Source organism: Phodopus roborovskii, unplaced genomic scaffold (genome assembly GCF_943737965.1).
Source record: "Phodopus roborovskii unplaced genomic scaffold, PHOROB, whole genome shotgun sequence".
Taxonomy (NCBI): domain Eukaryota; kingdom Metazoa; phylum Chordata; class Mammalia; order Rodentia; family Cricetidae; genus Phodopus; species Phodopus roborovskii.
Window position 1 is genome coordinate 31251202 of NW_026126409.1, and position 1153433 is coordinate 32404634.

General features: G+C 35.6%; 1 protein-coding gene across 1 annotated transcript; it reads right to left on the minus strand.

Moving 5' to 3' along the window:
- Positions 1–6910: 6910 nt before the first annotated feature.
- On the minus strand, positions 6911–901973 carry Sgcz (sarcoglycan zeta). The gene is made up of 8 exons (XM_051182286.1): positions 901781–901973; positions 307251–307445; positions 151590–151691; positions 98761–98848; positions 38228–38350; positions 23895–23967; positions 9789–9912; positions 6911–7262 (listed from the first exon to the last, which is right to left on the minus strand). Exons 1-8 carry the CDS (start codon positions 901817–901819, stop codon positions 7071–7073), a joined length of 936 nt encoding a protein of 311 aa, XP_051038243.1. The 5' UTR covers positions 901820–901973; the 3' UTR covers positions 6911–7070.
- Between the last annotated feature and the right edge of the window lie 251460 nt (positions 901974–1153433).

Here is a 1153433-nt window from a genome sequence, read left to right on the forward strand (position 1 = left end):
AGTGGAGACGTGTAGGGAAGCAGGACTCTACACTCTGGATCCCTTCAGAATTTCCCCTCAGTGACTCTTCATTGAGCTGTTGATTTGTAGCCTTAGAATATTCTTTGTGATAAATGACAGTTTAAGTGGGATGCTTTTCTGAACTACCCTAGCAAATTACTGAACCTTAGGAAGGGTCAAGGGAACTTCCGATTGGTAGCCCTTTCAGATAGAAGCTGTTGGAAATCTGAGTTCTGCAGGTTGGAGAAGGGAGGTGTTGTAGAACTGACCTCTTGTCCTATGTGGCCAAGGCTCATGACACTTAGTACCACAGCTGAATTGTAAGATAAACAAGCTGGTGCTAGATGATTGGCTGCTACAAAAGAAAAAGTAAAAAGATAATACATGCATTTGGTCTTATAAGCAGTACTGTGAATATAGAAAAAAATCCTGACTTTGCTCTGCCTTCCTCCCCCTCTCTTCCTTTATTTCTCCCTCCCTCCCATACATCTTTTTCAGCAAGGAAAGTGTGTATCAAACCAGACATTACTATACTTAATGGTTTGCTGGCAAATAGCCTAAGGATCTGAAAGAAAAAATATGCAAACAAACATTTAGAAGCATTCAAATCATTTTTGAAGGTTAAGTGTAGCCAAGTAGTATATATTATCAACCTGAAAGCATTCCTTTGTGTTCTACTTAGAAGTAACATTAGAAACATGTGGCTGGGTATAGATGTTCTATTTTTGTTTTAAATACCTTGAGCAGTTTATAACATGAGGAAGAAATAAGTTTATCACTGTTTTCCAAAAAGATACGTTCAGTGTCACCCTTAAAGGATTATAAAATGAATTGTCCACATAATTACATAGTAACAACGTTCTTGTCATTTCTTTCAAACTGGACCTGTTGTTTAATGAATATAACAGAAGAGAGAATAAATGACACCCAAAATAGGGAATCCTTATTAGCCTGTGTTTCTATTTACCATGGTATATTGGGCTGGAATAAGTAGACATATAGCATATAGGTGTTTGTTCATACAACCAACTTGTTTAATTTTACCCCAAGTATAAAGCAGCAGAGGGTCAGAACAGATAAACTATTTGCAAATTTCCTGGTAAGTAAATTAATCTTATTGCAAGGTCATTTTTTAGAATTTTAGTTTCACTTAATTTAAGAGGAAAAATATAGTGAAGAATTTTTATTAAGTGTATATATTAAACTTAATTTTGTCAAAGCATGAATACTCATGGAAGTGATATTTTATCAACATGTTATTAGAAAGGTTTCCATTCAAGGCTAATATTCCACAAACTGTTTTTTTTTTTTTTCTTTTCTTTTCAGGAAGATAAATGAAATGATAGCACCTGAGTTCCGGTCCTCTTTGTTTGACTATCACATTTAATCATGGTTACACAGTAGCACCGAAATCAGGACAAAATACAAGAATTACAAGAGAGATCTTAAATGATATGGGCTCATTGCATGCTTTGTAAGGACTCATTTTGAGAAAGGAATTCCAATTGCCAAAATTTTGCTGTCTTTTCACCCAAAAGAAATAGACCCCTCTCGATCTAAACAAAGGATACAATAGACTGAATTTTGAATAGATATGTTATCTACAGTTCATAGGAATGAATCCCTTTAAATAGAAAAATGTTGATTTTTTTTTTTTTACATAAAGCAAGATAGAGTACAAAAGCACAGCTTTTGTAATTTTGGTAATTTTGCAATTGTACAAACATATTGCATAGTATATGTAAGAAAATAGTTCCATTTTTTCATATATCTATATATACAAGAAAACATTTACATGAAAGTTACAAAACAAAATAAATGGATAGTGGACCTGATTTAAAGAATTGTACAAATAAAGAAAGAAACTCCAAAATGTGTATCTCTATTGTTAGTAAATGTCCTTGCACATCTTTAACCCTGTTTGGCTTTTATTTATAAATATTCAAGCAAAAGAAATATTAAGACTGGAGACCTGGAAATAATCACAGTTCATTACACCTCACATCCTGTAATATTTGTCATTACTATCCCAAAGACTCCCCCACATCAATTAACTCTTAAAAATAGCCCTCTAGTTCTAGAATACTTCAATTTAATTATGTTTTCCAGAGATACTTTTTGGCAAGCAATGACATTTTTTGAGCCCAACTAAGTTAATCCATCCTGAGGCTATTTTGGATGTAGTCTTTATGTCCTTGTTTTAAGAATACTGAGGCATTCATTACACATTTATAAAAATATGCAGAGCACACTACTGAAGTGTTCTTTCTAAAACTAAATCAGTAGTAACTAATGGCTGTAGCTCAGATTCCTGCCAGAAGCATGTGTACTTCCTTGTGTCATAGCTATAACCCCTATTTAGTTCAATAAATTAGTAGAAGCAATAGCAGTCTAGAGTTAAATACAATAGAAATTCTGGTCTTTGGTCTTTGACATTTCAATGACTGCTAGACTGCACTTTAAAGCAATATCTACAAAAGTGTCCAATGAGATTTTTTATTAATTTATAATTGGAGATAAGTGTGATATTATTTTACCTTTTTTATAATGACATTCTGCAGTGATCATTACCATAATATATGCTAATGTATCAACAAATAAACTTAATGAATGTCTAGGAAGGGTCATATGAGTAATTCTAATTAGACCAAAGCTTCAGAAGATAAGGTAACAATACCTCAAATGTACAAAACTCAAAAATGAGTTTGGTGATGACAGTTGTATATAGAAAATTAGGCCATTATATAACTTCAGTTATAATTTAATGTGATATTGATGTGATAATGTGATGATATAAACTATAATTATAACAGCATCAGATATTCTCCTGGCTATTACTACTTTGCAAAGATCTACTATGTTTGCGGTGATGAAATTCATTAGAGATATTAATGTACCAATGGTGTGTTTGGAAAATGAAGTTCTGTTGAATTGAGACATTAAAGTGGTAGATGATGAAAGAATTTTCATAAGTATTAAAAAAGAACAGGGGAGGACTAGAGGGTGCGGGAACTGGGATTGACATATAAAGCAAGCTTGATTCAAATTTAAATAAATTTTTTTTTAAAAAAATGGTGAAAAACTATAAAAAGTTTAATACTTGGCCATATTGCTAAAATAAACATTTTTTGAATACCCATGGGTTTTAGTTTGATGAAGGTCAATAATAATGGAACAATAAACATGATACTTATATTTGACTGGCATTATTTTAAAGTCCTAAAACAGTATTTAAAATAAGAGCTACAATCATCATCTTATTCTTAATATCATTCATATCACTGAATATATCAATCAAACATGATTTACCCCAAAGGAAATGATGTTCAAGTGATAAGAGCACAGCGAGGAATATGTACAAAAATAATAGGATGCTGGGAATATTTGCTTTTACATGGATGAACAGCTTTTGAAGGAATGGATCATCACAAATTCTTGACAGAGTCTGATGACCTCAGAGAAGGTCATCAAACATCTCTATGAAAGAATCAGAAGAATTAAGAGATGAACATGACCAAGGAGAATACATAGATTAGTGTACCTTTCTCACAGACTACTATACTGCAGCCAAAACGACTGAGTATTTCTAAAGAAAATTTAAATCACTTAAATTACATGTAACCAGAACCCAATTTAGAATTCCTACCCTCTATTTTCAAAGATTCAGAGCACTTTAGTCTAAGATTTCCAAATTGTAATGTAACTGAACATTGGTAGTATATAAACTTAGAGAAATTATTATCTTTCAAATTGCAAAAATTATGATTCACAATAAAAATCAAGACTAGGAAATACAGTGCAGAATGTTGGAGATGCCAACCAAATGGGGCATGAAATCCTGAAAGAGTACTTTTTGTTTATTTTATTTATATTGTTTTGTAATTTTTAAAAATTTCATCATTGAGATATTATGAAATCAAAGTAATAATGTATTTTTTATATTTCTTTGAGTCCCAGAAAAACTGAACTTAAAATGTATCTGAGTTTATCCATTTCTAGATCATAATTTGAATTCCATCAATTTTCCTACTTCAATTCCTCCTTTTTTTCTTGCCTGAAGGATCTAAACTAAATAGGATATTAAGATAGAAGAAGCATTATGGCTGAGTATCCAAGTGACACACCTAGAAATAATATTTTTTGCAGTGTGATTTAGAGAAGATAGAATTTGCATCATTTAAATAAGCTGCAGTGGTGTTTTTGCATGTCTGCTTGTGTGTTTATTCTGATCCGTAAAATTGCAATGAAAGCAATGGATAAATCTGTTCTTCAGCTCCTGAACCTTTTTATCATCAAAGAAACAATGGGTCTTTATTAGGAACTCAAAGACTTCTAAGCCTCTAATAAAAGCTTAAACATTGAAACTATTGTACCTGAAAGTCTACAACAGTCAAGTAATCAGTTCAAGCCATTCATTTAGTATTATAGAAGGAAGTCATCTACAGCATTCTTTTATATTTAACAGATATTTGAACAATATTTGCACATTCTAAATATCCCAAGTCTATGTGATACTGTACTTTTCAGAATATCTTTGAGTTGCAAATTTTACCAGCCTCTCTTCTTACTCTGTTGTGTTTTATTTTTGTTGTTTGTGTTTTCTATTTTATTTTTGAAACAGGGTCTCTCTATAATGCCTTGGCTGTCCTAGATCTCCCTACGCAGACCATGTTGGCCTTAAACTCAGACAGATCTTCCTGTTCTGCCTCCCAAGTGCTATAACTAAAGGAGTGAGCCATATTTACAGCCTGTAATTTGATTTTCACCTCCATTGTTCTTACATCCTTCACCCTTGGTATCTTGTACTGTATACATAAAATTCTTAGTGTTCCTCTTTACCTTGTGAAATAAATATATGTTCTTTAAAAATGTTAGTGCTAGGAGAAGCCTTTAGAGGACATTTTATTCAATATTTTTGTGGCTTGTGAGGTGTTCTACATAAACTGAATCCTAGAAATATTCTCAGATTACCCATCTCAGCTTAATTGATTAGTAAAATATATTAGAAACAGGAAGAATTATGAATCACAAGCATTAATATCATTTGATTTGGAAATTCCTTAACTGTTTTAATTTAGTGTGGCTAAAACCCTGATGTGTCCCAAATTAATGCAGACTGTCTTCTTCAACAAAGCACAGTAACCAGCACCCATGACTCTCAAATTTCTTTAGTCACTGTGTGACTCTTTTGCAAAGACTAATGTGCAAACTTTATATATTAATATTTTTAAAAATGAATTAAGCTCTCTCTTATAACTTTACAAGCAATTACATGTTTCAACTTTTATTTTGATATCAATTTACAGTTTTATATCATAACTCCAAAACATAACTCCAACACTACCTTAAAATTGATCAAAGTGAAACACCTTACAGAGACTTCTGCAGAGTGTGGTATATGCTCAGTGATACTGAGCTTTGCCTGTTACTAGAAATTTTGGGATTCTGAATGAGATAATTTTGGACAAATCACTTTGCTAGTTGCAATTTTCTAATTTTTGCTAACCAAAATAATTAAAAATGTCTTGATATTTTGCTTCATTCTCAGCAATAGAGAACAGAATTTCAAAGATTCTGCAGTCACAGAGCCCTGAAATGCAACGTCCACACACCTGTTAATGGTGTGCCCAGGTGCAAGGAGGGAATGTAGGGAAAATTAAGGACTTACCTTTCAGTCATCAAGTCACCTTCCCAAACTAGGAAATTTAAAATACAAGTTTACATACTTGCATTCTGTCGGTTTCAAAAAATTGAGTTTAAGAGTACTGTGATGAATAAATCTATACTCTTCTGGAGTTATTTATTAGGAACTTGTCAACAAAAATGAACATTGGAGATTGAAAAGAGCTATGGTTCATGATGTCATGGTAACTTAACAGTCTAATAAAAGTGAAGAAATGCTAACAGTCGTATAGAAGGGTGACTAGATTCCTCAACAGAGAAAGCACACATGTCCAACACTCATCTGAACGTTTGTCTTTTTATCATTTTTTCTGGAATTTATTATTTAATTTTTAACTTTCTTAAATATTAACCAGAAATTAAAAGAGGATACTTAATTTGGAAATGATGTCCCCATGGAAAGTGAAACCATTCTCAGCATTATGCATAACATTTGCATTTAATTAGAGGCTGGTTTAACTTTAGCAGTTAAAAATTGAGTTTAATGTAAGTGGAGTGAACAAAAGAGTACTATTAAATCCTAAGGGCAAACGACACTGAATTTTTAAAGAAAAATCTGATGGGTTCCCCACCATAAGTATATCCCTCCTATCTTATATTGCAATTGTTCAGATGTTTTCTTAAAAGCAAATGTGTCACATGCAATAGCCACATAAATATAAGGCCGTCCAGATTTAACAAATGACAGCATAATGTCATGTTTTGATAATTTTGTAAAGATTATATTGCTGAAAGCTTTCAAAATTATCTAATGTACAAAATTCCAGACTTAGTAGACAAAGAGTACCAACACACTGAATTTAAGGAAACAAAAACAACTCAGGGATTCTGTCTTGTCTTGTTTCATTTAGTTAAAAACCATGTATTGAATTTAATTTTTAGTAAAGCAAGCATTACATAATGCTTCAAAATTGTAAAATTCGGGGATAAAAGTTTACGTCCAAAAAAGATGAATGGAAAATTGTGCTTTCGGACTGCAGAATTAGTCTTCTGATAGGGTTAAGCGTTTCATGTCACCATTGGATTTGGGAATTTCATCTGGGTTAATGTGTTCGTGCACAGTTCGTAGCCACGTTCTGCAAAAATCTAAAACTGTGTGCTTCACTCCACGTAGCAAAGGCACCTAAGTTATTCTCCCTTTTGAGCAAATGTCATGATCCAGGTTTCCTGCTGAAGATGGTTTTCCCATGGCTGAGTCCGTCACACTGTTTGTGTTGGGTAAGGTGAATCGGGAGAAGGTGGACGCCAATCTCTGCTGATCCTGGACCAGTTTGCTCTGTGGTCCATCTGAAGAAGCTCTGCACTGATCACAGGGGAAACCGAGCAAAACCGTGAAGCAGACGGACGGGAACAAAAGGCTATTCTGGTGTGAGGAGAAATCATTTGCTTCAGCTCCACAAGCAAATGCTGCTACTGGACTGACAGGTGGAGCCTACCCCAGCTGGAGAAAGGTAGAGTTTGCCATTGGGGCAGACACACAGTTCATACACTGTCTGTCGAGTATTTGAAGAGCTGGGTGAAGAAGAGAAGGAACCGGTTGGTAGGTTTCCCAGTCGGATTGTATCTGCATTTAGAAAAATCTGGAAGAAAAGGAAAAAATAATCTCAATTAATTTCAGCATGGTATCTCTCTCAGCTATTCAACATGGCTTGGCAACAGAGATTACTACTCCTTCTGTGATTTTGAACAGCTTACAAGCCTTTGTATCTTCCAAAGCCTGTGCTGCTGTCTTCCACTTTGACATAGTTCTGAAAGCAAGCCTTCAGCAAGAAATGTAGTATTAAATACTCTGCTCATGGGGCCAACAGTTACTAAAAACAATAACAACACCACACATGGGCAGAGAGAGAGAGAGAGAGAGAGAGAGCGAGAGAGAGAGAGAGACAGAGACAGAGACAGAGACAGAGAGAGAGAGAGAGGAGAATGGCTATAGTAAAAGCTTTCCATTTAGCTTCTTAGTCATGTCTGAGAATTAGAGAAAGGAGACTTCCAGATGGGATGACATTATTGAAGGGGGGAGGGTTAATTAAAAACATACTCCATTACCAAGTAAAATCATTTCTTGAGCACTCTGAAAAGTCCCACAGTCTAAAGATCAGGTGACCTATAAAATCATGAGAACTAATATAAAATTCTACATATCATTATGCTTGAATTCTCTATCACATGTTACCTAGTTTCAGCAATTCATTGGATATTTTTTTCGATTTGGAGAGCTGCTTCACTTATTTAAAGATTTCTATTACACTGATTCTTTATTTTGTAAGTGTGTGGCCCTAAGTTATTCTTAATCATAGACTCCCAAAGTTGACATGAGGATGAGAAAGTGCTCAGTCTCCCCATTTCTTAACTTAGTTTTTTAATAGTATTTCTGTTGTAGGCTATTTTGCCATCCACATCAATTTTGTACTTTCCTTGTCTATTCATCATACTTTTAGGGTGGACTTTAAAGAAATACAAATTGAACCATGTTACTCTAGGGCTCAAAGTTCCTTTATAGTTCCCCTCTCATTTCAAATAAAAATGGCTTTTCCTCCCAGGACACAAATCTTGCATTATCTGCCCTATTCCCTTAACATCATCAGCTGCAACTGATCTTGATTTTGTATTTTCCATGATGTAACAAAGCATATGTCTCAGTGCTGTTTTATATAAGTTTTAATATATGAATATATATGCATATATAAAACTATATGCTTAGGGAATATCTTCACTCATGTGAAGGGAATATTTTTTATTAATAAATCAATTCACATTGGATGCTGCCATTCCTTTCATTGAGATGGAAACATAAGACATGAAGTTAGGAAAACTGAGATATTGATGATACCAACACAATTCTGAGTCTCTCCAGGTTGCAGCATGGATGGCTTGTCCACCTCTTTCTGTTTTGCCAAATCAGTTACTGTGATGTTGTTCATTTTCCAACACCTTAAATTGGTATGTCTGCTCTGTATTGCCCCATAAACTACACAGTCCATCTGCTCTGAAACTCAAGCCTGTGGAATCATACCACAGAGCTTTGAGCTCAGCGACCCCATCCTATCTCTAACAAGAACTCATTTATCTCATTCACACATGTTAAACACAGAGCTATTTGTTTCCTCAAAAACGGTATTCAAGTTTTGGAATAAAATGTCTCCCTCACCAATATTCAGGCATGTATGTGTTATTGCAATATGGATATAGGCAAATCACTATGACCCTTCATTTCCAGTTATTACTCTTATTTCTTTCAATGCCAAATTTGAAGTTCCTTGTAGCATTGACTCTAAACTGACATTGATTATCCACAGCACAACCCTGGGTTTTCAGTACAATTCATATTCCTTCATTTCAATTATTACGTAAAATTCTTAAATACAGTATCTGATTATATGAAGTAGTTTAGTCTCTGAGTGTGGAGATTTGTATTTTCAATAGTGATCAATTTCTCTTTTTGTGGTGTAGTTATTGCAGAATGCAAAAATGAAAAAAATAACACTAACACTGAAGTTCATTGACAAAAACATTTCCTTTTTTAATTAATTTTTAATCAGATATATAAAGGTATAAAATGTATGTTTATAGATTTTATACAGTTTTCCACATATGCATGCCCTGTGTAATATTTAAATCAGGTTAACCATATTTAGCCACTCAGAGAATTATTTTTTTATGATGAAAACTTTCTGATTTTTGTCTTCAAGCCTTCTGAAATATCTACATCATTATTGCTATTTATAGTGACCCATTTGGACAATAGTAACAAATACAAAAGTCTGTTCCTCTCTGATTATAACTTAGCACAAACTGATTAATCTATGGAAGAACCATTCTGAAGAGAAAAGGGAAAAGGAAAAAGGGAACATTTTTTATTTTAATGTTTAAAGCTAATGTTTAAAGCAACAAGAATTTGGAAGTCTATTTCAAACTGTCCTTGGAATGAATGCTTTTTAGGAGAAAGTAAAAAGACCTTGATTAAATACATTCTATAAGAGGAATCAAGATTTTCAAAGCTTGCAAATTCTCACGAAGTGGTTCCTAGTATCTCATGGAAGCTGATGTGTGAGACAGGTGAAGGAGCACCTTCAGCAGCCTAGGGTCAGGCCTGCTTGGATGCTCACCTCCCCTTCTGTAGACTGCAAGTGTAGTTCCTTCCTGCAGGCAGCCTTGAAGTCACCTGCTGCAGCGCTCACCTGGACCCCGCGTGGAGCTTCCATTACCAAGGATCTGGTTGGTGATTCAAGCCTAAATGAAGGAAAAATATCATTTACAGAAGAGAGAAACTTATAATGAACTGGGGGGGGGAAGCATTAGGATTTAACTAATCTTTACACAAAGTCAGCATGAATCCAAATCATCTCAATGTATTATAAGGATTACATGCCCAGTTAAGTTTTAGGATATTTTTCACTACTTTATCTACATTTTGACTCATTATAAAAATCTTCGTTTGTTCTTATCAATTATTTACTATCATGTATAAGAATTTAATAACATTTTCTTATGTGAGTTCTCTTTATAATACTGAAAAAGTGGGTCATCATGAGTTTAAATATTTAAATCTTTAATATATTATCAATATTAATGACGAAGTTTTAATAAATAAATTGGCATAATTCAGCACATGCATATTTTTCAACAAAGAGTTCCAACTTTGTGACTATGAAAACCTTATTGTAAGCTATTGATATTACAATCCTTCAAGTGTGCACTCTCAAAATTTTGTGAACTCAAAAAGTTTCAAAATGTGCATTTAAAAAATTAGAAATAGCGCCACCACAAAGGACTTTGGGAGCACATTCTTCATGGAGATACTCCTTTAATCTAGAGGCAGGAGGGAGGGAAGGCTTATTCCCTACTCCAAATGACTCCACAGATCTTGTTGATTCCTCTTGAAAGGCATCACCCTCCTTGTGGAGTAGAGGTGGGTGATATAGGAGGATGGTTGGGGGCATGGGAGAGGGAGAAAGGGAGGGATGGAGGAAGGGAGGGAGGAAGAGGGGACTGGGGTTGATATGTAAAATAAGAAAAAATTAAAAAAATATAAACAAAAAAATGGAAATAGAAAGGACCACCACTTTACAAGTCAAATGGCCTTCCTTGGTCTAAAGGACTCAGATTGTGTAAGAAAGTCAGGGGACAACAGAATGTGGTTATAACACACCAAGCAGGAAAAGGGGTAGGTATAGGTATCAGCTAGTCTTTTTGTGGCTTGCACTTCTCTTGCTCATGCAGCCACCACATTTCTTTCCATCACAGACTATCAGAAAGAGGCTTCCATCACTCTCATTGTCACCATGATCCAGATTCATTGGATTATGTGATCTAGTCACTAATCATTTTCCAAGGAAACCAGACCCAGAGCTGTTTCATAGAACTTGTGAAGCTGGTGTCTAAAACGTAAAAGTTCAGCGGAGACACCATGCTTACAGCTTTGCAGGTGGCATCCAAAAGGAGACTCATAATTTAGAAGTGATTTCAATGATTATAAATTTTGGCCTTATTACATGTTATTAATGAAAATGACTTCATAATGTTTAACTCTCTTGATCACTTGAACATCTTCATATTGTTCCTGGAGATGGAAGGCTATTTTTAAGCTATACCTATATATTGTTGTTTTCAAGGAAGATAGATCATAAATTTGAAAAAGAAAAATTAGTCTCATTTAGTAAAATCTACTCTTAACCTTTTCCATGCAGTATCAAAAATTTTAAATCTGAATTTTGAAATTGTATTTTATAGCCCTTATACAAAATGCAATACTGCCTTAAGTAGTGTATCTGTGGTCAAGACATCATCTTTGTGTTTTGTTAGATAACAAGAATATTATTTTTGATGTGATTGAATCATTCTAATACTAGTAAGATAAGAACATACTTAAAATAAAATAATATTTAAGACAATATATATATGTATATATGTATATATATATAATTCATCTATTTATTTTACATCCCAGCTACAACCTCCTTCTGTCCCAGTTCCTCCCCTCATCCACCCTCTGCTCTCACATCCTCTTCAATCTCTATCAAGGAAAGATCAGTTTTCCCATGAGTATCAACAAAACATGGCATATCAAGTTGTAGTAAGACTAAACACCTCCTTGTATTAAGGCTGCCAAGGTGACCTAGTATGAGGAGTAGAGTCCCAAAAGCCAGTATATAACTACAATCAATAAAATGTAACTTGGTTCATGTATGAGTGAAAGGAAAAACAAACTAATATTACCCAGTAATCAACATGATTCAACTTATTTCTGAAGATAATAATCCAGCTTATTTCTCATATATTTGACAGCCAATTGTTCATGTAAGCTTTGCAAAGATTTTATATATGCTGTTTGACATTTACTAACATTAACATTAAGCATATTAATTATTCTCAGTGTTTGAAATTTTCTACTTTGATCCTTACCAAATGATTAATCAAATGCCCTAGAGTACTATTGATTTCTGGCTCTATGTCCAAAGTGGGTAAAGATTGGGAGCTCAAGGATGTCAACCAAAGACAACATATCAGTTTTATCTTTTCTGAATTGACAATTAGCATTTACTGTGTGAACCGAACAAGTCACCCCTTGTTAAAGATTTTGTTAGTCTGATTGACTTAGTGGAACTTCCATGATGGTAGAAAGTAGGTATGTTATTGATCCAGAGTTAAATGACCATGGACTATCTTTAACTCCCTCAGTAGCTACTCATCACCAATTTCTGTGTATGACATAATATCATTGTGACTATCAGTTAAATAATTTTGGAACTGGCTAGTTTTTCAGCAACACCTAAACTAAGAATGCCATCAGATAGCATCTCAAATTAATGGCAGAAATGTCCCCTCTCTAATTCACCCATCAGATTGAGCCTTTCACTGGTACATTTTATTCATTAATAACATCACCATCCCACCACATTCAAATATGGACTTTGGAAGAAGTCTGAGTTCATATTTTCAGGACATTGTTACACATATTTTGCTCAGAAATGTTTTTCTTTCAAGTGAGAAATGAGTTTTGTTATTGCTAATAGGTTTCAGTAACATGACATGCTTCAGTGCAATGTATGATAGCACGTGGTAGGACAATACTTTGTGCTCTCTCTCCTCTCCTCTCTTTCTCTCTCCTCTCTCATCTACTTGTTGACCAGAATGTCACCACATGTGTCATAAACAGACAGAAATCATATGGATTTCCCAAGCTTAAAAACGTTTTGAAAACCTAGAGCCATTTTGCTGCAGTGAATATTTTGGACATAAAAACAAACAAACAAACAAACAACTGAAAGAAGGAAATGGACAATCATTGTTACTTCTACCTGTTAAAGAACTGTGTGTTTGATTCTTAGGACAGGTAGATAGAGTGGCAAACTATTAGAGTGTTAAAATATTCTGTGTTCTGCTACACTGGGATGCCTATTCTTTAGATGTCAGTGCTCTGGGTAAGAAGAGGTAGATGTCTCAGAATAATTGTGGGTACAAGCTTTAAAGTATAAAATGGCAGTAGTAATCTGTGGTGAATAACCTCTGAGAGAAGACTGGGAAGCTTTTAAGAGATGGCAGCTTGTATCTATGAGGCATCTATTGACCATATACCAAAATAAATACTTTTGTTTTGAGCAAGCTCTTTGGTACAGTAACTTGAGCCCATGCAAAATGAACCAGATTCACTGGGCTTAGTTTCTGATACTCAGAGCATGAAGTTAAAACTTGTAAATTATGTTTGATGAGAATATTTTCATTTTATCTGAAATAAGTTTTATTTCTGAAAAGATGCAAGTGCTAACTATTTGTATTTATGCATTACCTGGTATGTTTAAGCATTATCAAAATGGTAGAAATCTTAAAATACTGTGAAATTCCTTAAGTGCTGAAGCAATTAAGACTTTGAGTTAAATAAATTTCAACTGCATACTTTGCTAGTATTGATAATAATTAAATGTGATGATTGTGAAAAATAATGCAAATGTTATTAAAGTAGCAATTCTGTTTTGAATAATAAAAAGTTTTTAGACAAGCAACATGCACAAATAATTTAAAGAGAGAATTTAATTAAAGAGTATGTGTAATGAAATTTTCTAGATTAGTTGGAGGGTTTCTTACATTCTTAGTTTAATGGTGAACATAATAAGTGGCCATCATCAGGTATATCCTAAGCACATAAAAACTGAATCAATTTTAAGCATTTTAATAAGCTGTCCTGAATACTTAATGTACTTTTTTTTCATGGGAAAAAATCATGTAATAACATATTAACCTGATGTATGGATCCAGACATAAAACATCTCAAATTACCACTGGCATTATGAATTGGAAAGTGTCATTTTAAACATTTAGAGATGCATATTATCTGAGTTATCTACCTCAATGTTTGTGATTGGATGCATGACTAATAAGTGCACAGACTTGAACTGTGTGCAGTGGATTAACAATGTCGCTTGTTTCATGTGTTGACTAGGTAAGAGGCCACATCTTCATATTAACATTATATGCACAGGGTGCTGTCCCTTGAGTACACTACAAGACGATAAAATTTTTTCATATGTTGACAATAATAAGACAAAAATTACACATACTCAAAAGTTTTATCACACTTTCAAAAAGCATTTGAATGCTTACAAGGAGTCTGAAAAGTACATTATTGAACAAAAAGATTTAGACAAGGTTTCCAAAATTTGCAGTAAGAGGAATTATAACTAGCCATGACAGCTTATCAAAATGGGTTGGACACTGTGTAATTATTCATTTCATTCACATCAATATTTCTCAGGCACTTATTAGAAGCTGGTACATCTAGGAGCTATGATATAATTTTCAGGATAATAGAAAGGCATTACTTACATTGAACATGGTGCTGCAAATTCTATCACCATGCCAATTACTCCCAAAGAGCAACAAAGTAGGAAATTGAAGGATAAACTACAGAAACCAAATTACTATGTGCAAAAGCCATATCAATCTAATGAGCAAATTCAGCACAGGAATTGGAATAATAAACTGTGAATGCTCTTTACTTCACATGTCAGTTGCTGATAAACTTTTGGTTATAAGCCATTTACTCATAGTTTAAAGCATAAAAAAATAAAGAAAAAAACAAAAAAAAAATGTTGCCGTTCTTGCAATGTGTAGATTCTCCCTTCTCTAATAATGGGTAATTACAGTAATATAATATTTACTAATTTCTAATACTGGAACATTACTGTATAGTTAAACCATAATTATTACACTTCTACTAAAACTAGATGCTCTAATTATCCATATGTTACCTAAAACATATTTATATATTACAGGGATTGCTTCATTTCCTTTGGATTATGCTGCTAGTGCAAAAATCCCTAAGTATGCAAAGGAACCTTGACTAAGTACAGTGTTAGAGACCGGAACAGCTTCTTTGTTTTAATCCTCCATTTTATTATTATTTTTTCTTATGTTACATATCAATCCAAGTTCCCTCACCCTCCCGTTCTCCCATGCTGGCCAACCCTCCTCCTATCACATTCTCCACCCACTCCAGACAGAGGGTGAGGCCTTCCAGGAGGGATCATCAAAATCTGTCAAATTGGTTGGAGTAGGGCCTAGGCCCTCCCTTCTGTCTCTAGGCTAAGAGAGTATCCCTCCATGGGGAATGTGTTCCCAAAGTCCTTTTATGCACCAGGGATACATCCTTTGTCTACTGTCAGAGGTCCCGTAGACTGCAGAGGCCTTCTAATTGAGACCCATGTTCAGGGGGGCAAGATCAGTTCAATGCTGGTTTCCCCGCTATCATTCTGGGGTCATTGAGCTCCCACTTATTCAGGTCAGCTATCTCTGTGGATTTCTGTAGCCTGGTCTTGACTCGTTTGCTTATCACTTCTCCCTTTCTGCAACTGGATTGCAGGAGTTTGGCTCAGTGTTTAGCTGAGGGTATCTGCTTCTGATTCCATCAGCTAGTAGATGAAGGCTCCAGGATGGGATAAAAGTTAGTTGTCAATCACATTATCAGGGAAGGGATATTTAAGGTAGCCGCTCCACTATTGCTCAGATTATTAGTTGTGGTCATCCTTGTAGGTCTCTGGACATTTCTCTAGTGTCAGTTTTCTTTTCAAACCTATAATGGCTCTCTCTATTATGTTACCTCTTTTCTTGCTCTCATCTATTCATCCTCTGACTCAATCCTCCTGGTCCCCAATGTTTTCCTTCCCCCCTCTTCTCCCCTGCTCTTTCTCCTAACTCCCTCTCCACTCACAGCTCTCCTCTGCACCCAATATGCTCAGGAGATCTTGTCCCTTTGTTCTTCTGTGGGGGACCTTGTGGGACTCTCTTAAGGTCTTCCTTGTATTCTAGCTTCTCTGGTGGTGTGAATTATAGGCTGGAGATCCTTTGCTCTATGTTTAAAATCCATATATGATCCATATATGAGTGAGTACATACCATGTTACTCTTTTTTGTGACTGGGTTACCTCACTCAAGATGGTTTCTTCAAGTTCCATCCATTTGCATGCGAATTTCAAGATTCCATTGTTTTTGTTTGTTTGTTTGTTTTTCCCTGCTGAGTAGTATTCCATTGTGTAAATGTACCACATGTTTCTTATCCATTCCTCAGTTGAGGGGCAACTAGGTTTCTTCCGGTTTCTTACTATTACAAATAATGCTGCTATGACATTGTTGAACAGATAGATGGCTTTATTGCATGGATGTGGATCATTTGGGTATATGCCTAAGAGCACAATTGATGGGTCCTGGTTTAGGCTGATTCCCATTTTCCTGAGGAACTGCCATACTGATCTCCAAAATGGCAGTGCAAGTTTGCACTGCAACCATCAGTGGAGTAGTGTTCCCCTCTCTCCACATCCTCTCCAGCATAAACTGTCATTGGTGCTACTGATTTTAGCCATTCTGATATGAGTAAGATGGTATCTCAGAGTTGCCTTGATTTGCATTTTCCTGGTGGCTAAGGATGTTGAGTCTTTCTGAAGTGTCTTTCAGTCATATTGGATTCCTCTATTGAGAATTCTTTATTTAGTTCTGTACTCCACTTTTTAACTGGAGTATTTGATATTTTGGTGATTAGCTTCTTGAGTTCTTTGTATATTTTAGAGAATAGCTCTCTGTCAGATGTGGGGTTGGTGAAGATCTTTTCCAATTCTGTGGACTGCCATTTTGTCTTGTTTACTGTGTCTTTTGCCTTACAGAAGTTTCACAGTTTCAGGAGGTCTCTTTATTATTTATCTCAGTGTCTGTGCTACTGGTGTTATGTTCAGGAAGCAGTCTCCTGTTCCAAATCATTCAAGGGTACTTCCCACTTTCTTGTCATACAGGTTCAGTGTGGCTGGATTTATTTGAGGTCTTTGATTCATTTGGACATAAGTTTTGTGCATGGCTATAGATAGGATTCTATCTGCAGTCAGCATCCAGTTATGCCAGCATCATTTGCTGAAGGTGCTTTCTTTTTTTTTTTTTCTATTGTAAAATTTTAGTTGTTTTGTCAAATATCAGGTGTGCATAGAAATTTCAATTCAATTTCATTAATCTACCTATTTTTGTGCCAATACAAAGCTGTTTTTCATGAAAATAACTCTATAATAGAGCTTGAAATCAGGGATGGTAATGCATCCTGAAGTTCCTTTATTGTACAGGGAGGTTTGGCTATCCTGGGTCTTCGGTTTTTCCATATAATGTTGAGTATTATCCTTTCAAGGTCAGTGAAGAATTGTGCTGGGATTTTGATGGGGATTACATTGAATCTATAGATTGCTTTTGGCAAGATTACCATTTTGATCCTACCTATTTAAGAGCATGGGAGATCTTTCCATTTTCTGGTATCTTCTTTAATTTCTTTCTTCAAAGATGCAAAGTTTTTGCTATATAGTTCTTTCACTTGTTTGGTTAGCATTACTCCAAGATATTTTATGTTGTTTATGGACATTGTATGGGATTATGTTACTTTGCTTTCTTTCTCAGCACTTTTATTGCCTGTATATTGTAGGGCTACTAATTTTTTTGAGTTAATCTTGTATTTATCAGCTGTGGGAATTCCCTGGTAGAGTTTTTTTGGGTCTCTTGTGCAAACTATGGTTTCATCTGCAAATAGTTTGACTTGTTTCTTAGCAATTTGTATCCCATTGATTCCCTTTTGTTCTCTTATTGCTCTAACTAGAACTGCAAGTACAATATTGAAGAGTTATGGAGACAGAGTGGACAGCCTTGTCCTGTTCCCAGTTTTAGAAAAATAGCATTAAGTTTCTCTCTTTTAGTTTGATGTTGGTTGTTGGTTTACCGTATATTGCTTTTATTATGTTTGGAATGTTACAGTTATTTCTGATATCTCTAAGACCTTCTTAATGAAAGTTTATTGGATTTTGTCAAAGGCTTTTTCAGCATCTATTTAGATGATCATATAATTTTTCTTTCTCAGTTTGTTTATATGATGGATTGCTTTGACATCTTTTTATATGTTGAACCATCCCTGCATCCCTGTAATGAAGCCTACTTTGCCAATTTGTCATGGTGGATGATTTCTCTGATGTGATCTTTGATTAGATTTGCCAGTATTTTATTATTTTTGCATCAATATTCATGAGGGATATTAGTCTGTAGTTCTCTTCCTTAGTTATGTGTTAGTGTGTTTGTGTACTAAGGTAATTGTAGCCTTGTAAAAAGAGTTTGGCAATGACCCTTCTACTTCTATTGTGTGGAACAATTTGAGGAGTTTGGTATTAGCTGTTCTTTGAATTTCTGGTAGACTTCTACACTGAAGCCATCTGGCCCTGGGTTTTTGTTGGTTGGGAAGCTTTTGATGACAGCTTCTATTTCATTAGAGGTTATAGGTCTATTTAAGTTGCTTATCTGTTCTTGATTTAATTTTGGCAAATGATACCTGCAAAGAAATTTGCCCATTTCAGTTAAATTTTTCTAATTTTGTGGCATAAAGTTTTTCAGGTACGATCTCAAGAGTCTCTGCATTTCCTCAGTCAGTTGTTATGTCCCCCTTCTCATTTCTGATCTTCTGATTTTGCTGATGTGCATGTTCTCTCTGCTTTTTGGTTAGTTTAGATAAAGGTTTATCTGTCTTGTTGATTTTTCTCAAAGATCCAACTCTTTGTTACATTGATTCTTTGTATTACTTCCTAGTTTCTACTTTATTAATTATAGCCCTCAAATTGCTTATTTCCTGGTGTTTACTCCTCTGGGGTGCATTTGCTTCTTTTAAGTCTTTCAGTTGTGCTGTTAATTCTCTAATGTAACTATTCTCTGTTTTATTCATGTGAGCACTTAGTGCAATTAACTTTCTTCATAGCACTGCTTTCAAAGTGTCCCATGAGTTCGAATATGTTGTGTCTTCATTCTTTTGAATTCTAAGAAGTCTTTAATGTCTGTCTTTTCTTCATTGACTCGGGAATGGAGCAATTGTGCATTGATCAGTTTCCATGAGTTTGTAGGGTTTCTGCAATTTTGTTGTTGTTGAATTCCAACTTTAAAGCATGGTGGTCTGAGTATGTGGTCAATTTTAGAGAAGGTTCCATGTGAAGCTAAGAAGAGGGTATAAACTTTTATGTTTGGATACAATGTTCTATATATGTCTGTTAACTGGGACATAACCTCTGCTATTTCTTTTGTTCCTTTGTTAAGTTTCTGCCTGGTGGTCCTGTCTAGTGTTGAGAGTGGGGTCTTGAAGTCTCCCGCTATGAATGTGTGAGGTTTTATGTGAGTTTTGAGTTGTAGTAGTGCTTCTTTTATAAATGTGGGTGCCTTTGTAAAGTCTCAGAATTGAGACTTTTTTTCTGATGGTTTTTTCCTATGACGAACATGAAATGACCTTTTTTATCTTGTGTGATTGATTATGGTTTGATGTCTAACTTATTAGATATTAGAAAAGCTACACCTGCTTGCATCTTGGGTCCATTTGATTGGAAGATGTTTTCCTAACCCATTATCCTGAGGTAGTATCTGTCATTAAAGCTTAGATGTGTTTCTTGTTTGTTGCAGAAGGATGGATTCTGTCTTCATATCCATTTTGTTAGCCTGTATCTTTTTATAGGTGAGTTAAGACCATTAACGTTGAGGGAATGTAAGGACCAATGATTGTTGATTCCTGTTTATTTTAGTTTTGTGGTTGTTAGTGGTATTGTTAGTATATTTTCCCTTCTTTTTCTTTTGGATTCTGGTAAAGTGGGATTATCTATTATTGCCTATGTCTTTGTGAATGTAATTAACTTCTGTTGATTAGAGTTTTCCTTCCAGAACTTTCTGTAGGGCTGAATTTGTGGATATGTATTGTGAATATCTGTTTTTTTTCCCCCCCATGGAATATCTTGTTTTCTCCATCTGTAGTTATTGAGCATTTTGCTTCGTATAGTAGCCTGTGCTAGCATCCATGGATTCTTAGTGTTTGTAGAATATCTCTCCAGGAACTTCAGGCTTCCAGAGTTTCCATGGAGAAGTCAGGTGTAATTTTGATAGGTCTGTCTTTATATGTTACCTGGCCTTTTTTCTTCATTGCTCTTAATATTCTTTCTTTATTCTGGATGTTAGGTATATTGATTATTATGTGTCAAGGAGTCTATTTTCTTTGGTCCAGGCTATTAGGTGTTCAGTATGCTTCTTGTACTTCATAGGCATGCCATTCTTCAGATTGAGAAAGTTTTCTTCAATGATTTTGTTGAATATATTTTCTGCAACTTTGCACTGGGCTTCTTTGCCTTCTTCTATGCCTATTATGCTTAGATTTGGCTTTTTCACGGTGTCTCACATTTGCTGAGTATTTTGTGTTAAGGTTTTGTTGTATTTAAGATTTTTCTTTGGTTGATGAATCTATTTCCTCTAGTTTATTTTCAGTGCCTGATATTCTCTCTTTGATCTCTTGTATTTTGTTGGTTATGTTTGCATCTACAGTTCCTGATTATTTACCCATTTTTTTTTCTATTTCTAACATTCCCTCAGATTGTATTTTCTTTATTGTCTCTATTTCAGTTTTCAGGTCTTGAACTGGTTGAATTATTTCCTTCATCTCTTTAATTGTTTTGTTTGTTTGTTTATTTTTTTTATTTTGGCTTTCTTTATAGATTTGTTCATTTCTTTGTTTTTTCCTCTATTTCTGCCAATATTTGTTTTTTCTTCCATTTATTTAAGGGATTTTCTCATGTCTTAGAGGGCCTGTATCATTTTCATGAAGTTTATTTTTTTAAGTCATTAACTTCTGCTTCATCTGCTTTCGTGTGTTCAGAGACCTGAACAGTTTCTTACAAAGCTGCAGTAATCAAGATAGAATTAATACTACACAGTACTGATACAGTGAAATAAAATGTATTTTACAGATTGTTTTACTTGAACAACCATCTGATCTTGACAAGGGCAATGAAGCTATTCAGAGAAGAAAGCAATGTCTTTATGACAAGTAATACTGGAAAAACTGGTAATCTATACAATAAAATAAACTTTAGTCTCTAGTATACAGAATCATACAGTAGTAGAAATCATGAGGGTTTTTTTTTGATGAAAATATATTTTTGGTTGGAGAGAATAAAAGTGCCACAGACTTCAATGTATAGTAATTAGTGCATATGTAAAAATGTATTCAATATTGTCAAATTAAAATGTTCTGTCAAAATTACCACCAATGAAGTGAATATGTAATAAATTGGGTAATACATGATATATCACAAATTATTGGTACCAGAATAAGTGAAAAAAAAAATCCTCCAGTATTTACAGAATATGTGAACATGTCAGGTAAGATACCTGGCTATCAGATATGTGTGTGAAGCTGGTTCATATTGTTATCTCTTGGATAATAGCAAATAGAACAGAAATGCACCACCAGCGTGTTCCCTCTGCAATGACTTAAATCAGTAAGATTGCTAACACCAAATATTGGAGTACTGGAGAGCAACTGACACTATTTATTTTGGTGCAAAGACATTAAGCATTTCAGAACATTCTTATGCAGTTTTACATAAAACCTAACAAGCAGAAATACTATGTACAAATGTACGCTCATGTGTGTGTGAATGTGTGTGTATATATATCTATATATATACATATACATATATGTATATATCATTATAAAATTAAATAATAGAGTACATATGCATTATATAAAATATTGCACATATATAACATTTTATATATTATATATATCATATATATATATATATATCTTTACCAATACATTGCTTACTTAATAATAGTGTTTTTGCTATATAAGGCCCTAATGTACAGAAATATTATCTTAAAAATAAAGACACAAGTAAAGGCTCTAAGTGTACATTTATACGTTACTTGAAATCTAGTACACTGCTTAAAACATATTATACACTCATAAAAAAAACTGTTGAATAAACTGTACAAACTCACATTCACAAAATAGTTATTTATTCACTAGTGTGCCTAGAGAACAGTATCATGATTGTGTACTTTTTTAACTCAGCCAACCATTTCACTTGCCTGATGAGCACTGCATCAGCTGAAAGCACTTCCTGTTGAAAAATTTCAGCAATGTATGTCAAGATCTCAGACACTCTGTTCTAGATTTGAGTACATAGATGAATATTTAAATAGCCCAATTATCACTGTATTTTGTTTTTACTTCTGTTCTGAAATTTAAATTAGAAACACTCATCTTGCCAGTAGTCAGACTATTTTAGGGTTGGATGATAAGTCAAGCTTACTGAATGTTAAAGTAAGGGATGGGATGAATAGAAAAATATCAGAAACCTCATATACTAACTGTAATTTATTTCACACTTACACTTGCAAAGTTGAGACATCCATAGCACACATAAAGTCATATGAAGTACTATTCCTATAGTGACAGACTTTTCATAATTAGTTGAGACAACATACAAATAATTATTAAAATTATATAACCAAAATTATTATCTTAGAACTCAGAAAACAACAGGAATAAAATTAGTCTCTTTAATACATGAGGTTTACATTTATATATATTCTAATTTTGCATGTAAAGTTGAATGCCAAAATTAAATTAATTTTAATATTTAAATGGAAAGAAAAAACACATCTTTATAGAATAATGGGGATATTTTTGACTTGCATAAATTGTGCATTACTGAAATCAGACAGAATACAGACATCTCATAAAACCTTCACTGCTTCAATCTGAAAAACTATGAGTCATTTCTTCTACCTTCCACATTATCATGATCATTGGTCCATAATAAGGGACACCTGAGCATCTCAACTATAGCTTGGCATCCACTGACCAACATCTTCTCAATCTTACCTTCTCTCTCACAACCTTCTTCACATGCAGCTTTTGAAAGCATTTGGTTCCAAACTTGCAGAGGTCAGTTGTTTTTATATGTCTCATTAGTGAAGACATGAGCTTACTATATATCTAAGCTTCATTTGACAGTCACCTCTATTTTCTGTTTTGTTTGACCATTTTTCTTCTTTGTCAGTGACAAACTAAACAATGCCTTTTACACTATAAAGTGTGTGTGTGTGTGTGTTTTGTGTGTGTGTGTGTGTGTATGTGTGTGTTTGAATGAATGAGTATTTGGTTTTTGTGTTTGCAGTATATACTATTCATCTATGAGTGTGCTCAAATATACACATTTGTGCACACATGTGTGGAAGCCAGAGAAGAACACTGAGGGTTTTGTTTTATCATTTTCTCTTTTATTTCGCTAAGAGAGACCCTGTTTCTTAATCTATAACTAGGCTGGTGGCCAGAAAAGCATAGGATCTCCCTGTTTCCCCACCTCACCTCCTCTCCCACAACACTGGGGTTCCAGTCATATGCTAAGTCATGAGTAGCTTTTATACAAATGTTTTGTGGACACACATCACTTTGTGAATATGCCAAGGGTGTGTCCTACCTATTTCACATGGCCTGAACCTTTCATAGTCTCTCCTGGTTTTTCTTCCTCCATTTAGTTTATGCCAATTTATCTATATTCTGTATGTCATCAATGTCCGATTTCTGAGAGTGACTGATTTAACTGGTACTCCCCTATACTTCCTCTGTAACTGCTTTTGTTCATGTTTTAAACTCTTTCTCATTAGATATGTATTTTGTGTTCATGTCATGTGTGTTTTGGAAATTAGAGAAGTTAGGATACTCCATAAATTTACCTTAAAGTATCTGACTACTATGAAGTTACAGGATCTCTCTTTCTCATTTATTCTTTCTTTCTATACAAGTTCATAGCATGGACACCATTTTACTTGTTCATGTGTTAAGGTGGTAAATAGTGAGGGGAGCATGACATAGTATAAGAAGAAGGACTTACCTGAGGTCTTGGGATGGCTCTGCTCTGATGTGAGGTGTTTCCACAGAGTGCCCGAATACTGCCCCTTCAGTTCCTGGAGACAGCATAAACACAGCAGTCAGGGTAAGCAACTATGCACACACAGTAGCTTTTGTCTGATTCTATGCATCAATATTCTTCCCTCAACAGGAGCAGGTCAATTGAAAATTTAAAATTGGAAAAGGACTACAAGCCAGAGAGAGAGGCCAAGGATGTTGGATATGAATACCCTGTGCTAACCACTTTTGAGATTAAATTATTACTTCTTTAGATAGAAACAAGTCACCTTCTGCTCTAATCAAACAACAAAGACCCATCTCTTTTGTTGCTTTATTTCACAGCTAAGTGGATTTAAGAAATAGGATAGACTGAAATACTTAGGTCAGATTTCCCATATCTCAGAGGTCATGATGAAACTGCCAATGATGAGCTCAGGGCAGCACAGTGCTAGACATTTACAGACAGGTTTCAAACAGCACTTAGCCACTCTCTACCAGAGAGCTTTGTGGAGCACAAGGACTCTAGTCCACAGTACTTTGACTTCTGTGGAGTTTAGGCTCTATGTAGAACTGAGAGCCACTTTTATTCATTCCATTATAGTTGAGTTCACATTGGGTCATTGTTGTCTGAAGAGGTCAAGGACTCCAGTATCTTGTTCAGATAGTTGAGAGACACCTAATCTAAGCACATTTACTGACTCTGACTTTGCTACAATTTGAGTGAAAAAAGGAGAGTGTTTTTCTCTCTAAAAACAAAGTGAAATCTTTTCCTTTTAAAGTTATAAAGACAAAGTCACTTTGCAAAATAAATTCAAGCAAATGTTGTAAGCCTATTTTTTTTCAGATTACATATATTTTCTTTTGATTTAGTATTCCTCATATATTTTGATGGATGAACATCATGCTTGTTTCATAAATGTCATGAGGGCCATATTAATAATACAATGCAATTCAAAACTTTTCACTGAAACTGGAACCACTATGGCTGTACATAGTGTGGAAGGAAATATAAAGCATGCCAATTCTGTAAGCACGAACAGCATTGTTAAGAGTAAATTGGAGCTAAGGCTTAAAGTATCTTAAAATAACTGACGACATAGGGTCATGGATTAGATCTACCTAATAATCATTTAAAATAAATATTAAGGTACACCTGGATGTGGAGTCATGGAGGAAATCTATTTTCAAGTATTGAAATATTATTTTCTCTACATTATGGTTCAGAGGCAAAACTATTAGTTTTTGCCATTGTCAGCTTCAGGATTGCAGATTTTACTTCCTGAACTAAAGGTATTGGCATCTGCCGGACTCTGAGTCATAATAGCTATTTCTCTGTAACAAAAACTGTATAGGGCACACACTGCTTATTTGTTTGTTTGTTTGTTTATAATATTTAATAATTTACAACCCTCATTTCTTTAAATGATTCGTTCTTTTGATACTTTTATTATGCAAATGGAAAATGTCTTATGGATCTTGAAGGGTAAAATAATGGTTTCAGACAAAGAAACTAATAAGTCTATGATTTGACTGGGGGTGGCATTTGAAAGAATATCCCCAGATGCAGATTTACATATTTCAAGGAGAGTGGCTGACATTTTAATACAGACTGTAACATCCTGTTAGGATGGTTATCCTTGTGCAAAGTTCAAATGCTAATCTCTAGTACTGTGTGATTATGAAAATTTCCTAGACAAGGTGGCAGAAATATAACTTGAGAACAGTGTTAATATTAATTTTCAAACACTGGTTCATACCACTAGTATATACAGAATCTGGCTGAATGCAAAAGTAAAAAACAATTAAAACTTCAGTTTGTCAGTAAGGATTAAATCCAAATGAACACAATTAGAGATGGGGAGGAGGACACAAGAACAAACATGCCAGGTGGTGATGGAGCATGCCTTTAATTCCAGCTCTCTGGAGGGAGAGACAGGAGGTTCCAGGCCAACCTGGTGTACTGAGCGAGTTCCAGGACCATCTCCAAAGCTACAGAGAAACCTTGTCTCAAAACACCAAAAATAAATACAGAACAAACACCAAGGAATTTAGAGACTCACACAGTGACACACTTTAAAAAAATCTGTATGCTACCAAATTGAAATATCTAAAAGAAATACCTAATTTTCTCTATAACCTACCAAAGTTAAATCAAGATGGATGAAGAGTTTAAACAGACCTATAACCCCTAGTGAAGTAAAAGGGACAATTAAAAGTCTACCAACCAAAAAAATTAAATAAATGAACCCCAGTTATAAATAGCTTTAGTGCCAAATTCTTCCAGGCCTTCAGAGAAGGTTTAATACCAATGCTTCTCTGGGTATTTCACAAAATAAGAACATTAAGAAACATTCCTCAAATTGTTTTATGAGGATAGTTACACTGATACCCAAAGCACATAAAGACCCAACAAAGAAAATGAATTATAGACCAATTTCCCTCCTGAAAATAGGTGAAAAAATTCTCAATAAAATACTTGCAAACGGAATCCAAGAATACATGGAAAAAAAATCCCCCTGGTCAAGTAGGCTCCAGCCCATAAATACAGGGGTGGTTCAACATAGGAAAATCTATGAAGATAATCCACCATATAAACTGAAAGACAAAAACCACATGATTACAACATTAGATGCACAAAAAGGCATCTGCCAAAATCAAACACCTCTTCATGTTAAAATTCCTGGTAAGATCAGGGATACAACGGACACAGTGTGCAGCAATCCTATAGTCAACATCAACCTAAATGGAAAACAAAAAACAAAAACAAAAGGCAAGAAAACAAAACTTCAGGAAATTCCACAAAAATCAGAACCAAAACAAGGTTGTATTCTTTATCCATATCGATTAAATACAGTACTTGAAATCTTACCTAGAGCAATACTAAACTGAAGGAGATCAAGAGGATATAAACTGGAAAGGAAGAAGTTAAAATACATTAAGTTTTTCTACCAGGAAACCCTTATGACTGATAAACACTTTCTGTAAAGTAGCAGGATTCAAAATTAACTCAAAAAAGTCAAGCCTTTCTATATACAAAGGGACAAATGGAACAAGAAAGAGATCACGGGAAAATAACCTTTTACAATAGCCTCAAATAATTAAAATAAAATTAATTATTTTATCGCTAAAAAAGAGAAAGACTTGTATGATAAAAGCTTTAACACATAAAGAAATTGAAGACAATATGGGAAGATGGAAAGATTGTCCATTTTCATGAATTATTATTAAGATAGGAAAAATGGCTATTTTACCAAAAGCAATCTACAAATTCAATGTAATTCCCTTCAAAATTCCAACACAAATCATGAAGGGACAATTTTCAGCTTCACACAGACACATAAAAAAATCCAGTATAGCTGAAACAATCATGAATAATAATAAAAAAAATTGTTGGAGGTATCACCATTCCCAACCTCAAGTTTTACTAAGAGGTATAGAAAGAAAACAACAATATTGACACAAAAGCAGACATGATGATCAATGGAATTAGTAATAATTAATAATCAGTAAAATCACATTCATAGGTGTCAGATCAAAACTGTACAAACCAGGTGCTCAGTATAACCTTGGGAAATGAAATAATAAATATTAATTTTCATTAAGTTGGGAACTCTCTCAAGTGTTAGGCTGCTAATATTTCTCGATTTTGATAGGGAACTGAGTCAGTTCTGATTTTCAAATAAATTAGAAATCATTTTAGTGTGTGTTTTTTTTCTTTCAGGAACTGTATACTTAACCAATTTGAATGTTAAAATAAATTGTATTGCATTCAAATAAATTGAAAATTAAATGAGGCACTATAAATTTATCTAGAAAAGTTATTTATAATAATTGGTCATAAAGTAATTGCTCATTATTTATTGGAACATAGTAAAAGTTTCATTTGTCTACTTCAGAATATGTCATGAACTCACATGATAACCAATAGAAAGTATGTATTATGTTAATTCATATACACAAGAATATATAAGACATTAGTTAGAACATTATCTTTTATATATCTCTAAAAATCACATTTAATGAATAAGATAGAAATGATAGTAAAATTAAATGTATCTCTTTTTCTCTTCCCTCTCTTCCTTTTCATATTCCTACTTTTTTATTCTCCTTCTTTAGAGAAAGAGTCTCTATATTTAGCTCTGGCTGACATGGAAGTCCCTAAAGTATACTGGTTATGACAGAGCTCCAGCAGGTTCTTCTTCTTAAGACTTGGATTAGAAGTGAACCTATCACACCTGTTTCAATGTACCCTTTGAAAGGATAACCTGAATGTATTTTCCATAATCATTACTACTAGGTACCCACTATCTACTCATTGGATTATATGTTTTTATAGAAACCATTTACTAAGTACAAGCAAAAGAGTTCTATAATGAGGATAATAGTGACAGTGACAAGGAGACATGGCTAAGTAAAGGGAAAGGTTGGGACACCTCAGTTCTCACTTTGATATTTTGAAAAGAAAATGTCTCAATTATGTTTGTATTTTTTCTTATGTTTGTCAAGAGGAATCGCTACTTTTTAGTTTTTCCATTAAAATAACCATGAATAATTTTTGCTTCTTTTTAAAATGGAGGCAAAGAAGAAAGTGAATTTGGCATGCAATCAAAGTGTCCAGTAGATGCTTTTCCTTAAGGACTCGAGTCGGAAGACAAAGGAAGAACATGAGGTTTTAGACCTCTAACTTTCTTTCCATACCCATACTAATCAAAATAAACCAGTCATCTCTAGACATAAAACTATGTCAATTTCTCATTATAGCGAAAGGACCCTAATCATTTTCATGATCAATGTCAATGACAATTAGCATCATTCAGGTAAACAGGAATGGGAATATACTTCCTTTACTTAACAGAATCATTTACAGCAAACTGTCCAGTGTACTCTAACTTACTGGTGACAAACTAAAACATTTTACTTAAAGGAAGTGGTATTTCAACTAACCACATTGAATAAAATACACTATGATTGTCTTCTGGTTAGAGTAATCACTTCTGCTCAACTATTAACCACACTGTAGTTAGGAAAAAGAAAAATGAAAATATATCAAAAGCATACTGATTTGGACTCTACAACAAAAATCTAAAAAGAACCTACATTGATAATTTGAAATAAATGAAATGTTAAAAATAGAGTTTTAGAGTAACATCTATTTTTAACGTTTCAGTTAATATGCCACATTGAATAGTTCCACAAACACTTTAAATTGGTCACTTTCAAAACATACAATGCAAGACAAACATTGTGAACCACTGTTTTCATGCTCCTTGATATTATAAATTCACAAATGATCGTGTCATCCACACACCACACAGGCTATGTGCTCAGGAAAAAGTGACCAACGTGAACTCCAACTCTGTTTGTACTTGTTGGTTTGGTTTGGAATTTTTCTCTTATTTTTTTTGTTGTTTGTTTGATTTTTGTTTGTTGTGTTTTGTTGTTTCTTCACACACACAGAAACAAACACACAGAGAGAGATATGGAGGGATGGGAGAGAGAGACAGAAAGTGAGACCATGAGGTACAGTGGATATGTAGGTAGAAAGACTCTGGGAGGACTTGGTGGATGAAGAAGGGTATAATAAGTATATTGTATAATAAATTTAATAAACGTGTAAAGAAACCAAAGACACAAATGGCAGAAAATGTGGAAGGAGGACTCGAGAAGCAGGAAAGGGGAAGGTATGATTCTTTCAGAGAGCCACCACCATCCAGCCAACACTTGGTTTGAAGATAGTGAAAAATGCTTCAAGCCTCTAACTTCTAAAATTAGAAAAAAAAAAGGCAGTTATTTAAATAATAGAAATTGAAAACTTAGCAATAGGGAACTAAGACAACCAGTTACTAATTGAAAAATGTACAAGCAATTCATTCCAATTCCTGTTTTTCTTTTCTGCTTCTCTGCCTTCCGTCCAACTTTCACAGGAAATGAACCACTGCACTGGTTATCAGTGACAAAAATCATGATCCTAGAGAGGTTTTCCAACTTACATCAAGTGCATTCATGCAGATGTGTCCAGGTGAAGTTGGAATGAAAATGTATTTTCCTATGCAATAGTGAGTTCCATTCCAGGACAGTGGTCAGCATGATTATGGTGGCCCAGCTGATCCAAAGCTAAACTGAAGTCTTCCTTAACAATGAACAGACCTTTGAAACTGCAACCTAAATCCCTTCCTCCTGTCCTCATTCATCAGGCATTGCCAAGATTTAAATTTTCATAGCCACTTCAAGACACAGAGGTTCTGCCAAGGGCTACCTGTAATTTAGTTGAAGAGTTCAACACACAGTATATTCAGTTTTCTTCTCCTCTTACTTCACCAGACAAATCTGGTCAGTAAATTAATCAATTCTTAAAGGTCTCAAATCTGTCGCATAAATGTTTATTCAAGGTCAGGATGTGCACTATAAATAGAGGAATACTGACATAGATAAAATGAATTGGAAATGAGAATTGACGATAAGCCAGAAGGCACAGATCTAGTTCCCTCTGTCTGCCACTGAGCATAGTATTCATTTCCTGAAATTAGCTTAAACTGAGACATAGTATGACGATTGATGCTAATAAAACACCCTCAGTACTGTGGAATTAATTAGTTACTGCAGACACTTATTCTCATCAATGGCAAACATATTCATGTTATAAATCAGATCATATGACATTAATTTGAATAATTGTGATAAACTTCTAACTCTTAAATAATTTGTTGCACAAAATATTGTCAAATATTTTCCTTCTTGTCATGTTTTTCATTCCAATATCTTGAAATAACTAACAAACTACTTTTATTATGTTGAGTTTCATATAAAACATATAAAATGGTTAAATTATTTGTATATAGTTACATTCAGTTTAGAGAAAGAAAAGGGAAACTAAAATGATAAAGAAGTGTAAAATGTCTTCACAGGAAATGCCTTAAGAGCAAAATTCATTTCCCTGACGTCACATTATGATGCTTATTTATCCACTCTACTATCTATAATAACTTCCAGTGTTTGCCACTCAGGTGCCAGTTTTACATGAAACAGCTCACATCGTTTCAAAGTAATTACTTCATATTCAGGGTTTCCAGCAAGATGTTATCCTTTATTACTCTTACATCTTATGGATGAGGGGTGATGACTAGATACTAATTATCTTTATTGGTCAGAGTTACTGTACCAGAAAGCATCGAATCTCCAGCACCAAGGCCTCTGAGAAGCAAGCCATTGATAATTAAAGCCTTCATCACTGTCGAGCCTGATCTCCCCACAGCCCACCTCCTTCCTGTTTTACACCTCACAATAGACATGGTATCAGTACACTAACTTAACTATTAAATAACTCTGATAATCAGCACTTAATCAGCAAAAATTAACATTTCATTTAAGTATTTAACAATATTTCTTTTCCAATAATGTAAGAAAACTAATAGTTGTGGGTTTTCAGATTGCATGTAAACCATTTCACCACCAGTGAGTATCAACATTTAATTAGTGTGTTGGACTTAGATTTAGATTTTGTGGCTTTTTCTATGAAAAAGTTATTGTTAAACATCAGTGGCCAATACATTTGTTATTTCACAATTACCAGCTTTTATCATAGTGTCTGAATAGCAAAGTGATTAGCATTGGCTTCAAATAAATGAGTGCTTCATGGTACCTGCACATTAAATTCCTCTTTAATATAAATATCTGTAGAATTCTTAAGTGCTACAAAACCTTAATAACTTTGAAGGTAGTGCTTTGAACTGAAATTTTAACTGACACAAAAATATAAATCTATGCATATTATGTAATATTATTAATATTTTCATACAAGGAAACATTATTATCTAGTTTCTAAATAAATTGAAACATCACTACAAATATTTCTTTGTGGTAGCACATCCTTCCTTGATGTTTTATTTTCTTTAAATATGTAATATACGAAGGGTTTCTGACCACCTTATCAGACAAGGACAATACAAATGTTTTATTCTTATAGAGCTATAATGTGAGGGTTTTCTGTGGCTGTGTGTTAGTGTGTGATAGCTACGATATGACTTCAAGGTGAGTCCTCATTTAAGGACCATCCAGAGGCTAATGTCGTTTAAGGTGATATCTTAAAACAGCACATTTACTTTGTTTCTGTCTTAGGATTTTAATATCATTGTCACTTAAAATATTCTACATTTACTTATTTTTATAGGTATAGGTATGTGGCCTACATGTATGTCTGTTCTCCATGTGTAAGCAGTTGCCTGAGCAGGATAAAAAAGGCAAAAAGAGAGTTATATGCAATCTGAAACTGGAATATCATGCAGTTGAGGGTCACTATGTTGATGCTGGAAGTAGAAATCATGTTCTCTGGGAAAGTAGTATTTTTTTTTCTTTTACATTTTATAAAATTTGTATTACAATCTTGTTTCACATGTCAATCCCAGTTCCTCCCCTACACCCCCTACCCTCCACCAATGCCCTATCTCATCCCCCTTCTGCTCCCCAGGGAGAGTGAGGCCTTCCATGGGGGATCTTCGAAGTCTGTCACATCATTTGCAGCAGGTCCTAGTATTCTTAACCACCAAGCAATCTCTCCAGCCTTTACTAGGTCTCTCTTTCTTTTTAATGGTAGAAATGGTTTCTTATTCAATTCATTCTGCCTTTATTATTGTTTACAATATGCTTAAAATCTAGTAGAGTTTAGAAGCCATTTTTTATCTTATAATTACACACGAACACAGTTTTAAAGTAAGATAAATAGGATATGTCAAGGACAAAGTTATTTCTAGGTTGTAATCTTCTAAAAAATACTTTCCATACATCCTGTTTGTGCACATGTCACCCATCCTGTAGCACATGGTGTCTTAGTTAGATTTAGTAGTGCTGTGATGAAACACTGTGATCATTGTTACTGGAGGAAGTCAGGATAGGGCCTCAATCAGAGCAGGAACCTGGAGGCAGGAGCTGATATAGTGACCAAAGAGGGTTGCTGCTTAGCAGCTTATTTGCCATGGCATACTTAACTTGCTCCCTTATAGAACTTAGCATCAACAGCCCAGGGATGGCCCCACTCAATAATGGGCTTGACCCTCTCTCATTAATCACTAATTTAAAAAATGTCCTAAAGGATTGTCTACAACTTTGTCTTACAGAGGCATTTTCTTAATTGAGGTTCCCATCTCTCAGATGACTTTAGCTTGTGGAAAGTTGACATAAAATTGCCAGCATACATGATACATGATAGCATCAAGTCCAATCATCAAAACCTGGGATTAATGAGGTGTAATTCTGTTACTATTCAGTGGCCTGTAACATACTTGACTTTCAGGATCTAGTCACTATGTAAAATAAAAATAAAATACATATTGCCTAAGTAATATTTGGGTGATATAAATAATATTACTTTTTTAAAATGAATAATATTTTTGTTTATTCTTTTACAATTTAATACATGTATACGACATATCACTATCATATGCACCATACTTCTAATACCTGCTTCTCTCATTTTCCCCTGACCCAACCCCCAAGGAATTCACCTCCTCTCTTCATAACCTCTTTTATTTTTACTACTGAGTCCAATTTATGCTGTCCATGTGTGCATGGGTGTGGTCCAATCTATAGAAGCATGCTAAAAGGCCAGTGGCATAACCCTGAATAAAAATTATTCCTTCCATAGCAGCCAAAAACTGTCAACATTTTTCTACATTTTACTACCATTTTCATATTTTGACAATTGTATTTTATTTTTACAAGTACTTAACAAATTTAAAAACCCATAAGAATAGCAGTGACAATTTTTCCTTTTTTAAAAGTTTAAATTGGAAACAATCTTATTTTATATGTCAATCCCAGTTCCCTCTCCCTCCCTTTCTCCCATGCTCCCCACTGACTCCCATCCCATTCCTCTTCTGCTCCATAGAAAGCTTGGGGTCTTCCATGGGGGAATCATCAAAGTTGGTCACATCATTTGGGGAAGGGTATAGGCCCTCCCCAATGTGTCTAGGCTGAGACACATTCCCCTTCATGGGGAATGGGTTCCCAATGTCCATTCGTACACTAGGGATAAATGATGTTCCATTAATTTTAGTAGAAATAACATCTGCTAGATACAAATTTGACCAAGGAATTGCCTTTATTTTTATTGCCTTTTCAATATCCAAACTCTACAAGTTAAACATTAAAAAAAAAATCTACTACTTAAAAGAAGAAAACCAGGCCTAAAAGAATCAATAATTTCCTCAGTGTGTTAGGCAAAGTGACAGTGACTGTTACCCAACAGCCCAAGGAGTTCATGTCTTTGATTTTGTGAATATGGATAAGATGTATTATACATGTTATGTTTCATGAAAAATGAGATTTTGCATTTGGAATTCACTTTTTTTTTTTCATCATTGAAGTAAGAGTTTTTTTTTCCTGGAATGTCCAGGAGTTTGATAATATATAGTATGACAGATGACATTTGTGCTCCCTAATTTTATATTATGAAACAAGCTAGAGTCATTTTACAATAAGGAATCTCAGTTGGGAGAATATTCCCACAAGATTGGTATCTGGGTAAGCCTGTGATACGTGTTCTTGATAGAAATCAAACTGGTAAGATCTCGGCCACTGTGGATGGTGCTACTCCTAGATTTGTGGCCCTGGGTGCTATAGGGAAGTCATGAGCAAACCATTGAGAGCAAGCCAATAAGCAACCTTTCTCCATGACTTCTTCATCAGTTCTGCCTCCAGATTCCTGCCTTGAGTTTCTGCCCTGACTTCTCAGGATGATGGACTGCAAAATATAAGATGAAATAAACCTTCCCCCTCAAGTTGATTTTGGCCATGGTATTTCATAACAACAAGAGAAACTTAACTACAATGCCATCATATGAATCATCAACAGTGGACATTTTCCAGCTGATGAAGAAAATAAAATAAGAAAAGTATAACAGAAAAGAAGCTGGAGAAACCCACATTAAGAAAGAGGTTGACGACACTCTGCCTGCAGTCAGGATCGATTGGGAGGTAGAAGAAGATGAAGCGTCTTCTAGGAGCCAAAGCCATCATTCTCTTACCCACAGCAAGTATGGAAAGAATATAATGCAAATATGCCCACTAAATGTATCATGCATAAAGAATAGACATTATTTATGTGATAGCAAAATTAATTATAGCTCTAAGAATTTCCCAAGCTTTAGCACATATAAAAACTCTAAGCATCAAATGGAATCCATTGACCACACTGAATAAAGTTCCCTTTTTAAAAATATGTACTTGTAAAATTTAAAATTAAAATTCCTTTTACTACCCCCAACACATCCCATGAGCCCCTCTGCTCTTGGCTTTCTCTTAAATTCATGGCCTCTATTGTTTTAATTGTTGATTTGCATCAACATCATATATGCATATATAATAGTATAAAATAACATAGTACAACGTATGTGCACATATGTCTCTAAATATACAAATACAACCTCTAATCTTCATAAAATTTCTTATATGTACATGAATTCAGGGCTTATAATTAATTTGAGGAGATGGGTCTTTTCTGGAATAGATTGTTTATCACATTCCCAGCATTCCTTTAGTTGCCTGTAGTTCTATATCTGGAGTTAGTGCTTGGAAGCACATTGCCTTTCATTATGAATATCTTTATATTTCATATTAGGTGTTATATTTTTAATATCTGCTTTATCAGAATAAAAAATAGGGAACATTTTCTTGTGGCCTTGGATAAAAATAAGCCACGCAAATGTCTATTAGTGAGTAACTCTGACTTATTGTGACAATGGCTGTGACTTTTATATGTACTTCAAAACTGGAACCCATTTTTTCATTTATAAATTTATAGGGGACAATGTTGTCCCTTGTCTCTGAAATCCCCATTACCTGGAAGGTTAAGAAGCAACTAGAAAGCTGAGTTGAGTGATTTTGTCAAGTGTATAAACCTGGAAAGTATTATTAGAGGAAATTAAGAGATGATACATCATTTTTCTTAGCACATGATTTAGTCCTCTGCAGATTTTCAGACAAACTGCTCCTTCCTGGTACCTGAGTGCCTGAGTGTTACTACATTCTTGCATTTGGACAGCTCTGAGGAACAAAAGTCCTACCTAAAGAAAGGCTGATTGTAAAGCTGACTTCATCACAGTGAGCTAATGTATTAGACAAGGATGGGGAAAAAGAAGCTGGGAAATAAAAACAAACTAGGAATTTAATTTAATTTAATTTAAAAGACAGCTCCTCAGAAAATCCTTTTTTGGGGTTGTTAAACAAACGCTGGAACCTATCCTTTTGATCAGTCCATTAGAAACACACACGTGAGATGTTCTTGACGTCCCAACAAACAAGAGGGCAAAGGGTACATGCAGTTGGGCTTCGCTACTCTCTCAGACAGCCACTTTTAATTGCACCCATTTAGTGAAGAGAGATACTTTTTTCCTCATGCACTTGGCTGTTGTCTGCTTCCTGCCAATGCCAAACAGATGTCTGCTTCCAATTAATCGTTTTCCTTTACCTTTCACCTTGCAAAGTCACACTTATTGCTTACCTTCCCTTTGTTTGCTAGGTTACTATTGTACCTGGACTACAAATGAAAGTGGTGATTGCAATTGATGGATGCAGCCTGAAAGCACTGAATTTGAGTCTGCTGTGTAGAGAGGTTTATGTCCTCTATGTGCATACTGGGTCTCAGAAGATAATTTCATGAGGTGATATCTTGAGTTCATAGTAGGGAATACAAAATAAATAGAGTTTTAAAGGACTTATATTTGAAATAAAGTCTACAACTCCCTTTTATCAAGAACTCTTTAGGAATATTAAGAACAGATAAACATTGTAGTTACTTCAAGCAAATTCTACCAAGCAAAGGTAGTCCATTCAAGAGTAAGTAATTATAACTCTTGAGTAAAAGATTATTATGGCAACAGAGTAACAATGTTGCTTATTATGGCTTGAATATAAATTTTCACCCTGATAATGTATGTGTTAAACTTTGGGTGAAAGCTGGCATTTTCAAGGGCTCTATATTCCTTATGGATTATTTGATGGGAGAATTTGAAGGTAGGTACAATCTGACTAGCTACAGCTCCCAGTGAAAATGACTTTATGGATTACATTTTCATCCCCAGACTTTTTCTCTTCATGGGTTTCTCATCTGCACTGAATAGGACTTTTTATATCACATCCTCTCTGCCCTGAGGTTCAGCATAAGTGCTGGCTTGAAACTGTGGAGATAATCAAACACAAACATGAAATGCCAAGCCTCTGAAGCTATGAGCCAAGTTCTTTCCTTCTCTCAAATTGATATTAGTTAGTCAGTTTGTTTTATCATCATATATTTTGTTGCAGCAATGGAAAACTAAGGCAGTGATGTTCAAGTTACAATGGGAACTCTAATTTATACACCTGTTTTCTAAGTAGTCTAAATATGCTAAATTCAATAGCACCATGGTTTTGTCTCAGATATATAGTGATTTTGTCTCAGATATATAAACATAGCCTTTGTGTAAGTCATCCACTTCTTTCTGAAACAAGAGTCTGTCAAAAATTGTCATTATTCATTCATAATGGGAAAGAAAGTGAGAAAGGATTCATCTTAATTTGAATTCCTATAGATATTGCTTGGATAGGAAAACTTTCATGTCACTAATTTACAATTCATATGCATCTTTTGTCACATGGACTTTGAAGTCTTGTCAGAACAGATACCTAATTTATATGGAGCACCCCGGAGTCAGTGTCTCTTTGTAGTGTTATTTGTCAAAAGACTGGGGTACTGCTTTAAAGTTATGTGAGGGGACCAGCTAATCCCTTGCCTTCATATTGTCTTCTATACTCTGTCCAATTTCCTCTCCTATGCATGTGAAATTATAAACTATATTTGTCTTTGATATTTTCATTTTAGGAGTGTCACCAACAAAAATAAAGCTGTTCAGAAGTTCATACCTGGTATCTCAGTAAAGAAGGAAGGATTTTGCATGAGTTTTTATGTGCCTGTGTCTGTTTCTCTGTGTGTTGGGTATGGATATATGTATACAGGTTAGCTATACAAGAAGGACAATGGATATAACACTTTTAGAATTTTGATCTTTACTCATATTTTCTTATACCATCTAACCCATTTTCCTTAGTTTCGTTGGATGCCATAGCTTTACATTTAATATATTAATAGGGCCTTTTAAATTAATATTTAGACTCTGTTCTTTAACCTCAAACTAGTGACTTTATTTGAAGTTATTTGAAAAGTAAATATACTATAGTTTGGGAGACTTGATTTTCAGGAAGGAACCCAGAAATCATGTAAAGAATCTTTAATGCAATTGTGTGTGCTTTTATCAGGTAAACAACATTCCAAGACCTCCATTACAGTACCTGTAACCTTCAGCTTCTCAGCCCCAATAGTTATCTCATCTTCATCTGCAGAAAACAGCACCCTGCCATCTTCACTTGCTCTCACTTCAAATCTTTTACATTGTGCCTCCACAGCCTCAGCTCCTGTAGTCAGAGGGAAGGTTGCAAAATGAAGCTGGGATGCACAACACCATTTGAATGCACGGTTTTCACAAATAAATAAATAAATAAATAAATAAATAAATAAATGCACATATTGCTCATCTTGGCTGCATGTTATGCATCAGATTGAACATTTAAAGATGTTATCTTTTTCAAAATCCCCTGTATTCACTGAATATTTCCAGACTAGATAAAATGGTCATGCATACTCCTTCTAAATGCTTAAGGTTGTTCTAATATAGTGTGTGTATTTAGCCAGAAAAAAAACACCTGACATATCCACAGGGGAGGTGATGTCTGCTTTGATCTCTACTGATGGTGAAGATATGTCATTCATTTCACTTGGTATGTGGTAGATGCTCAATAAATGGGGCTAGTGTAACCCACATCTCTTTATAGTGAAGACCGCAGAACTCACATTGCTACCTCTTTGTGTATTCTAAGGTAACAATCATTTGTGAATTTTTAGTTACATTTCATAGATTTTAATGTAGATAACTTCTTGCCCTTTAATATCAATAAATTTAAAATAATTTTATATTCACTTTACAATTGATTTGTTTTTTATAATAGTTTTTTTAATTTTCCATGTATCTTGAAATGTAAGCAACTTAACTACTCTAAAGTAAGCATCTTAACTACTCAAAGTAGAAACAGGAATCCCTCCCATATGCCCCTCTCCACTGTCATTCAAATTCATGACCTCTTTTTTTGCTAATTTATTAATTGTTCTTGAATATATATATATATACATATATATACATATATGTATATATGTATGTATGCTGTGTATATATATATACACACATATATATATGCATACATACTCTTTTTAATTAATTTTTATTTTATTTAATTTAAAGGAATTTTATTATACATACCAATCCTAGTTCCTTCTCCCTCCCATCCTTCCATTCCCTGCCCATCTCCCCATCCTACACCTTATCCACTCCTTAGGGATGGTGAGTCCTCCTATGGGCAATCATCGAAGTCTGACACATTATTTGGAGCAGGGTCTAGGCCCTGCCCCATGTGTCAAGGCTGAGAGAGTATCACTACATAGGGAATGTGTTCCCAAAGCCCTTTCATGCAGTAGGATAAATACTGGTACCACTGCCTAGGACCCCACACACTGCCCAAGCACCCCCCCCACCTGGCACCCACATTCAGATTCAGTCTTATTCAGGTTTGCCAGTTTCCAGTCTGGAGTCTATGAGCTTCCCACTTGCTCAGATCAACTGTTTCTGTGAGTATTTCCAGCCTAGTCTTGACCCCTTTGCTTATCACTCCTCCATCTCTACAACTGGATTCCAGGACTACAGCTCAGTGCTTAGCTGTGAATCTGTACTTCTGCTTCAATCAGCTCCTGGATGAAGGCTCTATGATACAAACATTCTTAAATATAACATGCTCAGTCGGTATGATATTACTTTCATGTTGTTTTTAGGGCAGACCATTTGGCAATGAAAAAAAAACTGAGGTGCTATTCCCTGAGGTAAACCATCTCTCTCACTCTAAGATTTCCTCATATGTATAGAATTCTTTATATTGAGGCCTCATGGGCTTTTCTCACCAATGTTGGCATGCCCATTGGTATATTTCTTGTTCGGTTTATGTTTGGGTAGTCATATTGGTGAGACTTTATGAATGGAGTTTCTGATATTACAATAAGACACAATCTCACAGAATTTCCCTGATCCTCTGGCGCTTACAGTCTTGTTTCCACCTCTTTCAAAAAACAGCCTATTTCTCTTGCCTTTGGTTATCCCCAGAGATAGAAGTTAAGTCCCTGTTGGTGCAGACACTCATGTTATGTAACTCATGAATAGGCCCCAGAGACCCCTGAGTTGGAAGTGTTTTAAATCCCCTTTCTCTGAAAACTAGTTTTCATGGTACCAAAATGTACCAAGCTTCCAAAGGAGAAAGGCAGCCAATAGCCCTACCCAACCCTGATGCCTATGAATCACATCAACTAACAGCATAACTTAAGAGTTAAGTAGTGGCATACATACCTTACGGGAAACCAATAGATCTCTAGTTTGCAATAAGATACACTTAACAGAAGGGAAACAATTTTTGGTATTGGAAACTTAGCTAACTTCTCCCTGATAGTGAATTCATGGTAATTGGAGGAAAATCTAGAACCACTAATTTACCAATCCAGCATAATCACTAACAACAATCTATGAACATTTGTACTTATACTCATAGAAAATATAGTTTTCACCCCTCATCAAGAAAACTGTTCTTTGTAACAAATGGAAAGACACAATTAAAATCATTTATCTTTTTGAAATCAAAGATCTTTTCTTACAACATTTAAAGACTGAGGTAAACATTGAAGACTTTTTGTGTTTGGTCATCATGTTGATTTCAGAAGGTATTATTTATTTGAATGCTTTGTTATATAATTAGAGTCTAAACTAGTATGTTTGCATTTAGTCATTGCAGCATAGTAACTCAACTAAGAGATAGTCAAAATATTGAGGCCAATGTCCTGACAAATTATACCTCTACATTTGTAAACCTCTGGTTTTAAATTTGTCTTCAAGAAACTTGAGCACACTTTGAGCTTCAATGATCTGAAAAGATTTTATAGATATCTACACATAAAGTTTTAACATTCATGCTATACTACCATCTTCAAATACACTCAGTTGCTGAGCTAAATTGATTTACAAGTTATATTTGAGGGCATAGATGTGCACTAGATAATTACAAACATATGTAAACATATGCATTCACAGATTAGCAACAATTTTCTAGGTATAGTGATTAATGCCTTTATTCAGAATATGCTATATAAGTATTAAAGTATTATATGGCGTGTCACAAAAGCTATTACAAATAAATTCTTAAAAATAAGCTATTAGAAACTTCAGTAGTGTAGTTTCTGGCTCTGGCAAAGAGGGTTGAAATTTTAATTTGTTAACTTTAAATGAGCAAAGTCAAATAAGCAAATTGCACAATATTTATGCATGCAGAATAGATGAGATGCATCTAAGTCATAAATTAATGCATGAAAAATCATCCAATTGAAAAACAGATATGAAATTAATACTTCAGAGTACACTTTATTCATTATATTAACATAATTACAAATGGCAAAATTACAAGCTATTAGCAATGACTTGATAGTAAATAAATGTTTTATATAAGAATATAATTATCTTGCATTATATTTACATACATTGCTTTTCTTTTCTACAAATAGGAAAAAAGTAAAACTATAATTGGGGACATAATCAGTGATTGGGACTATCATGTTTAATGTTAATATATTATACATTGAGATACTGAACTTAGTATATTCCAACTTGTTTTGGGTTGTTTATCATTTGTTTGCTTCTAGTATCATTTTTGTTTTCAGGCAAAGTCCAGTTATCCAAATGCACAATTACATTAAATAGAAAAAAATAATGTACTACTATCTTGGCATTGTCTAAGTAGAAAAAAAATAATGAAGTGTCTTCAAATTGTCACAGCCACCATTGCAGACCAACAGCCATAGCTTTGCAGAACATCATGGCTACAGATGAAGATGAATGTCAGCAAGCCAACAAGGAGAGCATCACCTCCATGCCAAGGTCAGGTGCAATATGGTGAGAATGTGTTTTGCTTCAAGCCCTGTGAGTGGTGCACCAAGTAGCTGCTCAGGGTTTCCAAGTACAAGCTTGCCCTGACCATCACTATGGATATCCATGCCAAAAATAAGTGGGAGGAGCTGAGCAACAGCCAGTTGCCATGGGAAAAGGTGCCACTAAGGACAGATTGTACCATTTTAAGGTAGAGATAGCCAATAAAAAGCTAGTAACAGGCCAACAGCTTTATATCTAATGCAGCATCTCTGTTTGTTATTTGGGACTGGCGCTGCTGTGGGACCAGGCTGGTGGGAATAACAACTCATAATAAAATGGCACCTATAACCTGGCTACTAAGAATTTTCACTTAAAACTTGACAAAAGCACAAAAAGATTCTATAAAAGGGACTTTAAAACCAGGCTTCTTAATGATAGCATTTTCCTCGGCTGGACTCTGTTTCGCTAGAAACAAGCAGAGACTTGTGCAGTTCCTTTAAGGGAGATGTCCTGACTCATCATAAGTGGCAAAAAACCACATGGTTTTTAAGAAGTGCTGCTAACAATTCAATAGTGTGTATGAGCAGCTGGAGAGAGTAGCTTGGTGTGATGGCACAAACCTTTAATTCCAGCACTAGGGAGGCAGAGGTAAGCGGATCTCTGTAATTTCAAAGTAACCCTGGTGTATGGAATGAATTCCAGGACAGCCAAAGTTACACAGAAAAACCCTGTCTCAAAAATTGAAAAAATAAAAGTAAAAGAAATAAAATAATAAAAAAAAGTGACATAAAGATGGAAAATACAAAAAGAGTCTGGATACTGGATGGTATTGTATTGTCTTTGTATTGTTTGACTGTTGAGGAAACAGCAACAACTGTTAAAAAATGCTACTGAATTAATTCTATTTATATATTTTAAAAAATGTTTTGACTCAAAAATTTAAGTGTAAGGACAGGTTACTGGGGAAAAGAATTTCTACTTTTGTTTCCACAGAAAATAAAAAGCTGTGATTCCTTCCAGACTAACATGGTCTGATCAAACAGGGCCCAGGTGATCCAATATTCAAAAGAGCTCGGACAAGGCATCCTTGCAGACCATTACCACAGGATTTCTGTGTCTTCTTAGGATCCCCATGACAGTGACCCCTACCAGCAGGAAGCAGATTGAAAACAATGATGCCCAAATTCCACCCACCTGGTCCCAGAGCCTTGCTAGCCCCAAATAACATACAGAGATGCTGTATTATATAATGCTGTTGGCCTTTTACTAGTTTCTTATCAGCTATCTCTGTCTTAAATATTAACCCATTTATATTAATCTAAGTATTCCCACATGGTCTCATCTAACCCAGAGAGGGCCCGGCCCTCTGTTCTCTTGATCTTACATGTTGACTTCTCCCTACCACTCCCGCATCCTCCTTGTCTCCTAGTCCCTCCTATCTTGCTTTCCTATTGGCCAACAGTGCTTTATTCATTAACCAATAAGAGATACGTATTTACAGAATGACATCTCCCATCATCTCCTCTTTTCTGTCTAAAATAAAAAGAAGGGTTTTAACCTTAACATAGCAAAATTTATAACAGTTATCAAATAAGAACCACAGTTAACAATATTCAGTTCTTTAACATTTAACAAGATTTAAAGAAAATATTCCATCATCTATTCTATACACTTTCCTGAACATACAATGACAATAAATGTTCAAATACACATATTTATAAGTATATGTTAGACTTCTTTTTAGTTTTGTAATACAAGTGTCATTAAAGACTTACATGTGGAATATATCCTAGGCATGTCTCTCATGGGCGAAGATATGTTAGAGAATGAGGAGAATGAAGGAGAGCAACGTTAAGCTATGCTGGACGGTTCGTCTTTCCTAACTCTGAATTCTTTAGTATTTGCCATGAGAGTTATGTTTATCCCAGCCACTGACCAGTGGATTAAGGCCACAGCTCCCCTGAGACTAGATGGAACTGATATAGTGATGGGAACACTCAAATTCAAGGGTACCTTAGTCCTTATCTTTTTCTCCCTGATAAAACCCATCAAACTTTCTCTAAACAGTTTGTACACAGTTATTTCTCCCCAATAAAGGCTTATTTCTTAGTTATGATGAATGCTTTTATTTGTATCACTTCCTTATCCATAATTCTTACTGAAATGCCTGAAATGCCTCTTGCTCTCCATTTTTGTTTAGAAAAATCAACTAAGAAGTAGTCTTGAGAGTTGGATTGCTAAGGGCACTTGATGCCTTCATGGAGGACTGTTATTTGATTCCTAACAATTATCTGTAACTCTAGTTCTGGGGGATTCTGTGTCATTTTCTAGCCTCCATAGACACTGCAGGCATACAGTACATTTACATGGCAGCATAACATTCATACTCATAGACCCAAAGTTGATAAATATTAAGAAGTTAAGTAAAAAATATGAAAAATAAAGTCGACACAGCTGCTACTATCAACATTGCTGAAGTATTTTTGTCACTTACCTTTAAGCACACATTTCTCCTTCTTGTCCCTGAGAAAAGTTTATAGTCTGCAGAATAACTTATAGCCATTTTTCAATTGTATATTTTTTATGATTGATAACTCAGATGTAGATCACCTATTTTAGGTTAATTAATATTTTAAAATCTGTTCATTTAAACTTAATGAGTTAACAGTCTAACTTCTGGTGAAATTAGTCTTTTTCATTCTCATCTTTCAATTTGATTATATATGTGGTTTGTGCTTTTCAAATGCTTATGCAGTACATCAACATATTTAACATTTTTACTTCTTGTGTTAATTATACTTTTAATTTCTTGTATATATCTTTCTGTGTCTGTCTCCTTTGCCTCTATCTCTCTGTGCAGTGTGTATGTGTGTGTGTATGTGTGTGTGTGTGTGTGTGTGTGTGTGTAGTTTCTGTGTTTGTTGTGTATCTCTCTGTCTCATCTGTCTCGTTGTGTATGTGTGTGTGGGGGAGGGTACATATTTAATTCAGAATCTCAAACCTTCTGAGTCTGAACAACACAGGTAGAAAAAGGCACTGTCAGGAGACACAGGGTTGCTGGGTGAAAATCTCAGTACTAGGCATGTATTACTTCACAAGGCATATATGTAGTAAAAACTATTGCAAGGCTGGGTATGAGTTTCATATGTATAATCCCAGGATGGGATGTGAAAAGAGAAGGACCATATGGATATGGAAGCAGAAGTATCAGGAACTTAAGGCCCTTGTAAGAAATAAATTGTTCTGGGTCATTTTCAGAATAATTTTAGAAAAACTATTTTTAACTTCAAGGCATCAGAAATCAGTGGGAGACATTGGCTCCTCTCTTCCCTAGCAGGCAATTGGTACCTGCTTCTCTCAAAACCCCAGGGACTGAAAAGTTACAGGTAGTCTAATACATTACTGAGCACAAGATGAGAATGAGGTGCAGTCTCAAGCCCTGGGATGTGTAGGGAATTTGGGGTGAGGTCTATGCTTGGAAGAGCTTTATTTTGTACTGGCCAAGGAGTCAAAAAACAGGGATGTTCCAGGATGAGGGACCTTAAGACCATTCTCTCCGACCAGTTCTTAGACCACCTTTTTCTGACTTCTTTCTAAGCTGCCATTTCAGTTTTGTAGAATTGAACTATGAAAACAGTTTCACTTTTATTGTTCTTTGAATTTGCAATTACATTGAGAATCTTTTTCTCTCACAGTCATCACCAGCCACTTAGAGTGTTCAAGATGAGTCTAAGATTGGATACACATGACCCTGCCCTCAGACTAAGACAAAAAACAAAGGAAAGTAAGAGAGAGAAAAAGAAAGAAGAAAAGAGACAAAGGAAGGCAGGAGAGGAGAGAGGAGGTAGGAAGGAATGAAGGAAGGAGTGATGGAAAGAGAAAAGGAGAAAGGAGGGAGGAGTAATTACTGTCTTACTGCTGCTCCTATGCATGAATTCTCCATTATTAAAGACACAGCATACTTTATTTAGCTCTAGATCTGGAGAAATCAAACAGAAAGAGCTAGAGTATCTCCCTGTGGCTGGTACTTGTAAAGCCAGAAGGAACTAAACAGGGTTTCTGGGAAAACAAAACAAAACAAAACATAATAACAACAAAAACCAAAACAAACAAAAAACAGCACTGTCCATCCTTCTGGGTCACAGACTCTGCATACTCTGCTATCAACATAATCGGCATGGTGTGCCTGTTAATTCAGTTGTGACACAGTCATTACGATTACAACCATTTTGTGATTGGATTTAACAGTCACACCACAGGAAAGATCTCATGTATGTTACTGAAAGCCAGGGCAAAGGCCCCTAGACAGGAAGAACAGACTCACCAGTGAAGAAACAATTGTTACTGTTTTGTTAAATGGATATCACGTGCCTGTGAAATTACCTCCTACACATTAGCATTTACACTCACAGCCTATGATGGAGGGCAACTTTTCTTTTTCTGCTTCTTATTTTGAGTGGGCAACGGGTGCTGCTGTGACTAACAATTCAACAAAGTGCTAAGAATATGTGATTCTCCCCGTAGCACAGTGACTGCCTTCTCATCTGTACACAGAGGAGAATAATAAACCTTTTATATCTCTTCCAAGTCTCATAAAAAAAAAAGAAAGCAGAAAGAATGTAAAAGCTCAAGATGCCAGACCTAAACAAGTACGTATACATATGGGCAACATGGTGTGAACTGAGCAGTTTGTTTATTATAAACTTAAGTATGTGTGTGTATATCTGCAATAATCAATTAAAGACTAAGAGGCCCTAAGTTTGAGAAGGAGGTGGTGGGGAACATGGAAGGAATTGGAAAAAAAAAAAAAAGAGAATGAGGCAGAGAATGATATGAATACAGCATTCATATATGAAACCCTCAACAAATAAATAAATAATTTAAAATTTGTAAGTCAGAAGAACAGATAGAGAATTGTGCATTTATAGCCTCTGAAGCGAAAGATTCACACCTGGGGGAAAGGGCAAAGTTGCTTGGACTCAGGGACTTGGAAGCTCAGATACCTCAAGGAAAAGAAAGTTCCAAGATTCACCAGGCCTGACCCTGAGGTAATGTAGACAGCAAAAGATTGCTGGTCAATGAGACTGTAGTGGAGCTGCCTGCAGACTTGCCAGGGGTGCAAGGATTGAAATTTCATGATCTGCCACTCATACTGAGACACTATTTTTAGGTGACACTGTTGCCTTTGAGGTCTCCAGGCTCCTCTATATAACTACTCACCTAGCTTGGTAGGCTAGGCCTGTTGAAAGTGGTTTTTTTTTTTTTTTTTTTTTTTTTTTTTGTTGTTTTTTGTTTTTCTATCTATGAGTTATCTGGAAAGAACACACATTTACCAATAAAATTTTCAATTAATAGAACAAATAATTTATGAGGGTTTGGTCTTTATTCTTGGCATGAAAATTTTAAGTTGATAAAATAAATAATTATTTAAGGTTCTATCTTTCTTCTCAGAAGGTATACATCAATTAACACTTGTTTTCCCTTGTAACTTATTCATTTGAACTAATTTCTTAGTTTCTTATCATAAAATGTGAAACATCTTGCTGACTCAGCACAACTTGTGTATTTTAAATATGTGTGTGTTTTGGCTGACATATATTAGTTTATTTGGTTTGCTATAATAGAGTAAAACTGACTGCTGTCCCCAAAGGTAGAAACATCTAAGAATGTACTATCCAAATACAAGAATCAGTCACTTTCCTTTCCTCATTTTGACTATGTCTCTTCCGTTCTGAAGTTTATTTAGCCAGAGTCTTATACCTCTTTCTAGTTTTCTTTCAATTTTCATTCTGCTGTATCATTCCCTCTCTGGCTCTCTCAAGCTTTTCTATATTAAAGAAATATCTATAAGTCTTCAATACTCTTCTCCCGATACACAATTACTATCAATCTTGAATTCTAAGAAAGAAAAAAAAAACACACACAAAAAAACCAAAAACCAAAAAACACTTCCATAAGGTATTAAGAAATTATTCAAGAGGAGACATAAAAATAAGCAAATTCCTGTACGATGCAAACTGAATTTTTAATTAAGTGAGTCCAATCCTGCCCTTATTAGCTATTATATAATTATGTAATATCATATATAGTTTTCTCCTTACCAGTACAAGATCCCACAATTGTACTGAATAATACCCGTGACCACTGAGGAGGTTTTCTATAAACAATTTTTCTTCTTGATTTATAGTGAATGTTGAAACCTTCAGGTAAAACCTAGTGGTTCACATCACTTCTATTGATTACATTGTTTTTATTTCTGTAGCTCTGTAGTAGGGTCTGAAATCAGAGATGGTGAGACCTCTGGAATTGTGCAGGATTGTTTTAGCTGTCGTGGGTATTTTGTTATTTCATATGAATCTGAGTATTGTTCTTTCTGAAAGGAATTTCTTTTGGGTTTTAAAGGAGATTGCAGTGAATATGTAGATTGCTTTTGGTTAGGTGGCCATTTTTACTATGTTAATTCCACCTACCCAAGAGAATGGGAGATCTTTCTGCTTTCTGGTACCTTCTTCAGTATTTTCAAAGCCTAGAAGTTCTCAGAGACTGTTACCATGAAGAAGTGTTGTTTTGTGTCAAAGACTTTTACTTTTCAGCCGCTAAGGAGATCTCAAGGTTTTTTTTTTTTTTTTTTTTTTGCTTTCAGTTTGCTTATATATGATGGATTTTATTGGCAGATTTTCTTATGTTGAACCAATCATGAATCTCTGGAATGAAGCTTACTTTGTTAATGTGGATGATCTTTTTGATGTGTTTGTGGGTTTGGTTTGCCAGTATATTATAGAATATTTTTTACAACAATATTCATGGGTGAAATTTGTCTGTAGTTCTTTTTTGTTCTTGAATCTGCTTAGGATTGAGGTAACAGGGTTACTATGGCCTCATAGAAAGAATTTGGCAAGTCAGAGTTCCTTCTGATTTTATTTTGTGGAATAATTTAAAGAGTATTGATATTAACTCTTCTTTGCAAGTCTGGTAAAGTTCTGTTTTTATTTTTATTATTTTTTTATTATTTTGCATATTGATCCCAGTTTCCTCTCCCTCCCTCCCATGCCCCCACCACCACCCTCCCATCCCATTCCCCCCCCCCACTCCACAGGGAGGGTGATGCATTCCAGGAGGGATCAACAAAATCTGTCATTTGGAGTAGGGACTAGCCCTTAAATGCCCTTCCCTGATAATGAGATTAATGCCAAACTTATCTATCATCATAGAACCCTCATCTAGCAGCTGATTGAACCAGAAGCAGACACACACAGCTAAACACTGAGCCGAACTGGAATCCAGATGCAGAGAGGGAGGAGTAAAGTTCTGTTTTAAAACTGTCAGGCCCAGAACTTTTTTTTCGGGGGTAGAGGAGTCTTTTTTTTTTTTTTTTTTTTTTTTTTTTTTTTTTTAAATGGTTTCATCTTTTCCCTTAGTGATTACAGGACCATTTAAATTGTTTATATGCCCTTGATTTAACTTTGGTAAGTGGTATTGATCAAGAAATTTGTCTATTTCTTTTAGATTTTCCAGTTTTGTGGAGTACAGGGTTTTGAAGTCTGACCTGATGATTCTCTGTATGTCCTTTGAGTTTTTTGTTCTGTCCCTCTTTTCATTTCTTATTTGCTGATTTGGATATTCTCTCTCTGCCTTTTAGTTAGTTTGTGTAAGGGTTTATCTATTTTGTTGATTTCCTTGAAGAGCAAACTCTTTGTTTCATTGGTTCTTTGTATTGTTCTTTTTGCTTCTATTTTATTGATTTCAGCTTTACATTTGATTATTTCCTGCCCTTAGGTATGTCTGCTTCTTTTTGTTCTAAAGCTTTTAAAAGGATTGCTGAAACCTGCTAGTATGAGATTTCTCCAAATTCTTCATTGAGGCCCTCAGTGTTAATGAACCTTCCTCTTAGTACCACTTTCAGTGTGTCCTGTAAGTTTGCATATGTTGGGAATCCATTTTCATTTAATTCCAGGAAGGCTTTAATTTCCATCTTTATTTCTTTCCTGACCTAGTAGTAACTCAATAGAGAGTTGTTCATTTTCCTTGGGTTTATAGGCTTTCTGTTTCTATTGATGAAATACAGCTTTAATCCATACTGGTCTGATAAGAAAAAGGGGATTATATTGTTTTTTTCATATCTGTTGAAACTTGCCTGTGTTTTTGTGGGTATAGTTAACTTCCTGTGGTTGGAGTTTTCATTTTAGCACTTCTATCGTTCTGGGATTAGAATTATGGACAGATATTTAAATGTGACTTTGTCATGAAATATCTTGTTTTCTCCAGCCATGATTGTTGTAATTCAATAAAAGTGGCAGGAGAAAGATACCATGTGGCAGAGTTTAAGCAAAGGTTTTGTTGTTGTTGTTGTTTTTTTTTTTTTTTTTGAGGGGTAGGGGTAGGACCATAAAAAGGAGAAAGCAGGGGGGATGACTGGCAACCAGGGACAGGAGCAGCAGGAAAGAGAGGCGGGGGGGGGGGGCAGGAAGTGGGTAGGGAGAGATAGAGAGAGGAGTTGGGATCCTTTTAATGGGAACATAATGAATAGGCATAGATGGTTCTCTTATTGGCAGCAGCTGAAAGCTTATCTTGTCAGAACTCCAAAGGCAGGCCAGTACAAATGCTTTAATACTAACAATGGTGACTGACAGTTATGCTTGGTATAGAAGTCTGGGTGTCTGGGTTGGCATCTTTGGTCTCTTATAGTCCACATTCCATCAGTCCAGGCCATTCTGGATTTTAGGTTCTCTGTTGAAAAGTCAGGTGTGATTCTAACAGTTCTGACCTTATATGTTACTTTGCTTTTTTCTCTTGCTGCTTTTAATATTCTTTCTTTGTTCTGTAGTTTTTGTGTGTGCTTCTTGTACCTTTATAGGCATGCCCTTCTTAGGGTTGGGAAATTTTTCTTCTATGATTCTGTTAAATATATTCTCTGTGTTTTTGAGTTGGGTATCTTCTTCTGTTCCTATTATTCTTATATTTGGTCTTTTCATAGTCTCACATTGCCTGGATGTTTTGTGTTAGGAAATTTTTAGATTTAACCTTTTTTTAAAGTAATGATTTATTTCCTATATTATCTTCAATGCCTGAGATTCTCTTTTCCATTTCTTATATTCTGCTGGTGATGCTTGCATTTGTAGTTCCTGTTCACTTACCTAGATTTTCTATTTCCAGGATTCCAATTTATGTTTTCTTAATTGTTTCCATTTCCATTTTCAGATCTTGCCCAGTTTTCTTCATCTATTTGCTTTTTCTAGGCTTTCTTCCAGGTATTTATTGATTTCTTCCAATTTCTGTTTGTCTTTTCTTCAACTTCTTGAAGTTTCTTTTTTCATATCTTTAAGGACTTTTATTATCTTCAAAGGGCATTTTACAGCTGTTTCTTGTGTTTCTACTATGTTGGATTGTTCAGGTATTGCTGTTGTAGGTTAGCTGCACTCTGGTAAAGCCATTCATTGTGTTCTTACACTGGCATTTACACATCTGCATTTGGAATGATTATAGGTCTAGGTGTTGATTTTTGCTTTTGTCTTGGTTGGATGGGTATTTTGTTTCTTGTTTTCCCTTTCCTCTCTGGTCTCCTGGTGACTAGTGTGTCCTCAGGTCAAGTATGGTGTTCCCTCTGGTTTGTAGGGCTCAGAGTTCCAAAATCTGGCCTGGCCTCTGGTAAAGCCAAAGTCTTTTTCTGATGTTGTAGACTAGGATATGGAGCCCAAGGGAGGGGATGTTCCTTAGGTCTGATCTGGCCTCTGGAGTCCCTAGAACCAGTTTGGTCTCCAGTATTGCTGCCTGGGCTGAGGTATCCATATCCAGCCTATGCTCTGGTATGACTGAAGTCTGCTTCTGAAGTTGTAGGCCAGGGTTCCCTGGATATGGCCTGGGTTCTGGTAAATCAAAAATCTTCTGAAGTTGTAGACCAGGATACCTGTAGCCTGGGCACTGGAGGTGCTGTCTGGGGTTGTTGGGCCTGCTTAAAGTGGTTTTGTGGTCAGTGTGTTATCTGGGGTTCCTAGGACCAGCCTGGCCTCTGATAAAGCTGAAGTCTTATTCCAGAGTAGTTGGCCAGGATATGGAGTCCAGGAGTGGGGTAGAGTTTGGGGTTGTTGGACAGGCTTATAGGAGTTTAGCAGGCAGTGGGCAGTGTCTTTCCTGGGGTCTCTAGGATCACTCTGGCCTTCAATAAGGCTTTCAGGGCTGTGTATTCTACTGTGGTGCCCCAGGGGAGGAGTGGTCATATTGTTTATGAAAAGTAGATTAAAATAACTTTGAAGCAGCATTTCTAAGGGAATAAACTTATTAATGCATGCAAAGCATTCTCTTTCTTTGTAGATCACACAATCCAGGACTCTACCTTTTTTTTTTTTTTTTTTTTTTAATAATGCAAACAATTATCAGTTATACATCAACTGGAACTAGAGTCATGGATGACTCCAGCATTTGTAAATCCCCAACAACACAAAGTTTGTAGTCAAGGTATTACTCTGTAAATACTTTTCATCTTCTATTTTAGTACAAGTTGATTTATTGTCTTTAAGGAATGATCAGGAACAAGCTGTGGGAATGTCTTATGCAGGGAAACACGGCCAGTGTTAGGAAAGAAAAGAAGCACTGAACCCTTAACTAGTGAAAGAAGGTATCTTGCCAGTGAGTTTGTTCATGCTTCTGTAAGAGGGAAAAGAAGAAGAAGAAGAAGAAGAAGAAGAAGAAGAAGAAGAAGAAGAAGAAGAAGAAGAAGGAGAAGAAAAGATGGATACCCTCTTAATTTTTCTCTCTCTCTTGATTTTATCTTTTGTACTTACTGACAATGAGTAATATGTTTATATACAATTTGTGGAAATCAAGAAGGGAGGCTAAGTGTGGCAAACCATATCTCAATAATGTAGAAATAAAACAATTTTAACTCCAGGGGCAGAGACACTGAAAGAAACAATTAATAAATGGGACCTCTTCAAACTTAGAAGCTTCTGTAAGGCAAAGGACACAGTGGACAAGACCAAAAGGCAGCCCACAGACTGGGAAAAGATTTTCACCAATCCTATATCTGACAAAGGGCTGATCTCCAAAATATACGAAGAACTCAAGAAACTAGTCAACAAAACACCAAATAACACTATTAAAAATGGGGTACAGAACTGAAGAAAGAATTCTCAATGGAGGAAATCAAAAGGCTGAAAGACACTTAAGAAAATGCTCCACATCCTTAGCTATCAGGGAAATGCAAATCAAAACAACTTTGAGATACCATCTTACCCCTGCCAGAATGGCTAAAATTAGAAACACCAATTACAACTTATGCTGGAGAGGATGTGGAGAAAGTGGAACACTCCTCCACTGCTGGTGGGAGTGCAAACTCATACAGCCATTTTGGAGATCAGTATGGCGGTTGCTCAGGAAAATGGGAATTAGTTTACCACAGGACCCGGCAATCCCCCTCTTATGCATATACCCAAAGGATTTACATCCATGCAACAAAGACATCTGTTAAACTATGTTCATAGCAGCACTATTTGTAATAGCAAGAACCTGGAAGCAACCTAGATGCCCCTCAATTGAAGAATGGTTAATGAAGATGTGGCACATCTACACAATGGAATACTACTCTGCAGAAAAAAAAAATAATGGTATCTTGAAATTCGCAGGCAAGTGGATGGCACTTGAAGAAACCATCCTGAACGAGGTAACCCAGTCACAAAAAGAGGAACACAGTATGTACTCACTCATATATGGATTTTAGAACTAGATCAAATGATCACCAGCCTATAATTTACATCACCAGAGGAACTAGGATACAAGGTGTATTCTAAGAGATTCATATAAAGTCCCTCACAGAATTGGGAAGGGACAAGCCCCCCAGAGCTCAGGTGAAGTGGGGGGGGCAGCGAATGGAGAGAGAAGTAGGAGAAAATGAGGGGGAGGAAAGGAAAACATGTGCGACCAGGAAGATTGAGCCTGGTTAGGAATAGAAGATAGGAAAGAGAGAGACAGAGACAGAGAGAGAGAACATAAAAGAGAGAGCCAATATTGGTTTGAAGATAAAATTGAACCCAAAGAAAGGTCTAGAGAACTACAAGACTGCTCCCAACTAACAATTTGAGCTTCCGTGGAAAGGCTATCATAAATGCTCTTCCCGGAGAGTGAGATCAACAACTAACTTCTCCATGGAGCCCTCAACTAATGCCTGTTGAAAACAGGATCAGACATGCATACATAAACACTGAGTCGAACTAGAACCCAGAAGCAGATGGAGAGGACAAGACCATGCGGCAGAAACACATAGAGACAGCTTACCTGAACAAGGAGGAGCTAACGGCCACTAGACTGATAGCTGGGAAGCCAGCATGGGACTGACTCGGGCCCCCCTGAATATGGGTCTCAGCCAGAAGGACTGAGCAGTCTAAGAGACCTCAGACAGTGGAGCCAGGATGTATCCTTGGTGCACAAAAGGACTTTGCGTACATATCTCCCATGGAGGGATAACTGCCTTAATCTAGAGACAGGAGAGAAGCCCTAGTCCCTACTTCACATGACCTGTCAGATCTACATGACCGCAACTGGATGGCATTCCCCTACATATGGAATTGGGGTGTGGGGGATGGGAGGGGAGGGTGGTTAGAGTTCATGTAAGAGGGCAGAGAAGATAAAAGGGAGGGAAGGAGGGAGGGAGGGATGGAGGGAAGGAGAGAGAACTGGGATCGACATGTAAAATAATAAATTAAATTAAAAAAAATGCTTTGACTCCAAAATTTAAGTTGAAGGACAAGTTACTGGGGAAAAGGATTTTTAGTTGTGTTTCCACAGAAAATGAAAAGATGTGGATTTCTTCCATACTAATGTGGTTTGATCACGCCAGACCGCTTGAAACAGAGTACAAGGTGGTCCTACATTCAAAACAGCTGGACAAAGCAGCCCTGCAGACTACAGCCAGGATTTCTGAATCTTCTTCGAATCCCCCATGACAGTGCCCCTTACCAGCAGGAAGTAGTTTGGAAAGAACGATGCCCAAATTCCCAAATATTGTGTATAAATATTTGTTTTCATTTAATTGGACTTTGTTATATAAAATAAAATAATAAATTAAAAAAAATAAAACAATTTTAATCACAGTCAGTGACTTGACTTTCTGCTTTTATAAAAAAGAAAATTACTAATACATCAGACTTTTCTCTCTTCATCAATTTACTGCAGGACTTGGAGATACACACACACACACACACACATTTGGATGCATATGTATTCATATAGTGTTTTAATACTTTGTTTTTTACATGTATTTTCTTCCTGTTTTCCAAATAACAATTGTCGATATAAGAGGATATATGAATATTTTATCTTAAACATTCTTAAAAACTTAGGTGGTATACACATTTTCTTATTATATTTTAATGCATATGTCATGCAAATTATACACAATATAATTAAGTTAGCTGTGATAGTATACATTGCAGATATATTCAAGTAATTATGAAGTCTTGTGGCAGCAATAACTTATAAACCCAATACCAAATTATAAAATTATTCTTCTTAACTTCTGAAATTCATTTTGACAATCTATTTCATAAATACAATCATTTGCAAGGCATGAATTTTTCTTTGTCTAATAAAAAATACTTGCATAGAAACCATTCCTGTTAGAAAACTGTATTCTTGAAAAAGTATCCAAAGTGTTGCTCTCTTTTCTATATATTGACTCACAGTGTCTTTAAATTTCCATTCAAATGTCTTAATGGAGACTCTAAATATGCTTACTAATATTTTAGGGATTTTAGTGTATAACATCACAATTTATATTGCCATTTAATCTAAATCGTTATAAACTTTCCTGTCTTTCTCTGAAATTCATTTAGGCTGTAAACATGACGTTTAGTGTTGAAACAAGTGAGCTTTATATTAAACAAGAATAACCTTCAAGGTAAACAATTTAAGAAATCATAAGACATTGTTATTCTGTCAGCTAAGTGATAATAAACTGTCTTTACTGTCTTTCAGAGGCTACCATTCATTGTGATGTGTTACTGTGAATTCATTTACTGATAGTTCTATGAATTCTTAAATTTCTTGCCTTTGAAAAGTATTGTTTATGGTTCCCAAAGAGGCACTATGCCCTCTTTGCTCTCCAGATAAATGATGCGGTAGGAGATTTGGATTAAAACCTTTCCATTAAAAAGGATGAGTTAATTCATGATGAAATACAACCATCCAGCTGATTTTAAGTGCTTTGTAGGTGGTTTGATCACTGTGGCCAGTCAGAGGAACAGATGCTGAAAATGTCATCTGAAATCATTTTTAGCACTCCTAATTTGAAATAAAATATTGGCATATATTGATTGTGTGGAATAAAAAGTTTCTCTGTGTGATAATTCTGTATGAAATGTGCTTTGATTATATTTGATCACTCTGTTTTTGCTGGTTTTCTGGCTGTGAAGGCAGAATACCCTACAAAAGGGTTTGTTTAAGCTCACAGTTGACAGGAAATGTGCATTTTGGTGGGGGAAGTCATCCTTGTAGGAGTTTGATATACCTGGACACAACGTATCTAAAGCCAGAAAGAAAAGAGAGATAAATGCAGACTTTACTTTCTCCTTTGTATATAAAATTCCAAATCCATGGAAAATTGCTGGCTACAATTTGTCTCCTGACTAACTAATCCAATCTCCAGATTTCCTCATAGGCATGTCCACAGTTTTGTTTCATAGGTGCATGATCCATCCAGTTGACAATGAAGATAAAGCATTATACACTCATTCAATTCCTCTTTATTTTCCCTTCTGGCACATTTCCACTTGCATATCCCTGTGACCTTCCTTTAAGATTCTGTTTCTTTATTATTTTTTCCTAGCTAACAAATGTGATAGGAACTATGCTACAGGAAAGAAGTGTGTCCAATTAAGTATAAGTTATGTCAGAAATGATGGAGCTTTTATTTGGGACTGGTTGTACAGAGCATTAACATCTTCTCCATGGGAGCTTAAGTTAGGAAGATGCCAAACCCAAGTCCTCCCCCGGCTGCAGATCAAGCTCAATTAAATTTGGACAACCAAGTAAGAACATGACTGAAAACAAAAAAACCCAACAAACAAAAGGTCAAAAAATTAACAACAAATAAAAAAAGTACTGCTGGTGTAGGTTAGGTTAGTGGTGGGCATTTTTTTTTTTTTTTTTTGCCATGCATGGGGTTCTCTCTCCCGTATCATAAAAAGAAGGAGATCATGCAAGATGAGGCATAGCAGAAAGATGAGGGAAAATGAAATCATAGAATTTTATCTGACCACAGTGCGAAAAGAAATCTTTCAACAGCAGAATTTGACTATAGAAGGCATTATATTTAAAGGTGAAAATGCTCATGCTAAAACAGGCCTCAAGCAAGCTTAGAAATGATAAAGGCATATTGTGAAATATTTCACACTAAACAAATAGTTAAATGTGGTTACCCTCAAAGCTTAAGAAACTATACTAAATTAGTACTTTCAAATAATTACATTGAAAGTGAAGAAAAACTTGAAAAGCTAATAATGAAACATCTAAGTTGAGAAGTTAAAAAATAACTGAAACAAAAATAGGAACAAACAACAACTTCTAAAATGGGTATAATGGTTAAATAATGAGGATAAGGGTAGATAAACACAGTAGATTGCAAGTATTGTTAAACATTATCAACAATGCTAAAAGTAGATTATTATATCAACTAATAAAATTCAGCAATTTCTGACGAACTTGTTCACAAAAAGCTAATAAAAAGTAATAAATAATAAATATCAGTGGTCAACAAAAGATTATTGCTATAGATGCTGAAGGTGCTGACATAGTGTAAATATATTGTTGTAACTCTATAAAAGTAAAGTAGGAATTTAACTGACAGAAGTAGATTGATGATTGCCTATTGGTGGGCTTTAGGACTTAGATTATTAACCGGAAGGTTATTATACTTTTTGGTGGTGATAGGATTATTCTTGAATTGTATTGTATTGTTAGTACTATGACTCTAGTGATACATTTAGTTTCTTTTCCTATTGCTGCATATTTTCAGTGTTTTGCTTTTGAGTTTTGCATAAGTTTTAAGAAAGTTTAAGGTTTAAGTGTCCTGTGGATATTTGATTTTTCCAACACCATTTATTGAAGAGCCAGTACTCTTCTAAAACAATGCACTCTTGATACCTTCTCACCGACGTTTTTAGAAGGAAATAGTTTGTACTGCTTGAATATTAAAAGTGCAGTTTTAGTATAATTAAACAGAATTCAAAATTGTGTCCATTAATACATAATTACTTCCAATGCCTAGGAAAGAACCTGCTGAGAAAGGAATATTTAAGAATTTAATGAAGAAACTGTTTATAAATTTATACAGGGTGAAAGGTATTTTTAATTAAACATTTCACTAGGCCAACTTTTCTTTCAACAGTCCAACTGTTACAAAGCTCAGGGAAATGCTATACAAACTAATATGTTTATTTCTATTTATTAATGAAAAATGTTAGAATACAACTCTTCTCTATTAAAATGTAAAAATATCAATTATTTTTCTTAGAACCAATATATCAGCCTGCGGTTTTTCTCTTGGATGAAATGATTGCTTGTGTAAATTGTGTAAAACTTATAGGCTTGTAAATTAAAAGATTAAGCTTTACCTCTCCACTATAATAATAAGTATAATAATATTCTTATACTTTTCAGAATTAATAGCTTGAAATTATTTTTAATACTTCAGAATGTTCAGAAAATAATTTTAAAGAGTTCAAATTCTTCTCCTCCAGTCCTTAGACCAGGGGTAAGAGATATGTGTCATGAAGCTGTTTATGTAAATATCTAGGGACAATTGATGCTGTTGAGAACTGAGTTCCTATGGAAACAATTTAACTTTATATTAAAGCAACTTATAAAAATGCATTTACATGTTTTTAGTTTCCTGGTTATTAATTGTAGTTTATTTTATTTGTGTTGTAAGGATGGAAAAATTTAGTCTAATTCTCCCTAGACTCTGCCCCCTAGCAGTAACTAGGCAAAAGGTCATTCTTGACTGTTTACAACAGGGTGGGTTTACGGACAGCACCTGTGAGTGAATGAGAACAGGAAATGAGCCGTGCCTCACTACCCAGAATCCCTAGGGAAAGCAGACTTCCTGGGCAAAGCGCGGGCTTGGATAGTTCAAATTGATTGGCCCACACAGGATGCTATGGGATGATTTGTAATGCGCGGGCTTTGTTGTAACCCTATAAAAGCTGTCTGAACCCTGTACCAAGGGTTCCTAGTCTCCACACCCCAGGAGGAGTGTGGCTGCAGGCCCCAGTGCACTGGAATATAAAAGATCTCATGCTTTTGCATCAAGACCGCTTCTCGTGAGTGATTTTGGGGGGCCGCCTTTCCTGAGTTGGGGCATGAGGGTTCGAGCCCTCCGTGGGTCTTTCAGTATTACTTTCACTTCTCCTTTGTTCAAATATATCCATATATTTTTTACAGATTCATTAGAAAAGGACTTCTAATATAATTGAACGTTTTTTCTACATATTCATATTGTTTTATTATTTAATAATGTACTTTGAAAGTTTTAGAACCCATGACAATTTATGTGTTCTGTTCATCCATGTATGTGTGGAAATATAGTAGTGCAGCTTTAGTAGGAAACAAAAGTCTTCTCAGTTTCGAGCCCTCTACCTAGCTTTAAAGCCGAATTTGATGCTCAGTGGATGTAAATAACTGAAGATGATCAGAAAATTTGGAAAAAAAACTATTGATAAATTCTAAAATATATTTATTTCTACTCATTTATTTCAGATATGAAATAAAGCCATCTCAAAATTAAAAAATGAGTATCTGGATACTTCATCCACACAATTGCTGCATAATCAAAATTTCTGGAACTTCCCCCCTTGAATCTGGATTTTCTTGATGGCCTGTGGGTGAAATGCAGGCATGAGAAGGTCATATGTCTCCCATCTGGTTACTTTGTAGCTTTCAATTTGTAGCCTCTCTTCAGCAGGTACTGATCCCCTTATGGGTGTCTACCCACATGGGCAGTGAGTAGTGGAGTAGAAGGTTATTTTATTTTTTTAAATAAAGCATCTTTTATAGGTTTATTGGTTCATTACTTTAAGTAAACTGAGGTTAAGAAATTTTTAATTTACAAGCTAATTGTTTTTCAAGCAATACAAATTCTTTGTTTACTTCAAAATATAATACTAATTCCAAGGTAAACAACAAACAGAATTTCTTACACACAGATACACACACACACACACAAACAAAAAAAAAAAAAAACCAAAGTAGACAAGAACCTCCTGTTAGCATCAAAATTACAGCAATATATATATATTGCTGTAGTTTTGGTAGTTTCATGAGACAAAGACCTGGATCTGTAAGAAATCACTTTATCAACAAGCATTCTCTCAAGCACTTGTGCTCACAGCTTTTATTTTGGCTTAATGGCAGCATGGAGAGAGCAAGCACAGCAGGACACCATACCTCAAGAAGCCTAACCCTTTCTCTGAAAGCTTTAAACACACACACACACACACACACACACACACACACACACACACACTTTCTAAAAATAAAAATCACAGTCCAAAAATGTGTTTTAATCTCCCCTTCAACTGTTAAAATGTGAGTTAGAAAGGGATTTCTTTTGTACCCCTAGACTGCAAAGCAGCATGTGGGTTGGTGCAACAAAGCACAGCTGTGTCAGCTGGGCCTTCCTCCTGGTCCTGGAACAAACCAGCATCTTCACCAGTCAGCGCTGTTCACCCAGCTGGTGCTGAGGGTTGGGTGACTCTCTCCCTCAGAGTCTCTGCTCTCTCTTGTATTTCCTTTCATGCCTGAGTCAGAAATGCATGGAGAGGCAGCCTGCATTTGATAGACTCCCAAGACATACACTTTTTGTTTTTAACATATAATATTCGATCTAAGTAGAGGTGGTACGTGTCTTTAATCCCAGCACTCAGGAGGCAGAGATCTCTTGTGAGGTGGATCTCTGTGAGTTGGAGGCCAGCCTGGTCTACAGAAGGAGTTTCAGGACAGCCAAGGTTACACAGAGAAACCCTGTCTCGAAAAACTAAGCCAGCAAACAACGACAAAAATGACATTTAATATTCAACTTTATTTCTATTTTACACTTGGTGATTTCTATGTGGTGTGGTATGGTGTGATGTGGGGTGGTGTGTGGTGGGGTGGTGTGGGGCGTGGGGTGGGGTGGTATGATGTGAGGTGGGGTGGGATGTGGTGTGGGATGGTATGTGGTGGGGTGGAGTAGGGTGGTGTGGGGGGTGGGGTGTGAGGTGGGGTGGTGTGGGGTGGTGTGTGGTGGGGTGGTGTGGGGCATGGTGTGGGGTGGTGTGGTGTGGTTTGGGGTTGGGTGGTGTGGGGTGGTGTGGGGTGGTGTGGGGTGGTGTGCGGTGGGGGTGAGGTGGGTGGGGTGGTGTGGGGTGGTGGGGGTGGTGGGGGTGGTGTGGTGTGGTGTGGGATGGTATGTGGTGGGGTGGAGTAGGGTGGTGTGGCGGGGTGGGGTGTGAGGTGGGGTGGTGTGGGGGGTGGGGTGTGAGGTGGGGTGGTGTGGGGTGGTGTGTGTGGGGTGGTGTGGGGCATGGTGTGTGGTGGGGTGGGGTGGTTTGGGGTTGGGTGGTGTGGGGTGGTGTGGGGTGTGGGGTGGTGTGGTGTGGTGGGGTGAGGTGGGTGGTGTGGTGTGGGGTGGTAGGGGGTGGTGGGGTGTGGTGTGGTGGGGTGTGGGGTGGTATGGGGTGGGGTGAGGTGGTGTGGGGTGGTGTGGGGTGGTGTGGGGTGTGGTGGGACGTGGTGTGGGATGGGGTGGTGGGGTGTGGTAGGGTGTGATGTGGTGTGGTGTGTGGGGTGGTATGATGTGATGTATGTGCATGGTTGTGTCTGTGTAAGCACTCTGAGCTAGGGTATCTGTATATGGATCAGGCTCTACTTCAGCTCAGTCTTCCTGTCTAGCACCCTATCTCCCCCAAGTGTCTACATCATGTGTAATTACTTGGGACTCAGCCACAATCTCTTGCTTCCCCACCCCATCCTGTCGCTGGTAGCCATCACCCCATTTTCGTTTTCCAAGATGATTATTTTTATTATATATTACATTAAAATTTTAAGAAAGAATAAATCGTTTTTTTTTCCTGCACTTGGCTTAACAGAAAACACCTAAAATACTGTCCTCCAGATCAATTCATGCTATGTTAAATCATGTAATTTCTTTCTTTTTAAATATTGAATAGTATTCTATTGTATGCATACACATACACACATAGATATATATGATCATACAAGAACATCATTATATAGTGTGGATATATTACATATATATATATATATATATATATATATATTCATACTTCATCCACTGGCAGAAACTAAGATTTGTAGTATCCCTTGGATATTGTGAAAAATTGTTTTAATGAACAAAAATTTAGATATGTGATGTATAAGTAAACCTATATATATATCCTAGTGATAGATGCATAATATTGCTATTTCATTTTTAATAACTCATCTATAGCATTGCATACTAGTATTACTCTTTTATATTTCTACCTACATTATTCAAATTTGTTTTTCTGTATATTTTGAACTTTGAGCTTTTAGACATTAACTATTCTGACAGGGCTGAAATGTCATTGTTCTTATTTTTTTTTTACTTAATGACTAGAGATTATTTATATAACTTGTTTTAAACATGTGTATTTCAGGTTTTTAAAAATCTGTTCTTAAGCTTTTAATTCTCCTGCCTCATCCTCCTAAATTTGTGACCATAAGCATTCCCTATCAAGCCTGTTTTTTTCTAGGTTGTCTTATTGAACACCACATTTGGAGTAGTAATCATAGTATCAGTTTTTTTTTTTACCAGTCACTGTACACCAGGCTGTAAGATAAATGTGTAATTTTCAGCTGAGCAGTCCTGCACCATCTCAGACTTGTGACTATATCACTAAAACAATAGGGTGGGGATTGTAATATCCAGCTAACAAATAATGGTGTCTATCTTTAACATGACACAGGTGGTTTTAGTTTGGAAATTAAGTTTGATACCATGCTAAATTTCAAACTATTCAAAGTTCAAGTCTATACAGTTATTTTATGGTTATTTTGTAAAATTTGATTTCATTTATTTTAGCTTTCTCTATCCTCACATATCCCTGCTCTTTAACTGAAAATATTTTTGACCTTTCTATCTATAATGGAATTAGAGAAAAGGTAACAGAAAAGAGAGTTTCCTGACCCATATCCCATTTAATATAATAGATTGTGATGCAAAATTTCTGTCACTTTTGAAGAATATCATTAAGTAGCCACTCAAAAAGTGAAATTAAGTATGATAGTACATGTTAAAAGAATTTTGACAGAGTACAACATTATCTTGGAAAATTCTTAGAGGGTGATTCTTCACAGTATTATAATCTGTAGTATCATATGTGTTCAGTAAATTACTACACCCATTCTTAATAAAGTTTTGCATTTGAAAAACAGATAAAATAACTATAATGCAGCCCTTCTCTGTAAACAATGCTCTGCTTTATAATCACCTTCATGTACCCCATCCAACGATTTTCATGCTCTTACTCATGATTTCCTTAAAAATCTATCTCATTTTACAGGAATACATACCCATGTCTTAAATCTAATATTTTTATGTCTAATAAAGTATTCTTATGTCTTAGAATCTACTTTTTATCTATTTCAATGTAGGTTTACTTTACATCTGCATAAATTCATCCTGGTAAGTTGTAATTGTATGCAGTGTAATAAGGACAACCCTATCTTGATCAGCCTGTATTGTTACCTGTCACTTTTGATGAATACAGAGTTATCAATGATAATTATACTTTCACATAATGTTGGAAAATTAGAGATACATGAATACAACCAGAACACCAATGTTTTGGATGTTGTGTGTCATGTTTTCTTTAAATAAAGGCTGGGTCAAACAAATATTTCACTTGCAAGCAAATATGCTTTGAAAACAAATTTTCTAGATGAAGACATTTGACAATAATTGTAATGATTTTTTTGGTGGGCATGTAAGTCATATGAATTTAAGAAGAAAATGTCATTTCAGAAAGTATAAAGAGAAATGCTGACATAATGCTCCAAAACATGACCATATTGAAATAAATTATTTAAAATGTGTTTGTCTGAATGAGTCCATTTTATCATGGGGCAAATTGTTAAAGTGATCTTTTATAATAACTTTTTTAAAAATTATGAATTTTGAATCACTTCTGTTCATGAAGTGATAAAGACCTCAGTTAATATTTTAATACTTCCACTGGAAGTCCATATAGATTGAACTAATAAGATATTACAGAAAAAAATCAAGAGCAAAATTCTCATACATATTAGCTATTCATTACTAAAGTGTTCAAGACTATGTGAACATGGCTGAAAATAACAAGAAATTATAATCTGCTTTATAAAGAAATATTTTTCTTCTGGCCAAATGGATTCAGATTTACTCTCACTTAAAATAATATAAAAACATGAAATAGTTGAAACTTTGACTTATAAGACACTGAATTACTATAACAAAATAAACCAATACCTCCAAGCCCGAAACAAGCTATTAGGCTACACTATTAGGACAGATTTGTACCTTAGGGATGTATGAAACCTTCTGAGCATATGTGAAAAAAGGACAAAACTAAACCTCACAGTCCATGAGACTTTGATACCATATTTAGGATGATTTCTAGAAAAGCTTAGAATAGGAAATTATGGTTCAACAATTACCAATACCACTGTTTTGTCTAAGGTGCTTCAAGGGTGGGAGACAGAGAACTCAATCTATTTTCAATTAACTTCACTGTAAGCTCATGATTTAAAGATGGGAAATTATGTGGACATGGGAAGAGAAAGAAATCCAGACCCTTGAAGTCTGAAAATATAAAATTCTAGCACAAATTTTGTGAGGCTTACCTACATAAAGGTAATGTTTCTTACATACAGTGTTTTCGTTAGTGTTATGATTGCATCGATGAATCACCATGGCCAAAAACAACTAGGAGAAGAAATGGTTTATTGTTTCATACTTCCATATAACTTTCCATCATTGAAGGAAGTCAGGGCAGGAACTCAAACAGGACAGAGGCCTGGAGGAAGAAACTGATGCACAGGCCATGGAAAAATGCTACTTTTTGGCTGGATCTCCATGGCTTGTTCACCCTGCTTTTTTGTAGAATCTATGACTACCAGCCTAGTAATTGTTCTGTGAACAATGGGATGGGTCCTGCCACATCAGTCACTAAGAAAATGCCTGCAGGCTTCCCTACAGCCCTATTTTATGGGAGCATTATTTTCAATTAAGGTCACTCTCTCTCTCTGATGACTCTAGCTTATGGTAAATTGACATAAAACTAGCCAGCACTTATAGCAAAATTGTCAAATCATAATATTAAAACAGCAATTAATCATTTAAAACCTGAGCATATACAACCTTGAGTATCACCTTATTCATTTCTCTTAGTATTTTCCAGCAACCTCACAAACCGTTAACTGTTATTTACAATGAATTTCTTGTAATTCCATTCACCTGTGTTAAATGGCACTTTATAGAAAGAGAAAATAAAGGAGAAAGAAAAGAAATGGAAAAGAGAAAACAAATGGAAAATATCAATGAGGAAATTAATGTTTTATAAGTATGTAGCTAGATTGATATGAGAAAGAAAATTTGAAGACAAATTATGTCAGGTATTAAATAAATTAGCTTTGATAGTTATTTAACAATCAAAGAAAAATATAAACAACTTAAGATAACACAGATGAAATGAAAATTTTTCTTGGAAGACACAAAGTAACATGGCAGTTTCAAAGAGAAAAGGTACATCATTCTGTATTCATGAAAGAAGTGGATTTTTGTTTAGAGCCCTTTCCACAGAGTTTTAAGGACTCAATTAGAAGACAAACAACACAATTTAAGAAGGAGATCATCTCCAAATAGATTGTTTTTCACCATGTAAATTATATTTAATAAACCCACATGCAGATTCACCCATACTAATAGCTAAATGGAAATTCAATCCAAAAGCAAGGATTACTTACACACACTGTTCCCAAAGAACAGTGTTGAAAAATTCACAGAAGATTTAAAATACATTATTTCCAACTACTTTTAAAACTGTCAGTGACTTCAAATAAAAATATTTGGGTCTGGGAGATGGCTCAGAACACTGGCAGCCTGGATTTGATCTGCAGAACCCATTTAAAGGGAAAATTGACTCTACAATATGTCCTCATATTCTCATGCAGTCCTGGCTTGTGCCTCTACCCTACTAATAAAAATATAAAAACCTCTAAGAAAATTAACTACATAACTACACAGTCCCACACCTACTTATCTACCAAAGAGAAATCAAAGGTTAAGTGATAAATAAAAATTTGCCCAACGACAAGCCTAGCGGCATTGTAAACAAAATCTTTCACATGTTCTTTACCTGTTGAGTGAAGAATCATGTAGCACGATTAATAAAAATCCAGAGACAGATTTTGGGGTTCAAGATGAAGATCAGAAAAGCAAAGCAGGCAAGCCACTAGAGAGTCCTTACCTCTAGAGAGCCTCTACCAAGGCTCAGACCAAAGCAAGGTGGAAATTTTGTCCCAAGTGTGACTGCAGATTGACTGATTCTGGTCTCTGCACATTTTATATCCTTCTGTCTTGCTGATGTTAAGGGCATGCACCACCACCACCCTGCCTCTATGGCTCACTAGTGTGGGGCTGGGATTAAAGGTGTGTGCCACCACTGCCTGACCTCTATGGCTAACTAGTATGGCTAGCTTTGCACTCTGATCTTCAGGCAAGGTTTATTTGTTAGATCATAAACAAAATTATCACCACAGAATCATGTGACAAAGACATTCATCAATAGTATTTTAAAATAAAACTACTAAAATATTGAATCATGTTGTAGCAGTGATGCAGCTCAAAGATGTTCGATTGATTCAAAGAAGCCATGGGAAATGGAAATGGCTAATGGACAGGTACATGTGGTAATAAATGTTGCATGAGAGTGGATTGAGGTGTTCTAGTTCAACCATGAGTTCACTTAAAAATTATTAAAGTAAATATTTTAAAGAGTAAACTTTAGCATTTGGTAAATATATTACATGAAGCCACCAAAAATTTCCCTAAGGAAAATTCAAGATCCAAGTGACTTTCCGTATGTAGTAATCGATCTACCTAAAATTTTCTTTTATTGTGTATACCTTATCATTTGGGCTGACAACAACAACAAAATAAATGATTTCAGTGCTAACTAATCCTGAAAATGGAAGTGGGGAGATTATGTCACAACTTAGTATGCAGCAATTTGAAGCAAATATTCTTTTCTACAAAACCAGAAAGCTACCATATAAGGACATATCTCCACAAGTCATCATTTCATATTAAAACAACACCATAATTCCTGAAGTTATGAGGGGTTGAAAACTATTTAAGAAATCATAATCCATAAAAATCTTGCTCTATAACTTCAAGACTTGTTTTCTCTGTATTTAGAAATCAATCAATATACACTACAACAGAATAATAAGAAATAACATCCAATAATCTCAGTACTTAGAAGAACACTGTCAGAATTAATGTTCCATTAATTGTAGAAGCCTTGCTAAACTGGCAATGGAAAGTGACTTCCTCTACCTGAATGGCCAAGCTTACTCTAGGGAAAAGATTGATCTCAATGTAAGAACAAGGATCCATGGATTACTTAAGAGACTTCAAAGAGTTAGTTTAGAGGATGGGGATATGAAACAGATTCTGATAACCAACCATTGACAATTGCTGCTGTGACTATAATGGGACCTAACCAAGTAATTAGAGAAATCTCTCAAAAAGACAGGAAACATATTTGCTCCTATGATGCCCCAAAAGTTTCACTGCCCTGTCAACACTTTGACTTTAGACTAGTGACAACTACTGTGTCTCTTGCTTCCAAGGACTGAATAATAATTTTGCATTGATTTAAGACACTTGGTGTGTGGAAATATGCTGTATCAGCTGGGGATTGTTAATGTGTCAATCCTGTCTAATTATTTCCTGACTTTGCCCAAAGAAAAATGTGAACAAGGGTCATTTGCAGAGAATCTTTAATACCTCTCCTTGATGAAAGCTGTTCATTCTATAATAAAGCTTCACCGATGTGAGAATAAATGCAATGCTTGATTAAAGTTTTTCTATCTAATGTCTCCTTTGAAGGCGTTTTATGATTTATGGGCCCACCTGCATTTTGTTGTATTAATCTAGTGAAGAGGTTTATATTAAATTTTACTTCTAGATGTGCAAATTCATCTTTCTCATTCCTAGGAAAATCTATCTTGACACATTTTAAAATACTAGAAAAACACATTTATTTTAGTCTTAGTTTTTGCAGGTGATACATTTGTGCCTCTTTGACATTTTATTAAAGTTAAACCTATAAAGATATATTAAATACACATCATTTAACAAAATTTGGATGTGTGCTGTAATATCAGAAGGGAGCTAGAAATTTGTTTATTCGTTTCATGAATAAGTAATTTTATTGGGACAACTAATGGCATGATCACTTATTTTGGGTTAATATAAAATGTTTTCCATTTCTAATAGTAATAAATCTCTCTTTATTTTCAATAAATAATCTATAAGATTCATATTCTCAAACAAGGATATCTTTGGCTCATATGCACATTATATATGTATATATATATATATATATATATGACTTTAGAATCAATTGTAAGTAAGCTGCTCTATATGAATTCTTTACATATTTTCATAGATATTCTGAATGATAATATGCTAAAGTTGCTTTAATAATGGGATATTTTGATCAGATAGTCTATTGCTGCAATACAGAATGCCCAAATTTACTACATCTTTAATGGTCCGAATTTAACTACATTCCTTGATGGCATATTCAAGTTGCTATAAGAATGGTCATCTAAAGTTGAATACAGGCAAAGGACATTGGAATGAGTACTAGGAAGATGTACTCAGCTGAGACATGGATTTTACCATCAAAGGTCTTACAGATTAGAAAGAGTTGTGGATAAAGCACTAGGTAGTTACAACATAATCAGTATTTATAACAGGATGGACTAGAAAGTGCCCCGAACACAAGGAAATTAAGGAAGAGTTGCATTGAAGTGAAGATTGAAGCAGAGAATGGAAATGTAGTGTTTCCACACTGATCACTAACATTGCCATCTGGGGAACTGAAATTATTATTGTTCTGTATTAGGACATGTGAATACCATGGACAGGAGGGGGGTACATGGTAAGCTGTGAAATAATCCTTCTGTACAGTGTGACTGTATATTGCCTTCATTGGTTAATATAAAGCTGACAGTCCAGTAGTTGGGCAGGATGTAGAGGTTGGATAGCATAACACAGAGGACTCTAGCAGTAGGCAGGGTGGAGTAAGAGAGGCAACAGTCACCAAGGAAACAGGACTTATAGAAAACAAAGTAATAAGCCATTAGCCATGTGATCAAACATAGATAAGATATATGGGTTAATTTAAGAGTTACCTAGTAACGAGCTTGAGGTATTGGTCGAGCATTTGTAAGTAATATTAACCCTCTTTGTTGGGTTGTTGGGAACAGATAGTCAGGACCGGAAAACTCCACCTACATAGGCATCCCCATTCTTTCTGCTGTAGCTGGTACTTACAGTTGTATTATTTTGCTCTTTAGACTCATCAAATTTTTATAAAACTGGGTTATTTTATATTAGCTAACACCAATGCCTTTATTTTATATACAATCCACTATTAATTAGAGTATAGAGTATTAACTTTTTCCTTATTTTATTTGAAAGACATATTAATGAGAAGGCCATGCCTACAAGTGATACATTTTAATTCTTCCCATCTGTTTTTTTAACACTGATGCTGATCCTCCTTGCAAAAAGTATGGTGTAAATGTTGTTTTCCCTGCTGGTGCTATCTGGCCTTGTGAATAATTGTCACTTTGAATAGATAAAAGACACAATAGGGGTGATATTTTAATTGGGATAATTCTTGTGAAGGTGCTTCTAGAGAAGATTCTGGATGAATTAAGAAACATGTGTTAAAAATAAGAAAAAAAATACACACACACACACACACACACACACACACAAAAAAAAAAAAAAAAAAAAAAAAAAACATGTGACATTAATGTATGCTGGCATTTCCAATTCAGAAAGAACAAAGAGGTAGGGAAAGGAATGTTCTCCTCTATTCTCATATGTAGTGAGATATTCATTTTGTCTGCTTCTGTGGCACTGACCACACCCATTGGGGGTGGAGCCAGGAGTGGAAGTGACCTGGGAAACTAGGTGTCAGGAGGAGCAAGGGAGTGCTCTCTTGCTAGCAGGGAATGGAGAGGAGAGCATCTGGTGGAACCTGCTGGTGTTCATCTGTCTAGATTGCAAGTTATTTCTCCATGAATAAACATCTATTTGGCCTATTTGTTTATCCTTATTAAACCATGATATCTGGTGTCAGAAGTGGGATCAGGATTTTCACGGGACCTGAGTTTCACCCAGGCAGCAGACACCATTCCCTTCCCCCACCATCCCTGAACAGGCAGTTGCCTTGCCTATCTAGGAAGACACACCTCAGCTTGTGAGACGTTTGTATCTGCCCCACAACTCCTTTATATCCACCGTGGCCATGGGCACCATTATGTTATGAGTATACTTTACCCCCTGGCTGGTCTTGTCCCACCGTCTGCCACAAATAACACACAGAGACTCTGTATTTGATATAACACTGTTGGTCAGGTACTAACTTCTTATCGGCTAGCTCTGTCTTAATTATTAACCCATTTCTATTAATCTAAGTACTTCCACGTGGTCTTATCTTACTGGAGAGAGGGGCTGGCGTTCTTCTTTCTCCATCCTCCATCTTCAATCTCCTCCTTACTACTTCCAGAATCCTCCTTGTCTCCTAGTCCTGCCTATTTTGCTTTCCTATTAACCAACAACAGTGCTTTATTCATTACCAATAAGAGAAATATAGTTACATAATGGCCTCTCCCATCACTCATAGAGCTGTAACACCTTTCTCCTCAGTAGTTGAAGGTTCTTAACTTTGGATTATATGACCTACACCAGTGGAACCTTAAGTTTTCAAATATTTTGAGTGAGAGTCAAAGTTGTATTATTGGATATCCTGTTCTCAGTTTTTGGATGTGGACTTAGCCAAACTCAACTTGCTTCAACCTCTCAAGTCTGCATACACTTGGTTATGTGAGTTTATACTCCCGTCCCTTTACCTGGTAAGAAAATCTCTTAATAATCTTATTGTTTACCTATCTATCTGTCTATGTATCTATCATTTGTCATCTATTTATATATTTATCATTAATCACCTATCTATCTCTATATCTCTGCCATCCACCTGTCTGTCTATCTATATATCTCTACTTATCATCTATCACCACAATTTATTAATCATCTATCTTCTATCATCTTTCACTACATTTTAATCTATTTTCTGTCTGCCATCTACTTCCTATGTCTTATAATTTATGCATCTATTTTCTATAATTATCTTTTACCTATCTATTATTTACCTATCTATCATTTATCTCTATTCTTTGGCAAAAATTCTAAATTATTGTTATTCAAGTTCACTAAGCCAAGATTAGCCTATGGTTCAGTGTAAAGAAGAATATTTCTTCTTTAATGAGCTAGTATGCTTATTGTATCAAAGAGGATATTTTTGTTTGTTTGTGACCTATGTTTTTAATTAAGTCCCCATCCATCTTAAAAGCAAATTTAATTCTCAGTTTTAAATATGGTCTTATTGTGGAGGAATTGGGTGGTAAATTTAAATAATTTTTTTCTTAGTTGTATTATTTCTTTAAAAAAAATGCATGTTTGTCTCACCTGATTATATATAAGCATTTGAAATCTAGGATGGTATTTCTACTAAGAAAGTAAACCACCTAAATTTTCTCACAGTAAACTCTTATGATAGCTTCCTTTATTTTATATGGAAATAATTTGCCCTTCAGATAGGTCAAGAAAGCAGTTCAAAATTCTTTATCTAAGCATAGATGATATAAAACCCATTTTTTTTTTTTGTTTCCTAATTTAATGCTTCTTCCATTCTACGATTTTCTAATTAACTTTAAGGTAGGGTTAAAAGATATTTTGTGCTGGTTATCTTTTGTCTACTTGACACAAACTGGAGTTACCTCGGAAAAAGGACACTGAATTGAAACATTTCCTCCATTAGATTGGCAAGATCATGTGACTTTGTCTTCCCTTTCTTGAAAGGGAAGGCCAAGGTTACTGTAGGTGCTGCCATTCCTGGGCAGGTGGTTCTGGGTAATATAAGAAAGCAAGCTGAGCAAATCAGAGAAAGAAATCCAGTAAGCAGCTTTTCTCCATGGTTTGTTCTTTCATTCCTGCCTATAGGCTTCTGCCCTGAGTTCCTGTTTTGATTTTCTTCAGTGACTGTTACTTGGAAATGTAAGATGAAATCATTTTTCTTCCAAATTGCTTTTGGACATAGTATTTATCAAAGAAATAGAAAGCAAATTAAAGCACATTTCCTGGCTTTAGCAAATCTTACTGTTTATATTTTTGTATAGTACAATATAGAAATTAAAATTTGTATAATTTGGTTCTATGTATACAGTAAACTTTAATTTTGAGAAATATGTGCATATTTCACCATGAGCCAGTCATTTGATACTATCATAGCTTGCTAATTAAAATATGCATAAATATGTAAATATTAATAAATATAATTACACATGGAAAAACACATAAAATTATTCTTTAAAATATTTAAAAAAATCTTGGAGGGTCTCAAAATTTGTAGAAAAGAATGAAGTATTTTATTGTTACAGTCACATTTTGGTGGATTTGAAAAGATCTCATGGTGTGACTTTTATTGAAAGGCAGCTAAGTATGAAACTTTTGTTGAAACCATGTTTGTTTCCTGTGCATTTTCATGGATTCATTTCATGTGACCAGCTATCATTTCCAGATGGCGTCCTCAGGTATCCTGTAACTGATAGGAACATTAATCCACAACCACATGCTTCAGAATAGCGAAGGCATTTTATTTCTATAAACAAGCAATTTTCTCCATCCCTATTCCTTTTACTTAGATAAATCTTTTGTGTCTGTGTCTTCCCAACTTTGAATTCATAGTTTTGAAGATGGTGGTTGATATGGGAACAGGACTAGTTGCTTTTTTTTCCTAATGAGACAAACAAACTATTCAGCATGGCATGTATGCCATAGGCACATGAAGCTAAAATTTTACGTATAATTTTGTAACACACTTAAGATAGATTGTCTAAACTGAGTCACTAGTCACTTGTCTGACTAAATTAAAAAGTATTGTTTATAATATTAACATAAAAAACGATATCCACTAAGTCTAGGTGATGGTGGCTACTTTAAAAAGTTAGTATTTAACATTTTCTATTTTTCTTCTTGGCTTAAATTAGTTTGAGATGCAGTCTGGCTTTTCCACCAGAGTATGAAATTAACTGTCAATCAAGTTTCACTTAAATAGTTTCTCAATTTAAATGCAAGATTTGATAACCCTTGATGAAAATGTCTGTTCACTGATTGAGTTTCTTCATAATTAAGAGCTCTGCTCATCATTGTCTTTAAAACTATCCTCTCTACAATGCAACAGCAGCTAGGTCTCCCCCATCTTTTCTCTCTTGAAAACAAAAAAGCAGTATAAATAACATATGTCAGGAAAGAAATGTTATTGTACAATATTTAGCATTTAAACAAAGAAATGTTATTGCATAATATTTGGCATTAAAAATCTCAGGCTTAAGTTACACTTGTGTGAGAAGAGTCAACATTATGAAACACTTTTTATATTTTCTATTAATTTTTTATAGTAATTCTTATTTAATTAATACCCATTTATTTAAAATCCTCAGTCTCTACTATGATTTTCTATATATGGGATAATAGGCATTCCACTATTAAACAGAAGGTAGATAATTCAAGATAGGTTGGTTACAAATAACTCTGAGCTTATATACTTTGTTGAATTAATTCTGATCACCAAAGCCACCGTCCATAGACTGTAAACTTAGGTGGCTTTAATAAAGGATCTCCTTTCCCCCAATAGTTGAGCTTGTTTAAAAGCAAATGATGGAAAAGCATTTTGGGGTAGGATTTGTGCAGCTACATTGAGTTTGAACTGGCTGACGGTGATGATGAGCAAAATTCTTTTTCCCAACAAGATTTTCATGCAACAGAATAAAGTGAAATATGTTGAATTCCTTTTATACACAGTGGGATGCTATGTTAATGATTACTCCTCACAAAGAGAAAATGAAACTGAATTAAATCTAATCAAGTTCCATTTACTACAAAAGTCTAAATGCCCATATTCACTGTATTTCTCACTAACCATGTTTAGCTTAACATAACAAAATGCCTTTATTGCACTCCATTATTTTGGAAGTTCTCCAGACAACCAATCAGCACTATTGAAAGTTTCAGATACTAAATTTCCATGCCTATTTCAAAGGAGATCAGATAATTCAAAAGAAATATGCATAATTAACATGATTAACTAACATTGGAAATGTGTGTATCACATTTTTAACATTAATTGCATTGATTTCAAGTAGAAATCTGTTAGCATGGAACATTCAAAAGGTGGTAATTTAGAACTCTGTGTAGAAGTGAAATTACAATGAGAAAATGTAAGTAAGCACAGAGGTGAGAACAAACATAAAAAAGAGAAACAAATATGAAGAACTAAAAGCAAAAACATGTTCCTTAGCTACATTAGCAGCTTACAAAGGAAATAAACAATGAAAGCACATTGCTTTTCAAGTAGTCAAAGTGGCCATTTTGCTTTACTGTATCAAAATCATCCTCACATTAGAATGGGTTTGGATATTTCCACTCATATTTTATTAGCATGAAGATTTGTGTTACTTTTATTAAAGGCAAATTGGAACAGTTAATCACATACAGATTGCTATTTGTTTGTTCTTTAAAAGAATTATTAAAAATTGATTTAATAATTGACTGGAAGCTTATCCCATAGGAATGCTCCCTGTCTTTGTACCAAGTGTTTTTCCTCCAATGTTGCTGATGTTGGCGTTATGTATAACAATAGAATTTAGCCGGAGGTAGTGAACAGTGTTTCCTCACCATGTACAAAGTGGTTGATAATTAAATAACCAAGCAATATAGTGCTGTTTTAATGTTTACATCATGCTTTTTGAATATATAATAAAAGAGAAAATGTTTAGAATAAATAATGGGATAATATACATTTATATCTAATGAGAACTTCACTTTTATCAACATACATTTTATGTTTGTGTGATATATAAAATAGAAGTCTTTGTAATGGATATGTGTAGTCAGTGAGTAAATAATTAGGATGCCAGTTATGATATTTCCTGAATTTCACACATTCATACAAATAATATAAGATAATAATTTATAAGAAACAATGCATCTCATGAAAACTTACAAAAAAGTAGATGTTAACTTTTATTTGAGTAAATATATTCTCCCCTCTTTTCTTATGTAAAATGTAAATGTCTTATGTAAAATGTCTATGTCTTTTAGCTATACAAAAAAAATCACTCAAAGTGCTCCTGATACTTGATATAGCGTTCTTGCTTTGTGGGAGAAAGTTCTTACTATGTCTGTCTCCTGCAGTAGGAATGCCTTCTTTATACAGGAGCTTTACAACCCCTTTAGTTTCTCTACTTTTTAGGCTCTGTAGCAACAAGGAGCCAGCTATGTTTCCCATCACCCTTTCTCAGATGGTTCACAGCAAATGGATTTGAGTGAGATGTCTTGTTCCTGAGCACCTTTCTAGAAGACAGCATTTTGGCAGGACCAAGAAAATGAAGGCACCAAGAAAGTATGAGCAGAGTGATATATGATGACTTCTCTACCATCCAGTGAGACATTGTTATTTCTCCAAGAGTTCTAGAACTCGGTCCTGGAAAAAAAAAAAACAATCAGGGTCCTGCCTGTATCACCCTGAGTTAGTGATGAATAGTAATGCCAGATATTTCTGCATTATTTATTCCAGATCTCATTCTTATAGTAGTAGATGATGTGCACCAGATCTGACAGAGCAGATAAACACAGTCAAAACTTGGTATTTCTCCCTCCCCAAAGCATTAGGAAGCCACCGGAGATCTCCTTTTCCTACATGTAGATAAAAACCTTCAGCAAACTAGCAGGATACAAGATAAACTCAAAAAAATCAGTAGCCCTTCTTTTTTCAGACGACAAAGAGGCAGAGAAAGAAATCAGAGAAACATCACCCTTTACAATAGCCACAAGCAACATAAAGTATCTTGGTGTAACGCTTACCAAACAAGTAAAAGATCTATATAATAAGAACTTTGTGACTCTAAAGAAAGAAATTAAAGAAGATACCAGGAAATGGAAAGACCTCCCATGCTCTTGGTTAGGTAGGATAAACATAGTAAAAATGGCAATCTTACCAAAAGCAATCTACAGATTCAATGCAATCCCCATTAAAATCCCACCACAATTCTTCACCGACCTTGAAAGGATAATAATCAACTATATGGAAAAACAAAAGACCCAGGATAGCCAAGACAATCCTCTACAATAAAAGAACTTCAGGAGGCATCAACATTCCTGACATTAAGCTCTACTACAGAGCTATAGTTCTGAAAACAGCCTGGTATTGGCATAAAAATAGACAGGTAGACCAATGGAATCGAATTGAAAATCCTGATATTAATCCACGCACCTATGAACACCTGATTTTCGACAAAACAGCTAAAATTATACAATGGGGCAAAGACAGCATCTTCAACAAATGGTGCTGGCACAATTGGATGTGGGTGTGTAGAAGACTGCAGATAGACCCATGTCTGTTGCCATGCACAAAACTCAAGTCCAAATGGATCAAAGACCTCAACATCAATCCAGCCACATTGAACCTCTTAGAAGAGAAAGTAGGAGGTACCCTTGAACAAATTGGTATAGGAGACCGCTTCTTGAGCATAACTCCAGGGGCACAGACACTGAAAGAAACAATTAATAAATGGGACCTCTTCAAACTTAGAAGCTTCTGTAAGGCAAAGGACACAGTTGACAAGACCAAACGGCAGCCCACTGACTGGGAAAAGATTTTCACTAATCCTATATCCGACAAAGGGCTGATCTCCAAAATATACAAAGAACTCAAGAAACTAGTCAACAAAACACCAAATAACCCTATTAAAAAATGGGGTACAGAACTGAAGAAAGAATTCTCAATGGAGGAAATCAAAAGGCTGAAAGACACTTAAGAAAATGCTCCACATCCTTAGCTATCAGGGAAATGCAAATCAAAACAACTTTGAGATACCATCTTACCCCTGCCAGAATGGCTAACATTAGAAACACCAGTGATGACTTATGTTGGAGAGGATGTGGAGAAAGTGGAACACTCCTCCACTGCTGGTGGGAGTGCAAACTCATACAGCCATTTTGGAGATCAGTATGGCGGTTCCTCAGGAAAATGGGAATTAGTTTACCACAGGACCTGACAATCCCCCTCTTAGGCATATACCCAAAGGATTCACATCAATGCAACAAAGACATCTGTTAAACTATGTTCATAGCAGCACTATTTGTAATAGCAAGAACCTGGAAGCAACCTAGATGCCCTTCAATTGAAGAATGGTTAATGAAGATGTGGCACATCTACACAATGGAATACTACTCTGCAGAAAAAAATAATGGTATCTTGAAATTCGCAGGCAAGTGGATGGCACTTGAAGAAACCATCCTGAATGAGGTAACCCAGTCACAAAAAGAGAAACACAGTATGTACTCACTCATATATGGATTTTAGAACTAGATCAAATAATCACCAGCCTATAATTCACATCACCAGAGGAACTAGGATACAAGTTGTATTCTAAGAGATTCATATAAAGCCCCTCACCGAACTGGGAAGGGACGAGTCCCCCAGACCTCAGGTAAAGTGGGGGAGGACAGCTAATGGAGAGAGAAGTAGGAGAAAATGAGAGGGAGGAGAGGAAGGCATGTGAGACCAGGAGGATTGAGCCTGGTTAGGAATGGAAAATAGGAAGAGAGAGAGAGAGAGAGAGACAGAGACAGAGAGAGAGAACATAAAAGAGGGAGCCAATATTGGTTTGAAGATAAAGTTGAACACAAAGAAAGGTCGAGGGAACTACAAGACTGCTCCCAACTAACAATCTCAGCTTCCGTGGAAAGGCTATCATAAATGCCCTTCCCAGAGAGTGAGATCAACAACTAACTTCTCCATGGAGTCCTCAACTAATGCCTGTTGAAAACAGGAGCAAACACCCATACATAAACACTGAGTCGAACTAGAACCCAGAAGCAGATGGAGAGGGCAAGACCATGTGGTAGAAGTACATAGAGACAGCTTACCTGAACAAGGGAGGAGCTAAGGGCCACTAGACTGATAGCTGGGAAGCCAACAGGGGACTGACTCGGACCCCCCTGAATATGGGTCTCAGCCAGAAGGTCTGAGCAGTCTAAGAGACCTCATACAGTGGAGCCAGGATGTATCCCTGGTGCACAAAAGGACTTTGCAAACATATCCCCCATGGAGGGATAACGGCCTTATTCTAGAGATAGGAGAGAAGCCCTAGTCCCTACTTCACAGGACCTGTCAGGTCTACATGACCCCAACTGGATGGCATTCCCCTACATATGGTATTGTGGTGGGGGGTTGGGAGGGGAGGGTGTTTAGAGTGCATGGGAGAGGGTAGAGAGGGCAAAAACGGAGGGAAGGAGGGAGGGAGGGCTGGAAGGGAGGGAGGGAGGGAGGGAGACAGAACTGGGATCGACATGTAAAATAATAAATTAAAAAAAAAAAAAAAAAAACGCTTTGACTCCAAAATTTAAGTTGAAGAACAAGTTACTGGGGAAAAGTATTTCTATTTTTGTTTCCACAGAAAATGAAAAGATGTGGATTCCTTCCAGACTAATGTGGTTTGATCACACCAGACCGCCTGAAACAGAGTACAAGCTGATCCTACATTCCAAACAGCTGGACAAAACAGCCCTACAGACTACAGCTAGGATATCTGAATCTTCTTCGAATCCCCCAAGACAGCGCCCCTTACCAGCAGGAAGTAGTTTGGAAAGAACGATGCCCAAATTCCCAAATATTGTGTATAAATGTTTGTTTTCATTTAATTGGACTTTGTTATATAAAATTAAATAAATAAATAAGATAAATAAATAAATAAATAAATAAATAAAAGAAATGACTTGAAACTTTTTCTCAGAAGTAAAGGTAAATGGAAAGTTTTCAGCGGAAACCTCCACCCTACTGGCCAAGACTCATCAAATTATTCTACAGGAACTATAAATAACCTTTAGATATGACTGTTATTCTTTTCAGAGGTGACAAACTTTAATAGTCATCATGTATGAGCCTTATCAAAAACACGAAACAATCCAATACTAACAAATAGTCCAAGAGCTTTGAAAACCAAACTGCAATAAGGAATATATGACTTTAAGAGAAATTGGCTGTTTCCACACATTACTTCTAGTAAAATGTGTGCTCCCTGGATGCAGGTTATAAATAGAATCAATTGCATTTCTGTATTATTAAGTCAGGAATATACCCATTATACCAAGAACAGAGAAGATGGTAATGTGAATGAACAGATACAATTAATTTTGGCCAATGTTGGGATACATCAGATTCAAGGCATATCAGTTCTAATAACAGAATTTCTTCAATAGGCAATACAAATTCTCTGGAAAAGAGTTATTCAAATGATAATCAAGGTAAGTTAATAGAGATTATGGGGAAAATCAAAACTATCAGAACTGAACAAAGAAAATAGAAATAAAGTAAAATCTTGCTGTATTGTTGAATAAAGATGACAGAAGATAGAATCAGTGAATTTCAAAACATGCTCATAGGCTTCTCTGATCTCTCTCTTCACTGATCATGGCCCAATCCATCAGTCTCACACCTAGAGCTGCAACAGAAGACCAGATGCAAACTTCCATTCTTCTCTGTCCACATTGCCTGTGTGCTCCACAGACCATTTGTTCCTAACCTCTTTCTCACTACTCATCTTGGGATCCCAGCCTCCCTGTAAACATAGCAGCATCACAGAGCAATAGACAGGAAATAGCCATTACACTCTCCAAAACTAAAGGGAGATAAAAGAAACCAGGGAACAAAACACCATCCAATAAAGACAACCCCAATATTAGCCACTAGACCTATAATCAGCCACAAAATAGATGTCAAGATACCAGTATAAGAACACAATCAATAACAGGACAGATGTCTCCTGTAGAGCCTAGCTACCGTAACACTGCAGGTCCTAAATATTCCTGAACATAACCGACACACAAGAAAAAAGGTTGCAAAACCATTGAAGATAATAGTGATTCTTCACAGAAGAAATGAATACATCCCTTATAGAAATCCAGGAAAAACAAATAGTAGGAAGAAATGAACAAATGCCTTAAAGAAAATCAAGATAACACAAATGGTTGAAGGAAATAAATAAAACTGTTCAACTAGAAGTAATAAAGAAAACCTGAAGGAGATGCCTACAAAGGAACGAAAAGTGTAAAGAACACCAAACAAATTGAACCAGAAAAAAAAAGTTCATTCACCAAATAATAATCAAAAACCTAAGCATTCAGAATGAAGAACAGTATTAAAAGCTGCAAGAAAAAAAGACAAAGAAGCATGTAAAGGCAGACCTTTTGGAATTACACCTGACTTTTTAATGGAGACAGAAGAACTTGGACAGATGTGCTGTAGACTCCAGGAGACTACAAATGTCATCCCAAACTACTATTCCCAGAAAGACTTTCAATCAACATTGATGAATAAAATAAGATAGTCTATGAAAAAGATAAATCTAAATATCTATATACAATTCTAGTCCTACAAGAGGAGCTAAAAGGAAAATTCTAATCTAATGAATTTAACTACGTTCTTGAAAACATAGAAAATACATAATGTCACACCATCAAAACCAAACAAAAAGGAAACTCCCCCCCCCCACGCACACACACTCAAACACACAGACACCTTCCACCTCCACTACAACCATCTCCACCACCAAAAACAACATAATAAGAATCAATGGTCATTGGCAATTGATGTCTCTCAATATTAATTGTTTTACTTCCCCCAACAAAAGACACAGACTAGCAGAATGGATGCTAAAACAGAATCTGACCTCCTCTGGCATATTAAGAAAAACATGTCCGCACTAAAAATAGATGTTACCTCAGAGTAAAAAGGTTGAAAAGGGTATTTAAAATTACTGGACCTAAGAAAAAAACTCTAACAAAATAGATTTCAAACCGAAACTACTCAAAAGAGTACTACACACTGATGAAAAGAAAAATCTGCCAATATAATGTTGGAGGAGTTGAGGGAGGGGAAAATATAATCATTATATATTTTATGAGAAAATAACGTATTTTCAGTAAAAAATCAATGGGAATCTATGATGATAGAATTAATCAGAACAAGAGAAAAGATAATTTAAGTAATGAGCCCTGACTCTCAGGGATGTGCAGACAATGGAAATGACCTAGCATTATGTCAGTACTATAAAGAGATAAAGAGTTAGGAAAGAAAAGCTTTCAAAGCAATTATGGATGAAATCTCCCTAAATTTGGAGAAAATCAAATTTTTGAAGTGCCTAAGTGGATATTTTTATTGAAAATTATTTTTCCATGGCATATATTCTGATCATGCTTTTAATAATTTCTTCATTTGCTTGTAACAATTAGCAGAGATAATTCAAATCGTCTGGTTTCAATAGTACAAACCATTAGAGAATATTTCAAGGAATAAAACTACTGAAATATTTTGAAGTCCATTTTCTGAGGACTGAAATTACTGAAATATATAAGAAATGAGCTATTCAATGGGAGGGATTTATTAGTGTTCAGGCAACTGTATTGGCCTGGTCTTGAGGTTCTGACAAGATATACCCACAGCTGCTGCCACTAAGAGCACCACCTGGGCACATTCACTATGTTCTCCTTTCAAAGGGTCTGCCCACCGCCATCCTCCTCTCTCTTTCTCTTTCTCTATTCCTCCCTCTCACCCTCCCTCCCTCCTCTACTCCCTCCCTCTGTTTCTCTCCCTCCTTCTTGCCCTCTTTCTTCTCAGCCCTTTCCTTTCTCCTCTCTCCTGCTGCTCCTGTTTCTGGAGGCTGGTCTCCCCCCTTTCCTTTCCCTCCTTTTTTGATCCCTTTCCCTAATAAAATAACCCTCTTCTAGAACACTATCACATGGGGTCTTTCTTGTTCTACTTTTCTTAAATTACAGCAGACTCTATAAACCATGATTGAGAAACTGAAAATTACAAAGTGCACGTTTTTCCTTCAGTCCACATATAGAGCTCTACTTCTATTTCTAGTAATTTTCCAATAAGATATATAAGACTATAATAAAAGAGTTAAGAATAATTTTATACTTTCATAAAAACAACACCAGGAACATAACTGAAGGATCATTGAGGAAATAGGTACATGGGTTGTTACATATTTATGAAAATAATATTTGCAAAAGAAGTGAGGTATTATATTATTATATGCATAATCATTACAGCCAAAGAGATAAATGTAAATGAGTGAAATCCTTATATATGCTTAGAAAATCAGAAGTGGGTTTCCAGAGAAGAAACGGAGTGATCACCAATCTGACTTGGAGATTCAGCTTACTCATGTTTTATATCTTCTGCATATTGATTATGGAGCTGTTAGCTCTGTATCAGACCTTTAAGAAGCTTTTTCTATATGCAAATTTGTGACAGCGCAATAAACAGTTAAGGGAGGGGCCTACTGTCACATTTGCCATATAGGTCTGTGGGAAGTTAAGAAAGGAAGAATACTCAAACCTCATGATCCCTCATGGGATCATTTGGTGCAGCTGTTGTAACACTAGTGGTTGTGAGAACAGTACATTCGTAAGCTTTTGGCTCAGGAAACCTAAGTTCTTAAATAATCATAGTAGGAACTAGGTAGTTTTAATGTGAAATGCTTATGATCCTAGTATTGGAATGGTTGAGTTCAAGGCTAGCCTTGACTACACTGAACTCAGACAAGAGAAGTTACATAAGCTATAGAAGGTAGAAATATGGAAAAATAAAAGTCAAAAAATGAGAAAAATGGAGTCATTATAGACTCAAAGTATAGGACAAATCAATAATCAGGTCCTATGTGTATGTGTTATTTGTGCACATAAAATTGGGGAAGGAAGTGGAAAGTGTCAGGTTGAAGCAGGAGTGAGGGAAAAAGGAAGGGCAGGGGAAAAAATGAAGAAAAAAAGGAAAAAAATACGTATATTTGTATAATTCCAAATTCTGGTCTAGGAATTCATATGCTGTAAAACAATATATAAATGATTAATATATTTTTCTACCAATGAATGGCACTTAGCTATAAATGAATAATTGTTTGACTGTCATCTTTCATGCCTACTACAGGCCCTCATTGTTTAAATCCTGCTTGATATTTTCATTCTCAGCACAGTTTCGAATACAAGTTAATGCCAATTGTACATTTGGTAAGTACATAAATGCACTCAAAACTTGTAGTAAGTTATTCAATAGCAGTGACATGGACTAATGTATTTACTTAGGAAAAAAAATCCTCTTATGCATTGTTGATTTAATTGTCAAGACAATCATAAAGATCTTGAGAGGTCTTATGTCTTTCAGTGAGGTCCTTACTTAGAATATTAAGTGCTGGAGTGGCCCTTTAGAAGCTAGTTAGTGTGATACAACATGGACCCACCTTTGCTTATGGGACTTTAAAATTTCATGGTAATTTTAACTTTTGTGTATGTAACTCACTAAATTAGTCTCCATTCTCCTGACACAGCATACATTCGAGACCGTTTCCATTTAAGCCCAAACAAATCATTAATCTTCATTTCCAAAGTTTATAATTTTGTACTTAAAGCATTTATTCTACAGTTTAACTTCTGATACAGACTCAACATGTATACAATGTCTGTAAAGAATGAAATGTTGAGTCTAAGAATAATATTTGTATTAATTTAAAAGGACATTCCCTTAGTAATATAAAAGGGTATCTTTCCTTTTTTATTGATTTTTAAAAGGTTTTTAAAGGTTTATTGATTTTTCCAGGTTTTTATCCTCTTTTACTAGTCTCAATCTGTCCACACCTATATTAATCTTATATTGTACCAAGTACTGTATCTGTAAATTCAATATGCACATGTGAGATTTTCTTGTTTTTTTAAATTTAATTTGTCATCATTAGAGTTGCTTTATCAAGAGGAAAAACTAATAATTATATTAAGTAGAGATATGTATCACAGGAACCAAATTCCTTTTTAGATGTTCAATAAATATTCATGTAAGATAATTCAATTGATAGAGACATTAAATTCACTATTCATCTTTATGTTTATCTAAACTAGTCAATCCAGAATAATATATTTTTATCAGAATTAATGAACCACTGGCTTGTCAGAAAACTAAAAGGGAACACATATAAAACCTTAATGTCCTGTCAGTGACTTGTTATGGGGCCAGATGCTATGGGTAATTTAATTGTGCTTAGCACCCCACATCAATTTCCCACAAGTCATGACCCAGAGAAGCACCTGCTGAGGCTGATAAATCATGATAACCCTTAATAAACATAAGATGCTAAAATTAAACCTTGTGTGAGTTGATCATCCACAATATGCAGTGTAAGTTAACACAATAATGAATAATCAAAACTATCTTTTGCTGCTTTACCATTGAAACACAAGTATCATGTATGTGGTAAGCTAGCCCTTCTGTAGCACTTAGATATTCTAAAAACTTCTTCGTTGTATCAGTGCATCATCAAAATACCCTCAAAGTTAGAATGTTTTAAACCATATATAGTCAGAGAATTGAGACACAGAGGGTTATTAAACTTATCCAAATTCTTCAGTTTATGAATAGTAGCATGAGGTTTAGGCATATATAGTTAAACTACAGAATCCATTCTCCTGTTTTTTTGTTTTGTTTTGGTTTGCTTTGATTTTTTTGTTGTTTTTTGTTTTTTTTATTGTTGTTTTTTGTTTTTTTTGTTTTTGTTTTGTTTGTTTGTTTGTTTTGCCTTCTAGGCTGCTGTAAACAAATGTTCAAGTCCCTGAAATGTGTTTATGAGATATTCTGTGTAAGGTCAGCTGAAAGATAACTTTCAGGACAAGAAGATAAGAAAGCTACTTTGTTCTTCTCCCATAGCTTTGTCCTGTCTTGCTTATTTGCTTGCATGGGCACACTCAAAAGCACTCTCCTATACCCTTCATGTTCACAACCTTCCCATATAGCCTAAGGCTATGTAGGGTGCATGTACCTTACTGTGCTAGCCGCCCTCTGATTGCATCCATTCATTAGTCTCTAAGATACATCAAAGCATATTACTGAAGCGTTCTTGCCACTCAAGATTTAAAAGAATTTCTTTTTTTATTTTTAAAAACAATCTTTTTTATTGTACATACCAATTCAATTCCCCTCCCACCTCTCTTTTCCTACTCCCTCCACCTTCCCCCCAATCCACCCCCATCCACTCCTCAGAGAGAGTGAGGCCTCCCATGGGGAGTCAACAAAGTCTATCACATCATTGTTGAGGCAGGACCAAGACTCTCCTCACTGTATGTAGGCTGAGTAATGTATCCCTCCATAGAAGTCAGGTTGAAGATGGGGATGAATGATATGAGCAAAGGGGTAAAGGCCATGATGGGGAAACTCACAGAAACAGCTGACCTGAGCAAGTAAGAGCTCACTGATTGACAGCTGGGAAACATGTTTAAGAATGAACTAGGCTTTCTGAATGTGGGGGACGTTTATGTGCCTTGGGAAGTTTATGGGACCACTGGCTTTGGGACCAGGATATATCCCTAGCACATGAACTGGCTTTTTGCTCAACTTAAAAAAAATTTTCAAACCAAACATTGTCCAATTTTTTTGAACTTTCGCTGAAAATTATATGGTATGGAACAAGCAAACTCTTTACAATACAACTCAATTATTCTATTTATAAATGGCTTTTCTTGGAAAACAGTTGATTGCCATTAATATAGCCAGAAATGTATAAAGTAAGTAAAATGGAAATACCAAGGTAAGAATGACCAATTTTAATATTTTATGAAGTTCTAGTATTTTCCTTGTGAGCAGATCAGATTGCCACCTGAGACAAGTTAGGTGTGAGGTTTATGTTAGGAATACAAGCAGGGCCCCAAACTCTGGAGACTAGAGGGATGCAGGGATGGTGAATCAGAAAAGTATTTAAAGTTTCTGATTGTAGATTCCATAACTTTGCACTGGAAGACAGGATATCAAAATTTGAATTTTATATAAATACATGTATATAATAATTTAACATATAAACATATTAATATATACATATAATGCACATAATTTTACACACATGAAATTATACATATACATTATATACTGTATTTAATACAATATATAATTTATAATAATTTAATTCTAATTATATATAACATATGTAAATATATGTCATTCTTAAATAAAAATGGTTCCCAAGGATTTAGTTTGTGCTTTAAACTGGTAGGTAGCACCCAACCCCTGCTGGTCTGTGAGTTCACTTTCTGTGATTTTTGTTTACCTGTGGTCCAAAATCATGAAGTGAAAAAGTTCCAGTAGTGCAAAAGTTTTAAAATGCATGCCATTCTGTGTGTATGATCAAATCCTGGCCTCCACTGAGGATGTGAGCTATGCATTGAGCAGCACTGGTCCTCTGTAGTTATTACTTGTTCATTAAGTCACTCAAAGCCAAATCTGTTATCAAATCAGTTGTCAGGATGATGCTGTATTTCCTGTTCACTCCTATTTTACTTAATAATGGCTCCAGAATTCATGGCTAATGCTGATAGATGAATCATATTCCAAAGGAAGTAATTACTAAGGTATTTTTATTAATAGAAAGGGTGAGTTTTCTAACTTAATAATTATAGATCTTCAAGAGATTCTCAATAAAATCAGTCTTTCCATTAAATTAAGAAAAATAAAAGACAAAATCATGCTTGCCTTCCTATTATACTATTATCTCTGCAAAATCTTAGTACAGATAGTTAAAATAGTGTAGGCATTGATTTCATGGTTAATGTGTAGGGAAATAAACACTATGCTTAAAAATTCCACCTTCCATGATTTCCTGTAAGATGCACATTGAGGCTAAGGACTGGCAAGTTGGATTTTTTTTCTTGGTCTATACTTCTATCATTGCTAATTATGTGTAACTTCTACCTCAAAAGTTCTTTTATGCTATTTCTCTATAGACAGGCTACTTCTCCATACCATGTGATACCTACATGTGTTCCTTTCCCTCAATGTTGTGTGCTGGAGGATTGCTCATCAATGGGTAATGTTGAAGTAGTGAGGCCTTACAAAGCAGTGCCTACTATGAAGTACTTAGGTCATTAAGGATGTCCCCTCTGAAGACATTCATACATTTGTCTTGGATATCACCTAGTCTTCAATCACTTTTTGGCTTCTTGTCTTGCTATATGACTTGTCAATCAAGAAATACTTTTTCTGTGGTGTACCTATCATGATGCCTCCATAGTAGCAGACTGATGTTGTCACCTTGATCTTGAAACTCTAGAACCATGTCCTAAATTAATCTTTTTTTTTTTTTTTTTTTTTTTTTTTTTTTTAGGAATCTACACAGCATTAGATATTTTATTACAGATTTAGAGGATAGAGACATAGATTATATAAACCTCAGGTGCTGATCAACTATAGGACATTATTTCAAAGACACCACAAATAAAATAATATAAAATAAAAAAGACTACCCAACTACTTGGAACTAAAATAACTGACCAGAATGATCACTGTTTTGTTTCATTACAATGGCAACTCCTTATCATTAGCCTTGCAAAATTGCCATGACATATCTAACACAGCCACATAAGGAAAAGAGGAACGAATCCCATTTTAGAAGACCCACATATTCCATTCCAATAGAATTCTCCACTATGCCCCTAGTTTAAGACATGTATAATCTTCTTTTCTGTTAAAATTTCCTGTTAAGAAACTGCCCAAACCCTAGGTGCCTCAACTGTCTCCTTAGAAACCCTTGTGTCTCCTGAGGGGTTTAATCCCATTAAGCAACTTCTTCCCAAATTTTTTTTTTCCATATGAATAGCCTCAGGGGTCCTCTGCATTTCCTCCCTTATTTTTATTTAAATTTGAAATAAGGTTGTTCTACATGTCAATCCCAGTTCCCTCACCCTCCCATCCTTCCCTGCTACCAAACCCCAGCCTATCCCCCTTTCTGATCCCCAGGGAGGGTAAGGCCTTCCACAGGGAGTCTTCAAAGTCTGTCATATCATTTGGGGCAGGGCCTAGGCCCTGCCTCATGTTTCTAGGCTGAGAGACTATCCCTCTATGTGGAATAGGCTCCCAAAGTCCATTAATATATTAGGGATAAATACTGATCCATTACTAGAGGCCCCATAGAATGCATAGTCCTCCTAACTAAAACCCATATTCAGGGGGTCTGGGTCAGCCCTATGCTGGTTTCCCAGCTATCAGACTAGGGTGCATGACTTCCACCTTTTTCAGGTCAGCTGATTCTGTGGGTTTCTCCAGCCTTGTCTTGACCCCTTTGCTCATCACTCCTCCCTCTCTGTAACTGGATTCCAGGAGTTCGGCTAGTGTTTAGCTGTGGGTGTCTGTTTATTTTGTCTCCTCCATGAATTCTTTCTCTAATTCTGAAAAGGGCCTTGAAATTGATAGAGGTTTCAGTAGATCTTTTAATATAATCTCAGCTTCCACCAGCAACAATATTCAAAAGTGAGTGGCACCCATTTTCATTTCCTCCTGAGAAATGCTTTATAATGTAACCATGTTTGACATTGTGACTTTGGCCTATACTTCAATTACTTTAGAGGCTGAGGCAGCAGAATCTCAGTGAGCTCAAGCTAGCCTGGGATAAAGCATGATAGCCTGCCTCCTCAGAACAAACAAAATCCACATAGTATAAATTATCAAACAATTTTGGGTTTTCTGTTTGTGTGTTTCCTATCATTTGCCCTTGCTGCCAATTACGGAATACAAACTCTACTGTGTTAGTGAACTACACAGTGACTCTTCATTCATTTAAGGAGTATTTCTACATTTAATTGAGTCAGGATTTGGGCAGTTTTGCATAGACTTGACGTAAATACTTATTTAACCTTTGTTTCATGAACACAAATTTTGATTTAGCTTGTACAAAATTCTAGGAATAGACTTTCTGGGTCACGTATTTAAATGTATAGCAGGTAGGCAAATATTTTTCAGAGTGTCATTACAAAGGTTACTAAAGGTATATGTATAGTCTGTCGGATAGAATTATCAATAAATATTATTTTTGTGATTACTGGGAACCAAATAACTCATGAATGGATGGCCCTAAAATTTCCTTTCCTCATAAGGTTATTGAAGCATACAGAATCACAATTATATATTCTTGACTTTATTAAGACATCCATTAAAACATCTAGAGGTAATTTTGCAGAAAATTTGGCAATGCAATTAAGACTTATTGAGATATTTTAACTAAGCCATACTAATTCACTAGATGAGGTAATGCATGCCTGTGATTTCTGCCTACCTGTTTTTTATAGCTGAGGTGGAAGGATATCAAGTCTAAGGTCTATCTGAAGTATCTAAGAACATTAAGCACAGAACCAGGTAAAGAAGAAGGAGAAGAGAGGAGGAAAGAAGAGAAGGACGGAAGGAGAAAGGAAAAAGGAGGAGAAGGGGAGGGAAAAAAAGATGAAGGGGGAGAAGGAGGAGGAGGAGGTGGCTGGCAAGGAATGAGATTGTTTATTATAGATCAATGATGGAATGCTTGACTCCCATGTGCAGAATCCTGGCTTTGTATCCCAGAACTACAGACATCACACAAATAAGGACAAAACTGAAACCTTAGAGGATTTTGAAAAAAAGAAAACCTTGTATGCTGTTTCATTATTATAAAGAGGCAGAAAAAAAAAAAAAAAAAAGGAGATAGATGTTCTGTTTTCTGCTCTCTCTACAATCATTTTTCTCTTCCAAATGTCATTTATTCTTTTGCTACACAGAATATATGACTTGGAGATTCCCCCAAACTACTCATAAGAACAGGGGTAGAGGATCAAAAAGATAGTCAGTGGTTAAGACTGCTTATTGCTCTAGAAGAACCTAACTGGGTTCCTAACACCCACACCTAGGAGCACAAAACTGCTTGTACCTCTAGCTGGAGGAGCTTCTAAACTTTCTTCTGACTTCTTAGGCAGCTTCACAAGTGGCATACAAACAGAAAAATTAAAAACAAGCAAAACCAAGAGTAAAGAATTAGATACCAGATACACTAACATAAGTCGCACTCACTAACCAAGGTTTATCCTCTTTCCTATGATCGACAGCAGTGCTATCTAGTGATGTGGAAACTATATTAGAAATATCCTTCCAAACGCACACACGCACGCACGCATGCACACACGTCTTGAGTTTGTGAAGTTTGTTCTTTATTAACCGAATTTCCAAACAATTTTTCCATGAAGGAAAACACACAAAACTGTGTATTAAATTAGTGAATTATGTGTGAACACAAATGTTCCTGATAACCCAGGTCTTCCAAGGGAGTATTATTAAAAACAATTAGTGAATAAATTTCAGAATAATCAATTCCAGTCGTCATATAATCATCAGGCCTAGTGTCAAATCTAAAATATGAAGTAAAATAGTACACTTTTGCAATTTGTTTATCTTTTTCTATTTTCTTTCTGCCTTACAAAACTTTGTGATTCTTTCAACATGCATTTCAGTGCAAATAATCTCAAAATTTAAGATAGTAAGAATCATCCTTTAAATAAAACATATTCCATTGTAACAATTAAGAAAATAGTTGTCTAGCCAGTGATGTTTTCAAAATTGTAAATTTTGAAATAGTAAGATTATATTTGTTCAAATCATTTTAATTCATTTGTTTTGAACTACCGGGATCAAGCCTAGGACTGTCCCTTTTAGACATGTCTTTTAGCAATATAATTTGTTTCACTATATTTCCTTTAGCCTAGCTGTTTCCTTTTACACATATATAAGGGTACTGGCATCCATCAGAGCTGGTAATTTGGAGAAATGTGCCACTTATATGATGAGTTCTTAAGGAAGCATCACTTGTCACTTGATCTGTTTGCCCTTATTCCCAAATAGTCAATTTACTCCTTTGAGAATGACAGATTACTACAGACTACACATTAAAGGTTATGTTCTGTCTGAAGAGAGGGTCATTTCAGACTACTTTCTATCAGGGAAAGAATGACAATCTTCTGACATTTTCTCAGATTGTTCACCAATGACCATGAGTAGTAGAGGTCAGTGCCTTCCAGAACAATCTTTACCAAGTGACATGGAGCACTTCTAAGTACAAGATAGGCTATCAGACCTGCAAGTGACAGATTTTAGACAAGTGCCTGGTGTACCTGGAAAGACAGGAGGCACACCTTTAAAAATTCCCCACCGCTGTCACCAAATTGTGTGTGTCCTGCTGTGGCAGAAAAAAAATACGATGTGTCCTCATTTTGTGCTTTTATTATTATTTTTTAAATGACAATTTAATGAACACTTGGGGAAGCCATTTTTTTCTGTTTTAAGACAATAACAGTTGCAAAATACAGTTAAAATTTCACATTAAATGAATATTTGTGAATGTTCATGTAATTGTTCGGGATTATATTTTAAAACTTTTCACAACTTGAAGGTCAATGTATTTCCTTCAAGTCAGTTAAATTAAGCATTTTAATTTCTAAGCCTACCATCCTGCTCTTGAATGTGATAGGCATCTGTTTCCACTTAAAGTTTTTCCAGAATGATTAATTAATATTAAGCCAATTTATATCAGCTTAACTAGTATTAATGAGTTAATTAAATAATAATGATTAAAATCAACAACTCATTAATCACTTAAAATTAACAGATAACATTAAACCAGAATAGATTTCTTTTCAGTTTTGGTCTATCCTCTAAGAGTTCCATAGCTTATTTCACAGAAAATATTCATTTCTATTAAGTTGTCCAAGACCATTACAATATGTCTAAGTCATGCAAAATAAGCCAATGACAAAAACCATAAATTTATTATGTAAGAGTAATATGTAACCTTCTACTTTTTAATCTGTCCTATACCATCTGCAGTCAATTAAATGATTTCCAGGTGTTCATGGTAATTGCTTTAACACAAGATTACATGTCACTTTATTGGTCTTTAAATATTTATCATAAAACTCTCATCTATATTTTTCTCATTTATCTAACCAGAAAACATGCTGATGTTTAGTAGTGATACACAAAAAGTTAATTGGACTCATTGAATCATTCCATGGATTAAATTTCAATGAAAACCTTTCTTTAAGAGCCAAATTGAAGAACAATAGAATATCTAGAGTGCTGCCTTAGTTATCTTTTCTTTATGTCCTTAATTTTAAAATGTTGCATGCATATAAATCAAGAGCCAATAATGTATAGAAAAGACAATGTTTTTGTTCGACCATTCAATATTGAAGAATGTAAGCTATCAGAAGGTTCATCAGACAATTTTCCCCACTAAATGTATGAAGTGAGCTTTTACTTTTAAGGTCATAGAGAAGAGCCATAGAAACAATTTAGCAAAAATAGCATTGTTTTGCTCACCAGGAATGCCCAGAGGTTTGGCCAAGTGTTCAGAATTATTTATGTGTAGACCTATCGAAAATTTCAATCACTAGGAGATACATAACAATGCTACATCCCAGAGAACATTCTAAAATCCTCATGTGATCTTTGTATTTTATTATCGGCATCTGTTGTAGGAGGTTAGCACTTGTATTGGGCACAAGGATGCCAGTAGAGGTTCCTCCATTATCTAGAAGTCACATGGAGAGCATTAACTGATAAAAATTCAATTAATTGTTAACCTTTCAAACTAAAAATTACTCTATATATCATTTTGATATATAGTAGAAATCATATGAGTGTAATACTATTATTAGTGAAAATATGTATGGTTACACACATTTTAACAGTTTTGATTGAACTTGTATCTTGAAAATCTATACGTGGTCACCTCTTAAGTCTGCCTGCACAGACAAGGTAAAGTATCTTTATTCCTTTGAATTAGACAGAATCAGCTCTGCTGTAGGTGCTGACTGGTAAGACATACACACTGGTGGTGTTTAAAACTACAAGCATGAACTAGAAAACTAGAATTAAAAACAGATGGAAGGAAGGAAGGGTGGAAAGACAAAGGAACTGTACTAAATACAAAAAATCTTGATATCTTGCAAATCTACCTAGTTTTTTCTTCTTGTCTTAGAACCTGGACTATTGAGGGACATATTAACAGAATAATCAAAGATTATAGCTGACAATGAGGAGATGGGATGAAATTAGGGTTTTTAATGCAACATTTTATGCCACTTTTTAGTTGGAAATTAATAAAGCAGATCATGACTAAATTCTTGAGTATGACACTAGCAGTGGCCAGATGCTAATTCTTTTAGAATTCATTTTCTCAAATTGATTGAAAATTAAAGAGAAAAAATAATAAAAGGTAAGAAGCTATTGGAAACACAGGCTTGTGGTTCTAAGCACATTTTAAAAGTAAATATTCAGAATGACATTCTAGTTCTTACATGCCCAACTACCTTTATATTTACTCAGATAATGATACAGGCTCGGCATGCTGGAAAGTTATCTCTATTCCTAACAAATAGCCTTAGTAATACATATCTCACACATGCAGAGGGCCTATGTTGGTCCCATTCAGGCTCCCTGACTGTTGGTTCAGTGTCCATAAGTTCTTGGGAGGTCAGCTGTCTCTGTAGGTTCCCCCATCATGAATCCACCCTCCACCTGGCTGGTACAATCCCTCCTCCCTTTCTTCAGCTAGACTCTAGGAGCTCAACACAGTGCTTATCTGTGGATCTCTGCTTCTATCAGTTACTGGCTAGTTCAAGCATCCTCTCCACATTGTTAGGAGTCTTAGTTGGGGTCATGACATTCAATTTTTTCTTTTGTTTCTGAGATTATAGTATAATTACATAATTTCTCTTTTCCCTTTCCTTTCCATAAACTCTACTTTAAACTCCTCCTTGATCTCTTTTAAACTCATGGATTATTTTCTTTATTAATTATTTTTATATGCATATATGTACACATATGTCTTTAGTGAACTATCTGTCACAAATTTTATATCAAAACTACAAGACTACTTTATTTACATTTGCACAAATAAATTACTTTTATTCTATAGCTTATATCACAATGGTTCTCTAGGAATAGCAAATATGGTTCAATTATTTGAAAGAAAGCCATGGAAAATATCATCAGGCTCCTAAGACATATGATCATATAATACCTAACCCCACATTTTCTTCCTATACAAAAATAAGTGTTTTGCTAACAAACATAAGTATAGAACAAATAATAGGAAATGTTGACCTGTACAGTGATTCTGAGACTTGGTTGTACTTTCTTTGATCTTCTCAACAACAATGTCATTCCTTTCTTTCAGCTTTATTCTAAGAAGAGAAATTTGGAGGAAGAAACTTGAGTTCATGTGCATGTCTTCCAAAGTTAGAATTGTCGTGAAAAATCAGAATTGTAGATTTGATAAGCAAATTTTGATATTCAATAGCCTATTTTCAACATAAACTATAGATCTTTATATGTTCACAAAAATATTTGTCAAATTAGGCTAAAAATAATTTGATTGAGTAAACTTAAAGTATATATACATTTGAATACATATGTAAAGAGTATTTTCAATGCATTTATTGGAATAGGGATAATTTGGCTTCTATTTCAAAGGTAGAAAAATAGTATTAGAATTAACTTACCACACATGTCACATCTCTGGATTAAATCACAGGACTCTTTTACATGGAATGAGAAGAAAAGTGGACTTATAATTAAGAAGCAAGACAGTACCTAAGGTAAATAGGGATTTGGTTTGTTCATAGCTCTTACACAGCATTTTAGAGGGCATGATGAAACAAATGGACGTGGAGTCAAGGAAGAGAGAGGAAGTACTAAGGAGGAGATTTAAGATGGAAGTCAGAGAGAGCAGAACGCCAGCCCCACTCTCCGGTAAGATAAGACCACGTGGAAACACTTAGATTAATAGAAATGGGTTAATATTTAAGACAGAGCTAGCTGATAAGGAAGTTCTACTGGCAAACAGAATTATATCAGGAAAAAAAATGGCTACTAATGAAGTAGACTTCCTTTTCTTTTCAAATACATTATAGATATAAAAATCTCAAAAATAATTATTATTTGCTGGAATTTAGTGTACATCTTCACAGGAAATTGATATGCTGTTAGGTAATATTTTACTTGCAGAATACCTAAAATTATAGTCCATAATACATGCTGACTAGAGGTAATACACCTTAACTTAATAAACAGTGTCATACTAAAATCAATGGCATTCCCTGCCAAAAAAAAAAAAAACAAACAAACAAACAAAAAAAAACAAATGAATTTAAAAGAAAATGGATGAAAAGAGGATTTTACAAGTTCCCTGAATATATTGTGAGAATTTACTCATCTTTAAACTTACAGGAATCACAATTATCTTTTCAAGATTCATATTTTAATACATTGTGTATATGTCAGTGATGTTTACATTGACACATGGTAACAGTCATGATGTGCCTCATTTTACTACCATCAGTAAGAAAATATGAGAATAAGTAACCCTAGAATTGTTCACAGAAATGTAATACATTGTAACAAAAGTCATCATTATTATAGTTTACACTACCAAAATAATGACATATTTGACATATAACTATTGCTTCCCATTTTAAGACACCAAAACCACTTCCATCTTTCTTGGGTTATTCAAAGTAAGTGCCACACCTTTTAAAAAAAAAAAAAAAAAAAAAAAAAAAAAAAAAAAAACTGATCTCCAAGGTGGGACCAGGCGGCGGGACCAGACCAGGCGGCAGGAGGAAAAACCACAGTCGTTACATATGGTACCCATGTGACTAATAAGAACTTCCACTTAAAATTTAACAAAAGCTTAAAAAAGGGGTTTTAGAAACAAAAGAACACAGACAAGCAAGGTTTCTTGGTAGCAGCATTTTTCTCGGTTGGACTCTGCGAGAGACAAGCAGATATTAGCATGGCTCCTTTAAGGGAGGTTCCTAACTAAATAGTGTTAACTGTGATTCTTATTTGATAACTGTTATGTGATATATTTTGCTATGTTAAGGTTAAAATCCTTCTTTTTATTCAGACAGAAAAGAGGAGATGATGGGAGATGTCATTCTGTATGTTTCTCATACTGGTTAATGAATAAAGCAGTGTTGGCCAATAGGAAACGAAGATAGGAGGGATTAGGAGACAAGGAGGAAATAGGAAGTAGGAAGGAGGGGCCAAGATGGAGAGCTGGAGAGAACAGAACCGCCATTCCTCCGCTCTCGGTAAGACCACGTGGAAATACATAGAAATGGTTAATACTTAAGACAGAGCTAGCAGACAAGAAACAAGTAACTGGCCAACAGAATTATATCTAATACAGAGACTTGGTGTGTTATTTGGGGCTGGCGCTGCGGCGGTACAAGACCAAGCGGCGGGAGGAAAAACCTTACTCCTTACAGAAGTTCTTTTCTTAGAATCCACCAAAATATTAGATATCCATATGTAAGTTTGTATTTAAGACAAGTTCTCACTGTGTAGTCCTGGCTGACCTGGAATTTACTGTATCTACAGGGGTGATCTCAAGCTAACAGATATTTGTTAACCTTAACCACTCAGGTGATGGGATTAAAAAGTGTGCATAACTGGATATACAAGATTATTTAATGTGTTACAACCCACTCTATAGTGAATATGCTTTTGTTCTTTGTTTATTGACAGTTACAAGGGAAAGGAATATTTATGGGAGTCAACCACAAAAGTTGCCAGATTTTAGTTTAAGTTTGTTTTCTAACAACAGAAATAATTGGCTACATGATTATTCATTAAAATTAAACACCTTTTCTTTCCCTCTCTTTTTCTCTTTTCTCTCATTTGAGTGATATTAATATTACATTGAAAGAGTTTGCAAGAATGGATAAAATGCAAGCAAAATATATCTTTATATGTCATGCATAGAAGAATACAATTTAATGCAGATGGTTTTGTCTACACACCCTGTAATCAAACACCTGCTTCATGTGACAGGCAGGAATTATGTAACTATTATTTGACAATGGATTTTACAATATAGTCTGTGTGTTTTTATCTGTTGACAGCTCCACTAAGAATTAAAATTCTATTATATTAAGTTCTCTTATCTATGAATAAATTAGTACATTTTGACTTGAAAAACATCCTCAACTGAAGCCCAGTCCTTCAGATCATTCTATACTATTTTGAGACAATCACAAATTATTATTGAGATTAATATTAATGGTTTGATGATTCTGGAAAATGTATGCATGTATAGAAATATTTGATTCCTGCAGTTTTTTAATACATTTATTTTATAAGTAATATATTTTAATTTATTACAAAATGTGTAGTTATGAAAATAGGTATTACTGACAAAGTAATCCTTTTTGTTTCATCAAAACTTATGATTTATCAAACTCATATTTCTACAAATGAAGACACAGTTATCATTCTTATGTATAAATGTCTATTATAAGTGATTATTATATTTCTAAAACTCAACTAGAAATATTGAAAACATTAATTTCTCACTACAATAGAGTAATTCATTGTTCAACATTGAAAATTGACCCTCTAACACTGTATGTATATCACATATTATAGATAATGTAGCTAAATATAGAAATGCAGATAATAGTAATATAAACATGAGTCAAGCAATGACAGTATCATGTAAGTTTATTACATGCCATATATTATATCAAAACATTTTAGCATTGCATGTATATCAAATATGTATAATGTATATAGTCGCAACAGATTGATTTGTATTTTCTATATGAAAACTGAGTGAGATAATTACACATGCTATGTCAATGGCTAAGTTAAAATTTATTTGATAATACAAGTAAAATCATTTAGGACTGAGGATATCTTTTTAAAATTAATTTTTAAAATGTATTTTTCACACCAAGCACAGTTTCCCCTTCCTCCTTCCCTCCCAATTCCTCTCAATACCTTCTTTCTATGCTCTCATCCTCTCTTGAAAAAGTGTAAGGCCTCCCATGGTAGTCAGCAAAGCATGGCATAATAAATTGAGGCAGGACCAAGCTCTTCCCTACTGCATTAAGATTGAGAGAGGCATCCTAGCATAAGGAATAGGATATTTTTTTAGTTGGTAGAGTGTTTGCCTACTATGCAGAAAGCCTTTGGTTAAATCCCCAGCACTGCTACAGTGTAAACAGAGCTTCAGAGAGGTGGAGTTAAGAAGATCAAGAGTTCAGGGTCACACTCAGTTACATAGCCAGTTTAGGTCAGTCTAGTCTATGCAACACCCTATTTCAGAAAAGAAGTAAACAAAGTACTATTTGTCTTTCATATGTTAAATCTTTCATAAATAATCTTAAAAAAAGCTTTGTCAGAAACTGAAAGTACTAACATTTATTATAGTAAAAAATTATTTGTATATATATATATATATATATATATATATATATATAATTTCATCAGAAAATTACTGTCCTAAATCAAAGGATGCACATACATATTATGCCATGCCACCCTATGTGCTTTCTATATCTATTTTGATATAACATGAAAATATTTCAGGGAAAAAATACTACATTTTGAAACTTAGGAGTAATGAATTGGAGAAGGAACATAGCGTCATGTATTTCAATTTGACCACAGAGTCTAAAATGGAGTAAGACAGAATGAACAGACTTTACCTCTGAACACTCACCGACTGTCAGCTGTCCAGTAAGCTGTCCCATGTGGTTTCTCGCATTCACTGTTACATTCCTGTCAGACTGTAAGACCAGTGGACTGTCCTAGGAAATATGTATGAAACACAATAATCAAATAACAATATAAATGGAGTCAGAAAATATGCAATCATTGTGTGCATGTTCTCTCAAGTTTATTTATAAGCAGTAGGCAGATTTATTAACATTTGCTTGAACTGGGTAGAGAACGTGTCTCAAAATAGTTTTACAATAGAAAGGAGTATTTTTATGTTTATACCCAGGCATTAGCCATCTGAAGGCAGCATTTCAACTTTACTGGTGGCTCTTAACCAAGGCTATAAAATCCCCTACATCCACTTTCTTCATCGTATATAAGCTTTTTGACAGGGATAATCTATCCAATCCTGATGGGAGATGTCATTCTGTATATGTTTCTCATACTGGTTAATGAATAAAGCACTCTTGGCCAACAGGAAAGGAAGATAGGAGGGGCTAGGAGACAAGGAGGAAAGGGGAAGTAGTAAGGAGGAGTCAAGATGGAAGATGGAGAGAGTAGAACGCCAGCGGCCTCTCTGGTAAGATAAGACTGTGTGGAGATTAATAGAAATGGGTTAATACTTAAGACAGAGCTAGCCAATAAGAAACAAGTACCGGGCCAATAGCATTATATCAAAGACAGAGTTTCAGTGTGTTATTTGGGGCTGGCGCGGCGGCGTGACCAGACCAGTGGCAGGAGGACAAACTTTACTCCTTATACAATCCCAATAGGGAATTACTTCTAACTAACTTTCATGCTTTACTATTAAGTGAAATTTCCTCAAAAATTTCCTCCTCTTGTCATTGTGACTATTGCTTGATTCAACTCATAAATGTTCTTTCCACATTCTTTTGTTAACACATTTGTCAATGCAGTTTTCTTGTCCCATGTTGTATTTACATATTTATCTCCTTTAGATTACTCGATTGTGTCGAAAATGACAAAGACTATGACAGTCAGGTTTACACAACTGCATGTCTGCTATTTCTCCTAGTGCAAATAGGAAGTAGTTGCTATGTATTTATTAAGTAAAAACCCTATAAAATCAATCAATTAATTACTTAATTAATTGATAATTAATTGGTTGATTATTTAATAATTCATTTTTTACTATCTTATTCACCTTCCTCTGTGTGAATGCTCTGTGAATTGTACAATGGCTGTGACAAGGAACACAAGTTATTTTTCTGAAGATTGTTTTGTTTGTTTGTTTGCTTATTTGTGTCCTGTTACATGTTTACTTAGGAGGCAAAATGTTTTAAATATCTTTATTAGACAAGTAACATTATTTATGACCTAAACAAAGTTGAACATTGACAAATTATGCAACCATTTATGCAAAAATATTTATTATTTATTGTGCACAATATAATTTATGGAGGCTTGGGTCTTTAAATGATCAAAGTGCAATGGCTATCTTTAAGGAGCATAACTTGGAAAGCTTAAGTTTTTGAAAATTAAAAAAAAACTGAATTTTCTCTTCTACCCATTTAATATCCCCACTTGTACAATGAAGTCAATACATGTATATTTTATTTTTAAAATTGTATTTATCTTTAAAAATATAATATATTTTATCCTTTCTTTTTCAACTCTCAGCTCCTTCCAGATCTTCCTCACTTCCATACTCATACAACTTCATGTTCTTTCTCCTTCTTCAACAAAAGGAAAAGAAAGAAATGAAACCACTGAAAATCAGAGTTCAATTTGTGTTGTGTTGGCCAATTAGCCCTGGAGTATGACTGATATACCTAGTGTTACTCTATTGAAGAAAAATATTTTCCCTCCTAGAAGCTATTATTTGCTATAGCTTATTGTCTGAAAGTGGGATCTCCATCATGCTGAGATCCTGTCTCTCTTTAGCTTATGCTAGTTACAGTGTTTGTGATTTCCTATGTGCATTTGGCATGTTGGTCTGAAAAAAAAAAAAAAAACTGTTTCCTTAAAACTGTCCATCACCTCTGGCTTTTATAATTGTCATGTCACTTATTTATTTACATATAGATTCCTGAGCTTTAGGGGTGAGGGAGGAATATGCTAAAGAGATCCCATTTGGGGCTAAGCACTCCAAACAAAATTTCTCACTCTCCAGTTGTGGGACTCTGTGTTAATTATTACCATATACTGAATGAAGAAGCCTCTCTGGTGTGTATCACTTATGATATCACTTATGGTATACGGATCTATGTGTACAGTAATATTTCATTAGGAGTCATGTTATTGCTATGTTCCTTTAGCAGATAATAATAGTAGATGTTCATATAGTGCTCATGACCTATATAGTCTCCAGTTCTCAGCCTCACTAACAGCACCACATATGGATTCCATTTGCATGTAATGGACCTTAAGTTCAAAAGAAGAGTACTTTCACTTCCCAATCAATCTTGTAGCTATTGCACCAACAAAAATATCTTGCAGCCAGGTGATTGTTATAGCCAGTGGTGTTCATAGCTTTTTGAGATTGATGATTGAGTTTTCCTATGATAGTGTGAATAGTATATTCTAGCACTCTGAATGCTTCCTAGTAGGGGTGAAGCTGGATATCTCTACATTCTTTGCATAATTATGTGGTTTGTTCAGCAATTGGGTGTTACTGTGAACGTTTGAGAATAACCATAATATTGAAAATAGACTATAGAATTTTGGGGGTCTATGGGATTCCTTTGGCCAGTAACCAAAAATATGTAACCCATTCCTTATACTGGAGTACTGGAGTACTGGAGTTTGTATTGGACAACAAATGATGCCTAGCTGGGGTATTGTTTCCTTCTATTGTGTGGTAAGAACACACACACACACACACACACACACACACAAGTTTCTAGTGTAGTGGGTTTCAGAATGGAGTTTTCTCCATAGTCCATCTTCAACCCTATTCTTCTACACATTTTAATCTTACTGTTTAAATTTCCATTATATCCTTTCATAGCTCTATATTTCATATCTCCTTCATTGGATGATCCCCTCTACCATTGGTCTCTTACTAGAGACATCTAATTCTAGAAACGAACCAAATTTTAAAATTGTATGTAGAGCTAAATAAAAATTTTGCAAGAGATGAAACATACACACACACATACACGAAGGTACACACACACACACACGAAAGTACACACGCGTGCGCACACACACACACACACACCACCACCACCACCACCATCATCAACAACAATAACAAGTTTTAAAAAGGCCGAGAATTTGAAAGAGAATAAGAGATATGCTTGGCAGAGTATGGAGTGAGGAAAACAGAAGTAGAAATATAGTGATTATAACCTTAAAATATAAATATAAAGAATGCACATAATTAATAAAATTAATGACAGCAAATGCTGTTGAGTATATAGGGAAAGGAGATACTTAGTTATTACTGGCAGGAGTGCTAACTGGCACAACTACTACATCGTGGGAGTTCATCAGAAGCTGAAAAGAAATCTACCTCAAAATACGGCTAAATCACTTTTAAGAATAACCCAAAGAATGGAGCTGACTGAACAAAATGGTGTACTGTTTAACACACTATAGCTCCCAATGTCACTGGTACTAGTGGGCAAGTATTGAAGAGATGGGAAAGACAGATAAACAAGGCAGTTATTATGTTTATTTATCTTTTAATTAATGTTTTGGTAGGGATCATTTGGGGGGGGGGTGAACACTATGGGATTGACAGGCAAATATGGAGGGCTGGGAGATGGGAGGGATTGGTGTTTGTGCTGTTATATTTCCAAAGAATTGAAAAAGAATTATGTTATAAAAATGTAAATGTCACGGTAAAATATTTAAGGAAAAAACAAGCAAACAAATATACTTATATAATAAAGTTATTTTAATTCGTTTTAAAAAATAACCCGAAGAATTCTACATCGATTACAGAGATATGTGCTCATCAATGGTCATAAAGATAAGTTACATATAGGATTTTAGACTCAGAAAGATAAGACAGATGATAGAATATTTTCTTTAAATCTTGGTAAATGTTAATGAACTAAATATTGTTAACTGTGGTTCTTATTTGATAACTGTTTTGCTATGTATTTTACTATGTTAAGATTAAAACCCTTCTTTTTATTTTAGACAGAAAAGAGGAGATGATGGGGGATGTCATTCTGTGAATATGTTCCTCGTATTGCTTAATGAATAAAGCACTTTTGGCCAATAGGAAAGCAAGATAGGCAGGACTAGAAGACAAGGAGAAAAAGGGAAATAGAGAGATCCAAGATGGAAGACCTACAGGGTAGTACGCAGGCTCTCTCTCCAGTAAGACAAAACAACGTGGAAATACTTAGATTAATAGAAATTGGTTAATATTTAAGAAAGATCTAGCCAATAATAAATTAGTAACTGGCCAATAGAATTATATCTAAAAAATAATAATGATAATAACCAGGAAGTAGAAACACCCTTAGTAGTCCAAAACTGATGAATGAATAACGAATCTGTGGTATATTTACAGAATTAATGATTTTTCTGCTTTTCAGAAAAATTAGTTTATAAAAATTTCAGGCAAATGGATGGAACTAGAAACAACTATTCTGTGTGGGATGGGAACTGGGTGTGGTATCTAAAATGAGAAAATATTGTTTTAAAATAAAAGAATCATGCTAAAAAATGTTATAAAAAACAAAAACCAAAACAAAACAAAAACCCAACCATTCTATGTAACCCAGAGAATAAAAGACAAATATCACATGTTTTTTCATATAAGGGGTACTACCTTTAATGCTTTAGATTTATGTGTTTCATGTACATTCATTTTACATACCAGCCACATAAACACTGAATGTTAGGATTTGGTATTTTTTTATTTGACTATGGAAGAAGATGTGTTATAGATTCTCCTAAACTCTCGAGGTCTCCTCTAAGTATAAGCAATTATGGAAGGAGGTGATTCAAATTACACACATATATGTAACATTCAATCCACACAACACTCACAAATACGCCTTTATTAAGCAGGGTTTTTTAAATGCATTCAAACAGACATCATCTTATTTTTAACATAATTTCCCAAATCTGAAGAACATATTTATTCTGCTAAGGTTTTGTTGTACAAAATGGCTACCCCTAATTTCACTTTTGGTTTGTCTCTTAACCCACCTAACTCAGATAATTTAGCTAGAAATGAAATTTTAATTCTTCATTAAAAATATAGGTCAGAGGAAACGATGTTATCATATTATAACATTATAAATAAAATAAATATGCAAAAGTATATCTACCCATTTCTCTGTAAGTATATGGGTACTGAATTACTTTAAATCAATTACATCATTCCTACCCAAATGTCCAAATTCTTTCAACAACACAGATTGTCTACTAAGTACTGTTTCTAGACAAGTAACTGATAAGAATACTATGACAGCTGATAATTGCATAGTATATATTTTGTGTAGCCCATATGCATACACATACACAATAACTATATTACATATTTACAAAACACAATGTAGACATTTTTAAAGAGTTCTACATAAAAAGAGGCCATTAGTTTTAGGGAGAGCAAGGAGGTTTATATGTAAAGGTACTGAAGGGAGAGAGGGAAGGGAGAAATATACTTAAAATGCAATCTGAAAATTAAAATTAAGTATTAAATTATTAAGTAATAATTTGGATATAAGAAACAAACCTAAATGCTACTCATAAATCAAAAGTTGTGAATAATTGGTTAATCAGATTTGAATGTATTACTTTTAAGTATTTGATATATATATCTTTTAGATTCATAACATTTATGAGAGTATTTGCTTTCATTTGAATTACTAGACATACTCAAAACGACCACACATGAATATAAGTATAATGAAAAGCACAACATCCTAATATGTTTAACTAACAGACTGTGGAGGTGTTATAAGTATTGTAAGAATTATTGCTGTATGGAAGATCTTAAGACCAAAGGAAAGTAAATTTAAAAAGGCAACAGTTAACAGTCATTTTTTCTGATCTAATACAGAAATAGACGTGTTAGAACTGAGGGTTTAATCACTGTGTATTTTTGTTTACAAGATGTCAATTCACTTTTACCCTCACTGTAGGGATCCTATTGAATTTCTATCCCTGGCTCACTTCCTTTCTACTTATTCCACTAAATTTCCTCTCTGAATTAAAATTTTTATATCCAGATTAAAGTTTTAGAATGGTAGCAACAGCAATCTTTATGCTCACTAAAAACATAAACAGAGCTATCAGAAGTGATGAGCAATTTTCTACAATATACTCATGTGAATAAAATCATCTTATGCTATTCTGACTTAAATTCGGTTAAGCAAATGTAGTTCCTATGAGTGCAGCATGTTCACAGGCAAATTCCATGGTGATTTTAGTATGTAAATCAGCAAGTGATTACTTTGAGGCTAGGACCACTACTTATGCATTTTAGGACCAAATAATAACCTTGGACCTCTGGATTCTGAATCAATGTATTTGTGATAAAAATGATGACAACCCAGTAGAATTATCTAACAAGAATATAATCCAACAATGCTTTGCAATTGATAAGTCTGTTAGTAGGTATATTTCTCAATGTGAATCAACAGTAAACTTTGATTTTATTTGAAAAACATTTAGGAAATGTTACCCTAAACAAAGATGTTAACACACATTTTGTGCTCTCTTTTGATTGTTTCTCCAAAGCCCTATCTATGAGAAAAAAGTTGTCATTAATGTTTTGTTTGTATCTATTTTCTTAAATGATTTCTTTATATTTTCTTCTGTTTCTGTGTTCCAAAACTGAGAACACTAGTACCCAGTCTTAGATATTAAAAGAAGCAGAGCACTATCCTTTTATGTTTTATAATTTCAAAACATAATTTAAGGAGAAATATTATATGATATTACCTAAGGGATCAACAATAATTCTGTTAATGCTTTGAAAGTGTTTATGCAAGGTGCTATGCTACACACTTCACTAGTGTAGGAATCTGTTTTCATTAATACAAACCCCAGATAAGGCTGCACCACGGGCCCAGACAATTTGGGCTGGGTTGACATCCTGGATCAGGGTGGAAGGAATGGCTACTCAGGTGGGAATGGTTCTAGCATCAGCATGTCTCCTGCATACCACCAAGGCCTCATGTTGTGGCCCCAGTCCTGCGCCTCTGTGTGACCTTTGGTGGCAATGAAAGACCCAGAAGTCAGCACAGACACCAGCCATGGTAGGACCATGGACCCCTAGATGCTTCTCCTCAGCGGCTGGGTCTGGATGTCACCACTACCTTAGCAGCAGTATGGCTGCACGACTCTGCATTTTCATCAGTGGTGGATATTCGTACTGGGCTCTCATCTGTTTCACAGGGAAGTTTCCTTGATGAAGGGTGAATACTATTTTTATCTGTGAGTATAAGGGCAAATGTTTATAAATTGTTGTTAGGAATTATATTGGATTAGTAAATTAGTAGTTGTAGATTGTTCTGCTATAATCATGATTTTACTAACACTGGGTACTTAGCTAGATATTTAATAACAGGCATGGTACTCTTCTTGTAGAGTGGATCTTAAGTCCCATTAGTGCACTATTGGTTATGGCCAAGCTTTGTGAGCCACTACTGCACCAGTAGGGTTACTGTGCTAAGTCAGTCATCGATATGGTTCATAGGTATCCTCTATTCTTTTTTTTTCTTTCTTATTTTACATATCGATCCCAGTTCCATCCATCTTCCCTCCTTCCCTCTCCCCTTCATTCTCTCCTTCCTCCCTCTGTCCCTCCCTCCCATGTCCTCACCCCCCCCGAAACCCCCTCATCCCATCACTCCCCCCCCACTCCACAGGGAGGGTGATGCCTTCCTGGAAGAATCAACAATATCCGTCAATTCATTAGGAGAAAGGACCAGGTACTCTCTCCTGCCTCTAGGTTACAGGAAGCATCTAGGTTACAGGAGTATCCCTCCATGGAGAATGTGCTCCCAAAGTCCTTTCATGCACCAAGGGAATCCTCTATACTTTTCCATTAATCTGTTTGTCTCTTTTTGTATCAGTACCATGTTTTATTACTTTGGCTCTGTGCTTCAACATGAATCATACAATAATTTTTGAGGCTACTATGAATGGTATTGTGTTCTTTATTTCCCAGTATTTTTGTCATTGTTATACAGGAACACAACCGATTTGTGCAGGTGGGTTTTGTAACCTGCCACTTTGTTGAATGTGCTTATCATCTCCAGAAACTTTCTGGAGGAGTCTTTCAGATTTCTCATGTATAGAATGCCATAAATAAAATATAGATACTTCCTGACTTCTCTGTTTTTTCCTTGTATGCCTTTTACTCTCTAATAATTATAGCCAAGCCTTAAAGAACAATTCAAATAACAGTATGTAGAGTGGACATCGTCATCTTATTCCTGATTTTAATGACAATGTTTTGGGTTTTCTCATTTGCCATAATGTTTGCTATAGGCTACTTTACATAGAATTTATTGAATTTCACATAAAAAATAACGAACTGTATTTTGTTAAAGGACTTCTGTCTGTATTGAGATTACCATAGGTTTTAGTCACTTTCCTATTGCTATGAAGAAACACCATGATCAAGACAAATCTTATGAAAGAAAACATTTAATTGTGGGCTTGCTAACAGTTTTAGAGGCTTAGTTCATTATTATCATGAAGGAAAGCTTGGTGGGACACACAGTGAAGTAGCTAAAAGTTCTACATCCTGATCCTCAGGCAGCATGGAAAGATGCTGGGCATGGCATGGACTTTTGAAACCTCGAGAATTACCCCTTCTGACATACTTCCTCACTCTAGCCATTCAAATAGTGACTCTCTTTACTTGACTAAATAGTCAAATACATGCTTTTAAGGGAGCATTTTTATTCAAAGCACCACTCCTTATGATTTCTGTCCTTGAGACCATTTTATGATAAATTACTTTTATTGATTTACCTATGATGAACTATATGTAGCAAACCAACAGCCACCATCAAACTGAATGGAGAGAAGCTTAAGACGATTCCTCTAACATCACGAACAAGACAAGACTGCCCTTTCTCTCCATATCTCTTTAATATTGTACTTGAATTTCTAGCTAAAGGTATAAGACAACAAAAGGAGATCAAGGGGATCCACATTGGAAAGGACACACTAAAACTGTCTCTATGATATGATATGATATGATATGATAGTTTACATAAGCAACCCGATAAACTATACCAGGGAACTCTTACAGCTGATAAACCCCTTCAGCAAACTAGCAAGATAGAAGATGAACTGAAAAAAAAATCAGTAGCCCTACTTTATTCAGATGACAAGTAGGCTGAGAAAGAAATCAGATAAACATCACCCTTTATAATAGCCACAAACAACATTAAGTATTTTGGTGTAAGGCTTACCAAACAAGTGAAAGACCTATATAATAAGATCTTTGTGGCTCTAAAGAAAGAAATTAAAGAATATACCAGAAAATGGAAAGATCTCCCATGCTCATGGATAGGTAGGATAAATATAGTAAAAGTGGCAACATTGCCAAAAGCAATCTACAGATTCAATGCAATCCCCATTAAAATCCCAGCACAATTCTTCACTGACCTTGAAAGGATAATAATCAACTATATATGGAAAAACAAAAGAGCCAGGATAACCAAAACAACCCTATACAATAAAAGAACTTCTGGAGGCATCACCATCCCTGACTTTAAGCTCTACTACAGAGCTATTGTTCTGAAAACAGCCTGGTACTGGCACAAAAATAGACAGGTAGACCAATGGAATCAAATCAAAAATCCTGACATAATCCCACATACCTAGGAATACCTTATTTTCAACAAGACAGCTTAAAGACTACAATGGGGGGAGGAAAGGGTCTTCAACAAATGGTGCTGACCCAATTGAATGATGGTGTGTAGAAGACTGCAGATAGACCTATGTCTGTCGCTGTGCACAAAACTCATGTCCAAATGGATCAAAGACCTCAACATCAATCCAGCCACACTGAACCTCTTAGAAGAGAAAGTAGGAGGTAACCTTGAACAAATTGGTATAGAAGACCACTTCTGAAACATAACTCCAGGAGCACAGACACTGAGATCAACAATTAATAAATGGGACCTCCTCAAACTCAGAAGCTTCTATAAGGCAAAGGACACAGTGGACAAGACCAAACGGCAGCCCATAGACTGGGAAAAGATGTTCACCAATCCTCCATGTGACAAAGTGCTGATCTCCAAAATATACAAAGAACTCAAGAAACTAGTCAACAAAACACTAATTAACTCCATTAAAATGGGGTACAGAACTGAAGAAAGAATTCTCAATAGAGGAAATCAAAAAGACTGGAAGACACATAAGAAAGTGCTCAACATCCTTAGCTAGGGAAAGCAAATCAAAACAACGTTGAGATACCATCTTACTCCTGCCAAAATGGCTAAAATTAGAAACACCAATGACAACTTATGCTGGATAGGATGTGGAGAAAGGGGAACACTCTTCCACCGTGGGAGTGAAAACTCATACAGCCATTTTGGAGATCAGTATGGCGGTTCCTCAGGAAAATGGGAATTAGTTTACCACAGGACCTGACAATCCCACTCTTAGGCATATACCCAAATGATCCACATCCATACAACAAAGACATGTGCTCAACTATATTCATAGCAGCATTCTTTGTAATAGCAAGAACCTGGAAGCAACCTAGATTCCCCTAAACTGAAGAATGGATAAAGAAGATGTGGCACATCTACACAATGCAATAGTACTCTGCAGAAAAAAAAATAATGGAATCTCGAAATTCGCAGGCAAGTGGATGGCACTTGAAGAAACCATCCTGAATGAGGTTAATCCAGTCACAAAAAGAGGAACATGGTATGTACCCGCTCATATATGGATTTTAGACCTAGATCAAATGATTACCAGCCTATAATTCACACCACCAGAGGAACTAGGATACAAGGTGTATTCTAAGAGATTCATATAAAGTTCCTCACAGAAGGGGGAAGGGACAAGTACCCCCCAGAGCACATGGGAAGAGGGGACAGTGAATGGAGAGAGAAGTGGGAGAAAGAGAAGGGGAGGGAGGAAAGCACGTGGGACTAGGAAGATTGAGTCAGGGTAGGAATAGTAGACAGACATAGAGAGAGAGAGAGAGAGAGAGAGAGAGAGAGAGAGAGAGAGAGAGAGAGAGAGAGAGAGAGAGAGAGAGAATGAAAAGAGGAGCCATTATTGGTTTGAAGAGAAAACTGAACCAATGAAAGGTCTAGAGACCTACAAGACTGCTGCCAATTAACAATTTGAGCAAACGTGGAAAGGCTACCATAAATGCCCTTCCCAGATAGTGAGGTCAACAACTAACTTATCCACCATCATGGAGCCCTCATCTAGTACCTGTTGGAAACAGAAGCAAACACCTGTAACTAAACACTGAGTTGAACTAGAATCCAGATGCAGAAGGAGAGGACAAGACCAGGTTGCAGAAACACATAGAGATAGCTGACCTGAACAAGGAGGAGCTAATGGGCACCCAGACTAATAGCTGGGAATCCAGCATGGGACTGACTCAGGCCCCCCTGATTTTGGGTCTCAGCTAGAAGGACTGTGCAGTCTAAGAGACCTCAGACAGTGGTACCAGGATGTATCCCTGGTACACAAAAGGATCTTGCAGACACATTCCCCATGGAGGGATACTGCCTTAACCTAGAGATAGGAGAGAAGTTTAGTCCCTACTTCAAATGACTTGTCAGATTTACATGACCCCACCTGGATGGCATTGCCCAACATGTGGAATTGGGTTGGGGGGATGGTAGGGGAGTGTGTTCAGGGTGCATGTGAGGGGGCAGAGAGTGTAAGTGGGAGGGAATGAGGGAGGGAAGGAGGGAGGGAGGGAGGGAGGTAGTGAGAGGGAACTGGGATCGACATGTAAATTAAAGTAAAAAAATATCCTCATTTTCTTTGATGGAGGAAGATATTGCTTTGAAGCAACTTCATTGTTCTCTTTACCTGCTACAGCTAATAAAGCCCTTTCCCATCTTTTGATCTAAAAAAAAAGTTAAAGATATACATTTCTCTCTAATGATAGACTGTATTATTTAATGTTATGTTTTGTTTTTATTTTCATCTAATACTAGGAATTTTTGATATTTTCTCTGACTCATTTATCATTCAGTAGTTTCTTGCTTACTACACATGATTTTGTATATTTTCTGTAATTTCTTTGCTATAGATTTATTTTAATATTATGTGTGGTCAGATAGAATACAAAGGATTATTACAATTTTCCTCTAATTTTGTTAAATTTGCTTTGTATCCTAATATGTACCTATATTATATCAATGGAATAATCTATAAATACATATTTGGACCATTTGGCCTATGATTTTATTTAATTACGTTGTTTCTAATTTTTGATTGGTTCATCTGGCTTAAGTAGAGGTAAAGGTAATGAAGTTAAAATATTACTGTGTTGGTATTGATATGTGTCTTGATATTTAATAGAATTTTTTTTATAAAATTGGATGAGAGTCTAGTCCCTACACCAAATGACTGGACAGATTTTGTTGATCCCCTCCTAGAAGGCATCACCATCCCTGTGGAGTTGGGGGGGGGTGGGATGGGAGTGTGTTTGGGGGGCATGGGAGGTAGGGAGGGAGGAAGAGGGAACTGTGATAGACATGTAAATTAAGAAAAAATAAAATTGGGTGAGCCCAGATTTGGTGAATTATTTAGATTTAGTGGTTCTTCTTTCTAGATTGTTCTATTTAGTATGTATTTACCATCTTTGTCTTTTTTTTTGCTAGACATTATTTAAATTATTTTTGATAGGTATTACTACTGCATCACTTCTTTGGTGTTTGGTCATTAGGTTTTCTCATATAGACACAAACCAGAATTATCTGAAAAGATGCTAGCTTAATTGAGGTATTAGCTTCACCATATTCTTCTGTGCACATGTCTATGGTCATTTTTCTTGATTAATGATTGTTATTGGAGAGCTTAAGTCATAGTGGGAAGTAGCAATCCTAGGAAATATGGTTTTGTTAGTATAAGAAGGCAGTCTGGGAAAGCCACTTGGAGTAAGATAATAAACAGTATTCCTCCATGGTCTCCATTTCAGTAACTGCCTCTAGATTCCTGCTTTCTAGATTCCTGCTTTGGGTTCCTGTCTTGGCTTCCCTTCACAGTGCACTATAATCTGTAACTGAAACCAACCATTTCCTACTCAATTTTTTCACATCATTGGACAATCTATGGCAGGCCCATTTTATTGAATTGTTTGTTTTCTCATCATTTATTCTAATATAGTGTCTATTCTTGATAGCAAAGTATGTATAAATGGGATGTCACAAAAGAAAGGATCCTCTAATACAAATTGTCAGTTCCCTTTTTTATAGAGGATTACACTTCATTATTATTCAGAATTAAAATAGAAAAAATATTTATTGATTCCTGGCATTTTGTTGTTGCTGTAGGTTTTCGTGGTGTCTTGTTGGTTTTGTTGTTCTTATTTGCTGCCAACCATCTTGTTCTTGTTTATTTTTTACCAGCATTTGTACTGTACTCATTGCATATTCTCTGTAGGGCATTTTGTGTTTGAAAATACTTTAGCCTTCTTTTGAGACAGAAAAAAAGAATTATTTTTCAATTGAGATAGATAATCTTGCTAGGTGTATAACCATGGATTAGCAATTGTGATCTTCTAATTTTGTGGTTTAGTTTTCAAATGGCATGGTGACTTTCTTCTCTGGTTCATAATACTTAGTATTCTGTGAGTCACCTTTTGGTAAGTTGTGTTGAAGTCCTAGGCTTATTTTTGTGTTGCTGTGATAGAACATACCATGATCAAAAGTAACTTGTGGGGGAAAGTTCCGTTACAGCTTTGGCTCTGCATGAAGGGGACATTAAGGCAGGAACTCGAGGTAGGAACCTAGAGTCAGGAATGGAAGCAGAAACATAGCAGAGCAGAGTTTACTGGTTTTCTCTACTTGGCTTCTCTTATTTGCTTCCTTATGCAGCTCCAAAACACTTTTCTTGTTGGTAGCACCACCCACAATAGACTGATCCTTCCTTCCTGTTTCATTAATCAGGTAATCCCATCCAGAATTACAGACCAGTCTTATTGGAAGAAATTCCCAAAATGAGATTCTCTCTTTCCAGATATAGCTAAGTTTGTGTCAATTTGACAACAACAACAACAACAACAACAACAACAATAAAAGAAAACAATATACTGGGATTTTCACATACTCTGAAAGAATAACCTTGTTGCTTCATTTTCTTCAATGATAAATTTGTCATTTTTGATTATCTACAGTATAAAGATACATTTTCTTTTCTTCATTGATAGAAATTACAAATTGTTTTCATTATCCTACATTATTATCCAACCTCCCAGGCTTCATTGTGTATATCACTTTCTATATAAAAGATGCTTTCTTTATTATTATAATTATTAATATTGTTATTATTGATTTTAGTTCCATGTGTATGGATTTTGCCTATGTATAGCCTATGCATCCTTCAGGGACCAGAAGAGTGGGTATAGTTTTCTTAGAACTGGAGTTACAGATTTTGTGAGCAACTGTCTGGGTGCCAAGAATTGAACCAAGGTCATCTTATTAAATAGAATGTGATCTTAACCACTGAATCAGCTCTTCAGCCTTGCAAATTATATTTTTGAAAATACTGTTTTGTGGTTTTTTTCCCTCAGCACACTTTCTTTAGATATAAGAAACTAAGAAAAACAACTTTCTCTTCATGCTTATTTTTACATTGTGTTACTTTCCTAAACATTTTAATGTACACTTGTACATTATACATTGTATATTAGCACACTAGCATTAAAACAAAATACAATAAATATTTCTTTTTTATACATGTTTGTAATATACATTGTAGTTTATTTTGTGATTCACTTTAATTTTCTTAGCTTCATTTCACAACATGGAATTTACTCAAATTTCCCTTCTTTCTTTCCATTCATACCTTTGGTTCCTTTTAGCCTAAATTCATGTCTACTACTCTTTATCTGACTGGATGATAGTTGATTTGAAATACTCATTTTTCAAATCCCAGCACAAAGCTGCATTCCATGGGCATCCCTCTTACCATTCAAGTTAACATTCAAGTCCTTCCCTCCATTTCCTTGAGCCATGCTTGATATCTGTTACAGTATTCATTACAGACATTTTGTTTTGCCTAGTCATTCATGTGTCCAAGTCTTCCACTTGACTAGATTATCCTGAGAATGTGTTGATTCCTTTTCTTTATGCAGACTTTTCAAAATAGCTATTGTTATGTTTGACACATGTTTAAAGATGACAAACACACTCTGAATGATTGCAGAACACATCTGAAATGCAACACACTTAGGTAAGCTCTTTATGCTCATCTGGACTTTCATCTAGATAACAGACATCATAGGAGTCTTGCTGTCTCTTCTGCTTCTCTGTAGTCTTTTGTTTTTAAATTATCCTCTGTAGGATATTTCTGAAATGCTATTTAAATTAAACAAGCTGAACCACATGGTTTACATCTCTGTGCTGTAATCTGTAACTTAATTTTTTCTCTATTCCCTTTCTTATTTGAGCCACATAAGAACCTGCAAAACAGGTAACTAAAAATTCTTTGCTTAATAACAAACTTATTGGAAACTTAATTTATCTCAGCAAGCAAATGATCTAATTACCGAAATTGTTATTTTACATATAGTGGTATAGATTGTTAAGACAGTGTCTTCAGATTCTGGGTTAATAATTTTAATAGAGTGTGAAATAGCATAGAAAAGTATTTATTGAAAGTCAACATTGCATACGTTTCTAGTCCAATATTTTTACTGAGAATTTCCCACAGTGATGTTGACTTTTAAGAATATCTGTGCACATTGAAGTTGTTATATGCTCACGCCTACTTCTTTGGTGTTACACAGTGACCATGGTCATACACATATGCTTCTTTTTTGGCTTTCCTTACCCATATCTCACTGATAAATGTATAAATAGAGTGTTGTCATTTGGAGCAGTTTTACCCATTGCTCTCAATTACAGGAGAACCTTGAAATCAGCCTATCTCTCCACTTTTCAAATGTTTAAACTTTATATATGGGTAACCTTATAGTTGATTTTTTTCTAATGAGTAAGTATCCTGAATGAAAAAATACCATCCCTACTCCAAAAGATTAAAAGATTCAGATAAGTAAGATACTGCTATATTATATCAATTAGATGTACAACAGTACTAGTCATCCCTTTTTTGCTTGTGCATGGCTTGTAGCACTAGAGACATTTCTTCCTCTTTCACTTCCACTCAAAGCATTGTATTCATTTTCACTGCAGATGTCCCTTCAGTCTTTCTAAGATATTGCCTTAGCCCTAGCCCCAGATGTAACTCAATTCACTCTGCACATTAAGTTCTATAGAATGCACTATTCTAGGAAGCAGACAGGGTAGAATGTAATTCTATAAGGTCTGTCATAAGGAAACTTTAGAGCATTTGTTAAAAATTTCCTGTTACAATAGGATGGACAATCAAGAGACTGCATAAGTAGATATGACAGATTGATAGATATTTAAGCCAAAAGTACAGAGAATTTCTATTTTTAATCAATTAAATTAGTAAATTATTTTTAGAAAAGGGATGATAATAATAATGAGTGTGCATATGCATGCGGGGCAAAGTGATACAGAAACACAGAGAGAATATTAGGTATATTATTTGTATATGAAAAACTTCATATTTTAAGTATACAATGAATGGAGAATAATAAAATATCTTTATTAAGTTAGTTTACTTTTCTTTTCATGGAAATTGGCAATTTAGAAAAGTAAGTTTCCAGACTCTAAATTTTACTTTTTAAATGCAGCACAGTTAAATGAGAAAATCAAGTTTCTCAAAAAGATATATATTCTTTCAAGGGAAGCTTTAATTTCAAGTAGGTAAAGAGATAATGAATTTTAGATTATTTTCCCCCAGAAATATCTTCATTCATGTAGTTAAGTTTTCAGTACTTGAAAAATAAGCACAATGCTACAATGATGCTTTCCTTCTCTTAAGCTAAAGTAGGCTTATTAAATCTCCAAATATTTGAAAATGTTCAGTTTACTTTGTGTCTGTGTACTGCAAATTCGTTCCTAAGTGAAAAGACACAACTCAGAGGTATGTTTTTTGTGTTTGTTATTTTTCTGCGTTTGTTATTGTGAATAAACACGATGGCCAAAGAAATTACAGAAGATTTTATTTGGTTTACAATTGCAGAGGGTTAGGGTCCATAATGGTGGAGGGCAGCATAGTAGTAACCAGTAGGCATGACTTTAGAAATGAAAAAATGAAAAAATCACTAAGTACAACTTCTTGGTGCTTTTGGCACAAAGTTCTGTAAGATCAATACAAACCATTTTAGCTCTCTCTAGATACCTAATATGCTTCACTTACTATAGATTTTCTGGGGTGGGGTGTTTATTCACTGTTTCTATATGCTTCTACATGTTTTTTATACCAATTTCAACATTCCCCCTTGCCTTCTCTTTCTTTCTTGTCCCTCTGTTTGTCTCCTGCCCCATCTTGTTCTATTAAAGTTTTAAAAAACTTAAGGTATATTTGTTTTAAGACCCAATTTTTCATTTGAATATAATCTGGCTTCACTCTTATCTTAGCAAAACTTGTCATCTTCCAATATGTATTTTGACCTTTGTACAATGCCCAAATCACTGTAATCTGCATTTTCTGGTTCCCAAATATAAGTAACTGCCACAAAATTAACAAAAATTGTCATTTATCATATTCTATATGACAAGTTATGTTATCAAACTATTTGACACTGACTGCTATTAAGAATCTCAGCAAAGGAAAAAAATGTGTGTAGATAATTTGGACAGTAGATTATCAGCATTATACTTTTGTACACTTTTATACACTCTTGTATACTTATGTCATTTATAATATTGCATAGACATATGTAGAATATTACTTTATTGTCAGTATCTTTCAAAGTAACTATTCCATTCTATTAATTATAGATTTCATCTGTATGGTTATATAATATGAAGCAATATTAGGCAGGTTTCTGCTTTTGATTTAAAAGAATTTTCACAGAAAAGTTTGCTCTTATTTCATGTAATTATATATGATCAATTTTATTGGAACATTATTTGGGCAATGGTTATTTCTTTATTATGGATAATTTTCTAAAATTATATTTCACAAGCAAGTATAGTTCCTCTCCCTTTCACAATATCACAGTGATATTGAAATAAAAGGATAAACATTTTTTAAGTTGGCCCTATTTTATATTGTTATTCTTAAATGCCTTTCTTGGTATTCTCAATAATGTTATGCTAAAACTAGCAATGGTGGGGGAATTTGCTTGTGTTGAACAGAACCTTGCATGGCAGTGTGTTTAGAACAATGCTGAAAAATGAAGAGCCCAGATGAAGAAAATGACTGATAACAAATGATAGCTGATGGGAAAAGAAGCAGACACCCACAGCTAAACACTGAGATGAACTCCTGGAATCCAGTTGTAGAGAGGGAGGAGTAATGAGCATAGGACGCACGGCCATGCTGGTGAAACCCTCAGAAACAGGTGACCTGACCAAGGGGGGGCTCAAGGAAATCAGTCTGACAGCAGGGGAACCAACACAGGACCAACTCAGACACCCTGAACATGGGTGTCAGTTGGGAGACCAAGGCAGTCTACAGGACCTCTGACAGCGAAACCCGTATTTATCACTAGTGTACAGATTTTTGGGAGCCCATTTTCAATGGAGGGATTCTCTCTCAGGTTAGATACATGAGGTAGTATCTAGGTCCTGCCCTACATGAACTGACAGCCTTTGATATTCCCCTATGGAAGGCCTCACCCTCCCTGGGGAGTGGATGGGAGGTGGGATGAGAGGATGGTAGGAGCCATGGGAGGACAGGAGGGAGAGGGAACTGGAAGAGGTATGTAAAATAAGATTGTTTTTTATTTAAATTTAAAAATGGTAACATGGATGTGACAAAAGGGGAAAGAAGATTCAGTGTTGATGAGACTTTTACCTGGCACTTCAGTCTTGAAGTCAGTGTGGAGAATTCTCAAAGAACTAAAAGCTGGCTATACAATTTCTTGGCATATACCTAAAGGCCTTGGCATCCTATTCCACACCTAATTGCTCAGCTATGTTTGTTGCCCCTCCATTTACAATAGCTAGAATATAGAAGCAACCTAAATATTCTTCAGTTGATGAGTGAATAGGAAAATGTGGGAATGAATACATAATGTAATTTCATGTAGCTGTAAAGAAGTGAGATAATAACTTGATAGAACTAAAAGCTATACTGGCTGAGGTGGTCTACAACAGGAAAGGTAAATGACATATAACCTCTCTTATTTGTGGGTCATAGCTCTGGATCTTTAGATGTGACAGTATAGATGAAGTAACAACAGAAACCAGGACCATGAGATGCTAGGGGAAAGCTCTAGAGTGAGTAATACAAGGCACATGTGCTATTAGGAGGGAAATGGGAAAACTGGTGGCATTGCCTGAGGGTATGTAACACAGAGAAAGTAAGAGAGGGGGCAGGCAAGTGGGTAGGCAGATGGACTGGCAGACAGTCAGACAGACACACACATACAAACAACAACAACAACAACACAGAGAGAGAGAGAGAGAGAGAGAGAACTCTGAGGATGTTTGAAAAAGTAATAAAATAGTACATTGTTCTATGTTTACTGAAAAAGTGGAACTAAGTATCATTATGTCAATGAGATAACCTAATTATATAAATAGAGTCATAACACATCCCAGGTGCCGCAGTATGTAACACAAATCCCCAGTGTTTTTCATGGGATACTTCATGTTAAGGTATTTGTTCAAAAGCAGTGAAAGACTATTCCTAAAGAATGGAAGCTGCTTGGCTGCCTCTCCCCCTCCACGACCAAATTTTAATGGTAAGATCCTATCCCTGAATATACTACTTACTTTGAGCAGGAGAACTGAAGGTGCTATGCAAGCTGCCAAGGAAAAAAAAAAAACCAGGCATTCAGCTGTAGTTTAAATTTCCTAAAATTCTATAGGCAATTGTTGTCACCTTAACCTGTGAGGATTACTTGTATAATGGTGGGAACAAAAAAAAAAAAAAAAAAAAAAAAAAAAGGAAGGCTCACTTTATAGCAATTACTAAAGAATATTCTTCATGTGGCCAAACTAGCATCTAAAAATAGACTTTTAAATTATACAAGACGAATGCAAAAACGGGAAATGTTTCAAACTTCACAAAATGCATAGTAAAGAGCTTAAACATCATCTTCTCACATTTTTGGCTCTGTCTTCCTGTTTGCTATCAAAGTATGCTAGAAGTTACATTGTATATTTTGGCAATTTACTTTGAAAACTATATTTTATAATAAAATAAAATTACATGAAGTCTTTCAAACTTAGCACAGATAAAACAAATCTGGACAGTTAGGCAAGTATATGAATACGTGCAGACTTAAAGAAATGGAAAATCAGATTTTTTTTATTAACTAGTAGCTAGTTTTACAATGTAAAATTGTATGTAATGTTAAGTTTTTATATAACTCAACCAAGAAGGGCTGTATTATTCTTGTTGGATCTCTCACAGAGACTACAGGCTGATACAAACAAATAGTAAAATTATTCTATCAAAAAAACCTGAACAAAAAGGCAAGCAATCTCAGTTTACATTAACATATGGAAACTTACAATATTGATTTAATAAAAGAAGGAAAGATAATAATGTCATAAAACTACAAAATGTGGGACTAAAAGACCAAAGGAAGTTCAAATTAGATGGATAGGAAGAATATGGTATTGTATTTCACATAAGTAATTCATAATAGATCACTTCATATTTTATAAAAACAATAGAACCAAGTCATTCAAAGATAAGTGAAATTTCTAATAACCCTGACTCAATTATTATTTATTGTACATATAGGCAAACCATTACAGTGCATATAATTATATGCACAATTATTATGTGGTAATTTTAAATGTTGTTTGCAATAATAAAGTAAGATGGCTTATTTTTTTGTTTCTGGTTTTATGTTTTTATAGCATAAATCTCTTATTCTCACTCTCTCTGTGTATGTATGTTCTTTTGTGATTTTTCTTTATCTTAGACTCTATTATTTTTCCTGTTCTTTTGTGTCTTGTCCTGGCCTGCTTGTTTTATAAAGGGAGAGAGTGGGAGAGGGAGAGAGAGAAAGACAGAGAGAGAGAGAGAGAGAGAACAGTTTTGTCACCTTTGAGTGGTAGGAAAGTGAGGAGGATCTGGAAGGATCTGGAGTAGGGGTGATAGGAAATGCCATTATGTATATATGTTTCTCATACTGGTTAATGTATAACCAGTTGGCCAATAGTAAAGGAAGATAGGAGAGACTAGGAGACAAGGAGGAAAGAGGAAGTAGTAAGCAGGAGTCAAGATGGAGAGTCTGGAGAGAATAGAACCGCCAGCCGCCTCTGGTAAGACCACGTGGAAATACAAAGAAATGGGTTAATACTTAAGACAGAGCTAGTGTATAAGAAACAAGGAACTGGCCAACAAAATTATATCTAATACAGAGTCTTGGTGTTTTAATTGGTGCTGGCGCAGCGGTGGGACAAGACCAGGCGGCGGGCAGAAAAACCATACTTCTTACATAGGGGAGTCACAATCAGAACATATTCTATGAATAAAGTCATTTTAAATAGAAATTCATTTTCAATAAAAATAAATAAATCATTTTAAATAATTAAAACAATTTAATTATTTCTATGAAAGCATGGTGAACAGTAAGATTCTGGTGTTGTTAGGGTATAGTTTTATGGGAGATGTCATTCTATAAATATATTTCTCTTATTGGTTAATGAATAAAGCACTGTTGGCCAATAGGTAAGCAAGATAGGAGACAAGGAGGATTCGAGGAAGGAGTAGAGAGGAGTCAGCATGGAGAGACTGGGGAGACCAGATGCCTGCCCCATTCCCTGGTAAGATGAGACCATGCGGAAATACTTAGATTAACAGAAATGGATTAATACTTAAGACAGAGCTAGCCGATAAGAAACTAGTAACTGGCCAACAGCATTATATCTAATACCAAGTCTCTGTGTATTAATTGGTGCTGGAGCGGGGCGGGACAAGACCAACAGCGGGTGGAAAAACATACTGGCTATATAGTTTTTCAGTAACGAATTTCTTCTGCCATGGGTGGTCACAGGTATAAACTAAGCACAATCAAGCACAATGAAAAATAGACAACAGAAGCACATAATAAGAAATGAATATCTGGAAAATTGAAGATTTATTAAAACATAGTATTTTACTTGTCTGTACTTCTCTTACATTTTCTAATGATCTCTATCCAAGAGAACCTTCAATATAAGGTGAATGGCTTACTTCATCTATAGTACCAATGAGGTACAGAGAGTTATTGAAGAAACTGACCCACAAGTTTATTTTACATTTATTTGATTATAATTGTTTAAAACTTAATATCCACTGGTAGTTAGTAGCTTGGTGTTGAAAATTATAGTACTGATAATATAGAACCATCCATTATAATGAATAAATTAAAGTGTCTGTCCTTTATATTTTATAGTTAACTCTAGAAAACATTTAATTTTTTTCATATTACTCAATATATTTTTATAGTCTTTGCCTTTTCTCTTATAATCCAATTTAAACCTCAAGAAACTTTGAATGAAAAATGTAAATATCATTTATCATCATAAAATAGACAGCATGATAAATGGGAATGAAGCCTAGAATTGTTTTATATGAATGCTGCAGAGATCATTTATAGTATTTATTCAAAAAATGAAGGATACAGAACTCAGATGAAACAATTTTCAATGGATATAATTTATACAATTAAACATTAACTAGGTTACAATAAGTTAAAAAAGAAAACTCAGGCATCCTTATTGTTGACATTTGTATTAACCCTCAACTGCATTGAATAATTAGATGCATTTTATTCATTCTTTGTCTTTTTCATTTTCTCAGGAAAGTCTATTCAAAACTCATCAATTCTCTAAGACAGACTCTCATATATTGTGAATTCATTTCATAAAGGCTAACCTGTATCAGAGATCAGTACAAAATTTCAACATAGCTTTACATTCTGAGCAGATTCCTATTTAAGAGTATTTGAGAATATCCAGTACAATTTGGCCCAGTGTATTGACTTTGTGAATAGTTGTACCACTGTTAGTTGTTAAGGGATTCCTCCATTTGCTCTGAGAATTCAAAGATAAATATTTTGAACTGTTATTAATATGCAAATCTCTAAAGCCTTAGTACTCATATCCAGATCATGGTGGTTTACTTGTCTCAGTGCTATATCTTGTTTTTTTTCTAAACTAGGCTTTGTGCCAGAAATATATGTTACCCCTACAGTTTATTTTCATTGCTAATAAGGTGTTTCCAGATAGTGCTTTTTAGGAGGGCTGCATATTCCTTTTCATCTATACATGTTCACTAAGTGCTAGACTGGCTCATTGACCTCTGAGGCAGGTATCACTCAGTACAGTAAGAAATAAAGTATAATTAAAAATTAATAAACACAGTATTAGCACGTGACATTAATATAAGCTTTGCCATCCCTACCACGTAGATGATATAGTGTTATTATCACAGTATATTATCATCATATTGATGAATAGAAGACATCTGACTGTATATTTCATTGGTGCCAGATGGTGTTTGATGCCCCAATGTCTTGGAGTGTGGTATTTTTGGGGATAGCTATGGATTCAGGTGGACTTTACATAATTTTAACAACAATGTATACCTTCATACACAGGTCTTCTTTAAATAGTTGCATTTAATGTTTTCAATGTGCAAGATAAAGTAATATGAAAATTGGCTCTATCTGGAATAAATGATCTTTTTGTGGTGATACCACAAAGTATAACTTTCTTATCAAAACACATCTGGGCTATTTGGATATTTTATGCATTTTTTCAATGTAATTTTCAAGAAATTGATAGTCCTGAAAAATAGTCCAGTAAAAAGTATCTGATGGAAGCAGAAGCAGACACTCACAGTTAAACACTGAGCAGAACTCGTGGAATACAGTTGCAGAGAGGGAGGAGTGATGAGCAAAGGGGTCAAGACCAAGCTGAAGAAAGCCATAGAAACTACTGACCTTGACAAGGGGGAGCTCATGGACTGCAATCTGATAGCTGGGAAACCACATAGAACTGATCCAGATTCCTTGAATGTGGTGTTAGTTGGGAGGACTGGACAGTCTATGGGGCCTCTGGTAGTGAGTGGATACGAATAGACTTTGGAAACCCACTCCACATAGAGGGATACTCCCTCAGCCTAGACACATGGGGGAGGGCCCGGGCCCTGCTGCAAATGATATGACAGGCTTTGAAGACTCCCCATGGAAGCACCCAACCCCGGGGATCAGAAAGGGGATGGGATGGGGGAACAGGGGAGGACTGGAAGGTGCGGGAAATGAAATGAGATTGACATGTAAAACAAGCTTGTTTCAAATTTAAATTAAAAAGTTATTTTAAAATAAGTTAAAATTAGTCTACATAAAATATCTTTCCAGGTCCCCATTTATAAATGAAGAAAACCATGACACAAAATAAAGGTAAATATGTACAAGGTATTCTGACCGATCATTTAAAGATATTTTGTATAGGGTACAAAATGTCCTGGTTTAAATCTTAAAGCTGGAAAATGTAGAAGAAGGTAAAAGAAAAAAAAAAAAAAAAAAAAAAACGTTGCTCTAGCACAGCATTTAAAATTCTTTCCGCTTATTGAGTTGGGGTTTTCAATAACTGGTCATTCCACATGTATATTTGTATGAAATTTGTACATCTCTTTTGCAAAGAGGCATAAAAGACTGTTGTTGACTCAAACATATGGTCGCAAAATAATTTCCACTTTTGCTTTTAACAGTAATGTTTGAATGTGAGTATCAAATTAAGAACAAATGAACTTAACACCAAACAAGAGAGCTACATTATTTCAGATTCCCCCCTCCCCCAGGAATGTTTTGGCCACCTACGTTTTACCATGGAAAGCTGTTTTAGTGTTATTAATTCATGAAGGTTTTTAAGTTGGAAAATATCCATAAATAAATTAGTAAACATTAAAATTGTAATACAGTGGTTCTCATCCTTCCTACGCTGCAACCCTTTAATACAGTTCCTCATGTTATGGTAATCCCAAAACATAACATTTGTTGTTGCTACTTCATAATTGTAAATTTGCTACAATTACAAATCACAATTTAAATATCTGATATTTAGGATGTCTAAGGGTCCTTTGACCATAACAGATTATGACCCAGATTGAGAAACACTGGAATATAGTTCTTTATTTTGTTTACTTACTCTTAGTCTTAATGATGCCATTTGAATTATAATAAATATATAATTTTTTGAAAATAACTTATATTTTTTTCCTATTAGTCTGCAAAATGTCTGTGGGTTTGAAATTGGGGAAAACATTTATCTCCCCTTCAAATTCCAAACATTTCTCCTACACAAGATTTCTAAAATGGACAGTCAATTCATGTTTTTACCATTTCCCTGAAACTTCAGTAAAGTATTGTTCATCCATTCTCCTGTGACATTACCTTATGCAAGTCACATTTTTTTCTTTTTTTCTTTTCTTTTTTTTTTTTTTTTTTTTTTTTTAGTATGAAACTCTTTATTATGGAGAAGTCTTTGAATATCACAGTTGCCAACTCCATAAAAGATAACGTTCTGGAGAGAAAACCCATCATAATCAATGTGGCAAAGCTTTTGCAAGACATGATGTGCTTAAAAGATATATAAGAACAAATACTAGAGAGAAATCGCATGAATGTAATCAATGTGGTAAAGCCTTTTCAGGATGCAGTCATCTCCAAACACAAATAAGAACACATACAACCTCTGTAGGTAGTCAATGTGGTAAAGCATTTTCACATGTCAATATTTCCCAAACTCATCATAGAACACACACTGGAGAGAAACACAATGAATGTAATCAATGTGGTAAAGTGTTTTCACAACACTGCCATCTAGTTGGTCATAAAAGAACACATACTGGAGAGAGACCCTATAAACATAATGAATGTGGTAAAGCTTTTTTCAAGTAATGTTAATATTTGGAATTTATAAAACATGATAAAGGCAACATGTTTATGTTTAATGGCTGAGATTTTTTGCAATTATTCTTGAATCTTCAAATAGGAAAATGCAAAGTCATAACCTCAAAAAATAATAAAAAAATTGATTCCCTACTTTTTCAGTAGTGATGCTTAACAAAGGAGTGTATGTGGGCAATGCTAAACAGAACACAAATATTAAACATGAGAACTGATGAGAATGATAATAACATGTTGAGGTATGTGTAATAAATGTTTTATTTGGTATTTTATTTCATGTCAATGCATAAGTGGCATCTTTTTAAAACTGAAGGTAATATATTTTTTTCTTGTTTTGCATGAGAGAATGGAATTACTTTAGCAGACATTCTTGCACATTTCTATAAATGGCTAAGCTTCTCTTATAATGCTATTCATTAGAAATATCCTTCAGGCAAAAATTCTTTAGGGTGTCTTTCTTCTATAGAATCTGTGCCTCATTATATTCTGTTATTTATTGTTGTGAGCTTCTTTGTGTAGTTTAAAATTGACCTGTGATCACACAATATCTGGTGCTATACTTTCAAATTCTAGCAGAGTGAACCATATTACAAATACTTGTCATGACGAAGAGGGGGTTGGAACCAAACACAGAAAGTATTTTCTGATCTCAGTAGAGAAACCGCCTAGAAATTTCTAACACCTGGCTTCTTTTGGTATTCTTTAGATTGATTATTAGTCTGGAACAATTGAAGGAGACAGTTTACATAAATATTTCATCTCATGAAATATTAAGATAGGTATCACCGCTTAGTTTTAAACTCTGATGACATTTAAGTAGAAATATTTGACAAGCCTGTGAAGGGCTTGAATTCAGAACAGAGGCAGAGGCTATGAAAAATGGAAATGTCTGCAAACTAGTGGCTGTTATTTATTTTCTTTACTGTCGTGATTATTTGATACAGACTTGTCTTAGTTTCTTCCCTTGCTAGTGTATTGACAAAAAAAAATCTCCAAATTTCTTTCAAACGTAGTTTAATTTTCAAGTTATGCTTCCTAGGTGGCCATTCAACATTCATTTTAGCATCTTAAAATATTTCTTCAGTTTTTAGAATTGCACTCAGGAATTCTAGTAGAGCACATTGTTACTTAAAGTTAATGCAACTCTAGAAAAGATAGTCATAATAATCTAAGCATTATTGTCACCTTGAACTTATTTTCTCTCTGGGGTTTTGGCAAACAACACTCTGCCTCAGGTTTTTACCATTTACCACGTTACTGTCTGGTAATATATTTTAAACCAACAGAATGCACCAGGGTATGTAATTCACTAAGTTTAGGATTCAACATTAATCCCCAGTATAAGCTACAAGTTTCTTGACTTCATGGTACAACACAGAGAACATGGAGGGGCAAAACTATGTGCCTAAGGTTAACAAGAGGAGCTCAATACTAGGACCCCTATCATGTTTCAGCCAGTAATTCAAATATTTCCACAGCAAGCTCAGAAATCCACCTGCTTATAATCTTTTAAAATATTAACTGATTCCGCTATTGCATAGTTTAAAACTCTTAGTGTAATAACATCTCCCATATCTCTTTAGCTAAAACCTAATCATAACTTAGTGAGTTGTCTGTATATTCTTAGGAAATGGAAAATATTCTTGTGTTGTTTACTTCAATCAAATGTGTCATTAAAAAGCTACACACTCATGTCTTCCTATCTCTGCGGAGCCTGCTGACATAGTTTCTTTTGCATGTAAACGGAGCTTGATTGCTTTTCTCCCTTTGGCTACACAGTACTTTCCTCCCTTCTCCTTTTTCAGTGTTGTAACTTAAAAAGCATTTGAGTAAACATGAAGGGGACACTCTAATGTCACTAATAGTATGTTGAGCATCTCTTCCAGCTGCTGTTGTGTTACCCCTACTGAGACATCCACCTAGATGAAAAAGACAGTAAGAGAACACTTCACATTTTGGTATGTTAAACTTGAGGAGTAAAAATGTTTCTTCCCTTAGATGACTCATGCAGGAAAACTCTCACCTACTAAAGTCTGAGGTGTTAGGGGAAATCATTACATCCTTAACTTAAAATGAGTGCTCTTACTTCTTTGATAGAAGTGGACATGATTCTCCTTTAGAGGGAAACAGAATACACATATGTGAAAATATTTCTCTAAAACTTGTCTCTAAACAGTCCCTATATTTGTAGGAATAGAATTAAGAATAGTGCTAATTAGCTAACAACTCTTTTTGAATCATTCATCATAGTTTCATATATCACCTTTCAATGTGACATGTATTTACCTGACCTTCAATTGGAACCATTGATTAACACAATTCTCCTCAAAAGTTTTTCATAGTATCTTAGGGGTCATTTAGCTTTGATGCTAATCCTCAGCAGTAACTGATGTTAATGTATTATGATGTGATTGCCAATTTAAATTCAGTATAATTTATTAGGAGTTTATTTTTATTTTATGAATTCAACATGAATATTTCAGGAAATAGTAATAACATGCACAATGTATATTGCTGTACATCACCATCTCCAATGTGTCTTATTGCCACTGACTTAATTCACCTCAAATGACATTTTATAATCCTTCTCAGTAACTGTCAATTCATTTATATTTATGTATCTGCTTCTTAGTATTGAGTAGAGTCTATTAATGAATGAGGGAATGGGTGTATAATGAATTAATAAATTACTTTATTGGTATAGTATGCAAAAAAAAAAGAATTTGGGACATAACTGTAGTAGACCATCAATGGGGAGATTACAAATAGTAGGCTATGCAAATTATATAGCATGGGTTATGGGATTTTTGTATATTGTTGTAGCATACAATAGCACAGAATTCCCATGTATAGTTCCTTCCAATTCAACGTCCTGTCCTTTATAGTAAAATTGTAGTCATCCAAAAGCCACAAATATGCACATTCTGAGATTTTAAATATATAATATTTGACTGACCAACTAACCTACTCATAGTTATTGTGCAAGTTGAATAAAGTTTAAAGAGTCTAAAAAGAAAGTAGGAAATACAGGGACAGACTCAGAGTTTACTATATTGTCTAGGTTGCTCTTTTCCAAGCATTATGCCTTTTACCAATGTGATAGACACATACTTGCTTCTAAATACTGTCATATATTGAAGTCACTGAATATGACAGTATCTCATTAACAAATCATAAAATGAGGCTGGTGTTCTGCCATGAGATAACTACACAAAGGAATATGTGTTTGTGACACACTTAATATATGAACAGAACTCCTGGGAGATATTGGTAATAACACTCAAGGTGTTCTTAAATGGTCCCTTGAACAAAAGCTTAGTAATTGCTCTTATGAAGGACTATAATATCAGCCTCTCATTCCTGATAATTGAATGTGTCAAACGAATGGCTTTTGTTGTAAGACTTCAGCATCTAATGGGGAATTAGCTCTGTCAAATGTAATCATAGGAAGATATTACTCCACTTTCCTTCTTAATGTACAATTTAACTTTAACTACCATTTTAGGTTGAAGAACCTACAAATCAGGATCCAGAATAAAAATGACAAGGTAGTACTTCATTAAGAATACAATGTACCTTCAAGGAACAGCAAATAGGGGTGTAAAAGAATAGAGTTCACCTTAGGCTTAATTTGGGAACCGAAATAAAGGGTGTTTCAAAATATAACACATAAAAATTTCACAAGATACTAAGGAATGTTTAAGATTTGAAAGTCAGGCTTTAAAAGGCCCATGCATTCTGAACTCTAGGTTAATTCAAAAGTATTCAAATGGCTTCACATCTTAGAGTAAGACACCTTCTTTCTATAACTGGATAAAACTTTCTTTTGACTGATACTGTGGTAAGGAGATTAATATTAATATAGTAGGTGTCTGGATTAGAAAATTCTATGTAACTCACTGGCCTGTAGACAATAGAAATAAATGTAGAAATTACTTATTAAAAGCAATGTAAGAGTAAATACACAAGAATAATTCATCAGTATAGACTGTAATCACAGTGTAGTGTTAGACATAGCTACCATCCATGAATAAATATATGCATGTTAAAACCTCATGTATTCCATCAAATAGATTATAGACAAGCACCAAATGTAGTATCTCAAAAGTTGTCAGTAGTTTCACTGACAATCACTGTTATAATTACTGATTCAGAAATTTCAGTAAATATTTGTTCGCTCTTATCCTCCTCATTTTCATATTTAATTTTTTTCCATTTGGTTCTTTGAGAAAATAAAAATCTAATGACCACCTGTGTAAACTTATTCTTTAATGTGAACTATTATATACTATCTCAGTTTTGGTCATTTGATTTAGATCAGTCTAAAATGAAAATATAATGAACTGTGAGCCTTGCCAAAAATGGGTTTTATTTAGACAATATATTTTCAGATTGCAGAAACCTAGCATATTTCCAACAATATGAGTTGGGTTGTGTTCAAATAGGATTGAACCTTAAGTGATTTAATAATACAATCTGTTTTTACAGGTGTAAGCTAGGACGATACACTGAATTTTGATTCATTGTTAATTAGAACAAAATAATTGTAGATGGTAAACTGAAATTGATTAGTTATAAAATCACAATATAATATATGGATGTTAGTAAAAATAAAATGAGGAATGTTACATGAAAATCTTCATGTTGAAAATTAGGTACAAAACCTAAAATTTGGTTAATGTTGTATATATTACAATGTAGTAGGATTAAATGATTCACTGTTTCTGTAACCTCAGAGTAGCATTTTTTTTTCTTTCATCTAAGTCTTCTAAGTCCTCCTCTTTAAAATGAAGGAATATTGCTATAAGCAAATTTTCTAAGGATGATATTTTATCATTGATAATATATACATATAACATACAGTTCTAAGAAGATTATTCCCTTGACATCTTTTAGTATCATTGTTCCTATGCCCTTAAATCTTAAATCTCTAATGGCATCTTAATGGCACTTGGATTTTATATATTGTTTTTTAAACATCAGGAGACAATACTAATGATGATAGCTGACTGCTGTTGGTTTCCTCTCCATGAGAAATACAATTGTTGTGAAATTGACTTTGAACATCTTTCCAACAAGGAAACTATGTCCTTGTAATTTTCTTATCTGTTCCTTCCTTTTAGTTCCCTTAATCCTTGTTTTGAATTTTTTTACATAGCTTACATAGAAGGTCATGTCCTTTTTCCTTTTGTACATCTGGAAATAGAATTGGCAATAAAAGAGAAAAAGATGAAGATAAAATTTAGGACATCAAACACTTGAAGAATATGTGGTCCCAGTCATTTCAGATATCCTTTTATCAATGAATTTCATTATATTTAAGTTTAGATGAGCATTTACATGATATTGGTAAAATATATTTTAGCCTCACATTCTTGAGACGTTATCATTTGAACTTTTACCTTATTACAGAGATACTTGGTCAATGAAATATTTTTTGCTTTCAGTAGAACTTATATTATACATCAAGTTCAGTATTGTGAAATGAAATAATATTTTATAATTATGATAAAAATTTGGGCCAGGTGTGACAGTGCCCACATTAAATTCCAAAATTCTGAAAGTAGAGCAGATATATCTCTGTGAGTTCAAGACCAGCCTAATATAATTTGGCATAGTGAGTTCCAAGGCAGCTGAAGATACATATATGATACTGGTTTTTTTTTTGGTTTGTTTTTTCCATACATGATTTCCCTGTTTTCCCCTGTGAACTCAATTTGTAGAGAAGGCTGGCCTCAAACTCACTGAGATCTGCTTATTTCCCAAGTATTAGGATTAAAGGAGTGTGCCACCACCACCATGATAACATTGTTTTCTTTTTAAATAATATATTGTGTGAATATTCAATTATTTTGCAACATGGCAAATTATGTACTAAATACTTGAAACCAGCTTTAATGAAAATTATCATTATTAGCATTACTCTCCAATATCTTGAGATTTCTGCAACTTATTATTCTTAATGATTTCATGCTAAAAATTTTTTGAGAAACATTGAAAAATTACTGAACTTTCTAAAATGAAACAAGTATGTAAATTTATATACATCTTTTAAAGGCTGGGAATACAAATTTCTAGGCTATTTTGTGAGCTGTGAAATGTTAACTATGAATTCATACACTGTGTTAGTGGATATAAGATGGCTATGGCTAACTCTCTTGGTGAATATACACATTAAAACTTCATTATTCTTTATTTAAAGTGTGTATTATGAAAGATCAAAAAAGATGAAGCTCTTATTCCAAAACATACACATGGAGTTAGATTATGACAACAGCTGTGATACAGACATAAAAACACATAAATGTGGAATTTCTGAAACAAACTAAATGGTTTCTGAGCTACATAATTGATTTTGCATTTTAAAACCAATGCACTCAATGTATCTTCCAAACCACAATTTTCTTCATTTCGTGTGCATTTAAGTGAATATCGCTGACCTACTTTACAAATATTGTTTGAACTAAATGCGCTTAGTTTTATTCAGAGATGGGAGAACTTGAGACAGAAAAGTGAAAGTTACAGAAGGAACCTATGGACAAGTACATGGAAGGGATCATCATGAGGAATGAGCTCATGAGCCTTTACTAGTGAGGTTGAAAATATCCATATCCTTAATTAGGCATACTCTCATTCCAATTATGGGTAGAGTCACACTAAAGACAATTTACACTAACATGTTTCCAGTACTTATTTTTCAAAGCATGCAATCCAGTAAGCATCATAAAGCAAAAGCAGCTGTCTACTATAAACGTCATTAGGAATTTCTGCTGCCATATGTTCTAAATGAAGTTTGAATGGCTCCGAAGGATTGGCTCTTTCTGCATCCTTTTCTAAAAGTCACTGGTTCTTAGGTGCTTCTTTAGGTCACAGTCAGCTGGCACACTTCATGGTATTTTTCCAATTTATGTCTAGACTAACAGAATCTCCATCTCCTCAAAACATCTGCTCAATTAAGAATATTATTTTCTAACTCCAACCCCCTGAACATGGTTCTCTGGTGCATAAAAAGAATTTGGAAGCACCTTCTCCATGGAGGGATATTTCCTTAACTTAGAGGCAGGATGGAGGGCCTACTCCCTACTCCAAATGACTTGACAGATTTAGATGATCCCTCCTGGTAGGCATCACCCTACATGTGGGGGGGGGAGGCAAGGGTGGTCGGGGGCAAGGGAGGGTGGGAGGGAGGAAGACAGGGTGGAGGGAGAGGGAACTGGGATCAATATGTAAAATAAGTAAAATAAATAAATAAATAAATTTAAAGAAAAGATAATACCCCTTCACTGGAACCCAAAGGAATATATATATATTTAACACTCTTGTGTCCTTGTTGTACACATAATTCACAATTTGCAGTAGAATATATATATATATATATATATATATATATATATATACACACAAAGTCATAAAATAATGACTCATGTACTCATTCCCTTCCAAATACTTGTTCAAATGTTCCTATCACAAAACTTGGATTTTTCTGTATTGGTTCTCTAACATCTTAACCAAACTTAACTTCTCATCTAATAACCCTATGGCCATTTCCCTTCTTTTAAGATTTCTTTAGTTCATCCTAACTCAATACTTCTGAAGTAATGTCTTCTCCCTTTGCTGAGAGACCATGAAAACCTAATGGCTATTTATTTTATACATATCATGCCTTTTTAGAAATGATCTCAAAATGAATGTAATTCATCTCACAAACAAGGAGATTGGTAGGCAAAAATTTTATAATCAGGATTAAGTTTCTGTACTTTCTAGTAAGCCACTGTGCCTTTTGAAAATGCTTTCAATGTGTTCAATTATTACTAATATATTTTCTTTCTGAAACTATTTATTCTCCCACAACATCCAAGCATCTTAATAAAGTCAACTTTTAGAAAAGTCAAAGCTTATGAATATCTTTCTCTTGCTCAGCTAATAAAACTTCTTTTCTTGAAAAATTTCATTATCCATATGCACACCAGATTTTTGACCACCCTTTAATCCTCTCAACAAACCTTTCTGAAAGTCTTTGAGAGTCCCTTAATTATACAATGTTCTTTTCTGCTAAATATTTCCATGCAAATTAAAAAAGGAAAGATAAAAAGGAAGGAAGGGCAGGTGGAGGGAAGGAGCAAGGGAGGAAGTATAGAATAAAGAAAAGAAAGAGTTAGGGAGGGAAGAAAGAAGCCCAGTATTTTCATATACAACCAGGGTGTTATCTTCACATTTAGAATTTGAAGTGTTCTGTAATATATTTATCTATCAAAAGTAATTAAATATCTTTTGAAGAGTGCCAGACAATAAATATTTTAGAATTCATGAGTCATATATCAGAAGCACTTAACTCTACCCTGACACACAAAAGCTGCCACACATGAGCTACTAAGTGTTGATGATTTATGACAAAAACAAGTAGCAGACCCAAAATTAAACCCCTTCCTATTTCAAAATTGTTACTTTCCCAATAAGACACACAGGCAATCTGTTAGCCATCTGGGGTAGTGCTCACTCATAATGCCAGCACTCAAGAGATTGAGGCAGGGTTATTGCAAGCCCAAGGGCAGCCTGGGCTACACAGCAAGAATCTGTCTCAAGAAGAAAAAAGAAATCAACAAACAAAAACTATTTTGACATAGTTCTCCTTTCCAAACTTTGTATTAGTTTTTGAAGTTGTATTGAATATACATACATAGGGTTTGCATATTAGTCTTGAATGGACCAGTTATCATTAAGATTCTACCTCTGCTCTTCATGTCACCATGCTTTGTCTGATTTTATTAAAGTAATGGTGACCTACTTCCAGAAGATTGACATGCTATATTTTTTCACTATGTTGCTTTGAAATTATCCACTTGTTTAACTTCAAGCATTTTATTTGTAAATCAGTAAATCAGGTATTGTTTCTCATTCTGAGTACTGTTTTCCAATCAAGCTTTTATACAGTTTATTAATTTTAGCATTCTTATTACTATAGGTAAGATACCCTCCTTTTGATTTTCACCTTGTCATTCTCTGGATCTATTTGATGATTATATCAATCAATGATTTTCCTAATTTTGAAAATTATTTTTTTTTCATTTTAGAAGGCTTCTCTAATGACGATTTTCTCTTGGAATTTCTGTGTATCATCTCTATTTAAATCCATTAACATCTATTGTGATATCAAAAGGCTTGCATTTTTGTTCACACCAATGCTGTTTGTTGAATCAAACAGTTCCATGAACTGTAAAAGAACCATTATAATATATGATCCTATGGAGGCCATTGTCATTCAAGCCACCACAGTTGTTATTTGAAATGTGGTTGCTGGGGTCAAAATCTGACTTATCTGTAAGAGCAGTGATTGCTTTTGACCACAAATCTCTTCCCAACACCATTAATTTACATTTCTGTTCTTTCAAAATATTATTGGCTATCTTAACATGCTCAAAAGCTATGAAAATTCAAATTAAAACTATATTGAGATTTCATCTACCCCAGTCAAGAATATATGGTGACCAAGATAAAAACAAACAAACAAACAAACAAACAAACAAAAAGCTAATGTCAATAAACCCTGGTTGTGATAAGAGGAAAACATAACCCCAAAGTTGTTGATGGGATGGAAAACTTGTGCAGGCAGTTTGGACATCAGAGTCCGAGAAACTGAATGTTGATCTCTCCTATGATTCAGCCATACCATTCCTTGACCTTGAATGCTCAAAGACACCATACCCTATTGCAGAGATATTTGCTCAGGTTTTTGTTGTTGTTTTGTTTTATTTTTGTTGTTGTTTTTTTGCCACTTCATTCACAATAACTAGGAAATGGACACAATCTAAATCTTTTTCAAGTTATTAATAAACAATAAAATTGTTATACATATGCACAGTGGTATTTTAATAGACTATAAAGAAAACTGAAATCATGAAATTTGAAGACACAGGAAGACAAATGGCACATTATGTCTCTGATTTGTGGATTTTAGATCAGTATCTTTAAAGTTTGAGTTTATAAGTAACTGCAGATACCAGAATTATAGGAAGGAACCACAGAGGAGAAAATAGAGGAAATGAGGATATTGGGCTGGGACTTTAAAAAAATATAGAAGGGAAAAATAAGGAGAAGGGAGAAAGGAGAAATAAATAAAGCTAGAGATGTTTGAAAAAGTCAAAGCTAGTATTGCTTTTATATACTTAATTAAAAATACAGCATTTTTTGTGTGAGCATATGTGTGTAGTTTAAATGGAGGTATAAATGGTGTGATAATGCTTCTTCACAAGAAGCACAGATTATATATATATTAAAAAAACAAACAAAAAACCCCAAAAAACAAAACAAAACAAAAAAAAAAAAAAAAAGCCCCACCAAGCCAGGCATGGTAAACATTCCTTTGATTTTGCTTAGAGTAGTCCCAGAGACTCCCCAAACAGTGTAGGCTATTGCTGTTACCCATGGCTGTTTACCTGACAGAATTTGAATGGAAGTCCCTATTTCTGTAGAGACCATACAGGTAAGACACAGAACTAGGAAGAACTGAGCTGCAATTGACCCGGACCCGGAAACCTCTTCCCTGAGGACTTTATTCTTAGAGTATTGGAAGTGGTATGTAAGCTGCCAAGGGATAAAAGCAGGTATAGAAATCTGTGAACCACAATAATGACAAAGCAAAGGGCAAAGTGTCTACATTGATACAAGAGCGGCCCTTTTAGTGTGGGCAGGTAAGTAACAGCTGTTTGAGTCTTCCTGTGGCCTGCTCAGTGGGGTAGATTTTTACCTGACTGTAAACCTGGCCAAACATCCATAGGTAAAAAGTTGAAAGGCTCTAGAGAAGAACTTAATTCTGTGGTTTAGTAAACTATACAATTTATAATATGTATTCTAAATACTTATCCTATTCCAATAGATAAATGAAGCTTTCATCTTCTGTCAAAGAAGCCTCTTTTAGAAGCAGATAGAGACTCTGACAAAGATAAAAATCTGGCCAAAAGTCATAGAAAAGTGACTTTGGGATGCCCAGCCTCCAATGATATAGCTCTATAATTAATGGTCAAGAAAAATCTTGGAGAAAAAGACAAAAATATTGTGTGAATAAAATAGTATCTTCTAGATATATGCTACACAAGTGAAATCTTGACAATGCAACAAAACAATTGCCTAAAGTAGGCCTTCATAATGACCCCAATTAACATAGTAATATGGTCAGTAGAAATTCCATCAGATCCCATTTGTAGTTGATTAGCCCCAAGCAATCAGTGGCTTTTGTACATAAGAGCAACATTAATGGACCCAGTAAGTGTGTGTGTGTGTATGTGTGTTTGTGTGTGTGTAAGAGAGTGTGTCTTCATGTGTACATGTGTGACTATGTGTGCAAAAAGAGGTCATTCATTTTAGATTAGATTAAGTATGGAAGTGACATGGTTAGAAAGGGAACAGAGGTGAAGTAAACACAATACCAATGTTTTAAATTGTCAAAAAATAAAATTAAATAAATAATTGGAGCTAAAGAATTGTCTCCTCTTTCAGAGGATCCAGATTTGGTTGCCAGTGGCACATGATACATTATGGCTCTCTGTAATTGCTGATTCAGGGAATATGACACCTTCTACTGGTCTTCTTGGGCACCCAGTACACTTAACATACATGCAGGCAAAACACTCATACACAGAGATAGAATAAAAGTGTTTAAAATTTAAAATAAGTAAATAATTATAATTACAAACTAAATAGCAATGTGATATTCAATTTTGTTCTTATTCAAGGTAATCTTTTGCGTTTTGGGTTCTAAGCTATTTTCCCAATGGGTTCATATGTTTTATAATTTATTTACTTTCTAAATTTCATTTAATATTCCAACTACAGACCTTCCTCCCACTTACCTCTCCTCCTGCTGTCCTCAACACCTCCTCCAGTTCTCCCCCAGTCCACTCCTCCTCATAGGTAAGGGTTCCCATGAGGATTCAACAAAGTCTGGCACAATAGGTTGTAGCAGGATTAATCCCTTCTCCCATTCCTTAAGTCTGAGCATGGAATCCCACCATAGAGAAATGACTCAACAAGCTAGCTCATGTACCAGGATTATATCAAGGTTCTGCTGCCGTGGGCCCATCAGATAGTTCAAGCTTCACAACTGTCTCCCATATATGGAGGGCCTATATTGGTTCCCTGTGTATAGTTCATGAGCTTCCACAACTTGGTTCTGCTTTCTCTGTAGATTTCTCCATCATGATCTCGACCTCCATTACTCATATATTCCATCTTCCCTCTTATGAATATATTTTCAAAATCCTGAAGATAGAAAAAGTTCCTATCTTGGCAATTGGAATATTGATTTTTACTATTAACATTTATCTTAAAATATAAAATTCATTTTGTCTTTCTTTCAGTGTAATTATAAGATAGGTTTATTGATTTAGCTTTTTCATTCATTCATTATAAGATTCAAAATAAACAACTTCATAAGAAATACCAATTTCTTCATAAGAAATTCATAAGAAATTTCTTTAAGGAATCTGTTAGCATTATCAATGCCAGACTTCTCACTTAATTGCCAAAAGTTGAGTTTTATCTAGAGGTATGATTTTATACATTAAACTTATGACTACTTTAATAACATTCAGAAAAAATGATAATAATACTTTCTCAATCTTTTGCTCATTATTTTAAAAGTTGATATATTACTTTTCTGAGCAACTCCATCCTGATTAGCTTCATGCCAACTTGAAAGAAGAAGATATATGTGGTGATATATTATGGTGGTATATTATTTATGATATATTCTGAAGATCAGAATGCAAAGCTACCCACATCCATAAAATCTAGGCATTGGTGGCACACACCTTTAAACCCAGGACTCGGGAGACAGTGGTAGATGGATCTCTTTGAATTCAAGGCCACCCAAGGCTATATGAAAGCGAATCAGTCTATAAGAGAAACAGAGCTCTTGCCTTTAATCCCAGAACTGGAGAGTATATAAGGAGCTCAGTGCAGTCTCAGAAAGCAGTTTAGGATTCCAATGTTTGGTGGAGATCAGTGAAGACTGGAGATGCAATCTGAGGTTCAGTACATTGTCAATTTGTCTGAGGATTAATTAAGGTGAGAATTCTCCAATGGTTTTTCTTCTCTGATCTTCAGGTTGAAGCCCAATATCTGTTTCTGTGTTTTTATTATTTGTGTTATCGATATAGTAACACATGGGAAGATGAAAGCTCAGTTAATAAAATTCTCATACCATACTGAGTTGTGCACAAACCTGTTGGGCATTTTATTTTTATTAATACTTTATTTGGGAGGGTTCAGCTCACTGTGGTTGCTGCTACAATGGGGTAGGACTGAATTGTGTAATAAAACAGGCTGAGTAAACCATGGAAACAACTCAGTAGGCAACATTCTCCCCTGAGTTCTGCCTTTAATTCCTGACCCACCTAACATCCTTCAGTGATGGACAGTGATCTGAGAACTTTAAGATGAAATAAAATTTCTTTGAGTATGGTGTTTTATCACAGTAATGAAATTCCTAACTGATTAAACCTCAATATATAAAGATATTTTTAAACTCCAGTACTAAATTCTTTAGTAGTTATATTTAGTATTTTAGAGATAAAGTAGAGCTAAGTGATAGATGCAAAAAATAGAATTGACTTTGTCTTTAATTTTTCAACTTACAAAATAAAAATCTACAAAACATGGGTGCTCCTTATGAGCCACAAGTGGCAAATGATGGGGATTCCAGTAAAAACTGAGATAGCAGTAAGGGGGAGGGAAATAACACATGCAGAAAACCAAAGATCAAAGACAGAAATAAACTCCAGGTGCACACAAATTTAGCATGTCTTGAAGATAAGTTATAAAGCAGGTAATTAGGAAATATTCTGATATTGATGAAGTAAAAGGAAGCTTTGCATATGTTAGCTCCTAAAATAGTCCATGATTATGTTTATGCCATGGAAATGTGGGGTAATCTATTCTAGACAATACCATGGAAGACTTTTAACTCTGTATCAGTGTCAAATTCTGGTTCTATCATAGTTCATTGACATATGCTCACAGACCAGCTTTTTGGTTATTTGGAATTCTAGTTCCTCATCTACAAAATGTTATCATGAAATCATGTTCATAATAATAACAACAACAACAATAATAAATGACTTCTCTTCTTGAAGTCATTAAAACTATACTTAACATGTTCTATATAACAATTACCAAGTAAATATTAATTTTCACTAGAATGTTAGCATTGCTATTATTTTGTTATAGTCATGCTCAAAGGAAACATCAATAGAGAATATTAATACATAAGATCCTTATATCTTTCAAAAATTTTAAAGATTTCAAAATGCAGGGAATACACTGATCGCCTTCATATCCCCAGAGAAGTAATCATAATAATTTATCCAAGATAGATAGGTAGCAATTACATTTTAGAAATGATTCAGAAAATACATTTAAAGTTGTCATTTTAAAGTTAAATAAAGTTGTCAGAAAATATATTTAAGAAGGTAAAATTGAATATATATGACAAATTGTAATTTGCTTATTTCTAATGAAAATGAAGGGAAAGTCCTGAGAACAAATAATATGATAAAGAATGAATGCACTCAAATTTTACTCAAATCCCATGAATATTATATATTAAAACATATTTCATCATTTTATTTGTTTTAATGATTATGAATTTGATTCAAGAGAAGAAATAGTTAATATTTCCATAGATAAAAGTCTTAGGAAATATAAAATTCATAAAATAAAACCTTAATTCCTATTACCAAGTAGAGACATCAGTAATTTTGACACTCACATTCACAGTTATGTCTTCATCAGTGTTTTGGACATTTATGGAAAATTAAATGTATTAGTGTTGGCATAAAACTGCCAATAAAAAGAACTACTATATAATATAGTTGCCTTTTCTGTATATAAGTATATATATATATATATATATATACATATACATATATATATATGATACATATGTATCATTTGAATATATATGTATCGTTTCAGTTATTCTTTATTGTATTCATCTTCTACAAACTACCTCAGCCAAGGTCATCAAGGTCATATTCTCCATCTGGGTATAGCTATCATAATGGATTTCTTGAACACTTCCAGCAGTGGCCACAAAACATATAAAGTGACATTCTCTATGCTTGTTGTGACTCTTCTTCTTGAGGACTGACATTACTTAGTAGCAGATGTTTGGTAATTATCTATAAGGGAAAACAATAGCATTGTCAATAACCCTTAATGTTCACCAGATATCCTTGGGAACACCTTGGCCAATGACTCAAACAATGTAATCCACTCCTTATACTGGGATTTTTATTTGGTTGCATGTGACACCGTGCTGAGGCATTCTACCCCATTATATAGTAAATTCATTTAAATTATTTTTATAAATGTCTATATTTTAGGGAATTTCTAGAGTTGCTGGTTTCAATATGTATTTCAAAAAGGTCTTTTGTGTTAATTATCACTCCTCATATTCTCCCCTCTACCTTATTCTCCAAATTTGTTCTCCATTTAATTCTTCTGTCCTAGAATGTTTCCCCTTTGTCTTTCTATGAAACTTTTATATTTCCCCATTTTTGGAAGACTCTGGTTCCCCACAAGCTACATAACCTGTAAGTACATTATGAATTACACACACACACACACACACACACACACTTAGTGTTTAATATCCATGTGTAAGAGAATATAGGTAATATATTTGTTGGTTTGGGCATCCAAGATGTTGGTTGCACTAGTCAGGATGATTGTTTTTAGCTTCATCTATTTTTGTGCAAATTTCATTTCTCTTAATAGCTAAATAATATTCCATTTATCACATTTCCATATTTTTTTTGCATCGGCTGATGGGCATATATACTATTTCTAATCTGGCTATTATGAGTAGAGCAGCAATGAACATGGATGAGCAAACATCAATGTATGGTGGTATAGTAATATTTCAAAGAGTGGTATAGTTGGATATTGTGGTACATTTCTTTTCAGATTTTTTGAGAAAACTCTATAAGTTTACTTCCAAATTTGCTGTACTAGTTTGGTATTCCCATGAGCAATGAATAAGTATTCTTAATCTCCTGCATCTATGCCAATAATAGTAATAATGATGATGATGATGGTACCTAGTATATAAAGAGCTGACTATAATGTACAGTATGTAGACTTCTTATGTATGTTTGAGATTGTGCAAAATAGATACAGACAATTGGTATTAGATGATATGGGTATCAGGACTTAGATGATTGCTTTTTAAAATTTCACTTCCTATATATAGTAATTCCAGTCATGAATATTTACAGTAGCAAAAAAGAAAATGTCCAATTACTCGAAAGCTGTGTGTCTTTATTTGTTATATCAAATTTTTTTCTATTTTTTATAGTCCCCACTTTAATCAATAATACCCTCTAAAAGTAATTTACATTAAAATGTTATCAATTATTTTAAAACATTATTGGTAGTGATTCTTTAGATTTCTCCTAAAATATATCCAGCAATTAATTATTTTGTTTAAGCAAGAAAATGAAATTTTTTTGGTTTTCAATGTGAAGAGGTCACCTGTCCCTCTGTATTCTCAAGACTTCCTTAGTTCTCCCAGCATAGTCCTTCCCTTCATTGCCTAAGTGATAGGTTTCATAGTCTAAGGAAAATACATTAGAGTCACATGAAAGAATTCTATTGTGCCAGAATTACATCTTAATTACATACTTTGTTGACTCTGCATTTATTTATGCTATTTCTTTCAAATGCTTCTATAATTTCAGACACAGTCCACAGCAAAGCAGGTCATAAAATAGAAACACAAGAAGACTGTCCAGTGAGCAAATTGAATAGCTCAGTTCCATGCATGTGAGTTGGTCCCATATATTTGTCCTTGCATATGTGCATATCTGTGTATGAATGAATGTGCATGTATGTGTTCATGTGTACATGGATGCGAGTCCGTGTGTGTGTATGAATTTTTTTATCTCTGAATTTATCCCTGAAATTAAATATGACAAATTTTTAAAAATTCTTTCTTCAGTCACTTATTTAAATGTAGTCAGGAATGCAGTGGAATGCTACACAGTAACTAAATTAGGGCCTATAATATTGACGGTTATAGGAAGATTTATTAATTGCAAGAGGTACTTATGTAATATGGTTCCACTATTACTTGAGGAATGGTGTTGTAGCTGCCATATGTAAAAGTAATGGTATGTGAGTATCAGTGGAGCATAATATACAATTAAGAATCTGTCCATATTACTCTTTTTTTCACATAATCTTCCAATTGCTTTATTGGAATTTAAAGAAATATATATTTGATAGAAACATCCTGCTTGGTTCTGACCCTATAGTTCTCTGGAGTGGTTTACAAAGTAGAGACTTTTTTTTTGTGTCAGAGGTTTAGTCCATTTTCTTCTTCTTCTTTTTAATTTATTTTATTTTACATAATGATCCCAGTTCCCTCTCCCACCCTCCCTCTCTCCCTCTCTCCCACCACCTCATGCCCCCTGACCACCCTCCCCACCTATCCAACCCCCCCCCCACTCCACATGTAGGGTAATGCCTTCCTGGAGGGGTCATATAAATCTGTCAAGTCATTTGGAGAAGGGACTAGGTCTTCTCTCCTGCTTCTAGGTTAAGGGAGTATCTCTCCATGGGGGATGTGACCCCCAAAGTACTTTTGTGCACCAGGCATACATCCTGGTTCCACTGACAGATGTCCCTTAGACTGCCCAGGCTTTCTAACTGAGAGGAAGACATGTATGTAATAGTATATAACATTTGAAAACAAATCAAGTCCTTACATCACATTTGTACTAATAAAATGTTAACTCAGGGTATATGAGGGTACATTTATATTGCATATTTTTGATTCCTAGAAAAAACAAAGTATGACTAACATTGTGACAGGAAATCAATTAACTCACTATAAAATATAAATAAAAGTGGTATAGAATGAAAGAATTAAAAATGTGTGTAATGAGATAAATCTATCAAAAGATCATATTGACAGATGAAAGACAAATTATTGTTTGCACTATCAGAGAAAAGCCAGAATAAATTACAAAATTAAAAATACATTTTGAACTGAAAGATAAATTTGAAGTTAAATTTATTAAAAAGTTAAATAATCGAATTTAACCAGCTGTGACATAACATTACTTTAATCATAGTACTAGAGAGGGTGGGGCAGATGGATGTCAGTAAGCATGAGGCCAGCCTGTTTTACATAGTGACCAGACTCACAGATTTCCATGTCAACCAGTAATTCATAGTAAGACTGTTTTAAAATAAAATCTCAGAAATTGTTGAACATTTAATATATATGTAGAAATGCAAACTTACGGTCATATTATTAGAGAAAGTTTTATAAAGAGTAAAAATGTTTTTATGTTAAGAAGATAATGAAGAGAAAACGTGGAATTACAGAAATAAGTTACTGAATAGAGGAATAATAAAACAAGAATCTAAGTTCTGAGAGAAGAAAATGGAAAAAATTAAGAACAAACTGTACTAATTATCAATACATTATAAAGATACTGCTTATAAAAATCACACCAAATGTAAGAAAACCCGAAAAACAAATAACAAAATAAAACAAAAGCAAGAAACAACCAAACACTAAGAATACAGAAGTAAGTGTGAATGCATATTAACACATTATTTAAAATATGTTTATAGAATTCATGTATAACATGTAATCCAGATTGACTAAACTGTTTATGTATCTAATAGACAAAACAGTTCCAAATTAAGCTCTTAATTTCCCTCTGTTTCACATTTGTTTCTTACAGTATGAAGTAAAGCAATTGTGCAGTTATATTAAAATCTCTCCTCCATCATGAATATAATTTTCACTTGACAATCTGTACTTTCAGACTTTTAACCAATTTTGCTGATGATAAATATCCACTGAATTCTCCAATATGTGCAACACATCCAGGATGTGTTTATCTTTCTATAAATCGAGGATGACAGTTATTGGAATGACTAAAATGTTAAATTTAAATTTTAAACTTTTATTTCACTTTACATGAAACATAATAGTGTAGTATTAAAGTATCATGGGTTGTTATGAACTTTAATTTGCATGATGAAATAGTGATTGTTACAAGGCACAAGGCTGAATCACAAAGTCTTGGTTTGATCACAGAAATTAGAATCCAGAGCTCTAATGGGTGCCATAGTTAGTTACCATAATAAAAATTTGTTCACTCAATAAGATACAAAATTATTTGGTCTACCGCATAAACAAAAGCTAAATAATAGCACTTGTACAATGAGAATATCAAAAGACATGTTATTGTGGAAGGGGAAATTATGGTGGAGTCACATCCTTACACAAAGCACTAAAGGCAACTATTGATTTTTGGGAGAAGGAGAATTAGCCTCTACCAGATTCTTGTTGGCTGTGCAATGGAGAGTAGTCAGTCCTGAAACTATATACACATAAACAGCAAAACCAGCATAAGCAATATATACATATACATACATATACATGCACATATATGTGTGTGTGTATTATATCATGTAAACATATACTACTATATTGTATATTACACATATTTACATGTATATTATATATTAAATAATATATAAATTTACGTGTGCCTGTGAGTAACAAATACAAGAGAAGATATCAACTTGAGAATGGGGTCAAAAAGGGAGTTTGAAGAAGAACATCTGGATAGTTCTGGAGGTAGGAAAGGAATAGGGATATGATATAATTCTATTTCAATTAAAATAATAGTTTTAAAAAGTCAAAAAATGAAAAGATGTGGATTCCTACCAGACTAATGTGGTTTGATCATGCCAGACCACCTGAAACAGAGTACAAGGTGATCCTACATTCAAAACAGCTGGACGAAGCAGCGTTACAGACTACAGCCAGGATTTCTGAATCTTCTTCGAATCCCCCATGACAGTGCCCCTTACCAGCAGGAAGTAGTTTGGAACGAACTAAGCCCAAATTCCCAAATATTGTGTATAAATGTTTGTTTTCATTTAATTGGACTTTGTTATATAAAATAAAACAAATTAATAAAAAAAGTAAAAAAATATTCAAGTTACAGTCACAAAACAAGAAACTATAGTATGTTCTATGCAAGCAAGAGCTGAAAGATAAAGGAGTGGGAACTCATTCACAAAACTAGTCAGAAACAGGTGATTATACCCATTCACACCACTAGTAGGAATCATTATGTGGTTACAAAGGGATTTGTAATGCTACAAAAAAGATGGTAAGAAGAGTTTCTGAGCAATGTACAGGGATTCTAGATATTACTGAAAGAAGCCATACTGCCAGCTGGGAAGACACCATAATATTTAAAGGTGGTATTTACATGAGATCAAGAGTACCTATCATTATCTTCCCAGCAGGAATTTTTATGAAATTTGATGATGATTGAATTCATTGCAAAGAAAATTAATGCATAATTGGAAAAATGTTTTCATTCCACTGATAGCAAACAACTCTCCTAGATGTAAGAACACCCATAAAACTAAAGTTGTGTCTTTATGAATTATCAATATCACAGAATAGAGAGAAAACAAATGAAGATTTTGGTAATGAAGCATAGAGGACTAATGATAGAAATGAACTTTTTAGATTATGAAATTCAGGAAAGTTCTAGATCTCTTTCTCCCTCACTAATTAACAAATTAAACCACTTAAAATTTTAATAATTTTGTTAGTTTGTATATCCACCAAAGGTTGAACACAATTTAATTTCTGCATGGAGAAAACAAGATAGCTAGCAAAATGTTCTGAGATAGTCCAACTACTGGGTCTCTCTATGTTGCACAGGCTGAATTCTGGAGAGGACAGTCAGTAGGACCCATTGAGCAACTTCATCCATGCCCTGGATGAAGAGATTTATGGACTCCTCATACCCACAGATGATGGAACATATCAGTTTGCCTTTGTTTTCCTGCTCAGTCACTGTAGTCCAATTTATAAACTATACAGTAGTTGTTTTCCTTCAAAATTTAACCCATTGAAATATTCAAATAATAAGTGCTAAATGATTTGTTTTAACATTTATAAGCAATACAAAATTTGTCTAAATTTCATGTAATTAACATTACCATAGAACATAGGGATTAAAATATACTACAATCAAAAAGATGATCTAGAAATACCTGGGATTAAAACATCACTGCACAAAAAAATATATGGATTATTGAGAGTGAGGGCAAAATTCACATGTAGAAAGTAATTTCACAGAGTAGAAGATCTAGATGACAACTACTTATGGTTTGTAGAAAACCACAAAGCATTTTGATAATCAGATAATCAGAGAAATGGAGATCTACAGGTGATTGCTTCTGCTGAACTAAGGAACTCAGCAGTACAGGTAGAAGCAAGTAGCTAAGCAGAGTCCAATTGAAGTTCATGCACTATCAGCTGTTGCAAGGAAGAGGCCAGAAAATTTCTGGGATGTATAATGATAGCTCCTCTCATACCAACCAATCACCGAACAGCAAACAAAACTAAAGCCATCAAGTCACTCAAGAGTGAAAATTCCCCTGAAATGGAAAAAGTGATTTCAGATACTTCTCAGATCTCCAAGGCAACATTAAGTCATCAACAGGAGAAAAATAACATGTTTTTAGACAGTTATTACCAATAGTCAATGGTAAGAATAACTATACAACATTTACAAATATGAAGAAGAGGAAAGTTTCATTACTAATAATCCCAGAAAACACCAAAAGCATCATTCATATAGACTAGATATTTCAATAATTAACAGGCAAGCAAGTTAATTAACAATGACTTAAAGCAAGATGTCATCAGAATGGTAAATGCCTACTGAACTGTTCACCATAATGAAAATGCTAGTAATATTGGCTAAGCTACCATCTATAGTCAGAATCAAGACCAGAGTGTTCAGGTAATAAAGAATCAAAGCGGAGTGTAAATGTTATTGATTATGACAGCATTAAGATGATATTGTTATAAAATAAGTAAAAGTAGGGAAGGAGAAGTACAGATTTGAGAGGAGGTAAGCATCCCAAATTACACTGCTAGGAGGTAACAAAAGCTGTGTGACATTAATCATGAGGTTAATGCACCCAGCTTCTTAATCATATTCAGAGTCATTAATTCTTAACCACACAGACAGGTTTAAAATGCTATTACACTAAGATATATTTTATATAACATTTTCCTGTTAAATGGCATGTTGATTTAAATTAGCATGTGCATGTTTCACTTTACATATATGTTTTCTCCATAATTTTATTTATTCAGAAATATTATATAACTAAGGTGAGGCTGATTAAATATTAGAGTGCTGCTCAATTCTGTTGTTTTACAATATAAAGACATTGGAATTAGAATGATACATATTATTTGAAATTTGGATTAAACAGGTAATACTACAAAAGTCACATAATTTTGTCAGATTAAACTTCCAGTTGCAAATAATGATAATGATTATCATAATGAATTAATTATGGAGTTCCTATGCTATTTATTTATATAAATTGATATGGATAGGGGGAAGGGCATATTAGTAGGGGAGATTTGTTATGATACATGAAAGAGGCAGAGAAGGAACTTACCATGCTACTACATAGGATTCAAAGACACTTGCTCTGATAGATTTGCCTATGTCTTCATGTATGAACTTGAGAAAGACCCCAACACACACAGCACTGAACTAATATTAACCAGACACTGAGAGAGAAGCACAGCACTGGACCCACGTGCTTGTACATCGGAAGAGCAGAGTTCTTCATACTTTGTTCACTTGGAAGCCTAAAGGCTGCCTTCCTGTCCATATACTGGAGTTAGAATTATCTGAGGGTGGCTGCTTGATAATATCTACTATCTTGTAATACACCATTCCTGTAAGACGAAGAAGCAATTTAAGTAAAAGATCATTGGCTGGGAAAAAAGTAAACAATATAATGTTATGATTTCCATAGCCAAAGATGGTTAAGGGCTCAATAAAATGACACAACACAAATTTTACTGTTTAGATTCAGTAAAAACACATATTATTTAGCCTCATTAGTATTATGCACACTAACTACATTAAAATGCAATTGTCTTAATTTCCGGATGTCCTAATGTGAGACCATGTGCCTTGAAGATATATGTGGAATATTATCAGTAATCATTTTCTTTAAGTAACCTAAATTATACAGTTTTTGTGTTTTTCCTATCTGGAAAAAACAAAACCCAAAAAGCCAAACAAAACTAGGCATCTAATTTCACAAACCACCAGCAAGTGTTTCAGTTCTGAAAGCATTGCTTAGTGTTTTTTGAATTTAAAAATTTGTAAAAGGCATTGAATCCTAAGTATGTTCAAGGTAGAATATACACTATATATGTTTAAAAACATTTACTGTGGGCCATTTAGAAAGGTTTGAGTAAAAATGAGTAATATAGAAAATGTTGTTGATAATAGAAGATTATCTGTAGTGGAGTGTGTTTGTGATTGTGTGTGTGTGTGTGTTAGCAGCTGGAGAGTGGTGAGCATGAGGAAAGTTTCCTGTGGAATTAAGTCAAGCCCATGTGTTATCAGCTAGGGTAATCCAATGTATGTTTGGAGATAGCTATACTTTCTGTCCAGAGGGATATTGCTTTCATGTGTTGGATTAAATTTAAAAATAACTATAAAACCCACACTAGTCCTGCAATCATCACGAAGCCTCAAACCTATCAGTTTGCTAAGTGCCAGGATAACAGGCTTGAGCCATTATGCTACCGGAAAAGGATTTTAAATACTATCATTTGGCTAGATACAAAGAGGCATCAGGCTATAATGAAGAGTGGAAATGTGCAAAATTCAAAATATTATGATGTTACATTATCCAGGGTATTGGGGATCTTTTAAGGTGATTTTTATTTTAATAGATTTCCTTACCTGGATACTATAGGAATTTGGCAATTTTCTATAAATCTGAATACATGAAAATGTATGAGAAGATTGCTCTGGCAAAAAGATTTAGAGGGTAAGAGACTTGCTCTTGCATTGTCAATTACTTGAGTTTAGCTGGTTGGCCCCACATGTACACACACATGTATGTGCGTGCGTGCACACACACACACACACACACACACACACACACACACTCCCCTACACAACACAACAGCCACAAATTACAAATAATTGTAACAGCAATTAAGAAAACATGGGAAGATGCCTACAAGCATATATCTCAAAAATTAATTAAAATTCCTTATTCCTTATCTAGTATTACTAGTGACTTGTGTGTAACTTCTGAATCTAAAAAACAAGCATTTGAATGTGTTCTACCTTCATTGACTTGAAAATTAAAGCTGAGAAAAATTGTGTGCCTGACTTCATCAAAGAGTGGAATAAATAAGCTTACAGTCAGGATAACAGCTATATGAACTCAATAGCAAGTGAACTGTAATGTGAATTTTGACTATAAAATAGTTATTTCCCTTTATATTTTGTAGGGTATGTATAGAGAAATCTTCCAAGGAGTTTCCTTTGTAATCTATTGTCAGTACAGATGTCCCTTCTTGTCACTAAGGTCACAACCTCCCATGCTTCACATTGCTTCTTAATTACCAGCAGGATAAAATTGGAGATGTAGAGATTATCAGTAGCAATTATTGTGAACAAGGGTGGCAGCTCTCCATCTATAAATGGAGACAATTGCAATAAATGTCTATAAATGCAAATATTTGCAAATGTTTGTGAAGCTGAGATCAGTTATTCTAACTGCTACTATGTCACACTTTAGGCTACAAAGTTGGTATTCTCTATGGAATCCAGAGATGGGGTCAATTCTCATCCAGGTGTTCAAAGAACAACATTTGTTATACTCTCAAAAGTGCCCACCTTAGAAGATAAATTTATAGCTGTCTGAAGGGCATAGGTCTTCCCATTTTTTAAGTTGTCTTCCTGGAGAGACAATACAAATAAGCCTGGGTAACTTTAGAGGTAATTTACCATTGCATTGCTGCTTCTGGACTTACTAGTAAGATGAATTTAAATGAAAGTGTGTGTGTGTATATATGTGTGTGTGTGTGTGTGTGTGTGTGTGTGATTCTTACCTTTTATCTAGGTTAAGAATTTTTTTTCTGATTTTTATATGTGAATTTTAATTTTACTAAATTAGTAGTGGCCAGCTCTGGAGGTATCTATGATATGTGTGAATGTGCATATAGTGGAATACACTGATTATATATATATATATGTATATATATATATATACATATATATATATATATGCATTTTGGACCAGTTTTCATGAGTAAAATTAATCTCAAATATTAAATATTCATTTTTAAAGTTTAATCTTTCACTGTTCGGTATGAACACATGTGCCTATTATTTTATGTCTTATTAAAATCTGTGAATAATATTAAACTAAATTTGTGCTATTGAAAGTATACTCAATAAAGTCTATTCAATATAGTTCATGTGTTTTAATAGTGGTTGACATAACTGTCCCAAAATTTAAAAATAAATTCCATTCAATGTACTTTTATATTGGTGGAAAAAATACTTAATGAAAATTACCCAAATTTTACCAGAGAAATCACTTAATATATTATCTAAGTAACACTGAAGCATTATTTTAATCTAAAAATTAGTTTTACGTGAGGTAAATCTGTGGGAATTCACAGAATTGACTCCATTTCATTTTAACTTAAAGTCAGAGAGTTTTTACCTGCCATTGCTCCTTCAAGGCCAAATTGCATGAATGCAACAGGATTCTTGGCATGGGATATAGTCCCTGCACGTCCTGCCTGAACAATAGGATATTAACTCAGGAGATAGTTGCTTGATCTTTTGAGTATTGAGAAGGTAATTAGGCTTGGTTGTTCTTTGTATCTTGGTAAGAAAGTCTTTTGCCTTCTGTCCCTCTTTTGATGGGGGTATAAAATGACTATGCACAATAAACAATGGTGGTTCCTTACTCTCTGGCTCTGGATATCCTCTTCTCTATCCTGTTATCCTGTCTCTCTCTCTCTCTCTCTCTCTCTCTCTTTCTCTTTTTTCTTTTTCTTTTTAGCATCTTTAACTGTCATTTCTTTTTTTCAGCATTTTTTTTTTTAATTTTAAAACAATCTTTTCTCATTTTACATACCAACATACCATTTCTTAATCCACAGTCCCCATCTCAGGTATGAACATGGGCTATGTACGACACAAATCTGTTTCCCTAACTTTTAAATAATAATCTTTTCATTCTGCCTTAATAAATTCACTTTCATGAATATGGATCAGAAAACATCCAGATAGATGGGAGATACACTGATGCTATAGACAAGTTGATTCATTCAAGGTAACACTCTTCAGTCAAAATTTCATTTTTCTTTTAGCATGCTGCTGTATTTGTAGCATAACATCCACTCATTTATGCAAAGTATAAATGCTCTGGTATTAGTTAAAATAAGAAATTTAATTTATTTTTTCTAACTTTGAGTTGTGTCTTGGAAATGCATTTGCATTTAAGGGGAAATGTATAATACACTGAATTGAAATAATCCACATGTGCTTCCTCGGAAAATCCTTTAAAACTCATGAAAGCCTCTTGTGCAAATGCTGCCCTTTCATTTAGCATCAAGTGACAGAAGAACACAAATCAAAGGCTAAAAGCAGCAAAGAACTTCACTTCAAATGCTCTCTGATTTGCCAATTCGACGCTAACTCTTTCTATTGTTCTTACATTGATTACTTTAGTTTCTTCAAATAAATCTTTAGCTTAAAGAAATTAAATGCAAAGGAAGGGGATAAAGAGATGGGATGCTCCTATGCCGAGGGAAAACATTAGCTCTAAATTATCTTAGAGTAAGCCAAAGCCGTATCACATACCTTTCGAGAATGAATTTCTTTCACATACAATGGAAGTAGAAACTCAGATATACCTTCAAGTCGGATTCCCTTCTTGGTGACTCTCAGATTTCCCATACCATCCTACAAGCAATGAAATATAGTTCACTTTTAGGTTAATTAGAGAATGCGTATCTGGCCAAAGTTTTCTTAGGGCTAAATTTAGAAAACAGTGAGCTCAAATCCAAGATGATTTAAGAAAAAAACGAGATTTGGATTTACTTAAGTAAAGATCACAGCATTTTGCATGCAATAGAGGGCACTGTTTTCATGAGAAGAGGATGATAAAGGACCTGGTAGGCCCCCCGTTATGATTTATCTATGAATAAATACTTCTTTCATACATTAGTTACAGTCTTTATTAGCTATGGTACTTGTTACCTGACTATTACTAAAAGTTTACAGATGTGTAATAATATTGTTAAGAGTATAAGGCTTATCTACAATTTCCAACAGTTCAATTGAAAACCTGGTGCATCAGAAGGAAAATCACGAGGAAAAAAAATGTCATGTCTATAGCAAACAATTGTCTCTGGAGAGATTAATACAGTAAAAAAAAAACAATGTCAATGAGACAGAATTAAAACAGTGTTATATTGGGAATTTTAAAGAGTATATCCCATGTATAGTAATAAAATGCCTGCATGAAAATTTTGAAAATGAATTTAAAGTGGAAATGACTATGGAAGAAGGGACAACATCCATTGTAGAGACATTTTGAAAAATGCTAGCCTTTGCTACTTTTCATGTATGTACTTTCTACTTGGGGATATTTGTAGAGAAAACATCTGGAGATTTATGTTATCAAGATCAAAGCAAGGGGCACCATAGTTGCTGTACTAAAGATACTGTTCCTACATGAAGCTATGAAAGAAGAAATGTAAGGGGTATTAAAACAGCTCACTGGCTAGAGGTGATGTTTCAAGACAGCATATCTGGCAGAATCGTGTACAGGGCTAAAAGTTGTTAATAACACAGGACTTCTGATAAGTATGAGATGTGTGATGAAAGAAAAATTTACAGGCTTGGTGACTAAATTCATCTGATGATAAGAAAAAGAATATTATTTTTCACTTATTTCAGGCTTCACAACTGTGAGTAAAGATTGTTATCTTATAAACAGGAAGAGTAAAATTGTAGGTTAATGTCAAGAGTAGTTTTGCAGCGTCAAGCTGTACATCTGCAGAAAAAAAGGTGGAAAGAGAAAGCTGATTAAGGCATATTTGAATCTATTGTGATAGGATTGCATAATTAGTAGGTTCCGTGTGCAAATATGCATTCAAAAGCACAGAGAAAGGTTGGATAACAAGTCGTTCTGTAGGTGTGGAAAGGTGTTTTATATATCCAGGAAAGTAATCATTTTACATCTGTGTGTGTGCATGCACTCACTTGTGTGTGCGATGTGTATGCGTATACATGTGTGTGTGTACATGTCTGTAGGCATTGTGTACATGTGTATGTATGAATGTGGATGCTGAGATTGACATTTGTCTTCCTCCATAACTCATTTTATTTATTGAGGTACGGTTTCTATTTCTGGAGAACCTGGAGGTCACAGAATTTTGTTAGACTAGAATTTGCCTCAGGCTCCCCCGTCTCTGCACTTAGAGTGCACACCTATATTTTACATAGATTCTGGGCATCTAAACACTTTGCACTTCACATATCCATGCCTTTGCACTTTTTAATAAGATGTTTCATCTTCCCATTCCTCAGAGAAGCTTTGATCATTATAAAAGAATGATCAAGAGAACATGGTAAGGTCAATTCTACCCTCTACTTGCAGAAAGGAGTTCAATGAGATAGTATAACATGACAATTTTAGTAATAAGTTGTAACTCATATGAAACATAGAAAGGAATAATGAATCAGATACCACTAAAGAAGGAATGGAAAGAAGAAAAGGTGTTGAGAGTGAGCGAGAGAAGGTTTTATGAGGTTGTAAATTCAGTATTCCCAGGGGAGGAGAAACAGTCTCCCAATGAATTAAACTAGGACTTACTAGGAAGGAATCTACTAAGGTAAGTGTAGAAGTGGCTCACGTGTCTATAGCATGTAAAACAACTAAAAATACATAACTTTAAATGACAATTCAATCAGCAATGAAAAATTATTATGATGATTAAAAAGTATGTTTGATTTATACTTATGCTTTAACTTAGACAAGAACATTTTATATTTTAAAAAGAAAGACATTTTCCTGAGGAACTACCATACTGAATTCCAAAATGGCTGTACAAGTTTGCACTTCCACCAGCAGTGGAGGAGTGTTCCCCTTTCTCTACATCCTCTCCAGCATGAGTTGCCATTAGGGTTTCTAATTTTAGCCATTCTGGCAGGAGTAAGATATCTCAGAATTGTTTTGATTTGCATTTCCCTGATAGTTAAGGATGTTGAGTACTTTCTTAAGTGTCTTTTAGTCTTTTTGATTTCCTCCATTGGGAATTCTCTCTTCAGTTCTGTACCCCATTTTTTAATAGGGTTATTTGGTGGTTTGGTGACTAGTTTCTTGAGTTCTTTGTATATTTTGGAGATCAGCAGTCTACCACAGCACCTGGCAATCCCACTCTTAGGCATGTACCCAAATGATCCACATCCATGCAACAAAGACATGTGCTCAACTATGTTCATAGCAGCATTCTTTGTAATAGCAAGAACCTGGAAACAACCTAGATGCCCCTCAACTACAGAATGGATAAAGTAGATGTGGCACATCTATACAATGGAATACTACTCTGCTGAAAAAATAATGGAATCTTGAAATTCACAGGCAAGTGGATGGTACTTGAAGAAACCATCCTGAGTGAGGTAACCCATCACAAAAAGAGGAACATGGTATGTACTCGCTCATATATAGATTTTAGATCTAGAGCAAAAGATCACCAGCCTATAATTCACACCTCCAGAGGAACTGGGATACAAGGTATATTCTAAGAGATTCATTCATATAAGGTCCCTCACAGAAGGGAGAAGGGACAAGTCCCCCAATGCACATGGGAAGTGTGGGGGGGTCAGTGAATGGAGAGGGAACTAGGAGAAAGATAAAGCAAGGAGAGGAAAGCACATGAGACTAGGAAGATTGAGTCAGGGTAGGAACAGAAGACAGAAAAGAGAGACAGAGAGAGAGAGAGAGAACATAAAAGAGGGAACCATTATTGGTTCGAAGAGAAAACTGAACCTAAAGAAATGTCTAGAGACCTACAAGACTGACTCCAACTAACAATTTGAGGAACATTGGAAAGGCTACCATAAATGCCCTTCCCTGATAATAAGATCAACAATTAACTTATCCACCATCATGCAGGCCTCATGCAGTACCTGTTGGAAACAGAAGCAAACACCCATAACTAAACACTGAGTCGAACTAGAATGCAGATGCAGAGAGTGAGGACAAGACCAGGTTGCAGAAATGCATAGAGACAACTGAATTGCATAAGGAGGCACTAACGGGCCCCCAGATTGATAGCTGGGAATCCAGCATTGGACTGACTCAGACCTTCTGAACAAGGGTCTCAGCTAGAAGGTCTGAGCAGTCTAAGGGACCTCAGACAGTTGAACCAGGATGTATTCCTGGTGCACAAAAGGACCTTGTGGACAGATCCCCATGGAGGGATACTGCCTTAACCTGGAGCCAGGAGAGAAGTCCTAGTCTCTACTTCAAATGACTTGTCAGATTTCCATGACCCCACCTGGATGGCATAGTCCTACATGTGGAGTGTGGTTGGTGGGTAAGAAGGGTGGTCAGGGTGGATGTGAGAGAGGAGAGAGGGTACTAGGGATGGAGGAAGAGAGGGAGGGAGTGAGGTTGGGAGGTAGGGTACTCTGTGGGGGAAAAAAATGGAATCTTGAAATTCGCAGGCAAATGGATGGAACTTGAAGAAACTATCCTGAATGAGGTAACCCAGTCACCCCCCCTAGCAAAAAAAAAAAAAAAGAAAGAAAGAAAAACATGGTATGTACTCACTCATAAATGGATTTTTAGACATAGAGCAAAGGATCACCAGCCTATAATTCACACCGCCAGAGAAACTAGGATACAAGGATGAATGTAAGAGATTTTCACAAGGTTCCTCACAGAAGGGGAAAGGAACAAGATCTTCTGAGCATATTGAGAGTGGGGACAGTGAGTGGAGATGGAGCTAGGAGAAAGAGAATGGGAGGAGAGGAATGCTTGTGGGACTAGGAAGATAGAGTCGGGGGAGGAATAGACGAGAAAGAGAGAGAAAATAGAGAGATACCATAAAAGAGGGATCCATTATAGGTTTCAAGAGAAAACTACTCTAGAGAAATGTCAAGAGACCTACAAAACTGACCCCATCTGACAATTTGAGCAACAGTTGAAAGGCTACCATAAATGTACTTCCCTAATAATGAGATTTATGACTAACTTATCCACCATCATAGAGCCCTCATCTAGTAGTTGATGGAAACAGAAGCAGACACCTAAAGCTAAACACTGAGGCAAACTGGAATCCAGATTCAGAGAGGGAGGAAAAGACCAGATTACAGAAACCCACAGCAGCTGACCTGAACAAGGGGGAGCTAATGGACCCCCCAGACTGAGAGCTGGGAAACCAGCATTGGACTGGCTTGACTTAGACCCCCTGAACATAAGGCCTGGGCAGTCTAATGGGCCTCTGACAATGGAAACAGGATGTATCCCTGGTGCAAAAAAAGGACTTTGGGAGCATATGAGGGAGTGCCTAATCCCTATTCTAAATAACAGATTTTGTTGATTCCTCCTGGAAGACATCACCCTCTCTGTACAGTGAGGGCAGGATGGGATAGGAGAGTGGTTGGGGGGCATGGGAGGGAGGGAGAGAGGGAGTGGAAACTGGGATCAATATGTAAAATGAAAAAAAAATAAATAAAAAGAAAGTCATAAGAATGTGGTATTTGTAAGTATTGAAAAATAGTGTTTCAGTGAGTCTACTTCCCCTTAATTTAGAAAAAAATGACATTATTTTTCCTCATTGAAAGGCAAAAACAAACATCATAGAATGGCTGCAAGGTGAGCAAAAGAGCAAACACAGCAAGTGGAAATTTTAAAATAGTCATATTCTGAAAGTGTTAAATCAGAATTGTAAAGAAAATTTATCATCAGTAATGCAACTTTGTCTGTTTTGAAGTTGAGGGGATTTTTTCTAGACATGATGATGATTCAGAAGGTGCTAATACTGTTTTGAAAGTTAAGAAGAAAAAAAGACTTATCTGCAATCCAGGGTGATAAGATAGCTAGAATAATTAACATGATATGTGGCATGGGAAAAATTCTCAAATCAGGGATTTTCTTGGCTAAATCACAGTCAGTATCTATATATATTCCCAAGTGCCTTCCAAAAATGAAAGGTTCTGAAGTGGCCTCCGTATCTGTGGAATATATGAAATGTCCTCATTATAACTTCTAAGGGAGGAAGAAACAAGTTCTATTGCTAATATAATCCCCATTAAATATTCGCCTCAAAATGATTTGATAATGATCATTATAACTTTAATAGGATGATGACAATGGGAATGGTGAACATATAATATTAAACATAATACAATTTATAATATATGTGCATCTAATTTTAGGAATTTTAAACTTAATTTTACATGTTTTCCTAGTTACCATAAAATTATGAGCCCAGACATTTATACAGTTGTACCATTAAAGTTACTCTGAATGGTCTTCTTGTGTGAATGTAGGTCAATTCTCACAGTATATTATGATTGTAGCTGATTCTATAATACCTTTATTTATTTCATTTTGTTATTTCTCCTGTCTGATAGTAAAGTGAAATGATTTTCAGATTTTTTTTTTGCATTATTTATATGGTGTTGTTAGGTCAAAAGCTTTTTATAATATATCCATGTTACTAAAAGACTGACTGGCACTCATTTTTCTATTAAGTCCAGTGATATTTATCAAATGGTGAAGACAATCTACTTGCCCTGACTATTATCTTTATGATTCAATATCATCTTGGTCCTTTTAAAAATCTGACAGGAAATAATGTACAGATTTTCTCTTAATGAAGGCTTTGCCAAATACCAGAGTAAAATAGCATATAACTTACTTCTTCTCTAAGCTTCTATGTTTGTTTTGTCTCTTTCATGTAAACTCAACCCATCTTTGTGTTTTAAATTTTCCTTCCTTTTTCATACATGTTTATTCTTTGCATTTTTAATTGGCATATATTCATTATATATTGTGATGGGTCTCATAAAGATATTTTGCTCACAAAAAATCAAGTATTACAGCTATTTAACCTACTGTTATTTTTCTTTTGTCTACCTGCTTCCTAGTGCTGCTAGCATGATTACTTTGCCTGGATATCTATTCTCATGGCATGTATGTATTCACATGTGAGAGAAAATATGATATATGCCTATCTTTATATGGCTTTTTTGAGTTAATATGAATGATTGGTACTCTGTTATTCAAAAGACTTCATTATGCTTTAGGATAAAATAAAATTCTATTTTGTGTGTATGTGTCATAGTTTTTATACAGCCCTCTACTAACAGATACTTAGAATAATGCAATAACTTGGCTAATATGAATAGTACTACAAAAATATGGTTGTGTAAGTAACTCTGTGTTAGCATGTTAGATTCCTTGTGCAATAGTCACAGAGGTAGTAGAACTAGGTCATATGGTAGATCTATTTTGAGAAACCTCTATACCGGTTTCTACATTATTTATAATAATTTGATAACTGCAAACATTCTATAATAGTTTCCTTTTCCTCCTACCTTTGCAATCATATATAAGTAGTATTGGTTAGAGTTTGTCTTTTTTCAGTTTAATTTTTATTTTTTTGAAATTATATAATTGCAAATTCTTCATTTTCTTACTCCAGACTATCACACATATTCATCTATTTAAAATTTATGTCCACTTTTTCTTCAATTGTTGTTTTATTCATAATATATATATATATATATATATATATATATATATATGTGTGTGTGTGTGTGTGTGTGTGCACATAGGTTTCTTGATTTTTGATGACTGCTCTTTTACTAGAGAATCCTTGAGTTATCAATATTCTTTTAATTTATACATTGCTAAGTGTATTGAAACATTTCTGGATAGTTATTACTCTCTGTACCTATTATTAAATATTTCAATTACAAAAAAAATTTTTATACAATATATTTGGATCATGGTTTCCTATTCTCTCACATCCTTCTGGATTCCCCCCTTCTCACGCCAGTCTAATTCTGCATTCTTTCTCTCTCTTTATAAAAGCAGCAGGCACTCAAACAAAACAAACAACAAGAAATACAGACTGGCAAATCAACGCAAAATGCTCAAAACATTGAAACCACAAAATTGGAAACTATAATATATAAGAACAAACAGTAAGGTAAAAATGGCCAAACAAAGCAAAAGCAACATGAGAAAACAAACAAAACAAAACAAAGAAAAAAACTCTACCAAAACAATATTGAGTTTGTTTATGTTGGCCCATCAACCATTGGGCAAGGGCCATGAGTATAATTATATACCCAGTGGGAATCTGGGAGAAACAAAATTTTCCCTTTGCAAGCAGTTGGCATTTGAAGATAGTTTTTGTATTAAGAATGGTGCTTGTGTCCTCTTCCCATCTCAGCATTGGGAACTCACTGGCTTATACCTCTGTAGGCTTTCTGCAGAATTCTGTGAGTTCATATGTATAGACAGTCTTGTTTCCTTCTTGTCTTCCATCACCACTGGTTCTTATAATCAATCTACCTTCTCTTTTTCATGGAGTCCTTAACCTTGATAAGGGGGACTTGTTCAAGACATCCTATTTAAAACTTAGTGTTCTAAAGTTTCTCAAGCTCTGTTCAATTTTGTTCCCTTCTCCAAGAGGAAGCTTCTTTGATGATGGCTGAGCAAGACTATAGCTCAATATCACTAGGATTAATGTTTCTGCCAATGTTCCCTTAGCAAAACAGTAGTATTTGGGTTTCTCCTATGATTTGTGTTTTCATTAACTACACATACATTTAATCTCTTTTGTAAAAGTTATTTTTTAGTTTTATTCATGCCCTTATACCTTGCCCACTCTTCTCAATAGTTAAATTTACAAAACAAAAGCTAAAAAGTTACTGGTATTTAAATGCTCAGTGAACTAAAATGCTTCTAGAAAACAACTAAAAATAATTATAGATGCTAATTTATAATTAAAATTCCAAAAATATATCATAGGTTTTGGCTCTTAAAGTAAGTAATTCCATTGTTTCAGATTTATTTATATTTTATGTGTATGGGTAGTTTGCCTAACTGTATTTGTATGCCTGGTACCCACAGTGCTCATTAGGTATTGGATCCTCTGAAACTTGAGTTATGGATGGTTGTGAGTCAATGTATAAGTTGAATCCAGATCACCCGGAAAAGTGTTCAGTGTTCTAGGCTCCTATAATCTTTAGCACAATGTTCATGAGTCTGACTTTTAAAGGTAGAATATTTCTTACACAGAGATACTATATGGGGAATTTACTATGCAATACTGGCTAAACAAGGTATCATACCTGCAAATATAAAAAAAAATTATGGATCATTATTTATACTTAACATTCACATCCAAAACTGCACAATGGTTTCATGATAATTTACCATATCCCAACATCTTTAATCTCTCTGGCTACTCTGGATTAAAGTTTACTTAAAAAACAGCTAAAATATGACAAATCACAAATCACTAACAGTGAAATGGTAACATAAGCAGGACAAGCTTGCTGATAGAATACTTCAAACAATAAAACATGCATCTATTCATCAAAAATACAAAAAAAAATTATTGTTAACCCTTTTAAAGACAGATGAAAGAAACAGACACAAGAAAATGAATTACAGATTTTACACAATATTGTCTGGAAAGTCAGACATTATTTTTCAATAAGTAATATTACACATTTCATAACAATTCAAGAAAGGAAGTAATTATATCTTATAGTTTTGATATGCTAATGGTATCAGTTATTTTAAACTTCAGTATATATAAAGAAATAAATACATTGTAGAGGATAAATACCATAAAATCAGAGCCTATTTGACATTTATTAGTAGAATATTACATTACAATATATTCAATAAACTAACAGAAAATTCATGGAAAACACAAATACTGATTTATTAAATGAAAATAAAAAATCAAATTTATCTTTTGATATACATTCATTAATGTACATTGTTCTTATAAAATACATCTAATTTCTGGCTCATAATTAAATGAAAAATGTCCTTTAAAAAGGCTAAGCATTTTCTTTTTCTTACCTATTTTGGCTGATGTTATTTATACTTTATAATGATCTGTTTTTCTAGAAACCCAGGCAGAAAAACAAACAAAAGTTGACAGCTGTTTCACAGTGGTGTTTTCACTGTGCTGTTTGCTATAAGTCTGTATTATTTAGTTTAATTGGCTTACTTTTCCTTACATATAATTAAGATGTAAACACTATTGTGCTAGCAATTGATACATATAGAAATTTGATCTCTAGTTCATTTGCACTCAAATGCTGTTAATGAATGCTGTTATTACAGTGACCTGTATTATTTTAAATGTTATTTTTCTTTCTTTTATAACAGTTGATTAAATTATGTGGTGTTAAGTTGTGAGAAGATTTCAAACGTATTGTGTATTAAATATGGCAATACACATTGTAGTTAGTTCATACTAGTTAATTATACTGATATCCCTTTGGCTACATGAATTATTTTCTTAACACACAAGCACATTAAAATATTAAAATATTAATTGGAACTACATTCTGTGTTAAGGATGTAGGTTTGAGTCCCCTTCCTCTCTCTTATCCCTGAGACTTATCACCCCAAGATCTGCACAGGCTCTGTGCATGCTGCCACGGTGTATCAGTTAATGTACACTTGCTGTGTTTAGATGACCTTGTTTCCTTAGTATTTTACATCCACTCTGGCTTTTCAAATCTTGTGGTGGTTTGACAGAAATGACCTCCATAGGGTCCTATGTTCAAATGTTTAGGCCATAGGGAGTGCTGCTATGAGGAGCTATGGTCTTGTTGGAATAGGTGTGGTCTTGTTGGGGGAAGTGTGTCACTGTAAGGGCGGGCTTTGAGGTAAGAAATGCTCAGTCTATGCCCACTCTGGGAGACAATTCACTACCTATTGTCTGTAGATCTTGATGTAGAACTGTCAGCTCCTTATCTAGCATCATGTCTGCTTGCATACTGCCATGCTTCATGCCTTGATGATAAAGGACTAAACTTCTGAATCTGTAAGCCAGGCATAATTAAATGTTTTCCTTTATGAAAGCTGGTGTGGTCATGGTGTCTTTTCACAGCAATAGAAACCTTAACTAAGACACTCCTCTTCTATAGGGTTCCCTGAGTCTTGAAGAAAGGGAATTAATGATTGCTCACAAATAAAAACTTAGTTTTCTCCAATGAAGTCTCACTGGCTATTTAGTGTTAAGTCTAGTCCATGTTCAGCAATAGATGGACAGGACAAAACACACTCAATTGAACTTTTAGAGGTTCTTTGTCTCATAATGCTTGGTTAGGGTTTCTCAACCCCTCCCATCTCCACCCCCCCTTACTAGTTCTTTGGGAATATGTAATGGTTTCCAGATTTTGTGTTTATTGGATTTCTGTGTGTTCAAATGCGAATTTATCGGCATCTGTAGGTGCTTCTTGTGCATTTTTTCTCAGTTCTTTTTCTTTGGTTCACTTGTTTTATACTTGTGATATACTGGTTTGTTACTAATTTATCTAGTTTTACTGTTATTTATTATTATTTTAGATGCCTATTTGTATCCTAAAGAGAAAATAAAAAATTGGCGTTGTTTTTGGTGAGTTTTTAAATAGGGAGTATCTTAGAAGGTGTTATGAGAGGAAAAATCATAATCAGAATATATATTAAATGTTATATTAAAATTTATTTTTTCAAAAACATGAAATACTTTTCCAAGTATTCTATGATGCATTTTCTTTCTCACTCTTCTGAGAAATAGTTCACTATTACCATGGAAAGCATATAATATCTCAATAGCAAAACAATTTCAAAATGAAAGATTGTAATGTGACAAGCCAGATAGGCTCACAATCACGTAACTTATAGTGTAAAAATGGGTATTCCCAACACATCCTATGAGATACAAATTAAGGACCAAAGTACTCAAAATGTAGCAATTACCTAGGAACATAATTAATTTAAATGATTATCATTGGAATATCAGATATAGGAAAGTCCATATTAAATAACTGTGAGCAAGGAATAGGTAGAATAATTAATATATCTGCATTTGTATTAAATAATAGGAAATCACTACAAGACTGTCAGAAAAATATTTTTGTGTTCCTCTCATATGTATTTTGTAATGTGATTTGAAATCCACATAGAAGTTATGCTTAGGATTAAGTTTGCATCCTGGAAAAAAATCAGTGTTTATGACAGATAAAGATCCCAGAGAAACAAATTAGATTAAAAGGGTTGGTATCAAAATAGTATCTTAGTGACAAATGGGACAGCTGAAAACAGTATCAGGAATGTGCCTTAATGTAAATAAATTATAATGCTATATTCCTTAAAAATTGTCATCACCAACTAAGTAGCTGAAAGATTTCCATGTTAATAATTCAATAAGTGAATATACCCGAGAGACTTGCTATTACATGAGTGTTTCTTACAACTGTTTTAAATAGAATGCCAGAATTATAACCAGTGATGAGGAAGACTGGCTTTCAAATTCATTTAAGAAACCATTGCGTGATATAGTTTCACTCAGAGACTCATAATATATATTAGCATATTAAACATGACTCAGAATAAAAACAGTGCAGTTCCTTTCGTTCACACAGTTCCCTGGGGGACTTGGTCCAACAGGGTTCCTATACGTCCTACAGGGAGGTCAAATAATGTCCCCTTTATTCCCTGTGGAAATCCTTGTGTAATCAATTCTATTTTACAAATGATGCAGGCAATCCATTAAAAGGTGGTTCTCTCTCCCAAGAACCCCAGGAAAGAAAGATTAAAGTCCCTAGTTCCTACATCTCCATGAATGCTTCCAAAGAGGTTAAACATAGCTTTCCACTCTGTTACACTTCAGCCATCCTCAAACACTGGAAGGATCTGAAAATTACACAGACTTTGCCTTGTTTCATGGATGTTACTTCTTATCAGTAAAGAGTTAGGGAGAGATGTGCTTCCCAAGTTGCTTCTGGGTCTGCAGTGTGTGTCTGTCTATCTTACTATGAGCATGCATATAATTGGAGCTACAGAATGTTACTGCTATTTTTTGCATCTTTATGCACAACACAAACACATAGTGAATGTAAGATCATTTGTGCATGTGCACAAACACACATACAAACACACACAGACTGAAAAAATTTTAAATATATTAATAATCATAAAGAACTACAATGTAGGGAGAATTAAAATTTAATAATGAAATCACAATGAGGTAACAACACAAACCGGACACAACCACTAAAACTACAAATGGGAATATAGAAAACTCATGTGCTGCACTACAAGCTCATGCAATATTAAGAGGAGTAGAATGTTGCAGGTAAGCACTTGTATTTGCATAGTCACACACCGAAAGGTATCCAGAATTTATAAAGAATTTCTCAAGAGAATTTAAGGTAGTCATCAATCTCATTGTAAGGGAAGGGTATTTAAGGTAGCCTCTCCACTATTGCTTAGATCTTTAGTTGGGGTCATCTTTGTAGATTCCTGAAGATTTCCCTAGTGGCAGGTTTCTCCTTAAGCCTGTAATGACTCCCTCTGTTATGGTATCTCTTTCCTAGTTTTCCTTCTCTGTTCTCCCAATTCGACCTTCTTGATCCATCATGTTCTTCTCCCACTCCCCTTCTCTCCTCCCCTTCTCCTCTACTCTTTCACCTACCTCCATCCCCTTTCCACAATGCTCACAATTTACTCAGGAGATCTTGTCTATTTCCCTTACTCAGGAATCCATGTGTGTCTCTCATATGCTCCTCCTTGTTTTAAGATTCTCTGGGTTTGTGGATTGTTGGCTGGTTATTCTTTGCCCTATGACATCATAGTGCCTTACCCAGTAGCTGATTGAAACAGAAGCATAGATTCACAGCTAAACACTGAACCAAACTCCTGGAATCCAGTTGTAAAGAGTGGGGACTGATGAGCAAAGGCATGACCATGCTAGGAAAACTCACAGAAACAGCTGACCTGAGAAAGTAGGAACTCATGGCCTCGAGTTTGACAGTCAGAGAATCAACATAGGACTGAACCAGGATCCCTGAACTTGGGTGTCAGTTTGGAGGCCTGGGCAGTCTATGGGGCCTCTGGCCGTGGGACCAGTATTTATCCCTAGTGCATAAATGGGCTTTGGGTGCCCATTCCCTGTGGAAGGATGTTCTCTCAGCATAGATACAAGGGTGAGGGTCCAGGTCCTTCCCCAAATGATGTGACAGACTTTGATGATCCCTCCGGGGAGGCCTAACCCTCCCTGAGGAGTAGATTGGGGGAATGAGGGGATAGTGGGGAGAATGGGAGGATGGGAGAGGGAGGGAACTGGGATTGTTGTATAAAATAAGATTGTTTTTAATTTAAATAAATATTAATTAAAAGAAATAACTCCTCAGAGGCAATGAAAACCAACATAGTAAGGAAAAATGTTTCAGACAGTAACCTAATGGAAAAGAAAATTTAAAAGGCCATACATATGTGAAATGTTACTTCTATCATTCTGAGCAACAAATCTGGGATTTACTACTTTTTATCTTATTCACCAGTATGAGAACACTTAAACAGAATGATAGTACCCAGTTTGGTGAGAATATGGTTCACCCAGATTATTCTTTATTAACAGCTGGTAAGAATACCTGCACAATAGCTAGGGCAGGGAATTGGGGACACAGTAGTTTACTGGTCTACATACACAATTATGTGAAGGCTAGTTTTTGCCAACAATACCACCTAGAGTCAACTTCAATTGAGAAAATGTTCATACACTACTGGTCTGTGAATGAACCTATGTGCAAGTCTTTTTAATGTAAGATTGTCCAGCTCAAGGAACTTGCATAGGACTGAAATGGGCCCTCTAAATGTCATTAACAGTTGTGTGACTTGGGAAGTCTGTGAGGCCACTGACAGTGGGACCAGTATTTATCCCTAGTGCTTGAATTGGCTTTTTGGAACCCATTCTCTGGAGGGAAACCGTGCTCAGCCTAGATATAGTGGGGAGAGCCTTGGTCCTGCCTCAAAGACATATGCCAGACTTTGGTGACTCCCCATTGGAAGCCTTACACTTTCTGAGGAGTGGATATGATGTGGCAGGGGAAGACAGGGGAACAGAAGGAGAAGAGGGTGTGGGAACTGGGATTAGTTTGTAAAATGAGAAAATATTTTTTTAAAATGTTAAATAAATATTAATAATAATAATAAAAGATTAACCAGCTGTCCTTGGCCAATATGCAGCCAGAGTTTGTAGTTGATGTCACAGACTCCTCTTGCCATCAACAACTATGTAGAATCCTGAGATATTGCTGCTACCTGAGGCCATGTAGGTGTTCAATGGCTGCACAACTGCTGGGCCCATCACTATCTGAACTGTACTGCCAATCAGGGCCACAGTGACATCATGACTCATGCCACTGACAGGCACCATGTCTGTGACCATGGTCCAACTGCAGTTGGGGTCTGTGTTGATATCCATGACCTATGTTGCCACCAAGATCCACATGGATGCCTGGGGCACCTAGTTTCAAGTTGGTGTCTGACGACTTTGCCTCTGCTGGGGCCACACAGATCTGAGTGCCCTGCACTGCTTCCAAGGGCCATGATGTCATCTGTGCCTGGGCTGCTGCCAAGGGCTATGTCTGAGCCTGTGGCCCTGATGCAATCTAGGTTGTGTTGATATCTGTGACTCCTGTTACTATAGAAGGGAGGGAAGGTAGTAAGTATAGGGCTGCACAGAGTTGTTCCTGCCCCTGCAGTAGCTGAATCACTAGCAAAACTGGCCCTGGCCACCTGTGGCACTCCAGAAAGCAGGCCCCTGTATCTTGCCTGAACAACACAGTAAAGTTGACCTGTTGACAGGCCAGAGAGCTGGAGACTTGATTCTGTCCCCCTGTTTCATGCAGAAACACGGGTAAGGGAAAGATGATTCCCCCACTTTTCAACTGTATCAGGTGGGAGACCTAGCTTCAAGAGCAGAAAGGAGAGCTTGACCTGCCCCTCACCACCAGCAGCACTCAGCATAACAGAATCTGCACATCACCTGGGCAAAACGGTAGAGCTGGCTCATTTGGTATACTTGTCAGTGTGCACCCCAAGGCAGGAGAACAGGAGAACTGGCCCTGTTCCTTGATGTTTGCTGCAGTATGTGGGCTAGCCAGAACAGTGCTGGAGGGCTTGCTCTGTTGGTATTGATTTAGGGAAACTGACTGACAGACTAATGCAGCTACCACTCAGGCTCAGAACCAGGGCTATGAGTTGGCCCACCACAACACCCACCTCATCTATGATCACAACACCCACCTCATCTATGATCTGCTGGAGCATGTGAAGGAGACAAACCTGCAGATGCAAAGCAGGATCTCCATGACACAAGGCAAAATGATATAGAAGAGGAAACCCAGTATTCATTGTGTAGCAGAAGCCAGATGCTTCAAACCAGACCAATGACTCATTGCAATAATCACTTAAAGGTAGTGATGCATCTATTAAAGGGTATACTGTGTGACTCACTGTGTTACACTACAGCCATGTCAAGACGTTTTTTGTGTATGCTTGCTAGTTTGGTTGGTGTTTTACTTTTGAATTCTGTTTTTGTTTTGGGGGGGAGGTTGCAAGGGTGGAGGCTGAATATAAAAGAGATGCTGAGATGAACGGGATCACAATGCATGATGGGAAACCCACAAGGAGTCAACAAGCAAAACAAAAACCAAAGATTTCCAAGCTCAGCATGGGTGATACTTTCCATGGGCAGTAGGTCTTGGTGCTATAAGAAAATAGGCTGAATGCCCAGAGGTACTTGTTATAGAGAAACATGAGTGAAACCTTTCCAGAGGGTTACCTGATGGCAAAATGCAAGCTTCCAAGGGAGGGATGCAATTGAACAGAAGGGTCCTACTTATCTATGAAACCTATGAACCAAAATAATGAGCACCATGACTTAATAACCCTAAGGGTGTAATAGTGACATACATACCTTGGTGGTAATCAACATCTCTCTAATTGAACTTAAGACCTGCTTGATGAGAAGAAAATCATGCTCAGGAGCAGAAACTGAGCAAAATATCCAGGGCAAGTGGAGTCATATATCTTCGAGAAGAACCTACAACCATATTATGAAACGAACATAATTCCTAACCTTATTCTAAATATCCTTATATCATAAGATCCACTCAACAAGGAACTTCTCTTTGCATCAGAAAAATCCCATTACAGAAAACCACAACCAATAAAAATGTTTGAGTTGTGGAGCCCAATCTATAGCTACAAAACAGCTCTTGTACCTGAGGCTCAGGAATCATTGTTGAAGAGGTGCTGAAATATTGTAAAAATTAGGGAATCAGGAAGTTTGACATGTGATTGAGTCTCCTAAGGATATCAAAGATGTTATATCCACCAAATCTCACCAATATGACTACCTAAACATATGTGATATATATATATATATACATACATATATACATATATGGATATATGTATATATATCCATAGCATATCACCAATGACTACATAAGAATGAGTCAATAAAGGACAACAATAGACACGATAAAGCAGAATGTGAGAGTCCACAAGGGTTCTAGGCCACCCAAAGAACTATAAGCTACTAAGGAACACTAGGAGTAAAAAGAACAAAATGAGTGGTTTTCCAAGAGCAAATATTAAGCCCTAGATACAACAGGTAAATAATATTCTACAAATTGATGAGGCTGTGTAGATGCATTTAGGAATACATATGAATATACATATATAAACATTATTTTCATATAATGACAGTACAAAAAGGGGACATGGATATAGGAGGAAAGTAGTAAGGGGTACATGGGAAGGTTTGGAGGTAAGAATGGTAGAAAGGAATTAAATAACTATGCTATAATCTCAAAATATCAAAAAGTATTAGAAATATATATTTATAAATACCAAAGCAAAACAAAAACAGGGTGAGCAGGCAAGTACTCAGCATCCCTTCATGGCCTGTGCATCTCCAGATTTCTGCCCCGACTTACTAGGATGATGAATTTTTACCTGAAATTATAAGAACTAAGTCCTTTTCTTTTCAAGTTGTCTATAGTCTTGGTATTTTATCACAATAAAAGAAACCTTAACTAAGCAAAATGCTTTAGCCATACAGTTTCAGAATTATTCCCATAGAAAAGAATGTTTGTACTATAGACAGTAAAATTATAAGCATATGTTATCCCGAAAATTATAATACAAATAAGCACAAAAGAGAACAATGATCCATCTTTCTCTAAATGCTTTACAAGCCTGGTGTTATCCAAAAGTGTTTTTTTTTTTTTTTTTTTTTTTTTTTTTTTTTTATATGTTCTCTGAAGTCTGAAGTTTGAATTCTCTTACTTGGTTCCTAATAACTTAACAGCTATTGAGGAAATGTTCTAAATCTGACATACACATACCTGATATCTCAATATTTAATATTATTTTGGAAAAGCAATCATTATCGATGCCTTGGCAAACCCAGATTCTATACAACACTGAGCTCCACTCCTAGAGTGTGACTAGACGGTATCTCTTTGAACTACAAGTTTTTCACTTACTAATCAGTTGATAAAAGCAAGCACTTCCCAGGTGCTTTTTATAACTTCCCATGAGTTCAGGATCTGCTTTTCTGAATGAGTACCCTTGTTCTTCAAATGATGAAAACATTTTTGAATAATACTTGTCAAAATTCACTTCTCAGAACCCACAACCAATGTACATACAAACCAGAGTTATTCATAGTATAAATTACAGGCTTTGTTGTGAATTGTATTTCAATATTGGCTTCTGAAATATTAAAAATTCAGAGAGTATTTAAATGTGAATATAGGAGAAAGGAATGCAAGTTAAGTCTCTACATAGCATACTAAATTTTCTGTAAACTTAAATACCACTCAGAGAATAAAACACAGACATAAATTATTCCGTTGTTCTATAGCAATTTTGTTGTGATTAGAAGTTTAAATTGTAGGGGAATTTATTTAATCCATTAATAGAAACTTAATCTTCTCCAGTGACAAAGACATGTCATTGAATCAATGTTTTAATTTCAAGTTTTATAACATCATGAGATCTAAAGATAAGTCAAAAAACAGGAACTTGTGAGTGAGGATTACAGCATCGGGGGCATTGGTTAAGTGAATACAGTCTTGCCTTTAGAAGGCTGTATTATATAATTCTTTTAGTGAGAGATATTTTACCTAGCTGAATGTCAAATATGCATAAGAAATAAAACTGTGACCGATATTAAAACAAAATATGTTGGTGGTGGCAAGAGAATCAGAGGAGGGGAGAGAAAAGAAACTGGTTCATATATAAAATAAATTTTAAAAATTTAATTTAAAAAGGTTAGACTGTAAAGCTGAAACAGAAATGTTTTAAATCTTGAGGCTAATTTGAGCCAATATATAAAAGGAGATACCAAATTCACTAAAAGATTGGAAATATTTTAGGGTTAATGGTTAAAATAGCAATAATCTATTTTGCATTGCAGATTATGTATCCACCCCTGTAAATTTGTGAATGTAAATTTTTGTGTTTAAATTACCTCCCTTTTGCCCTTCTATCTAATAACATACTGATTAAACATTATTGTTTACAACAATAGCTTTTGATTCCATCCTAGTAGGTAAGTTTTCCATTTTTTTTCTTCGTTTCTTTACTTTTCATAATAAAATGTTTATCCTAACACCTGCTCAAATAAACAAATCTCTTCCTAATCAGTCAAAGCGTACTTGTCCTAGTTATCTGCCCGAAGGTGTAGTTTGCTATCAAAATTCTGCTGAGAAAGGTTAAATTATTCTTGCTTTTAAAAAAAGCAGTCTAAGAGAAAAACTTTTTTTTTTAACCTACATTCTAGCATCTGATGAAACAGAGAGGCTCCACATTGAGATAATATGAGTACAGCCACAGGCAACATTCCTGCACAGAAGAGCGCTACAGTGCTGTCTAAAGTTTTATTGAGGATTCCTATAATAGCCAGCTGCACACGTTCTATCTAGTTTTAAATTTTTCATAAAACTTATATGGAAACTATTTGTTTGTTACACCATTCACAGTATTCCCTACATGAGAAATTTTCTTACCATTTAGTAATAAGATCCAAATACTGTTCTCCCTAGAAAACTAGTGCAATTTTTTTTTTTTTTTTTTGCTTATCAGACACAGACGTGTGTTTTCTTCCTCTTTTGGCTAATCATATTTAGTGTTTTGCTTAGTCAAAAAAATGACTATAGTTTTTATAATGAACATTTTCTTCCACACATTTCAATGTCTACTGTGGTGGTCCAACTGCAGGTATTGTTATAAACAAACAATTTCATATTATTTTATAGTACAAGAAAAATATACATATACATCCACCTCATAAGGGATGTATTCTGATGCAGGATCTTCCATACACTGCACTGCATCCTATAAGACAAAAAAAAAAAAAAAAAAAAAAAAAAAAAAAAGGAAAGAAAAGCTAGAAAGCTAGCAATAAAATGACTACTAATGCTATTCTGGTATGCTCATAAGTGCATGGCTAAATGCTTATGAAGAAGCTTCCTGCTGCAGCAAATGGGAACAAATACAGAGACCCATAGCCAGACACAGAGAATGAGAGACCTTGGAACATTTAGCCCTAAATAGGATATGTTCCTTTAACTGCCTCCCCTCAAATTCAGGAACCTTGCTGAAGAAGGGGAAGAAAGACAAGAGCCAGAGGGCATGGAGGACAGCAAGAAAACAATGTCTTCTAAATCAACATGGTAAAAGCTTATCTGAACTCACAGAGACTGAGGCAGTCATGCACAGGGCCTTCATGGGACAGCACCAGGTCTTGTGCATACATATTACAGACTTCAGTTGAATGTTTTTTAATGTGATTTCTAATGTGGGAAAGAGTGAATCTTTGATTCTGGTTCCTTCCCTTAGGCTCTTTTCTTCTGTTTATTTGTTTTATGTTGTGGAGTAATCATTCTGTACACTGTGAAGACGTGTTGCTTTAATAAACAGCTAGACAAGAAGGTTAGGCAGGGCTTGCAGACCAGGAAAAAAGTGCTGGGAGAAGGAGGGCACAGTCACCAGGAGAAGCAGGGAGAAGCAAGATGAACATGCCATGTTGAAAAAAGGTACTCAGCCAGGTGGTGGTGGTGCATTCCTTTAATCCCAGCACTCGGGAGGCAGAGGCAAGCAGATATGAGAGTTCGAGGCCAGCCTGGTCTACAGCGCAAGTTCCAGGACAGGCTCCAAAGTAATACAGAGAAGCCCTGTCTTGAAAAACAAAAACAAAAAACAAAAAACAAAAAAAAAAAGAAAAGAAAAGAAAAGAAAAGAATAAAAGGTACTGAACCATATGAAGAATGCAAGTAAGACCAGTCTGATGGCTGGGAAACCAGCATAGGATCAACCCAGACTACCTGAACATGGGAGTTTGTTAGGAGGACTGAGCAGTGGGAAACCAGCAGTTTGCTGACCTCGCCCCCTGACTATGGGCGGGACACGGCCATCTCATTGCTATGTCACTCATTATGGAGCTGCCTAAGGGACTCAGTTTTCCTTTTAAAGCAAGAGCATCCCCATCTTTCTCTCTGTTCCTCTCTCTTTTGCTTTCTCTCTTCCTCTCCTCTCCACCAATAAACTCCACGTGGGCGTGCTGAGACTCTTATTTGTGTTCATAGGTGATAGCCGGAGTAAAAGAACAACATATGGGGCCTCTGGTAGTGGATCAGTATTTACCCCTACTATACCAATGGACTTTGGGAGCCCATTCCACATAGAGGGATACTCTCTCAGCCTAGACACACGGGGGAGGGCCTAGTCCTGGCTCCAAAGAATATGACAGACTTTGAAGATTCCCCATGGAAGGCCTCACCCTCCCTGGGGAGGAGAAAGGGGATAGGACAGGGGTTGGTGGGGGGAAAGGGGACAGGGGAGGATGGGAGGGTGAGAGAACTAGGATTGACATGTAAAACAAGTTTGTTTCAAATTTAAATTAAAAAGTTTCCAAAAATAAAATGAGATACATGTTAATTTATAGTGTGGGATCTAATTAGCAACAAGGCTAAGCTATCAGCCAAGCATTTATAATTAATAATAAGTCTCTGTGTGGTTATTTAGGATCTAGATAGCAGGACATAAAATTATGCCTATAGTCTTGTCCAAATTCAATATGATAATTCTCCTTTTATCTTTTTTAACTTCATTATTATCCATTTGAAGCTTACTATTCGTTTTCTAATGAGAGACAGAAAGTGAATGGATTGATTGTGAGGTTAGGTAGGCATGAACTAAAAGGAGTAGAGGATGGGGAAATGTAATCAGAATATTATGTGAGAAACAAAATTTATTTTCAAGGTAAAAAGTTCTCAAAATGTTAATAAAATATTGTTTAAAAATCCCCCACAAATATATGTATCCTGTGTGGGGGTTTGAATGAGATCTTCTACCCCATACAGTCATGCACATTTTTCTGAAGTTAGTAGTGCAGCTTGGGGAGGCTTGGGAGGTATGACTCTGCCACAGAAAACTTTGACTGAAGGCAGGCTTTGAGAGTTTACACATGCCTGCCATTTTTAGTTTGCTTTGTCTGCTTCCTGTAAGAGGGTTGAGATAGGTGCTCACAGCTTTTCTTGCAGTCATGTCTGTCTGCTGCTATACTTCCCTGCTGTGGTGGTAATGAACTCTTGTCTGTCTGGAAACATTTGTCCAAATAAACTCTTCCTTCTATAAGCTGCTTTGGTCATAGCATTGGCCTGAAAGCTTCACCTATTGTCTAGCTTCCATAGTGTTGGAAGGTTCTATGCTGGCTACTAGGGGGGATAAGTAAACAACAATCTCATTCAACTGGAATTCTGTGAGTAACAGAGTAGCCTGGCAAGATAAGCTCAATGGTTCAATAATGGTGCGAATACAATGGAGTTAGTGTAATAATTCTTTACATACCATTCATATTGCATTATTTCAATAAGTAGTTGAAAGGTCTTCTATAGTAAGTTGTATACAAACACTCTCTGTTACACTTACAGGAATGAAGCCGATCATGGTTTATACATGGTCTCTGGTAAATATCTCCAGATTTAGAAGGAAAAAATGTATGTGAGGATAATGGGAGAGTATATCCACAGGGAAAGTCCCAATCCCAAATCCAAGCCATGGGCTGACACATGCAAGACTTCACATCACAGTCTGATGCTTTGCTGTAGGCTCTTAGATTTGCCTGTGTCTTGTCCTTTCTTCTCATGTCTCGCTAGGTTTCTTAGTTTCTCTTTGCACATTGACAGAAGCCTTCCAGGGAATCTCACTGTAAGCAATGATATCTGTTCCAAACTGCTATTTCATAGCCTCTCTCCAGTTGTCTGATGGAGGTTAAAGGGTCAAGAGCTTCACTCTAGTTCTCACATTTTATGCCTCCCTCTCTTTAGAATGTCCTTTCTTCACTCATGCCTTTGATGGTGTACTTCATGCTTTTCTAAGATATTCTTCCATCCTCTTCCTAGACTTTAGACATCAGATTGTTTTCTATTTTGTCATATTTCCCTGAATAATACTGAAGCCTTTTTTTACACTTCTTACTACTAAAACATTTTCAGTTGACAGTATATACATATACATATATATATATACATATATATATATACATACATACATATATATGTAGTTTCTTTACCATACCCAATCATTGAAGTTGAAGTAATATTAAGCTTTTATTAGATACCTTCTAAGATCTTTTCACAGTTTATGAGTATTAGAGGAAGGAAAAATGTGAAGATTTCTTGTCTAAAACCTACCATTTCTTTTTAGAAATTATTCCAAATGACAGTTTATATTCAAGAATATTTTGTTTGCTACAATTATATTTTGTTTGTTTGCTTGTCTTGAGACATACTCCCCCTATGTAGCTCAATGTGGCCTCACATAACCCTTCTGCATTTGTCTCTTAAGTGCTAGTATTACAGATGGGGATCACCATACTCATCACATATAATAATCTTAATTATTGATGTTTATGGTTCCTCCACTTTGATTTTAAACAGTTTGCTTTTAGACATTCAGACTACTCCTTTAAGAACAAAGTATTCTTCTCTCCCACTGTTCATCTGAGATTCATTCTCAGATGAATCTCTCTCCAGTTTTGCACTACCCAGAATATTGTATAGTCTCTGAATTTAAATAGGTACAAACAGGGAACTCTTTTCGTGGCCCTGTTTCCTGAAGGTTCACATTGCAATATTCCAGGCTCGAGGGTTTTCTGTAGAATAGCAATGCTCTCGTAGCAATTATGTAAAATCACCTCTTCTCTCTGAGCAGTTCTATTCCATTATTTTTTATTTATTTATTTTTTTACAAGCATGTGTTGACCTTGACTTTATTCTGCAGCAATCCTCCTGGCTTGGATGTTCCAACTCAGCTTCTGTTTCTCAGTACTCCCAGCCTACAGCAATAATTCAGTATGCAATTACATCATCAACAGTTACAGGTTTTAAGCTTTGTTCCATGAAATGATTTCCCAATGAAAACCATAAGCATCGGTATATCAGAGGATTTGTCTATGTTTAGCAAAGCTTGACATTATTGTTGCTCACAATGAGCTTTGTGGTGGGCCAGTCTCACAAGTGTTTGCCCTGACTCTTTACTCATTGACACTCACTTTCTTCCTCAGAGGCAGGCACACTGGTTACATTTCTATCATTGTCTAATTTTGTAACTTTCACTAATGCCTATTGCTCTAAAGTCCAGCAAAAGAATTTATCAAAATAGAAGTGTTATGTCAAAAACAAAACAAAACAAAAGCTGTATTAGGGAATATTCCTTCACACTGTGAACCCCGAGTTTTTGCATTAATTGATACAATTAACCTTGGATCGAGAGGCTGAGTTAGCAACTAGTTCACAGAATGTGATCATAAAGCATCAAAAAGCTTCCTGAGGAGTTGGAGAGACACACAGGAAGTAGCCTGTAGGGATTTTGAGTGGCTCAGCTATTCATGCTTTGGTGGAGTTCTTTGTAAGTTAAGTGCTACTCTCTCTCTCTCTCTCTCTCTCTCTCTCTCTCTCTATATATATATATATATATATATATATATATATATATATATTTATATATATTGTTGACCTGTTACTAGCATTTCTTATTGGCTAGTGCTGTCTTAAATATTAACTCATTTCTATCGATTGAAGTATTTTCACATCATCTTATCTTACCAGAGAAAGGGTCCAGACCTCTAACTCCTCATGGTCCTACTCTGCTGATCTGAGATGGCACACTCACACCACCCAGCCTTTGAATCTTGAGTTTTATAAATAAAACAATGAAGTTTTAGTTAAAGCTACCTTTAGCAGCAAAGACAGGCCTAGTGCCTACACAACTAGAATACCCCCCAATAGAATCCCCCCCAAGCTGAGGCCTGAGCAGCTGGCTCCATTAACTGTGGAGTAGTTGGGGGCTGAAATAGCAGTAGATTAAGGCACAGTTGAAGTTAAAACAATACAGCTGCATTTCTATTTTTATATACTGGAAGCAAGTCAAACTGTGTGTGTGTGTGTCCATGTGTCTGTGTTTATGTATGTAAAAAAATAAATATATATGATCTGAGCAATTGCTTAAGTTTATTTTTTAATACCTTACATTTCTTATTTATTTTTATTCAGAGTATTTTTTTTCCTACAATATATTCTGTTCATAGTTTTCTCTCCCCAATACTCTTGTAGTTATTTTTTGGGGAGGTATTCTCTTTGATTTATTTTACTTTATATTTTGGCCTAATAAGGCTGGTGTGCTCTATGAAAGCTATCATATATCTTATTTGAGTGATCTGTATGAATAGCTGACCCAAGCATACATAATCATTTCCTGATGACAGCCTTTAATAAGCTTCATCTTTTTTTTTAATTTAAACTTATCTATTTTCCACCATAGTGTCAATTTTAAATGATTATTTTACCTTGCTATATCATTTAGTCTTATGTTAAAGAACAATTTTGAGGAAAATGGCTGTTAAAGGCATATATGAATTCATGGGATATAAAGACTATATTCAGAACAATATATCACTTAAGTAACTTCAGGAAAACTACAAAAATGAAAAGATGATAACATAAAGGACTTTATCTTATTTTAATAGGATGGAATCTTGTGGGGATTATCCAACAATTTCCATATAATATTCACCAAAATCAATGACTAATTTTCTTCTATTCTCCACTGTAGAACAAATGGCTGTTTTTCTGCTTGTTTTGTTTATTATTTTGTGTTTAGAATATTCATGATGTAAATGAACTCAAACTTTTAGTAGAAGTGAGAGATGGATTTCCCACCCACTCAGTAGTTTATATAAACATGGGTAAGTTGTTCATTAGCTTTTATTCCCATAGATAAATGTGGCTAGTGCCCTCAATACAGCACTAGGAGGCAGAGGCAGGCAGATCTCTGTGAGTTCAAGTCCAGTCTTATCTACAAAGATATACAAAGAAAAACCTGTTTCAAAAAAAATACCAAAAAAAAAAAAAAAAAGAATTGACCTTAAAGTTTTAAGTAATATTGAATAAATATAGAATAAATAAATAATATTTCAACTTTAAAGTTAATCTTCATTTGGAAAGGCACCATATGCTGCATTTATAATAAAACATTAAAAATTAAAGCATGGGTATAATGTATATATGTGAAAAGAGAAAGAAATTGGGGAATTGGAACCTGATCGTATAATCTGTTTCTAGGACTAAACATTTTGTAAACATTTTGGAACATACCTGTGTAAACACACCATGACATGAAATGTCACATTTTCAAAATGAAATGTTAAGCCATGGCTAATGTTCATGCAACCCGTGTGTGTGTGTGTGGGTGTGTGTGTTAAAACCACAAAAGGAACTTTAACAAAATTATGCAATAAAAATTAAATGTAAATAATAATGTATATGTAAACATGAACATACAATACTATATGTTTTATGTGAGTTTTGAAAGCATAATTAAAGGTGACCCTTCAAATGCATTACAACTTTCTTTTAGTTAGCAACATTATGTGTAAGTGCAACTTCATCAAGGCAAAAATGATAAAATTTCCAATGAAATATGTATGCATGAGTACAGGGGAGGATTGATTGAAGATGCTGTAACAGATACATGTAGGAAGAAACAGTTCAAGGTTATTCTTTCCCAAATGAAAATAGATCTTACATACCAACTCTTTGGTGTTTCAAGAATAACTAATCAATATTGGATACTAGGCTTGAATGCCATCTGCCTATAGAGACAATCAACTGAGCTCATGCTCCCAAAAAAAGTGAATCAAGGTCCTAAATCTATGAATTCCCCATTGCCAATGGAGGCTAATTCTACAAATCTATGACATTCTTATTTGAGTAAATATTCTACCTTCAGTGTTCGCTTTCTTCCTCCAAACTGAATGTGCTGGTACCAATATCAGTTTAATCTAATATATGCCTTACTTCTGACATAACTGACCTCTACATTTAATTTGATATTGAGCCTGTACCACATCTTGAAATGCTTGGCTTTGGAGAGAAAGCACTCTTCTGAATGGGCTCTAACATTTCTGGACAACTCTGGAATATGTTTATTTTTCTCAACCCTCTAAATTGAACATGAAAAGGTTTTGAAGAATGTGGGTCAGGTGCTGACTTTGAGACATTGTTCCAACACAAATTAATTCTATTCCTGTGAGAAAGTTACTTCTGACTCAGAGTCTCCCTCCAAAAAGTAATGTTAAGAACTGAAGGATATTTCCTCTTGATGGAGGTGTTGTGTGAGTTAAATTTTAATATGTGGTCTTTCTATCCTTTTTGGCATGTCTAATATTATTGTTCTTGCATAGACCATAATGTACCAACCCACAAAGAACTAGAGGAAACTAAGGAATACTCAGAAATAGTCGATCTGAGAAAGGAACACACCATTTTGTTATGCTTTGTGATCAGCTCTAAATACATACATACATGTAACATTACAGACTGAGCAAATTATACTAGGAATATACATGTGTAAACATATACATATATTCATTTAGTAACAATTATTGAAAATAGACATGAATTAGAAAGAAAGCAAGGAGGGGGATATAAGAGGGAAGGGAAAGAAGGATGATGTAATTATATTATAATCTCAAAAATAAAACAAAATTTCTAAAAGTGGGAATTTTCATCTAAAATTACTAGCACTAGCCAAATATTTAACATGAACATGCAGCTGGAAATGAATTCTGTCAATGTTAGATAGTACCATTCTTATTTTATAATCAACATCAACAGGCATATCCCCTTGTGAGTCTATCTTGGCCATCTTCTCTCAATTTTATATTCACTTCAGTGACTTAAATTTGTTTTATTGCCTTAATAGTTGTTCACCTACTACATGGAATTCAAGAGGTATTTACTTTTATATTTATTTGTTTGTGTGTTCCTTGTTCCTTACATTTGAATATATATGCTGCATGAGTCTGATGACAATGGAGGCAAAAAAAAAAAAAAAAAAAAAAAAAAAAAACGCATTTGGATCCTTCTAGAACTGGAGTCTTGGCTAGTCATGAGGAGCTATCTTTTGGGTTCTAGGAACTGTACCTGTCTTCTGCAAGAATAGCAAGTACTCTAAATTTCCAAGTCTCTTTCTGGCACCAGAGCTAGGAGAGACCTCAGAACTATTTTGAAAACACAGTAATATTTCTATTTGTTCAATGCTTGAATCTATGCTGATTTGATATAGACATCAATAGCTTCTAGAACACTATCCTGCTAACAAAGCAATCATTAGCATTGTCATCAGAGAAGCTGTGACCACTTAAAAGAGCTCTTCAATATCTCCTAGTTGATGCTTTCTCATAGAAGGAGTGAATGTGGAAAGACATAACACATTCACCAGAAATCTCAATCACCCCTTATAATCTCATTTCTACCTCTCAGTAATTTGGTATCTTGTGAGATGACAGAGTACACAGAATGTGGAGGACTGATTCCACTAGACAGCTAAAGGGAAGGTACGAGACTTTCCGGTGAGTTCTAATGTAACCCTAGACCATTGACCATTGTTCTATACATAAGCCCAGTACATTCATTTATCCTCCATATTGGAGTTTCACAGATATTCTTATGTTCTGCCAGTAGCTGGTAAGCTGTGTGGATGTTTGTTAGTATCTCCCCAGGGAAAGTATGCAACAATTCAACATTTTTGCAGTAGGTCATGTCATTCTCATGCTAACTGGTATTAGTCATATTTTTAGTGAATAAACTCACCAGGAAAATAACTAACCAATTCACAATTTGGAGTTTTATATTTTACTCTTTTTCTCTTTATGTGCCTTTCCCTTGAACTTTTTCTCTTTGAAATATTGAGAAAAGGTTGCACTAAATTGCCCAGGCTGGTATTGATTTCACTCTATACAGCAGTCAATCACCGAGCTTGTGATCCCCCTGTCTTAGCCTCTCCAGAACCTAGGATCATTGACATATACTGGCAGGCAAGACTCAACATACTAACCTTTAGTAAAATCTTTGTAGAATACTGATATTACATATGATGGAAACATAATAATTGGAGTCAGCTATACAGAATAAACTGTAACTCACACAACACTTACACAGCTCAGTAAACACAGAGTTGAACTGTTACCTGCCTGAAGCCTTCACTTTTACTGACTAATCATAATTTCTTAATACTTGTCATAAAATATTTTGTCACTGAAATAACATAAAATTTATATTATTGCCCAATAACAAATATATTTTCAACATAAGACAGATGGAAATAATATGAACCTATATATATTTCTCAGCATTTTGTTCTTATTTATTGGGGGCAGGGAGCACACGGGCCATAACATATTTGTAGAGGAAAAGGGACAACTTTCTAGAATTGGTTCTATCCTTCTACCATGTGACTTTTGTGAATGGAATCTGATCATAAGACTTGATGGCAAGTACATTTTACCAGAACAGCCACTTCACTGTTACCTTTCTCTTTATTTGCTAGTAGTACAACACAGGTGATGAATATTTACTAAGTGTTTTAAAAATTATTGATGCATTTCAATTTCAGCTTAGAGGCTAGCATTTCTATTGGTACATATGAGTGAGACATTTGTCCTAGCTCTGTCCTTGAATCCAAATATGTTTTTTATTACATCTAAATTGTAATGTCAGTCTCTTCCATGTTTATTGAACATTTTATTCATCCCCACAGTGTGTGTTCACTTTGTTGGTTTATAAGACAGAAGCAGATGTTTTGCTATAACTTTGTCAGGAACACAAGATAATTTATGTCATCAATCAGCAGTGAAACAGAGACACAATTTTATTTGTACTTTAAATTCAGAGTATATTCTCCATTCTCTTGACTTCAGATGAATTTGAAATTTAATTTTAGGCAACACCAACCAAGTAACTAGGCTGACTTTTCTTCCTTATGAAGATGGAGTAAGTCTGTTGATCTGAGAGAACAGAGACTTTTATTCATCATCAAATATTAGATGATTTCTTTGGCTTTCATGATAATTTTTGACTTGGTGTGTCATACTAACTTCTCAGTAAAGTTACTTAATCAAAATTTAATTTGTTTCTTCATAAAACTGAATAATCATATATGCTATTTAAACAGAAAGATTTAAGAATGATAAACTGGGAAAAATTGATGACCTTTAAAAATTACTGAAGACTATAAAGCCTTAAGAAAAATGGTAAAGATTTTGGTTGTCTTTAGCAACTTTTTTAAATTAAAGGTTCTCTAAAAAGCACTAAGGTCTTTGGAGCTGCCAATGTCTTGAATACTGAATATATGTATTTGAGAAAAGCACAGGAAAGTCAAAATTTCAATTAGAAAGTAATTCCTATCTTAGCCTAAAGGATCTAATTTTTATTTTTGAGACATATGAATGATGAGAAAGGTGTCATAGTAAGTGGATGATAAGTTACCCAGTTGACTTTGTAAGTTCTGGTTACTAACAGAGTGATTCATTTAAAAGCTAGGGATAACTTACTACAGTTTCTAGAACCTAGAGTAATAAAACATATGCAAATGTTTTATACTGGAGAAAAAAGATATAACATAATTATTATATAAATTGAAGGGTTAACTGAAGTATCTTTAATAATGAAATAAGATGTGTTTTTCTGGCAACCAATGGCATTAGTAAGCTTGGTTTCCGATACCAGGCTTGATTTCTCTCATGTTCAACAGGCCTTAAGTCCACTTAGACAGCAAATGGTTACCATCAAGATGAATGCCACTGTTGTACCTGTAGGGTTATCATGTCATGCTGTTCTTTGTTGTAGTTCATAGGCATCATAGCTTAGTAGAACTAAGCTTTCCCTTTCAAGCTTTCATGGTGCCTTATGATACCGTGAAAGCTAGTCCTCAGGGAAGAGCTTTTAATGTTACATCTAGCTTGGCTCGTCTAGCTCCTATGTCCAAAATGCATGGTGTCTTCAGCAATAGAGACTTATCTTCAACATCTGAAGGTGCCCAGCCCCATCTAACCCTCTCCAATACAATTTGGATACCTAAGGCTCTGGGAATGCAACAGAGACTGGTGGAATGACTGTACTATAGAGCCAGAGAAATAGCATGAATGCTTCAAGACTGTGTTTCCTAGAAATGTCAGGGAAGTTATACCTATGACCTGCCTCCATAAGACCTGAACAGGAATGACACCAAGGAGCATGGTAACTTGGAAGGAAGAAATCTCACAGGCTCCAAATTCTAGACAAATAACAGCAGGTTTCTAAAGAATGTTGAAAGTGGGAGATAGCATCTTCCCCAGGTTGTATTTCCTATAAATGTTTATGTAGCAGTGAGCTCTGAAATCAGATACATATAAGTAACCATGTATGGACTGAATATGTTTTTCTATGTACTTCTAACAACAAAGTAAAAGAGGCCAGAAGCCATGAATTTTAGAGAAAGTAAGGGCACTGCTAGGAAATGCTGCTATGGGAGGGTTAGAAGGATCATGGGAAAGTAGGGAATGAGGTAATTATATTTCAATTTCAAGAAATTTTATAAAATAACAAGAAGCAAAAGCATTTGAAAAACTTATCTAGAATGTATAGCATAGACATATATATTAATTGATGATGAAAGTCTATTAAATACATTTTTTATGCCATGACAAATTAGAAATAATTTAGACAGAAGGAGAGTTTGTTCAATAAAGCAAAATAAATAAAGACATGGCAGAGTTGAAAATATTAAATATCTTTAATTGTAAAATTTTACACATTCTATTTTGAGAAGCAATTTTTAATAAAACATAATTATAAATATTGCCAAATATGTACACTATTGCTGTGAAATAAAAAACATTGCCTTCATAGACTAAACAATATATTTAATCTATAATGATATGTATAGATCAGTCAATAAACAAGGTTAATAAAAATTTTTAAATACTACAGGACAAAGTTTCCAAGATCACAGTGAGAAGAATACATTTTAATTAAACATTTATTTTAAGAGGCTGGCAAGATAAAATATAAAATTTCAGCTGAACAAACATTAAGAACCCGAGTGCCAATTTTCAGCTCACCCATGAAAGCCCAGAGCAAGGTTATGTACATGTATCGGCTCTGGATAAACAGAGTGATGCAAGTCAGTATAGTTCATGGGCTAGCACCTATCAAACAGATGAGCTCTTGATTCTGTGAGGGAGTCTGTCTCAAAAGTGAAGGTGAAGAGAATTAGAGGAGATCAACAAATGCTGGCTTTTCTGACTTCCACGTCCATATGCAAATGTGCTTACCTACCTGCACACACACACATACATTTGCACACCCACAATAACACATATATTGGAAAAGCTGAATTATCTGCATAAAATCAAAGCTTGGTCTTTTATTTCAAAGCATATCCAAATTTCTCAATCAATTATACTAGTAAATAAGATCTTGACATTTAAATTAAAGAAAAAAATAAAAGGAATTAATAAACAGTAGACTAAGAGTTCTCTGACATTGACACAAAACCACAGGCAATTAAACCTACAATAAAATAAACCGACAATTAATACTGACTGATTATTCACTCTTTAATTGGTTCATCAATGTCTATCACCACTAAACTGTGAGCTGCTCACACACAGGGTCCATCTGTGTGTGTTTGTGTCTTCTTTTTTCTGTAGCTGAACTGTCACTGATTTACAAACTGTGTCAAGTAATAGATCAATAAGTTATAGTTATATTACATATTTTATGCAATCGTTTTCAGATTGTTACTTTCATTCCAAATGGGTTAAACCAGATACAACACACAGCTGTGGAGTATCATCACTGAGAAATCAGTCAATAAGAACATCCAAAGGCCAAATTAGTCTATCATATCTACATTCTCCTTCATTCTTTCCTTCATGTGCAAGGTGGAGAATTGGAATATTGGATTTGTTGAACTTCATAGAATACATATAAATCACAGTAATAAATTAAAAAATGAACATGGGTATAATGCCCTGTTTTTGTATATTTGCCTTTTCACTGCAGATAATTTTGTAACACGTGGCCAAACTCTATTGGAAGGGATATAGCATAGGTACAAGAACAGGTAGCTTTACCATTAATAATAGAAGGTCACATATGTGTCCGGGTCTGAAGGTCAGTGGTAGATTGCTTTCTCACATGGGTGACAACCTAGATTCAAGACAGAGTACTACTGAAACTAACAAACAAAAACACATATACAGATAACAACATGAAAATACAGATATAACTAAACTAGAAAACAGCATGTAATGTATAATAATATTTAAGGAAAAAACTCAATATAATACTTTATATGGTCACAGATTTTTGACTTGTCTATTCTATTACAAGTTAACATGCTTTTTGAATAAAGGCAAACAAAATTAGATACATGTAACATGCAGACTGAGCAGGTTATACTTATGTATGTAAATATTTATGTGCATGAGATAATAATTAATTAAAGAAACCATCAATTTTAAAGATAGAAATGCGAGGTGTATTGTAAGTTTTGGAGTAATAAAATTTATTGAAGAAATGTATTTATAATCTCAAAGATAAAAAGAAAAAATAAAGAAAATATTGTTCTAAAATTGCAAGTCTTTTATACATTAGGATTTGTACCTGGAAATATTCATTGTTTTTAAAATACTGTTCATATTTATATTTTTAAAGATAGCTGAATACATTTTGTGTATAAGTAAATATTTTGATACTTTTCATCATTGAATCATGATTCATAAATAATGTTAAAGGCAATGACAAAATGATATGCATAGTAAAGTTTCAGTAATATTTTTTCATAAGAAAAATATAATATAAAATATTAATGTGCCTAAACTTTAATAAGAAATACCAGATCTTTCTCATACATACTATGACAATGTCACAATGAATAATTTATTCTTTATTGCTAAACAGTATCCATGTTAAGAATGCTGAGCAGTTAATTTATTATGTAGTCTGTCAAAAAGAAATCTATATTGTTTCCATATTGGCGTTGATATTAATAAATTTCAGTATTTGCAGTGTTTCTTTGTGTGTGACATCTTTTATTGCTCTATAATAAATGTCTTGATTACGGTTTTGTTCAGTATTTGTGTAAGAAACTGTCAGAATAATTTCCAGAAGAGGAACTGACTTCCCAATTGTCAGCAAACATGTGTGAGCATCTAGATGCTTCCCATTCTCACTGTCATTGGATGTTGCACTGAGGGTTTTTGTGTTTGTTTGGTTTGGTTTTGTCATTGTTTTCAGCCATCCATGCAGTACAGGAATATTTTATTGTGTTTTGCTTTACTGATTGTGAACATTTTTTTCATAAGCTTATTTATCATTTTTAGACCCTCTGGATTATCTTCTCATCTTTTACACATTATCTTTTGTCCATGTCTGAACGTAATGTACATTTACTTGTTGACTTTTGAGAGACCTCAAAATACTGCAATTTTATAACTTCTAAGTTACCCTTGTTTTTCCTTTGAGAGTTTCTTTCCAGCATCAAAACATAAATACACACATATTTGTCTTCCTACCTTCAGGGGTTTCTAGTTCTGAATTTTACATTCTGCCTCACAATTTATTTTTATCTACTGTTTATGTGGTGTGAGGCTTGGGTCAAGGTTTGTTCATTGCTGTTCGCAGTCACGGAAAAGCTTAGCCTTCCTCCACAGAATTATTTGTGCAACTTTGATGACAGGTGGATAATATATGTGACACTTTATTTAGACTTCTCTGTTCCCCCTTTTCCATTTTCTCATTTCTTTTTTACTGCTTTTCAATATAATGTTATGTACAAGCTGACTACTACAATTGATTACAGTATATACTACATAATCCTCTGCACAAAATGCATGTAGAGACATACAACTTTCTCTCTTGTACCATATAGTAATTGTGTGATATCTTCCATTAGATTATATTTTAAGAATTCTTTAGGTATTATATATCATGTTAGACAATAAAAAATTTAGAGAATGCTTGCCATTTCTCCAGTAAATCTCAGTCAGGTTATTCTTAAGAACTGTATTAAATTGACTCAAATCTTGTAGGAGTAATCAACCAATAATTGATTTGATTGAAATCCTACTCCACAAGACAAAACACCTGATATTGCTTGAGTGACGAATAACTAGAGACTAGATATCCCAGGGACATAGGGTAAGACAAACTACCAGCTTAAAAAATATAGTGATGAAAAGACTCTGAATGGTATTCTGCTATACTCATAGATCAATGCATAGCTTAGTCATCACCAGAGAAGCTTCTTCTTATGGCAGGTAGGAACAAATTCAGGAGTACACTGTTAGCCATTATGCAGAAAATGAGAAACTTTAGAACACTCAGTCCTAAATGGGATAACATCAAATTCCTTGCTTCACAGATCAGGGAACCAGACAGAAATGGAGGCAAAATGCATATAAGAGTCAAAGATAGCTCTTTTCCCCCCTCCCCCGCCTGAACTCCCTGGGTTGGCCCCTGATCCTGCTGCTCCTGTCTCCAGTCCCCATCGAGAGCACCCTTGGAGCTCTGATACACCCCCACCCATCCCCACTGCCAGCCTACCACTCCTACCCTGTGCCCTACCCCACCCACAGACCTGCCGCTCTGGTTGAGGACTGGGACAGAGGGTGAAGCCAACAGTCCACCCTACTTCGGAGACTTCTCGGAGCAACTCTGAACAAAGGAGACCTGACTATCCACATGGGACCACCTGTAATTTCCAACTGCTTGGTCTCTGACCCCGCCTCCAGTCCTCTGCTGGAGTCGCTGGCCCCTTCCAGAGATCCGCCTATCTCTGCCGGTCCACTCAGAGTTCCTGCAGGCAAGATCCTTGACCCCAAAATCCTGGTCTCTGCCAAAGAACTGGAGAGCACCAGTTTCCAGTGAGATCCCACTACCCCGCAAAACCTTCTCAAGTTCCAGCTCAGCCCTCGTCCTCTTCTGCCCGCTATTGGCCAGAGTTATTGGCCAGAGCTATTGGGCGGGGGGCCCCCGGGGGCCCCCCCCGGCCCCCTCCTCCCGCCCCCCCCCCCCCCCCCCCCCCCCGGCGCCCCCCCCGGGGGGGGGCCCCCCCGCGGGCCGGGCCCCCCCCGCCCCCCCCCCACACAAACCCCCCCCCCCCACCCCCCCCCCCCCGGCCCCCCCCCCCGGCGCCCCCCCCCCCCCCCCCCCCCCCCCAGCCCCCCCGGGCGACCCCCCCCCCCCCCCCCCCCCCCCCCCCCCCCCCCCCCCCCCCCCCCCCCCCCCCCCCCCCCCCCCCCCCCCCCCCCCAACACCACCCCCCCCCCCCCCCCGCCCCCCCCCCCCCCCCCCCCAAAAAAAAAAAAAAAAAAAAAAAAAACCCCCCCCCCCAAAAAAAAAAAAAAAAAAAAAAAGAAAGGGGGCCGGGCCCCCGGGCCCCCCCCGCCCCCCCCCCGCCCCCCCCCCCCCCCCCCCCCCCCCCCCCCCGCGGGGGGGCCCCCCCCCCGCCGGCCCCCCCCCCCCCCCCCCCCCGCCCCCCCCCCCCCCCCCCCCCCCCCCCCCCCCCCCCCCCGGGGGGGGGGGCCCCCCCCCCCCCCCCCCCCCCCGCCACCCGGGCGGCCCGCGGCCCCCGGCGCCCCGCCCCCACCCCCGCCCCCCCCGCCCCCCCCCCCCCCCCCCCCCCCCCCCCCCCCCCAAAGGACCCACACAAACAAGAGGAGCGCCCCGGGGGGCGAACCAAAAAAAAAAAAAAAAAAAAAAAAAAAAGGCCCAAAGCAAAAAAAAAAAAAGAAAAAAAAAAAAAAACAAAAAAAAGTGGAAGAAATGAACAAATTCCTTAAGGAAAGTACAGAAAGCCAAGAAAAAACAATTAATCAGGTGAAGGAAATGGTTCAAGACTTGAAAACGGAATTGAGAAAATAAAGGCAACACAAACAGAAGGAATGCTGGAAATTGAAAAGCTGGGCAAAAAATCGGCAACTACGGACACAAGCATAACCAATAGAATTCAAGAGATGGAAGAGAGAATCTCAGGCACAGAAGATAAACTAGAAGAAATAGATTCATTGACCAAAGAAAATCATAAATCCAACAAATCCTTAACACAAAACATCCAGGAAATGTGGGACACCATGAAAAGGCCAAACCTAAGAATAATAGGTATAGACAAAGGTGAGGAAGCCCAGCTCAAAGGTGCCGAAAACATATTCAACAAAATCATCAAGGAAAATTTTCCAAATCTGAAGAAGGACATGCCCATGAAAGTACAAGAAGCATACCGAACCCCAAATAGGCTAGACCCAAGAAAAAAGACTCCTCGACATATAATAATCAAAACACCTACCATACAGAATAAAGAAAGAATATTGAGAGCAGCGAAGGAAAAAGGACAGGTAACATATAAAGGCAGACCTATCAAAATTACACCTGACTTCTCCATGGAAACCCTCAAGGCCAGAAGGTCCTGGATAGATGTTCTAAAAGTATTAAGAGAACACTTAATAGTAGTAGTAGTAGGCTACTATATCCAGCAAAACTCTCAATCAATATATATGGAGAGAACAAGATATTTAATGACAAAACCAGATTTTCCCAATATGTATCTACAAATGCAGCCCTACAGAAAGTATTGGAAGGAAAACTCCAACCCAAGGAAGGTAACTACACCCACAAAAATGTAGCCAACAGATAATACAACTACACCAGAAACCAAGGGTGAAGCAGAACAAATATATTCACAATAACACTGCCAACAACAAATCTAAACCAAACAAGCATCAACAATCAATGGTCCTTACTCACCCTCAACATTAATGGTCTTAACTCACCTATAAAAAGACACAGGCTAACAGAATGGATACGAAGACAGAATCCATCTTTCTGCTGTATACAAGAAACACATCTTAGCTTCAAAGATAGACATTACCTCAGGGTAAAGGTTTGGGAAAAGATTTTCCAATCAAATGGAAATAAGAAGCAAGCAGGCATAGCTATCCTAATATCTAACAAGTTAGACTTCAAACCAAAATTAGTCAAAAGAGATGAAGACGGTCATTTCATATTCATCTCAGGAGAAATCCATCAACACAAAGTCTCAGTTCTGAACATCTATGCCCTAATACAAAGTCACCCACATTCGTAAAAGAAACACTACTAAAACTCAAAGCACATATAAAACCTCACATACTTATAGTGGGAGACTTCAATACACCACTCTCAACACTAGACAGGACCACAAATCAGAAACTCAACAAAGAAACAAAAGAACTAACAGAAGTTATGTCTCAACTGGGGTTAACAGACATCTATAGAACATTCCCTCCAAAGACAAAAGAATATACCTTCTCTGCTCCACATGGAACCTTCTCTAAAATCGACCACATACTAGGTGACATAACAAACCTCAACAGATACAAGAGAATAGGAATAGTCCCCTATATCCTATCGGACCACCATGCTTTAAAATTGGAATTCAACAACAACACAAATAGCAGAAAACCTGCAAACTCATGGAAACTGAACAATATGCAATTGCACCACTCCTGGATCAAAGAAGAAATAAAAAAGGAAATTAAAGACTTTCTAATATTCAACGAGAATGAGGATACAACATACCTGAACTTATGGGACACCTTGAAAGCAGTGCTACGAGGGAAATTCATTGCACTAAGTGCCCATATGAAGAAAACAGACGATAGTCACATAAGAGTCACATAACAGCCCAACTGAAAACCTTAGAACAGAGAGAAGCGAATTCACCCCGCAGGAGTAGACGCCAGGAAATAATCAACTTGAGGGCTGAAATCAACAAAATAGAAACCAGGAAAACAATACAAAAACTCAATGCAACAAAGAGTTGGTTATTTGAGAAAATCAACAAGATAGACAAGCCTTTATCCAAATTAAAGAAAAAGCAGAGACAGAACATGCAAATTAACAAAATCAAAAACGAAATGGGGAACATAAAAACAGACACAGAGGAAATCCAGACAATTTTCTGGTCATACTTTGAAAATCTGTATTCCACAAAAATTGAAAATTCAAAGGAAATGGACAAGTTTCTGGATAACTATCACTTACCAAAATTAAATCAAGAACAGACAAACAACTTAAATAGACCTATAACCCACAATGAAATAGAAGCAGTCATCGAAAGCCTTCCAACCAAAAAAAGTCCAGGGCCAGATGGATTCAGCGCAGAATTCTAACAGACATTCAAGGAAGAACTAATACCAATACTCCTCAAACTGTTCCACAAGATAGAAACAGAAGGTTTATTGCCAAACTCTTTTTATGAGGCCACAATAACTTTGGTTCCCAAACCTCACAAAGACACAACTAAGAAAGAAAACTACAGACCAATATCCCTGATGAACATGGATACAAAAATACTCAATAAAATACTGGCAAACCAAATTCAAGAATACATCAGAGAAATCATCCACCATGACCAAGTAGGCTTCATACCTGGAATGCAGGGATAGTTTAACATGCGAAAATCTATCAATGTGATCCACCATATAAACAAACAGAAAGAGAAAAACCATATGATTATCTCCCTAGATGCAGAAAAAGCCTTCAACAAAATTCAACACCCTTTCATGATGAAGGTATTGGAGAGGTCAGGGATAACAGGAACATACCTAAACATAATAAGAGCAATATACAGCAAACCAACTGACAACATCAAACTGAATGGAGAGAAACTTAAGCCAATTCCTCTAAAATCAGGAACAAGACAAGGCTGTCCTTTCTCTCCATATCTCTTCAATATCGTACTAGAAGTTCTAGCTAATGCTATAAGACAACAAAAGGAGATCAAGGGGATCCAAATTGGAGAGGAAGAAGTCAAACTGTCTCTATTAGGAGATGATATGATAGTTTACATAAGCGACCAAATAAACTCTACCAGGGAACTCCTACAGCTGATAAACACCTTCAGCAAACTAGCAGGATACAAGATAAACTCAAAAAAATCAGTAGCCCCACTTTTTTCAGATGACAAAGAGACAAAGAAAGAAATCAGAGAAACATCACCCTTTACAATTGCCACAAGCAACATAAAGTATTTTGGTGTAATGCTTTCCAAACAAGTAAAAGACCTATATAATAAGAACTTTGTGACTCTAAAGAAAGAAATTAAAGAATATACCAGAAAATGGAAAGATCTCCCATGATCTTGGTTAGGTAGGATTAACATAGTAAAAATGGCAAACTTACCAAAAGCAATCTACAGATTCATTGCAATCCCCATTAAAATCCCACCACAATTCTTCATCGATCTAGAATGGATAATAATCAACTTTATATGGAAAAACAAAAGACCCAGGATAGCCAAAACAACCCTATACAATAAAAGAACATCAGGAGGCATCACCTTTCCTGACTTTAAGCTCTACTACAGAGCTGTAGTTCTGAAAACAGCCTGGTATTGGCATAAAAATAGACAGGCAGACCAATGGAATCGAATTGAAAATCCTGATATTAATCCATGCACCTATGAACACCTGATTTTCGACAAAACAGCTAAAATTATACAATGGGGCAAGGACAGCATCTTCAACAAATGGTGCTGGCACAATTGGATGAGGGTGTGTAGAAGAATTCACATATACACATGTCTGTTGCCATGCACAAAACTCAAGTACAAAGACCTCAACATCAATCCAGCCACATTGAACCTCTTAGAAGAGAAAGTAGGAGATACCCTTGACCAAATTGGTATAGGAGACCGCTTCTTGAACATAACTCCAGGTGCACAAACACTGAAAGAAACACTTAATAAATGGGTCCTCTTCAAACTCAGAAGCTTCTGTAAGGCAAAGGACACAGTAGACAAGACCAAATGTCAGCCCACATACTGGGAAAAGATTTTCACCAATCCTATATCCGACAAAGGGCTGATCTCCAAAATACACAAAGAACTCCAGAAACTAGTCAACAAAACACCAAATAACCCTATTAAAAAATGGGGTACAGAACTGAAAAAAGAATTCTCAATAGAGGAAATCAAAAAGGCTGAAAGACACTTAAGAAAATGCTCCACATCCTTAGCTATCAGGGAAATGCAAATCAAAACAACTTTGAGATACAATCTTACCCCTGTTAGAATGGCTAAAATTAGAAACACCAGTGATGACTTATGTTGGAGAGGATGTGGAGAAAGTGGAACATTCTTCCACTGCTGGTGGGAGTGCAAACTCATACAGCCATTTTGAAGATCAGTATGGCAGTTCCTCAGGAAAATGGGAATTAGTTTACCACAGGACCCGGCAATCCCCCTCTTAGGCATATACCCAAAGGATTCACATCCATGCAACAAAGACATCTGTTCAACTATGTTCATAGCAGCACTATTTGTAATAGCAAGAACCTGGAAGCAACCTAGATGCCCCTCAATTGAAGAATGGTTCGTGATGATGTGGCACATCTACACAATGGAATACTACTCTGCAGAAAAAAATAATGGTATCTTGAAATTTGCAGGCTAGTGGATGGCACTTGAAGAAACCATCCTGAATGAGGTAACCCAGTCATAAAAAGAGGAACACAGTATGTACTCACTTATATATGGATTTTAGACCTAGAGGAAAGGATCATCAGCCTATAATTCACATCACCAGACAAACTAGGATACAATGTGTATTCTAAGAGATTCATATAAAGTCCCTCACAGAACTGGGAGGGGACAAGTCCCCCAGAGCTCAGGTGAAGTGGGGGGGGCAGCGAATGGAGAGAGAAGTAGGAGAAAATGAGGGGGAGGAAAGGAAAACATGTGCGACCAGGAAGATTGAGCCTGGTTAGGAATAGAAGATAGGAAAGAGAGAGAGAGAGACAGAGACAGAGAGAGAGAACATAAAAGAAGGAGCCAATATTGGTTTGAAGATAAAATTGAACACAAAGAAAGGTCTAGAGAACTACAAGACTGCTCCCAACTAACAATTTGAGCTTCCGTGGAAAGGCTATCATAAATGCCCTTCCTGGATAGTGAGATCAACAACTAACTTCTCCGTGGAGCCCTCAAATAATGCCTGTTGAAAACAGTATCAAACACCCATACATAAACACTGAGATGAACTAGAACCCAGATACAGATGGAGAAGACAAGACCATGCAGCAGAAACACATAGAGACAGCTTACCTGAACAAGGAGGAGCTAATGGCCAATAGACTGATAGCTGGGAAGCCAGCATGGGACTGACTCAGGCCCCCCTGAATATGGGTCTCAGCCAGAAGGACTGAGTAGTCTGAGGGACCTCAGACAGTGGAGCCAGGATGTATCCCTGGTGCACAAAAGGACTTTGCAAACATATCCCCCATGGAGGGATAACTGCCTTAATCTAAAGACAGGAGAGAAGCCCTAGTCCCTACTTCACAGGACCTGTCAGATCTACATGACCCCAACTGGATGGCATTCCCCTACATATGGAATTGGGTTGGGGGGATGGGAGGGGAGGGTGTTTAGAGTGCATATGAGAGGGCAGAGAGGGTAAAAGGGAGGGAAGGAGGGAGGAAGTGATGGGGGAGGGAGAGAGGGAGGGAGAGGTAACTGGGATCGACATGTAAAATAATAAATTAAATTAAAAAAAATGCTTTGACTCCAAAATTTATGTTGAAGGACAAGTTACTGGGGAAAAGGATTTCTAGTTGTGTTTCCACAGAAAATGAAAAGATGTGGATTCCTTCCAGACTAATGTGGTTTGATCATGCCAGACCACCTGAAACAGAGTACAAGGTGATCCTACATTCAAAACAGCTGGACAAACCAGCCCTACAGACTACAGCCAGGATATCTGAATCTTCTTCGAATCCCCAGACGGCGCCCCCCACCAACAGGGGGGGGGGGCAAAAGGGGCCCCCCACCCCCAAACAATGTGTATAAATATTTGTTTTTTTGTTTTTTTTTTTTGTTTTATAAAAAAAAAAAAAAAAAAAAAAAAAAAAAAAAGACAGCGCCCCTTCCCAACGGGAAGGGTTGGGCAAAGGGGGCCCCCAAAACCCAAAAAATTGTGTAAAAATTTTTTTTTTTTAAAATAATATTTTTTTTAAAAAAAAAAAAAAAAAAAAAAAAAAAAAAAAAAAAGATTATAAAAGACACCCAGAAATCAAAGCCCTTAAATCAACACGAGGAAAGTTTGTATGGACTCACAGAGACTCAAATAACATGCACAGGGCATTCTGCTATTTATTCAAAGTTCTTTACCAGGCCCTCTGTACTTAATACAGTTTGGTGTTTATATGGGATTTGTGAGTGTGCAAACAAGTGAGTCTCTAAATTCTCATTCCTTCTCTTAGTCTCTTTCCCTTCTGTTGATTGGTCCTGTCCAACTTCAGTGTTACAGTATGTTTTACTTTATTAGATTTTTTTTTGCTATATTAAAAATTGTAGATCTTTGGAGGAAAAAGAATTGTACTAGATATAAGTTGCTCACATGAGACTTATAAACAATGTTACAATCTAGTTTCTATAGTTTTGTGCAGTGAGGGAATCAACAACATCTACTCAGCTTTGTTTACAGATTTAGTAATATTCTTAGCTAGGACCTTGTGGCTCCATTCACAGAGATCTTAGGGGTGGTTAAGAAGTATACTCCTCATTCAGGATGGTTTCTTCAAGTTCCATCCATTTGCCTGTGAATTTCGAGATTCCATTATTCCATTGTGTGTGTGTGTTTTTTTTCCAGCAGAGTAGTATTCCATTGTGTAAATGTGCCACATATTCTTTACCCATTCTTCAGGTGAGGGACATCTAGGTCACTTCCAGATTCTTGCTATTACAAATAATGCTTCTACAAACATAGTTGACAATTTTCTTTGTTGCATGGGTGTGGATCATTTGGGTATATACCTAAGAGAGGGATTGCCAGGTCCTGTAGTAGACTGATTCCCATATTCTTGAGGAACCACCATATTGATCACCAAAATAGCTGTACAAGTTTGCACTCCCACCAGCAGTGTAGGAGTGTTCCCCTTTCTCCACATCTCCTCCAGCATAAGTTGTCATTGGTGTTTCTAATTTTAGCCATTCTGGCAGGAGTAAGATAATATCTCAGAGTTGTTTTGATTTGCATTTCCCTGATAGGTAAGGATGTTGAGCACTTTCTTAAGTGTCTTTCAGCCTTTTTGATTTCCTCTATTGAGAATTCTTTCTTCAGTTCTGTACACCATTTTTTTAAGGGGTTATCTGGTGTTTTGTTTACTAGTTTCCTGAGTTCTTTGTATATTTTGGAGATCAGCTCTCTGTCAGATGTACGATTGGTGAAGATCTTTTCCCAGTCTGTGGGCTGCCGTTTGGTCTTGTCAAGTGTGTTCTTTGGGGAGGAGAGGAAAGCACATGGGGCTAGGAAGATTGAGTCATGGTAGAAATGGAAGAGAGTAAAGAGAGAGGGATACCATAAATGGGTGAGCCATTATAGGTTTCAAGAGAAAATCGACTCTAGAGAAATGTTCAGAGGCCTACAAGACTGACCTCAACTGACAATTTTAGCAACAGTGGAAAGGCTACCATAAATGCCCTTCCCTACTAATGAGATTGTTGACTAACTTATTCACCATCATAGAGCCCTCATCTAGTAGCTGATGGAAACGAAAGCAGACATAAGCTAAACACTGAGCCGAACTGGAATCCAGATTCAGAGAGAAAGGACAAGACCAGGCTACAGAAACCCACAGAGACAGTTGACCTGAATAAGGAGTAGCTAATGAGCCCCTAACTGATAGCTGGGATTCTAGCACTGGACCAACTCAGACCCCCTGAACATGGGTCTCAGTTAGAAGGCAGCCTAAGGGATCTCTGACAGTGGAACCAGGTTGTATCCCTGGTGTACAAAAGGACATTGGGAGCACATTCCCCATGGAGGGATACTCCCTTAACCTAGAGGCAGGAGGGAGGGCCTAGTCCCTACTCCAGATGATTTGACAGATTTAAATAACCCCTCCTGGAAGGCATCACCCTACATGTGGAGTGGGAGGGAAATGGGATTGGGGGGTGACTGGTTGCATGGGAGTGTGGAAGAGATGGAGGGAAGAAGGGAGGGAGAGGGAACTGTGATTGATATGTAAAATAAGGAAAGTAAATAAGAAACATTTAAAAAAAATAAGAAATATCCTCCTCCTTCTTTGTGTATCTCCAAGGAAATTCCTGGGGATGTGCTACTTGTTAATGCTGAATCAATAACCAAACCAAGAAACTTCCCTCATAATCTTCGTATAAATATTACAACTAACAATGTCTGTCATGCACACAGTTTTCACATCATGAAATCCTTCTCTTCCTAAGGACTACTAATCATCCTTAAGTATACTTCTCTCTTTCTCTCTTTCTCTGTCTCTGTCTCTCTCTCTCATACACACACACACATACACACACACACACATCTGTGTCAAACACACACAAAACACTTCTACATCATTGAAATTTCTGGTATTTTACATTTTAATCAAATTTTGCTTCTTATTTATTGACCTTCAAAACATTTTAGAAAGACCAAATTACTTCAGTTATCTACTTATATATCTGTTTTTGAAATGTATGTTAATATGATATATGGTTTCTTTGACAGGCAAAATATGCTCACTGGGAATATAAAAATATGTTTATAGTATCCCCTCAAAATGAAGGTATCTCATTATACACAGCACAGTATGTTATGATAGGAATCACTAAAATGATTTTATAGGTACTATCCTTTTTATGTAACATGAAATGTGGGTGCTCATTTTTCAAATAAAATTCAATGCCACTTTCAAAATGGCAGTCTGCTGACAGGAGCAAAGAAAGAGATACACCATACTAATCTAATGCCAAATGTAGAAGTATTTTTTATTACTATTCTTCTTCCACAGCACTGAAGATAGCTGTAAAATAGTGCAGAGACTGATAGTTGATATATCACACCCATGATATAGACAGGTTCTACAATCACATCTGAAATATGAGACATTTCATATCATATGGTTTGCTCTCATTCTTTATTCACTGACATTTTTTTACAGACTGTAAGAGGAAAATACTGACTTTCAGGCTGAGACTAAATGACCACAGATGATTGTCTTTCTCACTAAGGACATGGCCCTCTTTAATTCTGCATTAGCTGCCTCGGTGTGATGACCTAGTGGTTTTTTTTTTTTTTGGTGTGTGTGTGTGTGTGTGTGTGTGTGTGTGTGTATCCCATCACCTATCAGAATAGCATACATGTCCATGTGGCATCTTCTTTGCATTTTTCCCAAACAGAAGTTTATTTTGAACAATAAGGAATTCTTTTATTTTCAACATATGCTCTATTTGCTAAATATCATTTTAAACTCCATAACATTTTAGCATTAAAATTTCTGAATTAATACAACTACACATGAACAGGAGACTTCATAATAGAAAGTCCTAAGAACATATTTTAAAACCTTTAATTTGTGCATTGTTTGATTTGTCAATTTCAGAATAACAACTGGCTAACAAAAAATAGAAGACATTTTAGCCTTTATTTACTCTCAGGCTTGGATTCACAGTTGTTGCCCACTTGTTGCTTTAGAGTTCTGCAGGTCCTCAGGCCACACAAGCCTGGTTTACAGATGTGATTCTACTTAGTCTTCTGCAACATTTCTATCGAGAAGCACTTGCAGGAGGATTCCAAGAGCATGCTTTCTAATATTGGTCTAAATTGAAATATTTCCTTTTTCAGTATTGTTTATTTAGAAGGTGGTTACTTAAATAGCTCACATAACACTGTATCTGCTTCTGTTATTTACCTCCTTTAAAAAAAAAATCTCATTGCAGAGTGAAACTGTTCATGTTTAGTTCATGGCATGATCATCCTCATCAATTTTCCTTTTTTAATTAATTAATTAATTATTCTTATTTACATATCAATCCCAGTTCCCTCTCTCTACCTCCCTCTCTTCCACCATTCCATGCCCTCCAACTACCCTCCGATCCAATCCCCCCAACACACACACTCCACATGTAGGGTGATGCCTTCCTAGAGGAGTTATCTAAATCTGTCAAGTCATTTGGGGTAGGAACTAGCCCCTCCCTCATGCCTATAGGCTAAGAGAGAATCCCTCCATGGGGAATGTGCTTTCAAAGTCCTTTTGTGCACCAGGGATACAACCTGGTTCCACTGTCAGAAGTCCCATAGACTGCCCAGGTCTTCTAACTAAGACCCATGTTCAGCGGGTCTGAGTTGGTCCAATACTGGATTCCCAGCTATCAGTCTGGGGGCCCATTAAGCTCCTCCTTGTTCAGGTCAGCCTGTCTCTGTGGGTTTCTGTAGCCTGGTCTTGTCCTCATTTTCTTATCACTCCTCCCTTCTGCATCTGGATTCCAGTTTGGTCCAGTGTTTAGTTATGGGTGTCTGCTTGTGTTTCCATCAGCTACTAAATGAGGACTCTATGATGGTACTTAAGTTAGTCATCAATCTCATTATCACTTTTTCATATGTACTTTGAATTCTTTTGTTTTCAACATATGCTCTATTTACTAAATATCACTTTAAACTCCATAACATTTTAGCATTAAAATTTCTGAATTAATACAACTACACATGAACAGGAGACTTCATAATAGAAAGTCCTAAGAACATAGTTTAAACCTTTTAATTTGTTCTTTGAATATAACAAATAAGATTTTTGTGTATCAGGCCAAGAATAATTTTATTTATTGATATGGATTGAGAAATATTGCTTGGAATGAATCATCCTTTAAACAACTTAAGTTTTCTTGAAGGTTAACTTTAACTTTAAATAATGGAGCATTATGTAAATGTGAAATTGTTATTTATATTTGCCTGTATTTGATAAATTATTAATATTCCCCAAATTGACATAGGTTTTCATATACTACATATATTAAGTGAAATACTCCTATGAAATAGCTCTGCTGCTCTAATACACTATGTGGTGAAGCAAAATAGGACTGAAACATATGAAACAGAAATAATGAGTATATTAAAGAAAAAGGAAAACCACGTTCCACTAAATCAGAAAAATCTAACAGAAATGGATTAGTTCTACATGTGTATGAGCAATGAAATTTAAATTAAGTTGAAATAAGTTATAAAAACATGAACAAAATGAAATATATATGAAATATTTTTCTTTGAATTAAAATAAACGGTAGATTTTTTGCTTCCAACTTTTTAAATTGTGTTCAGGACACAGACAATATGCATCACAAAGCTCTATTCTTGGACAGTTTGTTACAGACAAATAGGAAACAACAAGTCATTTTCTTTGTAGGATTAATGAAATCAATCATTTTTCATCCTTCATGGATAGCACAAAATGTAGGGGAAAGCACAAGACCATGTTGGCTGTTGTGTCTTCAGCCATTTTACAGGCCCTCATAGGGAAACATTAAAAAAACAGCCTAAAGTTAATAAATGAATGTGTAATATAACAGTGCATTTCCTTAGCTCAAACTTGACTTCTTATATAAATTTAAGATAACTGTAGGAAATAACTATTTACATAAATACAATGTATACTTAAAATGGGCTAAATTTTGTACCATATTGGTACAGCAATGCTGAGAAATTTGGTTACCTTTTTAAAATCCTCATGGAAAAACAAACCTGGGAAAAACCATCAGAAAACAATAATAACAGAACTACTGGTTGTAATGATGTGGTGATCCAATGAAGAAATCATTGATCTCTTCATTTCCATCACCACTATAAACACCAGAAAGAAGTGTAACTTCTCTGTTAAGAGACAACAGGCCCCATGGAGAAGTTAGTTGTTGATCTCACTATCCGGGAAGGGTATTTATGATAGCCTTTCCACGGAAGCTCAAATTGTTAGTTGGGAGCAGTCTTGTAATTCTCTAGACCTTTCTTTGTGTTCAATTTTATCTTCAAACCAATATTGGCTCCCTCTTTTATGTTCTCTCTCTTTATCTCTGTCTCTGTCTCTCTCTTCCCTATCTTCTATTCCTAACCAGGCTCAATCTTCCTGGTCACACATGTTTTCCTTTCCTCCCCCTCATTTTCTTCTACTTCTCTCTCCATTCGCTGCCCCCCCCCACTTCACCTGAGCTCTGGGGGACTTGTCCCCTCCCAGTTCTGTGAGGGACTTTATATGAATCTCTTAGAATACACATTGTATCCTAGTTTGTCTGGTGATGTGAATTATAGGCTGATGATCCTTTCCTCTAGGTCTAAAATCCATATATGAGTGAGTACATACTATGTTCCTCTTTTTGTGACTGGGTTACCTCATTCAGGATGGTTTCTTCAAGTGCCATCCACTTGCCTGCGAATTTCAAGATACCATTATTTTTTTCTGCAGAGTAGTATTCCATTGTGTAGATGTGCCACATCTTCATTAACCATTCTTCAATTGAGGGGCATCTAGGTTGCTTCCAGGTTCTTGCTATTACAAAGAGTGTTGCTATGAACATAGTTGAACAGATGTCTTTGTTGCATGGATGTGAATCCTTTGGGTATATGCCTAAGAGGGGGATTTCCGGGTCCTGTGGTAAACTAATTCCCATTTTCCTGAGGAACTGCCATACTGATCTCCAAAATGACTGTATGAACTAATGCCTGCTGTAAACAGGATCAGACACCCATACATTAAACAGTGAGTTGAACTAGAACCCAGATAAAGATGGAGAGGACAAGACCATGTGGCAGAAACACATACAGACAGCTTACCTGAACAAGGAGGAGCTAATGGCCACTAGACTAATAGCTGGGAAGCCAGCATGGGACTGTCTCAGGCCCCCCTGAATATGGGTTTCAGCCAGAAGGTCTGAGCAGTCTAAGAGACCTCAGACAGTGGAGCCAGGATGTATCCCTGGTGCACAAAAGGACTTTGCAAACATATCCTCCATGGAGGGATAACTGTCTTAATCTAAAGACAGGAGAGAAGCCCTAGTCCCTACTTCACAGGACCTGTCAGATCTACATGACCCCAACTGGATAGCATTCCCCTATATATGGAATTGGGTTGGGGGGATGGGAGGGGAGGGTGGTTAGTGTACTTGTGAGAGGGCAGAGAAGGTAAAAGGGAGGGAAGGAGGAAGAGAGGGATGGAGGGATGGAGGAAGGGAGGGAGAGGGAACTGGGATCGACATGTAAAATAATAAATTAAATTAAAAAAATGCTTTGACTCCAAAATTTAAGTTGAAGGACAAGTTACTGGGGAAAAGGATTTCTATTTTTGTTTCCACAGAAAATGAAAAGATGTGGATTCCTTCCAGATTAATGTGGTTTGATCATGCCAGACCACCTGAAACAGAGTACAAGGTGTTCCTACATTCAAAACAGCTGGACAAACCAGCCCTACAGACTACAGCCAGGATTTCTGAATCTTCTTCGAATCCCCCATGACAGCGCCCCTTACCAGCAGGAAGTAGTTTGGAAAGAACGACGCCCCAATTCCCAAATATTGTGTATAAATGTTTGTTTTCATTTAATTGGACTTTGTTATATAAAATAAAAAAAAGTATATAAAAAAAGAGAGAGACAATAGGCCATGGAGCAAACTATCCAGACTGCTAAATAGAGAAAGACAATTGTTCTTGACAATGAGAAACTAGTATAGAGTGTGTAAAGAAGAACAAATCTCAGTGTTAGGATATTTTTCTAGCCTACACAGGGAACTTAGTTTTATCACCAGGAAGGAACAGAGAGAGAGAGAGAGAGAGAGAGAGAGAGAGAGAGAGAGAGAGAGAGAGAGAGAAGAAAATTAGGTGTGAACTTCAGTTCAAGTCTTCCAAAAGGCTTGTTCAAAATCCTAATTTCCAAATACTTATGATATATCCAATTTTCCTGTAATTTATTTACTTCTTGACTTTTAGTGTTATTAATTTATAGACCATTCTCTTCATGCATTATTAACAGCATTTTTAAACAAGCTCATTCAAATATTGAAATGTTTGCATTGATTGTTATAGGTAATATGTACACCACAAATAACTGTATAATAGACATGTAAATATATAAATAACTACTTGTAGTATCATGTAGGGTATTTGTCATTATAGACTTAGTTTTCTATCAGTTTTTTAATAATTCTTGCATTTTTATTGCACTGCTTCCTATTTGTGTCTAAGTAGTTCCATGAATACTTTTTTTTAAAGATTTCAAGGCATTTATTTATTATATCAGGAAGAACTGGCTTTATATGGGGTATTATTTTTTCTATGCAAAGACAATTGCTTTTTTCCCATCAGCCCAAACCCAGCTTTGTGTCATTGAAGAAACTTTGAAAATATATCTCATATAAATTTCACCTGTTTTAAAATGTGACATTTGAGGTGCTAGATAGATAGATGGCTTAGTGGATAGAAGAACTGGCTGTTTCTACATTGGATCCAGGTTCAGTTACAAACATTCTCATCTTAGCTTAAATAATTCAGTGTAGGGGAAAGCAGTCCTTGGCAGGGGATCCTAGACTGTATAACATGGAGAGAGTAAGCTGAGTACTAGCAAGTATGTACTCTTTACCTAATTGTGGATGCAAGATGGCCAGAACCTTCAGGCTTCTATTATGCTAAAATGGGCCTTTTCCTCCTTTAGCTATTTTTTCTTTATTTTTTTCATTTTTAATATTTATTATTTTTTTCTTATTTTACATAGTGATCCTAGTTCCCTCTCCCTCCTTCCCTCCCATGTCCCCTGACGCCCCTCCAGTCTCACCCCCCACACCCACTCCACAGGGAGGTTGATGCTTTCCAGGAGCTATTTTTATTGAAGTGTTTTATCACATTAATAGGAAAAGGTAACTAAGGCACAAATACTGAACCACAATGTAGAAGCATTCACTGTTTCAAACTGAAATAAAATATCTTGACCAAACGTTATGATTACTTTGAGTTGTTATTCAAATAATAATAGCAGCAGTAACTACCTAAAATGAGACATAAAATCATCAGTCATAGATTTCATCCAATTGCATTACTTTCATTTGGAAAGGTATTGGGTCTAGTCAGATAGTTATGGCATTATTTCACGTTAGCAGGTATATTTTTAAATCATCTGCTACTGGTTCAAAATCAATTAGTCACATAATGTCATTTACATTATAGGCCATTTATGAACTAACATTTGTTTACATAAAATCAATATCTATTTCATATTCCCTACATCCTGGCTCAGGGCTCATCATAGAAGACAGTGAGAAAAGCTATGAAAGCACATGGTAATAATGGAATTGAGACACAATAGGACAGGTGCATATATAAACTCATAGCAAAGCAGTTTTGACAGCATGGACAGCATGAGTCTGACCACACTCAAGCCAGACAAAACTCCCAGTATGGTGAGAGTAGGTGAGGAGGTCTTAGCTATTCATAGATGTTGAGAAAATTTAAATCAGTTTTATAGAGGGTGAGAGCCCTGGTAGATTAAGTCACTATTTACTGAGTGGCACATAACCAAGTAGTATGGAAAGCAAAAAATGTTTTGTACTGTTTGTTTTTAAAGAAGATAGAAATTTGGGGGTGGGAAAGTAGGTGAGTCTAGAAGGAGTAAGTATAGACAGAACTTTGAATCTGATCAAACTGTGTTATGTGAAATTCTCAAAGAACCAATAAAATTAATTTTAAATTACTAATTTTAATTTTATTAAGCTCTGTAATCTAGCTCTTGCAAGGGTTCTGTTCAAGCTAAATTATGTAGCTCACAGAGTATTACATAGGACAAAATAACAATTGTGAAGAAGATTATAAGTGGCAACTTTCAAAGTCTGTTGCATTTTTTGAAAAAGTTGTGGCTCTTTAGGTAGACTAAATGAATTAATTGGGTGATACATATAATATGGCCTAAAGGCATCAAATACTCTATAATTAAAGCTCATAAGGAGAACATATATCAGCAATTATTGAGACTGTCCCATATGATGGCTTAATTAGTTACTATCTGATTTGTTCAGAATACATTATGAAATTTAAGGCATGAAGAAGAAGTCAAAATATAGAAAAATTTAGGAAGTAATTTTCTAGATTTAGGTCAGATTATAAGCCAGCATTTACTAAGAACACAACTTATTATGTGTTCAGGTTTAATTAACACTTGCCAGTAATTCAGAAATTTAATGCCTGTCATTGTGACCATAAATCTAATTGCAGAGCTCCACTGAGTAATTATAAAAAGCATTCATTCTGATGAGGTGACATGCTGAAGATAAGAGTTTAACTAAAGAGAAAAAAGGTATGTTTTCAATGGTTAAGAGTTACCAACACAGAACTAAGCTTCCTTAAGCTGAACTAACCTCAAAGATCCACAGACAAAGGCATTTTAAATTTTACTAGCTCATAAATAGGATATTTATTGATAGAGACACATTGTAGTATACTAGTCTAATTGGCTTACCTTTTCATAAACATTTAAAGCTAGCAAAAATTAGATGCTCTGCTAAGCATAGTTATTGGTTTGTTTAACTATTCCAAGATTCTGAATTAGAAGGTAGGAAAATATTTATAGAGAAGTCTAGGCTCTATCAGGGCTTGGAAGGAGATAAGAGAGGGCGTAGAGAGAGGGTAATCAGAATGCATTATGTACATACATAAAACTATCAAAATCAAATTTAATTACTAATAAAATGCAGTAACAAACCACAATTTAAGCAATAAAAATTAAAATCTCTGGTAATTGATGTAATTAAAGGGAAATAAAAAAGCTAGTTAAGTGTTACATGTTTGCTCACCTGCCAGAAAACAAGGTAGGCTGCCTGCAGACACTCTCTTTTTCTTTCCCCCAGTTTCATGCCCATCTCTGAAGCAAGACACCCTTGGCAGCCTTCACTGCCACCCTGCTCCCATCTCCTGTGGATCCCACAGTTCTCTTTCTAATCTTTCTCCCCTGACTCATTGCTTTGTCCCAGACCCCAACTCTAGCAGGCATGCCCTGCTAACCCAAGGGCTGCTCCTTCCAGTGGAAGAAGTAGGCTGAAGGTAGATCAATACATCTCCTATTGCTCTTGAGATCCAATCCCCAACACCACCCACTGTCTACCCTACTACCCTAGCTCTGTAGCTGGAAACTTGTTGTGGTCTCCCTTTCCTCTTAGTACCCATCCTCAAAGGATAACAAGGACCTTTTCCTCCAACCTTCCTTCCTCCAGCTCATCCCAATATCCCAGACTCTGACATCAGCAGGCATTTCCTGTGAAATTACCAGCTGAGCAGCCCAGGAAAAGACAACACTCTTTGAAAAATTCAGAGAGGAACCAACAGACACAACATCCAACCCATAAAGAGAAATCTTCACCTAGACCTATAATCACCCCAAATGCCAGTGTAAAAAAGAAATCAGTAACAGCCAGCACAATATGTCCACACTAGAGCCCAGCTATCTTGTGACAACAGGCCCTGAATACTCCAACAAACTGAAGCACACAAGAGTGATGTTAAATTAAACAATATGAAGGATATAGAAATCCTCAAAGAGGAAAAGAATAAATCTTTCATGAAATCCAGTGGAAAAATGAACAACAAAACTGGAGGAAATAAACAAATTCTTCAAAGAAAGCTAAGAAAACACAAATTGGTTTAGGAAACGAATATGACTGTTCAAGACACAAAACTGCAAAAAGAATCAAGAAAGAAAAACACAAAATGAGAAAATTTTGGAAATGAAACTTTAGGAATTTGAACAGAAACTGCAGAGGACAGCTTCAGCAACAGAATACCAGAGCAAGAAGTGATAAACTAAAACACTGAAAACATGATAGAATAAATCGATACGTCCATCAAAGAAAATTTTAAATCTGAAACAAGAAAAGCCAAAATAACACCCCCCAAAACAAAATAGAACTAAACCCAACAACAAAACAAAAAGCCACAACTCCTGACACAATACATCCTGAAAATCTGAGACATATTGAAAATAACAAAATGTTAGAAAATAGACAAGAGGAAGATTCCTAGCTCAAAGGCTCAGAAAATATTTTCAACAAAATCAAAAAATAAAAATGTCCTAACCTAAAGTCGGAGATATATATCAATGTACAAAAAGTATATAGAACAACAAATCAATTTGACCAGAAAATAAATTCCACCTCACCACACTATAATCAAAATATTAAACGTAAAGACAAAAGGAAGAATCTTAAAAGCTGCAAGGGAAAAAAAAAACAAAATAGCATATAAATATAAACCTATTAGAATTACATTCACTTTGAAAAGGAGACTCAAAAAGGCAGAAGGGCCTGTCTGGACAAATGCACTGTGGACTTAAAGAGTCCACAGCTGCCAGTCCAGACTAATATACCCTGCACAATTTTCCATCATCATAGATGGAGAAAATAAGATATTCCATGATAAAGTCAATTTTAAAAGAATATCTATATACAAATCTAGCCCTACAGTGGTAGAAGGAAAATTCCAATCTAAGAAAGTTAACTACACCCATAAAAGCAAAGGAAATAACCACACCATCAAAATCAAAAGAAGAGAAACACACACACACACACACACACACACACACACAAACACTGCTTTCACCACCATAACCACCATCATTACTACAACAAAACATAACAGGGAGCAACAATCACAGTATCAGTATCAGTGGTCTCAATTCTTCAAGAAAAAGATATAGACCAGCAGAATAGACCTGAAAATGGGATCCATTGTTTTGCTGCATACAAGAAACAGACAACACCTCAGGGTAAAAGTTGGAAAAAGATATTCCAAGCAAATGGATCTAGGAAGCAAGCCAGTATAACCATTTTAATTTCTAATAAAATAGACTTCAAAACAAAAGTGATTGGGGAGACACTACGTACTCATCAATGGAAAAAATTCACCACCAAGATAACATTTCAATTCTTTTTCTTTTTTTAACATTTCAATTCTTAACATCTATGCCCCAATGTGGTAGAATATTATTTTAAGGCATGTGACTTTTGTTTATGCTGCATTTGTTTATCTCTGTGAAGTTGTGCTTCTTTGCCTGTCTAAAACTTCTAATGGTCCTAATAAATAGCTGAATGGCTAATGGTGAGGCAGGAGCAAGGGTAGGCATGGCTGGCAGGTGGAGAGAATTAATAGAAGGAGAAATGAGGATGAAGGGAGCAGAGAACAAGGAGAGGAGGATATCAGGGGCCAATCACCCAGCCCTCCAGCTACCCCGTAGTCTATAGAATAAAAGTAAGATTTACAGAAATAAGAGAACAGGAAAAGCCCAGAGGCAAAACGTAGATAGTTAATTTAAGGATAAGATAGCTGGCTAGAAACAAGCCAAGCTAGGGCCAGGCATTCATAACTAAGAATAAGTCTCCATGTGTGATTTACTTGGGGGCTGGGAGGCAGGCCCCCCGAAAAGAGAAAAAATCTTACTACACCCCAAGGGCACAAAATTTGTAAAAGAAACAGCACAACTAAAATTGCATATTAACCCTCCCACACTGATTGAACGATGCTTCAATAATATACTGTGTTTGTTTGAAAGAAAATGCTTCCCAAAATGTAGCATTATTATGAGGTATGGCTTTGTGTGAGTAGATGTGGCCTTGTTAGAGGAAGTATGTCACTGTGGAGGCAGGCTGTGAGGTCTCATATATGATGAAACCAAACATAGCGTCTCGGTTCACTTCCTGTTGTCTGCATAAAAAGATGTAAAGCTCTCATCTCTTTCTCCAGCACCACATCTGCCTGCAAGCTGCCATGCCTCATCATGATGATAATGGACTGAACCCAAAACTGTAAGCCACCCATTAAATGTTTTCTATGTAAAAGCTTCCTATGTAAGAGTTTCTGTGATCAGGGCATCTCTTCATAGCAATAGAAACCCTCATTAAGACACTAGCTCTTTCCAATGGACAGGTCATCCAGACAAAACCTGAACAGAAAAATACTAGAGCTAATATACGTTAAAAGACAAATTGATCTAACAGAACATTTCATCCAAACACAAAGGAATACACCTTCTTCTCTAAACTCATGGAATATTCACCAAATAGACACATACTTAGGCAAAAAGCAAGTCTCAAGAGATACAAGAAAATTGAAATAAATATCTGTATCCAATCAGAACACCACAGATAAAAGCTAGATATCAACAACAGGAAGCTTACAAACTAATGGGAACATATGAATGCTGTACTGACTAAAAAATGGGTCAATACTGAAATAAAGTAGTTAAAGTTTTTTTTTTTTTTTTTTTTTTTTAGAATTCAATGAACACCCATATTTACTAGGCACAATGAAAGTGATGGTATGAGGAAAGTTCATAGTACTAAGTGACTACATAAAGAATATTGAGAGATCTCTTATTGGTAACTTAATAGTACACCGGAAAGCTCTAGAACAGAAAGAAATAGACAAATGCAAGAGAAGTAGAGGGCAGAAAATAATCAAACTCAGGTATGGAATCAATAAAATAGAAACAAAGTATCAATGAACAAAGAGTTGATTATTTAAGAAAATCAACAAAATAGATAAAAAACCTTCTAAACTAACTAAAATGCAGAGAGGGAGAATATCTAAATAAAGAAAATCAGAAATAAAAATAGGAAATCCAGAGAATCCTTAGGTTGTACTTCAAAAAGCTGTATTCTACCAAACTAGAAAATGTAAAAGAAATACATAATTTTTTCAGTAGGTACCACTTACTAAAGTTAAGCCATGATCAGATAAACAATTTAACTAGATCTGTAACTCTTAGTGAAATAGAAACAGTCATTAATACTCTCCAGAAAAGGGCCCTACAGTAATTTAATGGAAAATTCTACCAGACTTTCAAAAAGGGTTAACACCAACACACCTCAATTTCTATTGAAAAATAGAAACAGAAACAGCATTGCTCAATTCATTTTATGAGGTCACAGTTACCTTGATACCCACATCACATAAAGAGAGAGAATTATAGATCAAATTCTCATTAGAAATATAGATGCAAAAATTGCAAAAAAAAAATATAAAAACTGTCATGTACTATAATCAAGTAGGCTTCCTTGCAGAGATGCAGGGATGGTTCTAAATAACAAATATCAGTAAATGTAATCCACCATATAAATAAACTAAAAGAAAAAATATGATTATCTCATTATATGCAGAAAAGGCCATTGACAAAATCTTACACCACTTTATGATAAAATTCCTAGAGAAAATTAGGTGTACAAGAAAAATTCATCAACATGATAAAGGCAACTTACACCAGGCCTATAGCCAATATCAAATTAAATAAATAGAAATTCAAAGCAATTCTGAAAAAATTGTTTACAAGATAATGCCATCCACTCATTTCATATCTAAGCTTTAGCTAGAGAAATAAGACACGTTAAGGCTATCAATGGGGCATAAATTAGAAAGGAAGAAGTCCTTATTACTACACCAGGCAACTTCTACAACTGACACATTTTTATTAAAGTCACTAAATAAAAGGTTAATTAAATAAAACCAGTAGCCCTCTTATATACAAATGATAAATAGGCTGGAAAAGATATTAGGGAAATAATGACTTTCACAATAAAAATTTCTTGGGGTAATTCTAATCAAGCAAATGAAAACTTATATAATAAAATCTTCAAGTATTTGAGGAAAGAAATTGAAAATGTAAATACCTCCCATGCACATGGATCAGTAGGATTAATATAGTAAAAATGGCCATCTGGGTAAAAACAATACAATATCCATTAGAAGTCCAACATAACTCTGTATAGACAGTAAAAGGTTAATTCTCAAGAAACCACAGGATATTTAAAACAATCATAGACAATAAAACAAATGCTGGAGAGCTTACAGTTCCAGATTTCAAACTATTACAGACTTATAGCAATGAAAAATGCATGGTCTTGTCATAAATATATATAGACACAGTGATTAATGGACTAGAATAGAAGACACAGCAATAAATTCAGACACATTTAAACCCCTAATTTTTTTTTAAGCCACCAATATACACTGGGGAAAAGGACAGCATCTCGAAAGACGTGCTGGTCAAACAGGATATCTGTATGTAAGAGAATGCAAATAAATCCATCCTTATCACGCAGCACAAAATTAAGTCCAAGTGGATCAAAGACCTCAACAAAAACCTAGATGTACTGAACTTAACAGAAGAGAAAATGGGAAATAGCCTTGAACCACAGATACAACTTTCTAAAGAGAACAAAAATAGTGTAGGCACTTGCATCAACAAAAAATGGGACCTCATGAAACGGAAAAGCTTTTGAAGGCAAAGGGACACAGCCATTCACCCAAAGTGGCAGCCTACAGAATACGAAGAGTTTTGTTAACTTCACATCTGATAGAGAACTGAAATATATAAATAACTCAAGCATCTAGGTGAGCGGTAGGGCCCATTTTCCTGAGTGCTGCAGCTGAAAAGGGGATGTGGTGGTCAGCTTGCTTGTCTGCCACAGGAGTTAAAGGTGAGGAGTAAGGAGCACATCTCTCTCCCTCACCCACACTGACAGATAAGTAGTGGGGACAGCTCTCCCACCTGCACAGTAGAATTCAACCTGTTGCTAGAGGAATGGGTGAGACAGCCTGATAGTGTTAAGGCTGACCACTCTCCCCTTGTCTGCCATGTGGTAGAGAGGGTTAGGGAAAGTTGCCCTCCCCCACCACTTGACATGGCACCTGTGGTGGGCGAGGGAGCTGACCCTCCCTGTTAGCAGCTGCAGCACTCAGGAATGTGGACCCTGTACCTTGTTAGGCAGCATAGTAGACCTGACCCTATTGGCCTAAGGCATGGAGGTACCAGCCCTATGTTGTGAGTATGGGGGGACTGTTCCATTACTCATCTGTCATGTGGTAGCATAGGCCAAGGAGAGAAGCTTCCCTCTCCCATAATTATCAACACTCGTAACAGGTGGAAGAACTGGCCCTTCTATTATTTTCCACTTATCTGTAGATGAGCCTTATATGAACAAAAAGGAAGGCTAGCTTGTAATTCTTTTAGATCACAAGATAGACTGATGTGAGATTTATAATCTGGGAGAAAGTAATAGCTATGGAAAAAACATAAAAGAATTGAGACTTTAGAAATAGAACAAGGAAATAATGGAGACTTAAATGCATGGTTTTGGATATTGAATGCAGTGTTTATGGATTCCTCTTAGTAAATGGTTCCAAGGTAGGTCCAAAGGCTCTGTGGAAGCCAAGCATGCAAATAGGAGCTCTGTAGCCAAAAAATAATGATAATGACATTTTTACACACAGTGAATTTGCATATCTGTGAATATCCATATGAAATAAAAATAATTATGTCATTTAATCTTTGAACATCTCTTCTGCACCCAGTCATGTTTTATGTCCTTGCAATAGAGTGATTAACAAGAGAGGGGTTGGGGTGGGGGAGAAAGAACATTGTGATGAGATGGGATAGAAAACCTAAAAAATAAAGAAAACAAGCAAGTTATGTTGACTATTGGCAATTGGGATAATTATACACTCTGAGTACACAAAGCCCTTGTCATTTCCTAGACAATTGGGAATATGTTTGATCAGCTCTACTTTGTTAACTACACAAGCATCCTTATCTGTCATCTCTTGCTCTTTGTTCATCTGTACTATTAGTGTGCTAATTTAGAATCCTTCTGGACAGCTTCAGCCTGAGGGCTGACTTTCAGGGGCCTCAGCTGTGTGATTAGGGTCTTAGAATGTTCAGACCATTGCTGAACATCAAATGAAGAATAAGAGACAGCATGCTGAGTGGATTTAATAAATCATTTTTCCTAATAGAACTTGTATAAAAAATCAAAAATTTAGAAGTATTTTAAGTTCAAACCTCATGTAGTGCACAAAGGGTGGGGTGTCTTACCCATGCATTTCTTATACTTGTATGATTTTTCCATTGTATACGTCTATAAGATGTAATAGTAAATATATTCCTATCTTGAGTTACCCAAGTCATTGCAGAAACCTACTGAATCCACAAAGGCAATCCTGGGAACCTGTGACTTATATCTGGCCCATTAAAAATGCAGATCTCGTGAGGACTGTTATTAGAAAGAGCCATGGGTATAGGTCCTGGTACTGAGCCTTTTCATATAGATGACTCTGACTCCAGGTACAAACTGTCAGAATTTAATTGTATTTTAGCATATCTAGCTGATGTCTGAGAATTAGCTGATATAACAAAATATTCTCAGACATTTGATTAAGACATGCTATGAACACAATTAGGCCATATATATTAATAGACATAAGAAAACTATCCTAAGCTAAAAAGACTTTTTACAAGCACAATAGTATTTCTTTGGCTGTGGAGAAAATAGGCGCTAGGTTAGAATTTAATGTTGTTTTGCTAAATGATCAGGTCATCACATTACCATATATATATATGGAGCCCTGATGTTCTTAATACTGATCACATAAGCCTCTTTTTTATTTTCTTTTTGCAGTGAGAAGTGAAATAGAAAATCCTCCAAACTACTTTTTAGACACTCAATTCTAATTCTTAGAGATTGTCATTGCTGAGGTTTTCATATGGATTGCATGTGTTCTTCAGGTTAATGAATTGGAGACATGGAATGATACTTAGTTTGTGGAGGGGAGAGGTGATGAGGCCTTAAAGAGATGGAAGAAAATGTGATAGTGGAAGACATGTCCTCAGAAGGGCCTCATATGATTAGTGGGCACATTTGAACTCCAAAGATTGGTGTTATTGGAACCTGTACTAATCCCTAAATTTCTCTCTTGCTTTTACACATGCCCCCCATGACATTATACCCCATACTGACACACACCAGAATCACTGTCTTGTCAAGAGCTAGAAGCTATATAAATTACTTTATTTATAAAGTTACCTAGTCTCAGGTATTTCATTATACCAACCAAACCGGGCTAATGTACCCACTTTAAATATTTTGTTGTGTTTCTCTAATGATTTCTAATGAAAATATTTTTTAATTGCAAAGAGTTCTTCCTCGTATTTAGTGGGACCATGTTAGGGTAAGTTATTGCTGTCCTCTCTATTTACGAAAACAAATGAGTTTGGACATGCATCACTGGCTGATTTTTGTCTTACATAATCCCAGAACAAGCTGTTTCAAGTGCATTATACTTTGAATCTAATATTAGCCAGCCCCCACATACACTTTATAAAACATCACCTGAAAACGTTAAGGGTGTAGTAATTCTAGTTTGAAAGTTTCTCAGAAGGGTTTTTCAAGGATATACAAGTTGTGTTCACATAAAACCAAAGTAACACAGCATTCAAATACTTGAAGTCATCTGCTAAGGGCTAATGAAGAAGTCTAACTTTAGTACATAGGTGGTTTTGCCATGATCCATGACACAGCCTTTAAAAAGTTCAAATATTACAGGTAATTTATGGCAGAAAATTACAAAATGTAAGTCCTTAAATACATGAAAATTTCATGACTGAGCAGTTATAACTTTAAGTGTTGAGAATAATCTATAGATTTTTATAACAAGTGATTTGTCATTTATACTAAAGAGTAACCATAACTTTATTTCTTTGGCATTTGAAATCACCTAATATAAATAAATAAAACACACAAGATAGTTAAGGAAACTTGATATGAATTCATTATAGCTCAGATACTACATTTTCTCTCCAAGAATTAAGTGATGTACATGTGAACAGTGCAACATTTTTACTTTATTACTTTGTTTAGAAAGAGACTCACTACGAAGCCATGAATGCCTTCAATCTAATGATCAGTTTATCTGTTTCTGATCTACTGGGATCAAAGTATATATCAACAGGTTCAGATTTAAGGTCAAGTTTTTGTTGAAGGCTAAACAGCTAATCCATTCTGACTATTACATTACATTTGATTTTAAATGAATAACATAGATGAAAATAACACTTTATGAGGTTTTGAGATTCAGACACCTTTATTAGTGAAAAAAGATGAAAAATATTAGCAATGTAAAATAGGATATAAAATGTTCAAGATAAGGGGAAATTACTTTTTATTTTTAATTCCCCCCATTTATATTCTTCTCTCATACAATATTATCTGAATACAGTTTTCTCTTAATACCTCTATCCTCACAGTGCCTCTCCCACTTTCTCTCCCAGCTGAATCTACTCTCTTCCTGACTCTCAAAAAAAAAAAAAAAAAAAAAAAAAAAAGGCTAATATCCACTTCTGGGTGAGTACATACCATTTTTGTCTTTCTGTGTCTGGGTTATATCATTCAAGATTATTTTTTTCTTGTTCCACCTATTTGTATTCAAACTTACTCATGTCATTGTCTTTTAGTAGCTGAGTAATACTTCACTGGGTAAATGTACCACATTTTCTTTATTCATTGTTTAGTTGATGGGCATCTAGGTTGTTTTATGGGTTCTGGTTATTTTGAATAATGCTGCTTTGGATACAGTTGAGAAAGTGTCTTTGTGGCATGATAGAGCATCCTTTGGGTTTATGTCCAAGAATGGTATAACTGAGTCTTGAGGTAGTTTGATTCCCAGTTTTCTAAGAAATTCCCATGTTGATTTCCAAATGGCTGTACAAGTTTACACTCCCATGAGCAATGGTTGTGGTGTGCTTAAAATTACTGAAAAACACCCACAAAATCATGAAAAAGTTATCAAGTAAAATAGAAGATGTGGTTATAAAGAGCTAAAAGAGTCTGAACACAGGAGACCTACCTATCCACACAGTACCATCCATAATTTCCACCTGCCTTGTCTCTGACCCCCACCACAAGTCCTTTACTAGAGTCCCAGGCCCCTCCCAGAGATCTGCCTATCTCTGCAGGGCCACTCTGAGAACCTGACAGCAGGATCCTTGACCCCCATCCAGGGCCTCTGCTAAAGAAGCCTCAGCTGGAGAGTGCCAGGTCCCAGTGAGATCCCCCTATTGGTGCAGAAACATCCTGAGTTTGTCCTCTATCACCAGGCCTTGGCTAGAGGTGAGTCTGGGACCAATTCGGGTGGACTCTCCCCTACACCCTCCCCTGGGAACTTCCTGGGTTGGCCCTGGATCCCCTGATCCTGTATACTGTCCACATTGAGACCACTCTTGGAGCTCTGATACACCCACCCCACCCCCACCAACAGCCTGCCCTCCCCCTACCCTGTGCCCTACCCTGCCCACTATCCTACCACTCTGGTTGAGCACTGGGACAGAGGATGGAGCCAACAGTCCAGACACCTTCTGGGAACTTCCAGGATTGGCTCTGAACACAGGAGACCTGCCTATCTACGAGGGACCAGCCCTAATTTCCACATGCTTGGTCCCTGACCCTTACTGCTGGCCCTCTACTGGAGTCCTGGCCCCTCTCAGAGATCTGTCTATCTCTGTGGGTCCACCCTGAGTTGCCACAGGCAGGATCCTTGACCCCCATCACAGGGCCTCTGCTAAAGAGGCATCAGCTGGAGAGGTCCAGGCTAGATCTGCCTATAGGCAAAAGGAACATCCTGAGTCCCAGCGTTCAGGATCTTTGGCCCCCATTGCCAGTCTTCAGCTGAAGCCTGATCACTGACCCCCATTCCCAGGCCCCTGCCTGTGGAGTGACCTCCTAGAGAACTTAGCCCACCCAGAGCTGCAGACATGGAACCTCTGAACCACATAAGCCCACAGGGGAAGTACCATAAAGAGAGAATGAGACCCCAGAAATACCTACTGGAAGAAGCTATGGGAACTGCAATACAAGAAAACACTTAACAACAGAAAGATAAGCGTGACGCCAACTAGGGAATCTACACCAACTAGACCGGAACTCAACAATAAAGCAGATGAAGCAAAAGGGAACGATTAAAAGGGGCCCTCAAAGAAGATATTAGAAAATCCCTTAAAGAAATGGAAGAAAAAACAAAAAAGTGGAAGAAATGAACATAATTCTAAAGGAAAATAAAGAAAGCCAAGAAAAAACAATTAAGCAAGTGAAGGAAATGGTTCAAGACTTGAAAACTGAAATAGAGAAAATAAAGGCAACATAAACTGACGGAATGCTGAAATAGAAAAACTGGGCACAAGATCGGGAACTACAGACGCAAGCAGAACCAACAGAATTCAAGAGATGGAAGAGAGAATCTCAGGCGCAGAAGATAAACTAGAGTAAATAGATTCATTGACCAAAGAAAATCGTAAATCCAACAAATCCTTAACACAAAACATCCAGGAAATGTGGGACACCATGAAAACGCCAAACCTAAGAAAAATAGGCATAGAGGAAGGTGAGAAAGGCCAGCTCAAAGGTGCCAAAAACATATTCAACAAAATCATCGAGGAAAACTTTCCCAATCTGAAGAAGGACATGCCCATGAAAGTACAAGGAGCATACCGAACCCCAAATAGGCTGGTCCAAAGAAAAAAGACTCCTTGACATATAATAATCAAAACATCTAGACTACACAATAAAGAAAGAATATTAAGAGCAGCAAAGGAAAAAGGACAGTTAACATATAAAGGTAGAGCTATCAAAAATATACCTGAATTCTCCATGGAAACCCTTAAGGCCAGAAGGTACTGGATAGATGTTCTACAAGTACTAAGAGACTACGGATGCCAGCCCAGGCTACTATACCCATCAAAACTCTCAATCACTATAGATGGAGAAAACAAGATATTTAATGACAAACCCAGATTTTCCCAATATGTATCTACAAATCCAGCCCTACAGAAAGTATTGGAAGGGAAACTCCAACCCAAGGAAGTTAACTACACCCACAAAGATGTAGGCAACAGATAATGTAACTACACCAGAAACCAAGGGTAAAGCAGGACAAATAAATTCACAATACCACTGCCAACAACAAATCTAAAACAAACAAGCATCAACAATCAATGGTCCTTACTCACCCTCAACATTAATGGTCTTAACTCACCTATAAAAAGACACAGGTTAACAGAATGGATACAAAGACAGAATCCATCCTTCTGCTGCATACAAGAAACACATCCAAGTTTCAAAGATAGACATTACCTCAGGGTAAAGGGTTGGGAAAAGATCTTCCAATCAAATAGAACCAATAATCAAGCAGGTGTGGCTACCCTAATTTCTAACAAGTTAGACTTTAAACTAAAATTAATAAAAAGAGATGAAGACAATGGTCATTTTGTATTCATCTCAGGAGAAATCCATCAACACAAAGTCTCAGTTCTGAACATCTATGCCCCAAATACAAAGGCACCCACATTTGTAAAAGAAACACTACTAAATCTCAAAGCTCACATAAAACCTCACACACTTTTAGTGGGAGACTTCAACACATCACTCTCACCACTAGACAGGACCCCCAATAAGAATCTCAACAAAGAAACAAAAGAACTAACAGAAGTTATGTCTCAATATGGTTTAACAACATCTATAGAACATTCCATCCAAACACAAAAGAATATAACTTCTTCTCAGCTCCACATGGAACCTTCTCTAAAATCGAGCACATACTAGGTGGCATCACAATCCTCAACAGATACAAAAGAATTGGAATATTTCCCTGTATCTTATCTGACGAACATGCTTTAAAATTGGAATTCAACAACAACACAAATCGCAGAAAACTTACAAACTCATAGAAACTGAACAATGTGCAATTGCACCACTCCTGGGTGAAAGAAGAAATAAAGAAAGAAATTAAGGACTTTGTAAAATTCAGTGAGAATGAGGACACAATATACCAGAACTTATGGAACACCTTGAAAGCAGTGTTACCAGATCATTGCACTAAGTGCCTATATGAAGAAAACAGAGGATAGTCACATAAGAGAATTAACAGCGCAACTGAAAACCTTAGAACTGAGACAATCAAATAAGAGAATTAACAGCACAACTGAAAGCCTTAGAACAAAAAGAAGCAAACTCACCCTGGAGGAGTAGAAGCAAGAAAATAATCAACTTGAGGGATGAAATTAACAAAATAGAAACCAGGAAAACAATACAAAAGAATCAATGTAACAAAGAGTTGGTTTTTTGAGAAAATCAACAAGCAGACAAACCTTTATCCAAATTAATGAAAAGGCAGAGAGATAACATGCAAATTAACAAAATCAGAAACAAAAAGGGGAATATAACAAGGGACACAGAGGAAATGCAGACAATTTTCAGGTCATACTTTGAAAACCTGTATTCCACAAACATCGAAAATTCAAAGGAAATGGACAAGTTTCTGGATAAATATCACTCACCAATATTAAGTCAAGAACAGACAAATAACTTAAATAGGTATATAACCTTCTATGAAATAGAAGCAGTCATAGAAAGCCTTCCAACCAAAAACAGCCCAGGGCTAGATGGCTTCAGTGCAGAATTCTACCAGACATTCCAGGAAAAACTAATACCAATACTCCTCAAATTGTTCCACACAATAGAAACAGAAGTTTCATTGCCAAACTCTTTTTACAAGGCCACAATAACCTTGGTATCCAAGCCTCACAAAGACAAAACTAAGAAAGAAAACTACAGACCAATATCCCTGATGAACATCAATGCAAAAATACTCAATAAAATACTGGCCAACCAATCAAAAATACGTTAGAGAAATCATCCACCATGACCAAGTATGCTTCATCCCTGGATAGCAGGAACGGTTTAACATAAGAAAATCTCTCAATGTGATCCACCATATAAACAAACTGAACAAGAAAAACCATATGATCATCTCCCTAGATGCTGAAAAAGGCTTCGACAAAATTCAAATCCTTTTCATGATAAATGTCTTGGAGAGATCAGGGATAACAGGAACATACCTAAACATAATAATACAGCCAACAAACAGCCAACATCAAATTGAATGAGAGAAGCTTAAGGCAATTCCTCTAAAATCAGGAACAAGACAAGGCTCTCTATATATATCTCTTCAATATTGTACTTGAAGTTCTAGCTAAAGCTATAAGACAACAGAAGGAGATCAAGGGGATCGAAATTGGAAAGGAAGCATTCAAACTGTCTCTATTTGCAGATGATATGATAGTTTACATAAGTGACCCAATAAACTCTACCAGAGAACTCCTACGGCTGATAAACACCTTCAGAAAACCAGCAGGATACAAGATAAACTCAAAAAAAATCAGTAGCCTTACTTTACTCATATGACAAAGAGGCTGAGAAAGAATTCTGAGAAACATCACCCTTTACAATAGCCACAAACAACATAAAGTATCTTTGGATAACACTTACCAAACAAGTGAAAGGCCTATATAATAAGAACTCTATGGCTCTAAAGAAAGAAATTAAAGAAGATACTAGAAAATGGAAAGATCTCCCATGCTCTTGGATAGGTAGGATAAACCTACTAAAAATGGCAGACTTCCCACAAGCAACCTATAGATTCAATGCAATTACCATTAGAATACCAGCACAATTCTTAACTGACCTTGAAAGGATAATAATCAACTTCATAGGGAAAAACAAAAGACCCATGATAGCCAAAATAACCCTGTACAATAAAAGAACTTCAGGAGGCATCACCATCCCTGATTTTAAGCTCTACTACAGAGCTATAGTTCTGAAAACAGCCTGTTATTGGCATAAAAGTAGACAGGTAGACAAATCGAATCAAATTGAAAATCCTGATATTCATATACCTATGAATACCTGGTTTTCGAACAAAACAGCTAAAAGAATACAATGGGGCAAGGACACAATCTTGAAAAAATGGTGCTTGGCACAATTGAATGATGGTATGTACAAAACTGCAGATAGACCCATGTCTGTTACCATACACAAAACTTTGGAGATCAAAGTTGAAAACCTTTTATATTTTTAATGTAAGAGTTAAATTAAAATATTATAGCATTCTCCTTTTATCAGAATCCAATCTACAGTTACCAATTTTTAAAAGCATTTAAATGTATGATTCTCAGAATAAATTCAAACAGGTCAAAATAGAATAGTTTATAATTCTAAAAATATAGAAAATTTATCTAATTTTATTTTAGAGTGTTGAGACAAGTGTCCTGAATCATGGGCTAGTCTTCAATACACTATGAAGCCAGGAAATACTTTGAAATTTTGATCCTCCTGACTCTCTTTCCAGAGTGCTGGCGTTATAAGCACCCCATACTCCTTCCAGATTGTGAGATCTGGTACTTATTAAGCAAGTACTCTTTCTTTCTTTCTTTCTTTCTTTCTTTCTTTCTTTCTTTCTTTCTTTCTTCTTTCATTTATTTTTTTTATTTTACATGTACATCCCAGTTCCTTCTCTCTCTCTCTCTCCCTCCCTCTCTCCCTCCCTCCCTCTTACACTCTCTGCCCCCTCACATGCACCCTGACCACCCTCCCCTCCAATCCCCCACCTCAATTCCACATGTAGGGCAATGCCATCCAGGTGGGGTCATTTAAATCTTTCAATTCATTTGAAGTAGGAACTAGGACTTCTCTTCTATCTCTAGGTTAAGGCAGTATCCCTCCATGGGGGATGTGTCTGCAAGGTCCTTTTGTGCACCAGGAATACATCCTGGTTCCACTGTCTGAGGTCACTTAGACTGCTCTCTCCTTCTGGCTGAGACCCATATTCAGGGGGGCCTGAGACAGTCCCATGCTGGATTCCCAACTATCAGTCTGGGGGCCCTTTATTCCCTCCTTGTTCAGGTCATTTTTATTTTACGTATTGATCCCAGTTCCCTCTCCCTCCCTCTGCCTCCTTCCCTCTCTGCCTCCCTTACTCCCTACCTTACCTCCCTACCTCCCTCTTTCCCTCTTTCCATCCCTCCTTCTTTCCCTCTCTCCACATCTCACATGCACCCTGACCACCCTCTTATCAACTAAGTTACATCACTTTCCCACAGTTTATTTCTTTAGTTACAAAAGTAAACCCAACAATATTACAAATTCAATTGAATAGACAGACACCTTTTTAAATATAGCTAATGAAGGTGAGAATATGTACTGGATAATGCATATATAATCGTCACACTGGCTATTGAAAATTACATTTGGCATAGTCACACTAGTTATACTCAAAATGGAGATAAATATCAACAATATACACTAGCTAAATTATAACAGAGTCCTAAGTTGTGTTTGGGACTAAGTAGAGAGTATAGAAGAAAGAATTTCAAAAGTAGTATTGAAATTCTTCAGAATTAAAGGAAAATGTATGCATGATTAAAATTAACAAATTATGTTCTAAGTAGAAATAATGTGTCCAAACTCAAAATAAATATCAAGTTGAAATTACTGAATATGAAAGTCAGAGAAAATTATAAACTAAGATGACAGAAAAAATGAGTTAATGAAGGTTATAATAGTATCAAAGTTAATGATCTTTCCAGTGAATGAATTATAGTGACATGCAGACTTCAATTTATTTATTAAGCATAATTTTCAGCTGACTTATCCAAATTCATAAAACATATCCAGCAAATGGAGTAGAAAATGACAAAGGTATGAGGAGTCCTTGGAGGACTTTTCATAGTAGTGTCACAGAAAATTTGTTCTTTGTGTCATGTTGCAATATAAGGGAAATCATTCCTAGGAGGAAGAGCTGCCCAGGCAGAGGGAAGAGAATCCAAGTGTCTTGCCTACATCTACATGAAAGTAAGAAGTGAATGCCAGGGTAACAATAATGATAGACCAGGAAAAAACATTATCTGAATCTAAACCACAACAAATCAAAATGAGCCAAAACCAACATGGGGTCTGTTTTGTGTTTGCCTGCTACTCCTGAGCATGGGGCTTTCCCAGTAGATATAAATTAAATACCACAAATGGCTTTAATAGAAGCACTTTTTCATGCAAATATTCTTATATCCTCTATGCACTTTATTTTACTTATTTAATACTTTAGCTGTACCAACACAGCTAATATGTAAATACAAATTAAATTACAAACTATTTTTCATTTCCCATCAGTCAAATAGACTCAAATATATTCATCATATTCAATAATTACTGTAAGCTATCACACAAGTAAACTTATATATAGCTCCAATACCTTGAGTCATTCCTGTCTTTGTAAGGCTTGTCTAAGACAATCATTCATCTACTGATTGAACTAAGTCATATGGGTTTTCTCAGATCCTCACTGAGACAGTATCTCATCTGTAAGTAAATTCTCAACCTTCCAAACCATCATTGTGACACTGTAAAAAAAAAAAAAAAAAAAAAAAAAAAAAAGTGAAAACATTTAGTGCTGTAGAATAGGCGGCTACTAAATTTGAGGGAAGGTACAGAAATATCTGTTGGCATTAAAAAAAGTTTTCACAGGTGGTGGTGATGCACATTTAATCCCAGCACTTGGAAGGCAGAGGCATGTGGATCTCTGAACATTCAAGGCCAGCTTGGTGGACTAAAAAGATACATAGAGAAACCTTTTCTTGGAACAAAACAAAACAAGAAAACCAAAAAAAAATTTTAAGTGGAAAAAATGGCATAAAAGGAGTGTGGTGGCCAACCCATGGGAATGCAGTGCTAGCAACATAAGGGTGATCTGGCAATAGGTATCATGAACAAAATTGCCAGGCTTCTTGCATATATCTGTCTAGGTACTCAATTTCCATAGTAGAGACACAGAAAATTCTTTTTACCAAGTTTAGAATCTTGACTTTCTAGCTTTAAAGTTAGCAAAAACACAATTCTTAATGCAGACTCCATGAATTAAATCAAAATGATTAGAAATATAAGGGTCATGAGGTACAGGACAGCTTGGACTACATTCAATGTGACTCAGGAAAAAAAGAACACAAAAATATCAGGTAGGCTTTTGTTTGTCATTTTCTTTATGTTAGGAAGTGGCATGGAATTTCATGGTAATTGCTAGCTATAGTTGTTCATACATTTTTCTCCCACACTTTCTATAATTTTTCTGACTCATTTAATCTGCTTTATGAAAAGTCTCTGAATTAACTCACAGTACCTCCTAACGTTGAGATTCGGACATTCAACTTAGAAGTTGCTGTAATAGTAATTCCATAGAAAGAGAAGAGGATGGTTTGGGAAAAGAAGAAAATGGAAGGTCCATCATTAAGCAAGCAGGAGGCAATGGATGAATCACAAAGGTTAGGGCGATTGTCACTACTTACAGATGGGACTCCTGCCAAAGGAGATATTTAACAGAGAGTAAGATTCCATATGACAAGCAATATAAAATACACTATTGCTAAAAACAGCAGTACCGAATTTAAAAATAGAAGGTCAAGATTCCCAACCTGTCTGTGTCACTACTGGTTAAATGGAGTATGTGTACACACATACACACACACACACACACACACACACACACACACACACACACACACACACAAACCGAGAGAGAGAAAGAGAGAGAGAGATAGAGAGAGAGGGGAGAGATCAAAGAGATCAACAGAAAGACAAGCAGAATGAGACAAGAAACAGAAACAGAGAGAAAGAAATGAAAACAAACTAATGTAATAAAATATATTTTAGGAAATTAAAGGCTAAGATAATGGATGATAAGCCTTGTCTGACTTGAATCCAGCTTCTGAAGCTCTCTTAAGGTTTTCAAGTTATTTGAAAATTCTAGACTGTTTTCTCTTATTTAAAATGAGAACACTATGACCTATCTCTTAGTCTAGTTATCAATAGTATATAAAATTATTCTCATGATGGGCTCTGGTTACCCATAGTCCTTTGTCATTCTGGAGTTCTCTCTTTTTGTTTTAGACTCTATCTTAGTTTTAAATATTTCATGGGCTATCATATTTAATTTTCAAGAGTGTTTATTTTTGCCTGCATTTTCATAAAAAGCAAGCTACAATTTTGTAATCAATGGGCTCTAAATAAAAAAAGTAAAATGAGTACCCAGTATTTCCTTAAATGCTCTCATTAAACACTAAACAACTCTGCAAAGAGTTCCCTTTGCAGTGGTTAATTTGTTTCTTGATCTACAAAGAGTTCAGATAATTTTATGTAGCTGAGTTTGTGTAGTGGTTGTATATTTGTGTTGTGAAACTACACAAATTTCAGACAATAACAATATACCAAGCATTTGCATTTGCCTGATACCTGAACCCCAGGCACTCAGTAAAAGATGGCTTGGGAGGTAAAGTTTCATCCTAAGCTTAGTCAGTGCTAACCTGTGTACCAATTTTCTTCTGTTGAACATGATCCTCCTTTTAAGTCCAATAATACAAATATCTCAAGATAGGTCATAACATTTAGTTTAAATAAGGAAAAAAAAAACTGAATCTAGATTGCTCACGTTTTGGAAACAGTCAGAAAGCTACAGAAGTTGTATTCAATTGGTAGGCTATAGACCTAATTTACCACTAAAATGAGTTATTTTCCCATTTAAAATCTGACCATGTGACTATGTGGAATAAGGTATTTTTAATCTTTCTATGCAATGAGCATGGTACCAATAAAAATGCTGTTTGACATAGATACTAAAAAAACTTCTCAAAAAGGTGAGTTGATGGCCAATAGACTGATTGCTGGGAAGCCAGCATGGGACTGAATCAGGCCCCCCTGAATATGGGTCTCAGCCAGAAGGACTGAGCAGTCTAAGGGACCTCAGACAGTGGAGCCAGGATGTATCCCTGGTGCACAAATGGTCCTTGCTATCACATCCCCCATGGAGGGATAACTGCCTTAATCTAGATACAGGAGAGAAGCCCTAGTCCCTACTTCACAGGACCTGTCAGATCTACATGACCCCAACTGGATGGCATTCCCCTACATATGGAATTGGGGTGGGGGGATGGGAGTGGAGGGTGTTTAGAGTGCATGTGAGAGGGCAGAGAGGGTAAAAGGGAGGGAAGGAGGGAGGGAGGGATGGGGGAGGGAAAGAGGGAAGGAGAGAGAGGTAACTGGGATCGACATGTAAAATAATAAATTAAATTAAAAAAAATGCTTTGACTCCAAAATTTAAGTTAAAGGACAAGTTACTAGGGAAAAGGATTTCTATTTTTGTTTCCCCAGAAAATGAAAAGATGTGGATTCCTTCCAGACTAATGTGGTTTGATCACGCCAGACCGCCTGAAACAAAGTACAAGCTGATCCTACATTCAAAACAGCTGGACAAAGCAGACCTACAGACTACAGCCAGGATATCTGGATGTTCTTCGAATCCCCCATGACAGCGCCCCTTACCAGCAGGAAGTAGTTTGGAAATAATGACGCCCAAATTCCCAAATATTGTGTATAAATATTTGTTTTCATTTAATTGGACTTTGTTATATAAAATTAAATAAAATAATAAAAAAAAGGGAAAAAAAAGGTGAGTTGATTATTTTTCCTGTGATAGTTTAAAAAGGCTGGAAACACTATAAAGATTAAAACTGTCATATGTTAAGTGTTGCCTTGTCTTAATTAAGAGAATGGTATTATAATGGAAACAGAAATCAAAATATCAGAGGCACACAGAGAAAAGAAAACAAAGAAAGAAATGATGAATTAGTGTTCTTAGCCTGAAAAAAACATATACTTTTGTGTGTAACAATTCCTAGGTTAATTTAAAAAAATATGTCAGTGGTTATTACAGGAAAAAGTCTACCTTTCAGTATAAGCTGACATCATTTGCTGTGGAAAGTCATAATTTAGTTCTATAAGTTTCCATAAATGAAACTCTATTTCATTAATGAGTCTGTCTCCAATGTTTACTCTCCTGCATATGCAAAAGGTCAATTTCCCTCATACTTTCCCTCTATAGGGTGTAATTAAGGTATGGAAAATATATTTGAAATATTCATCTCCAATCCCATGTTTAAAATAACTGCAGCTAGAAGTCAAAACTGTCAAGCTTGTCAATACACATCTGTCTCCTCACTGCTTCAAAGACATTACTGGACCCAGCCAAGAAAGTCTAGTTTTCAATTAAAATACTGTGACAGGAATTTAGGAGAAGAAATATGGTAAATAAATCAGGTAAACATGTGTTGTACATAAAATACAGAGTGGAAAAACCAAAGCAGGCAGAGAAATGGATGAGTGAAACTAAAAAATGATATATCTGTATTTGAAAGAAGAGGCAATAGAAAATAAGAGTAGGTTGATGTTGGGGCAGAGAAGCATTTATTTTTGCTCAAATTTTAATCTTGCTCTCATAACAATTTTTTTTACACTAAGCTTTACACATTCCCATTTGTTGAGCCTTGTGGTGATATAATTATTTATGATTTATTAAAGCTTGCATGATGATTCAGAAAGCAAAGCACCCAAGCCACTAGCTCTTACCTCAGGCTGAAATGGCTGATCTTACCTCCAGGAGCTCTGAATGAGCCTCAGACTGCTGCCTCTATTCAGCATGGCTGGAGAATAATTCTCCACATGAGACCCTTTGTGGTTTATATTTCTTGTGCCGGGATCAAAGGCCTTAGCTGTGTTACTCTTCACTCTCAGGAAAACTTTGAACTGAGAACTATCTATCTGCCAGTCTCCTGAGTCCTGCGATTGAAGGTGTATTACACCACTGCCTGGCTAGCTAGTATGGCTGCTGGGTTCAAAAGTTTATATCACTATCCCTGCTTGACCTCTATAGCTGGTGGCTGACTTTCATCTGAATTCTCAGGCAAGCTTTAATAAATTACAAATAATATGTCACCACAGGATCTGTGTCAGCTCAACATGAAGACACTTGCCACCACGCATGATACCCTGAGTTTTATTCTCAGAATCCATATAGTGGAAGTCAAAACCAACTCCCACAAATTTTCTCTGATGTCTATACATGGGCCATGGCATGACATGCCAACACACACACACACACACACACACACACACACACACACACACACGTACAAACCCATAATACACAAAAAAAATAAATGTTAAATAATCCCATGGATCTATACTTATAGTGTAATTTTATGTTTTTATCATAGAAATTTCTTAAGTATTCAGTGTTTATACAAAGTCATGCTACAAACTGTTTGCTAAAAATTCATCTAATTGATAAAATTGGCCATTTCTAAAAATTTTAATTCTAATATAATAGCAAAACATTTTGTTAAAATAGACACTATTTTAAGGTCCTTTTCTACTTTTGAGTGAGGTGAAAGGAAAATATTAGAGTGAGATTCTTGCAACCTGAGAAGTATTTTACCTTCTCAGAAATAATGCTGAATGATGAAAATGACATTTAGATTTTTAAATTAGTCCAGGAAATTCACAGTTGAGGTTGTTGTTTCAGAGTAGGTTCTGTATAATCTTTTCTGTGCCAGGTGGGATCCTTCCCAAGTTTAACTATGGCAAATTCGTGAGAACCTTTGACTTTCATCATGGGAAGAAATATGGAATTTCTGCCTGTCTCATTCTCCATACTTCTGCTCCTGACATAAGATCTAGGTGTTTTCCTCTTCCCTCACACATCTCCATGCCTGTCTTTTACCCTGCTCAGTGTGTATATCAGTAATGCACACTCTGACAAGGGTATGCCTTAACTTCTGTATTTCTGTCCTTTGAGTTAGTCCTGCACAAATGGAGGCACCCATGTGGGTCTCAAAGGGACAGAACTACATCAGTGCCTTCGCTCCTCCTCCTGTGTTCTGTGTGGCTATTGTGGCTATGGCTTTATGTCCTTTCTGATTTACATCTGGCCAAACAGCTTCTCCTACATGTATAAGTGTGTGTGTCTGTGTGTGTGTGTGTGTGTGTGTGTGTGAGCGTATGCTTGTGTATGTGTGTGTGCGTATACTTGTGTGTGTGTGTGTGTGTGTGTGTCTCAACTCAATTAATAGGAAGGAGAAAGGAATCTCTCAAAGTGAATTTATAGCTCATTATAAACTTAATGAAATGAATTGAACACATGAAACTTCATTGATATTTTAAGTATATTATTTTGATAATTCTAAAATGTAATACCAACTTTTATTGCTCCCACAATATCAAAAGGAAAAGAAATGGCTGATTTTCAATGATTCAAATGGATCTTCAAGTATGAACACTCTATTTCAAAATGTGTAGAAAGAAAAAATATTTTTGGAACATTGGTAGGGATATTGTTTTATTCTAAATAATCCAAATATAAAAGAATTTTTAAGAGTTTCAGTTACATTTGTCTGGTCAAACTGAACATCACTCTCTCCAATGAAAGCATTAAACAGCTACATATAAGGAGTTGTTAATCTTACCAATAGTTCATGGTTTTCCTTCAGTGATTCTCTTCTGTCTGACAATTTAAATGTCACAAAAAAAAGTTGGAAGCTTCTGCATTCTCTAAAATAGTAATGATTCTAGGCAGAACAATTACTCCAGTGATTTTTAGCTTTCTGAAGTAATTGTTCTGCCTAGAAAACTGAATGTTCTATATTTAATAATATATCTATCCATATAGATGATACTCAAAATAATTATTTCATTATATACACATATGTATATGTATGTATATTTAATGCTAATCATTGATAAAACATTTCAAAAATGGATATTTCATAGTTTGAGGTCTTGTGTCACTAGAGGTCGATTAGTTGAAGGCCTTTCCATCAAGTAGTTGAGCTTTGGGAAATTGAAGACATTTTAAGAGGCAGGAGTTTGTAAGCGATACTTAACTTCGTGTCTTTCCTGTAGGGAAATCATGGATGCATGTCTTCTTCTACTCTTGTTTCCGGCTGAGAATGTCACCAGTCATTTCTTGCACAATTTTCTGTTACAATATTCCTGCACTGTCACAGTTCCAAAGCAGATATCTCAGTCACAGTCTGGACTGAATCCTCTGTAATGTGAGCCCAAATAGATATGCTATCCTAATCAAATGCCATCAAGTGTTATTTTATAGTAACTGACAGCTAATGCAATGTAGCACTCTCATACTGTGCTCTGTTTTCACTTCATACAATACCTAAAATTCTGAAGCACATGTGAGGCATGATGGCACAAGCCTTTAATCCCAGCTCTCATGAGACAGAGGCTGATGAATCTCTAAATTCAAGGCCAACCTGGCCTACACTGGGAGTCTTAGGACAGCCAGAGCTCTGAAATAGAGAGACACTGTCTCAAAATACCAAACCAAACAAACAAATACAAAACAAATTCCCAAGTACCTTGAAGGAGAGTAAAATCAGTAAGCATTTATTTCATTTGAAAGTCTGTTGGAAAGCAGATGAAGCTGGGATGATGGGTGGGAGATGCCCACAATAAGAGAATAAAAAGAAAGAGCACAGTGTCACAGTACACACTACTTAAACATAGGGATGGCATATTTGTTTCATGACTGTGTCCTTGACTTCCTTGACACCCTTGACTCCAAACCTATGTTAGGGTTAGAACTAACCTTCAGACACTGAGCATGCTTGTAATTCTACCATTGCAGTTAGGAAAAAGAGATCAGATTCAAGATCAGTTTGGCTGCATAGCACACTGAATCACAACCTCTTCCCACACATTACATAAAAGTGATATTCTAGGGGATAAAACAAAACAGTATGTGTTTAGTATTGCTGTGAAGGTCTAATAGAAAAAGAAGGCAGCAGTGCCAATAATGGGCCTTACCATCTAGCCTTAAATCTCCATTGTGTTGTAGGAATCCTTTGTAAAATTCAGTCTTTAAAAGCCTTAGGATATTTTTGTTGTTTTTGTTAGAAACAGAGAAGAAAGAATCAAACATAAATGATTAATGTTTTCATGTTTTGTTTCATTCACTTTCAAACCTTTCTTGCTTTTATGCCATTTTGTTCTTTTTGCAAAAGTAGTATTTCTTATTTTGTTTTAAGATTATTTTATTTATTTATTTATTTATTTATTTATTTATTTATTTATGTTTTTGTCCTAGAAAAACTTTTAGACCAGGCTGGCCTCGAACTCAGAACAGCCTACCTCTGCCTTCTGAGTGCTGGAACTAAAGGCGTGTGCCACCAACCTGTTTTAAGATTCTTATCCAAATAAATGTTTGTGATACATTCTATAATACTCCTGTTTGAGATAAACTATTTCAGGAATAAATATTTTTACCTTGTCTGTCTATCTCTGTCTCTCTCTCTCTCTCTCTCTCTCTCTCTCTCTATTACTTAGTACTTGGTAGGCATGTGCTCAGTGCAAGACTATATTCCCAGCCTCAAAAACATTTGTCCTATTAGTATTGAAAACATTGTTAATTTCACATAGAGGGATACTCTCTCAGCCTATACACATGGTGGAGGGCCTAGGCCCTGCTCCAAATGATGTGACAGACTTTGAAGATTCCCCCCATGGAAGGCCTCACCCTCTCTGGGGAGCAGAAGGCAATGGGATGGGGGTTGGGGGAAACAGAGGTGGAAGTGAGGGAGAGGGAACTGGGATTAACATGTAAAACAAGCTTGTTTCAAATTTAAATTTTGAAAAATTGAAAACATTGATTCCTTAGAATTTTCAAACTTTGAAGAATTTCAAACTTTGAACTATTATATGTTCTAACAATAATACCTTCTCTGATCACTCTGTTTTTGTGACCTGCATAACTTACTTCTATAGTTCTACAGCATGCTAACCAAGAGTCTAAACCACAAGTAAATGTGAGTAAATGTGTGGTAAATGTGTGAGTGTTTATGAGTGTATGTGTCTAAGAGTATTGCATGTGGGGGCTATGCATTTGTGGGCATGTTGACGTGTGTTGTGTGTGTTGTGTGTGTGTGTGTGTGTGTGTATGTGTGTATAGACAAATATATAAGAGTGTTTGTGCATGTGTGCATATCATGTGGGTTATGTGTGAGTATGTGTGTGAATGTGGTGAATGTGTGTTAGAAATCATTGATAGGATAACAGAATACTAGTACTGAGTACAAACTTATCAAGTCTTGAGGAGAGAGAGAGTAGCTAAGCAAAAATACTTATTCCTGAGATAGGTCTCTTTATTAATTATTTAACACACACACTAATATACACACCACTAATATAGACACATACACAAACACATACATACTAACACATGTATAACCCCCACACACTTTCACATGCAAAGATCTATATGGAGGGAGAGAATTTTAAAATACAAATTGATTTTTATAGCTTTAGTAAAGGATCAGTTTCTCTCTCCTATTTACATATTTCACACATTTGTGATTTCAAGGCCTCTATGTCTTAAAATTGGTGCATCTCAGAACAAATAGGATATCAACTCCCTGGAGAGTATTTTCTACTCATTTCCAGGGTTTCCATTTCTTGACCTTTTGATGAAAGCCCCAAGTAAGGCCTGATGGATTTTAGCTCACATTCAGTGATCTGCCTTGAAAGATACTGGTGAAGAACAGTGTGCTATCATCTAAAATATGATTTTTAAAATAATTTCAGTGAGTGTCAAAGAAACACACTTCATGAGCTCCTTGAATATTAATTCAAGGCATGTGTGAAACATATTTTGAAAGTATTAACAATTCACTCATTTTCAATCAGATAAATTACTCAGTTACACACTATTCTCTAAATCTCTGCATGAATATAAAATCCACTTTAATGTTAAATAGTAACCAATAAAGATGAGTTTAAGGACAACAGGGAAAATGTAAAATGGGCCACCTCAAATAAAATTATAAACACAAGTACAAAATTCCAACTAACTCATAACACAAGAGAATAGCAAGTGTGACCACTGAGGGATCAAATGCCACACACCTAAGGATAGGGAGTAAGTAAAGAAGTAGGGAAGCATCTTAGTTATTGAAACATTTGGTGACTACTATTCTCATCAACTACTCTGAAGCCCAGTTTGTAAATTTGCTGCTGGAAGGTTTAACATAATTGGCAACCTACTTTGAAATTATTGTTTCTGGAAAAGCTGATTAAAGTAGACACTTACAATTAGGAATGCACTTCAAGAAAATCGATGTTATTCATTTCTTAGTTCCTTTAATAATATTTTGGAAAATTGTGTTTAATGGGGTGCTTGAAGATTTTACAAAATTACCCTGCTACTTACTTTTTATTAATAGAAGGTTGTTTTATAATGCCCTGAAGCAGAAAATTTCTATAGTTTCAAAGAAATAACAATTGGTTCATTCATTCCTTTGATATTGATGTAAAGGAAGAATATTAAACAATGCTTCATAAGGATTCACAGTCTGCTTAAGTACAACTACACATTTCAATTACATAGATTACAATTTACATTATAATGGATATTTTTAAGTTAAACTTTCACCAAATAGACATGATTATGAACCACTCAAATACACATGTGTATTTGAGATAGACATGTGTATGTCACATATTAAATAGACATTCATTTTATTTCATATTAATAATTTCTAACACTCTTTCTCAGTGTATAAATTAAAGAGGAAAATGACTGAAAATATATCAGAGTAAACGATGTGCTTCTATCACAAAATGGAAGGTAATTTGAATAATTATTGAGTATTTGAGTAAAACAAATTGTCATAAGCTATAAAAGCTGCAAAGAACCACTAACAGGGGAATGTACATGAGAATATAGAAATCTTTATTTATGGAACAACATAATTTGTGTATATTAGCTGACTTTTTTCCATGAAGGTTTAGTTTCTCTATAACTTACCCATGCTTATCATATTTAAATAAAAAAGAAACTGAATTTTTAAATATATATTTCCTTATTTAACATATGTAGAAGCTATTTATAGCAATGTTTTATTATATATAACTTATAGTGTATTTTATTATGTTAGTATATATGCATACAATACATTAACACACACATATATATACACACACAGAGATAAATATATAAGCTTTTTGTTTGATGATGGCTGAGAAGTCTAAAAATTTTAAAGAGGCATCTACAAAACACGTCGAATACTTGAAGAAATATTTGTGGATCTTGGCTAAATAGATTCTCAACAGACTGAGTGATGGTGTTCTCACCAGTGTGGTCAGAGGTTTGCAGTTACCCTCATTGCCATAAACTAACTACCCTTCTCTTGGCTTCTCTACTGTAAACAATGTACATCATGACAATCTCTTCCTTTTAGTAGTGGAGTTATAGAATAGTTTACTTTTTCTATATAGCTTTCAGTGAACTTTCAATTTGCTACTTAATTTTATAAAAAGAACAGGCAATTTCTGTTAACATGGTAATAGTATTAGAAAAAAACTAAAAAATAAAAAAAACAGAATGTTAGCAAGTAAGCAGGGCACTGGCTATTGAATTGGATCTTATGGTCAACAACCATCCATGTTCACACAGGTAGATGTACCATAAACTTTTATACTAAAATGGGGAAAGACGAATATTTCCTGGGAAGTATAGCCCACTTAAAACTGAATTAGAGTTGTGTGTGATAGGAGTGGTCAATGGCTATTGATAACTGAGCAGAATTTTCTGTTTAGGATGTTATGTCAGTGCAGAATTTAATATATCTTTGTATGTGTGGCATACTTGCATATATGTCTCTGTGTGTACATATGTGTATACTTATATGTGGAGAACAAAAGTCAACTTCAGCTGTCTTCCACAGTGAGTCTGTATTCTAGTTTTTGAAATAATGTCTATTACTGAGTAAGAGTTTCATGATTTTATCTGACTCTGTTTCCCAACCTCAGAATTTAGGATCACAACCAAAAGTTATGAATTCACCAGTATCTTAATGCTTACCCCATACACATTTGACTCAAATGCTTAGTACTATCTCTGAGGTGTTATAGCAAGTATTTACCTGCATTTTTGTTTTAACTACAGAATACCCAAGGAACTTCGAATAGAACTACAACATGTCCTTAAAAGTTCAAAGAAAATTTAAGAACAATGTTTGATATTACCGAACTCATAATAACTTTATTTTATTTTTATTCCAGCTCTAATAAAATGTTCTTGAATCTAGAGTGTGCCTCTCAGAAAATGTCCATTATATATGATATTTGTATAGTTCTTTGATGTTGGGGGTAATGAATGCATCTTAAAATTAATAAAAATTACTGCATTATAAACTATATTAAGTCAAAAATATTTCACATCTTTAAAATTGTCTCTTTTCTTCAAAAGTTAATATTTTCCTTTAGGAAATTCTACCCATTTTGCCATCTCCAGTTTTTTGGACCTACCTTACTCTTTCATTATTATTTGTAGTTAATAGGTACATGTTAGTCAGATTGTAATAAAAGAAAGTTGAATATAGATGGAGAAAAGTAACTAACTGTGATGTGTAGGGGAATGCAATCAGCCATATTTATATGTGTTCATGAATATATAGTTTCTTATATAAAATACATATTGTCCATATAACATATACACATTAAATATGCTTGTATGGCACATCTATGTTATATAATATGTATTAGTATCAATTAGTATAACAAAAATCATATGTATTTATAGGTATATCATGCTTACACTTTTTGATCATTTTATATCTGCTACATATTTTTCAATTAATTATTAGTTTAGACACTTTCCAATTATATTTCCTTTTCATTAATAAAAATCTCAATTTGAAATATTTATATTGTTGAACATAATTCTTGGGGTATATTATTTTATATGTGTAATAAATTCAGTGTAATATGTGTCTTTCATAATCTAAAAGTCTTTAAGAAATTCTACATATCAAGAAAAAGTTTATTAATAACTCATAACATTAGAGATTTTATGTAGGATTTGTTTAAACCAATTTTCCAACGTTAACTCTGGATTTATTATGGTGACTAGAAGAAGCTGAAATCAAGTATTCAGATGTGAAATTCTGCAAATACAGATTTGAACATTTTGCTACATTCTTACAAATTCCCTTGGTTTTTCATAGACATATGTAAACTTAAGTAAGGCTGTGGTCCCACACTTAGAGGATATAGTAACAGGAATCAGGAAGTAAGTTGAAGGCTTTGCTTGTTGTTTATCATAACTTGGATATAAGTCCATGTTAAAACTCTAATATCCTACAACATGCATTTAATTTTTTTAAAGTCTGTTTTTAACTGTTTCTAAGTCTATAATATACCATCACAGTATCAGGAGGTCACTTGTGAATTAGAGAAAAATGTTTTGCTTCAGATTATTGAAAATACAGAGGCACAATTTTTTCCTTACCAGCAAATGTGCAATAAAAGACCCAGTCCCTGAGCTGCCAGCTATGAAGGGAGTGCCTTGTCAGTACATCTCAGTGAGAATCATGGGCCAGTATTTGTAACTTATGATCTGCTAGGCTGATGAACAGTAAACACAAACAGAATCAACATGTTGTAGACAGAAAAGAATAGAATGTTTTGGAGTACAAACTTTTTCTGGGAAGAACATTGGCAATACTGAAGCTGTAGGTATGACTTCAGCTTAGCTCCAAATGGGGAGGAAAGTGGTTTATTGAGTTGGTGCATCTTGAGCTAAGACTCAAACTGATAGGAGGGAATAAAAGTCAAGCCATGTGTGGTTGGTTCAGAGAAAGGTGACTGTCATGAACAATACCCAATGACTTCCAGATAGTTCAATTAACAAGAAAGAGAAGGCAGCTTGCAGCATAGCTGGGACATAATTAACACAATAGAGAATGGGAAAGGAGGAAGCATCAACGGGCAAGATAATAACGAACATTTAAAAATAGCCATCGGACAGAGCTGGAGTCTGGCCATCCACTCTGTGATTTCTCACAACTTATGGTTATGATACCCTATTTGTAAGCATGATCTTTGCAAAAGAGGGTAAGTTACAGGCCATGTATATGTACCATGTGTATGATTTCAATCAACTTACTTAACTTTGGTAAACATACTTATTGTTTTTATATACTAAAAATTTCACAACACAATTTGTAATATATAAAGATAATCAATTATAGTTCTTAATTATAGTGTGTAATAAACAATAAGTATTAATATTTCATTTTGAAATCCTGCCTGAGCTTAACCAACTGCCAAAAAAAAAAAATAAATGTTTACTGCTATCAGTTTTCTGGGCATTAAAAAAAAGTCACATTACAAAAAGTATTTTGTGTAGAACACAGGAGCACTTATTTGCAATACGACTATCTGGGCACAAAGGCACAAAGCCTCTGAATTCAATGTCAAGCTGTACTACACTTCACCTCTTTACCTCAAAAATCAAAACAAAAGCTGCAAAGCATTAATGCACTATTTGTTAAGACATGTAACATTCAGACATCCATCGTGTGTTGTGTAATAGCTTTGTGCTGCCATATTGGGAATATATGTTGAAGTCAGTCCTATATTTAAGGTACATTGGTGGCAAGAAGGCCACCATCATAAATCCTAATGTGTTTTCAGAACAGAAAACAAAAACAAAAACCAAAAAAAAACAATCCTATTTTGGGATAGAGATAAACACATAAACCACTCAGTTAGGGGGTAGTCAGGATTTGTGTTATGATCTTTCATGGTGTTTCTAGTTTCTTGATTGATAACTGATCTCAGTGAAATGGCTTGCAGCTGCCAGCACATCACTGGCTGTGCTCTCATAAAAATACCAGTCATCCTACAGGCTCTAATTCGGCCACACATCCAATAGCAGAATGGATTGCTCAAGGCTTTGCAAGTTCAAGCACTTGCATAAACAAATCAACAGTTGCTTTATGTTAGCTCTAATTGCCTACACATATTGATCAGTTCTTTACCAGCTTTTGCTCTATTTGTACACGTACCACCCCCATTTTTATCACATAAAACATTTCTGCTAAAGTACTTTGGCTGAATGGTAATTTTTCTAGAACAGCCTCCAAACTTGAATAGGAAGGCAACACAAGCATAGAATGGCCATGACTTCAATACTACTTATTATACATATGCAATTTAATTCCTCATGAAGCTGGATATTCACAAGAATGGTTGCCAACTCTAGACTATATGGCCAATATAGTCTGGTAAATATAGTTTGCAAATATAGCTTCTGGTAAAACCTACCCAGAAATAGCTATGAGATTGGCCAAATTTAGTTACCATATAAACATTTACAAACTAACCACAGATTTTAAAAAGAAAAGTTATCTCATTTATTTAGCTATCATAGCTGTGTTGAAGCTTGGATAATTATCAAAGCAACAACAGTATAACAATATTTTTTTTCTTAAACAGAGTAATGGCCAAGTTTGTGGGAAATGGCGTTCCTTAGTGATATGGTATTGTTCTCCAATTCCCACATGAGAGGAGGAGACCTAAAAAATACATACATTATTTCTTGTATATATTCTCTGGCTTCATCTTGTGTTTTTATTGGACAGTGGCTAGCAGCTACATTAAAGAGCCCACTGTAACTATCATCCTCCTGGGCACATGGCAGAGAGGGCCGTTCTGTAACAGGAAAGAATACGGCCCAGCACACGTTGAAATTAGTTACATTTAAAATGAGGTATTTCTTCCACTAGCTTTTCTTTGATTGCTAGTTACAAAATTAAAAGTAATACGTTAGTTTACTATTACTAATATAACCCACTTGGTTCTTAGCGATTCCTAGATGGTTAAGGCCATTTTAAGGGATCTAAAATGTAAATGTTCTTTCTACAATGATAGGGAGTTGTGTTTGTCCTTGAGTTGTGTTGGCATTTTCTGTGCTGCTGTAAATTCCCTGGAATATATTCCTCACAATAAGCAAAGTCCTTTTAATTTGTTCGCTTGTTTTGTCCATTTATGGCTTGTTTGTTTTTTTTTTTTTTTGTTGTTGTTGTTTTGTTTTGTTTACTGGATTTTAATTGCCTTTGTGTTCTCTAATGAGAGAGAAAGGATGTGGATTTGAGAAGGGAGAGAGGAGGGGAGTGTCTGATAGGATTTGGGGGGACTTGAAACAATGATTAGAATATATTGTGTGGGGGAAAAAAACTACTTAGAAAGTTAATATAAAAATTTCCTCAAAGACCTGTAGAGATATCAGAGGCCTCTCAAAATGCATGTATCCTCACAAAAGTGCTGGGCTTTTGACCTCATAATGACCTCATTGGGTTAACTAGTTAGAAGCCTACGTAAAGTTAGAATGGACACTATTGCTAAAGTATTATTTAGAATATTGTGTGAAGCATATTTCTTTTCATGATGAAAAAAGTGAACAGTGTAACAACCTTTATCAAATAACAGTTTCTACATTTTGCTGTAGCGTCAAATCAGAACACTTATTTCTAGAACTACATTTCTGTGTGAAGCCAGACTTTGTTCTTATGACTCAACCAATACAGCATATTAACAGGGCACTCAATATGTTATTTAAAAAGCCAATAGCACATCTTGAAATGGGGTAATAAAACTCAACAAAACAATTATATGAAAAATAGCTTTTTCATAAAATTATAATTTTCATGAAATATGTATTTATATTAACATGTGATGGTTCTTAAATATACTAATATAATTTTTTTAAATTTCCAGTATTATATTGTCATACAAATTATATAACAATGGTTCTTCAGAATCTTCAACACTTTTAAGAAAACATGAAAGGAAATTGAAGTCATGGTGTTTATGATGATCATATGTATGTAACATCTAATTAAAATTTTTATTAGTGTTTGTTTAAAAGTAGTACTATTGTAATTTCCTATTTTGTCTACTCCAAACATTTTTACATTTGATGCCATACAAAAGGAAAAAAAAAATAATATAAGGGTCTGTGGCCTTTGACAACAATGCATAATCTCAAGTGTTAAATTAAGTTTGTTCATTAAAGTAAACTAGATAATAATTGATGTGTGTTGCTAATAGCTTGGCATATAAAACATAGCATTTATTTAAATATATAGCTTACTCCAAAGTTTATGAGTATTATAGTTAAGGGGTCATTAAGCAATAAAATAGTTTCTTAAATGATCACACATTATAAACAAATCTTTCCTATTCAATAATTTAGAGCGCTTTAGTAACCTACATGGATCAATTTTTTCTAAAGACACTGAAGAATAATTACTAACCTAAAACTTTTATGTATTGTAAAGATATAATAGAGTTTATCATGTCTAATTGCTAAGTATCAATTACAGACAACTAAATTCAAAAAAAGTAACATTATTTTATAAGTTTATGAAAACAGTCAATAAGAACATACAAATGTATTATAACAAGCCACATTTATCACCTCATATTCTAAAACAAGTGCCTGTAAACTTGTTGGTCTAAGATTCCTAATTCATCATCATCTCATTTTCATAACCAGATTATATTAGCAGTCATTATTTTCTGTAGATAAAATAATTACTACTGCTTTACATAAATTATGCAGAGATTAAAGGATTCTGGTTTTCTAACAAAGTACATGTTAGATTAGATCTGTGTGTGTGGGTGTGTGTGTGTGTAACACACTCACATACATACATACATACACACATACATATATATACAAACAAACATATATATATATATATGTATATATATATATATATATATATATATATAATTTTTAGTTGCAATAAATGCAAGCAGGACCAGAGGATAAGATCATTAAATACAGACTACTTAGTCATGTGACTGGCTGTATTAGAAATTTAAAAGTTAAATATTAAAAGAAAAAACAGCAAAGCCACACACTGGAATTTGAATTCAAGCAGTGACAGACCAAAATGTCTGATTTTAAAAGATCTTCTAAAACCAAAGGTGCATGTTTCAGCATCATCATCATCATCATCATAATAATAAATATATTTGTTTCCTATGTTTCTCCTTTCTCCTTCTGTTCACTTTTATATCAGTTTGCTACTGACTTTCTCCTATATGAATTATGGTCTTGGCCCAAACTGGATCAGAGTAAGTCCATTCTTTCTTTATTTTTTTAGTTTCTTCATATTTTATTTTTCTCTTTTTTTATATGTATTTATTACTTTTTCTTATTTTACATATTGATCCCAGTTCCCTCTCTGTCCATGACCCTGACTCCCCTCCCATCCCACCCTACTCCTCCACTCCACAGAGAGGGTGATCCCTTCCAGGAGGGATCATCAAAATCTGTCAAGTCATTTGGAGTAGGGACTAGGCCCTCCCTCCTGCCTCTAGGCTAAGGGAGTGTGTTCCCAAAGTCCTTTTGTGCACCAGGGATACATCCTGGTTCCACTGCGAGAGGTCCCTTAGACTGCTCAGGCCTTCTAATTGAGACCCAAGTTCAGGGGGTCTGAGTCAGTCCAATGCTGATTTCCTAGATATCAGGCAGGGAGTCCATTAGCTCCCCCTTGTTCAGGTCAGCTGTCTCTGTAGGTTTCTGTAGCCTGGTCTTCACCTTATTTTCTTATCACACCTTCGTCTCTGCAACTGGATTCCAGGAGTTTGGCTCAGTGTTTAGCTGTGGGTGTCTGCTTCTGTTTCCATCAGCTACTGGATGAGGGCTCTATGATGGCAGATAAATTAGTCATCAATCTCATTATCAGGTAAAGGCATTTAAGGTATCCACTCCACTGTTATTTGAGCCTATTCTTATGGAAACTACTTCCTCTCCCAAAAATCCACACTTGAAAGCATAGTAGTGAAAGTCTTTTTTTGCAGTTACTGATATATGCTACAGACCTGACAGGTATTATACCACTTATGTAAGCAAGTGTGCTATTCCTCTTAATTGTAAATAAGAGGGAAAACAAAACTGATAATCAGAAAAAGGCCACCTACCTGCTGATATCTTTCGTTATTCCCCTAGTTTCAATGTTGTCAAAGTAATTATTTCTTCTTCCAGTTTTCAAAATTTATTTCAGGAAAAATTTAACTTGTACTAAAATATATTGCATAGAATGACAAAGGAGTGTAAATGAGAGAATTTGAAAAACAAAAACTAATCAGCATCTATTTTAAGAATGATCAAAGTGATGTCGGGACATGGGTTGACTAGATAGGTAGTGATTGAAATGGAAGTAGCAATAGAATCATTTAAAGCATGGTGGGCATGAGGGAGCAGGAAGATTGAGTCAGGGAAAGAATAGAGGAGAGCACAAAACGAGATATCATAAAAGAGGAAGCCATTATAGGTTTTAAGAGAAATCTGGCACTAAGGAAATGTTCTGTGATCTACAGAGATGACCCCAACTAACAATCTAATAGTGGAGAGGCTACCTCAAATGTCCTTCCACAATAATGAGATTGATGATTACCTTATATGCCATCCTAGAGCCTTCCTCTATGAAAGGAGATAGGAGAAGGAAGGGAACAGGGGAGTATAGGAGGGTGTGAAAACTGAGATTGACAAGCTTGTTTCAAATTTAAATGAAAATTTATCAAAAATAAATCAACCAACCAAACAACAACAACAAAACACAGGATGAACTGGCAGTGACATCTATGGAAGCAGAGGCAAACACCCATAGCTAAACACTGAACTGAACTCATGAATTCCATTTACAGAGAAGGAGGAGTGATGAGCAAAGGGGTCAAAACCAAGCTGGAGAAATTGACAGAGACAGCTGACCTAAACAAGGGGGAGCTCATGAATTCTTGTTTGATAGCTGAGAAACCAGCATAGGACTGACCCAGACCCCCTGAATGTGTGTGTTACTTAGGAGGCCTGGGCAGTCTATGGGGCTTCTGGTAATAGATCAATAGTATATGAATGGACATTTGGAGCCCATTCCACACAGAGGGATATTTTCTCAGCCTAGACACTTGGGGGGAGGGCTAGGCCCTGCCCCAAATGATGTGACAGACTTTGAAGACTCCCCATGGAAGGCCTCAAACTCTCCGGGAAGAAAGGAGATAGGAGAAGGAAGGGAACAGGGGAGTATGGGAGGGTGTGAAAACTGAGATTGACAAGCTTGTTTCAAATTTAAATGAAAATTTATTAAAAATAAATCAACCAACCAAACAACAACAACAACAAAACACAGGATGAACTGGCAGTGACATCAAAACCTAAGGGGGGGGGGGTTAAACATAAGAGCTGTTTTAATCAGCCATTAAAAGTTCCCAAGACAAAGTCGGCCACAAGGAGACAGCATTCACTTGAAAGCTGTTAATTTGAATCCAGTACCTGACAAAGACTCAAGTATCTGATTTCAATTAAGGAAATTAAGAAATGTGCACATGGGGATTGAAGAAGCTACTCTGTATTCTCAGATTGTTATCCAAGACAACGTCTTAAAAAAGCGACTGAATATAAAAGACTAATGGATATAAGGAAAGTGAAAGCCAAAAGAACAGATGAAACAAAGTTTTACAGTTTCATTTTCCTGGGTTTACTGGTACAGTTTAGACTTCAAGGGGGAGTGCTTCAAATCAGACTGTAAAAGAAAAAAAGAATGGCAACTGCTGCCAGGGTTAATAACATTAGGTACATGCTTGATTCAAAGAGCCATAACCAACTTTTAATACTGCAAACTGGCTACTCTGTTCCCACTGACCTTGCCATTTCAAAACTCTTCATTTCAAAATCCAAGAAACTGATTTAATATAAAATGAATTATTTTCAAATACCATTGCTATAAACACTATCTGACTCATTCTCTTTTACTTTCCAGATACTGCTAGTATTTCAGAGAAAGTATTTCAATATTCCTTGACATTTCAATCTGAACAATGCTTATTAAAAAAAGAAAAAGAATCCCTTGCCAATAGCAGTATGTTCTAGAAGATGGTCAGCCTTGCTTTTTCTTATTTCTTCTTCTAAGTTAAACAAACTTTGTTCGACATTACTTGAAAGGAATATAATAAGATTCAGAAAGGTGAAGATGAGGGCATGTAGATCAGTGAGCGGCTTCTTTAGTGTGATGACAGAAGAAGAATGATATGGCTTTTCTTTTAGCCTCATATATTCTATACATGGAGCTTAAGAACCTGACAACCTGAAAACATGAAATGATGTAGAAAAATACAGAAGAAAAAAGAAACCATTCTTGCTAAAGCTGAAGTCCATTACCCGATTACTCCAGGGTAAAATCATAAGGACCCACCTCATTGCTGTAGTAATAGCTGAGAACAAAGCCCAGATTCCACCTATTACAGACTAATGAGACCGTCATCATCGTCCCTACTGAGTAATGTCAGAGAAGGCTAAATATAGACATAGAGCTTACCCAGAGCAGAAAATCTCTCTGTTTCCTTTCTGTCTCTGTCTCTCTGTTTCTGTCTCTGTCTCTTTTCTCTGCTTCTTTGAATTCTAAAATGACAGGAATAATGAGGACTCTTGCTGTCCATCTCATGATTGAGTCATGTGAATCCTGAACCTCATCCCCTCACCCAGCTGTAGAAAAGTCATTTCTCAGTTGCAAATCAAGATTGTGTGGAGCAGAGAACATTCCTCTCCTGGCAGGAGAGGCCCAACGGAAGACAGACAGATACACAGTTTTATAAAATCATAATCCACGTGTCCAGGTCGATAGAAAGTAAGCTATCATGCAAAGAACCAGGAATAAAATTGCAAAAAGAAGACATCACTAAACCAAGAAGGATGGATTAAGTCTTCCCCTCTTAATTTGTTTTCTAAAACTAAATGGACATTCCTGAAATCATGTACATATAAGCAACTCTAAAAATCAGCAGGTTGTCTTTATATATCTATGAATACATATATTTAACAACAATAATAATTAAAGAAAAAGCTGGTATTAATTTGACAATGAGTAAGGGGGGATACTCTTGTAGAGAAACCAAGTTCAATTTCCAGCACCAATCTACAGAGTCCCACAGCTGCCTATAACTTCAGTTCTAGAGGATCCGAACTTTCTGACCTCATTGTCACCTGCATTCACATGTAGTTATCCACACACTGACCAACAGGCATACACAATGAGAAAAGAAATAAATCTGTAATATTGATAACTGGAAAAATTTCAAATGTTTTCATCACAAAGATACATTAAGTGAAATGTTTAAAGTACTTGCTATGGCAGCTTATTGAATTTAATTAGTTTATATTGAATTATAAATTCTAATGTTTATACTTCATATCTTATGTGATTATGAATTATCAATTTATGGCTTCAAAATTCACTTTATGTCTGCATATTTCTAACATATTAAAAATGGTTAATATGAAAAGGAATGAAGGACAAAGGCTAGAAGTACTCCCCATTACATATAGAAATTTAAAACATGATAAAAGGTGCATCTAATTGAGAACAAAGATGAATTTTCTAATAACTTGTTTTAGATCAACTGGCTAGATGTTTGGAAAATGAAAAGAGCTTCCTTAACTCTTCAGTTTATAAAAAGGAATTCACTCAATATGTATCAAACAAAACATTGCTAATGGAGACATGACAGCCCAGCCCTAACCTGTTATCACTTTGCTGTTGCTGGACCAGAAATGAACTGCTCTATCCCAGTTATTAGAATGTTCAGACCTGAGTAATAATTTACACCGTTCGTATGAGGTCTAAAGAAACTTAAAATGCAGCCAGGTGTTCCTTAAGGGCTGTTGACCTTTTTGCTCTGGGAGATCCTTGTGGCTTGCAGGTGAGATAAGAATAGGATAATGGGCTGTGAGGTGTTAACAGCTGTTCATTTGCTTCAGGAAAGCTTGCTTATTGCTATGGGTAGGGGATGAAATGATTGTTTTCATTACATTATTCCAAGGAAATGAGAAGCAGCCAAGGGAAGCAAAACAACTTTCCTACACAGTTGTGGATGCCATGGACAGATATAATGTCCACCTTTTTGATACCTGCTTTTGAAAGCCCACATTAACCACTTCCTCGCAGTATGCTGTTTGGCTCTAAGGTGGGCTGTCCTATTACTAGCAGTAAGAATAAATTGTTTTAATCTAAATTTAAATTGAATCCAAGTCTTTGGTCTTTCGATGTGTATTGGAATGTTACAACACTATGGTCAATATAACACAAAAGGAATGATAATAGGAAATCTAAAGATGGGAAAGCAGAAATTAAAACTTGTATGGTTGTCACATGGCAAGGTTGTCTACATATGAAAGTCTTAAAGAATACACTGAAACTCATAAATATTATGACATATTTAGTAGCCTTCTGTAAAATTATATTATAAAAAATAAACAATTATAAATCATGTATCTGAGTATTAGAAATGAATCTAAAAGGCTAAAATTTTGAGTGTGATATTTACAACCACTAAATAAAAATGTCAATACTTAGCTAGAAACCTATCAGTAATTGTACACTGAAAAGTGTAAGGAAATTTTCTATAAAGATTGATAGGGATGCAATTAACTTATTGGAGTGATTGCCTCACAGGAACAGAGCTATGAGTGAGTTCAATCACCAAAAGAATATAACCTAGGCATAATGTCACATTCCTGTGATCCAGGCTCTTGGTTAAACAGAGGCAGGCACATCACAAGTTCAAAGCGATCCTTTCCTACATAGTGTGTTCAAGACCAGCCTGAGGTATATGAGACTGAGATCCTGTCTCAAAAACTAAAAAGTGAAAAAAAATCTCCATAAATGGAACAATATATTCATGAATATGAAGATTAAACAGTAAAATTGAAAAATAATATACTATAATAATAATTTAATTTGATATCCCTCAAAATTCTAGAGGTATTGGGATATTGGCACTACTTTAAAACATGAACGATTATGAAAAGATTTTAGCACAGCTGAAACAATTTCACATGGAAGAATAAAGACCTTTTAGTAAGGTTCCTACTACTTGTGGAGCTGTAGTGGTTTAATAAGAATGGTCCCATATGTTCATGTGAGTATGGCTTTGCTGGAGGAATTTTGTCATTGGGGATGAACTTTGAAGTCTGAAAAGTCCATGACAGGAACAATCTCTCTCCTGCCAGGCACAGCAACCCAACCCCTTCTCTTCCTGAAGATCAGGATTTAGTTCTAGGTTCTCCGTCATTGCCATGTGCCCTGTCATGATGAAAGTGAACTAAGTCTCTGAAACAGTCAGCAAACCATCAATTAAATGCTTGATTTTGTCATAATTGACTTGGTCGTGGTATCTCTTTACAGTAATAGAACAGTGACTGAGACAGGAGGTATAGTGAAATAGAATTTGATAAGAAACACAACCAAAATAGACCTACCTGAATTATACCAATCTACCCAGGTGGTTTTAGTTTACAGTGAATTCCAATTAGAAGGAAAATAACATCATTTCAACTAATGGTCTTGGGGGAATTGGCTATCCATGTCCTAATTAAGTCAACAAATTTATTTCTAAAGAATTTGATTTGTTTCTCATCTTACACAAACACTAATGCAAAATGTGTTGCAAACTTACTTTAAATTTGTGGAAAACAGTTAATGAAAATTAATTTACAAGGACCAAAAATTAAAGATCTTTGCTCTGTTAAAGATTTTCTTACAAGCATGGAAGACAAGCCATAAACTAGTAGAAATACTTCAAAATATTTGTCTAAATGTGGTTAATGTAAAACATATACAAGGTAACAACAAGCTTAACCAACATAGAAATAAACCAGAAGATAAAATATGCGAATAATTTAACAGACACAAGTGAAAGGAAAAGAATGTTGGTAAAAGAAAAGACACAGTGAGATATTTGTATTCTAAGTCAAGATGCAAATTAACACCACAGGAGTTACTGAGAGTGGTGCTAAATGCCTGGAATTCCACCTTCTGAAAACTGAGGGAAGAAAATTCTGAAAAGACTTGAGTTTGCTCTGCCAGTCTGCCCTTTTTAGACATACTCCTTTCACAAACAAGCCAACAGTAAACCACAGTAATAATTTCATGCTTTTATAGAAAGGCAAAGTAAAAATAGTGATCATCAAATTCAGGCAAGGACAGGCAGGGAATAGAACACTGTCACATTAACCAATGTATGGGAAATGACAAGACTTATGTGAAATAGTTTGGGTATTCTTATAAAATAAAATAAGCACTTGTAAGACAACTCTGAGATTGTATCTCAATATTAACCTCAGAAAAAAATGAGAGCCTAACCTGTATATTGAAGTATGTCTTGCTTTATTAATGTATATAACAACTTCATACAATAGAGACAACAGGAAACAAGTTGTGATGCCATCTGTTGGTAGATGGCTTACAAAAACTGTGATACACTCACACATTTGGATACTACATACTCAGAAAAGAATGATTGCTACAAAAACATCAGTGAATTTTTCTCGAGCTATAAGAAGAGAAACAATCAATCCCAAATTTACCTATGATATTATTTCACTATATTGCAATCTTAAAATGATGAAAGTCCAAGAAATGATAGACACCTAAGCATTCATGAGAAGTGAATCATGCGTTTAGCTGCAGTTGCTATATAGGAATTATTACTATGTTGGAAATATCAAAAGGGACAGAATCCAATCCTTGCACCAAGCAACAAACTTTTCAGTTTTTAACTACTGAAATTCTATTCATGTACCATAACATACACCAATTTTAAGTGTACATAAAGGTAAGTTACACATGCGCATGCGCGCGCACACACACACACACACACACACACACACACACACATTTTAAGCAATAATAATTAAAAAAAATGAAGACATAAATTTGTGAGTGCACTGGGGCTACATCGAGTAGAGGTGGGAGTGTTTAAGGGAGAAAAAGATTAATGCGTCTTAAATAAAACTAAAAATAAAATATTTGAAAATCAAGTATAAAATAAAATATAATTTAATTGAACTGGAATACAATGTATATTCATATAGTTAGTATGTGGTCTTTAAATATTTCAATCCTGATCTGATAATAAATTATGCCAGATAGCTCTTTAATATTTTATCTCATAAATAGCTTTCTTTATCTTAATGTGTTAATTTCAGAGCCAAGGATGACAGGGGGATTAACATATTAATTTTAATCATGTGAGCATCCTCAGGTGTTATCAGTGATTATCTCTGATACAGTGTTCAGAGTACATTTCCAATGACAATGTTAACTGTATTAGAAATTTCAGATCCCTCTCTTATGAAAGGTAAACCCTGCTTTCCTGTCCACAATATCTATGGCTTTGTTTTTAATTCACGCACATTTAAGAAATACTTGCCATCATGGAAGATTTATTTTAGAGGTAATTGTATGAACAAAATGAAAGCTCTATTTTGATTTGCATTGTGCTGACTCAGGCTGCCCTTGAGTCAGCACACCTGCTGATGTAAATTAAATTCAGACAAATTCACTCACTGCACAAACCAATATAAATGTGAGCCATTATGCTAGTATTTTTCTAAAGCATAAAGGGAATACTTATAAAAGATAAGCAGTAGATTACAAAAAACTCAAATGTTTGTATTTATTACCTCGATTGAAATATGCTTTCCCATTAGTTTCAAAGTGGTTTGTTGGTAAAAGATTAATTTCCATTTGAAAGCTTTAGATCTTTGAAAGTAATGAAATTAAGGATAGCAATAGGAAAGACACTCAATTCACTGCTACTGTTTTCTAAGAAATACGTTCTCCAGGAGATGATGCTTTTATTTAAAAAAAAAAAAAAATGTATCTCTTTAAAGTACAAGAATGCTAATCTGTATTAAGTCAAGTAGGATGCAGGATAGTTCACCTGGGTTCAACCAGTCTTACTAAGCAAGCACATTAAACTATTTCAGTAATATATTCTAAATGATACTATCGAGAACCTACCAAAATGAAATTCCCATTTTTATTTATTAACATTTTTGAGAGCTTTTGATCTTCCCATGATGTTTAGCATATTATGACTATTTAGAAAATAATATGAATCTTGAACCATTTAAATATTTGTCCAGTATTAAATTTTAAATTTAATATTGCAAAACATATAAAAGAGAGATTCAGATATAACTTAGTGAAATACCAGGTAATATTGAAGAGTGTATTAGTGAATCATGACTGGCATTAGTGAAGTTTTTAATGAAAATTGAATTCACAGTTAAGGAGTCATCCACAGAGAGCCAAAAGTCAAGATGCCAGGCAATGTATTTATTTCCATAGCCACTTAGCCCCTTAATTCCACAACAAAAAATGTTGCCTTGAATTAATCACTTCTTGTTTTTCTAGCTCAACTTTTATCAGGAATATATCCATAATTTTGATCTTAAATGCCCCCCTATTACCTGTGTATTAAATGTTGGGTGACTATCCTATGCTTGACAGAGTTGACAATAGACCCAGATAGAATTTAATGGGTAAGTTAGGTCACTGGAGATAGGTTTAAGGTTCATTGGCACCTTGCTTTCCTTCTCTCTCTGCTATCTACTCCTGTATGTAAGGTAAGCTGAACCCTTCTATCATAAGCTTCCACCATGATGGGCATTGGGATCTATGGTCAAGAATAATAGCATTGAGGGGTCATAGACTTGTCCATCAACTGAAATAACATTTTCTCTGCATAGGAATATGTATTCCAGCTATTTTTTCACTGGAGCAGAAAGCTAATGCAGCTACTTTGCAAGAGACATACAAAACATTACTCCTATTCTTAAACACCTTCTTTATTTCAGAAAGTCAGAATAAGTATGCTCTTTGAGGCATATTTCTATAAGTTAGGATAGTCTATAAATGGTGTGAAAATTAAGAAAGAAAAATTAGAGGAGCAAATACTACCTGTATGACACCGGTAAGAGTTATAACAGTGTGCAGGGGTATAATACAGATACAAGAAAAATTAGGACTCCCGAACTAATACCTATAGTGTTTGGCTGGCAAGCACTTTGTAGACATGGATATTGGTACTGTCTAAAGTGTGGGCACACATTATCACCCTAGAAATGAGATACATAGGGGATATATTTTTCTAGTATTATAGAACAAACTAAGCACAATTATTTGTAAGTTCCAATTTCCTCTAAACTGTCTCACAGGCTACAAGAATTAGTTGAAAAATCCAAAGCATCCTTTACATTCTATGCAGAAACTGGACTAGAGTCTTTCATGTACAGAACTGAGAATGGTTAATAGTTTTGTCAAAATGCATTTTTCAGTGAGGATTGTGTCTAATGCCTAAATAGGCCAAAAGAAACTATTTGAGAAAAGCCCACTTGATGATTACTGCCAGAAAATAGGCTGGGGATATGAGTGAAATATCTGCTGCCTCCATGACAGTAGTAATTCATATGTTTGTACTTCACAGACATTAGAATGTATTTGCGGGCAGGGTATGGCATTTAGTATATGTGTTATCTTTCTCACAGTCTTTTTGGATGCTACATTGCTCAACAGTACCCTTAGTTCTGCTTCTTCTCCCAGCCCTGCAGCAGCCTGCTAATATTCCCTTTGCTTCAGGACCAGGTTTGTCTTTATCCTCATACTTATTTCCGTGTAGGGGCTTACCTCTGAGGGTTCTTTCTTCATATGCTGACAGTTTTTGAAGTCTGTCTCTTCCCATCACTACATCTATGCCCTTTAGGTGTAAACTTAATATGTTTCATGATGATACTTTGTTGCTCCTCTTATACTTACTTGGCTAGATCTAGAAGACTATTCTAGGGTCAAAAATTAAAGACAGTGACCACTCAAACTTTATCCTGGGTTATTTTTAATCATCCTACATACAAATAAACTTTACTACAGATAAATAGATGAGTGAGGGATTATGATACCTGACACCTTCACTTCTCCATAGACCAATCAGAACCAGTAAATGTCCTGTGAAGAAAGAGTCTTTACAGGAAGAATGTTGCAGGAAGAAGCTTAATAAATTTCTAATGTCAAGAGCAATCAAGGGTCAGATCGTTACCATTCAACATAATTCCATATTTTCAAATATCCTATTTCTTGTTCTGTTTCAAAAATAACAATGTGATTCACATGCATGTTTGCACATGGTTTCATATTTCAACACTTTCACTTATCCAACTTATTGGAAAGCATTGCAGGGTAATTATAGTATGCAAGACAATTTTTTACATGTACATCATCAGTGACAAAATGTTATATAGATTCGCTATCTTAGTTATTCTTCAATTGTTGTGACAGAAACTCTAAGACCAAGTCAATTTAGAGAATAAAGGTTTAATGGGAGTTTATATCTTCAGAGGGTGAATTCTTGACCATTATGGAGGTAAGTATGGCAGCAGGCAGGCAAGTATAGTACTAGAGCAGTAGCTGTGAACTCACTTATGACTCACAAAACAGGAAGCAGAGAAAGGGGGTGGGGATTAATAACTGGGAATGGCATAGGCTTTTGAAACCTCAGAACCCATCAGAGGTTATATCTCCTAGACATTCCCAAAGAATTTTACCAACTGGGGACGAGCCTATGGTGGGCATTGTCATTCAAACCACCACACTTGTCTTTGTTGAAATCATTTATCAACTCTTACTTCTATTCTCTTTCCATCATTATCTTAAGGCAGAGTCCTATTAACAATTTTTCCTCAACTCATTATTTCAATCTGAATATATTCAGACTTTACATTTAAATCAGTCCATTGTGCCTAAACACAGTCCCTTCTCCTATGTCTTCTTATGACAGGAATCATGCTTTTCAGAAATTCAACTCAAACTTGTGCTAATACATCTAGCTAGAATTTTTGTGCATGAAGCCACTTCTTACTCATGAAGGAAAATTGCTGTTTTTCTGTAATGTCTATAAATGGTTAGACATTCTCTATGACACATTCTCAATTTAATATGACATCACATTATTATTTTAGTTTGGATAAAATATACATGGTGCAATAAAACATGAAAGAAATGGATGACCTAAGTGTTCCATGATAGCTCCCAAACAACCAGAGCATTGCTGAGGCTATTGACTGCTTGCCAAAAACTGATGGTCAAACCCTATTGCTGAAGACAATACCCAAATGACTTATTCAACATAGAGAATTAGAGCTGGTGCCTGCTCAGATCCTTCAACCATACTGATTAACATTCATGGCACTGCAAGGTAATCTGTGTATTACAAAGGAGAAAGGTAAGCACCAATCCAGATACAAATACTATGATCTACAATGGTGAACTGCCTGGAAGAGGTGCTAGTGCATGTGGACAAAGCTGTGGGAGTAACCAACCAATATCTGCCTGGAATTAAGGCTACATAAAAAGATTAAACCTTTCTTCAACAATGCTCACACGATCAAGAACCTGACTGCTATTAGATAGGATAGGGGTCTAGAAAAATAACCAAGTACTACTGTCTATTAACTGTCTATTAAAGGTTTGTAACAATACATGACTGCTAAAATCAGTATACTATCTTTATGACTACTATATACATAGATCAGTTTTTCAGCCACTATCAAAGAAGACCCCTCTGGCAGTAGATAGGAATGAGTACAGAGAAGCAGGACTGGAAAATGTGCAGAGTGAAAAACACTGGTACACTCAGTTCTCCAAGATCTCACTGAAATCCTCAGTGAACCCTCTGGAAAAGGAGACAGCCAGAAGGATAGAGGGCACAAGGAGACAGGGATGTCTAAATGAAGCAGATACAATACACATATAAACCCACAGAGACTGTGGCAGCATGCACAGGATAGGTGTAAGCAAGACAGAGTTCCAGTGCCAAAAGGGAAAGTGGACACAAACCCATATCCCTAACTAAGTTGTTATCGACAATTGGTACCCACTGGCAACTGAAAAAAATATTCTTCTCCCATAGTGTCTCACTGTGTATACCATGCATAATTAAGGGCTGGTCCCATGCCAGCAATAGATAACCAAGACAAAACAAAGTCACGTTTTTGGAAGTCTTTTGCTTTGTTTCAAAATGCTTTATCAAGATTTTTTTTTTTTAAACCTGGCAGGTTCTTTGAGCAGATAGTATGTTTTCTATTTTTATGAAATAATTTCTAGGTATATAAACATGTATGTGTCTGCATCTATATGTATTTTCTTTGCCTCTTTTACTTCTGTTTGTCTTTTTCTTATTCTATTTACTTTGTCTCTTTCATTATTATTACATATTGTTGTTTTAATGCCTGTTTTTATCTTAATGAAGAAAAAAAGAGTATGGATTTGGGTAGATTGGTAGTAGAGAGGATCTGGAAGTAGATTGTAGGGGGGGGGAAACTATAGTCAGAATATATTGTGTGAAAAATAATTCATTTCTTTATTTTTCCCTTACTGAAAATAGACCCTTTCTCATATAATAATATCCTGCTTATGGTTTCTTCTCCCTCTACTTCTCCCCATTGTACACCACTTACTCTCCCACCATAGCCAATCCTTTTCTGTTTCTCATTAGAAAAGATCAGGCTTCTGAGAGGCTGCAATAAAATATAATGAAATGAAATACAGTAAGATAAAACAACTATTATATCAAGGTTGTACAAGACAAACCAATGGAAATAAAAGATCCCAAGAGAAAGACAAGACTCTAGGACCCACTTGTTCACACACTCTGGAACCCCATACAAATATCAAACTGGAAGCTATAATATACATGCAGAGGACCTGGTGCAGACTATGTAGGTCCTATGCAGGCTCCTTCAGTCTCTGAACTCATATGAGTTTTGATTGTGTTGATTTGGAGAACATTGTTTTCTTGGTGTCTTCCATCCACTCTGGTTCTTACACTCTTTCTGCTTCCATTCTAGAAGTTTCCTGAGCCCTGAGAGGAGAGAATTGTTGGAGATATCCCATTGAAGATTGAGTGTTCCAAGGTCTCTTACTCTCTACCAAGAGGATAGGTTGCTTTCTATAAACTGAGAGCAAGACCCCATTACTGAAGTCAACGCCTACACAACTCATGGAGAAGTCATGGTGGTGTCTACATAAAGCCTTCACTTCATATGTCCTATAGCCTTTGGTACAGGAAGGTACACTGCAGGCTGTCAGAAGAGAAACATAACCAGGCATAACCTTTTGATCTACAATGGTGCCCTACCTGCAAGATATTCTAAGACATCGTTGGCATAAAGTCTAAGGGAGTTACCAACCAATATGTAGTTTGATTTATGGCACATTCCAAGAGATGAAACTCATATCCAACACTATTTGGGTGACCAAGAATCATATATTAAATAACCCAGTGACTTAGGGTTAAACCACATATTACAGGTATTGAACAAACAAATGAAAAGATAGTAATAAAACGATTCCTATGATATCATTTTATATTTATAGATTAGTGTCTTGTTCATCTAGAAACATAAATGCTTCCTCTTGCAGCAGATAGGAACAAATACAGAAGAAAAAATAAAACTACTTTCGATAAAGAAGGAAATGGACCTAATATGAACAACATATGGATTGCCCGAGATATAGTCTCTCTCACTACAGTAAACAGTGTGATTGTGAACACATTATGCACATAGTTCAAAAAGGTACAAGCAGTAAAATGTGAAATCATACCATATATAGTGACTTTGGGGCAATCAGATCTTCAATACTTTGGCAAGGTATCAGAGAAAAATATCTTAAAGGAGAAAGGAATTACTATGTCTCATACTTTCAGAATCCATGCTTGATCTCCTCCATTGCACTGGCTTGTGTTCAGGCAGAATATCATGATAATAGCAGTGGGTGGTGAAAGTTTTTCATTTTGTGGGAAAGAGGATTCAGAGAGCAAATGAGAGAGGGATAGAGAGAAGGAGCAAGGAAAAAAGAAGAAGTGGAGGGGATGGGGAAAAGATTAGTGTGTGAGAGAGTGAGTGTGTGTGTGAGAGAGAGAAAGACAGAGAGAGAGACAGAGACAGGGAGACACAGAGAGGGCACTAGATGACCTTTCTTAGTGCTTGCTTCCTGACACCCCCTGCCTAATGCAGGTCAGTGGTCTCATGATCCAGTCATTCCAGAAGGGAATGGTGGTGGTGCACTCCTTTAATCCCAACACTTGGGAGGGAGGCATAGGCTGTGCGTTCGAGGCCAGCCTGGTCTACAGACAGAGTGGCAGGCTCTGAAATACACAGAAAACCCTGCTGGGAAAAAACCCCACTTTTGGGGAACATTTCATAGTCAAGATATAACAGGTTTATTCCATGACTCCTTTAGAGAGAAAGGAAATACATTGCAAGTGAAACTATATATTTATAATGCTATGGAAGTAAGTAGGTTATAAAAAACCTCTAGCTTTCACAGACAGAAGTAGCATGTCAATGTACAGCAAGGCCATCTGCATGTAATGAGATCAAGACACATGTTGTTCAAATTGTCAAGGAATTTCTTAGTGAAAAGCTGAGTGCAGTTTGGTTCACAACTACCCTCCATGACCCTGTTCCAAGAAGTCCTCTATAGCATGTCGACATGCAGATATCATCTTGTGTCTATTTGATGTCAATCTGCAACAGAGAATTTAAGAAATAAAATTGTAAAATAGGATTTATATTGGGGATAGCCCAACATAAAGGGTCAGGAAGGTTGTGAACAGACTGAAAAGTCTGGGAGAAAATGTCTATATGGAAACATTATCTGTCTAACAGAGAGTGCCCCAGTGCCTTTGGTAGCAATTTTAAAGCAGCTGTAATTTTAAATGAATCATGTGAAATCTCAACCTCCAGTGACCACTGCTATTTTATTGAATAAGACCAGTTCCTTTTATGTATGAGGAAGTTTAGCAGTCAGTAAAACCACACCACCGTGACCACTTAGATTTTAATTTAACCTATTTTAAGATTCCCAGAAAGTTTAAACCTCTCATCTCTGTCATTATGATGGATTTCTGTGCCATTGCTACAGGGCAAAATCGTTTGCAGACACTCTGAAGTGCACACTAAGGACAGAATTACCTGAGCCCTAGCTCTATTTTTCCTGGTGTGTGTATTCTTTTCAAGGATACTACAAAAGTGGTATTTCAAATCCCTCTAGCAACATCCACAGAATCAAATCCCTCTAGCAACATCCACAGAATCATCATGGGGCACTCGGAATATGGTTGTCTTATGAATATTCATTGCAGCACATGGCCCATTATGATTCAGTGTGCTGTGCAAAATACAGTTTCTTTCCTCTAAGCTCACCAGGAGAGCACAAGGTACTTGTTTTAAGTGGTCTCCAAGGTCAAAACTAGTTAGCTATTTCATAGTTAGAAAATTACCCATCTTGCTGTGCCTGCTTACGGTTCTCCTTTAATACACCCAGAGATCTACACAAGCAGCCTTCCCTTTTTTCCTCACAAACTGACCTATTAGAAGATTAACAAAACAAAAATAGATCCTGTAGAAAATTAGCCACCCTCAGTCTCAATGTCCTTCATGTAGTCTGTCCTGTGTTCATTTTTATAAATATTTACACTACACAATGAGAGGTTTGGAGATCTTGCACTAGAAAATAGACACTCAGCTAGCCACCTTTTATTTATAACAGAAAGCACAGAGATGACAGGGTTCAGTGTTACCAGGCAATAACAGCAATGAATTAATAAGCATAGGGCTTACCTTACACTTTACATTTTCCATGTTTGAAAAACTTACCTTCCCCTGTCAACGTTTAACATAGAACAAAAGAATATTAGCTCATCTCTGAAGATTATAAAACAATTTGGTTCAATAGAATAGGAATGCAAGATGAAGACTTGGAGAACAGCTGTGGAAGACATGGTCTATCAAGAAATACAAAGAAATCTAAAACTACAACAATATATGTGATAACATATCTGATTCAAAAATGGACAAAGTACTTAGACACAACTCTCATCATTAAAAAACTGAAAAGTAAAATGACAAGTTATCACTACACACTCGTGTGAAAAACTGATTGCTTTAACATGACAGGGATGCTGCTCCCATGACATCTCAACAATATGGTTTCATGCATAATACATACATAATGACTTCATCAGATGACATGTCCACATCACTAGGGGAATTTCACAAGGCCCCATATCTAGATAAAAAGCAATAGATCAATCGACAGCTTTTGAGGAAGAGAAAATTAGTTTTCTCTAAGATGGAAACCCTTAATAGGTTATACATTCTAAACAGCTGTAAATGCATATGAATATGAGTAACACTATCGGGACTCAATATGTACATATGTGTCATATATATGCGAATCTATGTGTGGATATGCTTGTCTGAAGGGTGGTGGTCAATAATGAATTAACTAAGTATATATATATATATATATATATATATATATATATATATAACTAAGTATATATAGATATACATATATATAATCAGTCTTTCTGTGTTTATGTAATAGTAATTATAGAAGATGTCATAAATTCAAGAGTGAGGTTCCATAGGAGAAAGAGCAGGAAAGAGAGCATAAGTGGGCAGAGTCTTTCTTTCTTTCTTCCTTCCTTCCTTCCTTCCTTCCTTCCTTCCTTCCTTCCTTCCTTCCTTCCTTCCTTTGTTTCTTTCTTTCTAAATAAAAATTTAATATTATGGTCCTACAATCCGAAAATTTCTTTTTTTTTTTAATTTATTTTTCTTATTTTACATATCGATCCCAGTTCCCTCTCCTTCTTTTAAAGGGTCCTTTGCACCTACGTGCAGACTATGGAACCATGGAACCCTACCAGGTAACAGGGGCAGGCCAGCATAATGCCTGAATCCTTACAGATAACATAAATTTGCGTGTGTGTGTGTGTGTGCACGCGTGTGTGTGCGCGCGCACACGCGCGCATGTATTTTATCTTAATAATTTGAACTTCAGGCTCAAATAAAATCCTGTATATGAATGTCTATAGCAGGTGCATTCATAACACTTCGTAACCTTTGGAAGTAACCAAGGTATTTGCTAGCCTGTTAAAGAATAAACTGGTATGCATAGAGACAGTAGGATATCATTTACAGTAATGGAAAATTAGCTTATCAAACAAAGAAAATCATTGAAATAATTTACATTGAGGGAAATAAATAAATCTGAAAATGTATGCAATTTTAATAAACGGTTTGAACCATGTGACATTCTGGAAGAGACAAATGTTGGAGACAGACGAAAGATTACCATGTTAGCAGTTACAGGGAGTTAAAAGTGGGTGGTGTGGGAGTTGGGCTGTTTGGGTGGGCAGTGGGGGGTGGGGGTGGAGGGTGAGGTGACTCAGCAGAGGGCAGAGGATCTTCTTGGTAGTGGCATTCTGTGTTCTATTGATAGTTGAAAGATGGTTTTGTACATTCCTTCAAACCTACAATGTGCTACCTAATTTTATGTGACACAATTTAGAGTTCCTTTTTGGCAACCCTATGGTCCATTGTCTTGATTGATGAGGAGAGATGTCCCAGTCAACTCTGGATAGTACCTCTGGGTGGGTGGCTTGATTGCAAAGAGAATTAGCCTCAGCATACTAAGGGGGCCAACCAGTATAAAGCATTCCTCCATAGTTACTGTTTCAGTTCTTGCCTTCAGGTTCCTGCCTTGCGTTCTTACCCTGCCTCTCTCTGTGATGGAGTATGACATCCTCAAATTGCTTTTGGCACAATTATCACAGCAATGGAAACCCTGACTAAGTTACTCCAATTGTGCTGAATGCATAATACAAAGGTGGACAAAGGCAAGCCATTAATTGGGAATAGATACATTGTCAACTTAGGGTAATGGTTCATAGTTAAAATGTAACTCCAGGTGGAGGCTGATAGAGGAGAAGGTTGTGTGACACTGAGAACAGAATGTGTGTAGGGTTCTACATAGCTGTGAAGCAAATAGTTTTCTATAAGACAAAGTCAGGAAGCCTGACAGAATGAAGAGTAATAATTCTCAGGTTTAATTTAGAGCCAAACATATTTTGTTAATATCAAAATTTTATATTAATCCTATGAGCAACTTGTGATAAATTTTTGCCTAAGGGTCATATAAAATAATTCTCAATTAAATCTTACTTTAGATCAACAATTTCTTCAAAATGTATTGATTTGTTTTAGTTGAGAGAAGTTGTTCCAAGTACTTCTTTCACCACTTTCAGGAATTAGAATGGTTTTGCTAAGGATTTAAACATCAGGGAGTAGGTGAACAGATGAATTTTTATTCATTTTCATTATATAAGTATGAATGTTCTGCCAATACATACCTGGTGCCAAAAGGGGTCACAAGAGGTTGCCAGATCTCCTGAGCCTGAAGTTACAGGTGATTATGAGCCACTATGTGAGTTCTGGGAACAGGACCTTGGTCCTTTGAAAGAGGAGCTAGTGCCCTTGATGACTAAATCATCACTTCATCCCAAGAATAACCCTTTTAGATTCCTTCCTTCAAGTATTTTTAGATAATATTTAATTTTATGGGATTGCCCAGAGGATATTTCCACAAATATTTTTCTCTTCTTTGATTGCCAACTTCCTTTTGTGTAATGCATCCTTTTAAACAACTTGCATACTACAGACTAGAGATTGTAAATGTTTTTCATACTGGTTAATGAATAAAGTACTGTTGGCCAATAGGAAAGCAAGATAGGCGGGACTAGGAGACAAGGAGGAAATAGGAAGTAGTAAGGAGGAGCCAAGATGGAAAGTCCAGAGAAAGCAGTATGCCGGCTGGCTCCCCGGTAAGAGAAATACATAGATCAACAGAAATGGGTTAATAATTAAGGCAGACCTAGCCGATAAGAAACAAGTAACTGGGCCAACAGCATTGTATCAAATACAGAGTCTCTGTGTATTATTTGGAGCTGGCATGGCGGTGGGAAAAGACCAGGCGTCAGGTGGAAAAACCATACTCCTTACAAGCCTGGAATCCAGTTGCAGAGAGGAGGAGTGATGAATAAAGGGGTAAAGACCAGGCTGCAGAAACCCACAGAGGCAGCTGAGCTGACCAGGGGGGAGCTCATGGTCCCCAGAGTGACAGCTGGGAAACCAGCATTGGACTGACCCAGATCCCCTGATTGTGGGTCACAGTTAGGTCTGGGCAGTCTATGGGACCTTTGACAGTAGAAAAAGGATGTATTCCTGGCACGTGAAAGGACTTTGTGAGCACATTGTCCATGGAGGGATACTCCCTTAAACTAGAGACAGAAGGGGGGGCCTAGGCCTTACCCCAAATGAGTTGACAGATTTTGATGATCCCTCCTAGAAGCCTCAACTTCCTTGGGGAGTGGATGGAGAATAAGACTCCAGGGTGGGGGGGGTTGAGAGGGACATAGGATGGGAGGAAATACCATGATGACCCTACGCCCCCCCCAAAAAAAAAACACTCCCAGCAATAGTGGATAGGTAGCCTGGTATGCCCACCTCTTGTAATCAAATTAGTAACTACTCCAATTGTCTTTGGGTAACTGATAGAAACAGATGAAGAAATCCATAGCCAGGAATTGGCAGAGCCCAAGAAATCCAGTATAGGAGAAGGAGGAAGGCTTGTACTATTTATTAGTCAGGGGAGTCAAGGTTCATCACAAGGGAATCCACAGAATAACTAACCAGGGATAGTAGTTGCTCTCAGACTATGAACTGACTGCTTAGTAGCCATCATGGGACTGACCTAGGCTCTCTGTATATGTGTGACAGTTGTGTGACTTGATCTACTTGCGGGACTCCTAGGAGTGGGATCAGGGCTTGTCTCTAACACTTTGCCTGGGTTTGAGAAAACTGTTCCTAATCCTGGGTTTCCTTGTCCAGCCTTGATACAAATAGAGGGGCTTAGTCCTACCTTAACATGATATGACATGTTCTGTTGACACCTATGAGAGACTTGTTCCTTTTTGAACAGAGGTGGAGGATGGATGGAATGGGGAGCAGGGAGCAGGGGAGGAGGTAGGGCATAAAGGAGGTAAGGGTAGGAGATGGAAGGAAGTGGGATGGAAAGCTGTGGTCGGGATGTAAAATAAATGAGAAAATTAAATTAATTAAAAGAGGCAGCTGGGCAGTGGTGGCACATGCCTTTAATCCCAGCACTCAGGAAGCAGAGGTAGGCAGATCTCTGTGTGTTTGAGGCCAGCCTGGTGGGTTTTTTTTTTTTTTTTTTTTTTTTTTTTTTTTTTACAAATTTTACAAAGTGAATTCCTGGACAGGCTTCAAAGCAACACAGGAAAAAACAAAAACAAACAAACAAACAAACAAAACATACAAACAAAATTCCCCAAAATCTAACCAAAACAAAACAAAAAGGCAGAGATTAAATATATAGATATTTCAATATGGAGCTGCCTTCTGACACCATTTTCTTTTTGGTTCAACATAATAAACCCACAAATATAATAAACATAATAAACCCACAAATATATTTAATCTTGCATTTAAGTCACTCTATATCAATGTCAGTGATAATAATAATGCATATTAACTAACTCCTATAGAAAGACAAAATTTAGGTGATCACAGCATTGGGAGGCTGGGAAGACTGTATAGAACTGTATGGAACAGTTTGATTATATCTAGTGAACATTTAGTTGTATGTATGCCTCATAAGTGCAACCAAGATATAGTTAAGGACTTCAAGTGGATAAGCAGGAAATGTTGATGCCACGATATCACCAAAAGAAGAATGCTACTGGGAACACTGGAAAATTTAAAAACAAAATAAACTTGGATATTGTAGTCTGAAGTTTCTGTTCCCCCTAGTCCTGCCACCTTTCAGCCCCACATAAACACACAGATGCTTATAAGTTGTTTGGCTGATGGCTCAGGGTTCTTATTGGCTAGCTCTCTTTAACTATAAATCCATAATTACTAATCTATGTATTTCTACATGGCCTTATCTAACTGGAGAATGTCCAGACCTCTTATTCCTTCTGCTGCTTAAAGTCATCCCTCTATCAGCTTCTCTCAGCCTCCTCTCCCCAGAATTCTCCTTGTTTGGTAGCCATGCCTTTACTTCCTGACTGGCTACTGGGCAATCAGTCTTTGATTCATCAACCTATAAGAGAAACATGTATACAAAAGGACATTCTCCCATCAGGATAGCAAGAGTCTAGAACCCTTCTCTACCACTCTGAAGCCAAGGTAAAATAGGCTCTCACTTAGTTCCATTGATGGAAGCTGCAGTTTTGATTAAACAATGTGTATATTTCAGAAAAAATCTGTATTCAACTATCACTTAATAGCATTTTATTAATTCCATCCCCTCGTTAACAATTGACTCATAGGAATGGACATTTATGAATCAGGACCAATTTTAATAAATTCCATAAATAAGCTAAATGCTTTCTCACTCTTAAAAAAGATTCATGCCATAAAGCAATTGCATTTTAAACAATACAAAATCCCAGAGGTATATCTCCAAACTTTGTATGTAGCTCCACGCATGACTTTTGGGATGAACTCCTCAGGGATGACTAACAGGCAATCCTGTTACTTCTCTGCAAGAATAGTTCAGTACTAGCTTTCATGTGTCCAGAATTCACACCACATGAACCACTACACTATTTTACTATGGTCAGCTGCCAGTTTGGAGGAAACCTTGGTTACCTCTGTGTGCTGATTCTGAGTAAATACTTCCAGTATGATTTCACTGTACTTTCTTCCTTCTTTTCTTCCTTCCTTCCTTTCTTTCTTCCTTTCTTTTTGCTAAAGAGTCAAAGCTAATATTTATTTAGAATGAGAAAAGAAACAACATGACATAACAAATATCCACCAGCAAAGTTACAAGTAACAACTTTAAAAGATACAAAATACTTTTTAATTAACTGTTTTCAAGCCATGATCATTTCCTCCAAAATTTTTGATCTGAACTTTTTAATGTAATAATATCTGGGCTATTATAGCCCATATATTGACTGTTATTGTAGTAATTTATCCCCCCCAACATAGAAGCAATTTCAATTAACTTTATTAGTCACTCTATTACTTTTATTTCTTATCCTGTTGCCTTTAACCACAAAATTATCTCTTAGTTCTTAAATTATTTATAGATCCACTGAAATCAGTAGTGTGGAACTTTTATTGAACTGCTCCATGACATCTTCCAAAATGTTGTTTAAAGTGACTATTCTTCTGTCTTGAAAAACCAAAAAAACAAAACAAAACAAAACAAAAAATGTGTACTCTTAATTGAGTTCTCCTCTCCTCTCAATGGTGTCACTTCCCACAGAATACCACCTGGAATGAGATAAATGAGCTAGTGGCTTTAAATGATGGTGATGAAAATGTCTCAACTTATCAAGGTTTATAAACACTCTCTTAGGACTTGCCCCAGGGTCTTCAAATGTTTGTTCAAAGAAAACACCCTGACATTTCAACTTCCACAGCTCCAAGGTCCATCTAATGTGTGTGGAGATCCAGACACAACAACTTCTGGGGATATTGTTATTAGGTCATGAAGACAAAGCAGCTTCTTTACTTGCAGTCATATGTGTCCCTAAATGTCAGACCTGAGACAGACAGCATGGAAGAAGTGGTTCATTTCACCTAGTTCATTTCACTAGGAAAGGATCCTAGTGATTTTATGTTTTAGCAGGAGGCAGTCTGGATGTGTAAAAGGAGGATGTCAAGTAGTGTGGCAGAAGGAGAAAAGCTTCGTCCATGTGGTTACAGAGATTAATGCTAAGGCTGTAGAACAACTAAGACCATCATCAAACTAAATTTTTACAACTCATCTCAAATGTCTAGCCTGAAGTTGGGAGACTCCTTATACCCCAAGGCCCATTAGACAATTGGGAGGAGGAGAGTCACTAATTGCCTGGAACCACAGTTGTAAATGAACTTGGAGGGGCCTGGGAACATGGGTGGGCAAAGCTACATGACTTTTTCTATTCTGTTTGAATCTAGTTGATCCAAGAATTTAAATACACATCATTTAAAGGGATGAAGAAGCTACAGTGTTACTGATTTTTCTTTGTTTCTTAAGGTGGCTTTTTCCCCCCTGTTATTGACAATATTTTATCAACTTATTACTTGGTCCCCAGGAAACTGGCATCAACAGTAAAGTCTAGGTTTTACTTCCACAGATTCTTAATCCAAAATGTCATTTATAGAGCTCTGATAGGCTTTACATCCCTCTAAGACTTCTTAGAGCAGGCCACAATCTTTTGCATTTCTCTCAGCATCTCCTGACTTCCTAGGATAGTTAATTAAATGCTGCTTTTCCTAAACCAAAGCTTTAAATTTCTCCACCTACCTCTCATAAATGTCAAAAGGTATAAAAACTTAAAAGGTTAAAAAGTCTCATGGTCAGGTCCATCAGCAGCAACATCTCTGGTCCCTAGTATCAATTTATGTTATGGTTTGTTCTCTGCTACTATGAAAAGCATTGACTGAAGGTAAACCAAAGAGGAAAGGATTTGTTTTAATTTACAGTTTCCAGGTCACACTCCATCAAAGTCAGGGCAGGAACTGCTGCACAAGCCATAGAGAAATGCTACTCACTGGCTTGATCTTCCTTAGCTGATTTCTTACATATTTTAGAACTACCTGTTCAAAGGTGGTATTACCCAGAGAGGGCTGGGCATTCCCACATTAATTATTAATCAGGCAAACATTCACACCAGGCAGTTGGCTAGAGAATGATCCTCATTGGTTCCCCTCTTTCCAGATGATGGGACAAAAACTAACCAGCATAATGTCCACATAGAGAAAATGTCAAACTCAGACATTTAGAATGTTAGTTTTGAAGCACTAGGGTATTCTTTCCTGCTTGTCATTTAGGCAACAATTACAAAATTAGCATTGATTGGCCAGAGTAAACAAGCACTCACATTACTTATCGAAACCATCTTAGAGTAAAGGACACTGGAGAGTATTTGCTAAGACCTAATTGAGATATATGTTTTCCTTACTCTCTGATCAGGAATTCCCTCCTTGCTGTTAGGAATTTATTCTAAAAGCATGTCAGATCAACAAGAGCATTCATATGTATGGCATAGTGTGTTGATTTTATACAATCATAAAACATTGAAGCTACCTGAATAATTAATTTCAGGAAAGTGGTTGAATTAATTATGGCACATTAGCACAAAGGGAATACTTAGGAAGGTAAGTTCCATTTAGAGACTAGCTTTAGCTGAGTGGTTGTGGCAGAGGCCTTTAATTTGAATTCCAGCACTCAGGAGTCAGTGGCAGGCAGATTTCTGTGAGTTCCAAGCCATATGATCTACAGAGTGAGTTCCAGGCTAGCCAAGACTACACAGAGAAAACCTGTCTCTAAAAACCAAAAAAAAAGAAAAAGAAAAAGAAAGATGCTAGTTTAACATGTAAGATAATTGACTGGAATAAGTGTAAAAGAATCACTGTAGTAGTTTTCCTTTCATATTAGAATGAAGTTTGACATGCTTTATGGCTGTATTTGTAATAAGCATCTTGAAGAGTAAAATGCATTCAGATAAATTAGACTGTGGTCACCTTTGAGAGAACTATATTGGTCATTATGGAACATAAAGTATCTATTTGATGATGAAAGTTACACGATGATAATTATTTCACAGTACTAACTGCTCCCAAATAGGTCAAATTGAACATTTCTTTATTATTATTATTAATATTGTATTATTATCATTTGAGAAATCACTATTTCTCATGGTGTTTTGCTTATATCTACGTATGTGTTCTATGTATGTGGATGCCTAATGCACATGGAAGCTACAAGTAGGCTTAGGGGCCTGGAACTGGAGTTAGAGCTAATTTTTAGTCCTTGTGAGTTCTGAGAACCAAACTCATGTCCTCTGTGACAGCACAAGTGCTCTTAATCTGAGAGCCATCTTTCAACCAATGAATTACACCCTTTTCTGAGTTGAAGTATTGCTGTATAAATTATATAGTAATAAAAATATTAAAATGTAATCAGAGAAGAGAGAAATAAAAGAACATACATGTGTTTATTTTTCAGGAAAAAGAAATTACTTATAGAGGAGTAGGGCCTGTGCCAGGGAATAGAGGAAAAACTTGTATAATTGAAATAGGAGAGAATGAGATTTATGATTCACTTTTGTCAATATGAATTCATAGTGTATTGATGTTCAGAACTTTAGCAATGGCTCTACTACAAAATGTCAAATGAAAATTTTAAATCAATCACAGTAGGTAGATAAACAAAGTTAATTTTAAGTGGAGATAGCCTATTAAGAAACATTTAAGCCTTTTTAGTTATAAATTAGGAACACAAAGCTTCAATTTAGATACATGTTTTGAAATAAAAATCACTACACTTTTGTTTCATTTAACACTTTAGTAAAATGGTAGCTAGCATTTCTAGTTAGATTTCTACAATTAAAATTCCAGCTTTTATGTTTTAATCAGGTCTTCATTCTAAACTATGTATATCTAATATGAAAACATTATTTTCTCAAGATCTAGATCTGGGAGTATCCCTATGCTCCACCACAGGCAGCAGATGTCAAGGGGGACTTGGTGTGTCAGTGGATCAGAATTTTATCTTTATATGAGAAAGTTCCCTTAGCTGGCATGGAATCCTTGGATTTCACTGTCAGACCCCATTAACACTATTTTCCATGCACTTCTTAACTGTTTCCCTCAGTGGTCACAATTAGCCTTAAAAAATAGGAAATTTTCAGAGCTGGTCCTATTAAAGATATCTTCTACAATTCTATTGGCTCCCATCTAGAGTAACTCTGATTTAATTTTCTGTTCTCTCCACTTGGCACACGAAAGCACCTGCCATCACTCCATCCTATTTCCCAAATGCAAATATTCAATTTCTTTCAAAACTAAGCAACACCACTCTAAATATGATTCGTAGTGTCCATCAAAAATGCAGACTCTCAGGTCTTACAACTTACATATTGAAACTTCATTTTTAACAAGAACCCAGGTGATTAGCTTGATCAGTAAAGTTTAAGATTCCCTGCAAAATGTACCAGAATGGGATATTTCAATACCATACATAAAAGCCAGCTTACAGAAAGTGATGTCTCAATGGCAGCTTGCAGTAAAATTCTTTTGAAAACTCTAGGCAAACTAAAAGTTAAAATTTCAAGCTGGAGGATAATGCTAAAAAATATTTTAAATGCTTCATTAGTAATTCTTCAAGGTCAATATAAAATAATTTTAAATTCACTACTTGGAACAAAATTGTGAAAGATTTCAGAACAAAATGTGCCCAATTCAGGCATATAATAAAAATTTAATAACTGGTAAGCATATAAGATATGACATATCCCTTCAACAATATTTTTAAAAATATGTATTTTCCATTTGTGGGAATGCTACAAGATTAAGTAGAATTTTGAAAAACAGTTCCCTTTCATCAATATGATACACTTCCATTTCACCAAAATTTTATTATCTCTTTCAAAATAATTCAATGTTTTATTTTATTAATTGTCTAGAATAATTTACTGCACACTCAAAAATATTTTAAGTCATTAAAAGAACATTAAATTACCACAGTAAAGACAGTGTACCAGGAACAAATCTGTTCTATGCAAGTGTTTACTGAGTGCCACAGGTGATTCTAATTTCTGTCAAATTGACAGATTTACCAATACCCCATCTTTTTCAGTTTTATATGTACTTTCTTCTTGCATAAATCAACCTAAGCAAATTCAACAATTATTGCCCATTCTCTTTTCTTCCCAATTCCTGTCCTAAAATTTTATTTGTTTATATCATTCTCACTACTTTAAATGTCCCATTATTTTTGAATGCATACAGTGCTCTCATTCATGAATGATTTATTTCATGCAGCATAATGTCACAAAGATTCTTCAAATTTTTACAAATATTTTTCTTCAAAAGCTAAATAATATTTCATCACATATATCAGCTATTTTTGCCTATTCATTGGTTGGTAGTTTTATTGCTTCTACATTTTAGCTATTATTCTCAAAACCATGTGTGTATAAATACAGCTTCTAAAGTCTGTATCCAAATGCTACATACATACTCAGACTAAAATTTTCATTAATTTTTAGTTTCATTTTATAATTTTACAATTCATCCATTACATCTTCCTTTGGAAGCACACAGAACTTCCAATTTTTCTGCCCTGTTCATAAACACATATATTCTTCCATTGTGTTTAACATCAGTCATCCTAGTAGCTTTCATTCTCATTCCCCTGATGAATAGTTTTGTGGGTCATTGATTATGAACCTTTTCTAATGTACCTATGGGTTTTTTACACTACTTGTCTCATATTTTGTGAGTTACCTATTCATGCTGTCATCATTTTCTTTTGATGACATTGACATTAAGTAAAAAAAATAAAATTCACAAGATCCAATCATTCATTTTTTTTTTCTTTTCTGGTTGCCTGTGTGTTTAGTGTTGTGCTCAACAAGTCAAAATGTAATATCAGAAAACATTTGCCCTATGTTTACTTCAGACATATCTATTCTTAAAGGTCTTACATTTAGCTCACTGATTTTAGGTTAGTGTTTGGTAAACTGTACGGTAAATTCAAAGCTTCAGTCCTTGTCAGGTAGACATAAAATGGTCACACCTTTTTCTTTCATCTTTGTCAAAAAAATAGTTATGTACAAAGAACCAGCTCTGTCCCTTGGTTCTCGATGCATAGGGTGAACTAGCCAGAACAGTCCAGGAGTGCTCACCCTGGAGGTGAGGATGAGTTAGAGCTGGTGGGCTGAGCAACCATGCAACTACCCCATCATCTACTCCTATTGGAGTATGGGTCAGGGCCAGATTACCATTATCCAAAGCTACAGGTTCTCAACAACATAAAGAACAATAGGATAGCCAAGGGGAATCCAGTCAGGGCCTAGTGTCAATAGTGTAGCAAAACCAATACCTCAATTGAGACCAATGACTCTACAATGAACACTTGCAAGTAAAAGATACATAGACAAAAGATATACTGGGTGACTTACTGTGTTATAATACAGCATCCAAGAGGAAATTTTCTTTTCTCTTAAATTTTACTTTATTTTATTGGGGTGAGGAAGGGAGGTTGCAAGGGCAGAGAGAAGATACAAAGGGACCATGAGATGAAGGGGAGCATGATATAAAAGCCAAAAAAATTAAATTAATTTAAATAAATAAGTGAAAATAACTTTATGAAAAATATTTTACATGAAATTATAATATTTTATTTGAGTACCTCCCCAATATTTGGTAACTAGTTTTAATTGCTAACTCCACACTTTCTACAATTATGTGGTCAGAAACTCAATGAGAGTTTATCTAAATTAGACTGTCTCATGGGCATATATGTGGAGGTATTTTTTTTCTTATTTATATATTTATTTTAAATATGTTTTCAATTTAAATAGAATTCCATTAATTTCCTCCCTCAGCTTACTCCAGGTACTCTTTTTCCAACTCTTCCCTTGTCCTTCCCCACTATCAATATTTTTCTTTGATTACTATTGTTATATACAGTTATATGGTATGTGGAGAAATATATATATATAGCTGTTATGAAAAGGTACTTCTGTTGGAGAACAAATACTTCTGGTAAATATGACATGTGATAAGATACTTTAAAATTCTTTAAATATATGAACCAATTTTATATTTAGTATTAAAATATTAAAGTTATTTTCTTAAATACATGAAATGAAAAAATCCTCTTATTTCCTACTAACAAGTAAACCACTTCCTGACAATATGAATATCTAAATTAGCAAATTATTTTAAAAACTGTATACGTTTTTTGTGTTTTGAGATAGGGTTTCTTGGTGTGATCTACCTGGGTGACCTGGAACTCTTTCTGTAGACCAGGCTGTCCCCAAACTCAGTGTCTCTGCCACCTGAGTGCTGAAATTGAAGGCATGCACCACCACTGCCCAGGGAAACTGTATACTTTCAATATGTATGACAAATACAATATTTATTTATTTATTGCTTAATGAATAGGTACACATACATGCACAAAATACAATCACACATTCACATAAAATGAGATACCAAATATTAGATTATAAACTTCACTGATCAATATCAGAGGTACATTTTGCTCTAATGGTCTGCATAATTCACCCTCAATGGCTGGTTATAACCTTAGAATTCTAGAGAATTTTGAATTATTCTCACAAATGAAAAATAAATCATATAAAGTATCTTTATATGAAAATTAAGATTTATCTGTCCATTTAAAAGGAAAAAAAAATATTCTGACTATTGCATTCTACTATAAAGAACTTGACACTATATTCAAAAGCTAAAATACTTAAATTTACAGTTAGATTTCGATTCACACTGAAAAGCAATTACTTATCTTGACAAAACCTTTTATTATATCCAAATGATTTTAGCCACTAAAATGAGATTGAAAAAAATTTAAAGCCACAGAAAGGTTTAATCTTGTAAGTGCATCATTACAAAATGTGTGAGATAAATTTGAAAAGGTCAAATCCACTGTAACTAAGGCTCTTCTTTGGTAGGTCAAAATAAAGCTAATATTTTAATATATTATTATACTGTGACGTCTATTTTTATGGCAACATCGTTTTAGAAACTATTAGAAAAGTATTGAAACAAAGTGAGTATTCCAAATCTTTAGGATATTGATAGTCATAGAATGAATCAATTGGAAATAATCCAAGTTTACAGAAGTGGTGAGAAGTCCCATAAATAGAATTACACAGAACAAAAGGTGAAATGCTGGATGTGTATATTTGTTTCCATGGTTAATTTTATACATCAATTTGATTTGGTTTGGGGATGTTCAGATATCAGGGAGAGAAGTATTTCTTAGTTTACTTGTAAGGACACTTGTAGAAAAACATAAGTACTTATATCTAAAATGAAAATAAGCAATTAAGAATCCACAGTAAATGTAAAATAAGAAAAAAGTATTAAAAATAATAATAATAATAGAAAGAAAATTCACTGTGAGGAATGCCAGGAACAAAATACAGCTTAAAAAAAAAAAAAAAGAATCCACAGTAAGTAAAAACCACCATCATCACATTGTCAATATGCAATCTTTTGAAGACTGTCAAGCATAAAGAAATGAATGGAGGGGTATGTCTAGACTGTAGACAGCATCTCATCAGATATCTCGGTGTCCATCATGATGAAATAAATTGCTATAACAAATCTCTCAGATAAACTTCTATTTAAGTGATTCTAGCCTGAAAATTATAAATAGTTACATAAGTACATGTGAAAGTGTGTAAATGGGTTAAGTTAAATTAACTGCAGGGGACTGGTGTAGTAAAATAACCAAGGAGAATTAGAACTTATGACTTAAGAAGACAGAACTTTTTCTGTGACTTACTCTTTTGAAGAATTGCTTTCTATGACTTTCTATCACTGCCAAAAATAGAAACCTACTGCATCTACACTAAATTTATTTCATTATGCTTTTTGAAACTTGTAAATGCAGCTGTGACCCTGTGGGGTACTCACAACTCACACTTTTTTTTTTTTTTTTGAGAAATTTCCATACAACTGATATTCCTAGCAAATGTTCTCCCTCTAATTTATGATTTATGTATATTCTGCTTATTCCAATACATATTTTCTTCATTTCTTTTTTTGTTATGTTTTAACTTCTGTGGCCATCTAGAGGGTATAAAGTATAACCTTATTAATATTGACTATATAATATGTAATTATTGTTTGGATTTTCAGTGGTTAGTGACTTTTTTATAAATAAAGAAAAACTCAAAGCACTTTGGGGGAAAAATTCTTTAAAGCAAACTTTGAAATAATAAGTACTTTGGTCTTAAATATATGATTTTATGAGCTCATTAATTAATATTAATATTCTTCATTGAAATTTATCATCTATATTTTTATGATTCTTACCACTATGAGTTGTCCTAATATTAGTAATTATTATTATTCTATTTATTTTTTCAGTTGAGTATGGGTAGAAGTGACACAATTATCTTCCTTTTATTAGATAACCCCTCCAATAGTTGTATAATGTTGTATAATATTTTACTTTACTTCTGTAGTTGATCATATCAAAGTTTCCTGAAGCAGTGTATATATCAGGCTAACAAATGCTTCTATTTAGCTTAATCTGCTACAATGACAATGTTTTCTAAATGTCTAAACATCATAATTCTTTTGAACTAACTTAAATTTCATGGCATTAGCATATAATACACCAAGTAATCTTATGTGAAATGAGAGGTTGAAAATACAAATGGAGATGCCAAATTCTTTTACAGCTGCTAGAATTTACTAATAGCTTTTTATGAATAATTATCTTGACTAATAATAATTTACTTTATGAATGAATACATGACTCCAAATGGCATTCTGCTATATTTATAGATAAATGCCTTCTTCATGCATAATCAGAGAAGCTTCCTCCCGTGCAAGTGGGAACAAATACAAAGACCCATGGCCCCACGTTGTGCAAAAAGTGAGAGAACTCAGTACAGTCAGCCCTACACGAGATATCTCCATCAACTCCATTCCCCCAGGGCTCAGGACATTCTAGAGAAGAGGAGGCAGAAAGTATGATGAGCCAGAGGGGATGAAAGACACTAAAGAAACAAGGCCTTCTAAACTTAGCAGAACCAAAACACGTGTGGCCTCACAGAGAGTGAAACAAACCCAGAGCTACAGAGGCTGTACCAGATGCAGTCCAAGAGTTGAAATTTCGAAGTGGACACATGCACCCATTCTTAACCCAGAAGCTATCTCCAATTGATAACCTCTTGCAAATGAAAAATTAATTTTCTTCAAGGGAATCTCACTGGGGAAATAAACTATTTACACTTTAGGATAGGATCATTCCCAATAGAAAATTAAGTCAACATCATTTTTGCAGATTGTTTCATGTATCATCAGAACTTTTTATTTTATTTAATTTTTATTTTACATTGCTTTAAGTAATTACTTTTCTTTACAAGTTTTATGTATATAGTCTGGTTTCCATTTTTTGTGTTTTTATGGGATTCCTGAATATGTGAATAAGTATGTCTCTGCATCTATATTTTTTTTGTGCATTTTCTTGGGTTCTTTCCCTTCTGTTTGTTTGTTTTGTCCTTTTCCTATTTGTTTGTGTTTGTTTTATCTCATTGTATTATAAATTTATTTTTATCCCTTAGATATATGTTTTCTAGCCAGAGTCAGAAAGGGAGTTTATTTGGATAGGAAGGGAGGTGGGGAGGAACTGGGAGGACTAGAGGGTGGGGAAAACTTAATCATAATAATATTGTGTAAAAAAATTCTATTTAATTCAGATGAACTGCCTTTGCTGCTAAGGTCAACTCCCTTCTGTGGCTATGACTTCCTTCCTGTTAAGAACTCATGACAATTGATTGGTCCATAAATATCATTACTTTTCTCCTACATTGGCAAAATTTCCTTTCTCCATTACATTTTATGCAGTTACTGTCAACAGTTCCTTTACAGCTTAGTTTATAAGCTAAGTGACCTGTTCACTAAATAAAAATCAAGTACTTGTCTAAAGTACCACACCAGAAGGGATGGACATCTGTGGATTAATTTCATGTGGTAGGAGTTGCTTTGAAGCTTCATTATTAAGGTGAAAATCACATAGAGCCAGAAGTAAGATCTCACTAAGCCCTATAGATTACTTCCTGTGGGAAATGATTAGCACATAAAAATCATGAAACAAAGTAGGCTTTCAGCTATGAGCAGTGTGTTGCAAAAGATACAGGTGTCACCTAAGTGTCATACACAGAAGAGGAATGTATGTAATTGAACTAGCTTTGAGTCCAGAGTCTGGTCACTGTGGAGCACTGCAAAATCTGGAGATCTCGTTAAAATCATCTTTTCAAGTGTAAATCCTTTCTAATTCATAACTGCAAAAAATTCCCTCAATTTCAATATGAATATGAAAGTATTTTACTCAAGTCTAACGAAAATGCCACGAAAGCCTGATGTTTGTTATATAGTACACAAAGAACATGCTCCCTAAAAAAAGCAAAGTGGATATGTGATATGCTTACATGACATTAACACTCTATCTTCCTGTGAATTTTTATTCCAACTCCAAGTACCCTGTTTGCTACACATTCTAAGGGTCTGAGAGTAAATAGTCATTATTTTAAAACATGTTCTTTTATGTAGAGGCAATTATTTTATAGGTGTTAATTTGTTGGGGACAGGGGTGGCATATAATCTATTTCTGTATCCTCAACTGGTATTTGTCATAATACTAGAGAGAATTAATTTTGCCCAGTCCATTTGAGATTAAAGGCCTTAGACTTAGATTCCAGGTATGTTTAACATTCACTTCTGATTTGCATGTCCTCCCTGTACAGTGGCTATGGTAATCTTGTCTTTATTGTTACAGGTTTAGTAAGTGTTCTGCAGACATCTTTTTCTTGCTTTCAATAAGGCAAGACTAACCATTTGGGCAAGATACTGTCTTTACTGTTTGACTTCATGTGGGACATGCAGGACTCACATAAAAGTGACTGCTAATACAAGATGGGCATTCCTGCTTCATGGAAATGTCTTCCAGACATTATGTAGGACACAGAGAAAAGTGCCTGACAAATTGCCAACACAGCTGGACAGTTTAAAGTTTCCTACTTTACTGAGGAATCTGCCAGGAACATTATATCCTATGGGCCAAAGATAGAACATTACAGAATAACTTCAGGTGACTGACCAGGCAAGTTGTCTGCCATTTGTAGTGTTTATATACTGTCCTTCTGCAGTCTTTGAGGGAGTTGACGACAGATAGTTATGGTTATAGTTTTCTTTAGATAGGATTAAAGATAAGTTACATATAAGGTTTTAGACTCACAAAGATAGGATAGATGATGGAATATTTTCTTTAAATTTTGCTAAATGTTAATAGACTAAATAGTGTTAACAATAGTTCTTATTTGATAACTGTTTTGTTATATTTTTGTATGTTAAAGTTAAAATGCTTCTTTTTATTTTAGACATAAAAGAGGAGATGATGAGAGATGTCATTCTGTAAATATGTTTCTTTTATTGGTTAATGAATGAAGCACTATTGGAAAATAGGAAGGCAAGATAGACAGGACTAGGAGACAACGAGGATTCTGGGAGATGTAGACGGAGATTTAAGATGTGAGGAAAGAGGTCTGGACCCTCTCTCTGGTATGATAAGTCCAAGTGAAAACACTTTGATTAATATTTAAGACAGTGCTAGCCAATAAAAAATGCTAGTAACAGGCCAACAGCTTTATATCTAATATAGCACCTCTGTGTGTTATTTGGAGCTGACACAGCTGTGGGAACAGGCTGGTAGGAAAACTGCTCATAACAAGGGTCTGGATACCTGAGCTCAGGCCAAGAATGACTTGAGTAGAAACTCAAGCAGAAAGCCCTATACCTACTGAAATGTCTCCCCAGCAGCCCTACTTGATTCCCAGTGTTGTTATCCTCTATCTCACTAGCTCTTGTGCTGCATAGAGAAACATTTCCTTCCATAATTAAAAGAAAAGGACTGAAGCATGGATGTTTACTCTGCATTTTTTGATGAATTAATTTTTAATAAAACGATTCTTTATCATGTCATCATTTTTAAGATAAAACTCTTTATGGTTTATTACCTATTACAAGATCATTGTAACTTGATCTACTTAGTCATGGGAAACCAAGCAATTAGTATTTAGTCCATCTGTCTGTCATCAAACTTGTGATTTTTCTGCCTCAGTCTCCTTCTTATAGAGTACTAATATAAAAATAAACTCAATTAGCCATGGGAATTTGACAAGAAAATTTAATACCTTTACTCCATAATACTACATTTGTTCGTATAAATTAATTTAGGTGTGTGTGTGTGTGTGTATGTGTGTTTGTGTGTGTGTGTGTGTGTGTGTGTGTGTGTGTGCTAAAAAGGCAGTGAAGAGTGACATGCAAAAAGTGGAACACCATCTAATTGATTTCTATTTTTATTGTGGGCAAGTATAAGTACTAAATAATGATGTGAAATGAAACCAACATATTACGCACTAGAGAAGAAAGACTGTAAGACTGAAACAAGTAGGAAACTTTAATGTGCAACAACAAATGATTTTCCAGGATGGCTCAACTCTATGGTGACCATCAACCAAACTCCAACATGAATTTACCTGTATTTTCAAAGTAGAATTACTTTTATAGGTATATGTCTTCTTTGTTATATAGAATTACTTATTACAGGGTAAAATTATAGCTTCTCTGGGTATTTTATGTGGGAAACTCCAGTGTTCTTTGAGCACAAAACTGATTTTTTCTCAGAACTGTTACATGTGCTTCAGGAAGGCACCATGTAGGAAATGACATCTAACTGCTATTACCCTTTTATCTTGTGTTCTATCTCTCATCTCTCTCACTGAGAAGTACAGGAAGTCAGTTTTCACATTAAATTTAAATTCTCTGAATTAAAGAATTTGATTTAATTATATAATTTGAGATCTACTATAAGGTAGGCTATGTTTGATGTATATCTTAGATAAACATGAATATTCATGCTGGTGTATTTAGCTGAATATACCCACACTATGCTCTTTTATTAATGTAACATTTTATTAATTATTTGAAAAGATTTTATAAATGCATATTGCTCATTTTGATCACACATACCCCAACTCTTTTCAAATCCTATCACAACACTTTTCCCACTTATATGTCCTATTTTCTTTCTTTTATTTCTTAAATAAATCAACATGCTATTTCCAATCTGTGTTGGCTGTTTACATATGAGTGTAGAGCTGTCCACTGGAGCATGGGTGACAAGGACAACTTCTTGTCCTTCATTAGCAAGCATTAAGTGTCTGTAGTCTCATAAACCCATCTCTTTCCATGCTTAATACTGGACAAGGTTCTTGTGAAGTTTTTTCCCAAGCAATCACATATACTGTGTGATGGGAGAAACAGAAAATAAAAAACCTTTTCCCCAGTAACTTGTCCTTAGACTTAAATTTTGAAGTCAAAGCAATTTTAAAATATATAAATTGAATTAATCCAGTAGCATTTTTTTTTAACACTAGGGAAGAGAGCCTTTGGTGTTCATAGGACACTGTTTCTCTATGGTCCTCCCTGGCCCTCAGTTCTTACAATCTCTCATCCTCCTATTCCTTGATAGTATAAAGCTCTAGGAAAAATGATGATATAGATGTCATATTTTTAACTGAGTACTCAAGAGACACTTATTCATTACATTTTGACCAGTAGTGAGGTTCTCTATTAACTACTAACCACTGCATAAAGAAAATGTCTCAAGTGAGGTCTGAGAGTTTCATTAATATTGGACATAGAGATAACATATTTATGGCAGATAATCTATGCCCAATTAGCAAAATAATAGCAAAAGTTTTAACTTTGGCTTTGTGAGATCCAAATCCTGAGTACCAAGCCTCTACTATATTTTGTTCCTATGGAATGGATGTTAAATCCAATCAGAAAACAGTTGGTTATGCCATAACATTCATGACACTATTATCTTGATGGTACTCCAATCTTTTATTAAATACCAGGTCTCTTAATAACAAAACTCTATATAAAAAATTAGAAAGCAGGGATCCATGTAGGGCCTTGCCCATCATGGCAAATCTCAAGTAATACGCTCCCAGTATTTGGTACTTTTTATTTGTTTCTAAGATTAATTTTGAATCAGGATCTCACTATATAGTTCAGGCTAACATAGAGCTTGCAAACTCCCTGCCTGCCTCTGACTCCCATGCATGTATGTCACTAGATGACTGGGATTGAAGGTATATGCCACGATGTATAGCTTTTTATTTCTTGTTAACCATGTATGGTTTTAAATTGCATTTTCCCTGTTTATTTTTTATTTTAAATAAGGACACAAACTATTAGATAATATGACATTTTAAAGAAAAAATATTTTAAGTTATTTCATTTTCTGTGATGATAAAATGATTCAATAGGACTTTTTTTCTGTCCCTCAAACAAGTAGATTACAGGTTTCAGATTCAAGTTATCAAGTTGGTGGAAAACAACTTTCCCAGATGAGCCATCTCACAAGCTTCTCACTCTTACTGTATATTTATATTTGACTGATTCTTTTTTGATAAATTTGGTCATGTTTTACGTACTACTAGATACATAGATACTACTATATGCCTACTATATATACTACATGAAGAGTTCCAGCCTATCTGAGCTACATCATGAGATGCAGTCTTAAATTATTGTATATATATATACATATATATATGTATATATATACACAAATAAATCAGGAGAAAATAATGGTTACATATTAAATATTGTCTAACTATATATTATATATAAATATATGTATACATAATACAACCAATGTGAATGTACACATCCATTTCTACACAATAATACGTATCCCCTAAACGCATAAAAATATATTCTTGGCTCAGAACATACTCAAGAGCAAAACCATTGTACAACAGGGATGAATACTTTAGAATCTCATGTGATTCATTAGCAATATTCAGTCAGGATTTGTACACAGACATTCAAAGGTTTCCTGATACTAAGCTCTCAAAAGAATGCCTGCTCTTTATAATATATTAAAATGCACTTGGGGTTAAAGGATTTGTGTATATTTCACTGAGCAAGGTGTTATAAGATCTTGAAAATGTAAGTGCATTATACCCTTTACTGGATAAAGCAAAGCTGCTGTCCATATGGATATATTATTATATATATGTTTAAATTCATCTTTAAGTACTTGAACTCTTTTTAAATTAAAGGAAGTAAGAAAAAGTTCATCTAGGAAATGTAAATAACCATTATATACTTAATTATATACTGACAAAATTCTGGCCATTCAAAAACTGTTGCAGTTGCATTACAGCTTATACATAGTCATGGGCATGTCTGGCTTAGCATCAGTGCAGAGAAAAATAGCAATGCTTCCCAAGTTTCATAATTCAACTTATTTTTCTAAAAAGACATAGCCAAATTGAATTTTTCATGAACTCAGGGAGTGGTCAGGTGTGTAAATATACTTTTATTAACACAAAAGATTTAGGATGTTCTATAATGCATGGATCACGTGTATATTCTATACATCCCAATTGCCCCTGTATCATTGAAGCATTTTAAACACTGCACTGATGTAAAACTGCCACTTGGTTGAAAGAATTTTGATATAATGTGAGGTAATAGTTGGGATTTGGTAAAAGCTGAAAAAAATTATTTTATGTATTAATACCAATAACACAGAAATCAGTTTACAAATTGAATATCAAGTAATCACCTACTCAATCTTAGCTAATTCATAGCTGCCATTTTAAGATATGTTCTTATCCGTGCCCAGATAATGTGTGGGTATCATTTCATGAAAGCCACAAACACAAAAGTTGAAAGCCACTTCCTAAAATCTACCATAAAATTTGAAAGTAACTATTTTGGCTATTGTTTGATAAACAGTGATGTTTGTGATCTGGCACCAGTGAGAATAGTTGGAGCCAGCTATTTAATCCTTTGAAAAACTGTTTAATATTTCTGTTAATTATCCCATTCCTTCCCCATGTGATGCTATCTATGCTCTTCAATGAAAAGAAGGGAACCCCCCCTTTTTTTGGAAACAAACAGATATAATCAATAGACACACAGAGGGAGGGATATACGGCACATACAGTTGCACACAGACAGCATTGGGCCAGAATGCTTTTAGCTGGCCAAAGATTCAAACTCACATAACAGAAATAGAGGATGGAAGACCAGGAGACATGGAGTAGAGAATTCAAACCTGGACTCGCTGTTGGTTAAAGGAATCCAAGGGGAGAAGTGCTTTACTTTCTCCAGTGTGATATCCACACACTATTAGTGACTTGGAATTAATCACAAATGTTTTATAACACACACACACACACACACACACACACACATACAAGCATAAATGAGCTAACTCCCATTAAATAATATTTCTTTCTTGGAGTCTTAGATTGTTAGAAGGCCAAAGCTATCACAGGAGAAGAGAAAACAGGAAATAAACAAAATGTTTACTGATATGTAAAAATGATACAGGCTTAAAAGACAAGCACATGTTCTTTTTTATTTTAATTGAGAAACTAAGCTCCATTAGAACATATTGGAATTTTGATTATTTTTCTCATAAGTGCATTAGCTTTGCAATTGATATTAATGTCAATAATATACCTTATATCTAATTTATGCAATGTAAACATCTATTGATTGATCCTAAGCCTGCTCACTCTTTTCTTTAGTATTGAATCTCCTTACACAAATGCATGGCATTTTCCCATCAATTTATTTTTATTTATCTGTGGAATTTTTGGCTCATGTCAACATGTTACTTGTGTATGGGAAAGTTAGAAAGTAACACAGGAAGAGTCAGTTCTCCCATTCCCTTATATGGGGAACGGAAATGTTGATAAGGCCTTTACATCTGGTGGCAAGGACCGTTACCCTTAAGCCACATCACTCTCAGTCATCATATTTTAATCACTACATAAATTATGCTTTGGGCCATATGTACCTTATATTTTCTTAATTTTGTTTTTCATTTACAGGTGTTTGTAGCTTTTATGAAAAGCCTATTACCGAAATTATTGTCATGCATTCTGAACATCTGTTATCCACAGGCTAATGTGAAATATTTTCATTCATCATAATTAATATATTGTGGCATACATAAATATTTAACAGGAAATTTGAAAATTATATCCCTACTCTGAGGTTCTAGCCAACAGCCCTTCTCTATGTTCTCTGTAGTTTGAAGCTCTACAAAACCTTTGAAAAGGGAGATTTTCTACTTTGGTTCAGTATAACCCATCCATTATTGTTAGTATAAAATCAACCAGAACACAAAAGGGGCTTGAGACTGTACTCTGGTGCTAAGTATCCCTTTCTCGATTTGTTTAAAAACAGCTGGTTGAGACAATACCTGAGAGCCCTGCTTCTTGCTTAATCTGCTAAGAAAAAAGCACCATTTCAGATAGGAAGGATGATGACCTTTGGGTGGACTACACTCTGTACATGTACTAAAGTCATTTGGAAGACTGCATTTTCAGCTCCCATTTCAGATCTTTCTCATTGGCATGCCTAACCCATTTCAGATCTTTCTCATTGGCATGCCTTGTGAAATGCAATGCTCTCCATGCAGTCAGTACCTGACAGTGCAAGGAATTCAGGAATCATTGTCAGTTAAAAATGGCTGTTGAGAAGTTTGGATAAAAACTCTTCTTCCCAGTTGATTGTAAACATTTCATTCTTGGGAAGTTCACAAGTGTCTAAGAAAAATAATGCAGGCTACTATAGAAGGAAATAATACATTTTCAAAAATCACCAGGATTCATAGATATCTTGTAGTACTTTCCATTTATTTACATTTTTTTAATTCTTTATTTTACTTTATTTATTTATTGGTTTTTTGGAGTCAGGGTTTCTCTGTAGCTTTGGAGCCTGTCCTGGAACTCGCTCTGTAAATCAGGCTGGCCTTGAACTCACAGAGATCTGTCTGCCTCTGCCTCCCTAGGCTGAAGGCCTGTACCATCAATGCCCAGCACATTTACATTTTTTATAGCATTAGAAAATATTCATTTTAGGGAAGGAGAGAGAGGGCACTTGGATTGATATGTAAAATAAGAAAAAATAATAAACATTAAAAAAGATTTATTTTCAAACCATATATACACTCATACACACAAATATAGATGGATAATTATCTATTATTATCTATCTAAATTTTTTAATGATATAATGTTAATTTTTTAGGACTAAAGTTGTTATTAATTAAACTATAGTAATAATTGTAGGTTTAAAAATGTTATACTGGTAATTTTGTTAATTATGTCCCACAAGCAAATGATGATTTTTCTTCATTTCTATGTATTCTTTATTTCATCTTCTTCAAACAAAATACTCAGAAAGCAAAACAGATTATTTAACAAACAGAAATTGTTGACTTCCATCATTTGTTTAATATAATTCAATCTTTTAACTATTAAACATTAAGAAAAACTTAGTGCCCGGTAATGCATATATTAATACTCTGTTTTCTTGTAGTCATAAGTCTAAAATGTAACTCTACAGAATAAAATCATGTATTGGAGAGACCATCTTCTTGCCTTGGCCCTTTCACAACCCCAGAATTTGTCTGGCCCATCTGGGATGTTTTTACAAGAAAGGACTTCTGATATTGAATGATTGTGGTGTCTGGTTTTGGTTATCTACTTATACATAGAATTTTTCCATAAAAGCTCATGATCCAAAAACAATGCAAAACTTCACTAAACAATAATTAGTAAGATAATTTATAAGATAAAATATTTTATAAAGATAATATTGGTGAATATACATTACTTTGTATAGCAGATACATTAATCTTATTACATGTGAAAAATGTTTACAACAAAAATCAATTTAATTAGTTTTGCTTGATGTACAGCACTTTAAAATTGTAATTAGGTATCCTGAAAAATTTACTCTTATCCAGAGATAATGATAAGTCTTTGACATGTCAAGTAGCTTCCATTCAAAGAAACTAAGGGAAAACCTATTAAACTAACTAGTTAACAAATTATTATAATTTGTTGAACTCATTAGCTCTTTGTTAAACATCGTCACATCCTAATGAATGTGCTGCCTTTTAGAAAATGGTACACCCTTCAGTCAAGTGAATCACTTCTGTCTTCTGTCCCTGAATGATATCATTTGAACAGCTATACTTTGAACCCCATATTTTATCAGATTATTTAAGAATTCTGCATCCTACTTCTATTTTATGTGTGGAAGTGCTTATTCTGCATTTATGTTTGTATACCACCTATATGTGTGGTACCAAAGAAGGCCAGAAGACTGTGTCAAATACTGTCATGTGGTTGCTCGGAATTGAACTCAGATCTTCTAAAAGAGTAGCTAGTATTTTTAACGGCTGAACCACCTCTCCAGACTCAGACTTCCCAGTTTTTATTACCAGAATCTTAGGTTTACAAGCTAAAGAAAATGTATGCCTACTTTTAACTTCTGAATTACTATGGTGATTTTCAGTTTATTATCTCTTCTATTTTATTATTATATTTTGTATAGCTAGGCACATCTCCTTTGTTTTGAATTTATTGCTTTTAAAGTTAAGCTGTCTGTGTCTGGCTTACTGAGATTATGAAACAGGATGTATCCCTGGTGCACAAAGGGACTTTGCAAACATATCCCCCATGGAGGGATAACTGCCTTATTCTAGAGATAGGAGAGAAGCCCTAGTCCCTACTTCACAGGACCTGTCAGATCTACATGACCCCAACTGGATGGCATTCCCCTACATATTGTATTGTGGTGGGGGGTTGGGAGGGGAGGGTGTTTAGAGTGCATGGGAGAGGGTAGAGAGGGCAAAAGGGAGGGAAGGAGGGAGGGAGGGCTTGGGGGGAGGGAGGGAGGGAGGGAGAGGGAACTGGGATCGACATGTAAAATAATAATAAAAAAAAAAAAAAAAAAAAAACGCTTTGACTCCAAAATTTAAGTTGAAGAACAAGTTACTGGGGAAAAGTATTTCTATTTTTGTTTCCACAGAAAATGAAAAGATGTGGATTCCTTCCAGACTAATGTGGTTTGATCACACCAGACCGCCTGAAACAGAGTACAAGCTGATCCTACATTCCAAACAGCTGGACAAAACAGCCCTACAGACTACAGCTAGGATATCTGAATCTTCTTCGAATCCCCCAAGACAGCGCCCCTTACCAGCAGGAAGTAGTTTGGAAAGAACGACGCCCAAATTCCCAAATATTGTGTATAAATGTTTGTTTTCATTTAATTGGACTTTGTTATATAAAATTAAATAAAAAATACTCTATATGCAAAAAAAAAAAAAAAAAAAAAAAAAAAAGATTTTATTAAAGCTTGGAAAACACAAAATAAATCAGATAAATGTATGTAGAAACAAACTATTGAATGTGTAATTTGAAAAAAATTTAAGTTCAAACTTACCTCTTATTTATTTATAAGATTCAGGACACTCATATTTTAAGAGGAGCAATGTGTATGTTTTCCTAATAGAGTTGTAATAGTAAAATTGTTTTCTGAATCATTAGATACGTTATACAGGATTTTACCACTATCCAAACAATTGTGAGTAATTTATTCTTTCTAATTTGGTTTCAGCTTCCCCCACCAAAAATAATTACCAGAAGAGTTAGCAATGTATGCCAAAGTATCTTGGAGAAAGAAAAAACTTTGCCAACTGTTAGAAAAATCAAATTTTATATCTGATTTGTCTGAATACATTTGGGTTTCATCAACACAAATATTCTCCTTCATAGCATAATATTTTGGTGAAATGTGAGATTATGTTAAACAACATTTAGTTCATTTTCTTTCACAGAATGCATTTATTCATCTACTTCACACCTTAAGAATGGGGGTTACTACTTTGATGACCTACGAAGTGGGTTTAACAATTTTCAGTGTATCTTTGTTCTGGAAAATATTCTAGAACATAACCTTCTGTTCTATACTAATTAATTTAAGGATATTAGTAGCTATGGCAATTTAATAGCAATCTATAAATAGTGAAAGGCCTTGGAAATTTGATTAGAGTTGCCTTTATCTACTTTTTTCCCTTTGAATATGCCATATATCAGCTTATGCCAGCAAAAATACTTTGCTACATCATGAATGAAATTTTTCTGGCCAATTAGAAATTAGAAATAAGAAAATGCAAATTGAATTTTCATTTGAGTAAAAAGGAAGAAAATGCTTCCTCTTGCTATTTGCTTAGAACATATTCATTTTTTAAAAATATGCAATTGAAAATTTTTTTATGTTCCTCCTAGATGTATGGAAATCTTTCTTAAAGGTAAGATACATTTTGCCAGCTTTACAAGTTAAAGACATGAAATTCACTTAATATTGGAAGGTAAACTACAAGAAGTTGTTTCCTTATATTTCTGGTTTCTGGGGAACTGTAGAAAGTCTAACCATTGCTAGTATTACTGCTATCTACATTGTAAATTCACCTTGTCCACAAAAGTAGGAGACAGGATTATCATTATCATTATTATTATTTATTATTATTATTATTATTATTATTATTATTATTATTATTATTATTATTATTTGATTGGGACAAAATCTAGCAAACACATGTGGATACCTGAATTACTTGGTGAATTTAAGATCGATTGGTTATAACAGATGGTTCTACCAAGTCGTTTTGGAGAAACGGTTATTATATTGATATAGGATTACATGGTACACAGATCTTCTGTCCAACAGAGTAGGCTCACTTACTGTCCTTTAACACATCCATTACAATGCTCCTCACAATGCCGTGTAATGCTTTCTTAGTAATAATACAAAGGTGGTGGATAGACATGCATGTAGGCAAAACATCCATTCATATTAAAAACACAACATCCAAAAAATACCTAAAAATAAATCTAAACAGGGTTTGAAATGTGAAAACTGTAAAACACCTAATACACTTAATAAAGAAATTGGAAGATACTAGAAGATGCAAAGCCTGTCATGCTCATGCTTAGTGAAAAAATATATGAATACAGCCAACTTACAAAATTAACTGTCATAGTCAATGTGATCCTCATCAAACTAACATAACCAGAAAAAAATAGTCTTAAAACTTATATGTCAGCATATATGGGTGTTTGCTCCTATTTTCAACAGGCATTAGTTGAGGGCTCCATGGAGAAGTTAGTTGTTGATCTCACTCTCCGAGAAGGGCATTTATGATAGCCTTTCAACGGAAGCTGAGATTGTTAGTTGGGAGCAGTCTTGTAGTTCTCTCGACCTTTCTTTGTGTTCAATTTTATCTTCAAACCAATATTGGCTCCCTCTTTTATGTTCTCTCTCTGTCTCTCTCTCTCTCTTTCCTATCTTCTATTCCTAACCAGGCTCAATCTTCCTGGTTGCACATGATTTCTTTCCTCCCCCGCATTATCTCCTACTTCTCTCTCCATTCGCTGCCCCCCCCCACTTCACCTGAGCTCTGGGGGACTTGTCCCTTCCCAGTTCTGTGAGGGACTTTATATGAATCTCTTAGAATACACCTTGTATCCTAGTTCGTCTGGTGATGTGAATTATAGGCTGGTGATCATTTGATCTAAGTCTAAAATCCATATGTGAGTGAGTACATACTGTGTTCCTCTTTTTGTGAATGGGTTACCTCATTCAGGATGGTTTCTTCAAGTGCCATCCACTTGCCTGCGAATTTCAAGATACCATTATTTTTTTCTGCAGAGTAGTATTCCATTGTGTAGATATGCCACATCTTCACTAACCATTCTTCAATTGAGGGGCATCTAGGTTGCTTCCAGGTTCTTGCTATTACAAATAGTGCTGCTATGAACATAGTTGAACAGATGTCTTTGTTGCATGGATGTGAATCCTTTGGGTATATGCCTAAGAGGGGGATTGCCGGGTCCTGTGATGAACTAATTCCCATTTTCCTGATGAATCGCCATAGTGATCTCCAAAATGGCTGTATGAGTTTGCACTCCCACAAGCAGTGGAGGAGTGTTCCACTTTCTCCACATCCTCTCCAACATAAGTCATCTGGTGTTTCTAATTTTAGCCATTCTGGCAGGGGTAAGATGGTATCTCAAAGTTGCTTTGATTTGCATTTCCCTGATAGCTAAGGATGTGGAGCATTTTCTTAAGTGTCTTTCAGCCTTTTTGATTTTCTCTATTGAGAATTCTTTCTTCAGTTCTGTACCCCATTTTTAATAGGTTTATTTGGTGTTTTGTTGACTAGTTTCTTGAGTTCTTTGTGTATTTTGGAGATCATCCCTTTGTTGGATATAGGATTGGTGAAAATCTTTTCCCAGTCTGTGGGCTGCTGTTTGGTCTTGTCGACTGTGTCCTTTGCTTTACAGAAGCTTCTAAGTTTGAAGAGGTCCCATTTATTAATTGTTTCTTTCAGTGTCTGTGCCGAGTTGAACTAGAACCCAGTAGCAGATGGAGAGGACAAGACCATGAGGCAGAAACACATAGACAGCTTACCTGAACAAGGAGGAGCTAAAGGCCACTAGACTGATAGCTGGGAAGCCAGCATGGGACTGACTCAAGCCCCCCTGAATATGGGTCTCAGCCAGAAGGACTGAGCAGTCTAAGAGACCTCAGACAGTGGAGCCAGGATATATCCCTGGTGCACAAAAGGACTTTGTGAACACATCCCCCATGGAGGGATAACTGCCTTAATCTAGAGGCAGGAGAGAAGCCCTAGTACCTACTTCACATGTCAGATCTACATGACCCCAACTGGATGGCATTCCCCTACATATGGAATTGGGGTGGGGGATGGGAGTGCAGGGTGGTTAGAGTGCATGTGAGAGGGCAGAGAGTGTAAAAGGGAAGGAAAGAGGGAGGGAAGGGTTGGGGGAGGGAGGGATGGAGAGAGGGAGAGTGAACTGGGATCGACATGTAAAATAATAAATTAAATTAAAAACAATGATTTGACTCCACAATTTAAGTTGAAGGACAAGTTACTGGGGAAAAGGATTTCTATTTTTGTTTCCACAGAAAATGAAATGATGTGGATTCCTTCCAGACTAATGTGGTTTGATCACGCCAGACCGCCTGAAACAGAGTACCAGGTGATCCTACATTCAAAACAGATGGACAAACAGCCCTACAGACTACAGCCAGGATATCTAAATCTTCTTCGAATCCCCCATGACAGCGCCCCTTACCAGCAGGAAGTAGTTTGGAAAGAACGATGCCCAAATTCCCAAATATTGTGTATAAATGTTTGTTTTCATATAATTGGACTTTGTTATATAAAATAAAAAAAAAAAAAAAAAAAAAAAAAAAAAAAGAATGAGAGGCCTGCAGTGATCACTCAGAGTGAAGCACAGGAATCATTGCATTAGAAATAAAAACCCAGCAGGATCCCACTGATGATGCTTGCTGGCTAGATTTTGAATGGCTCTGCATGCCCTTCTACAGAAGGAAAACTTTGGCATTGCCAAAATACTTTTGATTATGTAGTTACTTTGTTAGGACTGTCAAATTCTATCACAGAAACCTAAGGCTTGGCCTAATTAAAAGATTATTATGTTTATTTAAGTTACAGTTTTAGAGGCTAAAGTCTGCCTTTTTTTGGTCTCCAGTGCCAGGCCCTTTAACTGTATTATGACATGGTGGAGAAATGGAAAGGGAACTGGTCTTGTGCAGTAGGAGCTAAATGTGTAGGGTAGTGTTGTTCTATTATACTTTGCTTGAGGGAATGTAACTCTGTAAAAGACCAATGTTTATCCCTCCTTAGGGCTGGTCCTCCTGATTTAATTAGCTCACATATGTTCCCACCTATTATTAAAGGCCCTACCACCTTATACTGGCCACTTTGAGCAATAGCATGTAATCCATTTGAGGAGTGTGCACTCCATATCCAAACTCCAGCACAGACCAGTATCAGCCCTATCATCTGCCCTATAGAGCCATCAGAGAGACATTCTCTCACTCTCGCTTGTAGCAAAAGGATTCCTAAGATATAAGAACATTAAATTCATACTTTAATGCCCAAAAAAACTTATATGTCAGCATAAAAGACACCAAATGCCCAAAATAACCATATGAAAAAAAAAGTAATTCTTGAGGCATCACAATACCTAATCTCAAACTACAATGCAGAGCCATGATGACAATGACACATGTACCATGAGAGGACAAAGATATGTAGAATAATGGTGTAGAATAAATGACCCTGATGTACACTCATACATTTCAGCCATGTATTTGTTACAAAGATATTAAGAGCATAAATTGGAAAGAAGATAGCTGTATACACATATTTGACTTGTAAGTAGAAAAAAAAAGGGTATCTAAAGAAGGGAATGAGAAATGCTACGTTTTCATTTTAGTGCAGAGTCAAATTTAAAATACATACATGTAAACATAAAATCATCTGTAAAAATAGTAAGGGAGCTATTTGTTAGCAAGACAAGGAATAGAGGATGGGAAAGGCAGGGGGAGGTGAATAAAGTAAGGCACACGATAATTTCAGAAAGAAATCCATTACTTTTGTGCTAACTAAAAAGATAAATGAGAACACCTTCGTTTGCTTCCATTTGGGATTGAAAGGTGGAGATGAATGCACGAGTACTCCGTAAGTGATTAGCATGCCTGTGTGCAGAATAGAGCCAGAATTGGACCCAAATTGAAGGCAAAAGAGAAAGATAAAAATTGAAGGTAGAGCTATCAAGGTTGATCCTGCTTTTAGCGACACATCAGGAATCTGTAAGTGGAGAGCCATGCTTTTAGTATAAATACTCTCTATGTCCTTGCAATGTTCAGAATGAGAAGAAAAAAGTATGAAAGAACTTTAAGAGATGATAGCTTTACAGATACTATACTTAATCTGGTTCTTATATAAGATCTTGTAGTCAATGAAACAGAACACTCCATCAACTCCTCCAGAAGTAGATTAGGTTCATTTCTTTGGACTTAAGTTCAGGCTATCCTATGACTACATCTGGATCACATGAATATATACTATAGCGTCTATTTGACCACCATTTTACACTCTAGATATTTTATAATTTTGTATAGTTAAACAGAAACCATAGCTGAACAAGTAAGGAATAGTAAAAGAAACAATGAATTTGGGATACTTAAACAGAGGTTGATATGCCTGGCATTTGAAACTTTCCAGGTTACCACATATCATTTTCATATTAATCATTAAGGCCATGGTAACCCAGAGCCATATGAGTGGAGTTTTCAATGTAGGTATTTACTAGTATGTTTGTATGCTTGGCTACATGCTAATAATGTGACTACTATTTTCATAAAGTAAAAATAATGGGGGTAGGAGAGACAATATTGCAGCATATGGTAGCATAAACAGTAGAAGTTGAAGAATCAGATATGCAAATAAATAAGGCATTTGTAAAATGGGACTTTCTCATCAATTATATATAGTGATAATTCTAAATTAGTAAGTTCCTGTTTTGTACAAATATTAATATTGTACTTTTGATGTGTTTCCTGTTTATTCATTGTTCCATGTACAGTATGCAGAACATAACTGTAATATAACCATAAAATGCATGTACTTGATTTTCTTATTAATGTTCTTTACTCTAGAAATAATCTTGTCAACCCAATTTAGTTGATTTATAATTAATTATAATGAAAAATATACAAGATGAATTATTATATAAATATACTTCTCTTTGTAAATTTATGTTTGATTAATGAAATGGCTGCATTCTTATGATTCTGAAGTATTTGTAGATGTGGCTTACAGAAATTAAGCTAAGCTATTTGATTTATACTTCCAATAATGGCCTGGAAGTGAGGCAGCTTTTAGGCATGATTAGGAGTACAATTTATTATAAAACGTGTTGGTTATTTTCAATTTGATAAGTAATTTGTTTTGTTTTACATTGAAGATGAATGGTTCTGAGTGTATTTCAATTTGTTTCTATGTCATTTGTTACTTTTCAATTTGTTCCTGTGATCTAATAACCTACGAAGAGAGAGTTCCTCAATTTAAGAATGTCAAATTCTCCATATAATGTATTATTACGTAAAATTGTATGCACTAATTTAAGAAAAGCAGCTGGTTGTATACTTATGACAGAATTGGTTTTTCATACAAAATAATGTACATGTGCAAAGAGTGAAATAGGATGTCCATATGATAAAGAACATTTGTGCAAACAATCAATTGAATTACAGATACACTAAGGTAAATTCTTTTACCATATGGTCATTGAAATTGGATTCTTTAAAAGACATATTGGGAGCCTGGAGCAATGGCTTTGTGGTAAAGAGTACTTGCTGTTTTTGCAGAGTCCTAGCACCCACACAACTGCTAACAACAAAATGTAATATTTATTCTAGGGCATCCTAAACCATGTAATCGTGATAATAAGTACAATTTTGCAATAATACAGCAAAAGATATTGACCCATTCCACATGATAGAAATAGCTGGCTCATCATTCAGCAACATTACACATATATACATGTGTATGTTTAAAAACTTTCTTTACATATTTTTAATGTCCCTGAATTAATAAGAGTTATTGAACACTCAATTAAACACACACACACACATATATACATACATATATATATATATATATATACATATATATATATATATATATATGTATGTATGTATGTATATTGTTGCTTGCCAAGCTATAATTTTATGTTGATAATACTCCTCTACTAGATTTAAGGAATTTAAAATTCCTCCATGAGCTTGGCCTATAGGCAGGACTATGGGGTATTTTCTTGTTTAATGATTAATTCATTAATCATGACTAATAATTCATACTCACCATGGATAGTATCACCAATGGGAAGGGGATCCTGGGTCATATTAGGAAAACTGCTGACCAAACTATGGGAGAAAGTAGAAATCATTGTGCCTCCAAGAGCTTCTGTACATGACTACAGTTTCCTACCCTGCTGGATTCACTTTCTTGGCTCCCCACTATGATGGATTCTGGTTTGGGCACTTAAGCCAAGCAATCCTTTTTTGCCCCCAATTACTTACTGGTGGTCATAGTTTTGTTACAGAAAGTAAAAAACACACATTAAGAGATATATAGATTTAACACCCCTTCACCAGAAGACAAAGAATCATTAATTTTAACTATGCAAACCTAAAAATCCAGTCTCCCTCCTCTTCTTGTTTTTGAATGGCTTTCTTCTCTTCTGTGTATCTAAAGTACATGCACTAAATGTAGTAGTGTCTTGTTCTGGAAAGAAAGCAGTCTTATAGTCCCTAAGTAGTGACTAATTTCTAATTAGGAACTCAGAACAATTTTTGAATAAACCAATACATTATCTTTAATTTTCTAGCATATCTACTGTATAATTAATTGTGTGAAAAGTATTAAAAGCAATGTCACTCACATAATAAGGGTCATTTTCATGTCTTAGAACAAAACTTACCTAGATAGTTTAATTTTATTTTCACATGTTACCACAGACTTATGCTTCACTCTATGGAAATTGATTGTTACTATCATTCACCAACACACACACACACACACACACACACACACACACACACACACACACAAAGTAAATGTATCCCAAATTAAAATATTAAAACTGGAGCTATTGTTCAATGTTAAAGTAAAATGTAAGAGGACCAAACATAGTTGAGTTACTCCAAATCATATGATGTACACCAGATACCACCCATAAGATAGAATGATACCAGATATAAATGACTAAAGATACTGCAGGGATCCTGCCTTTGGCATCTCTCTCTCTCTCTCTCTCTCTCTCTCTCTCTCTCTCTCTCTCTCTCTCTCTCTCATCTATCCATCCATCCATCCATCCATCATTTATTTACCTATCTACCATCTATCTATCTATAACATTATTAGCATTATTTTAATTAAATAAAATTAAAAGGCAAAGTTATTTATTATGTCTGATGACTAATGTCCTTTAAAACATGTTATGCTAACAGGATACTGTCCTCAATCATTGAAAAACCACAAATCATGTTTAGTAGTATATAATCATAATATTTCAAATAAATACTCGCACATATTCAATGTAAGTATATTCATAGCTGACAAAGAAGTTTTATGAATGTACAGAGATTATTGTGAGATTCTGTCAAACTGAAGTGAAATTTTTACACAACATGTAAAGTTGGTCTATCTCAATATACCATGCCTAGAGTCCTTGGCACAGATGTCTCTAATTGGTAGCTATCATCACAAGCCTCAGAAATTTATGCAGTATTGACATATTTTTCTTCATCTTTATTTCTAGAAATGTCAATATGAGGTAAAAGCTCCAGTGTTGCAGTAAAAAACAAATATTGTTTTTATGTTGAGAAAAAGTGTCTGCAAATTGAAATGATAAAATTCCTGATATCCTAGTTTTGCATGAAGCATTCAGTTACATGGAAAATTAATAAATATTAATTTCAAGCATATCATTTTTAACAATTTTACATTAGAAATACATTTGCATAATTGCACTATTTACCACTTAGATATTTTCATGCTTCTTATCTATATATTAATATACATCAGATACCATTCTTATGTTCATTAATATGCAGCATATATATATCATTACCCTTAGGCACAGGGCACATGTTCAGGATGTATGTTTACTTCTTATTCAATGTTACTAAAATCTATATTTTTGAGTTGAATTATCCAAGCCTTATTTTCTCCTACTTCTCCTACTGGCAAAATCTGAAGGGTAAACAAGACACACCTGGGGGAAACCCATGCCTACTTCATTACAGCACACCTGCTTGGCACTCTCGATTTAAAAAACCTGTTTTCCTGCTGACTACAGTTTTACTAATCCTCTGACCTCATAAAGCCTTCCAGGAGCTGGCATGCATGAGCATTATGAAGTCAGATTGCCATATTGTTTAGCATCTGTTCTCAACTACCCGTGAAGTCCTCTTTGCAAATAACATAGGGCTGTCAGCTTCAATCATTTGGTAGTGAAATCCTGTAAGATGTGTTAGCCTTTTCCGGAATTACTGTTTATATAATCATACCTGTTAATGGAACGCATGGATCTATAACTGAGAAGTCTGCTTTTGATCTATCTACCTTTAAAAAAATATATCTAATTTTTTGCCCCAGTGTTATCATGATTTTTCATGAGATCTGAATGGTAAATATATCCCCCCTCACAAACAGTACATTGTTAGCAGACATTGTATGTGTATCATAGAAGGCTTAGATAAACTCTTTTGGCATTAACTCCTCAAGCATTTCCATAATCTTTTCCTCATTGCAAACAATAATTACATTTAAATATATTATATTCTCTTTGTAGAAACTCATTTCTAAATTGTGTAATGCAATTTGAAATTTATTCTATTTGGAATTCATATGAGGAATGCCAATTAAAGGAAAGTTATTTTGTGAATCATGAATTCACATCGACTGTGAAATAGGCAATGACTGATTTTAGGATTTCAACATATAAACAATTAGAATAGTTCAACATCTTAAATCTTCCAAATGCTTAATCTAAGAGATGTTAAAATAGACATTTCTTCATTTTCTAGTATATAAAGACATTTATATACTTGTTATAGTATTATAATAATTATTTGAACCTTCATAACAAATTACATGTTCTTAAAAGGCCTAGGGGCAAAATGAAAATGCAGATGAAATAAATTTCATTAATATATAAAGAAATATTTATTTTTATAATTCTTAATTATGACTAGATTGAGATGATTTATTAAGCAAATGTGGTAGTATTATTTGTAATTTCTGTCAAGAAGAGTGTTTGTTGATTTTGTCTCACTGTGTCGAGCACTAGTGTTAGCTGAATATTCTACTGGCATAGACGGGCCTTTTATATTAAATTCTTTTCTACAGAGTAATTGGTAGGATAAACTATTTAAAATATTTCAATATAGCAAACAGATAATTTATAAATAGTTATTCAGTTAATTATTTGCTGCAAAGAGGCTAATTATGACATTACTGTAGATCTTCAACTGCAAAATTTGAAGGTCATACAAATTCCTTAAATGATTTGAGTGTTTTTGTATTTTTTCACATAGTTTCTTCCTTCACAATGCACTTTCAGAAATTTTTAATATATGATTAGTTTAGATAACATAATTAAAATAAGTTTTCACTTTTAAAAAAGATTAAAAATTAACTTAGACACCAGTCACTAAAGTTTCAGAATAAGTTTTGTGTTAAGTATAATTACATGTCTGTGAGTGATCTGGCTGGCACAATAACTAACATCATTCACAAGCTGCATGTAAACTTAACTCTTATAACCCCAGGTCCAAGCAAATGTAACACAGACAACTAAAAATGAGAAAACTGGATGTTATAAGCCAGACTTGTCTTCTGAGAGACTGGCCATTGCAGAAAGCAGTGAATCTAAGCTACTCCCGAAGGGGCAGGGATTGGCCCAGACTGGTTAGGGAAGCACAAAAGTAACATGTAATTTCAGGGACAAAAGACACTGTTGGTTTGATGAGAACATTGAGATATCACCTGAAAACTGAAATGATGAAAGAGTAGTATCTAAAAGAGTGCAGACCAAACCTGCCGGCCTCAAGAAAAGAGAAGCAGAGAGAGAGAGAGAGAGAGAGAGAGAGAGAGAGAGAGAGAGAGAGAGAGAGAGAGAGAGAGAGAGAGAGAGAGAGAGAGAGAGAGACAGAGAGAGAGAGAGAGAGAGAGAGAGATAAAAATATGTAGGGAAGCCATATGCTGTCCAGTTCTTTCATATTTGGCTGCTCAGACTCTCCTGAAATCTTAATATTCAGATGAGCAACTTTTTTTTTCTCTGCCCTGCACAATTTCGAAGTAGAACCATACATTCATCTCTAGCTGTGTCATCTTACATTATATGCTTTCTAACCCTTCCTTTACCTTTCTTTTTTTCTTACCTATCAATGATTGATCTAGTCAACATACACAAGTCATGTACTGTATGAAGAGAATTTTGCAAGCATGGGATCATTTAAGCATAATAATAAAATAAGTAGTGGTCTTTTAATCTCTTTTCTTTTTTAAGGGTCTCAACATTTATATTCAGGAATTGTTAAATAAAGAGATAAATACTAGAACAAAAATGTGTAGTTTTCATCTACCAATAATTCTCTGTCTTAATGGGACAGGAGGGAGTATTAAATTGGGTTATAGTAGCAATCTTACTCTTGAAAAAGTTTGTTGAGCCAACTAATGCTATGTCTTTTTGGAAATTAGATACGTGAAGAAATTAGTTTCTAAGATCATTACTAGCATATTTAGTTACTTTAAAATGATCTGGCCTTATTTCTGATGTTGTGACAAACACAACAGAAGAAAATGTTCATTGAGCTTAAAGTTCCAGGTTACTGTCTTTATATATCAGAGAAGTCAAGGCAACATTTCAAGCACCAAGTCACATCGCATCTCCAGGTAAGAACAAAGAAAAAGTAAAACACAGGTATCTTTTCTTGCTGGTATGCTGCATATATTCATTCAGCTGTCTTTATCCCTACACAGTCCAGGGCCCTGCCTATGAAATGATGGTTCCCTCATTCATGGTGGGTCTTCCCATTTTAATTAACTCAATAATGCAGCCTCCAAGGATCAGCATTCTCTAATTCCTCAATGTTACTGTCTTTCTAGGTTATTCTAGCTTGTATCAGTTGACAAATTAAACAGTGCATACAACTAATAAAATACCAAAATGAGAATGGTGTAGCCTCTCTTCAAGTTGCTTCTTTCCTTTAGGTCTCCTTATGACCCAAGTAATATTGTCTACCCTGCTTCTGCATTTGTCTTCACACTAAATATATGTTTTAATAAATATGCTTACATAAATAGTAAAAAGCATTTTATTAGGTCAAATTACAGGATTAAATTATTATATGACTTGAGTAGATTAACGATGTATTTTTATTCTTAATTTAAAAACTTGATGAGTGACTTAAAAATATAATATTCTCCAATAAATAGGAAGGAAACAGAATTCTATTAATATACTTGCTTTTAAATAACCTTTATTTTATGAAAAATACGACATTTATTATATTTTAATGTAATTTAGAATTTTTTGTGCTCAGATATTCTTTGATCCTTCAAGATTTCTTTAAATTTCTTTAAGTAAGGACACACTGGCATTGAAATTTAAAGATACCCCTTGGAGCAATTAGGAAGATGTGCTAGATGGTGTGACCAAATTCATCAATTACGATTAAGATGCATAACACACACACATAAAGTCATCAAGGAATCTGGGTGAAATCATGAAGGTGTATGGAGAATCTGTGCCATTTTTTCAAGACCTACTGGTTTAAAAGCATTTTTTAATAAGAACTGTAAGTATTAAACAGAATGGCTAGAAACAAGAAACATTGGTAGATAGTAAAATGAAAATGAACAAATTTAATGAAATAGAGTCTACCATTAAAGAAATTAAAAAAAATTAAAATAGCCAACAATTATTTGAAGTAGGGAGTAGGACTTCTCTCCTGTCTCTAGGTTAAGGAAGTATCCCTCCATGGGGGATGTGTCCGCAAGGTCTTTTTGTGCACTAGGAATACATCCTGGTTCCACTCTCTGAGATCCCTTAGACTGCTCAGTCTTTCTGGATGAGACCCATATTCAGGGGGGCCTGAGTCAGTCCCATGCTGGCTTCCCAGCTATCAGTCTAGTGGACGTTAGCTCCTCCTTGTTCAGGTAAGCTATCTCTATGTGTTTCTGCAACCTGGTCTTATCCTCTCCCTCTGGATTCTAGTTCAACTTAGTGTTTAGTTATGGGTGCTTGCTTCTGTTTCTGACAGGTACTAGATGAGGGCTCCATGGTGGTGGATAAGTTAGTTGTTGATCTCACTATCTGGGAAGGACATTTATGGTAGCCTTTCCACTGTTGCTCACATAGTTAGTTGGCGGCAGTCTTGTAGGTCTCTAGACCTATATTTATGTTCAGTTTTTTCTTCAAACCAATAATGACTCCCACTTTTATGTTCTCAAATGACTTGACAGATTTACATGACCCCACCTGGATGGCATTGCCCTACATGTGGAATTAGGGTGGGAGTATGGGAAGGGAGGGTGGTCAGGGTACATGTGAGGGGGCAGAGAGGGTAAGAGGGAGAGAGAGAGAGAGAAAGGGAAGGAGAGAGACCTGGGACCGACATGTAAAATAAAAAATAAATAATTAAAATAAAAATAATAAAAATCCAAAATAATAATAAAAAATAAATAAAATAAAATTGCCTACAAAGTCTGTATATTTGTTCCACAATATTTTGCTAATTTAAAATTTGTGAATTATATAAAACTTACATTTCACCCTTCCCTTTTCTTCCTCCAAATCTTATCATATAACCCTTCTTGCTTTTTCAAAGTCATGGCCTCATTTTTCATTAACTGTTATTACATGATTATATGTATATCCATAAGTATATTTTTGAAATGTATATTTTGGAGTAGATCATATTTACCCCTATAATTATCCTTTAATGAAAATTTGTGTCAATAATTTTGTATCAAATACTTATGACTGTCATGATAGGTCCTTTAAAGTTTATTGCCTTATAAAAAATTATCTTGGATCTATTTAATGAAATACAAACAAAAAGGTAGCAGCATCATAACTCTGTGTTAAAATTCTAGTGGCATCTTTTGGTATTTGCACATCTTTGCAAATGTTAATTTAATATGTGTGTATAATAGTAGTAACTGAAATGAGGAGGACATGAATGTTTCATAGAGAAACCCTGTCTTGAAAAACAAAACCAAACAAAAAAAGTTACCTTAAGCATAGATAGCATAATGCTTTTATGGCCAATGTGCTTGACTCTGATTAATAGAGACATTCATATGAATAAACCCTTACCAGCATATGGATTTCTATCTAAGTGCATGGACAGAAATATATCATTCTCTTGATATTATGTTAGTCATACAGTAGTAAGCACTTTTGAATAAGTGGTAAGTAGTATTTTTATATGACAATTGCCACATATTGATTAACAGTACTATAAAATTGAAAACACATAAAATTAAGTTTAAAAACATCATCAAAGTGTTATTTGTTTTTTGAGGACAATTATTGTAAAAGAACTGAATATACACTTTAAATTGAGAATAATCCCAAGTCACCTCTTTTAAGAAATTTCCCAGGATTCAGAGATTGTTATGTTGAAATATTGAAAAGTGAATAAAGCTATGAATCCTATGAATAAAAATATGTTTCTTTGATGAACTGGATAATTCACAAAAAAGAAAAAAGAAAGAAAAAAACAAACAAGCAACAAAAAAGCAACAATGGTGTACAGTCCTTAGTACTAGACTCATGTCTTCTGTTCTTTTGATAGAAGAGGAAGCCTGCTCCCTGAAGTTCCTATCTGACTGCCATAGGTGTACGTGTAGATGCCACTCACACAATTTAAAAATACATCAATAAAGAAAGTTTAGAAGCAAATTAAAAAGGACCTTGGCTTCATTTCCCCAAGTCTTATATTTTCACGTTGAAATTGGCAAAATATAGGAAATACATTTATATCATTTTTGTCATGAAATGTCACTAATCATTTTCAAAAACTAATGCTTTTAAATTTGAAATGTAATGCAAATGAAGATCAATGAAATGATTCTTTTATTTGAATGAATTATCAGATTATATTTGTAAACCAAAATTTATTTATAAACACAATGATTTATATTGGGTTCATAAATTCTCAGAATATGGTGTTTCATATCAATATTGAAATTTTATATATATTTCCTCAGTTAAATTCAGATTCATTTCTGTCATTGTTTTTCAACATGTATTTCCATCACAGACTTATTAAATTGATGAATGAATCTCTACAAATGAAATAGACCAAAGTTTGTTTTTCAAAATAAAATTGCCTGAAGCCAGGAGTGAAATAAAATGATTTTGAAAATACAGACTATGAATTCAAAATAATAATGAATGCTTCCTAATCCAGTGTGCCTGGTTTACAGTGTGTTTTATATTCAAAACTTACTAGACCAAGTTTGAAAATAATTCAAATGCTATATATGCTAGTTATTTCTATGTGAGCCTTACTCTACATTGCCAAAGCAGAAGTAGACAAATGGAAACATTTAAAGCACATTGGATTTATAATACAGACATTTTAATCTATCCATTACTTCTTTTTACCCATGCATAGCCATATGCCATTTACTACCTCTGCTTTTATTAGAAATATTAAATAGGTACAACAGTTATTGCATGCTTTTCATTGCCTTGATTTGAGCTGCCCTCTGGAAAACTATAGACTTGAACTGGATGCCATTTTAAAGTACATTGAAGGCTTAATTTTATTCCTCATTTGTATAGTTGTGGTTGTGGTGGTGGTGGTGGTGGTGTTGGTGGTGGTGGTGTTGGTGGTGGTGTTGGTGGTGGTGGTGTTGTGTTTGTGTGTGTGTGTGTGTGTGTGTGTGTGTGTGTGTGTGCACCTGCCTGCACATGTGTGTTCGAGACAGTTTGCCAAGTCAGCTCTCTCCTTCTCTCATGTGTGTCCTGCAGATTTGATTCAGATCCTCAGACATGGTGGTGAGTCCCTTTAGTGCTAAGCTGAGGCATTGAGCTGGGCCCTAAATGACTTTTTAAGCCTTGTTTTTCTTTTGCATCATAACTTATATTCTAATGACCCTCATGTTTCACATACATGTTTCATATTGTTCATAGTTACTTTTTTGACAGATTTTTTTTTTAGGAAAAAAGAAGAAAAAACCTACCTACCCCTTAGTAGTTGCTTAAATTTGAGTAAAAATGACTAAAGTTTTCTTTATAAAGTCAGTGAAAGAATATGTACTGCTGGGCTAAAACTAAGCATGAAAAATTTCATCTGAGAGGGACAATTTGTCAGAAAATTATGAGGAGGTAGAAACAGAGGGCTATAATGGAAGCAGTCTTGCCACATTAACTAAATCATTCACTATCATAAACTCTGTAATAAATCCACTACCTGCTGGAGGACTCACTCTCCCACAGAAACACAGTCTCCCTCCAGAAGGTGGTGCTTCACTTCACTCCTTGGTGAGCACTGAGGAATGAATTGGGAAAATGGAAAAGACAGTGCAGGAAGTTTCACAGAACTCCATGGTCGGTCCTAAGTAACCTTCACAGTCAATTACTTAATGCTCAGGGACATACCATTCAAGTAGTACAAAGCTTACACAGCAATCAGGAGGCTCAAATGTGTTTTTGAAAAAAATCTCTATTTATTCTGTAAAGATGGTATCAATAAAAGAAGCTGTTTTATGCATAAGTTGAAACTTATGCTATACTAAAAGTGTCATAACTGAATAATAGTTGTAGAAGCCTGAGTTCCATGCAGGTTAAAAAGACACATACAGCCACCTGCATCTGGAATCCAGCACTCACTGGTAAGATAAGAGCAAGAGAGAGTATTGGTCAGAGGCTTGAGGGCCAGCTAGTTGAAGTTTGCTGGCAGCAAGAGAGACCTGTACCTCAATAAAATATGAAGTAAAAACCATCTCCTTAAAGATGCTTTCTGACTTCCACAGTTCAAAGCACTTCTTGCATGTGCAAACTCACACTTTGAAAGCACACAACAAGATTCTAGCCAGTATGAGTTGAGGGATCATATTTTCCTGCTCCAGCTGTTTTCATCTTCTAGCTGTATAGGATAGAGTTTTGTACATCATGCCATTCAATATTCTCTGGCCTGTGTTACATATATTCTTGAAAATTTACTATATGATTGTTTAATCTGAGTTCCTGGTATCCTAAAACTTACTCTTATATTTTAAAGTATTATAGCCTAAGGGCATTCTGAAACTAATTTATAGTACAATATCTCAACCCAGTTATAATGGTAGCTATTCTGTCTCATAGACAATGCATCCAACATGTGAACCGACTCTATTCTTGCTACTGAAGTTGATCTGAAAGAAATCTTAGACACCTGCAGATTTTCAATATGTAAGAAAATAATTGAGAAACTTCATCTCATTGGTAATGATAATATGAATAAATGTAATGGGCACACAGCTTGTGGGAAGCTTGACTCATCCATACTATGATCATTATAGAAACTTGTAACATTTACAATCAAGAACAGCCATCGCACTTTAAGTTCCAAAAGTAAATTAGCTATTGTGTATTTTAATGGAACTCAAAAATGGAAACAGGTTTGTGGCACAATGGCCCAAAGAGCTGCCTTTTGAACATGCTAGCTTGGAAAACAAGTAGTTTAATGTCATCAAAATAGTGCTGGCTCTTGACAGAATACCTGTTTCTCACAGGATATAAAATGTTTTAATGATCTGACCATTATATTAGAATTATATAAAAATATTTATTATCCTTTTCTGATATAAACAAGATGTTTCATTCATTAAAAAAACACACAAAACAACTTATTATTAACCACTCACAATTCATTGGCTTAGTACTTGGCATTCAACTCAGATGTTAAGTAATTCCTCACATACTATGAAAATTGACTTTAAACTTTAAACAGGGTCACTCATTTTGTATTCTCTGTAGTCTTATGCAGTTAGTAGTGTTAGCACTTTCTCAGAGATAGAGTCTGGAACCCAAGAGTAGCCCAAAATTTCCCTGCTAAGTAGCCAAACATGGCCTTAGGGGATAATGACTTTAACCCTTAAGGACACCATCAACATTAACTAGATAAACTCATTCATTGACTTACTCATTCACAAACCTTCATAGAAATTCTTTTATCTGTCCTGAATTATGGTATTCTCAGACACACTAGAAAAGGTGGATTTTTTCAAATAGTCTAGCTTGTATCTCTCAGGATGGGTCAAAAGAAAATGAATAAAAGCAGTAAGCACTTTTCTTTCTTGTGATTTATTCACCAACTTAGTGAAAGTTGCAAAAGTATTATATCCATTCTATAAAGTAGGAAGTTGAGCCATAACATAAATAAGTGTAACTTAGGTAATAAAGAAGCACTAAGATAATAAATACATAATTGTACCAGAATCTGAACCCCTCAAAAAAGTTTGGCTTTGGAATCCGTGATTCTACTATTATTCTACTGTTTTTGATACTTCTCAATTTTCTAGGCCAAAATTAGTGAAATATTTCTTTAGTGTATGTGTGCATGTCACATTACCATTTATATTTAATCAAAAACATAGAGAAAAATTCACACACAACTACATTGGGTCAACAAACCACCTAGAAAGTCTTATCAGCAATGATGGGATGACAGGATATAGAAAACCAAGGTCTTCATTCTGGTTTCTAGTGATTGAGGTATTTGATGAGGTTATGTTGACTGTGATGGGCAGGTAGAAGCCCTAGTAAGAGGAGTTTGGAGTCTAGAATCACAGTTATCTTTTCTGACATCTGGAGGCAGATTTCATATTTCTAGATGGTTTGTGAACAAATAGGATTACAGAGGATTCAGGCAGGAAGTTCTATAATTTACTAGTAACTGTTAGTATATGTATGGAGACAATTACTTCATCTTTTCCCAAGACAGAGCGTTTTATTGTTTTTTTTTTTTTAATCTGATCTCAAATAAAAGTAACAGGCAATGGGTAGCAATTTGAAGTAATTTTTCTAAAATAATTTTCTATATCTGTTTTACTGAGTAAAAATAAAGCATTAAACTGAGATCTCTCTGGAATATAAATTGGTTCATTATTAATTACAAATGTTCAGAAATATATTGAGTACAACACACTCAAAATGCTTGTCAGGTCCCAACATAAGGAACTTTGTCTGTATTCTGAGATTTAGTGCAATTTACAGATGACAGTGGTAGAAAAGATAAGCATATTTAAATGGACAGTCATAACTTATTCAATACAATATGTTAAATCTTATCAAAAGGATAAACTGTAAGAATAAAGACATGAATTAAAAAATAAAATAATAATTGTTCCAAAAGAGAAAAAAGTAGATATAATAAAAGATTCCAAAAGGCATCCAATCTGAGGTTTAAGTTTAAGGTTACCTTCCTTGTCTGAAAAGATTAGACTGGTAATGACAATCAAAGAAACCTCAACCACTTTGGGAATGAAACATGGCATTAAATGTCTAAGTTATTAGACTTGTAATTTAGCCACAGAATTTAGTGAATCTTGTATTTGTTTACCTACCATCAATAGTGGTCTATAGGGAAGTTTGTAGGATCATTGTAATTGGAAATTAAACAACCAAACAAAAAAAATGACAAAGTAAACCTATAATTAAGAGGGTAAATAAACAGAGGAGATTTTATTCTAAGAAACCTACAACAGTAAATGAATACATTGTACTTCATCCATTCAGAGAGTAAGAGCTTTTTGTTCCACCAATTTTGTATTTTGTCTAGATATAAGGAACACAACAATGAAAATAAACTAATTGTAATGAATATTGTAAGAAAAAGTAAGAAAGCAAATTAAACCTATGGTTATTCCTAATTTCAACTTCCAATATATCTGTCTTCATCTTTACATACTATATACGATTATCAAAGTTAAAAGAGATGGAAAACTTCACTTAAAAATGATTTGATTTAGAGAGTGTGGCGAGTAAGTAATAAAAAGACATATTAACTATCAAGATCATGTTGTAAGTGCACTTAGCATTATTGGATAGATTGATGAAAGCACTGAAAAGAGTCAGTAGGCTAATGATGAAGATAAAATATCACTGGTCTCATGTTTGACATGAGAAGAGATGGCACTTTAGTGATCATTGAAAAAATCCCACAAGATTGTATGCTCAGTGACATTTTCATGAATAAATATGGGTAATATTTATAATCTGAAATTCAGAAGAAAATCTCTTGAAGAAATCAAAACACAACAGATAAAACAGAAACCACTCTAAAGCCTACAATCATAAGGTGAAAAGACAATCCTGTAAAGATTGGTTATCCTGAGCTTATATAATGTGTAACACTGAAAATAAAGAAAAGTAGGTGATTAAATTAATTTTGTACAAAACATTACACCTATCTATTCTGATTTTTAGTCATTAAAGGAAAATGCTCTTAAGAACTTGTATAAACATGATATAACATATTAATGAAATAATACATTATTAATATAGCATTTAAAATAAAGAGATAAAACAATACAGTAATGATAAATTTGTGATTAAAATAATAGAACCAGTACTTAGATACTGGGAGACTACATAATAATATGGGGGTATTAAAAATTATATCATAGAGTAACTGGTGCACATATTTAATCTCAGCACTCAGGAGGCAGAGGTCGATGTATCTGAGTTTGAGGCCAGCCTGGTATACAAAGCTAAACAGAGAAACCATGTCTTGAAAAGTAAAAACAAACAAACAACAACAGCAAAAACAAGCAAAAACAGTTTATCATTATAAGAAAGATTGGAGCATATACTAAATGTCAAGATAGATGTGATGTTCGGGAAAATGACTCCAGCAATATATAGATGTTTGAATTATGGGTTTCATGAAATTCCTTTCATTCAAAATGACTAAAATACTCAAACCTCTTTCCAGGACTTTCTATCAGCAAACAATCATTCAACTAATAATATCATACTTCAGGAATGTATTTGAGAAATCTACCTTAGCTGGTTATTTTAATTATTTTCAACAGAGTGACTCATTAGTTTCTCTGTCAGTAGTTCATGATTTTATGATTTCCTTTCATTTAGTAGATGACATTTTTACACTTGTTATTTAAAAAGTAGTTGTTGTTTATTAATCATAATCTGATAGTTGTATACAACATATTATGAAGACGTTCATCTTCCATTTCCCTTCCAACTTACCGCATACCTTATTACTAGCTACTTGATATATCCTATAAAGTTATACTGCTGGAGATGTTTACAAATGACTATTGTTGTCATTATTATTAAAATAAATACTTCATGGCTACACAAATTTCAGTTTTCAAATACAAAGTTGATTTACCTAGAATGGGATCTGAAAGACTGTATAGATAGACTTACATTGAACCACAAATATATAGCAATTAATGGACTGACATCAACAAATCCTGCTGGGTTTCACTGATCATAGGAGAATGAGCTTCAAATCTCCCCCTTCAACTCAGTCCTATAATTATTATCTCTCATAGCCATGAAATTATTATTTTTATTTATCTTGTTCTTTTTACCCTGCAGTATTAACTCATTTCCTTCTACTTGGCTTTCTACTACTAGGCATCTCAATAAACAGAATGATTTTATTTGTTACAAAATAACTGGAATTAATAAGGTCATATCAATCATACAGGCTATGTGTAGCACTAGGCACAATGATGTAATTGAGTCAACATCATAAAACATGTCATTAGGTAGCCTTGCAGTGATGAAAACCCAATATTTTGAAAACAATAACAAGTCTACTTTGCTGGAATAAAGGATGTCAACAAATGCATATTCCCATGTTGTGGAAGGTAGCAGTTACAATGAAATTGAGATACATTTTGTACAGAACAACAAGACTCCCCAAATAATTTACTCATTATTTTCTGTCCCTAGTCAAAGTATAGCAACAAGATCTGGTATACTGTAAGAAAAGAAACTGATAACACTGCACTAGGAAAGCATGAAGTTCACTTGTACTGCTCTATGTAGGAGGATTGAAAATAATTTCAGAGTTTGTAACTGCATTTAATTTATAATGTTCTATATAAGATTGCAAAAGACATTCAATGACTTAAATCATGAATTTCTATGAAAAGTATGAAAACTATATTGGGATAGATTGATAATTAGAAATATTATCTTGACATAATTTTGTTTGGATGAGACCATATGCAAATAGCTCAGTAGTTAAAGAAAGGGCAATTCTATTTCAACATAGATAAATTCCAGATTTAAAAAGTAAGTGAGATAAAAAGCAACAAATGCAAATAAAACCACAAGAGGGGAAAACAAAAAACAAAACACTATCACTTTTTATTAACCCCAAGACTATGCTGCTGTATGCTGGCATTTAAATTTTGGCCAGCTGGGGCTCAAATTATGTAGCTTCATGTGTGACAGAAACCCCAAGGCTTACAAGAATCTTGAAGACACAGGTGATGCTTTCAATTACAAATCAAGAATGGCTTTGTAGTCCTTTGTGTCAGCATGGGGCAAAGTCCTAGGAGTTTGAGGCACACAGCCATGTAATTATGTGGTTAGTATACCTTCTAATTAATTTAAATATGTTGTAGAAGGTAACCTGGCTTGAAGCTAAACATTCCCACTTTGTAGTCCCCAGGTGGAAGCAAGTCTCTCTAATGTGACAGAGCTGACCTGCTCTTTCATAAACCAACAGATGACTTTTGATAGAGGAAATCAAACTATTGACATTGCAATAGTTAAAAAATATTTGTTTCATTAAAAGGTATTCAAGTTGTTATGTTTATTCTAATCACACAGTATGTGGGGAAATACTTTACCTATATAGTAATTATATTGTATATTTTTAAAATTAATAATAAAAGAACACATCTTGGTAGATGCAAATTTTATCACTGCACCTCACCTCATACAGAATTCCTTGGCCTGATCCAAAACTGTAGATTCCAAATCATTTCTACAGTATGTTTTGTTTTAGAAAAACCACACAAGCTTCCTGCCTGTCCAGGTTTTCTCCTTACAGTTTATGTCTATTTCCAGCACCTGCAATATCTCAGGACAAATGGAATTATTTCTGAGCTCATTTTTCCCCATGAATATATTTTCTTGAACTGTGATTTGAAAATTTGTTTCTTTTGGGTGGTAGGTTAGGCTACTTTCCAACCCAGGTTCATTCTGCACCCACCCTCCACTGTGACATGAGGCTTAGCGCATTTCCATTTTTATATTTTATTTCAGGGAAAATAATTTTGTTAGCAGAGTCAGAAAGGGATTTTTGTCGTCATTGTTAATTCAGTACCCAGTAGTATTAAAAAAGTAAAAAACCACCCCAATACACGAAACTCAATGGAATCACATCAGCCAACTTCAGATTTGCATTTGAGAATACAGAAAATAAATAAGAAGCATGCAAGTAGCAAGATATACCCCTGGAAGCAAATATATCTGAGCTGTGTGAGCAAAGACACAGCAGAATGGCTTAAAAGGAGGCCTGAAATGTTTAAGCCTTGAGTTTGAAAATGTAAACCAAGCTAAGCTTGAATTTTCTAAGTTGACAAGTTATTCTTATTTGAGTCACACACACATAGATTTATTATACACATTCAGTAATGTGAATCCAAACTCACCAATAAGTTCCAGAATAATTTTGCTACTAAGCTGTTACTAATCATTAAATAATTTCATTTCTGGTCTATTTCTGTTTTATCTTCTATATACCAAGCATATATTCTGAAGGAATGCTATAACCTTGGGAGGTCAGTAATAACTCATTCATCAGTGGAGAATGTCTAGCACATATAAGGAAAATAAAGATAAATATGGAATCGTGAACTATATTAAGAATAACCCAAAAACAGTTTTCTTTTAAAATATTAAAGTTTAAAAAGTCTTTTATCCTGTTCATGTAAAACAAACATTGATTAATGATTATTCTATAAATACATAAACTGTTTATGAATCAAGTTACTCTTTGATTATAATAATCTAAATTTTCCAGTTTTAAATGACAGATAGAATATCATATACACACCAAATCTAAATATATTCAGAGTTATGTTAAAGTAAAATTTATGATCACTTTGGAAACTTTAAAGTATATACCTGTGAAGAATAAAATGAATTATTTGCAATTGAAAATAATAATAGCCATCTTTGATCCCAAAGCAATAGATGTAAAATCATGGTAGTACTTACCACAGTGAAATTCATAACCTTCAATATCCATATTGTCATGGCTATGTTAACTATCATGGTAACCAACAGCAGAAGGACAAAGAAGTATAAGCACCTCTTTCGCCATCCATAAATCCCCACTGGATAAAGTTGTGCATTTTCAGTTCTCGGCAACTTGTTCTGTTGTGTTGCCAGTATGTATTGTTCTCGTGTCATCTGGAAAGAAAGACAGAAAGAAAAAAAGAGAATAGGAAGATAGGAAAATGATCAAGAAAGAGGAGCAAAGAAGGAAGTGATCATGGTGGGAAGGAAGAAAAGAAGGAGAAAGATAGGACGTGTTTGAGGAAGGGAAGTAGGAGGGCCAGTGAGCGTGAAGAGACATGTAGGTTTGGGGAGAAGACAATGGAAGGGCGATTTTAGTGAGGGTGGCATGTAGAAGAAAGGAAGATGCACATTATATAGAGTAGACAAGAAAGGGGAGAGAGCACAGAGAGAAAGAGGAAAAGGGAGGGAGAGAGAGAGATTAATAATAAAAATCAATCTTTAGTTTTTATTTTTAAATGGTATAAAACACCTCAAAATGATAAGACAAAACTCAAATATTTATTGCTGTGCAATTAAAATGAAACAACAACCCTCAAAATTATTGTCATTAGTATTGCCAGCACAACCTTTCAGTAGATTCTTTCATAAGACACATACTTTTTACAGGCAAAACCATTTAATTCCAACAAAGAGCTATTCTCTCTAGAGTCAATGAACACTCAGAATTGAGTACTGGTCCTTATATTTAGCATCCGTAAGCACTTCCAAGATTCTATACCTTTCTCGGAAAAGACAGCACATAAATTGTTAAGTACATATTCTTACATGAAAATATTAGTGTGTTGTCAAGAAACTATGAAAGGAAAATACAACTATATTCTAGAATACACAGGTATGGATATAGATATTTCTAAATTTCATATATTTAGTTAAAAAATTTTGTCCTTGTCACTCCCCCATTCCCTCTGCCACTTTCCCACTCCTTCTGACAACTATCTTCCAGCAAATCCCATTCCTAAAGTTTTCTTTGTGTGTATTTGAGACCCATTGAAATTAATTAGGCTTCTTGCTGAAGTGTTGATATGGTGTCCTCTATTGGTGCAAGGGCAATTTATCAATGGCCACATCACTGAAGAAAATGATACTTCCTTCCGTAACACCTGCTGTTTCCCAAAACTTTAATTCATAACGCTGTTGGTTATTTGTTTAAGACATATTGAAATGACTGAGAATATATGGACGACTAAAAGAACACCACATACCACACAATGAAATCAGTTTTGAAAAAGAAAAATTGTACTTCTTGATAGTAAATAAATTAAAGGTCTAAAATTATTTTCTAAGAACAATAACTTTTTTATTGTCCTGCAACTTGTAACCAAGGGTAAAAAAGTCAAAGTTTTCTTAGATAAAACTTTGAAAATATCATCAATATATAATAAGAAAATTTTCATCTTTTAAAATTTCTATAATTTTTGCATAGAAAAATAATACTTTATCTTACATTTCTGTTTTGTCAATATTTATTATTATTGATATTTCAGGTGAGAATTAATGTATGTTCAAAATGTAGTAGGTAATAAGTTATATGAAAGTTAATAAAATTATTTTGAAAAGTATGCTTACATGTTTATTTTTAAAAGTAAAAGTCTCACTACAAGTGCCTGCTGATAACAATTATAAAAATAATTGTAGGATCACAAAGAAGAATAAAAGTAGCATTGAATTAAGCTTGTCTGTTGTGGAATATCATTTTAACTGGGCAAAGATGTGTTATATTTGTTTACTCTAGGGAATATTACTTTCACTGTGTAAAGGTTTGGTACATTTGTTTAGGTTGCATTTGTTTAATTATGTAAAGAAGTGTTGTATTTGTTTTACATTTCCTACATAAAGCATTTGATTGGTCTAATAAAGAGCTGAATTTCCAACAGTTAGTCTAGAGAAAGGAGAGGTGGGGCTGGCAGGCATAGAGGATCAATATGAGGGGAAATCTAGACTCTGCAGAATGGGAAAAAAGAGAGAGAGAGAAGGAGGAAAGAACATAAGATATGCCAGGGTCAGGAAGCCAAGCAGCCACTAGCTAGACAGATAAAGAGACAGCAAGAAAGTAAGTAAATAAAGGAAGCAGCCCCAAGGCAAATGGTAGATAAAGAGAATTAAGTTAATTCAAGTTAAATGAGCTAGCCAGAAATTGTGAATGTCTTGTCAGAAAGGTTAATTTCTATACACTCTTACAGACCTGGAATGCATTAAGAACAAAAGTAAGACTTGTCTAGCAATGTTTGAGCAACAAGAAGAGCAAACAAATTAAATTAGATATAAGAATATGGAGTCAGTCAGTCTGTGGAGGATTAACTTAGGATCAGTTCAAGTTCATACCCAGAGCAAGAGATACAGAAAAGAAAATAAAAGAGAAAAAGAAGTACAGGATTAATCAATACTTGTGGTGATAAAGTTGAAATAAAAGAAGTAATCACTTGATAGCTGATAATCTGAAGATAATGACAATGGACCAGCCCATACTAAGGTCATGTGGAAAGATATGTTTATGATAACACAGTAAATATGACTTGAACCCAGTCACTAGGATTCTGATGTTGAGAAACACATACGATTATATGAAAATTGAATTCACTCTATTTAATTTCACTATTCAGGTTTCTAGCTCAGATGTCATAGGCATAAAACCAACTATGTCTTTATTATTCCTATAGGCTTTATTACAACCAAATTCCTTCATTTAGATGTCAGTGCCTTGGACATAGAATATTTGTAGGGGTTGGTACAGTATTCAGTTTTCTACCCTAATACTTCTTTCATTTTTTAATGAAGTTTGAGTATCATCTGTGAATGTAAATGAAGAAAGGCACACATGAATTTTATTGGCTTGGGTACCCTTCTATTTGGATAGGAAGAGCTAGACTTATTAGGTCATTATCATGTCCATGAGACTAAGAAGGTAACTGGTATAACTAAGACCATTATATTAAATCATTAAAATGAACACCAAAACCAAATGGATATATACATATACGAAACAATCTCAGTTCCAGAACCCTGTAGTCTACCCATGTTCCCCCACTAACCCCCAACCCATTCTCTTTCTGCTCCATATGAAGAGTGAGGCCTTCCATCGGAGAGTCTTCAAAGTCTGTCACATCATTTGGAGCAGGGCCCAGGCCCTCCCCAATATGTCTAGGCTGAGGGAGTATCCTTTTAAGTGTAATGGGCTCCCAAAGTCTATTCTTATACTAGGGATAAATACTGATTCACTTCCAGAGGCCCCATAGATTGTCTACTCTTTCTAACTAACACCACACACAGGGAATCTGGGTTGGCCCTATGCTGGTTTCCCAGCTATCAGACTGGAGTCCATGGGCTCCCCTTGTTCAGGTCAGCAGTTACTATGGGGTTTTCTAGCTTGGACTTAACCCCTTTGCTTATTACTGCTCCCTGTCTGCAACCTGATTGAAGAGTTTGGCTCTGTGTTTAGCTGTGTGTGTCTGCTTCTGCTTCCATCAGCTACTGGATGAAGGCTTTAGGATGGCATATAAGGTAGTCATCAATCTCAATTCAGGGAAGGGCATGTAAGGTAGCCTCTCCACTATTTCTTAGATTGTTAGTTGGGGTCAACCTTGTGGATCTCTGGATATTTCCATAGTGCAAGATTTCTCTTAAAAAGGTATTGTGTTTATATAGCTCATTTAGAAATTCAATGTATAATTTAGTACAGATTATAGAAAATTATCTATAATAGTCAAAACTTATAGTGTTAGGTTTTCTAGATATGTAGAGACATATTTCAATTAGATAGGCCTTCTTCAAACCTTTCAAAGATCTACAAAATATGTTCGTTGAGTGTTTTGGGGTTGGATTGAGGACTACAGTTGTCTGACTTCGATTCTGTCAAGGAGTGGAGCACAGCAGGTTCAGTAGACTTCTCTGTTGTGTGAATAGCAATCCTGGTGCACACATTCCATGGTTTGTCAACTAGTTGGTCTCTGTCTCATTTTGCCAAACTCTCAAATGAATATGACATTATCTTATGTACGGAAATCTAGTAATTAAAAAGTAGGATGTTTAAATACCCCTTTCCCTTTAAATAATTAAAAAATTTAAAAATTGCATCTTTTGCCTTATAGCTAATTTTCTCTTGTTTAACTACTGTATAAGTATTTTTACTGGATTTTACTGGAATTGGGTGTAAAAGACACTAGTAAAATACAGTTTTATGGGCAAAATGCTTGAAGTGTCCATCCTATATGATCTGAATTTTATACACTAAAAACACATCTTGTTTTCTGCTCCAAGAAAATGAGTCTTTAAATAGCTCCTAATGCTGAGAGAAACATAAAACAATACAATAAAGTCTACTTAGCATGGCAATTTAAACATATCTTTAGCCAAGGTAGTCAAAAATCTGCTGTTTAAGAAAATTGCCCATTTGAACTGGATTTTTTTCCAGGTGTTTTGTGGAAAATATTAGAGTTAACTTTTTATAACATTAGGCATCAAAGATATAGCAACTGAATTTTGGGAGTGATGAAAGACAGTTGATGTGCTGCCACTTTAGATAGGTTAGAGATGAATTTGGTCAACTCTGACATAAAAGAGAAGCCAGAATGGGTGCTAATGGGATGCTTAAATATTTCTAAATTGATTAGTATCAGTTTTTATGGAACAAACTAATTCAGGAATAAGGAACATCCTCAAAATCCAATGGCACATAAAGTGAATTGGAAGCCTGAAGTTTTGTCAGACTGTGTGAATAGTGCAAAGGCTCTTTCTTCAGGGCCTAATGACTATCCTACTCTGTTCTGGCCTAAGCTTTGGACACTTCTCTTATTGGCATTTCATAGGGATCATAAAAGGAGTACACAGACACAGAGGGATGAGTGGAACCATGGAGGAGAACATGGTCTATGAGATGGGTGATTGCTATATAACAACCTGAGACCTCAGTGATTATATTCTGTATAGTAGGTGAGGATTAGTTAGTGGAGAGTTTATCTCAGTGAGTGGAATTTGTAGGTGAGCAATATCCATGTGTTGTCATTCAGGAAGAGGAAGGCACACTTGTTAGTTTTTGTACATTCTGCCCATATCTACATAGCATCAAGAACAAGGCTTTGCAAATTCCCATGGGTTTGAGGCCTTGGTCCTTGTCAATAAGAGACATTAACTCAAGACATCATCCGATCCTTACACAGACACTCAGGAATGTATCAGTTTCCTCTACATACCAAAGGTAAAAAAGAAAAGAGAAACAGTGGTGTCATTTTATCATTTTTTGGGGTTTTTTCCTCCTGTTTTTTTATATTCAAACATAAGCACACATTCGGTATGAGTTTGAAAAGACCAAAATATAAAAATAAAACTGATAAAGGTTTCTGACTGCTAACAGCTAATTTAGAGATAATATTTAAATTTTGTCTTGCGAGGCTTATTACAAACTCATTTGATTACTATCCATTTATTATCACCTTAAACCCAAGCATAGTAGTAGACATAGTATGAAGGATATTTGAAATTTAAACCCACTTTTAGGAATATGCCATGACCTCTGCTGGACATTTACTTGGTGAAGCTGAGATGAATCTCATTCAATTGAAACAAAGAGTTGACTTTGGATATAATCATAGTACCACCTTGGACATTTGTATTGAATTTATGGACTTCACTGAGTAATTGAGTGAATATCTGACAGTTGGATGGATGAGTGAATATGTATGGAACAGACATGACCCAGAAAAATGGAAATCTATTTTAGAAAAGAGTAAAAGGATACTGAATTATATGTGACTCAACATAGCAATTTGCAATCACAAACATAGCTTTTAATTTTGCAAATTGGAGACACTATATGTGTCTCAAGTCATTTATTAAATATTAGGAAGGTGATCTTGAACCTTTTAGAGACTCTTGTCTTTAAAATAATATGTCTAATTCACATTTCATTTACCAATACAAATTCTGGCACTGAAGCACTATGAATTAAGAAGATTTTGGGCATATTAAATTTAAAATTTGTCTAATTCATCAGAAAGATGTTGCAGATTCATTGTGGCCAAGTGCTGAAAAGCACAGTAGCAAAACCAATACCTTCATTAATGTGTAGAGGTTATTAATAATTTTTGGGTGAATTTTACTTTAGAGACATGAACAAATGTATACTCACCCTAGAACATCACCATAAACAAAACACATGATTCCACCAATATCCAGAATGATGATGCCATGAGTTTACTGTCATCAATTATAGGAGCATGTCAGACAGGTGGTTTTTGGGAGAATGGGTGGCTGGAAGACATCTACAGAACTGTAAAATCTACCTCAACATGGGTGAGGATTCATGAAAGGTACCCCCTGGAATGTCCTTCCCAGCTTGCATTGTGTCTCCCTCTCAGAGATTGCTTGCTGCTTTTGGAATGCCAGTGAAGGGTCTTTTGAGTCTTTTAACTTTCTGAGCTTAATATCTCCTGGTTATGAGTTTCCCAAGCTTTCTAATTGTGTTAGTGCTTCATGTCTTCAAATCCCTACTTTCCAGAAGAGTTACAACTCTCATCTAAAGATCATGAGGATTCATAGTTAACTATGTATCTTAATTTTCATATATACATCTTACTGTGCCTAATAAGTCCATTTTGGTATTTATGTTAGGGTAATGTTAACAATTGAACTATTGTTACTAACAACTTCTGAAGAGGGAAAAATAAATTTTCTCTAATAGAATGACACTGTGTTTATCACCTACTCCAAGACAGGCCTCATGTCCAGAGTAGTTGACAAACATACTGGACTCTACAGTTTTCTATGTGCTCTTATTTGGTTCCAATTTGAACTTAAAGTTGTTTTAAATAATAAAATATTTTGTTATTGATGAAGAAACAAACGTTCTTTACAGATTTTGTCCTTAGCCTTCTTGCTTCTATTTATTCAGTTTTTTTTTTTTTTTTTTTTTTTTTTGCTAGCTTCAAGAACCACACACACATACATATATACACACACTCGGTGTGTATAATGTTCGGTGACATTTTGAAAGAATATGAGTTTAGCATTTTCTATAGTAATAACAATAAGCATAAATCTTTGTGGACTTATTGAACATAAATAGGAAAAAGACAAATAAATGTCAAAATATCAAATGAAATAGTCTCTGGCTACCCAAGGTTCATATAATATAGTCTTACTTCTTAGCCCTTGGCACTTCTGGGAAACATCAGACAATTGGAATACCTTTGGGTTGTTAGAGACATGGTCTCAATGGCTGCATTGAGATGACAGCTCATAGAGATCCTTACCTTTCACAAGCAACCACACAATGAAAGTTTTCGGTGTGTTCTTGCTTCAGTATGCTGCCTTGCCCCAGGCCAAACAATATCAGGGAGTTCACCATTCAAAGCCTTGAGCTTAACTGAAGCTTTCTCCCTCTATAAAAGTGGTAGCTCACTTATTTGTGGCATATGATAGGTGGCAACTAGAAGTTAAATATTCAAAAGGCCAATAATTAAAAGGCCTTTAAAAAGGACCATAAAATAATGCAGATTGTAGACAGAGTAGCATAATAAGGCCTTATTGAAAACGCAAGCTTCAATAAACCAGGAAAATCTGATGACATATACAAAGGATTTTCATATGCAGAGAGAACATACTTAACTGTCTCGTTTGGGATAGAGTGGAGAGATAGCTCAGGCAGAAGCAGAGAAATACAAAGTCAACTTAAATCAGAGAAATGAAGAGAAGCAGGTTCTCAAGGGCACATGGACTTGTGTGTCTCTAAAGAAACATTTTCTATCAATCAGAATTCATACTTCAGCTTACTAAAACTGTATTCAGTTATACCTGACTAAGATTTTTTTTTGACATGGTATCAGTTTCTACCTCTGAGTCAAATATCAATTTGTTTTATTTTGATCATTTCCATTAATACTTTTGGCTTATAAGGACAGGGAGTTTGGGTAGTTTGCACATTTTACTCCTTATAGAAGCACAGGTGGGTGCTTAATAACATCACTGAATAATTCCACAATGTAGTCCCTGTATGTCTGATACTATTATGCATTCAGCAAGTGCTCAATAATATTTCACTTAATTAATTTGATATTGTTCCTTCATTTCCAAGGTACATGCTCTTAAATAGGAATATTAAGCATAGTGGCCAAAGAATTGGGTTTATGGAATCTAAATGATTTTACTGTCCATTTTATCACATAATAGTCTATCATTCTAAATATTCATTTTTTATGAGTTATTGAGTTATTTCCTCACCTGAGAGTAAATTCAACAAAACATATAAATGTTAACTGTATTCCAACAATTTAAAAGTATTTCTATGACTTGTTTCTAAAGATTTAAATAATGAAATAATTTCTAAAAACTCCAGAAACAAAGATTTTGAAAATAAACTCATTATTTATTGATACAAAAGTACATCATTTGAACCTAGCAAACACCTTATAGATTATCTGTCCACCGTTGATTCTTCACTCCTGTGTATTAAACCACGAGTACACACATGTTAGGCAAGCACTACACCACAGAGTTGTATTTGAAGTTCTTATTTAATATGGGGTTTTGAAACAGGGTCTTTAGTTCCCCAGGCAAAATTTGTGAATTGCAAAACCCACTCTGTGAAATTGCTGTTTGTGTACAAGCAGACATCACTTCCAATTACTTAATAACTTTAAAAGAAGCATCTTTAAAAGAAATGGTAAGAACTAGTCAAAATGGTTCCTAGGTAAATATAGCTATGGAGATGTTAACTTAAATACCTTTTCATTGAGTAGCATATATACCTTCATATATATTAAAGAAAATTATTCAAAAGATCAATTACTGAACTAATTTTGCCACAAACAAGAAATTATAGCTTCTATGAACACATGTACTGAGAAATATGCTGATTGGATGTGCATAACTTACTGGGTGTACTCTCAGGTCAGCAGCTTTTTAATTTTTATGATTAGAATCACACAATTTCTGCAACAATGTGACTGGCGAATGAATTTCCTAATTCTTTCAGTATATAAGCTTTTTTTTTGTTCAAATTATATAAAATTGTATATTTCTAGAAATCTTTTCAAGATTATGAGAGGTATATATTTTAGGTTATATATGTGTTACTTAATGATTATAAAGCCTTAGCCATATTATGGATAGATGAAATTTTACAATTACATTTACCTGGAATAAAATAATTTTCTTCATCCAAAATTCAGTAAAATACTGGAAGTATGATTGCACACATACACACACAGACACACACACACACAAACACACATAAGCACATACACTCTATAAAATTCAAAACAAATATTATGAGAGCATTTGAAAATATGCACAGCCAACCTGTTGTTTGTTATCTGTACATTTGTTTAATAGTTCTTATTTAAGCTAGTTATTTTTGATAAAAGTATATTAAGTTACTTGAGACATTATGATAAAATTGTTTAATTAAAAGACTAATATAAAAGTAAGATGTGTAAAATTTTGAAACATTTTATTAATTTAATAAATAGTATAACATTCACTAGATTATATCTTTAAAATAGAATTAGTATAAAATCTAATGGCAGTATGTTCTATTATCATGTGCTTTGTATATCCTCAGAAGTAATGGCTCCTTCCCAGACACATTAACTCTGAGCTTGTTTCATAATAAATTACACTACTGACTATTTTTTCCACCAGAAAATGAAATAAATGGAGTAATTTATTATTTACTTGTGCCTACTCACATAAGGTTCACTAACATAATAGCCTAAAAATCCTTTTCAGTAGGATACATTTTAATACTGAATGATCACCTTCAAGGGAAAGGGACTTCACAAAAGATAACATTAACAGCAATTGTATGAATTTGCCATATGCCTGCTGTCAGTGTTCTTGAGTTATGACAGATGCTAATGCTCAGAATCATCTAATCCTTACCCAACCCATAAAATGTCTTATTATTGCCATGCTTCTTATTTCAAAGATGATATTCAGTGATATTCAGAGAAGTTAAAAAGTTTCTTCTATTGAGAATGAGAGAAGATACAAGAAGTGATTCACTTCTCAGTCAATGCTACAAAGTCACATGACCAAGGAACAGACCATAGCTCAGATTAGTACTTTTTCAGATTCCCTATGCCTCTACCTATATATGAGTGGCAGAGTCCCTTTGCATACTTAACAGGTAAAACTCCAAGAATGTGAACATACTCAAAGCCAAACACATAAATAAACATATAAAGGTTAGCTTAATTGATGTTTATAGATTGATATCATAGTTCTGATGCCATTTAAAATTTCTAAAATATACCTCATTATTGTTTCAATAGTCTCTCTGGGTTCCTACTATGTGCAAAACTTTATCAGTTATATATCTATGTACAAATAGATATATGTATATAATATTGATTATTTTCACTCATTTTCAGGAGTTATTAGCTTCTTCTATCCATGAGTAAAATATAGAGGTCTAAATTTGTGCTTTCTCCACTGAGACGCTATAATTTTTCAGTAGAACAATTATTTTGTGTAATTTTTCCTGTGTGTGAGTAAACCTAGCACAAAACACATGCTTGACTGGCAAAAAGTTATCCATTCTTTATTAAACATGTTTCTAAATTTTCTTGCTATTTCAGTTGAAAATCATTTTTTTCACTCTAGCAATCATATTACTAGAACCTTCCCCTCCCCCCTCCAAAAATGAAAAAAAAAATCAACACATTTATTGATGTGTCAAGTCAAAAAGTATATTTCTAGAGGGAATATTCCCAAGTCAAAAGTTAGTAAGAATAAAAGGACCTAAAGAGAAAGCAGTTAAATTGATCACAATGTTACAGGGAAGACAGACCCTGGGACAAAACGATTAGGATTAGAATGGCCCAAAGCCAGAATTTACAGGCTTGTTTGTTGTCTTTCTTGAGAAACATACAGGAGGGATTTTTGTGCTCTCACACATTCATGTTTCTTTTTTTGTCTTTTTCTTTATTCTTTCATACAATACATGTCAACTGTGGTTGCTTTCCCTCCATACCACCCAGTTCTCCCTGCCACCCCTATCACTCTCCCCATTTCCCTGCAGAAAAGAGCAGGCCTCCCAGGGATAGCAACAGAACATGGTGTTACGAGGTGCAGTAAGACCAGGCACAATCTTTTTTATCATGCTTGGTGGAGGCAATGCAGTAGGAGAAAAAGAGTTCCTATGGTAACAAATTAATTGTAAGTAAATATGGCTTCTAAGAAATCCATGCCTTTTTCTAGAACCCCCACCCAAAGACTGCTCCATGAACACAGAGTTGAACACTGTACTACTAAGAATCACAGCAACTACATCCTGGTAGATTTGACAGAAATTACACCATGAGGAAGCTGTAAGTGAAACAAACATGAGAACAGAGAGAGTGGTTTAATGAACAGCCAGCAAGGTTCCAGACTAGTGAGTTAGTAAGTGCAGACAGTGGAGGTCAGTGTCTAGCATAGTATGTCAGAGATGAGATGGAGGTGGAGTTCTTCAACCCTCCCTCCCTTGCCCTGCCTCTGGGAAGGCATGATTTCTGGTTTGAACAGCAGAACAGGCAGAATGTGGGGCTCTCTAACTGGCCTGCGGAGAAAATTATCTGTCTTTGACCAGTTATTATTCATACATACTATAAAAAAATTACCCTAGACAAAGAAGATCATTTGCATCTTCTTATCTTGGCATTCCTCTCACTCATGTGGTCTGTCACTTTTCTGAAATCTCACATGTTAAAGTGTCTTTCCATTTTGCCTATTGATATCCATGTCACTAATTTACATCAGCATGAAACAGCAAAGGAGAGCCACCTTTTCAGGCTGTCTTTTTGGCCAATTCAATTTTGGGGACCTCAGGTTTCCATGTTAAGTCTAATTGCATCATTACCCCATTCCCCTCTTCTTTATTTTATTTAAATTGCTTTTCTGCTTTTGTGTGGCATGTGAGACTAGTTTCAAATTTACTGCAATGGTCTGAAGTTTTCTTTAAAAGTACTTTCATTTGTGGCTTTGGATGCTAGCCCAGTCAATTAAGTGCTTGTGGGGCAAGCATTTGGGCCTAAATTCAATACTCCACAATCCACGCTTTTTTTAAAATGTGATGCACATTAGAGTCTAGAAATCCCAGTGATGGGTAAAAAGAGACAGATGGCTACCTGGAGTTCCCTGGATATCCAGTTAGCTTATTGAGAAAGTTCTAGTCACTAAAAGACCCTTTATTAAAAATTAATATGGATGTGAATTGATAAAAGACAGACAAAGATGTGCTATGGTCACCACAGCCATGTTCATATTTATTTTTGTACATATCCTTTTATATATACAATGGAACACATACACAAAAATACATGCATGTGTGTACTTTCATGTAAATAGATTCAGAGTGTTAAATATATTTAACAAATTGCAGAAATAATATACAAGTATTTGGGAAATATTAAGTAATAAATAAAAGAGATTTATGACTATGCTGTAAAAAGTAAAATGTACCAGTTGAGACGACAGACTTTACTAACAGAAGTCAAATGTTGGATGCTGGTAACACAATTTACACAAGGATACCTGCATGCATTGTAGGAAAAGGAGATACTGAGTTACTGGAATTTCAAGGAGTCAGTGGTCCAAGAACAGCAGATCAGACTTTTTGATGAGCTCTTTGTGAGTATCAGATAATCAAGGAACATGGCAAGGGAAAGGTGTCTCTTTGAATAACTTTGTAGAATTATTTCAGGCCTGCTTTTAGATATCCTTTGTTTGTAGCTATTTTCTCCTAAATGAAACATTCCAGAACTGAAGGTGGTGACACACAACTTTAACCCCAGCACTATGGAAGCAGAGGCAGGCAGATCTCTGTGTGTTCAAGACCAGCCTGGTCTACAGAGACCTATAAGATGCAGGAAGCAAATAAACTAATATGATACAGAGGTCACCATTCCCACGGTTAGATAATCAATGGATTTGAGATCATTTCTTTTGCATGAATTGCATGAATATTGTACAGGGAGTTCCAAGGATACATCTTTACTGGGTCATCATTTATGTTTATACAACAACCAACTTTCAGACTCCCTTGTTCTTGTAAGTAACCATCCATACTCTTACAGGTGTATTCTCTCACCAATTTCCCTCTAAGCAACTCCCATAAGTTCATAGGGCCACCCAACTAGACTTGGGTGGAATACTTCCTTTGGTCTGTCCCACAAGTGGTATTATAAACATATACTATAAATTTGGAGAAAATAATAAGTATGACAATAAATTATTGAAGGTCAGGGTTGGTGGGATAATCAGTGACTAAAGGAATTTGTTGCCAAGCCTGCTAAATAGTTTGATCTCTAGAATCCATATGGTGCAAGAAGATAACATACTCCTGACTTCCAAAATTATCCTCTTATATACGGAGGATAGATATGCACACACATGCACAGACAGACACACTTGTATGTGTGTGTGGATACACTCATGTATGTGCACACACTAAAAAAATGAGAATAAATTAAAGCATGAAAAATTGTGAAAATAAAATTTTTAAAACCAAAATAAGATTGACAATAAAAGCTTGTTTTTTTTTTTTTAAAATCAGAAAATACCAAGTTTCCTTAGACAAGTTTCTGGTCATGTCTATAAGAGCCTTGGTTGATATGAGAGAGCAAAGCCCACTCTGAGAGTTAGGTCTAGGATGGATTGGAAAACTAGCTGTGCCAGGCTTAGGATCAGGGTAGATAATGTCATTCTACGATTTCTTCATCAAGTTCCTGCATTAAATTACTGCCCTAGATTCCTTCAGCGATGAATTACAAGATGAAATGAGCCATTTCCTCCCCAGGCTGCCTTTGGTTATGGTATTTATCATAGAAATGTAAAGTAAACAAAAACAGACTCTTAACTTACTTCCACATTATTCAAAATGTAGTGATTGATTATGTACATATCAAACAGTGTTTATCCTTAGATACAGAATGTTATTGTTACTGTACTCATGAAAATCAGAGAAGGCATTGTATATGTCACTATATTAGCAGGTTATAATGATATATACTATTTTTCCAGTATTTTTAAATGTCCTGATTCTTTTGCTTACTCCATATTATAATACATATACATAAACCCATGTACAGTTATTATGATAAAATGAAGATAAGTGAGATCAGGTACAACTTATGTTCAGCATTTGTAATCAATAGCCTACTAATATTAGAAAGGGTTTTAGTGTTAGCGTTTTCTGTTGTTACTAATTCCATACAAGAATAAACTTCTTAGTTTTTGTAAATGCTGTCTTTTCAAATGTGCTTTATATGATTTATAGAACCTAGATTTTATTTTAGTCATTCAATTCCCACTTAACTGTCTCTTAGCAACCTGAAAATCTTAGTAATGAAATAAATGTAGAGTTTGCATTTCAATTTTATTTACAGACTCAGTATAATAACTCTAAATGATATGAATCTTCATTACTTAGTTTTCGGCAGTAAAATTCTGGTGAGGACTCTGTAAATGCCCTTCCTCATGGGTGGTCAAGCAAGCATGATTGTCCATTTTCTCCCTTTCACATCTTTTTGTGCTAAGGATTTGCCTGATCCCGTTTGTATGACTACCCTGAAAAGCTGGGAGGTGTGTTCATGTATTGTTCAGTCAACACACCCTCAGTGTGCCCATCTCCTCGTGTTTACAACACAATGCTTGTCTACTTATATCGGAATCTATACAAGGGAGTTGCAATGACTGTGTCCTCTTTCATTCTAATCTGCTAAATTGAAGAAACTGTAAAGAACAGGTGCGTAAAGGCATGCTCAAGGCATTAAGCAAGGGTCTCCAGGTGGCTGCTTCTAGGAGACTATATTCAGGGATCCTTGTATCAGGAAAAAGAGATGGGCTGTTAGAAGGGGTGGGTCCAAAATCACTTATGCCTGTCTACTCTTATGTATGGTTGAATTAAAATCAATTTATTCCACATTAACTTAGCCAACATACACTTACTGCTAGTACCAGGATAATCTATTTTCATCACAATGACCTTGATATGCTCTGCAATTAAGTGAACTATATGGTTCATTGGGGACCAATAAATTAGGAGACACATTCACCTTCCTCAACACATTATTTACACTTCACCTGGAAGAACATTGATACCTACTTAATCAAAATTAGGTCAGAATGTTAAGGGAGAGGGTGATAAACATTTTGGAGAGAGGCATGCAGAATTGTGTATAAGAGAAATGCATAAGAACTGATAATGAACAAAACTTAACTACCCTCTTGCTATTTGCTGATGTAACCAAATCCCATGAAGCCATTTTAACTGCTGGCACATATTACCCCTTCCATATATTTAGATCTTTCTGCCTGGCCCTTGACTAGGGACAGAATTTGCCTCATATCTATCAGGTACACACAAATAGATCAATGTTAGAGAAGTCTCTGGCCTGCTTCTTTCCTTTCCAGCTACCTGAATGGTTACCTGAGGACATTGTCTCTGCGCCATAGCAACACATTTCCTCTGGCTATGTCCCAAAACAACATTAGCATTTTCTTATAGAACTACAATGGAGGGCATATTAATATACTTCTGCCTTACTCTATAATAATTGGATGACTGAAAAAGTGAATATGACTTAGAGTTAAGCTTACTATTATGTGAGTGATTCCTAATGAGTTCTTGTATCTACAGAAGCCAAAGTTGGAAATGTCACCATGAATAATAAGATCAGTGAGTCACCTCCAAATAATCATTGCATAAAGATGAACAACATTTTTATTCATTAGCCCATGGAAAAAGAATCTGGCTCAGAAAGGCCCTGCACAGTTATTAGCACTCGACATCTTTGAATGCAAATGTATTATGAAATGATCTTTACCAAATAGTATCTGATTTGTGCACTTATCGCTATTTAATTAACTTCCATTGATATATTGTGGGACTTTTTGCATATGTAATTCTTCTTACTATCCTTTGGGGTCTAAGGATGTGTTCTCCATATTTTGTCAAAGCTATCTAGATTTAATAAACATATTTAAACAGGTCTTTCTTGTTTTGCTTCTAGCAATGTCATTATTTACACGGAACAAGCTCACCACAAAGGCTTACATAATTAATTTTTGTTTACTTTCTATTAGCAGAACAGAACAGAAAGAATAGTATTTAGAATATAGCTCAACTTACCTTCACTTTTTTCATTTATGTTCTGTTATCCAAATATCAATAAGCAATGATATCAGTCATCAGAAGTACTTAACATTTTACTTAATGATTTGCCCCATTAGGGTGCAAAGGAATAAATGAGGGGAAGTATATTTAAGTGATTAGTAAACAGAAGCTAAAAGGTCACATTTATTTAAAGTCACAGAAGTTATAAAGCACTTGTTTGTAGTCTCCCTTTCACTGAACATTGAGCCAATGATGGACCCTATGGGCATTTTGTCTCTATTAAGTACTGTGTTATATACATTCCTAAGGAATAAGATTTAATATTGACAGAAACCCCGTGGTGTAGGATTAGTCCTTTTGTTCTGTTTAGTACACTGGGCATCTGATGCATGAACTAAAAAGAAGCTGCCAAGGGTGGTTTTGAAGCACAACAAACATGTTTTGTTAAGGTGTAATCATGCATAGACTGCTTTACTGCAGTACTTCATGAAAGGAGCATGAAGAATGTTCTGTAAAGGGAAGAATCTAGTTTAAATGAAATAATCATACAGAGTGCTCATTTAACATATGGCAGAAAGCCCGGCATTGGTGGTGTACTCTTTCAGTCCCAGCACTCGGGAGGCAGAGGCAGGCAGATCTCTGTGAGTTTGAGGCCATCTTGTCTACCACAGCTAGTTCCAGGACAGCCTCCAAAGCCACAGAGAAAATCTGTCTCGAAAAACAAAACAAATAACATAAGGCAGAAAAAGCAAAGACAGTCAGATCGCCAATTGACAAACACCAGAAAGGTATATTCAGGGTAATTATTTTTGAAAACAGAAATTGTGTGTTATTCATGGAAATATCTTTTGCATTTTAATACATATTACAAACTATGACTTACATAGTACAAAGTATGCATTTGTACTGTAGGCTTTTCCCTACAAATCTATTCTGTATATTTTTAAAAAGTTGTAACACTTAGAGGAAAGGTGTAATGAAGAAACATTTTTAACACAGGAAGAAAAAACACAGAAATTGAAAATTATAGCACTTTTTGGTGTACTAAAATCATTTTATGATAATTATCCAAAGAAAAACTTTTAGAAAAATAGTGAAAATATAAAATATAATGCAAAATACGTTAAAATTCTCAAACGGAAACAGCAATAAAACTGAATTCACAATAAGGAAAGAATTCACAGCAAAGTGTGAGTTTGAGAAGTCAGCTTCATCTATCAATAAAGAAAATAAGATGTAGTAGTTTTAATTGTTGGGGAAATTTTTATAATTCAGTTATTGACAATGAAGATGCTGTTATGCAGCCAAAGCAAGTGTATGGCACAAGGCCAGCAAAAGGCTTCTAATGCACACGATTAATTTTCAGATGCTGTCTGGGGAGATGGATGGAGAGTGTTTCTCCCAGTTTCCAGGGTGTGGCATGCCATGATAGATTACAGGATAGAAGGCTGACTCACTCAAGCACAATCGCCTATATCTACCGTGCTTCCTTCATTTCAAAGGAGAAGTAAATGAAACATTAGCACTGTCATTTCAGTAGAAAATGTCTTTTTTGAGAATGATATCTGATGTGTCACACCAACCTATACACATGCCATCTGACATACCTTCCTCTAAAATAGAACAAGGCATACAAGGCATAGAATAGGCAATTCATACAATCCTCTCCTCTCTCTCTCTCTCTCTCTCTCTCTCTCTCTCTCTCTCTCTCTCTCTCTGGGTGTGTGTGTGTGTGTGTGTGTGTGTGTGTGTGTGTGTGTGTGTATTTTAAGTGCTCAGTGTGCTTTACGACTGTAGCATTAGAGACCAGGCCCATATGATCACTCCAAGCTTTCAGCAGAAGGCATTAGGCTCCTGGAAATGGTATAGGGTAAGACACTCTAGATAACTCAGAGACAGAATGACTCACTAATGAGATGCATGACATTAATTCCAAGTCCAGCTGCAACAAAAAAGAAATTATTGCCATGACCCTAGCTGTCCACCACAGCATATATTCCAGAAATTAGGATGTGTGGAGCTTGTGATAAACACTTATTTGTGATCACCTCAAATGAAGTTAATAGACAAAAAGTAAAACTTAAATTTCCTCCCTCCCCAAAACCTTTTAACTATTCTGCTTTTTATAGTATTGCAAGAAATAAAGTGGTGTGTTTATAGACACAGGTATTATCTATAGTTTGTAACATACGATTATAGCATGTGATATCCTACATTATACTACCACTTTCAACCAAGTCATATTCTATAAATATACAAAACAGATGAAAATGTTTTTATTTGACTTCAAGTCTTTCCATGTAATAAAAAGTATTTATTGTTAATCATTGAGCAAATACCCACCTGTATATGTACTCAGCTATGATCTCCAAATTATTTCACTATCTTTTTGAATAGCATATGGAAAAACAGGTACAAATTTTTAACATTTTAGTTTTTTTATTTTAAATCAAGTCCCTTTTAAAGCATCATTATGGCATCTTAAACTACACAATATTCTTTAAATTATTTCTTTAACTGTATGAAATTTTTTCTTCTGTCTCAATATGACTTTGTTAGTTCAGTGTCCTTTCTTGGTCTTAAGTAGTTAATGCTTTATGAATAATAACATTAGTTATGGATTTGGACTTGAAATGTCTATAACAGAGTTTGTAGATTTAAATTACAGAAGTATGGATGGTAATTACACATGAGGTATGAGGAAGAAAACTGGATATAAATAAATAAACATTGAAAATTTAATTTAGAGGGAAAGTAGGATTTCAACAGGTAAAATGCATGGCCAACATTGACACTCATGTTCTTTGCATTATGCATCTGACAACTGTGAGGTGAATGGTTGAGTTAACATAAGCTCATTTTATGGCACAGGTTTGAATTAGATGTTTTAGGTTAAAGTGCTCAAATTTAATATGAAAATAATTCACACGTGTTTAAAGGAGAATAGAGGAAATTTGGAACTAGTAGCCAGATAAATTATACTAATGTATTAGGTATATTAAAATAAGAATAGTATTTATGAGGACAGTGGGGAATTGGATGTAAGAAAGAAAAAGACAAATAAGAAAAATGAGTACTGGTGAGATGACTCAGTGGATAAGGCGCTTGGTGAGTATGAGGATAAGAGTTACATTGTTTGGAAGTCAGAGGAAAGCTGACTAGCTTAAGTAGCCAAGATTGGCAAACCCTAAATTTAACAAGAGACTCTGACTCAATGAATAAATAGAATAGTCATTGATAGAGACACCTTGTGCCAGCTTCAAGCCTACACAGAGATGCACTTGCACGTGGACGCACACACTTCCCTAGATACAGCACAGATATAAGTTCATGGATAAAGAGGGTTATATTACAAAGTAAATTTATTTTAAGCAAATGTTAAAATTGAAAATAAGTCTTGTGGATTATTTGGAGTTAGGCAAGAAAAATGTAAGTTTTTGTTCATTGTTTCTAAAAAGCAATTACTGTAATAGAATTTCCTAATTCATAGACAAATCAGATACATCAAGTGAAATAACTGTTCAAGAACTTTTGGGATAAGTTTTGAATTAGATAGTTTTGCACATAATATTATTTTTGTGATCAGAATAAATGACTAATAATGCTATACTCATTTATACATAAGGAAATTGGGTGAGGGGAAATTTACTTATAAGATTTTGGTAAACAATGTGTAAGAGTTTAACAACTAAGTTTTCAAAAATATTGAGACAGATTCATTTTCAACAGCATAGCCTCAGTTGAGAACAGTGGCTCTCAACCTGTGGATCTTGACCAACACAGAGACACATACCAGATATCCTACATAGCAGATATTTACATTAAGATTCTTAGAGTAGAAAGATTACACTTATGAAGTAGCAAGAAATAATTTTATGATTGGGTCCCCATACCATGAGGAACTGCGTTAAAGGGTGACAGCATTAGGAAGGTTGAATACCACTGATGTCAGGATATAGGATAATTCTAACGAACTTAAGTCACCTTGGAAGGAGAGGAATACTTAAAAGTCATAGAAAGTGAAAGTGCACAGGAAATTATGTGACTTAAGTAACTCATAGACTTAAACACTTTTATCAAAACTCACCAGCCTTTAGTGACACAGGCAAGCAGGAAACCAGTAAATCTTAACATTAGCATTTAATCAATGATTCTTTTAAAATCTTGTATTTATCCAGCTATTTCCCTTGTCAGATGTAAACCAACCAATCATATCATTTATGCATGCACCCTTCAGCTCAGTCCCTCAGTGGCATCTATGCTATTGACAGTACTTCAGACGATTAAACTTTGCAATAATTCTTTTTTCTAGTGTGATAATCCTTAAACTCCTTTAAAAGCCTTCTAAAATTATCACTTGTGACTCCTCTGCTCTGCTGTTTTTTTCCTGGTTTGTTTACAAAGATACTAGGGATAATTCAGCAGCACAATATGTCTCATATCAGACTTATATTTTCTCTAAACTTTTAATACCATTTTTAAAAAGATTAAATGCAGAATTAAGTCAAAATTCAATAATAATTCTATAATATATTTTATTATGTTTTTTATTGTCATTATGCAAAGGTTATCTTTACCAAAATATATTAATATATTAAACATGCATCAAATATATCTATATAAGTTATAAATATATTTATATGGAAATACCAATATGGATCCCCTTAATATACATACCTTTTGTGCTTTATGTACTAGTTAAAAAATTAATTGAAAAAAAGTAGCGCAATAACATAAAACTACTTATGAGTTTAGAATTTTGTCATTTAAATTTGCCCTATTGAAGTTAAAACTTTCATAACTTGATTCTATGCTCATTTTATCGAGCAAATAAATCAATTGGCTACTCATTCCCACTTAAAGAGGACCCGAATAAGGATGACACCATAAGACATTCTATTACAACATGGGAAATATCTCATGTGACTCTACCCCCCAGACAAAACTACAGACAACTAAAGACTGCTGAGAAAGGGAAGAATTAGTCATTTCAAGATATAAGCCATTTTATTGCTCATAAAATTTAATGTGCTCATCTCTGAAAGCATACATATTGTAATCATATAAGCAAATGAACTCTTTGGGCTGTACTTAATATTTATGCATTTATACAGATATCATAATATTTATACAGATATCATAATAATTAAAGAGAAAGGTTATATGTTTATCAAAAATAAATATGTATTAAAAATAATAATAAATTGGATACTAGTTTTTCTGTCGCTTCCAATGTTGTCTTATCATTTTCTTACTGTACTTATTACATGGATTAACTTATTATTTATATGTGCATGATAGAGTGTGGGTGCACACATGCCACACCAGGAATGTGTAGATGAGAAGGCAACATGGCGACTCAGACATCAGCTTCCACCATACTGGGCTCGAATGATTGAATTCTGTTTGAGATGTGGTGGCAAGCACTTTTACACAATGAATTGTCTCACCCAGCCCAAACTGCCTTACTTTCAAATCTGAAAAGCAAGAGCACGGAAACTAGAAGAAAACAAATTTGACTCACACACTATGTATAGCCATTATAACTCTTACATAAAAAAAATTAAAATTCTGTATGGTGCAGTTCCAGACCCTACTGGGATTGTATTTTAATAAAAGGTACAGGTATCATTAGTTTCTTATTTTTAGCTGTTTTATTTATTGGCTTACAAGTCACACAGTTATATTAAAAACTTTTGGGGTATAATTCTATAATTTTGACAAATGCATGTAAATATATGATTATTATCCCAAAGAAAGAGACCATACCTAAGCTAAAATCTTCTGAGCCTCTAAAAATCCAATCTATGGGGTCCACAAGCTTGATTTCTGCCCTGGTGCTTTTATTTGCTTACTTGAAGCTGTCTCCTTTATTTTCTTTCTTATTGCTTTTGTTTTAATTCTTATTTAATTTCTACACTGAACCCAAAGTTCACATTCTAAGCTCATGCTGTTGTATCAACTTTTAGCCAAGTCCTAGTGTCCTTATAATTTTAATTACAAAATGACATCCAAAACACAAAACAAAACACATATACTTCTGATCCCAGCTTCCTTTTTCTTAGTACACATGCTTTGAAATTCCATCCATGTCATTGCACAAAGCAGTTTCTTTACAATGCTAAATCAAATGAAACTAAAAGTTTACTCACTCATTCAGTAGCTGAAAGAAGTTTGGCTCGCCTCCAGCTTCTAATGACTATAAATAAAACTTATGAATATTCATATGAATTATTTTGTATGGATCTATGATTCCATTTCCCTTGGGCAAACAAATTCCCTGGTCTGCATTTTAATTGTATATTTATCTTGGTAATAAACAACCAAGCCACATCTGGTTTTTTGTTTGTTTGTTTGTTTATCAGCAGCCCTACTGCTGATAAAAAGAAATAAGAACATAGTGAGAATGTTGGGCACAGACTCATAGTGGTTTGAATACCCTCCTTATGCTCATGCATTTCAACAGTGGGCCACATGGAGGAATGTAGACTAATAGGAACAGGTTAATTTAAGTTATAAGTTATAAGGAACAAGCCTAAGCTAAAGGTCAAACTTTAATAATTAATAATAAGTCTCCATGTCATTACTGGGGAGCTGGTGAACCAAAAAGAAAGTCTGATGAGATAGATAACTACACTCCTCTGAAGGAGGAAGAGTAATGGCATTGAATTCCTTTTCGCTGATCCTGTGAACTAATTAAGAATAACACCTTGCTAACATGTTGACCTGGCCATTTCAGGTACCATGTTTCTGCTTACACACCTTCATACATGAAGAGTTCTGTCTCAAGTACATGAACAGCACTATTGGATGAGAACATTGTGCCACTCAAAATTAACTGAACATTTTCATGGCTCTAATATATTCAATAAGTACCTGTCTAGCAGGGTAAATAAGCTAGAAGAAATTGCCACAAAAAGCTGGAAGTTGGCTCAGTAGTTAAGAGCAACTGAGGAATACTGGGAGCAGAAGTGGTAGTCTTTTCCATGGAAGAGCGTGCCAATTGATTACACAATACCAATTGGTCAGTACTGAAACTATACATGCAAGTAACATTCTACAGACTATTTGAAAAAACGAGGTTTATGGATTTGAGAGAGAGTAAGGAAGGGGTACATGAGAGTGTTTGAAGTCAGGAAGGGACGGGAAATTTACATTATAATTTAAAAATTTACATTACACTCTTGAAAATAAAAGGTCAAAATAGTTACTATATATTGGACATAAAATCATTAATTATACATGTATACACATAGTTGTTTATGTTATACATTTTTGGATTTTTGTTCTCTTTAAAGAAATAATTGATAATATTCAGATAATGCATGTTTTTGTTCTATGCTCTTTATAAGAGTTCTAATTATTCATGTGTATACATAGATTTTTGTGTAATGTTTTGTTTTACTTTTTCATAAATACTGTACAAGCTATATTATTCCCAAGCAGATTCCGAGAGACATTAGCAAATCTATGGAATACTAAATGATAGGTGGAACTAAACACAAAGACTATTTTCCAATTCTCATGCTCCAATCTATAACTCTGCATCTTATTTTGAAATTTTGGATGTTTATCTGGCATTTCTAGGGATTGCAATCAGAGCCTATTTATGGACCAGAAAGTTTCATTTCCTTATATGTCCAACTTTAACTATTTTTTGTCACCTCTAATTGAACCATACACATGCTATTCACCTAATATTTTAAATTATTATTCTCCTTTGCAGAGTGGTTCTTTATTCTAGTTTACTGTCACTTGAGCTAAAAGTGCTTTTTTTTTTTTTTTTTTTTTTTTGAAAATTTGCAGGATAATGTTATTTAAATTGTCATTTAGAATACAGAAAGGATTCATTAACTTTAAATTGGAAATGTAAAAAACTGGAATCAGAATCTATGAAAGAGTCATTTCAATATTTATTTTTCATTCTTGAGTTCATATTTAGTGAATCTTATGATGGGTATTGATAAAGTCCAGCAGAGTTTTCTAACACATTTTTCAGGTCATAGGAATGAGACATAAAATTTAGAGTGTTTACCACAGCTGTAAGATTTCCCACATAATTTTAATACTTGAAAGTTGAATAATTTAGAGATGATAAAGCTTAACTAATAAAATATCAATTTGACATTCACACACAGGACTTATGTCAGCATGTCTCTGTTACTGCAGTTTCCTGGCTTTATACTGTCATTTGTAATTCTACTTTCCTGCTAAGTCGATACAATTAAATTACTACAGGGACTTCATTATGGCCACAGGGAAGACATTAGCTGAAGTGTACAACTTTCTTCCTATGATGCCAGCAATACTAAACCATTATGGGAACAATAGTCTACAGAAGTTCAATAAAAGCTGCTGTCTTTAAATATTGTTATGCCATTAAATCATTCGACAAAAGACATAAGTTATTAAAAATTAAAAAAAAAAGAGTAAGGAAATCTTTCTCACCTGTCTCATTTGGGAAAGTTACTACCAATGTGGTATTTCTAGCTTTTTTATTTAAATGTAATTCAGAGTTTGATTTATACTGGGTCTGTGATGAGATATAACATTTATGAATATTGGATATGCTACATACAAATTGGCAATAACAATAGCAATGGCATGTTTTCTTGATTATATACTTATATATATACTTACAATAGCATAAATTTCAGAATTAACATTTACATTCACATCTTATTTTCCAGTAGTGTGGCATTACAGAACTCCTTTTATACTCCACAGCTTGAAGTGTATGTTTAAGATTTATATTCATAATTCTACTTTACAGCCACATGTTAATGTTTTCCCTTTTTTTGGTCGGATTAGCTTTATTTCCTCTGAATTGTTTTCTACCATTAGTATCTGAGTAATATCTCTTGTATACAATTTTGAATACCTACTCTCTTTTACCACTTTCCTTTTACTAAAGGAACCAAATCAAAACAAAAAGAAAATAGCATTTTCTCCAAAGAAACCGAAGACTAATTGTAGTGAGATATTTACTTTGTCTCCTTCTGTGGAACCGACCACGCCCATGGGGGGTGGAGCCATGGGCGGAAGTGACCTGAGGAAGGAGGTCTGAGGAAGAGCTGGGATTCGTGTTCTTGCTGGCAGTTCTCGGCCAGGAGATCATCCAGTGGAACTTGCTGGTGTTCATCAGTCTATGCTGTAAATTATTTCTTCCTGAATAAACATCTGTTCGGCCTATTTGTTTATCCTGGTCCTTATTTAACCGCAATAACTAATATTTATAAAACCCCTTTACTCAAAATTCAGTGAAACCTCCATGGCAATTCTTTAGTTTGTGTTGCCTCGGTGTTCCACTAAATTTTACTGAGTGGTAATTAGTGACCACATGATAAGCTAATTTGGGGACTGAAACATAAGTGAAGGAAGTAATATTATCCCAGGAAGGTGTTGAGATCTCAGTTAAGATGGCAAGGACAAAGCACTTTAACAGTGTTCTTTGCTCCAAATATGGGACCCATATGGTTAGGTATTTCATTTATTCACTTAGAGTGCATACAGTGTATGAATGTACAGGAGGTTTTATTCATTTCTGTCTACCACTAGATTAAGGGTCTGAAGGCAGAGTAGTACCTAGAATGATGTAAGAAAAGACCAGTACCAAATATTTACAGTTAAACTTCAGAGCAGAATATTCAAAGGCATAGGAGTTTCACTTGTCTTTTGATATGAGTGCAGAGCTGCAGGCTCTTCAACCTCTTACCTTCAGTCTGGTAAAACAATTGTTTTGCGTTCTTTGAAAGCACTTAGATACAATCTATGTTGTAACGGCATTCAGAAATGAATATATCTCTTTTCAAAGAAAATGAAGTAATTTTCTGTGCCCATACCCTGTGTCAACTTTCAATTTGAAGAGGATGGCTGCAGTTCTGTGATTGCCCGCTTCAAAACCCTGAGATGTCCTGAAGATAAAAGTTAAACAACCTATGCAATATAAAGGAAAAGTAAAAGTTCCATTTTTGTTGAAAGATAACTGTCTATTGAATAATGTACTGAGTGATAATACAATGGATTAGATTTCATCCCTAGATTTCCCCTTGAAGGGAACAGGCTGAATTTGACAAAGGGGTTATTATTGGATAAGATAGCACTTTAGAGACTTGATACCTATGAGGATCACTTAGAAAGTTGTTTTTTGAACTGAAGATGGCTGAGTGCCATCATCAGAGTTTAGAGTAAGACTCAAAGAATTTGCATCTTTATAAGATTCTGGATGATGGTGACATGGTCCCTCCAGGGAATAACCTTGGAAAGCACAGATGTAGCAGCAGTAGCATGTTAGTGAGATGAGATCAGCTCATACAGTATTTCTGTCACTACCTAGACATGCCTTCTATTTTGTGGCATTCATGTCCTTTCCTTTTAAACAAGGTAGCATTGCAGACACATATTTATGTAGTGTAAATAAATAAAACGAGATGAACTATCATTTATTTACTTTAAAGAAAAATCTTAAGAACAAAAGTTTTGCTAGTTAGAATAAGGAATATTTGTTATTTTTTGTCCTCTGTATTTTATCAGTAACAAGCTAAATAGTAACATAATGAATCTGTTCTGTGTGAAATTTGTCATGAACAATCTCTTAAGTAAGAACAGTTTAAATCAAAACATTAAGTACATGGCTTCCAAATTAAAAACCACAGACTGTTTATCATCACCAGAAACTGTATAGCATCCATTGGCACCCATACACACAAGTTTTAGCAAACATTCAGTTTTGATGGTTTACTAGTTTGGTACTAGGAACTGAACTTAGGTCCTTGCATGTACAGGCAAGTACTTTCCCATGGCATTATATCCTTAGCCTCACATGTCACACTTCTTCATTTTTGAACAGTAGCCATGTATTATCATTGTACCTCTGCTGTCAGGAAGTTATTAAGTAGCATGGCATGGTGAATAGCTTCAACCTTGTATTAGTCATTGTTGCTGTGTTTTAAAAATGGCTTTATGACTCACACATTTTCACAAATTTTGAATTGTTTGATAATCAAAAAGAATGTCTAAATAGTAAATATTTCCTTGAAGTTGGAACTTGATAAGGTATCCAATCAAGCATGTCTGTGAGAGTGAGCATATCTACATAAATATGAGTACCTACAGGTATACCTAGACCCTATTGTACTCTTTCCCTTCCCACAGGCAGGCCAGATTCTTGGTAGCAAAATGAATTGATCCTTAGGACATACTATAGTTAGAAACTGCATCTAGAAGACTGATATGTGAGTTAAAAACTAGTGACTGTTATCAACCCAAAGTTCTCTACCAATCAGAAGGCTGTTGACTTTGAGTAGTTTTCTAGTCTGGCTCCCTGCTTCATTATAAAGAAAGATGTCAGTGACCATAAATGCTAATACCCTTCCACTTAAACTATTGTTCTCATTTTCTTAAATGAAGTTCTAGTCAATGGTGGTGAATGCCCTTAATTTCAACACTTGGGAGGTACAAGCAGTTTGAGGCTAATCTAATATACAGAGCCAGTTCTACCAGGGCTAGGGATACATAGAGAAACCATGTCTCAAAAAAAAAAAAAAAAAAAAAAAAAAACCTGAAGTTCTGCCTTGTTAACACAATTGTACAAAGCCATACATATATTTTACTGAAGGATGAAGAAAATTAGTTATCTATAGGAAAAACAATGGAGCCACTCATATAAATGGAGGGTGCATGTTCAGGAAGCCAAGACAGCCCTTGGCCCTACAGCTCATCAGTTTACAGAGTTAAATAATAGGAGATATAAAACCTGCCACCTTCAGATAGATGGACTTTGAATACTCTAGACAAGCTGAGGTTTTATCTCACTTAGTATCTGTCATAATGATAGGTGGGCATATGCCCAGCAGTATTTGTAAGTCTTTCATGTTAATGGATTGATAGCCCCAGATACAGCCCTTTAAGTCTGGCTCTGGCAAACAGTTTTATAGTCTCCCCAATTACAGGATGGAAAACAGGAAGCCTCATCAACTTCCTTCTGTATAGTGCCTAGAAAGGTATTACCATAGAGGATGTTATAGAGCATATAGGAAAGAAGTAATAAATACAGTTAGATATAGCACTTTGATGAGAAATACCTTATCATTCATTAAGAAATTCAATTCCACATTTAATGAGCGACAATATACCATGTTTTTGTAAGTAGGGGTTTCTGTATGCTTTAAAGGATTATATAAATTTATTTATAATAAAATATATGTGATTATTGATTTTATTCTTGTTAATTAAAACATGGTAGAGTTGGAGTTCATAACAACAATCACTTCAGAAACACAAATGATTGCTTTAGATGGAATATATGGTTCTCGTCGATAGGAATCAGTAAGCACTAGAAAACCCTTATCCCCTCCAAGTGAAAAGGTAAATACTATATTGTAGTCATGGATTACACAGAATTCCAAGCAAATCACACTTGTCACCCAGGTATCTTCCCATGCCACACGTTCAACCCTTAAGCTTCAAGTAGTCTTTAAACATTCAGACATGTTATTAGATTGCTTTGACTATTCTTTTAAATTTATGTTCATAGAAGGAACTTTTTAAGACTTTAGATTCCTACTCCCTTTGTTTTAGTCATATAGGGAGCTTTCAGACTCATACCTTCAGTCTTATCTGACCCCAGGCCTGGATTAAATTTTAGCCACAGGTTCACCTACTCTTTCTCTCACTGTTAGTCTATATTAACTCTCTCTCTCTATCTCTCTCATGTGTTTCCATAGACACAGATATAAGAATCTAGACCTGCACTGCCACAATGTTTATTCATTTATATATTCAGAGTATTAACCCTCAAATCACCAATATCTCCTTTTCATTATAATTCAGTTTGAAACACACTTTCATTTTGATACTCTTATTTTATTTAGATCTAAATTTTATGTAACACATTTTTCTTTCCAGAAACAGCCCACTGCTTCTAGAAACATCTCTGCTATGTCTGCATGTCCTGCTGCCCTGCATATATTCTAATACCAAGCAATGCCTGGTATTACAATCTGTGCCATAAGCACATTCTCATGGATTTTGTTCCTTCCACAAGTTCCCTTTTGCATTACCTTGCTCAAAGCAGTCTCAGCACAGAAATCCAATAATTATGCTTATCCAGCAAAGGAATCCTCCCAGGTAAGGGAGGGAAGATGGATGAGGATTTTGACTGATTGCACAATTATAAATTTCAGATTTGCCAGTGGTAGTAACACACGTCCTTTGGCCCTGCATTTGGGTTGCAAGAGCTGATTGGCCTACAAAGTAAGTTCCAGGACAGCCAGAGATCCATAAAGGGAAGAGCCCATTTTAAAAAGTAAACATAACAATAATACTTAATAGCAGTAAGAATATTACTGTTGCTCATTCTTCTTACAATTCTCTTGTAGATATATTCTGCCAAATGACTCGTTATGTCTGTTTCTTCTCTAGTCTACCTTTCTATTAGATTACTCTCATGGGAGACTACTGAATAATTTGCAGAATGGCTTCTCAACCTTCCTTCCTCTGAATCTCATGTTAGACTTTCATCTATATCCATAATCTCTGTTTTACTTCCTCTAGTAGATAAAATACATTTCATTCTCCTTTTTACTAATGGGACAACAGTCTCTTGTCCTGGATCAGCAGTTGTATCACCTACCTTGTGGATTGGGGGGTGGGGTGGAATGGGAGGGTGGTCGAGGGGGCGCATGGGAGGGTGGGAGAAGGAACTGGGAGATTGAAATGTAAAATAATAATAATAATAATAAAGAAAAGCAGTTGTCTCTCTACACAAAAGACATGATGCATTTTAGCGATATTCTGAAAGGAGGACACTTGGCTTCAATCAGAGGTAACACTGCTCTCCACCACTTTATGTCTTTGCATTTCACTTCACATGGAGAAAAAAAATTGCAATATACATTTAAAAGTTTATCTGAAAAATTTTCTAAGAGCTATTTTGTATTACACATTTTGTTTTAAACCTCATTATTCTTCAGATTTCGTCCTCAGACATGGAATAAAATATCCCTTCAAACATACAACTTTATTTTTGTTTGTGGAGCAATAAATATATTCTTCTTCTGTTGTGAAATACACAGTCATTCTGCCACCCTGTGTATCCCTGCTATGTTGTAGAGCACTAGAGGCAGTCCTACTTAACTCCTGCACCTTCTATAGACCTTCTTCCCATTTGCCATTCTTGAGTAAAGTAAACACTGTTCTAGCTCTACATTTATAAGAGCAACTTCATGGCTTCCATATGTGAATGAGAAATTGTAGACTTTGTTTCTTCCCTTGAATATTATATGCAGCTACAGTGAATTAGTAACTGCTAATTTTTATCTATTATGATATCACAATATAAATGAAAATATAAAAGAAAAAAAGTGGGATTATATACAAAAGAACTTGGGATTGATTCACTTTATAGTAATAATAATAAAAACAAATCTTCAAAGAAATGCCTACAATGTTGACATTTTGGAGCTGGTTTCCTTCTTTGAATACACCTTAAAATGCCAAGAATATTAAGAGGTGCAATTTTATTGCTTTACTGTGATTATAGGTGATACTATCTATGTATTGTTCTATCTATGTATCTTTCTATGTGTCTACCTATGCATCTATCACCTATGATTGTATGTATGTATGTATGTATCTTGTATGTATGTATGTATGTATGTATCTATCTATCTATCTATCTATCTATCAGTCTATCTATCTATCATCTATCTTGTGTTTGCCTTTTGCTCAATTTAGCCCATATGAGAAAAATCAATAGGGATTTATTGGTATTGGTGCATTAGAAAGAGTAATGGAGACATTATATTTTATTGAATTCTTTAATCCCTATGATGTTGTTCAATAGTAATCCTGAACTCTAAAGTCATATAGCCAACAGAATAAAGAAATATCTTATGTACAGACTGTCTCTGTCAAAGTGGAGTGAATTTAACTGGTTTGTATGAAACTCACACAAACTTGCTTACTTAGTCATACATGTAGCAAAATACAGTTAAAACAACTACACATGTTTTAATTATAATTGCCTATTTTCTTCAGGACCCTAATGATGTTTCAACACTTCTTTGCAACTAATCTGTATAAACAATTCTTTCCCTGATTCTTTTATAAAATAATTTACATGCTCTATATAATATTATCAATATCAGAATAATGCTATTACTCTTGTAAGGTGGTTCAGATAGTAAAAGAACTTGTGAAATCCTGAGATTGGGGTTGCCCTTCTGTATATATATTTCTCTTATTGGTTAATGAACACAGATTGGCTAATTGGCCACTCAGAAAGTATAGGCAGGGTTAGGAGATGAAGAAAATTCTCAGAAACAGAGGCAGATGGAGTTATCATGTGGAACCTGGGAAGAGAGGACCCATAAGGTGTTCATCAGTAAGCCAAGACTACATGAACATACATAGATTAATAGAAATATGTTAATAATTAAGACAGAGGTAGCCAATAAGAAGCTCAAGCCACCGACCAACAGTTTTATATTTAATGTAGCATCTGTGTGTTAATTTGGGGCTGAGAAGGGCAGTGGGACATGTCAGCCAAAAAACTTACATAAAAAATCCTGAAAACTGAGTGGATTCTCAGAACCCAAGTTAATTGGTAGGAGAGAACCATCAACACCATATCTCTGCCATGTACACAAACACACACACATATAATAGTTTAATATATATGTTTAATATATATTTTATGTTTAAAATATAATAGTTTAATAATTGTGATACAGTATCATTCCTTAGCATGTGTCTTGAAAATCAGTATTTTGAACAGTGTACTTGTCATTTGTCATGGTTACTATTTCTCAGCTAAAGGATAAGTTGGTCTCTCTTAAAAATATAGTATAAAGGGAAAAAGCCATTATTGAAGGGATGAGCTTGTAGATAAACCAGACATGGAGGTCAGTGGGTACAATGCAGGTTTGAAGAAAAGGAAGCCATAGGAATAGGAAAAATTGCATCATCCAGAACAATATTCAAAGGGACTTAAGGCAGGGTATTTGTAAGGGTCTCAAATTAAAGTCACCTAAACAGGGTTACTTTTAGGAAGTCATATGAGTATCTACACAGTACCTGCAAAATAGTCATTCCAAAACTTCTATTTGAAAACCACACATTTAGAGATAAACAAACATTGGGCTTTTGTAATTAAGAATAGTATTTGGATATTAGGCACCTAGCCAGAAATGAGAGCCATAATAATTTAATAATAATTTAAAGCAATCTATTATTTCATAGTAAAGACCTTTGGATCAGTGATAACTCAACAATGTATAGTTACAAATAATACCAATTTTGAAAATAAACAATTTAAACCTTCAAGGTTCTATAATCATCTTCCTGTTTTTATTTGTATTTCTTTCAAAACCAACTTTATTAAAGATACTGTGAGAAAAGTTAAGAGCTCAAGTGTCTAGAAGAAATACCTGGGGCTTCAAGCACTTAAAAAAATGAGATGGTATACAAGCCATCACTGTTTTGTTAGGATTTTTAAACCTAGTGCCTACTCCAAATGACTCAATAGATTTTGTTGATCCCTCCTGGAAGGCATCACCATTCCTGTGGATTGGGGGCGGGGTGGGATTGGAGAATGATAGGAGGGCATGGGAGGGAGAGAGAGAAGGAGGAAAGGAGGGAGGGAGAGGGAACTAGAATTGATATGTAAAATAAGAAAAAATAAATAATAATAAAAAAGAAAAAGAAAAAGTAAAATTGTAAACCTCCATTTGGGTTCCTATTGTAAGACAGAACAAATTCAATGTATATGATTATCTTATTCTTTTCCCCACAAATGTAGGTATTTTGTTAGTTACATGGCACGATGTATGCTCTCCATTTGTCACAGTCTCTCAGTGAATTTTCAGCATATTTCTGATAAATTCCATGCTTTGATATAGTTCCCTGATGTCAGGATCCAAGTTCTGGCTTTGGCTTTGTTTTCTCCTCTTCATAATTGATGAAATTTGTTGTTGGTGTTCAAAAATATACTGAAGTGATTTACAAATAAATGACCTACTGATCTTATTGTCACACTGAGACTTCGCAGCACATCCATCATATTATCCCTATAGTAAGAGCTAAAAATAATTCATTTTCCTTGCCTATTCAGCAGAACTAAAGCTGAGAAATTGCACTGTTTGTTTCCTAAAATTATTTATACCTGCTGTTTACTTAAAATAAATTATCCCTTTAACTCTTTAAAACCTAGTGAGATATATATCATAATTATTAATGTTACATAATGATTTCATTTTCAGTATCGAACATGGTACCAATAGACTCTTACAAAAGAGACATGATAAAACACTATCATTTTGACACAGAATTCAATAATTGACTGGAGGTTACCTGCAGTGTTCTCTTATGTTGAGAGGAATTGTGAGCTAGTCAGGAAATTGATACCTGCCTTGGGTTTACAGGAGACTTGGATCACATACAGAAGACATGATTTTTCTCACCTGTGCATCAGCAATTAAAATACAGAGTCATTCTAACTATTAAGAGATTGACATGTCATTGTGAGAACAGCATCATATCTGTTGTAATAAACTCTGAGAATGCTATTGACTTTGAGATTCCTTGTTTACTATGTGCTATCATGAGACAACAGAGTTCCTGGACTACACTCCTCTAGGAGACTATCTTTAATGCAGTGGAATGTCACAGGGGAAAGTATAGTATCTAGACATAATGAAAGAAAAATACAGCCCAGAGAGAATTATTAATAACTTCTATGCAACTGCATTTTAATATGGCCTTTGATGTTAAAGGAAAAAAAACATGTTTAATAAAATTAAAAGAAAAAATGAAAAGAAATTCAGAGCTACTGTTTGGTTTCTTTAATCTTCTGACTTTCATCTTAGTTCAGAAAAATGCCTTGAATCTAGACTGCTCAAAATCAAGGACTACAAGAATCAAATTAACTAATAATGAATGTCAAATGCTTTATTTGCACTATTCAGAATGTAATTTAACTCTGTTATTACTGTTAGTATGATTTTGTCTTCAAACCTGAACATAATTAACAGAGCCTATTCTGATTCTAACTTTGCCTAGGGTTGCACATGTTGACTATGTTATCAAATTAGTGGTCCCAAATGGTAAACAAAAGAAGGTTTTGGAACATCTAGAAATATGGATTCTAAACCTAACAAGATGTGCTGTAAATAAAACATGCCCCCCCCAATATTGTTCTTCACTCATTTTATTTAGTATGAAGGGAAAATACCTACTTCAAATTTCTAGTTCTGGTTCAGCCAGTATTTCTATTTGTATTTCATTTGTAAGCATGAAGATAAAGTAGGTCTAAGTACTTGAGGTAGAAAACAGGATAGAAAATTTCATAACCACAAAGAAGAAAATAGAAAATGTTCACATTTTTGCCGAATTATAAATAAGAATATGCTGCCAGAAGTAAATTTCATATTTTTACTTACCAATACATCATTAATGAGCCAAACATTTTAAAAATGGGATGCACACACTTATAAAACTGAATACCATTATGAAATATAATTCACCATTAACAACACATATAACTTTTCACTATCTTATCGTTATATCTTTAAAGTATACGAGTATTTCATCAATTGTATTTTAACCTACTGTATTGATACCTACTGGCATGATATAATGATTTCTTTAATACTGTTACAGTAGCCTTGATATTTATCACTCCTTTTATATATTGTTATCTACTAGTGTTATTTGCTTAGATATCAAGGTACTTTTTTTTTATTTCTTGATTTACATCACCCCATGACTGCTGTGTTTACACTGTTTATCATGTCCTAACTATTATACCACCTGTTTCCTTATGTGTTCTAGTTCTAACCACAAAGAATGTACAGTTCTACTATGTCCTAATGAGTTCTGTATCTTCAAGAGCTCAACTCATGCTACTGCCAAGCAAAGAGAAAGCCCTGTAGAACAAGTTAGTAGAGAGAGTATAGTATAGAGGAGCAGCCCCAAACACTACCTGCTTCTGTTTTGCTTCCAGATTCTAAAGACTCTTTCCTTCCTGCCTTTCTTCTCTTGATAATGGAATTATTCTCACAAAAGTATAAGATGAGATACCATTTCCTCTTCAAGTTGCTTGTGTTCAGGGTTTTATCATGGCAGAAGAAACTTAACCCAACAGTTACTATTAAAGACTGTAGCTACACATTGGATCAGGGTATTTATACAAGAATCACTGTTCCTATCATAAGACAAAAAAAAATCAATTTTCTTAATATTTCCTGTGAACAACAGGAAAAGTATATGGTTCAATTAATGAGAAATAAGATTGCAGCATCATTGTTTACTAGCTGTAAGAAAAGCACATCCTTGGACCTTTTCACTTGAGTATGTTGAACACGTAAAAAGATAATCACAGCAAAACATAGCCTAAAGGAATGGTTTTCGAAAGTATCATTTCCAATGTTGCAAATGGCAGAAAAAAATTGCTGAGGCTTATTGCACATTCTTTTCAACTTACAGGTTTTACATAAAGTCTTTTTAAAAGATGTGCTAACTGATAGTAACTTGGACATAAAATTGTCATTTGCATGTTTTAGCCTTTAAAACAATCACACAGAAGACCTGGCCTTTCTCAAGATCATCAAAAATACAGTAATAACGGAACTCTTTCAACAATATATTTGAAATTGTTTCAAGTAGATAAGTAAAAGGAAAGATATTCGAAGCAAATAGCTCCAATTTTAAATTCATTATCATAAGGATTGATTTTTGTTGTTATTTTTACAAGGCAGTGATCTTTTATGAAACTTTTGATGAATTATGTAAAATTTTATTTTTAGGCAATGTAATTAGAAGATCTTAATGGTTGCCTCAGTTAAATAGAGATTCCTTCTGAGATAGAAGTAATATGGAAATCAAATCCTTTTATGATTTCAATAAGCAGATTTTGCTTATGGCAATATTTTTTTCATTATTGTCAGTTATTATTGCAATAAGGTAAGTTAACGATTTGATCAAAAATTATCTGAGAACAGAAAAATTACTGCTAACCAGAGTTCTATGTCATAGTATCTGTTACCAGATATTTCTAATTTATATCAAATTCATTTAAAGGAGATGTTAGGCCCATGATAACATTTCTCCATTGATAAACTAATTGGGCTTGGAAAGATCAGAAGTGCTGAGTAAAATATTGAATTCAATTCAAACTTTTGAGCTATATTTTATTCATACATAAATACTACATGATTTTGACAGACGTTGGAAGAATGGGAACATGAGACCTAACCATTTAAAACAAAGTACAAAATGAGAGGATTTGAGGAGGAGAGAGGGGAAGGAGAGAAATGGTGTAATATTATAATGTCAAAACTAAAAAAAACTAAAAATAAAAAATAATACAAGCCAGTCAACAAAGCTTTACATTCTGATATAACAGCAGGTATCTGGTGATGCAGCAAGCAATGCCTTTCTGACTGAATAAGAGCCTGTTAAACATAAGATGGCTTCAGTGCAAAATTCCACCAAAACAGCTAATACCAACACTCCACAAATTGTTCCACACAATAGAAGCAGAAGGTACATTACCAAATTCATTTTATGTGGTACCCAAGCCACACAAAACAACTAAGAAAGAAATCGATAGGTCAATATCCCTGATGAACATTGATGCAAAAATACTCAATAAAATACTAGCAAATCGAATTCATGAACACATCAGAGAAATCATCCACTATGATCAAGTAGGCTTCACCCCTGGGTTATAAGGATGGTACAACATACGAAAATCTATCAATGTGATCCACCATATAAAAAAACTGAAAAGAAAAACAACATGATCATCTCCCTAGATCCCTAGACGCTGAAAAAGCCTTTGATAAAATTCAATACCCTTTCATGATAAAGGTCTTGGAGAGATCAGAAAACACAGGAACATACCTAAATATAATAAGAACAATATACAATAAACCAATACCCAACATCAAACTCGAATGGAGAGAAACTTAAGGCGATTTCTCTAAAATCAGGAACAAGACAAGGCTGCCCTATCTCACCATATCTCTTCAATATTTTACTTGAAGTTCTAGCTAAAGCAAAAAGACAACCAAAGGAGATCAAGGGGATACAAATTGGAAAGGAAGAAGTCAAACTGTCAGTATTTTCAGATAATTTGATAGTTTATGTATGTGACCCAAAAAAATCTACCAAGGAACTCCTACAGCTGATGAAAACCTTCAGCAAACTATCAGGATACACGATAAACTAAAAAAAAAAAAAAATCAGTAGCCCTGCTATATACAGATGACAAAGGGGCTGAGAAAGAAATCAGACAAACATTACACTTTACAATAGCGACAAACAATATAAAGTATCTTGGGGTAATTCTTACCAAGCAAGGAAAAGACCTATATAGGAAGAACTTTGTTTTGTTAAAGAAAGAAATTAAAGAATACCAGAAAATGGAAAGATCTCCCATGTTCTTGGATAGGAAAGATCAACATAATAATAATGGCAGTCTTGCAAAAGCAATCTACAGATTCAATGCAATCCCCATCAAAATCCCAGCACAATTCTTCACTGACTTAAAAGGATAATACCCAAATATATATATATATATATATATATATATATATATATATATATATATCCCAGGATAGCCAAAATAAAACTGTAAAATAAAGGAAAGTTAGGAGGCATCACCATCCCTGACTTCAAGATCTGCTCTAGAGCTATAGTCATGAAAACAGCTTGGACTGACACAAAAATAGACAGGTAGACGAATGGAATCGAATTGAAAATTTTGATATTAACCCACACACCTATGAACACCTGATTTTCGACAAAACAGCTAAAATTATACAACAGGGCAAGGACAGCATCTTCAACAAATGGTGCTGGCACAATTGGATAAGGGTTTGTAGAATAATGCACATAGACCCATGTCTGTCACCATGCACAAAACTCAACTCTAAATGGATCAAAGACCTGAACATAAATCCAGCCAAACTGAACCTATTAGAAGAGAAAGTAGGAGGTACCCTTGAACAAATTGGTATAGGAGATCACTTCCTGAATATAACTCCAGAGGCACAGACACTGAGAGCAACAATTTATAAATGAGACCTCTTCAAACTTAGAAGCTTCTGTAAGGCAAAGGACACAATGGACAAGACCAAACTGCAACCCACAGACTGGGAAAAGATTTTCACCAATCCTATATGCAACAAAGGGCTGATCTCCAAAATATACAAAGAACTCAAGAAACTAGTCAACAAAGCACCAAATAACCCTATTTAAAAATGGGGTACAGAACTGAAGAAACAATTCTCAATAGAGGAAATCAAAAAGGCTGAAATACACTTAAGAAAGTACTCAATATCCTTAGCTATCTGGGAAATGCAAATCAAAACAACTTTGAGATACCATCTTACTCTTGCCAGAATGGCTATAATTAGAAACACCAATGAAGACTCATGTTGGAGAGGATGTGGAGAAAGGGGAACACTCCTCCACTGCTGGAGGGAGTGCAAACTCATACAGCTATTTTGGAGATCAGTATGGCGGTTCCTCAGGAAAATGGGAATTAGTTTACCACAGGTCCTGGCAATCCCCCCTCATAGGCATATACCCAAATGATCCACATCCATGCAACAAAGACATCTCTTCAACTATGTTCATAGCAGTACTATTTGTAATAGCAAGAATCTGGAAGGAACCTAGATGTCCCTCAATTGAAGAATGGATAAATAAGATGTGGCACATCTACACAATGGAATACTACTCTGCAGAAAAAAATATAATAGTATCTTGAAATTTGCAAGCAAGTGGATGGCACTTGAAGAAACCATCCTGAATGAGGTAACCCAGTCACAAAGAGAGGAACACAGTATGTGCTCACTCATATATGGATTTTAGACCTAGATCAAATGATCACCAGCCTATAATTCACACCACCAGAGGAACTAGGATACAGGGTGTATTCTAAGAGATTCATATAAAGTCCCTCACAGATCTGGGAAGGGACAAGTCCCCCAGAGCACAGGGGAAGTAGGAGAAGCGAATGGAGAGAGAAGTAGGAGAAAACAAGGGGGAGGAAAGGAAAACATGTGCGACTAGGAAGACTGAGCCTGGTTAGGAATAGAAGACAGAAGAGAGAGAGAGAGAAAGAGAGAGAGAGAGAAAAAGAGAGAGAGAGAGAACATAAAAGAGGGAGCCAATATTGATTTGAAGGTAAAATTGAACATAAAGAGTTCTATAGAACTACAAGACTGCTCCCAACTAACAATTTGAGCATCTGTGGAAAGGGTACCATAAATGCCCTTCATGGATTGTGAGACCAACAACTAACTTATCCATGGAGCCCTCATCTAACTCCTGTTGGAAACAGGAGTAAAAACCCATACATAAAAACTGAGTTAAACTAGAACCCAGATGCAGATGGAGAGGACAATACCAGGCTGCAGAAACACAGAGAGACAGCTTACCTGAACAAGGAGGAGCTAACAGGCCCTCAGACTGATACCTGGGAAGCCAGCATGGGACTGACTCAGGCCCCCCTGAATATTGGTCTCAGCCTGAAGGACTGAGCAGTCTAAGGGACCTCAGACAGTAGAGCCCTGGTGCACAAAAGAACTTTGCGAACACATCCCCCACGGAGGGATAACTGCCTTAACCTAGAGACAGGAGAGAAGCCCTAGTCCCTGCTTCACATTACCTGTGATATCTACATGACCCCAACTGGATGGCATTCCCCTACATATGGAATTGCGGTAGGTTAGGGTGCTTGAGAGAGGGCAGAGAGGGTAAAAGTGAAGGAGGGAGGGAGAGAGTGAGGGAGAGGGAACTTGGATCGATATGTAAAATAATAAATAATAAATAAAAAATGCTTTGACTCCAAAATTTAAGTTCAAGGACAAATTCCTGTGGAAAAGGATTTCTACTTTTGTTTCCACCAAAAATGAAAAGCTATGGATTCCTTCCAGACTAATGTGGTTTAATCAAGCCAGACCACCTGAAACAGAGTACCATGTGATACTACATTCAAAACAAGTGGACAAAGCAGCCTTGCAGACTACAGCCAGGATTTCTGGATCTTCTCAGTATCCCCCATGAAAGCATCCCTTACCATCAGGAAGTAGTTTGGAAAGAACGACACCCAAATTCCCAAATATTGTCTATAAATGTTTGTTTTCATTTAAGTGTACTTGGTTATATAAAAAAGCGAAATAAAAAGTAAAATAAAATAAAAAAAAAGAAAATGTGTTTCATAAAAGAAATTATATCATTAATCTCCTAAATGGTACTATAATATTCAAATAGAGATATTGTTTCAAACAAAAGGGAATATGCAGTATGGAGGAATTAAGAGAACTGTGTAAACACTACTTCATATCTGGGAGTGGTGATTTTAAGTTGGAGAAGGCTCTCAACTTTTGGCAGACAACCCTTTATTTTCTGCAAGGCAGTAATTAATGTTGATCAATGTGCCGAGTATAAATAGTTAGCAGTGAATAGCTGCTTTTCTATGCAAGGCTCAGAGATCACCATGGAAGAAAGTATAGAAAGAAGTTAAAAGCCTACAAACAGGGAAGCAAGCTATTAAATGTTTTATTCTTGATACAACATGGCTCTTCTGTCAACTTTTAATAGCTAACTCTACCTGCACATGCCCCTCAAAAGCTCAGCATATTCAACATTCTGGTATGGATGCGAAACGGAACCCTACCTTTGGCAGAGAAGCTATTGACAATTTGTGGCTGTTATAGGAATGTCTCTCTCCTTTAGGAACATATCCAGTGCTAGGTTGTGTTTATTCCATTGGCTAATCAGTCTCATATCCATGTGCACATAGGTAAGAGTAAAACTGAAATCTGGTGCTAAGAACAAAATGTACAAGGTAAATACAGGTAATGAATTTGGAAGGAGATATGGTGGAGAGTACTAGGGAAGTTAGAAGGAAGTAGTGGTGGATATATATGACAAAGATATATTATATAAATGTATTAAAATTTGAAATAATATAAATCCTATTTAAATATCATATAATTCTTGTATTGCATTCCAAAGTTTTCCAGTATCCAACCATATTAGTTCTCCTTTTAAAAACTAAAATCTAGAATATTTTAGTAGTCTTGAAGAATATATATAATGCATTATTATTATATTTTTACTTTTTGAGATTTTAATATAATTACATCATTTCTTCCCTTTCCTTTCATCCCTCTAACAACTCTTATGTACCCTGTTATTCACTACCAAATTAGTGGTCTCTTTTTTAAAATGAATGATACAAATATATATATATATATATATATATATATATATATTCCTAAATATATAAATATAATCACATCTGCTCTTTCTTGGGAAAGGTTTATCTGTATAGCTCTACATTCTTTAGTTGCCTGTACTTCTTTGCCTATGGTTGAGGCCTCTTGAGCTTCTTCCCTTCCGTGTTAACATGTCTCTTGATGTCTTCCTTCTTCATGCTTTCTTAGTACAACCATGTTGATGAGCCTTCATGACTGTATCTTCTCTGAAATTTCAAGGCAACACAATCTCACAGCATACTTCCTCTTCCTTTGATTATTACAGGTCTTTCAATCCCTCCTCCACAGTGACACTTAGGAACTCAAGCTGTGTTATAGATCCACCAGTTGGAACTGGGCTCTATAATTTTGCCTTCTGATTGGTTTTGGCTTTGTGTAAAAGTCTCTATATTAGAGAAGATTCCTTGAAGAGGAATGAGAACTACTGTGGATTTGAAAAATGCATACTTAGAATCTAGCTAGGGATTTTGCTTACTAAGTTAAGTAGAGATTGCAAGTTCTCCTCCATGATTCACGATTTATGTAGCCTCAAGTTTTGGCTACCATTAAGAGTACTATGCATTGATTACCTCATGAGGAGTGGACTTAAGTAAATTTAGGAAGATATGGTTATACCCAAATTAGATATCTCTGGGTAACCCTGGTGAACCATTTAAAGTGGGCCTCTCATGCCTGCTGTTGGGCCTTTAGTTGGATAGTTGATGGAAATGGGGGTAAGGGTTATTGTCTGTCCAGAATGAAGCTTATAAATGCTACTTTATAAAAATAATTCTGGAATATTAGAGTTTTAGAGTTGCTTTATACTCCATTTTATTTATTTATTACTGAAAGTAACAAAAATGTAAATTAATATCTGTTATAAAGACAGATTAAAGTCTACCTGAATGAATGCAAAATAAATTTTAAGATCATATCTAAAAGATATATCTACTATGATCAAGTTGCCTTCATTCTAGAAATATAAGAAGTTTTCAATTTTCATAAAACAATAAATGTAATCCATTACACAAGTAGATCAAAGACAGAACCCAAATGTCCATATCATTAGATGCATAAAAGTCCTTTGAACAAAACATCCTTGCATGATAAAAATTATATAAAAAAAATATCTTTCAAAAGTACTTACCATATTTACCCACCAGGGAATTGTTTACCCACCTGGGAATTGAAAATTAAACTACTTTTTTCTTTGATAATTTTTTAATTTAAATTTGAAACAATCTTGTTTTACATGTCAATCCCAGTTCCCACACTCTCCCTTCCTCCACTGCCCCCCATGATAATAATCAAAACAACAAACATACAGAATAAAGATAGAATATTAAGAGCAGCAAAGGAAAACATTCAAGTAACATAGAAAGGCAAACCATGAAAAACTACTTTGAGATTCAGTTTTACACCAGCCAGAATAACTAAGATTTATAAACAATAGAAAACAAAATTTGGTTAGTATAGTTAGAATGGGAAACCCTGATGTACTATTGCTGGGAATGCATATTGGTACAACCACTATTGAAATCTGTGTGGAGACGCCTTAGAAAAATAAAAGCATAACTATATCAGCCTTGTACCATTCCTGTGCCTATACCCAAAGTTCTCCCTTTCATGAAATAAAGACACATGCTCATCTATGTTCATAACTGCAGTTCAGTTACAGAAACACCCTTGATGATCATCTCGTGGATGGGAAATGAAAATGTGGCATTTATATAAAATGAAACTTTATTCAGCTATAAAGAAAAATGACATTATTAACATTATTAACTTTACCTTTAAAAGTATGGAAATTGCTCACATACTGAGTGAGGCATCCAAGACCTAGAAAGACAAATGTCACATACTCTTACTTGAATTCCAGCATTTCTATATTTAGATTTGGGTATTTAATTTAGTGTACTTAATAGAACCGAGGACACTAGAAGAGCATTATTATATTATTGTGAAGGAGGATGAAAAATCTTGATGGAGGAGAAATGGTTGAACAAAAATGATAGGAAGGTGAAAATTTGAATAATAACAAAGAGATATAAGTGGGGAGAGGAACGAAAGGATGTTACACAGAAGGGGCTTGGGGGAAGGATAACTAAGAACAAGAATGTCTGAAACCCCCCCCCCCACACACACACACACTTCCTTTTTTCCAGATTTGGAGGCATTGACAAAAATGGTTATGAAGAAAGTAGATGTCTAATGTTTTTTTTTTTTTTTTGGGTTAGTTTGGGTTTGTCTTTGTGTTTGAGGTACAGGGCTAGGATAGAGAGCAAATTACAAAAGGATGTTGTTACCTCAGCAAATAAACATACAGCAAAATGCTACAATTAAGTTTCACAAGAGTTTATTATTTTTAATGTTTTCAGTTTAAAAATGACTAACACTAGGCTTTTTGGAGTTTTTAATGCACAATACTTTTGTTAGATGTTATGATATTTCAGTCTCTACTCCTATAGCAAGAAGGGTTTTAATTAATATGAGTTTAATTTCTGAACTGAGTCTTGGCAATAAATGTGTATATACACTTTGTGATCTCTGATATCATGTTGTACAATCTCAATGTGGCCTCTTTGCCATTTTTTTTTTTTTGAGACAGGATCTCACTGTGTAACTCTGGCTGTCATGGAACTGTCTATGTAGTCCAGATTAGCTTTGAACTCAGAAATCTGCCCACCTCTCTATCCAGAGTGCCGGAATTAAAGGCATTTGCCACCATGCCCAGTTGAATTATCACATTGTTAAGAGTATCATATTTCCAGAAAAGATGGACTACATGAATTTATCAATAATCTTTGAATAAAAATATATAAATGTTACATGATCATTTCTCTGAAGAGGCTAATATTTTAGAAAATCAGTCTAAGTATATCATGTTAGTTCAAACATATATCAGTGCTATAAATCATAGTTAGATGAAAAGATTTCCATTCCAGGCATATGGATAGAATGCTTTGAATTATAGATGGTTTTAGGCATCTGGATATTAATGAATGCAGCTTGTAAATTTTTGCCCTGATTTAATTATTAAAGATCGACTATTATTCTGCATGCCTAGTTTGTTGAACCATGTCCAGAATCAGTTAATCCTGAGAGTTGTTAGGAAAACCAAGTAATAATTTCTCAGCTTAATCTCAAAAAAATTAGCATTCATATACCTCAGGGGTATCAGTATGATTTTTTAAAACCATTAGTTAATATTACTCCTATAACTAAAACTTGCAGCTACTGGTACTTTCCTCATAGTAGCAACCTTGGTTAATGTTTTAGGGGCAATTATTATATCAGATTTTATTTAAAAATTTGGTTAAAACAGCTATCCATAAACAAAAAAATTTAAAATGAATGTACTTATCAAAGGATATTTATTTTACTCTTTCTTGAAAAACTATTTTCTCTATAAAATACTTCTACATGCTGACAGGGAAATAATTTTCTCTCTATAATTCTAGTCTCGCAATACAAGGAATGTGTGCCCCTATACCCAACTCTATTTTCACACTGTTAAGAGCAACAATGAGTGAAATTTATTTTATTTTTTAATATATTTTATAAAGTAGTATATTCATATATATGTAAAGTTCCAGAATTCCCAACAGTATATAAGATTGAAAATATATCAAATAGCTTGCAGGGAGCATGTTTAGTAAAATGTGATTTAAGTTAGGGATAAGGACTATTGGAAGAGCTCTTGCCTAATAGTCACAAAGAACTGAACTCAGTCCCCAGTACTGCAAAACAAAAACACAGCATGTTTACCATCTGTGTTAGGGGGTAACCACTAAACAAGAAGAAAGAAAACATGGTTTTGTTACAAAAGATTGTTTCTCATGAGCCAAAGTAATACACATTGGTATCTATGCAGTATGTACACTCTCAATAATATATGTAAACACACATAAATTACCTGGATTAAAATCTTTGGATATATTAAAATGAAGCTAATAGGAAGAGAAAGGTAAAATATGGGAATAGGATTTTATTTGAGAAGGGACAAAAATATCAAAATAGATAGAAAGCAAGGTAAGTGCAATAGAGAAGCCAAGAATGTTTGAAAAGCTCTAAGAAATCATGTTATTTTTGTAATTGCTAAAATTATATATAATATTATATTATATTTAATATTTGCATTGTTTTATTTTTTCCTTTATTATTTAAATTTGAAATAAGGTTGTTTCACATGTCAATTTATATATACTTTAAGAATGTTATGTTGCTTAGGGTGTAAATGTTACTCTAAAGTGTCTAGACTAACAAAAGGCATGAGAAACCTCCTTTTGAGTTTCTAGTCAGAGGAGTGACTCTAGGAAAATTTCAACATAATGCAGGCTGTTACTATTGCCCTTTTTGAATCACTGATAATTAAGGTAATTCCCTATTGCTGAAGACATAGAATTCACAAGCAGGACTGCAAAGCTTCAAGTTGGAATGGACTTAAAGAATAACCTCCTGAGCTCTAGCTATCATAGTATCAAAAAGCACTATTCAAGCTGCCAAAGGAGTGAAGAAATCAATACTTTCATCAAGCTGTGATGTCTATGAACCACAACAATGACCATTATGGCACAATAACCCTAAGGTTGCAGTGATTTCACTCTTATCTTCATGGTAAACAACAGCTGTCTAATTAGACTTGAGGTCCTCTCAACAGGAGAGTAATTATTCCTGGTAAAAGAAACCTAGCCAACTACCTGGGGCTAGTGAGGTCATGGATAGAGGAGAACCTCCTACCACCACTTAGTAGACCAGCATACTTCCAAACTGCATTTAAACACTTATATTTATACCCACATATTGTGTAGCTGTTACTCCTAACCAAAGACTTTTCTTTTCATCAGAATTAGGCCATTACAGAAAACCACAACTGTTCAAAATGCAGAGATCAATTGATTGTGGGATACCCAAGGAGGATACTAGGAAAACATAATGGAATTAACTAAGTTTCTATGGGCTCACAGAGACTATAGAAGCAAGAATGGGCCCTGAAAGGGTCTACACCGATCCCTCTGTTTATATGTTATAGAAACTAGTTTGTTGTTTTTGAGAGACTCCTAAGAGTGGCACTCTTTTCCTCCTTTTGCATTATTTTGACCACCCTTGAGATCAAATTTGCCTTGCTAATTTTATCTTCTTTCATCCTGTTTGGTTGATGTCTCTTGGAGGCTTGAGAGAGGGGAAAAGGTGGTCAGGATATATTATATGAAATAAGAATCTATTTTCAATTACAAACAAACATTCCTGAACCTAAAGCTCAGGGAATATTGAAGAAGAAGAAGAAAAAAAAAGAAAAAAAAAAGAAAAAAAAATGGAAAGACTAGAAAGGACAGAAGACATGGAAGACTTCTGTGAGATTGTGTCTCCTAGAATTGATAGGAAACTCCACCCACTGTTTCTAAACAATAAACAAGACCTGAACAATGTTCCCACAAATAAAATTGCTGCCTTTGAGGAGAGGAAGAACCTCGTGAGGCACAGTACTTATGCAAAGAATTACAAATAGTAAATGATTGCTAAGAGAGGAAGAAATAACCTTTCTGAGATGAGTCCCCTTTCCAATGACAAAGTGGTATCTCTGAAATCATAAGTATATAAACAACACTAAATGGACTCTGTGTATAAATACATGGTGTGTGCGTGTGTGTGTGTGTGTGTGTGTGTGTGTGTGTGTGTGTGTGTGTGTGTATAACAATAGTAAGAAAAGAAAAAGAAGCCAAGAAGCTATCAATTTGAGAAGGAGTGAATGGGGTAAACGTTTGAGGAACTGGGAAAATGGGACATGGGGTGGATTGGAGGGAAGAAAGGCAACGGGGATTATTATGTAATTATATTTGAATGTAAATGATACTTTAAAAGAAGAATAGAAAACATAGACATAGGTAATTCTTGATGTTTTATGGCAAACCATCTTTCATCCAGGGGGGTTGGGGAAGAGACATTAGTTTTCAAGACTTGGATTTCCAATTCAAATATTTAAAAGTGTTAGCTATGAAACTTGCTTTCTCAAATGTCAGACCAAGCAACCTTCTCTTTCTTTTTCTTGAAAGAAGAAAAGGGGGTTTAAGATTTATAGTATATACCCAAAACAAAGCCCCTAAATTTTGAGCAATCCTGAATTTTTAAAATAAACACAGGTTTCTATTTCTAAAGAATGAAGGGATTAAATAGCAATAGGGACAAACAAACACAAGTCTTTGTGGGACACAGTGTATTCCTATAGCTAGGAGGGCTCAAGCAAAGGTAGCACCCTGAATCATGCCAGAAAAACATATACTAAAATACTGCAATATAGCATGCACTTAGGTAAGGGGTCTCACTGACATCTCCCAAAGGACACATTGTGTTTTAACTAAATTCTAAATTTAGGTTCTCATTTATAATTGCCTTTAAAAGTTACAGGTTTTATGTCTTTCTTTCCAAAAGTTATACCTTAATCATTTGTTAATTCTGTCGTAATTGAACTGAATTAACTATTATCTGTCCATGTTTTCAACCATTCTTATATGAAAAATGAATAAAAATCATTCACTACAAATGTATAATACTGCATGTTTGAGTAATTAGTAAAGTATGCTCTTCATGGGCCGTGAAGTGTAGGTAATTCAGACTGAAAGCATTGAATAACAGTTTCATAATAATATACTTTTGCAAACAGTGTTCCATTTGTTATTCATTCGACAGCAACACTTTAATATGTTATTTCTGCCTACCCTTAATTATTGAAAACAAATCTTCTAAATCACAGTGTTTGCACAATTTGCAACTGTATAGTTCATTAGGTGATGTAAATTATATGTAAAACATACTCAGTAATTATACCCCAAGGCAAAGAAAAAGTTTGTGTAATTATTAAGAAAATGAAAAAGCTACAATAAACTTGAAAATATCCTTTAAAACCCCTGATTAAATTGTGAAACTAGATTCAGTGAAAAGGAAAACTGGACACTACCCATGAACACAAGGAGATAAAAGAACTGATATGATATCAGCTCTAGACTATGCCAGGAATCCAACAACCTCTGCAAGAACAAGCACGGAGGGGGCTGAAAGTGAAGTCATTGCATGTCTACATGGCTGAAGAGGAGATATGGCTTCAGACAGTGAAGTTAAAATCTCTGCCAAACTCTCCTGAATACTTCTGTAGCTTATAAATACTCAGAGCTGTACATTATAGAAAAGGTTCAAGGTAAAATGTGAAGGTGGGGTATAATCTAAGGAAACTGGTTATCCTTTCTGGAAAATACATATCTAGAATGAAATAATGAGTAATTTGCCTTACATGCATGGTGTCAAGGGATGGGACCCAAAACTTTGAGAAAGGAAAACTCAGAACTAAGAAATACTAGGCTTATCTAGGTTTGCCACTAATAAATTATATATGTTTCAATAAATGAAGATAACAAAAACATGGCTAGCATCTTAATATCAACCAGTTAGTTTGAACTAAAATTAGCTATAAAATGTCTCAGTCCTGGCTTCAGTGTGGACAGACTACCTAAACTCATTTGAAAGCGTACAGTGAATTATGTGGCAGATGCTAAATGCAAATCTTCAAGCCTAAATTAAATCACTTGGAACAACTTTCTTTACATTTTCAATGAGAGGAATCAATTTGTTAAGAAACTGGGGAGATAAACTTGTTTATCTCCAGCTGGAGATAAAGACTTAACATGAAGGTCAAGAATCAGACAGGCAATTAGTATAATCTGGACAGCAATATTTCAATAGTCCGGAATAATTATGCCTGTGTGTGCACATGTGTTTGTGTGTATTTGTGTCTTGGTATTTAAAAAGTCATGGCTGTTTTTTTTCTTCTTCTTCTTCTTCATTTTTTTGCTGGTTCTCCCATACATCACTTCTCCATTGATATCATCATTTTACTTTCACATTATACAAAGTAGTGTGAATGTTAAAGGAATTCTTTTGTATAACTTAACAAATTGTGTAATTCATAGAATTACTGCAGTGTTAGGCATATGGATAATTTAATTCAAACTACTTTATATAGTTCAGGAATATTATCTAAAACATCCCTAACTAGATGTCGGGCAACCTTTGTAAATAGCCTCAGCGAAGAACTCATTACTATAATAGGCAACCGATTGCCTTTGCAGGCACCTATAACTTAGTACAGATATAATAAGAGTCGTCTCACAGAACTTCAGTGATCACCAAGTGATACTGATAAAGCCACATAAAGTGACAGTAACATTTTACTGTCTGTCATGTATACAGCTGCATAATGTCTACCTTTGAATCCCAGCATGCCTTCAGGGTGCTTTCAAGAGATTTAATAATCCAGCTGGGTGGAAGTATACAGACTTTCTCCTGTCTCCAAGCAACTTCAAATAACATTTTATTTGGGTCTCTCTTCCACAGTCCTTTAGTATAACATATTGCACAACCATGGTCTGTAGTAGCAAGGATAATCCAGATATTTAGGCAAAGAAAACACTTCCACATGAACACACATTCTAAGCAAGAACTGGGAATGATTAATGGAAAATTGTGATCAAAGAAGCTATTAGTTTGAACTTCCCTTTTAGCATTTAATTTATTCAGTAAACTCCTTAAGAACACTAAGAAAATTAGTAGCTAGTTTTATGCTTGACATTCCTTTTAAAATAAAGAAGTGTTATGTTTATTTCTGTTATTTAAAACTATAAAGTACATTAGGATCCTTGAAAAATTTGGTGTGAGAATAAAAGGCCTTTTAAATTTGGAGATTTGTTTTACTGTTCCATGATCTTAATATCTTTTACCCAACTATTTCTATGTCACTTTTTTTTCTTTACTGTGAAAATAATCTTCTCTCATATAATACATCTCAACCACAGTTTCCCCTTTCTCCTTTCCTACCAGATCCATTACCTCTCTGTTTCCTCTTCAGAAAAATGTCAGGCCTCCAAGAGACAACCAAACAGAACAAAACTGTATACAATAAGAGGAGGAAGCTTTGCCTTCTTTTTAATTGAGACTGGACAAAGCAACTCAATAGGAGAAAGGCAGTCCCAAGAGAGTTAGAGATGCACCTGTTCCCATTGTAAGGATACCACAAACAAACAGCAAACTAACAGCTACAGCATATATGCAGAGGACCAGGTGTTTGCTCCCTCAGTCTGTGAGCCCATGGGTGCATGCTCTTGGTGAAAAAATAAGATTCTGTATACTTGAAAATGCTGAGCTTTATGATATAGCTTGCAGAAAAGTATTTGGACAAAAACCACAAAGAAACCCTGGAGAAGATTAGGGGACATCCCTGCTTAGATGTACACTCATCATGTTTGTTTATGAACAATGTAATATTCTTGTGAAATTATAGACAGGAAGATAACAACATCTGATTTAGAGAGTTTTGTCAACAAGATAAAGCATTTCAGGCAAGGGAAGATGTGTATACATTAAGGTTAAGAGCCACGAAAGGGCATGAGACATAGACACCTTATCCTGTCATAATTTTAAAATAAAGCACAAAACACTCCTCTTTGTAGTGAGACTACAGCAGAACAAAATAGTCAATGATGAAGTCAAGATTTGGCCAAGGCAAATAGAGAAACTCATTGAGAGTATATTAAACTGGAGACAAAATGGAATAGAATATGTCTTAGATACAAGTGTTGTGCTTTTATTCATGTCCAATTGGATATAAGAATCTGGATTTTAACAGAGAATTTTGGTTTGTAGATCAAAATTTTTTGAGATAGAACTGTGGGGGAAAGTTTGTTAGGAGAGATATCATGGGATAAGTTTTCAGAAATTATTCACTGAAGAAAAGAGACACCAATTTTCATCCCTAGAAATCGCCAAAGTGAAGGCACTCAGCAGGAGATGATCTAGCAAAGGTCTGAGATGAATTAATTGGCAGATTTGGAGGTGCAGGGTGTCATGACAGCCAAAAATGAAATGTGTCATGGAAAAGCAGAAATCAACCATCAAGCACAGCTGGTAGTCATTGATGTTGTCTATTGAGAGCAGACCACTGCATCTAAAACAATCAAGAACTATTGCATATAACTGGATTCCAGGAGTTCAGCTTGGTGCTTAGCTGTGAATCTCTGCTTTTTCTTGATCAGCTACTGGATGAAGGTTCTATGATGGCATTTAAGGTAGCCATCAATCTCACTCTAGGGGAAGGGCACTTAATGTACTGATTTATTGCCTTGTAATCTGTATTTTTTCTATGACTTAGTTTATACTCCAATTCTGGTTTTACCATAGTTTCTGGCATAGGAAATCTTTTTTGACTTATAGAATATCTGATACACACTTAGACTTTTGCCTTATATACATTGCCTTTCTCAGGTATGGTGCATGTACAGGTAAATTTGTTTCTGGTCAATAGCCACTTCTATTGAAATCCTTCAGAATTCCCTAGATAATGTTCACAAATTTTAATTACTTTTAAGGTTGTGATTTCTACAAAATTATATCTCCTGAGTCCTAATAAATTTTGAAATGAAGTTAACCACATAGGTACCGAATTACAACAAATCATAGTGCTTATTCATGGACCTATCAGTGGTTATCCCAGTGCAGATTCATGATAAATAAAAAAAAATTATCAGGAAACATACATATTATTCTTATAATTAAACTCCTCCTTATCATACAAAAAGGGAGCAGTCCAGAAGACACATGATGTTGAGTCGCCATCCTTAGATGTGCTCATCATGAAAGGAATCCCTTAGTCCTATGAGGCAGCATTTAAAATGCTTAAAAGTACGTGTGTCACCATTTGATAAACATTCCTGTTTGTTCCATGAATTAGTTGGCAGTAACACTGATAAGACAGCTGCTGTGACACATTCTTCAATGGCCCACTGTATTCAGTGTTCCATAATTTAAGGATAAGTTATTGTTCCTTCAAAAGAATTGAAATGGTTGCTAACAAGCTACAATACATCTTGATTAGATTGTCTACTTTGAAACTCCATAATTTATTATTGTTTTCTTTCTATGTATCATCCTATGACATTTTACAGGAGCAGCTTTGCCAAAACATAGGCACTTGGTGCAGCAGACTAGCTAATTTATTTTATGGGCTTATGTTTACATATTTACTTTTGTATTCTAGATCAAGCTCAGTGTGTATCCAGGGCAAGCACTCTGGCACTTTGCTACACTCCTGGCTCAGGCTCTTTTAGAAGGAAAATAGACATTGTCCACACCAATGCATCATAAGAAAGAAGTGGCAGAATGTGCATTTTAGGACAATAATTTTTTTTTAATCCTGTCGTTTGTTTACTTACAACTTTGTGAGCATAAACTGGGTGGAGTGAATGCTGGAAAAAATAATACTGAGGCTTCATAGCAAAAGGAATTTAAACTGTCAGTATCTCACCATTACTCGTAAGTAATTGGTCTTAGAATAATTCACAAAGTTTAAATTCTACACACCATAATGGTATCTTAGTATCCTCTACAATAATGGCATAGATGAATTACACTTTATTTTATAAAGCTTTACACGTTATTTTATAAAGTTTGAAGATGATATTCAAGTCAGCAGAATTACCATAACCTTAAAAGGTCAAACCAGAATTCATAGTAGTCTGGAATACTTAAAAATGAAATGAAAAAAATAAATTAATGTGAAATAAAATGAAATGAATTTAGACGGAACAAAAAGTGAAATTCCATTCATGAAGAATAGATGCTCACTATTGTTCCAGCAGATGTTTGAGGTATCATATCTCATAGCCTAAAATTTTAACAAAAAGCTGAAAGATTACACAAGTCAGGATAAAACCTCAATTTTGTTTTTATTATTTTAATTACGTGTATAGCACATGTATGTGTATGCATGGAGTCTACAAGGAGGGTGGGGGCATGAAGCATAGGAATCCAAGGACCTGGAGCTGGAGTGTTAAAGAAGCTTATGGGATACCTTGGATGGCAGTAGGAACTGAACTTACATCCTCTGGATGATCAACAAGTGCTCTTAAATACTGAGCCGCCCAACTCCCTACAGCAGTGCTTTTATGTTGCATGTTGGTATTACCACTTACTTTCCAATAGCACCAATTTATTTTGTTCTATTTATTGTTTTGTGAAGAGCCTTGTGTAGTTCAAGCTCACTGTGTAGCTGAGGATAGCCTTGAACTCCTGATCGTCCTTGTTCCATCTACTGAGTTCTGGGGATGAATATACTGACACTGAATTGATATTTGCTTGCTCTGCTCTGAGATGTAAACTTCTTCCTCACTGTCACCTCATTTTTGCTAAGACCCTGATATTCAAAACCACAGAATTTAAATTAGTTTGAAAATAGGCTTCCGGGTGATGTAAATTACTAATGTTAGGATGAGATTAAACTAAAGAAAAAAAAAGTTCAATATAACAGTTTTTCTTATAAAAGAGAGATATTTAGACATACTGAACAAGGCATGGTGTCTTTCAAAGACTGCAGTTTATGGCACAATGAACCAAAATATGAAGTGATGCAAATTTTCAGAGACTTGGAAGGGAATATTCCACATGTCCAATTGACTCTGAAATAAGTAGAAGCTGAGGACCTGGGTTTGGATTCCAAATTTCCAGGTCTTTGAACTGTATATTCTTCTAATCCAATTTACTGTCTTCATCTGAGGTTGATCTTAGATATGGCTCACCACACTCAAGTAAAAATATAGGGGATAGATGAAGATATGAGCTTTCATTTTGCTTTGGTGATTTGGGTCATAAGAGAATCAAATCATATATATATATATATATATATATATATATATATATATACCTTCATACTTAGGGTATTTTATTAGCAAAACAGCAGAATATTCTCTTTAATTCCTCTGGAATTCATAAGGGTTTGAATCTACCAGTGGCATTATACATAATAGGTAAGAACTCTTTTAGGAATTATATATATGCCGTTAGTTTTTTGACTTCACAAAGATTTAGGTTTCGAATGTGAGGCAGGCATGGCTTTGCTCATCAATATTTTTTATAGAAAATAATGAAACTCTGGTATACCTCAACTTCTCCAAAGAATTTTATGACATGAATGTATCCATTTTTCTATATTTGGTTATAAGCATCAGTTAATAGCGGGAAAGTAATATTTACTCTATCCATGTTTTATAAATATGTTGAATGAAGGGGATTTTTCTACATAGGGAGGTACAATAATTCAGAAATATCTTGGATAAAATAAGAGAGTCTGTGATCATAAATTTAGTTGGAGATATGCCACATTGCTGGGAGAGAAATTGTTTCTGTAAGAAAGAAGAAAGAAGGAAATCATCAAACACATAATGAAGTTGAGTTGTAATATATAGTTTAGTGATTTTGTAGAATGATTTGGTTAGTCTTTCCAAAATGTCATCTTATATCATTCTATGACATGTAGAAAGCTTAAGAAAGACATTGATAGTATAAGCCTTAAACATAAAAATTCATTCGATTATAAATATCATAACAAAATCATTTAAATAGGAAATAGCATAACAAGCCAGGCTAGAGGCAAAGGCTTGTGATCCTAGTTTGTTGGAGGTTGAGTGACTCCCCAATATCATATATACCTGTCACCAGAACACAAATTATTTTATGAGCAATTAAGAAATGACAGAATTTTAAGGACAAATCAGGCATGCATCTTAAAGCATAGAGTGAGAGTTTCAAATACCAAGATAGAATCAATAAGAGCCTTGGTTGATTTAGGATCAAAGCATGTAAACAGATTTCCCAAAAGAGTAAAGAAGAAATAAAGTCCTGGACAGTGTTACAGAGTGGATGTGAATGAAGAAAATGCTGAAGAATCTCTCTTGATGACAGAATTCATGCTTGAAGGAGTGTCTTTCAGCAGGTCTGTGGATGGAAGTTGTGATTTGGGTCATTTCGACTCAATTGAATTGAGAGGCACAATGGGGATTTCTACTTGATAAATGGTACAATTATCAGGAACTTGGGAAGAAATGTGCTTCGTGGAATACTAACTTGAACACCACTAGGATACTGAAAGTCTCTTAAATCTTGAGACTGGTGAGTGGTGGCTTACTTTAGATAGCAAGAGTAGTTAAAACGTAGATGGCCTAAATAAATTGATTTACCAAAGGAAAAAATACTTCATAACCTAAAACATCAATAAACAATAGTACTATTATGAGAAGGATTAAGAAAAAAATCCCACATGGATATGTGTTTTAACATGATAGCATTTAGCATTTTAGGACCTCCCATTTCTTTTTTTAAATTTAACACAGAAACAATCTTGTTTTATATATCAAAACCAGTTTCCTCTCCTTCCCCCACATGATACCCTATTTCATCCCTTTTCTGCTCCCAGGGAGGATTATGCCTTCCATGGGGTTTTTCAAAGTCTGTCATATCATTTGGGGCAGGGCATGGGCCCTTCTCTATTTGTCTAGGCTGAGAGAGTATCCCTCTGTGGAATGGGCTCCCAAAGTTCATTTGTACACTAGGGATAAATACTGATCCACTACCAGAGGCCCCTGTAGACTACCCAGTCCTCCTAAATAATACCAACAATCAGGCAGTCTAGATCAGACCTATGCATGTTTATCAGCTCTTAGTCTGGGGTGCATGAGCTCTTCCTTGTTCAGGTCAGCTATTTCTGTGGATTTCTCCACCCTGGTCTTGACTCCTTTGCTCATCACTCCTTCCTCTCTGCAACTGGATTCCATGAGTTCAGCTCAATGTTTAACTGTGGGTGTCTACTTCTGATTCATTCAGCTACTGTATGAAGGCTCTAGGATGGCACATAAGGTAGTCATCAATCTCATTATAGGAGAAGGGCATTCACGGTAGCCTCTTCACTATTACTTAGATTGTTAGTTGTGGTTATTCTTATAGATCTCTGGATATTTCCCTAGTGCCATGTTTCTTTTAAAATCTAAACTGGCTCCCTCTATTATGGTATCTCTTTTCTTACTCTCCTCTATTCTTCCCCTGACTCAGTATTCTTGCTCCCTCCTATTCTTCCCTTCTCTATATCTTAATTCCCTCACCCCTTTCCCCATGCTCCCAATTTGCTCAGGAGATCTTGTCCCTTTCCCATCCTCTGGGTAGCCATGTATGTTTCTCTTAGGGTCTTACTTGCTACCTAGCTTCTCTGGTGGTGTGGGTTGTAGGCTGGGAATAATACATAAATATATATATATGTATATATATACATATATACATATACATATATGTACATATATGTATATATGTATGCATGTATGTATGTATTATGTATATATATATGTGTGTGTGTGTGTGTGTGTGTGTGTGTGTGTGTGTGTGTGTGAGTGACTGCACTGCATACCATGTTTGTCCTTTTGTGACTGCATTACCTCACTAAATGGTTTCTTCTAGTTCCATCCATTTGCCTGTGAATTTTAAGATTGCATTTTTTTTACGCTGAGTAGTACTCCACTGTGTAAATGTACCACATTTTATTTATCCATTTTTCAGTTCAAGGGCATTCCAGGTTCTGACTATTACAAATAATGGTGCTATGGACATAGGTGAACAGATAGGACCTCCCATTTCTATGTTTCCCTAAATAATCTCTTTTTTCTCTTGGTATTTATGACAAACTGCCATTTCTCCAACAATATACTGCAGACTTGTTTTGGCCCTCACCATTTAAAATTTCATGATCCTTGTTATGTTTCATAGTGCTCTGATCTTAATTAGTCTTATATGTTGAGGAGTTCCAAATTTGCTTTACTATTCATATGCCCTTCAATAATTTCACCTGTCTAGTCAGGACCTCATGAAAGCATGACAAATCCCAGCATTCATGTCATTAATCCTTCTGGACATAATATTTTAAATCAATATTTCTATTATTATCTTCATTTTCCTAGTCAAGTTAATTAAGTCAGAATGTTAGAAAGGATGCCAGTTTTACCCTTTCATTCTCACATCTCCCCACCACTTTCACATGATTTTGATTTTAGTAAGTGAAGTTTCTTGAATTAGTTTTGGTAAGTCTGAATTTAATTTGCCAAACTACTTTCTTTGAGTAAACAGACATATCTCTAAAAAGTAGGTTTTATACCCTGAAACATAATTTTAGCTTTTTGAGTTTTAACAATACAGTTAAATGCTTCTTTCTAGAAAGTGACAACCCTTTCCTTAGGCCAGTGAGCATCTCCACAGAGGAATTCTGAGCTCTTATTTCCTCAGTAGGCATTCAATGCCTACAAAGCAGCAGTGATCTGAGTACTTACTCTATTGTATGACGCCAGTCCTTTCTGATGAGATTAATCAGTATCACTCACTTTTCTGAATTTAACAAACATCAGTGACTTTTTTTTTAAATGAACATCTTAATTTGACTGTGTATAAATAAGACCAAAATCATAGTAGATATTTAACAAGTTTTATAAAACAATTGATGTGTTTATTTATAGGGAAATTTCACAATTCATTTGTTTTCTAGTTTGTTCTTTGTTGTGAAGAAATACTCTTAAACAAAAGTAAGCTGAAGTAGTAGGCAGTTTAGTTTAGCTCACCCTTCTAGATATCAGTCCATCATAGAATGGTATCAAGGCAGAAGGCCAAGCAGCAACTGAAGCAGCAACTCTGAATGGATGCTGCACACTGATTTACCCTAGTTTCTGAACAGTTAGCTTTCTTTTTTCATTGTTGGTTTTGTTTTTACTTGTGTACTTGTGTCTTATCCCACAGAAGCCAGAAAAAGTATTGGATCCTCTGGAACTATAGCTACAAGTGGTAAGACTTTACTCAACACAGGATGCTAGAAAGAGTGCAAACTATTTTTAACCCCCGAGCCACCTCTCCAGCTCTCAGTTACATTTGTTAGACAACCCTGTTGGGCTAATACAGAGGACTGGGCCCTCCTACATCACTTTTGAATTGAGAAAATGCCCCATAGACATGCTCAGAAGTCTTCCTAATTTGGGCAATCCCTCAATTAAGAGTGTCTCTGATAACCTTCTGCTGTGGCAGGTTGATGGAGAATGTCCTTACTGTATATACGTTTCTCTAATTGGTTGATGAGTAAAACACATATTGGCCAATAGCCAAGCACGAAGCATAGGTGAGACTACCAGACTAGAAGAAGGCTGGGGAGAGGAAGGCAGAGAGAAGCAGCAGCCAGAGATGACATGCTGGACTACAGGTAAGTCACTGCGTTGTGGCAATACAGAGATGAATGGAAATGGGTTAATAATTAAGACAGAGCTGTCCAATAAGAAGCCCTACCCATCGTCCAACAGTTTTATAATTAATATAGCATCCGTGCATTTATTTGGGGCTAAATGGGCTAGGCAGGACTAGGCTGAAAAGAAACTCCAGCAACAGCAGGTTGACAGTTATACTTACGTAGGAACATTTGAATTAATAATAATATACCCCAAGTAAAGACAATGATAATTGACAACAGCATTTGTATGATTAGTAATAAGACACCAAAATAAGTAAGGTCCCTTCTAATAAGAGCTTTGAAAAGCTCTTTGAAAATCAGTGGATATTCTGTTAAAAGTCAAAGGAGGTAGCAATCCACTTATCTTACTACTAATACACACTTTCTAAGTGCTATCTATGAAGATCCATTAAGAATGGCCTTTTCTCAAGCTTCTACTATTTGTGATAAGCACATGAATCAAAGAGTAATAAAAATTTTAAGGGCTATATTGTTGAACAAAAGGAACATTTCACTGAATGGGAATATTAAAAATAATCAAAGGCATAAATCTCTTCAATCTTGCTGCTTTTTTTGTGGTTGTTGTTCTTCAGAAACAAACAAACAAACACAAAAAAGAAACAGAAAATGGAAATGAACATGTTTCACAATATAACTCAGTAGCCAAGTGGAATTAGCAGGTAGGATAACCTTGGGTAATTTTAAATGTTTACTACTCTTACACATATTCATCTTACATACAATATTCTTTTGCTTTGTCTTAAGATTATAATCTAAAATTGAACTCTAACAAAGGAAAAACAATCCTGAATATTACTCTTTATACATAAACCTGCAGAACATCATAAAAATAATACCTACAGCAATGTAGGAAACATTTTCATGACAATATTCAATTTTATTTTCAGGTGAAGGAAAATCTCAAAGATATACTAACCGTCCAGAATTGTAACAGGCCACTGTGAACACCAATGTACTTGGGGAGATTATACAAGATTCGAATACATTGCCAAAAGAGAGAAGTAAATGATTCAACTTAAAAGAGGAAGAAAAAATTCTTAATCCACAAACCTTCACTCACATGGAGAATATTTCTTTGTGCATTAATGCTAAGCCTAAAATGTGAGTGTCCATTTAAAGCTATCATTGCTATTTACTAATCAATTTTATTGTATGTAAATTTTTAAAAACAATATATGAAGAAAACAGGAACTTGAGAGAACATAGAGATAACAATATCAAGTGTCCTATTAACCAGAATGGTAAGTTTTGTGACAGAGGATGCTTGAAATGTTGGATTGTATAAATCCAACAAAAAAATGTTTTGTTAAGATTTCAGAGCACCTCCACAATTCCAAGTTGCTTCGCATACAGACTGCATTGCATTTTTCTTTACTAATTCTTTTATTTTTTTTTGAGAATACAATATATTTTCATTTACCAACCCGTTTACTTTAAATAATTCAATGTTATTGTTATTTAACAAAATTAATGTGATATATGAGTATAATATGTATTTTTAAATGGACAAGAATAATATCTTACAACACTATTCTAATATTATAGTAATCCCAGAGATTCCAAGTTCTCTATTCTTTGCTTCTCAGCATTGAAATAAAGGATACATTGTATTCACCATAATGCCCAACATCATTCGGGAATCATTATCTACAATATTCAAATACTTTTTTTTTATTTAAAAGTGCCTAATTTAATGTTCTCTTTTGAAGGTCCTGTGAGATATTTCTCTGACAATCTCCTGTATAAATAATGAACCCATTTTGATACCTTCAGGCTCACTAAAATGCTAGATTCATCTCCACATTTCTATAATTCTTACAACTACAGGAATAACAATTGCAAGTGAATCTATTCCAGTGAAATTCTACTCATTGCAAGCTTGCTAGTAAAAATGAACACAGTACAAAATATCAAAGGTGATAATAATGCTCAGATTAACTACAGAGCAAAAGCTACCTACTTCCTAGAGGTGAATGTTTGCAGATGAAGGACCTGTGAAATGACCTACAGAGTCTTTGTTTTACTGCTATATACTAAATAGACTTATTAATGGATTTCATTACTCTTGAAATGAAAGAATTGCCATAGTATGTCAGCACAATTCACTGGAGAGTGTTTTAATAATGGGAAATCACCAAGAACATTAGCTAATGATGAAACTCAAATGTGAGTGCTTCATTATGCTTTGTCAGCTTAGGAACAGATTGGAAAAATAATGGAATAAAATCACTTAAAGGTGTATCAGGGCTATGGAGTTGGCTTAGCAACTGAAAGTGCTATAAGCCTGACAACCTGAATTTAACTCATGCAAATCTCCAGATATTGTGGCAAGTATCAGCAATTCCAACAAGCCTAGGTTGAGGCGGGAGGCAGAGATAGCATGATTGGATGTTTGCTGGGAGATCATGAGTCAGCTAGCCTGGAATGAAAAGCTCAGGAGCAGAAAAGCAAACAAAGAAAACATTGAAAACCTGTTGCAATATGGTGGGAGGAAAGAATTAACACTAAATGTTTTCTATCTACTTACATATTGTGCTGGGGCACATGCATCTCTCTCTCATTTTTTCTCTGTCTCTCTTTGCCTCTCTCTCTTTCTTGCTACTTACTCTAGCTCACACAGAAGCACAAACACACACACATTGGCACACATTCACATATTCATATAAATAATTTCATAATATTGGTGGATTAAATATGTATAACAGCATCATTCATGTCTTCAACAACTATATTTGTAAATGTTTATTTTTTATTAAAATGTAAATTAACCACCACATAAAAAGACTAAAGGACAAAGAAAATTATCATCTCATTTGATACAGAAAAGTCCTTTGAGTAAATCCATCATTCTTTCATTATAAAAATCCTAGAGAGACTAGGGGTACAAGGAACATACCTCAACATCATAATGATGATATACAGCAAGCCCATAGTGAACGTCAACCTACATGTAGAGAAATTAAAAACATTTCCAGTAAAATCAACATAGTAATTGAAAAGCTAAGTACAATAATCAGACAACTGAATGGTTTATAAATAGGAAAGAAGTCAAAGTATCATTATTCACACATCATATTTTATACATAAAAGACCCTAAAGACTCCATCAGGAAATTTACACAGCTGATAAAATCTTTGAACAAAGTAGTAGGATATACAATTAACACATACATACATTCAGTAGTCTTCCTATATACATATGAATAAATCTGAGAAATTAATTAGAAAAATTTATTGATTTCAAAATTTTCCCCTAAACAAGACAATGAAAAGTTTGTATACTCAAAAAATTGAGACACTGCAGAAGATACTAGAAAACAGAAAGACCTACCATGATTATGAATATGCAGGATTAATACAGTGAAACTTGAACATCCGACCAAATAAATCTATAGATTACCATAATAATTTCAATACAATTCTTTACCGAAAATAAAAAAGAAAATTTTTTCAAATTCATATGAATGTTCATGTGCACACACACATGTTAACACCAAAGCTAAAGCACTCTTGGAATATGAAAGAACTGGTGGGGGCATGACCATCTCATGTTTCAAGTTGTATTTCATAACTATAGGTCTAAACAAAGCATGGTATTGGCACAGAAACATACATGTTGATCATAGAAATGATTGAAGATCAATACATAATTCTATATACCTACTGGCACCTGATCATTTTATGAAGAATCCAAAAGTACAAAGTGAAGAATAGGCAATATCCTTAACAAATAGTGCTGCTTACACAGTACAGCTGCATGTATAAGAATTAAAATAGGTCCATCTATCACAAACTGGACCAAGGACTTCGACATAAGATCAGATACTCTGAACATGTTAGAAAAGAAGGTTGGGAATAGGCAGAACTCATTTGCATAGGAAATCACTTTTGTAACAGGACACTTATTATAGGCATTCAGACCAACAATTAATAAATAGGACGTCATAAAGTAGGATACCTTTCATGAAGCAAAGAGTTCCATCATTTGAGCACAGTGGTGGCCAATAGAATGAGAAAAGAATCTTTATCTATTATATATCCATTTGAGGCATCCCTCAATCAAGAATATATAATTAAAAACAAAAACCACAAGCATCGGGAAAACAAATAACTGAATTAAATAGTGGGCATAGAACTAAGCAGGGAATTCACAAAAAATGAAATACAAATAGCAGAGAAACATTGTGAAAAAAGTTCTTAGCCATGAGGGACAAATTGAAATTACTTTGAGATTACATCTGATCCTCGACAAAATGGCCACAATAGTAAAACAAATGACAGCTCACACTGGCAAGGATTAAAGGAAAAGGAAACAGTTTTTCATTGCTTGTGAGAGTGAAACCTCTGTCATTATGGATATCAGTATGTTTTAGGTTCTTCTTAAAGCTGAAGATGCCCAATAAAACCCATTTACACCACTCTTGGGAAGATACTCAAAAGATTCTATGTCTTACTACAGAGATACTTGGATACCCATATTAACTAGACAGCATAGATGCTCATCAACCAAAAACGAATAATAAAAATGTGATACATTTACATAATGGAATATTATTCAGCACTTATGATAAATGAAATTATGAAAATTGTAGGTAAATGAATGGAGCTAAAAATAACCATTCTGCATTAGGAAACTTGGGACAAAAAAAATAAATATTGCATGTTTTCTCTAATTTTTGGATTTTAGCTTTTAATCTTTAGATATATATGTTTCAATATGAATATCGACAGAGGTTGTTTGTCTCAATCAACATGGAGAAGAGGGTATCCTTTCAAGGAAGGGAAACTAAAATACACTGCTATAGATCAATACAGGAGAAAACCAAAAGTTGTAAATAAATGAATGGAGATAGAAACAACCATTCTGAGCAAGGTAACATAGGACAAAAAGATAAATATTGCATGTTTTCTCTTAGTTGTGGATTTTAGCTTTTAAGCTTTTGACACATATGTTTCAATGTGAATATACATGGAGAAGTGAGTATACTTTGAAAGAAAGGAATCTAAAATACACTGCCATAGATCAATACAGGAGGAAACTAGAATTGTAAGTCCTAAAACTGCAGGAATTGGGGAGTGTAAGATATTTACATCATAGTTTAGGCTTCATTGGAGTCGTAATGTCAGTATTAAAACATGACAACTTTTATGCCATATAGTGGCAATTTTATTGCAGGCAAGTTGTATATTTATTACCAGCATAAATCCTTGGAAAAGCCATTTGAAAGAATAAATTATGTCTCAACTGGGATATATTAGATCCTGTAGAATATTGTCTGTCATCTTTCATATCTGAAGGAGTGATTGCTTTCCCCCAAGGAGACACTGTCACCCATAGCACACCAGGATAAGCATTCCAGCTGTAGCCAGAGCACTGTTGGAGGGGGATTAAATACTAGATCATATGTTTTCACAGTAAAAATGAACACTCAGGAAAATCAGGTGGAGTGTACTCATATCATTTCTGAAGGAAACAATGAGAATATTTAAAATGTATCTCTTAAATGTGTGGCTTATTGCAGATATCTCTGGGGTCTACTTCCCTATACTTCTTCACAGATGAATATAGAACTGTTTTCCTGAACATTTTAAAGATCAATGAAGCCTTCCATCATTTATCCCTCAGATTATCACACATATATCAATAATAATGCATGCTCCAAAACTAAGTAACTTTGTCCAGTGGAGTGGTTCGAATCCTCATACACTTGAATACCCTCTCCCTCAAGCTGGTTGGAAGTGTTAGAGAAGGAAGCATTGCCTAGATATTAAAGGAGGTTTGTAACAGGGGAGCAGGCTTTGCAATTGCAAAACCACTTCTGGCATTCCCAGTGTATTTTTCTCTACCCTACAGTTTTCTCACAAAGTAAGCTATCAGCTATACCTATGCCATGCCTGCCTACTTGTGGAAATGCTTTCTATTATGGTGGCCCTTTACCCTCTGAAACTCTCAGCTCCAAATCAAATGTTTTCTCTCATAAGCTGCTTTGATCACAGTGTTTTATTACAGCAATGGAAAAGTAACTAAGACTTCTAAGTATGATGATATCAGCTGGCATGAAAATGTGATAGTAATTAACATTGCACAATAATGTTCGTTGGTGATACTGATGACACAAAGCAAATAGTGGCAGATACCTGTTTACTTATTGGCTAGTGGTAGGAAAATTAATAAAAAATTTCTTAGAAGATAACTGTGCTATGTGTTAAAATCACATGGCCATTCAATCACTCTATGCCACACCCTTTCATAAAGATTATAAAAAATGTTACTCTGATGAACCCTCAGTAGTGAATTAATCCTTAATGAAATAAAGGCATTTATCTAGCCACAAATGTAAATGATTGGATTCCGTACAACAATTATTCAGGAGAGCAAAGACTTAATTTCTCATGGTTTTGACTCATCCTCACAGAGCAAGATTGTGGAACAACTCACAATTTGGTGGACAGGAAACGAAACATAGGAGTGACAAGTTGTCATGGTAACAAGTAGTCATGAAGAACATGCTCCTGCAGACATACTTCCTCTCAATAGTCTATTCAAATTGTTTAAACTACCAATGTCATAGACATTCACAAGTCAGAATCATCATGATGTAATCCCAGAAGAGGGATTCACTAATCTTTTACATCACCACTAGTAAGAACCACATACAACAGTCTCAGATGACATATAGTCCTTGTTCATTTTAGACTGCTTTCTTGGGAGGTATATGAACCATATGCTTTACTCCTTATAGTAAAAGAATTTCAGCTAATTATCTGCTTTCCCAAAACATTCTTGTTGCACAAACATGCCATTTTGGGAGTCCTACATTGTAAAGCAACATAGTCATTTTGGATTTTCATTGAACAATAGATCTGAGGCCTGAAAGAATGGGGTAGACTGCAGACAACTTTTGTGAACCACATTATTTCAATTACATGAATGAAACAATGAAAGAAATGATCCATGGAAGGCTGTTGGAATTCAGAGAAACAATCAGAAAAACACTTAAATAAATGCCAGTAACCACATATTAAATATTAACAGGGCAGCCCTTTTCCAAAGTAGACCAATTTAAATGCAATTGATTGGAACCTACAGTAGATTATATAGGAAAAGCATGAAAGCAAGGCAGAAGGCCATATTATGATTCAAGTTACACTGAGGACAGCACACAGCATTTTCTTTCATCAGATTGAGTTCTGCAGCTATGATCTGACATCCAACAAGAATAAATTGAATATATATGTTTAATACAAGAGGTATAAAATCACATCCAAGAAAAATCCAGGAAAAGAATGTTACTTAAGGTAAAAGACTCTTTCTCCTGGAACTTCTGTTAAGTTCCCCAAATCATGGTTTACTATAAAGCATCTTTTGAATGTGTAGTAAAAAAAATAAAATATTCAAATAGAACTCAATAAATAATCCTATGTAAATTATAAAATTGTATTTGCTAAATAAACTGACCCAATTTGCATATATAACAAATATAACAAACAAGGAAATACATTAGAATATAAGTTGATTGTCTAACTGTTGACATTGGATAATAAAAAAACTAAAGCTTTTCACTACTTAATTTTTTTTTTACAATCTAAAAATTCAATGCAATCCCCATCAAAATCCCAGCACAAATCTTAACAATCCTTGAAAAATAAAAGTACTGAAATTTATATGAAAATAAAAACACCCTGGATAGCTAAAAGAACCCTGTACAATAAAGGATCTTCCAGAGGCATAACCATCCCTAACTTAAGCACAATTATATAGCTACAGTCCTGAAAATAACTTGGTTTGGCACAAAAATAGACAGGTAGACCAATGTAATTGAATTGAAAGCCCTGATATTAACTCATACATCTATGAACACATGAAGCTAAAATTGTACAATGGAAAAAGGAAAGTATCTTCAACAAATGGTGCTGGCTTTCTTGTAGAAAACTGCAGATAGATCCATATCTATCACCATGTACAAAATTTAAGTCCAAATGTACCAAAGACTGCAAGATAAATCCAGCCACACTGAACCTGTTATAAGAAAAGTGGGAGGTGCTCTTGAATGAATTGGTATAGGAGACCACTACCAGAGAAAAACACCAGTAGCACAGACACTGAGATCAACAATTAATATATGGGACCTGCTGAAACTGAAAAGCTTCTATAAGGTAAAGGACACAGTCAACAAGACAAAACAGTAGCCCACAGAATGGGAAAAGATCTTCACTAGCCACACATCTGACATAGGGCTGATCTACAAAGTATACAAAGAACTCAAGAGGCTAAACCTGGAGATAATACAATTAAAAAGTTGGGGAAAGAACTAAATAGAGAATTCCCAATGGAGGAAACTAAAATGGCTGAAAGACACTTAAGAAATTGCTCAGTATCCTTAGCCATCAGGGAAATGCAAATCAAAACAACTCTGAGATACCATCTTACTCCTGTCAGAATGGCTAAAATCAAAAACATCAAAGACAGTTTATGCTGGAGAGGATGTAGAGGTAGGGAAATACTCTTCCACTGCCTGTGGGAATACAAACTCGTATAGCCACTTTGGAAGTCAGTATGGCAGTTCCTGAAGAAAATAGGAATTAGTCTACCACAAGATCCAGCAATTCCACTCTTAGGCATATAACCAAAATTCATTCAACATGGACATCTGTTCAATTATTTTCATAGCAGCATTATTTTTAATAGCAAGTACCTGTAAGCAACCAACCTAAATGCCCCTCAATTCAAGAATGGATGAAGAAAATGTGGTATATTTACACAATGGAGAACTACTCAGTTGGAAAAAAAAAGCAATGGAATCTTGAAATCCACAGGCAAAATGATGGAACTAGAAGAAACCTTCCTAAGTGAGGGTACCCAGTCACAAAAAGAAAACATGGTATGTACTCATTCATATATGGGTTTTAGACATAGATCAAAGGATTAGTAGGCTATAATCCACGCTACCAGAAAAGCTTGGAAACAAGGAGGATCCTAAGAAAGACATACATGGCCCCCTGGAGAAGGGAAAGTGGACAAGATCTCCTGAGCAAATTGGCAGCATAGAGGGAAGAGAGAGGGAGTTAGGAGAAAGAGAAGTGGAGAGGAGGAGAGAGATTGGCATAAGGGAACAGCAAGACTGAATCATAGAAAAAACAGAGAGCAAGAAAAGAGATACCATAATAGAGGGAGCCATTATAGGTTTTAAGAGAAATATGGCACTAGGAAAATATCCAGAGATCTACAAAGATGACCACAACTAACAGTCTATGCAATTCATGAAGAGTCTACCTTGAATGCCCTTCCTTGATAACAACATTGATGACTACCTTACATATCATTCTAGAGCCTTCATCCAGTAGCTGATGGAATCAGAAGCAGACACCCATAGTTTAACACTGAGCTGAACTCCTGGAATCCAGTTGCAGAGCAAGAGGAGATTTGCAGAAAGGGGTCAAGACTGGGCTCAAGAAACCCACAGAAACAGCTTACTTGAACAAGGGGGAGCTTATGGACTCCAGTCTGATAGCTGGGAGACTAGAATAGAACTAACCTAGAGTCCCTAAACATGTGTGTTATTTAGGAGGACTGGGCAGTCTATGGGGCCTCTAGTAATGGATCAGTATTTATCCCTAGTATACGAATGGACTGTGGGAGCCTATTACACATAGAGGGATACTCTCTCAGCCTAGACACATGGGGGGTGGGCCTAGGTCCTGCTCCAAATGATATGACATACGTTGTAGATCCCCTATGGAAGGCCTCACCCTACCTATGAAGCAGAAAGGGGATGGGATCGGGGTTGGGTGAGGGATGGAATTGGAATTGTCATGTAAAACAAGCTTGTTTCAAATTTAAATAAAAATATTATCAAAATATTGTCAAAAGATTTAGTACTTTTCTGAAGGGGACGTTTTGGTGGTTGCACTTCCGATGGTGTTGGCTGGAAGGATTAGGGTCAAAGTCAGAGTGGTGGCCATAGTCCTGAGGGTGGTAAAAAGGATGACAAGAACAAGAGAAAGAAATGTGAACCTCTCATCCCAACTAGAGTGGGGAAAAAGTAGAAAACAAAGCAACCAGATGCTGCCAGCAAAGTGCCACTAGTGACACCTCACATTTAGTGCTGCCTGAAGTTTTTAAAGTTAAAAACAATAAGACTGTGTTCTAATGGAGGAAGAATTCTTTAGAAATCAGAAGCAGATGAAACCATTGAAAGAAAAGCAAGAGGAGGAAAGGTTGAAAGTAGATGATCCCAGAGGCACCCCCATGTCTATAGGAACCTTGGAGGAGATTTTTTTTTGATGATAACCACACCAATGTATCCACATCTGTAGTCATGGAACACTATCCGATCATTTGTGGACAAGCATCTTCTGGATCCAGGCTGTTCAGTCCTTCTTAACCATAAGGTGTATGTCGTTATAGGGGTGCTACTGGGTGACACAGACCCTCTGATCACAGTGATTAAGGTGAGGTAGGCAAACCAGGAAACCTATGCAGATATTGGGGAACTGGACAACCAAATCCAGAAATTAATGTAGCTGTGGAGTTTCCTCTTACCCATCCTGAGTATTATGAAGAGATGGGAATAAAACCCTCTAAGGAGGCCATTCTATATGGTTCACCAGGAACATGTAAAACATGCTAGCCAAAGCAGTAGCAAACCATACTTCAGCCACTTTCTTGAGAGTGTTTGACTCAGAGCTTATTCAGAAGCATCTAGGTAATGGATCTGAGCTCGCTCAGGAGCTGTTCTGAGTTGCTGAAGAACATGCACCATCCATTGTGTTTATTGATGAAATTGATGCCATTGGGACCAAAAGATATGATATGATTCAAATTCTAGAGGAGAGAGAGAAATTCAGCTGACAATGTTAGAACTGTTGAATCAGATGGATAGATTTGAATTTAGGGAAGACGTAAAAGTTAACATGGCCACAAACCGAATAGAAACTTTGGATCCAGCACCTATCAGACCAGGCCTCATTGACAGAAAGATCAAGGTTCCCCTGCCTGATGAAAAGACCAAGAAGTGGATCTTCCAGATTTACACAAATAGGATGACCCTGGCTTATGATGTAACCTTGGATGACTTGATCATGGTAATGGATGACCTCTCTGGGGTTAAAATCAAGGCCATTTGTACATAAGCTAGCTTGATGGCCTTGTGGGAAAACAGAATGAATGTTAAAAATGAAGAGAATGTTCTTTTAAAAATTAAGTAGGTAGCCAGATGGCACACACCTTTAATAGAAGCACTTTAGGAGTAGAGGCAGGCAATCTCTGTGAGTTCAAGGCTAACCTGGTCTACAGAGGTAGTTACAGACAGGTTCCAAAGCAATACAGAGAAACCCTGTCTCAAAAAAAAAAAAAAAAAAAAAAAAAAAAAAAAAAAAAACTAAACTAAACTAAAAACAAAAAACAAATAAGGCAACCCTGAGAGGTTCTATCTCTAGTGACCCATGGTTGCCTTCAGAGAAGTTAATGAATTTTCTCCACCTTGAAGGATGGGAAGTGACCCAAAGAATCTATTTTCCAGTGAGTTTTGCTATTAAGAACCTATATTGGAAAAAATAGATTTATTCAACAGTTCATCATTAAACCATAGAGCTACAGTGAAATATTTAACCAGATTACTAGGTGGACCTGATCTTTAAATGTTTTGTGCCAGTAAGTACAATTAATATAAGCATACTATTGTCATGGCTACATTGTTCTTAGAAGATGGCATTTGGCAGCCCTTTCCATATCTTTTGACTCTGACACTCTTTTGAGCCTCTTACCTCAGCCTTAAGTCTGGTGGCATTTGGCATTATGTATTTTCTATGGCTAAATTGTCAACCATCTTTTATTCTCAGCATCTTATAGAGCCGAGTCTCCTCATTCTTCTGTGTTGACTGTAAACAGAGGATACAACTGCTTACAGCCTTTGCCTATTGATATAAAAATAGAAATTTAGAAGGGAGTTGGTGCTATTTAATTTTAGCTAAGCAGCAACAGTAGGCTCCAGTTAGAACCGAAAGATTGTTTGGTCCGTTTGCCTTTGGTCCTTTTGCCTTTTGCCTCAGTTTCAAGTATTAGGCATGGATTCTTTCTTGTGGAGCTGGGCTCAAAACTATATCAGAGGCTGGTTGGTTGCATAACATCCATGTAATGATTGCACCAATATGCACATTTTACACAGCAGATTAGTATTATAGTTTATAAAGTTCAAAGCTGGGTGAAAACATTGGTGTCTTTATTCTTGCAACATAATACGAAGCACCAGCTAACACTATGAAAGTCAGCCACTGGCAAAGACATTTCAAAGTTATTTCAAGCTTCATGTCTCTATATGTTGTGCTGAAACATTTGTGGTTTCTTCTGCAATAGGGCTCTTCTCTCTATTTTCAAAGATTTCTTTTTATTTTACATGTGTAAGTGCTTTGACTGTATGCATTCTTGTATACCATGTAAGTGTTTGGTGCCCAAACATGTCAGAATAGTGTGTAGGATACCTGGGAACTACAGTCAAAGGTGATTATAAGCTATCATTTGGATGGTTGGAACCAAACTCAGGTACTCTGCAAGAGCATTATATGTTTTTAACCATTGAACTATGGCTCCAGCCCCAGAAATGGAAGAACTCATTCTGGTGAATGGGTAAACAAGGGGAATGGCTAGAAGCATTACTATTTTGGGAGGCCTCTGATGCTGCCCTAATCAACAACTCCTTTGGTAGTATCCTACACTTATAGTTGAGGTTTTTGCTAATCATGCATTACTGCAGGACCAGCATTGTCTAACTTTGTAGGGTACCCAGGTTTGAACTTTTATATTTATTTATTTATTTATCTTTAAAGTTTTATTTTACATACCAACCTCAGTTCCCCCACCTTATTCTCCTCTTGTTTCCTCACTCACCCCCCCCCCAACTTCACCTCTGCCTCCATGTAGATGGGATAAGGCCTCCTCCTACGGGAATCAATAAAAGCGTGGCATATCAAGTTGAGGCAGGATCCAGCTCCTTTCACCTGCATCAAAACTGAAGGAGGCATCCCAACAAAGGGAATAGGTTCCAAACAGCCAGATCACACAGCTAGGGGCTCCACAAATGATCAAGCAATTCAGCTATTACTCTGATGTGGAGTGCCTATGTGGGTCCCATACAAAATGACTAACTTTTGGTCCAGAGTCTATACGCTCCCACATGTTCAGATCAGCTGTCTCTGTGGGTTACCCCATCATCTGTTATGATTTTAATTGGATTTATAAATAGTAGATTTTTGTATGGCTTTTCAAATGCACTCATAATTTTGTTTAACATCCTCTCCAAACACATTCCATGGAAAAAGATAAAGGAATGGCATCCTGCTGTGCTCTCACTGGTGAGCCCAATAGGCTAGATAATTCCAAACCCAGGAACATACAAATGGCCATAATTAGACAAAATAAATTCATGAAAACCAGGAATTGATTTATGGAGAAGAAGGCTTGCAGGCATGAAGGAAGGCATGAGAGGAGTAACCAGGACGTATTATATACACATTTGTGAAGGATAAAAACTATAAAGAAATTAAATTTTTTAACAAAGAATTAAAATAGACTTAAAGCAGTATAAAATTATAATACACATAAGTAACAAGACACTCAGGCTGGTCACTTCTAATGAGGCTAAATAACACTATGGCAAACCAAATGGAGTGCTGAATATGCAGTAACTATTATTTTGTTCAGTTTTCTTAAAAAAGAAAGTTATTGTTAATTTAATTATTGGAAATAAAAAATAAGGGAAGTTTGTATCTATTATAAAGGGTGATGTTTCTCTGATTTCTTTCTCATCCCCTTTGTCATCTGAACAAAGTAGGGCTACTGATATTTTTATCCTGCTAGTTTGCTTGAGGTTTTCATCAGTTGTAGGAGTTCCCTGGTAAAGTTTATTGGCTCACTTATGAAACTAGCGTATCATATGCAAATAGAGAAAGTTTGACTTCTTCCTTTCCAATTTGGATCCCCTTGATCTGCTTTTGATGTCTTATTGGTTTAGCTAGTTCAAGTACAATATTGAAGAGATATGGAGAGATAGGGCAGCCTTGTCTTGCTCCTGATTTTAGAGGAATCTCCTTAAGCTTCTCTCCATTCAGTGTGCTGTTGGCTGTTGGTTTGCTGTATATTTCTCTTATTATGTTTAGGTATGTTGCTGTTATCACTGATCTCTCCAAGACCTTTATCATGAAAGGGTGTTGAATTTTGTCGAAGGCTTTTTCTGCATCTAGGGATATAATCATATGGTTTTTCTTTTTCAGTATTTTTTATATGGTGGATTATGTTGATAGATTTTCGTATGTTAAACCATCCCTACAATCCAGGGATGAGGCCTACTTGGTCATGGTGGATGATTTCTCTGATGTATTCTTAGATTCAGTTTGCCAGTATTTTATTGAGTATATTTGTATCAATGTTGATGAGGGATATTGGTCTGTAATTTTCTTTCTTAGTTGTGTTTTTGTGTGGCTTGGGTATCAAAGTGATTGTGGCAACATAAAAGGAGTTTGGTAATGAACCTTCAGTTTCTATTGTGTGTAACAATTTTAAGCATATTGATATTATCTCTTCCTTGAATTTCTGGTATAATTCTGTAGCCATCAGGCCCTAGGCTTATTTTGGTTGGAAGGCTTTCGATGACTGCTTCTATTTCATTGCTTTTTATAGGTCTATTTAACTTATTTGTCTATTCTTGATTTAATTTGGTAAGTCATAGTTATCAAGAAATTTGTCCATTTCCTTTGAATTTTCAAATTTTGTGCACTACAGTTTTCAAAGTATGACCTGAAAACTGTCTGTATTTCCTCTGTGTCCATTGTTATCTCCCAGATTTCATGTCTGATTTTGTTAATTTTCATGTTCTCTCTCTGCTTTTTCATTAGTTTGAATAAAGGTTTTTCTATCTTGTTGATTTTCTCAAAAAAAAAAAAAAAAAAAAAACAACTCTTTGTTGCATTGATTTCTTGTAATGTTTTCCTGGTTTCTATTTTATTGATTTCATCCCTTAAATTGATTATTTTCTGGTGTCTACTCCTCTGGGGTGAGTTTGGTTCTTTTTGTTTTAAGGCTTTCATTTGTGTTGTTAATTTTTTAATGTGACTATACTCTGCTTTCTGCATATGTGCACTTAGTGCAATGAACCTCCCTCATAACACTGCTTTCAAGGTTTCCCATATGTTCAGGTTTGTTGTGCAACATAAAATGTCTTGAGGTAACACTTACCAAACAAGTGAAAGACCTATATAATGAGGACTTTGTGTCATTAAAGAAAGAAATGAAACATGATACCAGAAAATGGAAAGATCTACCATGCTCTTGAATAGGTAGGAAAAACACAGTAAAAATGTCATTCTTGCCAAAACCAAATAACCCTATTAAAAAAAAAGAGAGAGAGATTAGTATGGCGGTTCCTCAGGAAAATGGGAATCACTCTACCACAGGACCCAACAATCCTCCTCTTAGGCATATACCCAAATGATCCACATCCATGCAACCAAGATATCTGCTCAACTATGTTCATAGCAGCATTATTTGTTAAAGCACTAACCTGGAAGCAACCTAGATGTCCCTCCACTGAAGAATGGACAAAGAAACTATGGCTCATCTGCACAATGGAATACTGCTCTTGAAATTCTCAGGCAAGTGGATAGAACTTGAAGAAAAACCATCCTGAATGAGGTAACCCAAGTCAAAAAGAGGAACATGGTATGTGTTCACTCATATATGGATTTTAGACATAGAGCAAAGGATCACCACCCTATAATTCACACCACCAGAGGAACTAGGATACAAGGTGGATTCTAAGAGATTCATAGAAAGTCCCTCACAGAAGGGGGAAGGGACAAGTCCCCAGAGCACAGGGGAAGTGGTGGGGGGGAGGCAGTGAATGGAGAGAGAAGTAGGAGAAAGAGAGGGAGAGGAAAGCACGTGTGACAAGGAAGATTGAGTCAGGTAGAAATAGAAGACAGAAGAGAGAGAGAAAGAGAAAGAGAGAGAGAGAGAGAGAGAGAGAGAGAGAGAGAGAGAGAGAGAGAGAGAGAACATAAAAGAGTGAACCATTACAGGATTGAAGAGAAAACTGAAACTAAAGAAATGTCCAGAGACCTACAAGACTGACTCCAAATAACATTTGAGCAGGAGTGGAAAGGCTACCATAAATGCCCTTCCCTGATAATGAGATCAATGGCTAACTTATCTACCATCATGGAACCCTCATCTAGTACCTGTTGGAAACAGAAGCAACCACCCACAACTAAACACTGAGCCGAACTAGAATCTAGAAGCAGAGCGGGAGGATGACCATGCTGCAGAAACACATAGAGACAGCGTACCTGAACAAGGAGGAACTAATGGGTCCCCCAGACTGATAGCTGGGAATCCAGCATGGGAATGACTCAGGCCTCCTGAATATGGGTCTCAGCTAGAAGGTGTGAGCCGTCTAAGGAACCTCAGACAGTGGATCTAGGATGCACAAAAGGACCTTGTGGGCAAATCCCCAATGGAGGGATACTTCATTAAGCTAGAGATAGGAGAGACGTACTAGTCCCTACTTCAAACGATTTGACAGATTTAGATGACCCCTCCTTGATGGATCACCCTACATGTGGAGTGGGGGTGGCAATGGGAGGGGGAGGGTGGTCATGGTGGAGGAAAAGATGGAGGGAGTAATGGAGGGAGGGAGGGAGGAAAGGAGGGAAGAAGAAGGAACTGGAATCGATATGTAAAATAAAAAAACATAAAACAAATTTAAAAACATAAAAAATTTAAGGGATGTAGTTTTTCATCTTACTTCATTCTATAATATCGTTAAGTAATTTCAAGCACTTTTTTCTTCTTTTAAGGCAATGGGAAACAAAGAGTAAATCCATTTTTAAAGTGTTTTATTTCACTGAATATTTTCTGATATATATATATGTATATATATATATATATATATATATATATATACATATATATATTAGTTCTGTTCCATAACTTCCTTACTTTGCTTAAAGAATCACACAGAGAAAAGACTTGGGGGAAATACTAACAAGAAATAGAAATAGAAGAGAAGAATGTGCTCCCAGCTATAACAGCTATAACAGCATATATCATTTTGTATTCGAAGAACAAGACCACTTAAATGGTATCTTTTTATTCTCTACTACTGTAAAGAGAAAACAATAGCCATGTTTGAAGGATTGGCAATTGTGTATTTGGGGGAAATTTTAACTCTTAGGATAGTCTATGTCTCTACAGTAAAACATTCCAGAAGGCCAGAGAAATCTCACTCATGTACCAGACAGCTGCTGTCTTTTTCTAAAGAGCATTTTAAATGATAGTAGGCGAATGGTCATGAAATATGAAATTTTTCATGTATAACCCAAAGACAAACCTAACTAGATTAATATATTTTAAGTAGTGAGCCCTGAAATTGTAAACACGAAAGCAACACTAAATATACTCAGTAGATTGTATTTATACACACACAGACACAGACACACACACACACGCACACACACACACACACACACACACACACACACAAACACATGTGTTCTTATATCTAGCAATATAATTAAGGACAAACAAGGCCAAGAATTTGAGAGATTAAGTGGATAGGGGACTACATAGAGGGTTTTGCATGAGGAAAAAGGAAGGGGGAATGATAATATATAATTATATATTAAGTTGAAATATTAAATATGTGTGAAGATGTAGATAAAAGTTCAGTAAAATAATTTCACAAAATTCTATCATTGCAATATTATATAGAATAAGGGCTTTAAAGCCAAAATTAATATGGAGATCTTAAGTTCTCCATGCTTCAATGGAAAATAGATCTTAGACTGTTTCACTAATTCTGTATACAACAAGAAGAAATTAGCATAATTTTTCTTGAGGATAATCTTACTGATCCATTATGATTTTAAAACTGGTCCTTTTAATCATCTAAGTTTTATTTCTGTGCCCTCATGAGGACAAAAAAAGAAGCAAACAACTGGCCACATTATCCAAAATAATTATACACCTATTATTCCATTGAATACTTGGTGTTAATGCCCTAATGCCACATTATGATCCCTATTATCAATTATGTAATGTTTTAGAATAGGAAACTATGCTCCCCCCTAAGGCTTAATGTGGCAGTTGTCTTCAGAGCAGTGGGGGGCAGATTTGGTTTCCTTGGGAAGAAAAATATCTCTTAAATAGATGGACAGGATACCAGTGGGTTCCTTCTTGTGAAGAAAATTTGTATGATTTAGAGTCCTTCAAGTAGCAACATGAGAGTGACTTATTAGAGCCTAGGGTACAAGACTTTCTTGCTGGGAAACTACTTAGAAATACCATAGGGAGGTAAAAAATTCCCTAAGGTGTGTGCCTCACTGTTATGTGCACTTGGAACTAGATACCTGCAATGGGTAATCCATGAAGAATTATGTCATGTCAACCACTTAAAATATTATTGTATAGGATTTTTCTTTTGCTCTCATTTCTCACTAAATTATTGGGTTTCCACTGAATGCCAGACAGCCCAGATCATAAGTGAGACAGGGGTGGGGAGACAAACCAGAAGCAAGTGGCTTTGGCATATCCCATCCATAGAGTTAAACCTAGGTCTAGAGACTAGCTGCAGCCTAAGGTTATTAATTTTGACATGTGTTACACATAGTCTGTATAACTTAAAAATGGCTCTTTTTGTATTATCTCTAAATAAAACTAAGATTGTTCCATTAAAAAAGAAAACAAACGCTAAAGGATGAGACAACAAGTAAGAAAGAGCATGGAAGCAAAATTAGCATGGCTGTGGCTTGTACTCTAGCTCATTAGTCATTGCAGTTCTATTGACACTGAAATATATGATCATGCTGCAGAAAATAATAAAAAGAATCATGCTATTTCTTGTTATTGATGAAATCTTGTGATCTACAAGTGTGCTTAAGATGGCAGATATTGCCATTAGATTTTAGTACAAATGACTTAAAACAGGATCTCTCATACTTTCTCAAACTATATTCTATATATCCAAATCTAATTAATGAATGCAGATTCATTTACTGTTTGTAATTATTTTTAACCTTAGACAATTTTGTGAATCTGGATAATTAGCAGTTGTTTATCAGTTCTTCCTAGCCAATAATAATCACACATATGGCTAGGAATATTACCATAATTAATTTAATCCTGCTAAAGCTTACATTTAAATATAAACTGTGTGTGAAATGAGCAAAATATTAATTAGATGTAAATTGATTTTAAGAGTTTGATCCTATCTATGCAAGAACAAATTGAAATTACAAAATAATTTGATAACATTTTGTGGAAATATTTCAGTGTAATATTTATTGAAAATGTGGTAAAATATTTCATTATTGATAGAATTACTCTTAAATAGCACAAGAACAAAGTGAATTTTAACTTAGGTAGTTTTTAAAAGATATTTTGGCTAATACAACCTCAATTATTTAATCCCTGATATACTGCATGGGCATCTCTATTTGCTTTGTAAACTGAACTTCTAATATAATTGTTATTTATAATTTAAGTACACATACTTTTGGACGTAATGTATTCTTGTGTATCACATGTGTACCTCATGTCCTTGGAGGCCAGAAGAGGTTGTAAGTTGCCTGATCACTTTTTGCTATCTTAGATGATTTGAACACACAGAGACTGAAGGACTCACCGGGAACAGGAATGATTAAATGAGCCTATTCTTTATCAAACAGCATGTCTACAAAGTGATCCAAGAATCTCAGTAGAGTCTGTTATTAAAGAATGGTTTCTGGAAAGGGAAATGTTAATGTATATATTTGGTTCTTAGCCATTAACAGCTCTTTGGTTTCAAAAAATAATATAAACCAGGAAATACATTGTATCTGATACTGATAAAGATAGACCAAGCTATCTTGCAATGACAAAGAGAACAATATCTAGACAGTAGCCAAACAAAACATAATGAACATCTACTACACAAATAATCTCTCCGGTAGTAAACATCATATCTGGAGTGCACAGCCTCCATGTTTGTCAGTAGTAGAAAGGGAGTTCATTTGCAAAGCACAGTGAGTTGTAATAGCCTCAACAAGAACTAACACAAGTCCTTTCACATTTATTTGGCCACAACCATCTGCACTGTCCCAAAATAACCATAAAGGCACTTGAGAAATACATGAAGATTAGATAGTCAGTTACTGCTGACTAATATAGTCAACTGATGCAGTAGAGGTAAAGTATTGGTTTATGACTATTACGGTTTTATGTTACCAAACTGTATCATTATGCTTGTCAATAATCTTGTGTCCTATCATAATTTTAAATACTAAATAATGATTAATCATATCTAAAGGTATTTGATGCTTCCATGGAACTGATCCACAACCAGGCAATTGCTAAACATACCTAATCAAAGTATGTACTATTGTCAATGATGGGAAATTCAGGCCCCACATTTCCTGGTATATTCCATAGACCACTGAAATCGTACTAAGTTCATTCACTTCCATCCTGTGTACCTCATTCATAACTAAACAGGAAGCTAGAAATGTTCTCATTGCAAACAGTTTGCTTTTTCTGAAACTAACAAATATATAATAAATTTCAATAAATTATCATGTTTAACCAGAAAACTTCAGTAGTAAATAATCATTATAGCTAATTGACTCTAACAAAGGCAATGTTTCACAGAAGTTTAGACTATAATAGCTTAAAAACATCATTTCCTCTACAGAAAATATATTTTAGCAGAGGCTTCAATTGTCTATAAAATTAAATTATTCCTCTACCAAATTATACAACAAAGAATATCTACGAACACAAGTAACTTTCTCATAATTCCAATGTGCACATATATGAGTGAATAGTGAATAACCAGTATATAGTAGGTTGATAAATTTGTGTCAAAATTCCAGAAGATGTGCACATATATCATTTGAAAATAGGTTCCCTTATTTAAACTATATATTCATCAGGAATATGACTCACCAGACATGACTGTACTTATCCCTCTCATCTAAGATGTCAGCAGGATATCATTAGCTCCTCTACTATATTCACAGTAATGTAGAAAAAGACACAGGATTTTAATAATTTCTTCAGATTACAAGAGACACAGATATAGGCATATTTTAAGTTTGTGTTGAGGCTTTTTATGTATATGACTTAGGAACAATTTCAAATGGAAAATAAATACTCAAATTTTTATAGAAATGTTTTGAGGAACAATGGTTTGTACTATGATAAGTTAAAATGAAATTGGTCATGCCCTAGAGAAAGTGAGATCCAAATTAAAGACAAAAAATGACTTAGTTGTTGAAATTAGGCCTAGAACAATAAGAAATTAATTTTTTATATTGAATATACAGATTAATGTAGAATTTAGAAAATTATGGTGATTATTTATACTCTCAAACTTTGATCCACTTACATTATAGATCAAGAAAAAAGGTAGCTTCCTGTCAACACAGAAGGTACAGCTGAGTGTTTAAACACCTCCAAAAATAAAGACTGACAATTATGATGGTATATTTTGGTTTTCAGCTTGATTGAATTGAAAAGCCCCTGGTAGAATTTAAAGCACAACCTAGGAGATTTTCTGAGGATTAGTATCCCTGACTGCAGGCCCAGGAGTGATAAAAGATGAAAAGTAAGGGCAAGTAGAAAGGCTCACTGAGTAAAACACTTTCTATGTAATCATCGACTTAAATTTTAATCCTTTGACTCTTAAAGCCATGCACATAGGGCACATCTTTAATCTCAGTGTTTCTGTGGTAAAATGGGAGACAGAGATGGGGGAAATTCTACAAAGGCTTGACTGTCAAGTAGGCTTGCTTATGCAACAATGAGCATGTAGCTTCATTCAAGCTGAATTGTCAAGTATTACATCTCAGTGACTAGCATAGTAATGGTGAGAAAAACTTACAAAGAGCTATGCATTTCCTGTACTCACATTCCAAAATGGACAATAGACACTGTCTGAAACAGAGTGGGAAATAAAACTTGCATGTCCTCTGATTGCTTATATAACTTCACACACACACACACACACACACACACACACACACACACACACACACACAGAGAGAGAGAGAGAGAGAGAGAGAGAGAGAGAGAGAGAGAGAGAGAGAAAGACAGACAGCAGACAGAGACACAGAGAGAAATAGAGACAGGTAAACACAAAAAAGAAAATGAGAAAGTAAGTAAGCATTCCCTGTCTTATATCCCCATCTACCATGGTGTGGAATGCTGCATTAAACCACCCCCTTCCCACATGCTAGACCAAAAACCGATTCTTCTCCTACTTCCAACTTGACTTTTCAAGTAAGACATCTTAGTGACTAAGATTGTAAATAAAATTTTAACTATGATAACAACAACAAAATATCGGAGAGTAATGCAGTCCCCATCTTCACATGCCAAAGGGAGAAACTGGAATTGCTCTTCTAATCTGGTCAGAGGGCAACACAGACTCTTTCAAGTTATTCAAATGTAAACCTTGTAATCTCCCTTACTTCTCCTCTTCATTTCTCACAACATAAATAGGCTTATTCATTTACTTCTTCTTTTTGTTAGATATAAAGCCAGTTACTTGTTTCTTATCTGCTAGCTCTGTCTTAATTATTAACCCATTTCTATTAATCTACATATTTTCACGTGGTCTTATTGGAGAGAGGGGCTGGCATTCCTCTCTCTATTCTCCATCTTGGAGCTCCTCCCTCCTACTGCCTCTCTCCTCCTACTCTCCTAGTCCCACCTATCTTGCTTTGCTATTGGCCAAAAGTGCTTTATTCATTAACCAATAAGAGAAACATATTTACAGAATGACATCTCCCATCATCTCTTTTCTGTATAAAATAAAAAGAAGGGTTTTAACCTTACCATAGAAAAATGTATAACAAGACAGTTATCAAATAAAAACCACAGTTAACAATATTTAGCCCATTACCATTTAGCAAGATTTAAAGAAAATATTTCATCATCTATCTCTGTGAGTCTGAAATCCTATATGTAATGTATATTTAATCCTAACTAATGAAAACTATAACTATAACTATCTGTCTTCAACTCCTTCAAAGACCACAGAAGTATAATATATAAACTCTAGAAATGACAGAGACAACTCGCTGCCTGGTCAGTCATCTGAAGTTCTACTGTAATGTTCCATCTTCAGCCCATAGGCCATAGAGTATCTGACAGACTCCTCAGCAAAGCAGGAAACTTTAAACTGTCCATATGTATTGTCAGTTTGTCACTCACTTTTCTCTGTGTTCTGCAGACTGTCTGACAGACTCTTCTATGAAGCAGGAACCCTGAAGCAATGTCCATCTTGTATCAGCAGTCACTTTCCTGTGGGTCCTGCATGTCCAGTTTATACAGCATAAAGTCAAACAGTCCAGACAAGAGCAGTATCTTGCCCAAATGGCTAGTCTTGCCATATTGAAAGCAAATTCCATAACGTATTTCTTCAAGGTCCATCTTCCTTTCTGATGGAGGTAGTGTTGCCAGGAGCAGTTGTGCCTCACTGTTAAGAAAAACCCTAAACCATTTAAATGCCATATTATGCAGGTCTTTGAAAGGTTTGAAGAATGCTTATCCATCTCAAATATATCTCTGTGTATCTTGAAAACTTAACTAACTTAACTCTTAATTTTTCACTATCATAGGTAACTATATATAATCTGTATTAAATTATACATTACATTTTTAAATGAGCTATATAAACACAATACCTAAACAAGAGGAGAAATATACATATCACAAAATTGACCCTAAATTGTGTCAATAAATGAAAATCCATTTTAAAACAAAGTATTCATTTCTATACAATAATCCCCTTTTTACCTTTAAAAGAATTGGTTGTGTTAACCATTTATAACCAAGCCCATTTAAATAACAACAAACATTTATAAACAATATTTGGGAATTTGGGCCTCGTTCTTTCCAAACTGCTTCCTGCTGATAGGGGGCGCTGTCATGGGGGATTCGAAGGAGATGCAGAAACCCTGACTGTAATCTGTAAGGTTGCCTTGTCCCAACTGTTTTGAATGTTGGATCACCTGGGAACTCTGTTTCAGGGGGTCTTGCTTGATCAAAACATATTACTCTAGAAGGAATCCTCAGCTTTTCATTTTCTGTGGAAACAAAATTAGAAATCCTTTCCCCCAGTAACTTGTCCTTAGACTTAAATTTTGAATTCAAAGCATGTTTTTTCAAGCTCATAAATTTTATTTTCTCAGGGGAGGCTTATATAGAACCATTGGCAGGATGTGAGCAGGGTTTAAGACTAGCCAGGGAATGGGCACTAGCACATAGGCAGAGTGAGAAGGTCAGTAGAAGGAATGCCCTGAATTGTTTAGCTAACTTGTAATTGGCTATAAATTGCAGCAGGAGACATAGCTCTGAGCTGATTAGCTACTCTTTAGCTGGCTGTTAAACTGCAGCAGGAGAGAGAGCCCTGAGCTATTCTTTAACTGGCTGTGAGACCACAAGCCTGTACCTTGGAATGTTCTGCTAAACATTCTGTTCATTTCTTTAAGAAGTAGCAATTTTCTGCCTGAGAGACCTTAGGTTCTGAGGGTGGTGATGGTCCCCAACAGTACTAGGCATGGCATGACTCATTGTGACACTGGTGTCCACTTGCTGTGAATGAAACTATTCTTCCCAGGCTGCTCTATATGAGACACCTACTTCTAGACTAAAGACCTTTAGACTAATATTCAAATACTCTTTACCTGTAATTGCATTGATTTATATCTATGTCTATTCTACCTTACCCCTAAAATGGAGTTAAGACTATTGTACATTAGTAGATTAGCATGAAAAGGGAGCTTATTACTTTAAAGAGATTTTGGTATTTTAACCTGTGGATGCTGACACGTGGAATAACATATTTAATTAGTAAAGAAAAACAGTGTGCTTAAGGAAATGCAGGCATCTGGGAAATACATTTGGTATTTCAGTGCTTTACTGATTTGTAGTGAGCCTCAGTAAATCATTTATTTCTCTGGCTTAATTTGTTGACTTGTAAAATGAACAATTGTCTCATAAAATTCAAAATATGTCCTTGTATCCATCTGAACATTATCTAGTAAAACATAAATTCAAGAGAAAGCAAATCTATAGTGATTAAACCAGTCTGAACCTGACTGAACTGGTTTGTACAGGATAAAACTGGTCTGAACCAGATAGAACCAGATTAAACCGGTCTGAATCAGTCTCAAACTGATCAACCGGTCTGAACCTGATTGAACCGGTTTAAACCAGTCTGATCCAATATGAACCAGATCCAACTGTTCTCAACTGGATCAAACAGGTCTGTACCTGTCTGAACTGGATCGAACCAGTCTGAAACGGATCAAACTGACTGGATAGAACCAGACTGAACTGGACTGAACCGGTCCAAACAGGATCAACCCGGTATGACCGGATTGAACCAGCTTAAACAATATCAACCTGGTCTGAAATGGATCGAACTGGTCGAAACTGGTCTGAACCGGACAGAACCAGTCTGAACTGGATTTTTAAAATATATAAATTGAATTAATCCAGCAGTATTTCTTTTTAGCAGTTGTTGTTATTTCCTCAGCATTCAAACAATTTAAAGATAACAGAACAGCATATAGTATCCAAAGTTCCTCTCTGCTTTCCATCTTTACATGGTTTTTTAATTACTTTATTTTTTCTACTTTTATTTTTTAATTTTTTGAGACAGGGTTTCTCTGTGTAACTTTTGTCTGTCCTGGAATTAACTCTGTATACTAGGTTTACTTTGCAATCACAGAGATCTGCTTGCCTCTGTCTCTGGAGTACCGGAATTACAGGCGTGTGCCAACATACCTAGTTACTCTACTTCTTTTTTTTTCTTTTTCTTATTTTGGCCTTTATAAGCATGTTTTATCCATTGTTTAGAGTCAAACTTCTAATCCTTTCACTCTGCTGTCCTGTATCAAATATTTCTTTTCTTTTTAATTATTATTTTTTATTTTACATGTTGATCCCAGTTCCCTCTCCCTTCCTCCTCCCCTCCCTCCCATTATGTTGTACCTTAGGAGTATATGAATGGGACCAACTGTTGTCTTTATTAGATAATGGCTTGATCCTATGATTACAATGTTTTTCTAAAAGGTCTCATGCATTCGGACTTGTGCCTTTCTTGCAACATTTAAGAAGAATAGTGCAATTGTGTTTATTGAGATCATAGTGCTTCTCTCTTCCAAGTCCTGCAATTACTATCATTGGAGCTTCAGGTATCTATAATTCTTTTAATAGAACAAGGTTTTGTGTGAGATTTCACAGTAGTAAATCATTGATTTGCAATATTTTTTGTATGAAGTCTTACACTTTGGTACTCTTAGGATTATTCATCCCCCCCAAATCATTAATTTCTCACTTTATTTCTATATCCTAATGTCAACCTTATGTATCAACTCTTTCCACACATCTTTTCTGTGGAACCATAAAAGTAGTGGAATTGTATTAATTCGTATACTTTTAAAATTGTCCACTACAGTGCACAATTAAAAGAGCATGGGTTTATTTTCCCAGCACTTAGAATGCTTAGTACTATGGGGGAAAGATAGGAAGGTTGGAATGAAGGAAACACATATGAAACATCTTTAGAACTTTCTTGGTGTACTGATAGCAACTTACTCTAAGTAAACACACAATATAAAAACAAATGGTAGGTCATCATTCATTTTCATTGATATCCAACTGTGAACATTAAAGACACTGTATCACACAAGCTGGAAACTGGAAACTAGAACAACCTGTAGTTATTGTTTATTTTATTTGACATACCTATGTGGAGAAGTACTACACTGACACTGTGTTTTGGGCATGACATGGCTGTTACACTTGTAACAGAATTATAACTCCTCATACTCCTCATAAATGTAGTATTTTTCCTCTCAATAACAAAGAAAATCATGTAAGTCACTACTCCATTTATGGTAAGAAACAGAGTGTTTTACAAATCATCACAAAGCCTATTAGAATTTTTATTATTAATGTCATGCTATATTTATTTTCCAAGTATGTATAAATATGTAGTCTTCTCACATGAATCCAGTCTCTAATAGGAGTTATATTGGCTCTTATATAGTGCTGTCTTGGCCCCAATCCAGCAAAACTCTTATCTTTGGAGTGATGAAATATAATCATAGGGTAACTACTATATTCATTGGCAGAGATGAGACAGACAGTTACGAGTTCAGGGATATCTATGCTCCCAGAAGTTGGTGGGAGGCATGAAGCTATTCTTCCTCAGAGTTCCCATAAGTAACCTCATCTAGCAATATATTACAAAGTAAGTTTAGACACTATATTGTATATGAAAAAGGTACTTATGAATGGTAAAATGAAAAAAATGGCTGTTATAAAGTGGATTCAAAGAAGTTTCTCAGAAGGAAATACTATTTGAGTTTACCTGAGAAAGAGGAGATGACAATGAAATTGTATTCATGGCAGGTGAAATATTAAGTAGACTAGAAGATCTTACTAAATACTCAGTCTTGGGATTTTCAAATAAAAGAGTGGAGAAAGGAGAAATGTAGTTATTAAATATGAAAATAAACATGAATATGATGCTCTTGAGATAATAGCAATTTTTGTTTGTTACTTGTTTGCTTTTTTTCCATAAGTGGTAAGAAATGGAAAGAGTCATTCTTGATTTGCTTTCTGTATTCGTTAGGTTACTATTGCTATGATGAAAGACAGTGATGGAAAGCAAGTGGGAGAAGGAAGACTTCATTTGGCTTACTTTTCTACATTGGAGTACATCCTTTGTGGAATTTAGGGAAGGAACACAAACAGGGTAAGGACCTGGAGACAGCTTTCTGGCTTGCTTCCCATGGCTTGTACATCCAGATTTCTCACAGAACCTAGGACTACCAGCTCATAGATAGCACCTTTCACAGTATATTGGGCCCTCTCACATCAATCAGGGTGGGATAGAAGGAAAGAAGGAGAGAGGGATGAAGGGAGAGAAGAAGGGAAGGAGGGAGGGGGAACTGGGATTGATATGTAAAATAAAAATAAAAAAACAAAATATATAAAAAAGAAAATGCTCTATAGGCTTGCCTACATCAATTGACATTCTCATCTCTCATATGACTGTAGCCTGTGTCAAGCCCATGACATAAAACTAGCTAGCACAGTTATAGTGAGATATTTACTTTGCCTCCTTCTGTGGCACTGACCACGCCCATTGGAGGGTTGGAGCCATGGACGGAAGTGACCTGTGGAAGGAGGTCTGAGGAAGAGCTGGGGATTGCTCTCTGGCTAGCTGGACTTGGACAGGAGAGCATCCGGTGGAACTTGCTGGTGTTCATCTGTCAAGGTTGTAAGTTATTTCTCCCTGAATAAACATCTATTTGGCCTATTTGTTTATCCTGATCCTTATTTAACCACAATACACAGTTACCAAAACTTTTGTTAAGATCACATAGGAAGAATTTATGCACAGGAACTAGTATTCTCATGAAACACATAAGAAATATCTGATTAGTTCAGATGAAATGTGGGCTGTATGCTGTACCCTACTGCCTCGTGTATAAGGTTTCCAAACATTCCCAAAGAAAATATTGTACTCTAAAACTCATAATGTGTAACTTAAATTTTCTTCATGAGAAATATCATCACTTTCAAAGATCTGGAAACGTCATAGAAGAGTTAGACTATCAGACGACTCATATATACATGTGAAGATGCAGGCATATACACTGAACACTGATTTCTGGTCATAATATGGCTGTTTTACTCCTTCTCATAGTTTCCATACATGTTGGCACATCAAAAATCTCTCATGGAATCAGAGAGGCTCATAGATCCTCAGCTCACATGGAGGATTCAGACATAAATGGTTGATAGGAGAGGGAGAGGTATTTTCTTTAGTGATGTACTTATGTCTCAACTGGGTTTAACAGATATATATAGAACATTCCATCCAAACACAAAAGAATATACCTTCTTCTCTGCTCCACATGGAACCTTCTATAAAATCAACTACATACTAGGTGGCATAACAAACCTCAACAGATATAAGAGAATTGGAATAGTCCCCTGTACCTTATCAGACCACCATGCTTTAAAATTGACATTCAACAACAACACAAATAGCAGAAAACCTGCAAACTCATGTAAACTGAACAATGTGCAATTGCACCACACCTGGGTCAAAGAAGAAATAAAGAAAGAAATTAAGGACTTTCTAATATTCAATGAGAATGAGGACACAATATACCAAAACTTATGGGACACCTTGAAAGCAGTGCTACGAGGGAAGTTCATTGCACTAAGTGTCCATATGAAGAAAACAGAAGATAGTCACAAAAGAGAATTAACAGCACAACTGAAAGCCTTAGAACCAACATAAGCAAACTCACCCTAGAGGAGTAGATTCCAGGAAATAATCAACTTGAGGGCTGAAATCAACAAAATAGAAACCAGGAAAACAATACAAAAAAATCAATTCAACGAAGAGTTGGTTTTTTGAGAAAATCAACATGATAGACAAACCTTTATACAAACTAATGAAAAAGCAGAGAGAGAACATGCAAATTAACAAAATCAGAAATATAACAATGGGAACAGAGGAAATCCGACAAATTTCAGGTCATACATTGAAAACATGTATTCCACAAAAATTGAAAATTCGATGTTTATCTTACTTCTATAAACAATTGTAATAAAACTAATTAAAATGTGTATACACACAGAGAGAAAAATTTTAATGGACTAGTTGAGAAAAGCAAAGGAATTAATGAATTAAGAAGGGAATAAGAAGTGGAATGGGAAAAATATGATAAAATAAATTGGTTACATCTATTAAAATGTCATAAACCCATTATTACACATAGTTTACATGGCAAATAACATTAAAAATCAAAATGAAAATTTATTTAGGAAGAATACTAAATATTCATGAAGAATGTAGTTGTTATTATACCAGTTAAGTAGTTGTTGGTACTTGATGGGCTCCTGTGCAGGTATTAAGTGTCTGAACTTAGTATCTGATATTAACTAGAATAGGGAATGGAGAAGTGTTTTGGTGTTTAAGAACACTGCTGCTGTATGAAGGAATTAATTTGATTCTCAGCACCAACAGTGAATGGCCCACAATCACCTGTGAATCCAGCTGTAGGAGATCTGATGCTCTATTCTAATATCCATGGGCAGTAACAAACACATGTGTGCATGTGAGCATGTGTGTGTGCACACACACACAAGTAAGTTTTTTAGACAAATAGCTAGAAGACTTCAGAGTATTAAATCTTAAACATTTATTTCTGTCTATGTGACTTTTTCAACACTAGGAAAATAACTTCAAATTTTTTAAAGAAATGTGAAGTTTTATCATTGTTTTATCTCACAATATTGTAGTTTTTGACAGTGAATTATTGCTTTAGCATATGCCAATTCATAAATTGTGTTTGCAAATCCTAAAAACAGCAGGATGAAACTTAATAGAACATAGAAAGAGGTACATTAATTTTGCATGTCACAATAATTAAAATTCTTAACTCAGAAGTTAACAATGAAAATGTCATTTCCTGCTGTAAAGTGTGCACGCCCAAAATGAAAGAAGATGTAGTTATAGCATTTGTTCCTTTAACACCATAAAAATTGATATCCTGCTGATTTTAAATGTTGACTTTTAACTATGTAACTATGCAACACTGATTGATTTATTAGTTGGTTTTCTAGTGGAATTTCATTGTGCTGAAGTACTTGCATGAACACCAACTAAATGAACATCTAATTCAGAAACAAAATCTCATTTGCAATCAGAACTAGCTTAAGAAGGCTCAGCAGATAATCCACACTGCCGTTGCCCTACTCCTCTCCCTCTTATCACTACTTTTCTTTTCCTGTTTCCCCAAATTATTAGTTCATATACAACTAAGTCTCACCCTTTCTTTTCTGCAAATTTTTATTCATATGATCTCAAGAAGTTACATTAGTAGAATTGTTTCCAATTGGCAAATGAGTTGTAACTTGTTTCCATCTTATTGGTTCCATCAAACAAATTTAAAAACTAAGAAGAAAAAGAAAAAACACAATACAATTTTTTCTGGTACTAAGTAATGTGCCTTCTGACCTTTGTTACTCTTTTCAGAATTACCTTGTAAGCTATAAATAACTTAAATGGAAGAGCTTGGGCTATAGGTCTTTTCTGTCTACTTCTTAGATACATTAATTTTATTAGGCTCACTAGCCATGGGCCTTCAAATCTGCTTTTGCTAATGTTGAAAACCTGTGAATATATTACATTATATAGCATTAATTAATCAATTTATTAATATTTGCTGATGACATTCAGAATGTGAAGCCCTTGCCTCTGAGACTGAGTCATGATAAAGCACTGCCTGTGCTGTGCTTTATTATTCACAGAGACATAAATAGAGGAAAGTGAAGGAAACGATGAGTCTGAGAGATGCACTATAGGAATGGCTCAGTCTGCTTCTCCTGTCTTTCACTGTGGAGGTCAGAACCCTGAAGAAGGCAAGTAGGGTTCTAAGAAAGTGAGGGCTCTGAATTGAAATCTGCCAGGATACCACAACCTCTGTTCTGTAATTCCTCCCAAAGATCTCAGGAACCAAAATGACAAGAGAATAGACCTTCTCCCTGGAATTCACCAAGAAAAAGGAGCCCATGCTAAGAACTTCACTTTTCATAAAAATTTAAGACCTACAGAGCAGTATGTTAATATCTGTGTTATTTAAATTCATTGTTGTAAATTCTTGCAGCAGTAATAGAAGATGAGTACAATCCAATATTAAAAATGTTACATACTGACAATTATTATTAATTGAAAAAGGATTAAAGATCTTAGCACAAATAGTTCAATAATACATTATCTTTATTTTGTTATCACATTATTTCTGATTTTTCCTTCAAGTTCTATAAATTCACAGGGTATCAGTGGATAATACAAGATGACAAATGATGTTCTAGGCTAATTAGGAAAGGTAACATCTCTTCTGTTACCAATTGTCATTATACGGTAAGTGTCCCAGCTCACAGCTATAATCCTTTGGGTGACTTGTCTAGTCTCTCTGTGCATACAACTAATCTCAAATGGAAATAACTGCAGTAATAACTCTCCCATTTGATTGTCATGGTTCAATTAAATGTTGACTTCAGGACAGCACACAGCCTATTGCACGTGCTCATTAAAATAAGTTGATTTTTGTTTTTCACAAAGTTATATTTTATTTTTAAATCAAACAATGTATCCTTTTATCTCATAGTATTATATGGCAAATATTTTATTTCACGTGAAAGCGTCAAAATAGCTTTTCAACGGTTTTTATGCAATTTCACGTGCTGCACACTACTAAGCAAGGCTTGTGTATTTACACAGAGGCTCATACCCACCAAATATAGGGACCATGAATATTGTCTTCTTCAAGAGCATCAAAGGGTTTTTAACCTTTTTGGGCCATCTATATAGCTCCAGAAAAATCAATCCTCATTTTGTTATTAAAATTGTATTTGTAAACATATTTTATATTAAAGATGGAGGTTGGTCATAAATATCCCTTGATTATTTTGTTTCCTTCTGTAATCTAGTGACATTTTATTAGCACCAACATCATGTCTATCTCCAACTTATTAAAAAACAAAGAATCACCAAAAAACAAACAAACAAACAAAAAAAAAAAAAACAAAAAACAAAGCAACTTTCCTTTAAAGGTGTTTAGAGAATAGAAAAAAATTGTTTTTTTTTTCTGCCATATAAAACAGGAAAGTCTTGCTGGTATCAGAGTCCACTAAGGCAATATGAAAGCAGTTCAGAAAGCTCAATACTATACATTCGCACTTAAATATGCAATGTAGAAAAGGGGGCTATGATTACATATTCAAATTCTACCAGCCTTCTTTTCTTTTGAATTAGAAAGGCAATAGTGTATAAGTATGACTTGATCTCAGAAGCAGTTGTTTTCTTCTAATTGAGGATAGAGAAAGCATACTCAATAAAACTGGAAGACAAAGGCCGACCTGCCTCTAGGCCACTTACTACCACAGCTTGTAGGCTTAGGTAAATGACATTCTAATAGTGTTAGAGTTCCTGAAATAGTAGGTCATTCCTGATTAATCTTTTGCTGAGAAGAATGCCAAAAATGAAATAATTGTATGTATCTAATTGAATTTCATAGAAACAGAAGGCATTCAGTAAAATTCAAAATATTATATCAAAACTTAATGTGAATTAAAGCAGAAATTGGGAATCTGAATGAGCAAAAATGTGGAGCTTTTATCTAATCATCATGAATCTAGTGAGAATTAGCTCTCCAAACATCAGCTGAGATGATGCTAAAAGACACAAACTTGTTACCAACTAGTATACAAGTTGGTAAATAAATGACTGGAGAACAGTGCATTGTAACAGATCTTATTGGTTTATGTTTGGATCATTAAAACCTAAGAGTGAACATTTTAAATCTGAAATTGTATTGCTTGCATTAATAACCGGGGTTGCGTGAACATGGCCAGGGTGAGTGATCTGCTCATAGGAACATGTTCAAGGAACAGCAGTTGCCTTTCCCTGTTAAATGGGCAGCCCTCCACTGGTCCAAAGCTCCCTGCCATATGGACCATGAACAGGAAATCTGTGTCTGGAATACAATCAGATTGGCCCTCTGCCTGTCATGGGGTGTCTTGGCAATCTATCATTGAAATAATTTAGTTTTTAGGAAGGCAATAAATGACTTAAAATGACACAATTTCTGTGGCACAGGAAATAACATGTAGTAATTATCAATAAACATAAGTATTTACAATATTTTATGTAACAGTATATCCCTAGTACCTTTGCTGAAATCAGTTTTAATTATGACTTTGGTTGTTTTTGTTTTTGTTTTTCTTCCTCCCTGTAAGCTACTTTGGATTTTGAGAATTTCACAAATGGAGGAATTTTATAAATGAAGCAAAATAAAAATGAAGGTGCATGTGCATGCCCTTTTATCATTTGAATATCTACATGTGAATCTCTACTAGTAGCCACTTAAGAGAAAAAGACCCTTTAATGCAATTAAATGTTCTTCAGAAAGCACATATGTGGGTGACTAGTGTTATAAAGATCCCACTGCCTCCTACTAATTACTCAAGATTTTGCTTTTGGTATAAACAAAGTGAGAGGTCACAACCTCAGGGGACCCTGGTCTTCTGTCACCAAGAAGGATCATCTGTCCAATTCAAATAAGAAAACAAAAAAGTTATCACTATAATTTATATCAAATGTAAGCTGTATTTGCACAGCAACCCTAACCAAAGGGCTCCGAGAAGAGTATGGAGAACAGGGGCATCGTCAACATTAGAAGAACAAGGACATCTCCATCATTAAAAGAATAGGGGCATCTTCATCATAAAGGCCAGGAAGCAGCAGCGGCAAAGACATGACCCTGACCAGTAGGCAAACATCAGTTCTTTTCTGCTTTCAAGGTTTTCTGTAATGGATTTTCAGTATCTGATGCTTCTGCCAAATATCCATTTGATTTGAAAATGTCCTAACAAATACTTTGCCTGCATTCAAATCCCACAAAGAATTCCATTACAGAAATGTCTGCTGAACATTTAATAAAAGTAGGCAATATCTACATTATAAAGTACTCTGTTCCAGTACCTAATTTTCACATTGCTCCTTCTACAGGATAGTAAACTAACAATCTTGCACTCAAGATTTTTAAATTCTTTTGCAAATTTATATTTTTAATTTGACGATAAGTAGTAACCAACTAAAAAGAATAAAAATATTAGTGTCTTTTCAATCTACCTTATTTTGTCTGCTATAAAAAAGCAGGTGTTGAAGGCTGTAAAAAGTAAATCAGAAATAATATGTCAATTATATCTTATCAGCACACAGATAAGTGCACATGGATTTTGTCTGGCTTTGACAGCAGATAAACCAAAACATGTTTATCAGTATTTTGGAATTGAGAAGGAGAGTAGAAGTTATTTTCTCAATAACCTGATGGAGAGACAAGGACATATCTTTGCTTCTAGGATTTGAAAAAAAAAAAGAATTGAATTAAAGTATAAGTTTCTGAGAGAAGAAGATAACAAAACTAGGTACATTTAATCAATCCCATATCCTGCCTCAGAGAACGAAGAAGTCTGTATCACTGTTAGGATCTATAGATTTTGGGGTATTGGTAGCAGCTCATCTGTCTATATCCCTTAGAGAACTAAGTCTATCTAAGTACATATGAAAGTAATCTTTAATAGACTCTAAGAGCTCTCTCTCTTTGTGTGTGTGTGTGTGTGTATGTGCACATATGCATGCATGCTCCAAATTCAATTCTAAGTAAAAGAATTGAGTGTGATGCAAAACAACTTAAGTGGACACTACTTCTTAAGTCTCCCTAGACTTTTCTAAGATGTGTAACTTGGATACCAGAAATGCAGATGGAAAATAGCACCCATAGAGTCATGTTCATACAGCCTGTTCAGAGCTTCTCATGATGTCATGTTTGACTCACTAGGACTCTCCCACATACATAAAGAGTGAAATCACAACCCTTGATCTCCTGGTATCATAAATGTTCATCACAACACACCAATACAGTTCCAGAAATGTAATTAAAAAATAGATAAGGGTAAATATCTGTATTATATATCTCCACACACAAAACAGTATCAAAACTAACATATAACTTTAGGTTTCTTATAAAGTTTTTAATAATGAATAGTTATGAGTGGCTTATACCACAAATAAACACTAAATTCTGAAATGATTTCAATAATAATCACATTATGCTGAATTACCACCACCATTGAACATATCTCTTGTTTATATTGTGTGTAGGGAAGAATGTTATAATTTTAGAATGAATAATACATAGTATCTATAAACAAAACTTAGTCCTGGACACTCAGATATATAGATGAGAAGCTATGAAAGTAGATTAAAAGTAAATAATTATGATAACTTGCTAGAAGTTTTTGTATACATGAGTTGCTTGGCTCTCTTTAAGACATAAAGTTCATAAGGCAGCCATCACTCATTTTCAAATTAATTCAATCATACTAGTCAGTAAACTGAGTTATAATCATAGCTAAACCTTGAATATATAATAAGTAGTGTTTGATTGCACATGCAATTTTTATGTAAATCATTAATCTTTCAATAGATAGTTTTGCTACTTTTAAAACTGGAGTATAGTCAATAAAGCCACAAAGAACTTGGGGGTGTAGATGCCTCTTTTTAATGCATATATGAACCCTGAAGTAGGGCTGCTGGGTCCATAGAGACAGAACAATAGTCAATGTCTTATTCAGAGAATGAGAGCCCTTAGAGTACTCTGCACTCAGTGGGATGTCTCTATCAAATTCTTCCCCTCAAACTTAGGGAACCACATATAAGCAGAGGCAGAAAAGGTGGAAGAACCAGAGGGGATAAAGGATCTCAAAAAAGAAAGCCCTCTAAATCAACACAAGCAAAGCTCAAATTAACTCACAGAGACTAAAGCAATATGGACAGAACCTACTGCACAAGGCTCTCTGCATATGGACTATGGCTTCCAGTTTAATATTTCATGAGGTTCCTGAGTGGGCAAATGAGTGGGTATCTGGTTCTTTTCCCTTCTCTTGGGGTCTGTTGCTTCTCTATGGCTTGTCTTTTCAACTTCAATGTGAGTTTTTTGGTTTACTCTTAATTTTTTATTTAGTTATATTTCATCATTATTTTTAGAAGTCTAATATTTTCTAGTGAGAGATTGGAAGTAGAGTGGACCTGAATGGGAGGAGAGGGGGTAAAGAACTGTAAGGATTGAAGGGAGGGGAAACTAGAATCAGGATGATGTTATATGGGAAAAGAGTACATTTTCAATAAGAGTAAAAAGAAAAAGACTCAGCATGAAAGATAAAGGGCAAGGTGAGTATAAATGTTACATGTGTTTAAAATAAAATAGGAGTGCCTGCTTGGCCAGTGTAGTGTAGGGTAGCATTCATGATTATTGTGTATCCTCAAAGTCATCATCTTCAGTCACAAGCTTCTGGAATTTAAAGTACATATGAAATCATACACTAGTCTTGGACCAGGTTGTTTCAGGCACAAATGGATCATTCTATATACTCGGGGATTATTTAAGATTCTGTTAGGAGAAAAGAAATTCTACCATGCTGGAAGGAAGAAGAGAGTGGTGAGAAAATCAAGTATGAATGAAGACATATTGTTATCGGAGAGCATATTATTCATGTTTTACTGGCAAGAACATGTGCTTCACATGTCCAGGAAAGAGCCTCAAGGGAAAACCCAGTTACCTACTTTCTCATTGGCAGAATATTCCATTGAGGAATTTTGAGTGATAAAGTTAATCTGGGCACTCAAGGTTATAATGAGAAAAAGAAATAGTTCTTTAGTTTGGTTCCAAAGCTTGATAAAATGTCTCAGTTAAACAAAATGTAATGATAATTAGATATATTCTTGTTTTCACTTATTAAAGGAGGAAGTATCTCTATTTACATGTTTTGTTATTTATATTTTCTTTTAAATGCTATGACTAATAATTTAAGAAAAGAAATGAACCTGAGATGACTCAGATCTTGTTACAGATTCTTTCCTTAGTTAATGATAAAATAAAGATATATTTTGTAGTGAGTACATAGACTAGATACGTAAATGTAACTGTACATGAGTGAGGACAGGCAATGATGTAAAGATACATACCTACATGTTTATCCTTCAGCAAGAACTAGTGTATTATTTTTCCCATTCTGCAGGTTGCCTGGGTTTAAGCAAGTCATTCTTTCTCTGAACCTTTAGTGAGATTCATGAAACCAACTCACTAATCTCCCAGACTCGTTTCTTTTGTGAATTCTCAAAATGTTTGAAAATGTATAGATGAGAAACTTCAGTGCCCTTAGCGGTTGAAAGTGACAGCAGACATTTTTATGCCCACATGTACCCCTCTCTGCAGTGTTTCATAACATCTTCAATTTGGAAGCCCCAATTTAGTTAACAGGCATCCATTATTTGGTGTGAAAACAAAACTATTTTATTAACAAATGGTATGACATAATTTGATTTTAATTTTACCCAGGAAAGAAAATAAACTCTTACTTTGAAAGGCATTATATATATATATATTCCAAGATGCCTATTTTAACAAATTGCTATGCAGGTTTGTGAAAAGGATTAGAGGGCTGTGCAAACACAATTAAATTTCCTCAAGGAGGACTTATTTTATGACTTTTTATTACAAACTCCACAATATGATCCCTGCTGTGATAAAGCTGGGGTTAGAAAGACTATAATTAAGGAGGTAATCATGAGTCATTTACATTCTTAGTATATGATCCCTGTATATTCACTTCCTATTCACATTCACTATGATAAGGATAGTCATGTAATGGGTGGAAATATGCCCTGAATTATTTGAAAACAAAATCACAAGCAAAAGGAAAATAAAATCCCAGACCACATAATTATTTTTTTTCTATATTATTTGTAAATGTGTATTGGATGCTGTCTCCACTGCCCCCCCCATGTATTCTCTTTCAGGTATAAGTTTTCTCAGTCTGAGAATATTATCATATTTAACTTTTAAATGTCCTATCATCCTTTACTGTGTAAGTTCCTAGTCTATGTCTTGGTGCCTTTCTGCTTTGATGTGATAAAAGACCTCAACAAGAACAAACAAAGAAGAAAGTTTTGCTTGAGCTCATTGTTCAAGATCTGGTACATCATAGTGAAAAAAAATCAAGGCAATGGAATCTTTTAGCATCTTTTTTCATTATATTAGAAAAGAGCAGTTAGTGCAAACTGCTGCTCACTTTTCCTTCTGCGTTTATAATGATCCAAATTTTCAGTCAGGCAATGATGTCACACACAGTGGGAGTATCTTCCTGCTTCAAATCATAGAATAAAGGAAATGAGAGATGAGTATTGCATTTAAGCAACATGAGTATTACTAAAAGCTCTGGGAGTTCTTTAAATTTTATATCCCTATAACATCTATTGTCCCAACAGTAATATGTATTAAATGATTAGAACTAACATTACTTCTTTTTATTTGCTTATGAATGCCTAAGACTCAAAGGCATGTTTCTACTGACTTTTCTAAAATGTGGATTTCAGTCCAGAATATAAACTTCATGCTTAAATGCTATATTCTCTATCCAATGAAAGCTCCAAACCATGAAAATTTTGAATGAATAACTTTCTATTAATATGCCTTTTCCTAAGCCAATGGCCTATATCTAATATTCCAGTATTTTAAAAAAACTATTTATTTCATGTAAATGAGTATTTTGACTGCATGCCTGTATATGCACAACATGCAGGAAGTGCTATCAGAAACAAGAGAGGGTGTTTGATCCCTTATGTCTGGTGTTATAGAAGATTACAAATTGCCACGAGAGTGCTGAGAAACAAATTTGGTTCATTTGAATGATCGATAGCGATTTTAACAAGTGTGCTATCTCTCCAGCCCCCAGTATTTCATTCTTGATAAACCAGCTGTAAAATTTTGTTGGTTGATCAATTTTACTATTTTAAGAATATGCTTTGAAGAAATTTTAGGAATTTAACTATCAGATCAACTTGATCGACAGTTCTGTCCTTGTGTTTACACAACCTTACTAGTTGAAGTGCTATTATTATTATTACACTATTCAAAAATGGTTCAGAGGTGGACCATTGTATGCTTGCTCTAATAGTATACAATTCACCTTCAGGAGTTCTGTTAAAAATATCAATAAAAAAGGCTTTAGCAAGGAAGAACTAACTGAATAGAAAGACAGATGTAAGACAAATTTTAGGAATGAATAATACCAGTGAAGGGGGTGGTTTTATGTCAATCATCTGTCACAGAGATTTCTACATTGCTCACTTTAGGCATGTATGTTCCTGTCTGTTCCTTCTAGTTTAGCTTCCAAAACTCCTTTAATAATGTCTTTACATGATTCTCTCTCTCTCTCTGTCTCTCTGCCTCTCTCTGTCTCTCTCTCTTTGACTCTCCCTCTCTCTCAGTAAGATAAACAGCTCTCCATTTTCATGATTTAACTGAATGACTAAATGGCCTATATCTGGAATCACATCATTAAAGGACAAATAATAAACACTTTAGTCTCTCTGGGTGCCATAGTGTTTCAAGTGTTCCATTTAGGTTTTGTAGAGAGAAAAGAGACTAACAGAAATAAATTACTTTGCCTCTATTCTAGCCAAACATAATTTACGAAATGCAGACAATGGGAAGAAATTACCCTGAAGGCTTTCTTTCTCAAGACTCCTCTAAAGAGGCACTTTCAAAACTGTGGGTGCAAACTCTTATGGAATTCAGTAATGGATTATGAGCATCACAGAAAAATATGGAAACAGTAAGAGCATCATGAATTCTCAGGGATTAACAATATCAAGTTTGTATGAATCTAGGGTGTTTCTGGAAGGGCTGGCTGGTGCTGCATCATGCATATTGCAAGCTTGGCTCTAAACATACATGCACATTTGCAATGTGTGTGCCCTAACTCCACACAACACTATTGAACACATCTTTAAATGCTCTAAGATTCAGATTATTGTTTCTTATGAACTTCAGTGTTTTCACTGAACACACAAACTCATTCCTATGTTAGAGACAGAATATTCTAAATGAATAAAATAAAGAGGATGTTTTCCTTTAGTTAATCTTAGCATGTTGGAATATTTGGTATAAAAACTTCTGTTTCTCATTTTAATTTCATAAAAATGTTTAATAAACATTGGCTTGAAATTAGCAAAGGATTTCAACAGTTTCTAAAATAGTCCTAAACATAATTCTGTTGCTTTTTATTTCATATTTATGTGAGTAGTGTTTTTAGCATTGATGACTACAAGATCAAAATATTGATCAACTCTGAGATGCATTGAAGATGTGTGATCTTGTCTTATGGAATACTCAGCCAAGATTTAATGTATTATGCAAAACAAACAAGAATATGCATATCCTTCATATGCAAACTTGCTTTCATCTTCAATAAATTATACAGATCTAGTGAAGTCCTGAGTAAGTGAAGCTTGGAGTGAATGTGATTGTGTTACATGAGCAGGCCATGTCAAAGATCAAGGCCTGGGAACCATAAGATATTGGCCAAACATTTATCCTGGTGAGGCTCAGAGGAGTTACAAAGCCCTTCTTTGGTCCAAGTGAGAATGTTGACAATGTGTACAATTATGAGTATTTACTGACAAATTACCACTGTGTTCCAGAACTAGCAACTGCATTCTCCTCCTTCTGGATGTTTATAGCCTGAAACTGTTTGTTACAGAGATTGTCTACCTGGGCTTTTTAAGTCCTCCCTATGTGCTGTACATAAACAAATGTTGAGGTTCCATGGGAGGAATAGTAGGTTCCACTCCATCAAAGTCTGCACCACTCACCTGATGACAGCTTTCTGGATTTAAGTTTGTTTGTCTAACCTTTATTCATTCCCTCACTATATCTAATTAAATTTCAAGAACACATGCCTCATAGTACTCAGTTATAAATACTAAAGTTACATTATGTCAGAGAATTATTTAAAGTGTATTTCTCTATAATTTTTCAGTGATTGATGGAGATGTTGAAAAGAACGATAAAGATATAAAGAACTTATTTCTCTCAAATGAGTGAAAAATGTACAAAAAGCTTTGAACAAAATGACATATTTTGAATGTCTTCAGGTAGTACATCTTTATCCACCATTTATATTATATCTTACTATTCCCCTCAGAATTATTGTTATATGTCAGGTCATATACTATGTTGTAATGTATGCATTAAGTTCTGGCTTACTTATGACAAGAAGGGTATAAATGTCAAGGAATATGTATTTATATTCACATAATAAATGAACAAGTGAGAATACATAATCAACAAATCAAATGTTGTACAAAGTAGAACCAAGGCTATCTAATGTGAGTTTTAGTAACTAAAGAGAAAGAATTTGCTTAGCACATGCCCTCAGGATTCAACCAGTCATGGCATGAGGGTCTTAGCAGAAAGAACCTGAAGAAGTAGGTAACATATTTTCCACAATCAGAACAAAATGAATAAATGCCTTCATATTGCTCTGATGGTTTACTCCATCTTTATCTAGCCTCAAATCCCTTGCTCAGGTAATAGCAGTTTTCATATTGGTCATGTCTTGTCACCTCAGTAATGTAATCAAGATAATCCCTCACAGAAATGTTCAGATACCTATCTTCCAGGTGAGTCTAGGTTTTATCAATTTGACAATTGGTACTAAGCTTCCAGACTCCACTCTATCAACACACTTGAACATTTCATTTTAAGAAACAACCATCTATTCCTTGTCCTAAAGACTCAGGTTTGTTTCATTATGTGTATATATGATTTTCATATGTATATATAAAAAAATTCAGATTCCATAATATCAAACTATTACATAACTTTAAAGGCCCATAGTCTCTTAAATTTGAGTTCCTATAAAAATACAAACAAAGTTATAATCTTCTAGAATGGAGTTAAACAAAACAAGAATAATTGGTGCATATGAAACAATCACAGTAAAAAAATAAAAAGGTATCAGTGAGGACATCAAACCCTGGAGCTCTACATAAGGCATTTAGGCCTCAGAACATATAATGTTCTTGCCTCAAAAGTGATTGGAGGCCCTGCAACTCATTACATACAAAGTATCTCCTCTCCTGTGCTGGTTCCTTTCCATATGCCCAGTTTTTCTCGGCCCCTGTCCTTAAATGCTTGCATTTCCAAAAACTTGTGTCTCTACTGTAACTTGGGCTTCTCTTCACTGCTTCACATAATACCCATTTGTAACCTTTGTTGTTGTTGTTTTTGGACTTCTAACAATTTTGCCTACCTTTGTTCCTGAAAATGTTTTCATCTTGAATATTTGGTTCTTGTAAAACCAGTGCACCATGAATGACACTGCCATGTTCTGCTGCCTGCTTGACATGTAGGTTGGTTCCTTTTGAACAATGCCACATCACCTTCTGTAGTCTGACCTTGAAGAAACTCTCCTAGGCAGTTCGCTTCGTGAAGCCTAGTCCTTTCCAAAAGTGTAGATATACTTCCTTTAACTGAACCTGAATCATCACTGGATGGAACCTTTGCAGGTAGGGCTTTGCTCTCACAATACCCTCTCTATTGTCTCAGTGCAGAACTTGATGCTTCTTTTTAGTAGTACATGATGGCAGATGTCCTACCATATGCTGTCAATGTTTCTCTTATTTGCTGAAGATTAAAGCAGGGTGTAGCCAGGCAGGAAGCATAAGTAGGGTGACTAGACTAGGAGAATTGTGGGAAAAGGAACACAGAGAGTGGGTTAGCAGAGAGATGCCATGTAGCTGCTGAGGAAGAAAGAGGCCAGGGGATAACTGGTAAGCCAAGACCATGCAGAGATTCACTGAATAGAAATGGATTAGTAATTAAGAGAGAGCTAGCTAATCAGAAGCCTGAGCCATCTGCCAAACAGTTTATACTTAAGTCTCTGTTGGTTTATTTGGGACTAAAGACTACAGAAGCATGTGGGAGAGAAACTTCAGTACACAGGTGCTGGTCTCTAACAACCACGGGTTCTTTTGTAGCACTAGCTTGAATATTGTCCTGCCCTGATAAAAGCAGTTAATCACCTCTCAACTCAAAGTTACTCAGGTTCTCAAGGAAACAAGCAAAATTATACCTGACTTTTAGCCAAAATTGTGTAAATTGTTTCAAGTCCAGTTCCTGATAGAATCTTTGCTGTTTTCTGAAATCTCACAGTTGTCCCTCTCTAGTCAGACTTTCTCAGCATTCTTGACTTCTAAGTCCTTACTAGAAAAGCCATTAAGCTCTGATTTGAGCATTCAATTGCTTTTCTAGCTCAACTTTCCAGTCTATTGAAAAATCATTCCACAAAACACACCCAAAAGCCTAAAAGACACATAGTCAAGTCAACCACAGCAAGAACCACTTATTTTTATTGTGTTTATAAATTATGTTATGTACTGTCACTGTTGTTGTTTGTTTTATAATGATTATGGGTCTTTAACTCATAGATGCGATATTAAGACTTATTTTTCTTTCTCAGCATAAAGAGCAAAAAAGAAAATCAATAAATATATTTTCTAAATTTTTAAAAAAAATCCTGAAAATTGTCTTTTGTCTCTGAATACAAATATGAAATTTTGTTTATGTTGCTTAAAGGTATTTTTCCCTTTCAGTTTAAACTATGAGTAAAGTATTACAGAAAGTTAAAAATGTTTAAATAAAGCAATATAATTCACAATTAAGTATAAGTTTGCAGATAAATAATCAAACATTATTCAGAAATAGCTTCTTGCAGGTAGGTACTCGGTAATATCTTTCTTTATCTGAGTATCATTTTCAGTAATAGCTTTCATTATCTGTGTATCATTTGATCCCAAGTACTACAAATATGTACTATTCCTTAGAGGTATTTATAATAAACTCATGTTGACAAATCTCTGATTCCACAACTTCAATATTTGTTAAAGCTGAATGAAATTAGAAAAATATTTCTCTTTAGAGTATATATGTATTGTTTCCAATTTTTGTCTAAGAACTAAGTGATTCCCATATTAGTTATGAAGAAAATATAAAGAAAATGAATTTTAGAATCTAAGACTGTTTAATATCAATTTCTATAAATTCTATCACTGCATATATGCATTATTGTATGTATAGTATTACACATCATTTACTAAGGTCTCATGGTCTCCTAGTTAATGGCATCATTTATCAAAGCACCAGTTCTGTCACCAGATGGAATTAAAATATATTGATTTTAGTAGGCATATGAAATAGAAGGGACACAATATAGCACAGGAAGAGAGGTAAGAATGAAGAAGAAAACAGAATCAGAGCAGCTGGAGAAAGAGAAAGAAGAAAAGGGAGGATGAAGAAAATGAAAGACAGGAAAGAATGGAAGGAAAGATGGACTGAATGAAGGAGAAATGAAGGAAGATAAAATAAGGAAGGGAAGAAATGAAACATGTCAGAGAAGGAGATATTAGTACTTTGCCTTAAGTATAACACACACACACACACACACACACACACACACGCATGCATGCATACACACATATGTAAGAATGATAGTCAGGAATCAAAGAAGGAAACCTGATAAAGAGTTCTCTGGTTTTGAGGTACTTACCTGGAGGGAATTATGGGAGCTTTACAGAGCCAATAGGCTCTTGCTGACTTAAGAGACATGTTTGAAATACAGTAGGTCACCCTGACTGGATTTTGAATCAAAGCAGTTTCTAGATGTGGAGTGAACTGTACAAAGTTATCTCTGCTGATCTGTGCCAATGAGCACAGAGACAGAGGTGAAAATTAGTGTAATAATGTAAGAAGTGGTTGGAATTGTGCCTAGGGCACAAACCACATAAAAAACAGTCTTTCCACCTAAACTTCTTAACAAGCTAGTCAAACTGTATGGGGATTTTGTTATTTTTGTGGTTCTAGTACAAAATTCTTAGAGTTTCTACTCCACAGAAAATAATCTATCAATTCTTAAGCAATCCTAAGAATGTATTAGACAACAACATAAAGCAAAATATCTAATAAGGTTGAATAAAAAATGACAAGATGTGTAAATAAAGAAAAAAGGTGTAGAAAGGTTAAAAATAAAATAAAAATGAAATGGATATGTCATGTATTGCCAAGCAACTGGTGACAAGCAATCTCTAACTCTAGTTCCACAGGATTTCTCACACTCCTCTGCCCTTTTTTTGGGCATTGCACACACATGGTATATAAGCAAAACATCCATATTATAAAATAAAACTAAATGCAATGTCAAGAAAACCAACCAAACAAACAAACAAAATAACAACAGTTTAAATGGAATGCTATAAATCCAGGCTAAAATGTAATAGAGTAACCATAGGTATTGAAACTGACATGTAAAAAATAAGACAGGCTTTGTTCCCCTTATTGTCAGTATAAAATATTGCGGTTTAATAAGGATCAGAATAAACAATTAGGCCAAATAGATGTTTATTCAGGGAGAAATATCTTATAACCTAGACAGATGAACACCAGCAGTTTCCACCGGATGCTCTCCTTTCTGCAACCCACCAGCAACAGAGCATTCCCCTGGCTTCTCCTCAGACCTAGTTCCAGGAGTCACTTCTGCCCCTGGCTCCATCTCCCCAATGGGCATGGTCAGTGCCACAGAAGGAGACAAAGTGAATATCCCACTAGAATAAAAAATCCAAAAGAACTGACAAAAATCTGTTTGAGTCCATGACCAATCACAGTAAGTAGGCATAAGATTTATATACTAAGATAAACACTTGTGATCTCCATCAGCAGTAAACAAGTAAAATATGAGGCTAAATTCACAATGTTATTCATATTAGGACTCCATGAAATAAAAACCGTGGGCATAAATATAAAAATAGGTTCAAATCTAAATGAAGAAGATACAAAATTCTGATGAAAGCAACCAGTGAACTAAAGAGGTATGGGGAGTACATTTTCATTGTTGTGTAGCTTTATCATCTAAATTGGAGTGTTCCTTAATGGACAGAAGAAGGAAGCTTTTAACACTAAGAATGAAAAAGAGGATCGGGATACTAAAAAGTTGACAAGATTTCTTAAAGCCACTCCCCAAGGTTCTGAAAGCAGTTGACAGTTCCAAGAACCAGGGAACTCTCCCTTACAGGCTCCAGCAGTTGATCAGAAAATTCCAGGCTTCTTATCATAGAGCTTTCATAGGTTGCCAGCCATGTTAGGGTAAGCTTCACCATAAGACAGGTACTTGAAACATCCACTTATAAGTAATCCCTCACTCATGCTACTGATAATATGCCCAATAAACTCGTTGATTTTCTATGCTACACTTTGGAGGAATTGATTCTGTTTTGTGTCTGGTGCACTATCTGAAGTAAATGGGCAAGTGTTCATGTCTCCGAAAAGAAAAAAGAAGCCAGAAAACACCACGATTCAATATTGTCAAGATATCTGTTCCTGTCAATTTGATTTAAAGCTTCTGTGAACTTCATTCAAGTCTCAGTAGGTTATCTAGTGGATTTTAACAAACTTATTTTAACCTTTACAAGGGAAGACCAAGTATAGAGAGGAGGTAACACTATATAAAAGGAGAAGAAAGGTGGATTAATAACTGCCTGACCAAATATAAAGCCACAATAATCAAGTAACCAAGTGAGACCATGGTGAAAGAGGGGATAGAGGCCTAAAATAGACCCAGATGGTTATTTCTGTTTGATGAAACATAAAGAAGTAATTGTCATACTGAGCCGAGATTCCTCTAAAGAATAAGAATACATATGGAAAAGGACTTAGACAAAATATTTAACTACTACCAATTAATGATTAATAAAAGGACATCAGACTAACAATCATAACATACACACAGAGAACCCAGTGTAGACTCAGACAGGATCTGTGTCAGCAGTTTCAGATGTATGAGCCTGTATAAGCTCTGATTAACCAATTAGGTGGGTCATGTTCTCCTGTTTGATTGATTAGGTGGGCCAGGTTCTCCTGGTGTCCTCCACTCTCCCTGATTTTTCTAGTCTTTCCTCCACTTATTCTTCAGTTGTTCTGATCTCTGAAAGTGATGAGGCATATAGAGTATCCAAAATCATTCCCCTTCTCTCTGAATAATATGTGGCTGTGGCTCTCTCTACCATCTTCCATAAGCTACCAGGAAGAGCCTCTCTGATGACAAGTGAACAAGGCATCAGTTTATGAACATAGCAGAATATCATTAAGAATCATTTCATTCCTTTGTTCTTTTCGTTTCTTTTATTTTACCAGTAAAATTTGATTCAACCCTAGGTCTCTAGGCCAACCACTCTCAGGTTCTGGTTTTTTTTTTTTTTTTTTTTTTTTTGTCTGCTCTTGGGAATATTTTCCACTTATTGGTTTGGAATTCTCCTTGTCTTATTGTGTCTTGTTTTGTGCTATTTCGCTGTCCTCTCTTGGAGGCCTACATTTTTTGAAGAGGAAATGGGGGGGGGGATGGATCAAGGAAAGGTGATGTGGGGAGAGCTTGGAAGAGTAGAAGGAGAGGAAACTGTGGTAGGGATGTATTGTATGAAAGGATCTAATTTCAATTAAAAAAAAAACAAAGCAAGAAAACCTACTAAAACCTGGTCAATGTCCTTAACAGTATCTTGTCACAGAAAACATGAAGATGAGAAATAATGTATGTGAAAGAATTTCCATGTTGCACAATATTAGAACAATGAAAATGAACCACTCTACCATTAAGAACTTATTTAAATGGCCAACCATGTAGCTCTCATCTACTGCTACAGTACCTGTCTTCATACCACCATGATCCCTGCCATGATGACAATGAACTAAGTATATGAAACTGTAAGAAAGCTCTCAGCTATATGCTTTTTTTCCACAAGGGTTGCCTTGGTCATGTCTCCACAGCAAGAGAAAACTAACTAAGATCAGCAGGAAGATGGAGCAGCAGATATGGGTACTTTCTTTGAGAATCTTACAACCTGAGTTCTTTAACAATAAGCCACATAAGAAAGAAGAGCACTGGCCCCCCAACATGCCCCCAGATCTCTACATATACACCAAAGTATGCAAATGTTCCACCCATATCCTACATATCACGTGTGTGTGTGTGTGTGTGCATGCACACACTATTAAAAAATAGGATGAAGAAATAATGATAAATTAATATATACCTGTCAATGGAGGACAGTAACAATAAGAACGCTAAGCCTGTATGGAAGTAAGAATAAAATAAAAAGTAAAATAAACAATAAAAAGAAAGACTCAACAAAAACTCAGGAAACCCCAAGCCAAAGAAAACAGCAGAAGAGCTTATCAAAATACATCATAATCCCTGAAAATCAGTAATGCAGAGTTTTAAAATTCAATCTGAGGTAAGGGAAATATGTTTGTCCACAGGAATAAAATTAAGTATCACTTCAGTCAAAAAATAATGAACAACACAAAACATATCAAAAACAGTCCAACAGGTTTTTCACTGACTCTGCCTTCCATTGAGGCATGACTTTATAGGAGTTAGGGTTGCTCCCTCAGTGTTGTCTTCTTATGTTATAGTAAGCCCAACGATTTTACCTACCCAGGAAAGAACTGCAGGAACATTGAAGATTATATTTACACAATACAAAGGATTTCAAGAAATGTTTCAGGAGGAATTAATTTGAGCAACCAATAACATTATAGACAATTGATAACAGTGACTTTCAATACTAATAAAAACAGAGATGACATCTGAGGCAAAGAGAAAATAAGACTCCTGCCCAGACATCACAGTTGGAGCTCCAACCTCCAACTCCAGGCTGTCATACTCAGCACTTGGATAAATATAGAGTCACGGAGAAGTGCTTCCAGTAAATGACAAGAAAGGAAAGAATGTACTTAGTCAATATATTTGAATCAAATTTTGTAAAACAGGACAGTAACTATAACATGCATATAAAAAAGGCTGTTCTATATTATAGGAAACTTTTGCTTTTCAAGTGTGTGTTATTATTGTTGCTATTATTGTTGTTATTAAAACTTTATTTGTTTTTGTATGCAGATACATGAAGGTTCACTTCCTCTGTGCCTGGTGATGATTGTAGATTATATACTTTCCATTCAGAAAAGTATGGGAAACACATATTAAAATACATGCCTCTAATTCAAAATTAAGAAACATGCCACAGCATGCACCTTAAAGATACTTTCCACATACCTAATATTTTACTTTATACACAGTTTTTAGATGTAGATAGACTTTCCTCGATTTGAATTATTTGCTTTGAAAGTGAAAGCAGCTCGGTTTAGCATTACTGAGCAATGTATCTATAACAGCATGGGTAGTATGAAGGGGCAGAGAATGAAGGTCAAGCTTCTAAGTCTATGTCTAGAACTAACAATTACATGACACAGTAAAAGGAAGAGAACAAATAAGGACATTTCACTCAATATGACTAAGTGCCAAATAATTTTACATGGTGACAATAAATTTTGGAAACATATGCTGGGAATTACAGTACTTTGGGAATTCTAATGAAGCCAGATAAAAAATGTTGTTTGTGAAATGAGAAAACTGAATGATTCAGCAAGACATCAAAGTATTAAATATGCTCAAAGACCATAGAGAAATTGTCAGGGAACAGCTCAAACCACAATTATAATTAAGTTTATGATTAAAATCTAGTTAATATTTAGTGCTTACTGGGATTTTATATCAACAAACTAATGACAATTTGTTTAACATGGCCATAACAATTTAAATAGCACTTAGAAAAATTTCAGAGGAATATTGCAAAGAGAAATAATAAAGAAATTTAATAATTATAAAGATAAATTAATGAATAAACTTCAAAAAATAAATTACTGGATCTGCAATGAGTCTCTTTTAAAATGAAATTGCCACAAATCGAGGACTTGTTTTCAGTTCACCAGAGCCACTAAATCTGAGTGCAGTGAAATACAAACCATAATGGTGTGGATGGGGACAGTAGGATTCCTGAGCTCAATGGCCAGCCAGCCTTAGAGAACTGTTGAAATTCGGATTCTCAGTAAGAGGCTCAATTAAAAAGGAGAATGTAACAAGTTAACTATGGTCATCCATGGCTGACCCCTGAACACAGCATGCATGTACATACCATAACATGCAGTCACACACATATGTGCACCTAGATGAAACAAAAGTAAGTTATTTATATTGAAATGAGTGCTTGTCTTAGAAAATAAAAATAAAATTGAAATATGGTCATAAAATTGAAAATATGAAATATATCTTCTTCTGAAATTCACTGAATCATCTGAATCACTAACATAGAACTCCATCTTGATTTATATCACCTATACTGGGTGGAGCTCAGTGGTTAAAATCTTGTATAGAATGCCCTAGGTTCCATTAGCAGTATGTAAAGTAAAAGATTTCTACATAAAACTATAATGGAAGCTTCTAGTCCTTCTACCTTAGACAAATACTCTAAAAGAAAATAACACAATACTAGAGTAGAAATGTTATCTTTCCCTTCTACAAGCAGAGACACTCAATGGACATTAACACATACAAAATTATTTTCTCTTTTGAACATTGAACTGTTATGTAACTAGAATTCAGACCCTCTGAAAATTCAGTGTTAGCAACTATAAAAATTAATTTATTCTAAAAAATAAAACATTTCTCAGTTTTGACATTTTTAATGTGTCTTAACTTGCACATTTGTATGTTTAAGTTAAGGTATGTTGTAGTTTTAACTATTATGACTATTTGGTGACATATATTGAAACTATATGACAAAGTCTTAGGAGGTGATAAGTTACAGCATGCCACTTCTGCACAGGTAAATCACAGGTTTTTCTGACTAGATCATTCATTCAGTATTTTGTGATGCCATGCTCACTTATAACTAAATGAAAATCTAGATATACTCATTCCATTTATGAGATAATCTTGTTGGCTTCTTCAGTGATTATTTATTCCATTTGCCACAATAATTGTCTTTAAACAACAGATTGCCTTTTTCCCAAGCTGCTCAAATCACTGAGGTCTGTAAAAAGAGACAATTTAGTTTGTGCTATCACACTTCTTCTACCTACCAGGAATTTCATAAGTACTTCTCTATCCTCTTTCACTGTGAGTTTTATTGTTAGTGGCTAATGCACTTTCTGCTGCTGGATGTGGTGTGAACATGGCACTGTTTCTGTTGTAACAGGAAAGGTCTCCAAGGAGAACAAGATAACTTATTTGTTGCCGCATTTCTTACAGTTGCTTGGAAAAGGGCAGCCTGCCAACCCCTGGGTGATGGGTGTTGTATGCTTTGGAAGTCATTCACAACTTAAAAATTTCTTCATTTTTAAGATTTCATTTCAGACTATAATGAAACTTTGTGCTTGGTATTGTCAATACTGCGTTAAGAGCTATACCTACTAAGCAACAAAAATGTTTATTATTTTGAAAGTTAAGCTATTGATTATGGGGAGCACAACGTGTCTATCCAGCGTATCCTCTTTTAAAGGAAAAATCATGATATGTACCCTCTAAAATACTTCAATTAATGACTTATTTCATTTAAAATAAGTATATATTAATAAAATGCAAGGCCTTGAAGAAACCATTCAGTTTTATTGGACAGGATCCATTATATCTAAGCTTCTCTCCAATATTTGTTTGTATTCTTTTTTGAATAAATCCGCCATCACCTACTCCTAGGACAATTTTTATGTGTGTTTTTGCTCTCAGATAGTCTCAGAACTCCCTACTACATACTTATTTATAATATCATGTGAGGATGGCTTTCCTCATTGCCTCCATTTAAGGCAGCATCTCCCTTAACATTATTCTCTTAGATTAGGGAAGTTTTTTTCTATGATTTTATTGAAAATATTAGTGTTTCTTATTTCTAATTCTATGATTCCTAGCTTAAGTTGTTTTCATACTGTCCCAGAGTTCCTGCAATTTTTTGTTCATGGGTGTTTTAGGATTTGTTACTTTTTTGAATGAAGGATCTAATTTCTTCAACCTGTCTTCAATACCAGATGTTCTCTCTTCCATTTTATCCAATCAATTACTAAGGCTTTTCTCTGCAATTTTTTGTTTGATTTCCTAAATTTTTATTGCCATTTTTACTTCCATTTGTTCTTTTCTTCAGAGGTTCTAGCTCTAGATCAAGTTTTATTCCCATATCTTTGTTCCCATTATTTCATTTAACTGTCTGTGTTTTTGCAATCTTAGTTACAGTTTTTATGCATATCATCTTTGAGCTATTTGTTCATGTTTTTTATTGCCATTTTGAAATAATGTTATATATATCATCTGAATTGCTCTGCTCAGGGTATATTTTGTGGAGACTCGCTGTTTTGATTTTGATATTTAAGATGGTACCAAGGTATCTGGATTTAGGTGTTGAGTGTTTGCTCAAACTATTTTTTGTTTGCTATTCCAATTTATCAGGTTGTTAGTTAAGGCTCCATTGTTGGTCAATTCAATGTCAATATTTCAATGTGTCAGGTCACACAATGTGAAGTTTCTAGATCTCGGAGCAGAACTGATGTAGAGGTAGAATACTATCAGATTTAGAAGATAAACTGAAGTGTGGAGGAGGTGCTTATATTTGTGCTTCAGGAAAATGGCTGGTGGTAGCGTTAGTGACAAGTCTAATATTCCTATCTGAAGAAGAGAGGCAGGAATTGATTTCAGAAGGTAGGTTTAGGTCATTTTGTTATTGTGAAGGTCATGGGAGTAGATTCAGTGCTAGTGGCTTTGCCTAGAAAGGGGCAGCCCTTTGATATAGGCAGGGTGATATATTTACACAATGTAATGTCCTTCAACTATTAAGGAAAAATAAGTTATAACATTATTAGGTAAATTATTAGTGCTTATGATAGTCATTCTGAGTGAGTTACCCCAGACTCAGAAACACAAACATTGAATGTTTTCTTTCATCTATGATTGTTAGCTTTGAATCTTCAAATGGGTGTGATTCATTTGGAATATCCATAGAGGTCAGGGATTGCTATTTGGCATTGGGGAAGTCTTTCCAGAGAAGGGTGATACAACATACTGGTATCAGGATTAAAAATGAATAATGGAACAGAAAATGTTAAATTGAAGTAGGGAAGAAGGTAGCAGAGAGAATGCATGGAGAGATAATAAGACTAAAGACAATCGACAATCTAAAAAAACATATGGAATATTACCACCATGGAATCATGTATACATATATTCATAAAATTGACATATTCCTTAATAGGGCAACAATGTGCCTAGCAGACATCATAGAATAGCATAAAAATCCCAGTGCTATGAAAGGAGGTTTTTTTTTTTTTTTTTTTTTTCAGAGTTGTTGAAAGTGAATCCTCAGTTCTCAGAAACATTACATGGTATTAACCACTGCTCTTGATAACCATCAAGAGCTTGACAGTAAGACCCTATTTTCGAAGACACCATAAACCTAGATCATAGAACTTGGAGAAATCAAGCTGGTATGGAACTGGAAGTTTCATCCCCACTGTGGCTCTCATAGTGCTGCAAGTGCTTTGCTCACTATTAGAGAACAAAAGTCATCACTGGTTGTCCACAGTGGTTAACCCTGTGAGCTATAATAATGATGGGCCTAGCAGGACAAACCCATTAGGTGGAATAAGGGCATAACCACCCTTGATTGGAGTTACTGACCACTTTCTGGTTGGAATTAATTCACTCTGTAAAGATGAAACTCATACCCACCACCACCATCAGGACAAGAGCCATTAGATAAATGGACATTAGATGGGCAGGCCTTAGTGGGGAATATACTATTATTACTTTGCTAAACAGACATAGTATTAAGTGACTTCATAATGATTTATCATTGAGAGCCAGAGGTATTGAATGACTACAGATAAATAGTCTTTTCTAAATGCATCAGAGTCTCTCTGCATATGAATTTATAACAATTATAATAACATACACTAGAACTGTGCAAGGACAATACAGACCAAATCCAAGCTTGGAGAGGGGATCTTGGAGCTATTGACTTTTGTTCCTAATGGAGGAGGAGTCAGATTTCTCCTAGCATGTAGCTCTATTGAGACAACTATGCTCCAGTAGAAACCAACAGATTCTAGGGTATTTAGGCAGCACAAATTTCTCTTGATGGTTTTTTGTTTTGTTTTGTGTTTTTTTTTTTAAGGGCACAAATTTGAGGTGATATAAAGGGATCTGTCAATCTTAGTAAAGTGATTGTCTCAGTTGTGTCTACTTTATTACAGATATTTAAAGCTGATTTATTTTAACTAATATTTCTACTACCCAAGTGATAATTTAATTTGAGTATGTTTCTTACTATGAAATACTAGTGGATGAGAATTTCGGGGAACTTCTGGAAGCAGCTCCGAACAAAGGAGACCTGCCTATCCATACGGGACCACCCATAATTTTCAATTGCCTGGTCTCTGACCCCCATTGCTGGTCCTCTACTGAAGTTCTGGGCCCCTCCCATAGATCCGCCTATCTCTGCCTGACCACTCTAAGTTCCTGCCAGCAGAATCCTATACCCCCATCATAGGGACTCTGCTAAATAGGCCTCAGCTGGAGAAGGCCAGGCCCAGGCTAGATCTGCCTACTGGTGCAAGGAACATCCTGAGTCCCAGACTTAGGAATCTTTGACCCCATCGCCAGTCTTCTACTGGAACATGATCTCTGACACCCACCCCTGCCTGTGGAGAGACAGCCTAGTGAGCTTGGACCACCCAGAGTCATCTACCTCTGACCCCAAAGCCCACCAGGAAGTACCACAGAGAGAGGTAGAGACCCCACCAACACCCATGGAAGAAGCTATGGGAAGACAGTAATCCAAGAAAACACCTAACAACAGAAAGACAAGCATGACACCACCAGAATCTAGGGAATCTACACAAACTAGACTGGAACACAACAAAGCAGATGAAGCAGAAGGGAACGACTTAATAATTATTGTCCTAAAGAAGAGAGAGGCACTCAAACAAGATGTGAAAAAAAATCCCTTAAAGAAATGGAAGAAAAAACAAGCAAAAAGTGGAAGAAATGAACAAATTTCATAAAGAAAGTACAGAAAGCCAAGAAAAAATAATTAAGCAGGTAAAGGAAACAGTTCAAGATTTGAAAACTGAAATAGATAAAATAAAGACAACACAAACCGAAGGAATGTTGGAAATAGAAAATCTCGGCAAACAATCTGGAACTACTGACACAAGCATAACCAACAGAATTCAAGAGATGGAAAAGAGAATCTCAGGCACGGAAGATAAACTAGAGGAAATAGATTCATCGTCCAAAGAAAATCATAATCCAACAAATCCTTAACACAAAACACCCAGGAAATGTGGGACACCATGAAAAGGCAAAACCTAATAAAAATAGGCATACAGGAAGGTAAGGAAGTCCAGCTCAAAGGTACCGAAAACATATTCAACAAAATCATCGAAGAAAACTTTCCCGATCTGAAGAAGGACATGCCCATGAAGTACAAGAAGCATACCAAACACCAAATAGGCTGGTCCAAAGAAAAAATACCCTTCGACATATAATAATCAAAACACCTAGACTACACAATAAAAAAAGAAGTTCAAGAGCAGTGAAGGATAAAGGGCAGGTAACATATAAAGGTAGACCTATCAAAATTACATCTGACTTCTCCATGGAAACCCTCAAGGCCAGAAGGTTCTGGATAGATGTTCTACATTTACTAAGAGTCCATGGATTCCAGCCCAGACTACTATACCCAGCAAAATTCTCAATCACTATAGATGGAGAAAAGAAGATATTTAATGACAAAACCAGATTTTCCCAATACGTATCTCCAAATCCAGCCCTACAGAAAGTTTTGGAAGGAAAACTCCAACCCAAGGAAGTTAACTATGCCCATGAAGATGTTGGCAACAGATAATCTCACTACACCAGAAACCAAGGGTAAAGCAGGACAAATATATTCACAATACCTCTGCCAACAACAAATCTAAAACAAACAAGCATCAACAATCAATGTTCCTTACTCACCCTCAACATTAATGGTCTTAACTCACCTATAAAAAGACACAGGCTAACAGAATGGATACGAAGACAGAATCCATCCTTGTGCTGCATACAAGAAACACATCTAAGCTTTAAAGATAGATATTACCTCAGGGTAAAGGGTTGAGGAAAGATCTTCCAATCAAATAGAACCAAGAAGCAAGCAGGTGTAGCTATCCTAATATCTCTAACAAGTTAGACTTCAAATTAAAATCAAAGAGATGAAGATGGTCATTTCATATTCTTCGTAGGAGAAATCCAACAACACAAAGTCTCAATTCTGAACATCTATTCCCCATATACAAAAGCACACATATTCGTAAAAGAAATGCTTCTAAACCTCAAAGCTCATATAAAACCTCACACACTTATACATATTCAACACACCACTCTCACCACTAGACAGGACTACCAATCAGAAACTCAACAAAGAAACAAAAGAACTAACAGAAGTTATGTCTCAACATGTTTTAACTGACATCTATAGAACATTCCATCCAAACATAAAAGAATATACCTTCTTCTCTGCTCCACATGGAATAGTCCCCTGGAGCTTATCAGACCACCATGCTTTAAAATTGGAATTCAACAACACAAATTGCACAAAACTTACAAACTCATGGAAACTGAACAATGTTGCAATTGCAACACACCTGGGTCAAAGAAGAAATAAAGAAATTAAGAACTTTCTAAATTTCAATGAGAATGAGGACACAACATACCAGAACTTATGGAACACCTTGAAAGCAGTGTTACCAGGGAAGATCATTGCACTAAGTGACCATATGAAGAAAACAGATGACAATCAAATAAGAGAATTAACAGCACAATAGAAAGCCTTAGAAGAAAAAGAAACAAACTCACCCTGGAGGTATAGACACCAGGAAATAATCAATTTGAGGGCTAAAAATCAACAAAATAGAAACCAGGAAAACAATACAAAAAAATCAATGCAACAAAGAGCTGGTTTTTTGAGAAAATCAACAAGATAGACAAACCTTTATCCAAACAAAAGCAGAGAGAGAACATGCAAATTAACAAATCAGAAATGAAAGGGGGAACATAACAACAGACACAGAGGAAATCCAGACAATTTTCGGGTCATACTTAGAAAACCTGTATTTGACAAAAATTGAAAATTCAAAGGAAATGGACAAAATTCTGGATAACTATCACTTACCAAAATTAAATCAAGAACAGACAAACAACTTAAATAGGTCTATAACCCAAAATGAAATAGAACCAGTCATCGAAATCCTTCCAAGAAAAAAATCCCAGGGCCCTATGGTGTCAGTGCAGAATTCTACCAGAAATTCAAGGACAAACTAATACCAATACTTCTCAAATTGTTCCACAAAATAGAAACAGTAGGCTTTATCCCTGGAATGCAGGGATGTTTTACCATATGAAAATATATCAACGTGATCCACCATATAAACAAACTGAAAAAGAAAAGCCATATCATCATCTCTTTGGATGCTGAAAAGCCTTTGACAAAATTCAACACCCTTTCATGATAAAGGTCCTGGAGAGATCAGGAATAACAGGAAGATATCTAAACATAATAAGATCAATATACAGCAAACCAACAGCCAACATCAAACTGAATGGTGAGAAGATTAAAGCAATTCCTCTAAAGCCAGGAATAAGACAAGGTTGACCTCTCTCTCCATATATCCTTGATATTGTACTTGACATCCTAGCCAAAGCAAGAAGAAAACAAAAGGAGATAAAAGGGAAACAAATTGGAATGAGGAAGCCAAACTGTCACTATTTGCAGATGATATGATAGTTTACATAAGTAACCCGAAAAACTCTACCAGGGAACTCCTACAGCTACTAACTGCCTTCAGCAAACTAGCAGTATATAAGATGAAAAAATTATTTTCTCGTCAGGCCAAACCTTTAGGACATCTTTTGCCCTGTTTTTATATAAAACAGTTTAACAGAAGTCATCTCATGTGAAGTCATGCCAAAATCCCTTCTTATCAAATAAATAAATAAATAAATAAATAAATAAATACATAAATATGCAATAATTTTTATTTTTTCAATTGCTGATTTTATGCAATAATCATCACAGATTTTACTGATAACATTGTGTAGGAGAGTTAGTTTTAGTATGTGCTTATAGTCATTGTTAAATATGCAAAGGCATTTCCATCAAAATTTAAATTATAATCATGCATCCAGATTTTGCCTATGTATCAGCATGTGCACTTAGTTATAATTTATAATTGTTCAAAGGCATTAATTTAAATTCTCTAGTGAAATAATCAGTACCTTGAATGTACAATGAGATTCATTCTTTTATAAGGTATTTAAACTACCTTAATGGGCCATAAATGTAAGTGTTCTAACACTGATACTGTTAGAGAAGTTCAAGACTTCAAGCAATATTTTTGCTAGGCATTTTGTATTCTGTAATAAAGGAGCTATATGTGAAAGAGTAGATAAAGTAATAAAGAATGCTTACCAGAATAAATGTTTTGTTGTTTGTGTGGAAATTTGGGTAGGCATTACCCATTGGGTAGTAAGAATTATTATAAAGACCATTTATTGTTTACTAGTAAGACCTGTCTGAGATTAGTTTCATAAAATAAGCTATGATTAATGTATATCTAAATATTAAATGAAAACCATATTTAAAGATTAACAACTTTCAATCTGCTTATTGTAAAGTAGAACAGCAAGTATAAATCCTATTAGGTAAACATAGGAATTTATTAAATAATACTTTAGGCATGAAGTTAAGAAAAAATTCTACAGAAAAGTCTTGCCCAATTAATCAGTTACTTATTAATATATGTATGCAAGAACATATATATGCCTTTAGTTATTAAATGAGGTCTTTGATATTCTTGTATGCTAGCTCCAAACTAAAAATCTTTCAGCCTTAATCTTGTTAGATACAGAATAGCCAGAAAATATTTTTATGACCATTTCAAAGGTTGACACTGTTTGCATTACTATGATATTGCTACTATTAATGAATTAATATGATTTATTAAATATTTTGATTGGTGTTTTTCATAAATATGTCAGTATTTGTTACTATTACACAAAATCTAGATTATGCAAATTAAATTAATAATTTAGAGTATAGAGAGTTCCATTTAAATTTTACAAATTATAAGGTAGCTATTAAAGTGCCAAATATGCTTAACTACTTCAACACAATAACAATAGACAACTAACTTTGACAGGGGAGAGAACATGTGGTCCCCAAACGATACAAGTGACTATAGCCAATTAAGCAACTCTGAGAGCAGAATAAATAGTCTTCCCCAGGTAAGAGCACACCAATTGGTTCTCCAATAGCAAGCTATCAGCTATGAAAACATACATACAAGTAACAGTACATATACTGAGCATTTAGGAGTGTGTGTGTGTGTGTGTTTGTGTGTGTGTGTTGGTACAACTAATGAATGATGAAAAGAGGATATGAATTTGAAAAAGAACAAGGAAAGATGTATGAGAGGATTGGAATAAAGGGAAATGATACAAATATTAAGCCAATAGAAGAAATAAAATCTAAGCAGAATAATTGTTTGTTGTTTTTTGTATTTTATTTGATCAAAGTCTCTCTAGGTATCTCTAGCTAGTTTGGAACTCACTATATTATATAGATCATGCTGGAGTTAATGTTGCAAATGCCTCTGCCTCCCAAGTATGAGAATTAAAAGCATGTGACATAAAAAATGACCCCAAAAATTAAGAAGAAAAAAAACAAACAAATTATTGCATTATAGTGTTCCTGTAATACAGATCATGAGCTCTTCAGTATTTATTTTACTGTACTGTTATCAGTTTTCATAAACTTATAACACCAAATAAAAACCACATTCTGCAATGAAAATTGGATCTGTTTCACCTTATATAAATATAATCTCATACATAAACAGTTTTAAAACTTTACAATTACAATGCAAGATTAGAACTTATAATAGATCTTTTTTCTAAGAATGTATTTTTCTAAATTAAAAAGGACTCAATTTATGAATTATTACTGTGGAGTAATTTTTTGCAACTTTTCTGGAAATAAGTTTAAAATGATTACATAACACAATTATATATCTACTATATTTCTTATTTAATTAAAAACTCTGGAAATGTTTTTAAAATTAACATCAAAATACATGGGTCAAATCAATAAAGGCATTTGAGAAATTTAAATTTCTTAAAAAATAGAATTAGTTTATGATTATAGAGCATGAAAAAATATGCAGTGTGATTTGAATTTTATAATGCATGATTTTAATTTTTGAAAATATAACAATGGATTGATGGTGATAAGTACTTTTATCATGACCCTAAGCATCCTCTCAATGATTTTAGAACAATATTTCAATTATTAAAAACCCTCAAGCCATTACTTTATAAAGCTTCAAATAGCATTAAGTAGATACAAACACAAATATTTGCTAATATTTCAAGATATCCTAACGTAACTTAGAAAGTGAAATGAAAACAATAGAAACTTACACAAACTTACACATTGTATGTGATAGAAAAACACACAGGCAAAATATCTGAGAGGAGGTACATGAGAAAGAAGAGGAACGAGGAACAGGGAGGCAGGAAGGATATGGAGGCTGGTAGAGACAGGAAGTACTAAAAACAAACCATACTGACGAAATTACACATGAAAATGTAATTAAAACCATTAGTTTGCATGCCAACTGGAAAAAGGACAAGAAAAAAATAATTTGGAGCTTTAATTGAAGATAAATCTTCTGTTGTGATTTCTGTGTGCTAATAGGCCCTTCTGAATATATATATATATATATATATATATATATATATATATATATATACATATATATATATGCATATACATATATATATATGTATATATATATATTTAGCACATTGGGTTGGATTGAGAAGGGGACCTATCCAAAATAGTTCAGCAACCATTTAACACACATATCAAACTTAAAAAGGAAAGATGGAAAACCCCAAATGCCAAAAGGTAGCAAGAGATATAACAAGAAAACTAAAGCATATTTTCTAAAGTTTAGAACTATCAAAAAAAAAAAAAAAGTGAATCTGTGGAGGTCCTCAATAACCTGAAAATATTAAAATTTACAATTGTTTTTAACATGTAAGGAAACAAAAATACAGATTCATGCTAAAATTCAAGTATTTTAATTTCTCATTTGATTAACATTAATCAATATGGCCCAATATGGCCTAATTTATATTTTTGCTTCATAAGTGACTATTAACTAATATATATATATATATATATATATATATATATTAGATGACTTCAGCACACTAAAGATTTTTGTTATTTTTATCATAATTAAGTAATTACATTTTACAATATGATTCAATGACATGCTGAAGTACATGTCTTTACCAGTAGAAGTAGTTTTCCATAAAGAAGTCTTTAAATTAAATTGTAATGAGGGACTACTTATTGGTGCACTAGTTGCATCTGTAGTGACACCTTTGCTGTCACTGTCAGTTCTCTAGACCTAAGCTACAGAGCATACTGTGTCAGGAAGGGAAAGATTTTTAAAGTACGCAATCGGGTATAGAAGATAGCCAGAATAATTAGCAGAAACTTCTCATTTATGATGATGTCACTATCTTCCAAGTTCTCTAAACCCCGATTAAAATGAAATCAATCACAAAATAGAATGAATTGATTGTGGTGAAGTCTTGATAGAGGGGGTGTTTTTATTAAACTGTTCAATTTGAAACCACTATACATGATGATGACTTTAATAACTAAAGTAGTTTTAGATTTCTATTATTTGAATATAGAGAAATTTACTTAGATAATGCCACTAGGTATCTTTCCCTAATGGCTATCTTTGCATTCAAAGAAATATTTTTTCTGGTAGTAAAGCTTTCTTTTTTTAATATTATAGTGTTACCCTTTAAATATATTTTGTTAATTTGCTTGGCATTTCATACAATGTATTTGACCATATATGGCCCATCTGCTCTTCCTAACTCTTCCCAGATCCACTTTCATCTCTTGTCTCCCCACCTCTTGTTCTTTTTGTTTATTTTGTACAACCAGTTTACTCCCTTTTAAGCTTCCCATAAACTCTTAGGCATGGGACCTTCCACTAGATTTAGTTAACAATTATTGAGCCACAACGTTAGGGAAAATTGATTTCCCCTCCCCAGAAGCTATCAACTGTTCCAAAACTAGCTAGATGTATGGGCTCATGAACCCTCCATATGTTGTCTGACTTGATCTTGTACATGGCTTGTTCAGATAACCACAGCTGCTGTGAGTTTGTGAGTAGCATCTTCCTATCTTGTTCAACAGGGACTTTCACTCCAGTCCCCCCAACTTTTCACTCTTATAATCTTTCTGTACCCTCTTCTACAATGGTTCATGTACCTTACAGAGTTGTGTGATATAGATGTCACACTTGTGTCTGAGCAGTCCAATGACACTATAGTCACTTCACTTTGACAAGATCGGACTTTCTCCATTAGACACAGTCCATTGAACAAAGAATTTTATCTGATTAATTCTGAAAGTACTACTATGTATGGGTAGAAATGTGTAAAAAGAAAGTAGTTGAGAATGAAATTTGAGTCACCTATTATTTCTAGGAAATTGGTGAATTTTATTATCTTTTAAAGTCTCTGGGCTTCACAAAAGCTGAGATTGAGTGTGTCTATAGGATATATTAGCAAGTCTATTCAGATAAAGTACTACATTGTGCTACAAAAATTGTTGAAGTAATTTCTTTGCTCTGCTTGAGTGAATGGATTCACTTTTAGAGGATGATTATGTTTACAGAATACAGATTTATCCATTCATGAGAAAGTAGAATGTGATAATGGTGGTACATATAAAGTTGGATATGTCATCCACAGTATTTCATAATATGAAAATATTATGTGATAAACTTAGTAAAGAGGTGTGGAAGAAATATGTTAAAAAAGCAAGCCATCTTCCTGTTCCCTTATGTTAGGGAAGAATTGAGGAGTGCAAGAAAAAAGATACCTTAATAGATGGAGCCATAATAGGTTTAAGGAGACATCTGGCAATAGGGAATTGTCCAGAGATCTACAAGGGTGACCCCAACTAACAATCTAAGCAATACTGGAGAGGCTACCTTAATTGCCCTTTCCCTATAATGAGATTGATGACTACCTTATATGCCATCCTAGAGCCTTCATCCAGTAGCTGATAAAAGTAGAAGCAGACACCTACAGCTAAGCACTGAGTCAAACTCCTGGAATCCAGTTGCAGAAAGGGAGGAGTGATGAGCAAAGAGGTCAAGACCTGGCTGGGGAAACCCACAGAAACAGCTTATCTAAACAAGTGGGAGATCATGGACCTAAACTGATAGCTGGGAAATCAGACCTGGACCTACCCAGGCTCCATGAACATGGGTGTCAGTTAGAAAGCCTGGGAAATCTATGAGGCCACTGGTAGTGGACCAGTATTTGTCCCTAGTGTATGAATTGACTTTGGGAGCTCATACTATATAGAGGGATACTCTCTTAACCTAGAGACAGAATGTGACAGACTTTGATAATCTCCCATGAAAGGCCTCAAACTCCCTAGGGAGCAGCAAAGGGATGGAATGGGGTGTCTGTGGATCTGTGGAGGGGGGCAGAGAAGGATGGGCGGGAACTGGGATTGATATGTAAAATAAGATTGTTTCTAAATTAAATTTTTAAAAGAGAAAAAATGCAATCCACAAACATCAGCATTATAACAAGTATCTAGTATTCTTACATGTATCAATTTTTAAAACACAACAAATATCCTGATGTGAATCACTCTAGCAAATATATGCTTCTGTGTAACATAATGCCTCTACCTTAAATAATGTAAAAATTTTATATTGATAGAGAAATATTTTGGTACTTGTTCAACTAATATTAATATTAGGAGTGTATACAAAATTAATATAATGTGGCACAAACAACTAATCTAGTTTATAAAAATGACAAGGTATTTGAAAACATACTTCTGAAAAGAAGTACAAATGTCCAGCAGATATATGAAAAAAATGACAAAATCTTTAGCCATCAGGAAAATATAAATCAAGGAAATGATGTTTTACTATATTGAGAATTAGAATTACAAATCAAATATAGTGATAACATTTTGATCAAGTAGTAGAGATGAAGAAATTCTTATAAACTTTTGATGAGATAATAAAACTATAGTGGCTATGAAAGTAGACATGAGTATGGAAAGTATATAAAAAAATTAAAGCTGGCCACACACGACAGTGGAACACTTCAACCCCATCATTTAGGAGAATAACTTAGGAGAATGACATATTTCAGGTTAGCTTTATTTATATAAAAAGATGCTGTCTCAAAATAATCCTAAAATCAGAACAACTTTAACATGTAGCTCTTTTTATTTGTAGATAATTATCCAATTGAACGTCATCAAAGGAAAAATATTTCCTTGCCTATGTTTATATCAGAACTAGTCACAATAGTCAAGTGGGATATATCATTACCCCACTCACCCATTAGATTAATGGAGTGGATAAATGCAGTGTTAAAAACCCACAGCAGAGCATTACTAACCATAAAATGAAATAAATAAAGTGATTTCTAATAAAATGATTGGAACTGGAAGACATTGTGCTGGAGACAACACTTCTTGCCCACCACAGTGCTGTTTACAAGTCTGTGGAATGGGAACAATCATATTATCTACCAGCTGGTTAGTGAAGAATATGACAGAAACATTTTAGCAAAATATTCAGCCACAATAATTGTGGGATTGTATCAGTTTCAACAACAGGAGTAGAAGAGGAAAAAATGAATGCAATAATCTATAAAATAGCAAAGTATGAAAAGTTCTACATGATATACCAAGTTCCCGTGGTATCTGCAAAGATGGGTCTTATACCAGAAATACTGTAAGGAAGGATGAGGAAAGGCTAACCCACGGATTCATCTGTACTATTTCATATTCCTATGGCTGTTGTGAGAGGCTCTGTTCTGGTGTGGTACAATGGTTAGGGTTAGAGTTAGCATCAGCCTACAGATAACAAAATAAGGTACATTCAAAATAAGCTGTTATAATTGCTTCTATGCATTTTTGCTATAAAGAAAGATATTTGAGGAGATAGCTATGAAATCCCATTTAAACGTTATGTATTAACATGAATGTAATGAAGCATCTAATTACTCTTCCGACTTTATGTTTTATGTGACATTTAAAATTATTATCAATTTTTAAAAGCTGAGAAACAAGTAAAATTTATGTGTAAGTTCTAGAAATGCATTTATATCTATTTTGGGGGGGGGACTTAAATCTTACTCTTGAAGACTGATGTTAGTAAATCATGAAACATGTTTTATTTCTTTGGACAAAATAGTCATAGAAAGGAAGCTCAGGGCACTGGGCTTTGGTTTTCTTAAATTCCTTGCTGCAATATCATAGAAGTAGAAATAAATCACCATCCTGAGTCCTGATCCATAGGACATTAGTTTTGGTTGGTTTCCCTGTGGTGATCACTCAGAATATTCCTAGACTGACCCTAAATATTATAGGAAGAAGGAAGTTGCAGTTCTGTACAACAATTTCTGTGCTTATCAATTTCTGGAAAAATGAAATGTGGTATAAGCCAGTAGGCAGGAGTAGTGTGTAAACTGGTCATGACATGACTATTGCACATATCAACTCACAGTAGCAAAGGTTCATCATACAAAAGCAACAAGAGATCAACCCTGTATGATTTCCAGCATGAATAAAGGATGTTCTTCTGAGGATCTGCCTTTATTTGTGGAGCTCTGAATTTGATGAATGTGGGAGTATAGGGTATCATTGTTCCTGTGGAATGTGGCTTTAGATAGGTTATCTATTCCCCAGTTCCAGGTCCCCACATGAAATTGGGATGTAGGGATGTCATGTTACTGGCATTTGGAGGAGAACATTATGGAGATATAATGAAAATATATGGCATCCATGTTTGCAGTTTTCAAATAAGTTAAAGAAAAGTTTAAAATCATAATCAATTGAATTGAGTAAATTATTAGCTCAATGTTACACATGCAAGTAGATATCCTTCTGATGATAAAGTGTGCATTGAAGGTTATTGATATACTTTAAAATATATAATCTGAAAAATGACTACAATGAATTCTGTTCCTTAATAACTTTACTTATTAAAAGAGATTGACAGTGTGTAGGAATATTCAGCAAAATGTAGTGTAAACACATGTTTTTTAAATACAGATGCTGCTTAGGAAGCAGATATAAAAAGACATAACTTATGTTTAACACATGGAAGAAGAGATGGTGATGATTAGCAACTGATTAGCTGATAGGACAAACCTCATCCTATATAGTGGCCCCTACATTAAAACCCAGAAGAAGCAAAAACTGTACATATGCACACAGATGCACAGTTTCAGAGGTTTCTTGAAGATTCCCTCTCAATTCCTATTTTGATTCTCTACCTTAAGTCTCCCATGAATATTAAAACCCCTCTGTGGTAGTCTACTTCTCTGCAGCCCTGGTTATCACAGAGGACTTTAAAACAAATTCTCCTATCATAAAATTTTAACCCTGTTATCCTTTGTACATGCTAATTTATTAGTTAGTTTGTTTTTTTTAAAAGTTAGATTTATAAGTGAATTTGAAACAATTAATTAATTAGAAGTGATTTAAGCCAGCAGAAAGAGTATGCCATGAAACTGCTCAGCTGTGACATTATCAGGCATTGACAGTTGCAATATGGCTTCCCCTGATCTCTGGCAAACATACATACCATTGATTAAGAGTGACACAAGTTTTCCCAGGTATCTATATTTGGAAAAAATATGTCTTAAATTGATGAGGAATAAAAAAAGATGAGAGTGGGTATTACCCTTGATGAACACTAAGTACAGACAGAACAAGAAGAAAAACTGGAGTATTAGAAACCCTGACACCTCTAGCAGCATTAGCTCAATAGATTTATTTTAAAAGGAGACATTATAAAACAATACTTCTTACAAGAAGCCATGTGTAAAAGTACTTCTTGAGGGGCTGGAGAGATGGCTTGGTGGTTAAATGCATTTTTTTTTCTGGCAGGAGACCTGGGTTTGGTTCTTATCACCTGTGTGGTGGTTTACAATTGTTGTTAATTCCAGTTCCAGGAAATATGGTGTCTTCATCTGGACTTTGTGGACACAAGGCAGGCATTCAGTGCGTGCACATATATGCAGTTAAAACAATTGCATATATAAAATACATCTTTAGAAAATGTATCTCTTGAAATATTAAGTCTCACCTTTACCAAATCAGGCCTGAAGTATAATGTGTCATTATACTACAGTGGCAACTCTGAAGACAGATTTATTAACCTTAATTGACAGCAAAATAGGTATATATCTTAACTATAGAAAGACATACATGGGATAAAAATATGAAATCTGCATGACACAATATTATTTAAAATAATATGTATATATAGGATCCATAACTGCAAATGTTCAGTGATGCTTGTGAGTCTGAGGCACTATTAGAATCATTGGGTGTGCCATTAGGAATAATGGCACATTCATAACAAAAATTGCCAAATTAATATAGAAAATGTTTAATGAGCATGATTTCCTAAAATCTTATATATATAAAAAAATGTTAAAGTTGAAACCTTGGAGATTCAATATGTAGGACGTGTGAAGCAGAATTCCAGCCCCTCTCTCTGGTAGGATGGAAATACTTAGACTGGTAGAAATGGGTTTAGTTTTGGCATGGAGCTGGCCAATGGGAATGCTAGTAACAAGCCAACAGAATTATGTCTAGTGCAGCATCTCTGCGTATTATTTGGGGCTGGTGCGGCTGTGGGATCAGGCCGGCAGGAAAGACTGCTCATAACAAAATGACCCTGAAGGTTGACCTTCCAGTAAAACCTGACAAAGGCTTAAGAATGGCAAAGATGAGCATGGCTTCCTGGTAGCGGCATTATTCTGCATTGCTAGAGACAAGTGGAAATTTGCATAGCTCCTTTGAGGGATGTTTTCTGGATCAGCATGAGCAGCAAGGAACCACACAGATTTTGAGAGGCACTTTTAGCAATTGAATGGTACATATGAGCAACTGGAGAGAATAGCTAGATATGGTGGCACCCGCCTTTAATTCCAGCACTCAGGAGGCTGAGGCAAGTGGATCTCTGCAATTTCGAGGTAAACCTATGTACAGAGTGAATTCCAGGGCAGCCAAAGTTACACAGAGAGACCCTGTCTCAAAAAATTAAAACCTAAAATACTAGAAATAAAACCACATAAAGATGGAAACCATAAAAAGATTCTGGATAGTGGATGCTATTGTATTGTTTTGAATTATTTGATTGCTGAGGAAATAGCAACAACTGTTAAAAACAAATGCTGCTGGATTAATCCAATTTATATATATTTGGAAATGTTTTGACTTCAAAGTTTGGGTCCAAGGACAGGTTACTGTGGAACCTGTTTTTGTTTTGTTTCCACAGAGGATGAGAGGCTGTGGATTCCTTCCAGTCAACCATGGTTTGATCAAGCAAGATCCCCTGAAGCAGTGTCCTAGGTGATCCACTATTCAAAACAGCTGGGACCGGGCAGCCTTGCTGACCATGACCACTACAGCCAGGATTTATGTATCTTCTTGGGATCCACATGACAATGCCCCCTACCAGCAGGAAGCAGTTTGGAAAGTGGAATGCCCAAATTCCCAAATATTGTTTATAAATGTTTGTTTTTATTTAAATGAGCTTAGTTATAAATGGTTAATGACCATAACCAATCTTTTTAAAGGTAAAAGGAGGATTATGGTATAGAAATGAATCCTTTGCTTTGAATGGATTTTCATTTATTGATACAAATTTAGGGTCAGTTTTGTGATGTGTATAGTTCTCATCTTGTTTAGGTATTGTGTTTTTATAGCTAAATTAAAAATGTGATGTATAATTTAGTACAGATTATAGATAGTTACCTATAATAGTCAAACCGTATAGTTGGGTGAGTTAGGTTTTCTGGATATATGGAGATACATTTGAGATAGATAGGCATTCTTCAAACCTTTCAAACATACAAAATATGGCATTTAAAATGGTTTGGGGTTTTTCTTGACAGTGTGGCACAGCTGCTCAACACCACCTACATCAGAAAGGAGGATGGAGATCAAAGAAACTCCTTTTGGACTTTACTTCCAATATGGCAAGAACTAGCAATTTGAACAGGATACTGCTCTTGTCTGGAGTACTTGACTTTATGATGTATGGACTGAATATGCAGGACCCACAGGAAGGTGGCTTTTGGAACAGGATGGACATTGCTACAGGATTCTTGCTTCATGGAAGAGGGCTGGACAGTCTGCAGGACATAGGGAGGGTGGCTGGCAAACTGCCAATATAGGTGGACAGTTTGAGGTTTCCTGCTTTGCTGAGGAGTCTGCCGTACACACTGTGGCCTATGGACTGAGGATGAAACATTGCAGAGGAAATTCAGGTGATTGATCAGATGGTAGGGTGTCTCTGTCATTTCTAGAGTTTGTATGTTATTCTTCTGTGGTTGATGGAGTTGAAGATAGATGGTTGTGGTTGTGGATTTTCTTGGTTAGGATTGAAGATAAGTTACACATGGAATTTTGGATTTACAAAGAAAGGATAGATGGTGGAATATTTTTTTGAATCTTGCTGAATGTTGGTGAACTAAATATTGTTAGCTGTGATTCTTGTTTGATAACTGTTTTGCTATATATTTTGCTATATTAAAGTTAAAATTCTTTTTGTCTGGACAGAGGAGGGGAGATGATGGGGGATGCCATTTTGTGGATATGTCTCTCGTATTGTTTGTTGAATGGAGCATTGTTCGCCAGTAGGAGGGCAACATGGGTGGGACTAGGAGACAGGGAGGATTCTAGTAGGGAGGATTCAACATGTAGGACGACAAGAGAATGGAGGTCTGGGCTCTCCCTCCAGTGGGATGGGACCAGGTGGAAATACTTAGACTGGTGGAGATGGTTTGGTGTTTGAAAGAGAGCTAGCCAATGGTAATGCTGGTAAAAGGCTAAAAACATTATATTTAAAAATCAAAACAAAACAAAAAGTTGAAATCTTCCAAATTGTCTTCTATAACAGTACCATATGATATGAAGATTAAAGGACATAATGACTTTGCACGTCAGAATTCTCTAAAAAGCTCTCGTGACTCTTTGTTTTCAATTTTTTTTCTTTAAATTAGAAACAGTTTTAGTTTATATAACAATCCCAGTAACCTTTAGCTCCTGTGATCCCTCTCCCACCCCACATCCTCTCCCTATCCCATCCCAAATCCACTCCTCAGAGATGGTGAGGCTTCCCATGGAGGATCATCAAAGTCTATCACATGATTTTGGGGCAGGACCAAGACCAACCCACCCATACACACCCTCATATCTAGGCTAAGCAAAGAATCTCTCCATAGGGAATAAGCTCCAAAAAGCCAGTTCATGCAATAGGGATAAATACTGGTTCCATTGACAGCGGCCCTCACATTACTCTTAATGTGTGGCATACAGAAATGATTATTTTTAGTATTCGAAACTTTTTTCTATTAAAATTGTATCTTCCTAAATGCTTGCTTCCTTTGTGTTGACACTGTGTCATATATGTAAAAGTGAGTCAAACATTTAATATCACTTTAAACTAAAGCCTCTCTAAACTGGGTGATTTAATTAACAGGTAATTAAATACCAAATATGAGAACTTTGGGGACCAACACTTTGAAGCTCTATCAGGATGAAAGATGTTTACACGTTCCACAAAGATTTTTCTCTGACTGAATTAAACTGGGAATTGCAAGCAAAGCAAAGCAAGAGTCAGCTGATAACAAGCTGTTCATTAAAGTGTTAGCTTCCCTGAGCTTTGAAAAAAATCCCAAAACCTCTTGTCTCACACAGCCAAAACAAAAAAAAAAAAAAAAAAAAAAAATAATAATAATTACTGAGCAAAAAGAATGTAGCTCAAATTTGTTATAGGAGGCCAAAAGTTACTATAAATAAGATTCTAAATGGTTTGTAGAAAATGTATGTTTGCAACCATTTCTATTTCACAGCATTTTATTTTTAGGCTTTATCATAATTAATTGATCTATATTCAACCAGCCTTAGATTCCTTCATGCTTTTCTCCTCCATTATGAATAACCTTTTGGATATGCATGGTCTTGTACATAATATAACCTGCTTGTTAGCTTAAATGTTACTCATATATATGTTTTAGGGACTGACCATGTTGTATTTTGTGAAACTATAATAGGTATGGTCTTCTTGGAGGAAGACTGTTTCTCCAACTGTCCATGTTCTTTAGTTGCTTGTAGACCTTTGTGTAGGGTAATGCTTCACTGGCTTTTCCCCATCCATTGTGGAATATCTATTTGTGTCATCCTTGCTCAGTTCATGTATGAGACAATTCATTAAAACAACCAAGCAGCTCCAAATTTATTATATTATTTGTTTTACTAGATTATTTTTTTCGGAAAATATTGGATCTCAATCTCTAGGCTAAATGATTAATACACACATTTGTTCAATCTCAGCAGTTAAATATGTGTGTGCTGACTCTAATGACTATATGACTGTTTAGTGAATTCTATATTTACCTTCTACTTTTCTTTTCATCCCATCCCTTGTACAATGGTTACTTAAGACTATATCTAAAATGTGACTATAAATTTCTCTACTTCCTTATGGCCATTTTGCTCTTCCATATATAAAATGACTGCTGCAGTTTCTCACACTCCAAATATTACATTCTATTATATATCTCTGCCTCCAAAAGTTTAATTTTAAAAATCTCATTTTACATTCAACAATAGATATACTTTCCATCTTACTCCAATACTCCTCAACATCTATTCGTTTTGAAATTCATAGTCATTTTGTACCTTATTATTTTTAAACATTCTTTTTTTGCCATTATACACACACACACACACACACACACACAAATACACACATACACACACACACCTGCACATTTCTACCACTAGCTATTCATTGAATGTTCAATCCACTTCTGAGAACTGTTTTCGTTTTAAAAGGACATTTCAAATTTTTCCAAGTAACCTTTTAAAATAAATAGCTACAAAGTCTGAGAGAAGCCTTTTCTGTTTAATGACCCCTCCATATTCAAGTAATCATCTTCTGAAAGGTCATGGAAAACGTAGCTGTGGTCCTTTTCTTACTGAAAGTAAAATCATACTACTTGCATTTTAGGCCTAGGAACATGATACAATTTGCTCCCCAATGAAATTATGGCCAATGCCAGTACGTGAAGCATATTTCTGAATTCATTGTGTCCAATCAACTGGTCCCAGTACATAAAATGAGCCTCTAACTGGACAAAGATGTTTCTGTTTTTTCAACTTGTTAAACTTTAGACTAAGTTTTGGAATATCATGACTTAAAATGTCATGTTAAGAGTCAATGTGCGCCTAAAAGCCAGTAGCATTAAAATGAAGTTTACTTCATTACACCATAATTTAAAAACATAATTTATAGTTGCAACACATTCAATAATTAGTAAAATGGCACAAGGGAAAATATTTCTACAGAAATATTGCTAATTAGTAAACTAACTTGTTCTAATTTGCATATGTTCTGTATTCAATATGTGTGTGTATTCATGAGCACTTATGTAATAACTCATGTGTGACTACAGTTATGTGGGCACATGTATATATGTTTATGTGTATTATATCTAAGTATATGACATGGTCTTATATATACTAACCTTAGGAAGAAGACAATTATCTTAGATTAAATGAATGCAAGTGTAATATTCTCCTTGTAAAATCAACTGTCACCGAATCCTTGTATGAAGTAGTATAGTGTAAACATGCACATACATGAGTATATTGCACTAATAATTCAGAATTCAACTCAGGCAATATACTTCATGGCCTTCCATGACCTTGTCGATTTTGTCCCACTTGCCTCAGTTCATTTCTTTATCTGCAAACAGACCTAATAGCATTCTTAGCAGCTCATAGTAGTTTCATCAAAAAGGTTAAATTTATCTGCACAAATATTCATACACAAAATAAGTTTAATGTGATAAGTATAAAGTATTATTGTGTTTCATGTCATTTTAAAATTCACTCTTGTTTTGAAATCAAATAGTTGCTATTAACCTCTTAATTTAATGATGTGCTTATTAAGGAAAATGTACATCTGTAACCAGTCTCTTTTCAAATAGCTACAAAATACATAGTAATATGTGGGTGTTTGCTGCAGAGGGCAAAAAGGTGTTGTATACTCAGGTAAGCCCTAGACAAGCTAGGAAATTTAAACACAGCTCACCCCTACAATGGACAGAGGTACAATCAGCACTTCCTGGAATGCCAGGAATGATGTAGTTTTACATCTTGGTGGTCCTTTCCTGTCTGATGAGACAGGCTCTTCAGTATCTCCCAGAATTTATATTTTAACTTATCCAAGACCTCTTTCCATAAATCTTGAGCCTTGCTTTTAGACCATAAAACCTACTTGTTGAGTGATGTCACTTGCACTTTACCACATCCTGAGTGGCTACTATTTTATCTTAGGGCCAGGCCAATCCTGACACCCAAGCTTTATGTTTACCTCAGTCAAGCTCCCTGAACCCTAAATCTTGTGCACATTCTCTTTGTGAACAGTACCCATTCTCATGACAGAAGCCAGATGTACTTTGTAAGGAATCTCAATGTAAACTTGTCTTAAATTGTCATTCATTTGCAAATGAGCTAATTATTATCTAAATATCTTTTTCCAAAATTGTACTGTGCTTAAATATGACTTAAGTACAACAATCTGAGCCAGACTCTAAAAGTCTTAGTCACTGGTTACATTAAAATTGAATTGAGTTCCCGAGTTTCAACCTTGTCTCTTCATGGACTGTTTCCTCCTGTCTTCTGAAAAGCCTGCAGGGTAATCATCACAGTTTACACTTTAGTGAATGTAGTAATAGGCATAAAAACCACAAGTAAAATCAAAATGGCACTTGTTTTAATAAAAGGGTAATTGCAACCGCCAAGTGCTATGAAATAATGCTTTTTGTACACTGTGAAGATTTGTTACTTGGATTGTATTGTATTAATAAAAAGCTGTTTAGTTGGGAGTCAGGCAGGAAGTATAGGCGGGAAGCCAAACTAAGATGGGATAATTGAGGAAGGAGGGAGAGGAGTCACCAGGAAACACAGAGGGAGCAAGAAATGGTGGAGGACAGGTAAAGCCATGAGCCATGTAGCAATACATAGCTTGATAGAAATGGTTAATTTAAGTTGTAAGAGCTAGTTTTTATAAGCCTGAGCTATTGGATGAGCATTTATAATTAATATTAACCCTTTGTGTCAGTTACATGGGAAATAGTGGGCAGGACAGAAACTTTCACCTGCCGCCATGGCCAGTAGTGGGAAGGAACACTTATCATGAACTAAAAAATAGAATGCAATTGGGGAAAAAAAAACAATAATTATCAGGGAGAAGAATTGGTTGAGGACTAATAGGTAAGTGAAAGAGGGTGGTATAAAGTTATTCCAGGAATGAACAGCTAATTCCTTTACTTCGTCTATATTTTATACACTTAACCTCAAATTTAATTATTTTATTTTAAACTTTTAAATTTAATTGGCTAATAAAATTATAGAAAAAAACAGTAGGGACATAAAAGTCATAAAGGACAAGGCACAGACATAAGTTATTCAAGGCAAAGTTTCATATGGGATTTTTCCATCAAAGATAAAGGCAAATGAAAATTGAGTGAAGAGTAAATGTTATAACCTAGACAAATCACCAAAAGTAATTGCTATGTGAAATTGTGCAAATGTTGAAACATTCCAGAGGAGTTCAAGCTTTTAACTCTCTTTTTGTATTACTATGGACCTTTGGGAAAGGAATTACGTCCTAACTATAAGAATGAACAATTGAGGGTGTCATTGGCAGGAATGGTAAGAACATTCTGACCCCAAAAATCAAAACACTTTCTTCAACAATCATTCTTAAGTTCCCATGGAAAACAAAGTGGAATCCTTACTTCACTCAGTTGCTCTACTCAGTGTTTATCCCTGTATGGATGAGTGAAGATAGAAAGAAACAGTCTTGGAGGCATCCTTGCTTTAAACTTAGCTCCACAAATCTCATAAGGCAATGCTGCTTCTAGTAATCCTACTACACTTCTTTTTAGATTAAGTACACACTCTAGCTGAACTAATCCATACAGCCTGAACTTCCAAATTTTACTTCCTACTGAGTAAACTTTTTCTTTTTCTATTTTCACAAAAACAGAAACTAACAAACACACCACAATCACAACAGAGAGTATTTCAGTCAGTACTATGACACCCATTACATACTGTATGGAGTAGACTGTAGATCTTACTATTCACAGTTGGTCCCTAAACATGAGCCTCAGTGGGGCCAGCCCCACCCAACCTTATCTGTTCACTCCATCCTTAATAAACCTTACATGATCGCCTTTCTTTCTTATTACACTAAAAGTATATACAACAAACTATTATGTTGTTTCCCAAAAATCATAATAAATCAATCCACATTCTCTCCATTTGCCTTCTTGCTTTTCTTATGTCTGCCCTTTTCAATTTATGTTTAGGAGCAAATACACACTTTATATGGGGGAATGTGATGTTCAATCCTATACAGTGTATATCAATCTATACAGAATATTTGGCATTACCATTACCTCAAAAACATTTTTTTGGTGATGAGTACATTCAAACTCATTATTATAATTATTTTAATATAATACATATTAATACAATATATCATATAGAATGTAATATGCATATATTATTAAATGTATTATATATACTTTTATATTGAAGTCATATTAACCATAATCTACCTGCTGTACACTAGGATATCAGATATTTATTCCTCCAATTCATCTCTAAAATAAAATATCCTTTTCTTTTCCTCTATGTTAATTACTATATTCCATTCAGTTCTCTTCTATCCTCTTCTGTATTCTTGCCTGCATTAAAAGCGTCAACATTTTAGATTCCACAGATGAGTGAGGTTATGCTATAGTTGATTTCCCATGTCTGTGTTAAAACATTGCCCAATTTAGCATATGACAAATGAAGGTGTTGCATCATATTTCTTGGCAAAATAATGTGTCATTATGTATATATCAGAATTTAATCATTCCATTCATTGACAGACACAGGTTGATTCCATGTTTTGGTAATTATGTAGTGCTGCCTTTAACATGGTGATTTTCTCCATTCCATTCCTATAGTTCCTGGTCTCCAATCATATTTCCTGAATGAATAACTAAGGGGTAACTTAAACTGATATTCAGAATATTTCTTCAACTGCCAAATTCCAAATTTTTGTAGTTTTCTGAATCTCAACAAAGGACATTATTTTTTGTCTAGTTGCTCTATGAAACAAACAATACCACTCCATATGTCCATAAATTCTGTTTCCCTCACTATATGTGTCTGTATATGTGTGTCTTTATGTCTAATTTGTATCATTAGATCCACTGTCTCTACCATCTTGGAGAGGTCATCCATCATATTCCCCTGCGCTGACACAATAGCTTTATAACATGTCTCTGGAGGTATACTTTACAAATAATAAATATAAAATTTAAATTTATATTAGATCATATAGCTATATTAATATGAACATTCCATATGTTCCCATTACAAACAAATCTCTTGACTTCATCTCCCACTATCTAACATTGTTTCCACTATAGCAAGGCTCAAGGTTATTTATCCATTATCTTTGCTCACCTCTTCCTCTGGGTGCTTCACTGACTTGGCCTTTTACTTACGACACTTCTCATGCAATGTGCTCTCTATGCACTCTAAAATCATCTGCACTCTCCATCTCCAAATGTTGCTGCATTTCCCCCCAATAGCTAATGATAGCAGATGTATTCCATAGAATCTGAATGAGGGAGATATCTGTGTTCTAGACTGATACACAGAAATAATTATTGCATAATGAATAAGTAAATAAATGTCATGGTTCTCCTAGCAGATATAAATTCATGTGCATTTCTGAAAGCTTTGTGGACAGTAACTGGAAAAAGGTTATCCACTGAATCAGTTATATGAAATGCTTTAGTGGTTCTAGACACATAATAACCCCTAGTTTGAATGAAGAGCGATATCAAGCAATTTGCACTTTTAGTTATTAATCTGAAAACCAAGAATAAAGGAGAAGTTGATGAATCATACCAGTTATAGAAAATTGCTTATTTAATAAGCAACTCATTATGATTTGCTATGGTGGCTCAGAAGCTTAATGAGCAGAAATTCCCCCTGTAATTTTTCTGGAGCAGTGAGATACCAGTAAATTAATATGTCACCTTAGTAATGCTGATTTTTTTCTTACTTTTCTTCACAAATTATTGGTCCCACATATTGTCTCACTAATAGCATCCATTGTACCAGTGTTTTTAACATTAGTATAACATACTATGCATTATATTTTACAACTCCAAGGTTTTATTTCTGTAGTAACAATCTCATAGCAAGTCCACTAACCATATTTGTAACTTTTTAAATTTTTATAAGGTTTATTTTTCTTTCTTTTATGTATGTAGGCGTTTAGCTTACATATATGTTTGTGGATCCCATGCATGCAGTGCTTATGTAGGCCAGAAGATGGCATGGAATCTCTGGAACTGACATCACAGATGGTTATGTGTTGCCATGTGGACTCAGGGAACCAAGTCGAAGTCATCTGGAAGAGCTAGTACTCTTCATTGCTGAGCCATCTCTCCAGCCCTGTATTCATAGATCTTTAAAACGTGTTTGTGTAAGACAAAAATCTAAGATCAATCTTTCTTTACCACAATGCCAAATCCATTTTAAAATTTTACAGTCATAACCAACAACTTATATGTGTTCACTTAATAGCACTCCTTGGAAATCATTATTCATTAGACCTCAAAGGAAATATGAAATGTGGGGCATGTAGCTTTAAGATCTATCATTATAATCAAAGTGTCTTCTTTGTGATTCTACTTCTTATTTTCTTATGTTTTTGCATCTCTTCCCAAGTTTTAAAGATGTGTTTGTTGTTCCTTGAATGATTCCAGGGATGAGAAAAGTATTTCCTCGAAACCATACAGTTAAAATAGAGATAGAATTAAAGCAATACCTGGTCAGTTATTATATAGCTACAATCCTTGATGAATCTCTCCAAGACTCAATTTCTCAATATTCAAAATGAGCATGTCTGTTAAGAACTCTTTGACTATATACAATTGCATAAAGTGCACAAAACATATTTCCTTCCTACTCCACTATATTTGAAGTAGTAATAATAGTCTATTCTTTCAACCCTCAGAAAAAGTATTTATTTGTCAGAAAATAAACATAATTTTCAAAATAATGATAAACATAAACAAATCTCCTTAATCAAAGTCATATGAAAACTGAAACAATTTGTCAGTTCTCATTATGGATACTAGGATAAATTAAACTAAACTGAAAATCTCCCTAAACACCCAGTATCTCAATGTTTTAGTTACCTGTCACTGTGATGAATACCTGAGACAGACAACTTATGAAATAAAAGACTTGTTTTGTGTCACAGTTTTAGGGGTCCTGTCTATAATTGGTAACTATGTTGTTATGGATCACTGAATAGGCAGCACATCATAATAGGTAGTACTTGAGACAGAGGAAGATTTCTCAATTCATGCCAAAAATAAAAGGTAAAAACAAATGGGGATCAGAATGTAAGTATATTCTCCAGTGACCTGAAGACCTTCCTGTAAACTACACATCTTATAGTTTTATCATCTGCCATCAGTGTCAAGCTAGAGATCAATATTTTAACCTGGGCCTTTGACAACATTTTCATCTGAAACATATACTTGAGATTTGCACACAGAAGAAAACATTGCTAAAGATAAATTATCTCAAGTCACAGAACTTTAGGGTTGTTTTAATACCTAGTTAAAAGACGGCTCCACCATAATTGTTTAATATTAATATGGTGGGGTACTAATATGAGATAATTAAATATGATATATCAGATATTCTATTTTTATTTTTTCATAAAACAACTAGATAAAGTCAGTATGTCCAGTCTGTCATTGATCATCACAAAAACAATGTTTTGTAGTATGTTAAGTGGCCAGTGTTAATTAGATAGTGTATACATGCTTATATCACATGCCTATAAATATTAATCTGCATGCTTATATTAGATATGTAAAACTATTTACTATAATGGTCTTGGATTTGGATGATGCTTTTAGATGTAATTGTTTGAACACAATTATGATAATTTTGGCTGGATTGTGATATTTATGTTGTCAAATTACAATTGATTTACTAGGACTTAAAATTTTATTGTAAATTGAGAAGTCTGGATATTTAATTAAAAACAGATCTTTCTTTTATTGCAAAAATTTAAAACTTCTATTGTAAAATTTAAAAACTATGAATATTAAGATTATTATTGTATGACTGATGATTAAATGGATTAATCCAGGTTACTGCAGTTAGAAACCCTTTTAAAATATTTCTTTATTCCTCATAATTGTAGCAAACATATATTCTGTGAGTCAGTTGCTAGATGACAAATAAATTTGATAAGAACATTAGAATACATATCTTTAAGATCAATCATATTCATAAAACATTTTCTATGCTTGCAAATAGGATCATGAAGAACACATTTTTAGGGCTTTGAAAGTTGAGATTTCTGATTTTGGTTATGACAAGTGGATTATATGACTATTATAAAATTAATCTCTCTCAAGCATAGTTTATTCCTCTATTAATTATCCATTTTATTATGTCTGTCATACACTCATAACAGGGTACTGTTTTCTAAACCTTCACTTAAATTAGTATTTAAATTGAATTCTAACTATAGATTTTATTATCTTAATTTGTCACAAACTAGAGTCATTTCAGGAGAAGAAAGCTCAATGTGGAATCCCTTTATCATATTAGCATGGTGGGAATTCCTGTGGGACATTTTTTAAAACTTCTTATTGGTGTAGAAAGGCCCTGTCCACTGTAGGTGGTACCAGATCTAGGTTGCTGTGGCTGAACAATGTGAGGAAAGTAGCTTAACAATCAAGAGGAAGTGAGCCAGTAACTGGCTTCATCACGATTTTTGCTTCAATGTCTCAAAGTTGACAATGTGGCTTATTTAGTAACGAGATATGATAGAGGTGTAAAAGTTACTTTTGGTCATAGGATTTAATCACAGTAACAGACAACAAACAAGAATAGTTTTAAGGTAATGTATGTATGTATGTATGTATGTATGTATGCATGTATGTACATTTGGTTTCCAAGTGAACACTGGGGTTTAGATTTCTAATTGTTTAAATCACATCAGTGAGTCATAAATGTCTTAGGTTACATTATCAGATTTTGTGACACTTGAAGAAGTACAAAATCTATTAAAATTGTAAGTTAACAAGAACAACTTTGAAACAATATTTCTAAATAATCCATTTGGCCTGAAAACTTATTTTAGCAAGTATGTCTAAACACTGAATTAGTGTTACTGTGGGTTCAGGCTTTCTTGTACCCTAGAACATGAGAGTATTGCACACCTATGATTAGATTATGAATTGATAGATTATCTTTTTTTCTAGTTTGTTCTTAACAGCAAAGAGTCAAAATTGAAGATCTCCATTGGGGCCCTTATCTTGGGGCTTAAAGAACACTACAGAAAAGAGGGGAGAAGGAGTATGGAAGCCAGAGGGACTGAGGGCATCACTAGATCACCACACACAGAGTAAACTAAGCAGAGCTTATAGAGCCTCACACAGACTGAAGGAAAAAAAAAACACACAGCCTGTAGATGTGTGACCTATATCCTTTGCATATGTGTAATGGTTGTACAGCTTGGTGTTCATTTTGGACTCCTAACAGTGGAAGCAGGGTTGGGGGTGTCTCTGATTGTTTTGCCTGCTCTTGGGAGACATTTCTCATCCATCCCTGATCGGAGGGTTTATGCCTAGTCTTACTGTATCTTCTTATGCCATCTTCAGTTAATATCCCTGGGAGGCCTGCTCTTTTCTGAAGGTGCAGGTGGGGAATTGTGTGAATCCAGGAGAGAGGGAAGATGGTAGAAGGACTTGGAGTACTTGAGGGAAGGGAAACAGTGGTCAGGGTGTAATGTTTGAAAGAAGAAGAATACAATGAAATGAGCTTTTGACATGTCTATATATGTATTCAGTGAGTAGAAGTGATGGACAATTGATGGAAAATTCTTTCTTTATAAACAGTTACAGACAATGTAAGCAGCATTGCTTTCCCCATAATACAAGAAATAGAAGAGATAGATTCCAATTGTAGTTTTTACTCTATATCTCAAGTGTCTATAAGCATAGTACCTAGAGACTTGTCCCTGCTTCTATAAAAGACTATTTCCTAAATTCATGTTACTTGGATGTCCTTTAACCTTAAAGTAGTGTGAAGACAGAATTCTTTATAATCTGCCACAATTTCTGACTTTTCAAAAGCAATCAGTATCTCTAAAACCCTAATTATGACTTAGACCTTCATTGGCAAGCTAAAATTCATGATTATGAGAAAAAAAAGATGCTAAAGGAAAGAATTAGATTGTCTGGCCTGACTTGGAGTATGGAAAACACAGTGTTTTCCACCTATGACCTTTTCTTCCTTAAGCAATATAAATTACAACTATACTATGTTAAAACTGGATTTATATTTATCTCAATTGGGTTTATTTTATTAACTCCAATTCAATAGTTATTAAGAATATTAGCAGCTTGGGCACTGGAGAGATGGCTTAGTGGTTAAGAGAACTAGCTAATCTTTCAGAGGGTCTGAGTTCAATTTCCAGAGATCATATTGTGGCTCACAACCATCTGTAATGAGATCTGGTGCCCTCTTCTGGCTAGCAGAGATACATGCACACAGAACACTGCATACATAATAAATCTTTAAGAAAAAAAGTATATTGGGAGCCATTAAATGTATATGGCTAGAAAACAAATACACATATCAGTAAAATGAGTCCCACATTGCTGTACTCATAAATCAGTATATCACTCAACCCTCATTAGAGAAGCTTCTTCTGGCAGTAGATGGGAAATTATATTGAGACCCACAATGGGTACAGTGTGTAGAGAGTTAGAGACTTTGGAACATTCAGTAATAAATGGGTCTCTTCATCAAATCTCTCTATTCAAGGCTCAAGAATATATGAGTAAGAGGGGGTAGAAAGAGGTATATTAGATTGTGGTGGATGAGTCCTAGAAAAATAGAATATTCCAGACATAATAGACTGATACCCATGTGAATGTACAGAGACTGTGAATTTACATAATATCTGCACAGATTCACAACAGACAAAATCCTAGCACTGAGAATGAGATTTATAATGATATTGAAGACATGGTTTAATTGCATTATATAGCAGAAATCAAGCTCTATAGGCAAAATATCAATGTAATTCAAGTTATGCAATTATATAAAATTAGCATTAAAGTTTTGGTTTTCTCATAAAGTATTTCATTTTAATAAACTGACCTATAGGAGTAAATAAATATTGGCTTTATCCATGTATGTCCTTTACAAATGTTAAGAATTTTAACAATATAAACCAAGCCTAGGAGAATATATTCTAAAATTAAATAATAATTCCTATGTGCTTTTTATGCTTTGTATATTTGAGCATGTATGCTCTAGATTTTAATCACAAATACTGATAAAAATACTAAATACTTGCTAAATATAGTTTCTTGTTCTGTGTGTGGATTATCACATTTTTCACAACCTCTGGAGAAAGAGGGGTGGAGGGAGGGAAGGAAACTGGGATTGAAATGTAAAATAGGAAAAATTTCTTTTCAGCTATATAGGATTATTTTAAGGAATATTGCCAAATTCTTCCAATTTCAAATCTCATAAGTGCTTCAACAATATTTTTTTAAAAAAAATTATAAGAGTCAGGACATGCCAAACTTTAAGGACAGTGACCTCATCTATAAGTTCCTAAAACTGGGTTCAACTTTTTAATTTAGAGATCTACAAAAACAAATATTCAAAACAAATTGCTTTCCTGTAATAGACACACCTTATCACTATAGGATATCTGTGTAGAAGGCATACACATTAATTACCAGTAGCAACAGACTATCTTAAACTAATGAGAAATGATAGAGCTCTTACAAGATTTTAATTTATCCTATTTTATCTTTGTAAATTGTTGAATCTCTTGAGAAACAAATTACTAATCCTCTCACTAGCTCACCTTGTATACCATACTTCATTTTTTAACTATAAATAATCTAAGTTTTATTTCTATATAAAATCAAGACAAATATGTAATTTGCTTATTAACTGCAGCTAATTTGTTTTAAAGATATGAATAGAAATAAGTTTGGTGTAGAAAAAGACCACAAAAATATGTAATTATTTGAGGAGCTGTGACTCTTTTCAAATGTGTAGATTTCTAAGAGTAATTTTGACAATTTGCAATTTCATCTTATGACTACAGCTCCAAAATGTGGTTGTTTTTAAAATAAATGCACTATGACCCAGAAAGCACTTCAATAAATTAAAGCATGGGTTTATGAAAAATAAGAAAGATAAAACAAACACCTTCATTAATTTTCTCTCAAGTAAAGATGCTGATATCAAAACAACCAGTTCTTGTACACTGAGAAACAAGTATACTTCATGCATTCAAATACTACTAACATTCAATGATTTCTGAACTTTCCTAATGTAATTTAACCAACACTACTTTCCCAACATAGTTTTTCACTGCTTATTAATGAAGCAAGTGAAGTTCCATATGTTATTGCATATTCTATGTTTACTTAGTAGATTCTGTGTCACAAAGTTAATGGTGAAACAAAGACACAAACTGTATTCACTTTAGAATTTTGTTTTTCCCAAAATTTTCACAAGTCAGTTAGCATTATTTGAACCTGAGTAAACATATTAAATCTAAACAATCATGTACTGTCTTCAGACTAAAACATAGAATTCAGTGGGACATTTAAAATTTATATTTCAAGAAAAGTTTCATTCATTCTGATAGAATCAATTTCAACCCATGACCATTTATTTAGGAAGTATAGACTCCCCAAATCTTTCACTAATAATAATAAGGTAACTGCACATGGAAACCTCCATAAAAATATCATCTCATGACAATGGCAATGCTTATGATCACATAGATTACAAATAGCAGTGCTGGAAAAGCAGTGCAGAAAAAAAAAAAAAGAACTCATACATAGAAGCTAGTATAGCTGTGACAGAGAAGATATGATGATTCCTAAACAACAATTAACAAAGCAAAGCAAAAACCTAAAAATCATAGGTCTAGCAATGGAGCTAAAAGTACTATTTCTGAAGATACTAAGGATGTGTTTTGAAAAGACATCCACCCCCCATATTTATTGTAGTCCCATTGACAAAAGTCAATACAAAAAGGCAAGATTAGTGCCTACCCCTAGATGGGACAACCAAAAGAACAACAATAAAAAAAATAATGAGTTACAACTATGTAATGTTAGTTATGGTTAGTTAGTATATGGTCATATGAAAGCTATGAAATCCTATTACATGCAGCAACATTAATAAGACAAATGGACATCATGTAAAAAGAACAGGCCAGATAAAAAATGACAAATGCTTCATGACCTCACCCATATAGAATATAAAAATATTGATATTATGAAAATAGAGAATAGAACTGTGGCTACCAGGTATTTAGGAGGGAACCACAAGTGGGAACAAGGAGATAGTAAAAGATTAGAATTACAAATAGATGAAGGAAATAAAGTTTGTTTTCTTGCATAATAAGGGGTGACCTCAGGCAACCATGGTAACTCTTATTTCAAAACAGTATAGTAAAAGATTTTGAATGTTCTCATCACAAAGAAATGATAACTGTTATACAGAAAATACATGCATTGAAATATTATAATAACCTATTGATATGTATACAATTATTTTATGATAAGTGTCTGCGGACTGAAGCTCCAGGTTTCAGGGTCACTTTTGAAACAGACTACACAGTTTAAGGTAGGCTTTTTTTTTTTTTTCTAGGAAAATGAAAATTTATCTCAATCAAGGAGAAGCTGCCAATGAACTCTAACTAGAGTCAATAAGGTGTCTTTCACATTATTATTCCACTGTAAATGCACAGTTTCATTGTGTTGTTTCTAAGAGCATGTTGCAAATGCATTTCATTCTCATTCCTTAGTTACAACCTCTTCTGATTTCCTTTGCTGTCTAATTCCTGAAGAAACGGCTGGTTGGTCAAATAAAATCAGAATAGTTTTAATGTGCTGAAGTTAATCTATCAAAATATTTATACTCTTTCATTTAAATTTTATAGCAATCTGTGTTTGTTCATTTTGATTTTAACCAAGACAGCAGAAAAGCTATTTTGTTAATTCCCAAGCTGTTCATAAAGGTACAAGGCTGCAGGTCATGAGGCTACTACTTAATGCTAATAAATTCAGTGGGGATATTGTATACAAAATAAACTTGGACAAAATATTGAGAAGTATCACCATTTATTGGGAAAAATGCTCTGGGAATTTAACAATACTTTTTATTGTTATTAGTTTTTGCTAATTTCACACAATATGTTCTGATCATATTCATTATCTCCTCCTCTCTCTTCTCTTGAGTTTACAACTTACCTACTCACCCAATTTGTGTTCCCTGTTTTTTGTTTTTTTATGTGCTCATCATGTACAATTAGTGATGCCCATATATTTCTGGAAATGTAATCTTACACCGATGCAGATGGAACTACTACCCTAACACTGGCCCACTGAGTAAAACAGCATTTCTTGGAATCTGACCCTCAATTCATCCTCATACAAAGGTGATTTTGAGACACAGCATGTAAAGCTCAATGAAAGAAGGAGTCCACAAATTTTGTTTTCTAGTTATAGATTCATTGCCAAACTCTGATTTAACATCTGAATACTCTAAAAACTTGATGTAAATGTTCCCTTACTTTTGCTTTTAGATGTGAAGATACTTTTGTGCTTTTTATAATGCTTCTAATAAAACATATTCAAGAATAGAAATTTCAATTTGTGACCCTGTTATTTAAACATAAGCAAATTAGAAAACTGTCCAGTACTAACTAGATACAACACTTTCTCAAGTATAGAACATCTGGGTGACAAATTTATTAATTCTCTAAACCACTGTGTGGGCCTCTCAGTGCTCATTTTTACTAAAAAGTAATTAACTATATACAGTATAAGGCTCTCAGGTCTATTAGGAGAGTTTCTTGGGAATTTATATAAATTAGTTATGATTAGAACTAATGAAACCTCTGCTAATACTAGGATTAACTGCATCAGTTTCTGTGACAAGACACTCAGTATCTTCACAGGAAATCGGAAAGATTAAATAAGTGTCCAAATGTATCAAAGTCAGACATAATAGAAATTGCATGAACTACAGAATTGTATATTGATTTAAATATTCAGATTTTTTGGTCAACTGGTAATGATAAAATGCTACAGTTTTATACAATAATCACTACCATTAAAATTCAGCAGGCAAAAAAAATAGGAAGAAAACATGTATGAAATGAATAAAAGGAATTTGAGGTGATGACAAGCTGAAATTAGGATGCATAGGTTTAGAATTTACATACACAGTCTCTAATGTGCATATGATTTCTAAATGAAAATAAGAGTTGGATTAACCTGCCAGTATAACATATAAAGAATTTGAGTGTCCATTAATTTTGTACACTCATGACCATGAAGAAGAGAGTTGACATAGAAATAAAAAAGATCCCACAGGTACAGTTATTTCAACTGCACCAGTCTAAAGGATAAATTACATCATATGTAAGTAACAAATTACATCCATCAATGCCCAGTCCTCCATCAACATAAACAAAAATATTTGTGCTAATTCTGACTAAATGTGGAAAGTCTTCTGGTAAAATACTCTTTTATTTGGTACAATCTTTATTATGGACACCTAATAGAGGCAAAAAACAAAAAGAACAAACAAAACAAAAATCTCTTATTTTCAACCACAATTTAATAACTAATCAAATGCTCATAAAAATTATACAATGGAAAAAAAAGATCTGAGTTCAATTGAAGCACAAAATTGATTTAAAACTAATGATCTCATTGAGGCAAAGTATTAACAAACCTATATTAAACCAAAAAGCATTATGCATTCATTTTTATATGAATAACTTACATTTTAAAATTTAAATCATTTTGAGTCAATACCTTCCATTTGTAATAATGTAAACTACTTGTGGTACAGTTTTTTATTTTTATTTTATGATATGCTTTATTTCACAGATTGCTAGCAGTTATCTAATAAAAATACCTAAAATAAAATAATGATTAAAAATGTTGTTGTAACCATGAAAGAGAGTTCATATAAAAACACAAGGAGAGAACAGATGAATATAAACATGTCATCAGGATGGTTAGATGAGGAGTAATTGGCTTTCAGATGTGTTTGATCTGTCTAGCAGACAAAGTCAGGACATTTACAGTTCTCATTCTATTCTCAACCTTTAATCCTTCCCAGCTAAATTCCTTTCATTTTTCCCATTCCCTACTTCACAGGATCTACATGTTCTACTATCAGCTACACTAGGACCCTTTCATATACTGTGTCACTAGTCACCAGAATATACAGGGATTTTCTCCATGCCGATATTTAAAATTACATCAATGTGATTTTAAAGAGACACAAAAGCTGTGGTCATCCTTAGTATCCTTACTACAAACAATATACTGGCTTAATACTGCTGAACTTGGGAGCTTCCCTTTATTAAGTCAAGTATATAAATAAGGTCATTGCTATATGTTGTTATGGTTTTTTGTTTTGTATTGTTAACGTACATGCTTCAGGTAAACTTTTTAAAAGAATATTTTTCTACAATTTATAATCAAGAAAACCTGGAAAGGAAAAAGTTTGAGATCTTAAACTCTATCAAATAAAGTACTTTGAGCTTTGGAGAGAATATGAATATATAATAACATTAATTTGATCATCATATTTTTCTAAGAATATTTAAGGGAAATGCCAATCAGTAGTGTATGCTAGGAAAGAATAGGGGTTAGTTAAAACTGATGATACATGAAAAAGCCTATTAGAAACCCACTAATTTTCAAGAGAATTAAGATATAATATTTTCAAAAGGAGTTCAAACAATAACATCTTCCATGGGCAGACAATATGTCTTGCTAAAAACATCAGATACAAGCATGGACTGACTCCAAGGCACCAAAACCAATATAGGCTGTGGGCATTGCTTTTGGTTGTTTGTCATACTAAGTAGAAAGTCTTTATAGATGAAGACACTTTGGATAAAGTAAATAGAGAAATCCACCTGGATGTCTAGAAAAGCCCTTACAATCTAATTCATATATTACCTGAGATACCAAGCAAGCAACTGTGGGGAAAAAGACTTCAGTAGTTTTGCTCAAACAGGACAGTGTTTGCTACAATACAGAATTACTGGCAAGTTGTACCCATTTGTACAGTAAAGGCAAGACAGACATGAAGGTAAATAAATACTTCCTGATTACATATGAGGTCTCTTTCACAAAAAAATCTTTATACTTGGTGTTGTAAAACAAGTATCTTCTTAATCATAGCTTATGTTTTTGTTTGTTCAATGTCCATGCTATCAAACAACCTTCTAAATATGTATATTTACACTCATAGACTTTTGTTGTTATTAACTTTGTCTCTTTTATAAAGGATAGTTGCCAGTGCAGAAACTCATAACTTGTCAAAGTGATAAATATAACATAAGTGCCCATGTTGGATGAAATATCTATATCAACATCCCCTGTTGCCTGATTTAATTTCAAAAAATAATTTTTAATAATTTTACACAGTCCCTATCATTGTGACAAATAAGTATATCTTTGTACTTACAAATTCAAAATGTTTGATTTTAAAACTATGTGAGTTGCTGATATGATGCTAATAAAATATTGTTAAATGAATTTAGGCTAAGGATAGAAATGCTAACATTTTCTGAATTGATCCAGATATATTATTGCCATCTCTTTGTATAATATGTTGATATGATCTGTTTTCACAAAACTGCAATTTCCATGGACTCTGGTAACTGTTGGAGATGTTCTACATCTTATTCAGATGTTCAGCCACGATCCAATTCTTCATATGGCAGTAAGCATGAATGTTCATCATTCTAATATTCCAGTTCGCTTCCAGTTTTAAAAAATGGTAAAGTTATATGTGCCACAAAATTGTTTATCATCTACTTATGATTTTTAGTCAGTAATTGTTTGAATGGTATAAGTTTTAAATATAAAATGTAAAAGAATTTCAATAGTGAAATAAAGTCACTAGTGGAATAAGTATAAGAAACCTTGTCTTCTCTCATCCTTACCTTTCTCTCTGTTTCTCTCTCTATCACTCTCTGTTTCTCCCTCTCTCTCTCTCTCTTTCTCTCTCTCTCTCTCACACACAGAGACACACCAAAAATTAGATTCCAATAATAAGAGATTATGGGTAAAGGATGTCCACCAGCACAACAGGATATGGTAGAAGAAACTAACCAATAAGCAATAATGGGCAGGTAAGACAAAATAAAAATTTCTCCTGATAAGTCCTGAGAATGTGTCTACTACCTGAGAAATTTACAATCCATACCTGGAAAGTATAGGTGAATGCTTTTTGTATAGGAAGTGATTGTAGAAACAGACAAAAGTAAATTGTTTAGGGATTGTTCAACATGTTTTGTTTACAATAGTGTGTATTAGAGTTATGAAATTGAGCTAGATTTTCACATATGACATATAAAACTAAAAATATTAAATTTCATAACTTAGATTCTCTAATATTATTATTTGAAAAATCTTGAATCATAACATTTCCATTGATTTTACATAATCTCTCTGTATTAAATAAAATGAATATTGTACCTATTTTCTAACAAAATTTAAGGAACTTTAAATAGCAAGGTAAGTTGCACACAGGTGCTGCTCAGTTGTTTTATCAGAGCTTTTAAGTGTTAACTGTTTCATCATTTAACTAATCATTTTAAATTAAATAACTAAATTATTATCATGATAACAAACTAAATAGATATATCAGTACAGAAATGTTGATGACCCTAAAATATAAACATGCATGTTGCATTTGAAAGTTGAAACCCTGAGTTCAAGAGGCTGGAGAACATTCCACTATGTAAGAGCATATTTTGGATCTGTGGAGTCATTCCCTTTAAGTCTTTAAATTTTGGTGACAGCTGCTGATTACCATTACTCCTCAAAAACTGAATAATCAATGTCTTGTTGTTATAAATAAGTCCTAGATGCTGCTGTGTCTGGATGTTCCTTCAATTTTCAAGGTCATATAGACTGTGTTGGCTACACTCAGTGATTCACAAACAATGAAAACTGAATGTTGAGAAATAGGAGCTTAGGGAGGCTGGGGTTTGATTTGAGATGCAAGAGAAGGTGTAAGAGGTGAGTAATTGGAACTTATTATATACAAATATGAAACTATCGATGAACAAATTGAATTAATAAGAAAACTATAAATAAAAAGAGAGAATATCATATTGAACTCTAGTTGTCATTGTGAGATAGGCCATTTTGATAGCAAATGGGCTGGTTTGACACCTTCATAAAGCAAAGGCATTACTAGACTAGTGGAGTACTTTCAAAAGGGTGGACATCAGCCTGATTCCAGACCTTACACGGTCAACTGTTTTTCCTCTTGCTTCCATAACATGAAACAAAATGAAGGGCTCTGCCAGATGCAGAATCTCTCTCTCTCTCTGTGTCTCTTTTTCTCTCTCTCCCTCTCCCCCACCCCTGTCTGGTACTGCCCAGAACTAACACACAATAAATCACTATTCTGTATAAATCATCTGTGTCATGAATCTGGCATATTAGTAGAAATCCACTAAGATGGTTAAAAAGTCAAAACAACCTTAAAGTTAACTCTTAACCAAAAACAATTGCTGCATTCAAAAGTTCAGAATTTGATGAAGCCATATATATAGCCAAATGACTCAGTGATGTCTTGATCTTTTCAGGAAGCCATAATCAAATACTTATTAGTCTTTTACTATGAGAAATACTATCACTGACAATAATTGGATTAAAAAAAAAATAACCATGGTAGTCATGGAACTGAATTACAAGAAAATATCCTTTATTACTGATAAAACAGTCAATTTGAAGAGAGGTAAATGATACCAGTATTCTAGTTTAGATATACACTTTCAGAATCTTATTACTATTTAAATAAGTTCTTATTAGATTCTGAAGCACACTAAGTATTAGTGTCCTTTAGTCATCCACTATAGAAAAATGCAGGCAAACCATGGTTTACAAATGAAACCTGGCACTCTGCATTATAAAAAATAAAGCATGTTAATGAAGCCGCACTACTGCTTTGCTATTGTTCTGTCTCCTCCAGCAAAGATTTCAGGCAGTAGAGAAAGAACAAAACCATGTAACCCATAAATGCTGAAACATTCCCAATGTTGACAAAACTAATAGTAAGTTCTTTGTGTTATAGTAGAATTTCTTGAGAACATGCTATGGTTTTCATATTATGGATCCTTCAGAATCTCACAATTTGGAAACTTACACCCTAATAGAGTGGTATGTTCAGTAGAGAAGGCATTTTAGCATGGAATACAACACTCTTATGAATGGAAAAACACCACCGTAAAAAGGTACTTGCCAGTCACTGTGATGACTTTCCTGCAAGGTCAGCCTTTAAGAAGCAGAAGATCTGATGTTAAAGGTCATCCAATGTTACCTGGAAAGATCAAGGCCACCTTGTGCTATGTCACCTTTTCTCTAGTAATCTAAATGGAAGGGAAAGACAAAGGAGGAGGAGGAGGAGGAGGAAATTGTTTGGGAAGTGAGAGTTTTCTTTTCAGGTCTTTGGCAGTGTTAGGATATAGAATTCCCCCTCCCTTACATAATTGGTTTTTTTCATATAATATATTCTGATAATATTCCTTCCCACAACCCTTCCTATATCCTTCTCACCTCCCCATCCACCCAACTACACAACTTTTCTTTCTCTCAAAAATAAACAGGCAAACAAAAAATAATAAAACATAGTAAACACACACACACACACAAAGACAAAACAAAAGACGCACATGCACACACAAAAAAATCCATAGAAGCAAAATTGGAAACCATAATATAGATGCAAAAGACCAGTAAGACATACAATTGGAAAACAAAGCAATGAAAAAAAAAGTCTAGAAAAATACTCTTGGCTTCTTTTCTTTCTTTCTTTCCTTCTTCTTTTTTTTTTTTTTTTTTTTTTTGTTTGTTTGTTTGTCTGTTTGATTCTCTACATCTACCACATGAGTACAGTTTAGAGGCTAGTGACTTGAGACTTCACTTTTTAGCCTCCAGGTGAGAGATATTATTTCTGTTCTTAAGTGTCAAGACCAAGGTATCTTATTAGAATGCCAAAAAATGAATTCAAGCATGATCATATTTTCTATATAATCATTGATTGTTCTACCCACATCTATTAGGATTGTGCCAATGAAATTACTGAGTGTTCTTTTCATGATCTCTCATGCCTCTTAAACTGGTGAATTTAGATCTGCCATTGGTTCCTACCATTGTGAGTTTTCTTCAGTGTCAGGCATCAATGAGTTTCTTTCACAGAGACTCCTATTACTAGATTTGTATAATTCTGTTGCTTGCGAGTCTTCCTCCTCATTTGGTTGTCTCACCCTAATTTCAGTTTGCTCCTTAATCATAATTTTTATAATCTCAAATTTTAATCATGTGATCACTTGTGGTGATTGGCATGTATTTCTTTGACAATTTTGTCTTGTCCATGGCTTAGAATATTAGCTATAGCATAAAGATTAAAACTAATTTATGTCTTTATATGTCTTTATTAAAGCTCTTCCTCAGTATCAAAAAAAATTCATTTTTCTATCTTCTTAATGGACATTTTGACTTGGATGTTCCAATTAAATATTCAAATATAATTTATCTCAAAGAGAATTCCTGATTCTTGCTTTTATTGGAAAACCATTTATTCCACAACCTTAATATACCACAATGATAGCAAGTACATTTGTTTTTCTTCAATTTTATGTGAGCCTTCACTGCATTTCTCTTACCAACCTGATTTAATAACAATCTGAGCCTCTACTATTTACAAAGAACCTGTCTGCTTCTCACAGTTTGCCTCCAATTACCTGGTGTGTGCCAGCCAACTCATGACTAGATTGCTGCAGTATTACCCTAATTTCATCCACTCTTTCTGTCTGTGATTATTTCAGTCATTTGTTAATGGGGCAGTCATAGTAATGATGTTGGAACTGATATCTGATAATAGCACTGCTGCCCAAAATTCACCAATGTAACTAAGTGCTTCTCCCATCCCCAAAAGCCCTACAGAATCCTGTACTCATTAGACGATTAATGACATCTTCTATATCCAGGTGATTTCATGAATGATCTCTCCCTGTACTCATTATGTAATTACACTTCATACCATTTGATGGTCCTTGGAAAATTTAGACATAATTATATCTCAGAGACTCCAAGTGATCCTTCTACCGAATATGTTCTGTAGTAGATGTTTCCCAATTCCCTTTCTTGCTTGCTTTCTTTCATTATTTTACTTAAGACTGAAAAAAACCTGGATATATGTATAGATGCACAGTGATGATATGACATAAACAGACATTAGAAAGAGGATTAACTTAACCATTATTTAAAATACTCATCACACTCTGTGGTAAGAACCTTCAAATGTTACTCCTGTCTAGTTTTGAGTAGGCAACATATCCAGTGCATTGCTGGAGCTCACGTCACCATTTGTGACACACACAGATCCTGATACTAGTTCTTCAAGCTCACTGAAATTGCACATGTTTAACTTCTCCTGTTGTCCCTGCCATAACAGCCTTTATTTATCACCTTTACTCTCTGCTTCTCTGAGTTAAGTTGCTTTAAATTCCTCACAAGAAGAACGTCAAGTATTTGTGGATCTCTTTCACCTGGTCCCCAGGTTCATATGAGTTACTACAAATGATATAATTTTCATTTTCTTAATGCAGAAGCAGTATCTCTTGGGAATTTGTACCTTCCCTAATTTCAAATATTTCACTCTGTTTTCCTGTGGTACACAACATGGTGTAATGGTATGCACACATATATTAAAATATTAGTACGGTAATGAAAATTAACACTGGCATTACTTGTTTACTGCTTATTATAATTTTAGGTACTTTTAGATTTTACATAATACTGAGAGGATATAACAACTTTATGTTTCTGTCTGATTTGTTTATCATAAATAATCTATTTCAGACTGGTCTATGCTATATCAAGATTTTAGTTCTAAATAAATATAAAACATAAACATTGCATTTTTTATTTATTCATGCACAGTTAGCATCCATTCATATAATTTAGATTGATTCTTTAACTTGGTAATTGTAAATATGATACAAGGAATCTGAAAATACAAATATTTATCTCTTCAACATAAATGTTTTCAATTCTTTAGATAACACCTGGATCACAAGGTAATTATGTGTTAGTACAACATGTAAGAAGACAAATGAAGTGGTGTAAAACTGAACAAGGCTCTCAAATACATTTTGTATTTTTATAAAACAGTATAAATATGTCCTGCAAATGTGTAAAAAGGCTGAGCAACACTAATCATTTGAAAAATATGAATTAAAACAAGAATAAATTACTATATCACACCTGCCAAAATGGATTTGCCAAGATTTAAAAGATAATGTTTGTTAAAATATGAAAATAAAGACAGAATTTTGAACACTTTTGTAGGAATTCATATTAGTAGAACCACCTTGAAAGACTATGAAAATCCCATCCTATCTCTCTTTCTCTCTCTCTGTCACTTTCTCTCTGTCTCTCCTTTACTTCTCTCCTCCACCCCTCTCTCTTTTTTCTCTCATACTCATCAAATCATCCCACCATCCCATCTAACTTCTTTCCTTCTCTCCCTTTCTAGTCTCTACTTTTCTTGTTTCTCATCCCTTTTCTACTCTTTTGACCATTATTTATACTTAATACACATATACACTTCAATTATTTATTTTGTTACATAACACACAATATATTAACTCTCTAAGATCATATATGTGTTACTTCTGCTACTCATATTAATCCCAACATCTATAATCTTATTTGATACATTGACAAGTTAGTAAAATATAATAAATAATATTAAAATATTGGTTAATTTGGTGAAATTATATGAGTATGGAAACATATGAACTGATTTCAACAGTACACTCTAGTAATAGTTTTTCTAAGAAATAGATAAAAACCTAGTTGGGGAAATTTAATATATTAAAGGATACTATGAGCGTAACTAGATTCTGATGAAATATATTACTATGTGTCACACACTGGCAAGTTTATCATGGTGTTCCTTACTTTTAGTCTAAGGAGCACAAATTTCATGAGTATATTGAAATGAAAAAAGCATATAGTAAATGGGTAGACAGACAGACAGATGACTCACAGAGTCCTTATTGACTCTTTAAAAAGATTAAAGATATGATAGATGTTTATCTACATGGATGAGGAACCAAAATTTATTATATTTAAAGAATACTAATATCAGAAGCAGATATGATTTAATCTTTGAGTACACCAATGTGGATGCAGTAGAAAACAAATACATAATTCAAAATCAACTCAGTGACAATGTAAATGTCAAATTCACTAACATGTCTATGTTTATACTTTATCTTCTGGGTTCAAAAGAAATGTGTGACTATTGCTTCTAAAATAAGAACTGATCACCAGAATAAGACACAGTTTCTTTGCAAATATGTATTCACATAATGATTTTCTTGAAATTATTTCATCACAATCTAATTTAATGCACAAAATTGTTATCAGATATCTATGTTATGTTTTTATTCTTTCTGTGGGTATATAAAATGGAAAGGCAAAATAGCAAAGGAAATAGAAACAGATACTTTTTTCCCTTTCTCTTCTTTGTACATGACTGCATCATGTCACCATTTCAACAAACAACTTTAAAGAGAAAATCTCTCATGATGTAATAATGTCTGGCAAACTTGTTGGTAACACTGGGATATATGAGTGCAATATTTTGTGGGCACTGTGACCAGCCAATGAGGGTACTTGAATCAACTAATGCAGGCTTAAACAACACAACAAAACAAACACATGCACACACACACCAACCTGCCTAAACGTATCCCTTGTGTTCTTAAGTGTTTATTAAACCTGTGAAAACATAACACGGAAACCATTAATTAGCTTCTGAATGAACAATGATACTTTTAAAGACCTAATAGAACAAGACATGAAATCAGAAACTTCTACTTAGACACTCATTGCATTCAAATATATGAAATGTGATTTAGGAGAGAAAATATATTTAGAACAGATACAGTTTTCTTCTTATATGTGTTTTATTTTACATTCATCAGTTTATCTATGTGTTTAAATATATGTATGTGTGTGGATTGTGACATTTATGTGTGTTTCTCTATTAACATGCACATTAAATATACAATGTCGTATTAAGAACAAACTGAAATTCAGTATAATCTAGAAATGAGCTTTCTAAAACATAGTCAAGGATACTCATGCTGGCCCTTCTTCTGTCACTCCTAGCTCAGTATTTTGTGGCAACACAGAGGTCATTGAAAGTTTGGTAGAATGGTAACAAATCTTAACTCTATTAAAAAGTAAATGGCCTACTGTAATGAATATTTCATTCACACACATTATATTAAAGAACAATTGCTTAAAGTTAATGAAATCTTGAAAGAACAAAATTTCAGCTACATTTTATTGACTGATGGGAATCTGGAAAAATTGTGTCATCCTACATATTAATTCTAGATCAAAAGCATGGTGTACAAAGGAAGTTCAATGTTTGACCCTGAACATTTTTGCTCTACTGCTACTTAGAAACAAGAAACTAGAAACAGTAAAAGAAACAGAGGTGTAGAAAAATACATATGTATAGATAATCTAATACTTTTTACTTCCAAATATTTCAAATATAAAAATAAATTTGAGATTTGAATATGAAAAGTATTAATGATGGTCATATTACTATTATAAACTTATGAAATTTATTTAGAGTCTAAAGCATGATACAGAGCTAATCCTATTTTGCTTCCCCAAAAAATATATCCCCTGCTTTATGTTTGAGAGAGCACTAGTATCATGAAAGTAGCTAGTCTATTTTAGATCTCTCTTGCTGCATTATGAAAATTCAGACAGAGGAATCTTTCTATCTGTAGAGCACATCTAAAAAATACAACTGAATAATATAATTGAAAAAAGAAATACGAGTCTAAAGGAAATAGAAAAGAACAAAAATCACATAGTACATAAAATTTATCATAAATTTATGCATGTATACATACATACTTATATTGTCTTTAAAATGTTGACAGTATTCAAAGAAATCTAGCAGAAATAAAGAAGGTCAGTTAATGTGGACTTATATTAATGACGGAACATCCCTTGTCAAAACACATTCAGATCCTCAAATGACAGATACTCAAATATTATAGGAATAATTTACAAATTGAAAGTGAAAATATGTTTAGGAACTTGTCAGCTCTGAACAACTGCAGTCACATAAAAGCATGGGATAAGAGAGAGGGCTATGTAGACTCATGGGATCCCATTGAGGAGGAGGTAGAAAGATTGTAGAAGTCAGGAAGGCTGGAAGACACCAGGAGATCAAGACCCTCTGAATCAAATAAGTGAGGCACATATGAGCTCACAGAGACTGACACAGCAAGCACAGGGCCTACAGAGGTCTACATCAGGACCTCTGCATCATATAAGTAATTATATTGCTATTAACTTAGTATTTTTGTGGAACTCTTGACTGTGAGAAAACAGGGGTCTTTGACTCTTGTGACTGTTCTCGGAACTCCTCCGTCTCTTGGGTTGCTGGTTCCAACTTGCATATGATCATGTTTGCATCATCTTATTATATTTTATTTTGTAATATTTGGTTGTTGTCTACTGGGAGCCTGTACTTTCCTAATAAGAGACAGAAAAGGAGTGGATCTAGAGGGCAGAATAAGGAGAAACTGTGAGGAGTGAAGGGATATATTATATGAGAAAAGAATTCATTTTCAATAAAAGGAAAAATTATAAATTAAAAATGAAAAAGCTACTCACCAATGAAAAGGAGTCAACTTTATCTCTAAGCAACAATATGTATGACTTTTAAAAACATTATTCTGTGTAGGAAAACTTGCTAAAAGTACTCTGTGTTTCAATTATGATATTCTAAGGGATGCAGACATATAGAAGATTGCAGATAGATCCATATCTATTGCCATACACAAAACTTAAGTCCAAATGTATCAAAGACCTCAAAATAAATTTCATCACACTCAACCTCTTAAAGAGAAAATGGGAGGCATCCTGAATGAATTGGCACAGGAGACCACTTCCTGTAACATAACTCCAGTAGCACAAACTCTGAGATGGACAATTAAAAAAACGGGACTTCCTTAACCTGAGAAGCTTTTGTTAGGCAAAAGACACAGTCAACAAGACAAAACAGCAGAATGGGAAAAGATATTCACTAACTCCACATTTGACAGAAGGCTGACTTCCAAAATATACAAATTCAATAAACTAGTTACCAAAACACCAAATAATTAAATTAAAAATTGAGGTTACAGAACTAAACAGAGAACTTGCAACACAGGAATCTAAAATGACTGAAAAACGCTTAAGAAAATGCTCAACATTCTTAGCTAACCATTAGGGAAATACAAATCAAAATCACACTGAGATACCATTTTACACTCTTCAGAATGGTTAAAATATAAAACACCAAAGACAGTTTATGCTAGAGAATGTGAAAAGAGGGGAACCCTTCTCCACTGCTGGTGGGAGTGCAAACTTTAACAGCTACTTTGGGAATCAATATGGTGGTTCCTCAGGAAAATATGAACCGGTCTACCACAAACATTCAGCAATTCCATTCTTATACATATACCTAAAGGACATCTGTTCAGCTATTTTCATATCAGCATTATTTGTAATAGCTTAATTCTGGAAGCAACCTAGATGTCCCTCAACAGAAGAATAGATGCAGAAAACGTGGTAAATTTACACAATGTAGAAAGACAAATGTGGTATGTATTTACTCATACACAGATATTAGACATAGAGCAGTTCACACTTCCAGAGAAGCTAGGAATAAAGGAGGACCATAAGAAAACATACACGTTTCCCTGGTGAATGGGAAAGTGACAAGGGCCCCTGAATCAATTGGGACCATGGGTGAGGGGCAGGGAGGTAGGAAAAAGAGGGGAGAAGAGGAGGGGGCGCAGAACATGAGGGATTAGGAAGATTGAGTGAGGAGATGAATACAGGAGAGTAAGAAAAAAGACACATCCATAGATGAAGCTATTACTGAATTAAAGAGTAATCTAGCATTAGGGAAATGTAGAGAGATCCACAAGGATGATTCCAACAAGGACTCTAAGCAATAGTGGAGAGGCTACTTTAAATGCCCTTCACTTATAATGAGAATGACGAGTACCTTATATGCCGTCCTAGAGTTTTCACCTAGTACATGATGGAATCAGAAGCAGAGAGCCAAGTTCCTAGAATCCAGTTGCAGAGATGGAGGAGGAATGAACAAAGGGTTAAGACCACTCTGAGAAAACCCACAGAAACAGCTGACCTGAGCAAGTGGGAATTCATGGACCCCAATGTGACAGCTGGGAAATCAACATAGGACTAAACCAGGCCCCCTGAAAGTGTTTGTCAGCTAGGAGGACTGGGCAGTCTATAGGGCCTCAAGCAGTGGAACCAGAATATATCCCTAGCGCACGAAAGTATTGTGAGACCCCATTTCTTATGGAGGGATGATACTTCTTTAGCCTAGAGACACAGGGGAGGGCCTAGGCCCTACCCCAAATTACTTGACAGATTTTTGATGATTCCTCATGGAAGGCCTCATCCTCCCTCGGGAGTGGATGGAGGAGTGGGCCAGGGGTGGGGTCAATGGGGGGCATGGGAGAATGGGAGGGAGAGTTGCATTAATATGTAAAATAATATTGTATTTTGTATTCATATATATATATAAATCTCCATGAAAAGGAAGTAGTTTTCCTTGTCAGAATCTGAGTATGCAGGGTGCATGGAGGAAACTTTGTAAACTAACAAAATATCTCATTGTTGTCACTAAATCAGATTAGGATTAGAGATAAGAGCCACATAAATTAATTAAATTAAAATAATTTTTTGTATTAGACTTCCCAAAGGATAGTCATTCTATCATATTTATAATGTGAACCCACACATGAACACTAGCTGTTTTGCTATCACCAATGCCCAATTTATAGATTTCTTCTACTTTTAAGCTTTTATTACAATCACTTTTATTTATGATGTGTGGAGGGGCCTTATGAGGATTTTGAAAGACAACTTAGTTTTTGGTTCAGTTCTCTCCATTCATTGTTACAGGAGTTTAGGAACTTGAACTCGGGTCATCAGAATTCTGTAGTATGTATTTTTAGCTTCTTGTCCATCTTGGTGTTCTTAAATTTTATGTCTAATCCAATGTTCCCATAGAACAATGTAGCCATACCGAGTCACAACACTGCTTTATGACTGCTAGCAGAGCATTCAGTGGCAGATAATTGGCTCAGATAAACGTTACTCTATCCTTTCATTTTATCTTAATATTGTACACACTTATATTTTACACAGTAGGACTCAGTGTTCAGTGTGACAATTTTGGGGGTGGTACCTCTTGAAGAGGTGGTTAAAAGTAAATAAAATATGGGGTTGAAAGGGGAAAATAATGTATTACAATCTCAAAAATTTTAAAAAGATACTTTAAAAGATGGTAAAGAAATATTTGTTGAATTAAAGTCTTTTTTTTCCTATTTTTCTAGACAGGGGTTCTCTGGCTGCACTGGAACTTACTCAGTAGATCAGGCTAGCCTCAAACTCACAGATATCTGCCTGCCTCTGCCTCCAGAGTGCTGTTATTTAACTTGTGTCTGGCTGAATTAAAGTCAATAAAAGTATAAAAAAATACTAAATTAACAATCACATTCAATTTAAATAACAATATGGTGTATCAATCTACTTCTATTTTCTTTCATTTGGATCAATTTGTTACTAAATTTTATACACACACACAACGCACACACACACACACACACACACACACAGACATGCACACACACAAATATAATGAAATTTCTTTTTCTAAGTTGTTCAGCCAAACTAAATGTGGCTTTTCTCCACTCTGCCTTTTTCCAAATACTCTTTGATATCTCTTTTTAATAATCCTAAACTCAATCTTGCTCATTATCAAGCTAAGTACTTTACATATCACACATGACAAACCCGTGACTACTCCATTCTCTATACTTCTAATGTGAAAGATAGATGAGTCTCAAGTGGAACATGTGTGCTTAAGAAACCAAGAATTATAATGAACCTCAGAGATAACTGTGATTCAAGTAGAACTTGTGGAGCCTCTTCATTAGACACAGCAGTACTCCTTAGCTCAAGTTAAGTGTTTGCAGGGAAAGCTTCAATATCTTCAGGTTTCTTAATGGGTGACAGAATCCAGTTCCTTTGTGCACAGCACTTACAACCACTGTAACTCTCTAACTCACTTCTCAGCACAAACTTATTCACAGCCCTCAGTTTAATCAAAGAAGTCAAAGCCTTGGCAGCTTGGCTGAGGGTTAACACTGTCTGAAAATGTCTCTTTCTTCTCACACCTAAGATTCTCCTGCCATTCTTCACTCGGTATTCTACTTGCTTGTATCTCAGTACAAAAGCTAAGGAATATGAATAAATAAACAATCAAAGTAGACAATCATCCTGTCTAGAAAAGAATGAATAGTGGTGGGGGAAAAATGTTCCAAAGTATTTCATTTCCCTAAGCCTTTGGATGCAGGTAAAACCAAATTGTATGGTAACTTTTCCAGCTGTGAAAATATATGAACACTGAGCCCCTGCCAATATATCGCAGGCATAGTCAACAGAGTACAGGACAAAGAGAAGAGTAAGGAATAGCAAACATAGCTTCTACTGATATTTTCAAGAGAATGATTCAGGCAGGTTACTCCTCTCCTTGAACAAAATCTTTTCCAAATATTTAAACACACAGAAGCTTGTGTGCATAACATCAAAAGCAACAACAAAAGCTTTATTCAAAGAGCTTCACATAACTTATTTGGAGTATGAATGACTAAATACAATTAATGGACATAAGTGATGAAAGGGGTTATAAAATTAATTGTTTTTCTAGTTCCACTTCTGTTATGGTTATTTTTGGTGGGGTGATGAATTTCTTATATTTAATTGTCTTTTTTTTTAAATTTATAGTTCAAGCACAGTAACTAAGCACCATATTGTCTTTCATAGTGGTACTGTAAGGAGTTTTACAGTTATAATAGCTTAGATATTATATTTTAGGTTACATCTTAAATTTTAAAATTGAGAAATACACTATTTGTGTATATTGGATAGTTTGTCACTAGCACTGTGCAGACCATGGAATTCAGCCATCCTTAGGCATGTCATGTTTGTATATCTAGCAAACAAATATCATTTAAACATCACACTAACATTCAGTCCAGCCCAGATAAAAGTCCATAAATCTCAAGGTAGTCTGTCCTTCCTGCCACTATGAGTCTCACATTTGGGCTAATAGCCACCTGTCCTAATCGATCCATGAACAGATGACAGCCATTGAAGGACAGGATTTACAGTGGTGAGTGAGCCCACTGAAACCTTGCACACTATCTAATAATAGCCCTACATTCGGATAATACTTTGCATTGTGAATCCTGTCCATCAGAAGGCAAAGTACACATTCCTTCTTCATGCCCACCCCCTGCTCCATTCCCACTGTCTCCTGCCTTAATGGGTGCTTTCCCATTTGAATCATTGAGGTTTGCTATGATTTCTGTTGCTGGGAATCTATGAGCCTGGAATCTCTTTCTTGTTTCTTCATGTCCTACTCTATACCTTTAGGTTGAAAATTAGGATCTGACATGATTAATTTTCAGTGACTAATTATATTGAGCTGATATTTCATATAAAATCCTTTTTCTGGGGATTTCTTTTTAGAGGAAATATTTGTTGCAGTTTGCTTATAAAATTTTCTTAAATTTATCTCTAAAAGTGCTTTCTATGAATTAATGTTTATAAATACTTATCACAGGGAAGATGGAGAATTAAAAAAAAAAAAGAGCTTACCTTTCAAATATTGTGACAAGAAGCCACAAACCTCAAGGTAATTTTAAGAGAGTTGTAAAATCTTGGTACAAAACAGAATGAGTTAGCAACAATTTCAAGGCCTAGGAAACACATGTGTTAATTATATAGAGACCGGTGGCTATTTTATTTCTCTGATTTCAATGAGACACTCATCTGGATAGTGAATTAAAGGATAGAGTGGCACTGAAAAGAACTTTTATTTTCTGAACTCTTCAGTCCATACGTCAGTGAATGGAGAAGCTGAATCAGTTTTCTCAGCCATTGTTGATACCATTTATGTTCCTTGAAAAGCCTTTGACACATAACAGAAGCAGCAATCATAGAAACTGTTACAAATCAAGAAGTCAGAAAAGAGCATTGTAGGGCCCTGACATAAATTTATGGAATAAAACAGCAAATGTTGAAATGCATTGTGATTGTGGTCCTCAGCCCAAAATGGGGTATGACAAGGTTATACTCTGTTACAAACATTGAATTCCTACAATTGGGAGTTAAGGAAGGAAAAAAGTGTGAGCAGAAGACAAAGTATCTGTAAAATGAAAAAAAAAAAAAAAAATGAGTACCAACCATCATCCTAAGTAAGGAAAGTCCAACCATCAGATTTCAGGATATTGGAAACTTTAAATAAAGTGTACTTATATGAGAAATAATAGCCACATAGGCTCATGTTTTTGAATTCTTAATCACCAGGGAGTGGAACTCTCTTTGAAAGGATTAAGAGGTGTAGCATTGTTGGAGGCCTTATGTCAGTGAGGGTGGGCTTAGGGGTTCCAAAAGCCCAAGCCAAACCAAGTCCAGTCCTCTATCCACCCCCTCCTCCCCTCCACACACCCAGACTCTCTTACTAACTTACTAACTCACCCCCTCACTCATTTAAACCTGCCTGTAGATCAGGATATGTCTCTTATCTACTGATCCAGACCTTAAGTCATGGTGATAACACACTGAACCTCTGAAATTGTAAAGAAGTCCACAATTAAATGCTTTCTTTTTTAAGAGTTGCTTTGTTCATGTTGCCTCTTCACAACAATAGAACAGTGACAAAGACATTCAGTTAGATTTAAATGAGGCTAAAAGAGATGTGATAACAACATGCATGCATTTGCTTTGGAAATTTTGTATTCCTTTGTATCTTGTGTTTGTTATCAAAGAGTTACAGCAAGATCAGGTAATTAAAATACCTCAACTTGTTGACATAATCTCTAATTGTATTCAAAATTTGAAATTCAAAGATGTTATGCACATCAATATATTCTCTAAATATTTTCCATCTCTGAAATTACAGTAGATGAGTATGAAGAAAATGAACCTAACTATTCTTTTAACTGTAAAAAATTGTTTCACTCAAAATTTTCACCATTTCTTGTAAATTTAATAAATGTTTAAACAATCACCAAAAAGACTGTGAACATGACTCTTTCATTTGTCTTGATTTGGAAGTGGTAATTCTGGTTCATTAATTTATTGATTAGTCATCACCTAATATGCAAACAATACAATAGCATCCATTTCAAAATAGCCAGACAACAATGAGTAACTTGGATTAGTTACATAAACATAAGGAAAGGGGACACAAAGATGAAGAGCAGGACATGCATTCTCAGTGTTAAGAACTCAAATCTGTGGGGTAGATATTCATAAGAACAACTGATTTTGACTCTTTCTTTAAACATTGCTAATGACTACCTCTGCCGGATGCCATATAGACAAGTTACATTAGTTTGTAAATTCAGCAGTATATTAACATAAATCTGTTATATTTGTTTGAAAGATATTCTATCTATTACTTATATAGCTAATGCTGACCAGGAAGTCACTATGCATCCAAAGCTGACCTCTAACTTTGGAGTCCTCACTTTCGCCTCTTGAATCCTGGTATTACAGTTACCTACAATTGTGCCTGGATTAATACAAGAGTAATATCTATTTATTTATATTTCAATCCTGAGGCAAAACAGCCTCAATTTTACCTTCTCTGCCCTCTCACATGTACCCTAACCACCCTCCCCTCCCATCCCCCCACCCCAATTCCACATGTAGGGGAATGCCATCCAGTTGGGGTCATGTAGATCTGATAGGTCATGTGACGAAGGGACTAGGGCATCTCTCCTGTCTCTAGTTAAGGCAGTTATCTCTCCATGGGGGTTGTGTTCTCAAGGTTTTTTTGTGCACCAGGAATACATCTTGGCTCTACTGTTTGAGGTCCCTTAGACTGCTCAGTTCTTCTGGCTGAGACATATTCAGGGTGGCCTGAGTCAGTCCCATGCTGGCTTCCTAGCTATCAGTCTGGGGGCCCGTTAGTTCCTCCTTGTTCCTGTAAGCTGTCTCTATGTGTTTCTGTCTTGTCCTCTCCATCTGCATCTGGGTTCTAGTTCCACTCAGTGTTTATGTATGGGTGTTTGCTCCTGTTTCCAACAGGTATTAGATGAGGGCTCCATGGATAAAGTAGTTGTTGATCTCACTATCCAGGAAGGGCATTTTTAGTACCCTTTCCACGGATGTTCAAATTGTTATTTGACAGCAGTCTTGTAGTTCTCTAGACCTTTCTTTGTGTTCAATTTTATCTTCAAACCAATATTGGCTCCCTCTTAAAAAAAAGAAAGAAAGAAAGAAAGAAAGAAAGAAAGAAAGAAAGAAAGAAATTTCTCTGGGTGTAGAAGCTATTCTAGACCAAATGATTAAAAATTAGCAAGGCATGATGCAAGTGAAATACATCATGTATTTTGGAAATTTTCATAAGTGTATTTTAATATGGAGATTGCAAGCATGCTAAGACCTGAAGAACTAATGTTTCAAGTTTTGATTTCTACCATGTATTTAGTCTCATAGTATCTCTAGCTTGTGTATTACTTTTTTTTAAAACATTTTTTTGAATTTATGTTTCATTTTACATACAAATTCCAGTTCTTCCTCCCATTCCTTCTTGTACCCCCTTCAAAACCCCCATTCCCCATTCATTCCTCAGAGTATTTTGACTATTTAGGTTGTCAACAAAGTCTGGCATACCAAGTTGAGGCAAGCCCAATATCCTCTCCTCCTTTATCAAGGCTGAACAAGGTATCTCCCCATATGGAATGGGTTCTAAAAAGCCAGGTCATGCAATTGGTGGTGGCACATGGCTTAAATCACAGCTTGTAGATTATAACAGTAGGCTCCTTGGGATAACTGGTTATACATATTCTATTCTGCTTTGAATTAACTCATTCTAGATATAAGAAAATATATGCACAATTGCAGAATTCAACTAAACTATTGATTGCTCTGGTTTCAATATCTTAACAATGTCAGAGATTATATAGTGTCTGCTGATGTAGTTGAATTTCAATAATGAGTGGTGGATTCTGCTTAAATGAGAGCTTTTACAAATTTGTTAGACCTTAATCATTGCATTCTTTATTAAACTAAAGTTACTTCAAAAAAGAATAGGTCTTTAAAAACAACTAGTTTCTGAGTGAAAAATAATGTGTTTAATAGAGATTCAAGCAATTTAGTCTGGTAAAAAAATATTTTCAGAAGTTTTAATGAAATATTCAGGGTTTGGAATCCTAGATGTCCATAGGAAGGAAGTTAACATACCAGCTTTTGCTAGCTGTGGTTTTAAGTCATTACCAATCCTCACTGAGAACCCAAATTCTTAATTATGGTCAGTTTTCTGGGGACGGGGACATGCATTTCTGCTGATTGTCTAAAGTATTGTATGGGTTTTCTAGTGCCATTGTATCAAAGTGTTACAGACTACATGGAGAAAAACCCTGAATTATTTCTAATAATTCTGTAGGCTAAAGGTTCAAGACCTGGTTGTAAGTATACTCCAAAACGTCTTTCCTAGACTAGTAGTTGAGTGTCTCCCGCCCACCTTTTCTTTGTGCTTACACACACACACACACACACACACACACACACACACACACACATATATATATATTTACAGAGAGAGAGAGAGAGAGAGAGACAGACAGAGAGAGGGCCTCTTTCTAAATAAGTTATTGAAGAAATTATTTTCAAATACTCTCATGGTGTCTATAGTTTAGATGTCAACAAATAAATTGATGGGAACAAAATTTAGCTTATACTACCATGCTTTGGTCTGATTATTTTCATAAAAGTGATCATTAAGAACAGGTAAATGATAAATTGAAATCATTATGCCTTGTGTATATTAAATAACTCAACATTGAAATCTCCCATGAACAACAAATCAGGGCATGTAAATATCTGTATCTAGCATAAGATGAGTAATAGTGTCTAAGAATTTGGCAAAGCCCTTCTAGAACATTTGTGCATTATGGCAGCTTTTAAATATGCTAGATGACCAGCCATCATCTTTCAATTGTCCTTAAAAATTTTTAATAGCTACATGGTAATGGACTGGGTGTAATGGGGTTGTTGGTTGGTGGTATGGTGTACTCAGGAATATTTGCAAAATTCCTAAATGACACCCAAACATGAATAGTAAATGCATTTATAATCCATGATAACACACAAAATTATATATGAATATAAAATCTTCAGAAAAAAGTTTTGAGAACAAAAGAAGAATATAGCATAAGAATAATAGGTGTTTAGTATGATATATATATATATATATATATATATATATAGAGAGAGAGAGAGAGAGAGAGAGAGTTCAATGTTGGATAATACTAAGTCTAAGTTAGTTATCCAAAGACTTCATGTAATTGCAATGTACACTGAGATAAAATTCCTACACTTTCAAACAGACTTTAAAATCAATTGCCCAGATTTCTGTTTCAAATGTAGAAGTTAATATATATTTATCTTTTTAAATGAGCTCAATAACAAACCAATAGATAATTAACACATCAAGGATATCTATTTAATTCTAAACATTTTATAGTTTAAATCTAGTCAAAAATGTTTAGTTTTATTACAAATGCTCAATCTTCTAATAGAAAAGGACTCTATTTCAATATAAACATGCTTATATTAAAGAGAAAAATTCCTATGGATGGTATAGTATTAGTTATAATATTTACATTAAGCTCTTTACTAAGAGTCAGAACATGGAAAGAGTAGTACTAAACACTCTGGTGTGAATACTGTGCATATTCTAGAAGGAATAGTTATGTAGTCACTATAGTAATCATTAGGATCACCCATGCTATCTAATAAAATTCCCATTGCCTGTCCAAACTTAATTCTGTGACATCAAAGTCTTTCTGCACCACCCACAGTGATAACAGGCCATATTCTAATTACCATATCATAATAATTAGCAGCCACATGCACATGCAGTCTCCTTTGCTCCTGTGCAAGTTTACTTGTATTCTTGTCACAAGGCAGATATTTTAGAAGTACTGACAGCTTAGAAAAGAGGAAGATCATGTCACAGTAAGGATCACTGAGTGCAACTATCCAACATTATGAACATTCTGCATGGGTTGTTTTCAGCTTTCACAACTGTAATACTAAAGTCGTTCATTTGAAATGCCTCTGAAAATCATATATATTAAAGATGTTGTGATATTGAATACTTACCTTTTTAAACAAGGTAGATGGAAGGCTTCAAAGTGACAGCTCCAGAGTACAATCTGCACCAGAACTACTGGTGACTTAAGTCTGCTCTACACCATGGCCACCTTACTAGTAATCACAGATCTCTCCTCAAGTAGGCATGCATCTTTGTATTTTCCTTCTATTTTGCTTTATAAGCTTGTCCCTGAGGCTGAAGTTTTACTTCACAGAGTACCAACGGAGTTAAGAAATTGCTTTCTTTTTAGTGGGACCCTGTGGATGGCTCATAAACAGACATTTGGTAAGTTGGCAAAATATTGCACTATGAATGTCCACTAATGATGCCCCATTGTTTTTAAATCTCCTTCTCAGTGTGGAGCCGCACTAATTAAGCGCTGACATTGGCATAACTTGAGCTCCTGAGGTGATACACAGCTAATATTCATAAACTCTGTGCTTTCTTGGTCACTTTGGGATTGCTAGAGTGCTTACAACATATTTTGGGTGACATGGGGGAATAAAATTTTATTTCATTAAAGTATTTTATCCTGAGTTTATTTGAGTTCCTTCTCAAGAGATGTTCTTTAATCATCTTGCAAAAGTGATATACAGATATAAAGACATGTACCAAGACAAAAGGTTATCATGTTCTCAATTTAGTGACTCTTTTATCAGTAATATGTAGGTAACATGAATGAGTGACGCTAAAGCCTTATCCTACAATAAACACCATGTATTTACAAAATCTTAAGAAGGATAACAAAGGCACATCTAGTTGTTAACTCAAAAGAAAATCATTAAATGAAGTAGACATTAGGACTATTAAGAAACAAAGTACTAATTTTTTTTTTATAGGATGCTCTTACAAAGGAAGGCTCAAACCCCTTCTTCAGATTCTTCCATTCTATGCTTTGTCTCTTCCTAATATGTGGTGCATTAAAATTTTGTATTTTGAAATGGAAAGTGGTAACAATCCAAAATAAATTCAATGCATTTTGAACTTTTCACTACATACAATTTTGTGTCAATAATTAATAAGTGTTTCAATGCAAATATGAACATTCTGTTACTTCACAGAGTAGCTAAATGTATAATCTGAGAAATTCATATTATCTTATTGCTTTTTTAACATTACTAGAACAGGTTGGCATTAAACCATCTTAGCACCATGTGCAAAGATAAAGATATTTTCCTAAATTGCTTTTCCAGAATCACATTAGGAAGAAAAATTAAATGTGGTCTTTGAACACTACAAATCATTTAATAAAGTCAAAGTATCATTGAGATATGGACAGACTTAATTATTTTGGTAAATCTTAATTAAATCACCACAGAAATGGAATAACAACATCTATTTCTCCTTTACTAACTTTATTTAAACTTCTTTTTCTAAAGATTCCTCAATATCAATGTAAAACTGATACTTCAAAATTTAAACTAGCTAAATATTCTCATATGTTCAGTTACAAATGCAGAGTGTATAAAATATAAGTATTTATTGATCTCTGATAGCAAAGCTATTAAAATGGTAACTAGATCACTGCATTTAATGGAAATGACTAGATTTAACTCCATTAATATTCATATACTCTAGAGAGGAGACATGGGTCTAAAGTTTACACAGCATACTAATGATCTAAACATGCAATTCAAACAAACCATCTGTAACACCCTGATGATCCATCTGTGCAGATATTTAAACACTGACAACACAGGTGAGCAGTCACCATAAATCAAATTAAAATACATAAGCACATATGCAAAGCTCACATATATACACTTCAACTACTAACATTAGTTCTGCACTATTAGCAATCTTGAAATTCAGCATTGACACTCTAATTGTGAATGCTGCATTTCCTTAGTCTCTTCTCTATAAATAAAGAAGAAATTTTAAGTACCTGCATCATCCTTTAATAAAACAAACAACATGAGGAATACTGAAATTGTACCACCTGTTTACATTATAAAAAATATAAGCAGGATTGAGAGAGATAGGGCTGTATACTTTATGAAATTGCATATTCACTTTAACATTTTCCTATGATTATAAATAAATGCAATTGTTCTTCTAAGTACTCTAGTCTATCCTTAGCAAAATGTACAGTACATATGTTTTAATATGAATACAACAAGGACAAAATTGTCAACTGATACTCTGATAATGTGTTTAAGAACTGAATGTAGAGAGATGAATATAAAATCACATATATCCCTTATCAAAGGATGTAAGTTACATTAAAATTTAATTTTTATTTGTTATCACAATATTGAGTTTGTCCCTCAGAATAGAAATTAAAAACATACACCAGAAGGTTATTTTCTAAGAATAAATGACAAACCATTAAAAATTTTTGCACATTTATTGGAATCTACATATCTCCACAGAATTTGTATTTCTTAAATGCATTACTATCCACAACTACTCTGATCCACTAAACCACAATTTTGTTTTTTAGTTGGCTGTATGGAACTTCTTGAGGTAAAAAAATTATGTTGTAAAAGCATGTCATTTCATTAACCAGAATGGAAAATAATGATTACAAATATGAGAATCTTAATCAAAATCAAAATATAAATATTAAATTATCTATACATGATTCTTATTTTGGGAACAATCATTAACATAATTTGCTATTAGTTTATATATAATCTAATGTGAAAATACAACTATTTCCTAGCCCCATTTAATTATTCATATCCTTTAAAACTTATTACAGAAAGAATTTTGATTTAAAACATGATTTCAAGTTGGATTCTCTTATACACATAATAATTTAAATAGAAACAAATTTATTTCTTTTGTTTATGGTAATAATGTTTGTTGAACTTGATTGTGGGGTGTGTGTGTGTGTGTGTGTGTGTGTGTGTGTGTGTGTGTGTGTGTGTGTACTTGGGATTGTTTGTGGGGTGTGTGTATATGGATGAGGATTCCACAAGCTGATGGTCATTGTCAATTTACTTTACAGTAACTGAAACTATGAGAGCTCAGCCTTGCTTTGCATGGGGTTTCCTGTTATAAATAAGACTGACATATATAAATTCACATGTAATCTACTGGTGGAAAATGACAATGCAGTCATTGTGCATGTTTTAGTAAGGCCATCAGGTCCCTATTTCTTTGTGTGTTTCAGATCAGTCTGTCCATTGTTTTACAGTCTTTCCTCCACCAAATTTTGCCCCATGAACTCTGTTTCATATGTTCCAAATGCACAGAAAAGAGGTAGAACCAGGATTCCATGCTTTTAATGGCTACAAGATTACAGGCTGACAATGATTTTTATATAATTTCAGTTTTTTTTCAAAGATGGGAAATAGTAACAACAATTCTGAAAAACTATGATATGGAGAGTAAGTAAATGGCATAGAAGACAAAAAACAGGGTCACTGTTTCTTGAGCAAAACATGCATACCCACCTGCTTTACATTCTCTTCTACAGTGCTCACAGCTGCAAATGGCAAATATGCCCATCTTAGTCTAAACATTATTACTCTTCTGTTTAAGCCAATGGCCTGTAGACACAAATATGTATCTTTTCTAGCATTACTGAGTCCTTGCCTCTATTTGGGATAGTTTGTTTTGCCAAAATGGCTGGCTGTAGAACACATCTATGCTGAACTCTACACCTGTTCTCCTTCTGAAGAAGGAAATAATATACTGAGGAGTGAAACCAGTACTTGCTTGAGGATTTGCTGGAAAGAGAAAATAAGTAGAAATAAGGAAAGTAGAGAGAGGAAATTGATTCTGCAGAAAAGTGTGGTCTGTTTGTAACCTTTTAAAAAGATAGAATTTCATTTGGAGCTAACAGTTCAGAAAAAGTAAAGAAAAAAAGTAAGTTTTAATAAAAGTTGGATAAAGGGTAACTGATGTTTTCTTCCTTGGTAAACAATGTTTCTGAGAGACTGGTGCTGAAGAAACATGTCTGTCTGTCATTAATTTATTTACTCAATACACAATTTACATAGTGTTGCATCATGCAGGTGCAGGGGCTGTAAAATTGCAAGTACTAAAACATCCTTGGCTTCATCTGTCTTTATTTTTCCACTTGGCTTTGCTTATGTTATCATCTTGTTTCAGTACCTGAAGAAGCTGGGCTTTAACTACTACTCTCAAAGGGAGAGAAACTGCAGAACACATACAAACTCATAAAGATTAAACTACACACTACCGAATACTGAATCACTAAAACCATGAAAGAAATAACAATATCCTAAAATTGAATAAAATGAAACAAAACACATTAAAAGTTGTTAAAACTCATCATGTACAATGATGCCCTGCCTTAAGACATGCTGGCAGAAAGGTTGCAAACCTGCCTGACACTTTTGAGGAGCCCAAAACTTGACATTACATAGGTCATGAGCCTAGAGGACAATAGCAGTAAAAGTCTCCTAATAGCATTCTGCTGTCTAATAGCATTCTTCCATACCCATAAATCAGTGACTCACTGCTATCATCAGAGAAGCTTCCATCTAAGGTAGATGGGAACTAAAATAGATATCTACAACTGTAAATGTTCAGAGAGAGATTTGGAGAAATCAATCTTAAATGGGATGTCTTCATTAAACTTCTTCGCTCTGAACTCATGAAACTCTGTAGAAGAAGATACAGAAATACTGTAAAAACAAGAGGGGATGAATGCCACTATGGAAAAAGTATCTTCTATATTTATCAAGACTGGCATACATGGAAACTCACAAGACTGAGTTGAGGTACTATGCATCAGAGATTACACAAATATAAGCCAGATGGATTCCAAGCACTGAAATGGGAAAGTGGACAGGCTTTCCATCCCTAAACAAGAAGCTATCTTCAAATGGCAATATAATTCAAAGGAAAAAAATAGTTTTCTCCAGTGCAGATTCAGTAGGTACACAGCAGTTTATAGCCAGCAAATATGATCTCAGTGGTTTTAACACATATTCCTTTGTCTGGGCTCTCTCTCTCTCTCTGTATGTATTTGTTGTTTTCTCTTTTTTTCCTGTTTGTGTTCTTTACATTTTCCTGCTTTTATTTTAATAACAAAAGATAGAAAGAAGGCATGGAGTTAAATTATCAGGAAGGTGGGAAGGATCTGATAAGGAATAGGGGCTAGAAGAACCATGATTAAAATTTGTTGTATGAAAAATAATTTAATTCAAAAATAAATCAAACATATGGCTAAATTGTCATTAAGTACAATAGTTGTATTTACAGAAAACCCAGGTAGAGTTTCCAACATACACGTGGTGAAAAGTAACCGCCGTGACTGAAGCTGCAGATGATTCAGTGCTCGTTTATGGTCTCCACAGGTGCTACACACACATCATGCACAAACGTGTACTATTAAAATACATATACACATAAGGGACAATGCACAACTTAACAATAGACATAACAATGTGAAACAAATAACGTAATCATGCACTCTAGTGTCAGAACATGGTCCAGATGGAGTTGTGTGAAGAGAACTCTGTGTGAGGAGTGAGTGGCCCACAAGAAAAGAAGAGTCTCCATTTCTTCAAAGCAGGGAATCTTTCTTGGAATGGGTGCTCACACTCCTCCAGGGTGTAGCACACAGGAGTGAGTTCACTTCAGATCTCTCTTTATCGCCTCTCTTGTTATTCACTTAAATGTTTAAACTATCTATTATATGCCTCCATTGAAAGACATGTTTTTGTGGCTTGTCCCTGTGATTACATACATTTTCCTAGGTCTCTAGAGTGGATCCTGAGCCAATTATCCATGTCTCTCTAGTCTCTATTAAATCATTTATAAATAAAGAAAGCATCTCTACCTACCTTCTAAACAATCAGAGTATAGCACAAAATGCAGTATTATCAGGATTATATATACTTCCAGGCATATTATAATTGCTCAAAATAATTGATAGTATATTAAATTATATTCTGGAGGCAACATATGAATGGATAAAGAAAATGTCAAACAGTGGATTATGAATCAACTATTTTAAATGGAAATCATGAAAAATGGATTGAGTTAGAAAAATTCATGAGTGAGGAAACCCAGCTCACTCATCCAAAAAAGGGAAACTTTCCCAAATTAGTCTCAAACTTAGTCACACTCCCCAGTCACTGAGATTGCAGACATACAGCACCAAGTTCAATTGTCTTGTTAACTTACTTTTCTTATGGATGACTTATCTGAAATACTCGGGGTTTCATTCCTTTTATATTTTGCTAAAGATTTCACTACTGAGTTTTCAGAGAGAACTTTGGGCAACTCCACTATTTATAAGGCTGGGTTGGAAAAGTTGAATTATGTTTTGAAAGTTAGTTTTATGGGGATGTGTTTGTGAAGACCAGAAGAAGTGTATAATCCACTTGAATTGGATTTGCAGAAACTTTTGAGCTGATTTCTGATTTTTCCAAAAGATCCAATTTTAACCACGGAACTATTTCTCTATCTTCTCAAATTATGGGTACTATCACAATGCATAAATATCTTAGAGTCAGTGAGGTAGCTTGCTCAGTAAAGGGATTTCTAATGAGCTTGATGACCTTGGCTCTTAGACTCACTGGGATTACCAAGTATGATTGATATTTTAACAAGAAAAGAGATAGAAATACATATCATTGGCAGGAATTAGATATGAGACCAGAGAATGCACTTGTTTCTTAATATCCTTAGTTCTGTTTCTAGGTAAGATGACAAACATAAAGCCTTTCAAATTAAGGTGACAATAAAATCTTTCCAGTCTGAAAAATGAAACAGGCAATCAGCACAAGGAAGATTTAAACCGTGCTTTCCTCTTTCGTGTCCTTAAATTCAAGAACAAGGAAATACTGGTATTTCATTTTGTAAATGAACAACAACAGTAGTATTGTGATCTCACCTAAAATTGTTTTACACATTAAAAATCTGCAATGATGTTTACTTTAGTGGAGAAAGAACACAAGAAAATATCATTTAGAATGTATAAAATAGGTGAGTAATTTTATTTTGCAGAGTGTATCTTAACAGATAAAATCTAAAAGGATTTCAGCAAGGGCTAAACTGCCTGGTGCTCACTTTATCACCATGAATGCTCTTAAACATTCATCTTCTTACCATAGGAAAATAGTTGTAAGCAGGAGGCTTTCAAGTATCAAGTTTTTTAAAACAGGAACATACACATGAGAGCAAAAGGCAAGTTATACAATAATATAACATGAATAAAATCTTGTCAGACACAAGGTAGGATGTTTAAAGCACCCAGATAGATGATATTTTCAGGCACATATTTTAATCAAATGGGCAATATACACTTATCTGGAAATGTTGCTTCTGTACAAGATCAAAGAATTATTGTAAATGTATATTACTGTAAGTGCCAATTCAAGTTAATGGTTTGGTAATTGAATCCTCCCTCTTTCCTTCCCCCAGTTTGTATGTATTGAACAGACTGTTTAACTTTCAATAGCAGTCAGAGAGTAATCATAACAACATCATTAACAACTGGCATTTCTATTGAGTCATCCTTTTGACTAAGTTAAAATTGCCATTTCTTGGGAAATACATGAAATCTGCTCTTATCAGATGTATAATTCTTTTCAAATTGATGGTGAAAGTATTTCAAGTCAAGACACAGTCAGGATGCCTAAAATTTGAATAGAAAATAGAAAATCTTGTAACCAGGTAAACCTGGTTTTTAGAAGACCCCATGAATTTCTTGCTTCTTCCTTGACCTATTTCTCTACGGAATCATAGGTTGTGTTTCTCTCTGTACCCCCACTGTGGATTTGCATTTGTATCCCCTGGACAAGAATATAAGCTACTAAAGGTCAAAGACACACACACACACACACACACACACACACACACACACACACACACACACATTCTCTCTCTCTTTCTCTCTTTCTCTCTCTTTCTAAATGGCTATGAAAAATATTTAATCATTTAGTATTTGGGGATTTTGTGATGCTTTTCTTGTTAGTATTTTGGCATTTGTGCTGCCCTGTCTTTGGGGTTCTGAAAGAATATGCCCTCTGTTCCTGTCCTTGTCCACCTCCACCCTCCACTCTCTCTCACTTTCCTCCTCTCTCTCTCTTTCTCACTTTCTCTCTCTCCCTCCCTCTCTCTCTCTCTCTCTCTCTCTCTCTCTCTCTCTATGTGTGTGTGTGTGTGCATTGTATGTTCTTCTTTTGCTTTTTTAATGTTCACTTGTTTTTTTATGTTATATTCTGATGTAGTCTTTAATTTGCCTGTTTATTTTTGTTTTATAAAGGGACAGAAAGAAGACACATGGATTTGGATTTGTGGGTTGTATAGGGAGGTTCTGGGGTGAGATGAGTGAGAAGAAACTACAATCAAAATAAAAATCTATTTTCAATATAAAAGAAAAGACAAAACATATTGGCAAACCTATAGATCAAAAATAAAACTAAAAAATTAAAAGTATACATATTGCTCTTGCATTGGATAAGAGTTCAATTGTAAACTCAGGCTCATAGTTAGTATCTGTAACTCCAGCTCTGGTGGAATCTGATACTTATGGGATCCTTAGAACTTGCACTCAGGACTTGGAGTTCCTGCAGGCAAGATCCTTGACCCCCAAATCCGGGCCCCTGCAAAAGAACGAGGTCTCAGCTGGAGAGCGCCAGTTTCCAGTGAGATCCCACTACCCTGCAAAACCTTCTCAAGTTCCAGCCCAGCCCTCGTCCTCTTCTGCCGGCTATTGGCCAGAGGTGAGTCTGGGCCCAATCGGGGCTGCCTGTCCCCTTCAACCTCTTTACCCCCCTCCCCCCGCCTGAACTCCCTGGATTGGCCCCTGATCCTGCTGCTCCTGTCTCCGGTCCCCTTTGAGAGCACCCTTGGAGCTCTGATACACCCCCACCCATCCCAACCTCCAGCCTACCCCCCCCACCCTGTGCCCTACCCCACCTACGGTCCTGCCGCTCTGGTTGAGCACTGGGACAGAGGGTGGAGCCAACAGTCCACCCTACTTCGGAGACCTCTCGGAGCAACTCCGAACAAAGGAGACCTGACTATCCACGTGGGACCACCTGTAATTTCCACCGGCTTGGTCCCTGACCCCGCCTCCAGTCCTCTGCTGGAGTCCCAGGCCCCTCCCAGAGATCCGCCTATCTCTGCGGGTCCACTTGGAGTTCCTGCAGGCAAGATCCTTGACCCCCAAATCCGGGCCCTGCCAAAGAACGAGGTCTCAGCTGGAGAGCGCCAGTTTCCAGTGAGATCCCACTACCCTGCAAAACCTTCTCAAGTTCCAGTCCAGCCCTCGTCCTCTTCTCCCGGCTATTGGCCAGAGAGAAGCCTCCTAGAGAGCTTGGACCACACAGAGATACAGACATTGAATCTTTGATCCACATAAGCCCATCTGGGAAGGACCATAGAGAGAGGGAAGAGACACCACCAACACCTACAGGAAGAAACTATGGGAAGAAGGCAATACAAGAGAACACCTAACAACAGAAAGACAAACATGACACCACCAGAATCTAGGGAATCTACACCAACTAGAATGGAACACAACAACAAAGCAGAGGAAGCAGAAGGGTATGACTTAAAAATCACCATCATAAAAATGATAGAGGCCCTCAAAGAAGATATGAGAAAATCCCTTAAAGAAATAGAGGAAAAAACAAACAAAAAAGTGGAAGAAATGAACAAATTCCTTAAGGAAAGTACAGAAAGCCAAGAAAAAACAATTAACCAGGTGAAGGAAACGGTTCAAGATTTGAAAACCGAAATTGAGAAAATAAAGGCAACACAAATGGAAGGAAAGCTGGAAATTGAAAAGCTGGGAAAAAAATCGGAAACCACGGACACAAGCATAACCAATAGAATTCAAGAGATGGAAGAGAGAATCTCAGGCGCAGAAGATAAACTAGAAGAAATAGATTCATCGACCAAAGAAAACCATAAATCCAACAAATCCTTAACACACAATATCCAGGAAATGTGGGACACCATGAAAAGGCCAAACCTAAGAATAATAGGCATAGAGGAAGGTGAGGAAGCCCAGCTCAAAGGTGCTGAAAACATATTCAACAAAATCATCGAGGAAAACTTTCCAAATCTGAAGAAGGACATGCCCATGAAAGTACAAGAAGCATACCGAACCCCAAATAGGCTGGACCAAAGAAAAAAGACCCCTCGACATATAATAATCAAAACACCTAGCATACAGAATAAAGAAAAAATATTAAGAGCAGCGAAGGAAAAAGGACAGGTAACATATAAAGGCAGACCTATCAAAATTACACCTGACTTCTCCATGGAAACCCTCAAGGCCAGAAGGTCCTGGATAGATGTTCTAAAAGTATTAAGAGAACACGGATGCCAGCCTAGGCTACTATATCCAGCAAAACTCTCAGTCAATATAGATGGAGAGAACAAGATATTCAATGACAAAACCAGATTTTCCCAATATGTATCTACAAATCCAGCCCTACAGAAAGTATTGGAAGGAAAATTCCAACCCAAGGAAGGTAACTACGCCCACAAAAATGTAGGCAACAGATAATCCAACTACACCAGAAACCTAGGGTGAAGCAGAACAAATATATTCACAATACCACTGCCAACAACAAACCTAAATCAAACAACCATCAACAATCAATGGTCCTTACTCACCCTCAACATTAATGGTCTTAACTCACCTATAAAAAGACACAGATTAACAGAATGGATACGAAGACAGAATCCATCCTTCTGCTGCATACAAGAAACACATCTTAGCTCCAAAGATAGACATTACCTCAGGGTAAAGGGTTGGGAAAAGATTTTCCAATCAAATGGAAATAAGAAGCAAGCAGGCGTAGCTATCCTAATATCTAACAAGCTAGACTTCAAACCAAAACTAGTCAAAAGAGATGAAGATGGTCATTTCATATTCATCTCAGGAGAAATCCATCAACACAAAGTCTCAATTCTGAACATCTATGCCCCTAATACAAAGCCACCCACATTCGTAAAAGAAACACTACTAAAACTCAAAGCTCATATAAAACCTCACACACTTATAGTGGGAGACTTCAATACACCACTCTCAACACTAGACAGGACCACAAATCAGAAACTCAACAAAGAAACAAAAGAATTAACAGAAGTTATGTCTCAACTGGGGCTAACAGACATCTATAGAACATTCCATCCAAAGACAAAAGAATATACCTTCTTCTCTGCTCCACATGGAACCTTCTCTAAAATCGACCACATACTAGGAGACATAACAAACCTCAACAGATACAAGAGAATAGAAATAGTCCCCTGTATCTTATCGGACCACCATGCTTTAAAATTGGAATTCAACAACAATACAAATAGCAGAAAACCTGCAAACTCATGGAAACTGAACAATGTGCAATTGCACCACTCCTGGGTCAAAGAAGAAATAAAGAAAGAAATTAAAGACTTTCTAATATTCAACGAGAATGAGGATACAACATACCCGAACTTATGGGACACCTTGAAAGCAGTGCTACGAGGGAAGTTCATTGCACTAAGTGCCCATATGAAGAAAACAGAGGATAGTCACATAAATGAATTAACAGCGCAACTGAAAACCTTAGAACAGAGAGAAGCGAATTCACCCCGCAGGAGCAGACGCCAGGAAATAATCAACTTGAGGGCTGAAATCAACAAAATAGAAACCAGGAAAACAATACAAAAAATCAATGCAACAAAGAGTTGGTTTTTTGAGAAAATCAACAAGATTGATAAACCTTTATCCAAATTAACGAAAAAGCAGAGACAGAACATGCAAATTAACAAAATCAGAAATGAAATGGGGAACATAACAACAGACACAGAGGAAATCCAGACAATTTTCAGGTCATACTTCGAAAATCTGTATTCCACAAAAATTGAAAATTCAAAGGAAATGGACAAGTTTCTGGATAACTATCACTTACCAAAATTAAATCAAGAACAGACAAACAACTTAAATAGACCTATAACCCGAAATGAAATAGAAGCAGTCATCGAAAGCCTTCCAACGAAAAAAAGTCCAGGGCCAGATGGATTCAGTGCAGAATTCTACCAGACATTCAAGGAAGAACTAATACCACTACTCCTCAAACTGTTCCACAAGATAGAAACAGAAGGTTTATTGCCAATCTCTTTTTATGAGGCCACAATAACTTTGGTACCCAAACCTCACAAAGACACAACTAAGAAAGAAAACTACAGACCAATATCCCTGATGAACATCGATGCAAAAATACTCAATAAAATAATGGCAAACCGAATTCAAAAATACATCAGAGAAATCATCCACCATGATCAAGTAGGCTTCATACCTGGATTGCAGGGATGGTTTAACATACGAAAATCTATCAACGTGATCCACCATATAAACAAACTGAAAAAGAAAAACCATATGATTATCTCCCTAGATGCAGAAAAAGCCTTCGATAAAATTCAACACCCTTTCATGATAAAGGTATTAGAGAGGTCAGGGATAACAGGAACATACCTAAACATAATAAGAGCAATATACAGCAAACCAACTGCCAACATCAAACTGAATGGAGAGAAACTTAAGCCAATTCCTCTAAAATCAGGAACAAGACAAGGCTGTCCTCTCTCTCCATATCTCTTCAATATCGTACTAGAAGTTCTAGCTAATGCTATAAGACAACAAAAGGAGATCAAGGGCATCCAAATTGGAAAGGAAGAAGTCAAACTGTCTCTATTTGCAGATGATATGATAGTTTACATAAGCGACCCAATAAACTCTACCAGGGAACTCCTACAGCTGATAAACACCTTCAGCAAACTAGCAGGATACAAGATAAACTCAAAAAAATCAGTAGCCCTATTTTTTTCAGACGACAAAGAGGCAGAGAAAGAAATCAGAGAAACATCACCCTTTACAATAGCCACAAGCAACATAAAGTATCTTGGTGTAACGCTTACCAAACAAGTAAAAGATCTATATAATAAGAACTTTGTGACTCTAAAGAAAGAAATTAAAGAAGATACCAGAAAATGGAAAGACCTCCCATGCTCTTGGATAGGTAGGATAAACATAGTAAAAATGGCAATCTTACCAAAAGCAATCTACAGATTCAATGCAATCCCCATTAAAATCCCACCACAATTCTTCACCGACCTTGAAAGGATAATAATTAACTTTATATGGAAAAACAAAAGACCCAGGATAGCCAAAACAACCCTATACAATAAAAGAACATCAGGAGGCATCACCATTCCTGACTTTAAGCTCTACTACAGAGCTATAGTTCTGAAAACAGCCTGGTATTGGCATAAAAATAGACAGGTAGACCAATGGAATCGAACTGAAAATCCTGATATTAATCCATGCACCTATGAACACCTGATTTTCGACAAAACAGCTAAAATTATACAATGGGGCAAAGACAGCATCTTCAACAAATGGTGCTGGCACAATTGGATGAGGGTGTGTAGAAGACTGCAGATAGACCCATGTCTGTCGCCATGCACAAAACTCAAGTCCAAATGGATCAAAGACCTCAACATCAATCCAGCCACATTGAACCTCTTAGAAGAGAAAGTAGGAGGTACCCTTGAACAAATTGGTATAGGAGACCGCTTCTTGAACATAACTCCAGGGGCACAGACACTGAAAGAAACAATTAATAAATGGGACCTCTTCAAACTTAGAAGCTTCTGTAAGGCAAAGGACACAGTTGACAAGACCAAACGGCAGCCCACTGACTGGGAAAAGATTTTCACTAATCCTATATCCGACAAAGGGCTGATCTCCAAAATATACAAAGAACTCAAGAAACTAGTCAACAAAACACCAAATAACCCTATTAAAAAATGGGGTACAGAACTGAAGAAAGAATTCTCAATGGAGGAAATCAAAAAGGCTGAAAGACACTTAAGAAAATGCTCCACATCCTTAGCTATCAGGGAAATGCAAATCAAAACAACTTTGAGATACCATCTTACCCCTGCCAGAATGGCTAAAATTAGAAACACCAGTGATGACTTATGTTGGAGAGGATGTGGAGAAAGTGGAACACTCCTCCACTGCTGGTGGGAGTGCAAACTCATACAGCCACTTTGGAGATCAGTATGGCGGTTCCTCAGGAAAATGGGAATTAGTTTACCACAGGACCCGGCAATCCCCCTCTTAGGCATATACCCAAAGGATTCACATCAATGCAACAAAGACATCTGTTCAACTATGTTCATAGCAGCACTATTTGTAATAGCAAGAACCTGGAAGCAACCTAGATGCCCTTCAATTGAAGAATGGTTAATGAAGATGTGGCACATCTACACAATGGAATACTACTCTGCAGAAAAAAATAATGGTATCTTGAAATTCGCAGGCAAGTGGATGGCACTTGAAGAAACCATCCTGAATGAGGTAACCCAGTCACAAAAAGAGGAACACAGTATGTACTCACTCATATATGGATTTTAGACCTAGATCAAATGATCACCAGCCTATAATTCACATCACCAGAGGAAATAGGATACAAGTTGTATTCTAAGAGATTCATATAAAGTCCCTCACAGAACTGGGAAGGGACAAGTCCCCCAGACCTCAGGTATAGTGGGGGAGGACAGCTAATGGAGAGAGAAGTAGGAGAAAATGAGAGGGAGGAGAGGAAGGCATGTGTGACTAGGAGGATTGAGCCTGGTTAGGAATGGAAAATAGGAAAGAGAGAGAGAGACAGAGACAGAGAGAGAGAACATAAAAGAGGGAGCCAATATTGGTTTGAAGATAAAGTTGAACACAAAGAAAGGTCGAGGGAACTACAAGACTGCTCCCAACTAACAATCTCAGCTTCCGTGGAAAGGCTATCATAAATGCCCTTCCCGGAGAGTGAGATCAACAACTAACTTCTCCATGGAGTCCTCAACTAATGCCTGTTGAAAACAGGAGCAAACACCCATACATAAACACTGAGTCAAACTAGAACCCAGAAGCAGATGGAGAGGACAAGACCATGCGGTAGAAGTACATAGAGACAGCTTACCTGAACAAGGAGGAGCTAAGGGCCACTAGACTGATAGCTGGGAAGCCAACAGCGGTCTGACTCGGACCCCCCTGAATATGGGTCTCAGCCAGAAGGTCTGAGCAGTCTAAGAGACCTCAGACAGTGGAGCCAGGATGTATCCCTGGTGCACAAAAGGACTTTGCAAACATATCCCCCATGGAGGGATAACTGCCTTATTCTAGAGATAGGAGAGAAGCCCTAGTCCCTACTTCACAGGACCTGTCAGATCTACATGACCCCAACTGGATGGCATTCCCCTACATATTGTATTGTGGTGGGGGGTTGGGAGGGGAGGGTGTTTAGAGTGCATGGGAGAGGGTAGAGAGGGCAAAAGGGAGGGAAGGAGGGAGGGAGGGCTTGGGGGGAGGGAGGGAGGGAGGGAGAGGGAACTGGGATCGACATGTAAAATAATAATAAAAAAAAAAAAAAAAAAAAAAAAAACGCTTTGACTCCAAAATTTAAGTTGAAGAACAAGTTACTGGGGAAAAGTATTTCTATTTTTGTTTCCACAGAAAATGAAAAGATGTGGATTCCTTCCAGACTAATGTGGTTTGATCACACCAGACCGCCTGAAACAGAGTACAAGCTGATCCTACATTCCAAACAGCTGGACAAAACAGCCCTACAGACTACAGCTAGGATATCTGAATCTTCTTCGAATCCCCCAAGACAGCGCCCCTTACCAGCAGGAAGTAGTTTGGAAAGAACGACGCCCAAATTCCCAAATATTGTGTATAAATGTTTGTTTTCATTTAATTGGACTTTGTTATATAAAATTAAATAAAAAATACTCTATATGCAAAAAAAAAAAAAAAAAAAAAAAAAAAAAAAAAAAAAAAAAAAAAAAAAAAAAAGAACTTGCACTCAGATGCACATCCTTCTCTCTGTCACATATATAGACATATAATTGTTCGCTTGATCAGATAAAATTTCTTTTATTCTGTTCATTCATTTTTCATTGAAGTCAACTTTGGGAGATATTAAATTGGACCTTTGTATCTTCACAAAGCTTGTTCTACTTATCTCTCTTATTTCACAGATAGTTAGTGCTGATCCTTGGAAATTTTCTATGTTACCTCTGTGTTTCACTTTAATTTTATTCTCAAACTTTATCTCATAAAGCTTCATTTGAGTTGCAGTTTCTCACAAAAGTCAAACACAACACATTTGATATCTCAGGCTAGATTCAGAAATTTATTGCACAATATTTAATGATCTTTTGCTCAAAGCCCAGCACACACTCTTCCACATCATGTCTAATAAACAGCACCTAATGATTTCTTTCTAGGTAAGCTATTAACATTCATGGAGGGTCTATTACTAGAGTTGATTACCTTGTGTATCAAAGTGACAGATCTACAGACACGATGACAGTATTTCAGCCCACAAGCACCCATGGCCAATTAATCCCCTATGAATCTGACCAGAGTTATCCAGTTGTGACAGCTTTGAAAGTGTGTCAGCTCTCCTTGATAAAGGACATCGCAGTATTTAAATTCACATTAATATCTGTAGAGAGGCCCTAGCAGTATGACTCTAAAACTGTTTTTGTATAAAGGAATAAAGTTCACACCACCACAGTGAGGTATGGGTACCAGGACCAACAAAGCTCAAAACTTAGCTTCAAAGCAAATGCCATTTTTACTTAAAAACTTATCATAAATGTCTTTCAATGAAAATCTTTAACGATCAAAGAGTGTTTTTGTAGGTAGCAGCAGAGCCTATGTACACCACAAGTGCACAATGTGCCTAGAGTTCTCTGTTTCCATGGTAACTCTAATCATCTCAATTTGAACAGATTCTACAATTTTCTTTCAAGATTCCACACCTTTCACACAACTGAATGATTCTTCTGCCTGTAAATAATGGTATCAACTGTAGTTTTTGCTACTCTTGCAAAATAACCAACGCACAATAAGTTAATTTCTGTATAATTTGTTTATCACCCAATAAATAAGTGAAGGAAGACATCATTACACAAATCCATTTCCTAAATAATCCATTGATGTGGTCAGCTAACAACTCCATACAGATAGAAAAGTTTTGAATCTTGGAAGAGAACCTAAAACCACTGCTTTACTATAGCAGCGTAAATGCATTCTAAATTTTTATCATCCAGCCAACAGAAAAGTGTAGGTCTGGCCCTCATTGAATAGACTTGTCTTTGCAAGAATGGACACTATTATAGAAAACTAAAATCAATCAATTAGTTGTAGAGCCCAGTCCTAGCTGAGATAGTGACAACACAACACATGCATCTAAGGTTCAGGAATTATTGCAGAAGAGATGGAGGCAAGATTGGCAGAAGTAGAGCAACAAGAAGTTTACTGTGAGACTGAGTCTCCTAGAAATACCAGAAATTACATCTAGCCAAAATGGCTGCTTAAACATGACCTGAACAAAGAAGACAACAATAGCATGGAAGGGGCAAAGCTCAGGGATGCTTATCCCTAGCAAAAGACCAATGGACAAGGAAAGAATACTGAGAGTAGTGAAGTAATTTTCCCCAGGAAAACCACTCTAATTGGTTACTAAATACCAATGTTAATCCCTGACAGCATATACACTCATGTAATATTATTTGGACTGGGAAGAATTTTATTTATATAATTAGGTATACACATGGACCCACACACCAGCAACTGTAGAAAAAGAAGCCAGGAATTTGAAAGAGTGCCAATAAATGAGAATAAGTGGGTTTTGGTCGCAGGGAAGGTTTGGAAGGAGGACAGAGGATAGGGAAATGAAATTATATTGTAATTTCAAAATTATTTAAATAAAACAAATCCTGATAAATCTGTTGTTCACGAAGACTATCAGGAACTTAAATAATTGTTTTCAATCAAATTGATGAAAATATCTACTTCATTTTAAAGCTAATGGATAGAAAACATCTTCTGATTCATATATTTGCTATAATAATGGACACATTGAAATATAAATATTATTAGATAAAAATGGTTTGGGGAAGTTTTATTTTATAAAGTTTACATGTATGCGCTCACTCCATTCATGTTTACTGTTTTTAAATATACAATGAATAAGTTCACTTTGAGGTTTAAATTTAAACACAGTATTTTATTTCTGGAAGTAAACAAATTTCAATAATTTTTACTTTTGTTTTTATATTTTAGTAATAATAGATAGGTTTTTTTGGGTATATGTATTCTAAAATTTACTTCAAGAACAAAATTAATTCTTTGAAGGAATTTTCCTGAAGAAATCTTTTCTTATTAGGTGCCATTGAGTTTTGTGAACCTCTTATGCTAAAATGTCCAATGTTTGTACATCTGAAATTTATAATTTACAAGGGCTGCTGCATTTCTTATTCTCTAAATAAGCCAAACAACATTATGCCAATTAGTTAGGGAAAGTATCATACGGTTATTTTTTAGGAGATGACATGTGTTCAAAGTTGTATCAAATGTAGTTGAGAAAAGGTAGATGGTGGCAGAGATTCAACAAGATTCAATAACTAATAGGAAAATATGATTTTCATAAGATAATTTTCTAATAAAGAAAAACAAATTTATTCTCTAATAAACAAAAACAAAGTGTGCTAACAAAGTAAACTTTGGAAATCATATAAATAAAGACATTATTTTTTGTCTATTAAATCAATCCAGTTTTTCCATCAGCATTTAAAATATAATGCTAAAAACTCACTAAAGCCTCTTAAGCATTTAACCAATTCCAGAAGATTTTTTTATGAAAAACTATTACTTCAAAAAATAAAAACCTGTAGGAGAGTGTTAAGTCCTATTGAAATATTTCTAACTCTTCAGCCTAGAATGACCATCCATAGCTATCTTAGATTGCACTGCAGAGTAATCCTGAACCATTTTGCTAATTCATGAAGATAGTCCTGCCAACACAGTTCTCAGCAGACAGGAATCCGTAACAACAAGCTTTCCTCAGAAGGAACTTGATGAGGTAAGTAGAAGCCAACTAGATGTGAATGTTACCTGACATGGAACTTTATAACCACCCTTGATTTTCAGCTGAAAAAGTTCAATATGTAACAGTGATTTCATATGCATGTATTTGTACTGGATGCTTGCTTCTTTTGATGATTGAAAATAGCTGAGGAGAGAAAATCAGAGGAGTGAAATTTATTAACAGTGAGATATCAAATTACCAGTAATTCTATAAACCTGTGTTCTTCTCTACTGAAGAATGACTAATTATACTACACGTGTGATCTAATTGTGACATTATTTTTTTACATATGATATTCAACAATAACTGGTTGTTCTTTAGTATATTGGAAAGCCATGAAAAAAATAGTAACATAGAGAGGATAAATTAATAGAAGATTTATGAAATGCTCACCTTTCCCTTTATTTTGTGATCAAGACTGAAATAATTTGATGTAAAGTGCATAGTCAAAGATGCTGTACTGTGTACAGTACATAGTCAAACTACATAGTCAAACAAACAGTCCGGGAGATGAGATGGTATCACCTCCAGAACAAGACTTGTTCAATGTCTACTATAAAAGGGAAAATATAGTCAGCAGCAGAAAGATGGCTCATAGTCCTTCACAAAATATTAAATTTTCTTAGAAGTTCAGAGATAGCTCAGTTGGGATATTGCTTGCCTTATGTGCACAAGACCTAAATTTTATCACAGAACCCACATAAGTTAGGTATGCCAGTGAACACTGGTAGCCCTTGTCACAGGAGACAGGAACAGGCAAAGACTGAAATCACAGCCAGTCATACCACCTTATTTGGTGAAATCTTGTGAGTGAAAGATTCAGTCTTAAGGAAAAAGTAAACATGGAGGATAGCTGAGAATGGACACCCAACCTTGTGCCCAGTGCCTCTACACCCAAATCAATGTATGAACACGTTCACCTGCATACACACATGCACTCACACAACATATGACAAATACATAGCGCATTCAGCAATGTACACAATACAACTTGCATTAATAGCAATTCTAAAGATGTTGGATGAGGTAAACAAAATTTTATATATATATATATATATATACATATATATATATGTATATATATATATATATCTTCATTTCCATTGCAAGGATGTTTTCAGAGATATTAGTAGAATTCTCAAATGTGATGTACACAGATAGCTGCTACATAAAACTTCAGACTGTTTGCACTGTGAGGGAAGGGAATTATTTTCTTTGATTCCTTCCCTCCTCTAGAATTTAATTAAGGATGAAGCAGACTGTTAGGACTATTTATATGCATCATTATACTGATATAAGACAAAGTACCATTACCTATGCTGTATCTACTATGTCACTAAAAGACTTTCTTGCTATATTACTTCTATAGTTGGAAAAGTACAGAAGAAAAGTCTTCAAGCACTCTCTAAAAAGGTGTGCCTGAATAATTAAAAACTATAATTCTCAACTCTGGATTGAGCTTAATTCAACAAATTTATAACTCCTAAGAGTTTGTGAGACTAGTTTTTTGAGTTCTTTGTATATTTTGGATGTCAGCCCTCTGTCAGATGTAAGATTGGTGAAGATATTTTCCCAGATTGTGAGCAGCCATTTTTTTCTTCTTTACTGTATCCTTTCCATACAGAAGCTTCTAAATTTGAAGAGATCCCATTTATTAATTGTTGATCTCAGTGTCTGTGCTACTGGAGTTATATTCAGGAAGCCATTTCCTTGTTCAAGGGTACCTCCTACTTTCTCTTCTAAGAGGTTCAGCGTGGCTGCATTTATATTGAGATCTTTGATCAATCTGGACTTGAGCTTTGTGCATGGCAATAGACATGGGTCTATCTGCAGTCATATATACACCATCATCCTGTTGTGCCAGCACCATTGAGCAACAGTGGAAAGGCTACCATAAATGCCCTTCCGTGATAATGAGATTGACAACTAACTTATCTACCATCATAGAGCCCTCATCTAGTAGCTGATGGAAACAAAAGCAGACACCTATAACCAAACACTGAGCCAAACAAGAATCCAGATGCAGGAGAGGATAAGACCAGGCTACAGAAACACATAGAGATACTTGACCTGAACAAGGAGGAGCTAATGGGCCCCCAGACTGATAGCTGGGAATCCAGCATGAGACTGACTCAGACTCCCTGAACATGGGTCTCAACTAGAAGGCCTGAGAAGTCTAACAGGCCTCAGATAGTAGAACCAGGATGTATCCCTGGTGCACAAAAGGACTTTGGGAGCACATTGCACATGGAGGGATACTCCCTTTACCTAGAGACAGGAAAGAAGGCGTAGTCCCTACTCTAAATGACATGACAGATTTAGATGACCCCTCCTGGAAGACATCACTCTACACGTAGAGTGGGAGGGTGGTCAGGGGGTATTAGAGGATAGCAGAGAGGGAAAGAGGGATGGAGGGAGGGAGAGGGAACTGGGATCGATGTGTAAAACAAAAAGAAAAAAAGAAAAAAAAAAAGGTCTGTGACAAGAAAAGAGATGGTAAATAGCTTTTTGAGTAGGTACCAAGAAAACCTTAATTTAAAATGAAAAACATAATGGATTTGAGGTGTTTTTGAAGCCCTCTCCCATTCTACATAATACAACTTCAGGGTACTATGTAATATCACTGAAGCCTTGCTGCAGAACACACATCCACATCTGAACTGCAAGTGTCAGTGAGCCATGCAATGCGATTAAATACTACCCAAAGCACCTACACTTGAGACTATAGCATTTTACATTTTTTTAACTAAATGTAAAGTTTCATACGGTTACAACAACAACATGATTTAATAATGGGATTTGAGACTGCCAATATTTTCCCATTTCCATTCTTCATCATGTGTCAAATTAGTATAACTTAAAATAATATAAAAAAGTTTAGTGTATCTATGGAAGGTATTGTCCTAGAATGTTTTATTTTAACAATTATTTTTTGACTGGTTGAATTCCATAAAAAAATATTTAGTGACTTTGGTTTGAGATTAAGATTAGGACAGAATTTCTGAACCTCCCCCAATACCTACTTTTGACATTTTGTACTATTTATTTATTTATTTATTTATTTATTTATTTATTTATTTATTTTTATTTTACATATTGATCCCAGTTCTTTTTCCCTCCCTCCTCTCTTCCCTCCCTCTTCTCTTCTCTCCCACCCTCCCATGCCCCCCTGACCACCATCCCCTAACATTTCCCCCCAGACTCCACATGTAGGGTGATGCCTTCCAGGAGGGGTCATCTAAATCTGTCATGTCATTTGTAGTAAGGACTAGACCTTCCCTCCTGTCTCTAGATTAAGGGAGTATCCCTTCATGGGGAATGTGCTCCCAAAGTCCTTTTGTGTACCAGGAATACATCCTGGTTCTAATGTCCAAGGTCCCTTAGACGTCCCATGCCTTCTAACTGAGTCAGTCCCATGATGGATTCTCAGCTATCAGTCTGGTGGCCCATTAGCTCCTCCTTGTTCAGGTCAGTTGTCTCTATATGTTTCTGTAACCTGGTCTTGTCCTCGCTATCTGCGTCTGGATTCCAGTTTGGCTCAGTGTTTAGTTGTGGGTGTCTGCTTCTGTTTCCATCAGCTACTAGATGAGGGCTCTATGATGGTAGATAAGTTAGTTGTCAATCTCATTATCATGGAAGGGCATTTATGGTAGCCTTTCCTCTGTTGTTCAAATTATTAGTTAGGGTCAGTCTTATAGGTCTCTGGAAATTTATCTTGAGTCAGTTTTCTCTTCAAACCTATAATAACTCCCTCTTTTATGGGGTCTCTCTCTCTCTCCCTCTCACCTATTCCTCTGTTGCCTCAATCTTCCTAGTCCCATGTACTTTCTTCTTCTCCCCTTCTCTTTCTCTTAGCTCCCTCTCCACTCATTGCTCCCCCCATCCCCAATATGCTCAGGAGATCTTGTCCCTTTCCCCTTATGTGAGGGACCTTATATGAATCTCCTAGAATCCTTAATGTATCCTAGTATCTCTGGTAGTGTGAATTATAGGCTGGTGATCCTTTGCTCTAGGTCTAAAATCCATATATGAGTGAGTACATATCATGTTCCTTTTTTTGTGACTGGGTTACCTACTATGTATTTATTTCAAAATGTGTTTTCAACATTGATGATTGTGAATTCAAAGTACTGAACAATTTTGACAAGGCTTGAACATTTCATTTCCTCATACAGCCTCAAAGTTCAGCCAAGTTTTAAATATTTATGAAATATTAAAAAAACACATTTACCATCAACTTTAGTAAATTAATAATTTATAAATTATATACACATCAAGAAATTATTTAAAATAAACTTATAATTTAATTACCAGTAAAGATCAATTTTGTAGATTATAACCATTATTGATTAAAAAATTTTAAGAAGCCCATTTTGAAGGTCTATATAACTTCTAAGAAGTTAAATAGCTATACCAAAATTGCATTTGTAATTTATAAATGGATGAAGCTGAAGAGATGATTGAAATTTTTGGTTTTATTGTATGAGAAAAATAAAATAAGTAAACTACATGTAACATAGTAACAAGAATGTAGAAGCCTGTAGTGTTTGATTTGAATGTTGGTCACCTGTGTGATACACAAAATCTTCATATTACCCTTTGTGTTTACTCTGCCTTTAGAGGTATCTCCCTAGTGTTGTCCATTACAAAGCCTTGAAAAACATCCTGCATCAGGAGTCGTTCATATACAGACACTAGGTTCTTTTTTTAATTAATTTATTAATTTATTTTATTTTACATGTCGATCCCAGTTACCTCTCCATCCCTCCCTCCTATGTATCCAGTTATGGCAGAGAATGCCATTAGAAGGGGGGAAAAGGTGTTGGATCATGGATGCAAATATGAAAACAAACAAACCATCCACTTTTAAAAGCTCCCCCAAACCAAACTTAAAATAATAGAAAAGAATCACATTTTCAGAGAATAGAAACGACGGCAAATAGGAATGAATATATAATACTAGAGTCTCTAAAAATACCATCTTACACAAAGGCATAAGGAGTTGAGAAAGAGCTGACAGACAACCTCAAAACATAACCTAAGAAATCATGTCTTAATCACAGAAGCAACAGCAGGTTCCTTAAAAGGTATTCATGTAAGTCACCACATGTCCAAATAAATCATCACCCAGAACTGAATAGTGGAATAAACTTGAATAATGTCTCCTGATGTGATGAAAAATTAAGAGCTCACCATCAACCAGAGAGCTTTCTTGTCAAAACCAGTCTTGTAATGGTACTTTGTAAAGGAACTGGTTTAATTTCCTCAACTATGTCTTTGACCTGAGAAAGTATTGTAGGAGAGAGGTGGTGGGTCATGGCTGTCAATGAAGGGGGCCTCATGGCACAATAGTGAATGAAAAATTTGTTCCTTGAGTGGATTAGTAGTAAATAAAAAAACATATAAAATTAATTTTCTGAATAAAATCTAAATACCTTTGAGGTAAAAATAATCACATCATTGTTATGTAAGATAATTTAATAAAGTACTTGCTAAAAGTTTTATAGATAAGAAGTCAGGGTCTTTGATGCTTTGTATGATGTATTGTATTGTACAAAGTATATACAAAAATATATGTGAACAATCCTTTAACAATTATTAAAAGTGTTGTCCACTATCCTGTTCTTTTAAATTTACTATAATTTATTATCCTTGTATTTATTATGTATAAAATAACATGAATTGTCCCTATAAAATTATAGGCGTGGTCTAGCAACCAGGAATTCAGTCTAGTGTGAAACCCCGGGTCAACAGCTCTCTGATGCCCCAGATTCCATGCATTTATAGCTAACATCACCCCGTGTTACTTTAGAAATTTCTGTAGATTTTTATTTACTTTCCTGGTCAGCCAATCAGTCAAGAAACACCCCAGCCATATATCTGAATATATTTAATAACCTTTAAGAGATATAATACAGAATAAATGGAATAATTCTGTGTCAAATGGTTGTATCTTTGAATTTTCTGAAGCAATAGTTTCAGCTATATAAAATAGTCATGTAAAATATAACATTTTATTTTATAATATGCTCTAGATATCTTCATATCTAGGTAGATTCATAACTACAGCCTTTAAGTATATTTTGATCCTGTTGCTATGAGACTAAAACTTCCAATCATATCTCTTCTTTCATAAATGCACATTGTCTTCTGCCTTAAAATTCTCAAAAATGAAGAAGCAGATAAGTAGACAGCATGAATGCATTGCCCATTATATTTCCTGTGGAGCTGACAGGGGTATAGCTAGAAAAATCTAGTTAGACCTAAAGCAAAAGCCATAAAAATGCAATTATCAAAACAAAAACCTTTAATAAACAAGTATTAAAAATAAAAAATGGCATAAAAATCTAAGAGAATGACAAACAGAAAAAAATCATGGGGAAGATCTCAAACTCAGATAAAAATCTTACCTGTAACTTAATGTATACAAACAAATTAACAAAATAAAACTATATAAAATGCATTCCTACTTAGAAACAGTGTCAGATCAATCACATATCACTGACTATTTATTGAAAGGTATAATACTCATTTTTAAATCCACTAAATATGGGAAAATGAATTTTATATACATTGTGATAGTATTGTTTCACTGGAATGCATTTTCTTCTGAGAGAATATTTTATTTAAGAATGTTTGATTTTTTTAAAATGAAGAACTTTGTATATTTAAGATGGTGCATTTAAAGATACTAGGAAGGAATCTACCATAATCATGTTTAATACAGATGATAATATTTGCTGCCTGTTAAAAACTAGGATTTGCATTACTTTCAAATTGTTTTTATACCCAAAAGCCATTTATTACTATAGAGAAACCAAAGAAATTACTTCAAAAATACTTGTGTTTTTTTTTTTCAGATAAGAAATATGCCAAAAGCAACCTACAGATTCAATGCAAGTCCCATTAAAATCCCACCACAATTCTTTACTGACCTTGAAAGGATAATAATCAACTTTATATGGAAAAACAAAAGACTTGGGATAGCCAAAACAACCCTGTACAATAAAGGAACTTTAGAAGGCATCACCATTCCTGACTTTAAGCTCTACTACAGAGCTATAGTTCTAAAAACAGCCTGGAAGTAGGACATAAATAGATAGGTAGACCAATGGAATCAGATTGAAAATCCTGATATTAACCCACACACCTATGAACACCTGATTTTCAACAAAATAGCTAAAATTATACAATGGGGTGAGGACAACATCTTCAACAAATGGTGCTGGTACAATTGGATGATGGTGTGTAGAAGACTGCAGATAGACCCATGTCTGTCGCCATGCACAAAACTCAAGTCCAAATGGATCAAAGACATCAACATCAATGCAGCCACACTAAACCTCTTAGAAAAGTAGGAGGTACCCTTGAACAAATTGGTATAGGAGACCGCTTCCTGAACATAACTCCAGGGGCACAGACACTGAGAATAACAATTAATAAATGGGACATCTTCAAACTTAGAAGCTTCTGTAAGGCAAAGGACACAGTTGATAAGACCAGATTACAGCCCACAGACTGGGAATAGATTTTCACCAATCCTACATCCGACAAAGGGATGATCTCCAAAATATACAAGAACTCAAGAAACTAGTCAATAAAACACCAAATAACACTATTAAAAAATGGGGTACAGAATTGAAGAAAGAATTCTCAATAGAGAAAATCAAAAAGGCTGAAAGACACTTAAGAAAGTGCTCCACATCCTTAGCTATCAGGGAAATGCAAATCAAAACAACTTTGAGATACCATCTTATTCCTGCCAGAATGGCTAAAATTAGAAACATCAATTATAACTCATGCTGGAGAGGATGTGGAGAAATGGGAACACTCCTCCACTGCTGGTGGTAGTGCAAAGTCGTACAGCCATTTTGGAGATCAGTATGGCAGTTCCTCAGGAGAGTGGGAATTAGTTTACCACAGGACCCTGGCGATCCCCCTCTTAGGCATCCACATCCATGCAAAGACATCTGCTCAACTATATTCATAGCAGCATTATTTGTAATAGCAAGAACCTGGAAGCAACGTAGATGGCCCTTAACTAAAGAATGGATAAAGAAGATGTGGCACATCTACACAATGAAATACTATTCTGCAGAAAAAAAATAGTGGAATCTTGAAATTTGCAGGCAAGTGGATGGCACTTGAAAAACCATCCTAAATGAGGTAACCCAGTCACAAAAAGAGGAACATGGTATGTTCTTGCTCATATATGGATTTTAGACATAGAGCAAAGTATCACCAGCCTATAATTCATGCCACCAGAGAAACTAGGAATCAAGGTATATTCTGAGAGATTCATATAAAGTCCCTCACAGAAGAGGAAGCAACAAGTCCCCCAGAGCACATTGGAAGTGGAGGGGCAGTGAATGGAGAGAAAAGTAGGAGAATGAGAGGGGGAGGAGAGGAAAGCACTTAATGACTAGGAAGATTGAGTCAGGTCAGAATAGAAGACAGAAGAGAGAGAAAGAGAGAGAGAGAGAGAACATAAAAGAGGGAGCCATTATTGGTTTGAAGAGAAAACTGAACCTAAAGAAAGGTGTAGAGACCTACAAGTCTAACAATTTGAGTAATATCATAAATGACCTTCTCGGATAGTGAGATTAACAACTAATTTATCCATTGGGCCCTAATGTAGTAGATGATGGAAACAGAAGCAAACACCCATACTTAAACACTGAGTCGTACTAGAATTCAGATGCAGACAGAGAGGACAACACCAGGTTGCAGAAACAATAGGGACAGCCGACCTGAACAAGGAGGAGCTAACAGGCCCCCCCAGACTGAAAGCTGGGAAGCCAGCATGGGACTGATTCAGGCCCCCCTGAATATGGGTCTCAGCCAGAAGGACTGAGCAATCTAAGGGACCTCAGATAGTGGAAATAGGATATATTCCTGGTGCACAAAAGGACCTTGCAAATACATCCCCATGGAGGGATACTGCCTTAAACTAGAGACAGGAGAGAAGTCCTAGTCCCTACTTCAAATGACCTGACAGTCCTACATGACCCCCACCTCAATGGCATTGCCCTACATGTGGAATTGGGGTGGGGGATGGGAGGGGAGGGTGGTCAGGGTGCATGTGAGGGGGCAGAGTGGGTAAAAGGGGGGGAAGGAGGGAGAGGGAACTGGTATCGACATGTAAATTAAATTAAATTAAAATAAAAAAAGAAATACGAAAATTCCCCATTCTCAACAGCAGAACAATGTATATTATAAACTATGATATGGTAATTTATGTTTAAATACTTTCTTACTTTTCCTGCAGAGCACTTTGAGTTCTGCCTCTCAATATATGTAAAGTAGCAACTAATCAGCAGTCTGATCCAGTCTAAGATCTGCCTAATAGCATGTGGCTACACAAGTTTACATAAAGCCTTAGCCTTCATAGACCTATATGATCGGATCCTTTTTCTCCCCAGAATTGCCTTGCAACTATATAGGAAAGCCAGAATGAGATATCAAATTTTAACATGGGAATGAATTTTTAATTATATAGATTACTCTTATATCTAGAACATAGTGTGATTTTTGTTATAATAAAAAGACTATCATATTGAAGACTACCTTGACTGTTATCATAAAGACTTCATCCAGTAACTGATGGAAACAGATGTAGAGATCCACTGACAAGCACTGGGCTGAAATCCAATAGTCCAGTTGTAGAGATGGAGGAGTGATAATATGAGCAAAGGGGTCAAGATCATGTTTATGAACTCCATAGAAACAACTGACCTGAGTAAATGGGAGCTTACTGATTCTAGACTGACAGCTAGAACACCTGTGTAAGACCAGACTGGGCCACCTGAATGTGAATGACTGTTAGTGGGTTTGGGTAGTTAATGAGGGTTGCTGGCAGAGGAACCAGTATTTATCCCTAGTGCATGAACTGGCTTTTTGGAGCCCATTCCCTATGGAGGGATACCTTGCTCAGCCTAAATACAGGGAGAGTATACCTTGGTCCTGCCCCTGCCCCAAATGATGTAACAGACTTTGATGATTTCCCATGATAGTCCTCACCCTCTTTGAGGAGTCGTGGGGTGGGGTGGGGAGTTGGTATGGGGAGTAGGAGGACAGGAGAGAGAGAGAACTGGAATTGGTATGTAAAATAAGATTGTTAAAAATTAAAGTCTAGTGCTCATCACTTGAGATTATAAGTCAACTGATAATAAACAGGAAGTCATAACTAAGGATGTACATTATATATTTTCTATTTATAGTCAATTTTACTATAGCATTTTGGGGAGGAAATTTACAGTTTTAACCACTCAAACAAATGGTGTGCCTGAGAATACAAACTGTGCAGTCCCCAGCAGCAATATGGTGAATGTAGATTACAAATCTGCCTCTCTACACTTCAAAATGTTTGACACTGTACAATAGAGTAAAGAATGCCTTAAGGGCTCATTCACTTGTAGCTACTTCTCTGGTAGAGCATCCTTACATGACACTCACCCTGTGTTGTCACTTAATAAGCCAGTGGATTAAAAAGAATGCCACAGAGTAATAACCTACATAGGAAAGGCTGAACAGTGGAAATGTGCCTTGTAGGTCAAAACAAAGTATAGACTTTGGTTGTTGATTTTATAAATGAATTTATTTATTCTCCTTTACAATATACCAATTCAGATTCCCATCCTCCCTAGTCCCTATCCCTCAGGTCCACTCCTCCTGTTTCCCTACAGAAAAAAGCAGGCCTCCCAGAAATATCAACACAACATGACAAAACAAGATATAATGAGGCTAAGGACACACCTCATATCAAGGCAAGATGAGGCAACCCTGTAAGAGGAAAGGGGTCACAAAATTAGGCAATAGAGTCAGAGATAGCCCTTGCTCCCACCGTTAGGAGTCTGAGAGGAATTCAGCCATAATGTGTATGTAGTGGATCTAGGTCAGACCCATACAGGCTCCCTGATTGTTTCTCCAGTCTGTGTGAACCCCTATGCCAAGGTTAATTGATTTTGTGGGCTGTGTTATCCTGGTGTCCCTGTGTCCCACTTGCCTTCATCTCCCTCTTCCATGGGATTTACCAATGTTTTACTGCTGTGAACATAGTTGTCAAACAACTGTTCTTGTGGTAGGAGGGAGCATCCTTTAGGTATATGCCCAAGAGTGTGATAGCTGCGTCTTTAGGTAAACCCATTCCCTATTTTCTGAGAAACTGTCATATCCATATTGATTTTAGAAACACAAGGTGCACTGCACTCCACAAATGACAATCTTAATATATATATATATATATATATATATATATATATATATAATGTGTGTGTTCATATATTATAATTCATAACAGCTCTGTGACAGGTCTGATTATAAACCCATTCAAAAGTAAGGAAATCTCTGAGTGACAAAGCAGTTATGGGTGTATTAGTCCAGTACTAAAGCTCTGGGTCTTACTTGAGGGAATTGTACAAAACCAGTCCTTTTTCTCCCATACACTAACATCAAAGTGAGGTGTAAGAATACAATATTAAAATGTCTCATAAAATATGTCTCTAATTACCAAGTTTGGTTTTGATTAAATAAAGTGTTAAATAGGAAATATTTGAGCAAAAGATACCAATCTCTACTAACTAAATTGTGTCATTTTTTTCATCACATCCAACTCACAGCATCACTTTCCTGTCAAGCCCCATAGCCACATTGACAGAAACCATCATTTCCTACCCACCCACCACACATATATCTATGTTCCATAGGTTCCAGAATTTGATTCAATGTTTGCCCAAATTTACCATGGGGTGTCTCAAAAACACATGGCTCTTAACTTTTGATTACTCTCTCAGCAACTATATGCTGGGTGGGCTTTTCTTTGTAATATTGTGTTGTGCTGTGTTTTGATATTTTATGAGATAGGATCTTGTTTAACTGGATTCAAATTTTCTATGTAGTCTATGCAAGTTTGGAACTTCCAACAATCTCTCTTGAGTGCTATGAGTCAGAAATGTGCTGCCATGAGCATAAAGGTAGCTAGAATTTCTAGCATTATCAATCCGTTCACCACCACCACACTATAACAGGTGGGCAAAATGCAGCAAAAATATAATGAAATAGAACTAATTCCTCTTGAAAAATGAAGTGTATCAGGAAAAAAAGGAGTAAGCAGGTAGAAAAAGAAAAATGATGATAATGGTAATGAGAATAAAATAAGGAAAAACAATAAATGTTCCTTGTATGATATATTTCATGTCAAGAATACACATAAACAAAAGAATTGCAGGTAATAATTTCATTGTGAGGGACATCTGTGTGTAATGATGCTAAGGAAAAGCTTAAAGGACAGGACGTGAGAGGATAGGAAAAAAGAATATCTTATACACTTGACATAAATTTATACATTTAAACACAAATCCTACTTTTATTAAGTATTGACTACAAAAAGAAAGTCTGACATTCCAAAATATTTCAATAGTCTCAATTTATTGCTTTAAAAAATGTGTATTTCTTATGGAGAGGGCCTACGTTCAGCCACAAGTGATGTGACAGACTTTGATGATCCCTCATGGGAGGCCTCTCCCTTACTGAGGAGTGATGGGGGTTAGTGGTGGGACCGGGAGGATGAGAGGGAGAGGAAACTAGGATTGGTATGTAATATCAGTTTGCTTTTAATTTAAATACAAGTAATTTAAAATATGTATTTCTTTCAAGAATATAAGAATCACCTGGATTCTACTGGCAAAATAAGTTTGCTCTCATTGCTCTACATAGATTTCCTCAGTGTTTATTTTACAAGGGTTCTTGTCACCCTTGCTTTATAGTTCATCTAATAACCAGGCATTATGTAGTTCAAAGGCCAATACAAATTTCTACACAGGAAAATTCCTTTATTCCCAGTATTCAGAAAGTAGAGCCAGGCAGATCTCTGAGAGTTTGAGGCCAGACTTATCAGATAGTGAACTGCAGGTCAGAGATAACTAAAGTCGTTCCTTTAATTTTTTTCTCTGTAGTTTTGGAGCCTGTCCTGTAACTAGCTCTTTTAGACCAGGCTGGTCTTGAACTCACAGAGATCCCTGTACATTTGCCTCCAGTGTGCTTGGATTAAAGGTGTGTGCCACCACCCCCTAGTGTGCTTTAAATATTTTAAGAAACAAATATTTGAATAAAATACATTCTCTCATATTTAGTGAAGACATAATTCATTACAACTCTAAAATTTCCAAGAAAACAAGTAGGTTTTCCAAAAAGTTTTTAAATACTCATTTGGCCTTACATACTGTGATATCTGATTTTATAAATTTTCAAAGACAATATTTATTTGTATTTGTCTTTTGTATGCAGCCATGAAAACAACACAAACCTACCAAAATGAGAAAATATTTTTGTCTCTCTCAAGATCAATAATAGCACTATACATCCAAATGGAACATATTTTCTTTGTAATTTATCTCTGTTGCATTGTGTCAGCAATCCTAACCAAGAAGTACTTTCTTTCAGGGTCCAGCAGTGTCCACAGTGGGCTGGTATAAAGTAGTCAGTTTTCGCAATTCTTCCTGTCCTTCAGTTTCACTCTCAGAGCAGGGAGCCTGTTTGCAGGGGCTCCTCCTTCCAGTCCATCTCCATTCACACCTTGGTGTGGATCTCAGATTACTTACAACATGCTATTGTCATTTATAATTCAATTAATATTAGATATTCATCATATTTGTATCTCCTACTAGAGAATAAATTCAGAGAGCTTGAATTAAATAGGTCTACTCCTATGGACTCTCCCAATGGTTAGGTCATTATATAATCCCTTGTCTTTTAGGACCTTTCAGCTCCCCATGTGCTTCTCTGGCTTTGATATTGCTTGAAGTCTTACAAACTCACTAGCTTGAAACATCATTAATGAATAAATGATCCTCATTATCACAAAAGCAATGCATATAAGCCAACATGAACTACCACTTCCTTTTCAAAAGGTTCCCTAATCTCTCATTATTCTTGATGTTTTCCTTCCTAATTACTTCTTTAATCACATCATTACCTATTAAGGACTCGTTTAATTATGCAGAGATACTGGTTATAATAAGGGGCTTTGAAGGTTTTATTCTTATAGTCAAAGAAATTATCATTGTGGTGACTTTGATTCAACCACCACATGAAAGAAAATAATCAAATAAAATATGCTCAGGGGTGTAGAGAAATAGTTATTATTAGGGTAGACTAATTTTGGAAAACTGGACATTAGATTGTAGCTCTGTAATTTTCAACAAAGACCTATGATTCTCAAATATAATGATGCATACAGGTTATCTGTAAATTTATTTTAACTTTTTTTACAATTGGGTACCAAATCACACTTTGAATATCAATGGGTCTAGACTATAAAATCTATTCAGCACTTAACAGTCAATTAGGAAGTTGTAGGCTTTTAAAGTGTAATAGTAAATAATTGGAAAACACTTGCTTTATAAATTTTATTCACAGTAAAAATTTCTATTATGGTCCACACATAATTATTCACCTAGTCTATATTTATATGTTTTTTTTACATTTTAAGAGGAATCTTTGGATATGTATTTGTTTCTCTCTGTCTCTGTCTCTGTCTCTCTCTTTCTCTCCTTTCTCTCCCTCTTTCATGGACCTCATGAGGAAGGAATAATTGATGTGTTCTTGTGTTGCTATGATTCATAAATATTACAATATATAAACTTAGACATTAAATAATGCTTAATAATATAAGCACAAGTAATTGTGTACAATGTGGGGATTATCATTCATAGTTGTGAGAAATAGAGGACCACAGAATGTCTAGTAGGGCCACATTTTACCACCAATCATAACATGGAGCACTAGATGAACTGACATATGTATAAACATGAGAAGACAGATATCATAAGTGACTCTCTTCTATTCGAGCAACCACTATCTTGGAATGTTCACTTACATCCCCTCCTGACTGCCCCCTGCAACAATTCATCTAAACCAGGCTTACACATGGGATCTGGGCAAGAAATTCTCATCTAAGAATCAGCTCTTCCCTACCACCTGGCAACTCTGAATGTGAGAGTCTACAGATGCATGAGAGAACTGAGAGCAGGGGCTTCTTGTATTGTATCTAGCTATAACCATGATGTATAAGGCTCTTCAGGTGTAGATAATTGTAGGAGGAATGAAAACACTCTATAAATAACTCCTCTCCAGTGTTCTATAAGAAAACCCAAAAATCTCATTGGTTTCTCCCATGCTCTATAAGAAGACCCTAAGATCTCATTGGTTCCTCCATAGTGAATGTTGAGAGATGCATATTCATTGAACTTTGAGACCTTGGGAAAGGGGTAGACATTGCTTATGTTTATCTCCTGGGTAGGAATTTTAGCAACAACAGGTAAGTGTGAACAGAAAACATTTTACCTAGGAAACAAGAGGATCATATACAGTGTCAACACATAGAAAATATATATATAACTGGGTGGTGTGAAAAGGAGTATGTAAAGTCTTAAACTTGAACATCTTTCATCTCACTATGTACAGCATCAGATAAGAAAATATAAAATGTACTCATTATGGAATGGCTGTAGAAAAATGAAGGGGTTTCCAAGTCAATAAATTATAAGGGAAATGGAAAGCTACACCCTAAATTATTATTTTATAAAATTTAAAATGTGACAGTTTGTTCATATTTTATGACTTTTAATTGGAATTTGAAAGAAAATATCTAAAAACTGGATATATTTTACTTTTGCTAAAATACTGAAGTAAATTAATTGTGAAACTGGCAAAGAGGGAAAAGTAGAAGGCAAGACAAAAAATAATTTTTGTTTTTTCATATACCCTTTGGAGAAGACGTAGTAGAGTAAAATACATAACTTTATGTCACCCAAATGTGACATTTGAGAGCTTCAGGGATAGCCAGATGTAGTCTGGTTTGTACTGAATATGTAAGGAGGTAATCAAAGTTGCCCATATGGTGAATCTCTGCTGTGAATGCAATCAGTTATTTTACAGGGCTTAAGTTTAGCCAAAGCTGCAAGATGTTGAACTTGAAAATCAGAATAGATTTACCCTCAAATATTATAGAAATGTCATTAAAAAAAATAACATGTAGACTTGAACTAGAACAGTCAAACCTAAAATATGACTGTATTGACTCAGAAGTCATAAACTACAATAATGTTCTATTTAAAATATGACAAGCTGGTTGTTTTAAAAAAGAAACAATATGTCGGTATCCACTAAAAAGTACACAAAGAAAAGAGTTCTTGTTATAGACAACTAATACCAAAAATTACCACAGAAATAGTTAGGACCAACAAAATTCCTGTCCTTAATTTTGCTAAAATAAACACTTTTCTTTTTTAGCTTGAGAATCCAGTCAGGGTCTGCTTTTCCATTTGAGCCCATGCATATTATCTGATGTACTCTAACAGGATTCATTGCTCTTCTAACAAAAGTAATGCAGTAAAGGAAGGACAGCTGCAGCCATCATACCATGCGGGAAGTGATATATTCAAGGTATTTAAAAAGTATGATACTTTAAATGGTTGGAGCTATGGGCATGTACATGTACCTGGCATATGCATGAAAGGGGCAGTGACAGTATCACTGTTGTAGCCAAATGCTCACTGAATAGGAGTCCAGAATGTACAGATGTTCTCTGAACCTTTCTTACAGTTTATATGAATGAATGGTTGAAATTATTTCCTCTTCCCCCAAAGCAACAAGAACATTTCTTCACAGTTATAAGTGGTGTAAATTCTTAGTACTTTCTGAATCTTACAACTGCACCTTAAAATATGGCACTCTTGCATCTACATTCTAGATGTCAGAGGAGACATTCTATGTCAGACGAGATGGTGTTGATAACTCACAGGTATGAATGGATACAATTATATTCATGGGTTCCTCAAACAGTATGTAAAAAGGACATGTGAGGTTTTTCTTGGGAAAAATAGTCTGTAGTTTTATCAGAAATCCATGACCCCCTCCAAGACACTTTAATCATTTCTATGCTGATTGCTGTTTACTACATTTCCTTATTTTCACCAAGACACGTCTTAAGATGACTGAAATGATTAATAATAAGAAGAAAATTTAAACATGTGTAATTACAAAGCGCTAATATTGACAATCCACAGCCAGAAATAGTGGCTCATGCCTTTAATCCCAGCACTTGGGGGCAAAGACAGATGGATCTCTGTGAGTTTGAGGCCAGACTGGTCTACAGAGCTAGTTCCAGGACAGGCTCCAAAACAATACAGAGAAATCCTGTCTCAAAAAAAAACAAAAACAGAACACATACACAGAAACTCACACCTCTTCTCTCTCTCTCTCTCTCTCACACTCTCTCTCTCTCTCTCTCTCTCTCTCTCTCTCTCTCTCCCTCTCTCTCGCACACAAGCATGCATGCACACACACACACACACACACACACACAAGAATTCATTAAACATACTATAAGAAAATAGTAATCTAATAGAAAACTGGGCCAGATGCATTAAATGAAGAAAAAAATGGAGGCAGCACATAAGGCCAAGTGGTATCTCAAGAGGTATTTTACACTACAACTAATCAGAGAAATGAAGGTCAATAATGAAAAGAGATATTACATATATAGTTTTGATTCTTATGAATAATGGAGCCCAACAACATCAAGTATCAGAGTATATGGATTAACAGTATTCTATGAAATGCTGAGATACAAAGTTGTGTAACTGCACTTGAAAAGACAAAAACAATATTTTATGTTACTGATAATTACACACACATGATCAAGCTATTGTATCCCCATGAAAAACCAAGGATGAATTCTTACATGTATTTCTTAGGAAACTTATATTGAGTAGTGTTGACTCAAAATAAAAAATAAACTAACAAATGCAAACCAAGTGTAAATAAATATTTAATAGCCCTATAAGACTTTACCTTTATGATGACCTTTATGGTCCTTGATATTTCTTTCCCATGTCTTAGTATACCATAGCATATTACATATTAAACAGAATCTTCCCAAATAGATTGTGTTTAAAGAATATATGCATGACTTCTAAGGCCAAGCCCATTAATGATAATACAAATTAACCTTATCTTTATGTACACTGGTATAGGACAATCTTTTTATATGGGAAAGGATATGATGTGCATTAAGAGTTAAACTCCTAGAGGAATCTATTTGTTAATACTGATTTATAAATCACTCTCCTAGCATGTTTTGAAGATGACTTTCCAGCTCAATTCAAGTCTTTTACTACTAAAATCCAGATCATACTGTCCCTTAATCTCATGTAAGATGCTGAACCCAACTTTCTTGCAGAGATGTTATATATGAAAAGATTGCTAAAATACCAGAATGCATGAAGAAAGGACTACTGAAGTCCTTGACAAATGATGGCTGTTAGGTGAAGTAGAATAATGTTATTTTTTAGGGATATATTAACCTCCTTGAGGCTTCCCAGACTGCAATAGGTGATTCTCTATTTGTGCACATATATGCAGTACTACACAGACTCTCTGGATTCACTCTCAAACCCATTCTCTTTCACTTCAGAAGATGACCAAGTGAATAGACTCTGCCAAACCATTTACATGATACAAACCTGCACACACTGGTATCCAGTGACAGTCTCAAAATCCCAGATAATCTTTTACACATTTTACTTTGTAGTTTAGGTTCAACTACCAGTGACTTCTTTGAAACAAAACAATGACTTTCATTACATGGTACTCAACCAGCATTAAATTTAATGTCCTGTGATGGACTGTTTGACTCAAAAACTAGGACACAATAAAGTGTCTGTCTTCTTTTCACCAAAACAAAACAGAAGAGTTACTAAATCAATTCTAGCTACACTCTTCTAGTATATAGACCATTAGTGAGTCAAAGAGAAGTTAAATGACAGAATATGAGTAGTGATACATCACACTTAAAAATCACAAACTGTGTAGAGATGCTCAGTTATATGATAAAACCAGCTCCCAGCAAATGCAAGCCTTTACATAAAGCAGGATATAATGGTCAAATTCTTTGTAGTCATGGTCTTAAAATAGCAATCATAAATAAAAATAAACAACAGGCGAGATAGAGTGCTTTCAGGGTGGTATGGCATAGACCACTTCTTGAACATAACTCCAGTAGCACAGATACTGAGACTGATATTAATAAATGGAGCATCTTCAAACTGAGAAGTTTCAGTAAGGCAAAGGACACAGTTGACAAGACCAAAGGGCAGCCCACAGACTGGGAAAAGATCTTCACAATGCTCACATCTGACAGAGGGCTGATCTCCAAAATATACAGAGAACACAAGAAACTAGTCAACAAAACACCAAATAACCCTATTGAAAATGGGGTACAGAACTGAAGAGAGAATTATCAATAGAGGAAATCAAAAAGAATGAAAGACACTTAAGAAAGTTCTCAACATCCTTAGCTATCAGGGAAATGCAAATCAAAACAACTTTGAGATATGATCTTTCTCCTGCCAGAATGGTTAAATTAGAAACACCATTGACAACTTATGCTGAAGATGATGTGGAGAAAGGGGAACACTCCTACACTGCTGGTGGGAATACACACTTGTACAGCCATTTTGGAGATCAGTATGCGATTCCTCAGGAAAATGAGAATCAGTCTACCACAGCACCCGGCAATCCCCCTCCTACGCATATATCCAAATGATCCACATCCATGCAACAAAGACATGTGTTCAACTATGTTCATAGCAGCATTATATGTAATAGGAAGAAAGTGGAAGCAACCTAGATGTTCCTCAACTGAAGAAAGGATAAAGAAAATGTGACATATTTAGACAATGGAATACTATTCAGCAGCAAAAGAAAACAAAAACAAACAAACAAACAAACAAAAACCCCCAAAACAAAGGAATCTTGAAATTTGCAGGAAAATGGACGGAACTTGAAGAAACCATCCTGAATGAGGTAAACCAGTCAAAAAGAGGAAGATGGTATGTACTCACTCATAAATGGATTTTAGACCTAGAGCAAAGGAGCACCAGCCTATAATTCACACCGTGAGATAAACTGAGATACAAGGTAGATTCTAAGAGATTCATACAAGGTCCCTCACAAAAGGGAAAAGGAACAAGATCTCCTGAGCATATTGGGAGTGGAGGGCAGTGAGGGGAGAGCGGACTAGGAAAATGAGAAGGGAAGGAGAGGAAAGCACATGGAATTAGGAAGATGGCAGCAGGAGAGGAATAGATGAGAAAGACAGAGGGAGAGAGAGAAAGAGAGAGAGAGAAGAGAGAGCTATAGAGAGACTCCATAAAAGGGGGAACCATTATGGGTTTGAAGAGAAAACTGATTCGAGAAATGCCCAGAGACCTACAAGACTGACCCCAACTAATATATTGAGCAACAGTGGAAAGGCTACTATAAATTCCTTTCCCTGATAATAAGATTGATGACTAACTTATCCAACATCCTAGAGCCCACATCTAGTAACTGATGTAAACAGAAGCTGACACCCACAGCTAAATACTGAGCTGAAATTAAATCCTAATTCAGAGAGGGAGGACAAGACCAGGCTACAGAAACCCACAGAGACAGCTGATCTGAACAAGGAGGAGCTAATGGGCCCCCAGACTGATAACTGGGAATCTAGCATTGGACCAACTCAGACTCTCTGAACATGGGTCCGTTAGAATTCCTGGGCAATCTAAGGGACCTCAGACAGTGGAACCAGGATGAATCCCTGTTGCACAAAAGGACTTGGGAGCATGTTCCCCATAGAGGGATAATCCCTTAACCTAGAGGCTGGATGGAAGGCCTAGAGCCTACTCCAATAACTTGACAGATTTAGATGACCCTTCCAGGAAGGCATCTCTCTACATATGGAGTGTGGGTAAATGGGATTTGAGGGTGGTCGAGTGATATGGCAGGGTGGGAGAGAGGGATAGAGGGAGGAATGAAGAGGCAACTGGGATTGATATGTAACATAAGAAAAATAAATAAAGAAAGAAATAAAGAGAAACAAGTTAACAATAGGTACATTACTATCTAAACACTAATGAGACATTAAATTTCCTTTAACATATAGTATAAAAAATATGGTTAACTTGTTCTAAAATATGTGACTAGAAACCTTAAGCGACAGCTGACCTGAGCAAGGAGGAGCTAACGGCCCCCAGACTGATAACTGGGAATCCAGCATGGGACTGACTCAGACCCCCTGAATATAGGTCTCCAATAGAAGAACTGAGCAGTCTAAGGGACCTCAGACAGTGGAACCAGGATGTATTCCTGGTGCACAAAAAGTCCTTGAAAACACATCCCCCATGGAGGGATACTCCCTTAACCTAGAGACAGGAGAGAAGTCCTAGTCCCTACTTCAAATGACTTGACAGATTTACTTGACCCCACCTGGATGGCATTGCCCTACATGTGGAATTGGGGTGGGGGGATGGAGGGTGGTCTTGGTGCATGTTAAGGGGAAAAGATGGTAAGAGGGAGAGAGGAATTAGGATCACATGTAAAACAAAAATAATAATAATAATAATAAATTTTTTGTTATTCTTTTTGAGGCAAAGTCTAGTAATGTTGAGAACATCAACTTCAGAAAAAGGGTGTGATTACACCTCCTACATTCTCCAATGGGCCAATATGCACAGACAAATTCTTATTCATTATATTGAATTTAGACGCTGTATACACACACCAATTTATAAAAGATTTGCGGAATCTTCCACACATTGCTTTGAATGTTAATACAATGATTCTAGTTGTCTTTGAGGAAAACAGCTCTTGGTGTTGAGGACCTAATTAAACCTTACAATCATTAATTTTCTAGTAGGACAACTATCCTCTATCCTATTAATGTTTATGCTTTAAATCCTATCTTCATGTTGAAAAGATCCAGTATTAATTTATTTGCCCTCATTTTATATGAGTTCTTAGTATGTTTCAAGAAGAGATTGTTTCCTACCTCTTCCCTCTTTTTGCCCTTCTTTTCTTTCAAATTGTGCTATTGATGTTTGCTTGTTTTTTGTTGTTGTTGTTGTTGTTTGTTTTTTGTTTATTTCTGTTTTTGTTTTTTTTTTTTTTTTGGCTTTTCCATAGCTACTTTTTTATCTCCTTTTTTTGTGTCACTTCCATGCCCTTGTCTCTGCAAGCTGAGTGAGCAGCCCCACCCCAGCCCCATTGAACCATCTCTGTATGCTATCTGAAGAAACTCCCTCATTCAACATTTTAGTGGTATGTTAATGCTTTTCAAAATGTCTTTCTAATTCAGCTTTACCTTGGACACTTGACTTGATAACTCCATCATACTTGAATCTGAGTATAATATAATGTTAAATAACTTAAGCAGAATATTTTATGTACCATGTCATTTTCTCACTCTCCCACTGTTTTATCTTTTCAGGAAAACTAATCCATAGTTGACTACATTTCAAAAGTTTTAGAACACCTATTTTTCTCAATATTTATTGTTGGCATCTCAAACCATATCTGAATATATTCATTATATTTTCTATTCTTTCTGTTTGTCATTGTTTAGACTCACTCTCTTATGAAAATAAATTTTTAAAAAAAGGCACAGAGAATAAAAATAGTCTTAGAAGATACAGCATTGTGAATTGTTGGCACTCATGTATGTGGAGATTAATATGAGAATACTATAGTTGGAAATAGTTGACTACATCAACTTTTCAGTAATAACACAGCTTCTGTCTTCATAACAAGAACAGGGGAGGTATGGCAAACCCAAAGAAAAAAGTCTTCCTGCATATGAAGGAAAATGATTTTCAAATAAGAATACTTTATCTGATAAACTATAAAATAAATTAGGGAGCATAACAATACCTTTTTAAAGATGAGCATCTCTTTATTTAGACAACGCTTCAATCCTTATTAATATTTGGAGGAAGAGTTTGGTTTTGTGAAATGTCAGAGAAGAAGTTCCATGATAAAGGAAATAGGAAGTAAGAGTTGATACAAGAAGGATTTTGAAATCAAGATGGAGTAACTGAATGCTTCATCAAAATGTTGGGAGTAGGCTTGCTAAAGGAATATTTGAAAAGGTGCAAACTACCTGGTTTGATTATGTGAGTTAGACTCCTGGAACCCACATAGTAAAAGTGGAGAATAGACTTCGCATGCAGTTCAGTAACTTTCACAATCATGCCATGATTCCTAGACATCACATGCATAAACACACACACACACACACACACACACAAGCTAAAAGTAGTATATTGTTTTATGTTTTAACTAAAATAGAACATCCTTTGACAGTAATAAATTTGGATCTGGTGTCTGTCACTATGTGGCCATCCTGATTCTTTGGGTATAATGAAAGTTCTAAACTGGATAGGGATTCAGCAAATGAAGGAATGTATTAGATAATCAGTTAATGATTATACTTATTATCCTAAGTATTTGGAAATATGATTTATTAGAAAATAGAGAAAATTTGTGTTGTGTCACAAACAAATATGTTAGCAGAAGTCACTGCTATCTGCCTCAAAGTTTAACTGTATGGTAATGAAAATTTGTCATTTAGTTTTAGTCCATTTAAAGCATTAGATAATTGTTATTAGTGCTTTTAAGAGTACTCATATCATTAATGATGAGTTTACTTTTAGTAAAATCTTCCCTTTTGTATAAAAAATTAAAATTTATAACCTGGATGGGTTGCATCTCTGTGGTCATGTACTGGGAGAGCCCAAGTTTGATAGCTATAACTGCACAAAATAAATCAAATAATGGAACTCCACCTTTTATAAAAACAATAAAGACATTATGAAAACCCTGTGTCTAACGGTTTTCTTCAAGTATCAGAAGGCTTTTGACTCCCCTAGGTAACAACGTTTGCTGTTCTAGCATTCATCCTGAGGAATTTCCAAGTCCCAGTCTTTTGCAAACGGACAACTTATTTGTCCCAAAAGTTCATATGTTAGAAAATGATTCCTTTCCACAAGAGTACTGAGATTGAATACGGCTTACTGAGAGGTACTTAAGTCACTAAGATCACATTCCTGTAGGAATGAATGCCCATCTTTTGAAAGAAGGATAGAAATCCAAGAACTGATTGGTTGCCTGGAAGGTTGGTTGATCCAATTGGAGTTTGACTTTCAATTGTTGTCTATACTTTTTAGAACGAAACCCCTTTAATGCCTATTTGTTCACTGTATTCTTTTCTCCTTACTAAATTTACTACCACCAACATGCTTATGGAACTTTTGAAGCTGGGAAAACCTTTCATATATAGAACTCATCAATACATTGCTATTTACAAAGCAGCCAAACTTAGACAACTAATCTACCTACTTCATTGTTGCCCGCACTGTGACCTACAGAAGAAATAATTCACATAAGGAATACCTAAGTTACCTCTGAGATCAAATGAACAAGAATTCATAAATATTAAAGTTAAGAAATTTTGTAATGAGTTAACAGCTTTTGCTAGGTTATCTTAATAAAGTACACCCAAATCACAGAAGACATTATGCAATCCATATTATATTTAGAGAGCTCAAATTTTGCTACAGAAAAACAAGAGTATGGAGTACAGTGTACCCATGATCATACCATTCCTGTGTTTTTAAGGTTATAGATTTTGTCATGATAGACTTATGAAGCAATCTATCTGAAAATCATTTCTATTATAAAGTCATACATAAGGTAGATCAAATGATTACTTCATTATTGAAACGTCTACCAAAACTAAAATACTAAGATTGATTTTATTAAGCCTAGGTAAGTATTTGAGGTGTACAATATTTTCCTATTATATACAAGGCTCCATATTCAATCCTTGGGATTAAAAATAATTAATTAAAAGCTTTCTGTGTAATACAACAATGAGAATAAGACTTACTCTTGACATGCATTTCATATTTGCCAACATATTTAAGCCATATATTGAGCCATGGTAGTTTCTGAAAAATCAAAAGTTTCATTTAATCTCTTGAATTCTAAATTGCATCATACAAGTTTCCAAATTATCCATAAGGCAAACACTACCTTTTAAAATATATTTCACACACACACACACACACGCACGCACGCACACTGGTAAAAAACATTTGACAGTGTAAAATGGAAGTTTAGACATGACATTTTCTAGTAATATTTGGAGGTTTGCCAGACTTATTACTTAAAACCATATAAAAGCTTAAACAACAGCAACAACAAAAATCAAATGTCCCTATGTCTTCACAACTTTTTGAGGTTATACAACTCAAGATTCCTTAACAATGCTTATCTACCTTGTTATTACAGACATGAAGACACCCATTATATTTATTCCTTTTCTAGTTAATTTCAAATATTTGGAGATTTAGTAAGATGATTCTCACTGATATTTCTGAGGATTCTCTTTATTTATTTATTTATTTGTCTAATGGAACTCTCTTTAGCAGTCTTTAAATTGGCTTCATTAAAATGAACCCTCCAAATCAGGACTAACTTTCAGAAAAACATAAGGTAAGCTGAATTTTAAATTGCTCATTTTCCTTTCCCTCCTGCTCTATCTGTTGACTCCCTTTGATATACCTCAGGTAAGGGAGTTGTAGAACTCACCAGCTTGGAGATAGCAAACTAGCACTATGGTCACTGGGGACTATTGTTTCTTCCATCTTCTTAAACATTCCTAATCATTGGCTTCTACAAGTACAGCCAGTTGGAGAATGCCACAGTCATGTCTCTACAATACACAGTCAATTATCTAAATCTTAAAAGAAAAAGTGTTGTTTACATCACAAGTTATCATCTAAATTTTGATCTGAAAATGGAAGTGCATGTCTAAAGAACTGACTGAGAAGGTGACAGTTATGCATTCCCAGAGAAACCCTGTGTCAATGCTAGGCTGGGGTGTCACAAAGATGTCAAGAATAGTAATAGGGCAAATGTACAATCAGTTCTATTGTTTGACAAGTAAATCCAAAAGGAAAGTTTAAGGTAGTAAAAAGGAAGATATTAAATAGACATAATTACTCTGTTGAAATATATGTATGTTCACATACTGTGTTATTTTAATTAAGGAAAAATGTAACCATTTTTTATTAGCACCTAACATACATGTCAAAAGAAAACATATAAATTTAAGTACTTTTTTTTTTACATGTCTTCAAATCATTTGATGGGAACTAGGCATATAAAATTGTATTGTAGAAGAAGAAAAAATAATAATGAAAACAATTCAGAAAAACTTATCAGAAGTGACTTATTTGAATTAATTATCAGACCATTGTAGATAGCATAATGTAAGAATAAACACTCTCTGTTTCATACATCTAGCCTCTGTCAGAACAATCATAAATTATGATTTTTATGAAATTTGTTTAATGGTGTCTTAATAACAACTCAAAAATATATTGATATTTAAAAGAGCAAGGATCATTTATCAGTAGTACTGATACAAACATTTGAAGTAAGAAGAAAGCTGACATTTTGTTTTCATAGTAGATATATTCAGATTTTTTTTTCTTTTAGACAGGGTCTCACTATATAGCCTTGGGTGGCCTGGAGATCACTATGTAGTTGTCCTTAACTCATAGAGACCCACATGCTTCTGCCTCTGCATCAAAGGCCTACACCATCACATCTGGCCCCAAAGCCACATTCTTCAGTCATGTTTACTTTCTTCTACCTTTCAAAATAAACCCAGATATTCAATATGTTGGCAATACACCTATATTTCAGCAAATGCATTCATGAAGGGAATTGATGGTCAAGTTTAGATATAGCAGTGATACCTAATGAACTGTTTTTGCAACCTTTAACATCAAGCTCAGATTCTAGGTATTTAATAGTTTTAATTAGAGCATTAATCAATATAATTCCATCTCTGTGCTGGGGACACTAAAGTCAGCAAAGAAAAAAGACAGGCAGCCATCTTTTACACTTAATTGGCTTCCTATAAAAAAAAATGATGCCACAGAAGTTAGCAAACACTATGAATCAGGGATTGCTTTATGTGCTTGTTTATTTATTTGATGAGATTCTTATTGAGCTTCATCATAGAGTATAAGAAGTATAAAGTCTCTAGTAATGAAACTTGGAGAACCACTTTTAGAAGTCTACCATCAAACTCATTCACACCAGGAAATTGTAGAAGGAATGGGAGGGGTTTCCAGATGTAATTAGGGCTTAAAATTGATGAAAAGTTCTTAGAGGTGTTTAAAAATATGTTTCAAATTTTATTCTAATAGTCTGAAGTGAAAAGCTTGAAAATAATCCTCCACACTGGTAAAATTTCAGTAACAAAATCAGAATATAAAAATAAGTTAAAATGATGGCATTGAATGTGTTTCTGTCAAATATGCCATTATGATTCATACTTTGTGTTAATTCAAGTGAATTCAGTGCTTCATTCAATGTCTTATCTATAAGTAAATGTCATGGATTGAAATTTACAAGAGCAAGCTATTCCAATAAAATTCATATATATATATATACATTCATAGCATATATGTGTCTGTATCATCACATTATTTAGTATAAATAAAAAGTTAAAGTACTCAAGGAAGTTTGAAAAGCACCAGTCTAGTAATTTCCTTATATTAAATTTGCTTGTAGATTTAAAGTTCATATGTACATAAACCAGAGACCAGATAGGAACCAATTTTCTTGAACTAATATGTTTATGAAGTGACAATATATTTGAGTTTGTACTTTATGTCATGCTCTAACATCAAAATGTATTGTTCTTGTAAGGTGCAGATGGAGAAGAAAAACATTTTCTGTAGTTAATATGTACATTATATAATTACACTGAAGAGAGTCTGGGAAAGAACATAAAATTGTCATTGGCTCCTCCTCCCAAAGACACAGCCTCTGACTATTGGACGCACAGTCCATGATGAAAAGAAGTAATAACTGACATCAGAACTATATAAAAAGCTATTGGCTGAATTCATCTCAAAGCTACTTCTTTAATTATTTCTCAGGTGAATGTAACCTTGGAAATTAATATTTTATTATAAGAACTACAATGAAGGAGTTGTCTTTTCAGCTGTATATAAGCATTTTATGTTTAAAAAAGTTTACCTGTTTTCTTTTTCAACATTTCAAACAACAAGAACAGCACTAGTGCAGGCTTCAGAACGATTTCAAATGCTGCTGCTCATTTATTTTACTCTGCCTCATCCCATGATTTAACATGATTAAACTCCTCCTCTTCTCCTTACCCCTTTCTTGTCTCCCTGACCTCCCCCACTCTGCCCCCCCTTCTCTTTGTTCTTCATTTGTTCTTCTGAGTTAGTATTTTAGACCTGAACCGGAGTACTCATCTACAACACAAGAAATAGATTGTTTTCAAGATTCTTAGAGCATGGTCATAGAAAAAGGCTGTAAGTATAGCAAGAACACCCACAGAATAGGGGATTCATCAAACATTATTACAACAATTTTGGGGAATTCACTGATGTGACTGGAGAGTGTTACACCAAATAAAAGCAAACAAGAATAAAGAGTGGGTGAAATTTCTTGTCTGTACTGTGATATATATATATATATATATATATATATATATATATATATATATATATATATATCCTGCAGTTATTTCAGACATCTGGAATATAGATACTGTAACAGACATGTTTGTCAGGTAGGTAACAATGCTTCTTAGTTTGTGACTCAAGCGAATGGCTCTGGAGAGCATGTCATTGGGAAGATTAACTCTTCCTGGGTGTTAATTCAGTTGAATTCTTCAACTAATTTGAAATTTGAGGATCTTCGAATCACACCATAATGTAAATGCCTTCCCTATATCATATAATCTGTATGGTACTGAACTAATAAGGGGCTGAAGTACCTTCTCACCTGTGGGGATTACAGGTAAGAATGACACAAATGCCTCTGCTCGGTATTGAAATGATTTTACCCCTATAATCTTATATGTCCTCTGGAAAATTTAACTTGGAGTCACAATGTTGGCATAGCAAACTCTAAAAGTAAACCACTGCATTTGGAAAACCTTCAAAGGTGCTCAGAAACTGACATTGGAGACAAGATTATAAAGAAATGTCCCATGGCATAATCAGGTAGTACACCTGTAGTCAATATATATTATGTCACAAAAGGGAAAAGGCATGAAACTTTTCCAATAATTACATTTTTTTTAAAAAAAAGTCTACATTCCAAAAAATCCTAAAATCTATAGCATTAGCAGACTTGAAAGAACAGAAAGATCAAAACTTTATAGATCAAATGAGATATTTAAGTAAATGTTCAAATTAATTTAAGAGGTAGAAGAGTAAAGTAAGCTGCTGAAGGAAGTCAACTATGTTAAAGATTTTTTGTGGGGGGAGGGGTTTCCAATTACTATGTGGCTTTAGGAATGCTGGTTTTACTGTATTGGCCTCAGTTTCCTTGTTCTCTGAGTTCTTTTGAGAAGTATGTATCCATGATTATGGATTTAATAAATTATGGCTGAATTTGAAGATTATGAGTTGAAGCACAGAGGGTCAAAAGAACTTTAGAAATACAGAGATAACATGTTCATCATACTCTTTGTGGGTATTTGGCAGTAGGTGCTATTCTGTAGTGAATAGCATAGGGATAGAGTGATTATTACACTAGGCAAATAATCTCCTCACCTTGCCTAAATGTTAAGCAAATTGAAGCAAAGTGAAACATGTACTCTTTTAGAATATGGCTACTGCCATATTCCTCTGATCTTTTGATGATTTCCTTTTCTGGTACACTGTAAATCGTGGTACTTGATACCCAAGCACCTGATATATCTGGAATTAAATAAGTTTTACAGATTACTGGACACATTACTCCAGGTAACATATTTAACTTTACCAAGTCTTTTTTAAAATTCAAGGACATGTACACAAAGTACACACACACACACACGTAGACACATACACACACACACACACAGAGAGAGAGAGAGAGAGAGAGAGAGAGAGAGAGAGAGAGAGAGAGAGAGAGAGAGAGGTGGGTGAGAAAAGAGTGTATTTTCAATGAGTACTTAATTGCATTATGCTTTATTGAGGTATGTAAATAGACATTGGTGGTTATAATCTAACAGTGGAAACAAAGCAATAAGAGGAAAGTAGTTACAAGAAAAAGTGGTGATGGAATAACTATAACTATGTTGATATGTTGATGTTTTCTTACGATAGTACTGAGAACAGCTATTACAATGTTAAGGTGTTTGCAAAGATGGTAGCAACTCTCTTGTTTGGTAAGAGCAACCAATATTAATATGTATTTGTCAACAGAGTGGAGTTAATGTTAAAAGATCTATTGTGTGATTGACAAGAACAGGGAATGACTCTTTCATCAAATTATAACAAAATAACTGCAAAACATGACTATATTTTGGTAACTTTGGAAACATTGCTGATGAATTTCCTCAGGTTTATAACCCATGGTAAAAATATTGCCTAAAATATAGAACAACGATTTCCTGGACTTAATACTAACTTCTTAATATTTCACGAGACCAGGAAACAGGATAAACATAAGAATGACAAAAACAAGTGCCTTACATTTTGGTGCATACATTATGTATAGCATATATTTACAAACATGTGATGACTCCTATCTAAGAAGTCTCATGAATATAGTAGTAGCAAAAGTAAATATACTTGGTGAAATTAAAATGCTTTTGAAATTTTTAATGGAAAAAATCTTAGAGTTGTCACTAATGGGGCATGCAAATGACTGTTCTGGCAATTCTCAGCCTCAAAAGCAGGACAAAACTGTGTGGGTATATTGACTCTTGGAAAACTTTAATTGACCCCTTCAACTCCTCCTCTGAGTGAAACATTGAATTCCTACCTTGAGTAACCAGGCCTATTCCAATGAAGATGCTAAAGGCCACAATTACTTATGGTAGCTCAAATACTATTAACTTTAAAATATTGTATATTTTCCTTAGGTGAGCATTGTTATCAGTGAATTATCATTGTATTTCTAAATATAAATGCTTGGCCTAGACATTACCTTACTGATAATACCTATTAAATATATGTTTTTGTCCTGAGCACCAACTGAGCGCATCAAAGTAGAGAAAGCAATTGTTTACCTCTAATTATTTTCCATATCTGGTGAAATATTACAAAAACTAAAATTTATTTAACACAATAAGTATTTTTAGTAAGAATACAGTATTTGTAGTTAGAAAACACACTTTAATAATGGTGAAGTGATTTAATAACAAGCCATATATGTTTAGAAGGGGAAATAATTGCTTCTTATGTAGAAAGGAACCCATGTGGGATTAGCATGATAACATACTCAAGCACCTACAAGGAGTCAAATTGAATAAAGTAGTTATAGGAGGACTAGGGCCAAGCACTGGATATTGCAAGTGGAAAGGGAAACGCCCATACAATACCATTCAAAGACGCAGTTAATGGAATTCTAGAAAGGCCAAACAGCACAAGTAGGAAAATGCTCGGTAATTCTGTTCTGCCTATTCTGAGTCTTCTGGTAGATGATTTGGTTTGAAAGCCCCAGCTTCTAAATTGCTTCAGCTAAAGTGAATAAGCTTTGTGGAACAAAGGAGTTCACTGTACTCCAGGCAGCTGTACTTCAGTCTTAAGCAATAGATGATAGAACCTAAATGAGCTGATGAGTGTGACACATTGTACAAGAGAAGGTGGTTTCCTTCCTTCCTTCTTTATTTTCTATCTATCTATCTATCTATCTATCTATCTATCTATCTATCTATCTTTCTTTCTTTCTTTCTTTCTTTCTTTCTTCCTTTCTTTTTTGTTTAGTTTTTTGAGACAGGGTTTCTCTGTAGCTTTGGAGCAAGTCCTAGAACTTGCTCTGTAGACCACAATGGCCTCAAACTCACAGAGATCCACCTTCCTCTGTGTCCTGAGTGCTGGGCTTAAAAGACTGTGCCACCACCACCCAGCCAAGAGAAGGTGGTTACTAACAGACAGTGAAAGGGGAAACTGAAGAATATCAAATGGCCTTTTCACACCATTGGTTTGGATTTGCCTAATTTCATGGAGTCAGCCTTATCACATGGCCTAACATATCATAAAGGAAACAAACAGATCGTTCAATCACCTGGAATATCTGGAGATCATCTCTTTTGGACGAATTGTAAATTCACAGAATTTTCTGATCCAGTTACCCAGATTCTGGATTTTCTGTTCCCCACATACAGAACTTGGCAGGAATTATTTTGTCCTCTAGGTCCTCATTCTCATTGCCCACAAAAATAAGTTACCCCATCTCTCTTGGTGATTTTGTGAAACAACTCAGGAAGTACAATGAAATGTATGAAAAATATTCTTCCTTAACCTGCTACTCACTGTCATTATTGTGACATCTGTGGCAATTCTGTAGATGGCTCTGAAATGGCACTTGTCTCAACTTAATAGTGAATGTGTTTATAGTTACGTTACTTGTGTCTGGACAGTTTACTTCAATTTGCAATAAAAGAAATTGATTTTCCCAAGAAATTTTACTATATAGTTGGGTTTTTTATTGTACCTTAGTATTTTGTGTTTGACACATATGGATGCTATCTATCCCCTCCATGAATAATTGGCTACTGATATGTTAGAGCAGTTGGTGTCTTGGACCTATCATTTTCAACCAAACAAAATCTTTCTCATTAGAGATCAAAGTAAGTTTTGCAGTTCCCTTCTGACTTGTTGGTGAAATATTGTAAGGCATTAATCCAGAAGATAGCCACTGCACTTGTATTGATTTGCAGCTATATAAACCTATTTATAGTTCAAAAACATATATTCTCCCTCCACTCATTATAACTTAACTGTGTTTTTAAAAAACAAATGTATTTGTAGGCTCTTTCCTTTCCCCTGGTTTTACAGCACATCTCAATGTTTGACATGCTGCCTACCTGCTTTTCTAGATCATTAATGATCTAGTGTTAGCTAAAGCTAGGCCCAGGGACAATCCTTGAGCCACCCTGCTAGACACTTGCTCTAATTTGATTTCCCACTATCTATTATCATTTAGGTTTGGTGTGCTGCAGTCAGACTGATCTTGGCCTATAATAGCTGAATCCCAGCAAGTTCCAGGGAGGCTGGCTGTGTGACTGGATTTGCATTCCTCAGGCTAGAAGTCACTCTTGCTCCATTTGCAGGAGACTGCTGTATGTCAAGTGCTGGCAAATATTTTTAACTGAAATACTAATCACAAAGCATTAATGTATTTCTGTAATTAGAGCTGTGGAATTAATCCTGATAAATAATCAGCATCTCAAAAGTAATTGTTGAGATCAAAATTCCAGTGACATGTGACATGTTAGACTTTAGCTCAAGATATTTTAAGTCAACATAAATATTCTTGCATATGAAGCTCCTCTCCACATTGAGTCATTAATTGTTGCCCCTCTTATTACTTTTTAAACAGATCATATAACAACTTCCACCATTTCAATACTCTTGAACTGAACCCCTAAAGTTATAGAAACTGTCATGAACACTCCTGGAGCCTCTCTTTCCTCTCCCTATGCTAGTGCTTGAGGCAGCTAAAGCTAAGGCATCAGATAATCCCCATTTCATAAGTGAGTAACCGAATGGTGTCCCAGCAAGTGCAAAGAGGGAGCAGCTGTTCCCTTGTTCCACTGATGCATTGACATAGTCACTTCCAAGCAATCTGCCAAAGAACAGCAAAGGTTTCCAGAGCAAAGCCACTGTCTAGAATCCATGCCTTTTTCATATCTACAATCCATGGCACCAAATCCACAGTAATAAAACAAGCCTGAGCTCTACATTACCAGCATTTGGCAAAGATCTGAATTGTTGAGACACTTTATCTAAAAGAGGTGAGCCTTACAGGAGCAGATGTTCAATAAAAGATTGTTAATATGACTTGCATATGAATATCTGCCAGAAAGATATATATATATATATATATATATATATATATATATATATATATATCTCGATCAGAATTCAGAGATTACCCTTACCAACTATGATATATTAGGAGATAGTATTTAAATTCAAATCACAAAATGTTTTTGAATTTAATATTTAAACATAAATTAATTATATTTCAGTGGGAAGAATACATTTTTAAAAAGGAAATCATATCCATGTTGGGTGTTCAATCAGAACTATGATACTTATTAAACTGTATAGAATTATAAACTTTGATTTACCCATTAAAATTCTGGATTCAGATGATTGGAGCTAACGGAGAAGGTAATAAGAATCAGTACTAAGTCAACCCAATGTATAGTCCCTAAAATGAGCTTCTACTGAGCTCTAGGTATTATCTTTAGGTTACATAGATTGATCTGTAGGGATTATCTTCAGGTCATTCAGAATTAAAGCATCATTTAAATTGAGTAATGCTAATTGGTTTATCTTCTGGGAAACTAACTTCTATAAGTCACTTAATTTTCCCAGAAATATTTTATCTTTGAAAGGCTTCAAAAGGAGGGGTGCAACCAACAGTACTACTCAGCTATGATGCCCATGAACCCCATAACTACCATATAGAACAATAACCATAAGGGTAAAGTAGTGACAAATATAACCTTAGCAGTAATCAACAGCTTTCTAATATATCTTAAGACCGAATCAACAATAGGGAAAAGATGCCTTGCTATGAAATATTAGATAACTACTTAGTGCTAACTAAGTTGTATTAATTGTAGAAGAACCTATGACCACCAATTTATTAAACAAGCATAAACCCTAAATACATTATAAATATTTGTCCTTCTATCTGCAGGTAGCTGTAGTCTTTGCCACTTGTCATAGAATCTTCTCTGCTACAAACACAAACCATTACAGAAAATCAAAACCAATCAAATTGTTGTGGAAATTTGTACCTCAGTCCCAAAGATGGATGTACAAAACATTCCCACACTTAAGGGACCAGTGAAAAGGGGGGAGGAGGGGAAAACATATTGTATGAGCTTAGAAATCAGGGAGTTTGCTTTGAGATTGTGTATTCTAGTAATATCAGTAGCTGCATCCATAAATCTCAAAAACACGGCTGTTCAAATGTTAGCTATACGAGGTTGACACCAATGGATAGGCCAAAGTAGATAAGCAAATATGAGGCCTCAACTCAACACAAAGAACTACAGACAACTAACGAATACTGCTAATGGGAAATATATTCTTCATGGGGAAGAACACACTAGTTAGTTAGCCAGCACCAAACATGAAAACATACATATAAGGAAGATGATACAGACTGCATGTGTTATATTTAGGACTATATGTACATATGTACACATGTATGCATAAGCAATAATGAAAAAGAAAGTCACAAATTTGAAAGAGAGATGGGCATATGGGAGTGTTTGGAGGGAGGAAATAGAAAAGAGAGTTACCATGATTATATCATAATTTTAAAAATTTAAAAAGTTAATAAAGAAAAGAGGACATTTGGGTAGGAACACCTTAACATGTGGCTCAAAAACTAGCAGACTATTTTTGTAAGCTTTTGAGTCTTCATTGTATGATTTTGCTGCATATAGAATGCATGTGTGTGTGTATATTCACATGTAGGAGGGTGTATATAGGTGAGTGCATATGCACTCATGGAAGCAGGAGGAGGGCACAGAGAGAGTTTTCCTTACCAGTTTTTCCTTTACTATCATCATAAAGATGATCTCACTGAATTGGAAGCTTGCCATTCTGGAACACTGGCTGGCCACCACACTCCTAGCAGCTTCCTGTCTCCATTCACCAACACTAAGGTTTCAGGAATATGCCATCAAGTCATCCTTTTATGTGGATGCTTGGGACTCAAACTCAGGTTATCATTTTTGCATAGCAAACACTATTATCTACTAAGTCACCCTTAGTCATGAATCTTTGTTTCAGTAGAAAGATATCAATTGGCAAGCTTAGGGATCAGCTATTCATGTTATATTTTATTATTCATGCCATATTAGCTTTTCTGTTGTCTGTAAGCTCAGTCTTACACATCTTATAATGGAAGACATTTTTTTAAATACTTTTATCTGAAATCTCTTAGCAATAAGATGGAGACCTAAATTCATCTCAATGCTTTAAGGACAGGATTTGAGGAAAGCAAAATAAAAATAATGGGTTTCCATATTTTCTCTGTTTAAATACTTAAAGCTAAAGGTCCAAAGCAATGGCTATTAAAGACACTATGAATATACTGTGCTATATTTCAACCACAAATATGTAGTATAGCGTCATGTAGCTAATTACTTCTGTCCTGCCATATGGACAAGAATACACTAAGCTAACAAAAAAGAAAAGTTGGCAATTTAAAAAACTGTATTATTTAGAGTTTTGTTTATTGAATCAGATTCTAAATTGAGCTGGCTTTGTATTATTTAAAGAACTAAAGTTTTTCCATTTGAGAATAATGTTCTCTGTGTAAATGCATGTCTGGACTGTAGGAAGTTATAACCATCAGATCAGGGTGTTCAATAATTTGGGGAGAAATTTCAAAGTTTGTTTCCAGAAAACCAGGAACTGTGCTTAGGAGCTAGTGATTCCTAAAACTCAAAAGGAAAAAAAAATTCCAAATATCAAAATATGCACAGCTGTTGTAGGTAGGTGAGAAAACAGGAGAAAGGGGAAGAATAGAGGAAGGAAAGCCCCATGTAACAGAGGCCAGTAAAACACCGGACTAAGAAATATTTAGCTGAACTCCTGGAGTCCAGGAGGAGTGATGTTCAAAGGGATCAAGACCAGGCTGTAGAGAACCACATGCACTGCTGACCTGAACAGGGGGAAGCTCATGGACCCCAGACAGATAGCTGGGAAACCAGCATGGGACTGACCAGGACCCTGAACTTGGGTCTTAGTTAGAAGACCTGGGCAGTCTATGGGACCTCTGACAGTGGAACTTTGGGAGCACACTCCCCATGGAGGAATACTGCCTTAACCTAGAGACAGAAAGGAGGGCCTAAACCCTACTCCAAACGACTGGGCAGATTTTCTCTCCTGGGAGTCATAACCCTCCCTGTGGATTGGGTGGGGAAAAGGATAGGAGCAGAGTATCAGGGGGTATGAGAGGATGAGAGGGAACTGGGATCAATATTTAAAATAAGAAAAATAATAATAATAAAAAAAACCTTTTAGGCTTCAGAGGATACAACATCAAATTTTGGAAAGATAGGTAAACATGGCTGGTACAGCTGATGAATGAATATTTTCAAGGAAGTTTTGTTTAGCAATTCAGGTTAATAGTGAAGGTAGCTTTGCGAGAGGAGCTTTCAGAACAGACCTCTAATTTATCAGGAGCCACTCATTTTATTCTCACTGGCCAAACCATTCATTTCATCTTCAATTGTTAGAATTTTCTTTGTTGCCTTCATAGATACTTGGGAGAAAAAAAAAAAGCCTTTCAAGCTCAGAGTTTTAAAGTAAGACTCACGAGTAAATTCTCAAATGTGTTATTGATTTATGTTGCTTTACTGTGACTGTCTTAAAAAAGAAAAATCCAAATAGGCTGATAGGATCTGACATGTCAACAATATGAAAAATGACACAAGTATGTATGAATATGCATTGTAGAGCATTTATTTGGCAAAGTCTTGCTAAATTCCTTTAAGTAAATGAACATGAAACATTCTGGTTTTTCTCTGAAATGGCAAACAATATTTGATCCTGGTCATATTATATGAATTTAAAATATATATAGAAGACTTGCATTCACATTACTTGCATATTTTCTCTTCTATGTATTTGAATACATTGCAGAGTATATTCCGGGAACATACCTAAGTATACACTTTCTCTTTCCCCATAAAGATGGATGCCTCCATACACATAGAGATGACGTTTGTGGTACCATATTTGAAAGAGAATGCATGTGGCAGAGGTACATAGTGGGCACAGAATATGTATGAAAATTCAACCCCATGGTTCCTAATTTCAGATCTTTAGATGTGAGCATAACTTGGAGTAACTATAGAATCTAGGAGGGTAAAAGGATGCTGGAATTTGGGTTGTAACGAGGAGGTGGATGTCTAGAGAGGGAATGGTATTTTGAAGGTGCTATAAAGGGGAAAGGTAAGCAACACAGAGAGGGAAGATGATTGTATAAATAACAGTAAGTGTATTTGGAAAAGCCACAGGAAACCATGTTATTTTATGTTTTTCTGAAGTGTGTGTGTGTGTGTGTGTGTGTGTGAAATTTCATACCAAAACAAGAGATGAACTTTCAGATTAGGAAATATGAAGCAAGTATATAATACATACTATAATATCAAACTTTTGTATGCTATCTACAATTCTTGAAAGCAGACTGGGAACAATGAAAGTTTTCCTTTTACCCTTCCAAAACAATTTGTCCTAGTAGAGGCTGGTCCTCTTACTCTGTAATAAGGAGGCAAGAAACAGCAAATATTAGAATAAAACAACCAAAACAAAGGAAACAAAGCAAAAATTTCCAATAAAGCAAGAAAAAAAAAAAAAGAAAAGAAAAAGTAAAAGAAAAATTGTGCACTTGAGAATAGCTAGGTGGGGAAGTATATTTCTTCCCAATATTTATACTGTGGAACCCCATAATGTAAAATGCCTACAGTGGAAATGGGAATCTAGAAGGTAACCCTTGTAGAGGAGAAGAAAGACCATCCACCAGAGGGAGTCTCTCAGTTGTGGACTCCAATGGATTCCCTAAGCATATCCATCAGCAACTGGATTTAATGATGTTATGTAACCAACACCATTTCTCCTTTTATTTGGAAGGCTTATCCCAGGAGACAATTTACCCAACCTGGGTCTCCATATCTAGAAATCCAGCTGACAGCCTCAGCAGGCTACCCCAGGCTGATTGCTGCTAGGTGCTTAGTTTGATGAAATTACATTGTTTGCTCTCAATTGGACTCCAGGCTTCTCTGTTTTGTTTCATGGTTTGGCAATGCTTTGCTGTATCTCTGTATCTTTTTGCCTTTTATAACTTCTTTTGCTACATGTTTGTGATAGAACTCACATATCCAAAACTGCAAATACAGATTTTGTAGATTTTCTCAGAACACACAGTACAGCACATTATGTGCTAAATGATGGCTATTGTACATAGTTAAATAGTTTATATTTATTAGTGATATTATTATTACTATTATTATTGCTGTTGTCATAATATGTAATACAAGATTCTAAACTCAAAATCTGAAGCATGTTACCAAAGTACAAATAGCACATTATAATATTTAAAATATATCAAAGAACATGCTCGAGATTTCAGCTTTTAGAATGATGGAGTATTAGAAGCTTGAATCATCTTTCTCCCCTTGACATAGGATACAAGATTAACTAAAAAAAAAAATCAGTAGCCCTAATATATACAGATGGTAAATGGGATAAGAACTGAGAAAGAAATCAGAGGAACATCACCTTTTACATTAGCCACAAAAAAAACATAAAATATCTTGGGGTAGCACTAACCAAAGAAGTTAAAGACCTGTATATCAAGAACCTTGAGTCTTTCAAAAGTGAAATCAAAAAATGAAAAAAAAGATACCAGAAAATAGAAAGATCTCCCATGCCCATAGATAGGCAAGATCAACATAGTAAAAATGGCAACCTTGCCAAAAGCAATCTACAAATTCAATGCAATTCCCATCAAAATCCCAGCACAATTCTCCACAGAACTTGAAAGGACAATACTCAACTTTGTATGGAAAAACAAAAGACCCATTATAGCCAAAACAACCCTGTATAATAAATGAAGTTCTAGGAGTATCACCATTCCTGACTTCAAGCTCTATTGTAGAACTAAGGTCCTGAAAACAGCTTGGTATTCACACAAAAATAGACAGGTAAATAAATGGAATTGAATTGAAAACCCTGATATTAAGCCACACACTTATGAACACCTGATTTTTGACAAAGCATCTAAAATTATACAGTGGAAAAAATGAAGCATCTTCAAAAAATTGTGTTGACATAACTTGATGCTGGCATGTAGAAGACTACAGATAGATCCATATCTATTGCCATGCACAAAACGTAAGTCCAAATGTATGAAAGTACTCAACATTAATCCAACCACACTAAATCTCTTAGAAGAGAAAGTAGGAGGTAACCTTGAACTAACTGGTACAGGAGACAGATTCCTTAACATAATACCAGTAGCACAGAAACTGAGATCAACAACTAATAAATGGGACCTCCTGAAACTGAAAAGCTTCTGTAAAGCAAAGGACACAGTCAACAAGACAAAACAGCACCCTCACAGAATGGGAAAAAATCTTCACCAACACCACATCTGACAGAGCGCTTATCTCCAAAATATACAAAGAATTCAAGAAGCTAATCATCAAAACACCAAATAATCCAATTAAAATGTGGAATACAGAACTAAATAGATAATTCTCAATAGAGGAATCTAACATGGCTGAAAGACACTAAAGAAAGTACTCAACATCCTGAGCCATCAGGGAAATGTAAATCAAAACAACTCTGAGATACCATCTTACTCCTTAAAATCAAAACCAGCAAAGACAGTTGATGTTGGAGAGGACATGGAGAAAGGGGTATACTCTTCCACTGCTGGTAAGAGTGCAAACTGATATAGCCACTTTGGAAATCAATATGGTGGATCATCGGAAAAACGGGAATCAGTCTACCTCAACATCCAGTAATTCCACTCTTAGGCATATACCAAAAGTTGCACATTCATGCAAAAAAAGGCATCTGTTCATCTATGTTCATAGCATCATTATTTTTAATAGCCAAAACCTGGAAGTAACCTAGATATCCCTCAACTGAAGAATAGATAAAGATAATGTGGTAAATTTGCACAATAGACTACTACTCAGAAAAAACAAAACAAAACAAAACAAAAAAAAAAAGGAACCTTGAAAATCACAGGCAAATGGATATAACTGGAAGAAACCAACCTGAGTGAGGTAAGCCAGTCACAAAAAGAAGAACATGGTATTTACTCACTCATATATGGATTTTAGACATAGAGCAAGGGATCATCAGCCTATAGTCCACACCTGCAGAGAAGCTAGGACCCTAAGAGAGACATACATAGTTCCTAACAGAAGGGGAAAGGGACAAGATCTACTGAGAAAATTGGGAGGATGTGGGGATGTGGGGTGGTGAGCAAAGAAGTTAGTAGAAAGAGAAAGGGGGGAAGAGGAGGGGAGAGAAGAACATAAGGGAGCAAGGAAAATTGAGTCAATGGAAGAATAGAAAAGAACCAGAAAAGAGATACCATAATAGAGGGAACCATTATGAGTTTTTAAGAGAAATCTCACACTAGGGAAATATCCAGAGATCTACAAGGATGACCTAAACTAACAATCTAAGCAATAGTGGAGAGACTATCTTAAATGCCCTGTCCTTATAATTAGATTAATAACTACCATATATGCCATCCTTGAGTCCGAACTCCTGAAATCCAGTTACAGGGTGGTAGAAATGATGAGCAAAAGGGTCAAGACTAAGTTGGAGAAATACACAGAAACAGCTGGCCTGTACAAGGGGGAGCTAAGGGACCCCAGGGAAAACAGCATAAGACTGACCCCGATCTCCTGAATGTGGGTCTCAGTAAGGAGGCCTGGGAAGTGTATGGCACCTCTGACAAAGGAACCCAGATGAACCCCAAATGCAGGAATTGACTTCAGGAGCCCATTTCTCGTGGAGGAATACTTCCTTACCCTAGAGACACCGGGGAGGGCCTAGGCTCTACCTCAAATGATATGACAGATTTAGATGATCCTCATGGAATGCCTCACCTTCCCTAGTGAGTGGATGGGGGAATGAAATGGGGAGGTCTGTGTGGGGCATGGGAGGATGGGAGGGAGATGGAACTGGGATCGATATGTAAAATAAGAAAGATATTAAATTAAAAAATTACTCTGGACAAAAAAATAAGAAACAAATTTTGTACTTAATAAATGGCTCAGTGATTATAAGCACTGGCTATTCTTTTATAGGACTGGGACTCTATTCCAAATACCCATATGATTGCTACAAACTAGCTGTACATCCAGTTATAGGGGATCAAGACACCCTCTTCTGGAATTTATAGGCACAAAGCATATGCACAGTGCACAAAAATACGTGTAGGTAAAACTCCTTTATATAAGTAATTAACTAAACCTTTAATTAAATGTTTATTAAGACAAATGCAAATGAAAAAGTAAATTATTGGAAACAATGTATTTACTACACAAGATCTTAGGAGATAGAAGTTGGAGTACAGTATGGGAACAACCACTACAGTTTAGTCCCTGTGGTTGCTCCTTATTGTCACAATGTCAGTCAACTCAGAGAATATGTGGAAATGTTCAAGCACAGAGTTTCTAAGTTGAGGAGAGAATGAAAAAGGCAGTTAGAATTTAGAGGTCAGATAAGTGAAAGCTACTGTAGGGGAGATTAGCCTGGAAATCTGCATGTTATTCATTTACATTCACTTAACCAGGGTATAAAGGGAGGTCATAGACGAAGACTGAGTACAATGTTCACCAGGCACACCTGACTGAAAAACTGCCAAATCCTAACATACAAACTGAAAAAAACTTAAGACTCTATTATTCTAAAATATCCAGATGTGTCTTGTCTAGCCATAATCATGCTGAACAATTTTTAGATTCTAATTAGACAGCTTCTAAATAAGTTAACACCATGTAAATTTTAACAATATTCATTAAAACTCAGAAACAAAACCAATATTCAGGTAGAATCATGATTCCTGGAAACTAATTAAAAAACAAAAATAAAACAAAAATTCAGAAAAAAACATAACTTTTAATTAGAAAACAAAATCAATAGGACATGAACTAAAATTGTCCAGCAATGTTCAAACTAGAAGGAAGAAAACACATTAAAATGATTTTGACCTGTATCCCATATGTCCTCAAGTTTATGTAGAAGCAAGGAAAGTATTAAGAAATAAATGCAACCATTACCATTACCACAGTACAGCAATGTGGCTGTTTGTCTATCAAGTACAGTCTCTAAAATTGTAAATCAAAACAGAATTTTCTCTTTTTATCTTATCGAGCAAAATGAGATATTTGGTTATAAAATAAACTACAAAAATAAAATTTCAGACATTTCTAGTAATATTTCTGTAAATTTTGAAAAGTTACCCTTTTGGCTGCTATAATCAAAAGTTTTACTCATCTGTAAACCCTATAAACCCAATAATGGCTCACCTGGCAAATTAAAACCACTGGTGTGATAGTGGCATAGATATTATAGGAATAACCCAGCACTTTGGAATTGAAATTAAGGTCCACTACAGAAGACAAAACTCATGCTTAGCACTTATGTTAACTGGATCAAAAAACTATGATTAAATCATAGGCCATGGGGAAGAATCAATTTTTATTATTTCACAAGTGGACATAGTATTAAACTTTCTCATTATTGGATTAGTGCTTCTCTATGAGTTTTTCTAAATGTACTGATGATTATAGACATCTAAATCTATCAATGTGCAGCTAATAAGAGACTGTGGAATAGTCAACCTTAAATGGCATAGCTATCCCACACCCCTTCACCTAAGGTTCAGTGGCAGACAGGCAGAAAGATTGTAAGACACAGAGGTGGTCCATCACTGACTGTTTTGAAACAGCACTTTCTATACATAACAGAGAAACTGCATAAACTCATACAAGCTGGGACTATATACATAACAAATGAAATAAAAGCAAGATGAACAAAATCCTAATATGGATTGAGGAGAGGTTCTTGACATCTCGCTCCCATCTGAGTTATCTGAGGAGCTATTAACCACTGATGCCTCTGATGAGAGATACTAAGCTTTCTTCATCAATGTGGTCCCAGAGATGTTACCTATGCACATTTTGGCAGCACTAGTTAGGCTCTGTGGTTATGAAAAAAAGAAACAAAAAAGAGAGAAAATACCAATGAAGTTAAGAGAGAGACATGTTATGGCATAGAGGAGGGAACATAGGCGAATTTTATCAAAGCAGGTATATGTATGTATGAAATTCTCAGGCAATAAAAATATAATGAAAACATCATTGATAAAAATCTATACTTCTGCTTAGAAAAAGAAATAATCCACTGTGCCACAAAGCCAAGTTTTAAAGAGAAATCTGGCACTAGGGAGTTGTACAGAGATCTACAAGAATGTCTCTAACTAACAATGTAAGCAAGCAATAGCGGAGAGGCTACCTTAAATGCCCTTTCCTGATAATGTCATTGGATGAGTACCTAATATGCTATTCTAGAGCCCTCATCCAGTAGCTGATGCAAACAGAAACAAACACCCACAGATAACCACTGAGCCTAACTCCTGGAATCCACTTGTAGAGAGGGGGGAGTAACAAAAAAGGGGTCAAGACTGTGCTGAGAAAACCCACAGAAACAGCTGACCTGAGTTATAGACTCCAGTCTGAGAGCTGGGGAACCAACATAGGACCAAACTAGGCCCCCTGAATGTGGATGTCAGCTAGGAGGATTGGGCAGTGTATGGGGCCTCTGGCAGTGGAACCAAGATGTTTCCCTAGTACATGAACAGCCTTCAGGAGCCCATTTCCCATGGAGGGATACTCTCTTAGCGAAGATACATGGGGAAAGGGGAAACCTAGACCATGCCCCAAATGACTTGACAGATTTTGATGATCCCTCCTGGAAAGCCTATCCCTCCCTGGGACGTGGATAGGGGTTTGTATGGCGGGGTTGGTGGGGGCCATGGGAGGATTGGCGAGAGAGGGAACTGGGATTAATATGTAAAATTAGATTGTTTATAATTTAAAATTTATAAAAAATAAAAAGAAATAATCTAATTACTATAATATGATTATTTCCTTTTTATTAACAACTCCAAATGTCTATCTTATGTTGGAAAATTTCTGGATTGTATTTCTTTACTAAAACACACTGGCCCACTGGACAAAAAAAAGGAATAAATCAATTAAATAATTGGGCTTATAATAACATAATCTGTGAAAATTTCAGAGCACATAATTAATACCAATTTTGATGTTAAGAAGAAAAATAAGTAGATTAATGAGAGATCACTAGAAAATACCAAAATAAAATATACAGAGAAAAGATGCTAGCCAGATTAAATAATTTAGGAAGACAAAATTTATTTGTTATTGGGAACACATTTTAAATAAAAAGACAAAAAATGACAAAAGATGACATAAAAAAATAGCATGAATAACTAAATGTTGCCAAAGTAAGAAAAGATAGTTATATTAATGTCATAAGAGAAGACTAGAAAGAAAGACCACTATCATGTATAAAGAGGACATGCCAGGCTGGTTGTTGTGTCTCATACACTTGGGCAGCCTGATTAACATAAGTTCATGGCCAACTTGACATTGAGGCTCTTTTTAATAAAATGAATTTCCCCACAAAATAGTCATTACTTAAGGTCATAGGAGTAAGTTAATATGGAAATATTACAATTCTTAACAATCACGACAAATTTTAGAGCGTTAATATACATAAAGAAGTCTGGCAGTGGTGACACACACCTTTATTCCAAGCATCCAGGAGAAAGAGGCCAGAGGATATCTGTGAGTCTGAGTCCCCCCTGGTCTACAAAGTGTGTCTCAGGACAGGTTGTAAAACTACACAGAGATACTCTGTCTTTAAAAGCCATGTATGTATGTATGTATGTATATACATAAAGTATAAAATAAATATATCTTCTATAATTGTAATCAAAGTTTTTCAAACAGTACTCTAAGTGATTTATTGAACAGGGGGGAAAAAGTTTGTTCATTGTTATTAGCAGACTAAAACCAACTTTCGACTAATATACCTTATCAAATGCACTGATGTGTCCCTACTGAATATTTGTGCTGTAAAAATAAAGACTACAAACAACTAAAAAGCTCACTTTTACCTCAAGATACAAGGGAGAATAGTTAGGAAAATGTGAGAACTTATAAGAAGTGACTTCATGAGGATAAATATGGAAGTGCATCAAATAGGAAATAAAAAAGAAATCTATATACAGAAGAATAAAGAAATTCATAATTGGACCTGATTTTTGAGAGAAAAAAGAATAAAATATACATTATAAATGTTAGAAATAAGAAATATCACATTGTTACCATATGCATGAGTGCCTGTGTGTATGTGTGTGTACGTGTGTGTGTGTGTGTGTGTGTGTGTGTGTGTGTGTGTGTGTGTGTGTGTGTGTGTTCCCTTTGGGAACCTAGTCCTGATAATGGCTTGAATCCATATCCAGCCTTAATACAAGACAAGGTGATTGGTCTTACCCTAACTTGATATGACATGCTTTGTTAATACTCATGGGAGTCCTGCCCTTTCTGAACAGAAACAGAGAAGGAATATATTAGAAGAATAGGGAGGGAAAACTGAAGTTTGGATGTGAGAGAAAACCAGAGAAATGACTTCACTAAAAAACCTATTAAGCATTAATAAATATGAATTCTAGGCAAACTTCTTCAAAATTTAAGAGTGAACAAGTGTTTCTTATTTATTCAATATGGTCATTATTGTACTGAATCCAAAATATGATACAGGAATTACAATAAAAGAAGAATGCAGACAAACACCTTTCATAAACACTAGATATAGAAAGTGCTTTCTAGCCCTGGAGGCTCCCAGGGTAATTAAAAAAAATTTGCCATTATTCTTTGTTGCCCACCAGAACTAGTTGTTAAGACCCTAGTAATGAAGACACCACACCTGCATTACAAAATATAGTGAAATGATGCCAAAACTGTGCTAGCTTTCTCCCTAATGGCTCTTTTCATATTGCAGAGATGTATTATATAGGCTGCTGGGGTAGAAGAGGCAACAGTGGTCTTACAAACTACAAAGTTAACCTGCAAAGCAAAATATATACATTAGTGCCACAGTTGCCCATCTGCTGTGGGGGTAACCCTTGCTTACATTTGGCTCTGTGGTCTATTTTGGAGGAGGGAATTCATGACTAGCACTGGAACCCAGTAAAAAGCCCATGACCTAAAATAGGCATAACAATCTTAAAATCTAGAAATCAAATTTGAGGGCTACTACCTTCTCATTATATTCATAGCATAAGACACTCACAGTATTTACATGTATGAAACAGAATTGGGGATCAGTGGAACAAAACTGAAAACTTAGAAATGCATTCACACATTCAAGGACATCTCAAAGACCTGGAATATTCCATGGAGAAAATATAATCTGTCCAAATATGGGGTTGGGTATTCTTATAAAGGTGAAATTGTATCTTCCACTACATAAAACCTGGAGATTAATACACAAATTTAAATCCTGAAAGTATAAATTTTTTAAGAGAATGTATAGGGTAGACTTTGTCTAACTGTATTAGATGAATATTTCTTAGGTAAGGTTCCTAATACAAAAACTTATAAAATTTTGAACAAAAGAGACTCCACAACTTCTTTGGAAGTTACTGTAAAGAAAGTGCAAATCCAAACCACATCTCTAAATATACAAGACTATCAAAACTCAAAAATAAAGGAACTCAACGATTCATTTAAAACTTCTGCAAAATACTTAGTTAACTGAGGAATGCCCATGGCAGGCTATGCAGAAGGAAAGGCCAATATCATTCATTATTCATTAATAAAATCACAGTTAAATGCTACTATGTATGCATGTCATAATACTTAAATTTAGGTAGTGATTACGCTTTCTAGTGGAGAACATAACAGAAGGACCCCTTAGATATTACAGTGTTGATGTATAAGCTAGTAAATTCACTTTGCAAACAATGTATTGTGTTCTTAAGTTGTGAAACACACATTTACTACATGTCTATCCATGCAACTCTTACTCTAAAAAAAAGGACAGATATGGCAGTTAAAATTTTTCTTCACTATATTACATGAAAGCCCTTTAAAAATATTCACAGTTAGGATATTTATGAAGCAGGAAGAGTTAAATTGTAGTTGAAGTAGTAGAGGACAAAACAGAGGTAGAAATATGGGATAAATAATACTGAAGACTGTTTTCAAAATCATATGGAAACCTACTCTGTATATGTATGTGTGTAATATAATATATATATATATTATATTACACATATATGGTGTGTGTACTGTAATATTACTGTAATCGAGAAACAGTTATTCCACAAGACAACAGAAGAATCTGCCAGGAATGGAGAACTTCTTTGAGAGTTATTGGCAAGCAATATCTCATAGACAACAAACACTACAGACTATTGCCCACACTCTTTGACACCTTTCAGAAATTGATGGTAAGGCCATATTTCCAAAAACACCACATATTTGAGCAGAGATCATTCAGAAATTAAGTTAGTACTGGCCAAGAAACTTCATCACTCCTGATTGTCTTCATAGTGCTATTCCTGCACTATGCTACTGCATGAGAAAAGCAATTATTAAATCATAGATGAATCCTGCAAGCTATAATAATAACTGGTCTAACAAGACATGAGTATAGGCACAGAAGTAGAATGGACATATCAGGTGTAACCAATCACCTTATGATTGGATTCAATCCCATTCACAAGGTGCAACCTATGCCTTGTACCATTATCAGGCTAAGACACTGTGGCTAGGTGTGTCATTGGCTGGAGGCAAGAACATACTACTATTATTCTGCTATATGAACATATATTAAATCAATGCCTAAGAGCTTATCATTACACCCATTGTCCAATGAAATTTCTAACCTCATCTGTGAAACTCCTATTTTCAGTAGATTATGACTAACACAGAGATCCACAACTGAGGACAGGAGATTAAAGAATGCTAATCCCTAATTGGAACAGATAAACTCCACATCTTCCTCCCATGGCTCAGGAATTATTGAGGAAGAGAAGGTAGAAAGAGTCTAAGAACCAAGGGTGATGGATGGCTGCAAGGAAACAGTCTTCTGGAGAGAGTAGTGCATTCATTATTAAACACATGACTAAACCATGGTTGTGACAGTTTTCATAATACCTTCATAAGCCATTCCAGATCACAGCATGGAGAGGGCAAGAAACCCAATGCTATTGTAAAATTATTGGCAACTATTAGCTACTGGGAGAAGAAGTGAACAAATTTCCTATAAAAATGGATGCCCTAGTGAGTTAACCACTCAACAGTTAGAGTACTCAAAGTGGTCTTTGTGGCTTTATAAACAAATAAACAAAAAAGCAAAAACAAAAACATTATTTAAAGGACATTAACTTAGGTAGGGAAGGGGTTAGCCCTGCGAAGTGTTTTATGAGTAGAGAAAATATGGGTAGAACAAATGGAAAGCTATCAAATTACTGATAAAAAACAAAAAGAATATCTGTGTGCGATAATATATATCTTTAATCACAGCACTAAAAAAAGCAGAGACTGGAGGGTTTCTATATGTTTGAGCCAATCAGGTCTACCTAGAAAGTTCCTGTGAAGCCAAGGCAATAAATTGTAACCCTGTCTCAAAAACATTCTAAGAAATAATTAGTTAAGAAATACATAAAAATAACACAAAGTTTATGAATTTATCATTATAAACACACTGTTTTAAATTTCAGTATAACAAATGCATATATTTCAACTAATGGAATACTAAACACTAATAAACATCATAGATGATCAATACACACAACTTCATTAGCTAGTCTCAAAATAATTAGGGTAAGTGAAAAAATCAAACATATAGCTTCTAGTGTATTATTCCTGATATGCAAATATATTAAAACAATATGTAATCTAATCTGTCATAATAAAATACAAATCTCAGCCTGAAGCTAGAAATTGCTGGCCAGAAATACTTTCTTAGGACCTGGTAGAGAAAGTAAATTGTGTGTCTTCTACAAATCTTTTCCTCCTAGAGTAAAGCTGGTTTCTGTACAAGATAATGGGTTTTAGTAAAGAAAAGCCATGATGGCTGAGTTTTCTAAAATATACAAAAGATCAGGAAAGGTTACTAGATCTATTTTTAAGTTATTTTGTTTTTATCTTCCAATAATGTACTTCAGCAATCCATCATTTACAACCTTTATTTCAGATAAAATGTTTCTGGTCTCTAATCTCTAACCATATGTTAAAATGTTCCTTGCAACAATGTCTTGATTTTAAAGGCACAGTATCTCAATATCAGTAGTTTTCAAAGTTCTACAAAATAATTTCTCTAACTATTTGGAAGATATATAGGATAGCCTTACTTATCAAACTAGTCAATCATTTGGGAAGAAGGGGCATTGCATCAAACTTAAAAATAAATTTTCTAAACAGTTGATGAGGTATAGATAGCTGATATAAAACATGCAAATGTATTTTTCATTAATGTACACCTATAAGAGATATTTTTTCCTTAATATGGGAAAAATCTACAGCTGTAACATCAGGAGAGAAGTAGTTTGTTATGTGTGACTAAATAAAAATGTAATCAAAACAGAAACTATTTCAACAAAAATTGCTGTTAGGCTTAAGTCCTGTACAAATACCTTGCCAACAGTTGCCAGTAAACATTCCAGAATTAGTTATTTCCCATCTCAATTGAACATATTATTGACTTTTTTCTTCATACCAGATGCCTCTAGTCTTCCCTTCAAACCTCTTGTCTTTTCCATTTCTGTTCATATTTAGTTTTTGGCAACCACTGCTTGTGTAATTGTACTATGTTGGTACAGGTCCAAAATTAGGAAAAATTAGAAAATACAAAATTTTCATTTGGCTCACCTCCCAGCCCCAATACTTCAGAGAGTAATAGCATTTTTCTCCATCAAAGACTTTCCTAGAGTGCTTCAGTTTTATTCTCAGGTTTTGCTTAGCTCAAATTCCCCTAAACTGATCACTTCTGAGAATATTTGTTAAATTTTTCTGGGGCTTTCACTTTACCAATAATAAGGGCACGTCTGTTAAAACAGCAGATTTGTGAGGCAAAGAATGGCAACCACCATTTCTACCATATCCAAGCTCCACTTCTGATGGTGAAAGAGTGCCTTCTAGTATCACCTTTCTAGTCATGACTGAAATCAGTGCTCATGCTGGATGTAAACATTTTAATTAAATTTTTGTAATTTACAATTTGAAAATTTCCTGGGGATTTCTATCTTCCACAAATAATCACAATTTATTTTCTCTTCAAAGCATTCTATGTTAATTAAAGAACAAAGAAAAAAAATTTAACAGAGGCAGTCGTGTGATCAAACATTTGGTTCTTGTGAGAAAGGGAAGCTTCTAGACATAGCTTGAATATTATATTCATAATCTCACCTGAAGCATGCTGGCCATTCCAGTCCAACACACGCAGTTCCCTTTGGACCTATGCTGGATGGACCCACAAGGTCTCATGAGGTAAAAGGCTAGGACACTTGCTCTTTCTGACCAGGCAGTGCTGTGGCTCATTTCTATCCACCCAAAGCCACAATCACCTTCTGATCTGAGGAGCAGGTGACGGAGAGTTTCTGGAGGTTCTTGACAAAGCACGCAAGCATAGCAAACAACACAGATCACAAAAGAAAAACATCAGTCACGAAATGGTAGGCTGTGTCCTTTTAAGAGTTGAAGATAAATGGCTCAGCATCCATCAATGGTAGCAATGTCAAAATAAAGTTGAATAGTTACCACATAGGCTTTGTGTAACAGTGTAGATTATATCCCAATGAATAGTTTATGAAACACGAGAAAAAGCCAATTGCAGAACAAATTTTATTTTTTCTCATATTTCTTCAGCTGTAGCAAACCAATTTATTTATAATAATCAATGATTTCATGGTACTGTAGATGACCCAAACCCTTCCTTCCTCCTGGTTGCTACATAGAACACCAAAATCCAAGCATTTTTTTAAAGGCTTAAGATAACATATTCCTACGTAAGAACTAAACATGTGGTTCAGAAAAATTTGGGTGTGATATGCGACCTTTAAAATGTGAAAATGTAAAGAGTAAATTAAAGTAATATTTTTACAGTCAGAAATCAGTATGAATTGGTTGAAGAAGTGGACTTGAAACTGAGATGTTCCTCTAATTGTGTTTAGTACATCAGTTCCTTACTAAATATTAATTAAAAAAAAGATAGCTGTATACAAAAAATTTCAGTTTGTTAGCATAAATATTCCATTTGATTTCTTTGATTTTTATATACTTTAACTACATTTATAATAGTGATACTCATACAGTCACAAAAATGCAGTTGAGATAACATTACTGTCACCTTGTTCTTTGTGTTCTCACCACCATCACTATTCAAGTAATCACTGAAACCACAAGAATTTTTGCTTCTATATATTAGGCTAAATGTGTGATATTTATAAAATTATTTTTAAAATTAACAAATTTGCACATTAATTCATGTTACAGAAAGTAAATGTTACCTGTTACAGAAATTAATACAAAAAAGTTAGTAAGCATTTAATCTTACTTTCCTTAAGCCCTCTCTTTCTCACCAAGAATAGATTGTATCAAAAATATAAAAATGTACATAATTATTTTGACACTAAGTACAAAAAAATGAGTAAGTAACCATTTTAAAGTATTTCTAATATAGATACATTAAAGGCAGTACTTTGGATTTTTTGTTGTTAAAAGGATATTATTTTCCCTTATTCTTGTATATTATTTCTACATACAAATATGGTAAATGTAAAATATCTTAAATATATACAGATACCAATGCTAGCAAACAAAACAAACAAAAAAGTTATATGATTTTTAATATTTCCATTATTTCTGGCATAATGACAAGGGCTGTGTTTGTTTTACCATTTTTATTTATTTTATAATATTTATTGTAAAAGAATACATCACTTCTCCCCTCCCTTTTTTTTCCTATAGCCCCTTCTGTCAAATCGTCACTTGAGTCCCTCCTATACCCATTACTTTGTAGACAATACAGACAAATACATATGTGTCCAATATGTATGTATGTATGTATATAAATACATATAAATATATATACACTATATACACAGTACATTCTAATTCCATTTTTATTGGTGATGTGTATATAGTTTTAAAGAAGACCACATTGTGTTGGACAACTACTAAGTGGTCTAATCTCTAGCAGAGGCTTATTCTCCTCCTATTCCCAGCAGTCATTAATATACTTTTACTTTTATGGTTCAGGTATCTTGCTTGCATGTATGTCTATGCATCAACAGCATGCTGAGCTTTTAGAGGCCAGAAGCAGGGTCAGATTACCTGGCAATGGAGTTACAAATGGCTGTTAGCTGCCACATGGCTGCTGGGAATTGAAGCCAAGTCCTCTGTGAGTGCTGGAGTGCTGTTAATCATGGAACCATTTCTCCATCCTTGCTTTATCATTTCTATGTGAAGGTAGTGGTATCACTGATTGACTTTCATAAAAATAAAATTCATTGGCTGCATCTGTAAGACATCCAGGGTAGGTTTCCTTTCAGCCTTCTCTTTTGACAATAAAATGCCTTCACCAGGTGGACAGATATACAGCTAGCTATTGGAGTCTGACTATTTTCCTGAAGTGCTTCTCTTGGGAAATTTTTCCCTTACTTTATCTAGCTGTCTCTCTCTATAATCTGATTTACAGGTGTCTCTATCTTTGATGCATACACCTTCTGTATTCTCTGTTTTCATTAACACAGGCTCATCCTTGCTCAGACCTGATGAACCTCAAGTTAAAAACAGTACCCCACTCTGTATAATGTTTCCTGTTTGTATGTTTTTATGCTGATCATTTGGTACTGAAGAACCCTGATGTGTTCTTCTGTGTTTTCCTTCTCTTAGCAATTCCTGTTTCATCTATAGTCGTTTGTGTGGGCTTGAGACCTTATAGGCTTAGTCCCATTCATTTTGACATGTTCATGGTTTTTGAATTTAGAAATATTTATGTATATACATATATAGATATAACAACAAATAATAAAAAAGGAGATCATGGCTTTGAAAGAGAGCAAAGAGATGTACATGGGAGGGTTTTAGAGCAGCTGTTCTCAATCTATAGGTCTCAGCCCCTTTGACAAACCTCTATCTCCAAAACTATTTATAGAACAATTTATAACAGTATAATAGCAACAAAATTATAATTAATAAGCTGGAAAAATAATTTTATGTTTGGGGTCTTCATAACATGAAAAATTGTATTAAAGGGTCACTGCAGTAGGAAGTTGAGAACTACTAGTTAAAGGGAAGCAGTAAAATGTATTATGATTTAAAAAAATAAATAATTTTTAAAAATTCAATTGGAAAGAAGGGTTTAGGTAAGAACAGAAGTGGGATAAAATAAAATAATGAGGGATGATAATGACCCAAGGACTCTCTCTCTCTCTCTTTGTGTGTGTGTGGGTGTGTGTGTAAAATTGTGAAAGAATAAATATCATAGCAATAAACAAATATCTTTAAAAGTAACACATTTCATTCTCAGGTTGGAGAATAGATTATGGTCAATTAATTCAACTTATAATCAGCAATGACTAGGAGGCCAACTTTTGGCTTTTCATATCCAGACAATATACCAGCCATGAAGTGGCATTTCCAACACAGACAAACTAAAGCCAAAACCCAGAAGTTACCAGAAATACTGACAGGAACCATATGGTCAGACTGCAGCTGTATTATGGCAAAAGCCCACAGAGGAAAGAGTCTTAGGAATTTTTCCCAGAAATATAACCCCCTTGGTTTTTTTGATCTTGAAAGCAGTACAATCCCTAGAACATAATGGTAATGTCAAGTTCCACAGGCAGCCCTGTGATAGTTTTTTGCCAGCATGTAATTCACTTGATAGAATTCGAAGGCTTTCATTTCTGGTGACTTGCACTCTTGGTGAGTTGATATTAGGTTACAATAGGAACATGCCCAACATTTCACCAAGGGCCTCCCTGAATTTTTCAAGACAGTTTGCAAGTGATAACAAACAGCGCTCTGTTATAGTTACTGACAATTCAATTACTGTCTGAAGCACATAATTTCTCCAGAATTTCTACTTGAAGTGTTTATACCTCTGACCAGCTCTTTTAAAAAATGAACTGAAATGAAACATTGTAAAATATAGACAGAAGAGTAAGGATGAGGCTTTGAATGAAAATATAGCATCAATTCTGATATGCTGAGAATTGAACTAATATTTTTACTGAATGTTGTTCTTCAACCATAACTTATCAACATTTACTTTTACATGTTTTGATTTTGCATATACTATTTCTCTTATTTAAGTTAAAATGTCTCTAAGTTTGACACACAAATCTTTATTGAGACTATCCATATTGCCATTATTTTTTATTTTTTGTTTTATTTTTTTCAATGTTTCTCCTTTGGAACTGACATTTTGCTTTGTGATCAGTCTCTGTTCTATATTAATTCAAATGAAGATACAAGGTAAAGTTGTACTACATTTGCATTTTGCTGAAAAAATTTTGATGGGAGATGTCATTCTGTAAATATGTTTCTCTTATTGGTTAATGAATAAAGCACTGTTGGCCAATGAGAAAGCAAGATGGGTAGGACTAGGAGACAAGGAGGATTCGGGAAGGAGTAGGGCAGAGGTTCAAGATGGAGGACAGAGAGAGCAGAAGCCCGGGCCCTTTCTTCAGTAAGATAAAACCATGTGGAAATATTTATATTAATAGAAATGGGTTAATATTTAAGACAGAGCTAGCAAATAAGAAATCCTAGTAAGAAGCCAACAGAATTATATCTAAAAAAAAAAAAATAAATAAAAAATAAACCTGGGGTCTGGCTTGATCAAACCATTGTAGTCTGGAAGGAATCCATAGCTTTTTATTTTCTGTAGAAACAAAAATAGAAATCCTTTTCCCCAGTAACTTATCCATGAAAGTAAAATTTGAAGTCAAAGCATGTTAAAAATATATTAATTGAATTAATCCAGCAGCATTTCTTTTAACAAATTTTAGTGCCTATGTCTAAATAGACATTATGGGAATGGACATACTTTTTTGTACCAAGGTATGATAATAATCTCCATGAATCTCAGAAAAACATATAGGCCCTGTTGTAGTAAGTAGCAAAATAACAAGCAATGCCTGCTTTCCATGGCACCTCATCCTTCCTTTAGTCTACTATTGAAAATTAAGAGGACACAATATACAGGCATTGAATAAGAAGACTCTCTTCATCTACCCTTCTGAGAACTGTGAAACTACACCATAAGAACTAGTTTCAAGTATCTAATAGATACTGCTACTAAAATGCATGATCCCTAAGAAGATCCTGAGATATTTTCAATTCTTAACAATGGCCTGTTGTTGAATATATCAAGAATATATCAGCTAGCAAAGCCTCAGTCCAAGAAATACTCAAGCAGTCTGTGCAGAGAAAACAGTCCGGATGGGGTGTGGGAAGGCTGACAGCTGGAAGTCAGCAGAGAAATGAGGAAGGAAGCCAAGGAGGGTGGGGAGCATGCCCATACTCAGCAACCTGCAAGTAATCTGATTTGGCAGCCTGAGACTTTGCAAGAATATTCCATAATTTAGCAGGAGCAATTCTTGCTGAAAACCAGTCTCCCTTTTAATTACTTAGACCTACATTCTTTGCATTTGATGAGAATAGAGGGTGACCAAATCTGATCACAAAACACAAGCTTTAATTTGAAAACTTGCACTATATTGAAATGCAAGAATGTGATTAAAATTTGCCAATTGTTTGTCCATAGCCTGTGCATCTCCTTAAAAGTTTGGCTTCAGTGGACAAGAGCATTTTTGGTCCAGTAAGTTCTGTAATAATTCAACAACTATTATCTTTTCTGTGAATTGAGACAGAGTCACTACAGTCACTACAGTGGACATCTCAGTGGGTTTGTAACTATGTATTTAATACAGTTTGTGTTCATATGAATCCTAAATTCATCCTAGTACACTAGATATTTCATCATGAAGTTCCTAACAGTTTTATCTTTGAATGGTTATTTCTCTGTTAGTGCTTGTGAAGTCAATATCACAATCAAACTCATGGACATATGAGCTGTACATATTATACAAATATTCAAACAAATATATAAGGTAACCAGCAGCAGCAAGTCCATGTGACATCTAAATATAGAGTAAAAGTATATTTTCATTTAGAACTAGAATTTGTCTACAATGAAGAAAACTTGTTTGTAAGAATCATAAATGAGAAAGCAAATTAATTAATGCCCTATGACATATTTACTGTAAGTTAACAAGTCACACTGAAAAAGATGACCCAGACAGGAGGGTTATGACAACCCATCTTTCTCTTTTGTGACAGTCTGTTCTATTTTCAAGAGAAAGTGGAAAGAAGTAGTGTTAGTAGTAGAATATACATATATATATATATATATATATATATATATATATATATATATATAAAAACAGAAATTGGAGAACAATATTTGTGCAGCAATTTTACTGTTCTGATAGGTCTGGAATACATATACATAAATAAGTTATAACATTTTAATTATATATTTCAGTGATTCCTGCTTATTAGTCAAATGCTCATATAAATTCATTTGAGTTGATGCAGGGATAATATTTATAGAAAGATTTAAAATATTAACCTTTTCTTCACATAAAGTAACATTAAATTGCAAATAAATATTCCTTGACTAGTTCAAAGAGTGTGCTCAGAAAGAAGGGAAAAGTCTAATTGGTTAGGTGCCTAGAATTTGGAGAGGGGTGCTTTTGTTTTCATTTTCCAGTGGGCTTTACAAATTTTGTTGTTTGTACTTGTTGATTAAGCTGTTAAAATTCTCAGGTCAGGTGTGATGTCCTGTGAGAGGAAGATTATCAATATATCATTTAGATAAATCTTATGGTTTGGTTTGAACCTGATATATTGTTTGAGACTCTAACAGACTTTTAATGATGACTTCCCTCTGAGCTTGGCCCCTCCAATTTCCACCATTGAAGGATTTGTATTTTGCACACTGATGGCTTTTTCAGTGTTATATTCATATATCTCTATGTGGCCATGATCCTATTGGATAAATATAGAACACAGTGTCCTTGAATAATCATTTAATGAACAAATTATATGAGAATGATGGTCAAATAGACTCAGTCTTAAAATTAATTCAAGAAGGATAAATCACAATAAAAAAGGATAAGTCATAATCAATTTGTTTTCTGAGAACAAAAGTAAAATCTACTGTGACATCATTATATATTTATATAAAAATTATAAGTATCCACACTGAAAACCACTTCTCAAACATTCTTTCCAGTTTTCTCAGCATAAACTGACAATTACAGAACAGCTATGATATGAAGAACTAGCATGGCAATTCCATTAGGTTCTATTGGCCTTTCTTTTCTTTATGATCATCAGAGTATAAAGAAATCTGCTTTCCCAGTCAACATCTCTGTTGAAGAATGGAGGAGCCCATCATCAGAGACACCAGACTCAGGAAATGATGTTTTCACATTGCAAAGGGATAGACCCTTTGCTCCATCCATCTGCTCTAGCAGACTCACTACAAAGCTGATTCTGGCCTCCTATCACCTCAAGCCATAAGGACATAATGATTGAACTCAGAAAGATCATAATCTTTATTCGGATAGTTAAGGAGCTAAGATTGGGTTCATCACTGGGCTCTTCATCTCACACTTTGAAAATATCCGAAACATCGACTTGCCCCTGCTTGCCCTTCGAGGGTCTGATATGTAGGATTTCCACTGTGACCTTTCCTGTGTGCCTCTCATCTTCCCATAGGGCTATCCTTGCAGATTCCCTTTTTTCCCAGCAATGCTGAGATGATCATCATAGGTAATCTAACTAGTGAAGCTTCTATTGTTTTTAAACTAAACAGTGACTGTGTCACCCATGAACAAAGATAAAATTATCACTGATACTCCTACCAAACACTAAAAATTTCTTGCTCGTATGTGTCTGAGCAATCAATTATCCTGAGGAAATACTTTTCTCTACTGTGTGAAGTCTTTGGGCAGTTTGTAAAGTGTTGCTGATGGTACAAGCATAGGAGCCTGCTCAAGAATAGGGGTGACAATCTTCCTAGACAAGGCTAAGTAGATGAAATTAGCCACATGATTCACAGACTTGCTTGTATATGCAGAAAATATGCTAATGTACAAGGAGAAATTATCTTCCTCCTCCATTAGACCATTTTACTCTTCTTGAGTGAAAGTAACAGATAATGCTCTGTTCAGTACAAAGCATTTCCTATGATATATAAGAAGTTACAAGTAATTACTAGACAGCCTATGATAAGAACATGGGCTTCCCTTTGGCTTCACCTAATTCAATATCAATATATTCCTCAAAGTGAAAATGCTTTATTTATTTCAACAATTCTTCAACTAATGTATCATCTAGAAATCAAGACCAAAATTGCATTTGGATCCTTAGCATTGTTTATCATTTGTAGAATTGTAAATAGTTTCAAACACTTTCATTAATATCCCCAATGAACTACAACTTTGCTGTCATTTCTTATTTTAGCCCAGTTTCATCACACCAAAAATTTCTACCTCATAGTCTTAACCTATGTAGCTTAGTGAAAATTATGAAATTTCTAAATAGGTATGTGAACAAGGAAACTGCATCATGCCATTTATAAAATGCAGGAATATGATTTTGATAAGATAGCATGCTCAGCTACATATGATCAAACATTTACTAATATATTATAACATAACCTACCATTTCCATCTTGAAATTACCTAATTATAATTAAATAATATATATGTATTATATATATATAATTAAATATATAAATAAATATAATTAAATTCTGAAACTAGAGTCTAGGTGAACTATGTTAATCAATAAATGAATCAAAGATAAAAACTATTCTGCTTAGTAGTGCATTTTACTCTAAAGTCTTAAAAATAGCAAAGACAGGTGACATGAGAAATAAATGAAATTCTACCATGTTAAAAAGAAAATTTCTCCAACCCTATCCTATAATCACATGAACTGAATGAGCTTATTTTCTTTTGTAGTATAGTACTTATTTCCCAGTGTGTAGAGAAGCCTGAAAGATGTATTCAAGACAATAGGAAAAAAAGTATGGAAATTTCTTGTAGATTATGCATTGTTCTACATCATAATACATAACCAAAAATGTGGTTTTTGCATTTTCATTATAAAACCAGAAATTTTAATTTGTATTTACTATTCTGTTTACAATTATACCAATATAAAATATGGAGATGTATTAACAAACAAATGGTATACATCTTAAGGATAGATAGAGCATACTTAAATTTTCTCAATCAGGTCTCCTTTCCAGTGTATGGGTGGCCAGTCCATCAGTAACCAATCTGAAGATCTTTATGTCTCTTCAACAATTGCCATTATTCTATCCTTTCCTATGTATCAAACCTACTAATTTCCTTCCTTCCCAAAGCTGAAACTTATAGTTAACACTTTAATTTTCTCACCTGAGATTATTGTGAAACTTTCTACATGTTCTCTTTGTCTTAATTTCTTCCTGTACTATCCTATTTTAGTTAACAAATCAATATCAGCATAGTATTCAATGAAAGTGTTTAATGGTTCCTGTTGTCTTAGAGTTCATTTGCTTTCCTTTGCTTTTGTATTCATGATACTTGCTATCTCTTCTCCTCCTCCTCCTCCTTCTTCTTCATCATCTTCTTTTGAGACAGGGTTTCGCTGCATTGATTTGGAGCCTGTCCTGGACCTCGCTCTGTAGACCAGGCTGTCCTCTAATTCACGGAGATCCTCCCCAGTGCACCACTAATGCCTGGCTGAACTATTATTCTTTTCTCTTCCCTCTTTCATCCCACTCATCTTTCTTCTTCTCATTACTATTATTAATTATTATTATTTTATTCTCATATATTACATGACAATTGCCTGTAGATTCCCTTCCACTCCTGCCAGTAATCTCCCCCCCGCCCCAACTTCTGGGCTTTCCCAAACCCACCACTCCTCCATTTCCTTTCAGGAAAAAACAGTCCTCCCAAATATATCACCTAAAACAGGGCAAAACATGTTTCAAGGCACAAACTTTCATGTCAAGGCTGGACTAGGCAACCAAGTAGAAGAAGAGTCCCAGGATAGGACAAAAGAGTTATAGACAACCCTCACTCCCAATATTAGGAGTCAAACAAGAACACCAAACTACACAACCATGGCAAATATGCAAAAGACTTAGTTCAGACCATGCAGGATACATGGTTATTGCTTCAGTGTGAGCCTCTATGAACCCTGGTTAGAAGATTCTGTTAAATTATCTAAAAAATGACTATAGAGGTAATAGCTTAATTCCAAGCAGTTCATGAGGGACTACTCAGTGTGAAGAGCTTCTACAAGCATCTAACTCTAAAGAAATTGCTAAGTTTCCCATGAAAATGCCTTATGGATGATTTGAGATGTTAATTTTGAATGTTTTAGAGGAGAATGTTAATAAAGTTCTATTTGTTTTCCAATTTAAACCTTGAAGCATAAAGTTAGGAAAAGAATGTCCACAGGTAGCACACTAATATTAAATTTCTTCTGTTTCAGAAAAAATACAATAAAATTTTCCTATGATTAGCGAATAAGGATGTGTGTTGCTATTTCTGTCTCTTTAAATTTGGAGCAGCATTTTGGCACTTCCTCCTCAGCCTGAGTAATGATAATTTTTTTAAAAAAATCTACAGTTAACTGTATTATTAGTTGTAAAATATTCTTCATCTAGGTATAAATGACATTAATTTTTTATATAGATTTAAAAGTTAAAGCTGTAATTTCCCTTTGGTTATTTTACTATCAGCTCTTAGAATTCAATAAGAAACATTATTTGATTTTTATATTCTAAATGTAAGGAAGGAATAAGCATATGGAGTCTATTCTTACATATTGGTACTTATGTATATAAAAAAAATAATATTCCAGCTTCATAATTTCCATACATTAGACTTTTGGAGGTTACAAGATCCCTGGCATCCTGAAGCCTACTCTGTGTAAAGAATGGTGATGAGTACTAGTAATAGAACAGAAGAAACATCCTTATAGCTGCTGCCCACATGTTTGCTGGTACTCTTCCTTCCCTGGTAAACTATCTGGATCTTTTGCTTTCTCTGTTTTTCTTCTGTCCCATGCTATTCTGACAAGACTCATTAATCTTTCTTTAAATCATCAGCACAACTTTAATACATGTTAACTAAAAGCCTAACCAAAATAATTTACCAAGACCATTTACTGAGCCAACTTCCCTACCAAGCAGCAAACTTTCTTTATTTCACTTTTATATTGTTACTAAACTAAATGAGTATATTAAGAATTAATGAACAGAATGATGAGCAAATCAGATAGTTGACTGCCTTTTACAAAATTATTTAAATTCCATCTGAATACTGTTTTACAAAGACCAACTCATGTCTTTCACAAGGTGTTTATCAATATTAAATTGACAATGAGCTCAAGTACACAAAATATAAGATTATAGAAACTATGTTTGTAATCTATTATACAAATATAATTTTATAAGTAACTTCACAAAACTTTACTCTCTGAAATATAATAATTATGGCACTTCCTATCTATTATTTCCTCAAGATACTCACAAATATTGGTAGTACTGTCTAAAAATGTAAGTATTTTTGTTATAAAAATGTTTGCTATTATATCCAGAATGGCTGAAGGAATTCACTATTTAATTGGAATTACACAGTTGTAATAGAATCAGCCTATTTCATGAAATGAAAAGTTGGCCTTGGGGAAAGAAGTCTCTTCATTCCTGAATAACAGAGTACAATTTAGAGATGTGTAATCCATTCTTTATATCATACAATGTTAGCATAAAAGCTTATTAGACACCATTATAACCTGAAGGCACTGTAGGTCCTCACATATTCAACTGGATGTCCTTGCTTTTCTTGAAAATGCCTTGGAAAGATTAAGTAGGGAGAACTATAGATTATTTTATGCAGCTAATGATTTTATGCAGTCTTCTATGATTAGTCATTTTCAAAATCTATCTGATTGTTATCAATGTCATGACTACAATACAATATAAAAAATAAAGTAAATATGTTTCTTATAGTTTGGGTTTTGAGCCTTCCCTTTAATGGCTGATCCATCTCTACTGGCCAAAAAAAAAAAAAAAAATTCTTAAAACTACTGAAATTGACCAGGATGAAGTCACTGGTCTTAGGAATCAGATACCAGGAAAAAAAAAAAAGAAACCTCAGGAGAGCTATGTTCAAATATTTGACCAATTTGATGAATTATGAATGATTTCAGAGAGCTGGTAGATTTCTGCCATGTTACACATGTTACAGTCTGTCAAAGTTTGGTTAAAATTTTTAGCACTTGGTTTAATACTGCACCTAAATAAGTGGGGCAAGGATTTTACACAAGGTAAGATGCTTGCTGGTGGCAGATAAGGTCAGGTCAGATTCAGGAATGTGAACACTAACTAGCATTGCTGTGAGACTGAGATTAAAGACCTGGTATCCCATTATCCCATGAGTGCTGTTTCACCTTCTCAAATGTGTCTGTGCTTTAATTTACTAGCAGCCCAAGGGCTCAGGCCATAGCCTGGAGGTGGGGGGGTGGGGATCCTATTCCTCTAGACAATAGTGCTCTTGTTGCTTTTAAAGGTAGCTTTTACTAAATTTCTAATGTTCTAATAAAACTCCAGATTTAAAGGCTAGTCATGAGCTCATAGAGTAGCAACTGACTAACATTCTCTCTTTCCTGATGAAGCCTCTCTTTACTAAGAAGCTTTTCTCCGTCCATATATCCAAACAGGCCTTCTACTTTAGTCAGATTAATGACTATCTTAATTGTCATCATAAAACCTAAATGCAATAACTGATGGAAGCAGATGTAGTGACCCATAGTCAAGTACTGGGTTGATCTCCTGGAGTTCTACTGAAGAGAGAAAGGAGGGATCATATGAACAAGGATGGTCAAGAGCATAATGGGGGAAACTTGCAACGACAGTTGACCAGCTAGTAGGATCTTAAGAAATATGCACTGACAGCTATAAACCTAATTAGGCCCTCTGGATGTGGCTGTTCTATTTGGGAGTCGGGGCTGAAAGCGGAACCAGGATCTAACCTGGGAGCATGAACTGACTTTTTGGAGCAAATTCTCTGTGGTGATATAATTTACTCTACCTTGATACAGGGGTAGGGATTTGGTCCTGCTTCAACTTGGTATACCAGACTTTGTTGACTCCATAAGGAAGGCCTTATCCCTCTGAGGAGTGGATGGGAGGTGGGAAGAGAGGGAGGTGGGGGAGGGAGAAGGGGAGGGGAACTGGAGTTTGTTTATAAAATGAATAAAAGAATTTAAATAAAAAAAAATACATGCTGTTTTCCTCCCTGCCACCTCCAGTCAACTGGTTGCTAACTCTGCCTCTTTGAGCTCAGGTTAAGTTTACTTAATTAATGCAAATACAACACATCATTACATAGTTAAACAAATGCAGCACAAACAAATATAAGGCTTCTTTCTCTAGTTAAGCAAATATTCCACAACATTTAAGACTATTTCTTTTTATTTTTTTCAATTTACATCAGCTTTATTTAAACATGTCACATTTGTTGAAACATCCTTTTAGGAGCTAGCAGAATGATGTCACAGGAAAAGTCACATTGCAAAATGATGTCACAGGAAAAGTCAAATTGCACACAAACTAAAGATATTAAGAACTTGAGAACTCAAGGAACTTTTCAAGCACTCTAACAAACTCATCAGTCCATGTGTCTATCTACCCATCCACTCATCTTCTCTGTCCATCTACTCAGTTTTGGCTGGACAGGTAGAAATAGAAACATTTACAATTGATGCAGCCTTTGATATAGAAAAGTTGCTAGGGTCTGCATCTCTGGAGAAGGAGCAGTCATCAAATTTCTCCTTATAGACTGTCTTGCTATTATGGATTATGGATTATGACACCACCACACTGGCACAGGACTACCAGAGTAATCTGAGAAAGCATTGGCCAGTGTATCCAAATCGTTTCTATCTGGTGCTCAGAGCATGCAGTATTTCTGCTGCCTTTGGATTTTTGTCTGCAAGTAGCTGGGAGGAGATGCTGATGCACTCACTGTCAACAGTCAGGGCAAAGAAAAGTGTTGACTGTGACTGGCAGCTATAAGAGACAGCATATCTGCAAAACCTTCACTGTACATTTTCTTAAAATAGGAACCTGATACTCAAGCAAAGGCAATGTGACTATTTCAGTGGATTTCTCAGCTCAGGCCTATTTTACAAAAACAAAAACCTGTACTTTATTTAAGATAAGATAGTTTGCTCTGCTTAGGAATAGGAAGGTTAAAAAGTGTTTTCGTTATTGTGAAGTATTTTATTATGAATGGACATGAAGTAGGTTTGCTTACAATGGTCATCAACATTTATTGTCTTAATTCTGGAGGTCAGAATAGATAGAGGGAGGCAGAGATAGAGAGGGAGGGGAGGGAGGGGAGGCAACTTGAATCAATATGTAAAATAAATAAAAGAAAAAAGTAAGAACATGACCGAGGGAAGCATGCCTGATTCACTCTACTTCTAATAGCCTACAACTATCTCCCAGACAACTTACGTTCCACCCTGGATTTCTACTACAAATCCTGTCCATTCTTCCAATACTCCATAACTTCAGTGAATGAGCATTCTAGAGGTGCTTTAAGTAGATGTTCACACAGAGACACATGGACAGAAGGACTAAGAGAGAGGAAACAATCAAAGTCTATATCTATACCAACAAACATGAATTAGCATTTACTGCTTCCCACTCTAAATGTTATTTTACCATGAGTAAGTATTCAGGTTACAAAAGGTGTACAGAAATATGTTCCTTGACTCTGTAAGCCCTAATAGATAATTTCTGGTACCATGAACAGCTTAGCTTACAGGTGAAATTAAACTTGCAAGTCAGATTTCTTTATCAAGGAGATTCACCTCAATTATGCAAAGCAAATTCTGTGTGACTGAGTGTCTTAAATGAGAAAGAAGGAAGCAGAAAAGGGAAACAAAAGGGATGGAGAGAAATGGTGGTGTGGGGAGGATTTACCTTGATTTCGCTGGCTGGAAAGATGAAAGGCAAAACAAAACAAAACAAAAATGGAACCTTGAAATTTGCAGGCAAATGGAACTTGAAGAAACCATCCTTAATAAGGTCACAAAAAGCAGAACATGGTATATACTCACTCGTATATGGATTTTAGACGTAGAGCAAGCTTATAATTCACACCGCCAGAGAAACGAGGATACAAGGAGGATTCTAAGAGATTCATATAAGGTCCCTCACAGAAGAAGAAAGGGACAAGATCTCATGAGCATATTGGGAGAAGGGGGAGCAGTGAGTGGAGAGGGAGCTAGGAGAAAGAGAAGGTAGGGAGAGGAAAGCATGTGGGACTATGAAGATTGAGGCAGCAGAGGAATAGATGAGAGAAGACACACACACACACACACACACACACACACAGAGAGAGAGAGAGAGAGAGAGAGAGAGAGAGAGAGAGAGACCATAAAGAGGGTGCCAGTATTTGTTTGAAGAGAAAACTGACTCTAGACAAATGTCCAGAAACCTACGAGATTGACCCCAACTAATATTTTGAGCAACAGCAGAAATGCTACCATGAATGCCCTTCCCTGATAATAAGGTTAATGTCTAACTTATCCACTGTCATAGAGCCCTCATCTAGTAGGTGAGGAAAACAGAAGCAGACACCAATAGCTAAACACTCAGCTGAACTGGAATCAAGCAGAGAGGGAGAACAAGACCAGGCTACAGAAACCCACATAGACAGCTGACCTGAACAAGGAGCTAATGGGTCCCCAGACTGATAGCAAGGAATCCAGCATTGGACTGAGACCCCCTGAACATGGTTCTCAGTTAGAAGGCCTGGGCAGTCTAAGTGACCTCGGACAGTGGAACCAGGAGTATCCCTGGTGCAGGAAAGTCTTTGAAAGCACATTCCCCATGGAGGGATACTCCCTTAGCCTAGGCAGGAGGGAAGGCCTAGTCTCTACTCCAAATGATTTGACAGATTTAGATGACCCCTCCTGGAAGGCATCACCCTACGTATGCTGTGGGGGGATATTGGAGGGGAGGGTGGTCGGGGGGCATGGGAAGGTGAGAGAGAAAGAGAGGGAGGGAAGGTGGGAGAGGGAACTGGGATTGATATGTAAAATAAGAAAAATAAAATAATAATAATTGAAGAGAACAAAGACTAGGAAAAAAAAAGATCATGAGGAATGATTTTTTTTCAGGGATCTATTTAGATAAACCCATGGGTAAATTAAAGTAATCATTACAACAGAAATTCTACATTTAGTCTAGTCCTAGGCCAGGCCTGAGGAGACAAGGTGGGTTCTCATTGTTACTCTATGAGTAACCCCAGCTCCTTCAACTATTTTGTGTTGCCCTTCATTCATTCACATATTATTTAAAGGATACTGCCTTAGTATTAAAAACCCTTTGTTTGGTGCATACTTAATCAGGAAAAATAAACCATAATAGAATTCATATTTCAGAAGTGACATTTACAAGTCATGTTGCTGTCATTTTTCTTATATCAGGTCCTGAATCTAATAGGCATATATAACTCATAGTAAAGCAAAGACTGCATGATTGTCTTGTGATTGAAAATTAATAAAAAAGGTATAAAATTAGTGATTATGGCGAGAAAGGAAACTAGAGAGAACAAGAACTTCTGTCAGTAGATAACTCCCTAACTCAGAGTACAGAGCCCCCATGCTGTTCTCAGGAGATAATGAAAAATAAGAGGAACCCCCCCTCTAACTTTGCAGGTGTACTAATCAATCATGCCCAAACAAATAACAATTCCTATTCATTTTTATTTGATGACCTTGTAAAGAAACTTTGTACTCTATTGATGGGAGATGTCATTCTATAAATATGTTTCTCATACTTGTTAATGAAAAAAGCACTGTTGGCCAATAGGAAAGGAAGATAGGAGGGACTAGAAAACAAGGAGGAAAGAGGAAGTAGTAAGAAGGTGTCAAGATGGAGAGACTAGAGAGACCAGATGCCGGCCCCACTCCCTGGTAAGATATGACCACGTGGAAATACTTAAATTAATAGAAATGGGTTAATACCTAAGACAGAGCTAGCCGATAAGAAACAAGTAACAGGCCAACAGCATTATATGGAATACAGAGTCTCTCTGTGTATTATTTGGGGTTGGCGTGGTGGTGGGACAAGACCAGCAGTGGGAGGAAAACCTAACTGCTTACACTCTATGAAATCTTCATAACCTTGTAAACTTAAGAGCTAAGACTAAAGGTCTCAAACTTCCCTTTCCCTCTAAAAATGCTTTGCAATTGTAAGTGAGCCCCTTACTCTTCTGAAAGAGTGAAACCACAGCTGGTTTGGTTCTTAGCTATAAAAACATTTTGCTTTTGCATTTGGGAGTCACTTCCTCAGATGTTGAGGAAACCTGTAGGCACAACAGTCTATGGTGCTATCAAAGTCATAAAAGTTAACAACAAATAGGAGAAAAGTAATTACAAATGCCAAATGTGAGAAAGCACAGTGGGTGTCTAGATAAGTTCTCCATCTGAGAATTCAGTTAGACAAGTCAGCTGTAGGTGGAAGTCTAACTCCATTTTCTGGTGATAAAGGAAGTAATCTCCTGCAACATGACCTTTTGGTTTTCCTTATTAAGCGTTCATTTATTTCAACACCTTTATGCAGAAATTGGTCTTATTACAGTCAATCTGCCTGTCCTGCTACATTGTTTAATTAGACAAAATGACTTATTGTCAATTGTCCCAAGTTTCTGTGTTCCAAGGGACTTGGCATATCATTCTAACCTGGCCTCTTGCAGAAAACTTCTCAGTAGAGCTAATTGCAATGCTATAAAAGAAAAATGTACACAAATAAAATTGCTTGATTACCAAATAGGTGTTAAATCACCTTTTAACTTTAATTAAATGGATCACAGTGAGCAAAGGTAATATAGAGATACTTTATTTTGTTTCACTTAGATGTGTCTCTTGGTATGCAGAACCTATGTGTTCCTTACATTAAATCCAGGCTGAATTAGTAATCTGCCTCTCTTACATTCAGTGACAACAGTATAAAGCACTTGTATGTCTCTCATTTAACATTTCCAATGAATGTATACAGTCATTGTTCTTTGGAAGCAGAATTAGAAGTTTTAAGAGAAAGAATTTATACCTCCCACATAAGACAGAATTTCAAACTGGCCTAGCAGATACCTGCCTTATATATTTTATTTCTATTTTTCATCATCAGTCATCAGCAGCCTATTCATTGCTGTGAAGAAATTTTTTGGATGTAACTAAAGCCCCAAAGCAGTTGATTTGGGGAATATGATGCTACATGGGTTGACCCTGACCTACTTAAGTGACCAAGTTCTTCAAAAAAAATGTAGCATTCCTAAAATCTAAAGCATAAGAAAGTATCTCAGTACTTCTTTGCTTCTTATAAACTGAGACTGAATAATTTAAAAACAATGAAATCATTTATTTCAATTTATTTCTTAAAATCCTGGAGACTGAGGCATCTAAGTTCAAAATTTCAGGTTTATTGTCTCCTATGGGTTCCATCATCTATCCAAGACCTCACTTTACTATCATTGCAGTAGAGATGAAGTTTTAACATGGCTTTTAGAAAGGAAGCATAGTCAAGTCATTGCTTAGAATTGGAGATAGAAATTCTTTTGTAGTTGAAGGAATCAATAACGGATTTTAGTCTTAGGAAGCTGGTAACAGCCCACCACTGAGTGTAGGCAAGAGACTAGGCTTTACACCTAACATGTAAGTTCTGCTATACTTGAATAAATTCAGAAGAACACTACACAGTTGAAAATGAGAATGCATCCTGTCAACACTTTTGTTTTGATGACTTAAGAACCTAAAATGATAAGCCATTTAAATCTGGTTTTGTGGTCTATACATTGAGTTGGTAACTAGCTGTTAATTTAAGAAGTTGAATATGTGCTGCTTTTCTTTTTTAAATTTTTTATTTAAATTAGAAAAAGCTTGTTTTACATGTCAATCCTAGTTCCTGCACCCTCCTGCCCACCCCCTGCCACCAACACCCATCCCATCCCTTTTCTGCTTCCCAAGAAGGGTGAGGCCTTCCCTGGAGAGTCTTCAAAGTCTGTCATTATCATTTGGACCAAGGCCTTGCCCCATGTGTATAGGCTGACTGAATAACACTCTATGTGGAATGGGCTCGCACAGTCCATTCATATACTAGGGATAAGTACTGACCAGAGGCCCCATAGACTGTGCAGTCCTCCTAACTGACACCCACATTCAGGAGGTCTGGGTAAGCCCTATGCTGGCTTCCCAGCTATCAGACTGGAGTCCATGAGCTCCCCCTTTTTCAGTTCAGCAATTTCTGTGGGTTTCTCCAGCCTGGTCTTTACCCCTTTTCTCATCACTCCTCCCTGTCTGCAACTGGATTCTAGGGTTGGCTCAGTGTTGAGCTGTGCGTATCTGCTTCTGTTTCCATCAGCTACTAGACAAAAGCTCTAGGATGGAATATAAGGTACTCATCAATCTCATTATTGGGGAAGGGCATTTAAGGTAACCTTTTCTTATAACGCACCCGTACGGTAACCCAGTAAAGCACAGGGCAAAAAAAAGTCACAAAATGCAGCATGAAACCTACAGGTAGGTACATCCTCAGAGCTACATTGCAACAGAACATCACATGGCCATTCAGAGAGTAAAGGTACATAGCAACCATAGAGTATCACTTACTAGTATGACACAACTGTCCTTGATTCATTACATTCTCTGTGTGATTAGCCTTACAAACTGGAAGAATGACATCACATACAGTGTGTATAGTCACAGCTGAATAACCGAGACAGAAAAAGGGAATAACCCTACTCCAGGTGTATTCTGGATATTTTTGGAGTTCCATATCCTTTCTCTGAGTTAACTGATGAATAATCCTCATCTTAATTCAAGTTTACCCAGCAAGCAAACTTTCCTAAAGTGCAGTGATGTTCATATCCTGATAAGGTCTGTATGCAGCATTTATTGTCTGTCATAGCCTTGGAATAAATCCCTGTCTGCTCCTTGTTGATTCTTCTGTATGAACTGTTTCTTTGACAGTGACAATAACCTGGAAACACTAGACAGAAGTTTCAATTTGGTCACATTATGTGTTTTATCTCCTCAGCCTATCAGTATCAGCAATCGTAGAAAGCCAATACATGGATAATGTGGGTCAACAGACTACTGGTCTTTTAAATTTGTGACCCTATACTGAGATAAGAATAATGTATATAATGTTAACAAATGCATATTTATGATATAAAAGGTCTACTAGGATCATGCCAATTTCCTACATGATTGTAGCCAGGAGTCAAACAATAAAAACAAAACATATTATTGTAGCCAATAAAATCCTACGTCATGCTATACTTGCCTCATCTGGGAAATAAGAGGTTAGGGCCAGTCAGCTCCAGAATTTATTTCAGGTCAAGGACCTGAAATTTAAGTAGCTGGAAAATAAATGATATAGAAAAAAAGTGTATGGTTGGAAAAAGAAAATCCTTGGGTTAAGTTCTGGTTATATTATAAACAAGTAGCACAATCTTGGGAGAACTGCTTCATACTGGTACACTAATTTTGTTGTCTAGAAAGTGGAATAATATTATTCTAACCTAAAGCTCTTTGCAAAGATCAAAATAGTTCTTCTGGGAATCAGCATTCCGAAAGGCACAGTGATAAATTCTTCCATTCTCCCAAACAATAGCGATGTGGTACAACAATTGAACACAAACCACTTGAGAACCCTTGGAATTAACACAAGCCTTGAGTGAACAAGTGCTCTCATCCCTGGAATTCTTAGAACTCTTAAAGCAAGTAAACTTTTAGATTCTGTGATTTTAAGAGATAATAGAGAATTAGTAGCACATACTAAGTCATTAAACAAGAGAAACAGTGTAGTAGTGTGATAATCATGGAAGTAGGATTTTAAAATGCATGGGTTTCAGGTAACATTTGAGCAAGATCTAAGAAAAAAAGAAAGAAGAAGAAGAAGAAGAAGAAAAAAAAGCTCTTCAAGCAACTAGCCTAACCTTCCTGTTTAGAAACAATAAAAACGTTATTACTCCAAACTGATTAGAAGTAAATCAACCGATAATTGAAAAACCATAAAATCAAAGGTTAGATCTTCATTTACACACACCTTTTTTTGTGCATTAGCTATTAGCTATTGGCACTCTGATTATGAAATTAGTGAAAGTACACCTTAAATAATAAGGAATGTAAGCAGATACACAAAATAAGTTTATCGAAGAAAAATTAATACCCTGAAAATCCTGTCATTACTGGGATATATTGAAAAATGACACATGTAAATTAAAATACTTAAATATTAATGAAGTATGGTGTATATTGATGTAACAGATCTTCAATTTAGTTTCATAGTTAAGAAAATCACATGGTGGATTCTAAGAGTTTCATATAATGTCCCTCACAGAAGGGGGAAGAGACAAAATCTCCAGAGCATATGGGTAGTGAGGGGGCAGTGAATGGAGAGAGAAGTAGGAGAAAGAGAAGGGGAGGAGAGGAAAGCACGTGTGACTAGAAAGATTGAGTCTGGGTAGAAATAGAAGAAAGAAGAGAGAGAGAGAGAGAGAGAGAGAGAGAGAGAGAGAGAGAGAGAGAGAGAGAATATAAAAGAGGGAGCAATTATAGGATTGAAGAGAAAACTGAACCTAAAGAAATGTCCAGATACCTACAAGACTGCCACCAACTAACAATTTGAGCAACAGTGGAAAGGCTACTGTAAATGCCCTTCCCTGATAATGAATTAAACAACTAACTTATCCACCATCATGGAGCCCTCAACTAGTACCTGTTGGAAACAGAAGCAAACACCCATAACTAAACACTGAGTCAAACTGGAATCCAGATGCAGAGAGAGAGAGAGAGAGAGGACAAGACCATGCTGCAGAAACACATAGAGACAGCAGACCTTAACAAGGAGGAGATAAAGGGCCCCCAGATTGATAGCTGGGAATCCAGCATGGGACGGACTCAGACCCCCTGAACATGGGTCTCAGCTAGAAGGCCTGAGCAGTCTAAGGGACCTCTGAATGTGGAACCAGGATGTATTCCTGGTGCACAAAAGGACCTTAAAGGCACATACCCCACGGAGGAATACTCCCTTAACATAGAGAAAGGAGAGAAGTCCTAGTCTCTACTTCAAATGACTTGACAGATTTAGATGACCCCTCCTGAATGGAGTGGGGTGATGGGAGGGGAGGATGGTCAGGGTGCCTATAGGGGGAAGAGAGGGAAAGAGGGGGGGATCGAGGAAGAAAGGTAGGGAGAGAGAACTGGGATCAATATGTAAAAAAATATGTACATAAATAAAATAAAAAGTTTATTAAATAAGATAATCACTTTTAATATCCCATAATATCTCTGTAATGGTTCTGCCAGAAATTTATAAACATATAAATAGATAAATATTCTTTAAAATTCTCCCAACTCTCAGTTTTGAAACTAAATGTGAATTACATCATCCAAGACAATATAGGACTGGCATTAAGATGACACACAGGTCAATAGACCATAACTAGAAACCAAATTCTATTTCACCTCAGACAATTGGGAGGGGATATTTATTCATTGTTGTGGGGTATAGGATCATACAAACACTATGAAAATCAAGTGGAGGTTTCTAAGAAAGGTAAAGAATATGATTGAGCAATATCATTCCTGGGTAGAGTCCCAAGGACCTATGTATATTACTATAGATATATGTATATACCCATGTTCACTGCTGTTATATTTACAACATCTAGGGAGTAACTTCAATCTAGATGTCCACCAGCTGATGAAGATGTGGTATATATATATACAATAAAATTTCATTGAACTGTAAAAAAAAAAAGTGAAATGGTGAATATATATATATATATATATATATATGTAAGTGTATAGAACTTGAAAAATTATGCAGAATGAGTTAATTCAAGCACAAAACTACAACACAACATTCTATTGCATATGATACTATCATTGAATTTTTAGATTTGTATGTTCCAAAATGCTATTTAGAAGGAATGAGACTTATGAGTGGAACAAATATAGTAAAATATTCATAATTGAAAGTAGAGAAGGGGAGCTGTGGCTAGGTAGGTTTACCTAGAGACAAAGAGGAGTGGTTGGAAAATAGAAAGGAATGGGGAAAGGCTAAGCAAATCAAAAGATGTGTGAAATGTCGTTTGTTAACTCATTGTCTCCTAAGCAAATTAAAAAAAAAAAAAAGAAAGAAAGAAATAAGAAGAATTGGTGATACCCTCATGGCTGGAAAATACTGTCCCTAGGATTCATGGTTCATTAACAAAAGAATATAAAAATGTAAGTGTTATATGGGAGATACCTCCATATGAACTTATGAACTTTCTCATCAGGGACACCCCAGAAGGCACCAATATAACACCTTCTCTAGCCATCTAGTCATTGTCCTTGGTTTGCACACCAGAAGTAGATGACAAGATCCTATTATTGAAGTCAACACACACTTTGCTTGCATGATACATAACTATTCAATGTTGATAAAACAAATGACCTTGGCTCTTACCTATAAAACATTGTGCCACAAAGGTACATCATAGAACAGATAGACAGAAAAGAGCAGCTTGAAATGAGGAGTTCTGCAAAATGTGCATTTCTGCGAATGACATGTTGCCCCTGTGAATTTGCAGTAATGGTGCTTAACTGAGCAAGATCTACATAAGGCTGGGATCTTCAGCATTCTACCATGTGTACCTGAGGGGTGCCTAAGACTTCACCTCTACCCAGTGACTTATCTGAATGTTGCAGGTGAAGGCAGTCATATTATTCAGTGGTACAGTTCCTAGTACATTATCCTTGCTCAAGTTTATGTAACCCCCCATTCAGTCTCTGTAATGAGTTTAAAGTAGGAGTAGAACTTATGAAGAAGGCATTTGTTGCAGAGGGAAGGAGAAGAAAGAGAACAAAAGTAACTTTGATGAAAGAATATTATATATGAATTAAATTATAAAAGAATCAGTTAATTAAAATAATTAATCTGAAATCCTGGTTTACTACACACACACACACACACACACACACACACACACAGAGTGAGAGAGAGGGGGGGGATATCCTATTTATATGTAGATTTTTAAAACAGGAAAAATACAATAAACAAGAAGAAAATAAAACCAATAGTTCTACAAGACTTGGGCTAGACAATAATTTCCTAGATTGCTTTTGTTAGGGTTTCTATAACTGTGGTAAAATTTCATGTCAAAAGCAACTTAGGTAAAAAGTGTTTATTTTATCTGAAAACTCCAAGCAGCACTCCATCAAAAAGAAGTAAGGGTGACACTGTCCCCATTCATCATTAATTAAGAAAATGATGTACAGACTTGCTTACAGGCCAACTGGAAGAGGCATTTCCTCAATCAAGATTACCTCTTCACAGATAACCCTATGTATGTTGTCAATATAATGAAAACCAACCAGCAAATAGATTATATGCTTAACCACAAGTGAAATATTATGTAATTTAAATATTTATAAATAATATCTTGTTTTGTGTTGATCTGAATGAACTGTCACTAATGCTGATGGAATCAGAATATACCTTCTCTTTTAAGTACTCCACAAGAGAGTTTAAGATATGGTTCATTTCATTTCACCATTGAACCTCTCAAACAATTCATTTTTCAATAAATGAAACTGACCTGTTTCTTTTTTCTAAATAGAGGTATACATGTAGTGTGTTTAGTTGTTGCTGTCCTGTGAGGGCAGCGGTATCAGTTCCCCTAGAGTTGCAGGCATTTGTGAGCTACCCAACACAGGTACTGGGAAGACAGCCCAGGGCCTAAGCAAGAACAGTAAACTCCCTTAATCACTCAAAAATTTCTTCATCATTATAAAATGGTATGGTTTTTTTTGGAAGAAATAATAAGGTAAATCATAATTCTAGCCACTTACCAAGACTTTGGTGATTCCTGTTGGCATTAAACTTTCGGAGTTTTGTTCCTTATTTGACCATGGATTTGGGAGTATTTACTGATTCAAACCTGAGACTGAACGCTCTTTCCTCATCATCTCCAGGACAGTGGTTCTTTACCTTTTTATCACTGTGACCCTTTAATACAGCCCCTCATGTTGTGGTGACCCCAACCATGAACATTATTTCCTTGCTACTTCATAACTGTAATTTACTACTGCTGTGGATTGTAATGTAAACATCAGATATGCAGGATATCTGATATGTGACCCCACAAAATTGGTCATTTGACCCACAAAGGGGTTGCAACCCATACTTTGAGAACCATGGATGTAGGAGACTGAGACTACGAGCAGCCTATCTTCTGAGTGATTTTCTTCTGTGATCCATGTGCTAAGTAGACAAGCCATAACTCAAGGGAACATGACTATTCGCTGGAAGAACTTTAGAGCCCTCACAAAGCAGAGGCAGGTTTATACTTGAGAGGTGAAGCAGAACAGTTCTCTTCCTTTTTCCTTAGGGTTACCCTCAGAACACAAATTGACACTTATTATCATTAGTGTAATGTTTTCTAAAACATTTCCATTTTAGAGCCTATCATTTTTTAGACAAATACTCCTTATGACTTTCCTAGAGTTTATACATATATTTGTTAAGTTAAATCATAATGACCAATTGCAAGATATTTGGGATAAAAGAGAGGGTGTGCATGTCTTATTAACCAAATAGAGGACATGAGTAACACAGTGATACAGCTTGCATTTGCCCTTCATTTTCTGATCTACTGGGAATGAGGCCAGATGGCCTCTATGCAATATCAAAGTTGAATGTTAATGTTTTCCCTAATGTTATGGCAGTGTCCTGGATGCTGCTGACTGAAGAAATGTATACATATAGAATGAATTTCAGAAGAGCTCTGTCAAGATCAATAGGAGGAACAGAGAAAGTGAAATCATTAAATAGAATGATTTACATATGGCTCAGTATTGGAAAAACATATTGTAAATAAGGAATCCTAAAAGCTATGCCCCACAAATAACTCAGCTTACAGAAAACAGCAGTAATAAAAACGGAGGAGAGTAATTTCTGCTCCTTAAAAAGTGAGTTTCAAGAAGCAACTGAGGTGAGTGCAGTGCTAGGGAAGGTCAGACAATCTCAACCCTACAAACTCCACTTCTTCATATACAATGCATACTAGTCTTCGTGCTGCTCATTTTTTAAATTGGGAAGTTAAAATAGTTTGTGGATAAAAGAAATTTCATGTTTTAAAACTATTCAGAAAGATAGAAAACAATAGATATTGGAAATCACTTTCAAATATATATAACTAGACAAATGATTTAGTAATTTAAAGAGGCCAGAGGAAGATATTATATGCCCTCAAACTGGAGGAACACACCAGTTAAAGTTAAGTGGATGCTGGGAGATAACCCTCGTCTGGACTGCTGGACAGTAGAAAGTACTCTTAACACCTGTGCCACCTCCAGCTTTCTCTGTCAGATTTTCTGACATTCACCACGAGCTTTCAGCTGTCACTCATAAGGCATTAGTTTACACTTCACAATATTAGAATACAAACCAGACATTGGCTAAGAAACCTTGATGATGAGTCTGAACATTCACTCTTATATAGTGGTTAACTTTTAGATGCTCCTTCTTATTATGAAATAAAATGAAAATAATAATGTATCTGATTTTACTCATAAAAACACAAGAAATATTCATAAACACTGTGCACATATTGGTTGATACTAATTCTAACCATATAAGCTCTCACTTAAGGCTGTGTGAAGCAGCTTGTCACACCATTGCAGTGAAGAACTTGGAGAAAGGGCTATTGCCACTTGCAGTTTTAGAAAGTTCTAGCTCATAGTTTAGGTCTTCTTCTGAGACACTTCAGGGTAGTACCTGTAAATGGCAGATTGGCCATTTGAAAGTTGATTGAGGAAAAGGAAGTACCAGAGGCCTGTACTCTCTTTTATAAGCATAATCCCAATGACCTAAAGTACCTCCCATAAGGCTAAGCCTTCTAAAGGTCACACAGCATATAACAATAGCATGGATTTGAGGACCAAGTCCTTGAGGGCCATTGCACACTTAAACTACAACAGTATCTTTGCTTTATAACAATTATTGATAGCACAGTATCCCAGTCAATTTGGGCATTCAGCATCTTTCATTTAGAAGAAGATTAGCTAAATTTACCTTTTCCTCTGTCTACTCAATAATGCCAATTTGAATCCTAGTAGCAACACTGTTCTTTCTAATACTTGAGTCAGTCTACCCTGCATTGTATGTCCAGAATCAATCCCTTTCTGCTCACTTTAAACATGATAATATCAGCATCATTTGAAGTAGTCTGAAGTGTGAGTATATGAGTTATTATCTGGTCTCAGACAAATGAATTTACAGGTTCATATTTATGAATTATGTTGCACCAACCAGGGAAGGTAAAACAAGAATGTATGTGTGGACCAAATGAAAAAGTAGCCTTTTATATTTTATGGCACATATTTTATGTGTGTGTGTGTGTGTGTGTGTGTGTTTGTGTGTGTGTGTTTGTGTGTGTGTGTTTGTGTGTGTGTGGAGGTGGCACACACACACACACACACACACACACACACACACACATATATATATATATATATATATATATATATATATATATATATGTTAGAGGACAATTTGTAGAGGCTGTTCTTTCCTTCTATGTGAGTCACCGGGATCCAACTCAGGTCATTTAGCTCAATGTCAAGCACTGTATCCACAGAAACATCTTGCCAAACCTTAGTTATTGACTTTCAATTTTTTAAATATCTCTAATTATTTTTTTTTTGCTACAGCATTATAAATGTTTTATTGTAGTGATGGATGTTAGAAGTTCAAGATCAAAGTACTGGATGATTCAGATTCTTGTGAGAATCTCTATCTTGAAGGACAGTACCATTTTTTTTGCTTGTTTGTTTGTTTTTTAATTTTATTTAATTTTATATAACAGTCAAATTAAATGAAAACAAACATTTATACACAATATTTGGGAATTTGGGAGGGAGGGAGGGAGGGAGGGAGAGGGAACTGGGATCGACATGTAAAATAATATATTGAACTAAAAAAAACATGCTTTGACTCCAAAATTTAAGTCGAGGACAAGTTACTGGGGAAATGGATTTCTATTTTTGTTTCCACAGAAAATGAAAAGATGTGGATTCCTTCCAGACTAATGTGGCTTGATCATGCCAGACCGCCTGAAACAGAGTACAAGCTGATCCTACATTCAAAACAGCTGAACAAAACAGCCCTACAGACTACAACCAGGATATCTGAATCTTCTTCGAATCCCCCAAGACAGCGCCCCTTACCAGCGCCCAAATTTCCTAAATATCTCTAATTATTGATTTATAGTTCAGTTTACATGTATAATACGATATGTAATTTTAACAGAATATGAATTAAAATTTTACATAGCAATACTAATTACTTTTAGAAAGAACTTACCAAAAGGTGTATACTTAATTGGTCTCTGGTACTGGTTTATTGTTTCCCATTCCTGAGATAAACTCAACATCATTTTATATCTTTTGTTCAAAATATACTTTAGTAATACGGACATTAAGGAAGTTCCATCCCTAATGGATGACCTAACTCCACACAAAAAGATGAGGACCAGAACTTCTTTGATTCTCAGCAGTGTTGTTTTATAATTCCAGGGTAAGGACTGGGGATAAAACCTCATTGTAGTATTGTTGCCTAGTATCTATTCTGCCATTAGTTTAGTTCCCAAGATAACAAAAACAACAACCTTAAAAATAGCAACATGTTTGGGAACCATTACTAGGGTTTTGTGCATGGCTCAGCTGTTAGCACTTGTTTCTCTTCCAGAAGACCTAAGTTTAGACCCAGCATTCAGGTCTGGAGGCCCAGAACTGATATAATCCCAGTTACAGTTGATTAAACACCCTTTAGAGCTTTTGCAGGTACCCACACAGACAATGTGCCAGGCATACAGACATACACATAAATAAAATAAAATAATAAGTCTTAAATAACATTATCCAATATTATTAATCAGCTCTACACAAGTCACTAGGAAGCAAGAGGCTACAGAGAAAGCAGGACTCAGTAGTAACAGCTCTTAAAATTCAATCACATTCAATAAAGTTTAAAAGGTCTACAAGGTATCCATTGTTAAGCTGAGTTTCTGTTTTCTGTCAAGGTGTGTTCCTATCACATTAATCATACTCCCATTGGATGTGCTCCTACTTCAACTTAACAAAGTTGAAGCTCTTCCCTGGATTGAAAGTATGCAATGTGTGCATCATCAAAGAATAGGTTTCTGTTTTCTCAATAGCTGCCTTCAATTCTTTTTCTTAATTTTCTATCTTAAAATAACATGGACCTTGGGAAATGGAACTATGCTGAATAATGATGGCACTGACTTGTAACCCTACCATTTGGGGATGTGGAACAGGAGAACTATGAGTTGTCTGAGACAGCTAGAGAAACAATGTATCAAAAACTGACAGATAAAATTACAGGTTCTCTTTTAAGTTTATGGAAGGATGCAACTGAGTAATTTAGAGACATAATGATGGAAACATTGTCTTACCCACCATATATTTGAATATCAAGTAAATAATTATGAACTGAGTTGTAATGGAGTCAACCGTTTGTTTTATCACCTTTAAATTTCATATGGGACGTTCATAAAAACTAATTATTCTTGATCAGTAGACAGGCTGATTTCAAAGACTGTGGTAAGAGACAATTTGCAGCATCAGGTTGAATAAACAATCAGTGTGTTTTGCTAAGAATTTGATTAATTCTAAATATAAATGTCTTGTTTATAATGCACATGTTTAGGCTATGTACTTTTTTCTCAGTGCCACAATGCCTTTTTGGCTAGATATATTCTTCCAACATGGGCTGAGTGCATTGTAAAGATTACAAAGATATGAAGTTTAGAAGTAATGGTCATAACACAAACTTACAAACCATTAATTCAAAAGTTCTGTAAGACAAATTAATTAGTTCTTTCCACAATAAAGTGGAAATTAATATGATTTTTACTTTTGTGTGATTTTTTTTTCTTCATAGGTAAATGGTGAAACTAAAACAGTGGGTATCAACTTTATCTAAGCATTTTCCTTATATTATGTTTTAGTTTAGTTTAAAGGAAACCCGATTCACCAATTAGAAACAAAGCTGTATTCATAGTTCTTAAAAGTCAATTTTCAAAAAATGGTGAGTATCTCCAAGTATATGACAAATATGATAAAAACCTGGAATTCCCTTCAATAGTAAAATATGCTTAGATAGAATCACTAAAAACGTCATCCATTTTGTATCTACATTTTCATTTATTTCATGTTAAAAATAAGATTCACAATGTATCTAATAGCAAATGAGAAACAGCTAAGCTTGATTCTTCCCTAATCTGTCTTCTCAGTTGCCTTGCTCTGCAATATTTAACCCACAGCAAATCTATCTCCAGATGGGCTCTGTCTCAGCTGTGACTTCTAAATGACCTTTGCTATTCTACAAGGTCCACAGAATTCCCCATCCTCAGCTTTCACTTCTCTCATCTCCCAGATAATCTCTATTTGCATTGTTTATCTGCATTAAAATGTCACCTTCTGTGGAAATCCTTATGCATATAGAGCACTCAGACTTACATTTCAAATGGACAAAATGTTTCTAACATAGATTTTCATAGCTGCAGCTTTCTATAATGTTTCCCCTTTGTAACATACAACACTGTCTACCTAATATGTCCATGTATTTATTTGTTACAAATCCTTCAGTGACTTCCTTGTAGAAAGAAGATAAATTTGTTCCATATCAATGGCAGCAACATAGTGCTTGATTTACAGAATAAATGAATTAATGACCATCTGGTGGCAGTTCAAGTATTATATCATATACCTATCAGTTATGTATATGTGCTGACACTATGCTTATAATTTTAGGGTTCTTTGCCATGATTTTTGATAATGCTATGAATTTCATGGTATAAAACATATAATTGACCTTTCTTTGATTGAAAGAAATAAAGTGAAAACAAGAAGAATGATCTTCTCAATAAATGTACAACCAGCACAAAGAAAATGAAGGACGCTTGTCTTGAATCTGGGGCGTCCTTGATTTCTCACCTGAGGCAGAAGACTTTGCCATATAATTTCACAAAATTGCTTGTCATAACAAAGAAGCCTGTTAACTACATGACATAATTAATATACAATATACAATATAAAGAAATGGTTGCAGAATATTTCTATACTTTGTTTATTGGTGTGTTTTTAGAACAGTATAACTCATACTAATATCAGGAGACATGTGGAGGAGGAGTTAGATTTATTGAAGTCTATTTATGTCTCATTTCTTCTCTAGTGTGAATACAGCTGAAACAAACATAGCCACGTACTTATCTCTGTGGCAAGGCAGAGGGTCTTTGAGAAATATGCTCAGGAATGCTATAACTGCACTTTAGAGTAGTTCAATTTTTAATAATTTGTAAAACGTCTATACTTGTTTCCACAATGGCTATCGCAGCTTACTTACTCTGCAGCAGATAAGAAGTGTATCCTGTCCCCAACTCCTCTTTATGCTTTACTGATATTTATTTTCCACTCTGACTGGTGTGAGGTTGGATCATAAAATGGTTTAAATTTTTACTTGTCTGGTGGCCAAAGACATTGGATGTTAAAAGAAATAAAAACTATATTTATTGTCTAAGTGTGCTTCTTGATTCATTTCATTAGCCCACTTATTGAAAGACAGGATTTTTTGTTTTGGATGTGTGTGTGTGTGTGTGTGTGTGTGTGTGTGTGTGTGTGTGTTTGTAATTTTTTCTTATATGGAGATCCTAGTTCAAAAAAATAATTTATTTAGTATTGAAAAACCTAACACATATGTACAGAAGATTTCAGATTCTAGATTACAATGTTTATATGTGTATGTACAGCAATATGAGGAGAATAAGCTGTGACACTAACAAAGAGGGGAATGAGAGGAATTGTGGTGCAGACAAAGATAAAATGATACATGTGACAGAAAAAGAACTGGAAGAGTCCAATCAGGAAAAAGGCATAGAAAAGAAAGGGAAGAAGAAAATTAAAACAAATTTAATTTAAGAAAAGTAATAATAAAAAATAATAGATATATGATAAAATGATAATTTTTAAAAACATGTCAGAAATGTTAATTTTTTTATTCCCTGCTAACTATTAAAATTACTTTACCCATATTTTGATAACTTAATTTTATGTACACATAAATAAAGATATGAATACCAACAAAATGGACAAAAAATTTATTCACCCATAATTTTATAATCAATATGTGTTAGAACTTGGGCACATTGCTATTCAATTCATTTCCTTCATTCACAAGCTAACTTACATTGTTTATATTATTTAAAACTCAGTTTTGTAAATTAGTTCCAGTTACCTTACCTTCTCTGACAACATAACATTCTTTACTATGAAAACTTCACATTTTTAAAACTGACCCTTAGTAATAAACAATTTTAGATAGCTTTTTATAGTTCTTTTGCAACTATTAATTCTCTGTTAAGAAGTAAGTATTGGGACATTAAATGTTCTAAATATTCTTTATATAAATGCTGAGGTAAACAACAAAGAAAGCCAAAATGTCTGACCTCAGAGGACTTAAGTTTACTTTAAAAAGAAAAAGAAAAAGAGCCTGATATTGTAATGTGTGGTGCATAGAGAGGAATGCTACAAAGGCTGTGGGGGAAGGAAATGTCTAGGATAGTCAAGCATTAAGATTGAGATGCTCAGAGATGATCTCCCTAACAATAGTATCTAGGCAAAACCCACAAAGAAATAAGAATACAAAGAATACTGGAAAGAAATTACTGAAAAAGGGAAAGGACATTTTAAGAAAAAGCATAATCAAGAGTAGAGAATTCCGGTATTGATCAAGGAGCAGAAAGACAACACACACACACACACACACACACACACACACACACACACACACACACACAAATACACACAACAAACACACACTTAATTTGTAAAGACTTAGGAGACATGGTTAGCTCCCATGCCAATGAAATTAGATTTGGAGTCCTATGACTTCTACTGTACTCCAGAAGCTACATTTTATGAGCCAGATATAGAAGACAGGGAAGAAAAAGAGTAAATTCAGAGTTGTCCCAGGGTAGATGTGCAGGAGTTTCAGGCTACTAATTCCCTTTGGTCCCTACTATCAAGGATCTGAGAAATGTCTATTATCCAGAGAAACTAGGATACAAGAAGGAATCTAAGAGATCCATACACAGTCCCTCACAGAAGGGGAGAGGGACAACATCTCCTGAGCATATTGGGAGTGGGGGGAGGCAGTGAGTGGAGAAGGGGATAGGAGAAGGAGAGGAGAGGAACCCATGTGGGACTAGGATGATTGAGTCAGGTGAGGAATAGATGAGAGAGTGACAGAGAGAGAAAGAGAGAGAGAGAGAGGGGGAGAGAGAGGGAGAGAGAGAGAGAGAGAGAGAGAGAGAGAGAGAGAGAGAGAGAGAGAGAGAGAGAAAATAAAACAGGGAGCCATTACAGATTTAAAAAGAAAACTGACTCTAGAGAAATATCCAGAGACATACAAGACTGACACCGACTAACAATTAGAGCAACAGCTGAAATGCTACCATAAATGCCCTTCCATGATAATCAGATTAATGTCTAACTTATCCAGGGTCATAGAACCCTCATCTAGCAGTTGATGGAAACAGAAGCAGACACTCACAGATAAACACTGAGCCAAACTGGAATCCAGATGCATAGAGGGAGACAAGACCAGGCTACAGAAACCCACAGAGACAGCTAACCTGAACAAGGAGGAGAAAATGGGATCCCAGACTAATAGCTGGGAAAACCGACTGATACCCCCTGAACATGGTTCTCAATTACAAGGGCTGAGATGTCTAAGGGACCTCTAACAGTGGAACCAGAATGTATCCCTGGTTCACAAAAGGACTTTGGGAGGACATTCCCCATGGAGGGATATTCCTTTAACCTAGAGGCAGGAGGGAAGTCCTAGTCTCTACTCCAAATGACTTGAGAGATTTTGTTGACCCCTCCTGGAGTGTCAGTGGGGAATGGGATGGGAGGGTGGTCGGGGGTCATTGGAGGAAGGGAGAGGAACTAGAATAGAAGCAATAATTTTTTTTAAAAAAAGTAGTGTGTAGTATTAACTTAAGAGAGGACTGTGATGGAGAAGATCCACATAAAGACAGTAAAAGAATAACTAAACAGAGTGCTTCAGTGGTTCAAGACAGACACCATCAATTCTGAATCCATTATCATATCAATTATATATTACAAGTAGATAATGAGAGTTCTTGTGAGATGACTCAGCAGGTAAGTAATATTGGCTTTAAGTCTGGCAACATGAGTTCAATCCCACAGAAGCCACATGGAGAGAACCTACCCTCACCTATTGTATTCTGAGCTCATGTGTGTATTATGACATGCCATCCATATATAGATGAACAGAATGATGTCAAACTTTTGGATTTGAGCAGCTTGAAGACAGCATGCTGTATTTATGAGATGGTCAGATCTTGAAATAGAAAGGTTGCCCAAGACATTACCAGTCTTCCAATTCCTTCCATTTGATAACCGTGTCTTGATGTTAAATAGGTAGCAAAATGAACCTATGTGGAATTCAAAGGAGTTCTGAGTAGAGTTACAATTATGGGGTCTTCAGCATGTAGATTATATTTTAAATAAATGTATTTACTTAAAAACATCTTTACTTATATTCCCATCTTTTCATTTCAATAACTATTCATAAGGTATTGACTTTGGATTTTCTGACTCTTTAAAATATCTTTCCAAACACCATCCCTATTTAAATTTTCTGAATAGATGATCATCCTACATATTTGCATATGTTAATTTAAGTACAAATTACATACATATATGCATACATAAATACAGTTTTCACTTGTATTTTAAAATTCTTGCATAATTGCTGAACATATGTTTGTTTAGAATCCAAATGGAAATATGATTCCATCTAAAACAGTAAATTCTACTAAAAAATACAGATATAGCTAAAAGTTTGCACATATGCATAAATACACAAGGAGTCATGTTACAAACCTGTAAGACTTTGCTAAGTACATAAAAGGTATAGCAAGTACAATATTTTTTTGCCTAGATAAGGAATAGAGTTCTAAATATTTCAGTAATTATTACAAATATAATATACTGAAAAGCCATCAACTGTTTTATTGTACAAATGCAGCTTTATCGTAACCTTTCAAAAGCAACTCACAAATGTATTTTTCTATTTAGAAATTGATTTAGGAGCTGTTTAAAATAGGTTTCAATGAAGTTATGGAATAATGGAATGCTAACTCAGCCAAATATGTAATTATATTAAAGAAAAAGTACTATACTGGCCGTAAAATGTATAAAATTAGGTTCAGTTCCTATCCCTTATTTAAATTAATATGTAGCAAAGGAAATATCACCAACTGGACAAAATGCAATGGATTTATTTTATATTACTTAGATAATACAACATTAAACATCCTAATAAACACAGATATGTAATTAATTTACTATGTCAAAGTATAACCATATTATTTAAGTTGAAAAACCTTGAGTGTCAGTTCCTTTAGTTGAGTCAATACATTTCTAGAATTGTACAGTGCCAGGTACAGTTTTTAATTTGTCTTCCTCAAATATAAAAGTGCAGTTAGGAATAATTATTCATACATAAAATCCTACTAAGGAAGAAAAGGATGATGATTTGAGACCAGTCTGGGGTACATGGTTTGGCTGGGTTCAGAACTTGTGTGTGTGTGTGTGTGTGTGTGTGTGTGTGTAATGAAGTTAAGCAATGACCTTGATAAAAGTTGACATTCATAACAAGTAATCATTTAATATATTCAAAATATTATTTAGCACATTTACCTACTTTCAAGCTGTGCAGAAATTAGAATGCTTTTCTTTATTTTCCCAGTCTCAAATTTCCCAGTCTCTTAACTCCACCCCAATAACTTTCCTTAGAATGCTTATAATCAGTATAATACTTTTGAAATCTATTGTATATTCTTCTGCTTCGATTTAAACCCCTTAATTCATTGCCATCTCTGATTCAAAGAAAGAAATATCAACATTAAAATGGATCCTATATACATAGCTAGAAATTATTTTTGATTTACCCTCCCTCAGCTTCCTTTCTTCAAACTCAGCTGTATTTAGGAATCACTGACAATAAATAGTAGACAGATAAAAGTCCCAGAGAAAGGACACCATTTCAATTTATTGTTTTAAAGATTATATTCAAGAGTAATAGCCTCTTAATTTTAATGTTAAAGGGATACTTAGAAAATCCTGAGGGAGGACAGATGGTCCATGGCACTTGTTTTATATTAACTTTCTATGAGGATGATAATCATATGCAAAATTATCAACAATTAGAGAAATAGGAAGAATAACAGTTGGGGCTAGAGATTAACTTGTCTTGCAAATTATCATCTGAAAAGAATAAGGTCACCAATATACATAACAGAGAAAAATGTTTTCAAGATAAATGTTGATGAACAACACTAATATAATTCTTTGAAATAAATATATGTCCAGTCAGAATTTATTATATTTTTTATTTCTTCGTGTTTTGTGATGGCTAAACTATTTCTAGACACTCGAGAAAGGTATTGCTCTTCTTGTTCTGAGACTTTTCCATTAAGATGGTATATTTTCAAATAGGACTTTGGTGTCCAGGTAATGTGCTATGCTATCTGTAGACAGCTGGATTTAGGGATACTGTAGCATATGGAACCTTATTTCTCCATTCACGATTCTCTCATCTAATTGTATGAATAAATATGTAAATATGTATGTAAAAGAAGTTGAATCTTCCTGTACTGAAATTTATGTAGGAAAGTTAACTATTCTGTTAGTGTACTTCTATAAGCCATGATTTTAAAAGAGAAAGTGATATGGAGGGAGAGGGGAGAGAGACATGGCTCATTAAAAATAAACAGTATAGAAGTTTTAGATCTTGAAAAAAATCTACAGCATCATTCTGTTTGGCATAAAATAAATATTCTGTTTTCTACAAAACCAAATTTAATTTTTTTCTTTTTTTGGTTTGTCATTCATATCCTAATAAGGCTTGTGTTGCTTAATCTCACGTGTAAATTGAGGAATAGTGATTGTACTACATAAGAAACATTAAGTTAGTTCCACTAGACTTATAATATTAGAACTTAAGAAAACACTAAGATCAAAATGTTTAGTAATTTAATAACTGATTTGGAACAACATATTTACTATTAGGTCATTAACCCATGTGGATCCTTTATGTGTCCTATGAATCATATTGTCTTTTTCCTGGTGGAAATCTTGAAGGTGGCCAATTCCACCCCTACCCAATGGTGATTACAGATTCTCTGTCACAAGGAAAAGTCCTAGTCCACTTTGTACTTTTGTTCCTCTCAAACCACAAAGTAGTCAGTTTAATGACAGATGCTCCCAGGTGAACACTGTGAATACATTGCCTGCCTCCGTCAAAATTAACTACGAAAATTGGGTTAAGGAGCATCATGGTGTTATCCTACATGATCCAAGTCAGTCTGATATGTTTACATAAGCTCTTAAAACTGGATGGAGTGGAAGCCTTTAGTTTATGGATCGGAGGAAAAAAATAATGTGAGGGCTTAGCACAAAGAGATAGCTGTCTTCAAAGATGGAGCAAGTGTCTAATTATGAAGAGTTATGGAAAGTTTGATCCATCATTGGTTAAAAAATTTAAAGGTCAAGAAGGGAAGAGTTTACTTTGGCCTTTAGTACATATTGTCTAAACCATCATGGTAATGAAAAAAATCAGGGAAGCAAGAGCAGCAGTGGATCTGGTGGTATCAAGTTCAGAGCCAAGGTAGAGTATAATGCATGCTCCTGTCCCACTTACTTTATTCGATGCAGTTTAGGATCTCAGCCCATAGTATGGTACCACATTCACTCAAGGAAACTCTTCCTACTTTACTTAACATTGTCTAGAGGATCCCTCAGTCATGTCCAGATATCTATCTCCTAGATGATTCCAGAGCCCATCAGGCTGGCAATGATAACCACTCTGGTTTCTACCTACATCATGCAGAAAAGAAATAGTCTCCGTGTCAGTTGCATTTGACCTAGTAAGACCTCTGCCATGCTCCTGGGCAAGAAGAGTAAGGAAATGATCACACATGGTTTCTAATCACTAGACTTGGGGAAAAGATTTACCAACAGCAATAGAAACAGTGGAAGCTTTACAAAAGGATCTTTTTTTATTTTTAGAAGAACTTGCATTATGTTTTATCAGTGTTTATATTAATTGTGAATAATGAGCAATTTCCATCTGATCAGCATAACTTTGTTGCATATGTGTACAAATACTATTCTCACCTAAGAGGGATCTGATTCTGAGTAGCCCATAAATACTAAGAACCATGCTGTGACACACCCATGTTTAGATGATGATAATTATGATCTTGCAACTCCAAATATCACAAAGATATTAAAAACTCAGTAAGTAATGCACTGCCCCATATTTTGCTAGTGTAGAGAAATAAAACAAGACCTTAATAACAATTTATTCACAAGACTATGTTAATTTCGTGCAGTGCTAAAAAAAAAAAAAAACTTGAAAGACATAGTGTGAGTGACTCCCTCTTCATTCACTTTCATTCTTCTGTCACATGACATTTTTTAACTTTTGCTTTTAAGCATTTAGAAAGACCCTTCACTCTGAAGCACCATGACCCCTGTCTGCATCAAAAGGTCCTGGTGACTGGAAAGAGTTGTCCTTTAGAAAGGACACAAGTCACTCCATGGAAACTTTGGGAGCTCTTTAACTTAACATGCTTGGATTTATAAAGCTGCCATCCGTGCTATGCTTTGGAGTTTAAGATTATAAAAAAAAAAAAAAAAAAAAAAAAAAAACAAGCATAACACAAAAGATGTAAAATCATCCTCATCTTATGCAGCCTTTGTCTTTAAAATTATATCTTATTGTTCAAATAATGCAGTCAGAAATTCTCTTAAGACACTACATTTGAAGTATGGATGGTGTCCTAGATGTTGCCTTGGTTGTCTTTGAATAACAAACTCCTATAATACACCCACCGATTTATTAAAAAGTAAATATTGAGTCAGGATAGGAATAGAAGACAGGAGAGAGAGAGAGAGAGAGAGAGAGAGAGTGAGAGAGAGAGAAAGTGAATAAAAAAGAGGGAGCCATTATTGGTTTGAAGAGAAAACTGAACATAAAGAAAGGTCTATAGACCTACAAGACTGCCACCAACTAACAATTTGAGCATCCGTGGAAAGGCTACCATAAATGCCCTCCCCTGATAGTGAGATCAACAACTAACTTATCCACCATCATGGAGCCCTCATCTAGGACCTGTTGGAAACAGAAGAAAACACCGAGTCGAACTAGAATCAAGATGCAGAGAGAGGGGACATGACCAGTTTGCAGAAACATGTAAAGACAGCTGACCTGAACAAGGAGGAACTAATGCCCTCCCCCCCCCCAGAATGATAGCTGGGAATCCAGCATGGGACTGACTCAGACTCCCTGAATGTGGGTCTCAGTTAGAAGGACTGAGTAGTTTAAGGGACCTCAGACAGTAGAACCAGGATGTATTCCTGGTGCACAAAAGGACCTTGTGGACACATCCCCCGTGGAGGGACACTGCCCTAACCTAGAGACAGGAGAGAAGTCCTAGTCCCTACTTCAAATGACTTGACAGATTTACGTGGCTGCATCTGGATAGCATATCCCTACATTTGGAATTGGGGTAGGTGTATGGGAGGGGAGGGTGGTCCGGGTGCATGTGAGTGGGAGAGAGGGTAAGAGGAAGGGAGGGAGAGGGATCTGGGATCGACATGTAAAATAAAAAATAATAATAAAAATTTTTAAAAAAAGAGAAAGTAAATATTACAAGCTTAAGGGAAGAGATTGACTCCATTTTTACACTTCGTAAGAAAAATTAAAAGAATAATCAGTTCCCCTGAGTTTCAATCTTAGTCACAAATGTATAGGGAGCCCTCGGAGTGGTTCCCAATATGTCCTTGCTGGTTTCTATGGGCATAAATGAACCTTGGCTTGAGATGAGTCTGAACTTCCCCACTGGTAGCACATCCAGCTGAAACAGTCCTGGGGAAAATTATTAAATCACTAAGCAATCTTTTATAGCCCCAGATGTGCCTAAGTTTCATCTTTTGTGAAGTACTCCAGGGCAAATATTCATTATCCTTTTGTTTTAAAAGAATATGAAAGAGATGAATGTATAATATTCTCTACTCTTCTAAGCAAATATACAAAATTTTTTGCTATGGAAAATAAAAGAATTTATTTCTTGATTTTTATTTTGTCAACCCAAAGGCTGATTAGCGAAAGAAAACTCAACAGTAGGAGAGTGGAGAGAGGAGAAGAGGAGGAGGAAGGAGAACGTGAGAAATCAGGAAGGTCAAATTGGAGAACAGAGAGGGAGAACAATGAAATAGATAGTTTTATAGAGGGAGCCATTATGGGCTTAAGGAGAAATAGCACTAGTGAAATCCTAGGATTCCACAGGGATAACCCAATGAAAAATATAAGCAATAACAAAGAGGGTACCTTAATTGCCCTTCCCCTATACTGAGATTGATGGCCATCTTAAATGCCATCTTTGTGCCCTCATCCAGTAACTGATAGAAGCAGATGCAAAGTTCCACAGCTAAGCACTGGGCTGAACTTCTGGAGTCCAGATGTAGAGAGGAAGGAGCAATAATATGAGCAAAGGGGTCAAAACCATGTTGGGGAACCCAACAGAAACAGATGATCTGAGCAAGTAGGAGCTCACTGATACCGTACTGACAGCTGTAGAACCTGTATAAGATCATACTAGGTCCCCTGATGTGGGTGACCATTGGACAGTTTATGTGGCTGGTGACAATGGAACCAGTATTTATCCCTGGTTCATGAACTGGCTTTTGAGCTCATTTCCTATGGAGGGATACCTTGCTAGCCTAGATACACAGGAGAGGCCCTGGGTCCTACTCTGAATGATATGACAGTGTATGATGATTCTTCATGAGAGGCCTTACTCTCTCCAAGGAGTGGATGGGGGTATGGTGGGGAGATGGTGGGGAGATGGTGGGAGGAGTGGAAGGACTGGAGGGAGAGGGAACTTGGATTAGTATGTAAAAAAAGATTGTTTCAAAACTAAAAAAAAAAAATTAAAGAAAAAACTTTGGAAGCACTTGAATGCTAAATCCCAATAAAATTTGGTAGCTTTCTCATATAATATTTGAATTTGATTACTCATAGCAATGAAATAACATAGAAAATATTTAATTCATTAGTTTGTGTCAGAATTATTATATTGCAAATAGCATTTTTGTTCAAATTTCAGTAGAAACTGTTAAATAGAATTTAAAACAAATTTCAATTACTATAAAATTGATAATTATTAATCAATAAATTAATGTTATACTGCAGTAATTATTAATTTTATGATAAGAGTTTATTTCAAACTAGTTATTTTGTTTTGTGTGACAGTGACAGTCAAAGACAAAAACTCTAGTTATCGAACCTAGGGCTCAAGTAAAACACTACATAGGTATCTGGGATAGATTTCTTAATTCATGTCTTTCAGTTTATTCATCTAGATATATAGTTAAATATAGCATTTTGTAGTAGTAAATCTCAGAGTGTGTCCTAACATAATTAGCAATGTAGCAGATGCAAGAAAGTAGGTACCATATATGATACTCTAATTCTTCATAAAAACATCTCAGCTAGATATTTTACTAGTACAATAAAAATATCAAGGGTACAATAATTTTAATGTATTTTCTCAGAACAATAACAACCAAAATTTCCCTAAAGAATTCTGTTGTTTATGGAAGTATAAAGATGCAGGGAAAGAGAATCCAGTGCTACATCCTATTCTAAAGGAAATATCAAGGATAATGTTGACAGCCTAACACCACTAATAATAATTAACCTCTATGCACTTTTCAAACCTGTTATTGTAAGTCTCAAATGTAGTTTAAACTTGAAATAGCAGGTGACCTGTGTTCTCAAACAAGGTTTCCAAAGTAAGAAAGTATGACATTCAATGTTGAAGATAGAACTGACTTATCTATTGTGGAAATTAGATGTTTATGTTTATTAAACAATCTTTCTGGCATTTAAATGTGTATATGTGTATAAAGATCACTTTCCTTTTCGATGTGAATCTGCTTACTTTCTAAATGTGTATATGTAAGAGTTCCATAAGAGTCTCATTTGGGTAAGAGTCATGTGTGGATAAGGGTCACATGTGGGTAAGAGTCACATGTAGGTAAGAGACACCTGGGTAACATGCTTCCACAGATAACCCTACTTGTTGAAAAGATTATTGGGAAGGATGGTCAGCACTCTTAATTCAACATCTGTTTATGGCTTCATGCCAGATGGTTATATCAATGAATTAAAGTAGGGAGAAATAATTCTTTAAAATGGAAGTAAATGAATAAATTATTATGGTTTGGTATGATGGTTAATATAGATTGTCTACTGGAAGGGATTTGGATTCGTCTAGTACACAAGCTTCTGGCCTTGCCTGTGAAGAATCATCTATATTAAAATAACTAAGGTAGGAAGACTTATGAAAATATAATCAGGACTCTTCTATATGCTGGGAATCTATGTTTAATGCAAAGGAAGAGCCAAGCTGAGTGCTAAAAGAGCTTGTTCTTTTTCCTAACAGAAGACATAGTGTTCTCAGCTATGGCAAATACCTACATCCAAGATTTCCACCATGATGGACTGTACCACAGTGAATGAGCCAAAATAATTTCTCCTTTCCTTAAGTTGCTTTGGTCAAGTACTTTTTCCCAACAAAGGAACAAATACAGGTATGAGGACTCAATTTTGATTATTTGCTTATGTTTTGATCATTCTGCAAATTCTTTTTCACTCATTCAGGAATAAGTATTTTACAAAATAAAGCTGATTTTTCTTATTGGAACCAAGTTAAGGTGACTTGTGATTTTTAAGTTCCTACTTCCTATCACTATTCATGCAACAGTTGGTAGACAATATTAATAATATGGCTCTAATATTAGGGACAATGTTATGCCCATGCAAACACCAAATCTATATTTCATATAGACTAAACACGGTATACTTACTCAATCTGTCCATGCTTTTAACAACCCGAAAAAAAAGGGGATGATGAGGATAATATTAACTTTGCAGGGTTTTGGAAAAGAATTATGATAATCACTTCTTGTTTGATGTTCCACTGTGTATACCAGCTATCCTCAAACATCCTCCTGCCTCACAGTTGTGAAGGATAAATTAGAGTTTGGTGTCACCACAACCATGCCATGTAAATATTTCAAGGTAAAGTCTCTATCTCAGAAAATATAATTGTGGTTAATAATTATTAATGATAATGATAAAATTATATTTGATATTCTTCTGGATGTTCTTGTTTAAAATAGGCAAACATCAAAAAACAAAAAACAAAACCAAAAAAAGTACAGTGTAGGGAATGTCAATAGATTCATTAGCTTCATTATGCTATACTGAATCAGCGTACAGCCAATTTCCCTGATGTACACCTTAAAATTTTGGCAATTTCCTGTAGAACAACACACTACAAGTTGTGATTGTAGTGTTTTACAGAATTTACCTTTCTTCAGTGTGTGTACATTAAAAAAGTTCCCAAAGTGTCTCCATAGTTCATTCCATTGTATAGATCTAATTAGATTTCATTGCCATTTGTATTTCTATTCATTTACAAGTCACAATTCCTGGGAGATGATTAACTTCTGGGTTTTTATAGGATATAATGCTACACCTCTGAACATCGCACCTGTTGTACTGCTATATAACAAAGAAGTAAATACATTGGTTTCTGTGTCTATATCTCTTGTAAACTGTATTTAATTCACATTATGTCTTCTTAATCTCTTTCTACCCATTTCTGCTTATTCATACCACACTTAAAATATGGATATATTTGAATATGTCCTTCTGGACACTAAAGTGACCACAGTAGGATAGGATACTTTCAGAAGGTAAATATTCTCCTTCCTCCAGAGGCTTACACAGTTTTGATAAAGGAAGATATTTTAAGATAAATGCTATATAATTTAACTAGATTCATACTGAAGAATACGAACTGAGCATAAACATGGTTCATATGTGCAAACTGAATCCTCTGCTAAGGCACACAGAAAATTAAGGTTTGAGATGAGTTTAAATGAAGGAGTGGAAGAATCCAAAAAGCAATAAGAAGTATTTCTGTAGTGAGAACAGGCTAGGGCATAAGGAAGCAACATCAAGGAGGCAGGCTACATGGATTATCAAAGAAGAGTTGGCATGACACTAATAAACAATTGGCACTATTCTCAGCACCGAGAAACTAACAAACAATTGATATGATTGAGTTATGGCCTTAAAATATTGTCTCGGTTTCAGCATGAAGAATAAATTGAAAATGCAAAAATAATGTAAAATACTTCAGTTGGATTTGTGTGACAGAAATAGACAAGAAACAATTTCAGAATATGCGTGAGTTAGAATCAAAGGGATTGTTAAATGGATTGCACAGGAGATGTGAGGGAGAGTCAAGTCTAAGAATTATTCCCTGGTATCTGGTATAAAACCATGAGAAGTATCAGTCTCAGAATGGTGAGGACTAGTTTATGATAACTAAAATAATGATTAAGTGTTTGGAAATGTCAGTGAAGACAATGTAATACATGAAGACAATGATGCCAAGGTGACTAGGTATGTTTGGATGGGAGGAATTTTAACTACATTTCAGTTATTATTTTTTTTAAATAGGGAGGAGGCATTTTCATTATAAAGGAATTGTAATTGTGTTCCTGAAGTCATAAAACTGAGAAAAAAATCAAAACTAATGCTCACCTGAAATCCTCATCCACACTGCCTAGCTTTTATATACTGGAAGGTGCTGGGTAAGCTATTAGAAGATGTGAACCCTGAGAAACACAGTAATGATCAGTCTGTCAAGTCACGCCAGCTGGTGTAATAGTGGCATGAATGTTCTGGGAGTAACTGACTACTTGCTGGTTGGACTGAAGTCTTGATTTAAAAATTGAAATACACACCTGGCACTTTTGGTGTACAGGAAACTGTGATTACTCCTGGTTCCTAGAGGAAAATCTAATACTATCACTCTTCTAAAAGGATATATTAAACTAGCATCTAATGACTTCATCATATGCACAAATTATTATAACTTTCAGCCCCCAGCAGAGAAGCTTCTTATTGCAAAATATGGAAATGAACAGGAAACCCCAGAGTCTTCAGATAGCAAAAGGAGAGAGAGAGAGAGAGAGAGAGAGAGAGAGAGAGAGAGAGAGAGAGAGAGAGAGAGAGAAGAATATTGCATCCTAATTGGGACATCTTTATCACACCCCTTCCTCCCAATGAAAAGGGATCACTGAGGAAGCAGAGGGGTAAAAAATGTATGGAAGAGACAGTTGCAGTGGATGATTACAAGTCACCATTTTTTTTTCTGGAAAGAGCAGAGAAGTTTGCACCTAGTAGTTCATAGTAGTTGATATATCATGCACAAGGCCTTGCACAATCAAGCAAAATTTAATGTTAGCTTGTCAAGAGGAGGAAAGAAATGAAGGCCCAAACTTTTCTAAAGAAGTACTGATAATTGAAAGACTTGATGAGATAAATATTTCGTACTTTTTTTTTTTTTTTTTTTTTTTTTTGATTGATTGCTTGGCTTTTGCTTTTACGAGACAGGGTTTACTTGTGTAGCATCAGAGCCTTTCCTGGAACTCACTTTGTAGACCAGGTTGACCTTGAATTCACAGAGATTTGGCTGCCTCTGTCTCCCAAGTGCTGGATTAAAGGCATGAACCACCACTGCCCAGCACTACTTTTTTTTTTTTTTTTAAAGGAAGTATCCCTTGGAGAGTCTCCCACATACAAGTTAAAATCCACACATCCAAGAGCATATGGGCAGCACCAATTGTACTTGATGGGTTTAAAAGTAAGAGAGGCAAAGCATTGAAAGGGTTGTAAAGGGGAGTGTAGATAGGTTTAGTCAAAGGAATTGTTAATATGATTAAAACACTTTTCACAAAACACTCAGAAAATATATAAACTAATATAGAAAAGCTTCTTTTACAATACAGACCACTATAAAATAACATTATGTATTAGAAGGAGTGTTATAAAATGTTCTGTAATTCTTACAACCACTTACTAAAGTTATGGCTAAGCTCTACAAAAGTGCTGCTATTTGTCTATAAATAAAATAAATAACCCTTTCCCCCATTCTACAGCATTCCTTCCCCCCCAAAAAAAAGCTTCTGTGGTTTTGATATCCTTCACTTATATCTATGCTAGAGTGGATATCCAATCCAGAATACATATTTCATCAACTGGTAAAATCATGTTCATTTGGCTTAGAGGTGTATATTTGAGGAACGTGGATAGAATGATCACCATCATGTGTTTCAGGGAATATGGGATGGAAGAAAAGAGGGAGAAGAAAGAAAGGAATGAAAGGAAGGTACAAAAGACCAAGAGGAGAGAAGAAGAGGAGACAAGAAGTTTAAAATGTTCAGGTATATTCTCAAACTAGTTTATAGCCACGAATGGCAAACACAGGTTTTCTACTGTGAAAAGCTATGATATGACACATTGTCCCCATTTTCTGAATGGAGAACATTCAATGAACCATATTATTCTATGGTTACTAAATAGAAGACATATTTTCTAAAGTATGTTTCTGAAATCCAAAAGTGATATTTGTTTATCTCATCTAAGTACTGCAATTATCAAAACAATAACTTAGCACAAAGGATTCTGAGGCCTATCTTGATTGAATCTATCAAATCATTTGTATAACTCAACTTATTAATCAGTGCTGAAATAGCTGAAGGCTATTCATCTCAGACTTAATGTTAAATCCTTTTCTATTTAGAACAATGAAACTCATGTTGAAATTTGCTTCTACACAATTTACTTCTAGATAGGAATACTATATAAAAGATTTGTTATTCCTCAAGTCAGATAAAGGCAAAAATACAAGTTAAATTGACTTAATAGCTATTGCCAATTAATTGTGGATTCTCTCCATTGGTTCACATATTTGAATGTTTGGCCCCCATTTGTTAAAACTGTTTGGGAAGGATTAGGATGTCTGGTCTTATTGAAGGAGGTATGTTACTGGATATGACCTTTGAGGGTCTAAGAACAACCAACATTCCATGTAGTTCTTCCTACCTAGTACTTGCTGATCAGATGCAAACTCTCAGGGATTGCTCCATTGCCATGGTACCAGCTGGCCTGGAGATGTTCTCCCAGCTATGATAGTCATTGGCTCACTCTCTGGAACTCTAAGCCCTAATAAACTTTTCTATAAGTTCATTATGTTCCCTTGATCATGTGCTTTGCCACAGTAATAGAAAATCATGGATAGCATGGAATATTTTAAAAATTTTGAAAGGAAAGATAAAAAAATTGGGATCCTCTTTTTAAAAGACACTTCCCACAATGCTCTTTATAAGAATATTGAAGATGAACTTTTACTTTTAATATATGTAATTTTTATTCTGGATTGAAAACTTTGGCTGTAAGTGATTTTTGTTTGGATAATGTTAACCAGTTTCCAGGTTTGAAAATATAATTTGTCAATACATGATTGTCATTATAAGAAATTACTCAAATAAACTTTTAATTATTGACATTCAAAACCTTAGCACTTTTCCAGCATACACATAAATGCTGATATATGTTTGGATTATGAAATCTGGGATCAATTTAAAGTTATAGCTAGGAGACACCTCTAACATAACTAATGAACCTTAAATGTGGGGAACAAACTGAAAAAAAATAAGTGGTCTAAAAAAGTCCCCTAGTGATGATTCATTGATGATGACAATATTGTGATGAGCTGAAAGAGCAGAAATAATCTGACCATTACTCAAAGTTGACTTTTTCAAACAAGACGGATGAGTCACCACACTCAATGTCATTGATTATTTGGGACCTGAGTGAATTTTCTGTAATCATAAGAAGACAGAATACATGCAGAATACATTGCAGGAATATAAAAATCTCCTTTTGACAGTAGGACATTTAGAGTTGCCACTAACAGTGTACCTAGTTTCAAATTCAAATACCGTTAGTCAGAATTGGACATAAAGGATAATGTAAACACAGTGTAGGAAGGGATAAAGATTACAGATATCCTGTAGCTGTGCTAGCAATGAGCTAGACCCTGTACTACACAAACAGTGCTCAGCAAATTGTACAAATGATATGCTTTTTGTTTATTCCTATGAAAAAATGGTGCTAAAGAACCATACTCAAGAAGTCTTCTGCTTTAATAACTGAAAATAAGACCAAAGCAAGCATAAAATGCCAAATCCTCTTTTACATGTAATAGCAAGAATAAATACTACTCAAATTTTGGGAGGAAGCAAAAGCCACTCATTAATTGGTCTAACTTTAAATCAATAATAATATTTTCAAAGGTAACTTATTTCAAAATCATTTGCTCAGTAAATGACTAGGAATACATTTGAGTGACTGATTACCTACTTCATTTTGTATATCTGGTAGGACCTGACAAAAGATGGCTGCTTGTATCCAAGGCTATGGCAAACCTCCATCTCTGTCACTCTTTTCTAAGTGAACATTTCTTGTCATCATTTCAGCCACTTTGTTTGTGAGGCTCTCTTACATAAGCTAGACCCTCTTACAATTCTAAAAACGCACATCTAGAATTTGCTGGATGGAAATATCTCTCTTTAACATCATAGTGCTCAGCCTTCCTAATGTTGATACTCTTTAATTACACTTCCTCATGCCGTAGTATCACCCAACCACAAAATAGTTTTTGTTGCTAATTAGTAATTGTAACCGAGCTCATGAGCAGTATATTTTCCTATGGTTGCAACCTACAGATTGAGAACCACTGGCTTTTTTGTTTGTTTTATTCTGATTTTTTTGTTTATATAAATTTTTATTTAAATTAGAAACAACCTTTCCACTCCCATCCCCCCTACTGTCCCCCCTCCCTATCCCATCCACTCCCCAGGGAGGGGGAGGCCTTTCTGGGGCATCATCAAATTCTTTCACATCATTTGGGGCAGGTCTTAGGCCCTTCCATGTGTATCTAGGCTGAGGGAGCTTCCCTCCATGGTGAAAAGGCTTGCACAGTCCTTCCATTCATGCACTAGGGATAAATACTGGTTCCACATCCAGAGGCCCTATATTGCCTAGTCCTCCTAACAGACATCCACATTCGGGGGGCTGGTATAGTACTGTGCTGATTCCCCAGCTGTCACACTAGAGTCCACAAAGCTCCCCCTTGTTCAGGTCAGCTGTTTCTCTGGGCTTCTCCAGCCTGGTCTTGACTCCTTTGCTCATCCCTCCTCCCTCTCCACTACTGAATTCCAGGAGTTCATCTGAGAGCTTAAATGTAGTTCTCTGCTTCTGCTTTCATGAGCTACTGGATGAAGGCTCTAGTCTGGCATATAAGGTAGTCATCAATCTCATTATCAGGGAAAAGTTTCAACCAGTCCTAACAAAAAAAGGGCATTGTCCCAGAAAACAGAATTTGGAAGAATGTATATGCATGCCAAGCAGCTTGACATGACTATAGCAAATACCTAAGGAAAGTCAGAGTATGCTGAGTAAAAGCAGAAGACTTCATTCCTGTTTTGGTGTTCTTGGGTCTTCAGGCCCTGAGGCTTTTGGACATAGTGGCCTTTAGACCTGTTCCAAGGCAAATCATCTTCATGGAGATTACATGAAAGAACCAAACTGATCACTTCAGATCAGTACAAGCAAAAAGAGGAAATGGCCAAGGAGACATTACCCCTCTGATGACAATTTTTCAATGCTTTTAACCCACCCCCTGTCCCTGTGGTATAACAATCCCACCCTGGTCCTCCAACTGTGCCAAGCCAGGCTCTGAGACTTTAACATAGGGGCCTTAGGTTCACAGTCTAAGTCCATAGTATATCATAAGTTTAGTTACTAGTTACTGTGCAGTTGAGGGCAATGCATAAGTTAGTAGGTGAATAATCCTTACCAGAAAAGATAGAAATGATAGACAGTACACATGTGACAGGACAGGCAAAAGCCACAAATGTTAAATATAAGCAATACACAGAAGCACAAGAAAGATAAACCATACATGTTTCTCCTTTTCTGCTGATTAGCAAAATTTTAAAGAAGGTTTTTGTGAACTGTTCAATAGTTATGTAATACATCATGAAATGGCTTTTATCTACAGTAATAGTAACACCAAAAATCTCCAAAATAATGTTATTAAATTTTAAATAAAATGGTCAAAGATGTCTTAAATTTCTAATCCTACATTATTATCCCACCTTAGTAATTTTGTTAATATACTTATCTTAAGGTTAAGAAACATAAATAAACCCAGGCGGTGGTGGCATACACCTTTATCCCAGTAATTGGGATGCAGAGGCAGGTGATTCTCTGTGAGTTCAAGACCAGCCTGGTATACAAGAACTAATTCCAGAATAGGTTCCAAAGCCACAGAAAAACCCTGTCTTTAAAAAAAAGAAAGAAAGAAAAAGAAAAGAAACATAAATAGTTAAAACTATTGTCCTCATATTTTCCTGAAAACAATTTCCACTGATACTAGCAATTAGTTCATTTTCATATATAATGTATACTTGAACATGTGATGTGCGTATGTGAATGCTCGTGTATGTGCATGTACATTTATGTGTGTGTGTTGTGTGTGAATTGTGTGTGTGTGTGCGTGTGTTGTGTGTGCGTGTGTGTGTGTGTGTGTGAGTGGGTGTGACATATCCCATGCCTCAAAAGAAGTAGCAGGGATTGCTTCTCTCTTTCTATTATAATAGGTCCAAGGTATAGAAGTCCATTTGTCCTCAATGTTACCTGCTGAATCATTTCAAGAAAACAAGGAAAGGTTTTGTTTGTTGGTTTTGGGTTTTTTTTTTTTTTTTTGTTTCTCAATACCAGTTTTCTCTGTGTAACAGCCCTAGCTGTCTTGGAACTGGCCAATTAGACCTGGCTGACCTCAAACTCATAGAAATCCACCTGCCTCTGACTTGCAAATGCTGGAATTAACGGTGTGCTCCAACACTGCCTGGCAAAAGATTTACCTCTTTTTACTTTACATGCATGAGTATTTTGCCCACATGTCTGTCCTGGTTCCCATGGAAGTCAGAAGGAGCACTGGATTTCTGGAACTGGAGTTACAGTAGTTATGAGCTGCCATATGAACGCTGGGAACTGAACAAAGGTCCTCTGGAAGAGCAGCAAGTTCTCTTGACTGAAGAGCCATTTTTCCAGTTTCAAGAAAGTTTCTTAAAATCCTCATCCCAAATCACAAAATTAATAGGGAAAATTTAAAATTATACTTATTCCAAATTAAATTCTTTCTTGTTATCTATCACTAACTTGATAGCCAAATTTTAATAGAAATGAACTTGCCTACTGTAGTATATCAGGTGTTTATTTCTGTAAAATCATCAAAGTCTGGGCTTTACCCAAGGAGCTACCCTGACAACCCAAGAATGAAATTTAAATCTTAAACTCATTCATATAAATGAAATACACACCAAAATAGCATCTATTTATGCACATGGGCACAGCTACATATGCATATTTCCATTGGAAGCATATTCCTAAGTAAAATGCTGTGTTTGCATAAGAAGAAGGAGGGGTGATGTGAGGGACATGCTTCAAGAATAAACATATAAATTTTAAACATCAAAGAAATGGTTTTCAATGATGGCTGTTTCTGTATTCCATTCACTTAGCTTAATGAAACACTGTGTTGTTTGGTCCTAAATATAAAGAAAATAAAAGACTAATCATATAGTAAAGAGATTAATTCCAAATCCTTTTGTACAAGGCCTATAATTTCTAGCAGTAGGTTTTTAAATATCCCTTTTGACTTTTTAAAGAATTATTTGTGCAAATCAGAAAATCCTTATAAATACATAAAGTATCAGCATAGAAATGAGTATTTTGTAAATATTATAAATATTTTTTAAATAGACAACTTTTAAAAAATAATTACAAAACTTACAAAGGAAGAAAATTTCTGAAAAACAGATTTTTGTTTACCCATTGCCTAAAGCCATGCTATGTGGAATTACTGAAGTCAGTGAATATATACACAATCAAAGACCCAATTCATCTGCTTTGCTGTTTTCATATGAGGAAAATTCACATTGTTTTTACATTAACTTTAATATAAATAAATTTGTGGCTAATAAAATCTTTTGAATTTTATTCTGGTATATAACTAATTATTCAAATATTCTAACTAAAACTAAAATGTCTCTTCTGCCTTCAATACTAAGACTATGTAACTTGTGGCGATAATTAGAACACAGTGCCACACACAGATCAACAGGAGGTTTGCAAAGTTCTCCCTAGTCTTTGGTTAGTCTTGCTTAACTTGGGTAATCATGAGAGGACATCTCTTTCTATGTATTTATATGACAGGAGAAACGCCACAGCAATAAACTAGAGAATAACATACTGTAGACTCTGTCTCTCTTCAATAAATTCACTGCAGAAAAAAATTATATTTCTAACACTCAGAGAATTTATGGTAATTCAATAACATTAAATTAAGTCTCATAAACAACTCAAATGTTCTTCTACTTTTTCTTTTCCTTAAAAGTAGGATGTTAGCTTCATACATGGTGACACATTGAAATGTAAATTATCTGTCTATAAAATCACAATAATTTTGTTTACAGAGACACCTTCATAATATAATGCTCACTTTTTGCCAAGGTACTTCTTTGGTATATAAATTTAAATATTTATAAGTATTTGTTTCAATATGACTATGACCTTCATATCTCTACCAGCAAACACTCTTACATGTAGCTTTTGTCTTTAATAAGAATAAAAATTTCTTGAGGTCCATTAGGACAGTGCTTCTCTCTCTCTGTGCTGGGATCTAACTCAACCTTATGGTTGAACAATAGGAGAATATCATGGTAATGGATAATATCAGCTATTAAAAACAGGAAAGATCAGAAATGTCTCAACCACTCTTAACCTATGGGGACATTATCATATGAAACAGAATTTGGAAGGATGTATTCCTATGCTAGTCAGCTTGTTTTGAATATAACAAATTCATAAAGGAAGTCAGAAGTTATCTTTTCTAAAACAAGGTATTTAGGCCTAAAGATTCTAACCCCTATAACCACAAATATTACCAGTTACAAATAATGTTCACACTGCATATCTCAAAAGGCTAAACAAACACCACAAGATAATACAAATATTAACAGTTACAAATAGTGTTCACATTCCATTATTTCCAAGGGAAAAAACTAACATCAGACTGGTAAGAAAAGTTTGTTAATAATATATCACTAACCATTAACTTTTTTATTTGACAAAAAAAAAAATTGTATGTATGTTGAACCATATGAAAGTCTCTTTCCTGTAAAGAGTACGGGTTTTTCTGCCTGCCGCTGCTGGTCTTGTCCCGCAGCCGCACCAGCCACAAATGATGCACAGAGACTCTGTATTTGATATAATCCTGTTGGCCAGTTACTAGTTTCTTATCGGCTAGCTCTATATTAATTATTAACCCATTTCTATGTATTTCCATGTGGTCTTCTCTATATTAATTATTAACCCATTTCTATGTATTTCCATGTGGTCTTACCGAGAGTGGAGGAATGGCGATTCTGTTCTCTCCTGGCTCTCCATGCTTTCCTCCTTGTCTCCTAGTCCCTCCTATCTTGCTTTCCTATTGGCCAACAGTGCTTTATTCATTAACCAGTATGAGAAGCATATATACATAATGGCATCTCCCATCACTTTCCCAAACAGATAACTTAACACCAGAGAAAAGGAGAATTTGGGTTTGTTCTTTCTCATCTTTTGTGTTATGTGTCTGGTCAGGAAAAGTGACATTATTAATCAATAATTTATTTTCCTCTTTAATTTTTAAAGATTTTATAAGTATGGGTATTCTGTGTGCATACATGAGTGTTCATCCCATACTTGCCTGGTCCAGAATAAAAATCATTGTAAGCTACCATGTGGATGCAGGGAATTGAACCTACATTATCTGAAAGGTCATTCAGTGCTGTTCGTCATTGTACTACCTACCCTTCATTTCTCTTTCATTAGTTGAGGAGAATATATTTTATAATTACATATTTAAATAACCTGGCAAGTACATTTATTTTGTTTTTCCTGTAATTACGTCAACTGTCTTTTAAAATCATTCAAAAATTTTAAAAAGATAAGTATTTTCACCAATATGAAATAGGGAGGAAAAAATTTAATTTATGCAAGAAATATTTACACTGTGCTCATCATAAAAATTACTGTGGTTAATCTATAGCTTCCCTGAAACTGGAATCTATTAATGGATTTGAGACAAGAAAAGTCTGGAATGATCAAGTTATAGACTTGTGTCACAATTCAGAGAACAGGGTCTCTGGAGTTTAATCTGTAAATGTCCACTCATATTAGTATTTGCTCACTTTTTTCTTCAATACCAACTTCAGCCCCTTTTATAAACTAGATACATGTGTACAGGAACAAATCTAAATGATCTTACTAGGTTATACATACATACTTACATATGTACATACAATCATATATATATATATACATATATATATACATATATATATATATATGTATATATATATATCTTATTTAGGGAAGAGAACATGATTTTGTGAGTGGGAGACAGAATTGGAAAGGGGAGAAACAGGGGAAAGAGATCACAGGACTCATGTATGAAATTCATCAAAATCTATTACAAATTATAATGTTTCTTATTCTCTGAAATACCAAAATTTGTGCTGTATTTATGAGACACATGTGTTACTGATTTTACATGTGCCTTTTTTTCACTAAAGTTTTATTGTAGATACGATCATAACCATAATTCAATTCATAAAATTCTGAGAACAAGTGCCATAAAATTTTCATCAGTTTCTCTGGCAACAGAAAACATGATGCTTGATGTAAGGTGTGGACTTTACTCATGAGTCAATTTTCCCAAAACAAGAATTTTGAAAATCATTTATGTCATCTTGATTTCATATCACATCAGTTCATAAGATTAATTCATACAGTTAATTAATTTGCTTTGTCTCCCAGGCCACCCTTTTAGATCAATTAATATAGCTTTTAAGATCAATTATTTAACTTATAACCAAAATTGAAGAAGCCTTATTATAGGTACCCCCATGTTAACTCTGAAAACTATTGAAGAATTCATTGAATCCAATAACCTATTACCCAATGACTTCTTTTCAAATATCACCTTACTTTATTTTTAAATAATATTTTTATTTATGGACAATGTAATGCAATATATTTTGATAACAGTTATCACTCATCCCTGGTTAATAGTTGATACAGACACTCATCTCTAGTTAAAGCGATGCAGTAGTGGCTTGAATTCCAAGTTCAGAGTGGGATTTCTATAGTAATCTTACACAGCAAAAAGGAATAGGAAAGAATATAAGACTAAGACAAAGACACACACACACACACACACACACACACACACACATATTTATATATATATATATATATATATATATATATATATATATATTGAGAGAAGTGGGAAAGAGATATGAGGACATAAAGTTGTAAAAGATAAGAGTTGGGCATGGATAGAGAGTTGGTGGGAAGGATATGATCACAGTATGTCAAGTACATGCATGAAATTCTTAAAGAATGATATCATATATGTGAATCAATACTGAAACTACTTAGGATATTGTATTTTTATGATTTTTGTTTATTTGTTAGTGTAAAAAAATAGTGAAGTAGAGACTGCCATGGATTTTTGAGGGTAGAAGATATGCATGGGTAAGAGTAGGAATGGTCAGTAGAAAAGACGTAATTATATTTTAATTAAAAATAGCTGGCACCACATAGGAGAGAAAAGTATTTAAATTTTGTAAGAATTAAACCATTATCTTGTGAGTAGTAAATTGGTCTTGCTTTCATTATAATAATGCAAGTTAAATGGATTCTTCTACATGTATGATTTGTGTTTTGACTAAGTGATGGAATAGAAATATTTATCCTGTCTTCATTAGAGACTACATATCCTAACTCTCTGACACATATCAAATTCACTTTCATACTTTCTTAAGGATGACAGTTAGTTGCTGTTAAAGCTGCTATAACTAAAACTGTCAGGATTTGTCACCATGGATTGTATCTCTGCACTTGCTAGAGCCCAGTGATTATTTCTCACCTTCCTCCAGTCTACCCATTCTCCACAATATCAACGTCTGAAGACTGTCATACTGATCTCCATATTCCATTTAATGGAGTGAATAAACAAGCAAAACCCAGATCATTGTGATGTTTATTGAATAAAGAACCTCACAGGTAAACAAACATTTGGTTAGCTCTGTAATCCTGGCAGCTAGTATTGGACAGCTAATCATCTGTTATTTTATGTATCTTATAGACATTTTAATTTTATTTTACATGAATTAATTTATTTCATTTTTATTTCTTTATTTTCTCTGCACACATTTACAGGAATATACATGCAAGTGAGAACTGTGGCATTGATTCTTTCCTTTCATGTGGTCTCTGAGGTCATCAGTAACAACCAGAGTGTCCAGCTTGGCAACAAGTATATTTCCCTGATGAACTATCTTGACCCATTGAAGATTTTTTTTTCCTTAAGAACCAATTCTTTGTTCATTGATTCCTTGTAATGTTCTCATTGTTTCCATTTTATTGATTTCACTCATGTTTGATTATTTCCTGGCATCTAATCCTCCTGGGTGAGTTTGCTTTTTTTGCCCTAGAGCTTTCAGGTGTGTTGTTAAGTTGCTAGTATGAGATCTCTCTAAGTCCTTTATGAAGGCACTTAATGCTTTGAACTTTCCTTTTCACACTGCCTTCCTTGTGTGCCATAAGTGTAGGTATGTTGTACTTTCCTTTTCAATTTTAGAAAGTCTTTAAGTTCTTCCTTTGTCTCAGCCTTGACCCAGTGGTCATTCAGTATAGTCGTTCAGTTTCCAAGAGTTTAGGCTCCCATTTGTTTCTGTTGTGGAAATCCAGCACTAATTCATGGTGGTCTGATAAGACACAGGAACTATTTTAATTTTCTTCTATTTATAGAGACTTGGTTTATAACTGATACAGAGACTGGTCAGTTTTGGAGAAGGTTCGTGAGGTGCTGAGAAGTAGGTATATTCTTTTGTGTTTGGGTGAATTTTTCTGTAGATGTTTGTTAGGTCATTTTGAGTCATAATGCCTGTTATTTTTCTGTTTGCAATCTGACTGGAAAACCTGTCCATTGGTGAATATGGTGTGCTTAAGTTGTCCACTCTTTTTTTATTTAAATTAGAAAAAAATCTTTTATTATTTATCAACCCTAGTTCCCTCTCACTCCCATTATCCTATGCCACCCCCCCCGATACCCATCCTATCACTCCTGTGCTCCATCCAAAGGGTGAGGCCAAGCCATTGAAGATTGTTTTATACAAACAAAATTTAAAAGTAAGTGATGCTAACTGAATATTTAATCATTAGTAAAGTAACACCTGGTTATGGAAGTATTTCATTAAATAATGAAATCATTTGTTACAATTTCAAGATATTGTACATTGCAATAAAAACAGTCAGGATTGTGAATTATTTGTTAGGGTAAAATATTTCATACACATGTATGTGCTATTTTTAAAGTTATTTTTCAGTCTGTCTCTGCCATTTAGTTTCATTTATATTCTAAAGATCTATGACATGAAGCTATATCTATTGTATATTCTATGTGGAAACCTAAACTAAACAAAGCCCTGGCACTACATGTTAAGAATTAACACGAAATAATATTTTATTTCCATGTTATATTACTAAAGGATTCTACACATAAGAAAGAATTGTATGAGCATTTGCCCAATAAAATGGTGTTTAATCTATTCTCATTTCTCTATCCCAGGTGGAACAGCACATACATAGATAATAATAGGAGATCAAATTTATTTACTGTCCTATTTCCTGATATACAAATATCAAAGCAATAAAATTAATAAAGTAATGATTTAAATAATAAGTTTAAATATTAAGCAGGTTTGATGTAAACTTGAGATACATCAAGTAGTTTGTTCATCTGGAAGTCCTTCTTGAACTATACACAAATGGAGGCTATCCTGCTTTTGCACAGTATTCCATGACAATGAAAATTAAAAGGGAACTTCCAGTGTATACTTTTTTACTGAGTACAAATCCTACCAGATGCAACCTCATTCCAATATGAAAAGTCTCCCAAATAGAAATGGTCCATTAATGTCCATTTGGAAGAGAAAAATGCTGTATTCCTTTAGCATAAAAAAATGACTAGATGTTTAACTATACATATTTTAGAATATAGATTTTAATGTCTCATTTCATGTTTAGACAAACAACATTTAAAAATTGCACACTTCCAACAAAGACAACATGGTATGGAATATAATAATGATGTTTCCAAGTTGTCAGGTTAACTTGCTTGCCAAGTCATATTTCTAACTTATGTACCATGGCTATCAAGATAAAACAGCAGAGCAATACTCTGGAAGTCAGTACTCACCTGAAAAAGTCCAAATAAAAATGTCACAGACAATGACACATATATAGATCTTGGCAGAGAGTTGACATACCACTGTTTGCCAGAACCTAGACCTTCCCAAAATTGTTGAAACATGAACATTGGATTGAATGTAATATCAAGAGCAAATGAAATCCATCCTTCTACCTCCTAGAGGAACACCAGAATCTTTTCATCCTGCATTATATCTGCTTCTAAATCTCACCTGAGTGCCATAAAAATGGTGGGGGTTGGGGGGGGGAGGCTAACATCAACACTGGAGGAATAAATCTAATGGTTACTTCAGTGTTCCTGCCTTGGTTGTAGTGAACACTATTTGCTCTATTTTCATAATAAATTTAATAATAATAAATTTAAATAATGTCCATGCTTTTAAATAGATATGTAATACATAAGATAGAAAAACAGATGACTGAAAACATATATATTTGTCAGCAAATTCTTCAAGAACCCTATTTCATTTCATTACAAATAGAGAATATAACTTGTAATATTTCAGTGTATTTTTTAAAGGATTGCTAGGGATGGAGCATGAGAGAAGTTGGAGAAGGAAAGTGAATGGAAAGAAATTATATAATCCTATTTTTTTAAGTTTAAAGACATTTGAATGAATCTAAAACAAATTGTAATTATCTAACAAAAGCAGATACTGTTTAGGAATCAAGTGTACACTTCAGTCTTAAAATCCCAGTTATTCTAAGCAGTTTTTTCTAAACTTTTTTCAGGAAACTGCAAGGTCTTGCTTTTTAAGTGTTATAAATGTAGGGGAAACTGCATTCTCAAACTTTCATCTTTGTGTACTATTGACTGTGAGGTTAAACATAACAGTAACATTGAAATTCACATAGTCAAAGTAATTTTTCATGATAAGCATTCATCATACAGGCTTAAAAATATTTCATAGTAACATGCTACCCAATAATCTGATACTTGTCTGTAAAAGGTTGGGAATTTAGACAGTCTCTCCTGCTGCCACAGGCTGCACAATAGTTGATGCAATTTTTCTATGAACATTAAATAAAACTATTTTCTATATGCATAAGTTTAACAAACAGTAAAACTGTAAAATTCGGAAATTAATGACAAACCTCAAACAATTACAAATTAGAAGTATAGTTTAATGGCTCATAGCAGGAATATCAATAAGGATTTGTTTTTCTAACTGACTTGGAAATCAGTGCAGATTTTCAGTCAACACAGATGAAAAAAGCGAAGTGTTTTTGCTTCAGAGCCGTCCCTGGACTATCTGATTTACAGCTGTGTCAGAAGACAAGAACAATCAAGGCTGGGGAAGAACATAAGAAATATTTTCAGGATGAGAAGGCCCTTTTTAAATTATTTTTAAACCAAACTTTGTGTGTGTGTGTGTGTGTGTGTGTGTGTGTGTGTGTGTGTGAGCATACACTCGCATACACAGTTGATTTCAGATGGGCACATGCAAAAACCTGTGTGATGAAGTCAGACAACTGTTAGAAGTCTCTTTTCTCCCCATAAGGATCCTGAGCTCGAAAACATGTCATTAAGTTTGGTAGGAAGTAAGCCACCTGTTGATCCACCTCACTGGCTCAGTACCAAGTTTTAAATAAAAAATAATGTTAGCTGGCTGGAGGAATGGCGGTGTGACTCAGCAGTTTTTAAAGGCAGCAACTGCTATTCTGAGAAGCTAGGGCTAGGTTTGATGACCAGTACAAACATGGACTTTCCCAACACTCCCAGGTCATCTAATGCCCTCTTCTGGCCTCCATTGGAACTACATGCATGTGGTACACAGACATTCAAACAAAGCACCCATACACTCAAAATATTATAAAATTTAAAAAAAGAATAAAGGAAAGGTCACTGCTACTACCATTTTAAAATGAAGTGAGGATTAATCATAGTCTTATTACTTACTTGTTTGTTTTCATTAATGTTGTGTGTCAGAGAACTGAGGTCATGGACTAATATACTACATAGAAAGAACTCTACCATGGAAATAAGTCCTAATTCTGATTCATGAAATGTTAAATCTGCTCTATAAAATTAAATAAACTACAGCCATTTCCACACTGTATATTTGCATTCATATGCTTCATATGCTATGTATATACCTATGTTTGATGTTAATGTGAATTAACTGAATTTTATGGACAAAATCACATAATAAAATATATTTAATTCCTCTTCTAGGCCCTCTCTCCATCCTTCATAATGACAAATATATTTTCTTTCCATCAGCCTATCCTATGACTACATCTTGGTGCCATAAGCATGGTCTCATGTTGGGAGAAATTTGCCTATACACTAGGACAACATGGCAAAAAATGAAGATTATTTGTCAAACATTGCTGGAAACCAGGTAAAACACTGTGAAAATGCCTACAGTGATGCATATTCATTCTTTTCGTCACAGTATATACATTCTAAAAATATCACCTACCAGGACGATAATTTGAAATATAAAGGAGGAAATCTTAAATAATCAGGACATGTAGAATGATTATAAAATACTCATTGAAATACATCCCAAGAGTCTTATCAAATGAATGGGTAAAACTAGGGGAAGGTGGATTTCCCCAGAAACATTAGTTTCAGAAGACACATTTCTCTCCTTGTACACCAAGGAGCTCTTTTGACCACTTCAATGATACATGCACTTCAAAAACAGAAACAATTTAGAAGAATTTGCTTCATGGCTGGGCACCAGCCCAACAACCCCTCTAGGACTCTCCTAGGTTGTTCACACAGACCTTTTCAAACAGAAGGCTGGTGGGGAGGTAGCATCATTCAAACTAACCACAATACATATTTGCTACATCTCCTTGGTGTTTCTTGCTCCATTAACAGCAGTTATTTCTCAGGCTGGGAAAATTCTTTCCCATTTATCTTATTGCTTTTTCTACCTCCTTATCTTAAAAGCTTATAGACACAGCAGATATGATTATCTGCCACAGTTTTAAAAGGTTCGTGTGTCTATATATAAAACATAATACAAGTATATCTGCAAGTGTAATACCAGGCTTCCTCTGAAAATTATAATCTATTCGACCATGTACATCAGTTATTGAAGTAAATTGACATGAGAGACAGAGAGCTCTTAAAAAAAACTGTCAATCTAACAATCCTAATAAATCTAAGATGATTTTACTGTTTTGTAGCAGACTGCCAAAGATATTATATTTGAAAAATGCAACTATATTTTGCATGTAAATTACAAAGTAAAAGCAAGATAAGTTGGTATACCTACATAACTATACAGATCCAAAAGTATATTTGCATATCAGAGAGACAGCTTTCAGAAATTGGTAAAAACATGGAGACACTGGAATATAAATAATTGATCAAACATTTACTATATTTAGATTGCCTTAAAAACACTTTAGAACCATGAAATATGTATAATATAAAGGTGGAAAAACCTCTTAAGTACAATATACTGCTCCCCAAAAGGCAATAGTTATCATCACTCCATTTATAAAGATTTACTTATGTTGAATACTTGGTAGAATTTCTATTAGAATACAATTAATTTGAAAAATGGAGACAGATGTTTTAAGAACAATGTCTAATAATGTCTAAAATTTGGATAAGTTGTTCTATTATGTTTTTCATATATAATAGTGACTGTACCATGTGAGCAAATCACACCTACCATCAGAAACTTCCACTTTGGAAGACTATACTTTCCCATGTGAATTTATGGCTTAACATGCTATTCTTCAAAACAAAAAGAAATGAGTGTAGGGGCATATTATATGGGAAGGTATCACACACATCAAAAAAAATTAGCTGGGTGGTGGTAGTTCACACATTTAATCCAGGCTAGTCTGGTCTACAGAATGAGTTCCAAGACATCAAGGGCTACACAGAGAAAACCTGTCTTTTAAAACAAACAACAACAAATGGAATGCCCATGATTTTATTTTTGGAGACAGTGTTTCTCCATGTAGGTTTGGATCCTGTTCTGGAAATCACTCTGTTGAACAGGCTGACCTCAAACTCACAGAGATATGCCTGCCTCTACCTCCCAAATGCTTGGATTACAGGCAAGAGCCACCAGCCATGATTCTTATTATTGTACAGAGTAGAAAAATCCTGCACACACATGTAACATAGGTCTATTCTTATGAGTACATGTGTTTATGTGGTATATATTACATGAAGCATGAAAATTTTCTGAAGAACAATGTATGGGTCTTGGGGAGGAGGACTTTGGTTTCTCAGGAATACACAGCTAGATTTAAGTATAATAAAGAGCTTTACTCAATGTCAGAAAGAAGGAAAAAGAAAGAAAGGAAGGAAGGAAGGAAGAAAGAAAGAAAGAAAAAGAAAGAAAGAAATAGTCACACTCAAAATCTGACTATGAACTTAGCAATAAAATTTTGGAATAGTATTTGCTACTTAAAAAGATGGTTTGGCTGTATGATCCTCATTGGAGAAACTGCCCCCAGGTGTAGTCAAAAGGTATAGCTATTAGCTAAACATCATACACATTGCCAAGTAAATCCCTCCCTGCTTGACTTGCCAGTTGTCTTTATCAGTTACATGGTAGCAAGGGGGGCTCACTACTATGTGACAACTGTGATCAACTTTACATAATGCCCTAGTGACAATGATAATGAAAAGTGAAAGAAAATAAAACTATGACAACAAATAGAGATAGCCCATTCAAGCATGCAAGTTTTACGTTCTGCCATGTGGTTGTTTCCTTTACTCTTATTATAACTTTAACTAAATATAAGAAAAATCTACTGATGGGATCCTGAATGTCAAAGGTATACCTAAATCCAAGTTTGTTTGTTTGCTTTATAAAGTTTAATCAATAAAACACTAGGTCAGAGAAACTGTTCAAATAACCTTTATTTATATAAGAGGATAGTCAGGTTCTTTGAGTTATTAACTGGGTGAGACAACTTTTAGTGAGATATCTTCTCACCACTGATTCACAGAAAATGCCTTTTATTATAAATTGACCAGCCCAATGCAGATTGTGGCACTCCAAACAATATCTTAATAGATCACTTACATCACATCTTATTTCCATATATAAGAACTTCGCCGTGGAGCTAGACAGAAAGCAGTAAAAGGAAAGTCATGCATCTTTCTGTGTGCATTTGTCTGAAGTATACACATTCATTTATTTTCTTTCCACTTTGTACCATCTGTATGTTTATTACATATTAAATTAATTAGGAAGTGAATATAACATAATAAATAATAATACACTGACAGCATAGCATTTGTCTGAATTTTGACATTTCAGGTAACTTTAAGTTCTATTAGTCATATAACCCATCCTTAATTTTTTCAGGATAGTAGGTTAATTATCTTGAGACTTGTTATTATTTCATTTAGGCACAATAAATATGTCAATGTAAGGGAACTCAAATATTGTCCCCTTGGAAACCAAGCCAAAGTTATTATTAACATGAGTGCTTAATTTTGTATGTCATATTCAGAAAAATGCTATGACTTTTTAGAAGGCATTTGAGGTGAAGAGCCTGCATCCCTTCTTCACAGTTTCCTGTGTTGACTCCCTATAAGGGAGACTGTAGATGATTACACTGCCTGCATGAGAGGCTACAGCACCAGGAGTCAGGATCACCATGGTAACATACCTTGGCTTTGTTCCACCAGTTTAAAGAATAAGGCCCCAGTTCCAGGTTGTGTAAATTAAGCCCATCTTTCCATCCAGGTAAAAGGTATAGCTTACATGTATCTCTCTAAATACTGACCATCTCTCCCAGCATCATTTAAAAGATAATGCCATTTATTTTTCTCACAAATACTAAGAAGAGTCATTATGTTCATTACAAAAAGGGAATCTTCATTTGAAGTTTAGGGGTATTTTGTTATAGACAAAAGTAAATAATAGAGACCATGCAATGAAATGAAGCAAGTTAATGGATCATTTTGAAAAATTAACTCTGTATTTTACTGTTTCACCACACATATTTTTTTATTCTGAATTTCAACCAATAATTTTGGGGAATCCTTGGCATCAGAACTGAAATTCTAGTCTCATCTGGGGCTGTAGTTGTGGGTGGGGTCATTAAAAAGAAGCCATAACACTGAGAACAAAAGCAATGAGTGGTATATGGGAAGTTTTTGAGGCAGAAAATGGAAATAGGGAATGATGTGATTACATTATAATCTTAAAATATAAAAGTATAGGGAAAAGATTTTCATCAATCCTATATACGACAAAGGGCTGATCTCCAAAATATACAAAGAACTCAAGAAACTCGTCAACAAAACATCAAATAACCCTATTAATAAATGGGGTACAGAACTGAAGAAAGAATTCTCAATAGAGGAAATAAAAAAGCCTGAAATACACTTAAGAAAGTGCTCCACATCCTTAGCTATCCAGGAAATGCAGCTCAAAACAACCTTGAGATACCATCTTACTCCTGCCAGAATGGCTAAAATTTGAAACACCAATGATGACTCATGTTGGAGAGGATGTGGAGAAAGGGGAACACTGCTCCACTGCTGGTGGGAGTGCAAACTTGTACAGCCATTTTGGATATCAGTATGGCAGTTCCTCAAGAAAATGGGAATTAGTTTACAGGACCCTGCAATCCCCCTCTTAGGCATATACCCAAAAGATCCACATCCATGCAACAAAAACATCTGTTCAGCTATGTTCATAGCAGCACTATTTGTAATAGCAAGAACCTGGAAGCAACCTAGATGCCCCTCAATTGAAGAATGGTTAATGAAGAAGTGGCACATCTACACAATGGAATACTACTCTGCAGAAAAAAATAATGGTATCTTGAAATTTGCAGGCAAGTGGATGGCACTTGAAGAAACCATCCTGAATGAGGTAACCCAGTAACAAAAAGAGGAACACAGTATGTACTCACTCATATATGGATTTTAGACCTAGATCAAAGGATAACCAGCCTACAAGTCACACCACCAGAGGAACTAGGATACAAGGTGTATTTAAGAGATTCATATAAAGTCCTTCACAGAACTGGGACGGGACAAGCCCCCAGAGCTCAGGGGAAGTGGGGGGGGCAGCAAATGGAGAGAGAAGTAGAAGAAAACGAGGGGGAGGAAAGGAAAACATGTGTGACCAGGAAGATTGAGCCTGGTTAGGAATAGAAGACAGGAAAGAGAGAGAGAGAGACAGAGAGACAGAGACAGAGACACAGACAGAGAGAGAGAACATAAAAGAGGGAGCCAATATTGGTTTGAAGATAAAATTGAACACAAAGAAAGGTCTAGAGAACTACAAGACTGCTGCCAACTAACAATTTGAGCTTCCGTGGAAAGGCTACCATAAATGCCCTTGCAGGAGAGTGAGATCAACAAATAACTTATCCATGGAGCCCTCAACTAATATCTGTTCGAAACAGGAGCAACCACCCATACATAAACACTGTGCAGAAGTAGAACCCAGATGCAGATGGAGAAGACAAGACCAGGCAGCAGAAACACATATAGACAGCTTACCTGAATAAGTAGGAGCTAACGGGCCACCAGACTGATAGCTGGGAAGCCAGCATGGGACTGACTCAGGCCCCCCTGAATATGGGTCTCAGCCAGAATGACTGAGCAATCTAAGGGACCTCAGACATTGGAGCCAGGATGTATCCCTGGTGCACAAAAGGACTTTGCGAACACATCCCCCATGGAGGGATAACTGCCTTAATCTAGAGACAGGAGAGAAGCCCTAGTCCCTACTTCACATGACCTGTCGGATCTACATGACCCCAACTGGTTGGTATTCCCCTACATATGGAATTGGGGTGGGGGGATGAGAGGGGAGTGTGGTTAGAGTGAATGAGAGGGCAGAGAGGGTAAAAGGCAGGGAAGGATGGAGGGAAGGAGGGAGGATTTGGAGGGAGGGAAGGAGGGAGGGAGGGTGGGAGAGAGGGAGAGGGAACTGGGATCGACATGTAAAATAATAAAGTTAAAAAAATGCTTTGACTCCAAAATTTAAGTTCAAGGACAAGTTACTGGGGCAAAGGATTTCTATTTTTGTTTCCACAGAAAATGAAAAGCTATGGATTCCTTCCTGAGTAAGTGGTTTAATCAAGCCAGACCGCCTGAGACAGAGTACCGGTGATCCTACATTCAAAACAGCTGGACCAAGCAGCCTTACAGACTACAGCCAGGATTTCTGCATCTTCTTAGAATCCCCCATGGCAGCACCCCTTACCAGCAGAAAGTAATTTTGAAAGATCGACGCCCAAATTCCCAAATATTGTCTATAAATGTTTGTCTTCATTTAAATGGACTTGGCTTATAAAATTATATATGTATGTATAAAAAATTAGATAGAGCTGTCTCCCACAAATCACTTCAGGATTTCTCTATTTAAGGAGAGTGTGCAGTGTATGCTTGGTGCCAAGAGACAGCTAGACAAATTTTATGAAGACATTCTGACAACTGTGACTTCACCACAAATGTGATTAATCAGCCTGTAAGTAGCATATGGTTAGGTTAAAGCATAGACTCCCAAGGAAGACTGGGCACACCAAACCTTTCCTACTGTGCTATCTCTGATACCTCGGGTATTGTTTGATCTTTTTTATGTGGCACTGAGAATAATTGTGAATCATATCTATATTAAGTTATTGCTATGATTCAATTTTAAACTTTATAGAACAGAACATTTATCACTAGTAATACTCAGCTTTGCCAAATAAAATTATTACAGGTGACAATATGGGCCACAATGTGCTTTGTTTTCATCCTGGAGTAAACATAAATAAAAGTAGAACAATGACATGAACCTTTCTGCTTTTTGGTAGATTATTTACACTTTCAAAGGTGAATGAACTAAACAATGACTTTGATTGCGTTGTAGCCTATGAATGTGTGGAACATGTTTTCCTGTCTGTTGGATAGCTTCCCGATTACTAATAGTAGAGTCTCAGGACATCATCATAGCCCAAAGTGAAGTGGTACTATAAAAAGACACAGAAGTGTACCTGATGATTCATGGATCACATGCCAGCAAAGCAGTTATATCATATATCACTGTGGGTATTAAAAAGAAATCTGGGCAACCTTGCTCAAAGGGCTGCTATGATGGTAAGTTCTGAGCTGAATACAAATCTGAATTTCAAAGAAAGGTAATATTCAATAGAGGTGGTGGTGTGAACAACGTGGACGTCACATGAACTTTCTTCCAATTATTTAAACAATATCTCAAAGGAAAGCAATGCAAGAAAAACACACTAATCTAGAGGAAGGTAAAAAACAGACTTGAGAGGGCTCTTACACAAGAAATAGTATGGAGAAAGCCTTCAACACCTTTTAATAGAGACCCAATGAAGGAAGATAAGCAAAATGGCATCAACACAGAGGTAATGGTCTCTCCCCTAACACAAAGAACAAGTGGAAATGGATCAGAGTTATACAGTTTAACAAGTCCACTTTGAAAAGGCTTGATCATTAAAATATTTACTTTATACCTAATAGCACTCTTTTTTTCTTTTTCTTTTTCTTTTCTTTTTTTTTTTTTTGCAGTTTCAAAGAATTTCTCTTTAATTATTTTCCAAGAATCATTAGCATTTTAGTTTCTCTTTTTTCCCACTCCCTTGACGTCATTGACCTTTACCCCATATCATTATATAGCAAGCCATATGTTTATGTCTAGCTAGGTATATCTTATTCATACTGTGCCCTACTTCAGATGACTTGACAGATCTAAATGACCCCACTTGGATGGCATTGCCCTACATGTGGAATTGGGGTGAGGGGATGGGTTGGGAGGGTGGTCAGGGTTCATGTGAGGGGGCAGAAAGGGTAAGAGGAAGGAAGGGGGAAGAGAAGGAGGGAGGGAGGGAGGGAGAGGGAACTGGGATCAACATGTAAAATAAATAAAAATAATGAAGTAAAAAAAAAAAAAAGAATTAATCACTGAGGTCAAATTTCTTACTTTGTAACCACCTGACAGCTCTCTTTAACTCTACATACTTGAGAATTTATTTTCTAGGAGGAATTTAGTGATAGCTTTTAAAATTCCATGGTTGTGGTGTTGATGCAGCAATGAGGTGGGTAGACTATGGACAACTGCCTCTGGTGTCAAAATAGCCTACTTCCAATCACTTACAGCTGTCTGGAAAAAAAATCCTCACTGATTGCAGCTTAGAAGAGTGCCTAAGGGCCATGAAGGTTTTGAGCACCCAACTCAGCTTTTTGTTTTCCTCTAGGAAGGTTCCCCAATATCACGCCCAGACAAAGCTTGCAATCCCCACAAGATAGGGGGGTCTCTTGAAGACCCCAGATAATCTATGATGTGGAAGATGATTTCCTGAATAGTAAAATTGTCAGTTGAGATGAAAAATCAGATATCTAATTCAAGCATTATGTACTCATGATCCAGTGATCTTAGATAATTTCTCCATGGCAAAATGGAGACAGATGTGATGGCTATCTAAAGAGGAACTGTGAGGAGTTACTGATACAATGCTTATATATAAAAGACACCAGTTATTTTTTTTCTTTCAATCCCCAATGTGTTATAGAATGATTTCCCCAATGAGCATTTGACTCCCAGACCAATAACTTGAATCATCTAATCACAACATCAAAGTACAGACATAGCCTCCAGGATTTGTTCTCAAATAAATTACACATGACTCTGACATTATTTTATGTACAAAGAGTTAGAACTAGTAAACCAGGTATGGCATTCCAGTATCCTTTGGTAAATTAAAAGCAATCCTTTAAAATTAGGAGAAAGACTAATTAAATAAAACAATCAATTGATGTGTAAAATTGAACATAGTGGCCAGAGAGATGGCTCAGCGGTTAAGAGTACTTGCTTCTGATGATGCCTGGGGCATGGCGGCACATAATAGTCTTGTAACCCAAGTTCCAGGGAATCTAATTTCTTCTTCTGGCCTAGAAGACACAAAGCATGCAAATGGGGCACAGACAAACATACAGACAAAACACCCATACAAAAAATAAATAAAATGAAATTAAAATGACAAACTATCTGTATGTTTTTCCTATCCTATGTATTATCCATCCACGAAAGTATTTTTGATGTAAAGCTAAATAATTATGAAATTTCTGATGAATTAGAAATATTCAAATCACAATATCATCATTTCTTTATTGTTGAATCTATTTTCCTTAATGGATAAAACTTGGAGTCAAGCCAAGTGCTACTTAATCCCTGCTGTGACTGCAGTACTTCAAGTACTGCTTAGTCAGCCAGTAACCTTGGGGATCAGCTTGAGAAATGCCAGGAGTACAATGAGGCTGTGTACAACTGTTTGTGGTAAAATTGTAACTGGGATATGCCATTTGGTTCTTTTTCACAAGGGTTTAGACCATACAGTTCACATGGATAGATTAAATATAGTTTTACAGAAATCATAACCACTTATTTAAAACAGCACATGTCCCATTAAATGTGTTTTCTGAACAAAATCCATATGTACTGAATCAATATAATTTGAAGACACAGTAAATAAAGTGAATATAGGCTTTTAAAACATAATTAAACTCCAAGAGTCCCCAAACATGATAATTAGAACTTTTCTTACAGAATGTAAAAGTGTAAAAATATTAAGCGGTAGATTCATTAGAGGTATTTCACCTTGGGTGCATCATCATAATGCAATATATCATTCTTATTGTATAAATTATAAAATAATTATGTTGTCATGACAAAACAATTCAAAATCAACAAAAAGTACTAAATACAGAAAACAAGGAATGAGAAAGCATCCTGAAAAGAAATGAATTGAGGGCCCAGTTGCCAAAACTGAAAGAAGACAAGCATAGATTCTGGGAAGGTATGATTTCTCACTCTGGGTTATGAAGAATTTTAATTCAACCAAGAAGGATAAAATGAGCTATTTTCCTCACTTTCTAGCACAGTTTATATTAACTGTCATCATGAATTGAGCTTCTACACATGTTCTTTATCTTGGTTCCATGACAGGGTTTAGGTCTTTTTCCTAAACGTATGTTTGAAAAGACATATTCTGATCGGAGAAAGATCTATAAAAGTAAGCAAAATTGTTCAATCACTCCAGAATTCAGGTTTGGTTAACTTTTATTTTTCTCAAAACTGAAAAATTACATTAGTGCCTAATAAACTTTGTGACTGAACACCTTCTCATTCATCCTTGATTTGACAGAATCTTTGTTACCCACTATGCTATTTCTTGTACTGAGATATCCACCCTGCCAGCATCTGTTATACTGACCATGCCCATTGGAGCATGCATGGGCACAAGTATGGATGTGATTTGTGGGAGACTAAGTTTGAGGTCCTGCACCCCAGGTCTCGTTTTTCCAGTCAGGTCTGAGAGCAGCCTGGGTGTGGATCCTTGGAGCAGGAACTTGCGGGTCATTCGTTACTCATGTAAGTGCTTTCTCACCGAATAAAATATATAACCCATATTTTGTCATCGTCCTGTGTATCTTAATATGTGTATCATTAGTTTCTATTACAAATGAATTCTAGATTTAGTCCACTTTGCTAAAATGCACTTTAGCTCCTTTAATATCTACAGAAAAGAGAAAATTTGCCTTGATGCATTCCTCAGACCTCAGAGGCAAAAAGGCTAGCTTCAAGGTGAAGGGATGGAAATGTGGTGGCAATACTGTTTTAGCTTCACACATCACTCTTCTATCGTTTCAAAAAGGCACATTATGCACAGCAAATAAAAGTTATTTCTTTTATGATCCTGAACAAAAGTCTCTGTAGGCTTACATTAATTGTGTCCCTTTCTATTCAATTTATTAAAAATAACATATGTTGAGGGTCTCCTTTTCCTTGGGGGTCATTAGCCCCCCCAGTCCACCAGGGCAAAGGGAGCAGAATTAACCAGGGTTTGAATGGCCAGGAGTCTGCTTCAGAGAGACAGCTCATTTTATTGTTCCAGGGGTAAGGTATATAAGGGTTCTTAGGGTTGCCATGGGAATGCCTGATTGGTCATGACACATCACCTAATTATCATATGGGCAGCTGAAGTAAAGAGCAGGAGTTATGTGCTAATTCATTCGGCATTTACAAGGAGCTCTGTGCAGGGTCACCTTTCTTTTCAAATGTATTTATTTATTATTTTTACTCATTTTACATACTAACCACAGTTCCCTTTCTCTTCATTTCCCTGCCCTCATCCACTCATCAGAATGGGTAAAGCCTTCCATGAGGAGTCTACAAAGCCTGGCACACTAAGTTGAGGCAGGACCAAGCCCCTCCCTGCTACATCGAGGTTGAGCAAGGTATCCCACCATAGGGAATGGGCTCCTAAAAGCCACTTCATGCACCAGGGATAGATCCTGGTCCCATTACTGGGGGTCCTATAAACAAACCAAGCTACACAACTGTTGCTCACATGCAGAGGGCCTAGTTTTGTCCCAAGCAGGGCCCATAGTTTTTGGTCTGGGGTCAGTGAGCTCCCAAAAGCTCAGTTCACCTGTCTCCGTGGGTTTCCCTCAGGGTCATTCTCCAAATATTATCAGTTATCCTTGTTTAGAGATCCCCAAAGAGGAAGCCCGACTGAGAAAGGGAGTCCTCCATTTTGTACCCATCTCACATGGAAAGCTATCTGGACATGCATGTGGAGAAGTTCCAAAAGCAAGGAATAAATTGCAACATACGGTTTCTGGTAAATTACGTGACAGGTAAACGATTGCTTAGGAGTTAGGACTCTGACATGGTTACAGAGTATTACAGGTTTTATTTCAGCTTTGTAAGTTTTACTGTGCATTCATTTGGAAGGATTACCTTACAAAGAAGACAGCTGAAATCAATTCTTTTAATATAGAAACGTCAGAATCTGAGAAGAGTTTAATCTGAAGGAGTTTGAAATTCAAGGGACACAGGAGGAAGCATTCTCAGTTCTAAACCTGATTAAGATACCTATATCACTGATCCTTATTACAAACATTTTTAAAATGTATATTTTATTTAAAATATTTTTTCATGCAATATGTTCTTATTATGGTTTATTCTCCCCCAACTCCTCCATAATCCATCCCACCTCTCACAAACCCAAATCCACACCCTTCCTTGCTGTCTCATTAGAAAAAAAACAGGCATTTAAAAAAGAAAGAAAAGAAGAAAAACTACAATATGATAAAATTAAAATACAAAGTAAACATATCCAAACAAACAAACAAACAAACACAAATAAACAAATATACCCAAATAAACAACAAGAAAAGTAAAAGGAGCCAAAGAAAAAGCAAAAGAAACATATAAACACAAAGATACACATTTGCAGACACAGCAGTCCCATAAAGACAAAGATAAAATTTGTGAAACCATAATATATAATCAAAAGACCTGTAACATGAATTTAAATAATAACACACACATATATACACATATATATATTACATAAGTATGTTTATAAATATATGTATATATATACATATAGTCCAAAACACTCAGACAAATTACTTAAAAAACTAACTTAATAACAACTCTCCAAGAATACCATTGTCTATCTACTGATGATCAAGGGTCTGACCTTAAGTGTGTTTGTATACACAGTGATACTCTGTTGAAGAAAACTAATTTTTTCCTTTGTGAACAGTTACCAACTGGAGATATACTCATTTTTCTGAAAATCCATTTTCTTCTCTCTAAAGAAATCTATTTTCCTCCATGTGTGTTTATTTTAATCACATTCTCCAACTAACAGAGTGGTCAGCACCTGAACTTTTAAGAAGTTTGAGATTCAAGAGACACTGGAAGAACCATTTTCAGTACCAAGCCTGGGTAAGACTGCAGGGCCACAGATCTCTACATCACTGATCCACATTACAAACATATTTTAAATGTTCTCACTAAATAGGCAGACCTACAACCTAAAGAAATTTGGCCTGGATCCCTGCAGCTGCAGCTCTCTCTCCCTCTCAATCCCTCCCTACCTCCTTCACCTCCCTCTTTCCCTCCTTTCCCTCTCCCCCTTCTGCTTAATCTCTCTCTCTCTTTCTCTCTCTCTCTGTCTACCTCTCTCTCTGTCTTCTGGGACAAAGAGCTGAATCATCTTGCTATGGTTTTATAATGCCCAATTACAATGCTATTTATCTCCTGAATTCTGTAATACTCATCTTATATATAACTTCTCACTACCCCATAAAAAAATATAAAAGTCATGATGAAGAGTCCATTGAAAGCTCATTGCCCTAGTCTCCCCATCACCGATCAAGCTATCCGGGAAAGGCACTCTCTTATTTTAAGCTATCCACTTAATAAAATTCCTTGTCATATTTTAAAGAAAATTTTTACTGGACAAAACAGCCCTACAGACTACAGCTAGGATATCTGAATCTTCTTCGAATCCCCCAAGACAGCGCCCCTTACCAGCAGGAAGTAGTTTGGAAAGAACGACGCCCAAATTCCCAAATATTGTGTATAAATGTTTGTTTTCATTTAATTGGACTTTGTTATATAAAATTAAATAAAAAATACTCTATATGCAAAAAAAAAAAAAAAAAAAAAAAAAAAAAAAAAAAAAAGAAAATAATAGAGGCTTCCAGTCAATAAAGTGAGTAGTTTTTCTTGGATCCTCAACTCTCACCATGATATACTCTTACAAGGCCAACTGATTATGAACTGATAACTCTACAACTGTGATCCAAAATAAACCTTTTCTCTTAATAAGTTGATTCTCTTGGGTTTTTGTTGTGGAAACAGAAAGTTAACTAACACAACTCCTACCAACACTATAGACAGTGAGCTCCTGACCAGGTACAATTACATAGGGAGACCACGTCTCAAAAAAACACAAACACCATGAATGTTTTAATGAACATTAGAAGCTTGAATGAAAAGACATTACATATGATGCCATGTTTTATAAAATTCAAAATGAAACTGAAATTGTGCTAAAGGTATTTTGTTTTAAAGGAGGGGAATATAAAAAAAAAAAAAAAAAAAAAAAAAAAAAATTTTTAATATATTTTCCCTTTTTATTTATTTATTTAGATTTATTTGGTTGGTTTTATGTGTATGAGTGTTTTGACTCTCCCTCTCTCTCTCTCTCTCTCTCTCTCTCTCTCTCTCTGTGTGTGTGTGTGTGTGTGTGTGTGTGTGTAGTGTGTAGTGTGTATGTATTTGCACCACATGCATGTTCTATGCTTGTGGAAGTCAATGGAGATCAGATCTTGTGTTATGGATGGTTGTGAGCCACTGTGAGAGCCCCTGGGTCCTCTACAAGGCAAACAGGTTCTCTTAACCACTGAGCCATCTCCATAGTTTAGTAATTTCTCTTTTCAATGCTCTCCCACCTCAAGGACCCATTATGAATGCTGATGTCATGAGGCTTGTTCTCCTAATGAAGATGGGCCCTGAATGGTTGATTTCCTTGAAACAACCAACACACCTGTTACTCCTCTTTCTCTAAAAACAATAAGCCAACTATGTGTGCTCTATTACTGGTACTGTTAGCTCTTCTTTAATCATAGATTGCTCTTTTTTTCTAATGTATCTCTTGTCATCTGAGCATGTTGATTTCAGGGAAAGAACCTCAGACAATATAAGATCATCTTTCCTTGACACTAAGAATCAACACACCAGAGCAGTTCAGTATCATCTATAAAGATAATATAAATTAGCCCTGTTTCTTTTTTTTAAGCAAACACTATTTTATAAGTTTGCATTTTGCATTAATATTTAAGCAAGACAATTCAAATAATTAAGAGATGAAAGAATAGCTTCCCACTTACATGAAATATTTTTTTTTTAATCTTTACATGTGAAAACATTCAGTGTCTATAATGACCATGCTTCAGGTAGAAACATTTCTTCAAGGTTTATTTTTTGTATGATCAAATATCACCTAGGTGGCAATCAGTTAAATAAAATCTGCATGTCTTTTTCAATATAACAGATTAAATTTGAGTCTAAAATAATTCAATGTTGCAAAATTTTGACTTCTTCAACTTTTGTTATAATTACCTTATGATTCTTATGGGTATAATTATCATATTATATTATCTAGAAATATAAGGCAATTATTATACTCCAGGGGGTGAATTTACAGTTTATTTTTCTTCTGTAAGACATTTATAGACACACAGGGTTAGTCTGGTCTCTATCACTGCCAAAGACAAAATTATTTTTTGGAACTGAACTTTATTCTAAGTTACATAATATATCATATCATTTTAATTTCTTAAAACTTCTGATTTTATTGCACACACAGCATGGCAATTCTTGCTGAAGGAAAAGAACATGGCATGCTAAGAATTACATCCGTTGTTTTCATGTACCAAGAAGTCAAATAATTTAAAAACTGATGGGGCATGATGAATGTTTTATAAAAATGATTTTCACAGACCACAAAATATATACCTGGAAATAGATGAACAGGAATTGCTGAGTGACAACTTGACTGGAGTTATAAAGAGAGAGAGAAAGAAAGAAAGGAAGAAAGAAAGGAAGGACAGAAGAAAGCAAGCAGGGAAGGAGGGAAGGAGGGAAGGAGGGAGGGAGGGAGGAAGAAAAGAAGGGAGGGAGGGAGGCAGAGAGAAGAAAAAAATCCCTAAAACATAATCTTGGTATTCCAGATTCATGCAGCAAGACTGAAATGGCTGTAATGCGACACAATTCCCCTTTATCAAGGTTTAGTCTATCTTCAGCATTCCAAGCTAAACCAAATGTACAGAGAGGAAGGAGACACTTCCTCACTGTAGCTTTGATTTGGTTCAAGAAAAGAGAAAGAATGCAGAGAACAGTGTAAGAAGATCTTTCAGGGATTTGGGAGAAAGAAAGATGAAAAGAGACATGCTTATTCAAGACACACTGGACAGTGAAGTTGCAATAGAGCAAAGAGAAGCTTTAATATGATGGGGGAAAAGCAGACATATGATTCAGAAGCTGACAACACACAGTTGTCTAATCATCTAAAAAATATAATTGCATTCACCAAAGAGAGAGATAAGACATGACTAACATATAGTGTATCTGATAAGAGAAACATCTGGTTTCTTAAACTTAGGTTTTAATGAAAATATTTCATTATTTCAGTGCCATAGCCATTAGTAAAATTACTTTTAAAAATATTTGCATTACATTTAATTAAAATGCAATAATTTTTTACCAAATTCATGTAAAAATAAATGTACAGTGCCACTGATTAAATATTACAATTTGTCCAGCACTATTAGTTAAATTAAGCTATATGAATGAAACCATTAAAGATCAAAACAACAATAACAAACTCAGTTATATTTTTTACATTTTGTTTTTTTTTTTCTTTTTTGTCCCTCCCTCCCTCCTTCCCGCTCTCCCTCCCTCCCTCCTTCCCTCCCTCCTTCCCTCCCTGTTACCCTCTCTGCCCTCTCACATTCACTCTAACCACCCTCCCCTCCCATCCCCCACCCCAATTCCATATGTAGGGGAATACCATCCAGTTGGGGTCATGTAGATCTGATAGGTCATGTGAAGTAGAGACTAGGGCTTCTCTCTTGTCTCTAGATTAAGGCAGTTATCCCTCCATGGGGGATGTGTTCGCAAAGTCCTTTTTTGCACCAGGGATACATCCTGGCTCCACTGTCTGAGGTCCCTTAGATTGCTCAGTCCTTCTGGCTGAGACCCATATTCAGGGGGGCCTGAGTCAGTCCCATGCTGGCTTCCCAGCTATCAGTCTAGTGGACGTTAGCTCCTCCTTGTTCAGGTAAGCTGTCTGTATGTGTTTCTGCTGCCTGGTCTTGTCCTCTCCATCTGCATCTGGGTTCTACTTCTACAAAGTGTTTATGTATGGGTGGTTACTCCTGTTTCAAACAGACATTAGTTGAGGGACCCATTGATAAGTTAGTTGTTGATCTCACTCTCCGGGAAGGGCATTTATTCTGGCAGCGGTAAGATGGTATCTCAAAGTTGTTTTGATTTGCATTTCCCTGATAGCTAAGGATGTGCAGAATTTTCTTAAGTATCTTTCAGCCTTTTTGATTTCCTCTATTGAGAATTCTTTCTTCAGTTCTGTACCCCATTTTTTTAATAGGGTTATTTGGTGTTTTGTTGACTAGTTTCTTGAGTTCTTGTATATTTTGGAGATCAGCCCTTTGTTGGATATAGGATTGGTAAAAATCTTTTCCCAGTCTGTGGGTTGCCATTTCTTCTTGTCCACTGTGTCCTTTGCCTTCCAGAAGCTTCTAAGTTTGAAGAGGTCCCATTTGTTAATTGTTTCTCTCAGTGTCTGTGCCCCTGGAGTTATGTTCAGAAAGCAGTCTCCTATACCAATTTGTTCAAGGGTACCTCCTACTTTCTCTTCTAAGAAGTTCAATGTTGCTGGATTGATGTTGATGTCTTTGATCCATTTAGACTTGAGTTTTGTGCATGGCGACAGACATGGGTCTATCTGCAGTCTTCTACACACCCTCATCCAATTGTGCCAGTACCATTTGTTGAAGATGCTGTCCTCACCCCATTGTATGCTTTTAGCTGTTTTGTCGAAAATCAGGTGTTCATAGGTGTGTGGGTTAATATCAGGATTTTCAATTCAATTCCATTGGTCTACCTGTCTATTTTTATGCCAATACCAGGCTGTTTTCAGAACTATAGCTCTGTAGTAGAGCTTAAAGTCAGGAATGGTGATGCCTCCTGAGGTTCTTTTATTGTATAGGGTTGTTTTGGCTATCCTGGGTCTTTCGTTTTTCCATATAAAGTTGATTATTATCCTTTCAAGGTCGGTGAAGAATTGTGGTGGGATTTTAATGGTGATTGCATTGAATCTGTAGATTGCTTTTGGCTAGATTGCCATTTTTACTATGTTTATCCTACCTACCCAAGAGCATGGGAGATCTTTCCATTTTCTGGTGTATTCTTTAATTTCTTTCTTTAGAGCCACAAAGTTCTTATTATATAGGCCTTTTACGTGTTTGGTAAGAATTACACCAAGATACCTTATGTTGTTTGTGGCTATTGTAAAGGGTGATGTTTCTCTGATTTCTTTCTCTGTCTCTTTGTTGTCTAAAAAAAGTAGGGCTACTGATTTTTTTTTTTAGATGATCTTGTATCCTGCTAGTTTGCTGAAGGTGTTTATCAGCTGTAGGAGTTCCCACGTAGAGTTTATTGGGTCGCTTATGTAAACTATCATATCATCTACAAATAGAGACAGTTTTGATCCCCTTGGTCTTCTTTTGTTGTCTTATAGCTTTTGCTAGAACTTCCAGTATGATATTTAAGAGATATGGAGAGAGAGGGCAGCCTTGTCTTGTTCCTGATTTTAGAGGAATTGGCTTAAGCTTCTCTCCATCAGTTTGATGTTGGCAGTTGGTGTGCTGTATATTGCTCTTATTATGTTTAGTTCCTGTTATCCGTGACCTCTCCAATACCTTTATCATGAAAGGGTGTTGAATTTTGTCGAAGGCTTTTTCCGCATCTAGGGAGATAATCATATGGTTTTTCTTTTTCTGTTTGTTTATATGGTGGATCACTTTGATAGATTTTCATATGTTAAACCATTCCTGCATTCCAGGTATGAAGCCTACTTGGTCATGGTGGATGATTTCTCTGATGTATTCTTGAATTCGGTTTGCCAGTACTTTATTGAGTATTTTTGCATCGATGTTCATCAGGAATATTGGTCTGTAGTTTTCTTTCTTAGTTGGGTCTTTGTGAAGCTTGGGTACCAAAGTTATTTTTTACATTTTTAAGGTGGTGTGTTCGATTTGTAGGCAATATTGCTATGAAAATGTTTTGGACCATCACATGTATTGCAGAAGCATCTTTGAAATACTATATTTCTTTTAATAACTGATGAAGGAATGACAATGAGTTTCATTGCCCTAACAACTTTCTAGCAATCTGTTGTAAGTGCCAGATAAACCAAAATGGCATTCTGATATTGATAGAAAACAGAATATTAAAATTATATCTTAAATTTACAGTTCTACTGATTTTGATGGTATCCCAGAATCAATTGAGCTACTGATAAAATTTAACTTTCAACATATTCTATGTCAAAGAAATTTATTTATTTTTTTTTTACAAAGGCAGATCTTACATCGAGTTAAATAGTACACAGGGAAGAGACAGGATTTAAAAAGAATGTGAAACCAAGCATTATAAAGAAGCAATGCCCAGATTGGTAACAATATCCTGAAAGTTGTTATCACACAATAGTGGCATACATATCTTTGTTGTAACCACGAGCTCTCCAATGCTGGTAATGGAAACTTATCATCCTCTGCGGGATAGGAAGTCAGGGACCTGAGAGAACAACATATTACTGTCTGGGGGGGTACAGGGCTTCCACAGGAATCCATGGACTTTGATATCTGAGGGGGGGTGGTTAGGGGAAATGACACTTACAAATTCTTTTGTTGATTTCCTTCTTGTTCTCTTATTTCTTTATTCTCTCTCTCCTTATTTTCTCTCTATCCTCTCATATTTTTTCTCAGCTTTTATACCCCAACAGAATCTTCCAGGCATTTCAAGAGACAAGTGAATGATTATATGTAAAAACATGTTTTTCATCCCCTTCACAAGATTAGATATTGTATGTATTATAGGTGAGAAATAAATTATCCCAAGAACCCATATACATTCATACCCAAGCAACTTGTTAACAGATCAACTAAGGTGATCTTGTCAGGTTTTACTAGCAGGTTGTATTTTACAAATTTACAAAGGGCCAGGAGACAAATACAATGAAGATAGGGGCAGAAAGAGGAACAGGTCCAGGTTTTATCTGAGGGGACTGTTGAGATGATTTCATCATAATTGTTCCTTTAACTTGTAATATGATGATATATCAAAAAGGCACACATCTATTTGATTTAAGAAGAAAGCACACAGCATGATTTTTGTTTAATCCAAGGATTAAACTCTCTCTGACTCATTATTCTTTCTGTCAACAATCAGTGCAAATCCATAAATTGAGGCAGGATTTTCTGAGTGATAGTAGACTGGAACAGAAAGGTTGTAGGTATTTAATTATTGCCATATTGGATGACTTTTAAACATCCCCAAAATGCTGTTTTAAGTTACATATTGTTAGTAACAATCAACTCCTCCCATGGCCTTAACTGGCAGGTGGCATGTTTTATCCAGCACTGGTCCAAAGTCTTTGCCCAAGGCAGTTCCAGTGATTAGGCCCTCGTTCTGGCTTGCCACTGCCTTCCTTGCTGTGTAAAATATGAGTGAAAGCCATGTCTCACATGCACTTATTATCTGCCTGAGATTCTCTGAGGCATAATGAATTAATATCAGTGATATCACTGCAGATAGAAGACTGACTCCATGAAATGTATAGCCATGAATGTTGTGATGGTCACAAACCTTGGGATTTCCAATCCATTATCAATGAAGAAATGTTTCTTCTGTCTATACTAAAGAGAAATAAGTTATAACTGCTAGAGCTCTCTAGGCTCTAAGAATTTATAATATATTATATCCCAGAGAACTTGAGAAAACTGAATAATGATAAGGTGTCATCATTACAGGATATAAATATAAAACAAAATCAAAACTCTGAGCAGAATGGAGAAAATACACATGATCTTACATAAGAAATGTAGTGAACATTATAATTTTGCCTTCAAGTTAGTCTTCAGAATTTTAATAATGAGTGTATAATTGAGAAGTAATTGATTTATGCAGTTTTGTTCTATTACGTTTATCTTGTGGAGAGTTATAGCTTTTGAATTCTCAAAAACAGAAAAGAATTCCACAATAAGTAATTTTAATAATGAGAAAATTACTAATCAAATTAACATTTAAAATATAGAAATAATAAATTCTAAAGGCCTAAGAACTTTGAAGATATTTCTTCACCTGCAAAGTATGACCACTTAAGCATTTTACTTCCTAGAGATTTAATTTAGTATATAGAGATATGTGTTATTTTAATATGAAGTGGATGTCTAGCCTCTCTATTAAACTCTCTCACACATTGGTAATTTTTTCTAATCCCAAATGCCTATCTTTAAAAGGAAGTTGATTATATTCATGCATGCATTCTTTAAAATGTCCCTAGTGTAGAAAGTCTGTGCAGCTGATACAAAACAAGATGGGTCTGCTAAAGATAAGAGGAGAGTGAATGGCTATTAGGCTAACAAAGCCCAAGTGTCACATTTATAATCTCACCTACATGCATTGTTAGGGTTGCAATTATACAATATTAGGAAAACAAAATATACAATATTAGGAAAACAAATAAATATTCTATAAACTTCAGCAGATTCTGAAACATCAGTGGGTAAATCCATCTATCATATAGTGGTAGGTCTCTAAGGACACACAAATTCAAATGCAAGAATTTTTTTGACCTATCTTATTGTTTCCAAAGATGAAAGAATATGCAATAAACTCCATCATTGTTTTTCAAATCCAAACTTGGAGATTTTTTTGGTATGATGATTTGTATAAAAACAGTGGGAAAATTACTTTGACATTCCCAGTGGACTGAGGGTTTGAATTCAACTTCACAGTTAATTAACATCTTTAGTGACTATTAAAAGTCAATGCTTCACTATTATGGGCTTGTGGAATTTGGCACAAGCAATTGCTCATCATTATTTCAACAGAATGTCAAGTACAGGGTAGGACTTTAACTTGATGTCTGTCATAGCCTAAATAATTATGGCCAGGAACCTCAGTGATGATATTTTTAAACAATAGTTTTCCACTGTTTTGACAAAGGTTTTTAGTATTATTTCCTGGCATCAGAGCTAAATCTGGGAATCCCTGCAAACTGTGCACAGGTTAATTTAAACACTTAAAGGTGTTTGGATTCTTGGTGCTGTTCTTTATTAACTTTGGAATGATTCGTAAGCCAGGTGAGTCTGGAAATTAAATTTAATTGGCTTAGGTGAATCATTTGCTCAATTTTCTCAAGTATATTTTTCCTTCTCTTGGGCCTAAATCCTATTATAAGGTTTTTAGGTATACTCTTCAGAGGAGATATTGGCTGTGTGACTGCGTTCACTATCTAAAGTTAATTTTACCTCAAGTGTTAGCGGGATCTTGATCACACAATCCACAGTGTTCATTTCATAATAGTCACATAGCTGCAGAAAGTCATATTCTATTTACAAATTACTCCTCTGGAAATGTTATAAGTTCCAAGGCACTTTATGACTTTTTAGTAAACTTTGTTATTTCTGTTACTCCCAAGTTTTTATAATTTACATTTGAACAACACTTAATTATCACAACGCAGCATTTCTGAATGAGAATGATCTTGCTCCTTGGGTTTATTTTGTAGCATTCCTAACAAAGCACCCAGATATCCTTCTTGGTCCTTTCATAATATGATTAAACCAGGACCAGCAACTGAGTGGTTTGCAGCATTGGCTAACCATTCTGGAATCTGACATTTATTAATGAAAAATCTGATTGGGATTGAATATTTCAGTGTTAGCATTTGGATACTCAGATCACTTTCAAATATTCCATTTGAACACTAAATAAACTTAGGTGACTTAAGAGGATGGGAGTTTATAAAATCAATATAATAAGTTAACATTTTTGTTTTTTACATTGACATTGAGTCAGTCTTAAAAGTCATTAAAGTGGGTTTGTCTATGGCATGGATATTTTCTGGAAATTCTTTAGTAACTCGTTTGCAGAAATTCTAATGGAGATTTATGAATAAAATAGTGGTTTGGGCTTTCCTATTTACATTTGTCAAACTTTGAAACCACTGGCATTCAATATGAAAAAAATATCATGATTACTCACTAAAATGGTTTTGTGGTGCCTCTTTGCATGGAGATTTCTATTCTGAACTGTTTATAGAAAATTAGGAAACATGTAAAATATAAAATATGCAATTGACTCTTTGAATGTTTGCCATTAAACTTAAATCATCATTTTTAGCATAGTGCCATAAACCAAATCTGACTTAAATGTATCCTGTTTGTAGAAATTTGTAACTATGGAGAAAGAAAATAATATAGAATGTTTAGTTTGTGATATATGAAAATTCTGCTTGCCTCAATAAAATTACACTTAGGTTAATACACTGTGAAAATTTAAATGCTTAGCACCTGTAAAATTCAAAAGAAAAAAAGAAACTAAAACCTTAAAAACAATAGTTACAAAAATTCCCAAGTAGCCTCCAGGTTGCTTCTGGCAAGCTATAATAATAGCCTTTATTCATATCAAAGAATAAAGATTGTTTACCCCCAAATATAGCCAAATGAATAGCAAAATACCTCTTGCATAAAGTTGCAAGAGAGTTGACTCTTCATGTTCTATAAAGTAAATTTAGCTCATTCATTCTGCATAAAGAACTTAGCAATCCAAAATTTCAGTTATTTAATTGTAAGAAGTAGAGGACAATTACAGAACCAGTATTTCATGTTAGCATTTGAAAAAAGAGTTTGGGACTTCTCAATGTGATCATATGAAAACAAACAGACAGGGCAGAAGGAAATGAGGGAGAGGTTTCTATGGAGACAGTTCTGAGATAGAGACTACACCTCCCTGGAACCTATTAACACCAGAAGAGGGATAGGACCTAGCCAGGGTTCCAGACAAGAGGGGCCCAAAATTGTGCTGTCCTCACTCTTCCTCAAACTGTTCTCATCACAGATGAAGAGGTTATTTTGATCATTCTGTAAATTGATTTTTATTTAATTCTAAAGACTATAACTATGCACAAATATGTGTGATTTCCCATACTTCTCTGCATTCTCATGGGACTTTGACTGACTTTATTATTTTGGACAGGTCTTGTGCATGTAGATACATGTTAGCTGATATTTACAGAACTGTATGCTTCAACCATTCTAACAATTGTTTTGATATAATATATACATAAATCATTTTTCTAAATAATTACATGTTATTGTTTAATAATAACTAATATTTAGTAACTTGTATATATTTTTAACCATCTGGCTATCCAAAAAGAACAAAAAATGTCTCCCATGTTTTTGCTAATTTTCTGGGTATATTTTCCTTTTTTTTCTTATATAATATATCTTACTTATGGATTTTCCTTCCTCTATATCGTCCAGGTCCTCCCTACTTCCTCAACTATTCATTCCCATTCCATTCCTGTCGCTCATTAGAAAAAAAATCTGGGTTTTTAAGGGATAATAATAAAATATAATATGGTACAAAAAAAAGGTAACACCTCAAAGTTGTCCAAAAAAGTAAACAAAAGTAAACAAACAAACAGAGGGGGAAGAACAAAAGAGAAGGCACAAGAACTCGGGAATCCTATACAAACTCTAAACTGGATCCATAAAATATAAGACAAGGACCTGGTGCTGCCTCATTCCGGGCCTGTGCATGCAGCCTCGGTCTCTGTGAGTTCATATGAGCTTTACTGGGGTTGATTTAGGGGACCTTGTTTTCTTAGTATACTCCTCTGGTTCTTACACTCTTTTTACTTCCTCTTCCAGTAACGTTCCCTGAGTGCCACAAGAAGGAATTTGATAGAGACATCCCACTTAGGGTTGAGTGTTCTAAGATCTTTTACTGTCCGAATATGACTGGCTGTGGGTTTGTAATGTTAGTGTTACCCTTAAATAAGCTAACTGAAAATCTTAAGTTACATAGGAAATATCAAGTGATGAAAGATCAGAAAACTTTACGCACACACACACTCACACACATATATGTCATGAACATAAACATATGCAATATTGAGTTTCATTTAAATATAGTCCCACCAAGAAAAAACATAGGTCCAGATGGTTTTTCAGGTCAGTTAAGTTCTAGAAAACATTCAAGATACAAATAATTCCAACCTTGTACAAACTCATCCATAGGAAACATATTTTGAAACTAAAAATGCATCAACTTTTTAAAAATCACTGTGTTATATAAGCCAAAGGAATTGTGAGGCAAAAAAATGACCACACTAACCCATGAGATCATATATATATATATATATATATATATATGATTTTCTGTGAAAGGAATTTTATCAAGTCACTGCATTGCTAATTTTATTTTTAAAGCTTATATAATAAATCCACAGATAGACACATATTTTTAGGAGATCAAAATATATGCTTTATAATTAGAGGTGTAATAAATGCATAGAATCAGAAAAAAATGCCTGTGTATATTAACAAAATTTTAAAGACAGTGTTAAATTACTGAAAACAAATGTACTTAAGCATTAATCCTGAATGTTGTCAATTTTTAACTTTTTGTTAGTAATGAAAACAATAAATGTGTCTGTTTAAAGGCAGTGGCACAAAGCTGATTTTGACTGTACATTCTTACATTATCTCATTTAGGTTAGAGTATGAAAGATAACCTTAGCTACTTAGTGCGGGGCATAGTGGTATAGCATTTATAGGAGTGTCCAACCAATGTCTAGATTAATTTAAAGTCCATAACACTAGAGAGAGCCTATGCCCTACACCACCTGGATGGGTAGGCCTCAACCTGGTTAGCCCAAAGATCTAGGATAGGTGTCTTGTCCAGCCATCACCAGAGAGGCTCCTTCAGCAGTAGATGAGAACGGGTGCCCAGAACCACAGCCAAACATTGTGTAAAGAGGGACTCTAAGCTGGAGGGTCAGGGAAGGTTGGAGGAGTCAAAGGGGATGAAAGTCAGGAAGAGAACATGGTCAACTAAGCAGTTCACATGGGCTCATAGACATTCATGGGGTTCTGCAGGGGTCTGTACCAGGTCCTCTGTGTATGTGTTATGCTGGCTTGGTCTTTTGGTGAGACTTCTAGCAGTGGGGGGCACATATAACTCTGGCTCTTTTCTGCCTGCGCCTCAGACTGTTTCCTTCCTTATTCACCCTCAAAATGAGGTCCGTTGCTTTTGCTTGTTTTATCTTGCTTTGTCCTATTTTTCTGTCTTCTCTTGGAGGCCTGCTCTTTTCTGAATAGGAAACGGAGGGGAAGTGTATCTGGGAAGGAGGCAGGGAGCTAGGAAGAGTGAATGGAGTGGAAGGGAAACTGTACTTGGGATGTATTGTATAGAAAAAGAATCTGTTTTCAATCAACAAAAGACACTTTAAAATATCTTCTCTGATTTTGAAATGATTTAGAAAAGAGAATTGACTCTTTAAAAAAAGATTTCATTAAACATTAAAAACTTGAAACAAATTACAATTACAACAAATTACAATTGAACTAACTTCTTAAAAACTATTTCAAAGCTATTTGGTTCCTTTCAATTTATAAAATAATAATAATAATAATAATAATAATAATAATAATAATAATAATAATAATAAGAAGAAGAAGAAGAAGAAGATGATGAAGAAGAAGAACCTGTCAGTTGTGAACATTAAAATAAATCTCATGTTTACCATGTACAAAAATAATTCCTTTTGTTTTACCTCACATTTTAAGAAAAAGGAACTATAATAGGAATACTAAACATCTGCTTATTTCACTATGTGTGTCTCTATCCAGCTGTGCCCAGAGCAGACATTACTAATAGAGTATGATTTTCCCCTGCATGGAGCCCATACTGCTTTGGTGACCTCCAGTAGGCACCTCAACTCTAGCAAAATAGGACCTAATCAAACAGTCTCTACTCCACCAAGGTACTCAGCTAAAGCCAGCACCCCACACAGACATCTCATTAAAGAGCTCTGGGGTCTTACCAGGTCCTTCAATCCCTTCCAAGATTTATATAATGATTTATCATTGCTACATCAACCTTGGATGTTCTCATCCAATTTGGAAGAGATTCCAGCTAACACTGATAACTAACAGAGGCACCTGAGCTTAACTTAAGCCAAGCTTTGTCAAAATAACTACCAGTTGGAATTTCCAAGCTAAAATTTCTTGGATTGCAACTTATCTGGTAAAGCAATCTAAGCCTTCAGTGGAATGTAGGAAATAAATATTAAAAACTGCCTGCAGTCTATAATAACTGACAACTGTGTCCCCAGCAAACTTTTCAAAGTATGGCCAAGTTTTACATATTGTAAAATATGATGCTTTAGGAATCAATGATTTAAATTTTATATATCAAGGAATAACACACACACCCCATTAACAAATTTAATGATAAATTAAGGTAAACAAGCATTTTACACATAAATTTAAACAAAATGAAATGAAATTAATAAATTAAACAATTGTCTCAGGGTTAATAAATTATACTTTAAATTAAAAATCATCATCTTTGAAAACTGAACAACTGGCAGATTGATATCATATATATCCTACAGAAGTATTTATTTTTGCTAAAATCTGGCAAAAATATATCACTAATCCATAGATGTATTTCATATAAAGACACAAAAGTTTCCAGGTAATGCTAATGTATATTGCAATCCCTGAAGTGATGACTTCATATATGCCTATAGCTCCTTTCTAATTTGACACTCTTAAAGGACTTAAAACCACATTGACTATACCTAAAGGGCCATTACATCCGTCTTTTTGGAGTATAATAGGACAGTGCATGAATGATTTGGTCCTTAACTTGAAACAAGTATGGCAGTGCATGTGCATTTGCACAGTAGATAATTATCAGAAATGATTCATTTATGTAATTATCAACAAGTTTGTATGTAGTGTGAAAGTTCAATGCCTGCTCTAAGTCCATGGATTTGAGTAATTCACCTTAACTTAGTAGTGTTTGGAGAGGTTGTAAAACTTTGGGGTGGGGAACTTCACTAGAGTGAGTGTTCAATGGGGCTGGTCTTCATGTCTATAGCCCTACTTCACCTCATGTTCAGCCCTGCTTTCTGACCCCCATGATGTAAGCAAGCAGCTACATGCTTCTGCTACCTCATCCAAGAACTGTCCATGCTGCTATGCTTTCCTCATGATGAACAGATTACTGAACTGTGAGCCAAAATAAGCCTTTCCCCCTTGGGTTACTTCTTTCTATTAAGACTTTCCCATCACAGTGACAGGACAAGTAACTCATATAGTATGTGGGTGTTTACATAGCTTGTTACTAAGTTCAGCGTTCCTGGAATTTCATAAATAAGAAAGCATAACATCAAATCTCACAGCCAAGGGGAAGATGATATTCAGCCCCCCATAAAAGTTTTCTCATCTAAATAAATACATTGAAAATCTATAATAACCACCTATTGTTGTCAAATTTTAGATTCAATCACTTAAACTGACTTAATTATACTATATGTGTATTAATTGATTTGATGCTAAGGTTATGCTATAAGTACAATAAGTACAAGACCAACATGCAGCAAAGAATGCTTTTCTTTTCTCAGCCAGCAAAGCTGATTCATTTCCCTAAGTGTCAGTCATGCATTTTACCCATAATGCTTTATTTTTTAAAAGATGTATGTATGTATGCATGTATATACATATGCATTTGAATATTTTGTCTGCATGTAAATTTGCATATCAGAAAAGAGTATGGGATCCCATGGGACTACAGTTATAGACTTCTTTGAGCTGTTATATGGGTGCTGGGATTTGAACTCAGGACTCTTGGAAGAATAGACAGTACATTTAACCACTGAGCCATCTCAGTAGCTCCACAGGATGCCTTACTTTATTAATGGCTAAAACCTGGAAACCAAAGAAAATCTGATGAGCAAGCATAAAAAGTGAGTACAAATAAAAATATAAGTATGCAATAGATCCACCCCTGTTCAAACCATATGTTTACTAAATATTACAAACACACAGATGTGGGTATACAGGTTATGACTTTCATATTCAACATATTCACTTATACCAATGACTACCTATGGCAGTATTTATATATTAGATGCAGTAAGAGATTAATAACAAACATGATACAGAACGATTATGCTATAAGAAATGTTTGTACATACCATGTTCCTCTTTCTGTGACTGGGTTACCTCATTCAGGATGGTTTTTTCTAGTGCCATCCGGATTTTAGACCTAGAGCAAAGGATCACCAGCCTATAATTCAAACCACCAGAGGAACTAGGATACAAGGTATATTCTAAGAGATTCATATAAAGTCCCTCACAGAAGGGGGAATGGACAAGGCCCCCAGAGCACATGGGAAATGGGGGGGCAGTGAATGGAGAGAGAAGCAGAAGAAAGAGAAGTGGAAGAAAGGAAAGCATGTGCGACTAGAAAGATTGAGCAAGTGTAGGAATAGAAGACAGGAGAGAGAGAGAGAGAGAGAGAGAGAGAGAGAGAGAGAGAATGAACATAAAAGAGGGAGCCATTATTGGTTTGAAGAGAAAACTGAACCTAAAGAAAGGTCTAGAGATCTACAAGACTGAAGCCATCAAACAACTTGAGCAACCAAGGAAAGGCTACCATAAATGCCCTTCCCAGATAGTGAGATCAACAACTAACTTTTCTACCATCATGGGGCCCTCATCTAGTACCTGTTGGAAACAGAAGCAAACACCCATAACTAAACACTGAGTTGAACTAGAATCTAGATGCAGAGGGAGAGGACAAGACATGTTGCAGAAACACATAGAGACAGCTGACCTGAACAAGGAGGAGATTACAAGCCCCCAGACTGATAGCTGGGAATCCAGCATGGGACTGACTTGCACCTCCTGAATATGGGTCTCTGCTGGAAAGACTGAGCAGTCTATCTAAGGTACCTCAGACAGTGGAACCAGGATGTATTCCTGGTGCACAAAAGGACCTTGTGGACACATCCGCCATGGAGGGATACTCCCATAACCCAGAAAACAGAGAGAAGTCTTAGTCCCTACTTCAAATGACTTGACAGATTTACATTACCCAACCTGAATAGCATTGCCCTACATGTGGAATTGGGGTGGGAGGATGGGAGGGGAGGGTGGTCAGGGTACATGTGAAGGGGGCCAGAGAGTGTAAGAGGGAGGGAAGAAGGGAGGGAGGGAAGAAGGGAAGAAGGGAGAGAGAGGGAACTGGAACTGACATGTAAAATAAAAAAAAAAAACTTTGTAACTGTGATCTCTTTCCCTTTATCTTTCTAATTATTTCTATTTCTCTACCTATCTCTATCATTTCTATTGCTATCTAACTCTATCTTAAAATATCTCAAAACAGCTAGCTTTGTTTACACATTGTTGGTCAGGGTATCAAACTGGTTCTGTCCACATAATCTTTATTTTTATTACTAACATCCCCAAGATACAACTGTAGTACAATTGTAGTAATTTTTTAAATGTGTAGATGCCAAGGAGAAGCTAAAAAAATATTTTATTAGAAAAGGTTAAATTCTTAGGCTGGAAAGATGGCTCAGAGTTTAAGAATGCTGGCTGTTTTCCCAGAAGTCCTGAGTTCAATATCCAGCAACCACATGGTATCTCTTACCATCTGTAGGAGATCTGGTGCCCTCTTCTGACCTACAGGGATAAATGTAGGCAGAACACTGTAAATATAATAAATAAATAATAAAATAAAAGGTTAAATTCTCAAATTAAAGAAAGATGTTATGCTATTGTCACTAAGATCTACTGTGAGGGCAAATTGGTGAAACTTCAAGTAAGGGAAAAGAAATTCATGTTATGATTGCTCCCCAGTTTTGTAACGTGAACCCTTACCACCAGCCTGGTCCCACAGCCATGTCAGTCCCAAATAAACACACAAAGACTTATATTAATTATGAAACTGTAGGCCAATGGCTTGGGCTTCTTATTAGCTAGGTCCGTCTTAATTATTAACCCATAACTACTAATCTATGTATTTCTACATAGTCTTATCTTACTGGAGAATGCCTGACTCATGTCCTGTCTTCCCAAGATCACATGATGACTCTTCTCTGCCTACACCTCCCAGAATTCTCTTCTAATTGTATCCCTGCCTATCCTTCCTGCATGGCCACTAGACACACAGTGTTTTATTCATCAACCAATAAGAGAAACACCTATAAGAATAACATCTCCTTTCACAGTTAGTGATGAATAACATAAATATAGAAGGTAAAACTGTGCATAACATGTGAATAGAATATTAAAGACTTGGGAAACAAAATTTAAATAGAGGTCATAAAATGAGGGGAAGATTTTGCAACAGATACAGTTCAAAGAGAATCACATTATTAATAACTAGGCTTGTGACCCACTTAATAGGAAAGAAGTCATTCTTGGCACCGTGAATCCCACTGCAAGTGTCCTGTAAGGTCATGGATCATAAAGGAAAACCTACTACTGCCATTTACCTAGATCATTACTATTTCTATCTGCATTCTAAATATTTATCCTTATACTCACAGACAAGTATATTTCTCACCCCTCACTAAAGAATTTTGCTTTGACAACAAGTGGAGGTATTTATAGAAACCCACAACTGGTCAAATTGCAGAAATCAATTAACTGTGGGATGCCTTTCCTCAGCTGACACATTTGCAATATAATATATATAGTTAATACTCTGGGATAATCACAGAAGAGAGTCAGAAAGACTGTAAGGGACAGAGGATGTTTATATATATATATATATATATATATATATATATATATATATATATTATGAAAAGGTCAAAAAAGTAGGGGATATGGAGATGGCAAAGGTGAATCTGACTTGACTGGAGGAAATTCATGTGGTCAGGATACATTTATAATATTCTCAAACAACTAATACAATATTATATTATTATATAATCATGCTAATTTTATGAGTTAAGTAGAAGGAAATACCAGTAATAATATACAGTCAAGAAACAAGAACAAGGATAAAAATTTCCACATTCAAAAAAATCAATCTAAGCCACAGAGACAATATTTGGCCATCATGTAGACAAAGAGAGCAGGAAAGTAAACATTCAGTGGGATGGCATGAGGCTTCCATATATGCACTTGGAATAGATACAAAATATATTATAATGATATATAATAAAATAGGCATAGTACATACTAATAAATATTTCCTCTTTGGACCACAACTATCCCAATGTTATAAAAGTAGTAGCACAAATGAATCTACAATTAATACTATTATTTGAAACATTATTGACTGAAAAACAAAAGAGAAAGCAGGCAATAAAGAATTAAATGACAATTATTATATTCCAAGTTATATGTGCAATAGTTTCTGTATACAATATACTAAATTGAGTTTTACTCAGTTTGACTTCAGACAAATTGCTTAATATCTTATTATTGGGTCTATATCATTAGGAAATTCAGGCAACAGACACTGCTTGTGCTTAGGCAGTTTCCATAGAAACGTCTTATACTGCTGAGCACTGCCTGGTTCCTGAGTGTAGTTCCAGATCTTCTTCTTTTAAAATTATTTTTATTTATATTTGAAACAATTTTTTCCCATGTCAATCACATATCCCACACCCTGCTGTCATCCCCTTTCCCCCAACAACCCCCATTCCACCCCCTTTCTGCTCCCCAGGGACGGTAAGGCCTTCCCTGGGGAGTCTTCGAAGTCTGTCATATCATTTAGAGTAGGGCCCAGGCCCACCCCCATATGTCTAGGCTGAGGGTGTGGGGGGTACTCTTTTATGCAGAATGGGCTCCCATAGTCCATTTGTATACTAAGGATAAATGCTGATCCAATAGCAAAAGCCCCATAGACTGCCCAGTCCTCCTAACTAACACCCACATTCAGGGAATCTGGGTCAATCCTATGCTGGTTTCCCAGCTGTCAGACTAGAGTCCATGAGCTCCCTGTTGTTCAGAGCATCAGTTTCTGGGGGTTTCTCCAGCCTGGTTTTGACTCATCACTCCTCTCTGTCTGAAACTGAATTCCAAGAGTTCAGCTCAGTGTTTAGCAGTGGTTGTCTGCTTCTGCTTCCATCAGCTAAAACATGAAGGATCTAGGATGGCATATAAGGTAGTTATCAATATTCATTATTGTGGTAGGGCAATTAAGGTAGCCTCTCCATTATGACTTAGATTGTTAGTTAGGGTCATCCTTGTAGATCTCTGGACATTTCTCTAGTGCCAGATTTCCCTGAAAACCTCTAATAGCTCCCTCTATTATGGTATCTCTTTTCTCACTCTCCTCTATTCTTTGATTCAGGAAAAGAATCACAATTCCAGATCTTTAGTGTGTGAGAACACGACTAAGATGGTTCACAGGTGAGAACTCCATCTACAAGGTAGGTTCAGATTCAACAAAAAAGACATTAAAATCAGAATGCTAATGCATCAATTTAAATACAAATCTCAAGAGAATAAAATCTCAACGGTATTGTATTTATAGTGAGGGATAACAATGACTATCATTTTAATTGTTTGGAGAAATTAGATTTTTAACATGGTATTTGATTATTACTAGTTACCAGTTAGTTACTGTGATTTTAATAGACTTAGAACTTGGAAATCATAAGTTTTCTAAAAGATGGCAACAATGAGAAATAAAATCATAACTCAAATGATGACTGAATGCCCAGATAATTGTATATATATGCATGTATGTGTGTGTGTATGTGTGTGTGTGTGTGTGTGTGTGTGTGATATGAACTGCCATTGTCTGCATTGTCTATGTAAGAATGCCACCCATGGGCTCATATGTAAATACTCAGTCTACAGTTAATAGAACTGTTTGGGAAGGATTAGTTGGTGAAGCCTTGTTAAAGAACACATATCATTGGGTGTGAGCACTGAATTTTCAAAAGATATCATTTTTAGTTACCTCTTGCACATACTATTGTGAATCAAGATGTAGGCTCTCAGTCTTTTACTCCATGATTATGGACTCTAATGATATGAAATCGTAAGCCAAATGCTTTCTTTTATAAGGTCTCTTCTCATGTTGTATTATCACAGTAATAGAAAAGTAATTAAGACTTATTCCCATGTTAAGATCTACTATTTAAGGTAATTGATGTGATTTCGCAACCATACACTGATGATTCTGTGGTTATCTTACACTTTTAAGTAGAAGCTATCTTCTATAGCTCGTTTTAAAATTCCCGGAGCACTTTATTGTCCTTCCTACACACTGACAACAGACTATATTACAACTCTTCTGAGTATGTTGTTAAACATATGTACCCATATTTTTAGATTGATTGTTGAATCATGACTTTTTTTTCCAGACATATTCAATTCTTATGTCTTCTAACAGAGGAAAATAAAACATTATTTACAATAAATTTTCAAAATGTGGTAATATTTCAGTAGTTTTCACAGAATATAGCAAAAGTGATTCACAACATTACATTCAAGATACTTGTGCTGCTCCCCTGGCTCTCTAAATCTTGGCTATTTAAGTGTCAGCAAGGGATCCATTTTCAAAGATATAAAGAAGAACCTCTGAAAGAGTATGGAAATAGCATTTTAAAATGGGACTATTTACTTTGAAGAAATAAAAAATGGTAGTTTAATCTTCTGTATTAAACCTTTAGGGTGATGCCTGGTAAAGCACTTGCCTGGTAAAGCACTTCTGTTGCTTCAAGGCCATCAAATAGCCTCAAAACCATACTAAGCACTTAACATTCTGAGCACAAGTACTAAAATTTTGAACTCGAAAAAAGCTTGCTTAGTATCTGTATGGATGTGTATGTACTTCTGTGGTACTTGCTGAACTTCTTCATAGGCAGAGAATCCTCATCTCTCTTAGCGTACCTCTTCAATGAGAAAGGAAAAGAAAAGCTACTATTGCATGCGCTATCATTATGAGAATCAGAAGAATTTAGCCCTCCTCTGGCAGCTTTATTTGAATCGTATGGGGTCTGTAGTTGGAGGCTCATTGGCTTTGTCATCTCTTGGTAAATTTCAATCACCATGTAGCTTATTACTGCAGCTCTCTTCAACAGGTTTATAACCAGTTTTCAGTTCAGAGACAATAGAACAACTCCTATTTTCAACTAACATTACCCCTTACAGTAATGCTAATTCCTCAAGAAAAAGTGTATTATTGCACAGACAAATGGTGTCATGAGCCATGTACCCAGATGTTAAATTTTTTCACTCAAAATATTCTCCAATATTTCACATCTTTATGACCATTTGAACATATATATATATATATATATATATATTCAAATATACATACATACATACATATATATATATATATATATATATATATATGTTCTACCTTACCATAACTGGATCATATTTTACTGTAAGCATGTATGAAACCTCTGACTGAAGCACTACCCACTACCCACTTAATATCATATTTGTGACTACACTTGTCACATTGTAGTGTATATTCAAAGATAACACATCTTAAACTTTTAGGTTCATGAAATGCAAAGAGATAGGATATAAGATAAATGACTTTGAATATTCAAATCTGTGAATGAATGAAATCATAAATAGTATCATGATGTAAACAACAAAATGACAAAGAAAATTGCTGGCAGAAATGGTCTAAAGATAGATTGGGGGTGGGAGAAGAGCAGCTCAGTGACTATGAACACTAGTTGCTCTAACAGGACTCATGTGAAACCTCACAAATGCTTATAAATCCAGTTCCTGGGAATTTGACATCATATTTTTACCTTGGCTGCCACCAGACATGCACATGGTACAAAACCATTTATAACATAAAACACATAAATAAAAATGTCTGATTATTAACTACAAACTTTATTAATAATATAGTCTTAGAATTTGTCCAAATATTTCCTAGTCAATGGATTATTTTTACCACTTTTTGAAATAAAACTTATATATAGTTATACATACAAAAAGTTTGCCAAAAATTTTCACCAATGGAGTGAAGTTATAGACATTTTCTCAATAAAATAATACAGGCAATTTGCTCAGAGTGTGGTTTTCACTGTCGTGTTTATAAAAAAATGTTGCTATTAGTATACATGAAAATTTTAAGCTACATTATTGAAGGTAAAAGTAGTTATATGATATTAACTTAGACAGAATATATAAAAATATAAATGGTATTTCATGGAACTTAGTTTGCTGGTAATATTATAGGTTAATAAATTATATATGACATGAGGATAAATTATTGCTTAAATAATACAAGTGTCAAAATATTTTGTACATTTGTATATTTTTTTCTACATACTTCAGACACCAAAATCAAGGTATAAGTTCAGTAGTATTCATGGATTCTATGTAACAGCCATAGTACTAAGATACTATTAACCAAAAACACTAGGCTTTACCACAACTATCTAGAACTACAGAAGGCCAACAACTATCTTTTGAAAACATGTTATAGAAAGTCAAAAACTCCCAGCAAAAAATGGACATAGAAATCTATTGAGAATGGAAACTGTACAATAGAAGGCATTATCAAAAGATACTGAGAGTGGTAGTGTAGAGAAGTCAGAGTCCTAACTGCAACACGTGTACAAGCAAATTTTATGAAGTTAAGATTATGAAAAATATCAACTATGATGTTAAGGATATGATTACGTATTAGAGCCACACTTATGCTTTATGCTTCCTCCAAGAAGTCAGTCACAAAAATAACCATTCCTACTTCACTCTCCTGGATCCTTTATGAGATACTTAGCAGGCATCAATTTATATCCCCCAAAGTTGTGTGTTCTAAGGGCCCTGTGCTTGGTAGTTATGTAATTGATATAGCGAAGAGTAGTGAGATTTCAAAATTGATGAGAATGGCATTTCTAATTGGTTCTAGAATACTGTGTTGCTTTATATTAACCCTCATCCTGATCTGATTAACCAATATCTACAGAACAAAGAAATCAGTGCTTCTGGTTATCTGTGACTATTGTGTTCCCCAAATTTTACCTGTGGGATTAAGTCTGGGTGATTTCTCATCCATATGGATGTCACGACCCTATTTCTGGGGGATAGAAGACAAAGGGCAGGGAAAGTTTGCTAAGATACACAAACATACAAACACAAATACATGTGGTCTCATATCTATCTATCATCTCTATCTAACTATCTATCTATCTATCATCTCTCTATCTTCTATCATGTACCTTCCAACCTAATATCTTGATGAGAACATAGGAGGAAACTTGTTAGACAATTTAAGGACAAGACCCTGAAAGCAAGCAGTTCTGATTTCAGTGCTATTCCAGAAATACTAAAAGTGATTTAACCAAATCATTGTTTTTCTATGAGAAATACCAGAAGGGTTTAGGGGCACTCATTCTTATTCTGGGTTTTCATCATCTTTCCTCATTCATAATAGTCTATAACATACAGTGGATTGTGTGTCCCAAACTGAGACATACAAAAACTTTGTGATGGGGTGAGTTATAAAGCTGATGAACTTTCCCTTATACTTTAACAAATAAAGTCTGAATAAGTGCCAGAGAGGCACCTCAAGGACAAGTCTTTCTTGAGTATGTTTAACCCATACAGAGCTCTGCTTGCTTTTTCTGTGTTAAACTCTTTCTTACAAGAGAGCTCCTTTCTAAAGAAAACTATCCTGCTATCTATGAAATTAATCTTAGATTTCTCACATGGAAGAGTCTGGAAGCCACTTTCCTGGAATAATATTGGTAGTCACATGTTTTTTTGGACCCTAGACTACAAATTATTCTTCATCTGAGGCACCATTATCATGGGCCTTCTTCCTAACTTGTATTACTATTGATATATAGTCTGTCTTCTATCATCTAACTATCCCACTGTTATTAACTATTTCATTTATCTACCCATCTACTATTGGTCTGTCTCTCAAAGTAACTTTAAGGGAATTCCACTATATTCCTGTTAGCTTGTGGCAAAGTTAAGAGCATTCACAGTAAAGGATACAGGTATCAGTGTCACACATACTGCTAGCAGACACTTGAAGATTCCATTAAGTCCTCACAATGGTCAATACAGTTTAGTATAATTGAAATGTTTGTCCTATATTTAAGGGAAGTACTCACTAAGGCTCATTGTCTCATATGCCACTAGTCTAAAGGTACACCACAGCACTGCCTGCACTTGGTCATTCACAGCATGTCATTTTTGATGCAAATAATTTTTCCAGTATTTCCATCTGTGTTATTTGGATCAACATCTAAATTATAAACCTCCTGTCAGGAATTGAATCTTCTTTTACATCTTATTTCTGCTATATATCCATGTTGGTGAATGTTCTTATAGTAAACCAGCATTCACACATGTCACCACATAACAAGAACTGGACCCCTTTTTACTCAAACATGAATATTTAAGGAACTTATATTTCTTCTTTCTATAGTAAGTACTTAAGGATATAATACAAACTAAGAGAAAACAAAGCAAATTCATCCAATATTCCTATTTAGATCCCTCTCTATGGGGAAAAAGCCTCAGCCAAATTACTATTGTTTGATCCAACTTTGACTAGAGATAGTTCCATCGATCTCAGTAGTGACAGTGTGAGTGTTTGGGGAAGGACAAGTTGATCTTACCACAAGATGAAGAAATGGTGCCACCAGGGATAGAAGCAAATATCTTGGAAGTCATTCAGATTCTTTAATGGACCATTAGCAAACTCTGAGAGACACACATCCTGATTTGGTTGGATGGCACTGCATTTGTTCAGTGGCTAAATCCAGAGAGATCGATCATGGCATTTCCATTGCAGTAGAGCAAACAGATCACAATGTTTGTTTGTTTTTGATTTTCTTTTAAACTCTGTATTTGCTCCAATGTGGATAACCCTTAGATGACCTAAAGCTCTCAGAACTTATTTCTTTAACAATGCATCTCTACAGAAAAGATGCACAGCTTTAAAACTGTCCTGCATATAAAATTCTTTATACTGTTTCTCAAAGCACAGTGACTCTGCAATGCAAATAAGTTCCAGGAGACAGAGCAAGAGCAAATATCATTAAGTATTTTGTCCTCTGTGCTTAATTCATTATAAATGATACTAGGAAGGGACACACAGAATATGATGCTACCTCACAAGAATACTGTAATTTTAATCTATGCCACATTGACGCACCTGATTCCACATCAATTCTGCTATAAGCATGGCATTAATATTTTAATAAACCATTTAGTTTGCCTTGTGGGCAGCTACTGTAGAACAAGAATATCTTATAAAATTTATCATATTGAATTTTAAAACCTGATGATTTGAGTTGATCTAATTATCTTAGTTCTTCCTTTCTATCCTACAGCTATATCTAATAGTAGCTGAGGCTATTAAGGATGTGTTTTTGTACTGTTCAGAAAACTAAACTTCTGAGACTTCTCTTTCATAGAGGAGGTAAAAGAGCATTCTGCCACCCACCACAGGAAGTTTATAAGGGTAGTAATAAAAAGGCAATCTTGTTAGGGGTTATCTTGAGACTATCCATTATAAAAAGTAACTAATATAAATATATAGGAAAGTATCACTCCTATTTTTCTTCTTTGTTCTTATTCAATATTTACTAGTTAGAGATTGAAACCACACAAGAAACAAACTGTAACCATAACAAAATAATAAAAATGAATATCATTTCCTTTACCTTTTAGTCACTGTCAAAACAGTAACTATTACTTAAAAGACCATTTTAGTGCTCAACATCACACTCTTCAATACAAAACAATACAACTCTTTATAGTTTTAAATATTTTATGAATTCTCTCTCTCTCTCTCGTGTGTGTGTATGGGTGTGTGTGTGGTGTGTGCATGTTCATTGTATGTCATGTACGGAGTCAGAACTAAGCAACTGTTTCTTTAAAGGAAAAATCTTCAATATATGTATTGAAAATGGAGTTACTCTGTTAGAAGGAAAGGTTGATCTCAGTGCACATGAGTGATTTGTATAGAACATGGAGATTTATTATTATTAGAAGTTATTATTCCAGGAAATTGAAGATAAAATCAATACTTCAAAGATCATAAACCCTGACATGAATTGAACATAAAGGCAGGATATTTTATTGGGACATGGGGGCGTTTATATTTGAGAAACTCTAGAGGTCATTTTGTTGGCATTCTTTATTTTAATATTGGTTTAAACAGATTTTCCTTTACAGAATTTCTTAGTATTTAACAATATGTGTTACTCTGCATTTGGGTAAAAAGTTTGTTTCTGTTGTCGTTGCATTACCATGAAATAAAACCATTACAGTTAAGAAATGAGCTGATTAAGTGTACACTCTCTGGATATGGTGGTGCCTTCAATCCTAGCATTCATGAGGCAGAGACAAGCACATTTCTATGAGTTTCAGATCAGCCTGGGCTGCTTAACAAATTATAGGACATCCAGATCCTTTCTCAGGAAAATGATGTGCACTTACAGTTGATATAATAATTCTGCCTCAAAAGCAAAAATCATATTCCATCCAAAGACAGTTAAGTATGGTTATCAAAGAATTGTAAGTTAATATTCTTCATCCTTAAACCAATCAATTTTAAATAAAATGAATGTATGCTAGGTCTTTCTTATGAGGTACAGTTTAAGAGAACATATCAATGTTTTTGTTTGTTTGTTTGTTTGTTTTTGCATTTTGTCTTTTCCAAACACTGCATCTGTTTTCCTATTTAAAAATTTTAAAACATGTTCAATAAACCAGGATGCAAACACTGGAGCTTCCTCTGTTAATTCTGCAAGATTAATTCCATCTTCTGGGACATCCAGTAAATAGTCACATTATGGTTCAATGATTTTCAGATGAATAAATATGAGATAAGAATACTTAGGAAAAAGATAAAGGTACACACAAAATAACAAATCTCTATATTAACAAGAGTAATTGAAAGCTTGCTTTCCTTCTTCCTTCTTAGGGCCTAGGAGGTAGAAAGATCCCTGATAGGCTGACAGAGAGGAAGAGGGATTAGAGATAGATAATAAAGATGGCTAACTTCTGGCTTCTTCCTTGTGCTCCTTGTCAGTAGACTAGTCCAACAAGGTTAGGACAGATACATGTTTACCCCAACTAGGGCTTCCAGTCTTTGTTCAAACTGAGCAAGCCTAAACTAAATCCTCAATAACACTTTAAGACCACCAGCCCTCAAGGGGAAAGGCCAGATTTGGCTTATAGCACCCTCCCTCTATTTCTTTGTCTTTGTTCATCCCTAATAAATGCCTTTCTTTACCAGTTGATTATATCTGCTATATATGATGTTTTCCCTGCTGCTACCCATTGGTCTAGCTATTTTTCCCACTTTTCAATTATTTTTAACTTTATGCTTTTACCTTTCAAATTAAAATACAATTACACCATTTCCTTCCATGATATCTCCCATGTAATCAACTTTGCTCTCTTCAAATTTCAGGCCATTTTGTTTTGATTCTTCATATCTCTATATATGTACAATATGTTTGAATATATATTTCTATATATAAATACAAACTGCTTTATATGGATAAGGGTACTTTTTTAAATAAGATTTCGTGAATAATCACTTGATATTAGATAATCAATTTGGGGGTAGAAGAACTCTTCTATGGGGATGAATTTCTCGAGCTCTCAACATTCTTATTTAAACAATTGCAAAATTAGTTGTCTACAGTTCCTTGTCTAGTGTTGGAGACCAGCGAAATTCCCACCTTTGATAGTATGTCAATACATGTACATATATAATTGAAAGACAAATTTTCAATCTGTGCTGACAATTCTCCCAGGGACACAGATGATTCAACAAAAAATTCAGGCATGAAATGCCCCCTTTGAAGTTGATGGTCGGTAAATACAAGACAATCTATAAAACATGACAGACTGTTTATTGTGGCCTTTGATTGTCTCCCAGAAGTGTAAGGTCTGTTTCTATTGCTGAAGACAATATTTACTTTGGACATACAATCCAAAGGACTTCTTGTGGATCTGATCTGAAATTCTCCATGAGAGAACTAACTTTTCATGGTATCAGAAGGTATCATGCAAATTTCCAAGAGAAAGAAGCAGGAAACAGTTATCCCAGCTATGCCTATAAATTGCAACAAGGTCTAACATGTCACAATAAACCCAAAGGTATGGTAGTGCCACACATATCTTGTTCATAACCAATTGCTCTTTATTTTGACTTAAGGCTCACTCAACAAGAAGGAAAACATGAATGATGTTGGAGACCCAGCCAACTATCTGAGGCTACTGAGGATTATGGATCTTCAAGGAGAACCTAAAATCATTCCTTTACTAAAGCAAGATAATTCATAGCTAAATCTTAGATATTTATTCTTATTGCCACAGGTAGATATAGCTCTCACCATTCAAAAATGAAACTTCTCTTTGCTACAGACAATAACACTACAGAAAACCACACCAGACAAAAATGGAAAGAAGTGATCTTTTGATGCTCAGTCCCAAATAAAACATCTAAGTGCACCCTACAACCACTATACCTAAAGCTATGGGAATATTACAGAAGGGAGGACAGAATGGTTATCAGAGCCAGAGAAAGAGAAAACCTGCCATGAGATTGCATCTCCTAGAAATAAATGTTAGAGAAGTTTGGCACGTGAAAGCTCAGATTTTTATTTCTTTAATAGGCAAACATTGAAGTCTCCTAGTGAGTAACCCTTTCTCTCTCTCTTCTTTCCTTCATTCCATCCTTCCTTCCTTCATTCCTTCCTTCCTTCTACCTTCTCCTCTTCCTTCTTTTCTCCTTTCCTTTATTCTTCTTATTCTTATTCATTCTTTTTGTAATTTTCTCTCTAAAAGTGTGAAGGCTAATAGTTAAATGTCTTTAGTTTGTCATATGACAATACATCAACAGTTATCTTCAATGTCATAGGATATCTCTGAATATATATATATATATATATATATATATATATATATATATATATATTGCTTTCATCACATTCTCTATGTTTAACCAGAAACTGTTTTTTTTCAAGTTAGACTAGTAGCAATAAAAATTTCATTCAGAAAAATAGTGCTACAAATACAAACAGCTATGCAAATGTGATATTTGGATATGTGGCTAAAACATACAAAAAATTTATCCATGAATATATGAGGATATACAGTCTGAAGCATTAAACTTAGTCTGAATTATTAATGCTATCATCCATAATGAAATTTGGTTAGAAATCTAATTAAATTGTAAAAGAAAGGTTAAATACCTGATAATAGAAATTATTGAAAATAAATTTAAACACAGAGAACACAAAATGAATATTAGGCTAAAATTGAAAGATTCAAATGTGGATAGAAATTGTCCATTTAGACACAAGGAAGAACTGATACATACATTGGTTTTCCATTTGTAACATATGGAGAATATAATTCTCTCTAGCATGGTGAATATCAGAATTAAATAAATTAATACAAGAGTTTAGAACACTGTAGCATTTGATATGAAACACAGGGTATGTTTGTAATTGCTTCATTTTAATTTCAGAGTTCATCTCTATAATTATTTTCAACATGGAGCACATTCTTACAGCAATGCTCTTCCCTTTAAGGCATTTGCAAGAGATGTGGGATTAATAATAATTGTTTTGCTATTATTTTTTAATATTAATGGTAAGTTTATTACCAAGTTAATGAAATGCTTAATATAACTTATGGGACTTCATGATATATATAATAGTGTTGGACAAGTACAATTTAAGCTTTAATATACTCTTTAAATAATACTTGATTTGCCCTTTAAAAAAGGAATTATTACTCTGCAAGGTAGAAGAAAAATGAGTTGATACTTTTTTTTTATAAATATAAAAAATTCATTAGGGGCTTTGAGTGTAGCTCAGTGGAAGATCTCTTGACTATCACATTGGAGGCACTGAGATGAATCTCCACTATTGCAAAAAACAAAATAATACAACAAAAAACTCATTAATTTATTATATGAGTTTTCTTTGATATGCCATTATTTATCAAGCACAGTTCTAAATATGTGGGACAGAGGCTCTTAGTACAAGTATAAAATGAAATGAAAATTGATCATAAGTTTGTGAATCCATTCAATGAAGAAGACAGTACAGATAAACATGTAGAAGTCCCTCAAGTGTCTTCAAAGGCTATGACTCATATCTATCTTGGCCTGGTTTCCCACTGAGCAGGGTAGGACCTGTGACTTGTCATAACAATATAAGAAGATGGAGAAGTCATGCAATTTAGTTTTCCGAAATTATAGGTTCAAATTTTGTAGTTGACATATATCAAAGTACTTTCTGTGATGGGACTAGGCATCCACAACTAATGTAAATTCCAGGTGTAGTGGCCTATTCATATAATACCAGTGATAAGGAGGCATAGGCTGGAGTTTGGAGTGACAGTTCTAGCTGGAAAAGCCAATCTAGCCAATACAATGGTGAGTTCCAGTTTCAATTGAGATAATATCTCAAAAATATAAGCAACACAGGGGGACATGGGAAGTCTATTTCTGACCTCCAAAAGCACCTCGATAGGGGTGTGCACCCCCCCCAACATAGATACTTTTGTATACTTACAAAACATGCAAATCAAAAGCAAATGTCCTTGCAACTAGTTTCTAACATTCTGCCTATGACTCCACTCAGTACTTTTTATGAAATGCACTAGTATCTGCTGAAAGCATAATGAGGTATTGTCTATAACTCCAACAATTCTGAGAACACTTAATGCTAAAGTATAAACTTACAATCCTGCAGAAGGTTAATCTTGCCAAACCTCATGTTTGTTTGTGAAGGCCTTTCCAGCTCTTTCTCAGATAGAACTGATACCTTTATTATAGGATGGACCTTAAGCTAAAATGGATGAAGCTAAGTGCTCCAATTCTTGACTATAGAAATTGATAGAAAGAATGTGTAATGTATCACCACTGTTTTGGTAGTGAGCTATCACACTCGATTAGGAGACTAATTCATAGAAATGTAAGAGACTGTAAACAAGGGCTTTGCTTCACAGATGCTGTTCTGTGCTATTACTATGTAACTGAATAAAAAGAACATTTCCCTCTAATTCATTTTACTTTATGTGAAGTTGAGATTCTCAAAAGCTTAAAGGGCCTTTTGATATTCCTAAGTCATGACCCAACTCTTCTCACATTCATCACCAACACTGTAATGTAAAAGTGTTTTAATAAACTTTAAGAAACGTCATTTATCCTTTTGACCTCATTCTTTATCTCATCCCGTCTCATTCCTACTTTATGAAAAACAACCAAAGCAATATATCTAGTTATTTTGTGTTTGCCATGAGATCTTGGCCTTCAGTATGAGCCTATTCATTTGTACTCCATATACCTTTGTTATTAGTTACAGGTTGGAGCCTATTTACTGAGAGAATATGCTATGAGAATCATTGCAAATCTTTCTCCTAAGATGTTTGTAACTATGCAATTGCTAAGTGATGTGAACATCTATATTTTTTGGTAATCAGAATTTATTTTTCCAAATTGGCTTTATCAATATTGTATAAGCATTCATGCTTTCTATGTTTGCATTAACATTTGCATTGTTAGTATTATTCAGTCTTACTAATCTGTTATGGTTATAATTATGTAAACATGTGTTACATTTTTGTTTTCCTAATGACAACAGAGTTTAATTAACAAATGATTGACATGAACATTTTCACTTTTTTTCTAAGAGTTTTCTAATAGTTGTTAATCAAAAAGACTCCTTGCTTTGATTTAGAAAAACTTTCTCAATTTTTATATACAATTTAAATTTCAATTTTGAATTACGTATAAGACTAAAATCCTCTGGAATTATTAGCATTACCTATTCCTGTTCCACTTTGAAAGTTACATTTTGGGTGTTTTTAATTGATTGTTAAATGGTTGGTGACTGAATCTAAATTGTAGAGACAGTAAACAAATGCGGTACCACTGAGCTACATTCTACCATATGCTGACTAACAATTACAAATTTAATTTTATTTTGTGTGTTTATATATGTATGTGATATATTTTCATTGTGTACTTACCATGGCAGGTATTTGGAGGACACAAAACAAACTTGGGTGTCAGTCTTTAATATCTACCATGTTTAAGTTGGAGTATCCTATGGTTTGCTGTATTGTTCCATATGAGAGGCTCTGTCCCTTTGTTTATGCATCAAGAGCTTTACCCACTAATTCATCTCCCGAGGACCAATTTTTAAATTTTAATGCTGTTAAACATATCAGTTTTTTCCATTGAGATCACGGCTATTGTAAAACTCTTATGATTTTACTTTCATATTGAAGTCTGGAAATGACTTGGATTTTTTAGTGCTTCATATGAACTATGAATTTAATGAGATTTTGTCAGAATCTCAATAACTATGAATAAAATTTTTATTTCTTTTCCACAAATATGTAATCCTGTTTATACACTATAATTTAGGAACTATAGGATTTATTATGTGGATGTTCACAGTTTAATTGTTTTAGTGTTTGCCACACTAGGGTGCAAATAGAAAAAGAAATACAACATGGATTTTACATATCATTCACAGAATATATTATGTTGTGTGGAAACAAACTTTATTAACTAGGATAGTTCTTGCACAATTTCATACACACACACACACACACACACACACACACACACACACACACATATATATATATATATATATATAAAGCATCCTATTTATCTTTTACCTACACAGTCTTTTCTCTATTTTCCATCCCTGTTTTTCCCTTGCAGGCTCTTATTCATAGTGCCTCAGAGTGTTATGAAGGTTGCTGGGGAAGAAACGGCATCAATAGTTTTACTAAGATAAGTATACTAAGAATATGATAACAACCCACGAGGCAAGAAACTCACTACTTCATCACACAAAATCTTTTTTCATAACACTTATAATTTGACAAAAGAGTTACCAAAATTAAATCAAGAACAGACAAACAACTTAAATAGACCTATAACCCGCAATGAAATAGAAGCAGTCATCGAAAGTCTTCCAGACAAAAAAAGCCCAAGGCCAGATGGCTTCAATGCAGAATTCTACTAGAAATTCAAGGAAGAACTAATACCAATACTCAATACTCCTCAAATTGTTCCACACATTAGAAACAGAAGGTTCTTTGCCAAAGTCTTTCTACGAGAATACCCAAGCCTCACAAAGACACAACTAAGAAAGAAAACTACAGACCAATACCCCTGATGAAAATCGATGCAAAGATACTCAATAAAATACAGACGTCCTAGTCCCTACTTCAAATGACTTGACAGATTTATATGACCCCACCTGGATGGCATTTCCCTACATGTGGAATTGGGGTGGGTGTATGGGATGGGAAGGTTGTCAGGGTGCCTGTGAGGGGACAGAGAGGGTAAGTGGGAGGAAGAGGGAACTGGGATCAACATGTAAAATTTAAAAAATGCCAAATAACCCCATCCAAAAAAATAGTTAGATATGTAAAGGTAATCTTGTATTGCCAATCATCTTTTATTGTTTTTTTCCCATATTTCTATAGTAAAACAGTTCTAGAATATATCCTCAGGCAAAATATACAACATAAGATCTTCATGTAGCTAAGTTATTAATAAATTAATAGTATGGTTTTACAATTTGACTTTGTTGGAAGGATATTAATAGTTATTTTATTACTTATATTGAATTACATGTTTTTTAAAATTGAGAATGAATATTTTTCTTAGGCATACACACACATAAACAAACATACAACTTGGACATTTATGTATGTCTGCCTTAACATTAGGGAAAATGAACTACTCTTCATGCTCAAAATATAAGAGAAGAATATGATAATTTTAGAGCCTTTTATAATTAAAATAATTTTAAGGGTAGTAAAAAAATCACTTTTTAACTACCTAAAATCTATCTTTACATAAAATTTAGTTAAATGTAATTGTTATTATTAAATACTTTCTGTAAATATGTAATTTTTATGCTATATCTTTTTGTAACTAAGCATGAAATCATGCAACAGATGGTGAGCTCTTTTAGTTAAATTCATATACACTAACATAAGCTTACACTAACATAAGCATCTCATATGTTTAGTTAACACAAAAGTTTAGTGATGAATATATTTAAAAGAACTGCAATGTGTTTTTGGTAAATTTACACATATTGACATTAATTCGATATATTTTATAGGACATACTGAAACTGTTAATATTTTCATTTTTATTCATTTGTCTTCATTTTTAAAAATTTATTTTAACAAAATGTACACTTTGGATATCATATACAATTCTGAATTTTATACATTATTTATATAATATTCAATGAGATAAAGCTTTCTTACATGCCATGTTTCATTGAGACAAACTTTTCATGTTATTACACATATACAGGTAATCAATTAAGGGTGCATACTGCTTTTGAAGAAGTTCTTAGCATCTCTGACTCAAAAATGCTTGCAATTTCGGGAACTCTAAACCCATCTTCTGACTTCTGTGGGCACTTAACACATATGCATAAAACTCCCACACTGACACACATATGTACATAACTTGAAATGGAATATAAAGCAAAAAGTTAGCTATATTTATTATGTATTTATGAAGTCTTCTAGAGTACTGACTTTGAGTGATTACTGTGGATTCCAAAGCTAGTCAGTGTAGGCGGATATTTCTGTCCTGATATCCAGTTCTCAAATAACCAAACAGAGACTTTTTATTAATTACAACCCTCACTCAACAGCTTAGGTTTGTTTTGGGTAGCTCTTATGACTTAAACTAACCCATTTCTATTAATCTATGTGCTACGTTGAGACTCATTTACCTCATCTGCATACTTTCCACCCTGCCCTCTCTGTGTCTCATAGTGTCTCCTGGAGACTTTACCCTTCATCTCCCCAGCATTCTATCTGCATGGAAATTCTGCCTAGCCATCAGCTTGTTATTGACAATGAGAGTAACACATCTTTACAGTGTACAGAAGGATTGTACTGGAGCACAGTAGTCTCCCTAAATCTATACCATTATTAAGGTTCCCATTACTGCTAGAAGAGTCACATAATGCCAAAGACAAGAAGTGAAGCCTGAAATACACGTTAAACTAATAGGAGAAGGGTCTCCATCTGTGTTATCCATAGTTGTTTTTACCAGAACTTCTCCTATACCAATTCATTTTTCTTTAGCAAAAGTATAGTACAGACTCCACTTACTGTAATCCTTGCATCTGTTGCTTTTACAATTAATTCTATAATTACCTTGGCTTAATCAGTTGCTTTCTGACCACTAGTTGGGATAATTGGAGTATGGATAACTTCTACTCATGTACTTTGTTGGATCTCAAATCTTTGAAAGGACACTACTGAAACCAGAAGCTCTCACCTGAAACTCAGTGATTCATAGGAAATATTACTATTCATATTTTCACATTCTAGGAGTTCTACAAAGTATGAACTTTCTTTAAGTTCTACCCAAAGCAGTTGAAGAGCATGATCTTTACGCTTACTCTTGACTACCCTCCTCTACTGTTTATAATACTTAAAGTGGCTAGAGTACTGTGTTACATGGTTTGCAATGCCAGGACAGAAGGGAACTAATTTATCTCTGTAACAGAAAATTGAGACAGCATTTTTAAATACTACAGCTTCACTATATTATGTGATTTTCACAGCCACAAATACTGTACCACTTTGGCAAGACTAAAGAAATAGTAAAAGAAAATTCACTTAATAGAAAATCAACCAGTGGTTATTGCTACCTATTATGTTAATTATATAAATTAGTAATTATACTTAGTACACTGTGGAGCAAGTTTACTGCCAAGAGTAGAAAATGATGTGGCCCCTGAACACATTGTGTTCTATTTACAACAGAAAAAAAAAGATAGTTTTTCTATCATGAGAAAATGAAAGAAACAAATTGAACATACACATAATAAACACACATAGACACATCCATACACTAAAATACACACATACACACACACACACACACACACACACACACACACACACACACACACACACACACACACACATGAACGCACCAGACACACACATTGCAAAAAACATTTTTATCCTTGGAAAGATTGTTACCAAGATTGTAAAAGCATACCATTCATGAGTATCCTATTACAAGCTAACCATATTAGATATAAGCTGCTTGGCAGTCAGGTAGGAGTCTATGGTTCAATGATGCATGAGTTGTACTGACTCATGCCTTTTAATCAGTGTGTACATTTTGTCTTCTACTAAGCTTAAACAATTTGCTGAGCTTTCCAGGTCTGTCATTTTTCTTTTATTAACATTTTTATCAGTTAGTACATCTCTGCAAATGCTAAGTACTCTCCTAGATTCACATGCTCAGCCAGCTGACAAATGCTAATTGCAAGAACAGTGAACTTCTCTAGGACACTTAAGAAAATATATTGGTTTCTCAATGCAAAAGATGAAAGAGAATGAACAGCTGTAGAAGAACATAAAGTGAATTACAAATGCCATCACAGGACAGCCAAAACACTGATAGAGAGGTTCATTTGAGACCCTAGTTAGTACAAGTAGGTGGGCAATTTGAATAGCACAGAGGTAATCCTGGAAGTTCTATTCAATTGTACAGGAACCCAGCTGACTTCCTAGTTTTAGTCATAAGGAATAAAACCCATCTTATAGTTCACTCTGGCTTCTAAATTCTTTGTTACTCACATTTGGAAAGAATTTTTACATTAAACTTCAATTAATTTATACATTTTTTGCCACTTTTCAAAACCATATGTTAAACATCATAAATATGGGTTAAAAGGACAAAAGATAGGAGAGGTGGAAAAAAATTTATCTTTTACCATTAACATGACATTGAAATCTCACTTTGTTACACTCACCAGATTCTACCTTATTTTCCTTCTCCTCTATTTTCCTTAAGGAATGGAATATATAGATCACAGTTTGTATGTACAGATAAACTATTTAACATAATGCATCAGAGTTTATGAAAAGACATGATTCCTTTGTTAACGATCACTAACCTCCCTGAGTAGGATAAGTAATAAAGGCAAAGAACATATACTGGCTATCTCATTTATAAATGCTTGGGAAATTTATAATATATGCATACAAAATCAATTAATGTTCTATTTTTAATCTATGGATAAATTAAGTACTATAGAATTCTCACAAATGATACTATGAAAATACATGAAGTTATCTAATTTGAGCATTCATTTTTACATTCCTTATTGTATTTGTGAACTATACAAATATTTTCCACTAATAACATGCAGAAATTCACTTTGGTATATGACAGGGTAGTTGTATAAGAATAGAACACAGTCACTAATCACTTAAGTAAATGCTCGGTCAATTGGATTTTATGTGAAAGATTGACACAGGGATCATTGTTCAAACAGAAGGATTACAAATAAGAAGGGTCAATGCAACACGTGATGTTTGCACTTGGGTAAGGATTCCTCAAAAAGAAATCCAACAGAGACAAGATGGGCAGTAAAGGAGAGTTACTTCAGCCATGGATTATGAGAACAGTTTGTTCTTTTCCATTGCAGACGCACAGAAAAAGGAAAATTCACATAAAATGTTACTGACAATAGGGGATGAGCCCTGTTTTAGTGAAAAATAAGTCGCCTCAGGGCGTGCTTTAGGCAAAACTGTAGAATAAGAGGCAGAACAGGACAACAGAATAAAGTTTGGTTTTATTGAATTTTTGAAAAATGGTCACATAAATTTGAGCAAGACTTAATTTCTCTATATCTTAGTTTGACTGTTGTAAAGGTAAATATTTCTGAATCTCCAAAGATGTAATTACAAGAAACCTGAAATTATGAACTATCTTCAGATTCCAACACAACACCCACATGGCATTTTCCACTACATGTGAGTAACTAACTGTTTCTAAATCCTAGCTATCATCAGCTTGGTGTTCCATTACCTAATGGCTCCGGCATTCCTCTAACTTATAATTCCAGAAATGACCCATGACCTGGTACTACATTTATAGCTTTTCCTTGCATATTCCTTTACTACATTAAAAATCTACAGATTTGGTTAACTACATAATAGTTGATATTTCTGGTAGAAAATTAGCTCAGTTGGCCTAGAACACTATATTGTCTTGTACTCATGTAAATTAATAATACATACAAATGATGAAGTGAAAATGGTTTGGGAAATTTTATGTTGTCAGAAATGTGAGCTTACAGGGAGGTATAATGGTTTTCTCCTAATATTCAAAATGACACCATTCTGAATTTCAAGCTCAGGATAGGAATGATAACTCTTTAATGAAATAGTTTCACACAATTCTCCTCACAGCCTCACTCAAATTCTGCTTCCTACATCATGTTTTCTTCAGGAGGAAAGAGCACATTTTGTAGCCTTAGATTGTAAATGTTTCCTCTAAATATATTCACTTATTTCCACTTTCTTCAGAAGTTAAATGTTTTACCTACTATATTTCACCCCAGAAAAGAAAAAAAACAGTATTTTAACTTGTTTAGTATAGTTCCTAATATGACAGCACATAGGTTTGCCAAAGGTTACAAGAGTGCATGCTACCCTTCTTTAATTCCTATGTAAAGGTTACATGACTAAAAATAAATTGATCCTCATAACCCTCACACTGAAAAAAAAAAACAACAGAATAAGTACATCTTGCTGCACACTGACAGCTTTATCTCAACTCAAGTCCCCTCTATTTTCTTCATGTCAGTGATTCTGTCACTCTTAGAAGGGTTTGGTCATGTCATGAAAAGTTTCTGTCCCAATTTAACCATTGTTTTCAAGTTGAAGCATACTACATAAATCCATTATAATAAACATAGAGAAAAATCTTATTTTTGGATGATATCATGAAGCAAAAACATAATGTTGCTTTAATATACATCTTTGAGTTTTGTTCACTTCACAATTATGTCTGGGGTACCTCTGAAGTCTCCTGAAGGAAGTATGATTCCCTACCTAAGTCTTTATAGCTTCATATATATATATATATGTAGAAACTAAGTTGTTTTTATCTAAATTCTATGAAAAATAGATTGGAGATGAATTTGCATGTGAGAATTCCATTAAAGCAACACTCAGGATGACAAGGAGCTGGGGAGTATTGGGAGAAAATTGGGAAGACAGATACTTTGGATTTAACTCCCAATGTGGAGGAATATGGCCCTAAGATATTATCCTGAATTGAAAATAATAATGAAATGATCCTTCATGGGCCTAAATTTGGGAGATAGTAGATATTAACAGCTTCTGATCAAAGCAGAACCCTGAAGTCCAGAACTTACTCTAGAATTCTATGTGAGGGGTTGTTGGATTCTAGTAATTTCTAGCTCTGAGATATTTTCATTGATTCCTCAAGGAAGGTTTTGTGAGAAACCACAACTGCTATCGGTGTGAAAATGAGATAGAAGGTTATGCCATGCCTATAATAATACACATTATCCAGTTTCTCTCAAACTAAGTGCTAAATCTACTCATATCTCATATGGGAATACACATTGATGGGTCATGGACTTGTTACACATCTTATACACACAAGGGTAGACTCCTTTCGGTTCATTCTTATTGTGACAATAAATGTTTAAACCAAAATTTACCACATTTGGTTTTAGGAATATAGAATAACAGCCTGCTAGGATCATCTACATTTATTAGGTAGTCTATGGTCACAGTTGCCCAAATTCAAGAAGCCAGACACTAGATTTCTTTCTCAATGATTCATCTAAAATCTGGTTAACCCAAAATGGTGGGCAGGATATTTAATCTCTGAGTTACACCATCTATAATGTTGTTACTGGTTTGTTTTTTTAAACCACTAAAATAGAGAAAAGAAATGAATATAGATGAATATAGCATAGTACAAATTTATATGTGGGATCTACAATGGACTTTGGCATGGTTTGTTTCTCTTTTCTGTAAACACTGTAAGAGAGATGTGTTGTCTAACATAACAGCATTTGGATAGGAATTGAAGGAAAGAAAATTGCTAACAAAGAGATATGAATAGACAATGCATTTAAACTACAACTAAGGTCAACACTAGATGAAACTGTATGCAAGTGACATTTTGTCACTTGCTTCTTTTCTATTCTTTTTCTATTCTGATATTAGATGTATTTACTCACTGCACAAATCTTAAAGATTTAGTATGTATAAAGTCACTACTCTAGCCATAAGGAACATTCTTGATAATCATTGGTTGTTCCCCTGCCACAATCTGTGGTACCAAGTCAGTGAGACTTTTTCTCTTGTGATTCTCCACCAAACCCAGATATCATCACTTCCCACAAATTTTATTGTGTTCAGCATCATATTATCCCTTTATTTTCTTCCTAGTTGATTTGTCTGCAGTCCTATGTCTAGTTGTGATTTTAGTAAAGAAGGTATGGGAATTCCACCTCTATGTCTTCTATTCAGAGTTCTGCATGACATCATGCTTCATAATTCTCAAACTTTAACATGTGTAAGTCATTGCACTTTCCTATACAAAAGCCTCTGAAAAATATCAAACAGTTGGTAGATTTTATTTTCTGTGAATAAATCATCATTTTCCTAGTTGTATAAACCCCTCACTATCTCCAATCTGCCCCAGTATAGTATGGAAGTTTCGTTTCTAACCCACCCCTTTTTGCCCACTTCTTCCACTAGCCTGATTTAACATGATATCAATGACTTCCTCACAACTTATTATTGGCTTTTATTCAAGTTTCCCCATTTATTTTTCAGGTTTTAGGCCACACTGTTCAAATATCTGCCTTCCTCCTAAAACAAAATGACCCTTGATCTTACTGGTGGAGGTCTTTCTCATACATAACTTTCTATATTTCCAGCTTGGACACCAAGGCCTGTTTTTAATTCCAATACTCCCTGGCTCCCTCTAACATATCACCATCTGTTGCCTTGGCTACTATGCTCTTTCCCCTATTTTCCCTGCTTTGTTGTATTTGTTTATCCTGTCATGACTTTGTCAAACATTTTATCCCTTGCCTCAAATGTTCATGACAGGTCTAATTTTTATGCCACTTTCAGAATGAGGTCTTTCTATGATTTATTTCACTATTCAATTAATATCTGAGACACTATAAGCAAATTAACACTGTTCAATCTTAATAAACATGGATTACCCAGATTTCAAACAAATACACAAGATAAACTTGAAATGACTTATTTGTTTCTTAAATGAATATGAACTTACTCGTAACTTAAATTTGTATTTCTACAGCAAACAACTGAGCAACTTCAAGATGGTCCACTTATGTTTGGAGGGCTGGCCATACACTTCAATGGCTATCCACACACAGATCATATCCAGTTATGAAAGTATCCAGGGAGCTTTGTAATAAAATGAATATGCACTACAATGTGCCCTTCTTGTACAGGAATTAATTCAAGAAGAATTAAGTCCAATTCAGACAAGTTTATAAAATCAGCATAAGAATAAAATATATAAATCCACAAGTCTACACAGATTGGTTAAAATTATTGTGTACTTCTAAAAAATGGATTTCTCAAGATCTGCATTTTGTATGTCTTTTACTTGAATTTATCCAAGTGTTTTGTAGAATTTCATCTTGATCCTATCAAGCATATAGTACACAACATAGTTGTAATTTATACTATAATTTTTGTGATAGATTGATTAAAATCACCTGAATATATTTTCTGGAAACACTGAGAACCTCAGCATTTTAGGTCAGCTTCTAAATTAGATTCATAGGTAAACATCCTGACAAAATAAGGATTTGTCAGAATTTGATATAAACTATGGAAATACACCCAAACTGATGACTTCAGTTAATATGCCATTAAATATTTATTCTATAGGATCCTGGAGGGCATAATCCTACATGTGGAGTGTGAGAAGGGTATGAGGGGAGAGTGGTCAGGATACATGTAAGTATGGAAGAGAAGGAAAGAGGGAAGAAGGGAGGGTAGGAGGGAGAGGGAACTGGGCTTGATATGTTAAATAAAAATTATATATATATATATATACATATATATATAAACATAGACTACATGGGATGAGAATATCATATCATATTCACAAGGGATATTAAAAATATGAATGGAATTTTAAACCACTCATTAGGTATATAAAATGTAGTCTCAGTTTTATAGAAAATATCATCCTAGTAAAAATGACTCCTTCAAATGTTAGAGGAAAAATATTTGTTGATTGTTAATGAGACTGATTCATGAAACAGGAAACATAGTTTGTGACTTTAGTAGTAGTAGTAATAATGATTGCAAGCCAAACATTACATAGCCAATGAAAGTCTAAATATATTCTTTTAGCAACATGAACTGTGTCTTTTGATGTCTTTTTTCTCACAAATACTACATTCCTGTTCAAATTAAAGTAGTTTTTTTTTTTTTTGCAATGTAAAATGCTGTTAACCCATGTAGCCTACAACATCACACATGACAATGATACTATTTACAGTATTTTAGGAAATGTGATGATATAGAAGAATGCACAAAGCTATTGAGAAACTATGGACAAATTAACACAGAACTCTCATCCATGAGAAAATTAAATTGCTTATACAATGATTCAAATAAAAACCATGACTGAATTAGTTTTTCTAAAATCAAGGTTTAGTATACAATTCACAATGATTGTCCAACATTAAATAATGTTAATTTATCTTGAGTGGCTATAAGTTACTAAAATTCTAGGCCACTAAATAATTGTGTTATGGATGATTATGTATGTATGTGTGTATGTATATATGCATGTATCACTATTACCATTACCTAGAGCATGAATATCTATCTAATCACTGATAACCATCATCCTGTGAAAATTTCTCATGCTGACAAGACCCTAAGCTGCTGTCTCCAAAAGTTGATACCTACTTTAAAGCACCATGTAGGTGGAGTTATATAATGGCATTATGTGTTTTGTTTTACTTAACTATTTATATTTTGATTCATCATGATATAGCAAATATATGTTTTCATACATTTTATTCACTGAGTTCATTACAAGTTTATGTTAACTTTTTTCCCTTTAATCCATTCACTTATTTAATATATAAATTGGGTTCTCTTTTGCTACTACAAATAAAGCTGACAGAGATATTTGTGTGAATATTCAGCTAATATACATTGATATAATCAATTTTGTTTCTCAAAATGCCATCCAGCAGTTAGAAAATTCAAGCTACTATTTATTAGGTAATCAAAAAATGTTATGATGTATAAATCTAATAGAAGTTAGGAAAGTATACACATTTCCAAAGGAAATAAAAATTATCTTTATAATGAATATATGTGGTAAATCTCTACTGTTAGCATGCTCATCCTGTTCAATTGAATTATAGTTTCAAATCAAAGAAAACCATTTTTATCAACCTATACTTTTGCTGGAAAATTGTATGAGAAGCATATGTGTGCGTGTGTTTTTCAACATTAAATTACATAAATGTCTTACAAATAAATAGTTGTGCAATTTCATTTCCCATAAGAATGCCTATTCCTCCCACACCTGCTTTTAACACTTGACAGTCATTTTATTTTAATTACTGCATAATTCACATCTATTTTTAATTACATCAGGTTTTCTTTTTATCTTATATAATTCTGTAAATAAAAAAAGCAAAAATTCTACTGAATTTGTTCTATGGCCAATTATACTTGGAAAAAACAATAAGCTTTGCCTTCTTTCAGCATCTTTCTGATGGTGGATTTGCATTAGGACTGATGTTCCACGGTGAGTGTGTTTTGTGTGGATAATGGATGATTTGACTCATTTATTTGTATTAGTCTTTGAAAAGGATCACCTTCCTCATGGTCATCTTTGCCAGTGTGCTGAAAGTAAGGAATCCACATATTATGGATTCTCATATTTCAGAACTGTGTTATATTTTCTTAATGAACCTCTCTCTCTTTTGCTAATACTACACTGAATTAGTTATAACAATCTGTTGAGTTTAGAAACCTGATAAATTTTCTTTTTCATCTCATTGTAACTTTTTTTTAATATAGCTCTTATCCATTTCCATGTGAATTTATTTGCTAACAAAACTACATGAAGATATATTGACTGTCATTGTTTTAAAAACTATAGGTCAACTGAATGGAATGGCTATGCTAACAGTAGAGTTATATTATATACTTTCATAGAAATGTAATTTTTACTTATTTAGAGAAGGTTACATTTTTCATTCCTTCTATAAGATTTATTCATCATAATATTTTTGATTCTCTGAAAAGTAGTTGATTTCTCACTGCTGGATTCCATTTTGAGAAATAAAATTGATTTTGTATATCTATCATTCACCTAAATATTGCTAAAGTTAGTTCTGATATCACTTCTCTATATGATTTATAACATTAGCTTATTGTCCTCTATTCATAAAATGATTTATATAATCTAATCACCCATCATAAGTAATGTTCTTTCTATCTTATCACATTAAAGGATCTCATGTAGGCTTTACTGGTTCAACATGCTCCTGTTTGGCATGTTTCAGAGTTATTCTATTTATTTGAAGATTCCATGCATGTGCACTGTAATGAGAGAGTTTTTCTCAGATGAGAATATTTAATTATCTCAAATAATTTTGTTTGTTTATCAGACAACTTATAATGTGACTTTATTTTGCCAACACAAGTTATCATGATAAATTTAAAATGATAAAATAATCTTGTATTTCAAGGATACATCCACTCAGCCATTATTTATTTTTAATTGTGAAAAAAAATATTGTCGATTCTGTGTCTATGTTCATGACGCATATTGAACTATAATTTTCTTTCTAGCATCTGTGTTGTGGCTTTATAAAATAAATGACATTTACTCCCTTTAAATATTTGTGAACCTCTTATATAGCATTGTTATTATTTCTCCCTAAAATATAAGAAAATATCACTCAGTAAAATCAAATAATGCAAAAAATTTTATTCACATTTTATATTTGACATTCGTTATTGGGAATCAGTATAAAACAGTTCAAATATTTCATGATTTTTGTCTGTCACTTCTGTTGTAATATTTCCATTTCCAATCCTGATATATCTTATGATTTGTGACATTTATCTCCCATTTTCTTTTACTAATTAATCTAACTTGTTGTGTGACCAAAATATTTTCTTATTACATATTTTACTTTTAGCTCTTTGTGTGTTCATCCTTTAAAATTTTATTTTATTAAATTGTAATTATATAATTTCTTTTCCTCTTGTTTCTCCCTCCAAAATGATTTGCTTTAGGTGGCAGAGTTTAAATGTTGTTTAAGCAAGAATTGTAAGTCCCACCCATTCATCTGTGAATTGAAGACAACATGTGATTACCAATATGGGTAAGAATATATGTGTCATGTTGTTTCTTTTTGATTCACTTGTTCTTTGTTCTCCTTTATCCTTGTTCTACTCCACCTAAGGTTAACTTACAATTCTTTACATTCTGGTTTATTTTCTTCATGACCTGAATTCCTGCAAAACTCTATATACTGTTTGCAGCTGCATTGGGGATTTAGTAATCATTATTAACTTTTCAATTCTAATTTAAAGGTATATTATATCATTTTTCATGTAGTTTAAGAAACTAGAACATAATGTATCTACATATTCACCACTATCCATTGTATTACTGTCATACATTTTAGTATTCTATATACTATATCTCCACAAAACATTGCTAACAGTGACCTTTGAACAGTCAATATTTTTTTAGGAAAATTTACAATATGATAGAGTATTTTGTATATCCACTCATTTGGTCATTATTTCCACTCTCATTCATTACAGTAGAACATATGTCCTTCCACTTTATCCTTTATCCTTAATATGTTTATACACACACTAATTCATTCCAGACCTCAAATGTGAACATTAACTAATTTTGTGTCCCATATTTGAACACTCCTAAATGACATTTGTTTTATATTACAAATAATGAACTTAAAAATATGTGTTGATCCTTTTGAGCAATGATTTGCTTGATGAAAGTGAAGGAAGGCCCAAATACAGATTATTATTCCTAACATTCAGACCACAACTTTCTGTGTGCTTTACCTAAGGGGAAAAAATAATCTTAATTTTATTCCATTTGACAGAGGGAAAGAAGTAAAACTCTTTGTCCTGTATAAATGCTAGATGTTATTACTTGTCATTGACTGGGAATTCCTCTCCTCAAATTTACAATTATGTATATATCAAAATGCACATGCAGGGGTACCCCAGTATTTTCCTGTGGGTAGGCTTCTCTCTGAAACTGCATCCTAGAAATTCAAATAATTTTGTTTCACTTTATCTCAGGAATGCATTTCTCAAAAGCATGGTAGTACCATTTTTGAAGTTCAGTTTTCTTGTTAGACTTGCCCAGCTCTCATCAAGGGAGTTGAGCTAGCTGTTTGTCTCACTAGTAGAAGAAATGCACATAATGCTAGGGTTGATTTTATTTCTGCTCTGAATAAAGATAGTGAACAAACAGACATGGCCCTGTACACAGCAGCACTTTGCACCCCTTCCCTCTGAATTCTATAACCCCATTTCATCTGGAACTTATGCTCACTCTTGTTCTTCTCTCTTCGATTGTAACATATATATCCCATTTTTACTTATCTTTACATTTCTTTATCTGGCACCACATTAGTAAGGTTTTTTTCCCTCCAATCTAAGGAAATACAGATGTTAATCATTATGCATTGCCATCCAATACAATTTATTCTTCAGGAGGTAAACATCAAAAAATGAAAACTCTGTGGATAGCAAACATGACATTGTGGGACTGGCTCCCTCCTAGATTCCCTTACATGTACAGAAGAGCTAAAGATGCCATTTTAAGAGTTCTTAATGTAGTGGGGGATATTATGTAAGGTGACCTCTTTACCATTCTGCCTTTAGGTTCATTTTTTTACATTTGAAAATGTACTTTTATTAAATATCTATGCATTTCTCTTTATTTTTGACAGTTTCATATATACAATATATTTAAATTATATCCATTCCCTGTGACCGTCTGGTATGGAAACATTATTAGAGAAAGTGACATTTCTTTCCCAGCAACTACTAGTTATCAATAACCCCTCAAGAAGTGATGGAGCCACTATTCTTGCCAAGGTTTGTATTGATTATTCACACTCAGCAATTGAATCCATGGATTTTGTCTAAGTTTAATCCATATCAGTTTTATGTTCCTTCCATGAAATACTTCATTCTGTAAGTCCAATATGGAGTTTCACATTTTCAACAGGAAGTGAATTAAAAAATATTCCCCATGGGTAACATGGATGTGCAATTTCATTCCGCCTATAAAGCAGCTGCTGGCATCCTTTGCTGACTTGCAAATCATTAGCAAATACTTCAGCACATCTTTTCACTTGTTGACATTGTGCAAAGTCAGCTCTTGAACTGCTGTGACTGTTACAGTCATGATTCTCTCTTCCATATTTTCATTGTATAAAATGATTATTGAAGTATAAGCTATAGAAGTTTAAATAGACCATTACAAATTGGTGCCCTCTTAAAAAACAAACAAACAAATTTCCTTCATGGGGCCTGTGTAGCATGTTGAATATTCATTTAGTGGCTCAAATTAGCTCTTGGTGTCAAAGCACCACCTTATTCATCAAACTACAACTGGAAAGACAAAGAGCTAATATGATAGGCATCTTCCAGGAGCTAATGCTTTTATTTACAAATATTATAAATATTATAATTACCTATAAGACTTGTTCAGCTCCCAAAGTCAAGTACACCACAAGACCAATTACATACAAGTTGCTGTGGGATATACCCAACCTTAGTTCTTTCTGAAGTGCCATGCTATACTTAGATACTAAGAGGCACAATCAATAAGTAGGAACCACTATACTAAGTTCTGTGTTTACTATATGCATGCATAATTTCTTTCTCACCACCACACTGCAAAGTACAATTCTGCTATAAACTTTGGTCTATAATCATTACAATGAAGAAAAAACTTGGAAAGTAAGTATGTTTTTCAAACTAAGTTGAGTGAAAATATGATGAATGGATGCCCATTCCATGACATTGATGACTACCTTGTAATCTGCCATCCTATAGCCTTCATCCAGTAGCTGATGGAAGCAAAGCAGACACAGCCAAACGCTGAGCTGAACACTTGGAATCAAGTTGCAGACAAGAAGGAGTAATGATCAAAGGGGTCAAGACAGGTTGGAGAAACCCATAGAAACTGCTGACCTGAACAAGGGGTGGGGTGGTTCATGGACCCCAAAATGAAAGTTGGGAAACCAGCATAGGACCACCAAGATTCCCTGAATGTGGTATTATTTGGGAGGATTGGGCAGTCTATGGGGCCTTTGGTAGTGGATCAGTATTTGTCCCTAGTAAATGAAAGGGCCTAGGCCCTCCCCCATGTGTCTAGGCTGAAAGAGTATCCCTCTATGTGCAATGGGCTCCCAAAGTCCATTCGTGTACTAGGGATAAACATTGATCCACTATCAGAGGCCCCATAGACTGTCCAGTTCTCCTAACTAATACCCAAGTTCAAGGGGTCTGGGTTAATTCTATGCCAGTTTCCCAGATACCATTCTAGGGTCCATGAATTCCCCCTTGCTCAGGTAGCTGTTTCTGTCAGTTTCTCCAGCCTGGTCTTGACTCTTCTAAAGAAAAAAATGCTCATCAATCTTCTAAAGAAGAAATGTCTAGCCATCTCATCAAAGGATAATGAAAATTATCTTCCTTATTACAATCAAAATTAAAGAAAAAGCAATGAAGTAATGTCATATACAGTCTTAAAAATGCACAAAATATCTGCATATCTCCCTCTGAATAGAAGGGAAGCCTGGCCACTTCAACCCTGTGTTGACCATTCAGGTTCTCAATACATATCATGGATGTTCAGCTTGTGTTGAGAATTTCCAGAAGTGTCTTTAGCATCCCATTATATACTGTAAAAAATGTAATAAATATTATAGAATAAACAGAGAGAGAGAGAGAGAGAGCAGTATCTTCCATTTTATGTCTAAAACAGGATTGAGTATAGGTTTAAAGATAAAACACTTGTCCCCCCATACCCACATGGGTAAGAAAATGATGGAATTTCTAATTTAATATGATACATTTTTGCCTTAATGGTAATAGATTTCTTTCATCTACTGCTTCCTCTGTTATATTAGAACCATATTTTTACTTTTCAATGATTCATGTACAGACTTTTAAGTGCTAATCTTCCTACTTACTGAATGTTACTGTTTAACTAGCCTCAACTTCCTTAAGTCTCTGACATGTGACTTACTATATATATATATATATATATATATATATATATATATATACATATATATATATATATAAAACACTATGTTAGCCTGTTACAAATACTCCTAATATATTCATCTGTATATCCCTGTTCAAAAATCTGCCTCTAGGAATGAGGTCTAATGACAATATCAAAGTCAAAACATACTTTGTTCAAAGAAGTATCACTCTAGTGAGTAAGGTAACACTTGTACTCTTCTCTGAGTAGTAGAAAATAGATACATGGTGCTAAAATGTTGAATGCAAATCTCATACCACCTACTCCAAAGTTAATCTAGAGCTAAATTCTTGACTTATTTTAATTTTATGGATTATAGAAATTCACTGATTCTACTTGGAAAGTTAAAAATTAAAAGTATAGAAAGGCCAAATTTATCCCTTAACCTTCCATCTGTGGTGATTTAAATTTTCTTCTAAATGTGGGTGAGGTATATTATCACATTTAAAATTAGTGTGGCCTAAGATTACTTTCATTTATCACACTCTTCCTAGGAACTACATTTCAAATACATTAAGGCATTTGGAAAATTGTGAGTCAGCCAATACTAGCTATTTATGCTACTCTAGTAGCCATGTTTGTGAAAATTTACTATATAGATCATTTATATTAAATATATACTTGATATATATTATAAGTATATATTAAACACAGGGTTTTCTTACAATCTTGGAGGTAGAAATATAAGTGGGATGATTTTGCTTGACAATTTATTGACAGCAGCTATTGTGTCTTTTTCAACATTAAGCTTCCACTCTGCCTCTCTCTACATATATCTTTGAAAGCTGCAGTATGTATTTTGCTAGGCACTGTCTCCAGTGAAGTGTAAAGAACAGTGTGGTAGAAAGTTATCACTAAATGAATAACTTTAAGTCAGTGACTTGTTAGTTTGCACCAAGCATTGAATAGGTGTTTAATATTTACACTTATTTCATCCCTGGTATTATGCAATAATTTTTGTAGTTGAAACATTCTTCTTTTTCATCAATACCTTCTAAATATCTCTTGCATTGTTATAATGAGACTTTATTCTGTGCAGAGCACAATAGAAGGTGTTTTATTTTTTAAGCTTATTGATATAATCATTTACATACGAAACAGAGGAAAAGAAAAACAGGAACAAAAAAAAATGAAAACACAGAAAGCTTGCCTGAGGCTTTACGGTGTACACAGTGTACTATGGTAGAATGCATAGCTTTGACCCAAGGTCGACCTTGATGCTTAAACCTTCTCCCCTATCTTTTAAACGATAGTAAGTACACATAGACTAATTCACGTAATTCTGTATACCAGCTTCTACGAATGTTATCTATATTTGGATTTTCTGCCTGTACCCAGGAGCCAGGTGTTCTGAAAAATGTCTTCGGATCTTTGTTTCCTCAATTAAATATAATGAAAATCAGCCCTATATTTATTAAATTAAGGTTTACAGTCATCCTCTTTTCTGTAGCACTGAGGGATTACAATGAATCAATTATCTGTTTCCTGCCATGAAAGAATCTTATTTTCTCACAATATTGTAAGTTCAAAATAATGAAATGTATTAAAACTTTATCAGTAATAAAACGGCACTAGCAAGATTATATATGAGTGCAGTACTAGCTATCTTCAGAAACAGAATTATATAAGTGCTTCATTTAAAACAAACATATACTTTCAGCGAAGTAGCAGTATACACAGTCAACATGCAAGGACTAGAGGCTTACTTAAATACTTAAAACGCACACACTGAGAAAGAAATTTCATTCAAAACTGAAATTTAAAAGAAATATGTAGAAATAAAACTACAGAAATGAAAGATCTTTACAATGAAAAATGTGGAATAGTACAAGAATTGAAAAAAAAAAAAACTAGAGGAAGAAATGACTACCTTTGTTGATGGGTCCTCATAATCATTATGGGTAAAATGAATGCATTAAAAAGGAGATCCACATATTCAATATAATCACTATCAAATTCCTGTTTTCTTTTTACACAAGTAGAAAAAAAGAAAACCTCCGAAAATCCATATATAAGCACACAACACTTCAGATAGCCAAGAATAGGTAAAAAAAAATCAAGGCTGGGGTTTTACAGAAATACATCATACCATGGATTAATTATAATACAACATCTTGGAACTGACATAACACTGATGTAAAACTGAGATTTCAAGTCACCTGTTAAAAATTAGTGTCATTAACAAAACAAACAATCTGCCATGTGATGGTGTCACTTGCCTTTAATTCCAGCATCTTGGGAACAGAAACAAGTGGGACTCTGAGGTCAAGGTCAGCATTGTCTCCAGAGCAAGTTCCAGGACAGACATGACTACACTGAAAAGCAGTGTCTCAAAATAACATACATGATTAAAAACCAAATCAACCAAACAAAAACCCAACTTATTTTTTAGGATATAGGAAAGGGTAAAGTTGTACACTGCTAGTCAAAATGTAAAATGGTAAAAACCACAATTGAAATCATTATGTAGGAACTTTATTAAAAGAAAAAATAGACTTCTAGTAATACTTAGGCTACTTCTGTATACACACCCATGGGACACTGAGTCAACACTTGACAGAAATACTTGATCAAATATTCTTATTGTGGCACTATTCACAATAGCCAAGATACTGAGCCAGCCTTGGTGGATAAAGAAAAAAAAGTATGTTTATGGAGATATTCTCTGTGATAAATAAATCTGAACAAAATTATAGCATCTGTTAGACAAATAAATAAAATTGAATATCCTATCTTTGTTGGAACCTACCAAACTAAAAAAATAACAACAACAACAAAAAAAAAGGAAAGTAGACATGTAACCATGTACACTGAGCTTTTCTCTCTGCCATAAATAGCTGAACAAATTATAACATCTATTGAAAATAAATACAACTGGATGTGTTCAAATTAGCAGAACATACCAGAATCAGAAAGACAAATATTGTATGTCTGCTTCCATTTGTGACCCAAAATGCACCTAAATAATAAGGCCAGTCATATATTTATGACATGAAGGAAGGAGGTGATGGGGGATAGAAAGTAAGAAGGAGATTATTAGGAGGAAATTGTAGTGAATAGGAAAGAAGATGGGAAGGGTCAAAGATCATTGTATAATTGAAAAACATTGTTTTTATGAAATCCCCCACCATGAATGGTGAAAAGACACCTATGAAAATGGAAATAGGCAAGACCATAAAGCAAATAACCACAAATATATTTAATCTCAATAGATTTTTGGAATTTTTCAATTTTCTTTCAGATATGACTATATCAAATTATTTGCATCTATATTTCAAAACTCAGGACCTAGAAAACTTGTAGTCACTAAAAAACTAAATGTTCTACAAGAAAATTGGAAGTAATTCAGGATGCTTACATAATCCCTTTTGTAAACTTAATGGATATGTCCTTTCTGCTAGACTTGCTCAGTCTTGCCTTTCAATGTTAGTAGGTACCTCATTATCTTTTTTGAAAAAAATTCACTTAAGGGAGTGAATGAAACCGACCTTGGGCATAGTCTTCTTTGTTGAAGATGTTTCCTTAGTGTTCCTGACTCTTAGGCACTGTTGTTAATACCAGCACCTAAAATATAAAACCATCCAATTTATATTCTCCAGTGAAAAGCCCTCAATTTATGTATTTAAATAGTTTGTTCTGATATTTAGTTTGTGGATAAGTAGTAATAGTTTGAGGCAAGTGAAAAAATAATTACCCTTGAACCAAGAAATTGGGTAGTACATTTAAGGATTTGGGAAAAATGAATTTCATACATCTAGTCTCTATTATTTTGTTCCCTATATTTATTGTGTTAAATATATAGCATATTTCAACATTATTTTGAAATGTATAAATTCATTTCCTGCTACAGAATCATTTTAAATGTGTATAATGATGTAGAGAGGTTTAGTAGAATCTACACTAGAGTAAATGCAAGAAGGCTTGGATTTTCTCTCAGTTGGAAATGGGTACGTTGTTGCATGTTTGATGATACTGTAGGGCATAAGGAAAGAAATCAGCCTCACTTGTTTAAAAGGCAATTTCTTGTCTTGGTCATATAGTTTCCACCAGCCCAAGAATATGTTTAAGTAGATGAGGCATATAACATAGCCTAGAAGCTGATATATGAGAAGAAAGTCACTTCTTATTGACCAATATAACAAGGATACATCATTAAAAAGTGATCTACTACCTCTTTTGAGTTTAACTTGTATTATACCTATGAGGTATAATACATTTTAATTGCTTAAATCAATGTAGAAAAGCCCACTTATTTGCCATCTACCTAGCTACCTGTGTATGCATTATCGACCTTCTCACATTCTTAAGTTTTCTTCTCAACTACACCTCTAATACTCCTTACATCACATTAACAGCTAGGTAGCTTCAGTAGTATTACATTAATGCACAAATATTCCTAGACAGAATTCCCCATATCTAAGACTTAAATCTTACACAAGTAGGATTTGAATAATGCTGTCCACTGTACTTAGACATCTGCTGTTGAATTCCATTTGGTTCAGAGAAAATGGAGAGTATTATAATGTAATGAGAAAGCCCTCAGAACCTTTCCTATAACATCTCCTTAGTCATGCAGTTCATAAACCTTCTCTTCCAGCAAAGCATGCCCATCTTCCTCAGCCCCAAATTAAATTGGTTTCTTAAGAGTTTGTAAGTTGTGTTGTGATCTGAATGTAACTCACAACCCTGTTTTTAATCTCTCCACCTGAATTAAAATGATGCATAAATGAAAGGAATAAAATTCAAATTGCTTTTAGATGCACTCTTGTGACAGAGTAAAAAGGCCAGAGGAATCCAGGGCACATTTTTTTTCCTTAACAATCATAAGCATTGGATTATTTTAACTATTTAAAAGTAAATTAAAAGCTTAGAAAAATGTCTTTGTGTATTTCCTCATATGACAAAATCCAGTGACTTACACTTCATGTGATTCAAAACTTGATATAGCTCAATATTTCAATGGGTATTATGTATGGTTATGGACAGTTCATTGATACATAAACATAAAAGACATAAAGGTATGACAATAAATCATTCTTACAATCATTCTTACAAATTCTAATAAGATACACCAATTCTCTATAACCTAATATGTTTTCTGTTTGGAAATGAAAGAGTTGGAGAAGGTTTTTTTTTTCTCTGTTTGAGAAACAGCATTACATGATGGTATAGCTGTTCACTGGTAGAGCACATGCCTCACATTTACAAAAATGGTGGGTTGGAGATAAAGTGTTTACAGAAGGGTAGAAGGAGAAGAATGAGGAAGAAGATTATGGAACAGAGAACAGAAAATGGAAAGTGGTCTTGTGTGAAAATAAAAATAAGAATAAAAGGAGTATTTTTGGCTTGAAAATCCAGGGACTGTGTGCTAAAACAACCAATATTCAATATAAATCCAAGTGGAGGAATTTAATTATATATCAAGCATGTTCAAAACTTGCTTCATAATTTGGAGAATGTGTAATTTTAAGGAAGTGATTTAAATTCTTTGAAGCTTATACTCTTCTACTCCAATAGAGTTTGAAATACTAATGACTTTCTCAAAAGACTGTTAAAAAAAGTGTGGTGTGATAATATTTGTTGAAATTTTCAGTGATGCTCCAAAGGTTAATTGCTTTTTTCTCCTTCTTTCTTGGGGAGAATAGGATAATAAAATTCTCTAAACAGCCTGTGGAGTCATCTCTGCTTTTCTCTACATAGAGTTCCAGTCACCACACTTTGAGGACATTTGGAAATGACTCTCCATCTTCACACTTCACTGCCTTGACCTCTTGAAGATGCCCCATCATTTAAAACCTAGTGACTGTTAGGAACATAACTCAAGTTGAACTATGGGAACACTCTAGGGCATTGATTTTTACATTGTAAGGTCTCAAAATAGCAGGCCCTCCATTTATATAAAGAATTGAAACAAGTTGCTACTTTATCCTTATCACTTTATTAACTGTTTCCTGTGCCCTCTTTCTAGTCCTCAAGCAGCTGCTAAAGACCACAGATCCTGGTGATAAATAGATCAGGGATAAAATCCCAGCCCCTCAGACAAGCCACTTAATTCCCGTGCTCTTGTTTCTATAAAGCATGAGATTGAAAATATGCCACAGGGTTGTTATGAAAATGAAATAAATCAACCCATGCTAACAATTCTGAGAACAAATTGAGTATTATGTAAGTGACAGTGCTGATTTCCTGTATTGGGTGATGTCATGAATTATGAAATGCCCCAAATGGTCTTCAGAGACAAGTTTACGTATTGTAATTTTGGAGGCATGAAGCAGTGAATCTCAGTTGCATTTCTAAAATGAGACAAATAGCAAAGCACAGCTCTAAGTCTCATATCTCTGCAGTCTTTGTTTCCCTACATTTTAAAATTTCTATTAAACCTTGACCATATTTGTTTGTCACATTTTCCTTTCCCTGGCATTTTCACACAGTTAAACATACAAAACTAGGTTGTATCATAAAACATCATCTATTCAATGTTGTGTATTAATGCAGACTTATACTAAATGCTATGTTGTGTGTAAGTTTTCCTCATGAGCTCAAGTACTGGAAGTTTGGTTCCAAGCCTCCGCTGCTATTGTAAGGTCATAGCACTATATACAGTGTAGCGACTAAGAGGGAAGTAGGTATGAGCTTGAAAGGGATATTGATAACCCAGAGCATCTCTCTACCAGGAGGTAAGCAGCTTTTTTCACCCACAAAATGATGGGATGCACTGCACCACCTGACTGTTGCATAGAATCTCCAAAACCATGAGCCAAAGGTAAGCTTTTCTCCTGCAAAAATAACTTCTCTCAGGTATTTACATCATGAAGCTTAGCACACTACATCTCTGACTTACAATGGCACATGTGAGTGGAGATTTTAAATATTTGTTCTATTTGTAATGCCACTGTGATTGAATTAACTTCAAGAACATCTCTCTTTTTATTAAAATAATTGTACTAATAAAGATAAGTGTAGAGAAAGACAAATGTAAGATACCCACATAAACATCATCAAGCCAGTACTGTTTCATTTACTCTCCATTCCTCTCGAATTATTTTGAAACAGGTTCACTTGTAATTTCACCTGTAATGATTTTACCTGTAATAATTTCACTTGTAATGATTTCACCTCTAGTGTTTTCTGCATCATTGATGAAACATAGCTGCAATCCTCTTATGACTCATAAACAGTAAAAGACCATTGACAGAATATTGAAATAGAATACATCTACATTTCCAAGTATGTTTTGCTGTATGGTACATTTTTACAAACTTAAATTTTGTAGTTTTTTCATATCCCTTTTCTTTATTTACCAATTTTTATCTTTCCATTTATTTACTTAGAAAACAATTATGCATGGAGACTGGATAGTTGCCACAGTGGTTGCTAGTGCTTGCTCTGTAATGAGAAACTGAGTTTGACTTCTAGCACCCATCTAGCAAGCAAGACTTCCCAGGAATGCCTGAAACTCCAGCTGCAAGGCATTTGACACACCTCAATCCTTTTCTTGAACCACACACATATACAAGCATGTGCATACACACATACATGCACACCACACACACACACACACACACACACACACACATACACACACAACTATATAAAACACTGTTTGTTCTTCAGAGTACCATGAAACTGAGTTTTACATCTCTTGCAGATATAAAATGTCTACACTGTCATTTACATAGATAGTGAGAGGTGGGAAGCCTCTAGATTTAGCTATCTGATCTAGCAATTTGTTTATAATCAGGCTTAACTTTTGGTAATAAATACATTTCAATATAATTTGAATTATCCCTATTTAAATACCAACACAATAATATTGGTAATTTATCGCATGCTCTTAAAGAATAATTTTGCATTGAACAAAAATTAAATCTGTCTTATTAGGGCATGTATTTATTTTATATTTCTAGTTAGTACAGGATATGATTTTGTATTATGAATTTTTCACAGCACCATTTCTTTTTATAAGCTTACAGCAAGTTTGATGTTTGGATAGTTTGGTGGGAATTTCTGTGTAGGTCTTGTACAGAATTTAGCAAGGATAGTGTTGCCTTTTTTTTTCTTCCAAAATACCAGGGTTCTTTATTTTGGGAGGTGGTGTCCATTACATTATGCTTCTTTAGTTCCAAGCTTTCACTTATTTGAAAATAATTAAATATTCAATTGTTAAATATGAAAATAAGGCAATGTAAGAAGATGTGTGAATACATTTGGGAGGTTACATTTGTCTCTATCCAGTAGACAGGTAATATATTAAAATGGGAGTAAAGTTACATTGCTTTGCCTTTTTCTATAGTCTCCCTTGGAATAGAAGAATGAAGTATTCTTAGTTCTGCAGTTTCCCAAAGCTTGAGACAGCACTAGCCTGCTCGCAGACTCTGTTTCACATGTGAGAAGGCCCATCTTTATGCTTCCTTTCACCAAAGGAGAAAAGATAACATTGCACTCTTTCTAAAACCAAAATTGTACACATGGAGTCAACATATCTCAGACCACTTTCTGTCATGGGAGGAGCAAAGGGGACTAAAAATTTATGAGAAAACTAGGGTCTAAAATGTCCAGAGATTTAGAGTCTGACCTCAATGTCTTGAATTGTAATTCAAAGTAAACAGAAAGCTGTTCAGCATGCAGGATGTGTGCTTAATGTATTCCATTCAGTCCACTGCCAGAAGTGAATTGTTGCATTGTGTGCAAGTCAAAGAACCAGGAGGGATTCAAGGATGGAATGTGTGGAGGGCATCACAGTAGTCCATTTAGGGTATCAGTCACATAATACAGACTGTATTGCAAGCCAGGTAGCTGAGTCACAGCCTGAAACACCACTTAAATATAAACCCTCTCTGTGAGCTCTTAGGAGCATTTAAGAACAACAAAGCTTTTAGTCAAAAGATAAATAATTTTCTCAGTTAATAAATGCAGGAGAGGAAGAATGAAAAAATTGAAGGGGTTTGGACTTTGATTGCATAACCAATCACTGTGATATTCTGAAATAAACGGAAGAGTGGGGTTTGAAATAGAAACCAACTGCATTAAATATAACAGGGTGAAATTATTTTTATACTACGAACTACAATACACAAAAAGGTAATATTGCTCTGGTAAATAAGTACATCTCTTATTGATGCTTTTACAGTAAATTTCAGAAAATGTACTCTTACATACACAAAAATGTATCTCCCAGATCACAATGCTTTAGGGTTCATTGGAAAGATATGTATAAGTATTACTTACACTATTTCTTGGGTTATTGTACATTCCTTTGAAATGTTTGGTTATGCTGCTTAAACACCTAGAGGTAATTAAGCACCTCAAATTCTAATTGCATAATGATCTGATTCCAGTAAATTGTAATTCTCTTTTAAAAATATAGATTTTTAATAGAATTTCAGTGTGTTTTGTATGAATACCATGCTATTCAATGTTTTTACATTTTCATATTATTTATAGAGATGACTAGCCTAAAACTTTATTAGGAAATTATTGTAAGTGAAAGATGATCATTTTCAAGATTTAATTTATCATTTTATATGCATATAATGTAAATCTTTGCATTTGGGTTTTTCATGTTCTTCGTATAATTACAAGTGTCACAGACACCAGAGCTGTTGGATCAACTGGACTGGAGTTATGAGCAGCTGTGAGCCTCCTGAAGCAGATTCTGTGAACTGAACTCACATCTTGTAGTATAGTGGTTCTCAGTCTTCTCAATGCTGTGCCCCTTTAATACAGCTCCTCATGGTGTGGTAACCCCCACCAAAACATTATATCTGTTGCTACATCATAACTGTAATTTTGCTACAGTGATGTATCATAATGTAAACAATTATGGAAATAGATGTAATAGATGTTTGCCCAAGGACTCACCACCTACAAGTTGAGAACCACTGTTCTAGGAAAATAGTGTATGCCCTGAACAGTTGAGACATCTCTCTGCCCTCAGGTAGCAGTTCTTGATGTGATTCTTTCCCAGGTAATTGAGCTACAGAAGTAGAGGTCATGCTTTCATAATCTGTTAATTAAATGAAGAAATCTATTTAAACTGTGCATTAATGGTTACGTTGATTTTGTGTGCAGAATAGCTACACTGAGGTTTTACACAGAAGCATATGCTTAAAACAGAAGCATATGAAGGTCCATTTATGAATTTTAATTGATGAGTAATAATAATATAACTACTGCAATATGATATTTTAAAAATTTAATTATTGCATATCCTAATGTCTGAAGGTCAAATTTGAATCTTGTTTTACACTGGAACAGTATACTAATGAACAATTAGTGAAAATGACTGTATTTAAGAATGCATAATTCACAGTGTTTTTACAATTGGTAGAGTTTTCGTACATCCAAAGAATATTAAATTGAAAATATGTCTTATTCATAATAATGTGAACATATAAAGGTTATTCTGTAGTATTAGGCAAAAACACTGATGATTTCCAAGTAAAGTCTTGTGTGGAAGAGAACATTTTCAAAAGAGAAATAAAGTTATTTAAACATCAATATGCTGCTCATAAAGCATAGATCATCTCTTACATAATTCAGTTATTCAACAATCCATCTTTTACTTTTCCAAAGCTGAGAGCAAAGATCAAGGTCTTGATTTTCTTACCCTGGTGATATACCACCAAGCTGAATACCTGACCTCTATGATAAATCCTCATGTAATTACTTAGTTCTATTTACCTGCCAAAAATAGATGCTCGGGGGATAATTTGATATTACCACACCTAAGTATCACTCACATTATATTAAGCAAATATTGATGCTTTTAAAAGTTTCAATTCAGAATCTGCACAAGAATCCCACTGGTAATTAATTTTTGCTAAGATACTTCCATCTTCTACTTACATACACATACATTCTTCTCTAGAATATGATTAAAAAAAAAACTGTCCCCAAAATCCTGTAGGAATATATCCTTTGACCATGGCTGTCTTTATAGTAAGAAAATTACCTGCATTATTAATTATCACAATGCAATTAAACAAAACCATTTACACTTTTAATTTGAGGCTGTATTGCTTCATAATTAACCCAAATGGAGGATAAGGTAATTAATTTTCAGGAAACAATTTTACTGCATAAAGTTAAATATCAATTAATATGTGCAATAAATTGCCAGAAGTGTTTTGAAAAATTAATTTGTTCCTAAACTTTCAGAGCAGCAGAAATTTCATCATTGCAGTCTCAAAGTCTCGATGTCAAGTAATTCACATAAAACACAGAGTGCTTTTATTTACAATAATCCTTAAAAATATAATCATGTTTCTGTTTATCATTTTTTATGAGTATTCCATCTTAATTTTAAGGTATAAGTAGATAAACCCAAGACTATTTTCTATACTCAATTGTGTTTGAATATTTGAAATAATTTTAAATTTTTGCTTATTCTAAGTATTTGAAGACCTCCTCATGTCTATGTGCTATTGAGTCACAATATTCAAGGCAGAGAGGTTTCCATAGATGATAGATTTTCAAAAAGGTGTTTTTGTTATTTCATAGACATTAAATAGTGTACTGAACTCTTTCCTGGGAAGCAGACAGTCTACCTGCCTATCTTCATGGGTTCCATCCTACCTTCAAACTCCAATCCCCTAGTGTTCTTCCAGCTCTGAGGCAGACCACCCATTGTGTTCTTCTTCAAACTCCCTGCTCATCTTGTTATTCCAGTGCCCAACTCCAGCAGGTATTCCCAAGAATCCCATAGCTGATCATCCAGAGAAGCAAGTAGGCCAGCAAAGCAGGAAGGTTACCTTCAGACCTTCACTTTCCCTCCTCACTTCCACAATCAACCCTATTCTCACCCCAGCTCTGTAACAGATGACTTCTTGTGGCCTCTATTCACCCTCTGTCTCGAGTCCTGGTGAACTAAGCAGATCTTGGTTTTCTCCACCCAGTGGTGAGTGCTACCCTCCAAGCCTATGCCCATTCTTAAGTATCAGTTCTCAATATCCAGAAACACATTTTACCATAAGCTTGGTATGTCTGTAGTGATGATCTACCAGATCCTGTGTCTATTTAGTTCATAGTTCCCAAGGTATAATTTCACTGTGTTCAAGTTTGCTTCATTCATATTTAAATAAGTCCATACTTAACTTTACTTAAAGGGATAAACACTCCCTGGCCTCCTCGTGTCACATTCCATCATGGGCTAATATGAATCTTGTACTTCTTTAAATATTCCTAAGGCATGCAGTGATACTATATTTATTCATGTGGTACTTAATAATAAGGGAACTTAATAAGGGAACTGCGTGTGTTTGTGTGTGTGATGGGGTATATATCTGTGTAGTTCACTATTATATCCAGAACACTTAGAATAGTACATAACACATTGCTTTTAAACATTCAATATAAACTTCTTGAATAAATTTATTTGTGTTTTCCATAGAGACAGCTGACCTGAACAAGGAGGAGCTAACGTGCCCCAGACTGATAGCTGGGAATCCAGCATGGGCTGACTCTGGCCCCCCTGAATATGGGTCTCAGCCAGAATGACTGAGAAGTCTAAGGGACCTCAGAGAGTGGAATCAGGATGTATCCCTGGTGCACAAAATGATTTTGCAGACATATCCCCCATGGAGGGATAACTGCCTTAACCTAGAGACAGGAGAGAAGTCCTAGTCCGTACTTCAAATGGCCTGACAGATCTACATGACCCCACCTGGATGGCATTGCCCTACATGTGGAATTGGGGTGGGAGGACGGGAGGGGAGGGTGTTTAGAGTGCATGTGAGAGGGCAGAGAGGGTAAAAGGGGGGCAAGGAGGGAGGGAGGGAGAGAGGGAGGCAGGAAGGGAAAGGGAACTGGGATCGACATGTAAAATAATAAATTAAATTAAAAAAAAATGCTTTGACTCCAAAATTTAAGTTCAAGGACAAGTTACTGGGGGAAAATGATTTCTATTTTTGTTTCCACAGAAAATGAAAAGATGTGGATTCCTTCCAGACTAATGTGGTTTGATCAAGCCAGACCACCTGAAACAGAGTGACAGGTGATCCTACAGTCAAAACAGATGGACAAAGCACACTTACAGAGTACAGACAGGATTTCTGAATCTTCTTTGAATCCCTCATGACAACGCCCCTTACCAGCACGAAGTAGTTTGGAAAGACGATGCCCAAATTCCCAAATATTGTCTATAAATGTTTGTTTTCATTTAAATGGACTTGGTTATATGAAATAAAAAAATTATTTGTGTTCAGATGAGGCTCTTTACACAATAGAAAACTTCCAAGCTTCAGTTTTTCATGTAATATATATCTAATTCTTAAAATAATAACCTAGAATATCATTCTTCTTGAAATATCCCTCATTATTTTTTTGGAATTTTACAACATTTATTGTATTTATTGGATGTTTTCTCTATGATTTTTATCTGATGTCATGGCTTTCAGGTGTATTAAACAACAAAAATGGAATAAGCAGTTGTACTCAGGTTCATGAAATATTGAATATCACATCATACATTGTACAAATTGGTAGGGGGTGAGTGACAAAATCAATAAAGAGGTCCACATTCTTTCTCTTCTCAACACAATCATCTAGTATAAGCTCTTTAAATTTCTCCTTCTCTCACTCTCCTGATGGCCCCCATCTCCTACTCTCCCTCTCCATGCACACACACAGACACACATCACACACCATATCCCCCCCACACACACATTCACTACTATATTTAGTTTGTGTTGTTTGTGTGACTATTCCATGTGTACATGTGTAGACATGGACCTGTATATGCATAGGAGTGGACGTAAGAGGCAAAAGTATAGCCTCAAATGTTGATTATCAATATACAATTGTTTCTTAAAGCAGGATCTACAGTGGCCTAGAGCTCACCTAATACACAGGCAGCTAAAGAGTAAGCATTGAGATCTACCTGTTCTGTCTTATAAGAACTGATATTACAAACACACACTGGTACAATGATATTTTTAGGAGTTTTGTGTTTTAGCTCATGTGATCTTACATGCAAAGCAAACACTTTATTTTTAGGCTATCTCCCCATCACTCCATTTACTTATGTTTATCAGGAGAATAATGTTCACTTCTACATTTCTTTAAAATTATTATGATTTAATCATTGATGAAATATTATTCTTGTTTAGAATCTATGTAAATACATTTATGTATTACCACAGCAAATGACTAAAATTATTATTTGCCGTAAACTTTTATAATGAAGTATACATTATCCCATTTGAAGAAAAGTCCTATTAATGCAGTAAGAACGTCTTGATATACAAGTAGTACAGTTTTCTTAAATGGATGAAATACTAAGAAAGATTAAAGCAGAAGTATATGGCATGCAATTCCCTTTATCATTGTGAAATTTAAGCAAAGATCATATGAAACAGCTGCTATGCTACAAGTGAAAGTTAATTAGATATTATTAACATGTGATGATATTAATCAGAACGATGAGCTTGCCATTCTTTTATGCACCAGTAGCTGTGACTCATCATTATATATAAGATTTGTGCTCTTGGAAATAGTCTTCATCATGTGTCCACTTTCAACATGTGAGATAAAGAAATGAAACTTCCCAATAGTGTTCCTTTCTTTTGAAAAAAAATATACAAAGATTCAGCAAAGGAACTGAACAGCTATTAAATGACTGTAACTCTTTCAAACACAATAGGAAGATCATGCAGGCTGTGAAAAATCATCAATACTTAAAGACCAAGAAACAATACCCTAGAGAGGGAGGAATGAGTGAGTACCTTTGGGCAAACAGCTTTTCCAGACTTCTAAGCAAAAACAATAAAAAGCTATTGATGATACAACAGACTTGGATAACTTAGACAAAGTCATTTTTTCCCCTCAGGAACATATAAATGTTCCTTAGTGGAAAAGTACTTCTGGATAATAATCTCTCTAATGAGAAAATATGATTTGTTCCATATATCCACTCTCACGTAAGTGATTGTGAATGGAGATAGCATGGCACCACTAATTACTCTCATTTAGATTGAGGCTGTGCATTCCCATTTAATTCTTCAAGAAAGTAGCTTTATGACTCATTAAGGATCCATCTTCTTTACCAAGCAAGTTTAAAATTTAGCCAGATTTCTTTCAGAGACTTCAGAATGAGGAATTTTACTGGGGGATTATTACATGAAGGCAATTATTATTATTAATAATCTTCTTTTGCATAGATTTACAATTTTAATTTACAACAAGCATCTAGATGCAGAATATACTTTTACACTCAAACCCAAGTCTCTATTTAACCTGATTTTGCTTTTTTAGGCATTGTTTTGAAAAACCATGCAGGTTGGTCATAAACTTTTACAGTTATGATATTGTCACCCTATCTTTTATAATTGCTAATGCCATAGGCTAACACCAAAGCTATATAACACTCAGCTTTCATTTTCCTTTTAGATTATAAAAGATAGTGTAAAATACTTTAGATACTCTAAAGGTAGACATATTATCCTCATCATTAGTACTGGTCATTGAGCCTAAGGGTTCATTATAGAACCAATGATTTATTGAAATTGATATTTTAGTTTGTTACTATTGTTAGGATTTTAGCTAGGTGAGCTGGTTCATACATACAATTCTAATACCTAGAAGGGTGAAGCAAAAGTTCCTTTATGGATATGAGACAAACCTGGTCTACACAATGAGTTTCAGGCTATTCTAGGTTAAAAAGTGAGACTCTATCAAAAAAAATTAAAAACAGCAAGATTTTTTATTAACTCTATAATCTTGATTAAATGTTGGTATGTATGCTACAATAATTATCCATAATTTATTCAAATGCAACTGATCTTGTTTAAGGAATTGAAGGATGTGATTAAAGTGGATTCTAAACCAACCTGTTACTAGATATTAAAAATAAATTCACCCATACAAAAAAAGAACAATGAACACACCCAATAGATCATATGAAGAGTCAGCCAGAGATGTCTGTGCATATCCTGTGAGAGAGACCTCAGAAGATCCTATCAGGAAAACACCTTAACCTTGTGGCCTCAGATTGCGGGAAAATGGTAAATGATTCTTTGATTCTTTATGTAAAGCTAGATAGTGTTCTGTTACAGCAGCCACAGTAAGTTCGCAACATAACCAATGACACATTAAAAATAGATAGTTTCAAAGTTGTCACAGTAACACAGGTGAGAAACAGAAAGGAAAATGTATCTCAGACCAGAGCCCAATCTATACTGCAGCAGGTGGAAATCAGCAGCAGTACAACTGGTCCCTAAGAATGATTTCAGCAGTACTAGTAGAGAAAGGAAAGATGAGATTGCTCTAAGTTTCAAGACAAAATCAAAGTAGAAATAACCTGAGGAGAGTTTGAAAAAATAGACAATGGTTGCTAAAGTAGGGGCATGCTGTATCATTGAATCATTGTATAACTAAGATAATTTCAAGTGTTTTTAACAAATCAATAAAAACAATGTGGTTCACACGCACACACACACACACACACACACACACTGGAGTTGTATTCAGCAAAAAAGAAAAAATGGAATTACATTGTTTACACGAAAATGGAGATCATCACTTGAAATAAATTGAACCAGATTCAGAAAGACAAATACCATGTTTTCTCACATGTAGATCCCATTATGATTCTCTCTCTCTCTCCATATATATATGTATATATATACATATATATATATGTATGTATGTATATTATAACTACATTTCCTTTTGTAATAAAATACATGAAAAATGAAAGCAACTTAAAGAAAGATGACTTAATTTTTGTCTCAGAGCTTGATGGGACTGTCAATTATGTATGTCAGGGAATTTATGAATATAGGTATGGATACAGCTGGTTACACTGCATATGGAGTCAGGTACTAAAGAAAGGTGAATGTTAGGATTTGCCTAATGTTATTCCTTTTTAATGCAGCTGGAGAATATCTTTCCTCTTTAGTTAATTTTTTTTAGAAAAAGCCTCAAAGACAAACCCAGAGATGTATTTCTTATGGTGATACTAAATCCATCCAGGTCAACAATGAACATTAATCATCATATGTACATGAAAATAGAAGCAAGGTTATCTGGGAAAAATGAAATAGATGAGGTAAATATGGTCAAAGCACATGAAATACATGAATAAAATATCTTTATGAAACTTGTCAGTATGTCCAATAAATGTACCTGAATAAAAAATCAGTTTCAATGAATTTGAAAACATAAAATTAGAGCCTCTACCCTCACTTACTGGCTTCTGGTTAATGCAGGAGGTTTGGCCTTTTGGTGTTATGTTGATTATACTGTGATTTAAACAATTCAAGGTAGGCTACATAATTATTACTCATCAAGCACTTCTATCGTCATATAGCATTTTATTATTATTATTATTATTATTATTACTACTATTTGGAAAACAATTGAAATGGGGTCCCAGAAAAATAAACAGTCTGCCCCTGGTTGTCCACTTTCTAAGAAGTCAAAATGTTATAGAACTAGGTCTAACTTCCTTTATGTCCAACTAAAAGAAGTCAACAGAATAAGAGAGCCAGCAAATATTAGTGTCTAAGAGAAACACAGCAATGAGCAAGGAATACCCTAAATAAATTCCATACTTTTCAAAATTGATGTGTAGTTTCATGGAAATAGTACACAGATACAATAAGCAAAGACTACCAATGCACTCAGGACTGAGAATAACCACAAACACAGAGGATGCCCCTGTCTATCATGGTTTTGGAATACAGGTATAGTAAGTAAACCATTGCCAGCATTGAGTCAACACGATTCCCAGAGAAGAGAAGTGATTATATATATATAATATATATTATATATATTGTATATATATATATATATATATATAAAACTTATTAAGAAGTAAGTCCAACACAATGTAACTTTAGACATAGGTAAAGCATAGTAAGAACTTAACTAACATGCCTTTTATTTGTATGGTTAGGCTGCCTAAACAGGAAAGATGTCTGACTCAGTTCTGAGAATTTGTATAGCTGTGAAATTAGCCTGGAGATAAAAATACAACAGTTTTCCAGGTGGCAATAACAGGAAATCATAAGTATGCTTAAATACTATAAAACCTGGGATGAATAGCAAGCAATGGGAAAACTATCACAAGGACCCACATATTCCCTTCAGTGCCTTGTGCACCCATCTCAGGCCACTGCTTCCCTTTCCATTGTGCCTATTTTAAATGAATATAGGATAATCACTGGTACACGGAAAAGTAGTTCTTTCCTCCACCAATGGACTATCTTTACTATTTAAGAGTAATTATCTTACAGAAACAGATATATGTCAACCATTTCAGCCTTTTGTTCAAATGATTGATGACTAGGTTGGGAATTTACAAGAGCATATTAAGTTGTACTGATACAGAATTGATATTTTGTTGTTCTAATAAATTGTTTCCATGCAACACTGGAAAATTAATAATGAAAACTCCACAGTCAGATAGTAGAAAGCAAAATAATTTACCTATGATTAGAGTAAACTGTACAAACTAATGAGATTGAAGAACTCTGAAAAAATAACATCATTTGTTCAGTTATAATATTTGAATAAAAGGATGAAAGATGGTCAGAAGGGATGGTGATTCCTAAACACATATGGAGACCTGAGTTCAGGTCCCAAAGATGCAGCTAAAAGCTAATTGTGTGTTATCAATCTATAAATGCATAACCACAGATCTAGAAACTCAGTCATAAGTTCTCACTGGCCAGTCAATCCAGTTAAATGCTCAACTCCAGGTTTATTAGGAGACTCTGAACAAAATTAGTAATAGTTTTAGTAATAATAATAACAATAATAATAATAATGTAAGAAGAGACAATAAAAGAAGAAACTAGAAATGAACTTGAAGTCCCCACCTTCACCCACAAACACATCTAAGTATACCCCAACACTTGCACATATACATAAAAATCTCACACAATATATAATATCTAAAACTACCTCAAATATATAAATGATGATGACAAATATTGATTAATAAAGCCTCAGGAGAATCTATTATTATGAAAGACAGATAGATGGCTTATAATATATCTCATACAACTCAATAACTACAAGAGATTATTGGGTCAGTGAATTGAAGTGTTAAGGAGCTTGTCTGTTGTAAAACTAGATCTGGAAATGGAATGCTTACCTTACCAATAGTATCGAACAAGGAATCCCCATGTGGCTATGAAAATGAAATAAATATTTTAACAAATGTTCCATATAGTTCAAGATTATCAGCTCTATCCCACCCTCATTCCCTGCTCTGATTCAGCCTATGGGAAATGGTAGTTTAGAACATCTCTCTCCAAACACTCCCAGAATTTGCTCCTGGTGTTTTTGTGTATTCAAATTGAGAAGCTTTCCACACTGTGATCTTTTATGGCCTTTGATTGAGGGCTAGAGGTGATAGGATGTAAAACGAATGTGAGCCATCACTGCTTCCTAGTGTTACTTTTATTGATGTAATACATGCATTTTCCACAAAAGGTAGATGATTTGCTAGGCAGAGATCACTTCCAAATGATAAAATCATCATTGTAACGCTCTTTACACACTTAAGTAATGTGTAAAGTTTAGAAATGAGGGTGTAATATTACTGGTAGTTCCCAGACTCTCTAACTGCCTCTCTCTTAGAAATCAGGCTATTATATCCACTGTATACTGTCTCTTAGAACAAGACCTGACAGTCTACTGAGACTTAAGAATCGCAGGGAAAAGCAAATCACCCTCTCCCATTTGCAACTGCAAAATGGGTTTGTATTACTGTATTGCCAGCTTCCCTGGCAGGCAAGCTATGTCCCACTAAGCAATGTGATAATGGAGTTTTCTGCCACCATCTAGAATACCTAAGGGTCAGAAATCCCAGTGATCCTGTTTGCTCAAGGTATTTGAAGGCTTATTTCTTTTGAGTGCATTATGGTAGAAATGGCAGCCCTCCCTCTGTAGTCACTCTGCTCCATGTTATAAAAGGCACAAATGGACTTTGGGAGACCAAAACCTATGGAGGGATACTATTTCAGCCCAGATACAGGGAGGAGGGCCTAGGCCTTCCCCAAAATGATGTGACAGACTTTGATGATCCCCTATGGAAGACCTCACTATCCTTAGAATGTGGGTGGAGGGTGGATGAGGGTGGAAATTGGTAGGGAGTATAGGAGGATGGGAGTGAGAGGGAAAGGACTAGGGATTGATTGTGAAATGATTGTTTCTAAATTAAGAAAAGGGAAAGCTCTCTCTCTCTCTCTCTCTCTCTCTCTCTCTCTCTCTCTCTCTCTCTCTCATCAAGACCTCACCATGCTGGCTCTAGCATGATGCTGTATCTCTCCAACTGCTCTCCCATACTCATGGCCTTCCTGAGACTTTGACTCCTAATAAACTATATTTTAAAGGGTAATCTGTAAGCTTTTTTCCCAAACATGCATTTTAAAAAATGGTAATTATACCTGTGCACTCATACATTCAACATAATGAAGAGTGCCTGTTTAATTTTGCAGCTTCCTAATTCATTAAACCTACATCATCACATTGCATAGGCATAGGAACACCGGGCTGTTCCATTTATAAATTCCCAGGGAATCAACTTATGAGTTATAGCACAACCACTAAATTTTGATTAAAATGTATACTTCTTTCCTACTCTCTAAAATCAGGAATGCATGGTACAGAACTGCCAAAGTCAATGTATAACCCACAAACACTAGAAATGTTATCACATACTGATGGAACACTATAGAAAATACAGTATGTTCTGGAATATTCCAATATTTTGCTATATGGTAAGAGGATTCAGGCACAGCTTCATTGAACAACTGTACAGTCCTGGAGGTTAAAAAATAATAACCTGTACTTCAATGAAGAACAACACAATACACATTTCTAATTGTACCAGAAAATAAAGAAAGCATGCATATCACACACATGTCTAGGGTATGTCATAGAATATTGTATCATATTTTATGAATTCTAAATAAACAATAGAAATAGTTTCAACTCTACCCCCTCTTTCCACAATACCTAAGCTTAAATATAAAAAAGAACAATTAAATCTATGGTGCTAAGAATGGTAAAATCAATCTAGGCTTCCACACTTTCAGAGGAAGTAGTACTAATGAGAAAAATAAGTTCAAAAAAATAAAAAAGTTAAATTTCCATGATTCATTATCAAAAAGTTTAATTTTGAAGAAAGAAGTGACTATTCCATTGCATATTATAACATAGCATAGCAGTCATTTCCAGAAGCCTGAAATGTCATGTTATAATATGATACCCAAACCCCAGAACAATTTTATTTTAAAAACCTCATAGCAGCATAAACAAGAAAGTAAAATGCTAGTTAACTTTTTTGATAATATGTTTAAATATCAGCTACTGATCAACTTCATTTTAAAGAGTCTAAAATTAATAATACATAAAATGTGTTACAGCTGAATTCTTTTGAGATGATGTGGTGAAAAAAAATGTGTGTTCTAGGGAGAGAATGATGGGCTGTGAATCCTGATTTAAATGGAAACAAATATAGTACTGTGATAAAGTAACATATACATGATATATGACATAATTGCATGAGTGTTATAAGAACATTATCACTGCTACTATTAATTTTCCAATATTTGGCATTCTGACAATTCTTGGTGCTGAGGTAAAGCAAAAGATTGTGGAAATCCTGCTGCCTCATGGCAGAACTCAGACATAGACAACCATGAGCTCATGAGTGAAGCCAGAGTACATTGTCAATGAACTTTCAGAGCCAAATTTTGTTATGATTCAGATGTCTATTGCTACTGGGATACCCTGATTATGATCATTTGTCTGACCTACAAAGAAAATATGGTGGCTAAGAGCAATATCTATGTTGTCCAAAGCAACAAAAACAACAACAAAAAAAAAATGACAAGAATTAACAAATTTGAAGTAAAGACAGAAATATTTAGGGTTCTGTGGGCTTTGTATCCCTGGTATCAATATACTCTGAGATTCACTTATTGGTAAAAAGAAACTCAAAAGATCTGTGATGTGATTTTATTTTTAATCTATATTTTCATCTATAATTTAATCTATAATTTCATATGTAAGTCAGAAAATATCAATCCCTATTATTCCAGTCTGTTTTCTTAAAGATATAATATTAGATCTTGTCGCATTTAGGGAATTTTAAATGTGCTACTTTACATATCTTGTAATTCAAAAGGAGGCTGGTGAAGTGTTGATCTTTGTATACTGAAACATCAAGGGGCAAATTGGCTTGCCATTCATTTGAAGGAACAAATGTAAGTTACTTGTCAAAAAAAGGAAACAATAATTCTGAAGACTAAGAAGGAATTGTTTCATGTCAGGTTGCATATATAAATGTTTCAATGATATTGATAGAAAATATCATGGACTAAATAAAAACAGTGGCCTCTTGTGGAAAAACAAATAACATGTCTAAGGAGTAGGAAATGGAACTACCTAAAAACCCAATGCATAAAACAGAAAATTCTGTCTTATAATTAACCACACTAACAAAATGTTCTAAATGTATTTCCAACCTCAAATACCAAAACATATTTTTACAGGAAATTGATTTCCTATATTAGGATCATATTTTATTTGTATAATGTATATTCGTGTATGTTCTAGTGTGTAGAGGCTGTGTGCATAATGAATACAGACATGTATATGGATTGAAAAGGTCCATATTACCTTAAATTTCCTTGTCATGTTTTAAAATTACATTATAAAAATTATAAAATATGGTGATAAAACATTTCAGTTCAGTTATAGAAGTTTTGTGAGACTAAAGAATTTATTGTGGGTTTTGCTTTAAACTCAAAATAAGCAATTTAATTCTGAAAATTATGATTCTAATTTTCACAATCAGTGATAATACTGTGAAATAAATCAGAAACCAAAGTTAGAGCCATGATCTCTCTGCCATTAGCTAAATAAACTCTGATCTTGGTACACATCCACTGGGAAACTTAAATATATTTCCCTTTCTCAAATTTTTTAGCTACCAAATGTTTAAAATTGAATTGACTAAATTTTTGTTATTTTTTTCACCTTTAGTTATCATAGAATGCTTCAAATTTTAATAAGGGCATGGTATAATAGTAGTAGAGAAAAAAAAACTTCAAAGGCTACCTGACTGTACTTTCATGACCCAGTATCTTAACTGATAAATGTAAAACCCGATAATGAACATATAGTTTTTCAAAAGGAGTAGAAAAGGCGCAGAAGAGGAATTAAAGATGAAAATAGAAAATTTTCCATAATAATCAAAACTATTACTGGTTAATTTTTCTTTCATCTTTTGAGAATATAATATCATTTTATCATTTCTCCCTTCCATTTGATCCCTCTTGCCATTCCATATATACTCCTCACTCTCAACTCTATAATTTGGCATAAACCATCCACAAAGTAGATTTGAGTACCATATTAATATTCCAGCAGGCTAGCTGTTACTAGAGTCATATAGTTCTCTTTGTATTTCACACATCTTCTTACACACTACCTGTATCCTTCCTGAGGTAAATATTTATTTTTAAAGGGCCTTCATTAATATACATTTATTTAAGAGATTGTCAGTTTTAGAAGCTCATGTCCATCCACTGAATTCAATGTGTCACTGGAGGCCATACCACCATATAGTGAGTATGGCAAGAGATACCTGGAAGAAATAGATAGCAACTGAATGAAAACAACATAGATAATCAACCTAAGAGAAAGACTGATTCTGAAGGGACTTCTGAGACTCCTGCATTTTCATTCCTGGAATGCATTCAACATTCTATCAGAACTCTGCATAATTAACAAATTCACAGTTCGAGGAGCTGCTATTTCCTTTATGGATAAGCCATTGCATATTCTTCTTTTCATTCTTAAAATAATTGGACTAATGTGTCTTAAAATAATTCTATCTGTACAGATTAAATTATACATGCTAAAATGCACATTTTAAAAAGTCTTCACTTTTTCCTCTGTTCAGGAAAGCTTAAGTATAAGAATGTGTAATAATATAGCATAAAATGTCCATTCCATTTGAGAGAAAATATATATTAGCTTATTTTTCTACTTTATTTTGTAAAGATAGCTGATACTATATCAGAAAGGAATTGTTGGCTCCGAGCAACAAGAATAGTTTTAGCTTGTTTGTAACAGTAAGAAAAATTGGCCATTTAATTAAGATTTTACTTGAAAGGGGGAAATATTTTCTTTAATGAAAAACAGAAAGAAGAATGTTTTTAGAGCAATTGGCTCATAAATTTTTGTTTTATTTCTATATAATAATCCTTAATTCATAATTTTTGATTTGGTATTTATTCTATTAATAATTCAGAAATATTTAAACAGAATTATTAATAGGACCATAATACAATGAGCAAACAGAAACTTATGAAGAAAGTATTGAAAATATTTCACAATTACATTGCATAACTATTACCCAGGATCTTTATAGTTTTTTGTTTATTTGTTTTCTTTTAAGATGTCAAAACTTTGCTTATTGTAGTGCATTGTATCTTTGGGGATTTTTTTTTCTTAATTTAGTTAATGGCTACAAATGCTGATTATACCAAACCCCAGAAGGATCTGTATAATCCCCTGTATATCTGGTATTAAATATATGCTTTGTTTCACTCTAGTCGAGCACTAACCTTGTTATGGTAAAACTAATTTTGTTGCTTGAAGTTTACAAATAGATGCATTACTGTCATAGTGTACACAGCGTAATTCTGCATACAATTTTTAAAGCACTTTTTATTAAGTCCAGAGCTCTCACCTTTTCTTTCTGTTGTTATTGCTTTGAACCTTTCTAATTTACATGACTATAAAGACTGTAGAGTCCTAGTAGTCCTAGTAGTCCTAGTAGTAAGTCTGATAATCATGAGAGTCACTAACAGGAGAGTAATGCACAGCATGAATATTCTGGACAGACATGAGTCACTACACAGCTAATACGAATAGGAACACTGCCAGAATTCATCCCAATAGTCAGCAGAGTTGAAATTCTAAATTTTGAGTTTATTTATGTCTGGAAATTTCCTTTAATATTTCCTGATATTGACCTCAAGCTTTTAAACACACACACAAACAGAGAGAGAGAGAGAGAGAGAGAGAGAGAGAGAGAGAGAGAGAGAGAGAGAAAGAGAGAGAGATTGCAATCCACAACATACAAGCAACATACAATAAAAATATCCAAGCAAAGCAACGTATGACAAAAGTCCACAAAAATACTAGTGAGATTATTTTTGTGTTGGCCATTTACTGCTTGGCATGGTATGGTTAATATGCCCTGTGACAGTTCACTGGAGAGTGACTAACTTCTCTGAATGGGTTTAAGGCCCACTCTGTTAGATGGAACCCATACCTGACACAGCTCAGTGGCCAAGAACCTGAGAAGCAATAGTCCAAAAGCCTAGGGGAAAAATACTCGTACTCTGATTAAGGAGCATAGCAATGAAATGACTCCTGATGGCATTCTGCTATACCCAAAGATATGGTGTTTTTCTTTTGTTTTGAAAAAAATTTCCAAGTACTTAAGGAATTAAGAGTCACAGGAGTTTTACTTAAATATTTAAAGGAAGTATTTTACTTATTTTTCTGTACTAAAAGTAGTTAAAATCTGATCACCTGATATTGTGGCTATTTGCTAGTCTCATAGATTATCAGTGGACTGGCACGCCTCTAAATCACATTGCTTATCTTTTCAATTTTGAATAGAATTGAAATATTTCAGATTACTCTGAGAAATGTCTTCAAGTTTGTAATGTCTGATTTACCAAACAGTTCAATGAGCCTAGGAATACACCCCAGTGGCAAGATAGTTGTTTTAGATGTGCAAAGCCTGGGTTCAACACTCAACACTGGAACAAAACAAACAAAAATTAAATCATCAGTGCTCTTCTAATTACTCAAGATAAGATGAAAAGAATTAAGTTTGGGTTCCCAAAATTCTTAGCATATGTTAAGAAAAACCTAAAATTTCTCATATATTTAAAAATAATCATTCATAAGTGTCCATGAAGGAGGTCAATTGCATGGTAATATAAATGCTTATAAGTGATTATACATCTGAATTTCTAAAGTATATATTAAACTATATCAATTCTGAATGAATGTTTACTTCATTTAACTAACTTCTAAATTTTACTATTTTTGCCAAAGGCTATTATATAGTGGTCTATCACTATGTTCTTTACAAAAAATAAAATTTTGTCAATGTTGAAAATATCATTCAATCATACTACTACAAAGTATTTCATATAAAATTAAATTCAAAATACACTGGATAAGAAATGTAATAAAATAAATTATGTTGATGTTAATGAAGACACAACACATTTAAAAATACATGTTTATGATAAATTCTTTCTCTTCTCAAATATCTGTTGTGATTACTAACAGAATTCTAGTCTGAACACTACTGACCTACTAAAACTCTGATGTCTCTTCTTGGCTTATGCAATGGTTTTATTTTATGTATTTTTTTACATAAAATAAAATTAGTTTTAAAAGAATATAGTCCAACAAATTTTATGTAATCTGAAGTTTCTAGAAAAAGCCCCACTTCTGCTGAAGATTCTTTAAGGCTGGTTGATCAAAACTTTGTCATTGTGGAGTATTGCAAGCCAAGAGTCACATTATTGGCCTGTTTATGGTTCCCCTAATAATCATTCATGCCTCCCTCTGTGTATGGCCTAACATTCTTGTGACTATCAGATAAAACCTTTGGAATGTACTGTTAGTAGATCGTTGACTTTACCAGTCATCAGACAGCATCTGAAATCCATGGCAGAATCCACCTGTGTTTGGCTTTAAGTTGTTCATTAGCTTCTCTTACCAGCAAATTTGGTAAATGTCCTAGTTTATGACTTTGTTTGGCTCTGTTGTTAATAAAAGCTCTTGCAACCATTTCTATGGAGGAAACTGAATCCATTTTCCTGGGCTATGATCATGCAATGCTTTTAAAACCTATGACTCCCAAAGGGAATGGTATTCTTAAGAGGTGTGGCCTTGCTGGAATAGGTGTGATCTTGCTGGAGAAACTGTGTCATTGTAGACATGGGCTTTGGGGTCTCAAATATGCTCAAGATACCACCCAGTATGTCAGTTCATTTCCTGCTGCCTGTTTATCAAAATGTAGGACTTTAAACTCCAGAACCATGACTGCCTGCATGCATGCATACATTGTGTTGCACCATGTTGATAATAGACTAATACTCTTAAACTATAAACCAACCCAATAAACGTTTAATTTTTTTGTTATTTTTCTGTTGTTGTTTTGGTTTTTCCTTGATGAGAGTTGCTATGGTCATGGTGTCTCTTCACAGCAATAAAAACCGTAACTAAAATCCTGCATAATTTCTTATATCTGTTTTTGAACTTGAATGTAAAACTCTCTACATATTATCTTATTTCATTATCTTTACTTGAAGTAATGGATTATTTTTAAAGAGATTCTTTTCCAAATTATTGCTAGTATTTTATTTATGTGACATGTGAAGTTCTAAATTAACCCTGATTAACCCTGTGTAAGTACATTTGTATAGCCTGAAGATGACATTTGGTTTTGTTTTCTTGTAAATTGTCGTGCAACAATTAGACCTTTCAAAGCTATCATCCCCTTAGGTAAATATTTTTAAAAACTATTTTAAAGAAATTTTGGCTGGTGCCAACTTCCTAGTAATGAGATCTATTTTAGGGGCCTAAGTTATGGTTACATTTCAAAGATGAAGGCTCTTATGCTTTAAAGTAAAAAAGCACACATGACAAGGTAGATTTTTCCATGAAACAGGATCCAACTTATCTGTCATATTTAATTATTTTATGCACAGAGTTATAGCCCTTTCAGAAATGAAAATCTAGGTGGTGTGGATTATCTCAATACAATCTCTTCGGGTGTCCTGAAATAAAATTCACAGCTATGAACTCTTATGAACAGGAAAGTAGATTGAAAATAAAACAATCTGAATAATGCAATCATAAATTTGCTATGGGTGGAAAGAGTTCTTTGAAAATATATTTTATTCTCAAGTACTGAAGTGGATGCATTTAATCTTTCCTTTATCATCTATAATACAGAGAAATATGTAGCCTCAAAGACACTTGAAATTACTTAATACCAATTTCCTTTGCTTAATATACTCCTCCCTTCCTTCCCCCTTCTTGCCTCTCTCTCCATCCTCCCTCTCCTCTCATCTTTCAACTTTTCTGGTTTCTGACCCAGTGAGTCCCATATTTGCATACGCTAACATAATCAATGCTTGGGCAGAAGAAAAAAAAAAAAACTAACTTAAAACATTACCAGAATATAACCACAATCAGCACTGGTAGAAATTGTTTCAAATTTTCATCTGAGCACTTGCCAGCTCAATGCATTTCGAACAATACTTTAAACTGAATGACTTTTAGATTTCCTCATTGCAGGATTACTTGGAAGGATAAGATGTAATTTGTAAAGAGCATCTATGATGTTATAACCTGGAAAAAAATAGAAGTGACTGTTAAGGAGAATATACATATGTGTGTATGTATGCATGTATGTATGTATGCATGTGTGCATGTATAGCTTAAAATTACCTGACCAGAAATACTGGAACTAGCTAATGATGCATGTTTTTGGAATGCTTGTGAAGGAATTAGCCTCATTACACCAGAAAACTTATTCTATGCATATTAATGTTTTGCTGTCACTTTTGTTTGGTAGTTTGGTTTGGTATCAGAAAGGGTATGTGTTATCATCAGATCGTATCAAGCAATGTGTCTCTGCTATTCTTGAAATCTCAGGAAGCCTCCTAAGTACTACTACTATGTACTAGGACTGCAGATGAGAACCACCCTAATTTGCTGCTTTTTATTCATAATCATGATGGTTTCAGAAGGAGCAAAATATACCAATGGTACCTTCATTTGGAGTTGAAACCTCAAAAACGCAAAGCTCTGTTTCTCAAGGGTAGTTCAAATGACAAAAAAATTATTATCAGTTTACTCCAATATCTTACTTCTGTAATGATAAAAGTCAATGAACCTAAAAGAGATTGGTCTCAATAATGTCTTCTACAGTGTACAAAAACAGGCCAGGGGCTATACAGCATTTGTGTAGTCAGCTGAAGCTACCAGGGTTCACATAATTCCATGTAATATAGCTTAAAGTGAAGAAATGGTCCAACCTTCTGTTCACAAAGGGATCTGAGTCTATGAAGTCTAAAGCATGGAGATAAAGTTAGTCTCACAGGGTGCTGACTCTGGAAAATTATACTACCAGTATTTGTGTAGCCAATGTTACAAATCCAAATGGTATGTTTGCTTTAATCAGAAAAGGTGACTTCTGTATGTGTTCCCTTGCAGAGGAAAACTGATTACTATTTCTTTCTTCAGTAAGCAGATAACACATTTGTTTATACTTATGGTTACTGCTGAGTGTGTCAGTGCAGCTGTTTTAATTGGCTTCACTTTCCAGTGTACTTGAGATGCAGGTCTGAAGTGGCCTGACTCTAGAGTTAGGTGTCTAGAGCATTTGCCCACTCAGCACATGTGCTCTGTGTATGACTGTTCACATGAAAGGAGGTCCATAAGCTAGGCTCCCCAGGCACACACACTCCAATATTGTAGGCAGTTTCTTCCATACACTCCTCATTGATTTAGGAAAGGTTTCTTCCTGGTTCGGGATAAGCATTGAAATACTCTCACATTTCTCTTGGTACAATTAAACGTATGTATTGTGTACTTGTGATTTTTCCCAGTAATTGCTATAGGGTTATGACTTCCAGATAGAACAAACCAGTCCAATAATACTTCTTTGAGAATACCTTAAACCTGGTTCTAAATTACAGACCTTAAAACTCTGAAAGAACCCATGAGATAATCTGTTTTTTTAGTTTAGTTTAGTTTTGTTTTGTTTTTGCAGTTATGCAAGTAGAGAGTACTGTTCTTCCTAGAAACCATAGGTCATTATATACAAAGTCCAGTGTATGTTGTGTTGTAAAGTTCCCCAGGAGTTTCTAGTCAGGGAAGTAGCAAGGGTCCACAAACCAATGGCTATTCTCCACCAGAATTTATCAGTAAGAATCTATTGCTCAAGACACCATATCCTTTGGCACAATACACAGAAATGAAGCTGCAACTGCACTAAAAACCTTCCTCTCTTTTATTTTTCATAATGCTGAAAGAAGCTATGCAGGCTGATAGAAGGAATAAAAGCATTAATAGTCTCACCAAGCTACAGTGATGACTGATGTGGAAAGTAATATCCATTAGTGCAATAATGGTGTAAATATTATAGGACCAACCAAAATACTTTCTTATTCAACTTAAGTCCTGCTTCACAGAAGATGGCTAATGCCATTGCAATGACCAGTTTTACAGACCTACAAATTAATGCAGCTATCAGTTTTCATCAGAGAAATATATTCTCCAGTAAATGTTAGTTAACACAGACATTCTCCAAGTATTCCAATTAAAAGAATAAGTTAATAGGGATATCTCAACCCTAAACAGACTTGCTACATCTCATGTACACATTCTCCCACCCACCCCCCCACACACACACATACACATAGGGAGAGGGATGGAAGAGGAAGGGAGAGTACAACTAGTAGCTTGGTTTAAACAATCCCAGATACAGTAAGAATGTTCTAGGCTGGTACTGCTGGAATACTGGCACAACTATTCCAGGAATAACCAACAACTTTCTGACTGGATTTAAGATTTGGTTCATAATGGTGAAACCCATACCTGGCATAGTTATTGGATCCAAGAGCCAAACCAAGAACAAGCCATGGCCCTAGGACAGAATTTATTGTTATTGAACTAGTGGAACATAGAATTAAACTGATTCCTTAGGACTCATCACTATGCCCATATATTAGGCCTCTCTTACACCTCATCAGAAAGGTTTTTGTTAATGTTGTTTGGTTCATTTTGGTTTTTTTTCTCCCAGTAGAAAAAGGCTAACTGAGGGACCTACATATAGCTGATAAAGCTGCAGAGAACAAGACATGATAGAGAAATCAGCCATCAATGGCCATCTATATCAGTCTCATTCTTCACAAAGCTTGGGGATCATTGCCGAAAAGGGAGGTAGAATAACAGCTAGAGGCAGTGAATGATTGCAAGTAAACAGCAGTTTCCAGACACAATGGGGCAGTTTTGCATGTAAACTCAAAGTGGTTGTGACAGAACAGACAAGACCTGTGCGAGCTTAAGTCAGACAATATGTAAGCATGGAGAAGGGATGCTGGTAATAGAGTCCTATCCATAGCAAAAGAGCCTTTGGTAATCTATGGTTGCAGGGAGAACGAAAGTAGCTTTTCTTTAACCCATTTGTCCTGGTGGATCTATCATTCTCTAGTTAAAAGCTACACATCCAAGAGTATATAGATAGTACTAATTATGCTTGATTTGTTTAGAACAAAACAAAAGATAACAAACAAAAGATATCAATGAAGATAAAATTTGGGTCAGTATGGAATCCTGGGTGGTTCTGGTAAAAGACTGAAAAGGGTAGGAGGAGCAAAATAAACATGACTAGAATACAATACAAGAAATTCTAAATAATTAATCAAATATTTTAAATAAAACTGTTTTAATAAAATATGTAGTCTAAGTCAATTTTAAAAAGGCAAGATATAGATCACTTAGGAGTGTCATATTGAACACTAAAGATTATTCTAATGTGTTTTATTTTTCCTTAATTCATATACATTTTTATAGGATTAAATAAAAAAGTGTGGTTCAGATAGCTTCTAATCCATCCTTTCCATCAACTTGTTAAAATATATGTTAATTTGAAGATCATTGCTCTCTTTGGTTGGTCTTATCTTGATTTTTACTATTTCTATTAGTAAGTTTCACAGCTTTTATCTTCTTTTGCTTTCTCTGGTGATTAAAGACTAATACAATTTGAAAAATTTTCATTCTATCTGGCAAGTTGACAAAATTTAATTCCATGAACAGATTTTATATTTGATTAAAATTTTACAGTCTCCCATGTTATCCTACAAATGAACCATAGTCTATAAAATTAATATCCCTTTAATAGGCTAATCCAAATTTTATTTCCTTACGATATTCCCAAATATTTCTAGGATTCCTCAGTTATGACTCTTGATTGGCATGCTTCATTCATACCCATTTCATGCCATTCTTTGAACTCTTCCACTGAACTCTCAGTTTTCCCCCTGATTTTGGCACTCACACATATATACAATGGTAACTGCCATCTAATGGTTAAGGAAATATATGCTGACTTGCATATCCCAGCAAGATCCTTTCTTCATGATAGGTAGATATGTTGGTAGCAGAGTAGAGATAGATGTATCCCCTTCCTATCTCATTCTCTGAGTGCATTCACAATACCATGTCCTGTATGATATATAGAAGATAGAGAAAATAAAGCAAGCTCCTTCATGGGGTCAGATCATACATGCACCATTCTGAAGATGTCCATAATATGTGCGTAATTAATCTGGCTTTTGAACAGAAACAAGACCCCAAGTACCTCAATAATTGCTTCATATGATGTCCCCTAGTGCTCTTGAAAGTTATTTGGAAACTTATAGTTTGAGAAGTCCCTGTTTGCAAGCCTGGATTTGAATTTGTCTCTAAAACTTGACATCAGTTCCATTTATTTTCACCTTTGTGACTCTGTTGTTTCATCAGCATGGGGATAAAAAAAATGCCACTTCTTGGGCTTCTATTTAGATAAAGTGAAAAAAAAAAAAAAAAAAAAAAAAAAAAAAAAACAATGTTCCTACCTAAATCAAAGGACTTGGGTATAAGATTCTAGGAAGGACTGAAGTTCCAGGCGGCCCCTCACAGAGCTCCTGAGGGCATAGGAGGATCTATGTGGCCCTGAGAGGCCACAATGAGTCCCTGCAAGCTGGATCCTTGACCCCCATCAATGGGCCTCTGCTAAAAAGGCCTCAGCTAGAGAGTGCCAGGACCCAGCTAGATCTGCCTATCCATGCAGAAACAACCTGAGTCCCAGCCTAGACTTTGACCCTCATCGTCTTTACCCTCATCACCAGGCCTCTGCTAGAGGTGAGTCTGGGACCAATTGAGGTGTAACACCCTCCCCGCGACACACACACACACACACACACACACACACACACACACACCATTCCCTGGGAACTCTTCCCTAGGATTGGCCCCAGATCTCGCTCCCCTTGTCCTGTCCCCATCAAGGGCACTCCTAGTGGTCTGACACACCCCCACCCAGACCCACCAAGAGCCTGCCCTCCCCAAACCCTGTGCCCTACCCTGGCCATGTTCCCACTGCTGTGGTTGAGCACTGAGACAGAGGGTGGAGCCAATAATCCTGCCACCTTCAAGGAACATCCTGGAGCTGTCTTGAGCACACTAAACCTGTATATACATGCTGTGCCACCCAGAATCCCCACCTGGCTGGTCTCTGAACCCCATGCCAGTCCTCTAATGGAGTTCTGGGCCCCTCTCAGAGACCCTCCTATGCCCTCAGAGCCATTCTGAGCCCCTGCGGGCTGGATCCTTGACCCCCATCACTGGGCCTCAGCTAAAGAGGCCTCAGCTAGAGAGTTCAAGACCCAGGCTAGATCCACCTATCAGTGCACAGAACATCCTTTGTCCCAGCCTTCAGTATCTTTGATATCCATCATCGGCCTTCTGCTGGAGCCTGATCTTTGAACCCCCCCCCCATCACTGGGACCTTGCCCAGGGAGAGACGTCCAAGAGGGCTTGGACCACCCAGAGCTACAGATATTGAACTTCTGACCCACCTAAGCCCAACTGGGGAGTCCGAGAGAAAGAGAGAGAGAGAGAGAGAGAGAGAGAGAGAGAGAGAGAGAGAGAGAGAGAGGCCCTACCTACACCTACTGGAAGAGGCAATGGGAAGACGGCAATACAAGAAAACACATAACAATTAAAAGGCAAGCATAACACTCCCAAAATATAAGGACTCTATACCAACTAGACCAGAACACCCCAAACCGGATGAAGCAGAAGAGAATGACAGGGGATCTCAAAGACAATGTGAAGAAAATCCTTTAAAGAAATGGAAGAAAAAAGATACAAAAAAGTGGAAGAAATGAACAAATATCTTAAAGTACAGAAAGCCAAGAAAAAAACAATTAAACAGGTAAGGAAATATTTCAAGACTTGAAAACTGAAGCAGACACAACACAGAAAATGCAAAATGAAGGAATGCTGGAAATAGAAAAACTGGGCAAATGATCGGGAACTACAGATGCAAGCATAACTAACAGAATACAAGAGATGGAAGAGAGAATCTGAGGCAGTGAAGATAAACAAGATGAAACAGATTCATCTACGGAAGAAAATTGTAATCCCAACAAATCTTTAACACAAAACATCCAGGAAATGTAGGACACCGTGATAAGGCCAAACCTAAGAATAATAGCATAGAGCAAGGCAAAGAAGCCCAGCTCAGAGGTGCAGAAAACATATTCAACAAAATCATCAAGGAAAACTTTCCCAATCACAAGGACATGCCCATGAAAGTACAAGAAGCATACTGAACACCAAATAAGCTGGACCAAAGAAAAAAGACCCCCTCGACACATAATAATCAAAACACCTAACATACAGAATAAAGAAAGAATATTAAGAGCAGCGAAGGAAAAAGGACAGGTAACATATAAAGGCAGACATATCAAAATTACACCTGACTTTTCCATGGAAATTATCCAGGCCAGAAGGTCCTGGATAGATGTTCTACAAGTACTACGAGTCCACGGATGCCAGCCCAGGCTACTATAACCAGCAAGACTCTCAATCACTATAGATGGAGAAATCAAGATATTTAATGACAAAACCAGATTTTCATAATACATATCTTCCAATTCAGCCCTAAAGAAACTTCTGGAAGGAAAACTCCAACCCAAGGAAATTAACTATGCTCACATAGACATAGGCAATAGATAAAAGATAAACCATAATGCAAGGGTAAAGCAGAACAAAAATATTCACAATACTACTGCCAACAACAAATCCAAAACAAGCATAAACAATCAATGGTTCTCTCCCTCAACATTAATGGTCTTAACTTGCCTATAAAAAAACACAGGCTAACAGAGTGATATGAAGACAGAATCCATCCTTCTGCTGCATACAAGACACACATCTAAGCTTCAAAGATAGACATTACCTCAGGATAAAAGTCTGGGAAAATATCTTTCCATCAAATGAAAACAAGAAGCAAGCAGGTGTGGCTATCCTAATATCTAACAAGTTAGACTTCAAACCAAAATTAATCAAAAGAGATGAAGACGGTCATTTCATATTCATCACAGGAGAAATCCATCAACACAAAGTCTCAATTCTGAACATCTATGCCCCAAATACAAAGGCACCCACATTCAAAAAAGAAATGCTACAAAAACTCAAAGCTAACATAAAATCTCACACACATACAGTGGGAGATTTCAACACAACACACTCACCACTAGACAGGACCACCAGTCAGAAACTCAACAAAAAAAACAAAAGAACTAACAAGTTATGTCTCAACTGGGTTTAACAGACATCTATAGAATATTCCATCCAAACACAAACGAATGTACCTTCTTCTCTGCTCCACATGGAAGCTTCCCTAAAATCGACCACATACTAGGCGACATAACAAACCTCAACAGATACAAAAATATTGGAATAATCCCCTGTAATATAACAGACCAACATGCTTTAAAATTGGAATTCAACAACACAAATCACAGAAACCCTACAAACTCATGGAAACTGAACAATGAACAATTGCATCATACCTTGATCAAAGAAGAAATAAAGAGAGAAATTAAGGACTTCAAAAATTCAATGAGAATGAGGGCACAACATACCAGAACTTACAGGACACTTTAAAAGCAGTATTATGAGGGAAGCTGATTATACTAAGTGCCCATATGAAGGAAACGGAGCATAATCACATTAGAGAATTAACAGCACAACTGAAAGCCTTAGAACAAAAAGAAGCAAACTCACTCTGGAGGAGTAGAAATAATCAATTTGAGGGATGAAATTAATAAAATAGAAACCGGGAAAACAATACAAAAAAACAGTGCAACAAAGAGTTGGTTTATCGAGATAATCAACAAGATAGAAAAACGTTTATCCAAACTAACGAAAAAGCAGAGAGAGAAAATGTAAATTAACAAAATCAGAAACGAAAAGGGGAACATAACAACGGACACAGAGGTAATCCAGGCAATTTTCATGTCATATTTTGGAAACCTGTACTCCACAAAATTTGAAAGTTCAAAGGAAATTAATAAATGGGACCTCCTCAAACTTAGAAACTTTTGTTAGCCAAAGGAAACAGTTGACAAGACCAAACAGCAGCTCACAGACTGGGAAAAGATTTTCACCAATCCTACATCTGACAAAGAATTGATCTCCAAAATATACAAAGAACTCAAGAAACTAGTCACAAAACACCAAATAACCCTATTAAAAAATGGGGTACAGAACTGAAGAAAGAATTCTCAGTAGAAGAAATCAAAAAGGCTGAAAGACACTTAAGAAATTGCTCAACATCCTTAGATATCAGGGAAATGCAACTCAAAACAACTTTGAGATACAATCTTATTCCTGCCAGAATGGCTAAAATTAGCCATTATAACTTATGCTGGAGAGGAAGTGGAGAAAGGGGAACACTGTTCCACTGCTGGAGGGAGTGCAAACTTGTACAGCCATTTAGAGATCAGTATGGCGGTTCCTCAGGAAAATGGGAATTAGTTTACTACAGTACCTGGCAATCCCCCCTCTTAGTCATATATCCAAATGATCCACATCCATGCAACAAAGACATGTGCTCAACTATGTTCATAGCAGCATTCAGAGTGCGTGGACCCTCACTCCCCGGCTCAGGAAAGGTGCCCTCCCAATCACCTCCGAGAGGTGGTTTTGATGTAAAAGCATGAGATCCTTTATATTCCAAGTGTACTGTGGTCCACAGTCATGCATCATGCAGGGGTAGAGCCTGAGGACCATGAGGGCAGAAATTAAGGCTGTTTTTATAGGGTTACTACAAAGCACATACTTCATAAACCAATCATCTCATAGCATCCAGAGCCCGCTCAGTGCGGACCATAGTCACGTCCCATAGACCAATCAGTTTCCTATAGCCCGGAGGTCCACCCTTGTGCGGCTCCTGGGTTACAGGTCCTGTGGTAAACCACAAAGAATGTGACCTTTCACCAATTTATTGGCTGTGGGCAGGGTCTAGAATTTAAGGTTCAAACTTCTAGCTTCCTTTTGTCAGTGGGGAGTTAAGTTGTATTTTTCCATTCTTACATTCCCCGCTTCTTCTTGTGTTAATAGTTCTAATCTTAGAACTAGGAGGGCTCAAAGGGAAGCCTCCTTTTTGCCCGGGAGGCTCTTGTACTGTTGTCTAGGTACCATCTGGACTGAACTCATTTGCTCCATATCAAAATTAACAAATTTTTAACAGTGATCAACAAGATAGGAATAAAAATGAGCATTTATAAGAGGCTGTTTCTGGGTCCTATAACCTCAAGTGGCGTGGGGGTGGGTACAGGGAAAGGTGACATATTCTAGAATGTCCACAAAGTGGGCCTTTACACCAAGTCTAAAAGTTTCCTTTGTGGTGACATCTAACGTAGACTGAATTCCCAATTTGGAAGTGATGTGGAACTTCCATGTCTCCTTCCACTGAATAGGCCTCCTGGAGATGCTTCCATGCTCGCTGTCTCACCCACTCAAGCACCTTAAGCCTAACAAACAGAGTACTATGTACAGAGGCAATTTCCATCAGTGGAGGCCCCCCTCCCATAGAGCCATTTATAGGGGGTCAGCCCAAATGGTCCAGGGTTTTTCTAACTCTGAAAAGCACAAATGGTAGGAGACCTATCCAGTCTCTGCAGACAATTTAGTAAGGGTCTCTTTAATGGTTCTATTTATCCTTTCTACTTGCCCTGAGTTTTGGGGTCTGTATGCACAATGTAATTTCCAATCTATCCCCAACATCTTGGTCAGTTACTGACTTACTTGGGCAACAAAAACTGAACAATTGTCTGATCTTAGTACCTTAAGTATTCCAAATCTTGGGATGATTTTCTTCAATATTTTTAGCCACCATGGTTAAGGCAGGCCCTTTTGTTTATAGATAGCCCCCTGTCCATTTACAGTTGCAAAAGCATACCTGCTGCTCATGTAGATGTTTATAGATTTTTCTTTGGCCAGCTGCAAGGACTGTGTTAAGGCCAGAGCTCAGCTTTTTGTGCTGAGGTTCCTTCTGGCAGGCTGCTGGCCCAAACAGTGTGGGTTTTACCACTGCCCCAGCCCATTCTTTTATCTTTTACAAAGTAACTACTCCCATCCATGAACCAGGTCAGCACCTCCCAGGCCAGAGGGATGTCCATAAGATCTTTGCAAACTCCAGCCTCTTTACCCAAGAGTTGATGGCAGTTGTGAGTCACTGGTTCAATCCCCGCAGGCAGAAGAGTGGCAATGTTGAGGGTGGCTCCTCTCAGTGAGAAGCAGGTTTTGGTGGTCAGTCATGCGAGCGTTGGTCATCCATCGATCTGGGGGCTGCCAGGCAATGTTCTCCAGTGCATGGGGGGGCTATTGCAGTTACTTTCTGCCCCAAAGTCAACTTGTCAGTGTCTTTGACCAGTACAGCCATGGCTGCCATAGCTTTTAGACAGACAGACCATCCAGTGGCTACAGGATCAAGCTCCTTCCCTGTTTATCGGTTACTGATGGCTGTTTAGAGTCAAAATGAATCTGGGCTCGTGCTTTTCACAGAATGTCTCTTCCTAAGGGAGGATAAGGGCATTCTGGGATAACCAGAAATAAGTGGGATACCCGGCCAATGCCAAGGTCCACTGTTCATCAGGTAGTCCATGAATATTGAAGTTGCCCTGTGGCACATTGGCACATTGGTCCTTGTCAACTGGGGTCCTATTGCCCAGGTTTCCTGACTGTCTAGGGCCTGCTCTAATTTTAGTCATTTTTTTTTTCCTGTCTTCTGTCATGCCGTCCTCTCTCTCTCTTCTTTTTCCTTTTCTTTTCTCTGTTCCAATGGAATCTTGAAATTTGTAGGCAAGTGGACAGAATTTGAAGAAACCATCCTGAATGATGTAACCCAGTCACAAAAAGAGGAACATGGTATGTACTTGTTCTTATATGAATATTAGATAGAGAGACAAAGGTCAACAGCCTATAATTCACACTGCCAGAGGATCTAGGATACAAGGTAGATTCTAAGAGATTTTATATAGGGTCCCTCACAGAAGGGGGAAGGGACAATTTCTCCAGAGCACATGGGGGGTAGGGGGACAGGGAGTGTAGAGGAAACTAGGATAAATAGAAGGAGAGGAGAGGAAAGCACATAGAACTAGGGAGATTGTCAGGCTAGGAATAGAACACAGAAAGGGAGGGAGTGAGAGACGGGGAGAGAGAGAGAGAGAGAGAGAGAGAGAGAGAGAGAGAGAGAACATAAAAGAGGGAGCCATTATAGGATTGAAGAGAAAACTGAACCTAAAGTCCTGACACCTACAAGACTGACTTCAACTAACAGTTTGAGTAACAGTGGAAAGACTACCATAAAAGCCCTTCCCTGATAATGAGATCAATGAATAACTTATTCACCATCATGTAGCCTCATCTAGTACTTGTTGGAAACAGAAGCATCCCCCCCCCAACTAAACACTGTGCTGAACTAGAATCCAGATGCAGAGAGGGAGTACAAGACCATGTTGCGGAAACACATAGAGACAGCTGACCTGAACAAGGAGGAGCTAACGGGTCCCCAGTCTGGGAATCCAGCATGGGACTGACTCAGATCCCCTGAACATGGGTCTCAACCAGAAGGACTAAGCAGTCTATGGGACCTCAGATAGTGGAACCAGGATGTATTCCTGGTACACAAAAGGACTTTGGAGGCACATCACCTATGGAGAGATACTCTCTTAACCAAGAGACAGAAGAGAAGTCCTAAGTCCCTGCTTCAAATGACTTGACATATTTAGATGACCCCACCTGGATGGCATCACCCTACAAATGGAGTGAGGGAGGAATGGGAGGGGAGGGTGGTCTGGGTGACTGTGAGGGGGAGGAGAGAGGGAAAGAGGGAAGGAGGGAGAGAGGAAGGGAGGAAGGGAGGGAGAGAGAGGGTACTGGGATTGATATGTAAAATAAAAATGGAAAAAAATGGTATAAATAAATGAAAAATCCATTCCAAATCGAAGTATACATTTTTATGCCATAATCCCCTTTTTACCTTTAAAAAGAGATTGTTTGTGATCATTAACTATTTATAACCAACACCATTTAAATAAAAACATTTATAAACAATAAAAAAAAGATTCTTGCAAAGACCTTGAGTTTCCCCAACTAGTCATGAAGGAATAGCCACTTATCATCATCATGCACTCACTTGTTTGCAATATGCAGTTGTATCTGATAAATAGTGAGTAAACCTTAGCTCTGTGTATGTTTTTGAAGGTTGAATGTTCTAATCTTTATCTACTGAAATCCCAGACATAAAAAAGTCTAAATCCAAAGTGATGTGTATAAACTTTCAAGTCTTATTCACTCCATAGTTATGAGTCATCAATGTAGGCTAAACTGAAGCAACCAAAAGTAGAATTGAATTCTCTGAAGTGTTACTGCCAAATAAGTGAGATTATCTTACAAAAACGGTTGCATTTAAGGGACTGATGGTGAAATTATATCAGACAGAAGAAAGTAAATTTACAACTCATTCTCATGCACCGTCCACCTAAGGCTCCCTGACACATGGCTTACATCATGCCAACAGGCAGTCTACATCTCCTGAAAGAATTCTATTCCATATACAGAGATTTACTCATTCATCTCACTTTTCTCCCATGAATTTAGTAACTTCGGACCCTTAACTAAATTTCACGATGACATGGATACTTACTGACCAAATCTCAAAACTATCCTCAAGATACTAAACAAGGTAAGAACTTATTCTTAATGTAAAAAGAACAAGTAGAGATAAGTTGTGAAGAGACAAGTAAAAAAAGCATATGAAGTAGAAGATATCAGTAACTATGTATGGTGATGTTTCTCCCCACTATTCTTCATCTGTTCTTTACAGTTCCCTGGATTATATAGGTACTCTAAGTTAAAAAGACAAATACAGAGACTCAAAACTGATATAGCAGGCTGGAAATGCATGTGTCTGTTCCTTAAAAATGTAGAAATCAATGTACCCTATGAACCAGCTATTTTATACCCAGATGTAGAAAGTGACTATTTCAATTTGCATTAATAACAACTGTGTTTGTATTTTGTATTTTCCCCAGATCCCATATCCTCGCCAGCTTTTGTTTTATCGGTTTGAGCCATTCTTATTGTATATGGTACTTTGAATAAGAATGACCCACATAGGTGCATATATTTGAATGCTTAATCATCAGGGAGTGACACTGATTAGGATTAGGAGGTATAGCTTTGTGGAAGGATATGTGTGACTGAGAACATGCTTTGAAGTTTCAATAGCCCATGAGAGGCCAAGTTCCTTCTCTCTGCATCTACTGTCAACTCCATGTATGCATGCATAATGCCATAATCCCTGACATGATGGTAATGTAACTGCAAGAAAGCCCCAGTGAAATCTTTTCTTTGATGAGAGTTTTCTTGGCCATGGTGTTTTTTTTTTTTTTTTTTCATAGCAATATGTAAGTGACTAAGCTGGACTAGAAGGAGATAATCTCAACATAGTTTTAATTTGTATTCCCTCGATGGCTAAAGATGGTGAGCACTTTAAAAATATTCTGTAGCCATTTCCTTTTATTCTTCTAAAAAGAATGAGGTGGTAAAGGAAAATATGAAATAGAAGGCTTATGTAATACTGAATCTTCCAGTATATGTGAACCTACTGGAAAACTTTGGGGGGAACTTATCATATTTTTATTTCCAAAACATATTTTATTTTGTTTTCCCCTTTTATTAAAAAATAGATTAATTTCTTATACAATGTACTCTGATAACTGTTTCCCTTCTACTTCATTCCTGTCTGGATCCACCCCCTTTCTGTCTTTTATTATAAAAGAACAGTCTTCAAAGAGATAACAACCAAACACAACAAAATAAAATATAGTAAGATAAAATAAAAACCATCACACTGAACTCGGACAAGGCAAGCCAACAGAAGGAAGACAGGCACCAAGAGGAAACACAAAAATCAGAGATCCACTCCTTCCACACTTTCACAAGTCCCATGAAAATGCTAAATTGAAAGCTATACTATGTAGACAGTAGACTTGGTACAGACCTGCTCAGGTCCTGGGCTTGATGCTTATATGAGCTTTACTTAGTAAATTTTTGTTGTTGATGATGTTTTTGAGCAATTTTTATTTAATTTGAAACAAGCTTGTTTTACATGTCAATCCCAGTTCCTGCATCCTCCTGTTCCCCCTGTTCCCCCCACCAACCCATATCCCATCCCTTTTCTGCTCACCGGAGAGGGGAGTCTTCAAAATTTGCCATATCATTTGGATCAGGGCCTAGGCTCTTAGTAAGTTTTAAAAGAGATATGATAAAGAGCACACATGGAAGTCTGCACAAGATTTCTGACACTTCCTACTGCAGAGAAGAATTCAGTATATGGTTTGAAGATAAGAATGGTTGAGAAGGCCTGGCTTTGGTAGATCATGCTTTAATCTCAGTACTCGGGGTGCAGAGACAGACAGATCTCTGTGAGTTCAAGGCCAGCCTGGTGTATAAAGAGAGTTCTAGAACAGGCTCTTAAACTCCAGAAATACACTATCTGAAAAAACAAAATAAATAAATGGTTGAGAAGTAGAGGGCACTGTTAATTTTTTGTTGAAGTTCTATTGGAAGATTAAATAAACCCTTTAGCAAGATGAGTGTTACTAGACTGCAGACATGCTATCTCACAGATTCTCATTTCAAAGCTAAGGAACTACCAGGAGAGCAGAACCTTTCTATTTTAGCCTCACCTCTCCTGTATAAGGAAGAAGCCTGCCTCATCTTATTGTTACCATCAGAAGATGCTAAATGTTTGTAGAAAGTAGCCTCTAGTATGCCAGGCTTTAGAAAGGACACTTGCTCTGCTGCTCAGATATGTGTTTAAGTGACATACAGGTTGGGTTTGAGTCAGGTGATTCAGCTCAACCTGGGAGCAGATATATCAAAGAAATCTCAGTAACACACTATAAAAAAAAAGCCATGTCACTCCATCTAGATTTGGTTAGCAATAAACATTTGTAGTTTTCATGATTATCTGTGTCTAGCATCTTTCTTGCAACTGAATTAGACCTCATTACAACCTGTGAAAAGAATTCAGGAAGCAAGAATTCTGCCTGGAATATATTAGGCTTCATAGACAGCTGGGTATTTCAAGTAGGCATATAGGGACAATTCAGGGTGTAGATTAGAAGCAAACAGGATAATCATTGTTCATATATTAAAATGTGAATAATGTGTCATTATTGCATAAAACATACTTCATGGATATTTGGCATAAGCAAATGGATTATAGCAGCAATAGTTAATAGAACTGTCCCTCTTTCCCAAACAAGATTAGATTCTCCAAACTGGATCAGCGTCACCAGTCCAAAATCAAGATCTCTTTGAGTCATGTTACCCCAGCAGACCTTCTGGGGTACTTCATGAGAGAATGCCCACCAGCAATCCATTCCTGCTTGCTTAGGGAAACTGATCTGATACATACAAAATTCAATTAAAACCCACACACTTCACTTCTGACTCGTCTAAGGTGCTCATTGTCATAGTAATTGAAGACACCTGCCCTGCTGAACAATGCAGGAACAAGCTTGTACCACTGAAACCCCCACTGATTGAATTACTGACTCCTGTCAAACTGAGCTGAGGATGAAGGCTGGAGACAGAGTCAAATGTAGTTATAAGAGATGTTTAAGCATGCTCTCAATAGTCCTTGTTGCTATTATTTTTTGATTAAAATACATTCATTGTCAGCTCATAATCAGATTTTGTCATTATGCATGATTGCATAATATTAAATTAAATAGAAGGTGTGTTGGTTTCCCAACAGACTGGTTTCCAATTTATCTTAATTTATCTTATCATAAGATAATCCTTTATATCTCATGGCCAGTATCCTGCCTGTCAAATTATTAGGTAATATGTTGCAATGAAAGGTGGGAACTAATTAACACAAAAGTGCTTATTTAAAATATTCATACATGTCTATTTCTTAAATGTAAGCTTTTCTTCAATATTCTCATTATAAGAAAGATTAATTTATATAAAATTTTTAAAACTCAAAAGTATAGTTAAAATGATTTTAGTACTTAATATAAGAGAGGGTAATATTAATTATACCTAAAAAATATACAGAACTATTGCTATGTTCTTTTCGTGAAATTTTTAAAAGAACAGTTATATCTATCAACATATTATTATTTTGTCAAGGTAATATAAATGTATAACTTTTGACCTTATCTACTAAATGATTAACATGCTTTAGAATTATATTTTAGTAGATTATTAAAATAGTCCAAGATAAGAAAATATTTTATTTCTAAAATGATCCATATTAAAGCATAGTACATTTACACAGTGTAGTATTACTCAGTTGTTAAAAACAAGGACAGGAGGAAATTTGAAGACAAATAGACAGAACCAGAGAATAACTATCCTCAGTTAGGTAACCCAGACTGAGAAAGACCAACATGGCATGTACTAACTTATAAATGGATATTAGGTATAAAATAAAGGGAAAAAATTCTATAATGCACAGACCCAAAGAGACCAGATAATAAGGAGGGTTTGTGGGGTACATCCAGATCTCCCTGGGGAGGGGAAATAGAAAAGCTATTGTGAGTAGACTGAGGGTGAGGGCAAGAGGGGACAGAAACATCAGCAATCAGATATGGAGGTGGGTGATAACAATTGGGGGAGTTCTGAGAGAGACTGCTGAGGGGCATTTTGAGGTTGGATGGAAGCCAGGGGTCTACAAGAAGGACCTAGCTTAGACTCCTAGTGTATAAGTAGCCTGAAATGGCCATCTCTAGTATCATCAGAGAGGCATCATCCAGCAACATCTGGAAACAGATTTAAAAACCCACAGCCAAACATTAGGCAGAGACCTGGAATTGTTAGGAGCCAGAGGGCTCAAGGACACCACAAGAAAACTCACAGAATCAACTAATCTGAGTTCACAGTGGCTCACAGAGACTGAACTAACAAGGGAGCCTTCATGGAAATTACCTAGGCACTCTGAATCTATGTTACAGTTGTGTAGCTTTGTCCTCTTGTGTGAATTCTAATAGCAAAGCAAGAAGAGGATCTGTCGCCAGCTCTTTTACTGTCTTGGGATCCTTCTCCTCATACTAGGACTCCTTGCCCAGCTTTAATACATGGGGAGTTGCTTAGTTTTACTGTAGCTTGATATTCCATGTCTCATTGATACTCATGGGGGAGGGGCTTGGGAATGGAAGGAAGGCAGGTGTGGCTACAGCTGGGTATGTAAAGTAGATGAGCTTAAAAATTAAAATTAAAAAAAAAAAATGTCGCCAAATCTTGTTTTCACCACTAAAACTTCTTTTCTTCTTGCCAAATGATCTGCTTTTGTTGTTGCTCCTCCTGCAAATGTTATTGCTGTTCTGACCTGAGAAAGGCATTTCTATGTATCAAGAGATATTCCAACATATACTCTCAATGTCCCTTGTTTTAGTTATTATTTTTATTAAAATATATCCATTGTCTGTTACTAGAAAACATGAACTTTAATTTCTGAAGTTATCTCAAGTAAACTCTATTACTGTGCATGAATGGATGATAGTAAATAAGATGATTGGCATGATGGTTGGTTTCAAGCAAAAAGGGTCATAACTTATTTTAATTACAAAGTTCTACTTTTCCATTAAAGTCAGTATTCTGTCAAGTTCTTAGTTAGTATATCTTAATAAGCAATGTAGCTGAGACAGTCTACTTTAATCATGACAACAGTATATAATCATTGATTCAGATAGGAAAAGTACCACAAAATTCTCATGTGTTGATGCCCCCCCCACATACAATTTCTGGTGCTATTAAAAGTGATAGGACGTAAGGGCACTAACTTCATTTGCAGAATAATGTTCTCCAAGGTTATACTTAACAAGACATTATAAGATGATATTGGATATGGGCGAGCCGTGAGAGTGTGACTTTCAAGACAATAGCTTGGTTCTGGCTTCTAGTTTTTCATTGATCTTGTTTGTATCTACTAGTTGCCAGGAAGGAATCAGCTTCACTACACCACACCCTATCCACCATCATTTCTTGCCTCACTTTATACTCAAGAAACAGATGCAACTGACTATGCTCTACATAATCTGAAACCATTTCAGAAATAAATATTTCTCCTCCAAATTGTCCCTCCCTAATACTATCTGGATGACATATACCAGTAATTCTATGGGTTTGGATGACATATACCAGTAATTCTATGGGTTTACTGTTGAACCATCTTATCTCCTTCTGTCCTCTATAACTTTTCCAAGAAACACCATCATGACTCCAATTTACAAACGCATGAAAATTGAATGAAAATGAAAAATTGTACACAAATCAAATTTATATTTTAATCTTTGTAACAATATCATATCCTGACTCTAGTTTCACAATGAGATAGACTCAATACTTTAAAAGCAACTTGGTCAACACAACATTGGAAATTCCAAGTTTGACATTTAACATTTGCAAGATATACTGCATTCCACATAAGTGAATTTCTAACATTTTGAGTATCTTTGCATTTTGTTGAGGCAGAAATACATTGAACAATTAAATTACCTTCTGAATGCTTCAGTCAGTAAATTACTATTTTAAGAATAAATTGAAAAGAAATTGTCATTAAATGCCAGTTCTGAAATTTACTAAAAGGTTTCAAAAATAGAATAAATTTCAATTCATATTCACATAGGATCTGTATGTCAAACTGGAGGCTGAAGTATAGAAATAATAACAAAAACAACCTCCACTGACAGTTTCTTAAAATTACAAAACTTATTTTAATGTATGTTACTTGACATATAAAAACTTTGTGCATTTGGTTTTACTTCCCACATTTCATCCATGAGCAATATCAGGATTCACCTTTAAGCATCTTAAGTTTTACACCCCCATATTGTAAAGCCTGAGTTTGTGACAGAAGACTTACACTAGCCAAATTGGTAAGATTTATTGGCTATACTCTAAATGGCCCATGACTATTTTGAGAATTTTTTTCAACCTTTGGGATAATTAATTATTCTTCTATCACCTTTTCTTTCTTTTTTTCCATAACACAGTAACAGTCAATTCTTCCTCAACCATCATCTGTTTCTAGTCTATAAACTTCAAAGCAAATAATCAAGTTTGCTTAAATTTGGACATGAAATAGAACAAATAGCATCAAGTTACCCTGAATATCCTACAGATTTCTGTTTGTTTTTAAGCACTGCCGTTTTGTATGAAGGGAGAGGTTTAATTTTTCAATGATTAAGATATTTTGTTATAACTGTGTCGTGGTTATTTTCCAGAAAGGAAAAGAAACAAATCACAGATAAAGATGAAGAAGAAGAAGAAGAAGAAGAAGAAGAAGAAGAAGAAGAAGAAGAAGAAGAAGAAGAAGAAGAAGAAGAAGGAGAAGAAGAAGACGAAGAAGAAGAAGTCAGAATGTGCTATTGTTTATCATTGTAAATCAGGGACAAGTTCAAACAAAAGTCAATGATTTTCATTTCTGTATATTGTCAACTGCATCTTCCCAGCTGTACACAGACACCACTGGAGCATAGTGCACAGTGCACAGCTGTGACATAAATGGGAATGGATTGCTAATCAGAGCTTGGCTTGAGAAATTCATTGCCCTAACCATTCCCTAATAAAGCTTCCATATCAGTCTGCTTCCCTTATTGTCTCCTAGAATAAGCATAGATCATGCAGCTCAAAATATTATTGCATGTCTCCAATATATTTAGTTATATATTATTTTAAAATAATGAAGATAAAGAAAGCTCTATATTCCTTTCATCTTCTTTTGATGCACTAGGGGAATAGACACATGATATAGAGTACGGGAGAGCTATAGAATGAGTCCCTTGTGTTTTCTCAGCCAGTCATCAGAAGCTTTATTGGTGCTCACTTTCTTTTAGTTATTGGGCAAAGGAAATTGTTTTTAAGGGGTAGGGAGCCCCCAGTGACAGACTCCACAGATGAGGGAGATTGTCATGATTACTCTTTGAAGATGAACTGAAATCTCATTTCCCTAATGCACATGGTCCATAAGACATAAAAAGGGCTACTTTCAGGAGACGTTAGCTCTCTTTGAAACTCCCCATCTTCCAGCCAGAATAATTTCTAAATATTATTTTAATCCTTCACTTATAGCACTGCAGTATGCACCTGTATTTTGTAATTCCAATAAGTCCAGATAAAGGAGTCCATTCATCTCTCTTCTAAAATTATTACTTACACAGCTTTTCTGAATAAACTATGAAAAGATGTTCCATGTATCATTTTATACAAATTACATATCGTTTTAAGCATTTTTAGTTAAAATATATTCTTTGTTAAAATTAAAACTTATATGGAATTAAATAAAACAGAACGAGAATTCTACTGTCTACATGACAGAGGAAGTAGACTTCGACTCCTCAAGGCATGAATTGAGTTAAATTTAACACAATGTGACTAAAATCTTCATTCCCAAGAATATTCTGAATTATGCTTCTTTGATAACTATAACTCATCAGTTTCATAAACACTCACTCTATGCAGATAAATATGCCTATTACATAAGTCCCTTTGCTCACTTTGGTTTTAGTGCAGAAAACATGAACTCTGGAAATGATGTGACAAATAGCACATGTGGTGACCTCAAATGTGAATCCTATACAAATCATTCCTTTGCTAGATGCATTGTGAAGGTGGTTTTTCTTGGTGAGGATAGGATTTGAATATCAAACCTAAAGATTTCAATCTTCTTTCTCATAGTTTACTGACACCAAACCAGGTAGGCTTACATTGCCTATATATGTTTGCAAATCACCCAATCCTATTCATTCAAAACACATAGGAGAAGATCTAAAATCATACTGCAAATCAGTTCAGAATTTAAATTTACTAAATAAATCTAAATTTATAAACAGATAAAAGTATTTCTCTTCATTTTGATAAGTCAAAGGTCATGCTTCAAAACAAGACATAATTACCTGTTTATCAATGGCTGAACAAAGATGATTGCATGATACTGCAAATATAGCATGATAGCTATTTCTCTGGATCAAGCAGTGATACACAGATAATCTATAAATGATGCATAAGCTAACTAAACTTAAGAGCAAACATTATTCCATGAGTAGAAAATATTTAGTACCTTATTTTAATAATCTGTAAGTTCTTGGAAGCAATTTTCTTTTAAATAAAGTGTTGAAATATGATTGAATTGTATTTGAAATTAGAAATTTTCAGAAAAAAAATCATATGTGTATGTACATCCATTTGAAATAATTTTATACCTGGGTCAATTAATAAATACATATAAAGGGTGGTTGACTATGGAATTTTGCTTGGAAAGCATGTGTGTATGTGTTTGTGTGTGTGTATGCATGCATGTGTGTGTATGTGTATATAAGTGTATGTGTATTTGTACATGTGTTTGTGTATGTTTTTATGTGCACATGTATGTGTGTCAGTATCATGTATGAGTTTGTATGTAATATATGTGTGTGTTCATGTATGTTTATGTATGTGAGAGTGTGTATATGCATATATGTGTGTATGTGTGTGTATTTTCATATATGTATTTGTGTATGTTTGGGCATGCATTTTTTTTCATACCGGTATGTGAAAAGGCTTACAGGTAAATTGAGCTTTCCCAATCAAATCAAGGCACCTTCTGTTGTGTGACAATTGTAAGTTGAAAACAATCCTCAGTGACTTGTTACTTTTTCCCATTTAGTCCACGAGCAAAAATTGTTATTTGACCACTTAGAGAGCAATCTAGAAATCCATTGTCCACTGTTAGAATAATACAGAAACACTGAAGCTCATTTTTGTTTTGTTACAAGTTTATCAATTTTTGATTATGCTTTCACTGTTTAGAGCAGCAGCATTTCAAGCCAAAGCCTTTATAATCTATTTCAACACGCCAAAGCTATCATCATGCTCTCTGAAAATAATGGCTTCCGTGTGATGGTTATAATAGATCATCCTGAATTAGAAATCCTTTATGTAGTTGCTTTCAAAGCAGGCGAATGGTCTGAAATGGATTGCTGCCTCTTTGTTCCATTCACTGTCACACAGTTTCAGTTCAAAAATAGTTTCCTGAGTACTAATCGTGTGCCAGGCCCTGTTCTTAGTATGAGTGGCCAGAAATGATCAAAGCCATGGTCTTGGAACCCATTCTTCTGTGAAGGAAATGAACATGAAAATAATCACAGGATAGAGTGATATGTGTACATAAGGCATGGAAACAACACAGATGTTTCCATAGTCCCTACAAGGGGACCAAATTGGAGAAAATATGTATAACTGTTTTGGGTGGACTGTGAAGGTTAAATAAGAGTTTTCTTAATACCACGAGTATTGTTTTCCTCTATCTATAATTGGAGTTCCATCTTTAGTGAAAATGTTTCTACCTTATAGTGGTAAAATTATATATATATATATATATATATATATATATATATATATATATATATTCTAGATCAACAGAATGATTTTAAAATAATGCTTTGATAATTTTAAAATTGTCGTAAGACTGCAATTTTGTTTTGGTAATAGATAAAAACTTTTAGAGATAAATATTCATCTAAAGGAGTATATTTTACCTGTCCAAGGTGCCTAAGTGATTAAAATAAATGCTAAGGGATGTAAAGCCAGAGCAAAGTGGAAAATCTATATCATCAGATATGCTGACCTCCCTAGTCTCTACTACATTAAACATTCATTGAGTATCTGCCATAGCGGAGGAATCATTCTAAGCTCATAGAATCTCAAGGTAAAGAGGGGGCTTCCTTCATTTCATAGTTTACTGTGTGGTCAGGAAGAGAATTTCTTCAGGGGTGGGTATGTGGCAACACTGTCAGAAGAGAGTCTCTCAAAGCAATGAAGAGCCACTCCAAACTTCCCAGGAGAAGCCATTGAGATAAGGATAAAGGAAGAAATCAGACTGGAAAATTGGGGAAAGTGCTACCTGCTAATGCCAGTGTGCAATAGATTGGACAATAACAAACAGACATATTGCCTAGAGCATCATTTAGAAGAAAAATCCACTTTCCATTTTATATCATCCAAATATATCACCTCCAGTCCATGTTTAATTTGTGGATAATTATGTCATTTAGAATGTCCTGTTAGAAACAACATTCTTAAATTTGGGACGTAGCATTATTCTAGACAGCATGTCTAGCAAGGTTGTTTATTCTTAGTATATGAAGCTATTTATGAAATAATCCTTAAGGATGACAAAATGAGTTTGCTATTATTCACCAATAACAACATGGTCTTAGGTGTTGGCACTGAATTTTAAACTGAGGATCCTAATTTACTGTAGAAATATGGCCATATTTTATTCATATTGTCTTCCACTTTTCAGTGGATCGAGTGTTGAACCTAAACCTGGTCCTCTAAGAAGCTGTTTATTTTGTATTAAGCTAAGACCTAGGGAAACAAAATCCATAATGTCAATGACTAATGTTTATTGAACACTTACAACATATTCTCCACCACTGAAGAGCTTTACATATATTAAGTCACTCAATTGTCACTACATAGCCAACAAAGAAGCTACAGTTTCTCAGCTACTGAGGACCTCATTGTCATTTCACTTTAGGGAAACAGCTCTCATCAGCATTGAAGAGTCCCCATTGTCAATGATCCTCGCTACAAGTATTCATGGGATAATGTCACCTATATTAATTATGCTCTAAAACAGGAATGCATATTTAAATATTACAGGTGCACCCAGTCAACAAAAAAACGCAGGGATGTCATAATCTGTCCATTGCCCCTGTAACTTCGAGACACTCATACTTTTTTTTTCCATTGTTACATTATTGTCTCCACTATGATCCCTCTGTGTGCCATATTTCCCTTCTACATGCTCTGTGACCTGTGTTCTAAATACTCTACACTTTTTAACCAGTGTCATTTTGCTATACTATACATGTCTGAAGAATATGATTGGGAATTTTATGAATTCAAATTCCAAATTTTGTCTAAAAAATGCAACTTATTAAAACAATATTAATTTGATATTCTCTTCAAATCACAAGATGGAGGAATAGGCTATGTAGCACTCATACTTCATAGAAACATTAACTGAAATAATCATTCCTGAGCCAAAAGACCGTCATAAGAGTAAAGTAGGGTTCCATCTGAGTGGGGCGGAGAAATACACTCATGTGTTGCATAAGGACTATGTTTTGGTCCATGACAGGCCATGTGTATGAAAGTGACTCTATAACAAAACAACTTAACATTTATTGTATTTAATAACAATACACATATATGTATAATTATGACCATATCCACCCTCATTATTCTCTCTAATTTCTCATCTATCCCCACCACATCTTTCCCCTCCCATATTTATGTTACTTTCTGTTTCTGTCATATTTATGCTACTTTCTGTTTCTGTCATATTTATGCTACTTTCTGTTTCTGTATTTTAGTGTCATTGAATCCATTTGGTGTTAATTGCATGGTATGAATGTTTGACCATCTATTAGAGCATGGGAGGCTTCTAAGGACTGTATTCCTGACCCTTCCTCCCATAGTAGCCATTGGTTTTCAATAGTCTTCAGATAAGAGTGGGGCTTTGTGATCCTATTCTCCATTTCATACTGGGATTTTTGATTGGTTTCACCTTGTGTAAGGCCTCTACATACAGTCACAGCCCCTACTAGCTTATGTGTGCAACTCTATTTTGTCCAATAAATACTGTCTCACTGTTGTTATCTACTCTCTTTTGAAATTACAATCATTCTATCTTCTTTGGTGAGGATTTCTGATCCTTAGGAGACTACCATAATAAGGTTATCCCCCTAATGGCTAAGGATTCTACTTGTAAGTCAATTACTATCTAATGTGATGAGTGATGAGAGATGAGCTAATCTATGGTTATAATGTGAAGTTCTTAGGAGTCAGTTAATACTATGTCCCATAAGCAGAGTATTGGTAGTAAGTTCTTCTCTAGGGCCTATTATGTCTAGCCGCCAGTTTTAGGCACCAGTAACTGTGCCAAATAGAGGTTCTGTCTTGTGGGACAGATCATAAACCCAATCAGAATATATAACATTCATGCAAATATTGCACCAGTGGGCATATCTTGTCATATAATTTGTTATTATGGCTCCAAGGTTTCACAGCTGGGTAAAACCATAGATGACTTTTCTCCCCCTGTAGCATAAATAGAACCTTCCAGCACTAAGAATGCTATATAGTAGATATGAAGATTCTAGTTCAATACCAGTTTAATTTCTAAATGTCCTATGCTTCAGGGATGTGGTGTCTTAATAAAAAACATCTTACAATCAAGCTCTACAGGGTAACAAAGGACAATGGCAATAGCCTTTACTTATTTTATGTAGATCAATGAGACACTACTAACCAAGAGCTGAAAAAGAGTTACACCATACCTAGACCAAACAAAGCTCATTGTATCTGGGGAGGAAGGATCATACCCCTATTGTAGAGTAACTCTATTTAAATCCTATTAATATATGCTTTTTGTATATGCATATGTACATGTTTTTGGCTGCTTTGGTAGTCCTTAAAACTACCCCCCCCAATGATACCTTATTAGTTCACTACCTTCTAGTATTGAATCTGCCCATTCAAACACACATATATAAAGATTCAAGCTAGCATCCACATTTGAGAGAGAACATGTAGCATTTGTCTTTCTGAATCTGGGTTACTTCACTCAAATGATTATTTCCAGCACCATCCATTTATATTATGGCCTTCTTACCATCATAGCACAAAGGAAAAGTTATTCCTGACAACTATCTGTGGAAATGCTGATTTAAACAAGTCACTATATTCCAAGTCTATAATAGTATAACACATGTGATTGTGTAAATATTTAATACTTGATAATAATGATTCTTAATACAAATGTCTATTATCATCACACATAATTATATTTAGCTTTTACATTTTTACATCATAATTTTAGGGCATTGTTCTCTTATTTATACATAAAAATTTACTTGAAAGTGGTATGCATCCTTATGTTTGGAGTATCCCCATATACCTCATGTTTATCATTTCCTGATTAACAAGAGGCCACATAGAGTGTCTGACCTACTCCTTACTGATTTGAGTAAAGCATACACTCTGGAGCTCCTACAGTGATAAAATCACCTAGCCAGTATTTCTCAGAACATATTCCTGCTGTTAAGTAATATGTTATTATGTGAAAAGATGTATTTGAAGAAGGGCAGAAATAGAGATATACAACCCTTCCTCAAATACAAACCCATTCCCACCAGGGAAAGGAGTAGAATTAAACTGCAGTATTTAAGTTCAACTTCAGATGTGTGCCGCTGAAACCCCTCATTATGGAAGCAAAGTCCAGGCAGAGTCCTGCAGTAGTAAATCTCAAGCTTCCTCTCATGGATACAGTCTCTAGATAAGCATTTATTTATTCAGTCTCCAGAATAAATTCAGTGGATCATATCTCCAAATTTCATTCCATAGGTTCTAGATTAGCTTCTTCTTACCAACATCAATGTAAATCTGGCTATAGGTTCCCAGTAAGTCCCATGAGTAGGAGACCCAAGGGTCAGGATTACACTAGATCATAGTACTAAGCAAGGGTTCTCATACTTTGCTCCAAATTCACTCATGTAGACCCAATTTCCAGGAAGGATTCCACATATCCAGATTGTACCCATGCCTGACAACTTAGACACCACAGTACCTAGTTTATTCCTATATTTTCAGGCTTAAGGCTTACCAAGCACTGGATCAACCTATCAGAGAGAGTCTTTAATACATGTACTGAGAATATAGTTTTCATGCTCATCCCCACAGATCCACTCACATGCTAGAGGATTCATAGAGGAACCTATCTGTGAATCATGCTAAATGGCTGCTGTAGAATATCCAAATAGGAAAACAGATGAAGGGTTCTCCTAGACAAAGCCAGTTTGCATTTCTGAAATAAATTCTAATGTCTGCTAACATAATGAATAAGGAACATGAAAAAATCAAGATTACACAATGCCTTCAAAATAATGGAATAATCATTCAATAGCTAACTGGAGAACTGCATCTATATCCTCATGAAAAAATACAATAGTTGTATTAAGAAGAAGAGATTGGTAAAAGGCGAAATATTTATACGATCTGAAGAGCACAAGTTCCCAAATATTGTCTATAAATGTTTGTTTTCAGTTAAATGGACTTGGTTATATAAAATAAAGAAAGAAAGAAGAGATTGGGAGAGGAAGAAAGATGGAAAGAGAGAAAGAGACAGGAAGGGTAAGACAGGAAAACACTTAAGAAATGTCAAGACACTGCAAAGAAATAATTCAGAACAATAAGGAAAACTATAAATTCTACACAGACATGTAATTCTAGAGCTGAAAAGCATGATACATATTATGGTTTTGATGCACAGGAGCACAAGTTTGACCCTTGGCTGGTTGAGTCGATCATTTAGAAGTGGATAGACCATAACGATCCATCCATTAATGAACTCCTAATGCATTCTATTCTTGACAGATAGCAAGATATAGAGCCAGGTTTTAAAAAATAGGTTCCTGGGGTTTACATTGGTCCTGCCCCCTTCCTCTCACTACCCAGAAGCTTATATGCCCTTTTCTAGTTGTTTTTGGGTGGCAACGTCTACTACCAAGCATACCAGATAACATGATAATTGTCTACACCATAAAACCTAAAGGATAGACCAATCAATCTCTGAATTATTACTTCTGAGTCTATGCATCAAATTAAAACTTGCCTCTTAAGTTGTTCCTCTTGGGAACAACTTAAAACTGAAAACCAGACTCACCCAGAAAAGCTGATCTGGAAAATGAACAGAACACAAGATTGTAAACTTGAGAAACTGGGACAACCAGTTTTAAAAGTCTAGTGTGCTGTATGCAAATCATTTGATAGGAACTCAAAGAACCAGACACTGAAGGAATACTATTCAATTTTCTTTGCCATTCAAAGAGATCTATAGATTAAAGGCAAATTCTATCAAACTACACTGATATTTTTTCTAGAAATACAAAGAAACCAATATAAAAGTTTTATGGAACCAGGAGACTTAGCATACCAAGACAATAGAACAGAACAAAAAGCTGAGATATAAGTCTACACATTTATAGTCAGTTTAATTTTTATACAACTTCTGAGAGCATGCAGTGGGGAGAGGAACCATGGCTCAAAGTAATAAGTAGGTGGGTAATAAAGGAAAACTCTGCTTGACTCTGGCCTTTGTATATGCCTAAAGGAAGAAGCCACATGCACATAGGGTGCTAAAACATACACAGAATACATACAACACATAGGCCTGTGCACACATACAAACACACATGCATGCATGTGTACATACAAATACACAGATTAACAATGGCAAAGGCCTGGGAAAAACATTTTTCTAAAGAAAACATGAGTGCCATTCAAGAAATATTGAATACTTTCTTATTTTTAATACATTAGTGCATATTAATAAAATATAATAAATAAAATGTATGTTTTCTGACTTTCTTTCAATGTAATGAGAGTGTTTATTTTATATAAATGTTAAAACTCATGTATACTTATCATTTTATGATAAAGTATATGAAAGATATATTTATTATTGTCTAGAGTATTCATTTCTCTGAGAACTGGATATTTAAATATCAATTATATACATATATATATCTAATTTGTGAAAATCTGTACATTACATAGTAAATTTTGATTTTATACTTATTGTATTATGTTTGTTCATATCATAACATTTTAATGTATTCTAAAGTCTAAATTACACACTATTTAAAACCATAGACTATGTCTCTATTTTAATTTCAACTTCATATGTTGATGCATCTAATGGCTAAAAAGTAAATAACCAGCATGCAGTTGAACATCTTGAAAATGTAACTTAGTATCACACAAGTAATGTGACTCTGTCATTCAGCTCATATATGAGCTTTAATATAAGATCGCATAAACACAAATTTATTTAAAATATACACAGGTAGATCCAGTGGAGTTCATAGATACCACAGTAATAGTGGTTTGAAGAAAACAGTAGTTTAAAAGCATGTTATACTGGACTTATTTCCTTTCTCCCAAGTTATTAAGACACATAGCAGTAACACACCATGTGCAACTAGTAAACTCCTCTTAAATCTTCTCAGATCCCTACTCTCTGGAAGTGAATTTAGTTCCTCCATAAAAAGACAGTGTGATTTCTTTTAGGCAAACTTCTCCATTTCAAACATGTTATGATTGACATGTAAAGTTTTGTTAATGCAAACCAGTAAATTTTATAAAATCTTAAGGAAGACTACCTGTCACGATGAGTCACAGTAGACATTAGGGGTTTCTAATAATGATTTTTTATTTTAAGTTTACATGTTTAGTCTAAAGACATTGAAACAATGAAGACTGGTAAATATTATAAGAACTTTGGCTACAATCATAGATAATCCCAATTCAAGATAAACCCTCAAAAAAATAGACATACATATCAAAGTCTGTATCCTGAACTTGTTAAATTAATTAAATTGGATTAACCTATGATACAAAACTACCAACTAGCTAAATGCTATTTACTGTATGAGTATGAAGAGCTGTTTACCTTCTGACCATTGTTCAGATATGAGGTAGCTTATGTTACTTAATCCTTTAAAATACCCATATATATTTTTCTGAAAAGATTTAATAAGATATATTATTTTATATTAATGTCATTATTTGTACCATAGAAAATTTTATTTAAATTGTAAAAGTCAATCCATTCCTAACAATGTGAGCACACTTGGTTTCAAATTGAGAATTATAGTAGTCATAATATATAATGTACTTCAAAATATGTATATAAGTAGAATAATAATCCAGCTTTTAAATTATCATATAAGAAAAACTGTATCTTCTGGTAAGATTAAAAATAATTATATTGCAACCTCTACTTTTTGTTGTTTAAAAATCCATCTATTTTAATTGAGGTTGTCTATCCACTTGGGTATGTGGTCAGCCCTGGGGAGGTCTGAGAGTTCATAAAGTCTGTGAATGTGTGTGTGTGTGTGTGTGTGTGTGTGTGTGTGTGTGTGTGTGTGTGTATTATGAGAGTTCATAAGAAGAGGGTATAAGATCTCTGGAGCTGGATGCATGAGCAATTGTGTGCTGCTGAACCTGGGCAATAGGAACCAACTCAGGTCCTTTGCACGACAAGTAAGCAATCTTAAATGCGAAGCCAACACTCCAGCCCCAACCATAATGTTTTTACACATGTCTCTTTACATGGAATTTTCTTTACATGTTTTAGGTATACCTCCCATTAGACTTAATTTAAAACACATACATAATTTTGGGAATATCAATTATGTGATTATGTAAATATACTGAGTCAATCAGAAACTGGCATAAAACCTTTCCTCATCAGTTTTAAACAGTTGTCTTAGAAATGTAATACTTATTTTCAACATTTTAGTGTGTTTGCTTACTTGAAGGCAAGAATAAACCAGTTTTGTTTTAAGATCTAAATTATGTATGAACAAAAGGTTTCCCAGATGGAGGACCCCTTGAAGGAGGAGACTTTGATGGCTGCAATCCATCCAACATCAGTGAAATGTGGGCTCTGACCACTTAAATCAAAAACTAGAAAGCATATGAAAAGACTGGACAAAGAGACCAAGTCCAGTCATACCAGATCCCATTCTGGTTATTTTTAGCTGATACTTTGAAATGACCCTTAATATTCTCTCAGTTGTGAGACAGGCCAATGATGTACACACATTATAAGGAAACTGGCAAACAGAGAATAATCTTAAATTAGTGTGTATAAGCCTTGGGTTTATTTTTGTCTCAGTTTTCCCTGTTAGTTTATTTAGAGCATGTGGACAGATTGCTGATTCTGTGAAGAGAGTTGTTGGTGTTCAAAAAATGGTAAGGATTTTGCCCTCTGCCGGTCCTCATGGTTCTAGCTTGTAATCTGAGCACACACAGTGTACAGGTAGGTGTTAAAGTCATTAAGTTCTAAGACATCCTGTATTAATGATTTTAACTGAAGAGGGGAATGAGAAAGGGGGAGAGAATGATACGTAGATAGGAGAGAGACAGAGACAAAAAAGACACAGAGACAGACAGACAGACTGAGACATATAAAAAAAGGAGGAATTGGAAAAGGATGGGTGGAGGAGGAAGAGAAGGAAAGAATTCTGGCATTATGACAATTTTTTACATATCAATCCTCGAATCACTTATAAAAACCACCCACCACCTATATTTAAAGTACCCTTCATTTCTTTAGTTGTTCCCTGAAGGAAGGAAAGGAAAACAGAGCCCAACTCAGTACCAGTTCCCTTCCCAGGTGTCTCTCTGCCTGAGCTCACAGTCTACAGGTCTCTCCCTATCTTGGATTCATTCTTCTAGAGTGATCAGTGCTTTAAATCACCATCTCAATTAGGGTATTACCACATCTTCTGTAGCGCTCCAGATGGATCAACACCCTCCCCACCATGTCACAAAGCAATTCTTTGTGTTCATTATGGTCACTCTAAATTAGGAAGATTTGATGTTGCCAAAAATAACTGATAAATACATCTTTATATGTAACATATCAAATCCAAACCTTGATCATAATACAGGAGGATACATTGCTACTTTTAAATTCATCTCTACTGAAAAAAATTATGCATCACTGTCTTCTAGAACTAATAATTTGTGCCCAAACTATTTTTAGACACAAATTGATGCTTTATAAACTTTAGAGAAAAATCCTGCTTCAGATATGGTAAAATGATGTTTGATATTACACTGCTTTCTATTCCTACATGAGAAATCGTTTTTCTCAGTCATGCCAAGTCTCCCAATTGAGAAGCAAAGAGAAAATACAGTTTTGTTTCCTCTAATCACATAACATGTTTTAGCTTATTAGTTCTTTGAATGCAATGCCCTCTAGTAAGGACAGGTGTCAGTGGTTTCTCAGAGGCAGATCAGACTTCCCTTTTAAATACTTGGCTATTTCTGCTAATTTCCATCACCACTTGACACTTAACCCATGATGCACATTGCCATGGCAACACACTCCAACTGCTGATATTTTTCAATGACTTCCCAACCTCTAGTTTGCAGCCCTGAGATTTTTGTTTACTAAAGAGGATATGGAAATTTTCTAAAATCTCTTTTATAAAAACTGGAGTATTTTTTTTCTCTTTAAGCAGAAGAACCTGGAAGCTTTAAACAGACCCCAAGATTAGAGAAGTCATATGAATAGTTGTATTGACTCTTGGTGGGAGATGCCATTGAGTATATAAATTTCTCATACTGGTTAATGAAAAAAGCACTGTTGGCCAATAGGAAAGGAGATAGGAGGGACTAGGAGACAAGGAGAAAAAAGGAAGTAGGAAGGAGTCAGGATGGAGAGCCTGGAGAGAACATATCTGCCATTCCTCTGCTCTCGGTAAGACCACGTGGAAATACATAGAAATGGGTTAATAATTAAGACAGAGCTAGCCGATTAGAAACTAGCACCTGGCCAATAGCATTGTATCAAATACAGAGTCTCTGTGCATTATTTGAGGCTGGCTGCATGGCGGCAGGACAAGACCAGGCGGTGGGCAGAAAAACCGTACTCCTTACAGACTCTATTGATTTTTTTGATGGTTTAGATTCTACATAATTTTCAACTATTATTATTCTTAGGTAAGTCCACACTAATCCATTTCAGATGACTTATCACATAGATAATTCACACTAAACATGAGAGTGTAGAGCACTTTTGAATATATTTAAATAAATCATGTTTTTCTAACATAATTAGATGGAGGTAAATTAAATAACAAAAGAAAATGGATGCTTTGTTTAACAGGATGTCTGCTCAGCAGTTGGACTGAATGCATTTCTGGAGAAAAACAAATTGTACTCCAGAGAATGGAACCATGATGTTCAGTACTGAGGCAGAGTCCGGGTACAGCTCAGACAGGAAGATGGCAGCCTCTGTCTTGTACAGTTCCCATCACGTAAGTCAGTGATGCTGTATGTAGCAGAAATGATACCCAAGCTAAAAACAAGGACACAAAAAAACGGGAGGTGCTGACCCGAGTCTTCAGCAAGGAGAGGGGAGTAAAAAAGGGAAGGGAAAGAAGAAGAAATGACGTGGTGTGAACACGAAGCACACAGTCCTGTGAGAGATGGGTGTCTGTGTCTGAGGGAACAGCTTTTTGTTTGTGTCATTTAACTCAACTGTGAACAAAGTGTGTCTCCCATCTTCATCAACAAGAGTTAACAATGACATAAGTTTACATCAGAAGTTTGCAGCTAGCTTTTATACTGTAAAAAGGAAAGATTATGTGGAAGAAAGAAGAATATTTTAAACAGATAACGACTGTCCCATAAGTTACTTGAAATCCTGTTTCTGTTTGTCCTCTATGTATACATATATTTCAGGTAAATAAGTTTAATAAAATTTAAAATACACATTTTGTTCGCCTTTTAAGTTAATGAAATAAAAAATTTAAGCTGAAAAAAAAAAAGATAAGCTAACAGAGTGGATATAAAAACTAAATCCATCATTCTGCTGAAAAAAATTTAAAAACAAATTGCATTTTAAAATAGCCTCTGAAAACATATTTAAAATACAAATAAAATTAAAGTACACTTTCTAAAATATAATGATCTTCCTTAAATTTGAAAATAATTTATTGGAAAAATCTGAAGGCAATAGCTTTAAAAAGTGAGGAAACTCTCCTGTTCTTTAGAATGATAATGAGACTACATTTCACCCAATAAGCACGTTTGTCAGTAACTTGTGGTGCTCAGTTCTATGGTGTTGCAGGCAGAGGAGGCAAGACTCCATCTTCCTGAGATTAGTTCACAACATTTTTCCTTTCACTTTCCTCACTCCAAACCTTCCCATATACCCCTCTCCACTTTCCTTCATATTTATGGACTCTTATATCACTACCTGTTTGATCACCTATTTCTAAATGCAACCTGTTTGATAATATTGCTTATATGTATGTTGGAAGGGATGTCTCTTTGGCAATGGATAACCAAATGGCGTGCCCTTCTGAAAAAGGTCACCTCTCTACCTTCCCAGCTTTCCTTGGTTCTCTATAGTTCTTTGTGTACAGATGAGGCCTTGTTTTTTCTCTGTCCACTGTGGCTTTGTCCACTGTCCACTGGTGTCATCCTTGTTCAGTTCTTCATGTGAAAATCCCACACCCTGAGTAGTAAAATACTCCTCTGCCATATTTTCAAGGGAGAAAGTTGGCAACATGTACCAGGTGATGTGCCCTGAGGCCTTTGTCCATCAGCTTCTACAGAATTTTCCATGTGAAGTAGTGTGACAAAAACTGACAATCATCCCCAATCAATTCCAAGCATTCCAGATAACTCAATCCTTTCTTGGAAAAAAGAAATTTAATGGCTATTTCTCTGCTTTCACATCATTGCAATGCTGATTTATTAAATAAAGCTTTAACTAGAAATCATTTTAAACCTTTATCCATATCATTTATATATTATCAAAAGTATACAATTGGAAGCCAAACTCAGGCTAGTGTAAAAATAATTTTTGTTTTACACGTGTCTTTTTGGCTATAGTGTACTGTTTAGTCTGGTTCTCTGTCAATTCAACACTGAATATCTGCCAATTCTATTAATTATTTCAGATAAAATAATCACTTTGCATTTTTTTATTATATTATTAATTTTCCCACTGGGAAAGCATAAATTCTTTAGTAAGCATCTGCTATGTAATTTTCTATAAAGTCTTTGATAGATTTGTCTAATTCTTTTTATTCAGTGTAATTCATTTACAAGCAAATTAAAATAAGTGAATATTCATTTCTTGCACAAAGGTATATGGAATCAGAATTTATTGGGTAAAAAAAATGAAACTTTGAAAGAGTTCTGTAATTATTTCATTAATAAAAGTAAGTTTGTTAACTATTGAAATTCATGTTCAATTTGGAAAATGTTGGCTGAAAATCTGCTGTATGAAAATTACTCACCTACAAGGTGTGATGTTGAAAAACTTACAATGATAATTAGTTGTTAATGATGATTAGGGGTTAGTTATTCTCCACATGGTCTCAGAAATTTTGGTTAGGATAAAGAAATCAATCTCATGAAAAGCAGAGATACAATGGAGATAAAGTACAGAATGAATATATTTGTGAAGATAATCCTAGACACTTTAATTACATGACATAGTAGTCCACAATGCTATGAATATGGTATATTGTAATAACAATTTCTTTTCAAACTAGACTGCAGAAAGTGTATGACAATTAAATAAATAGTATGCAGTCATGGCTGTTAGGTTCACATAAGGTTTTGGGCATGCCTTTTAGATATTAGATATGTAAGTTGTAGGAAATATTTAGATGGTTTACATTTACTAATTGTTGCACATTGTGCTTGACGTTAATACATATAATGGAAACATCAGTAGAAGAAACAGGCCTAGATTGTAATTCAAGGTAAAGCATATAATAAATATATTTGACAGTGGCAAAGCATATTGCAAGTATGCTTCAACAAAGATGGATTTGGTGACAGGAATATTTTGCAGAATCATCAGATAATAAGCCTTATGTGAACATTTATTTATGATGTGTGAGTGAAATGTCTTTGTCATACAATATAATGTAATTCAATATATATATGTATATATATATATGTATATATATATGCATCTTGCTGAAAGGAAATTATAATAATTCTATATGTACAGGTGCAAGGGTAAATGAAGCAGGCTGTTTGTATGTTTATATTTTAGTCTCATGTTCAAACATGCTTGCATATATGCTTTTTTAATTCAATAGTACTCAATTATTCCCTTTATATGAGCTGCAGGACTTTGAGTACAAGCTTGAAATTAGAGCAGTAGCTAGTTGAATGATGGAGTCATTCCAAAATGTCACGTTTGTGCATATCACTTAATTTCAATTATTTATGTGTATTGGTGTTTATATCCCACCCTTGCAGACATGGAACAAAATTGGCTACATTGATCTGCATCGTGGTGGTCCACTGCCCTGACAAAACTGATTCTCCCACCAGAATTGAAGGCTCCTTCTATCAGCCAAATTGATTGCAACTGACATTTGACAAAGTGGCTAATCAGAGTAGTCGTCAGTTCCCTTCAAAGTTGAAGCTATACAATCAGACAGACTCCCATTGGCCAAAGAGACACCAAAATAGAAAAAAAAAAAAAAGGACCAGGAATACTGTACGGAACACTCCATAAGGAGATAAACTAACACCCCAATACAGGTCAATAGATCCCCCTTCCAATTAAATATTTCCTAACACAAAGGCTGACAGACTTCAGAGTCTTTAATATACAGCCTTACAGTAAGTACATATAAACTTCTTTCTGCAAAATTAATTCTTTAGTAAGCTTATTTATATTGGAAAAGGTGCTTAGTCCTAGTTTTAGTCTGATAGCCACTGTAAAGGTAAGATTATTTTAGTATTTTATACTGCTTCATTTATTTGTGTGTTTATTTGTTTGCTTATCTAGTTTTTTTTTTTTTTTTTTTACCTGAGACAAGGTCTCATGTATCCTCTGAGTTTCTGACTGCTCTGTCTCTAACTGGAGTGCTTGGATTACAGTCATATAACACCCTGCCTGATTGACTGCGACTAAGAAAGTTACCCAAAGTCTCCTACATGCTAAGTAAGCTCTCCATGGGCTGAGCTCCATTGCCATCCCTGAGTATACTAGTGAAAACTAAAAGGTGGGAAAGATGGGGTGGGAGTTATGGAGGAGAATCAGGGCTTGGTACAGAAAATGGAAAACAATTTTAAAGTAAAATAAAATAAATAAAAAACCAAAGTGAAATAAGTGTATACTATGTACTTAAATATGTTAATAGACTGCACAATTAGTACCTTCCATATATACCATACATTACCAAAGAATGCACAAATATTGAAAATATAAATATCAGCTTTATTAGGAATTTTTAGTAAGAATTAGTCAGAATATAATTTGCCATCAACTAATGATAATTGAAGATAACTCTAATAATTCAACTATCATTATTTCCTTCTTTATTTCCATTCATTTGTCCTTTGAATTCCTTACTTTTCAATAGGTGCCACTCATTATTAATCTTATAATTAATTAATTGCTTAAAATGTTCCAAATCGGTCTCTCTGAGCTTATTCTAGTTTATCTTGCTCTGCTCCTTTCAAATTTGAGTGTTACTATGCTCACAGTACAACAAGAGTTAATTCTTCTGCCCTCCTGAAAGAGTAGTGGCTTCTTTGATTGGAGAATGTCCTCAAAAACTGGGATCAGAATGATAGATCTGTTCATTGCTGTTGATGGGTGATTGCTCCAGGGCTCTCTCAGTAGTCAGAGCAAGGACACAGATAACAGACACAAGAATACAGAAACACATCAACATTGTTACAACCAACCTCAAGTATTAAGGTCTATGCTATCCTTTTCCATTTATTATTATTGATTGTATGTCTGCCTTTTATCATTGAGGAAATATGTGTCTTATTCTCAGACTGATTTCAAGAGAAAGAATATTAAAATATAGTAATTTATACTGATATCTGGAGTCACAAATCTTTTAAATTAGAGCTTAATATTTATATATTATTCATTTTATATAACACTTTTACAAACACAAATGTAAGTGGATAATATATTTTCTTTGTTCATAGATATAGCCAATGCCCCTATTTTCTTCAGTATTAATATATCTATTTCCTGTGAACCTTTATATATAGAACTATCCATTATTAAAATTAAGAAAAATTATACTATGTATATTATTATTCTAAGAGGTGATTATTTACCATTTTAAAAGGTACATTACAAATCATTGACAAAAGCATTCACTAATATACTCAACATCTCTGTTATCACTTTTAATATTTTCATTTTCCCATAAATTCTGCTTGTACCTTATCCAATGCTAACTCCATTCTCGGGAGAAAGATATGCAGAACTTCCTCTTCATAGACTTCTGTATACTCTTTGAAAATATATTTAATTCTTATTTACATGCAGTCTTGCATTCAAAGTGAATATTTGGACATTAAAGACTTTTGACATAATAAATTATATCCAAGAATATTTACAATTTGAAAGTGTGAAGGTTGTTTCTTAAATGTATGAGGAGGCTCCTGAAAATTCTATTTAGTATACAAGTCAATTTACACAATATGATTAATTTCATTAAAATCTTACAATATTTTTCTCACATCCCAAATTAATGAAGTTCAAATAATTTTACTGACGTTCCATATAGGAGCAATATTTTGAGTAGGTTAATCAGTTTATTTGAAGAGTTCTCATACAAATAAATATATTTTTCTATTTCAAGTTTCTGAAAAATCAATACATAATCAAGCCTTTTAAGAAAAACTACTTCATCTAATATAAAAAATACTAAAATACTTGAGTTTGACAAGGCTTTTCTTTTTTTAACTTATTTTATAATTTTTATTTCACATATCAATCCCAGTTCCCTCTCCTTCCCTCCCTCCCTCCCTCCCTTTTTCCCTCTCTTGCATTCTCTCATGCCCCCCTGACAACCCTCCCCTCCCATCCCCTCCACTCCACATGTATGGTGATGCCCTCCAGGAGAGGTCATCTAAATCTGTCAAGTCATTTAGGGTAGGGACTAGGACTTCTCTCCTGTCTCTAGGTTTAGGGAGTATCCCTCTGTGGGAGATGTGCCCCCAAAGTCCTTTTGTGCATCAGGAATACATCCAGGTTCCACTGTCAGAGGTCCCTTTGACTATTCAGTTCTTCTAGCTGTGACCCATGTTCTGTATATTGATCCTGAGGAAACACTTCCCAGATTTCACATCAATGATGCTGGTCCACTCTTAATCACAGCTGATTTTTCAGTCCCCCACTAATAAGCATGAATTGTCTCAGCAAAGCAAAGGTTACACTTTAGTAGTTCTAGTACATTGTTAATGAAAGCTGACTCTTCAGCCCCAGCTGCATTACATTGTCTTAATACACAATAGTGTATCAATGATATCAGTATAATCTTTGCTTCTCTCTGAAATTTCACAAGTTAGGGGTCTATTGTTTGCACTATTCTCAAAATTCTTATATTCCTAGATCCTATAATAAAATTTCATTATTACCCCCATTGAGCTCACAGGATGTATTGGCTTTTCTAGCACAAAATTTCAAAACTCCTACAAATCTCCACCAACCAAAATACCCAGGTCTGTCAGAGCAATAGTTTACTCCATGGTACCAATTTCTGTCTTAGTTAGAGTTCTTAACACTGATAAAATACCATGAGTCAAAGCAAATTGGAAGGAGAAAGATTTTTAGCTTACACTCCTACATCACTGAAGGAATTCAGAGCAAAAACTCAAGATAGGAACATGGAAGCCAGAAGCCATGGAGGAATGCCCCAAGGCTTCCCCAGACTACCTTCTTATACACTCAGTGACACCTGTAGACTGAGGGCAGACCCTGCAATTACATGTATTTTCCCTCATAAATCACTTACTAAGAAAATGACTCATAGGATTTCTTACATGCAAATCTGCTTGGGTCATTTTCTCTAATGAGGTTTCCTTTTCCTCAATTATTCTATCTCAATTATGTCAAATTGTCAAAAGAAGCACCAAGGCAATTATATATGAGTGATTTTTAAATGGTTTCAATAGGAATATCAATTACAAACTTTTGTGAAGGGAACCCAATAATGGAAGACAAACTATAGTAAAAATGATAGATAAATAGTGGGAAATGAAAAGAAGCATGAAAATCAACAATATATTGATTTTCAGTAGTAACAGTTATCAAGAGATAAAGAAAGGACAGTTGTTGTCTCATGTGATTGCTATGTAACAGATATTAGTATAGGTGTGCATGCTTAGGCAAAAATCTCCTGAGAAAATTTTCTCTTCATTTTCATACTTTCCTTATTGAATAGCAAATAGCTATTTCTTTTGTGAATTGAATATCACTTGTTATGTGTTATGAACTCAATAAACATAATGCATATATAGTCCTATAACTCACTGGCATTCATTCAATTAAGTATCTGTTATTGTGGTATTATAGGTTTAATAGCCACATATACAATGTATTCAAAGATCAAATTGCTGAAAACTACTTTCTTCTCCAACTCTTTCTGGTCAAACAAGCCTCCAAGAATGCATTTTCCTGAAAGGGATCAATTAATCTGATTCAAAGAGTCTGAAAGACAGAAAGAGCAAAACCTAGGGAGGCTACATGGGAAGGAGACTAAACAATAAATAATATAAAACGTTTACCAACCTGGCTTTAAGCTCAACATTTCATTTTTAGTTTTAGTGATTATGTTGTTTTTATCTGTAGTTTACTGTGTTTGAGTTCAAGGAGACATAACCATTGCATAGGAATTTGAGAATGAACTCACTCTCTGGGTTTCTCTTCTCTTATTCTTACTACAAGAGACAGAGCAGCTAGAATGTCAGAAAATTCATCTGCTAAGATACGTTTTGCTAGCACTGATGTAGGTGTTATATATTATCTGTTCACTGATATATGAACCTATCCTCAATTTGGATGTTTCTGAACTTGAATTGTGGAAAAAAAGGACTGCTTCCCATTTTAACATAGATTAATAAGAGTTGGGAGTGATCTGGCATGTCACAATGGTCTGTGACTATCAGCATTTTGACACCCAGAGCTAAGAGATCCTGTCTTAAATCATGAATGTCTTGTCTTTCATGACATAACTGAGAGCAAGAAGCAAAATTTGCATTAGAGTTTGAAATTAACATGACATATTTATTCTTTGCAAAAGAGATACTCAGAGATAAAAACATTACAGTTTCAAGACTGGGTACCTTGACAATAGCTAAGCAACAATGATACTGCCGAATTGCCATGGGTGAAAGAAAATGGTGTTCGTCATCAAAAACATCTTAGAGAAACATATTCTTTTTGTGTATTATCTAATATCAGGCATGAGAAAACTCCCATTGAGTTGTTGTTGGTCAAAGAAGTTCCAGAAGACTCAGAAAACAATATACCATTGCCCTTGATAATCTCCTAAATTGGAGGTAATATCCTGTTACCAAAGACGCCATACACTTCAAATATGGAACTTGAAAGAAGAGAGTTGGAAATAACTTGTAAGCCTCCTCCCTAAAGACTAGCTCTCATAGTATTTGAATGTGCTATGCAAGGTTTTATCAAGGGATGAAACATTATGTAGTTCTTTCCAGAAGTAAAGCCTACCAGCCACAATGAAAAGCCCTCAAAGATGCAAATAGTAAGATTTGGGGAAGCAATTATCTGTCACATATGGACCCAGGCCTGCTTACAGTAGAGACTTCCTGTTTGATACTGCATACCTAATTAATGACTCATGGATGAAAAGTTACAGATTCTAGGCAAGAACCTACTGTGGCCAGATTTCTAAATATTGTTGCTTCTAATTGAACCCTAAATATGTATCTTGCTTCTAATAGAAAAGTGTAGCTGTAGCTCCTCACCAAAGAAGTGTTTTGCAGCAGATAAGAATATTATAGAGAATCACAACTGGCAAAAGTACAGAAAATTATTGATCATAGATGCTCAGCCCAATATACATCTAAAAAACAACATTTTCCCCTAAACTCCAGTGAAATATCACCGAACAAGGGTTAGGAAGACTGTAAGAGCCAAAATATCAAGACATCGGCTACAAAATAGTGTCTTCTAGACATGACAAGGAAACACTTTCCATGACATCTGAAGAATGAGGTAGTCAGAACAAAGTTGAAAATGACAGCAGTTGACAATCCAGTATGGATGTGTGATATTTCAGAAGTTGCCAGCTCTAGATAAAGAGCTAAGGGTAACCACTGGCTTCAGGGAATTTGAGATTCAGTTTGCTATAGAGTTGAGCTCTTTAAATACATGTAAATATGGTTAACATTAAATGGGCTCTATTATATATATATATATATATATATATATATATATATATTATTCATAAAAACAGGAGGAGAGATTGAATGGGGAATAGAGATACAAATGATATAGAGTATCCCTGTATGAAATTATCAAAAAATAAATTTAATTATTTTATATTCCCTTCTTATTCCTTCGATATAAGTAAGAATTTGCCTACAGCTCAGAGTTTGTTCATATTGAAATTACAGGTAAGTAAAAATAATGTAATTTATTTTCAAAATCATCTCAACATTAATGACATTTTTATAGACACCCAAGTATTTGTTTCTCCAATTTGTCTTGTAATTTTAATCACTATAGGTTTGTTCTACACAGTCTAGCCGTGACATGTGTTCATCCCAGTTTTCAGTCAGAATACAGCTTGACATCCCTCATCACACATGTACCCACAGATGCTGATGATATCCAGAGAACTGCAATAAGAGACATCATCTCTGGCTTATTTAGGGAGAATTTTCTGGATGGAAAGAAGCAGTAAGTAATGGTGGTTTTATTATGTAGTCTTTCTAGTAATACTTGGATTTATTAGTTCTGATATTCTACAGGTGTGTCCACTTGAAAAAAAAATATTTACCAGGCCAGCAAGATGGAGCAGAGAAAAACCAAGAAAACAGAGAACTTGAGTTTTATCCCTGGGAACTGGGTGGAAGAAGAAGATAGACTCCTGCAAGGCACTCCCTGACTTCCACATGTGCAACTGTCACACATGAATGGGAGCATATATGCACTTGTATACATACATACATACACACACACACAGACACACACACACACACACACACACACACACAGGAGGGGAGGCAGAGGAAGGGAGAAAGGCAGTAAAATGTAATAATAATTGTTTGCCTTTTCTAGGACTTAATTTTGTAAAGTGAACTGACTATCTTAGTTTGTCTATAATCATGTCATTCCTTGCCTTATTGCTCCTAGGTAGGTTGTAATGACATACATATAGGATAATCCTTGTAGTAGAACACATAGTAATTATCTTCACAACATGACTCCTTTCTTCCAACCAGCAACCACGTTCCAGTTGTCCCAGTCATTAACAATCGTCTGCTATACAAACTTGTATAAAGTCCTGGCATTATCAGTTTCAACATCAATAAAACAGATATTTGGTTAATGTACACAGAAACCCTTAGTTTAAGATGGTTGCAAGATTTTAAAAATGATTACTTAAATATACTAGAAGATAAGATGCAATTAATTCATTTAATCTGAACATCATAACTTAACTCAGTAGAGGGTAGGGTACTGGCTGTTGATTTTTGAGATGATATGATTGCTAGGAAGAGAACATTGCTGCTGTGGCCAAGTAGCAAGAAGGAACATCATCAAGTTCTATCACTAGCCAAGGACTATAGAAAAATTTAAACTATATTTGCTAGAAAACGTGAATGCCCTATATAATATTTTAAGATCAGAGAATGTATAAATCAGTCTTGGTAAGTAAGGAACTGCTTCATGCACAATGTACCATCAGATTCATATAAATTATCAAATGTGAAATTATTATTATTATTGTTATTATTGTTATTATTATTATGTTTACTTTGATGATGTGTGGTGGACCCAAGCATGACTTTGGGTATATAAAACTGGAAATTCCTAAGTCCTGAAGTCAGGAATACATAATGACTATATTAATTTCAGAAGAAATGTGGAAATTGGGTGACATCATGAATAGACAACACTGCTTATCTACATGGGGTGCAAACCATAGCCAGGAAGTGGTACATTTCCTGTGGGACTGAAAGGGCCCAGCATGTAAATCTTAGTGACTGAGGCTGCGAGAGTCTTGTGGACTCCTCAATGTCAAGGTCTGCAGGCTGTGGTTACCATCCAACAAAGATCATCAAGGAAACCTTGAGAATCTGTGCTTGCTAAGCTCTTCTGGCTCTGTCACATGCTTCTGATGCTCAGTAAAACTTGGGAGCAAAACAGACATCTGTCCTTGAGTTACATTTTCATCCACAAGCCCAGGCTCATGCTTCGGGCATAGTTTCTCAAGCCTTTGCAACTCCATTTATCTGAACACTTTGTTCCCTTTGACTTGTCTTGTTCCACCAATCTCTGCCATCCTTTATTTTCTAATAACTACATATTTCATTTGAATGATATAAACTGATGTATAGCTTGATAATAATATGCAGTGGTGAGATGTCCTTCTGCTGTTCATTTTTAAACCTATTTTTAAAAATGCACATAAGCAGATCTTTGTCCCTGAGAAATTTAAATCCTCTCTGAAGGGATTAGCCTAGAATTTCTTCTCTGTAGAACAGCCCTCCCAGATCCTTACCCTGAGCTCAGATCAAGCCTTGTTATTCTTATAATACTAATCACAAGAAGTGTTTCCTCCCAGAGTCCTAGATCCTTTGAACTTTCAGCTGTGGACATGATTTCTTCCCATCATTCTCTCTCTTCACATAGACTCTTGTGAGCAGATCTGAGAAGAGGAACATTCTATTATTTTGTGTTCTAGTATGAATATTAATGAGGAAAAATGGTATATCTTCCTATATATATTGCATTATAATACTGTAGCTTGATGATATGAACTTGTATTTTGTCATCTTAACACAATGCCAAACCCATGGCATGATAAACAATAAAGTCAAGCAAGGCAAAATATAACACTCAAAAACCAAGAAAGATGCCACTTAATGAGTAAATGGATAGATACAGGAAGCAAATCTATTTTTGTCTTCTTTGTCTTAATAGGACAAAACTAAAATAAAAATGACAGTATCTAAAACAAGAAAAAATATACCCCATTGCTTATTTTATACTTCTATCTCTATTCGAACATTTTCCCCCTCTACCTGATAGATTATCGAGTCATATTCACAGCTGGCCAACAGAAATTTTGTGAAATTTGGTGTCTATGCAGGCTCACCGTGAGCTAAAATGTCAACATTCTATGGTTCTACTCCATTAAATCCACCTTCATTGTAACTTTTACTGTGTAAAATTTAATTTTAAGAGGCACCCAAATTGTGCAAAGTCAGCAAACAGCACCTGTTCATCATCACAGACTCAGCTCACCTCACAGAGCTATCACTCAGCATACTGACAGGCAAGGTTTCTGACAAATAAGCTGAAGGTGAAGGACAAATGTGTAAATAGTAGAATACAGCCATGCACGCCACCCCTCCTGCCAGATTGGGTATACAAGGTTCTAAGGATGCAAGGTCACACAGCCAACAGCCATGATGGGTTTGTGGGCTGCAGTGCCCTTAATTGGATGTACATGCTTAGCATCGCTGAGCCCTGATTAGCTCTGTGTGGGCTGATCAGCACTAGGCTAGAGCACAGCACTTTCAGGGTAAGAGCATATGGGAAGTGCAGATGTTTGAGAGGTGGCTTCACCCTGCAAGCAGCCAGTATGCCTCCTTAAAGAATTATCATAGCTTATCTTGAGCAAGAATATGCAGGAAGCATCTAAATGAATTCTTCTTGATGACAACGTCTAATACTTTCATTTGCATAGACAAATGACTTGCTTCTCCTATTGGGCATCATGACTCTAAAAACCATACTTTCCTTAAAGCCCATAAAACTTTTCTCTACAAGTAAATATAAAAACATCATCAGTAATATAAGAGAGATAAGCAAAGATTCTCCATGGCAGGCCAACTCAAAACAATGCAAATATCCCCATGTTTTATCATTTCTTATTAAATATTATATATTACTTATCTTTTTGTTAAACAAGATATGAAGTATCTATAGCAACTTCAAAATATTGAAGAGATAATGCATAGAGACAACTGAAGTTGTGAATTTCCTCATACAGGACATGACTTGCTAAGGTGAAATGTGAATTAGATGTCAGCTATGTACATAGTCCCAGCGCTTCCAATAATTAACTGTGCTGTCAGGCCTCCGTGTTCTCAAGCAGTGCTAATCCATGTTCACGTGACTACAAATGTATTTTTTAGGCCAAAACATGGATTTTGTTCATGTATACATTCATATATCTATTTCACTATCCCAGTGCTTAATCTGTGGCAAGTACATGTCTAGGTTGTGGAGATAACAATGACAGCTAGAAATGTAGACTCTGGTATAGAAACACAAGTTTTATCCTGTAAGTGTAGGGGGAAAACTATACATAAAAGACTTGGTGGGGCTACAGACACAGGAGAAGCAAAGAGATAAATTTTAGTCTTGTAACTAAACGATTTATCTAGGACATTCAAAGTAAATGTTACTGTTACATTTTAGTGGAAAAAGTGCACCATTAATTAACAAGATAGTTTTACAGAGTGATAATATCTTGATAAAAGCAAAGCAAAGTAATATTTGCTGTGCATGTTATTTTGGTTTTCTGTTTTAATTAAAGGGGAGTGAAAATACACATAATGTTGTGTACAGTTATGCTTCAAGTTGGTACTGTTTATCTTTTTCATACACTAGTATGATATGAAAATGATGGCCCAGTGCTGGAGAGATAGTTCAGTGGTTAAGGGCATTGGCTGTTCTTCCAGATGAGCCAGGTTCAATTCCCAGCACCCACATGACTGCTCACAACTATCTATAACTCCAGTTCCAGGGAACCTGTCACATTCACATAGATATATATATCTATATGAAAAATACCAATGTACATAAAACAAAAATAAATCTTAAAAAGAATAGAAGATGGCCTAATTGAGAGCATACTACCCATAAGGCAAAAACAGGGAACTGAAATGCACTCAGTTATATCCTTATTGTAATTAACAAAAAATTTGTTATCATTGTGGCAGTTACAAACAAAGATTGGTTCAGTTGATTTTTTTTATCCAGTTACAATTTCTGCACTGTGTGGTTGGCACTGGATGGGAAAGATGTAGCATGAACTTTTGCATACAATAATAAATTCTACCACATGCATTAAAACAATTATCTACCTAATTGACTTTTACTAACATTTTAAAAAATTTGCCAAACATATTGAAGCACTATCTGATCAAAATTATTAGATAATCTATTAACCCACTTCCTATGTCCTTGGAGCTCATCTACCCAAATACTTCCTTCTGCTTATTCTGCACAGATCTTTGATGGTTCTTGGACATCCTGTCAACATCTCTCTGTGGGATTTCATTTCTTAGATGCCACGTCTTCTTTTGACAGAATCTAATGCCTAATAATGTTCATCAAAAAACACATTGCAGCAATTTATTAAATTTTCTTTATACATCTGCAACTCAAAATTGGTTGAATTGTCCCCAGTGTAGCACTATTTATAGTGTTTTTGATCACCAGACTCAGAAAACATAAGAAACTACTTTTGCAATTTGAAAGTGAAAATATGCATCACATTTGCCAAAAAAACGTAAAAATATATATATATATATATATATATATATATATATATATATATTGTCACAAATTTTGAACTAATAGCTTTTTTAAAATGGCACTTTGCTTCATATATTTACATTTTATCTAATCATTTTATCAAAATACCATTCTGTTGCCATTCTAGAAGTATTACCAGTAAGATTAAAATGCCTAAACTTATAACTTTATATTTTCTATTTGTGTGGCCTTTTTTAAGGAATTAGAATGACTTTAAGTGAACAAAATGAGAGTTATATAAGTAAAAGCAAAATTTATATATTGAATATTACCTATGATGGAGAAGATGTTCTGAGTTGATATATAACAAAAGATTTGTTATACTTATTAAAATTTAATGTTCATTTATCAATGCTATTTTAACATTTTACTTGTATAGCTTAATTTTCAACATATATGACCACTAATAAAGATATATGATTAGCAAATAATTAGCTTGTAAACTAGTTAGTATATTATAAGTAGTTAAGATAAATGCCCCCCTTGATGGATCGTCGTTATCCTGCTCTGTGTGGTCAGCCTTCTCCAAGGGAATCTCACATTAAGGGTGTATCCTTCTACCAAACCACGTGAAGAAAAGAACAATAAATTCTGAGAGTAACAACAGCTCAGCTCTGAGGATTCCCAAAGAAGACTTCTTACTAGGTATATTAACAATCCAAATGTCTGTGCACTCTTTACCAGGATCATTATGGGAATGTGTTTTCAATATTCAATAAGCAATCTTCAGTAAAGGAATATTCTCTTCTTTGGAGACAAAGAACAGGTTTGTATCTTTTCCTTGTGGTATATATTTTGTGGAGGTTTCGCCTCTGAAGAGAGTTGTATTGCCTTTTCTGTTATTTTACAAATCACTTAAACTAAGTAAATTTTGACTAAGAAAAATGTATCCTAGGCCATAATAAGACCTAAAATCAGCACCTTCAGAGGAACATCAGCTACTCTGCTGCAGTATAACTGAGTAACTTCCTTTTCAATATCTATTTAGAAAGGGAAAAATTAAAGCATATTATACTATAATTTAACTGACTGTCCTGGTTCTGACTTTGCACAAAAGCATAATTTCTTCATCACAACAAACGCTCATATTTAAGAAGTATTAAGAGTCTACATTTAGTAAAATGCTTTATTTTTATTATTATAGTACCAGTGAAATATGTATGAGCAATCTTATCCAAGTAATGATACAAATAAGACAGAAGTTCATAAAGAAAATCTGAAGATACGGGTGATGATGGCATCATATGAGGCTTTGAAGGAAACCAAGTTAGTGCCTCTCATGCAGCATGAAGATCTGATTTCCAATCTGCAACACCCATGCAAAAGCCCGGCATAGTAGCTGTCATATGAAGCACGTGGATGATGGCCAGAGGTGGACATTTTCTGGGAGCTTTTTAGCAATCTACTAATCATATCAATTAAATATATATGCAGTGAGAAACCAGCCCAATGATAGGAATGGTATATTTCTCTAAAAGTAATTAGTCAGAGATCTCTTAGAGCAATGTATTGTATAGGCAAATGCCAATCCTATTGGCTGCCCTATAGAACTTGAGAGTAAGAACCTATTATTGAGGACACCATATACTTGAGTCATAGAACATGGTTAATAAAACTTGCTCTAACCAGAACCTTCATTGTTACTAGCCAATTTACATGTTGTTGAAAGGTATTATACATAATATGAGAGGATAAAAGCAGTCATTATTTATACCTAGCTATGAACTGTGTGCTCTAAACTAAATGACTGGACAGATAAATTATTCACACCACGCAATTGTATCATAAATATTGGGGAAATAGCCAATCATTGTTTAACTGTATTTATGTCCCATTCCACTAAATGAAATCTATCTCTACTACCATTATTTGGCCATGACCTTATGGATAGACAGTTCACAGATCCTAGAAAAGAACCCATGCCTATTATTTGTTAAATAGTCACTGTATTAAACTGAATCCTAATGACTTCTCCTTATACCCTTAGATCAGTGCATTTCTCAACCTTCATCTGAGAATTTCTATTTCCATTAAATGGTGATTAATATAGAGAATAGAACTAGAGAAGGTACAGAAAATAAAAGATAGCAGAATGATCAGCCCTAAGTGAAACACATATTACACATGACTTGTCAAAAAGATCAAGGATCATTTCAAAAAAGAGGTTGGAAACATTGTAAAAGTAGTGCATAACTACAATACATGGTACAGAAAAAAGTAGCAATCTTCACATATGTGCATTATTATGATGCATAGACAAGACCTGTGTTGACCCAAACTAGATTAAATGCTGAAGGTGGAAGTTGGGCATACAATCCTATAACTAGCCATGGAGCTATTGGCAATCGTTAGTTGATGAGAGAGGAAGAAATGGTTAAGAATATAGTCCCTGAGAATTTACCATGTTCAACTGAAAGCTTATACATCCAGAATAATGGGTTGAGCAAGAACAAAATAAAACAAACAAACAAAAAGTGTGAAGGTGTAGGTAGTGGGGTTGAATCTGTGAGTAGTTGTAAGAGAGGGATAAATATGAGAAAATCATATACACAGCTCTCACAGAACTAATAAAACTAGTGTGTAGAAATTAAGAATTCAGGAAGATACTAAGTGTTACTAAGTGCAAACCATTAGCTTCCATATACTTTTACATACACTCACACAACTATGTAACACACACACACACTCACACAACACACTTTTAAACTGAAATTTGGAGCTTATTACAAAAATCATAAAGTCAAGAAAATTATTAGATTCCTACATGTTTCTCTTAAAAGAGGACCATCATCCCATTTTGAACATAATTTTCGCATATTTTTTGTTCTGGTTAATTTTTGTGAATTTGACACAAAGCTTGACACACCTGTGAAAAAGTAATTTCAACCAAAGAAATGTATCCAACAGGTTGGCCAATGGATACATCTGTGGGTAAAGTTTCTTACAATTATGAGTGCTGTTGTTCTTGATCTGGTTGGCCTGGCTATGTAAGAAATGTAAATGAGTAAGTCTGGAGGGAAAAAAGTAAAAAGCTTTCTTCCATAATTTGTATTCATTTCAGTTCCTACCGTAGTTTCTGCCTTAGCTACCCTTGATAGTGGGTCCTTTCATTCTTCAAGTTGTTTTTGGTTATGGTGTTTATCACAGCAACATAAAAGATAAGTAGAACACTAGTGAATTTATAACATAAAATAATTCAAATAGTGACCAGCCAGGAAGCATGTAAGTAGATCTGTATTGCGCGCGCACACGTGTGTGTGTGTGTGTGTGTGTGTGTGTGTGTGTGTGTGTGTGTTTTACTTACTTGATGGTAAAAGAATCAGATTTATGAAACTGAAAAATATCTACACATTTTGAGAAGCCACAGTATATGAATCAGATAATATTTAATTATAACCAATTTAAATGTAGTAGTAACATTTTAGTAATAATATATTTTAATTTTTAGAAATTAAAGTATAATTACATAACTTTTCTCTTTTTCTCTCCTTCCTCCAAGCCTTCCAATGCACCGCTTTAATATCTCTAATATTCATGAATTCTATTTCTTTATTTATTGTTACACACACACACACACACACACACATATGTCACCTGCTCGCTTGCTTATATTGTTACTTGTGTGTATATAATTTCAGAATCAATATCTTGGGAACAGACAACTAGTATGGGGACTTGATCCCTGGAAAGAGTATTTTATTCCTATCCTTGTCAGCATTCTTTAGTAGTCTATAGTTCTTTGACTAGAGTTGAGGCCCCATGTGATTTCCTTCTTCTATTTTAGCATGTCCATTGATGGTGAGCTTGTTCAAGTCTTTTTTAGGCACCCTGGGTAGAGCTTCCCTCACACTTCTGGGACACATTATCTCACAGCAAACTTCCTGTTTCATTGGCTCCTATAATTTTTCTGCCACTCTTCCACTATGATCCCTGAGCTGTGTGGTACAGGAGTTGTGTTGTTGGGTACCAACCAGTTTTAAAATATTAAGACCTCAGGTTACAGGAAAAGAAAAAGAAGTAGACATGACTAACAAATATAAAAGATAATAATATTTTACTGTAGAACTATACATAGTAAAAGTTTAAGCAAGGTAATAATTTTACATAGACTAATTATTCCAATTATTATATAACTATGCATATGTATGTGTGATACATACACATGCTGGTATGTTTGAGTGACTGTTAACTCTATATAGTACTATGCAAGAATTCTAACCCCTGAAGTGGGTCTAAAATGAAATCCCAGAGTGGTTGCTTACTGCACATCCTTGTGTCAATGTTGCAACAGTGTCTGCATTTACTTGGAAGGTTGGCATTTTAAAGTTCACAGCTAGTTAAGATTTTTTGATAATTTTTCTTCCTAATAGTCTCTAGAGCACCTGTGAGCACCTTCTGAGCCTTACTAAGAAGGATAGTCAATAAGGAGGAAGTTTCTGGAACTGTTCCAACCTAATTCTACTATATAGTGTGATAAAGATCCTTGGTATCCTCAGCAATAGGATCTTATCCACTTGTTATGGTGAGAACAAATGAATGGCAAGAGCTTATATTATTTCTGGACTCTGGGGCTCCTTGTCCAACACCTCATAAAGAGGCAACACACACACACAACATGAGATTTCAGTATAATTAATCTTATAATACTTTGAAATTTAGGTCTGAAGAGAAACACATCAGGTAAAATTACTATTTTCAGAATAAATTGAAAACAGTAAAACTAAATGCTTAATTTTGAATTGTAGGGTTATTTTAAATGATTATCTCATATATATATATATATATATATATATATATATATATATATATATTACTCCTATAGTTAACAAACTTCTTTAGCTAGTTTAAGTTGGAAAGATAGAGAAGAGCAACTTGTGTTAGAGGACACCCAGTTTCTGCCTTTCCAAGGATACTTAATAAATAGACAAAAGTTCATTCAACACTACCTAGTGGGATTCATCAAAGAACAAGGTAACTAGAATCTTAATAGTTAAAAATATTAATTCCCACATATTTAAAGGTGGTTTAAAGAAACTGAGCCACTTTTCTCCATCACATACATGTCTTAAGTTTGCTTTGGAAATGCCTTGTAAAGAAGAAATAAAAAGTAAACTTTTTCTAGTCCAACAGCAAAAAAAAAAAAAAAAAAAAAAAAAAATACCATTGTCTAATGGATGGCTTCCTACAGACATATTGAATTTCATTTTCTTTTCTTGAGTCTTTTGGGATTAAAATAAGGGGCCAGAAAAATTATTATAATGCATTAACAAACAATCTAAATTGTGAAATCCAAATGAGAACAAGAACATGTAATATCCAATACATTTACAACTCAGAAATGTGATTGCTTTGTTGATTGCTTATATTGTCCCTCTTCTGGTAGGGAAATTTTGCAGAGCATTTAAAAAAAGTTTTGCATACATAATCATTCCATGCAAGAAAAAAATTTACATTAACAAGAAAAGAAAAATATTGTTTCAAAACAATTCCAAAAATCTTTACTGACAAATCACTTGCTAATAACTTAAGTTTAACTACAATGAATTTATTTATGGCCATCAACTGTGTCTTTTAAAAATCCATTTTAATACCCAGATACTTTTAATGCACTTCAACTTCTGCCACACTATAACATCTTCATTGATCTCAAATGACTTGGGACATTGTTTTTCCAAAGATTTAAATTGTTTTTACACACATGGTAATTTAAGAAGTCCAGTGAACCAGGATATGTAACTGGTTACAGAAGTTGTAATATCAAAGAACTTGAAACAATATTTATATGAAATCAACAGATATTTCTAGTTGAATCTAAGTTATTATAATGTTTTTAATTAGCTTACTGAAATTTCTAACATGGAAGGTTTTAAGATGCTTCACATTTTGAATTTCATCACAGTTGAGTTTTGCCTATATCTGATGACTTACAAAAACACGATTTATTGTTATTATATTGCCAGTGTTCTGATTTTTATTCTGGTCTTCAAAGTATAAAATAGACCTTCATGTAGGACTCAAATATGCTGTATTTCAAGACATAGCCACAAATTTGACCCATGCATCTTCTCTCCATCTGTTTTTAGAACACCACTACTGTCCTATGTTTTTCAACTCCACCAATTGTTCTTTTAAAATTTTTCTCCTTATGTGACTTCATATGTGGCCCAAACTATAATAGCATTCTTCTTTAAGGCTCAAAATTCAGGCATTTGAATGCTTATAAAATAACTAACATCAATTGAAAAGCAAAAATGCATAAATAAATAAAACATGATTCACCATTTATCACCTTAGGTCTCCAAGAGTGGCAGCATTAGTCTTCTGTTATCAGTTACCAAAACTACTCATTTTAATACTGTCCTTTACTCACCTGTGCACACATAAACTTATCCTACTCATTATTCCACAGACACTTTTATCACTATATTGATACAAATTAATAGTAGCAGTAAAAATCATCTTTATTTTTCCTATACTATCTATATAGTTGTTACCTTTCCATACCTCCAGCCTTGATTTCTTAGTTTTGTTTGTTTGTTTGTTTTGAGACAGAGTTTCTCTCTGTAACAGTACTGCATGTCCTTAAACTCACTTAGACCAGGCTTGTCTTGAACTAATTGAGATCTGCCTGTCTCTGCCTCCCCAGTGCTTGAATTAAAGCCACGTACCACCACTGCCCAATGGCTCTAGCCTTTATTTCCCCAGATAGTCTCTATACAACAGCAGTAAAAGAAAAATGCAGATGTTATGTCAATAGTTCAGGTGAAAACATGAATCATGTCTTAGTCATCTTTACACTAACATGCAGTTTTTATTGTTGTAATATGAGCCAAATTCTGCAGTAATGTGCATATTACAGACATTCCTATGCACCCAACCAGATAGAACTTTTCCCATTCTTTGCTTGTGAATGGTTTTGAGGTACACTCTACTATTTTGTTTTTCCAGCTCTTCTATTGCACTAATTAACTTTACCACTAACTTTGGGATTTCTTTTTAAGGCATATTTTAATTAACTATTCTGTACAAAGAGTTTCTTTCCCTGATATGTTAGTGTTAGTTATAATCCTATGCTTAGTTTCTAAATTCTGTACCATTACTTGTCATATGCTATTATAAACACTGAAATGGTAATCTAATTTCATGAATAAGCCTTAGAAACATAAATGTCTATTAATCTAATACTTTATAACACACAGCACATAGCAGGAACTATAAATGAAAGGCAGTGTTATAATTTTGAATGATAGAATATTTTTACATACATTTACAAGTGTTATCATAACTCAAATTAGTATTGGAGCATAACTCAAATTAGTATTGGAGCTTTATTCTAACACTTTATGGGTCTATCTTATTTTTTTTAACTCTCTTGTAACTTCTGAATTATTTTTAGACACCATGTCTCTTCTTTCATAATATGAGAATTGTTATAAGAAAAATAACATGAAAGTCTTATTTTTCTTTATTTAAATTATTTGATTAACAGTTTATGCATTTATATAGTGAGCTTTAACCATTTTACCCATACTCCTTCCTTATATCTCTCATTGGCACATAGCTCTCCAAAACATCCTACAACTTTCATGGCATCTTTTCATATTTGACTCTCCCTGTTTAGTTAAAAATTTCTGCTTGAAAAATGGGTTGTATTTATCAAGATAATATTGTCTTAAATAAACTTTGTATTTGGGTTTTTATTTTCAGGTTTATTTACATTTGGCTTAACCTTTGATGATTATTTTTTATTATTATTATTTTATTTTACATATCGATCCCAGTTCCCTCTCCATCCCTCCCACCCGCCCTCCATCCTTCCTTCTCTCTTTACCTCTCTCCCACCCTCACATGCCCCTGACCACCCTCCCCTCCTATCCCCCACCCCACCTCACATGTAGGGTGATGCCTTCCAGGAGGGGTCATCTAAATCTGTCAAATCATTTGGAGTAGGGACTAGGACTTCTCTCCTGTCTCTAGGTTAAGGGAATATCGCTCCATGGGGGATGTTCCCACAAAGGCCTTTTGTGCACCAGGAATATATCCTGGTTCCACTGTATGAGGTCCCTTAGACTTCTCAGACCTTCTAACTGAGACCCATATTCAGGAGGTATGAATCAGTCCCATGCAGGATTCACAGCTATCAGTCTGGGAGCCCATTAGCTCCTCCTTGTTAAGGTCAGCTGTCTCTATGTGTTTCTGTAACCTGGTCTTGTCCTCCCTCTCTGCATCTAGATTCCAGTTCATCTCAGTGTTTAGTTGTGGGTGTCTGCCTCTGTTTCCATCAACTACTAGAGGAGGGCTCTATGATGGTGGATAAGTTAGTTGTCGATCTCATTATCAGGTAAGGGCATTTATGATAGCCTTTCCACTGTTGCTCAAATTGTTACTTGGGATCAGTCTTGTAGGTCTCTAGACATTTCTTTAGGTTCAGTTTTCTCTTCAAACCTATAATGGCTCCCTCTTTTATGCTCCTTCTCTCTCTCTCTCTCTCTCTCTCTCTCTCTCTCTCCCTCTCTCTCTCTACTCCTCCCTTGACTCAATCTTCCTAGTCCCACATACTTTCCTCTCCTCCCCTTATCCTTTGCTGATTTTTGTAATCAATTTTGAGTCTTTGACATATTTTAAATTAAAATGTACTACAAGGATATTCAATTAATTCTACTTCCATTTAGAAGTAATCTTGATATACTGAGTGTTACTTTGCTATTTTTGTCTTTCGCTAAATACTGTGCATCCTCATGCTTTTAGAATATCTTATTTCTGTTATATAACTCCATATTCTGCAATCCGGGATCTCACTGAGACTTTTATCCATAAAAAATAATTCACACTAAGCTCAATATAGTACCACTAAAGATTACTATAATTCGGAGGTTTTTCTATAGGAAAATAACTTGCACAGACAAAGAAATATATCTCTGTCAAAAGTAGCATCTCTATACAGGTCTCAGTATGCTGAGGAACTTGATATATATATATATATATACATATATATATATATATATATATATCAGTATCTCAAGAAAAATAACATCTGTATAGTACTAAATTAAAAATAAACTATTTTCTCACATGGTATCAGTCATACATAACAACTAAGGTTAAATACGTATAGTGGGTTATGTATAACTGTCTATAATTTTAAAAATCAAAAATGTTTATGACTGCTTAAGGTAATTTTGCCAGGCATAATAGCTTTTCCTTACATACTCAGCCCTCAAAAGGATGAGTAATGAGAAATGCTGTAAGCTTGTGGCAGGCCTGGGCTACACAATGAGCCCTAGGCTGGTCCACACTACTAAATGAAATCTTTTCTCCAAGGGAAAGGGGTGACTGAAGAGTGGAGGGAGGGACAACTGCAGTTAGGATGTAATATAGAAGGAATAAATAAATAATCAGAAAAATATATAGATAAATTATTACTGATTCTATTTATTACTACCTGCACTTTGTTTACCTTATAGATATCTATGGTAAGAACCTCAATGCCAAAGAAACCACATACCTAAATTATAAAAATGGAGAAATCATACTGGCACAGGTCTTGAATATTCATCTCTATCATTTAGTTGTCATCATTTGTAAGGTTCTAGGTACTGTCATTGAAATGTAATCAACAGTATTACCCAGCTGTGCACCCATGTGCTACACAATCTACTGACCTTACAAGATATGTCCCACCACCTTAGAAGTGACATCTAATTGTAAGAGTAACCAACCACTTTCTCCTTAGATTTAAGATTTGATCCCTAAGAGGAAAACTCATGCCTTTCAATGTTAACTGTGCCAGATTTCTATAGCTGGCTATGCCACAGACCATAGGGGAGAATGTAATATCATAATTCAGTTAAATGGTCACAGTAGGAAACTGCCCTCCTAAGTTTTCATTTTTATACCTAAAGATTATGGCTTCTTGGAACTTTTATCTAAGAAGCATATTTCAAAAAAAGATAGTAGTTAGTACAGAGCACTGCAAAGAGTAACATGTAGAAAATATAAGACCATGGCGTGCTTAGCTATAAATGGAATGTCTATTTCATACTCCTATCCACAAAAGTAAGAGATCATAATGAAGAATGGGGAGAAAGAGTGTGAAAGCCAGTAGTCTTAGATGTCTATAGGGAAATAGCATTTGTAAGCCATGACAACAGGATTGCACATGAACTCACAGCTGTTGTAACTGCAAGCACAAAACCTACAGATCAATACAGACAAAATTCAACATAGATAGGGATGAGCTAATGAATCACACCCTTATCTGAGGAGTTATAGAAAATTGATGGCTGACTTAAGAAGAATCAGTTTTCCTCATGGATATAACAGAATCTAGTCATTCTCTTGTAGATTACCCTAGGTTTCTGAACACCATGCTAAGGAAATTTATAGGGCAACCAGTGTGGTTAACTTTTCCAATTCAGTGTCTTTCTTCAATGTTCTGCAGTAACAAAGAATTTCAGATTTAAAACTAATAGATGAAGCAATTTATTAAACACTTAATGATGTCACAGACTATGCTAAATGTTTTGAATTCATTATATTAGTTTAATTCCATAAAATCTAAGAAATAGTCCATTTAGGCTATTGTTATAGATGAGACCATTAATATTCACAAATTTTATATCATTTATTATAAATCACCCAGCTAGAAAGCTTGCTATGTTCTTTCAAAGAATATCCCTTCCTTTGTTTGAAATGTTTGCAAAGAATATCAGATATTTGGTATGCAAAACTTGAAAATAATGAACTACTTTTATAAGAAGAAAGTGTCTATTTATTAGAATATTAAGGACATTAACTTAATTTACTATATTTTCCTAACTTAGGGAAATTTGTACATAAATTTCTTTTTATTATTCACCATAAGCCCACTAAAACTAACAAAGCAGAACCTGAATATAAATAGTTGTGAATTTCTTTGGGTCCAATATCCCCTACAGTCTTAAAATTATGAATTTCTATTGCTAACATCAGCCTAATTTTCAGTTTTTGTATTTATTTTTACTAAATCAGAAAAACAAAACACAGCGGAAGCTCTTTCAGAAAACTTAAATGCTGTTTGATATGAAATAATGACTGAGGATGAAGTGTACTAACAAACAGAACGATGGTAGATCATTCCTTCTTCATACTTTAAGCAAAATCTGTATAATCCAAATATATAACGATACAGATTTCATATAATAAGTTATGGCACTACGATTTTGGAATGCATTTTGTTTGATGTCTCACATTAATGATTACTTATAGGGCTTAATCAATATTTGTCAATATTCAAGTGATATTATTTTTACCTGATTTGCAAACCTTCATCATATATATATATATATATATATATATATATATATATGTGTATGTATATATATATATATATATATATTCTTATTTTACATATCGATTCCAGTTCCCTCTCCCTTCCTCCCTCCCTCCTCCTTTCCTCACTCCCTCCCATGGCCCCCGACCACCCTCCCATCCCATTCCCCCAACACATACTGGGAGCGTGATGCAGTCCAGGAGGTATCTTTTTTTTTTTTTTTCCCTGACAGCCTTTCTGGTTAAGGCAACATAACAGTTAACTTGGTCTGAACTTTTTAGAACAGTAACCTTTAGCTGCTTTTTCAGTGTCCTCTGTTAATTGCATTGTGACTTCCTATTAGTAAAATTCCCCCTTTACCATTGAACATAGGAGGGTGGGAATTGAAAAGACACGGCTCACACACTGAGTTGGTGCTCTACCACAGAGCCTTGCCTAGCCCTTTAGATTTGTCCTTCAGACTCATTGTCAACTCTAACAGCTGCACATATTTGGGGCATCCGCGCATATTATTAACATGAGTCACTTAATAACAGCTGCAAAAGCAGCAGCTGTGCTTTGTCACTTTTCTCTGTCAATCTAATTTGGCATAGAATCGCCTTGGTAATTTAGATGCATCTCCCGGTGCTTCTGTGAGGGCTTTTCCAGGCATGAGTGAGCGAGTGAGGTAAGACCAATTTGCTAATGTGCATGACACCAGAAAAGCCAGCTGAGGACTGGCGTTACCTATACTCTTCTTATCCTAGCCCTCCATGACAGAAACTCCTCTGCTCCATAACATTTTCCCACAGTGATATGCTCCACCCTACAACATCATGAGCTCAATTACATCATTCCTTCTTTATCACTACTGGGTACATTATTATGACAAAGCAAGGGTAACCTACATTCATTCCAACCAAAAACTTACAACTTTCTTTGGTCCAATGTGGTTGAAACTTGTGCTTTTGCTCAGGATATATGTAGCTCAGTCGGTATAATGCCTGCCTATCATAAATTCCTGGGGTCAGCCACCAGTACTGCATAAAATCAGTTACAGTGTATGTCTCTATTCCCAATACTAGAAATGTAGAGGTAGAAATATAAGTAGTTCAAAAACATTTTTGACTACATAGAAAATATCAAGTAGTCTATCCACCTGGAATAATGATATTCTGCCTCAAAATATATACTGATTTGTTTCATATAAGCCATATAAGGACACATGAGTTCCCCATTATACTGTGCTTTCTTAGGCATGTGTTTATTGCTAAGGTGTGTATACATACATAAACAATCACATACACATGGATAAAAAGACAGAAAGATGAACCTATTCAATGCTTGTTACTACCTAGCAAAGCTATCAACACCCAGACATATTTTTCCCAGAACAAGATGTGAAGTGTTCCTTTATGTGCTATATGTCATTCTATGGTAAGTCTCCAAAGAAAGATACTTCGACTTTTGATGATCCAAGTAGTTTTTGCTCACAGCAAGCTTCAAAGATCTCCTCTGGTCAATGTAATTACAATCTTGGAATCACTGCAATACATAATAATTACATTTAAAATTATAAACACTGACTCCACTTTTATTTTATCCTGAAAGCTTAATTGTTAAGTTTCTCTTCCCTAAAAAACTTTTTTTTTTAACATAAGGGCAACTGTAGATGATATCCATATGCATAGTTTTTATTTCATTGTTTTATTCTGATAATATGCAGATGGTATTTTGAGTACATGAAATTTTTCTTGTAACAACAAGCCATTTATAAACATAAGAATGGAATTAAGATGTGATAATTGACTAGAATTTGAGTTTAAGGTAATAGACTTAGTTGCTCTAACAATGACTCTGTAAGCTCTCAGAGGAAAAAATGTAAGTGCTACAAATTGCATAGGGCCCATGGGCTTTCAAGAAGACTTTGAAATCCTTTAGCTTGCATATGAAAATTTATTGCAAATGGATTTTTTCTGGCATAGGGATGTTACTTAAAGAGCAGTTCAGAGCTGAGTGTGATATTTAGATTTAATATTTTACAAACTTTACAGTTAACTTATTTTAACTCCTTGAAATTCAAATGTAATGTCTTCTAGCTGAATGTAGTCATCTAGCTGAATGATTATATTAGTCATCTAACTATTGGTGGTTTTAAAGATCAACACAATAATAGGGTAGAGAAACAAGAGGGTTTTCTAGCCATTGAGATTCTCCAATAGACATACTTCTTGGCCCAAATTCCCCCAAGCAAGCTACTCAAATACTTATCAAGAAGGATAAGGAACAAAATGCATCTCTCTTAATACGGGTAGGATATGAATATAACATATAAGTGTCAGGTTCCCAACCTATGAACAAAACAGAAGAAACTTGATTTCCCATTAGTGACACCTGTTTCATAAGGGAAAGAAAACCAATTTGTTATTAAAAAAAACTTGATATTAATAAATGTATCTATATAATATATGTTCAAATAATGTAGTCTAGATTTTATAAATGTTTTAAGGAAATATTTTGTTAAAAATGAATTGTCACACAACTGGCCAAGTAACAGAAATTAAGAGACTTCAGAAAGTTCAATCTAAATGGAACATATCTACCTATGCCTGAGATTCAGATGCCAATGAAGGAGAGAGGAATAAAGTATGTAAGACTCAGTGACTATGGATAACTACAATAAAACATCTCCTAGACACAACAGCATCTGCACATACAAGCTTAGTTGTGTGGTAGCAAGTACAAACCAGGTAGCAAGCTCAAGCCAGACCAAATCCAGGCATGGAGAAAGGAGGTGGGGATACAATCCTACCCCAGACCATGGCAACTTGCTGCTGTTAGCTGTGAATAAAAGAAGAATCATTCTTCTCTAAGAATAACCACTGGTAAATTGATTGTGCTTGAGTGGAAGACTACACATCCAAGAACATTTAGGTAACATAATTGGTCTTGAATGATTTTGTAAAGAGGACAAAGATGTGGGATAGGAATTGGGGATGGATTTGAGAAAAGTGGGGGAATAAATATGATCAAATATGATCATTATGTGAAACTTTGAACTTCTAGAAAACTAATAAAAAACAAGAAATAGAAGTATTTATCTAATAAAATTCTTAGATTATTTTCATTCTATCTAAATAATGTATAATTCTATGTATTTGTTTAAAGACTAATAAAGCTTTTTGAGTAATCTTTAACATTGGATACCTACTGAGGACATTTTTTTTTCATACACACACATATACACACATACCATATAAAATCAACATTCTAGCATCCATCATAAAATACTTCAAAAATACAATGATATAAATTGTGTCTGGATCCCAATCTATAAGTTACAACATTTTCCAGCTTTGGTGGGCCCTTATGAGTAGCAAAATCATGTGGATATTCTATATGATGTGAGTGAGTTTTCATGTCATGGCCACTGTGGAAAATTTTGTAACAGGCAAGCATGAAAAAGGAGAATGAACAAATAGAAATGAGTATACCAAAGGCTGCTAAATCCTCTTGACCTTCCAAGAGGCACTCAGAAGGGAAATGTACTATACAGAGAGTAGTTAGTGTCTTTCAGGAAATTACTAAAAATAAAATCTTTTGGGAATAGATAGTACTCATATCCACAGATCAATCTTCTTCCGCAAGCTTTCTAAAGTCAGCTTTTCTCTTCATTGCTGATGTGAAATTTTCTTCATCATCTAATGTAGCTTGGAGAGGGATGCTGTTCATTTGTATGGATGGGATTTTCTGGCCAACTTCCTGATGATCATGCCTCATTCTGAGACATGGGTAGGAAATTCAGAATAAGTGTGGAGAGTAGATGTCCTGGGAATGTGTTTGGTACATGGATCTGATTCATAGAAAACTTGCATCTCATCAAAGTGTAACTAAATATTAATTAAATTAAGCATTTTTTCTCCTCCTTTGTTGCCAGATACTGCCACTGATATCAAACTGTAATTCTAGTGGCTATAAGATTTTTCTCAAACAAGGAAACTTTACTCAAGGACCATAGAAATCTTCCCATCTTTAATGTAACAGGCAAGCCTGTGTACTTTTCTAAGAGGAATCCATAACTGATATATCATACTGGCTCTTGCAGAAGAAGGCACTTAAATGAAATGATTGGAAGAAATCCAAAAGAAGCCAACTCTCAAAATTCCAGTGGGGTATCAGTGATACTGTGGCCAAGAAGAATAAGAAACCAGAAGGTAGAAAATCTCAGAGACAGGCATGATAGCAGAGCTGCCAAGAAGCAAAAAAGGCTGAGAGAGCATGTAGGAAGAATAAATTACTGCTGCCAAGGCTCTTACAAACACAAGTGACAAGCAAGACTGAGAAAACTACCCCTGAGTTGGTGGATAATGCTAAATTGGTTAATAAAGATTTTAATAAATATCCCTCTATGGAAAGAAAGGAAGAAAGAAACAAAGAAAAAAAAAAGAAAGAAAGAAAGAAAGAAAGAAAGAAAGAAAGGAAGGAAGAAAGAAAGAGAAAAAAGGAAGGAAACAAGAGAGGAAGTGAGGGAAGAAGGGAGGAAGAAAGGAACAAAGGAATGAAGAAAGGAGCAAAGAGAAAAATTGAGAGAGGTAAAAGGAAAATTTTGAAGCTAAGGCAAGAAGATTGCCAAGAATTCAAAATCAGCCTGGGCTATAAGGTTAAGGTCTTTCTTATTATTTTAAAGCTAAAGCTGTATTTGTAGCTTAAACCACTTAATGCATATATTTGTTATAATATTTTTAAAGTTTAAAAAGAGAGCAATACCATCACCAAAATTCTATTACAACTGACCCACGTCTTCCTTCTGTAGCATCTCCAAATTCTTTTCATATCACTATTTTCTCTACAAAGATGACTGTTAGAAATCATTCACACTGCCTTAAATATGCAACTCATCAATTCTTCATTGCCCACACCACAACTTGCTGCTACATATTAATTTTGTTGCTGTTTCACTCAACTACACATAAGTCTGATGTAGAGAGCTAAGTTTGTGAGAGAACCCATAGAATTGAAGGAAAATTGCACTAAGAGTAATAAAACCCAGAATATACAAGGGTCACAATTGAAACTTGAAAAAGAAAATACAAGCATTCAAAGCTTAGAATGAAAAGCCATTATAAAAAACACACATACTTAATAATTGTATTAGTTCATATTATGGAAATAAATCCAACTTTATGTACACAATGATCATATTTCAATCAAAAAACATATGTATTATACCATGAAAGGCAAATTCATTCTACACAGTGATATATAAATCTTGAAACGTTTTCTTCCCAGGGTCCAGAAAAGGCTTCATGCCTTCACTCTGAATGATCTTTCCCAAAGATGTGACTCTGATGTGGCTGAGGGTGATGTTCTGAACCATTGAAGCTAAAGTACCTTAGGTTCAGATCTGCCAGAAGGAGACACATCTTAAGGACAGTCTGTGTTCTGTTCCCCATGATGCTATCAAGGCTTGTTCTCACATGAGCTTCATATCAGGATCACAGACACTAGGCCAGTGTTACTGACTGGACAGAACAGCAGAGGTAGGAGACAGCAACTATGCAGGCCACTGGGACTTTTCTATGTATTATTGGCATTTTTAATTCAGAAAAGATTACTTTATAGTTGTTTTAATAATTAAATTATCCCACAACCGCCAATAAGAAACAAATAATACTAATTTCCTATACTTTCAGTTTCTAGTCGAATCCTAATAGTGATTGCTTTAAGTTTTAAGTATGTATTGAGTGAATGTAAAGTTACTTTTCTTATTGCTGTAATGAAATACCTGCTAAAGTCAACTTAAGAAATATCCTTCTGTAAAAGGGACAGGAGAAGAGACAATCATACTGCACACAAAGTCAAGAAGCAGAAAGAGATTAATACTAGTGTCCAGCTTACTTTCTGCTTTTTACACATCCCAGAAATCCACCAAATGAAGAGGATCTTCCAACTTAACCAACCTAATCTAGAAAATTCCCAAAATATATGTCCAGTTGGTTTTCTCCCAAATGATTCCAGGTGCTCTCAAGTTGAAATTAATGGTAACCATCACAGTGAAGGAGAAACTGAAAGTGAAGAGTAGAGAGGCAGAGAGAGACAGGTAGTAAATATTTGGCAGTGTTCATAATTGCTGAATAATAATTCAACATGAATGACTGTAGGATATTAACAAATCATGAATAGTTGAAATGGTCAATATCATATTCTGTCTTGGCTTTTTTGTGGTGGCTAGAAAAGTGCATTGATCTTCCTCCTGTGGATGGGGATTTTCCAACCTCTTGAGTTCTGAAGTAGACTGGAGTTAGCTGTATAAGAAAGATTTGTCCTCAAAAAGTATAATCCAGAAAACCTCAGAAGTTCTCCATGTATTCCTGAGTTGTAGACTTGATATCTTCTATAATTATATGAAGTAGCTCCTTAAAATACTGGTAGAGTGGGTTTTGAAGTCTCTTTTCAGAACTGATCTTTGCAAAATAATGCATTTTATTTGGTTGGGGTGACATATAGCTACAATGTTCACCATTTAAACAAAAAAAAATGTAGAGAATCATACTCACTTAGAGGTAGGTTTCTAGGCTAAGAAAACCATTCCCCAGATTTTGTATTAATCTAAATAATTTAGGAATAGCACAAATTTAAATTCCAAAATACCATTCATTTTTAAAATGTCTTGACATTTTATATGGTCATTTACTTTTAAAACATACTTAAACTTAAGAAGAAGATGAATTTGATGAGAGCCTCTATAAGTATCTTTTAAAAGTAACATGGTAAAATAACTAAGTGAGTTATTTATAGCCATACACAGAACCATAAACTGGACATCTGCAAATAAGAAAACTGAAGCCTGAGGATTTCAGAGATGTCACCAAATGTGCCATCCAGATAGTGAGAGTCTGCTTAGCTCTCTGCCCTGTAGAATTCCATCTATTTCCCTCTCTTGGCAGATATCTCTCACTTACTCAAGGGACTACCACAAGCTATTGACATCTACAGGAGTAATTACACAAATGTCTTCAGTGTCATATACAAAAGAGACAAGTGCTTCTACATTTTTAGATATATTTGTAACTAGAGATATTTCCTGCTATAAAGTCTAATTTATGACAATAATTTTATCTACTATAGAACATTTTAAAGCAATTCACATATTAATGAATCATTAAGAGTTATACAGAAATACGAACCATTTGGTATATTCCAAACAAAAGGAAAAATTCAACATATTATAAACTTCCCAAGTATTAATTTTCCTATAGAACATGCATTGTACATGGATGAAATGTAAAGATAAAATGGCTCTTGACACTATGCTTTAGCATCTAATACTAGAATTGAAAAGCTTTTTATCTCATATATAAAATACATATTCTTTTTTCTTTTCACACGTCAAGGAGAAACACATTAAATACTTGACCATTACACATCTGAGGCTTGTGTGTTTTTGCCATCTGTCGTAACTTTTCAGAACTTTGGACAAACTGAGTCATTATAACAAGGAAAGAAACAATGAAGAGGATAATCTATATGAAGCAGAGCTTTGGGTGAGAGTGGAGGCCAGAAGGCAGTGGGAAGAAAACAGAGGGTAGAGGAAGGAAGGGGATAGTAATGAGGGAATAAGAATGAAACGGGGAAGAGCAGTGTTGTAAGAAGTATGGTTTTTCCTCCTGCTGCCAGTCTTGTCCCGCCACCACACCAGCCCCAGTTAACACACAGAGACTCTGTAGTTAATATAATGCCGTTGGCCAGGTGCTAGTTTCTTATCGGCTAGCTCTGTCTTAATTATTAACCCATTTCTATGTATTTCCACGTGGTCTTAGCAGCGAGAGGCAACTGGTGGTTCTATTCTCTCCAGACTCTCCATCTTGACTCCTACTTCCTACTTCCTCACTCCTCCTTGTCTCTTAGTCCCTCCTATCTTCCTTTCCTATTGGCCAATAGTGCTTTATTCATTAACCAGTATGAGAAACATATATACATAATGGCATCTCCCATCACAGTGTATTTGCAGAGTGAAGATTAGTAGCAGTAGAAAGATGTCTAGAGGAAAATGGACAGTTGACACTTCTCACTCACTGCTCAATTTACCAATAACATAATTCTACTTCACAGTAAACCTATCATCGTTTCCTCTCCATGCATTAGAAAGGCTAATGTTCAGATTCAGTTTTCCACTCTAACCATTCTCTAAGTATCAGGTTACTACTTTGCTGCCTCTCATCATGCCTAACACCAACACCAACAGGAACAGAGACAATAGAATTGGATCCAAGGTAGTCTATTCCATGCAATTACCTGAGATCAGTAATTATATTCCCTTCTCTCTGCCTGCCTGCCTTTATCTATATAAAGTCCAGCCATGCTGCTGACCATTACTTTCACTGTTCTGCCCCAATGTACCTCTCACTGATATTTTCCTCTGTCTAATAGGCAACAAAATATGGAATAATTCCTTCCAGTGCTACCTCCCCAAAACGAACATCATTTGGCAAAGACACTCTTAGAAAATGCCTCATTTCAATCAATTGGGAATATAAAAGCTATGAGATTTGACAAGTTGTGCATTCCTACATAATTATAATGTGTCTCGTGCAGTGTTTTAAGCTAGGAAGCCAAAAGCAAAGTGATTTTAGCAACTTGAAATGTTAAATTACTTGTTTGGAATGTTCCTTATGGAGACTGTTCTGTAATGAAATGGATTTTTTTTTTTAACAATAGGAAAAGTCAGAAGTTCACTCAGTGGTTTGAGGATACATTTGACCCAATGGTACTGTATCATTAATAGGCATTAAATGACTTCTTAGTTAAATACACTTACAAAATCATTTAAGAATATGAATATGACAAGAAATATTAAGGCAATTGAACTATTAATGTTAAACAAACCCATGAATTTGAATTTAAGTGCATTCCATGTATTTGCAACAGTTATAGCAGCAATTTGGAGTGCTGTGATTGGCACAATTTCCACTCTAGAGTAATAAAGATAAGAGGTTACTGCAAGAATTGGATTATCATAAGCATCAGAAAACAGTTCACTTGTCTATTAAAATATTACGGTGCTGCCTAACAGATGGTGTCCAACAAAAGAAAGAGTGCACACAAGGCAAAGACAAATTTTTTTTCTTTCTCATTCACTGGTATCATTATGACATCATCTATTGTCCTTTATCATCATCACCATCATCATCATCAGCCTTCCTTTTAGGCTTAACTCCTTTAAATGCCTTGTTTCTTTTTGATTTTTAGTGAGTATCTAAGTGGGTATAAAATGTGTAAATTTTTATATAACTTCGCTTGATTGGAAAAGTTCCAAATCACTAGCTCTGTCCTGGATATATGCAGTGGGTTTTAGATTAGTATAGACACTATCCACCTAAAGGATCTAGTGTTAATGCCTCACAGCCCCATGCAGCACAAGAGAGCCAAAATACAGGTACCATCCCTACCTCTGAAATTTGACCCCTCTTTATTCTACCAGGATGAACCTAACAGTAACATTCCATGCCCGTCTAGACTATATCTAATTAATAACAAGTTCTTCTACTTCCATACACTCCTGAGCTTTTGATCTCTTGATCCACTATAGTTCATGTCAAGGTGCTGTCACTTCCCAGATAAACTATTGGCTTTCCTACCTAGCCTCCCATTCACATACTTCAGTTTTTCCATCCGACTTCCACAAAGTTATCAGAAGGATCTGGTGTCCCTCAAGTATAGTGTCTGCTTGGTTTTTCACTTTGATCCCAGAGCTGATCATTTTATGAAATAAGATATGAATTTCCATCTTCCATATATCTCCATTTCCTAATAGCTCACACATGCATCTTAGGTTACATATCCTATGAAAAAATCTTTATTAGTTAGAGCAGAATAGGGGAATATGTTCTCTCTCTGAGTATATATATATATATATATATATATATATATATATATATATTCATTACCTCTGGCAATTTTGTAATTTTATTTTTGTTCCTGTGGTTGTATTCATAACTACAATGTAATGTTTTACCTCAAATCAGAATTTGTATACATTTTACCATCAAATTTCTGGCTTCACTATTTTTTAATAGTTATAAAACCTAAGCAATATATATATATATATGTATATGTATATATATATATCCATCCTTATTTGTGTTGTTTAAAACTCTCTTTTCAACCTTAGTTTCTTAATTCACACCTCTACACTGCTTCCTAATTTTACTACATACTGCAAGATACAATGTGTCTTTGAAAATTATAGTTATATACCGGCATCTATACTCTTTCCTCCTATTCTTCTACCCTTCTAACAAAACAAGCTTTTGAAAGACATGTAATTTGTACATTGTCAGTGTTTTAATTTCACACATTGTTGTAACCATAATCCTCATAATTGAGTTATCCTTTTATCCTACATTTAATTAGATTCAATGTTCATTGCTAGACTTCTCTTTATTGACTACTCAAAATCTTCGCCTTGATTTCCTCAAAGACCATGGAAATCGTATTCACTAATTTATTATATCCTCAAAAATCTTTTGTCTATTCTTTGACATTGATAAACATTCAGCTTGCTTTGGTCAAATCCAGGGCTTAATGATCCTTTCACAGAGGTCATCTAAGCTCATCAGAAAACACAAATATTTACATTATGGTGTGTATCTCTGTGAGTTCAAGGTTAGCCTGATCTACAGAGTGGGTACTAGGAAAGGAAATCCAGTTCTGTAACTCAGAGAAATCCTGTCTCAAAAAAAAGAGGGAAATTATAAAGTGATAATACTGTTAATGCTAATCTCTTCCCTTCTAGGAATTTTAACCCTGTCAGGTACTATGACAGACTAAACCAAAAAAGGCAATTTATTTTGTGTATCTAATGCAGTTAATGTCCCAGGCAGGATCAGCAGTAAAACTAAGATGTAAAGGCAAGGATCCTCACAAAGTATTGGCTATCATGAAGATGAAACAGATAAAGAGGAGAAAAGGAGAGAGAGAGAGAGAGAGAGAGAGAGAGAGAGAGAGAAAACAAAAAGAAACACTATATTTACTGGATGAATTGAAGCAATACCTCACATACTTCTATAGATTTGTCACTTTTAGTGATCTTGACTATCAACTAGAATATACCTTACTTAAGTATAGGAACCATGTATCAAATACTTTATGTATTTTTCAGTAACAAATTAGTTTAGGCATCTTTTGAATATTTCTCCTAACACAGTGTTTAGGACCATTAGGTGTTCAATAATTATATCTTGACCCATTGACACCTGTTTGTACATAGACAAAGCAATTAAAAATCCAAACAGAAAGGTCCCATACAGAGGGACGAGGAGGCAAAAGAAGGTAATTTCGAAATCCTTGAATTATATAAATAAGTAAATCTATTAGGAGAGCAGACAGTGAAATGTCTATTGCTTTCATATTCTGGACACATATCACAGAGTATTTAAATGTTCAGTGCAGAGTCACAGCAGGGTGAGGTGGAAGTAGAAATCAGGTTTCAATACTTGTCTAAAATTTTCAACTATTATTCCTGAAGAGACCTTTGTTTCCCCGGGGTTTCTCATCTGTACCTTCTTATCAAGTCAATATGACCTGAAGAACCATTAAGAGGGCTCTAATTGAATAAAGCAACAATTCCTTCATTACTGCTCAGTTGACTCTCTGCCATTAATGAAAACGACTTACTTTGAAAGGCTGATTTTGAAGATCTTTATAGATGAGATTACTACTCAGACAGTACTTAATGTCCTGGTATATTTTTTTTCTACACAGGAGATTATGGCACTGGATTTCACAGTCTGTTTCAAATTTATTTATTCATCTGATTTACTCTTAACATAAAAATTTGTGTTTTAGAATGAGAACAATCTTATAAGTACAGTGTATGGACTAATTATTTTATTAGGTAAAATATCTGCCATTATAAGGAGCAGGACAAATCATAACACCAGAAAAAATAATATTAAATACACTCATACATGTAAATGAAAATTTGCAATTATAGGAAAGGAAACTGTATATTATAATCATTCGTATCAACTTTCCAATTGACTGGCTAATTATAAATTATTGATCTGTTTTGTTATCAATGCTAAGAAATTATATCATGCACTTTTTAGGCAATAATTAACAGATAACCAACCATTTTTATTTAGAAAAAAAGAGCATTACTAATGTCATGCATATACTTTAGCCAACCTAAACTTTCCTCATTAAAATAAAATGAGTAAGTTTATGATCCATAATTAGCTCTTTTTTTATCCTCTTCACCTAGCATGACCTTTATACAGATACTATGCTTGTGACTAAACAGACCTAATGATTCAACAGTATCATGACTTTTTCTCTTATGGTAATTCTATTCATCAAAGTTTAATTTCTTAATTTAAAGTCTATATGTTTCATGGTCCTTGACCTTGACAATTGCTTTGTCTCAGTTCTTGTAGTCAGTGATCAGTGATATAGTCACAAAACAATCTCATGTTCACAAGCACACAAATTTTTGTATGACATGTCTTTTCACTGTGATGTGATTTTCTGTCAAGAAGAATTCAGAATCTAGGTGGCATGTCAGTACTATTCTTCTTCCAAGATTTCCGTGGTTATCCACCTGTGATCTTCAGAAGTAACATGGACCTCTCCCTGTCATTTATTTTCTTGATATGTGTGTTCATGATGCTTTCCAAACAATTTAATAATTCAGACAATATGAAATCATTACCTGTGTAGGTCTTCTTTGAATTATGATATGACAATCCAAAGATATTTAATTAATACCATTGTCTATTCAAATAAGTGAATTAAATATATGACCCTACAAAATAAGCTGCTGAAAGCAAAGAAGGTGGTGATCTAGATGGCTTTCCTGAGAAACCATGATCAATGTCTGAGGTAACATATTTTTGGTTACTAATCTAAAATACCGTGTGATTTTTCACTTAGAAGATACACCAGTGTATGACATTTATAAGTTGAATATAGACTGTGCTGTAACTACATCAAATGCTTCTCTTTCTCTAGTTCTTTTGGCAATGTGAGTATAATTCAGGGACAGTAATTACAATCATGTGTTCAATCTTAAAGTCCCAAGAGACCAAGTAATCTCATAGATACACATCATCTAATTTTATCCTCAAAATAGTCCCTGAAGATCTATGCAATCAATTATCTCGGTTTTGATGAAGAAAATGAGATTTTCCGAGGTTAAATAACTTAGATGAACCAAATTATCATCCCTAATCCTTGTTTTCTGTTTCTGAAAAAAAGAGAGAAGTAAATTCCCATAAGGGTATTATCAATTTTAGGAACATAGGAGACTAAGGAATAAGATATGTGTCAATATCTGCTTACAATTTTTAAGTAATGCAATGCCTTTATCATGGAAATATAGTAAGTCCTGATACCCCAAAACTTTCAACTTTATTTGAAGAGAATATATGCTACTTGATATTTGAGCACCACTACAGCTAACAACATTGATACCCATATTTTTCACTCTTATCCATATAATACCCCAAGTTTAAATTAACTGTTCTTCTGACACAGGACTTTTTTCACATAAGTCAACATATTTTTTACATTATTATGTTATATGTAAGTGAGACCAGCCTTTATTTTTCTTGTCTATATATCTAACCAGAAATTCTTACTCTACTATTGATCACAAATGATTTTAAATGTGAGGTTTTAAATTTTAATTTAGTTGCTGATGTAAAATGAAAATATATCCTTATTTAATAAAAAATCCCTCACATACATTTTATTAAATCTGTTTATAGAGCCCAGTAATTTTAGGAAGTGTAAGCACTTTCCAATTATATTGAATAACAAAATTTAAATGTAATATGAATCTATAAGAAAAGAACATCAACAGATGAGGCAGATTGAAAATGGTTCATTATAACAAATAAAACAGGAACTTCTAGAAGTCCTTGAAAGATAAATTATCTTATAGAGTTTTACAGTGAATCTGTGCTCAGAAACCAAAAACCATTTTTCATACTCCTAAAAATACACCATAGCTGTGAAAGAAACATGAAAATTTAAATTTGCAAAAAATTGAGCATGCATCTTAGTCCACTAGTCTCCTCTCTGGTGGACTTTGGTGCATCTCTGCTTCTGAGCTGATTCCACTCCCACTGAAAAACACTTAATAGCCTGAATGTATATACTATGGCATTTAATCATATTATTCTTTGATTGTCTTCAAATAGAAATCCAAGAAAAATAAAGTTTCCTTCCCTAAACCTTTACAGTACATATGGCCTTTGACCATCTTTAAATCATATAGATACTCTCTACAACTATATAATGAACAATATTTTCTGTGTGGTTTTTCTTGTTGGAAAAACCCTGATCAATTTTTCCCTAGCTAGATGAAATCTTAAGTCAAAAGAGATCCCAAAACAACTGAATGTCTATATTACTGATCTTACATATTTCCTAGTAAGAATGAACATTTTGTGGTCTGACGGCAAGCACTGAAAAAAAAAAGGAATTATATTATTGTATTTAAATACAACATTACACAGATGGATGAGGGGTTGAACTCATGTTGGGACACATTGCATGCTATACTAGGCTTTTCCACACTAACTGGGATATTAAACTGAATTAGTCACTTTTATATTACCATAATGTAAACAAATGAGCTTGTGCAATTATGTAAAGTGAGGATATTTATTTGGCACACATTTCAGGACATTCAAGGGCATTAGTATCAGATAAGTCCTGGTGATGACAACAATGTAGATGAACACAGCAAAAATGACACAGGGAGCCAAAGAGGACAAGGACTAGGCAGGCTTATTCTGTTATCAGCCACCTCTTGAGAGTAAGCATTGAAATATATCAATTCCTCCCAAGGTCTGCAACCCTTAAGGTTTCATGGACCTCCTACGCAGCCCTAGTTCTTATAGGTTTTACTACCTCTTATAACCATGATACTCAGAACCATGTTTCTTTCTCTTTTGTTGTTTAAATAACATTTTTTAAAAAATTCATCTTGCATACCAACCAGTTTCCACTCCTTCCTCTTCTACCATCCCCTCCCCTTTCCCCCCTCCCTATCACTCTTCCTTCACCTCCATTCAGAAAGGCACAGGCATCCAATGGGCTTGCACAAAGCATGGCACATCATGTTATGGCTGGACAGAGCTCCTCTCCTCAAGTCAAGGCAGTGGTAGGCAATCTGGCCGGAGAAACGGCATACCAAAAGCCAGCTACGTGCCAAAGAGAGGGACTTCTTGCTCTCGCTGTTAGGAGCCTTACTAAGAGACCAAGTTACACAATTTCCACAAACATTCAGAGGGCCTAGGTCAGTCCCAAGCAGGCTGCTTGACTGAGGTCTAGTGTCCATGAGCTCCCAGGAGCTCAGGTCAGCTGTCTCAGTGAGTTCCCTCATCATGATCCCACCCCACCCCCTGCTGAGAAACCCCTCCTCCCTTTCCTCTGCAAGACACTTGAAACTCAGCTGAGTGCTTTTCTGTGGGTCTCTGCCTCTACTTCCCTCAGTAACTGGATAGAGTATTTCTGATGTCAATTACGGAAGTCACCTAGCAATAGTGGAGAGAGTGCCTGAAGTAGTCATCTAACCCATGATCCCTGAATAGACATGTTTTTTTATTTCTACTATCTCAGGAGTTTACAAGGAGTTTTAATAATTCATTTGATAAAGTAACCTTAGAAAATATATTTGTCCAAAATATCATACCTCAAAACTGTTAACTCATGATACTTCTGAACGTAGTAAATTTTGACCAAACTCTAGTCTGCCTATCAAAACATCAGTGGTGTTTGTCTGATACCAAAAAGCCATACCTCTGTTTCTCACCACACTTTTAGGTACATTGTTACTATTCCTAGTGAAAAGAAAGAATTGTGAGAGGTTCTCAAAACATCAAGGTTGCCTTTACTTCACACTTTTTTTTCAGCATACTAAATTCTAGCAGTGAACAACATTTTGGTAGTTTCAATGTATTTTTGGAAAAAGCTATGGTCAGTGCCTTACTTTTAGAATAAACTTCTTATCCAGGTTGCATGAAATGAGTAAATTGGGAGCATGGAGAGAGGATGTAGGAGAAAGAGGAAGTGAGAAGATGGGGGAGGTCAAGTGGGGGAAGAACAGAGGAGAACAAGGAAAGATATTCATTGAAAGAGGACCATTATGGGCCTGAGTACAAACTTGGCAATAGGGAAATCTTCAAGGATCCTAAGGATAACCCCAACTAAAAGTCTAAGCAATAGTGGAAAGGCTGCCTTAGATGCCCTTCCCCTGACTACCTGAATTGCCATCATAGAGCCTTAATTCAGTAGCTGATGGAAGCAGAAGCTGAGATTCATTGCCAAGCACTGAGCCAAAATCCTGGAATCGAGTTGTAGAGAGGAGGAGTGATGATCTAAGTGGTCAAGACCATGCTGGGGAACCCACAGAAACTGCTGACCTGAGGAAGTGGGAGCTCGCAGACTCCAGACTGATAGCTTGGGAACCTGCATAAGACTGAACTAGGTGCCCTGAACATGGGTGGGGGACCTGGGAAGTCTACGGGGCCTCTGACAGTGGAACCAGTATTTATCACTAGTGCATGAATAAACTTTGGGGAAATTTTCTCCACCTAGATACATGAGGGAGGGCCTAGGTCCTGCCCCAAATGATGTGACAGACTTTGATGATCCCACATGAGAGGCCTCACCTTCCCTGAGATGTGAATGGGGGTAGGATGGGGCAGGTTGGTGGGGGATGGGAGTATGAGAAGGAGTGGGAACTGGGATTGATATGGAAACTAAGATTTTTTTATTTAATAAAAATTAATTTAAAAAAGAAAAAACAACAATATCATTAGTTTAATGATACAAATTTTACTTTCAGTAGCACTGAAAGTCAATTTACTTGAATTGAAAATTCAACTAAACTCATAACATACTAAAACCCAAAAGCTTAGAAATAGCATTGAAGAGGAGAGTCCAGAAGTCAAATTAAAATGTCAGGTCATTTTCTTCAAATAAGATATTGGCATTCCTACGATGTGTATTTATGAACGTTTCTTATATAATATCATATAAATTAATATCAGACATCCTTTTGGACTTTTTCAACAACCCTAACTTGGATATTGTGTTAGTCACTTTTATATTCCCATAACAAAAATAAAAGCAAATGAGCTTAGGTATCATAATAAAATGTTTACTTAGCTCACATGTCCATAAAGTCAAGGGCACCAGTATCAATGGAACTCTGGTGATGACCTCAGTGTAGATGAACACAGGAAAGATCACCCAGGAAGCAAGAGGGGTTTCTAATTTCTAGTTACTATTTCTGCTACAGAGTTGATGAGAGTTTTCTTTCTCATCTCATGTTCATGAATCAGGGAAAAATATAAAAGAGATTCACTTATATCCACTATATTTACTGTGCTTCTTAATAATTTCTTAAACAACCCTCTCTCTGAATACAGAAATGATCTCACAGTAGAATGCCATCTTCTGAATATGCATATTTTGTTCATTGTATTTGACACTTTATTCATGTTGTGTTTTGATTATACGATTGATCAGTCATATTTTACAAAAGAAAATAAGATTAGAAATGTATTTTAATTTATACATTCAATAAGGGCTGAAATTGAGATGCAAGCTCTCCCAACTATGGCCTACGAGTATGTTTTACCTATGCAAAGATTGAAATTCAATTTCCATTTTATTTTTATTTTTATTTTTGTTTTGGGTTTTTGGTTTTTCGAGAAAGGGTTTCTCTGTGTATCTTTGAAGCCTGTCCTTGCACTCACTCAGTAGACCAGGCTGTCCTCAAACTCAGACAGATCTGCCTGCCTCTGCTGGTATAAAAGGTGTGGGTCAGCATTGTGCCTCTTTATTTTTTAAAAACAGTGACAAACTTAATTTTTATCAAATAGTGGTACACCTTAGATAAAGATTGAGAGGTAAAAAGAGTATAATTAAGAACTCTGGTTCTAAGTTTTTCACACACCTAATTCTGCCACTTTTGACATATTTGACCCTGAATGAATTGTGTGATCTCAGCGGGCCACATTATCACTCATGAGTACATTGCCAAGAACTAAGGGAATAGACAGAAAGTGCTTGCCTAGAGCAGTGCCCTGCACTTAGGAAATACTTAATATTATTATGCATTTTTTATCAATATATCTGTCAAAATTTGGTGCTGCGTTTTCAATTTGTGCACCAAGTTATTGCTGAGTGAGTTAATATTTTGTTCAAAGGTGGACTAAGGAGGAGAACAATTCAATTTTTAGACATTGATTGACAAAATATGGGGTACACATATTGCATTTGTTAATTTAGTTATCACCCCACCTAAATACAAAGTCTGTGGACTAAATTCAATAATGAACACTGTTTGAAAATCTCTATTTGGACGTATATATCATCAGGCAAAATTTTTTTATTGCTGACTTTTCATTATAGTCAGAGTACATTAAAAATGGAAATCTATTTTTCATTGAAATGTATTGGCTGAATTTTACAGTTTGCAGGCAAAGGTCATAATATCCTTAAGAAAGAAATGAAATTAATCACAATTTCCCACTTATTCAAATACTAAACCAAAGATTCCAAGATATTCAGTGATGACATATGGAAAATACATATTTTAGCCAAACCATACTGCCTACTCTTAAAATTAATTAAAATTAAAAAGTACATGAACTGACATTTTGGAGCCCATACCCTATGGAGGGATAGCTTGGTCAGCCTTGATACAGGGAGGAGGGGTTTGGTCCTGCCTCTACTTGATATGCCAGGCTTTGTTGACTCCCTATAGGAGTCCTTATCTTTAGTAAGTAGTGGATGGGGGTTGGGTGGGGAGAAGGGCAGAGCAGAAGGAGGGGAGGGAACTTTAATTAAATAAAAATAATTTAAAAATTATTACCCTCAAATGTAATTCTGTTAGTGTCTATGGAGTTATCCATATTTTGGCATCATAATGGTATTTGGCAATACATCAGAATAGTAAAACTGAGCTTTGTGGGAAGGAGGCAGGGATTAAAAGTATACCCTGAAAGCAAGAAAAGTGCTCTCATCTTAGTAATTAAGTGGAAGATTAAGAGCCAGAAAAACTGATTAATCAGGACTTCAGTCTGGAAGAGCTCCAACAGGGGCAAAGAGGAAAGAAAACCCAAGGGTTGCTCTAAAGCAAACAGATGGTTAATGATGTATAGGTCAGTAACAGACCTGGCTTGGGACTAATCTCACAAACATGATTTTCTTCCCATTTGCATCTTCATGCCAAACAGGTGCAAAAGAATCTGAACATCAAAAGGTTGCATAGTTAATTTAAGAGTCCAGAAAATTAATATAGTGAATTTCCAGGGGAAGTAATGTGTCCAAAGTAAATCTGAAGATCTTCATTGAAGATAATAGTTGACCTGAAATTTTCCTTGAATAATTAAGACTGATTACTTTGATTCTGCACCTTCATTTGTGATATCAACTTGATTGACAGTGACACAGTCAGAATAGAAAATAGTGTTATTCTAATAACTATTTTCATATCAAAGTGTTTGGCTTAATTACCATAGACATATTTGAATTGATAGAGTAGTCATTTTTTTCTTAAATAGACCCTTTTTTTTAACCCATTTCAACAAAGGTGGGTAGCAGACTAGTTATACATAGTCAATAAATTTCTGACTAAGATAATGAAAGAAACCATCCTAAATGAGGTAACCCAGTCACAAAAAGAGGAACACAGTATGTACTCACTCATATATGGATTTTAGACATAGAGCAAAGGATCACCAGCCTATAATTCACACCACCAAAGGAACTAGGATTCAAGGTGTATTCTAAGAGATTCATATAAAGTCCCTCACAGAACCGGGAAGGGAAGAGTCTCCCCAGAGCACAGGTGAAGTGGGGGGGGGCAGCAAATGGAGAGAGAACCAGGAGAAAATGATGGGGGAGGAAAGGAAAACACGTGTGACCAGGAAGATTGAGCCCGATTAGGAATAGAAGACAGGAGAGAGAGAGAGAGAGAGAGAGAGAGAGAGAGAGAGAGAGAGAGAGAGAGAGAGAGAGAAAGAGAGAACATAAAAGAGGGAGCCAATATTGGTTCAAAGATAAAATTGAACACAAAGAAAGGTCTAGAGAACTACAAGACTGCTGCCAACTAACAATTTGAACTTCCTTGGAAAGGCTACCATAAATGCCCTTCCCGGAGAGTGAGATCAACAACTAACGTATCCATGGAGCCCTCAACTAATGCCTGTTGGAAAAAGGAGCAAACACCCATACATAAACACTGAGTTGAAGTAGAAACCAGATGCAGATGGAGAGGACAAGACCAGGCAGCAGAAACACATACAGAAAGCTTACCTGAACAAAGAGGAGCTAACAGGCCACCAGACTGATAGATGGGAAGCCAGCATGGGACTGACTCAGGCCCCCCTGAATATGGGTCTCAGCCAGAATGACTGAGCAGTCTAAGAGACCTCAGACAGTGGAGCCAGGATGTATCCCTGGTGCACAAAATGACTTTGCGAACACATCCCCCATGGAGGGATAACTTCCTTAATCTAGAGACAGGAGAGAAGCCCTAGTCCCTACTTCACATGCCCTGTCAGATCTACATGACCCCAACTGGATGGCATTCCCCTACATAAGGAATTGGGGTGGGGGGATGGGAGGAGAGGGTGGTTAGAGTGCATGTGAGGAGGCAGAGATGGTAAAAGTGAGGGAAGGAGGGAGGGAGTGAGGGAGGGGGAAGAGGGAACTGGGATCAACATGTAAAATAATAAATTTAATTTTAAAAAAATGCTTTGACTCCAAAATTTAAGTTCAAGGACAAGTTACTGGGGAAAAGGATTTCTATTTTTGTTTCCACAGAAAATGAAAAGCTGTGGATTTCTTCCAGACTAATAAAAAAAAATAGTTACAATTTCCCAATCACTTTTAAAAATTATTTCTTTTGCTTTCTGTAATTATTATACAACTACACAATTGTCCCCTAGTCTTTCCTCCCTGCAAACCTTCCTATATACTTCCTAGTTCTTTTTCTAATTCATGGTGTCTTTTTTCATTGCCTATTGTTACACACACATGGACACACACACGCAAACAAAGCACACTCGTAAATACATAAGTACCACAAGCTCTTGGCTAGACATCATAAACTTCAGACTGGGCCGAGAAACCTCTGAACTGGAACTGATCCAATAATTTTTATTTTACTTTACTATACTTAAAACCACATCATTCCCAAAGATGTATCCATCCAAATACATACTGAGATATAACATTTCCAGTAGGTATGTTGTTTATTTGATACATGCTTCATACATATAAATTAATATTCTAAATATATATCATCAATCAAAATCAACAGATAATTTCATTATAATGAAATCTGAAGTCTACTATGGATTCTGCAACATTCCTTCCACACATGGAATTCAAAATTTTTACACAATGACTGGGGAAAGGGCTTGCTCAGTAACACACCAGCCACATTTGCATGTGGGCCTATATTTACATCCTTTGATCACATATAAAAGGCCTTACACAGTTGCACATGCCTATAACCCTTAAATGGGGGAGCATATATAACTGAGTCTCTGAATCTCATTGATTAGTTAGTATAGCAGAATCTGTGAGATTCAGATTCACTGAGTGATTCTGTCTCAACTATACATAAAATAATAAATATATAAATTTGGAAAGCAGTCATGAAAAGACACTTGACATCAGTTAACATCTGACTTCCACATCCACACACATATGTACCATATGTACACACACATAACTGCACTAGAAAATACACACACATCACACACACACATCACACACACATCACACACACATCACACACACTCACACACACTCACACACACACACACACACACGCACGCCTTTTGAAAAGGAATTGGTGAGAACCACCTCCATAAATATTTATTATTGTAGCAAACAATCATCCTCAGACCACTGTTTAACCCAAGATCCCAAGAATGTATATATAAAAGGTAGCATAATATGATCAATAAATTACCAGACTTACAGTCATGGGATATAAATACCATGGAGCTTAGTAGCTGTTGCCTTAAAAAGTCTTGGATTTTTCTAAACTTTGATGTGACCATTTGACTCAGTGAGAACCATGAGCTTCTCTCTTCAGTCCTAATTCTAGCATTGGAATTATATTGCCTGAGTTAGTATGTTCAGCCCTTAGACCATGGAAATCGATAGGTGATCCAATTGCTTTCCGGTTCTCAGTGGTGACATGTAAATGTATGTTTACTTCTACTGCTAGACCCTTAAAGGAAGCTCACTTAGTATTTGTCATAATTTGGATATGGGAAATAATTTAATGAAATATAACTAGCTTGTGAATTGAATTGAAAGAGGAGAGAGTCTCATTTACATATATTGAATGAATATTCATTGTTTTGCATGCACAGAAGAGAAATAAATTCTTCAAGATGTTTTGTACACTGACATCTGGATACTTGATATGTAAAAGACACCTACCAATTTAAATTCTTTTGGGCAATTTTCTTAATATGATTTTTAATATAAAAATTGTAAGAATTAGAAAACCTATATTTCTTCTTTGTTTTAAGCTATATCTTAATGTATGTTCATTGTAAATTAACCAAGCTTTAAAATCATTTCCCAAGGAGAGATTTGACACAGTCATCACAGGCGTTACTGTGTTTCAGGAAGGAAAATCTGTCCGAGATTTCAAGAAACCCCACTTTAGTTACTTGGCTGTGTTGAAAGTAGTATATAAAGACACTGAAAGAAAATTTAAACAAAGTAAGTTTAACTGCCTGCAGAATAGTTTTTCAAGAAAGACCACTGGCAGCCACACGTGTTACACACAGGCACTTTATATCATGTTGTCCAGGGAACTGTCACAACTTTTTATTTTTATTTTATTTTATTTTTCTGTAGGTGAGCAAGCCTTTATCAAAATAAACAAACAAACACCCACTTAAATCTCAAACATGTCTTGGAAGTTCATCCTCTTCGGCAATAAACACTTTCCTGTATCTTGAAAAGTATTAAGTTTTTGTAAACTCAGGTAACATGATATATATATATATATATATATATATATATATATATATATATATATATATATATGAGAGAGCCCTTGTTAGCTCTCACAGAAATTCACAAATGTACAAACCTAAGTGGTAGCTACTGTATGAGCACTGAGTCATCATATTTGCCCTTAGCAACTGAAGGTGACTCATTTGAAATCACAGAAGGGGATGCATAATATATCAATTAAAAAATTATTCTATATAGTACTGAGAGAGTGGTGTGGTGTATTACATGTTTAACATATACAGACCCAAAGCACATATTTCTGGTGCATATCCAATTCAGTTATTGCTTAAAATGGAAATCAGGACTTATTTTCTATTCATTTCACCAGGAATAATAGTCATATATTAGGGATAGCTAAGTATGTTTAACATTAATTGAGATACAAAATTTCATAATTTTGTATTTGGTTTAAATTAGAGGTTGAAAAGGAGGGGATAGTAGCTTATTAGCACATGCTATTATTCCTTAAAATGACAAGTTACATTTCATTATGTGTTTTAGTTTACCCTTAAGACCAATTGGTTTGTCATGTTTTGATGTGGTAAGCCAAGTGAAAATTCTAAAATTGAACCCAGAATTTTCAGCACTGTACAAAATAGTCTTTTCATTAAGCAATCTGTATATATGTTTTATAAATTAATTGGGATATTAACTTAAAAGAACATAAATGTCATTGACAATGAATAATATTCGAGTAGGTCCTGCCCATTAGAGTCTTTCTTCAGCCTTTGTGTCAGAGAAAAATCCAAAACACAGACTAGACACATGGGGGAGGGCCTAGGCCTTGCTCCAAATGATATGACAGACTTTGAAAACTTATTATGGAAGTCCTCACCCTCCCTGGGGAGCAGAGAGGGGAAGGGATGGGGGTGGTGGGGGAAACAGGGAGGACAATGGGGTGAGGGAACTGGGATTCACATGTAAAACAAGCTTGTTTCAAATGAAATAAAAAATATTAAAAATGCATAAAATATCCCCCAAGAAAGAAAGGTAGGAAGGAAACAAGGAAGGAAGCAAGAAGGAAGGAAGGAAGGAAGGAAGGAAAATGCAAACCACATCAGTAGGAGATGTGGTTTCAAGGGCCATACTCACTAATGCAAAACATCAGAGATGTACAATTACAATAAAGAAAGGAATATCAAGGCCAATCTTAATAGAGTTTTGTGACTGAAACCAAACAGGACAGTTGGATGAAAAATGACATAGTTCCAGGCATTCTTTGAAGAGATATCTGAGCTACAACCAAGAGACAGAAAAGAGTTTCCTTATGGGATCAATAGGAAAAAAAATCAGATGTAAAAATGTCCCAAATTAATGGAAGACTAGAACATTCCAAACACAAGGAAGGAGCTGAGGTAGTAATATGGTAGGTTGGAGTGGAACATGAGATAGCCAGGATCTCAGCCCTTACATCACTTACACCATCAGCTCTGCAGGGCAAATCTGTAAGATCACTGCTTTGTAAAGACATTTTAAGAAAAATATTTTCATGGCATGGTATATGGAATTTTCATCCAATATATATACTTTTTATTTATCTCTCCCTAGGTTTTATTTTTTCATTTTTGTTATGATAATAAAACATTGCTTAATACTTTAATGGATTTTAGTTATCAATTTTAATATAGGCAATAACAAAACCAAAACCCTCAAATGTATGAGGACTTCACTTGTTTTTGCAAAATAAGTATCTACTCTCTCCATATTCCCCCAACTTTTTCTGATATCAAGTACAGCTTACTACACCAAAAAGCCCTGTCAGCTCTCATGTCACTCAGGTGGCATCTGTATGGTTCTGACTGGAACAAGCAGAAGGCTATGCAGGGTAAGTTTAACCACAGTTTACATTTCAAAACCTTTCAGTTTTCAATGAATTGCAATTGAAGAGTTGACATACCAAACGTAATATATGTTTATTCTTCCAGACACAATAATTTGTGTTCCCAGGAAAATTCAATTGAAATGTTGACACCTATTTAAAATCCAGGCTAAATCTCAATAATGTCTAAACTTTGTCATAATGAAATTTATTTTATGAACTAATTTTAAGCTGATTATTTGATTTTGGACAGTGAACACCTTTGTACTATGAACTATTAATTCTTAATTGTATTTGAGAGATTTGACAAGAGACAGTGACTGACCATTACTGCCTATCAGCAGCATCAACTCAATATCAGCTTTATTCAATAGCTCAAAAACTGAACTCTGCCCATTCCACTCATAAGAGAAATGATTCATTTCAATCCAAGAGCATTTGTGAACAAAACAATCATATAATCAGTTTCCACAACAAACCTCTACTTTAAAAGGAGGCTCTACTAATAACTTTGGTAGGACCATAGGCATAAACCAGAACTATCCCAAATTGACACAAATGTGTGATCTTTCAAAATATGAAACATAAGTCCAGGAAAGCCATTGGTCTTAAATTGTATAGTGTGAAAGACTTTAAGCTAAATTAATTATAAACATCCTTATGGAGGAATGTATTCATTGGGTTACTATCTTCTCCTAATACAGAAATTATAAATCACCTAGAAGATAAGAAGAAAATCTATACGAAATTAGGATTAAAGATACTGTTTTAGAAATAATACCAACTACAAACTTAATCTGTAAAAGAAAATGAAGTGCTTTGGTTAAAATTGAAAATATATTTTCTACAACAGACATTGAGAAGGAGATATATGAAACAATATACAGGGTGGGAGAACGTATTTAAAAAAAAAACATACATTGAACTAAAACCTTCAAAGTGAATCTTCAATTTAAAGACCAACTACCAAAAGAAAACTCATTGAAAAGTGGGCCCAATATATGAAGAAATGTCACAAAGTCGAGTAAGCATATACAAATGACCCATATCATCAGTGTTTAGTGAATTGCTTCAAATTTGGATAACATGGCATGCTATTACATACTATTTGAATGACTAAAATTGAAACAACTTACAATCACAAATCTTACTGGGGTGAGATAAAGAGTAATCTTCATTCAACACTGACTGCTGATGTCCTGGAAATTGGTAAAAGGATATTTGAAGATAATTGGCAAATTTTTATAGATCTAAATTCAAAAGTGAGCTTCTAGTCTAACCCAGCAATTAATAAAACTATCAGTTACTTGCCAAAATGACCAGATAATAAAATCCACACAAACATCAACTCTCCAATGTTTACCCCTTTTTAAATAACTATCCAAACTTTGAAACATCAGCATACCATGTAAAATTATGTAGTTCTCTTCTATTTCTACTTGCTGCCAGCCACACTTAACCCAAATGTGTTCTTTGACATTGGGGATGTTTCAAGTGTTTGTGTCACATCAGCTTCAAGCTGTTTGCTGTCAAATTTCCAAAGGCAGCATAAAATTTTCATGCCCTGGACACTGGAGAAAATTGATTTAGATATATGCTTTCTCTTTTTCAGAGTGTTCCAGGATTCACATGCCACAGTGGTGGTGACTTTACACACCATAATAGTACTATGGCAAATCCATCTAAAGGGATAAATTGGAAGATGAGAACTTCATAATGAAGCATCCAGGTCCCCCCATCTTGTCCATGGGAAATGCTGAACCAAACACTGCGCTGACAAGACTGGTGGCAAATGTGAGATTTGTGGAAGTAGTCATGAGCATCATGAAAACCATGGATGCTTTGGGTCCAAAATGACAAGAACAGTAAGAGTATCACCACAATAGCTGTGAACAACTCTTACACCTTTTTCTTGCTTGTGCCCTCTGTACAGACTTTCTTCTGTAGCTCAAGACAGCCCCAACCCATACACTTCAAAGACCCATAATATTGTCTCTCACTGAAGTATTGGCGTCCATAGTTTCCTTACAACCCTCCTTGTCTACCTAAACCATAGAGTTAAGTCTACATTTATGAACAAATTCATAATGAGAAAAATATATACAAAGTGTGCCACATATGTAATTAAACATCACTCAGTATTAGGAAGAGAGCTTCTTGGACACAATACCTAAAGGACTCTCCTTCTTACTATAGAGAAACTTGCTTACTCATGTTTAATGTTGCTCTATTAATAAGAATCATAAATTGGGCTGGAGAGTTGGCTCAATGGTTAAGAATACTTGTTCTTGCAAATTGCCCAGGTTTAGGTCCCAGTACCACATGGGAGCTCACTACCTCCTTGGGCATCAGGTATTCATGTAGCACAAAACATTTATAAACACAAAATAATAACAATAAAATACATCTAAACAAATAATGAAAATAAAGTAAAAAGTTTTATAAAAATACCAATGAATTGAAGACAGCCTAGATATCCAGCTGGTGAATAGATACTGAAAGTTTGATACATTTATAACAATGGAAAACTGTTCAGTTATTGAGAAAAATGCAATTATGAAATATGTAGGTAAGTGGATAGAGCTAGAGGCCAGACTAATATTATATATTTTCTCTTATATTTTGATGTTAGCTTTTAAAATTTAAATATGTGTGTTTCAATCAGAATAACTACAGAGGTCATGTATTGAATAAGTGACCAGCAATAAGGAAGGGATCTTCTAGGAAAAGGAGAGTAGAATAAAGTGCTCTAGGAGAAGAAGAGGGAACCTAGATTCTGACTACTACACAAGAAAATGATGGGTTGTAAGGGCATAGAAAGAAATATCTGGAGGGCAAACTAATACTAAGGACACTTGAAATGCAAAATGTCAACAACCACAAATTCCTAAAATATATACATATATGAAACAATTTAAAAGGGGTCATCATGTAATGGGGAAAACAATGCCACAACTAAACAGCTCCTAAAACCAAATAAAACCTTCCAAGTTCCAAGAATGGTTTACATTTTGTTGAGTCTAAAACTCAAGTCTAAAACATCACTGGTTATTGCTAGGGCTATCAATTGTTTTCTACAGCCAAATACTAAGGGCTGCTTTTCTGAAGAGAGCATGTACTTTTATCATTGAACATGGAGAAGTTGAAATGGTGTCCAACTTGAAGTTTCAACCATACTGTCTTGCACTCATGGTGTGTGTATGTTCAGGGGTAATCATCACCATCACCCAACTACAAACACTGTGACCTACAACAGTGACCCTGTCTCCAAGATGCACTGGAGCAATAGTGGCATAAATGTTATGGGAGTAACAAACCACTTTTTAAATTGGATTTAAGGCTCACTCCATGAGAAGGAAACCATACCTGATACAGATTAAGTGGACAAGAACCTGAGACTAGAAAAATCCATGGTACAGGAAAACTAAATATTTCTTTTCAGCTAAAGAAACATAAAAAAAAAAAACTCCTAATGACATATTTTATACCCACATATTTCTGCCACACTAAATCCTCATCAGAGAATCTTCTTTTTACAATAGGTGGGAACTGACAAAAAGACTCATAGCCATATGACGTACAGAGAGTAAAAGATTCGGAGAACTCAACCTAAATGGAATGATATCTTAATCAAACATCCTTTTTCAATGCTCAGGCATCTGTATAGAAGAGGAGGCAGAAAAACTGTAAGAACTAGGGGAAATAGAAAACACTTTAGTCTAAGGAAATAAAGTTATGTATATACAACAGGGCTGGTGTATATATGAACTTACAGAAATCATGACAGCATTCATAAGATCTACACAACTTCAAACCAGCATGGAGAAGGGAAGTGAACACAAAGTAACATATGTTTGCAATTGACACATGTTAAGTAGTGAAAAATCAATTTTCTCCAATGTCGTCTAAAGAAAAAATTTAGGCTTGATACAAAAGTATATACAAAACAGTGAATAACAAGTGTGCTCTAAGAAAGGGAAAATCAAGAACATACAAACTTAAAACCTGCATATTTAGTTCTAGCGTGAAGGTGTAACAGGGTTAACAATGAGTTGTCCTAAGCTATTACCTAATATATCTAACTAGGAAGAGAGAACAATCGTTGTGATAGTTTAATCTTCGACCTCATCAAAGACCTGAAAAGGGAAATAACAACAATACTAAGGTAGGCAGGAAGTGTGGATGGGCAACTAGAACAGGACAATATGAAACAACTCCATTTGAGAGAGAGACAGAGAGACTTATTTTTGTCCTTTTTAACTGTTTTATTGTTTTATCATTATTTTTTTTTCAGAAAAAGAAAGAAGAGAAATGATTGAAAAGTGGGAGGATTTAAGAGTAATTCGAGGAGGAGAAAGTATAGTATTATCAAAATATATTTCAAACAATTTGTAATACAAAGGAAAAAATAAATAAGCTAAAATTCTAAAGAGCCATATAAAGTCACAAAGGAATTTTGAGTGCATATTTACTAGGTGAAAAAAAAAAAAAAAACTAACCTGAGATTACTACGGCATGATTCCAATTATATGATACTCTGTAACAGGTAGAATTATACAGCAAATGAAAGATTAGTGATTTCAGGAGGGCAACAGTGAGGTGAGACACCAATAGCCGAGAAAATTGATTTATTAAATCACTGTAATTATGCTGCATACTTTCATGGCAGATATAGAACACAACACATTTGTCAAACTTATATGTATGTAAACATTCATTTGTGCATGCGTGTGTGTGTGTGTGTGTGTGTGTGTGTGTGTGTACACACATTCTATGTATTCCTCCTGGCTAGCTAGCTCACAGGGTTCTTCTGTCTTCATTTCCCATCTCAGTATGGGAACAATAGTTTAGAGCCACCTGCTGCTTCAGGCTTTACACAGGTCCTGAGAATCTGAACATCCATCTCCATGTTTATATGACAAGTATTTTATTCATGGACCCACATCCTTAGTCCCTGGACCTTATTTTTTTTTTTTTAGTAAAAAGAAACTAATTAAGGAATCAGATGAAGAATATACAGGGGAATATTAATCTGGTTTAAGTACGAAGACAGGGGCACCCTAGGGTAAGAAATTAAGGAAAAATAATCCAAATGGTATCAAAGGTTAAAATTATGAAATCTAATAAAGAAATAAACTAAAAAGAGTTTGCTTATTAAACATCCTAAATACTCCTAGGGTGTTTAGAGATATAAAAGGAAAACAGCCTACACATTAAGAAAATATAATATCTAATTAGAGATTTAAAATGCATAAATATAAAGATAATAGCACATGTTGTAGCTATTATGTACTGAGTGCCAGAAACTCTACATAATATAGCAACACAGAGAGTGGAAATATTCATTTTACACTGTAGTTATCAGGGTAAGATAAGAGTGTCTTGGCATTTTCATGATTTATCTTAAACTCTGGGATATCTTATTTCTTGCCCAGAGTGACCTTTCTTGTGTTCTTCTAACAGAGATGAACTATCCCCACTTCTAAAATAGGAAATTGTTGGGAGTGTTATTATGGTTTTTGACTCAACTTGTCAAGTCTTTCTCATTTGAATGCTCTGTTTCTGAAGTCACCCTCCAAGCATTTCCTTGCGATTTTGACTTTCCATCTAGGCAACCCAGAGATTAATTATGTAACACAGACATTTTTGTAGTGTTCTATTACTACAGGGTGTATATGTTCTGGAGATTTTTAACTGAAGTGATGTGTGTGAACCAATAAGTGGAGGCTACAGAGGCACTTTTAAAATTATATATCAGCTACTGATTTATAAGAGGAAAAGAAGGACATGAAAACACATATTTCATGAATAGTATAGCCAATATTTTTAAAAGTATTTCAATCAAAGACAGTTACTCAGATATTTAGAAAGTTTTAAAAATTATGCAATATTATCTCATTCATTTTATCTAAACATTTGAAATAGCTAAGGAAACAGCGTCCCATGTACTCTTCCAAAAATGTTTCCATAACCTTTATAAAAAATTTATTAAGGAATTGATGTTGATATAGGATATCTAATAGCAATGCATTAACATCTCTCAATTTGAGCTTAGAAAGGGTAAGTTATGATCCAAACTGTCATTGAATTAGAACTTTTATCTTTTGTAGTCACAAATAACAGGTAAATACAAATGAATTCTTTGTAAACACCTACTTTTTTTTGAACAGAAAATAAGCAGTTTGTTGCTATTCTTGAGATATCAACAAACTATCATCAAATGCTTTGATACCAGCTTTCCTTTATGTTCCAACAATATGAAAAAGCTTATTTCATCAAATTATTATTAATTGTTGTCATTTTAAACTTTATTGCTTCCCTGGTATTGTGTATTTACCACCTTTACTATGAAACTAAATATTTTCTGTTATCAGCCATTCAGATTACTCATAAAAAATCTGTACATGTCTTTGAATTTTTTCCTATTAATTTGGATTTTGCTATTGGCTGCACGTTTTCTTTCTGTACAAAAAAAAAAAAATGAAGACTCTTGACACTAACATCCTTGAGTTTATTCATTATTTTTCTTCTGTAATTGTTCCTAACCACAGTCAAATTCACCAATCCTACAAACTTACAAATAGCTTCTGAACTTCAAAGTTAAAAACATATGATAAGTTTTCAGAATCAGTTTTAAATACAAATAAACCATCTTATTTTATTTTTAATTATTCACTTGTATTTTATGTGCATGGGTGCTATGCCTGTATGTTTATCTGTGTGACGGTGTCATAACTCCTGGAGTTACAAATAGATGTAAGCTGCCATGGGGATGTTTTCCACATGGCCATTTCTCCTGCCCAAATCATTTTACTTAAAATCCTTACTTTTCATTAACTATTTTGCTGTAGAATATAAGTAAATTTTTACCTTAACATTTTGCTAAAACTTGACCAATTTTTCCCCACAATTGCTGAGCATTCCATTTTAATCATTTATGTAACTTGAAATTTGTTACTTATTTGAACTGATTTCCAGATGGTCTTGAATGCTGTAATCTATGTATTTCTTTGAGTGGCAATTTCAAACTGTCCTAAATTATAATGGGATATTACTATGTTTTACTGACTATGATAATTTTCTATGTCAACATTTATTTCACATATTCCTTAGAAAACTAAGAATGCTTGTTTTTACATATTAACTTTTGAAGCTTCTCTCAAAATTTAATATTTTAAACATGTTTTAATTATTCATTAATTAGTTTAGAGGCAATTGTTCATTAATTAGTAAGAGGCAATTGTATTGATATTTTTAAGCATACATATAAATATATGGTTAAAATTACTTTCACATTGAAAAATCTCACTGATAAGTCCACATTTAAATTTGAAATTTCTCTCTTGTATGTTTCTCTATCATTTAGATTCATATAGAGTAAATATTTGCACATTATTTTGCATTATAAATGAAAAATTCCACCTGCTATATTTATTACATGTAAACTATTAACTTATAATTTTCCATCATTTAAAAGACATCAATTTCACTGAAATTTCTTACTTTATTACAACCTTATATATTTGTAACTGTAGACTTTCAATATATATTATACAAATGATCAAATAGTCTCTCCCAATCCACAGTTTCTAACACTTCACCTTTTTCTCCCAATTGTGATGCTGAAATTCTCTAGCTATTTTCCACTAATACCAGTAAAAATAGTCTTCAGTCTCATTTCCAACTCTACCTTGAAATTTCAGTTATAATTATTATGAGTTTTTGTGTCACAGGAAAATTATATCTTTATTTCTAGTATATTAATATACTAGAATTTTTGAAATTAAATATATTATTTTCTCCTTTAACTTTCCTTACTTCAGCCCCTGCCATGTTTATAATGTCCATACTCTCTCTTTCTCAATCACATGACCTCTAGTCTCTTGAGAGATGGCTGAGATGTAAACCTGTGTTTCTAGCATGTAAAATCAGATCTTACTACATAGTTGTTTGTTTCTTTTGTTTAATTGTTTCATTTGTTTGTTGTATTTTGTTTTGGGGGTTTTGTTTTGTTTTGTTTTGTTTTGTTTTGTTTTTTGAGACAGGGTTTCTCTATGTAGCACTGACTGTCTTGGAACTTACTCTGTAGACCAGATTGGCATTAAACTCAAAGATATGTCTGCTTCAGTCTCCCGAGTGCTCACACTACATGTTAATGTGTTACCAGAGTTCAATATGTAGGGTTATAATTTCATAGGTAGATATTAAGAAGTAAGCCTATATTACTTCATTTCATGTATTTTCCATAGATTGTTCTCTGTTAGAGTTCTAAAAGATGATTTTTGAACTTTTATGACATTTCTGTGGATGGGAACAATTTGAATTGCACATAGTTCTCTACACTACAACATTTTTAGATAATTTGCTTGAAAATATATTGGACGACTGTTTGAGAACTTTCCCTCTTTAAAAAGATTCCCCATTTCTTACACGGTCATGTATATCTTCTGAGATAAATGTTCCTATATTTATGTGCTCTTAGAAATTCCTATTTTATTCACTATTTGTACTCGAACAGAGATGAATAAGTTATAATTATAGAAGCCATTTACTTCCCTTGTAGCTATGAATATTATCTATTTCATTTTCAATTCATAGGCTTTTAAAACTCTCAGATATACAACTAGATTCATATTTCTTTTCCCCACAAATTTCCTCAACAAATAGCTTTTTATTTACCAACTCTACATTCTTTTATATTTTTCCTTTTATCTTCCTTAATTTATTACTTATGCTTCCTATAGGTGTATAACATTGCTGTACTGACAATTTTTAAATTTGAAGCTTTAGTTGATTCTATTAAATTGCCTATAACTGGCAATACACGTCTTGAATATGTACTTCTCAATTGTTTTTCAGGAACAAAACTCTCAAGAGAAGGTATTTTATGACACATAAGATTAAACAAAATGATGCTCACTGCTAAGGCCCCTGTTTTATGTTGAATCTTTGGAGGACTGAATGAAACAAATATGTGTAATCCCTTTTCTGCCCAGCAGTTGGAAATCTCTGCAAAAGACTCTTGAATGCTTGGTCACATATATCTATAACCAGAGAGCCACCAAAAGCAGATGTCCTGTGGGCTCAGGATACAAAGAGGGTGAGGAAAAGAATTCTCAAAAAAAAAAAAAAAAAAAAAAAACTGATGTAAGAAATCAAAATTGCTTGTTCTCACTGTGTTAAAATGGCAAGTTGGACTTCAAGTCTCAGAAATTCAGAAATACACTTATAACATCTGAGACCTGTATCTATGCCTTATTTTCTTCAATATGCATTGCAAATAAAAAATCATTTAAAATCCAAAAGATGAATAAAAACCATTATTATGAATACTATTTAAATTGTAAACTGTGTACATTCTATGGTCCCTGGCATAAGTTCAATGAATGAATACTGCATGGAATACTTTGCTCATTTTTATGGAATCAGAAAGTAGGCCTAGTGTCTACTGTAGGTAATATATAGCTACAGACACAGGCTGTCCTCAGGGCCTTGAAAGAATTAGAAATGATTAAACAAAAGAAAGCTACCATGAAAAATAAGATAAAAATAAATAAGAAGATGGTATTGGGCTTCAATTTCCTCCATTTTTGATGGCTGTTAATGAAGAACTTTGCTAAAGTTATACATGACTAGAAGAAATAAAATATAACAAAAAAAAATCACATAAGTAAAAGAAAAACAAAGTCTTTAACACCTAGCAAAGGAAATAACTTGGGCTTCTTGGCAATATGGGTAATCATGTGTCCTGAAAAGACAGGGGCAAACATGTGGTGTCTCCTCTGTCTTTCAGTTTACAAAGTCTCTGGGTTCATAATTTTTAGAAAATAATTTAATTCCTGATAATGAATTAAGATGCCATGTAAAATCAGCTTAAAAGTCAACATAATTCTGAAGCTCGTGGATCTAACTGGTGAAGAGTTTTCCATTTTGGGAAGGGGTGTTTGTCAGGGGTGTTTGTCAAGAGGAAGATGAGTGATTGAGTATTTCAAGCATTGCTGGGCGAGAAGAAAAATGTGCTACACCATAAATTAACCATGCAATCCTAAGACATTAGTGACATGGTTATTTGCTTATAATGATCTGATTGATTTTGAAGAGTAGCTACATTAAGAAATTTGGTGACACAATCAAATAAGGACTGGAGCACTTAGAACTTTTTGAGAGATGCAATATACTAGGGACACACAACCAAACCCCACTACTTACCACATTGTTAGTCTAAGTATTCAGCTATTGCAGACAAAAATCAATGAATATACATGAGATACATATACACCAGGAAGTTCTATTTGCAGGTTAGCTGTTGTTATTATTGCTATTTTGATAATTCTTAAAACCATTGGACATTTGGAGACTCGTATCATAATTCTTGTAACATCTAGAGAATTTCTTTCTGGAAGCAATTGGTCTGCTAGAACCCAAGCATTTTATTTATTCAAATGTGATATATTTGTGAGCTGTTGATAATTCACTAAAGCTGTGTATTAGCTACTAATACTTGCTAGCTTAGAAACATGCACCAGCTCTTGCTTTCATGAAAAGTACTGCTTATATGATTGATACACAGGTACAGTGGAATTGTTCAGCACTAGAGAATTCATACGTCCTAATATTCCAATAGCATGTTATGGTGTTATTCAAGAAATACAGGTTAGTTTAAAATCCAAACATTTCCATGGTACAAAAAGACTAGATTTCAAATCAACAAGGGAGTCTCCACACACAAGGAGTCACAATTACCACATGGATTAAAATATTAAAGACTTTAAGAATTTACATAGGTGTGAGAAATACCACTGTTTAAACTAAGCTGGAGATCATCCCAGCATCATTAGCTTCCTATGCAACAAGCAAAAGCCAGGAACTGAATAACTAGGGTGCTGAAAACATATGGAGTAGATTGAAAATGTTGAACTTGGCCTTTGTAGTCTGAAATAGTCCCAAGAAATACATGAATAAGTTAGAGTCTGAGCTTCAAAAAGGCCTTATTTAAGGAGACATCATGTGGCCAGACTAGGTCTACAGACCATTATTTGCCAACTTTTGTACCACAGGTATATAATAGTGCTTAGTTTCACTATACTAGATATTATGCATCTAGCGATTTAAATTTTGACTGCTGTGGCTCCACCCCTCATCATGGGTATGAGAGAACTGGCCCTGAGGACATGAGCATAGAAGAGATGGTACTGACCCTCACCCAGTGGTTTGGACTGACCAGATCAGCTGCCACCAGGCCCACATCCCTGGGCTTGTGCTGGCCCATCTATGACCTACTGGAGCTCAGGAAGGGACTGGTCTTGTGGAATGATATCCATAGGATCTCCATGACTTGCTGGACATCCAAGACAGGTTTCAGTGAGGGCCCAGTGATGATGGTGTACAAGAAACCAGAGAACCTTGAATAGGACCAGTGACTCACTGAAATGAACATTTGCAAGTAAGGCTGACTGGACTGAAAGGTATAATGTGACACACCATGGCTCCCAGTGCCACTAAGGCAACTGATGAGGTGTTGGAGAGGCAGGAAAGACAGAGGATCTAAGATAGTTATTTGTTTGTTTGTTTGGTTGGTTGGTTGATGTGTTGGTTTGGTTTGGTTTAAATTCTTTTCGAATTTTCTTTTGGGGGATGCTGCCAGCATGAGGAGCAGGTAAAGGGAGACTACCAAATGAGAGAAACTGAAGTACCTGATGTAAAATTCCCAAAAGAAATTATGTTAAAAAAAAATGTATTCTCTAATAAAAAAGAGAAAAATGTAATCTCATCAAACATATGGTATATACACTTTTTTCTCAACAATATTTTCCTTCTTATTGTAAGCATTCATATACTGACACATTTAAATAATGAAATTAGTATTTGCATCCAAAATTAAATTTTTCCATGTGTAACACAACTCAACAAGACACAGGTAAATGTTTAGCATAACAGATAAAAATGGCTTTGGGTCAACTTAAAAAATGCAGAACAGATTATATGAAAACACTTTTGGCTGAGTAACATACCCTACTCCATTAAAACTCATTACATGATTGCCTCTTAACAACTCTGATGTAAGAGCACGATGACAGGAAGAAAGAAAGATGCATTACTGGAAGTTATACACAATAACTTCAATGATAGAGAGAAAAATGAAATAAAGTACTAAGTGTTATATTCAGTGGAACCTGCTTGAATGCTCTATATTGAAACATTTTTTTTTTTTTGCTTAGTACTGTATCATTTTTCTCATTGCCAAAATATCAGCAACTTACTGAAAAGGGACTTGAAACCCAAAAGTGGCTTAGTCATGTATGTATATGGGTACCAATCAGAATCCGAATTTATTGTACAAAAATTTAAGGACCATTCGTGGTGCAGTATGAAGCCCTAGTACAGCAGAAGCTTCCTAAAATACATACATGCATACATTCAACCAAATAATGGGGAAGAAAGATCCCCAACTGTACACCTCTTACACCAGTGAAGCTTCTAATTCCAGAACTGGTTTACATCCAATTGAGTTTTGGCCAGTGAGGACTCGTGGGAATCCTTCAACAATCCAGGCTGTTGTCAAGACTATAGCTTACTTTTCACATACCAGCAAGGTACCATTGCTAAAGAGCCTTCTACATAACTCATTGAGAATAGAAATATTGAGCTGGTACCCACATAGATTATGCTGCCAAAAAAGAAATGTAACTCCAAGCCCAATAACAAAATCCTGGATTGACAATATTGTCCTGCCTGAAAGATATGCTAGGACAATCATGGGCAAAAGTTTGTGGGAGAAACCACTCAATACCTTCTTTGACTTAAGACCCATTCCATGAGATGGAACCCATATAGGACACTGCTTGGGTGACCAAGAACCTGACATTACATAGCCCAGAGATTTAGGGTTAAACCAAATACTATTAGTCTAAAGAAACACACACACACACACACACACACACACACACACACACACAAAAGCAATAAAATGACTCCCAAGGACATTTTGCAAACTCATAGTTCAGTACATAGCTAAGTCACCTTCATAGAAGCTTCCTCCCATAGCAAATGGGAACAAATACAGAGACCCACAACCAGACATTATGTAGAGAGTGATTGACCTTTAAATACTCAGGCCTAAATGAGGTATCTTCATCTAATCCCTCTAGCTAAGGGAACCCTGTGGAAGAGGAAGCAGAGATAATTTGAGTCAGAAGTGATGGTGGGTACCAAGAAAACAAGGTCCTCTAATCACCATGACACATATGAACTCAAAAGGACTGAGGTAGCATGCACAGGACCTGGTGTATGTTATGGCTTCCTGAATATACATTATGGGATTCCTAAGAGTGTAAAACAGTGGGTCTATGGTTCCTGTGCTTTCTCTTGTGATCTTTTTCTTCTGTTTGTTCAATTTCAATGTGTTAGTTTTTGGTTTATCTTATTAATTATATTACATTATATAAAATTTTATTGTTATCCCTTAGAAGCCTCTTTGGTTTTGAATGACAACAGAAAGGATGTGGTTATGGATGTGAGGAACTGGGGGAAGGGGAAGTAGAGAAAATAATAATCAGGATATATTATGTGAGAAAAATATATTGACAATAAAAGGAAAAATAAACTATTTAAAAAGAATAGAATAATTCAAATATAATCACAAACACATACTATTCATAAAAGTATACCTCTAAGGGTGCACGTTGAATTATTTCCTTCTAGATGAATGGTTATGAGATAAACATGCACATGAATTTTTATGTCATCATCACTCAATCTGCCTCCTACAAAAGCAGTTATAGTAATAATAAACTCCAATTTATTTGAAATTCTACTTTTTGACAATCTACTTCTGTTATTTCACCTAAAATATAATATATATTGTCTGTTCTTCATTTACTCAGCAATGATTGACTTTGCTTGCAATGCTTGAAAAACAAACCAGAGGTTTTGTACATACCAAGCTATCATTCTACACTCCAGACAGATTCTAGCCCTTTAGTGCTCCCTCATTCAATTTCTTTAATTTACAGATCCATGACAGGGATACAGAATATAATAAGAAGGTATAAATATAGTCTCTGGACTGAGATGTATAAGTTTTATGACACCATAGGGTGTAAAAATTTTCTGGTTATTTCAGCTACGAGATATAGGAAACAACCTTCACCTATCTTTTTCAGATGTTCATTGTGAGCATCTCACAGGATAATGGACTTTCAAATATCTGATATGCCACAGAATGATGCCCAAGAATGTGATATTATTAATTACTCAACCTATCATTTCTATTAAAAATTACAAAACTATGATTTATGAGCTCAACAAATAACCCTTGCCACTTTTATTAACAATGATATGCAAAATGTAGATTAAACTAAGATCAAAGAACCCCTGATAGGGATTCAGTCTCAAAATATACCCTAGGTAGTAAGGATTATATTCATCATGATAAATGAGCACATTCAATTGGAATTAATATTTGTTTATGCCTTATGTATATCTACCTAAGCTATAATGAGTAATTCTATGCTAAATTGTCACAGGAGATAGGAATTTCCAAAAACTATGATTTGTCTATTTACCTCAGTAGATTTTCATGCTGCTTTGATATTTAACAGAGAATTAAAGACTCCAAGACTCATTAAAATATTAGGCTTATATATTACACAATAGGTTTTATAATCAATGAAAGAACTATGTCAGAAATTATTTTAACATCTGAAATTCAATCAATATGTTTAGTATTTTTGAAGGTGTCTTGTATATTTGACTATGATAAGATGATGGAGAAAGGCCTTTAAGAACACACACATACACACATATTATATATAAAATCCTAATATATGACAGATATAGTTATATAGTATCTATCTCTGTGTGTGGTTGGGGGATAGCAATTGCAAGGCCCTTCTGTGAACAAATCACTGTATATTTTTTCTAATAATAAAATTAACTGGTCAATTGCAAACAGCATTGGGAATCTAGTGTCAGAAGTACATTAGTCTTTGGGTGATGTCTCACAACTCCAACTTCAGATACACCAGTACACATTTGAAAAAGGCATCCTAAGAATGAGCCTTCCTTTTATGACAGGTTATTATCCCACATGACAGCTGTGAAGATCAGCTTCAAATACTTGCTATGGCAGTAGTTTTCAAAGCAAGTATGGATATATACTAGATGAAATCATGCATGTTATAGAGAAAAAAGTCAGAGATATTATTCTTGAAATTGTCTTTCTAAATTATAAACTAGACTTATTCCCTCCACTTCACTGCTATATTTAAGACACTCTATTGAGCAATTGCTTATACAATAAATTATAATTTGATGTTTTTTTTCAGAGGTGCACTTTATTTTAAGCTTTTGTTTTATCCTCCTTTAAGGGTTCACTGAACCATCTATTATATTCAAAATATTCTAAATAAAACAAAGCTTATAGAATAGCAATAAATAATAAATATATTTTACTAGAGCTTAAAATAGCAAATGATTCCTCTGAACGCCACCTACATATTATGTTATAAAATAGCCATGCATGTTAAAATCAGGTCAGAATATTGTTAGGTTAGAAGACAACTTTTTTACCCATTTGGTGCCATGTATCTCCAACTTTACAGATACTGTTCATGCCTTTTGTCAGTGACCATATATCCTGCCCATTGAAGAAAGCACCCCTTTCTACACTTCCTTTAGGTTCCATCATCCCTTATCACTATCCAAAATTTTCTCCATCTCCTCATCATGTCTCTATTCTAACATCATTTTTCTAATAAAGGTTTTTTATCACAATGAAGAATAAACAGAAAATCACATTTTGTGGATTCTTTTTAAATCCTGTGGTTTTTGTATGAGAGTATCAATTTACAAAGGACTGTATGTGTGAGCACGTTTCAAGTTTCAAGAAAATTTCACACAATGATAGTTTACTTTCATGACTATTAAGATGACTGTTAGAAGATCCTATACATGTGGTATTTTTCCCCAATTTTATCACATATGTCTCTCTTTGAGGCTGTATTTGCCTCCAACTAGATTAACTGATTAACCTAAGTAGTTTACTGCTATTGTTATCAAAGAATTTTCTTTTTAAAGTGGAACTAAGTTTCAAATGCATAGAAAAGCTTATCTTTGCATTTCAATTTACCAGATATCTCCATCTGTACAGTGATAATGTTACCAATGTGGTGTTAAAGTTGGAAAATCCTGTCTTATGATGTAATAGATAAAGACTTCTACAAAGCCAAAGTTCTGCCCTCTGAGATAATGAATTGGCATGCTTGGCACATCATCCTGCTTTGAGTTTATCTCACAAAACTGTTATCTCTTTCATTTCTATACTACATAGTCAGAACAATTTCAAAGAAGAGATTTTCAGTTGCTTTCTCAAATTCTTTTAAACTTGGTAGCATTAAATCACTATCCTATTTGTATTTGAATACTTGGGAAGACAATTTCTTCTTAACTATACTTTGGTGGTAACTCTCAGCCCTGGGACCTAATCCAAATAATAGCCTCAGAATATGGTCTTCTTTGGTATTGAATCAAAAGCATCACTGCCCTGACAGCAACCCTGCTGGGAATCCTGTCATATTTCATTTATCTGAACACATTGGGTAAGTGAGTCAGCAGATAAGTGCTCTGAAATAACCATTTTTCCCATGTTATCACTGGATTGCCACAATGATTGTGTAATGGGAATATAAGCCAGTTAATAAGCATCCTAGCTGAATGTATAATACAATTTCATCTGAGACTCACTGGAAGCCATCTTCTTCTCAACTAAAAGCTATTTGATAGTTATGCACACATCAGTATTGCACAGGAAAAGTAACCCATTTCTTCACATCTTTTAAGTATTCTTAATCTCTTTTAATAAATGACAACAAATGTCATTTACTTATAGGATCAGAAAATACATTGACTCTAGGCACATAATTATCACATTCTGGAGACCTACCTTCATTGTAATTTTAATGGTTATAAAATGTGGCATGTAGTAAATTATCCTCCTTAATATCAAAACGAATTATTCAACACTCAAACTAATCACACTAGGAAAAATCGCTAACCATAAGATGATTTACTAACCTCTTTGTAGAGGTATGAAACCCAATGAACAATCTATGCATATACAATAAGGTGGAAATTTATGACATAAGAAATGCATGAGTGAAGCATTATATTGTGCCCTGAAGCAATTGATTAAATCATTCTCTAGCAAGGTTATTGGCCTATACCAGAAGTAGATCAGCAAAATGAATGAATAAAAATCATCTTAACCCAGAAGACATTGTAAAGTTCAATGGTGATAATTTTGAAAAGGGTATTACTATGAGATCTGGAGAAAGTCTACATTTTGGAAAAATAAAACAAAGTTTGTTTGGTAAAGGTTTGGTTTTGGAAAAATGCAAATGTCTGTGTAGCTATATAAGCACCTTTTAGAATATTCCAATCCAGATATTTATAAGGTAGAAGATATTTTGCAATACACTGATACCTCATAACTATAATCTGAAATTCAAAGAAACTTCATATGAAAATAAACAATGAATAATTTGCTATTAGATTTTGCATTGTTTCCTTGTCCACATTTAGAGATTAGGTAAAATAACTTCAAATATTCTCTGACTCTTAATATCATAGGGAAATAATTAAAAACCTTGTGATAATACACAGATTGTATTCAACGATGTAGAAAAAATAATAGTAATAAAAAAACTCAGTGTTCTGATTTTCGACAAAACAGCTAAAATTATACAATGGGGCAAAGACAGCATATTCAACAAATGGTGCTGGCACAATTGGATGAGGGTGTGTAGAAGAATGCAGATAGACCCATGTCTGTCGCCATGCACAAAACTCAAATCCAAATGGATCAAAGACCTCAACATCAATCCAGCCACATTGAACCTCTTAGAAGAGAAAGTAGGAGGTACCCTTGAACAAATTGGTATAGGAGACCGCTTCTTGAACATAACTTCAGGGGCACAGACACTGAAAGAAACAATTAATAAATGGGACCTCTTCAAACTTAGAAGCTTCTGTAAGGCAAAGGACACAGTTGACAAGACCAAACGGCAGCCCACTGACTGGGAAAAGATTTTCACTAATCTGACAAAGGGCTGATCTCCAAAATGTACAAAGAACTCAAGAAACTAGTCAACAAAACACCAAATAACCCTATTAAAAAATGGGGTACAGAACTGAAGAAAGAATTCTCAATAGAGGAAATCAAAAAGGCTGAAAGACACTTAAGAAAATGCTCCACATCCTTACTTATCAGGGAGATGCAAATCAAAACAACTTTGAGATACCATCTTACCCCTGCCAGAATGGCTAAAATTAGAAACACCAGTGATGACTTATGTTGGAGAGGATGTGGAGAAAGTGGAACACTCCTCCACTGCTGGTGGGAGTGCAAACTCATACAGCCATTTTGGAGATCAGTATGGCGGTTCCTCAGGAAAATGGGAATTAGTTTACCACAGGACCCGGCAATCCCCCTCTTAGGCATATACCTAAAGGATTCACATCAATGCAACAAAAACATCTGTTCAACTATGTTCATAGCAGCACTATTTGTAATAGCAAGAACCTGGAAGCAACCTAGATGCCCCTCAATTGAAGAATGGTTAATGAAGATGTGGCACATATACACAATGGAATACTACTCTGCAGAAAAAAATACTGGTATCTTGAAATTCGCAGGCAAGTGGATGGCACTTGAAGAAACCATCCTGAATGAGGAAACCCAGTCACAAAAAGAGAAACACAGTATGTACTCACTCATATATGGATTTTAGAACTAGATCAAATGATCACCAGCCTATAATTCACATCACCAGAGGAACTAGGATACAAGTTGTATTCTAAGAGATTCATATAAAGTCCCTCACAGATCTGGGAAGGGACAAGTCCCCCAGAGCTCAGGTAAAGTGGGGGAGGACAGCAAATGGAGAGAGAAGTAGGAGAAAATGAGGGGGAGGAGAGGAAGGCATGTGCGACCAGGAGGATTGAGCCTGGTTAGGAATGGAAAATAGGAGAGAGAGAGAGAGAGAGAGAGAGAGAGAGAGAGAGAGAGAGAGAGAGAGAGAGAGAGAGAGAGAGAGAGAGAGAGAGAGAACATAAACGAGGGAGCCAATATTGGTTTGAAGATAAAGTTGAACACAAAGAAAGGTCAAGGGAACTACAAAACTGCTCCCAACTAACAATCTCAGCTTCCGTGGAAAAGCTATTATAAATGCCCTTCCTGGACAGTGAGATCAACAACTAACTTCTCCATGGAGCCCTCAACTAATGCCTGTTGAAAATAGGAGCAAACACCCATACATAAACACTGAGTCGAACTAGAACCCAGAAGAAGATGGAGAGGACAAGACCATGCGGTAGAAGTACATAGAGACAGCTTACCTGAACAAGGAGGAGCTAAGGGCCACTAGACTGATAGCTGGTAAGCCAGCAGGGGACTGACTCGGACCCCCCTGAATATGGGTCTCATCCAGAAGGTCTGAGCAGTCTAAGAGACCTCAGACAGTGGAGCCAGGATGTATCCCTGGTGCACAAAAGGACTTTGCAAACATATCCCCCATGGAGGGATAACTGCCTTATTCTAGCGACAGGAGAGAAGCCCTAGTCCCTACTTCACAGGACCTGTCACATCTACATGACCCCAACTCGATGGCATTCCCCTACATATAGTATTGTGGTGGGGGGTTGGGAGGGGAGGGTGTTTAGAGTGCATGTGAGAGGGCAGAGAAGGTAAAAGGGAGGGAAGGAGGGAGGGAGGGCTAGAGGGGAGGGAGGGAGGGAGAGGGAATTGGGATCGACATGTAAAATAATAAATTAAAAAAAAAAAAAAAAAAACGCTTTGACTCCAAAATTTAAGTTGAAGAACAAGTAACTGTGGAAAAGGATTTCTATTTTTGTTTCCACAGAAAATGAAAAGATGTGGATTCCTTCCAGACTAATGTGGTTTGATCACTCCAGACTGCCTGAAACAGAGTACAAGCTGATCCTACATTCCAAACAGCTGGACAAAACAGCCCTAAAGACTACAGCTAGGATATCTGAATCTTCTTCGAATCCCAAAAGACAGCGCCCCTTACCAGCAGGAAGTAGTTTGGAAAGAACGACGCCCAAATTCCCAAATATTGTGTATAAATGTTTGTTTTCATTTAATTGGACTTTGTTATATAAAATTAAATAAAAAATTATATAAAAAAAAAAAAACTCAGTGTTTTTCCAAGAGGAAAACTCAATAAGAACACAGTGGAGATTCTGGTAAAGCATGAGAAAAGTTTAGTAAAGTTACATGGAGAACAAAGGCATCTGAGATAGAAATAGTAGGGTTGACGGCTAAGACTGCCTTTGAAATTCCCTTTATTACACAAAATCACCTTTAGTTATACATATTTAATAGAGTATACATAAGGAGACCTTATATCTTATATCATAAAAAATTGCTTTTTCTGATAAAATCTCTTTATAGAATAAAATTCTAGGATTAAAGAGGAAAATATAAATATTTGAGGTTGAAGAGCCTGGGGGAAGTGACAGTACTTAAGATACTAGGATATGCCTGAACATGTATTCAGTGCTTTATTGACTACTCATTGGAAGGTAAATTATACATGTTCACCTTAGATAGATAGATAGATAGATAGATAGATAGATAGATAGATAGATAATAGACAGATAAACTGATAAATAGATATCTTGACTACTTGTAGGACTAGAAATCAAACTCACAGAAATAAAGATAGTTATGAATATCAGTCAGCAAGGACACCTGGTAGTTTACGTTCACCTCTAAAGGTATCACAAGATTCTTCATCTCTGACCCACTGAAAACCAGACACACAGAGGAGGCACAGAGGAGGCAGGGCACTGTTATACTGGGAAAGTATTTTTGTTGTTATCTGGAAAGGCCAAGCTGCCATTGTGGGTATTTTAAAGTGTACAATGTAATCAAATTGACCCAAATACACCCCCTATCTTTCTGCAAATAGTAATTGCCCAGTAGCTATCTGCAATGATACAACTTTAAAGTTAAAATTTTTTGAGGTATCACTGCCCTTCTGCTGTCACATGAGAATCATAGGTATAAAACTATGTCAATCTTCATAATAATCTCACTTGGAAATACTTTCTAACTTTAAGTATCACTGTAAGTTTCTTCCAAGTCCACTTCTCAAAATAAAACCAGCAGATTCCACCACTCATTTGGCTTATTCTGCTTGGGAAACACAAGAATGCATGATTTAAAGATCGTTGCCATTTATTCTCATTACTCTAATAGGTAGGTCTTTTGTACAACTAGAATAATACCTTTTTGGATAATCTTTACTATCTCTTTTATGCAATAGTTTTCTGGGAATACATATATCATTTGGCAATCCATATTGTAAGTTCCACACCCAACTAAAAAAAATTTGTGGAGAATACTGAATCTTCGTTGAGCATATATATTTATTTCTATCTTTGTGGTACATGTATACAAGAATAGATGTGGAGACACATGTTTCTCTCTCTCTCTGTGTGTGTGTGTGTGTGTGTGTGTGTGTGTGTGTATGTGTGTGTGTGTGTGAGTGTATGTAAATGTGTATGGGTGTATGTATTTATCTATGTGCGTGTGTCTGTGAGTTTTCATGTGTTCTGAGAGTGTATAAGTATGTGTAAATGTGTATATTTATGATTGTGAAATGCAACTATGTGTGTATGAGTGCATGTGAATATGAAAGTGTGAATGTATACATCTATGTGTCTGTGTGTGCTTTTGTTTGTAAAAATTATGAGAGTGTCTATGTATGTGTATATGTATATATTTGTAAGAGGGTGTGAGAGTGTTCATTCACAAGTATGTGTCTGAGTGTATGTGTGAGTGTATGTGAGTGTGTATTAGTATGTGTGAGTATGTGAGAGTGTGTATGTATGTGTATTTGTGTGTATTTGTAAGTATGTGTGAGGGTGTGCATTCATATGTGTGTGTGTGTGAGTTTGAGTATGAGTGTGTATGAAAGTGTGTGTGTATGTGTTGTGAGTATGTGTGCATGTAGAGGCCAGGAATTAATGTTGTTGCTTTTTTCTTTTGAGCTTATTTGTATTTATAATTTTTTCCTTTTCTTAATAAAAATATTATACATATAATATATTAAATATATTATGACCACTCTTACCTACCCAACTTCATCTCTTTAAAAAAATAATCAGAAAACTTTCTATTCCTCACAGAGACGTTCACACACAATTTGAAATAAAAATATACAAGCAAAGAGCAAAAAGACAAAAATAAATGTCTCAACAAAGCAATATGAGACAAAAAATCTACAAAAATACCATTGAGTACATTTTGTGTTAGTAGCCACAGTAGTAGCAGCACCACAAAATTACTACTAGGCATGGGGCATGTTCTGAATTGTAATTAATATACCCAGCGATACTTCTTGGAGAAAACTCTTTTCTTTTGTAAGTGGACATGAATTACAATTATCTTGTTGGTTACACATGTCATCTTCCCTCTCCTAATGCTGGGGTTTAGTCTGGCTTGACCTTGTGGAACTGTGCATGCTGGTGGTCTTTCTTGATTTTCTTACAACTAATTTATTGAGAAAGAATCTATCATTTGAAGCTAAAATTTGCCAGGCCTCTAGTTCAGTTAATTAGCTTTTTCCAGGAATTCCCCATCTCTATCTCCTGGGTTCTAGGATTACAGACAGTTTGCCATAGTAGATATATGGGTATATGGGTGCTGGTCATGTCAACTCTGGTCCTTACACCTAGGTAAAAAATATTTTACCTAGTGATCAATATTCACAGCCCCTAAGCTGTTTTACTTTGTCATTATTCTTCAGGAATTCTAAAATGTAACAATTACTTACAATGACATGCATTTCATGTGTTATAAGTACTCTAGAAATCATTTGAAGTATATACAAAAGTATTGTGTTAATTATGTGTAATTGCTACACTATTTTATGAGAGATTTGAGGATTTGAAATATTTTTGCATTCACAGAAAGTTGTGGAACCAATACACTAACTATATTGAAGAATGACTATATTCAGCAGTATTATTGCTTTATAACAATAAGACAGTTAAAGAATTACAGACTATATGGAATGCAAACTTACTTAGTAACCTTAAAAAGATTAAAATGATCTTATTGTGTTCTCATCTCATTCAAGTAATAAATTTTATTTCTACCTTATAAGGCATATACTTCCATAAGGAAAATAGATAAAGACTCCTATTCTTGCATTATGTCATTAGAAATAGAAAATATCCTGGAAGTGTAAAATGGATAGGAATTATGGTAAGGCAGAATAGAAGAATGGTTAGGCATAGTATTATAGTGAATAGAATAACATAACATCACAACAAATCCAGGAGGGCAAAGGTGACAATGCGAAGCAAAATATATGTCATGTGCAAACAGAAGAATGCACCAAAGTTTATTGTCAAGGTTGGGAGAGAAGCCAGTTGTAGAAATAGAAAAGGAGTATTTGGAGAAGAAGGAATAAGAAACATCTCATTAGGTATATGGATAGATTATGAATGTCTTTTCAGCTTTATGGTAACCCATATGTTATACGTATTACCTGATTTTAATTAGACAGAAAACCATACTATGCTTGCATCTACAAAGATAATTCCAGCAGTGATATGATAAATAAATGAGACCAAGGATCCCTATGCCTTTAAAAGCAGAAGATTAGTGAAAATACATTATAGTAACCATACAGAAGAATAATTCAAAAAGAATATTTCTTTTATATGTGTATGTGGTGGGTTAATCTTTTTGTATATTGTAAAGATGGTCTCTGCCTAAGGTATATTCTTATTGGTTTAATAAAAAGCCGAATGGCCAATAGCTAGGCAGGAGAGGCTAGGTGGGACTTTCAGATAGAGAGAGGAACTAGGCATACAGATTTAGTCATCAAATTAGGAGCAAGTCAGTCGTGCTGTACTGAGGAATGTTAAAGAACTATATGGCAAAACACAGATTTAAAAATATGGGTTTAGCTATAAGAATTGGTTGGAAACAAACCTAAGCTAAAGGTCAAGCTTTCATAATTAACAATAAGTCTCCATGTTGTTATATGTGAGCAGGTAACCCAAAGAAAAGTTCAACTGTACATACATGCATCATAAAAAATAGACTGTGCTTATCTTTGGGAAACAAATAAATCTTGGCTAGGAAAAACTTAATATTATGGAAATTTAGATGATGACAACTTTAATTATTGATATACTGAAATGATCCAATATAATGCACAGTTATGCAGTTCAACATAGTTATGGTTTTGAGGATGAATAGTTCTGAAGAAGTAGATGTTGCATGAAATGCCAAGGCAACAGTCCTGACTATGAATAGCCATGGCTTAATTAAAAATAGAAAATAATTTGAAAATGAGCCTTCTTGAAACCCAAACTATGGGAAGAGTCTATTCATTTAAAGGTTTCCTCTTCATTTGCCAAGCAACATGCCAAAACATCAGCCAAGCTCCCCTTGCCTCAGCCAGTTCTAACTAGTTTTTGGTTGCACTGCTGAGCCTTTGCCAACACAATTCCTTAAAAATTATTGGGAGCTGAACACTGGCGATAAATGCTAAGGAGGAAAAATGAGATCAAACAATATGAATGAACATTAGTTCCGATGCATTTAATACCAAGAGAATGCAATTATATCTTTAAAAATGAGTAGCCATTTACATTAAAGAAATCTACAAATTTTGCTCCCAAAAGAAATATTTATAATTTTTTAATTATTGCTCTAAGGTTTTGGCAATGAACTTGAAAAAATCTAAGTCAAGTATAAAATAGAGAAAATAACTAATGGTAATGTAATTATTGGTTTAATAAAATGTATCAAATACTGTATTTTCTGAACACTGGTTATAATGCTACACTAAAATGAATCTGCAAGAATTCTAACATCTTTGTTTGGCAGGTACATTTTCATTAATATACATTACTTTTAAAATACTTTCATCAATAAATTGAAGGTAACTCAAATATCCAGTAAGGTATTGACAATATTTACATTAAGAGAGAAAAATACTGCTATTTTTTGTAACTGCTATTTTTGTAGTGACAGCACCGATGAGTGGTTCTTCCTTAACTTTCTATACTAATTTATGCTTCTGTGTCTGGGAGCACCCCAGTCCCTTCTGATCTAGGTGCTAGGGTTCTGAACAGTACCTGCTTCTTGGAAAAGTTTTACTCATCCTCCAAGGAATACATTTACAGTAACCTCCTTATGATACTTCTCTGATGCCCTCATGAAGAATTAATGATTTTTCTTTCTGACCCCATCATCAAGCATTCTTATTATTCTTTTGACTGCCAAGTTCAAAGCTAACGGCAAAGCACTATATCTTGGGTTGCTATGTTTTTCTCTCATCACATATAATCTGAAAAAAGTCAATATCAGTAATTACAAAGATGGCAGAATACATGAATATATTTAGATAAATATATATTCATCAGATTACACTTAAGAGCTCATAATAAATAATTGCTAATTCTCATGATAGATTGCCCATGATGCTTGTACTGAAATTTTGTTTCAAATGGTGTATGAATGATAGATAGTATAGTGAATAAGAGTAGTAATATAATAACGTGATTACCAATACCATTATACCATTCCATTTTCTGTAGCTAAGGAAAAATTCCTGAAGTTAAGTATCTTGGAGAAAACATTGTATATAAGAGTATGGTGTTAATAACCTACTATGATCTAGGAGGGATTTTATGGCAAATGGCATGTGATTGGGCACATGCCCAAAGGATAGATTTCATGGTAACATGGGAAGGGAAAAGGATTCAAAAACTATAGATGACTGATATACAACAAATTACCCTTTTAGGAAGTAACACAGGTCCCATGAATTCTCTACTGCTCATTTAAGAGGGCAATGTGTTCAGTGACCTAAATAAATCCTGCCACATTCCATGTCGTAAAGATTCTATACATCAAGTATGACACATGTGGGGACTATATTCCCCATACATTAACTTGGGAGGTCTCATTCAAAGCATAACAAAGATACAGATCTTAAAATTTAACTTGTATAATACCTAAGGGCAACAAGCCAAGGGGTGTTTTTATCTATATAGTTATGATTACCAATAAGAAAAAATCCTAAAAGCATTAATTTCAAAAGTCAGAGTCTCTTATTCCAGAGACGAAAACATTATTGAAATTCATTTCCACTAATTAATTAATAAGCACTTATTATGATAAGTTATCAATAGGTACTGTACAATGGGAAAAACTGGGCAGATAATATAAGATTGGACTATCCATCCTCAAGAATATTTTTCACAGTTTGATAGACAAGAAGGAAATATGTACAACTAATGCTGAGTGGCAATAAATATATGCCACACTGAAGGTACAAAAATGATCATAGAAAACTGACTAGGGAGCTTCAGACGTGCCAGGTGCCAATTCTCTTTAAGAAATGAGAAGGAAACAACATGAAGGTAGGCTCTTTAGGGAACCTCCCCTGACTAAATGTGACTGAAGCATGAGGTAATTATGGGAGGGAGTCAGAAGCTGATGATAGAGAAAGAGCATCTCTAGCCCCTTGGAAAGCTCATGCAACTGTAATATGAAGGTTAAAATGAGGACTGAGGAAAGTCCCAGGGTGGAGACTAGCTTTGATCAGGATCTAAGGGCGAAATCCTTAGATGGTGTTTGCAGCACATGCAGACATGTTGTGAGGGCTGATTGTACAGATGTGATTTTTGTTTAGTTTGCAACCTTTAAAGGGATAACTTTCCATTTAAAAAATTTAAACAAGACACATTTTTTTCAGTTGCCTGGCCTGTTCATTTTTTATGAGGTTTAATTTGTTTTTTTGAGATTATAATGCAATTGCAACACTTCACCCTTTCCTCCAAGCCTCTCATGCTTTCATAGCCTCTTCTTTTCACTAATCATTATTGCATGCATATATGTATCAATTAACACTCATCATTTGACACTATATCAAGATCTAAGGGTTTGTCAAATATATTCAAGAACAACCTCCATCCTCTAAGACTTTAGGCTGATAAGGGTAGTTTATGCTTAACATATAATACCACAGTAAGAATTTCAGCAATGTTATAAATAAATGACATAATATGAATGTTCAGGTGAGAAATCTTAAAAAAGAAATAAAAACACATGTCTTTTTACATACAATTGGAATTTGAATGTAATACTTCAGGAGTGACTAGTCCAAATATAGAGAGTGGTTCTGAGATTGTCAAAGTGTTTGATTTCATCCTTGTGGGCTTTAGTGTGAAGGGTCAGCAACATAATGTTCTCTACCTATACATAAAACTTTCACAAATATTCTTCTGAAATAATAATATAAAACTCGAGTTTTTTTTCCATCACATTGCATTTATATTTATATATTATGAGTACTTCATGGATATTTAAATAAATTTAAAATAACCCATAGAAAATAGCCACCTGCAATTCAATTACAAAGTCTGTGTTTCATTCAAGATTTGAACAAAATATAATTCAATGTTCATATTAATGCTATCAACACAAGAAAAATGGAAAAGAAATCCAGAATCCAACTTTCACATTCTCAATTTTGACATGTAATTTTTCAACACTTACAATCCTCTAAAACAGCTATTTATATTCTATTTTCTTCCTAAATTTAACTGTATTTTCCCATATGAGACTCAGAAAGCTGACCTACAAAACAAAAAGAAATTCCAGGGAAATAACAGAGGTCTAAGATGCACTAGGCTATTATTCAAATTGAAAATAAGTTGGTTTTCTTTAAGAATAGACCCTGTTTTTAAATATAATACACACCAGGTATGACTACTCTCTGGATTTGTGCATGCCCATCATCCCCCCCCCCCAGCCTACAAGAGCTTAACTACTTTTGAGTTGCAAAGCCTATGGTCATTCTCACACATGAGAAAGCAAAATAGTCTCTTCTCATGTTATTAATCTTACATTTGATTATTTAACTCCGCTACTCTGAAGTCTTGGGTAGTCTAAATTGAAATTCATTTTTTATACATACAGCTACAGAATTATCTTATTGTATTTTTAATGTTTAAAAAGTTTTATTTTAAAATAGCAATTCCAGTTCCCCCATCCTACCACTTCCCCTACTCCCCACTCCCCACTTCTCCCCACTCCATCTGCCATCCACTCCTCAGAGTAGGTGAGGCCTTCCATGGGGGAATCTACAGTCTGTCACATCACTTGAGGCAGGACCAAGATGACACCCCCCCCCCCCGTATCTATGGGGAATGGGCTCAAAAAAGTCAGATCATGCACCAAGATAGATGCTGGTCCCCCTGCCAGTGACCACACAGACTGCCCAAGGCACAGCATTGTCACCCACATTCAGAGGGTTTACTTCTGTCCCTTGTAGGTTCCCTAGCTGTCAGTCCAGAGTCCTTGATCTCCTACTAGCTCAGGTCAGCTGGCTCCATGGGATTTCCCATCATGATTTTGATGCCTTTGTTCATATAATCCCTCCTCCCTCTTTGGTTTGGAATCCAGGAGCTTGACCCACTGCTTAGCTGTGGATCTCTGCATCTGCTTCCATCAGTTACTTATGAAGGTTCTATTAGGGTGGTCACCAATCTGACTACATGGGAAGGCCAATTGAGGCCTCCTCTCCACTATTGCTAGGAAAGTCCAGTTATACTGAACCCAACAGAAGAGAAACACATTAGCACAGGAAACTACTTTCTGAATACAACACCGGTAGCACAGACACTGAGTGCAACAATCAATAAATGGAAACTTCTGAAACTGAAAAGCTTCTGTAAGGCAACAGATGCTGTCAATAGAATACAATGGCAGCCCTGAGAATGGGAAGTGATCTTCACCAACCCCTCACCTGACAGAGGGCTGATCTCCAAAACATATAGAGAACTCAAGAAACTAGGCATCAAAACAAGAAATGATCAAATTAAAAGATCTAAACAGAGAATTCTCAACAGAAGAAATTTAAATGGCTGAAAGACATTTAAGGAATTGCATACCATCCCTAGCCATCAGGGAGATGCAAATCAAAACAACTCTGGGATGCCATCTTACACCTGTCAGAATGACTGGTATTAAAAACACTGATGACAGTTTATGCCACAGAGGATGTGGAGAATGGGCAACAATGGGCAACACTCCTCCCCTGCTGGTTGAAATACAAACTAGTGCAGCCATTTTTCAAATGAGTATAGTAGTTTCTCAGATTATCTGAAGACCCAGTAATACCACTCTTAGATATATACCCAAAGGATGCACATTCATAACACAAGGACATTTGCTATTGTCATAGCAGCATTAGTCATAATACCCAGGACCTGGAAACAACTTAAATGCCACTAACTTACACTTAGGCAATGGTATGCAATGGAATATTACTCAGCAGGAAAAAAATGGCATCTTGAAATTTGTAGGCAAATGGAAGGCACTAAAACTATTTAAAAAGAATCTTGAGTAAGGCAACCCAGACACAGAAAGACAAACATGGTAAATACTCACTCATAAGTGGTATTAGACATGAAGAAAGGCATAACCAAGCTACATTCCATAACCCCTAAGAAGTTAGGTAACAAGATGGACTAAAAGAGATACATACATGGATGAAGATGTCCTGAGTAAATTAGAAGGGGATAGGGAGGGGTAAAGAAGAGATGGAGAGGAGAACATGAGAACATGTATTTGAGAAGGGGCAGAGACAGAGAGAAAGACCAAGGAAAGAGAAATCTTGATAGAGGGAGCCATTATAGGGTTATGGAGAAATCTGGTGCCAGGGAAACTCCCGGAAGACACATAAATGCAAATTCATGAAGTAAGGTCTTCCCCATACAAGTTTCAAAGTTTGGAATTTTGGCACGTCTTTGCACCCTCTCCTTGAGGAAAGTATCCCAAGCCCCGTTCTGAGATCCTGATGTCTAGAGCAAAGGTCCTTATGCAGGCATTTTGCTGCCTTGCCTGCCTTTCTGATGACAGCCTGCCATTCACTCTTGGATTTCCATTCACTGACCTCTGACTGCCCCTCTTGAACCTCAGAGTAGTCCTCAGAACCTTATCACCACCCCCACTATTCTGCACTATCTTTTACTGCCAGAACCCTATGAATTTTGGGTGGGGTGGGGAGGTAAACTGTGAAGATTAGGACGTCTTCCCATTTCTGCTTCCAGAAATTATTTTTTGAAAACATACTTTTCACATAAAAACACTTAACTGTAATTTATGCAAACCCATGATTATCTATCCCAGATCTTCCAAGCATCAGTTTTGTGCATCATTTATGCCCAACTGATCAATCCTTGAAAAAAGTTGTTTATTATCCAAACTTTGCTTCAGAAATTCTCTCCTTCCCTCTGTCCTCTAAACTGGCCTCACCTTCATACATACCCCTCTCTTGGCTACTTTGAAGAATAAGATGATTGTGTGTAAAACACTCTCAAAATCTGCAGTCAGATAAAACCAATTTCCCTTAACTTTCTGAGATTAGTTGATCCCAGTCTTGCTTTCCTCCCTTATAAAGTAAAGCCCTTTTTGATGGAGCTGGACATGGGCAGGTCTCCTGGTGAGTGAGAGATCCCATTTCAAAGAAAAAAAACACATAATTTTGAGAATCTTTATACTACCAGTTATTGGCATTCATTTAATAATCTTTAATTAGTCAAAAAATAAAAAGTAATACTATAGTTTGAATTATTTTTACAGAATTTTCATCTAAGATGCCATGGTCTCATTGCTACCAAGTTTCACCATCTCATCCATTTGGAGTAAGAGGCTTATGAATTGAGAGTAAATTGACAGATACTCCAAGCAAGAAAAGAAATATGAAAAAAAATGAATCTCATGGTTCATGAGAAGTGCTTGATCATAGCTATGTGTGAGCCACACCCATAGAAACTCTCCAATATGACTGTCCAAATGTGAGATTAATGAAAATGACACTAAAGGACATACCAAAAGGGATGGGGGAAATACTACAAGGCCTCAACCCTATGCAAAGATCTATAGAGAAATATGGAAAGCTGGGAATGGGAGAAGTGGTCACCCCCATGGGGAAGCAAAATTGGTTTCCCAATGCCAAACTCTCAGGCCTGTAAAAATTCAGAGATATAGCCATGTATTGACCTTTCAGTCATATATATATGACTGAAAGCACAGTTAGTGAAAAAAAGAGAAAATAAACTTAAAGAGGAAAAGAGAAGAGTAATGGGAAGGTTTGGAGATAGAAAAGGGAAGACAAAAATGTTGTGATCTTAAATAATTAAAAACAGAGACATAGCATTCAAACTTAAACTGTAAAAGCTTTGAGACTATTTTGCTACAGAAAAAAATCAGAGATATGTTTCTTTAAAAAAAAATCATAGTTCTCCTTAAAATATCTTTGTAAAAAGATATTAGTGCAACTCTCTTTTCAGGAAGTTGTTAGGTTTCAGAAGGCAAAGAAAACAGCTGGGAATTAACCAGTATCCTTTTGCTGCATATCCTGTGCGGGAACTTGTCTTGCAAAGTCAGATAAATATACTTGCAAATATTCATGCATATATATATATATATATATATATATATGCATACAGTTAATAATCTTGGAATTTTAAAAATAATATTGGTGATGCATCCAACAGAATTAAGTAGGCCAAAGGAATGAACAATTCTTGCCTTTCTTTCCATCTAATTGACTTTGGTGTTGTCTGAAATGATAATGAACTGCTGAAGGAAGATATGGCACTTCCCACATACCCAACTTTCTACCCTTCTTGTTTCTAAAGGCTGCTCATATGCCTGGTGCAGGCAGAGAGGACATGCTGAAGTGGTTGTGCACAATTTTTTTTAGCATAAAAGCTCCAGTTTATGAGCTAGAGATATGACTAATAAGTAAAGTGCTAGCTGTGCAATCAAATCAACTTGAATCGTGATGCCTAGCATCTATGCAAAACCTATATGCAAAGGCAAACATCTATACCCCAAATTCTGAGGGCAGAGACAGGTAGAGTTCAGGAGCTGACAGTGGAAGCAAACTGAACCAGCCACATAGATGACAACAACTACCAATACATAGCAAAAAAGACATATCTTGTATTATGAGAAGACATTTCTTGTGTGATCAGTAAACAAATACACCAGGAAGCTAAACTGCAAGGTTGAGTTGTTCTTGTTCCTCATCTCAGCAGGTTGACATTTCTTTTGTGAAAGAAACATTTCACTTCTGTTAAATTATTGATGGTTAATTTGTTTAAATTCCTTTTAATGTTGGTTTAAAAATAAAGGACACAATGTGCTTATGTCAACCCTGTTGAAAATATTTTCTGTAACTGTCAAATAATGTAAATAATTGTAAACACAAGAAGCAGCGATTATATGTCAAATTTATGCACACTACCTACAATCACATTTTTAGGTATCTTTTTTAAACATTCACAACTTATCTCTATAGGAAAGATCTAAATGACATAATCATTGGTAAATATATGAAGATGGAGATAGTTTTACTACTTAATTCTTCTCAATATCTATCCATCTGTTTTACAATTGTTAATTGAATCTTACATGCCAATCATAGCATGGTTTTCAAAACTGAATGAACAAAAATGTTTGCAATTTCCAATTCCTTCTTAAAATAAGATATGTATAAGTAGTAAATGTCAAAATTCAAATTCAAATGTATGAAAGCTGGTAACTAATAAATACTAAACCCATGTGAAGCTATTACAAATAGTGCCTTAGGAAGTGCCAGAGACATCTCATAACTATGACCATATATATTATTCATGTTTTATGTCTAAATACAGTGAACTAGACATGTTTTAAATCATTTTCGGTTTTGTTTGATTGGTTTTGTTTTTTAATTTTGTTTCTTATTTTTAACATTTCAGCCAAATGTCAAAATAACTCTAGATTTCTGTAGACTATCAAGTTTATCAGCACAGTACTCTTTTAATATTTATGGACTTCTAGAAAATCTTTAAACAGAGCAAAATATTCATAAGTGGAGTGTTCCTTTGTCATTAAAACACTGTTACTGGAAACTGACTGCAACCAGCTCCATTCATTATACACATCACCAAGGGACACATGCATTACCTTGTAGAGTCAGCCATGAATTTGTAACTGAAAACGCCTAGAATCTTTTTTACTTGAACGCAGTTTTGAAAAGGCAGAGATGGTCTCAGCCTGGAAGCACACATAGCACTTCATCTTTTCATTTTTTAATCTGTTCTACTTTATGACAAGACATTAGCTAATACTCTTTCATGAAATGAATGCCTTGATGTTAATTACCAAGCAACTCTTTCATTTGTAATAAAGCTAAGCAATTTAACACCTTCCAGTCACTTTCTAGTACAAATGCTTAATCATTATTCTTTCAGTGCATTGGTGGAAGTACATAAAAGCCCCTGGAAATTGTTCATTTTGCTTACATGAAGCTGTTAGCCTCACTAATTATAAGTCATTGTTTTGCTATTATTTTTTCATACAACTTCTTTCAACATTGCAATTGATTTAGCAAGAACTATACACAATTGGGAGCAGCTAAAGAAGGGAAGAGACGTGCAGTAATTGGAAAGCATGCTATATGTCTGCTCATTCCTCAGACCCACTGTTCCATCCTCTTACTTGTCTGTAGGTACATGAGTAATGGTCTTTCTGTGTTCACTATACCTTATTGCTCAAGATACTCACTGTCTCCCTGTGGGGCTTTGAAAGAAAATGACTTCCAAAGGGAGTGGCACTATTAGGAGGTATAGCCTTGTTGGAGCAGGTATGACCTTATTGGAGGAAATATGTTACTGTGGGGGTGGTAGGCTTTGAGGCCCCTTATGCTTAAACTATGTCAGTGTTACAAATCACTTCTTGCTTCCTGCAAATCAAGTTGTAGAACATTCAACTACTTCTCCAATACTATGTCTGCCGACAAGCCACCTGCCTTGATGATAATGAACTAAACCTCTGAACTGTAAGCCACCCTAATGAAATGTTTTCCTTTATAAGTGTTGAGTATTTGTGGTGTCTATTCACAGCAATACAAACCCTAAGATAGCCCCTATATCCTTTTCTACCAAGTATTTCTGTCCTCGGGAGCTGGATACTATAATTTGAATGTCAGTACAAAAATTTCTAAATTTAATTTCTACTGGGAGGTGCTATGAAATTAAATAAATTGCAAATTTTAAGCAGCAAAGAAGCCATGTGAGTGCTGCCCTTATGAATAGATTTACATTTACCCATGGATTAATGAACTGATGAGTAAATGGTTTGTCTCCAAGGCTACACACTACACTCTAGGTTAGCCCTGACTATTGCATGCATTCCTCTTGCTATGTGATACCCTATGTTGTCTCTGATCTCTGGAGACATCCCTCTAGCAAGAAGAGATTCATCATATTGGCCTCTCAATCTTGAACTATGAGTTGAACAATAGGTATCAATTACAAATATCATCTTGGTTAGGGATGGAAATTTGTGCACACTTATCCATGTTATGACTTTGTCTGACCTGAACAAATGCTGCCTTACATATGATGAATTCATACATGGGGCAACCTTGTTGTGTATGAAAGATGCTGATTTCTTGGTGTCATCTACCACTTCAGTCTATTATAATATTTATGCTAAATCACTAAGTCTTGAGGGAGTAGTTTGATGAAAATATCACATTTAATGCTGAGTTTTCCCAAGTTCCTCACTCTGTGTATCTTGTCCAGTTGTACAAACTCTGCTGAGGGTTGAGTGAAATGAACTGGCTTATGGGTATAGCAGGATACCATTATGAATTACTTTATTGCTATTTTTTCCAGAATAATAACAGTAGATTTTCCCCTAGGGCCCATGACCTATCAAATCTCAGGTTATTGGCTACTTCAGCAATGTCAAGTATGAATTCCAATGCACAGAATGAGCCTAAAATCCAATCAGAATGTTTTTGGATACTTCCAAATCTTTTGTGGCACAATTGCTCTAGTATATCTTGCAGGCAAGTAGCTTTTTCAAGTCACAAAGTTTATTTCTTGGTGATATTAATGACTAATTTTATTCTCTGGTAGCATTCCAGAGGCACCTACCCTCACCATGAATACTAGCCAGCAAAGGTGAAGCTTCTAGTTGGGCATCAGCTAAATTTCTTCATGTCCAATGAAATAATCAACAATGGGCCATTACAGTCTTGTTACTGTGGATAGCCAATAGCCTTGCCAATAGCCTTGAATGTTTTGGAAGATGACCATCTACAGCACTTCTTTGACCAATGACTCAACAATATATAACCCCTTCATACCAATGAAGTTTACTTCATGTGCCATATATGCTATAATTGGCAAATTTCCTCTCCATTACATGGTGACTTAAAGAAAAAGTGAAATTATGAAATGTGCAGGAAAATGGAGAAAATTAGAAACAATCATCCTGAGTAAGGTATCACAGATTCAATAGGATAAATATTGCATGTTTTCTCTAATATTGGTATGTAGCTCTAACAGATTAAAGAGAGTCAAAGAAACAAATGACTCTTTTAAAAAGTGGATTGAGAATCTAAATAGAAAATTTTCAGAGGAAGAATAAAAATGGACAGCAAATACCTCAAAAAGGTGCTCATCATCCTTAGAAACTAGGGAAATGCAAAATAAAACAATTTCAAGATTTGAACAAAGCCATTCAGTATCAACAAAGTAGGTGACAGCAAAAAGTGAATGAGATTGTGCGTAAAAAGGAATCCATATTCACTATTGGTGGGAATGCAAAATGGTCCAGCCACATTGATAATCAGCAGAGAAAATCGCAAAGTAAACACAGAATGTGACCAAGCTCTATCTCTCCTGGAATATGACCAAAGCAACTTAGTCCACAGATAATTGCTCAGCAATGTTCATATGTACTTTGTTCACAATAGTCAGGAAATAACAACCTAAATCACCTTAAATAGATGAATGGATAATGAAAATGTGCCAAATTACATACAATGGAGTATTATTCATCAATAAAGAAAAGTGAAATCATTACATTTTCATGTAAGTGAAAAAACTTAGAATGACTTTGACTCAAAGGGCCAAAGCTTCATGTTCTCCTCATCTGTGGTTACCAGATGTGAGTATATAACATGAGGTAACCACAGAAATGAGGAAACTATAAAGGGACCATGAATCAAGGGCAAAGGACACTGATGATATGAAGTGAGAAGCAGAAAAATAAGAAAGGGCCTCAAACTGGAGAAGAAGGAGGAAGGTTGTGCATGCAATACATATTGTAGTCTCTTTACCTAAAATTATACACAAAACATGTAAGTGAATAGGCAGATATGGTAATAATATTTTAAAGGAAGTTAATCCATTTGGGCAGGTGATTCTTCCCACAAGAGCCATAAACTGAAAACAAACTGAAAAAGAAGAGGAGGAGAAGCAGGAGGAGGAGAAGAAGAAGAACAACAACAACAGTAAACCGTACCTTGATGGGAGATGTCATTCTGTATATATGTTTCTCATACTGGTTAATGAATAAAGCACTGTAGGCCAATAAGAAAGGAAGATAGGAGGGACTAGAAGACAAAGAGGAAGTAGTAAGGAGGAGTCATGATGGAGAGCCTGGAGAGAACAGAACCGCCATTCGTCTGCTCTCGGTAAGACCCCGTGGAAATACATAGAAATGGGTTAATAATTAAGACAGAGCTAGCTGATAAGAAACTAGCACCTGGCCAATGGCATAATATCAAATACAGAGTCTCTGTGCATTATTTGGGGCTGGCGCTGTGGCGGGACCAGACCAGGCGGCGGGCATTACTATAGAATTCCTGCTTCATGGAAGAATCTGCCAGACAGTCTGCAGGACACAGAGAAAAGTGACTGATAAACTGCCAATACAAGAAGACAGTTTAAAGTTTGCTACTTTGCTGAAGAGTCTGCCAGACACACTATGGCCTATGGACTGAAGATGGAAGATTACAAAAGAACTTCGGATAACCAGGCAGTGAGTTGTCTCTGTTATTTCTAGAGTTTATATACTATCCTTCTGTGGTCTTTGAAGGAGTTGAAGACAAATAGTTATGGTTATAGTTTTCCTTAGTTAGGATTAAAGATAAGTTACATAGACTTTGGACACACAAAGATAGGATAGGTGATGGAATAGTTTCTTAATATTGCTAAATGTTAATGGACTGGATATTGTTAACTGTGATTCTTATTTGATAACTGTTACATGATATATTTTGCTATATTAAGGTTGAAACCCTTCTTTTTATTTTAGACAGAAAAGAAGAGATGATGGGAGATGTCATTCTGTATATATGTTTCTAATACTGGTTAATGAATAAAGCACTGTTGGCAGATAGGAAAGGAAGATAGGAGGGACTAGGAGACAAAGAGGAAATAGTAAGGAGGAGTCAGGATGGAGAGCCTGGAGAGAACAGAACCGCCATTCATCCGCTCTCAGTAAGACCACGTGGAAATACATAGAAATGGGTTAATAATTAAGACAGAGCTAGCTGATAAGACACTAGCACCTGGCCAACAGCATAATATCAAATACAGAGTTTCTGTGCATTATTTGGGGCTGGCGTGGTGGCGGGACCAGACCAGGCGGTGAGTGGAAAAACCAAACTCCCTACAGTACCTGGCACTAGAATCATCCTTTTCAAGAGTCAGTCAGGGTAGTCCAAGTGAGTCCCCAAACAATATAGATTTTAATGTAGTCCTTGTTTACTTCTAAAGATTAGAGGGTGGGAACTTATTGTTTAAGACATCACATACTTAGGATACAGGACTCAGATGTCTCAAGCTGGTTCTAATTTAAAAACGTCTTTCCTGCAGTATAGCTTTCATGATTTCAGAAAATAGGCATGTTGCCAAGGGAGGGAAACAATTAAATAGTCCTACTCAGCTACAACAACTATAAATGACAATTAATAGCATGGCAAGTTTATATATACATAAACACATATATGACCTTTTACATACATATATGAAATATTTACATATATATATATATAATCCTATATGCACACATAAAGAATTTGTGTTTCATGTGTCAGTGGCAATCAATATCTGTCAAGTTGGACATAAATCCCACTCAACAGGACAAAAAATATGTCTTGCACTGAAAACATAGCCAGCCACCCAGGTCTAGAAAGATAATGAGCCTTGGGGGGGGGGGATCTTCCAACATCATCATTTTACTAGACCAATATAATACTTTATTACCTTCTAAATCTTATCCTTATGCTCATAGAAGAGTGTAGCTACCATCCTCTCATGGAAGAAGTTCTCTAGGAATTAAATGAAGACAATCATGGAGAACTACAAACAGACACCGTGCAGAGAGAAGTTAATCATGGGAGTACTGGAACAGGGGGTATAAAGACTGTAAGAGTCAGACTACCAGAAGGTCTGTGGTGGGACATTCTCTCCTTAACATGAGTGCACAAACAAGACAGGAACAACAACAGCATTAACGGTTATGTTAATGTAGAAGGGGAGACATTGCACTGGGTCCCAGCATTAGGCAGAGAACTACAGGCAACTACTGATTGCTGAAAGGAGAATTCATCTCTTCCAGGAATGAGCTCCCTCACTGGTTACCTAATGCAGAGTTTAAGAGGGTTCAACAAAACAACAAAAACAGACTCAGCATCATTAATGTATAATATATATTAATGTATACATTTAGTATATGTTATATGTTACATGACTATATGTATATACAAATTTCTGTGTGCATGTGCATAACAAAGATAATTAAATAAAATGAAGCTATCAACGTGAGAGTCAAGGGACATGGGAGAAGAGAGGTTGAAGGGAGGTGCACTAAAAGGAGCTAGCAGGAGAAAGGGGAAAGAGAAAGTGGTGCAATTTTATTTCAGTTAAATAAATTTAATAATGGAATAGTAAGTGTGAAATCCCTTTCTAGACTTTTCCTTCTATTTGTTTATATTTACTTGCTGAGCCGCTGATGTTCTCATGTCTTTTTTAAGTACTTCTTTACACATTGATTTTGTTCTTAAATACTACATCAGATCTATCACTCACGAGAGAGAAGAAAAAACCATATAACAACAACAAAACATCAACCATATGTCGTCTATGCTTTGCTTTTATGCAGAAGTTAAATGTAACCTCAAGAGCACAATAAACTAACACAAAACAGACCATATCCAAGGGTTAGGCAGTTGAGTCTGTATTATCTCTGAGTTCCTGCTTTGTTGAATTCTCAATTACAAATTTCATGAGAGGGTATTAATATCAATATTTGGAAAAAATAATAGTTTTTCTTTTCTCACTTTCCACAAAGATCTATTTTTAGTAAGCTTAGAATCAGACTTTTATTCCAAGCCTCAGGTATTTAATACTATCAACAATAATAAAAACTAATCTATGATATTAATATTAAGCATATTAGATTTATCAGCTTTATCTTTTAAGTATGTGCTGATTAACATCTACAATACACTTGATTAAAGCAGATGACTGAGGCCAATTAATTTTGTATTTTGCCTTTGTAAGGACATTTCATAAATATTTTAGCATCCTTTCTAATCAAGCCTTATTATCTGTGTTTACCTGCTTTTTCATTTATAGTAAGATGAAATTCAGAAAGTCATCCTGACATCGACTGAGACAGCTTTGTGTAATGTCATCCCAAGGCCTTACCTGAGGCATTTGAAGAATCAGAGCACTGAGAATATTGGTTACAGGGTTTATTTTGTTACTTTGAATATTTGATTTTAAACCCTTAAACATAAAATTAATTATAGCTGTGAATTTCCATGTGACAAGGATATTATGAGAAGTATGACATTAGGCAATTTTATCTTTTATGAGCATTGCTGAGGGTACTTACAAAAGTTGGCTAAGATATTATTAAGTGCATAATCTGAATATACCATAAGTGGAACATGAGTCCCTTGATGAACAAAATTTTGCTGTGTGGCACATGGCTTACATAGTCAATGAACTTCCAGTTTAAACTCTGTGCCAAAGCCATGTCCATGAACAATTAAACATCTACATAAACAGGAGACCTTTACAGACATCAGTAAAATGTTTCTATATTATTTTAAAATAAGTTTATTTTTTCATTTTCAGAATAAAATTTGTTCAATTTTAAGATACTGCTTGTAACAAAAAAAATACATACAGTGGCTATATAATATGAATGCAAACATTCTTAATATAACACACTCCTCTTGAGATGCAGTGCATCACTTAAGGACTTTTAGATAATTGTATACCATATAAGTAAAGTTACCCAAAATCCACTTCTGAGTATCTCAAGTTAACTCTTATGATTCCATGAAATATTCTTTTAAATAAAGTTTCATGGATGGTGCTTCAGAAATAATATTCATAGCAAATAATTCTGGAGAACTGCAGAAGGGAACAGCTATGTCAGAACTTTGAATATATAAATATACTTTTTGAATCTCTGGTACTTGTTCTATGCAGTTCCTTTGAATTGCATCACAATATGCAACAATTTTATTGAACATGTGGTTTTTTTTCCAGATGGACAGTACTTCAAAAACTGTGTTTTAAAAATATTGTTATTGTCAGAGTCTGAACCCACACGACACTAGTCAGAGTCTGAACCCACATGACACTACCCTCACACTAACAAGTGCAAAAGTGGAATGATTTGACTTCACTAAGACATCTTAATTTATGAATGTCCAGCCATGGCTTCATACAGATTTCAGGTTTGAAAAAAAAATCAGCTATAAGATTGTCTGGAGATTTTTGAGTCATTCCAAATTAGAGATAAATTATGGTTCTGGGGATTCAATTTACCATTTTTTTCTGTACTATTAGGGAAATAATGAAAATATTCTAACAATATTTTCCCCCTGAAATACAACTGGAAACTTTCAGATAAATAAACGCTCAGAAGAAAGCAGATCTGCTTCAGTTGGATCATTTTCACTGATTTGGTATTTTAATCTAGTTATTTTTTTTTCATTTGAAAGGAGATTTATGTGATGACAGAAAATAAAAAATGACATTCTATAATTCTTCCAATCACATTTTCCAAGCATACGAAGGAAACAAAGTCACCTTGTCAAAAAGATTCAGCAGCTTATTAAAGTATGTAGAAATCTGTGTATTCTGTTGTCTAAACATTTACCAACTGTCTGAGTGGGGCTGCATGCAAATGAGATATGCTGCCAGCACTGTCACAGTACAGGTGGTGGCATTCTAGGAATCCTGGCCACTCCGACGAAGCATAACCCCATATTTTTATGGAATGAATAGCCATATAAAATAATGTTTAGAATGTTTGCTCTCCTCCCACGTTCATTAAGCCTGGATAATTTCAATATAATTTATCTCAGTCAGTGCCTTCTAACTCAACAATGCAAGCATTGCATGGTGCTTGCTTTAAACCATCTTGAAGAGCCTCTCACGGCCTAGAGAGCTGCATGGGTTTTGTTGGTGTAGAGGGTATCAGGCATTATAACACACATGGTAAGTAACATCCCTTCACAGAAGGATTGCTTCAGATCGGGACATGGAATGGACGGAGGCAGTCATCGGTGAAGCACAGTCAGAATAGAAATGTTTTGTCTTGTACCTTGGGAGATGGAATCAAAAGAGAGACTTGAACTGAAGGCATAGAGGGCAGATTTTAAACTGAAAATGTAATATCTAAGTAAGATATGACAGATAAATTAAATTGTTATTGGAGCAGCATTACTGATATACCTGTCTTGATAAACTTGCATCTGTGTTTATGTTAAGCAGGAGCAAAGTTGAATATTTTGCTTTTCTTTGTTTCCCCAGATTTTATTTCCAGCCCAGAAAGTGGGGTAAATAAACATCCATATAAACAGAGCAGTTTGGGGCCATGTTTGTTGAGCATTTAGCTGTGCCGTGGTTTCTGCTGTTAAGTAAGAGAATTAGCACCAATCCCAAAAGACACTAGTAACTTCAGAGACCTCCTTGTATGGAGCTCTCATGTTAATGTTTCCTACTTATTCTGAATAGAGACTTCATAGGGCTTTGGGAGATGGAAAAGTTGGTAAAGTACCTGCAATGCAAGCATGAAGACCCGAGTTCTGATCCTCAGCATGCATGTAAAGTATAAGCCAGGAAGTGCTACCTCGGGGCTGAGGAATTGAAGACAGGTAGACCTGCAGAGCTCATTAGCCAGCCTGTCTAAACAAGCAGTGAACACTAGGCTCAGATACAGACTATATCATCATCATCATCATCATATTTATTTATTTATTTATTTATTTATTTATTTATTTATTTGAATAAGCAGAATAATGCACATGACATCAACTTCCAGTCTCTACACACACACATGTTTGTATTTGCATGAAAACACATACATAACCTCCAACAAAGGCATATACACAGAAAACATATGAATAAATAAATAATCAGTGGAAAGGCTCATGAAAAAGCATTAGCAAATGTGGAACCCATGGAGAAATTGAAGAAACCTTCAGAAGCTGTTTCCACATTAGGTGTTCTGTCCCTGGCAGGGCTGTTGTTTCCACAACTTACTTTGCATTGCAAAAAATCAGGTTAACTTAGTTATAAAATTATTAGACTTGAATTCATATTATATGTTTATCATGGAGTTTGTACAGTTCATAAAAACCAAAAAGAATGTGTATATCAATTACTATATTAAGGTCCCCATGGTTATGGAATGGGAACAAATTTCAGAAAACAAATAGGCCTTCAGGGATGACATATTGAAGTGAAGGTTTGTCACTTGCATTGCTGGAAATATTTCATAAATGGTCTTATCTACAAAAGCTATGAACAAAGTATGACTGCACGGAAAATCATTAGATGGAGAAGGGAAGGGCCATAAAGGAGCAGATGGCCCTGGGAAATGAACTGAATGCCTTCAAATTGCATTGGAGAGCAAAGAATGGAAAGTCCTCATGGCCTAATGACTCATATGGGCAAGAGTGAGTGTTGAAGTCTTCCACAGCTGGGTAGGAAAAAACGGTGATTCTGCATTAGTCTGTGATATCCACTACAATGTACCTATTTCTTACCAACACAAAATAGCTCTTCTATGAAGGACTACATGACTCTTCACCATAAGTGTGCAGATGAGTTTCTAGGAAAGAACAAATGCATTATCAGCATGAGTTTACATAGGCAGTGAGTAGGAAGGACATGGCTTCTGACTATACTCTGAGGAGTACTGATCTATAGACAGAATGCTTGTGCAATTACATAGTGATTACCTTAATATGTGTAGTGCTTTAAGACAGAATGTCACTTATAAGCTCCAATAATTGAATGCTTTGCTCCCATGCCATGGGGGATATTTGGGCAGGCTTAGGTGTACATCCTTTTGTGAAGAAGTATGTCACTGAAATGGGTTTTGGATTCTTAATCTCCTATCATTGTTAGTTTGCTCTCTATGCTTCAAGCTTATGGTTGAGCCTTGAAGTACTTTTTCAGCCATCATGCCACCTGCTTGCTGTTATGCCCCAGCCCTCCACCATAACAAACCACTATCTTTACCAAAAAATTAAATTCTTTCTTCTACAAGTTGCTTTGACCATGGTGGTTTATTATAGAAAAGTAATTAATAGAATGTGAGGTGAAGACATATTTTGTAGATTTGATTCTTGGTATATCACACTGAAAGATTCCAATGTCCCAACATGTCCATTTTAAGAAAATTAAGTTCAGAATGACATAGAAGAAAACTACATTATTTTGCTTTTGAGTAGGGATTGTAACATACTTATTCCTTCGAAGGATATCGTGGCAGTTGTCTGAGTTGAATGAGTACAGTGGTAGACTAATCTAGAAGCAGGTAAAGCCGCAAACGCATATTTCAAGTCTGGTAATTGGTACCCATGCTGCCTATCACCTTCCAATCAACATGGCAAAGTGTTCAGATATGTCACCTTTACCTTCAGCCTGGTCTTACTCACAAAAACATGGTAACTTCAACTGTTCAGAAACTACTAGGGAAAGGGTCATTCTACATTATGCCTTTTAATTTGACATTTTTTTCACCACTTACTAAAAAATACTATGCACTAGATGAACTATGATAAGGATGAATTGTCCTAGCATATTTTGTGACAAATTATTTTCTTTTGCAAGACATATTTTCAGTTGCTAAGGAATCAAATGTTACAGCCATGGTTATCAACAGAACCATATGTGTACAATGTCAGAATAATTGTGAGACAGCTACTGAACAAAAAGTAAACCATGGGCATTAGAAGTATGGAGAAATTAATTATCTCACCAGTTTCAGGCATAACAAAGTCTGATTCCCCCACAGGAATATTTATCTAGAAATGGCCTTATATATTAGTTTACCTTTCTCCTCCTCTAGCCCACAGATGTTTTAAAAGGTTTTCTATTAAAGGGATAAAAATTCATACTAGTACTCAAAAGCAGAATGATATTTGTAAGATACAACAGGGTAAGTATCCTAGGAAACATAAATCTAATGTCCTTAGAAAAACAAAAGGGGGCCAAGTGGTAGTGGCACATGCCTTTAATCCTAGCACTCAGGAGGCAGAGGCAGGCAGATCTCTGAATATGATGCTAGCTTGGTATATCAAGCAACTTCTAGAACAGAGAAACCCTGTCTTGAGAAACAAAAGGAAAACACAAGATGAAATATTGTATTAATCATATTCTTCATCTTCAGTTCTTTAAGGGTATATTGATAACAGCTGAATCACTAGAATTTAATCTAGCACTATTTTCATTTTGTTTTTTACAAATTACAATTTTTTTCTGAAAAGCAAACTAATTTTAAAGAAAAGTTGTTTAATAATTTTGCCACTATATCTGATATTTGGAAACCAACCCATATTCCTGAATCTTAGAATTTTCTTAGAATTATCATCTCTTCAGCAGTCTTCCTCTTAATATGATCAGTATAATATTTTACATAGCTGTGTCACTATGTTACTAGGTTTTAATGTAATATGCACTTTAATTCTTCTGTCCAGATAATGTGAAACATTGGCTACCAGCATCTTATATTTAATGTGATAAAGACTGATATGTAATCAGAAAATTGAATTCCACAAAGTCAATGTCACAGTTTTTGGCAGGCTTAGATATAAGGTACTTCATAAGCAATTTTGTATCTGTTCCTCCATTTAATTTTGATCGTTAATATACATCCTTATACATCTTTAAAGCTACTTCTGTTAATTTTATACTTTATGATACTTTAAAATTGGGCTTCTCTGATTTAATCAAATTTTATTTCAAAGCAGCATGTTTAGAAAGTGGCTCTGCAGTTTTATTCTATTTATGTATTTATTTATTTATGAATCATGCTTTGCTTTTGTGGAAATATTTTTCACTTCAACAGGTTGACATCCCTAAGAATTAATTAGCTTCAGTCAGTTTCCACATACATGGAGATATACAAATTTTAATTATTTATTTGCCTAACTTTTTCTAGTGTACTGTACTAATTATTCTGTTAAAACCCATATTCCCTGCTCTACTTATAATCTCTTCATTCACTAAGTGAAATCATATTTACTTAGCATGACCAGCTCTACTGTCTAATAAACTCTCCTCTGAATTCTCACATATTACTTTGTATTTTATTTTCAAATTTCTACCCAAGGACACTAGACATCTGTTTACCAATCATTCTATTTGTCAATTATGGTCATCTCTCTATAGGCTTTCTGGTTTCTCTGTGAAGGCATGATAATTATAATTCTGTTTTCACCTATTTTGATTGTTGAATTAGGTAGTCCAGTGATAAAACTAATCAAAAATATCACATAAAGTTAAAATATATGTTGATAAATAAGTATTCTCAGTGCTTGAAAGTTGTCAGTAAAGTTACATTAAAGAGATATGCTAGTGTAGTGAGCAAGGCCAAGCTATGTTGCCACTGATTTTTTTGAAATCCCAGATCTGTTAAGTGTACAAATGGGAATAATGAAGCATCTTCATGCTTACTTCCTGGAGAATGAGAATAGATGCACCAATGCTTATACAGATGTGATCAGGCATAAAATATTTAAACAACTTGGCTCCAAAATATTTGTCACTCGTAGAGGATTAAAAAAAAAAGTCCGTATTCCTCTCTCTTCTCAGAATGGAATCAAATGACAAGTGAAAATAAACAGATAAAGTCCTGAAAGAGCAAAAAACATGGATGAGGTCCACTAGAGACAGGACTGTGGAGCTGAATCATCTTCTCTGTCAGTTCCATTTGGTGCATTGGAATTGATGGAGTTAGGATGGAAAAGGATATAAATAACTAAGGGAGATATTGAAAGAAATATTAGCTCTGTTTGGGAGGGGCAAATAAAATGTAATCAAAGTATGAAAGCATGCACCTTTATGCATTCCTCACAGGACAATGACAGCATTGCATACTAGGGGTGTATATGTGCAAGACTACAATCACATGGGTATTGGGAATACAAAACAACTGAATTTTTAGTGTCTCAGGAAGAAAGTTTTTGAAAAATAGAGAATTACTGTTAGCTGAGTACTTTATTTACTTTGACTTATAATTTTGAGGAATTTTGCAATTTTCTATGTATGAATATAATATCAAAAGATTTTTGAGGACTGAAAAGAATCCTGGTTAGATGAAGATTATAAAACAACCACTCATTTACATTACAGTCCTCAGGGTATTATTTTCCTTTAAATTATATATGAATTAATTTGGAATGAAACTATAAAAAAGCACTGGAAAATGCGTAAATTCTAAGTTATTCTTTAATATCTGCTTATTTATTACCTTAATAAATATCACTTAGTTGAGCTATCATAAGTTAATTCAATTAAATTAATACTGTACAGCAACCTAAGAGAAATACAATTAATCCCTCCATAAGCCCTAACATAGAGTCTCAAGATATGTGTCAAGTACTTTTCAATAGATAATTTCCCTCTGAGTCTTTGAAAAACAGTAGCCATTAAATTTGATCTAGATTACCTTAAAGCTGTCTTTCAATTGTGAGGTTATAAATTATTCGGGGTTTTGTGTGTGTGTGTGTGTGTGTGTGTGTGTGTGTGTGTTCAATGTTGATTGCTGAAACTGTAAGCTAGTACATGAGTATTGTTGGTTGAACAATAATGTTAAGCTTTATCTAACTAAAACTATTGAGCCCCAGAATCTACCTCAGACATTGATGAGTGATAGTTCTCACTCTCTGACCTACCCTTGTCCCTCACAAAAATAGAAAAGAAAAACACAAAACATCACAAGAAAAAAAAAAAACTGGAGAAGACACATCATGCCCTGAGTTACTTTTGTGTTGTTGGGCAAAATAAAGCTCTGTGAAGAACACTTAAGAAAAAAAAATGACCCATTAGAAGATATTCTACAGTCACTCTTGATCAAAGAGTAGTCATCCAGAAGGAAGCCCTGGGCAGACAGATATTGGGAAATGATGGAATTCTGCTCCCAGAGAGTTATTTTGATGTGGAGGATAGAAATGGTGAAGAAGCACATACTTGTCTTTTAACCCCCTGAACAATCTTTGTAAAATGTACACTGTATTACTCTTTACTCAGAATAGATTTAGGCTATTTTTTTCTTTACTTTTGGCAAAGTACTATCTAAGTAGGGGGACCAGAAGGACAACTTTTGTCCTACATTCTAATTTACAATTGTGTCCTTTCATTCTCACAACTAACCTTAATTGGCTGATAATTGCAGAGTCTCTAATACCAAGGACAATAATAGCAAGGCCACATTTTTTGAAAGGGTTTTGATGGTCAGTACACTGACATGATGATCTGGGATAACCCATCAATGGTTAATAAGCTTCATTTTAAAGAAGAGATGATTTGATGCCAACCTTGATTTTTTTTTTCTCATTTTCTGCCTTCCCACTAATTAGCAAACCAAAGGTTGAAGTAGTTTCCCCTGGAGTTGGAGGAATCAGAGTGTGCTCCCTACTATCCTTTGTCTGCTATCAATGCTTTTTGCTTGACTACCACAACCCCTGAAATTTAATGTGTTCTTGAGTTTCATTTGTACTGCAGTGTGAAGACACTAATATGTTCTGATTGCAAGAGTTTGGAGTTTGTCAATTGACACTGGAACTTATTCTCCCAGCAAGCCTGGATGTTTGAGTTATAAATGAATTTTTGATACAAGCTATTACGAAAGTTGGATGTTGGGTGCCATAAAAAGATTAACTCCCAACATTTTGGGTTTCAGAAAAGGGGATAGTGAAATAAACATTATCAGTGTCTGCCATATCAAAACCTGACAGTATTAAGGGAGAAAAGGGTTGAGAGAGAGAAAGAGGAACCCAGGGAGGCCTGGGAGAGGTGTTGAATAAGGCAATAAACTCACACTTGCACTACAACCAGGAGTACTATGAAGCATACATCCTGCATGCACCATTGCATGAAAGCCAAATCAAAGATAACACAGCTAGTGCTCTGAACAGAACAGTAATACGGGAAGAAAAACAAGGAATTCTCAGCTTTCCTCAATAGTTTTTGTCTTGAGGAAGCAGCCATCAGTCATAGAGACCCAATTCTATCCCCAAACTGGAAAAGTAGTTTTATTTTTAGATAATTTGCTTGTTTATTTTTTTATTAATTCAATGTTTCTATAACTTAAGTTTCATCAAAATTGTTCCTTAGGATTAGTACTATTCACTTAACTTGAAATATATTTTAGAATCAGCCTTATGTTATAGTAGACATACATAATTTGAAGTAAATTTATATGACTTTCTAAAATAAATAATTCTTCAAAAAATGTTTCAATAAAGATATTTTACTCCATGGATGTTCTAGATTTATTATTCTCACACGACTCATAGCTTCTAAAATATTCTTCTATGGTAAAGCCTCTTCATCCATGTATAAACTACACTTACTAGGAAAAAAATGTGGAAAGCTAAGACATTAAACATATCTCATCTTTCTTTTTGGGAGGGGGAAGTACAAACTATGTATGTTTTTCTACCCATATTGTTTTAAATTTTTTTCTTATTTTACATATTAATCCCTCTCCCGACACCCCCCCCCATCCCATTCCCTATCCACGCCCCAGGGCCAGGGAGGCTATCCAGGATGGATCATCAAAATCTGTCAGATCATTTGAGGTAGGGCCTAAGGCTTCCCAGGTGTCTCTAGGCTAAGGTAATATGCTTCCATGGGGAATGTGCCACAAAGACCTTTCATGCACCAGGGATACATCCTGGTTCCATAGACTGCTGAGGCCTTCTAACTGAGACCCGTAATCAGGGGTCAGTTCTATGCTGGTTTTCTAGCTATCAGTCTGGGGTCCATGAACTCCCCCTTGTTCAGGTCAGCTTTTCTGTGGGTTTCTGCAGCCTGGTCTTGACCCCTGTACTCATCACTTCTCCCTCTCTGCAAAATGGATTCTAGGAGTTCACCTCAGTGTTTAGCTGTGTGTATCTGCTTCTTTTTCCATCAGCTACTGGATGACGGCTCTAGAATAGCATATAAGGTAGTTATTAATCTCATTATAGGGGAAGGTAATTTAAAGTAGCCCCCCACTATTGTTTAGAAAAGGCCCTTTGAAATTCTTGGGAACCGAATGGCTGGATTCAGGAGAGCACATAGGAATCAACGGAACAAACAAAGCCCAAAAGGAAAGAAGTACATGCCCACTGAGGAGAACATGGAGCAGCAAGAACTAGTGGACAAACATCCTGAGATACAACAGGATCAGACATTTGCAAACTCCCAACAATAATCTAAAAGGCATCAAGAAAGAACGAGAATACATGACAGAAGAACAAGCCAACAATCATTGGCATATTAGAAAATCATAATGCTTTAATTTTGGTAAGTGAGAGTTATCCATAAATTTGTTCATTTCCTTTAATTTTCAAATTTTGTAGAGTACAGGTTTTCAAAGTATGACCTGAAAGTTGTCTGGATTTCCCCTGTGTCTGTTGTTATATCCCCCTTTTCATTTCTGATTTTGATTTTGTTAATTTGTATGTTCACTCTATGCTTTTTTTTTTTTTTTGTTTGTTAGTTTGGATAAATATTTGTCTATCTTGCTGATTTTCTCAAAAAGCCAACTCTTTGTTGCATTGATATTTTTTTTTTTGTATTGTTTGCCTGGTTTCTGTTTTATTGATTTCAGCCCTCAAATTGATTATTTCCTGGTATCTACTTCTCTAGGGTGAGTTTGCTTCTTCTTCTTCTTCTTTCCCCCCCCCCCCCAAGGCGTTCAGTTGTGCTGTTAATTCTCTAATGTGACTATCCTCCATTTTCTTCATAGGGGCACTTAGTGCAATGAATTTCCCCTGTAACACTGCTTTCAAGGTATCCAATAAGTTCGGGTATGTTGTGTCTTCATTCTCTTTGAAATTTAGAAAGTCCCTAATTTCTTTCTTTATTTCTTCTTTGACCCAGGTGTGGTGCAATTGCACATTGTTCAGTTTCCATGATTTTGGAGGTTTTCTGTGATTTGTGTTGTTGTTGAATTCCAATTTTAAAGTATGGTAGTCTGATAAGATACAGGGGACTATTCCCTGTATCTGTTGAAGTTTGTTATGACTCCTAGTATGTGGTCGATTTAGACAAGGTTCCATGTGGAGCAGAGAAGAAGGTATATTTTTTGTGTTTGGATGGAATGTTCTATAGATGACTGTTAAACCCAGTTGAGACATTAACTTCTGTTAATTTTTTTGTTTTTTTGTTGAGTTTCTGATTGGTGGTCCTGTCTAGTGGTGAGAGTGGTGTGTTGAAGTCTCCCACTATAAGTGTGTGAGGATTTATGTTAGGTTTGAGTTTTAGTACCGTTTCTTTTACAATGTGGGTGCCTTTGTATTTGGAGCATAGATGTTCAGAATTAAGACTTTGTGCTTGGGAGGGGGTAAAGTATATAGTATGACTGCATTTTAAACTTTGTTTAGCTTCTAAGCTTAAGAATAATATTTAGGCTGTCCAAATTTTATATATATATATATATATATATATATATATATATATATATATATAGAGAGAGAGAGAGAGAGAGAGAGATTGTATTCATAACATTATTCAGTATTCAATTATGAACAAGTGTAGTTTTTAGAGGATAGTACTCATTCTTCCTGAGTACCCAGGATCAGAGGATGAAGTAGTATTCAACATCATAGTATTTGACAGCACAAAGTGTTTCAATAGTTAAGTTCTGCTTGAATCACACATGGAAGGTGATCAAATTAAATTGTGAAAGTTAGAGAAGTAAGCCATCCTTTGGAAACTACTTGAGGAGACTTTGCTTTGAAAGTTGAACTGTAAGCAATTTCTAATGAAATCTAGGACTATTTTATAATTCAAATAAGATCATTACCACCCTAGTGCTGTTATATTTACATTCTGCCAGAATTTGTATAAAAGGCTATAGCCCCTTAGGGGAAACTTTGCAATTCCTTGCCAAAATCCATAAAATCATTCTTATATTTACCCAGGAATTCCACCTTCTGGACTCTTGTTTTGTTAGACAGTCTCACTGTAGCACAGCAGATGGATTCACAAAAATGCTAAACACATTCATGTTTACCAACCAGCTGTCATAACTGAGCCAAAAGTTGGGCTTGAAAAACAATAGTTTATCTATAATAAGGAGATTCTTTGCCAAAAGCAAAACGACACATAAAAATACACAACATATTTAAAATGTAACTAAAATATAGGATATGAGTGATCACTGCGTATCAGTCAATATGTTCATTAAAATTGCTTAAGAAAAACATGTATGCTTATATATATATATATATATATATATATATATATATATTATAGATGATGACTGAAAGGAGACATCCAGGGCTTAATTGGCCATCAAAAAGAAAGAATTAAAACAACAGGTGTACAGTGGCACACTGAGGTGGTAACAATGGGTAAATATTGGAAATCATAGATGAAAATCAGAAATACTGTGATCCAAAGATGGACAATACCATGGTGGGAGAAACTCTCTACCCATACTCCACAGCTGGGAAAGCCAATTGTTCTCTCTACAGGGATGAAAATGAATCTATCATACTGGATGCTGGCAATGCTAACTATATGAGTAAAGCATAAGTAGTTAACATAGAAAATAGCAAAAATTGATCAAAGTGTAAAAACTAAGTGTCAGTAGTGTTAAGCCACAATGGGCCACATATCACTCCCACTAGGTTCAGAGATCAGTGAAATATTGCAAGAGCCAGGGGTTGGGGAGGGTCAGATCAGTGTTTTGTGGATGTGACTGGACCGCTACATTCATCAACTGACATCAGTGATAGCTGCCTACACAAGGTTTGCACACTGTCAAGCCAGTCAGTATTCTAGCATGGACTGAAGAGGAGCTCATGGTCCCCCCAGTCCTGAGGCTCTATTATTCAACTGACAGTTGATGGCCCATACACAAGAGTATATGAAAACCACAAACTGAACATAATGAGTAACCAGAGAGTATTTTTTCTGAGGCAGCAACATGGCTTAGTGAGTAAGGGTGAAGGCTACCAAATCTGATGACCTGAATTGAATCCCTGGGACCTACATCACAGAAGAGAACAAATCCCACAATTGTCCCCTCACTTAAACATGTGTACCATGGTGCATGAGCTTATACGCACATAAATACAAAACAAATAAATGTTAACTTTTTATTCAAAAATGTTTATGTACCAAGCCAGGTTACCTTGAAATGAAGAAAAGCTAAGGATATTCCAAGTTAATTGAGACGTGGAGAAATTGATGATACCAGACCAGTCTTATTGATCATTTACTGAGGCCCATATCCAGTAGACGAAATTTAATTATCATCATGATAGCATCATGTCAAAGTTCAAATCCCATTAGAATAGTTAACTACAAAAAAAGATATGCTAAAGAGAATCAAATGTCATCAATGCAACAAGACATCAAAACACAAAGAAAAATATAAGTACAAAGGAGACAAGTGAAAATAGTCCAAACAAATAAAGAAAATCAACAATTTAAGAGACTAAAATTGCCAATTCAAAATGACTTTTTTACCCTTTATACAACAAGAACCTTGAAGAGAAAGGTGTGACATAAATGTCACATATAAGGCTGAGCACACTATAAGCTTCAATTCTCCATTCCTTGGCTAGCAGGGAACCCTTATGTTAATTTACTACAAATAGCTTCTCAGGTGAGGATTGTAAGATGCATTAATCTGTAGGCATAAGGATAAACCATTATGAGTTTGTTTCATATCAAAGACTTTAATGCAATCCTTAACCTCTGAAACAGTGAGAGCACATAGGAAGAAAATGTTTCAAGTCATAGAGACAGGCATAGACTGTGTCAAAAGGACTCCAAAAGTTAATAAACCAATACTAAAAGTTGACAAATGCTATGGTATAAATACAAAACGTTTCTGAACATTGAGAGAAATGATTGAATACACAGTGTATAGAATGGAAAGAAATCTTTAAACAGTGCACCTGACAGCCTAAATATGTAGAGAGTAAAGAATTAAAAAGATCTACAAAAAAGTTTCTCAACCTAATCAATAAATGAACAGATGAAATAAACAGACAATTCTCAAAATTTGAAGCACAAATGGACTATAAGCATATGAAAAGAAAAATGTTAAATATCCTAAGCCACCAGGGAGATGCAAATTAAAACTGCATTGAGATCCCATTTCACTACAGTCAGAATGGCTGTCATTAAGAAAACAAATAATAAATGCTGGCAAGAATGTTGAAAGGGAGGGTGTCCTTATATGTTGGTAGTGTAAACTAGTCTAGTCACTATGGAAATCAATACGGAGGTTTCTCATAAAGCTAAACAAAGAACTACAAAGACTCAAAGAACTACAAAGATTCCTGGGAATATGCCCAAATGAAACTGTGTCAGCATAATACAAGGGCACCTTCACTTTGTTGTTTATTACAGAAGTATTCCAAATAGACAAGTTATGGGAACATCATAGGCATCAGTCAACATATGACTACATAAAGAAAATACAGAAATAAAAACACAATGGGGCTTCATTTTTCTACAAAGAATGAGATTATATAGTGTGCAGAGAAATTAATATGAATGGAGAACATCACATTAAACTAAATAAGTTTATGCTTTCTTTGATAGATCCTGGTTTATAAATAATATAGATATATAACTAAAGGGCATGATGGTGGAAGTGAGACTATCTGGGAAGATCAAGATTGATGGGTGGGGGAGGAATTGCAAAGATCACATGGGACTAATGTGGTCACAGTACATGTTATGTTTGAAAGAAAACATCTTTATTAACACAATTATCATATAAAATTATTATCCACTAATAATCCTTTTGAAAAACTGATAAAAATAATTCATTGATGAGGCATGGTATACAACCAATGCACAAAAAGTCAGTTTTTCTCTAACAAATAATGAGTTTTCTATAAAGAATTTAGGAAAGCAATCCCATTCACAGTGGTGAACAAAGAGTATGAAAATAGCTAGAAGTCTAACTAAAGCAATGAAAGAACTCTGCCCTGAAAAATACAAGATATTAGACAAAGAAAATGAATATAATACCAAAAGGTGAAAAGTTCTTGCATGGTGATGGACAGGAAAAATAATAATTCTAAAAGTCCTATATGACCAAAAAATTCTGCAGATTAAATGCAATGTCTAACACATCAATGACAGCATTTTCTCAGAATTACCAAAAAAACATTAAGAAAGTACCTTGGGAAGCAGGGATGCTGAATTGAAGATAGGAAAATAAAAATCTTATGAAAAGGGAGCAAATCTGGAAGGGCGGAGTCACAAATCTGGGTTTCAAAATACACTACAAAGTCTAGTAGCCAAATTATCATGTATTTGTGGGAGGGGAAAAGAAGAGATGGGACACAGAAGAGAGGAGGTGAGAGGAGATGAGGTGGGGGGATTGAAGGGGAGGAAAAGGAGGTGAGAAATGGGGAGAGAAAGAGACCAATAGGATAGTGAAAATCTGACAACTGAAGCAGAAACCATGGAGGAATTCTGTGATCTAGTTCATGAGCAGCCATTTTTCTTAACCAGCTCTATACCAGCAGCCCAAGAATGGCACACGCCACAGTATGCTAGCCCCTCCCACATCAATCAATAATCAAGGCAATTCCTCATAGATTTGTCAAGAGGCTAATCTGATCTGGACTATCCTGAAAATGGAGACTCCCACATATAATTCTCTGTGTCAAGATGACAGGTATACAAAGCTAACTAAGAAACACAGCAGCAAACCCATCCTTCTATAGCTAGCTGATTCAGAGGAAAGATACCAAAAACAAATGAGAGAGAGAGGATGATCTCATCAACAAATGATGCTGGCAAAAATGAACATCACATACAGAAGACAAAAACTTGACTCCTATGTCTCATCCTATACAATACTCATCTAAAATACACTGAAGACCACACAACTAGTTCTGAAATTCTGAATTTCTAGGGTAAGTATTTCAAGACTGTGGTAAAGGCAATAGTCTTCTTAGTCTTCTGGGTAGATTCCCAAAACATAAAATACAGAAGCCAAAACTGGTAAATGGGATTATATCAAATTAAGTAAATGAGTGCATTAAATGGGGAAATGATCCACAGAGTGAAGGAGAAACTCACTGGGTGAAATAAAATACCAGCAGTTCCTCTGATCAAGGGCTAACATTTAGAGTATACAAAGAGCTCGGAAAACAGCCTTTATCAAAAAAGCGATCCCTCTTAAAAGTTGGCAAATTACCCAAATGTGCCCTTCTCAATAGAAGTACAAGCAACCAATAAACATGTGAAAATATTGCTGTTCTGTCAGCTTTCAGAAAAATGCTTTTCAAACTGCAAAAAGATAAAAAAGAACTAGTGTATAATGGCTGTTAACATGGATTTGATAAAAACAACACACTGGCAAGGACGGAAATTAAAAAAACATAATGGATTCACACTGCTAGCAATACAGTAAATTAGTACAGCCATTATGTAAAACAGTCTGGTTTACCCATAACCCTAAAAATAGAACTACTATATGTTCCAACTACCTCACTCCTGTGTATTCACCCAAATAATTAAGTCAGCATATAGATATGATGTCTACATAGCAGTTCATTTGGGCATTATGTGACATGGAATGTGCATGATGGAGTACTATCAAGCTATGATCAAGAGCAAAATTCTACCATTTGTAGCAAACAGATGAAACTAGAGAACATTATTCAGCAAAATAAGTCGCTAAGTACAGGTACTTGACTATCTTATGCTAACATTCAGATGTGGGTGGAGGAGGAAGAGGAAAACACCACCTCTTCAAAAAAAAAAAAAAAGAAAGAAAGAAAGAAAGAAAAAAAAAAAAGAAAAAGAAAAAGAAAAAATAGCCCTTCGCGGAGAGTGAGATCAACAACTAACTTCTCCATGGAGCCTTCAACTAATGCCTGTTGAAAATAGGAGCAAACACCCATACATAAACACTGAGTCGAACTAGAACCCAGAAGCAGATGGAGAGGACAAGACCATGTGGCAGAAGCACATAGAGATAGCTTACCTGAACAAGGAGGAGCTAAGGGCCACTAGACTGATAGCTGAGAAGCTAGCAGGGTACTGCCTCCTGCCCCCCTGAATATGGGTCTCAGCCAGAAGGTCTGAGCAGTCTGAGAGACCTCAGACAGTGGAGCCAGGATGTATCCCTGGTGCACAAAAGGACTTTGCAAACATATCCCCCATGGAGTGATAACTGCCTTATTCTAGAGACAGGAGAGAAGCCCTAGTCCCTACTTCACAGGACCTGTCACATCTACATGACCCCTACATATGGAATTGTGGTGGGAGGGATTGGAGGGGAGGGTGTTTAGAGTGCATGTAAGAGGGCAGAGAGGGTAAAAGGGAGGGAAGGAGTGAGGGAGGGCTGAATGGGAGGGAGGGAGGGAGGGAGAGGGAACTGGGATCGACATGTAAAATAATATATTAAACTAAAAAAAAAAAAAAAAATGCTTTGACTCCAAAATTTAACTTGAAGAACAAGTTACTGGGGAAAAGGATTTCTATTTTTGTTTCCACAGAAAATGAAAAGATGTGGATTCCTTCCAGACTAATGTGGTTTGATCACGCCAGACCGCCTGAAACAGAGTACAAGCTGATCCTACATTCAAAACAGCTGGACAAAACAGCCCTACAGACTACAGCTAGGATATCTGAATCTTCTTCGAATCCCCCAAGACAGTGCCCCTTACAAGCAGGAAGTAGTTTGGAAAGAACGACGCACAAATTCCCAAATATTGTGTATAAATGTTTGTTTTCATTTAATTGGACTTTGTTATATAAAATTAAATAAAAAAAATAGTGAATATTATGTATTAGCAAGTATGCTTGGTTAAGGTATTGCACAAATGAAAAAATGCATAGATATAATCAACATATGATATATATATGAATGGGACTATCACAGTAAACTTAACTAGTATGTTCACTTGATGTATTAATAAAATACATATAACAATAAACATGATAAAGAGAAATATTTACACTCTTCTGTAGATAGTGTGTTTCTAAGTAACTTTGTTCCATTTAGTTTTACACTTCTCTTCACTAAGTAATATATACTTTTCAAGAAAAAAATAGGTGATCAAAATCCTAAAGAATTTATTTTTATTGTTTTACTTATGTGTATGCAAATGTGTCTGTGAGTGTAGGTGCTTATGGAGACCAGAGGCATCAGATTCCCTGGAATAGCAGTTATTGGAAATTGTAAGCCATCTGACATGGATGCTAGGTATGGAACAAAGGTCCTCTGGAAGAACAATAAGTGCTCTTAGCAGTTAGTCTGTCTCTGTAGCCACAAATTAATAAAATAACAATTATTTATAAATCAGTGAAAATAAAACAGCCATTAATTTAAATTCAAACAATAAAGGTATGTAAAAACTGAAGTTTTATTCCCACCTGGTATTTTAAATTAGAGTTGCAAAACATGATCCCCCTAAATGAATATTAAGGACTGTTTATTGCGGTAAATAAGGATCAGGATAAACAAATAGGCCGAATAGATGTTTATTCAGGGAGAAATAACTTACAACCTAGACAGATGAACACCAGGAAATTCAACCCGATCCTCTCCTGTCCGAGTCACGCCAGAAAGAGAGAGCACCTTCCTGGCCCCCTCTGACCTCCTTCCTCAGGTCACCTCCGCCCATCGCTCCACCCCCCCAATGGGCGTGGTCAGTGCTACAGAAGGACTATCTCACTACAACTGTTACCTGTTCTAAGAGAATCCATTAAATTTGGCAAAGACTCAGTTTTTCTGTTTAGTGAAATAGTTAATTTACTCAGTAAACACATGTGCAAGAAGCCAAAATTTCCTGATTTTCAATTTCACTATTTTCTATCATCAATATTTTGTGCTCTTATCTTGAAATGAGAGGAAACACTCTTTTGAACATAGCTTTACCCCATGCTTGTTGCTGTTTTCAGTAAATAATATTATAAAGATAGACCTTCTCTGGTGTATTATTTCCTGAGACTTACTCATGATGCTCAGGAAGACTTAAAATTTAGGTGTACATACATATATTCTTGGTCTCTTGAAATGATACAGATACAAAAATAATTTGCATTCATCTTCCAAATTTCGCACTTTACCTAAAAACTTTACCTGAAAACTAAAACAGTAAGTGGACTTCAACCTGTGACCATTAAGTATATATGCTTCTGACGAAATTAAAAGAAACTTGGAGGCTGTCCGTAGCATAAGCAGACATAGAAAGCTTGGCTTATTCATTGGTAAAGCATGCACAAGAAGAGAACTGACCATTTGGAGTGCATTACTCACTAAGCACACACACTATTGTTAACTAAGTACCTTACATTTTACTTGGATGAATAAATATTATGTATCATTCAAATTGTTAGTGCTTAAGAAATTGTGAAGAAAAAAAATAACTCACTTGACTAAGTGATTACAGAGATTTGCTGTAAACATTTACCTGTTTGGAGGGCATGCAAACAACCAAAATGTTTAAGATATCAAATCAAAATAAAAGTCTGAAATACAAAGTAGGAGAGAAACATGTTAATGTATGTATTAAAGCCAAGGAAGGAGATACACCCCTTAACTGAATGCAAGAGCATTATGAAACAAATCCTATCATAATACGAATGAGATAATACAATAAATCAGTATCTTTAAGAAACAATATTGCTCTTCCTGCAAATCTTAGGTTGAATGGGGACATTTGTGATGTTATATATATCTTATTTTATAAAATCATGAGGGCAAATGTTTTCTTAGAATTGGTCAATTGTAGGCAAAAGACTATGGAGACTTGAAAACAAATAGAAACTACTCCAGCTCCAAATCTTCTGGGTAGGTGCCACTCCAGCTCTGGAAAGAAACAGCAAGTGGAGTAATTGGTGCATATTGCATTCAAGATCTACTAGAATGAATCATTTTATTATCACAAATTGCCTCTAAGTTACTTTCATGAACAGTAATGTATACTTTAGCTCCAAGGCACAAAGAGAGATAGCCTTTTCTGACTATTCTGGGTTCCCCATATGCTTTGATGCTTGGATAAATTAGTCTACTGAACAGGATCTACCACTTAAATTGTCACAACCCATGTGTGAAAGGCATCAGACTTAGATGTCAACACCCCAGTCCACATATGACTTGTGATTTTGGTGAAAATTTGGAAAGCCCTGCCTCTCAAATACATTCAAGACTTCCTCTTTGCTTATTCTACTATGCCTGTAATTTATTGGGTCTTTGTGGAATCTTGTGCTATTCTTGAGAACAACAGCTCTTATCCTTTGACTCACAACCCCTTTGTAGGGATGAATGTCACTTTCACTTGGATCACATATCAGATATTCTGCATATCATATATTTACATTATGACTCATAAGAGTAGCAAGTTATACATATTAAGTAGCAACAAAAATAATTTTATTGTTTGGGGGTGTCAGCCAACATGAGGAACTGTATTAAAGGGTTGCAGCATTAGGAAGCTTGAGAACCACTACCTAGAGGCTTCAAGTATTATGTGGGGAATACTCGTCAGTGAAATACCATTAATATTTCACCAAAAAATGTTCCTCAAGTATAATATAATATAAAGCCTTGTGCCTATGTTGGATCAAATGAAGATGAGAACAACAGGGAGAGGGAGAGAGAGACAGAAAGAGAGGGAGAAGCAAATGGAGCAGATGGTAAACCTGCCATGTTAATACATTGTTTCAAAGTCACTTGCTTGTTCTAATTTGTAATCTATGATCATAGAATGCAGGCCTGTAGTCAGATAAGTGAGGGCAAACAGGTTCTTGCTATTTTATGAGGAAAGATACTTTAGCTGAATTATACACACAAAATCCTTTATATGAACTATTTAACTTTTATATATCTCAGTCTATGAGCTTAGACTGTAGCCATACAACATTTCTAATTGCTCATATAAAGAAAATTCAACAAAAAGGTGTATGTGGACTATGAAAATGATTCATAATGAAGGTAAGTTTAAGACATTACAAAATATCCATAATGATGTCCCAAGACAAATAAAAGGAGCCGTGACCATACTGAGATGCCCTGGAAAGGTGACACTGACAGAACTTAGATTATTTAGAGGTGATAGATTCTATTAACATTCTAAGCATCATATTGAATATGCAGAATATATTTAGAATGACACCACCACACTGTGTGGTTTTAGAAAAATAAATACTTAATAATCTCCATCCCCAGCAACAATAGGAGCACTTCTCTTTAATAGAAAGATAAGAAGAAAGACCTCCAGATATTTCCCTGTTGCAGCTGCCTCTCTGGATACAGATATAATTTGCTATGTACTCTTTTAATTGAAAAGAGATAAAGTGGGCTTTGAGGTAATTAGCTTCCTGGTATTATCATAATCAACAAAGTATAGTTTAAAGTCTTAAAGCAAAAAAAGAGATTTTGTAGGGTGAAAGGATGTAGTATTGATTCCCAGCCAGATCGCTGAGTCTGGGAAGAAGTAATTCTGACTTGAGTGGCTGGAAATAGATTTACAAAGATGAATACCTTTTATTCTATATACTATTTTGCTTAATTTCAACAAGTACAAGAGATAACAGGCTAGTGTTCTTACAAAATAGAAGACACCAAGTGACAAGCCAGCTGTCATTCAGGAACTCTAGGCTCCATTAATCACCGTTGGTCAAAAGCAACTTCGTTTTTAGGTAGATATTGGAATGGGTAGTTTAAAAATTTTTATTGATCTCAGATTTTTCTTCAGCAATCAAGTTAGGAGCTCTGACTTCACTGTGAACTCTGAAGCCTTTTACCTCCTGTGTTTGTGAATGTGTTTGTCCTGGGTCTTTTTCCCTCATGAACGGGAAAAATACTAATTTTGTGGATAAGTTCCTCATAGTCCATGATATTCTGAGTGTGAAACTATGTTGACCTGTAATAAAATTTTCATTCAATTTCATCTAAAATCATTCATTCCTCTACCTAGTCTTGACAATATAAACAGCTTTCAATCTATAATCAAAGAGGACACTCATAGACAAATCCACTGAACACTGTATTTTTTTCATTACTTTAACAAGAGTTAGAGAGACCTTGCTCGTTCATGTGGGGTGGGGTAATAGGGAGTACATGTAAGGAAAATGAACTAGTATTTCTAAACTGAAGATTTCTATTCAAGAAAGAACAATTGCAGCATGAAATTCATGATAAGGATATAAAAATAGTTACTTAACATTATTTTTCGTTTAAAGAAAAATCATTTTATTGTATTTTGTAACAAATTGAAAAGCAAGTAGATGCATCTTACTACAAGAAAAACACTGAATGAAGATTTTAAAAACTAAACAAACTGTATAATTATTCCAGGTCTCATAACCTTAGTATATGAAATATTAAAATAAAATCCAAAGTTTTTCTTCCAATCTGGTATATGTTGCTAGTGGAACATGAAAGAAACACCTGACCAGATCTTATATATGAGCACATCTCAGACAACTAGCTTCAATCTTGGAGTCTGTTCAAATGTTTTTCCTGGAACAGGATTTTACATTTGCTGAAATGCAAAGAAGTGCTTTCATGGATTATTTAATCACTTGAGAACACTTGGCTAGAGCAGATACCTTTCAAAATGATACAGTGATAAAAATACAGACTTGATTTGTCTTCTCTCTCTCTCTCTCCCTCTCTCTCTTGCATGTGTACATGTGTACATATGTATGCATGAGCATGCACAGTAGCATGCCAGCCCATGTGTTGGGGAGCAAAAGGGGAAGTCAAAAGACAGTTTTTCTGGAGTCAGTTTTCTCGTTCAACAATAAACGGTCTGAAAACTGAAGCAAGTTTACAGACTTGTCAGTGGGTGCCTTTGCCTACTAAGCAACCTTAGTGGCCAAAAGATTAGATTTCAAATTAAATATCAAATAAAAAATAACATATAAGAAGAATATATAAGAGAAGAAAGTGACTTTTTAAAATGTATTTTTATTTATTCTTTGTGTCTATCATATCATGCCTCCTGATCACACCCACATCACCCCCCCAAAAAAAAAAAAATAAAATTTAAGCAGGAAAAAAGGAAAAACTGGGGGTGGGGACAGGGAGAAAGGGAAAATCTAGTTGTGAATGCTGTAGTATGATAGTGAGTCACGTAGTAAACCTGCTTACCCATAAAATTGACATGCAGTGTTTCATCACAAAGAATCATTGGTCTGCTTCCAGAGCTCTGATCTCTGCCACACCATTGACACTGGGCTCTCACAAGGACTCTGCCTGGACATCCTGCTGCTGCCCTTTGTTGAGGAGGTTCTACAACCCTGGGTCCTCAGGATCAAACACCCCATCGCTGCCCCATCCCCACCCCAATCTACTCCCGTGCTCCAGCCAACAGATCTCCCTGTTTCGGGCCTAGGTAGTTGCAGTGATGGTCAGCTTACCAGCTCTCCCAGGTGAGCTCTCCAATATTGCCCTTCCTAGTTCACCCACTGCAGTGATGAGCAAGGGTAGGGCCACTTCTGCTTTCTGGTCCTGCCCTCAGGGTAGGTTCTCCCACACCTACACCTTCAGGGCCAACTCTACTGTGTTACCCAGGTGAGGTGCAGGGTCCACTTTCCTGAGTCCTCACTACTCACATGCCATGTGGTTGGGGAGAAATGCCTTATCCCTTGGCCCTCAGGGCCTTTTACAGACAAGGGAACTGACCAAGCTGCTTACCATATGCAGTGCTCAGGAATGTGGGCTGTTGTTTGCCTGGGCAACACAATAGAACTGACCCTATTAGCAGAGGTGCAGGAGAGATAATCCTGAGTGTGTGAGAATGTCCTGACAGGCCACACCTCCCTCATCTGCCATGTGGTAGGAAGGGCAAGGGAAAGTTGCCCTCCTTCCTTGCCCTGCAGCTTGTAGTGGGCCAAAGAGTTGACTCTCCACCTTCCACAGCAAGCAGGGATGACTATAGATTGAGTGCAAAATGACACAAAGTCTTTTGATGAAGAACATATTCGTTATGCTATTTATACCTATATGAACTTTGAAATCAATGTAAATGAATATCTGAAAGAAATTCTGTAAGTTTTTTACTAGTTACATTAAGATGAAGATTTAAGTATCCATGATTTTGCCACATTACAGTTATAACGAGTAGTTTAATTAAACAGTTAAAATGAGAAGCTTTGGTTCTGCCCATCTTCTGTTAGTAGCACCAAATTTACTCTCTCCTGATAATTTGAGAAAGCCGAATCATAAGTTCCTGGTTCATATAGTCATAAAATGCTGTAGTATTTCTTTTACAAATTTTGTGTACCAAATGTTTTTAATTTTTAAAATGAAGATTCGTGGTTCTGTGAAAGATTTTGACAACAATAAACATTTTGCATTCGCTAGCAAGTGATTCAATTAAAAAGACTAAAACATATTTGTGTTTAAATCATCTAACTAATGAACATACCAAGATTTTATTTAAAAAAAATTAAACTTCTAAGCATTAAATCAATGTTACATATACTATGGAAATGCCCAAGAAATATTTCATGAAGAATTATTATGTCTATAACTCACCTTAATGAATAATCCAAAGCCAATGATTAAGCAATAAACTTAAAAAAATAACAGATAAAAATTGCTTTCTCTGCACAAAGAAGTACCATATTTTCCTCAGAAAAACAACCCTATCTTTAAAAAAAAATACACAAACTCTAATTTTTAAAAAAGAAAACACCACCGTATATTAGCAGCATTGAGTTTTGTGACACTGACTGTAAGGGATTACTTGGAAAAGATTATTTTTCTTGGCACAGATAGCAAACTCAAAGTTCTTAATTGTTTTCATTAAGTCAAATATGATCCCTGATTAAAACCAATGATGATACAGAATTAAATATATGCATCTGAAATAAGGAATCCAACATAATAGGCAAATAGAAGCTATGCTCCAATCACAAAATTAATGTGTGTGATAGAATATAGGGAAAGGGCCCTCTCACAGCAGGAAATGGATAAGGGAAGAGAAGCCAAGGCACCATGAAGCCAAGGAACTGAAATGTATCCTCCAAGGCATACAGAAAGCCTCATTTCAATTGGTACCCAACTAGATGAGAAACTAACAAGTGACTCAGCAACTTCCTTAATCCAGTGGCATTCTATAGAGCAAGACTTCATTCTATCCCATCTGCCAACACTAATAAAAGAGGTGACTATTCGATAAGGAAAATGAAGACATTTACTATTACAATGCAAGTCATTATAGCAGATTTAATATAAGCAAAAGACAGTATAGATTTGGGAAATGTTGAAAGATTCATACACTGATTAATTTCGGTAAAATAAACTGAAGGACAGTATTTAAAGCAAGATAAAGGTCTAATGTGCAGTGGGAAAACATTAGCTTTCTAAGATAAGGTCTCACCCAATATATCATTTTGTTCTCTACAAACAAGGATATGAGACATCTTTCTCTGTGAGTCATCATCCTGTCCTATTATTCCCCAAGACACTGTAATCTTGGTGAATCTTTCAAGTGTGGTGATGCTGTCTCCTGTGTATATACTTGTGGGAGGTGTGAAACTGTATTTCATTGTTCAAGTGCAGCTTCACAATGTATCTGCCACAGCTTGAAGATCCCCCCCCATTCCCACAGCTCCTTTCTGACCTTGTGCTTGAATTCCTACCTTTCCTCATGATCCACACAACCACTCCTTTCTGTTTTCCCTACCACCAAACCCAGCACTTGCAATAAGGAGCCTAGAGGATCTCTTTAGTTGCAATGGAGTGTGTGTGTGTGTGTGTGTGTGTGTGTGTGTGTGTGTGTGTGTGTATTTCAAATACTTTTCTTTTTTCCATACCTCCAGGGGATCCTCTACAGCCATTTCTACACAAAATGGCTTGAGCTGATGGCCAGAAAAAAAACAAAAAACAAAAAAAAAAAAAAAAACACTATAATTTTAATGTTTCACTGAAGGTGTGGCACAAAAGAGGGGAAAAATGAGGAGAAATAAATCTTCTAGAAACTATACATTATATGTGAATATTAAAAAAATTCTACATCCAAGAAACAGTATGTATTTTTAAGTTGAAAAGTAACATATCAGTGCTAACTTAGACTTAATGCTGTATTCAAAACTACAGGAAAATTGTGTGTGACTTTGACGTTTGACTACACTGTGATTCCTAATTTCTGCTATCACTTTTATGTACTGTATTGATAAACTAAAATTAGATCTGTAGATATGAAAGTTTGTTTTATTTTTAAAAAAAGGAACATAATAAATTCCAAATGTCTTGAGATATACTCTAATACTCTTGGAATATACGGTATTAATGATAGCAATTGATCTATTAAGGTATTTTTGTTTACTAGTCTGATGATGACCTAACAATAAGATAATGAAAGGAAATCTCAATTGATTTGGTTCTGGGAGAAAAGAAAAAAGAAACATGAGTGAACAAAAAAAAAAAAATCTCTTCTTTAAAACTTTTTCCCTAGTTCATTCCTTTCAAGTAAAACCATGTTTTGCTTTGTTTTGTTTTGTTTTTTTTTAATAGAGGTGTAGGAGAAAAGATTAGATTAATTTTCTGCATCTACTATTATAACACAGAATTTCCATCTTGATATCTTAAAAGCAATCACTCCAAATAAGCACCAACAGGTCTCAAAGACACTTTTATAGCCATAAGCCAAGAAACCAAAAATGACAAGCAATTGTCATTGTTTTGGGAATGTGAACAGCCTGCAATTCAAACTGAGAAATGCATTATTCCATGACTTAAATGACTTAAAGTGTGTACACAGCCATTGCTTTGTAAAGTAATTTATGACTGAGGGAGAAAATGCGTACTGTTTTGGTGTCACCCTAAGGGAAAAAAGAAGTGACAAGCTCAACTGTGTAATTCTGCAATTTAATCAGAGGAGAATGACAAGAAATCAAGCAGGGGTGGTGAAATAAAAACAGATTTAGAAAGCACCTAGCAGGATCATTAGCAAGATTAAGCAGAAAGAACTTCTCTAACAGCATGAAACGTGGTCAAAAGAAAAAGAGCAATGTGTGCACTAAACAGTAACCCCTGCAAGTTTCCTAACAGCTGGACTACTGGGAACTAGCTCAGAGGGCAAGGAGTTGGCATTCCTATGCCTACTCAGCAGTGGGCTGAGTAGGTATTATACATTTTTCACATGACATAAAGCAGCTCCCCTTTCCAGATATCTATTATTCTTCTTGTAGGTAATCAAGTATCTAAACAAATCATTATTAGAAAGCCAACCCTGATGGTAATCACAAGGAAAGGACACTATCTCTAGGCCAATAGAACTGAAGTCATGTTGTTACTAAAAGAATATGTTGCACAGTTTCCTGATATCACTTAAGTGATTCCAATGTGCAGAAAGCTATTATCAACACAGACACATCAAAAACCTCTGTTTTAGCTTTGACTCCAGCTACTAAAGACAGGTAAAGCTATTGTAGGAATTTCAATTATGTTAGCATGTTGATGTGCTGACCTGATAGGCTCTTTATGGAATAATATTTTCAGGATTGCATGCTTTGAAGTTCAGAAATGTGCTGAAAGTAATATTTAGTCTGAAAATTATCCTCCATCAGCTCTTTTACTTCCTGCTCTCTTTTATGTAAATTCAGTTCAACAAAAGCAATACTCACTCTGATTTGGGAATAAGAATGATCACAAATTAACAGATATGCAAATAATAAGTTAGAAAACAACAAAATAAGATACCAACATACGACCTATGCTAATAATAAGCTAAACAGTAAAAGAATTATACACAATGAAAATAAGAGATAAGTTCACAGTCATGCAATACTATTGACTTTGAAAATCATGTCACTTGGAAAAAAGCCAAAATAGGGACAAATTTCATTAATTTTAATGGGGAAATTATCATTATTATAATTTTATTTCAATCCAAAACTCCCATTTTGAATGCCTACACAAACACACACACAATAAACATATGCCAATATGTCCATTGATTGTGAAAATTTATATACCTATGATAAATAATAATTTTAAAGTTACTATACAAAATAGAACAAATTATTAAACCATTATCTTCACTCTATGCCTTAAATATCACCAATTATCTGACCTTTATAATTACTTTTTATTGAACAATATTTGGGAATATAAGTATAATACAAAAATCATAAATAAAATAAGGCTAAAATAAAAACTATATTAGAGCTTAGATGCCTCAACAATATTGTAAGATATATATACATATATATATATATATATATATATATATATATATGTTTGTTTTTGTTTGTTTGTTTTTGTTTTTGTTTTTAGAGACAGGGTTTCTCTGTGGTTTTGGAAGCTATCCTGAAACTAGCTGTTATAGATCAGGATGGTCTTGAACTCACATTGATCCACCTGCCTCTGCCTCCTGAGTGCTAGGACTAAAGGTGTGTACCACCAACACCTGGCAATAGTCGATATCTTATCACAAGATAGGAACATCAACAAATTTTGTTTTAGCTTTTACACTGACTATTAATGATATACAAAGCTATTGTAGAAATTTCTATTTTTCAAGCATGTTGACGTATTGAAACTCAGGTTGACCCTGAGCTCACATAACTGAGGAAGGATATCATGAGTGTTTGATCCTCCTGTTGCTTCCACCCCGAGAATGCAGGCTTATAGGCACATGCTACCACACTCACTTTATGAAGGACTAGGGATCAAGTCCAAGGTTACTCTTCTGTGAGACACTCTACCAACTAAAATTGGTATTAAAATTTTACATATTTTCACTATAGATTCAACTGTGCAACTTAGCCTATAGCCAGCCATATTTGTTAAACCATCACATTTTCATATGCTGCAATACAATTTTTAAGATGCTATAAAAATATTAAAAAGTCAGATAGTCTTCAATACTCAGACAAAATAATATTAACTAGTTATTATATGAAGCTGATAGCTATGTGTGTGTGTGTGTGTGTGTGTGTGTGTGTGTGTGTGTGTGTGTGTGTCTTTATGTTTATTTCTTAACACTAAACAAAAATTTTTAGGCTATAGGAAGAAAAATATTGCTTCCTGTTCCCACTCTCTTGATACTTTATTTAATGCTTCTATTGTTCTATTGTTTCAAACTGCAAATTATGTCCTTCCTGTACAGCTCATTTATAACAAATTCTCAATGGAGAGCATAGAGGCTACAACATGGTACACTTCCATAATTAGCCATTCTGAACACACTCCTTAAAACTCAAATTGAAATCATATCAGCCTTTTAAAATTAATGGAACATTTAAAGTCTCAACATAGGGCCCTCTTATCGTGATATTTTATTCACTATCAAATATAACCAGTTCTGTGTATTTCATAGTCCACATATGTTTGTTCATGTGTGAACAATATCCTAGATTTCTCTTTTTGCTCTTTTTGTTACTCCACTCATGAATTCTTCAATAACAGTGTTCACCAACACTGTAATTGATGGTTAATGTAAAAACTGGCTTTGTATTGGTGAAATTAGAGGTATGTTGTGTAACACAAAGCAAGTGTAAAATATCTGAAAGAAGTCAGGTAATTCCAATAATCTGGAGGCTCTTAACTCTTGTATTGGGGAGGATATCCAGTGTGGATTATTACCTACTCCCCTGAAAGGATCTCGCCCAGATCTTGAGGATACATAAAAGCCACGAACCTTGTTCATCCTGATACATTTTCATGATTATAGAAACATGCTAAAAGAGAAATTAGACATTGATGTTATGAAATACAATGTACTAAAACCTGGAAAACCCAGAGCCAAGTCTGACTTCATGTAGTTTTTTTAGATTATTTTTAATGTTAATCATTGCAGGGCTCAAGTTTAGATATGGGCTGAGATTAATCCAAAACAATCCTATAGGAAATAACAATTATTGTAATTGTTTATTTCTTTGTAATCTACATTTCTTATGAAATCTTGGAATTAAATTGTGTACAGATAGTTTTCTTGGTTATTTTTGTTTTCATAGATTTTTTAATCTAAACAATGAAGAGTTTATTTATTGGACACCGCACATAAAATCAGTGTAATTATCAGTCAACTACTAATATATATATATATACTTTTCATCTTGCACTATGATAATTTTAATTGAATGTATCTTCTGTGATATAAAGTCTTAAAATGTTTTATTCTCCTTAGCATGTTTGCTTTTAAAAGAAATTTATAATTCGAAATTTTTCATCATTCTATGAAAAATACAATAATAGGTTTTATATGCTTTTTTTTAATAGGGCAGTGGCTCTAAAATTATGGATTGCAACCCCTTTTGGGATAAATGACCCTTTCATAGGGATTACATATCAACTGTCCTGCATATCAGATATTTACATTACAATTTATAACTACTGCAAAAGTACAGTTAGGAAATAGCAACAAAAATAATTTTATGGTTGGGGTACCTCAACATAAGAAACTATATTAAAGGGTTGCAGCATTAAGAAGGTTGAGAATCATTCTTATAGAGACTTTAGGTAGGAAATTAAAACATTTTCTGAGACCTAATAATCTAAAAAACCCAATTATATTAAAAATTAAGCAAGTACACAAGATAAATGCAGTAAAATATTTTCACTTAGTGTTAGGTAAACTAAAACAGGTCCATCTATATCTCCCTCTAACAAAAAGAATCCCATTTTGAAGTATAAACTTCTTTAATGAAGTGATCCAATTTAAGGAGCTGGACTGAAAATGAGTAATGCCAATTATGTCCATTTTTTGTCCATTTTTGTCTAGAATGGTCTTATCCCTCCCTGGCATCCACTTACCGCGGGTTTCTTGCACTCTTTTTCAGTAGACTAGGGCCATGGGAGTCGCCAGAAGGAGCCGTAGGAGGTAAGGCAAGAGAACAGATTGCTCCCTCTTCACCCACCACCTTCCTGCTTTGGTGTTCTAGAAGCCACTGTCATCTGTCCAGTTTACTCCAGGTTTTTGGTAATGATAAGTAATGTTGATGCTTCCTCTTCATTTCAGCCTTGTAATAGTTTCCAGCTGTTTCTAATCTTTGTCTGTTTCAACATTTCTTGTTGATTCCCTTTAAATAGTCCCTTTGCTAAGAACTCATCAAAATTCTAGCTAAGTGTACCATCTGTTTCCTGCCTAGCCCCTGAGCAGCAAGTGAAAACTAAAACTGGACAGTCAAGGGGCATTTTTGTTTTGTCAAATGCCCTTCCAAAGTAAGAACCCCTTTATTCCCAGAGGCAGGCAAAAGTCACCCAGCTCTTCATTGCAAGCGGCATAATCACAATGGCATTTTAATTAAGGACTAGGGAAACCTCATAATTCTTTGAAACCAAGTTCTGCATTTGAGCACTACACAGTTTGGAGAAAGAAATCACAAGAAAGACTGAACTTGAAGCCTGCCCTTCGGGGGATGCTTGCTTTTCAGAAAAAAAAAATTTATAGGTTTATGCAAAAGATTACAATAACCATTAGGTGACTGTGACTCTATCTAGTTTTAATTATATGTAGGCTCCTACTGTTTTACAGTACTTCTTTTATATACCTACTCATTTTAAATAGATGTTGTTCATTATTGATTTATATATTCACATATATTAATATATATGAGAGCATCTATATGCATATTTTGTCATTATTGTTATCTATATATGTCTCCATATACATATATCTATACAGAAAATAGAAGATGAGATAGATATATGATAGGTAGATAGATAGATAATTCTCCATGGCTTCTCGAAGGATAGCAAGCATGGAAGAACATCAGAAAGCCAGGGGAAGATAAATGGAGTACTGTTGATGAAAAAAAGGGGGACTCAAAATTGTGTATGTTTTGCAAGACATTCTAAAGACTGGTCCCATGTTTATCACTGCTTCTACCTGTGCAATCCAAAGTTGTATCTATGAGCCACATGTCATAGTGACATCTAAAATGCTTAAGGTTAGAACTCCAGTTTCTTAGTCACATCATGGGCTACTCATACTGTGTAATACAAGGTATATCTCCTTTGACCATTGCAGCAACTACTATGGGACCAAAATGCTTCACATACTGTGATCATCAAATACAAGTATAATTGCATGCCCTAACTATATGTATTGTGATTTAGGAGATAATGAAATAACCTATTCCTCAGATCTTGGAAAATAGTTACAATAATTTCCTATGTAAAATGCATGCTAACTGAATTAATGCAAAAAGCATCATTTTCTTTTTAGCTTCTCTTTCAGATAGAAGAGTTCTTCTTTTCTATATAACAGTCTACAGGTTAGTAGTTTCATCGATATTAAATATGTTTGAGCTTTGTTATCATCATTTTTGTTTTCTCACACTCAAATCAGTCTTACAGTTATGGCTTAAGATGCATACACCTTTATCAGAATGGAATCAGAGAAAGAGATGGATGTGTTCATCCTAGTAATATCTTTCCATGTCAGATAATATCCTATTGTTGAGAACAATATGAAATGAATAACACTGGCATTTCCATAACGAAGGAAGAGGAATTTATTTTTCATACATAGAGGTAAAACACTCATATATAAAAAAATAAAATAGTTTTCAAAAATAGAAAATATAGTCTTGATGCTCAAGTTAAATTACAAAATGTAAAGAATATAGTGATATAATCAACTGATGTAAAATATACTACAAAACTATAACTTTATTAACTTGCTAATGTATTGCTTGTGTGCATTGAGCTATTATTTAGAAATGTAGATGCAAGCAAATAGATGGAACTGGAAGAAACCATCCTGAGTGAGGTAACCTAGGCACAAATAGACAAACATGGTATGTACTCACTCATATATGGATTTTAGAAATAGAGCAAATGATTACCAGCCTACAATCCACACCACCAGAGACACTAGTAAACAAATAGGACCCTAGAGAGACAAACATGGTCTCCCACAGAAGGGGGAAGGACAAGATATCCTGAGCAAATTGGGAGCAGGGTGGGAGTGGAGAGGGAGTTAGGAGAAAGAGAAGGGTAGAAGAGGAGGGGAGAGGAGAGCATGTGGGAGCAGGAAGATTGAGGCAGGCAAGAATAAAGGAGAGTAAGAAAAGAGATGCCTTAATATAAGGAACCATTATAGGTTTAAAGAAAAGTCTTGAACTAGGGAAATGTCCAGAGACCTACAAAGATGACCTCAACTAACAATCTAAGTAATAGTGGAGAGGCTACATTAAATGCCCTTTCCCAATAATGAGAATGATGACTACCTTATATGCCATCCTAGAGCCTATCCAGTAGCTAATGGATGCAGAGGCAGATAACCACAGCTGAACACTGAGCCTAACTCCTGGAATCCAGCTGAAAATGGAGGGGTGATGAGCAAAGAGATCAAGGACAAGATAGAGAAACCCACAGAAACTGCTAACCTGAACAAGGGGGCTCATGGACCCCAGATTGATGCTGGGAAACCAACATAGGACCAACCAGACCCCCTGAATGTGGGTCTCAGTTAAGAGGCCTGAGCAGTCTATGAGACCTCTGGCAGTGGAACCAGGAGGGATCCCTAGTTCACAAATGAACTTTGGGAGCCCATTCCCCATCAAGTGATTCTCCCTTAGCCTAGACACACGAGGGAGGGTCTAGGCCCTACCTCAAATGACTTGACAGATTTTGATGATCCCTCATGGATGGCCTCACTCTCCCTGGGGAATAAATTGGGGATGAGATGAGGGCTCATTGGGCTCATTGGGATGCAAGGATGGTAGAGAGAGGGAACTGGGGTCAATATGTAAAATGAAAAATAGTAAATAAAAATGGAAAGTTAGATGCTATAATTGTTTTGTTGTTTTATTTTTTGGTATCCTCATTCTCTTGTCCTTCTACATTTTCTAATTGTTAATAATCTGAGTTTTAGTCATATAACATATCTAACATTCTCAGTGTCACCTTAGGAAGTATTTACATGGAGAAATATAAGTTTCAATTTGGAGTTTTGGTGGAGAGTTTAATACTTTTCTTTATTCAAAAAGACAGAAAAAAAAAACCAATTCCTTTGCTAATAGCTTATACAAGACCTCATTTCCAAGGAAATTCTGTCAAGCTATGGATTAGATCTAGAATGTTAAAACTGTAGTCTAAGCTTGGCAGTCTTTTAAGTTAATGTAAACTTTAATAGATGTGGCCTAGAAACAGTCCTGATTCACCTAGCAGCATGCTTCCCAAAAGGAATCATAGGAATTGAGCCCCATTCTCTCTCACTTCCTAGCTGTAGTTGAAGAGTTCCCAAGCATGACATGCAAAATCAATAAGGAATATCAAGCTTAACTAAATCATTTTTTATAAAGTCCGTAATAGTAGGAGAGAGCGAATTCTACTGTATATAATAATTTTCCAATATATTAAGTATTCTAAGGATATTTGACTCCAACATAATAATTCATTAACTGGAAATTTAAATGAAAAAGAATGTGTACATAGTACAATAAAATAAACGAAGAAGAGACTCTGAGCAAAGAAATAGCACTAGCAATGCATGCCTATTTTTCTATACCTGAGAGCTTTTAAAGTGAGCTGGCTCCTAGGCATCTACTAAAGTTGTATTGTCCTGTATAGATATATTCTCTAACATGCTCTAATTTTGTTAAGATTTTTTATTTAAATTTAAAACAAGCTTGTTTTTCACATCAATCCCAGTTCCCTCACTTCCCCTTCTCCCTTGACCCCCCCATCAACTCCCACCCCATTCCCTTTGTGTTCCTCAGGGAATTTGAGTCCTTTCATAGGGGATCATCAAAGTCTGTCACATCATTTGAAGCAGGGCCTAGGCCCTCCCCAATGTTTCTAGGCTGAGAAAGTATGTGTCTATGTGAAATGGGCTCCCAAAGTCCATTTGTATACTAGGGATGAATACTGATCCATTACAAGAGGCTCCATAGACTTCCAAGTCTTCCTAACTAATACCCACCACATTCAAGGGGGATGGGTCGGTCCTATGCTGGTTTCCCATCTATCAGACTGGGGTCCATGAGCTCTCCCTTGTTCAGGTCAGCTGTTTTATGGCTTTCTCTAGCCTGTTATTGTCCCCTGTGCTCATCATTCCTCCCTGTCTGCAACTGGATTCAAGGAGTTCAGCTCAGTGTTTAGCTGTGGGTGTCTGCTTCTGCTTCCATCATATACTAGATGAAGGCTCTAGGATGACATACTAGGTGGTCATCAATCTCATTATTAGGGAAGGGCATTTAAGGTAGCCTCTCCACTATTGCTTAGATTGTTTGTTGGGGTTATCCTAGTAGATCTCTGGACATTTCCATAGTGCCAGATTTCTCTTTTAACCTATAATGGCTCCCTCTATTATGTTATCTCTTTTCTTGCTCTCCTCTATTCTTCCCCCAACTCAATCTTTCTGTTCCCTCATGTTCTCCCCATGCTTCCTCTTCTCCCCATCTATTTCTTCTAACTCTCTCTACCATCCCCCCATGCTCCCAATTTGCTCAGGAAATCTTGTCCCTTTCCCCTTCTCCAGGGGACCATGTATGTCTCTCTTAGGGTCCTCCTTATTTCTTAGCATATCTGGCGGTATGGGTTGTAGGCTGGTGATCCTTTGCTCTATGTCTAAAATCCATATATGAGTGAGTGTATACCATGATTGTCTTTTTTTGTGACTGGGTTACTTCAGTCAGGATGGTTTCTTCTTGTTCCATCTATTTGCCTGTGAATTTCAAGATTCCATTGTTTTTTCCACTGAATAGTACTCCATTATGTAAATGTACCACATTTTCTGTATCCATTCTTCAGTTGAGGGGGATTTTGGTTGCTTCCAGGTTCTGGTTATTACAAATAGTGCTGCTATGAACATAGTTGAACAGAAGATGCATGGGTGAGAATGTTTGGGTATATGCCTAAGAGTGGAATGACTAGGTCTTGAGGTAGATGAATTCTCATTTTCCTGAGGAAACACCACACTGATTTCCAAACTGGCTCTATGAGTTTGTACTCTCAACAGCAGTAGAGGAGCGTGCCTCTTTCTCCACATCCTGTCCAGCATAAACTGTCTTTGGTGGTTTTTACTTTAGCCATTCTGACAGGAGTAAGATGGCATCTCAGAGTTGTTTTGATTTGCATTTCCCTGATGGTTAAGGATGTTGAGCACTTTCTTAAGTATCTTTCAGCCATTTTAGATTCCTATATTGAGAATTTTCTATTTAGTTCTGTACCCCCTCTTTTTAATTGGATTACTTGGTGTTTTGGTGTCTAGCTTCTTGAATTCTTTGTATATTTTGGAAATCAACCCTCTGTCAGATGTGGAGTTGGTGAAGATCTTTTCCCATTTTGTGGGCTGCCATTTTGTCTTGTTGACTGTGTCCTTTGCCTTACAGAAGCTTCTCACTTTCAGGAGTTCCCATTTATTACTTGTTCATCTCAGTGTCTGTGTTACTGGTGTTTTGTTCAGGAAGCATTCTCCTGTACCAATTCCTTCAAGGGTATCTCCCACTTTCTTTTCTAAGAAGTTCATTATAGCTGCATTTATGTTGAGGTCTTTGATTCATTTGGACTTACGCTTTGTTCATGACAATAGATATGGATCTATCTGGATCTATCTGCGGTCTTCTACACACCAGCATACAGTAATGTCAGCACTATTTGTTGAAGTTTTTTTTTTTCTTTTTTCCATTGTATAATTTTAGCTTTTTGTCAAAGATCTGGTGTTCATATGTTTGTGGGTTAATACTAGGGTTTTCAATTTGATTCCATTGGTCTACCTGTCTATTTTTGTGCCAATACCAAGCTGTTTTCAGGACTATAGCTCTATAATAGTGTGAAGTCAGGGATGGTGATGCCTCTGGAATTTCCTTTATTAAACAGCATTGTTTTGGCTATCCTGGGTCTCATATTTTTCCATATAAAGTTGAGTATTGTTCTTTCAAGAACTGTGAAGAATTGTGCTGAACTTTTGATGGGCAGTTCCTTGAATCTGTAGATTGCTTTTGGCAAGAATGCCATTTTTACTATGCTGATCCTACCTATCCAAGAGCATGGGAGATCTTTCCATTTTCTGGTAGTTTCCTTAATTTCTTTCTTTAAAGACTCAAAGTTTTTATTATATAGGTCTTTCATTTGTTTGGTTAGCATTACCCCAAGATATTTTATGTTCTTTGTGGATATTGTAAAGGGTGATGTTTCTCTGATTTCATTCTCAGCATCTTTATTAGAAATAGTTCTGCTATGAACATAGCAGCTGTAGGAGTTCCCTCGTAGAGTTTTTCAGTGGAAAAACCTAGGGCCAGATGGTTTCAGCGCAGAATTTTACCAGAAATATATAAACAGAGCTAATACCAATGCTCCTCAAATTGTTCCACAAAATAGAAGCAGAGGGTTCATTGCCAACTCTTTTTAAGAGGCTACAATGGTCTTAATACCCAAATCACACAAAGACACAACTAAGAAAGAGAACTACAGACCACTATTCCTCATAAACATTGATGCAAAAATACTCAATAAAATACTGGCAAATTGAAGCCAAGAACACATCAGAGAAATCATCCACAATGATCATGTAGGCTTCATTCAAGGGATGCAGGGATGATTCACCATATGAAAATCTATCAATGTAATCCACCAAATAAACAAACTGAAAAAGAAAAACCACATGATCACCTCACTAGATGCTGATAAAAACCTTTGAGAAAATCCAACACCCCTTCATGATAAAGGTCTTGGAGAGATCAGGGATAACAAGAACATACCTAAACATAAATAAAGCAATATACAGCTAACCAACAGCCAACATAAATTAAGTGGAGAGAAACTCAACGTGAGTCCTCTAAAGCAAGACAAGGCTGTACACTGTCTCCATATCTCTTCAATATTGTACTTGAAGCTCTCTAACTTATTTTAAATGTTCCTCTTGATATATAGATCTGAATTAGCTAGATATGAACACAGGATTGTCAGATGACAATTGAAATAAATTAGTTTCACTATGGTAAAAATTTTGCTTCTCTTTCTCCCATTTGGTAGTCACAAAGTATGTGAGAACCATTCTGCTTTGTTTTACTCATTGGCATGACTCATTTAGCATTCCCTACAAAGAACAGGTTTAAACAATAGAAACATTCTTCAAGCAAAAGTCCCTGTTGTGCTTGTTTAAAGAAACAGATAAGGATCATTTGTACTTAACAGAATTTATTTGTATATAAACAATTAACTTGTTGGAGCTTTCCAATCTGCTGTTTTTACAGGAGTAGTAACCACATACTCTATGATGTTATTTGCATTTTCTTGTTTCCTTTAGGATAAGCATTGTCAGAGTAGTTTATGAAGTATTAACTTGGAAAAAGCCAGGAAGGAGGAAGAAGCCTCAAATGATACAGTAATGTTTACCCATCACACCAAACCCCTATGTCTACATCCTATTCATCAAAATAATTATTAGCTACCATGAAAACCTTGAACCACTCTCTTCAGAAAATGGTTGGAACCATAGCACATAACAGAGAATATTAAAATAATTGGTGATTGAAAGAGACTTAAGGATTTGGCATTGTTTTTCATTCATTTAAATTGATGGGTATCCATATAGGACCCTTCTTCTGAATAAGAAGTCTATACAGAAGACATCCTTGCTTGCTTTAGAAAAGGAAATTAACGAGGAAAGTCAGTATTAGGAAGAAGGAGCTAGAATTAAGAGCAATGGATTTGATGAGGGCCTAAGGAAGGACTTTGTTATTTATTAGATTGATAGACTTATTTCAAAAACACTTTTTATCATAGGACTCATGACTTGCTGAGAGATTCTTAGTGTGCAGTTCTCTGGTTAGAATACTTCAGAAGAGACTGATAAGCATTCCCCAGTGAAACCTACTACTGTCCTTAGGATGTTCTTCATTTCACCTCTCCATTACCTTTCACTGGCCCCCTGTGCCCTACATTCTTGGCATTCAGGTTCATGATAACCTTGTTTGAAAGATCTCCCATTATGTGGAGTGTCCTTGAGTATGCTGTGAATATGTTTTGCTTTTATTGTTTGATGAATAAAGCTGCTTTGGCCTATGCCATAGCACAGTATAAGCTAGGTCAGAAATCCAAGCAGAGATACGAAGAGAAAAAAGGCAAAGTCAGGGAGATGCCATGTGTGTGCAGAAAGAGTAATAAGCCAGAATAAGTGATACACTGATTAGTAAACATGGGTTAATTGTGATAGCTAGCCAGTAATGGAATAAACATTTATAAATAATATTAAACCTCTGAGTGTTTATTTGGGAACTGGCAGGTAAAAAGGAAACTTCCACTTACACCTCTACTCACCTACAAACCTATCTTCATTCCCTGATACTCTTCACAAATATGGAGACATCCTGGGTGATCTTCCCACCCACCTCTGCATAGACCAAGCCCTTTTATCCTATGTCTATATGAAATCCCATCTGTGCACTCACTCTCTACTCCCAGGATCTCATAACCTGAAGGGAAATTCTTTTTCCTTTGTTTATGTATTCCTTTGCTGCAGCTTGTTAAGCCACAAGTAATGCCAACATCAATGTCTTCACCTTCCAAGAAGAGACCATGCATATTAGTGAAATGAAAGAACAATTAACCCACTTCACCCCGATATTCAACCACTTATCCAATACATACTGTAGTAGACTTCTAGCATGGGTTGCAAACAGACTCAGAAAAGACAGGGTAAGCAAGATAGGACCCAGGGATGTACATTGATAGCATTATTGGGGGAATAGACAAGACAAAGCTTAGAAACTGGTTGCAGTAAGACCATGAAGCAAGAAGCTCCAACCAGTGGCAAACATTAGAAGTTTTCTAGCATGAAAAACTACAAATTTAGGTCAGATTCAAAACCATCAGTATTCTTGGATAGAAACTTATTTAAAAGTGTGTGTGTGTGTGTGCGCGCGCGTGCGTGCACGCACGCATGCACGCATGTATGTGTGTTTGAGAGAGAGACTGGTTCTATAGGATAAGAATTTTTGTGTTTAACACAGAAAACTATCAAGAGGATTGATAACTTTGAAAAAGTTGTCCTTAGTAACAATTGCAAGAAAAAAAAATAATGTTGATAAAATCAATTTGTAGCATCCAATGAGTAGGATTTCTTTAATTCAACAGCAATCAGAAAATGTGTATGATGGGAGATGTCATTCTGTAAATACATTTCTCTTATTGCTTAATGAATAAAGCACTGTTGGCAAATAGGAAGGCAAGATAAACAGGACTAGGGGACAAAGAGAATTCTGGGAGATGTAGTAGAGAAGAGTCAAGATGTAGGACATGATAGAAATAAGGTGTCCAGACCCTTTCTACGATAAGATAAGACCACATGAAAACACTTAGATTTATAGAAATGGGTTAATATTTAAGGTAGAGCTAGCCAATAAGAAGCTATAGCCATTGGCCAACAGCTTTATAACTAATAGAGTCCCTGTGTGTAATTTTGGGGCTGATGCAGCCGTGCTGGCAGGAAACTGTTTGTAACATATGTCAAGTCTTTTGTCAAATTTTTAATGTATTCTTCTCTCATATATAAAAGTTTCACCTCACTCCTCTCCCAGTACCTTCCCCCACCTCCTCTCATCTCAGATCTACTCCTCTATATCTCCTCAGATAAAAGCATGCCTTCCAGGAACATCAACCCAACATGGCATAACAATTTACAATAAAACTCGGCATAAACCCTAATGTCAATGCTGGACAAGACAATGCAGTTGGGAGAAAAAGGGTTCCAAGAGAAGAAAAAGGCTCAAAGCCTCCCCTTCTCCCACAAAAACACCAAGCTACACAAGCAAGCATCACATACATAGTTCTAGGTCCTGCTCACACAGGTTGCCTGATCATTGCTTCAGTCTCTGTGAGCCCCAGTGAGTCCTGGTTAGCTGATTCTGTGAGTCATGTTCCCCCATAATGTTTGGTGCTACTTCTGTCAGTTGCTAAATAAAGCCTCTCTGATGACATTTATGCTAAATTCTGATACTCGAGTATACCAAAATATCATAAAGAACAATTTCATTGACTTTTTTTCCCAGTTGTGTTTGACTGTATCCCAGGTTCTAAGCTACCCAGCTTCTGTTTCCTGCCTGTACAGGCAGTGTCTTTCATAGGCTCCATCTCATGGCACGGGCCTCAAGTTGGACCTGTACTTGTTTGGCAACTCCCACAAGTTCTGAATCACTTTTAACCCAGCATATCTTTTAGCCAGGACAAATCATTGGTCAAAGGTTTTGTGGCTGGGTTAATGATCCGGTCCCACCACTGGAAGCCTTCCTGGTTATAGGAGATGGTCAGTTCAGACTCTGTATCCCTCATTCCTAGCAATCTTTTCTAGGGTCACCCTCACAGGTCCTAGGGAGTTTCCATTGTGCTAGGTATCCACAAATTTTAAGTGATTTGAAAATAGTTCCCAATCTAAATCAAGCATTAAGACTATATTTTCATAGTCTCAAGAAGATCTAACCCAGGCAGGTAAACGAATTATAACTAGAGATGTGCAAAATATGTTTGAACAAGTTGAATGTTATTCTTTAAGGGATTTGAATTCTATTATAGACTTGAAAATGTGAATTGTATTTAACCTTGAAAGCAGATTGAATTGATATTTTGCTGTTAAAAAACACATTATTATTTTAAAAGCACACTTGCTAGAGTTCAAACTTATATTACACAATGTCTCTGTGAGTTCATTGTTGTCTTAAGACAAACTGGATATCATATGAAAGTAAGAAATTTGTGATTTAGTGATAAGAGATAATAAAGAATGTAAAAATTCCAAGTTCAGAAAGGGCCTAATAGGATTGCTACCTGAAGAAAGTGAGGCTGGACTTCAAGAGCCCATTCCACATAGAAGGATGCTCTCTCAGCCTAGACACATGGGATGTGACAGACTTTAATAATCTCCCATGGAAGGCCTCACCCTCCCTGGGTAGCAAAAAGGGGATGGGGTGGGGGATGGTGGAGGGAACAGGGGAGGACAGGAGGGTGCTGGAACTAGGATTGATATGTAAAACAAGCTTGTTTCAAATTTAAATAAAAAATATCAAAAAAAAGAAAAAGAAAAAAGAAAGTAAAGCAATAACAGTACTTTAAAATGCTTTTGTATTTAAAAATAGGAATAAATCCTGCTTAAATTTTATGACAGCAATTATAATTGTTCATGTAAATAATAAAAGTAAAAACACAGCCCATAAGAAGTACCTTTTTTAAATCTCCCTACATGCCAAGGCTGGTGTTTAAGATCATAATCGCTAAATTTGAAGTTCAGTTTGACTTATATATAGAGAGAGACTTGGGTGGGCAAACTGGCCCAGGTCTCTCATAAGATCTATAACAGTAAAATCAGCAGCAGATATTTGTGATGGCCATTAAATAGTTAACATCTATACAGCATTTAGTATTTTATATACTAGAAATACAAAAGGAATGTATAATAGAGAAAATTGATGGAAATGTTCATTATTATATTACTGTAATCTTTGCTCTGCCCTCATAACCTCCATCCAAAACACAGCAACAAAAGTCTTTAAAGTAATATTGGTTCACGTACTATTTCTCTGTAAAAGCTGCTCTTCAATTCCTGTGCCTATATAGACAGTTGCCTTGGAGACATCCTTCATACCTTTAGATAGTCAAAGTTTCTGAAGATGAAAGGAATACTGCTTTACTTTCTTAGAATTGTGTTTTGGTACACATTGTGGGAAGAAGATTGAAACGTGGATACTAATTGATCTTAAATACACCATAAAGCTAAAGTAACTTTGGAAATCCTGGAATGTAACTGGTTATTTTGTTTAAATCAGATTTGCTAGAAAAATATCTGGGAGAAAAAAGATTGGCACCATTTCACCATTTCATTTACTTATCTTCAAGTCATTTGACAAAGCAGCTATTGAAAATGGTCTTCCCTCACTCTATTTTACAACATTAATATTTGAATGTCCAATTTTTTTTCAGCATTTGGAAGTAGAAGTACTAACTACAAATCCAAATCTCAGAATCAATGCTTAATGGTTACTTGCACCAATGCCCAGAAAATCAACAGATTAAATATAAAATAAAACAGCTCACAACCAGGAAGTTCCGTGATGCTCTCTTATTTGGAGCTTCTATAGTTTCTAAAATTATCAATTCCATTCAAATCTGCTCTCTTGCAGTTAACATAAAAGAGAATTTTGAGCCTCTTTGAGGAAATGCTGCTGGGTTTTGTGTCCTTGTGGTCTGTCATTCCAAGAAAATAAAAATAGGCTGAACTGCTTTGCTTTGCTTTGTTTTGTTTTTCAGAAGTATATATGCAGAGAGAAAAAGGAATTTCCAAAAGTGTACTAAAATAAAATTCCTACATAAATGGATCCGTACCAAGTACTGTTTTAAGTGGCATGAGAGCCAGTGCTCTTATTTCTACTAATGAAGCTTATTGAATGGCAGTCACTAAAGTCCTGTTCCTTAAAACAATGTGCATTGAATATGATTGTGGGAATGAGGGATATGACTGTCTAAAATTTAAGTGAGCCCCCAACAGTGCTCAGTGGGCGAAAGTGCAATACCTCACAAAAATCTCCCTGCTTTCAACTTTATGGTACATTTAGAGTTCCAATTACCCTATGTGTCAAGTAACAGACATCAGCACAGTATTTACAAAGTGTATCCAGTAAATTGTCAGAAACATGGGAAAGTGATCATGCACTGAAAATAATCTTATCCCAAGTAAAGAATGATGAACAGTGTAGTTCTATGATAGTCAAGATGATACATTGTAACCAGCACTATTCACATTAACAAATTTGGCTGATTTCCCATTGTTTGAAGATCTACTGAATATTGTCTATATGCCAAGTACTATTTTAGGCATTTATTGTATAAAACCATTGCATTCTTATTGAAACCTTACACAGTAAGTTTTCTGGAATGGGATTTTGCAGATGGAAAAAACAATCATCAAGGAATAAGAAAGACAAAAACATGGCATGGTGAGTTGCAGTTATCTTTGTAGTGCCCATGAGCAGGAAATGGACAAGCAGAGATTTTGAACTCAGGCCATTTGCTGTACCTCGTTTTCTTATAATGCTCATTGTTTAAACATCTCCATGATCTCACATTATATTGAGACTTTTTTATGGCTGATGATGGACTATGGAAGCTTTCAGGAGCAAGTTAATCTAGATAAATCTATCTGCTGGTGGCAATGTGACCACAAGAAATTTGAAATCTTGCTTAAGCAGAGTAAGACCAACCAGGACCTACTTGGTTTTGGCATCTACAACCAGTAAGTTACTTCAAAATGTAGGCAGAGCCTAATAGTGTGTATCTTAATACCAGCATTTAAGAACCAAAGGAAATTGTTTCTCTGTGAGTTCCAGTAAGACTGGTCTATACAGCATGTACAAGGCCAGTCAGAGCTACATAGTGAGGCCCTATCCAAAAAATAAATAAATAAAGTGAGCAGTTGTTATTTTTCTTTTTGTTTTTTTTTTTTTTTTTTTTTTTACTTTCCAACATTTCCCCATGGTAGCATTATAAGAGCTGAAAAACTGGAAACTGGGCCACACTCCTCAGTGGTGCTCATCTAAACAGTATTGCTTGGCAGAGTGTGCATTCCTTTACTTATAAGATGACATGAAACTGTTTTCACTTTGCCTACAATAAAATCAGGGTCATTAACATTTAATGTTTTGTGTTTTGACCCTTATGTAAAAATATTCTTATTAAGCAGGGTTTTAAGCAAGCAGAACTATTTACACATAAATACTTACGCTTAACAAAGTCTTAGTATTTCATATCTGTTGGCTACCATATAGAAGTGTCCTCATGCCCTCTGTCTAAGCACACACGCACACACACACACACACACACACACACACACTGAACTCCCTTTGAACTATTACACCCAGCATGAAAATCAGGTAATCCCCAGGCCCTTTTGGAGTGCTGTCCTAAATGCATGACATGGCCATTATCCCTTCAGACTGAGGAAGATCTGTACAAAACACTGACCACTAACTTCCTGTCTTGGAGGTGGTACTCATGAGGCCCTGTCCCAAGGTGTTTATGAAACATGAAGAGTATAAGGAAAGGATCTCATGGGTCCTGCCCCATTCCTAAGGCTTAGAAAAGGGTAAAGAGGGCTGAGGATTATTAGAGGAGAGGACTCATGGAGCTTAACTATGTCCAAGATTTATAGACAGCTCATAGTTGTAGGGAAAATTGGAGGATTTTTTTCAGTAATATTTATGTCCATAAGTTTCTCATGCTCCTATAAGAAAGCCCAATTAAACACACTGATTCATCAAGCCAGACCTGAGGGGAAGTATTTCACCAGTTGGCTGTTGGTGAACTGTCCGGGAAGAAACCACATTTGTTCATCAATCTACCAAAAGTCAAAGCAACACTGTATTCTATGTCTTATGCAGTAGTTAGAACAATGCATCCCCTTCAGCAGGATGTCTAACCCTATTCCTGGTGATCTGCTGGCATTAACCTTACCAGGCAAATCAGTGTGCAGTTGCCTTATGTTATGAATCCCCAGATGGGAAGATTATCCTGGATATTTCTAGAGGGTCCAAAGCAATAACAAGAGTTTTATAAGATAATCAAGAAAATTACAAGAGTATTAGACTCAGAGGAGAGATGATTTAAAAATGGAAGCAGAAGAGAGAGAGGGAATAGGGGGCAGGATTGATTGATTAATTGATTAATTGATGGAACACTATATTTACTGGTAGAGAGGGGCCCTGGAATGCTAGTCAGTCTTTGGATGATTAAAAGGTAAAGAATACAATCTCCTCATGAGACTCAGAAGAAATTTGTGGTCACGATGAAAATTGATTATAGCCACGTGAAACTCATTTTGAACTTATGAACTGATACTATAAAATAATAAATTGGACGTGTTTAAAGAAGTAAATTTGTGGTATGTTTCAGCCACTATACGAAAGCACTACATCTGGAAAATATCTATAGCTTGTGACATAGACTCATAACAAATACAAGGGGAAATCTTAAAAATGACTAATCATTGACTGTAAAATACAGTTTCCACCATCCTTTCTTAAGCATCTATGTCAGCCGAATAAACTACCACTATGCAATGAGGTCCATAGATCATGAATCAGCTTTTCTTAGCAAAGGAAACACAGAGAACATTTATATTCTGAGAAATCCAATAAAACTGCTATTCCCCTCATCACTTTATGGGTATCCAGACATTTTCCCAGGCGATGTGTTGCCCCTGCCAGATTACCTATAACCTTGATGATGACATGCATGATCTGTGATCACTCCTGCAATGTCAGACAATTGATTTCTAATATTTATTCAGCCTACAACTTCAAAACACTTTGTGCTGACTGGGGATGCCATCATACCTTTTGTCTTAGCCCTGGACACAGTAACTCTCTTGGTCTTTGCTCTGAGCCATGTCTCTTTTTGTCTATCACAATTTTCTTGGCTGTTGTCATCAGCCTCCTCTTTGACAATGCTAAAATAAAGCGTTGTAATTTTTACCACCATGGTGACAAGTTTGCATGCTTGATTAGAGCTTAGATCCTGTCAATGTGCCAACACAGTTGAAGTTCTTCTGTAACACAATTAAACATCTTGCAGAGGGATTATTCTGAAGGCCAAATTCAAGCACAACATTGAACTGATGGCTGTAGCTCACTTTTCACCTTTAAGATTTTACCTCCCACATGCTGAGGCAAATTTATAACAAGTCATTTAAATGTTATAATTACCTTGATACAATGAAAGCAAATATATTCTTTTGTACATTTGTGATAGAGCTTATAAAAGTAGGCCTACTTTTATTTTCTCAATGCCAGATCTTGAAAAATGCCTCACTATAGACAGAATGTCTGTTTTAAATTCAACTTATTTTCTTCATAGGAAATAATGCTTCGTTTTAACTTATGTTTGAAATGTTCTTATTATATTCATTTAACTCAAGAGATGTCCCCAAAGCAGTTATCAAATATGTGGAGAAAAAGCTTTAAAGGTTACCTGAAAAAAATTATTGCTCACTTAATATTTTCATTTTAAGTTCTGAAGCTCTAAGTATATTCCACACAGCACTATGAGACTGAATGAAGGAGGCAAATGTGTGTCAAGATACCTCATCACAGATCTGCATGTCTCCTTACAATTAGCTTGGAGTAACTGTGTATTTGAAGGCTAGACTACATGAACCATCATTTCACAAGTGAGATATGAATGCAGTAACCTTGGGTCCTGAGATTACCCAAATGTTTTAGATTAAAGATATTATGGAAAAGTGAGTGAGAATTGTTCAGTTAACTATAATATACAATAAGGCATGGACAAATTTAGTAGTTCTAAGCAACTGCAACTCCATTTCCCCCTCACTGTATAGGCCTCAGGTTGTCTTTATGTTGTAATGCTTGGCCTCACTCCAGTAGCTTTATTTATCTGACAAATAACACAGTACAAGGGCCTGGAATTCTCCCTGGATGGCTGATAAAACATATTAGCATTACTCCATCTCTATATGGCCTCTTAAACTCTAGCACAGTGGTTCTCAACCTTCCTAATGCTGTGACCTTTTAATATAGTTTTTTTGCTTCATGTTGTGCTGACCCCCAAACCATAAAATTATTTTGCTGCTACTTCATAACCGTAATTTTACTACTGTTAAGAATTATAATGTCAAGGGGTCATGACCAGCACATTGAGGACCACTGCTTTAGTAGGATTAGGTGGATCTTCTCATAATGGTGAGAGAGCAGTTTCTCAACAGAGCATGGGGAAATAATCTGAAGTCGCTATGAGCAGACTCTGACTGACTGTATCTTAGTGCTATAATGCTATAACCTTAGTCAAGGGGAGTCATAAGTCAAGTCATGATTTGTAGATAGAGGAACTCAAGATTTTCAGGGGGCTGAACTTACCACAGCTACATTTTCCTAAGCTACACAGTGTGTTTCTTGCTTGCAAGGTGATGTTACTTTTGGACCATCCTTTCTGAAAACCATTTTAAGAAAATAGAAAATGAAGTCCAAATTTAGCAATGTCATGATTCTCTGAAAGAATCAATTTTATATGTTCTTCATAATAGACATGAATACTTCTTAATAAAGAAAGCAAGCAAGAAAGAAATATACTTCCCTTCATAGAGGAATGGCTTTCAGTTTACAATATGGCAAGGAATACATTAAACAATTGTTAACAATTTGAAACACAAACTGGAGTATAATATACTGAAAATAAGAATATGGTATAGAAAAGATTGCTATATTCCCAGATAGAAATCTCAACTATAAATCACTGAACCAGAAACAGAAAAGAAATTATTTTAACACATCAGATGCTTCACAGAAGCAGACATACACCCAAACTGTGACAGTTTCTACATCTGCTGAACCCCAGTGCCCACCTCAACCCACTGCTAGATTTAGAAGCACCTGCCTAAAAGAGGAGGGTGGCACAAAAGTACCCATTTACAGTGACTACTTTTTTAAATAATGATAACACAGTAGAACAAGTTGAGTGTTAATTTTCAGTTACTTAATCTGTTCTACATGGATTATAAATATATGTATCTATGTATAAATATGCATGTATGAATATATCTACATAGATAATGTAGAAATACAGTTAATATGAACACATATTGAGGTGCTTGAGACCAAAATATGTCAGATTTCAGATTTGTTTCAGATTTTTGCTATGTTAGTATGTGCATAATCAGAGAAGTCTTAGGGTAAGGACCCAAGACAAATCATGAAATTCATTCATGTTCACTACACATCTCGTACACATAATCTGAAGTAATTCTATGTGATATATTAAAATATTAATCATTGTATAAGCACAGCTAAGTTTTTATGCATTGAATCATGAAAAATGCTACTTGTATTATTTCAATGCTCACAATGTTTGAAACATGGAGGACTTCTGAGTTTGACTATTTTAAGTTAATGATTTTCAACCTGTAATACATACATATGTTACAGAAAATAGCATATATACTATAACTATATATTTAAATGTAGATTAATATTTAATAATAAATTAAGCAAACTTAGGCCAAAGTTTTAACATTTGAACTTTACATTTTTATCTCTGTTTTTATATTGAAAATAGACTGATTATAGCTTCCTCTCCCTCTACTCCTCCCAGTTTCTCCTGACATCTCCTCCTCCATAACTACTCCCTTTCTGTCTTATTAGAAAAGAGCAGGCCTCTAAGATACTACAACTGAAAGTGGTAAAATAAAATATAATAAGATGAAGCAAAAACTATCATATTGAAGTTGGACATGGCAACTCAATAAGAAGAAAGAATCTCAAGAGCAGGCACTAGAGTCAGAGACCCACTCATTCTCACACTCAGGAGTCCCATAAAAATAATAAGCTAATGGTCATATAATATATACACAGAGGACCTGGTGCAGGCCTATGTAGGCCCTGTGCTTGCTTGCTGCTTTAATCTATGTGAGCTCATATGTGCCTTGCTTAACTGATTCAGAGGGCCTTGTTCTCCTGGTGTCCTCCATTTCCTCTGTCTCTTTTCCTCTAACTTCTTTTCCCCAGGGTTCTCTGAGCTATGAAGGTAGGGATTTGACAGAAACCTCCCTTTTAGACTCTGACTCTCTTTCCCTCTCCCTCTCTCCCTCCCTCTCTCTCTCTCTCTCTCTCTCTCTCTCTCTCTCTCTCTCTCTCTCTCTCTCTCTGTGTGTGTGTGTGTGTGTGTGTGTAATGTCTAGTTGTGGGTCACTACATCTGTTCCTATCTGCTGCTGGAGGAAGCCAGAAGCTATTCTGATGATGACTGGATACAGCAGAATATCATTAGGAATCATTTTATTGACACATTTTTTAGAAGGGTAGTGTTTGGCTTTACCCTAGTCTGGTTCTTGGTTACCCAAGCCGTGTCAGACATGGGTTCCCTCTTGTGGATTTGGAGTATTTAAAAAAAATGTTCATTACATATTTCATATTAAATAATTCATCTCAAGAATAAAAGGGAAATTTTCAAATAAAGAGTTGTTTATAGTTTGGGCCTCGAAAAATACCTTAGATGCTGCTCTTCCAGAACCAGCTATATAAATCTAGATCCCAATATCTGATTCCTTCTTCTGGCCTCCATAGTCAACAGACATGTACATAAACATGCAGGTGTCTAATGTGTCTAAAAGACTCATACATTTAAAGAAATCATTCAAGAAGAAAGATCTTTATAGTTTCATGCATAATACATATACATATTGACTTCCATGGGGCTTTCTAAATTATCAGTCTAATGAGATACTATTGAACGTTTAATGTAAGAATATTTAAAAATCATATTAACCTGAGTTCCTTACTAAAGCAGCCTTCTGAAAATAATTTACTGTGTTTTCTTTTAAAAGTATTCAAGTGAATGCACAGCAATAATAAACAACTGCCCTTTAGATTTACTGATGTATGATTAAGAAGGAAAATTTTTTTTCTTTTTCTTTTCCTTTTTTTTGTTGTTGTTTGTTTTGGTTTTTTGTTTGTTTTTTGTTTTGGTTTGGTTTGGTTTTACTAGACAGAGTTTCTCTGTATTGTTTTGGAGCTTGTCCTGAAACTGCTTTGTAGACCAGGTTTGCCTTGAACTCACAGAGCCCCACCTGCCTCTGCCTCCCAAGTGCTAGGATTAAAGGCGTGCACCACCAACACCCAGCTTAAAGAAACTTTCTTAGGATGCCTTAATAATAATAAAGGCAGTGATGATCATATTAGTAAATACACTGTGAGATTATGACACTCTATTAATTCAGTATAATTGAGGGGAACAACTAGACAGAGGTTCTATATCAATGTAAAATGAATGTGACTCATATTTTATACCTCATGTGACTTCCCTTCAAGAAATCTGCCTAGAGTCATACGTGGATATCAAGAAGAAGTACATGTTTTGGGCAATTGACACAATGCGAAATGTACGTTTAGTATAACCCAACACAAGTCACTCATGTTTTCTTCTATACATTATAATATCTGAGTTATTTGTCTAAAAGTCACATTATGAATTTTGTCTGCCAATACTAGGTTCTGATGGTTAAGTCATTTTTTAGAAATCTTGTTATCTATAAATGTACCTCAAGATTCTTGTACTTTGACAGAACTTGGAGTGATTTTCTGTTGCATCATTCATTCAGTCATTCAGTCATTTATCATTTCTGAATTAGTTTAACAGCTTAAGTGACCTCCACAGTATTATAGCCACAGCACTACTACCTCTTAATGTGCTTCTTAAATCCTTCTGCCATGTCAGTGATAACACAAAGCAAAAATTCTGAAGCTCATTTCACTCCTACATTGATGCAATTCCCTCAACCATTAAAGTAATTTAATCCCCATTAAATACAGAAATTATTTCCATCTAATGTTTAATTTTTTTTAATTTTTTAAATTTGTGTAATAAAGTTGAACACCATTACTTATGAGGTTAGAATGATCCATGTGTTCTCAAAATCTTTGTCACTCTGCAGTACTCTAGAGTCATCACTAATAATGACTTCCAGCCAGCAGGGGAAGCATGGAGGAAATTATGGATTTTCATTTAGAATTTAGAAAGCTTATTAATAGATGTTCTTTATAAACAAGAAGTGGGCCAGCTGGTGCCCCTCTACAGGCAAGAACATACAAATCTAATTTGTTCCTACCTGTCAATAATTGTGAAGTAGAAAAAAGTAGCCATCTCCATGCCCTGTCTCCTAAGCCACAATTGAAAGATAATGATTAGCGCATATATGCTATAGCTTATAAAATGCATGGAACTTGTGATGCCTGGTTTAATTTAGTGAAAACTGGAAACACCCTTACTGCATCAATTTCATCTCTGACCAGCTAGCCCCAACATGATGCAAGTATAACTGCCAATCAGAACATAAGTGGGGAGCTTTGTGGTAAAGAATGAAAGCACCTTCCTGATTATATAATGTTTCTACTATGGTCTCTCTTTGTCCTCTTTGTTCAAGGTAATTCTTTAATTAAAAGGGCCTACTGCAGAAATGTATGTCTCTTCACCTAAGACAAACCATCTGGGTAAACGCATGATGATTTTTAGCAAGTTCCAGTAATAAATCTTCTGAGGGTACAAATGGTGCGCTGTGTGTTAGGGGCTGTTAAGGTTGCAGGATTTAAATAAATTAGCTCTTATTGCTGGGTCTCAAAATTTGAAAAATTCAGTTTGAACCTCGTTAGAATTCTGCCAGTGCTTCTGCTCGGCAGCTTCTCACCTCACTCCCTGTAATGACAGAAAGCCCCTAGGGGGTAGCAGAGGAGGTCCCACTGCTAAGTGTGAGCATGACAAAGTTGGAAAAGGGCAGAGTTTCAGAAAGCCTCATACCAGACACCAGAATGTCAGGGGTGACATAGACAGCCTGACATAGACTGTGGGAAAAATCCAGGCTGTCCTAGTTGCCCTTCAAACACTTTACTGGCATTATATAGTCATATCTTTCCATCTCATCAGAGGTCCCTCCAAGTCATTAGTGAGCCAAGTGTATCAGAAATGTAAGTTCTCTTTAAAAGTTCCTTAAGTATAGGAATAATCAATGACCTTCAGAAATGAGGGAAATCTCAGCTTAGCTGAGATGTATATCCACATCTGGCTAACTCCAAATTCCTCCTATCAGTTATACCTCAGGCCCACTCTAAACCAATACATAGCACTTATGATTGGAGTCATAATCAAAAGTATGCCCTACATACACATTCGCAAGTTTCTAAATACAATATTATAGAAAGTTCTAGACATTATTTTCTGTTTAAGCCTGGTATTGTCAAACAACTATATCCATTTCATTAATATGTATGGGGAGAGGAGCTTCGATGCAGGTGTGCTTGGATGAGTGAACACATGCATTTGTATGAACATGGGTGTGGATGCCAAAAGGCAACTTTACACACCTTTCTTCTGGCGTTTTCTGGAATCTTTATGCTTGAGACAAGGTCTCTGATTGGACTGGAACTTTCTCAAGTGGGCTACCTGAGCAGTGAGCTTCCGATCTCACAATCCATAAACACAACCTCAACCTTGTGAGGACCAACTGATCATTTCACCAATTCTAGGTCCACTTTAAAGACAGTGAGACAAAATATCCAAAAAGCAGCTGCACATGATTCAAGATTTCTTCATGTGTAATCATCTACAATCACAATTAGTCCTCACAACAACCCAGCAAGCTATTGGAAATAGCAATTTAATTTCTGATTGAGAAAATGTTCTTAGAGGAATACAATTCGTCTAAAGAAACACACAGTTACAAAACCCAAGTTGGAGGCTTAGAACTAAGACTCTGAGTCATGTGAGTCTCTTTGGTCCTGTCTAGACCTTCTGCCAGGAGCTTTTCAGTGGTTCATGAAGGAAGTATATTCCCTTCTTGAGCTAATGGGGAAGCTATGTCCAATTGCAGTTGTGTAAATGATAAAAAAAAGTTACATACTGCAACCCTTAAAATCTCTCTTTTTTTTAACTTTTGTTAACATATTTGGAAATCCAGATACAGTGGGAATATTTTCCCAATGGAGTCACTTTCATTATCTGTTCATGAACCTCTTACTTTCTTCAGTAGCCAAGAGTTATGTACCAACATGCAGGGCAACCGAGTCTCTCCTCCTGCATATATTATAATTCTAAAGGGTTTATTCATATATGTAGGTATGTTATTTTACTCTATGCATAATTGCAATAGTTAGGAATATTTTTCTTATTCTCCAAACTCAACCATTCCTAACCCTTAACACCAGAAAGACGACAAAACAATATTAAAATGTAATATCATCTACCACATAACAATGCTACAGTCAAAAATCATGGCTAAACCCTTAAAGCAAATAAAAAATTCCAAATACAAAACTCTTCCATTTATCTCTTGCCTACAAAATAGCAATATCGACTAAAATCTTCCTATAACCTGATGTTTTCATATATTTCTTAGTTCTAGGAATTCATTATATCATTTCAAGAGAATGTTAAAATAATTTGAACAAGGTCACAATACTAACAAAATCAGTGCAAAGGCATAAACCCAATTCATGGCTAACTCACTCCCTTGCAGAGCCCTCCACTTCCCCCACCCAACTCCCCCACACACATGTGAGTAAACTATTAAAAAAATATCCTCTGACCTGCGAGATTCTGCCTTATTTCACTTGCTTGGAACTGTGTGCTCCATCCCATGATCTGAAATAATGTTGGATTTCTACAATTGTTTTAATCAAGGTTCAAGTAAATGTATATTGTGAAAGCTCCTACACATTATTTTGTCTTTTATCTCTGTTGTCACCAGGGAAAACATGATCTATGGAGATTGGACTTAGATTTGGCTTCTCAATTACACCAATGTCAAGCTTAAGTGTATACAAATGCCTTGATGTAACTGCAGTTGTATAATGTACATTGTTATTAGTCTTAGAACAAATAAAAATATACTAGGCTGATGTAAAACAAGTGCTTGTCTTTATAGATTTAACTATAGAGCAAAAAACACATTGATTCTTCATGCGAATGCTACAGGCTACTTTAGCTTAAATTGGTTTTGGTTTTACTAAGTCAAGTGATATTTTTAATAGAGGAATTTGATCTCCATATATGTTATATAGCTATTTTATCTATGGATGGATACACTACAAATAAAAAATGGAATGACTAAAGTGTCAAGATTTTGTAGGGCAACTATCAGGAATGTCACAAAATAAGTATGACTTGGCTGAAATATTACATGTAACACATGCTTTAGGGTTTATAATTTTCATTTCCATCAAAAGAAATATCCAAGAAATCATGATGATTAAAGTACAAACAAATGCAATGGACTACAATTTTATAATGATTTGCCATAAAAACAGAATTCAAATGGTATTTACTTTGTATACAGGTTTTTGTCCCAAAACTAAAGTTTTCTGTTGTTATTAAAAAACTCATTGTGCCTATAATTAACTACTGTTCGATGAATATATTTCTTATAGTATTGTTGCTTTATTCTTGTAGTTATCATATATAATGAAAGAATTAGTGACCAGGATTCCTAATTTCTCAATTCCTGACCACTCAAAGCCACTGTGTACACTGACATTTAAACTGTTGTGCTCCTGATCACCCTTCGTCTGTTTTGCTCCTAAAGATTATTAGAGAAAAGCTTGAGGAGGCTGTAACTCCTGGATAGAACATTTACCCATGTTCAAAACTCACATCCAGGCTCCATAATAGGAAAAACAAGAAAAAAGTTCAGAAAGTGTGAGAGTTTACCATATGGATAATGTCTTGTAAGTATGTGGACTTCAACTACTATGTAGAATTCATAACCTATAAATTTAAAAAGCAAAGAGGATATATATATATATTTTTTCCTACAGAAGATTCAAATAGCAGACTTCTCAGAAGTGAGAACTGGGCTTCACCCTATTGGCTGACTTGGTTGTTAGCAATAGGAAGGGGATTCTGGGAAGGGTGCCAACAGAGGCATCAGCATTTCAAAAAAGTGGTGACTGATCCAATTACGCTGGAGCAGAGGGTCCTTTTGAGAAGAAAAATAAGAATAGGACGGTAGACTGCTTTTACATCAGGGAGAGTCTAATGAGTCACTAAAGAGAATTCTTTCCAATATTAGAGTCAGCTAAGATTATATTTATGATGGCATAATTAGAGTGGCACTTTAGAAATATTTATTTGTCTTTAGTGTAACAGAAAGGGAATTAGAATGAAAGCTAGGAAGAAGGCATCAGCTAATAGGTTTCTGCAATAAGGCAAATATGTAATAGGGACTTAATAAGGACTTAAGAAGGAAGGTAGAATGAAAGCCTAGTGCTACCTTTGAGCCTTTAAAATATGAAAATGTTGAAGCTACTAAACATATTAGTCAAGAGGGTAAGTGGAGGGTAATCTTCATGCACCTGAATTCAGTTTTCTTGTAGTTTATTGTGAATGTTTATAACTATGTGCATCAGAGATATTTATATATAGTTTTATGGAGTATTTTGTTGTTGCTACTGTGTCTTTACATGATATTAGCATTATAGTAATACTAGTTTCATAGGAAGGGTTTGGGAATATTCCTCTGGTTTATATTTTTTTCTTTAAGTATTTTAAAAAATACTAGTTCTACATCTTTGATAGCCTGATAAAAATTCTACTGTGAGGCTGCCTGGACCTGGGCTTTTATTTTTTCAGTTGAAAGGTTTATAACTGTTGTCTTAGCCTACTTACTAAGAGTCTTTTGGTTCAAGTTGTTGATCACTTTTTGATATCACTTCAGTGGTTTGCTGAATCTAGAAAGTCACTCATTTCTTTAAGGTTTCCCAACTTAGTGGAGTGTAAGTTTCTAAAGGAATCCCCAAAAGTATTTTTAATTTCTTTGGTGTCTGTTATAAATATTCCTGTTACTTCTAAGTCTGTTGATTGGGATCATCTTTTTGTTTCCCTTAGTTGAGAAACGAGTCTATTTTTATCTTTTCTATGTCCCCTAAAAAAAAAAATGTTTTTTTTTTTTTACTGTTTGTGTTGTCACTGTTTCATTAATTTCTGTTATGACTTTTATTATCTCTTACAATCAAATGAATTTTTAAGTTTAATTTATTCTTATCTTTCTAAATTCTTGAGTTATATCTTTAAGTCACTACTTTGTGCTCTTTCTGATTTTTAATATGAGCAATTAGATCTATAAATGTATATTATACAGATGTGTTTAATGTGTCCCAGAGGTTTCTTTGCATTTTCATTTTCATGTAGTCTCATGATTTTGTTTCTTAACTTCTATGACCATTCAATATTCAGTAATAAGTTACTTAATCCCAATGAGATTTTGTTTTATTCACTAGTGATTTTATGTTTATCACATAATGGTCAGATAGGATACTTGGACTATTTCAAAATTTCTGGATTTGATAAGATTAATTTTGTGTCCATGGGTATGTTCTGTTTTAAAGATGATTTCACAGACTTCTTAGACGAATGTGTATGTAGTCTTTTGTGTTAGTGTAGAATATTCTGTAGATATCTATAAGTTCTTTTGTTTTGGGATATTATTTAATTCTAAGTTTCTCTGTTTAAAATTTGTACCAGTTTATTGGAGAAAGTGTAGTACAGAAGTTACCTGATATTTTTGGGTTGGTATTATTCTGTGTTATTAACTCCAAAAATACATTTTTTTATATATGGTTAATTCTTGTTAGATACTAAGAAAACCACAACAATTTGCTTCCTAGTCCTATTTGTGTGATTTTTTTAAACATATTTTTACTTTAAAGTGGATGCCTATGTTTAAAGCTGACTTTTTTATGGTAGCCTTTCCAAGGAAGCTCAAATTGTTAGTTGGCAGTAGTCTTGTTGTTCTCTAGACCTTTCTTTCTGTTCAATTTTTATCTTCAAACCAATATTGGCTCCCTCTTTTATGTGCTCTCTCTCTCTTTCTCTCTCTCTCTCTCCTGTCTTCTATTCCTAATTGGGCTCAATCTTCCTGGTCGCACATGCTACCATAAATGCCCTTCCCGGAGAGTGAGATCAACAACTAACTTATCCATAGAGCCCTCAACTAATGTCTGTTGGAAACAGGAGCAAACACCCATACATAAAACACTGAGTCGAAGTACAACCCAGATGCAGATGGAGAGGACAAGGCCAGGCGGCAGAAACACATAGAGACAGCTTACCTAAACAAGGAGGAGTTAATGGGCCACCAGACTGATAGCTGGGAAACCAGCATGGGACTGACTCAGGCCCCCCTGAATATGGGTTTCAGCCAGAAGGACTGAGCAGTCTAAGGAACCTCAGACAGTGGAGCCAGGATGTATCCCTGATACACAAAAGTTCCTTGTGAACACATCCCCCATGGAGGGATAACTGCCTTAATCTAGAGACAGGAGAGAAGCCCTAGTCCCTACTTCACATGACCTGTCAGATCTACATGACCCCAACTGGATGGCATTCCCCTTCATATGAAATTGGGGTGGGGGGATGGAAAGGGAGGGTGGTTAGAGTGCAAGTGAGAGGGTAGAGAGGGTAAAAGGATGGAAGGAGGGAAGGAGGGAGGGAGGGAGCGAGGGAGGCAATTGGGATCGACATGTAAAATAATAAGTTAAATTTAAAAAAAAATGCTTTGACTCCAAAATTTAAGTTCAAGGACAAGTTACTAGGGGAAAGGATTTCTATTTTTTGTTTCCACAGAAAATGAAAAGCTGTGGATTCCTTCCAGACTAATGTGGTTTGATCAAGCCAGGCCACCTGAAACAGAGTACCAGGTGATCCTACATTCAAAACAGCTGGACCAAGCAGCCTTACAGACTACAGCCAGGATTTCTGATTCTTCTTAGAATCCCCCATGATAGCACCACTTACCCGCAGGAAGTAGTTTGGAAAGAACAACGCCCAAATTCCCAAATATTGTCTATAAATGTTTGGTTTCATTTAAATGGATTTGGTTATATAATATATATATAAAATATATAATTATATAATATGTATATAATATATACTATATATATAAAACAAAAAACAGGCAAGGTAGGGAAAAAAGCTGACTTTTTTTTTTTTTTTTTTTTTTTTTTTTTTTTGTCTCTTCATCCATTCAACTAGGTTTTGTCCTTTGATTGCTGAGTTGAGACCATTACTATTTAAAGCTATTATTGTATCTCTTGATTGCAGTCATTTTATTTTTGCTTTTTGTTTCTTTGTTTGTTTGTTTGGATGATAGGTTGGTTTGGGGTTTCATTTGGGTTGTTATGGCTTTTGTTTACTGTTCATGTTCCTAGTCATGCTTTTTATTTCATTAATTATAACTTCAATTTGTTTTCTTTCTAGTCTCTTGGTAGTGTTTGTTCTGTCTTTAATCTGAAGTATTGATTATAATATTCTATTTATGATTGTTTTAGTGGACAATAATTTTTAGGCTGTTTACATCATGGTACAATTTTATTTCTACTCCAGCTATTTCAGATGGTTTTCAAGATATAGTAGGCTAGGATTTTACTTTAGAACTTGGCATACAGTGCTCAAGACACTTAAAACAGCTTCCATTAGAAATCAACTGTTATTCTGATGGGGTTTCCTTTAAATGTGATTTGTGTTTTTTTTTTTTTTCTCTTGCAGCTTTCATTACTCTTTCCTGTATATTTAGCCTTTTAACTTTGATGTTCCAAATAGAGTCCATATATAGAAGAATGCAATTCATATCTATCATTCTGAAAGAAAAATAATTCCAAATGAATGAACATCTCAATTTAAAGCCTAAAATACTAAGATAAAAGAAACCATAGGTAGCGCCCTGCAAGAGATACAATTAGGAAAGGGCTTTCTGAATATGACTCTATTTGCCCAGAAATTGGAGCCCACAATTGACAACAATGAAGCCACAGGTTTAGAGAAAGACTGGACTCAAAAGAATTGTCAGAGAATAATAAAGTAGGGTTCTGTGTATGGACAAATGTGTGCTTTCAAGCATATGCATATGTATACATGGACAGAGACACAAGCACACATGGAGACAGAGAGAGGGGGGAGAATAATAAAAATAAACTACTTAGATTAATTGCAAAGTCATAAAGATATGAATAGGCAAAAATTATATAAGGCACATTTACAATCTTCAAATTTTTACTTGTGGCCACCCAATAAATGTCAGACACTATTCATGGCATAAACAAAAGAATCATTATGCTCTTACTCCAAATTAAGCTGTAACTCCCCTTTTCACAAGAAGTTTATGTGTATTGCTATTAGCTGATTACAGTAGTTTCTCTAAGGTAATTAAGTCAGGGTTGTATATTTAGACCTATAATGTAATTTTGATTATTTTTAAAAGAAATACTTGCTATTATCAGCTAATGTATTTCTGGGAGATCTTCCCTGAGAGCTAAAGTACAACCTTTTGCTTTGTTTTTCCCCTTGCTCTATATATTTGAAAATTCAAGGCTTGTTACCTGGTATTTATGATTTCTAAGAGGAAAAGCCTAAGCAAGGGGGCATTAAAAACAGATTTCTATTTAGGAGAACAAAATGAATTTGAATCCTACCATCACTGGGGTTCTAAATTAACACTGGAATTAAACAAACTCTATTACTATTGATGTGGAATTATAGGCACTCTAATGCTACAGCCCAAAGCACTGTAGCTCAAAGGCAATGTCAAAACGTGGTCATCACTCCTGGATATTTAGTCTCTCAGTACATCATCCTACAAGAATACTACAAGACTCTCTGTCTCTTGTGTGGTATCCCAACCTCTTGCTCCCTCTCAGTCTTTCCACTGTGCCCTTAGACCTCCACCCTATGACAAACTTACTTAGCTTCATGAACTTATCCTAGAACTTAGTCTTGGTTATGTCCTAATGCCAACTGGCTCTTTGTTGTCTTCTGAAGTCTTTCTCCAACAAACACTAACTTTGTGATCATACCCTCAGATAAGAGTATCTTAGTATCTTCACCCCTCATCAACAAAACTTCTCTTTTCAACAGACAGAAACCGCTATAGAAAACCAAAATAACAAAAGGCAGGCAGAGTTGTGGAGCCCTGTCCCACACAACACATTCTCACTCTGAATAGTCAGGGAACATTGCAGGAGACAGGGCAGTAACACTGTAAGAGCCACAGGATCAAATAGTTTGCTGTGAGATTGTATGTCCTAGTAATATTTGAAGCTTCACCCACAACATCTCACCAACACAACTGCCCTAATGCGAGCTGAATAAGTATTACGTTAATGAACATGACAAATGAGTTTTCAATCTTACACAAAGAACTATAGGCAACTAGGAAAGCTGTGAACAAAGCAAGTGGTTCATTCTCCCAGGGAAGAGTACAGTAATTTGTTGTCCAGTGCCAAATGATCAGTCCTGAAAAAAATACATATAAGTAATATTGGGGACTAAATAGGTTATATTTTGGAGTATATATGTACATGCATATACATATATGCATGTAATAACGATTAGTTTTTTAAAAAAAGAAAGGGCATGAACTTGAAAGAGAGTAGGGTGCTGTGGAATATTAATTTAAGATGTGTTCCATTTGTTTAGGCTATGAAACACGTGTTCAATGTTCCAAAAATGTGTTGCATTCTTCTATGTTGAATTTTTTTTTAACTCTGTGAAGCTGTGGGACTTTTCTGTCTAAAACACCTAATTGGTCTAATAAAGAGCTAAATGGCTCCAGCAAGGCTGGAGAAAGGATAGGCAGTCTGACTGGCAGAGAGAATAAATAAAAGAAGAAAAAAATGGAGGACAAGAGAACAAGGAGAGGGAGATTCTAGGGGCCAGGCACACAGCCACACAGCCACACAGCCACACAGCCAGCCACAGAATAAGAGCGAAAGTAAGATGCACAGAAGAAAAGAAAAAAACCAAGAGGCACAAGGTAAATGTGATAATTTAAGTTAAGAAAAGCTGGCTGGAAACAAACCAAGCTAAGGCCAGGCATTTATAAGAAATTATAAGCCCCAATGTGAATGCTTTACTTGGGTGCTAAGTGGCAGCCCCCCCCCAAAAGAGTAAAAGTAAATAACCAGCTACACCTAGGAGTATGAGATGGTTTGGAGGAAGGAAAGGTAAGGGGAAATGGTGTAATTAAATTGTAATCTCAAAAAGTCCCAAACAATTTCTCAGTTCTAGCCTCTTTAATATTGCAATGAACTATACAGTCAAAATGGTCATTTGGAAGTCATGGGGCTTTGCTTAGGGTTTTACATTTCACTATCAATGAGATTTTTATGTTTATCACTAAATGCCTTTACTGAACATAATAAAAATTAGTGTATCAATTAATAAAAATTGGCAGAATTGGCCATATAAATACACATTTAATGATAATGTTTTATCATTTAAAGTTATATAAAGGGAAAAGTTGAAGAAAAAAATTAAGCAAACAATGTAATAGCTATTAAATATATTTTTAAAACTGTATAGTTAGAGATAACAAAATTTAGGTTAAATCAATATGGTTCTAACAATATTATTGCAGCAAAAGTAACTCAGTGTCTAAATGTATTTAGTAGATAGCATTTAGAAATTTTGACTTTAAAGTATAAGCTAAAGATAAATAAAATATTTCCTTTGAGAAGTAACACAGATACATGCACATATGCTATGGAAAAATTTAGATTTTCTCCATAGAAACTCTTGAGAATATCAAAAAAAAAGTATTTCTTTTCTACCTGTAAAAAAATATTTTCTAGTAAAAGCATTTTATTATTTAGCATAGTAATTATATAAAACTTTATTATAACTCTCCTACTCTGTTTCTATTAACTATCACAGATAAAAATACAAATCTCAATTTCTAAGAAATCCTAAATGTTATGTTGGTGCATAAATTTTATAGAATACAGAAATGTCTCCTTTGGATGTATGATTTTAAGATAATTACTGTAATGAAAAGTGAGAATAACATACCACTAAACCCATAAATTCTCTATTCTATGAGTCTTGAGAAAACAGTGAACTCATAATTTATAATTACTAGAAATCATTACTGAAAGGAGGGGAACATCTTCTAATTTCCTGTGCTAACATGTATTTATTGACAAAGAAAACTAGCAAAGCCTTACAGATTTGGATACCTGTTAACAATGAAGAAGTATGTTCCTTCTGTAGATTTGGCTACACTGTGACTCAGAAGACTCCAGTTCCAATTCACCTGCTACAATTATGTTGTCTAGAAATATGTAGGTGTTTAGTTCCACTGACTTCTGTAAGCCCTACCATGTTCATAATTTCTTTCCTTTATCTCTGATGTTGTTTTCTGTTTTTATTTGAGATGTTCACACCTACATGTGACATGTTTTGATTAAAATCTACCCCCATTTCATTCCCTTCAATTCCCCCCTTATTTCTCCTACCACTCTTCCTTTTCCTAAGTTCATTTCTTCTCTCCCCCCCCCCAAAAAAAAGAAAGAAAGAAAAGAAAAAAAGAAGAAAAAGCCACTGACTGAGTCCACTTCACACTGTTGTATGCACGTGGGTGTGTGGTCATATACCGGAACACTGATAGTTTTTCAGAGTCTTTATTCCAGAAGAAAACTTACTGTGCCCACAGCAGCTATTATTTGCCAATAGCTTCTCATCAAGGAGTGGGCCTCCATGAGCCCCTCCACCTTCCAGAATGGGATTGTGGCTGGTTTGATCTTATGCAGGTCTTATGCACTCAGTCCTAGCAACTAAGCTTTCATTCCCAAATTAAAATACCAAGTGATAGCATGACAGACATATCATCAACCTTACATAAGAAAACTGGAGCTGTGAAACTGGCATTAAAATCATTCACACAGAGTGAAATAAGTGAATAATTGAACACAAAAGTAGTTAGATCTTTTCTGCTAAATTCTAAAATTAATGTTGTAAAACAAAACAGGAATTATGATTTTCATTTTGTTTTGTTTTTTTCATAAAAGAACAAGCAAAATAAGAGTGTCAAATGCTTACACCTTAGCCAGGCTATTTGCTATTTAAATCATTTCAAAAGCTGCTTTACAGGAAATTTCATAATCCCAATACTATTTCTTTCATTAAATGTTTTGGATGTTAATACGCATTGAGGTTTATTTGACTGTTTTAATTTTAACTCCTCTGACTTTAATGTGTCTGTGAGTATAAATCATTTAAATAATGTCTAGTATATTAGCTAATCAAAATTAAATTTGAAATCCAAAGCCTCTGTGTAACTCCTAATTGTTTCATAGGTTTTGTCAGAACATTTTCTCATGCCAGACATGCACGTCTTTTTTTTATGAAATCTCACACTGGTTCCCTGCATAGTTAGGAGCTCACATTATAATTTATCTTCCTAAGGGAGGAATATTCCTTGTAGAGGTCATATTTAAGAAACATCAGACATGAATTTTGAACACTTTGACTTCCTTTCCCCTTTCCAAGATAATTGCCTATCCAGGCTGCTGAAGGAACAATTTTAAGAATATAATCTAGCAATCGGTCTTTAGAGATGCTATAAGCAAATGAAAACAGCAAACTCAATAAGAAAGGAAGAGCAGGTGTTCCTTCAATTAGAAGGAAAAGAGAAGTTTCAGATAATGAGACTATGATGAAAACTAGTGGAGGATACAACGTATAAAACACAATGTTGAGCTTGATTCTCTTCCCACATGCTCATCTGCATGCTTTTTTAATTAAATCAGTAAGTTAGTTTGCATCTTTGAACATTCAGTCTCAAAACAACTCCCTCTTTTCATCTTTAAGTAATGACAATGTAGATTGCTGAATATGTTAAACACTGTAAGAAATTAGTTTACAAGACTCTTATTTAACTGAAGTGGATTGTAGCATCTCATGGCTTTCAAAGTCACAACCGAACATCATCTTTGCTCTTCAAATATTAATATGTGAATGCTATGCATCTGTGTCATATTATGTATAAGATGTTGTGAGAGTACATCTATACATTCTGACTATATTTTCTTTAATGCTAATATGTATTGACATGGTATCCCCAAGAAGAAAGCTGATTAATGCTCTAGGAAAACAATGTTACCTGAATAAAACAGTCAGATTCTTGCTGAACTATTTATTATGGTGACTGCTGTGTTGTTTGAGGAGAAGTCTAGATGTCAGATTTCTGTTTGAAGCACCTGTACAACTACATTGGCTTAGCTAATGACATAAGGATGGCCAAGGCCAATGGATGTGAGACTATTGGTAAGATTACCTTATTTTGTTTTGTTTAAGAAAAATGATGGCTTCCCTTTCTTGTAAAGAAATAGAAGCTATTGTAATCTAAATAATAAAACTCATTGAGTAATATAAAGAAAACTAAAACTTCACTACTGCAAGCTGACCACTATGCTAAATCCTGATCAGTTTGAGGGTGAGAAGGGAGATGTCAATTAGAAAGCCATGTGTACCTTTATGAATGATAAATAGATGAAGCTTGCTTTTTTAAATGAAAAAGTCTTAAGGCATCTCTGTATAAATTAAAAAGTGATGAAATTACAAATTATAATCCAGTAAAAATGTCAATTTTCCTTCCTTCTACTTCAGTGACAGGAAAGTATATTTGCCAGTGCCCTGAGCCTTCCTCCTCCAACAGAGTATAGTTCAGGGAAGAAAAGCTTAATGTAACAGCCTGTCTCATGAATAACACTATTATCATACACTTTGTTAATGACAGTAATAAATAGCACCATGCAAATTCTTTTAAAATATATTGATTTCCAGAAAATTATCAAAAGTATTATATGCATGTCCCTGTTCTTAACAACTCACCATCAAAATAAATAAATAAATAAATAAATAAATAAATAAATAAATAAATAAATAAGATCTGGTTTCATTCCTGTAATTCTACCTTCAGAATGCTAAACATGGAATCAAGGTAAGAGAAACTACTCAGGAAAGAGTCCTGCTGGCAAGTTCACTACTATTCCATTGGGTGAGGGTGACACACTGAGATTCTGCCCACTTTTAGACATCATGTCTTGCTTCTGTATTTACATTTTCACAAAATCAGCAAGATAAGAAACAATTGATCAGTGTAGTAGCTGGAATTTTTACTACAAAGTAGAGACAGGGATTATACTAACTAAATTACCATTTTCTTTGAAATTTCAGTAATAATTTTCATTTGAAAGTCCAGAAGCAGAACTTGGCAATAACAAACTCTACCAGCCAGGGACAGAGCCCTAGATGAACCATGGAGCAAGACTCACCATGACCAAAACCATCTCTTTGATTTTGTTTTATTTTGTTTGTTAGTTTTCAGGAACTATTTTCCACTCAGAGTTTTTAAGTGTTAGCATTTACAACATAATTTGTCTGCTTTTGCAAACAAAAGATAAGCTTCTCATACATAATATCTGTAGGCAATGTAATGCAATAGCAAAAAAGCCGAAGGGGGAAAGGCTCTATGAGTTGCAAAGGGATACATATATAGCTGATAGAATTATTTTTTGTTTGGGAAATATACACACAACAAAGTTCATGATTCTAGAATGGAGGAATCCCCTTGAGAGGTGGATATTGGAAGAAAAGAAGGTCAAAGTGGTCCTAGGCTATATAGTGGGGTCAAGGCCAGCCTGGGCTACATGAGATCTGGTATCAAAAGCTCATGAACAAACAAGCAATATCCTTGGAAAATATAGCTCATTTGTCATACCATATGAACATATTTTAATAACATTTGCTTTTATACTCAGAGTTCTCTAATCCAGTGGGTTGAGAAATTTAGTTTATTATGCAACTTTTCTTAAAGTTCCTTGTGAAAGACATAAGATTTAAAACATCTCCTGCTTTGTGGACTCTTTTCCTCCTATTGGGTTACCTTATCCAGCCTCAACATGAGGCCTTTTGCCTTGTTTCAATTGTAATTTGTTTTGTCCTGCTTTGCTGTCATCTATTGGAAACCATTTCTTTTCTACAGAGGAAACCAAAAAGGAGCAGGTGGGGTGGGGAGGATGAGGGGAGAAACTGGAAGGAATGAAAGGAAAGGAAACTGCGGTCGGGATATATTATGTGAGAAAATAATCTACTTTCAATTAAAAAATTTAAAACATAGCAAAGAACCAATACTTCTGAAAGAATTTATATGAAAAAATAATAATTTGAGTGTTATATATGGTAAAGCAGATTATGTGCCCTACCAGAAATAAATAAAATACCAAAATGCAAGACTAGTTGAGCACAAAAGTAGTTAAACTTGGTGAGATGTGAAATTAGATTTTAATGCATGCAAAACACATTCCGATGCATATTTTTAGGTGGAAGCTGATTGACTTTTCTGGGTGTTTAAAATGAAACGTTGCCTTTAGGCAGTTAAGGACCTTTGGAGAACATTTGGTATTACTAAAATCAAGCACTTACTTTTACTTCCACCATAGAGCTGTGCAAAGACCAAGAAGACTCATCTCAGGACCGACTTTAGTGTGACCATGTGCCAATTCTGTCCCAATATCAAGTTCATCAAAGTCTCTTCCCAGGTGAACCTACCTCCATATATTATAGGAAATGCACTCACTTTTTCTAATACTCTGTTCATGATTTACTCATTCTCATTTGCCCTCTTGAATAGCAATTAATAATAACAATTGTATAACAACTAATACATGACTAGATGGTTCTATTCTAAGCATTGATGGCTATGTTTAATAACTATCTTAGTATGGTCCCATAATATAGATAAAGAAAATATAATTGTTAATCTCAATTTGAAGGAAATGACATTTAGAAATGCTAACTATCTCATCAAAAGTTGCATAGCTCACAAGGGGAGTCTGCAATGAATCGGTATCTATGTAGCTCCCAAACTGAACAAAAATAAATAAGCCCTGTAATGGGTATCTCAAAAATTATGTTACTTTTCTCTGTCAGTGGGTAGATGACAGCTCATTTTCCTCCAAGTTCTCTATGAGTTAAAGAAAAAAAAACGTTTTAAGAAAATCCCCATGGTGAAATTACACTCTACTCAATAACCATGTATTGAATGCTTTAATCCAAGATAGTTGTCTAGGTCGGAGAATCTCAGCGTACTATGAAACAGTCATTGCTCACTACTTAACTTCACTTCTTTTCAGGGTTTAACAGGCTGTTAATTTTATTCAAAGATCATATGAATGGATTATGTCATGATATGCCTTTCCATAAATTTCTCTTCTATGGATTTAAGACTGCATTGTTACAGTCTTTAGAGCAACAAAAGCGTGTAATTTGAAGAAAATATAAAGCATCTTGTTTAATAAAGATTAAATATATTGTTAAACAGTATAATGCACCAACTCTGAAGCATTGCATATGGAGTTTAAGCTGTAGATTCTGCTTTGACACACTATCATTTATTTCCTATTATTTACTTGTCCATACTAAGAAATGCCAGAATCAATAATGGTCATCTAGAAAGGACATGCTTTGCATTTCATGACTTGTCAGACTGTGGTGAGGTTTAATCTCAGGATGTTGTGTCTTTATTCATATCACATTAAGTGTCTTATGCAATAGTATCAGTATTAACAGGAGCCAAAGTAGGTCACTGATTGATATGAATGATGAATAATATCAACCTCATCTAAATGAATGTTGACTGAAACAAGAGATTTATTTAACTGAGAAGAAATCTGTACAGGATATACAAACCACTTGTATTATATATTTACATTGATTTCATGATGACTTTGTGGGAAGAACATGCCCTAAGGTCTGTAGGAAGGCAATTTTCATTCATAGGTAGTTAACAAATATTCATCAAATGCAAACTATTTTGAAAACATTTTAGGTGCCAGAAATACATACTTTTCTTTTCTATTTTTTTTATTTTACATGTCAATCCCAGTTCTCTCTCCCTCCCTCCCTCACTCTTACTCTCTCTGCCCCCTCACATGTACCCTGACCACACTCCCCTCCCATCCCCCCACCCCAATTCCACATGTAGGGCAATACCATCCAGGTGGGGTCATGGAAATCTGTCAAGTCATTTGAAGTAGGGACTAGGACCTCTCTCCTGTCTCTAGGTTAAGGCAGTATCCCTGCAAGGGGGATGGGTCTGCGTGGTCATTTTGTGCACCAGGAATACATCTTGGTTCCACTGAGGTCCCTTAGACTGCTCAGTCCTTCTGGCTGAGACCCATATTCAGGGGGTCTGAGTTAGTCCCATGCTGGATTCCAGCTATCAGTCTGGGGACCCGTCAGCTGTCCCTATGTGTTTCTGCAACCTGGTCTTGTCCTCTCCCTCTGCATCTGGATCCTAGTTCGACTCAGTGTTTAGGTATGGGTATTTGCTTCTGTTTCTAACAGGTATTAGATGAGTAGTGGATAAGTTAGTTGTTGATCTCACTAACCAGGAAGGGCATTTATGGTAGCCTTTCCATGGTTGCTCAAATTGTTAGTTGGTGGCAGTCTTGTAGGTCTCTAGACCTTTCTTTAGGTTCAGTTTTCTCTTCAAACAAACAATGGCTTCCTATTTTATGTTCATTCTCTCTATCTATCTATCCATCTAGTTATCTATCTATCTATCTCTATCTCTCTCTCCCTCTCTCTTCTATCTTCTATCCCTACCCTGGCTCAATCTTCCTAGTCCCACATGCTTTCCTCTCCTCCCCTTCTCTTTCTCCTACTTCTCTCTCCATTCACTGACTCCCCCCCTCCCACTTCCCATGTGCTCCGGTGGACTTGTCCCTTAGAAATAAATATTTTTCAAGTATAAAAATGATCTGTGATAGTTGGAAAAAAACTATAAAAGCAAAATCTATTTATCTGTTAACTGCATGACTATGTAATATTATTTTAACAAATGGGTACACAACTTAAGATAACTTAGATTAAATTACAAACAAGTACCTTAAAGTCTATGTAGCAATCAAAATAATGAGTGAAATCACAAACTCAATATCTAAACAATATACTACACCTAGAAGTTTTTGAGAAATTAGCATATGTAAAAGTGGCATTTCCAAAGCCACGAGGGAAGAAAAAATAAGAGGACACAGTATCAAACAAGCACATACATATAAAAACATCATAATGAACACCTTTGTAATAATTAGTATACACTAATAAAAGTCAATAGGTCAATTTTGTAGCTGTGTTTAGACAGATGGATATTAATATATGTGTGTACATAAATATAGTTATGTTTAGATAAACTGTATATGTGTATATGTGTGTGTGTTTATGAATGTATATGTGTATATGTAAATGAGCATGTGTGTTTTGTGTATTAGTCTATGTGTACAAGTAAACTACTAAAAGAAACATTATTCTAGGACACAAGAACAGTGATTTCTACCAACAGTTGAAAGTGATGGTGCCATAAAGAAAAGAAAGGTAAAATTGATTATGGCTGGTGTTCCATTTCAGTTGCAAATAATTAGATCTTTACCAGCATGTAGTTTGAGGACCCCTCCCATTTAATCTAAAACAATTATGGAAATTTGAGTCAATTAGGGAACCTGTTTTCTTCCTGGGACCAAAATATTATAGAACCCTAACTGTACCACATGAATTATGTTTCACTTCATGAACATGTAGAACATATCTTATAATACTTAAAATTCTCCTAACCTGTGGCTAATATAAAATTGAGTTGAAACTTGTTTAGAAAACAGACTCACAGGTTTGAACTCTAGAAAATAAATTTCAATGAAGGCCATCGTTATAAAACAACACAAAATCCTAAAACTCTGATATACAATGGAACATTTGCAACAAGACAAGTCTCAGCTACAATATGGTTTCTACAGTGTCTTGGCAAACATCACTTCATAACATGGACACAAAAACTCAGAGAAATTTTTCCACTTGCCCCAAAACAACTTCTTGTACAACCATTAAATGGTAATAAACTTCAAAAACCAACCACACAAAACAAAAACAAAACACCCTCAATATAAGTAACTAATCATTACTCATTGGCAGTAGGTAACATTTCTGCCTTATTTAACTCACATGTTAGACAAATAACAATCAAACCAAAGAGAAATCTTTAAAGAATAATATTCTTCCCCACAATAAAAATTCTAGTCTTCTACCAACTATTGCCAAAATATGTCAAGAAGAAAAATTAACAAATATATTACATAATTAAAAACAAAATATAATCCATGAAAAGCAAGATAATAAGATAACCTAATGAACAGGTATAGACAAATGGGAAAAAACACTGTTCATGCTTCAAGGAGACTCAAAACTTATGCAATTATTGACTGCATGCTATTCTTAAAGTCATACTTAACAGCCTTAGGAGAGACAGATGATTAGTTAAGAGCATTGGCTGCTCTTCCAAATGATGAAGATTTAACTCCCAGGAACTACATGTGGTTCAAAGTAGGCTATTATAGCTCCAATCCCAGGGTAATCTGCCACTCTCTTCTGGCCTTCACAGTTGCTATAGGTACATGGTATACAGATATACATGCAGGCTAAACACTCAATACACATAAAAATGTCTTTAAAAAATCTTTATAATGATATTATAGAACAGACACCCCTTTCTTTCTCACTCACTCTCTTGTTTTCTTCTCTCTCTGCCACAACTGATGTAAAAATGTATGGTGCAATGTAGAAAAAAAAAATTGTATCTTCCTCAGGTTATTGATCAGTAAGCAGAAAATCTATTGGCAAATGATTAGAAATGTGTTCCAGCAAGTACATAGGCAGTATTATATGACAGAGAGAGGAATGTCAACATTATTCTGATTATGCTATATAATGCTGAAGTGTGGGGATTTAAGCAAATAATTAACAGATAATAAACACTAAAATTTAAACAGATAAGAAATAAACTATTATTTTATTCTTTAAAAAATATGTAAAAATATAAAATTGTGGGTGGCTTAAGCATGAGCTGATTGAGGCTAGTCAAAAGAAGTAGAAAAACCATAGCCAATCTACCAGCTCTTCTTGTTGATCATTCACATTGTAGATTTCACATTGCTGATTGTTCTTAGCATACATCTTCCATTTGATTTTGCAAACTCATTCCTACTTTTTCTATGCATGTCTGTATTATCTTATTCCAATAAGCTATGTCTTCTACTAAAAGAAATGTATAGATTAATTACATAGACGTCACCAACAAATTTACTAACAGACCAAGTTCATCTGGATTCACTCATCTCAAGCTCCTTGCCTGGTGTCATTGAGAATTTTCCAGAAGAGTTTTGTTACTGACTTAGCTGATTTACTATGTTAGCATAGTGTCTTCAGCCCAATTTAATAAGACACAGTTCTCAAAATCTCAGAAACACATAATAATGTTACTCTAAGGACCCTGATGATTATGCCTAAAATATAGAAAATCAGCTAAGCAAATCATCAAGGGATTAGTCTATCTAAAAACTTAATGCAAGAATTTCATCAATACAGGAAGTGAAAATGAATAATTTGAAAATTCATCTTCAAAGAATCTGCACTTTTTACTTCAGTTTAGTCAGTCTTGTCAGAGCTGATAATTGGCTGCTGTGGGGACTAGTTTCCAGAGATCATCTTTTCTTCCTTTTATAAAATAGCCTTAGGCATTTCCAGAAATGTCTAAATCCCTTGTTCATGGAGACTGGGGGCCAGCCTTTATGCTCCAATGTCTGGTCTTTCCCAGCTTAGTCTGAGTTAACTTATTTGAAATTAAAAAGGAGACAAGATTACATAAATCCCTCAGCAGTGATTCCGACCACACTCCTTAGAATAATTTTATTTTTCATATATTGCATTTGCCACAATGACCACCAGCACTGTAAGAGAGCTCTCTCTACACATGATTCCAGGGAGGATTATCCCAATGAGGGGATTGATGGGTTTTTTGTTTGTTTGTTTGTTTGTTTGTTTTTTGTTTTTTTTAACAAAAGCTGTAAAGCTGTGAAGGAGAAAACAAATGAGTTATGATGAACTCAGTAGTGAATCAGATGAAGATGACAAAAAACAATGTCATCAGAGAAGGCTCTTCAAAAAGAATGAGATATTCAAGAGAGGTTTGAAACACAGCAAATTAGAGGATGATCCCAATGAAGCAACTCTGACAGAGTTATTACACTGAAATGGTTGTGAAACATCTTGACAGAGCTTTCTAGAAGATTGTGTAACTCCATGGTAGAAACAAAGAAGCTCAAGTAAGAGGTAGGAAGTGAGTGCTGATTCCAAGCTGCTATTACTTTGTAACTACTCTCAAGCATCTAAAATTACCTACCAACTGTGTGCAAGGAGACAAAAGCAACGGAACACAGACTATCTCCCAGAAAACAGGAGTATCAGAAAACAAACATGGAAGGATGTTATAAAAGATTCTGAAATAGAAAGATCAGATAGCTAAGGATCCCTGTTTTTCACATGCATTTGAAAATGTTCTACTGTCAACCTTCAATAAGAAATCAATAATGTATGTTTGAAGGTTTACATCCAATAATATTACAATGCATCATAGATCCTTTAATGCAAAATTTAAACATTGGATTCTTTAAATCAAGGAGCATTGTAGAATATGGAAAAATGTTCTTGTTGGAGAGAATCAATGTTTATTCTGCTTTTGTAGTTACTTAGAATCATTCTCTTTGAGATGAAATGTAAGCTATAATAAACATTTGTAATTTTTCACTGACTCTCCAGCTTATTATCTTGCAGTTTAAACTCTGCTACTATTTGTAAAGTAACTTAACAAGTAGAAAATAGTATTTCAATCTTTGAATTCTGATTTCCTTGTGTCTGCTGGAAAGGAATTTCATAACATTGAATGATTATTGTTTACAAATTTGGTAGATATCATATCTAAGTATTAGAATGTTGAGACACAGAAGACAAAACATCTTGATCTAAACATGTTTTCAGATGATGTTATAATGGCAGGTCTATTAGTATCAGGGTAAAATACAACATCACTACTATCTGTAGAAATTTTACATTCCTACTTTTCCAATTGTCCTCTCAAAAGTTTCCAAAACACACTTCAAATGTGTCTAAATATGAAATGCATTTTAGCCAAAATAGTCACTACTTGTATTCAAATGTTAGATATTCTAAAGCCAAGTGCCTTTTATGTTTATTATAGTTCATATAGTTCTAGAGGTTCAACAATCAATTGAGGGATATGCTACAAAACAGTATTTATAAAGATGAAGGCAGCTGTGTATTATGAGCTGACTTGGAAATGTACTAAGCTCCACTGACACATGACAAGAATATATTTAACTGATTCCAATGTGTGCCCCACATACCATTATTACTAAATACCCATAACATCTCTCAGGAATGATTTAATGAGGGACCCCATTATTAAGAGAACATGGAACTGCTCATTCTTCAAACCATGACTCACTCACATATGAACTTTGAGAAAATTGATGACATGAAATAAAACCAAACTGCCTCTGTTGCCCAGAGAAATCAATGCATCAACACATTGATTTTACAAAGTGGATTTGAAACATTAAACAAAATGCTGAGTTAGATGTGTTGATTTATTTTAACTTCTCCTAAAACAAAGTATCCACACCAGATAAAAGTTAAGGAGAAATGGAATTTCATAGATTTGATAATGTAAGTAATTATTCTTCACAAAGGCCAAATTTGAAAGCAATAAAAAGTGAAATAGTGACTAATATCAGAATAAATTTGAATTTAAAAGGTCCCAAAAAATCAGTATTAATGATCAGATTGTTAGTCCAAGGGCATACAGAGTTTCACTTTGTGTCAAAGAGTCTCATAAGTTTCTGAGCTATTAAATAGTAATCCTGCACATGACATACCTGTATAGGCACAACATTCTAATTTAACCTGTTTGCCTACAGTTTGTAGTTTCTGGCAAATAAGAAAATATAGATGGGTAAAGCCATTTGCAACAAATGTATAGTAATACTATGGCATGGTTTTTATGACTGAAAAGTTTACAAGTTGTGCAGGCACTGCAATTTCAAGTATATATATACATCTGCTCATAATAAATATTTGTGAACATATTTATAACTAGAAAAAAACTGTATTCTGTGCCCAATCGTTAGTTTAAGATACAGGTAGTTGTTAGAATGCAAGCAAACATGTGTCTTTAGGGTAAACATTAATACTGTTTGGTATTAAAATCAGCTAAAATACTATCATTTTTAGGAGAAAAAATAAAAGGATTCTTATTGATAAATCCCAAGTAACTGCTTAGGAGAAGTGAAATGTATTTTGTATTTAAGACTAAAAATGTCTCATGCATCTCATGTAGATGGAGAGGTGGAAAGCTCAAATAAAATTCTATAAATCATGAGGTATGCAACCTATCCTTGGTATGCAAACTAATCCTTGGATTAGTTTTCCTTCTGTTTTGAGATTTTTTAAATTTTTAAATGATGAGATGCCCTTAGTAAATGCAGACTCCTAAAATCACGATGATAAAGTGTTTTCTCATTAATGACTTTGTTTTCTTATTTTATGATTCATAAAAATCACTCTTGCCCATGGAAGTTGATGTGGTTGTTTCTTCCCAAGAAAGTTTCACAGGCAAAAAAAAAAAAAGTTTCACAGGCACTTTTTTTTAAATATTAGGTAAATAACACCTTCTCTTTCAAGGCATTCCACAGAAAGATGAGAGTTTATCAATAAAGGTGAAAATTAGAAAATGATCCTATGTGAGCTAGTGTTTGAGCATACCTGCCCTGAGAAAAGATGAATATAGTACTTTTATGTCTTTCACAGATTTAAGGTTTTCATTTTTAATTTTCTTCAGAGGTAACCCAGACTGTTTATGGCTAATAGCCATTAATTCTAATGAGGCAAAAACTAAACAGACAAAGCAGGGTGTTTGTATGAAGGTAAGAAAAAGAATGCAGTCTGATTTCCCATTCTATTCCAAAGTTCAGAAAGAACAGATTCATCCTGATGACTTCTTGTCATAGAAGCAGTCATACCATAACCATGACAGACACAGAGAGATACTTTGAGGAAAGCATCTTCAAAAGAATGCCAGCCTCCCCCACTGATGGTGAAAGGGAAGGCATCTAAGAAGTGAGGATTCATTAAGAGGAAATGTGTGCTTTGCATTTAGTCAATCTGTTTGACCTAGAAATACTCAGATTTGAAAAGTTTATAAAATGTCCTCAGAAAGCATTATTAAATATTGATCTCTCATAAGTATGAAAGAAATACCTTTCTGGAATGACATGCACTACACTTTTATGAGTTTATTAATATATGACATTTTCAAAAAATAACAAAAATGTTTACAAAAAAATTATGTCAAGAACTTAATTTTGTTAAGTATGAAAATTTCCTTTGAGACTTTAGCCTCATTGTGAATTAAATCATCTATTGTTTACTTTCAAAATTCTTCTTTACCATTAACCTAAGTGCATGATAATTCACATGCACATGTGTATGTGTATTAATTTTAAGAAAACTAAATGCACAAAAGCTAAAGTGGAAAATCTTTGGTACAAGTCAAATTACATTTATGTTATTCAACAAAATTAAAATTGGTAGTAAGGTGAAAAGCAAAATACTGAAGAAGATATGTAAAAGTATATAAATTATATAGGATTTAATTTTTCAGAGTTGTTTAAGGTTATAGAAGTATTATCCTCATTTTATTAAAGAAATTTTTTGAGATGAAGTCCCGTATGGTCTGGCTGGCCCAAAATTCACTCGAGAGCTGAGGATGACCAGAACATCTGATTCCCCTGCATCTACCTCCCAAAGTCTGGAATTATTGGCATGTGCACATGCCTAGGCTTCTATCACTCACTTATTATTGTGTTTTATTACTAAATATCAAGCTGAAGTAACTTAGGCCAAAGATTACAGATCAGCATAACTTTTTCAAAGGCATAAATAGTGAAGAACTATTCTGTATTTAGAGTAAACACGCTGATTACAGCTCAAATGTCACCACTCTCATTGGAAACAAGAACATCAAAGAAAATCTTTTATTCCATGAGAAACCTCTTCCAAACATGTCTGGATTTTAAACTACATGCAATAACACAGGATTTGGAAACAGAAGACATAGAACTGAGTCATTGTTTCACTTCTTTATTAACCTTTTGATCCTGAAGGCTTCAATTTTTTCTAAGCTACAATTTTGACCCACAAAATTAAAAGATGATAGCATCTAACCTGGCAGATGAAATATTTGAAGGATGGAAACATCGATGTTAAATTTATCAGTTTGAAAACAGTTTTCTTTGAAGAACATACTAACATGTCATTTTGAAAAAGTTCAAGTAGCCATGGATTCATAGATCAGAAAAATAAGAGAGCAGATGGCCAAGAGGCTTCTACCTTATGCTTTTTTATCTTACAGTTCCAAGGCAGGGTCCTTGGTGAACTGTAAGCTAAGAGCAAGCAGAATAGGCAACAGTCACAACAAAGGGTACTTTCAATTAATTGATTAATCATTGGAATTATTTTGAATGAATTTTTAAAAAATTATTCAGCCATGATTAGAACAAAACACTCCCCCCCCAAAAAAAAAATTCAAACCCTAGTTTTCTCTACACTGCTGAACCTTAATATGGTGAGACGTTTTGAAAGCCATGTCCACAGAGCTAAGCCAGAATTTGAACTGTATCTGGTTATAGAAACAATCATTCAATCACTACAACTTACACCACAAAACTGAACCAAGGAAAAGCTACCAAGGCTGCTAGACCCAAACTCAGTGCCCTAATGCCTTTGGAGAACTCTGGATTCTAATATTGAGACTGAGTGTTTCCAGGAACAGCTAAGTCTACATTTTAGGCCCTCATTCTTTGATTCAGCATTGCCACAGAAATCAGTCTTTGTTAGTAGATATAGAAATATTTACTTTAAAAAGATTTTTTTTAATTTCTTCTTGGCTTAGAAACACTCTATGTTACCAATCTAACACTACAAAATATGACCATGGCTTATAGTAATTTTATAGCCAACCTACAAAAATTCATTTGGGCACATATCAAGACAACTCCCAAGGTATATATAGTTCTTTGTTGTTGTTGTTATTGTTGTTGTTATATATATATATATTTAGGACATGAAGGGCTGTGATGTTTGTCAGAGGAATACTCATTGTTAAATTTGCTCATTCTTTGGTTAACTTTGAATTCTCTATTTGGTATCATTGAAAATATAAGATCTCCTCAGGCTTCTAATATTCATTCAAAAGAGATATAGCCAGAGAAAAACACATAGTCTAGTAAAATTAGCATATTAGAACCTACCTCCTTTTAAGGAAGTAGCTTTGTCTCTAGGGTTTTAAAGGCTAAGAATAGCAAACCGTGGGTAATGTTTAACTTTTAAACTTAAAAACTTTGATTTTGTTAAATGAATATTTGTCCATCTAATCAGTCAAAATTTAAATGCATATACTCAAAATATCCATAGAGACCAGTACCAAAGAAAATGCTCACTTTATTTAGTACCTTAAATCTATAAGTCTGCTGAATTGCACTTTAGCTTAAATCCCAATACTGTATGAGAAATAAGTAACTAAATATCATATAAAAGGAATGCCCCAAAAGAAGCACACTTATTTATTCTCTTACAACATTAAGCCATCTTGCAGAGCTATGATTTTAAGTCCATAAATCTTGAAATATTCTTTTGACTGCTACTTCAAAATTTGATATATTTTCAATTGGTAAAGTCCAGAGATCAGCAAAGCTATAATAGCCAGTAGGAGCTTGGCATATGAGCTTGCTAATGACAGCAATTCATTGACACTTCTCACATGAACTATACAAATCTTTTCAACAGCAATTCATTCCTAATTCTATTCCTAGCAATATCAAACATGTCTCCTCATCCAACTATAAATAATGTTTCCATTTTATTACTCATAATTTAATTTACTTCAATTAACATATTTCTGATCCCTGTATGTTTTCTTCTGACCTCCACATGCTCACCTGGAATTCACATATCTACACACACACACACACACACACTCAAGCATATATACAGAATAAATAAATAATTTAAAAACAAAGATTGAAAAGAACAAATGGTAATCTCTATACGGGACAAAGATGTGAGAATTTCACTCTTCAATAATCAAAGCACTTATTGGAATACTCTTTGCCTATCCTTATTCAGAAATTTCATTTTTTAATTAACAAAATATATATATGTATATATATGTATATATACTTCATGATGTTTTGATGTATATATAAACATTATGAAATAACTAAATTATGACTAATAAATATACATATATATACAATATAAAGACATAAATTTCAAGTGTTTCAGCATAAAAACTGAGTTAAGAAACGTAAATAAGCTTAATATTAAACAAATAATCTTAAAAGATCATGATGTTTTCCATAAAGACATACAATTATTATTTACTAATTAAAATAATACCAACTTTAAAAGTCGAAGCTGATTGCTACTAAAACTCTGGCTAGTTCTTATTATCAAAAAGTAGGAATTGGACATAACTGAAGAGAAATTATATCTCCTAAAGATGTGAAAGAAGTCAAATAAGCTACTGTTCACATATATGTTTCCTTATTCTTACCCAAAAAGTGTGAATATAAAAAGCAAGTTGCTAAAAATATGACATGTGTTGGAGAGTACTATTTTTCACTATGGAATGACTAACATAAAAAATACCACCTACTTACACTCTTGCAAAGCCTCCCACACTGCAGTAAGATCCACTTTTCTAGGCTGAGTGTCTTATTGATGAAACAAAAAAAAAAAAAATTTAGAATTCATCTAAGTGCCAGCTCTCTTATTTGATGCAATTGTAGACAAATGTACTATGGTATTTGTTACAGACTTCTGCATTTTGGAATGAACCACTTGTTTAAATATATGCAAGTTTTTGCTAGGTAATCATTTCCGACCCATCCAGTACTTTCCTAATAGCCTAATTGTATTTTTCTGGGAGGGGTTTGCCTTGCCTATATAGGTCAAGTTTCGAGTTCTTAGACGAAAATATGTTCAATTTAAAGAGACAACATTAAGCAACTGTAGCCTATCTTTATTACATTATCTCCAGCAATTAAATTATCCTTAGTAAAAAGGTTTATTCATAGCAAGATAAACCAAATAGTTTACCATTTTGTTCTTAGAAAAGAATTGTAAAATAGAAGCAATGTTCACAAGCTGTTTCAATGGTAGAAAATTTTGTTTCAACTTTTATCCAGTTTTTCTTTTTAAAGAAATGTTGAAAAATAAGAAAAAGGTTAAATTATATATAATTGTAAAAATGTACTATAGTCTTAGGGTTTTCATGTTTATGAACCTCAAAAAAAATCAAGTTATTCAGGAATGGATTTTCACTGTAAAGCATAATTTTCTACATGCCAACACAGGAAAATAGAACCTGTCCCTCTAAGACTCGACACTCATATTCTTTACCATTATTTATTCATCCTCAATGTTTCATAATCAGAAATTATACTTATATAGAACAAATTTTAATGGGTCTACTTTGAGCATCAGTGGGTACTTGGTTCTACTCTCAGATAAGTTGTTTCAAAGGGGTGAATTGTGTAGACAGCTCACGTCAGAGTTAATATTTACATTTCAACTAATAAGAGGCACTCAGTGCCCTGCAACTAGAGATAGCCCATCCAGGGCAGAGGATACTCTTTCTAATATCAATACTCATTCACTCCCACATTTCCAAAGCAGCAAACCCATGCCCTGATTTGTTTGATGTTGTCTCTCTTTTAAAACAAATACTGAGGCAAAATCCAGAGCAAACTTTATACATTCAAAAAGAAAAGGATCAAAGAGGAAAGAACAGACCAAATTTTTTTGGCTGGGAACTGGATCCCTTTTCACTGCTGGTTTCTTTATCAGAGGTTTGTGTGTAAATCAGAAGAGGAAAACATTCTTGCCTTAAACACAAAACTGTACTTCAATTATCCATCAGTAAATCCTTTAAGGTGTATGCTATATTTGTGATAATGATAGCAATATTTCACATCTATTTATTGAGGTTAATCTTTAATATTTCAAATTGGAGCAGAAAACTCTATTTACTACATATAGTAAATACCACTGCCCACACTTATAGCACAAATATATACACATGCATACATATTTTTGTCAAACATTACAAAAAGAGAAGAGTTTGCCCTGAAACAAACATGATGAGAAACACAATATCCCTTTCTTAAAACCTGAGGTTAGCAGCTGCATCTAGTGATGATTTAAAACTGAGCTAGATTGGATTATTATACTATCCTATACATTGCTTATTCTTCTAATCCCTGAAAAACAAAATTTCCAGCACTTTAAAGCATTGCTGAAACTAAAGTTTGTGTAGCTTTGCCTTAGTAAATGTGCATTTGGAAGGAAGGGGTGAAAAAAAATGTCAAAACATCAAATAATGCTCCCAATAAGTGTTCTCGTGTTCTCATCTCAGCATTTTTACTCCTTTTTCTCTGCAATGGAGGTTTTTCTTAAAAAAAAAAAAAAAAAAAAAAAAAAAAAAAAAAAAGCCATCACAAAATAATTTGAACTGAAGTAATCTGAGAAACCCAAGTCAGTGGCTGTTGCTGTAAGAAAGCCATTACAACAAGCCATGTCACCACAGACCACATGCTTTTCAGAGGCTAAGTAGTCCAAAGAGTCAAAAGCTGACAACACAAATTTACTGGATATGTCAACTATTCCTTAGTAAGCCTTGACTACATTGCCTCTCTTGTCAGCTTTGACCCTCATAGAAGCATGCCCCTTATACAACTTCTGAACATCCTCCATAGAACTTTTCTTCTAGCATTCTATCATCCCCCTCACCCCCCCCCCCAGTCATCCTTGCACTCTCTTTGCATCAAAGCTTCTGATCCTCCACCCATGGCTTCCCAGAAATACAGTCTAGTGCACTGTGACTGTGTACCGTGGCAAAGCATATTCGCACAAGGTTAAGTTGTGGTTGCTGACTAACATCAGACAAAAGTTTCCACAGTGGGCATGCTGGTTTTGGTCCTTTAAACAATGTGCTGCCTGTATATTCGGAAATTCGTCCTAAGGGTGTTATGGGGGAATGATTAGCTCAAGTAGTGTTTTCCTTCCATTTCTTGTAAGAAAAGTGTTCTCCTTTTTCTTCCATGCCCTATTGTTAGCAAAATAAGTAAAAAAAAATAAATAAGCAATTACCCAGTTCTCTATACTATATACATCACATCCCATCTTTCAAATAAAGCCTACTCTCTCGCAAAATACAAGAATGTTTGGGGACTGCAGCAAGTGATCTTTTCAAATACAAGGCAATGTGTCCTGGCTTGGTACAATACAGAGGTAACAGGACTTTTTCACCCAGGCCAAGGTCTATTGATTGTGACCTTGGCCAAGGCACAGGAACTTGTTTGTCAACTTTAACTGGAACATTAGATCTGCCTGTTCCCCTCCAAAGAACCCAGAAGCTTGGATTGAAGTCTGTCTAAGGTGTCTTCACATAGCCCAGGCTCCCTAGAGCTGCATGAACAGACAAGTACCAGAGGCTCTAGGCTCTAGCAGCTTCTTTCCCCTTGTGGCTTGGGAAACACCAGGAGACTTGAGTACCCCATGGTGCTGGGCAGGCTTGGTGGCCCCAGCAGAGATAGCAGGCTGCAGTGGATTTCCCAGCCCTGAGTCAGCTTCTTCAACAAACCCATTTTCCTGACTCTTCAGCTAACCTCTATTGGTCAAGTTCCCCAGCAGGAAAGAATGCCGGAAAAAGTCCTTACCTAGGCAAAGTCCTTACAAGTAAATCTCTAGCAAAAACACCTCCAAGGCAGAATGGTAGTGTACAAAATGCCTGGAGGAAGAGTAGAATGATTATATACGTGTGTGTGTGTGTGTGTGTGTGTGTGTGTGTGTGTGTGTGTGTGTGTGTGTAATTTAATATATTTAATGTTCCAGAGCCTCTCCCTTTCAGCATTATCATCCACAATGAGCGGGACATTTAAATTATTTTGCGATTTGTTGATTTTTAAGTTCTTTCTTTCTTTTTAAACCGGCCCTGCAAGCAGAGATATCCAAGAGCAGAGTGGCAAATTTGTGACCAGGATGCTCTGGGGCCACTTCAGGACTGGTAGATAAGATACAAAAGGACAGGCACCACATGGGGTGCAGCAGACTGAGGGGAAGGGGGTTTCTCTGACCCTGGAGGCTGGGCTAGGAGGGGCGCCCCGCCCCCTCCAGACTTGGTTCCAGCTGAGTCTCCCTGTACCCAGTTCCTCAGACAGGGCCTGGCTACAGGATTAGCAGGTCGATCTGTGCAGCTGGTTGAGACAGCCAGCAGGGGACCCCTAAGTCTCTCTCTCTCTCTCTCTCTCTCTCTCTCTCTCTCTCTCTCTCTCTCTCTCTCTCTCTCTCTCTCTCTCTCTCTCTCTCTCTAACCCCTCATAATCACCACCCCTTCGCTCCTAAGGCAGTGGCAATGGGGGGGGGTGGTGGTGTAGGGGGCAATGGAAAGAAGGGTCTCTGCCTAGTGGTGGCCTCAAACACCTCCTTGCATCGAATTTGCTAAGGGAAACAGGCTGTCCCAGTGTCGCGCGGGGGCAGGAGCGGGACAGGAGAGCGACGGGCAGAGACCAGAGGCAAAGTGCTCGCATCTCGGACAACTTTGCCGGGAAAGCAGGAGACCTCTACTAGACATGGGGAGGCCTCCGCCTCCGCGGGCCATGTCCGGGGACATCGAGGAGCCTAGGGTCCTGCAGCCCAGATGCCACTGCCACCCGCGAGGAGAGCACAGGGTGGCCTCCAGCGAAAGCAACGACGCGAAGGGCAGCCCCGCGTGGGAGGGCGAGGGACAGCTGCCTATGTGTCCGCGGCCCTGGGAGGGGCGCTGTGCGGGGGGACACCCCGCCCCAAATGCCCCCTCGCCGTCCCGCGGGACCCGTGACTACTCCAGCGACGCCGGGAAGCGGCGAGCAGAGCCCGGGATGCTAGCGCAGAAGAGCGGAAAGCCAGCACCGCCGCCGCAGGACCACGTACCTTGAGCTCCTGGATGTCCAGGTCGGTGGATCTATCCATTGAGCGAAACTAAATGAAGTGGAGAGGAACCCGCCAAGTTGCTTCCCGAACCGATCTAGTCTTTTAGTTTGCAGCTGAAACTCAGCTTTATCCTCCTCCAAGCCCTGGAAGCTTCTCTCAATCTCATTCTCCGTGGTCTCGTCGCCCCCGCCGGTTAAAAAATAATAAATATATAAATAAATAGTAATGGTAATTCACTTTGTCTTACTTCTTCAGAGATTTAGGGACAGGTGATCTTTACCGCGGTCCAACACGGCTCAGTCGAATCAAGCAGAGGCGGGTGAAAATATCCACTCTATTTCAGATTATTTCTTCTTCTGCAATAAGCTTAGAAACCAGCGAGTTGCTGCATCCCAAGAAAAAAAGCTGCTTCCCTGGACAGCATCATGCGGCAAAATTCAAGCAAATGTGTTCAAACTGGAGAGGAGAGTATGTGATAAAAGCCTTCCTCCGTCAGACATACTCTGGTAGCTAATTTAGCACGCTGTGAGTCCCAGACATTAACAATCATCAATTTCCCTGGCAAGATAACCGAATCCCCGAAGTCCTGCATAGACTTAAAAAAAATGTCTTGTAGCTAAGAGGTATTCTCTCAGTGGGGAAAAGACGGTAATAAAGTCTGAAGGGAATGGTCTCCTTTGAAGGTTATGCTAAAAGAGTTGAGAGAATAGGAGGTGGCTCCCACAGAGAGAAAAGAGGGAGAGAAGAGAAGGAGACAGCAATTTTCCTCCCGCTTTGCTGTTTTACTGGCCCTCACCACCAGGTGACTGACTTCGCTTCTCCCTTCCCACAGCCAGCACTAAGGGGATTTCTCTCATCTGTCAAAAAGCAACATTTCCTCTTCAGACAAATACAGTCGCTGGGTCTTAAAGACTGCCCTCTGTCCGGAATCTATTAGGTGACAGGCATTTTAATGCACTTCTGATCTTCCAGCTTCTGGCTTGGAAAAGCACGGAGAAACACAGGCTTGCATGTATCGTTTCCATGCATCCAATTAGATCTCGGCTATAGCCAATTAGATCTTAACTGTTTAAATGTCAGGTTGCGTTTACCTTAAATACTAATTTTCTTTTTTAAAAGATGAGGAGTAGGATTGCTAAAGATTTTTTTTCCACGACTTACATCATGATAATGTAAGTTTTCTGTGGGCCCTTTGATTCCATTCTAACAGGTCAATGCATTGTACTTGTAATCTGTAAATGTTGAGGTGGGAGCTACTTTGCTTCATTTACATATTTTAGTGAAAACACCTTGAATGAGTTTAAGGGATTCAGTCTCCCTTTATTGTGGCATATAAAAATCTCAAAATAAAAAAAAAATGCTTTTAGGTATCAAAAAAAAAAGCAGATTCTTTTGTTATGATAAAAAATTTAGATGTGCCTCCATCTACTCTTTGGACCCCTTCTCTAACTTCATTTTCATACTTCTCCACTGCTGAGTTCCAGCCACCTGGTCAACCTGTGCATGTTCCATATCTTCTAATTTCAACTGAGGTACATGCTTCTGTCTCACTGTCAGGGTATCTCTTTCCCTCTGACTCTGTATGTTTTCCCTTCTCCTGTTTCAGTCTAATGCCCCTTCATTAGAAAAGGATTTCCTACAGGCAAGTTCCTTTTATAGTCTCTTCAGTTATCTTGTCATAGCAGAGCCACAATTAGTCATTATTGCATATATGCATTGATTTGCTGCATAGCTGTGTGACTTCCTCAATAAACAATGTGTCTTGAGCCATTTTCGGTACCATTCTGATTCACAAGTACATCTAGAGCCTAGCAGATGAAAAGCAAACAAATGTGCAATAAGTAGATAAATGTATTTAAGACCTTAAGGTTAGAATTCTAATACCTAAAACCCTTAATTTCTCCTTCCTCTTTTCATGCCATATATATATATTCTCCATCTAGTTTGCCCCTAAGCTAAGCTTAACACTAAGCATGCTGGCACTAAGCATGCTGGGTTCTTTACTTTAGCCTGTTTCTATTTCACGTGATTATCAAAACTATCTTTCTTCTTTGACTTCTGCCTACGGCCTTCAGAGATAACATCAAATAACTAGTAGTCCATAATGAGTAGGCTGAACATCAAATTTGAAAATGAATATTGCATGCCCTGTTTACATAATTATCTTACATAATATATGGTGGAAAAAATAAAGTTGCACATTGCCAGCACATGAACTTATATAAAACATGACTCCATAAAGAGATTCTTTTCTAGAAAGTATCAGTGATTCAACATGAAAATAGATAATAATTTTTGAGTCAGAACTTTCACGTAAAGTACTAATATATTCCCCAGCAATTAGTGACTAATTTTAAAAAAGAATAAAACAAGATTATATATCCGGATGTATTTTCAGACACGAAGAGGATTTTTAAATTTGTAATTGCAATATGTACCCCAAGGAAAATTATTCCTATGTTATATATAATATATACTATAAGCATTATCATTCTATTATACTATTATTATCAATAAAGATAATTAAATTGTATTTTAAGACACATGTATGGTCATAGGTAGGTATATGCAATATGAGCACATATCTAATTGCTTCATTTTTAGTAAGTTTGAAATTCAAAACAAAGTATATCCAACATTTGATGTTGGTCCAACTTCCATGTTCATGAGCTACAGAAACTATTGGTTACCTCAAATTGAAGAGTGATGTAGCCAAAGAATACTGAGTCTTTAATGGCCAACATGAATTTCCACATTAATTCATTAGACTAAATATTCCTAAAACTCAAACAATGATAATTGATAAAAAAAGGAAGGGGTTATATTTGTTAAGATATATTTATATTATGTTTTAAGGCAATCAGGACTTTGTTCCACTTCATCTGAGCTATTGCTAGATGAAGCAATTGAATTGACATTACACTTAAAATCAGGCAGGCAAGAATGAGGATGTAAATAAAAAATCCATTATTTTCTAGATGTTCTAAATCACAATTCCAAGAATAAGAGAGCTACCCATGATGATGAAGGAAAAATCACCCTGGCACATAATAGAATATCTGAAAATCACATCATTCAATTTAGCAAAGATGTGCAATTTGAAGGCAAACTACACAGAGTGATTACAATACCCAAGCAAGACGAAAGTAGTGTGAAAACACCTGCAGGTCATGATATTTTATACTTCAGATTCACTCATCCATAGATACATTCATCAGTGTCACCTTCAACCATACGTAATAAAATAGGTGTATACTTGCCATCATGAACATCTTTAAATTACAAAACTATGCTACTTGTAAATCAATATTCTTTTTCTCCAGTCAACAATATAGTTCTTATGCATCTGTGGTATAAAATCACTTACAGAACTTTAAATTGTGTAAGCCTTTATAGTCCTTTCTTCAAACCCTCTTGCCAAATTTGCAATTTTATGCTTTTATTTGGATTTTCATGCTGCATTACATAGCAAGGCAATATTTTATTTCCATGTTTTGAAATTATTAAAAGGAGAGGCAATGCATCATGATTTATTAAAATACTATTAAATAACTTGTTTTCACAGTTTCTTCATTTTTATGTGTACTGATCAGCACATTAATTCAAAATGCTTATCAAGTTCCTGATATATGTGTGACATTAGTTATTTTATCTTTGCATAAGTCATATTACTAATACGTGGATTAAGAAGGAAATAATTTAAATGAGCTATTGATTTTGTGACTTGGAGAAAAAAGAATCTTTCATCTTTCTTCCCTAATGAATCACTTCTGGTTAGAGCATAGATATATATTTCAATAGAAAACAATGCTAAAACTAAAGTAATTTCTGATAGCCTTCAACACAGATCTTATGTATCTACTCTAACTTTTTTCTCTAAAGAGAAAAAAACAAAACAAAACAGAATTGGTATCCCAGGTGCAAATATAAAGCAAAAAGACAAAAATGAGAAAGGAAAACAAAGCAAAGGAAACAGTGGGGACAAAGATGATCCAGCTGGAAGGCCAAATAAAGGCAGAATGTGCAATCAAAGCTACCAAAATGCTGATACTGAAAAATGTTTCTTTCCTTTTAGATACAATGACAAAATACAATTGACAAAGGTGTATTTGAAGTTAATGATTATAGTCAACTACTCAAGCAGATGATTTCAAAAGTATTTGAGTCATGGGAGGAATTATGCTTTGCATAGAAGGAATAATAGGAATCTGCAAAGAGAGCAGAATATTTTTTTACAAACTTACAAAGTGTAAAGATTAATATTAGCAGTCTTACAACTATATTGGCAAAAAACTATTTATTGGAGCTACGAATCATGAGCACTTGTAATTATAGTTTGCTGTTTCAAATGAAACCTATCTCAAAAGCCAAAGCCTATAGAGCATAAGAAATAGAAACATTACAAGTCTGTACACATACATAAGCTGGAATCTTGGGGACAAGCAGCATGATTAGAATGGAATTAAAGTTAGTAACATATAAACAACAGTTAAGAATTTAACACAGTAGCAAAATGAAAACTGATGTTAGCCCACATCAAAGTACGTGATGTCAGAAGTATAAATGCACAAGGAAATGAAAAGATCTCAAAATATTTGTCAAAATGGCTATTTATTTTAATTGACCATTTCTCTGAAAACTTGCATACAAAATAAAATATATTACTAAAAAATATCTCTATTCTGAGATGAACAACCTTACTATTAAACATTAATAGTAACTGGACCAACCTCATTATTACAAAAAAAAAAAAAGCCTTCTGCTCCAATACTTATAATCACTATATATCACTATATAAGATGGGTGTTTTCAATTAAATATGAGTTCAATTATTCTGCAAAAGTAATTTCTATAAACAAATTAATACAAATTTAAAACCACAATTTGAAACTAAAACTGATATATGACAGTTAATCTTGTCCTGAAGTTAATGGGATTTAAATCCATCCAAGAATCCCTATGAGGACATGCCTAGAATAGGTTTGCAATATTAGTTACACTGTCATTAAAACACCATGACCAAGGAAACTTATTAAAGAAAGTTTACTTGGGGCTTACATTCCCAGAGGACTAGAGTCCATGATGGCAAATTGGATGCAGAAGGCAGTAGGTGACTAGAACAGCAACTGAGAGCTTACATCTTGAACTTCAAGTAGAAGAAGAAAGAACTCACTCAAAATAGTATGAGCCTCTTGAAATCGCAACACTTGCTCCAAGTTACATACTTCCTTTAGCAAGGCCACACCTCTTTTATTTAATCAATTAATTTATTTCACATCCTGACCACAGAAGTTTCCCCTCCCTCCTGTCTCCCTATTTCCTCCCACATACCCTCCATCTCAACCTCAATCCATTCTTCTGTTCAGAAAGGGGCAGGCCAACAAAGCACAACATATTAACTTGCCATAGGACCAAGTACCCCCAACTGAGGGCATGGGTGTGATCATTTCACTAGACCTAAGATAAATGATAAATAGATGTTTTAATGGGGAACAACTTACACAGAATAATAAAGAACTGCTGCAGTGTTTTCTCTGCCCTTATGATTAGATCCTAGACCAAAGAGAAAGGAGGTGAGAGAATGACGACGCCCCATGCTTTTCTCTGCACCTAATGCCACGCCCAAAGGGGATATGACTACCATTAAGGTTCACAGACAAGACACCAACATCTTGTATTTAGGTTGGGCAAGGCAATCCAGTATGAAGACTAGGTTCCCAAGTTTCAGTCAAAGCATAAAGGACAACTTCTTGTGGAGTACCACAAGGGGATCAAGCTATACAACTGTCATCTGTCATGTGTGTGTAGAGGGCTTCGGTCAGTCCCATGCAAGCTCCCAGGTTATTGGTTCAGACTCTTTAAGTTTCTATGATCCAGGTTAGTTGTTTCTGTGTTTTTTGTTTTTGTTTTTGTGGGGGGTTATTTTGTTTTGTTTTGTTTTTGTTTTTGTTTTTGTTTTTGGTGATGTTCTGAATTCCTCTGACTCCTACAACTCCTTCCTCCCTCTTTTCAGCAAGATCCCCAAGCTCAGTCTAATGTTTGGCTGTGGGTCTCTGCATCTGTTTCCAAAGGCCTCACCTGGTAATCCTCACCAAAAAACCACAAGATTAGGGACCAAGTTATTCAAATGCCTGAGACCTATGGGGGACATCTCATTCAAACCACCACAGTTGGGTTAAGAATGCCTGCTCTAGATGTGGGTACCACCATTCCATGAACTGAGGTTCTAGATTTAACAAAGGGACAAAGGAAAAAGAGCCTATTGCTGCTGATGTCATGATTCCTTACCACAGTGGACTGCATCTCATTCAGCTGGAAGCCAAAATAAACCCTTTCTCCCTTAAGTGTGGTGATATGCTATTTATGATTTAATAAAGGTTGCCTGAAGTATCAGAATGCAAAGCCAGCTGCACTAGTTAGCTGTAGAAGCTAAGCAGTGATGGCACACACCTTTAATCCCAGGACTCAGGAGACAGGCTGACGCATCCGCCTGCATTCAAAGCCACCCTGACCTACACAAGAGTGAAGAATAACAGAGCTCATCCCTTTGATCCAAGAACTTGGGAGATGGAGACAGGAGGCTATGGCTGAATGGAAAAAAGAATATAAAGAGGAGGAGAAGATAGGAATTTAAACCTATTGCCTCAGAGAATTCATGAAGAAAAGATTGTCATTGCAGCTGGGTAGAAATCAGATCTACTGGCTTCGATTCTGCTTCTCTGGTCTTCAGCTTGAAGATTGAACTCCAGTATCTGTCTCTGGGTCTTTATTTTTCATGTTACACCTAAGCGGCTTCTTCTCAGGCATTTCTTCACAGTCACAGGAAACATAACTGATGCTGGATAGGTCCAGGAATCTTTTCTTATTCTAACAAAGGAACCTAAGACTTAGGCTTCCCTTGAATTCATACAGAAGTGACGAACTAATGTAACATTAGCATCAGTTGAACTAGTATTAACTGTCAATGTTAATAACTGCTGGCATCACACTGTTCGGAGAAGTGGAGCAATATGAGTGATGGGGCCCCAATATGAAAGAAGACAAAAAGTTGTTGATTCTAGAAGAGAGTCCAAGTAGCTAGAACAAACTGAAAATGATGTTGGCCTTAGATTGAGTACATATAAAACACAACTGAGAAGAAAAATCTGAAGAGCCTGGAAAAAGTTTTCACTGATTCAGTGATGATAATAATAATAACCAAGACAGCTGAAAACAGCCAAGAGGGCAGCTGTCTATTAAATGTGTTAGTCAGAATCATTCATCATCCCAGAAAAACCAACCTGTGGTGAAAGTTAAACAACAACAACAACAAAACAAAAACCACTGAATCATTGGCTATGGTTTCATGAGTGCCTAGCAGTGTGAAACTGACTAGGTCATTTTAAATGGTACACATTTGTCGTTGTCATGAGAACTAACTTAGAAAGTGTCTTTTTAAAGGTTTTAAAACCTAATTTAACATGAAAGTTTTGTTACATAAACTGATACAGTCTTGATATTGAACAGAAAGTACACTGCCCACAGATTGCAACCTGACTAATAGTATATGTCAGAAAGATGAACAGGATCCTAAAAAGCCAAGAAGATCTACTGTGTCCTAATTAAAGACAAAATACACCTTGGCAAATATGTCTAGTCAGGAAGGTTTCCCTTCCCCAAAGAGAGTCTAGTAGCTTCTTTCCATATTATGAAAACTTGACTGCTCAGAATTCAGTGACAGCTACTGGATTTAGCTTGCTTTTCTGGTACATCTCAGAGTACACCTGTAAGAGAAAGAATGCAAATAAATGTTGATGATTTTCAAAGGTGATGCTTTTGGAAATTGAGGGATGAAATTCTAAAATGTGTAATTGGGCACACATGGATTTCTTTGGTCTAGATGACGTCACTTAATTTGTCTGTAAGGACTTTTTTTTATTTGTAAAGCACATATGCACAAAGTACATGTTTAATGTAACTCCAAATGCCAGAGACAGAATGAGACATATGTATATATGTATAGATTTTTTTTCAATAATTCACTTCTGGCTTACTGTAGGGCCAATTGTAGTTCATGTTATAAAACCACCTACATGATTTTTTTTATTATATTTGTCTGTTTCATGTGGTAATATTATAAGCTTAATTTTCTACTTTTTTATGATATGGAAGCAATATATGTATTTTCTACATTTTCATTAAAAAATAATTTCACAAATCTACATTTTTCCAGTAAATTTTATAAAGCTTTATGCATGACTGGATTGTAAGACTGAAGAACTATTTTTAATTTCTTCCTCTATGGCCATGAATTAATAAAAAAAAACCTTCCTACCTGCTATTACACACTTTTAGCAACCCTAACTATTATGTACATAACCAACATTATTATGAACATAAAGTTTCCATAGACTGATAATCACCATACACTTTAAAGTACATTTTTAGACAAGTCCTCAGATTTCCTTTCAAAGACCTACAAATAGGGCATTTAAAATGGTTAGGATTTTTCTTGACAGTGAGACATAACTACTCCTGGCAACACCACCAGTGACAAAAAGGAAGATGGATGTCGAAAAAAACTCATTATGAAGTTTACTTCCAATATGGCAAGACTGGCCATTTGGGTAAGATATGCTTTTGTCTGGACTGTTTGAGTTTTTGCTGTATAAACTGGACATGCAGTACCCACAGGAAAATGACTGCTGATACAAGATGGACATTGCTACAGAGTTCCAGCTTCATGGAAGAATATGCCAGACATCCTGCAGGACACAGAGAAAAGTGACTGACAAACTGCTGATACAGATGGATAGTTTAAAGTTTCCTGCTTTGCTGAGGAGTGTGCTCGATACACTATGCCTATGGGCTGAAAATGGAACATTATAGAACTTCAGGTGACTGACAAGGCAAAATGTCTTTGTCTTTTCTAGAGTTTATATACTATCCTTCTATGGTCTTTGAGGGAATTGAAGACAGATAGGTATGGTTATAGTTTTTTTTAGTTAGGATTAAAGATAAGTTACATATAGGACTTTAGACTCACAAAGGTAGGCTAGATGATAAAACATTTTCTTTAAATCTTGCTAAATGTTAATGGATTAAATATTGTTAAAAAATAAATAATATATAACAATTTGGCTTTATATTTCAAAAGCATTATGGGCACTAATAGAAAATAATTCTTATTGAAGCTATATAATTTAATCATTGATATTTATCAAAGGTAAGCAAGGAGAAAACAGTTTCATAAAACAGAAGGTCTCTAAACAGATGAAATACAATCAGTATTGGAAAAGAGCAATGAAAACATACAGGTAAACTGTGAACAACTATTAAGAATGTATGTTAAATGACATAATTCACTGCTAAGTAGATAACTAGTAAAATCTTAACTTCTCCTTAAGGATTTCAGACACAGGGAAAAAATGGGTGCTTAGAAACTTTAGTTTGCTAAAATACTTAACATAAGATGAAGTAGAAAGAGGAATAAACAGGAAACTAAGATAATGCCCTTCTATAGCTAAGACCTCATGACTAAGAACAAAGACTTCTAAAATAATTAGGCTCTATTAGGAGTCCTAGAACTATTTTACATCACCCTTCAATAAACAGGTCATTTCAGAAAAAAAAAAAAAACAGGCAAAAAGGCATCACCATAAGACATATTTTATTTTATTAGACACAATCAGTAAACTTTATATTTCCCTTCCAGTGCTAAAACTCTATAACAAACTTCATCACAAGTATTCAGTAAGAATAAACAACTGATTAAGAGTTGTTATCTTTATTAATGGAATCATGTGTTAGTTAGCTAGTGTTGTTTAAAAAATGTCTGACAAAAGCAGCTTTAGGGAATATCCAGTTCCATAAAAGCCAGGAAGATCTGCTCATGTCCTAATTAAATGTAAAATACACTATGGGGAAAAATCCCCAAAATTTCCAAACAGGAAAGTGTCCCTACCCCAGGCAGAGTCCAGTAGCTTTTCTTCATTTTATTCTATCTGAAGTTAGAGCTACCATTTATACTTGTGGATTGCACCTGTTTTCCTGGTGCATCTCAGAGCACATACGTGAGGGAAAAAAATACAAACTTGCTTACAAATTTGAGGTACATTCAATCATAGCAGGGGAAGAATGGTGGGGGTAGAAGCATGAGGTGGCTGGTCACACTGTGTCCATAGTCAAGAAGCTGGAATAGCTGAATGCTAATGATGGGAGATGCCATTATGTATATATGTTTCTCATACTGGTTAATAATAAAGCACTGTTGGCCAATAGGAAAGGAAGATAGGAGGGACTAGGAGACAAGGAGGAAATAGGAAGTAGTAAGGAAAGAGCCAAGATGGAGAGTCAGGAGAAAGCAGTATGCAGGCTGGCTTCCCGGTAAGAGAAATACATAGACCAGCAGAAATGGGTTAATAATTAAGGCAGAGCTAGCCGATAAGAGACAAGTAACCAGGCCAACAGATTATATTGAATACAGAGTCTATGTGTGTTATTTGGGGCTGGCTGGTGGCGGGACAAGACCAGCAACGGCAGGTGGAAAAACCGTACTCCTTACATGCTAATGGTCATTTCAATATGCAATACAAACCTATTGGTTGATGCTACCTACATCCAGGGAGTGTATTCACAACATAACTTAAACATCTGGAACACTGGTAAGTATACCCAGAAATGTAAGTGGCCATATGGCAAGACATAGACAGTAGGTAAGTGAAGAGTCAACTGACAGACAAATTCTGTCGCAAATATAGTTGACTTTATCAAAGAGAGTTTTACTGTTTTGTTTTGATTTGGTTTGGGTTGTTTTTTCCTGGTGAAAGCTTCTTAGAATTCTTGGTGTTCATTTTACCGTTTGTAAAATCAGTTGACATTTCTATGTAGTTGATATTCAGATTTCTAGACTTCTTCTATTTTCTTGTCCTCACCCCTCATATCTCTTCCTTTTAGCACCTAGTCAAAGGCAGATAACAAACACAGAACTTTACTGTTCCTCTTGAATTGTTTTCTCCTTGAAGTAAAAGTTCAGCAGCTGGGTCATATGACATGCATGGGACTGATTATTTTAATGTATTTTTATTTTATTATCTATTATTTTATCAATTCCAGATTATTTCTGCCCATGTTTCAATGAACATAGATGGTCATTGCTGTATATATCCCTCTGGATTCCAGAAAAGTAGAAAATGAAGAAGGTATTGTGGTGACATCTTGATGGGAGATGTCATTCTGTATATATGTTTCTCATACTGGTTTAATGAATAAAGCACTGTTGGCCAATAGGAAAGCAAGATAGGCGGGACTAGGAGACAAGGAGGAAGGAGGAAGGAGGAGTCAAGATAGAGAGTCTGGAGAGAACAGAACTGCCATTCCTCCGCTCTTGGTAAGACCACGTGGAAATTCATAGAAATGGGTTAATACTTAAGACAGAACTAGCCGATAAGAAACAAGTAACTGGCCAACAGCATAATATCAAATACAAAGTCTCTGTGTTATTTGGTGCAGGCACGGTGGCGGGACAAGACCAGCGGCAGGAGGAAAAACCTTACTCCTTACAACATCTATCAATTAAGAACTCCATTTAACAGGTATAGATCTGTTTAGAAGTCAACACACGTGTGAGCAGATGGAGAGATTCATAAGATAAGATCCTGGGGAAGTGTGTCTCAAGATATCAATTATGACCCCTTTAGAGTCAAATGACCTTTTCTTTTCACAGGGGTCAATATCAGATATCCTACATATCAGATATTTACATTATGATTCATATCAGTAGCAAAATTACAGTTATGAAGTAGCAATGAAAATAATGTCATGATTGGGGGGGGGTCACCACAACATGAGGAACTGTATTAAAATGTCATGGCATTAGGAAAGTTGAAGACCTAGAATGTCTTCCACATTTGTTGATTGTACCAATATCAAAATATCTCAAATGTCCATTTGAGTGAAATTATCAGTGAAATACATGTATGCACATGGGGACTTACTAGGTACACTTAATAATAAAAACAAGTAAAGCATTAATATGCTTAATTCTATTTAATGATACAACCCTATGTTGCATAATTATCAACTATAGGTTTGGAAGATAGATAATTCTGGAAGAAATACTAATTTCATCACTGAGCTTATGATATTATATCTTAAGTTCATTCTCCATTGATGGTCAAATTCAGTGACACTCATTGAGACCTTTCCATATCGGAGGCCCTGAGGACTGTGGCCTAGACACAAAGCTTGTGACCTTTAACAAGAGGCAGGTATTTTCAGAGTAAAAGCCTTTAATGGGAACATTTCGTTATAGTTAAGCAAACCCATTAGTTCAGAAACACAGTGGTTAAGATGAGCAAAACAAATTGTTCCAGACACTCATTTTCAAACCACTGTGTGCTCCAGCAACATGGTGAAGCATGTCCACAAAAGCACTCAAAGAACCATAAAGACTTTGGCTTTGATGCCATTACATGGAAACACAGAATTTTCCTAAACCAGAATGAGACTAAATTACACTGGGGACAAATCTTCAATATATAGGAGCCTCATAAGAGATTAAACCCAGAATCTCAGTCAGAGGTGATAGTTATTTCAGTACTAAAAGCATATGCTATGGCATTAAGTCCTACTTCCCCTCACCATGTGTGCAAATGAGTTTATTAATACCTATCTCCTTAAATGACTACATCCCATAAAACAGTGATACTACCTACCTTCTAGGGTTATATTTGTGAAACAGAAATGAGATAATTCAGATAAAACTTTTAATGAATTATTAAAGCATAGTGGGCAGACTTGCAAGGAGACATTGCTAATTTCATCATTTCAGCAATAGAAAATGTTGTAGTCCATGTAAAGATAGATAGAACTTCAGTTTTTCTACAAAGAGATATTATTGGCATGCATTTTTTTACTTATTCTATTTTATTTATATCTTATATAAACTGTATTATCTGCATTATTATTATTACTACTATACAACACATTTCATACATATTTCATACATGCCCATAATAATGTTACATAAAATATACAAATATATAAAATAGTAACTCAATTTAATAGGTTTATAAGTCAATTAAAATTCAGGAGCAGGGGTTGATAAATGGATATGACTTTCAGAATAGGAGGGAATAGAAGGAAGTTTAAGGCATAGGAAGATGAAGCCCTTGTTTTTTTATCCATCTTACTTGGTGAATAAAGCAAGACTCTTAATATCAACTAGAGTGTAATTCTCTGCCTCTGTTTCTTGAACACTTAACAACTTTCACCTCAGTTTCTCCCCTATTTCCCCTGAGAATGACAGGGACATGCCTCACTGGTCCTCAGAGATGAATTCCTGCATAATAGCACAGTGTCTGTCATTTGCTCTGTGTGCATCTCTGCAGTACGTTTGTGCCAATGTCAGGAGCCAGACCTCCAGGGCCCTCCAGCTGAATCACCACTGAGCTTCCCCAAGGTTCCTCCACTGCACACAGCCTTTGCCAATGTCAAGGCTGTGCCTGCCAATGCCTGCTAATGTCTGCACTGAGGCTGCCCACAGTCAAGAGTGCTGATGCATCCAGGACACAGCAAAGGCCCAGAAGAGCAGCATGTGCCAGACCTTGCTTCATAATAAGGCCCAATTGCCAGCAGACATTTGGATTCCCCAAGCATTGCTCCTATGTGTCAGGCATTGCTGTTGTTTCACTTCATTATGTTTCAGCACATTGAAGTGGGATGCTTGTGCCTCATAACTAAAAGTGGATGGGTGACCCCATCGTGATACATTAGAAAATTTCAGAATTACAAGAAATAAGACAGTAATCTCATTCCTTAAAGGTGATAGTAATATTGCCCAGAGATCTTTACAGAAAAAAAAAACAATCGATGGAATTATGGCAGGATAAAGAGAATTCTTGAAGAGGAAAACTGGTAAGGAAATACCAATAGGGGTTCTCAACTTTTAATTATAGTTTCATATTCATGAAAATAATAGCATGCTCACATGTGATATTCTTGCACAGAGCATATTATTAATTAAACAAAGTCAGTATCAGAAGAGGAAAATAGCATCATTAGCTTTTAAATCCGTTTTTATTTCAACTATTTTATAATGGGCCTCAGTGGTACTTTTAATTCAATGTAAACATTCAGATTTTAACTTTTACTTTGGTAATTGAAAGTTACTTAATGAGTTTCTGTAAGGCACTTTTGCATTTTGGCCAAAAGCAACATGTGTTTTCCACCATGAACTGCCTGTTAACTCCATGTGCAAACTCGCCACTTCCCTAACTGCCATCACTCCCTTTCCTCCCATGCCAGACTCAGGTGCCCCACATGCTATTTAGGGTTGTTTCCACTACTTGTGTTTCGGATTCTTTTACTTTTCAAAGAGATTTTATTAATTCTATATTATTTTTATGCTTAATGCTCTTTTAGAATCTTACCAAATCACTTTTTTCTTTAAACACACAAAACTCTTAAAACATACAACTATTGTTCATCTTCCTTCCCAGTCAAACTTTTAAAATGAGAGTAAACTTGCTTGTTCCATATTGTCCATTTTCTCTGTTATTCAGTCCTTTATAATCTACCTTCTACTCACAGAGGAATAGAAAATCTGGTGATAAGTGAGACACTCTTAGATCCAAGAAACTTTTGGGGTTCTATCTAATAAGTCCTTGTTTCTTATTAAATTAAAATTTGTATTCCTTCTGCTTAACTCCCTTGTACAAGCTACACGATATTGTTCATGTACTTTTAGTCTAGCTGATCCTTCCATACATTTGTAGAATTATTAACCTCCATCCTCTTTAAAATTGATTTACTCAAATCACCACCTAAATCTTCCTCCAAAATGCAAATACAAGGCAAGTCTTCATTTTAAGTTAAGGTTTCCTGCTATTTTTACAAGACTTCAACTTTTAGTTTTAGGTTACACTGGACAAAACCAGCTCCTACTTCTCTGTCCGCACCATATACAATCTCTCAAAGTGTCAGGACCATTTCCTGGCTCAGACCCTGTGTCCATATCATTTATCCTGACTGAGTATTTCTTGGGATAAACCAAGTGTGTTTATTCTTCTTCATTTTATTATATGATATATTATACAATATGATATGTTATATGATATATTATACAATCTACATTGTATATGAAAATAAGCTGAGGTCCATGGATACAATAATAACAGCTATGTGTCCCTTTAGTGTTACTGAAGTTCCTCTCATTGTGACAAATAGCTGTCAGGAATACATTTAAAAGAGAAAATGACTGCTCTGATTTTTAGTCTCTTAGGTTTCACACTGCTACTGCCTGGTCCTCAGTTCATCCTTACAGACGCATGTGGTGGTGGAGGCTGCTCAACTCACGGTAGCTGGCAAGAAAATCCACAAATAGAAAGTGACTAGTTCTCCAGTATACCCTTAAAAAAAGTTCCCAATGACATCACTTCTTTCCACTAAACCCTGCGCCTTAAAGGTCCCAGCTCCTGTAGAAAGGCAGAGCTGATACTAGCTTGTTGCTTTCACTCTTAGGTATTAGTCTCTGGAGTAAGAAGGTATTCTTCAGTCTTTAGACAGAGAAACCTGTCCACAGCCACAAAACCTTCCAAATACAATCTGTCCTGCCTGAAAGTGGTATGGGGTAGTGGCAGTACAGAACTAGTGGGAGTGGCAAATCAATGCTCAGTTTAACTTGAGTCCCATGCCATGAGAGGGAGCCCATGAACGATATTGCCTGGATGGCCAGGAACCAGAGCCTGGATAGCCCAGAGAACTAGAGCAGAATCAAAGAGGACTGGGGGAATAAATCAATGAAATGATTCTTAATGATACTCTGCTGCACTCAAAAATCTGAATATTGTCCTGTCATCATCAGAGAATATTCCTCTGGCAGTAAATGGGAATGGAGGCAGAGTGACACAGCCAGTCATTATGCACAGAGAGGGAGAGTAAATTGGAGGCCTCCATGGGGTCCCTTACCTGAGACTGGGGAACATCTTGAAGAGGGGAGGAAAGACTATAGGAGTCAGAGTGGATCGGGGACACTAGGAGAACATGACTCAATGAATCAACTAAGCAGGGCTCACATGGGCACACAGAGAATAAAGTGGCACACATAGACCCTGCATGAATCTGTACCAGGTCCTCTGCATACACGTTATGCCTATGTAGCTTGGTGTTTTTTGTGGGGAATCTAACACTAGGAGCAGGTCTGTCTGACTCTTTTTCATGCTCCTGAGACTCTTTTCCTTCTATTTCATTTGCCTTCTCCAGCCTCCATATGAATAGTTTTGCTCTCTTTCTTTTTTTTGTTTTTCTTTTTCATTTCTTTTATTTAAATTTGAAACAATGAAGCAAGGTTGTTTTACATGTCAATCCCAGTTCCCTCACCCTCCCATCCTCCCCTATCACCCCAGCAAACCCAAGCCCATCCCCCTTCTGCTCCCCAGGGATGGGGAGGCACTCCATGGGATATCTAAATCTAGGTTTTGATACAAGATTTGGGAAAAGTGAATGAGACTATGCAATTAATGGGAGCATTACAACCAGGGTTGCCGATTCCCGTGGCTATTCCAAAAGATACCTATAAGATTATTGAGGATTTAAAGGATTGTTTTTACACCATTCCTTTGGCTCCTTAATAATCTAATAGGTATCTTTTGGTATACCCGTGAGAATCGGCAACTCTGTTTGTAATGCTTCCATTAATTTCATAGTCTCATTATTGAAGGTTTTTTTTGTTGTTGTTGTTGATGATGATGATTGTGATGATGTTGTTGCTTTTTTTTTTTTTTTTTTTTTTTTTCTTGTTCCACTGTTGTCTCTTGGTGACCTGACTTTTCTGAAAAAGAAACAGAGGGTGAGTGGATGAAGGGGAAAGGGAGGGGAAAAGAAGGGGGAGTACAAGGAGTGGAGGGAGGGGAAGCTGTGGTTGGGAGGTTTTGTATGACAAAGTGTCTATTTTCAATAAAAATGACAAAAAAACAAAGTTCCAGCTCTTTGCAATAGCACCACAGGCTGAGGGCTGTGACAACAATACATGATCTTTAGGCATATTTCAGTTTCAAACTGCAGTACATAGTGAAGGCTATGATTTATTTTAAAACACGTCACACTTCTCCAGCCATCCCTTTAGAACTTTCTGGTAGCTTCCTATTATATTCTGTGTCTAACACATTTCCCCGAGCTGTTAAACTATGCAGTTTACCCCATCCTTGCTACTTTTAAATGTTTTCATCCCGTATCTGTCTCTCACATATATCTAAAAGTATCTAGAAAGAAATGATATCACTGTATAAATTTTAATTGATAGTTCATGAAAACATATACTTCCCAGATTAAATAAGAACAAAATAATATACCAATATAGCAAATGGCACAGAACTTCCAAGGCTAAACTTTCTACACTGGAATCAGTCGTATGTACTGCTGAAAGTCTTTGTTCCCAAATATTCCAATCACACCTATTCTTCAACTTGGGTATATAAATTCTAAGTTATTTTTGTATTTGTTCTGCTCTTACTCAGTTCTCTAATATGTGTCTATTCAACCCTGATGCTACTGGGTTTTTGTCTGTTTTGTTTTGTTAGCCTTTCTTCTTGGATTTTTCTGGACTCTTCTGATCACTTTCCTTCTGAATTTTGTGTTCAGGGTAATTTCTATGTTTGTGTTGGTCTTCTCCAGCTCTCTCTGTGAATCACATTCAAATCATTACAGTTTTCTGACATGTGGTAGTTATGAAACTCACATGTATATGTATAATTCAAAAGAGATTTTCTATTTTATACTGAAAAGAAATTTCAGTCTCTGAACACAACATCATATATTAAAAATGCATGGCAGTTAACCTGTGGAGTCCCCCTTGAATGAGTGAAATCATCAGATAAATTTTCCTTCATGCTTCACCATTGAAACAGTTGTTGAAACATATTGCCTTTTCTTGAAGCCTTCTCTCTAGACTTTATCCTCAGACCATTTCCACTACTGTGACTCTACTTTGATAAGACAAATCTTCAATCAAATTTTTCCTTCTTACTCATTGTATTTGGTATCTGAATGATCTGCTTATGAAATGTAATATCTTCGACTTGTTAACAAATATTTTCCTTCACAGAAGTCCTGGAATATAGAATTGACACAATATAAAAAGCCATTCAAAACTATAATTTCAGGAGCATCTTTTTTCTTATTGTTTTAAAAACACATTATCTACAATAAAATAACTTCATACTAAGATGGTATTTGTTGATGTTGGATATAAAGTATTTTTAAAATACAATGTAAACTCTAGAATAAGCAGTTGTTGGCTTGGGGTTAAGAGAATGGGGAAAATAATCCCATCAGGAAAATTGCTTGTGGTACAAGCAAGAGATGCTGAGTTAGATAGCCAGTACCCACAAACAGTAGAAGTGCAAGGTACTTATCTGTAATCATTGTGCTAGATAGGTTTAGACAGGGATATCCCCTGGAGCTAATCCAATCTATTGGGATTAACAATCTTTAGATTTAGTGTCAAACCTTGTCTATAAAGGCAAAGTATACTGCCCTTGATAAATGGCATGAGTTTGAGCCCCCCCTCTCTCACACAAATATGCATGCAACACCTACATGAGCACACACACACACCAAAATAGTTTAAGAGAAAAATGCACATGGTTTGAATAGAGATAAATCCAAGTCTATGCGTTAAAAAAAGTAATAAATAAAACATTATGGGTCATCAAACAAACAAATAAATAAAAAGATTCTGAAAGTAAAGTAAGGAGTCACCAAAAAGTTTGCCAAATGGTTATGGTATACAAATGAAGGTCACTAAGATGTAGATGGATGGGTGGAGCACAGAAGATGGTAAGCATTGATGAAAGTATTCTTTGTATTACCGCATTGCTGGAAACATGTTAACATACATCTGTGCAAACCCTTAGACAATATACCACTAAGAATGACACCAGGTGAGAATTATGACATTTGTATGGCTACAGTATGTCAACATAGATGTCTTTTTTTGGGGGGACACATATAACAAGTTAGTTATGCAGGTTTTAGAGTGAGATCTTATAGGAAATATCAATAATTCTCAGTTTTGCTACAAATGTACAACTGGTTATTAATAATATGATTAAAAATCATGCAATTTTTAAAAAAAAGACTAAATTTATAATCAATGGTTCATTTTTATTCATGAGAACTGTATAGTGGGATATTTGTATACTATGTGAAGATGTGTTATTGTGATTGATGTAATAAGCTGAATGGCCAATAGTTAGGCAGGAGAGAATAGCACTTCTGTGTGGAAATAGGAAGTCAGAGGGATGAATTGAGGTGAGCCAGAGCCGCTAACAGAACACAGAACAAGTTGGACATTGGGGACAGAGTAAAGGTTACCAAGCCATGTGATAGATCATAGATGAATAGAAACAGGTTAATTAAGCTATAAGACATAGTTGGCAAAAAGACAAAATTAAGGACAAACTTTCACAATTAATAATTAGTCTCAGCCAGGCATTGGTGGCACACATCTTTAATCCCAGCACTCAGGGGGCAGAGGCAGGAGGATCTCTGTCAGTATGGTCTATAGAGCAAGTTCCAGGACAGGCTCCAAAGCAAAATACAGAAACCCTGTCTCAAAAGTAAAACAAACAAACAAACAAACAAAAAAGAAGTCTCATGTCATTATTTGTAGGCTGGTGGTACCAATGAGGAAACTTACTACAGAACTGAGTTTCAAATATATAAAAAATCACAAATTACCATGAAAGTTAAGGGTGATTGAAATATGTCTGTGGAATGTACTAGATAAATATAGAATCAAAAACTTGGGTAGTAGCTATAGACCTTAATTGAAAGAAAATTTACTCATCTCCCTCAAGTCACTGTGCTGTATCATAGTTAAGTCTACAGTAATACTATTCTGATAAAAGCACACTGGAAAACAAGGCATAAAATATAAAGAGCTGTATTTTTTAAAAGCACATTCTTAAAAGCACATTAATATTCAATAGAATATATATTCATTTTATATTAAAATTCTATAATCAAATGATAAATTTATCTTATGTTGTAAACTAAACTGTTTTATATGTCAGTGTTATTAGTATTTTCATACAAACTGGCCTATTTTCTGTATCTATATCAGTCAAATTCCTAGACTTATAGATGTGTTCATTTACTTATGACAAATTCACAGAATAGTCTATAAACACCCCTAGATTTACAATCCCCCAAAACTCAAAAAAATGACACTTTCAGCTTTGAACAAGCTTGCTATGGGACTTGTAGAAAAATAAACAATTATACTAGAAAACAACAAAAGTTGGAAGTTTTGTTTTCTGTTTTTGTTTTGTTTTGTTTTGTTTCGTATTGTTTTTATTGTTGGTGCTATTACCAAAGAGGCTTGTGTTTTGGAGTGACAAATTCCTTAAGTGCACCAAACAGCCCTTGGAAACAAATTGGATGCTTTTCAAAGCAACATTAACTCTTTCTTCTCACAAGAGTCCCATTTGTTGCCAGGAAGCACAGACACGGGATGGTCTAGCCATACAACAGCACTCTCTAAGGGAACACATTAATGCTCACCATTAACCACCAACTTCCCAATACAGCATTTCTCTGAAGCAGGTCTCTGAATTTCTATATTGCCAGTTTTCTCCATGTTGTATATTTTCTTGATCTTATACAAAATTATTTTGGTTACATCAAAGGTGAGAAAGTTCAGAACAAGGCCCAGGATGGCCAGAATTACTTGAACTTAAGACATAAGATTAAGCAACTAGTTAATTTGTTGAAAAATCAGAATGTTTATCACAGTGCTAAAACAGTCCTAGGATACCTAAGGATTATGTGGCATGGACATATTGCAAAAGATTAGTAATTATCTGTTATCTCAACTGTAGAAATAGATAAGCAGAAACAAGTGTCTTCAGTGACACGAAAGGATTGGCTTAAAAATAATGAAAACTTTTCAGACACAATTACTTAAAACTACCATTGTTTTGCTCAACATGGGCTCATACAAAAAGCTATTCTAATTACAAAATGAAAATATGGAACAAAAATCAATCACTCTTACATTTATTGTCAAAGATAACTGTTAATAACATGGCTATATGCTATATGATTTTTATTCCATCAATTTGTTATTTTATATTTTATGTTAGGTATTAAAGCCAGGACCATTTTCTTAACCAGACAGGTGCTTTATTTTTAGAATCATACTCAACTGATGTTGCCAAACATACATGGCTTTGAGATTGTTCTGACACAGATGATGAGGAATGAAGCGACCCAAACACACCTACATAAAACCTGGGGCCATGTGAGCTGTGCACTCTGATGGAGACACACCAGTCATTTAGAAACTCAGTGAAGTTATTATACATGGCAAATGAGGAGATGGGTTTATTATAAGAGACGAACAAAAGAGCAAGATAGCTCAACTTCATGGAGTCTCTGTGGGGAGCAGTCTCGGGTTGTAGTCATCCAGGAAGAAGGAGTTGGGGGTCATACTTTCTTTACACTATGAAAATCTGTACTTGGAGAAAGGGAAGCCCTTGTATTCCCCTAAACCTATCCCAGATAAGGACTTGCTATTCCAAAAGGTGTAAGGCATTTGACCTTGACATGGCCAACAATTATGTCGACAATACACATTTATTTATGACTTCATCTACTCTCCACAAGATGTCCCACCAGTTAATGAAGACTTTGCACAAATCATATATATACGCATATATATGAATATTATTCAATACCAAATAAGAATGAAATTAGGAAAATGGATGAATTAGAAATTGATGTGTTGAATAAAGTAAACTAGACATGGGAAAGTATTTCTTACTACTTCCAGACAGCATTTGACCACACAAAAATAAACCATTGGAGGTAAAATCACAGATGAGCATGGGCTTAATATTGATTTTAGTCACTTTCATTTTTTTCAAATTAACCTATTATTATCATTTTTGGGATTCTATAAAAATTTGCCATCATTTACTGTCTGTATTGTTTGTTGATCAATTATGAATGTCATTTTGTTATCAATGATATAATTCTAATTTTGGTAAAATAGTCTCTGTATTCTTATGCTATGATCAATATTTGTATTTTGTTGAAAGTTATTGTATAATCATCATGTTAGCTGCAGGAGGTAGAGTTTTAACTTCATCTACTTGTTGAGTAGCCATATTAGTTCTGTTAAATTGAATTTATTCCAAGAGTATCTACAACCTCTTTCCATAGACAAATGTTGATCTCTGAGATTTCTCTTTTACTTTATTAATTTAATTCTCTTGATAATATCATATTGCTATAATTAACAGGTTGTGAAATGCATTTTAAGAAGCTTTAGTTCTTAACACAGTTGTTCAGTTGGCGGTTTTCTCCCTTAACTTGATGTTATATGCTTTATATATTTCATTTGAAAAATGAAAAATGAAAAATATAATTACTCTCTATTGTTATTGGAATTGAAATACAGATACTATGTCATGCTGGTGATAGGTCATACCTTTACTGATAGAAATGGTAAAGAAAACTGAAGGGAACTAATGCCAACATTTTGCTCATTTTGGAAAACCAAAGCAGTTCTTAGAGATGAAAATCAGAAATTCAGGTAAGTACTAGCAGTCACCCACAGAGGTGGGCTACAAAAGACCCAAAGGAAGTACCCTTAATGAAATTTACTTTGACTAAGTGTCATGAATGAAATTATGTCCCCTTCAAAATTCCTCTATCTAGTTCCCAACCTCTGGATGTAACTTTATTTGCAGACAATGTGTAGCTGTTTCCTGTAAGTAGGACCACTCCTTTTAGGATGGAGGAGGGTTTAATCAAAGATAAAAATATCACAAACCAGCCACTAGGCTAAATAAGAGGTAAATAATTGCTGAAGTAGAGTTGAGGTAAATAACTGCTGAAGTAGAGTTAATGCCTGGGTAGTAGCTGACTGCAAGTTGCTCTGAAGACTAAGTGACTTGTCAAACATGGTGACGCAATGCAGCCATCTGACTTACCATGTTCCTGTAAGAAATCCAAATGAACTTAAGACTGGCTTGGAAATGATCATTCTTTAGTTTGTTGCTTTCTTTTTCCAGGTAGGATAGATATACTCCTCAAAAAAAAAAAATTCTAATAGGAAATTTGAGAGACTCACTCACATGGAGACCATCATGTTCAGATATAGGCAGTAGTCACAATGGTGGTTCTAAAATGCAAACCACCAGAAGCTAGAAGAGAAGCATGGGAAAAGGACTTACCTTGCCTAAAAATTGATCTCAGGCTTCTTGAAAACTGTTGACAACACAGATTTTAGTCATTTAAGTCACTTTGTTTTTGATTTAAGATATTTTAAAGTTATGATTAATTAATTGTGTATAAGTCCAACATAAGTTCAGGAGCTGCTTTGATATGAAACTCAGATGTGAATGATAGCCACTGAAATAAAGTACTTCATAAGAAATTAACTATACCATGACTCAATTTTCCTAGTTGCACATGCTTTCCTCTCCTCCCCTTCTCTTTCTCCTACTTCTCCCTCCATTCACTACCCCCCCCACTTCCCATGGGGTATGAATAGAAGACAGGAGAGAGAGAGAAAGAGAGAGAGAGAGAGAGAGAGAGAGAGAGAGAGAGAGAGAGAGAACAAACATAAAAGAGGAAGCCGTTATTGGTTTGAAGAGAAAACTGAATCTAAAGAAAGGTCTAGAGACCTACAAGACTGCCGCCAACTAACAATTTGAGCAACCATGGAAAGGCTACCATAAATGCTCTTCCCGGAGAGTAGGATCAACAACTAACTTATCCACCAACATGGAGCCCTCATCTAGTACCTGTTGGAAACAGAAACAAACACCTATAACTAAACACTGTGTCGAACTAGAATCCAGATGCAGAGGGAGAGGACAAGACCAGGTTGCAGAAACACATAGAGAGAGCTGACCTGAACAAGGAGGAGCTAACGGGCCCCCAGCCTGAAGCTAGAATGCAGCATGGGACTGACTCAGGCCCCCCTAAATATGGGTCTCAGCTAGAAGGACTGAGCAGTCTAAGGGACCTCAGACAGTGGAACCAGGATGTATTGCTGGTACACAAAAGGACCTTGTGGACACATCCCCCATGAATGAATACTGCCTCAACCTAGAGACAGGAAAGAAGTCCTATTCCCTACTTCAAATGACTTGACAGACTTACATGACCCCACCTGGATGGCATTGCCCTACATGTGGAATTGAAGTGGGGGGGGATGGGAGGAGAGGGTGGTGTAAGGGGTATGGTTTTTTCCCTCCCACTGATGGTCTTGTCCTGCCGCTGAGCCAGCCCCAATTAATGCACAGAGACTCTGTATTTGATACAATGCTATTGGCCAGGTACTTGTTTCTTATCGGCTAGCTCTGTCTTAAGTATTAACCCATTTCTACTAATCTATGTATTTCTCTTACCGGGGAGCCGGCCGACATACTGCTTTCTCCAGACTCTCCATCTTTTCTCCTCCTTACTACTTCCTATTTCCTCCGTGTCTCCTAGTCCCTCCTATCTTCCTTTCCTATTGGCCAACAGTGCTTTAATCATTAACCAGTATGAGAAACATATACAGAATGACATCTCCCATCATCGTGGTCCTACATGTGAGGGGGCAGAGAGGGTAAGAGGGAAGGAGGGAGGTAGGGAAAGGGAACTGGGATTGACATGTAAAATAAAATAAAATAAATAAATAAATAAAGGAAAACATTAAAAAAAGAAAGAAAGAAATGAACTATACACCAAACTCTGAGGAAGAAAAAGGAAACATGGCAATGTTTACATTATTGAAAAATCAACTCATAAGGGGGTAAAAATATGAAAGGAACAAGTAAGATATAAGAATGTGTGTTTGAACAGTTTCAGTATCTATTCCATTAGTTTCCAGAGAGAAAAGAAAATATCATAGAAATTGCACTTGACAAAAACAGAAATGAGAACTTTCCAGGTGTTTAAAAAAAAAAAAAATCTTCTCTTCTCAGATCAAATGTTTCCTCAAGGAACTGAGTGGCAAATAAATACCAATTCAGACTTAGCACAGTGCTGTGAACCCACAAGTCATCAAAGGCTTCATTTTTAATTTTTAAAATTTACCAGAGGGAAAAGACAGATTACCTACAAAGGACTTCAAATTAGCCTTAAGCTGACTTCTCAATGATGATAATAAAAACTAAAAAATAATAGAACAATATCTTCAAAGTGTTAAGGGAAAAGAACACACTGTTATATTCACCTAAGTAGTCTTTGTAGAGCTAAGGCAAAATAAAGACATTTCAAGTGCACAAAGCCCAAGTTAGACATTTTACAGCCCAGAGAACTGCATCCCATTTTATCAGTGAGGAGTGAAGATTGAACCCTTAGACTCCTTTGGCTAAACACATGCTCTCCTATTGAGACATAATTCCATCACCCAACTGCTTCTTGGTAGCATGAATTTAGACAGATAATTACACTCTAAACACCAACAAATTAAAATATTGAAAATATTATGTTATAAAATTTAACATCTTGTAGTAATCATAATTAGTTCTGCTTAATAGAACTAACACTCTAGGAAGCAATATGTAAGAACTTCAATCGAGAATCACAGCATCATTAATTCCTTTTTGTTGATTTGGAAGTGGAAGAAACATCAGGTAATTGAATATTTTTAATAACACATGATTAATTTAATACTTGTTAAACTGAAATTAATTACTAGAGGACTAGAGAGAAACACACAACTTCAAAATCAGTAGAGATCAATGTAATAAAGAGTTAATTCAACAGAACACTAAGAAATGAGAGAGACCAAACCCGAGAAAGTGCTCAAAGCACAAACTTTGGAAAAAAACAAATACTAAGGAAGCAATAATCACAGGAAACATCAAGATTGTATGTTTCTCTAACAAAGTAGGAGAGAAAATGAATGGAGATTGCAGCATTTTGTTTTCAGATCATCTAAAAGAAAATTTTTAAAAATAAAAAATGTAGAATGTAGCAAAGATTATCTATATATTTCTATTCAAAATAAATATGACATAGTAATATTAACATTGGAAAGTTAGACTTCAGGGTAAAAGGCATTGGTACGTGGTAGTCTACTCAGGTAATCAACATCCTGGAAATAAAATAATTACATAGAAATTCAGAGTGATATGATGAACCAGATGCTAGCTACTTTAAATTCAGATCAGTCTATGTTACAATGACATTTATGCTGAGATCTGTATAGAAAGTCATCTGTATAGGTCTAGTAATATTTAGATTTAAGTTTGACATTATAGGGTAAAAGGTACAGAGAGAAGAAGGGCCCAAAGATGGCTGCAGTTAGTGCTTTGGAGACAGAGACACCAAGTCCCTGGATCATTTAAAATGGAAGAATGGTAAATAGTAAAGTTAGGAGTAGGTTATGGTAAGATATTTGAGTTTAGTACAGGGTAATAGAATTTTGGTATATGTGACACATTCCAATTTCTCACACCATGAATTGGACTCTTAGATGATACAGATTTTATTAGTACCTTGACATGGATTTCCCAATTTCCCAACCTCCAAATCTATAGTGGGAAAATACACGCACACACACACACACACACACACACACACACACACACACACACACGCTCACACACTCTCACACATGCTCACACATGTTAGGTTCTGCTTCTAATAGAAAAAATTCAAAAATAGAAAAGTTATTATGTTCAATAATATGTACTTTTCTGGTGGCTTAAATGATAAATATCCCTCATAGGCTCGTGGATTGGAACATTTGGTCCTCTGTTCACAGAACCTTCCAGTTCTTGCTCTGACTGCTTCCTGTGTGCAGATGAGACATTAGCTTTCTGCTTCCTCCTCTTGATGCTATGTCTCCCGCTATAATGCCTCCTCTACCAATGTGGGCTCTTCCTCTGGGAACATAGGCCAAAATAAACTTCTCAAAAATTGGTCACGGCATATCACAGCAGCAGAAAGGTAACTAATAGCACTTGTACTAAATACCTGATGTATAAAAACATTTGATAGACTACAAACAACATAAAATATTCTGAAACATTCCAAACATCTGTTTATGAATGACAAATATGCATTCTATAACTTTTTAAAAGTTCATTGAGTCATTTTCAATTTTTTTCCCATTTTTCACACTAGCACTTCAGTGTTCATTTTGATCATTTATCCTCTTATGAATAAATTTGCCTGTCAAAATCCCCATGGGAATTCTGTGGCAGTTAAGGATGAAAACAAATTACTTAAGCAAAATCTTATTTTACCTATAAGTTACCTCCAACTATAAAAATGTGATGTCAAACTCAAGACTGTACATTTAAGCTTAAAGATTTTTAGACAGAAATCCCTCATAATTCTTCTAAGTTAGTTTTTAAAAAGTCACATGGAAGTATCTGTTTTGACAGGTAATTTTCTATTCACATTTAAAATATTCTCCATTTTCACCTTTTCCTTTCAAATGGTAGGAAATGAGTCACAGATAAAATTCGCCTATTATTTTTCTCTTGATCAGACTGGAAGTTTCTTTTTTAAACAAAATAATCAACTTAAGTCTTTCAGGATTGTGCTCATGTCTGTAGCATCAATAGATCAATGATTTTCAATAACTATATTTCAAATGGAACTCCCTTTATAGTTACTTAAATAAAATATATTCTAAGTATCTTCGATATAAGAGAGTAAAACAAATAAAGAGCTATTAAGTAGCTATCTGGACCATATATTTTATCTGGCTCTTTAAAAAAAGTCTAACACTGTATGGGATAGTTGCTGTACCTGATGGGTCAGAGATGAAGTGCAAGCCAGTACGGGGCTGTCTAAGCTGTCTAAGCATGTTCTCTTGAAATGTGTCCCATGGAGTCCTACCTGTTCACAGAATTTATGGAAAGACAATGAAGTCACTGCTACATCATGGTTAGTTTTACAGTTTAGAACTTATCTCACAGGTCTAAAAGGTCTAAATATGCTAAAAAGCTTTTGCTCCAGTTTGTGCTGATATTAGAAGGTGATGTAACTTTGAAATGAAGTTGCCTAATAAAAGGACATTATAAAATTAAAGGTGAGCCCTTGCAGAAGGCAGCAACATCCTGTCCCTCCTCTCACTCACTTTACTTCCTGCCAGCTATGAAGTGAACCAGAATCCTCCAATGCCTGTTTCCTCCATAATATAGTGAGCTGCCACAGACCCACAGTAAGTGACCATGGCCCGTATCTAAGAGCAAAAAATAGATTATCAGCTTTCTAAGTTTATATAATCAAGTATTATGTCATAGTGAGACATAAGGGTGAAGTTAGGAACAGTGAACATAGCAAAATTGTTCCCACTTCGGTGCTTCCCATTGCCATATCTCTTTCCCAATAATTCTAATTTGTGGCTTTGAATGATCATTCTGTTTACAGAGATTTTTTTATATAAACTATAGTGCTGTATTTATTTTATTATCAGTCACTAGCATTATATCATTATCTTTTATATGTCTTTGTTTGTATCCTTCCTTTCTCCTCCACATCGCACTACCAACCACCACAGCCCCAGGTTTGTGCCTGAGAGGTGGCATGTGGATGAGGGAAAGGCTAGCCAAAAGGGGTTGAAATAGCTGTCTGGGAGCAGATTCAATCCATACTGAATGTATCCTTAGTATTTTATTACACCATCTTAAGTATTCAACCAACAGTGGGGACAAAATGGCAGAAGACTTCTATTATCATGTTTAAGAACAGAGAGATTTACTTCCCTTAACTCTCCAGGTATTTGGTAGCCACCCCTGCCCTCCAGCATTCAGGGACCAGAGTAAATGCACCTGGGCCCAAACCTATTGTTATGTAGATAAAAAACATCCCCTGCCAAGGCCAGAACATCCTGTAGCCCCTGAGCTATAGACTAAAGGACATAAGGATATTTTTCAACTCTCTGGCTATTAGTCAAATTGAAATGGACTCTTTTTCATGGGCCCTGACAGCCTCCTTTGTGGCTTTGTGAACAAAGCCTACTGAAAGCTCCTGCCACCATGTACCATAATGGCACCATTGTCTCTACCTTTCCCCCACAAGATGGCTGTACTCTCTGAAACTGTGCACCAAAACATGAATTTCTTCCCTTATTTCTGTCAGATATTTTGGCACAATGACAAGAAAAGTAGATATTTTTCTTGTTACAGAGTAAATTCATATACAGATATTCCCCATTTTTGCAAGTTAAACATTCTCAGAAAGGTACTATGTTACCAGCACTTTTTAAGAAATGATATGATGTCAGACAGATGAGAAAGCAAGTGCAAAACACTTTAACAAAGGATAACATGTAACACAAGTTCCATGGTGGGATAACTCAGGCAAGAAAGTACAGCTGAACTTAAAAAACATGGAAAGGTTGGGAGGAATAACCATTGCAGAATGATCGAGATGAATTAAGCTATGAGCATCACTGTACACTTTCTTCTGAATCAAAACCACAATAGTGAATGCTCTTTAAGGACCTTACTCTGCTCTAAGAGCCATGTTAAGTATGTCATATTTTAAACTTGGCAATATTACCAGCAAGTAGATCTTAACTTCATCTGTATTTTACAGCTGAGCACAAGGAAGAGAATATCTACTTCATTATTTTTCCAGTTCCTTTTCTCCCACCCTGCCTCTAAGTCTTGGAAAATCTATAAAGGATTCAACCAGAAAATGAAGTTACCCATCTTCTCAACTGCTTGTCTGCCCTGGTGCTCAAGTCCCCATATGCAAATTTCTGATGTTCAAGGTATAACAAGAAATCCATGGAGAGCAGTAGAAGAGGCTATGTTACCACACACACACACACACACACACACACACACACACACACACAAGAATCCATACATTTTTCTATTGTGAAACCTTAAAGAAGTGATACAAATGCCAAGATTAAAGGGGCAGGACGAAGATGTAAAGTTTATACATAAAGACACTGTGACAAAGAAATAGAAGTCAAAGAGATATTTTAGCAAATACTGTGCACAGGGGAAACACGAGGAAGATGAGTCATGGTATTGTGAGGTTATGATATAAATCTACAGATCCATAGAGCCTGACTTTACCAACTGTTACACAGATGCCTCACAATGACTCAGTGACATATTCAGGGCAGGCATTATTCTTACCTGGTTGGTAGTAGAGATGAAGTACCCTTGCAAAGCATACACCAGAGACAAAGCCTGATGTTAAATATCAGCTTCTTGACTCCACTCTGTCTTCTGTTATTTAATATTTAAACAAGAAAAACAAACATAGAAAATTTAAAACGTGGAAACACCAGTGTTATAGGTGAGAAATAATTTGTGAAATTTGTCCATAAACTACAAAATAAAGGCATGGTATAATACTTATATCTCCAATGTTATAGTGTTTATTTCTCTTCTAGTGATATATGGCTAGAGTATCTTTCTCAGAACTGCTGCTGACTCCTAAGTCTCTCATGAATGAAACTTGCTTTGTTATTTTCCATAGACTTTTGTAAGGATTCAGATAGTAGTTAAGAAGGGGTAACATTTTGAAAACATCAAAGTTAAGTAAACAGATTGAGTTGTTTTATCCAATTTCTTGCTACTGTGTGTTTTTATTTTCTGAGGTGTAAATATAACTGAGAAAATTGAGAAGTTACAATTTTTACAGCATGGCTATCATGTTTAAAAGAAAGAGCATTCAGTCTTGAATTGTGATATAAGTAAAAGACTAGGAATCGGGTGCTACTGGCTTAACCAGTATTGGAGTTAGAAAGCTAGTGAAGGAGGGGGAGGGAGGGAGAGAGTTAGAGAATTATTTTATATATTGGTGTTTGGTAAGGAGTTCCCAAGGTGACACATCTGCTATAAAGTTGATAAACCTCAGTTTTGGTCACAAGTCCTGATATCCCAGGGTTATGACCCCTAGGAATAAAACAGAGGTTATTCATCATCCACTTAGACTTATAGCTCTTTTTAGCCTACCTTTCTTTTCCTTCATTAGTCCTAGGCTTCAAGCCAACATAAAATTTATTTCTCACTGTGCCCTCTCTTTTCTAGACTGTCTCACTGTTATTTATGGTCAGAAAAACTAATGTCTATACAAATGCTTGTTTCCACTTAAACTCTTACTCACCCAGAATAATGGATGATAAAGGTATTTGATGGCCTCAACCCACATCTTGAAGGAAGTATGACAACCTACTGGTAATAATGCCAACTATTCTCAGAAAACTATTTAGTGTCATTTTACTTTTCAACTGTTTCAACTCATTAGTTCTCAGAAGAGTTTGTAACACTGTCTTGAGCATTACCAGAACTCTTTGCTCTAATTGGTAGTATTTCAATATGTTCAGCAGAAAAAAAGAGGAATGAATTTCAATAGTAGATAAGCATGTGAAATAATTTGCAGGTATTCTTTCCCTCTAAGAAACCAGTAGTCCTTGTTAGCATTTCTGGTAGTTTTGTATTGTAATCAATTCCACAATCAATGTTTGTGGTATTTTCTGTATACACTCCGTGTATGGATCTCAAAACTCATCAGCCTAGTCAATCCACAAGAGTGCCAGATATTAAATGTCACAGCGATGAGCAACTGTTAGCTGCAATCCTCTGAAATGGCCCTGAAGCTTTCCCATTACACAGCTGGAGAAAGAGTGAGACAGAGGACTTGGATTCTCAGTCAGAGAGTTGAGAAATGATCAAGTTGGGATTTTGCATGAGACCTTTCTCTCCCAATCCCTATGACTAAAAAGAAGTCCTAACTCTACCTCAAAACCATAGCAACTGCAGATTTATTCTCTATTCTGTGAGCTCTTATTTTGGTGGCATATAAGTAGAATCCTATAAAACTATGTATTGTGTCATCTTCAGTGACTGGGTTTTTTTTTTTTTTTTTTTTTTAATCCTACATAATGACTAAAGTTCATCCAGGTCTATACATTATAGTTAGTTCCTTTTATTCCTGTGTGGGTATGCAACATTCTGCTTTTCTTAAACCATAGGACAATTACATTTACAATTTGAAGATCATAGAAAAGCTACAATAAAAATCCATATATAGACTATATATGTAGATAAAAGTTCTTATTAGTCTGGAGTAAGCCTATGGCAATTGAATTGCTGGTTGATAAAGTAAATGCATGCTTAATGTGAATTATTTTGCAAAATACAACAAAGTGGCTGAACAGATGGCTCAGCAGTTAAGAGACTTGTTGTTTCTCCAGAGGATCCAAGTTTGATTTCCAACCTCACAACTATCTTTATCTCCAATTGCAGGGAATCTCATATATTTTTCTGGCTTTTGTGGCCACCAAACACAAAGTGCCTAGACATGCATGTAGGGAAGTACATATTGGATTTCCATCATGGAATTAATTTTCATTTCCTGGTGCTAAATATCTTCCCATAGCCTTACTATCCATTCATACATCCTCCTTTGGTGAAGTGCTCATTCAAATTATTTTTTTTAATTAAAGTTCTTTTCTTACTTTTGCACTTTGTGTATTCTTGAAGTATTGTGAACATAATTTTTTTTGTTTTTGTTTTTGTTTTTTGAGACAGGGCTTCTCTGTAGCTTTGGAGGCTGTCCTGAAACTAGCTCTTGTAAACCAGGTTGGTCTCAAACTCAGAGACATCTGCCTGCCTCTGCCTCCTGAGTGCTGGGATTAAAGGCATGTGCCACCACCACCCAGCTGTGAACATAAATCTTTTGTTGGATATATAAATGCCAATTACATTCTGCTACATGAGTTTCTCTTTTTCTTATATTTTGAAAACCCAAATTTTTAACTTCTACAAAGTCCAAAAAATTCTATTTTTCATGTAATGATTATGATTGTGGCATTATGTCTATAAAAATTATTACATTTATTACCTGTATGCATGCATTCATATGCATGCCATACATGTACATGAAGATCAGTGGACAACCTGGGAATTTGGGTCTTTCTTTTCATTCTATTACCAAGTTTACCCAGAACCAGTCTCCTTATTTGCATTTAAAGGCTCTACAATGTCCTACAAAAGACTTCTTTAAAGTTTTTACCCATGTTTTATGAAAATGTGTATCATCAGAAGCCAATTTTCACCTACCATTTATAAATAACACACAAAATTATTGTTTTCAGAACGTCTTTTAAAGGCACTGTTTTAATATAAGCTGTTACTTGTCTTTAAGCTGATAGGCAAATAAGTACATGGAAGTGATATGACACTATCAACATTCACTTGTTCTATAATTAAGAAACTAGTGCCCTTATTGAGGCTGCATTAAGCATTTTAATGACATGTGTAGATTTGTCTCTAACTCAAAAAATGCTCTTTTGGATCAGAATGCAATTATTAATGATTCAGAATCATTAATCAATTAAGCTTTCTAATTTTTTTAACACATAACATTTTATTGATTCTCTGGAAGTGTCACATAATGCACTGATTACAATCCTTTCCCAGCCCTCCCATGTCTACTACCCTGTGATCCTCCCCTTATCTTGCCCCCCATAAAATAAGTTGAAAACAAAAGTAAGAAGAAAATTCCACCTCATGTTATCTATATACTCCCTGGAGCATGGTCAAATTTATAATGAACTACTCCTTAAGTAGAACTGAATCCTCCCACCTCCTATACCTCCACCAGGAGCCATCGACTGTGGTGAGCTACACTTTCAACTGTGGTGAGCTACACTTCAGCCTCTGTCACACTTTTTAAAAGTTCTTTGCAGAGGCTTCCTGTCCAGGCTATTACTTTGGGAGGATTTTTGTGGGGTAGAAGTTGTCACAGAAAACATGGACATGGAAATGTCTCTCTCTCTCTCAACTGTACATCTGCAGTTACCAATATCACAAAAGTAGCCTCCTTGCTCTTCACAGCAGGAGCATGGATGATGGGCCTCTGCTTGATTTCTGGTGACAGGACAGACCATAAACAATACCCCAAGATGGAGTAGAACCATGGACCCAAACAATGTCCTAGGAGGCTGACCAGACCATGAACATCCACACTGCCTTTAGTGGTAACATGAACCATGAGCAACAAAAACCCTAGCTACAGAAGGACCATGGACCCAGACATGGCTTCTGATGGCAGCATGGCCTACAACTTCAACATGGCTTGAGGCTGCAACACAGACCTCAGACATCAACATGACCTACTGTAGTAACTTGGATCATCCAAGTTACATAGACTTGGACTGCAGAAGAGCCTCAGACCCAGATGTGGTCCTCAGCAGCTGCACCAATGCAGGCATCACCATGGTCTCAGGTGTCAGTGCAGGCTACTCACATCACTTTGACCCCCAGAAGCAGCACAGCTTATGGATATCTATATGTCCCTCATTGGTAACATATTCCAAAGGCATCATCCTGACCCCCAATCAGAGCATGGCCATGAGACAGGGAGATACAACTTACATGACTCACCCAGTGTTCTGCATATCCTGAATGGTTTAATTAGATGCACTGCTACAGTCTCCTATCTACGATAGCACACACACAGAACTCATTGTAGTGATAATTGATTATGATCTAATAAAGCTTGCCTGTAGAACAGAATGCAAAACTAGCCACAGCCATAGAAGCTGGACAGTGGTGGCACACACCTTTAATCCCAGGACTCGGCAGACAGAAGCAGATGGATCTCTGTGAGTTCAAGGCTATCCAGGGCTGGGTTTTAATCCCAGCACTAGATAGGTGTATAAGACAGGAACAGGGTCTCAGACCTGACATTCTGTATTAGGCAATTAGTTCCAGACACATTGAGGACAGAATTGACCCAGCCTTGGTAGAGGTAAGAACTCTCCGGTGGCTTGGTTACTTTGCTTTTACAATCTTCAGCTAGAACCCAGCATCTGTCTCTGGGTATATTGTTAGTGCTACAACTCATGACAGTTTTCACTAGTCCATTAATTATGTAGTTATGTAAAATTCTGCCTGATGATCCTCTGGCCCCCACTGGACCTCTATTTGCTGTTCACTTGCTTGCTAGGTGAGCATATATCTCATAGCTCTTTTCCCCACCATTGCCTTTGTGAGAATGTTATTATCTTCCCATTGGGATCTGTAAATATCAAAATACCCATATTTCATGTGTTTTGGAATCCTATTGTCTCTATTACTGATCTGAACTATATAATTAAACATAATTTATTTCCTGCCCATGACTCTCTGAGAGTCACTATTAAGTGGCCATAAAATGGGTACCAGTCAAGCAACAGCCCTAAGGTACCTGCCACTTTGGATAAGTTTTCTTTAAGGGGACATATGATCATAGATTGAATAGTTAGGCAGTAGGCTATCCCCTGACACAAAGGAGAACAGTGTGAAAACCTTAGCTCTATCACTAACAACTGGAGACCAGGTAGAGAAAGTTAAGGATGTACCCCTGCTCTACAGAGTTAGGCCTCAAGACCAAACTAGAAGATATTGCATTTACAATGTATACTATACAAACATATACAGGAACTTATAAAAATATATGTTTGCCTAGTTATGCTGCAAGAGTAAGTGAAAGTCCGTATTTCTTAAGGCCATAAGCACATAAAGTACAACTAAAATTTTAAAACATCTCAGATATAAAAATCATAGTAAAATTCTTTTGGTAGATGTGTTCTGAACATGTTTGCTATTTTTTGTTGCCTCATGAATTGTATTTGGCAGGTCCATCCATTACTAACAAATGTTTAGTTGCCAAGAAGAGGAATTCTGGCCCATACTACATGGTAAAAACATATCACGTAGAGCAGTGCTTTCTGTCATCCTTTATGGGTTGATTAATGATGTCAACAAATGACTCCAAGCTGAACTGTAGCTCTCTTTGAGAGGTCAATAAGAACACAATCAGAGCACAGATGCCTGTAATGTTTGTTAAAGGTAGTCAAAGATTTATTTAGGGATAAAGGCTAAGAAAATTCTTTCTGAGAACTTTGTAGCATAAATAAAAAAAATCCCTTGTTCATTGTAATAGTTTCCTCATATGTGTTTATTTGTGTGGGTTCAGGAAATATAAAATCATATTGGAATCCTTTCCTCAGATGCCTCTATTACATAGACATTTAAAATTGGAGGATCTACTGTTCACATACTTGTAAAATAATCGGGCAGGTCCACTCACAGAGATTGATTTTGCAGCTCTGCTTTCCTTTACTTTTAGCAATGAATTTAGTCTGTGACTGTACTATGCCCTCTTTAAATAAAAGTCATAGCACAGTGTACTCAGTGAGTTAGGTGGAGGCTGTGCAGTGAACTTTGAGGTTCAAAATAGAAAGCTTAGGAAAGAGCCAGTAGCCATTTTGGCTAGGGCTTGTGTGAACTGGTAGCTGGGTAAGCCAAGCAGACCTGTGACAGTGTGTATCCCTCATTATTCTCATGGTGAAAAATTAAGACATCAATGGCAGAAAACATGTCTCCTCTCTTATTTGCTCAAGAGCACCAGTCTCCTCCTAGAAGCCTTATTCTCATGACCTATCTCTATTCCCCAAAAGATTGACCTTGCATATAAAGTATTAATATTTCAACATATGATTTGTGGAGCCCATAACCATTGAGTTCCTAACAAGGAAGATGTTTCATGATTCTATTTATTTAAAATGTTCAAATCATAGTGGTGTGGTATCAAGAGAATGGTTTATATAAGAAAGCTTTCTCTTGATGGCAGAGGCATATACATATCTTACTTTATCTGTATTAGTTACTATAGCAGATGCCTGAGAAAAAACAACTTATAAAGAAAGGTTATTTTAGTTCATAGTTTTGAAGACTCTGGCTTATTGTTCTTTAGTTGTTTTAGACCCTGAAGCAAAGCAGATGGACACTTCATGGCAGAGACAATTATTCACATCATGGCTGGGACACAGAAGACAAAGGAAGAAGAGGGACAGTCACTATCACTCTCTTTTTGAAGGGTATACTCTCAATAACCAAAAGACACCATTCTACTTTCTACTGCCTGAGGATCCTATTACCTTCTAATAGAAACTAGCTGTAAACCAGGCCTTATGATATATGCTGCTGAGTATAAGGGGGCATTTCAACTACATATTATACTACTTACACCATTTGTATGATAATTTTTATTTAAATTTGAAACAAGCTTGTTTTACATGTCAATCCCAGTTCCTGAACCCTCCCATCCTCCCCTGTCCCCCCACCAACGCCAATCCAATTCCCTTTCTGCACCCCAGGGAGGGTGAGGCCTTCCTTTGGGATCTTCAAAGTCTGTCACATCATTTGGAGCAGGGCCTAGGCCCTGTCCCATGTGTATAGTCTAAAAGTATCCTACTATATGGAATGGGCTCCCCAAAGTCCATTCATATACTAGGGATAAATACCAGAGGCATACAGCCTGCCCAGTCCTCCTAACACCCACATTTAGGGGATCTGGGTCAGTCCTATGCTGGTTTCCCAGATATTAGTCTGGGGTCCATGAGCTCTCACTTGTTCAGGTCAGCTGTTTCTGTGGGATTCTCCAGCCTAGTCTTGACCCCTATGCTTATCACTCCTCTCTCTCTCTGGAACTGGATTCCAAGAGTTTGGCCCAGTGTTTAGCTGTGGGTGTCTGCTTCTGCTTCCATCTATCTTGGCCTGAGAGAAGCAAGGGAAGAGACAAAAACACACACAATATATGTCACAACATCCTCCATCAATATGACACTGTGGTTTGTAAAATAACTTCCGTGTGATGGCATGATACTCTCTGTCATCTGAACAGCATGTTCATATATAGCCTAGCATTAGTCTATGACTGTCTTAATCTGTATTTCTATTTCTGTGATAGACACCATGACAAAAAGTAATTTGGGAAGGAAAGGGTTTATTTTATCCTACACATCCATATTGTAGTCTGTCATTAATAGAAGTCAGAGTAGGAACTCAAGGCAGGAACCAAGAATTAGCAATTGAAGCAGAAGCCATGGAGGAAAGTTGACTGGCTTCCTGAGATTGCTTTCTTATATGCCCAGACCACTTGCCTAGGAATGGTGTATCAATGGTAGGCTGGGTCCTTCCATATCAGTATATAATAACACATAATGAAAAAAGAGAGGCCATGAATATAAAAGACAGAAATGAGGGGTAGATGGGAGGTCTAGGAGAAAGGAAAGCAAGGACAGAAATTATGTAATTATAATCTCAGAAAATTTTTTAAAAAATGCTACATAGTCTTGCCTATATGTCTGTCTTAATTGAAGTCCTGTCTTTCCTAATGATCACAGCTTGCATCAAGTCAAAAACAAAAGAAAACTGGACACACCCTATTAGAGTTTTAGCTTCATTTTTGTCTAGTGAAGTAAAGAATATTTTCTATTTTATTTTTTGAGGTTACAGAGGTAGATAAGTAATGGATATAAATGCTAATTATGTTAGTAGTGAATAAATATGAGATATATGATATATTATAAAAAGTGTCTACTTCAGGGAATAGCTTTCAACAGTCAACATTAAATTCCTTTAATAATATGTGTGTCAAAGTGGATATTTCATTACATTTTTTGTTCTAAACTCAGGTCTTCCTTATTAGAATTATCTTAAAAATAATGGATTCATACTGAACCTTTTTGATTTGTTACACCATTTTTATATTGAATGATATCAAAATTGTGTTAAAAAGAAAATGAGTATTGTGAAGAGATCTTGCCACATGCTTCATTTTATCTCAACAAAATAATCTACATAAGAATTATATTTCTCTTTAATAAGCATTACTACAATCAGACTCATTCAAATTTTTAAAATCTCTCCTTAGAATTTCATTGTATTCATATTTTAAAAGTAATTTAAAGGTTTGAGGACTCTAGAGTCAAGAGTCAAATTACATTCCATTGTGAATGATTATAATTATGATTTTCTAGATTTCAATATTCTAATAAAAGAATAGAATTAGTTATTTGTTGAATAATTCAATACAGAAAGTATAAATCATGGTATTTGCCCTTAAGGATTATTAGTGAAGGGAATCTAATATTATATTCAAGCAGAAAAAAGTTACACTAACTTTGTAGGAAAAGGAACAATATGGGGGTGGTTATTCTAAATTGCCTATTCATTTGGTCATGACAGAGGTTTTTTTTTTTTTTTTTTTTTTTTTTTTTTTTTTTGTCTCATCTCTGTGCCATATATTGAATTAAGTAGGATTTAAGTGATACCATAATAAAAATTATACCTTCTTCCAAAAGGCTTATCATTTGGCCCTTTAAGATATAATGGACACCCGTGAGAATCTTGGGCAGGAATGAAGGTTAAATGTGGGATTTTGAGTGACTGTGAGATGCTGTTAAGATTGGTGTAAGGCCTCCCCTAACATTCTAGTGTTTTCCACTATGGAGGTGTTCCTGACACAGTCTTATCAAACATTGAGCATTCCTGTCATGCTGCATAATTATCATGGATAGGGAGATCTATAATACTTACTTTTTTAAGGTAACTATTTTGTAGGTTCTTAGAAACCAAAATAATATGATAACAAGAGCTCAAATCAAGACACACTATGCCTTCAAACAGGTTTGATAAATTAGAGCATGAGGCAGTTACCTGTCAGACCTACCTGTGAAACATCACTCTGAAGCCTTCTCTCCATGGAGAATCCCTGCTTTCTGTTGTACTGCTTAGTTTAGTTTGTCCCTATGCATTGAACTTAGCAACCTCCTTCTGGTTTTGATATCTTACATTAAAGGGACTGAATAATCAATCAAGACTTTATAATTGCTCTCTGAAATTAGATTATTGTGATGTTAACTGTTTTCAGATCTCTAATTCCCTCGTTGCCTTTATAAACGGTGATTCTGTCATGAAACCCAACTGCATTTCATTTCAGAAGTCAGGACATTTTTTCATATAAAGTTTTTTTTTATATAATGTCAACAAGTAGAAACCAAATAAAAAATGAGTGTGGAGAGGAAATAATGAGGGACATTAAAAGAAATTTTGGGGAGGTGCAGAAAGTATTACTGATTCAATTAGTACTGTAATTCAAGGGAAGAGTACTAACATAATAGTACCCAACCAAGCTCAAGTAGTAAAAATGTAGCTGTAGCTTGGGTTGGATTAATTTTGTTAGTTAAAAAAGGAAGAAGCCTGTGTGTCTAATAGCAAAAGCCCATAAATTGAAGGGGAGGGGATTGCCTGGTTTCTGGGAGACAACTAAAGAGTCTGTCATCTAACAGAGATGAGGAGCATGATATGGACCAAAAAGAAAATAACAATGACAATCTTGACAGTACAAATTGCATAATTTTCTGGGGAGGTAAAACATAAAGACAGGGGAATGAGAAGGTGCATACAATGAAGTCTTTTGGAACAAGTGAGAGAATAGGTTCTAGAAAGTGAGGTAAGCTAGTCATGTCCATGTCAGTGGTTAAAAGGAAAAATAAGGAATACAGTGTAAAAGATAGCAGTTACAAATGGCCGAAGGAAAGAATTCCAAAACAATGAGGTAATTTGAAAGATGTGACAAAGTATAAGTACTTGATAAAATCTTACCATGAGCAAATAGAAACAAGAGCAGCATCTTCCAAGAATATGTGGACTGGTAATAAAGAGGATGCTTTAAAATAGCAAAAATCTGTTTCTGAAAAACTTGTTAGGGTTAGAAGGATTAATAATCAATGAGTTATAGTCACAATTGCCTAGGATGAAAAGGGTGCCCTGTCAAATCTGTTGTAGTTACAAACCAAACACTTGTAGTGCATGTTTCCAAGATACCTTTATATTTTTCACTCTTAGATAAAAGATACTAAACTCAAGTGATCAAACTTAACTAGTACCATGAACTCCAAAGCTACAAGAAGAAAATCTACAGTTCTGACAAAAACATGACAGTGGTACCTATCAGACTAGGATGTGAAGGAAAGGGGATATCAAAACAAACTGTAGTAAAGAATGAATAGTTTACATTATACTGAGTTTAAAAACATAATAGGTTGAACCAGGCATGTGGTACGTATACGTAATCTTAGTATTTGGATAATTGAAGTGAGAGAGAGAGAGAGAGAGAGAGAGAGAGAGAGAGAGAGAGAGAGAGAACTGAAATTAAAAATGAGATGTTTAAACTTTTATGTTTAGACCCAATGTCATGGTGTGGTGCTGTTGGGTAAAATAAGAAAAGTCATCTCTCAATTCCTCTGCATCAGACATCTAGTTTTGCTTACCCAGTAAATACTGAAGTGATAACAACACACAGTCTTGCACTGTATTTCCTTATTTTTGCACACATTTACTCCAGATAATATCTAGCACCAAGATTTTACATATTTGCCACTTATACATTGTCCCTCAAAGCTATTTTGCCTATTGTTTTGTGATTTCTTACCCAAGTTACTTCATGTTCAGCAATATTAGCATCTCCTGTTGGTTGACATTTTAATTATAATAAATGGAGCAACTATCCCCTAGATGCTTAACCAAGGACTTAGGAATTATTCTTGCTACTTCCTTCCACCCCCAATATCCCTATTTTATTCACCTGCAAGTCTGCATACTCCTCCAAGCACCTATTTTGAAGGTAAGTGCTACTCCCCCTCTGCTCCCACCATCACGTATCAATTAGGCCTGAGCAACAGATGTTCTGGTTTGCACTATCACCCACAATAAGAGTTTCACACAGAAGCCAAAATAATCATTCCAAAACTCAAACTAACATGAAATCCACAAAAGACTGACATTGACCTGTAATGATAACCAAATTCTTCATTGCACATGGTCTTCTGGGACATGTCCCTATGACGGTCCTCATGTGATACACTGTGTCTTCTCAACACTACCAAAAATGTTACAGGCCTCCTTCCTGTTGTTCCTGCATCTTTGAACTGGTCATTTTATGGTCGTTATGATATCCATTCTCTCCTACAGCATTTTTTTTTCATAGTATTCAAGTCACAGTTCAAATGCTCTTGGGTAACAAGAGTCTGATGCTGCCTCCTGGTCAGTATTTAGCACCTTTCTGCAGCGTATTTGCAGTGCTTTTCTCATTGTTGTGACACAGAGGTCATCATGGCCAGCTCACAAGATATTGGACAGGAAACAAAGGAGAACAATAACAAGGAGGCAAGGACGAAATAGAGCTCCAAAGGACATACTCGCAGTGGAATACCCTACAGCCAGACCCATGTTCTACATTTCCCAATACACTTCTCAAATTTTTAACCTACTCATTGCTTAAAATTCTGGGTATGTCCTTAACTGATATCTTGGATACTTCTCAATCTGATCAAGCAGTAAACCAAAATTATTCATCACAGACCTTATAATTCCCTGCCCTTGGAGATAAGAATTGGCTTAGTAGTTAAAGCATTTTATGCTCTTAAAGTTTTTGATAGCCAGTCCCTCTGTGTCTCCTTAAAACCTCTTGTAACTCCAGTCCCAGGTGATCTGACATCCTCTTCTAACTTCCACGGACTAAGCATGCATGTGGTAACACATGCATACCTACTCAGGCAAAATACTCATTCACACAAAATAAGAAAATAATTCTAAGAAATGTTATAAATTTCTGCCCTTGTATTTATTTTCATATCTTTACACATTCTAAACATAAACTTCGTTTGCCTTCTTTATCATTATAGCCCTAGCACCCAAGACATTGTATTGTATATTAAAATGCACTTGAAATAATTAAGTGGCTAAAATAATTGAAATTGATTTTATCATTACAGGTCACTCATAGTACATAAAATAAAAAAAAAATTAAAGAGTAAATCTTCTGAAATTGGTCCTTATTTTGTTTCTCAATTAGCATACTGAAGGGGACAGAACCACCTTCTACAAGAATCAATTAAAATAATAGTGAAGTTTTGTCTTCTATTAATCTCTGATCTACTTATTGATATTGCTTTGGAGACTCTTTGTCCCGTTATACAAATGGCTAACATATCATTTAGCACCATAGTTCTTGACATGTGAAGTACATAATTAATATAATAGCAATATCAGTATGAATATTCTCAGTATATCTCCCACGTCTCCACCTCTTTGGAGTTAAGTAACTACAGTTTCTAACCAAAAAATGTTATAGAATGAAAGCCTATGAAATTGCCTTTATTACTTTCATAAATACTTTTAGTATGTTTAAATCCCATAGGAGATGGATCATCCAAATGTGATCTTGTATCTACAAAGCCATTGCTGATTCTAAATATTCAAAAAGTTGGAAAAAAAACAGAAATCAAAAAAAAAAAAAATGGTTACAAGACAGAATTGTACTAGGTGGCAGAAATTTGTATCTTAGTCCCCAGATTGTTTTGGCTTTTCCTAAACATCTGTTGCCAAGTGTGGCGTCTGTATAGCAGAAGGCTCATCAATGATGTGGCTAGATTGAGACTCTGAATATTTAAATCAGTCAAAGGAAAAAACTGCAGGACTTTATGTTTTAGAAATTTATTTTTAAATCAACTTTTTCTTCTGGGAGTTTCTACTGACAAGGCAAATGGTGTTGAGAGTTGGAAAAAATTGCCTACATAGTCTTACATAATACCACTCTGAATCTTGCCTTGGGGAGATAGTTTAATCTGTTTCCCAACATTGTTAAAAATTCTCTGAATTATCAATTATTGAAAGTTACCACCATTATACTCCTATTTGTATTCTTCATGCAGAAATGATTTAATCTGTAAAGTTCATTCACGTGTGTGTCATTTTTTTGCTGCTAGCTTTCTAACATAGGACCTTTGCTACTACAGCAATCAACTGAACTCTGAAAATAAAGCAATGCCACACAGACATCTGCACAGGTTACTATCAACAGATGGAATAATAAAGAGACTACACTGTGCAGTGATGTGAAATGCTGGGTTGCAAAATGATGGGTTCCTTTTAGGGAAAAGAAATTTATCATAGCATTGAACATAACATGTTACATTTGTTTTACCTGACATTATTTATAGTATTCAAGGAAGTAGTTTTTTGTGTCCATGAATGTGTTTTTTGCTAAAATGGACGTGTAGAGAACAATAATTTGAAAGAATGCATAAATCATTTCTCATCAGTGTCTCTAGGGTTCTACAAGTTTTTCTTGCCAAACATTTTCACTAATTTCATGAAAGCATTCAGTTTCATTATCTAGTCTTATCTGTCTTTCTTCACTAACACAACAAATTTCAAAAAAACTAACCTTAGTTAATAATTTTGCCAATATTTTGTTGAGACTCTCACAAGAAAAATCAACAACTATTTCCCCATATAATAAAAAATACGTTCAATTCTATAAATTTGAATTTGATCAGAAGTTCTTTTATTAGGCATTCACAGGGTAAGTTAGCATCTTTATTAACAATACATTATGGAAAATAATATGAAGATTTGTTTTAAAAATAGAGCCAGTTATGGTGGCTAACCGCTATGATACAAGGACTTATAAGGATGGAGTAGGAGGGTTGATTAGAATTGTAGGCTATATAGTGAGTATGGACCATCTTGGTCTACAGGAAAAAAAAATGGAAATACAATATTGGAATTACTAGATGGAAGAGGAATCTGTACTCTCGTTTACTACAATAATATTCATGGCAGCAAGAAATATAATTGAGTTATGTGACCATCAGTAGAATAATTGTTTTGGTTTGGTTTAGTTTTACTCACCTATATATGCAATAGAATACTTTTCAGCCACAAAAGGAATGGAATAATATTTAATGGATATTTAATTAGGTGAATTAAATGAAGCATAGAAAGACAAACACTACATAAACTTACTCATACATAAAATCTAAAAAAGCTTATTTCATGGATGTTGGATACCAGAGGCCAAAAAGAATGAGGAGAAGAATAGGAGAAAATTTAAACAGTCACTATGTTACCCTGAATCAGTGACATAAATTCTGTTGTCACACAGTAGGTTGACAGAGATGATGATAAAGTACTGTATATTTCAAAGAGCTAGAAATGAAGGATGTTGGATGTTTGCCTAAGAAAATAATAACTGCATGAATTAACAGACACCTCCACCACCTTGTAAACATTATATAATGTATACATGTATAAAACACCACATACTATCCCATAAATACATACCACTTTTAATTTAAGAAATTTAAACGAATTCTTGATGGTGGTCTCTTATAACTTGTAAGTTTCGAATTGTTACTATTTTCATATAAAGTGAATAATATTTGCTAAGATGAGTCAGTTGTATATAAAGTAGTGTCTAACAAGCCTTGAATACAACTCCAGATTTGGTAGCTATTCTTAAGACATTCCCTTACATATACAATGTATTTTGACCACATGTACCTTCCATTTCTGCTGAAAACTCCTCTCAGACTCCTCCACCACATTTCCTCCCAGCTTCTAGCATATTCAAGGGTGTAAATCCACTCACTGACATGTGGGCAAGCTACCAGGAGCCACATCAGTGAATAATACTGACTCTCACTCCACTAGGAGCCAATAACTGCAAGTAGCTTCCCTGTGGAGGTGGGAATTCAAGAACCTCCTCCCCAGCTATGCTGGAATTTTGACTGCCTTTATCTTGTCCTTGTCTCATGTAGGCAAAAACAGTTACTGTGAGTTTAACATCTTAAGCAGCTGTAAACCCTGTAAGCTAAAATAAAGTATACCTAGTATAACAAAAAAATAAAATACAAGACTCAGTGGCTGGTATTAGGGTTCAAGCTTCAAGCTGAAGTTCAGAAAAGCAAAGCAGGGAGCCACTGTTACCTTTACCTCAGCTCAGACCAATAGGGGTATCCTCAAGCTGCTCCCCACTTTACTGCTCCTCAGATTCACTCAGACTATTTTGTTCTCCTACATGTGGCTGGAGAATCCTGAGACTTCAATGTTTTCCTATCCTCAATGTGGCTGGAGAATGAATGTCAGTTTGTAGACGCTGTTCCTGTGTTAAATACCTCTCATGAATGCAGAAATTAATGGCTTGTAGTCTCAAGTGCTGAGATCATCTTTGTGTAAGCTGTATCTCTTTAGGGCTGGATCAATTTTGTATAGCTCAGTTTGGCCTTGCTCTTACAGAGATCAGTCTACCTCTTAATCCTGAGTCCCAGGATTAAAAGTGAGTGACTGGTTTCTATGGCGTGTGGCTGACTTTGCTTTCTGAATTCTGAGGCAAACTTTAATAAATCATAAATAATATATCACCACAACCTTGCAAGACATGCCCATGAGTGGGGTGGTGACATGAATGTTTTGAATGTGACCTATTGCTTTCTGATTGGATTTAAAGTCTGTTCTACCTGAAAGAACTCATACCAGGAAACATAAGTAGCCTCAAGAACCTATGGAACTCTCATTGCAAATGCACACACATACACACCCAGATAAAGAATACATTTTGTTGTTATGTTTTTCAACTGACATTCTATTCCCCAGAAATCAATTATCAATGTCAACTCTCAGTTAAGTGTGATAGTTCACAAGCTTTTCCTCCTTCATGCTAGCATTTTTGCCTGGATTGATTTTGTGCAGACAGCCACAGCTGCTATGCTTAATGAGTACATCAGTCCTGTTGTATATTGAATATATAGGGTTTTTTGGTCCTCCCAATCTCTGGTTCTTATTATATTTGTTTAATGGCCCCTAAGCATTGGTAAGAGGAAGTCAGTGATAAAGACATCCATTCTTGACTGAACACTCTGCTAACACTTATTATCTGCAATTTGTGCAGCTTTGAGTTTCTGTTAACCACTGGCCACCACACAAATAAATTCTGATGAGGTCTAAGAGCTACATTCATCTATGGACATAGAAATATGAATTTAGAAGCCAGTTTGATGTTATGGCCATATAGCACAGTAACAGTAGTAGATTTATCCCTGAGGCCCAAGAATTCATGAACTTGACCACGTTTACTGTACCAGGCATGAGTTCCCTCCTGCAAAACAAACCTTAAATGTGCTCCCTGGTAAGCTAACCAAATTCCCATTGATTGTATCACACCTCTGAATATATGTGCAACACAAACTGGAATTTCCTATGAAAAACTCAAACACACATGCTTGCTGACTCACACTGTGTAGGGCCATGCTTCATTTTCTTTTTCTCTAAAGGACTTATGTTGTCATTTCCCACACTATTCCCTGGAGAGAACCGAACCGCCATTCCTCTGCTCTCGGTAAGACCACGTGGAAATACATAGAAATGGGTTAATAATTAAGACAGAGCTAGCCGATAAGAAATTAGCACCTGGCCAATAGCATTGTATCAAATACAGAGTCTCTGTGCATTATTTGGGGCTGGCGTGGTGGCGGGACCAGACCAGGTAGCAGGCAGAAAAACCTTACTCCTTACAAATGGCGCCCACGTGGCTAGTAAGAACTTCCACTTAAAAGTTAACAAAAGTTTTAAAAAAGGTTTTAGAAACAAAAGAACAGAGATAAGCAAGGTTTCTTGGTAGCAGCATTTTTCTCGGTTGAACTCTGCTTTGCGAGAGACAAGCAGATATTTGCGTGGCTCCTTTAAGGGAAGATTCCTGACTCAGCATAAACTGCAAAAAACCACATGGCTTTAAAAAAGCACTGCTAACAATGTATTGGTGTGTATCAGAGCTGGCAATGGCAGTGACCACATCTCCAAGCCAACAACTTGCTGCTTGCTGCCTGTAAACCAAGGCAGGGACCACAGCTCTCATTGCTGGAGGTAAAATAGCTGCCGCCATGTTTGATAAACCTCCACAGAAACAACTATGAATTTCATTTTAGCAATGTTGTTGTTTACCAGATAAAAGACTCGTGGCCAGAAAAAGATAAAGATTTACGGTAAAGACAGATTCATATTAAGAAAAACTTCTAAAGGTTTACAGTGTGTTTAAAAATATACGTACATGGAAAAAAAATAAAATGGTTTTAAAGAGACAAAGAGGAACTGGGTGTGGTGGCACACACCTTTAATCCCAGCAGTTGGGAGACAGAGGCAAGCAGATCTCTTGTGATTTCAAAGTAAACCTGGTATACAGAGTGAATTCCAGGACAGATAAGAGTTACACAGAGAAACCTTGTCTCAAAAAACAAAAAAATAAAAAGTAAAAGAAACAGAGTAATAATAAAGCCACTTAAAGATGGGAAGCTCAGAGAGAATCTGGATACTGTATAGTATCATATTGTCTTTGTATTGTTTGACTGAGGAAACAACAACTGTTGAAGGAAATGCTGCTGGATTAATTCAATTTATATATTTTAAAAATGCTTTGACTCAAAAATTAAAGTCTAAGGACAAGTTACTGGGGAAAAGGATTTCTATTTTTGTTTCCACAGAAAATGAAAAGCTGTGGATTCCTTCCATACTAATGTGGTTTGAGCAAGGCAGAACCCCTGAAACAATGTCCCAGGTGATCCAACATTCAAAACAGTTGGGACAAACCAGCCTTGCAGACTACAGCCAGGATTTCTGCATCTTCTTAGGATCCCCATGACAGAGCCCTCTATTAGCAGGAAGTAGTTTGGAAAGAACGATGCCCAAATTCCCAAATATTGTTTATAAATGTTTGTTTTCATTTAAATGGACTTAGTTATAAATGGTTAATGATCACAACCAATATCTTTTTAAAGGCAAAAAGGGGATTATGGTATACATATGAATACCATATGTATTCATTTGTTTTGGAATGGATTTTCATTTATTGATATAATTTAAGGTCAATTTTATGATATGTATATTTCTCCTTTTGTTTAGGTACTGTGTTTATATAGTTCATTTAAAAATGTAATGTATAATTTAATATAGATTTTAGATAGTTACCTATAATAGTCAAAACTTATAGCTAGGTGAGTTAGGTTTTCTAGATATGCAGAGATGTATTTGAGATAGATAGGAATTCTTCAAACCTTTCAAAGACCTACAGAATATGGCATTTAAAATGGTTTAGGGTTTTTCTTGACAATGAGGCACAACTGCTCCTGGCAACAACACCTACGTCAGAAAGGAAGATGGACATTGGAGAAACTCATTATGGAGTTTGCCTCCAATATGGCAAGACTAGCCATTTGGACAAGATACTGCTCTTGTCTGGACTGTTTGACTTTATGCTGTATAAAATGGACATGTAGGACCCACAGAAAAGTGACTGCTGATGCAAGATGGACATTGCTACAGAGTTCCTGCTTCATGGAAGATTCTAACAGACAGTCTGCAGAACAAAGAGAAAAATGAATGACAAACTGCCAATAAAGTTAAAGTTTATTGCTTTGCTGAAGAGTCTGACAGACACACTATGGCCTATGGGCTGAAGATGGAAGTTTACAGAAGAACTTCAGGTGATTGAAAAGGCAAGTTGTCTCTGTCATTTCTAGAGTTTATATACTATCCTTCTGTGGTCTTTGAGGGAGTTGAAGATTAAACTATCACAACTATTATTCTCTCTTCCTAGTTAGATATATTAGGTACTAGACTTACATTTTCCAGCTTAGGACAACTCTATTGTAAACTCCATTATGCCTTCACCCTAGGACTAGATATGTTGGTCATTTTGTTCTCTTTCCTTTTCTTAGAGCACACTTGTTATTCACTGTTTTGTATATAGCTTTGTATTAAGCCTAAATCTTTTCTTTAGACTAAAAGGGGAATTGTAGTGACATAGTTACTTTGTCTCCTTCTGTGGCACTGACCATACCCATTGAGGGTTGGAGCAATGGGCTGAAGTGGCCTGTGGAAGGAGGCCGGAGAGAGAGCCAGGAAAAGCTCTCTTGCTGGCGTGACTCTGACAGGAGAGCATTGGGTGGAATTTCCCTGCAAGATCCCAGTACATCACGTAGGCCCGTAATGGTACAAGATCCATCATCTCCCCACTCCTCAACAGGCAAACTCTAGAGAGCTTACTGTTTCCCCCAGTCTGACTTAGAATCTCACTATGTCATCTCTCCCCATCTATCACTTCTAGAGTATCTGGTAGCAAACTGGAAACTGGCAGCCTAACCAAATGGTTACATAAACTAGATAGTTTTGTATCAACTTAACACAAGCTAGAGTTACCTGAAACGTGGGAACCACAGTTAACAAGATGCCTCCTTAAGACATAGCTGTAAGGCATCCCATTGTAACCCTCACCATCCTTAGGCTGGTGGTCCTGGGTTCTATAAGAAAGCAGGCTGAGCCACAGCTAAGTGTAACATGAAAACTAAAAATCCAGAGATTGATATTGAGGTTCAAGCTTCAAGCTGAAGATCAGAAAAGTAAAGCAGCCAGCCACTAGCGCTTACCTCTACCTCAGGCTGAAGGAGCTGCCCTCTCCTCAGCATGGCTGGAGACTAATTCTCTAAGACTGTCTTTGCTTCTTCCTTTTATACCTCTCAAATCCTGGGATTAAAGGTATGTGATCCTAAGTGCTGAGATCACCTTTGTGTGAGCTGTTTCTCTTTAGGACTGGATCAATTCCATGTAGCTCAGTGTGGCCTTGAACTAACAGAGATTCATCTGCCTATCTCTTGAGTTCTTGGATTGAAGGTGTGTGCCACCACTGCCTACCTCTCTCTATGGCTGCCAGGATTAAAGGTGTATATCACTATTGCCTAACCCCTAGGCCTGTGGCTAGCTTTGCTTTCTGCACCATGAGGCAAGCTTTAATAAATCACAAGTAGTATATCACCACAGCTGGGTTCAATAAGACAGCAGGAGGAATAAGCCAATAAATAGTACCCCTCCACAGTCTCTGCTTCAGCTCCTGTCTCCAGGTTCTCACCCCATTGAGTTTCTGCCCTGAATTTCCTCAGTGATGGACTGCTACCTGGACATGTAAGCTGAAATAAGCCCTTCCCTCCCCAAGTTGCTTTAGTCATATTGTTTCATCACAGCAACTAAGACAATATGCAAATGAAAGACTGAGTCACTTGAAGCTCTACTCTGTTAATATTAAGAATACAACAGAGTGACTTATCTTCAATTACCCCAGAGTTTTCTATTACATTAGAAAATGTATAGTTTGCTTTTCTACTCCATTAACAAAGTTTATAAACTATATAAATGAATAACCCTAAATTATTAAAACAACAATAAAATACTTTTATCAAACTTTCTTTAACAAGTTAAACAGGCCAAAATTATGACTCTAAACTCTATTACAGATCTAATTAATAAAATGTACTTTATTAAACTCTAAATGAAATTATACATTATTCTGTTACTGTATAGCTGTCAATATGAGTGGCAGTATGTATTCTTTGAAAACTCAGATGCCAGAATACCAAAAGCTGACAGCTATATATGTTCTGGCATATGATTTGTTTGTTTTGTACGTCATATGTTTCGACACATGGTAAATAGAGGATAAATGTGCTTGAGATATTAATTCTGTATTTTTCAGTCACACCAGTAAGGATGTGTAAGAGAAACAGAAGTTATTCATTCAGATTGCAACATAACCATGATGTCAATTTAAAATTAGAGATACCTTAAAGAGACCATGTATTTGAAAGAGTAAAGATGAGCAAAGCAGTCAAGAACAGGCTGGAGAAACCCACAGAAACTGATGACCTGAACAAGGTAGAGCTCATGGACCCAGCATAGGACCCAGCATAGGACCTAGCATAGGAAACCAGCATAGGACCAACCCAGATTCCCTGAATGTTGGTATTAGTTGGGAGGACTGGGCAGTCTATGGGGCCTCTGATAGTGGATCATCATTTATCCCTACTATATGAATAGACTTCTGGAGCCCATTCCACATAGAGGAATACTCCCTTAGCCTAAACACATAGGAGAGGACCTGGGGCCTGCTGCAAATGATAGTGACAGACTTTGAAGATTCCCCATGGAAGAACTCACCCTCCCTGGAGAGCAGAAAGGGGATGGGGGTTGTTGGGGGAAAAGGGGAGAATGAGAGGGTTTGGGAACTGGGATTGACATGTAAAGGAAGCTTGTTTCAAATTTAAATTTCATATATATATGTGTGTGTGTGTGTGTGTGTGTGTGTGTGTGTGTGTGTGTGTGCATGCATGGAGGAGCTGAAGGGAATGAAGAGAAGGGAGGAAATGATATGATCATAGTATAAATTTAAAAAGTCATAAGAAATCAAATTACAGACATTGCAGAACAAGATTTGTGCAAGTGTCATGTGTGAAATGCAGTCGAAGCTTCTAGTGTATCTGATGCACATACCTACTTAGAAAAATAGAGTTTTCCATTGTGTTACCTTTCTGAAAAGAATTTCATGTTAACCTAAACATTGCACTATAGTCTTTGCAGAGCAGAGGTTGTGATAAATAGCCATTTTTCTGTGCAAATTCAAGGAGACAGAGCTGTTAAGGAACCACTTTTAACACATCAAGTGTCTTTGTGTGGGATTGTATGCTCAGATATAATGTTTTCCAAAATTAATCAGAAAACATGGTGGGAGTGCCTGAAGAATTCATAGCAAATATTTGGCACAGAATAAATATTTATTTAGCAAACAGAGTAAGTGACCAAATAAGTAAGGAGACTCCATGTGCTGATAAAGACTGTGATACGATCTCTTAGTGAGGCAGTCAGCGCCAGGATAGGAGGCCATATAATTGACAAATTTTACTTTTTCCAAACGTGTTCTTACACTATTTTAGCACCAATTTTACCCAGATTTAATTGCCAAAAGTTTTGTGGCCAATTCCAGAGGCGAAAACAAACACACTTATCAGTTCCAAAGGGCGTATTTCAAGATCGGAACAGTTTCAAGCGGGGTTTTCAAAAATATTTTTCAGCACAAGCAAAATCAATTTTCACACTGGGGATGACAAATGAGAACACACTGATGTGTCCTTTCGCAGCATAAACCCTACATATCGTGTCAGAGATAAGTTTTTTTAAAGATGGCTATGTTGATAAATCCCTGAAGGTCAGAAATGATGAGGAATAGCTAAAACACTGAAAGCAGAGATAAATAAAATAGTCCCATACACAAGAAAAGGTCAGAAAGGGCATCCAACAAAGATCAAAGCAATTCCAGAGAGTCCTGGCAGTGGCAGAGAATAGTGAACCTGAGTAAATCTGAGCATATGGGCAAGCTAGCTAAGCAGCTTCAACCTCCACTGCCTCGCCGTGTCAGCCTGGCTCTTATCACTGCCTAATTGCCTTGTTCAACTGCTGTTTCTTGAGAGCCAAGGATAAGGTTGCAGACTGTATACTAAATGAATGGATAAAGTAGTGTGTGTTTAAACCAGAAAATGTTTGAACACTGCCACTCATGTTCATTGTAGTCAAATAAATTTATTTGGCAGCATTACCTTGTTGGTTTTGCCTACCAGCCCATCAACCTACCCACTTACCTCTACATCTGTACCTGTATGTACAATTGACTTCTTGCAGAGATCCCTGAAAACCTTGCAGCCAGTAAGCCTTGCAACACCAAACCATCACAGACCTGGTTCTGCTCCAATGTAGTTTCTGATTTGCCATTGAAAAGATGCCTATTCCTTCATCAGCTTCCCTGCCACCTGCCCTAAGTCAAGGGTGGCAATACTGTGAATCATATCTGGAGGGGACTCTGCTTCTTTTATCCTATGTTTAAATCCTGTGAACTTTCAGCAGAAAACAGCCATCATCATGCTAGTGTTCAGCATTAAGAGCAATATAAGGAAATCATCTTCAGAACAAGAGAAAAATCTGTCACAGATGTAAGGAGCAGGAGCCCCAGGGCAAAACTCCCTGAGTAGCTCATCAGAAAGCCCCAGGCAAGACACAGAATGTCCTTCGACTCATTTCTGACTATAAATTGGGGGGAATAATAACTTCCATCTCATGGGGTTTGTGAGGACGCTTTGGTTAATATGTGTAAAGCTCCTAAAATAATCTCTGACAATGTTTAATGAATGACAGCTATTATTAGCTAAAATGAATTCCAATAAAAATAGCAGAAGCTTTCCAAACAGGGTTTCACTCATTCTATTCTGTTAGATCAAGTACCTCACCTTAACATTTTTTTCCTGTTTTCACTAACGATGGGAGACTCCTACAATGCTTCAGCTCATCACCAAAACAGCATGCCAGGCCGGTCCAATAGGATTAAAGGTGACAGTGAGAAAGATCCCAACTTCTATGCTTCCATGGCTAGTCTCTAAGGAAGAACAAAAAGATGCCCCCGCCCAAAGTAAGCAATACTTGCTACATATCACTAAGCACAAGACTAGCTAAGATTCTTACCTGTTAATTCTGAGCTCCCTTACAATGGCAAAAAGAGAGGGCCTCCTAAAAATTCTAGGAAGCAAATGGTGTAACATTTTCTTAACTGGGTTGACCTATATCTCTTGCTGTTGCTTGTTATTCCCAATTCCCAGAGTCGTTCTAAACAGTGAGTGACAGAATTATAGGACTTTCAGAACACAAAGGGCAAGATGAGTTATGTTCATTGAGAGGGCCTATCCCAGTTGACTGAGGTTATATAAGAAGTGCCCCTCTGCGCTTCACCATCCATCAATGTGTAAATCTGTCTGCATGCCTTTAGTTTTAAAGTGGTATCACTTTTGCAGCTTACAGGGAATGTTTACAAAAGTTTGTGTGGTTATGTAATTGATTTTATAAAAAGCTGAAGACCTCAGTAGGACAGCTTGGCCACTAAACATGAAGTCTCCACTCCCAGGGAACATTCATGCTCTTTATCCACATTCTTTTCAAAACAAAGACAATAGTATGTTTGGTGCCTTTAAGACAGTTCAGGAACATTTCTAAATTCCTCCAACAAAATTGTTTTAGATTTACTTATCCATTACTGAATACCATTGTTAAAAAAAATATGTTTTCACTTTTGTAAATGTAAAAACCGTAAAAGAAATGACAACAAAATGTGAAAAGACCATTTTGGGTCATTCTGCTCTTGCACTAATAGAATCTAATGCTGCATTCTGTTTTCTGGATTTCACTCAATACTGGAACTTGTTCAAGGATAAATGTTTCCAAGTCATGCTGACATACAGTTAGAATTCCATGTATATTTCTTTTCTATATTTTAAAGACAGTAAGCATTTTCCTTCCAATGCTATTGGTGTTTCTGTGTTTACACTAGTCCTAGCTTAAGAACCAATGCCATTCTGTGTATGGTGCAGTGAAATGAATGGACCTCTTTTTAAAGATCTCAGGTTGAATCCTTCCCACCCTCTTGATAACCTCAATAAGACTCCATGAAACAATTTGAGTTTTACTTAACCTTCAAAGAAAACTGTCAGATTTAAAAGAAAATAATAGCAGTGACCTTTAAATATGTTTGGAATGACGAAACATTGTATGTACTCCCAAACAATAAAATGATCCTAGAAAGGACTCTCAATTCTATTAAGTAAAGACACTGCCCAAAACCTCCAAGAGCTGTTGCCACAGACTATTTGATAATGACGCTTCGTCCCTTAGAAACATGTGATTGTACCCAAGAAAAGAAAGTTTCACAAACAACAATCAGGAGAAAGCAAGTTCACAGGGTTAAACCTAAAGTAAAATCTTTGTTTTCCAAAAGTGTGCTCTGTTTTTAATGTAGAAGTTTAATTATCATTCTCTTGTAATTTAGGCTCTGATAAAATATGCATAACACATAGCATCATGCCCATTTCCAGAGCTACAATTGAGCAGTCTGAAACATAAGTCTACCATGCAACCACTGGCACAGACACTTTCAGAACTCTTTCCATCTTGTAAAACTAGAGCTGTACAACCACACAACAATGTTCTGTGTTCTTCCAACACTGAGCCTTCTATTAATTACAAATATTTGGCCAGTAGCTCGGGCTTGTTACTATCTAACTCTTACATTTAAAATAACCATATTTCTCATCTATTGTAGGCCACAATATATTGCCTTAGTTATTGTGTCTTCACAGCAATAAAAAAGCAACTAAGAGGACACTGAGGTTTCTGATGTCATTTCTGATTATAAACCTCCTAATCTATGTGCCTATCATGTTTCCTACTAAAATATGAATGATTTCTCTTGAAATTATATTTTCAAGGGGAAAAAAGGACAAATTAAAACCACTACTACTTTCTAGGGTACAAACAGCAGCTTTTCTCATGTTAACAGGAAATTCCCAAAGAATGATACCCCCATAAAAACCATCATGGGAACCACCAGAAATTTGTTAGGCTTAACATTCAAAGAACAAGAAGCAAATATAAGCCTCTCAGAAAAATCATGATAGAAAAAAAAGAGTGTGGTGACTAATTTACCCTCTGGACAGACAGAGATAACTGCAGAAAGAGTTGCTAAGAGAAGTATATGCCTTACCCTGTTTGCTCATACCAGCCATAAATAGATATTAAGGTCAGAATTTAAACAGTTACAGTTAAAATTAAGAGAATAAAAGGGGGAAAGTATATGTGGGAGAAGACTAACAACCATGTAGGTACCTATAGAGCCAAATAGGTACAAAAGGAAGGACTATGCTTGCTATATCAAGAAAACACCAATCCTAGCAAATTCATTGCTAATACTAGCTTGTTGAAGCACACAAACACACACACACACACACACACACACACACACACACACACACGTACAGGAAGAGAAAATAAATTATGTATACAAACATAGTGTTGAATTTTTTTTAGTTTATTATGACTTATGTGCATGATGTACATGTGGCTGTAAAATTGTGACTCAGTTATCTTTTTCTAAGGTTCCAGGGATTAGGCACATGTATTAAGGATTACACAGAGAACAACTTTACCTGTTGAATCATCTTATAGTACCTGTATATTTAATATAAATATATACATGTATATAAACAGTGTAACTAAGTTAAAATATAATTTCACAATTACTCTAATAGGCAATCGGAATTTTTACATTGATATTATATCATAAAACATTAATGTAATAAAGATTATAAAGTTATGTTTATCTTTTGTGCCTGTATAACATGTCCCTCCAACATATAGCCTAAAGCCAAGCACCCAGTATGATGGTCTAAACTGATAGAGGCCTTTTGGGAAGTTACTGAATTGTGAATCATGATCTATCTTCCCTCGTGAATAAGGTTTTATCCTTTTACAAAGCAACCCTCAGAGATCTTTATGGTCGTTTCTTCCCTCCCATCACATGAGGATACAACATGCATCCACTTTGGAGGACAGAGTCACATGGTACCATCTTACAAGAAGAGTCAAGTATAACTAGATACCAAGGTTTTCAGTACTTAAATTTGGACTTCTTGACCTCCAGACTGTGGGAAATAAATTTGTACTGCTTATAAGTTATCTAGACTAAGGTATTTAGAGAAACATGTATGGACCAAAATGGTGTAAAGTTTCCCTAAAATGGGATGGAATCAAGTCTGTGTCATCTGATATATTCTACCCGTAACAAGCACTGACTTTCCATGTGCTCAGTCCCTGGCAAAAGTCCAGGATAATAAATCTTTTTTTCCTAAGAGGCTTTGAGTACCTGGAAAGAAACTTGTGAATAAAGAATGATGGAAGTTCATAGAATGCAAGGATAGCACCACTGTTTGCATGACATAATTCCCTGCCATGCTACTTTCAATTCCTTAGCCAAAAAAGACTCCAATAAATAAGATCCAATAAATAACAGAGTTGTCCATACTTTAAGCAGTCGTCTTAGTAAAGGATGCCCTGAACATCAAATTGTACCATCTTCACATTTAGTTTACCTTTTAAGCTGCCAAAACTTAATTCTTTTTAGGAAAAAAAAATGTGCACCAAAACAAAAGACAGAATCTTGGTACAAGAAAATAGTACAAGTAGAAAAGAAAGAGGCCTCATCTGGAGAGTTCCAGTTTCCAGTGAGATCCGACTATCCTGTAAAACCTTCCCAAGTTTCATCTCAGCCTTCATCCTCTTCGGCCAGCTATTGGCCAGAGGTGAGACTGGGCCCAATCAGGGCTGCCTCTCCCCTACAACATCTCCCACCCCACCCCCTGCCCTGAACTCCCTGGGTTGGCCCCTGACCCTGCTGCTCCTGTCTCCTGTCACCATCGAGAGCACACTTGGAGCTCTGAAACACCCCTACCTATCCCAATCGTGACCTTGCCGCCCCCCCTTCCCTGAGCCCTATCCTGCCCATGGTCCAGCTGCTCTGGTTAAGTACTGGGACAGAGGGTGGAGCCAACAGTCCATCCTACTTCAGAGACTTCTCGGAGCAATTCTGAACAAAGGAGACCTGCCTATCCATGTGGGACCACCCGTAATTTCAACCTGCTTGGTCTCTGACCCCACCTTCAGCCCCTGCTGGAGTCCCGGGCTCCTCCCAGAGATCCGCCTATCTCTGCAGGACCATAGTGAGTTCCTGCTATCATCTTCTACAGGTTCCTCATCCTTGACCCCATCCCTGGGTCCCTGTCCATGGAGAGACCTCCTAGAGAGCTTAGACCACACAGAGCTACAGATATTGAATCTCTGACCCACATAAGCCCACTGGGGAAGTACCATAGAGAGAAGGGGAGACCCCACCAACACCTACTGGAAGAAGTTATGGGAAGAAGGCAATACAAGAAAACACCTAACAACAGAGACAAGCATGACACCATCAGAATCTAGGGAAACTACAACAACTAGAACAGAACACAACAACAAAGCAGAGGAAGCAGAAGGGAATGACTTAAAAATTACCATCATAAAAATGGTAGAGGCCCTCAAAGAAGATATGAGAAAATCCCTTAAAGAAATGGAGGAAAAAACAAACAAAAATGTGGAAGAAATGAAAAAATTCCTTAAGGAAAGTACAGAAAGCCAAGAAAAAAACAATTAACCAGGTGAAGGAAACGGTTCAAGACTTGAAAACTGAAATTGAGAAAATAAAGGTAACACAAACCGAAGGAATGCTGGAAATAGAAAAACTGGGCAAAAAAACGGGAACTACAGACACAAGCATAACCAAAAGAATTCAAGAGATGGAAGAGAGAATCTCAGGGGCAGAAGATAAACTAGAAGAAATAGATTCATCGACCAAAAAAATCATACATCCAACAAATCCTTAACATAAAACATCCAGGAAATGTGGGACACCATGAAAACGCCAAACCTAAGAATAATAGGCATAGAGGAAGGTGAGGAAGCCCATCTCAAAGGTGCCAAAAACATATTCAACAAAATCATCGAGGAAAACGTTCCCAAAGTGAAAAAGGACATGCCCATGAAAGTACAAGAAACACACCGAACCCCAAATAGGATGGACCAAAGAAAAAAGACCCCTCGACATATAATAATCAAAACACCTAGCATACAGAATAAAGAAAGAAAATTAAGAGCAGCAAGGGAAAAGGGATAGGTAACATATAAAGGCAAACCTGACTTCTCCATGGAAACCCTCATGGCCAGAACGTTCAGGATAGATGTTCTACAAGTATTAAGAAAACACGGATGCCAGCCTAGTCTACTATATCCAGCAAAACTCTCAATCACTATAGATGGAGAAAACAAGTTTAATGACAAAACCAGATTTTCCCAATACGTGTCTACAAATCCAGCCCTATAGAAATTATTGGAAGGAAAACTCCAACCCAAGGAAGGTAACTATGCCCACAAAAATGTAGGCAACAGATAATCCAACTATACCAGAAACCAAGGGTAAAGCAGAACTAATATATTCACAATACCACTGCCAACAACAAGCCTAAATCAAAAAAGCATCAACAATCAATGGTCCTTACTCACCCTCAACATTAATGGTCTTAACTCACCTATAAAAAGACACAGGCTAACAGAATGGATATGAAGACAGAATCCAACCTTCTGCTGCATACAAGAAACACATCTAAGCTTCAAATATAGACATTACCTCAGGCTAAAGGGTTGGAAAAAGATTTTCCAGTCAAATGGAAATAAGAAGCAAGCAGGCGTAGCTATCCTAATATCAAACAATTTAGACTTCAAACCAAAATTAATCAAAAGAGATGAAGACGGTCATTTCATATTCATCGCAGGAGAAATCCATCAACACAAAGTCTCAGTTCTGAACATCTCTACCCCCAATACAAAGTTACCCACATTCGTAAAAAAAAAAAACACTACTAAAACTAAAAGCTCATATAAAACCTCACACACTTATAGTGGGAGACTTCAATACACCACTCTCAAAACTAGACAGGACCACAAGTCAGAAACTCAACAAAGAAACAAAAGAATTAACAGAAGTTATGTCTCAACTGGGGTTAACAGACATCTATCCAAAGACAAAAGAATATACCTTCTTCTCTGCTCCATATGGAACCTTCTCTAAAATCGACCACATACTAGGTGACATAACAAACCTCAACAGATACAAGAGAATAGGAATAGTCCCCTGTATATTATCAGACCACCATGCTTTAAAATTGGAATTCAACAACAACACAAATAGCAGAAAACCTGCAAACTCATGGAAACTGAACAATGTGCAATTGTACCACTCCTGGGTCAAAGAAGAAATAAAGAAAGAAATTAAGGATTTTCTAATACTTAATGAGAATAAGGACACAACATACCTGAAATTATGGGTAGTGCTACGAGGGAAGTTCATTGCAATGAGTGCCCATATGAAGAAAACAGAGGATAGTCACATAAGAGAATTAACAGCGAAACTGAAAGCCTTAGAACAGAGAGAAGCGAATTCACCCCATAGGAGTACACGCCAGGAAATAATCAACTTGAGGGCTAAAATCAACAAAATATAAACCAGGAAAACAATACCAAAAAAATCAATGCAAGGAAGAGTTGTTTTTTTGAGAAAATCAACAACATAGACTAACCTTTATCCAAATTAACAAAAAAGCAAAGAGAATACATGCAAATTAATAAAATCAGAAACGAAAAGGGGAATATAACAACAGACACAGAGGAAAACCAGGCAATTTTCAGGTCATACTTTGAAAATCTGTAATCCACAAAAATTGAAAATTCTAAGGAAATTGACAAATTTCTGGATAACTATCACTTACCAAAATTAAATCAAGAACAGACAAACAACTTAAATAGATCTATAACCCGCAATGAAATAGAAGCAGTCATTGAAAGCTTTCCAACCAAAAAAAGTCCATGCAGAATTCTACCAGACATTCAAGGAAGAACTAATACCACTACTCCTCAAACTGTTCCTCAAGATAGAAACAGAAGGTTCATTGCCAAACACTTTTTATGTGGCCACAATAACCTTGGTACCCAAGCCTCACAAACACACAACTAAGAAAGAAAACTACAGACCAATATCCCTGATTAACATTGATGCAAAAATACTCAATAAAATACTGGCAAACCAAATTCAAGAATACATCAGATAAATCATCCACCATGACCAAGTAGGCTTCCTCCCTGGAATGCAGGGATGGTTTAACATACTAAAATCTATCAACGTGATCCACCATATAAACAAACAGAAAAAGAAAAATCATATGATCATCTCCCTAGATGCTGAAAAAGCCTTCGACAAAATTCAATACCCTTTCATGATAAAGGACTTGGAGAGATCAGAGATAACAGAAACATACCTAAACATAATAAGAGCAATATACAGCAAATCAACTGCCAACATCAAACTGAATGGAGAGAAACTTAAGTTGATTCCTCTAAAATCAGGAACAAGATAAGGCTACCCTCTCTCTCCGTATCTCTTCAATATCATACTGGAAGTTCTAGCTAAAGCTATAAGACAATAAAAGAAGATCAAGGGGATCCAAATTGGAAAGGAAGAAGTCAAAAATGGAAAGAACTCCCATGTTCTTGGATAGGTAGGATAAACATAGTAAAAATGGCAATCTTGCCAAAAGCAATCTACAGATTCAATGCTATCCCCATTAAAATCCCACCACAATTCTTCACTGACCTTGGAAGGATAATAATCAACTTTATATGGAAAAACAAAAGACCCAGGATAGCCAAAACAACCCTACACAATAAAAGAACTTCAGGAGGCATCAACATTCCTGACTTTAAGCTCTACTACAGAGCTATAGTTCTGAAAACGGCTTGGTATTGGCATAAAAATAGACAGGTAGACCAATGGAATCGAATTGAAAATCCTGACATTAACCCACACACCTATGAATACCTGACTTTCGACAAAACAGCTAAAATTATACAATGGGGCAAGGACAACATCTTCAACAATTGGTGTTGGCACAACTGGATGAGGGTGTGTAGAAGACTGCAGATAGACACATGTCTGTCACCATGCACAAAACTCAAGTCCAAATGGATCAAAGACCTCAACAACAATCCAGCCACATTGAACCTCTTAGGAGAGAAAGTAGGAGGTACCCTTGAACAAATTGGTATAGGAGACTGCTTCCTGAACATAACTCCAGGGGCACAGACACAGAGAGAATCAATTAATAAATGGGACCTCTTCAAACTTAGAAGCTTCTGTAAGGCAAAGGACACAGTGGACAAGACCAAACGGCAGCCCACAGACTGGGAAAAGATTTTCACCAATCCTATATCTGACAAAGGGCTGATCTCCAAAATATACAAAGAACTCAAGAAACTAGTCAACAAAACACCAAATAACCCTATTAAAAAAATGGGGTACAGAACTGAAGAAAGAATTCTCAATAGAGGAAATCAAAAAGGCTGAAAGACACTTAAGAAAATGCTCCACATCCTTAGCTATCAGGGAAATGCAAATCAAAACAACTTTTGAGATACCATCTTACTTCTAAACGGCTAAAATTAGAAACACCAATGATGACTCATGTTGGAGAGGATGTGGAGAAAGGGGAACACTCCTCCACTACTGGTGGAAGTGCAAACGCATACAGCCATTTTGGAGATCAGTATGGCGGTTCCTCAGGAAAATGGAAATTAGTTTAACATAGAACCCGGCAATCCCCCTCTTAGGCATATACCCAAAAGATTCACATCCATGCAACAAAGACATCTGTTCAACTATGTTCATAGCAGCACTATTTGTAATAATAAGAACCTGGAAGCAACCTAGATGCCCCTCAATTGAAGAATGGTTAATGAAGATGTGGCAAATCTACACAATGGAATACTACTCTGCAGAAAAAAATAATGGTATCTTGAAATTCGCAGGCAAGTGGATGGCACTTGAAGAAACCATCCTGAATGAGGTAACCCAGTCACAAAAAGAGGAACACAGTATGTACTCACTCATATAATGAATTTAGACATAGATCAAAGGATCACCAGCCTATAATTCACACCACCAGAGGAACTAGGATACAATGTGCAAGGTATATTCTAAGAGATTCATATAAAGTCCCTCACAGAACTGGTAAGGGACAAGTCCCCCAGAGCTCAGGGGAAGTGGGGGGGGCAGCGAATGGAGAGAGAAGTAGGAGAAAATGAGGGGGAGGAAAGGAAAACATGTGCGACCAGGAAGATTGAGATGGTTAGGAATAGAAGACAGGAAATAGAGAGAGAGAGAACATAAAAGAGGGAGCCAATATTGGTTTGAAGATAAAATTGAACACAAAGAGAACTACAAGACTGCTGCCAAGTAACAATTTGAGCTTCAGTGGAAAGGCCTTCCTGGAGAGTGAGATCAACAACTAACTTATTCATGGAGCCCTCAACTAATGCCTGTTGGAAACAGGATCAAACACCCATACATAAACACTGAGTTGAAGTAGAACTCAGATGGAGATGGAGAGGACAAGACCAGGTGGCAGAAACACATACAGACAGCTTACCTGAACAAGGAGGAGCTAATGGGCCACCGGACTGATGGCTGGGAAGCCAGCATGGGACTGACTCAGCCCCCCCTGAAATGGGTCTCAGCCAGAAGGACTGAGCAGTCTAAGGAACCGCAGACAGTGGAGCCAGGATGTATCCCTGGTACACAAAAGGACTTTGCGAACACATCCCCCATGGAGGGATAACTGCCTTAATCTAGAGACAGGAGAGAAGCCCTAGTCCCTACTTCACATGCCCTGTAAGATCTACATGACCCCAACTGGATGGCATTCCCCTACATATGGAATTGGGGTGGTGGGATGGGAGGGGAGGGTGGTTAGAGTGCATGTGAGAGGGCAGAGAGGGTAAAAGGGAGGGAAGGAGGAAAGAGGAAGGGAGGAAGGGAGGGAGATGGAACTGCGATTGACATGTAAAATAATAAATTAAATAAAAAAATGCTTTGACTCCAAAATTTAAGTTCAAGGACAAGTTACTGGGGGAAAGGATTTCTATTTTTGTTTCCACAGAAAATGAAAAGATGTGGATTCCTTCCAGACTAATGTGGTTTGATCAAGCCAGACTGCCTGAAACAGAGTACAAGGTGATCCTACATTCAAAACAGCTGGACAAAGCATCCTTACAGACTACAGCCAGGAATTCTGAATCTTCTTCGAATCCCCCATGACATCGCTCCTTACCAGCAGGAAGTAGTTTGGAAAGAACGACACCCTAATTCCCAAATATTGTCTATAAATGTTTGTTTTCATTTAAATGGACTTGGTTATATAAAATAAATAAATATAAAAAATAATGATTTAAACAGCATGATACAGAGGTAGAACAATTGTCTGAAGATAACAATGCTAGGAAATCAAAATCATTTTTGTGTTTATTAAATATACCCACATTATATCAGTAGCCAGAAAAAAAAAGGAAAAGGAAACATATTAAATATTTATATCAATTGCATGTTGAAATATTGGATTTTTCATTATACAGAGTTGCATTAAAGTGTTATTAAAAGTAAAAAAAAAAAAGAAAATAGTACAAGTTTTCATCAAAATACTCTTTGTTTCCTGCAGGGTTACATACTAACTGTAACCAAGATACATATTTCATTTCTTGGAATGCACAGTCCTGGGTTCTTGTTTAAAGGCATCCAGTAGCTTTTTCATGTTCCCCAATACCTCCTAGAGACACAAAACATGGTGTCCTTATAATGTTTCAAACGCCAGTCTAATAAATGACCCCTTAAAGCTCTCTATCATCTCTAAGATATAGATCCAAACATATTCCTAGAACACCTTCAACTTCTTGAAGCCCTCAATTCTCTCTTTCTTTCAACCACTTTTCTTTATACTTTTTGTCCTTGAGGGAGCAGATGAAGCAACCTATCTCTTAACTGGCACACTTCCTATTTCTCCATCTGTCTTAAGACGTCTGTGACACAATAACACATTTAAAATTAATAGTAGTCCATAATATCAACTAGCCCCTCACAGTTTTCAGGGTAAACATATTTTATCCTTTCAAATACCTCACATACCCCCCATGCCCTCATCCTCAGATCACACGAAGCCTTCAGGCATCAAGTAGGAATTTTCACTCCTTACTGACCCAAAGTAAATTTTAACCTGCATTGTCAGATCTGAGGAACTCACCAATCCCTAGCAAGAAACCTCAAGAATATCCCACTATTTCACATTCTAACCAATTTGTTTAAAGCCCATAAATCTCAAAAGTGCTCAAAAGAAAAAGACAAGTGTCATTTGAGGAAGAGTACTAATTAAAAACTAACTCTTGATGAGAACAAGTAAGAGTACAGTGTCTTAAGAGAACTGGCAGAAAAGAAAAATACAGTGGAAATCCAGAATCCTCAGCCCAGTGAAGATCGGTCCTAAAATAAAGTTGCAAAAAAGGTATTTTCAGACATACAAAGGCTGAAAGGACTCATCCTCTGCAGACAGCACTATAAGAAATGTTCAAGGAAGCCCTTCAGTTATAAGAGGAAACTAGACAGAAAGCCACCAGGAAAAGGGACCAAGAGCCAAGCATAGTCCTGTGTAAGTAATGATGGGAATTATTTTTAAACTAAGAATCTTAGATGAGACCATGTGCATTCAGGGTCTTGGCAACAAACAACAAAAATATTAGAAAATAAGAGGAAATTTATTTGGGAAATGACAATTTCCACAAAATAGAAACATTCTGAATGGCTTCGATGGTCTATTGAGCCTTCCACCAAGTGTGAAAATGTAAAAGAACTGTCTCAGAGAAGAGCATTTGATATAAAAAGAGGACTCATACATAGTTTCTGCTCTTTTCAAGGTCACTATAGAAAAACATGCTTTCCTTTTTCTCAGGGAAAAATATTCCTCCCTGAATGTAATCCTTGTATTGTTTGACTCTTTAATGCTAGGGTATAGGACAATTATTGCCATGAGCTTTGATGGCAAAAAGCAAGAAAACATTATTAAGGAAATCAAAGCATGCTCTAGCCATCACCTTTCAGTGAAGTGATGTCTGAATATATAAACAAGAACCTCCGCTCTTTTAACCATTTGGAAGGGAGAAGGTATGTGAAAGAGACAATTGTGCCCTTTCCCTATCATACTACTGAGACAATGTATTCTACTGAAGTGGAATTTCTACAAGAATATCATACTGGGGAAAAGAAAAGGCTGAAGCCTAGTACCAGAAAGAGATATTTCATATAGAGTTGCATACTTTCAGACCACCTTGTGGGAGGAGCTGGCCTCTAGATAACAATGAGGACAAACTGGACCACACTTGAATTCAAATTTTCTTTCTATCTAAACTTATATCCCATATTGAGACTACAAATGTGGACCTGAAGTGGACAGCTGGAGTTCTTCGACCCTATTCTCAGTGTGTCCATGGTGAATAATTACTTTTCTGTTTTTCACTATTAAGTTGTCATTTTGCTATTTAAAAATTTGGGGGAGGAATTTTGTACCATGTACTGTATTTACATCATTTTTATCCCCTCACTCTTTCCTTTCCTACTCATTCTATGTCTATCCCCCACCTCAAATTATTGACCTAATCTTCACTAATTATTATCATTACCTATATGCATACTTTAATTGTCATATTAATGGCAAATGGCAAATCCTGATTTGTTAAAATGTCAGGGCCCAGTAACAATATTCTATAAGAATAAGCAATATAAAATTGGCAAAAAAGTCCAAGCTGTCACAAGAACTAAATGTAGACATAGAAAAATAATTTAAAAATCATTAAAAATAATATCCAGGAAGAAAAATAGTATATAGAACATCATATTTATAAAGTGAGAATATGTTTCTATAAACAATCAACATTCATGGAAATTGTAAATATCATTTCTTTAAAATCAGTCAAATAGTTGCATAATTGTATACACTTGCCCCAAAATGGATAATTCATGAATACTGAGATGTTATGAAAGCCTCAATATGTGAGCCAAATGCTTAAGAAAGGTGATCACCAGCCTCCAAGCAACCATGATGAAAGGGAATTTCTACTCCACCTTTTTCCAGTCTCTTCCCAATGGGACTGCTCTTGTCAACAGGCTGAACACAAGAGCTTGTGCCCTGGGAAAGGGCTTTAGGATAAAGGAACTCACTGGTCTCTTCCCTGGGCAGCAGTGGTCTTGCTGGCAATCTCCTACCCAAGGGCTAGAAAAAACATCTCTGACTTCAGTCAGGAATAATCCTCAGGACTCAGGATCAAGTCAGGTGAGGCCTCTTAGTTGGGCCTCTCATGTAGGCCCAATTCAGCAGGCCTCTTAGTGGCTTTTTCATTTTTTGCTATGCCTTGGTCTTCCTTGCTACTTCTTCATGCTCTAGTTGACGGAATAATAAAACTGCCTTATACTAACAAACACCAAGCAATGGGAGAATTCTCTCATAAAAACAGTAAGAAAAACTTTCTTGTTTATTCTCTCCTCGTGAAAATAATTTAAAAGTGATTGTGGTAATGGAAGTAAATGCTTTTAGAAGTCTATAACATTACAATTCCTTTCCCTCGGTGTTTTGTTAAAGGCCAGATCTTTGGGTTAGAGATGGGTCTTGTTTGTGGAATGCTCCTTCTCCCATGCAATCTAAGACAGTGCATGCTCAATGGTTTAATTTGATTTTCTTGTATAAATAATTTATTTAAAGTGTCTTGAAATGTCTTATTGTTATTAAAAGCACTAGTAACCAAACCTTTTGCCATTTGCCACTTATTGTTCTCTCCACAATCAAACTTTGAAGAGAGTGTTTGTGCTTTCCATCTTCATTTTTTAACCCTGATCTCTCTAAGATCCTCTCAAGTCCAATTTCTATACAATGTATCACAAGAAACTTATCTCATGGAAAGCATCAATCTTTCTTCTGGGCATTTCCCAACTTTCAGCTTCCCTGAACTCTGAGCTTAGAACAAACTGTTGAGTTCTATTCCTTCATGAGAAATACTTTCCACTGAACTTCTAATTTCTTCACTTAATATTAAGCCATTTAATTTCAAAATATATGTAGCAGTATCCTTCTTTCAGTAATCCACTGAAAACATGTTATGTCGGAAGTTTACCCAAAAATAAAATTTGTATAAACTACCTGTGGGTTGTGGGAATATTTGTAGCAAATATCAGTAGATCAAATATAAACAAACTTTCTCTGCCATGAGACAGTGTTGGTAACTGGGGTGAGATGAACCTAATGGCTTTTCATCTAGGGGTAAGACAAATGAACACTGCATCTATTTCTTCTGAAAACCCATATCCTTGGGTTTTCTTCAGGTCCCCCTCTGCCCTGGATCATGTACTTTGAAGGTAAATCTGAATTTTCAGAATTTAGCTGAACTACTTCAGTGTCTAAAATTTGCTTTGTCCAACTTTGAACTCATCTTGTCCCCCTTATCTATGTACTTGGAAAAATATCACAATATTATACATTCACAGTGGTAAGCTATCATTATTTATTTATCTGTTTATTTATTATTTCAAGAAATGATTTCTCAGTTTAACAGCCCTGGCTGTCCTGGAACTCACTTTATAGACTAGACTGTGCTCAAACTCAGAGATCTACCTTCCTGTGCCTGATCGTGATGGTATTAAAGGTATGTATCAGCACACCCAGCTGTTTCAGAAATTGGTAGCTGTTTTAAGTACCTAGGTTTCCTCAGAGTCCCTTTATCCTTTATCCAGTGCGCCATAGAGCATCTGGATGCTATAGAAATTGTACATGCCAGTCTCTGCTACTATATGGTGTAATCACATAACCGTATTAGGACCACAATGGATGAGTGAAAGCTATATATATATATACATTTTATGTGTCTTCTTTTCAAAAGGGAAAAAATGTTGTAATTGTCATCTAGATGATTGACTGGAAGCACACTTAAAGTCAGGAAAGCAAATCAGAACAATGCACTGGAGACAAGAAGAAGAAGAACATGGATTATGGATCACAGCTATTTCCATACTTTAAGTCATTACCAACCTCCAGGTAATACATCTGATGGATAGACTGTTTCATTGAGGAACTGCCCTTTTGGAATCCAGTGGCTAAAAGGAAAAGCTTGTACATGCCCAGAAAAAAAGAAAGAAAGAAAAGAAAACTACTAAGTACTTGGTAACACAATGTCAATGGCCAGGGGAAAACAGAACAATCATGCTGCATAAACTTTTAACAAGTCTGTACAAATTCCAGTTAAGTATCACACCAATGCAGCCCCTCTAAATAGAACCCATGCACATAATTCTTCCTCTCTCACAATACAGTTCTTATCTTCTTTTCTGGAAACCCTTACCAATTCATTAATTTCTAGCAATAATAATAATATATTATATGAGAAGGCCTAGCTAAATTCTGTACACATTTGGAGACTATTTGTGCTTCTGATAATTTGGATAGACCCCACTGCATTGCTGTTAGCATCTTGTGCTGTTGATATTCAGTGTCCTATGCTCACTGTGACATTGTGGAGACTAGAACTCTGTTATGTGAAATGGGATTTCCAAAGGTTTGCATCATATATAAGGGTCGCTCAAATATTATATATTTTAACTCTAATTATTTACATTGATTTTATAATCTCTACCTATGTTAATAATTGAATAAAATTTAGCTAAATGAAAATTGTACAAAAAAATGACAATTTAGGAAGAGTTATAAATGGCTCCTCCAAAACACAAATTCTTCCTTCTTAAAAATAAAGTTCTATAATAGAAGGAGACAAGTAGGGAGAGGGAACTCAGATTGATATGTGAAATGAGAAAAAAAAATAATGTATATATATGTATGTGTATATATATATATATATATATATATAATAAAGTTCTACTGAATTTATTTATTTATTTTAAATATTGATCCCAATTCCCACTCTGACCCTCCCTCCCTCCTTCCCTCTCTTCCACCCTCCCATGACCCCTGTCTACCCTCCCATCCCATTTCCTCCCCCATTCAACATGTAAGGTGATGTCTTCTTGGACAGATCATCTAAATCTGTCAAGTCATTTGGAATAGGGACTAGGCCCTCCCTCCTACCTCTAGATTAAGGGAGTAACCCTCCATGGGGAATGTGCTCTCAAAGTCCTTTTGTGCACCAGGGATACATCCTGGTTCCACTGTCAAGTTCCCTTGGACTGCTCAGGCCTTCTAACTGAGACCCATGTTCAGGGGGTCTGAGTCAGTCCAATGCTAGTTTCCCAGCTATTAGTCTGGGAGCCCATTAGCTCCTCCTTGTACAGGTCAGCTGTATCTATGTGTTTCTGTAGCCTAATCTTGTCCTCCCTCTCTGCATCTGGATTCTACTTCAGCTCAGTGTTTAGCTGTGGGTGTCTGTTTCTATTTCCATCAGCTACTAGGTGAGGGCTCTATCTCATTATCAGGGAAGGGCATTTATGGTAGCACAAAATGTTAGTTGGGGTCAGTCTTGTAGGACTCTGGACATTTCTCTAGAGTCAGTTTTCTCTTCAAACCTACAATGGTTCTCTTTTTATGATCTCTCTCTCTCTCTCTCTCTCTCTCTCTCTCTCTCTCTCTCTCTCTCTCTCTCTCTCTCTCTCTCTCTCCTTAGCTACCAGGGAAGCTCTAGTAAATTTTAACAATGTCAACAAAATGTCTATGAATTTTAGTAAATTATGGCATACTGGAGGAAGGGAGGGAAGGAGGAAGGAAGAAAGGAAGGAAGGAAGTAGAGAAGCAAGGAAGGAAACTGGAGGGAAAAGGAAGGAAGGAATGGAGGAAAAAAGAAAGAAGAAATGGAAGAAGAAAGGAACATAGGCAAAAAAAAGATGGAGAGAGAAGGAGGAAGTAAGGAAGAAGGAAAACATCAACAGACAGTTAAATGAATTTGCAAAATATGAATCTGAATAATTACAGCTGATGGCTCCCATGTAAGGGAATAATTAAATTGCTTATTTTTTTATTGCTCTCAACTTACTTTTAGTGCAAAGCATTTTCAAAGTGATATGCATTCTGGGTGATGTTAAAAACATTTCACCAGACAAAATATAAGTTAGGTAGCATTGCCAAGAATGATGCCACATACCGTTAATTCCAGCATTCAAGAGATTGAGATAGGGCATTGAGTTCAATAGCAGGTTATATAACAAAACTCTGGGGAAAGAAGGAGATATTTAGTGTGAATAGCTTTAGCTCCTAATTGTGGATTAGCAGAGTGATAAACCTGATAATCCAAAGGTTTTCTTATAGAACTATTTTAGGTAAGAGAGTTCTCCAAAAATGCATCCTCCATCAAACATCATAAACCTAATAAATTTAATGACTCATAATCTATATTCAACTTTTATGTAGCACTATATCTCAACCTTCTTTATCTCACCTCATTTGTGAGTATAAAGGAGTCATTTATGACATCATGTACAGACACACACACACACACTATCTCACATCATTTGTCAGTATAAAGGAGTCATTTATGACATCATGTACAGACACACACACACACACACACACACAATTATACTCTTCTAGCTCCTCAAGACTAGAGACCCAAGACACTCTGAGTACCAGAGTGAGACTCTGTTTAAAAAAAAAAAAAGGAAGGAAGGAAGGAAGAAAGAACAACAATAGGGCAAACATACAAAATGATTACCATCTTCAAGGAGGAGCTCTTTCTGCTGTGTAACTCATTTCCAGCCTTAAGTCTCTATAAAAGTGTCTTTAAATATCACAAAACATTTCATGAACTCAGAGGATTATTATTTGCATTATCTAAATGCTATCATCTTTCCATAAATATAAAATATACGTTCTTCAAATAAGAAGAAAATAAGCTAGTATTAAAGAAATGAGGTGTATTTCCACAAATCTCTCCTCTGTCTTCAATCCAGTAGATGATACTCAATCATCTTTGTTTTCTATTACTCAGAAATAGACTTTTACCTATTCAGAGTTCCAATATGTTCTTGTTTTCTGTATTTGACTTTAAAAGTGTATAAGCTGACTTGCAAATACACTATCTCATAAATAGTTGATTGATGAGATACACTACTATCCTATCTTCTACTTTAAAATATATGTATATGTGAAGATTCTTTATGTATATACTTGTATAAAATATTCATTCATTATTCATTCATATAGGACATGTGAAGATATAAATATAAATACAGACATATAAAAGTTTTGCATCTGCAATTAATTTTCTTAATTTGTAAATTGTAGAAAAACACTGAATTATCAGCTGTAGTCATTTCTTATGCCAGTAAATTTATACTTTGAACCAATGAATTCTTATAAGTTATAAAGGCTTTCAGTTGTCTTTTGAAATTTAATGAAAGGATTAATTATTCAATCTGAAGATTAATATATCAAAATATATAGTCAAGCAATTTAGCCTCAGTATGGCTAAACTTAATTTTAATATAACATGAATAAGAAATTAATTATATCCAAAATAGTGTCCTTAAAGCTAGAGAATCATTACAGCATTGAAGGTCTGATAAAAGTAACTATATCACAGACACAGAGGATAAAGTGAGAATTCAATAAGTAACTGACATTTAACAAACCCTTCCCCACATAACATCTGAGACATGCAACCTATTCTTTTAACATTATAGAGAAAATTGATTGACTTCCATTCATCATTCTACATTCTGAATAAATAAAAATATTCTACTTGATATTTATATTTTAGAGTCATCAAATCATCCCCAATTCCCAATTATGCCAATTCCAAACCAAATTATGCCAATTCTTCTCTACTTGTTACATTAGTTGAATTTTAATCACCTTTTGGAAGTTCAACTCAAAGCTGTAACATGTTATCTCTGAGAATTTAGGGCAGAACTTAACCTAAAGTATCGAGAGGAAATCTAGCCTGTAGCAAGTTTCTCATGGCCCTTTTCAATGTATAATCTAAGATAATAAAAATGACATGATATTTACATGTAAAGTCAATGTTAACATTGTACTGTACTCAACTCTTACATTAGTTTGTTATTTTTTAATATTTATTATTTTACTTATGTGTTTGGGTATATGTCTGTAAGTGACTGCAATGGGAATGAGGTAATAATATTGGTGCAGCATTATTAGCAAGATTTAAGTTAAATTTCCTATAACATGAATGAATATTTTAGAACAAATAAAAATTCAGAACATTCTAATGAGCAACTGAGAACCTAGATTAACTAATGATAAAGCCATATAATACACACCTAACAATTTTATTGTTGAGTAGAAAGCCTTATAGAAGAAACCAATCTTATATACTTTCCCAATGTTGAATACAAATTGCCCTGTATGTTTAAAGGTAACATTGCCAAGTTGGGATATAGTGGAGTACAAGTGAGCTAATAGGGGAAATGGGAAAATGGGGAGAGGGGGCTCTAATTAGGGAGGGTGAGAGAGACCAATATAAATAGAGAGGAAAGTCAAATAACAGGTTATCTGAAAAGTCATAGGAATCATACATAATAATAATACATAGAAGTTTGTATATGGATACACAAATATGATTTAAATGAACTTTTCCCATCAAGGCTGACAATACTCCCTCAAAAACAAACAAAAAAAAAACAAACAAAGAAACAACAACAACAAAATGTAATAAAACCCCAACACCAGGCATAAAAGCCTCTCTTTTGAATTGTTTGTCATGGTTTTCCAAGAGACCCCCAAAACATTGTAGGATATTTCCATTGTACTTAGGTGCACTCAGAGATTGAAAGTAACTCCCTATTAGTGAAGAGACTGCACTTCAGACACCAGTCCCAGAGACTCCTCAGCTGGAATTGATTGATCTGAAAACCTCCTCCCTGAAGGCTAACTTTCACGATACTACAAGATGCCATGCAGACTTCCAAAGGAAAGAAACAACCAACAGATCTACCTTGTAATGATGCCTATGAACCTCAAAACTGGCCAGCATGGCAAAGTAACTATAATAGTGAAGTAGTAACACACATATCTTGCTGGTAACCAAAAGTTCTCTAATTGAACTTAAAACCCAGCTATCAAGGAGAAAATCATGCCTATTACTGGAAATCTAGGTAATTACTTAGTGATAGTACAGTAATGTGTCCTGAAGAGCCTACAATTATCACCTTACTAAACCAACTACAATCCCTAACTACATTCTAAATGCTTGTCTTACACCCATAGACAAGTAAGGGGAGTCTTCACTTTTCAGCAAAGAAACTTCTGTTTGCAAGAGACAAAAAAGATCATTACAGAAAACCAATCAATCAAAATGTAAAATTGCAGAACCCAGCTCCCAATAGCTATATCTACAATTCAATTCCCACACTTAACACTAAGGGATCATTGCAAAAATGGAGTGGAAAGATTGTAAGAGCCACCAATGTGACTGCTGAACATAAGCTGAACTAGGAGAACAAAAATAAAAATGCTAAACTGGATAGCTGGATAGGTGAAAGTCCAAAGGCATCACCCCTGAAAAAAAAAAAAAAACCTACAAGCAATTATATTGCAGTTAAATAAGGATCAGGATAAACAAATAGGCTGAACAGATGTTTATTTAGGGAGAAATAACTTACAACCTAGACAGATGAACACCAGCCAAGTTCCACCGGATGCTTTCCTGTCCGAGCTCCGCCAGCAAGAGAGGTTCCCTGGTTCTTCCTCAGACCTCCTTCCACAGGTCACTTCCGCTCATGGCTCCCCCCCCCCAATGGGTGTGGTCAGTGCTACAGAAGGAGACAAAGTAACTAACTCACTACACAATTAGAGACTAATGAATAATGAGAAATAGTCTTCCCTAGGGTACAGCACAGAGATTGATTATACAATACCAGTCACCAGTCCAGAAAACATGCATAGAAGTAACATTACACCAACTCATCAGGTAGTAATTATGCATTTAGGAGTGTGTGTGTGTGTGTGTGTGTGTGTGTGTGTGTATAATGAACTTAATAAAAAAGAAAGCCATAAATTTGAAAGACAGCAATGGGGGGGGGTTATGAAAGAGTTTGGAGGGAGAAAAGAGAAGAGTGAAATATAATTTATTACAATTAAAATACTAAATGAGTATCTTTAAAAATAAGAAAGAGCAAAGCAAAGCAAGGTTAATTTTTTCTTTTAAACAGTGTTACACTGACCAGGATGGATTCAAATTTAAGATTCTCCTGCCTCGGTTTCTAGAGATTATAGGCATGTGTCACTACAACTGTATTTAAATAACAATCTCAATGAGGCAATATAACTAAAAATATAAATATAAAAGCTTGAAATTTGTCTTTGCTGTAATTTTTAAAAAGTGGTACAAAATAGAAAGATGCCATGTGATAGGGTTCAAGCAGAGGGTTTTTTTGTTTGTTTGTTTGTTTGTTTTGTTTTTTAGGGAAAGGGATAATCAAAGAGGGGAGACCAGCTTCCTCTCCCCAAAGAGGGGAGAGCAGCAGGAGACAGGAAAAAGGAAAGAAGGGGAGAGAGAGAAAAGAGGGAGAAAAAAGGGAGAGAGGAGAATGGACAGAAAGAGGGAGAGGAAAGAAAAAGAGAGAGAGAACAGGAGTTGGGCAGAGCCCTTCTAAAAGGGAAAGTAGTGAATGTGCACAGGTGGTGCTCTTCTTAGTGACTGCAGCTGAGAGCGTATCTTGTTAGAACCCCAAGGACAGGTCAGTACAGATGCCTGAACACTAATAGTCTTTATTAGTTTTTTTCTCTTCTCTGCTTTTTTGTACTGTTTGGGGTTTTCGTAGTCTTCTCATCTCGATGCATAAGTCAACAGATTTCCTCTGTGAATACACCATTTAAAACCCATTTTCCACACAACAGCCAGTGGGAGTCTGGAGAAGTAACTCACATCAAGTCTTATCAAGTCTTCTCATGGACTTCCTCTCCTCAATCTCCTCGTGATGTGTTCCTGACAGGACTGCATTAACTCGAATGCCACTTGCTTCTCTGTTGGATCATATATACAACATTCTAGTGGACTTAAGCCTGCCATTTCTCATTCCTGGCATAGTCTTATCTTAGATAACTTCTTGGTTATATGCCTTTACACCTGTCGACTCTTGGTTTAAATCTTCTCATCCCAATGAGATTAACTATGATTTTACTCTTCAGCACCACCTGCCTTTCTAACCATGAATAAATCTCAGCCTAGATAGTTACTAACCTGTCCAATGTTTACTTTCATTTAAATTTTTTATTCATTTTTAGACACCAACCACAGTTCCTCATCTCTCCCTTAATCCCAACCCATTCCGCAATTGATCCTAAGAAAGAGCAAGGCTTCCCGTGGGAAGTAATAAAAAAAAAAAAACTGTCATATTAAGTTGAGGCAGGACCAAGCCCCTCTCCCTCCCCCTGCATCAAGGCTGAGCAAGGCATCGCACCAAATGGAAGAGACTCTAGAAAGCCAGTTCACGAATCAGGGATTGATCCTGGTCCCACTGCCAGGACTCCCACAAACAGACCTGGCTATAAAACAGTCACCCACATGCAGGGGGACTAGTTAGGTCCCACACACACTCCTCGGGTATAGGTCTAGAATTCATGAGCTCCCATGACCTGAAGTCAGCTGTCTCTATGGGTTTCTCCATTGTGATCTTGGCCCCTCTTACTCATATAATCCCTTCTCCCTCTCTTGGACTGGACTCTCAGAACTTGGTCTGGTGCTTGGCTGTGGATCTCTGCATCTTTTGTCATCAGTTACTGGATGAAGGTTCTAAAATGATGGCTAGGGTAGTTACCAACCTGATTATAACCCCATAATGTCTTCCTCTATCAAGATATCTCTTTCATTGTTCTTCCTCTCCATCCTTCACCCAACTCCATCCTTCACCCAACTCCACCTTCCAGTTCCCTTATATTCCCATCTCCCCACTCCCCCTTTAACCCTCTGCCCCAGTTTACTGAGGAGATCTCATCTATTTCCTATTCCCAGAACAATCAATGTGCCCCTTTTAGGATTCTGTTACCTCGCATCTCTGGAGCTCTGGATTATAGTCTGGTTATCCCTTGATTTACATCTAGTATCCACTTATGAGTGAGTACATACTGTGTTAGTCTTTCTGTGTCTGGGTTACCTCACTCAGGATGATTTTTTTTTCTAGTTCCATCCATTTGCCTGCAAATTTCATGATGCTGTTTTTTACAGCTGAGTAATAATACTCCATTGTATAGATGCATCCCATTTCCCCATTTTCTTTATCCATTCTTCCGTTGATGGTTATCTATGTTGTTTTCAGGTTCTAGCTATTATGAATAATGCCGTTATATGTTCATTGTTTTCTTATACCCATATAATCATATTTTAATGGCATTATGAGATCATTTACTTATTTAATGCCTATCTTCCCTCTCAACTTAAATAAGCACAAAACTTCTATTTTTTACGATCTTTCTTACATAATGCATTAGTACTAGAATTCTGGGCCCATAGTAAATTCTCAGAAAATACTCACTGATGACAAAAATCATCATGGAAAGATCTCAAGACAAAAGTGCAAGTAGCAAAGAAGACAAAGAAAAGAGAAGGGAATAAATGAGAAAAATGTTACAGTGAACTAAAGGGGAAAAGGAAGAAGAAAATGAGTGTGTTTAATAATAACAGAGCTGCAAGTAGATTGTAATAAGGAAAGGACAAGAAAGGCTGAAATGAAAGGATGTGGATGCTTTGTAGAGTGACCTAATTACAACTGCCTTTCCTGATAGTGCCACACTGCTTAACAGTGTGTGCATGCCTATCTTCACTCCCCCTCAATTACTTAGGATTTGATGATTACTTAGGCATTGATGTTTGACTGACCTGTCAATGGTAGAGGGTCATAGTGAATTACAGCAGCATGACTGCATTGTGATAACCTTACTAAATTACTAATGTGGATAAAGAAAATTATACCTTCCTTTGGCCCCAATATTCCCTGTCTCATTGTTTGTGTACTGGATAATCTACAAGTCTTAACCATCACAGTCACACAGATTTTCAGAGTGTGAAGAAATGGTAGAGAAAATCTAATCCCATTCCCAGTCTGGTACTTAAATACCCTCAATGTGCTGTCTCTGGAAGGAGCCTACTCTCTTTTCAGACATCACAGCTCTTTCATGTGTCCAGACATCCTATCAGTCACTCCAGGGCCCTATATGTGGGATCTAGGTCTGCCCTAAGGCATTGTAGACAAGAGGCACTTCTGTTTCCACAAAGAACAAATCTTCTCATATTTTTGAAACCTCACATTTTTACTTTAATTTTCTTCTTTTTTGGTATAGAACATTTTCTCTAGTTCAAAGACTTCTCAACTTGCTGAAAGGCTTCTTCAAGCTTTGGGCCTTTCAGAATGATATTACATTCCAAGTATTACTGAGCTGTGTCCAACTGAGTGTGCAAGATAATTGCTTTCATCTTATTTCACTTCTTTTAATTGTGCACCAGTTCCATTAGTATGTGTGGTAATTACAGCATTCAATCAACCAAGGTATTCTTCTGTAAACCTTGGAATTTATGTATAGTCACAAGACCATTCCAAATTTCCTGAAACATATATATATTCCAAAAGATAATTATGGTTCTAGAAGCCACAGTATCTAGGGGAAGAAATGGTTCAGCAGTTACGAACAATAGGAATATTTGATGCTCTTCCAGATGACCTGAGTTCAGTTCCCAGCACGCACATGGCAGTTCAAACTGTTCAAAACTCCTGGCATCTCTGGGCACTGCACAGATGTGGCAAAATGCACACATAAAATAGAAATAAATATCAAAAATAAATATTATCTAAATAAAATAGGTTTAGGTAAGACTAAGTTTATTATAGATGATTTTTTATATAGCAAGCAGAAATAAAACTATCTGACCCATTGGTCATCTCAATTGGAAGCCACCATAGACCCTAAAGCTTTTCCATATCCATTAAGTGGTTAAGTAAAAATATTAATAATAGCCATTTAATATGCTACAATTCAGTGATTTTTTATGTGATAAATAGTCTTTGGTTGTCAACTTGACTTCACATCTAGAATTCACTAAAACTCAAAGCAGCTGGGTAGAACTATGAGGGATTTTTCTTAATGAAATTATTTGAAGTGGGAAGACCCACCTTTAATCTACACCACACCTCCTTGTGGCAGCCTCCATAAAGGACATGGAAAAAGAAAGATTTTGGTCTTTGCCCATTTGTCCTAGCTCACCAACATTAGAGCCTATTTTCTTGGAATCCCAGCATCCACTGAAGACTGCCTGAGACATTTAGCCTCAAATACTGTATTCTTGCACTTTCCATTGTTGTATTAGATAAATCATACACTATAAGCCACTCTGATAAATATCCTTTCTCTATATACATATAGATTCATCCTGTCAGTTCTGTACCTCTAGAGAACCATGACTAATAAACTTTATGTTCCTGATTTCAAAATGAAACTTGAACTCTTCTTTTATTAGGACTCATTTATTTTAAATCTCCACTGCAGTTTCCCCTCCTTTTTCTCCTTCCAGTCCCTCACCTTACTCTGTCCCCACCCCTGAATCCACTCCACCTCCATTTCTGTTCAGGAAAAGGCAGGAATCCCATTGATATCAATAAATCATGGCATATCAAGTTTCTGTAAGACTAAGCACCTCACCACATATTAAGGCTGGCAAGGCAACCCCAGTATAAGGAGTAGGGTCCCAAAAGCCAGTTAGAAAGGCAGAGACAGCCCTGGGTCCCACTGTTAAGAGTCTCACAAGGAGACCAAGCTAAACACTGTAACATATATGCTGAGTGCTTAGGTCAGTCCCTTGCAGGCTCCCTGGTTGTTGGTTCAGTTTCTGTGAGTCTCTATAAAGCCAGGTTGGTGGATTCTGTGGATTTTATTATAGTGCACTTGACCCTCTGTTTCCTACAATCCTTTTTCCTCTGTTCTGCAACATTGCCTGAATTCCACCTAATATTTGACTGTGGGTCTGTATCTATATTTATCAGTTTCTGGATTAAGCATCTCTGGTAACAGTTGGGCTAGGCATCAATCTATGAGTATAGCAGAATTAGGCATCATTACATTGACTTTTTTAACTTTAGTAGTTTGGTTATACCCTAGGTTTCTGAGTCACCCAGCCTGTGGGTTCTAATGCTTCTGGCAGTGTCAAGAGTTGGGCTCACTCTCCTGCCATGGGTTTTAAGCTAGACAAGTCATTGGTTGGCTACTCCTTCAATCTCTAGGCCACTCTTACCTCAGCACATCCCATAGGCAGGGCAGACTCTAGATCAGACTGTAGATCAAAGGTTATGTGCCTATGTTGGTGTCCCAATCCCTCCTCTTGAAGTCTTGCCTGGTCACAGGAAATGGCCAGTTCGGGCTACATATCTTCTATTGCTAGGAGTCTTCGATAGAGTCATCCTTATAGATTCCTAGAAGATTCCCTTGCACTAGGTTTCTGCCTGACCTGATATGCCCCACCTATTACAGCAATGTCTTTTAGTGTTAGACCCTAATTCTGGGGTCCTGATGGGCCAGTGGGAGAGCCCGGCAACACAAACACCAAAACCAGGAGATGCAACAAGCAAAAGGTGTTTATTGAACGAGTGCACTCGGGTGTCAGCAATCTCGAGGAAAGCTGCACAACTCCCAAAGGGTTCAGGCTCTTTTTATAGAGAAAGACCGCAAATCAGCATACATGCATGGGGCACAAGGTGATTGATTACAAAGTATGACCCCATGTTTGAGAGATCACCAGGTATGACCTGTTCTTATTCAAAGGATAAACCATAGAATGACTTGGAAAGTCCCCAGACTGTCCATTGGCCAGGAGTGACCCAGACAGGGCTGTTCATCTGGAATCATTTGTTCCAGGGTTGGGGCTTATTTCCTTGTTGTGGGCCAAGACAGGTGAGAAACTTTTTTCACACTCTGGCTTTCTCTTGGCTGTAACTACCCCTATTTAACAAGATCAGTCTAGCATATAACCACTAGCCCATCACCATAGTAACTTTTCTTGTTCTCATAATTCCTGATGTTTCCTCCCATGTCAATGTCCATTCTTTATGATTTTCTATATTCTGCTTTCAAGAATTATTTTCCTTCCTACATCCTTGCTCTGCAAACTAAAATCTTTCATTAGTACTCTTTCCCTCCATCCCCTATAACCTAATAACTATTATTCCCATCTCCACTTGCCCATAGTCCACTCATGAAGTCTCTTTTATGTCCCCTTCCTGGGAGATCCCAGTGTTCCCTCATGAATTCTCATTATTACCTAGTTTCTCTGGGTCTGTGGGTTGTAGCATAATCATACTTTATTTATAGCTAATAACTACTTATGAATGAGTGAGTACATGACATGTTTGTCTTTATGGGTCTGGATTACCCCACTCAGGATGATTTTTTTTTTTAGTTCCATCCATTAAATTTCATGATGTCATTGTTTGAACAGCTGTGTAATACTCCACTGCATACAAAAATTTTTAAAGAAATTTAAGATTAGCATTACAAATATGCATGATATATTGTAAACAATATATAATTATGCTATATATTATGTAATGCTTGCCCTGTAGTAATCTATAACAGCCTGTATATGCATAATTTTATATACCAAAAAAATATAAATTGTATAAAATAGATGTAGTAGGATCCCATTTGACTAAAAGTGTAATTATTTGCACTTTACTTCTTGAATGTTATACTAGAATCTTTGCAATAATTCCATAAAATGATGGTTTAAATTTAGTCTGCTGTGAATAATGCAAAGCTGGGGTTTACAACTTCTTTATTTTCTGTATGGTGCCTTATGTGTGTATGCACTTGATTAACTTTAAATGACGTTGCTTAGGCAATTGGGGCAATTGCATTGCCCTGTACTATTAAAATGAATTCCCTCGTGATAAACAAAGGAGTTGCACAAGTCCTTGTTAACTCTCCTTACAAGTTTGCATAATTTTTGCTGGGTTCACAAAGGTCTTGACAGGATGGCTAATTGGATCCTACCAAACAGTTAAACACATTGACAATTTCTTCATTTGCAGAATTTAGAATTGTAAGGGGTTAGAAAAGTCATCTGGTTTGACCTTCAGCACAATGATAAGTCCTTGTTCAGCATTCAAACATTTAAACATTTTTTTCCTTGAGCTTAATGGTAATTTTTAATTCATAAAATGCATTTAATTCTTTCATCTCTGCATTGTTACAAGTAGCCAAAAAAAATACTGGAGCTATATAAAAGTGATTTCTTTAAATCACAATCTGAATGGAATAAAGAATTAAAAGTGCATTTATCCATAGATGGAAAAAATGAATAATAACTTTGGTACTTTATTCAAGAAAAGACAGATAAATGCATATATACATGCATACACAAATACATAACATATGGTAGCTAAATGAATAAATAGACATGTAGATGAATGTTAAATATGGTGTTTAATTTACTTTATTTCTTATTAATCAGCTTAGGCTGTCACAGGATGTCATTTAAACAGAAGAAATTTGTTTCTCATTATTTCCTTCCAAGAGCATTGCAGAGATGAAGTACTGACCTCCTACCAAGTTCTACCAGTTAAAAGATCATACTGCCTCTTAAAAGGACTACATTGTTCCAAGGTACGAATATGTTGAGTACAATGTCTCTGGATTGTAGCAGGTATGAAGATCATGCCATGTTCACAAAACAAGTCTTTTCAGTAGATGGTGCCCGTAACTCCAGCTACTGAGAAGGAGGGACGAGAAGAGGAAGAAGGAAAGTGGAGAGAAGAAATGATGGGGAGGAGGAGAGAAGAAAGGGTATGGAGAAAGGGAAGGGGAAGAGGAGAGGTGCAAAAGAGGGAGAATAGAAGACAAGGAAATGAAGAGAAGGAAAAGGAGGATGAGTAACAAAAGAAGTGGAAGGAAGAAGAAAAAAATAGAATAAGTTTGGGCTGAAATGGAGAGAAATTGAGACTCCTAATCCTTAGGGGGAAGAAGGTGCAGTAAGATAAATCACATAGAAAGAAAGTGGTCACGACTAAGGATAAAAGCACAGTCACCACATTGTCCAGCAATTCCGCCCTTAGGCACATACCCATAGGACTGAGAAAATGACTTCAAGATATTCGTGCAACAACATTCACAATAGCCAAAAGTTGGCAATGGCTGAAATAACCCCACAAATAAAAACCAAAAATCCATGTAGCATTATATGACTCAATCATAAAAATGAAGTAAATTAGAACATGAGTTAAAAAAAAAATCTTCATTACAGTGAGTAAAGCAAACACCAAAGGAAAAATAGCTAAGGGGAAGAGAGTAAGGGGGTCTGCATTTTATTACTTTGGAGTTTCTGTGTATTTTGTTTCATTTTTCTAGAAATATATATTGGTCATGGTTAAATATCATTATGAAAACATATAATGCTGCTGATAAACTCCAATTATATCCAAATTATCAACTATGGAACACTTGAATATTCTTCACATTTACGAACGGAAGTGTGGTATTTCTTATATTGCAGGGAATATAAAATTTTAGTAATATGGAGGTCAAAGCATATCTTTGCATGTTACATAAAGATTTTTAACACCTGTCAAAACATTCCTTTAAGGACAATGTGCAATGCCAACAAAATGAAAAACCTATTATTTCTTAGTGCAAATCCTTCAGAACTGTCAGCATGTACACAGGCTTATGTTCCCTGTACCTTGAAGGTTGAGACAGAAGATTGCAAGTTCAAAGTCAGCTTGGACTATAAAGAGAGCTCTGAGCCAGCCAGGAAACAGAAGACCCTGCCACATAAAAAGGACAAATAAAAACCACACAAGAATGTTGTCATTGTTCCTATTGAGGATGTTTCTTGTGTGCTCCCACTGTGGACATGCACTCATGCTTCCTGCCAGTGACCCAGAGAAAGCATCATATATCACCTAGGGAATGCGGAGTTTTCTCCCTTTGATTTTTACATGTTTGAAGAGTGTCTTTTATATTCAGGTCCCCTGCTGCACACTCACACTTTGATTCCTTCTGATTCTATTCTGACTACTAACCTACTGCAGAATCCAGCAGTTGCCTTGCTCCCAGACTCAGTCTCTGTTGTTTGTTCCCCTTTAGAAAGGCAAACTTACACTGACAGAATTACCAGGCCCAGGCCAGCAAGAGGCCAGGGCAAGTAAAGGGATTTGCAACCAAGGTTATGTCTGTGGATACTACCCCCACCCCAGGAAACAAATGATGGTAAAAGAGAACAGAATCTCTTAAGTTGTCATCTGACCTCAGCATAAACACACACACACACACACACACACACACACACCAAAGGCATGGCAATCCCTTTGTTGTTTTATTAACATAACACTGAAACCACATTCTATTACAGTCCTCTGTGGCTTAACAATAATATTTTCTGCACCTTTCCTCTCATTCATAATATCAGGGAACAGCTTGCAGATTTTCTAAATCTAAATGAAGCTGATATTTTAATTATATCTACTTCAAACATCTATTGACTTCTTTCCTCATTGGACTGGGGGGAAAAGTTATACTTTTAAGCTTTTCAAGATATCTTAGTTGGGGGAATGTTATTATTTTATTTTGGTTGGGTTTGGGGGGTTGAGTGCTTTGTTTTGTTTATGGTTTTGAGTCAGTGTCTCTCATTGCATAGATGACCTTAACTTCCATTTCTCCTGCCTCATCCTTGAAAGTGCTTGGATTACAACCTTGCAGCACCATGCCTTGCTCAGAGATAGAAACCGGTGCAACACTCAGCTCTTAACATATGTGGGTGCCTATATGTGCCATGGAGGAGGTAGTATATATCCCCTCTTACTCCAAGATTCCAAATACTTAACTACCTGACCACATCCCAGAGTTCTGCACCTAGAGGACATTTTACAAAATATCACAATTGTATTGGATAGTTTAAAAATGGATTTCAGGGTGATATTATAGGATATTTTCTCCCTTTGACATAGAACAGGATTCTTAACTTCAGATAAATTTAATACAGTTTCAGCCTAAAATGTCCTTATTTGTGAACCTAACCTTCATAAACACTATAGCATTAATCTTGATCAATTTTAGAATTTCATAGAAGACAAAGGTAAGACTTATTGTTCTAGGCCTAGAGAGATATATAGAAAAATGATCTCTATTATTACTATGCCAAGACAACTAGAATAAACTAGACTGTCTTAGGTAACCCAAAATGTGCCACTTGGTCATTTATCACATCTGGAATGGGTTCTTTTTTAAGTTAAACGTTAGTGATTTCTATATAACTTGTCTTCCCAGAAGAATGGTGGGAACAAATGTAAATTTCAGTGCAGAACTTCACTTGCTTTTATCTCGTATTTTATTATTTAAATATTTATGCAAATATTTTACTGACCAGCATAATAGATGCCTATGAGCTTGCAATACTTTACTAAGAAAATATTTACCTAGGAGTTCTAAGGGCACAATTTGCAATTAAAATCACCCAGCAAATACATTATCCCTTACTAGACAGGCCTGCAAATGAGTGGAAATTCACCATGTGCCATAACTGCTTTCATGTATCTGAATAAACCCCATAAGGAAAGCAGGGCATGGGCTACTCAAGTCATGGCAGGGTTATGTTGATGGCAGGCCTTTTTTGGAGCAAGGTTATATTTTTCAAAGTAATTGTTTTCAATAAAGGACTATTTTTAAAAATTACACTGTAGTGGGGTCATTTGTGAGATAATTATTCCAGGAAAAAAAATCAAAGAATATTTTCCAGTTTGGGGTTGAAGAGGTTTTTACCATTTACCTTTATTTGCTTGTTTTAAAAGTAGGTACATTGTCCTTCCCAACACGGGGGGAGAGGGGGGTGAGGGTGGGGGTGGAGATCTGCTCATTGGGGGGAAGAAAATGGAAACTCCTGGCCACTAATTGCCATTGCTTTCTGCTTTAATATGATTACATTGGGTACTTAGAGTGCTGTCATTTATTCAAAGCTAAAAATCCTACACAGCTAGACTGCTCCACAAGTCTGTCTACCCCTGGAGTCTGGCTGAGTTGTCTGCTTCGCCTGTCTGTGAAAGCTTAGCCATCGTGGCTGCTATGCTCTCTTCCTTTCTATTGTTCACATGCTGTGTTGTCATCTGTTCACTGTATGTAGCAATGGCTGCAATAAAGCAGCATTATTTGAGTGTATTGTGACCATTGACCATGTGCCCTCACTCACTCATGTTTTCCCCCTCCCTTTCCCACTAAGACTCCTCCTTCATCCAGTCTCAACTTTCTTTTCTTGTCATGTATGTGTCTGTGTGGTGTATACATATGTGCTTGCATGTGTGCATGCATGAGTGTGAGTGTGTGTGGTGTGTTGTGTGTATGTACCTATGGGCATACGATTTTATTGTCCATATAAAATACATAGTCCACAAATGAGAGGAAGCATATCATTCGGGGTTTGTTTGTTTTTTAAATTGGTTTAATTCAACTTACATGTCTCCATGTACTTAATCATCTCATAAGCATGATGACAGTAGAACACTTACAAAATCAAATAAACAAGAACTCATACATAGTGTGTCCATGCCACGCTCCACTGTTATTGAATTAGAAGTCTGTATGGGTCTGAAGTTGATTTTGAAGGAGGATATTTCTTCCCCACTCTGGAACTTCTTCCCATATTCAGAGACAGCTATAACCATCAATCCTGGCCTTTCAAGTACCCAGTTCCAGGGACAGTACTTCTCACAGTGTTGTCAGGACATTCTCAGCAACAGGAGGTGCTACCAGATTTGAAACAACCAGCTAGGGCTATGATGTGAAGTTTTAGAATTTATGTTCAGGGTTTGGAAGTATCTTGCTACACCAAGATCAGTCTTCTAATTTGCTCTGTGGCATCATCCCATCTACTCTCCTACTTCTTAGTTATCAAATGGTTTGGAATAAATAAAATATAAACAGGGGTGGTATTTATTGTAACTTCTAATGCTTATAATTTAAATATTTTATGTTATTATTTAAATTAACGGGTTTCATTGTGACATTTGAATGCACCTGACGTTATTCTTTACCCTACTTCATCTTATCTCCCGTCATTTCCCCTACAGAACTTTGCTGGTCCCTTTCTGGCCCTGAAATTGTCTCCCTTTCTGCTTTCATGTCACATGAATTCCACCACTTTCTTTTCACCCACTCAGGATGTGTACCTACTCTACCATTGTCCCCTTTCCACTTTTATATGCCACACACAAAAATCTATCATTTATCGATCAACCAGCTAGCTAGCTCTCATCTATTTATATGCAATATGTATACTTAAATATAGCTTCTGTAAATGCAACAGGTAGAGCATTTGTCTGAATTTGGTTTATTTTGCTGAAAATGATGACCTCTGGTTTCATCCATTTCCCTGCGAATGTCATAATTTCATTTTTCCTCACTTCTGAATCAAATTCCACTGTGTGCATGGGCCACATTTTCTTTATCTATTCATCTGTTGATGTACACCAAGGCTGGTTCTATCTCTTAACTTTTTTGAATAGTGTATCAATCAGCATAGATGTAGCAGGGTGAATTAGGATTCTTTAGGGTATATACCAAAAAGTTTTATATGGTAATGTAGGTTGCTGGGGAGTCTCCAAACTGTTTTTACACACTTGCTAGAATAGTTTCCACTGCTACAAGCAGTGAACAATGATTTTTCTTTCCGGAACCCTCACCAGCATGTATTGACATTTGTTTTCTCAATGAAACCATTCTGACAGACCTAAGATACAAGCTCAACGCAATTTCCCTTAAGGGCTAGGGATGTTGAAAACTTTTCAAACAGTTATCCTTTTTGAGAACTGTCAGTTCAGATTCTTAACCCATTTACCAGTTGAATGATCTGATGTTGGCATTTAATTTTTGAATTTTTTATAGGTGCTAATATTCTCTGTCATACTAATGTCTCCTATCATTAACAAAGATTTTTCTCCAATTCTCCTGCTGTCTCTTCACTGTAATGATTGTTTTCTTTGTTGTGCAGAGATTCTCAGATTCTTGTATCTAACATTTCAATTCCAAATTCAAAGCCTGCAGTTGTTGAATGAAGGTGATTTGCTGTTCCTATCCCATCCCCAATGCTGTAATTCTCAATGACTACCAAGTGATGAAGAGCCAGAACTGGGGAGGAAACAGATTTACCTTGTTTCTGTCTCTCTATAGCTCTTATCAAGACACTTGGAATATCTGCCAACACCCTAGGTACTTGGATTCAGGAAACTGTGGAAAATATCTGAAATAGTGTGAGGAAAGTATGAATATACTCAACAGCATATAAAATCACATTGTCATACATTAAGCCACTAATCTTAATGATCAGAGAGACAAACAGATACCACCAGAATTTTACTTCCTAGTCTAAAATTTGACACTGCAACTACTCTGACACAGCATTTTAACTAGAGCAAGTCACAATGCTGGCTTGGAGTTAAAAGAAATCAGCCCTTTCTTTGGGTGGGATAAGTGACATTATGTAAAGAGGTAATAGATACTGCTGACATGCCCTTTGAAAGATCTATTACAAAGAAATAAAAGATCAGAGAAGAAAATAATTTATCTGAAACACACTGATGCAAACTGGAAGGTCTGATACCAAACTATCATGAGTTTTAAAGAGAATTCTGACAACTGTGCTAGTACTTTCTAAACCATTCCTTTTAAAATTTATTTATTTTACATCCTGACCAGTTTCCCCTCTTTCCTATCCTCTCAATCCCTCCCCTCACCCCCTCCCTTTCTGTCCCCTCCTCAACACTTTTTATTCAGAAAACGGCAGGCCTACTATGGAGTAAAAAAAAAAAAAAAAAAAAAAAAAAAAAAAAAAAGCATGGTATACCAAGTTACAGTAAGACTAAACACCTTCCCGTATATTAAGGCTGGACAAGATGACCAGAGTATAAGGAGTATGGTTCCAAAAGCCAATAATAAATGCAGAGACAGCCCCTACTCCCATTGTTAGGAGTTCAGCAAGCAAACCAAGCTTCACAACTGTCATGTATATATAGAGGGCTAAGGTTGGGCTGATGTAGGCTCCCTGGATGGTGGTTCAGTCTCTGGGAGCCCTTATGAAGCCAAGTTAGTTGATAATGTATGTTTTGGGGGGGTTACTTGACTCTTCTGGCTCCTACAATTGTTCCCCCTCCCTTCAGAAAGTTTTCCAAGCTCAGCCTATTGTTTAGCTGTGGGTCTCTGCATCTGTTTCTGTTATGAGTAGTTTTTTTCCCAGCCTGGTCACACTGCTGTGCCAACCCCAAATAATACACAGAGAGACACTGTATTTGATATAATGCTTTTGGCCTGTTACTTGTTTCTTATCGGCTAGCTCTGTCTTAATTATTACACTATTTCTATTAATCTAAATATTTCCACATGGTCTTATCTTACCAGAGAGAGGGGGCAGGTGGTACTGCTCTCTCCAATCTCTCCATGTTGACTTTCCCTACTACTTCCTGAATCCTACTTGTTTCCTAGTCCCGCCTATCTTGCTTTCCTATTGGCCAATGGTGCTTTATTCATTAACCAATAAGAGAAACATATTTACAGAATGACATCTCCCATCATTGTTTAGGTGTGAGTCTCTGCATCTGTTTCCACCAGTTGCTGGTGTCTGGGCCATTGAGCCTGTGTGCCCTGGCATTCCAATCAGTGTAAGGGATGGAGTCTCTTCTGGCATGGGTCTCAGGCTGGACTAGTCATTGGTTGTCTGCTTGCTCACTCTCTAGGACACACTTATCCCAGCGTATCATATAGAGAGGATAGACTATAGGCAAAAGGTTGTGTTTCTAAATCCTTCTGCTTGAAATCTTGCCTGGTCACAGGAGATAGCCAGCTCAGGTTACATATCTTCAATTGCTAGGAATCTTAGCTGGGGTCATCCTTATAGATTCCTGGCAGTTTCCCTTACATTTTGTTTCTATCTGATCTCAAAATGCACTCCCCCCCCCCAATCCCAGCCAACTCCTTTAGTAATCTCTCCCAACAATCCAACCTGACCTGTTCTCTCATGTTCCCATCACTACCTGACCCCAGAATGCCCACAAGATCTCTTTGATTTCCTCTTCTTAGGGAGATCCATGCATCTACCCTTGGGACCTCCTTGCTCCCTAGTCTGTCTTGGTCTGTGGATTGTAGTATGATTTTCCTTTACTTTACAGCTAATATCCACTTATGAGTGAGTACATGTCATGTCTGTCTTTCTGGCTCTAGGTTACCTCTCTCAGGATGATTTTTTTTTCTAGTTCCATCCATTTGTCTTTGAATTTCATGATGTCATTGTTTGTAACAGGTAAGTCATGCTACATTTTGTAAATGTACCACTATTTACTTCGTCCATTCTTCAGTTGAGGAACAATTAGGTTGCTTCCAGGTTCCAGATATTATGAATAAAGCTTCTACGAACATAGCTGAGCAAGGGTCCTTGTGGTATAACTGAGCATCTTTTGGGTATATGCCTAAGAGTGGTGTAGCTGGGTCTTGAAGTAGATCAATACTTCTGAGAAACTGCCTTATTGATTTCCAATGTGTCTACACAAGTTTTCACTCCTATCAACAATGGAGGATGCTCACTTTGATCCACATCCTATCCAGTATGAGATGTCACTTGTGTTTTTGATATTAGCCATTCTAGCAGGTATGAGTTGGAATCTTAGTGTGATTTTGATTTGCATTTCCCTGATGGTTAAGAATGTTGAACATTTCTTTAAGTATTTCTCGGCCATTTGAAATTGTTCTGTTGAGAATCCTTTGTTTAGATTTGTACTCCAGTTTTAATTAGATTATTTGGTTTTTGGAAATCAGCCCTCTGTCAGATATATGGATAGTGAAAATCTTTTCCCATTCCTTAGGCTGCTGTTTTGTTCTATTGATGGTGTCCTTTGCCTTATGGAAGCTTTTCAGTTTCATTAAGTCCCATTTATTAATTGGCAGTCTTAGTGCATGGGTTCTATTCAAGAAGTTGTCTCCTGTGCCAATTAGTTCCAGGCTATTCTCCACTTTCTCTCCTATTAGGTTCAGTGTATATAGATTTATGTTGAGGTATTTGATCCACTTGCACTTGAGTTTGATGTGGGGTAATAGATATTGAACCATTTGTGTTCTTCTATATGCAAGCATCCAGTTATACCGGCACCATTTGTTGAAAATAATTTCCTTTTTCCATTGTATAATTTTGGCTTCTTTATCAAAAATCAATTGTTCATAGATGTGTGTATGTGTTTACAACTGGGTCTTCAATTCTACTACTCCATTGATCCATAGTCCTATGAACATGTTCATTAAACAAAAAATAGGCACTAGAGATATGGAGAATGGAGAGATGGCTCAGAAATCAAGGATACATACTGCTCTTGGAGAGGATAAAAATTCAGTTTACAATGACCTGTAATTCCAAATCCATGGAAATAATATTGCCTTCTTCTGGTCTCCATGAATGCAGCAGCATTCAGATAATTTTACAAAAAAAAAATATCAATTTAAAAGTTTAATTTTAAATCACAGTATAAAATAGCTGCGTAAGAATTTTTCTAAATAAAATTACCTTAGCATTTTATATGCTACTGGGGTTCACTTATCCCTGATCAGTTAATTGATGGGTATCTGTCAAATACATGCTATTCATAAAGAACAAAAAGTAGATGATGGAGAGACAGCTCAATTGTTAAGAGAGCACACTACTCTTGCAGAGGACACAAGTTTAGCATCCTGCACTGAGTTCTCTTACTTGAGGAGACAAAAGCAGTGACCATGGTCCTAAATATCTGTACATCAACTAAAAATGGGACAGTGGAGGATGGAGAGATGGCTCAGTGGGGCAGCTAACAACTGACTGTAACTTCAGCAGCAGGGGATCTGATGCCCTGTTTTGGCCTCCTAGGCATCTGCACTCATATCTGTACACACATACTCTCTCTCTCTCTCTCTCTCTCTCTCTCTCTCTCTCTCTCTCTCTCACACACACACACACACACACACACACTTAAAATAATAATAAAATAAATGAAAAGAAAGTGATTTGACTATGTAAAAATAACAAGATGTAGGAATAATAGCTTCCTCTCAATATAATAATATATGTTATTGTTCAAATACCCTTATGGTGACACTCGAGATACAGCTGGAGTTGCCTCAAATATTATTTAAGGAAAATAAATGAGACTATTTAAGAATATTGTGTATGGGTTTGCTAATTTTATTAGTAGCTTCAGTTAAAGGAAATGGATAGAAACTTTTTTTAGAGATAAATCCTCCTGTCATTTATTTTCCCTACTTATGGGGCTAAAAGTAGCCAAATAAGACTTTAAAAAGGAAACGTCTTCTCTCCCTTTTTATATAATTTGGAGAATATGTATCATGACAGAAATTATAGACAAAGAAGCCAGATTGAAATTTTGAGTGGGTGGCATATCATTGACGAGGATATTTTACTGTGGGTAAGGGAACTTGGGATCACAACAGCAAAGCTAGGAAGGATATTAAAGTCATCTAAGTTTCCCTCATTTGAACTCGGAGTATCTTCCTGCTGCAGATCTGAGTTGGAAGCCATCCCGCATAGCTCAGCTCCCTGCTCAGTCATGCTGTGCTCCCCCCACCATAGCTTCATCTCCCTTCCTGTTACTCTTGTCACTTAAATGTGAACTTGAATTTCACAGGAGAAAGGAAGCTTCAGCACAATATAAGATAATTTGGGCATGTAGAGAGGCATACTTATCATAAATCAAGCTTTAATAACTGACTTAACATAGCGAAGTCTAAGCTTAAATGGGGTACTGTGTCATTCAAAAGCTGTCATGTTTTAGAATTTTCTTCACTTCTCGAAGAAATGATAGAACACCATAATTTTACCCCTAAGCCTGTCTGATTTGAAGACTTAACCTAACAAATGAATTGGATTGTGAGCAGGTTTGCAATAATTTTCTTGTACTCGATTGCATTATAGTGTGCCTAACAACCTATATGTAGACTATTAGCAAGTTTTGCTCAAGCCACTGGTTTAGATTTGTTCTTGTCATGGCTTTCATGTCTATTATTCTCAGTAGCTTACAAAATTTCATATATTCCTATGTACAACAGACATACAAACAAGATTAAACAATGAAGTTAACATTAGAAGCTTGTGTAAAATTCTGAAGTATCCTGCCTAGAACATTAAGAAGTTACATATAGGATTGGGATATAGTTCAGTCATACAAGACAAAGCCCTGTGATAATCTTCTACAATGAGGGACAAAGAAGAGGAAGGAGAAAGAAGAAGAAAAGTAGACAAAGTAGCAGGAAGTTGGCTGACCTCATTCCTTCAACACTAATGTACCTTATGTGATCCCAATATTTAAGTAAGTAAATAATAGTTTGAAATCAACACACTATTTTTTCAATGAACTAAAGAAAAAAAAATTTATTTTGTATAGATAACATCTCACTCAAACGATTAACTAAACCTATGAAAAAAGTCACAGTTGCTAATCAGAATACACAGTCTTCACTGACTTCTCTTTCATTGCACAATAAAGAGTGAAGTATTTGATCTTTATGGAATGCCTTCTCAAAAACCGTCACCTAATCTCCAGGTCTAATATTCTGGAACTACTAAATACTACTTTAGGCTATAGATACAGCTCAGTAGTAGAAGATTTGCCTTCAGGTCCTACGTGCAAAGCCTAGGACTCAGCACTTAAAATAATAAAATTTAAAAAGTACAACATACTTTCAGCATCTGCAAAAAAAAAAATCACAATTCAACTGTTATCATCATTCATTATACTTTCCATTAAACTAACAGGGTAGGAAATATATTTCTCCTCTATCAGCAATAAAAACAATAAGCTACACCAAGCTTTTTCTGCTCTACATGTGAGTGAAATAAATCATATGAATAGAAAAAATAAATAAACCCATGGTTTTTCTTCTTTCCACTCAGACAGAAAGGGTGAGGGAAAGAAAGCCCTGAAATGACAGGGTTGTAGTTCTGTGAAAGGTGAAAGTCTGAAATGATTGTCTTTCTAGTGGAATGCATTAATTAATTTCAGAGAATGCGAAACCCCTGAGCCACATGTGAGGCTGAGAGAAACACTGCTTTGTGCAAAAACAAAAAGGCCTTCAGCTCATCAAAGGCACTGGCAGAGGAGGGGGTTGAAATAAACCTCTCTATGGAGAGAAACTACAAAACCATGACACAATAAACACGCACCCTGTGTGAGAGCAAAGAAAGCTGGAAATGAAAACCAGTATTGGAGGCTGCTTTGTCTCCAGATGCTGCTGACTAATCTGGAGCAGGAACTGAGACTAAGAAACAGCCTGTAGGTAAAATAAGTATAGAGTGGAAATACATGGAGAACAATTGGATTCAGAGAATCCAGATAGGAATGGTTTTAGTCAACACAAGGAAGATATTTGAAGAAAGTAAATAAAGCAATGACTAAAATCCAAAATATTTTTCTTGTTTTATATTTTGTTTTTGTTTTTTTTTGGGGGGGGGTGAAGGTTTGCTTAGTGTTCAAAAGAATGTTCTTATGACATGTTCATCCATATGTATCATAGTAATGTTTGCTCATGTTTACCTTGCATTATACCCTCCCATCCCTTCCCCCATTGATTCCCTTCCTCTTAACAAAAGTCTTTTTTCTGTTTTTGTGATAGATGATTAGACTGACAGATGATAGATAGATAGATAGATAGATAGATAGATGATAGATAGATAGATAGATACAGAGATACAGAGATACAGAGGTACACAGAGAGATAGATAGATTATACACACACACACACAGGTAGGTAGATGATAAAGAGGTGAAATAATCATAGGTAGGTAGCTTACAGATAAATATATTTTACATGTAAGAGAAAATATGATAGACTGTCATTGTTTCCCCCATTGACTTCACACCTATTGTGTCCACACTTTATAACTCATCCTGCCTTATTACAGTTAAACACACACACACACACACACACACACACACTATATATATATATATATATGTATATATATATATATACATATATATATATATATATATATCCTACATTTGAAAAAAAAGTATATGATATTTATTCTGAATCTAGCCTAAACTGATTAACAGAATATGATATCTAATTCTCTCCATTTTCCTGTGTGTAACATTATTGCATTTCTTTCCACACCCAAATACAATTTTAATTTTTTTAGTAAAACCATGAAGTTGCTGCTCTCAATAAGTTACTTTTCCAGTGTCTAAAGTGAACTTATGTCCTTTTCAGTTTTACATAAAGTTGTGTTTGTTTCAGCCTAAGGATTTCTCTTCATAGTCTCAAAAAAAAATCAATGTGTATTACTAGGAACAAACAACGATTTCAAGCTTTCATCTTTAGTATAATATATACATACACATGTATATATACATATATAACATACATAACTATATACATACAGTTACATATGTATATAATTAAAACTATCTTAATCTGTTGATGGACATCTAGGATGGTCTCTATATCTTGGTTATTATGAGCGTTGCCACAATAATGATGAATAAGTAAGTATCTCTGAGATATTCTGACTTAGATTTCTGTGTATATTCCCGGGTATGGTTTGGAAGTTGTAATGTTTCTTTAGAGGAATATGCATGCTGATCTCTTCAGAAGCCATACTGCTTACTTTCTCACCAGTGTTGCATAAGGATTCTTCCTCCACATATCCTTGCAAGTCTTTGTTCTTATTTGCTTTTGTGGTCATTTGAATAAGAACAGCTCCCATAGGTTCATATACTAGCATGTTTTGTCACCAGGGAGCAAAATAGTTTGAAAGGATTAGAAAGATTAGGAGGTAATGACTTGTTGGAGAAACTTACTGAGTCTGAACTTTGGGGTTTTAAAAGCCCACACTGGTCTCAGTGTCTCTTTCTTGGCCTGTGAATCAGTATTTAACTCTGAACTATGCATGCATGCTGCCATGCTCCCCACCAGGATGGTAGCAGACTAAACTTCTGTAACTGTAAGAAAACTTCAATTAAATGCTTTCTTTTATGAAAGTTGCCTTGGTCATAGTATCTCTTGGAGAACTATGACTAAGACAGAAGTTGTACTAAGAATTCAGGTATTCTGTGACAGGCCTGATCATGCCGCTTACTAGTGGAATGTGGACTTTGAGACTGTGTATTAGGAAAGCAGTTGAACACTTAAAGTGGGACTTAGTAAACTGTACTTATAGGAGCATGGAAGACAATTCTGCTGAGAGAAAATTTAATTATGACAGTCCAGCTCAAGAGGGTTCCTAGGGGAAGAATTTTAGTAAGTGGCTACAAAATATTTTGGAAAAAAATATGGCTGCCTTTTTGTCATTGTCTTAAATATCTGACTGAGGCTAAACTGAAGAGTTTTGGATTAACAATGTTGGAACAGGTGATTTCAAAACATTTAATATTGAGTTTGTTGTGTGGTTATTAGTAATCACCCTTATGAAGATTTATAAAGAAAGGGAGCAAGCTGGACAAAGAGAATTACAAAATGTACAGGTTGAAGAGAAAGATTCACAAGGAAGTATAATATATCTAAGTTCAGTGTCCAGGGGGAAAAAAAAAGTTTAAAGAAAAGCGTGGTGCTAAATGAAATAAAAGGACTGGTAACAAAGGACAAATAAGCTTCCACTAGTTACAGGAATCAAAGAAAAGCTTAATCAGTGAAGGAAAGCATCAGCAACAGAAAGCTGAAGCAAATGTGACTGAAAGAGAGAGCCAAGTTCCAGCCCCATTAAACAGGAGAACATGGTAGTTCTAGCTATATTTTTCTAGACATAGAGTCAGGGACACAAGTAACAGGGTTGTAGAATCTCCCTCTGCAGCTAAGGAAAGTGTCTAGGCCAGGCATGTGTCAGAGGTGTCCTTACACAGAGACCCAGAGAGGCCACTGCTTGAAGCTTATAAAGGTGAAGTCTGGATCTCCTTTGAAACCCCAAGATGATGGAAAAGCAAGAGAATACTTGGATACCTGGCAAGGAATACCAGATGTGTAACCAGCCTATGAGATAGTTATGAGATACTTATGTTTTATTCAACAAAACTGGAAGGAACTGAAGATGTGATGGATGCTTGATGTGATGAATACTTTGACACCAAACATCACCATACAGAATTTGGAGTTTGCCTTGCTAGCTTCCATTCTGGCATTGGTCCACTATTTCTTCAGAATGCTCCTTTTATTCACTTTTGGAATGGATATGTATATTCTATGCCATTGTATGTTGGAATTATATGACCTACTTTTTTATTTTGTTTTACAGGGAATCACGGTTAAAAAATTGTCATGAGTCTCAGAAGAGACTTTGAGCTTTGGGCATTAAAATAGTGATGACAATATGATGGAGATTTTGGAAGTTGGACTAAATGAGTTTTGCATTGTGATATGGCTACAAGACTATGGGGGCCAGAATGTTATGGTATAAATAAAAATAGCCGCTAAAGGCCCATGTACTTCAATGTTTTGTCACCAGGGAGTAGAATTCTTGAAGGATTACAAGGATTAAGGTATAGCTTTTTTGGAGGAATTGTGACATTTTGAAGCTCAAAAGCCTATGCCAGACTGGTGTCTTTCTCAGAGCCTGAGGATCAGAGTATAGCTCTCAGCTACCCTCCATTACCATGCTTGCCTCCATGCTCTTCACCATGATGATAATGGAATAAACCATTGAAACTGTGAGAGTGGTGTAGTGAGATATTCCCTTTGTCTGCACATGTGGCACTGACCAGGCCCACTGGGGAAGGAGACAGGGGCAGATGTTTCCTGGGGGAACTAGGTCTGAGGAGTGGTCCTGGGAGTGCTCTCTTGCTTGCAGCATGGGAACAGGAGAGCATCTGGAGGCATGGTTGGATTCAGGAACCCTGCTGGTGTTCATCTGTCTATGTTGTAAGTTATTTCTCCCTGAATAAACATCTATTCTGCCTATTTGTTTCTCCTGATCCTTATTAAACCATGATAGAGTGCCTCCAATTAAATGATTTCTTTTATGAGCTAGCTACTTTAGCCATGGTGTCTCTTTATAACAATAGAACAGTAAAATTAAAATGGATTTGTTAATTATTATCATTGTTTTATTTTCAAGTAGTATTTTAGTCACTTTTCGTATTCCTCTGATCAAACATCTATGAAGAAGCAACATAAGGAAGAAAAATAATTTTGGCTTCAGTTTGAGGGGACACAACTCATCATGTAAGGAAACACATGACAGGAGGAACATGGGACCACACAGCCAGGAAGAAGAGAGAATACAAAAGGTAGGTTGAGCAAAAACAAAACAAAACCTCAAGGTCCACCCCAGTGATGAACTACCTCCAATAAGGCCATATCTTAAGGCTCACTATGAATTTGGGGCCAAAAGTTCAAACACATGAGCTAATGGAGTACATTTTATATTAAAACCACAGCAACCAATTAGAAGCCATAACTTACCAGAGTAATCTGTGTGTCATGATCCCTTTGGGGTTAAATGAGCTTTTCACAGGGGTTTCATATCAGATAACCTGAATATCAGATATTTACATTACAATTCATAATAGTAGAAGAATCACAGTTATGCAGTAGCAATGAAAATAATGGTATGGTAGGAAGTCAAGTCACCACAACACAAGGAACTATATTAAAGGGTCACAGCATCAGGAAGGTTGAGAACCTCTGCTCTAGGAGAATTCAGTAACAGGAGATGATACAGGATATGAAATAATTTGCTCAAGGAATAAAAAAATAACATGATTACCTTATTTGGTTTTATATTGTAATAAACACTATGACTACCGATACTTGGGGGAGGAAAGGGTTTATTTAGCTTATATATGAGGAAGGTTATAGCAGGAATTCAAGGAAGGAACATAAACACAAGAACACAAATCAGAACTCTACATATTGGCTGGCTCCCCAGGCTCAAACTCAGTATCATTTATATACCTCCCTGCACCAAAATCTCAGAGGTGATACCATTCACAGTGGACCCTCCTGCATCAATCAGTAATCTATAAAATGTACCCGACTTGACTACACACCAAGCCTGATAGAGGCATCATCTCAAATGAAGTTCCCTCTTCCAAATGACTTCAGTTTGTGTCAAATTGACAAAAACCAATTAGTATAATGAGCTGTTAGAAAAAGCAATATATAAATACAAAATTGGAAAACATGAACATTCAATTTAATCTCTTGAATGGGTTTAGTAGATTAATATTCACTAATGAAGAGAAATTCAGTAAACTTAACGATTAAGCCATATTTCCTAAAAAACTTCCTTGGGTGGTTTAAATAGGCAGGGCGACCATAGACTCCAGTGCTTGAAAGCTTGGCCCTGAGGTAGTGGTAATATTAGGAGGGTTGAAATAGGTGTGGCCTTCTTGGAGAAAGTATGTCACCATGGAGGTGGGCTTTGGGGGTCTCATATGCTCAAGCCATGCCTGGTATGATAGTTCACATTCTGTTGCCAGCAAATCAAGATGTAGAACTCTCAGTTTCTTCCCCAGCATGTCTGCCTGAACACCACAATGTAGTAGAAACCCTAAAACATTCCCATATGAAGATACATACAGAAACACAGAGGCAGAAGGGGGAGGGAGAGGCAAAGACAGAGACAGAGACAGAAAGACAGAGAGAAGATCACTCTATCACACTATAGTGTAACTATTTCCAACAGGCCCTGCATGCCCAGTGCCCTCATGAAGCAGGGCTTGTAGTGACCTGCAGAAGACCTTGACTTTACGTTCTAGGAAGAAAAAAAAAAAAAACAGAACTACAAAGCTCACAGCTAAGCCCATGGAAAGAATAATAAGGCTATTAATGTTAGCATTCCAAAGGAAAGGGGGTTTGGTACACAGCTCCTTTTAAAGAATTCTCCTCCACTTTTCCAAATATGAGCACAAAGTACTAAAATCCTTGGTAGTTTGAGCTGAAGGTCCTAAGGTGGTGGAAGGGGGGCAAGGAGCTACATCAATGTGAAAGATTCGTCAAATAATTAAACTAGTAATTATGGAGAGTTAAAATGGGGTAGACCAAAACCATATCGTCATGAGCAATTTTAGTCCCTTTGAAAGCCATATATTGCCTATCCCCATGTCTGCCCTAACATCCTTGTGACTGTAAACACCTTTAAAGCATACTGTTAGCAAGCCACCTAGCTTCTAATAATCCAAAAACTAAGTTGACTGTGGATTAAATCAAAGGACTACAATAGATTTCCCTGCTTTTCTACATCCCACCTCAATGATACTGACTCTGCAAATGAGAACTTTTGACTAAAATCTGTCTGCTGATTAAAACTACAGTTAATTGGAGACATCAGAATGTTGCAGGTCAAAAGACTAATTACCTTATCTTGGGCTAGCTTTATCCCCTCTGGATATCCATTCCTTTCCCAGAACTAACATGCTATATTAATAGATGCAAACATTTGAAGCCTATTAATGAGCAGACCACTAGCTTCCAACAATCCAAAAACTATGATATGTCAACAGTATCTGAGACCTACAGAAAATCTTCCTCCATCTTTGTGTAATCTCCCCTTCGGTATATCCACCAATATATTTTAAACTTGTGTTAATCTATGACCTACTTTGTTCTATACAGCTATAAAACATGAAATTTGGGTTAGCCTAGCTATGAGTTCCTGGACATGGTCATTCAAATGACTTCAGAATAGTTTCTCTCTAAGTTCCTTTGAGGTGAGAGCTGTGGAGATTGATTGCTTGCTTACTTGCTTCCATACTTGTTTTCTTTTTTTTTTTAATTTGTTCTTTTCATCAGTAGCACCAATAAATGTTAAGTATTTAAGAGTTTTAATTTATAATGTTTTTTATTCTGTTACTATACAAATTTATTGCATTGGAACATGGAATTTAGGGTAACCCAACTCGATATTAACAGGTAATGGACATTTATATAATTTGCTCCATTTGAACTATTATTACATCATTGATAGTAAAAATTAATTTTAGAGACGATATAGTTTGTTTGTGTAAAAATATAATATTAAAGTGGCTAAAAAATAATAAGTATTTATAACTGCCTAGAGAAATGTGATCTTTAAAATAGCAAATATGAGATTGATAGCTACATTATTAAAACCAATAAATATAACCATAACACATGGGGTTATTTGTAATAGTCCTGAAAGAAAGTAATTACAAAAATTCTGTATCCAGAAAAAAATAATATTTAAAATATAGTATCAGATAGTATTTAAAATTTTAAAAATTCTGACAGAAATTTTCAGAATACTTCATCATTAGAATAATGTAGTAAGTGTTCTTCAATTAAAAAAAATCACAGGCGATATCGGGCATGTTCAGAGTGGTCTGGCCATAGACAATCTGAGCAACAGTGGAAAGGAAATTTTATATGCCCTTCCCTGATAATAAGATTGATAGCTAACATATATGCTATCATAGAGCCCTCATCTAGTAGCTGATGGAAACAGAAGCAGACACCCACAGCTAAGCACTGAACTGAACTCCTAGAATTCAGTTGCAGAGAGGAGGAGTGATAAGAAAAGGAGTCAAGACCAGGCTACAGAAACCCACAGAGACAGCTACCTGAACAAGGAGTAGCTCATTGACCCACAGACTGATAGCTGGAAAACCAGCATTGGAGACCAACTCAAACCTCCTGAATGTGGGTCTCAGTTAGAAGGCCTGGGCAGTCTAAGGGACCTCTGAGAGTGGAACCAGGATGTATCCCTGGTGCACTAAAGGACTTTGGGAGCACATTCCCCATGTAGGGATACTCCTTTAGCCTAGAGGCATGAGGGAGGGCCTAGGCCTTACTCCAAATGACAGATTTTAGTGATTCCTCCTGGAAGGTATCACCAACTCTGTGGAGTGGGGGGGGGGGGGGGTAGGATGGGCAGAAGGTCAGGAGGCATGGGAGTGAGGGAGGGAGAGGGAACTGGTATCAATATGTAAAGTAAAAAAAAATAATAAATATATATTTAAAAAAACAAAAAAAAAATCACAGGGAAAACCAAAGATATAAAACAGATAAAAACAAAATAAAAAAAACTTATATGAGTAAATTTAAGTATGTTCCAACTGTATATAGCAATATATATCCCATGAGAATTTAAATATTTGTCCATATATGTGTGTGCATATAGACATAAACAAAAAATAAGAATGAAAATGGCAAGGGTAAGAAATGAAAATATCTAAATATTAAATTGGCTATTAAGGCAAAAGTAACTACCTAAATATATATTTAATAAAAAATCAGTTTTAAGTATATAAAAAAGAATATTATTTTGAATATATAAGACAAATGACCAAATTAACCAGCCCATAAAATAATTTCAATGTCTGACAAACAGGGAAACTAGGAAATTTAAGCCAAATAACAAAATTAATTGCAGTGACATATAGAAAAGTGCTCCAGAAATTATCTTCTTGTGTATATATGATTATTTACTTAGCATGTGTATAAGAACCAAAAGTCTCAAGAGTTTCAAAGAGAATTTTATAGTATTAACATAATACCATACAGACCATTATGTTAACATACTGTAATGAAGCAAGAGTCTCCATCCATACAAAAATTAGAGTTTAATTATAAATATTATGTGCCTACATAAAAATTATAATTAAAGTTGAAAAATATTTGAACTAACTTACTCTGCATCTTATTCTAAGAAGTTAATGAACCATTGATACCACAACTCAAAAGGACATTAAAAGACAGAAAATTACTCATGACTCTCCCTCAAGAATGTCAATCTAAAACTCCTTAACAAAATACAAACCATGAAAACCAATAATAATACACACAAAATAAATAAACATATGAAAGAACAACACATCATGTTCAATGTTCAAGTTTTTTATTTTCATTCAGTAAAATTGGTTATTCATTTTTACAATTATCATTTTATTTGCCAAATAAGCATAACAAAGAAGTACCAAATCTTGTTGCTGTACTAATAAATACAGAACAAGCCCATGGCACCAACAGTGTTTCCTTGTGATAAGCACACTACAGACTGGAAACAGACAAGAATGTCCTTATTTAAAGGAAGTTTAAAACTATCCATCTTTTCTTTAAAAAAATGAAAAGAAAAGAAATATGCTTCAAGATTAAATTAAAACTCACCTATATTAACCTCCAACAGAAGTTCTCTGCTTTATCAGAGGTGACACCAGCACCTAGAACCCCAAGAGAGAAGCCCCATGCTACGCTAGAGGGCACACAGCCACACAGTTCCACAGACCCCTACTCTTTTGGAAGCTGCACTGGCAATCAGAACACCAGAGGACCCAGGCTAGAGCAGAGGCCACACCATCTGCCAGAATTCCAGCCCCCAACACTGGAAGAAACCTCCTTCTTGAACAAAAGACTACCCCAGCCATCAATAGACCAGCCTCCAACTCAAGCAGAGACTCCATGCTCAAGAAGAAACCACTCTGGCCAGAATACCAGAGAAGAAACAGAAACCAAGGACCAAAACACCCATCCAACTAAGACAAACTGAGAAGTTGGCAGCTAGACCTATTGTCACCCTAAACTCAGATGCCTAGATTCCAGGGTAAGAACACAGTCAGCAGCAGCCAGAGCAATATGTCACCACCAAAGTCCAGCCATCCTACTGCAGTAAGCCCTGAATAAGCCAAGACTGCTGAAATAGAAAAAAATGAGCTTAAAACTGACTTTACAAAGATGATAGGGTCCTTAAAAAGAAAATGAATAAATCCCTTAAAGAAAAAAAGAAAAAGACAAACAAACAAAACAAATTGGAGGAAATGAACAAGTCCCTTAAAGAAAGCTAAGGAAAAAAATTGAAGGAAACAAATAAAGGAGATCAAATATTGCGGTTTAATAAGGATCAGGATAAACAAATAGGTTGAATAGATGTTTATTCAGGGAGCAATAACTTACAACCTAGATAGAAGAACACCAACAAGTTCCACCAGATGCTCTCCTCTCTGCAACCCACCAGCAAGAGAGCATTCCCTGGCTACTCCTCAGACCTCCTTCCACAGGCCACTTCTGCCCCTGACTCCACCTCCCAATGGGCGTGGTCAATGCCACAGAAGGAGACAAAGTGAATATTCCACTACAATTCCCCTTTTAGTCTAAAGAAAAGATTTAGGCTTGATACAAAACTATATACAAAACAGTGAATAACAAGTGTGCTCTAAGAAAAGGAAAATCAAGAACAAAACGACCTACATATCTAGTCCTAGGGTGAAGGCATAACGGACTTTACAATGGAGTTGTCCTAAGCTGGAAAACTTAAGTCTAGTACCTAATATATCTAACTAGGAAGAGAGAATAATAGTTGTGATACTTTAATCACCCAAGGTCTCACAGCAACTTTGGTGCACCCAGTTTTGGGTAAGGCCAAGAGAACTTGACAGACCACAACAACAGCAGGGAGGTAGAAAGGCTGTCTTACCCTGACTTGGCAAGGTCCAGCAGTCTTCTATATTTGTCTCCTGCAAGCACATAGGACTACATGTCCAAATCAGTGGTCAAGGTGGGAACAGTTCTTTGCCCAAGAGGCCATTAGCTGAGGCGAAAATGGACTCCAGCAGGAGCAACAACAGTGTCCAACATATTTTCAGGAAAGTGCACAGTGCTGTCAGGAGTCTCATGTCAATGGAGAACTAATATTAAAACATTTAAATGCCATGTTCTGCATGTCTTTGAAGTGACTGAAGATTAAGCATCTATGTCTGACAAATCTCATGAGTGAAAATAATCTGTAATACACAGGAATTTAGCTAAAAAACTGATTAAAACTTCCTTGAGTAAAGCATGGACAAATACCTAAACAATATAACTATGTACATATATATATATATCCCTAAAATAGAGATAGAGTAGAAATGCCTAGACAAGAGGTAGAACTATAAAGGGTAGCATGATAAATATCCCAAATTGTATCAATATACAAAATGTCTTGAATACAAGCAAAAGTATACATACATTGAATATGGCAAGAATAATATGCATAAAACATCGTAAGTGGAAAGATTTCACACACTATGACAAAATATAATATACCATTCTTCTGGAAATGGAATATAAACTTAATTTTACATAGCTTACCACAAATAATATAACAATATAAGCTGTATAATACTATTATCTCACTCTTACTAAAAATTCACAAGAAGATAGGCTAATTTACCTATATCCTATCTAAACCATACCTTTCCCAACCATACCCTATTTCTGTCCAAAAGATAAACCCAAGTCTAATCATCACCTTCCATACCCAACCCTAAGTAACTAAAACCAACCCAAAGAAGATGAATATTATCCCCAAATTCCAAGAGTAGGAAAATTGGGCATCGTTATCGTAAGATTACTTCCTGCTGAAATGGGACGATGATTGCTCCATGGGATCCTGTAGGAAGAAAGCTTTTAGCAAACAAATTTCTCAACAGAAGTGGCTGTGACATATGAACCTAGTCACTGTGTGGCAGAAAATGCTTGACTGTAGTTCTATTTGAAACTCTTGCCAGGGTGTAATAAGAAGGTGCACCATTACAGCTAGCTAGTCATGAGTTGTCTTAAGCAAATCAGTCTCAAACTGTTTTAGGGTGATGTTTGTAGTCCAGCTGCATCAGGTTGAGTCAAGTGTAAATGAAAACGTGGGCCCCCCTCTTCTTTCCGGAGAGTTCAAAGATTGCTGTTAGGAATTGTTATTATTTCTTGTGGAAAACTTAAACATCAATATTAAAGTAAAATTTTCAAGTTTTAAGGTATGCATTAGGGAAAGGCAACAATAAGCATTTTAAAATGTATATGAGAAAGTTAGGATTTCAGAGATAAAATTGCGTATAAGAGAACGAGTCCCCAGATTTTGTTTTTTTCTCCCTTACACCAATTGGCTTCTTGATTTAAGGCAGAAACCGTGAATTTAATCTTAACAACATGCTTGAATTTAGAGAAGTAAAGCCAAATCCAACTCCAAAGCCAGCATTGGTTTACATGAATTTGGACTACAGGAATAATAGATAGTAAAGAGAAATAGATTTCTGTATAGATATAGTTTACTAGAATTAAATATTTTTACCATAAATTGGATTCCTCTTCATTAAGTGATTCTTTGTGGAGAGCTGTCTTCTATTCTGTAGGTACCTATATGTTCAGTGTCTTTTGGATATTTGAAGAAAAGTTTTCTGTTTTCCTGTAAGAACAAAAACAGAACACTTCCCCTACCTTTGAGAGGTCTCCGCACATTTCATGGGACCTAATTTGTTGGATGACTTGTCATTTCTCTTCATTAAGATGTTTGTCTTTTTCAACTCGTATCTTGATTAACTTAGATGGTATCCATAGTTTTTCTTCTCCTGTAGATACAAATGCGAAACCCCAACCCTAGTGAAACACATATCCTGGTTTCCATTCTGAGGTCAATACATCCTTGAAGTACAGTGGCTGATTTAGTTCAGAAGTTTTTTCTATTGTCCAGTGTCTTTCTGCAGCTGGTTTCCCTTTATCATCAGCATTAAGAAACTTTAATGTTAATAAAGCATTATGTAATCTGTGTTTAGGTGTCTTGGTTCCTCCTGCATGTTTATTTCTTTTAAATGCATTTAATTCTCTGCATTTCTTTTAAAGTACGATTGGATCTCTCAACTACTGCTTGTCCTGTAGGATTGTGAGGTATACTAGTTATGTGCTTTATGTTATAATACTCAAAAAAATTGTTTCAATTTGCTGGAGACATATGCTGGAGCATTGTCAGTTCTTATTTGTGCAGGTATGCACATAATGGCCATTACCTCTAATAGGTGTGTGATAACAGAATAAGCCTTTTCAGAGCTCAGAGCAGTGGCCCATTGAAACCCTGAAAATGTATCTATAGTGTGATGTACATTTTTTAATTTTCCAAATTCTGCGAAATGAATCACATCCATTTGCCATATTTCATTCCTATTTATACCTTTAGGGTTAATGCCTGGTGGTATAGGAGTTTGGTTATAGAATGAGCAAGAAGGACATTTCCTTACTATTTGCCAAGTAATAAAAAAAATCCTTTTTCAAAACTTTGCTGTTTACGTGGTGTTTCTTATGAAACGCTGAGGCTTCTAGCACACTTCCTTTCAATAACCGATCAATTTCATCATTGCCTTGTGCTAGAGGACCTGGCAGACCCGTATGGGATCTGATGTGTGTTATATATATAGGATGAGTCCTCTTTCTGATAGTATCTTGTAACTGTATAAACAATGAAGTTAATTCTGTATTGTCAGGAATAAATTCTGCAGTCTCAATGTGTAAGACAACTCTCTCTGCGTATTGAGAGTCAGTAACTATATTGAGGGGTTCTGTAAAATTCATAAGTACCATGAGAATGGCATACAATTCTGCCTTTTGTACAGAATTATAAGGGCTTTGAACCACTTAACTAATTTTTCCTGATTTATATCCTGTCTTAACTGATTTGTTTGCATCAGTGTAGAATGTAGGAACTCCAGAAATATGTGTTTTTCTTACAATGCGTGGAAGGATCCAAATCGTTTTCTTTATGAATGTGATTCTTTCACTTTTGGGATAATTGTTGCTAATCATTCCCAAAAAATTACTGCATACTCTGCCAATATTCATTATCTTTCCATAAGGAGGAAATTTTCTCATTAGTTAAATGTATAATTTCTGCTGGGTCCTTTCCTGTTAGCTGACGAAGTTTTAATTTACCTTTTATAATCAAGTCAGAGATCTTCTCTATATATGTTTTTAGTTTTTTATTCTGTTTATGTGGTAGAAATATCCATTCTAATATGATATCTTCTCTCTGCATCAAAATCCCCGAAGGATATTCTCTAGTTGGTAATATAAACAGAATACAGTCTAGGTTTGGATCCACACGGTCCACATATGCTTCTAGTATCCTCTTTTCTACCCATTCTAATTCCCTTTCAGCTTCAGCTAATAGTATTCGTAAACTATTCAAGTCCTTGTCTTTTAGGGCTATTTTCAAGTTTTTCAAATCATGCCCTTCTATACTCCAATAATGGTTTGCAGTTGAGAAATCTCTCCTAGTAATTTTTGAAGATCATTAAGAGTCTGGTAGCCATCTCTCCTGATCTGTACTTTTTGTGGTCTAATTTTCTGTAGACCTATTTTATATCCTAAGTAGTTGATAGACTCTCCTTTTTGTATTGTTTCAGGTGCAATTTGTAATTCCCAGTGAAGTAAAACTTCCTTTACTTTCTCAAGCATTTTTTCTTATACTTCTCCTTTAGAATCAGCTAACAATATATCATCCATGTAATGATAGATTATGGATTGTGGAAACTGTTTACGAATTATTTCTAGCAGTTTTTGTACAAAATATTGGCACAGGGTGGGGCTATTTAGTATTCCCTGTGGCAAAACCTTCCATTGATATCTCTTCACCGGTTGAGAATTATTGTAATTAGGTACCGTGAAGGCAAATTTCTCTTGATCTTGTTCTTGTAAAGGTATAGTGAGGAAGCAATCCTTTAAATCAATAACTATAATAGGCCATTCTTTAGGTATCAAAGAAGGCAAGGGCATTCCAGGTTGTAGAGAGCCCATTGGCTGGATAATTTTATTGATGGCTCTCAGTTCTGTAAGCATTCTCCATTTACCAGATTTATTTTTGATAACAAATACAGGAGAATTCCAAGGGCTGGTTGATTCTTCAATATGTCCAGCATTTACCTGTTACTGAACCAGGCTTTCTAAAGCTTCTAACTCCTCAGAGGTCATAGGCCATTGCCCTATCCAGACAGGTATGTTAGCCATTTTAAGGGTAGGGTTTTGGTTCCTCTGTTTGTTCAGCACTTGTATTTGGCTTTTGTACAGCCTGGATATTTGGCTGTACAAATATCTTGTATAGTACTTTATAACTTTATAATATTTTTTTCCACAATCATGAGGTCATTTATGGTTTCTATCTAATACTGGAGGAATGTTAATCTGTGTATTCCATTGCTGTAATAGATCACGACCCCATAAATTTATCACTACATCAGCCACATATGGTCTCAACCTTCCTCACTGTCCTTCTGGTCCTACACATTCAATCCATCTCGTGCTCTGTTTTACCTGAGACAGGGTTCCGATCCCTAAGAATTGAACATTTACCTCATGTAGGGGCCATCTTCAAGGCCAAGATTTATTAGTTATGATACTTATGTCAGCCCCTGTGTCAAGTATCCCATCAAACAGTCTGTTATTCATCTTAACTATCAATCTAGGCCTTTGACTGTTTATAGAGTTTTGCCAAAATATACATTTTTTTATTTCCTCCTGTCATGTTTGATTTAGCTTCCATCACTAGTTTGTCATCCAGAGCAGTATGAGTTTTTACAATAGGCAGAGAATTTTCTAATTGTCCTGTGGGAGATTGTCATTTACTGTGACTGGGAATGTTTGGACCATCTATGACGTGGGGGCCTTTGAGAGACCCCACAAGGAGTATCCTGATGGTAAATGGTTTCCTTGCTTGTCTCTGGTCAATCTACACTCATTAGTCCAGTGTCTTCATTTGCCACACCTCTACATAACCCAGAAGTCTGAGGCCTTCTGTTCGATTCATGCCTGGGAGTATTATTTCTAGGGATGCTTTGCCTACAATTTATTTTTAGATGTCCTCTCTTATCACAGTTATAACATCTGACATGTTGATATCTCTTCCAACCTTTGGAGATGGCTTCTCTTACCCAAGCTTCTATGTCACCATAGTTAAGACCTCTGTTATCTTGATGTCTTCTCAGACCTTTAGATATGGCTTCTCCTACTCATGCTTCAGTGTTATTGTCATTATACTCAATGTTGGCAGTGTATAGGACCTATTCATTCAAGGGTGCTGATCAAATTTTTAAAGGCCAAAGCACTTGTTTGCATTGAAGATTCACATTCTCATAAGCTAAAGATTCTATGAGTATTTGCCTAGAATCTATGTCTGCTAACTCTAATTGTACTGCCCTAGACAATCTTTTTAGAAACACACTAAAGCATTCTCTAGGTCCTTGCCTTATCTTGGTATAGGATTCTATCCTCTCCCCTAACTTATGAACCTTATCCCAAGCATTCAGAGCTGCTGTACTGCATAGAGACAAGATATGTCCATCATAGGAAGTTTGGGGTCTGGGTCAGCATGAAGACCCTCACCAAGATTTTTATCTTGGGGAGCTTTATAACCTTTCTTTAAGCCCTGAAGTTCAAGAGCTTTTGATTCCTCTCTCCATAAAGCCTTCCATTCTAATTGAATCCTGGGCTAGACCCACAGCACGCAGGATCAATGTGGCCTAGCTGGACGCAACGGAAAAAAAAAATCAGTAGAAGAAAACAGAAGAGCATTGTCATCTTGCAAAGGTGACTCTGTGGTACATGAAGAAACAACAGTCTCTGTAGAGGCCTTACCTTCCAAAATATATCACAATCCATTGTCAAATGAAGTAAAGATATAAATATTAAATATGAGACAAAAATATTTCACAGGAAAAAAATCTACACGACTTTAAAATAAGCAGAAATTTCTTACATAAGATCAAAATGGCATTATGTTTAATTGAAAAGAAAAGAACAAAGGAGACCATAAAATCAGAACTCTGCTGAGATAAAATAACTAGGCAAGTAGAAAGATGATAAATGTGTGCATGGTTTTAAAATAAGTTTTTATCTGTCACACATTAAAGAATTTGACAAATAAAAACTAATAATTCATGAGAATATGAGCAAAAAAATATGTGAATGGTTACTTCATCAAAGATTTAGAGAAGATAGGTAATAACACAAAATCTTTAGTCTACCACCCCAGGAATCAGAGGAGATAGGAAAGTAAAACCAACATGAGTTTTGAAAGTAAAAATTTGACAGTGGCAAATGTTTAAGAAGTATACACAGCCTCAGAAAATCACAGGTTATTATGAGTGGTAATTAATCTTTCACTTAGAACTTCATTAAATGGTCCCATTTTGGAGATTGAAAGGCAATGCGTATCTGTATTCACCAAATACATATAACATGACCATAGCAAAACTATTAAAGATAAACTGAAAATTAGGTATCAAGAGTTTTAAGGATAAATACTACTATACCCAAACAATAAAATATTAGCTATCAATTTTAAATTTTAGGTCAATTGCTACACTCAATAATTAGGCCATTATAACAATCCAGATACTAAGTAGTACACACTTACAATATATATATATATATATATATATATATATATATATATATATATATTGCCAGGTGGACCTCCTGGCCTCTGCCACACTGAATACCTGCACGTCTGACCTTTGACCCTCATCCCGGCCTCTGCTGGAGGAGAGACTTCATAGACAGCTTGGACCACCCAGAACTATAGACATCAAAATTCTGAGCCATCTACACCCACCAGGAGAGTAATGTAGAGAGACTCCACCTGCACCCACTAGAACAAGACATGGGAAGATGGCAATACAAGAAAACTGCCAATAATATAAAGACAAGCATGACACACCCAGAATCTAGGGACTCTACACCACCTAGACCTGACCACACCAAAGGAGATGAAGCAGAACAGAATGACTTAAGAAATAACTTCAGAAAATTATAGAAACCCTTAAAGACTATATGAGAAAATATCTTAAAGAAATGGAAGGGGAAAAAAACAAAAAAAAAAAATAAAAGAAACAGAGGAAAAGACCAAGAAAAAACTGCAAGAAATGAAAAACATCTCCTTTAAAAAGTAAGGAAAGCCAAGAAAAAACAATCAAACAATTGAAGGAAACAATTCAAACCATCTAAGACTTAAAAACTGACATAGAGTCAATAAAGAAAAACAAACTGAAGGAATGCTGGAAATAGAAAAAGGGGGCAAATGATCAGGAACTGAAGATGCAAGCATAACCAACAGAATAACAAGATATTCAAGAGAGAATCTCAGGCACTAATGATAAACTAGAGGAAAAAGATTCATAGGAAAAGAAAATCTTAAATCCAACAAATCCTTAACACAAAACATCCAGGATATGTGGGACACCATGAAAAGGTCAAACCTAAGAATAATAGGCATAGAGGAAGGTGAGGAAGCCCAGCTCAAAGATCCCGAAAACATATTCAACAAAATCAACAAGGAAAACTTCCCCAACTGAAGAAGGATATGCCTATGAAAATACAAGAACCATACTGAACACCAAATAGACTGGACCAAAGAAAAAAGACCCCTCAACACATAATAATCAAAACACCTAACATACAGAATAAAGAAAGAATATTAAGAGCAGCGAAGGAAAATGGACAGGTAACATATAAAACCTATCAAATTATACCTGACTTCTCCATGGAAACCCTCAAGGCCAGAAGGTCCTGGATAGATATTCTACAAGTATTAAGAGACAATGGATGCCAGCCAAGGCTACTATAACCAGCAAAACTCTCAATCACTATAGACAGAGTAAGCAAGATATTCAATGACAAAGCAAGATTTTCACAATGTGTATCTACAAATCCAGCACAACAGAGAGTTCTGGAAGGAAAATTCTAACCCAAGGAAGTTAACTACACTCACAAAGACATAGAAAATAAATAATCCCACTTCACCAGAACCCAAAGAATAAAGCAGGACAAATATATTCACAATACCACCAACAACAACATATCTAAAACAAACAAGCATCAACAATTAATGGTCTTACTTTCTCTTAGCATTAATGGTTTTCACTTGACAATTAAAAGACACAGACTAACAGAAGGGATACGAAGACAGAATCCATCCTTCTGCTGCATACAAGGAATACATCTAAGCTCAAAGACAGACATTACCTCAGGGTAAAAGATTGGGAAAATATATTCCAATCAAATGGAACCAAGAAGCAAGCAGGTTTAGCTATCCTAATATCTAACAAGTTAGACTTCAAACCAAAATCAATCAAAAGAAATGAAGACTGTCATTTCATATTCCATCAGCACAAAGTCTCAATTCTGAACATCTATGCGCCAAATACAAAGACATCCACATTTGTAAAAGAAACACTACTAAAACTCAAAGCTCACATAAAACATCACACTCATAGTGGGAGACTTCAACACCCCACTCTCACCACTAGACAGGACCACCAATCAGAAACTTAACAAAGAAACAAAAACCTAAAAGCAGATATGTCTCAATTGGGTTTAACATTCCATCCAAACACAAAAGAATATACCTTCTTCTCTGCTCCACATGGAACCTTCTCTAAAACCGACCACATACTAGGCAAGTAACAAACCACAGCATGTACAAAAAAATTGGAATAGTCCCCTGTATCTTATCAGACCACCATGCTTTAAAGTTGGAATTCAACAACAACACAAATCATAGAAACTCTACAAACTCAGGGAAACTGAACAATGCACAATTGCACCATACCTGGGTAAAAGAAGAAATAAAGAAAGAAATTAAAGACGTCCTAGAATTCAGTGAGAATGAAGACACAAAATACTTGAACTTATGGGACACTTTGAAAGCTGTGCTATGAGGAATGCTCATTGCACTAAGTGCCAATATGAAGAAAATGAAGGATAGTCACATTAGAGAATTGACAGCACAAATGAAAGCCTTAGAACAAAAAGAAGCAAACTCACACTTGAAGAGTAGACACCAGGAAATAATCAATTTGATGACTGAAACCAATGAAGTAGAAATCAGGAAAACAAAACAAAAAGAAAAAAAACAATGCAACAAATAGTTGGTTTTTTGAGAAAATCAACAAGATAGACAAATCTTTATCCAAACTAACCAAAAAGCAGAGAGAGAACAAGCAAATTAGCAAAATTAGAAACAAAAAGAGGGAATAACAACAGACACACAGGAAATCCAGACAATTTTCAGATCATGCTTTGAAAACCTGTATTCCACAAAATTTGAAAATTCGAAGGAAATAGAAAATTTCTGGATAACTATCACTTATCAAAATTAAATCAAGAACAGATAAGCAACTTAAATAGACCTATAACTCCTAATAAAATAGAAGCAGTCATCCAAATACTCCCAATCCAAAAAAAAAAAAAAAAAAATGCCCAGGGTCAGAAGACTTCAGTGCAGATTCTACCAGAAATTCAAAGAGGAGCAAAAACCAATACTACTCAAAGTATTCCACACAATAGAAGCAGAAGGTTCATTTACAAGGCCACAATTACCTTGGCACACAAGCCACACAAAGACACAACTAAGAAAGAAAACTACAAACCAATTATCTCTCATTAACATTGATGCAAAAATACTCAATAAAATACTGGGAAATGGAACTGAAGAACACATAAGAGAAACCATCCAACATGACCACATAGGCTTCATCCCTGGGGTGCAGGGGTGGTTTAATATATGAAAATCTATCAACGTGGTCAACCATATAAACAAACTGAAAAAGAAAAACCAGTTGATCATATCACTAGATGATGAAAAAGCCTTTGACAAAATTCAACACCCTTTCTTGATAAAGGTCTTGGAAAGTTCAGGGATAACAGGAACATACCTAACATAATAAAAGCAATATACAGTAAAGCAACAGCCAACATCAAACTGAATGGAGAGAAGCTTAAGTTGATTCCTCTATATCAGGAACAAGACAAGGCTGCCCTTTTTCTCCACATCTCTTCAATATTGTACTTGAAGTTCTAGGTAAAGCAATAAGACAACAAAAAGAGATCAAGGGGATACAAATTGGAAACGAAGAAGTCAAACTGTCACTATTTGCAGATGATATGATGGTTTACATAAGCGACCCAAAAAAGCCTATTAGGGAACTCCTAGAGCTGAAAAAAACTTCAGCAAACTAGCAGGATATGATACAAACTCAAAAAAAAATCAGGAGGCCTACTATATACAGATGACAAAGGAACTGATAAAGTAATCAGAGAAACAAAACCGTTTACAATAGCCACAAAAAACATAAAATATCTTGGGTAATGCTTACCAAACAAGTGAAAGACCTACATAGCAAGAACTTTGTGTCTAAGAAAGAAATTAAAGATGATACCAGAAAATGGAAAGATCTCCCATGCTCTTGGATAGATAGGATAAATATAGTAAAAATGGAAATCTTGCCAAAAGCAATCTACAGATTAAATGCAATCCCCATCCAAACCTAGCACAATACTTCACTGACCATGAAAGGATAATAATCAACTGTATATGGAAAAACAAAAGAACCAGGACAGTCAAAAAAACCCTGTACAATAAAGGAACTACAGGAAACATCACAATCCCTGACTTCAAGCTCTACTCTAGAGCTATAGTCATGAAAACAGCTTGGTATTGGCACAAAATTAGGCAGGTAGACTAATGGAGTCAAATAAAAAAATCCTGATATTAACCTGCACACCTATGAACACCTCATTTTTGACAAAACAGCTAGAAGTGTATAATGGGAGGAGGAAAGCAACTTTAACAAATGGTGCTGGCAAAACTGGATGATAGTGTGTAGAAGATTGTAGATAGACCCATGTCTATCACCATGCACAAAACTCAAGTCCAGTGATTAAATACCTCAACATAAATCAGCCATACTGAACCTCATAGAAGAGAAAGTGGGTGGTGAACAAATTGGTACAAGAGACTGCTTCCTGAACATAACTTCAGTAGCACAGACACTGAGATTGACAACTAATAAGTGGGACCTCAAACTGTGAAGTTTCTGTAAGGCAAATGACACAGTTGACAAGACCAAACTGCAGCCCAATGACAGGGAAAAGATCTTCACCAATCCTACATCTGACAGAGAACTGATCTCCAAAATACACAAAGAACTCAAGAAACTAGTCAAAACAAACAAACAAACAAACAAAAAACACCAAATAACCCTATTAAAAAATGGGGTACAGAACTGAAGAGAGAATTCTCAGTAGAGAAAATCAAAAAGGCTGACAGGCACATAAGTGCTCAACATCCTTAGCTATCAGGGAAATGCACATCAAAACAACTCTGAGATACAATCTTACTCTTGCCAGAATGGCTAAAATTAGGAACACCAATGACAACTTATACTGGAGAGGATGTGGAGAAAGGGGAACACTCCTACACTGCTGGTGAGAGTTCAAACTCTTACAGCCATTTTGGAGATCAGTATGGTGGTTTTTCAGGAAAACTGGAATCAGTCTACCACAGGATCCAGCAATCCCCCTCTTAGGCATGTACCCAAATGATTCACATTCATGCAACAAAGACATGTGTTCACCTATGTTCATAGCAGTATTATTTGTAATAGCAAGAACCTGGGAGCAACCTAGATGCCTCTCAACTGAAGAATGGATAAAGAAGATGTGGCACATTTACACAATGGAAAACTAACTACTCTGAGGGGGGAAAAATGGAATCTTGAAATTTTCAGGCAAATGGATGGAACTTGAAGAAACCATGCTGACTGAGACAACCCAGTCACACAAAAGAGGAACATGGTATTTACTCACTCATATATGGATTTTAGACACAGAGCAAAGGATTACCAGCCTATAATTCATGCTTACAGAGAAACTAAGATACAATGAGGAATCTAAGAGATTCATACAAGGTCCCTTGCAGAAGGGGATAGGATCAAGATCTCCTGAGCATATTGGAAGTTGCAGGGGAGGAAGGGGATGTCAGTGAGTGAAGAGGTAGCTAGGATAAGGAGAAGGGGAGGAGAGAAAAGCATGGGGGAATAGGAAGATTGAGTCCGGGGAGGAATAGATGTGAGAAATAAATAAAGAGAGAGAGAGAGACCATAAAAGAAGAAGCCATTGTAGGTTTGAAGAGAAAACTGACTCTAAAGAAATGTTCAGGGACCTACAAGACTGACCCAAACTAACAATTTGAGCATCATTGGAAATGCCACCATAAAGGTCCTTCCCTGATGATGAGATTGATGACTAACTTATCTGCCACCATAGACCCTCCCCCCTTATATAGTAGCTGATGGAAACAGAAGCAGACACCCACAGCTAAACACTGAGCTGAACTGGAATCCAGACACAGAGAGGGAGGACAAGACTAGGTTACAGAAACCCACACAGACAGCTGACCTGAACAAGCAAGAGCTAATGGGACCCCAGACTAATAGCTGGGAAACTAGCATTGAACCAACTCAGCCGCCCTGAACATGGGTCTCATTTAGAAGGCCTGGGCAGTCTGAGGGACCTTGACAGTGGAACCAGGATGTATCCCTGGTGCACACAAGAGGTGTTTGGGAGCACCTTCCCCATGGAGGGATACTCCCTTAACCTAGAGGCAGGAGGGAGGGCCTAGTCCCTGTTCCAAAATACTTAACAGAATTTGTTGAGCCCTCCTGGAAATCATCACCCTCCCTGTTGAGTGCAGGGTGGTGTGGATATGGAATGCAATGGGATGGGAGGGTAGTCGGGAGTCATGGGAGGGAGGGAGTGGGGACTGGGATTGATAAGTTAAAAACATAGAATAAAATATAATTCATAAAAAAAACAAAATAGCAATTTAAATCAGAGACTTAAAAAGTATTTCTGGACCCTGCCTTCTAAAGCAGTCATCTAAACGTATGCACAGAAAAACTTTACAAGACTTGCAAAAGCATGATCAATGGAACTGAAAATAAATGACCATGAACTGTTATTCATTACAACCCCAAGGAAAGAGAGGCATATATTCCTTTATTAAGTATAGGACTAAATAAAGTATATGTTGCCATAGAGAAGACAGAATCATCTCATATCTGTTCAAGGGCTTCCCAGATGTCAGCAGATAACAGTGCTTGCTTCATCCTGCTAAAGACCTGAGTTTGATCCTCTAACCTTACATACAATTTGAAAAAGAGAGCCAAATCCACAAAGTTGTCTTCTGACTTCAACACACATTCTCTGATACACATGCACACCATATATACCAAATAAAAATAATAATAACTAAATTATTGAAATCTGATCAGACAGCAGGGCAGTTGTGATACACACCTTTAATCCTAACACATGGGAGGTAAAAGAAGGTGGATCTCAGAGATTGAGGCCAGCCCGGTCTACATAGAGAGCCTAGGACAGCCAGGGCTACATGGAGAAACCTTGTCTAAACGAGACAAACAAACAAACAAACAAAAATCCGTCTGATCAGACAATAGACAAAATAGAATACATAGTGATGACATTGGCCAAAGTTTAAAACTTATTCAAGCAAAACTTCTAAAAAGTTATGTCACAGGGATGAGGATGAAATGGAGAACAGGATGGGAAATATCAATAGGGACATCATGGCTTCTTCTAGGTACCTATCATATTCTATATTTGTCCTTATCCAGTCTTAACACAGATCTTTTCATTTTTACCACATCTCATTGAGATGTGCTTTTATGATATGTGCACTTTCCTGTATGTGTATTGTAGTTCAATTTTTTTAATGATGCCTAAAATTGGAAACTGAGAATACTTAAAGAGGAGAGGCAGTACATGCTGGCTTCAACCTTAGGCTTTGAAAACCCAGTAAAGGAGAACACAGAGAGATCAGAGGAAGAAAATAAAAAGTGTTAGAAGCAGAGATGCCCTCAATGCCAGGACAGAAATATATAGGGAAATCAATGCAAACTGGAATTTCATTATCAGAAGAAATCAAAGGAATTTGAAGAGAATCATAATGAATTCCCACTGTAAGTTGGTTGGATATGACTTGCTCATTAGTGTGCTGTGAAATCTGCTTCACATAGCTTTACTGTTTTGTGAGAACTGAAAAATATTCTTGCTCTTCCATTTAGAAACCAATTGTATATACATGGTCAAATCCTTAACAAAGAAAACAAAGAGCACACATAACATGAAATTTGACAGGAAGGGTAGTGTGTTCCTGTCAGGTGAGTTTGTTTGAGCCCTAACCATCAGAAGGACTGTCTGAGTAAGGAAGGAATGAAGATTAAATGAGGTTTTAAGGATGGAGCCCTGATCCAGTATGATTGTAAAGCCTCAGAGAATTTACCATCTTTACAAACCTTGCTAGTATCTGCAAATCAAGTAAACAGCTCCCCAAATACTACATTGGCTACACTTTAACCCTGGACACAGGAGTCTCTAAAGATCTATGAAAAAAAATGTGTTGTATTAAGTCACTGAATATATGGTATTTTGTCATGAAAACTAACACATATTAATAGACATTTGAGTGGGACTGGAGCAGTGGTTCAGCAGTTAAGAGCCCTGACTGCTCTTCCAGAGGACCCAGGTTCAATTCCCAGCACTCACATAGCAGCTCACAATTGTTTGTAACTCCAGTTCCAGGGTACCCAACACTGTCACATAGACATGAAGCCAAGACATCAAAGCATATAAATAACAACAACAATAACAATAAATTACTTAAAATAATAATTATTATGAAATAGAGATTTGGGTACCAAAAATGGAATTTAATTGAGCAGTTTTTTAAAAGTGAAGGAAAGGCTATGGAATTGGGTAATACAAAGGCAAGAACAAAAATGGTACAAGTTAAAGAGATTGACAATGGGACTCTTTGAAGCTATTTGATGAATACTGGATTTCTAGATGCATATATAACAGAGGATCTGGATTCTTCCATTGAGACAATAAGGAAAATTGATCTAAATAAAACTAGATCACATTTATATATGATATATATATATATATGTTATATATACTTATAAGTATAAATACATATACGAAATCTAGGTCACATTTAGTCAATTGAATGAAAGTTTTCTTTGTAATTTCAAATCATGTGTGAGTATTGTTTGTAGTGGTTGTTTCCTTTGCTTTGCTTTGTTTTTTTTTGTTTTGTTTTGTTTTGTTTTGTTTTGTTTTGTTGAAACAGAGCCCTATACTGTATGTAGCTCAGGCTGGCCTGGTGTAGTCCAGGCTGACTTCCAACAACATTTGTTGTTTTAGTCACTTTCTTGTTGCTATGATATATATTAAGGAAGGTAGGATTTCTTTTGTATTAAAGTTCAAGTGGGCATTCTTTGATGGTGGGGTTGTCATGCCAGCAGGACCTTGAAATAGCTGATGGCATTGCATATGCAGAAAATATACATGGCAAATGGGCATTCCTTGCATGGCTTTAGGAATTCTTTTGTAGTTTTATTAAAAAGTAATGTGGCTTCAATTACTCTATCCTCACAAGCAGAAACATCTAAATGCTAAATTAGATGTTTCTGCTTGTGAGGAAAGAGTAAGTTTTTAGCATTTAATAGAATGTTCAACAAGTTAGATTTTTACATAAACAATGTAAATAATGGCAATGACTCCCTAACCCTGGACCTTTCTCCCTAACCCTTCCTAATGACACATTTCATTAAATTCAATACATGCAGGTGTTTGCATATATAAAGAAAAGTTTGTCTTCTTTACTTACAGACTTGCAAAGTTTCATTTTTCAATATTTCTTTATATTATTTTTTCAGAAAGAAAAGCTAAAGAGGATTGAGTTTTGTCTGTCCTGGTTGTATTTTGGAATACACTGGAGATTTCCCTGAGAGATTTGCATATGCAATTCATTTCATCCTTTGATCTCCCTCATGGTTATATACAGACTAGAGGATAGTCAACTGCTCAAGGTGTCTGAGAACCCAGGGATCATACCATATTCTTCCTCCTACTTTCCCTGTCAAATGATTGAGTTCCGTTTTTATCTCCTTCAGGTGTACTTAATCTTTGCTTAACTTTTTATCTCTTTAGAACTTTCTTTTTATTTATTCTTTGTGTCTTTCACACCATGCATCTCGGTTCCATTCATTTCCCATCCCTGTATATCTGCCCTTGCACTCAGCCAATCCCCCGCCACCCTCCACCAGGCAATAAAATTGAAGAAATGAAAGAAAAAAAGGAAAGAAATAAAAACAGGGGCGGGGGAGGTGGGTGGAATCTCCTCATGGAAGCTATACTGTGGCATAATGAACCACGCAGCAAACCCTTTTATCCATATGTCTTTACTTGAAGGTTTCTGTTGCAAAGATTCATTAGTCTGGTACAAGGCCTCTAGTTTATGCTACACCATCGATGCTGGGCCCTTGCTCACATTCCTCTTGATTATCCTGCTCTTGCCCTGTATTGTGGAGCTACTGCAGCATTGGGTCTACAAGTCTTTTCCCTCCACATGCTCCCTGAGATCACAGATGCAGATGGATATTGCATTGGGCCAACCACTCTGCTTGCATATCTCCTTCTCTTCTGGTTAGGTTTTAGCTTTATTTCAGCTGCTGTGATGCCACAGCTGCCTACAGAGTCCTCTCTGTGTGGGTCTTCATCTTCTAGCCAATCACTAAAAATGGTAATAATATGTTGTATTTACAAGATACAACCTGTGTAATACCAGCAGGAGGAAGAGGCAGAAGCATCAAGGACTTAAACCTGAGCTACATAGGCAGTTCCAGGACACTTTACAGGTGGCTTTTATACAAACAAGCAAACAAAGACCAAGCAAACAGTAACAAAACACAAAGAGTAGAAATATGCAATGTTAAGAGAAATAAATTAGAAATAAATTAGATAAAGTCCTCTCATTTCTTATAATACTATCCTCTCAAACTCAAGGCTTAAATGTGTCAACACAGAATTTCATGGCTCTTTACAGTTTTGTGGCAACTGGACTTAATGAAGCAAAAACAGGCTGCACACACTTTGGTTTTCAGTAATTATATGCAGCATCATCTCTTGTCATGTTTTCTAGGGGCCTACCCTTCCTTCCTTTTTGATTTTATTCCCCACAGGAAGATTATCATCTTTCTGTATTTAATAAGCTGCTTCTTATATTTATTTCTATAGATTTTTTTTTTACTGCTTCCTTCATGTAGACAGCTCTGTGCCCACCACTACACTAAAGCCTCCTTTGAGAAAGTCTATGTATAATTAAAAATTCATGTTCTATAGAAATGTAGACTTACGAATATAAAATAATGACTCGTTATGATTATGCTTTCACAAATCTGTCATTTTTTATTAGAATTTCTTCTGGGTTCAGTAAATTTAGGTCTCTGACAACCTTATGACAACCCACATAAAAATGTCAGAAACTCATAAAATTAGAAAATCATTAGTTCCTTTGCACAAAGAGAAATCCAAGTTACTTGAACTTTTGTAATTATGGGGGGAGTAATATATGAATTTTCTTGAACCATGGAACATGCTACTGACATTCTCAGGTATTTTTGAAATTGTAATTACCGTCATCCCACAAATCTCCAATAGAATTTAAAACTTTACTCTTTAGGGGTGATTAATCACAGGTCTTCGATCATCCATGGCCACTTAGAAAGAATTTTTGAGAAGTCCTTTCATTGAAAAATTCTGGAGTCTGTGTGAGGAACAGTCTGAATATACTTATCAGTACTGAGCTGTATATGTAAAAGTGCTTGACAACAAATTTGCTTTTAAAATGTGCAAACCCTGAACCTATGTTGATGATATATACTTAAAAACATATATTAATATAGAATTAAATTAATTTGTGATACAAATGCCAGAAATCCAAACATCATTTAATACTTATTCGATTTAGACATGTAATTTATGGATCTTAACTCCAAATATTTAGATATGAGCATATAATCTGAAGTAACCATAGAAAACAGGAAAGTAGAAATGAGGACACAGGGATCTCTAGAGAAGGGAGAATAATAGACATGGGGAAGGGGCAGGGGCCTAAAGTGAAGATACTGAAGGAAGAGAACAGAGAGGGAGATGAGGAAAGGAAGATAAACAAAGATAAAGATTTTGAGAAGTTCTTAGGATTTATTGGCTTTTTGATTGATGTAAGTATAGTTGCAAAAATTAAATCATACATTTTTTTCAAATAGGTAGAATCCGAGCAAAAGAACTAAGTAAAACAGCTTACAAAGCATCTATAGGGCATAATCAAATCACAACTTTTTATTTTGTGTCACTGCAACCTGGTGATCTTCTGGTTGATATGTCATATTCTTTTGAGAAGTAGTTCTTCACAGAACTGTAAACAGTAGTCCGGGGAGGCTGAAATATTTATTTCCTCTCATGAGTCAGCTAACAAATAATGAAGAAGATTGAAATAAAATCATGATTAAGAGGAAGAAATAGAATTGCCTATCCATAATGGAAGTAAAAACCAACCCTTGTGATTCATATGGGCCTGTATCTTTTCAGACCACCATGCTTTAAAATTGGAATTCAACAACAACACAAATAGCAGAAAACATGCAAACTCATGGAAACTGAACAATGTGCAATTGCACCACTCCTGGGTCAAAGAAGAAATAAAGAAAGAAATTAAAGACTTTCTAATATTCAACGAGAATGAGGATACAACATACCGGAACTCATGGGACACATTGAAAGCAGTGCTACCAGGGAAGTTCATTGCACTAAGTGTCTATATGAAGAAAATAGAGGATAGTCACATAAGAGAATTAACAGTGCAAATGAAAGCATTACAACAGAGAGAAGCGAATTCACCCCGTAGGAGTAGACTCCAGGAAATGATCAACCTCAGGGCTGAAATCAACAAAATAGAAAGCAGGAAAACAACACAAAAAAATCAATGCAACAAAGAGTTGGTCTTTTGAGAAAAACAACAAGATAGACAAAACTTTATCCAAATTAACGAAAAAGTACAGAGAGAACATACAAATTAATAAAATCAGAAACGAAAAGGGGAACATAACAACAGACACAGAGGAAATCCAGACAATTTTCAGGTCATACTTTGAAAATCTGTACACCACAAAAATTGAAAATTCTAAGGAAATTGACAAATTTCTGGATAACTATCACTTACCAAAATTAAATCAAGAACAGACAAACAACTTAAATAGACCTATAACCTGCAATGAAATAGAAGCAGGCATCGAAAGCCTTTCAACCAAAAAAAGTCCAAGGCCAGATGGATTCAGTGCAGAATTCTACCAGACATTCAAGGAAGAACTAATACCACTACTCCTCAAACTGTTCCACAAGATAGAAACAGAAGGTTCATTGCCAAACTCTTTTTATGTGGCCACAATAACCTTGGTACCCAAGCTTCACAAAGACACAAATAAGAAAGAAAACTACAGACCAATATCCCTGATGAACACCGATGCAAAAGTACTCAATAAAATATTGGCAAACCAAATTCAAGAATGCATCAAAGAAATCATCCACCATGACCAAATAGGCTTAATTGCTGGATTGCAGGGATGGTTTTACATACAAAAATCTATCAACGTGATCCACCATATAAACAAACAGAAAAAGAAAAACCATATGATTATCTCCCTAGATGCAGAAAAAGCCTTGGACAAAATTCAATATCCTTTCATGATAAAGGGATTGGAGAGGTCAGGAACATACCTAAACATAATAAGAGCAATATATATCAAACCAACTGCCAACATCAAACTGAATGGAGAGAAACTTAAGCCAATTCCTCTAAAATCAGGAACAAGATAAGGCTGCCTTCTCTCCATATCTCTTCAATATCATACTAGAAGTTCTAGCTAATGCTATAAGACAATAAAAGGAGATCAAGGGGATCCAAATTGGAAAGGAAGAAGTCAAACTGTCTCTATTTGCAGATGATATGATAGTTTACACAACCCACCCAATAAACTCTACCAGGGAACTCCTACAGCTGATACACACCTTCAGCAAACTAGCAGGATACAAGAAAAACACAAAAAAATCAGTAGCCCTACTTTTTTCAGAGGACAAAGAGACAGAGAATGAAATCAGAGAAACATCACACTTTACAATAGCCACAAGCAACATAAAATATTTTTGTGTAACGCTTACCAAACAAGTAAAGACCTATATAATAAGAACTTTATGGCTCTAAAGAAAGAAATTAAAGAAGATACCAGAAATTGGAAAGATCTCTCATGCTCTTGGATAGGTATGATAAACATAGTAAAAATGGCAATCTTGCCAAAAACAATCTACAGATTCAATGCAATCTCTACTAAAAATCCCACTACAATTCTTCACTGACCTTGAAAGGATAATAATCAACATTATATGGAAAAACAAAAGACCCAGGATAGCCAAAACAACCCTATACAATAAAAGAACTTCAGGATGCATCACCATTCCTGACTTTAAGCTCTATACAAAGCTATAGTTCTGAAAACAGCCTGGTATTGGCATAAAAATAGACAGGTAGACCAATGGAATCGAATTGAAAATCCTGATATTAATCCACGCACCTAAGAACACCTGATTTTCGACCAAACAGCTAAAACTATACAATGGGGCGAGGACAGCATCTTCAACAAATGGTGCTGGCACAATTGGATGAGGGTGTGTAGAAGACTGCAGATAGACCCATGTCTGTTGCCATGCACAAAACTCAAGTCCAAATGAATCAAAGACCTCAAAAATCCAGCAACATTGAACCTCTTAGGAGAGAAAGTAGGAGGTACCCTTGAACAAATTGGTATAGGAGTCTGCTTCCTGAACATAACTCCAGGGACACAGACACTGAGAGAAACAATTAATAAATGGGACCTCTTCAAACTTAGAAGCTTCTGTAAGGCAAAGGACACAGTGGACAAGCCCAAATGGCAGCCCACAGACTGGGAAAAGATTTTCACCAATCCTATATCAGACAAAGGGCTGATCTCCAAAGTATACAAAGAACTCAAGAAACTAGTCAACAAAACACCAAATAACCCTATTAAAAAATGGAGTACAGAACTGAAGAATGAATTCTCAATAGAGGAAATCAAAAAGGCTGAAAGACACTTAAGGAAATGCTCCACATCTTTAGCTATCAGGGAAATGCAAATCAAAACAACTTGCAGATATCATTTTACTCCTGCCAGAATGGCTAAAATTAAAAACACCAATGATGACTCATGTTGGAGAGGATGTGGATAAATGGGAAGACTCCTCCACTGCTGGTGGGAGTGCAAACTCATACAGCCATTTTGGAGATCAGTATGGCAGTTCCTCAGGGAAATGGGAATTAGTTTACCACAGGAACCGACAATCCACCTCTTAGACATATACCCAAAGGATTCACATCCATGCAACAAAGACATCTGTTCAACTATGTTCATAGCAGCACTATTTGCAATAGCAAGAACCTGGAAGCAACCTAGATGCCCCTCAATTGAAGAATGGTTAATGAAGATGTGGCACATCTACACAATGGAATACTACTCTGTAGAAAAAAGTAATGGTATCTTGAAATTCGAAGGCAAGTGGGTGGCACTTGAAGAAAAAATCCTAAATGAGGTAACCCAGTTACAAAAAGAGGAACACTGTATGCACTCACTCATATATGGATTTTAGACCTAGATCAAAGGATCACCAGCCTATAACTCACACCACCAGAGGAACTAGGATACAAGGTATATTCTAAGAAATTCATGTAAAGTCCCTCACAGAACTGGGAAGGGACAAGTCCCCCAGAGCTCAGAGGAAGTGGAGTGCAGCTAATGGAGAGAGATGTAGGAGAAAACGATGGGGAGGAAAGGAAAACATGTGCGACCAGGAAGATTGATCCTGGTTAGCAATAGAAGACAGGAGAGAGAGAGAGAGAGAGAGAGAGAGAGAGAGAGAGAGAGAGAGAGAGAGAACATAAAAGAGGAAGCCAATATTGTTTTGAAGATAAAATTGAACACAAAGAAAGGTCTAGAGAACTACTAGACTGCTCCAAACTAACAATTTGAGCTTCCATGGAAAGGCTATCATAAATGCCCTTCCTGGAGAGTAAGATCAACAACTAACTTCTCCATGGAGCCCTCAACTAATGCCTGTTGGAAACAGGATCAAACACCCATACATAAACACTGAGTCGAACTAGAGTCCAGATTCAGATGGAGAGGACAAGACTGGGGGCAGAAACACATACAGACAACTTACATGAACAAGGAGGAGCTAAGGGCCCCTAGACTGATAGCTAGGAAGCCAGCATGGTACTGACTCAGGCTCCCCTGAAATGGGTCTCAGCCAGAAGGCCTGAGCAGTCTAAGGGACCTCAGACAGTGGAGCCAGGATGTATCCCTGGTGCACAAAAGGACTTTGTGAACACATACCCCATGGAGGGATAACTGCCTTAATCTAGAGACAGGAGAGAAGCCCTAGTCCCTACTTCCCAGGACCTGTAGGATCTACAAGATCCCAACTGGATGGCATTCCCCCACATAATGAATTGGGGTGGGGGGATGGAAGGGGAGGGTGGTTAGAGTGCATGTGAGAGGACAGAAAGTGTAAAAGGGAGGGAAGAAGGGAGGGATTGAAGGAAGGAGTGAGAAAGGGAGGGAGGGACAGAGGGAGGGAGAGGGAACTGGGATCGACATGTAAAATAATAAATTAAATTAAAAAAAATGCTTTGACTCCAAAATTTAAGTTCAAGGACAAGTTACTAGGGAAAAGGATTTCTGGTTTTTTTTCCACAGAAAATGAAAAGATGTGGATTCCTTCCAGACTAATGTGGTTTGATCAAGCCAGACCGCCTGAAACAGAGTACAAGGTGAGCCTACATTCAAAACAGCTGGACAAAGCAGTCTTACAGACTACAGCCAGGATTTCTGAATCTTCTTCTAATCCCCCATGACAGCAGGAAGTAGTTTGGAAAGAACAACGCCCAAATTCCCAAATATTGTCTATAAATGTTTGTTGTCATTTAAATGGACTATGTTATATATAATAAATTTAAAAAAAGTTAAAAAAAAGAAATGTCAAAAAAAAAAAAAAAAAAAAAGAACTCATACAGTGCAGAAACCTGAAGGCAGGAGCTGATGTGCATGCCATGGAGGGGTGTTACTTACTGGCTTGCTCATCATGGCTTGCTTAGCCTGTTTTCTTATAGAACCCAGGGCCTGCAGTCCCAGAATGACCCCACCCATAATGGGCTGGGCCCTCCCCCATCAATCATTAATTCGTAAAATGGCCCACAGCCTGATCTTATGCAGGCATCTTCTTCATTGAGGCTCCCTCTTTCCAGAAAACTCTAGTTTCTATTAAGTTGATATAAAATTATCCAGCAAAAGCTGTCTTCAACAATGCAACTTTACTTTTAACAGCAGACCTCAATATTAAGGAAATAGCCAATTGTAGAAAACACAGGAGTGATAACTGTTCAAACTACTAACTAACTGAGTTATTTATTTAATATATGAATCATCTTGTTCCTGGTAAAAGAAAATAATTTACCCTGGAAAAGCTAACATTTGGCAAATATCTTAGGATACAATGATTGTATTGATTTTACTCAACATCTGTTCCCATAATGCCTCATGGTTTGCAGGAAAAGAGTTGAAGTTTGGTATCAGCACAGCTTGAGCATAAAAATATATTTATTCTTTAAAGAAAACCAAAAATATAGCTAATATAAAGTTATAGGCCCTTGTGAATATAAAAGATAACGTTGACTAGATGCAAAATACTGGTTTTTTTTTGTTGTTGTTGTTTTGTTTTGTTTTGTTTTTCTCCAATGGAGACTTAATTGAAAGGACTTGGTGTAATGTTATGTGGAGAAAATCCTAGCCTAGGGGAATACATTATCAGTATAGGCATAGATATGACAATAATGAATGGGGTACAAATTAGAACATTGCTTTGCATCTGAGTAAGAAGCCAGAATCTTAGAAAAATGACAAGATTGCATTTGGTGGGAACTGAAGTGTTGTTCCCAGTCACTGTGTTCTAAGGAATACTCTAGTGGACACTGAGCAAAGATGCTCACATTGAAAAAATAGATGCTGGCCTCTGACAAGCCAGCTGATGGGGGTCTCTGTAGCTACCCACAGGATACACTTTCAAGACACTGGGCTGCCTAGTACCAATAGAGGAATAACTTCCCAGAATGCAGGCATTGAAAGAAAGCACCACAAGCTCAAAATAGTTTCTTTTTCTTTTCTACTTTTAAATCATCTTTAACAGAAATAAATACAAAAACAGTAAATACTTTACTGAATTACATTGAGACAGCCCTATATCAATACTAAAGAATGAAACTAGATGCCTTACACTCTTGACATAAAAATTATTTGAAGTGACCCAGTAACTTAAGTTAAATGTGAAACTATAAGCCTCTTAAAAGGACACATCTATTCCTGGGATTGGCTTTGCAAACATAACACAGGCTGATAATCCAAACATTGAGTCTTGGCATCTATGAAAATGCAAGGAGCAAAATGGCTGCACAAAGTTTTCCTCTAACCTTGAGGCATGCGTGAAAAATGCCATACAGTCCAACACACACACAATCATACACATGCACACACAAAAACAATGCACTTTTTCAAAACACCAGAAGTTGGTAAATTTGATGTCATCAAAGTTATAAGCTTTTGTTCCTCAAAAGATAATATCACGAGGCTAAAATAAGGTTCAAGGAATGGGAAGGTATATTTGAAAATCAAGAATCAGATAAGAAATTGCCTCCTAAAATAAATTTACAACTCATTAAATACAAAATTAAGCAATTGCATTTTAAAATGGGCAAAGACTTTAAATTGTCATAACCACCAAACCTATGAACTGTGACTATCCAAATGGTTGTGACTCTTGAAAGGATAATCAATATTAGCCATTAGAAATAAGTGACCAAATTCACAGGAGATAGCATTTGTTACTAGGACCTGTAAGAATTCAGAAGTAGACAATAAAATGTACTTAGAAAGATGCATAACAATTTGAGCCCTCAATTTGAGCCCTCATATTTCTGGTATGAATGTGAAATGGCTGAGTCATTTTGGAGAAGATCATGGCAGTTCCTCTTAAAGTATTAAGTAGAGATTTAAAATATAATAATAATAACTTGTAATTCTGCTTCCAGGTAGGTCTATATTTGAATACAAAGCCAAAGTATGTAACTAAATCACTGTCTATTAAGTCATAAATAATAAATACATCTACCTTATCTATACAATGTAACATTTTTCACCCATAAAACAAATAACTATATACATAAAACTATAACATTGAGGACCCTTGAAAACATTATTCCAAGTAAAAGAAAATAATCACAGAATGACACCCTACACAGTGTCATTTTGCTAGCTGTATACGGTGGATAAATCCACAGAGAAGAAGTGTAGACTACTGGTTGTCGTGGACTTGAGGTGGGAAAGGCAGGATGAGAAAAAATTTCTATAAGTAAAGGACTTTTGGAAGTAGTGATGAATATTCAGAAACTGAACCTTCTGATGGTTGCTCAATTTTGAATTATCAATTTCATAGTTTGTGAACTATATATCAATAAATCTATTGTTTGAAACAAAATATCAAAACCTAGTGGAAAGTCTAAATAGACACATCTATATAGGAACATAGATGTTTATCAAAGAAATTTCAAAGATAATAGGGCAGAATATCACTTCAGCTCCCTCAATATAAACAAGTTATATGACCTCAGCATCACAATAAACCAGGACCCCAATATTGGTAAAGTGATATTAATTAAGCCACAAGCTTACTCAGATTTTGAGTTTCTACTTCTATTGTCCCTGTTTCTGTTCTAAAATTCAATCTGATAATAGAGAATGAGAGAACAATTTACCCTGTCTCTTTCATCTTTTAAAGTGTTTGCAACTCAGAGATTAGGGGTTATTAAATTCTTTGAGATGAGAAGAAAGGAAGGTCGGGAGGGAGGAATAGGAAGAGTGGGGAAAAAATAAAGCTCTTAGGATAAAAGAGAAAAGATGCTTTATATTCAAAGGACAACATGCTATGAACTTATGTGTAGTCCACAAATGTAGCCAATCAAAATATATGGTATTTCTTAACTTCAATTAAAACTGCCTAAATGTGTTTCAGGCTTCATTCCTCATCAGTCTGGCAAGAAACACAATATTAGTCACACTGTCATCCAGCACTTTACCTCATCTTCACAGGTTTCCTCCTGGGTACTATTATATTTCACTGTTTCAGTCCATGTGGTCTCTCACCCCACCAGGCAAACATTCATACCTATCATCCTTAGGGCCATAGAGACCTAGAGGATGCTGGGGAGCCTGAGTCTAGGATACAGTTTCCAATAGTACAGCACTGCCAGCCAGCCTCCTAGTACTTTCCTTAAATGTTTACAGGGAATATGAACTAGTTCTTATGGCAACAACACTGGGAAATTTCTTTCATTTCCAAACCTGTCCTATAGGTATTGCTGTCTTAATCTTTTCAGTAAATTTGTTTTGCAAATGTTATCCTCTTTTAGTACTACACAAATATCCCAAGGGAAAAACTACACCTTTCTTACTGAAAGAAGGGAAATGAAGCAGAAGAAACACAAATCATGCTAATACATATATAATTTATCTTGTTCTGCAGAGAAAATAAGCAATCCAGAGCTGAATGCCGGGTGGCAAATTCTAAAATGTTGTTCAAGTATCATTAACCCAGACTGGGGGAGAGGGGGAAGCATCAAAGGAAATTCTTGGCAAGACTGACATGTAAATTGAAAGCTGGGAGGTAAATTAATTGTTAGGAAGGGAAACAAGAGTGAGAGTGGACTGCTGCTGGACAAGACCCTTTCTAAACACTGTAAATAACCTAGATCTATATATAATGACAGAATAGTGTGGTGGGGGTGGGGGTGCAGGGAATCCTGAGAGAATGGAGACTTGAGTTGCATTGACATACAAGCACATAATGAACACTAATGGGTCTGTGCTTTAGTTTATAAGCAACAGAAAGTGTTTAAGTTCTACTAAACATGCTTAAAATGAACTCATATTTTTACTTGACAGGTCTTGTTGGCTACAATAGAGACATCTGAGGCTGGAGGACAGCCCACACAATTTGTGAGGCCAATACTAGAATCAAAAGAGGATACTGTAGCACCCTTGAAATGGTCTGCTGTTGAAATGATAGTATGGCTCTGCGAAATGACAGAGAAAAAGGGGAAAGTGTGTGGAGACATCAGGCCCAGGGATGGTCCCCAGGCACAGGCAGGGTCTAAAGGCATGAGTCAAGACCTGTCTCCTAAATAGCAATGATTCAGCAGCGCATGAAGAAAGTAACCTCTGCCTGGTAAGTGGTGATTAAAAACAATGCTATTGACCCTCCTTAGTTTCTCCACCTACTATCATCAAACCCCCACCCCCTGAAGCACTACCCCTACCCTGAAGCCTACTTAAACATCTGCTTGGATCAATAAAACAAGTTCCTGCACTGACCAGGCTCCCTGCAGCTTCTGATTGTCCTTGCAGTGGGCAGGGGCTGAGGAATGGACAGAGAGTGCACTCACATTTCCTCGGTTCTCTCCTCTGAGGGAAGAATTGCAGAGTAGCAACCCTGCAAAAGTGGGCATAGTTCACAAATACGAACTTGTACAATCACTTGTCGTGACACTATTACATACCACGGGTTCTAAAATATTGATTTAATATTTTTATTTTTTATTTAACTTAGAAACAATCTTATTTTACATATAAATTCCAGTTTCTTTTCCCATCCGCCCAAACCCACCACTGACCACCCCATCCACTCCCCAGGGAGGGTGAGGCCTTCCATGGGGGATCATCGAGGTCTGTCACATTTGGGGCAGGGCCTAGGCACCCTCCTGTGTATCTAGGCTGAGAGAGTTATAAACAGAAAGCAAATCCTGCCAGATGCTAAACCATGGCACACATGAAACATCACAATTTCAGATGTAAAATGTGACCAGAAAACTACATTGTGAAATTGATAGAACATAGGAGAGTGGGTGTAGGAAAGGAGGAAAGGCTCAGAGATGGGCATCTGAGTAAGAGATGAGTAGGTAAGCTGGTAAGATGGAAATGCCTAGATGGGAAAGCAAAGACAAGAGAGATGCTGCCATTCAGTTTGAGTTCACTGCAATGGAAAAGTCGGTGACATTGTTAAATGAAAAGGACTTAGAGTCAATTTGTTGTATTGGTCTTGAGATTAATTTAGGCTCTTGGCTATAGATAAAATTATGGAAATTTCAGGACATAGCTATAAGAAATAAAATTGATATAAAATGTGACAAAGGGTTAAGAGGAGTAATCAGAGTCTTACCCAGCTGTGAAGCCTGTTGAAAAGCACTAATGACTAGCATGACAAGATACACCCATGGGTGAAATAGTAATAAGAATGTTATGAGGATAACCAACTACATTCTGACTGTGCTGGAAGCCTAATTCCAGATGGGTCTGATGACCTGGGAAGGATATGTGAAGTTAGAGCAGGGAAGAAACTGTGACCACCTGTTTCAAATGAGTTCCCCTAATAGCCTGGGCCATTTTTATTTATACTATTTCAATAATTTGTATGAGCAGTTTTAAAATCAAATTTGTTTCCTTGAGTTTCTATAAATGGTTACAATAATTACCAGTTTGTTCCTTTTCCTCATTCCCCTTCTGTTCTCCACTGGTAACCATTACCTACTTGATTTATAGCTCTAATGTTAGAAACATAAGCAGTTTACTCTAAGTAACAAAAGAAGTTTTCCAACTAACACCTACATATAGGGCAGTGTACCCAGCTAGAAGAATTTGTGGTTACAGCATCATGCAATGTGAAGGACAGTTTTGTCTCTAATGGTTAACATTTATTTCTGGTAAGTTCTAAGTTCTCACAGTTAACTCACCAGCCAAGACTGCATCAAAACATTCTTCATTTGGTATTACTTTATCTCTTTCAGACTTTTCCATTTTTCCTTTAGACTACTTGAAAACTTACTCTTAGTAGTTGGCACTGTTAACCCTTGCTTTCATATCCTTTTCCTCTCAACTTCCTACAGTATCGGCACAGCTATGAGAAATGAGGGCCCTGTGGGTTTCTATGATTACCCTTCATTCCCTGTTCCTAGACAGTTCCCATTAACTATAGATAGCATCCATTTATTAACATTTCTACTAGACTCTTATGGTTAAAATCATTCTTTCCAGAACAGTAATGCAAATTTGAATATTGTCATGAACTACTGTGACTCTTTCAGGCTATTCACAGGGTACATTGGAAAGACAACATCCTGTTCTTGAGAAGCCTGAATTCATGGTCACACCTGAAACATCAGAAGCTTTGTGGGCTGATTTAAGTCCCCTGTCTACTTTTAACACCATTCCTTCTGGCTCAACCATAGGAGAGTCATCGGGGGAAGTTTAACTTTTGTAATAGCTATTTTTGTCATAACTCTGAGGGAATGACACTAGAGACAACCAGCAGCATGACTTGTATATAGAAAGTAAGGTGAGCAGGTAGTACATATGCTTCTGGGGTCATGCCCAGAATTATGCAGTGATCTCTCCATTAACCTTGCCAAAATGGGTCAGATTCTCCAGGGCCTTGCCACAAGGATAATTTGTTCATGCTATTCTCGGGCCTTGTCCTCTGAAGAAGTCACATTGCTCCCGGCATGATTGGATTTGAAGAATGCACGAAAAACAAGCCTGGTTTGTAAATTGGGCCAGGAACACATAGTTGGGGAGTTCACAAACCCAGGAGTAAACTTGATACTATTATTGAGCTAAATGTGCCCTCTAAATTCACATCTGTCTACCCATAAATTGGTGCAGCCATTGGTCCTCATCAGAGGAGGTTCTTTGTGGGGTGGATGATGGTTAATTCAGAAACTCACAGATTATCAAAATACAGAGAATTGGTGTCAGTGGAATGCTCAGCTACAAATGGGACCTATATCTCATCACCTCTTCGAGGCTCAGGGACCACTGCACAAGAGGGGGCAAATGACTATAAGAGCCAGTCATTAAGAAGACTAGAGCAAAGCAAAGTGTTCAGGGCATGACCAGAGTACAACTCTCATGAACTCACAGCAGCTACAGTTGCCTGAATAAAGCCAAGCCAGTAAATATTCTAGCATGAAGAAGGGGAGAGATCATGACTTCCTCATGCCTAGGTAAAATCTGTTGATATTTTATGACTTTTATTCCAAGGAGAGAACAGTTTTCCTTAAGGTAAGCAGATCACACTGGTAAATAGACCCAGGAATGTATGTATATGTACATATACATAAATACATATGGGCAGCACAATTGGAGCTGATGAGTTATATCAAGAGAGAGAGCGAGAACAGGAATTTGGAAGGAGGTGGGCGCTGTGGGTAGATCTGAAAGAAGATAGGAGGAGATGTTAATGTAAAAATGATCAAAATGCATTGTGTTCATGAATGAAATTCTCAACTTTTCCCAGAACTCTGTGAAAATAAATTTATACTGTTTAACCCATCCTATCTGAGGTATTCTGTTTCAGAAGCTTAAGAAACCAATACAAGGAAATAGACAATCTGTTCTACTGATCAGGGATACATTAAAGAAAGGAAAGGGCAAAATTTCGGGGAACTCCTCGGAGCAGCTCTGAATACAGGAGACCGGCCTATCCACACGGGACCACCAATAATTTCCACCTGCTTTGTCTCAGACCCCCACCTCTGGTCCTCAACTAGAGTCCCGGCCCCTCCCAGAGATCCGCCTATCTCTGCAGGACCACCCTGAGTTCCCGCCAGCAAGATCCTTGACCCCCATAGCATAGCCTCTGCTAAAGAAGCATCAGCTGGAGAGTACCAGGCCCAGGCTAGATCTGCCTATAGGCACAAGGAACATCCAGAGTCCCGGCCTTCAGGATCATTGACCCCCATCGCCAGTCTTCTACTGGAGCCTGATCGCTGACCCCATCCCCGGGCCCCTGCCTGTGGAGAGACCTCCTAGAGATTTTGGAAAATGCAGAGCTACAGATACTGAACCTCTGACCAACAAAAGTCCACCGCGGAAGTATCATAGAAAGAGGGAGAGACCCCACCAACCCCTACTGGAAGAAGCTATAGGAAGACAGCAATACAAGAAAACACCTAACAACAGAAAGACAAGCATGACACCACCAGAATCTAGGGAATCTACACCAACTAGACCAGAACACAACAACAAAACAGATGAAGCAGAAGGGAGTGACTTACAAACTACCATCATAAAAATGATAGAGGACCTCAAAGAAGATGTCAGAAAATCCCTTAAAGAAATGGAGGAAAAAACAAACAAAAAAGTGGAAGAAATTAAAAAAATTTCTTAAGGAAAGTAAAGAAAGTACAGAAAGCCAAGAGAAAACAATTAAGCAGGTGAATGAAACAGTTGAACACTTGAAAACTGAAATAGAGAAAATAATGGCAACAAAAACTGAAGGAATGATGGAAATAGAAAAATTGGGCAAAAGATCAGGAACTATGGACACAAGCATAACCAACAGAATTCAAGAGATGGATGAGAGAATCTCAGGCACAGAAGATAAACTAGAAGAAATAAATTCATCTACCAAAGAAAATCATAAATCCAACAAATGCTTAACACAAAACATCCAGGAAATGTGGGACACCGTGAAAAGGCCAAATCTAAGAATAACAGGCATAGAAGAAGGTAAGGAAGCACAGCTAAAAGGTACAGAAAACATATTCAACAAAATCATCGAGAAAAACTTTCCAAATCTGAAGGAGGACATGCCCATGAAAGTGCAAGAAGAATACCGAACACCAAATAGGATGGACCAAAGAAAAAAGACCCCTAAACATATAATAATCAAAACACACAGCATACAAAATAAATAATATTAAGAGCAGCAAAGAAAAAATGACAAGTAAGATATAAAGGCAGACCTATCAAAATTACACCTGACTTCTCCATGGAAACCCTCAAGGCCAGAAGGTCATGAATAGATGTTCTACAAGTACTAAGAGACCACAAATGCCAGACCAGACTACTTTATCCAGCAACTCTGTATCACTATAGATGGAGACAAAAAATATTTAATGACAAAACCAGATTTTCCCAATATGTAACTACAAATCCAGGCCTACAGAAAGTATTTGAAGGAAAACTCCAACCCAAGGAAGGTAACTATGCCCACAAAAAATGTAGGCAACAGAAAATCTAACTACACGAGAAAGCAAGGGTAAAGCAGAACAAATGTATTCACAATACCACTGCCAACAACCAATCTAAAACAAACAAGCATCAACAATCAATGGACCTTACTAACCCTCAACATTAATGGTTTAAACTCACCCATACAAAGACACAGGCTAACAGAATGGATACAAAGTCAGAATCCAACCTTCTGCTGCATACAAGAAACATATCTAAGCATCCAAGATAGACATCACCTCAGGGGAAAAGGTTGAGAAAAGATCTTCCAATCAAATGAAACCAAGAAGCAAGCAGGTGTGGCTATCCTAATATCTAACAATTTAGACTTCAAACCAAAATTAATCAAAAGAGATGAACACAGTCATTTCTTATTCATCACAGGAGAATTCCATCACCACAAAGTCTCAGTTATGAACATCTATGCTCCAAATACAAAGACACCCACATTCATAAAAGAAACACTACTAAAACTCAAAGCTCACATAAAACCTCACACACTTATAGTGGGAGGCTTCAACACACCACTCTCAACAAAGAAACAAAAGAGATTATGTCTCAACTGGGGTTAACAGACATCTATAGAACATTCCATCCAAACACAAAAGAATATACCTTCTTCTCTGCTCCACATGGAACATTCTCTAAAATAGACCACATACTAGGTGGCATAACAAACCTCAACAGATACAAGAGAATTGGAATAGTCCCCTGTATCTTATCAGACCACCATGCTTTAAAATTGGAATTCAACAACAACAGAAATCACAGAACACCTACAAACTCATGGAAACTGAATAATGTGCAATTATACCACACCTGGTTCAAAGAAGAAATAAAGAAAGAAATTAAGGACTTTCTAATATTAACGAGAATGAGGACTCAACATTCCCAAACTTATGCAACACCTTGAAAGCAATGCTAGGAGGGAAGTCCATTACACTAAGTGCCCATATTAAAAAAACACAGGATAGTGATATAAGATAATTAAGAGCACAACTGAAAGCCTTAGAACAAAAAGAAGCAAATTCACCAAGAGGAGTAGATGCCATGAAATAATCAACTTGAGGGCTGAAATTAACAAAATAAAACCAGGAAAACAATACAAAATAATCAATGCAACAAAGAGTTGGTTTCTTGAGAAAATCAACAAGATAGGAAAACCACTATCCATATTAATGAAAAAGCACAGAGAGAACATGCAAATTAACAAAATCAGAAACGAAAACGGGAACATAACAAGAGACACAGAGGAAATCTAGACAATTTTCAGGTCATACTTTGAAAATCTGTATTCCACAAAAATTGAAAATTCAAAGGAAATGGACAAATTTCTGGATAACTATCACTTACCAAAATTAAATCAAGAACAGACAAACAACTTAAATAGACCGCAATATAACCTGCAATGAAATACAAGCAGTCATCGAAAGCCTTCCAACCAAAAAAAGTCCAGGGCCAGATAGATTCAGTGCAGAATTCTACCAGACATTCAAGGAAGATCTAATACAAAATAGAAACAGAAGGTACATTGACAATTTTTTTTTTAACAAGGCCACAATAATCTTGGAACCCAAGCCTCACAAAGACACAACTAAGAGACAACATCATCCCTGATGAACATTGATGCAAAAATACTCAATAAAATACTGGCAAACCAAATTCAAGAATACCTAAGATAATTCAACCTCCATGACCAAGAAGGCTTCATCCCTGGAATGCAGGGATGGTTTAACATACGAAAATCTATCAATGTAATCCACCATACATACAATCTGAACTGGAAAAACCATATGATCATCTCCCTAGATGCTTAAAAAGCCTTCGACAAAATTCAATACCCTTTCATGATAAAGGTCTTGGATAGATCAGAGAAAACAGGAACATACCTAAACATAATAAGAGCAATATACAGCAAATCAACTGCCAACATCAAACTGAATGGAGAGAAACTTAAGTTGATTCCTCTAAAATCAGGAACAACACAAGGCTGCCCTCTCTCTCCATATCTCTTCAATATCATACTGGAAGTTCTAGCTAAAGCTATAAGACAACAAAAGGAGATCAAGGGGATCCAAATTGGAAAGGAAGAAGTCAAACTGTCTCTATTTGTAGATGATATGATAGTTTACATAAGCAACCCAATAAACTCTACCAGGGAACCCAAAGAATGGTCTACAGACCTACAAGACTGCCGCCAACTAACAATTTGAGCAACCATGGAAAGGCTACCATAGTGCCCTTCCTGTACAGTGAGATCAACAACTAACTTATCCTTGGAGCCCTCACCTAATACCTGTTGGAACAGAAGCAAACACCCATACCTCAACACTGAGTCGAACTAGAACCCAGATGCAGATGGAGAGGACAAGACCAGGTTGTAGAAACACATAGAGACAGCTGACCTGAACAAGGAGGAGCTGACGGGTCCCCACTGATAGCTGGGAATCCAGCATGGGACTAACTCAGGCCCCCTGAATATGGGTCTCAGCCAGAAGGCCTGAGCAGTCTAAGGGACCTCACAAAGTGGAACCAAGATGTATCCCTGGTGCACAAAAGGACCTTGCAAACACATCCCCCATGGAGGGATACTGCCTTAACCTAGAGACAGGAGAAAAGACCTAGTCCATACTTCAAATGGCAGATCTACATGACCCCACCTGGATGTCATTCCCCTACATGTGGAATTCGGGTCGGGGGATTGGATGGGAGGGTGGTCTGGGTGCATGTGAGAGGGCAGAGAGGGTAAGACAGAAGGAGGGACGGAGGGAGAGGGAACTCGGATCGACATGTAAAATAATAAATTAAATTAAAACAAAAGCAAAGTAAAGAATGAAAGAGAAGAAAGGGATAAAGAGTAGAAAGGTATGAAAAATGTGGGGAAATAACGCTGATATATTTTCACTTCAGATATCACAGTACAGTCTATTTTTACTACCTCTTTCTAGTTGTGTGGATAATGTAAGCAACATTGGTGCTTATTATTTCAAGCTCTAGGACAATTTCTCAATGGACACATCTTATAACCAGTAAACAAAGTTAAAAAATACTCAGACAAATTAACCAAAAGAAACAGGGAGAAGGCCCAAGGTATGAAGACCTAAATGAAACTGGAGATAGTAGAAAAGATGAAATCTGAGAAATCTTCAGGACATAATTTTAAAACCTCTATGCTACTAATCTAAAATACTTAAAGGAAATGGGCAGATGTCAGGATGTATGCAGTATTTCAAAATTCAACCAAGGTGAAATAATAAGATCTATATTGAACAATGAGATTGCCCCTTAACTTTGAAACTCAAAAGACCAGATGTGTCCATTGAGAAACTGTACTACTTGAAATAACAAGCTGCTTACATTATTCCACAAAAAAAAGAAAGATTCCCTAACTTGTCCGGTGACACTGCTATTACCAAAACCAACTGAACACACAACAAAAATAAAAATAAAAATAAAAATAATAGACCAATTCTCCACATCTTATATTTTGATCATATTTATTGCCCCCTTTCTCCTTCCCCAACTCCTCCCAGATGAACCCCCACCTCCCAAGTTCTTGTTTTCAGTTGCTGTGATGTTTTTCTCTTTTTACTTACTTCTTTCAACAACCTGTTGACTCTTACTTCTGCTGACCATGTAATGGTAGGTGTGGGTAGTCTATTTGTCAGGATCCACACCCTTAATGAAAACTGACCCAGAGGATGGCTTCCAGAGGAGCCATGAAATGTCAATAGATTTCAGTTAGGGTGAAGGGCTCATGTTATCTTCCCTCCTCTATTCTAGAATATTGACTGACTCGGTACTGATATTGACAACCATAGCTGCTGTGAGTCATTATTCATGTTGTGTCCAGAAGATCTGTTTTTGCTCTAGTTTTCCCTGACCTTTTGCTCTTATAAAATTTTTGGCCCCTCTTATGTAATGGTCCCTGAGGCTTGCAACAGGGATATGCCATAGAATCTAGAGAGGATTTGGTAACGTAGTAAGTAGGATCAATCAACAAAGGGGACCTCATGAAACTAAAAGGCTTCTGCACATCAAAGGAAATAATCAATTAAAAGCAACACAGAGAGGGGGAGAGAAACCTGTGTCAGGCATGCATATGACAAAGATTAGTACGTAGACTATAAAAAGGATTCAAAGACCTAAACACCAACAAAACAAGCAACCAAATTTAAAACTAGGTCCTGAAAAGACACAAGACAAAACGTTCACAAACATAAAAATATGAGTGGCCGGGTAACACTTTTTAAAGTGTTCAACATCCTGTCCTTAGTCATCATGGGAAAGCAGATTAAATCTATGTTAAGATTGCACATTACTGTTGTCAGAATGGCCATCATGGGGAATGCAAATGACAACAAATTAGGGATTGGATATCTGGAAAAGAAACTCCTTATACTCTGCTTTGGCAGTGTAAACCAGAGAAGCCAAAGGAAGACAATCTGGGTGTTTCTCACAAACTAGAAATATATCTCCCACATGATCCACTAGTCAACTCCTGGGAATGTTTCCAAAGGTATTTTATGTTACTACAGAGACACTTGCACATCCATGCTCATTGCCACTCTGTTCACAATAGCTAGGAACTGGAATTGATCTAGACACCCACCAACTGAGAAATGGATAAGGAAAATGTCACAAACATACACAATGGAATGTTTCTCACTCAGCTATTAAAAAATGAAATTAAAAACTTCCAGGTAAATGGGTGGAACTGGAAAAATTATACCGAATGAAGCCATCCAGGCCCCAAAAGATAAACACTGCATGTTGCTAAAACCGGAGTAGTCTAGCTTCAAATCCTTTATTTTGTGTTGTGGAAACTAAGAAACTAGAAACAGGCTATTGGTGTGGGCAGAGTACAATTAAAGCAGAGAATAATAGAATATGTGTGAAATGAAAGTAGATGGGTTTACTGGGGACAAAATGGTTCAAATGGGGAGTAACAGGATGTGATAGATAAAAAAGGAACCAGGAGAAAGCAAAACCACATATTCACATAGTAAATGAATAAGCAAATTTTAAAATATGTATTCTGTAGTTTTTCATCTTGAGCTTTCCTGCCTAAGTGTGAGTAGCAGAACATACCAAAATAGAACCTTATCAAACATTCCTGGTGAACGGTGAACACTCATTAAGGCAATACTCCTAGTAGCCTTAAGCTGGCTCAATACTATGAGATTTCCTGCTCATTTTACTAAAAACCAACCTGTGTGCTGTGTCCTAAATGGCTCTAGGGATTGACCCAACTGGGCTAGTGAGGGATTGAAGAAAAGACAAAAACATGGACACACAGAAAGACTGGGCTTTCTGGTGAAGAAACTACAACTTTCTGGAAGCTTGATATAATGATTAAATACAGCTGATTTGGTGGTGGGTTATTGCATAGAGTTGAATGAGGAGGCACAGTCATTACATACAGATAAACAAAGAGGCAGAATTACTACCTACAACTGAACAACGAGACTAGTATAGTTAATCTTGATAGGATCTGTAGTGTTTTCTGGTGGGAAACACATGGCAGGGAAAAAGCTGTAGTGGACACTTTGCACATACAGTCAACATTTACTCTCAGACACAGGAAAGGCTTTGCCATCCCTGTGAGTGTCACCCAGGGTAGATTTACTACTCCCATAGGACTGCAGCATCATAGTCCTGATATGGCTGTGCCCATGTCAGAAATACATATTCATTCAGGATATCACTCACTCCCTACACTAGTGGGTTTTCAAGAGATTTGAATTTGTAACTTTCATTCTCAGGCTTAGTGTGGGTCTTAGCTTTACCTGCCCTCTTCCTGAGACTATAAGTTCACTTCTTGATTGAGGGAGACTCAGGGCAACCCAGTTTGGATCCAGGATAGGCAAACAAGGTAACTCCAACTTTAGGTAGCATACCAAGGTAAAAGATCACAGATGGTGGAAGAAAGTAGTAAGTACAAAATTCTTACTCCAGGTGATTCTATTATACCTACTATTGGACAGACATCATTAGCCCCCATCACCAGGCCTGCCTGTGGATGGAGCTCAGCGCAATCTTCCAGGGAAAGACACATGGTTCTAGTATTTTGGATTTCTAATCCATTGTCATTTGTGACCAGCTACAGCAATCTTGAACTACATTTTCGTTCTCAGTAAAGGGTATCCCATTGTACCATGGGCTTTGATCCTCCTCTAGCCTATTGCTGATCTCAGCAGTTAGTGAGCAGCAGGATGTGTTACAGTTTGTCATAACTGTCAGCCAGAGGTATACATAAGAACCTGGTTACTCTGTCCACAGCCAGCCAGAATCCTGCAGTTTCTAACCATCAGTCATTAACTATGAATGAGGTACCTGGGCCGACTGTGCCAGGGGGAGGTATATGGGAATTGACCATAGCTACCCTCCTATTTCTTTCTAAACCAAGAGTATATTTGAGACAAACCTGGGCTTGGAATGCCCATTAGTGCTGAAACAGTGGCAACCCATCAATGCCAGACTCCTAGAAAATATCGATCTTGGGCATCATTCAAGGCTGATAAACAAAAGTGACTACAGTTTCAGAAAATGTGTCTGCCTTTAAATTCTGGAGATAAGAGCACAATGAGCTATATTAAAGAGAATGGAATGAATACCTTAATAGTCCAGTTTCAAAAGTAGACAAAGACTAGTTACAAACTCAGTACAGAGGGTTGAAATGAATACCTAACCAACTGGACCTAATGACCTCTATAGAACATTCCATCCCATAGCAGTTAGATCATGTAAACACAAGGAATATTCTCCAAGACAAAGCTTATGGTAAGCCAAAAACAGCCTCCCTAAAACCTTTCAAATGTAAATTGCACCAGGTATCTTTTCTGAGTGAATTGAAAAAAATAAAGAGAGAGAGAGAGAGAGAGAGAAAGAGAGAGAGTTAAAAGACAAAGAAAACTTTGGAAATTATACAAATGAATGGAAAATGAACACTTTAGCAGCCAATATCAAGCAAGAGTTCAAGAATGAAAGCCAGAATTTTCTTGAAATAAATGAAAAGTAAAGAAGTAACATACAATAACTTACAGGATACAACAAAAGGAATTATAACAGAAAGAAATTAATCAATAAAAATTGTTTTAACCTACCCTCATCACAGGGCCTCTGCCAGAGACCCCCATCCAAGGTTATGTGACAGAGCATGAGGCCTCTGACAAAGACCCACTACACTCAAGTGAGAGGACCCTGATTCCCGGCCTGCTTGATCTTTGTCACCGATCACCAGGCTTCTGCCAGAGGCTACTGACAGAGGAGAGATATCCTAGAGAGCTTGGACCACACAGAGCTACAGATATGGAACTCCTGACCCACCTACACCCACCGGGAGAGTAGTATAGAGGGAGGGAGACTCCACCTGGATCCATTGGAAGAAGCAATGGGTGGATGGCAATACAAGAAAATATGCAACAATAGAAAGACATGCATGTCGCCACCAGAATCTAGGGACTCTACACCAACTAGACTGGAACACCCCAAAGCAGATGAAGCAGAACAGAAAGACTTAAAAAATAACTTCATTAAAAGGATAGAAGGCCTCAAAGACAATATGAGAAAATCTCTTAAAGAAATGGAAGAACAAGCAAACAAAAAATTGGAAGAAATAGAGGAAAAGACCAAGTAAAAAAATGCAAGAAATGAACAAATCTCTTAAAGAAAGGAAAGCCAAGAAAAAACAATCAAACAATTGAAGTAAACAACTCAAACAGTTCAAGACTTGAACACTGAAACAGAAAACAATAAAGAAAACACAAACGGAGGGAATGTGGGAAATGGAAAAAGTGGGCAAACAATCAGGAACTACAGACACAAGCATAACCAACAGAATACAAGAGATGGAAGAGAGAATCTCAGGCACTGACGATAAACAAGAGGAATTAGACTCATCGAAAAAAATCTTAAATCCATCAAATCTTTATCACAAAACATTCAGGAAATGTGGTACACTGTGAAAAGGCCAAACCTAAGAAAAATCGGCATAGAAGAAGGCAAAAATCCCAGCTCAAAGGAGCAGAAAATATATTCAACAAAATTATTGACAAAAACTCTCCCAAGCTAAAAAAAAAAAGGACATGCCTTTGAAAGTACAATAAGCATACTGAACACCAAATAGACTGGAAAAAAAAAAAAAAAAAAAAAAAACCTCGACATATAATAATCAAAACACCTAACATACAGAATAAACAAAGAATATTAAGAGCAATGAAAGAAAAAGGCCAGATAACATATAAAGGCAGACCTATCAAAGTTACACCTGATTTCTCCATGGAACCTCTCAAGGCCAGAAAGCCCTGGATAGATGTTCTACAAATACTAAGAGCCCACGTACCCCAGCCTAGGCTCCTATATGCAGCAAAATTCTCAATCATTATAGACAGAGAAAAAAAGATATCTAATATACAGAAAGTTCTGAAAGGAAAACTCCAACCCAAGGAAGTTAATTACATTCACAAAGACATAGACAATACATAGTCCCAGTTCACCAGAACCCAAAGAATAAAGCAGGGCAAATATATTTACAATACCTCCTCCAACAACAAATCTAAAACAAACAAGCATCAACAATCAATTGTCCCTAGTTTCCCTTGACATTAATGGTTTTAACTTGCCTATAAAAAAAGACACAGGTTAATAGATGGATACGAAGACAGAATCCATCCTTCTGCTGCATACAAGAAACACATCTAAGTTTTGAAGACAGACATTAACTCAGGGTAAAGGGTTGGGAAAAGATCTTCCAATCAAATGGAACCAAGAAGCAAGCAGGTGTGGCTATCCTAATATCAAACAAGTTAGATTTCAAACCAAAATTAATCAAAAGAGATGAAGACGGTCATTTCATATTCATCACAGGAGAAATCCATCAGCACAGTCTCAATTCCGAATATCTATACCCCAAATACAAAGGCACCCATTCATGAAAGAAACGCTAATAAAACTCAAAGTTCACAGAAAACGTCACACTTTCACCACTAGACAAGACCACCAGAGAGAAACTTAACAACGAAATAAAAGAACTAACAGAAGTTATGTCTCAATTGGGTTTAAAAGACATCTATAGAACAATCCATCCAAACACAAAAGAATATACCTTCTTCTCTGCTCCACATGGAAGATCTCTAAAATCAACCACATACTAGGCAACATAACAAACCTCAGCAGACACACACACACAAAAAAAAAAATTGGAATAGTCCCCTATATCTTATCAGACCACTATGCTTTAAAGTTGGAATTCAACAACACAAATCACAGACACCCTACAAACGCATAGAAACTGAACAATGCACACTTGCACCAAACGAGGGTCAAAGAAGAAGTAAAGAAAGAAATTAAAGACTTCTTCAAATTCAACCAGAATGAGGAAACAACATACTAGGATTTATGGGATACCTTGAAAGCAGTACTACAGAGGGAAGTTCATTGCACTAAGTGCCCATATGAAGAAAACAGAGGATAGTCACATTAGAGAATTAAAACTAAACTGAAAGCATAAGAGCAAAAGGAAGCAAACTTAACCCAAAGGAGTAGATGCCAAGAAATAATCAATTTGAGGGCTGCAATCCATTAAGTAGAACCAGGAAAACAATACAAAAAAATCAATTCGAAAAGAGTTGGTTTTTTAAGAACATCAACATAGACAAACCTTTATCCAAACTAACAAAAAGGCAGAGGGAGAACATGCATATTTAACAAAATCAGAAACGAAAAGTGGGACATAATAATCAGCACTGAGGAAATCTAGACAATTTTCAGGTCATACTTTGAAAACCTGTACTCCAGAAAATTTGAAAATTTACAGGAAATGGACAAATTTCAGGATAACTGTCACTTACCAAAATTAAATCAAGAACATATAAGCAACTTAAACAGATCTATAATCCCTAATGAAATAGAAGCAGTGATCAAAAGCCTCCCAACCAAAAAAGTCCAGAACCAGATGCTTCAGTACAGAATTCTCCGAGAAATTCAAAGAAGAACTAATATTAATACTCCACAAGTTGCTCCATGAAATAGAAGCAGAAGGTTTATTACCAAACACTTTTATATGAGGCCACAATTACCTTGGTACCCAAGCCGCACAAAAACACAACTAAGAAAGAGAACTACAGACCAATATCCTTCATAAATATTGATGCAAAAATACTCAGTAAAATACTGGCAAATTGAATCCAAGAACATATCAGAGAAATCATCCACCATGACAAGTAGGCTTCATCCCTCGGTTGCAGGGATCTATCAATGTGATTCACCATATAAACAAACTGAAAATCAAAAACCACATGGTTATCTCACTAGAAGCTGAAATAAGCCTTTGACAAAATTCAACACCCTTTCATGATAAAGGTCTTGGAGAGATCAGAGATAACAGGAACATACCTAAACATAATAAAAGTAATATCCATAAACCAACAGACAACATCAAACTGAATGGAGAGAAGCTTAAGCTGATTCCTCTAAAATCAGGAACAAGAAAAGGCTGACCTCTCTCTCCATATCTCTTCGATATTGTATTTGAAGTTCTAGCTAAACCAATAAGACAAAAAAGGAGATAAAGGGGAAACAAATTGGAAGGAAGAAGCCAAACTGTCACTATTTGCAGATGATATGATAGTTTACATAAGTAATCCAAAAAACTCTACCAGAGAACTCCTACAGCTGATAAACACCTTCAGCAAACTAGCAGGATATAAGATAAGCTCAAAAATATCTGTAGCCCTACTATATACAAACGACAAAGGGGCTGAGAAAGAAATGAGAGAAACATTGCCCTTTGCAATAGCCATAAACAACAAAACATACCTTGGAGTAAAACTTACCAAACAAGTGAAAGACCTATATAGCAAGAACTTTGTGTGTTTAAAGACAGAAAGTAAAGAAGATACCATAAAATTGAAAGATCTCCCATGCTTTTAGTTAGGTAGAATAAATAGTAAAAATGGCAATCTTGCCAAAAGCAATCTACAGATTAAAAGTAATCCCCATTCAAATCCCAGCACAATTCTTCACTGACCTTTAAAGGATAATAATCAACTGTATACAGAAAAAGAAAAGACCCAGGATAGTCAAAACAACCCTGTACAAAAAAAAATGAACTTCAGGAAGCATCACAATCCCTGACTTTAAGCTTTGCTCTAGAGCTATAGTCCTGAAAACAGCTTGGCATTGGCACAAAATTATACAGGTAGACTAATGGAGTCAAATCAAAAATCCTGATATTAACCTACACACCTATGAACACTTCAATTTTGACAAAACAGCTAGAAGTATATAATGGGAGGAGGAAAACAACTTTAACAAATGATGCTGGCAAAACTGGATGATAGTGTGTAGAAGACTGCAGATAGACCATGTCTATTGCCATGCACAAAACTCAAGTCCAATGATCAAAGATATCAACATAAATCCAGCCACACTGAACCTCTTAGAAGAGAAAGTGGGAGGTACCCTTGAACAAATTGGTACAGGAGACTGCCTCCTGAACATAACACTAGTAGCACAGACACTGAGATTGACAACTAATAAATGGGACCTCCTCAAACTGTGAAGCTTCTGTAAGGCAAATGACACAGTTGACAAAACCAAAAGACAGCCCACAGACAGGGAAAAGATATTCACTAATTCTACATCTGACTGAGGACTGATCTCCAAAATATATAAAGAACTCAAGAAACTAGTCAACAAAACACCGAATAACCCTATTAAAATATGGGATACAAGAACTGAAGGGAGAATTCTCAATAGAGGAATTCAAAAAAGCTGAAAGACATCCTTAGCTATCAGGGAAATGCACATCAAAACAACTCTGAGTACCATCTTACTCCTGCCAGAAAGGCTAAAAATTGAAACACCAATGACAATTTATGCTGGAGAGGATGTGGAGAAAGGGGAACGCTCCTACACTGATGGTGAGAGTGCAAACTTTTACAGCCATTTTGGAGAGCAATATGGTGGTTTCTTAGGAAAATGGGAATCAGTCTACCATAGGACCCAGCATGCCCACTCTTAGGCATATACCCAAATGATCCACATCCATGTAACAAAGACATGTGTTCACCTATGTTCACAATAGCATTATCTGTAATAGCAAGAACCTGGAAGCAAACTAGATGCCTCTCAACTGAAGAATGGATAAAGAAGATAAGGCACATATACACAATGGAATATTACTCTGTGGGAAAAAAATCACAATGGAATCTTGAAATTTGCAGGCAAATGGATGAAACTCAAAGAAACCATCCTGAATGAGGTAACCCAGTCACAAAAAGAGGAACATATTATGTACTCACTCATATATGGATTTTAGACATAGATCAAAGAATCACCACCCTATAATTCACACTGCCAGAGAAACTAGGATGCATGGATGAATCTGAGAGTTTTATACATGGTCCCTCACAGAAAGGAAAGGAACAAGAACTCCTGAGCATATTGGGAGTTGAGGGAAGGGGCAATGAGTAGAGAGGGAGCTAGGAGAAAGAGAAGGGGAGTAGAGGAAAGCATGTGGGACTAAGAAGATTGAGTTAGGGGATGAATAGACTAGAGAAAAAAAGAGAGAGAGAGAGAGAGATACCATAAAAGACAGAGCCATCATAGGTTTAGAGAGAAAACTGACTCTAGACAAATTTCTAGAGACCTACAAGACAGACCCCTGCTAGCAATTTGAATAACATTGGAAAGGCTAACATAAATGCCCTTCCCTCATAATGATATTGATGACTAACTTATTCACCATCATAGAGGCCTCATCTATTAGCTAATGGAAACAGAAGTAGACACCCACAGCTAAACAATGAGCCAAAGTGGAATCCAGATGCAGAGAGGGAGGACAAGACCAGAAACAGGTGACCTGACAAGGAGGAGCTAATGCCCCCCCTTAGTCTGATAGCTGGAAAACCAGCAAGGTATGGACTAGACCCCCTAAACATGGGTCTCAGTTAGTAGGCCTTGGTAGTCTAAAGGACTTCTTACAATAGAACCAGGATGTATCCCTGGTACAAAAGGACTTTGGGAGCACATTTCCATGGAGGGATACTTCCTTAACCTACTCCTAGTCCCTACTCCAAATGACTTGACAGATTTTGATGACCCCCTCCTGCAATGTATCACCCTAACTGTGAAGTGGGTGTGGGAAGTGGGATGGGAGCATGTTGAGAGACATGGGAAGATGGGAGAGAGGGAGGAAGTGAGAGGGAACTGTGATTGATATGTAAAGTAATGAAAAAGTTTAAAATTTTTAAAAAATTGTTTGAACCATAAAGAAGTAATGAATGTTTAGGATATAAATATATTTACTGTGATATAAGCAGTATACAATGTACATATATGAACTGAAGTATTACATAGTCTATTAATATGCTTACAATTATTGTTTTCTATTGAAATCTTTTTAAAATTTTTACTTAAAACTTGTTCCTACAATATATTTTGATTATATTACATATTATTTCCCCTCCCTGAATTCTCCTGATGTTCTTACTCACTTAATCTCTACTTTTTCCTCTCTCTCTCAAAAATAAAATAAACAGAAAAAAATAAAATTAAAAACTGGTTAGGATTGGGATTTTTGAGTCTACTTCCCTTTCTCAGTGTTTTGATATCTTCTGTATGCTGCTAAAGTCATCTCTGTACATTCACACATGTATTTGTCCTGCCAACAACAACCCAAACAAAGAAACACTCAAGAATTTATACTAAAATTAAGAATTAAACAATAATGTCCACTTTCCCCATTCCTAGTCAATTCTGTACTTGAAGAATTAGCTAGGGTAATAAAAGCAACTTAAGCAAATCAAGAGGGTGCAAATATGAAAGGAAGATGCCAAAATATTCTTATTTGAGATTATTTGATTTTATACATACAGACCCTCAAGCCTCAATCAAGGAACTTGTAAAGCTGATAAACAACTTTATCAAAGTAACAGGATACAAAATAAACTCACAAAAATCAGTGACTTCCTAATAAAATGACAAAAAATAAGGAAAAAGAAATCAGGGAAACAATACCTTTACAATAGCTTCAAATATATGCATGTGTATATATCTTGAAATTGGGGCATGTCAGTGTGTCTGCATTTTTAGATAGTTCTAGCTAAGCAAGGAAAGGTTTATATAGTAAAAACTTTGAGATACTGAAGAAAGAAATTAAAGAAAACACCAGAAAATGGAAAGATCTTGCATCTTGCATCATCATAGATTACTTGAATTAATTTTGTGAAAATGGCCTTCAAACCAAATGCAATCTACAGAGTTGATGTAACTCCTGTTAAAATTCCAACAGTTATTCACAGAAATATCCCTCTAATATACAAAACTTTCACTTTTCTGTAGTAATGAGAAAATTAGTTTTAAAAAGAACTGTGGAATGGCACTAAGTACAACCTCTTAACATAAGGAAGTACTAGACAATAGATCAATCAATTAAGCAGTCAGAAAAGTAGGCCCAGTTCCAGTGTCTTCTAGAAACAAATAATTTGCTACCACTTTATCTTAGCAATCCACCAAGTCCCAGGGAAAAAATCCTTAGTGAGTTGCTTACTCCAGGCTTGCTGAGTGCAACTGGAGTGTATGGTAGAGACACCACCATTAATTCAGAAAAGTATTCCTGACACTTAGGGGTTCTACTCACCATAACATCTCTCTGTTGTCTCCCCTTGCCTGGTTGTAATAAACACACTTCATGGAATATATGCATGGGTATTTTTATACCGAATATGAAATGTCCTTATTGCCTCTTAGAGTGAGAGCTTTGTAATACATTGATTTGGGGAAGTGACTAGCTGCTGAGAGCACTAACCTAATAAATGTATTAATCTCTTGGTGAATTCATGACAGGATGATGTCATTGGGAAATGGTGGGAAGTAGTACATAGAGCCTAGCTGGGAAAAGTTAGGTGACTGAGGGTATGTAATTGGGAGTTGTGTCTTTCCCTATCCTCCTGCTGGCCATACTTTATTTATCACTGGTTATGGCATGAGCTTTCTTCTCAAAACACCTTCCTGATCATAATAAATTAAAACTTGAAACCATGAACAATATTTAATTTCCCTTACTTAAGTTACTTATGTCAGATGTTTGTAACAACAGAACATTGTTAGTCTAACACAGTCTGTTAACAACTCTGATAAAGTTTAAGGTGAGCACTCAGGATAACAGAGAGGAAATCTCTAATTGATAACTACGTGCAAATGGAAATTAGTTTTCTCCAAGGTAATCTGACTAAGAATACAACAACTCCTAAGAGTAGATGACATGATGAACAGAACATGAACTCAATGGCATGTTTTGAGGTTCCTTGTCTCATAATGTCAGGGTTTTAAATCATATTTTTAAAACTATTTTATTTATCTATTTTCTCTCCCTTTACCTTACAGGTCCTTTGAGTTATAGAATGGCTTCCAGTTTATTGCTTTTATGGAATCCCTGAGTTTGCTAACAACTGAGCCTATGTGTCAATATGTGCTTTTTGTCCCTTTTATTGGGTGTTTTCTTTCTGTTTGTTTTGTCCTATTCTGATGTGTTAGTTTTTTTTATCTTATTATTATCCCTTAGAAGACTGTTTGTTTCCAAATAAAGATAAAATGGATAAGAATCTGGATGGGAGGGGAGGTCAGGAGGAGCTAGGAGGAGTAGAAAGAGGGGTAAACCATAATCAAGATATGTTATGTGGAAAAATTCCAATAAAAGGAATAAATCCAGATGCTGGCAAGTAACCCATCTTAACTATCCATGTGCTGAGTACCTAATGCAGGAATGGACCCTTGAAACCCAAATTTTCCATAACAATTCTGATTTCAAATATTCCTTATAAATTATAAAAATATTCCATAAACTAAACTCTCTCTCTCTCCCTCTCTCTCTTTCTCTCTCTCTCTCTCGTGTGTGTGTGTGTGTGTGTGTGTGTGTGTGTGTGTGTGTGTGTTATTTTGGAGCATTCCCTTACTTTCTAGTACTACAAAATCCTACACACTCTTACACACTGGCATCTTGTGTATTTCCCAATGCAGTTCAGAACTTGTCATTTCTCCAAAATGCCCTAGTTGCTTTTCATTGAAAATTTATATTAAAAAAAAACAAGGTGGTTGTGTCAGGTAAACCTAATATACTCCTAAAATATCATTCTTTCTAGGCTTTCTCAGTCAAAAACCAGAAACTGTGCATAAGTGTTAAAACATACACATGTGTACGTGTGCTTACTTACCTAACAATCTTGTTAGCTATCAATATTATATTAAGAGATGTTACTCAATGAAATATAAATTAGGCCAGACTAAATGAAATTATTATGTGTTATGCCAAAAGTCTCAAATACCAACAGTCTTATATGAATCAAGCTAATATATACCAAAAAGTACATAAAGTAAAAATATGTAGCTTAGCATGGGCCCCACATAATCCTTGCCTGGCTAACAAAGCAAAGCATGAACACTGCCTGTGTCATGTACTTCTCTCTAGAGATGTCAATTCCCCTAAGGTTTATAACAATTACTGTTTTTCTCACAACACTTCCACAGCAAGCTTTAACACTCAAGAGTGAATTACAAAATTTATGGAGTTTTCATGCTCTCCTTTTATGGAAAAAAATATCATATGAAGCAGTTGTGTATCATGCTATATTCACCATCATTAGGTGTAGCACTATCTGATTCATCTTGATATTTGTGTATTTCATAATTTAGAAAATGAATGTGCAACAATTTATCCATTTTACCATTAACTAATATTTGATAATGTTGTTTGGAGTTGAGAATGAAGAAGCTATGTAATTACATTTCTTTCTTTTTTTTTTTTTTTTTCTGAGCTCTAATTTCCTGGTATCATGAAATTTCACATTCATTGCTATTTTAAAAGAACCAAGATTAGAATCACCTGTGATTTAAAAAATGTCTTAAAATACATAATCACCAAGAAGCCTTGTGATTATAGTGTGACCTCTCTAGTAATTCTGCCTGCAGGGGGATAGTGTATGATCTACCATGAATATTGTTCTTCCTGTGACGACTGAACTTCTCATTGTGCATGAAGCAAACTGACATTATGTTTTCATACATCCGTCTCTGCGATTTGCTTAATGAGTCCAGCTCCTTAAGATGGATCTCTTCTTGATGTGCCGATAAAATCAGGTAATGAATTCAAACTCACGGGCCTCTTGAGAGGCAAGCAGTGGGCTTCCAGAGACAGTTTCAGGATGCTTTTCTTCGACAGTGAAGCCATCAAACAAGAGTCTGATCTTCCTGTATGGACCTGACCAGTAACTAGCTCATTTGCCCTCAACTGTGGGCAGTCTTATATTTAAACGCAAGAATCCTCGCAGAGGTTCATTGATGTTTCTTATTCATAAGGAATTTTATAATGCCGCTTTTAAGTAATCTGTATTTTCCCTAATTTACTTTTTATCTTTTGCCAGTCTCTAATTACATATGATTGTCTGTAACAGCGTTTTGTTAACAGCTCACAATTCAAAATATAACATTTGCATTGAAGGTAAAAAAAAAAAAAAAAAAAAACAGATAATTGAGTTTCAAAAGGGCTACATGTGCTCTAAATGCCGCCAGGGGGTTGTATTTACTTCACAGGAAACTAGGTCAAACCTTCTAAGATCAATTTCTAATCAAAAAAGCTACTCTGTAGTTTTATAATATTTTTTTAGCTCTTTCATTAATGTCATTCAATGTTTCTCTCCCCCCTCCTCCAAAAAAAGAAAAAAAAAAAAAAAAGAAATTACATGACTTTTACATTAACCACATTTTTCATTTCTTGTATAGATTTGTGCTGTCAGCACAAATATGAAAGCAATGCACCTTTAAAATAAACTGTAGGGAGGCTTTCAACTTAATCTTCACCAAATGTATTTTGATTATTTTTATAACAAACTCAGGAAAATTGAAGAATAGAAATCAATTTCTCTACTCACCCTTTTTCATACGAGGTTGTACAAGTACATTCATTTACACGTGTAAACAAAGCTTTATGAACCCTGTAAGATATGTCCAAGCATTTAGTCAGCTTCTGGCATAATTTTATAGCCAAGTTAGAAAGCCTACAAAGTGGAATGAAGGCTGAAAAATGGAACCACGTGTCTTGAGACAAGCTGTCACTCACTGAACATCGCCATCTGCTGGAAGCCAAGAATACTGCTATCATTTCTAGGATTTTTGGCAAAGCTTACTTGTAGTTGGAATTTTATTTCGGCTGCAAATCAACTCTCAAGTTAAGACACGGAGACTTATTATTATCTCTGAATGTTAAGACTTAGCTAAGGCATGTCCCTCTAGCTCTTTTAATTTATTTTAACCTGTTTCTATCCATCTAATTTTAGTCTCCCTGCTGTCTCTTTTTTATTTCTCTGAGCCTAAATTCCTCCTTCTCCTGACTCTCCAGGCCTGCAAGCCCTGACTACACCTCCTCCCTTGCTAATGGCCATTCAGCTTTTTATTAGACTAATCAGATGCCTTAGATAGGCAAGGTAAAACAGCAACACATCTTTACATAATTAAATAAATGCAACACATCTTTACAAAGTTAAACAAATATTATGCAACAATTACTTAAGTTGAAGGAATAATAAAAAGGATAAGCATCAAACTAATTTGAAAATTATAGGGCCAATGTGGTGGTGCATGCCAACACTTGGAAAGAAGAAGCAGGCAGATCTCTGTATTTCTATGAGGTCAGGGCCAGCCTGGTTGGTCTATATACTGAGTTCCAGGACAGTCAGACTATGTAAAGAGAGCTTGTTTCAAAAACAAAAGACAGTAAAGAAAATTGAAAATAAATTAAATTAATTATATATTTTACAATTTTGCCTTAAGTGATTGTTCTCTTCCAATAATTCTATTCTGTTGTCTTTTAAGAGGGAAAAACTGTATCTTTATGGTCAGATATTCTCTACTTTTCCCATTTTTTTCAGTCAACAAAGGGGGCTAGTAAGTATTCAAGATGTATTTCTTGAGTTCTATAAGGGAATGGTGTCATTATACCCAAGAAAACATTTACTGACAAATTTTCTAAGCAGAAAATTATTTTTATAAGATAAGCATGAATGGACATTAACAAAGTAAAAATACTGTTGACTTATATTATAGTGGCCAACAAACTCATTTTGGATTAAGTCTATAAAAAAATGAACATTCTAGAAATACAGCAGATGCCATAAATACATTAACATCACAAAATGCCTTAAACAAGTAAGTGTTCTTATGAAATAAAGTAACAGAATTATTTTTTTCCTTCATGATTACAGTGCCAATTTTAGTTGTGTCCATGAAAACCATTTAAGAAAGAGCAAGAATTATTGTAGCCTACAAACTTACCAATTTGACACTACTACAAAATGCAATGTAAAAATAGTGAACAAACTCTAACATGCCTCAATTTAGACATTTTTAAACTTTTTAAAACTAGTCCTGTAAGAACTTTTTTTTTTTTTTTTTTTTTTTTTTTTTGATTTTTCGAGGGAACCTATCCTGGAACTAGCTCTGTAGACCAAGCTAGCCTGCCTCTGCCTCCCAAGTGCTGGGATTAAAAGCACCACCAGTGCCCAGCAAAGTTAATATTTCTTAAAGTACCACAAACCTGTAATTCTGGTTACCAATGTGAGAGCTTAAGTTACATTTTAAGTTCTAATTACTATACCTAAGAGATCCATGGGGGCAAAAATGCCTCTGATCTGTAAGCCTCTTGCCCAAGGACAGATTGTTCCTGAAATGCTGAAGGCTATTCTTTTGGGGAGACAAGCCACATGTTTTCATTCCACTAAACAAGTTTTTTGACACATCTGCACCAGATGTGCTTGGTCACATGTAAGCACGAGATTCTGGGACAGGAAATACATCAGAATGTAGGCTTGTGTCTGGTTGGACCTGATGGGAAATACTTAAGCTGCTGCAAACTGTGACTCAGGACCATTTTCCAAAAACCCAGAGATGGATCCAGCCAGAGCCCATGCACCTGGCCACTATTTAATTAAAGCTTGCTTCGAATTTGGCTTTAAAATATGGCAGTGGTCTTATTTTCAACCAGTGGGATCAACACTAACCTAGGGCCTGCCCGGCACGGGCACTCAGTATTTATTGAGTTATTTAAATCTAACTTGAGCACATGTAAATGCAGGAAAATAAATTCTATTCTTACTATTGAACACACGGGGTTTTTAGAGGCATAAAATGTAAAGTTAAAAATGTTATTAAAGGGCCAAAGAGATTGCTCAGAAGAACAACTGTTGCTCTTGCAGAAAACGCAGGCTGGGCGCAATTAGGAGATGTTTCATAACCATACATAGCTACAGGTCCAGAGGATTCCATGTACCCTCTTCTGATTTTCCCACAAGCACCAGGAATACATATGGTACATATACATAAATGTAGGCAAAACACCCATGCACATAAAAAATGGATCTTGTTTTAATGCTGCTAAATATGGGAGAAGGTGAGGCAATGTATTTGACTATAGATTGATTTTATCCCCTCCCCCCCAAATAAAATCACTGTTCAAATTGATATCATTAAAATTAAATTGGGCACTTTCATGAGAGCTATGCAATTATGAGATTTGAAATGTGGGTCTCCATCTGCCTATAATCCACTGTTATCTCTGCATCCCACCATAATGTCCTATTCTGTCTCTGTGTGATGTTTTTAGCCTTGACAAACCAAAGTCCTCAAGTCCCACTCTATAGACTAATCACTCCTTTGGTCCATCTAGCTCTTTCTATTAGAAGGCAGCTGTGTACTAAAAGTGTTCTTCATTCCCTCAGATGGGTTTTCTGCAGGCACATTTTGAAGCAATGAATTATATTGAACTTTTATTTCAGAAATAAAGCAATTATGGGCTGGAGAAAGGTCACGTCTTTCTAAGGATTATTCAATCACTTGCATCCATTGGCATTTTGTCAACATACTGCAGTATTATGTTGCTATGTGATGTTTAAAAGTGCTTCAAAGAGGTTTCTGGCCACTTTAAACAGCCCATATCAAGAACTGAAGTGTTTCCTCCCAGAATTCATAGGCTGACAGAATCATCTCCAGCACCTCATAATATGACTTTATTTGGAGATAGCACCTTTACATTCCAGTTGTAAGGTTGAAGCACTAACTCATTATGACAAGTTCCTTTCAAAAAGGGAGAATGACAGCAGAGGAGTACTCCATGGTTAAATCGCGCCCAAGACCATCTGATACCATTGGGCAGCTGTTCATTTGCAAGCTATGGAAAGTGGCCTGAGGACATATTAAGTTTCCAGCCTTCAGAGGTGTGAAAGGCAAATTTGTTTTAGCTTACAGGTACATTTTGTTGGAGTATTATTTTAAACTTATCCAATCAAATATCATTTATTTGCTGTTTTTCCCCTGTTGTTGTTGTTGTTGTGTGTGTGTATAAGATGTGGGGGAGGGGAGCAGGAAGGGAAAGATGATAGACATACATTCATTGCCTAGTTGAATATTGGATTTGTGGAAAGACATTGATATGATAGTATTTATTTCCATTACTTATACATCCTTTATTAAAAACTGAGAATAACAAATTAGTTTTACTATTGCTTACTCTAAATGAATCCCTTAAAGACTCCGGGGTATTTTTACAAAACTGTCACCATTGGTGAGGTGCATTATGCTCTCATAAAATGTGTCTGCTAGTGATTTGCTGTTCTGTTTTTTGGTAACTGCATGGCATCTGGTCTGCCAAATGATTAAGTAGAAGAAAAATGAGCTTCGTTTAGATGCAGGGTAAGCTGAATCTGTCCTCCAGAGACTGTGTGTTTATAATTTCATAGTTATTTAGAAGATGTGGATCAAATGCTGCCACCTAGGTCGTGCTACCAAAATTAACTTCAACCTTTTCAGGCCAGAGTTGGAAATGCTATGATTGAGGTTATGTTTTATTATATTACCATGCTTGCTGAGAGCTTAAGCTCTGTAAGCAAAGGAGAGAAAGTGTATGTGCCCCCAACATGAGGTCCCCTGGCATGAATGTATTATATAATTCTGTGTATCCTGAGGTGGCTCGGTAAATACTATGGAATTAGCATGTGAAAGTTGAATGAAAATGGACACAGTAAGGAAACCAAAATAGCCACTCCATGGGTGAAAACGGCAAAAGTTTACTCCAAACTGTCAAGGCTATGTCCTGGAAAGCAAAGAGTAGCAATAAGAGAAAGATTTCCACGGTTAAATGGGAATTCGAGAAACTGGTTTTTGAGCTGGGGTGGAGCTTGTGTGCTAGGGTGCCGCTTGTATGCTAGGGTGGGGCTTGTGTGCTGGGGTGAGGCTTGTGAGCTGGGGTGGGGCTTGTGTGCTGGGGTGGGGCTTGTGAGCTGGGGTGGGGCTTGTGAGCTGGGGTGGGGCTTATGAGCTGGGGTGGGGCTTGTGAGCAGGGACTGAGCAAGGTAGAGGCTAGCATGAACCTTGACAAGTTAGTAGATACCACACAGTTAGTAGATACCACAGCCATATGTTCATGGAAGAGCCACAAGTTGTTCTAGCCAGAGTGAAGGAAAGTGCCTTGCTTTGTAGCAAACATAAACTTTTTTCAAGCCACTGAAGGAAGGCAGTTAAGAGGAATCATTTTTTCTGGTAAAAATGGAATTTTAGGATTCTGGTAATTCTACTGAATGTCTCTTTATTCTACTGTACATATGTAGCTTAAAACCACATTTTACAATGCATTGGTGGCTTTCTTTTTTGTATAGTGTTGCAATTTCTCTCTATTCTACTATGACACATGCTGGAAAAGGTCTACTCACCTACTCTCTTTTGGTGAGATAAAGGCTGACTGACACTTTCAGAAGCCATGCTATGGCATTACTGCAGAGGTTGGGACACATAATTGTCTTTAGTGTGGATTCCAATTAAAAGTAGGACTTTTCATTGACAGACAAAATCTTCTCTTTGAGTACAAAGAAAAGAACCATTAAAGTAAGCACCAAAGCAACAGAAAAAAAAAAAAACTGACAAATGCTAAAACTATAAGCTGTCACATTGGAAGTTCTGTAGAGCCACACAAAAATGAAGCCTTTGTTAATAGCAAACGCAGTCAGTGGGGAAGTTGCTTTGTTCCTAGAAAGAAAATAGTTGACTAGACCTCCAATAAAGGTCCAACTTTATTGAATTCTCCAGTTGTCATGGACCCATAGTAAGTCATACACATACACACAAACAGAGAAGCCAAAAGAAATAGCTCAGTGGGTAAAAGAGCTCTCCACATATATGTGAGAAACCCACAATGGAAAGACAGACGCAACTAAGAGAAATGTCATCACATCTCCCCATGCATGCTATGGCCATGCACAAGCAGACACACAACACAATAATGCCGAACATAATAAAAACTTTTATATGGTTAGAGTCTTTTATTCACAGTGTGATGGCCTTGAATGGCCTCTAAATAGAGCTGTGCCAGCAAAACGCTCTGTGTGCAAACCTAGAATTGAGGCCCCTCTCCTAGCATACTTTTTATCTGTACCTTTGTAAGCTGGGAATTCTCAGATGAAACATGGCCTGCCCTAGCTCCTCCAGTGTGTCTTAGAACACATTTTTTTCTTGCCTGCTAATAGCAGCTTTTAATAGTATCCCAGCGAGAATTTTTACTGCTGTTGCCTTTAAACTCACCACCCTACTAAGAAAGAGTCCCATGTTCAGAAATGCCCTTGGTCAAGTTCTACATTGGTATTTCATCACAGCCAGGCCCCAAGCCCCCAGGGACAGATCGGAGTCGTCACACTTCAGAAGCAAACCTAGGTGGTGCAGTTTCCATCTTTTGAAGTAGTCTTCTGCTCAAATTCTCTCTGATATACATCTATGAAGTCAGAGTCCATTTCCCCTTTGATCACTAACACTGCAAGGCTTTCTCCAGGCTGCCCTATATAATATCAGATTTGTGGGGAGTTCATTCCGCTTGGCTTGTGTCCAGTCACTGGCTCAACCAGTACTGGAATGCTTGTTATCCATTAGACACCACAGTGAGACATGGTCAAAGATTGCATATAGGATGGAGTCCACTGTTAAAATTTATTGGAATTTAAAAACACATAAACAAGCAAAAGGAGAAGTGATTGATCCTGCCTGTGAGACCCAAGTAATACGTTAATGAATCCTTGACTCTTCCTCTCTGAGTAAAGGAGACTTTTCATAGTTAGTTCTGGATTTTAAGGTAATGAATGGCATAAATGGAGGTAAGAGAGAAATCCATGTTAATAAGAGCAAATGGATTGTAGTGTGTCAGTTAGAACTGAGCTCAGCCATAAAGGATATTAAGAAACAGCAAATGATACAAGCAGGCAGTGTAGGGTTTGTACAGAGATTCTGGACCACAGTATTCTCAAAAACGGTAAACTCATTTGTTTGGATGCTTTGCTGCTGTGGAATAATCCTTTTGTTCACTGTGAAGATATATCACTTGGATTGGTTTAATAAAAAGCTGACTGGCTGGTAGCCTAGACAGGAAGTATAGGTGGGACAGCCAGACAGAGGATGCTAGGAAAAAGAAGGATGGGGTCTGAGGAGAGATGGAGAGGAAGCAAGACATGCTGGAGAGGATAAACACTATAAGCCTGTAGGAAGCACATAGATTAAAAGAAATGGATTAATTTAAGTTGTAAGAGCTAGTTAGTAATAAGCCTGAGCTAGCAACTAAGGATTTATAATTATTGAGTCTCTGTGTTTGTTATTTGGGAAATGACAAGTAGGAAAGAAAAGTCTACCCACACTTTGTTATAAATGGATGCATTACCAAGGTCACCCAAGGTCCAACCAAAATGAATCTTGAAGACCCTGGAGTGGGTTCTCACCCTTGCAGTACTTTCAACATATGCCTCTTTCTCTCTCCAACTCCTCTTCTTATTTTCTCCCCGATACTCACTCATACCATAATGATCCCATTCATGATCTTGCAATTATAAATATTTACACCCAGTCCATAATATCAGTGTACCTGGCCTCCTCCACCTACCTTTTGCATGTACTCCCAGTGCATCCCAGAACTTCTGGACCCTTGATCCCACAATTAATTCTCTCCAATCCCCAGGGAACTATTACTCAGTTTGAAATTGTTAAATTTTGCACACATCTTTACTTGTCACCTTTCTCTGTTTTTCTAACAAACCCAAAACCTTCATGTTATGGCATTAATCAGTGGTTTTGAAAGTCCCCCAATGATACAGGTTTGAAATGTTGCTTCCCAGTATGGTGGTTTTAGGAACACACAAAATGTTTAGAAGTAAGTTCAAAATGGGGCTGAAGGTCATCCTTAGACAGAATTAAGGAATTGTTAGCAGTTTATTTTTTTTTCTTACAAAATGATATTTCTTTCACAAGGCACCAGCTGTTTTGCAAGGTAATACTCCCATAGCACCCATTTCCACTGTGGTTATCTTGATTAGAGTTTTCTTTCTATTGCTGTAAAGAGTAACCATGACCATGGCAACTCTTATAAAGGAAAATATTTAATTGGGACTGGCTTACCATTTCAAAGGTTCAGTCTGTAACCATCATGGCAGTGGGGGGTAGAATATAGGCAAACATGGTGCTAGAGAAAGAACTGGAAGTTGTACATATGAATCAGCAGACAGTAGAAAGAGAATGCCATAATGTGTGTACCTTGAGCATCTGAGACTGCAAAGCCCACCCTTAGTGACACACTTCCTCCAAAAAGGCCATACCTACTTTAATAAGGCCACAGCTCCTAATAATGCCATTCCATATTGGCCTATGGGGGAATTCTATTCAAGCCACCACATTCTACTTCATGGCCCCCATAGGCTTGTAGCCATATGATAATGCAAAATATAGTTAGTTCAACTTCGAAATTCTCCATAGTCTATCACAGTGTCAGCACTGTTTAAAAGTCCAAAGTCCAAAGTCTCTTCTGAGAGTCATACAACTTCTTAATTGTAATCACCTATAAAATCAAAGTCAAAAAGCAGATCAAGTACGTCTGATACATAATGGTACAAGATAAATATTAAAATTACTAGAGAGTGGGAAGAAAACACAACGAGGAAATCCTGGACCAAAGCAAAACCAAAAACCAGATAGGCAAACTCCAAATTCTTTATCTTCATGTGTGATGTCAAAGTACTCTTCAGGTACCCAACTCCTTTCAGCTTTGTTGACTGCAGGACACCTCTTTCTCTTGGTCTGGTCTTTCCAGGAGGTATCCCACAGCTCCAGCTTCTCCAACACTTCAGGATCTCCAAGACAACCTAGGCTTCACCTTCACAGGTTGACACTGTGGACTCTCTAGGCCTCCATTCAGGGACACCCCTTACACATGCCTGGCTTTGGCAGCACTCGTTAGCTATGGAAAGAGATTCCACATCCCCTTTCTTCTACTTTTACTCTAAAGCCAGAACCACATGGCCCCCTCCTTTAATTGTGCCTTCACCAGATTTCTGTTTTCAATTGTTTTCTTCACTGCCTAAACTTGGCTGCCTGTAACTAGATCTGTAGACCAGGCTGGCCTCAAACTCAGAGATCTACCTGCCTCTGCCTGTCAGTGCTGGATTTAAAGGTGTGTAACACCACCCCCAGATCTAAGCATTTGTTTAATTCCTTTTCACAATTTGGAAGGTTACTAGGTGGGATCTTGCCCTGAAGCCACCAATCTCTTTATTCCATTTAACGCCAGGATTTTCTTGAATCGGTTCATCTCCTTGAACACTGGACTTAACTTCATTCCACCTGCTGGGGCCCCTTTTCTGTATATGTTGTGTTTTTTCTCCCTCTGCTTGCTGCTTTTCATTATAGATCCACATAAGAATGAACATAATTATGATAATTATCACACAATGTAGTCAATGCTAGATTGTTTTGAAATAACCTCTGCTAAAGATGTTGGTACGTAATACTTCAATCTAAGCTCAGGCATATTTTTTTGGATAAGGGCAAAAAGCAGCCCCATTCTTCATAATAATAGCACAAGACTAGTTTCTAGCCCACATACTAATATTCTCTGATAAAAAAATAAGTATTGAGCCCAGTGCCTACAGTGCAAGTCCCCCTCAGCACCATTGTCTTACATGCTCCCACCAGTATAGCCTATTAAATTCTGCTTGAAAGCATTCAACTGCTTTTCTAATCCAAAATCCCAAAGTCCACATTTGTCCACATGAAAGCATAGTCAGTCCTATCATAGCAAATACCCCAGTTCCTGGTACCAATTTCTCTCTTAGTTACAGTTTCTATTACTATGATGTACAAAACATCATGACCATGAATACATATTTTTAATTGATCATTTTTGGAATTTCATATTTGGCACCCAAATCACACTCATTTCCCAATGCTTTCAGGTCTGCCACCCTACCGTTGTGAACCCCCCCCCAATAACAAAGAAGGAAAAAAAAAGTATACTTACTGGTGTTATGACATAGCACACAAGGGACCTTAGTGGGTTGTAGCCAAGGAGACCCACGGAGGGTGAGAGACAGACATACCATGAAGAAAGCACTCATGTGGAGGGTTTCTTTATGGGGGAGGGGAGTAGAGAAAGAAAGGGAACACAGAGTGGCCTCCTGGGAAGAGAGATACAGAGATGCAGAAAGCAAATATAGAGAGAAAGAGATGTGTGGTAGCTGAAGAGAAAGAAAGAGAAGAAGGATGCATGAATGCTAACAACAGGAACATGATCAAACTCCCAGTAGACATCCCCTTAAAGAAAACTGAGTCCTACCCACCTGTACCCCTTCTAGAAGCCATTAATTTGTGGAGAGTTTCACTTCAGTATCCTTATCACAATTTTTATGAATTCTCTCAACGGCTTTCTGCCTAGGCTATATCTTTACTGGGGTGTATGGTGGTAAAGGTGTCACAGAAGCCATTTATATCCCTCTTTCTTAACAGTGAGTTGCAGTCCTCGATATCATTATAAACATGGATCCTCGTCCTTATACAGTCACCAGGAGCTCATATCATGGACTTCTATATGGTTTCTAGCACCAGCATAGACCATGGACATCCACATGGCCTTCAGCACCAGCATGTGCCAGGGATCTCAGCATGGTTTCTGGTGACAGCACAGACCACAGACATCACCATCAGCAGCAACATGTCCCATAGTCACCATCATAACCCTCGGTGGCCACAGAACATGTCAAAGCCATCAACATCAACATGGCTTCAAGTGGAGACCCAGACCGAAGACATCTACATGGTCGTCTATGATAACAGGATTCATGAACATTAACATGGCCCCTGGCTGCAGTAGGACCATAGACCCAAATATGGCCCTCAGTGTTATAATGGACCATGGACATCAGCATGGCCTCAGGTAGCAGCATAGACCAAAGACATCCACATGGACCTTAGTGGTTACACAAGCCACGGATATCAACATGGCCCCTGACCACAGCAGGACCAAGGACCCAAACATGGTCCTCTGTGGCAGCATGGACCACGGGTATCAACATGGCCTCTGGCAACAACATAAGACATTCACCTCATCAAGACCTCCAGGTGCAACCCAGCCCTCAGACACTAATATGGCTTCCAGCTATAGCACACAGTAAAGATGTCCACCTGGCCTCTAGTGGTAGCCCAGGCCTCAGACAGCCACATGAACCTTGAGCTTCAACATAGCCTGCAGCAGCATGAACCTTGGAGGACTACCTGGCCTCCAGGGGCAGCTTGAATCATAGAGGTCTTTTGGTGAGGTCTAATCCAGACAATGAACAGCTCACTGCTCAGAAGCAGGGCAATCATGCAGAACCAGGGTAGTGTATTCAGGGACTGAGTCTGCAAAAAGTTCAGGCTGCTACAGACCACCTTGTCAGCCCTACTCAGCATTGACATGTTCCCCTGTTCCTCCACGTTCTCTTCCATCACATATTTGCTCATAGTAGTTGCATTGGAAACTGCAGTGTGTCTCACAGTGCATTTCCTTTTTTTTTTTTTTTTTTTTTTTTTTGTGCCAAAACAACTCATGCAAACATTCAGTGCAAAGAGTCATTGGTCTAGTACAAGGTTTCTGGTTTCGGAAGCACCATAAATACTGGGCCATTACTGAGAATCATCTCAGATATGCTGTGCTTACTCAAAGTCAGGGTGGTGTTGCAGCTAGGCAGGGCATCTGGGGTCAGTTTCTGGGAGAGTTCCTGGCTGCCAAGGCCTTTGTGCTTATAGAATGAGTGCATCGCCACTGCCCTTCACTTTTTGTCTTCCAGCAAGGCAAGCAGCATGGGCTGCAGCCACAGCAGCTCCATGATGGGGCCCTCTGCAACCCTGTTCAGTATTGACCTGTTTCTGCAGGGGCTCCAAGTCATTGCACTTCTCCCTGTCATCAGTGCCAGCAGTCCCATGGCTCATCAGGCACAAGCTTTGTGCTTGCAGCCTGCTGGCTGTGACACTATCTTTCTTTCTTTCCAATTTCATGAGTCCCATTTTAAAGCATCTTCATTTTTGGTCTGCAGATTTTTTCCACCTCTGTGTCACCCTTCAGAGTCTCCCTTGGTCTCTCAAGCTCCTCAGAACTCTGCAGCAGGTGCCAGCAGCCACCAGGCTCTTTGTTTTCTTCCACAGCAACTCTATTTTAATTAGTTAATTATTTCCCCAGCTCAATCACAGTTTCCCCTCCCTCCTCTCTTTCCAGTTCCTATCTCCAACCTACCCTTCCCCATTCCCACTCAATCCTCCTTTCTCTTCAGAAAAGGGCAGCCCCCTGCCCCATGTATATCAGCTAGCCATTAGAATATCAAGTTGCAGTAAGACTAGGCACCTCCTCTCCTATTAAGTCTGGACAAAGCAGCCCAGAATCAAATAACAGAGTCAGATACAGCCCCTGTTCCCACTGTTAAGAGTCCCACAAGAAGAACAAGCTATACAACTATAACATATCTGCAGAGGGCCCAAGTCAGCCCCATGCAAGCTCTCTGGTTGTCAGTTCAGACTCTATGAGAACTTATGAGTCCAGGCTGATTAATTCTGTGGGTTTTCTTGTGGTGTTCTTGATACCTCTGACTCCCCCAATTGTTGGTCCCCTGCTTCTACAGGATTCCCAGAGCTCTGCCTAATGTAATGTGGGTCTTTGCATCTCACAGCAATTCTTTTTAAATGAAACTGGGGCTGGCTTGTAGTTTCAGAGGTTTAGTCCGTTATCACCATGATGGGAAGCATAGTGTAGTGCAGGAAGACATGGTGCTGAAGAAGCTGAGAGGCCTACATCTAGATCCTCAGACAGCTGGAGGAAAATGTCATATTGGGTGTGGCTTAAGTGTATGAGACCTCAAAGCCTGCCCCCAGTGTCACACTTCCTCCAACAAGGCCACATCTTCTAATAGTGTCACTCCATATGGACTTATGGGAGCCATTTTATTCAAACCACCACAGTAGTATGTTGTTTGGTCCTTAACAGAAGTTAAAACAGTAGACAGTAAGATCTTGGTACGTTAGCCTCTAAAACTTTATGCTAAATAAAGTAGCTTGTGCCTCCAGTATTAAATTGTAGTCATGAAATGTTGTTGACAAATACACTTGATTAAATTCAGTCTTCTGCCTTCACCTATGCCTGAACCTGTACAGCTGTCAAAAAAGGAAAAAGTCCGTCCACCACCATATCACTATGAAGGTTTGGAAGGTTGGCAGCAAGCACAATGCATGGTGGCAGGAAAACGTCTGGAACCTCAACCATGTAACAGACAGAGCTCATTGGAAATCACATTGGCTTTTGAAACCTCAAAGCCCACCCTCAATGAATACTATTTCCATCAAGGCCACGCCTCCTACACCTATCTAAAGAGTGTCACCAACTGTGAACCAAGTATTTAGATGCCCTAAAATATAGGAAGGATCCCATTCAAATCACCATACTCACTCATTTCTCTGAATTCATAGAGGATTATTTTACTCTTGTGTTCTGTACTTCCTCCAGTCATCAGCTGTTCCTTCTCATCCTCTCTGTGTTAAGAGCTGTGTTGGCCATCAGCTATGCTGTACACAGACCCACTCTATCTCACACACAGGCTGCTGATTTCTTTTACCATATCCTGGTTTCTTGCTTCTTGGAGAACAACCCTTCCATCTTTACTCTATTGTCTCCAATTTTTCCTTCTACCCTATTCATTTCCAAAAAGCCCAGTTTCCTCATAAGCTATGAAGACTGTCTCTCTGATGTCTTATGCTACACCTTGCCTCCCAGCTGTTCCTTGGTTAGAATAGGCATTGCTTTGGCATAGTCTAGAATTCTTGGTGTCTTCCTCATCTTTTCAATGAAGTGCAATCATACTTCCCTTCACAAATTCTCAGTCATTCTCCTCCAGCCTTCCATAGCTCCTTGCCTGATTATCCCACTTTAAAAAAAAAGTGTCTAGCATTCTTTATATTCTTCAATGTAATAGAATTTAATAATCTGCTGTGAGTATACTTTATAGGATATCTGCCTCAACCAAAATATAGGTTTCAAAAAGATAAAAACATTTTTAATTTGCTGAACCTGGAATAGAGCCTAGTACATATTTAAAGCCCAACAAATATTTATTGAACACATCACACTTGTTTTTCATTTCTTAGTGTTCAACGGTGTGCCTGTGTCATCCATGACTTCCGATTTCAAATGAATTAAGTCCAACTTCAATTCATCCAGAATGGCAGGTTTGTTCTACTGCAAGTTCTTTGGGGTTTGGCTTAGTTCACAGAATATGACAGTCGAAGATTTGTGTAGTTTCAGCCTCTGTTATCTCCTGGTCATCATAGAAGGCCCAAAGGACTTGTTTTTTGTTGCTCAATTCTTCCCTATTCCCCTCTGACTCCAGATCTGAAGTGATACCTCAATCTGAGATGGTGGGGGCCACAGACAGCTTTAGGGTTACAAGATCTTTAGATTCTAGAGATTAAAATGGAGAAAAATCCATTCCTCTATTACTAGTCATTCTCTGTCAACTAATTGGAAGATGGAAGGTATGACTCCTTAGGCCTGCACCTCAGGATCTGGGTACCCACCTGAAGAGGTGAGAAACAGTTATTGCAAACATACTGGACTCCTGTGGATGGCACTAGCTTCCAATGTCTAGAAAGGGCAAGAAGACAATATCCTAAAATAGAACGTTGAACAGAGAAACTTATATTTAATCTACAAATAAAAGATTCTTGGAACCATTAACTTTGTGTTGGCTTATTTTTAAACTCATGCTTTGACATAGTTAAAACAAAACTTAAAAATGAGAGACAACTCAGAGGATAAAGTATTTGTCACACAAGCATTAGAATCTGTAAGAACCTAGATGAAATCCTAGCAGGTGTGATCAACCCTCAGGAGGGAGAGACAGGGATTTCTCAAAGCAAGTTGTCTAGCAAGACTAGCTGGAATTCCTAAGTTCCAGGATACCCCAAGAGCCCTAATTCAATACCCTGAGAGGGATCAAAGAAGACACTCAACAGGAACTTCAGGCTTCCACATGGGTGTGTACATTGTACCTTCACATATAAAAACATATACATGTGTATATGTGCATCTTTATATATCCCACCCAGTCTCTCTCTCTCTCTCTCTCTCTATATATATATATATATATATATATATATATATATATATATATAGTTTCATTGGTAATCCACCACATTGGAAATGTTGCCACGAGTTTTTAAATCAATAAATAAACAATATTTGGTCACATTTTCTTGCAGTTTGAAACAAAATGAGCTAAACACAGACATAAATTGAGCAAAAGATGTAATTTCTCTGGCATAGCAAACTTGCTTTAAGAAAACCCCTTCCAAATTCCTATTACCATTCTAGTATATTCAAGCATAACTGGGCTTGCAAAGATTTAACTTGATGTAAGTATCTACTACATGAGAAAAGGATTTTTCACTCTTATACTTTTTACTACATATATGTAGCCAATGTTCTAGCAAGCACATTAATAAATAAGATAAAACTTGGAATGGTAATAAGATAATAATGAAATTTAAAACTACTTTAAGGAAGTATATCTGAGTTCTACATAAAATTTAATTATGCTTTGCATATAATCTGATGTAGAATACCATTATAACTTATTAAAATGGCAAATAATCAAAAGAATTACTGCTCATCTACTGATTAGGGATCCTTAATATTTATAAGACATTGTTTATAACTAATGTCACATTTTTAGTATCACCTTATCTATATGCATGCATATATTATATATCCATGGCATTAGAAGACATCCATTACCTGTGTATGTAAACATTCTATCTCCTATTAATCAAGGTGTGTTTTTAAAATATCTTGAAATTAATTCTTACTTAAAATATATACCCACTATAATAAAGATCATAATTTGTACCCTCACAGTTATTTAATTATTATTTTATTTATGACCTAAAATAACTGTAACTTTCAATACTCTCAACTAGTTCATGTGCCCTTTAGGATAAATATAATTTAAGTAAAATGATTGTGTATGGGGGTGGTGGAATCCAGCTATCAAACAGATATACCATACTCTATTTTGACAGATGCTTCCATAGAAAGTTGTGTGCCAGTTTTTCTACAATGAAAGGATATTTAAAGGACACTGAAAACTGTCCATCTGATAGCTCTTGAAAACAATTTTATTTGATTGAACAAGATGAAGTATATCTCTAATTCCATTCCCAGCACTTGAGAGACAGAGAAAAAAAAAACATAATCAACTCCAGGCAAGCCTGAATAACATAGGGAGCCCTTGTGAGAAATATGTTAACTCTTTACTAATAAAATAAACTTAAAAAATAATTTGACTTATGAGTTTATGTCTGTTTGTACACACATGTGCTGGTGCCCCCAGAAGCCAGTGGTGAATGTTGGGTACATTGGAGCTGGAGCTATTATTGGTTGTGAGATGCCTTGATGGGGAAAAGTCTTCTGTATATATGTTTCTCTTATTGGTTGATAAAAAGCACTAATTGGCCAGCAGCCAGACAAGAAGTATAGGTGGGACTACCAGATGAGGAGGCATCTAGGGAGAGGACACAAAGAGAGGCCTACAGGGAGTAACATCATATAGCTTCAGGGAAGGTAGAATGAGCTGGTGTTCTATAGTAAAATAACACCATGTGGAGATACATAGATTAATTGTTATGGGTTAATAATTAAGAGAAAGCTAGCCAGTAAGAAGTCTGAGCCATTGGCCAAACTGTTTCTAATTAATATAAGACTCTGTGCATTTATTTGCAGCAAAGTGGCTGTGGGAGAGGGGGTTGGGGCAGAACCTCAAACTACAATGCCTGAAGTGGGTCAGTCCTGAGAAAAAGCAACAATTTCTCCCACCTGCTGAGCCATCTCTCAAGTCCTAAAACAAGCAATTGTAATACCCTCCTTCATTTACTTTTATTTTATTTTTATTTTTCCCATGAGATTTAGTGCCTGAAGGTGCAGGCATGAAGACAATGTAGCATGGTATGTTTCTAGAATGAATAAATTAACAATCCACTATATTATTAAGTTTTTCTTATTTCTCCAACTATACCTGATAAATAATGGCTCAAAGGTATACCTTTATCATATAAATTTTCTATAAAGATTAGTTCACATAATTCTTTTGTATTTACTTTTTTTAATTTTATTTAATTTTATATAACAATCCAATTAAATGAAAACAAACATTTATACAAAATATTTGGGAATTTGGGCGTCGTTCTTTCCAAACTACTTCCTGCTGGTAAGGGGCGCTGTCTTGGGGGATTCAAAGAAGATTCAGATATCCTGGCTGTAGTATGTAGGGCTGTTTTGTCCAGCTGTTTTGAATGTAGGATCAGCTTGTACTCTGTTTCAGGCAGTCTGGCGTGATCAAACCACATTAGTCTGGAAGGAATCCACATCTTTTCATTTTCTGTGGAAACAAAAATAGAAATCCTTTTCCCCAGTAACTTGTCCTTCAACTTAAATTTTGGAGTCAAAGCATTTTTTTTTTTTTTTAGTTTAATATATTATTTTACATGTCCATCCCACTTCCCTCTCCCTCCCTTCCTCCCTCGCTCCCTCCCCCCCCAGCCCTCCCTCCCTCCTTCCCTCCCTTTTTACCCTCTCTGCCCTCTCACATGCACTCTAAACACCCTCCCCTCCCATCCCCCCACCCCAATTCCATATGTAGGGGAATGCCATCCAGTTGGGGTCATGTAGATCTGACAGGTCATGTGAAGTAGGGACTAGGGCTTCTCTCCTGTCTCTAGGTTAAGGCAGTTATCCCTCCATGGGGGATATGTTCGCAAAGTTCTTTTGTGAACCAGGGATACATCCTGGCTCCACTGACTGCTCAGTCCTTCTGGCTGAGACCCATAATCAGGGGGGCCTGAGTCAGTCCCATGCTGGCTTCCCAGCTATCAGTCTAGTGGCTGTTAGCTCCTCCTTGTTCAGGTAAGCTGTCTCTATGTGTTTCTGCAGCATGGTCTTGTCCTCTCCATCTGCATCTGGGTTCTAGTTCGACTCAGTGTTTATGTATGGGTGTTTGATCCTGTTTTCAACAGGCATTAGTTGAGGGCTCCATGGAGAAGTTAGTTGTTGATCTCACTCTCCAGGAAGGGCATTTATGATAGCCTTTCCATATAAGCTCAACTTGTTAGTTGGGAGCAGTCTTATAGTTCTCTCGACCTTTCTTTGTGTTCAATTTTATCTTCAAACCAACATTGGCTCCCTCTTTTATGTTTTGTATTTACTTCTTTAGGAAAATGTTAATTGACACTCTTCTACCTAGAGATTATCTTGGGTGCAACAGAAAAGCATGAGTTATTATGTTATATGACTTATTTTATTCTGGCTATTGGCGGTAGAATATAAAACCTTGTGCATGTGAGATGTTAGGTAACTGCTCTAACATTGACCTATACTTACAGCTCTTATTTTTTAATAAATGTTCAAAATTTTATTCCAACTAATGAATTTGATTCAACTAATTAAAACTAGGTGTAAAATTGTTCTGCTAAGATTATTTTTTATTTCAGATAAGCTTTCTTAAAATTTTCCCATTTAAATTTAAACTCCTTTTAGGAAATTCTTTGTTCATATTGAATATATATCTTTGAAAGTTACCAGATTTGAATATAAAATAATTTATAAAGTTTACTGGCTTCCACTTTTACAATTCAATGAAAATAAAATTAACATCTTATTTCACAAAGCCTGTTACTTTTATGAACGTTTTCTATATGTGTGCTAAAAATGAATCACGTATGTGGGCGATTCTTGCCATACAAGCCTGGCCACCTGAATTTAGTCTTAAGACCCCATGTAAATATGAAAACAGAGAACCAATTCTAGAATGCTATCCTCTGATCTCCATCTGTACTTCATATCACATGTACCCCAAAGACACACTCACACACCATATGCACATATGCTCACACACACAAACACTAATAGCTTGTTTGTTTTGAAAAATATGGAATTTGTGACCATTAAAGTTAAAAGGCACAGGTGAGGACAAAGGTCTTGAAGACATTACTTTACAAATGTGAATTTGTGATATAATGAGAGACCTCAAAAAGAAGGAAAAAGAAAATTTCTCTACTTTATATGATTTTTGTTTTGCTTTTGGTTTGTGTTTGTATCTTGTTGTCATTGGTTTATGGACCTGTGTTTTGATACAGACTTGGAGAATGGGACTTTAGTCTAGAAGAGCAAAATCTCTAACTATTATGATGAATGGAAAGAAACAAAATCTTCTGGAAGAATACTGGAGTCATAAAAGCAGGAACTCCAGCAGCAGTCACATGAACTGTGTTCCCATGCAACACTTCATTTGATGCAGACAGATAAACTGTTGTTTTAATTTTGAACTTTATTTCTATTTAATATGAGAATTTTGCACATTTTCATCCCTGAAACTCCTCTCTTGTCCCCTGTATGCTCTCAAATTCATTACTTCTCTAGTTACTGTTTATACATTTGACAGACAGACAGACAGACAGACACACACACACACATACAGAGTCCATTTAGTGTTGTTCATATGTGTATATTTTAGGGCTAGAATGTGAAACTGCTGATTCTCTTTCATTATTTCTGAAAGGTCTTCCTTTACATTTGTACTTTAAATATAGTGGTCTTTCATATATGTTGCAAAGAGATCATTATTTAATGAGTAAAAGCTGATCAAAGTTTAGCCCATTCAACCAGTTATTGCTTCTATGGCTTTGGATTCTTGGTGTACATTCTTTAAATCTTAGATTATTCACATGTAATTAGATGAATAACAGGATACTTAGGTATGCTCACATTTGCCAACAACACAACTCTATAAGAGTTAATGTAACAAAATACTACAGAGTAACAAGGATCAGAATTTATTTTGTCATGTATCTGAAACCTAAAAGTCCAAGATCAAGGGTCAACAAACAGGTATCATTCCAAGACCTCTGGATAGGCTGAAAGGTAGTCACTTTCTCCCTTTGTCCACACATGGTCATATTTCTGCTTGGGTATTCTCTACACTTTATTTATTTATTTACCTATCTATCTACTTATTTGTTTTTATGAGGATACCAGTCATCTCAAATAAGAATGGCTGATCTGCACTGCCAATTTAACTCATTTTAGAATCACCTGGGGGAAAGGTGAGGCTCATCTATAAGTGTGTCTGTGAGGTTATTTCCCTTGAGTGTGAGTATAACCACCATAGGCTTCCCCACTCATTTGATCTCTACAAAATGTCTTAAAAAGTTGGGAGAAACACCAGTCAAGAGGCCAATGAAGAGTTCTCACATGGCCCCGTGCCTAGATAAGAACTTTAGGTGATTAATGCTGCTGAAAGAGGGAGAATCAGTCTTCTCCAGGCAAGAGCCCACCAGTAAATTATCTAATCTGAAACAACCAAAAAAAAAAAAAAAAAGATATCTTAGAGTGACAATAAGTCAACTAATAGTATGTATCAAATGTGATACCCCTGAATTCACATGTATCTTTTAACTATAGCATATTCCTAAAAGTACTTTATAAGGCAGGCTGCTCTCAAGCAAGGTTGAAAGTAAACCATGAGTGACAAGTCATTTGAGAGGAAGGTAGTTGTTTAGATGCACAAACTGGCTAGATAATTCCAGAGGTCAGTAACCTGATAAGCAGAAAAGAGCAAAACTATAAATGGTATCAAATATCTAAACTCAGAATCTTTGAAGAGTAGGTAATAGATCTACTCTCTGGGGGCTAAACACAGCTTAATGACTACTTTAAGTGGAAAAGCATAAATACCAACTACTGAAGGGGATTGTCTTTAATTTGTTATAATTGTGGATTCTCCAAAATTCTCTCTGTCTCTGTCTGTCTGCCTCTCTCTCTCTCTGTGTGTGTGTGTGTGTGTGTGTGTGTGTGTCTGTCTGTCTGTCTGTCTGTATTTTAAATATGAGGCTCAAATAATATGAACACAACTTTTGTCCCACATTTATGGAGAAACTGAAACAGAGAAAGAAGCACAGAAACATCTGAAAGTAGAAAGGCACCAAAAAGAACTTGTAATTTGTAGTAACCCATATCAAGGAAGAGTTCTAAGTGAATATAAACTGAAGACATCAAACATTTTTGCCTAATGCTTCATGTAACTTAGCATCCTGCTTCACCACAGGCTTCTACTGCTTCGTGGCCCACTGTATTCACCCATACCTTGGCATTCCCTGATATTCTCTTCTGTTATTTTCCTTTTCCACAGCTATGCTGTAATCTCACCCACCCCAGAAATCAAAGTAGCATGATTGAATAAATTCTGTGATGGGCTCACAAAAGCCTAACAACCTACTATTTCTTTCTTTCTTTCTTTCTTTTTTCTTTTTTTTTTTTTTTCTTTTCTTGAAAAGAGGTTTCACCATGTAATCCTGGCTAGTTTGAGACGTGGTAGAGAGAGATCTGTCTGTTTGTGTGTGTGTGTGTGTGTGTGTGTGTGTGTGTGTGTGTGTATGTGCATGTGCATGTATATGTATATGTATATCAAGCTAATCTTTAGGGATGCTTGTCTGCAGAGCAGCTGGTTTCTGTAAAAAATGCAGTGCTGATCCATTGATGGAACTAAAATCAAGTCTCCTCTGACCCTGTTGAGCCAGCTCTGCCTTTCTACACAGGAGGGGCAAAATGGGGTTTGCTCATTTCTCCAACAAATATGAATGAGAAGCTGGGAGAGTAGTAAACCTCAGAATTGGAAGGGTCTTTGAAGGTCACCACTCTGCCACTCTTATTATATAGATGAAGCTGTGATCATCCAGAGAGGTCAACTGCTACCTTCCCCTAAAACTGTATGTGTTTTTATGACTGCTGTCTTTGTGCCCGTGTAGCTTAACAGACCAAAGAGTACTCAACTGTCCCTTATCATCGTGCTGGACAAAAGACCGGCCTCTGATTTACAATTCCTGTCAGTATTTGCTGAGAGTTTGATGCTTATCATTTGACATAACAAAGTAATGAATTTGTACACTTGTTGAGACTCCAGGTGATCGTCCATGCTAAGTCCTTTCTATACTTTCTTGGGCTCCTCGATATTCATCCTCTTTGCTCCTTTGAAGGTCTTACACTCTCTTCATTACTTGTTAGCATTAATATGAGGAAGCTCTTTGAAATAAAAGGCAGATAGCAATAACCCAATTTTACAAATGAGATAGAAGATGAGAATTCAATAAGCCTAGATCTAAAAGAAAGCCAGCAATATAACTAGAATTAGAACCCAGAATATAAATCTAAGCCTGTAATCTTTTTCCTGTGCTATGCAATGCATCCCTTGTTCCAGCATTTGATTTGGGGAGGGCAAAAGAACGATTGCCCAATTTGGATTGATTCTACAAAATTGTTAACTTTTTGAAAGTACAAGGCAGATTTAATCCTCACTTTTTTTTTCATTAACTACACTATGACAAAAACTTAACTAGGTGACATACAGTTTTCATAGAAAGATAAATGGGTATTCCCTTTTAAGGAGTTAGCGTCTAATTGGGGAAATGGCAAATGCCTATGAAAAGATAACTGATGGCAAAAGACTATAAATAATAAATGCCTGTGAATAATACAGAGGCCAATGTTGCCAGAAGTCAAAGGACAAAGAAGATCTTGAACTCGGTAGACAGCAGAAAAGCCTAGAAGATGCAGAAATAGGACCTTTACAAGGGCATCTCAACCTAGCTAGCCATATTTATTTATTTATTTATTTATTTACTTGTTTGCTTGTTTACTTGTTTATTTGACTTTCCTACAGAAAAAGCTTAAAACAAACTTATCATTCTGAAGTACCTGCCAATTTTCTCCCGGAATCTTATAGAAAAGAAAGTGGAGAAATTGCTTCAATTCATTGGCACAGGAAAGGACTTTCTGAACAGGACACTATCAGCACAGGCACTAAGACGAACTATTAATAAATTGGACCTCAGGACAACCTCCCCCCCCCTGAAATCCTTGGATTGGCCCCTGATCCTGCTGCTCCTGTGTACTGTCCCCATCGACAGCACCCTTGGAGCTCTGATACACATCCATCCATCCATACCGCAAGCCTGCCACCCCTACCCTGTGCCCTACCCTGCCCTATCCTGCCACTCTGGTTGAACACTGGGAAAGAGGGTGGAGCCAACAGTCCATCCTACTTCTGGGACTTCTCCAAGCAAGTCAGAACAAAGGAGACTGGCCTATCCACGTGGAACCACACCTAATTTCCACCTGCTTGGTCTCTGACCCCACCTCCAGTCCTTTGCTGGAGTCTTGGGACCCTCCCAGAGACCTGCCTATCTCTGCAGGACCACTCTGAGTTTCTGCAGGCATCTTCTACTGGATCCTCATCCCTGAACCCATCCCTGGGTCCCTGTCTACGGAGAGAACTCCTATAGAGCTTGGACCACCCAGAGCTACAGATATTGAACCTCTGACCCACATAAGCCCACCAGGGAAGTACAATAGAGAGAGGGGGAGACCCCACCAACACCTACTGGAAGAAGCTAGGGAAGACAGCAATACAAGAAAACACCTAACAACAGAAAGACAATCATGACACCACCAGAATCTAGGGAATCTACCCCAACGAGAACAGAAACAACAACAAAGCAGGGAAAGTAGAAGGGAACAACTTACAAATTACCATCATAAAAATGACAAAGGCCCTCAAAGAAGATGTGAGAAAATCCCTTAAAGAAATGGAGGAAAAAACAAACAAAAAAGTGGAAGAAATGAACAAATACCTTAAGGAAAGTTAAGAAAGTACAGAAAGCCAAGAAAAAAACAATTAAGCAGTTGAAGGAAATGGTTCAAGACTTGAAAACTGAAACAGAGAAATTAAAGGCAACACAAACTGAAGGAATGCTGGAAAGAGAAAAATTGGGCAAAAAATCGGCAACTCCAGACACAAGCATAACCAACAGAATTCAAGACATCGAAGAGACAATCTCATGTGCAAAAGATAAACTAGAAAAAAATAGATTCATCGACCAAAGAAAATCATAAATCCAACAAATCCTTAACACAAAACATCCAGGAAATGTGGGACACCATGAAAAGGCCAAACCTAAGAATAATAGGCATAGAGGAAGGTGAGGAAGCCCAGCTCAAAGGTGCCGAAAACATATTCAACAAATTCATCCAGGAAAACTTTCCAAATCTGAAGGACATGCCCATGAAAGCACAAGAAGCATACCGAACCCCAAACAGGCTGGACCAAAGAAAAAAGACCCCTCGACATATAAAACACCTAGCATACAGAATAAAGAAAGAATATTAAGAGCAGCAAAGGAAAAAAGAACAGGTAACATATAAAGGCAGACCTATCAAAATTACACCTGACTTCTCCATGGAAACCCTCAAGGCCAGAAGGTCCTGGATAGATGTTCTACAAGTATTAAGAGACCACGGATGCCAGCCCAGGCTGCTATACCCAGCAAAACTCTCAATCACTATAGATGGAGAAAACAAGATATTTAATGACAAAACCAGATTTTTCCCAATACGTATCTACAAATCCAGTCCTACACAAAGTATTGGAAGGAAAACTCCAACCCAAGGAAGGTAACTAAGCCCACAAAAATGTAGGTAACAGATAATCTAACTACACCAGAAACCAAGGGTAAAGCAGAACATATATGTTCACAATACCACTGCCAACAACAAACTTAAAAAAACCAAGCATCAACATTCAATGGTCCTTACTCACCCTCAACATTAATGGTCTTAACTCACCTATAAAAAGACACAGGCTAACAGAATGGATACGAAGACAGAATCCATCCTTCTGCTGCCTACAGCAGCAAAGATAGACATTACCTCAGGATAAACAGTTGGGAAAAGATTTTCCAATCAAATGGAACCATGAAGCAAGCAGCAGGCATGGCTATCCTAATATCTAACAAATTAGACTTCAAACCAAAATTGATCAAAAGAGATGAAGATGGTCATTTCATATTCATCATAGGAGAAATCCATCAACACAGTCTCAGTTCTGAACATCTATGCCCCTAATACAAAGGCACCCACAATCGTAAAAGAAACATTACTAAAATTCAAAGCTCATATAAAACCTCACACACTTATAGTGGGAGACTTCAATACACCACTCTCAACACTAGACAGGACCACAAGACAGAAACTCAACAAAGAAATAAAAGAACTAACAGAAGTTATGTTTCAACTGGGGTTAAGAGACATCTATAGAACATTCCATCCAAACACAAAAGAATATACCAGATTTTCTGCTCCACATGGAACCTTCTCTAAAATCGACCACATACTAGGTGGCATAACAAACCTCAACAGATACAAGAAAATAGGAATAGTCCCCTGTATCTTATCAGACCACCATGCTTTAAAATTGGAATTCAACAACAACACAAATAGCAGAAAACATGCAAACTCATGGAAACTGAACAATGTGCAATTGCACCACTCCTAGGTCAAAGAAGAAATAAAGAAAGAAATTAAGGACTTTCTAATATTCAAAGAGAATAAGGACACAATATACCCAAACTTATGGGACACATTGAAAGCAGTGCTACTAGGGAAGTTCATTGCACTAAGTGCCCATATGAACAAAACAGAGAATAGTCACATAAGAGAATTAACAACACAACTGAAAACCTTAGAACAGAGAGAAGCAAATTCACCCCATAGGAGTACACACCAAGAAATAATCAACTTAAGGGCTGAAATCAACAAAATAGAAACCAGGAAAACAATACAAAAAAATCAATGCAACGAACAGTTGGTTTTTTTTGTTTGTTTGTTTTTGTTTTTGTTTTTTTTTGAGAAAATAAACAAGATAGACAAACCTTTATTCAAATGAATGAAAAAGCACAGAGAGAACATATAAATTAACAAAATCAGAAACAAAAACAGGAACATAACAACAGACACAGAGGAAATCCAGATAATTTTTAGGTCATACTTTGAAAATTTGTATTCCACAAAAATTGAAAATTCAAAGGAAATGGACAAATTTCTGGATAACTATCACTTACCAAAATTAAATCAAGAACAGACAAACAACGTAAATAGACATATAACCCACAATGAAATAGAAGTTGTTATCGAAAGCCTTTCAACCAAAAAAGTCCAGGGCCAGATGGATTCAGTGCAGAATTCTACCAGATATTCAAGGAAGAACTGATACCACTACTCATCAAACTGTTCCGCAAAATAGAAACAGAAGGTTCATTGACAAACTCTTTTTATGAGGCCACAATAACCTTGGTAAACAAGCCTCACAAAGACACAACTAAGAAAGAAAACTACAGACAAATATCCCTGATGAACATCGATGCAAAAATACTCAATAAAATATTGGCAAAACAAATTCAAGAATGCATCAAAGAAATTATCCACCATGAACAAATAGGCTTCATCCCTGGATTGCAGGGATGGTTTAACATACAAAAATCTATCAACGTGATCCACCATATAAACAAACAGAAAAAGAAAAACCATATGATTATCTCCCTAAATGCAGAAAAAGCCTTGGACAAAATTCAACACCCTTTCATGATAAAGGAATTGGAGAGGTCAGGGATAATAGGAACATACCTAAACATAATAAGAGCAATATATATCAAACCAACTGCCAACATCAAACTGAATAGAGAGAAACTTAAGCCAATTCATCTAAAACCAAAAACAAGACAAGGCTGCCCTCTCTCTCCATATCTCTGCAATATCATACTAGAAGTTCTAACTAAAGCTATAAGACAACAAAAGGAGATCAAGGGGATCCAAATTGGAAAGGAAGAAGTCAAACTGTCTCTATTTGTAGATGATATGATAGTTTACATAAGCAATCCAATAAACTCTACCAGAGAACTCCTACAGCTGATAAACGCCTTCAGCAAACTAGGAGGATACAAGATAAACTCAAAAAAATCAGTAGCCCTACTTTTTTCAGATGACAAAGAGGCAGAGAATGAAATCAGAGAAACATCACCCTTTACAATAGCCACAAGCAACATAAAGTATCTTGGTGTAACACTTATCAAACAAGTAAAAGACCTATATAATAAGAATTTTGTGGCTCTAAAGAAAGAAATTAAAGAAGATACCAGAAAATGAAAAGATCTTCCATGCTCTTGGATAGGTAGGATAAACATAGTAAAAACGGCAATCTTGCCAAAAGCAATCTATAGATTCAATGCAATCTCTATTAAAATTCCCACCACAATTCTTCACTGACATTAAAAGGATAATAATCAACTTTATATAAAAAATCAAAAGAACCAGGAGAGACAAAATAGTCCTATACAATAAAAGAACTTAAGGATGCATCACCATTCCTGACTTTAAGCTCTATACAGAGCTATAGTTCTGAAAACAGCCTGGTATTGGGACAAAAATAGACAGGGTAGACCAATGGAATCGAATTGAAAATCCTGATATTAACCCACAAACTATGAACACCTGATTTTCGACAAAACAGCTAAAATTATACAATGGGGCAAAGACAGCATCTTCAACAAATGGTGCTGGCACAATTGGATGAGGGTGTGTAGAAGACTGCAGATAGACTCATGTCTATCGCCATGCACAAAACTCAAGTCCAAATGGACCAAAGACCTCAGCATCAATCCAGCCACACTGAACCTCTTAGAAGAGAAAGTAGGAGGTACCCTTGAACAAATTGGTATAGGAGACTGCTTCCTGAACATAACTTCAGGGGCACAGACACTGAGAGAAACAATTAATAAATGGGACCTCTTCAAACTTATAAGCTTCTGTAAGGCAAAGGACACAGTGGATAAAACCAAATGGCAGCCTACAGACTGGGAAAAGATTTTCTCCAATCCTGTATCTGAAAAAGGTCTGATCTCCAAAATATACATAGAACTCAAGAAACTACTCAACAAAACACCAAATAACCCTATTAAAAATGGGGTACAGAACTGCAGAAGAATTCTCAATAGAGGAAATCAAAAAGGCTGAAAGACACTTAAGAATCTTCTCAACATCCTTAGCTATCATGGAAATGCAAATCAAAACAACTTTTGAGATACCATCTTACTCCTGCCAGAATGGCTAAAATTAGAAACACCAATGATGATTCATTCTTAGAGAGGATGTGGAGAAAGGGGATCACTCCTCCATTGCTGGTCGGAGTGCAAACTCTTACAGCCATTTTGGAGATCAGTATGGCAGTTCCTCAGGGAAATGGGAATTAGTTTACCACAGGACCCGGCAATCTCCCTCTTAGGCATATACCCAAATGATCCACATCCATGCAACAAAGACATCTGTTCAAATATGTTCATAGCAGCATTATTTGTAATAGCAAGAACCTGGAAGCAACCTAGATGCCCCTCAATTGAAGAATGGTTAATCAAGATGTGGCACATCTACACAATGGAATACTACTCTGCAGAAAAAAAAAATAATGGTATCTTGATATTGGCAGGCAAGTGGATGGCACTTGAAGAAACCATCCTGAATGAGGTAACCCAGTCACAAAAATAGGAACATAGTATGTACTCACTCATATATAGATATTAGACCTAGAGCAAAGGATCACCAGCCTATAATTCACACCACCAGAAGAACTAGGATACAAGGTGTATTTTAAGAGATTCATATAAAGTCCCTCACAGAAGCAGGAAGGGACAAGTCCCCCAGAGCACAGAGGAAGTGGGGTGGGGGGCAATGAATGGAGAGAGAAGTAGGATAAAGTGAGGGGGAGGAGAGGAAAACCCATGTGACCAGGAAGATTGAGCCCAGTTAGGAATAGAAGACAGGATATAGATAGATAGAAATAGAGATAGAGATAGATAGAGAGAGAGAGAGAACATAAAAGAGGGAGCCATTATTGGTTTGCAGATAAAACTGAACCTAAAGAAATGTCTAGAGACCTACAAGACTGCCGCCCACTAACAATTTGAGCATCCATGGAAAGGCTACCATAAATGCCCTTCCTGCATAGTGAGATCAACAACTAACTTATCCATGGAACCCTCAACTAATACCTGTTGGACACAGGAGCAAACACCCATACATAAACAGTGAGTGGAACTAGAATCCAGATGCAGATGGAGAGGACAAGACCAGGCTGCAGAAACACATACAGACAGCTTACCTGAACAAGGAGGATCTAATGGGCCCCAGGACTGATAGCTGGGAAGCCAGCATGGGACTGACTCAGGCCCCCCTGAATATGGGTATCAGCCAGAAGGACTGAGCAGACTAAGGGACCTCAGACAGTAGAGCCAGGATGTATCCATGGTGCACAAAAAGACCTTGCGAACACATCCCCCATGGAGGGATAACTGCCTTAACCTAGAGACAGGAGAGAAGCCCTAGTCCCTACTTCACATGACCTGTCAGATCTACATGACCCCAACTGGATGGCATTCCCCTACATATGTTATTTGGGTGGGGGGATGGGAGGGGAGGGTGGTTAGAGTGAATATGAGAGGGTAGAGAGGGTAAAAGGGAGGGAGGGAGGGAGAGTGGGAGGGAGGAAGAAGGAACTGGGATCAATATGTAAAATAATAAATTAAATTAAAAAAAATGCTTTGATTCCAAAATATAAGTTCAATGACAAGTTACTGGGGAAAGGGATTTCTATTTTTTTTCTACAGAAAATGAAAAGCTGTGGATTCCTTCCAGACTAATGTGATTTGATCAAGCCAGACCACCTGAAACAGAGTAGGAGGTGATCCTACATTCAAAACAGATTGACAAAGCAGCCTGACAGACAACAACTAGGATTTCTGCATCTTCTTAGAATCCCCCATGTCATCACCCCTTACCAGCAGTTTGGAAAGAACAATGCCCAAATTCCCAAATATTGTCTATAAATATTTGTTTTCATTTAAATGGACTTGGTTATAAAAAATAAATAAAGAAAGAAAGAAAAGAAAATAAAAAATAAAAAATAAATAAATAAATAGGACCTCAGGAAACTGAAAACTTCTGCACAGCAAAGGATTGAAAGCAAAATGGGAGCCTACCAAATGGGGAAGTATCAATTATACATCTGATAGACAATATCTAAATTATACAGATAATTTTTAAAAAATATGAAGATAATCAAACAAATGACCTAATTTAAAAATGGGGTACGCAGCTAAGCAGACAATTCTCCAAAGATGAAACACAAATGCCTGAAAAATACTTTTTTAAATGTTCAACATCTTAGCCATCAGAGAAAGGCAAATTAAAGCTATTTTTAAAGTTCATCTTACCTACTCAGAATGGCCAATGAAATAAATGACAGCTCATGGTGCCAAGGATGTGTGAAAAAAGGGAAAATATATTCATTGCTGTTGGGAATGCAAGCTTCTACAATGCTTTGGAAATTATTGTGATGGTTCCTCGGGATGCTTGGAAAAGATCTTCCTTAAGATCCAGCTATACTACTCTTGGACATATACCCAAAGGATTCTACATCCCACTAAAGTGTTACTTGCTTGTCCATTTTAATTGCAAGATTCTAATACTAGTTTTTCAAACTAATCAGATTGATATTTATATAATCATGAGAACAAGATGGAGTCATTCCTTGTACTTCATAGAAGAAATTACATAGCTATTTCAGTAGTTCTCAACATGTTGGGGTTTAAACAGCCTTAGGAATTGATAAAATGTTAGTCACACATTTCTAAATACCAAAAAAAATATTATTGGCAACATTTCAGAGGTTTTACAATCCATAAGGATCTTCCATTGACCATAGGGAAAGGAAATTAGCTATCCATACATCTGGAATTTTCTTGGGACACAGACAAAAGATATATATATATATATATATATATATATATATATATATATATATATATATATACCAAACTTAGCTTTTCCATCATATTTTCATCTCATAGCAGCTAATGTCCAGGAAAATAAAATATTTCAACTAAACTATCATTTGTTCCTAATCAGCAAATACCTTGGTATCTATAAATCTTATTCTTATATTTTGTTAATATGGAAAATATGATGCTATTAAATTTGATCAGTATTACACAGCCACAAACATTACCATCTTCTTCAAAACTCTAGGACCTACAGTTTGAATTCATAACTGTAAGATTAAGCCAGTCAGAACTCAAAGACATAATCAGCCGCATCCTATTTTATATTAAATACTCTTCACCATTATTCCACTCACAACACATCAAAGTTACTAAGAATAATAGTGCATTAATGGTTAATACTGGAGTGCATATTTGTAATCAGACAGTGAGAATGTTGGCAGGGAAATCTGAAAAACACCTCTGACACAGATTCCTAATTGTGGTTCTGATTATGTTAAGGATGTCTATCTAGCACCAAGTAAGTTACAAACTGGTGTACATGTGTGAAATTTGCACATACTCTCATAAGAAATGAAAATAGTGTACTCTTTTTTTTTGTTTTGTTTTCTCATGAAATTAGGGATTTATACTGAACTATATACAAAAACTGAAAAGAAAAAAGGAAAAGAAAAAGGAAAAAATCATCTCTTTCCATATGAAATGGAACCAGTTCATTTAAAACGATAGCTTTAGCAGCATCCATTTGCTACACAAAGGAGAAATACGATCTGGACACAACCCATATCTATACATAGGGAACCATAGTCCTGATCCTAAGCCAGAATTCCCATTGCAATGTCAGGTCAAAATGTCAGCAGAGAATAAGAGGGTGACAATTGCATGGGCTGCAGAAAGCTCTTTCATAGCTGACTCATGCAAGTTTCTGACAGAAAGTGACAGTAATTTATTTTAATTGACTGAGCCAATTGACACCTCACTGGTCAGTTGTGTGAAACAGCTGAAGCTATGGCACCACAAAGCATCCAGGTTCAAAAGCCCTAATTTGGACTGAAATAAATTGGTAGAAGCTACTTTTGAAATAGACATCATGAAACAGATTTACATTTCTCTCAAAATGGTCTGCGAAGAATAATTGGAATTCACTGGAGACGATTTTATCACTAGAAAGCCTAAAGCACCAATGTGTCTTTGCACTATAAATGCTTCACTGGCTGGAGAGTGGACTAAGATTCCTCCTGGAAAAGAAATAAATAAAATGTAAGGTAACAGTAAAATAGCCTTTCCTATAATTGCTGTCCTTAAGTTTCATTAGCACCCTGGAGAGCATGGTAGCATTTCTTAATCATTTTCAATCTATGTAGGAGAAAATTTTCAACTTGGAATTAGAGAAAGCCTGACTAAAAAGGCAAATTAAAAGTGGTCAAAACTGTATTCTTATATAATACATTCTTATGTATGTATTCCTATGTACTTCAAAAGACTTCTGCATAGATAACTTTTTCTGGCCATTCTTTTACTTGAAAGAGGAGAAACAGGAAGTTATCTCAAATTTATTCCTGTAGGTTGGAGGCAACGTTTTACCTTGCAGTGCTCATCTAAGCTTATAGATCTTTATGGAGATGGATATTCACTTGCTACTGCTAATGGGATACAAAAGAAAAATAACAACTTTGAGTTACAGTTCTTCTCTATAAAAGAAATGATTCACTTCCAACCACTTTACATTCGTGATTAATATTCTGCACTTTTCTTTTACTTCAGCAATAAGAAACACATGGGAGGTTGGAATTTATGGCATCAGATAGAGCAATGCCCTCTGATGAACCAATAACTAACTGGTAGCTGCAGTATCTAAAGTTAACACAATTACCCTAGCTGAAACCACAGCAAGAGAAAGGGCTGGACCAGCTTAATGTGTACTCAGAGCCCTCACCCATGTCCCAGTACAGGAGTTTCAAAGCAATCATTGAGTCTACATTCTCTTGTAGGAATATCTGACTGTTATCTCCATGTCACTGTGTTTATAAGTAACCTTTTCTTATCCCCATCTTTCAATCTGTCCTCCTTAACAATTTTGGTAATGCATAATCAACTCAGACTTTCCTCCCAATTTTACTTTAATATTAATCTTTCACTTCCCTCATTAACCATACCTACAAATTCACAAAATCTTATCAATTCTTCTTTGGAACTATTTCCAACAGTCAAGTTTTTCTCCATTTTTTATTATAATGATTATAGGCATTAATTAATTAATTAATTAATTAATTAATTAGTAGACTAACCAAATGTTTTGCTGCCCATGGTCTCTGCAACACACCAAAATATTATCCTTCATACCCCACAGTGCAACTTTGGCCCTTTGTGAGCCACTGACTCTGCTGTGAGCAAATAATATATTCATCTAAGTCATGAACAACAACAAAAAAAATTGTTTCTCTAGAGACACTAAGTGCAAATTGGGGATGTTCTCCTCTTTCATAACTGCTTCATCTACTAGATCAAAGCCATGGAGTAATCCTAGATTCTACTCATTGACTCTTCATTAAAGACAATTTCACAACTCGCTACTTCAAAATTTCCTTTTTTCCTGAAAAAAGTAAAGACTTCAGTCTTTACTACCATTTTTTGTTCCAGCTCCAAATCCATCCTCCACAATTCTACTGGTGTTGTTCTTAAACTATAACCTTCAATGTTGGATGCCAAATTCAGGGCCCCTATATGCTATGCAAGAACTCTACTACTAGACCACATCTCTAGCCTTGAAATATAAATCTGACTATTTGATTTCTGCACAGAATTCCCTTTAACACCTTTTTAATCCCTGGTACCAATTTCTCAAAATATAGCCAAAGATTAACTGCACCAGGAAAGGATCCTTCCAGCATAGATTCCAAAGCATTGGTTGTCTCCATATCTGAGTTTTAATTTCCAAGAAATAATTTAAACAAGAACCCAGTTGGTGTTGCCGCTCAGTTTGAAGCCCACACTACCATGGGGATTTTTTCAATGTACTTTCGAACTTTATATCTCTCCAGCACCTTCAGCCTACATTACATCCCTGGGGAACTTTTGATGTCTCCTTAAGAGTTCTTGTACTTTTTCTTCAGCTTAAAATCTTCAAACACTATTTCTTCTGTTTCTGAAGTCCTTGGCCACAATGCTTCTGTGTGAAATTTCAATCATCCTTCATTGATGTTTGAAAGTAAATACTTACACAGGATTTTCTGATTGCTCTCAACTTAGCAGTGTAAGAAATGAGCTCTGAAGGTTTATTTTCAAAACTACTGTCATCCAGACTAGGTCCACATACAGATACACAGGAAACACTGGACCTCTGCTGAGATTTGCTAGCCTAGATATTACCAACCCCTTAAGATGGAAAATCTGCTAACCTAGAACCCAACCCAAGATAAGGCTTAGAAGAGAAAATTACTAGTCACAAAATTGTCCAATAATTGACAGATGTAACAAAATCATGCACCTGATAAATCTAAAATAATGAGCATATATAATATGCAGATGAACTCACACACAGTATTTGTTCAGGGTGCAGGGAAATAAATGTGAGGGGAAGAGAAAAACATAAGACCTATATGATATGTAAGTTTAAATCCTCCTGAATTCTCAACGAAAGAAGAAAGGAAGAGAGCTGAACTTAGGGCTTTAAGAACTATTCTGTGTTCTTTATATATTTTGAATACTAGTGCTCTATCAGATGTGTAGGTGGTAAAATCTTCACCCACTCTGTAGGCTGCCACCTTGTCTAAATGATGGTGTCTGTTGCTGTGCAGAAGATTCGCCATTTCATGAAGTTTTATTTACTAATTGTTGATCTTAGTGTCTATGCTAATGGTGTGCTGTTCAGAAAGATTTCCTGTGTCAGTGATTTCAAGGCTATTTATTCCCGACCTTATAATTTATCAGGTTCAATGATCCTTGTTTTTTGTTGAGATCTTTGACCCATTTGGAGTTGAGATTTGTGCAGGGTGATGAATATGGATCTATTTGAATTCTTTCTACTTGTAGTCATCCATTTGTTGATGATGCTGGTTTTTTTCCATTGTAATATATATAATTTATGGCTTTTTTATTAAAAGTCAGGTGACTACAAGATGTGAATTTATGTCTGAGCCTTCATTTTGATTCCATTGATCAGTGTGTCTGTTTTTATGCAAATACCATGAGGTTTTTTTATTAATATAGCTCTGTAGTACAACTTGAAATCAAGGATGATGACATATACATCTAGCAGTTCTTTTATTGTCCAGGATTGCTTCAGATATCCTGTGTATTTATTTTCCATATAAAACTGAAAATTGTCCTTTAGAAATTTGAGAAAAATTGTGTTTGAATTTTGATAGGGATTGCATTCAATCTGTAGATTGCTTTTTGGAGGATGGTCATTGGTACTACAGTAATCCTACTGATTCATGACCATAGGGGATCTTTCCAACTCTTGATTTTTTTTTTCAATTTCTTTCATCGATATCTTAAACTTTTTATCACACAAGTGTTTCATTTGCTTGGTTGGATTTACACCAAGATATTTTATATTATTTTATGCTATTATGCTGAAGACAACACCTATACAACTCATTGACCATAGAACAATCCGGCTGGCACCTACATAGAGTCTTTATCATTATGTTCAAATATCTTGGTATCGGAAGGTACTTTGTATGCCTACCAAAACAGAACCATAAATACACCAACCCAGTCACAACCTCATTGATCTATAATGGTATCCTGCCTAAAAGATATGTTAGGCAATGGTGCCATAAAGCTTATGGAGTAACTAACAAATAACCTGATTTGACTTAAAGCACACTCCATAGTCCATGAGTTGGAACCTATACCTGACACTGCTTGAACAACCAAGAACATGAGAAAAGATAGTTCAGAGATATAGGGTAATACCAAATAAGCACAAAAAATAGTAATTAAATGATTCATAATGACATTCTACTGTACTCTTAGACAAGTGACTTATTCCACCATCAAGAGAATTATCCTCCTGCAGCAGACAGGAACAAATACAGAGACCTACAGTCAGCTATTACACAGAAAGGTGAGAGAACTTGGAACACTCAGCCCTAAACAGTCCCTCCCCTATGTGCTCAGGGAACCCTGCAGAAGAGGATTCAGAAAGAGTGTGTGAGAGCCAGAGGGGTTGGAGGACACCAAGGACACAGCGTCCTCTAAATCAACATGAGCAAAGCTCATATGAACTTGGAGACAGAGGCAGCATGCAGAGGGCCTGTAGGGACTAGCACCAGGTCTTTATGGTATGGCTTCCAGTTTAATATTCTTATGGGATTCCTGAGTGAGTAAACAAGTGGGTCTCTGATTCTTGTGCCTTATCTTGGGCTCTTTTCCTTTTGTTTGTTTTGTCCAGTTTCAATGTGCTACTTTTTTTTATCTTATCGTATTTTATTATTTAAAAATATATTAGAACATCCAAAAACCATACAACCTAACATACAACTGTTCTGTGCTCTCAAAGCTCACTTCCATTCTCTGCTGACTTGTGGATTTGCATGATTGATGATTGTATTACAAACCATGTAGCTTTCCCTTAGTCTCCAGTGCTTTTGATGTAAGAATCTGCCTCTCACACTAGCTCAAGTTGAAAGCTTGCTTCTTTCTTATTTGAAAGCTGTTTGGCCATTATTTGTTTGCATGCTTATTTCTTCAAGTAGTCACAGGCTTCCAAAAAAATACTAATACATCATACCCAGGTTTGTATTTTCAGTGTCTACCACAATTATCAAAACTGTTTGTTAAGAGGATGAATCAAATAAGTTAATGAGAGAAGGAGGAAGCAGATGAGTGTGAGAACACCAATGATGCTACAGAGTTTGTAAAGGAAAACTAATCCTCTACAGTGTTGTTATATGTTATTTAAAGTGAACAGTAAATATTCACTTAATTCAAGACTATCAAATTTACACATCTCTTTTGATCCTTTCCTCAGATTCCTTTTTTCCCATCTTCCTGTCTTGGCATAATTACAATTCCTACCCAAGGTGGTAAAAATTAATTGGCTTGTAAATAATGATAAATTAGTTCATGTTTATGAAATGCTTTCCAGACAAAATGACTCCATTACCTCCAAGCACTTTTATTAGGAAATAAATTGATGCATTATCAATACCTAGTCCACACCTATGATTTATGCTCTCAATACAGTGAAGCTTTTTTTTCTATCCAGTTCTACAACCAGTTCTACCTTCCTTCTGGTGGGCACAGCCTATATCATTGCCACTGTGGTGGGACAAATGCAGAACACTGGTCTCACTCAGTGAACCTATGAACTTATGTAGCTGACTTACAGAAATATTGGTGAATAGTTACTTTGACGTGTATTGGGTGAGCCTAAAAAGTCACATCACTGAAAATTCTCACTCCAGCATAGGTTACAGAGAAGTTCATGGAGTCTCCCCTTAACTAACCTCACCATATATGTTCTCTACCACCTTACACAAAAACATGTCTGGGCACAGAAGTAGCTACAACCGGGCAACTGAATCTGCAGGAGGGAGGGAGTGACTAATGTCAGGTGGAGATGTAATAACCATCCTCAGCACCCACCCTCTACTATAAGGGAACATCAACACACCTGATTCATGGAGGGTCTCTGCATAATCTTGGTGGAGAGAGTTCCACAACAAATTGTGTGGATTCTTCCTGCTAATTGACTGATTTTTGTAGGAGACAGAAATAAGTAGCATACCTAATTAGGTGACTTCAGTCTGCAATAAGAATGGAAGCATCCCCCTAAGAGGTCTCATTCTTTGTCTTTTTAAAATAATATTTGATATTTATTCTTTTTTATATGTTTTAAATAAAGTAGAATTACATCATATTCCTCCCTCTAGCAAAACAACTAGCATGTGTACCTGGACTGTCATTCAGACTGGCTGGTTTGAGTTTTTTTCCCAAACTTGGAAGGCTTAGGGCTGGTTGTACTAAGATAGCTAGTAGTTTCCTTGAGCTCAGCTACTTCAAGAGATAGGCAAGCCCAAAAGTTCTTGGCAAATCAAAAACATGATACAAAAAAAAAAGCAAATGTATACTTTATTAAAATATGTCTAAATGAACATTACAAGGAGCATGTGTCAATGTCCTCATATGAAGAATCTGTATAAATATAAGCAAAATATATACATATTCAGCAGAGATGCAAAGAATGACAGAAGGGTTCCAATTTGTTCTTGGTTAAGCCAGTCCTAAATCCAGGTATTTATAGATAATTTGTAGCTTCTATCATGAAACTGAATCAATAACAAATAATCTTGGAAAAGCTCTGCTATATTTCCTTTTTTCTACGTGCTATTTTAGTCATTAGTCAAATCTATATGAGGCAGGCAGTAGTGGCGTACTCCTTTAACCCCAGCACTTAGGAGGCACAGGCAGGTGGCTGAGTTCAAAGCAAGACTGTTCTACAGAGGAAGTTCCAGGACACCTAGGGCTACACAGAGGAAACCTGTTTTTAAAAGAAGAAAAAGGAGGAGAAGGATAGAAAAGAAAAGGGGAAAAATATCTCTAAGTTTAGTATAGAAACAACCCATTTTAATAAATTCTTATTAAATAATTCATGCAATTTTCTACATTTTAACACAGGCAGCTTGTCAACAGCAGCAGTGAGGGTAAAGCCACAAATGACTTTAACTGCCATTCCTCTTCATTCTGCCATCAAGCTCCCTTGATCACAAGGCAACAATACAAAACCAGGAATATTCCTTGTCCAAGGCCAAGAGTGAGTGGGATTTTCAGTACAATTCAAATGACTTGACAGATCTACATGACCCCAACTGGATGGCATTGCCCTACACTGGAATTGGGGTGGGGGGTGGGAGGGTGGTCAGGGTGCATGTGAGGCAGAGTGGGTAAAAGGGAAGGAGTGAGGGAGTGAGGGATTGGGAACTGGGATCAACATGTAAAATAATAATTTAAATTTAAAAAATTAAATTAAAAAAAAACTCTTCAGAATATTCCCACCCTTGTTTCCTTGAGCTCATTTCTACGATTTAGAAGAAGGATTCTATCATTAAAATACCAGCTTGCAGGAGCCATCTAGCACTATCCAATGACTTCAATAGCTACCAGGGTAGTGCTCTGTGCATAGGCATCAAGTGCTATGGTAGATTCCATGCAGCTAGCACAGGTAAAGACAATGGACTTTCTCATGAGCACCAGCACCAGTGTGGTGTGGTTGCCCTCTGTAGAGGCCCCAAGTTGCTGTGCCATATGTGGGAAGCTGCCTTTGTGGGACTACAGTCAGAGCCAGCTGTCTTGCCTGGTTTGTACCTGAGAGGGGGGATTGTGGATGGAGGAAAGGCAGATAAAGATGTTAAGGGAAAGACAGAGACACAGGACAGAGTCAGGAGGGCAAACCAGTGAACACCAAACACTTCTAGTTTGTTATTCAACATTCCTAAGTACCCAACCAAAATGGGGGACATGGCAGAAGACTTCTATTATCGTGTACAAGGAGCAAACAGACTTACTTCCCTTAATCCTCCAGGCATTTGGTAGCCACAGCTGTTCTCCATCCTTCAGGGTAAAGAGTAAATACACCTGAGCCCAAGTCTTTTGTTATTTAGATAAGACATCTGCTACAAAGGCCAAAACATCCTGCAGTAGCCAAATGTTAGACCTTTATGTCTTTAGACTTACCTTGAGGCAAGATGAAGCAGACACATCTTTATGGGCCCCAACACACCAGACAAACATAGTGAACCATTTAATGAGCATCAGCATTAGCATCATTGCCATCAGATGGGAACTTTGAAGAGAGCAGCAGCTTTAACCCAAAGCAATGATCATTCTGAGCTCCAAGATAAGATCAGAGGAGAGGAGAAAATATCTGGTTGTCTGAGGCTATAATCCAGCCACAAGGACTTTTTCACAAGACAGGAATGAGCTGTACTTGAGAAATTCCAAAACTACTAGGACCTGATTTTAAGATAAGGCTTCCTTCTCCCTCTAGCCTCCTGTGCCACTTATTAGACTGTTGTCTTTCAGTTCTAAATCAATCCAGCTATGTTCAGCATTGCTATCTTCAGCTCTTGGGGAAAAAATTCTTTCAGCTACAATTTTCCTGTCTTAGTTGTTGAATTCAGGTATTGGGATGAAGACTAAAAGATAGATAGGATGTTACTGGAACTGTCAAGGTCAAAGCCAAGGCTCTGACACACCTAACATGCTAGACTGGCTACCTATTGTCAATAGGTCAATTAAAGAGACAAATAGTAGTGAAAAGCAAAGAAAATAGTGCTTTTATTTATTTATTTATTTATTTATTTATTTATTGTCAATCCATTTATTCCAAAAATATATTGATCAACGAGAGACTCTGAGACATTCTAGAGAACCAAAACAGACATACATTCCTCAGAGGTTCATATTCTAATAGGAGGAAGAGTTGATCAAATAACAGTATCCACAAATGTATAATTAAAGGCCGGTAGAACTGTGGGAAGACATAAGAGTGCAGGTAATAGTCTTCTAGATAGATCCCTGTACCAAGGACCCCTGGGGAGAAGGAACAAGGCAGATATAAGTGCCTGAAAGTGATAATCATATCTGAGTGGGAAACAGAGCATGAGCAAACAAGAGTTCTGAGACGAACATTCATTATCATCGCATATACTAGGCTCATACTTGCTAGCTTTGGAAATCAACAGATCCAGGATACCAATGAGTCAGGAACTAGCCTTTGGTCGGAGATTTATCCCCAAGGAAAGCATTCTAGGCCACAAACTGTGAGAAGGGAACAGATCACTTCTTCTCCCCAGTGCAGCCACTGCTGCCAAGTCAGAAGCTCTGTCACTAATGATTCCTCAGGGAGAAAAAAACAGGAGCAGTATGTGATGTGGAAAGGAGGCATCTCCAGCGGGGCATTTTAATTTAAGTACACAAAGAAAAGCTATGCGCAAATCCTCTGCAAGCATCTCCTGTTAGTCTCCAAAAGGAACGAGTTACATTAAGGCTATAGATCACTTAGCTTAAAAAAAAAAAAAAAAAAAAAAAAAAAAAAAAAAGCATTTACCATAATTAATGTAAATATTGCATGCAACAGAAAAATATCCTAACGCCTTCTTTACTTAAATGGGTTTAATTAATGTCAAGTGCTATAATAAGTGGTGATATGCCCCTGCTTGCCTCTCTTCTCATACTGTGGAAATGTTCTTGCTGCCTTGTTTACCTGAAGCTTGGAGAATCTAAATGCTCAGGAGAGAGTTTAAGCTTTATTTCTCTCTCCCTCTCTCTCTCTTTCTTTCTTGCTCTCTCTCCTCTTTACCTGCATCCTGAGTTCTTTCTTTCCCAAAGCCTCTTGAAAATTCCTCTCTTGTAGACAAGTTCTGTGTCTCTAGCAAGGGCCTACCCAGACCCACCCCAGGTTTATAGGCCTAACAATAGAAAGTTAGGAGTTAGGAATGTAGGTCATCTTTATTGGCCAGAGCCTAACAACTGAATTCCTCCTTCTTTTCCTTCTGCCTGTAGATTGACTCCACGGGGATCCTAAACAAGACAGGAAACTGGTTGGTGTGTCAAAAGCAAATGTCAAGAAAACAGAGAGAATTGTATTAGGCTTACAAAACAGCCAGGAGGGATTCTCTCTCTGAGCTGCCTGCCTCCCTCACCGGTGAAATGGCATGCCTATTTAGCATCAGCACTTTTAGCATCAGCTCAGGAGCAGAACTTATGGAGGAACCTGTCTCTGTGCCTATTAAACACTCACATCACATATGCACCAGTTTTCTTAGTGGTTTCTAACACAATATTATGAGACTTGCATCATGGAAGAGATTTTTTTTTTTTTTTTAAGGATTGATCTTGAAATAAAACTTAATTTGTGTCTTGACTACTGGCTCAAAAGTGTGAGAGAAGAATAAAAGCATTCAGTGTTGTCTCCTGGAAAACAGCTATACTTTTAGGAGGAAAACATTGACAGAATAAACTGAATGATGCCGAAGGCCCCTTGCTCTCCATCAGTGCTAGTCCAAGGATTGATGGAGTCTTAGTTGGTCTTTACAAATAAGAATTGTTGTTGTTGTTGTTTTGTCTTGCTTCCCATAGTTTTGGTTCAAACTATACTTTCCATAATTCAAGAAGATCTGCACAAACATTGCAACACCTTAGGTCAGAGTCTTCAATTCCTGACTCCAAAGTCCTTGGAGTTATTTCAGATCAATCCAAACCTGAAATGACTATATTATTTCCTTCAGAGTAGTGTTATTAATTCAGAGGTTGCCTGATGTTTCAAAGCTCCAGTTTCCTTTCAAATCTAAACATGAAGAAAAATATTATCACCAAATATACTTTTTCTAACACTAACTTTCAGATTGGTATAAAAATACTTTGCCTACCTTAAAAAAATCATTTAATGACATCAAATCAAAAAATCTTCATAATTTGTAATTTTTTAAAACTTACAAGATGTAGCTAATCCTAATTTATCCTAAATATAAATTGAGGTTGTTTAGCCTTCAAATTATATTTTCAGTTAGGAAAATGGTTTACTAATTTTATACTGTACTCAAGTGTCTGATTTCAAACTAAAATATTACAAAGGAGTGAATCAAAGCTGAAAATGTCTTTAATTGCTTCTGAGAAACTTCCTGGATTCCATTTAAATTCATACTCTCTCTCTCTCTCTCTCTCTCTCTCTCTCTCTCTCTCTCTCTCTCTCACACACACACACACACACTTTTTTTCTGTACTATGAAAACAAATGAAACAGGCATCCAGATATGTCTGTTTACCTATCAAAATTCCAGGAAACCACAAAGAGATAAGTGTGGTCTTTATCGTGGACATTTCCTTTCTCCCACCATGGGTTAGCTTTAAGACTTTGGCAAAATATTTTGTTCCATTCAACATTTTGACTTTTGTTACTTTCCTACAGATTAACCTGTATTCTTCTTCTTCATGTATTTCTGCCATCTCAGGGCCCCTCCAGGAGCAGGAAAGTGACTTACCAGGTGCCTTCATCACTGCGGGACATCACTCCCTCAGCTTCTAGTACTTACAGACTTTACAACTGAAACATCAAATGCATACTTGTAAATATCTCCTCCGCTATTTCCCCAGCGTGATGGATCATGGCATTTTCTCTTTCTGTCAAAGACCAGTATGTGATTTGAATGAAAAATAATCTTTGGTAAAGAGACCACTGAAACCGAAAGCACAGGTTCATAGGCACGGCTCCCTTCATATATTCTCATATATCTTTTGAAGTACCAGCTATACACCTATCCTCTGGCTTCCCAAAATTCTATTCCCTGTCACAAAGAAAATAGACTGACTCCATCCCAACATCTTCAAATTTCTATACACACCCTATATCATCTGGATACAGTCAGCTGACCCTCTCCCCATTCAACCTTATCATCTAAATTTGGTAAATGAGGGCTAGCTCATATCCTGAGTGTCATCCATCTTCAGGCAGAATTCCTCTTTCCACCTGTTCTTCTGTGGAAGCAATCTATCTGCTTCCAGTATAAGTGTGGGATTGGTATGATATAAGCACCCTGCTTCCGAAATGAGGAGATTCAGAGCAAAATCTGGGTTGCTGGTATACCTCAAGTATGTAACCCAGGGATGCAAATTCTACTGGGCTCCAAGGCCCATGAAATTTCACCAAGAATGGATGTTCTGTCTTCTGAGATCACAGAGCGGATCCTATTCTCTCAGTTCTAAGTCACAGCCTGATCCACTACACTAGCTAGCCTACCTCTTGGGTTTGAGCATTGTCCAGCACCTATACCCATTGATCTGCCATTATACCTGGCAATGTATCTTGTTAGCACAAAAGCCTCAAAAATTTTGTTCTTGAGCTCATGGCTTTCCTCCTTGTAAATTCTGCACTTCTAGGGTGCCCACACCTTTGGGTACAGCAGCATTCCTGTCTCACACCATCATTAACCCTGACTTCTGCTAAGTTGCCCCACACTAGTCCCTCAGCAATCTTTGACTATCAGCACCTTTGTCTATGAAAATATCACTCAACTGAAATTTTCCAAATCATCACATTTTATAAATTTCTAGCTTATTCCACAATTTTTCTCTCTGATCATATTTTTTTAATAAGGAGCTAGAAGAGAGAATACCAAAGCATTCTTTTTTTTTAAATGGCTTTAGCTAAATATCCAATTTTAATACTTGAAATTCTATTTCCAATAAACACAGTTATCTGCTACTTAAACCCACGGACTGTATTTCTTTCATTTTCTAAGATAGTGCATTCCTGGTCTCTGCTTGGGACCTCATTAGAAATGCCTTACCATTCCTATTTTAGTAAAAATCTTTTCGTACCATAAAAAGTGACAGAAAATTTCTCTGTGACAACTCTAACTCTTTTTTGAGTCCTTAACAGAAAAGTCTATAATGTCTATCCAAAGCAGTCTGGGTTTTTCTGTCATGTACATCAATATTTTTTTCTCCACCCAATTCTAATTTTTTTAAAATTTTTTTCTGTATTTGTTAAAATGCCATCCTTCTCAGCACCAGAATTAGGTAACAATATTATCTCCCAAAGGCTGCCACAGCAAAGTACACTAAACCAAGAGCCTTGAGACAACAGAAATGTATTACTACATAATTCTGGCAACCAGAAATTAAAAACCAAGGTGTCAACAGCTTAGTTACTTTGGAGTGCTCCAGGGGGGCATTCTTTCTATACGTTCATCATTTCTGGTGTTACTCTCTAATCATGGGTATCCCTTGGCTTGTGCTTGCATCCCTACAATCATTGCTTCTGACATCTCATTATCAACTTCTACCAGTGTATTACTGTGTCTTCTTCCTCCCTGTATCCTTTTATAAAGACACCATTCCTAAGGAATTAAAGTCCACCTGACTCCAGTAAATATTGATCGTTACAACACTTGTAACCTGTCTCCACATAAAGTCACTTTGTGAAGTGGAGATGGCTAAGTCTTCAACATGTACTTTAGGGTAAAGTAATCTAACTCAGAATAATATGTGACTTAAAATATGTCAATAACATGGGCTTCCTAGATATAATAGTTCCTCATTCAGTGTTATGGTAATTGGAACTTAATCTTCAGAAATGAATTAAATACAGGTAGCTGCTAATGCAGAGATGTGCCTTTACTGTTAATAATAGTATGTTCAAATATTTATAATTCCTCATTTTCCCCATATTTCCCCAAGAAATTCAGTTGTTGTGCACAAGTAATGCTGTGATCCTACCTTCTGCTATGTCAGATGCACATAAAACCCCCTTATTTCTACCATAAGAGACCTGCATACTTTATCTAGGAAGCTCCCTCTCAGTAACTAGTTACTTTAGCAGGGAAGACTGTGATAGTGTTCAAGATCTTTCATGCCTTTCTATATTTATACTTGTTAGCATATATTTTGTTTGGATGCTTGGCCAACTTGCCTCTTTTGCCCAAAACAATAATGGTAAAGTTGATTCAAAGAAAAGAAATACTCACACACACACTCACACACACACACACACACACACACACACACACACACACACACACACACACACACACTTACCCATTTCTGTTCTCTGCTTTCTTCCTCTGTCTTTGCATTGAGAATATCTTAATATTTCCCTGGGAGATTAGCGAATGGTGCTACACAATAGGCAAAGTATAGTCAGTTATCACAGCTGAGAATTCAGAGGACTGAGCAGGGTCAGATAGTAATATTAGAGAGACCTCATCAATCCAAAACAAGTCACAGATTTATGAATGAACCCCACCAGGACCAGCGCTACAAAATAAAATTATCCACAAATTTGAAAGAAGTAATTGTTTTTCCCAATCTATTAAGGTGAAGGGATATTTGCAATATAATACTCTATGGCAACAGACATCTATTGCATGCAATAATTCATGTCACTCCAGTACTTACAATGTCTAATATAGCTATAGAGTATGAGCATCCATTCTTCAAAAAAGAACTGAAAGGAGGTTTATAATAAGAAAGAAGTATTTGGCATGGAAAGTGGAGGAATTGGTTACATTTTCATATTTCTTACAGAGAGGCTTTCTTTTCTGAAACACATGCCTCTTTCCTAGGCTCTGAAACAAATTAAATCCTCAGTAATTTTAAATTAATGGACAAATGACTTTTACATATAGAATTTCACAAAGGCAATAAAAAGTATAGAAGAAGAATAATGATGCCTTATATCTGTGTTTCCTAATTTTGTGATTACAGTGTTGACCAGGTAGAAAGAATTCAATAAACAGTACTTGTGGATTTGTTAATTGATTAATGAGATTCACCCTCTGTCAGTTGCCACTGAGGGATAATGGGGAAGCAGAATTGGGCTTCTTTAAGAAAGAATCTATTACTCATAAGACTTCTGTGACTTGCAAGCTTCCTAACCATTAGACAACAATATTATGTATATTATGTTGTTTTCCAGGAAAACAATAGAAATTTATATGAACATTTGAACTGAAAATAATTTTACCAATACGAAAGGAAAGAAACATCTTGTAGACTGCATCAGGCTCTTATGCTATGCTATTACTGAATACTCTTGAATTATAGCATTGGCAAAGATAACAGATGACCTAATGCTGGAATAAGTAGTTCAGTCTGATGACACATGCATTAAATAAAACCAAGTGTCTGAAGATAAAGCTAGAACTTAAACTTCTATCTTTATTTGCACAGTCATTTATGCATGGCTAAAATGTCATATGATGGTAAATTACTGAGGAATTTCAGTTCAGTTTGTACTTAAATGTTTAGAATTAGAATAAATTTTATATAAGGAGAATTGTTGCTATGTAAATAGATGTGATGATTTTGAGCACTTGTCACAATAAGGCTAGGAGCCAAGTCTCACTAGAGATAGTGTGAACACTTTAAAAGATGCTCTGTAGGTCTTCCAGCAATAAAGTCTATAGTTACTGTTGACTTATGGCTAAAGTGTCTTGCTATTAAATAAGATTGTGTCTTTTCTCTTCTTTCAATATGGATATAGTCTTAATTAAGGATTATCATGAATGAAAGGCAGAGACATATAGGAGCTTGTGATATTATTGAGCTGTGAGAAAGTTCTTGGAAACATTTCAGAAGCAATTATTAAAACTCCACATGCTTGAGATACCAGGATAGTTCATAACACTTGAAAACAAAAGGTTCAGGTATGTGTTCCATTCTGTGGAAAGTTATAAGAATTTCATGCTCAGTAAAAAAAATGAGAAAGCAATGAATTATTTTATGTTCAGAAAAATGAAACTAGGAATCAGCAACAAATAAGCACAATAAGTCAGCTAATCAACCAAGATGATAGAACACCTAGTATGAAGTGCCCCATAAACATAGTTCTTCCATTTTAGAGATAAGTAGACTCATATCCTGGGAACATGAATGCTATATGCCAAAAGTACTTTCTGAATATACATTTATTTTCTGTAGAGGTAATAGAGGTTGGATATCTTTCTTTTAGCAGTTTCTTTTTATTCCATTTACTTATTCTGCCCCCCCACTCGTGTGTGTGTGTGTGTGTGTGTGTGTGTGTGTGTGTGTGTGTAGGGTTTGGATCTCTTTTCCATCATAAGTATTCCAGGGATCAAAGTTGGTTCTCAGATCTGGCAACAAATATATTTATCATCTGAGCCATCTCCCTGCCTGATTCTGCAGATTTTTAAACAAAATCATTTTTTTCTGAAAGTCCTAAAACTCTTAAGCTTTTCAACAATTTACTTCAAGCAGTGTTTCTAAAACTGCTGCTACATGTGAAACGTTTATTTTACAAAGCTGTCATTAATCTCTTAGTGCTGTCAAGAAACACTATAAATAGATATGAAGAGGACTTAGGGATTAGAAGATTTTTATTTCAGAAAAAAACAAAGCAGTAAAAAAGTAAACAATGAAGAAAAACATGCAATGAAGTAATAGTTGGTATTGTGTGTGTAAAGTCAATAGAGCTGAACTGAAGGACTTATTGCTATCTTTATCATGTCTAAGAGTTAAAGGTAAGGGAAAAGGTTAAAGTCTTTTGCAACTAAATTCTTTATGGACATAAAGGACAGATATGACACATTTCCTTTTCTTGAAGCAATAAGACTTTATTTAAAGAAACCAATTTTGTGTAATCCCAATCAATAAAAGCACTGAAGGTAAACTAAGAAAGGATAAGATGTTTTTTAGTCTGTGACAAACAACTTGGCATGAAAAACTTTATAACATCCAGCCATCACTAAGCAACAGAAAACTAACACAGTGATTTTTGTGGTATTTACTGCTCTGTATGAAATCAAAGAATGACATTAATTATTCAATTTTCAGAGACTTCTTCCTTGAACATCAGGCTTCTACAACCAACTATATATAAGCTACTGTAACTGCGTGATATTATACCATAGTTACATGCAACTGAAATTAAACTATGGTTTCTGCACTTTCCTGAACTACTACTCATTCTCTGCACATTATTTAGTTGTGTTTCTCGTTGTTACTTTCCATATACTGGAAGAATCCTCTGGGATGAAGGTTGAGTGATACTTTTATTTGGGTACAGCAATATGTTGTTAATTAGGAGTCATTTTTTTCTGTATTCCTTTAGCTGAATAATCGTATTAGGGTTTCCCCTAGGCCAATGATCTATCTAAGCTCAGGCTCTTCACCACTTTAGTAGTTAAAGGTATAGGCTGTACCTCATGTAGTGAAACTAAAATTCAATCAGAAAGTGGTTGTTTAGCTCAATAGCATTTATGCCATTATTGCAGCAGTATGTCTTACAGGTAGGTTGCTATTGTAGGATGCACAGTTTGTGGTTGGTTGATATATTTTTTAAATACTATACCTCATTTCCCCTTACTTGGAAGATCCCCTTCTCTCCACTGGCTCCTTGCAAGCTACCTCACCTCTGATTATTTGAACTGAAACACATGTGTAAAACTTAAAAACAAGGTCTGGTTACCTCAGTCTGGTTGATTGTTTTCACTTCCATCCATTTCCCTGAAAATTTAATCAATTCATTTTTTTCTTAACAGCTAAATAATATTTCATTGTGTAAACATGCCACATTTTCATTATCCATTCATCAGTTGATAAGCAGCTAAGCTATTTCCATTTTCTGGCTATTATAAATACAAAGGAAATAAACATGAGTGAGTGTGCATCTTTGCAGTAGTATGTAAGGTCCTATGAGTATACGCCCAAGAATATATCTGAATATTGTGGTAGATCAATTTTCAGATTATGTGGAATATCCATGATGCATTCCCTAGCATCCATACCAGTTGAGTCCTACCAGCAATGAATAAGTATTTGAATCCTCATCATATATATATATATATATATATATATATATATATATATATATATATCCATGTTATACATCAATAGCAGCTACAGCTTTTCCAGGTTCTGCAGTCATTTGAACAAAATTACAGAGGCATCCAGCAACTCCATTAAAAAAAAAAGAACAAAATCCCAGAAAACAGCACAGAGGAACAGTCTTTAAAAAACGTTCAACATCCTTAGCCATCAGGGAAATGCAAATTAAATATATATCTTTGAGATTTCATTCACTTCACTCAGAACGACCAAAGTCAACAACTCTGTGTTTTCTCAAGAGTTCTAGAGATACAAATACATGTCTCAGGTTTGCGTAGAAAACACTTTATCCAACGAGCCATCTTCCCATTCTCCTTACCAATTATTTTGGTGTAGTCCATTTTATCTTACTCTATCTTATTCTATGACATTGTTCTGTTTATTCCCCTTAAATCAAAGCTACACTCTCAATTTGAATCACATTATAACAGCTACGCTCCCCTAGAGAAAAGGTCTTTGCTTTTCAATAATGTCTTCTGTATTGCTAAAAAGGTACAAAAATTTTGCTACATAGAGAAAAAGTTCAAGAGCTCTGCTGTCTAATATGATTACTGTAGTTCATAATGAATGTTGTTTTTGAAAAACTGGGAAAATAGTTCCTTTTAATCATTTCAATCCATAAAATGTTGGAAGTGTGATAGGTTATATATCTACAAATTAGTTTCTCTCATTCTTAATGCTCCTAAGGGCAAAAGAGGGGGCTGCTTCTAAGTGGTAAGACAACACAGAGCTTCACTCCTCTCCTCTTCTTTCTGAACAGTTGCCAAGGTCAGGGAAATTTCCAGAATGCCAGGTCCCACTTGTCCTCTGACCACTTTGAGAATAGGCTCTTTTTGTCCTTGTTGGCAGAAAATGAGTTATCCACATGGTTTAGATCTTGTTATCAATCCCAGATATTTCTTTCAGTGCTTCCATTTTTCTTCTATTGAAATACCCCCACTATGCTTATTGCCTGTTTGAGCTGCTCTTGCTAATTGCCAAGGTCAAGTTATGAGAAAAGTAAAGGAGTGAACCAGGTGCTGCTCTCATCAAACGCCAACCAGATATCTGTGGTCTGCAGCTTGGACTAGAGCAAGGTCATCAGGACAGTATCCAGGATGCTGAGATAGTCATAACTGAATTCTTTGTATTCTTTGTGCCCAACCCGAATAACCAACTGTCCTTGGTTAACTATAACTGCTACATTTAGATGAAACAACAAAATCCCTGTAACCATGCTTCTGCTTCTGTAAGCCTGCTTCTTGCCACACCAACCCTATATAAACTGCATATACTTTAACCATGCATGCTCACTCAGTCTCCCGAAAGACTGAAGCGTCCACAGGTACCTGTGTGTAAACAATAAATAACCACTTGCATCCAGTGGTCCGGTCTCGTCTCTTGGGGGCAAGGGCCTTCCCACCCCTGACAGGCTCCAAACTCTTGGGGTCTGCTGGGGTCTTTCACTATGATATCCACACTTTTTGTACTCAGAAAAAGAAAGCCAGTAGCTGCTTCAAAATAACTTCACCCCGCTTTACCAACTCTAGAAGAATGGAGGCTCTTCACCTCTCAAGATTTACAAATATAAAAAGAACATGAATAAACAGAACTAAACTGTCCAAACCATGGAAGGAAAAATAGGACACAACTCTAAATAATAACCCACAAAACCAATACTAAATAGATTAAATGTGGTTTCTCAACTAACAGAAGGGCCATCTGTCTATTACAGCTTTCTGTGTGCACCAAATAATACAGTGTTTCAATTCTGTGGATGCAAAGCTGAAGGAAACACAGTTTGTGCCCTACACAATTGTTAGCTTTTACAAGTGTACAGACAGGTAGAGAACAATTGTTTCCATTATGTTGCAACGGAAAGGTTTTTAAAAGATGCCGTTTGCAAGAGATGAAAGTTTAAGTGACCAACCCCACTTGTAGTCCAAAAAAGTCTTGAGATGAAGAGGCAAAAGTGTTTTTTTTTTTTTTTTATGAGCCAGTAAACTTTGCATAGATATAGAATGGCCAGAAGATCCCATTGGTAAGGGACTTGGGATAAAAAAGAAAATAAGGCAGTGTTTTGTGTGCAGTGAGGACTGTTAGACATAAATCAATGCGATAAAAACATTAAGTCATAGTCAAGTCCCAATTCAGGTTGGAAGCTATGAACTTTATTGTGGCAACAACCATCATTTGTGTACTTTTTTTTCCCATTAAGAATGGTGAAGTATGACCTGAAGAGTTGGCTCAGGGTTTAGAGCACTTGTGGCTCTTGAGGAGGATCAGTTTGATCCCATGTAATGCCTCACAGCCATCAGTAACTCCAGCCTAAGACATCCAATGTCAATGCCCTTTCCTGACTTTTGTAGGCAAGAGGTATGCACAAATGCACATGGTGTCTATACATAAAGGTAAAACACTCATACAGATAAAATAACAAACTAAATCTTCAAAAGAACTCTTAAAGGTGGGAGGAGACATGCAAGCATACATCCATTAAAAGATATATATATCATGCTGAACCCAGTGGTTAAGAGTACTTGCTGCTCTGGCAGAGGACCAGGGTTTAGTTCTGAGTACCTACATGCAGCAGATCCAGAGCCTCTATCAGCACCTACTCTCAAGTACAAATACTCATAAATACCAGTAAAATAAACCTTCATTAAAACTGTTTTGATATACTTCTTTGAAGATTGGAAAAGACAGACCCATATATACTAATATGAAAATCTCTCCCCAAGCAAGTATCATGATCCTATGCATCTTTATTAGGGTTTCCATTGTTGTAAAGAGACACCATAACCACAGAAACTCTTATAAAGGAAAACATTTAATTGGGGTGGCTTACATTTTTAGAGGTTTAATCCATCATCATCATGGTGGGACAGGGTGGAGTGTAGGCAGACATTGTGCTGGAGAAGTAGCCAAGTGTCCTCCTACATCTTGACTTTCAGGCAACAGGAAGTGATCTGTCTTATTGGGTGTGGCTTGAGCATATATGTGTAGTGTGGTTAATATAAACCCAGAGAGAGATATTAAAGTTGAAGATCAGAGAAGCATAGATGCCAGCCACTAGAGAGTTCTAACCTCTACCAGTGCTCAGACCAAAGTGGTGATCATGTCTTCTGATCACATTCTCAAACTGTGCTGCTCCTCAGATCACCTAGACTATAATGTCTTCCACCAAAAACCAGACTGATCTCCAAGATTGTACTGAGTTCCTTACATTCTCTCTAGTGCTAGAATTAAAGGTGTCAGCTCCATTTCTCTTTTAGACTCATTCACTCTCTTGCAGGCCAGGGTGACCTTGAACTAACAGAGATTCATCTGCCTTTGTCTCCTGATTTCTGTGACTAAAGGTGTGCACCACAATCACCCAACTTCTGTGGCTTACTAAAATGATTCTGGGATTAGAGATGTGAATAACCGCTGCCTAAACTATGGCTGGAGCTACCTTTGTCTTCTGATCTCCAGACAGTAAACAATATATCACCACATATATGAGATCTCAGAGTCCACCTAGACAGTGACACACGTCTTTCAACAAAGTATGCCTACTCTGACTGACAAAGCCATTCCTCCTAGTAGTGCCACTTCCTTTGGGGGCCATTTTCTTTCAAACCACCAAATCATGATAAAAATTATTGGGAGACTTTGGTCTACAGAAGTGAATATTTTTTTTTCTTTTTTGTAGAAGGTACAGAAAGCAGAAAGTATTTTTCAACAGACTGTACTTATTCTGAAACCCCCACCACTCAGGCACAGTAGGAAAACTTACAGCAACAGATGCTTATGTGTAAATTCAAGCATGAAGTTCAAGTTTATAACCATGGCCCTTGAGTCCTAAAAGAACATACATATGCTATATTAATTATGAAACTGTTGGTCAATTGCTTGGGCTTCTTTTTGTCTAACTCTGTCTTAATTGTTAACCTATAACTACTAATCTATGTATTTTCACAAGAGAATGCAAGACCTGCAACTCCTTTTCCTACTACATTGCTACTGTTTTGGCGGGCCCTTTTGCTTACATTTCCCAGACTTCTCCTCCTATTCTAGTCCTACCTATCTTACTGCATCATTAGCCATTGGCCCAACAGTATTTTATTCATCAACCAATAAGAAAAACATATACACAGAAAGGCAACTCCCATCAGCAATGCTCAGCCTGAGCCATTAGAATATATAGTTCAAGGACCTCCATGCTGAGAGCCAGGGAACTGAAACCAAAGATTATATTATTCTCTTTTAATCAGACATACCTTCAATGACCTTGATATCATGGCCTAAGTCTGTCTGCTACTTATCTGTGCCTGTCCAAGAACACTGGATATTTTAGGTTGATCACTAAACCTTTCTACAAATAATTTTCCCAGTGTCACAATTCAATTAAAATATGAAAGTGCATCCCTTTGTATTTCACAGATTTATTGGGTGGAATTGAGCTACAAAGAACTGTAAGTGTACATTTGATGAGTTTGGACACATGCAAGCATATATCAGCACCATGAAGGTAGAAACCATTCTCAAAGTATCCTTCCACCCATTGGTTATTATCACTGTGCTTGTTTGTTATGATTGTGTTCCCATAAGCTCTATCTTGATAAAATATTGAGAAAGACACAGTATCAGATTCCCAGCTGTAGGCATCATGCTGTTTGCCACATAGGATATTCTCAGCTTATATGAAATGTTATGCCCAATAAACAACTCCTCATTTTCCCCAATTGGCTGCCCCTGGCAACAAATATTACATTTTCCATGTCCAGGAGTTTAACTGTTTCAGAAGCCTCAACAAGTAGATCACACAATATTTGTCCCTCTGCCCTCTTGTGTTTACTGTATTTAGTGTGATGCGTTCCATGTTTGCCTGCCTTTTCACAAACAGAATGATGTGATTGCTTTATGTTCATGACTGAGTAATAACCCATTGCATGTGTACACACCATTTTACTTAACCATTCAACTCTTGTTAGACACAATTTTTATAGCTATATGAAAAAAAGCTGCAATATGCCTGGATCAGATAGCTATTTCAAAACCCTGATTTTAATTTCCTTGGGAGGCATACCTCAGAGTGGGATTGAAAAAAAAAAAAAAAAAAGCAACTTCCACCTCATTTGCCACAGCTGCTTACTCTTTTATCCTCCCCTCAACAAGCATAAAATTTCCAGCACCCCAAATCCACCCTAACAAAAGTGACAGATAGTTGCCATTTTGATTTTATCTCATTGAAAAGAAATGACTTTTAGTACCTATCTTATAACTGCCATTTGTATCTCTTTGGAGAAAAAAATGGTTGTTCAGGTGCCTAATATATATGTTGTCAACTTACTTGTTTGCTGTTTTCATTTCAGGTTATTGTATAATATCAAGTACTTGTTTGGAATGTTAATCTTTTATCAGCAAATCACTTCTACAATTTCATAGGTTTTATTTATTTATTTCTTATTTAGCAGGGTTTCACTATATAGCCCTGATTGTCCTGGAAGTCACTGTGTAGACCATTCTGGCCTTGAACACACAGAGATCTCCTAATGTCTTCTTCTTGAGTGCTGGGATCAAAGATGCATGCCACCATACCTGGTCTGGTTGTTGCTTTTTTATCCTCAAGCATCTTTCTTACGTGAAGTTTTCTGGTCTGATAGAAATTTGTTCATCTTTTTCTGCTCTGTTGACTGCACTTTGTTTTCATAGCCCAAGTGGATGTCAATATTTTCTCCTATGTTGTCTTTTAATATTTGTAAGCCTTACATGAACCTCCTCAATCGAAACTGACTTGATTTTTTGCATGGAATCTAAGAAAGTGACCAACTTAATTCTTTCCCCATTTGATTATTCAGTTCCTCCACTATCGATTGTTGTGGATTATTAACCTGTGTAAAAACATGTTACCTTTGTTCGTGCTGTGGAATATTTAACTGTGCAAAGGTATGTTGCATTTGTTTCTGCAGCCTTTTTTTTTAATGATGTAAAGGTATGCTCCGCTTGCTAACTCTGCATTTCTTTAATTATGTAAAGATGTGTTGCATTTGTTTCATCTTGTCTGCCTAAGGCACCCGATTGGCCTAATAAAAGTCTTAATGACCAATAGCTAGACAGGAGAGTGACAGGTGGTTCTGGTGGGCAAAGAGAAAAAGTAGGAGGAGAAATCTAGGGAGTGAAGAAGGGGGAAAGGATGATGAAGAAAGAAAGGGATACACCTGCAGCAGCCAGGCAGCCACCAGCCAGCCAAATACAGGAAGCAGAGAAAGGAAGATATGCAGAAACAAAGAAAGGTAAAAGACCCCGATGTAGATGAAGAGAACAGGTGAAGGATAAGAGCTAATAGGGCACGCATAAGGCCAAGCATTCATAACTAATAAGTAGTCTCTGTGTCATTATTTGGGAGCTGGCTCGTGGCCCAAAAGAAGAAGCCTGCTACAAACAACCCTTGAAAACATTAGCTTTTCCCCCAATTTGTATCCTTCGATCCTTTGCCAAAGGTGAGATAACTACAAATTCCTATATTTATTCCTAAACTCTCTGTGCTATTCCATTGGTCTGTGTGTCTCCTGTTTATGTCAGTATTAGATTTGGATATTACTCTTATTAATACTTTTTAGTTGTTCTTATTTTCCCCAAGCTTGTTTTGATGTCTAATGTAGTTCCATATAAATTTTAGGACTTATTTCTATAGCAAAATACACATATAATATTTTGAAGAGGTCAACAGTGAATGGTTTGCATTTTAAGGGCAGTTTTTACATATCAATTATTCTGAACCATGACATATCAATTATTCTGAACCATGGGGATAGGAAATATTCAATTTATTTATGTCTTCAATGTCCTTTATCAATAATCTTTGGGTTTCAATAAACAGCTTATTCACTTTCTTGGCTGAATTTATTGCTAAATACTTTGTTCTTCTGATGCAACTGTAAATGGGATTATCTTTATAATGTTTCTCTCCAGAGTATTCCTTACTTATGAATAGAAATGCACCTGTCTTTTCAAATATTTTTAATTAGCATTTCAAAAATTTTCTGGCAAAAGACAGAAGAGGGGACTGGTACCCTGGAATTAGAGTTATGAACAATTGTGAGACACCATATGGATCTAACCTGGGTCCTCTGGAAGAACAGCTAGTGTTCTTAACATGTGAGCCATGTCTCCATCAGCTATAGCTAACATTTGTATGTTGATTGTATGTTGATTTTGTTGTTGTTTATATATGAGTGTTCTTGTTCAGGCACGCCCCTCTCTCTCTCTCTCTCTCTCTCTCTCTCTCTCTCTCTCTCGTGTGTGTGTGTGTGTGTGTGTGTGTGTGTGTGTGTTTCTAAGTTTATTAATCTGTGTCTTTGCTGGTGCCAGAAGAGTCTACAAGAAGGCATTGGATCTCTTGAAGCTATGGAGATACAGGTTTTTGAGTCTCCTGACATGGATGCCAAGATCCAAATTCTGTTCATGATTAAGCGACATGTACTCCTGAACACTGGGCCATCCCTCCAGTCCCAATGTTGTTTTTTCTACTCTACTCTTTCACTGAATATATGAGTTTTAAAAGATTTTTTTTAATTTTCAATTTGAGCCTATAACTAGAAATTTTCTTCTTTCCTTCCCTTTTGTCCCTCTAAACCCTGCCATATACTCCTCCTTGCTCTCTTTCAAATTTGTGGCCTTTTTAAAAAAACTTATTGTTATTACATACATATATGTACACATACATACATACACATATATTTCTAAATACAACCTGCCAAGGCTGTGTGTAGTATTACTTCCATGTATGTTTTCAGGAGTGAACATTTGGAATTGGATGACCAGTTGATGTATATTCTCTGGGGAAGGCTATTTCTCCTTCTTTCAGCTTCTTTCCTTAGTTGTCTGTAGTTCTTTGTGTAGGGATGAGGCCTCATGGGCTTTTCCCTATGTGCTTTGGCATGTCTACTGGTGTCAGTTTTGCTTAGCTTATGTTTAAGAAGCTATGTTACTGAGACTTCAATTCCTGTCTTGTCTGATATTTAATTAGTACCTTTACATACTGGTGGTACTATATTTATTTCTTTTTGCCTTTTACGACTTAGTACTTTTTCTTGTATCCAATACTGGGGAAGTTTGTCAATATACCTTTGATGCTGTGTTGGGAAAGTGAGGTGGAAATTCTGTAGATAAATGATAAGACTGTAGAGTTGTTGGGGAATACTATTTTCAGGTGTGTGACTTTTGTTTATGTTTCATTTGTTTAACTCTGTGAAGCTGCATTACTGTGCCTGTATAAAACACCTAATGCTCCTAATAAAGAGCTGAACGACCATTAATGAGGCAGGTGCAATGATAGGAGGGGCTGGCAGGGAGTGAGTATAAATATAAGGAGATATGAGGAAGAAGGAAAGCAATGACAAAACAAGGGCAGGTGGATGTCAGGGGCCAGCCACCCAGTCAACCACCGTTTAAGAAACAAAGAAAGTTTTTCAGGAATAAAAAAAAAGGAAAAATCCCAGAGGCAAAAAGGTAATCGGGGGACAATTTAATTTACAAAATGCTGGCAAGAAATAAGCCAAGCAAAGCCCAGGCATCCCTAAGTAAGGATAAGCCTCTATGTGTGATTTATTTGGGAGCTGGGTGGTGGGCCCTTCAAAAAGCTAAAAGAGTAGAACAAGCAGCTACATAAACTAATACACATGTCTTTGCCTCCACCCTTTGTTACATGCACATGCTTAATTGAGACAGAATGAAAAGTGACCCGAACTTGTGGTTTGCATTCCCTCTGCATAGTTGGCTAGAACTAGCTGCCATTTTGAATATGTTCCCACAGGTCAGATTGACTCTGATAAAAACCCTAAGGGCAGTGCTTACCAAAAGAATAAAATCCTCTGGTTTGTTTTACAATTTGGTTTATTTCTCCTCTCAGACACCCTCCCTACCCCCTGCCACTTGGAATGAAGGGGATTTTCTATTCAATTTTGATATCACTCTAAACTTCATGGGGGTGATGAGAAAGTGAAGATTAATTCAATCCCCAAGTTAAATCATTTTAAATAAAATCTTATCCCATCTTGGAATTTTTACCCACATTTTTAGGAAATGGCACAGTATATGTATAACCTGGAATATAGGTAAACTGAGGCAATATTGTTGGAGTCAGCTCAATGACAGTGTCTGTTAACAGGTATAAGAACCAAGTTTGTAAGAGGAAGTGTCAAGTAAAAATTTAGACAAACATTGACAGCATGAGTAGACTTTATTTCTCCTCAGGGTCTGATTATGCAATGGCTAGGCACAAGCCCTGCAGTCCTGCGATGTGAGACAGTTCTGACTGCATTGTTTAAGCAGGCGTTTTTGTAGGTCAGGATAGAGAAGAGAGAAACAGTGGGATTCATTAGGGTAGAACTGGAAAAGTTAACTCCAGGGGAAGAAAGGGGTCTGTTGTCTGCCTTTGACACCCACTGGGTGTCTGTGGTCTGGTCAGGGTCAGCTGCTTTTTCTTCTCCAGTCTCAAGGGGTTGCAAAATGGATGCCTTCTTGTGACTTTGAGCTCAATTTTAGGGTCTTTGGCCTTTTTATTTTTTCTTTTAAACATAGTTTTATTGGGGAATAAATTACATAAACTAGAACACAGTGTACTTATTAGAGAGTTTGAATTTTGACAAATGCATGGTATGGAAAAATCACAAGGACAATCAAAACAAAATACTTCTATCATCCCACATTCCTGCTCTCTTGTTCCTCACTCGCCCAGCCCCCACATGCACTGTACACTACACCAGTACTTAGACAAACTCCTGATTCACACTGTCACTCCAGATTCATTTTGGCACTCTAAGAGTTTCATGAAAATGGAATTGTATGTGTACATTCCCTTTCTGTGGCTATGTTTGCTTAGAAGAATGTTTTTTGACATTCATTCCTCTTGAGTATGTCTGTAACTTGTTGCTTTTCATTTCTGAGTCACAGAATCCATCATAAGAAATTACTATTATTTATCGGTGCTATATAAGGCTTCCCTGTGCCATTCTGAGACTATTAGAAATAGAGCTGTCATGGACATTTCCTAGAAATGTTTTGGTAAAAGTTATTTTTATTTCTCTGGTATAAACAACTACAAGTGAAATTGCTATATTATGTGCCATTTATTTAATGTCATGAAAACTGCCAAACAATTTTCCCAAGTGTCCATCCATTTCATCTCATAGTCTCCATGAAGATGTGTGAGAATTTCAGTAGTTCTATATCATTGCCAGTCCCTGACATGATCAAGCTTACAAGTAGTCATTCTGGGTAGGTCTGTAATGATAGCCTCTTGTAATTTTTATGTGAGTTGTCTTAGTTATTATGAATGGTAAGCATGACTTTCTTCTGTGCATTAGGTAAATGTACATCATTTTCTTTTGTTTTGTCATAAACTGTTATGACAGTTTATATTGACCACCAATAGTTAGTTATTGTTTTTCACTATTTTAGTAAAAAAATAATATATTTTGTATATCTATCTTCTGTCAGATATGTTCAGTGAGAATAAATTTTTCAATTATAAATAATATCATCTTGCTGTCCCCATCCAGAGCACACTTGGAGTTCTGATACACCCCCCACCAACCACCACTACGAGCATGCCCGCCCCACCTGGTGCCCTACCCTGCCCACTGTCCTGCCGCTCTGGTTGAGCACTGGGACAGAGGGTGGAGCCAACTGTCCACCCTACTTTGGAGACTCCTTGGAGCAACTCTGAACAAAGAAGACCTGCCTATCCAAGCGGGACCACCCATAATTTTCACCTGCTTGGTCTCTGACCCCACCTCCAGTCCTCTGCTGGAGTCCCGGGCCCCTCCCAGAGATCGCCTATCTCTGCGGGTCCACTCTGAGTTCCTGCTGGCAAGATCCTTGACTCTCAAATCCCGGCCTCTGCTAAAGAAAGAGGCCTCAGCTGGAGAGTTCCAGTTTCCAGTGAGATCCGACTATCCTGCAAAACCTTCCCAAGTTTCAGCTCAGACTTTGTCTTCTCCTCCCAGCCATTGGCTAGAGCCATTGGCTAGTAGCATCTTCTAATGGATCCTCAGCCCTGATCCCACACCTGGGTCTCTGGCACAATTGGATGAAGGTGTGTAGAAGACTGCAGATAGACACATGTCTATCACCATGCACAAAATTCAAGTCCAAATGGATCAAAGACCTCAACATCAATCCAGCCACATTGAACCTCTTAGAAAAGAAAGTAGGAGGTACCCTTGAACAAATTGGTATAGGAGACCGCTTCCTGAACCTAACTCCAGGGGCACAGACACTGAGAGAAACAATTAATAAATGGGACCTCTTCAAACTTCTATAAGGCAAAGGACACAGAGGACAAGACCAAACGGCACCCCACAGACTGGGAAAAGATTTTCACCGATCCTATATCCGACAAAGGGCTGATCTCCAAAATATACAAAGAACTCAAGAAACTACTCAACAAAACACCAAATAACCCTATTTAAAAATCGGGTACAGAACTGAAGAAAGAATTCTCAATAGAGGAAATCAAAAAGGCTGAAAGACACTTAAGAATGTTCTCAACATCCTTAGCTATCAGGGAAATGCAAATCAAAACAACTTTTGAGATACCATCTTACTCCTGCCAGAATGGCTAAAATTATAATTGTAATAGCAAGAACCTGGAAGCAACCTAGATGCCCTTCAATTGAAGAATGGTTAATCAAGATGTGGCACATCCACACAATGGAATACTACTCTGCAGAAAAGAATAATGGTATCTTGAAATTCGCAGGCAAGAGGATGACACTTGAAGAAACCATCCTGAATGAGGTAACCCAGTCACAAAAAGAGGAACACTGTATGCACTCACTCATATATGGATTTTAGACCTAGAGCAAAGGATCACCAGCCTGTAATTCACACCACCAGAGGAACTAGGATACAAGGTGTATTCTAAGAGATTCATATAAAGTCCCTCACAGAAGCAGGAAGGGACAAGTCCCCCAGAGCTCAGGGGAAGTGGAGGAGGCAGTGAATGGAGAGAGAAGTAGGAGAAAACGAGGGGTAGGAAAGGAAACCATGTGGGACCAGGAAGATTGAGCCTGGTTAGGAATAGAAGACAGAGAGAGAGAGAGAGAGAGAGAGAGAGAGAGAGAGAGAGAGAGAGAGAGAGAGAGAGAGAGAGAGAGACAGAGAGAGAGAGAGAGAGAGACAGAGAGAGAGAGAGAGAGAGACAGAGAGAACATAAAAGAGGGAGCCAATATTGGTTTGAAGATAAAATTGAACACAAAGAAAGGTCTAGAGAACTACAAGACTGCTGCCAACTAACAATATGAGCTTTCCTGGAAAGGCTACCATAAATGCCCTTCCCGGAGAGTGAGATCAGCAACTAACTTATCCATGGAGCCCTCAACTAATGCCTGTTGGAAACAGGAGCAAAGACCCATACATAAACACTGAGTCGAAGTAGAACCCAGATGCAGATGGAGAGGACAAGATCAGATTGCAGAAATACATAGAGACAGCTGACCTGAACTGGGAGGAGCTAACGAGCCACCAGATTGATAGCTGGGAAGCCAGCATGGGACTGACTCAGGACCCCCTGAATATGGGTTTCAGCCAGAAGGACTGAGCAGTCTAAGGGTCCTCAGACAGTGGAGCCAGGATGTATCCGTGTTACACAAAAGGACTTTGGGAACACATCCCCCATGGAGGGATAACTGCCTTAATCTAGAAACAGGAGAGAAGCCCTAGTCCCTACTTCACATGACCTGTCAGATCTACATGACCCCAACTGGATGGCATTCCCCTACATATGGAATTGGGGTGGGGGGATGGGAGGGGAGGGTGTTTAGAGTGCATGTGAGAGGGCAGAGAGGGTAAAAGGGAGGGAAGAAGGGAGGATGGGAGGGAGGGTTTGCAGTAAGGGAGGGAGGGAAGGAGGGAGGGAGAGAGGGAGGGAGGGAGAGAGGGAGGGAGGGAGAAGTAACTGGGATTGACATGTAAAATAATAAATTTAATTTAAAAAAATGCTTTGACTCCAAAATTTAAGTTCAAGGACAAGTTACTGGGGAAAAGGATTTCTATTTTTGTTTCCACAGAAAATGAAAAGATGTGGATTCCTTCCAGACTAATATGGTTTGATCAAGCCAGACCACCTGAAACAGAGTACCAGGTACAGAGTACATTCAAAACAGCTGGACAAAACAGCCTTACAGACTACAGCCAGGATTTCTGAATCTTCTTCTAATCCCCCATGACAGCGCCCCTTACCAGCAGGAAGTAGTTGGGAAAGAACAACGCCCAAATTCCCAAATATTGTCTATAAATGTTTGTTTTAATTTAAATGGACTTGGTTATATAAAATAAATAATAAATAAATAAAGGGACCCTGCAAATGCTTTAAAAATTAAATAAATAATATCATCTCAAAATATTCTAGATTATGACTTACCTTTCCTTTTTTCATGGTATTTTTCAAATATTAAGTATTTCTTAATTTATTCAGTCATTTCCTACATCTTGATGCAAAGACTTCTAACACTTTTGACAACTTTAATATATGGGCTGAAGGTATACTGATTAAGGTTATCTGTCTATATAAAATATTTTTATTAATTCTGTTTTATATGTATTTTGAATAAAATGCTACATGAAATATTGTAAGAAGTAATAATTTTTCCCTCATTCAAATCTCACGAAACAGTTATATTCCAGCTCTTTAGACCTAACACCTAAAGTATGAAGAATTTAATAAAAATCATATTCTGACCTGTTATCACTAGGTCATCCTAGGAAGATAAGAATATACCTCACTTGCTATTTGAACATGTAAATTATGAGTGGGTACTATGAATGATAACAGGTCCTGTGTTACTCTTGGAATCTGGATTGTCATGACTTCAATTTTTACATGGAACCCGATTGACAACTTGATAATGAAACATGCACTTGTTATCTACTCATTATTATAGCAAGCCTTTCCAAATTTTAAGACTTTGAAATAGTGGTCAATGCTTTTAGCATAATCTCTTTACCTGGGAGTATAGATAAGCTTTAGCAGGCAGGCCGCTTTCTCTATATCATATCAGAAACATTTTGTAGTCAACAGACATGTAATCTGGGCTGCAGTTCACTAAAGGTATGGGTGAGATGGGAATTTCTGCTTTCAAATATCTCACCCAAATGATTAATAACTGGAAATTTACTATGAAGTGGGAACTTTAGTCCTTCTCATGGTGTTTCCTCATCACTTGGATGTTGGCTTCTCAACAGTGAAAGTTCTAAAAGAATGAACTTGACTGAAGCCACACTGCCATTAAAAAGCCAGATATAGAAGCAACATGTCGATGTATTTGCTGCTTGCTCTTGATTAAGAAAGTTACAAAAGGAAAGTTGATTGGATAGCTGACAAGTGGGACTTTGTCAATGCCATATTGTAGTAAAGAACATTTGGATGGAGTATTTATATGTTCAGTCTGCAGTCTGTGACAGTTCTACAGTTTAGATTCACCCAACAGTGAGTATCCATCCTCCACAGTCCAAACATCAGCATTACTGTCTTTACTTAGGCTACACTGATCTCCAAAATAATCATGTAGGCTAAATATTCATTTCTCCTTTACAGAGTAGAAACTGAATTTAAGAGCACTGAATTTTTCTGACCCTACTAGTTCAGGAATGACTATGTGAATGAAAACATTGGTAATTAGCTGAAACTTTGCAAGGTGTCCATGTTTAAAAAATTAACTTTATTTTATGTCATTAATATGAAGATGTCATATCTCCTGAAACTAAGTTATAGACAGTTGTGAGCTGCCAGGTGAATGGTGGGAATTGAACCCTGACCCTCTGGTAGAACAGTATCCAGCCCCAAAATGTATCCACTTTTTACAAGAAATCAAAGTTTTATTTTATATTATCTTACTTCATTTACATCTGTAAAAAGCAATTGACTTAGATTTTAGGAAACAGGATGAAGTTCCATACACCCTCATGCTTCAGAAGACTCAAGGACTGAAGGATAGCTTAATCTTGATATCTAGTGTGATATCTATTTCCTTCCTCCCTCCCTCCCTCCCTTCCTCCTTCCATCCCTCCCTCCCTCATTCCTTTCCTTTCTTTTGTTGTTGTTGTTTTTTAGTTTTTTGTTTTTCAAGACAGGGTTACTCTGTGTAGCCCTGACTGTCTTAGAACTCACTTGTAAACCGAGCTGGCCTTAAACTTAGAGGTTTACCTGCCTTTGCCTCCTGAGTATTAGAATTAGTATGTGCCACCACTACTTGGCATATATTTTTCTTATTCTAATTTGTACCATGATGTTAATGAAGAACATTTCAATTAAGCAAATTTTATTTTGTGGCAATTTTAGTAATAGTAAACAATTTGCAAATTAAAATAAAGTGATAACATAGGAGACAGAACATTTTTAAAAAATCTTTCCCTTGGTATGAATTATGGTACACTTTTGTAATTCTAACACTTAGAAGGGAGAGACAGGAGGATCTGGAGTTCAAAGCCAGACTTCCAAAGACATTTTTAAAGATGTAATTCAGGTAAAATATTCAGGACATCCCTTTTTATCAGGATTTCAAACTCCCTCAATATTAAAGATAATAAATATAGAAACTCAGTATATTTGAGATAACAAAAGCAGACCAAAGCCCAAAGCTTGTGTCTACTACATTCATAGCTCTTTGGATGATTCCATAAATCAGACACATGACTTGCATGCAAACTAGTCTCCATATCTTGTATTTAATATTTCATTCTACCGCAATGTGTTCAAGAACTCAGAAGAAAACACCTGAATTAATCTGTCTGTCTGTCTTGTTGACTCTGCTCATGAACAAAATGAATATACCATCTTTGGACAGCATGTCAATTCAAATGTAAAAGTTATGCCTAACCATGACAAGAGCATTATATAGGACAATACCTTTGGAAGTGGATAGGCCATTGTCTTAATATTTTCTTTCTTGTTAAATTTTCCAGTGTTACCTCAGCAGTGAAATAAGATTGTCTATTTAGGAGACACTGATTGCAAAGTGTCTGCCACATTTGTTGCCTAGTTCTGTTTTGGGAACTTAATAGATGCAGGTAATTATTTCTGTTGAAGATTTCAGGAACTTAAGGGAGAATGGTAAGGAAGGTATTTTTAGTACTGCTGAAAAGACCAATTGATTCATGTTACTCAGGAGCTTGCCTTGGCTAACCAAAGACACTTTACTTCAGTAAGCATTCAATAACTTAAATATTTAAATTGCAAATGCCATACCATGTGTCATCCATGATACTGTACCTAACAGCAACCAATGATTTTATACAGGGTTTTATTCGTGTGATGGTTTAAAATGCCCTAAATTATTATGTGCATGTGTCTGGACAATTACAGGGATTGAGCAGAACTGACATGATTCTCTCATTCCAAGGATGCAGGAGATGAATATGGCAGTCAGACTTATAGCAGGAAACACATGGTCCATCCATGTGAGTAATATGGAGAATGTTTAAGAAAGACACTATTGAAAATGGTGTGTTTCCTGTGTAAGGAAACTATAAAAGACACTGCGGTACCCAATCATTGTCACTTATAAACAGTATCTTCTGACCTGAAGGGATCAGGAGAGGTTAGAGAGATTAGGCCAGAGTGGGAGAGGTGCCTGGAAAACTGTGATAGTCCAGAAAGCAATATTCATTCAGAACTGGCAAAGACAAAAGATAAAAGATAAACATCTCTTCCTGACTCTTTGGCCTGTTGCTATAATACAAACTGTTGGCCCAAGAATCCCAATAATGAAATCCATAATAATGAAATCCATAATAATGAACTAATTAAATTAAAGATCAAGATAAAGACAAGATTGGGCACATTCAGGGTGGTATGGCCATAGACAGAGAGAGACAGAGACAGAGAGACAGAGAGAGAGAACGAACATAAAAGAGGGAGCCATTATTGGTTTGAAGAGAAAACTGAACCTAAAGAAAGGTCTAAAGACCTACAAGACTGCCGCCAACTAACAATTTGAGCAACAGTGGAAAAGCTACCATAAATGCCCTTCCTGGATAGTGAGATCGACAACAAACTTATCCACCATCATGGAGCCCTCATCTAGTACCTGTTGGAAACAGAAGCAAACACCCATACCTAAACACTGAGTCGAACTAGAATCCAGATGCAGAGGGAGAGGACAAGATCAGATTGCAGAAACACATAGAGACAGCTGACCTGAACAAGGAGGAGCTAATGGGCCACAAGAATGATAGCTGGGAATCCAGCATGGGACTGACTCACACCTCCTGAATATGGGTCTCAGCTCGAAGGACTGAGCAGTCTAAGGGACCTCAGACAGTGGAACCAGGATGTATTGCTGGTACACAAAAGGACCTTGTGGACACATCCCCGATGGAGGGATACTCCCTTAACCTAGAGACAGGAGAGAAGTCCTAGTCCCTACTTCAAATGACTTGATAGATTTACATGACCCCACCTGGATGGCATTGCCCTACATGTGGAATTGGGGTGGGGGGATGGGAGGGGAGGGTGGTCAGGGTGCATGTGAGGAGAGAGAGAGGGTAAGAGGGAGGGAGAGGGACCTGGGATCGACATGTAAAATAAAAAATAAAAAAAAAAAATAAAAAAGATCAAGATAACGAAACAAAAGGACCCTAATGGCACATATGAGTTATTCCCCACAGTTTCAAGAGAGGCATATTTTCAGCTAAGATTATATGAAGTTGGGAATGAAGAGGAATGGACTCTGGTCATAGAGTAAAAGCTTGTTCAATATGTAAGTTATTCAAGCTATGAACTTTTGTCAATTATTATTTTATATCTATATTGCTACATATATGTGTTTTGCTATTTGTTCCTCTTAAGTATGTTTTATTTATAATTCTGCCATATTAATTAATTTTATAAAATTTCTGAAAACATTAGAGAAAATATCAGGATGAAAGTGAGAATTAATGTGGGAAGGTGGGCCTTGGGGTTCAGGCTTCGGGTGACTCCTTGGGTACTGAGAGTAAGTGCCTTCTTCACCGAGTGCTGCTCTCTATTCCAGCCTCTTCACCTGCTGATACCAGACATTCCTCGGGCAAGTGGGACGCAGACACAGATGCTGCAGCTGAGCCCCCACCCACATAGCGGTTGGTGGCAGCTGGGGACCTGCATGTCCCTCAACATGTGTCTTTCTAGTAGGGACCCAGTGCCACCAGAGCAAAACCCAAGCATGTGTGACATAGCCGGAATAAATTGTGTAACCAGCCTCCTCCCAGCCAAGTTCAGCAATATCTGTTTATGTTAAGTGGCGCTCTTTGAAAATTATTTCCACCCCCACCCCCTGTTTATTAAAATAATAATAATCTGGGGTTGTGGCAAAATGGTACATGACAATTATTTTTGCTCTCTTTTTTTTTTTTCTTTCAAAGAGAATAGGTTTATTTTTTTTTATGCATATAGAGTATTTTTTATTTAATTTTATATAACAAAGTCCAATTAAATGAAAACAAACATAGCCCTGGAGCTGCTGTTAGCCTTGCAGAGGAGCAGAGACCTCCACCCCCTCTTGCCAGTGGTCAGGGAGCTAAGGGAGTCTGGAAATGTTGGAAACATTGAATGCACCCTGGTTATTCAGAGTACAAAAGTCGAATTTCTAGGGTGGAGAAAGAATCTATACCAAACCCTCAGCCAATGCCTTGGTGCACGTTGGCAATCAGTCTGCTTTGAAGGATCCACTGATTGACAGATTCAAGTTCATTTTACAACTCTGGACTCAATACCTTGCAAGTGTTCTCTTAAAACAAAACAAAACAAAAAATGATTTAGGGGCTATTGGGCCTGGATTTGAACCCCAGATTAACCTGCTACTGGCAGTGTAATCTTAGAGGTCTAAACACCCTCTCCAAGCTTGCCATGCAAAGATCACATGAATGCCACATCTATAGGAGTACCTTGTTGAACTTTGGTTTCTTGAAGACATTGAATTATGGTGTGAGGAATTCCTACAGAACTGACCTCACTGCCCAGCCCAAACTGTATCACGGTGAAAGGTGGGGTTATAATGACTTCGCTAAGATAAATGGTAAATGGTGTTTATTGGGGAACAATTACACAGAAAAATACAAAGAACCATTGGAGCGTTTCCCTGGCCTTCCTACCAGATCGGCTGACCCACCAGAAGAGAGGACTGGAGGAAAGCCACGCCTCCAGCTTCCCTTTTTCTGCTTCCTTTCACCTGAAGCCTCCCACAAGGGGTGTCCAAACAGGGTAATCCCCAACAGGTGGCTATACAGCAGTGTGTATATACTAAATACCACTGAAGAGTACATTTAAATGGATACGTTGGATAATGTGTAAATTTCACCCCAAATCAGTTTTTAAAATATATAAAAATAAAAACACAAAATAAGTGAAAAAAAAAAAAAAAAGAAAGTGAGAATTAATAGGCAAAGGGCTTGACAGGGTGTAAGGATAGGCATTTAATGACCAAAATATTACTAATAAAAATATCAGAGTTAAGGAAAGATAATAGATAAATCAATATAAGATCATTCAAATTATGAACAGGACAGAATGATCTGATGGTAAAGACCAAGGTGGAGCATGAGGAATCAGTTATTTTCTAGAATGTGGGTATCTTGTCTACACTCTTTTTTTTTTCAGGATCTTGCTTTAACTATTCAATACAGTGATAAACACGGGAGTTCAAAAGTCAAGACATAATTGGGAAGAGTCTAGAAAAACCTAACTAGAGTATAAGAAATAATCTCCATTAATATTTCTAAACATATATTATGACTCAGAAGTTTAAACATGTTATATAGAGAGAGGAAAAAATACTATCCTTTAAATTGATCACCAGTAAAGAAAACACATAATATTGCAACTTTCCCTCATTTTGCAGTTTGTTAGTTTTCTTCATCATGGGAGAGATATACAAATCTCAGCAGATGAAGAGAATGGAAAGAAGAGATAGATAGTAATGTGATGCATTCTGGAAAGTACTGGGAATGACCTAGCACTCCAGTGCTGGTAGTTATGGAGGGTAATACTGATAGTAAACATGACAGGTTTAGGATTACCATGGAAACAAACTGCTGGGCATATGTGTGTGGGTGTCCTTTATCAGGTTAATTGAAATGGGAATACCCACCTGAAATGTCTGCAGTTCCAATTCCAGCTGGAGTACCAACTTGAGTTGAAAGAAGAGGGAAGCTGAGTAGTGGTACTTATCACTCTGTGACCCAGGACTGAGAATTCTTCTGGGACTCTGGGTCCTCCTACCATGACTTCTTCATCCATCACAGTGAAGTGTATTCCCTCAAACTTTGACCCAAAGTGAGCTCTCTCTCCTTAAATCACTTTGTCAGATCAATGTAACCAATACGGCTGATAAAATATAGTTCAGGAATAATGAGTTGGAAAACTTTTTTTCCTATGCTATGTCACTTTGAGTACCCAAAATAGAATGATAGAGGCAAAAAGTAGATTAAGGCAAAGTTTTTTTTTTTTGAAACAAGCATTATGACGGGAAGGAAAGAGCATAAAAAGTCCTCTTACTAATGGTCTGAAAATCATCAACAAATGCATTAGTAGGCACTAGCAATAAGCAAAGACAAAATCCATTGATCCTGTGTCTGGCTTGTGACTTGTACACCAAGGAAGAACCAGACCACAAAGCAATTGTGGACAATAAACAGAGGCTTTTCAATCCTTCCTGGTCCCGCACCTACTGTAAAAATAAGCATTCAGAGGCTTAATATTAATTACAAACTAGTTGGCCTGTTGCTCACGCTTATTACTAATGAGGTCTTACAACATAAATTTACCCATTTTTATTAGTCTATGTTTTGCCATGTGGCTTTCTGACATGACATGTTCTCTAGTACATCTAGTTGCTCTGGCAGCTAGCTGGCACCTTGCCAGACTCCACCCTTCTTCTCCTGTATCTCTGCTTGGATTTGCTGCCTGGCTCTATCCAGCCTTTCCATAGACCATATCAACTATTTTTATTAACCAATGGAAATAAAACACACAATATATATAAAAGGATTATCCCACAGAAGTGGATTCTTAAAATAATTTCAGAACATGGAAGAATGAACTCTAAAATCAATCCACTTCCTCACTAATATTTTTAATATAAGAAAAGCATTTGAATAATTAGAAAATAATATATGATGACATCTTTGAAAGAAAAGCAGAACTTTACATGCAGGGAAGAAAAAAAGACATAAAATTTAACAAAAAAAACATGATTAGGTAGCAAAATCTGATTGAAAGAAATTAATAAGCTATAAAATTTGAAACAGAAACACCAAGTAAAGAATTGTGCTGACAGAAAGAAAGAAACTTCAAGAGAATAAAAAGGTATGAGCAGGGCAACTTCTGCATGGCTCCCAGATGCAGGGGGAAAGACAAGATGGAGGCAATGAGACCATGCAACAGCAGACTTCTATACAGAATAGATTTATAGATTTTTCTGAATCTATTGCAAGATAGACTATAAAGAAAAATAAAAAAAACAAGGACAAAGACAATATTAAAAAAATCCTCAAAACAGGATCTATCATATTTCAAGGACATAGCCTTAAAATGCAGAAGACAGCAGAGAAAGATCTAAGGCACTTTGAAGAGAAAATATGTAACTCAGTAAATTTATATTCAGAAAAGTACTTTGACCTGTCAGAAAAACAAAGACAAAAATTAAAAATAAATGAAGGCACATGAATGAGGCGATATCACATTAATAGAGATTAAAGACATAGGTTTAGGTTCCTAAACTTAAAAAAATGAACATTAAAAGTTTCTAGAGATTTTCAAAACAGTAAGGTATTTCTATGCTAAAGTCTGAAAGTTTAGCTGGTCACTAGGAGTAATAAAATGTACTAGATGTTGTAAGAATTTTTACACCAAGTTTCTTGACTTTATTTTTTTCTGTTTTTCAGAGACGGAATATACCTATGTACCCTAGGGTAGCTTGGCTTCACACTTGAGATCTTACATCAGCTTCCTGTGCAGAATTCATGGCAAGCATGTCTCACTATTTAAAACATTTTTGACTCCTCAGAAGGAGTTACTGCCTTTCAAAAAATATGAGGTGGTTATGTTTTGAAAATAGTCACTTAGGTCATTTATCTAATTTTCATTTACCTTTAACATTCTTTTTTTTTATTATGTGGGGAGTGAAGTGTGTGGGGAGTGGGAATGTATACATGAGTATAGGTGTCAAAGGAGGCCAGTGACATTGGATTCCCTAGACCTGAAGATATAGGCAGCTCTGAGCTGCATGACATGGATGCTCAGAATCAAACTCACAACTTCTACAAGAGTAGTACAGACTTTTAACAGCTGGGCTGTCACTCTGGCCCTTCATATATTCTTTTACCTTTAGCTGCCTCTGGGAAGTCAAGTGAACTTGACATAAAATGCAACAGATGGATGGATGGATGGATGATGGATGGATGGATAGATAGATAGATAAATAGACAGACAGATGATAGATATTTAGATAGAATGAAAAGGTACAATTTTTAAATTTGAATTAGAAAACCTATTATATTTAGGTGGTTCTGTCACTTTAAAATTCCCACGAACAAACAAAAATGTAATTTAAACAACAAATTGAAACTAAAAACTATACCATCCACAAATAAAAAACCACTAACTGATCTCTAAATGAGGAAATCCCTACAAGGGATATTGATCAACAGGCTAGAGTTGGATAAAAGTGATTAGCTCCACTGTTATGTGACTCTGTAGGTATTATGAACAGCAATGCAATGGATACTCAAGAGCAAGGAGAGAGAAATGTGGATGTATGCACACAGCATGAAGAAGGGCAGTACCAAATTGTCAGCCCTGACAGTATATACATGTATGTAACAGTATAGGGACTGAGCAGATTGTATCTATATAATTAGGACCATATACATATATACATAAATGTAAATAACAACATGACTTTGAGAGTGAGTCAGGGGGTCATATGGGAGGGACTGCAGGAAGGAAATAGAAAGGATTTAGTAAATAATGTAACTATATATTAATTTCAAAATATTTTAGAGAAAAAATGCCAGAATTTTAAGATGACAGATATCCTTGTTATTTTGATTTCATTTTTATCCAATGCATGCATACATCAAAACATGTTGTCCCCATAAATATGTACAGTTATCACATCTTTAAAAAATCATGGACAGAAATCAGTGTTAGGCTAAAAGATCAAGTTTCATCCCCAGTGACCCACTTCTTCCAGAAAGCTCTACCTTCAAACACCGTCCAAATAAGCACCACCCAAGGACCAACTGATTATACAATGAACCTACACTGCCACAACCATTTCACATTCATCAGAGTTTCTGTTTGCTTCACAGGTTGAAGATATCTCCTGCCCATCAGGGCAAGGAAATTATAGTTACAGAGGCAGAAGATCATGTTACACTGGAAGTCAGGAATGAGAGTGGAGACATGGAGTGCAAAGAGAGAGAGAGGTTTGGAGAGAGAGAGAGAGAATAGGAAGTAGGCAGGATTATAAAAACCTCAATGCCTACCTCCCAGTGAAGTTCACCACCAAAAGATGACCAAGTGTTCAAACATTTGAGTTGATGGGGGGGGGGGGACTATTCACGTCCAAAACATAACAGGTTGGGTGATTCCCAAATAGTGTCAGAATTGAGTTAGACTGTGGCGTATACAGTGATGTCTCTTCAGAAGTAAAGACACAAGATTATTTTGGTATGGGGTGAGAAATATTATAAGCATGTATAAATACATGCATTTTAGCTGTTATAAATATATGAAATCTTTCCAGATACTAGGCCATTAAAGGGATAATAATGTTGCACCTAAGTAATGCAGGAAGACTAGAACAATATCAGGACCCTTTTCTACCTTCCCACAACCTCCAAATATTTCCCTTCTAGTGTAACACCTGCCACAGAAAGCCAATGACAGTAACTTGTCCCAGGAACTGTGGAACTACTGAGTTTTCTGTGAGCATAGTTTTCTTCAAGTTTTTACTGAATATCAGTGAATTTCTAGATATGTCAGCTAGTTATTAGTATCCTCTTAAATTTAGCAACAGTGTAGTTATAAATGTGATCTAGTCACAGAGGTAAAGAACATGATAGGATTTTAATCCAAGAAATCTAGCTCCAGAACTCCCACTGTGAACTCCAAAACATGGTTGTGGGAGAAGGGATATGGATTTTATTCTGAACTAGACTTTTGGAAATACCTTTTCACATCAGCAATAGTAATGCAGGGGAACATGTTCATTGGTTTGTTATCACTGTCCTACATTATACAAGTAGATCTACATATGTTTTGGTTTGACTTGGACATGTTTCTTAGCCAAGAGATAGTAAGTAATATGTACCTAGACTGTCAGTTTTACTTTCTCTGGGAGATAACAGAATTAGCAGGGGAACATTTCCTTTGTTAAATTTCTCTTCAAACAGCATCAATATTTTGAATTTTAAATTTAAATACAGAATTTCTAATTGAAATTTAGATACATTTATCAGACAAAAGTCAAAGAAAGTCATCAATGGAAGGAAAAGGAATTGATGATCAAAGCTTTATGTCAAGAATATGTGGAAATTACCTTTTCCTTCTGTAATGATAGTATATACATTATAGATACTATGTTCTTAAATCTTACAGGTTTTTAAGAGAGGAAAAGTATATTAGGTCTATTCTTTTCAAGTACCATAGAATACCAGTGAGCTGTGTACCTTCAGTCAACACTTAGGGCACATTGTAAAGCAAAGATATGTCAGATATATTGGTGTCTAGATGTGGAGGATAAAGTTCTTTCATTTTATTTTTTGTTAAAGTCAAAACACAGCTTATTCATTGGTTGTGCAAATGCTGCCAGTTGGGACAATGTTACAAAGATAGTCCAGATAACTTCATGTTAGTGTGATTATTATTGATAAGAGTTATTTCTATGTTTGCTAATGTCCTCAAACTATGAACACAATAGAATTAAATACAAGTCACATTCAGTGTTCTTTTAATTTACACAGTGTGTATCCCCTGCTTTTAAAACACTGCAAAAATAAGTATTTCCCAGCTCTGTTCCTGTCAACATCTTTCAAGAAGTGGTAATTTTCTATCACGCATTTGACTCTTGTCAACTGGTGAAAGTTGACTTGATGCAACTACTTGGAAGAACTCCACAAATCCCTTTCCTCTCTCATCATTACCTGTAACCATCCCATTTCCCACACATAATATGCATGAATTTCTTGAATAGCCAAAAATTAGTCAAACATGACTGGAAACATTCATAGAATTTTCTACTTAGGCTAATCATATGGTACTTCATAAAATCACACAATATTCCAGTATACAATGACTATTTATTCCCTAGTGTGGGCCTATAGGATATAGATAAATTATTTTTAGCTAATGACACCTATTTTTCATGCTAGACTTTTTCTTAGATGCTTCCCACATAGCAATTTATTTTGATTCTGTTCTGAACCAGGAAAATGACATTCTGTAGCTAAATATTTGCCAACTTTTAGCATTTTTTTTTCAAAATCAAATGTTAGCCTCCTTCAGATGGACTTGCTTTGGTGGATGTATTATATAACTGAAAAAATTTAATAATGAGCTATTCTCTATACCTGCCTAATTCTTGAAATTTAAAAAGCGGAATCAGAAGCCTATATCCTAAAACTATATGGGTATGATTCAATCAATGATTCATATAAGTCAGTCACTCATCTTGTGTGTATTTTAAACTACATTCACAGCCCACAAATCAGTCTAAGTTTTTAGAAAATGTTCATGGTAGCCTTGCTGGCTCCCTCTTCCAAAATCTAGATGATTTCCAAAGAGGGGAGAAAAATGGTGGTGGAAGACTAAGGGCAGTCACAGGAGGGAGAGCCATTTTGTGATTACTGTACTGGGGATGGCTTTGACCTGGGGCTGAAGACACCTTCAAAGGGTAAAATAAGAAAAAAGGAACTATGTTGTTGGAGACAATACTTATTTCAACTTTTGTTCTGAATAGAAATTTGAAAATTCAGGAAAGGAGAATAAACACCAATTGATCTCTGATATTTCATTTGCAACCCTGCATTTTCTGAATCTCCAGGGCTGTGGAATCATAATCTTGAGAATCTTCCGATGTGATTTCTCTTTGAGAAACTCCAGACTGAAGAGTAGAACTCTTTCACACACCAACAAGCTAATGGATTCCTGGGCTGTTCCATCATGGGATGCATGGATCCAAATGTTATCATAATTGAGGAGCAAAGCTGTAAAATAGGTTTACTAGACTACAGATTGCCATTAATAGACTACATAATAGAAACAATAGTCCAAGAATATATAATTTTTTCAAATGTCATTAAAAATGACTGGGGGCAGTAATAATAGCTCTGTGAATAAGAAAAGAGAAGTTCAAAACAGAAATTAAGTTAATTTTTTTTGGAAAGAATAAAAAACTATGGAGCAAATATCTGCAAACACAAATTTGAGGGATAGATTCATGTAACAAATACAGATTTAAAAAGTCTTTTAGAATATAAGTTGACAATATATTGTGCAAAGGGGCAGAGGTTAGATTTTAGGCTTTGAAGATTACACATATACACACATTTTTAAAATCAAACTATTAATGTGCACTTTTTCACTTTTTCCTCCAAAGCACCAAATTCCTAAAATACATAATCAAACAAACTGAAACTGGTGAAAGTGGTAGATGAAAGAAAATATAAATATGTAAGGACATAAAAAGAAAAACTAGCAGTATAGAGGAAAAACTAGAAAAATATTTATTTGGGAAGTCATCAATATATGTTAAAAGCATCATAATTTTCAAAAACTCAGCAAGTAATTGAGAATGAAGAAAAATTTTGAAATCCTACATATGAAAATCTCAATGACTGAGATAAAAGTACTAGAAATCCTGAGGTGTAGAGTAGACCAATTGCAAAACATTATAAGTTATTAAGGAACAAGGTTTACAAAATACTTCATAGAAGCATCAAAGAGGGAGATCAAATGGATGAACAGCACCACAAGGTCCAAAAACTCTGAGAGATATCAAAAGGCCAAAACTGTGAACCAATGGGGCAGAAGGAGCTGAAGTAAACACTAAAGGCACAGGCAACATAGTCAATGAATTTCTAGTAGAACACTCCTAAAATATAGAAAAATAAACATTCATTCCAAAACAAGAAGCCTTTGGAGCCACAAATTAACATGACCAAACCAAAACATAGCAAGAGAATATTGTAAATAAGGAAAAAATGTAAATATGACTAAGAACCTAGAGCTGGAATGTTCATAGGACCCAGGAGTTTAACCTACCACCATTATTATGCTATGTGGCTATAGTATTCAAGTGTCCTCCAGATTCATACTTCTGTACATATAGATTAGCACAGCTCTCCACCCAGAGAAACTTCTTGCATTGGGTAATAGATGGTGGTTATGCAGAAACTCAAAACTGGCTAAAATGCAGACAGTAACTGAGTGTGCATAGTGACTGAGGGATGCATAGCCATGGATGGGACATCTAGACCCCACATTTCACAAGACTTAAAGCTGAGAGGAAGAGGAAAGATCATAAAAGTCAGGGGTCAAGGGGGACTGGAACAAAATAGTCTCTCCTAGAAATTACAGGACCTCTACAATCATGGACTCATAGCAGCTATGGTAGCCTGAACAAGAGCTATCAAAGATCAAGCCTGACATTAAATATGAGGTAGGAAAGGAGTTCATAAACTCCTATAGCTAACTGGGCATCTATAGGCATTTGATGGCTTCTGTGGGAAACAGAGTCAATTTTCTTTAAGGGTGTGGTTCCTGGTAGGTACACAATATTCAAGTGGAAGACCCCACAATGAACAGAAGTACAAAGACAGCATAAGTTGGACTTCATGGATTATTAAGTTAAAAAACAAACCAACAAACAAAAAACCAAGTCATGAAACAAGAGTAAAGAGGTAGAAATAGAAATGGGAGGAATAACGAGGAGAAGTTGAGTTGAACATGATCAAAATACATTGTACACAGTTCTCAAAATGTTAAGAAAAATGTTCATTTTTAAAAATGGGCTTCTGGTAGGACTTGGTATTGTACCTTGTTTAATACACAATATTCTTAGATAACTTAATAGTATAATATAGTATAAGAATTTTCTATTAGTGAGCCAACAAATTCCAAATACTCCCCTTTAAAATGCCTTGATTGATGATAAGATTAATATATTAAAAATTGTTCATCTATCAAAAGCAATTTACAGATTCAATACAATCCCAACCAAAATTGCAACAAAAATTTTCATAGATGTTGAGGGAACAATTTTCACCTTAATATGGAAATAAAAAACCCAGGACAACTAACATAGTTCTGATGAACAAAAGAACTGCTGGAAGAATCACCATCCTCTATTTCAGGTTGTTCAACAGAGCAATTGTAATAAAGACAGCACAGTACTGGCATAGAAACAGACATGCTGAACAATGGAATTTAACTGAAGACGAAACATAAATCCACACACTATGAACACCTGAATTTTAATAAAGAATCCAAAAATACTCACTGTAAAAAGACTGCACCTTCAACAAATGGTGCTAATCTAAGTGGGTATCTGCATGTAGAAGAATCCAAAAAGAACAGGAATTATCAACCTGCATAAAACTCAACTAACTCCAAATGGATCAAAACTGGAAATTAAAACCAGATATACTGAACCTGATAGAAGTAAAAGTGGGGAATAGCCTAGAACTTACTTGTACAAAAAAGAACTTTTTTGAACAAAACACACTAGCACAGACACTAAGACTAACAATTAATAAAAGAGACATCATTAAATGGAAAAGCTTTTACATGACAAAGAACATCATCATAAACATATAAAGAACTGAAGAGAACAACAACAACAACAAAAAGCACAAAACAAACAAAATAAACCAAAAAAACACACAAACAAACAAAAAACTGGATATCAATAAAAGAAAGAACCAGGTTAAAAATAGGGTACAAATCTAAACCAGAAATTCTCAAAAGAGGAAACTCAACTGATTGGGAAACCTAAAGAAACATTCACCATCCTTAGTGATCAGGGAAATGAAAAATAAAACTACTTTGAAATTTCATCTTGCACTCTTCAGAATGGCTAAGATAAATATAGCAAAAGATAGCTCATGCTTGCAACGATGTGGAGTAAGGGGAACCTTCCTCCATTGCTACTGGTACTGCATTGATGGAAATCAGTGTGGCAGTTCCTCAGGAAGCTGGAAATAGATCTGCCTCAAGATCTAGCTATACTACTATTGGGCAGGTATGCAAAGCATGCTTCATCTTACCACAGACACAATTGCTCAGTTGTATTCATTGCTACTCTATTAATAAGAGCCATACATTAGAAACAACCTAAATGTCCATCACCAAAATAAAGTGTGATAACATTTATACAATGTAGTATTGCTCAGCAGTCACACACAAAAAAAATAAAAAAAAAGAAAAGAAAAGAAATCATGAAATTCACAGGTAACCCAATATGTATCTACAAATCCAGCCCTACAGAAAGTATTGGAAGGAAAATTCCAACCCAAGGAAGGTAACTATGCCCACAAAAATGTAGGCAACAGATAATCCAACTACACCAGAAACCTAGGGTGAAGCAGAACAAATATATTCACAATACCACTGCCAACAACAAACCTAAATCAAACAAGCATCAACAATCAATGGACCTTACTCACCCTCAACATTAATGGTCTTAACTCACCTATAAAAAGACACAGGCTAACAGAATGGATACAAAGACAGAATCCATCCTTCTGCTGCATACAAGAAACACATCTTAGCTCCAAAGATAGACATTACCTCAGGGTAAAGGGTTGGGAAAAGATTTTCCAATCAAATGGAAATAAGAAGCAAGCAGGCGTAGCTATCCTAATATCTAACAAGTTAGACTTCAAACCAAAACTAGTCAAAAGAGAAGAAGACGGTCATTTCATATTCATCTCAGGAGAAATCCATCAACACAAAGTCTCAATTCTGAACATCTATGCCCCTAATACAAAGTCACCCACATTCGTAAAAGAAACACTACTAAAACTCAAAGCTCATATAAAACCTCACACACTTATAGTGGGAGACTTCAATACACTACTCTCAACACTAGACAGGACCACAAATCAGAAACTCAACAAAGAAACAAAAGAATTAACAGAAGTTATGTCTCAACTGGGGCTAACAGATATCTATAGAACATTCCATCCAAAGACAAAAGAATATACCTTCTTCTCTGCTCCACATGGAACCTTCTCTAAAATCGACCACATACTAGGAGACATAACAAACCTCAACAGATACAAGAGAATAGGAATAGTCCCCTGTATCTTATCGGACCACCATGCTTTAAAATTGGAATTCAACAACAACACAAATAGCAGAAAACCTGCAAACTCATGGAAACTTAACAATGTGCAATTGCACCACTCCTGGGTCAAAGAAGAAATAAAGAAAGAAATTAATCTGAATCTTCTTTGAATCCCCCAAGACAGCGCCCCTTACCAGCAGGAAGTAGTTTGGAAAGAACGACGCCCAAATTCCCAAATATTGTGTATAAATGTTTGTTTTCATTTAATTGGACTTTGTTATATAAAATTAAATAAAAAAATTATATATAAAAAAACAAAAAAAAAAAAAAGAAATTCACAGGTAAATGGATAAAAAAAAAAAAAAAAAAAAAAAAAAAAAAAAAAAAAAAAAAAAAAAAAAAAAAAACAGCCTGAGTGTGGTAACTCAGACCCAGAAAGACAAATATGGTATGCATTTACTAGTATGTGGATAATAGCTGTTAAAAAAAAAAGATAGCCAAGCAAGCTACAATCCACAGAACCATGGAGGATAGGTACAGAGCAAGGGACTACAGGGGAAAAATAGATCTCCCTAGGAAAAAGATAAATATTAGATAGTTATGGATGGAATGGTGTGTGGAGAGCACTGGAACTGGAGGATGATGCTGGGAAATGAGGAGAAGAGACTAGGGGATGACTACATGGGGAGATAACTAAAGGTAAGCACCATTTGAGGAGTAGTATGGAAACATAATACAAAGGAAGCATTCTAATATATGTATGTATGTATATTAGTTATACATATAATATATATTATATATACACACATACAATTGAAATACATACATATATGTGTGTGTGTGTGTGTGTGTAAGTGAAAGCCATCTAAATGAAATCACCAAATAATAGGGAAGATGGACCCCTAATCGTACATTTCTTGTCTCCAAATAAAGCTTTCAGTAGCAGAAATGTGTTATATCTACTTGAATTGTTGGCCAAAGGGATCTCATGAGAACCCCCAAACAACTAGAATGTTGCCAAGAATATATATTGTTCTCTACAAATTGAGGGCAAGTCCCCTTTGCTGAGGACAATATCTACACAACTTACTGAAAATAGAGAATTCAAAATAGTGCCTAAATGGAATTTCCACCCCTTCATGCTAATGTCTTTGATACAGAAAGATACTCTGCACACTATCAAAAGTGAACTGTAAACACCAACTCAGTCACAAGCTTTTGATCAACAATGGTGTTCTGCCTGAAAGATATGCTAATGCAATGATGCCACAGAACTTGTGGGTGTAATAAACCAATATCTAATTTGACTTAAGGCCTACTGAATGAGATGGATCTTATACCTGACACTGCTTGGGGTGACCAAGAATCTGAAAGTAGATAGACAAGGGAAATAGGGTAAAAGCAACTACTACTGTTCTACTAAAAAAAAAAAAAAAAAAAAAAAAAAAAAAATGCAATGACAAAATGACTCCTAATGAAATTCTACTATACTCATAAACCAGTGCCAGCTCAGCCATCAGTAGAAAACCTTACTCTTGTAGCAGATGGAATTAAATACAGAGACCTATAGCCAGAAATATTCAGACAGAAAGAGACCTTGGAACACTGCAGTTCTGAGGAACACTGCAGGACAGGAAGTGGAAAGGGTATAAAAGTCAGAAGGGATGGAAGACACCAAAGAAACAGTGTCTTCTGGATGCCACAGGACTGATGCTTATATGAACTCAGAGAGACTGGCAGTATGGACAGGGCCTCAACAGGTGTTCTGGATTCTTTTATGTCAGCTTAAGGAAAGCTAGAGTTATCTGAAAGGAGGCAATCCTTTTCTTTTTTTTTTTTTTTTTTGGAATATTTTTTTCTTAGTTTACATATCGATTCCAGTTCCCTCTCCCTCCTCCCATGTCCCCTAACTCCCCCCCATCCCACCCCACCCCCCACTCCACAGGGAGGGTGATGCCTTCCAGGAGGGATCAACAAAATCTGTCAAGTCATTTGGAGTAGGGACTAGGCCCTCCTTCTGAAAGGAGAGAATGTTAATTGAAAAATAATAATAATAATGCCTTCATAAGATCAGGCTTCAGGCAAGCCTGTAGAGCATATTCCTAATTAGTAATTGTTGGTGATGCCATCCCAGGGCTGGTGCTTATTGGTTCTAAGAAACCAAGATGACCAAGCCATGATGATCAATCCTCTGCATCAGTTCCTGCCTCCAGGTTTCTGCCCTCTTTGAGTTCCTGTTTCACCTTCCTTCAGTGGTGGACTATGATGTAAAAGTGTAAGCCAAATATTTCCTTTCCTCCAAAGTTGCTTTGGTCATGGCTTTTCATAATAATAGAAACTCAAATAAGACAATGGGTATGGACCAGATGGATCCTAGAGCTGAAAAGAGGAGAGGACACATGCCCCTATCCCTAACCCAGAAGCTATCTCTAATTGATAACCACTTATGAATGCAAATTTAGTTTTCTCCAAGGGAGTCTTACTGGAGAAACGACTCTTAAGGGTAAACTGCATGCTCAACAGTAGATGGCCAACAGTAAACAAATCCAAGGTCATCTTTGGAGGTTTCTTGTCTCATATGTCTTGTCAGTGAATTTGTTTTTCTTAATTTTAGTTTACTTTTTATTTCTATTTATTTTATTAATATATTTTCTTTCTTTTTACTCTGCAGGTCCTTTACATATATATATATATATATATATATATATATATATATATATATATATGTGACTTCAAGTTTAGTGTTTTAATGGAAATTCTCAGTGTGCATACTATTTTATGTATCTGTCATTGTCAAAAGTTTATGTCTTACAACACCAAGCTTGATGCAAATATGGACTTGTATCTATACCACATTGTCTAATGATTTCTGGAAACATAAAAATTGCATATATGTGCAACACAAGTGTACACAAATTCTTATACCAGGAGCTGTTTTATAGCTCTGTGGTAGAATGCTTGCCTACCATGCATGTCGGGAGTACATTCATTAAGCCCAAAAGCAGTAAAATACAAAAAAGTTCCTAAGAGAAAAAAGCTTCAGAACAACCCAAATCCTGTATGTAAGATTGTAAACAAGCACAATTATATTCAGAAATGAAAATAATTCACAACAGTTCATAACATGTACAATGTTATGTTTTAATGGGATCCTAAATGATAAGAGACTGATACACATCCTAAAGCTTAAAAGTTTAGTACTTAATAAAGTATGTCTTAGAAATATACTTTATATGCCGTAGCAGAACTGAAATAAAAAGTATTTAAATATAGAGATTGAGTGACTGGTGTGTACTTGAAGAGGAGGGAGAATGTGCTGGTTTAAAATCAGGGTCAAATCCCTTACTTTCAAGACAGTGTGTTCACTGGTCTTTTTTTCGTTACTCTAAATCCTGGTTAGTAAAAGCAAGATATACATGAGCTAATGATAAAAGTTTCATATGACAATCATGAAGACCGGTAATCAAAGTTTCTTCCATTACACTCAAATTTTATGGTTCACAATTAATGAAAAAAGAGGTAGTGTTTTGAATGAAAGCAGAGAGGGGTATATTGGAGGGTTTTGATGGAGGAAAGGGAAGGGAGAAATGAAACTGTATTATAATCTACAATTTTTTAATTTTAAAAAATGTTGTAAAATATAGCTTTTCTCCAAATGTAAAAAAAATGGAATCTACCCTTCAGTTGTCGAGTATCTAGGTTGTTTCCAGGGGAATGGGATGGGGGAGTGGGAGAGAACATGGGAGGGTGGGTGGGAGAGGGAACTAGGATTGATATGTAAAATAAGAAAAAGATTTTTAAAATTTTAAAAAGAAGTAGCAACGTTATTGTTAAAAGGAGACAACATTTGTGTCTAGAGGTGGTCAAATGTTAGCATATGGCATTTGATTCGCAAAATCCAATCCATTAGCGGTCATGTGGCAACAGGGGCATGAGTTTCCTCCCTGACATCTAACCTTTCACCTGCACAAATCTGCTAATGTTTGGCTTCAGAAACCCATTTGGACAAGGAGCACAAAGACAGCTTTTCTCTGAAAGCATTCGAATCACCACCTCCACAGGTCACAGAAGCCAGCGAAAAGAGAAAGTGCTTTTCCCTGGAAAGAGGGGAACAATTCAAAACCGATTTGTCAGTTGTAAAAGGAGAATGAAAGGAGAAAATAGAAAGAACATCTGTGGGCAATGGCTTTGATTTTTTTTTCTTCTGTTTCCTTTTTCCTTTTCACTCCTCTTCCTTCTCCTGTTTCCCCTCCCCTCCCCCTCTCGTTCTGTTTCCTCCCCTCCCAGAGAAATTTAGAAGTTGTTGTCTTGATTCAAAAGTACAATTATCTTACTATTAAAAATTTCCATAGAGACTGGCTTACTAACAAATTGCTTAACATGAATTTTAAACTGCTTTATACGTGTTGGTAAGAATAAAAATGTATGCTGTCATTTAAGCTGACCTGAAGTTAGAGGGGTCACTCCCTACTGTGATTCACATTATAAGCTATAGTCAAGCAATTTTCCCCCAGTGGCATACAATAATTTCAAGAGGAACACTGGAAAGTAATTACATCTTGGTCCAAATAATAGAATAGATCATTTTTTATTATTGGCACCTTAATTGGACCGATAAGCTCACCGATTGCACAATTCGTGTTATTCTCATTTTATGTGGTCTTAATTAGAAGACATCTGGCAAATGAACACCTGAGTGGCAGGAAGTTAGGAGGTGGAATGACAGCTCTTCAGAGTGTTTAATGGGCTGGACTGAAACAGCTTCTTCAGGTCATGAAGTCTTTGATCCTTACCGAATAATTAGTTCTAGGAAGCACCATGAGCTTAGCTTATTTTAACACACCTGCTTTAAGGATACTATGAGGCAATACTCATAAAGTTGGCTTAGCATCTGGTATCTGAGTCAGTTCTCAGTGTAAGGTCTCTCCACAGCCATGGAGTCTCTGGCACTGATGTAGCCTTGCTTCGTGATAGCACCATGCTGTGGTTCATCCTCATTTCTAATCACGCTGAAGTTTCTCTGTGACTTAACAACTTTACAGCCACCCAGGTATAACCCCCTCTATTGTCTTCTCTTTTATTATTATTATTTATTTATTTTCTTCTTTTACATATTGGTCACAGTTCCATCATCCCATATCCCCCTCCCACCCCCATCCCATCCCCCATCCATTCCCCAGGGAGGGTGAGGCCTTCCATGAGGGATCATCAAAATCTGTCAAGTTATTTGGGGTAGGACCTAGGCCCTCCCCGTGTCTCTAGGCTAAGTATACCTCCAATAGGAATGGGCCCCAAAGTCCATTTGTGCACTAGGAATACATCTTGTTTCCAATGTCAGGGGTCCCATAGACTGCCCAGGCCTTCTTACTGAGACCCACATTCAGGAGGTATGGATTAGTCCTATGCTGATTTCCCAGCTATCAGTCTGGGGTCCATGAGCTCCCCCTTGTTCAGGTCATCTGTTTCTGTGAGTTTCTCCAGCCTATTCTTGACCCCTTTGCTCATCATTCCTCCCTCTCTGCAACTGGATTCCAGAAGTTTGGCTAGTGTTTAGCTGTGGGTGTCTGCCTCTGTTTCTGTTAGCTACCGAATGAAGGCAAGGATGACATATAAGTTAGTCATCAGTCTCATTATAGAGGAAGGTCATTTAAGGTAGCCTCTCCACTATTGCTTAGATTGTTAGTTGGTGTCATCTTTGTAGTCTCTGAACATTTTGCCAGATTTCTCTTTAAACTTATAATGGCTCCCTCTATTATGGTATGTCTTTTTTTTTAATTTATTTTATATAACCAAGTCCATTTAAATGAAAACAAACATTTATAGACAATATTTGGGAATTTGGGCCTTGTTCTTTCCCAACTACTTCCTGCTGGTAAGGGGCGCTGTCATGGGGGATTAGAAGAAGATTCAGAAATCCTGGCTGTATTCTGTAAGGATGCTTTGTCCAGCTGTTTTGAATGTAGGATCACCTGGTATTCTGTTTCAGGTGGTCTGGCTTGATCAAACCACATTAGTCTGGAAGGAATCCACATCTTTTCATTTTCTGTGGAAACAAAAATAGAAATCCTTTTCCCCAGTAACTTGTCCTTGAACATAAATTTTGGAGTCAAAGCATTTTTTATTTAATTTATTATTTTACATATCGATCCCAGTTCCCTCTCCCTCCCTTCCTTCTTCCCTCCCTCCTTCCCTCCCTTCCTCCCTCCCTCAGTCCTTCCCTTTTACCCTCTCTGCCCTCTCACATGCACTCTAACCACTCTCCCCTCCCATCCCCCCACCCCAATTCTATGTGTAGGGGAATGCCATGCAGTTGGGGTCATGTAGCTCTGACAGGTCATGTGAATTAGGGACTAGGGCTTCTCTCCTGTCTCTAGATTAAGGCAGTTATCCCTCCTTGGGGGATGTGTTCGCAAAGTCCTTTTGTGCACCAGGGATACATCCTGGCTCCACTGTCTGAGGTTCCTTATGGTATGTCTTTTATTGCTTTCCTCTATTCTTCCCCGACTCAATCTTCCTGCTCCCTCATATTCTTTTCTCCCCTCCTCTTCCTCTCCCTCCCACTCCCTGCTCCCAATTTGCTTAGGAGAGCTTGTCCCTTTCCTCTTCTGTGAGGGACCATATATGTCTCTCTTAGGGTCCTCCTTATTTCCTAGCTTCTCTGACGGTACGGATTATAGGCTGGTGATCCTTTGCTCTATGTCTAAAATCCATATATGAGTGAGTACATACTGTGTTTGTCTTTTGGTGACTGGGTTACCTCACTCAGGATGGTTTCTGCCAGTTCCATCAACATGCCTGATAATTTCAAGATGCCATTGTTTTTTGTTTATTTCTGCTGAGTTGTACGCCGCTGTGTAAATGTACCATATATTCTCCATCCATTCTTCAGTTGAGGGGCATCTAGGTTGCTTCCAGATTCTGGCTATTACAAATAATGCTGATATGAACATAGTTGAACAGATGTCTTTGTTGTGTGAATGTGCATCTTTTGGGTGTATGCCTAAGAGTGGAATTGCTGGATCATGTGGTAGACTGATTCCCATTCCTGAGAAACTGCCATACTGATTTCCAAAGTGGCTGTACAAGTTTGTACTCCCATCAGCAGTTAAGGAGTGTTGCTCTATTTCCACATCCTTTCCAGCATAAACTGTCATTGGTGTTTCTGATTATACCCATTCTGACAGGAGTAAGATGGTATCTCAGAGTTGTTTTGATTTGCATTTCTCTAATGGCTAAGGATGTTGAACACTTTCTTAAGTGTCTTTCAGCCATTTTAGATTCCTCTGTTGAGAATTCTCTCTTCAGTTCTGTACCCACTCTTTAATAGAGATATTTGGTGTTTTGTTGACTAGCTTCTTGAGTTTTTTGTATATTTTGGAGATCAGCCCTCTGTCCAATGTGGGTTGGTGAAGATGTTTTCCCAGTCTGTGGGCTGCCGTTTGGTCTTATTGACTGTGTCCTTTGCATTCTCAGTTTTAGGAGTTCCCATTTATTAATTGTCGATCTCAGTGTCTGTGCTACTGGATATGGATCTATCTGCAGTCTTCTACATGCCAGCACACAGTTATGCCAGCACCATTTGTTGAAGATCATTTGTTTCATTATATAAGTTTTAGCTACTTTGACAGAACTCAGGTATTCATAGGTGTGGGTTAATATCAAGGTTTTCGATTAGATTCCATTGGTCTACCTGTTTTTTTTTTTTTTTTTTTTTTTTTTTTTTTTGTGCCAATACCTGCTCAACTTCATATGGAAAAAAAAATCACCCAGGATAGCCAAAACCACCATGTACAATAAAAGAACATATGGAGGCATCACCGTCCCTGACTTCACGGCCTATTATAAAGCTATAGTCCTTTATTTTCATCTCATCAAGTCTTTGTGATCAATGGGGCACTTTCATGTTTCTTTATGGAATCCCTTAAATATAGCTTTACAGATGAAAGAACTTTTGAACTTTGTGAAAATTGTCTCTAAAATCACTATAAGATGTTATCTGGGAAGCATTCAAAACTTTCATAGTTAATATATGTATGTGTATCTAGGCAACCATAGGATGGAAATTTGGTTACTTATGTACTGGTTGTCATGATTACAGATTCTTCTGCATAAGACCTGGAGTCCAGCAAATACAGAGGAACTAATGTCTGTCAGGTGGATAATTCTGATGCCTGAGATGTAATCTAATTAAATTGCTCCAGCATTGTAACGATCATGATTCCAGACTCTAAGGATTTGATAATTCAGGAGCAACCATAGACCTCAGCAGTGCAGACAACTATGCATCCGCATGACTTCACCTACCCACTTAACAAACATCATTTAAGTCTGTCATATGCTAGACATAGCAGCAAACAGAATTTCTCATTTTTCTGATGGTCTGTGCTGATGCTCTACTTGAAACATTAGCCCATTATTAAACAAATGGGGACTGGAGGGGTGGCTCAATGGTTATGAGAACTAGCTGCTCTTCCAGAGGACCAATGTTCAATTTGCAGCCTCCAGACTGAAGCTAACACTTGTCTATAGTCTCAGTCTCCAGGGATCTGATGCTGTCCTCTGGCATACATGCAGGCAAAACACCCATACACATATAAATGATAAAGATTTAAAATATATTAAACTTGTATTCAGCATTTCAATATATTGTCAAGTTGTCAGTGTAGGACTATTTTGAAGCTAATAGAGTTTAGAGCTTCATTTGCTTCAGTATATCAGTTTTAAGTCTTCAATGAGTTATATAATACTTTACAGTTTTGTCCTTGCTGTTGTTTGTTTGTCTGAAGGGGTCGTTTGGTTTTTGTTGTTGTCGTTGTTTGTTTTTGACACAAGGTCTCTCTGCTTACAAATCTCTTGCTGTATCATTATTAAAGATTAAAGCAAGCTAGCTATGGTGAGAATTCAGGGGCTATATTCTTCCCTAAGGGACAAAGTAAATGAAAACACAATGTGGGAGAAACAGCAAAGAAACTTCCTGTCTCAATTCTGGTAGGAAGAAGAATGAGTAGGAGCAGGCAGAGGGGAAGGGGGCTGTCTGTGTTGGTTGGTTTTGTTACTGTTTGTAATGAGTGTTCAGGTGTAGTCCAGGCTGGATTTGAACTTCTGTTTTCAGGGGATCAGTCTGTGTCCCAGTCTCCAGGGTAGCTATGATAGCAGACACAACCGTCTTTCTTAGTCTTTGAGCCTAAAAGTTATTTATTTATGATGTGAATTCACACTACAGTGTGTGTCCTAAAACATTGTATAGAATTCAAAATTTTAAATGATTTCAGCTGATCACATCAACTATTTGAAGACATTATCGATGATTAAAAGCTGCAAACTGAGTCGGCAGTGGTGGCACACACCTTTTAGTCCCAGCATACAGGAAGCAGAGACAGGCAAATAGATCTCTGTGAATTCAAGAATAGCCTGGTCTACAAGAGTTCCAGGACAGGCTCCAAAAGTTACACAGAGAAACCCTGTCTTGAACCCCCCCCACCCCCGAAAAAGAAAGAAACAAAACAAATGCGACCTGATTGAAGTGATATTACAATATTTTAATGTACTTTCAATCTAATAACATATCATTGAAGTTTTCTTCCAAAATAAAGCCCAATATAGGATTATTAGTCCCAATATAGGATTATAGAAAGCTTCTGTTTTCAAATAAAAAAAAAATCAGATTTTGGGTCTGGAAAGATGTCTCAGAGATTGAAGCACTGGTTAAACGTGCAGAAACCCAGATTTGTTTCCCAGCCCCTCCATGGTGGCTCATAACCATCTATAACTCCATTTCCAGGAGATTCAAGGCCCTCTTCTGATCTCTGCAGACACCAGGCCCATGCCACATGAGAAATACATACATGCATGCAGGTGAAACACGCACACACATAAAATAAAAATAAATACAATTTTAAAAAAGGTTAGTTAATAGAGAGCATTCATCTTCAAACCTTTTCATCAAGACACAGTGGAAAATAGCCCATAGAATCTTGGTATTAAAGATCCAACACAAGGGTTCTGTGTGTCTATGAATTAATTACTTCTCTGCAGAGGCCCCTGGGCTATCACTCTTCTGCTGGATGGTGACTGCTTTTCTTGTGGCTGTACTTTAAGTTCTAGGTACCTTCAGGGTTAGTGGGAATTCCTCATTTCCTACCACAATCCACTTTGCAGTCTCTAGTTCAACACAGAATATCCAGGGACACACAATAAATATGAAAATTAACTTAATCCAAGTGTCTCATAAATTTTGGGTTAAAACATTCCACTGCAACCAGCCCATAGTTAAAATAATTGATAAAAACAAATTTTCTTGCCTGAAAAAAGATATTCCTTTATAAAGTACTTTTTTAATTCTTTCTGGGAACAAAGTTTCACCTTAAATAATCAGATGGTATCATATTATTACTACTGAAAAAAAAAAAACTACTGAAATCACTATTATTTTGAAAGACATATATATATATATATGAGATTTATTTGACATATATATACATATACATATACGTAAACGTATATGTGTGTGTATATATATATATATATATATATATAGAGAGAGAGAGAGAGAGAGAGAGAGAGAGAGAGAGTAGTCTCTCTGCATGTCTTTCTGCAGGCCAGAAGAGGGTGCCAGATCTCATTACAGACGGTTGTGAGCCACCATGTGGTTGCTGGGAATTGAACTCAGGACCTCTGGAAGAGCAGTCAGTGCTCTTAACTTCTGAACCATCTCTCCAGCCCCGAAAGATAAATTTTAAGGTTACATTTCCTAACAGTTGTACCTTTTCTATCAAGGTTCATGCAGTCCTCTGGAACACTTAATTGATACAAAGAACTGTACTCCAAAAGGAGGGAGATCATTTGAAAATCACTAAATTTCTTTAAAACTGAGAAAGTTTTCTTTAGATTATACATAAATGCTAATATTGAAATACTAATTTGACTTTATAAAATTGGGTATACGGTTTTAGAATAAATAAATCCTGGCTTTAGAATAAAAATTATGTGTGATGTATGAAAAATAATTACATAAGGGGTCCCAATTCCTTTTTTGCTTATTTTAAAGCAAAATTAAATAATACTGACTTCATAATTAGGCCAGTATGAATCTTGAACAGATTGTATCCACAACATTAGCGCTGATATACTTTCAAAATGACTCTTGGCACACACACCAGCTACCAAAGTTAACCAGGGCATTTCTCCACTGTTCTTTTGCATTTGTCTGAATTGGTGGGTGGAGGCAAATGTTATGTGAGATATTGTCTTACTTTTTCAGGGCTGAGAATGGAGGCGAGGGCTCTAGCACATGCTAGGCAAGCACTCCAGCCCTTTCTTGCTGCTACTATTATGCTTTTCTTAATGTGTCAACTCTTTTTAATGCTGTTTTCGTTTTTCTGATTTCCTTCTATAGATAGGAGGCACTTCCCTCAGTCATGATAGAGAGTATCTGTGGGATGAAGCACCATTTCTACTCCCATTTATTTGTCTTTGTTTTTTGTTTTGTTTTAAGAATATACTATCTTCTTATAGACCCATCTCCTTCTCAATTAGCTCTTATTGTCTAAACTACTATTCTGCAGTATTCTTATTTAGAATCCAACAGTGTATCTTGCTATCTTCCCTGCAGAGTAAACCTATAATTTTATCCTGTAACAAATACAGGAAAAAAAATCGTAAGAATCCAAATCTGCTGCCAAGATAGAGGTGTCAGTAGACAGTACAAACTGGAAAAGTAACTTCTAAATCAGTAAAATGCACATCTGTAATTAAAGGATTGAGTGTCAAGTACATATTAAAAATCTGCCAGATATATTTTTAGGGGGGCATTTTAGAAAGTAACATTATAGAGTGTCATATAATTATCTTCCTGAGAAAAACAGAATTTGTTTATTCGTTTATCTTGTTTTTCTCTTTGAAAGAAGAGAACAAAGTGTCCAAGAGTGTCCCAAATCTTCACTGTTAAAATAAGTTTTTTCAAAGACGGAACTCAGGGAGAACAAGCATACATATCTGGGATTTATTTCTCCCTCCTCTGGACTGAGCTCCCTAAACTGAGAGTGAGCTGCTTCAATCTAGAAGCCTAACACTACCATGGCCTTGTCCTAAGGACTGCATTTCTAGTTGAAAAGGCATGCATTAATTATTTGGTGTTTAGGTGTGAAGTTTCTTGAGCTCTTTATTTTGGAGATGAGCCTTCTGTTAGATGTGGGTGAGGTTGGTGAATATCTTTTCCTATTCTGTAGGGAGTTGTTTTGTCTTGTTGACTGTGTCCTTTGTCTTACAGAAGCTTCTCAGTTTCAGGAGGTCCCATTTATTAATTGTCGATCTCAGTGTCTGTGCTACTGGTGTTATGTTCAGGCAGTGGTCTCCTGTACCAATTTGTTCAAGGACACCTTCCACTTTCTCTTCTAAGAGGTTCAGTGTAGCTGGATTTATGTTGATTTATTTTTGTGTGTGGCAATACACATGGATCTATCTGCAGTCTTTGACATGTCAGTAACCAGTTACATTAGTACCATTTGTTGACAATTCTTTCTATTTTCCACTGTATAATTTTAGCTTGTCACAAACCAGGTGTTCATAAGTGTGTGGATTAATATCAGGGTCTTCCCTGATATTCTTTAATTCCATTTGTTCACCTGTCTGTCTGGGGTCCAATACCAAGCTGTTTTCATTACTATGGCTCTTATGGTAGAGATTGAAGTCAGGGATGGTGATGCCTCTGGAAGTTTGTTTATTTTACAGGATTGTTTTTTGCTATCCTAGGGTAAAAACAAAATTTTTCCATAAGAAGTTGAGTATTGTTCTGTCAAGATCTTTGAAGAATTGTGCTGGTATTTTGATGGGGATTGCACTGAATCTATAGATTGCTTTTGGTAAGATGGCCATTTTTTGCTATGTGATCCCATTTATCCAAGAGCATTGGGAGATGTTTCTGTTTTCTGGTATCTTCTTTAATTTCTTTCTCATGTATTTCTTTTGCTTGTTTTTTGTTGTTGTTGTTTTATTTGTTTTTGTTGTTGTTTTGTTTTTTGATTTTTTGTTGTTGTTTTGTTTTTGTTTGTTTGTTTATTTGTTTGTTTTTGTTTTCCAAGACTTGTAGCTTTGGAGCTTGAACTGGAACTCACTCTGTAGACCAGGCTGGTCTCTAACTCACAGAGATCCACGTACCTCTCTGCCTCCTGTGTGCCTCCTGTGTGGGATTAAAGGCATGTGCCACAACCACCCAGCTAATTTCTTTCTTTTTTTTTTATTTTTTTTTTTTTTTTTTTTTTTTTTTGTGATACAGATCTTTCACTTGTTTGGATAGAGCTACCCCAAGATATTTTATGTTGTTTGTAACTATTGTGAAGGGTGATACTTCTCTGATTTCATTCTCAGCCTGTTTATCATCTGTATATCAGAGGGCTAAGGATGTTTTTAGTTAATCTTATATCCTGCCACATTACAGAAGGTGTTTATAAGATGTTGGAGTTCCCTGATAGAATTTTTTTGGGTCACTTATGTGGACTTTCCTTGCTTTCTTTAAGGGATTTGTTGATTTTTTTTTCCATTTTTTGTTAGTTTTTTTTTTTTTTTTCCTCCTCTTTAAGGGAGTTTCTCATTTCCTTTGGAAGGGCCTCTATAATCTTCTCAAAGTTATTTAAAAGGTCATTTCCTTATGTTTCACTGGGATTGGGATGTTCAGGTCCTGCTGGTGTAGAACCCCTAGTTTCTGATGGTTTTGTCATATGTTGTTGAATGTATTCTCATACTGTTGTCTACCCATCTCTTCTTCCAGGGCCTGTGATTCAGGGGGATCACTCTTCCTACAGTTGGTACAGATGGGGCCCATGGCTTACATGAGCTCTCTACTGATGTCCATGCTTGACTGCTATGACACCTTCCTGGCTTGATGGAGTCATTCTCCCCTTACCTTAAGCCTATATAAACCCTTAATTCTGTAAGTTGTTTGTGGTCATGATGCCCTTTCATAGCAAAGTAACTAATACAAAAGAAAGGGAAACAAATAGCTCCAAAAATAAGCAAAAAAATAGGGATAATTAAACATTAAGCAGAACACCCCCCCCTTCAAAATCATAACTCCCAGCAAGAAACCAATGTTTACATAATGGTTCCAGTCCATTTGAATCACCACTGATATTAGATGGGGGTGATTAAACTGTGTATTGTCTGCTTTTAGAATTTGGCATTATTGCCAGCTTGGCCACTACGAGCCCTCTTATGGTTCTTCTATTTGTGCTGAATCTGAGTGAACAAAGTCTAATGTGAGCACCCATGAGGAACATAACCTTGATCATATTGAAAATTCCATGTTCCAAAGAGATGAAGAGGTGAGAGGAAATTTTAGGTTTTATAGAGGAGAATTCATCCATGTAAAAAATAAGGCTCGCAGGTTGGAGGACCAAACATCCATCACAAATGTACACTCAATGATTCAAATTATGTAGGCAAAAGTTAAAATCAAAATGTTATCCTCAGTAGCCAGACTTCAGGCTAAAAATATTTGCTTTGACAGACTCAAGTACAGATAGATAAAAAACATTTATAGGCACTTCCAAATCAAATTAGAAGTCAAGAAGCAGGATAGAACTTACAATTTGCCTGTCTATCCCTTGTCTTCATATTTTCATGTACTTATTACTAATGACTGAAAGAAACATTACTCAAGTACTTTTACCAGTACCATTCTTCAGAGAGTTCAGTTACACCTCTAGGTTTTGATGCCTTTGAATGAAATAAAAAAAATAAAGTTAGAAATTTAATATTCTTTTTGATGTCTTGTTTTATTTAGGATCATTTAAAATATCCAGAGAAAGTAGGTATATGTAATACATGTATTCACATACAGATGGCTGTTTTTATTCATCTACACATGCCTTCACACAGACATGTCTATATCTACACACAAACACATACAAATCAAATTATATTTGTTCTTTTGTAAGACAATGAAATCACTTTTAAAAAGACAGTGTCAAAGTTAAAATTCCTCTTGCATTGCAGGACAAGAACAAAAATGTCTTTCCTTCTCCTTCTTTCCTTCTCAATAGGATCTCAGTAAGTGTACATCCACTCTTCTCTGAGCTATGATTCATTTTCAGCATCCAAATATTTTCCATTACTTGGGTAACATCCTTAAAGCTTGCATGCCAAGTATTTTACTTCAGGGTTAATCAATTCTCTATATCTTTTCAGAGTGGGGATTGACAAACAAGAAGTGAACTGATCAAATACAAAAAAAAAAAAAGGGGGGGGGGACAGTGATTGTCTACACATAGACAGGTTAAAGGTAATATGGTATAGTCCTCACATTATTGAAAAGTTCTGTGATGTCTTTATATCACATATACCTAAAAGTTCCATATTTTGTGTATTTCATAGTATCTAAATCACACATGTATTTTCCAAAATTCTTACATGACATTGTACATTTGGAACTTAGAATTTTTATTCTTGAATAACTTAATATTTAAATATATTTTAACTATTTTTGAAGAAAACAAATAGTGAGAGTTGGGTGGTATTTTAGTTCTTTAATTTTGTTTTCATGTGAGGAAAATAGGGGAGCAAGGATAAAGACCTCATACCTCCTTTCAGAGATTCAAAAGAAGGAAAACAACTTCAACTTCTAGCATGTTCAGGAGGAATAAACTGGGTTGTGCAGACATGAGATCCTGATAGAAATGATAATGGACTGTGGTCCTGTAGGATGCGGTCAGAAGAAAGGACAAGGACTAGAATGACCACAGATAAGTGACTCTTGTGTATAAGTCATCCCAGATGGGACCCCTCATAAAATCTTCTCAGGAGATATACATAAAAGATTATTTTTGTCATTTTACAGGTTATTGAATAGAATTTCTGTGAGATTAAGTGGTTTAGTGTTATCTGACTGGCAAATAATGATAATGAGTTTTAAGCCCATGACTACTTATCCCAAATCCTTTGATTTAAACCTATAACCAAACCTGGGGGTTTTGGAGAGCATGTACTCCATGAGGTTGGAAGGGACAACTCTGACACTGGAGTGCTCTCCCTCAGCATTTTTACTGCACCTCAAGTAAAACTTAGTTCAATAGGATCTCAGTAAGTGTACATCCACTCTTCTCTGAGCTATGATTCATTTTCAGCATAGTTTAGAGTTCTTCCATTTAGAAGAAGTGGTAGTTGTGTGATTCCTTGCTTAGCTCCTAAATGTTTCATTAAAGCATTTACTAATCATCACACGGTGTACATCCTTGATTGTTTATGACACAATTACAAAAATAACATCATTTTTATATGTCCTTGTATTGTATATTTGTGTATTCATGTTTGTGTGTGTGTGTGTGTGTGTGTGTGTGTGTGTGTGTACATATGTGGGGGCTAAGAGGCAGAAGTAAGTGACTCGCTTAGTCACTCTCCACATTGAATTTTGAATCAGTCTTTCATTGAACCTGGTGCTCACTGATTAAGGTAGATTGTCTTGTTAGAGCACCTGGGGATCTGCCTGTCTCAGCATCCCCTGTGCTGGTGTTACCAATACATGCTGATACTCCCAGATTTTTATACAGGTGCTAGGAATCTGAACTCATATCCTCCTGCTTGTATTACTAGTACCCACGTCTCCACAACAGTGACTTCTGCTCCTTTAAACTGAAAGCAGATGTTCTGGCCCATCCTCCATCTTCCCTAACAGTGAATGCCATTTTCACATAAAAATACCAGAGAGAAAATATGGCTTTGCCTGACCTTGTTTGTCCAGTTGAAGTATTGTTGGACCTGCTCAGCACTGATTTAGAATTGAAAGTCCTAAAACATATTTAAAAATCCAATCCTATTCGGCAAAGTGACTTAGTTTTATTGACATATTATCTGAATCTCTCTGGGAGTGACAAGGGGGACAGGAAGAGCTGCATGCTTCATTATGGAGAAAAGTCACAAAATATATTTTTTCATTTTATATCTGGGAACATGAAATGATGATTTTAAACAGGTAAATCTGTATATCTTTGTCACAGGGGAAAAAAACCTTCACATTGTCTGTCTAATAACCGTTATTATGTTGTTGAGATGCTAGCAAAAAAAAAAAAAAATCAATCTGTCATTCAGACATGCTCCTCTGTGGCACAGGTTCAGATTTATTGACTGATGTTGCATTTATTTATTAAAGTGTATTGATAATTATCTATGGCTCTAACCCAGCTGCTACTATATGACAATGATAGCTAATTTGATTGAGCAGTGTGACTATTGTACATCTTTAAAAATCTATTTTCTGTTGCTATTATATAATTATATTTTTTCGAAGAGCATTTTTTTCTTTTCTTTTGCTTGTGTTCTGGGAGGTTTTAAGGTGCAAGAACAAGGTGCTAGCCCAAATTTTTAGTTCTCAGTTTCCTTTTATGGCACTCTGTGCATATGTAACTGATGCAATCTAACAAGTGGAAGATCTCACTACAAAACTGGGGCAGCCATCCATCCCTGAGGGCTCTGTCCACATGAACTAAACGTTTCCCCAAACTCAAAACTACCAGCATAGCCAGACTGAGGACTAAATTTCAACATTGGTGTGGGTGGAGAGGAAACACACTCAAACCATAGATACGACAATTCCTAATTTTACCGAGAAGTTATTATTTTATTATGCACTGTGCTAAGCTAGAAGGTTTAAGTTACCCCATGCTGTCTTCATAGGAGACTTAGGAGTGATATATGACTATTAAACGCTTAATAGATGAGTTGAACAAGTTGCCCTGAAGTCACTGAAATGGCAAATGGCTGAACTAACGTGAGAATCGGCCTGCCCTAGAGAGAGCTGACATTTTACAACTTCCTTGCACCCTGTGTATGGGGCTTATACGGTGAAGTGGCATTTGAGAAAGTTTTTAAGTAGTGCCATCGTTTGCTCCATTTAATTAGTACCAATATTATTCTTGCCATCTGTCAGTTTTCTGTTTATCTCTCAGCCTATGAGCCAAACTCCTGACAGAGATTTTTTTAAATTTCCCCTAGATAAATGTTGAGATCTGAAGCTGTTTAACCCTGCACAGATGAATTCATTTTTATAGAGTTGAAAGAAAATAAAAACATAAACAAACTGGTAAATTAGCGCTTCTGAGAATTTGGGGCCCATACCATTACTATAGCAATTAACAAAAACTAATCATTTCTGTTTTACATGTAAATTATTGGCTGGTGTTTTTGTTTTAGTTTAAATTGTACACATTAACATAAATACACAGATGAAAGGGAAGTGACTGATTTGCATTTTATAAATGCAATTAGCATTAATAGAATGTATGAACTCTGATAGTCTAGATGACACAGTTGCATTAATTCTCATCCCAGGATAGAGTTAAGTGATTAGGAATATACTCATTTCTAATTGGATTGTTCTAACAAGGATTGCTCAGGATGATACACATTTAGAACTGAACAGAATGTGACTTCTACAATTTTAACTACATAATGAG

Coding starts and splice junctions, on each gene's coding strand:
- Sgcz (XM_051182286.1), bottom strand. CDS start 901,819: ATGGATAGATCCACCGACCTGGACATCCAGGAGCTCAAG. Junction 307,446..901,780: donor TGGACATCCAGGAGCTCAAG/GTACGTGGTCCT, acceptor CTTTCTTTCCAG/ATGACACGAGAACAATACAT. Junction 98,849..151,589: donor AAGAAATTCATTCTCGAAAG/GTATGTGATACG, acceptor CATATTTCCTAG/GACAGTCCACTGGTCTTACA.